Genomic DNA, 1,153,433 nt, shown 5'->3' on the forward strand with positions numbered 1-1,153,433 from the left:
TTGCCAATACTATAATTGGGCATCTTAACCTGCCTTCCTCTCAGACACTGCAAACTGGATGTCTAACTGAGCCAGCTATCTTTCCACTAATCTCGGAAGCTTCCCCTATTTCTCTTACATATTTCCTGTTGTCACAAAGTGGTCAACACCTATCTTTTCCTTCTTGCTCCTGCCTCTACTTCCTGGCACCCAGTTACTATGCAGTAGCTCATCAAGTGCTTTGTATTTTAGTTCTTAACATCTCTGACATTTCTCTCCTGGAGTAGCGGTGGCATAAACTGGGGCCTCTACTGTAGTGCCCCTTCCTCATAGAACCAGAATGGTGGTATGAAATTCACATTCCCTCCTGGTACAGTCCAGTGTTTATGGGAGAAAACAAAAAGTCCTTGGTTTGGCATAAAAAACTCTCTTCTTGTCTTCTTTTCCACTTCATCCTTCCCACCTTCCCGGAACCATTAGGCAGCATAATAAATAGTAATAATAACAGGAAACAGTTTTGAGTTGTAAGTGATAGACTCCTTGCTGAATGATTTATATGAACATTACTTATTTTCCCCCAGCAACCCTTTGGAATGGGTTTTTGTTAATGCAAGCTTGTTTTTGTGTTTTGTTTTGGTTACTTTCAAAGACAATTTTCTATGCACAGGTTTATTTAGATTTTTTAAATTAGTATTTTATATTTTCAAGTAGAAAATTAAGAAATCTATTTTTTTAAAAAATATTTAATTAAGTTTAAAAAGTTAACATAGAGCTGGAGGTGTGGCTCAGTGGTAGAACTGTTACCTAGCATGTGAAAAGCCCTGGGGTCCCATCTTCAGTATTGGAAGGAAAATTAAAAAAAAAAAAAAAAAGCATAGTATTTTTAAATTTTGAAAATTTTAACATTCTCTTCTAAAGAAACTTTAGTAAACATTTTAAATTGTATTTATAAATCTGATATGTCCAATTTGACTTAAATATCAGTTTTTACTTTGAAAACAAAATCTCCAATATTACAATAACTCATAAATCTAATTAACACCTCAGAATATGCCAAATCTTAAATCTCTTAAATATTTCTATACTGCTTATAAGTTTAAAATCAAAAGCACAAATCATGACTCATTTACATATCTTAAGTTGGCATGAAAAGGCTAACCATGGCCAAATTCTCTTAAATATTGACATGTAAAATAAGCAAGATATGAAATACAAGCCGATCCCTTACTTAATACAAAAAAATACAGAATTGATCATGTGTTTTATTCTCTTAAACTTGTCCATACTTAGTTCTAGATCTTTAGGAACTGAAAGATTTTAGTTTTTTCAGATAAATTTTGGGATACCTAGTGGAACTACAAACTGGGACATCATCTGAGTTCTTGGCAGTGACCCCACCTTCAGGCTGCCTCCCTTTCTATTTTCACAAGGTTGGTGCCCTTAGGCGGTTTTGTCTGGTGTCCCGTGCTCTAGATACTTAGATTCCAGTTGCACTCTGCCTCCTCCTTACTTTTCAAGGAAGACCACATCTTCCTACCTGGTGGGTTTGACTTTGCATTTCTTTTGTCTTTTACCTCTACCTTGTACTTTTAGAGGTCTTTGAATCTTAGGGACTAATATGTTCTTTTCATTTGTTTCTTATTTGTTAAGGCCATATTTCTTGCATTAATTGTCATTTATTTTAATTTATAGTAGTTTTCATTCTAATTTTGCCATCAGTTACTATCAATAACTTACAGAAGAGGAAATTTGGGCTTCCAGGTGAAGTATTTGCCCAAGGTCCTACATTTAGTAGGTGATAGGCATTTTAGTTGACTCCAAGGCCAATGCTTTACATGACAACAAAATGGCTACTACTCAGAGGTCACAATTTGATGAGGTAAAGGGTGGAGAGGCTGCTCATTCATAGTAATTTGCCTTTGAATATGCTTTTCCTCCAAGAATGTTCCTAACAATTCTTCAGTTGGTTTTCACCATTCTGCTAAGTTTTCACAAATGTAGCTTCAGCATCATTATTTTACTGAAGCCTTCCCAGCAAGCCCCTACCTCTCCAAACCCACAGAATTTGATCACCTGTTGAATTTGTTCCTGAACTGAACTCCTCTGCATGCTCCTGTCTTCACACTTCCAGTGCTTGGCCCCTTTGTGTTAGCGCATCTCTTGGATGGAGTGGGTTCCTTGCACAATTCTGCATTATTGGCATAAATGGAGTGCTTGGCATATAGCTGACACTCAAAGTTTGTTTGTTTGTTTTTTCCCTGAAATGAATGAAATTTTATTTTATTTTTTTCAGGTAGTAAAAGTCTGTCTACAAAGGGTTAGCCCAAAGCAGTTTTTTTGAAGTGATGAATCATTCTGTATCATTGGTACACACGTCAATTTTACTGTATGTTAAAATTTCTGAGTCTGGAGGTGTGGCCAGTGGTGGAGTACTTTCCCATCATGCAGCACTTTTTGAGGGTTTGAGCGAGTTTTCACTTTTTGTTTATGTAAACCAGTGTCCCACACTCTGCACTGTTTACATGTGCGTGAATTGAAACTCCAGGGAACACAAAATGTTACGTTGTTAAAATGAAATCATTTCACAGATTTGTTGAATTGTATGGTCTGAATAGGTTTACAATGAGAAATTTGTTAATAATTGTCTCCTTTGTTTCCCTTATCTTTTAAAAGCTAATCTGCTGAGAAGAAAGACCTACAAGCTTAACTACAATAAAGTCTTTTAAGTTATAGCTATAACTTAGAAGCAAACCGTACCTCATTTAATCACCTTGTTCAAGGCTATAGTAATGTTTGAACTGTGTGTTCTTCTGGCTTACAGGTACATTGAACAAATAAAATTTGTGATTCAGTTACATATATGAAATCCATAATTTTGTGAGGATATTTAAAAACTTAGTTGAGCTTAGTACTTGATCTGGAGAGGGATAGGGTAACAGAATAGTAGATGAATTGTCACAGCAATCACCTCCAGCCATTTCTTAATGAAAACTGCTGGCCAAAGTATATATATTTAGTTGTTGCATTTTAAAAGTAGAACGTTGCTCGCAGGGAATATACTCAGCACTTTACGTAATTATGTCTCCTTGGGTGCAAAAAGCTGCTAAATGCCTCCAAGGCAATTCACCTGCAGATCTTGTAGTTGATGTGGTGTCCACTGGGTGGTGACAGAGACCTAAGTAAGACCAAAGGTGGATCAGCCTGTAGGGATTTAAGAGGGGATTCTTTCCTTTATCTTTTTGGAGAATAACGTTAAAGTATTGTTCTGTTGGCTTCTTCTTTTCTTTTCTTTTCCTTTTTTTTTTTTAAGAGAAAAACAATGTTTGAATTGCCTTTATTCTAAAATGTATCAAGTTACATTTCATCTGGGTTTTGTTGTTGTTGTTGTTTTGTGTTGTTTTATTTGATTTGTAACAGATCTCTTCATTACTAGCACTGGCATAAAAATACCTGTCATCTAATATGACCAAACACTGGTGAAAAATACCATTAATATGATACTTTCACAAAAGCTTTCCCCTTAATTCGGGCAGTACTTCTTCAACTCCTGTGCTCAGAGGAGGAAGAAGGGCAACATGAAATTTTAGACACAAAGCTGAGTGAAAACATGAGTGAGCAACAGTATAATTATATCTATTGAAAAGCAGCCCAGGCTGAGGGCACAGTGATACCTGTGAATCTGCTCGAATCTTATTACTTATAGTTAGTTGCCTAGAGGTGAAAAGAGACATTTAAACCAACAAAGACCAAGTACAGCACTATTGGTGTGTATGTATATGTATGGTAGTTCAAGTAGGTTAACATAGCTCTAAAAGGAGATTGTACTAAAATGTTTAATGATTTATTTGAGTGAACTTATGTGCAGAAAAAAGTAGAGAATATCATTCATATGTGAAAATAATTCTGATGACAGAGGGGTTAGAATGAGAAAATCTGAATAAATATTAATAAGAGGAACTTGAAGGCAGAGGAAGCCAGGGTGTGACTAAGAGACTAGTTACTTGTTGGAGCGAGGGTGTTTTGGAATATTCCATTTGACCAAATGAACTTGAGAGAGATTGCTGTGACTGTCAGTCATCTTCGAAAAATTGCAGAACCAAACAAGTGTTTAAAGGATGGAGATGAGAAAAAATGTAGTTCTTTATTTTAAAATGAATAAAAGATCATGTAAATTCTAGATCAGTAAATATGATATGTAAAGGAAGAATCAATAAATGGATTAATTGAAAAATGGCTTTTTGAGCACTTAGCAACCAAATAAGGTAACCACTAACCATGGTTCCATGAAGAATTAACCTGATAAGCCTGATTAATCTGATTTCATTGTTTGTTGAGATAGTTCATTTAGTGAATCAGAAAAAAATGCTATTAGCCTAGTATATTTAGGTAAAAATAAAGTGTTTCACAAAGTTGTGATACTTTTAGGAATAAACTAAAGATACTGCTTGCACCAAAACTGTTGTACACCAAAACTGCAGGTTAATATCATTTTACCTATTGAAGCATATTCTGTGCTTTTAAACTTTATACTTCCTTATTATGTAAGCAATATGTGTTTGTAGTAGAAAAATTATATATTAAACAAAAATAATATTCAGTCTAAGAACACTATTTTTCAGGCTAACCACCACTAATATTTATTTCTTATAGTCATTTTTGTAGACATATATAGATTTGTGCCTATATTTTATTCATTATAAATGGGATTATACTGCTTTTATAACTTGCTTTTTTTGCTGATTAATGTTAAAAATATATTAGCATAGCAATAAGATTGCTGAATTTATTTTATATTCCATAGTTTATTTCACCACATATATTTCATGATTATTAATTTCAAAACTCAAGTATATGATTTTCCAGAAGCAGTGCAGTTTTGAATATCTTTATAGCAAACATTTTGCATGTGCCTTAATTATATTAAATTTCCAGAGGTGAAATGCTAGATCAAAAGCTTCAATACGTATTTTGGAGAATTTGTTTCTCCAAACCCACAATAGTGAGATACTAATTTCAGAAGTATTTTAATTTGCACTTCTCTGGTAACTCATATTTACCTACTCTCTTTTTTCCTGTTCACATTCTTTATTTAGTTTTCTATATGGGGTATCCTTCATTTTCTTACTAATTATTATGAGTTTGTTATATTTTAAGAAGTTAAGGTGCTCCACCTAACTTACTTAGTTCAGTATTTGTAATCAATCACTTAAATGAAAGAATTGAAGCACAGTGTTTAGATTTGTGGTTGGCATTACATGGGAAGGTATAATATTAAATTTCAGGGAGATCTCCCATTGATGAGTCAGAATTAAGATAAACTTGGCTAGTAATCAAGATGTACTTTGAATTTGTCTTAAAATAATATGCCTTGAGTAATAACAACAGTTGCTAAGTACCTGCTGTATTCCAAGTAATATGCTAGCCTTTTTTTTTTCATATAAACTCCAATTTTCACAGCATATCTACAAAACGATGTTACTATCTTCATTAATAAATAAGAAATCTGAGACTGGAACGGTTTCGTTATATAAATTCAAGATGGCAGAGCCAGGATTCAAAATCATGTCATTTGTCCTTGTTGGCCGTGCTGTTCACACTATGCCTTGGACATATACAACATTTGGGAAATAATGTTTGTGAAAAGGGTCAGCAAGGCAATGTGAGGACCAGAAAGCAAATCCGTTTTCCATTACAAAGCTGGATAAGGGAAGTAATCTAATCACACATTTTATTTTCTTTAGTTCAAATAGAGAATATTGCTTAAATGTCTGGCCACCACACTTTAAAAGGGTACCATTTTTGGATGTGGCCAGTGTTGGAATGCTTGTGTAGCATGTGCAAGGCCCTGGGTTTCATCCCCAGCACTGCAAGGAAAGGGCAATAGGATACCCTTTCATGTCCCTCATCATCAAGAAGTGGCCAAAGCTGAGTGTTTGTGGAAAACACTTTGGAAAGCCAACCTCAAGTTGACCATCCCAGCAATATGGAATCTGCAAAGTTTTGAAAACTCTAAATTCTTCTATGGATTTGTTATTGCCCCAGTCTAGCTTCCATGTTTGCTTCATTAAGTTGTCTTTTTGATGTGGTTATATAAAATAAATTTTAATTGGTATAGTTGGTTTTATTACATTTAAATTAAAATATTTATTAATGTTTCCTAACCATAACAGTAAATGATCATAAATAATAAAATATGTGACTTTTTGCTATCAGAAAAGGCAATCTATAATTTTTTTTAAATAGAAATAAATCAATTTTAAGAGTTAGAATATAGATCTAAGGATAGCTACTCTTTGAAACAGCTAATTTCGGATAAATTAAGTTTTCATGAATTGTGAATTGATGAAGACTGAAATATTGGAAGCAGACTGTGGGCATCTGCAGGCAGACCGAAGAGCACTGAGCCTCCACCCACAGTGTGGTTCCAGGGAGAACATGTGCAAGGCACAGTAGCTGCTCAGTTTGAGATCTGTTTTATTCTGCCTTTTTTTAAAAAATTCTACTATGGAGGGTTTTTAAAACATTTAACATTATGTGAACTAAAAATTGGTGGCTCTCTCTGTAGACTGCCAGAAGCCAGTGAATAGAGAAGAGGGACAGCTGAAAAGGCTCAGCATGAAAATCTTTGCAGCAAATCCAGTTTTGTCCCTGTGGCAGCACATTTTGTTGGTGTGAATTCGCCATTCTCTTGTGCCACAGCTTTCCTTTGCTTTTAAATATTTGTTTTCATTGGGTTCCTACTCACCAACCTGAAAGGGTGTTCTGATGATTGGCTGATACTGTTATCCTGATGGACTGTCAACCAGCCATTAAATTAGCCAATCATATTACTATATTCTGCTTAAAAAATTGTCAGAGGAGACTAAAGGAAAGTTCATAAATTCAGCTTTTCTGTTACATAGGTTGGTTTTGATTATTTGGTGGTGTTGGGAATTAAATCCAGGGCCTCACAATGCTAGGCAAGTGTACTGCCACTGAGCCACACCCTAACCCTCTATTATATAGGTTTTTATATCTTATTGATAATTTGTATTTGTTGGGATTATTTGCCAACAGGGAAGAAGGAATTAATATATTTATCTGGGATTAAATGGATAACTATTTGTAGAATGATAAAACTTTTTGGAGATTCTAGAGTAGTTTTATATTTATTGCTCACTAGCTTTTAACTGGGGGGGCAGAATAACTACCTGTGGCTATTTTTGATTTGGGCTGCATTTAAGTCGACTTTCTTAATTCCATGAATTTCATATGTTGACTAGGGAGAAGCCAAACTGGAAATGCTTTGATCATTTCACATAACACTTATAAAGCAAGGAAAACTTTTCTGTATAACAAACATTTTACAGTTTAGATTATCACTTGAAATAATTTTTCTACATATCATAAAATCATTTATTACAAAAAGACATAAGAGCCACATTGATATGCCAACTACTGCTGAATGGTATTTGTCACTGTCCTTAAACCACTCTATTCATTCCCTTACAGTTCACATCTAAAACACTGAGCAAGCGTGTAGACTCTACCTTAATAATGAATCCCAGAAACAACCTCTTCTCACTACTTTTCACCCCAGTTGTAGTGTAGGGGTAAAGAACAAAAATTCTGGAATCAACTCTGGGTTTGAACTCTGGATCTGCTGCTTACTAGCCTTGAGTTTTTCAGCAAGTTAATCCTTGCCTCAGGCATCTCGTCTATTAAAAATGAAGAAACAGTAGTGACCAATGTTCTCTGCCGTATGTACAGGTTTTGAGCAGTGGCTGATTCATAGTGAGTACTTCATGAGTATTAGCAGTTATTGTCACCATTATCATCCTTAGTTATTACCACAGCCGAAGTCTACTCTGCCATTTCATGTGACCTTTCTAATATAAACATCAGATCGTGTAACTCCCTGCTGAAAAGCCTCTAGCATTTTTCATTTAACTCCACACAAATTCCCAAGTCCTCACTCTAGTCAGTGTCCTTTGTGACTTGATACTGTGGGTCCTTGGCCTCATCCTCTGTCTTTCTCCCTCTAGACCTTTATTCAAAAGGCCTTGTTCTTGATGGTACTCTTTGCTGCCCTGTGCTGCCTGACCCTGATGGTTTTAATTGCTTTTTCCACTTTTTTCATAGCACTATGTACAAGTAGAGTATGAGCTCCAGAAGGACAGGGCCTAGGACAGTGCCTGGGACCTAATAGTTGCTGTATGCATTTGTTGAATGGATAAACAAATGAAACAGAATTTCATTGCCACTTCTGATGCTTTTGTGCTTTTAAATATATAAAACCAAGTGCTTATATAAATACTGTCAATATAAATTCAGTTAAAACCATCAAAAGTTTCTCTACAAGTTTATGAAAATGGCACAGTGAAAGGTAACAGTGAAGTGGGATAAGATTGGCTTTTCTGAGACTGCTTTCCTATGTATAAAACACAGGCAGGACCACGTCTTGTTGGGGCCGTAGGGCTCTGAGGATCTGCCTCATCAAAGGAAGAAGAAAATGGGCATAACTGGGAGCCTGATGATAAATTGACAAGGTTTATTAACACCAAGACTTGAGCCTCATAAAAACAAAGACATGGTCTGTGTGCTCACCACTAACAGGGCTGTTGCTCAGCACAGTGGCCATTGCAGAGTGTATTAGTAGCTATTGTTGGATATTTTTTATTTCAAGTGACAATATGTTATTTTGTGATAACAGGTGAAAAACAAGTTGAAATTTTAGCATATGGAGTCTGTTGTTTTTTCATGATGGTATTTATTGACTACCCATAATAGATCAGCTTAAAACACTTCATACTAAAATGGCCAGTTTATTCAACCTTTCTTCAATTCCTCATGAATTTTCTATTAATTACTTAAAATATAAAACAAAACGTATCTGATACAATTTTCTTTATTTAATTTTTTTTCTATTTTTGTACTTAAAGTAAGACCTTTTTAGAATTTTACTTCTGGTTAGAGAATACTTTTTATCAGGAAATTATCCTAAGGAAGGTATTCAAGATATAATAATAACAATAATGTTGAGACAAGTTTGACACTACAGTAGGTCATCAGTTGAATTTTAAATTTGACAGACCTGCTTGAAGTTGATAGGGAAAGTTTTTCTGTTGTTTTTTTTTGTTGTTGTTGTTGTTGTTGGTTTGTTTGTTTTTAAAGTATTTTTTTTTAGTTGTAATTGGACACAATACCTTTATTTTATTTATTTTTATGTGGTGCTGAGAATTGAACCCAGTGCCTTGCACGTGCTAGGCACAAGTGCTTTACCACTGAGCCACAACCCCAGCCTGGGAAATTTACTGAGATTTGGAAACCATTTTAGTTGAGATAGATTAAAGTAATGTAATATTAAGACACTGAATTACTGACTCTGCAGGATTGTGTCAGGAATGGAAATAGAACATCAGCTTTGCATTCCTGGAAAAAACATGTAACAATATGTCTGAACAAAATACAGGAATCGTGTTATACAATTGTGTGAATCTTGTCCACAAGGTTTCAGACTGTTCCTGCCTGTATATTGCCTAATAAGGTCTTGAGTTTTGGTATGTTTTAATATTGGTCTTTCCAGAAAAAGTACTTCTTGACAGTCATTAAAATTCCATGGTATAGTGCTGGGGATGTGGCTCAAGCGGTAGAGCGCTCGCCTGGCATGCGTGCGGCCTGGGTTCGATCCTCAGCACCACATACAAAGAAAGATGTGTCCGCCGAAAACTAAAATAAATAAATAAAGAAATATTTTTTTAAAAAATTCCATGGTATAAAAATATGTATATATAAAAAACATGCAATTATTAATAATGTGTACTTAAATCAGATACTATTTACTCAGATATTTATTTTACTTATGAATTTATCTTTCCCTTTAGGTAAAGAGGATGAATATCCAAAGAAACCTTTGGGGCATCTTCCACCTGAATGTCACTCCACTGGCATTAATCACCTGAGCAATGGACAAAGAAGTGTTGGCAGGCCCAGTCCCCATATAAGCAGCAGAAGAGAAAGTGGATCATCGCCTTCCAAAAAGCATGAGCACTCATCCCACCATCAGAGTAGAACTGGTACTCCAGAAAGAGTCAGGCAGCTCCGGCAGAAGTCCGTGGATGAGGATAGTAAAAATCTTAATGAGGCAGCTTTTCAAAGAAAACTTGCATCAGGTCCACAAGACAATTCTGAGCAGTATAACCATGCAGCTGCTAACCAAAATAGCAATGCTACTTCAAATATCAGAAAGGAATTTATGCCCAAATGGAATAAACCCTCAGATACTTCAGCTATTGAAAGGACTGCCAAATATGCCATTGAAGGTAGATCGGTGCACCCTACACTTGCAGTCACCATCCCAAATTCTACTGATCCTCGGATATCAAACACAAGGCAAAAGATGAAGGTTTTGGATGCTGATGATGGGAAGCGAGGCTCCAATGCATCCCAGTATGATAACGTACCTGGTGGTGAGAATGAAAATGGGACTTCTGCTGAAGAAGCACTAGAAAGGGCTTACTCTCATAGTCCAAGGAACATTGTTTACTCTAACAGTCCACGAAAGCATGTTGAGCCAGGTTCTAGTCCATCAAAAGTATCCAACAAGTTTACTTTTAAAGTACAGCCTCCAGGCTATACAAGACATCAATCCCAGGTAGAAGGGGAAGATCGAGGGACTGTGCACCCACCTTCCTACAGCAACCCCCCTATTTACCATGGAAATTCTCCAAGACACATCTTCACTGCTAACAGCAGCTTTGTACCTCCACAGATCAGCCCTGGGACTCAAATTCATCCTTCCCGAAGACCTTTCGGTTCTACTCTGTCAGTTGATATTTCTCCAGAGAAATCTTACAGCCGCCCAACACCTCTTGTTCTACCATCCAATCGAATAGAAGTCCTTCCTGTTGATATTGGTGCTGGGGGATACTCAGGCAATTCAGGGTCACCAAAGAATGGAAAATTCATCATTCCTCCAGTGGATTATTTGCCAGATAACAGAAAATGGTCAGAAATTAGTTATTCATACAGACCTGAGATGCATGGACAATCATGGACCCGAGATGCTAACCGTAGCCACTTAAGCAATTTACCAAAATATTCAGCCTTTCAACACGTACCTTTTCAGGACCATAATCTCCCAGCAGTTTCAGTAGATAGTCCAGTGCGGTATAAAACTTCACCAGCTGTAGAAGATGCCAGTTCAGCTGGGTATCAGTATGCAGGGCCTTCACCTCCAGCATATCACTACAGAAAGCGGGAGGGGCTTTCTGTTCAAGAATCAGTATTGCTGTGAGAATATATGTATACTTGGCAAAAGACGAGAATAGAAACCATATGAAACCTGCATTGCTATGTTTGTAATTGCCAAAGCAGTATTTTATACTCTTGGAAACAACTCGCAGAATTCTGATGTATATTAGTAATAATAATATGTAGAAGTTTTCATCCCACATGTAGATGCTGCTTAAGATGAGCATTTTAAATTGCATCATCACTGAACCTGTTAAAGAATTTAACCTGGAAACATAGCAATAGCATTTAGGGGTACACACACAATAATAATCCTTTACTCAGTTTCATTTATATCTTTCTCTAAAAACTGACATTTTATTCTTTTGGCCCATTCTGTTTTAGCTAATGTTAACAAACCACTGAGGAAACCCTAGAACAGATGTTTTTTAAGGCTACATATAATATGTCTTTTAATAGATATTATAGGCACCTATACATAACACATTTGAATACAGACCTGAAGAAAAAAAAAAACTTTTTTTAAAAACGACTTTTAATCTAGATCCATGGAATAATATTATATTTTTCTTTTTCTTGTCTTTTAGTCTAGTTCTACCCCCCCCCCCCACCCCCCATGTTTTTAACCTGGGACCTAAACTGACTAAAATTAGAGTTTTCCCTGACTTTGTTAATATAGTGTCTCACAGAATGCTCATTGTTATCCTTCAATGGCTGCCATTTTCTTTCAATCTGAAAATTAAAGACATGGGAGAGAAAGGCTGACCACATACTGGTGCTTAAAAGTTGGAGCAGGTAGGTAAGTTTATGGCCAAAGGCACAACTCTCCTTGTATCCATTCCCCCAGATGATTCTTAAGTGCTTTTTTGCACCTGGCTCTGCTCTTTCTTTTGGAATGCTCAGAGCATGCTGTTCCTTGCCAGATACCAGGAATGCTGCAGGAGAAGTTGCAACTTAGTGACCATGCAGCACTGGAGGAACAAGGTGAAAGGCCTTTGAAGTTCATTTGAAAGAAGTATTAATGGTCTGGTTACTTCTCAATTCTGCTTCTTAAATTCTTGCAGGGCCTCACCTTGAAGAGCCCAAGGCAGTTGTTTACATGATCATTTTCTGACATTTTCTTTAAAGAATGTAATCAATGGATATTGCTGCAGTTATCAGGCCATTATGTTATTCATATTAAAATTGTAAAAAAGATGATTCTAACTATTAATAGGCATCTCAGATCTTGATCTTTTTAAAAAATATAGTGTGACTTTCAAACTTTCAAAACTATTTTTTCTTTTTCTGTGAAAAAAATTCAGGTTCATGGTTTAAAACAATCAGTGATATCTTTAAAAATATTCTATTACACTACAATTACCGAAACACAAAATTTTGGGCACTCCAAGAAAATAGAACTTTGTTTTTAATTGGAGTATTTGTTTTCAACATTATTGTGCTCATATTAGAAAACAAAAAGTTAGAAAATCTAACATAGATGGCTCTTCCTGTTGCAAGTTGGGGCTTTAAGCTTTTGAGGTACAAAAGTGTGTCTTAAAATGCAAATAACATTTGTTTAGCTAGTGAATGTGACAATATTTTTATGTATATAATGAGTCTAATGTAATTTTAATCAACCTGGTAATGATGTTTTTAAATGGCAAAACAAATGCAGTGTATAAAAGCTGAACACTACACTGGAGCTCAAACTCCTGACAAAATAACAGGTTCTTGATTTAGATCATGTGGAAGCTGAGAAATAAATGTGTATAAAAATGTGCTGAGGATAGTAATTCAAATTTTTAAACTATGATTCTGTGACTTATAATGAACCAAGCTGTACAATTTAGTTTATGAGAGCACCCAAGCTGCTCATATATATATATATAATCAACAGTGGTAAATACTGTAGAGTTTATATATATATGCAAAAATATATATATGCGCACACACACACTATTTTCTTATGTCATCTATGACATTTTTTATCTGTATACTTTTTTGATGTGATTGTTTTTAACATGCTAAAAGTAATAAGTATTTTTTGTTTTGTGTCTTCTATGTGCATTTTTTTAATATGGCAAAAGTGCTGCATTCCTGATGCTTCTAAGGCTACTTTTCTAATTGAGAGATGTTGCCCAGTGTTCACCACATTAATTGTGTATGTTACAATTCTGTGTTTTATGTTTTATTAATTTCCAGTAAGACTGTATTTAGAATGACATCATCTTTCCCTTATTTAATGACATTACAATATTATTTCTAGTCTTCCCTCTTACCAAATGTAGCTATGTTCATTTTTTAAGCAGAATTTAATTTGAAATTATTTTGCCACTATACAGTTTTACTCTTTCAAATTTATTTTTTAATAAAAGTTAATGAAATGATGATAAAAGATGAAAAAATATTGGCAAAGAGGGTCAAAATTGGTTTTTGTCTGTAATAGTATGCACATGGTGTATTTTGCCGTTGATTATTCTCTTTATGACAGTTGTGCCCAAAATAATAAGAATTTTGGTATTGTTTTTATTTTTATTTATTATTTATGTGTGTATTATATTTAGTTTGAGAAGTTAAAGAAACTATATTCAGGACCTCAAAGGGTTTTAAAAATTGAATTCCTTTTTTTTTAATAGAATTATTTAAAAATGGAAAGCTTCTTAATGCAGATATTGAAAATTTTTGAAAGCATGCAAAGAGTTTCCTTCAGTCCAAAGGACATTTTTGGAAAAAAAGATGTAATTATTTAACATTCCATTTTAATTTTGAGGAGATTCTAACACTAAATTGTGTCTACTCAGTGTAACTTTAAGGTAGACTTGCATAGTTGTAATGGCTTCAAATTTCTTGGATCCTTTTATAATGTAAGCACAAAAACTGTACCTAGTCAGTAGTTTGTTGAGATCTGTTTTCCTTTCACTTTCATGATGAGAGAAAAACATGCCATGTCTACAAATACAGATTTATTCATAGAGGACCTCCAGCTTCCTCATCTGAAATCAGATTATTATTCTGAGTTACCTTTTAGAAACACGCTTTTATTTTAGTATGCATTTGATGGTGTGACGCATCTTAATATTATTAATTAATGATTATGGTTTGAGGATTTGGGTTTTTTTGTTTGTTTGTTTTGCTTTAAATTGTCCTTTAGTAGATTTTAAATGTCTGTAAATAAGGATAGTAATGCTTATTGGCCAAATAGAAGGGGTCAAACTTTACTTATTGGTTGGTTGGTTGGTTGGTTGGTTTTTGCCACTGATCCACATTCCCACATTCCCAGGGCTTTTCTTTTTTCTTTTGAGACAGGGTCTTGCTAAGTTGCTGAGGCTGGCCTCGAATTTGTGATCCTCAATCCTCAGCCCCAAGTCACTGGGATTATAGATGTGCGCCCCTGCACCCAGCCAAACTTTACTTTTAAGATGACCCAAGTTTTTGAGAATAGGAGAAAGGAATCTCTGTAACATCTATTGATACATTTTAGTTTCAAAAGAACTTTTACTTATCCATAAATCTAACTGCCATCATCTTATAGATGAGGCAACTGAGAAAGGAATAATTTCAGATTTCTAAACAGTGGATTTTGACACTTGCTTCTCTTTAGAATTATCTGGTAAACTTTAAAATTTCTTTTCTGCTGGGATCCCATCCCAGACCACTAAAATCACACTATCTGGATGGAATCCAGGCATCTGATAATACTTTTTCCCCCCTAAAACTTTAAAGTTTAATCATTAAGCTCTCTTTAAAAATCTCTCCAAAGATTCTCACTGTGAGCTCAAAAATTAGTAACAGATTAACAGTTTGACTTTAGAAATTCTGACATCAGGAAAGTTAGGAAAAACTCCACCGGAAAGATTAAGATTGCCAGCCATCTTTGTAAATTCTGATGAACTGGTTATAGTGTGGATCACTTCATACGAAAGGCAGTATGACCTTGTAACACTCTCATTTGCTATTTCTAACAGTCCTTCAAAACAGAGAGAGCTTTTTAAGATTTCCATTTTCCTAAACAACCTCTGGCTCCCCCTTTCCTTAAATGACATGTTTTTAAAAGCTCAGCTATTTGGAAGCCTGAGCGCTGAGAAAACACTGACTAGTTAGCCCTTCATTGGAGCAGTCAACATTTTATTGAGCATCTTCAAAAGTACCAGGGAACTGTGCTGTGTTCACTCTTCAAGATTTGAGACAGGTTTGTAATATTTGTGTCTTGATTCAGTGTGGAGATGTCCACAGGCTTTGTGTGGACACAAAAGGCCAAGAATGACCCCTGCTCAAAAAGCTTAGGAAGCCCTTGTGAGGGAGTTGCCTCAGAGCCTGAAAGGATTAGGATAGTAGACGGGAGGCAGTGAGAAAGGGGAAATGCTGCAGAGGGATGAAGGCAAGAGGAGCTGCATGAGCTGCAGGGTATGTGTGTGAGGTTTTGCCCCTTGGATGTGTTTGTGGGGTGAAGTGGCAAAGGATGGAGAAGTCCCACAAAGAGACCAGATGTGGAGGCCCTCGTATGCTACTGAACCTGATCCTGGCGGGGTTTGCCATGCTTGTGTTTCCATTTCCTCTGGTCCTTGAGGCTGTGGAGGCTGGGCAGATGTGAGGGAATGAGTCTGGAGCTAGTTAGGAAGACAGGAGGAGTCCTTTATCTCCATGTGCTACAGAGCTTAAGGCCAGGGAAGAAGCTGCGAAGAAACAGTGATTAATTTGAAAACTGATTACTAAATGAAATTGGCAAGACTTGACAATGGAATGAAAGCAATACTAATAATCCTAGTAAGAAAAATAGTATTGAATGCATATTATGTATCTGACGATGTGCTAAGCATTTAATGTGTATCAGTTTGTTTAATTCTCAAAATAACTATGTTGTGTGTACTACTATAATTCCCAGTTCACAGATGAGAAAACTAAGCACAAAGTTTAGGTAACTTTCCCCTAGTGACACAGCTGGTAAGAATAGAGCCAGGACTTGAATCCCCAGCCTGTTTCCCTCCCTACCCCTGAACTGATTTAAGGAGGCATAACTTGCCTATCATAAAATTCACCCATTTCACTTTTAGAAGATTTTTTAGTAATTGTATCATTATCACAACTAATTTTAGAAAATTGTCATCACCTCAAAAAGATCTATTGTGCCTATTTTCAATTCAGGCCTGTTCTCATGCTCAGTGCTCAGGCAACTACTGATCACTTTCAGTCCTGATTTGCCTTTTCTGGATACTGTCTTGAAGTGGAATCAGACAATAGGGGTATTTTGCCTCTGGTTTCTTTTACTTAGCAATGTCTTTGAGGTTCATTCTTGTATCATGTATCAATAATTTGCTTTTTATTGCTGCATAGTATTCCATTGTGTAGCACTGTCACCTTGTGCTTATTCATTAGTTGATAGACATTTGGATTATTTTCACATGTTGCTGTGACCATTTGTGTACACATTTTTATATGGACATATGTTTTAACTTTTTTTGAGAAACTTCCAGACTGTTTTCCAAAGCAGTTGTGCCATCTTGCATTTCTACCCACAATGGAGGAGGGTTCTGATTTCTTGTCAACACTTGTGATTATCTGAGTTTTTAATTATAGCCATCCTAGTGAATGTGAAGTGATATCTCATGGCTTTGATGTGCATTTCTCTGATAGCTAATGATGTTAAGCATCTTTTTATGTGCTTTTGGGCCAATTGTATATCTTCCCGGTAAAATGTCTGTTTAAATATTTTGCTTTCTTTTTAATTGAATTTTCTTATTATTGAATAATAAGAGTTCTTAATATATTTCTGGATATAAGTTCTTAATAGATGTGATTTGCAAATATTTTCTCCCAGCCTGTGATTTGTCTTCCATTTCTTACTAATGTCTTTAGAAATGAATGTGTTTTTAATTTTAAAGAAATCACGTTTATTAGTTTCCTTGTATGAATTGTGCTCTTAGTGCTGTATATCTCTGCTTACCTTAAGGCCATAAAGATTTTTCTCCTGATGTATTCTGGAAGTTTCACAGTTTGGACTCTTAAATTTAGGCTTCTAAGCCATTTTGAATTAGTTTTTTTTTAGTGCAGGGTAAGAGATTAATTCCAGGGGATGGCCAGTGATCTCAGCACATACGTTAAAAAGAAAGACTGAGCCTTGCCCCATTGCACCTCTGTTAGAAGTTAATTGAACATATATGTAAGAATTTTTAAGCTCTGAATCACGAAGTGTACATACATGCTCCCCTTTTGTGTGTTTTCATGTGTGCAGGGATGGAGAAGTTAGCTGTTCTTACTAGGCTATTCTGAGTCCTTTGTATTTCTGTATAAATTTGAAGATCTGCTTATCAGTTTCTGCAGAAAAAGCTGCTGAAGTTTTGGTAGGGATTATTTTGTATCTATATATAAATTTAGAAAGATGGTCATCTTAACAATATTGAGTCTTCCAATATATAATCATAGATTCTGTCTCTCCATTTATTTTGAGCTTTTAAAATTTCTCTCACAGGGTTTTGTGAGTTCAGTATACGTCTTGCACAACTTCTGCTAAAACAGTTCCCATTCTCTCGTGAATGGCTTTGCTCTGAAACAGCATGCTCTGCTGTTAGGAGAGAGGAAGATTGGTTTTTGTAGTTCACGGGTTGAGTGAAAATGGGGGAAGGGTGGCCACCATCTGGTGAAAACAGTTGAGGAGAAAGAGCGGTTTAGGTTTAGTGCAAAAGCTACTTCTGTTCTGACGTATAGAATTTGTAAATTGGAGATTGACGGATGGCGTTGTCTGACAGGCAGTTGGCTATTCTAGAGAGAGATTTGGGACTCACCAGCATGAAGGAAGTAGAGTCAGGAGAGTATTCACACTGGAAGAAGGCCAGCAGGCAAAGGGTGGGGAGAGCCTAGGATGTTGACCCAAACTGCACTATGACTATTAAGTTACCAAGCAGGGATAATACTGCGTAGCAGGGTTATCGTTGAAAAAGCTGCGGTGTTCCTGTGCATTTGTTCATTTGGCAGAGCAGGGTGCAGGTCATCAGATCTTCACAGTAGGCTGTGTTTGCCACTCCAGCTGTGTGACCTCTGGTGGGTCCCTTACCGGGTCTTACTTTCCTCAGCTATAATGCATAGTCATTTAAGAGGTGCCACAGGAGAGGGGACAGTCATGGACTGATTCACAACATAGTGATGGACTGATTCCATAACATAAAGTTATTAGAGTCAGACTGACTTGGGTTTGGACTTTCCACTTGTGGCCGATCACTATTCTACATCCTGTTGAAATCAAGTGATAAGATGTGTCCTTGTCCCTATGGAGCCTACATTCTGACCCACTTCCTCATCTATAGAATGAAGGGTGTAGTTTTTATTTCATAGTTACAAGGATTGAGTTAATTTGTATAAAGTGCTTGGCATAGTGTCACCACACACCAAAAATCTGTGATATTATCTCAATCTCATGCCACCATGGTGCTAGGTTTTAGTGACTGAGGAGGAATCTGATCTTGTTTTCATTCATGGGGCTGAGAGTCCCCTAAGGAGCACAGGGATAAAAGCAGTAAACTAAGATATCATCGTGAAAAGGAAAGCGTAGTTGGCATGATTTGAAAAGATGGTGCTGTGGCTGGAGGAGCGAGTTCTTCAGTAAGGAGGAAATGATGGGCAGTGTAAGATGCAGCAGAAAGGCCAGTGATGTGGGACTGACACCTAGGAATATTTGCCATCATGGCGTCATTCTTAGAGCCACAGTCAGATTGCAGTGGTTGCAGGCACAGAAGCTCTGGATGAGGTGAGATGGACAGTCACCCAAGAGTAGCTGGAGTGAAGGATGAGTAAGTTAGGACAGGGAGAAAGGGTGTGTTTTTATGGAAAACAGAATGCTAATTAGAAACCAATTTGACTTCAGAATTCTTAAGTACCTCTACAAGTCATCCTTTGGTTTTATTCCAGTTTGTGACTTCATGTGTTCCTAAATATTAAAACACCAATTATTGAACTTTCTGTAATTCAGACTTGCCTTTATTTGGAGGGAAATCGGCATAATCTGAATATGAAGCAGGCAGCATGAAGAAACCCCTAGTTACTACCTGTGAGCATTGTTCACTTTGTAGAGCAGTTATTTAAATGTTGCTGCCACAAATAGTACATGAAGAGGAGATGTGACTTAGGAATAGCACATATGCAAAGATGAAAAAGTTTAACTTTGTCTTAAGCTAAATATGAGTCAGCAGTGAACTGCAGCTCCCAGGAAAGCCAAGTCCATCTTGAATGAGTTAATAGGCTCTGCCAGAAACTCATGGTGTTCATCTGGGCCTGTCACTGAGCTCCTCTGAGACTCGGCTTCCTGATGTGCACACTCTGGAGGTAGGGGTAGGAATTTGAACAGGGTTCTGCTCCCAAGTCTGAGAGGTGGGTGTGCACACCCTAGACCTGTTTGTCTCCTCTTGCTGGGGACATATGGTGGCTTCAAGTGCTAGGAAAACCATAAGGAGGAGAGGTCAGGCATGTGTCAGAGAGCAAACAGTTGGGCTGGGAAGCCAGACATCAGCCTTGTGGTTACCCACGTGCTGTGGCAAAGACCCAGAAGGAGGGTCACCCAGGGCCACAAATGCCTTTAGTAATAATTATCTCAAGCCTGAAGATGACTCTCATGAGAAAAGACCTGGTTTGAAGTGGTCTTGTGGGTGATGTCAGCATCGTAATGGGCAGAGGAAACTGCCTGGTAGCCATGAGAGATGAGGCCGTGCTCTTGTACAGTCTGGGAGCAAAGGAAATAATTACCTCAGTTCTGGAAGTTGCAAACATGACGACAGTTCTAAGCAGTGAGCCAGGTCTGCACACATGGATGATGCCATTAAGCAGAGTTATCTTCGTAAAGAAGCAACGAAGGTGCCCCTGTGCAGTTGTCAGTTTAGTAGAGTGGACTGGGGGCCATCAAAGCTACTGGGTTTGCCACTCATTAGCATGACTTTGGGCAAGTCACACTCTCTTGGTGGGCCTCGCTTTCCTTGTCTCAAGGAGTGGTCTGGAGAGTTAGACAGGATAGTGGACAGTATCACAGTGGACCTCAGTCAAGGTTGAGAGTCAGAGTCACTTGGAGAGCTTCCAAAAGTGCTGCCCAGGCCTGTCCCAGACCAATTAAATCAGAATCTCCTGGAGTAGGGCCCAGGAATTAGGTTTGTCTTTGTTTTTTTAAGTTAAACATTGATGTAGCCCAACATTTCATGGTTCAGTAATCTAATCCTGAGAACCTAAATTGTTCTTGTAATCCAATTGTATAGGAATATGCTGCAAGAAATTGGCACCTCAGGCTTGAAACCCTTGATGAAAAACAGGGAATGACCTCCCTCTCTTACCAAGCAAAGTATCTTGGCCTGAAGAGAAAGAAAAGAGATGTGCCTCCCACCTCTCTCTACATACATTTATTTCTTAATTCTTCTAGGTTCCATATTTTCTTTCTGTTACATCAGGGAACCACCTAAAATCGTCCCAAGAGATTTTTACTAAAGAGTTTTTTAGTGCTATAATGGAAAGAACACAGGCTTGAAAACAAAGTTGGTGGTGAGTCCCAGCTTTTCCACCAACCTTGCTGGACCCAGTCACATGAATAAAATGAGGATGCAAGGCCTTCCTGGCCAGGTTGCTGACAATGCCTGGAACCTAGGAGCTCAGCGAGGCTTCAGTGAGGAGGCAGGTGTTGATGTAGAGAAAGGGTCCTGCCATTCATGTTCAAAGAGCTTTCACTGGGCATGGTCGCACTTGCCTGTAATCCCAGCAACTCAGGAGACTGAGGGAGGATTGAAGTTCAAAGCCAGCCTCATCAACTTAGGCACTAAGCAACTTAGCCAAACTCTGTCTCAAAAAATAAAAGGGGTTGGGGCTGTGTCTCTGGTTAAGCACCCCTGGGTTCAATCCCTGGTTAAAAATAAAAAGGAGCTTTCTTCCCCTTTATGCTTGTAAAAATCCCCAAAAGGAATACATTCCAATGAAAATGTATAGATAAAGAAGCACAGAGTTATTCAATATGTTACCTCCCCATTAATTAGAGAAACAGAAATCAACAATGATTGGCAAAGGGAATTAACAAAAAGAATGTTGATCATGCCCCACCAGGGAGAATTGCACTCCAAAATGTATTACTGTACCAGTATCAGAATTTATATATTATCTTTGTTCTAGAAATACTACTTCTATGAAACAGAAATACAAACATAAACGTACACGTAAAAGTATGTTTATCACATCATTCTTTGTAATGAGAAAAAGTGCCCATCAAGAAATGATAGGTTAAATAGTATATCCATATGAAAAATACTGTTCACCCTTTAAAAATATGTAGGTAGTTTTTTATGTACTGATGGCAAAAAAGCTGTCTATGATTTATTTATTGCTAAGTGAAAAAAGCTACAAGACAGTGTCCCTATAATTCTTAGTTGGCTTTCCTGCTTCTGGCTTTGCCTTAGGCCATCCTTGAAGCATTACAGTGTCAGAGGTCATGAGTGGGCTGGAGATGGGATTTGCTAATCATGAGCTTGAGAGCCATGGGCCATTAGGAGTGTGGTGAGAAGTTCTGTTTGCACAGACTCTGAAGAGAATATGAGAACCGCTGGCCAGGCACCTGGGACATGAGTATGAGCCACACTGAAACAAGACAGGTGAGCAGCGGCCAAGGCCCTAACAAGGGGACTGGATGTGTCCCAAGTAGCTGGGAAGAGGATGAAGTGAAGCAGAGCATGTTCTCCCCACCTGGGTCACGGGAGTGTTGCCAGAGCTTTGTGAAATCTGATCCTCAAGGAAGGGGCTGTTCCCTCCCCTGAGCAGTCTTGTCCTTTCCTTTACTGGGAGAGGGAGCACAATTAGAGAGGCACTAGGGACAGCCTTAAAAGCAGGTGGCCAGAGGCCCTGGGGTTCCTGGAAGCCCAGGAGCACAAATAGAAGCCAAATTCTGAGTGCCCCTGGGCTGGCATGGCCTAAGGATGAAGGGGCGCTTCACTAAATTTACCACTGAAGCTGAAGGTCAAAGTGATGCCCAGTGACTGAAAGTTTGAAAAGCAATAATGATAATAATTTTTAAATGCATGTGACTCAGAGATATGAAGACCTCACAATATGGAGACAGCCTCAGATCAGATGCCTCTTAGTCTCTTCATGCCGAATAAATCGATGTTGGGCTTACAAGGCTTCTGTTTAAAAGCATGTCTGGGAAACCATTCTTTTCATCACTGGCTGACCTTGATCAGAAATAACAGGAAGGTATTTATTGATTCCAGAAAGGAGGTGGAGGAGATTTTAAACCTGGATTGTCCCGTCTTGTAAAAAAAAAAAAAAAAAATCACTGGACAGCCTATTTTGGATTTCATGGATCAGCAAAACGTTGCTCTATGATTTGGGCACAGAGTTGTCGATTGGAACTTTGTCAAATATGTATATAAAAAGAAAAATAATATTGTAACATATCAAAAAGAAAACAAGAGCATAAACTCAAAACGCAGACCATCCTTTAAGTTGAGTAGAGTTAGCTATTTAAAAAATACTGTATTGATTTTTTTTTAAGCCTTCTTTGCAGATGGGAAAGAACCATATGGGTCAGCACCAGGCCCCACACAGCATTAGAACCCTCAGTACCATATGATGTGATTGGAACATGTGGTTTATAGAAAATTAAATTTTATAGCCAAACCAGATGCTAAGCTGCTGCCTGGAATCAATAGACTATCAGAAGTCCTGGAGAGACTAGTAAGCATACCATAACTATTAATTTATGGGTAGGTTTTTGGAAATAACTTCAGAGAAGGAATTGATGCTTGAAAGAGCTTTTTTAACGCCAGATGGGGTGTATGAGTTTAATCAGAGTCCTGAAAAGGGGATTGTACAATGTATTTTTTTTTAATTCACCATAATCTATGGATGAAGTCTGAGATAAACCTGGAGAAGTGAAGGAAATCAGAACGTAACCAAAGTGATACAAGAAATGATGATCGATGCAAAGACAACTAGAAGCTCTTCTGTGGCTAAGTGTGTTGATGGGCAGCAGGGACAACAGACCTGCCCAGGGTCTAGTCGCTGGGCAACTGCATGTGAAAGCAAAGGCCAGAGGGAACCTGGCCTAACCCAGGGAGTATCCCACAGCTGCCAGTTTGAGATTGGCATTTTACAGATGAAGAAACAAGCCCAGGATAGTCAAGTGACTACATTTCCCAACTCCTGCTTCGTCTCAAAAAAGGGACATTATACAACATGCTCCCTACCCACAGGTGACAACTCAGCAGTGTGAGAACCAAAGGATAGGAAGCAAGGTCAGTTTAAAACCGAGCCACCAACCCAGTCAAAATATGGTGGTTTAGTCCTGTTAACAGGAGTGAAAGTAGCTCAATAGAACTGTAAGTCTTAACAGCATTGCTGTGTAGATTGGTCCATGTAATGTGGTCCCTAAGTCACTCTCTCATTTGTTCAGCAGTGTTATTGGCCATCTACTATGTGCCAGTAAGTGTCCATTAGGATAAAATTTAGTTTTGTTCACTATATTCCTAATTAAAAACCAAAATAATCCTAATTGAAGCCTTTAGTAATACTTGCTTAGATTATTATGATAATACAAATAAGAATTGAAGAATTCATTTTAGCTGAAAGTTAGACTAGATTCTATTCACCTAATCTAAAACCTTAATATGCATACAAATCACTTGAGCATCTTGCTCAAATGCAGATTCTGATTTCGTAGATCTGCCATTTGCTCTGAGATCCTATATGTCTTATACCCCAGTTAGGTTGGTGCTGTTAGTTTAAGGGACCACAATGAGTAACAAAGATCAAGGTCAGGGGTCCCTGAAAAGAAATCAGGAAGAAGTTCAAGTTTCTGAGTACCTCCCCCCGCCACACACACACACACACAGGAGCCAGAGGCAGCTGCACAAAGGCTCACGGAGCACAGTAGTTTCCTGGGCTGAGATGATGGAGATGAATGGGATGGCCGTTTGTCTTCTTCCTCCAGGTCTCCACAGACTTTATTTATTTCACAGATTTAGGACCTTTGAAGGCTCTGGCCTAGCTGTCAGAGATGATGCTTCTCCTTTTCAGGAGGCAAATGGGGAGCTCTTGAGGGAACAGGACAAATGATGCTTTGGGGGTTTCCTGAGGCAGCTTCCAACAAGTAGAAGAAGTGAGCATGACATTTTCTCCTTAGCACATCATTTCCTTCCTGCTTTACATGCAGTTAGGCCAAACTAGGTGAGCAACAGCTCTTGGGGGGACCACACCCGCCCCTTGCTTACTTCTGTGTGCTGTCTCTACGGGAAAAAGAGATAATGAAATTTAGCTTAACCAAGCTGTGGGTTGGAAGTTATAACCTACCTAATTCCTTAATTAAGCTATCAATTAAGGCTGTGTCTATGCCACCTGCTATGCCTGGGCCTTGTGCCATGTGGAAGTGCCAGCTCTGATAAGCCTGTCCCCATAGAACCCAGGGCTCAGTCAATCTACAGTTATGGCTCTCCTACCTTCCCCATGACTTTCTCTTAAGGGGTTTTTAAACGATCCACTTGGAGACAAGTGTCCCCACTCATTTTCCATGCACAGAGAATTACAGAATGTCCAAGACAACCAGCAGATTTAGCTGGGCCTTTTGAGGGTTATACCTTCCCCAAGGAGACCATTTGTGTTGGCCATCTGCACAGGGGCCAGCAACCTTTCTTGCTGTCAAGGCCCCCAGTTCAACCCCATGGAACAGCCTTAGGTAGAGAGCTCAAAGGGAAAGGAAAAAAAAATGGTGCAGAAGACAGAAGTATGAAAAGAAAGATCCGTTGCAAATTTCTCTCTCTAATCAAGGTGAGTGTTCAGTAGCATTTAATGTTGAATGAATACATGAGGGAAAACAAAGAAATGCAGGAAGGAAAAAGTGATGAACCTGGATGTCCCCCCAAATACCTTAGTTGCTTAAGGTTCTTGTTCTAAGTATGCTGACACATCTGCAGCGTTTGCCCCTGAGATGGGGAAGAGCAGCTCATTCTGAGGGATTGTAGCCAGCTCCTCAGCTGCAGAGAGGCCTCCTTCAGGGCATAGAGACTCCAATATCATACAAAGACGGCTTTCCTGGGATCTTCAGCTCTACATGCACCTAATCTGTCAGGCTGTTGGTAGACCCAGGACCTATGCATTACCCTGCTGTGAGCAAGTGGGGGCAGTGAATTATGTAGGAGATGTGTCATTGGTTATGCCAAAGAGCCTCCTAAAGAAGTGGCATTCCAGAGGGAAGACTGGACCTCCAACCTTGCTCTGCTCTTCACCCTGGGCAATGTCTATCTCAAGAGTTAAAATGCATCCCCATTTTCCAATGAGGATGATGCCAAAGGTCACTGAAAGTTGAACCACTGACCAACAGTGGCTCTGCTGTACACTGGCTAAATGAAAAATGAGGGGAAGCCATCCTTCCCTGCCGAGGAAGTACCAAAAGTCTATGTTTTAGTCGGAAGGTAAGCAAGCATCATACATGATCAGCTTGGATGTTTTTCTAGGTTATCGGAAGGAAAGAATGAGCGCCCTGCATTTCCTTCTTGCTTCCCTTTCTTTCTCCCTTCAGTGAGCACGCACTGAGCATTTGCTTTGTGTCAGGCAGTTTCTCAGCACTGGAGCACAGTAGTGTGGGAACGGGAAAGCCCCAGGCTCTCCAGTGCACCATCCCAGGCAGGAAGCACACAAGGCAGAGCCCTTGGGGACTGTCAGAATCAGAGGGCTGCAGAATAACCAAAGCCTGGGGGAGGGAAGGAAGGAGCTGGGTGAACTCTCCTGGAAGACCACCCTGTGAAGTCTCCTTGGGGAATAGCCTGGAAGGAGCTGAGCAGCAAGCCCTGTAGATACTCAGAGAAGACTCTCTAGGGCAGAAGGAAGGAAAATGCACCCATTCTGAGGCAGGAGGGCAACACCAGCCAGGCTGAGCCAAGACTGCAAGGGGCCGGAAGTGGGCAGGGGCAGGTGGGACACAGGAGCCAAACTCCAGCATCTGGGGTCAGTTACATGCATGACCACTGCCAGTGTACCATGGCCCTGGCACATGCAGACCTCTTATTGTACCCACCTCCCTGTGAGTGGCACTTGGGGTACCTGGTACAGAAACTGTACCAGGATCATGAATTTGCTAGAACTTGGCTTTAATGTAAGAGAAATGGGAGGCTTTTGAGCAAAGCAACAGAGTGATTTCTCTCACAATCCCCCTGCTACTGGATGAAAAGACGTGGGGGTGAGGAGGTCAGTGGCAGCAGGAGAGGCATCTGGGGTTCTTGGCTGTTAACAGAGGAGCATCAGTGGTGGCTCAGACAGGCCCCTAGCAGTGAAGGGGCAAAGAACTGAAATCTGAATATATTTTGAAGACAGAATTAAAACATGTTGTCCTTGGATGGAGTGGAGTGAGAGAAGAGGCAGGAATGACTCGGGATTTTTGTTTTTTGCAGGTCTACTCTGTCAAATAATCTGAAGGGTGTTAACCACAGAAAATCTAAGTCTTTTTTTTTAAGTACGTTTTTCTAGCACAACTTGTAGCCAGTTGCCCGTGTGACTGCTGAAACAGTGCGCTGTGCCCTGGCACACGCAGACATCTTATTGTACCCACCTCCCATGAGTGGCACTTGGGGTACCTGGTGCAGAAATTGTTCTATAGATATTGTTCCATCAGAAGGGAGTCGGGAGGCTCTAAGCAGTATTCAAAAGCCTCCTGTGAAGGAAACCAGTTACCTGGGATGTTTGCTGATTAGGTAAACCCATTCTGGGGCCTAGCTTGAGTGAACCAGGGAAGGACAGCAGGGTTGCTCTAGTTGGTGCCCTGAAGCTCCCTCGTGCAACTTGGAGTCTTCTTTCAATGGATTTAAGTTTCTCTTGTCTTTCCATAAATGCCATCTTAGCCCTAGGTGCCAGGCAGGTGCCAAAACGCAGAGCACTAACAGCTGGAGATCTTAGTCACTGCCACTCAACTCTGGGAACCTGAATCCCACCAGAAGCAGCGCCCTGCACTGTACAGGGTGGTCTGCTTAGGGTCCAGGCGTCACCATTTGGCAGCAGATCCCGGCTGATAAAGCCCAGCTAACCCTGGGGGATTTTCCGCTTTGCGGCCAGCATTACTGACCTCCTTCTGACAGTCTGGGCAGATCCCATGAGCCCAGACCTCAGGCGACCATTTTTTAGCACTTGACTGGTAGAATGTAGATTAGAGAATATTTCAAGTGTTATGTAAAAATAAATGAAGTCTGGGGTTTAGCTCAGTGGTAGAGCTTACCTGATACACTTGAGGCCCCAGATTCTGTCGATAGCCCTATGAAATACAGTAAAAAGAAAAAAAAAAGAGAAGTGACAAAGAATCAGATAAATTTGGGAAACACCTCAGTAAAGGGAAGCATTTTTTTTTTGGAAACAGGATTTCTCAGAATCTATAATATGCCACCAATAGCAGCCTGCATGTCCAAAAAAAAAAAAAAATGTATCCTCTTTCATGTCTTGTTTGACATAAGACCCATTTTCCTGTAATCATCTTGGGTAAAGAGTATTCTGGTGACCTCCTCAGGAATATGCTGTCCTAGACCAGAGCTGCTCAAAATGTGACCTTGGAGTGGGGCCATTTGGAAGAAGACTTCTCACCCATCAATAATGAGGTAAGGACAGAAATGAACAGCAAGCTTTCAGATATCTTTATAGCAATTTGAGTAATTTCTATATCTTGAACCTAATCATAAAATAGTGGGGCTTGTGTTCCTTTGTTTTATTAACTTCACTTTCCTAGAAATAAATTTTTAGAGTACTTTACCAAAAACAAACCAAAAAACCATCCATCTGTAGCTCACTGAAGATTGAAAAACTGGTCTTTTCCCTCCCACTTGAGAAAGCCTCCACCAACACCAAGCCACCAACCAGCTCTTGCTAACAGGACCAGAGCACAAAGATTAGCCCAATTGCCCGGCCACCCGGCTTCTGGTAGCCCTAATCCTACGTGGAGCCTCCTTGCCTTAGGTCGCATCTTCATCCGCCTGTGATTTTTGCACATGAGTGTGGATTCTCAGAACCCTGGTTCCCCGCAGTGGGCCATCCACTCTTAGATGCATAATGAGGATTGAAGCATCAGGAGCCCTTGTCTGGAGAGGGATTCCCGGGAAGAAAGACAGCCTCAAGTGATCGGTGTTGGTTTCATGTGCAGCTCTGCTCACGTGCTTGCCCCTCCCACCACGGGTGCATGGCTGACAGCCTCTGAAAACTTCAGGAAATATGACAGGCTTTCAGTAATGCAGGCTGCCCACAAAAGAGCAGAGCCCGGGAGGAGTTAAGCACTTGGGTTCCACAATGCTTGGCTTTTGTTCTCCCTAATCAAGCTGGTCATGTGGCTTTTATTTTTTTTCCCCTTTTCCTAAGAGTTCTCCAATGGAGGACTTCAGTCTTTTAAAAACAGTAATTTCTGTAACAATGGTAATTACTTTAACTGGAGTTCTTTAAAGGTAGATCCTTCTCGCCCACCTCCTCTGCAGCTGTAAAGCATGTTCTGATATATTGCATTACTCCAAATCAGAGGGGTATTGTTCTTCCTTATAGCTATTAATGGGAAATGGAGTGGGGGATTAAAAAAAAACTTCCCAAACTTGCTATTTTTCAGTATAGAATAATTGCAAATAATTTCTCTTTGTTTCTAGGTAATAGCAGACAATCAGTTTTATAAATGCTCATTGCATATGGGATTGGCCCACCATGAAGCTCCTTCACACGGCATTAGGACTCTCAGAGTCCCCTCCTGGCTCCATTTTGTCCCATTAGCCTCCAGAATCTATTCGGTGTTCTCATTTATGGGGAGCTTGTGCTGTTGTTAAATGAAAGTAGTTGGCCCTGCACAGGGCCTTGTGCCCTACATAGCCCCATTCTTCAGAATATTGTTGGAGCTGCTACACTGTAAGTAGGCAAAATACTGTAACCATGTGTCTGTACCTAGAAAGTAAGGGATGAGGAGCCACCATGGGAGGAAACAGAGTGGGTGGGAGAAGTTGGAGGGTGGCAGTGGACGACATCTTCCTCATCGCGGCACGTTCTTCTGTTGTGTGACATGGAGCCAGAAATGGCACGCTCTCTAGTTCTTTGGTTTCTATGTATGTCAAGTTTGACTCCTGGCTACAGTTGGGCAAAGCTGTGTGAAATGTCCCCATCAAGTACATGTAGAAAAGGGAAACCAGGAACTCTTGACCTTTGCCTGTCAAAATCCTTGAAGAACAAAAATGAGTCATTTACATTCTGTGTTCTTATGCTTTTTGTGGTTTACTGCCCTTGCTTTGCCCTTTGTCCATATTTTAGGAAGATTAAAAGAAATTTTCCCCTCCAATTTTCTATCATCCTATTTATCCATCCATCCCATGTTTATATATCCATCCATCCATCCATCTTATGTTTCTGTCTCTATCATCTATTTAGCATTTTATCTAACCATCATCAGTCTACCTATTCATTATCTGTCCATCCATCCACTCTATACTTATATCTCCATCCATACATTTGTCCTTCCTGTACCTCAGTCTGTTACCTGTCTATTCATCCATCTATCATCTATTTACCTACCCATCATCTACTATCCATCTATCCATCTCCCTACCCATCATCTGTTTATCTATCATCTATTGACCTAACCATCATCTGTCTGTCTGTCAGCCTATCTGTCTATCTGGAATCTATCTGTCCATCAACTGTTCACCTGTACATCATCACTCTTGTCTATCTCTGTCATTCATCACTAGCCTGTGTAGCTGGACCTCGATGGTCTGCACCTGCCAGTGAAACCATGCCTTCCCACAAATTCCCCATCTACCTGTCAATTGTATGAGCTGTTCATCTTGGGTCCCCTCTCCGCCTAGGCTTTCAGCCTTCCTGAACTGTGTGGGGTCTGAGTTTAAAGTTTGGGGGTCTGGGTTCTGTTAAGCAGGTGTGTCATGGAACTGTGCAGCCATCCTTGCCCTCAGGCTGCTGCCCCTTTTGCATTGCATTTCAAATATGAGACAGGCTTCCCTTAAAGTCTTACACCATGACAGAAGCCATACTGTCCTGAAGAGCCAGAGACCAAAAAGGAGAAGAGGCACAGCATAGATAACTCATAAGCTGACTAGATGTGGCTACTTTAGAGTTTCCTGGTGAGTCTGCCTTGGGGCTCTCTCATCCAGGCACCCCAACTGGCTTCCAGGTGGTCTTCATGGGAAGAAGGAGCTCTCTTCCTCCCCTGGGGGGCTTTGTGTATAGCCCCCACATGGGCCTAGCCCAGCTACCACCCGGGCCCAGCTCTCTAATCCTCATTTCCTATCTCAAGACCAGTCTTTCCCCAGGATGACTGACACAGAGTGTCTACTATGTTCTACAGGGACCACCCTCAGACTTCTCGATTGCTTTTTGGTCCATCAGACAAGAACAGCCCATCAGAACACAGCAGTCCAGTGTCAGCATTCACTGAGACACAGCCTAGGGCAACAGCCTTTCCGTGCGCGGAGATACAATGCACCCCACCAGGTTCCTGGTTCTGGACTTTCCTCAGCCTGAGAGGAAGATGGTGCCTTCTGGTGGGTTCTCTAGCCCAGACCTGGCCTCCTGCAGATACAGCAAAGGTCAGCTGCTGCCACTGCAAACACATTCCCTTCGATTTTTTAGAGATCTGAACAAATGTTTTTATAGGCTGTTAGGGGCCAAATTGTGTCCCCCTGAAATCTATATGTTGGAGTCCTAACCCCCACTGGGACTGAATTTGGATTTGGGTGTTTAAAGTGATAACTGGGTGCAGTGATCCCAGCTACTTGGGGGCTGAGGCAGCAGATAACAGGTGAGAGTCCAGCCGGGGCAACCTAGCAAGACCCTGTCTCTAAATAAAAAAATAAATAGCTAAAGTTTAACCAGGTCACAGGGTGGGGCTCTAATCCAATAGGATTAGTGTCCTTCTAAGGAGAGGAAACCCCAGAGATCTCAGTCTGTCCACATGTGCAGAGCAGAGGCACATGTGGACAAGTAAGCAGGCACTGTGTACGAGTCAGGAGGAGAGGCCCCCCCCCACCCCCGCCAAGAAACGAACCCTGCTTGGGCCCTTGACTTGGGCCCTGCAGCCTCCAAGATTGTGAGAAAATGAACGTCTGTGTTTAAGCCACCTATCTGTGGCCTTCATTGTGCCTGCTCCAGCAGAATCAGACACAGTCACTCTCTTGGACTCATCATCTGACCAGCTAGCCTCGACAGTGCCTGTGCGTGGTTTTTACCTGGGATTCCTCTTTATTTTCACATCTTTTGCCATGGGACAGGTTGAGAATTCCACAAATCAGCTGCCCTTCACTGAATGGTCCTTCTTTTAGCTTATCTTTCTCTTTTTGTATTTTATTAGAAGCAGTGAGAAGGAATTAGATGCCCCTTCAACACCAACTGCACACCTCCTTAGCTAGGTCACCCAAGGTGGAGGTACAGTTTCCACTTTCCTCATTATTTTAGGCGATGGTGCTGGTGAACTTGTGCCTGTACTCTATGACAGTTCCTAATCACTTGGGGCCTCCTCAAGGACATGCATGCTCCATATAAGCACTTTTCCATTTCTCTGCAAGTTTGCATTAACACTTTTTCCAAAGTTCTTCCAGTTCCGTTCAAATACCAGGTTCCATGGCCATGCCTGTCCTCTCAGGTTTCCATTACAGCAGCACCCTATATAAACTACCCCAACAAATTATCCCCGGCCATGGCTACTTTAAGCAACAGTAAACATTTATTATCTTGCACAGTTTGGGTAGCACTGAATCTAAAGCTGTGTAGCTGGTTGCTTCTGGCCCCACATCCCTCTGGAGGTTGCAGTCAGGACCTTGACTAAGGCTGTGTCACTGGGAGGTTCCACTGGGCTGGAAGATCTGTCTCTGTGATTGCAGAGTTAGAAAGGCTGCAATCACTGGTGGAAGGACCTGGGGACCTCATCTTGAATGTCCTCAATAGTAGTTGGCTGCCCCCAGAGCAAGTGACCCAAGAGAGAACAAGGTCAACCATGAGTCTTATAAGAACTAGTCTCAGCATCATGCTGTAATTTCCAAGCTTCCTATTGGTTACCCAGGCCAGTCCTCTTCAGTATGGGAGGAGACACACTAGGGAAGGGACCCATGAGCCCCGTGGGAGCCCAGAGTCTCCTGTGGGTCTGTCTCCCAAGGTTATACAGGAAGTAGGGACGTGGAAACCTTAATATCCCCAAACTTATCTGGGAACTTCCTCATCACAGGACAAGGTCCCCCTCTCAGGAAATCCCTGCCTGCAAACTCCCTGCCCTTCCAGCCTGCTTCATTTGAGTTCCTTCCTCTCTCTCCTTTTGGCAGGAGGGAGGCTGTGGATTAGTTTATTATACTCAGTCTTACATGCAGGTCACAGCTCTTAAACTGTGGCCAGAAATGGAAGGTGCTGGACCTTCAACAGAGAATGAATTTAAAAAATGTGGCATATATACACAATGGAATATTACTTCAGCCTTAAAGAAGAACAAAATTATGGCATTTGATGATAAATGGTTGAACCTGGAGAATATCATGCTAAGTGAAATAAGCCAGTCCCAAAGAACCAAAGGCCAAGTGTTTTCTCTGATATGCAGATGCTAATTCAGAATAAGGTGTGTGTGTGGGGGTGCTAAGGAAAAAATAGAGGTATTTTGGATTAGGCAGAGGGGAGTGAATGGAAGGGAGAGGTACAGGAGTAGGAAGGATAGTAGAGTGAATCAGACATTATTACCTTATGTACATATATGACTACACAACCAGTGTGATTCTACATCATACAACCAGAAGAATGAGCAGTTATACTCCATTTAGGTATGATGTGTCAAAATGCATTCTACTATCATGTGTAACTACTTAGAACAAATTTTAAAAAAAGAAAAAGAAAGAAGAAATGGAAGGTGCTGGAGGAGGAGAACCTCAGCCATGCACTGGGACTCTGGGAGTGCAGGAGCATTCGCTACTTCATGCTGTCATTCCAAGCGTCTTCATGCCACCTGTCACTCAAGGTGCCACTCCATTGCACTCCTTCAGAATCTCCTAGAGTAGATTACTGATGAGAAAATGGAAAGGTCATGTCATTCTCTTCAGGTCACATGGCTCATGGCAGAGCCAAGATTTGAAAGCCAGCCTTTCTCTGCAGCCATGACATTCCTAGCACATCAAGCAGCAGCTTATCTGTGGGTGGCTTCTCAGCATTGCAGAAAGAGTGAGCAGATCCCTGCTCCTGCCACTGCTGCTGTCCCTCTGTGCCATCACCACAGCCCGCTTGCCCCGTGGCCTGGACCACCTTTGTTCCTGATGGTTAATGGGACCTGGTTGGGAACCATCGTGACCCCTGCTGGAAACCAGCTTCCTGTCCCTATTCACAGGAACAGCAGCTCCTGCACCTCTGTCCCATCTCTAGCCTTAGCCAGAGGAGGGCCAGCAGAGTGTGGTTGCTCACCTGCTTCTGCTCCTGCCATCATAATGGAAAAATGGCAGCCTGCTTGTGTGTGACAGGTGAACTATGAGAGTTTTGCTCATGTTATAAGGAGCACTCGTGGACTATGCCATGGCTAGCTGGGTGTGACTTTTGGCAGGTGATTTAACGTCTTTGAGCCTTCACGTCCTCATCTATAAAATGGAAATAAGGATTATTTCTTGATATGGAAATTCCTGCAGGATTCCCATACTCCTGTGCCTTCCCCAAAAGAACAATGGGGCTCTCTCCAGTCTGTCATGGGGAAGTCTTCAGGCCATGCAGCTTGCCCAGTCCATTTGGCTAATTTGAATACAGATACAATCAGCAGTTTCCTAAAACATATCCCTGCAATTTCAGAGAAGTCTTCTTTATTATTGTTTTGTGAAAGGCCATTTTTCATTTGTTGTGTTTTTACCTGCGCTTCTTTACCAGAAGGTGAAGAAACACGTCAGGCCTCCTTCTGAGGATAATCGTCCAAAAGTCCAAGGCTCTTCAGTCTTCTTTCCCTTTGCCCCCAAATCATTTGTGACCCCTCACCCAGCACAGCAGTGGTATATAGTAAGTGCTCAGGAAACCAGACTGCCTCCTGATAGGTTCATTTCTCATCCTGCTTTACCTCTATGATACCCCTCTTCCAGCCACCTGCTACTGCAGTTGAAGCAGAAATTCGCTCTTGGTAACCTTGGCCTCCCTCTATCGGCTTCAAGGGTGCCCTGTTCTGCCCAGCCTTCTCTGAGTCCTGAAGTGTGTGTTTTTTTCTGCCCTGATGAACTGTTTGGGCACTCAATTAGAAAGGTGTGTGTACACATCCAAGTGTGATGAGGAAAATAAAACTCCCATTAAAATACCAGCTCAGCTCTGATTCTATTGTAAATTATGAATCTCACCCAGCCTTGCCGCCTGGACACTGTCCTGGGGAAGGGCTAAGTGGAGACCCTCTGTTTCCAGCGCCACATCAGAGTTCAGCAGGAGTGAGCCGTATCAATCCAGTCTGTCTCAGGGGATTCTTTGTCATTCTTTACAGTCCCCATTCAGGGAAAAGAATGTTTTAAAATTGAGAACAAATCTTTGGGGGGAGGCTGCAGGGAATGAGGACTCTTTGTAGCCAGCTCTCAACAGAGAAATCTGGTTTTCTGTGTCAGATGTCCCCAGTATGAAGCCTCCCCTGAACATCACTGAACACAGAGCCCTGATAAGCGCTACTTTCTGCCCAAAGCACTTTGTTCAGCAGCTGAGTGTGAGCTTGGGACTTGGACGCGATGTGTCTGTGTTCCCAGACAAGGTTGGCCATCTTTACCCTTCTAGGTTTTTGTTTGTTTGTTTTGGTACCAGGGATTGAACTCAGGGGCACTCAGCCACTGAGCCACACCTCCAGCCCTATTTTGCATTTTATTTAGAGACAGGGTCTCACTGAGTTGCTTCTGGCCTAAGTTGCTGAGGCTGGCTTTGAAATCATGATCCTCCTGCCTCAACCTCCTGAGCGGCTGGGATTACAGGCGTGCGCCAGTGTGCCTGGCTCATCTTCACCCTTCTTGAGGGAGTGTTCCTGGTCCCATGGGTCCCTCAGTGAGGCCACTGTGGTTTGCCAACTGATGCCCTTGACATTGAGTTTCAGCCTGGCTCCCCTGGGTGCCAGGTGGGCAGCTGCCCTCAGGCTCATGCTGTCAGGCCAGAGCAGTGTGTTCCTTCCTCTAAGAATCTGTTGCTCCACACAGATGTGGCGATGCCCCAGCAGCTTCTGGTGTTTATTTATTCATGTGTTCTCAGAGCCCTGCGTGGCTGCCAGAGGGTTTATGGCCTCTTAAAGTTTCGGAGCCTCTGCTTTTATGGCCACTTTTTGTTGAAGAGAAGGGCCATTTGGGGAAATGATGGACTCACCTTCTGGCTGGATGATGAATGAAAGATTAGCTTGCCTTTTCACATAAAGCCTTCATGCAAGCCGGGCCTGGGATTCTTAGTGCCACCAGCTTGCCTGGGCACAAGGACTGTGCGATCGTGATGCTGCCCATGGAACAGTTTGGTGCCAATTCTGTGCTGGCCTTGTGCTATTTCCATCATGCTAAGGCGAGTGGCTCAGAGGTTCCTCTGAGGACACCCAGTAGGGATGCCGTTTGGATGCAGAGGGATGTGTTCCCTCAGTCATAGCAGTGTTAAAGAGCATTAGATGCCTGATTGGGTGCTGTGCCAGCCGGCCTAATGGACCCCTGGGGTTAGGAATCAGATGTCTTAGTCAGCTTGGGCTGCTGTGTCAAAGTACCGTGGATTCAGTGTTTTAGACCCAAGAGACATTTATTTCCCACAGTTCTGGAGGCTGGAAGTCCAAGGCTAGAGTGTCAGCAGGTCGGGGTATAGAGAAGGTGCACTTTTTCCCAGGTGGTGGTCTGCTCATCCTGTCCTCAAACAGTGGAAGGACCCACCACAGGTCTCCTGAGCCCTATAGAAGAGCACTGATACCATTCATGAGGGCTCTGCTCTCGGGCCCTAATCACCTCCAAAGGGCCCACCCCTTGTACCATCCACTGCCCTGGGGTTAGTTTTCAACACATGAATTTGGAGGGACACAAACACCCTGTCTGCACACAGGTACTGTGGTCACCATCATTAAGAAAAGGGAGCTCAGGAGTGTGTGGTCCTGGCTTGGCTCAGTCCCATCTGTCATTTCCTGGGGCCCACAGATGCCGGGAACAAGAGCAAATGGGACATCAGGACTGCTTCAACACTAGTTGTCTGTGTCCCAGGCTGGGTGGACCCTATGACCCCACCCTCTCTCTGCAGTCACAGCCTGAAATAGGATTTCACCTGCTTCCAATCAGCTGCCCTGTGAGTGAGGGCTACATAGGGGAGCAACCAAGAATAGGGCTGGCTGTCAGGCAGTGGGGGAGCCACAGAGCCACCACTCCCCACTGTGTGACTTCAGGGTCATTTGTACCTGCTCCGAGTCTCAGTTGCTAATTGGGGCTAATAGGACAACCAGCCTACATACAAGCAAGGTAAAGTAGGTAAAGCACTCAGCACAGTGGAATTACCCACTCCACACCCCCAAATATCCATGCCCTAAGCCCTGGATACCTATAAAGGTATCATGCTTCATGGCAAATATAACGAAGGTTATGGACCTTAAAATAGAGAGATTACCTTGCATTATCAGGATGGGCCTAATGGAATTGGATGGGCCCCATCATGTACTGAATTGTGTCCCCCCAAAATAATTCATATGATAAAGCCCTATCCCTCATACTTCAGAATGCAACATGTTTGGAGATAAGGCCTTTAAAGAGGTAATTGAGTTTAAAATGAGGCTATTTGGGTGGGCCCTAATCCCAAATCTCTAATCTGACAGGTGTCATTATGAAAAGAAGAGATGGGGACACAGACACATGACCACGAGAGGACTCAGGAGAAGGCTGCCTTCTGCAAGCCAAGAGGAGAGGGCTCAACAGGCCAAGCCAGGACCACACACTCCTGAGCTCCCTTTTCCTAATGCTGAACCGATGCTGAACCTCGACTTCCAGCCTCCACGACTGAGAAAATGAACTTTTATGTCAGCCACCAAATCTGAACTGCTCTGTTACGGTAGCCCTAGCACGCTGGTACACCTATAGTTCCTTTTCCCATTGTGGTTTCAACTTAAAAAAGAAGCAAGCTGAGCTGGGCACGGTGATCCACACCTGTAATCCCAGTGGCTTGGGAGGCTGAGGCAGGAGGATGGTGAGTTCAAAGCCAGCCTCAGCAATTTAGTGAGGCCTAAGCAACTCAGTGAGACTTCGTCTCTAAATAAAATACAGGAAAGGGCTGGGGAGGTTGCTCAGTGGTTAAGCACCCCTGGATTTAATCTCAGTACCCCCCCGCAAAAAAAAGCTGGAAGTATTGAAATAACATTGCCTGCATCTATACATGAGCCTCTTGGTGCATGTAGTTCCTTGCTTTCTTTATCCTGAGTAACCTGTTGAAGGGAGGGGAATGTCACGAGCACCTGCTGCAGCTCTGAGGACCAGGTGAAACTCTGCCCCCTTAGAATCAGACCTCCCGCAGCCCCAGCAAGGCACACCTCTGCTCAGGCAACTTTACTCATCAGAAAGCAGACAGCCTTTGCTGGGGATCTCTGCTGACCCCAGGAAGATCTCTCCTTGCACCAAGAACAGGCTCCTGCCAGCTCAACTGGACCTTGCCTAAAGGGGGCTACCTTTATGCTGTGACCCTCTGCGGCTATGCTAGCCATCACAGCTCAGAACTCCAGGCACCTGGCCAGCACCAGAGCCCATATGGTGCCATTTCCCAAATGCCCATGCAAACCCTCCCTCTGCTTGTGGTTCTAGCATCTTAAGAACAACTGTGTTAGGCAGGGATTTCTAAAGAACTAGAGCCCAGAGGGGACGCGCGCGCGTGCGCGCGCACACACACACACACACACACACACACACACACACACACCATGGAGATTTGCATTGGGAATCAACTCCACGATTTGGGAGGATGGGAAGTTCCATAATTTCAGTCTGTAAGTTAATGACCCTGGAGAGCAGGTGGCATTATTCAGTCCAGTCTGAAGGCCTGAAAACCAGGGAGGCTGCAGTCCAAGGGCAGGAGAGATGGTGAGGTGTTCAGCTCAAGTGACGGGACAGGAAGAAAAGGACCAATCCCTCCTTCCTCTGAATTTTGTTCTATTCAAGTCCCCAGCTGATTTCAATGTCCCCCCCACATACCACTGACTTTACTCAGGGGATTTGACTGTAAAATCATCCACAAAACCCTCATGGATTGGGCTGGGGTTGTGGCTCAGTGGCATAGTGCTTGCCTAGCGTGTGTGACACTGGGTTCTATTCTCAGCACCACATATAAATAAACGAAATAAAGGTCCATTGACGGGCTGGGGAATGTGGCTCAAGCGCTAACGTGCTCGCCTGGTATGCGCAGGGCCCTGGGTTCGATCCTCAGCACCACATAAAATAAAATAAAGGTGTCCACTGAAAAATAAATGTTAAAAAATTTTCTCTCTCTCTCTCTCTCAAAAAAAATTATAAAAAAGGTCCGTTGATAACTAAAAAATATTTTTAAAAAACTTAAACAAAAAAACCTCATGGACATACCCAGAAATCATTATTAACCAAATAACCGGGCACTCCTTTGCCAGTCAGGTTGACACACAGAATTAGCCATCACACCCCACATTGTCCCCACATGTCAGATCCAGTGGAGGAAGCGGAAGGATCAGGTGCCCAAGGCAGCATGTGAGAAGAGAAGGGAGGGGTCCTGGGAGTGCTGGACGTGTCTTGTCCCCAGGGCACTGAGAAAGAGGAAATGTCACACCATTACAGCTGTGATCCTGCCCACTAGAATCTGGCCCTGTCAGTGCCAGTGACCGTGTACCCAGATGTACCCCTGCTACAGCATGGATGGGGCCCCAGTGAGAGTCCTGGGGATGGGCAAAGGGAGACCTGCAGCTGGCACTTCCTGGGGCAGGAGACACCATCAGCTTCCGTTGAAAAGCAGCCAATTAAGTGGGATTAACCAGAGAGCCAGCCCACCCCTCGCTGCAGTTATTATCATCAGAACCTAATATCTGTGTATGATTATGCCATGTAAATTCCAGGTCATTTCCTCCCCCTGCTTAAAGACTCTGAAATTAGTGCTGAAGAAGCCACTGGGAACAGATGATATTGAAGATTTCTTCAAAATTGCCCACTCAGGCCCCATTCCAATGGCTTCTGCTTCTACACAGCACCTTCTGGCCCACAGCTCTCCCAGGCTGATGAGGAGGGGCGGGTGGAGCTTCCATTGCCTGGTAAGGATGATGGTGGGGATGCATTTTCAGCTCCCTCCCAAGGTACAGGTTGCCTCGTTCTGGAATTTTCTTTTACATGACATCTAAAGGCCTCTCTCTCTCTCTCTCTCTCTCTCTCTCTCTCTCTCTCTCTTCCTCCCTCCCTCCCTCCCCACTCCCTCTTTCTTTCTTTCTTCCTTTCTTTCTTTCTTTCCCCCATTTAACCCATCAGTGACAAGAGTCTCTGGCCAAATGGGGGAAATCTCACTATCTCCTCTCCCCACCTGGTTGTCTATGGATTTGCCCTGTCCAGGTGAGGGATAGTTGAACTGGATGAAAATTCTTCTTTCACTTTACCTGCCTTCCTTGGAAAGCAGGTCACAAGTGGCAGGTCATTTAGGGTTGTGTTAAACTGCAAATAACTGGTATGTAAATGGCTGGGACACAAATGGGTTGATTTTTCTAACATAACCAGATGCTTAGAGGTTGCTATTTGCCATCTGTCGTGGGTGATGCTTACTCCAGTAGATGGTACATGTGTGTCTCTACAAAATTCCTATGTTGAAACCAACCCCCGACGTTGATAGTGTAAGGAGGTAGGACATTGAGAGATGATGAGGTCATGGGGTACAGCCCTTATGAATGAGATGAGAGCCTTCATAAGAAAGTCCATATAGAGCTCCTTCTCCCCTTCTGCCATGTTAAGATTTTGGACTTCTCAACCTCTGGGAACTGATTTCTGTTTTATGGTATTCTTCTTAACAGCCCAAACATACTAAGGTACTTTCCAAATTCTTTCTTTGCCTCATGGTTGCAAAATAGATACTACAGCTCTGGATATCATGTCTGTATTAAAGGCAGAGAGAAAGGAGCCAGGGGGTGGAATTAGCCATGTCCATCTCTTTAAAAAGAAAAGCAGAATAAGTTTCCTTGAGCTCTCATTGGTCAGAAGCGGGTTATGCAGCCATGGCTGTTGGAGGAAAATTTGGGAAAGTGAGGAGGAGGACTGTCATGACTCATTATCTGGTGCCAGGCATGCAGCCAGGGTGCAAAAAAGGAAAAAAGGAGAATGGATGTCATGCCGGCAACCAGTGTGGCTTGCCTGAACTTACTTTTAAGAATCACATCTCCATGTAAAATATTTTAGATTGGAATTCATTTCTGATATCATCTTTAGAGCAAACAGGCTTTTCCCACTGGCTCTCTTATGTAAACAGAATTGCTGCTACAGCTACGTTATCAACATCCCGCTGAGCAACCCTGTGGTTTGACCTTGGCTTGCCACCTTGGAGGCAATTGCTAATACTGCATATTTACCAGCTGTTGCCTTCCAAACGTTAGCATATCTGGGAAGAATAGAGCAGGTGGGCCTCAGCTTTCAGGGGGGAGTTGAAGGTATGAGGAGCAGCGACCTCCTTTAACAAAGAACATCCTTCCAGTGGCAGAGACACGTGTGTTTGTAAGAAGGCCTCAGAGAGCCCAGGGACAAGTGCTGGTTGCCCAGGGTAACCGAGGTGAACTTTATTCCTGATTGGATGGCTTCAGGAGGAGGTGGTGGCAGCCGGCTGCTGGGCTTTTAGGCAGATTTTTTTTTTTTAATTATGCAAAGAAACAAAAACCAAAGGGTGAGGATGCAGAGCCTGTGCTCTGGGGCTTTCTGTTTTCTCTGTTAATTATTAGTTAAGGAGGACTTTTTGCACGTCAGGCTAGTGGAGAAGAGACCTATTACAGGGTGGACGTTGACCCCAATATTTCTAGCACTAAAAATGTCTTTTTTTCAGTCCAAGGTAGTTAGTAGCTGTTTATAGGGTAGAGTGTTTGGTAAGTTGGTACCACATTGTTCTCATTAAACAAAACCTAAGGTTACTTTAAAATAATAAATATGCATATGTATTTATATTAAAACAGAAAAAAAGAACCGTTGACCAGCTCATAGCATTTCCCAGCATCTGAGGCTGGAGGGCTGCTGTCCCCCAGGTACTGCGCCACCTAGTGTCCACTGCGCATATAGCAGGGTCCACGGGAACCAGCTTTCTTCTGGGTGATGGGTGGCAGCGCAGCTCTTTCTTCTCGATAGAAAAGGTGCAGAAGCTGATTTGCAGCTCGGCCTGGATTCGGAATTCTGAATTTTGTTTTTTGAATTTCCTCCTTCTCCTCCTCCTCGACGCAGCCTTCGATTTGCTCCTTCTCATCATTGATCGGAAGAGGCTGAGCCCCTCTCCCAAGTTACTTTATAGGAAAGCTGGCAATTGTAGGACCCTGAAGCACCGCTCCCCGCTCCCAGGAGAGCCAGTGGGGGATGGAGCTGAGGAAGATGCACATAAAGTGGGGGCCACCGGGCTAGAGCAAGCTGCGAAACCGAGAGCCGAGGCGCTGTTTGTCAGCCTCCAGGCATGGTTGTGTGATGATGCTTCCCGGCCCCTTCCTCCCATTCCCAGTCTACATATAAGTGTGTGTGTGTGTGTGTGTGTGTGTGTGTGTGTGTGTGCGCGCGCGCGCATTTATAAAATATTTATTTATAAAATAGAATGATAACCCCAAATCTGCAGGGGCACAAGGGGTGGGGAGAAGATAGATTTCTCTGTCAGGGCCACCTTGTGGATCGGCTAAGAGCAGACCCCGCTCTGGCCCATCCCCCACTCTGCCCTTTCCTAAGAGACTGGAATCCAGAGGGCCCAGTGAGGTGGAGCCAAATCCTTCCAGTCTACCTCCTGGAACAGTTGAATTCCCTGCCCAAATGGCCCCACGCTTACTTCTAGGTCACAGGCAGTCATCATCACTGGGCTCTTCTTCCTGAGGTGCCCAGGCTGCCAAGTTTCAATGTGAAACTCCAACGAGTCAAGGATTCTAAATTGAGAATTGACCTTCCCCATCAATATGAAATCTATGCAGGATGGAGTATACTCTACTTAAGAATTTGTTTGCTTGGTTTATTACTTTTAAATACACCTATACTAGGATGTGGGCCTCTGTCTGTAACATTGTTCTATGAATTAATGTTAATTTTTAAAGTATAAAATGTTATTATTACATTTTTTAAAAAGTTTATCTTTTAGGGATACATATTAAAGCATTCACAGATGAAATGAACTTGTATCAAAAAAACTGGGGTAGAAATGGGAGGGATTATATGGACAAAACAAGATTAGCTACAAATTGAAATGATTGAATAAGGTTACAGGGACTATCATTGTGCTTTTGAATATGTTTGAAATCTTCCAGAATAAAAAGCCTCAAAAAGATCTATCTTTTAAAAAAAAATCTTCATTTTAAAAAATGGATTATTTTTTTAAAGAGCAGTTTGAGGTTCATAGCAAAACTGAGAGGAAAGCATTGAGATTTCCCATATACCCCTTCCCCTGCATGCCTACCCTCCCCACCATCAACATTTCCCACCAGAGGGGTGCATTTGTTTTAAGTCCATAGTTTACATCAAGGTTCACTTTTGATGTTGAACATTATTTGGGTTTAAACAAATCTACAATGATGTGTATTCTACAAATTTTGATAAGTTATATTTTCATGTAGCTCAAAATATATTTTAATTTCTCTAGAGATTTCTTCTTTGACCTATAGGTTACTTAGAGGTGTTTTGTTTAATCTCCCAATATTTTGTAATCTTTCAGCTGTCTTTCTGGTATTGATTTTCAGTTTAATTTCATTGTGGTCTGAAAGCACACATTGCATGATTTCTATCCTTTTAAATTTATGAAGGTGTATTTTTATGGCCCAGAATATGATCTATCTTGGTGAATGTTCCAAGTAAACGTGAGACAAATGTGTATTTTGCTGTTGTTGGATGAAGTAATTTATAGACGTCCATTATATCATCCACTATATCTGGGTGACAGATGGTGGTGTTCAGTTCAACTTTGTGCTTATTGATTTTATGCCTCCTGGATCTGTCCATTTCCGAAGGAGGGGTGTTGAAGTCTCCAACTATAATAGTAAGTTCGTGTATTTTTCCTTGCAGTTACATTGGGTTTTGTCTTATGTACTTTGATACTTAGTTGTTAGATGCCAACATATTAGGATGGCTATATCTTCTTGGAAAACCAACCCCTCTATCATTATGTAACGTCCTGCTCTATCCCTGATAACTTTCTTTGCTCTGAAGTTGGCTCTGTCTGGAAGCTACTCCAGCATTCTTTTAAATGATATGAAGGTGGTATATCTTTCCCTATCTATTTACTTTCAATCATATGTCTACAAAGTGGGATTCTTACAGATAACTTATAGCTAGGTCTAGTTTTTCGAGCCACTCTGACAATCTTTGTATTTTAATTGGTAAACTTAGACTATTGACATTCAAAGTGATTACAGATATGATTGGATTAATAGCTACCATATTTGTTACTGTTTTCTTTTTGTTGTCTTTGTTCCTATTCTTTTTCTTCCACTTTTTTTCTGCCTTTGGAATTTCTTTAAGAATATATTTTTAGTTCAAGATGGACACAATTCCTTTATTTTACACATTTATTTTTATGTGGTACTGAGGATCAAACCCAGTACCTCACATGTGCTAGGCAAGCGCTTTACCACTGAGCCAACATCCCAGCCCCTGCCTTTGGGATTTTAATGGTACATTTTATATGATTCCATTTCTCCCCTCTTTTAGCATATCAGTTGTGTCCCCCCCCCCCACTTTTTTTAGTAGTTGCTCTAGAACTTGCAGTATGCATTTACAACTACTCCACATCCACTTTCAAATAACTCTATACTCTTTGAGTTGTGTGAGTACCTTATAACAACAGAATAATCCTGATTCCTCTCTCTGTCCTTTATATGGTTACTGGCATTTCACTTACACATGAGTGTGTATGTATGTGTGTGCATCAACGTTTACATCTATATCTGCATAGCATACATAATTGAGTACATTGTTGGTCTTGTTTTGAATACACTATTAATGTTAGATCAAGTAAGAATACAAAATAAGTTATTTTGATCTCACTTATTTCTCCTCTGATGTTCTTACTTTCTTTTTTATATTTATTTTAATTATCTGTACCTCAATTTTTCATTCATTCTTTTTTAGGTATACATGACAGTAGAGTGTATTTTGACATATTATACATACATGGAATATAACTTATTCTAATTAGGATCCCATTCTTGTGGTTGTACATGGTGTGGAGTTTCACTGGTTGTGTATTCATATATGAACATAGGAGAGTTATGTCCAGATCATTCTGTTGTCTTTCCTATTCCCATCCCCCTCCCTTCACTTCATTCCCCTTTGTCTAATACAAAGTACTTCTATTTCCCCGCCCCACCCCTATTGTGGGTTAGCATTCACATATCAGAGAGAACATTCAGCCTCTCTTTTCTTAGGATTGGCTTATTTCACTTAGCATGCGAGTCTCCAGATCCATCCATTTACTAGCAAATATCATAATTTCATCCTTTTTTATATAGATTTAATTTCTGAACTATGTCATTTTCCTTTTCTCTGAAAAGCTGCTTCTTCTTCTATTTTTTTAAGAGGTACATTTATTTGTTTTAGGGTAGCAATTTTTTTAAATAGTTATTGCAGCACCAGTTTTGTTTTTTTTTTTTTTTTTGTGAACACAATCCCTTTATTTTATTTATTTATTTTTGTGTGGTGCTAAGGATCAAACCCAGGGCCTCAGTCGTGCTAGGCAAGCGCTCTACTGCTGAACCACAACCTCAGCCCTGAAAAGCTTCTTTTAACATTGTTTTTTGCGAGGCACATCTACTGGTGACAAATCCCCTCAATTTTTGTCTGATAAAGTCTTTATTTCCACTTCTCTATTGAAGGATGACTTCTCGGGGCATGGCATTCCTTTTTGGTGGTCTCTTTGAATTTCCACATCTCTGCCTTCACTGCCCATCTGTTGGTTGTTTTTAATCCCACCACTCTTGCCATATCTGGGTCTTGTCATGATGCTTGTTCTGTTGTTTTCTAACTATGCTTTTGTGGGTGTGGTTTGTTTTTACATTGGTTTGTTTGTTTGCTTGCTTTTTCTTTTTGTTTTCATCTTTCAGGTGTTTTATAATGTTTTATTGATGGACAGATGTGACATACTGGGTACAAAGAACTGCTGCAATGGGCCCTTGCTGATGTGGTGGTGAGGTGCGATGGGAGGGTAAGTATTAACAGGATTGTGATTAGGTTTCAGTCTGTTTGAAAGCCCAGCATCCTGGGCTGGGAACTTCACAAGTGCTTCTCAGTGTTTTCCCACTCAGGTGGGACAGGATGACTCAGTGGACCAGAGTCAGGTTATTTCCCCTCCTCTGGGGGAGGCTGGCTTCTGATAAAACCCCAGCAGGTGAGGCTCAAGGTAACTCATTTCTCCTGAAGGCAGACCTGGCTGGTTAAGGAAACAGAAGACTGGTGTACTTCAAAATGGTTTCTTTTCCCTCCTTCTGCAGAAACACAAGCATAGGGAGTTTTTCTCTGCTATTCACTATGAGGACCTCATTGAACTCCTGGAAATAAGATTCACAAAAGTGTGGGGGAATCCTGCAAGACTGGTACCCTGACACTCTTCTCTTGGACTTGTCCACACTGAGCCTCCAGTGATTTGTCCATGAGCTGCTGCAGCAAAGAGACCCCACAATACAGTGGCTCAAACAAGACAGGATTTTGCTTGTTGCTCATGTGACAATCCAGAGATGAACAGGAACCCAGGGTCCTTTTCTTCTGTTGTGCTGTGGCCTCCGGGTTGTGGTCCTTCTCTGGTTGTGCCATCATGATCAGGCTCCTGTCCACGGGGAGGAAGGAGAGGACAAGAGGTGTCCATTGAGAGCAAAACAAAGTATGGAAGCTGCGCCATCTCTTCCGCTTTATCCCACAGGTAAGCACTTAGCACAAAGTCATACAAACTGCAAGGGAGTCTAGACTTGGGTCTAGCAGGAACTTGGTGGAGGGAGGTCCCACTAAAAGGGATAAGAGGAGATAAGATAAGAGGACAGATCCTGTGTAATAATTTGCAGCCTCTGGCTCATTGGTCCCCCTGGCCACTCAGGTCTCCAGACACACCTTTCTTCTCACACAAGAGATCACATTCTCACTGTCCACAGGGTACAGTCAGGTGCTACATCCAGCCCAATGACCAGCATTTCTGAATGGTGTTTGTCTTCCCCATGCAGCCCAAGTGAAGCTCCCCACTGTCCGGTGTTGTCTAGTTATCTACTCTGCCTCATTCACCCCTAACTCAACTTATTTTTCAGTGGTAGGATAGGTGCTAGACAGGATTGTCCAGAGGCGGGCCAGATTCAGGGCAGTTCTGCTGCACAAAGTAATCAGGAACACTAGGTCTGTACCCTTATTGCCCTTCTGATCCCCAAGGATTGAGTTGGGATCATTCCATCTTTTCTGCATTCCTGACTGTGTGAAGACAGAGTAAGAAGGAATAAAGAGGCTGCCTACTTATGATTCCACATAAATGGAGGCTAAGGCAGGAGGATCACAAGTTTGAGGCCAGCCTGGGAAACTCAGCAAGATCCTGTTCTGTCTCAAAATAAAAAATAAAAAGGTCTAGGGATATCTCAGTGGTAGAGGGCCCCTGGGTTCAGTCCCCAGTACAGAAAAAATAAAAGAAGAAGGAGTAGGAGAAGAAGAAATAATGAAAGCTAATTAAGGAATTCTCTTATGAAAACAATTGGTTACTCTCTTATCCAGAAATTTAGTTATCAGTTCCAAAAATCAGGTAGCTCATCAACTCAGATCAGGTAAGAACATTGATTAGAGTCCTGTCTTTCTTCAAGGTGACCATTCTAAACAAGAGCCCCAGCTCCACTGGGACTGGCAGGTAGCTGTTATAATAGACAACCTGCCACCTATTAGACATCCTCCTCACACTAAGGGATTTACATGCATTCTCATTTACTCTTCACAAAATCTATGGGGCAGGTATTAAGATGGCTCTTTTCTATATTAGGAGACTCTGCCCAAGACTGTGATTTAGAGAACGTTCTTGCCAGTCTGCTAATCCCAGGTGTCCCCAGCACAGGTGTCCAACAGAGTCTCTTAAGAGGAGGTGAAGAGCTGGCCAATTATGGAATCATAGGAACACCCAGGAGTGTGCTAAGTCACTTGATGAACAGGGAGTCTGCTGGAGGATCAGTGTGTCTTTGGAAATCATTGGGGAGCATGCATCTCAAGGGAGACGATGACTCTCTGGAATGGAGCAAGACGACATCAGACCTTTCTTTGCATTGATTTTCATCTTATCCTCTAAGCATTACTTTGGGTATTTGTTTTATTACATGCACTCTATAATTGTCCCAATAGTGAGTATACATTAAATATATACACTAAATACATAAACAGATATAAATGTACTTTAAGTTTATGAATTAATTATAAACAGATATATACATAAAGTACGGATTTCTGGGCATTCACATAATGGAATGCATGATCCAAAAATCTGGGGAGTCAATTTCTGTTCTAGGTTGCTGCTTCCCTGCCCCCCAGGTCCAGGCAGAGGGAGGAGTAGAGACCTGTGGACTTTCTCTGGCAACATCATTTTGCACCCAGGCCAGGGTGTGTGATTCTGCTTGACACCCCATGGCAGGTGGGAAGGCACACTGGCTCGACCCGTCACGGCAGAATGAGCTTCCTCACAGCCAATTATAAATCCACGCAGAGCTCAGAGAAGGTGTGAGCCTTTCCCAAGGTTCCCCCAGGGCCCCTTTTCCAGTGTGCAAAATATGCCTCCCCAGGGACCTTTCTCTCCCCTCCCCTTCTCTCTCTGAAGTTTCCAGCCCCACCCTTTAGTTAAGTCAGCAAGTCTCTTTTGCTGGATATTAAATTCTTTCAGTTAGAGGGCCATCAAGAGCAGCAACCCACTTTCTTGTCTGCTCAGACTGCCACATTTTACCACAGTTAAATGCTACAGACTGGGTGGCTTACCAACAGACGTTTATTTCTCACACTTGTGGAGGTTGGATGTTCAAGATCAAGGTGCCTGCCAATTCAGTTCCCAGTGAGGACCTTCTCCCTAGCTTTCAAACAAACAGCTTCCCTCTGGTACACACACACACAGAGATCTTTCTTCTTACAAGACCACCAGTACTATTGGATTAGAAGCCCACCTATATGACCTCATTTGACTTCACCTCCTAAAAGCCCTATCTGCAAACACACTAACATCCCAATATATATTCCACTCTTTTAAATATAAATCAGAACGTGAATAACCCAGGGAATTGAATTGAAGAGAGCACCCTATTCAGCCATTTTGAATTGGAAGGAGTGCTATCTTCAGCCCCTGCACCCTCATAGCCCCTCAGTCACTGTGTTTGTGAAGAGTGATGATGAGCCACTGCTGCCTCATTAGGGATTGTGTGTTATCCCCACATTTATGTGCTGAAGTCCTAACCCAGTGCCTTGGAATGTGACTATTTGTAGAGAGAAAGGGTCATTACAGAGGTAGCCAAGTTAAAATGAGGCCCGAGGGCAGTATGCAATATGACTGGTGTCAGCAGAGGATGTCCAAGTCCCTGTCTTCCGCTCAGAAGGGCTTGCAGATGTCCTGGGCAATGAAATACCTTGGGTGCTGGGTCAGGGAGGCTGTGCTCTCAGTTCTGGTCTTGACTCTCCAGGATGAATGCTTTCCACCATTCCTGCATGATTTCCAGCAGTTGTTTCTCTCTCTCCTTCCTCCAGGCCCAACCTCACTTTCTCCTAATGGAAAAGGGCAGAGCCCTTCTTTGCTACCACATACCTTGTTGAAGAAAAACTGATTTCCTCCAGGACACAATAGATGGTATCTCCTGAATCCAGGATCAGGACATTAGTGTTCCTGATCTGCAAAGATATTTATGCAAAGACACACAAAAGCTTAAGAATTAAATTATATTGGGTTATTTACGTTATGATTTATATTAAAAAGAGTGGAATATATAAAACCAGGACTGCCCCAAATAACAGGATAGTCTTTGAAGTCTGTCCTCCACAGACTTGGACAATCTCTCTGTATTGCTCCAGGGACATCCTCTTTCTGGGAGTAGAATCAACAAGTGTGTCACACAGAACTTTCCAGATTCAGTATTCTCAGCTCTGCTAATTCCCTTATTTCTAAATTCTGTGACCTTCATCTTCTGTACTCTGAATCATCTCTTTTTCTTTCTCTACAACTGTTTCAAAATGGAATTCCACAGTCTCTGACAACAATTAGGGGGTGATCATGTTTGGAAATGATTTGGGAGAATAAATATTTGTCCCACCTTAATGAGGCAGCAGGAAGAGATGCATGGCCCAGGTGGGAACCCTCCTCTTTATCTACTGTGAGGCCTTGAACACTTACTGGTCCTCTTTGAACCTCAGCTGCTCATATAGAGACCATAGTAGTTTTGGTCTGTCATATAGAGACCACAGTAGTGTCTGCCCATGGGGCTGAAATGATTAAATGAGTTAATTCTCAAGCAGATATTTAATAAAGATTACTTGGTGACCTAAGTATTGGGAGTTTGAATAAGTACATATCTCGTGCTATCTTTTCCTTCTATTCAATCGCAAATTTAAACACTTCAAAGATAATGCCCAAAACACTATTCTCTCTGGATATTTCAGTGTGGGTCCAATCAGGAGACAGGAATCATATAATAATTTGAACAAGGGAAAGTAAGTATAAAAAATTATTAAGCACTAATAAGAGAGTAATTATAAAGATGGAAAGAGTCCTCTAACGGATACCCCAGAGCTAAGGTACAGTATCCAAGGAAGGACAAACTTGGAAAGGGGGTTACCTCTCACTGCACTTGTAAGTTGCTAGATGGCAGAGACACCTACTGGGTACCTTTGGCTAGAACTGGTTCATGTCATTGAGCAGCAGAAAAAGCCCTCCAGGATACAGAAAAGCAGGGCCTTATGGTGAATGCAAAAAGAGGTCAGGGTACTGCTGCTGGCCTGAGGTCTGGAGCACAGCAAGTGTTGCATTGGGGTAACTGCAGCAAGCTGGTCATGGAGCAGACCCAAGGAACTGAAGCCACTTGGGTGCTAGGGCAGAGTACCACTGGATATCCCCCACTTCATCCCCAGTCATGTGCAAGCACCACTGAGTAGCAATGCCACAGGAGCAAAAAAGAGCAAAACCCAGCACAATGGAATAAGGGCCCCCGAAAGGCCACCTCTTGTAGGGCCCTCTCACGCCCTCTACTGACTTAACAATGCATTCACTGTGCAGGAGCAATGCTCGGAGAAACCATTCCGTTACCACAGAGCAAATTCTGAAGGGCAACTTTGGAGCAGACAGACAATAAATAGATCATGGAAGTCCTGGACAAAAAAAAATTGTGATGTTTATCTACAAGATAGAATAATATGAAGTAATTAAATATTATGTTTTAGGAAACTCCTAATTTGCATTTCCTTGATAATTAGTGTTGTTGAACACCTTCTCAGTGGTCATTTGTGTGCCCTCTTTGGAGAAATTTTTATTCAAGTCATTTGCCCATTGTAATGGTTAATTTGAATCGCTAACCTGATTGATTAAGAGATGTCAAAGATTAAGAGGCTTCTGGGTGTGTCAATGAGGGTATGTCTAGGAATGATTGGCATGTGGGATAGTGAACTGAAGTAGAGACCCTCTCCAAGCATGGGTAGCACCATCCAATAGATTGGAGGCTTGGATAGAATACAAGTTGGAAGAACAAGGAAGCAGCAGTAGGTGCAAGATCAATTCTTCTTGAACAGGTTCTTGGTTGCTGTTGTGATTGCCTGAAAATATCAGACTCTCATTCCTTCACTTTTCCAAAGCAGACTCTGCTAGTGATTCTCCAGGGAGTTTCCAGAAGCCTTCCGTCTCAGACTGGGGTAGCACCCTGGATCCTTCTTGTTCTGAGGCTTCAGTCTCTTGAACTATGCAGGTACTGGTTCCTCCAGCTCTCCAGCTTGCAGACAGCCATTGTGGACTATCTAGCTTCTGGTCCTGTAAGCCATATAATAAATCCCCTTTTTATAATCATACTTCCTATTGATTATATTTTTCTAGAGAACCCTAATACACTCATCTTAAAATTGAGTTATTTATTTTTTATTGAATTGAAGGAGTTTCTTATATATTCTGTATATCAACTCCTTATGAGATAAGTGGTTTGTGAATATGTTCTCTCATTCCATAGGTTCATTTTCATTGTTATTTTCTTTGCTGTGCAAAAGATTTATAGTTCAATACAGTCCCACTGGTCTAGTTTAGCTTTTGTTGTCTGTGTTAGTCAGCTTTTCATGACTGTGACCAAAATACCTGACAAGAACAATTTAGAGAAGGAAAAGTTTATTTTGGCTCACAATCTCAGAGTTTCCATGGCTGGCCAACTCCATTGCTCTGGGCCTGAGACAAGGCAAAACATCATAGCAGATGGGTGTGGTGAGGAAAGCTGCTCAGCTCCTAGCAGCCAGGAAGGAGGGACAAGAGGAGGGTTTCAGGAGAAGATAGAGTCCAAGATCACGCCCCCATTGACCTACTTCCTCCAGCCACACCCCACCTGCCTACAGTTACCACCCGGTAGTCCATTCAAACTATTAATCCATCAAATGGATCAATCCACTAATGAGGTTATAGATTCCATAATCCAGCCTTTTCACCTCTAAAAATTGCTACAATATCTAACCCATGAGCTCTTTGGGGGACATTTTTAGATCCAAATATAATAGCTGTCCATACTTAAAAATTGTCATATTTAATTGTCAAGACAAAAGTCAAGAGTCTTTCCCCCTAGATTTTCTTTTCGGAGTTTTATAGTTTCAGGTCTTATGTTTAAATCATCAACCCAATGTTGATTTATATTATTATGAGTCCAGCTTAATTTCTTTGCATGTGGATATCCAGTTTTCGCAAGATTGGTTGTTAAAGAGACTGTCCTTTCCCTATTGTGTTTTCTAGCACCATGTCCAAGATCAGTTGACCAACAGATATGGGTTCATTTCAGGGCTCTCTACTCTGTTCCATTGGTTTCTGTGTCTGTTTTTATCCTGGTACCATGTTGTTTTGATGACTGTAGGTTTGTCATGTATTTTGAAATCAGGAAGTGTGATGCCACCATCTTCATTCTTCTTTCAAGATTGCTTTGGCTATTCTGGGTCATTTTTGGGCTTCATATGAATTTTATGATTTTTTTTCCTGTTTCTCTAAAAAGTGCCATTGGGGTTTTTATGGGGATTGCATTGCATCTGTAGATTGCTTTCAGTGTTGTGGACATTTTAGTGATATTAAGTCTTACACATTTTATTCTTTTTGATGCTATTATGAATGTTTTTTTCATAATTAGACAGTTTTTTTTCCTTTTTGGACAGTTTATTATTAGTTTATAGATACATAAACTTTTGTATGTTGATCTTATATTCTGAAAATTAACTGATTTTTAAAAATCCATTCTAGCAGGGTTTTGGTGCAGTTTTTATGTTTTTTTAAATTAATTGTATCTGCAAACAAATACAATTCTAATACTGAAGGGAAAGTGAGGAATGAAGGACAGAGACCAGGCAGAGATACACCTGAGAATTTATTTGTCAGAGCTGACAAATAAAGGCCATCTATAGTAGAGAAAGGGGCAAAACAGGCTTGGGTTCCTGGACTTTTATAGGGCAGGCTCAGGAATCAGAGCTGGGCGGGTCTTAATTGGGTGGTTAGGGGTTAGGTTGGCATGAGGGAATGGTGAGCCTTTCTCAGAAAGGCCCTTGGGCAGGAGAGTGAAACTTTCTCCTTAAAAAGGCAGCTGTCCCTTAAGATGGCTGTCCAGATGCTAAGCAAGGGCCTTATAAATACTTTCATTATAATTTGGATGACTTGATTCCTTTTTCTTTACCAATGTCTCTGCTTAGGATTTCCAATACTATGTTTGAATGTGAGATATATTTTTTATACACACTTTAACAAGTGTGGGTGAGGACGTGGATAAATTGGAAACCTGTACACTCTCAGTGGAATTGTAAAATGGTGCAGCCCCTATGGAAAACAGTTTGGAGGTTACTGAAAAAATTAAAAATAAAACTGCCATATGATCCAGCAATTCCACTCCTGGATATATATATCCAAAGAAAATAAAATCACTATCTTGAAAGATATGTCTGCAACATGGGTTGAACATAGGTTCATTTCAGCATTATTTATAATAACCAAAATACAGAATCGACCCAAATGTGCATCAAAAGATGAAAGGATAAAGAAAATGCATATTTACATACAATGGAATATTATCTTAAAAAGGAAGGCAATCCAACTATTTTTGATGACTTGGATGAACCTAAAGGACATTTTGCTAGGTGAAATCAGCTAGTCAAGGACAAATACTGTATTATTCCACTTATGTGAAGTATCTAAATAAATGCATAGAAGCAGAAAATAGAATGGTGATTGCCAGGGGCTGAGAGGAGGGAGAAAATGGGTGATTGCTTAATTGGCATAAAGTTTCAGTTATGCAGAAGAAAAATTTTCTAGAATCTGCTATGCAATATGTGCAAATGGTTGGCGATATGGTAGTAATGTGTAGTAAAAGTTTTGTTCTGGGAGCAGATCTCACATTAAGTGTTCTTTTGACAAAAAATAAAATAAAAGCAAATTTTTAAAAATGAACCCATAAAGGGGCAAAAGGAAACATTGGAGAAGATGGACTCATCTGCCACCTTAATTGTGACGTCACACCTAGTTGATGATGTCACAGGAGTATGTGTATATCCAAACTCATCAGATTCTGCCCATCAAACACAAGCATGGGTTAAAAATCAATTATACTTCCACAAAGCTGTTTTTAAAAAAGAAGTTAGTTTAATGGTTTAAACAAATCTTCATTAACTATTAGGTGAGAAAAACAATTTACAAAAGGAATTAGTACAGTATAATCCTCGTTTTATAAAAAGAACAAAAGCAGGTTTGGGAGGCTGAGGCAGGAGGATGGTTGAGTTCATAAGCCAGCCTTACCAAAAGTGAGGTGCTAAGAAACTCTGTGAAACCCTGTCTCTAAGTAAAATACAAAATAGGGCTGGGCATATGGCTTGGTAGCAGAGTTGAGTTCAACAGTTCAATCCCTGGTACTCCTCCTACAAAAACAAAGTCTTATATTAAAAAAAAAAAAAAAAAAAAAAGCCCTTTCCCACTGCCTGTCACTGCCCCTTTCTCATTTCTTCCCTTATCGGGTGACAGTGAAACACTTTCCCTCTCCTTCTTGCTCTCAAAGTTCCCCTAGTGACATTGGATTGGCTTCTCTTCAGGCCTGGGAAAACTGGAAAGAGCCCTATGCTGGTGTAAGGGGGTGGCGAGAACCGTGATTCCCTGAACACTGGGATCAGCACCCATTCGTGTTGGTGTGAAGAGACACAGTCCCTGGTCACTGATGCCGGGTAAACACTCTTCACTGTCCCTTGCTGCTGGACTTGCACCGTGCACCCATATACGGTCTGCAGCATCTCCCTGTTTTTAACTGAACTTTGTTTTGTAGATCATAGTTCAGAAAATGCTGGTAAAAATATGAGAATTGCCTAAAAAATAAACATTCAAACACTTTTAAATATTAAAATGCCCATGACCTCTTAGCATCTTTTCTTTTGCTGGTGATTGGCTTCTGATAGAAACCAAAGTATTTTCTCATACAAACATCACTGCATACATGTATGTGTACATACACGTATTTGTACGCGCATGCCTGTGTGCTGACAAAGATTGGAGGATTTCCCCCCATAAGGCCAGCAGCTGTCAGGGATGAAATTGTAAATTATTTATTTCAACTTTGTGATTTGCTCTAATCTCCAAAATTTCTGTGATTGTTTCTTTTTGAATTAAGACAAAATTAAGACAAAGAACTGTGAATTGCCTTTTATTATTAGCATTTAATTGCTTAAAACCATCTGCCAGACACCACTCTGCAGGAGGGCTGGGCATATCACCCCCTTCCATCAAGGTGACTGCAGAGGGGGTGTCACCACCAGATTTCTTGATGAGGCAGCAAAAACGCAAATGCCAGCAGAGGAAGGTTCCCTGACCCACTAATGGGCAGGACCTATTTCCTCTGAAGGGGCGTGCTGTGTTTCCTCAGTGGGTGAAGCCCCAACCCTCTTCTGACAATTATTACTTGGTGTCAAAAGGCTGCTGTGCTGAGTTGTGCCAATCTGACAGCAGAAGATAGAACAGTCCCCATCAAAACAGCCACAAAGCTCCAGCGGAGGGTGAAAGGTTCCAGAGTTTTCCATGAAAAAAAAAAAAACCACCTCCTTCCCATGCACTCCTGTGGCTGATGTTCTAGACAGGCTCTCCCTGGCCTGCAGTGCTTCTCAGTGAGTGCTGGACCAAGGCTTGCCAGTGTCAGTGCCATCTAGGGGCCTGGCTCTGTGCCAGGAATATGACAAGAAAGAAATGTAGGACACAGACTCTTAATCTGGGGCTTAATCTTACTTAATCTTAATCAGAGAGGAATTAGAAGTGGCTTCTTGCTCCTTGTAGTGACCAATGACTCATTTAACCCTCAGACCTTTTGCAGGTGTAGGAAGAGTGACATGGGGTCACTGCTGTGTGTCCACCCTTCCTCTTACTGTTGCTTATGATGCACTGACGCTGCACTGTATGCTGTGCTTAGCCTTTTGGAAGGGAACTGACCTCTGAAGAAAGCAGGGGTCCCCAAGTAGACCAAGGGTGAGGGAGGACCTCTTACACAGCAGGTCTCCAGAAAGTCACCAGGATGAGAGGCCCTTCCCAGCTCCAGGAAGCAGCTCCTCAGGCAGAAGCTAGCAGGGCTTCCAGGTATCAGCTCAAAAGCACCAGAATTCTGACTGGTGGCCTCTGTCCAGCTGTGTGTGCACATGAGGAAATGTGCCCACTTCCTGCCAATACTAGGACTTGCTGTCTGTGTGAGAATCACGTCATTGTGGATGAGCTAAGAATGAGGACAGCTGCTGTATTTCCCATGTTCCTGAAAGTAGCACTTCGGATGGGTTATTTTATTGAAATAATTCTTTTTTTTTTTTAATTTTTTATTGTTGGCTGTTCAAAACATTACATAGTTCTTGATATATCATATTTCACAATTTGATTCAAGTGGGTTATGAGCTCCCATTTTTACCCCATATACAGATTGCAGAATCACATCAGTTACACATCCATTGATTTACATATTGCCATACTAGTGTCTGTTGTATTCTGCTGCCTTTCCTATCCTCTACTATCCCCCCTCCCCTCCCCTCCCCTCCCCTCCCCTCCCCTCCCCTCTTCTCTCTCTGCTCCCTCTACTGACATTCGTTTGTCCCCCTTATATTATTTTTCCCCTTCCCCTCACTTCCTTTTGTATGTGCTTTTGTATAACTCTGAGGGTCTCCTTCCATTTCCATGCAATTTCCCTTCTCTCTCCCTTTCCCTCCCACCTCTCATCCCTGTTTAATGTTAATCTTCTTCTCATGCTCTTCGACCCTACTCTGTTCTTAGTTACTCTCCTTATATCAAAGAAGACATTTGGCATTTGTTTTTTAGGGATTGGCTAGCTTCACTTAGCATAATCTGCTCTAATGCCATCCATTTCCCTGTAAATTCTATGATTTTGTCATTTTTTAATGCAGAGTAATACTCCATTGTGTATAAATGCCACATTTTTTTTTATCCATTCATCCATTGAAGGGCATCTAGGTTGGTTCCACAGTCTAGCTATTGTGAATTGTGCTGCTATGAACATCGATGTAGCAGTGTCCCTGTAGCATGCTCTTTTTAGGTCTTTAGGGAATAGACCGAGAAGGCGAATAGCTGGGTCAAATGGTGGCTCCATTCCCAGCTTTCCAAGAAATCTCCATACTGCTTTCCAAATTGGCTGCACCAATTTGCAGTCCCACCAGCAATGTACAAGTGTACCCTTTTCCCCACATCCTCGCCAGCACTTGTTGTTTGACTTCATAATGGCTGCCAATCTAACTGGAGTGAGATGGTATCTTAGGGTGGTTTTGATTTGCATTTCTCTGACTGCTAGAGATGGTGAGCATTTTTTCATGTACTTGTTGATTGATTGTATGTCCTCCTCTGAGAAGTGTCTGTTCAGGTCCTTGGCCCATTTGTTGATTGGGTTGTTTGTTCTCTTATTGTCTAATTTTTTGAGTTCTTTGTATACTCTGGATATTAGGGCTCTATCTGAAGTGTGAGAAGTAAAGATTTGTTCCCAGGATGTAGGCTCTCTATTTACCTCTCTTATTGTATCTTTTGCTGAGAAAACACTTTTTAGTTTGAGTAAGTCCCATTTGTTGATTCTAGTTATTAACTTTTGTGCTATGGGTGTCCTATTGAGGAATTTGGAGCCCGACCCCACAGTATGTAGATCGTAGCCAACTTTTTCTTCTATCAGACGGCGTGTCTCTGATTTGATATCAAGCTCCTTGATCCATTTTGAATTAACTTTTGTGCATGGCGAGAGAAAGGGATTCAGTTTCATTTTGTTGCATATGGATTTCCAGTTTTCCCAGCACCATTTGTTGAAGATGCTATCCTTCCTCCATTGCATGCTTTTAGCCCCTTTATCAAATATAAGGTAGTTGTAGTTTTGTGGATTGGTTTCTGTGTCCTCTATTCTGTACCATTGGTCCACCCGCCTGTTTTGGTACCAGTACCATGCTGTTTTTGTTACTATTGCTCTGTAGTATAGTTTGAAGTCTGGTATCGCTATACCGCCTGATTCACACTTCCTGCTTAGCATTGTTTTTGCTATTCTGGGTCTTTTGTTTTTCCATATGAATTTCATGATTGCTTTCTCTATTTCTACAAGAAATGCCGTTGGGATTTTGATTGGCATTGCATTAAACCTATAGAGAACTTTTGGTAATATCGCCATTTTGATGATGTTAGTTCTGCCTATCCATGAACAGGGTATATTTTTCCATCTTCTAAGATCTTCTTCTATTTCTCTCTTTAGGGTTCTGTAGTTTTCATTGTATAAGTCTTTCACCTCTTTTGTTAGGTTGATTCCCAAGTATTTTATTTTTTTTGAAGATATTGTGAATGGAGTGGTTGTCCTCATTTCCATTTCAGAGGATTTGTCGCTGATATACAGGAATGCCTTTGATTTATGCGTGTTGATTTTATATTCTGCCACTTTGCTGAATTCATTTATTAGCTCTAATAGTTTCTTTGTAGACCCTTTTGGGTCTGCTAGGTATAGAATCATGTCATCTGCAAATAGTGATAATTTAAGTTCTTCTTTTCCTATTTTGATGCCTTTAATTTCTTTCGTCTGTCTAATTGCTCTGGCCAGTGTTTCGAGAACTATGTTGAACAGAAGTGGTGAGAGAGGGCATCCCTGTCTTGTTCCAGATTTTAGAGGGAATGCCTTCAATTTTTCTCCATTCAGAATGATGCTAGCCTGAGGCTTAGCATAGATTGCTTTTACAATATTGAGGTATGTTCCTCTTATCCCTAGTTTTTCTAGAGTTTTGAACATAAAGGGATGCTGTACTTTGTCAAATGCTTTTTCCGCATCTATCGAGATGATCATATGATTCTTATTTTTAAGTCTATTGATGTGGTGAATAACATTTATTGATTTCCGTATATTGAACCAGCCTTGCATCCCAGGGATGAATCCTACTTGATCATGGTGCACAATTTTTTTGATAAGTTTTTGTATCTGAGTGGCCAGAATTTTATTGAGGATTTTTGCATCTAGGTTCATTAGAGATATTGGTCTGTAGTTTTCTTTCTTTGAAGTGTCTTTGTCTGGTTTAGGTATCAGGGTGATGTTGGCCTCGTAGAATGAATTTGGAAGTTCTCCCTCTTTTTCTATTTCCCGAAGTAGCTTGAAAAGTATTGGTATTAGTTCCTCTTTAAAGGTTTTGTAAAACTCTGCTGTATACCCATCCGGTCCTGGGCTTTTCTTAGTTGGTAGTCTTTTGATGGTTTCTTCTATTTCCTCAATTGATATTGGTCTGTTTAGGTTGTCTATATCCTCCTGACTCAATCTGGGCAGATCATATGACTTAAGAAATTTATCTATGCCTTCACTATCTTCTAATTTATTGGAGTATAAGGATTCAAAATAATTTTTGATTATCTTCTGTATTTCTGAAGTGTCTGTTGTGATATTGCCTCTTTCATCCCGTATGTTAGTAATTTGAGTTCTCTCTCTTCTTCTCTTCGCTAGCATGGCTAAGGGTCTGTCGATTTTGTTTATTTTTTCAAAGAACCAACTTTTAGTTTTGTCAATTTTTTCAATTGTTTCTTTTGTTTCGATTTCATTAATTTCAGCTCTGATTTTAATTATTTCTTGCCTTCTACTTCTTTTGCTGTTGTTTTGCTCTTCTTTTTCTAGGATTTTGAGATGAAGTATGAGATCATTTATTTGTTGGTTTTTTCTTTTTTTAAGGAATGAACTCCAAGCAATGAATTTTCCTCTTAGAACTGCATTCCTTGTGTCCCATAGATTCCGATATGTTGTGTCTGTGTTTTCATTAATCTCTAAGAATTTTTTAATTTCTTCCTTGATGTCTTCTATAACCCATTGATCATTCAGTAACCTATTGTTCATTCTCCAAGTGATGTATTCTTTTCCCTTCCTTCTTTTATCGTTGATTTTCAGTTCCATTCCATTATGATCAGATAGGATGCATGGTATTATCTCTACTCCTTTATATTGTCTAAGAGTTTCCCTGTGACATAATATATGATCTATTTTTGAGAAGGATCCATGTGCTGCTGAGAAAAAAGTGTAACTGCTTGATGTTGGGTGGTATATTCTATATATGTCAATTAAGTCTAGGTTATTAATTGTGTTATTGAGTTCTATAGTTTCCTTATTCAACTTTTGTTTGGAAGATCTGTCCAGTGGTGATAGAGGTGTGTTGAAGTCTCCCATGATTATGTTATGGTGGTCTATTAGACTCTTGAACTTGAGAAGAGTTTGTTTGATGAACATAGCTGCACCATTGTTTGGGGCATATATATTTATGATTGTTATGTCTTGTTGGTGTATGGTTCCCTTGAGCAGTATGTAGTGTCCCTCTTTATCCCTTTTGATTAACTTTGGCTTGAAATCTATTTTATTTGATATGAGTATGGACACTCCTGCTTGTTTCCGAAGTCCATATGAGTGATATGATTTTTCCCAACCTTTCACCTTCAGCCTATGTATGTCTTTTCCTATCAAATGCGTCTCCTGTAGGCAGCATATTGTTGGGTCTTGTTTTGTGATCCATTCTACTAGCCTGTGTCTCTTGATTGGTGAGTTTAAGCCATTAACATTTAGGGTTATTATTGAGATATGGGTTGTTCTTCCAGCCATATTTGTTTATTTATGTTACTAAACATGGTTTGTTTTCCTCTTTGATTATTTTCCCCCCTTTAGTGTCCTACCTCCCACTGTTGGTTTTCATTGTTATTTTCCATTTCCTCTTCCTGTAATGTTTTGCCAAGGATGTTTTGAAGAGATGGTTTTCTAGCTGCAAATTCTTTTAACTTTTGTTTATCGTGGAAGGTTTTAATTTCATCTTCCATCCTGAAGCTTAATTTCGCTGGAAACACAATTCTTGGTTGGAACCCATTTTCTTTCAGTGTTTGAAATATGTTATTCCAGGATCTTCTAGCTTTCAGAGTCTGTGTTGAAAGATCAGCTGTTATCCTGATTGGCTTACCCCTAAATGTGATCTGCTTCCTTTCTCTTGTAGCTTTTAAAATTCTCTCCTTATTCTGTATGTTGGGCATCTTCATTATAATGTGTCTAGGTGTGGGTCTCTTATGATTTTGCACATTCGGCGTCCTGTAGGCTTCTAGGATTTGGGGTTCTGTCTCATTCTTCAAGTCTGGGAAGTTTTCTCGTATTATTTCATTGAATAGATTGCTCATTCCTTTGGTTTGAAACTCTGTCCCTTCCTGTATCCCAATGACTCTTAAATTTGGTCTCTTGATGTTATCCCATATTTCTTGGATGTTCTGCTCATGGTTTCTTAACAGTCTTGCTGAGCTGTCTATGTTCTTTTCAAGTTGAAATACTTTATCTTCATTGTCTGATGTTCTGTCTTCTAAGTGTTCTACTCTGCTGGTAGTATTCTCAATTGAGTTTTTAAGTTGGCTTATTGCTTCCTGCATTTCTAGGATTTCTGTTTGTTTGTTTTTTATAACCTCTATTTCCCTGTATAGTTGATCTTTTGCTTCTTGGATTTGTTTATGTAATTCATTGTTGAAGTGATCTTTCATTGTCTGATTTTGCTGTCTGATGTCTTCCTTGAGACTCCAGATCATCTGAAGCATGTATATCCTGAATTCTTTATCTGACATTCCATCTGCTGCAGCTATTACCTCTTCTAACGTTGAGTTGACCTGCAATGCTTGTGGTCCTTTCTTTCCTTGTCTCTTCATACTGTTCGCGTTCCTTTCTACTTGGTGAAACTGTTGTGCTATTGAATTTTCCCCCTATATATTTATATTGGTCTTGTATAGTTGCAAAGTCTCCCTCGCAGGCGCGGGCGGTGGCTCTGTCCCTCTGCGGGCCGCTAGGCTTGTTCTGTCGGTGGTCACAGTTCTGTCTACTTTGCAGGCGCAGGCAGCGGCACTGCCCCTCTGCAGGCCTCTGGGGCTGTACTGCCAGTGGGTCGCAGGTCCGCCTACCTTGCAGGCGCGGGGGGGGGGCGGCTCTACCCTTCCTCAGGCCACTGGGCCTGTTCTGTCTGTCAGTTGCAGGTCTGGCCTGTTCTGATGGTGGTCACAGTTCTGTCTACCTTGTGGGCGCGGGGGGGAGAGGGCGGCTCTGCCTCTCAGCAGGCCGCTGCTCCTCTTCTGCCGGTGGGTCGCAGGCCCGCCTACCTTGCAGGAGTGATTGGAAGCTCTGTCCCGCCGTGGGCCACTGGGCCTTTTCTGTCGGTGGTCACAGTTCCACCTACCTGGCAGGCGCGGGGGTGGGGGGCGGCTCTGCCCCTCAGCAGGCCGCTGGGCCTGCTCTGTGCGTGGTCACAGTTCCCTCTACCTTGCCAGTGCAGGGGGAGGGGGCGGCTCAGCCTCTCAGCAGGCCGCTGCTCCTCTTCTGCTGGTGGGTCGCAGGCCCGCCTACCTTGCAGGAGTGATTGGAAGCTCTGTCCCACCGCGGGCCACTGGGCCTTTTCTGTCGGTGGTCACCGTTCCACCTACCTGGCAGGCGCGGGGGGTGGGGGGCGGCTCTGCCCCTCAGCAGGCCGCTGGGCCTGCTCTGTGCGTGGTCACAGTTCCCTCTACCTTGCCGGTGCAGAGGGAGGGGGCGGCTCTACCTCTCAGCAGGCCGCTGCTCCTCTTCTGCTGGTGGGTCGCAGGCCCGCCTACCTTGCAGGAGTGATTGGAAGCTCTGTCCCGCCGCGGGCCACTGGGCCTTTTCTGTCCGTGGTCACAGTTCCACCTACCTGGCAGGCGCGGGGGGTGGGGGGTGGCTCTGCCCCTCAGCAGGCCGCTGGGCCTGCTCTGTGCGTGGTCACAGTTCCGTCTACCTTGCCGGTGCAGGGGGAGGGGGCGGCTCAGCCTCTCAGCAGGCCGCTGCTCCTCTTCTGTTGGAGGGTCGCAGGCCCGCCTACCTTGCAGGAGTGATTGGAAGCTCTGTCCCGCCGCGGGCCACTGGGCCTTTTCTGTCGGTGGTCACCGTTCCACCTACCTGGCAGGCGCGGGGGGTGGGGGGCGGCTCTGCCCCTCAGCAGGCCGCTGGGCCTGCTCTGTGTGTGGTCACAGTTCCCTCTACTTTGCCGGCGCAGGGGGATGGGGCGGCTCTGCCTCTCAGCAGGTCGCTGCTCCTCTTCTGCCGGTGGGTCGCAGGCCCGCCCACCTTGCAGGAGTGATTGGAAGCTCTGTCCCACCGCGGGCCACTGGGCCTTTTCTGTCGGTGGTCACCTGGCAGGCGCGGGGGGTGGGGGGTGGCTCTGCCCCTCAGCAGGCCGCTGGGCCTGCTCTGTGCGTGGTCACCATTCCCTCTACTTTGCCGGCGCCTGAAATAATTCTTACAGCATGTGCTTGAACGCCTCCTGGGTGCCCACCTGGTCCCAGGTGCTGTGATACAGCAGTGGGAAAAAGAGACAAAGTCCTGTGGATCAACATGGCAGGCTATTATTCGGTCTTAAAAAGGAAGGAAATTTCAAAGCTTGCTATAATATGAAGGGGAGCTTGAGGATATTAGGATCAGTAAAACAAACAAGTCACAAAAATGCAAATATCACATGAGACTACTTATAGGAGGTCCCTAGAGTAGTCAGATCCACATAGTGGCGGCAGCCAGGGGCTGGAGAAAAAGGACATAGGGGAGTCATTGTTTAATGGAGTCAGAATTTTAGTTTTACAAGATGAAAAGAATTCTGGAGGGGCTGGGGTTGTGGCTCAGTGGTAGAGCGTTTGCCTAGCATGTGTGAGGCACTGGGTTCAATCCCCAGCACCACATAAAAATAAGTAAGTAAAATAAAAGTATTGTGTCCATCTACAATTTAAAAAATTTTAAAAAGGGATGGAGATGGTGATGGTTGTATGGCGGTGTGAATGTCCTTAATGGGCCTGAACTACTTACTTAGAAATGGCCAAGATGGCGTACTTTATGTTTTAGATACTTCAGCATAATTTAGAAAGAGAGAGACAACACCCTTGCTCTCAAGGGGATTATGTTCTGGTGGGGACATTTATATTCCAGTAGGTTATATTTACTTTAGAATTAAGAATAATCATTTAATGCTCAGGGTAATCCCAGGGGTGGTCAAGGATCCTGGCTCAGAGAGGTGAAATGTGCCCAAGATCACCCCGAGTGCATTTTTGAACCAGGCCTCCTCCTAGCTCCTCCTGGCACAAACTGAGACCCTACTGTTGGCTCCCATGTGGGTTGTAATGGTGTACATTGCCTGCAGTCATCTCTTCTTGTCCATCTGGCCCTGAATGCTTCCCCATGCCAGCCTGCCGGGTCTTCCTGTCAGAGTCAGAGCCTCCATCTCCTCTGGGACCCTTCCCCAGAAGCCAGAACCTGGATCCCTGGAAGTTCCCACCTGATGGAGGTGGCTCAGCCAGCCTGGCAGGTAGGACCTGAAGCCCCTGTTGGCCAAGAGCCTTGTGTGGGTGGAACCCCAGGGTCCCTATCCTCTCACACTTTCCAGTGTCCCCACCCCTGTTCTCTCACAAGGCCTTTAGTCCTCTTGGATGCAGCCCTTCCTGTTGCCTCTGTGTCCTGTGTCACACTGTCACTTGCAGAGCACTGCCTACAGATGCCACATCCTCCATTCCCACAGTCAGAAGTTGGAACAGAAACACAGAAAAACATGTCCCTTTGAAGCTTGCCTGTTTTTAAGTTGTCCAAGGATATTTATGTCATAATCACTAGCTCTCCCTCTTGTCCCCTCCCACTACTCGGCCATCTTCAACCTTCAGCAGCCCCAGAGGCAGGCCTACCAGAAACTCCAAGAAACCCTAGAGACAGAGGCCCCAGGCTCAGGCCTTGCCAGGGATTGACCATGGCTTTCTGCATACAGACCTTAGGATCACTGAAGGCTTTAAAAGTACTGGCACACAGGGGCTGGGGTTGTGGCTCAGCGGTAAAGCACTCGCCTAGCATGTGTGAGGTGCTGGGTTCGATCCTCAGCACCACATAAAAATAAAATAAAGATGTTGTGTCCACTGAAAAAATAAAAAATAAAGATTAAAAAATTCTCTCTCTTAAAAAAATAAATTAATTAAATAAAGGTTTTGTGTCCAACTACAACTAAAATATATATCTATCTATATATATTTTTAAAATATTGATACATAGCTCCCTTCTCAAGCCTTTTAAATTTATTTATTTTTATTATTTCCTGAATGTAATCCTTTTAAATACAACGCAGAACTACATGTGGAATTCTACTGGTATTTATATTCTTCTGGATTCTACAGACATTTTATCCCCAAGTCTTTTTTTAGAAAGCTCCTTGGGTAATTCCATTGGACCCCTGGGAGTGAGAACCGTGGATCCTCGACCTTGACCACACATTTGGATCACCTTGGCAGCTTTAAAAAATTACTGATATCTGTGTCCTGTCCCCCGAGGTTCTCTGTCAATGTTTGAGTGACACTTGGGCAACGGAGTTTCTGAAAGCTCCCAAGGATGCTCTCATGAGATCATGACATCAACTCTAAGCCAGACTGTCAGCTCGCTGAGGCCAGCAACTGTCTGCCAGGGCTGAGTAGCCAAAAGGCACAAAGCCATAATATTTGGAGGGACTCCTGGTATCGTTTTCATATTCATTTCTTTTAAGATCAGAAGGGAAAATACTCCAACTTTTAGATGGAAGAAAATGTTGTTAGAGATAACATATTCATCTTTTTTACCAATACATAAAATATGATTTCAAATATCATTGGAGGAGGAAGTGCCCACCAGGGTCATCTGGTGACTGCTGTCTGCTTTGCTGCAGAAAAACTACCTGAGTCTAATAGGAAGGACATCTAGTAGGGCCTGTGAGTCTCTGTGTCTCTGTTCTCAGTCTGTCCCTGTTCTCAACAAGACCTATGGGTTTTATTTGATTTGATGCAGAAGAATATAGCTTGGCTGTTTAGGGAAACTAAAACCAACAGATTATCCAACATAAGGAAAGATTCTTTCCAATCAGGCTGGGTTGGGGTGAACCAGGTGCTGGGTGCCCCTCAAATCTGCTCCTGTGATACCTTGAGGGTCTGACCCTAAAATTTCTCTGCCCTGTTTCCACAAGTCAGTGTGGCCTGCCCTGGTCAGGGGATGCTTGAGATGGCAGGTAACTGTCTTCCTGAGATTCTCCCAGCCTGCCTTGTGTGGACACGGAATAGATGTGATAACAGGGTGAATCCATTGCTGTGGACAAGGGCAGCCTTCCTGAGAAAGTAGGATAGGAACCTGGCCTTTGGCTCATTTTAAATCATTGAAATAAAAAGCCAACAAAAGTTTCCCGGGAACCCAGAGAATGTGACCTCAACCAACCATGCTGAGCTTGGATGTCCACGGCTCTCAGCAGGGAGAAGAGCTCTAAAAATTCTGTGGTCAGAGCCTCCCAGGAGGCCTGGCTCAGGTGACATCTGCCTCTTTTCTGTGGCCTGGTTGAGAAGCCTGTGCAGGGCCAGCCATGGGAGGAGAGCTGCCTGGTATCACTTGCTCCACCAGGAGGTACAAAAACTTGGTCCTTTTGATGTTGGGGTTGAAGAATGGCTCACACGTTTTTTTTCCAGGCATGTGCAGCAGCACCCACCATAGTCAGTCCTGCTCCAGGGACAGCCCCGTGAGGAGGTGAGGACAGCTCTCCCTAGCACCACAGGACAACAGAGCCTCAGGACCACTCTGGGAACAGAATCTTTGCAAGCTGCAGGGTTGGCAGCAGCCAGGCTGGTGCTTTGACACTCTCCGTGGCTTTGTTACTGTAATAAGCTTGCGGAGGAGGCAGGGGCTGGCGATTTGGAGCCAGAATGTGAATGTGACCTGGGGCTTTGTGCTCTGTTATTAGACATTATTAGGAGAAGGCACTTGGTGCAGCCGTTGCTAGGAGCTTCCACCCTCTCTCAGCTCCCAGGATACCCAGGAAGTGGTTGACCCAATATTTAAGATCAGCCTGGGCACACATGAGAGGCTTCCACTCGACCCCAGTGGCCACTTCCTTTAATCAGTGAACACCTGCAAGGCAATTGTCTCTCTTGGATGTCCCCAAGTGCTCCACTCATTTGGGGGGAAGGGTGACACCATTCCATTACCAACCTCTAAAGCCACCTGAGACCTTATTTGCTCTCCACTGTAGGAAAAGCACACAGTCTCCACTTATTCCAAGAGTCATTCTCCCCTAGAATCCTTGGGGTCTTCTCAGTTGGGGCACGCTGTGCAGCCTGCTTTTCAGATGCTTCCTGGGGCAGGGATGCCCTTTGTCCTCCAGCCTCAGTTCCTGAGCAGCCAAAAGCTCTGGGTAGTGGCCCACTTCCTCCATCTCCTGAAGTGCCTCCATCAGCCCAGGACCTCTTCCTGATGGCTTGGGACAGTAGAGAATGGGCAACAATTTAAAATGTAGCCATCCCTGTCCTAAGGAGCCCCTGCTAACCTCTCTGCCCCTGGGAACTCCTCACTCGCCTTCTTGTAGGGCTGTTGTTCCAGCCTCCACCCAATCCCTTCAGTCCTAGACGGGAAATGTCAAGGTTTTTGTTTATTTGTTTAACTTGCCTTTTATTTATTTATTTATTTATTTATTTATTTATACATACCAGGGATTGAACCCAGGGATGCTTAACCACTAAGGCACATCCACAGCCCTTTTTGTTTTTTATTTGGAGACTGGGTCTTCCTAAGTTGTTTAGGGCCTCACTAAATTGCTGAGGCTGGCTTTGACCTTGCAACCCTCCTGCCTCAGCTGCCCAAGCCCCTGGGATTATAGGCATGTACCACTGCACTGGGCAATTGCTTTCTTTATTACCCTGAGCATTCAACTCTATTTCACATAAACGCCTATTAACTGGGTAATGCCTTTTTTTGTGTGTGTGAGAGGCTGCATGCCTTTTAAACCCAAAGACCCAGGAAAACCCAGCAAGGGTTGGCATTATCATTATCATTATTAATTTATTTATTTTTCAAAATAAAGGATCATCCAGCCTGAAGCTCAATTTTGTCACTCACCAAGAAGGCAGAAGAGGCGGCGGTGTGCTTTGATGGAAACAGCAGCCTTTCCTTCTGCACAGTAATCTTTGATACCTGCCTATAAACTTGACTCTGAGAGACAGAACCTGGGTACCCAGGGAGAGTGGTGGGCAGACAACATGGTCATGGTGGCCTCTGTGGGTACTGCAGCTCCTCAGGAAAGGTGACCCAGTTGCTGAGCAGGATTGTCCTGCCTACTGAGTGTCCTTACTCTTTGCTGCTCTGTGGAAAGCTGCTTTCATGGGACAGTTCTGTGTCGAGTCCATCTTTGTCTTCCGATCTGGTTGCCATATCAGGACTGGAAGTTTCATTTGTGACTCTTCTCCTTGTTCCAGAGGGGGGTCACATCTGGTTTAGAAAACTGAAACTCCCAAGGAGACCATCGCTGAATCTCTATAAAGATCAGAATCCAGCTATCCTCCCACATCTTGGCTGAGGTCTCAGGGAAAGCAGGGCTGCAGTGATTGTGGCTGAGTCAGAGAGTGCAGTCCAGGAGACTAGCATCCAGAAGGATGCTGGTCACATGGGCACACCTGCACACACACATATGCACACTAGACTTACTTATATGCACGCACACCCACATGTTCACATATGCATGCACACCTATCATGTGTTTACACACAAACATGCACACCTGCCTGTGGATACACATGCATGTACACATTCAGAAAACCCATAAGCACACACACAAAAGCATACACACAATTACATGCACACAGGCACCTATATGCACACGTATGTGTGTGCATGCACATGAACGTACACATAGAGAGACATATGTTCATGCATGCATACACCCATATGCATACATGAATGTAGCCTGAAGCTGGCTTTGCCAAGTCACTGTCACACATAGATGGGTGCCCTGAAATCTGGGAGGACCAGTGCAGCTACAGAAAGAACAATTCCTGAGTATTTTTCTGCCCAGGTCAGTAGGTTGGTGAAAATGACTTTGATAGAAGTGGTTGCCCCAGGCAGGCTTTTATGGGATAAGAAGAAAATGAGTGGATTTGAACTAGGTCTTTACAGATAGGTGGGATGGACATAGTAAATAGAAGAAATGGGGAACATTTTAAAGAGGGAATGACTGAAGTTATTGCTGAGCAGGATTGTCAGTTATAGCAGTGGTACATGCCTGTAATCCCAGTGGCTTGGGCAGCTGAGGCAGGAGGGCTGCAAGGTCAAAGCCAGCCTCAGCAATTTAGTGAGGCCCTAAACACTAACGTGGTTAGTGTGCATGAAGCCTTGGCATTAAGTCCAGCACCAAAAATAAATAAGTAAATACAGGGAGCACTGTAGCTAAAGGTTGGTGAGGGAGTTAGCAACTCCTGTGAGAGCAAGCTGGCTGGATGAAGGTGATAGGTACACAGGAGAACAGACTAGAAATGAGATTAGGTAGATTGAGTGCGGCCAGCTCAAGGAGGCCTGAAAGTTTGAACAATGGAATGGATGTTAGGGGACACAGATATTTCTCAGGAGGAGCAAGAAGAAAAGGAGTGTGTTCTGATACTCTCTTACTATTCGCAAAATTCTAAGCTAGGTGTTTCACATTTATTTCATCAATTCTGTGAGGCAAAATAGTGTTCTTCCTATTTTCACAAACGAGGTAACTGAGTTTCAGAGAAGTGACATGACCAGTGTATGGCTTCACAGCTTGTAACTAATTAGCATCTTCTAACAGCTCTCCCAGTTCTGAAGATAGTACCTGTTACCCTGACTCACACTGCGTCCTGAGAAGAGAAACAGAGCTCAAATTAATTGAAAGAGAGATTAATCTAGCTACACTGAAGACAAACACAGATTGGAGACTGGGGTCAAGGGACTTGCTATTGAAATAAACAAGAGAAAGACGAATGGACGAGAGGAACAGGCAACATCTCATCACACCAGAAAGCAAGGAAACCATCAAAATGGACACGGGAGCCAGAAAAATGGACATAGTTCCTACTGGCCCGGGACAAGGCAGTTCAAACATGATTTAGGGCCTGATGGCATGTTCTTGTATCCCAATGACACAGCAGGCTGAGGCAGGAGGATTGCAAGTTCTAGGCCAGCTCCAGCAATTTAGCAAGACCCTGTCTTAAAAAATTAAAAGGGTGGCAGATGTAGCTGAGTGGTAAAGTGCCCTTGAGTTCAATTTCTAGTACCAAAGCAAATCAGCATCAATTAGCATAGTTTTAACTGCCAGGGACTAAGATGGAGTGGATATGGTAAAATCCAAGCCTTGAAAACAATGCTAAAAATAATACCCACATTAGCCAATTTTGGAAAGCATTAAGGAAACAATGCATGCTTTGGGAAATCAGTACACGAAAAGAAAAAAAAATGAGTGTTCATTCTGCTTTTCTCATTTTGGAAGCATTCCAGGTAACAACCGAGGAAAGAATAACTGGGTAAGGTCATCACCATTTGGCCACCTCTAAAGAACAAATGGGGATCTGAGCAAGGATCGAGGATATCTGCTGGCATCACACAAAGAGCCGACAAGATACAATGCAACTCTGGTCGAGGGGATGTCGCCATCTTTGAAGTTTCCTGCCCCAAATATCCATACCTGAATCAGATTAATCGAAGTCTACATATCAACTGACAGGAAGTTTAAGGGACAGACAGGGGAACATATTAAATGACATCTCGTGGGTACAATCATCAAATCCACCTGCAGGATCGATGACTGGAGAGTTGATAATATTCAGAGACTGAGATCATCTTTAAAAGAAATGATAACAGTACCATGGATAAGTGTTAAGAAAGCACTGGTCTTTTGGAGATATATTTGGAAACATTTCATGGGTGAAAGGATAGGATATTTAGGAAAGGGGTCAGCAAAATGGGAAGAGTATATGGATGAAGCAAGACTGACTGGGAGTGAAAACTAGTGAAATTTAGGTGGTAGAGGTCCATTAAATCATTTTCCCTACTTTTGTCTATATTTAAAAATGTGCACTGAGTGGAGGGCTCTTGTTGCTGCAGGGAAGATGGAAACTGGCGATGAAGGAGACATTTGTAGACAGAAACGATGAATGAATCAGAGCTGGATCCTGGGCACAGAGTTGAGGGAGGAGCACAGCTGAGCCTGAGCCCTGAAATCCTCTCCATCAGTGAGCTGCCAGGATGTGGCCTGGCATGACCCGGGTTCCCGCAGAGCCAGGCCCTGACTGCAGAGAGCTCCTCTGCCCTAAGGGAGATGAAGAATGTTCTCAGCCCAGCTGGGAAAGTTGTCTGCCAATTCTTAATGATCTGTTCACTACTTGCAGCTCCAATGTCACCTATTCTGTGAATCCTCCCAGATCCCCCCAGGCAGAAGCCGTCACTCCCTCCTCTGGGCTCCCCAGGCATCTGACAGACTTCCTTCCTGATGGCAGTCTGACGTGCATTTCGGCAGTTGTGTTCAGTCATTCTCCACTGTCATGTGCCCCTGGGATAGGCCCCTCGCTGGAGCCTGAGTCCCCCACATGGAGGAGGCCTGTGGATTATGAAACTTGCCCTAGCAGGTGAGCCCAGTCAGGCCTCGGCTGTAAATTGAAACAGAGTGGAGGGATGGATGTGTGATTTTGGGGTCTATGCTTGTGTTCTTCACCCATGGCCAGGAAGGCTCAGTCAGAATGGAGACACTAAACTGTTGCCATAGTTCCCCGAACTGCTGGAGTCAAGTTCATGGAGGATTTAGGACAAAAATGATCCTGAAAGTCCTTCCCATCAGGGTATTTTCTGGGCCTCTTGCACCCTGCTCTGGGGCTTCAGAAGGTGAGCATCTATCTCTGTGCTGGGCCCTGGTTGGACCCAGGTTCTGCTGTGGACGGATGGCGGAGGCTTCCTTATGAGGTGCCATGGGGAAGACACTGCAGGTAAACCCAGTGTACTTGGAGGGAAGAGAAGGTAGGAGAGCCCAGATGTCAGATCCACAATCACTGGTCACTTTTTAAACCCCTCTGTGGGGGAAGCTGGGCTGCCTTTACACCACTGTGCTGCTGCTACTGAGACCAAGTGGACTCCCTGGGAGCGCCAGTGTCTTGGCCACATTCCAACCTGTGTAATTACATTCAGCCTGTTAAACTCCCTTGCAGTCTCACTTGGATACTGTTTTCATTGAATTTGCTTTTTCAAATCAGCTTTCAGAGTGACATCTGCAGACAGTACGGTCCTTGAAGCTGCCTCATAAGGAGACACAGAGCAGAGCTCAAGACTTGCCAACACAGGCTTCTGGAGCTTCTGGCCACTCTCCTCACCCTGCTGCAGAGGCCAGGACTCCTTGGGGACTGCTGCTGGTGGATGGGGCAAGGAGATGGTAGAGGCCTCCCTTTGTCCTTCAGTTCAGGGAAGGGTGGCTCATGAAGGTGTCTGAGCAAGTGAGCTGCAGTTCTGAGCCACAGACTCATGGTATGAGCCCTCCTGGCTGTGTGACTTGGGGCAGCGTATGCCATCTGAATCGGATGCTGCTGAAGTCACTTCGAATTTTAGCATGATGCTTTTGGGATGCTTGGAATTGTCTCAGTACTATGAAATCAAATGTCTAACTTCAGCCAACAAGTAGAAGGTGGCCAGCAGAGGCTCCCTGGCTCTGTGGCAGTCAAGTGGGGACAGGATGAGCATAGCTGGGGCTTCCTGTTGGCAGAACACCTCCTAGCCAGAAGGATCCAGACAGCATCCCGTCCAATAATGGTCCAAACTTTCAGAGATGCAGACTCTTCTTGGAACTCCATATTAACAGAGAGAAAAGTGGAGCTGCCTGGTGGCATCTGCCTCCTTCCTCTGTTCCTTCTGCTATTCTCATGGGCATTGAATCACAAGCCTCTGGCAGTGTTGTCTGTGGTCACGGTCCCTGTGGGTTCTGGGCGTAGGTGAAACCAGGATAACTGCACCGCACCCAGACACATAGGCCTGTCATGGAATCCTTGAGCACAGTTTGACCCACTGATTGAGTGTAATCCCCCTCACTCTGCAAATGGGAAACAGGCTCAAGGTCAAACAGCTTATCAGGAGGCAGCCCAGGACCAGAACTCAGCTTCTAGTGCCATATCCCAAGTTTACTCACAGCACGCCCACCTTCTGTTGCTTCTAGTGATTCTGGACTGCAAGTACAAGGATAGGGAGAATTCTTATCATCTTCAATGCCTATAGTCCCAGGTGCCCATGCAGATTTGCTGCATGCAATAGAACCAGGAGGCTATGAAATCATGGACCTGTGAGAGAGAGTCACCCGAGGCCCTAGAGACCAAGAGTGCCTATTTTCCATGTCTGATGGTGTGCCCACCTTGTTTATACGCAGGTACGCTGGTAAAATAAACTGAGCAGTCTGGCTTAGCCAAGAGTTCTGAATGTCCCCAGATACCTGCAGGCAGCTGGAATGGCATCTGACACACAGGACGGCTGGTTCCTGTTGGCCTAGGTGAGGAATGGACCTATCTATTTTCTACGAGGCAACCTAAAAATTCTCCCCCTGTGTAATGTTCTGTGCAGCAAAGACTAGGTAACTCCTTGCCAAAATGGTAAGAATAACTATTTCGTAGGGCCTGGGGGGGTGATTACTTGGTGATTTGAGTGGGTTCCCATATGTGCCTTTTTGAAGTTGTCCTGTGCCAAATCATCTTGAGTGATTACGGTTTGAAGTTAAGCATTGCCCACTTAAGTATTTACATTTTTCTCTCCAGTAATCCTGGGGGTTGCAATGAAGACAAAGAAGGCCAGATGGCCTGGGTTTAATGCCTAGGTCTGCCCCACACCATCATCTTGGGCAAGCAGTTAACCTCTCTGAACCTCAGTGTCCTCATCTGTGAAGTGGTAATCATAGCAGTGCTGAATTCACAGGGCTTTCCTGAGCATGGGATGAAGTCACCTGTGTAGGATAACTAGTTTTGTTGTATTGTCTTAAATGTGATTTATTGACCATGAATTTTCCTCTAAGATGACTGGTAGAACCCCAACATTTTTAGTGCTCAGGAGAGGAGGACAGGGGGAGAATAAGAGAGATGGGGCACAGAAAGTGCGAAATGAGTGGCTGATAGGGACCCAGAGGAAGGAGAGCATTATGGAGTCTCCTTAGTCACCACCTGATCCTTTTTCCTACCTGGTTGGTTTTGGGGCACTATAGGAAAGGTTTCTGAGTCACAAGGGCCTCCTGAACCTTAGTTGTTCTTCGTTTGATTGCCTTGGTGATGGCTTCCTCCTGGTCCCCCATCATGTGATATAACTAGGCCAGTTAAAGTTGTGAAAGTTTTCTGACCCACTTGCAGCCCATCCCTTTTTGGGCCACTCAAATGGCAGGCTTTCTGGATGCTTGTTGAACTCTTTGCAGGATTTGTGGTGGGTGGGCGGCTAGAAAAGAGGGCACTTTGATGAGTCACTGCATTGTTCCCAGTCCTCAGCTGGCCCTACCACCTGAGAATGTGAGGTGCTCCCACCTGAGAATGATAACAGCAACAACAAACTCCAGTTGGGGACTGGAACAAGGTTGGGCTGAGCAGTCCCAGATTGCTCTACCTTATATCACTTGCCTGCAAGGGAAATGAGCTACAGCAAGTAAGTTAGGAGGTCCCGGGTCTGAGTCCCTTCCTATTTCCATGCAATTTAGCATGAGTGATCTTAACAGGACCAGTTAGAAACCATTCTCCTTCTGTGTGCAAGTACCTTGACAATCCTAATATGTGGCAGGAACCATTCTGCTCTTGTCCTTTAAGAAAAGACTTGCCAGTCTCTACAATACAGTTAGGGCTGCTCTTAGCTTTCTGCTTGTTTCTAGAACTCCCAGATCTAATTCCTCTTCTTTATTAGATCTTGCTTTCTTAAAGTGATCTAATTTCTAAGCAACTAAACAAGATTGGAATAGGACAGGTGGGCCATAAGGGGCACTCCCTTTCCTCTGTGGCTCCTGGCATGGCCCCTGGGGGAAGCACCAACAGTTTGAACTTAGAAACTGCTTTGAGCTCAGAACTTTCTCGTTTTATAGCAGCTGCAGACATGTGGGGGCCAGGCACAGCGCCCAGAGCCGAATGCCAGCAGTATCTTGTAAACTGCTTATTTCCAGTTGTCAAGGTTCTTCACACCCCTGGAGGGGGGAACCTGGCTCAGAACCTGTGGTCCATGTGGTCGGAGTCAACACAAACCAGGCTGCGGCAGCAGACTTCACTTTTCCTGGCAAGCAGCCCCCACAGCTTCCACAAGCTTCTTCTGGGCCCAAAGATCTCACATGCTCTTGCCTTTGGATGAGACTAGCAATGGAACCTTCTGGGATGATAAATTCCAGAACTCTGGATGTCCTACGCTGGGATGAATGCCTATTCTGCTTGCAAGTACATCCCGTGAATCTATTCTTCATGCTCCAGATCTCCTACAGTTTGGAGAAAGTTCTTCCAAAAACACTAAAAACTTTGGGGCTTTCTTCAGTGACCTCTTCCTCCCAGTTTCTCTGTAGTGAAGTAGTAGAGGGGCCACTTTCCCTCCTTCACTTGCTCATGGTCCATTAGTGGGAAGAGCCGTTCCATGATCTGAGCCCTAATGAACCCACTAACTGGAATGAGAAGGGCTTGTGGGGGCGATTTAATTTGAAATTCAATGGCCCAGTTATTCTAGTGGGCTTTAATCTGGACCCCAGAGCCCACAGAGACACGTGTACCATGGCAGTCAGAGAGGTGTGCTGCTGTTGGGGAGGACCACGGGCAGGGAGGAGGAGGCGAGCAGAGAAAGGAGGTAGGCCAGAGGAGCCCAGCTCCCAGTCAGTACTGCCCATTGTTCTGTTCGTAGTTATACTCCTTCAAATGACCCAGGCCCAGACTATAGTTCTGCATGCTCTGTGGTTAGCAGCTTCAGGGGACTTAATCACACTCCTCCAGCTTTTAGACTTAATTCAAAATGTTCTAGAGAAAAACTTTGGCTTGCCTGTGGGTATCTCGATGGCCTACTTCCATGTGGTAATAGGTGGTTCAGGCTGCTACTCCAGATACCTCATAGCCAAGGGGCACAGGATGGTCATCTTGGGACAAATCTTATATATAAAAAAAAAATAACAGGTCTAAGTTGAATGCCTATTGCTGAGCGTGTTGGGTATTTATTCATTGGTATATTCCTTTATTAATTCATCCAGCCAGCCTACATTCAGAATCAGGAGCTTCCCATATTCCCTCTACACAAACCCCTTAATTGGGGGTCCCATTGCTTCAATTACAGGCTCTGATTGCGCTTGTTGAAGTGGAGTTGTTTCTTCTCTTTCCTGAGGCCAGAGTTCCCTCTTGTCTCCTCAGCGACTATGGCTCTCTCTACTGGCTCTCTCTCAGCATCTCTGGGTTCAAGTCTTTTCAGTGGTGAACATTCCTTTGGAATCCCTAACCTCTCCAGCTTCAACGTCCCCTCTCCTCCTGTTCCCAGCCAAATATGCAGACACCCGCTCCTTCCAGCCAAATCTGGCTCCCAGCCCTACACACCTGAGACTGCTTTCACACAGGTCAACAGCGTGAGTCTATCCAGCATGCTCTCCGTCCTTACCTGAGTGGCCACGGTGCCCATCGACCTCTCCTTTCTGGGATCACCTGGTCTATAGATGTCACTTTCTCTTCATTGATTCTTGCCTTTCTGGTGGCTCCTCACTGACTTCTCTATTTAGTCCTTAAATGTGCCTCCCGGGGCTCTGTTTCTCTCTCCCTCTCCCCACGCCCATGGTTTTAGTTTACCTTCCTATCCCAACAACTTGCTACACCATATCCTCCACCCAGGACTCTGTCTTCTCTGCAGCTGTCTGTTTTGATATTTCCATTTGGACAGCCCAAAGGCAGGTCAAATTTTACATTTCTGTTGCCATCTCCAAAAATCAGAGTCTCCCACACTCTTTCCTGTCTTACTTCCCTAATTGCTCCCAAGCTTCCCTCCCCACACTCCTCACATCCACCCAGAGTGGAAGATTCTAGAGTTGTAAGCATCTCTCCATGACCCCCAACACCCAGAGTTGGAGTCCAAGTCACCTTTGTCTGTCTCCTGGACTTCCAGGCATCATTGGCCTCCCCACATCCACTCTTGTTCCCTCCAATTCATTTCCTACAGTGTAACCTGAATGATCTTTCTAGAATGCAGGGATGGTCATGCCACTCTTCTGCTTAAAGCCTCCCAACCATCTTAGGGTTACCTTTAAAATGAAGTGTAAAATATTTACTCTGACTGTTGAGACCCTTCACAACCACACTCTGTTCTTCTCTAGCTACTTTTTTTTTCTTTCTAGAACATTCTTTCCAAGATTGATCTCTTGGCAAGCCTTTGGTAGGCTTTTATAGACTTAATTGTGTCCCTCTCCCCTTAATTCACATGCTGAAATTCCTAATCCTTAGTACTCAGAGGCGAGTGCCTTGGGAGATAGGGCCTTCAAAGATGTACGTTAGAATGAAGTCATTAAAGTGGCTTTGATCCAATCTGACTGGTGTCCTTATAAGAAGAGGAGATGAAAACATAGACACACAGAAAGGGAAGATCATGACACTAGAAGAAGACAATCATGGGCTAGCCAAGGAGAGATTCTCAGAAGAAATGAACTGCTCTAACACCTTGCCAGCCCCTGCCCCAGGCTTCTAGGCTCCAGAATTATGAGGAAATATCTTTTTATTGTTTGAATTACCAGTCCCTCTTTGTTGTAGCAGCTCTAGCAAACTCATACATAGGCTTTGAAGGCTGTTTAAATTTCATCTAGTCAAGGAAGACTTTTTTTACTAACCCTCATAAAGTCTTTCCAGGCCCTAGACTTCCCTTTTATAACTCTTCTCACACGTGGCAGGATTTTTTCAGCAGCTCTGTTCCTTGCCAGTTTTTGAGGTTCTATGAGAGTGGAAACTTGTATTTGTCCTGTTTATGACTCTATTGCTAGTGCCTAGCACATTGCCTGATATCTGGAAGACATTCTAGTAAGTATATGTCCATGATCAGCTGAATAAACAAGTGAACCAACCTGAACATATTAATAGGGGAATCCTCTGAGCCGGAGACTGCTGCTTCATGCAAACTGCCTCAACCACAGAATTGGACCACAACTGCTGGGTGTGAGAAAGACAATGGGAGCCCGGATGATCAATCTAGTCTATACCCTTAGTAGTAATTATTGATCAGGAGTCAATTGAAATGAGATCAAAATTTCAAAATACTATTAAAGGGAATGGTAGTGTGTATTCCATAATCAGGTTCTATTGGACCTCTTTATCAGACCTCTGTAGTGAAGTGCCTACCTGGTAAAGATCAGATAAGAAGCTGCATTAATGGAGGGGGAGTTCTGGGGAGAGACAGTCAGAAGGAAGGTTGTGGCAAGTGGAACTGTCTTTACCCAAGGCTGATTTTTCCACAGGATCTCCCTGGAATCAGAAGAGCCCAACAGGCTGCTCCTGTCTCACAGCTACCAAAGATGGAAGGGGAGATTCCAGAGGGTTCCTCATGTACCTCAGTGCATGTCTCTTTGGACCAGATTTCTCTCTGAAGTTTGACCTTTCCAACTGAGATACCAAGCTTCTTCAGAAAAGGAAGGTAAATAGGTACCTGGGGTCTTCCTTTGTCCCTTTTCACATTTTCCCATTTTACTCCTTTCCCAAACGCTCCCTTACTTCAACTTTTCCATTTTCTCTCTAGCCTCAGAGTCTGAAGGACACTGGCCCAGGCTCACAAAATGTGACCCCCTCCCGCCAGCATAGGGCTGAGGTAGGCATGTGGGCCCACCAAATTCACTCTTGGGGAGTTGGACTTGGGCTCAGCAATGGCCAGTTGGCTTCTGCAGACAGCAGGAGCGAGGGATAGACATACGCAGTCGTAAGAACCTGGGGTTTTCGTGTGTAGTCACCTGTGCCTAGAAGTGGAGAATGCTGGGCTGTGGAGAAGGAAAGAGAGCAGAGATAAGGGGTGGGCAGGGAGGAGTGGGCGTGGGCCAGCAGGAAGAGAATGGCCTAGCTTCCCAAGATTTCTAGTTCTGTTCCAGAATGTTCATGAGGCCCATCCGCAGGGATTTCTGTGGATCTCCCAGCCCCTCTCTTGACCATGGCTGCCACTATTTTCTTTAAGCTGTTTTGAGTTGGTTTCCACTTTTCTTTCTTCCGTTTCCCTTTCTTTCTCTCCCTCTCTCTCCCCGGGCCCTCCCTCCCTTTGCTCTCTAATCCTCTTCTCCCCTCCTTTTCTCTTCCATTCCTTTCTAGTGACTGCACCTGAAGTGATCAGGGCTGGTAACAAAGAGCCCAGGCTGTAGACACCAGCTGTCCTGCCACGGGTTTCTTCCCAAGCTTGGGATTCCATCCTTTCACATTCAGCCATGTGGCGAGAGGCCTCCTCCTCGGGCTTGGCCAAGGCAGTCTGGTTTTCTTCTCTGGTTTCCCCTAAGTTGTGTTCCCAAATCTAGCTCTGCTTCCTTGAGCTAATCAGCGTGTTTTTCTTGTGTTTCCAAGTTCAAAACCACCACCCTGGCAATGGAAACAAGCGCTTGCTTATTTTTATTATTAAATCTGGGGCCGTCATCAGACACATTTTGTATGTGTGGCTTTCCCCCGACTGATCCTAAAAGAGAGACTGAATCCTACAGAGGGTCCTATTGTCCTCACTGGGTAGAGGTAACACAGCATGCATATGTGTATCTACATTACATATAGAATTGAATCACAGTCATGCAATTTTAATCAAAGAGGGAGAGAATAAAACCCTTTAAGATACTTTGCTTGATCAAAATTTCTAGGCCCTATACTTCACATTTGTTAATCCTTCTGGAAGAAAAGTGCTACAGAAATGACTAAAGCGTGCTGGGTTTAGCCTATCGTTATTGAAAATGTTGTGGGTTTTTTTTTTTTTTTTTTTTAGTTTAATTTGAACAGCAGCATCAGCCAGGCTCACTTTAATTACAGTCTTCCGTTTCTATTGCTAGTTGCATCAAACTCGGGAGAGTCGTAGGGTGAAGCAGGGGCTGGGTACAGGCAGGGGAAGACTTCTTTCTGGGAGGATTTCAATTGCTTTTATATATAGTTTTTTTAGTGAGCCTATGCTTCACATACAGGGTGAACAGTTGGATTTCCAGCACAGGGCTTAGTGTGAAAGCCCTATCATTATTTATTTCTTCCCAAGGATAAACTTGCTCTGAGTTTTTGTTGTGGGGGTCCCCCACCCTCTCTGTGCCCCTGCTGGCCCTCTGAGTTATGTGAATCAAAGCTTCTCAAACAAATAGAGAAAACAGGGATGTAAGCAGGTGCTGGCTTCGGTTGGTCCCAGAGCAGCATGCTGTTGGATTCTACTGACTGTCCCTGGGACACTGATGTCCTATTGGTCACCCTGCTTCTCCCTCCAGTCCTGTTTGTATGGCCCTTCAGGCCCCTGTTCAGCCTCCACTGCTTCTGGACATCCACTGGTGCTGGACATCAACCGACCCATGTCCTCTGGCCTCAGCACTGTGGGAACATCCTCTATTTCTATCCTGGACCAACTCAGGAGCAAAACTCAAAAAATTCCCTCCCACAATAACACTAGTGAGCAGAGAGTTCATAGGTCAACTGAAGGAGACAGACATAAGGGATCTCACCCCAGCAAACGACTTAGAGGTTTCACTTGAGATGTTTTGTTTCTCTACCATCTTTCCTAGGAGTATCTTTCTATCTCCCTGTCCCCAGGAAGTGCCCAATGCAGGTAGCTGTCCTCTCCTGTTCATGCACAGCAGAATGCAGAGTCTATTACCAAAATCTCACAAAACCCCTACAGACCCCAGCGAAACCAAATGGTTATTGAGTTGACTAGACCCATTTTTTCAAAAAAGCCAATTTTATGATCATCTTTCATATATAGTCATGTCATTTGTCATAAGTGATGTAGCAAAATAAATCTTTCAGAGAGGTTTTTCTGCCTACAAGGGCAATAATTCCTTCTTCATGGTTGAATTTTTAATTGGGGGTTGTAAATATCATGTTGTTTTTAACATCCATTTGAACATCCCCTCCCTTTGGGTTCCCATATTGTTCCGTCCATTGGTTCCTTCTGGAAATTATTTCTTCTCCCCTCTCAGTGCCAGATGCTACTCTGGAAGCCTGGCTGGGAGCAGAGTGGAAGGGAGGCCACTGGGAGGCAGAGGTGCTGCCAGGGCTCCACCCCACCTGTCTCCTTCCTGGCCTCAAAGTCTTCCCACTGCTTCCACTGCAGGAAAAGTCCACAGCCCTTAGCCTCGTGGTGTGTAGGGCCCTCCACAGTCTGGCATCACCTGGATTTTCCAATGTCACCTCCTACCATTTCTCTGCCCTTTCCTCCCACCAAGGATCCCCATCTAATGCCATTAGTAGAGTGTTCTTTAATATGGTTCCTAAATTGTTGGCTTCTAGAGTGCTCCAGGGTCTTCCCCTCCTCACAGCCCACATCTCCTCCGTAGAAGGGCCACATCGGCCATGAGCTTCTTGCTGGCAGAGTGCTGAGGCAGCTGTCCATGGTGAGAGATGGAGGGTCAGTGTGCATGTGGGCGAGGTCTCTTTCCTTCTTATAAAGCCATCGGTATCCAGTCTTGGGGCTCTTGACTTTTTCTGGTCAAAGAATATTTCATAGGATGCATGCAGCACAGTTTTGATACCATCCTGTCCATATTGTAGTAATTAAAAATGGGAAGCTAGAGTAGTGAGTTGGGCCCAGGACTCCATGTCCCAGGAGGAGGGGTTTGAAGCTCTCCCATCCCATCCTGTTTGGGGCAGGTGCTAACCTCTCTCTCTTTGGGACCCCTTCCCTTTGTGTCTCTAAGACCTAAGTTTGAAACAGCTTTCTCTTTCTTGAAAATTTGTATAGCTTCTACTTTTTCCGCTTCTACCCAAACTAATCATGAAGATTCCGGAAGGCCCTCTGGCGGTTCATGGAGCCTGAGGTTATTTGTTAACAGTGTCAGTTTTTCTAGCAAACTCTTGGCTAAGTCATGCCAAGACTCAGGACAAGCCCTCCACAAATTTTTCCAGTCTCATCTCCCACTTATGGGTCTTTTCACCCCTTTCTGCCAGCGGGTAAGAAATTTTACTTGCATTTTCCCCAGAAATCTTGAACAATTCTTTTTTCTAAAAGCCATCTGACCTGGGTAGAGTTTGTATCTCTCCTGCCTAATTCATGTGTTGAAGCCTTAACCCCTGATGTGATGATATTTCGAGATGGGATCTTGGGAAGGTGAGTGGGTCATGATGGAATTAGTGCCCTTATATGCAAGAGAAATTATCTCACTCTCTACCACATGAGGATATAGCAAGAAGGTGGTATCTGAAAACCAGAAATAAGCTCTGACCAGGAATTGAATCAGCCAGCACCTTGACCATAAACTTCCCAGGTTCCAGAAACATGAAATACAAATGTTGGTTAAGCCCCCTGGTTTATGGAATTCTATGCTAGCAGAACTCAGTGGCCGAAAACATCTCTGCTTGAAAATATCATGTCAGAAGAGGAGTAGAGTTCAGAACCAAGATCCCAACTGCCCACACCAGGTCTCTTTGGCTCCGAGACGCTAATCTGATCTCTGTGACCATGTCCTAGACATCAGAATGGCTCTGCAGAGTGCTCTTCTTCTTTCTCTGTGGGCCCCTAGATGTGATTCAGACATGCTCCCTTTTTTATATAACCCTGAAACAGGACTGTTATCTTTTCACCCCGGAGTGTGAAGCTAAGACTAGGAAGAGAGAGCCCAAAGGGCTCTACCTAATTATTTTTGGACTCATCACCTGCACTAAAGATGATTCTCATGTCTGGGGTGACTGGCGCTGGGGGTTGGGCTTTATTCTACACCTGCAACCGCCAACCAACCTCCACTGTCCCCCAAAGTGAACAAAGCCATGCGTGCAGGAGAGACCATAGGTGCTCAGGACATCTTAAGGCCCTGGAGGTGGGGATAGAAGAAAACGCAGACGTTTAGATACTCACCCACACCCAGTCCCAGTTTAGCAACCTCTGTTCTGTAACCACTCAAGAGTATGGCCCTCTTGGCTCAGTCCTTTGGGATGGCCTGGAAGCACATCCCCTAGACCAGCATGAGGGGCCCTCTCCAATCTTCTAGCTATTTCTTTCCTTCCCACCCAATTATTTTTCTGCCCTTTTAACTCTTTCCTTGTCTTAGTCTGTTTTGTGTTTCTATAATAGGACTCCTGAGACGGAGTAATCTATAAAGAATAGAGATTTATGTTTTGCAATTCTGGAGGCTGGGAAGTCCAAGGTCCAGGGATGGCATTTGACAAGGGCCTTCTTGCTTTGTCACTCCATGCAGGAATGCAGAAGGGCAAGAGAGCACATGAAGGGGTGTGAAAGGGGGCTGCGGGCATCTCTTTATCCAGAACTCCATCCCATGATAACTAACCTGCTTCCTCTATAACAGCATCAATGCACTGAGGAAGACAGAGCCCTCAAGACTGGATTGCCGCTTCAAGGCCCCACTTCCAAATGCCCTTGCAGTGGGGATCATGCTGCCAACACAGGAACCCTGGGGAACCTGTTCAAATCCTCGCTTTGCTCTTTCTCCAAGATTCCTTTCCTCCTGCTCTTCCTCTTCCTCAGACTCCACTAGAATTTGAGGAGTTTAAAGTTTTCTTCTGCTCTCTTGTGAGCTTTAACCACTTTGGGTCCAGACTGGGGCCAGGCATGCCGTCCATTCTTGCACCTGGTGAAGGACACTTGTGGTGGTGACGATTCTCTGCTCTTATTTGCAATTGTCCTTGCCTCTTAAATATTTAAGTTCCTAAAATCAACTGGATAGGTCACAAATGGCAAGGGTTTATTTCTGCCAAAAATCCTTGTCAGTTTTACATTTGAGACTCAGAGCCTCCTTGCTAGCATAACCTTGACCCTAAATTTTGAAAGGGCAAGGGTTGGAGCTAGGTCATACTGCCGCACTTCAGATACGTGACAACTGAGAGATGGTCTTCCCTGAGATGTGTCGTTTTTTATTTTATTTATTTACTTATTTATTGGTACTGGGGATTGAATCCAGGAGCGCCTAATAACTGAACCACATTCCCCACATTATTTTGAGACACAGTTTCACTAAGTTGCTTAGAGTCTTGCAAAATTGCTGAGGCTGGCTTTGAGCTTTTGATCCTCCTGCCTCAGCCTCCTGAGCCACTGGGATGACAGGGGTGGGCCACAGCACCCCGTGAGAACTGTCATTTTAAAGATGAGAAGGCTGAGTCTTACAACCTCCCGCCCCCTTCACCATGGACACCTGGTGTCCCCTCCAGGACCTCCAATGGGGAAGAAGCTCTCCTTAGAGGCAGCTGGCTCACTGTGTGGAGCATTTCTTTCCCTTATTGAAGGAAAATGTGTCTCCTCTTGTTCCTGCCCAGAGGTTCAGCCTTGCCTCCTGGATTCAGCACCTCTTCTACTGCTATTAGTTCTCACGGGAAATTGCTGGCCTCCTTCTTCCTTCCTCCAGGTAAGACTACCCTATTTCCTTCCATGGCGAGGAGCTCTGTCACCTCTGGGAATCTGCTTTAGGATTGGTTGCCTTTCCAAACAAGTAAACATGCACCCAACACTCCTGACACAGCTGCGTGGGGATTTTTTCCCACATGGATCATTTCTCAACCCTCTGGACACTGGTGTGAGCTCTACATTCAGTTATGACTCTAAGTACCTGGAGTTAGTGCTGACCCTGCGGGGTAAGGGCTCAGTCCCACAAGACCAACCCCATCTCAGAAGCTAATCGCAAGTAGTGGGTCCCCAGGTTACCTATGATTCTGTCTGATTGGCTACAAATCAGGGGTCCCCCTGAGGTTTCTCTCAGGTTCCATAACTGGCTACGCTAGCTCACGGCACTGAGAGGAAACACCGTGGTTTACTGGTTGGTTATAAAGGATGTGATAAAGGATACAGATGGAGAGCAAGATGAAGAAGTGCATAGAGCAGGGTCTAGAAGGGCCCTGAGTACAGAAGCTTCCAGTCCCTGTGGAGCTGGGGTGGGTCATCCCCAGCAGGTGGATGTGTTCACCCACCCAAAGCCCCCATCCTCGTCTTTCAGAGATTTCTGTGGAGACTTCATCACATTGGCACAATTTTGGCTACCAGCTCCACCTCCAGTCCTTCTCCCTCCCTGGAAGATGGGGAGATGGGACGTTCCAACTTGTAATCTCAGCCTGGCCATTTTGGTCACCAGGAACCCACAGGAGTCACTTTATCAGAAAAAATTGATGCTCTTGCCACACAGGAAATTCCAGGGATTTAGGAGCTCTGTTAGCACCTGGGGTCAAAGACCAAGTGGTAGGGTGAAGGATGCAACTGTGGCCACCCTGTCCCTCAGTATGTCACAAGGGGGTTTTAGGAGTTCTGAGCCAAGAACTGGGGCAGAGGCCAATTCTACATGTGTGAGTGTCCTGTGTGTTTATTATGCCACACCTTCCTTCTCCCTTCATGGGCCCTGAGTACACGGGATCACAAGTGTCCTTGGGGGCCACCCTGCACTGCCTTCCACTTCCAGACCACCCAAGGGTAGCTAAGCAGGAAAAGAGGCCACCGTGCTTGGGAGTCCAGCACCGGAGATGTCACTGCCTGCCACCACTGCTCCCCAAGCTGTTCCTCTGCTCTGCGGCCAGGAGCACAGCCAGCCAGGAGCGTCGTGGGAGCCAGACAAAGACACAGATGCGGCTGCTGGAAGCTGGAAGGAGGCTCGGCCAGCCGGGCTGGGGGATGGCTCCTGGAACACGCAGATAAAGATGTCGCCGGGAGTGGGAGCCTCTCCACCGGCCATTACCAGGCAGCGATGGCGCTGAGTGGCTATTCCCTGGTGTGGCCGGGGCGCTGTGCCATTGGGGCCTGGGCTCCAGCGGTGGCCGGCAGCATGGGTCTCACAAAAGGCTGAGCAGTTGGCATTTCCGGTTGAAAGGCAGTTTTTGGAGGGTGATTTCTTGGCTCCTCTAATTAACGAGAAGCAGAGGTTCCAGCTTGGCAGACAGAGCTGCCTCTGGCCTCGGGCACAGCTCCACGCTCCATCCTGCCTTCAAGTCTCAAAAAAAAAAAAAAAATCTTGGAATCAAAAGAGTCTTTAGGTAGCTCCAGTTTTCAAATTTAATAGGGACTCACAGGGCAGAATGGAGGGGCTCTGTGAGGCCCACAGCCCCCCACCCTTGCCTTTGGGAAGCACTGAGTCCCGAGCCCTTTCCCTGGTTTCCCTGCCTACCCCACAGGGTGGATTATTTCTCTGCTCTAGAGACCCCCAATCCCAGAGGAGTAAAATCTAAATGGCCCCCACACTGGCACCCAGAGTTTTCAGTGGTTTCCCGCTCAGCTGGATCAAAATAATTCCAGTCTCTGAAGGAACACTTCACTTCCCATGGAGACCTGGTCTTCTTGTCCTTAAATGCTATGGGGGCTGAGTGGAGGCCATCTCCCAGGCTGTCATTGCATTGAAGTCCAGGGCCCCAAACCCAGGCAGCCTCCAGTCCTACCATGAGCTGCTCCCACCCCCACTGCTCTTTGTCCCCAGAGTCATGGAATATCTCTGATGACTATATAAAGGAGGTTGCTGGGGCCCAGAGAGGGCAAGAGGTGTGGTCCAGGTTACACAGCAACTCCTGTTGAGCCAGGACTTCATGCATTAGAGGAGTAGAGGTTATGTAATGCCAGATTCGTGGGACCCCAGTAGACCTCCAGGAGCTGAATCCGATGCAATCACACAAGAGCTCCAGCCTGGACTCACAACTGTTTCCAACGCAGCGGTCCCAGGGACTGAGTCCTGGTCCTTTGTTCAGGGAGATTTTATAGGTTTTGGGGGGATACTCTATGCGTCACAATATCACACAGCAAATCATTCCATACCGCGGGAAAATCAAACAACAACTCTTAACATTGATTAGCACATTCATTGGCGGGAACAAGTTGGGTAGGGGTGATTGGTTAGTACAAGAGGGGGGTTCGTTTGAACTGATTGGTTTAGGCCACGAGGAGTGTACGTGCTAAACTACATGGTTTCCCAAATTATTATCAACCACCATAAACTACTGGGGGGTCATCTGGCATTCCAGGTATTTTCCCTGTCTCATGCTGATTGGAGGTTGCTAGGTGTTGCTATGGATCCTCTCCTGGCCTGACTGAGTCATGGACACCTGGCGCTGCAGATCTCTCCAGTTATTTGCAGACAAACAACACAGCAGGGTGGATATGTGCTTAGGAGTGCTCTGTGGGTTTTTCCAAGGACAAGGGTCATGCCCCCTCCCTCTGGACAGGACTTGAGGTAGAAGCTGCTGCTGTAATTTATTTATTTTTTTAAAAAATGGAGTCACATCGTTTTCTCAGTTACGCCTCTCCTCTGTGCCCCTGAAAGTCCTTTCTGTGCTGGGCACACTGTGGCTACCCTTGAGTGCTGCTGCCTTGATCGATTTCCTCCCATCTCCTTTCGGTGGTTTCTTGTTGGAAGAAATGACTCTGGCATGAGCAGATCTTGTCAGAAGGAGGACCCATGGGGAGTGTGAGAGCTCTTCTGCATCCGCCCAGAGGCCTCTGCTCTGTTTCTGGCTGATCTGGAGGACCGGTGTGTTGGGGGGGGGGGCTGTCCCAAGGCCTTGGGTGGGGATACTTCCTGCTGTGCCTCTGGCTGCTGCTCCTGGTGATCATAAGTGATTATCTCCCCCATAAACGTGATAGATGGCCTCTCAACAGACAGAATATCCGCAGCTAAGCGTATCGTGCTCATCTGCAAATCAGTTATTCTGTGTCCTGTGGGCCTGTGGAGAGGGCCCACAGGGCCAAGCCACAGTGAATGCAGGTTGCATCGCAGGATTCATGACCCGAATTACTTTTCTTCCAGAGGCTGAGCTGGCGGTGGAGGCTGCAGGGAGAGTGGGTTCCTTATTCCCTCTCATGCGTCCACCCATAGGAATTCTAACAAGAAGTTGATTGTCCAGTCTCATAAAAAGCAACACATTAGAGCCAACAAGACCTGGGGGTAAGGTGGGGGAATCCGAAGATCTGGGGCCCCAGGGAAATAGCATCCGTGGAAAGCCCACGGGCTGAGTGAGAGTCTCAGGTCTGTGTTCTAGTCCCAGACCCACTTCTAAAGTGCTATGTGATGTTGGATAAGCGGTTTGGCTTCTCTGAGTCACTACTTTCTCATCTGTAAATAATGTGTGGTTCTTCATGGCTATAAAGGAAGTGACAAAGTGATTCAGGTGCCTATGATCATAATAGGTTTTATTTACTGAATATGCATAAGGGCAATGCTCACAGCAGTGTAAGGAATCAGTACTTTTATCATTTCCACTTAAAAAGCAAGGAGCACAAAGCTCAGAGAGGTTCAGTAATTTGTCTTGCCGCAGTCCGGGTGCAGCAAAATAATCCGGAGGTGACGAGCAACTTATGTAGATTGATACAGCAGGAGTGGGAGTCATTTATTGTAGGACAGGAGGAGTATATATACATTCCACACAGCTTATCTTAATTAACATAAACTAGATACAGCAGTCAACCAGTAAGGAATCTCCACACTTAATGGCTCGCTGGCGTTACTTCACAAACCACTCCCTCTGGCAAAATGCCAGGCGCCATCTTGACTTGTTTACAGACCCTAACATTTCCCCCTTTTGTTTAATTTAAATAACGACCATAGTGGTTTTTACATAAACACCATAAATAATCTGCTACAAGCAGAAGGGGAGGATACAAAATGAATTCAAATATGAGTAGATCAACTCAAATCACTTAACGACTTTCAAAAGTTATTGGGAGACATAAATTGGATAAGGCCTTATCTAGGTATACCAACAGGAGAGTTGGGACCTTTATTTGATATCCTAAAAGGTCCATCAGATCCAAATTCACCCGCATGTTAACGTCTGAAGCAAGAAAAGCATTAAAAATTATTGAAACATATATGGAAAATATGCATTTGGATAGAATTGATATAAGTTTGCCTTTATTATTTATTGTACTACCAACAAAAAATATTCCTACAAGAGTATTTTGGCAAGAAGGTCCATTATTGTGGATAAATTTATCTTATTCTCCTAACACTATTCTTACTAGGTATCCTGAGGCTGTAGGACAATTAATACTCAAAGGAATAAAAGCAGCAAAGGGAGTATTTGGAATTTATCCCAATAAAATTATTACTGCATATACTATGGATCAAATAGATGAGTTAGCTAATGAGTTAAATACTTGGGCAATAATCATGTGTAAATCTAATGTTTCATTTGATAATCACTTACCATCTAATCCTTTGTTGTCTTTTTGGTCCTCGCATCCTGTAGTTTTTCCAAAAATGACAAGAAAAACACCTATCATGAAAGCTCCAAATATATTCACTGATGGGTCAAATAATGGTACAGCAGCAGTAGTTACCCCTGATCAAACTTTTACATTTTAGTACCCAAACAATCAGCTCAAAAGGTAGAGCTTAATGCAGTTTTACAAGCTTTTGTGATGTTTAAAGATTCTGTATTTAATTTATTTTCTGATAGTCAGTATATAGTTAATGCTATAGTATCCCTTGAAGATGCTGGTAGGATTTCCCCTTCCTCTACTGTTTTCTCTTTGTTTTCCACTATACAAAGTCTAGTCTGGGACAGAAAAGATCCATTCTTTATAGGACATATCAGGGCACATACAGGATTGCCTGGAGCCCTTAGTTTGGGCAATGATTTAGCAGATAAAACTACACATGACATACATATTTTTTCTACACTAGAAGAAGCTACAAATTTTCATAAAAGATTCCATGTCAATGCTAATACTTTATAAAAGCATTTTAAAATAACTCAGGAACAAGCCAGACATATAATAAAACAATGTCAAAATTGTGTGACCTTTTTACCACAAGTTAATCTTGGAGTCAATCCTAGAGGACTGATATCTAACCATATTTGGCAGATGGGCGTCACACACTTGCCAAAATTTGGAAAATTAAAATATTTGCATGTTACAGTTGATACTTCTTCCGGATTTTTGATGGGCTCCCTTCATGCCGGAGAAAAAACTAAAGATATTATAGCTCATTGCTTACAAAATTTTGCCACTGTGGGCGTTCCAAAACATTTAAAAACAGATAATGCCCCTGGTTATACTTCTACCTCTTTTAAACAATTTTGCTCATCATTTGGCATTACTCACATAACAGGAATCCCATACAATCCACAGGGACAAGGCATAGTTGAAAGAGCTCATCAAACTATTAAAAATGTACTTATTAAAGCAAAAAGTGGGAATTGGAAAGGGGTATATATCCCCCAAAGATAAACTTAAAATAACCCTTTTTACTCTAAACTTTTTAAATTTGGATTCATCAGGGCCTAGTGCTGCGGAAAGGCATATGTATCCAAAAAATGTACATAAGCCTGAGGTACTTTGGAAGGATATTCTAACAGGACAATGGAAAGGTCCTGACCCAGTAATTGTCTGGAGTCAGGGTTCTGTTTGTGTGTTTCCACAGGGAGAACAGCAGCCGATTTGGATTCCAGAGAGACTAACCAAAGCGATTTCTACAGACCAAAAAGAAGATGATTTGACTCAAATCCATAACAGCTGATATCCAGAGCTCCAGCTTGGCTATTCTTACATCTGCGACAGTGATTAACCAGGATGCTTTTTTCAGTATCTATTTTATTATTGCCTTTTCCCACATCATAAAGTTCTATTTTATTTTTTGAGCTCATACAGACCTAGGTTAATGTTTTTCTGATCAGTTTTATTTTTTGACTGTGGAGTTTTTAAACATTGCAATGGAGATTTCACCTGTGTAAAGCTACAAGGCCTTTACTATTGTCTTATGTGTTGTACATTTGTGTGCACACTTGTGTTTTGTGTTGTATGTCTGCGTGTGCGTATGTCCATATATCATATATGAGGAGCGCTCATGAAAAAATGGATCCGAATTTTTTTTATTCATGTGATTTTAATGGTTTAATTTAAATTGGGTAAACAGCTGTTGAGGATTGTTTTAATATGTGTACAAATAAGGAGGTTAACAGATCTGTTTGTTTACTTTCACCTTTCCTTTTCATTATATTTAATAATTCTGTTCAGGATAATGTAAATTGTTCAGAAAATTGTTTTCTTAGTACCAGTTGGAATGTTACATATTTTTTTTTTTTTAGCCGTCATTGCCAGAATTCCTATCTTCATCCCAGTGCCGGTGAAGACAAAGATAAAACCAAACTACAGCTTCTTCAATAGCTATCACAGTAAACTGTATAAACTGATGCATCAATGAATAATAACTCAACAAGTAATGCTCAGTCAAGGAGTCGATTTACTTTGGGAGGAAATGGACATATTGATGGATTCCTCTGCTTTGAACTGCTTGCAGAACTTGCCTGGACTATGTATCACTTGTATGCATTGTGAACTATCTGTTGGTGCAGCGAATTGTGGTAGTGCTGGTGTATCTTTGCTGATGGTGGCACCAGTGATACAATTTTTCCAAAGGAGCCATCAATTGGCTTGGTGTCATGGCATTTCTGTATCCTCCTCCCTTCTACTAGTGATGGTCTAAAATTTGGGGGCCAACAGAGGTGAGGCAAAGAACCTCACCCCCCCACACACTGGTGCAAAGGCCTATCCACAAGTATGGCTGTATGCTGGACCGGTAGTCAGTGATGGGTATGATCCAATTGCAGTAGTACCAACCTAAGACAGGAGGCTGACACCTAGAGGTCAGCTCATCCAATGACGGGTAAGAACCATATGTTGTATTGGACAGCCTAACAGGCAGGGTCCCTAAGCCACATTCCTTGTTGTTCAATTAAACAGAAGGGGGGAGATGCTGAGAGCCATAGCCAAGTAGGAATGATGCATGGCATTTTTGGTTGAAAGGTGATGCCAGCAAGCCATTGAGATGATAATGATTATGTTAAGATGTGCATTCAATTGGAGATTAGACCCTTGCTGTCCACCTCGGCCTGCTACTTTGGGGCTCTTTCGGGACTCCCGGAGAGTTCCCATTGGTTGGGGAAGTGCGGTAGGAGGGAATTCCGGAGGAGGGATTTCCTGTTGGTGTAGTGTGTCCCGGGAGAAGGCCGCATGCGTGGCATTCGCGGGAGTTTTGGAAATAAAGTTTGTTCCTGCTTGAGTGGCTCGTGATTTTGTGCCCAGCCAGACTGCAGCATGTCTGAGAACACACAGCTAGTGAGTACAGAGCCGGCATGGAATCCCAAGCCTGTCTAGTCTATAGCCAGAGTTATTCACACGGGACTAACCTGCTTCCTAGCACTTGAACTTGCAGGTTTTTAGTTTTCCAGATCAGAAAAAATAGAGCCATAATTGGCTCCATGCTCCCTCCCTCAGATGCTCTCAGGTCTCGGGGACTTTAAAGCTCTTTGGAGGAAAATTCCAGATTTCACCCTATCTTCTTGATAGTTGTTTTTCTACCTGCTGCTGGCCTGCAGGGTGGAGGTGGCATAGCAAGGGACAGTGGCCAGGGAGACCTGCTTGGTCTCTGGATCTGTCCCTGCCCAGCTCTATGTTAATGGAGGAAATTCCTTTTAAATCCCCAGGATTGCATTCCTCATCTCTAAAAAATGAGGAGGTTGGATCTGAAACGTGGTCACACCTCACAAATACTCAGGGAGGTTTTAAAAAAAATCCAATGCTGAGCCTGGTATGGTGGCACATGCTGTAATCCCAGCTACTTGGGAGACTGAGGCCAGTGGATCACAAGTTCAAGGCCAGTTGGGGCCACTTAGCAAAACCCTGTCTCGAAACAAAACATTAAAGAAAAGGGCTGGGGGTGTAGCTTAGTGGTGGGGCAGTCCTGGGCTCAATCCCCAGTGCTATGAAAAAGAAAGATCAAAGAAAGAGAGAAAAGGAAGAAAGAAAAACAGAAAGCAAGCAAGCAATCAGCTCCGCCAGGGGTTGGGCACTGACCTGTCCCCAGCTCCTTAGGTGATTTTAATTGCACATGGCTGAGAACCACTGGCCCAGGGGACTTCCAGGGTCCCCTACCACTTTTAAATCTATGTTGTTAAAATTCATTGAGTATCAGTCATAAAAAATAATGAAATTATGGCATTTGCTGGTAAATGGGTGGAACTGGAGAATATCATGCTAAGTGAAATAAGGCAGTCCCCTAAAACCACAGGCAGAAGGTTCCCTGTGATATGAAGATTACACAACAAAGGGCAGGGGGGGCAGGAAGGGGAAGAATAGAAGTTCATTGGATTAGACAAAGGGGAATAAAGGGAAGGGAGGGGAATGGGAATAGGAAAGACAGTAGAATGAACCGGACGTAACTTTCCTATGTTCATATATGAATACACGGCCCATGTAACTCCACGATATGTATAACCACAAGAATGGGATCCTAACTAGAATAAGTCCCACTTCACATATGTATAACATATCAAAATACCCTCTAATGTCATGCATATCTAAGAAAGAACAAATAAAAAATTGATTAAAAAATTTATTTGAGTGTCGACTATCGTTCCAGACTCAAATTAATTTGACCTATGATCTAACCTTAAGTTGAATTCACACCAATATCGAGGGGAACAACAGGGTGGAGAGATGTGGCACCAAGGCTGGGGTTTGTTTCAATCCTGGTCCCTGCCAGCTTGCTCCCCTTGCAGACAGACACCCGTTTCCCTCTCCCACTCCATTTCCTTATCTGTCAACTCGAGTGTCACCTCCTCTGCAGAGATTTGCAGACCTAAGACCCAGGTGCAGTGGTGAGCGTGCGGCAGGCTCTGATTTATTGGGCCAGGATGCGTGGTGACATCGCCCTTCACAGATCCTCTTCTTTCTGTCTCCTGAGCACGTCACAGCACCATTATGTGGGTTGAAATGAATGAAAATTCCGAATGATATTTTTCAAAAATGTAATTTGTGACAACGATGAAGAAATCAGTCTCCCTGAGATAGGCAATCTCTTCTTCCAAACCAGGAAGGCGTGCCCTTGGGCGCATGTCGCCTTCTGGAGTCCAGTATTTCACAAGTTGGCAGAAATGACACAGAGGAGGGTGTCAGAGTCCAACAGATGTTGGCCCAGGTCCCACACCTGCCTCGGGACAGCCGTGTGACTAGGGGAATGACCCTTACACTCCTGCCAACCTCCATATGCTCTCTATAAAATGGAGAGAAAACTAACTTGCCAGAGCTTTGTGAGGAGACACGGTGACACGCTGCATGTCGGGTCTCACTTTGTCACATTTGGTGGAAGGAAGAGGCAGCCCGGGCTCCAGCCAACCCTGGGGAGACGGCAGCTTCACATCTGACCTTCTTCTCAAAGGTCCTGGAGAAGGTCCCAGCTCTGTCTCTGTTGAACCCAGAGCATCCTCAGGAGAAGAAAGCCAGTGTCATGGCTTGGGCTCACCTTCCCATCAGACATGCTGATCAGTCCTGTTCTTTAATCAGAAAAGGTAGGATATTGGCTACAGCATTGCTATAGATGGGACTCTGCTATCCCCCAACCTATATGCTAATATCTTAACTCCAAGGGGATGATATCAGGAGGGAAGACCTTTAGGGGGCGATTATGTCATGAGGGTGGGGTCCTCGGGATGGGATTAGTGCCTTGATGGAAAAGGCCCCAGAGCTCCCTGGGCGGGAAGGGGGGTAGGGGAAGGGGGAGGAATGTCCATTTGTGAGCTGGGAAGGGTCCTCATCGGACACCATATTGATCAGCGTGTTGGTCTTGGATTTCCCAGCTTCTGGAACTAGAAGAAATAAATTTCTGCTTTTGTAAGTCAAGCAATTTATTGTATTTTTGTTATAATAACCTGAACGGACCAAGAAAAAGCACAGTTCAAGGAAACAATCTCCACGTTGATTTTTTTTTTCTGTGTGATTTTCACTCCTTCGCTTTTCATTTCCTTCTGAACCAGGAACTCCTCTCACTTTTTCTATGGAGGGCCAGACAGTCAATGAGGCTGCGGACTCACTAGCGTATAGCTGGCCACATGGGCTCTGTCACAGTTACCTGACTCTGCCGTTGTGATGCAAAGCCGCCATGACAGTAAGTGAACCAGTCAGTTGGCTTCACTCAACCAAACCTTGATAGTAAGAAACAGGCCACAGGCCATATCTGACCCTCTGCCCTGGTTTGCTTGGGACATACCAGGGACCGAAAGACTAAACAATCAGAGCCAGGGTCCATGAAATTTAAATTCTAATGGGGGAAGTCAGACAATAAACAGTGAATGCAATACCTAGGTACAATAGTGAGGCTGTCAGAAGGTGAAGTTGTGTTCCAGGGAAGCAGAGGGGTCTGGTGGTGTGGGCTGGCACCCAGGGCACCGTCTCTTCTAACTCTGCATCCAGTGAGCTCACCTTGATGGCTGGCCAGGGGCTAGTTGGGGATGTCTACACCGTGGAAGTCAGCAGTGGCCATTACTCAGGGAACCGGGTGTTGGACCAGCATACCACTGGTGCAAGGGGATGGAGGGAGAATGCTGGATTTTCATTTTAAAAAGAATAATCATGGTAGGCTTCATGGAGGAAGTAACCTCTGAGCCAAGGCACAAGGGGTGAGTCCTGTGGTACCAGGGGAAAGAGTCCTGAGGAAGGAGCAGAGGTGGTAGGAGGTGCGTGGCATGCTGGAGACCAGCAAGGGCATCAGTGCAGCTGGGAGAGAATCCGTGAGAGGGAAGACAGCAGGAGCCCAGGGCCCTCAGGAGTGGGAAGATGGGCCATTGCCAGGAGTGGGGGTGGGGCTGCTCCTCACAGGCTTCAACAGAAATCCAGGTGCAAGTTGGGGACAGCTCTGTTGCCGGTGATCACAGTGGAAGTGTTAGGAGAGGTGGCACCCACACGTCACACTGACGAATCAGATGTCAAATGTGAGAAAAACAGAGTCGAGTACTTAGGTACCAGGGCTGAATAGCTGGAAGGATAAGAGAGCAGATCAGACCTGTTCTGACAGAAGTTGAAAGGTAGAGTTCAAGTCCTAGTGAAGATGTGGACCAGGGAGTTGGACAGAGGATCTTGGGGTTCAGAGGGGTGATACAGGCTGAGGACACAGAGTTGGGGGTGTCCACAGTGGGTGGTGTTTATCAGAGATCATCAGAAAGAAGAGTACCAATGGAGCAGAGGGGCGTCCGGGGTCAGCCTGGGCCCACCCATGTCTGGAAGTTGAGATGTGACTGAGTCAAAAAGAGGTCAGAGTACAGAGAAACTACTTTCTTTTTCAAATGAAACCATTAGAACTCACAATGCAAAAGCCAGCTCACATTCTCCCCACAGGGCCCCTCTGCAACCACGCCAGCTCAATGTTCTCTTTCTCTCCCTGGGAGCATGCCCGGTAGTTCCTATACGGGTCATTCATTTGGCACTCTGCTGTCTTGGGCCAAGGATGTGTCCCAAGGGAAAGTCTCATGATGGACACGTCCTAAGCCCACTGTGTTCTCACATGGAACACAGAACTCCTGACGGGTGGCTTGAGGTTGGAGAGAAGGACTGGTGGGGCCTGTCTATTCTCTGAGCACCATTTACTGAGCACCTAACATATGCAAGAAAGAGGGAACAAGCATTTCAACGTGGAGAGAGGAGAAGCAATTTTGACAAATCTATCAGACTCTCAGATCACAGAAGGGGAAAAAATCAACTGGAAAGAGAATGCCCACTTCCTGAGGGAGAATGACTGTCCCCGACCTCACCCAGGACCCGAGTTCCCTTGCAGGCAAGGTCCATGGCACCCTGGAGGCTGTGGACTCCCTAGGCCAACCCTCTCTGTCCCTTGGCCTCCCTTTGTTCTTTGGTCAATGTAGGAGAAGGCGTCTGGCTTCCTCAATAGAATGTGGGAACTCTAGAACTGGAACCGGAGGGGAGTCACTTGGTGGCCCAGTAGAAATTTCACGATGCTCCAGTGACCCCACACTATCACCGGAATTCACAGAGCTCCTGACCTCACCACTCCTCCTGGAAGTCAGCCATCCACAGAAGCATTGCTCAGGCTGTAGTCACCAGGAGCCACTTCTGAGCCTCATGGTGATCTCCAGGAACACAGATGAAGAGCAGAGATGCCTCACTACCAACCTGACATCTAAGGCCAGACTTTCTCTGGGTCAACTATGCTGTTCACTTTTGTCCTTGAGCGTTCATTCACATGGAGATTTCTGGATCACTTTCATTTTTCTTCTGTGCGGTCACTGTGGCCAGGAGGCTCCCCCTGAATTGCTGTTGCTCCTTTTCCCCTGGGAGCTCTCTCTCCATTGGGTACTGTTCTTGCAGCATTTCCTCGTCAGTGTCTCTGCCTCCCTGTCGGTCTATCTGCGCTGAGCCTTAGAAAGCAGAACCCATGTCCTCTGCTTCTCTGTAAATCTGAGCTCTCTGCATTGCAGACAGATGACTGACCTCTCTTGAAAGTTCAAAGTGCCCTGTGATTTTTCTGAAAACCAGGACTCAAAACAGTGCCCTGCATGTGGTTGAGCTCAATGCTTGTTTGAATAAAGGGAGCCCTTTGAAAATGCCCTCTCCTGGCTTCTTGCCTCTACAGAGACATGGACCTTTCTGACCACAGCTTTCCCATGGATTTTATCCTCCACAGCCAGCAAGAGGAGGTCTGAGTCTTTCAGCCCACCTCCTATAGTTTCAGTCTCCCCCTGGTCCAGGTTTATGTGATACTCAGTCATTCTAGCTGTTACCTACTCCTTGCCCACCCAATCGCAGACCTGGGCCAAGGCTTGGGGGAATTGGTCTGGGCCTGGATTTCTGTCCTCCAGAACTGTGAGAGATAAATTCTGATTATTTGAAACTCCCAGGTTTGTGGGGGTTGTCATGGTAACACTGGAAATTGAGTACAATTACTGTTGTAGTGTTAGGGAGGTGTGTTCAACACCTCCTTCTTTCCCTTTATAGACCAAGCTTACTGAACTTGGAAGCTGGAAGGTGACTGGATGGAGGACCCATTTGGAGACAGAGAGGGCATACAGTGGACAAGCTGAGCAGATCCAGGTGAGGGGATGTGGGGTAGGGGTGCTGGGAGGCAATCCTGTTGAAGAGTTAATGAGCCTCTTTCTATCTTTCCTGATCTTGCCAATGAGACATGCTCCCTGTGGATGGAGGACACAGAGTGGATTCCATAGACTCAAAAAAACAGTGGACTTCCCCGAGTCCCCACACCCTCCTAAGCCTGGACCTGCTGCCTCCCTGTAGGAGGGGTGAGCGGGTGGGGCCATGCCGCAGTCTGGCTGGGCACAATCAGGAGCCACTTGTCAAAAGAAACTAACTTTATTTTTAGAACCACATACGCCAAACAACACAGCCTCTCAGGAAAAACCCTCAGAGCCTCAACTGCCACCACCGGCTTTCCACAAGCCTCTCTCTCCCACACAAGCTTCTCTCCACCTCCCACAATCCTCCTGCTCTTGAGGCCGATTGGCTGGGTCATGTGGGCGGAGCCAAAAAAGTCCCCCAATGAGCAGCTCCGTGGTCTGAAAGGGCAGGGAAACAGCCCAATGAGCATCACCGCAGAGGAGCCAATCAGCTAGATGTTGCTGGGGCCGCTGTGAGCCAATCATCAGCCGGCAGCTGGAAGTTTGCTGGCAGCTGGAAGTTTGCTGGGGCCCCTTCGGCTGTGGCTCTCAACAGGGCCAGCCCATCTTGCTGGGACAAGAGGTTGAAATGTGCACATCTATCCAGCAGGTACATGGCTAACTCATCACCTTGGTCTATGTGATGATCCCCCAGCTCAGGACCAGGGAAAAGCCTCCCCCCCACCCCACCACAAGAGAATACCTGGGAGGAGGCCAAGATGGTTGGACAACCATCCCTCCTCCTAGCCCTCAGCACACCCTTCACATCACCCAGGCTGCCTCCCACTCCCAATTCCTGGCTCTACTGGCAGCTCCTGGCCTTCCCCATCTCAGCCAATGATAGCTTTACTTCCTCTCTTTCCCTCACCTTCTCCATGCAATCCACCAGGAAACTCAACCAGCTCTGTCCCCAAAGGACACCAGGAATCTGCCCAGTTCTCACCATGCCATGCTTTCTCCTGCATCCAGTCCACATTTGTCTCCTGCCTGCATGGTGACTGTTCCCTCCTGACCTCCCTGCCCAGCCCCTGGCCCTGACAGTCTGTTCTCAACATGGCAGTTGCATGATCATACCACCTCGGTGCCCATGTCATCTGATAGGGAGGGGCCAGCACATATACCTCTGGGGACAAACTCAAACCATATCCAAACAATAGCATAAACCCAGGAAGAACATCAGGCAGGAAATAATATTATTGGATTTGCCTTTTTAAAAAAACCCATCCAAGGCTTGTGTGGAGAACAGTTGACCATAATGGCCCAGGGGAGGGCTGAGGCAGGAGCCTAGGTGAGGACTGAGGAGATGGGGCTCAAGCGAGAAGAAGAGAAGCAGGAGAGACTCAGGGGACATTTTCAGGAGTAAAACCAGGAAGGAGCCAGTGGTGGAGCCGAGAGGTGGGTCGGGGGTGAGGTTTCACACACAGATTCCCCCGACCTCACGCTTGGGTGAATGGGGCCTAGCACAGGCAGCATGGGATACATACTCATTCCCAGTCCTTGTGCCAGCCCCTCTTCTCCACTTCTGGGGACAACCCAGTAGTGGCATCCTAGGTTTCTCAGTCCCCGCCCTTCATGCCTAGAGCCAGGAGAAGCCACAATAATAAAGCAAGAAGGCTTTCCAGCACCCAGGCCCTCTCTCTTGATTTTTCTTTTCCCAGTTGAAAATCCTGCAGATGTCACTGATTGGCCACGCAAGAGCTGTGACTCTGTAACTCCACGTAATGTGTAATTATAGCAACACAAGCATAAAATTACCAAGGACGAGGAGCGGCAAAGTAATTATATGATTCTTTGTTACTTGGAGGGTCTTTTTTTTTTCTTTTTAAGTTGATTCCATTAAAAGCACCAGTTTGGTGGTGCTGGGGTGGAGGGGGCGAGGAGAACAGGTGGCAGATGGGCAAGAGGACGAGTGACACTGACGGGGAAGTTCAGCATCACCAGGGCTCTGAGTCAGGGGAAGTAGCCTGGCTGGGGTGAGGGAGATCGGTGTGTCTGCCTTCATTCCAATGCTCCTGTGTCCCTCAACCCTCCTTAGCAAATAGTACCACTCTAGGACTCCAGAGTCCTTTCAGAAGGAAAGGGGTCTTCTCCAGGGTGGGGTAGGGGCAGGGAGATGGAACAGGAGGAAGAGGCTGGGAATGGACATTTCTGGGCAGTTCTGGCCTCTCCATGAAGGGGTGCAATGCACTGTGACCCTGTACCACGCACGGCACTACATACCACCACCACTGAACTCCTGCCCTATCCTCAACACGAGCCCCCAGTCCTCTGCCACACATGCTTCCCACAGACCCCTCAGCAGCTGGTCTTGCAAAGATCCCAAAAGCTGACATCAGAAGGGAAACTTGGCCTTGCCACCCACCATCAGGACCAGATTAGGAGGATGTGGGTCCATGCTCTGACCACTGTCCCCAGGAGTATCTGTGACCTGTGGCAGTGACAATGGAAAGGAACTGTTCTGCCTGCAGCCTTCCCTACCCCTCTGCTGCCCACCCCCACCCAAATGCTCACTTATTGTTTGTGGTATTGTCCTCCTACCCTCATAGCTCCCTGGTCCTTGCAGCTGCTCTGCTGGTGACAGTCCCACCATGGCCCCTGCTGGGCACTGTGGTTTTCCTTCCTACGTGTGCATAGGCACCAGGCTGCCTGAGTATGTCCCCAGCTTGGTGACATAAACACAGCCCCTGGTTTGTGAAGGTTTTCTGGCTGGTGTGTTGCATTGAAGAGGAACTGGGCTCCAAGGGGCAGGAAATCCAGTGAGGGGGGCAATGGAGTCACCTGCATTCTCAGTGCTGGGTTGAGAGTGTCAACTGGAAGCCAGCCTGTGCCTCCAAAGTTGCCCTGGAGGGGCTAGTTCAGGGGGTCCCGTCCACCCTCGGGTCCTTGCACCACACACTGCTCATCCACTTGTTTGCACCGTTAATTTGTGGTCAATTAACCTGCGGGTCAGCTTGCAGCATGAGTGTCCCTGTGGGTCCTTGCTTCTCAATGGGACCCTGTAGGGGACTCACTGCCATGGAGCTTCTCTGTGACCAGCCAGCACTCTGTTCTCAGGGAACCGTGTCCCATAAATGTTCTCAGACATTCATGCATTGCAACCACTTTCAAGGGCTCTCTCCCTCGTGCCCATTGTGGTTTAGATTACAGCAATTATCCTCTGAGCAGCTGTGTAATTCATAGGTCGCATCCATTCTGCCCACTAATGGCGTGACACAGACCCACACTTAGTGGAGCCCAGGAAGCCGGAAGCAGGCGGACCCCTCCACCCCATCTGGGTGCTGCTATAGAAGGATGAGGACCCTCTTGTTTCAGACTTCTGGGTCAACAGAGGGTTCTTTGACTCCCTGGTCACACGCTGCTTATGGCAGGTTTGCTGGGGCTGATGGATAAATTACCCTCTCTGCTCTTCAGTTTTCTCAGCTAATAAATGAGGATTTGGGCAGGATTAAAGGGTCTAATACAGGTAACAGAATAGAAGCGTGGTACAGAGTGTACAGAAAACCACCACAACATTGGCTGCTGTTATTTAGAGTGCAGGTGGGGTGCTCAGAGCTCAGTGGTGATGGATCCCTGCCTTCCCAGAGCTCCCAGGCAGGGCACCTTAATGTCTCCAGGTATACCCAATGGCTGAATCCTGGGAACATGCTGGGGAACCTGATTGCAAACTGTAGTCAAGAGGGAAAACTAAATTTCAAAATTAAGGTTTACTTTATCCAAGTAAAGCATGCATACAGTCCAACAAGTTAAAAGGTGCTAAAAAAGCAGAAGGAAAGGGGTCTCCTTGGCATCTATTTCCTCCTTAAAGGATACTTTGTTTTTTTTTCCCACGATTAAATGCCACATGCCTACATAAGTGGTCTATATCTTATGTGTCAATTTTGCAGAAGATGAGGATGTTCGTCTCTCCCTGCCTTCCCCTCCCCTATCCTCCTACTATGGTTAAATTATTACAAATGTTCCATTGTGATTGCAAATCTTTTTCATGTCTGAGCCAAATTATCCATTATGACAATATTTTATTTCTTGTTCAACTTTTATTTTCTTGGAGTTAATAACTACATTACTTTGTCATCTGTTTAGATTTGTCCTTATCTTGCTGAGGATATTATAGGAAGTTTCCCCCCCAGCTTGGGGAAACTTGTTTAGAAATTTCTGTATTCTCCAAGTTTTATTTTTTTCTTTGTTTTGGTCGATGCCATTACTCAAATTGATTCAGTTAATTCATAGCTACAAGAGGTTGATTAGGCCTCTGTGTGTCCATCAGTTGAACTTTCTGGGGCTAATTGTCTTGGACCTTTGTGGAGAAGGGATGGTTGATCAGCAGAGTTTTTCCTTGGGGACCCCCTAGGCCATACTATGGGTCTTTTCTCTGCAGGAGGACCCTCTAGTCCCCTCACTGGGAGTGTAGCCTTGTTTGTGTTCCCTGGAGACCTGGAGCCAGGCAGGAACAGGGAGCTGATTGTCCTGTTCTTCCCTATGCAAGACTGGATTTCATTCCCTGTGTGCGGTCCCATCTTCTTCATTCCTGGTGACTGTAGGTGCTCCCTTTGGTTCAGTGTCTTAGTATTCCTGGGAGGTAGTAGAAGATTGGTTACTGACAGGAGGGGTTAGGACCTGGGAGTCTATGCTCTCCTCCTAAGGACATCCAAACAATTTCTTCTTTTCACATCTTCACTTATCTCTGTTGCTGTGTTCTGAATGTTTGTGTCTCCTGCCCAAATTCATTTGCTGAAACCAAATCCCAGTGCTCTAGTATTATGAGGTGTGGGACTTTTAGGAGGTAAAAAGGTCATGAGGGTGGGATACTCATGAATGGGATTAGTGTCCTTGTAGAAGAAGCTGAAGGAGAGCTTACCCCTTCCACTGTGTGAGGACACAGCTAGAAGGCACTACCTAGGAGGAAAAGCACCCTCTTCAGACTGTGAATCTCTTGTCACCTTGATCTTAGTTTTCCCAGCTTCCATTAGGTTTCTGTTGCAAGCTATTTTGTGAAAACAGCCCGGAGTCCACTTATCTTCTATTGTACTTGTGCTTCTGGCCCCTGAGGCTTTCTGGACTTCCTCAGGTAAATCTGCTTTCTTAGCCCCACCCCTCCCTGTACACTTTTAGGTTTGACCTCCTAGTTTGGTCATTTCCAGCCACTTTATGCTTTCATTTTTTTTCTGAGTTAACAGAAATCTCTCATATTTGTTAAAGATGAAGCCCGAATTTCTGGTTTGTTTCTCCTTTAATATTCAGGTGACTTTTTAAAAAAGTTAGCACCATCACTAATCATTAGGGAAATACAAATCAAAACCACTGAGATATCACCTCACACCTGTCAGAATGGCTAGTATCAAAAAGACAAAAGATAACAGGAGGAGGTCAAGGATATGGAAGAAGGGGAACCCTTGAACACAGTTGGTGGGAATGCAAATTACTACAACGGTTAGGGAAAATAGCATGGAGTTCCTCTAATTTTTAATTTTTATTAGTTCTTTTTAGTTATACATAATATTAGGCTTCATTTTGACATAATTATAAAAGCATGAAACATAATTTGCTCGAATTTCAGTCTCCAGTGCTTCCCTCGTGCTCTCTGTTACTTTCCCTCTACTATAGTGATCTTTCTTAAAATAAAACTATGTTATTGGGGCTGGTGGTATAGCTCAATGGCAGAGTGCTTGCCTTGCATGCACAAGGTCCTGGGTTCTATTCCCAGCACCAAAAAACCAAACAACAATAAAAGGGACTACCATATGATCCAGCAATTCCACTCTATTCTTGTCCAAAGGAATTAAAACCATTGTCTTCAGATATCTTCAAGAGATATCTGTACTCTCGTGTTCATTGTAGCATTGTTCGAATTAGTGAAGGTATGGAATCTACCTAACCCTTCATTAACAGATGAATGATAAAGAAAATTTGATATGAACATACATGCACTGATTCAGCCATAAAAAAGGAGAAACTGGGGATGTAGCTTGTGATAGCCCTTGCCTAAAATGCATGAGGCCCTAGGTTTGATTCTCAACACTGGGAAAAAAGAAAACTTGTCATTTGAAGCAACATGGATGAACCTGGAGAGCATTTTGCTAAACAAAATAAGCCAGAGAAAGACAAATAATGTCTGGTCTTGCCAATCAACAGAATCTTCCACAAAACAAAGTCAAACTCGCAGAAATAGAGATTGGAAAGGTGGTTTCCGGGAACTTAGGGTGGGGGAAATGGGAAGATGTTGGTTAAAGGGTTCAAGCATTCAGTTATAAGATGAAAAAGTTCTGAAAATCTAATGTTAATGTATTGTATATGGGGTACTCGAAATTTGCTGAGGGTAGAGCTTGTGTTCTCTCAAAAGAAAAAAGGTAATTATGTGAGGTGAGGAAGGAGTTATTTAGTTTGATTGTGGCAATCATTTCACATGTTTATGTGTTTCCAATCATCGTGTTATACACTTTAAATCTATATGATTTTATTTGTCCGTTATACCTCAATAAAGCTGAAAAAAAGAACAGTTGACAGAAATTTCTTTTTCTGTCTTTCTGAAACTAGTTGTAAATAATATCAAGGTGGCGATTGCTGAAAGATATATAGTCTTTTCATAAAATCTAAATCTAAAATATCTTCTTGAATTAATCCTGAGCCGCAGAGAATCACCAATTTCATTAGAGTTCTGAGTTGCTAACTTCCTTGTGAAGCCACTTGTCTACATTCGGTCTGCATGAACTCACTGTTGCATGTCTTGTGAAGAAGCTTTGGAGGACATTGGTCATTACATTCAATATTGTCACCTTGAAATGATCTACTGAAGAATTTTTTGGTCTATCTTTGTTATACAGCCCAGTTGTTTCTTTGGGGAATAGTTGGTTGCTTTTATTTTATGATCTGGGTAGGTTTCCCTTTTAACATTGGCTTCTAGGTAGCTCAGAGCACAGAGTGCAAACTTTTTTGCTTTTGTGCCAGGCTAATTTTTGTTAACCTTTTAGTTCCTACTTCTGTCTGTCTTTTCTGTTTTCTTCTTTCTTAACCACTCCTGATTCTTTTTATATTACTTTGCATGTTGGTGGTCAATAGCTTTAAATCATTTCTGTATCAAGTAATTATTGAAATAAGGAAACAGAATTTAAATAGGGATTATTGAATGCATAATTCTTACCATTTACCATTGGTATTGTTTGGTATGTGCCTACTTTAATCACAGGTTGGGTTGTTTCTTACCTTTGTTGTTTCTTAACCTTTTCCTTTTACAGATGAGGAAAATGAGGTCTAGATAAATCAAGTGATTTACTCAATATCACATAGGAAAGAAGTGGCACAACAAGGCCTTGCACCCAGGGCTCCTTCCATGACTCTTTTGCTGGCTCCCCAAGGAAGAGATGGTTTAGCCCAAAGTGTCCCTCAAAAGTTCATGTGTGAGACAAATGCAAGAATTTTCAGAGGTAGACTGATTAGATTATGAGAGTTGAAACCTAATCACCACTTCCTCAGCTGCTTTCCTCCTCTGTGCCCTTCTGCAATGATATTTTATGTCACCTGTATCCTAGAATATGGAGTTGGCCAACCATGGACTGAACTGAAACTGAGAGCCATAGTAAACTTTCTTTCCTTAAGTTTTTCTTGCTAGGTCTTTTGGTCACAGTGATGCAAAGCTTACTAAAACAGGCATCCAAGCATCCTGGACCCAAACCAGGAGCCATGATGTCTGTTCTCCCAGTCTTGGAGTCCACCCACTTTGAGACAAAAAGCCCAGCATCTTCAAAGTTTTGTAGTCTATGGGTTTTACCATATCATAAGTGTTGGTTTTCCATTTCCGTTCCCCTTCCCTGGTTATCAGCTCTCTGCCTTAGAAATAGTATGGGCATATCTATGAGATCAACGCCATGGTGGGTCCTACAGAAAAGTGGAGACCCAGGAAGACATGAATCTCCCCTCCCTCTGTAAAACAAACATTCTTAGATCCTCCAGCCAATAGGCATTCTCTGAGACCCACCTGTGTGTACAACCCTAACACATGTGGCAATACAAAATATCATTTTTATTATTAAAAGAAATAACTTGAAACCCCATTGAGGCAGTCAGATCCCTTTTTCCTAAACAGGCTCTTCTCAGGCAGCCCAGGGAGAGAAAGGGCCTCAGGTCCAACATCACCAGCTCTGATGGAGGGACTGCTTCTGTGAGACCAGAGAAATAGGTGTTTACTCAATAATGGTTCAACCATTATTTGTTTCCTCTAAGGCATGTTTCCACTGAGCATTTACTCTCCTAACAGAGAAATGAACTGCCCTCATGCTGTCAGATGTTGACAGAGGTCTGGTGTCAAAAGGGAGACTGTTGACAGTCTCCGTTTTGTTATTCAATTATGATTTTTGAGTTATCCTCCATTCTCTTCTCATCTGCCTGGTTCTGTCTTCCTCACTAAGGGATTTGGAACGACCAGCACTATACAGTTGCTGACCTGTGTTGCTAGCCCATGATGTTTGGTATGTTAGAGGTATGACATGCATTTTTGGACTTAGGATGTTGTCAGTGTATCCTGGGTTTACTGGGGGATGTTACCCCGTCACAAGTGTCTGTTATGAAAAGATCATTCGTGTTATGAAAAGATCATTCTGGTTGCTAAGTAAAAAGTGATTTGCAAGAAGGCACAGGGAGGGTTGAGGTGCCCAGCCAGGTGTTTACTCAGCTCAAATCTTGCAGTAGAGAACTTTCCCACAATGCTCTGCTGCCTTATGTGGCTTCCCCTGTAACATCATCGGACTTCCAAAGATGGAATTATCTGCCTCTCAAGTCTCGTCAATCCTACAGCAAACTGTGTGGGAAACCGAACTGACATTCTTTGTAGAAAATTATTATTTGTTTTTTATTTCACAAAGCTCAAGGCCGAGAGGGTGCTGCGTGGTGTCCTTTGGTGGTGTGAGTGTATTCTTGGCTTTGGCTTGGCCCCGGCTGTTTATTATGCATGCGTTGTATTGCAAATGTGGAACAAATGAAGCTGAGATATCAAATTAATACTGTGATCTGTTTTTCTGTTTTGTTGCCATAACAATCTGTGGCTCTTGAAGCAGAGAGAAAATTAGAATTGTATTAAAGGTGTTTACACCGTGTACACTCCATCCTGCATTATTATTTATTGCTATAATAGGTGTATTTAACATTTGCTTAAGGAGGGTTAGCTGCTCCTGCTTATTGCCTCACAGTTGGGGTTTTCTGCTTATTCTCCTACCCTGGATTTGCTTCTTTTTTTTTTTTGTGGTACCAGGGATTGAACCCAGAGGTGCTTAGCCACATCCCCAGTCATATATATATACAGAGTGACAGGGTCTTGCTAACTTGTTTAGGGCCTTGCTAAGTTGCTGAGGCTGGCTTTGAACTCGTGCTCCTCCTGCTTCAGCCTCCCCAGTGGCTAGGATTACAGGCATGCGCCACCGTGCCCAGCCTGGCTTTGCTTTTGACCTTGACTCTTCCTGTGGTTCTGAGCAGGGAGGAAGAAGGTTTATTCAGATGCTTTATGACTTCATGACTCCTCCTATGTTTCCCTTCCCTTCCCCTCAACTCAGGAGCTCTTCAAAGCCAAGAGTCTCGGTTAGAAACAGAACAGGACCTGAAGTAAGCTTTCCTCCTTTCTTTGTGCCATTCCTGACCTGTAAACCCAACAAGGAGGCCTAACATACTTTGGGAGGGATGAGGAGAAGCTGAGGGGTGGTAGGAAGGAGAATCAGAGGAAGGGGAGTGGAAGCCACTATGGTCAAAAGAGAAACCGGGTAATAGTCCCCTAATGTCTCCCTCAGTTTACTCCATTCTCAGTGTCAAGTGCCTGGCCACTGAGAGCCTTCCTTGCGGACTTTCTGCCCTGACTATACCATGAAGCTCCACTCCTAGGTAGACATATTTCCTAATGTGGCTGGCTGTGTGAGTCTGGTGATGAAAGGTCTTTGGAGGTAGGGGAGATTTGTGCTGTTTGTCATCTTCCAATGATGGAATGATGCTGGGTACATATGGGAAAATCAAGAAGTACTTCCCTCACTTTTTTTTTTGGAGGGGGCAGGGCATTGTGACTATTATTGAAAAGCTCCCTTGAAGTGAGGGACAGTAAGTTAAGAATGATTACCTCTTCTCTCAGTGAGTATGCCAAGTTTTGAGTGTCTGTGGCTACACACACACATACACACACACACACACAAAGAATAAAAAGGAGTGTCTTTGACCTTTCTCATAAGAATCTGCAGGGGATCTGTGCCACTTTTATTCTTCATCAGGGAAGAACATGGGCAGATTGGTGACACGAGGGCCTTCCATACCAGTGAATCTCTTCAAGATCACCAGAGTCATAGCGGCCCTAGGTGAGAAGAGAACCAACAATGTCCTGCTGTTGTCCTTTATTGCCCAGGTGATCTTGAGTGAAATCTAAAGTTCAGAGATGGATGAAGACCTTTTTGTGCTAGTCTCTTTTTGAGCATTATAGACCCTAACCTCGGATAGCCTCCTTGGTCATTCCAATGGTACAGTCAAAAACCAAACCAAACCAAACCCCAAACCTGACAAAACCCCATTAGAACCAAGAAGAAGATCAACTTTGTTCTCAAGGCCAAAGGTACTTTCTCAAATTCTCACACATGATTTCTGTGTCTCTTAAAAAGAAAGGATAAAGAGTACAAAAATGGGTTTGGAGGTCCAGGATAGGGTGTGAGTGGTCCCAGTGTTATCAAAGACAGCTGCTTGTGACTATGGCAACTCCATTCCCAAGGACAGGCACAGAAGGAATGTTAATCAGATTGGTGGAGAGAAAGATGCTGGGGAGAGGCTAAGAGTGGCAGGAGGTATAAGATGGGGGGGTAAGGTTGGATCTGGGCATGTTTTTGGAAAAAGTAGATCATGTCTTTCAGCTTCTGCATCTTGGATCTCACTGCAGAGTCCCTCCACAGAGTTCTAAGGCAGAAGAGCCTCCAGAACCGGAGATGTGGGAGGCCAAGGACATGATGCAAGGTGCTGCCTTTGCCGACACAGACTTTTTGCTCTGGTGACTAGCTTTATTTGCAACATTCCATCTTGGTCACATTCTCTCTCACTTGTAGACATTTCTGAGAGGGGTAATGATTGTTAATTCCTTTTTCTTGATGGATCTAAATTGCTTATAAGGTGTCCTACCTACTACTTCAGTTCAATTGCCAATTCTGACCATACAGTTTACATTGTAGTATGTTTATTTTTGTGTCAGGCCCTTTCCTCAGGTGTGGAGAGGTGAAGTAACTTGTTAGGTTCACACCAAGATCAAGTGCTCAACTACAGAGCACTTCACAATTCTGCTAGCTTAAGCATCGGTACCTGTGTGTGTGTGAGGTGATGGGATCATGGTGCTTTGCAAACTTCTCTTTGGTTGAATTCCCTTGTGTCCACAGGGCCTGAATGTCTGTGACTGAAATATAGACCTGAGAGCAGATAGTAGTAACTATTCCTGAAGAAATATATGCTTTCTACCTTACAAAATTCATGGCAGTTTTGTTCCAAACAAAGAAACCGCAAGAACATTGAACACCATGGATTCAGTAGATGAAGTGTTCCTATCATGCTTCCTTTAAAAAAGTTCATGAAAAGTGCACATTTTTATTGTGTGGGAAAATGATACTGTGAAATATTCATGTCATCTCCCACCTTGCAGGGACAAGAGCTCACCTTTTATTGCACAATATCACCCTGATTGAGGCCTCTGTTTTCCCAAAGTTGACTTGTCAGATTTAGCAAACAAAAACACAGGATGCCAAGTTTAATTGGAATCATAAATAAACACCAGATAGTTTTTAGTACAAGTATATTCCATGTGATATTTGAGACGCATTGATACCATAAAAATTACTCGGTGTTTTCTGGAATTCAAATGTCCTGGGTGTCCTGTATTTGGGGGGCACCCTCTACCTCAAACCAAAAAACAAAGTACCGAATGTCTTTAAGTGTAATAATTGTAATAATTGAGGAGCAGTGTAAGATAGAAATACTGAAAAGTATTTCTACTGGGTATTTTGCTGGGTCTGGTTTAATTTTGTGCTGAGATTGGGAAAAACTTTGGAGTGGAGAAGAGGCACAGCGCTGGAGGCAGGGGGAAAGGCAGGCAGCCATGGTGCGAGGACACCCGAAGGTCAGGGACCCAGCCTTGGCATGGGATGTAGGCGTGATCTGTGGAGGCCCCACCCACCCGCTGTGCACCAGTAACTGGCCACCGGGAGTTCCTCGAGGCCTCACGCGAGAACTTGCCCGAGGCGGGTATGCGCTATTCTCCATGGACCACTCCAGGCGCCTTGGGCCTAAGCCACCAGGGCTGAGCTCCAGGGTGGGAAACAGCTCCAGGACACTGCAGAGAAGGGGAAGAAGGCGACTGTCGCGAGGGAGGGACACTTCCAGCAGAATGCCAGGTAAGCCCATCCGAGTGCCTGGGATGGTGGAAGCAGGACAACCTCGTGTCCGAACACCTGAAACTGACTAGATGCGGGGTGAAAGGAGAGCTCCTAGGAGAGCTTTTCGGCTCTTGCACACTTGATGGGCGATGTTAGTACCAACCTCATTTGGACTTGCTAATGTGGGAAGGCCGGAATGTGCGCATGCGTTCCAGGGCTTCACTGCCTCAAGGGTGTTAAAGCTGGGGCTGGAGTGGCAGAGGCCCCTCATACTGAGATGTGGCTGGAGCCCCCTTTCCCTGTTCCATGAGGAGCCCCCATGCATCAGAGCGCACTTTCCCATTGTGCCTGACAATGGGCTGTGCCTGACAATGGGCTGTGCCCTCCAGTTGCCACCAGGGCTCAACAGTGAGCTCTTGGGAAGATGGGTACTTGTTCTCCTGAGCCAGGTGCTTACCACCTGTGTACCAAGGTGGCCGTCAGGCCACACCACTTACTGCCTGTTTAACGTCAGGCAGTCACATCACCAATGAAGCCCAGTTTGCTTGAATAACAAAATGGAAAACAATGTAGAGCCCAGAGAGCACAGTGCTTGGCACATAGCAGAGATGCCATATGGCAGTTTAACTGGGTAGAAACAATTTGTTTTCCGGCAGCCAGCCCATGACCATTTCCTCCCACGTGCTTCTTTCAGGCTCTTTGTACCATTTCTTCTGATCGATTGAAATCACCTTTCAAAGAAGGGCATTTGAATCTCCAGGTGGAACTGTTATTGTTTAACTTTTCCCAGGATCATTGCATTTTATTTAGCATTTTATCTAATTGTGTATTGTAAGCCTTCGGTTTGTAAATGGAGTTTGTTGAAATGAATTTTTTTTTTTTTTGAGCAGAGAATGATAGCAGATGGTAGGTTCGGCCTGAGAGGAGTGAGGTGGCACAAAACTAGGCACTGTCTGAGCCCCACTGTGACACGAGGTAATGTTCTAGTGTCTCTAGCAGTTGGCCAGGAGATGCCTGGATCTGGGAGCTGGCAGGTTAAAGCCCAGTCAGCACTGTATTTCAGGGTCACACTGCAGCAGATGTCTATTCTTGGCTGGGGCAATTAGCCTCAAAGTGGAAAGTCAGCAAGAAGAGAACAGGGCCTTTACACAGGAAGGGACATGACTGATGTGCACTTGGTGGAGTTTTCAGATGCAAGAGAGGAAAGGCAGCTAATTAGATGAGCTAATACTCACTGGAGATTTCGGCTGATCCAAGTGGGGAGAGAGAATTTTAGCTCGAGGTAGAAAGTTGTATTGTACTTTTGATGCAGCTACTTTGACACAGGTGTAACCAAAGGAAGAAAAAAAATTTTATCACCAAGTAATGTGTACAACAGGCATTGCTGACCCTTAACACATTCTGATCTTCATCCTTTCCCCTAGGAAGCTCATGGATGCAGCTGGGCTAAGGGGGGATAAGAGGATGAAGGGCATCAAGGATAGAGCAAGGGTACTTAATAACCCTGGCTGGTTTGTTCCATGTAGTTTCCCAGTATATTATAAATAGACAAAGCCGTTAGAGTGGCATGTGGAATGTTGCCACCAGGAATGTACCTGGCTCTGGCATTAGCTTGAGATATACCCGGTACATTCTGGCTAGAATGAAGTCACTTTTGTCCAGACCACTTTTGTCCAGGCCCCATCTTCTGACCCAGCTTGTGGGACTCTGCCTGGTTTTGCTGCCTGCCCAGAACCATCTATCAGTGAGTCCCCAGGAAGTTGCACCCTGCAATTCTGGGTCTATCTGCTTCTTTTCTTCAGTCTCATGGCACTTTGGTGCCAGTTCTCATACTCTGGGATGTTGTTCTGGAACACACACCAAATATTGAGGTGCATGAAATTTGTCAATAAACCAAGCCTGTTTCCACAGGATAGAAACCTCAGGCTTCTGTCTCCAATTGGGGAAAAGAAGGAAAGGCTTCCAGGGTAAAATGGGCTTCTCACAATGTACAACCCCAGCTTGTCTAGAGTACCCAGAATGAGTCCCTAAACACCATCCTTCTGCACATTAGTGTCATTGTGGCTCATAATCGGGGATAGGCCCTCTTTTCTTGCCACACTTGCAGGGTAAGTCCAGCCATTCCTATGACTCTACTTAGCACCTGTGACTCACGTCTCCTGGCTCCCACCTTTTTAAAAAAAATATTTGGGACAGTTTTTCTAAGTTGCTCTGGGCCTTGCTAAGTTGCTGAGACTGGCTTTGAACTTCTGCCTCAGCCTCTCTAGTTGCTGGGATTATAAGCATGCACCACCACACCTGGCCTGGCCCCCCACCTTCTGAGATCAAGATCAGGATAGATTTGAATCTGACACAAGCCTGTACCCACCCCTTCCCAGGACATGCTCCTCATCCTGTTTCCATTGCGAGGACATTTGCTACTGTCTTGGCATTCCCCTCATCCCCGCACCTAAATGTTTGTCCCTTTCCTCTTTTTCCTGCCTTTGCTGCTGTCAGGACACTTTTCTGCTTGGTGAAATCCTGATTGCATTTTGGAATTTCTGTCAGTTTAGCTGTAGAATCCTTCACCATTAGAAATATTATTTCTTCCCTCTCTGGGCTCTAAAGTCCTCACTTACTCCTTATAAATGACGTAACCTGTTAGGTCACAAGTAAATACCTAGCTCTCCAACTAGTCTGTAATCTTAGGGAGAGTTAGGATTCCCATAACTCCAAAGGGATTTAAATTTTCTTAGAACATTGGCTTTGCTGAATGTTAATGGATACTTATCTGGTGCTTATTGTGTTACATATATTGTTATGAATATCTTGTATATAGACAAGTATCACTATTATATCCATTGAGTTGGGCATGGTGGTGTACACCTGTAATCCCAATGGCTTGGAAGGCTGAGGCAGGAGGAAGCAAGTTCAAAGCCAGCCTCAGCAAAAGTGAGGCTCTAAGCAACTCAGTGAGACCCTGACTCTAAATAAAATACAAAAAATAGGGCTGTGGGTGTGGCTCAGTGGTTGAGTGACCCTGAGTTCAGTCCCTGGAACCCCTCCAACCCCCCAAAAAGAAATCCAGTAACTTGCTCAGGATCATAGCTAATAAGTGGCAGAGCCATAATGCAAACTCCAGTTGTTCCAAAGTCCAAGTTCTTCACCACCACACTGTAACAGCCCTCTCATTGGCAGGTATTATGGTAAAAAGTTTCAAGAACAAATGCACAATTTAAACACTGCTTTAAGCAGAATTACATAGGTGGATCTTGGCAGGAATGCGAAGACTTTTCCGAGCTTTTTGTGTTAGCTGCACATTGTGATTTTCTGAGAGAAAGTACTCTTATCAGGATTTCTCACATTTCTTGGCTACCGAACTTATTTTTCCCGGAGATCATGTGGCAGTTAATGTTTGTGTAATATGATCTGGAAAACATTACTTTAGATCAGTTTCCAAATTCATGATGTAGGTGGATAATATATTTGTCACATTCCTTAAGGATAGGATCACCACTATTTCCTTTTTGATCACCAGTATTTCCTGGGGATCACCTGCCTTTCTTGCTTTTCCATGACGGGGTCAGGCAGTTGGGAATCTCTACTTCTCTGACTGCTGCTCTGCAGAGGATTCCATGTAAGGGAAAGCAGGGAGGAGAGCCCTGGTGTTCCGTAGCTGCTGGTATAAGTTGATACTAGGAACAGGTGTATATCTAGCTTGGAGGAGAAACTGAATGGGCCACTTCAGGGGTGGACACAGTTACAGTGGAATGAGAAGGTGGACAGAGCTGGGAACTAGATGGAGAACAAGCTTGTGGGCTTGGGGCCTTGGGCTAGTGACTGCAGTGTCCACTCAGTGGACATTATTCTCATGTCCTAGCTCCTATCCTTTGTTCCTACCCAGGGCCTGTCACTCCATAAAATCCCCTCCCTCCCTTCATAAGGCTCCTGGCATTTGTTTTGGTTCATAGTTTTTAAAGAGGTGAAGTTATTGGGTGGGTCTCATTTTGTAAACTGGTGAGAATGTGCTGTGGTTGGCCAGTTGGGAAGCATGACTCGAGCACACAGGACCACTTTGATCAGCTCTGCCTTTGATAGAGATATTGCTGTGTAGAAGACTTCAGGGATAGCTCCTCTGCCCCATCACCCATGGTATTTGATCCTCCCTCCAGACAGAGTTCTGAGCTCTAGCATGGAGACATTATGTCTGAGCAGTAATGAGTCCAGCCGGGGGCTAGAATCTGAGAAGTGTTGTTCTTCACAGGTCTTTAACACATAGCCCCACTTGGCATCATGGTGTTACGGAGTTTTGCTCGGATCACCCATCAGGCACTGTGTGAGACACAGTCACTTCCCTGAAGAACACACGGTCTCTTGGGAGATGGACATAAACAACATGTAAATAGCATACAGCAAAGAGCGAATGCTATGTCGCATCACAAGGAACTGTGAGAAGATGAGAGTAGAGATGAGGAAGGAAGGGGGACGGGAAAATGACTCCAGAGAGAGTTAGAGCTTGTCACAGGCTTGGGTAATGGTGAGCCCCTCTCAGAACCACACTTTGCTAAAGCAGTGGCTTTAATGTATGTACTCTGGGTACCAACATTGTTTTCCTAAACAAGCTGCGACACAGACCACTACTAAGAAAAACACACCAAGGCAGACTGTTTTGGTGAAACTGGGAGTATGATGAGGGTGGGTCTGCAGGGCTCTCTGCTGGGCTTCTGAGCTCCACCTCTGCTGTTCTTAAGGTAGTCACAGACTAATTATGGTTGTTGCCGAGGACATCACTTTACCCTGGAAGGGCCCAGAACCTGCAGGCTTGTCATAGGCAAGACTATAGGAGATTGATCTCTTTCCTGCATTGGGAACAAACTAGACAGCTAGGTCTTCCTTTTGTGAAAGATATGAGTAAATATAATACTTAGAGGCAGGAAGGAGTGGCCTCAGCATGAGGAGTGGCTTCCCTGTCTGAGAATGGAGTCCGTCGCTCTGGCAGACTCAGGGCGGAACGGTGTGGTATGCTAACCCAGTAGGTGGGGTGCCATTCATGGATAACTGCTCACCAGGGGAAACATCTGTTCTTGAGAGTGCTGACATCTCTGCTGGAAGAACTGGGGGTTGTGGTCAATTCTTGTCTGTAGATACCCAGGGAGAGTGGCGGGGCTCTAGAGATGGCTGGGAGGATGCCAGCTAGAAGGTACAGACCAGGCCATAGCGGGCGTTCAGCTAACCAAGTATGTCCATGCTAACTGACTGATGTTTATGAGTGCTTATTATATGATGAGATCATTTTTATATGTTGGCGTAATTGTCATAACAACCCCATGCATTAGGTATTATATTTTACCCTCATTTTACTAATGAGGAAATTAAGGCACAAAGAGATTACACAGGTATTTAGAGGGAGAGCTGGCATTCAAACGTAGGCAGTCTGGCTCCCCAGAGAATGCTCCTGGCACCCACTTTCTGCACCTCTCACACCAGCTTCATGAAAAAGGATCATTGTGTCCCGAAGTTGGGAATTCTTTTGTGCAGCTTTAATTGACCAGTTGCTGAACACTGTATACACCTGTGTGTTTACATATGCTGTGTGTATATATGTATATAATTTTTTTCTTCTTGAAAATATTCTCCTGAGGTAGGCAAGTAGAAGTTGGTGCCAGACTGCTTTGCTGACCAACAGAGAAAGGTCAAAAGTAGTGCAGCTTCTCTCATAAAGCAGCTCGTGTCCTATGAACCTGCCTCAGACACTCCATGCAGGGTTTCCGGCAGCTGCCCCAGTTGGAGAGCATGGGGTACTCTTGGTTCAGGGCTGCCGGCCAAGAAGGGAGTATGCTAGTTTTCATTCTTCTTCCCTGTGTGGGGCTCAGAGCCTTCCTGCCCATGATGGCTTGGATGTGCCCTCTTGAAAAAGGGCATGCTTTCTAGTAGTGCCACTGGCTGGCAAGGAAAGGCTGTGACGATGTTCCAAGGTGCCTCCCCGGTGCAGCCAATAGTAACCCCTGAGCCCAGTTCATACAGACCAGTGGTTCTCATAGTGTCGGCTCTCCCCACCCTGGCCCCTTGATTTGGCTGCTTTTTCCTGTCCCATGGCTATTTCTCTGGTCCCTCACCTTCCCTAGAGGTTTTCGGCTATGTGACAAACGTGTCTTGGAGGTTTGGGGTGGAAGAAAGTAGAGAAGGGAAGAGGAATTTTGTATTGTCAGTGCGTTTTCATTGACCATGCTCTTTCTGTCCCTCATTACCAGGGATGGATATGTTTTGGATTAGGATTTCTGTGCCATTTTGCAAATAGAAGTTTAGGAATTTTTCTTAGAATCAAACATTAAGCAAGAAAAACAAATCCAACAAAAAAACCCAGAGCAAAAAAAATCCAACAGAAAATGCTGTTCTGTTCAAACTTATGGCCTGTAGGAAAAATTTCAAACATATTCTTTCAAAGGGCCCAGCAGCAGGCCTCCCATTTAGGCTGTGCAGCTGTTTCCGGATGCCTCTCGCACATTGCACTTTGAAATCTTACCCTTCTCATCTGGAATGATCAAATACGTTCTCTTGCTGTCTCTCATTTTGTGGTCCTGAATAGGACTTCCATTGTTCTCCAGCAGGGTATAGTTTTAGTGTCACATCATTCTGGCAAAGCATCGACACAGACCAGTGTTACTCTTGAATCTGCCTTTCTCCTTTGTCCCCTTTCTTCTGAGTCTAAAGGATCACATTCAGCAATAAGTTGGGTTTTCTGGGTTAGGGTGGACTTTGGACGCTTTCTGGTGGTCTGTTAGAGGTGAAGGGCTTGCTCTGTTTGGCCACCCCTATAGTGCCTCACTAGAGATTTGCTGTAGTCACCAGGAAGGGGACTGTTTTCCAGATCACTTGCTAAAATGAATTCAGAAGAACTTCCCCCCACTCCATTTTGTTTCCAAAGTCAATTTATTGAATATTAAGTCATAAAGCCAGTGATATAATTTTAATGAAAAATATCCTGTATCACTCAAGACTTAAAAGAACAAAAATACGCCTTAGAAACACTGCTTTGAAAAATAATCACATTAACTTAACACACAACAGAGTCCTTTCTTAAGCTTTATTTAAGAAATCGAGTACTATATAGTTCAATATATATAAGACACATCCAGTATTGTGTTCCTGATAGCAAGTGCATAGATTTTGTTAAGATATCATTTCCACTCCATATAAACGTTTCATGGTCACATGAAGATAATATTCCCAGTGATTTTGCCCAAGCATGAGAGGAGAAAACAGAACACAGCAAAAATAGTGAACTACAACAGAAATGAAAAACAAAAACAGTGAATTAGCAGAACAGTCGATTCCTGATAAGTGAATAAGCTGATTGTTTGGTCACAATGTTTTATTCACTTATCAGGAACGATTCACAGTACATTTATGTTCACTGTGTTTCCTAGCCTGCTAGCCAAGAGGCTGAGCCCATGGACGGCCTGCAACTGCTGTGGGCCGGGCAGGCATGTGGCTTCCCGTCAGCCAGGAAGCGTTGGCAGTCCTTGATTTTCAAGGTGGTCCGTGCATGGCAGGCAGGTACACCTTGCTCACGCTGCAGTGGTGTTTTAGAAATCAAAATAAGTATGAATTTAAGCAGGGACCAACTTTACTGTCATCCGTGCTTAAGGAACTAGCCTTTTGCATCCTCTTCTTTGGAGAATTATTGTTTTTGTTGTTTTTGGAAAACAGCAAAAACTGGCTTTGTCTTCCCTTCCTTCCCTTAGCATGAGTATTTTGCCTTGTGCCAAATGGTGGTTATATTATTTTAAAAGTAAACACTTGCATCTTGTAAGGAATTTAATCACACTCTTTCCCCAGTCTCCCCTCCCTTGTGCCCCCCGCCCCCCAACCCCCTCAGAAAAGAAAGAAAAAGAAATCACACCCTTAGCCGTCTTTCCCCACTAGTGAGCAGTGGGTTTTCAGAGGCAGCTGATGGAAGGCTGTGATGAGGCTTAAAGCGGAAGTGTCGGCAGGAAGTCAGCTCCCCTCTGTGCAGGTCTGGAGCTGGTGGCAGTCACTACCACTGAGGTGTCTGGCCTATGGGAGAAAGAGCCGCCTTTCCTCCACCTCACTAGGCCCCTCTTGTTGACCCTACTTAAAAATACAATCTTGGGGCCAGAGGGGCAGCTGAAACCAGAGGGCGGAGAGCCCGAGCACCTGTGGGGAGAAATCTCATTGGCACCAGGTGCTGGGGGCCTGAGGCAGACAGAGCTTGTGCGTCTGAAAGGTTGGGAGGAGAGAAGACAGGGAGCAGACATCGTGGAATCTTTTAAGAGCACTTTAAGAGCAGTCAGATTCCTGAGCATAGGAGCTGGGCAGAAAAGGGAGGAGGGCCTCTGGCCTAAGATGTGGAGGGCATGTGAGGAGTAGTTCTTCTCTTTGTGATGACTGGGGTTGGGTGACAGGAACACAGCCTACTCCTAGCTGTGCGTGCATTCAGAAGGGGTGTGGGGTTCATGGGGCATTACGAGCTTTCCTGTGGACTTGGACAGCATGCCATTGAGGACTTGAGCATGAGAAGCTTCACCTCCCCCTTTAGACTGAGTAGAGCTTCCATTTGAGCACTTGGAAATATTTCTTTTCTCTTCCATTAGTTTTAATAATTAAAGCTGCTCCTGGATTCAATTAGCTTGTAGGAATAAATAATTTAAATTACTTTTCTATACATATCTATTGATTGATGGCAACACAGAACTGAGTTTAACCCTTTTCACATCTTCTGTTCACCAGCTATGTTTATTTTTTCCTCCCTTGAGACCTCACTTCATTTGAAAAAGTGATCAGTTTCTGAGAAGAGCTTGACCGTAATGATATGCTTTTATGCTTTTGGACTTGGGGGTAGACAGAAGAACCCCAAGTCTGCTGCTTTTCTTCTTAAGATAATGCAGCAGATTTTAGTGAACATTAGGAAATGCATATTATATATATGTACACATGAGTGTGCATATATATCCATGTTTATGTAAATATATACACTCATGAGGGAGGGAGAAGGGGAAGGAGGTCAGAAGAGGTGGTGAAATGAACCTGTATGGTCAAAGGACCATAAAATGTCTTGGCGAATCCAGCTTGGTAGGGCAGTTATTTAGGTGAACCATAGAAAAAAGTATCAGTCTTGGAAGCAGTGGTCAGAGTGGACCCTTGTACATAAATGAAGGTGGCTGGTGTGCAGTTTCCCCAAATCAGATATTCACTTAGGTGGAATCGACTGTATCTTTTACACAACATATAGAAAAAAAACAGGTGAAACAGTGAGGTGTGTAGATGCATCACCAACATACAATGACCACCAACAATACAACACGCAGAGAGAGAAACAAGTATTAGGAAAATGGTTTAATATTGGAGACAGAAGCCAAAAACCGCATCACACAGTAACATACATTACAAAAATAAGTTTGACTGTTTCAACTACACGGTTATGTTCACAATGAGGACAGAAGAATCAGAAAAAACTTTGATCTAAACAGCAAAAAAGCAAACCCCTAAAGTTTAACTAATACATTTATCCACTTAAGGTGACTGAGTACTTCTAAATCTAATTACCTTATTGTGTAACTGCACAATACAGAATAAAAAGTGAAACTTACCGCTGTATTTTAAGACAAAATTCTAATGCTAGATATAAGCAAAGGGAAAAAAGAAATCAAGCCAAAGTTTTTAATTCTCAAAAGAAAAGCAACTTTCTTTCTATCAACCAGAAATCAAACTTGAAATCAGTCATTGTCAGGGGGCCCACGAGAGTAAGCCACAAAAATTTCCATTTTTTTTTTAATCTCCAGTATAAAAAGTTCCACTGGTACAAAATGCATAAGTACAATCAGTTGTAGAAATAGGAAAGCCTGTGTATTTTTTTTTTTTTGGCTCAAATTCCATCAAACAACAAAATCCAAATGCATCAATAAAACAGAAACAATACTCAAATGGTCTTACAGTTTCCACTAGGTTGCATTAACTTTGGCTTTTCTCAGACAATATTTAAAAACTATTTTGTAATTCTAAACAAAATGATATTATTAATCTACAAACAACAATTCTCACAGCACAAAAAAACACAAATACATTTTTTGTATGACATTATTCAAAAAGGTAATGAAACTACAGGTTTTTTTAAAATTTTATTTCTTCTTTTTAATTAGCACTTAATAAAAACAAACAGTAAAATGATTCCAGAGTAGCACAAGCCAAAGAACTATAACCCCTATGGTGAAAGAAAGATGAACTCGTTACGCCTTTGAGGACTGCCATTTTGTCACAATTCTCTAATTTAGTTTAAAAATGACTATTCTCTACACTTGATTTAAAAAAAGTCACTTCCCTGCGTGTTTTGTCTCCTGGCACAGGCCCTTTGCACCCTCGCAGCTGTTTTCCTTTTGATATTAAAAGATAAAAAGGACAGTTTGTCTCTGAGGAGGGTTACTATTATTTTTTTTTTAACAATGAAACATGCAAAACCAACCCCCCCCACCCCCCAAAAAAAAGGACTTTCACTCTAGATATACTGTCTTGATTGCCTGCAAAATCAGAAACGCTCAAAGTGCCCACCCTGAGCCTCCTGTCAACTGCTCAGTTTTTCTGTGGGGGAGATGCAGGTGGGATAAGAGGAAAGGAGGGCAGTTGCTTCGATAAAAAAAATTAAAAGAAATAAAAAATAAAAAACAATAAACAAAACCCAAAAAACCAAAAATCCAAAAAACCAAACTTTGAGATTAATGTAATTGATAAAGGAATAGATTTGGAATGAAATGGTCTAAGAAATTCCAATGGTGTTGTCTTGCGTTTCTACGTATCTCTACACCACCATGACACATGAGAGACGTGTGCAATAACCTGTTACTAAGCTGAGTGCTGCAGGAAGTACAAAATAGCCCTCAGAGGCTGCAGGAAGGCCCCGGCAGTAGTAAACACGTGTGAGGATAATACAAATCATTTCGTTAGAAGTGCATGTGCTGTAAGAAGGAAACTTCTGTTTTTATTTTTTTGCATCATTAGAGGCTAGTCCTTTCCATCCCAGGGCTATCACGTCCACACGCACATTAAACCAAACAGGGCGGGTAGGAAAAGGGAGCTGAGACCCAGAAGCTTCCAGGGCTGGCTTTCAGGAAGGCTGGGCTTTGTGTTGGGGCTGTAGGTACGACATTCAGGTTTGTCAAGACAGCAAGGTATCTGTTCACAGAAAGTCCAAGTGAAAGTAATATGGCACTTTAAAAAGTGGCAGCAGGAAGGTATTTGGTCAAGAACCCAGCTCTACTTATGTGGCCAGTCCCCTTTGTGTTCAATCAGTGTGTTCAATTGAAGAACCAGAAAGCAAAAAGTGCAGTTGAGGGGGCTCTGGGCTTCTCCCTTGAGACACCTTGCTCTTTCAGAGGCGTCCACTGGAGTCAGAGAATTCCCAGCACAGTAGCTGACTGAAGGTTATTTAGGAGCATTTAAAACAAAAGTAAAATTCCTCAAAAGACAGTCCTACCACAAAAGTTGACTGACTGTAAGTATATGAAAATATTCTAGACTAGAACATACCACTAAATCTGTTCTCAAAAAGCATACGGCATTTTTAAGGTTTATTTAGGAACTGAATCTACCTACTTCCCCCCATTTTTCATTTAAACTAAAGAAGGAGCACAGGACATTAGGAATTCTAATTCCAGCAGCACATTAGGAATTAAAGGAAAAAAAGACCAGAAATAATCAAAAGTAAAAATGTCATAGGACAAAATTTGGAGAGTGTTCGAGTATTTTTCCCCCTTCAAATTTGCCTTGTGGAATTTTGTTTCTTTTGGCTCTCAAAGGAAAAGAAAGTAGTAAAAATTTACCACTCAGCGGATATATGCGGGTGGGAAAAAGGAACACCCCAAAACAAACTCAAGTGATGACAGCTTTATAAAAAGTTACCAACATTCCAGATAGCTCTGGGTAGAAAGGGTTAAAAGTTCAAAACTTTCTCACCTTAGAGGTTTCCATATAGTATGAAGAAAATACATTGTGAGGGTGCCTTCACAGCCTTGATGTGCAGAGGGGTTAAAAAAGTGAGACATGGGCACTTATACAATGTCTTACAAAAAACATCATAGAGAAATAACAAACAATAACAATTTCAGGCAACAAGACCACAGAATAGCAAGTTAACAAACTTTTTAACCTTTTTTTTTAAATATTAGGGATTTATACAAAACACATAATAAAATACCCATGTTATCAAATTACTTCTCACAAGAAACACACTGAAGCTCTAGGAAGGAAGTACCTTTGGAATTTGGCACTATATATTTTCACTTTTTTTCTTTAAAAGAAAAAAAAAAACAGATCACATTTTGCTGAACACAAACACATCTAAATAGTCCACAATAAAAAAAAATGACATCAATGCTTCACAAGCCAACACAGAACTTATTCTGGAATAGTTTTTTTTTTTTTTTCTCACATGAAAAAAAATTTTTTTAAGCAAACAACTTTTTTTTTTTGAAATTCTTTTTTTTTTTTTTTTTTGTTTTTGTTTTAAGTAAACCAATTCTAAACTTGTCTTATCAACAGAGAACATTAAGACCGTAAGACTCATGATGAAACCACAACTTAATTCACGGAAGCACCAACATAACACAGTTTACAGTAACCTTTCTCCTGTACATTGAAACAGTATAAAATATAGGTAATTTCATGTGCATTAAACCATGGATTGTCTAACTGTGAGTCAGTTCAGCAAAAGGTGACACAAATAGGTAGCATTTGCCCCAAAACAGGGTAAATATTTTTCTTATACTAATCTACAAAAAGTGGTTCTATATATATATCTTAATGAGAAAGTGAGCCACCTAAAATGGCCTTATCAAAAAACTTTACACTGCCTGAAAAATGTAAAAACTATTACAGACCTCTAGAGACTTAAAATCAGACAGTTTTTTTTCTCAAACTGTTTTTGGAAGTAGTCTGTTAGAAACCAACATTCTGTGTCCCTGGACACATATTGCTATTGTTACCAGTGACCGGGAAGAATGCCAATCCCTGTATAATACTTTCAAGTCTGTTTTATGAAAAGAAAGAAAAAAAAATAAGAAAGAAACATTTTTGCCACAGGTTTTTTTTTCTATAATTAATTTGTCTAATAATTTCAGTCTTGCATGAATGCAGCAATGTTTTTCACATTGACTTCCCAGAATTCATAGCTAGATGAGGTCACATGCAAATTTCAAAGGTCAAACTAGATCAAAGGTCAGTAGGAGAACCAAATATGATGTGAGGTCAGAAAGACATCAGAAACAATGACGGGACGATGAAACTTTTTTTTTGAGACGCCACAGGGACATGCTAGGCAAACGATGAACTAACGGGCATGAAGATGTCTAGGGAAAAAACAAGGAAGAGTAAAAAGTTACACAGAATCTAGGCAGCAGCAACAAAATCACTTTTAAGGGTGCAGGAGAAAAACTAATGCAAATCTTAGGTCTTCGGGGAGTCTACGAGCCATTCACATAATTTGCATTTCTTACACTCTTTTTCCACAGCACAATGAAACCCCAAGAGAATCCATCTGGAGAGTGAGAGGGGATGGATTCTGGGTGTTTTGGGGTGAGACTGGAAAGGGAAGAGGGTCCAGTTTCAACAAAGGTAACATATGGGGAAGTCAGACAACTGAACTGTAAACTAGATAATGGAAATTACGAACAAAATAATCAGACAGATACAAACAACGAGAGGATAAAGCATGAACTTTAGGTCTAGGGTTCAACGGTGAAAAAGCCCATTCCTAGAACAATTCCTCTAGAGACTACTTCAGAAGGTTCTAGCTAGACAGAGAACTGCTCTTTAGGTACCCAATAAGTTAACAATAGGCAATAAATAACTTCCATTATTTCTGAGGCAGTAAAAATTTTGTATAAAAATAGAAATGCTTTTTTTACAAATAAAATTTACAGGCCTGTGGCTTTCTTTTTATTTATGTATTATTTATGTATTTATTTATTATTATTAAATTTATCTTTCAAGAAACATCAAGTATTTTCACTCATTTTTATTTTATTTTTAAACCCTGTAGCTTTAAGAAACAGATCTCTAAATCTTTTTTTACATTAATCCTTTCTAAAAACAAAAATAAAACAATAACAAAATAGACAACCAGTGTAATAATCTGACCGATAAATGTCATGTTTCTTTGAACCCTAAAATAAAATCCTACTTATTAAAACAAACCGATGTAGTGGAAAGACGTTTGTGTTGTTTTAAGTGCTTCTCCTGCTTCTCCCTCTGCTAGGCCACCTCGCTAAACGCAGGGGGCCCTCCGCAGGGGTGGGCGCGGACAAGGAGGGGTGAATGCTCCAGGCAGTGCTCTCGGGGCACCAGTGGTTTCAGAGTTAGAATTGCACATCAGCATTTGTTTGCCTTTTAAATTCTCAAGATGTCATTTATTTGTATATATGTTTTTCTTTAAAAAAGCAAAAATGAAAACAAAAAAATTTAAAAAAAAGGTAAAAGGAGATTCAAATTGCAAAACAAAGGAGAATACAGTGGCACAACTGGAGGAGGAATTGACTCAATATAAACAAGGTAGCCCAAGTTTTAATTATGGCAGACTGGGTCGGGGGCTGGGCGGGGGAAATGGAGGCCTTATTGTAAAAATAACGTCTCTCTTGGTAAAAGTTGGCAATGTGGTCCTCCTCTGCCTTCCCTGTTGAGAACAGGCTGGCTTGTGGGACTTACCCTAAGAAAGCTAAAATAAGAGCAGGGAGCCTCTGGGGTTGGGATCAGTAAGGTTTGCTGTCGTTTTTGGAGCGCTTCAGCTGCACCTTCAAGCGTTTCATGCCGATCTGAAAGCCATTCATCGCCTGGATCGCAGCTTGTGCAGAGACTGGATTGTCATAGCTAACAAAACCTGGAAAACACAAAGGAGAAGGAAGGTGGGTCAAGGTGGAGTGGGAGAGAGCAGAAGGGGGGCCAGGGCTATGGGGATGGCTGGCACAGTGTAACTGCAAATGCTCATAGGTGCCGGCCTTGAGCTCAGTGCTCAGTTTATTGTGTGCCATGAGTGTCCAGGGCATGTCTGAGGGTCGGACGATGCTGGAAATGTCCACTGAGAAGTAGTAAAAAAAGGTAGCTGGACTTGTAATTAGGTACACAAGGCAAAACCCTGCCTTAGAAAACTAAAATGCAACTGTTGTTTAAGTGAATTTAGTCTCCTTATTTACTGCCTTCAAGTCAAATCTGTTTCGAATCTTTTAGAATCCCTCTGGAAGACCTGCAGGTGGATAAGCCTCACTCATGTAAGCAGTGGTACAAATATTCCAGGGCTTCAAGGGCCCCAGTAGCTTACCTGTCCTGACTGGTGAGGCTGAAAGGCAGGGTAGAGGGAGGGGTCACCAACTCCCTGCAGTGCAGCACATAGAGACTAGGCCCTAGAGTTGTGGTCAGCGCCCACACCTGTTTAGCTAGAGGATGAGTCAACTACAGAATTAGATAATTTATACTTAATTTTTAATGTTTTGGAGTAATTTCTGAGAAGAACCCAAGGAAATGCTGGGCCTTTCCCCTCAGCTTGGTTTCCATTTGCAGAACTTCAGAAAAAATTCAACTAGAAGGAAATTGCTACCTTGCATCTCTCAAAGTCTTGAGGAATAAATGGTCTAAAGAGCTTAGGACAACCTTCTCAACAGAATTCCCAGTATGTTTGTTTATAGCAACATCCTCTGTTTTTGAAAAAGGACCCATGATGCTCTGCAGAGGCCCTGAAACAGAATTCTGATCCTACTTTATTCTAACACTGCGGGGTGAGGCCAAGGTAGGGGTACAGGCAAAGCATTAGTTAAGCTGAGGCAAGTAGTAAGCTCTTATAGTTCCTACTGGCTTTAGAGTTGAAAGGAAGCTGTTGTATAGATTTAATTTCAGTTCTGAACATCAGCTGTTCAGAAGGTTCTATACTAAGAGCCACCATCTATTTACTGTGAAAGTTTAAGGCTAAAGAGAAAATTCCTTTATAAACCAGAAGAGGAAGCAAAGGACATAAATACTCGTTGAGCAACGTTCTCTCCTCACTTAATAAAAATGGTCATACAGCAGAAAAGCTTTTCGCAGGCAGGCTGCCTTGCAAAAATGGCTGCTTACATTAGTATTACATCTAATTCCCAATAAAATGTGATCTCAAATCTAAGATTTTTGCTCTGACTTTACCCTCTCCTCTCTCTCAGGGTCTTTATCCTGAACTAGCAAGATGCTTAAAGAATGGAAATGGGTCAAGATATGGATACCAAAACCCAGCCAAGAGGTACGAACAAAAGAATGGGCTATCTTATGACTCAGAATTTAGCCAATTGGGTCCCCAAGAACTTAGGCTGGCTGCCAGGAGGCCTGGGATGCTATGGCTTTTAGTTCACAGGAATATAGTTACGGCTATAACTTGTACCATTATGAACACACTGGTTAAGTAGTTTGTGGACTGATATCTTTTCAAGGTAGTACATATTTTCTCAAATTGATAATGCATAGTCCCTTTCTAGTCTCCATATGAGCCTAGAACATTGCTCACCTGTGAAAAATGTAAACATTGGCTTCAAAACCTTGTGTGGGGAAGCCTCCCACAGGTAAACTCTGGCCCCCAAAGCCCCCCAAGAAACAGCTCAACTTCCATTTCCCTCTCATGAACCACTATGAAGGGGTTCATATAGTTAGCACAGCAGCAGCCTTTCCACTGCGGTAAAGACAGTGGCTTGAAATGGTTGACGTGCTAATTCCCCGGCAGCAGAGGCTGACCTTCCTGGGTGATGCCAGGAATTAGGCATTATGATAATGTAGTTTTAGGATCCATGATGTTCTCCTTGGCCTGGTTACCCACTACCAGTCAACCAAACTGGTGTGAACTTGAAGGTATTTGAGAACCACCCTCCCTCTTTGCCGACAGACACCCAGTTCTGTTTCTTCTGGCTCATATCTATCCGATCTTGTTTTATGCTACTGTTATTGCCTGTGACCAACATAAATTATTTAGTTGCAGGCATGAGTAAAGCAAATGCTCTAATCTCAAACTGGGGTCAGAGCCTGCCAGATGAGCAATAGATGCTGTGAACACCTGGCCTCTAAACTACTTTGGGGGCCAGCAAGATTTGAGAAATAAAACAATGAATGGATTAAACAAATACTGTCCTCCTGTTGTAAACACAAGTGCACATTGTGAGTTTTCCTCACACTCCTAGGGAGCCAAAAATGCCACAGGACGCAGAGGCCATGCTGCTTGAGGAGAGATGATGTGAAAACTAGGTGTGCTAAGAAGCCGGGTTTCCAGTGTCTGGATAACACATGCACCCTCTCTGGCTCCATACCCACCCACTTAGCTCCTGCCAGTCTTATAATCCCAAATTCTGGCCCTCCAATGCCTCATAACACAGTGTTCTGTGTAAGCATGAGATACATCAATTGCTCATCCTGTGCATGTGGAGCTGCAGTGTGACGGCAGCCTGGCATCCCTGCTTGTGAATGTGTGTGTATTTCTGGCTGTTTGTGTGTGTACTTAACAGTGTGACCCATGCCTCGGTGTCTGAGTCATTAAACCTGAAGGTGTAAGGAGCCACTGGCAGTGTCTGCAGTTCTACTGTACACCAGTAGAGACTAAACTGCAATCTCTGTTTCCATCTGATGAAAGTTCATGCTTCCATCTGAAGGGCCTGAAGAAATGGGTATTGCTCTACAACAAAAGATTATTAGGGATGTATAGTAATACACTATGGCATATGGTGTTACCAATATAAGGAAATTTCCTAGATCCTTTTTATATAGCCCCTTCCCCTTTGTTTTCACTAAAGAACTTTGCCCAAATCTGCTTACATGCATCCAGAAAAATCAGGAAATACCACCATACACGAAGGCCCTATCCTGACTCCAAAAATAGCTGTCTTTCACATTTTCCTTCCCATGACTCCTCACTTGGGGGAGTCTACTATAATAGTCTAGCTTGGTTTCTTTTGCATACCAAAGCACTTGCTCAGATTGGTCTGTTTGTCAATGAAGACTTTAGCAGAGATAACATTTCCAAAAGGCATGAACATCTGCAGAATGTCCTGGTCTCCAAACTCCTGTGGAAGGTGGTAAATAAAGAGGTTTGCCCCCTCTGGACCTAAAGAAGAAGAAAAAATCAGAGTAAGGTATCCTTTGAGTCTTAGTTCCCAAAGCCTCTTCTTAGGAATCCTTTAACAACAGGAAGGCTAAGTCATTTGGCTTTTTCTTATAAAAGAATAAACAGATGGATAAATGTCAAGCACTGACATGTCTTTCAGGAAAACACTCACCCTTCACATTTTTCTAATTTCCAAGTAGACACTGGCTGTTAAGTAGCTTCCTCATCAGATGGTTTTCTGGGGTCACGTGTACACACATCAGCACACATTTGCTTTTCCTTTTCATGGAGTGAAGGTGGTGTGGGCAGGACAGGGCAGAGAATCTAGGCATGGGTTTTTCTGGGGGCTGAGTTTCCTATCGGGTGTGGTCGACTGTCTCACAGGGAAGGGGAGTGTGTGCTGGGTAGCCAATGCCAAGTGCAGTGATTTAGAATCATCAATATAGCAGTAACACTGCCTGGATTTATCAGTAGTTTACCTGGTTACCCAGCCAGTCTTGATTTGCCAAATATCTTAACACAGAGTATAATAACCATCTTTATTAGAAATGACTGGCAATGAGTCAACAGGACGGGGGGGAAATGGTAGCTAGAGTCTCACAACTTTGATAGGAATTTGATAGGAATTACAACCCCAGGTAAGCCCTGGAAATGGATGTAGAAGCTTCTCAAACCTGAGCTAAGTCAAGCTCTTCCCTTGTACTCATCCTTTTCCAGCTAATACCAGAAACAAGGGTGGAACAGGGAAGACCTTCTCAGCTCTGCAGGTTGGAGGGGAGAGCTGTTATGTTCCTGTCCGTTTCCCTCTCTGAACCTTCTACCCACCTGTAGGAGAGCTGTCCAAAAATTAAAAGAGGAAAAAGAAGGAAACCCAATGAGCTGCAAGGAGAAGAAGGACTGGGTGGCTCTTGGACATCCAGGCAGGGTGTCTGGGATAGGAGGGAGCTCACAGAATCAGTTGAGTAACTTCTGCAGCTGGTTCATGGCTGCAGCTGGCTTTCACAGGAGAGGAGCCAGGCCTGCCTGCCCTCTTTGTGAAGCTGCAGGGAACAGACTGCAGTGGTTCCCTAGGTAGAGGGGAAGGGTATTTGTGTGTTTGGGCTGAAAAAAAATTGGGATAAAAAGAACTTTGAAAAAATAAATGGATAAACATCATTGCAAAGAGACATCCAACAAGTTTCTTCTCCTGCCCCCACAAAATAAATCATAAAAGAAAAAAAGCATCCCAATGAATGGGACTTTTCACAAGGAAGACTTCTTGAGGCCAATTCCTGAAGCCCCAGATGAGGTATTTCTTCTTATTTAGAAATGTATCTCTGTGGCCACTTTAACTTTCTGCACTGCTCACGAATTCTATGGATATATTAATATTACAGAGCAAGGGAGACAGCCTGTACTTTGAAGGGACACAACTGTAGACCCTCAAATGTTTTCTGAATAGGTGCAAAACCCAAAACTCTGGAGAGTGGGTGTTCTGAGTGCTGCTGTGCCATGCACATCCTTTGCAATGGGCACAGATCTGATACCACATTTAATGTTCCTTCCAATAAAAGATCCAAATGCACAAATGAAGATTAATGGGATCTGATTTGACCTGTAAGGTGCATGGCCTCCGGAAACCTGGGGAGGAAATGCAACTTGAACGCCCAAGATAGGTTCCTAGGTATGTCTCAGCAATGCTGGCATTCGAGAATGTGTGCACTCAGAATGTATCCATGCCAGAGATGGAGGCCATGGAAGTACTGAGACGGCTGGGTCTTGTTCTTCTTGTAGTGCCGAGGACTGAGCCCAGGACTTGTGCAGGCTAAGCAAGTGCTGTTCTGCTGAGCTCCACCCTTGGCTCTCAGGGACAGCTGGACAAACAAAAGGAGGCTCTGATCTTTGCTTATTTTCTCAAGAAAAAAGTGTTAACATATTCTGATTTGTCTCCCTTTCAGTGCTGTTTCTTTTTGTTTGTTTTTTAATCACCAAGAAAAAGTTTGGTTTCTCCCCCCACCCCCAAATTTTTATCATAAAAATGAGCAAAAAGTATTATTATTATTTTTTTGGTGCTGGGGATTGAACTCATAGCCTTGTGCATGCAAGGCAAGCACTCTACCAACTGAGCTATATCCCCGGCCCCCCCCCCCCAAATAATTTCATATGAAAACCACCCTTGTTTGCAACTGAGGCAGGCATCTGGTACCAAAATAACTAAATATATATTTTTTTAAGGATTTCACTTGAAACTCATCATCTTCTTTACCCCTAGAAGTAATAAAAACCTGTCTACCATCTGCAAATCTCTGTTTTGTCCCATTTCTCTCTTCCATGGCATTTTAACATGGGAGAGTTATCTATGTTATATTCACTGGCTCCAGCTGGTTGAGATGTTTGTAGTCCTTATTTCTCACAGGGCACCTGACAAGCACAGACCACCAGTACTTGCTGGGGTACTTAAAGGCTGTAGGCTGTAACTACTCGTGTGTGTATGACTTGCCGCCTACAAGGACAGAATATGGAAAGGTGTGAGAGTGGTCAGAGGATGTTTAGGAATGGCAAGAAAGGTGATGAGCTTTTCTGCACTTAACATCCATAGGGACCCCATAATCCCTCAGAAGATTTAACTGGGGCAAAGATTATTTAAAATTATTTTACCATGGGAAAAATATATTAGGGTTCAGGACTAAATACATCAAGTTGCCTCTCATTTCTTTTGACTGAAGGACAGAACTATGGAGTAGGAAATCTAAAAATCTATTTAGTATTGGAATTATGTAGTAGTATTGTGTTTTTTTTCCTCATCCTGTATAATCCCCTCTCCCTTTTTCTGTGGTACTGGGGATTGAACCCAGATCTGACTCTACCACTGAGTCAGATCTCCAGCCCTTTTATTTTTTTGTTTTGAGACAGGGTCTTACTAATTGCTCAGGTATGATAAAGTGTGGGGTGATGGAAAAACAAAACAAAAAACTGGACAAATGGAAACCTACCACCACTACCACCACAGATAAGAACTCTCAACCATGCCGAGAGCCCATGTACCTAAAGTTAGCAAAGTTATTTTGATTTGTTTTACAAATCCCTAAAACTTAAGGCAAACCAACTTAGGGCAGTGGGCTAGGGTGAGATAGTTCAGAAAAACTTTACTTCAGGGTCCAGGCTTTATCCTTAAACCACTGAATTTTGAGTCTTGATGAGGACATTTTTCTCAGTGACACAAGCTATGTGGTTTGTTCTAAGGCCTGTTAGATAATGGAGAGGTGACCAGGATTCTCTAAAGCCACGTGGGGGAAACTAGTTTTATGTTCTTTGTCTGAGGATAACATTATCTTACAGGATCCCTCCTGCTGTCCACATCTGTCACCGTGATAGACCCCAAAGGGACCAAGTAAACAGCTTTTCTTGGGGGAGACCTCTGGTGCTCATGACAAGAGTCCCTTTCACATCCAGCAGTGTGTATGTTAAAAAAGCTGTAATCACAGATACAGCGAGAGCAGAGAGAAAGCTGAAGTGATGAACTTAGACTATCGTATCTTTCATATTTAATGATCTCTATGGTTATTTATCAAAGGGGAAAACCTTATTCTTTTTTTTTTAAACACATGGGTATCTTTTAAGCTGTGTCCTCTTAAAAATCACAAATTTACTAAGTAAAACTTTTCTAATTCTTATAGAACACCATGCTTAAAGTCAGAGTATTCAGACAGAAGCCTTTTGGAACAACAGAGTAAGGGAAAGGGAGAAAGGAATTTTTAAAAATCTTCTTTATTATTTCCCTATTCTAGCTTCTTTTCTCACATTCTAAATAAGGAAGAAAGAAGATAAATAGCATGTTGATGATTCTGCTTTATATCAACTTCAATTAAGGAAGAAGAAATCAAAAGGAAGAATGACAAACTATCCTTATTTGGACTAGGTCATTAGCCATCTTATAATTAGCTTTAATTTATTCTTAGCATTAACTTCTTGAAGTTTATTTTGCCTCAGAAGCAAGGCAATCAGTCACTTACTTGCTTTCCCCAAAGACCCCCAATTAAACAAAGACCAAGTCGATCCTAATGGTGGATTTTATCATTAGCCTGAGAATTGTCGCCTACTGAGAGGCAGCCACACAATTACAGAGTGAGTGGATGCTGCAAACCTGGGGCTCTGGCACAAGCCTGTGTCCATTCATCCCCTTCTGCTAATGAGCAGCTTCTCCTAAAGGGAGAAACTCATGGTCTGTACTGATCTGGGAATTATTTTATGGCAGCAATGAATAAGTACATTTAAATGCCCAATGGGTAGAAGTTCATCTTAAGAGATGGATGAAAAACTGAAAGATAAATATAAGATGAACAGAAGAGAAGACTGATAGAAAGTCTTAGGCTGGCTTTTTTTTTTTTTTGGTTCTGGTGATTGAACCCAGGGCCTTGTGCATTCGAGGGAAGCACCAACTAAGCTATATCCCCAGCCCAGGGCCATTTTTTAAAAATGTAAATATTAGCAAAAAGCAAGTGCTTTCCTTACGACACCTGTTCCATTCCACATCTTCTAAGCCGTGCTCTAAAGGCAAGTGTGGGTAGGGCTGGGCCCACCAGGCCCGCCCAGGGCAGGCACCTACCTTCCTTCTGGCTGCCTGCAGCGCTCTGCTGTTGCAGCAAGCTCTGGCTGTACAGCGTGGGCAGCGCGGCTGCCGCATACTGCTGGATTCCTGAGTAGGCCTGGGTGAGGGCGTCCATGGTGCCAGCCGTGCCATTCGTCAAGCCTGTGGCGCCAAGTCCTCCATTCAGAGCCGCCATACCTGAGAGCATTTGAGCAACTTTACAAAAAACCCAACAATAGAGAAGAGAAATAGCACTTATTCATTAGTGCTTTCCAAAGGAAGTTCGAGAATCATTTGACACAAGTACAACAGCAAGTGCATGCAGCCAGCACACCAATTAAACCAACAAAATCAGAAACGAAACTATGAAGAAATAAATCACAATAATGGTGGGGGAACACCTAAGCAATGATAGCTCTGTCTCCCTAGGCCAGTGATCAAAGTTCATCGAGGCACTACAGTTAGACAGTACATCTTAATTCCATGCAGTGTGCTACTGGCAAGTACCATTGTTATCTTTCTGAAATAAAAGCCCTTCTGCTTCTTAGAGCTTAGAAGCATGTAAAAACACATTAGTGGCAGAGGCCTGTAACATCTGTACACTTAAATCTATTTACTGGGCTCTTTGAGGAGCCAGGGGATGGCTCAAGGGGTTGAGGGGGCAAAGATAAAATAAAACTTTTTCCCTTTAAGCTGTCTGATGAGATGGCAGAGCAGACGAGTTTTGTGCTCTGTAAACCAGTGAGTCAGCAGTTCCATTAACTGGCTTTCCTAAACGATTGAAGGACGTGGTCATGGCCTAGGGTCTTAGGAATAAGGTAAACAGCCTAGCTAATTTATAATCAAAGAACAAAAGGATGGGTTCTTTCCATATTGCAGAGAACTCAGGCAACTTATTCAATTAACCAAGACTCTTGGTGTGGTTTTTATCAGCAAATGCTGATTGCCTACATGTGTGTGCACACATGCATATTAATCAATGCCCAGGTAACCGGGGTTTCTGCTAGTGATGGTGCTTCATGTCATGTTTTCCAGCCAGCAGTGACACAGTGTTTGTAAACTGGATCCTGGCTATTAACTGATGGGAACTGAATATTGACCAGTAGCTCTTTTGTATTTGTCCTTGCATGCTGGCTGCTCTATTCTAGTTGTTGATTGTATCATATTTTCCCTGAGTAATGAGTCAGAACAAGCAATGCTTCATAGAGTGTCAACATTCTTATGAACTCAGGAAATGGAAGAGGTGACATCACAATTGCCTTTAGTTCCCTTGATGATCAAAAAGTTTTTTTTTTTTTTAAAGATCTGTTTCTGAGAAAAACATTAATGAAAATCTTGATGGGATTAGAGTTATTGATTAGAGATATTAAAATAACATGGATGAATAACTGGAAAAAATTGATAGAAGTCTAATGAGAACAGGACAGCTAAGGTAGGATGCTTGCAAATGTATACTGCGGCATCAAAGAACACCCCTATCAATGCTACTGCTTGCCATCCACAGGAAATAGAGCAGGTGGGGAGTATCCTGTTTACCCCATAAGTGCTTCTGATATTTTGCCAACTTCATCTCTTAGATGAAAAGGACAACATGCAAGATATGATTGGACCATGGCTTAATGGTAGAGGACTCTCGTAGCTCCTCAGGTCTGTGATTCCTACTGGGGGGCTTGAGGAGACAGAACTAGGCCTTGGAAGGTGGTAATGGGATACATTATCCTCAAAGAAGGATGTGGAGGAGGCAAGATAAGCTTGAAAGGTTGAGAATGGAATAACAGCTCCCTGAGAAAGAAGTGGTCACAAGCAGATGCAGCTGAACAAAGGTGGTGGCCAGCAGAGGTCCTGCTGGATCTGCTTTAAATTCTTCCTGTGAAGGAGTCTGTTCTCTTTCTGGTCATGCAAATAAACACTGTTGAAGAACCTAGAAACCTGGGAGCTCTGTGTAGCATGGATGAAGGCCTCGGCTCCACTCTAATATCTCCATATGTCCCTGCCACTCCGTGAATGGGCGAGAGCACCCCATCTCCTTGGTAGCTTGTCAGACAAGGGCCTTGGAGTTCCAGGGCCTTGCCACACACACCCCATGCGTGACTTCCTGTGGTCTACAGCCCTGCAGCATGGCTTCTCCCCTCTGTCAGACACACAGATGACATCTTACTGCAGTTGTCACTGGTACCCCAAACTCCAACCCCCTTCCCTCTGGATGTAGCCTTTCTTATTTTGCGGGTCAGGAGTCTCTTATTTTTTACTTTGAACTCTTTTGCTCTTTTGACCAAACTTTTTTTTCCCTCTTAAAACAAAATGAACTTCATGCTCTTGAAATGATGGAAGGATGTTTCAGGACTACATAGAAGCCTTGTGAGGTTTGAGGCTCTAGCAACTGACATTCTAGCCATGTCCTCTGTTCTTCCTGGTTATACTTCACTATGGTTGGCTGTTTTTTTAGATTATAGCCTGGGAAAACCTGCCTTCTGCAGAGTTTTGTTTGCCTCTGTGGGTACCACATGTATGGGAGACAGTGATAGTGGTCGCCCTCTGGACAAGGGGGAGGAGTGGGCTGACAGAGGAGGACCAAAGTGACAGGGTATAAATGCCCAAGGAGGGACTAGTGAGGAACCTGTGCAGATAACGGAGGGAGGGTTTGGCCTCTCTAGCCCAGAGCTTGCTCCTCTATGAAAGATCACCATCTTTCTGGAAAAAAAAAATGGGTCAGAGCTCTAACAAGTACAAATTCATTGAGAATACCTAACCCCGAAACTATCTTAGAAAACTGGGATGGGGTTTTTTTGACAAATCCTGGATACAATAATGGATTATATGGTAGAGTTTGAAGAGCCATCAAAGGAAGATTTCGACTTTTGAGAGTAGTTCCTGTGAATTAACTAACATTCTTCTGTATTAAATACTCACTATATAAAGATACAATTAGTTAGCCCAGCTGCTTGTACCTGATGACCTCTCAAAGTCCTAGACAATAGAAACGGAGGTCTAAAGAAAGTTAAGTTGAATAAAATGCTCCACTTAAAAAGAATAAGGGGCTTTTTTGAAAAGGCCAAATGGATTGACAATTTCCTCCCATTTAATCTAGATCGTTCTGCTTACTATTTGGATGAGCAGAGCTGGAAGCAAATAACTGGGGTAGAAGCCTCTGCAAGGGAGGTCTCTGGAACTGGTGGTCAGTATGGGGTTATACAGCCTGATAACCAAGTGCTTCACATTTAGTCCTCAACTGACAGAGACCAAGAAGCTGTGAGCTTACTGAGTCAATCTTTTTAAATGACACAGACATTCCCTTAAATATGAACATGAAGATATGGTCCTGGAAAGTAGATTCAGAGGTAGACTCCACTTTTTTCCAAGCTACTCAGCCAGATTTTAAATAAGAAGTGAGGAATGTATTAGGGTGTTCTCATAGGTTTGTAACCGATTCACTGGGATAAGCTTCCTTAGTACAGATGGGATTTATCCTTCTAAATCTAGTCTAAGCTAGTGAGTGAGAACCTAAATAAAAGTGTTTGGAACCAGGGAAATGGATATGGATGTGCATACAGTTAGTGGCACTTTCCTATATGCCTGTGTTAAAAGGTTACAAATGTGTGTGGACTATGTGTGCTTGTGTGTGTATCTAACCGCATACATCCTTGTAAATTCCAATTACACATATTCAAACAGTAATTTTGCAATGCAAATAACGAATGACAAGCTACAATAATGTGTCCAAAGCATCTTCTCTTTTCTGTACTTTACGTAAAATAGTTCCATAAATATTTTCCACCAGGAATTCGTGGCTGTTATATTCAAACAATCATAATGTTAAGCACTGTATAGTAAGTCATTTGGAAGAATTATGCAATTTAAACAGGAAAAGTAAGGATGCCACTTGACTTACATTTAAACATACCAAATCAGGTACAGACTTGGGTGGATGTATCTGCGATGTAGAGGTACCTACTGTTATTCTGTATCTTTGTTATACATTGTTCTATGTTACTTCTTCTGATCTTGCCGATTTCTGCTTTTTTATCTTTCCCTAAAGAAATTTTTTAAGCCCCTCCATTCATTAAAGTATAAGGGAAGAAAAAGGCTATCAAATTTGAACAGTTTAATTTAGCTACTTATCTGCTAAGGGAAGAGTCCTCCTAAGGCAGTGGTGGGGCCTCTGGCAGGGAGGAGGGTCAAATCTAGGCCAAGCTGAGTCAGCCACCTATTCTCTTGCTGGCTGCTTTGACCATAGAAGAGATGGGTGTATTCAGAAAACCAGAATACTCTCCTCAAGGTAGCATGTAATGGCTCCTGGGACAGAGTGGGTAGAAAAGAGCAATGACCTGGAAGCTAAGGTCAACTGTTTTAGAAGGTCACTGTTCAGGTGACCATTCCTTGATTGCCTGCTTTGAGACTTATCCTGTAGAACAGATAGCACTGTCATTTCTGTTGAGGAAGAATGATCTGAAAGGGGATATTCTATTGTAGAAGGTTTTCTCTAGATATTTAATTTGAGACAAGCAGCAATTATTAGTTCCAAGCCAAAGTTGAGAGTGTAAAAGAGCTCTGTACTAGTAATACTAATTGAATGAGAAGGAATGTATCTTTCCATTTGTGCCCGAGTTTTGGTTGAATTAAACATTTTCCTGGTTTATACTGACCAGTAGGGGTTATTAGAAACCAAAAACATTCTTCATTTCCCATGAACGGAACATACTCTTTTAACCCAACGGCAAAGAATTCAGAGAAGCAAAATGATTTCAACCTGTTGTCCTTGCCAGAGCAGACTCGGTATAACATAAGACTCCACACAAGAACTAGCCGTGATTTCTTTGGCATTCAACAAAGTCTCTCTCGTGTCCTCATGATAACGATGGGGAAAGCCCAGCAACATACAACAGAGTAGGGTGGAGGGGAGCAGGACACAGACGAGAGGACACACACACAGCAGTCATGAGCACGTGCTGAGGAGGACAACCATTCCCACTGGCCTGTTACTCTGCAGACCAAGGACAGGCAGGCGATCAAATCAAAGTCCTTGTTTGAGGGGAACTAGGTCCTGGGGCAAGAGAAGCAGCATGAGGGGATGTGCGAACACGTCCTCAGCCTATGTGAGGACAGTGGGCTGGTGCTTCTGTAGGATGGGGCAGAGAGGAGCTGTACCAGAAACAGGAGGCAAGGCAGTGGGGCTCCTGCTCAGCTGCTGGAGAGCGGCAAGGCTGGAGACAGTTCTAACTGGAATGAAACATTCTGGTGGTCAGATGGTCACGTCATGTACTCTGTGCTAACTGAGAGCCATCACATTTGGAAGGAAAATGTTTTCTTGTGCTCAGACAAAACTCATTCCAAGTTTTTCTTTTCTCAGAGCATCTGAATTAAAGGCTTTAATGAAACCTGAACATTTCCTACTTCTAAACATGTGATTTATTTTCTTATCAGGTTAATTTGCATATGGATGAATTTCAGACTTTTTTTTTTTTAAACCAAACAAACTGCATGGTGTTTTTGAGCTTTCGAAGTATAAAATTGTTGGAATTTTTGGCTTAAAAAATTGTACGGTCTGATCACCCTTTAAAAACAGTTTACTTATTGAATCATAGATTAAAGTAGGGCAAATAATGAATACCTTTTTTATTAAAAAACCAAAATGGGCAGGTATTAGGTTGTCTGGGGTCTCTGATAGGTACGTAGGTCTGAAATTCCTCAGAAAGCTCTGTTGGCTGTCATGGACCTCCTAGGCTTGGCTACTTTCAGGCCCCAAGGTGACTGAATGGAATGGAGAGACAGGCAAATCAGGCATTCCCTCTGTGCGCTGAGGATCAGCTTCCCCAGTGCAAGACCCCAATGCCAGGCACAAGCCTAAAATATGACTTAACCTCAGGCCTGGGCAACACTCCTCTCATGGATCCAAAATGGACAGGCAGGAACAAGGACAGGTGGGCTACAGAGCATAGATCCTAGAATTTCTTAGTGAGTCCATGTGTTTCAGAACCAAGTATATTTTGGTAAGCTATTTGCCTCCAAACCTGTTTCACCCCCTTACAGTGAAATGATGCCCCTAATTTATACAGTCACTGCTGTACAGTGACCCATGCCCACAGGTGCTCGATGAAGATTCCAGATGATGCTCTTTCCAGCAGCACCTCTCCTCTACTCAGTTTCTTTTCCTTTAGAGACCTCATTTCCCCCCTGTGTAATTGTAAATACTATTTGGATTTTCAACCTGGAGGGCACCTTTAAGATCTTCTTATCCAGAACTTTCTTTTTTTTTTTTCCAAATGGAGACTCTGAAGCCCAGAGAGGGAGCTGTGGTTGGCCTGAGTTCCTACAATTGATGGGCAGCAGAGCTGGACACAGCGTCTCAGCCTAATTTTCTATTATTACATATTGCCTCGCAGCAGGAGAAAGTCAAAACCCAGACAAACTCCTTGAAAGCTGAAAAGATCTGTCAACCCCACTATGGGTGAGGACTTACAGTAGCCGGTACAAAGAATCTGGGGGTGGGAAGGGGCTGGGCATTTTTTGAGATACAATGAATGTAGATAGCTTTGGCCTGTCAAAGCATGTGCTCCTCCATCCCAAGTTTTAGTTCTCCCCATTCCATATCCTTTTTAGGTCATTTCTGGATGGCCATTTTCTGTGGAGAATTTGGGGGAAGGCTGTCCACCAGAGCAGCAAATACTCACTGTTTATGGTACCTGCTAGTGCATTAATATTATTCAGTCCAACAGTGGCTCCAGCCAGTCCTTGCAGAGTCCCAAGAGAGGTCAAGGAATTCATGGCTGCACCAGCAGTGGAGTTGGGGGTTGAAGCAGCCACTGAAAAACAGAGGAGAAAAGGGAGAGAAAAAGCACAGATGAGTGCAAGCTAGCTGTCCTGGGAAGCAGTCTGCCTTCATCACAGAAAACGAGGAGTCACTTCGTCATCAGAAATCCACAATCTCCTTTGTGTTTTTTGGGTGAGAGACAATGGGATTATATGCATAGCAATTTTGACATTAGATCTGGTGATTAAAGAGATCATCATAGCTCATAGCTGCTCTCTTGCCAATGCAGTGAACATGTTCGCTGCTGGGTAGTAGGGAAACCTTTGTGACTGGGAGGCCTGTCATTTGCATGATCTTCCATCATCCCCACTTTAAACAGTCTCTGTCCCCTTAGCTTCCTTGTCAATGAGCCTGAAAATTAATGTCACAAAAAAGGGGCAGAGATGGGGGAGTCAAATGGCAATTCTTGGCTTTCTTACCCTACGGATATGCGATCTTTTATGATTAACTTCTTTCACTAAGCATAGTGTTTTCAAGGTTTGTCTCTGTGGTGACATGTACCAGTACCTCATTCACTTTTTGCTGCTGACTTACATTCATTATGTGAATAGCTTTATACCTTGTTCATCCATTCTTCAGTTGTGGACCTTTGGGTTGTTTCCACTTTTGAGCATTGTAAATAATGATGCTGTGAATATTTGATTTCAACTTTTTATGTAGGCACACATGGTTTTAATTCTTGAGTATATACCTAGGATTGGAAATTCTGGGTCATATGATAAACCTGTTTTTAACATTTCGAGGAACTACCCAATATTTTTCAAGGTGGCTTTCCAATTTTTTTTTTTTTACCCCCAAAATGGTTTCCCAAAGTGGTTTTCCAGAGTAACTTCCTTTTGCACTTATGATTGCTTCTCAAAATGAAAAGTGCCTTACATTTGTATGGGTTTACAATCTGCTGACCTTTATCACAGACAGTGTTTTGCCTTATGGTGATGGACATCTGGCTAAACTTGATTCCGACAGCTGCTAAAAGAAGCACTTGGGCTGGGTGTAGTGGTACACACCTGTAATCCCAGTGATTCAGGAGGCTAAGGCAAGAGGACTGTACGTTTGAGGACAGCCTTAGCAACTTATTGAAACCCTGTTTCAAAGAAAAAAAGTACTGGAGATGTAGCTTAGTGGTAAAGTGCTTCTGGGTTCAATCCCCAGTACCTAGTGGGGTCAGGGAAGCAGCACTTGGTCCATTTCTAGCTGTGAAATGCTGAGCATGTGGACATCCTTTCCATCTAGCATCTAGGATAGCCCAAATGCTCCTGCCCAGAAGAACTCACCCCTGCGCTGCCTTCAGAGACCACAAAGCACTGCTTGAAATGCACCTTGTTTGTGGTTCCTTTTGGATGAAGTCAAATCAGATTCTTAAAAAAATGAATTCCCCACCTTGTCAGATTTCTGTTCGTGAAAGGCACTGACTTCTGACACCTTATATTGTTTTTATTTAAGAAAAAATTTAAAGAAAATTTTATAAATCCAAGTCAATGTTTCTGGTCCTCTTATATTATGAGACTTTTCAAACATAACAGCAGAGACAGTAATAAAACAAAATCCTATAGATCAACATCCACGCTCTGCAATGCTCAAGAACCCATCTAACCCTCTTTATAAGTGTATTTTAAGGTACATTTTAGACCTTACATCACCTCACTGACACATACTTCATATTACAGTTCTAAAAATTATGGACTGTTTGTTTTAAAACCAAAAACTTGTGCATAACAAAATTAACAATAATTCTTGGGCTTCAATATGAAGAAAGAATTTGGTGAGCTGGAAGACAGATTTGTGGAGATTTACACCTAAGTGAGAAACAGAAAATATGGGTGATCAAATGATATGGAATAGATCTAATGTGTCTAGCTGAAGTTCCTGAGGGAAAAAAAGAGAATGAGGAGTAATATCAGAAAAGTTAGTGACCAAGAACTTTCCAGGACTGGTACCCTCTCACCCCCCCATCCACATATTCAAAGATCACAATGAATTCCAAGCAGAGAAAATAAAACAAATCGTGGATGTACCATAGTGAAAGATGCAGAACACCAAAGATGACAAAAATGTCTTTAAAATGGCCAGGCAAAACCAAAACAAAACAACCCTCAAAGGAACACAATTAGCCATCTAATACCTGGCATGTCAGTATTAATAATGGAAGGCAGAGTGTAGTAGTATGCCGAGATAAATAAACTGTCAACCTAGAACAGCCAAAGATAAATGTATTTCATCAACATTTACCCATCAAATTCACTCAGTGTTATCTAATATGCTTATATGTCCATTAAATTTTACATTTTGATCAGTTTCTCACTTCTGAAGTTTATCAATGTGTGGTTATTTTTCATAATTGCTTTTTCATTTTCAAATCCTTTAAGATGGTATTAATTGTACCTTCTTTTTCTGTTGCATGCTAATAATTCCACCATCTGAGGTCTTGGTGGCTATGAATATGATGTCTAACTATGTTCCTTCTTACTCTCAGTCCATGGTTTACATGTGTGCATTGTGATGTTTTTATTCTGAGTTAACTCTCTTAGAACATTATTTCTGGGAAATCTTTGAGGCTTGGGTTGAAGACAGGCCCTTTTGAGGATGCTTTACATTTGATTCTGAAAGGTCCTAGAGGAAAGGACAAGCTGGGGACCTCTTTAAAAGGCTTGAGGATTTTTGACCACCCAGATAAAGTTGGGTTGCAAGCTCATGCCCTGTAATAATTCTCAGGGAGATACTCTCCTTGTTGTACTCGACACAGATTTTTCTTCTGTATCGTTTCCTAAAGGGGAATATTTCTTGTTTCTCTTCCACTAAAAGCTTGGCCTTTTGGTGTTTCAGAAGTATAGAGGGATGGCCTCCCATTAGGTACGGCAGGTGGGCTCTGGACTTTTGTGTATCACTCAGGTTGTAGGAGCTTCTGAGAACTGATGCTCAAGTTCCTGATTCATCAAATGTCCTTAAGAGAAAAACACATCTTCAATGTGCTACTCAATTCTCTGGGCTGCCTCTTTTACTTCATTATTGATATCTGTGTATTCTACTAATTATTTTAGTTTTTGATGTGACTAAAAATATTCGTAACAATAACTCATTATACAATTTAGTTTTCTTTAGTGGGAGGGTCTTCTGATGACCAACTAAACTGCTAGAAACACAAGTTGTCCCCATGTGCCATTTGATGTGAGTCTACATGTAACAGTCCTTACCAGATTGCTGTGCCCGTGAATAAAGCCTATCCCCAAAGCATGTTTGGATTCTAAACCAGTAATAAAGACTTAGAAAAATCCACACAGTTTTAAGTGACACAAGGGAACCATTTCTAGAATGGCAGTATGAAGCTATCTAAGGATCTTGTCCCCAAACAATCATAACTGGTGAAATCTGTAAAATTTAACTATTTAAAAGTCTCTGTCCTAAGTGCATATACATATATAGAGAGATTTTTCTTAGGAAAACTTACCAAAGCTCAGTAAGAACAGAGAGAATTTGTGGCACCGGAACCATAACAGGCTCCCTTAACTGGTACCACCTCTTCCCTACCACCTCGAAGCTCAGTAAAATGGAAGCTCTACTCTGGGCGAGTATGGTCAAGAAGACGGGTCAGGCCTTTTAAAGAGGTCCCCAACTTGTCCTTTCTCCTACTATCTTTCAGAATCAATTGTAAAGCATTCCCCAAAGGGCCTGTCTTCAACTTTCCAGAAATAATGTTCCAAGATAGTTAAGCACATAATAAAAAAATCACAAAGTACAGCTCCAAATCTAGGGTTGTGGTTCTTCCAGGCAAGAACAGACCCCCCAGCATATCTAATCCCCACTATGCCCCTTTGCAGGAGCTCTTTTCCTCAACCAATCTCTGCTAATAGGCAGCGTTCTGGCTCCATTCACCCTCACCACTCATTTATAGGCTGGAGGTTCTATTCTGAGAAAGGGAAGCCAAGAAGACAAAGTGCTACCACCCTGGGACAGCAACTCTCATATAGACCCGAGGTGTCATTCAGAGAAAAGCAGGCTGTTGTCCCTACACCAGCTCTGGAAGAGTGACACTCAGATTCTGTCTAGAGGATGTGCTAGGCCTTAAGAACACAGAGATCCACAGATCTTCTGGGGGGAGTGAATTCATTTGGAATAAAGTGTGACAAAGTTCAAGCCTAGGGTGCTCTTGGAAACAAAAAATTTGATGGTGAACAATTAAAAGGAGGCTGACAGCTTCATGACAGCAGAGCAGACCAGCTAAGAGGAGCTCCTGAGGTCAGAGCAAGACTCGAGAACCAGCTCAAAGAGGACACTTACAAAAGGATTTATTAGATCAGACTGTGGGGACACTATGCTACAAGGCCGAGACAAATAGAGCAAGCAACTGGCCGAGGCTAACAAATGGATGTGACAGCCAGAAATTCAACCAAGATCAGGCAGTGAGGCACTCACAGAGCCATTTGGAAGAAATATCCATTTAAAAGGAAAAAGCAAAATGTCACTCAGCCCAAATCTGTGCCTACTGAGGAATGACATCAGAGCCACACTTAGGGGATTGGATCTCACTGAACTAGTTTTACTAAGTTGCTAAGCAAATAAGCAAACAAGAAACCAGTGGGGGAGGGAGTGGAGTGAGTGAGGAGGATTAGTATCCAGAACTCCTATGATACATTATCTAGAATGTCCAGTTGTTAACAAAAAATTATAGACCTGCAAAGAAACAAAGTATGACCCCATAGAAGAAAAAAGTAGACAAAGTGTGTTTGAGAGGGCCCAGATATTAGACATTGCAAAGACATGAAAGCAGCCATTATAAAAATTTTCAAAGAACTAAAGAAAATCATACTTAAAGAATTAAAGAACATGGCAGTGTTTCATCATCAAATAATACTAATCAAAAGGGAAATTATTAAAAGAATATAGAAATTCTAGAGCTGAAAAGCAAAGAATTGAAATGAAAAAGTCACCATAGAGTTCAATAGTAAGTATGAAATGGCAGAAAAATGAGTGAACTTTTATATTTATAGATACTGTACATTCTGAAGAATAGAGAGAAAAAGAAAATGAACAAGCTCAGAAATATGGCACACCATTAAGCACACATATTCATACATGTAATGCATATACTGAAAGGAGAGAGAAGAGACCAGCTAAAATATTTGAAGAGGTAATGGCTTATAATTTTCCAAATTTGATGGAAAAAAAAGAATCAAAACATGCAAGAAAACCAATAAAATCCAAATAGGATAAAAAATTACAAAATGCTGTATACCCAGGCTCATGATAGTAAAAATGCTGACAGCTTTTACTATCTTGAAAGAAATAAGAGGAAAAAAGACTACTCATGTACAAGGGAATTCCAGAAGTTTCACTGCTCACTTCTCAGCATAAACAATGTCAGGTTACAGTAGGATATATTCAAAGTTCTGAAAAGCAAATCACCACCATCAACAACAAAAACACCCCATCAATTAAAAATTATATCCAGCAAATGAAGAAGAAAGGAAGATGTTCCTAGATGGGGGTGAGGGGGATAAAATTCATTGCCAATAGACCTTCCTTACAAGAAATAATGAAGTTCTTCAGGCTGAACACAAATGATTCCAAATTGTAATATAAATCCACACATTTAAAAAAAAACCCCACCAAATATAAGCAATTATGTAATTTTGAGAATACAATTGAAGTTTTCCTCTTAACTGATTAAAATTTAGTTGACTTAAAACACTTATATGATCGTATTGGTTGGTGCATAATATATTGAAATGTACATATTTGACAATAACAGCACAAAAGAAATGGGTTGATGCCACTGTATTGGTGCAAGGAGATACACCAGAGGGTAACTTGAATTTGCAGGAAGAAATAAAGAGAACTAGAAATTGTAAATAAGGTTCCACATGGACTCTGTAAATAAAATATGTACTTTCTCGCCGTTCTTTTAGTTTATTCAAAAGACATAAGATTTTATAAAGTAGTAAATATAGCACTATGTTATTGGATCTTTAATATATAGAAACATAATATGTAAATAAATAATAGCAGAAAAAGGTAGGATGGAAAAGAATTACATAGAAAGAACATTTCTATGTCTTGCTGAAATTAATATAAACTGGAAGTAGCTTTTGATATGTTCTATGTTAGAATCCCTAGAATAACCACTAAGGAAATAAATTTTTAAAATATTAAAAAAATATTGTATTAAAATTTTGTACTAGAAAATATTTAATTAATGTAAAATAAAACAATAAGGGAAGACTAGCAGACATGAACACAGAAGACAAGAAGTAAAATGGCAGGCATAAATTCAACCATATTAATTTTTTTTGTACTAGGGATTTAACCTAGGGGTGCTTAACCACTTAGATGCACCCCAAGCCCTTTTTATTTTTAATTTTGAGACAGGGTCTCACTATGTTGCTTAGGGTCTCACTAAATTGCTGAGGCTGACCTTGAACTAGTAATCCTCCTGCCTCATTCTTCTGAGTTTCTGGGATTATAAGTGTGCACTACTATGCTCAGCATAAGTTCAACCATATTCATAAAAGCAGTAATCAAAAAGCAGGTATTTTCTTAAAAGCATTAATCATATAACTGCATTTAACCATAAATTCCAAATAAGATCCAACTATGCTGACTAAAGGAGACACACTTAAGAGTGTCTCACACTTATATCTTTATATAAACAGAAAATATACATGCTTCTCTACTTGTAATGGGATCATGTCCCAATAATCCATCATGAATTTAAAATATCGTAAAGTCAGAAATGCACCTAACCCACCCAGCCTACCTACCCCAAGCTTGGCAGCATGGGACACTGTGGAGGACCAGGGCTTCCCCTGGTGACCATGTGACTGGCCAGGAGCTGGGGCTCACTGCTACTGCCCAGCCCATCAGAAAGTACTATGCCATAAGGTGCTAGTCAGGAAAGGATCAAAATTCAAAATCTGAAGTATGTGTTCCACTGAATACAGACTACCTTCAAACCACTGTAAAGTGAAAAAAGACTTATGGAACTCTCATAAGTCTGTTAAAGGATGGAAAACCACGCATCATGCCAACCATAACTGTATGGTGCTCAGAGGCCATGCTAATATAAGACTGATACAGATTCATGGAAGTTTTGGAGGAAAAGACCCGGTCAACTTCTTGCATTGCAAAGGAGCTTAATATGCTGTCATGGAAACCTATGTTTCATTAGGGCAAAGGAAAATCACAAGGAGTCTGTCCTGACAAAATATAGCTAGTAAATCGACACCAGTGCAGGTGCGCAGTGACTGTTGGGAAATGCTTATTTATTCAGGTCTCTGTTTTTCTGTTCCTTCATATCTAAGGGAAGGGAATGAAAAAGAACAGGCTGAGGAGATGAGATATTCCTCACACAGCACAAAAAAAGGGAAGAACCACCAAACTGCCAACCAGAATGAGGTGTGGAAGGGAGGACACTGAGGCACCAGATTCTCTAAGAAGCATGACAAGCTCCTGTTGTTGTCAGACAGCCCTGAACTTGGCTGCCACTCACACCACTGAGGCAGAAGCAGGTGCCAAAGCATGAAGATCAATAGGTGAGAAAGGCCTGCTGCACATCTTCCTCCTGGTGGCCTGTATGAAGGACCTGCCACTGTGCTGCTGCCTAGGCTGTCACTGAAATTGCTGGAGATACCAAATGTATGGTAGGGCTTTATTCTCCAAGTCTGAAGCTTACTTTGTGCACAGACCTCATTAGTCTCGAATCCTCTGCACTCTAACGTGGAAATGTGACCCTGCTTCTGATCCACAGTGAGCAGCGGAAGCACCATGGAGGCCTGGTCATTGCTGAGAAGGGCAGGAAAAAGAGCCCAGCTTGGCCCCACAGCTACTGAGAAACAAGCTGTGGCTCTACATAAGTAACCCAACTACTTCCTTCCAGTGGAATCTTAAAACCAATCACTGGAGGTAAGGTTGTAAGGACAGAGTGCTTGGACCCAAACTGTTCTTCCAAACATCTTCTTCATTGCTTTTTTTCTGGGGGGGGTGGGTACCAGGGATTGAACTCAGGGGCACTCAACCACTAAGCCTCATCCCCAGCCCCATTTTTAAAAATTTATTAGATACAGGGTCTCACTGAGTTGCTTATTAGCACACTGCCATTGTTGAGGCTGGCTTTGAACTAGAGATCCTTCTGCCTCAGCCTCTCAAGCTACTGGGATTACATGCACCACTGCGCCCGACACTTCATTGCTTTTTAATGGATGCTTAAAAATAAAGCATCTAACTCATCATGAGGGTTCAGTAAGGTGGTCTGTGTGAAGTTGGCACAGTATCTGGGACTCTTTGGAGACTGAGATCTTCATCACTTACTGGAGACAGGACTGTGTGGGATATGTTTCATACAGTAACCCAAGAAAGTTTTCTTGACTTTTCAGTGTGAACAACTTCAGTTATTGATGACGTCATGACTCTTCATCACCTATACCTCCTAGCAAATCATAGCAAGGACCCAGGTACCAGGCTTGACGCCCCTCTTCCTATGATATCCACACCAGGAATCAGGAACCCACTGATGCTGCGTGCTGTTGCTCTCACCCAGAGAAATATAAAGCCATGGGAAGGAGACTTGTCAGTGGCCCCCTGGCTAGCGCTTCATACAGAGGTGAGAGAAAGGAGCTGAATGACACCACAGCTGGTTGGGCTCACAGGTCATTGTTATAGTTGGGATGTGGGGTGTCCCCCAAGAGCTCATGTGTGAGATAATGCAAGAATGTTCAGAGGTGATATGTTCAGAGCTATAAACTGATCAGTGGATTAATCCACTTGAATGGATTAAATGGATGGTAACTGTAGGCAGGTAGAATGTGGCTGAAGGAGGTAGGTCACTGGGGGCATTCCTTTGGGGTTTATTTTTTTTGTGCCTGGTGAGCAAATTCCTATTGCCATGTACTGAGCTGCTTTCCTCCACCATACCCTTCTGCCATGATGTTCTGCCTCACTTTGGGCCCAGAGGTATGGAGTTGGCCGACCGTGGACTAAATTTCTAAAACCTTGAGCCAAAATAAACTTCCTCCTCTAAGATGTTCTTGTCAGATGTTTTGATCATAGTGACTCAAAGATGACTAAAACACTCATGGATGACTTCTGAGGTCCTTCAGATCTATAATGTAGTTTTGAAGAAGAGGGTGTGAAAGTGGTACTCTGCCTCTTATGTGGACAATTCACAGGTGTAATGGTGAACAGCAAGTTGGAGAGAACTCCTTAAAGAGACATGTAGCTCACAAGCAAGGAGCAGGCCTGGGTTTAGGGGCTATGGGAGAAGTGGAGGCTTAGAAATGCAGCAGGCCCATTTTGTCACTGATAATAAACAACACACGAATTTGAAGTCTGTTTATGTCTTTGTTTCCTATATATTTAAAAACCCAGAAAGACTGGCTATACTAATAGTTCTGAACATATCTTCTCACCTCTACGTGATTCTTGGAAGACCTGGTAGAAAGATGAAGAGAAGGTGAATAACGGGACAGAGAGGAATTAAAACTGAGACTAAGTAACTAGACGCAGTGGCTTAAAACAAGAAGGTTCCATGTACTCTGTGTTAGTGGACTGTACTTTGAAAATTCACCTTAACTTGAGCCTCACATGGAAAAAGATCTCTCAACTGCTCATCTAATTACTTTTAAGAACCATCTGAATTTTAATAAGCTGTTTAAGCCAAAAGAAAAACTCAAATTTATCATGTAATTTTTAAGTATTTGGTTGAGATTGCTTAAGAGTTCAGTAGATGCATGATAGAGAAAAGATCCTAGATAAATAGGGACAAATTAAAGACCTCCAACACATGAACTTTCTTATTCCAGTGTTGGCACACTGGCAAGAGGCTGTCTTGAGTAACTGCATTCTGCCCACCTAAAACTGCCTTCAGTCTCCACTGGGAGCTGCATCCTTCATTTTTCTCACTGAAACTATTTACGAAATGCTCAAGGAGCCTTTCAGAAGGTGGTATAGAAATGGTGGATCATAATCACTCAGAATGCCTCTGTCAGTAGAATGTCACTTCCTCCCCACAAGGGTTTGCAGAAGCAAGCTTGGAGGATGCGGTGGGGGCAGCAACTGTTCACGCTCGCAGAGATCATCTGCCATGTGTTGCATCTGTCACCTGCTTTACCACTGTTAAAACCTATCTAACACGGCCCAGAGATGTCCTGAGCAAAGGCTAACCAGGAAAGGAAATGCACATGCAGCGACTGAAAGCCAGGTCTTTACTAGCAGACACAGCTTGTGCTCTTCTGTGAAAACTGGGGGGGTGTCAGAGCATGTGTGGAGCAAGGTGGGCAAGAGAGGTTGGTGGTGAGGCCATGCCTACTCTGACTTGGTCACAGAATTTCTTTGCTCATCTGACTGGGTTAGTTCATTGTTAGAAAAACAACAGTGATCCCCAACACCAATCCCAACAGAGAGGACAGGATGGGTTCTTTCTCCTCAGCTGTGGTCTGTCTTGGGTGAATAATAAATTTATAAATGATAATAAAATAATAAATAATTCTTTCATCCAGAAGAGTTTCTTGGCGCAGGTCAAAACCATAGGTCACAGTATGGGCGCCTGCATCATCTGGCCCCTTCCTACAGAGGGTTCTTAAAAAGAAAGAAGACGGTGCTAGATCACCAGAAATAACTACTGTCCAATATCTCAAACAGCTGAGTGCTGAACCCACCCAGCTAAGTGCAGCTCCTGGTTTCTTTTCCCTAATCCCTCTCAATAATAATCATATGTTTGTCAGATATATTCTTTCACTGCACGTGGGATCTTCCCAGGCAGCCTGAGAAAGAGACAGGAATCCTTTCCTCCACACCCAAGACTCAGAATGCTCAATGAACGGGCCCAGTGCACACGTGAGGGACTCAAAGGGAAGCCAGCATTGTAGCTGTGTGCAGCATTGTAGCTCTGTGCTTGGCCTGCATGGGATGGCCACATGGCTTCTGCCACTTAGATGTATGATAGTTGCGGTGCAGACTTTCCTAAAGCAGCCCAGATAACAGGCACGACTGATCTTACCTTATAGAAAGTTTCATTTGGGGTTAGGAGGATGCTCGGAGGTAGAGTATGTGCTTTGTATACACAAGGCTCTGGGTTCCATCCCCAGTACCAAAAAACAACAATAAAAAGGGAGCATGTCAGATTACATGGTGCAGAAGAATTAAAATGGCAGATGGAATTAAAGTTGCTCATCAGCTGATCACTGGAATATTATCTGGGATTGTCCATGTGGATTCACATGAGTGGAAGAAGGAACTGGAAGAAAAAAATCCACAAAGATGGCAGCATGAGAAGGACTTGGCCCGACATTGTTAGCTCTGAAGATGGAAGGAGGAGCCAAGTCAAGTTAGTAGCCTGTAGAAGTTGGAGAAGGCAAGAAAAATGGGTTCTCCCCTAGTACCTACACAAGGGAGGCTGCCTGCTGACACTCTGAACAAACCCAGTAACTCTGGTGGATCTTTGATGGACAGAAAAGTGAGATAACAGAAATGTGTGCTGTTTGAAGCAACTACGTTTATGGTCACTGGTCACAGCAGCAACAGAAAACTATATGTTCTCCAGATCACTCCAAGAACAAAGCTACTGTCTTTTGACTGTTACCATGTGCTAGCTATTATTCTAAGTACTGTACACATATCATCTAATTTAGTTATCCGTAATCATCCTGTGAGGTAGAGTAAGTCATGGAAGGTCGCACCACTGTAAGCAGTAGAGCCAGGATTTAAACATAGCCGACTCGCTCTAGAGAGTGGACACCATGCTGATATCGAACTGAACATCCAACTTACCTCCTGGATCAATCTTGTGGCTACTGCAGAGATTGATTTATAGAAGCTGTGAACTTGAAGTCATCCAGATCCACCTTTGATTATTTGGCTCTGCTGCTTCCAATCTGTAAGACCTCTGGCAATCTGCCCAATTTAGCTGATGCTCGGAATTAATCAGAGTGGGAGCAACATGACCTACCTCAGAATGGTCGTGAGAATAGAATGAGGTGGCACTTATGGAGAATAGTTGGTGACAGAAACATTTAGTGAGTCTCTCCAAATGGGGATGTCTGGTCATTCTGTTCTCCAAGGAGAAGTGGTTTTTCCATTTATTTCACAACACCTGAAGATGCAACATCCCCTGCTCCCCAAGAGGCAACTACATGGATGATGAAAAATTCTGCAGCTTTTATTATTACTCTGGTCAACCGGAAAGGTGTGGGGGCACAGAGTCTCAAAAGCATCCAGAAGAGGGTGACCAGACATGAAAGTCAAGTTGAATGAGAGACAGATTCTTTAGCCCAGAAAGAAGACCAAGGGAGGGACCAGTCTTGACATCAAAAAGATTCTTTGTAGCTCAAGAGACCAAAACTGGGATCAGCGAGGGGAGTTTTTAAAGAGGTAGATTTCAGGTCAATATAAAGGAGAATGTCTGGGAACCGGCGGCTTCTAAAGTGAGCCAAGCCGCCTCAGGGGAGCTTTGTTCCTGTTTGTGGAAACAAGAAGGCAGAAGCCCTGGAGAGTCAGACATCAAGGGGTTTCTGCAGACCCCTGGCTAAGCTTGGTGGCCTTGGAGGGCCCATCAACCTACTTTTGAAAAGCTTATTGTCTTTACTAGTGCCAACCATGATGGCTGCTTCTGGCAGGGACATGAGGACTCCAGGAAGGCAGAACTTTGTGAAGGGGCCAGTCTTCACTGCCCGCAGCGAAACTGGGAAACGTGAACACCCAGCTCTGTTAGAGACCCAGGAACAAGAGGAACAAGGAAGCTACAAGCCCCATCATTCATCTCAGTAGCTCCTAATCTCTTGTCCCGGGGTGGGGGGTGGGGGAACCATCCAGCACCTGCCACGCTGAGCACACCCAACTTAAATCCTAAGTGACCAAACCATGGAGAAAAATGACCACGACGAAGAAGGCGGACTGGTGTCAACTCCCTCCAAGCCATGGCCAAGGGCTGCTGAGACAACTCTGATGACCATTTGGTCAGAACTGTTGTTGGCTTGGATCAGTTGCCATACTGCTTCTGGGGACACCGTGACCACATGTGAATTCCATGGTGAAAGGTCATTTTTTTTCTCCTTTGGATTTAGTGGAGGTCCTCCTGCACTTACTTCCTAGGCTCACCAAGCTGCTGAGCTGAATCCCTGGCTGTGGGGCTGAGGAATCTGACTTCACCAAGCCCTCTGCTTCTTTTCCACACTCTTGTTTGAGAACCACTGGTCTCAGGGACGTCTGGTGCAGTTCTATCAATTTCCCTTAGGGCAAGGTATAAAATTTAGCTGGAGGCATGAGAAAGTGAAAGATTATATAGAGAGGTAAAGTTTGACTTGTGACAGGAAAGGAGGATAGTTATAGGAGGCAGGTAAAATACCAAATAAGAATAAGAAATTATGGTTCTGTTCTGCATATTAAACAAACAAACAAACAAAAACCCAAGGAGCAGGATTGTTGCCTGTTTTATTCCCTAGAACCTGCAAGAGTCATTGACACACCAGAGGCACTAACTAGGCATTCGACGAGTGAATGTGTGGAAGGAGATTCTACTGCAGGCCGAGGCAGGTAGATGGGCCCCCTTATCTAGCATGCTCAGGCTGAGGACACTTTGAGCAGGCAAGGGCTCCTAACTATACAGCTGAAGCTGGGCTCAGCACAAGACTTATGCTCTCTGCTGTCATACCACAGAAAATGTGCATATTATTAAAAATATACCCGATGAAGCCAGCTGCTGCCTTAGTGTCTCCTGAACAAGGCCAGAAGCACCCTTCCTTCCTCAGATGTAACTCTTAAGCAGGAGTGACTGTATGTCCACTCTGGGCTCCCAAGCATCTACTCCTATGCACAGGCAGGAAGGAGCAGAGGCAGAGCCAAATCAAAGGTCATCCTCGATGACCCCACCTTCCCAATCACTTGCTCTGTGATCAGGAACTGATGGAATAAACCTACATTTGTCTCATTTGTGAGAAGGCTGGGTGAGGAACTGGGTTCCTAATAAGGGGTGAGGCTGGCTGTTGGCACATACAGCAACTGGCTATCCCTTCACCCTCTGAAGAGTCAGGTCCACAACAAAAGGCAGAACAATTGGCCATCAGGGGACTGTCAACCTCGCCTTTACCACCTCCTCACTTCAACCTTTTCCTACATGAAGAAATCCCCCTGTCGTTTATCCACATATTTGCAGGTCATGCCTAGCGTTAAGTCTATCCCAGAAAGGACCTTGCTTTCTAGGGACCAAATAAGTTAATTTTCTCATCCTAACTTTCCTCCCCTCTTTCCCCAGACAGCAAGAGATTTTTCTTTGAAGCTGCGCAAAACAACATTAACAGAAGACAGCAAGAATGTGCCTTCAGTGCATTCATTAACCACTTCCCACAGAATAATTAGATAGCGAGAGCACAGTGGCTTTGTGGTTGAGGAAATAAAATAACTGTAAACACAGAGAAAATTGCCTGTATCCACCAAATATACTCAGGACACAGGAGCCTGCGGTTGCTGTTGCCTCAGACGAGCTTGGAATCTGTATTCCAACAGTGCAGGAAGATTGTAAGGAGGTAGAATAATTATGCAATGACACGGGCACTATCATTATTAACTAATCACAACCCTAGGGCATTAACAAAATGCAGAGTGTCTCTTCTCCCATGGGGCCTAATTATTCTACAGTAACCACACCTCTCATTTTAGTTTATTCCCTAAAAGACTTTTTATGGGGAGGGAGAAGGGGAGTGGTGTCAGAAAGTGCGGACGAAGGTTCTGAGCTGTGTTGATCTCCCTCTTCAACAGTCTAATAGAATAATACATCTTACCCCATAAACATCTGCACCACTATTGTTTTCAATATCCACTTCCAATTCACAAGGAAAGTGGTAAGGAACTTGCCTGATGTGACACTGGCCCCGATGGAGCATTACTGGTGTCCAGAATATTGGTGAGAGGAAAATTCAGGGTCCAGAGGACTAGATATTGACTTGTAATTACTTTTGAGGCTTTTTAGTCCATGATAGCAAATATTTTGAAAAGTGAGAAACTGATATGGATAATATATTTTTAATGTCCAAAATAGTTGTACTGTTTTCTTCTCTTCCAAATGCTTATTGGAACTCTTACTGTTTGTATTTCGGAGAAAGAAATCTACTTCATTAGCTGCCTATAAACTGGGGCACCTTCTGTACCTGGCCTTATTGTTTAGTATTTTTCCCCGTCCCATGAAGACACACTTAAGAAGAAAAAAAAAAAGTGTAATTGGGCACCACAAGTTTCAGAGAGTCAGTTTATGTATACCCGGGTCTAGGAAGTCTGAAGCAAAGGAAAGAAAATTGAATCTGTTCTTTACTTCTGATGTTTTGCTTATGATTTAGCAAAATAAGAGTGAATAAGAGTGTACCCCTCTCTTTAGCTGGCCCAGGTGTTTATTTTTACAGATGTTATGGATACAGATTGGAAAAAAAAATGTTGCTCTCTTCACAAGGTTAGAACACGTAAATAGAAAAGTCCAGAAATGTAATTCTATTGCAATTCTAATGCAATTCTTCATGCTCTGGAATGTTTCATGGCATAGTGGAAATGACTATCATCTCACCTACTGCTAATGACCTGTACTCTGGACAAACCATTTACCCCTGTAGGCCTGTTTTTCTGGTCTGGTTCTGGACAGATTATTTTGAAGATCCCTTGTCCCTATAAAATCTGGGAATGCGATCAGGCTCTGACCTCTGCAGAGAAGGCATGAGGAAAGCAGGCCCATGTCATCGGCTCACCTGCCTGAAGCCTGGCCTTCCCCAGGGTGAAGGGAAGGCTTTCTAGGAGGCAGATTTTCCTCTGCATAGAAGGATTCCAAGGTTGGCCAGGGCAAGAGGTCATCCTGCCCAGTCTTGGATTTGGAAGGCCAGGCTGCGGGCTCCTGGGCTTCCACACACACTTTGCCTGAGCTGTGTTTCTACCAGGGACCAGCAAAGAGCACACATGGTGTGGCTCTCAGGGGCCTCGGCACCTGACCCTGATGCTGAAACTCTGCCTGCCATGGCCATCTCACTCTGCTTGATCCAGTAGTCTTGTCTCTCTAATAAGGAGAGGCACTGGTCCTCTGAGTCACATCTGAGGCACTGAAAGGTTCACTGCCACCTTGGGCAGCCAAGCCATCCTCTCCCTGCATTTACACCCTGCCATGTTCGGAAGGGTGGGAGCTTTTTTTCTCCAGAGGCAAGAGATTCAGAGAAAAACAGCTTTGAGTTTTAACCTAGTCTACATATCTCCAGAGGAGCAGTGTTTAGTATCTTACCAAAATAATGAAATCTTTCCCATGATACTTTAATATTGTCTCTTAGAAAAAAAGCAACTGCAGACACTTATGTATGTGTATATAAATATATAAATTCACATAAATATATATCATATAAATGTTAATATATCAAGAAAGAAAGTGAAACTAGGCAATTCCATCTCACAACTCAGAAAATTAAATGATGTGCTCCAGTGATTCTTGGTCAAGATATTTACATTCTCTAGAAAAATAAATTTGTGATTCCTCTGTTACATTCTATAGATGAACTCTCTCTTAGGCTTCCACCCTGGGTGTGAACCTTGCTTGTTTCTAGAGGGAGGTATTTAGATTCAGAACCTCTATCTGATGTGAGTGCCCTTCTGTCTTCATTTCCTGGCATCTCCCCAGGCCTGCTGACTTCTTCCTATCTGCTCAGAAGCTCAGGTATTCTTTTTTTTTTTTTTTTTTAAATGATTAATAGAAGATTTATTTAGTCGAGAATACACAGTCACCATTGCAAGACTTAGTATTGAGATGTTAAATGTTGGGCCTAATTTTTCTGGGTAAGTCTTTTCAGACCCACTTTCTATCAGCTCCTGAGAGTGGGTCTGAAACTGGGGTGGATGTTTGCTGATCTTGTAGGTCCCACCAGTCAAAGTAGGATCTTCAATGAGCTGGTGGTGGCTGGGGTCACTGTACCACAGCAGGTACTTCATTTAAGCCAGGGTCTTTTTCCACTTGCCCTACTGGGTCTTGGAGATAAGTTGTATTTGGCTGGGTGGGCAGCAGGGATATAGGGGACAGGTGTGACAGCTTATACTTTGAAAGTAACATCTGGGCCACCTGCTGCACAGCTACACTTGGATTTCCCTCTTTATGAGGTTACATTCCATTTAGTTGGCATTTCTTTGGGGTTCTGCAGAACAGCTCACCTTCTGTGCTGATTCGAGGGAGAGAGAGAGAGAGAGAGACAAGGCCAGGTGCTGTAGTTGGGGGTCCTCCCATGTGAGCTGTCTGGCCCCCAGTACTGCCCTTCCCCTGCACTGTTCCCCTCCCCGTGGGAGGGGGCATGCAAGTAGGCTTGCCTTCATCTCTCCAACCTGCCTTCCCAGCCTTTAGTTCTCACCTCTTACTGGCCTCTTAATTCTGTTTTTTTTTTTTTTTTTTTTTAGCCTAGAAATATGTTTGTGCTTTCTCTGAAACTGACTCCTTCTTAGTAATCCTACTGTTTTAACACTTTAAAAGTCACCAAATTTCATGAAAATTTTCTCTATAATTCCTGCCTCCAGTCCCATGCCCCTTCCCTAACTGCCCGCAGAGCTGAGACATCTGCTCCACCTCTGCAGGGAATGGCCACTGGAGAACGAAGCAACCAGCTCAATACTAACTTCACATGACTCTTCTATACCCTTGCTCTCTCCAGCCCCTTCCTCTGTGGCTTTGCTGACACTGCTACCCAGAAAGCTCCCTTCCACCTCCTGGTCTGACTGTGTGTCTCACTGCTATAGATAGGAGCCAAGGGCTCACACACTCAATCCCCTTCTCAGCCTTGTGGATGACTCCAACACAGTGACCTAAGCTTACATTAGCCCGCCTTGCCTCTGCAGTTGAGTCTCAGTCCACCCTTCCAGCTGGTGTCTCTGGGAAACTTGCAGGTGAGACTTCTGACTGCTGTTGGGTGTATGTCAGTGAATGGCCTGTCCGGTGGTGTGGGGCTTCGGCTCAGCACATGCCAAGCAAATCATCTTCTATTATAAATGTTTCCTTCTCCCTCCTCCTCTCTCCACTAGTGAAAACACTATTCCACTGGTCACCACACTGAATATGATGCGGTTTTCCTTCACTTCTTCCCGCACATTTAATCAGTACATAAGTCCAGTCACTGACATTCTTGGGGTCAAAATCCTTAAATGGCTCTTCATTATCTATGAAATAAAACCCTAGCTTCTTAGCCATGGCTTTTTAGGTCCTCTCTGTTATTTCTTTCCAAATATCTCAAGCTTGTGAAAACTGAGATGAATTTCCATTTATGGATTAAATTCTGTTTCTGTATGTTGACGTTTGAGATCTTTTTCCCCTTCCATTCCATTTCTACCTGTAAAATCCTACCAATTCTTAAAATTTTGGCTTAATTGTCAACTCATTTTTTAAAATTCCTCCCATTTCCTCAGGACAAAATCTCTCCTGTGACTGATACTGTGCCCCTCACCTGTGTGACGATTGCTGACCAACTAGATTTTACATGTTGGTGTATTTTGCTTACTTTTGTATGTGGCCATTGTATAGAGTTTATAGCAGTTCCTGAGAGTAAAACTCAAAGAAATAACAATTTCTATTTTAATGCTTAAAATTTTTCACAAGTCCTTGTATTATAACTTCTGAGAAGTTGTGACTAGAATCAAGTTTTGTTTTCCCTCCTAATATAAACACCATTAAGCAATGAGTACATACTTTTCGCCAGTGCCAGTTGCCTGCCGTGCTTCTGCAAGTGGTTTTGTCAGGCAGCAACATGGATAATTTAGTGGGAATGAAAATCTCAATAATTGGTTGTACTGGACAGAAAACATACCACTGAGCTCATACGAACGTCACAAAGGGATTTGTCATGCATCTGCTACACGATAGGTGGCTGTGCAAAGTGATACTTAAAAAAATGAATCACTGCCACTATCAAAGCAGAGTCCAGTGCCACTAGAAGCAAAAAGAAAACATATAAAGAATGAGGGTCCATGTCTGTAAATATTACAAAGCCCACTCAAAACAAAGAGCGATGTGCTAAGTGAGTGACAGCCCTGAGAATGCATGACAGGATCTGTCCACCCACAGGATGGGAGGACCTGGCAGGCAGAGCCTGGGGAGAGGCGGAACCTGCCGGCATCAATCTGAGTGTGGGCTTTGTGGTGAAATATAAAACACTGTCCTCTCAGCTGTGCAGCTTTATTAAGCTTTAAATTAGTTCAGGACTATTAAGAGACTCCAGTCTGCTCTAGGTCAGGGGCATCTCATAAACTGTGGGCCGCAGATCCATTGTGTGAAAGTCACTGTGATGGCAGAAGCAAGGACCCTCTGGCACAGGAGGATACTATAATGAATTAGAGAATTAGCTGTGCTTCTGACTATTTTGACCAACAGACTTATCGTTTTCTTGATGATAAGTGAAATTTAAAGGAAATTCCACATCAAAATTCACAGCCCTGGGAGGAAGCTTTAAAACTCCCCTGGTTGGGAAGGTACTGGCACGCTTTTACCCTCCTTAGCAGCGGATGACCAATGGCAAAGAAATGAGCATTTACTAGAAAGATACATATTCTCAACTATTTGTTTAAAAAAGATCTCTGCTGGAGCGGTGCTGCATGCCTGAAGTCCCAGTGACTTGGAAGGTCAAGGCAGGAGGATCGGGAGTTCAAGGTCAGCCTCAGCAACTTAGTGAGGCTCTATGCAACTTAGTGAGACCCTGTCTCAACATTAAAAAATAAAAAAGGGGTGGGGATGTAGCTCAGTGATAAAGTGCCCCTGGGTTTAATTCCCGGTATAAATAAATAAATAGATAGATAGATAAATAAATAATAAAAAGATCTCTGAGTTAAATGTTTAAAAACTTGGTATTCATTTAATGTTTCTGTTGAAAAGCCATAGAGCAGAAAGGCCAAGTGCAATTCTCTATGGCAAACCCGCTCACTTCCTGGGTCTATCCTCTGACAAATCTGCTCTAAGGGGAGATGTTACTCAGAGCACTTTGTTGCTTTAAATGCACAGAAAAAAACACGGAATGTAAATAAGAGGAATAAAGAAGAATGTTCTTTCTCCTCCTTACCTCTGTCCAATTCACAAAATTTAACAGAGGTAGGAGAAAGACTGGTTAAGAAAAGTTTTTTTAAGGGTACAGATAGTATAGTTTATACTTCAAGGTTATTCAAATTATTTCATTGATTCAACTGCACAAATAAATATCTCACTTTATTAACTGGTTTGCTTCTTCTCAACTGAAAACTTAGAAAGGTAACTAATGAAGGGGAAACTGCTCACTTTGAGACTGACTGATTTTCCCTGAAAACAAGCAGTGATAAAAGATGGTATAAGGAGAAAAAGGGGCGGGAGAGACATGGGGATTCTTCACAGAAATAACTGGTTCCTGAATTAATAAAGTGCCTTATATTTCATAAGTACAGTACGAATAAAAGTACCCTAAGAGGCCCTGGCTGCACCTAACCTGTGTGGGAATGCCAGGGCTCTGCAGAGTTAGCCACGCGCAGGAAGTTAAGGGTGCTGGCGAAGGAGGAGCTGTTGTGTCATCTTTCAAAATCCTCCGTTAGAGTAGGTGGTTCTTTTGAAAATGAAGTGCCTTTGATACAGGATGCTTTCTTATTCTATATGCTGACATCAGAACATTTTGAAAGCCACTTTGTGAGATTGTTAAAAATAAAACTGCTTCATATGACTTTGTTCTAATGTAAGTTAGCATTCATTCATTCTTCAGAAGCCTGTCAGAACTGAACATTCACATGGAAGTTGTGGCTGTTTGGATTCCTCAGGAACTCGATCATGGAGTCGGATGTGCTGGTGCATGTCGCAATCCACGTGACTTGGGGGCTGAGACAGGAGGCCAGCCTGGGCAACTTCGCAAGATGCTATCTCAAAAGGGCTAGGGGTGTGGCTCAGTGATAGAGTACTTGTCTAGCTTGTATGAGGACATGGTTGTGAGGTGGGTTTACTGACTCTGTCAACATCACTGTGATGGTCTCAGGTGCCTTCTTAAGGGTGCACTGTACTAGAATGAATGGCTCTCCAAACTCTAGTCTAGTCTTTTCATTTGACTATTCCACTGAGTTGTTAATAATAATAATAAATAATACCACCACCCTTGCAGGCCTGTATGTGATGTGTTGCTCCAAAAGCGGTGGGGATTGCAAATAAGCCACAAGATGCAGCTACTTTAAATGCTCACTTTCTAGAGAGCAAGAGAGGAGACATGCACGCAGTGGCTATTGTGCAAAACTACAGGATGAGTATTTTGGTGAAGGTGTGGTGTGCAGAGCACACTGGCAGCGAAGGAGCATGGGATATGGTTCACAGGTCACCTACTCCTGCTGACACTTCCCTCTCTCCTCCACCCTCAAAAAGCTCCTAAGGGTACTTCTTAGAGTGTGTATCAAAAGTACCAGCTTTAGACCTGTACCCAATCTTCCCAAGAACAAGCACTATCATCAGCTAATGATGTGGGAGGTTTCACAGAAGAAAGGGGACAGAAGACATCTAGGTAGAGAAATCCACTAGCATGAAGGAGGGAAGGCTGAGTGTCCAAGGGATGAGGAGGGACCGGAGTGTGACCGCTCCAGGCAGGCCGTGCAGTTCTGATGTGGAGGAGTGAGCGGATGAGATAGGACTGGGTCACCCTGCTCAGGAGTGTCTTTTCCCCTGGTCCAGACCAAGGTGAGTTGAATACAAGGGTCTGAATGGGGAGTTTTTGCTTTCCAGCAGTGGGCAAAGTGGACAGAGGGCAGGAGCTTAGTTGGAGGCTATTCCAGGAACGCCAAGGGAGTTCAAGTCGGTGTCAACTGGGAGGGAAAAGATGTTCACAGGGAACTGGCTACTCTATAGACTGTTGCTGAGCCCTGGCTGGCTTTGAACACCCAGCTACCAAGTTCCATTGGTGACTGAAATCACACCTGTAACAGGTGGGGCATGGTGCGATGACCTGGTCAATGGGGGAAGAAGTTTAGTCTTGGACTTTCTGAGGTTGAGGTATCACTGCAGTAGACTGAAGGAGAAGGCCTTTCTCAATGCCCTTTGTTTGTCCGTCCCTCTCTCCTGGCCTCATCATAGCCCACTTGGTGTCAGTGCATGTCACCACCTGGAGTGGGCAGCAGGGGCCCAACTCATATTTGCATATTTGCTCTGCTCATATTAGAAGGTTCAGGAATGGGTTATCAGCCACTATCATGTCCACATAATGCAGGTTCTCAGATGACCTAAAGGTGGGCGATAAAGTGTCCTATAAATGAAAGGCTATAGGATGACTCTGATGGGAATTCTTGTTTCCCATTGTTTATGGGAACTGGCTCTGGTGACAGGTGTGCCACAGGGACAGTATTCACTCACCAGTTGTCACCATGTGAGGAGGGCAGGAAAGGTCTGAATCACATTAACAGCACCCTAACTGTCCTTCACCTGGAACAGTCCAGAAGGAATCTGCAGCACTTCCCAAAGGAAGCAGGGGACACCTTGAAGCTGGGAGAAAGACGGCCAAGAATTTAGAGGGGAGAGTAAAGAGGCCGAGATGGGAATGGAGCAACGCTTCCCTGCATTTTAAAATGCCTTGCGCCACCGAAGGAAATCACCCATTATCCCGAAGTGCGCACTTGACTGAGTCTGCACTCACAGAAGCATCTGGAGAATTTTAAAACATCTCTTTCTTTAAAAAAGAAGATAGATGGGCTGGGGCTGGGGCTCAGCAGCAGAGCACTCGCCTAGCACGGGCAAGACCCTGGGTTGATCCTCAGCCCCACATAAAAATAAATAAATAAAATAAATGCACTGTGTCCAATTACAACTAAACAATAAATATTAAAAAAGAAAATAGGAGGAGAATCAGCAAAATCATGTGGCACATGAATACACTATTAGGTTTTAGACAGAAAATGCCAAAGAAGGGTTCACATGCAGTAATGGTAATGTTCTCCTGCAAGCTCTCAAAATGACCAAATGACACGTCTACAACACATCGGGTGGAGGCAAATACTGCATGCCTCCCGATATGCCTTCCTCTATAAACACAGAGACACAGGCCTAAAAAACAGGTTCAAAACTGGGTAAGGCGCTACGACCCAAGAATTAATTAACTAAATAGGAGAGTGAAGTAAACAAAGGAAAAATTATCATATCAAAATAAAAAGACAAGAAACACGATTAAATTAGGCTTCAAAAGACCCGTGAGAAACTCATAAAAGGCATAATATGCACTTACCTGGTTTTTATTCTTTCATGATTTAATTTCTAATTTTATTCACTACCATCTGATAATTGCATGTAACACTTATTCTAACCATGGGCAATTTAAACTATTTTAATTTTTATTTCAAGGCCATGAGACAAAGGAACCTATTTATTGCCTAAGGGGATTTTTTTTAACAAAAATTAAAGCTTAATCTTTCATGTTTTAAAGCCAAGACTGTTTAAAATCATTTATAATAATGCTGTAGGGAGACTTTTTCTGGGTATGTAAAAATGAAAAGATAAATTTACAATTATTCAAAAAAATTAATAGTTTGGGGGATTACATTGTCCCTTTCCTTTCTAGATGAATTTGTCTGAAGCTTCAGAGACATTTAAAACCAGGGTAGAACCAAGGCCTGTGTAGGATGAGGCTTCCGCACATTTCAGGGTGACTGGTACAAATATAATCCCAGTTTATTATTATTTAAAAACTAAATGAAGGTATAGCTTTGGGAATGGCTTCCAATCTCTTTTTTTTCATAGGAAATTGCCCGGATGAAGGGGAGTGTTGTGAATTTTACTAACTATAATTTTTGTCACTTTGAAAAAATCCCTGATGGAAATTAGACAAATAAATTTACTTTCACTTAAACCAGATTTTGTTTTTTTTAGTCACACTTAGGAAAAAATAATTGAAATGTAGTTTTAAGTAGTTTTTGCTGGTACACTTTAGGATTCTCATGAATACTTTTGGCTATTATAAAAAGGATTCCTCAACAGAGAAGAGAAAAATCCCTTTCAATGACACCTCAGGTAGCGGAATTTGCAAAGGGCAGAAAGTCTCTGTAAGAGTGTGGGAAGGATGCTTTGCTAATGCTGATGTCTGACTAGAGCAGAAAGATGGAAAATCTGTCTCCAAGTATGTTTTCTTTTTCGCTCTGGTCTCAGGGAAAAAACCTGAGTTGCCAAATATTTTAAAAATTTCTTTCGGACACTCACTCAAGCCATCTTCCGAGGATGAGCACCTGCATCTCAAGATGGCCGCAGCAGATTCACCATCCTCACTACACTAATGGGAAGGCTGTGGGCCCATCGCATGGATCTTCCTCTCCCTTCTGGCTCTCCCTCCTCCCTCTGCTGGGCACCAGTGCTTCAGGCTGTTTTATCTTCAGGCCGAGCCCCCACCCCGGCATTGATGCTTGCTTAGTTCCCTGCTTGAAGACCCCTGGGGCTTCCTTCACTACATTCAGGTTTCTGCTTAAATGTCATCTTTTGAGAGCGGGATCACTTCCTTCAATCCCTTCGCCCTCTTCACCTTATTCTGTTTGATCCTCTTAAAAGACCTACTTAGCACATATATATCATACATTTATTTGCTTATTGTGCAGGTTCCAGAGACTTGAAGGGCTCCTGAGGGAAGGCAGGGCATCTGTCCACTGCCACATCCCCAGCACCAGGCCAGTGCCTAACACTGTCCAGACACCTTGTAGATATGAATTACATTATTCATATTATTAAATTAGTTATTAATGCTGATCAACTACATCCACTTTTGTACTTGGCTTTTTTAAAAGTGGTAAGTCTTCTAGCTTAAAATACAATAAAAGGCACATATGATACTCTGTGCTATTTTAATTATTTCATAGTCCTAATATGGGAAGAGAAATTCTTAGGTAGTAAAATACCTTGAAATTTGATTTATAAAACAGATAAAGTAGAGGCCAAACTTTGAATCTGTTAACAAAGTGTTTATGTTTCTTAAAATGGACCATGAAAAGATTTCTATAAGTTTGTGGACTGCATTAAAGATATAATTTTGTTTCTTAAAAAAACTGACTTAATAGTTGATTTTTCAGGAATACTATCAAGGCATAAAATGAGTCTACATATAGTAACCATGGTCAAATGTTTTTAAGACATTTTAGAGAATGAAGTCACTATACCTTTCTGCTGTTACCATGAGATTTTCTGCACATTAATGAGAAATCCACCAGATTCTCCTAACTATCCCTTGGGTTTCTCTGTCCAATCCACACTGAAGGTGAGATGTCTTAGACAATGTTTTATAAAGACCAAGGGCTGCTGTTCTCCCAAGCGTTACAGGTACAAGGAACGTACGTCACTGCTCCCTGAAAGCCTAAGAAAGCGGTCTCCGGTGAGCTGGAGAAAACCCTCCTGTATTACAGTAGAGTTTAGCTGCTTGTTTGGGCACAGCTGATAGAGGGTCATGGGATTTTCAAAGTTAGAAGGAGGCTTGGAGATGGTCCAGGCCAACTCCTTCATGTGAGATCATCTATCAAGGTCTAGAAAATTCAGAGAAGAAAAGCCAGCTAAACATTCTGCTTTTTAAAAAAAAAAAAAAAAATCATGGTATCCAAGCAACCACATTATATCTGCCTTGTATGAAAAGAAAAATGGCATCTGCTTTTGAATAAGGCAACAAAATTCGTGAGGAAGAAAGAATGAATTACATAGCCCAGAATCCAACCATAAACGAACAACAAAGATGTTCCTTGTTAGATTATGGATTTTAAAATCAAATGTGAAGGATGGACCTGGTGTGAAATCCAACAGAAACGATAGGGATTTTGAGATTTAACAGAGTTTTTAAATTGTTTTTTTCTCTTTTCTTTCCTTCTTTTTTTTTTTTTTTTTAAAGAGGACTGGACAAAAAAGTAGGCCCAAGAAACCAAGGTTCCTCACAGAGATAACTTCGTGAGGACCGAGTGGACAGTACAAATCTTTTTTGAAACAAAATGAATGTGTGACAACTGCTCTCCCAGTGGATTCTCTTACTGAGAACTTTCTTCATTTCATCCTTGGAAAATAAAACACACATTCAAGTTTTGTTTCTTAAAATAAATAAATAAATAACCTGGATGTCCGGTGCCAGTCTCCTGGTCCTGTCCTGGTCATGTCTAGCCTCACCCTTGGCACCTGGGCACATGCAGACCTGTCTGCCCACACTCCTCCTGCATCACTGCAGGGAAGGACCCTTCCACTCACCGGGGCTTGTGAGGGCGCCCAGGGCGCTGCTTGTGGTTGAGAGAGGGTTTGCGTTGGTGCTGGTGGCTGAGGTCTGGGCTGCGGCTGCTGCGGCAGCCAGCGTGGCCAGATTCTGTAGCTGTAAAGCATTCATGCCTGTGGGGAAAGAGAAATGTATCATTAGTGATTGTCCGACTTCCCCAGCTTCCAGATGAGAACAGGCTCCCAGGTCATCAGGGCAGATGACAAGAGCATGTGCCTGTGTCACCATGCTCAGAGATATCTCAGTGTTATACATAGTCACCCCAGCTGTGGGAAGCTGGTCTCTGTTCCTCTTCTCAGAGGATACTCCTTCAGTTCTTTAGATACCATCTTCTACTCCTAGAGTCATGGTACTAAGAAAGAGCACCTGCGCTCTATCCAGGAAATTACTCAGTAGAGTTACCTCACTGGGGTGCTACCTGCTCCCTACTCCCTTCTCTCCCTGCGGCAGGGATAACTAGAAGACAAGAGAGCACTCTGTGTTGACTGCCCACAGAAGGGCCTTTAGACTGGCAACTCTAAGACATAGTTGTCAAGAAAGTGAGATCTGGGCATGGATAGCTGAGAAGCACTTTGTAGTCAACTTTCATTCCCTAAGTTGAACGGTGCATGCATAAGGTATTACAGAGGAAATTACAGTTCATTGGTTAAATGCTCTCACCCTGAACGTGAACCAACATGGGTTATAATCCTGGCTCTGCCACTTTTCCAGATTGGTGATTCTGAGCAAATTACTCAGTTTCTCCATTTCTTGGTTAGTGAGTGGACATACTAACCGTACCTGAATTCAAAGGGCAGATTAAATAAGATGATAAGTGCAAATTACTCTCGCACAACTGTAAGTACCCAATAAATGTTAGCTATCATTGTTATTGCCACTGAACTTTTCTCTTCATTTCAAATGTGAACTCAAAAAGATGCCCACAGTAGGAGCCCACTGTTTGATGAATAAAAGAATGAATTAAAATGGCAGTGCTTTAATAGCTTTATTTGTAAAATGTTTGTATTTTAAAGGTATTTGTGTTTAAAAAAATTTTTTAAAGATCATTTTTAAAAATGTGCTATTTTTAACTACAGTGACTTTCTGGCAAGTAAAAGATTAAGAAAAAAACAAGGAAATGAAAAATTTGTAAGCATGAGGGTGAGATCAGCTGAGAAACCTGGGGCAGTGACCTAAGGCTGGATTTGGGTCAGGTGTCCCTGCTACAGGCAGTTTCAATGTCTTTTCTCCTCCCCCTTCAATTTCTCAATCCGCAGGCTCTCTGAACAGTCCAACTATTTTCCATGATTGGTTTCACAGTAAGAGAGCACACAGGCGAGAAGCAGGAAACAACGCCTTTCCCCTTATAGAGAAGAATTCTAGAGAGAGAGAGAGAGAGAGAGAGAGAGAGAGAGAGAGAGAGAGAGAGACTGGAGTTCAGTAATCAGCTTAATTTTACCTTCTTCTCAGGCCTCAAAACTAGATACTAAATAAATGTCTCTTGAGCAAATTTAATCTACTTTAGGAACAGTTGCCTGATAGATGATCCTATGTGTGTTGGGGGAGGTTACTATGGGTGAGCGAATGTTCTAGCAACACACAAGAGTAAGCCCCTAGCCACTGGCGTGGCACTCTCAGAATAAGCATGAATTAGGAACTTCTGTACTCTTCTGCCCCTTACATCAGGGTTTGCTTCCACTCTGAAAATGATCCAGACGTCTTTGTTGCAAAATGCATTCTCATTTTGTTAAAAACGATATTCTTATCTTCTTCCAGGAGACATTCAGACCTGGTGGCTTAGGATGAAAGCCAAACACCTATTTTTTAAAACCTACTTATTTGGTGGGGATACTTAGAAGCCAGAACACAAGTCTTGTGGAAACCTGTAAATTTCCTAAGAAAAATTTAGACTTCCTTCCAGTAATGCAACTGGAAACAAGGCTCTCTCTTGTTGCCTCTGATCAAGGGTCGAACAGTGTCATGTTTATGGGAATGTAGGTGTTCAGAAGCGCAGGTCTTCTTTTTCAGTCTTACTTTAACAAAATGGAAATGGAGGAAGTTATGGCAGCTGCCTGGCTTCAGTGCAGAAGCACCTGGACCCAAGGAGGGCTCTACTTCCCTAAAGCAACATGAGCGTACCTTGACCGAGGGCACCAAGAGCTCCCAGGCCCCGGGGCTCTCAGTGAGGCACCTTGCAGTGATCCCACCATCCCTGGTGACTGACTGATGTTCCCTCTCCTATTTTCATGATGGGAACCAGATGACCAGACTAAATCACCACCAGGAAAAAAAAAAGAAGAGGGTTGGTGTTGAAGTAAAAACTAGAACATGCATCTGGCAAAATCAACGTAAGGCTGAAGCATGACTCAAGGCTCAGGCCGGAGGGGTCCTCCTCCAGGACATCTGTGACCCTCCTGAGTTGGGCGCCACCGTACTGGAGCTAGAAGAGCTGTATGATGGCCTGGCCAAGCCCGCTCCTCCAGGTTAGAGACATCAGGTCCTTGGCTAAGCACAGCCAATGGCAGCAGATCCCGCTGCGCATGGTGCAGATGCACAGTCCGTGTGTCATCTGTAAACTCTCTTCTACTGAGCCGAGATGAAGAGTGAAGAGCTGAGGCCACTGTGATCCCCAGTGTCTGAGGGATTTGAGGGAAAAGGTAGAGGGGAGGTGTTAGAAAGAACTAGTAAGGCAGGAGGACGTCTGCCTGTCCACTGTTCACCCGGGCATCCATCCTTCCACCCAGCCAGCACTTAAGTGGCCACCATGGGCCAGACCCTGTGTCAGACATTGAGGATGGAGTGGGAATAGGACAGCCTGTGCCCAGGGAGGCTGCTGGAGTTTAGGGCAGGGAGAAGCCAATGACTGGGAGAATTCCTTATGGTTCATCAGTTTCTGGAAATAGGCCCAGATTCAGAACCAAATTCTCACAAAATCTCATTTGATGGAGACGCCAGAGAAGTATAGGAAAACACCAGCCAGTGGGGAGTGGGGGATTCTTTCCTGCCCCTTCTCTGCCGTCCTGTCATGGTCTTGGGTGACAACCCATCGGGCTTTCCTGATTCCCCCCCCAAACACTACTCCCAAATAAAAGTGCTCAGTACCACAGAGGTGCGGCAGGGCAGCTGACCTGCCAACTTTCCAGATGGGACCCCACTCCCAGTGGTAACCCCCACATTTCTGCTTTTCTCAGTGCAGGCCTGGCAGGGACATCCTGTTCCTAGGGCTTGGAATGCACAGAATTCTTGGATGGCAACAGTGACACTGCCACTCAGCAGAGGTGGTTGTGCTGGTGTCGAAGCATGCAGGCTCCAATCTCAGATGCCCTGGGTTTAAATCAACCCAGCTCTGCCCACTACTCCAACCAGACCACCTGGAGCAAATTGGTTCTGTGCCTTGGGGTTCTCAATGGCCAAGTGGGATTATAATGGAACCCACTTCTTGAGGGTCAATACATGTAAACGTCCAAGAACAATGCCCAGTAGTTGTTCAAAGAGGAAGACTCTTGGCTAGACTGGTAACTGCAGTATTACCTCAAATAATGAGGATGATTGTCATGAGGATAAAGCAGGTGCCAGGCACCCTTGGTGCTATACGCGTGGTCCCTCACTTGGTATTCATAACAGTCTCACACGGTGTGGGCCTTACTGCTGTGTGCAGGCCACAGAGAGAGGAAACTGAGGCATGAGGAGGTCCAAACACCATTCTCTATTCTGTTCCCCAGGGAGCAGGCCTGGGTAAACGTGAGAATTCTGCTTTCTTCTCCATGTGGCTGCCCTCTCCTTACTGACCTGGCCTCCCTGTCGTGTCCCTCTGTCCTCTTGGTCCTCATCTGGGGCTCTTTTGCCTGTTTGTCCTTGTGTCTTGGTCTTCACTTACTTCATTAAACTTTGTACCTCAGAAAAGTTTAGGAGGGACAGGGAGGAGAGGAAGGAAAGGGGTGGAATGGTGCGGGGTTTAAAAGGAGATGTGGCTGGGGCACTAGAAGTCAACTGTAACCTGCTTCTCACACTTGCCCAGAGTGGGCTTGCCACCATCCAATGCACTCAGCCCATAAAGCTGCCAGGGAAGGCCTGTTAATCCAGCAGAAGCAAATTCGAGTCCTGGTGAGTGGGAACGGCAGGCCTGGGAGACAGTGTCTTACAATCCTGTTCTCTACTCAATTATGGTGTCTGAAATCCAGGGACTGAATTAGATCTTCATTAGTAGCTAAGAACTGAGTTAACCAGTAGCCACTTTGTGACTAAACACTGCATCTTGCTCTCTAAATCACTGAATTCTTAAATTTCTTAATGTGATTCCTTTTGCATCCATTACCAGGATCCCAGATGCCAGAGACCACTGGTGTCAAGTGCCCTGGTGAACCAATGGACCCCTGGCCTCTTCTCCATACTGAGGCTGTTCATGCTGCTTCTCCCACACAACTGGGGGCCCTCAGAGGGATTCAGGTGGTCTATGAACTTCCTGAAATTTTATGAAGGAGGGTGTGTGTGTGTGTGTGTGTGTGTGTGAGAGAGAGAGAGAGAGAGAGAGAGAGAGAGAGAGAGAGAGAGAGAGAGAGATCATGTGCAAAATGTTTTTTATGATAGACTGTAAAAAATAAAAAGTAAAATAAATCTAGACAACCTGAAAAAGACACAAGTCCTAGCAGGAAACCATTAAGTGACAAACCTAGGGTTGGGACAGTGACTATGTGACAGGAAGACTCAGGAAGTGATAGCTGAGGAGTGATGACACAGAGAACAGGGGAGGAGGAGGAAAGGAAACAGCCCCTTCTCCCATTCAGAACAAAGACACCCACCCATGCACCCAACAGAAGCAGCCCACCACATCCGATCTTCTCCAGGCTTAGCTGCATTTCTGGGCACAGCTGAAACTCAGGAGGACTTGAGCAGAGCCAGGACTTCACAGAGACCACCTATAAAATGGAGTACCAACCTGGACAGAGGCTGCCGGGTAACGAAGGCGCCTTTTCCCTCTGCCCAGTGTTCTTGTGTCTGCCAGGCAGAGGCCTTCTGCCTACTCTCTAGCTCATCCCTTCTCAAGGACATTCCTGAACCACCCCTGGTCTTCCAAATGCTACTGGTGTCAGGGAAATGATTCTGGGACAAGTGGAAGGAGCCTGGGACGTTTCTACTGGACACAGTGCTTCTGAACCCTTCAATGGCAACAGCGTATGTCCGTGGTGACTGACATGCATCCACAGCCTGGGAGCCCTCACCTGGGAAGTGGCATCTCATCATCCCTTCCTCCCTAGGAGGAAGTCACTGCCCCTGTTATGGAAACCATGTGGGCCACTGGGTCAGGACAGGCTCACCTAGTCGTTACACCACCTTCTCTAGTGTCACCCTGCAGGCCTGGGCTACCCCAGACCCTGAGCCTGCTCCCAGGAGTGAGCTGCCTCCTTTTCTCCTTCTGCGTTATTCTTCCCCAGGGTCAAGTCAAGGCTCCACAGGCCTTGGGGTGTGGGGTGGGAGACCTGCTCCTGCTCATTTTGGAATTCATATTTCTGGTTCCTATTTTCTTCTTTAGGGCGTGTGAGTTCTCCTCGTCCTTTCCCTCTTTCTCAGCTCCTGTCACAGGCGCCTCCTCATTTTCCACCCCCCCCAGTCACACTTTCTCTTACTCCTACATAATCACCATGAAAGGGCACCAGACGGAGAGGCGCCTGTCACCCTTCCGGAAGCTCATTCTGGCTTGGCAAACAGCTAGCTTTTCTGAGAAGAAAAACTGACATTTAACTTCAAGAAGCACTCTGCTCAGATGGGCACCCCTCAAACCAGGGGCAATAAGTGGGGTGAGGAGACATGCAAAACATCTGAAATTTTAGGAATCTAACAGTGAGCTGCAAATGATGATGGTAAAAGGGGGGAAAAAGTTGGGAATACAGGGATCCACTTTTCATTCATTACTTGGGGAAAAAAAAATCCTTCTCTAAACGAAGAAATTATGTACAAAACAGATGCGCAATATGCCTACTTGAAACATAAGATTTTAAAAAAATTATTTATAAGGAGAAGGGCATGAAATTTTAATTTAATGTTCACCTTAGGTAATTTTGTGTCTTATTGTTCATAGCAATTACCATAAATCTGCATATCAATAAGCGAGAACAGATGTCAGTTGTTACAAGTGCTTGCCAATCAGGTCTGTTAAAAAGTGACAGATGGGTGGTTATAGAACATTCTCATAAGGCCTATTAGCACATTCGCAGGAAGTGTCTGTGGTGCGGACTGCTGGAGACTCAGGAAGAACACAGGGTCTTTGTGGGCCTACCATGCACGCTCCACCACACTGGGAGCTGCTCCAAGTGGAGCTTCTCAGGGCTCCCATACATTGTGCAAATGCCTTCCCTCTTCTCCACTTGTGACAGACACTCCAAGACAGTCTTCTCTGGGAGAATTCAAATTGATAAAAGGAGAGCTATTTTGTTGTTTTAAGCAAATATTTGTACTCTACAATTTTGTTAACTTAAAAATTCTAGGGATGGGGTTGTGGCTCAGTGGTAGAGCACTCACCTAGCATGCACAAGGCAGTGGGTTTGATCCTCAGCACCACATAAATGTAAAATAAAAGATATTGTGTCCATCTAAAACTAAAAAAAATAAATATTTAAAAAAAATTCTAGACCAGATATTCTGAAAGAGATTTACCATCAGCTTTACTGAAAATCAGAATTTAAAGGAAGCATTTTCCCTTTTCATCAACAGATAATTTCTCTTTATCCATAACTTCAAATATCTATAATTTGTTTAAGAAAAATTCCTCATTCTAAAGAAAAAAAAAATTTTCCCCCCAACAAAGAATGACCTACTCTTAATAAACTGGAAATATTTTCCAGAATGAAGGGAGGCAGTTTCCAGTTATTTTCTCTGAATTGCTTGCTTTTTAATAGTTATGGGGTTCTAGCTCAGGCTGGAACTCATTATTTGGCCTGTTAAATTGTTCCTGTAGTCAATCACTGCAGCACGTGCATTTATGCTGCCATTACCTGAACTGGCTGCGACATGAGGCTCTGTGTGTGTGTGAGATATATATATATATGACAGTGGAATGCATTACAATTCTTATTACACATATAGAGCACAATTTTTCATATCTCTGGTTGTATACAAAGTATATTCGCACCAATTCATGTCTTTATACAAGTACTTTGCATAATAATGATCATCACATTCTACCATCATTTATAACCCCATGCCTCCTCCCTTCCCCTCCAACCCCTCTGCTCTATCTAGAGTTCCTCTATTCCTCCCATAGTAGGCTGATTCATAATGGGGTAGGGAGAGGAAGGCTCTGTTTTATTAGTTTGGAGGCCACAGACAGCTCAGGTTTTGGATCAGGCTAGGTTGGACTGAAAATTAGGATCCATGCTTTCTAGCTTAGTGATTTGGGGTAAGTTTATTAATCGAGGTTAAAGAGACCATCTATAAAATGGGGTATGATAACCCCTCCGTCATAAAGTTGTGAGATATGAGTTATTTGAATCTATATCGTGCCACTTACTGGTGCTGTCGTCTCCCATAACTTATTTAACCTTTTTGTACTTCCACGTTTGCAGTTGTAATTTGGTAACAAAGCACTGATTTGGTCCTTGGCACACTGTGGGAATAAACTGCATGATGATTACAAGGATCTAGGTTATCTGCAAACTTGTTTTTTCTATCAGAATAATTTTCATAGATGTGATAGTCGTTAGAATGAAATTAAAGGTCAAAAAGATACTTTTCCCTTATTCCTTCAAGGAAAATCCAGACCTTAGTCCAAAGTCAGGCCCCAGGTTTCCCATATTTCAGAAATTCACTGAACAAATACCACTGATGAGTGAGAAATGGCCAAGTTTTTATTAGAAGTTTTAAGAGGGAAAATAAAATCAATCACCTTCAAAGAGGACAGTATGTATACATAAAAGGATTCAGCTGATAAAAGATTTGATCATAATCCATTTTCTGCTTTTAAATTCCATATTTAGTAAAGATTCCCTTTTATAGAAATAATAAAACATAAAGTTATTTTTAGTTTGAAAGGAAAATGGTTAAGATTATTTTTTGGGAAAAAGTATAGCTGATGTCTCATTAGATTTTATTGATGCAACTACTTAGTAACTTGTCGTCTAAAATTTCTTTTTCTGTTTCTTTTTTTGGCTTTACTTTATTTTATCCTCAAGCAGAAAATGCTTTACTCATATAAATGAGGGATTTTAAGACTCTAACTATAAACCTCAATCTCCTGAAGGACAGGCCATTATGTGTCGAGAGCTATTCACAGCAAAATATTATTGGTTTTCAAAATATTTCATTCTCTTTGGTGATAGTATTCTAAGCGGGAGTACTTGAGTTTTATATGTGGAGTTTTTTAATATGCCACTTTAATACATAAAAATTGCATATGAATTGTGTATGTGTTCATTCTCACTATGTCACAATATCAGTCACTCAACAAACAATTTTTTTTTTTTTTTTTTGTGGTGCTGGGGATCAAACCCAGAGCCTTGTGCATGCCAGGCAGACACTCTACCACTGAGCCACACCCCCAGTCCATCAGTACACACTTTAATATCAGGTGGGGTTGTAGATAAATGACCTCTTAGGCTCCTTTGATACTGTTATCACATGGCTTCTGCTTGTATCTGTTATATAGAATGTGCTCTGGAACATGTTTTATAGTATACAAACTACCTCCAAATGCCCAACAATTCATTTGTGAGGATACTGAATTTAGTTTATATAATGGTTTTTGTTGTTGTTTATATACACACATGGCTACCAAAATTCTTAATTAAAAAATTCTTAGTTTTTATATATATATATATATATATATATATATATATATATATATATGGCTAAAAACAAATTTCTTTCATTCATTTAACTTAAGCTGTATTGGGAATATATACAAAATACAAATTTACATCTGTCCACGTACAAATTTATTCATTCAACCCTTCACAACTAGCCATGAGCACCTCTCAGATGAGTAAGAGGCTGAGTCCATCAGCAACCAGGCCAGGCCTTCTTGGAGCTCACGGAGTGGCTAGGAGCACCAAGAACAGGGAGCGTATGCAGATATGAGGAAGGAAGGGAGGGGCTTGGGAAAGAGAGCACCCCTCCCACACCTGGGGGAATCAGGCAAAGCTTCTTCTAGGAAATAACCTCTATTCCCAACCCACCATGACCATGGCAAAGAAAAGTGAGGCCCTGCTTTTGGGAAAAGACAGGAGTAGGAGAGGCCATTTTTAAAAAAAAAAACAAAACTGGAAAAAAGAAAGTTCTCTAAACCATAATGCTTCACATCCTTAGGAAGATGAGATGTGATTACCCATACAAATGGGGGGTGATTTTATAGAAATCACCCAAGAATACAAGAGTTTTTGGCACCTAAATTTTGAATACCTTTAAATATTCAAGAGGTTGATAGAAAATGGACAGGTCAGCATTTGATTTCACAGCCTGTGAAGACTTAGTATGCTGAATTTAACAAGTTGAAGAGTCAAGAAATGGGTATTTTGGAAAAAGCAGAGCATTTACAGAAGGCTTTTAAATTAGAAGGCCATCTGCTACATGGCACCTTCTGAGGTGAGTCCCAGACCCCCTTAGTTTTCAGATGAGCATGTGGAACATATAGATGCTAATATCCTGACCTGTGGTTGGCATGGTTGAGGTGCACACATCCTAATGACAAATGACAGGGCCCTCCATCCACCTGGGAGGACAAGCTCAGCAGTAGCCTCAGGACTAAGTGACCTTCTCTGCATAATTCAGGTGCAGAAGTGAGAGAGCCTGAGGCTTCCTCTAAGGAAAGCCCCTAATTTTGGATCTGGGAGGGACGGTGTAAAGAGAAACAAACTTCCAATCAGCTGAAAAACGTCACAAGTCTTAGCATTTATTTTAGGGCGTGCCATTTTTTTTGAGAAACAAACTTCCAATCAGCTGAAAAACGTCACAAGTCTTAGCATTTATTTTAGGGCGTGCCATTTTTTTTTTCTTTTAAATAGAAAGGCTCCTGAAAATTTTACAAATGTTGCTCCAGTTCTCTTCATACAATTAAAAAATAAATTAATCATTCAATCTGATTCTTAGTTCCAAGACGAGCTTCCCAAGCTATTTGTAAATATACTGCATTAATTTAACTATGTTTTCAAGATATCTTTTTTCCCAATAACCTAAAAGCTATATTACAGCCGACAAAAAAGGTGATGCCAAAAGAAATCATTTGAAGCCCAAGAAATCATTCAGCAGTATTTTTGTTGTAGGCCAATGCATACCATCAGACAAAGAGTTACCATTAGCCCACAGACCACCATTCTGGCTGGGCTGAAGGTCATAGGACACATGGGGAGAATGCACAGGGAAAGTCCTTTCAGATTCAAAGTGAGAACCAGAAAAAAAAAAAAAAACAAAAACAAGAATATGCATTTGAACAACAACAAAAAAGTGATACAAATGAGTTTTCACAGTGACAGGTAAAGAAATCTGGCTTTTATGCAGCACTCTGAGGTTTCATTTCATTGATTCAGGGTGTCCTTGATAAAAGCAAACTGTGCTTCACTATATGCCAAAAATCTGTTCTTTTACTTATCCCCCCTCCCACTCTTTTGGAATCAAACAAGGAAAAAGCTTCCTAACTGTTCCTCCCAGCAGGTTAATGGGCACCTGTGTTCTGATTTCTTGCACACGCTGCCTGCTCTGGTCCCGTGTAAAGGTAGGGTATCAGCATGGACGGTGACACAGTAGGAATGACCTTTCACTAATCACTGCGCCTCAGCAACTACTGGCACAGCTCATTATGAAAAGGAATCCTTCAATGAGCTGCCTTTCAAATGCAGTCGCACTTTGATTTTCTTGAGAACAAAGATTATACTTTTACATAAAAGCTTCTGATGCACAATTCTGTCAACTGGGGTACTAAAGTAAAAAAAAAAAAGGTACCCTGTTAATTGTCTGTCATTATCAAGGGACTACAAACTGTATCAAATATAGGACTGCAATCTTGGCTTTCATTATGGAGGTCAGAACATTTTTATTGACTGCCTATTATTAAAATGTTAGAGGTATGTCAATCATTTTGGCTGTACTAGATATAGAAATTTGCTGGAAATCCTCCAGTAATCAATCCTATTAAAATAACAACAACAACAACAAACAATGACTATATAGCTTACTATAGAGGAATTCTCAACCCCCTCACCTTATAACTGTTACACACATGGAAGGGTAGGTAGGAAATGCAAAAAGTAGAAGAACCACTTATGAGCAACTGATTCTAATTTTAAAGCTAATAAGTCTTTGTTTTTGTTCCCTGCTTCTTTTCTCTGCCCCAGACAATGCATGGTCAAAAGGAAAAACAGGCTTCAGGACTTACCAGCCATTTGCTGAATGCCACTGAATGCACCCAGGTTGCTGGAAGAGGTGGCCTGCTGCAGAAGCTGCAAATGAACACACAAATGTCAAGTCAGAACATTGCAGAGATGAGGACAAAGTAACTTCCTCATTAAACTGCCGGCAAACTCTGCTTCCTTTACATTTATGTGGCCGGTTGCGACTGCTGCAATTGATGGACTGAAGGTCCCCAGAGCTGGGGCTGTAAATCCATATTAATGTCTAATCTCTATTAAGAAACATAGACACTTGGGGAAACTCACTAACACTGCTGCCTTAAAACAATTAAATTTACTCTTTTTAACAACCAGGTGTTAAATCTATTGAAACCAACATAGCATGACTAATTATATCTCTCTGTAGTCTAGTAGTTACCATAACTCATCTCTGTCAATCAAGGTCCATCCCCTCCTCTTCTACTTTTCTTCACAGTTCAGCTTTCTTTATCCCTTATCAGAAGCACTTGGGTTACTGACTCTTAGGCCAACATGAAGATCATCATGATAACTATAGACATAAGTGTATCTGTCACACTCTTACACATACAGCCACATCCACATGGCCAAGAAAATGGTCAGCCATTTTAAGATGGTCTTACACTGGCAGAGAGAACCTATTATTTATCAAAACTTGGAATTAGCTACCTGTCTATATATTGAAGCTATGCATTATACATCAGAATCTTTTTAAAAAGAAATTAATATGGTTGTTAAAAAGTCTGCGTTTTCCCCTGAAAACACCTTTTTTTCCTGTCACATAGAATCAGTGGGTGTTACAGGTTAAGGCATGAGGTTCCAGTTCCCATCCAACTTAGTTGAGCTGTAGGTTAGTTCAGGTGTTACACTATGAGGATGGAACACAGTTACCTCTCATGTTCCAAAGTACCTGCATACCAACAGATGAAGATTTACCAAATTACTACTAGAATATTGTTATGGAACTATGTGCTTAAGAGGAACAGGACAAATTCCAAGATGCATTAGAAACAGCTTTCAGAACATATTTGGAGCTGTGTGAAACAACATAGAACACTGATGTTCCTATGGGAGAGTAAAGATTTCTTCCATTTGATAAGAAAAATTCTATGGTTGGATGAATTTTAAAAAATGAGAATGTATTAAGTGATGTAAAAACACCAAGCATGGTGTTTTTAAACATTAGATGTTTTTAAAAATTAAAGTTGTAGGGCCTGGGTTGTGGCTCAGTGGCAGAGCGCTTGCCTAGCATGCATGAGGCACTGGGTTCGATCTTCAGCACCACATAAATATAAAGGTATGTATCCACCTAAAACCTAAAAATAAATATTTTAAAAAAATTTAAAGGTGTAAAATTAAATTAGCTTTGAAGACATTTTGAGAAATTAATAACATCTGTTGAGGTAAGGGAAAATACCTGGACTGTCACACACTGTCACACACACCAAGGATTATTTCCATGGATAAGTAATCTTTGGTGAGCCAGGGCCAGTATTTGGGCTCCCAATGGAGGCAGGAGATGCCTTAAAGGCCATGAGCCCTTCCAGAGGACAGGACTTTCAAAGGGAAGGGTTAAAGCAAACACGGATAAGAAAGAATTAGTGCCTATCAGGAGAGAAAAGAGAGTTTATAGCAATGCATTTTTATAAATGATGTTAAAATTAATTCTTTTTCAGGTATGCAAATAATTTGCAGATGTGGTCACAGAGACATGCACCAGAGATTTCTGTGAACTGTGGAGTGCAGTGACATATGGGAATCCTGAGGGCAGGCACTTGCCTCGCCTCTTGGTTCTCAGAAATGGTAGAGCAGGAAGCTTGACTCTCACAAACAATGAAAAGGCAGGCATGGATCAATCTTGGATACGAGTTCTGGTCCACACAATCAAACTGATGGACTGTAAACATTCCAACAGCATGAGTTTGTGAAAACACAAATTGTTAAGTAGAGCATATGTAGATTTTAGCAAGATGTCTGACAAAATCTTTCATGGTATCTTCAAGGATAAGATAGAAATGGCCAGAAGGTGACAATAATGCTTTTTTCAATGCTTTTGCTAACAAACCAGATGAAGACAGGAAGAGCATGCGTCTCATCCATTAACCAACAGCTGTTCCACTGCAGACCCTTCTGGGCACTGGGGGTGGATGGGTAAGAAGGTAAAGCTACTTAGTCTCTGAGCCTCCCTTTCCTTATCTCTACAACAAATAGGACACTCTCCCTTTTCAAGGTAACTGTCTTAGAAAACAGTGCAGTTACTGCTAGAAAGTAAAGCTAATGGATGATCCAATCCTGAGAGGGATAGTTAAAATGTAAGATGACAGAATTAGGACACGTCGTGTGTATGTGCTTGCGTGTTCGTTCTCTTTCTCTTGAGGCTGGAATAAAAGGCCCAGACTCACTATATGAAATTAAATTAATAAATGTGAAGTCTAACATTTAGGCTCCAAAGTAGAAAAATGGAGAGAGAAGCATTCTGTAGCAGCTGGAGTAAAAATATAATTTAGCAGTATCCAATGCCTCCCAGCTCACATTGGACACAGTTACTGCAAATGCCACTCTCAGGCTCCAGGAAGATGTTTTAAATCCACTAGGGGTCACTACTTTGTCCCATTTAGCTCTTACTAGGGAAGTGGCTTAAATTCTGGCCACTGTATTTCAGTAGAGACAATGACTAAGTGAAACAGTAACAGAGGAAACTCTTAGAAAGTAAAAGTTTAGAAAGAAGGGATGCTAAGGAATGGCCAAGGGAAATGGGTCTGTTTGGTCTGCAGTGGACCTTATTTCTCTGGTTTCACAAGGAGAAAGTAGGAAACAGTTGATGTACTCAAGGTGGGACCACTGGGAAGGCTTGAAATGCAGACTCAAAGTCCCAGGAGATCTCAGAAGAGGTCCTGACAGGTATCAGCCTTCCAGCTAGTCAACATCCTTAGCTCATGGGCCATCAAGCATGCTGTGTCTTCTTTCAGAACACGAGGTTTTAGGATGCCTTGACATACTGGGTAGGAGTCTAGCCCAGGGGACTTTGCCCAGCATGTTAGGCAAGGACTAAATCGGTCACGTTCTTATGCTAGCCAATTTAGCTTGGGAAAATATTCTGCATACTTGGTGGTTTCAATAATTCTCGAGACTCAAAATGTATGGAAAATGAATTCTTGAGCATACTCAGTAGCCAACGGGGTTTCGTGGATCGCAGGGTGTGTTTCTCTCTTGGGTGGGGTGCACTTACCGCCAGGTACTGTGGGGTAAGTCCGCCCAGCCCTGTCAGGTTCCCCCAGGTGGCAGTGTTGAGCTGCTGCATCTGCTGTGCCAGCTGCTGTTGGAGGCGCCTTTGCTCTTTGTCCTTCTGGGTATCAGCAAACTTCACCACGATCGGTGAAGAGCAGCCCTGTGGTCAGACACATTGGAAAGCGAAGAGGAAGTTACAGCTGGGTCGCATCCTCTCGGGGCCCTCAGTCAGCACCGGATCTATCTCTCTCAACTCAGAGCACATGGAATGGTCTGGGATGGTTTAAAGATGGTTTGATATTCCTTCTTCTTCTCTGAATAGTACTATCAATAGAACACTCCAGATCCTGTCCTGGGTTTCGTTGGGGCATCTGCTGGTTGCTTTCCTGCTCTGATCCTCATACTGCCTCTCCTTCTCTCCTCCTGCATCTTCCTTCAGCCTTCCTGGACCTCCTTTGAGACAAAAGACCTGATCTATGTCTAGGCTTCATGGCTGGCTGTCTGAAAGATGGCCTTGCCTCTGTGTGTCGGCCTGTTTATACCTGAGCAAAGGACAAGGGGGCAGCATCGTCATGGGAATAAGAATGTCTCTCATTCATCTTTTCTAAAAACTCCTTCCAATTTTTAGTTTCATATGTTTGAACAACAATAACAGAGAAGTGGGTTTCATTTTAGGAATGTGGATGAAGGAAGGAAGGAGATATTCAGAAAATATAGGCACTGACCAAAATAACTGTTCACATGTTTTCAGAGAGGCCTCTCTTCTTCCTCCCATGTCACATCTCTCTATCCAAAGTCTCTAGAGCTACTGCAAACCAGCAGAACCAGAAGCACATTCTAGTTAAAGGAGAGATGTTATGAATGGCAGGAGGAGGATTCTGGGTGGCTTCTTTCCCTGATGAACCTCACATTTCTAGCAGCTTTTTCAGTTTTAATGTCCTTGAAAAGGCAGAGAGCAGGGGTAGCGAGAAATGGCCAAAGACCCTATTCTAGGATGATTTTGTTTTGGAGGCAGACACATTCTTTGGGGGAAATAACTGGCCTAGTACCTCAAGCACCATGCTTCTTTCCTAAGCACCTTTGAAACTGCTGCCACTTGGTAAGAACGCAGCAGAAATGGGCCTCCTACCTCCCTGGCTCTTTCTGGGTCTTGGTGTGGCCTGTCTGCACACTACGTCACTGTGAGAGCTGTTAAATTTTGCTGAGGTAAAAAGAAGTAATTCTACTCAAGGGATTAAACAGAAACTTTTATTGAAACTCAGCATGCTGACAGACCCCTTTCTCTCCTCTTAGAAATGTGATATTCTATTTAAATAATCTTTTCCTTTTCTTTCCTTTTAGGTCATTTTTGTTTCTTCTAGAAAACAAGCTTATACCCCTCCCTCCCCCATCACCTTGGGATGTAGCTGTCAATGCATGAGACCATGGTGCCTGTTATTGGTGGGGGTGGTGAGAAATGTGAGATGAGTGTTTTAGTGAACTTCCAGCTTAAGAAGTCTTCAGCTCTGGTAGGCAGAGTCACGGTACAGAAAGTTAAGTGTCAGTAAATTGCTTAAAAATAACATTTCTACCATTAAAAAAAATCTGTACTTCATTTTTAAAATCGGCTCTATATTTCAGCACTTGGTCATTTTATTTTATTTATTTGTGGTGCTAGGGATGGAACCCAGGGTCTTGCACTTGGCCTCAACCACTGAGCCACCTTCCCCGGCACTTTGTCACTTTACAGAGGGCAAAATACTCTGAAAATGGAAATTAGAGAGAGAAGGTTTTGCATGGAAAAAAAGGTGTTACTGTTGTATTAAATGTGTCCCTAACAAATAACAGCATCTCCTCCTAATAGTACACTTATTTTTTTCTTGCTTAAAATACTAAAAAAGCGATATAAAGGCAGAAGATTAGAACCAATGATTATGGCTTTTAAAATGTCTCATTTAAATCATGAAAGAGAAAAGGGGGGTAGAGTGCAGGGAGGTGGAGAGAGAGAAGGTACAATGTAAAAGTGTTTGAAAGACTTTATTCTTATAATATTCACATAATTTTAAATTAAATAATACATCTTGGTTAAAGATGTATGCCAGAGTCCTGAAAATAATGTGATTAGTTAAAAAGCCAAACAAATATAAATGTGTATTTATAATGTAATTGCATAGCACCTAATCTTCTACTTAAATGTCAATTTTTAAAAACTAAAGTGTCTGGGGGCCCTTTTGTTTAAGCATTGATGTCCAATTTTAAAAACAACAGATATATTAATGATAAAGGATAAAGGATTTCTTAAGAATAAATAGGCCCCATTCCCTCTAATGGATCTTTCCAGTATGAAAGCCTTGTGTTCCTCCGTTTTGGTTCATGTCCAGTGCTGGCTTATGATCTCCTAGAGGAGCACAGGAGACCCAGGCCACATCCATATTCTCTGTATTATCACTTGGGGATTCTTGAGTGAAGGGAGGGTATGGCAATGTTTCTAACAGAGCTGAAAGGACTTAGGTTAAAAAATTCACTAAGGGGAGACCAAATTGGGTGTAAGTCCCTAAATTACAGGAAACAAAAATAATTAAGAATGAAACACATGTATGAAAGATCAATTCAGGTAATGTTTTTTTTTACCCCTAACAGCACTTTCACTTTAATCTCCAAGTTGAAAAATAGCTGGAAATCCCCAATAATGGAGCGGCCTATGAGAAAAAGGGGAACCAAAACATTATCACATATGTGATCGCAATGTTGTACAAGATTGGATTCCTAGAGATTTCAAATCCTGCTAATCATTTCCTATCATGGCCGATTTTCACCTGAGCTTGCCTTCAGGCAGGGGGGAGGGAGTGTCTTAAAAATGCATTGCACTGAAAGGAAAACACATCGATTATATAGGATGTTAGGAATATCAAAGTCAAAATGAATATTCAAAAGACAGTAGGCTTTGCAATGCTGATATCACAACTCAGAAAAGTACAGTAAACACTTAATGACAATGCCATGCACACTCCTTTCCCCTTGCCACCCGCTTTTTGATTCACTACAAAAAAGTTGCCCACAAAACAAGAAGCATGATGATCACTTAGCTCCCAGCATGCTTTGGGAGGTGCAGCATTGCAAAAAAAAAAAAAACAACAAAAAAAACAAACAAAAACTAACAAAAAAATAAAGCCCCAACAAAATGGGAGCACAAAAGCAGCTCAAACAATTTAATATTTTTTTTGCACATTAAATAAAATTGAAAATATCTTTTTTTGTTTTCAAAAAATGAAAAAAACATAGCTTCAGATAATACCACAAGGCCACCACCTCCAGAGATCACCCACACACAAAGATACAGTGTACAGAACACAGCAGAACATGCACTCCCAAATGATTCTATCAGACAGTACAGAATAAGTAACGGCATATCACTCTTGGAATGCTTTTGTGCAAAATTTAGAAAGGCCATGACCCAAATCACAGACTAAAATACAGAGCCATCTATCTACATTTGTAGGTATGCATCCACACCAGAGTGTTTATCTTTCCTTAAAGTCACTCTCATCTCATTAAGAGATCAAATTTGAGCCTTCATAAAGGTTTCTTTGCTATTGCTCATCTTTAAGTACGGAGACCAATCTAATTTTTTTCTGGGGACTCTCAAAAATTAGCATCACGCTGTGAAGTGGGAGAAGTATTAACTTTCTCCACCATTCTTAACATGCAAAACCAGAATTTTATCTGACTAAATTACAGGTAGGTTGGTCCTGCATTGAAAAGAGAACCTTTTGACTTAGTACAGGGCAAGCAGCTCTGTGGGTGGGGGCTGTAGCTGTTTCACCCGCGCCAACCCTGGGGAAGGGATGCATTTGATCTTTTAGGTCCAGAAGGACACTTTGCTTAAAGTGCCCAGTGACTATATTGCAGGACCTGGGCTGCTCCATACAAGGCTCAACAGATAACAGTAGAGAAAGTGGAAGGTTTTTACTAAATGCATTTCAAGTCATTAGGGGGAAAATGCAGAGAGAAGAGGAAGAGAGAGAGCAGAGACAGAGAGGAAAGTGGGGTGGAGAGGGAGAGAGAGGGAGGAAGGGAGAGTAGGAGGAGGATGAAAATGAATGGATAAAAAGCAAGATGGTGAAAGTTTAAATCTGTGATTGTCATGTGAACAATCCACACAGGAGAGAATTGCTTTACCATTCCCCATCATTTGCACAAAGAAAACAAAGAAAGGGCAGATGATACAGTACCTCCATGGTCTGAGACTGATGCATGGCTTTGATTGCATTCTGTGCCATTGCCCTTGTAGAAAATGTGACAAACGCACAGCCTGTGGGAAACAAGGGGACAGGGAGCAGGAAAGACAAAAAACAACAAGACAAAAGGGTTGGACGCTTGTTAAACCAACACAGTCTACGAGAACTGCCACAAGACGACACTGTTCTCAGTAGTACATAAAAATAAACAACTTCTCTCTTTGGTTTTATCTTATTTTGCTTTTTATTCTCAGTGCTGACTTGCTAATCTGACCAAAGCAGAAAGATTTATTTAGTTTTTTTTTTTTTTTTTTTTTTTAAATGGCAACTTGGGGAGGAAGTTGGGTACTCCTTTTTTTTTGTTTGTTTCTTTTTTCAGCCACAGGGTTTGAAATTAGCAAGACCTACTTTGCATTTGCCAAAATAAAATGTTGCTATTTTCCATTTTCTCCTTGGCTAAGGATCTTGACACCGAGGGCATCCATACATCAGGGCTTTGTATTTCAAATTCTGTTGTTAATTTTTAAGAAGTAAATAAGAAAATACTCATACCAAGGGCAAACTAGTAAATTTCAAGAGTTCAAAATATCAGCAAATAAATATATCTAATTCCTTCTAGGCAGTTAAAAAATCAATACATAAGAATATAAGTTGAAGCTATTCAAATGCAAACGAATATATCAAATCCATTACAAATGACTTATTATTAACAAAAACCAATGCACTATTACTCTGAGAATATTCAATAGTGTGTATAAAGTCAAATTACAAAGTTTGCATTGGATTTGTTTGTATGAAAACCTTTATGGTGTTTCAAAGTTGTGACTTTCTGAAATCTGAGAGACTCGATCTACAATCTAACATACACAAGACAATGCACATTTCTCTGAATGTCTACTTTGAGACCTGCAAAGCTTCCTATGTTAATTTTTACTGTGCTCTTAAATAACTAGAATCTATGGTGCCAGTTCCAGCTTCTTGTAAGCGGCATTGGCCACCATGCAGGTCACCGCTCCAACTACACGGCTCATTGCCCTTTGCACTAATAAAAACACTGCCTTCTGAAATTTACATTTTATTCATCATACACCCTTGGGCTTCTTAGAGAAAAAGACTGTGAAATTAATGCAGATTCAGGCTGATTTTATAATAATACCACAGCACACTAAAAGCTTAGCTAAAGCAATACAGACTTATTTCACTTATGATCTCTAATGACTTTAAAAGTGCATTGATTTTCAGCTTCTTTAGCCTTGCACAGTTTGAACTTAGGTATCAGAGAATAATTTAGTGTTCCACTCAATTTCCTCAAAACATTATTATTATTACTACTTAAAAGATTTCCAAATGAAGCAGATCTAAACACTGAGAGGCTGAAGTCTATTGTCATTTCAGAGTGAATGCATGAAAGCAGAAATCTGGCATCAACAATACGAGATTGTTGCCCCTGTGGCCAATAAGCAAAATAGAACATTCTACATTCAAACAACCAGCAGATTGTTTGGTTTATGTAAATCAATTTGTGAGCCATAAAACATGTTTTCTTCTTTTGCTCTGCATGTGTACCTGGTGAGATTATCAAGTCAATACTGTCGTAGCACCTTTTAATCAAACAGTATTAAGAGAAAGCAGTGCCTGCCCACTACCCCCAACGCACAATGACATCCAGTCATGAAAATAAGTCAATGCATTTTTTTTCCTTTTTTGCATCATACTGTAAAATCATACACAAAAACTCTCTGTATATGGGAAATTCATCTTGCATTCACCTCCCGATTAAGAGGGCCTGAAGAAGCCGGAATGAAGTCTACTTGCCATGGATGTGAGCCGTCTCCTAGTTCTCCGACAGGAGAGTACTGGCGAAGCTTACTATTTAAACATGCTGCCTGTACCTAGGCTGACTGCAGCCTTTGTCATCAATAAAAGCAATTTAGTGGCCTTCTCTAAGGCATCTAGACGATGTGGGTAATAGAGTGTGAGACAGATGACAGTACCTCTCCTGGCGTCCATATCGATGCTGAAGGTCTAAAATTATAGTCTCAAATTTACCATCTGTTTCTAAGTAATCTCTCTCCAAAAATGTTATGATCATCACCGACATTATACAGAGGAAATAATGCTAAGAGATTTTTTTTTTTTTACTTCTTGCCTTGAGAGTACAATGGAGGCGAAAGCAAATCATCTAACGGAGACACATTTGAAACCATTCGAAGCCTGGACTAATTCTACTTTTAATAGTCAAAAAGATAGTGACATTCACTTCATTTGCTCTTATTATCCAGGCACATGGGTCAAACTGACAGTTTCCAATTGGAGGTTAAAAATGCATTAAAAACATGTAAAATGTCAACAAGAATCAATAAGGCATAGTTTATGCATTTTCCACAATTTCATACAAGCAGAACTTTTGTAAGTAACTTAGTGAGAAAGATAAAGCAATTAGCAGGTCTCAGAAGAAAAGTATTAGCAATAGAACAATAAAATTAAATCTCTACAAACTTGAACCATTGCCCTTTTCTCTATGAAACCTGCAATTAAAAACTTGACTGATGCTTCTCATTATACAATCCTTACCCCATCCAAAAACTGATCTGACAAATCTGATGACTTCTTTAACCTTTTTATTCTATTGGCAGTGGTGCAGTGAGAGGAGCTGTCTCCTTAGGGGCTTCTGTCAAGTTCTGTACTTGTGTGCTCTGCTCAATTACTTAAGAGAAAAAATTACCGTGTCACTTATAAAGTGGGAGTACATGTTGAAAACGCACTCACTATGCCACATTGGACGAAGGGCAACTTCAGAACCAAATGTTTCTTGGAAGAGTGGCTTGTTAACCTTTGTAATTTCACTAAAACAGGAGTTCACGGTAGTCCCAGGGATAGATTTTAATTTTCCTTTCAACACCACTGAAAACACAGTGATGGCTTTAGGATTAGGCCTCCAATCTGTGGCTTTTTATGAACATGGGGTCAAGTGAGCTTCTACCATTGTAACTGGCTGCTGGCTTTTCCTCACAAGCTAACTGGATGGTTTTCCATTGGAAAGAAGTAAGTCAAAATTGGTCCTCTCTTCTGGGTGGTGGAGGTTTCTGAGTCTTGAGAGGACATAACCCTGATCCTGTAGAGTTGGACCTTAGCTATTTTGGACTGTTGAGTGTACTAGCTCAGTCATCAATTCCCTGACAACTAAAATGCTGGAGAAATCAGACTGGGGGTAAAAAGTACAAGTTCAAAATAACAAAGGTGCATTTCTTTCTTTCTTTCTTTCTTTCTCCTTTTTTTTGGTTTGGGTATGAATTTGTGTGAATATGCAATTACACAGCAGCAAAAACAAAAATAAAATTCACCTATAAATGTGGCCAACCTGTTAATTTACCTTGAGATTACTAATAGGAATGAAAGGAGTTGAATTCCTTTTATTTCGGTGAGGTTGCCTTCTTGCTGCTAAAACAAATGGATGATTGACTGGGGAAAGGTTTCACAAAGTAATTTCCTCCTACAGACAGGGTCTAAGGAAAGCACGTAGCCCTGTCACAGAGAAGATTCTGGAACACATCTATTATACTTGTCATTTCATTTGAAAGGGTATCTTAACTCAGGTGTTCTACCATTTCTTTCAGCTGTAAGAGAATTTTACAGAACTATGAATTCTTGCTTCACACCCCCTCCCCCCAAAAAAGTATAGGTACTTTTAAAAGCACAAGCAATGTCAGGGCTCCTTGCTTTTTTTGCTACTTCTTTGAAAAAGGTGTGGCAGCCTGCTACATTTCAACTGAAAGAAACATAATTTAAAGTAACTTATGCAGCAGGGAAGAGATTTTAACCTATGGAAACTTGTTTATTAATTCCCTGTCAGTTGAACAAAGGCATTAATGCAGTCGATTTTTCTTGTTGTATCATTGTAGCCGTGGCAAGGGTGATTGAACACATGGTATCAGCATAATAGTGGGACATAAAAATTAGTCCTCCACTGCACCAGCCCCAGTGTTGGGTTAGTTTATTAACACTGGTGTGGAGATGTCCTTCATTATGGCACCTGAACCTACTTAATAGCTGGCAAGATCTCATCACTGAGATGAGGTTGGAAGATTGAATTCAGAACAAGATGGCAAAAGGCAGTCAATACTCCAGGGGGTATGTGATAAAAAGTTTCCACATATCTGAATGTTTAGGTATTGTGTGGACAGGGCTAACATAATCAAAACCGAGTCTTCTCCGTGTAGATGTTTGGGCGGTCAAAAGCCCTGTCCTAACATCTTGATCAGATACAACAAAAACAGATGAGGATTTAATGGCTAACTCCAGTCTGTGCTCTCCAACATCCCCGCAAATATTGCCAATTCATTTGTCAAGGGTTTTGGCAGGGGAATGTTGGAACACCATAAACACAGCTGGAATATTCTTAAACAAGCAGAAAGTTACCTTAAATGGTAGTGAAGATTTGACTACAGTTTATGGGAATGAAAAATGAAATAAATTTCTTCACTGTCTCCACAGTGAAGATAATTACAGATAATTCAACGGCTATAGTACAGAAAACCTTGTAGGATGTACCTAGACAGCCCATTCTGACTGTAGGATTATGGGTGAGAACTTGGATACGTTAGGAAATCAACATGCTAAGCTGACAATGTCAGACCAATACACTTGTTTAGAAACAGAGTTTTGCTTTTGTGAGCAAACATCTCAATTGGGTTTAATGGGTGGGCCTGTGGTTTCCTGCTGGTGTTTGCAGTGAAGGTTCCCCGCAGCAGGCCTCGAGAGGTCACGCTGCCATGCACAGGAGTCTGAGTATCATGAAGCTTCTTGAAAGCACCACAAACCATATTTTCCAAAACAGAAGAAACAGAAGAGAGGGCAGAAAGAATGGGTTACCGCCCCCAAGGGAGATGCCTACTTGGATGTGGGTAGATTGTCTAAAGTGGGGCGGAGTCCTAACCTCGAAGAGGAGCTTCATGTGCTTGGCAGGTGCTCAGTGGTTTTCGAGAAGCAAGTCTCCACCATTTCCTGAGATTGCTGCCCTGGAAGGTGGGATGGGGCTGGGGCTGGTGACCAGCAATGGGACTTTAAAAATAATCTTTCTGTCCAAGGTGTAGATGATAATTATTATTATTATTTTCTTTTAGAAAAAGACAGTGACTCTAACTTAAGGTCTAGCAGGGTGTGACAGGTACATCTGTGGGCCCTGTTGGTCCTCCATGCTGATGCAGTGAGGATAAGAGTCGGCAAGCCTGGGAAACCTCAGCATAATGCATACTAGGGAGGAGCTGAGACTACTGATGTGCCCGAAGAAATGACATTGGAACCCGTAGGGGAGCCAGTGAGGCTAAATGCTCCCTTTGTTTCCATTGCTACAGTTGAAGTGCACAAAAGCAGGGAAAGGAGCAACCACCAGGTTGCACCTCACCCTCCTAACCAAATATTCTGATTTAAGAACTTTCTTACTGCATAGTTTATAACGTGGTTTGATTTCAGGAGGTGCTTTTCAGAGCAGCCAAGCTTGTGTCGCTTAATTTTCATTTATTTTCTAAATAGCGGAGCCAGCAATAGACATTGGGAAAAAGAAATGCTGAGTGCCCTTTATCTGCGACACCGTTAATGGGAGGCACTTATCAATATTTGATTGAAAACTGAAATTCTTTAATGAAAGCAAAACACTAGCACGAAGAGAATTGTTCTTTTTAACAAATACACTGATTCAGGAGCAGGCCCCTATAACCAGGAGTCCCCGGGTCCTGCTAATTGAAAAAAAGTACCACTGTCTGTCTTATATTTCAGAACAAATGGTTATAAATGAGTATTTTCTTTTTTCCATTAGGGAATTCTCATCAGTTCACCAGAAATTATTTTTCCGTTAAAATGAAGCGGGGAGGGGTACTCTCCTCTTTACATCGGGCCAGCATTTGCATAAAATACTGATGAGTGGGCTCCCACAACTTGTTTCAGAAACAAACTGCTTCTGGTGTCAAGTGCTGGCTAATCAACCAAATGGCACATCAAATTAGCTAAGTTCTCCTTTTAAATATGTGTGTCCTGCTCTTTCCCATGGAAGTCGTGGCTGCCTTCAAATCCTGTGTGCAGAAAGAGCTAATACGTGCTCCGGGAGCTCTCAATGCCATGGGGCAGCAGTGCTGATAATTCCTGTACCTACAGGACAGAGGGACACAGTGACATGGGAGCCAGGTGCAATGGGCCGGGCCGAGCAGAGCCTAGCACTTCAGCTCCTAGCTCTCTAAGCCAGGTGGATGTGAAGTTTAGACAGAGGCCACCACCCCTGCGAGCAGTGACACTCTACAAGAGGAGCAGGGCAGAGATTTTCCTGCTATCGTTAATAACACTTGGGAAACTGAGGAATAGAGCTAGGAAAAGGAATCAACTAAGGTCACGTGTCGTGTCAGACTGGAACTTGGGGTCAGTGAGCTCTAAGCTGCCATAATTCTCACTGTGATTACTTCAAGGGCCTCCCTTTTTGTCCTTTCTCCATGTTTTATACATTGGGGAATGAAAAATGCCACTATGCTAACATGGGACTGAGAATAATAGCAGCAGGGACTAGGGATTCCAATTAAACCAGCAGCAAAAAGAGGATCACAAAAACGTCATCATGTCTTTCCTACACCCTTCCTCTCTCACTACACTATCTCTTCAAAGTGTATTCTTTTTATTTTTATTTATTTATTTTGTGTGTTGGGGATTGAAGCCAGGGGTGCTTAACCACTAAGCAACATCCCTAGCCCTTTTCAAATATTTTATTTAGAGACATGGTCTTGCTGAGTTGCTTAGGGCCTTGTTAAGTTGCTGAGGCCAGCTTTGAAATTGTGATTCTCCTGCCTCAGCCTCCCAAGTTGCTGGGATTACAGGCATTCGCCACTGTGCCCGGCCCCATGGTATTGTCTGCCTGAGTGTGTGGATGGAGATGTCTACATGCACAAAACGACAGCAGGACAATCTGATGGCCAGGTGTGATAAGAGTTGGCCTGGCCTGTGTCCATCACAATGATGGACGATTCTGGTTGATAGTGGCAGCAGCCACAGGTACAGATGAGCCTCAGACACTGGATTTGCCATTTAGGTATTCTATTTAATATCTGTTCAGCTTTTAGAAAATCACTTCTTTGAAGCGAGGGTTAAATAACCAGCATTTCAGAAGTGTCACAGAATGCTAAACTGCAATTTCCTTGCTGCCCTTTTTGATTCCCCCACTTTAAGCCATCTTCCAAAGAAAATTCAGGGATCCAAATCTGGGTTCTGCTCTGCCTCCTCTTAGTTTTCCTCTAGACTACCTCCATTTTGGGGCTCTGGAGGTAGATGTAGGTAGAACTTTTGTTCTCTGGGCCTTCAATTCTCAATTCTAGCAGCTGACATCATGAAGCATTATGTCAAAAAACAAAACAAAACAAAAACCCAAAAACCCAAATGTTCTTCCTCGCATGGTGCTAGAATTAGGTAAAACTAGTGAGATGGGGGAACATTGGCACCTTATACTTACGGCCCAACTTTTTCTTTCTGCATGTGGCTTGGGTGCTACTGATGGCCCAGAAGCAGAACTTGAAAGTGAACACAGTTCCTAATGTGCCCGATGGAAACTGCACTGGGAACTGTGCTGAGAAGAGAAGGAAAACCTCCCCATGTTTCAAAAATGGGGATTTCTTAAAAAAAACAAAAACAAAACAAAACAAAAACCCTGAAAAATGTTTTGCACATAGGTTTCCACGTCAGATTGGTCTGAAAGCTGCAGTCAGACAACTGTTAACACGCATGTCAACCTTCGTGCGTGGTTGAGGGAAGGAGGTTTGTGTGGTCTTGTCAAGGAGGAGGCAGACGTGGGAAGAGAATGGCCAATTCCAGCTATTTCCTAGAGTTGCTGCAAAAACACTGGTCTTCATCCTGGCTCCCAGCCACAGCTTTTACTTCCATCATGGTAGCAAAGGAGAGCCCACAATCTTCTTCAGAACAGGCATTTTTCTGTCTTGGGCTGGGGACTGCAGGGACTTCACTCTTTGAACCTTGGACAGACCCAATTACACAAAGCCCGTATCTGTCCTGCCCTGCACATGAGCAGTGACACTGCTTCTTGGCTTGGATGGCTGTTAAGAGGAACATCCCCTTACGGTTTCCTTCAGGCACAGGCAGCCAGCCAGAAGACTAAGGCAGAAACACACAAAGCCGTTCTCACCCTCCACATCTCCTCACCCCTCAAAATCTACTTCAATTTGAGGTTGAAAAGGGATGTGCAGTAACGGGGCAGCCCGTCAGCTTCCCCTGTGACAGTGATGACCTGAGCTAATATGCTGGCACTCAGACCTTCTCTACCTGGGAAGTAAAAGGTGATCACTTCAGCTACTGTGAAAAAGTTCAGGCTGGATAACTTCATCACATGGGACGTATTACAGGGTGACCTCCTGCTGTACGCCGTGCCTACATCTATCTTGACTGTGACACAGAGCTCCAATTAGCACTTAAGGAAAGAGGCTTCATACAAGGCACACTCACCTCGACTCAGCCCGTCGGGTCCCCGGAGAATCCGGCATTCTTCGATCTGGCCAAATGGAGAAAACATCACTCTGATATCGTTCTCATTACATTTCTTCGAAACCATTCCTATGAACAGTTTTCTGTCTTCCACGGCTAGGAGATGAAAATAATGAATGAGAAAAGCCCATTTCATCTTTTTTTCTTGTAATCAATGCTTCACTACTACAGCAAACCAGGACCCTGCCAGGCGAGATGGATCACAGTCCTAAGGCTAAGTCAAAACCCCAGCTTGTCTTCTTCCTCCACCCTGCACCTCATCCGGACTGTCCCTTCACCTTGCCCTCTCAAATGCTTCACCTCTCTGCAAGCCTGCTCTTGCTAATACAGATATCTTCTTAGGGCTCAGAACCCTGGGAGGTCCCTTTCACAAACACCAGGTGTTGGCTAGGATTACGATGTAACTGCTAAACGCCACGCATTTCACAGAGACGTTTTTGGATGCAGATTTTAGTTTGGGGTTTTTATAGATTTTTTTTTTTAAACTCTAATGACAGGGAAAGATAAAGGTCAGGAGAGGGAAAACAGCAGGAGCAAATGCTGTGAATCAATACATGGAACTTCATCAACAAAGACTCTAAGGGAAGAAAACATCCCCCCCCCCCGCCCCCGACCATGGCAGGGACTGTGGAGTGCTAACTAGGTTCCACACCTGGGTCCCAGAAGCCATTCTAGCAAGGAGAGAAAAGAACAGGCAACTGCTACCCGAGAATCACCTTGATGGTCCATGATGGGAAACCTTGATGAAAGAAGAGGGAGAAAGGACTGCCACTATTCCAGCCACTTGAAAGAAGGGTTCTTGAGGGACAGAGAGATGCATTTGGGGATCATGACAAGATGTGCAAATGGGAATGTGACGGGGGAAAGATGAGGCAAGTTTTACTTCAGATGATCTGGGAAATTTTCCTGAAAATCTCCACGCTTGTCCTCAGGACATGTGACCTACATTTAGCCTGAAAGGCAGGGTTATAACTCATTTCAGGACAATGCGTGGAGGCTTTTTTAGGAGACAGACCTTTTTTTAGGGCATCATAGAAGCCTATGGGGAGAAGTCCTGCTTATTTTCCATTGCTTCATTTCAATTAAAAAAAAAAGAAGAATGAAAAAAGGCTAGCCAGGCACCCTCAGACCACGGAGAACCCTGGCCTAGGGGAAGGGTGCTGTCCCAAGGTGCTGTGCACAAACCTTTGTTCTGAACCCGAGTCATAATTATGTCACTGCTATTCAATTGGCTTTTATTTCTGTTTTTTACAGTTCTTACCTGGACAGTATCTCATTTTCACTTAACCAATAAATATTTACTCTAGACTTATGGGGGCCGGTTGCTTCTGGAACCCAAGTTAAAATACGCGGTGTGGTCCCTTGGGAGGTCTGTTCATGGGACAGTGGTGTGACTTGGTGGACCACGCTGAAGCTGCTCTCTCTGGCTGAACGCTCAGCAGTGACCCAGGAGTCCCACAACTGTGCTGTCCAGTACTCAGCTAAAGGTACGTGTGACCACAAAGGCCCCAAGGGGGCTAGTGTTATCAAGGAAATGTTGATAAAAGTCCCATGTAACTAGTATAACTCTGGTGAACCTAGACCCTAAATGAAACAGCTACATGTTCTTTGTCACAAGAGACATTTTGTCTTGTCTGTCTCTAAGACAGATCCCTGAGGCCTTGGCAGGGGGAAAGGTCTTGCCTAGGGTCAGTCTATTCTGGACCATAACCCAGTTTCCTACGCCTGGCCCAGTGCCCTCTTCCCTCTCCTGTGTTTCTTCTAAGTTCAGAGGGAGCAGATGAGACTTAAAGAGAGCAGCAGCGGCTGTGACTGGGAGATGAAGGTTCTAGTTCCAGTGCTGCCATTAAACTTGATGTGCAACCTTGGAGACCTTGGGGACTACCTGACTTCTAGGACCTCAGTCCTGTCATTCATAAAATGAATATATTCTATTCTTTTTTCCTAAGCACTGTAGAGAATGCCTTCTCTGTAGCTCATGTCTCCTTTGCATCTCAAACATGAGCAATGAACATGGCAGCCCAGCTATATGCTTGGATTGACAGAAGCATTTGGGCTGGGGATGATGGCGACACCAGAATGGTATGCAGAATCCCTTCCACCCAGTCTCTCCATACCTGTGATAGCTCCTAAGATAACTGAGAAATGTTAGGGCTCTTTGAAGGTCCATTCAAACTGGACCCCGAGAAGCACAGGCAGGGTCTGGATAGACTAGCAGGGGCTGGGAGAATAAGGTACCGAGACTGTCTTTGAGGTGGATGGAGGAAAGCAGCCTGACTTGAGTACAATATGCACTGGCTCCAGCTTCATCTGTAGAGTAGGTGCTGAAGGGATAGGAAGCAACCAGACAGTCAAAGTTCATTGCTCCTGTTGGAGATGCAGAGGAGACATGAGCTAAGGAGGTGATGGGTTCTGATTCTTGGGAGAGAGGCTGTTTAGAACCTGACTCCCCTTATTTAGATAAATTTTTTTTTCCAGTGAAATACTTTTTTCTACCTTTAGAGTAAGTGAAGTACCAATGGTCTACTGTGAACTGGCAAAAGCCAAGTAGTCGAGGGCAAGCTAAGCTTTAGAAACACCATATGCCCCACAGGAGCTTTCTTTATGAAGGAGACTTTGTAGGATCCAAGGTCAGCATGCTATGATGCCTGGACTCCACACATGAGGACTGTGCCATGTAGGACGTGCTTGAGGAGATGGGTAGAACTGGCCGAATTGGGGCAGAGGAGGGAGGGAAAGACTTCTAGTTTGCAGTTCTTACTACTTCTTCCCTCTCACCTCTGGACTCTCATCCCCATGAAACTATGCCCTGTGTCTTCATGAGAATTAAAACAGACAAAGAAACAAAAAAAAGTCCTGATGTATTTCTTCTTACCTTGAAGAATCTGATTTTAGTTCTTTTAAATAAAAGCAAATGAAAAATTCTCATTTGGTCCCTGGTTTGACTGGTAAACTTATAATTGCGGTGTTTAACTAAAACAATTCACAGGTTTGAGCTCCAGGGTGATGTTATAGTAAATTAAACATGCGGCTCCTAAGCTAAAAATGATTTTTTCCTAAGATGAATATTAAGAATATGGAAAGCACTTATGAGGGATTCCTAACTTCCCAGCCATCACTAAGGATAACCTCAGCCAGGCAGTGAGGAGGAAGACAAGTCTCATTTTAAAAAACAAGTACTGGGCGAATTTGTGGCTCAGTGATAGAACACTTGCCTAGCATGTGTGAGGCCTCGGATTAGGGAGAAAAAAAGGAAACCCATGTCATCCCATGTATATGCTAATCTAAAGGCTAAATTCCTTCTCTGCACAGGTGGGCTCATGAGCGTACATAAAAGAAGCTGGACATTCACAATCTTCTAGTTGCCCAAGTTGCTCTGGGCTTTTCACAGTTGGGCCACGTTTGCTTTAATAGAAAAATGGCTATGACCAATTATATTCTGCTTTTCTCTCCACAGAATTTTTCCAGTTTTCCAGGAAAAATGTATTCATAAAATTTATTCCCAGGATTCCCATTCTAAAGATCCCTAACAGCTTTGTAAACATTTAAACATTTTAAATAAGCATAAATATCTTGAATTCACTTAAATTTTTCATCGTTTTTTTGATGATTTTGCTGGTGAGTTTTTCCTAAATATTCATGGGCAATAAGTGTCTCAATTATTTCTTTTAATCTATTAGGATATGGATTACTTAACCAAACCTACTGTATTTGTAATACTCTGCCAGGTATTTTAGGGGAATTAAAAGGGAAAAAAAAAAAACCCAAACAATGAAAAGGTAAATTCCCTGCCCCTAGGGGAACAGTTACTTCCTCTAGGACAGCCACTGAAGGAGCACAGGGACATATCTCTAGGTATTGGGGGCTCCATCACCCCTAACAATGGCAGAACAGGAAGGGTTCCACACCAGTGGTCACCTGGAAGTCCTTCCCCATGGCACAGTGAGAAAGGGTTAACATTTTAAGTATAAGGGTGACTTTTTAAAGTTAGGGGAATAGAAACTTCATTTTTTAAAAAAAATCACTAATTGTAAGTCTGTGCTAACACCCTGGTGCACAATCTGTCAAAGTCACACCTGGATTCGGGGCTGCCTGAATTAATTAACAACTTTTCAATGTGTTAGTGCTAACATATGGCATTTAATTACTGCCTCCAAATCTGTGAGTCTCTCCACTTTGAATTTCAAAATTATTTCTTCATCTTCCAGTAAAATCAGAAAGTGACTGGACGGAAGCCCCCTGTGATCCTGTTTTTAATGGAGGCTTTCGGGTCTTTACCCTTCCCCTGCAATATTTAGTTATCTGGACTCAGGCTGGCATTGAACTGGATGCACGGATACTGGAGGTTTGGGAGGCCTTGAGAAAAAGAGACAGTGGTCTTAAATAGTATTTCTCGATCCTAGGCCTCAAGGACTCTTGACAAGTCGTGAGGTTGGAAGGTTAAAGCAGGGTGGATTTAGATGCTCTGTCTGCTGAGTGGTAACAATCCTGTTCTCAAAGAAGCACGGCCCAAGTCAACACTGGCTCCAGTCAGAGACCCAGGCATGGGACCTGAGGCAACCTCCATGCTCCTTCATCCCTCACTGTTGAGATTGGCTTTAGCAACTGCATTAAAGTCTTGCACAGCTGGTACAATCTACTGTACAGCAAAGCTGGATGATATATATATAGCTGTATAGGGACTCACAGAAACACTAATTATATTTGTGCTAAATCCACGCCCTCCTCAAATCCACACCCATCACTCAGTTTTCTTCAATTAAAATAAAACAAAAATGAAGAAACAGCAAAAAAGGCGGAGTCTACTGATAATTGGATATTTCAATGTGCTCTTCTTAACGGTCCCAACACCTTATTTAGAATTGGATTTTTGCTTTTCTTTTGGACACCTGGCACAGTAGAAGCATAAGGGTGGAAAGCAAAATGTGGTGAGTTTGTAAGAATGTGCTAGAGGCTGCAGCTTAAATCAGAGCCAACTGAGAGAGCAGGCTATGAGAAGCCCTGGAGACTTAGGAAGTCCATTCAGTACAATCTGGCAGTATAGGGCTGATCCAAGATCAACCTAACATTTCTGGGCTCACACCACAGAGGTTCCCTTTATCAGACTCTCTAGATGGATATGGGCTTCAAAGGGTGATTGCTTTCTGGAATTCATTTGTCCATCACTAATTGATCTGTGATTAGCAGCCCTTTCTTGCTCAGCAAATAACAAAGTTTCAGAAATCTGAACACAGATAATGAAGACAGTAACTGTCTAACTGTGATGAGTCCTTTGTGCTGTGCATAAATGTCAGCAAACTCAATAAAAGTGCAATTAGAGCTCGTTATACTTCTTTCACAGCTACAGGAGCTATTTAGAGCATCCGAGCCAAAGAAATCTTTGTGCTCTTTGAGCTTTTCAAACTATGCTTACCTGTCAAAAATGCCTTGTGGAATCAGAAAGGGCTGCAGCTTTTATCACTTGCTTTAGAAAATTATACATTTCTTCTGATTCCTAAATCAGAGCCAAAGAGAATCATGAAACCTGTTCATGTGTGTTCAAGGTGTGGTTCCATTTGAGCCTCTGTAAGGCGGAACCCTTGAAATGTAGCTTTCAGTTCATTTATACCTTTTGGCTTTTCTAACTAAAAATTCAGAAAATGGAGATCATCCTACAAAGCAAAGGGAGAACTGGTCCCACTGCAAGGTTTGGGGGGTTCTTGTTATATATAGGTCATCATGTGGGATGAATGGCCTAAGTCCAGACATGTCAGCACCTATCACTTAGAACACACCAAAACATCTCCCTTGGCTAGTGGAATTATGCTGTTAATTTAGTGTAATGCAGCACCCTGGATATTCACCATGTGCCAGGTATTATGCTAAGATTTTTGTAGATGTCAACTTGGGGAACTCTCAAACAACCTTGTAAGGCAGGCATGACCCAAGAGTTCATACTTCACTCTGGTGAAGTCGTTGAGGCCAAGTGAGGTCAAGTGACTTGCCCAAGGACATGGCTAACAATCACAGAGCCAGGAGTCGAACTCAGACTTCTGGAAACAGTTCTTGCCTGCTACCCTAATGCTGCTTTCCATCAAGGGACACTTTCAGGTACTTTCCTAACCTAGCAGTAATGGTGCCTAGTGCTCCTTGGCTTTTGAGATCACAAAAGACTGGAGGCACTTATAACATGCTGGATTTATTCTGTTGCTGTGGTTCTAGACCCAAAGCAAATGTTATTCCCTGTGTCCAGAGTATCCCCTTCACAGCTAGAGCAACAAAACACTCAGAACTCCAGGCAGCTTGGAGTGGACGGGAGTCCTCAGCCAGGCTACGCACAGGCACAGCAGAAAGTACAGAAGAAGTTGCTTCATGTTGTCATGAATACAACCCCAGGCTCAGAAGTAAGGCAGACCCTTTCTCAGAGACTTTCATTCCATGGCCCTTGTCCTGACATAGTTTAGAAAATTATGGGGCCAAAGGACAGGGACCATCTCTTGGGGGCCAGAAGTTCTGAGAAGACCAGCTCTGATGGGATTCATCCCACAAACTCAAGATTCATCTCTCCCATTTACCAGTAAAGACAGCAAGCTGCAGGCAGGTCCCTTGGGGCAAAGGAGCTCCCAGGAATCCACACAGGAAACGGCCTTCTATGTAGGTACCATGTTCAGCCAAGAGCCATATAAAGCCAGGGGATATCTCCAGGTGATAACAATAAACAGCATTTTATGGAAGGGATCTATCACCAGGAATATTACAAATATTTCACCTAAGTCTCTGGAAGGAGGGGGTGGAATCCAACCTACGTGAGCTCGTTACCACCATTCTCAATGTATGAATGAGAAGATTCAAAGTTTCATGTACGTGAACCAGTAAGCCAAATGCATGTTCCATAAGGTCAGGGACATAGTCTCTTGAAGTCGTCCCTTCTTCAAATTCACTGCTGCACCCCCAGCCCCTAGCAACACGCCCAGCACACAGGAAGTGGTCAAGGGATGACTGCTGAATGCGGAAATGGAGCGACTTGATCATGATCTCCAAGCAAAGCAACATCAGGGCTCAGACCTCTGGCACTAAGGGCCATGGCCATGGCCAAAGCAGTGCAGGGAAAAAAAGGGAATGCACACTACTCAAAGCACAGGGCTCAGAAGACAGTGGGTGGAGGCACTTGAGTCCACTCCCCAAGAGGGGGAAGATGCAACAAACCAAGGGCTGGAAGCTCCTTCAAAACATTCTATTCTGTGAAGAAGCCAGAAAATGGATGTGCTACAATTAGCAAAGAAATACCTTGTGGAGAGATTTAGAGCCCAATCATAATTTACATTTGCAGATATGTAGATCTCTAAGTGCGTGGCTTCTGCCCTGATTACTAATTAATGAGGTACAAAACTGGCTGGTGGAAGGAAACGGTGCTGATTATGTCAGTCTTGTGGAACACAGGAGCTCTGTGGTCTAAGAAGGTAGATGATTCTTTTAACATACATTTCAGTAAATTAAAAGAACAAAACAGGGACAGAAGGTTTGTAGAAATGCAAGCAAAAACTTAAGACAGAAATGTGGGCTATCAACCCTCTAGGGTCTTGGAGAGGCAAATCCCAATTATTCATGGATCTCTCATCAAATGCGCATATATATATATATATATATTTTTTTTTTTTTTTTACAGCAAGTGTACCTTTATTTAATCAGCAGACAGAATTCTGCTGCAAATGTATTGGTATAATTTAGAGAAGACTGCAATAAGATAGTTAAAGAGGAACAAACAGAAAAGACAAAAAAATTAAAAAGTTGCTTAATTTTTAATGGGCAATTCCTTCCCCACTCATGCCATCTGCCACCCATTGGGCTCCCTATGTTGCATCGGGAAAGATACTGAGTAAGTGCCAAATGCCACAAAAACCATCACAAAGGGCATGCCCCCAAGCAGAGGGACCCCTTATAGCAATCTTGCAGAAGTCTTTACAACAGAGATAAATAAGATTAGGAACTGGAGTGTGCATTCCTCCAGATGTGCTGACCACCGTGGAAGTCTCCTGGAGCAATGAGCTCCACCTTCCTGAGGAATAAAGCTGCTGGGATTGGCTCCTCCCTTCCCCATCTGACTTTTTAACTTAAAGAAGCAGATATTATTAAAGGAGACAGTTGGTTACCACCTACCGTTTGACTTTTCACTATCTGCAGGTTTCATCTGAATGGGATGATGCATCTAAAAATACAAAAGTGAGAAAGTAAAGACAGATTGAACAACTGTAAAAGCAGTCTACAACATCTGATACGATTCAATGTTATTATTCTTTTTTTAAAATATTCATTTTTTAGGTGTAGATGGACACAACACAATGTCTTTATTTATTTATTTTTTTTAAATGTGGTGCTGAGGATCGAACCCGGGTCCCGCCCATGCTAGGTGAGCACTCTACTGCTGAGCCACAATCCCAGCCCTCAACTTCATTATTGATATCCTGCTATCATTACCAGGGTTCGGAATTAATGATAGGACTTCTCCCAGACAGAATTACCTATGTTAAAAAACAAATCCGAGTTTTCAGTTCAAGAATGTAACCATTTTCAGTCAGGGGGCACTGTAACACCACACTTAAAAGCTTAGGCTTTTGAGTCAGAACTTGAGTTCAAAACCACTCAATACAGCTTCTGCCTCTATGTGGTAGAAACTTCTGGTTCTGCCACTTGTTAACAGCTACATGACCTTGGGCCAACGTCTTAACTACTCTGAGCTTCAGTCTCCTCATCTGTGAGATGGAGAGAACACTTGTATAAAAAGGCTGAGATCGAATGAGAATATGTACATAGGATATGCCAACAGAAATCGGCTACTGTGATTGTACTATTAGGAGTTTAAGTGCAGATTTATCTTTGCTCCTACCCTGGCCATTCTGTACATCTGCTTCATGAATTCTTCCCAGGTCTCATAGTTCTGAGTAATTTATAGGTTGAGCAGTTGATTGATTTAGATGCCATTATATGCTGATTAAATGCTAGCATAGACTAGCCGTGCAGAGTCATGGAGAGACTGGAGGGAGGGAGGGAGCGAGGGAGGGAGGGAGTGAGGGAGGGAAGAGGGAAGGAAGTAACACAGGTGGGTGAGAGGGACCACTGGCCTCTGATCACAATCAGTACACACGCAGGGGTAGAAAGAACTTGCCAGGACAGGGCTGAGCTCCTGCATCGTGGCCTGGATGCTCCATGGCTCTTTATACAAAACTGATCCCACCACTGTGCATGATCCATAGTTCACGCCAAGTGCAGAATGCTACCACCATTTCCAATTAAAATAAATTCCTCAAACTACTTTCAGAGGTCCTTTTGCTTCATATTTCATCCCACCCCAAGGAACACAGAAGCCACAGGGTAGATGGAATCACTGGCAGTGCAAATGCTTTTTATTATAATGGGGCCCGTTCTCTCTGAACCTTTAATTTCCCCAGTGGACTTCCATCACTCGCAAGCCACAGCTCAGGGTTTTATCTAATTTAAATGAAAGGGGGAATGGTACTCGGCTCTGGCACTTATATGATGGGAAATTATTATCAGGTGGTCTGTGCGCATCTGACGTCTGCCAGGGTCTTCAGAATACAAGAAGGAAGAGGGAGGGCTGTGCAGGGGTAAGAAGCTAAATAATTCCAAGCTGCCTCACTTCCTGTAACAGACAGAATGGCCTTATGCACAGAACACAGGCCTTGAGATGCAGGGTCCACTACTATCCCCATTTCATCCATTCATAGACTCAATTTATGGAGCAGAGACAACAATGAGAATAGAATGTTTAGGGGTCCTGAGTAGGCCAGTCTTTTCAGAAAAAACACGGGATACATACCTTACAAAGCAGACAGAAGTAAACTGTGGAAACCCCTGATTTTGGCTGAGTAAAATGACCCCAATCTATCCTATAGTAATGGAGAAAATGACAAAATGAAATGTTCAGGAAAGACGACAGTCTTTGAGTAAGCTCTTCTGCCAGTATGCACGCGTCCACCCATTCAGCAAACTCGGGAGAAATAATCAGGCTCTAGGTGAAGGCCTGGGGACAAGGCCAAGGGAGGACGTTCCTCCCCTTGGGGTGTTCACTGTGTGGTGGGGGTGACGTGGCTACATGCAGCCAGCTGAGCACTGTGGCAATGCTGGTGGAGAAGCAAGACAAAATTTCAGGGAGTCCACAGAGGGGTTCAGGCACTTACTTCTGCCTGGCAAAAAAGGCAAAGATTTCCAGCAAGAGTGGAATCCATTTCCTGTCCTTGGACTTGCATCAGAGACAGGTAATACCTGTTATCTCCTTGACAGGATGGGATACCCCATTCAAAGATTCACAGGTTAAAAAAGAGCTCAGTTCCATCTCGTCAGGAGCTTATCACGTGAGTGAGGAAGGCGACGAGAAAGGGCTGAGAAGGCGGTCAGCATCTGGGTCTTAGCCTTGTGACTCAGGAGTTGACATTTCCGTCAACTGAAGAAGCAAAGCCAAAGGATCAAAATTTGTAGTGTAGAAAAGTCATTTTCGGCTCCAGTATGGAGGGTGGATTCGAGCCCAGAAAGGATGCAGGGAGGAGAGTTCAGAGGCACTGCAAACAGTTCAGGTGACACTGATGAAGAGTGAAACTTCAGTGGTAGCTGGCTGGTCATGGGGATGAGGGAGAAGGAGAACTATGGACCTGGGCCACCAAATGGATTAGGGGATCACTGCCAAGCAGGGAAAACGAGAGAGACCGGTTTTGGAGGAGGCTGGTGAGCTCAGGTCTGGATGTGCTAAATATCATGGGAGGTGATGCAGAGAGAAACTGGCCATGTGGGGCTCAAGGGCTCCCTGTGGGAGGCAGCCGTGGAAGCCACAGACATTAGCAGATCTATCAGGGAGGGACCTTAGAGTGAAAAAAGAGCCAGGGACAGAACTGCAAAGAACATGAGGAAATAGGTGTCTCAGGACAATAGAGCAAAGGGCAGTACGAGGGGCAGGAGAAGCAGGAGCAACTGGCCTCATGGGAGCCGGACAGGGGAGTTTCTGGAACAAGGGTGAGGCCACCAAGCAGGTGCTGCAAGAGGCTATGAGGCAAACACTGAAGTGTCATTGGCCCTAAAAAGTCCTTTAGGGAGTTTATCAAAGCAATGTCTGTGAAGCGGTGGGACTAGAACTACAGGTTGTAGGGGTGGAGGAGAACTGGGAGAACAACAGTGATGGGGACCTACAATATGGTAAGTAAAGATTACTAGTTTGAGAAGATTAGTTCCCTTTTAAGATGGGAAAGACTGACATGGGTTATTATACTGAAGAGAGTCGGATGAGACTCACCAGCTAGAGCAGAGAGGACAAGTATACTGTGTTACCTGTGGGACACAAACATAAAATAGACATGGCTCTTGCCCTCAGGGAGCTTTCAGTCCATCATGGCACTTAATATATACACACCAAGAAAACTGGTGGCAAGATCAGGAGCACAGACAGGTGTTCCGAGCCTACAGCTTTGCCTGTGAAGTGCGTGGAGGACCAGCAGGGGCCTGGAGCCAGGAGGGCAGCATCATTCTATGCTAGAGCTGAAGGAGGGCCCTGGAAATCCTATGGCCTGGTGCTCTCCATTCATTAAGTCTGAAGGGAATTTGTGACTTTGCTCAGGACACACAGATGGTTAGCGACAGAGTTGGGATCAGAAGATTTATCTCCCTGTCTTAATGCAGTGGTGATGCCTCTAGACCCCGCTGCTCCTCTATGAAATATCCAACATGGGCCTTGGGCATATGGGCCTTCACTCACTGAAGGGGTAGATGGAAACCTGGAAGGTGGCTGTGGCATTCCATGGGGGACAGTCCCCTTCCTTTCCTCTAAGCTCCCTTAACACTTGGTGTCTGTAGCCCTGTGGCTAGTATTTATGGAAAGACTTCCCTCTGTTTTTGCAGCTGCTGTTTCTGACCTATCTAGCAGGCACAGGGAATCAACAGTGGTTCTAACAAAGCACTTGCTGCCCTACAAACTTGAACATAGTTTTGGTCTTCACTGGGCCCAGAGCAGGGAAATCTGCTCCACTGAAGTCTGGGTTGTCGGAACATGGTGAATTCTGAGCGGCTGGCTACCCTCCTGCAGGTATGTTCTGGAGACAAATTAGATAATGTATGTAAAGCGTGGTGACCTTCGAGAAAGGTGTTCAATCAGGACTGTATTAATGGCTCATTATCACCAACAGTTCATTTGAGTTACAAATTTCTGATCACACACAGGCTGTAAATGTCACCGAGGACAAAAATGGCGTGGAGAAGCTATTCCACGATGTTTCACTTCCTCAAAACCTGCAATGTCCCGAGAACTTTGGGAGATTTCTTGAGTGGAGCAGGGAAATCCCTGAAAAAGAGTGGGCCTTTTAAAGTTTCATGCTATATGACCAATTTTTTTTTTCCCTATAGCAGGTGGGGTTTCAAAGGTCTGACCCAGTGTGACTCCAGGGCCACTCCTCCAACTGGATTGTTTCTGTCCTCAAACACCAAGTGGATTCTGGGAGCTCAGGGAGAAAGTTCTCATGATGGAGAGTTGGGTGTAGCCACAGATGCTTCAGCTGCTTCTCAGAGAACCGTGGGCTGCACTAAGGTGTGTAGCTTGGGAGCTCAGAGGAGAGATGCCCGTCGCAGACCCAGGGAGGACAAATTCCTCAGATGAACAAGGCTTGAGCTCCTTCTTGAGGGAATCCTCATGTTGGCCAGGAGATGTGTGAAGGACATTTCAGAGATCAGAACACACATCCAAAGTCCCAGATTCAGAGAAAATAGGTCATAGTGTTACTAAAGAATGATGATATGACATTCTATCCAATGGGAGAAGCAACGGGAATTCTTAGCCAACAACATTCACGAAAAAATAAAATGCAGTGAGACTAATGCGTTAGGCATGTATTTATGGATTTGAAGAATTTCAAAGAAGAAAACAATGCAGGTCTACTCAGTCTTGAGTTAAAACTGCCCTAGGCAGCAGGATGGCAGCAGAGGTCACACCCTCAGCACCTTTCTCAAGAACTAAAGATGGGGAGGGGGTCAGAACTGCTGTTTCTCAACATTGCTCCAACACCACTAGGGAACCAGGCCTTATCTGCTGCAGAGCAGATGGGGCTGGGGATGGATCTACATGCTGTTATCTGGAGGTCCCAGGCAATAGCAGCAGAGCAGAGAAGGCCCAGAGAATTTGGCAGACTCTATTCCAAACTACCAGTTGTGAGAGAACCTCAGCAGCAGGGTTGAGGCTAGTACCTCGGGATGCCCTCCTTCTCCTGTCTGTGGCAAGTGAACACGTGCTCTTCAAAAACTTTTGCAAGGAGACTCCTAGGAGACATCGGTTACCTAAGGCGAGGCAGAATTAGTTGTGTCTGAAAAAAGAAAATGCAGGGGTCTGTACAGTCATGATCTGTACACTGTTTCCCGAGACTAGAAATCCTGCAAGCACCAGCCTCTGACATTCACAGGGTAGTTTCCTGAGTCATGATGAGACACGAGCAATGACTCCATTCCTTGTGTCTAACTTAGCTGCACTTGTACAAACTTAAAAGGCAACAGGAGAGCTATGGTTTGCAGGTACCAGGTTCTCTGTCTACAGTGCGCTTGCACCAGGGAAATGGCAGGAGCCAAAGTTTTGGAAATAGGTCCCGTCCATCCATGGGAGTTCACCTCACCTAACATATTTCGAGTTCACATTTCTAGAAAGAAAGGTTTCTAAACTATTCTCTGAAGATTCCTTTGAGTGCACACAAAGTCTCCTTTTCACTTTATTGCAGAATAATATTTTGCCTAAAGTATACATTAAGGTGCTGATAAATGGCTTGGTCTCTACTTAGCCCTATTTATTTCAAGACAAATGAAACATAATCTTGAAGTGCTTGTGCCTGGCATGCACGGGACCCTGGGTTTGATTCCCAACAGGACCAAAAACAAAAACAAAAGCCCCAAAGAGAAACTTAATTTTAATAGCTTCCTCTCTCCCAGGGACTGGAGATAAGCATGTTCCTTAGAGACCAGCTCTTGAGCCTCTGCTGGGTCTATGGATCAACTACTGGCCTCACATGCCCAGTGGAGGCAGGACCACCCAGAGCAAAGCCCCCTTGCTGTGGCTCGTTAAGGAACAACTTCTTCAGGGGATGTGCAGGCTTTTGGTGAGGTGGGGCTTCTTGGGGACAGCCCGGCATCTCACCTTTCTTTCCACCCCTAAGCCAAAATCATGCACCAGCAACAACATGAAGTGCTTGCCTGTGTCCCAGGCACTGTGGCTGTGCCATGCCTGCTTCCTGGCCATGTAGCACACAGCCTGTCTGCATGATACTCCAGGTTCCCCTCTCCATTTAGGCTGTGTGGTTCTCCCTCCTCTCTTCCAGAACTGAGCTGTCCACTGGTGGTCTTCAGAATGGTTGGCCTCTGACTGGACTTGAGGCTGACTGACCTTAGATTTGCTATGGAAGAGCCCAGCTGTGGCTCATGACAATGAGAATGAGAATACAACCTTGGAGCAAGGCCGTTCTCAAGGTCTAGGGGGTAACTATGCACAGAGCTGTGCCCGACTCTAGGTGTTACCACTAGGGTCCCAGCGCTTTGCCAGTCACAGGGATGAGACCTGGCACAGAGCTCCAGCCTCCACTGACCAAACAGTCTGGAGTCTCCATCGCAGATGGGTCTATGTGATCTCTCCCAGTTCCTCTGTCTCAGTCCAGCGATGGCCAAAGGGAAGATTCTGAGCTCTCTGTAAGTGGTGTCCAGGGGGAAGGCTGTGGCTGAGGGGAGGGTGGTGCGGCTGGTTTCTCACCCACAGGAGAACTCATGTTGAAACTTGCTTAACCCCAGCCATCACCAATTGATGAGCTAACCACCTTTCACACGAGATTCAATAAAACATGCCATTTCAAACCTGAAATGGGTTTTACAGAGTCACCGTTATGCATCTCATTACTAAACCTATCCCGACCCCTTGAGAGAACAGTCGTGCTGGCACATATTATAAGCCTACTGCCCATAAAATATTTAAAAGTAGAGGGAGATGGGAGGGAAAGAAGTGAAATTTCAGAAGAGCTATGTGCCAAATGAGAAAAATTAAAGGATTCCAGACAGTAAAGAAGAACTAGTATTTTTCTTTTACTCCACGACAACATGAAAAATGATTCATGCGCGATACTTGGATTGTACAGTAACGATGAAATACCCAAAGCACCTACACTTTCTGAAATTCTCTTCAAAAAATTTATGAATGGTAAAAGTTAGTTTCAAAAGTTTCCAACTGGAGGCAGGTCATCCCCCAAAGGGAAGGATTATGTGTACGGTCAAAGTTTCTTTTATTGCAGTCAGACCACCCAGAGCTCTGTATATGGAGATGGCGAAGAAACCAAGGTGGTAGGAGTGTTACTTTATCAGTACTGAATAAAAATCTCTGAATTTATTTTACTTTATATTTTGATACTGGGGATTGAACCCAGGGTCACTTTACCAACGACCCACCTCCTCAGGCCTTTTCTGTATTTTCATTTAGAGACAGGGTCTCACTGAACTGCTTAGGGCCTTGCTAAGTTGCTGAGGCTGGCTTTGAACTTGCGACCCTCCTGCCTCAGCCTCTTGAGCCTCTGGGATTACAGTTGTGTGTACCACTGGGTCTGGCTCTGAACTCGTTTTTGTTTCAGACAGTGCAGCAAATTAGCTAGGATACCTTTAGCAGAAATGATACCTCTGCAAGAATCTAGAAGACAAAAACAATTTCTCAGATGGGTTAAAACCAGCTTTTGTCTCCAGGGCTGCCAGATTTGCTGTCCACGGGTGTAACTCATACATGAAATGGGGAATGTATACAATTTTTGTGGCAATTGAAGAAATCATCTCTTCACTCTCAGTTTTTCAGGCATTTGCTCTCAGTGCTTTATGTATGTGAGCCAGTTTAATTCTCAGAATGTCCCTATGAGATTGGTACTTATAAGGAACCAGGGGAGAGAGGGGCTGGGTAATTTGGCCAAGTCACATAGCAAGTAAGCAGAATGTAGGAATGTAGACCTAGGCCTGGCACCCGTTTCAAAGGTGCTTCTCCATGCCACCTCTGCACACAGCCACACCATTTACTGCAAGAGAGTGAGGAGTTTCTAAAAACTACAAGATTATCACAGTTTTCTTTCTCCATGCTAAACATGAAGACTGCCTCAACCTATAGGCTTCTTCCCAATGAAAACTCAGACTTTGTAGTATATTTGTATATGTGTATTTTATTCACGCATACATACAAAAATTTTAAATTACTCCAGAATAAAAATTACTATCTGGATTTTCTTCATGAAAAGGGTAGGAAATAAAGCTTATAAGCCTCCAATGAGTGAAAGGAAAAAATCACAGCATTGTGTCATGCCAGGAAAGAACAGTCCCAGCCAATATGTCATTTGATTATGAAGGAACTATACATACACTCTAATCCAGAGGTTCAATGTTAGTTCAAATATATAATCCCCTCAGGCCCTTCTAAATAAGACTCAAGAAACAGAATTAGATGCTGCGGTTCCTTTTGTGGAATAAGGTATCTAAAATATTCTATGCTTTTGCCAATGAAAGGTAAATTAATAAGTGAGATTGGCTATCTATTATTCTGTAAGAGGAAAATAATGGTTTTGATTCTCTGACAGCAACTAATCCTAAATTTTGTGGTTTATTTACAAACCAATAGTGCAAAAACCAAACCAAACCAAACCACACTGAAATCTATCAAATGCATCAATGCATAGACCACTTATTGTTGGGTCAGCCATTTTTCATGTTAGGAGGCTCTGGGATTTGGCTATATTCACTGCCCGGCTTATAAGTCAGTTTATTTGAAAACCACTTTGGAAATTTTGGAGGAGATTATTACCCTCTGAAGTTGCAGATTCCATAGTCCAAGCAGAGTACCCAGGATTCATCTACCCCCAGGCCACAGTGCTTTTCCAAATTGTTCTTTTGTGTATCATCATGGAGTTACCATAGCAGGTACCTAGAAATTTTTCAACTTATTTTTGCTGGCATATATTTTTATAAAAGCAATCTAAACTAAGAAGAAAAAATGAGATTTCAGTGGGATAACAAGATACATAAGTTATCTTTTTCTTCCCATGGTCGAGAGTAACTGGAGAAAAAACAGTGAAAACATATTACGATTTCTTCCTAATAGTCATCGATACATGCAAAGTGCTTAAAATATTGACTGTGTAGTAAATGCTCAATAAAGGTGTTATCACTATCATTTTATATGGTATAGGAATATCCCTGAGGGGAAACCAGAAAAGGTCCCATTTGGAAACTAAAAGAACACACTGATGAATGGCCTTTCTGTTCCCAGGAGAAGCATATAGCTAGTACTGCCCAACTCCCAGCTTTTCTTCTCATATAGCAATAACCCAGTGACAGAGAAAAACATAACCTAAAATTCTATATCTGCTTTTGGCTTATCAGGCTCCAAGTCAGCCTTTTTAGCTATAATGACACTACCTATTTACATTTCTGTTAAAATAATGCAGTATACTAAAAGGGGGAAAAACAAGCAATGTAACTGTTTAGTCCTGGCAAAAATAAAATAAAATATTGCAGGAAAATTAGATTACTCTGGGTAGAATTCTATGAGGGAATTTGGAGTCTGTTATGGTGATTAAGTCATCATTTCTGACAGATTACTCTAATCGGCTGTCAAATAACATTCCACAACCCCATCTGTAACTTGGCATCCGAATTATTCAGCCTATGTTACCTTCTGTGTATAAAACACATACCAAACAAGGGGAGGTACAGACTAGCATTTATTATACTCATTAGCTATGATTAGGTTCTGTGTTTTCATTCTAAATAATAACACAAGCTTCCATTTGCTTTATTTATTCTTAAAATTAGGAGAAAAATGAACAGGCTTAAAATGGCAGGCACGGACCATGAATGAAAAATAACGACAATGAACAAAGTATGCGTATACGGCTTTTCTGAAGCAGTGCTGTTGAAGAAGAATGGCAATCCTTTCCTAGCTTAATTTTTTCTTGGAAGTGTTATAGTCTATTAACTATGAAGGCAAATCTATGCCACTTTTTAACCTCTTAACAGAGCTAGTGCCCAATTAATCATTATTTCAGGAGAAGATATTGCTACTACTGTGTTTAGCAAAATTTCTTTGATAGCATTTCAGTTCTCCCTATCACCCCATCTTTGGGATATAGTACATAACGGGTCCACACAATGGAGCTCTTGAGTCAAAGCGCAGCAAAACCAATTAAGATCATGCCTAGGTTTATCTAGAGCCCCCTTGTTTGGGTCTGTATGTTTTAAAGACAAAAACTCAAACAAACCAACAAAAAACCCGGAGGATATAAAACAATTTTAAAAGTGGAGATAAGCCGAAAGAATACAAGAAAAGTCTCAAAGGACTGTGGTGTTGCTGAGGTTATACCATGACAACTACAATTAGAGCAAAAGACCCCAACAATTTTGTGTGACAGCTGGAAGATCACTATCACCACTGATTCATGAGCCAAAATTAAGAGGAAGGTAATAATTTGCCTTTATCACTAAGTGGGAAATATACCGATATCCTTTCTAACCACGATTTCCTTTTCAATGTGGAACTGTCTTCCCAAATTAACGATGGATGCTCTAATACTCGTTCTTCCAGATGTTACCCAGATGCTAAATTAGACATTCTGCCTAATTGAGCTATGCAAACTACACAGTGAAACAGTAATGTCTGCCCTGGCCAGTAAAGAGTGGTCCAGTGACCTGGGGATCCATTTCTATCTCTGACACTAAATTCTATGTGTCATGAACTCATAGCATAATCTCATGTTGTAAGAGAAATGAGCCTGGTTTAAAAATATTTTTTTATATTAGCCTCGGCCATAATGATGTCCTCCACAGCCTTTGGCTCCATCCCCGACCCCAGCTGTTTTTAGGGAGCTCACCATTACCCACTCCTCTGTATCCAGTGAACTGGGACAAACAAAGCCTCACATGACAGTGTGACAGTGTGACTCTGTGAGAGGATGTCCTTTTTGTTTGCCTGAGCCCAGGTGCCTGTGCTCCTCAAGCACGAAGCTATGAGCGTTGGCCACCAAACTGGGGACTCACTTCTGCATCTGGAGCTCCTCAACCTTCTCTCCAGGGCTGTACTCTTGTATTGCTTCCCAGAATGATCTTTTCTCAATCTGTTCAAGCTATGACCTGGCCTCAGCCCTGGAGGAAATACCTTTTGGACAGTGAAACCTGCCTAGCTCATGTACATTTTGGTCACCGCCCCCCCCCCCAATAAAACTTGGGATTCTGGCTTGAGACTGCTGCTCTTGGAGCATTGTACCTGGGGTATGATAAGCCCCTCTGTTCTTCCCGATCTCTCATATAACCCTCTGACTTGGCTCTCAGTTTGCTTCATTTTCTTCTCCTTAACATTCTCACTTTAGATCTCTCTGCACTTTCTTCTTCTCATACGTTATTGTATTTTAACAGCTACTACCACACTGGCTAGTCCCTCTATACCATTGCCTTGTGAATTCGTCAACAACTCGGGTAAAGAAATTTCTCTCCCTTGCTCAGAAACTTTTAATTATGTTCTAAAATTAAATTCCAACTCTTTGGCCTGTATTTCAAGGGACACCACACGTGGGCCCAAAGCCATCTTTCCAGTTTTCTCATTATTGTACCACGTTTCTCTTCTCTTCTAGTCAAATTAGATAACTCCCCATTCCTGGCACTTCTGCTATGCACTAACCCACAAAAAAGGCAAGAAGGACCCTTCTCCTGAAAAAAACTCTCTACTTTCCTTTGGCAATGTAACTGTGGTGTATTTGTTATTTAAAGATGCCTGAACTTCATGTGAAACCATCATCTGTGTAGATTAATAGGACAAATTTCGTATGACTGAAATTCAAACACTACATAGCAACGGAACGGCATTATTTTCTTTCCAGATGATTCATTAAAAGTCCCCAAAAGTTAAAATTTTGAAGCCTATTTCTTAAGATTCAGAGCACTTTCCATTAATTAATCTGTAATATTTACTAGTTTTCATAAGTAAATTAAACACAGACTCCGTAACTTACTACATTCTAAGGCAACCACAGGATCAAGTATCTCGTGTGTGACACAAGGCGTCCTGCATCCCCTTCAACAGCTGCAACGCTCTGTTAATATTATCGACGCCTTATCCAGGAATCTCTAGTTTCCTTTCAACTTTGAGGGAATCAAAAGCCATCACAAAAATACCCCTCTAACAAGCAAATCTTTAAAATCTCTGGTTCAAAAATAACTTGGAAATTTTAAGCCCACTGTACTTTATCTGACAGGATACAGGCGTTTCATCAAATCAACAGAGAAGCATCACTGAATTTCATATTCTAATGATCCCTCCATAGCTTAGCTGGAGTCCTGAGTTGTTTGAGCTGTTTTACCAGCCACACTCATTAATTAGTGTTTAACATTTCCACCTCTCTGCAAGTTGCAACCTCTCATAAAAAAATGTATGATTTGATTGGTTTAGCGGTGACAACTTTATTTTCAGCAGACAAATAAATACAATACCTTATTCAGCATTCTTTTTCCATTTATTTATTTAACTACCTCCATGGCCTTTGGGATTTGTACTAAGTGAATGAAAGTGAATAACCAAGGTAATTTTCTTTTTAAGATCATGTGTAAGCAGAAATGATTAAGTCAGTCCCTTTCTTTCTGTCTCACGAATGTGGCTGGTCCAAAAAAAAAAAAAAAAAATCCCTACTAAAAATAGAGGACAAGTTTAGAAAAATGCCTTAAGGGCTATTTCATAGAACCCATGTTTAAAATGCAAATCCATTAAACATCTGAGCAAGACATCTGATATTGTTTTTAGCAGCTATATTTATTCATCTCATCTTCTATAAGTCACACTAACTTTGGTTGATATTTTGCCAAATGAAGATCTCTCCTCCAGTACTGCTAATTCTTTATGAGATTGAGCTTCATTTCACTGTCTCAATTTGATTTCCACCTTCTACTTGAATGTGTGAGATCGTTTACCAACTTTGGAAATTACTCATTGGCAGAGCTTAGGGAAATTATGACGGTTTGGTTGTTCTATAAATACCCTTTCCCTGAAGCTCAGTCTTCTACATGTCAAATTCAGGGCTTTGGTCTCCAAATACATAGCATAGAGCCAAAATTTAAGTGGCAAAGGCAAACTTAGATAAGAAATACATGAGGCAAAAAATGTGGGAGTGATAAAGAACAAACTAAAAATCATTTATGGACAGCATTTGTTCTAGATCTCTTCTGTTTTAATGATTTCTTACAGCTCTGGACATGTAGCACTCAACAGGAACTTGGGAGGCTTGGGCTCTTAGTCTTGTAGTAGAAGAATGCCACATAATCATAACGTCTGGGTTTGCGTCTTGGTTTTTCCAACTGCAAATACTTTTAGTAAATTACTTGACCCCTTTTTTTTTTTTTTTGGTGCTGGGGGTTGAACCCAGGGCCTTGTGCATGCAAGGCAAGCACTCTACTGAACTCTAACTGAGCTATACCCCCAGCCCAGGCAAACTCACATTTGAAGCAAAGGTCGTGTCAGAAAACTTTCTGCATGAATGCAGGAACAACATTGGATAACATAAATGAAAGTGCACAGCAACCTGTAAAGTACTCTATGGTCACAACTTTTCTTCATTCACTTAAGGACTGTGATCAGAGCAAGAAGTCCCTGGTGAACTGCACAGACTCATGGCTTGCCTTGTGCTTCTACTTTGTACAGCTGAAGAGTGGTGGGGGCCAGAGAGACCACTGCCCCACCAGTCTGTGAAGAACTCTGGAGTTTTATATACATCCACATGGGTGTGCACACATACATACACACACACACACATGGGAGGAGGGGAACCTGAATAAAAGATGTTGAGAGGACACTGAGCGGACACTTGTTGAACACCATCTGTGGCCCAGGGTGTTAAGCTGGCCTCTGAGAAGGCTCCGGGGAATCTGGAGCTTGGCATGGAAGAGACTGAGGTGTCAACAGCAGAAGGCAATAAGGTACAGCAGCTTACAGGATAAATGCAGACCCATGGAACAGGGAACCACGATGAAGGGATATTTACTTCTCCACCCAGAACTGTGGGACAGCGAGAGTGTGGTGTCATATGGATGGAGTAGAATGTGTGGTCAAGAATGTCCTAGAAACGAAGGGAAAAAGGGGCCTGGTGTGGACTCTTCCCCTCTGAACTCAGCAGTGGCATTTTGCTCCTGCCACAAGACACAATGCTCTTCACACCCTCCCCCGAGTGTGCTGAGGGCACTACCCCAGCGCCCCACTCTATTCCGCCCTATCTGTGCCCATTCTAGGAGCAGAGCTACCACAGGACCAATCTCAAAAACCCGCAGATCCAGTTCTTTGGGCTTTCACATAGTTACGGTCCCTGTGGTCCAAACTGGTGAGAGAGGGAACTACAGTAGGACATAGGATTATCTCATTGACCAGAAATGGGGGACATTACGGGGACATGTAGGAAGAGGAGAAGGTGAGGCTGCCGTCTAGCTTTTGTCTTGGTTGGTTAACTTCACTGAGACAGGCCCTGGTTGGTGGCAGGAAAAGAATGACTTCAGTATTAGAATTTCTGGTGGACCATCTGGATGGAGCGGTTCCATAACAGATGTTAGATATCTAGGACTGGGGCTTAGCAGAAAAGTCTGATGTCAGGAGAGATGCCAGTCAGTAGCCTAGGGAGGCTGTAGAAGTCATGCGAATGAATGACAGGGACCTAAGGAGGTGATGTAGTTTGAGAAGAAAGGGATGAAAACAGAACTGTCAGGATACAGATGCTTACAGGGCAATACTTCATCACACTCTCTGATTGCCATCCCTATACACACTGTAATTCCCGTATTTGGGGAGAAAGTGTCGTGAACGACGTCTCATTTCTCTGTGCAATGAAGGTGCTGGGGTGGTCTTTCTGTGCTGCTGTTACCCTCACTTTGCTCCAGGACAGCTCCTTCCACGTTCAGAGCCAACCTTCCCTTTCATAAAGCCAAGTTGGGTCCGACCAGCTGGTGTACTCATTCCTTTGTTCTTATAGAGTTTTATGAAAGTCTAAAGTGCATCTGATCTTTCTCAGCAAAGCTTTTTCACTGGAAATGTTTCGTATCCACATAGCAGTAAAAGTTGAAGTGCACAATCACATTTAGGGAAGAAAGTCAACACTGGATGCCTGAGAACATACCCGGAGCATACAAACTACAGCATCTACGTGACAAATGCTGCTGTGGTTATGTAAGATCGTGGGATGCTATTTTTGGGAACCAGGCGCTTGGCACAGTTGCCGTTGACAGATCTGCCTCTCATCAGAGCACTGACATGTACCCGGCATGTTCTTGCATCCAGGAGCCTGCGTGCCTATCTCCTCTGAAGCCAATTACATAAAAATATAACACGAGTGTGTTCTTAAAACCAGGACAGTCCACTTCTACATGGTCATCGTCAAAGCACATCTCAGATGCGCTACCAAAGACTGGCACAAGGACCAAAGCATCTTTAGTTTTGCTCCTTCCTTCCTTTTCAGACAACAAGGAGATTTTGTAGTTAGTCAAGCAGCTCCAGAGTCCAGACTTATCTTCACTAGTGAGCTGACCTGCTGATTGTGATGTGTGATCCTGACGCTGGACGAACAACCTACTTCTAACCTTCTTCCCCAAGACTAAGGGTGAAGGAGATTCAGCTCCTCTGACCAGGGCACAGACGCTGACCAGAAAATAAGGTTTATGAATCTCCAAAAATGCATCAAGTTTTAAAAAAATTTTTTTAAGTTGTAGATGGACACAATGCCTTTATTTATTTTTATGTGGTGCTGAGGATTGAACCCAGTGCCTCACACATGCTAGGCAAGCGCTCCACCACTGAGCCACAACCCCAGCCCCCAGTCTATTTTTTTTTAAGCTTCAAATCTATTAACTCAGCTCTACACAGATACCAAAATGCAAAAGTGGGTAGAAGATTGTAAGGGTGAACTATATCAAACACACAAACTCAGCTGGCAGGATTTCTTCCTCTAGAGTCGGTAGTTTGGCTTCCATGAGCAAAATAAACAGACCATGCTTATTTGTATTTTAAGTTCTAAGAGAAGCCTGGTGTTCATCTCCCACTGTACGCACTCCTCCTAGATGCTCTTTTCTGTGCAGGTCTAATGCACCGCAGAGTTGGTGTGGGACCTTGCGTCTGATTTCTTCTTGGGGCATATGCTCTTGCTTCTCCTGCTCCACTGCCTCCTTTTCCACGTGGATCCTCTGTCCTTGGATCCCTGCTACTTATTGGTCAGCTAACTGCTGCTCACTCATTGATGCTGGTCTCATAATTAGTGCTGCTAAATTTAGGCACATGCTGGCCATGGTCAGCTTCAGTTTTATGCAGCAATAAATGATTTTGGTGCTTACATATTGCTACCAAGGAAGTTGGCTGTACTTTAAGTGATGAAGAATAACTCAAAATGTGAACAGCGTCTCCAGATTCACAAGTAGTAAGGATGGGAATCTAGAACAAGCTCAAAGGGATATGTCACAAGTGCTTAGGGCAGATGACCCTCTCTCCAAGCCTTCCAAATTGCAGAGTGATGTGTGTATATCTAATACTTCTTATGTCGTGGAGCATTCTACTCTAGCATTCATATGGTAGCTAAATTTTCTTTGTCAGCAAAAGTCTCTCAAGCTGTGGGTATCAAGAAAAACAGGATAATAAATGCTTTGCTTTCCCGGTAAGGAATTTCAAATCCATGAATGATGAAGCGGCAGGGAACCCACACTCCTATGGTTTCTACAAAGCGGAAAAGGGCTGCTGAGTATTACTGATTAACTCTTTATGGCAGAAAATTGCTCCTCATGCATTAGAATTAGCTTATTCTGGCCAGAAAAACTGTGCTAAAAATAGTACCAATTCCACTTATTCCCTAATAGTCGGGATGTCCTAATTCCATTTGAGTCCCATTCAGGTTTTAGAGTACAGATGGGAGGCGAGAGGTAATCACCCATTTGAAGATGGTAGAAGACAGGATGTTCTCCTATTCCTACTCACTGCTTTACCTTCTGTCCTGGATGGTAAGGTTAGCCCACACCACTTTCAGAACATCTGAAAAGTCAGGAAGGTGAAGCCTCAAAGCCACAGCAGATCTTGCTCTTCTTTAGTACACACCAATTCCGTGGGTACAAGAGGTGCATATTTCCTTACATTCAGGGCTGTCTTCTGTATACCGTGAGACCCAGGAAAACAGCATTGGTAAGGCCTAGCCCCACTGAACAACGCTTCTCAAATGTTACTGTATGTATCACCCAGGTTTAATTTTTAAATAATTTTACTTTTTACAATGCACAGAGTGATATTTTGATACGTAGCTAAGATACACTGTGAAATGACTATCAAAATCAAGCTCTCACACTCACATCTGTCACCTCAGTTACCTGTGTACATTTGGAAGGATTGGGGATCCAGTTTTTTTATATATATATATATATATATATATATATATATATTATATTTTGCTGTAGTTGGACACAATACCTCCATGTCATTTATTTCTTTTTGTGTGGTGTTGAGAATCGAACCTAGGGCCTCGTATGTGCTAAGTGAGGCCTCGCACATGCTAAGTGAGCCCTCTACTGCTGAGCCACAACCCCAGCCCAGGGGATCCAATTTAAATGCAGGTCTGGGCATTTTGAATGTGTTCTCAGATGACTGCAATGTTGCCAATTCACAAAGCACACCGAGTTAGCAGAACTATGCTGTACTTGTGGGAAGACGGTCAGGAGATAAGAGTATGTCCCCATGAAGGGTGGACCTGGGAAACAAGTTATCAACACCCAGCCCTTGGGGTTAATGACGGCTCATTCCTCCAACAGTGCTTCTCAAACCAGCTTCAACCCTGGACTTATTTGTAGTGCTTTAAAAATACCGATGCCAGGTTCCCATCCTAGAGATCCTTCTTTACTTCGCCTATGGTACTTTTTAAAGCTCTGCAAGCGGTTTTATTGTGCAGCCTCAGTTGCACATTACTGCCTGAGTTGTAAATGCAAATAGACTTAAGAATTAAGGACCATTTACTTTCCATGCTCTTCATCAATTCTTTATAAATGCATCTACCTCCTTTTAGGTAAATGGCTGGGAAGAATATTATTATAACTCTCTGGGTCCTTCTTAGAGAATGGAAATGAGAAAAGGAGGCATCAAGTTCAACAGCCTCAATCCTGGGGGGTAACATCACAGACCGACTGGTAATCTGGGCCCTGCATTTCTGATGTTTTAAAATAATGCATTTGGCATGATCTTGTGGATAAATTGTAGAGAGTGACATGATTTGCTGTCCTGCCTCCACTGCTAACTGGCAGTGTGACATTTTTCACATAAGCTATAGCTGAGCTCTCTGGGCTCCGGTTTCCTCATCTGTGAAGTGAGAAGGCTGAATAACACATGCGTCTGTGCCTGTAGTGTGTCACTGGCTCTGGCCTGCTTTCCTCCCTGGGCCCTTTCTTCCTCTATTAGCCCATATGACAAATCCAAACAAACAAAAATCGACTGCAATGAGCTTTAGGATTTCCCTGGCTTTTGACTCTTATTTTTAATTGTCCTTACTGATATTTAGATTTTGTTAATGACTTATAGAGGCTTTATATCTAGACGGCGGTGACTGAGGGGTAACTGAGATTCTCTAACAACTAACAAGTATCTGTGGTACTTGTGAGAATATTTTTTTAAGAGTTGTCATTCTAGTTAGTGCCTCTGTGAACCGCAGAAAAGATGGAACTAATCAAAATCTAGGCTAAAGCTTCTGCGCCTACTTAAATGACAGGATCTACGAATATTTGTAAACTAAGTCAGATACGAGCAAAGGACAGAAAGACAGGCTGAGGTTAGTCTCCATGGACTGGAAGTTGCCTTTTACTTCATATAGCAGGCCCCATTATCAGAGGTTTCCATGGTTTCAATTACCCATAGTCAAGGGTTTCAATTACCCTAGTCTGAAAATATTAAATGTAAATTTCCAGAAATTAAGGAGTAAGTTTTAAATTGCATGCCATTCTGAATAGCATGATGAAGTCTTGCTCAGTTCTGCCTGGACGCCAATCATTCCTTTGTCTACCATATCAACACTGTACTGTATGTAAGTGTAAGAAGAAACAGCAATATATAGGGTTTGGAACTATCTGTGATTTCAGACATTCACTAGGCAACCCCTCACCCCCAAGAAGGGGCTTACTGTACTTAAATCTAGTTGGAGTAGGTTGATCATTAGTCACAAAAGATATTCACTGATTTGTCATTAGAAAAGTTTTCTCTAATGGGTATTGCCCCTTTAACTGTCTTGAACTTAAGCAACAGACTTCTAGTTGAAAAGGCAACCAGAGTCAAAAAACAAAGTATTGTCTTATTATTTACATAAGATCGGTATCTATAAAGCTCTTGGCATAGTTCCCAGGACATAGTTAGCACTCAATAAATGTTAATGGCTACTTTCATCAATCGAACATTTATTGTTATTTGGTCAAATTATTTAATTTCTGAAAGTCATTGAAAACAGCAATCACAGACAAAACATTTACAGAAGCAACATTTTCTAGAAATATCCTTATCCTGAAGTTCTATAACTACTGTTGACTTTATACCCAGCATGTAAAACATGTGCTATGGTAGCAATTAACTTTCTACTTTCTGATCCCTATGACTTGCTGACAGTACTTTTACTCTATATTATATCCCATATGCTACTTAATACAAGATATCTGACACAGTTTCTGGTGTAAATACAGGGTCTTTTAAAGAAACAATAATATGTGTTTGGGTAAATATGAAGTGTTGGATTTCGTAGTTCAAAATATATGCTTGGCTCTGGAGACCGAGGCAGGAGGATTGCAAGTTGAAAGCTAGCTTCAGCAATTTAGTGAGGCCCTAACCAACTCAGCAACACCCTGTCTCTAAATAAAATATGTAAATGGGCTGGGGATGTGGCTCAGTGGTAAAGCTATAGTGTCCCTGGGTTCAATTCCTGGTACCAAAAAAAAAAAAGAAAAAGAAAAAATACACACACACACAAGTGCTATGACCTACAATCACCGAGTTAAGCCTCAGAAGTAGAGGTGAGTTTCCAGGAAACTCACCTCTACTTTCTTCACGCTCACTCAGTCCTTCCTGTCCCTGATGTGCGATAGTGTGGTGGAAGGTGAGCCTAGTGATTGCTGAGCACTTCTTGGTCTAACTCCAGGCTCCAAAGCCCACCATACCAACATTAGTGCCTCCTCTGACAACTAGCAAAGTGGTGGAGGTCTCCTAAGCCTCTGCCTCCAAACATGACACTCATTTGAGTCCATGTGAAAACAGAGACCAGGAAGTGACGGCCAGACAGAACTAACCACAGCACTTAATATCCTAGTTAGTGCTTCTGCTTCTCATGCTAACCTGCCTCTTGATGAAGAGGGAGAATATTCTGGAAGGACTAAACAGAGTAGATGGCAGGATGGGAAGAGGAGGGCAGGAATGTCCAAGCTTCTAGGCCCTCAGTGAGAGGCACCTCTGCTGACAGAGTCTCCATGCCTTTGACGTCACTGAGCCCAGGACTGTAGCCCTGGCCCAGAAGTGCTGTGCTCCATCTCATCACACCACTGTGTGGTGTCTGCTGGGTGGTTCCACTTCCTAGTGCCTCATTACAGCAGAGTCCAGTTGCTCACTCATCTCAGAAGCTGAGATGATTATGTGGACTTCTCTGCTAAGACTGGAGTTTCCTCATCAATAAAATAACAGAGTAGAACTATTTGCTTTCTGAAGGCTTCCAGGCATTTTTAAGAGCAGCAGGGCATGCTGATTGCGGGTGGGTGAAATTTCTAGTTGTTTCCCAACTTCGGGCCATGGCCACAGCCTGCTCTTTTCCCTGCTGCTTCATGCTTGGGGTTGTAGGTAACAGGGATTCTGCTCCCTCTTTTGAGATGATCTGCAGGTGCCTACCTTGCCCTTCTGGAAGCAGAGAGATGAGGGAGGGGAGGGAGGCCAGCTGGATGGAGAGAGGCATTAGAATGCAGATTGTGGGCTGGCCCTCAAAGCCTGTGGATGCAAATAAAGAAAAGCACCCTAATAACATGAATGTCAATGAGAGGGTGCTGGTAAAGCTACACTCCTCCAAAGAAAGGTGTTGCATTTATAATGATTTTTGCAAAGCAGTTTCTCTTACAGTCATGACAGTCTTTGAGCTGCAACTTCCTCCCGGAGAGCTCTTCCTTAGTAATGTTGTACCCCAGTGTCAAGTAAACACTTTGCTTCACCCACCACACAAGACCTGGACCTGCACGAGAGAGGACGGCTTGATGTCCAGGACCAAGCTTAGTCCCCGTGTGCCAAATGTCTGCTGTAGTGGGATGAGCTTGTGGTGGTGGTGAGGTAGGTGGGAGGGTGTCTGGCTGACTTTTGATCCCAGGCTCCATCCCACACAGCTGAGACTGGCACATCCCAGCTAGCCCAAACTCACTATCAGCTCAGGATACTGCATCTTGAGCTGCCGTACTGGGAAGGACTGAGGCTTCTGATTTATTTTGGAACAACTCCCAAAGGGACAAATGTGGTCCTTGTGAGACCCCTTAATGCCATCCAGAGCCAGGACTGGCAAGCAGGGTGCAAAGTCCCCTGGCTTCAGAGTCCAGAGACATTGGTTCGAGTCTGACTGCCTATAAACTCAGTGGCCAGCTGGGTCACCCCAAATGAGTTACTCACTTTCTTTGAGTTTTAGCTTTAAAATGGGGGACTATACAACATGTGCCTTGGTGAAAATTAAAGTTATGGAGTCTCCATGTGGGAAATCTGAAGATAGGAACTACTTTTAAGATCTTTGTTATTATGTTGGCTCAAGCCATGTTTCTCATTCCCTAAAGTGTGGTGGACAATGGCCTAAACCCAAGCTACTGGAGGAGTAACCAGGCCTCTCTTTCTAGTTCTATCACTGCTTTTCTAGGGAAGGTCAGAGAAGTGAACTGAATCTCTGGCACCTCAGGTGTCCTCAGTATAACAAGATGAGCATTATCAGTGCATCACCTGAAATATTTTTAGAAGGGATAACAGATTAAAAAAAAAACCTCATAAAACTATTTACAAACACAGATGACTCACTGATCCATGCTAATGGGGGGCTGGAATCAAAGAGATAAAGGAAATCCACCAGTAATCCTGAAACCTCAATAGGCCAAACACCCCTTCACATCAAACCAAGGAATTGGGCTGACTTGCTGGATGGAGTTCATCCCCTTCCCTTTCCTTCCTCTGTTCCCTGGTGAGAAAACTGAGTGCTGAGCTCCTTGGTAGGTTTTGACCAGAGGGCAAGGGAAGCAGAGGCCTAGAGAATCTCCAAATGAGTGAGTGAGTCTGGAATGACCCAGACTTGTCTAAAACGTTACTCTCAAATCCTAACCAATAACTGAAGCAAGTCAGGTCATACAGGTCGATTCCACACCCCCCCCCCCCCACCACCACCACCACCACCATTAACCAAGACATGACCACAAGGCAAGGAAGTCAAAGAACATTCCACAAGATTGAAAAGGATTTTTCTTCTAAGAGTCCTGGTCTGACCACTGTGTCTTGCAGAGGACTGGAAGGAATTTCAAGTGTTTTAAAGTGCTGGTGGAAGAGGGAAGCAATGACGGCCAGGAACGACCAAGAGTATAAGGAACATCTGTCACCGTGTCCCGTTCTGCAGGCTCCCACGTGCAAGGTTTACTGTTCATCTTTTCATCTCAGTGACTTGTGGGTACTGAGAGCTATAATGATATGGTCCTGAAATACGTTTTTATTATCAAAACAACTTTAATAGCGTATGAGACTTCTCGAGCACCTGGGTGCTATGACAGTCTATGGCTAAAACAAGAAAAGAAACACAGAAGCTTTGTTCCCACCTGCCTCCTCCTAGGTAACCAGCGTCGGTCCCTTGAATGAACTACATCTGGCCATACAGTGCAGTTTTAAGGATCCTTTTGCCCTGGCCTCAGCCTCCCCAGGTTCAGTCATTCTCTGCTTCTTGTTGGGTTGGGAAGAACCTTGGGATTCCCACGAGAATTCTCTCCATGCTCACCCAGGTCATAATTTTTGTGTGGCCTAAAGCTTGAGGCCCTGAACTGGCCAGCCCATGTCAGGTGGATACAGTCTACTAAGCTGTGCTCCTCTCCCGTGCAAAGGACTCAAGTTCTAGTCAACTGATGAATTCTTAGAGACCCTAGATTCTAACGACAGAATTTGGATGATTGCCCAATTTTATTTCAAACTTCCTCCTTTCTCATTTCACCATCATAACCTCTTTCCTTGTAATTCCATCTAGACCTTTAATCCAATTCATGAATGTTTCCCCCCTCCGATCTTCTTTTGAAATCTTCTGAGTCTTTTGGGAACTGGGGTCTACAGAAGTGAACTTAACAGTTCCAATTTACTCTTGTACTATCATAGGGAAATGATTATCTCTGGAATCTATTACTTCATTTTGCCATCGTGTCCCCCTACCATACCCTCACACGATAATAACGACATGTTGCCAACATCCTTCAAACAATGACGAGCAATTTTGCCAATCTGATCAGGAACCAGTGCCAGGGAACCTAGACTTTCTTTTGTAAGTGCTTACAACAGTCCTATTAATTAGGCATGTCATTGAGATGATGCTGTTTGCAAAATAAAACAATAACACCTTCCACAGAACACGCAACTTTGAAGAACTCCATTGTGAGCAATTTTTAAAAATCAGGGCGATGGGTTCCTGATTTGACCCTCTCCTGGCATTTTTCAACCTTTTACCACTCAGGAATTCTCATCAATCTTCTCCCATAGATGTTTTTGCATTGAATGAGTCATGTTTTAAAAGCACCCAGTTCTTCATTTCAGTTAATCAAAGACATACAAAATAATTGCCAGTTAAAGTTACTGGGTTGGTAGATGGTCAGCCCAATGCAAACCCACCCACTATTCAGGTGGCATGTAAAACTCATGATGGGTGAAATAAACAACTTCCCATGGTCTTTTGTGAGGTATGAAAATATACCTTCCCAGATGGGAAACACTGGTCTCAGGGTTCCTCTCCATCCTCCAACTGTTTCCGTCCTAAACTGATGAGCTGGGCACAATCGTGTGGTTCATGGCTGAATCCCAATTGGGGCTGGTTCCCCACCTTGACCCTACTCCTTCATCCTGGTGTGGCTGCTGGGGTGGGAAGGGGATTCCGCACTGAGGCGACTCCTGCGCAGTTAAACCACGGCACTCTACATCATAGAAAAGTCATTCTAAAGAAAAAGAACGTACTTTTTGGTTCAGCGTGTGTGTGTGTGTGTGTGTGTGTGTGTGTGTGTGTGTAAGAGAGAGAGAGAGAGAGAGAGAGAGAGAGAGAGAGAGAGAGACAGACAGACACTGAGGGTGAACCCAGGATCTTAAGCATGCTATCTATGCACATGCTCTACCACTAAGTTACAGCCCCAGCCCTTGTTCAGTTTTTATTTCTGTGGGACAATTATTACATGGAAGCAATACAGACAGCAAGTTAATGGTTCTTCTCCATGCAGTCCCATGAGGCCAAATATTTCAGCCCAGGTTGAACTCTATAAGTGTAAATCCAAAGAGTACACAAATGGATGTCCTATTTATATGTTGCATAGCAAACACTTTTTATATGTTGGGCTGCTACCTAGGAAGCGTTCACAGAAACTATCTTGTAGACACAATGTCTCATACGGAATGTTGCTCCCCAGACTCCAGAGGCTTTCAGGGCAGTGACCCTGACTCTTTTGTTCAGATGGCCAGCAAGGAGCATCACTAGTCAATGGCCCTTCTCAAGGACACTTCCCCTTGCAATATGACTCAGCCACAATCCTAATCTACACGTAAGAACTATCACTATGCTGAGGAACTGAGACAGTTCACTAAGGCTAAAGTAAAGTTGACAACAGTAAAGTGAGAATGTGCCGTGAGCCGGATAGAAAATGAAACTTGAAGTGCTATCTTCCTGTATCTGTTTGACTGAACTGATATTCACGTGTGTGTGTGTGTGTGTGTGTGTGTGTGTGTGTGTGAGAGAGAGAGAGAGAGAGAGAGAAGGTACATAAGGATATACATTTATAAAGACACAGACCTGTGTATATGAAACAAATCAGGCCACTGCCTGATTTACACATGCCATGTAAGAACATAAATCGATATTGTCTGTATTTTGGAACATTTGGAGTATCTGTGGGCAGAAATAACTCTTTAGTAAACATTAACTGTGTATGAATGGGCTGTGTTTCTTGGTGACTCAGCTTTCAAGGTCATGGATGCACTCCTGCATTCCCTGGTACCTAGAGCCGTGCCTGGCAAACAATAAAAGTTCAATAAATATTTCTTGAATGAATGAATGAATGGATGTTCGCTGTGCTACACAGGACACACAACTTTGAGGAACTCCATTGTGAACAATTTTAATGAACACAGATCTCCCGGCCTCCCCACCCCCGGCTAACAATTTTAAATGAAAGGCATCTGAGGAAAACAAAAAAAAAATAAAAAAAATCGTAACTTGTCCTAGTTAGGTTGTGATTCAGTTGGAGCATAGTACGAGAAAATTTCCCATGTCTGGAGGAGATGAGGGTTGAGAGATAATGACAGAAATAATAATGATGGTGGTGGTAGTGGCAAAAATATTAATAATCATGGCTCTGAGATCAAAGGCATTAAAGATATCAGGAGAGGCATTTCAAAGAAAATGAGTACCTTAAATATATTACAATGCGGAAATTAAGAGAAAGTGTCAAGCTGTTCTGTTGAAAAGAGTAAGCCCTAGATTCCACCAGTAAAGGACACGGGGACAATCCTACAGAGAGCTGAGCTAAAGCCCGCTTGGGAGAAGGTGCCTGCCCACACAGGTAAATCATCTCCAGGGCAGGCCAGGAAAAGGCCCATTCACTTCTGGTGGGTGAACACGCTGGTCCCAGGAGGCCACTTTATTTACATCTTCCTCCCACTGGATGAGGCTCATTTATTTTTATATCTCAAATCTACGTGTCGTCCTTGCTCAGATTGTGTGTGTGTTGTTATAAAATACCTTCCAGTGAGCCACCGCTGAAATGGAGTGCGCTAAACAAATGTTCTCTTAGGGCAGTAACTCCTTAATATAAACTGCATTTAATAAAACTGGTAGTGACTCTAAAAAGAAAAGGGTGAGGCATACTCAGAGAAAATGTCTGGAAGAAATTTGCAATTAATATTTTACAAGACATTTAGATTCCAGATTCCTCCTTGCTGTTAAAATTTAAGAGCTTTTTCAAAACTGTATTCCTCTCTGTTATTATATCCTTAATTAAATTAATTTATACAGTGAATGCTCTAATGATACTGCTGTGGATTTCCAATCAAAAAGCCTTATTGCTGGAGACGATATGTGTTAAGACCTTGAAAAAGGAATGACATAAGGCACGGTGCTGACACTGGCCCAAGGATTTTTGGCCTTGACAATCTGATTACTGAAAGGTCTCGGTAGATTTTCCTGTGCTTCAATCAAGGTCTTTTTATTTTATTTTTTTCTAATAGAGTTAAATTAGGTCCATGAAAATAAAATGGATCTTCCAGGTGGCTTTTATGAGGATTTCTCTCTGGGATCCATAATGGCAAACAATGACATTTCTGCTGAATGACACGACCAGTCAGTGGTGCCTACCTGAAATGCTCAATGAAGGAGGCTCTCCACATACCCGTGGCACCATGAAAGCAGAAACAACCAAAGTTTGTCGAGAACACAAATGGCACGGCAGTGGGAAATGCCGATCTAACAATGCTGCACTACAGCCAGAGGCTCCTAGCAGCCCAGCCCAAGCACACAGAGCTATCATAGTCCCTTCAGGCTTTAACAGTGCTACTTTGTAGGGATCTCAAGGACAGTCATGCATGGAACCAGTATTTCATCAGAAGCAGAAAAGCATTAAAGCATAAACCAAGCTTGTATTAGGTGCCTATCCACTATCCATCCTTATAGCTAAGGCCACTTGGAGGCCATATTGGGCTTGCTGTCTGCCATCTCCTCCCAATATCTACTTTAGTACATGGCACAGAGTAGGCACTCAATAATCATTTGTGGTTTATTAATCTCATGAAATACCAATAATGAATGGGCACCGTACCTAAGATCTGATCTGTCGCTTAAGCATCAAGCAACAATTTCTAGAGAGCTTGATCAAACCAAGGACGTGACTCCCAGTCTCTCATTCCTTACTGTCCATGGTGAGCTGTAAAATTTACTTCCTTTGACTACTATATTTCTGGGATTTATGTTGAACTTTCTGAAGATATAAGATCCGTTATCATTCTCCGTTACATAGCGAGAGGCAGGTTTGAGAAATGTGTCCCCGTTTATTTTGCAGTGATCAGTAAGGCTCTGATCCTGCACCTCAATCCCACCATCCTTTCTCCTGCCCCCAGGAAAGAGGGTCTCCAAAGTCCAGGAAGCACATAAAAAAGAGGGTGCCTTTAAATTAAAATCAAAGAGGAGACAAGTTCCCCTGCATAACAGAGAATCCTATCAGTTTGCTTCCCCTCCTGTACCAACCAAGTCCTTTGTTCCCTTCAAGATAGGGACATGGTGCATAAAGGAAAAAGCAAACCCTGAAACACTAATTAAGTTTGGTTGCATGATAAAAGTTCCTCATGATTCAAAACATCAACTGCAAAAGAAAATTACATACAGGGAGGGGGAAAAAAACAACCCAACACTATTTGATCTTGTTATAAATTGAAAGTTTTGGACACTTTAGAAAAAAAAGGCAGCAAGTGCCTTTTTAATGGATTTTATCTGCAGGAAAATGATTACAACCAGAAAAGCTTTAAAGTGTCAGCTGGTGATGCATTTTTCTTTATCCCTTTTATTTTTATTCAGAAAGAAATTGAAGGCATATGGCAAAGTGCATCATTAATTTCTTATTAATTTCATAATATGAAGGCAACCAGTTAAAATAGTAGTGCTACAACTTTAAATTACCGAACTCACTTGGTATTTAATGAGAGGTTTAGCACAGCAGGGTTTCTGTTAAATTAAGTTGTGCCTTCACATCACAGTGGGAAAACAGGTGTATATTGGTTTAGAATTATGGAAATGTTGACTAATTCCAAGGCTTGTAATCAAACAGCAAGGCACACTGTAATATTTTTTCCCCAAGAATATGCATTAATCTTTCATGTCTGGTCCCATTTCTTCCTGTCCACCAAAGGCACATAACTGAAAGGCAACCACTTTCATGCATTTCCTGTAGCTGTTAAGGGTGATGCTGATCAGATCAAGCTGTACACAAATGGCAGATGTGGACCTCTGTCCCCATTTACCACTTTGAAATGGCAATAGCAAGTGTTGCACACTGTCAGGGCTATCCGCCTTACAAATGAGATCTGACTTTGAGTCTTTGTTTACCCTGTCTCAAGTAATTGGACATATAAAACTGAAATGGGTAAAAAAGAAATCCAAAAACAATCCACCAATGAGCTTTTCCAGCTTCCAAATACTATCCTTCATAATGGGTCTCCAAAGTTGCCACTTCTAAATTCTACATGCAGAATTTTTAAGGGGAAAGAAAAGGTGCAATATTAAAAAAAAAAATTACTGAAGGTGCTATTTGTTTAAGAACAGGGTCAGAGTAAGCTATCCCAAATAGATTAAGATAATCAGTACTTCCATGTGCTTCCACATGTCCTATTCACACCAGTGTGGATCCCTGGAGAGCATCTCCCCAGGAAGAGGTATGCTCAGGCTGTGCTTCTAGTGGAGAGGATGCATGCAAATTAACCAAGCTTTGCAGTTAGAATATGGTGCTATTTGGCAAACTATACTATACTTTAAATGATAAACAACAATTTATCATCTCATTTTTTTAGAGAGAGAATTTAATATTTTTTTTTTAGTTTTCAGTGGACACAACATCTTTTTTAAAATTTTTATGTGGTGCTGAGGATCAAACCCAGCGCCCCACACATGCCAGGCGGGTACGTTACCGCTTGAGCCCCAGCCCCAGCCCATCAAGCAATTCTTAAAACACACATATATAGTGGTATGCTTATTATTGTGAAGCATTTATTTTTAAGAGAAGGAACACAAAGTGGTCTTTGCATCTGAATAAAAATCTGGAAGAAAAAAAATTATTTTCCTCTACTGTTGGCTCAGCCAGAATCTGCCTTGGTTGCTTCATTCAATAATATGACCTAACACTGCAATCTTCTAGAATTACGTTGTAAAAATTCCATTTACATGGAGAATGAAGCTGAAATACTCCCCCCCTCCTTTAGGTCACTAAGCAAAGCACTTAGACTTTAATAACAGCAGCCTTACTAAAAAGCAACTTGGAAGTTGCAGGGAGAAGTAGTTAAATTGGGAGGGACTGTCCTAGTTACATACACTTGCTTTTCTGTTCTTTGATTTGCTATCAAAAAAAGGGAAAACGAAAGTAGTGTGATTCAAGATCAAGGTTCAAGATTTATTACTTTGGGTAATTAACAAGCTAATATTCTGAGAATATTTTATTGAGCATCTTGCCACTATAAATACCATACAATGTTCAGGGTCTAGGGTGAATTAAACAAATGCTATGTTTTCTGGGAGAAAGGGGGATAAGACAGACACATGTTCCTATGTTAAAATGTGCACACGTTGTGCATGCTTACTGAGAATGGTAAATGACACGGAGCTACACCCTGAAAATGGTAATTTGATCTTTTTTTTTTTTCTTCTTATCAAATCAGGTTTTTGATCTTTTATTTGATCAAAAATGGTTATTTGATCTTTCTTTTATTCTAATCAAATTAGATTTCAATAAGATCATCATCATCATCATCATCACAGGTTTCCCACAAGTTCTTCATCATAACCAATGCATACTATTATGTTACACAATTAACTCATCACTGATATTTGGGCAAATGGGGAAAATATCTGAACAGCATTCAGAAGTTTATACCAGCATGCAATGTACAAAAATACCACAGAATCCCTTAAGAATAAAGTACTTGGATGAAGTTGCTGTATGCAACATTGGTTCATTTCTAGTGAATTGCACTAATCATCAAATATTATTGTGAAGGAAATGGAAAAAAAGATGGTAAGCTTTGTATTTTCTGTTCTGTATCAACACGAAGCCCCAAATTGGGCATTAAAACATTGACTTTGTTAACCACCATTGACTGTTTAGAAATCATTAGGAGGCTTAATATTATGGCTGTACAGGGTACATTTTGTCCTTTCAAAAGAAAAATCCAAAGACTAAATTTGAAAAGGGGCTCCTGGTGAGTAAAAGCTTTTACTTTTCCATTTGCTAACCCTTGTGTGTATTGGGTTGTTTTTTTCTTTTAAAATCTCAGCCCACCCAACACCCTTTGGCAGCTGCTGTACCCAGTGGGGTCACTCTGATTTTCTAACCAGGGGACAGGCTGTGTGAGAGCTCTTGCCGTCAGCATTAATGCCAGCACGCCTTTATGGGCTGGCCAGTGGGTTTGGCTGCCGTGGGGAATAGAGGGGTCAGCCTACACTCCTCAAAAGACCAAAGTCATTTTTGGCACTAAGAACCCATAACTAGAACCTTCAGTTGAAAAGACCATTTTCAAGCAATAAAGTGATTTTGGTACAAAAGTAAACCGACTCACCCCAGGTAAAGTTTTAATATTGTGCAGTGCATTCTGGGCCTCAAGTGCAGCTTTTCTTGTATAAAATGTTACGAAACAACAACCTACAGAGAGAAATGAAAAGGTTTTAGAAATTTCTGTGAATGCTTTGCTTAGATATAATGGAGACTGTGGCGAACAAATAATCTACTTAAAAGGATGCACAATTTAAAAATAATAAAGCACATGAGAACAGTAATAACAACATCTCAAGCACTTACACAGTACCTTTCATCCTAAATCACATTTATTAGCTTTACCCACATTGGAGATCAATTCATAACTGTGCGCCAACTATCTGGAATACAGCTATTCAGGAATGTGGGTGGGAGGTGGTGGCTGGGTGAGGTGTTAATGGGACTTAGAGCGTACAACTACTTAAAAAGGAGTTTTTTATTTTTTTTAACCACAATAACAATTGCATCCACTTACATTAACTGTAATTTTCTTAAAGAGTATCTCTAGAACATCACACTTTTAAAACACTTTTTAAACTCAAACGTTTAGACAACTGGATTATAAGTTTCTTAAAAGCTGGACTAGTAGCGCCATATTCTTTATCTCTACATGGTACATAACACAAAGTTCCGCCCACCCACTCCTTGTGGGCCACAGAATGAAAGGCTATATTGTGAGCTGTTTAGAAATTAAGTTACAATATGAATGGGTGTGTGCCCCAACAGATGTCTGCAGACTCTGGCCTATGTACCAAATATGGTGATATCACAACTCCAGATTCCTCCTTTCAAAGTGCTGGTGGAAGCCAAGTCTGAAGCCCCCCAAGGGCAGATTGGCAGAGACCCTCAACCTCTTGCACCAAAGAAAATGGTGTCCTGAGGGGTGGCTGTCCTCTTCTCCAACTTATGAAGATACTGGTTGATCATCTGTTAATAAGCATTAAAATTTCTCAGCACAATCACGTTTTGTACAAGGAAGTAGACAAACATTTGAGAAATTTGAAGGAAAAAGATGTTGCCTGGCCTTCTTTGGTAAATGGGGGATGAGGAAAAAGATGGAGCAAGGTGCTCACCAAGACTGGACTTTTCACCTCAACTTTAGGAAAGGCTCCTAAGGTTCAGCGCCAGAGAGGGATGGTACAAGCTTAACCCACAGCAGGGCAACGGGCAGAGACAAATGAACTCAAATGAACTAAGGCCCTGATGTGGCTTCTATTTAGGGGAATGACAAAAAGAAGACTGAGAACAAAATGGAACAAAACAGTTTTGGGGCCGGGAACTGGCAGGGCAGAGCAAGCCATCGAAGATTTAGAATCACATGCTGGCACTTTGATTTCTCAAAATAAAACTCATTCAATGGAGTAGGGGAAAATCAAGTACAATGCCATCCACACTGCATTCTCCCCCCCCCCCCCCCCCAGTGCTGAGGACCCAACCCAGGGCCTGGTGCGTGCTAGGCAAGGGCTCTGCCACTGAGCTAAATCCCCAACCCCATACACTGCATTCTTAAAGACACTTAGGAAGCTCCCCCTCCTCATCTGGAAAAGACATTCCGAACCTGCTGTCCTACACTGGATTCAGCCAGACTACCAAGCTTCAATATGCAAAACCTTGAGTGCATCCCTGGTTTCTTGGCATTTAAAAAAATGCCAGGCATCCAAAGATGAGAAACCCTTCAAATGTATCATTTGAATGACTGATGGGGATAACAGACAATTAGGAAGTCTCCTTAAAAGAATCACGGGCAGACTGACCATTTTTATATGGTTTGTGCGTCAGCTATTTTGACTTCTTTAACCAGGGTTCATGTGCCCCTACTGTGTGATGGTCCATATTTTACTAAACTGATAAACTTAACTAGCTATCTTAACTTCTTTGGTGTAATGCAAGCCCCAGAGAAACGACAGGAATTGCTTCAATGCAAAGAATAAATTTAAACAGGAAAGTCCCAGTTTCCAGTCAGCTGTTGTAATCATTTTTGGAGAGAGAAAAATACCGACCATGCTGTACTGGGCTTAGTACAGAAAGAAAATCAGGAGCTGGGCGCAGTGGCACATGCCTGCAACCCCAGCTGTCTGTAAGGCTGAGGCAGGAGGATTGCAAGTTCAAGGCCAGCCTCAGCAACTTAGTGAGGCCCTAAGCAATTTAGTGGGAAATGGCTCAGTGCTTAAGCACCCCCTGGGTTCAATCTCTGGTATCAAAACAAAACAAAACAAAAACAGGAAAAGCTTTTTGAACGCTTCTAATAAACACTCTCAACAAGTTCTGCTTTCCTTCTCCTAGGATTACAGAGTCAGCTTTCAGGCAAGGAAGCAACAGAGAAGTTCTGAATTTCAACTTCACTTAATACAGCTTCAAAAAAAGAGGCAGAATCTGATACTTCAAGCAGGTAGCTTCCTGGGGTGAGATAATTTAAAAAGATTCAGAGGTGGAGCAGTTTGCTTGGCTGAAAAGAAAACTAAGGAAGAGTAAGTTTGGGAGATAAAAAAGAAATGCTCAGAGGCAAGAATGAGAAGTTCAGATTGGCCTTTAAAAAGGTGGGGGTGGTGATAGGGGACTGAAAAGGAGGAACTAAGCACAACAGCACAACGAGAGGACTAAAGCAACAGGAAAAGAGAAGCTGCATGCAGAGGGACTCGTGTGTCCTGGTACGTGGGCCGCCCAGCAACACAGTGGGCTGGGGGAATGGAGGAAGCATGCCTACCTTCACACCCAGACCAAATCTCAGCCACTTCCCCCTGCCTCAGAGTCCCTGGAACCTTGGGTTCAGATGCTACACCAGTATTCAAATGCCACCCTTTGGGAGGGAGACATTCAATCATTCTTAGTCATTTACATTTTACTATTAATTTGGCTACTCCAAGAACAAGTTTCTTCCAGTGAATAGAAGGGTGGCCGGCCTGCCTTCCTTCCTTCCTTCCTTCCTTCCTCCCTCCCCGCCTCCGTCTCCCTCCCTCCCTCCCTCCCTTCCTTCCTTCCTTCCTTCCTTCCAGAAGTACTAGTCTAAAGCTGGTGTGTGAGCAGTTTGGGGAAAACGACTGAGGAGGAGAAAGGAACAAGGTGACTAATGTACAGAGGAGAACATAGGAAGATACCCCAAATCTCCAGCTCTTTCCAATTTCACCGAAGGCCTGTCCTGCCTGTGTACCTGCTATAGTGAAGTCTGGGGCTGATTACTAGGAATCCTCTTCAAACTATGCATAGCTCTGAGTATATACCCGTTTAAAACAGATTTTTTTAAGATTACACCAAGATAAGCTCCAGTCTTACTCTAACACCACAGGAGGATGTCCTGGAGGACTTGGGTGATGTCACTGCTGGCTCACTTGCCACCAACCTGCAGCTCAGCACCACAGGTGTTAGGCTTGGCAAGCAGCTTGGAAACTGTGTGGATCTGAAAATGGGGTCCCACCTCCAGGTGTGCATTGCCCCTTTCTGCAGCTTGGCGGGCAGAGCAGAGGCTGCATTTCTGTCCCACTCCCTGCCTCATTTGGGTGCTCCTGGGTGGTGAACAACCTGTACAGATGTGGGGGTCCTGGGACAGATGTCAAGACTGGAAATATCACCCCAAGAGTCTTCTTTTGGTTTCATAATCTGGCTCCTGAATGAGTTAGGAAACAGTGTGTTACTTTTATTACTTCCAAGTCAGTAAATAAAAGCCATGTCTGCCTAAGATCTTCCATATACCCCCAAATTACAAATTGTGTGCATATATAGCCACAGTGTTTCATTCAGCATTAAAAAAAATTGTTTTTACCTTTACTGGGCTTAAAAATGGCATATAACTTCATTGGGTGCACATAATGACTCATTTAATTAAAACAGTGTTTGGCTAAGTTATCTTAAAATTTGCAGAATAAATAGAGACCTCCAAATTTAGAGAGTCACCTTCCATGCAGCAGTCAGTACTTCTCCTGCAATGGGACCTGGGTACATTTTGAAAATGAAAATGTATTTGAAAGACTGTTGTTTCTATGAGTGTTCTCCCAGCTAACGGCCATAGTCTTTTTTTTAATTGATATATCACTTAATATATTCACTTAAAATCGTAGATTCATTGACCTGCACAGACTATCTCAGTAAGGCAGGAAGAAGTATCATTATTTGCCCGACATGGTAATTATGATGGAAAAAGGTCAGGGAGCTAAGAGAGATCCCAGAAAACCCAGGCAGGCTCAATCAATGAGCATGAAATTTTCTTTCTTGCTGGCCCTAACTGGAAGTACAGCTGTTAAGGGAACCACCTGTCTCCTAGGTTTCCCCCCGCCAGCTGTAACTCAGGTCTGAAATGTACTGGATTCGTTTCCAGGTCAGCTGCAATGCCAGATGGCTCAGCCATCTCATTCAGGGCAGAGGCCTCCCTCCTCCTCCAGGTTCTGCTTGAAACATCAGCGTCAGGTGGGTAGCTAAACTTCTACAAAACCCAGGCGCTCTTCAGTGGTTCCAACATGTATCCGAGGGGCCAGTCCTGCCAGCCTCGGTGCCCATTCCCGGATCTCCCGTTCCCTGCTGTCCACAGAGTGCTGAGAATGGCCATTCTCCCTCAACCCCCAGGGTCCCTCCTAGTTCTGCTTAACACTGGTCATTTCTGCGGCCTCCCATTTGTCTGGTTTGCTCCTTTGACAATGTCTAATAAGCACTCACATTTTGCAATTTGTTTCTCCCTCATCCACTCATTCAGGAGTTTCTAGTGGCAGCAGCCAAGTTAGAATAAGACAAACGTGACATTCCACACCCAAGTTACTTGATGGCATTCCTGTCGCAACAATTTCAACAATTCACTGTGTTTGTAAATGCTTTGGAAGTTGGAATGAAAAGAAAAAAAAAATTGTCCCTCCTGTTGTCCATTACCAACCCCTCCCATTTATAGCTCACCAAGATTTTTTTTTTTTTTTTTTTAATTCACAGGTGAAATAGATACAGTGGTAAAACTTGAGAGATGATTTCAGAACCAGTCTGGGGCCAGTATACAGCCTAACATTTCCACTACTGATATCTCCCTTTGTTGGTCACCAAAAGATTCTGAGGATCCGGTGTACCTTAAAGGGGTAATATATTAAGCCTTACTGGCCATTAATATCTTGCTGTGAATTTATTCTGCTGTTGAACTTTGAAACTTGAGCAGGGCCCCTAGGAAGGGAAAGTAAAGAGTATGGAAGAAAGATCCTGGGGTAAGCAGTCTGTGAAGACGGCTCACAGGGAGCATCTCTGGGTGGTCAAGAAACAGTGAGGATACACTGGGCACTGGGGAAAGCAGGGAGCCCAGAAAAGCTACCTATTTCCAATTTTATCTCCTCTGTCTACCTCCTCGAAGTCTCGCCAGCAGGACTCAGAGCCTTTCACCACCCAGATTCCCAGAAATGGGTAGTTTAGCAGTACAGTTGCTCACACTCAGATGGCACAGCCATCTGTAATCAGCATTATAATTGTGAGATATCAGCATACCATCATGCGCAGAAGCTGAGTGTCAATTTTTAGAGCGGCCGAGTGCTACATACTCCAGATAGGGTAGTAGGTGTTTGACTGTGTCTCTTCACTAATTGTTCCTGCTGTCATAAAGAGTCCCCTCAGGTATTCTCCCAGCTTAATTGCTGGATAATTTGAGACATTGTTAGAGGTTTTTGCTGTTTCCAAAGATAAAGTCTAAAATAAGATCTAGACACACACACAAACACACACACACACACACACTCACACACCCACAAAACCCCAAACAAGATCTATACACACACACACACACACACACACACGCACATGTGCACCCCCCCCACACACACAGTATTTAAAATCATAAAGAAAACACTCAACTTTACTGAAAGACTTTAATTTTAAGCGATCAAGTAGATTTATCCTCAAAGAAACCATCTGGATTATTACAAATCTTTTCAAGCCACAGCTGTTTCTCTTGAAAATCTTTACTTGGAAACTCTTGGTAATAATACTAACAGGGTGGGGGAAAGTATTGCTTATGTAGAGATAACGAGTTCACATCGTGGCTTACTCTGATTAATAACAATTTATTTACATTCTTAAGTGTGGAGGGCAGTGTAGACACAGTGCTAGAGAAAGATACTATAGAGAAGATGGTAAAGTAAATTCTGCCCTTAAGAAAATGAACACCATACTGGTTAAAGAAACTTGCACCAAGCTTTCTAAACTTTACCAAACTGGGCAGGATGAGAAGCAAGATTTGATGCTCTAAAGAAACCATTTTTTAAAAGGCAGTTTCCCTTAAGCCTTTGACTTTAGAGTTTGGACAATAAGGCAATGTTTAATAAACACATGTCTGTTTTTAAAACCCGAGTATAAAGACAAGAGGTTACTGATTTGGTTTCCAATTATAAAAAAAAAAAAAAAAAATCACTCGTCATTTGCAGAGCAGAAACCCCAGGTCACGAGCTAAAGATGTATACTCTCAAGGGCAGGAGCCAACCCCAGGCACAGTGGGTGCTAGCCACCTCTGGCCTGAGGGTAAATATTCGTGCATAGAATGTTCTCTTACATGACAAAATGGGCCTATTTAGAATGTTCAAATTCCAAATGTTAGTTCTTTTTGGATAGTATTCTTCAACAATATTTTTCATGTGGAAAATTACAAAGTATATTCTGAAATACAATACCATACAACTTGAGGACTGAGGAGAGAAGGTAAAAAATGATTTTGTACAATTCTGTGGCTAATGTGGTAAATAAGGTGGTTTGGGGCATATGGCACTGTGCACAGGAGCAGCTGTGTCCTCCAAATGGGCTCAGAGGGGCTCACCATGTCTTTAAGGTCACTCAGCATCTTAAAAGATACATAATCCACTTTGCTTTCTGAATCTAGGCAAATAAGTGCAATGACCATTTGATGTCTGTACTCTGAACTTTAAAAAAAAAAAAAAAAAGTAAAGTAATAGTCCTGGTGGACAAACAAAATTTGAGGCATATCTGAGGGCTGGGGATATGGCTCAGGGGCTGAGCACTTGCCTAGCTTGCATGAGATGCTGGGTTCAATCCCCAGAACCAAAAGAAAAGGAGAGAGATATCTGAATTCAAGACATCAACAAAGTCATAATGTTGTAAATCGAAAATTCCTTTGCAGGCTGCCTCTGAATTCTAAGGGGCTGATAGATCAAGGAACTAAGGCCCTGAAAGACTAAATTAGTGAACTTGCTATGGTTTTTTCCTTTCTGTGAATGAAACTCCCTTTTGTATTCACATTTGCAAGCAAATCAGGTGCCTGTTTTACACAAGTTGAATTGCAATTGGGATCCTGGCCTCTCTTCAAGTGAGGGGCCGGAAAGCCAGTTCAAGTCAAGAGAGGACGTACTCCTCATGCTTGAATTTCCTTGTGATCTGTTTTCTCCCTCAATCCTAGCCACATGATGTGGAGAATTTAACATTTATTGGAGTCCAAAGATTGTTGATCCGAGTGCTACATTTTGTGTTCAAGTGACTCTCTCTCACACGACAAGTTCAACTGTTAATCACTGACTCTGCCCCTTACCAAGACCCTGAACTTCCAGTTTCCACTAAGTTAGAGGTTCAAAAACTCCATCAAAAATCTCCTAGAGACTGGAATCGTGGCTCAGAGGTAGAGCACTCGCCTAGCATGCGTGAGGCACTGGGTTCGATCCTCAGCACCACATAAAAATAAAGATATTGTGTCCACCTATAATTAAAATAAATATTCTTAAAAATCCCCTGGATTAATTTTTTTTTTTTTTTAAAGAAAACTCAGCACTGACCTTAAGAAAAGGAGAGGGTCATAGTTCAGTAGTCTAGAAGGCAACCATACCTTCAGTGTCTTGAGGTGAAAGACAAGGATAAAACGTAATTCTTAGACAATAAAAAGAGGCTTTGGGAAGCCGTGGGTACCCTGAGAGTCACAGATGGAGCCCTCTCCTCCGTCGAAAGTCCATTGCCAATATCTGGAGCTGCCAGTTAGAACCACCTCAGATGCACTCTTATTAACTCATGGCCTTGTGCTCCTGGGCCCTGGATGCTTATTTCTTCTATCTTGCCTTCAACACATGGCTTGCTTTTGCAGGCTCCAAGATATGACTTCAAACATGATGCTACTCTACTTTCATAAGCTGCTTTTAAATTTTAGCCCTCTTGCCACTGAACACACATTTATGTATTCCTGCTTAAAATGTCATTCCTGTGGCTCTTCTGTATCTGGATGGTGAACTACAATGACTGTGATCACACAAGCTGAGAGACGGGATGAGAAGCAGGGAGCACTGTGACCAAGGTGACACTCAGCTAAGTAAGGAACAACCTGTGGGAAGAAGAGATCATCTCTTTTGCACACCCCATGCCTTTATTCCTCTCAACCACCAAAAAGTAAGAAAATGAGAGGATGTTAAGGTAGCATTGCATTCTCATGGCTTCTGTGTCCTTTCTGTAGAATAACAGAATTTAAATTCACTAGCCTGAGCCTCTACCCCCTCCCATTTTATAGACTGTCAGTCACATAAGAGGTTAAGAGCAAAGGCAAAACCACTCTGATAACTACTGGCAGATCAGAATCCCTCAAATCGATGGCCCCACAGGGAGACCAACCCTCGGGCCACCTGATAGGCTGTGCCTCACTTTGAAAGACCCCCGGAACTGCACCAGACTCTTTCATACCACCCAAGTGTCTTCTCATAACCTAGGCCTCTTGTTTTTAAAAGTCTCTCCAATAGTCATCTAAGACAAAAGCCCTGTTTTTTTTTTCCCCCCTTTCTAAAAGTGCAACTTTCATAGTTAGAATGGCAACTGCCCAGTACAAATGCCTTATCCTATAGGAATCCACTTAACGAAACCATCCCATTAGCTTGGCTTTATAGAGTTTTAGATATAATCGACACTAGGGTGTAAAAAGTGTCACTATCTGGTTACCACCTCAAAAACAGAGAAATGATGCTATTGTTCTGCTTTCGGTGCTTGAATTACGAGGATGCCACCATTTGGATCACTGAATGTCATCCCAAGAAAGTCCCCTGGGAAAGTCACCAACAGAGCAGGGGGCAGTGACCCTGCAATCCTCCAACAGTCCTGACTCACTCCAAAGCAGGACACTCCTAGATGGCACATCTGAGTCAACTTTCAGGCAGGGCAGAAGACTGACCTCATCTGGCTCAGTGGCCACCCCATGAATCTTCCTGAGACTTGCCACCTGATGTGCTATATGACCACACGCCTGCCAACAGACCACAAGGTCCAGACTACTGCCCTGGGGATGTCCCTGGAAGGAACCATCCTCTGCTCCTCCCCTGCCCCTGTGAAGCCAGGCATGATCTCTACATCCTCTGCCAGAAAAATGGTGGCATTTCCGCACCCCCCCCCTCCCCTTGCTGTTTTTGTTTTGACTTACATTAAATCTATTGAATGGTCAAGGCTTTTGGGAAAGAGACTGAGGACTGATGGGTGCACTACAACACCTCCTGTCCCATTATTATGTAAACTGTAACTAAAGCGTGACACAGATGGAGAAAAGACATCAAGGGCAAAATTGCAGGAATCTGCTTTTTCCGTTTCCTGGGTTCTCTGAAATAAACCACTTACTTTAGACCATTTTCAAGGGTCTAACAGTCAAAATTGTCTGAAGAATTTCAGTAGCATCCTCCCCCCCCCCCATGGGATGATCACTACTGCTTCCTGAACTGTCCCCTCTTTCCCTCAAGATTGGGAATAATTCAATTCATGGGTGAGGTGCCTGCTTGTCAAGGTGCCAAAGGGGACGGCCTGAGGAAAGAAAAACAGTCTCCTTTGTTACAGAAAAATGCTCTTTGACCTTTGAAATGAAAGCTAATAAGCAAACAGGATTTGGTTACATTTTCTATCTTTCCAACACTAGTTCTAGCGGAGTGTGAGGAGGACCACATTTTTCTCTGAAGGTTAGAAAAGGAGTAGTAACCTGAGGGTGGACAGAACAGACCAGCTAGATGGTCAATGGAGGAAGCTCTCCCAAGGTCAGTGTGACTGGGCCAACTCACTGGTGTCTTCCTGGTGAGGCAAAGATGGGGTACCGTGGGATCCTTCTGCATAGAGTGAGTGAGCAGGGGTTCCTTCACACACATCAAGCAGGGCATTGCAGGATAGAAGGTAGCTCTGTCTTGAATCCAATTAAAAGAGATTTAGTTTCTGAAACACTGAGGGACCTCATTAAAAGGAAGTTTCTAATATAAGGTTATTTCATAGTATAGATTCTCTTGAGGGTAGAATGGTATTATAATTAGGAGTCTGATGGCAATGAGAGCAGGTGAACATTGTAACTATTTTCCTATGATTCTCAATTTCAGCACAATGGGCTATTAGATGCTTCCTGGCGAGGCCAAGCTCTTACGTGCCAACTTCACTGTACTGCTTAGAGCATGTGTCAACTTTTATCCCTTGATTAAGAACACAGGCCCTCTATCGTCAGCCTGGGTAATTTACAGCTCAGCCTTGGACCTCAGCATGCATCAGTATCAGAGGTATTCCAAGTTTATTGATTGATGATAGGTACATCTGGACTCTCACAGGGGATATCTGCAACCCTGAATGGGATAAAGGTTACTTTTTCTGGAACTGGAATGAGGAAGTTGTTAGCTCTACTTCCTCATTCCCATCTTTACAAAGTGAAGGGGAGAGGCAAACCCCTTGGCTATAGAAACCATAATGTCAGGCCAAAGTAAAGATTTGTACTTACTTTAGACTTCTTCTTATGACATGTGACCCTGGAGAGCTAATATTTATGACAGTCATTATAACTGCCTCCGCCCCACTCCAAAAATAACTGAGCCACTTTTACATATTGCCTGGAATCATGGAAGTCACATAAGAAATTCACTTTGGAGCAAAGTATAAATTTGCCTGCGAGTTCTCATGACAGTTTCCACAGTGATACTGGATGGTTCTCCCCCAACTTCACTCATAATCTTTGTGGTGAGTCCAATATTGTCAGTCATCCCTTACTGGGCCTCAGAGTGACCGGGTGGTTTCACAAATGCCTGGACCTCTTAAAGCTACTGGTTCTTATTTATAACATGGGGATAGTATTAGCAGCTGTATCATGAGTTTATTACATTTGAAAGAAAATTTATGAAAATGTTTAACAGCTCCTGGCATACACATAAAAGTGGTTAATCAGTGTTAGAGGTTTATTGTCCACCTTAAATTGACCATGCCTCTCTATAAAGCCTTGAGCCCAAACAGAACCTATGCAGGTTCCCTTTGAGGCAACAAGGAACAGGCTGCAGCATTATCTCGATTTTATGACAAATGAAACTGAGAAAGAGAATGGCAGTCAGGACAGCCCTGCCATATGCTGAGCTCCCCCAACGGTGGGACCCGGATGGCAGGGAGGGCAAGGGAGCCTCTTCTCTAAGCCAGGACCATGAGCCTTTTAATAGGGTTGGGAATTGATTTTGTTGTCTTGCTTTCTGAAGTAATTACTTACAACTAGCTAAGTTCAGCCATTCGAATGGCCTGAATACTTTGCACATCCATTTACATGACCTCTAAACAGTCAATCAATTTTAATGGAATCATTTTGATTGACTTGCCTATTCAGGGTACAACAAAATTTCCCCCAATCGCACACTGCGTGGTATGTCCCCAAGAGGCAAATCTTCCCCCAAATGGTTTATTTGAAATAAAACCTGTTGCTACCTACTGAGCACACTCAGGTTTCAGTAGTATAAAACAACCCGAACCACAGATTTGTCACTTCCTTTTAATTTGGCAACAGAGGAAGAAAAATAAGTAACAACACTGGGCTCAGCACGACACTGTGGTGTCCTGAATTCCTAGGAGCCAGAGAAAAAGCTGCAATGTGCCAGGGGGAGGGAAGACCTGGGCAGGGACCACCAGGTGTGTTCGGCATTCCCAGCAGCTGGATTTCATTTGGAGAGCTCCCATCACACAAATGATAAGACACAGGAGACCATCACTCACTGCCTGATGGAGGGCCGTCTCTCACTGTGGTTCCATGGTTGCTTTACTTTCATGCTACCTAATGATCACTGCAGCTCTGGAGGGCAGTGGCCATGTGTCATAGGCTTTCTGGGTCCCCTCCCTGGGTGCAAGCAGGCACTGAGGATCCTAGCTAAGACTTAGTGACTGACTCTCCCTGGGCCTTTGCCCATCTGCTCAACCTATAGTTTTCTTCCAGACTTGGTGTTCCATGAGCCTACTAGTGGTAAAAAGAGTCCACACAACCCTTGGTGGTCCATTCTTTGAAGTGACTTGGATACTGTGTGCCAATTTCTCACCTAAGATAGGTGTGGTTTAATAACATCATGCATACACAGTGCTAATCTCAGCCTCTGGCACACAGAAAATACCCAATAAAGGTATGCTCTCTTTTCTTCCTTCCATTGTGTAATTTTAGGGGCACCAGGAAAGCTTCCTCTCCATGTAGGGCGATCAAATAACTCATCATCCCTATGAGGACACTTTTGAAAGTGGGGGTATAATGTTAACAGTGATTCTGGGGCAACCCATAGAAGCTGGCACCATGCCAAGAAAAGCCTACCTATGCTCTCCTAGTCACTCACCTAAATGGAAGAGTTAGTCAAGGATGAGTTCAGGTAGGAGCAGACACATTGGTATGTTCCTCTCCCAATCTCTCTCCCTCCTTTGAGATTCATACTTTTAATTCAAAGCTTGGATTTGTAGTAAAATACAAATTCCTCAGAAGAGACACCATGGTGATCTACATTCCCAGTGACTGACACTGCAGGGTGAAGGCACCTCTGCGTGGACAGGAGTTTACACAGTGAGAACATGGGTGCTGGGGAAGGAGAGAGCATCATGAAGGAGGAAACCTGACTCCCAAAACGAGGTGGCGGGGGAAGTGACCAAGCCCAGTCGCATTGTGATTGTGCAACAGAGCTGGTCCTCATCTCACCACGATCAGCTTCAAATGTTGGACTTCAGAGCACAGAGATGGCAGCAGTGACCACCCTGCTTCAGTCCTCACTCCCAGTAAAAGGGGTGACATCTTGACAGGTCCAACTCTCTGGAGACTGACAGAGCCTGGGCCTAAACCCAGGCGGGTAGACTTATTTTTGCCAAAGACTGCCCTACTTCTTCATTGTTCTAAATCTCACACTAGATAGAGGGTAAGCATGGCTTTCCATTTTTCAGGAAATCAAATAAGTATAACATTATGGATACAAGAAAAATAAAATGCATGGTCCTTGTACTTAATGAGCCCAAAAGTTAACTGCAGAGTTAACCACTCATTCATTAGCAGGTAGAAGGAGGCTCATCTGCTCTGCCATAAAATCTCTCCCTAGAATATCTCGGAGGGAAAAGTGAAAAATGTCTTTGACTTCAGGATTTCAGAAAACTCTACATGCCACACGCTGATTAGCAGCCACTGGGTTTCATTCCAGGAAGAACTCGCCATCCATCAGCCTTCCACGCTGCACACACACCCGAGTAGTATTTGATCTACAAACTTTCATTTTTCTCCATCATCGGCAATGACACTTATTCTTCTATTAAACCTTTAGAAAAAAGAGAAAAGAAATATCCTGCAGGCTGCCATTTCTTCCTTAGATGACTGGATGAAGATGGATGTCTAGGTCTGTTAGCCCTTCTGGACTTCAGGGCCACTGCTTGTTTGGATTTCAAACAAACATACACACAATTATGAAGATGGGGAGGGAAGAAAGGCAGGTTTTGAAATGCTCTGTGAAGAACTAAAAGCTCCAGGCAGCAAAGATCACTTATACCACAAAGCCTCTGGTGTACTCTGTTGCTTCCTAATTGTGCAGATAACAAATGATAACACTTCTTTGTAGTTAAAAGAGATTTTCTCCCTCTACTAAGGGCCCCCAGTTAGTTCTAAATTACATTCTGTAACAAGAAGATCAATAGCTCAAGCAATCCAAAAATAGTGAATATTCCAAATATCTTTCCAATAGGTCCTGGAAGACTTTTGATGCTAGTGACAGGAAGACTTAGTTTCATCAATATAATGGTCTTGGGCTATGGTAGTATAAGTGTCATAAATTCCTCGCGCACATGCAAATTTGTCAAAAGGGACATGGCGATGTGACTGCTGAGTAGCAGTGGGTGGGCCATCTAGGATCCAGGTGTGCTTTGAGAAGCCCGTGAAACAAATACCTAAACACGGTGCCCGTTCTTCTGGCATGTTCAGAAGCCTGAGTGAACAAGTTTTCACCCTTCATTTTTGTGCGATAAGTAATTTTTGATCACTGCTAAAAAAAAATTCAATCACTGTTCATTCAGTAGATTTATGCTTTTAAGTTCCATAATGGGGTTTTTAAAGACTTCATTACAATCTGAGAAAAATATTCTAAGACTTCATATTACAAGTCAATCTTATACAATAAGGTAAGGTGATATATACATATACACACACACAAGTATTGGGTGATATATACCACAAAATCATCATATGTCAAAATGAGTGGTTGCCTAGTGGTTGCCTAAAATGGAAGAGCTAGTCAAGGAAAAATTCAGGTAGGAGCAGACACATTGGTATCGTTCCCGCCGGAGGCCTGCAGCCACACTCCAAGCCTGATCACAGATCAGCAAGGGTGCCAGCATTCAGCTTCAACCACTCAGTCTGCCATGATTCCATACAGCACAGGATTGACAGAAGATGGCTATGACAAATGTACATACAATTCCTTTTCCAAAATCTAGCTACCTCCTAAAACCATAGTTCTCAATCTTCCATGAAAATAATAGTCATTGGGAATGTTTTTATAAAAACAAATTCTTGTATCCAAGACAATGCAGTTGTCTCAGGCTTTCAAGGAGAAAGGCCTGGAAGTCTGTAGGACAGCATCCCCTGGGTTCTAAGTCTCTAGGGAGTCAGAGAAATGGTATAACCAAGGACAGCTGGGGCCCAGACAATCAGCTGTCCACCAAAATCCACTCCCTTCTTCCACAAGTGCCAGAGCATGTGCTGAAACCACAATTACTAGTTGTGTGACCATGTACCTTCTAAGAGAATGCAAGTGGAAGTAACAGTGGCTGCTCCAGGGCCAGGGTCTTAATAGAGCAAATGTGACAGTCTTTCACACTTTCCTTCCTTTTTTTCTGGGTAGGTGGAGATGGCACAGCCAAAGGATGAAGAAGCCTGGATCCCTGCAATATCATGTGGAGGAAAGCTGCCCACCAACCAAGAATATCCATAAAGGATTCTTGACGTGAGCAGGACATGGCCTTCTACCCTGGGGTCTACTTGTTATAGTTTAGCCTATCCTGATTAATAGAATACCTGGTGGTTGGAAAAAGCACACACAACAAAAATGTAGCTGACATAATAGCAACTTAGCATGTGGGTGCCGTCTCTGTCTCACACTTTCAGCACATTTTCTGGAGACTACTCCAAAATGGTTAGTTAAAGACAAACCAGAAGGATCCAATTTGGTTTCAGAATATTAGAAGTTGGTAAATGGTTGCAGAGAAGTTAGGTAGCCAAAACGAGCAGTACCCTTAAACACGTGTTTCTAGGTTCTTGGTGAGAACACCCTCTTTTTTGAACAAACCACTTGGTAAAATTCACGGGGTTGAGAGGGAAACAGACTTCTACAGGCACATCTACCAAACATTTCATCCTTGTTAATGAGCAATTCTTAAATTTCATTTGCTCACAGGAAAAAACTTGAGTGGGAAGATTTAACCCATTTAAAAAAAAAAGCTCAAAGTTAATTTCTGTTTTCTCCCATTTATTTCTCCCATTTATTACTACTTTTCAAAGTGCTGATCTATCAGTTCAGACTTATCCCTTTCTCTACTGCTTCCCTGACCTGCTCGTGGTCTCAGATGACTCTGGGATCAGGTGGGCCTGGCCAGGGGTACAGAAGTCTGACCTAGAGATGTCTCAGGCAGTCTGGGCCTACTAGGCAAAGGACAGGGGGTCTCTGGTACCATTTCTCCTGATTGCCCTGAGTAAGGCGAGAGCTAGTAAGCAGTGTTTTCAAGTCCCTTTGCTGCCTAGGTAGCTCTGAAATTGCTTTAAATCCCTCCAAAGTATTCATGGAAGTATGTCCCTGCCCACATATGACAGATATGGGGCATGCTATGAAAATCAGGAGCACTGGTACTATGGGAATTTAATATATTTCTCTCTCTCTTCTTTATCCCCCTTGGATGGGTTTTCATGTAAATTTAAACAATGTAAAGAATACAAAGTATCTTTGCTCTGAGAAGATGTTCTTAGCCTTATACCATTATGGTATTCTTATACCATTATGATACCCTATAACAAAGAAAAATTAGTATTTGGAATTGAGGTAAAGCAGGGGTTGAATATAAAAAACACTCCTACATATAAATGTGAATGTGACTCAGAACACTTGTAGGCAGGATGGAAATCAATAGGCTAGCTGGTTCTCGAACACTGTGTGAAACATCGCTAGTGGTCCCACAGGTGGCACACTCTCCTGACCTGATCTCTTACCCTTCCAGTGGTATCTGGAAAATTTGGATGAAGTTTAACACCACATTAAAAGTTGGGGTATTCTCAACCACAACTAGAAATCCAGGAGGCCTCTTAAAAATCTGTCCCTAGAAGATCTGCTCTAAAATATATTCTCTGGAGCATACTCTTATGACCCAGTTTTGTGACATCAATATCGAGGCATATCGGGGTACTGGCTGCTCTGGAAAGTTCCCAGGTGAGAAATTCAGGCCATCCAACTAGGACACTTCCAGGTTATGTGAAGCTTAACGGCTCTGATTGGTTTTTATCTCATTAGTCTTCTTAACACCCCTTGTTCTGTGATCAGACTTCCCTCAGTTCTGCTGTTTAAGAGAAGCAATGAAAGACTTGTGAAGACAATAAAAAATTTTGTAGTCTACATTTCTAGCCATTGAGGCTAACTCCTCATTTGTCAGCTTTTGAAATATTGATATCTTTTTACTTCTAACAAGCTAAATGGTCTAGAAGGCCTACTCAACTATTACTAAAAACAGACTCCATGTAGTTAACCATATTTTTCAAGAGACATGCTCAAGGCAGGAGGCAGAAAGAGCAGTCTCTCTCCACCCCCTCCTAGGCTAGATGCATCAAACACAAACCCAGACAGGACGTGGTACATGGGCCTTTTCTGCATGCTAGCTCCACGTCTATTTCTGTCTGGCACTTCTGGACAGGCAGCAAGAGCAAGCGTAGCTCATACTCAAGTAATGACAGAAGAAGTGCTTGGCTGGAGGGCTAAGAGTCTGTTTGGAAGTGATAGCTATATATTCAAGAGGGTAAGGAAAAGGGGCCAAGAGATGCCTGGCAACTGAATCAGACAAAGGAAGAAAACCTCAGAGAAACAAGCGGAAGCACTGCATGTTCCCTTCTCAACCAGGGCTTCCAACGAGTCTCCAGGTAGAGAGGTTGGCCAGACGTCATATTCTTGAGATCTAATAAAACAATTTTTTACTTGATGACCTCTCATCTGTAAGAAAATAGTCCTACGACTGTGCACCCATACAAATAGGGCATTCTTCTCCTGTGGATTCTATAAACCCCTGCCCACAGGAACCCCTGGTTGCTTTACAGGTAAGCTGTCCTTAATCCAAGAGGAAAGAATTGCCCCATGACACAATTCATTGTACCTTTCCTTTATTAACTGAGAGACTCTTGTTCTACTTTCTGTTCAAAGACACAGGCTGTGTAATCTAATAAGTAGAACTTCATATAAAAGTTCAAGATCTTCCTCGAAACATCTATAATTGTCTACCAATTACTGCTGACATCTTTGTATACAGGAATAATTATCCCTAGTGACTATAAATTATGGGGAAAAATCCCTATGATGCATTTCCTTCATATGAGCTTTGTAGAAAATGCTAGGTTTTAAGCAGACCACATGATGCTTCCTTTCAGGTTTCCTTCAAAAGCTTGCCAGGGAGGTAGAATGTTAAAAACGGATCTGGGTCTAGATTTTTTTAAAAAAATCCACATTCTAGAACTGTGGATATCTTTTGATTGCTTTCAGAACAAAACAAAACTCTAAGCGTCGATGTCTTATTTCCAAGGGGCTTACCTGTGCCTAAATGAGTGAATGAAAGCCTAGTCCAATCAAGTTTATCTAAAAATGAATGATCAAAGGTAGAAGATGACACTGACGATAGGCACTCTTTCTCTTAGGTCTTGCCCTAGATTTCAGGAGGCCTGACCATTCTAGCCCACGTTTCCCTTGAAGAAGATGACAAAACAGAACCATCTGATTCAACAAAGGGCTTGATGAATACAGCTTTTACCAGCCACTACCTGTGACTCTCACATTAACTACAGTGGAATAATTATTTTTGAGATGGTACACTGCCACATGGAACAGAATAAGCAGAAACACCAGGAGATAATGGACTGATTATACAGCCATCTTTTAAACATTTCATCAGTCTTAGAAGAGCAGATAAAACAACTATTTCATGTGTACCAGCAGGTTCCAGATTAACCCTGCAGAGTTAAAAACGACGGCGATACAAATCAGCTGACTCCAATTTAAGGCAATAAATCACTGGTGAATGTTGACATAGTTATATGGGGTTCTGGTTACCAGGTGACAGTTCCTATAAGTTTTAATCCAACTTCATATTGAAAAAGACAGTACTCTGCAACTGTCTGGAAGCTGCCATGAAAACAGGCTTTTAGAAGAGTAATAAAAAAAACAAAACAAAGAAATAGCTTAATAAAATTGCCAGCATCAAAAACATACAGAAGAGTCTTATTTCTTAAGGAAGCGAATTAAGCTCAGCAATCAATAGTCACCAATAAGCTAAGCAGCAAGCAGGAAATGGGACAGATTTTGTCTACATACATCTAGGAATCAAACACCCGTTAGGAAATAGAGAGTTGGGCCTTGTCCTCACTGCCACTGTGCAAGCCAAACAGAAGTGAGATTCTCTTTAGTGTATCAAGCAAAGCAGCCCAAAGGACAGTCTGTGTTCCTTCCACTGTGTATTGTTTAAAAGAAAAGTGGCTCATTGAGAGCTGGCCAATAAATGCTGCTACTGCTTTCATTGGCAGTCTTCAGCAACCTGGATGCTACATTGTATTCTCAGAATAGCAAAAAAGAAAAAAAAAAAAGATTGTTTTCTTTTCCCCTGTGACATCTGATAAGGGGCCACTGGTTACCCTAGAATCTGTTTATTTTATGGGAACTGAAACCTGAGATGAAAATGGATGCCGACTTACAAAACCTGTTTTACACAGGTGAGTGCTGTACATTACAATGGAAGGGTCCTGGATGGCACAGTCCCCCAGATGTGGAGGAAACAGCGCAGGCCAGAGAGCTACAAAGGCCTCAGTCCCAAGTCTCCAGCTTGGGTAAGTCACTGAACCTCTCTGACTGCAGACTCATTTTCTGTGTAAAAGGAAGAGGCTAATCCCCACCCTGCCCTCTCTCTGTGCCAACCCAGGGACTTAAGGAAAGAATGATGTGAAAATGCCCTATTTATAAATGAATTCTATTCAAACATAAGTTCTTATCAAACAGGGCATCCAGATTCCCTGGTTTAAAAATCTGAATCTACCCCAGCAGATGCTAAGCAGCTCTCAGCTAGTTTCTCCATGTCTTTCTTTTCTTCCTCTAAAGAGAGGTTGCCGATGCTCCTGAGCTTCCCAGGGTGACTGTGGGAAGATAGGTCTAAATGACTCTAAATTACATATGCATGAATTTGTATGATAATACAGCTGCTAACCAATAAAAAGAGGCCAATTATGAATTCAAATTATATGCAAATACCAAGGATAAAAGCAATTCTCAAGGGGCTAATTTTTCCCATGAGGTGTTCTTTCATGGGGGATGTGGACAAAGGAGGTTTAAATAGAGAGTCTGTTCTGCGATGTTCAAGAAAGAGTATTAATATTTTGTGGGACCACATCTGTGAATGAAGACATTCAAAAAGCCATTATGTTTTCAACTTAGGTTAATAATAAGGCTATTTTTCCACCCACTCGTTGGCACAGCTGAAACGTTCTCGGCCTCAAGTGGGAAGCAATGTGGAACGAAGAGTCAGAAGATAAACGATATCTAGCATACCAGTGCCAGTTCATATGAAATGCCACCGGGCTGGAGATTGCCACCGGGTTAGTGATCCTTTTCTCCCTCCTCTTCCAGCAAGCACATAAGTCCACCAACAGGGCTGGTTCAGTACACCCAGGTGATGGCAAATTAATTTCTGTCCAAATTCCAATCAGATGCCAGCCCAGACCTTAAGCACAATTTCTCTTTTGACCCATTTCCTTCAGTGACACTACTCTACATCAGCACTGTGATTGGCCTGGAGGGGTGTGGCAGGGTTATGTCTGATCCTTAAGGAAGAGTGAGAGATAAAGAAGAAATGGCACCCGAGCATGGCTCCAGGACCTCCTGACCTCATGTAGCAAAACCGCAAAAGCAGCAATCAGGGAATACCGAATTTTACTCGCTGCCTTTGGAATGACCTACTGCACACTAAATCTCTCCCTGGTGTCCGCTGTGTTTCTGTTCTCTCTGGCACAGAAAAATGAGCCAAATAGCAGTTAACACTCTCGGAAAGCACTTTGGGGACATTCTAGGAAAAGGACAGTAAAAGTGCCAAGTGTGACATTACTCTGTTGTTACAGAATGAGAAATATTGTCACACCTAGAGGTGTGACAGGAGGTGAGTTTAAGTTCATAGCGGAGCACTGACAATAAATATAGATTTCTACAGTTTTCAAAAGGGCACTTCGGAAGCTTCTTCCTGAGGATGCAGGGGAAAGCATTACCGCCCCCATCACGCTGCGATGGGCCTCGTGGTACAGGATACCTAAAGGCGACCCTGTTGAAAATTATTAATTCAGAGCAGAGGTCACTGAGGTCAAAGCTCACTTCCATTGCTTGCTGAGATTATGACTTGGCCAACAAAGAACCATCAGTATCTTTATAACCAGATGGCTCTATAACGCACGAGGGATTGCTGGTTTCTGTGAAACAGACAGAAGTAAAAATGGAGTTGAACTTCTCCAAGGTAAATAACATGAGTGCCTGCAACTAATGTCACTTTCTTTCAGATTCAGAAACTGCTATCAAAGTGAAATTCTGTTAAAATTTACATGTACCTTTGCTAACAACTACAAAGGTGGGGTCAGCAAGGGTTTCTTTAAAGAACATAGGCAATTTTCCCCTAATGTAGCTTGCTTTTCTTTTCTTCCTATCCGTCAGTGATCAATATTTGGACCATGAATGTCTAAGGGCATCTGACTGTTTCTAAGGGGCTAGACAAATACACAGGTATAGGCATAGTTGGGTTGCTGGGAAAAGGCCAGTATTTTCTATTTCAAAATTTTCAATTTTTTTTCATTTCTAAATGAAAAAGCTTTTAGAAATAAAGATTTTATAAATTTAGTTAAGTGAACAAAACAGCACTATGGAAAAAAAATTAAAAGAGCATCAAAGTGGGAGTTGTAAGATCATGAGTCTATACTGTTCCACCAAATTCCTACCTGTGTGACCACGATTGCCCATATGAAAATCTGTTTTCACATTCATAGATAGAATGAAGGTTTGGACCTCCTCAGCCTTTTCCCCAGAATTGTACTATAAACTGATACTTCGTAAATCTATAATGTGAAGTACGGAATAGGCACACACATTTTAAAATTACTTGAAAAACTACTCCACCAAATATTGCAAACACCCACCAGATCATATCGTGTCTTAAAAGATCACATTCGCTGGGCGTGGTGGTGCATACTTGTAATCCCAGTAGCTTGGGAGGATGAGACAGGAAGATCGTGAGTTCAAAGCCAGCCTTAGCACCTTATCGAGGGCCCAAGTGACTTAGTGAGACCCTGTCTGTAAATAAAATATAAAAAGGGCTGGGGATGGGGCTCAGTGGTCAAGCACCCCAAGGTTCAATCCCTGGCATACAAACAAAATAATAGTCACATTCTTCTTGCTAAACCTGCATTAATTCTTCCTTATAGCAAAAGCAATTCTGAACCCTTCAAGAAGTGTTTTCTCGTTTGCTAAAAACCACCCTTAGGTGGGTGTGATCCCCTTCCTGCCTTTGAATGTGAATCCCCAGGGACCAACAGGGAAGCTCAGCTGAAGATGGCACCAGCCCAGGCAGAGCTGGGAGGGCAATAGCAGGAACAGGGATCTCACTGTTATTCAATTACATCCCATTGTAGAGAACCTTCTTTGGTTAATGTAGTTTGTGGTGAAAATTTCCTCTGTACTCATTTAAATATAATTACTGCACTTATCATGTCACTGTGTAACTTCACACTCACATAAACCTGTGATCTCCTACAGACACTCAGCTACTCAGCTGTAAGACCTGAATCGGAAACAAACCACCTTATCTGTCAAAACCGGTCCTCACCCTACAGCCTTAAGTTGGCACTTGCCCCTCTGAAAAAGCCCTTGAGGGTTTTCCAACTAGGAAGCAATTACTGTGACCCAGCTCCTCAGGGTTCCCAAGAACTGCCCTCAACCCGGCCTTCCAAGGGAACAACTATCAGGATCCTCAGAGAGCTCACTGGAAGCCCAGGGAGGGGCTGAAGATTTGAGGATATCTGCTTTCAGGGCTGTGAACAGTGGTGGCTGATTCTCACTTAAAAAATGACCTGAGGTGACAACGTTAAGAAAAAAAACAAAACAGCCACTAATGACATATTTTTATGTGAGGAGGGTTAAAAGTTTTTAGACATCACCAAAAGGAGTGGAGAACGTAATCACGGCACACCAAACGATTTATCCGAGCCTTCTCGCCTTGCGTATCTTGGTCTTTCTGAACTCCAGCTTCGCAACAGAACCACCAGAAAATCTCTAGATCCTGCCTGAGAAGTTAAATCAGAATTCCTGAGGGTGGGCTCAGGAGACGGAGTTCCTGTTCTTCAGTCTTCCCAGGTGATTCTAATATACAGACAGGGTGGAAAAACCACTGGGCCTCAAGCCTCGGGTCTGAATTTTGTGTCAACCCCGTGGAAGGGTCTTGAGAACGTGGGCCAGGCCTCCTGGTCACATAGGGGGTTAATACTTTCTGGATCTGATCTCGACATCCATGACTCCTTTCCAAAATAACGAGGCTCGTTTGTTTCTGTTGTGACAGTCTGTCACGGGGCAGTTGTTATGGAGGAGGAAAAAGTAATGGCCAACTTCCACGGAGGCCCAGCTCTTGTGCAAACTAGAATATGAGTATTAGCAGCTGACGCTGCAGTCTCCGTCCCATGGCCAGTCGCACGGTGGCACATTTTTGCCACAAGGCTACTCGGCAAGCCAGAAATGGCTTTCTGGGAACTGAAAACAGCTGGTGCTCTGTAATACGACTAGATGAAGGGAGCTGAGGGCTGGCACTTCCAAGTAGCTGCATCCTTTTCTCTAACCTCCCAGCTCAAGGAAGCAGGATGCTTGCTTAGGAGGTGGTGCTTCCTCAGAGCCTCTTGCTGCAGTATTTGGGGACCCTACTGGAAGGGCCCCACCTCGACTGTGACTAAACACCACTTAGTGGGGAGTAGTTTGACACAATGCCAGCCTGAGAGGCTGCACCACTGTACAGGTGGGACAGCCGGCTCCTTAAAACTGAAAAGAACATTGGCGAAGGCACCGGACACCAGACATGAGCAGTGACAATCCCTCACTACTAATTGGCTCTTCTGGGCGAACAGCAGTAACCCAGGAAAGTTCCCCAGGCTGTCAAGTTGCTAAGAAGTAGAAGTGACACAGGGACAGGGACGAAGCTTGTGGGGCAGGGAGGGGGAAGAACATAAACCAGAGAAACAGCATTTGCATGCGACACTCCCTCCTCCACATTGAGACTTCCTTCAGAAATCTAAATACCAAAGGAACAACTGTTAACAGTGATTTTTCTCCCTTACCCAAGGAGTGAAATCTGAAAATGTGGAGAGTCTAACCTTAGGCAATAAGAAAATTAGGAAGCACGTGACCTAGGAGCCCACACTTACATGAAACGCAAGGGCAGGCAGAGGGTCAACGCCAGGCTCTGGTTTCTCCTAGGAACTTGGTGACTCCCGATTTCAAGGTAGTGTCCTCATTTTGTTCCCCCTGATAGGTCACTTATTGGAGACCACCATGGTGGCAGCTGCCTCCCAGGGCATGTCCTGGTTCAGTGGTCTCTGACCCACTGCAATAACAGGTGACACTTCAGAGAATCTCCTGCCTGGGGACCTCCCAAGACTAGACTTGGGGTTCTATGGTGTGATGCAGCTGATTATAAACTTGAGGACACAGGCCTTGGCTTCTACGGGTTTAAATAAACTGAATACTACCCCTTCTCAAGAAGCCACCCCTGCCCCTTCACTCTCCAAGCTCAATACCAACACAGAAATTCTAAGTAGCAGAACATTCTCTATGAAGCTGCAAAGAAGTCAATGAACCCTCATGAGGGCCCATGTTACAGGCACCTGATGAGGCATGTTTCAATACAGTGGGCCTCATTTATATAGATGAGGAAACAGATTCAGAGAGGGTAAGTGGCTTGTCCAATCTTGGGGAACTGAAATCTAAACCCAGATTTGCCTACAATTTTCTATAAACGAGGCCAGACTTCAATGGATTTTTTTTCTTTTTTATTCTGGTAAAATACATATAACAAAACGTACCACTTAAAGCATTCTTAGGGTGTAGTTCAGTGGCATTAAGTATGCTGACACTGTTGCACAACCATCACCAACATCCATCTCCAGAACATCTCCCATATTTGACCTCCCAGCCCACTAGAGCAGAATTCCCCATTCCCTCCTCCCCTGGCCCCTGGTGATCACCCCTGTACTTTCCTTCTATCTGAACTTGACTACTCTACCACGATGGTCTGCATTGGAAATGTGTCCCCAAAGCCCATGTGTTAAAGGATGAGTCTCTAGCCCATGGGAGGTAGCGGAACAGAGGCTGAATGGGAGGAAACTGGTCATTGGAGGAATATCCTTGAAGGAATACTGGGATCCCAGACCCTTCTTCTTCCTCTTTCTTATGCACCTGGCCATGAGGAAAATGGGCTTCCTCTGCCATATGCTCCTGTCCTGATTTATGTGCTGCCTTGCCATTGGTCCAAAAGCAACAGGGAAACCACTCATGGACTGAAACCTCCAATACTGTGAACTAAAATAAGCATTTTTGGCCAAGTATGGTGGCACATGCCTCAGCAACTTAGTGAGGCCCTAAGCAACTCAATGAGACCCTGTATCTAAATAAAATACAAAAAAGAGCTGGGGATGTGGCTCAGTGGTCGAGTGCCCCTGAGTTTAATCCCTGGTACCAACAAACAAACAAACAAACAAACAAGCACTTCTCCTTATAGGTTGATTATCTCAGGTATTTACAGTTACAGAAGGGCTACTCTTACAAGTGGAATCATTTCAATAGATTTTTTTAAAAAGAGAAAACTAGAAGTTAGAATTTAGCTTTGTGCTTTCTCTTTCTCTTGATGCTTTCAGTATTTCAGAGAGATTTTGGAAGACAAAGGCTCTCCTAGCCACTTCCATGATGTAGGCTACTATGTTTTTTTTAAGAATAACTGTTTTGAAAATACCTCCTATTGAGAGTTACTCTGTAATTAAACAGTCATTTCTTGAACCAGGTATGAGGTGTGTGTGTGTGTGGGGGGGGGGTATTATAGGAATACAAATACAGAAAAATAAATACCTTTGCTTTTACAGTTTACTCTTTCAAAGAGAAAAGGGAAATTCTTGTTTGTAACCTGAGACACACAGGAGAGATAGTCAGCTACATTATGAGTAGGACTAAAACATCCTATAGACAACTGAATCTCCCCAGGTACTTTTAGCCTAAGATATTCATCATCATTAGGCTAGAGTTTCACCAATACCTATTCAATATTAATTCCCAAGACTTTCAATAAGTACGTTAAATGGTCATCTATGGGTCACCTACTATATACACATTATATGTTTCTAACAGCATGCAAATGAAACACGAATCCTTTCCTCAATGGATTTTTTTTTTTTAGTTGTATATGGACTCAATGCCTTATTTGTTTTTATGTGGTGCTAGGATTGAACCCAGTGCCTCACACTTGCAAGGCAAGTGCTCTACCACTGAGCTACAATGCCAGCCCTCAATGGATTTATAGATACAGAAAATAAGACTTGTGCATAAATCACTTAATGCATGGTAACAAGTGAGAGGCTAAATAAAGAGGTGCATATAAACTTTTCTGGGAGTTTGTCCAAACTCCCAGAAATAAAAAAAAATGTGTTAGTCAACTTTCTATTGCTTTGGGCAAAACACCTGACCCAAACAACTTAAAAAAAAAAAAAAAAAAAAAAAGGAGCTATTGATTTTGTCCCATGATTCTAGAGGTTTCAGTCCCTGATGGGCCAGCTCCATTGCTCTGGGCCTAAGGTAGAAGGGCGTGGCAGAGAAAAGCTATTCAGCCTGTGGCAGCCAAGAGTGAGTCAAAGTGGTGGAGACAAAGTGGTGGTGCCCTTTCAGGGCACACCCCCAGTGCCCCACATCCTCCAACTAGGTCCCACGTCCCAGAGGTCCATTCAGTCATCAATGAATTGATCCAAGGATGAGGTCAGAGACCTCATGATCTAATTGCTTCCCCAAAGCCCCACCTCAGAACACAGGAACCTTTGGGGACATTCCAGAACCAAAACGTAATGAGATCATTTTCAAATTGGAGAGGCTGAAAAAATGGTAAGTCCTAAAGAAAGGTGAGCTGTCAACAGAAAGAGGGAGTGTAGGAATTCCAGCTACTAGGTCTACAGAAATGGAAATGAAGGCTGCAAAAGGAGCTAGAGGAAACTCGAGAGTTTCAAGGGAGATCTGGAAAATGTGGCCCAGGAATTGAAGGTGTGTTTGTCAGGTAATGTGGTGCCACTGAAAGTTCATGTACCTCCGTGATTCCTATGCACTGTGATTCCTATGGCTAAATAGGAAGGCACTGTGAAAAGAGAACCAAAAGAAGAAAGATAGTCAAGATCAGCCTTCTTCTTCAGGCCTAGGAGGATAATCCCTCAGCCTGAAAACAGGTGACCTCCCTGAAAGAGTTTCCAAGATGCAGCACAGGGGTGTGGAAGCTGGGCAGAACCTATTAGACTCCCAGAGTTGAGAAAGGGGGAGCTGAGAGTGGGAAATTTAGAATTCCCAGAAGAGCTGGGTGTAGGTACTTAGCCAGGGCTGATGGTGCATGCCTGAAATTCCAGCTACTCAGGAGACTGAGAGAGGATTGCAAGTTCAAGGACAACCTGGGTAGTCTAGGGAAACCTTGTCTCAGAATAAAATGAAAATGGGCTGGTCATGTAGCTCAGTGGTAGAATGCTTGCAAAGCATGCATGAAGCTCTGGGTTCAACCTCCAGGATACCAAAAAAAAAAAAAAAAAAAAAAGATTGTGGGGAGACTCATACATTTAGAGATTAAAAACTATATTGTTTGAGATGAAAAAGACAATGGATGGGATTAAAGGCAGATTAAATATTGCAGAAGAAAAGATTAATGATCTGTGTTTCAAAATGAAACAGACAAATGAGAACTCAAAGAAAAAAAAAAAAAGCACAGTAGTGATCTGTAGGGCAACTTCCAGGGGCCAAATATATGAGTAACTGGAGACTCAGAGGAGAGAGAACAGGATGCAAAATATCTCTCAAAAGTACTGAACATTTTCCAAATTTGATGCAAATAATAAACACAAAGCTCTAAAATGCTCAGCGAAGTCCAAGCACAAGAAAAATGAAAAAAAATCAACCCCAGACATATTATAATCATAAATCACTCAAACTTAGTAATGAAGGGAAAATGTTTAAAAGCAGACTGAGGTATACTCGTAAGGAGAAACAGAAGGATGACATCAGACATAGTGTGAGAAGACAGGTCAGCAACATCTCTGAAATACTGAAAACCACCACCATCAACCTTGACACATTTCAAAAATAAGGCAAAATAAATGTTTTGAGACCTACAAAAGGTGAAAGAATTTACCAGCAGATGACCCATTATACATAAAATGTTCAAGGAAATCACTTAGGCAGAAGGAAAAATGACAAGAGAAGGGAATAACTGTCTATACAAAGGGATGAAGAACACAAGAAATAGTAACCACATAACTACATCAGGTATTTTTCTAAACAAAAGATATAACAGGGTACTGTGGGGTTTAGAACACGTAAAAGTAAAATTTATGACAGTAACAATGGAAACTGGGAAGGGATCAGTGGAAGTACATGATTGTCATATTCTCATCCTATATGTGAAGATGTATACTATCACTTGAAAGAAATCTCTGAACTGGGTGTGGTGGTGCACACCTGTGATTCCAGCAACTGGGGAGGCTGAGGAAGGAGAGTCACAAGTTCACAGCCAGCTCAGCAACATAAGGAGCTCTAAACAACTTGGCAACATCCTGTCTCCAAATAAAAAAATGAAAAGGGCTGAAGACGTAGCTCAGTGGATGAGTGCCCGGGTGCCTGCTATCCCTGGTATCACAAAAAGTGAAGTAAACTAAAAGCAAGCCCTAAAACAACAAAACAGTTATAGTGAATAAACCAAAAAAAGAAGATAAAATGGAAATGAAAAATAATCAAAAAAGAGTCAGGAAAAAAAAAGGAAAAGAGAAGATTAGGTGGAAAAAAAATAAAGAAAACTGTGGAATACATCTAAACCCAATTTTAGCAACCATACATTAAATGTTAATTATTTAAAAACTCCAATTACAAGGTCGTGCTTGTCCTAGGTTTTTTAAAACATGAAATTCAAGTATATGCTATTTATAAGAAATACAATTGAAATATAAAGATACAAATAGGTTAAAAATGAAAGAATGTAAGGTTTAACACTTGACATTAATCAAGAGAAAGATGGGTGGCTGTATTAGTTGAAGCAGATTTCAAAGCAAAGGTCATTCAGACTAATAAAAGTCAATTCACCAAGAGGACGTAAAAATTCTAAACATTCATGCACCAAATAACAGAATTTCAAAATACATAAAGCAAAAACTGAACTGTAAGTAAAACCAGACAAACCTATAATGATAATTGGACATCCCAACAGCTTTACTTCATCACTAACAGAACTATATAGAAAATCAGTAAAGATTCAGATGATTTGCACAACACTATCAACCAAATTGACTTTTATAGAAAACTCAATCTAAGAACAGTAGGATTCATACTCTTCTCAGACATACATGGATACTTTACCAATATAGGTCATGTTACCGGGCAAACAAATTGCAATTCATTTAAAAATTCTTAAGCCATATAATGTATGTTCCTTGACGACTGTGAAATTTTGTTAGAAATCAATAATCTCTGAAAATTTCTCATGTATTTGGAAAATAAACTTTAAATAATCCACGGATTAAAAAGATCAAAAGATGCCAGGCATGGAGGTGTACACCTATAATCCCAGCTCCCTGGAAGGCCAAGGCAGGAAGACCGCAAATTTGAAGGCAGCCTGGGCAAGATCCTGTCTCAAAATAAATAAAAACAGGTTGAGGATGCAGCTCAGTGATAGAGCACTTGTCTCACACATGCAAGGCCTTGGGTTCAATCCACAGCCCTGGGGGAATAAAAGAAATCAAAAGAAAAATCATAAAGTATTTTCAACCGAATGAGAATGAAACCACATCGGAATTTATGGGATGTAGGTAAAGCAGTATGAAGGGGAAAACAGAGCATTAAATTCCTTAATTAAAGAGGATAATTTCTAATCAATAAAACTAAGAGCAAACTAAACAAGAAAAATAAAAGTAACAAAAATAAAAGTGAAAACCAATGAACTAGAAAGCAAAAAAAATAAAATCAACAAAACCAAACATTAGTTCTTTGAGTAGACAAAAAAACTTGAGAAACTTTAAATCAGACAAGGGAAAAAAAGCACAAATTATCAATATTAGGAATGAAAGACATGACATCACTATATATTTTAGAGAAAAAGGATAAAATAATATTATACAGTTTTATGCCAATTAATTTAACAAGCTGACAACTTAATCTTGGGGACATATTCTTCGAAAGAGAAATTTACTCAAGGAGAAATAGATAACCTGAATAGTTCTACGCTTCCTAAAGAAATTGAATTTGTAGTTTTTTAAAAACCTCATTTCAAAGAAACCATGAACCCAGGTGACTTACGTGATGAATTCCTCTAAACAAGGAAGGAAATAATAATATAGCTTTAAATGCATTTTTCCCGGAAACTAAGAGGACAGAATATTTCCCACCTCACTTTCTGAGGCCAGGATTACATAATAAAACCAGCCAAGGAAATCACAAGAAAACTATAGAACAATAGTCTTCCTGAACACAGATGCAGACATTCTCAACAAAATCGGAGCCAACAGAAACCAATAAAATCACCACGATGAAGTAGGAGTATTGAAGCAATGCCAGGATGATTACCAGAGAAAAATTAATCAGTGAGATTCACCATATTCACCAACTAAAAAAGAAAATCTATGTTCAACTCAACAGACGCAGAAAAAGCAGTTGGAAAAAAAAAAATCCAACATGCCTTCCTGATAATAACTTTCAGCAAAATAGGAACAGAAAGGCATGTCCCCATAAAGGGCATTTATGAAAAACCTACAGCTTACATCACACTTAACAATGAAAGTATGATTTTCCCCTAACATCAAGAACAGGACAAAGATGAGTACTCTTACCACTTCCATTCGACTTTGTGCTGGAAATTTTAGCCAGCGCAAGAAGGAAGAAACACACATACACACACAAATTAATTGGAAAAGTAAAACCGTCCTCAATTGCACACCACGTGACCATCTACAAAGAACATCTAATGGAATACTAAAAAGCCACTCAAATTAATAAAGTGAGTTTAGCAAGGTTTCTGGATATTTGATGAATATATAAAAATCAATTATATTTCTATGTACAGTCAAAACAACTGGAAATAGCTAATAAAAAATTCAGAATAGCACTAGAAAGTAAGAAATACTTGGTGCTAAGATGGACAAGGGATGTATAAAGGCCTTTACACTGAAAACTACTAAATACATGTGAAGGAAGTTAAAGAAGTCCCAAATAAATTGAAAAATATACCATTTCAAAAGTTGGAAGACTTAGTATGGCTAAGATGTCAATTCTCTTCATTGAGGTACAGATTCAATGCATTTCCAAACAAAATTGCAGTGTTTTTGTCAAAAAACTGCCTAATTATAAAATTCATATGAAGGTGCAAAGAACCAAAAGAGCCAAACAATGTTAGGGGAAAAAATGAAGTTGGAGGGCCACCAGTTTCTGATTTAGACTTGTTACACAGCTTTGGTGACCAGTACAATGTAGTACTGATGCAAAGGCAAACAAATAGAGTAAATGGAACAGATGAGACATCTAGAAATAAACTGGCACATATGGACAATGAATCTTTATGATAAAGGTAAAAAGGCAATCAGTAGAATAATGATTCAGGGGAGAGGAGACCAAGGGACATACAAACAATTCACACAGTCTATAAAAATTAGCTTAAAATTAATCACAGATCTAAAGGTAAATCCTAAAACCATGAAACATCTAGAAGAAAACCTAGAGGATAACCTTTACCAGCTTGGGTTAGGTTTCTTTGATATGAAACCCAAAGCACAATCAGGAAAACAATAAAGGAGTCATGAAAATTTTAAACTTCTGCTTTTTAAAAGACATTAAGAGAATGAAAAGATAAGACACAGGCACTTGCAAACATTTGTAAAAATATGCATCTGATAAAGGACTTGAATATAGAGCCTACACCGAACTCTCACAATTTAACAATACAGAAACCACCCAATTAAAATATGAGCAAAAAACTGAACTGTCATTTCCACGAGGAAGTTATGCAGGTGTCAAATGCATGAAAAGATGCTTAATATTCATTAGGCAAGTGGAAAATTAAAACCATGTTGGCATATGCTACTACACACACACTGGATGGCTAATATTAGAAATACTGATTATATCAAGCATTGGCAAGGAACTGAAACTCTCAGACAATGCTGGTGGGAATGTAAAAGAGCAAAATGACTTTAGAAAACAGTGTGGCCATTTCTTAAAAAGTTAAATATGAACCTCCTATATGACAGTCATGCCACTCCTAGATATTTAACTCTTAATATCTTGCATATGAATGCTCACAGCCACTTGTTAAAAAGTATGATCACAAACTGTTAACAAAAGGAGAACCAATCAAACCAAAAAACTGTGGTATATCCATTCAATGGAATGTTACTCAGCACTAAAAACGAATGAACTCCTGATCTAAATGAACTACTGATACTGACTGAAATCATGATGCTGAGTGAAATACATCAAACCAAACCAGCACATGCTGAATGATTAGAGTTATATGAAATTCTACAAAACAGAAATTAGCACATGGTGATAGAAAGCAGATCAGTGTGTTCCAGGGAGAGGATTCCAAAAGAGCTTGAGAAAGCTTCCAGGGGTGATGACAGTTATACTTTGTGACGATGGCTTCACAGGTGTACATGTATATTAAAACCTGCCAAATTTCACACTTTAAGTACGTGAAACTTACTGCTTATCAATTATGCCTCAATACAAAAAGACCATTTGAAATCCTACTGCAGTGCTCTAGAAAAGTTGTACAGTGGTGGTAGGAAAGGACAGAATGGCTGTAAAAACACAGAAGATGCCAAATCACAAGATCTGCTGTGAAGGCCTGTCAGGGACGACTCTAGGACTGTGAGATTAGTTGATAGGAGGAAGCTGGTATTATTAACAGGCACAGGGTCAAATGAAGAGTCGTTAAGTCCAGATTTGGACAAGCCAGATGCTAGCAAAATATCTAATTACAAAGGGCAGTTTAAACCCTGGGATGAGAAGAGGCAAGAGATATTAACCTTTGGAATCTCTGTGCTTATTTCAGCTTTATACTTCTTTCTCATTCCCCTTGAGTCTATTTATTCTCTAGTCCCTAAAAATAAATTTCCCACTATGTTATACTCTGAGTCCTCAAAAGGAGGAAAAAAAAATCCCTCAGATCTGGAAGGGTTCCATTCACCTACACATGACCTCCAGGGAACATCCACCATCACAGCCAGAGGCAAAATATATCATGGTCTTGCAGAGTTCCAAATATGCACTCAGTTAAGTGGAGTTTTCATAGCCTCATAAAAAGGTTGTATGTGTTGGCACCGGGAGAATAATGTGATGCATGAAAACTCAGAGGAGAAAGGCCATGTGCTCCACAGGATCGGAGAAACTAGAAACGGGCAAGACCTATGAAGTCATTTCTCTGTGTGCTGCCCCCACCCTTTACCTCCGTCCCTGCCAGAATAGAAATGTTCCTGAGAACTGCAGTGTGGTTCTTCACGTCAGAGCCAAAGGAAACATCTGTAAGTCTGGCGGGGTTTCAGGTGAGCATGCTGCTGAGAGGGCTTGGAGCTGGCATTGGGAAGAGATTCCAACTATGGAGGGAACTATTTTTCTCCTTCCTTCTTTTACTTTAAATGTCAAAGCTTTTCACACTACAGTGACACCCTAAAACGATTCTCTTACTTCCGCTGCTTCACTGGAAACAATATCTTTTCATGCTCCATAGAGTGCCCACCAGCTGACTCAAAACCAGGAATGCAACAGGGGGCTGCTCTAGTTCACCATGCCCCACAATGCAGGAAAGACGGGCAGAGGAGCTGGTGGAAAAAATATACCCCTTTCCCTTCCGTGGTTTGCCTTCACTCAATCTACACATGTTCATTGCTGTTTTAAGGTTTTGGATCAAGTTCTTCGATGGTCTATAAGGTACAGCGATGGACTTTAAATAGCCCAACTTCAAGAAGCTCAAACCTCAAACAAAGTGCACAGACCACAACCTGACACAGACATTGTGTGTATATAGTGAGGGGCACAAAACAGTCTGGGAATTTCAACCAAGTGGGACGCGCTCTGATGGAGAATCCAGGAGGAAGAGTGAAATGGCATTTGCACTGGATTTTGAGAAACCAGGATATAAACAATCAGGACTGGGAAGGACTGATTCTAGGGAGCAGAAATGGCAGGACTCAGGTAAGGGCCCAAGAAGTCCAAGAAGCATTTGACCACAATTCACAACAGCTCAGCAGGCGTTACTGGCACTAAATGGCAGGAAAACAGGTATCAAAGACAACAAATTCATAATCAAGAGTATGCACCCTGAAGTGAAATATAATTTCAGTAATAACAACCACTGGGCCAGAGCCATGTTCCACTGTACTCTGCAGGCACACCAGAACCAGAACCACCCAATGGGGAGGAGTAAGGTCTCAGAGACGAACACTTATACTCAAATTCCACATCTGCCACTTACTTAGATGAATCAATCTTGTAGGTTTTGGTTTTCTTCTTCATAAAATGGGCATGATATTTATTTCATAGGATTATTGTGAGGATATATAACAATGGATACTGAGCCCACCGTACAGAACCTGGCAAGCACTTCATGCAAGGGCTGTTGCTATTATTAGTACCATCCCTGCTTCTAAGGAGTGATGGTACTTTTACTGAAAGAACAACCCATCTTGCATGAGGGCTTTATACAGAGGTGTAGCCAGGAGACTTGGGTTTTTGCATCGGGTGTAGATGGGACATAATTACAGTTCCCTTGGGGCCAGACACAGATCTCTCTGTATATGACCTAATTTAACCTGTGTAACCACGCTAGTCATTTTTACAGATGAGGAACCTGAGGCGCAGAGAAATTGAGCCACTTGTTCCAGGTCAGAAAGAAAAGGCAGTGGAGCAGGGTCGAGAGGCCATGGTGCATCTCCAAGGCCCTGCTCTCAGCCACCACCACTACACCTGTCATCTCCAGCACCAGCCGACGCCATCATGGTTACATTGGAAGCTGGCATCTTATCTGGTAGGCCACTGAACATGGCATGGAGATGAACCCCAGCCAGGAAAAGGACACACCCAAATATAACATGGGCATGGAGTTTTACAAATTATTTAAACTCTCTCACTCCCTTGACCATTTTTTTGTTGTTGTTGTTGTTGTTGTTCCTCCTCACCACAAATGTCTGAGGACTGAAATAGGCTAAGAAATAGAAGCTCACATCAGAAACACTTCAGACCAGTGAGGGCAGGCACCTGTTATCCCAGCAACTCAGAGACTAGGCAGGAGGATCTCAAATTCAAGGCCAGCCCAGGCAATTTAGAGACCTTGTCTCAAAATAAAACAGAAAGGCTGAGAATAGAGCTCAGTGTTAGACTACCCCTGGGTTCAATCCCCAGTAACACCCCCTCCTATAAAAAAAGGAAAAGAAACACCTCAGCCCCACACATTTGGGAGTGAGACACACAACAGGGGCCTGAGGACAGAGTGAAAGGTTTTGTTGGAACTGTTGGGGGGAGCTAAGGGTGGTGGCAACCTTTCCCAGCACCTAATACACGTTACCGCTTGAAGGCTTGATGTTAAGCATGTATCTGGGCACGTGATACACTCTGAACCAGACCCTGTATAAGTTGATGAACTAATGCTCCTTCCCTGTTTGTACACTGAAACTGTGTAACCGTTCTTAACCTTTATTGGGTCATAGAGCTTTCAGAAGAAGAAAAAGAAAACAAGAGGAAGAATGTTCGAGTCCCTTTCCTTACAGCCTTGTGTATCGGACCCTACTTCCTAAAGACTTTGAGGGCCCTGTGGACCTGGGCCACATTTTTTGACTTTGTATCCTCAGGACACTGCACATGGTCCAGCACATAGGCTCTTAAAATACCTTCATCTCTTTGCTTCTCGGGAGTAAACACGTTGGTGCCGGATCACAGAAAGGCAGTGCTGACTTCACTCAATCTGCGGCTAATTTTGAATGCCTTCTCTGCACAAGGCACTGAGGTAGGCACAGACCTAGGCACAGAACTTCAGCAATACAAAAAAACACCGTCTTCTAACAAGCAAGTTTAAGCTGGCCGCATGAAAGATACTTAAGAAAATGAATGATATAAATTCTGAAAGATTTTCAAAGTGTGCCTGGAGCTTTGATTTTTTTTTTTTTACAGTACAGTATTATGTGCCTATTTTTATTTGAATGAATGCCAGGAGAGGAAAATGGGAGTCTAAATTGTCTTTTGAACTCCAAAGACAATATAAGGACTTAGATATAAGGTCATATGGAATACACATGGTTTAGGGAAAAGAAGTGGAAGTCTTAAAAATTGTCCTGAAGGATGTGTTAAATTTGGAGACTAGATCAGCAATTTTCCTTGGGATTATAAGCTTTGCTCAAATACACCACTTCATCTTTGTCTCAAGTTCCTTTTCTATGAAATGGGGGCAATTTTCCTGAGGGTAGGGGGGAAGTGGATGGAGGGCCAGGGAGGATGTGATAATGGTTTAACGGTTTCCTGACTTTGAAGTGTTTTAAAAATGCAGCCTTTTCATTGCAAACACGTGACGGAATATGTGTCAACACAGCATTCTGTGTTGCTAGGGCAGCCCAACCAACAGTGCCACATGCATTCCCGCAGTTCTTCAGCTCATGCAGAAGAAGGGAAAAGCCACAGAGCGAAGGGCCCTCTCTTATCTCCTCGGCTTCCCAGTCATCCCCAAGACACATGGCAGGCCCTCCAACTACTGATTAGTCTAGGTTAAACAATCAAACTCAGCCATTTGACAAAGACTCTTCTTTTCGCCTCTTAAGCTGTCACAAATTTATTTGCCTTGGAACTTAATCTGTGGCATGAAAGCCTGACATGTCCCACTTAAAAACTGTGCTCCTAAATACAGATTAGAGTGCAATTAGGTGGAGAGGAAAGCCTAAAAGATGCGATTAAAAAAAAAAGTCTTTAATTTATTCATTACCTTTCCTTAAGTCTCTTTCCTTCCTTCATAGAGATTAGAGCAAAGCCGAGGTCCTTAGATGGATTTCTGTGGCAGGGACATGGGCTTGGTAGAAGGATCCCATGTTTCCCACCTCTAGAGTTGAGCACAACTCGGACTGGACTCGCAAAATAGCTAAGACCTGTCACCATCTGGCAGCTGTATGGTGGTCTGTGTAAAATGAACTGGTGGTCACAATCCAGTTCCCATTAGACAGATGTCCACTTCACAAAGAGCATCACATGCAGCAGCTCGGCTGGCAGAGAGAGGAGAGAGGCTGGGCTTGGAAACTGCGTTTACTTTTCCTGTCTAACCAGGTTGCTGACTCAACTGCATAAAAACCAGGCGGAGGCAATGTGGCAGGTAGGATGGCTGATGCTTGGAATCTTATTTTACGTTTACGGATTCGTCTAACCCCTTACAAAACACCTCCAAGTGCTTTTCAGACATTCTCTCGTAGATCCTATTCAGAAGCCACCAGCTTCAAATCTAGGTGGGGCTTACTGAGCCACATGGTGGCTGTCTTCTAAGGCCACTGCTGGGACAGGCTGACTTCACTTAGGGATGGACAGATGGAGACTGCAACTGCCCGCAACACTCTCATTATAATAGGGAAAACACTTCGGGCAGAACAGGCAGAGAAAGGCCCTCCTCAGCCTTTCCTGGTTAACTGGCCTTCTCGCCCCCAGTGAGCAAGTTATTGTTGAATCCCGAAGAGAAACTGCAAAATGGTCCCGAATTACAAAATGTAACTACCTGGATGGATCATGAATATCTTATAAAGGATTAAAAAGCTAAGGCCCGATTTCCTGTTTTACCCCACTGAGGTATTTGATTCCATCTAGACAATGAAACCAGGCTGCTCCATTTTCTCTCTAATGGCAGTGCAAAGGGAAAGTGTTATTTCTAGCACAGCAGGGGAGTACACAAATTAAGCAGTTTTCTCATTGATTTTTCTTAACTCATGCAAACATTTTGGCTCACAGTCTCTTTTTAATAACTTCATATTCTTTTTTTTTTTTAAATCACATATACAAACACAAACAAAAAACACCCAACTTAAGCTAATCCAATTTGAAAGAGAATCTTTGAAGATCACAGAAAGTAAAAAGAACAAACTATATTTCTTTTATTATGTTGCAATAACTACATTAATATGGCAAGAAAACCTATTCAGAATTAGTATCCACTCTTACAATACTTCCTTACTAAACAGAACATAAGGGATGCCTCAGTGATACGTAAGAGGTAGATGCGTATGAAAGTTGGGAACATGTTTACTTCCTGTTCGAGGCTGTGACTATTCTAAAAATTATCTTAATACTTCCTCTGAAATGAGCTATTGTATACAGGCTTCTGAAACTAGTGACAATTCTGGGCAGGGTGTAGTGGGCAGGTAAATAACTAAGGGCTCCTGCCTTCAAAGTCAGCAAACTTCCTCTCCTCTTTGCCACACAGGACTACTCTATAATGCCAACCCATCATCTTCAAAATTGGGTGTCGCCAGCCATCAGAGGCGGTGTAATAGTGAAGAAGGGAAGGAGTTGCCATCCACCTTGAAAAATAACTCGAATGTAACATCTTGTTGATTGTAGTTTTGGCGCAATGTTAACTTTGAATAAATCATAACAGTAAAGTCTGTATGTCAATGACACATAATACCTGGGGGGGGGGGGACTCCAAACACAAGGTATAACACACTATTTGGGTTCAGTCCAGCACCAGTCCAACAATCCCACGGTTTCTGCAGGAGGTCCATAGAGAGCTGGGCCAAAGCAAGATAATTGGACTTATAATTATTTTGAAGGAATCTATCATCTTCAAATCCAGGAACACAATTTCAATTACTTAGGTTTGGAATATACTGGAGGCCCTCTACAGTTTCTGACTCTGAATTATGAAATTTTGTTTTGCCAAGTTTTATACTCTTTCCCCAGGGACTGCGGCTTATCTTTGCTTCCCCTCCCCCACCTGGTTCTACCACAACCTCTCCTTTCTCACTGTGATGCTTATTTAAATTGTGTGTGATATTTTCTAGCAACTTTGTTGAAAAAGAAGCATTATAAGGTTTTGCGGCACAAAAATTTAGGATAATAAACCTTTCAAAGTACACAGAGCTTACAAAATGAGACACCATTACTGCTGTTGCTATTTCTTCATCATTATTTTCTTCTACTACTGCACTGGGCAATTTACATTCAACATTCTATAAATAATTTATTCCTCAGAAGTCTACCATGCAGGTAATATCATTTTTATTTGGGGGAAAAAGGGGGAGGCATTCAGAGAAATAAACCAACTTCAGGTTATCACAGAATCTGAAACACATGAGTTTTAAACACACACACACACCCCCACACATTTGCCTCCCATGACAGTTGAGGCCACTGATCACTCTAGCGTAATGATTGTACGCCCACGGGCAGGGGCTGGCAGTTCATCCTCAGGACCCTACACCAAACAGGTTACATGGAAAAAGGGTTTTGAGGGCTAGCTCGATGTGTTGCCCATGTCTTAGTTATGTTAACAGGAGGGCTGCCAACTTCATATCCATGTATTTTATTGGAAAACCCCCAGAAAGGCTCATTAGTAAGACATTTAGCCAGTGTCTACCCTAAACTGCCTCTGTGGGAGGGGAAAGTACAAAGAAAACTAAAAATGAAGAGAAAGAGGAAAGAGGAGATAGGAGCCTGCTACGGAAAGGTATGACAGGGGCAGTGGCTGGCACATGCCTGTAGTTCCAGTAACTCAGGAGGCTGAGGGCAGGAGGATCACAAGTTCAGAGCTAGCCTCAGCAACTTAGTGAGACTCCGTCTCAAAATAAAATATAAAAAAGGGCTGGGGACATGGCTCAATGGCTGAGTGACCCAGGAGTCAATGCCCAGTACCAAAAAAAAAAAAAAAAAAAGAAAAAAGAAAAAAGAAAAGAAAAGAAAAAAGAAAGAAAAGCAAAGCGTTAGGCTTGTACTCTGACATGACCTTGGCTCCCCTAACCTCTCATTCTATCTGTGCTACATGAACAGCACAGGTTCTCCAGCTCTGCTGAGTACACTCTCCAGAAGAAAAAACACATGTGCAGATACATGTACACTGTTACGGACACTGTTAGCTCAAAGTTGGCCCTACGTGTCCAAAGAACATGAAGGAAGTCCCGTCTATAAATATCTCAAATTCTCTCTCCCCTTTCAGAGTACAGAACATGGCCTGTTCTTCTTTATATTTGCAGCACTAAGTACAATACATTGCACACAGTAGGTACCAACAAATGTTTGATGTCACGTGGCTCACACTTGGTAAACACCTTGTTCGCTTTCTGGAATGCATCTTCCATTTGTCCAGCCTATATTAAATTCAACATTAAATGGGACCCAGGGATTTCAAGGCTACCCTAACCTCCAAGGCACTGCCAGAAAAGGACCTGTGCATTAAGCCCCAGAAGAGAGCTGGCCAGAGTCTGCTCCTGGGGACTGCCAAGTTGGCTGCACCCACCATCTCCTTAACTTTCCTCACGTGCTCCAAGTTCATGACTTCCTCTGTGCAAAAGTTTGGCTCAAACTCTACCCTTTACCTGCAGCTCCAACATTTAAAGTATAAGCAGCAGAATCCCAGGGTTTAGCATTAATTGGAAGAGCTTATCTATATATAGCTTCACTCTTGCACTTTAGCATCTTCAAAACTTCAATCATGTTCTCTTCTCTTTCTGCGAGCACAATCCCTCCTTTTCATGTCCTGCCGCAGCCTTTTCCCTTTTCATTCTCATGACTCAATGCTGTCAGGCCTTTTAAGTTAACCTCCTGACCTTTCCACATGGCTTCACCTTCCTAGACCTCTGTGACTCATGCTGCTCTCCTTTGGAACTCTTCCATCTCCTTGATATATCTTCAATAACGCTTCTGAATTTTGGGCAAAGTGGCCTAGATAGGAGCTAAAAAGCTCTTTGTGAAAAGTAGTGAATTACCTGTCCCCTAGCACTTGGAGTCTGGTATCATCGTGTTGAGCGTGTGGGGAGCAGTCTGACCATTAGCTTGTCAGAAACCTGGTTTCCTGTGCTCCTTTCTCTCCCTAAGGTTTTCCTCTCTCTCTCTCTACATGTCTATGATGTGATTTCCATTAAATGACAATAGTCAGGGAAGCATTTTATCCTTTCACCTCGAACTAAAAGGGAAATGGAAGGCATCAAAACCACAGCCATCTCTGGACTCTGCTGGCGAGAGCCTGGGAACAGTGGTAGAGAGGCCCAAGGCTGCTGTCAAGAGACAGACCTCGACCCCTGTGCAGCTGAGGCTGCACAATTTGTGCTCCATAAACCTAAGGCCCGAGTGTACCTCAAAATATTTACCCCCCCCCCAAATATTTTCTAAAGATAGGATTCTTGGTCAGTTAATGAATATAATGAGTAAATATTCTCTCTCAATCCTTTCATTCTTTTCTCCAATTCCAATTTATGATCCTCTAATGGGAATAGAGAAATTATACTCCTTTATCCTTGGAATTGATCGTTGTCTGAAGTATATTTTATGGGTTTCTCCAATTTGAATTAATGCCAGAATGTGGATGCTGGATTAGGAACGTGTCTCTCAGTCATTTACATAGAGAGTGAAAAAGTATTGATTCTAAATACCAGTTCCTGTGGTGTTTCAATTGCCATCCCTGTCCACCCTCAACCATTAGATTTACCATTACAATCTGCCCCCGTTCATCTGACTAGCTCCCTTTTCTATTTATAGCAAAATATGCTTCTTTGTGACCAGTATATCTGTCTACACCACTCAGGGGAAAAAAGGTCTTGAGAAATCCAATATGTCCATAAGCCATCATCCACGTACGTACTTTTCTTTTGTGTTCCTTTCTCCATAGCATGAGCTCTTCGAGGTTGATCTGAAAAATATCCTCAGACACTGGAAGACCCTGATTCTTTAACAAGCCATTTTACTCTAGCTCTTATTCTACTGATCTACCTAACATGTTACCAAGATACCTGCTGCATAACGACTTTCTACTGAATTTCACAGTATATGGGTCAGAACATTTTCAATTCTGTTGATCAGTTGTCCTGAAAGCCAACATCCCATCATCCGGAAAACCTAAATTTATTTTAAAAGCTATTATTTAAAAGCTTGGTTTTTTTTCTCATTTTCCCAATTATCTTTTCATCTCCTCTTAGTTTCCAAAGGTTTTGAGAGGACCAGATTGTTTATTCACAGTGGCACACCCTGGCTGCTAACTAGAGGGAGAATTGTCCCTGTAAAAGACTCAAGCCAGGGAACATTAGAGGATAAGGCATGAGAATATCTGGTCTGAGGATCAATAAAATTAGGATAAAGAACGAAAAGCTTGAGACCTCGGGCCTAAATTTTGTTAGCATCTGGAGCCATATTTTGAAGGATGAAAATTTAGACTTAATAATCTACTAATGTGGCTGGGGTTGTGGGTCTGTGATACAGCACTTGCCTAGCATGTGTGAGGCCCTGGGTTCAATCCTCAGCACCACATATAAATAAATAAAATAAAGGTAATGCATCCAGCTACAATTAAACAATTTTTAAAAAGAAGAAATCTACTAATGTAAGATACAAAAGTATCCTACATTAGTAGATTTGGGTCCACCCAAAGAAGCTAGCTATTATACTAATAGCATTTTATATTCCACTTTGGTTGGAATGATAAAGATAACAGACTTCTTCAAAAGACATGTGATGAAATTATTTCTTTTTTTAATATTTATTTTTTTAGTTATAGGTGGGCACAATATCTTTATTTTATTATTATTTTATTTTTATGTGCTGCCGAGAATTGAACCCAGTGCCTCATGCATGCTAGGCGAGCGCTCTACCACTGAGCCCCAGCCCTAGGCCCATGAAATTATTTCTTAATGCTAGCATTCTGAACTTCTAAAATAGCCACGGCTAATTCATTAATTTATTGATTTTTGCAGTGCTGGGAAGAGAATCCAGGCCTTCACCCGTGCTACGCAAGCGCTCTGCCACTTTGGTATGCCCCAGCCCGACTGGGGTTTACTTTAGACTTTTATTAGAAGCAAAGACTGAAGAAGGAAGAAAGTCGATCTTTCAACGTGAATGCTGAATCATCTGGGGTCTGTGGAGCGAAAAAAAAGTGAGTAGGGGAAGACAGATGGAACTCAGGCCACGCAGAGGTGTTTCAGAATTTCCAACAGTGTCACCCCGTCAGGGCACCTCTCTCTCTAGCTAGGAAGGACTGGCTTCAACACACTCAGCAGGATGGTCACTCTCAGTGGCACAATGGTGTGCGTGATGGAACAGCATCTTTAATGTGGAGAAAACTCTCGGGCACAAGAGCAAAGGCAAATGAGGTCTCCAGGCTGGCGAAGTATCCACACGCTGGATGCCAACCCTGAGGTCAGCTGGACTTCACCTTCCCATCCACCTGGAATGTCTTACAGGTACTCAAATGGACAGAAGGCCACCAAGCCAGAGGTTCTCTCCTCAAGCCTTGGGTCCATTCAAAGAAGTCTACTTTCCTTCTGCCCAAATCCTGTTTTTTTTTTTTTTTTGTCCTTCTAAAACTTTAATTCCAGAAACGCAAATCTACCAGGGACTGGATGACTGGGGACCAGCTGAAGTCTTAGTGTTCCAGATGGAGGAGGAGAAGAAAACAAAATGGTCAGAAGCAGCCTTGAGTAATTTCTTGCCTTCTTTGATACTGGCTTTGATTTTGGCTCTCTCTCTCTCTGTCCCGTCTCCCCTCCTTTCCTTTCTTCTCCAGAGATATAGAGATCAAAATGTACCCATGATAAATATTATCTGCCAGGGTAGAAGCTGCCCTTTGAAAGAAGTAACAGCAATTCATCACTATGCTGGACAGACACAGCCCAGTCACCCGTGGCCAGAATACAGGGAATCGAAAGGGATCCCTTCTTGCTACAACTTCAAGGCAGTTATTTTAACATTTTTCCTTCCTGTATCCCAATTGTTCAATGGGTGACATCCGTGCAAGTCAAAATGATTAAAAACTCCATTTCAAGAAAAGAGCTGTTAAGTCTCCTAACATGACCATATGATGTAACTAGCGAATCCATCTTTTATGAGGAGAAGAGGGTCTCTGCTTGCATAAACATAAAAATTCCGACTACATTTTATGTATGTCCTGCGGGTCCTTGGTTGACCAACAAAAGGATGTCACAACAAGTAACACAGATTTGTTAGCATAAAATGAACCGAGAAAGAAAGCATCCTGCCTGTGGGCCACTGAGGCAGCACAATCCAAACTGGGGTTGTTCCAGAAAATCTAGGGCAGCAACCCTGGCTGAAATGTAGGACAGAAATCCTATCCCCTACTTTATTCGCAGGCAGTAAAATGTAGCATGGGTTCACCTTCCTGCATTTTAAATTCTTTCTCCATTACTGGTTTTGATATGACACTACTTAAGTCAACGGACTTCAAGCCCACTTTTTTTTTTTTTTTATTGAAGTGAAGTTTCTGACAGAGGGTTTCAGGAAGAAAGAGGAGGCATGAAGCGTGGAAATGAACCTCTCAACTCCCACTGCATTTCCCATATATAAAGGCCAGGGGTGTTCTTTACAAACCTTTAACATTTTTAAGAAGAATAAAGCTTATAAGATTACCAACTCTCTTTAGACGTACTGGCGGCATGCACATTTGTTCTCTTACTGAATATGTAAAGCAGCTCTGAGCAGGAGGTATTATTTGTTGTAGGGGAAAGAAGTTGTGTCTCCTTCTCTAACTAGCTTGCAGTCTTAGTATCAGTCACAAGTCTCCTGACTCCAAGGCCTATCCTCATCCTATTACAGCACAGAGGAACCTTCTAGACTGAGACATGACTTCAGTCTCTCTGCCAAACTCTGAAATCAATGAGGTTAGGCGTCACAGGCTTCTCTCCTTCCCCTCTCCTCTCTCCCTGTTCCTTCTCCAGCCAGGGCTCATTCTCAAGAAATTTTTCCATTGTACTAAACTAGGGAGAGATTAGGACCAAGTTAGGTTTTATTAATGAATTCTTGAAGACTGAAGTCAAGCCTGTGAGATGGAAAGAAATGACTCGCCATCATATTCTAATGGGGCCAGTCCCATGGGTCACCCGAACTGCAGTTTGACCAACAAGAAAATGAAAGCGTTATTAGTGTCATAAGCGTCACCAGAGCTGCTCTTTTGAAACTTAAAGGTAATAACCCTTCCCAAAGGAGACATGAATTTAATTTTTGTTCCACCCAGAAAGCTCTGGGCTCTAAACACTGCAGGGCTACAGCTGCACAGCGGTTATGCCCTGACCTCTCGACACATTTCAAGAAAAAAGGAAGTTTTGTTCTTTGGGTCTGTGGTATGTAGGGATGGTCAACACAAGCGACTTCCCTTTTCTGCTTTTCTCCTGGTTGAGAAGTTACTAAAAGAGACACAGTAAAAAGTGATCAACAAGGCATTAGACTAGGGCTGAAGTGTTGTTCCTGTATCACAGTCTCAAAGGTTACATGATTTAAATCTAGTCACTTTAGATTTTGGTCCTGTAAAATCAGAAATAAAAATAGCTGACCATTTAAGTCCAGAAAATGTGCGCAGCCTTTATTATAGAATATGCACCCCTCTCTAGAAGCTCATGACCCTGGATTATAATTCTGATTTACTAAAATATTAAGAGAGTGATGATCCAAGGCTGGTCATTTATCTACCATTTACAGGTCCAAGTCTGGTCTCCTTTGAGCATGTCTCTGTATGGACCACTTCTTCCATCATGACTCAATCCCCAAGCCTTCAACTCTTCCTTCTCCCAACATGGGAGCAAGCTTTGTCTTTACTGGTTTCCCTGCTGTGGACCTTGGAAAGAATACCTATTTGTTTTCCTTCCTGATCTTCTACCTTAGCTGCCTTACCCACCTGCAGCTCCTGGCTCCCTAGGACTCCGTTATCAGCTCACAGATGGGTCATCCAGAACCACAATCACCAGGACCCATTGAATCAACTGAATTTAAGTGGGCCTGGCCTTTTCTGCTCTTCAATAGTTCTGCTGTTCTTTCCCCTACAGAATTTTCCAAAGCAGTCATTTTAAGCCTTTCCCATTCTTCTTAAGTCTAGAACTCCACCCGGATTTCTTAAATGTTTATACTGACCATGAAGACTGAACCCATCTGTATGCACTGTCACCTATTTCCCTTCATTATACTGAAATTTTCTGTGTGGTTGCTTCCTTTTAACTGCCCTACTGTCTCAAATTAAGCAACTTTCTACTCTCTTACCTGTACTCTTCCTTCCTTTGCTCTCTTCGAAGATCCTCTTTCTGGTCTTCTTTTACCATCTTTTTATATTTGCACAAAAAGCAGCAGCACCTCTATCTGAGTTTTCTTCTTTCATGACCAGACCAAGAAAAGGTAGTTTACACTCACAGCCCCCATCTCCACGGTTCAATTCCTTTTCCCCTCCTTAACCTCCACTGTTCTTCTGAAATGCTCTCAAAAGTCCTTCCCATTACCAAATCCGATGGCTTTTTTTTTTTGGCCTGCATCCTTCTCGACAATTCTGTGGCACCTCAGACTCAGCAAAAGCAAAACTGAACGTAGTATTTCTCTTTTTTGTTACTACCATTGCTGACTGCTTCCTTATTTCTTCCATTTAAGCCAAGACCTCATTACCACTGCCCCAACTTTAGCCATCAAGTCCCTGTCTATTTCATGCAGTCCCTCTCTCTGCAGTCCCCTGACAGACTGCATTCTTCTCTCAACACAAGTCAACATGGTGCACCCTGAAGTCTGTTTTTTGCTAAAGTATGCTTTCTAGATCCTCAACTGTCTAATAAAGAAATTTCAATTTTTTATCCTAAGAATTAAGGTCTTCTAAGAATTGGCTCAGACCTATAAATTATAGGCTTCATTATTTTCTCTTCTTCCATTTCATTTCATGTATTTCACATTTCCTCTGAACCCTGGCAGAATTCACAGTCCCCATAATACACCCTGCTCCTCTCACCTGCTGCCCGAGACAGGTCAGTCCATCTACTTGCAATGTTCAATATCGTCTTTACTCATTGAAATCCTATTATCATTTTCAAAGATGCCATCATCCCTCTCTCCTGTAAGCTGAAAGTTATCTGTTCTTTCTCTGAACTTCCACTATTGCAGTATGCCCATCTCTTTGTTTCTCACTCTGTTCTCATGTCTTTTATATTGCGACTGCCTGTGAACTTAGCTTATTGTTCTTACTGGATTGTAAGTTCTTGGAAACGGTGATGATGAGGATAACAAGTATCACAATAACATCTGTCACAACAGACTCCTACCAATTCCAGCTCTGTGCAAAGCACATATTTTCATCACCCCAGAAACTCCATGAAGACAGTTCCCATTTTCAGATTTGATTAAGGAAAGTGCCCAAGGCTGACACCTAGGAAGTGGCAGAGCCAAAAACCTGACTTAACCTGACCTTAGCCTTGTCAGATTTCAAAAGTCATGTTCTTATTCATCCATAGACTCAGCTGAGAACCACCGAGAACCCCTTAAGTCCTAACAGGTGGAACAGTTTACTTAGCCTAGTTCCCCAGGGTTGCTGGGCCTGCTGGGTCAATACAGACATCTACTGGGAGAAGAAATAGCTTAGACTCTTTCTATTAAGGGATGAAAATAGGACCAAGTCTTTGCGCCTACAGATTAAACAGAATATCAAATGCAAAAGCTCTAACTCACCTGGATTAGGTAATAACCTAACTTTGTCTCTTTCCTTAGAACCATCAAGGTCAGTAAGACAATAAATCAAGGCCACGCCAAAAAGTCTTACTTAGATAATTTAAACCACATTTAGACAGAGCCTCCAGTAATTCTGGTTTCTGAAGCTCTGACATCAGCCCTGTGAAAACATGATAATTGTACCATGCTGACAGAGTCAAAATCAATGCAAATTTAGCATCCTACTTTACATATGAACAGGCAAAATAATATATGGCACACATAGGTATCCATGTAAAGGAAGTGGTGGCTGTCTCTACATAAGCGGCTAAGGGCTGTAATCCTCTGAGAGGAATGTCATTATACTTTCCAAATCCCATCGCAACAAATACCTTTACAACAGAGATGTCTGTATAACAAAAACCCTTTCAAGCTCTGGCTGACAGCCCACGTATTTCAAGCAATATTTGATGTGAGACTTGGAGTTCACAGTAATGGGAATTGACCTGTATTTCCAAAAGGTAAGATTTGAATGATTTCATCTGTAGCTCCTATCCCAGGATACCCTGGGTTGGAACCCATGAGTACAAAAACTCAACACAAAGAAATGAAATCAACCCCACTCCGAAAAGGCGAAATTCCTTCAGTTCATCTGGGGTAAGGAGGCCTCTGACCCAAGCCCTAAAATGGACCCCACTGCTAGGAAAAATGGGATCGTCCGTGAAGACTGATGGACTATGTTCAAATCTCCACTCCATCTCATGAGATGAGGAAACTGGTCTACAATTCTAAACGCTTTTGAGCCTCATGCTCCTTGGCTATAAAACGTGAGGAAGATCACTCATGCTCAGGATTTCAATAAAACCTATATGACAGCATACATGAGAAGCTCCTGACAGAGGGCCTGATACAAACATAGCACATGCTCAAAAAAGTTAGTTCTCTCATCAGGTTTCTTCCTCTACAAGACCTTGGGCTAATACAAACCATTTTCATGAAATCAGCTAGAAGACATAGTGAGTGGAAGTTAACCAAACGTACAGTCTAAACACAGGCTGAGTAAAAGTGTTGCTTAGAAGAACGCCAGGCAAAATGGCAGAATGACTAGACCACACACAAGTATTTACCTGACTAGAAAACAAGGTTGTCTGGGCCAAGGTGAGACTTGTGTACCTGAAGGCTAAAAAGCAACTAACCAGGCAGCGTTAACAATAAACGAGCTGCTTATTTTGTCTGAGGTCATTTTGAAAATTGCTGATAACCCAAAATTCAGAGTCACGTTTTCCTAGTCAAGGACGAGCTGTGGCTGCTGTTCTGGCCTAGTTTTCTTTGGGTGCTATTCTAGGTGACGGGAGGGCCCTTATTTGGGGACTCCCTGGCTCTATCCTGTACATTACACCCTCTCTCCTCAGTAGGATACTATGAAAGTATTAAAACAAACTGTTTTCTCCATTTGGGAAACATGTACGTAAATAGCTTCAGAATATATTTACTAAAAGTGTTCAGTGTTGTTCTAATTTATGAGGTTTTTATTTCTATTGATTTTCAGATATCTGATTTTCTGCTTTTCAAATTACAGGTCAATGAACTTGGAAGTTTGTGGTGACAAAATTCCATGTCCCCCCCCCTCTGCCCCCAGGGGGTGATGGTGGGGGTTTGGTATTGGGAATTTGATCCCAGGGTCTCAAACATACTAGGCCAGTACTCTACCACTGAGTTATATCCCCAGCCCTACCATGGTCTTTTAAAAACAACTTGGGATTATATGTTTTGAAATAGAAAACTATCATCTTATGAACATAATCTGAAGGCAAGTCTGCTCACCTTTATAAAATAAGTAGGGACTTTTAAATACCTTACAAAGCTCCCCAAAACCCCATTAGACCTAGGGAACTATCAAGAACAAGAGATGTCCCAATATTTCTCAAAGGATGTTAGTCTTAAAGATTACTTACTCTGATAATTTCACGTTGCCAATAAGGAAAGAGCTCACAGAAAAGTATATACCAATATTCATGTGCCCAGGTAAAGTATATACAGACCAAGTAATGAGATTTCTCTTCCGAGATGCAACAGAAAAATAAAACAACAGCTGGACAGAAGTACGGAGGCATAGAGAACAAACTGCGAGATCTACAGGACAGAGAAGCCCTAAGTGGAGAGGTTGGGAGATCAACAACAGAGAAAGAACAAAATTACTAAGGAAGAAGGTTAAACAGCAACAGAGACCAAGTGGCAGCAGAGAGATGTTTTAAATTCAGCTCTGCGCAGAGCTTACAAAGTAGGACCTGAATACACAGAAGCATCCACCTGCTACAGTGGCTTCTGGCCTCTATTTTAATATCTGCAACCTCCATCCCATCACCATTATCTTAAAATGGAGGCAGCAACAACCACCAGATTGTACACTTTAATCCTACCACTGATAAGGGCGTAAACCTCAAGCTTTGTGGAAGGTGTGCTAACTATCTTAAGCCACTAGGGCGCTACTCCCTGGTTCCAAAAAGCACACTTAATGATTTCCACCTAAGCCCCAAAGCATGGATGTCTCTCCTAAAAGTGAACCCTTTCTTCTCTGCACCAGGGCATTGCTCTAACAGTTGACAAGGCATTTCAAGGTCCCCCCGGGCTGTGGCAAAGTGAAATACAATTGTAATTACACAAGAAACCAAGGAAAGGTAGCACAGAAAGAGTTAGCTCCTGAAATACAAGGCTGAGAAACACTATTCCTCAGAGAAGCTGCCACCCCGCCCAAGAAGAGCCCGTGCTGCCTCGAAAGTGACCTCAAGGGAGCAATCAGGTGCCCGGACAGAGGCGCAAGCAGCTTTCAGGCCCTCCCTCCCGCATCCCACCTGTCCCAGCGGGCGGGCGGGAGTGGGGGGAGGAGCCGGGAGGAGCAGCCGGAGCACAAGGGCTGCCAGCACCAGCTGCTCCCAGCCCGCCCTCCCTCCCTGCTGCCCTCCCTCCTGCAGGCGAGGGCTCTGGGTAGCCGTGGCCCGCCCAAGATGCCCGCGACACCCGCGACGCCCATCTGGGCACCTGGGAGACCCCTGCCCCGGGAGCCCCGAGCTGTCTGTACCTTTACTCTGGGGAGGGTTCTGACTCCGGTCCCGGAGGACGTTGATCTGGTAGACGGCTCCATAAGGCTCAAAAAGTTCTTTCAGCTCCTTTTCCGACCACGACCGGGGGATCTGTCCGACAAACATCTTAATGGCATCTGGGTCTGGTTGGTCTGAGTGATCCAAAGCTCCGTTCATCTTGTTGGCTGTGCCGTTACTGTCAAAAACGGAACCGGGAGCCAGAGTTAGGGCTGCAGGGTGAGGGACAGGAAGAAAAAAAATAGTAGGGGTGGGGGTTGGGGAGGCGGAAGGAGGAGGGAGAGGAGCACGAGGAAAGTGCCTAATGAGTCGTAGCAATTTGATGAACTAAAACAAAGCAGAGGCACCATTAGGTTGCTCCTCGGCAGCGGCACGGGGCTTTCACTGCGTGCTGCTGTTCAGCATCGCCGCCGGAGCACAGGGCAGCGCCCCGCTGCCTGTCACCCAGGGCGTGGACATCTCGGAACCCGGGTTTGGGAGGCAGCTGCAAGTTAACTGCAGGTCTCAATCTGCAAGGCTGCCATCAATGCACCGGCAGTGTTATCTGCTCAGCACTGGCTGGGAGAGAAAGGCAGGGCTGGATTTCTGCTGGATTTCTCTTCCTCTCCCCCACTCCCCGCCCTCTTTTGGAGGTTTTTTGGAAGAGAGGAGAGAGGTGGTAATAATAAAGTCACATGGATAGAAAATGAAACACTTGGCAGTCCGTCAGATGACTAATGCAAGATGCTAGTGATGAATTTGCAGAGTGCGCGAGGCATCCATGTGTGCATCAAATTAGTACGTTGTTGCTGCTAGGAATGGAAAGCGCTCCAGCAAAGCAGCTCTGCGCAGCTGATTGGCTGCCCACACCGGAGAAAAGGGCCAGAGCTGGGAGGGGGCTGCCCCTTTAAAAAGCACATTGTTTATGGGACCCAGGCACAAAGGGTTTAATTCAGACAGGCAAAGAGATCTCAGAATTGCCGGCTTTGTGCTGGGGGAAAAAATGCAGCCCCAGAAAGTTGAGTTCCCACTAAAGGACACTGAATATTTCAAATCTTTCACACTCCATAAATTGCTCTCTGTATATCTGACTTCCAGATGTTGCACTTAAGTTCTAAACAATCACACGTTTGGGAGAGCAGGGAGTAAAAAAAAAAAAAAAAAAGGAAGTCTGTCTTTTCTTCTCCAAGCTTCAGTAAATATTTGGGGCTGATACAAAGAACAAAACCATAAGCTTTCACATATCAGTCTTCCTCATGTTGCTTCCCAAACCCCCATTTGGAAGAGACTGGATCCTTTCAAACCTGCAATTCTGGCCATCACCATGCAATACAATAAAGATGTTCCTTTTTGACTTGGACCCCCCACACCAATTTGAGCTAGAGTAAATAACAAAGCAAAATCGCATACCCTTTTCTTTTCTGTCCCGCCTACCCCCTGACATGGCTCCTATGCCAGCTACTCTGCCAAGTGAGAAGACTGACTCTCAGCAGCACTCAGAGCAGAGCTGTGCTCTTGGTCTAGGTTCTCAGCCTATGAAAATACAACATACAAGAACAGGTGCAAACCCAGCAGACACCATATCTACAGAGCCTGGTCCATGACTACCCCCAGCCCAGAAGCTGAAAGATCAGGAAGGGGACACGTAGACTCCAACTAAACTGCAAATGGCAGGTGTGAGTTCACTGTACCCTCAGGGAAAGAGTAAGAAGGTACTGAAAGATCTTAAGCAGAGTTTCTTATTTTGTTATAATAAGAAAAAAAAAGAGTACTTTAAATCTGCTGCGGATTTAGGTTAGTCTTGAGCCCTTATAAAACAGAAGGAGAAGAAAAGCAACACTAACAGTTAAAAGACCCAAACCTTATGGAAAGGAGAAATCCTCAATTAGATTTAACAGAGAGAGAAAAATGATGTCAAAATACTCTTCACTAGGTCTTGACTTCAATTTCTACTTCTTAGCCTTCTATTTTACCATTTTATTTATTTATTTTTTATCCTGGAGATAAACAATCAGACTGTCTAACTTGAAGCATTTTTCAGAGCTTCCTCTAATCAACTTTATTGTTATAAAAAATGTTCTGCTGAATAAAATATTGAGTACAAAATCTTCTTTCAACAATTTAGGTGTAATGTAATGCTTGTTTATATTGGAGCTAGGTCGTTTATCTTGTTCTTATGCACCTATACTTCTTTTCCAATCACTCTTTGAGAATTCAACAAACACTTTAACCCTGTGGAGCCATGACTGCAGAGGGGTAGAGGTGGCAGAGCCGCGGGCAGCACAGAATGGAGTGTTCACAGCATGCTGAAAGCGAGGAGTGTGGCAAGGCTTATTTCTGGGACAGGAAGAACTCGTGGTTATTGCTGTTGACAACCAGCTAGAATGCAAAGAGGAAGGCAATGCCACAGGTCTCAGCTAACAGAAACCGGAAGTTCAAAAATGGGACTATTGCAACTTATCTGTACAGACCACAATTAATATAACGAAGGAGTCAGGTGGCAGTTTTCTTGTCCGATATCTAAACTTTGATTTCTAAAGCAAACATTCCTCGATGCTTCTCCAAATATGTGGCCTTTTACATTTTCTCAAAATACATAACTTTATCCAAGACCCTTAAAGGAAGGAAAGCTGAGATGAGGGCTCAAGTCTTGCACAAACTCTGATGTTTATGTAGGTAAGTGTGTATTTTATCATCTCTGTCAGAGGGCTGCCTGGAGATTTTTTATCTTCCTGAGGCAGTATACTGCAGTGGCTAAGGGCACGGCCTCCGATTGCTGGGACTACCACTTCCTAATTGTGCTACTCTGGGCCTCAGACCCTTCATCTACAAAACGGGAAGAACAGATTTCATCTCACAGAGTCACAGAACACAGCACAGAATAAGTGCTTTATAAATGTCAGCTATTTCTACTGTGAATTCCTTCTTTGTGGAAGCATTTGAAACGAGTGACTTTTCAATCCTAAATTTTCACAATATAGATCCAAACACAATACATATTGAAAGTAAGAATAATATGTTATTTTTATATACCAAACACGGTGCGAGGTACTTGATGATTTTAATTTTTCTAGCAACTCTCAGAGAAAGTATATTTTTCAGTTGCCAATAACCAAGAAGTAAGTTCCTCTCCAAAGTTGACTAGCTTATAAATTGTAGAGCTAGAATTCAAACCTATGTCCACTGGGTCCCAAAGAGCAAAATATTTCTAATCCACCATGTGGCAAAATATTCTATTCTGCCTGGCTTGTGTTGAGAGTAAACAGCTCGTGGCAAATCCATGGGAAGAATAAACCAAGAGCGAGTCCTACCAGGTCCCTGGAATTGCTGCAGAACAAGAGGCAGTCTAAAATGGGCATATGTGCCTTTGTTCTCCCTCTGTGAAAGATGGTAGAAGGTGCCAAATTTAAGGGTCCTTTATGTTACTTTAAAACTCTGGTTTATCCAATCAGCACATAAAGATGTCTCTCATCTCCACGGGTCCCCTTCCTCTCTACTCCCACACAGTCAAACTCATGAGCATCTCCCATCCAAATCTATGTTCTTTCCTGTTTGCCTTTTGGCAAATAACTATTCCAAAGATTTACACCAAGTGCTCAAGGCAGGGCAGTGCCGTAAGTAAATCCAGCCATGATTGTTGTCCAGATAAATTAAAACCACCACCACACCCTCCCTATCAGAAGCTGTCACTTGGAATTGGTAGTCATATCCCACTGTTACTGAATCCCCTACCCTGAATTCTGCCTGTATTTCAACAGTCTGGTTAATTCTGCTCTAATCTACCTATGCTCCTCCTCCCAGGGACTCAGGTTTCCTGGCTGATGCTCATTTCTAGTGGAGACTCACTGACTTCTTTTGTCCTCATGGGGGTATGGTACAGAAACTTCTAAGCAAGATAGAAATTATGTGTTTCATAGCAAAACCTTTGGGAGTATTTGCCAGAGCCCACAAAGAGGTGATTCTTCATGGACAAGTAATTTTGGGAACAGATACCCTAAATCTCAAAAAGATCCCCAGTCAGACCTCTACCTACAAGAATCTAATTGGCTTAGAAAATTAATACTAACTCACTTCTCATCACTCCTTAGCCATCCTTATCATCCAGCCCAGTGCTTTTTATGGTGCAGAAATGCAGACTGAGCGACGCGAGAGGCTGAGGCAGCAGGATTGTGAGTTCAAAACCAGCCTCAGCAACTTAGGGAGGCACTTAGTAACTCAGGGAGACCCTGTCTCTAAATAAAATATAAAAAAGTGCTGGGATGTGGCTCAGTAGTTAAGTGCCCCTGGGTTCAATCCTGATACCAAAAAAAAAAAAAAAAAAGAAAGAAAATAAATGTAGATTGAAATTCAACTTAATACTTATCAATAGCCTACTCTTTGCCATGTACTTGACATACAATGATCACAACAGTTCCAGTTGGAATCATCTTCATTTTAGGGATGAAGGAACTGGGAGTCACAGAGATACTGTGCCTTTTCCAATGTCACACCCTTAACAAAAAGTGACTGCAGAACATGGGTGGAGAAAGATTTAAAAGCCAGTCACCATTCCCTACTATTCCAGGAACTGGGATTCTCTAGCGGGATGTTTCCTAGGGACTTGGTGACCACTCATGGGCCCTGGACACAGACACCTACACCTCTGCTGGCACCTTGCCTGTAAATTGCAACATGATCCCGAGTGCCAATTCTGCTTCTGTTCTCGGCAAGGAGCCAGCTATAAGGCTCCACTAGGACAGATGCCACACGGAACTGGACGACGTGTCAGAGAGCACAAAGCCAGTGGGTATTGTTGGTATCGGTCTCAGAGCCAAGATGAAAATATGATGATGTTGGGGAAAATGAGCTTACTTTTGCTTTTAGCAGTGCACTGACCTACTTCCCTACTCTATTTTCTAGTAAAAAGAACTAGATCAATAGAGGATATGCAAATCTTCTGAGGTCCCTCTCAAGAAGTGAAATTAAAAAATAATAATTGATTCAACACATTATTATTATGCATTCCAGGACAATAACTTTTTATAAGGCCTAGTGATTTGTAGGTTTCCTTTTGGAGAATGGTAACAAGAAAATTGAGATTTCTCATCTTTCATCTTGTCCTTGGATAACTTTCTGTGTTGTATTTCCTTTATCTATACAAGGGCAAGAGCAACAAACTTGCAAAATGGCTGAGAAGTGCCAACTGGCCATAAATGATTATGTTAATGCTGAAAAAATGACATAAAATGCCTCCTTCAGCATATATTCTAAACTAAAAATTATACAAAAGGTGGGTTGTCTTGGAAAAATTCTTTAAAGATAGTAATCTCTCTGGCAGTTATCAATAGTCTTATTACGCTAACATTTTTTGTTCCTTAGAATGTCCTGTATCAGCACTCTCCAACTCAGTGCCATGATGGAAATGATCCATATCTTCACAAAACAATATGGTAGCCACTCGCTGTATGTGGCTACTAGGTACTTGACATGTGGCTAACTCAAGTAAGAAACTCAATTTTTAGTTAATTTTATTTAAATAGCTCTAGATGCAAATATACTTCTCCCCCATGTTTTTCTCTTTTAAACATTGAGTAAAGTTGAGATTAACCTCAACATTTTTCGTGGGGAACTGTTTTGCAGAAGTAGGAATGCAGTAAGTAGGAATGCAGAAGTAGGAATGATCTGTACTCCAGTACAGGTCAGTAGATAGTGGGCTGGTGGGCCTGGGTTCTTGTCACAGCTCAGCATCCATTAAACTGTGGTATCACAGGAAATCAGGTAACTACTCTGGTTCCTCAGTTTCCTCACTTGTAAAATGAAGAGACAGAAGAACTTCCATCTGGTTCTTAATTCCTATGATTCTGTAGTTGTGGTTTGGACACAGAGATTGACTTATGGAAGAGATAATTTAGGTAATAAGACCAGCTGCCTGAAACCTTGGTGTGATTCCCCTTCTGTGTCCAATATGTTCCCCGCGTTCACAGACAGCTCCATGCAAGTCAGAGAGTTGACAAGGTGTCATCTACGCTGTGGAGAGCAACCCACAGGATCAGACAGAGCTGTGAGAGGTCGGCAGCCGTGGGTGTTGCCAGAGAACCATCTTTCTCAATCTGTGCCAGGGCTCTTGCTAATATCCTAGCCGCAGTCCTGTCATTTCAGTCAGCTGACAAGCAATCTTTCAAAGGGCTCAGGAGTCATTTTTTAATATCACTTGTACTTAAGTAATAGCACACAAAGAACAGGCTTTGTTTGGTTATCACAGGAAACTATCCAAGACGGAGCTGTATAAGGCAAAAGCAAAAGAAAGGACCTGGCAGTGGGCCTGCTTGCCTCTGGCGGGCAACAGGATGAGCCCGGAATTCATCAATATTAACAGTCTTCTACCTTGTCCATCTTGGTGGTGCTGGTTATTTAGGAAGAGCGTGCTTTTCCCCATAGACTGGCTACATGGCACCTGGGGGGCAGGCAGCAGCTTTTCCTACCTGATCCTCAGGAAAACATGAGAGAAATTCTGAACCGCGCCACCCTGGAGAGGCTCACTGTCCTTCCAAACTTAGCCCAGCCTCTCTGTTTAGAAAGAGGAATCAGCTGCCCTTTAACCCCAAACTCTGAGAACTGCAAGTCCTTTTTAAATGCACCACTTGACAGCTATGTGAAGGAAACTTCCATCTTCCCCGATGCCTCTCAACAGAGCAGTTTGCTACTGGTCAGAAACAGCTGTATCCTAACTGCAGTGGGATCATGGGTGGCCGATTTTTTTTTTTTTTTTTTTATAAACTCAAAACTCCCTGGATATCAGTTATAACAGCAATAAAATGTGAAAATAATGATGCTCCTGTATTTACCTGGGAGGTATTGCTGCCATTTATCTTGTGTAGCAAAATCTTTTGAGTCACAGCCACACCAATTAGGGAATGAGGCCCCAAAGGTCTGAGGTGAGACGGCCATGCATCAGCTAGGGAATCCTCATGGAAGATTAACTGGAGCAAATAATACCCTAAGTACCTGAAAGAGGCAAAACTCTCCTCCAATGTTCAATTTGTAAGTAAATGAGTCTGTGCTCCTCTCAAGGAAAGGTTCAAGGTTCCTTAAAGTACACATACACATAATGTGCTCAGACCTGGACTTGGATAAAATGTGAAAGAAAAAAAAAATCTGCAAGAATGTACCAGACATCATTTTCTTTCATACACGACTAAGAAAGGGCATGTTTGAGACAGGCATTTGGCTAGATTACTGGAGTTAAGGTTGGACTGTGTTTGGTTGGAGGTCTAAAAGCTATACATGTATTTACCAGGGTAAATTGCAACCATGACTCACAGGGAACTGCTCCTATGGAAAAGGTCCCACCAAGTAAAAGGGAAACCTGATTACCTTATCTCAATTTGACTGCTAGTAAAAAGCAGAATACTGGAAAACCCCCACAAAGAAGTAAATTTGGAGGCATGCAGGGGGTACCTGATGGCTGAGCATGCCTGGCTGGGAAGGCAGAGGGGCATCCGTTATAAAGAGCCCCACCCGGGAAACTCATTTCCTTCCGTGATTTATCTGAAATAGTTCTGTGGACCTCAGGGTCCAGCAGGGGGCATTTGCACAGGAGGAGGAGGTGCTTCAGATGAACATTTAGAAATGGCAACTGGGAAATAATCATCCCAAAGAAGATTTATAGAGGCCTTCACATTCTCACAGGGATTTAGGGCACACACCATGGCGAAGACACCTGCCCCCCGTGGCTGAGGCGATCACAGCCCCCACTTTACAGATGAGCAAACTGCTCCTGGGGCAGATATAAGGTGCCCACCTGATCCCATTTACTTGTCCCAACCTAAATATTGCAGAACCTGCCTGCGTGCTGTGAGGAAGTGATCGGAAATGGCTCTTTCGGATGATTGAGTGGAGATTAGTTTGGTCATCAATTAACTGAAAAGCGAATCATTACAAAATGAAGACAAATGTCCCGGGAAATTCAACACGGCTCACGCTTCCCAAACACTGATTTGTTTTTTTCCCCAACAAAAACGTACCCCCACCCCATTCATAGTCTAGCAGCAAGTGATGGAATTATGGGAAGCACCTCAAGGGGGTAAACGGTGGGGCACCATGCCCAACCCCCTGAAGACCAGGTTTTAGCAGCTGTGCTTCTCAAGGAACACAGTCCTGCTTTTGCCCCTTGAAAATACTTTGCCTGGACTGACTTACACAAGAAACTGCCGTCAAGGCAGATTCACAACACTCTCCACTTAATCAGGAAACTGATTGGCTAAAGCAGGTGATTCCCCCTTGCAGAATTTCAAACAAACCCGGAAGTCATCCTCACACAAAGTCTTTCTTCTTTCCTTCCTCATTCTCACGCAGTTATAAAGACTTGCTTTATGTCAAACACGTGGTGGATTTGAAGGAGTGGTCTGAGAAATAATTATGTGATTAATGCCCTTCAGCTGCTCACAGCCAATGAAGAGTCAAAATGTATATTCAATATAAAACCCACATCCAACGTGATATGGCCTGTGATAGAGCAATATACAAGGTCTGCAGTAAGCCCCAAACAAGTGACTAATGCTGTTGAGGGGACAGGGCAGTCAGCAATCTAAACCACACTGCATTCTTGTGGTCAATGTTTAAATGGAATTTGGAAAAAAAAAATTTAAAAATCAAAGCCAAAGGATAATAAGCTATATCATTTAACTTTGTTGACAACGTAATGGAAAAAAGAAAAAAACGGTGGCTCTGTGGGGTTGGGAATTTAGAGAAAGTGGCCCAGGATCAGCTGCCACCTAGACACACAAGACCTGGTGAGCCACCAAGAGAGGAAGCCCAACACAGACCCCTGGCAGGGGTGGTGGCCACGTGTACCTGTGGCCTTGCCCAGTCCTTCAACCTGTGCTTGAGATACCACATCCTGGGAGCCTGTGGTACAGTCTCGTCCATCTCTACTCTTCACTCTCTCGCCTACCATGTGACCTCCTGGGCAGAGGCTCCCAGTTCACCAATATTCCTGCAGTTGACCATACCACTGTGAAAACAACTTTCCTGATCTTGGCCATTCAGCTCTACTGTGACAGAACCCTCCAGCAGCACCTCAAATTCAGCACACCTAAAAATAACCTTGTCCTGTCTTCTTTTCCTCCAGTGAGGTTTCCGTTCTAATTCCCTGATAGTTTTACTGGTTCAAATGCCCCCTCCCAACAATCTGAGTGCAGAAGCAGGGCCTCCCAGAGAACATGTGCATAATCCAGACTGACTGCTTGCTCTGAACCCGTCCCCTCTCTGACCGCTGAACCCACACGAACAATAATTAGCTGAACCCCAGTCAGGTATATGGTAAAACTGTGAAATTCTTGATGACAGGGACGTCTTATTCAATCATTCATTCAATAAATATTCACGGAGTGACTCCCTCAGTTGGGCATTGTTCAAGGTGCTGGGGAGAGAGTGATTGGTAAATCGGGAATAAAGTAGCTCTTACGGAGTCTGTATTCTAAAGAGAGACAGAAGATAAGCAAAATAAGTAAAACTTATTCAAGAGATTATTTCAATGGAGAAAAATAAGACATAGAGGGAAATTAGAGAGTGTTGAGTACAAGGTTGCAAGTTTAAACAATGTGGTCAGGAAGGCAGGCCCAGGGCCTTGAACTCAGTACTTTCTGACTGAATATCTGTAATAGGGCAAGAAGTCTAAAATGCAGTAGATCAAACCTCACATTATGTGTTTTGCCCCCACTATTATACAGGACCATGTCACCGCATCTAGCACTGTCCCATTAAATCTGAGTCGATGCAACTATTACCAATGAGTTACTGAGTCATGCCCAGTTTTCTCTTCATGCCTGTCGGCTCCTCTTGTCCCCTCACAGTCACTGTCCTAATTCTGACTACCATCTTGTGCCTGAATGACTGCAGAACCTGTTCAGTGGGCTTTCCCACTTTGGACTACAGGACCATGACTTTGCTGACCTATGTGCCTGCTGGCATTCAGAACTCTATCTACTTTTCTGTTAAATATTGATTATCTGCCCATTCATTATTCATTTTATCATCTATCAATGGCACCATTTAATCTCAGGCAGGTCTCTCCCCAACCTGCTTTCTGCCTACCCTTTTCGGTCAAAAATGACGTGCAATCAAGGAATACAAATGAAATGGGATACCGGCATAAGGGGGCAGCCAGCAACACGAGGTTTAGCAGAAATGCACTGAAAACTACTCATGCTACCGTTTCCCTTCCAGTGATCTGGAAAATCAAAAGTTGACAGTCAATGGGAACTAATTACGTCATATTAATGATGGTAGTTTAGATGAGAAAACAGAATCCATTCGTGAAGAAAGATACAAATTTCTATCAACATTGATTTATCAGGTTCAGGTGTAGTTTTTTGTTTTTTGTTTTCCTGATAATGCCTTCAAACTCACGTTTGTGAAATGCCAGCAACAGAGTTAAGAAGAAAAAAAAAATGATCTCATAATAACCAAAAATGCACGTCACAAAGTCCCCTTTCCATCACAAAGTCCTCTTTATGCCCTTTAAGCCCTTTTGGAGAGGGCCTCCACTGGTCCTCAAAGACTGTTTTATGCTGGTTTTCACAGCCTTGGTCATCTGCATTTCAAATCCCACAGGAGATTAAAGTAGCAAACAAGAGGGAGCCTTTGCTACAGCTGGGCCCTGTCCTAACAGGCCACAGACAGGAATCTGGGGGCCTTGCAGGTAAAAGCCACTCACAGATATATGCCCCAGCAGTCATCTCGGACAGCAGCACAGCAAAATCATTAATTTGTATAGTGACAATCTTCCATCATCTGAAGGGCAACATCATGCTCGATGAATTCTGCTCAAGGAAGCCAAGAAATATATAATTTATTGTCAGAAGAATTTCTTCAAAATCAGACAACGAAGAGAATTGGAACCTAGAGGATAAGCTTTCAACCGCACTGCAAACCTAGCTAATCAGACTGACTGCCCCCTTAGGGATGAGCCGGGATGCCACTTTCTAACACCACGGTGGATCCAATGTCAGAATCTGTGCACCTTCTAGTTTGTTGTCAGTAAATGCAGAAACGGATTTTGCTTCTGAGACTCTTTGGCTTTGTTTGGGCTAATTTTTCCCTGGTATTCTGCTCTATTTTTAGCTACCTGTTGTTATTTCGATGGTTGTTCTGGCTGGGAGAAATGAGGGAGAGGGGAAGCAGACATGGGAGGCAAGAGTTGGGAGTTGGTTTTTCCAAAGTCAATAATGTCTAACTTATTCAGAAGTCAAATTTAATTCTTGCTCTCCAAAACATCACAACAAATTATATTTGAGGTTCAAAAATTGGAAATAAAGGTCCAGAATTGATGATTGTGATAACATTAATGGGACTGAATGTGAATTTTCCAGATTTTTTTTCTATCTAGACATAAGGAAAAGCAATCAGATGCTCTATAGGGATTGCACTAAGTTCCAAGATAGTAGTCCAAAACATTCGCCTGACAGTCTGCTTAAAGAAATTTGCAAAAGTGACAGAAAAGAACACTGCCAAATTTGGACAATTACTAAAAGAAAAATTCCAGAGTTGTATGCACGGCAGCTTATCAAGAGTGTTCCCCAATAACACCAATATGATGGTAGTTTGTCATGCTATAAAACATGTCAAAAGGGGAAGTCCAAATGGCATCTACTTTGCTAGTTTTTAAATCCTTAAATTATAAGATGATATCAATATCAAATAGCACATCGTGATTTGGAAATATACAGGCCCTCTCTCGTTCTCCTTTTCCCCGCATGTCAGAAATTCCATTTAGCATCTTAAATCACCAATTAAAATAAGCTTTGACATTTAATTTGCTTATTTCTTAAAATGTACATCATCTGATCTAACCCTCTAAACAAATAAGAATAAAAATAGGATTATGTGCTAAATTATAATGGCTGTTATTCTAAGAGGCTGAATATCATTATATCAAAATTCCCCATAGCTGATTTTTTTGAAGCCATTTCTTCATTTTTTGACACTACATCTGGCACAATGAATACAGATGATCATGTGTTTATATATCTGTCTAACTGCCTTTCCCAAACACAGCCAGATGGAGTCTTTCAGAATCAAATTAATTTCAGATTAATTCACTCTGGACCCACTCCAGTTTCATGACTCTTTGCTTGGAGGCACCAACCAAATCGATGTGAAGTCATGAACTTGAAAGAGCACAGGTTCCTCGATATCAAGGGAAAAATAGTATAACTCTGTGGTTGCTCCCCCCACCCCACAAAGAAATCCATTCAGGTACCACAAACTGCCAGTTCAAGGACTGATGAACATTTCACAGTGTCAAAAATCATCCAGAAAGAATTTCCATTTGGATCCAAATAAAAATCACAGTTAATTTTACATTCAATATTCATAATGCCTTGAGATGATTCCAGCAAAAATTAGTGTCCTCTTTACTAACCTCAGAACCAAGGATGTTATGGTAAACTTGCCATCTAAGCAGAGTCAGGTGCAGCCAGTGACAGGAGGGAGTTAATTCAGAACACCTAAAGTGCATATTCTGTCTCTAGCTGTAGCTACTGAAGGAACTATAAACAAATGTAACCAGGCTTTGCTTGCTGTCAATCTTGGTGGATGCCTTTATTATCATACTTGTTTCAATTGCAATTTGGGTTTCCATGGAGACACAACAGTCAGCTCTAGAAAATTATAAGATAAATGTCAGGCGGTGATAACGGTGTTAATGAAGCTTCGGTGACAAGCAGCTCTGTGCTTCAAATAATAAGCCTATTTTCTATTAGCATATGTATAACCTGTCAAAAAAAAACCCTGGAAGAGAATATTAAAAATTAAGTATACACCTATCTATATTTAAGAGAGAGGAGAGACCCCTCTAGAATAGCTTAGATTTGGTGGGTCAACCTGAACAAGAAAAAAAAAAATTAATTGCTCGTTTCTTGGGAAAATTAGGCACTCGTGGCTCTGAATGACGTTGTGGCTGACATCCAGAAATGCCTTTCTTTACCCAGACATAAGCAGAAATTTTTCTTATATTGTGGCCCAAGTTCTCTTTTGTTTTTCCCTTTTCCGCAGTGCTGGGGATTGAACCTAGGGCCTTACCCATGGGTCCTACTCATGCTAGCTGAATGCTCTGTCACTGAGCTACATCCTTGGCCCTTTTTAAAATTTTACTTTGAGACAAGATCTTACTAAATTGCCCAGACTGAAGAGGCCCAGGTACCTAATGCATAAGGCACTGGCCTTCAAATTGCCTAGGCTTGAGTGAATTTAAAATCCTCCTACTCAGCCTCCCAAGCAACTGAGATTATAGGTGTGCCACCATGCCTAGCTCAGGGAACCTGTTTTAGTTTCTGGAAGGTAAGGCCTCTACTAAGTCTGACCATGCCAAACTGTGACATTCTGAGAAGGTCCTTGTGGTACTTGGACTGATGTAACCCACACCTTCTACTCCACTCTACATTGCTGGATAAATCTAATTGGATTGCCAGTATCCAGAACCACCCTGGACTAGTCTAGAGCCAAACATCTACCACTGAAATTTCAGTGGGTCAGGGAGAGTGACAACTGTGAAGTCACAGAACTGGGAGTGATGGCACACTTCACAGAAGATTCTACAACAAGAAACTGAAGGAAAAACAGATGATCCCAATGAGGAGGAATTAGGGCAGATTTTTTATGTTCTACTCAAGAACATCTTTTTAGCATCCTCAGATAAAGTTAAAAGGGTGATAAAGTTAAGAACAGTTAAGTTAGAAGAGTGATAATTCTGTAAATCAAAGTCTTTCCATAAGGATAAAAGACAGATATATATATATATATATATAAGCTTCTCCTGAACAGTTACTGCTACCTTGACCTTGATATAACCTCCACTATTATTTAGTCCAGTCCATTGCCTTTTTCCTTTATTTATTTAACAACTGTTTAACTGAGAACCTACTGTGTGCCAGGCACTGGGTTCAGGACACAATGACAACACATTGTCACTGTCCTTAATTTTTCATTGTTTAGTAGCTTGTACAACCTCACATTTGAGATCTTGAAAAAGGTACTATAAATGGTCTTTTCCATCTGACGTTTGGAAGTGACTACATGAGCATGTTTTCCTGGGAGGAGGCAATTATCTTTGCTGCAGCTCCATGCTAGAGATGTCAGGCTGCTCAAGCCCTTTGCCTCTGCCACCCTGGCTCCTTTCACCCAACTCCACTGTTCAGAAGGAAAACTATGGCAGTCCAACCCAAGGTCTAGGGTTTAACTAGGCCAGGGTGCTGGACAGGAATTGTCAGTGTAACCTTTGAAGAAACAGCAAATTCTTGCTGCCCACTAATTGTTTCTTTTTCTCTTTGAAAGCTCCCCAAGTAACTCCATGTGGCTCTTGCAGATTGTGCTGGGGCTGCCTCCCACTCCCTGAGTGGGTGCTTCCCCCATGTTTATAAGATCCAGCAGTAACAGAGATTCGGGGAGGAGGTGGAGGACAAGGATGGATTGTTTAAACTGAATGTTCTCATTTTTAGTTTCCGAGGCGCCCTAATCTCTGTGCATTCGTACTCAACTTGGTTCATCAGGAGATGCGAAGACCCAGGGATATTTGTTAAGGTTTGGTCCCGAAGAAGCTGCCTTAGTCCTTTTCATTTAAGGTTATGATAATCTTTTGATTCTCTTGTGGCCAAGCCATGAGGTTCTAAACTGTGGTTTGAGGCTATGTGTGGCCCAGGGTCCCCTGGTGTACAGGACTGGTATGTCTGCAGGAGGTCTGAGCTGATAGGAGACTGCAGAGCTCAGGATCCTATCCACCTCACTCAACTTCAAGGAATACAGTCTTGTTTCAGAGCAAAATGAAACAATCTAAAACAAACGGACCAAACTCTATTGACAAAAACGATAACAAAGGCCTCCGATATCATCACTTAACTCCTGAGTGTCTTTTCCTGCCATCCCACTCATACAAAAGACATGGAAGGAAAAAGAAGTCAAGCACTCTCAAGATACAGGGCACCAGCCACGTGATTCTTTAATAGGGTCAAAGCGGCAATCTGTATCTAGGGAATATCCAGGAATAGACAAAAACTTTAGATTCAATAACTCCAGTTGGATGGTGGGATTTAAGGTTGAAAACTTTCAGATGTAAATGAAAGCCTAATGCTGTTACTACTACAAGCTGGGTGAGGAAGCATCTGCGATCATGGAAACAAAGGTTATGAAAGGCATGCCTCTCTTACAAATAACTCCAATTGACGACAACTGCTCTCCTCCTTTCTGGAACTTTCTATTCACTAACACTACCCTTTGTTTACTTTTGCTCCTGTTAAAACTTTTCATGATCTCGCATCAGTCACAAAAGGTGTTGGGAGTCCAATTTCGAAACTGAAAAGTCACTTGCAGTTATTAGGGTTGGTATTTTTAAATTACGGAAAGGATTACTCTTATTTCTAATAATGACACAAAGCATATTGCTATAGTTCTTCAGAGTTAAAATGACAGCTCTAAACTGGGGCAACTAAAATTGCAATCATAATTTTCCTGAATTGACAATATTTGCTAAATAGACTCCTCGAAGAGAAGGGAGTTATACACGTGGGAAATAAATAGGAGATTATAATTTAAGTGTGGCAGAGCTTCAAGAGTGAGGTCAAAAGTGAAAGCTGAAAACAAACAGCCGGTTTTTGCTTTCTTTTTGCTGTTGAACGCAGAGGTCTGACTATGCAAGAGGCAGTGTGCATTCTGCCGACCCAAAAGCAGGAGGCCAGTTCTGTCTGTCCACTGTTGGTAAAGCAACACTTTCACTTTGGAAATGTTGTTTTTAGAAAACATGCCAACTTAAAGTCTAAGTTTTATAAAGGTAATTAAACAGAATGAAGAGGACTCCGTGGCATTATTAAAATGCTACTAAAGAAGCCTTTCTGAAACAAGGTGGGAAAGAAATATAGTAAGACATTAAGTTCCTCTGGGATTCTGGATGCTGGGTATCCAATCATCTAACAACGATCACACTTGCCATGCTGGAGTGACAGTATCAGGAACCGTGCCAAACAATAAAGATCACAAAGCACAGAAGAGTGCGATCCCCGAGTTCCTGCCTTTAGCCTCATGTTTTCCTTGAAAAATCACCATCTTTTTTCTCCCCATAGGACTGATTGAGGGAAGACAAAACTACTTTGAAGGACTTACACAACAATCAAACAGAAACATTTACCCTTGCTGAAACCTGAACGCTCATCAAGAACAGGATGACACGGAAATATTAAAAACAACAATCCAAATGGCTACAAAAGCAATTTTAATCCCCCTCCCAAGGTCATATGGTATCAATTTTGGAAACCACATTTCCCCCTGGGAAATTTTAACTGTGTGAGCTTTACTGAATCCATAGTATCAGGAATACATTTAACAGCAGAAAAGCGTTAGGATTTTTCGGAAATCAGCTGACCGGCGTATCCCTGAATGAATGAATACCTGTGGATGGAGGAAATTCGAGTCAGGGAGAATGCCAGAGGATGAGGTAACTTCCTAATTATGTGCCCATAATGACACACGCGCACTTTTGAGATCAGCTTGTTTTGGAGGCTTCCACCACAGGTTTCATTAGCAACCCAAAGAATGGAGATCTCCACGGACAACCTGGCAGTGGTCCACCTTCACACGCTGGGAACACCCGGAGCCAAAGAAAGTAGGCTAGAGCAGAGCTTGGGCAGATTTAGAAATAATAGGAACACCAGATGTGTCCTAAGGCCATGCTCGGAAAGTGCAAAGCCTCAGGGTTTATTTCAGACATTGCTTCTGGAAGCCCTGCCACCTCTGGCCAAGTAGCTCAGGGTCATGTGCACTGTGTTTACAGTGATTTTCAGGAATTTCACCTAGAATGAAATAAACCTAAAGAGCTGTGGATTGAGCCGGGTGGGGAAATAAAATTCCATCAGCTGGTGAAGGCAGGGGATCTGCTTCATATGCATATCAGTAATTTAGGTGTGGATGGCAGGGACTGGTCCTCCCTCAGTCAGGAGAAGGTGACTCTTCTAAATGGGTTAACACATGATAAATGGTTCCAGCGGGGAGGCAGTTCCCCTGTGAAACCAGAGCAAAGAGGTTGACTGAGGCCATTTTTAATTCATTAACTGGCCATTACTGACAGCCTAGTTTTAGGTGCATTCATTTGTTTGTAAGACAAAAATTCATAACAAGGGCGACTAGCTTGGCTGGCTGGAGGAAGACCCTGCTCTTTGTTGTTTGTTTCTTTAATTAACAAAAACATTCACAACCGACAGAGAAGAATAATGGTAAAATAAATTATGAAGCCACTTATGTATGAAACCATACATTATTAAAGCCACTCTAAATGGGTCCTTAATTTAAATAAAGATGGTCATTTTAGGAAATCCAGCATCTTAAGAAGGAGCAAGGACAGAATGTTATTCTGACCCAAGATATAAAAGGGTGGATTGCTTTGCCAGCAGAGTATCAAACTGCCCTTGACTTCTATTAAAATTCATATACGTCTCTAAAGCTGGATGGGTGTCTACTTCAATTATTTACAGCCCTGCATTTCTATTGGTTAAAGATAGGAGAAAGCAGCATATTAGGCAAAATTCACTTCTAATATTTACACTTGGCCTAATATTTTAGACCAGTCAGCAGAAGCAATTCCTCAATTCTATACTGTGTAAACGAAAGCAAGGGCCACCTCTGGCAAAATCTCAACAATGAACAATGTAATAATGCAACACAGTTTAGGGTTCTTGTTGCTAAAAATCTCAATTTCAGTATGAGTGGAATACCTTTTTTTTTTTTTTTTTTTGGTACTGGGGATTGAGTCCAGGGGCATTCTACCACTGAACTACACCCCAGCCCTTTTTATTGTTTAAGATAGGGTCTCCCTAAGTTGCTTAGGGCTTTACTAAATTGCTGAGGCTGGTCTCAAACTTATAATCCTCCTGCCTCAGCCTCCAGAGCCAACAGGATTACAGGCATGTGCAACTGTGCCCAGCTTATTCTCATCAATTTTAATATAAGAGAACTCAATGTACACATAGTTTAATGAGTAAGGGGCTCCTGGATTTGCCTAAGTCCTCATCCTATAGGTGGCACTTGTATAGCTATTCAACTTATGCAAATAAACAAGTGCAAGTACTTCTTTTGGTAGCTCTGATGGTGCTCTGGTGCTTCCTATGCAAAACCTCTCTTAACATCTGTCTACTATTTCCTTGACACTTTCAGGCCATCCTCACTCTGCCCTGTGGCTCGTTCTAGGACAGAGATGCCTCTTTGCTGCCACCACACCAGAGCTCCTGCTACAGGAGCCCAGACAAGGCTCTGCTTGGCAGTTTTACACCCCTGAGGACAGGTGTTCACAAGAATGGCTTTTCAAGTGACGTAGTCGTACAATCTTCTCTATGCCATGGAGATAATAATTAGAACATCTTCCTAACAAAATTGGCAAACAGTGATTGTATGTTTATATAACTTATATTCTACATTCAAAACAAGGGACGCTCACGTGCCTCAGGTATACCGCCGTGTGATTATGAGACACAGCCCACTCATTTTAACAGGCTTGCCCCAGTGAACAAAGGCCTCCTGGTTGATATTCATAGAAGTCACACTCAAAAAGGCTTATGGGGACAAGCTTTGCACAAGCATTTTATTTTTTAATGACTACAGAAGCTCTTGGGGCTCATCATAGTAAGAGAAACAAAAAAGGAAGGAAGCAGCGATGGTTTTTAATTACTCCTACCTCTGAATCCACAATCTTAATTACAAGAGTTCTCACAACATTTAGAAACTAACCATAATCCACCCTTTTTGCCGTGTCCAGCCACTAGTTCTCTGTTCACACCACTACCGCTGGCCTCGTCACAGAGTTTCCCTGCAAGTTCACGGCCAGGGCAAATGAAAAGCTGTGATTCCTGTCCCCAAAGCACCATCCTTCATGAGATAAAAACCCAGAAATCCCAAGTAATAGTTTCTCTTGAATTTGTCATGTCCTTCTCGCTCCTGTGGTCATCATCCCGCGTGTCTTGGTACCTAAGTAGAGCACCTGGCACACACAGAGAGGGGGAGAGACCAGATAGATCAACAGGACATGGGCATCTCCCCTACCTGAAGCACTGGTGCTATCTAATGATTTCTGAGGATTTTTATCAAGGCACCCTGCAAATTGAGTATCAGTTTGGACAGCCAAGGTGCCCCTCAGCTCCGTCCTCTTCTTTCACCTAGCACGTGGCTCTGATATCATCTGTCACTATGTGCCATGGCGGGGGGGGGTGGTTCCTCAGGCTGGCTGCTGTACTGCCTTGTTTTCCACCTGAGGGTCTCAGGGAGCCCAGGGAAAGATAGCGCTACACCACGGTGGATGGGCATGCTTAGGGACGTGGCTGCAGGTTGTAAGCGGAAGATGAGTTATCTAATGACATGAGGAGGCAAGTCGTCTCTGGCCTCGGAGGGAAAGATCCCTGAAAGGGCTTTGCAGATGATAAGAAAGATTTCATTATTCAGGAATGTGGATAGCAACAATTCAGATAGAGCTCGTGAGCACACGGCCGTGAGGGAATCATGGCATGTGGTTTAGTGATCCAGCAACACTCCTCTCCAATCTGCTCTGCAACACCATTTGACCAGCCAAGAAATGAATCAGAAGACACACAGGCTGCACACAGGATAAGGGGAAAGGAAGTTTGTTAGATGGCAACAAAAACGTTTCCTCCCTTTTTGATTATGAGAGTTGTGATTATTCAGACCTGAAACATAGCTATGCTTATTATTCTCTCCATTTTATTTTTTCAGCATAGGTGTAAAGATATGGTTGGGTCTCTAAAACAATGCTAGTAAGAAGCTTGATTAATTATACTTTGGGTCCTTTTGGAAAATTTCATATAAATGTATATAAAATACTCCTATTCAAATAATTCATTTAGTCATTCATTCATGAAAATGAGTCTCTATAAAATACTACAACAGGTATCTATAAAGTGCCATGAACAGAAATGAGGGAAAAGTTTTGATGTTATCCAGACCCAAGTTCAAATCCAAGCTCTGCAGCTTTCTTACTCTCTAATCCTGGGCAAATTACTTAGCGTCTCAGATCCCTCAGGTCTGGAATGAGCAGTGAGGTCTCTCTCTCTGGGGTGTTGTGAAGATTAAATGAGGAAATTCACAGGTTTAATAGCATTTGGAAAGAGTATAGGTAGTGTCAAAATGCTCTTTCATTTTAAAGTAATATCTGGCAAGTGGGAAAATGTATAAATAAATAATAATTGTTTCTCATACCAAGTAAACATGCAGTTTATAAAATCCATACTTTAAAAGGAAGCTACATAGCTTAACATGGTCTCAAGCAACCCAAATGCTAAAGCAAGCTTAACTATGTTGATCACGATGGTGAAAAGAAGAAAAATTAATCAAGTAGCTTGTCATCTACTAGAGAGGGCCGGCTGATTTTCTAAAGCCCATTTGGTTTACTCGTGGTTGTTTCACATTCAGGTCGAAGGGAGTTCACCGTTTATGATCTTCTCTCTGCAGTCACCCCACAGCTCACTTCCGTTCTCCCTGCCTTCTGCACCCCCACCCTCCTTCAGTAGCTGACTTGAGAATATAGATTTCCCAGAGCAGTTAGTTGTACCCCTTCAATCTCTCCACCTCCCCCAATTGGTTCTGTGCCAGCTCGATTCTCATATTAAACATAATCACTCACCAGGCAATCATGTTTTCAAATGTGGGAGTCCTACATACAACCGGTTATTATTTGCTTGGTCAGCAGAAAATATCTTTGAGAGATGCTCATGAATCCTGGTGCCCCTGCAAGCCCATCTGAAGCTCAGCCAGCTCTTTCAATGATACATAAAAGTATCTCTGCCACACAGATGCCTGAGTCTCATTTATGGAGCAATTACAAAACTTGAGCAAGCAGCAGTGTTTTACATTTGTCAGTTTTGTATTTTTAGCCCAGGCTTTTTCCTTTCATGGATTATGGTAAATACAACATTTGCTTCCAGAATGTGGGACTTGCTGGGATCATAAAGGAAAGTGCATAACAAGCAGATTACCTTTGGCTATTGCATTATAGGGAGGCAGACAGCTACGCTAAGTGGCTGGATTTAGTTATATTCAAATTCTATTAAGCTGCCTGCCTACAACACAGAAATAAACAGGAGAGTATTGGTGCTTAGTGGATTTTTCAATTCCCCACTTCTCAATCAGGGCTTCACTGGGGGTACTTTTTTAAAAGTAAATAAATACGGTCCATGTTTCTGTGAATCTGTACCTGAAATTTCTTTCCTTCATTAAACATTTTGTAATCTGCTTTCTCTGGATCAAGCCAATGCAGGCGTCTGGGACAGCAAAGATAAATAAGCACTTTAATTCTACTAGAAACTATGTACTGTCCATTATACAGATGCAAACAGGGAGCATTTCATATGTAGCACTGTGCTTTGACCCAATCGAGTGACAGTCCATGTGGCTTTATATCTCATGGCTAAATCTATTAATACATCAAACTACAATTTGTATATTTTGCCTAACTGCCCAACTATGTAAGTCATTATGGGTACGAGAGAGAATTTTTTCTTCTCTTACTCACTGCTTTTCTGCCCTTGCCACAAATTAGTCAGCTATCGAGTTGTAAATGCAGAGCTGCAAATGTCTTTCAGAGGCAATTACTGTGAAACTTTGTTCCAACATTATGAAATGTGGCATTTTCACTAGATAATGTCCATATTAAATGTACCAACCAGAAGCCCAGAGAGTGAACCTGAAAATGAAAAGAAAAATTTAACACGCAGCAAATCTTTAACTGCAGAAATGCCCCGAGTAGCTTTCTCTGTCTGCAGAGTGATGCCATTGACATATGGCAGTGCTACGGATATATTGTATTATTTAAAGAGCTCTCTCCTGCAAGTGTGTGTGTGCATTTTATTGAGTAGTTTTCCTTTTTTTTTTTTTGAGGAATAAGGTAAAGACATTCACCACTCTGAAATTTCTTTTCAAAAAAGTCAGGTATAGCTTTGAAGAGAAATGCATTTTCATAAAAAGATGACAATACATGCAAAAATATGCCTCGAGACTGCCTACTGTCAATGTTTGGGGGAGCCCTGAAAAGTTTAATGGGAAGCCTGGACTGAGACTGGGACCTCTGATAGGGATTCTGAAATGGAATGAACAGCATAAAAATATTGCAGGGCATGCAAAACTACATGGGGATCTCGAGTCAAGGATGGGAAGTAGGCAAGAGTTTAGAAATAAGAAGAGACAAGATGGCATGAACATATGGAAAAGTCCAACAAATTCATCTCAAGTGAAAAGTCATTTGAAATGCAGACGTCCTAAAGGCTGATACAGACAGAAGTCCAAAATGGCAAGAACTCTCTGGTTGAGGGCTAAGTAAGCCCAACCAACACATAACGTGAACTGAAAAGCAGAGGGATTTCTTAGCTACCACGGTAGAGTCCTTAGGTCCTGAAGAGAAGCAAGTGTGTTTTTCGACAAGACTAGCGTTTCAAAGGTTTGTCAATTTTCAACATGAACATGCTGGCATCATGGTGATTAAAGAATACAACATATTTCATTGAATTGCACGTAAAGATCATGGAGAGGTGACATAAACAAGATAGCAATTGGTGGGCTAAGGGAAAACATCTTGACCCTCTCCAATATGGAAGGGATGAGGCATGAAAGAGTGGCAACTAGGGGCACATAAAGGACAAGAGGAAAAAAGGAAGAACAAGGGGCACAGAAGGGAGGGCACACCTCAGCTCTGACCTCACATCCCACCTGCACATCCATTCCAGGCCACTGAAGGGTTCAGTTTTTTTCCCCCCTTAACTATATTTCTCATGTCCTGTGGTTACCTCTTTTTAGGACGCCCCGTATGCTCTTGATCTTAATTGTAAAATTCTTCACCATGGGCTCCCACTATAACTCCAGTTCTTTCCCTACTTCCCCTCCAAGAACCCCAGGGCACAACATCTTAAACCCGATTGTCGGCCCTGCACAGGTCCCATTCATTCCCTCACCCTGGAAGTAGCTTCCTACGCCATTAAAAAACAAATTATCATCCAAAACATGGAGAGTACTCAATTCTTGCCAAACTCACCTTACAGTTCTTGTCTATGAGAACCATCCAATGAATAAATCACACTTTATACGACCTTACCTACTTTTACCTTACCCTGTTACCTAGTTTTGCTGTTATTATTTAACAAGCAGGACAGTATTGTGTCTATCGCTTGTGGTGTTAGCAAGATCTTAGGCCTAGAAGTCCAAAGACCTTGTTTGGAATGATATCTCTAGTACAGAGTGACAGAATCTTTCATTTATAAAATATCAGTTATTCTATGACAGAATCAAAAGAGGTATTGTATATGTAAATACTCTGCAAGCTATTAAAACACTCTGTACTACACGCGAATGTTCTTTTCTTTCTTCCCAAATAGACTTTAAATGTCTTGAGAGCAGGCACCAGGTCTAACAGTTCCTTGAATCCTCAACTTCATTTACCAAGGCACATCAATGATGAATTACTCTGCTTTTCAAAGTCAGTGCAAAGGGCCTGAGGAACCTCCTCAGGGTTGTCCAGTCCAGATCACACTAGTTCATCTTCCACTTGGCTCCCAGAGGAATCTTTTAAGAATGTAAATCTGCCTCTTTCTCCAGCTCCTTTAATCACACTCTTCAGAATGATCAAGGCCTTTTGGGAGCTAGCTGGTGGTGAATTCTGAAGTCCCTGCTCCAGACATAGTGGTCTACCCACTGATCCCTGAATGTGCCAAACTCACCTTTCCATTGTTCTCCAGTGTAGACTGCCCCTCTGGATCCATTCATTTGGCCAAATCCTAGTTAACTTTGAAACACTCCTGTGGGAACTCTTCTACTCCATCCCTCAGCTCTAGCCTAGGTTAGGAAGCACCATGCCAAGCACCCTAGGTCCACTCACGACTTAGACCAAGGTTACTGCCAAAGGGGTCATGTGTGCAGACTTTCAGCCCCAGAGCTTGCACAGTACCTGGCACATGGTGAGTGTTTAGTTTGTACTGGATGAACATGCATAGAATCAGCCTGTGAATGAATGAAAACTCCATAAAGTTAACAGCTCCGTTTTTAATGTGAATAAGTGATGGGCATTATTTCAGAAAATTAAAATTTTAACAACATGAGAATATGAAGTCTCAAAGATCTAAATTTATAGGTGACAAAACAGGTGGAACTGAGTATTTTGAACATTTTTTAATACAACAGAAAAATTTTTCATGATCAAAAATACATGCTGAAATACAGTGAATCTCACCCAAACCAATACAATCAACAAAAAGAGGCAAAAGGAAGCCCAACGCTGCACAGGCTGGAGATTAGTCTATGCCCACAGTACTTCAGAGAGAAGCATATCAGATCACTGAAATGGGCCACTTCAACATCAAAAGATGACATCTACAAAAATTCCTGTACTTTTGAGCCAGGTGTGGTAGCACACACCTGTATTCCCAACAGCTGGGGAGGCTGAGGCAGAAGAACCACAAGTTTGAGGCCAGCCTCAGCCACTTAGTGAGGCCCTAAGCAACTTAACCCGACTCTGTCTCAAAAAAACAAAAGGGCTGGGATGTAGTTCAGTAGTAAAGTGCCTCTTTAATTCCCAGCACCTGACACAAACAAAGAACTGCCAAACTTTTGGGTGCTTATAACTAGGGGAGAATAAAAATGTGCCTACTAGATTTCTTTGAAGGCAAGTTTAGCTAATGTTATGTATTTCTGATGAACTGATTTAGCAGTGAGGCAGTTTTCCAGAAGCTATGACTCGGCTTAATACCCCTCAAAAACTAGAAATGCCCAGTTTTTTTTAACTTAGGTGACATCCCAAGAGAATGTTTCTGACTTTAACCTCCCAGAAAATAACACAGATGAGAAACTAAAGGTAGTTAGTCTAGACTGTTAGTGGCGGAGACAACAAGAAGTGAATCAACTAGAGGTGCATGGGGGTGGAGGTTTGCTGAGGAACAGGTAGATGGGGCTCGGGGGTACTTGGTGAATAAAACAAAATTGAACGGTGAATCCTACTTTAGGGTGCAGGGAACAGAGGGGCAAAATCCAGCTATCTGCAGAACCAGAATTTAGAATTAGGACAAAGCAAATTTAGAATGGGGCAGAAAATAGGAAAGGGTTATAGGTTTCATTGGCTTTATCTATAGGAGTTACTAGACCAACAATGGGAAATGTGCATATTAATTGCACAGGGGGATAATAACTGCTTCCCATGTAGGTTTCACTTCCACACGAAAATCATACAATTTGCATGAAATCATCCCCCAAATAGCTGAAATATTTATAAGAAAACATGAATACGGCCCCATTTAACACACAATACTATTAATATTAATGAAAGGTTTTCTAATCATTTTAAAACATTCCTTAAAAAGCAGATCATGTGTTCAAAAATAATACTAATTTGAACAGATTTCTCATTTTTTAATACAGTTTTAAACTGCCTTTTGCAAAGACAGACTCTTGAAATGTAACTTTGTAACTCACAAATTTTAATTTGTAGCTAAAATGTGAATGATTCTTAAAATATATGACAGGATTTAAAGACAGTAGCAAGCGACAAGATTCTGGTATTTGTTTTTCATTATTTAAAACTACTCATGTTGGCACCAACTCCTTGGCTTATTCATTTCAGTTTCCTTACAAGTAATATTCTAGAAGCATTACAATTTCTACAGTCATTCTCTTACATACAGGGTGGTTGAAAAATTCTCAATATGATGATGGTAATTCATTTTCATGACTTAAGTAATTGAGCCTATCTTTGCAGTTATTAATTATAATTACATTATATTGTACTTTCCAAAGGAAAATCGAATAAATAGAATATAATCACTATAACCATACTGTAAAAAACAGTAATTACATATTAGCGCCCATCAGTTCAGTCACATACCATTGCACTTAATGCCTTCAATATGTTTCAGGCTCAAGTTAAATGGCAAGTACTAACTTTCCCTCTTAGACTTGATAATTTATGGCCTTTTTCAGTCACAGCACCCAAGGTTCCACCTTAAATCATTATAAATTGTTGAGGAGGGAGAACACTGCTCTGTTTAACACACTCGGGAGAAGGTCTCCCATTGAACACAGGCCATTCATTTTAGTATCTTGGCTTCCTTAAGGAAAATAAGGTTTGAAATACATTAAACAAGAGCAGCTCACGACACCTGCTCAAATATTTTTTATGACAGAAATTTGGCAGCATGTCTTTAGGCTAATCCTTTCTGTTTGATTATAAATTCTTTGAAGGTTAGGTTCATTTTGGTTACCACCAGAGCACTCAGCACTCAAGATCTTGCACATTATAAGCTCTTGGTATATAAACATAATGTGTGTGTGTGTGTGTGTGTGTGTGTATGGGGAGTCAGGGGGAGATTCTAAAGGGAGACAAAGGACCATCATGGAGATGTTATCTGTAGAAGTTTCTGTGCTTCAGCTGAAAGTTAGGCCTGGATGGCTGACAGCCACAACAACAATGACCAGGAAAGGCCATCCCCCAGGGTCAGGTCCCCTCTGGGACTCGAGCCCAAGACTGATGACCAAGGTAATTCCATTCGTGTGTCTTAGTTTTTTTGGAAACCATCTCATATTTAATGTGTAGACCGTTCTAAGAAATAGCTGCTAGGAAGTAAGATCTCTATAATCGATATTTTGAGGCCAGGCTGGGGTTGTGGCTCAGTGGCAGAGCACTTGCACATGTACAAGGCACTGGGTTGGATCCTCAGCACCACATAAAAATAAATAAATAAAGGTATTGTGTCCACCTACAACTAAAAATTAAAAAAAAAATTTCAAGGCCCCTTTAAAGGGAATTATGATCTTCTTTTTTAGTATAGTTCCACAGTTGGCTAATTTTATTCAAATTATTATTACTTTAATGTACAAGAAAGAACATTTGGGTTTTTAAATTTGCGTTTAAGTAATTAATTCGATTTAAAGTATTCCCCAATTAAGATTTGTCTATCATCTAAGTCGGTTTCCCCTACCCTCATCTTTTCAGGGTGTAATTGACAAATTGTTCAAATTGTTTTTACCATCTTAAATTGAGCATATATTGGTGGGCATACGCATTATGAATTACTAAATAATGCATCTGTAAATTTATACCCTTCTGTGGGAATATATTACAAGGAAAGGCATTTGAAGTTTGGTTCAAAATCTTAAGATTCTGAATAACTGAAAGACTATGAATAATTCTATTTTTTTTAAAAAAGTTTACACACTTTTTGAGATACAGAGAGAAATTACTATTGAAAAAGGCCAGGAGGTTACTTTCTAGAATCTAATGTGTCTTACAAATTATGATGAAATGAGAGCCAATATTTATTTAATGCTTACTGAATGCTAGGCCTCTGGGCAAGTGCTTAACACCTATTAACCTATTTAATATTTCCTATATTCCTGTTAGGTAAGTATTATTCAGGTCATTTTACAGACAGGGAAACTGAGTCTAGGAAATACAAGTCTCAGGGCCACCCTACATAGGGAGAGAACCAGGAATGAACACGGGACCCTCTGGCTTGAACACCCATGTTCTAAAGCACCCCATCTCTGCCTCCACTCTCTGGGGACAAGCATCCAACTCCCAAAGAATGAGTCTTCCATTGAGAGTACTTAGAGCAGGGAAGCGATCTCAGAAGAGCTACTAAGAATTTTAAACAGAACACTTCTAACTCATTTTAATCTATGATGTCTTTAAAATTCCTGAAAGAGTATATTCTCGTCGCCTCTGGAAAGCCAACCTACAGCAAGCTCTAGTATCACCAATGGTCAAAATGTTCTTATATCATTTAGGGGAATTACTCTATTCTGAGATCATATTATACATTCAAAGCATATCTTCTTTCTCACTATATTTTTCTTATTTATTTATTTTTTACCATACTAACAACATTTTTTCCCTGAATTTATTAGAAATGTGATAGTGTCATCAGATTCCCTATTTTTCTAACATGTGCATGTGTATAAATACACAGGTACACAGGCACATACTCATTCATATAAGTCATATGGACACATATATACATTCATGTGTTCAAATTAGGTAGTATTTGTAGAAAAAAAAATGCCCGTGTTACCTGGTAACATCTCTACCTAATTAATCTTGGCTATATGGATGAATAACACTAAGTCAAGCAGAATAACATATTCTCTAAAGCAGAGGTGGCCTCTGTTCAAAAATTCTGAATAACCTACAGAAGGATATTATAACATCTCAAGAGTGATATTTAATATTATAAAATCAAATACTAGATGTAGCATAGAAGTCAGGATGTAGAAAATTCCGGACAGGATAAGTACAGTAGAAAAAGGAGAATATCCAAAACATTGATACATACAGTATCATTCACTTAGCAATTAATCATGCATTGGACTAAAGATTCCTTTTGGTTGTTATGCTGAATTGCCTGACTCCTCTACTATCATTTAATTTTTCATCTGCTGTTTTCCTAACTAGAATATAAGATCCTCGGAGCCCAAGAACCATGTTATATTCTCTATCATCTCAAATGCTCTGCACAGTGCCTTTCTCCTAGGAACTGAGTAAATATTTGTTAATTGGCTAATTGATTGAAAATGTCAGCTCCAGGTTTTCAGGGATCTCTCTGAACCTTCCAATTCAAGACTGAGTTACAGTGTTAATCAAGTGTAAAGCAGCACCTTCGGGTTCCACACCTGTTTTTGCGCATCTCTCTATCTCTAGAAAAGTGCCCAGTAAATTACAGAGTATTAATAAATACTTGCTGGACCAACGTTAGCTATTCTCAAAGAGCCTAGAGTTTCCTGGGAGCATGGCAGAAGTGCAAAATCCCAGGCTCCAGCCTCGGAGTCTGAATCTGTAAGTCTAGAGAGAGACCAGACTATGTACCTCTTTCCCCAAGCCATGCTCATACTTGCAGAGTTTAGACCTGACTTTGGTAAATGCTACCATATCTCTTACTATTAGGACTTTTAGAACAGTTCTTCAGCTAAGGCAGCCTATGCCATCTGATTGGCATTCAGGGGAGAAGTAACGATGAATGTGTAAAGGGAAGATGCAGTACCAGACAGAGAGCAGCTAAGAGAACCTCTCACTCTCCGACCTCAGGTTGCTATTGTCTCTTGAGCAAGAAGCACAAACAACTATGGCTGTTTAGAATATTTCTTAGAAAGGCAACAGTCCATCTTACAGCAGATTTCGTAAGTGCTGATGAAATTCATTTGTAGATAATCTGTTTACTTAAGCTTTGAACTAAAACTGAATCAAATAAGAAAAAAATGCATTTTTCCTAATGAGAGTTCACTTTTTTTTTTTTTTTGGTGAAATAAAAGAAACATAATGCACAAGACCTGCACTTGGTCTGTGCCTCTGACCTCCACTATTTCATGCCACATATGAAAAAAAAGACGTGTCAGGGAGGGGAGGAATTGCTAAACAGAGGTGTGCAGGTTAACACAGAGGTTGAATATAAGTTATCTTGAAACAAGTTCTGAGACATCAATGGCAGTGCTGGAGAAACCTTAGGTAGTATTTTAAGTTGTCAGAGAACTTAAACGAAATGGAGAGGACATAAACTAGTGTCACACCACCTTATGCTGGTACAATGTCAGTGATTTCTCAGGAGGAAAAATGTAGCAAATCGAGACCAAAAGAGTCACCTTGTCCCTAGTGGGGTCCCTCAGGCTCTTGAAGCAGCAGTCAATATAAAAACACCCATCTACAAGGCTGACCTTTAAGGATCTGAAGCTGCAGAAACTGGCATTTGAGGACAACAGAAGGACCTAAGACTTCAAACAATGTTGAAGCTAGCCACTGTGACTGGGTGATGTTCCCTCAAGCCAGTTCAATTATTCCAAAAGAAACTATTTCAGTTTAAAGTATAGAAACACGTCCCTCTCAAATCTATCAGGCTTCCTGCCTCCTCCAACCAGGAGGGTCTAGGGCAGCTTCCCTCCCTCCCTCCCTCCCTCCCTCCCTCCCTCCCTCCCTCCCTCCCTCTCTCTCTCTCTCTCCCTCTCTCTCCCTCTCTCTCTCTCTCTCTCTCTCTCTCTCTCTCTCGTACTGGGATTGATGATCCCAGAGGTGCTTTACTACTGAGCCACATCCCCAGTCCTCTTTATTCTGAGACTGTTTCATTAAATTGTTGAGGCTGGCCTTGATCCTCCCAAGTTGCTAGAATTACAGGCGTGTGCCACTGTGCCTGGCAGTTCTCTGCATTCTTGCTATTCTCCCACTGCCTCCTTCATGCTCCACCCAACCAATTCATTCATTCACAGCCCCTCAGCAGGCCCTTGTTAAAGGTCCATACAGTCACAGGCACACTGCCCCAGGTACCTGTGATGGTAATGAGGACAGGTACTGGGTCCCTGCCTTCATGGAAATACCCTAGCATGGAAGACATACTTACCCAAAAGAATTTAAATACTGAAAGAAAAAAAAAAAAACAGATGGCTTGGGAGAATGTAACAGTCAACCATTCCAAAGCTCCAGAGCTTCCATTAGGCAAGACCTAGCTATATTTAAAGCATTCCTGAAGATATCCAAAACCCTCAATGGCATGAACTATTTGAGGCAACCATGACGGTCTGCTCTCCGTCACTCATGCCTTCAGAGGGCCTCGCAACACACCCACCATATGGTTTTACTACAAAGAAGGCAGGATTCAGACTCAGCACTCTACACAGCAACTGGAGACTCACAGGAAAGCCAGAGGGTAACCCCTCTCTCTGCAGCGGGTCGACTCTTCACTGGCAGACCAGAATGCTCAGGCACAGAAGGGATGGGGGCAGGCAAGAGTGGTCCTCACTGCTCTTTAAAGGAGAGTTCATGATAAACCTAGTATAATGCATGCAAGTGTCTCTAGGCTCATCATTTACAGTCACTGAAAGGTACATAAAGTTCTAACCCAAAATACAAAGAACTCTCTGTGACAGAAGAAAGGCAACAGAAACACAACAAAAATCATTCACAGAGTACTGAGTCCGTCCACCTTTGCTTAACACCTGCTGCGGAGGAGAGAGCATTCCGTGAAGATTTCAAAGACCTCTGCAGGTTCAGTTCTAAGGAATCATTTTTTACTCCAGGGATGAAAGCCTGGCAGAGCGCAGGCCAGGAAGTCGGGCAAAGGCTACAAGGGCACAGGCTGGGAGTGGTCCCAAGCAGGAAGCTGCTGGATCATTTGGAGACTCAGATTTCATCTGCAAAGCGGTGTTAATAAAACTCACTGGATTGTAGTGAGTGTTGAATTAAATGATATAAATGTGCCAGATTAGGGCTCATGAACGTTATTTCCCTTTGTCTTCTAAGTGTTATGTTTATGCTTTTGTTCCTACGTTAGCATATTCCACATTTTGAACACCCAAAACTCCTTTACAACTATCATTACTGTTACTACCACCATTAATTGCAGTACCATTGCAGAGGCCTTTAAACTGTGAAATGTAAAAAACAATAAACAAAACCCCCAATCCCACAAACAACATTAAAAAAAAAAAACCAACTTATATTTTTGTTGTTATTCTCTGCCCCAAAACATAATCCCTTGGATCAGAAAACCCAATATTTCCATGGGGGTGGGATCAGATTACAATGGACGGTGAGTTGCTTCACAGTTCTAACTTTCAAGATTCTAATTGTTTAAAGAATTTTAAGAAGAAATCTAGGTTCTTGACCTGTGTCAATTTAAGGCTCTAAAATTCTGCTATTTTAGGACCCTTCTACTTGATGGCTCCTTTTTTCCCTCAGAGATCTGTTTAGGAGAAATCAGATGTGTTCTTCTTTCTTCTTCTTGTACATTTCCTGCTTTCGCACTTTAATGGGAAGATTGCTGGAATCCTAGAGCAGAGCACAGCTGAAGCCCAACTGCCTTCTTTAAGATCTTGACAATCTAATCAAGAACAGCAGCACTATTAATGGGTTTTCGAGACAGTTGACCTGACTTTTCTGCCATCCCCTTACATATTGCTGTATCTTTGGACACAGATAACCATCAGCACTGCCTCCTAGATTATTCCCAAACTTTATTTACCCTATATGGAGGCTGAGATACTTTTGCTGGTGCCCAAACAGAGCAAATTGCATCGCACAAATGGCTGATATTTTGGATGCATGGTTAACAAAAGCCTAGGGGTCCATTTGGTGGCCCTGTTCTTCTGTTCCCTATGACACCCTTTGGACGTATGATTAGATAACACTGTGTCATTTTTTTCTCCTAGGAAGGCATTTAGCATTGCTTTTCATTTAAGTCTTTTGCCAGTGGAGTGATTTTGCTGCTGTCAGACTGCATTATGGATATTAGGTCTTGAATGAGCTGTAACTTTCTACAATTGAAAATTTATAACACAAAGACAATTTCATTGGGCCCTGTCATTGTTTCACACACAGTCCCTCGACAGTCCCTGGAGTATGATTTCTAGGGCTCTAGCTTCCTGGCTCACGTGTTGCAAACGTGGAATTGTGAAGGTGGCATACTTTCCTTCCGTGGCTACATCTTAGGCTGGTTTTCTTTCTTTGTGATAGAAGTATGTCTGTATTTCCTTCCCCTGTGTTATGGTTTAGATTTGAAATGTCCCCACAAAGTTGGTCCCCAGTGTGGCAATGTTTAGAAGTGGGGCTTGTGGGAAGTGACTGAGGTTTGAGGACTGTAACCTCATCAGTGGATTAATCCATTTGGTGGATTAATAATTTGAATCGACTACTGGGAGGAGGTGGAATCTGCAGGCATGTGGAACATGGAGGAAGTTGGTCACTGGGGGGTGTGCCCTTGGGGACTCTCTCTCTCCCTGGCCCTTTCTCTTGCTGCTTTCCACCCATTATGAGCACTTTTCCTCCACTACACCCTTTTCCCACAATGTTCTACCTCGTCTTAGGCCAAGAGCAATGGAGCCCACTAATCATGGACTGAAGTCATGAGCCCAAATAATTCTTTTCTCCTCTTAGTTATTTGTGCCAGTTATCTTGGTCACAGTGAAGAGAAACTGATTAATACACCTTGATATTCTACCCTCTTTAGGATTTTCCATCCTAAAAGTGTAACAGTAACAACTTGTAAAAACTGGTATAAATGGAGAATTAAATACTTAATAGCTACCCAGAAGTTCATTCAAATATTAGAGGTTTAGCGAGAAATAACATCAAGCCATGTTTATTTTCTCTTCCTTGTTCTCATCTTGATTACACAATGGTGGACATTTAACTGGAAGTGAAATACTTAAAAACAAAGCAGAGGAAGAAATAAAGTGACCTGGATGACAACTGGGTAACCTGAGGAGAGCCAGGCTGGGCATGTACACAGATACAAAGTGAACCTTCTGCTAAAAGGTTCGAAGACTCGAGTCCTCCACTTTTTGATACTAGAGTTTTACCCACAAATACAAGATTTAAAACTCAATTTCCATTCAAAACATTACTCAAAATCTACTATGAGTTTTCTCTATGAATTAGCAGAAACCCAAGTCTTTCGTTAAGAGCTATCGTTCATGAGTGCTGGCTTTTGTGTCTAAGCAGCTGCAGAACTAGGTCTGTGGCCAACCCTTTAATGATCTCTCGTTCACCATAGAATGCTCTCTTTCCCTTCAAAAAAAAAAATCACCAAGGACAACTTATTACTAGCTGCAAAGTATAGCCCATGTATAACTGGTAATTCCTTACAGCTTATTCGTGATCGTACCCTCCAGAGGCTGCTACCACAACATAGCTGAAGATACATCAGCCAGCTTCCTGGATCCATAATAATACAGCATATAGACTTTTGTAGAGAAGGTAGCCTTTGATGAATAAATCATGAGAGATTCTGTGGTGGTTACTGTTTAGTATCTTTGGACCCCCTGAATGAAGAAAAGTGACTGGGGTCAAAGCCAGCTTTCACAACAGGTAAATTAAGTTCAGGGCAACCACAACAGCTAACCTGAACCTTTTCTCAATAAGAATGATAAACCCCAGAGCTTAAAAGTGGGCAGCAAAGTCCTACAAAAAAACCATGACATCTTTTCTCTTGTTACTCAAAACACAATGACCTTAAGGAACCCTGGGGTCCTCTTGCATTTTAGTTTCCATGAAACTAAGCACAAGAGAACTAGCTTCCTTGTGACATATGTTTCAGGGCACAGTGATCTCTGAAACCGCCTCCATGTTGTTAGGCTTGTAAGGGCATCCCATCCCATCCCCAACTCAATTACTATCCTGCTAAGTGTTTTGAAGAGGCCAAATATTCAACTTTGCAGCTGTCTTATTTTGAAGTGTCTTCAGTGGGTCTGCAGAATTTGACGCAAGTAATTCCACAGTATATTTTGGATAAAAAACTACAACCTCTAAGCAACAACAGCTGAATTCATCTTGGATGCTCTAATGAGTATTGCTTGGTTAATAAGCAAATGCACTGAAATCCACTTCTGGGGGCTCCTCATAATTCTAACACTGGATGGATCACCTTTCTCTACATCTGGTTGTGCATAAACTGTAGTAAAAAGTTCCAGCATCAAGCTGTGTATAAACTGAGAGTGAAAAGGCAGAGTAGAAAAAGAAGGTTGACAGTTAGTGAATAATGGGTTAGGTTTCGGTAATATTCATCCATCCAACAACTACTGCTTTAGCATATATATTTTTTAAGAGATTATGCCAGAGGTGTTACGGGAAACAAAAAATAAACAGACTATGCTCTCAAAAATATCTGATCTGGTTAGAAATATGAAAAACATTTATACTTCAGAACAGAGGGTCGTTAATACAAATGTGTATTACACACACACACACACACTTCTTCTCACGATACTTCTAACATGAAGGGGAGAGTGGTAAATGTTTTAAAAGAAGAATGAGGTGGTTTGGGACATTAGGTTAAATAAATGAAACTTCTACCCTGGGCATGAGGAGGGGCAGCCTGTGCCAACATGGTAGATACCAGCTCCTCCCTCCTCAGCAAACTTGTGAGATATTTTGTCTCTAGTTGTTTAGCATTAGGAAAATTCTGAGCTGTAATAAAATGGGCATAAAGCTAATGCCTGGAGGAATGACTGCCTGAAAATATGAATGACTGAAAAACAAGCATGTTCCCCACGACACGTAATAAAACATGACGTAAGTGCTCAGATTATTGCAGGGCAGTAGGAAATGAAGCTACTAAACGTGCGCATTATGAAATTAACCAATTCCTGAAGAGTCCACTCGTCACCCACAGATATAACTGCTTTATTCTATTCTCTAACACATTTGGATATCAATAGCATCGCTCTGGACACAGCTCTGTGAATAACACTAATTGGCCACAACTAGAGTTAACCAAGAGAAAGGCATTTTTAAAACACACGTTGACAATGTCTGCCTTTTTAGAAGAGTGTTGAAAAGGTGAAATTTCTATTTTGAGAAAGTTGTAAATAAACACACACATATGTATGTGTACATGGATGTATAATGCTGTCTTGAAATTTTCTGGAGATTGTGGAGCTCCTCCCTTACTCCTAGTTTGTTCAGTATTACAGTCTTCTTTGTAGTATGTAGGCATACTAGTCCATCTGGGACATCTAAAAGCATAAGAATACACATATGTGAGGGAAAATGAAATGCTTAACAGATATAGAGGTGGCATACAATTCCATCAGGATTCACGATTCCTTGGTTATTAAAGAAAAAGCTGCAAGAGATGATGGAAGATTAAAAAAAATAGATTAAACAATTAGACACCAAGGAGAGGTACAGATGCTGCTCTCTTCTGATACTAGTCATTATAATTGAGTGGTCCTTAGCTGGTCACTGTTCTCCAGACAGAACGATTTGGATGGGTACTCAAAGGAGGTGTAGAGTAGCTCAAGCCACCATAGTTTCAGAATTTAATATTTTATGTCAAAGGAACAGAAAGATCTTTTCCCCTGAGTGATGGAGAGAAAATTTGAGGAAATATACTGAAAATTAGAAGTGTGTTGACAGAGGAATAAGATGAATGGTTTACATTGGTTCAAGCCACACGAACCCAAAGGCTGAGATTTTAAAAAACAGGAAATTTAGAGAAGCGCAGAGTATTACTCTGTTTGAAAAATGGCAGACGTATAAATTAAGTTGCCAAGGAAGACATCAAAAACAAACCGTATAAATGAGCTTTAGGAGACAAGCAGACACTTTAATGGGGGCAGCAGGGATTTAAGGCTGTAGTGACAAAGTAAAGAGCTGGGGAGCCAAACTGAGAGGTGACAGCAGTGTGACTAATGTGACCATCACGACTTTAACAGCATTGACTCTAGACCACTGGGCCATTTGGGGGGAACTTAAAATGAAGAAAGCAAGTTATTAGGTAATAGATCATCGGTTCATCTTAAAAGGGAGCCAAGGGAGGGGCATGGTCCCTCATGGGAGGAGTATTTTCAAAATTTAGTTGTGAAGGTGGAGTTATTCTCTCCAAGCCACTGGGTTGCTTTTGTAAAATCTTCATTTTTTTTTTTTTTGCCACAATTATCCATCTCCTACTTGATCTCTTTATCGATGTATCCTACTCAGGGCCTTCTCCCTGATGGCCACGTTACAACTAACAAAGGTCATTGAATAATCCTGACTCCTGGCTCACACAAGCTTAGATTTATGTCCAAGGAAATTAATTTTACAGCCACCAAGAGAGATGCCCATTCTTTCCCTCCCTGAGCTTGGGTGTGAGAGTGCCCAGAGCAGGGTTTGTGTGGCACCTGCCGTGTAATGATAGGCTCTCGGCTGGAGCCCAGAGGTCCTCACACTGTATTTATCTTAAGTTCTTGGCTATTTCTACCACTGATCAGGTCAATTTCAAAAGAGAGCCTGTTGAACCTGAAACCATCATACTTAATGGTCCAGTTAAGTGGTTCCCATTAGAAAGGAAGTCATGTAGATTGAAGTAACTAGTAAAACACTGTCACACCATAAGGGGAAAATTCTGCCTATTTCAGATCTACGTGTTGCTCTAAGAAAGAATTTCAGTGAGTGTTTCTCTCCCTCATCTTGACTAGTAAGAAACAATCCTGCTCTTAAAAATAATGAGAATTACAGTGAAATATGTTATCCACAAGCTATTGAAAGTAATTAGAAGAATTTATGAACACGTATCAAAAGGGATTTTCCATTTTCAAGCATCTTTTGAAGTTTCATATTATAGACTATAAGTTCCATAAGACCACGGATCATGAGTGTTGCATGTACCCCTGTATACCCAGAACTTATGTATACAGCCGGCACTCAATAGATACAAGTGGGACAAATGAATGAATAAATGAATTACCAATGCTCTGTTAAGCTTCCTATTCGCCTGACACATCTGGTCACTAATTTTTGGAAACTTTCAAAGACTGCTGTCCAATGTCACATTTTTAAGTGCTAAATCGGTTTCTGGTAGATATGAAAAATGTGAAATGGATTACATGCCTATTTGTATGACAAGTTATTTTGAATGGAGCAACCTTTATCCCACCCCCATTTCCATCTTTGTTAGGTATAAAGAAGCCAAGTGATACTATCCTCTACTTGAACGGACATAAGAACAGTTGAAAGTAATCTCATTTCACAGGAAAGTCATCAAGAGCAATAAGCAGAACGATATTAAGGGCATGTATGCAAACAACCGTCTACTCTTCTGGTACTGAGAGTGAGTGAGAAGATAGCGGGAAAGACGCGGGTCTTGCTGCTTCTGCACTTATTAGCTTTGTAAGACTCTCCTTGTCTTGAGACTTAGCCAGCAGGTGGAGATCTCACTGTGCTGGGCACTGGAGAGCAACGGCTCTGTGCTGTGCAACAGCAGAGGCTGCTTCCTTCCTGCAAAGGACCGGACCATACTCTTAAGGAACTGCCCCAACACAGTGCTCCATACAGGGACTTATGGATGTGACAAAGTATTATCACCAAACACTAGATCTTCACCACCCATCACGACCTGTCAGGCTTGGGCTCTCCGCACAACGCTGTGCACGGCATCAGAGCAGAGGCAGCCGTTTCCTTGGGCCCATTACTCTTAACTCCTTTTTCGTGTCTGATGCAGGATGGATTTTATAGTGGCTAAAGGAAAGGAATGGAACAGTGTCAAAAATGATCACTGCAAAGGGATAATCAGAAAAGGTTTGAAGCTAGAAAGCATGATTCATGAAGGCTGCGGTCTGTGGCCACAGAAGGTGCCTATGTCACGTACCTTTTAGAATGTCCTTGTAAACAAGGGACCCTTCAGAGACCATGAATCTTTCTGGTTGTTGAAAATACCCCTCCCCTCACAGGTATAACTGCTTGGATCTGCCAATTGGGGAGCTAGGAGATGGGGGAAAGACTGGGAAACTCCAGGGACCACGTTTATCTGTCCTTATTTTTCTTCTTTTTTTCCTGACACTTGAGAGACTACTATGGTTTAAATGCTCCTTCTAAAACTCAGGGTGAAACTTAATTCCCAATGCAAGAGTATCAAGAGGTGGATCCTAAGGGCTGAATCGGGTCCTAGATATACCCTCATGATAGGGTTAATGCCATTGCTGCAGGAGTGCGTGGCCTTGTCATTAAAAGGCCCTGTTTTCCCATCTCCCATGCATATGCTTCACCACTCTACCAAGTTGTAGCAGCACAATGGCCCTCATCAGATGCCAGCATCACAGTCTTGGACTTTCCAGCCTCTAGAACTTCCCCCTTGATAAATCACCCAGTAGGTAGTATTCTATCAGCAGAAATCAGACTAAGACACAACTGATATTCAGAACTATAAAAACCTGATTCCTGATGTAACAACATCACATCTTAGAACACATGCTCTCCCTACTCCTTCAGGAAGCTTCCCATGGTCCCTTGTCCCCACCTCTCCTGGGACCTGGTGTCCTGACATACTCCTATAGATCAGCTATTAACCTTAACAGCAGAAATTTATAAACTCTAAAATAATTTTGGTTTTGCCTAGAATTTCAAGTTTCCTGGAGATTAAACATTTTTAGTCAATAAATACTTGATATATTTAAATGAGACTCTAAAGATGTGCCATGAGACATGACTTTGTTTTAAAGAGCCATTTCCTTTAGTTTTAAAGACTAAATCTAAGAGGAACTGTCACGAGGATTCCATGGGTTGCATGTGGGTCACCACGCATTGAAGCCTAGTGGATAGAAACAGCTTGTGTCTGGGAATGACCAGTGGACACTTTCTCTGTCAATTGCCCAGGGACAGTGTGAGTTTCTATCCTGCTCTGACATGTCCCACACAGCACCCGAGATGAATGTGACCTGCCAAGATGCCAATCAACCTGCTGACTGCAAGATATCACAAAGCAAGACTCCACTCTTGAAACCTTATCCCTGCCTTTGATAAACACCCTTAAATAAACCACAGGAGACATCTTTTCTTTGTCTAGTGCCAGCACCCATGTGGACTAAACCTATCAGAGGCTCCACTTTGGAAATATATTTCAGAATCCTTGTCTTATGTTCTTAACTAAATAATTATTTTAGACTTTAATTTTTCAGGTGGCTTACACCCTCCTCAGCAGGAAGAACAACCCACTCAAAGAGATGCTGGCCATCACCCCAGTGAAGGAAAAGAAAAGAGGGCTCAAATCCTGCCTATAATTTATCAATTTAGGAATTGTCTTGGAACACTAGTCATATAAGGACAACTTTCTGGAAACACATTTTGGATTAAGGAAACAGTGGCTTTCTGTAGTCACTGCTTGAAGGGTACAGTTGGTTGGAAACCAGTGAAACAGTCCACTGGCTTTACCATTATATTTTCTGACTTGGATGATTTCTGAACATCATGGAAACCTTCTTTATTTCTCTCCGTCTACGTAAAGCAGATGTCCTTGGTTACTAAACTGATTGTAAGAGGTTTAGACCTTTCTAATGGTTGTCACATTTCTTGGAAAAGAAAGGGGAACTGAGAGTTAGGCTGAAAAGCAAGGTCTCTGCACGGTATTGGGAATGACAGGATGTCACATTCACAAAGGATCCAGGGATACAGTCAAGGCCTTGCAGCAGAGATCCATTTTCAAAGAACACAGCTCCAAATGCTGAATAGTGCTCTGCATTTTAACAATGTTTCATTCAGTGGCTTCTTGAAAATACAACAGGAGGCAGGACAGAAATCAAGGCAGTTGCCAGGGATGCCTTAATTAGAGTAACTTACCTGGATCTGGACTATTCCAGATCCCTTAAGATGGACTCATGTTTTGCCATTATTCTAGTTACCCAGTTATCTGGCAAATGTAGACAAGATAAAGTGCGCTCATCAGTCTGTACTGAGCCTGTCCCTGAGTAAGTTTCCTCCATTAAAGGCATTTTTACCGTCTCCACTCTCCCTGATCACCAGAGCTTTTCTCTCAGCATGCAGGGCTCTGTATATTCAGAGTAAGACCTCCCTAAAGATAGTGTCTGCAAGAAGTGCAGCTGAGGCAACCTTCATTAAGGAGACATGTGGCAAAACCATTTACCACAAATGAAAACTCAAAAGACAGCAAGGAAAGACTTTAGCCTCAAAAGGCAAGTTTTCTCCATTGCATGAATGAGAATTTATAATTCGTGTGTATTTTTGTGATTATAATCACAAAATTGCACCTCTATTGGACCATAAGCTCCCAAAGAGCATGGACCCCTTCTGTTTCTGTCCATCATTTTATCCTGAGTGTAATATGGTGCCCAACATGTGTCAGGACCACAAATATCTGTTGAGATAAGAAGAGAAAAACCAAGACAGAAGGCGGGGCAGGGACAGCAGACAAGAGGGAAGGAGGCCAGAAGAGTACCACAAATTAGAAAATGCTGCTTAATTGTTCCACATTAGAAGAATGTCCCTAATTCCTTTCATGCAAATAGTCCAAACCTACAAATACTCTAACATCTTATATGTGCTCTTTATTCACAAGCCCACAGAGAGTGGCTAGCCTCAGAAAACACTAAGATCGGTCTTAAAATTTTATATCAACCATGTAATTGGACCCATCAAGGAAGAAATTGGTTTTCTCTGCCTGGAAATTGGCGGGAATTTTATTATTTCTAAATTTGCAAAACAGCACATAGTTGAAAAGTCCAATCATATAGACCTATAAACTTCTCAGGCCAGATGCAAGTCCAAGTTAGTGGTTTCTGTCCCCGGCAGAAACATGCCTGGGGCCTAAGTAACAGAAACTATAGACACTGAGCTCATTTGCAGGCAGCACACCTACCTGCAAGCTCTCGGAGCCTCTGCAAATGGACGCACTGAAAAGCTGTTGATTTGAGAGGCCAATCTGAGCGCTGCTCAAGCTGCACCTGCAGTAATTCTGCCCTTCAAGGACTGCAAGCTCCAGGCAGGAGCACCCAGGAAGTGTTTGTAAGAGCCTCGGCGCTGCCTCTAGTGCTTCTATAGGTCTTACTATGGCCCTTTTCTGGTTCCAAGTAGTAATCTAGGAAATCAAGGGCCCCAACCAGCCACAGCACGGAAGGGTTATAAAGGATGCGGAGGGACAGGCAAGGTAGAGAACAAATCAAGAGCCCCCCCAGATACAGCGAGGTGAGAGCAAAGGCTCTTGCAGAGTTTCCCAGCCATATGTCGCCTTTCTGATCTGAAAAATTTTTGAAGAGCAATAGGGCTCCCAGAGCGGAAACTGGGACTTCCAGGTGAGTCTTTGGAGATGTCTGGTTTCTGCCAGAATTTCAATTTCAAAGATGATGTGGTCGGGCATGTCTCTAAATAATATGATGGAAGTCTGATATTCTCTTGGTAAATTTTTTGCTGCCCACCAATGACAGAAAACAGCTGAAATGAAAACCTGTTGGAACATGGAGCAAAAATCAGCAGAGCTTTTTATTTTGCTTCTTGGGGGAAGAAGCCTTAAAAATGTGGGCAATCTTACAACTGTCCAAAGAATATTTGCTCCTTGGTACTAATAAGTAGGGTATCCTTTTCTTTGCCAATGCGTATATTAGTAGCTAAATATGCACCCCTTTGTTAGCAAACACCTGTACTTCCTGGTGCACAAACTCCTTAAAGATGGATAAGTATCCCCTGCACCTGTCAAACATGTCTGACACACAAGAGGTGCTCAAAGAACATTTTATGGCACAAATGAACCTCTTCTAGTATCTGCAGAAGTAGCACTGGACCTGCCTTAAAGAGAGGAAAATTAACTGCTGGAAAGTGAATACACAAAGCACGGCTTATGGTGGAGGATGCATAATTATATATAATTATCAAAATTCACCAAACTGCACAAATAAAATGGAGAATCCTAGTATATACAAATAACACCTTAGTAAACAAAGAGGAAGAGGAGAACTCTTAATGGCCAAGTAAGTAGTGGAAGTAAAGATTTGAACCTAGAAATATCCATCTCTCAACTCTTATAGTCTTCTAATCCCCTGTGGTCATTGTAGGGTGAGTTTTTTGTGTATATGTTTGTGCTCCATTTCTTCTTTCATGTATTCTTTATCCATTTGGGGGGAAATTTTGGATCTTAAAAATAATTTATAAAAGATTTTTAAATGTAAAATTTAAAAAGCACCTTTGTTAATAAAAAGGAACTAAAGATTTGTAGTACAAAAATGACACTTTGAACAAGACATTTGTCCTGGAATTGATGGAATAACTTATTAGTGGGTGGGCTATGCTACTGTAATACAATTTTTTCTCTTTAAAATATTTATTTAAAAACACCATGAAAAGGTCGTCCATGGAAAGAGTGCTACTCACGTTTTTAATCAGAAATTAGGTCTGCTATCCTGAATTGTAAGAAATTCCCCAGCTTCTTCTGAGGTGGCTGGTTGACATCTACTATTCCTTAAGAAAAAGGATTATAAGTAAGTCAAATCTGACTTTCAGAAAGCATATGTACTGAATGTCACCGACTTAATTCATTGCTCTATTTCAGCAAACTCTTCAATTAGTCTGTTCAAATTTATTCAAGAAACCAAATGTTTAAGGGGTGAAAAAAAAATCACACATCTGGACCATCACATCTTGAGGGAGACTGAAAGAGACAAAGGTCAGGTGACACTGCTTTTCTGGTGCAACTTCTTGTTGGACGATCATTAGTCCTCATCTAGTTTCAGCCGCATGCATGCATCTGGCCAATCAGATGGTGGCCTGGGAAAGTGCCTTAAGCAGGCCAATCTGTCTGAGCATCTCCACTCACCTTTCCTGATGAAGTCACTGTCTGAGACAGGCAGGGGAGCAGGGCTCCTCCATCCTCATTTCATAGAGAATGACAGAGGAGTTAAGTGACTTGTGAAAGGTCATATGGCCAGTCATTGGTCAGGACCAAAATAGAACTAGGGTTTGCCCACCTCCTTGTCTCCTGCTCAAATGATTCAAGGACATGAAAAGCGACTCCCGAGCTGTAAAATAACATTACAGGCTTTTGATTCTCTCATCCTTGTGCGGAATGAGCGAAGACATTTATCTGGTTTAACATTTCTCTTGGACATCCAAACGAGAGGCTGTTGAATAGGTAGGGAAAAATCCACGGCCAAGAAACTGAAGGTTACTAACTTTAGCTTTTTTCTGTTAACTAGCTATAATCTTATGCATAAATCTGAGGCTGCTGTTCCTCAGATTTTTTTTTCCTCTGCCAACTGGGGACATTAAGAACTACTTACTAATTTTTTAAAAAACAAAAGTGACATATCTGAGTATTTTTACTCAAAATTTTGGAAACAAAAGATAAGAATATGGTTTAGAGGCATGCCACTTAAAATAAAAATAAGAATCTGGTGCAGGCCAATATCTTAAAAATAGTATGCTGGATTTTGGATTAGTACTATAAAGAACAGGGATTAAGAGTAAACACATTTAAATGAACTTAATTTATCACATGATGAGTAAGGAGCCCTCAGCCTTGGCACTACTACAACCTATCTATCACCTTTGCTGTGCAAATCAGGCTTGATAAAGGGCCTTATTTAATTCATAGACATGCTTATACTTTTGCAAAACTTAAAAAATAGCTTTTAATTACTATTTGTAGAGCAAATTAAATTGCTTCTGATTACCCTTTTGTTTTCCAAAAACACAGAAGTAGAGGATCAACACTTCTACACAACCATTAGAGTAAAATGCCTTTGGAGGCAGAAGGCTTTGAATACATTCTGCCTTATAAAAAATGTATAAAAGAAGAGCACAGAAAAAGGCTGTGAGGCGTGACATGGTCTATCATGTTGTGCATGCATGAGTTAGCTTTTACAAGATCAGAACCAGAAGCTCAGATGAATACCATTCAACCTAAGCCTGACACTTTAGAAGTTCAGTATCACGTGGCTCAGGGTCAGTGGCAGAGTCATGCAAAGGTACCCTCTCTGGAGAGTCATACACTTTAAAAATACTTGGGGAAATGTGTTATTTATCACCTGGAATACAAACTCCATTGCTCCCTTTGAATGTGAACAAGGATCATGTTCATGTCATGATATCGTCATGTAAGTGGATTTTGTTTTCATCACGAATACTAAGTAGGAAAACAAATGGTGTAAGAGGCCACATGTATGCTTAACTCCTAGTTAGGCCCAGGTCTGTAGGAGTGGTCTCTGGTTGGCTGCAGAGAAGGCAGGAAAGCCACAAGGTTGGGGGGGCGGGCGGTGGACAGGCCCTGGGGGGGGCATTCTTGTCACTGGAGAACCACTGGTCTCTCTGACACCTCACCAATTTCCACAGCACTTTTCAGTTTCTAGAGCATTTTGACTTTGGTGATTTCAATAGGCTTTATGCAGTTATGCCCATTTAAAAGAAAATGACTCAGAAAGGTAACTCTTCCAAAGTCACACAGCTAATAAATGTCACAGTTCAAAGCCAGTTCTTCTAAAGTCCAACGCACTTGGTATTCAACAAAACCTCTCAAAGACCTCAATTAAAGATTATGGGACTAGAGAGATACAATGGAGAGGGCTGAAAATTTTAGGTGAGAGGGACATTTTACCACTGCTTGTCAGTGTGATTTACAAATTGTTGCTTTGTGTCACTCAGAAGCAGCATGGTGGCTTGAGTGGTGGCTTGAGCATGCGTGCTAAAGCCAGATGCCTCCAAATCCAGTACGGGCATTAGTAGCCGTGTGAACCTGGGCAAGTGATTCAACTATGTGTTTTTATCTTTAAAATGACAGAATTTACACTGCATGACTACCATGTAGATATAAGGAGTTAATATCTGTAAAGAATTCAGAGTAACATCTGCCATACAGTAAGTGCTGTAAGTGTGTTGGTTACGTGAATAACTTATTCTGTTATGATGCTGACTGTACTTCTCCCACTGAGAAACAACTAACTGAAGAATTTTTCAAAGATACACGTCCCCTCACTGATGTTTTCTTAAAAGGTTCTTTGGACTGATCCTGATGGTAAGGAGGAGCACAGGATCTCTTCCCTCACTGATTTTAAAAAGCAAAGGGACCACACTGGACATCCAACCTACTGCCCCAGACTCACCAATCACTCTTGCTCCACAGCCTGGAAAACAACTGTGGGTTATAGCAAGCAGTCACATGTATTGGCCAAGAAAAGACATTTATTCAGCCAAAGTGGTCATCTTACCCAGCCACAGAGCTAGGACTCTGGATTTCTGTGAGTTTTTGGTTAGTCTCACACTCCCCATATCTGAATGATCACTAGATTTCAAACACAAAGTCAAAGCCAAGAGTGCTAGAGAGGATCTACTTGAAATAAGACCTCGCCATTTACCAAAAGTGATCTTTTGATCTTCTAAAGGATGCTCTGTTCATTTCTGTAGTCTAAAATTCCTATAAAAAAGCAATTCAAGGGCTGGGGTTGTAGTTCAGTGGTACAGCGCTTGCCTCACATGGGTGAGGCTCTGGGTTCAATCCTCAGCACTGCATAAAAATAAATACAAAGGTATTGTGTCCATCTACCACTAAAAATAAAATAGCAATTCAAATACATTCATTTATAGTATTAAGTAAGAAGGATTTGGTCATAGAAATTACTAATACCACTCAACAGGATTATGGCCATTTAAAAATTATTTGCTGTTTTCCTGCATTTATCATTTGAAAACTGAGATAGGACCTTGCTAGCTGCTACAGAGAAAAAAAGTACTTCATGCTTCGTCTTCATATACCAATTGTCAAAGCACAAATGTCAGATATATTTCAAAGGAAGGTGGTACAAGATGTGAAAAATCAGCCAATTTTTCACTCTACGATAGGGCAAAGAGACATGCATGAAATCGATTCCTATGAAAATTATATTTTTATTACCACGGGCAAACCGGAACAGTATCAAACTGGATTAATAGTGGTGATGAGTAAGTTGAATCTACCTGTATTTCCATCACATATTTCAGTATTTTGTTTCTTCGGTCTATTGTTTTTCCTCTGCAGCTCCGTCAAGTGTCAGCTATGACTTTTTGAGTAGCTTTGAGTAATGGGATCAGCTAATGTTCTGTACATGAAGAAATTCCATATCATTCGCTTCTCTAAAAATACTGCTGCCTGCCACCGGAGCCAATCAACAGTGATGAATAGTTAAAGGGACAAGTAGGTCTCTAAATTTACTCCATATCTGACAGCCCTTCAGCAGATATGGATAATGGATCCCCATGACTCTCACACGCAGCTCCCCTACAAGCAAGCCCTCTCTTTTCCACATAAGAGGGAGCAAGGCTTCTTTATAACCCATATGTCCTTCCCTGTCCCCTTTTCAACAAACCAACACAAATTTATCAAGTGTATATAGCTTTGGAGTCTATGCAGTTGTTGGGCTGGATGTTAAAACCTGAAGAGCATATACCCACTTTTAATCCATTAGAAAGCCACAGATATGAGACTTCCATGTCTGAATTAATGTTACTAATTAAAATGAAGCTGGACATTTCTGAGTTATATGTGTCCACCAAATTGTTCCACTTCACTGACCCCCAGGTAGTCACCTGATTAAACCATATATTACACATTTTGCCACAATTAGATCTCAACATGTTTTCATGGGGCCCATTTTATTCTCTAGGTGTGTCATTTGGATTCGATGTGTTTGTTACATGTTTTGGCTAATAAGAGCCCAAAAGTAAATGCATTTTTTGCTGTGGGTGTTTAGATAAGTCTCAGTCTTTTCAAAATAGAAACGTCTTTGTGAGGTTAAAGACCTTAGGATACACCTAATATTCTCAAGTCAAAAGAACAGGCCCCTTTGGGGCTGGGGTTGTGGCACAGTGGTAGAGTGCTCGCCTAGCACATTCGAGGCCCTGGGTTCAATCCTCAGCACCATGTAAAAATAAATAAAATAAAGGTATTGTGTCCAACTACAATAAAAAAATACTTTAAAAGAGAGAATAGGCCTTTGCTAGCCCATTGCAATTAGATACTTAAAAAGAACTTTGTCTTCTCAAAAATTCACCACTGTTCTTCTACTCACTCAACCTCACAGAAAAAGCAGTTCATATCCCAATTTTGTCTAATCAGAAGACTGACACAGCATCCCAAGGCACCAAGTTCTCTTCACCATGCTAGATATTTCCTGATACTATCAGTTTCACTCATTAACACTCTGTGCCTTTGCTCTATCCTGATATTTTTACATCAACACTATTACCTATTATGTATATGGATATCAATCAATTATTTCAGTCTTCAAATTATTCTTGTAAAAGGTCTTGTAAAAGATCATGTTCAAAAGATCATGTTCACTCTTGCTTTCATTTCCTTGACTGTTTCACTTTCAATATGTTCTGTGTACCAGGCCCTTTGTTAGGCATTAGGATTAGAAAGACAAAGGAGAAATGGCAAATCCTTACATGAACTATTATAGCACATTTTAAAAAACATAAAGCAGAAGGAGAAATAGGGAGGGACATAATAATCAAAGTGAATTTCTCAGAAACAGATGTATGAGCTGTTTTTGCCCAATTACTACTTTAATACAACCAGTCATAATTCCTTCCACTTAGGTTTTCAACCTAGAGGAAGTCAGACACGAGGTATCATACATGAGGCTAAAAGCCAGCACATTTTCTGACAGCAGAGACTTCCTGAAGTCTATCAAAATCACTGGAAGAAAGAAGAAATCAGGAAGTGATGGTCCTAGAAGATGACACCTGTCAAATCAAGAAGCTTGATTTTGTTTCTGATGTTTCTGGGTCAGCTGCACCGTAGGGACAGGCCAGGACTCTAGCCAGGGCTTCAATTCAGGCAACTTTGCACATGCAGACCTGCTGGGGACCCAGGTTAAGGCAGATTGTCATGTTTAATAAGGGATTTTGAAGAACCCAGCTCCATCAGAACACCAGAGGCCTTTTCAGATTCTGATTTAAGGAATATTTGCTTCCAAAAGTGGATATTTATAAAATCGACTTTAACATTCCATGTATATTTAAAGATGTGAATGTGGAAGACCTCCTCTTATGCTATGCCTATCTCCACTACCCTCTCTTCAGGATAATTTTAATCAAGAAGAGTCCACCAAATGTTACCATCCCCCTTCCTCCACCCTCTGATATATTTCTAAATTCCCCTAACAGCCAATTAGTGATAGCAGACAGGAGAATGAATTCTATAACATTCAGGGCCCCCAATTCCCCATGCACCATCTAGTGGTGATGATAATTATGTTAACAGTAACGATGATGCTGCTGATGGTATCCTCGATGAATTTAAAACACCTAGAAAGGCCATTTTAACAGTGAATAAAACAATCTTGATTTTCCTTTCAGAAACACTTCCAAAGAATCATAAAGCAAGTGCTTTATTACCTTGGCAAGAATCACCATGGCCTCTAGGATAGAAGGAACGCTGAAGTCATCTACATTTTAAAAAAAGAAAATGCTGATTTTTCTGAGGAATTAAAAGTTACTTTCCCCTGGTTCAATGGCTTTCCAAATACTGATTGTAGGACAATAAAGTTTGAACACGAGCTTTGGATATGAGACACGTGTGGACAGGCAATGTGTTTCCTTATGATGATTCAGTTTCCAAACTCTTTCTCCCATCATGACTTATTTATACTTGCTATAGCTTTGTCTTTCAATCATTTATTGCTCTCCAAACTTCCCAGGCCAACATAGATGCTTGCATTATAAATGATTACCGTGCTTTTCCTCCAAATATACATTGCTGTCCACTATTTATTGGCACTTTAATTCCTTTTCCTTAAACAAACGTAAAGGCCACTCTCTGGCTAATTAGCATATCTAATTCTTCCTTTGCCATTAAAAATATAACAAAAACTCCCACTTTGAATTCTTCACTTGCATTACCAGTTGGAAAATTAAATCAGTAGTAGCTCAACTGATAGCTCTAATCCCTGTAATTTAAATGCTTGTGTGTGTGAGAGAGAGTACATATATATTATTAGAGTTAAGGACACAAATATGTGTTCTACATAACTATACACATACACACATACACACACACACACACACACTTCACTAAGAATATCAATTTGGCAATGTCTTTAACTTCTCTAATTTCTCATTTCTTTTCCCACATCAAATAACCCACAATCTCAAATTCTTTAGGTGTCTATCGTTAATGATCTGTTGATGACACTTCTTACATCCTGAGATGCATCTTAAAGAAAATAAAAAACTTATTGTCTTCATTGTTAGGATGAAGTGTAATATGGAAAAGCCCACAAATAGGAAGATTTTCTTGAAAAGACATTTGCATCCAATAAAAATACGAGTAGAACTGTATCAGCTCGGTTTACCTGATACAGGACCTTTATAGAATTCTGCTTTTTGTGTTCTATGTACATTTAAAGGTGTAATTATGGAAGTGGTCCTCTCAAGAGCCAAAAATGGAAAAAGGCAGGTATAGATTTAAAAAGTACTGGGGCAGGGGCGTGTATCCTCAAACACAGTGTTTTCTCCTTACAAGAGCCAAGCTTAGCACTCAGGTGGCAATGACTTGTCTCTTGTCAGAGAGCAGGGTGCCCTGGCACAAATTATTTGATTATTTTAAGCCAATCAAATTCTTAAGATGTAACCTGCATTGCTTTATGTGAGAAGTCTCTTTCTAAAATGTATTACTGTCTAAGGTATTGATTTGTTCTCAAAGTGCTTGTGGAAACACACTGAGTGTCAATGTGTCCAACAGAAGCCAGAGACACTCGGCCTGTGCCATCGACACAGCACAGGAAGGCCCATTCATGTGATTTCAATAATTTCTCATCTCTAACCTCTGTGACAGAAGGGCACATTGCTTAGTGAAAGAGAACGTGCCTTCACATCAGACGGACGAGTGTTTGAAAACCTCTTCAATCCATAACCAGGAACAGTTTCCCATTTTACAAAAGGACAAAGAAATACTCTTTACAAATGAAAATAGCCGTCCTCTAGAATTCTGTGAGGCTTTGGTGGGGAGGAAAATTCTGTTATCAGTTTTGAGACAGATTTTATGAAATGTGGACCAAAGAAAAACAGCTTATTCTTATTAATCATTTTTTAAACAACATTTGATGTATGTTCCTCATTACAGAAGCATGAAAACCCCGCATCAACTCTAGAAGCTACTTGACTCTTAGATATACTTAGCCAACCCACTGACTAAACAGGAAGGTTGTTTGATAGATGTGTTGAGTCAATTTGCCCATTTTTACCGTGGAAATTTTAAAAAGAGGTAGGAGACTGAGTGAGAAGATGAAGATTAACACATTACAAGGCCCAGATGGTCTCAGAACCTCTTAGTTAAAAAAAAATTTTTTTTCTACTCATAAATGCCATGCATTATTATTTCATCGAAGGACTTCAAATTGCTTCTAAATGACAGCTACCATTTCAGAAGCAGGTCCCAGCACAGAGGAGACTAAAGAGCATGTCCTCAGCCAAAGTTCCTCAGCCTGGGGAAAGGCTAAGCAGATTATCTTCCCATCTCACAGTCGCTCTCCCCAAAGGCCTGGCTACACATTCACACAGTTGCACGGTTTTGAAGATAAGGATCTGGAAAACTCCATCCTTGTGCTACATTTCCAAGGGCCTCACTCCTTGTTGATGGTGGTCAGGACCTCCAAGCTCTCAGGCAGGAATGAGGTGGAGGATAAGGTCAGCTCAGCTCAGGGTTCCTAGACACAAGCAGAGACTGCCCTGGGTGAGGTTGCTTTGGTCACACTTTACTCTGGAATTGTGGAAGAAAGCATCCTTTGTCGTGCACTGCTGAGAGGCCGGTGACCTCAGAACACACCATCCAGACCAGACTGGCTGGCTGACTGCCTTCTCTCCTCACCCAAATAGCAATGGAACACCACCAAGGCCCCTTCCTTCTCATCTCTGACTTTCTGCTTCAGGATGCTGTTTTCATTAAAGTTCTTCATGAATCAACACATTTATAAACCTAAATGGCATCTAAGCCAAACAAGATAATATGTATTAGAGCAAGTAAGGCTTGGTCCCCACTTAGGAAGAAAATGCAGAAATAAGTACCAAGTGTTGAATTGTTTCACAAAACACCCCAAAAGTCATTCATTCTTTCTGTTTCACGTAATTTTTTTTTCTGTCCACTCAAACAGATATGAGGCAGGGGAGAGACAGATGGTCCAAGTGTGAAGTTCTCACAGAGAAAACACCCTGGCACTGCATATAGGAAAGACTGATTTGAGGGGACACATTAAAATATGGAGCATTAAGAGGATACTCTCGTCACCATTTCTCTCTCGCCTGACTTGATTTCCAGTTTCCTAGAAAACCACCTTACTTATTGGAAGGAAGGAGAGAAAAATATAAAACATCCACAGCCAATAGTTAAAAAAAAAAACACAAACAAACAAATAGCCTGAATAACAGAAGAGTTACTCATAAACAAGGTTCAAAAAAAGAAAAAAAGTTAACTAGAAACCCACCCACCATGACAGGTAGGAATAGAATGTGAGGTTGAAAACCTACCTGCTCTAACCCTGGCAAGGAAAGGCAGCCTGGGGTAATTAATTCAGATTCTTCACGTGAAGATGAGAACACGAAGAAGACTGTATTTAAAGGTCCTTTCCGCTTTCAAGCAGGTGTCTAAGGATTTCTGGTATCTGTGCTTTCTGGAGACTTCTACCTAGGATGCCCAAGTCTATCTGCTGTTTTAGAAATGAAACCAAGGTCCCAAAGCAGATCCTTACATATGTGGCAAATTGTGACATAAGAGAGGTTAACAACACAAATTAGTGTGAAATTAGATGGTTTATTAAGGAGATGGTACTGTAAAACCCAGTTCATCACAGGGAGACTATGTCGGATCCATATCTCACTACCATATAAAGGTCAACCCCTAAATGCCACAGCTGTTAGATTAGAAGTACAGGCTGAGTACCCCTTTATTGAAATGCTTGGGACCAGAAGTATTTTCATTTTTATTTTTTCAGATTTTGTAATATTTACATAGACTTTACCAGTTGAGCATCTACACTCTGAAATGTCGAAATCTGAAATGCTCTGAAACTTAAAAATTTTTGAACACCAATGTTCAGGAAGTTCAGTATTTGAATTTTTGTATTAGGGATGCTCAACCTATGATAACTGGAGATAACAGAAATAACTGGTGGAAATATCCTCAATAGCTTGGGAGGAGGAAGATTTCGTAAACATTTTTTTTTAAGTCAAAGGAATGTACTGTCAGATGTGCCTACAGTAGACAAAATTGATAGGTCGTATTTATTACATATAAAAATTAACAAAGGATTAAAATCCAGACTATACAAGAGATCAACAACAACCACCACCACTATCCCAAAAGGCTAAGATTCTTAGCTCAGAAGTGTGTGCATATATTCACACATATATTTTAGCGCGCGCGTGCACACACACACACACTTAGCCCTAATCAACTTTCCTTAGTCTATAGAATACTTTCTATTTTCGTTAAACAGAGAAAAGTGAAAAAGTCTGCTTTCAAGAAGAAAAGATAACAGCTGGTGGACCGTGCGTCAAATCCAGCTTAGACAATGTTCATTAAAAAGTGAACTAGTGGGGCTGGGGATGTGGCTCAAGGGGTAGCGTGCTCGCCTGGCGTGCATGCGGCCCGGGTTCGATCCTCAGCACCACATACGAACAAAGATGTTGTGTCCACCAAAAGCTACAAAATAAATATTAAAAAATTCTCTAAAAAACAACAACAACAACAACAACAAAAAAAAGGGGAACTAGTTGCCAATATTTAGGTTTCATATTAAATCTGGATTTTTGGCTATCTTGGAAAACAGGAAAAAAAAAAAAAACTGGACCCACACACCAGTTTTTCCCAGTAACAATGACTAATTAAAATAGCTAAGGAAATACTAGTGTTGTTCTGCTTATTTTCTGCTAAAAATAGTCTGTAAGTGAACAACATACTATATGCTGTCAGATAATGATAAATGCTATAAAGAAATTTTCAAAAGTGTAGGCGGTGGAGTGTATAATAGAGAAGTAAGTCAGGAAAGGCCTCTGAAGAGAGAATACTGGAGTAGAAATCCAAATGGGGGAGCCTCCAAGCTACGTGTGGCTATGCAAAGTCAAGATCAAATGCAAGGACCCTGCAGAGATGCGCTTCAGGCGTCTGAAGAATAGCAGGCAGGCCAGAATGCTAAAGCAGGAAGACTTTAAGAATGATTATATGGGAAAGGAGAACCTTTAGAGCAGGTTGGGGGCAATGGAAGAATGAACTGTTACAGACATGTTATAGAAAAAGAAAACCAGGTGGTGATCTTTGGTGGGTAACTGAAAAACACAACTGGCAATCTCTAAAGGCAAGGGCTGAGGACAGTCCCCTGTTGTTCTGGGGTTAAGTGAAGCTGTGGCTGACTCATCCTGAAAGGGCACGGAAACTCACCTTTCTCACTCTGCTCCAGGACCTGCTGTGTAGTTTCACAAACACATAATCACAATCTTCACTACATCATTTTGTGGTAGGTACTTAATTATTCCATTCTACTGATGAGGAAACTGAGCCCCAACAAACAAATGAAGTTGCATTCATGCAACTAGAAAGTGATAAGGTCAGATTTAAACTCACATAGGCTGGCTCCAGAATCCATGTCCTTGGACACCACTATTGACCGGAAAATGACCTTTACCTTTCACACAAAGAAAAGTAGGAGCAGTCTCGATTAATCTGGACTTATCTCCCATCACATATTCCAACCAAATACGTATCTGGATCAGTGTTTCAATTCTGTTCATCATGAATTCAGAGGGTTGGGACAAACATGCTTGGCCTAACAACGGCACTGCCAAACCAGGAGGTTCATCTTCAGAGGGGGACTACAGAACTGGAACTGGCAGCTGCTTTAGGATGTCACTTTCCACATACCTTACCAAGTCACTGGTGCCCAAGTAGAACACCCAAACTGTATGTTATGCTAATGCAATGAACATTCCAATGTCTCCCAGAAAATTACCACACTTATCAACCTAAAGAGCATATAAGGAAATGAACTGTATCTTGTTTTCAATAATTTTCTTGGTATATTTGGTGGATTTTTTTCTTAGTTCAAAAGGGTTCCCGCCCCCCTCCCCAGTACTAGGGATTGAATCTATGGCCTTGTACATGTTAAACAAGCACTCTCACTGAGCTACATCTTGAGACTTTTTTTTTTCATTCTTCTTCTTTTTTAAAAAAAAATTTATTTGAGATAGGGTTTTACTAAGTTGCTGAGGCTAGCCTTGAAATTACAATCTTCCTGCCTCAGCCTCTCAGGTAGTTGGGCTTACAGGTGTGTACCACCACACCCAGCTCTGAGTCTTTCTTATCACCCACGATTCTTGGCAAGATCTATAAATGCATTAAGCAAATCTATAAATGCATTAAGCAAATCAGAATGTTTTTTATGTTGATAATCTGATTTATAATCTGAAGGTTACAGAGTTTTTACTGACAGAGGGTTATATAATAGTTTGTGGTACATGGCAAAATCAAGCAAATGAGTTGGAAATAACAGAATGACATCCTTTAATAATTACCTTCCCCCAAACGTACGGAGTTGTACAATTTGACAATTTATGGCATGCTAAACATGGCAATGTGAACAGCAGTTAATATCAGTGATAATCAAATTAATGCTGAAGAGCAATGCTCACAGCGAAAGGATGGCATTGGCCCCATCTCTCTGACCAAATATTTCTCATGCTCTGCTGAATAAAAAAGAGAATGATTGACCATAAATAATACAACCTGAATTTCCCATATTTCAGGAGAGGATATATTTAGGGATTATTAAATTCCACTCTTAACCAATTTTAAAATATCCTGTCCTTTCAGTATTCTAATACCCCAAACAGCATCATGTCTCAGGAAAGTTTTTACTTTAATCTTTGGGACTACCCAGCATTCACATGGGAGTTCACCAACTTGCTATCTCCTTTCTGAGCATATCTTGGGCTTCTATTGAGGACCAGTTATTGGAACTCTTGATGTTGAAGGAAAGACAAAAATGACCACATCACGACAAACGTGCTGGGCAAAGTGCTTAATTCAATGTGCCAAGTGCTTTATTTAGTTTATCTCCAGTAACTATGACAACCCTTGAAGAAAGATACTATTAGAAGCCCCACTTTCTGGATGAGGAAAATTAGATTCAGAGAAGTCAAATAACTTGGTTTCATAGTTAGTTCATGGCAAAATCAGGCTTTGAGCCCAGGGTTTATCTGACTCAAAAGCTTATGCTTTTTGAAAAGCAATAGGCTCTAAAGCTTCCTGTAAAATGTTAATAAAAATGTAAAAGGAAATATATTTAAGTTTATGCCATGCCATGGGAATATAAAAAAAAAATGGATTACAGGAAGGCATCAGGGCAAAAATTACATCTAAAGCTGACCCCTGAATGGTGAAGAGATGCTCAAAGATGGGAGCATGGAATGGGATCGGCTGTGACAATGTGTGGATTTCTTTTAAATACTGATGTGGTTTTGGAAGTTGGGGTGAAGAGGGAATAGAAGTTACTAAGCAAGGGGCTGGAAAAAGGCAGGTTGGAGCCACACTGCAAGGTGCCCATAGGACAGGCTGAGAAGTTGAAATTTCACCCATCAGGCAAAGGGAAGGCACTAGAGAATTCAAAGCCACCATAGGAGGAGAGCTGGGTTTGAGAAAAATCAGTGATATTAGCACAGAGGCAGGGAATGAGTGAAGAAGTTACTACAACTGCACAATGAAGAGATGGCCTGTCCACACATGACCGAGAGAAGGACACTGAATTTTTTTTTTTATTAGCTATGGCGAGAGAAGGGAAGAAAGGAATTAAGGAAGATTCTGATGGCTATGTGAGTTCTTATAAGTCTTCTACAGAGAAATACATTGAGGGGGGTGGATTATGAGTTTCATTTTACCTTGAACTTGATTGCTTAGGCAGGGATTTCTATTCATAAAAAAAAATAACTGCAATTCAAGAAAAGTGGAATTGAGATAAAGATTGGGAAGTCAGTGTCATATGAATAACAATATCTAAAAGAGTCAGAAGGGTGGTTGGACCTGGAACTGGGAGAACAGGGTCCAGAGGTTCAGGAACAAACAACATACATTCCCACAAAATCTATAGAGACGTGGTTCTGCTTCTGAAGACAGAAGAGAAGTCCATTTTTAGGAGCATGTCATTTTATATACGAAGACCCTTTGTATATAAATCAAGACTCAGACAGTTAAGAAAGAGTAACTTGCTAAAAGAATCAATAGCATATGCCTTTGTTATATCTGTAACTATGGCAGACATTATTTTCAAGTATAAATCAAGACTCAAACGGTTAAGAAAGAGTAACTTGCTAAAAGAATCAATAGCATATGCCTTTGTTATATCTGTAACTATGGCAGACATTATTTTCATTGAGACAATGAAGTCATATTATGAACCAAGAATTGCTGAGATATTTAAATTATAAATCAAACATTGCTTACTGCATACAAAGAATGGGCAATGCCTTTTTCTTTTAATTGATTATTTTAAAACTAGCATTTTGGGGAAACTATCTTGAAACCTACTAAAATCCTATTTTTGTTATGGACTGGAAGGTAGATGAAAAGCTATTGCAATTTTTATGAATTTTATTTTTGTTGATGGAATGAAGTCACTGGATGATAGTCTGGTCTAACAATAAATACCAAACTCAAACTCTGAAAATTGGAGGCAGTAAGTAAAATTTAGAGAGAACCCTCTATGATCTAGTCAACCACAGGAGCTCTATCAAGGGCTCTACCATTATAATTAATTCAATAAAGGGCCCTGATGCTTCTATATGGAAGAAAAAACACTTTTAAAAATACATTTTTAAAATTTGGACAATGACTTTATTATGGAAATTTGATGCTTTTCCCTAGGAAACTGCTTTAACAAGGATACCTCAGCAATAATGACATTTTCCTGTCATTATCCAAATTGTCAACAAAAGTGAAGATCATTATAATCCCATATAAGATAGAAAAAAAATGAAGCAGTAAACTAGACACATTTCCCATAGGATGATATTAAAGGAAAATTATTCCAGGCAAGGGAGAAATGATGCTCAGAATATAGAAGCTGGAAGTTTTTCTGTTGTGTCATAGTGGTAAAAATATACTAGTCAGCCAGTTGGGAAGGGTGAATCCTGGCTGGGTAGAAAACATAGCTAATTGTCTACAACCAAGTTTTAGGCTATGACGCTACCAACACATGACAAAGCCTGAATTAATGGAGGAGGTCCTGCAACTCTCTACTCAGGTTATCTGTGCTCTGATCTTCAAATGCTCTCCTGTCTTGATTCCTATGCCTGAACCCTGTCCGGGCATGCTCCTACTTCTTGGGCTATTCCTGTCTACTGTATTGGCCCATTCCTGTCTACTGTATTGGCCCATCTTACTCTTCCCAGCTGATGAATCATGAAGCAATCTCATTCACTCCCACAACGGTAAATATTCCTACATATATACAATCAACTCAGGTCTTCAACTCAGATCTTTCCCATGGTGTCCATTCTAATTGCTGACATTACCACTTGAATGTATCTGAAGTATGGCAACTCACCCTATGTATCCAAAACCAACACTCTTGACTCAATTCCCTTCCAGTAACTGCTGAGACAACCATTCATTCAAGCACACAAGAAAGAAACTCTGGAGCTGTCATTAATACCTTCCATGTCTCTCAACTTCCACACCTAATCCACAGTGTCTGATCAATTTTCCCTTCTAAATCACTCTTGAATGCCTAATTAAAAGATGTAAGATTCAGAAACAAAATGTTTTAGAAATAATCAAGCTTCAAAATATAACTAGAATGCCCCAAAGATATTAGTGCCTCTTTGCCTGGTGTTTCAACATTTAGCCATCTGCATCCTAATGTGGATTCTATTTCATTGATTGAAAGCTTCCAATTCATAGAAGAAAACTAGACAGGTGGCATATGGGACTTCCTACTGTAATGGCACAGAAGAGATAGTTTGCTTTTCCTACCTCCCAAGGTTTATTCGTTGAGTCCGAATGTAAAATATTTTTCTCTGCTATAATATTATCTCACATTAGGGAAAGGTGTGGTAGCACACACCTGTAATCCCAGCAACTTGGGAAGTTGAGGTAGGGGGATTGCAAGTTAGAGGCTAGCCTGGGCAACTTATTGAGATCCTGTCTCAAAAGGAGAAGGACTAAGTATGTAGCACAGTGGTGCCCCTGAGCTCAGTCTCCAGTGCAAAAATCAACAAAAAAGATTCATATTATAAAATGCTATGGGAACTCTTGCTGGACAGGAAAAACTACCCATTATGACATTCATGAACTTTAACTAATGGTGATAAGGGGTGAAAACTGAGAAGGGATGGGAGTGTCATCATTCAAGTATAAGACTGAATTTGAGACATGCAAAAATTCCTTTTTTTATTTCTTAGAGAACATTATCCACTTTATATTAGGAACTCACTCTTGGCCCATGTTGCTGGGGAATGACATGTGCTCACTACCTAGGAATGGAAAGGGGAGAGAGCATTTTCTATAATTAGTATCAATCAGTACCTATTCCACAGTATCAACTTACTGACCCTGGGTGATAATATGCATTCTAAATATAAGTTGTGTTTTTAAAAAAGTGCTGACTGTCTGATAACAGAGATAACTATTTAACATGGTTACATAAAATCAGAATTCTACCGTTAAGAAGGTAGCAGTTGATGTCTCTGAGATTCTACAACTTGTACAGCACCGAGTCAAAATAAGATATCCCACAAGAAGAGGAAAACATATAAGGATAATAACAGAAATGTATTAGGCCGAGAAATAATTTTATCTAATCATGAGTAACAATGATTATAAAATTCCAGTAAAACTTATTTAATTTCATTGGTGTTAATTTTATCACAACTAACAACATCAAAAACAGAAGGCTATCTAGAATTCTATTTTCATGCACTGATTCTCTTTTTAATCCGACTCTGAAACATATTTGTCTTAGGCAGAAATCTAGTAAAGAGCCAATGAACAGAAAAAAAAATCAACCCCAAGATAATTTTAAATGAGAAATAAAATCTGGAGGGAAGCCATGCCAGAATTTATTGAAAAACAGATTTTTCTCCTTCAAAAATGTTATTAAAAAATACGAATGTTTTTGTGACTTATTGCCAAGTATATTTTATAAGCTCTCTGCTCCTCAGATGTACCATACTGTACAATGTGATGGATGGGGCTATTAATCATTTTTACTGAAGAGCAGAACAGCTATGCAACATTCGGCATTAAAAAGGTAAAGGTATTCTAAGAGTACATTCACTTCCTCATCAAGTCCCATTTCATGTGTCCCTTGGTTTGTCAAATAGTTCCTGCCAACTGACTCTCCTATTTTGCAGATTCTGAAAGATGGGAGGGCTTGTGGGGAAAAGGATTGTCTCATGCCCCGGGAGAACAGTCCTAATTTTCTGGCCAAACTTTCATCTGAAGTCATCTCTGTCTCTTATAGTACAATCCTGTTTGCATTGCTGTCTGTTATCTACATGTTAAACCAAACCGTTTGCAACATTCTCTTGGATCGTGCCCAAATTGAGGGGACAACAGAGGTGTGGGGGAAGCTGTCTGTTCTCCCCCCTGGCTCACAGCCCAGGTGGTATCATCACTCTGTTCAGAGCCAAGCTTCCATCAAATCATCTGTCCGGCAGTCCACAGAAACCAACCTCATGAAGAAAAAGAAGGCCCCCATTTTCAGAAAAGAGAAAAACAGATTTAATATTTTAGGTAGGGCCTTCATTGTCTTGCAGAGAAACAGAATGGTCATTATACAGATTTTTACATTCACATATTACTTGTCTTAAATAGGGGGGGGAACCCATGGAAATGATCTCCTCTCTGGAGGGCTAAAGGATGATTTCAGTGCCTGCCACCTCTTTTCTTGTCCTCTTCCTAATGGATTCCTTTTTCCTCTTCTTTCCTAAGTGCCTCTTCCTCTGAGATTCTTTTCCAAGGCAGAAGACTTTATTCCTCTCCAGGACACTGGGATTTGAGCTGATGTCAAGCTCTCCCTGCTCCAAGGGTCAATGAGGCAGTGGTGGAAGAGGAGACATTCCCCTACTCGCCATGTCTTGCGGACCACAGTCCACTGCTCTCAGCTCAACCAGAAAGAAGAATGCAGGCTCCCCACCCTTCACAGAAAGGAAAGATGACGGCTGCTCAGGGCTTGTCTCTGTTCATGGCAAAAAACCTTCTACTCCTCAGCTTCTTCACACCCACACCATGAGCATCCTTTACAAGATCTATTCAATGGAAACACAGACGTACGGAACACACTTTGTTCTATAAGATGCTAAGCCTCCACAAATTCCCTTTCTTGAAATAATCTCCCCAAATTTGCTTCTCCGGTTTATACTGGGGGACACCAGTGTTCAATGACACAGGGGCCTTCAGTGAGTGCTGTCTCAGACTTTAATGACTGCAAGACAATCAAGTACGACATCCAGTATTGTGTGATTCATGTATGTTAGATTCATGTGGTCAGTGCCAGGGTGCATTATACCCCAGAAGCCAGGGCCTGGAGAAACCAACCATAGAATATCCAAAAAGTCCCTAATTAGGGGTAATGACAGTGACACCCATCATTTTGAGGTCTCCCTAGCAGGCTGAGCAGAGTATTGGAAAAATCTACAGAAATTCAGATACCCAGCAGGATCCTAAAACCAGGAATGGAAGAACAGGATATGCTACATATGGGCATTTGGTAGCAAAGAACAAAGAGTTGGTTTTCAGAACTGAAGTACAAGGGCCAATAATATATTTGTGCAGTAAAGGTGACCTGATATCTACTGAACTGAAACACTGGGCTCCTTCAAATCTCCTGGTCCCCGAGTTCAGGTTATAGTAGAACCCTGCTATAATGAGAATCAAGTGATAGCCGGTAAAGGCTATTATTTAATTTTTCCAAACCACATTTCTATCTCCCATCCCTATCTCTTCCTCTAGATACTCCAGGCTCAGAAATCTACTTAATTTTTTTTTATTAGTGCAGTATAGTTACACATAATTGTGGGGGTTCATTTTGACATATTCATAAATGCACATAATGTAATTTGTTCCATTTCATTCCCCAGTGTTACCCTCTCCCTCTCTCTTCCCTCCTCATCCCCTCCTCTTCTACTGGTCTTCCTTCTATTAATTAATTTTTTAATTAGTGCATTACAGTCCTACATGAAAGTGGAATTCTTGGTGATATATTCATAATTGGTGATATATTCATAATTCACATAGCATAGTTTGCCTTTTGACCTTTCTTCAAATATTATCAGCATGGAACGATGCCTATGAAATGCAAATGGAACTTCTTTCTGGACATCTCCTCAAAGGGAAGACACACAAACATTTTCAAAGGCAAGTTTCTTAATCATCTGCTCAGCAAAATAACTCTCATCCTTTACTTTCTTAATGTTTACTACAGACATAATGCAAAAATGAGTGGAAAGGACAGCTCTACTTTTGTTGGGAAATATTATAAACCACTCAATTCACAAGATAAGATTGATCAAATTATGGGTATGCATGAATGCGGCATAATGAGGCTATTATGTATATTATAATGCACCAATATTAAAAATATGGAAATTGTCAAGTGAAAACATGATCCAGAGCAAACAACAGACCTTTAGACCATATTTTTTGAACAGTGATTAAAAATATTAATTTCTGGGGCTGGGGAAATAGCTCAGTGATGTGTGTATGTGTGTATTTTTTTCTCCCTAAGTTGATTTTTAATTCATTTTTCCTAAGTTGCTTTTAACATGTTAGGCTGGCATGCACTTGAAGACATAAGGAACTAACACTAAAGAAATGGTAGGAGGAGAAGGAGGATTTGGTTAGTAATAAGATTATATTAGACCTCTTCAGATTAAGGTCAAGTATAAAATTCTCATTAATTTTCAGTTTATTTAAATTAGGGCTACAGTGATTTGAAAGTCACCACAATCATCCTGGGTTAAGAAGGAACAGAAAACCCACTCCTCAGCTTATACCAAAGGACTTAAAATCAGCATACTATACTAACACAGCCACATCAATGTTTATAGTAGCTCAATTCATAATAGCTAAACTGTGAAACCAACCTAGATGCCCTTCAAAAGATGAATGGATAAAGAAACTGTGTTATATATACACAATGGAATATTACTCAGCATTAAGAGAGAACACAATTATGGCACTTGCAGGTAAATAGACGGAGTTGGAGAATATCATACTAAGAAAAGTAAGCCAATCCCAAAAAACCAAAGGCCGAATGTTCTCTCTGATAAGTGGATGCTGATCCATAATGGGGGTGGGGAGGGCACATGAGAAAAATGGAAGAACTTTGATTGGGCAAAGGGGAGGGAGGGGAGGGAAGGGGATCTGGGGGCAGGAAAGATGGTGGAATGAGATGGACATTATTACCCTAGGTACATGTGTGACTGCATATATGGTGTGCCACTACATCTTATATAGAGAAATAAAAAGTCGTGCTCCAATTGTGTACAATAAATCAAAATGCATTACGCTGCCTTATATACCTAATTAAAATTAACAAACAAAAGAAAGAACAGAAAAGTGGGCTAGGGTTGTAGCTCAGTGGTAAAGCACTTTCCAGGCATGTGTGAGGCACGGGGTTTGGTACTTGGGCACCACATATAAATAAATAAATGAAATAAAGGTCTATCAACAACTAAAAAAAAATATTTTTCAAAAAAAGGTACAGAGAAGTGAGCAGATTCACAGAGCCACACAAAGGGAGGTAACCTGTTGCTTCCTAACTTTCAACCAAAAGATAACTTAGAATTGCTGAGGATCTAAGCTTTGGTTTGGTTTTTGTCATTGAACAGACACTTCTCAGAGGAGGACATACAATCAATCAACAAGTACATGAAAAAATGCTCACCATCTCTAGCAGTCAGAGAAATGCAAATCAAAACCACCCTAAGATACCATCTCACTCCAGTAAGATTGGCAGCCATTATGAAGTCAAACAACAACAAGTGCTGGAGAGGATGTGGGGAAAAGGGTACTCTTGTACATTGCTGGTGGGACTGCAAACTGGTGCGGCCAATCTGGAAAACAGTATGGAGACTCCTGGGAAAGCTGGGAATGGAACCACCATTTGACCCAGCTATTGCCCTTCTTGAACTTTTCCCAGAAGACCTTAAAAGAGCATACTACAGGGATACTGCTACATCGATGTTCATAGCAGCACAATTCACAATTGCTAGACTGTGGAACCAACCCAGATGCCCTTCAACAGATGAATGGATAAAAAAAATGTGGCATTTATACACCATGGAGTATTACGCAGCACTAAAAAATGACAAAATCATAGAATTTGCAGGGAAATGGATGGCACTAGAGCAGATTATGCTTAGCGAAGCTAGCCAATCCCTAAAAAACAAATACCAAATGTCTTCTTTGATATAATGAGAGCAACTAAGAACAGAGCAGGGAGGAAGAGCAGGAAGAAAAGATTAACATTAAACAGATACATGAGGTGGGATGGAAAGGGAGAGAAAAGGGAAATTGCATGGTAATGGAGGGAGACCCTCATTGTTATACAAAATTACATATAAGAGGTTGTGAGGGGAATGGGAAAATAAACAAGGAGAGATATGAATTACAGTGGATGGGGTAGAGAGAGAAGATGGGAGGGGAGGGAGGGGGGATGGTAGAGGATAGGAAAGGTAGCAGAATACAACAGTTACTAATAGGGCATTATGTAAAAATGTGGATGTGTAACCGATGTGATTCTGCAATCTGTATTCGGGGTAAAATTGGGAGTTCATAACCAACTGGAATCTAATGTATGAAATATGATATGTCAAGAGCTTTATAATGTTTTGAACAACCAATAAAAAAAATTAAAAAAAAAAAAGAAATAGACAACGAATATACATTTCAAGAAAATAGGAAATTTGATACAATGCAAAAAAAAAAAAAAAAACTGTGAAAAGGGGTTCCATGGAGAAGAGCTTTGCCAACCCTCAGTTTGGCCAGATTAAGGTCAACTATAAAATTCAAGTTTGAACATGGGCTGCGTTCAATCAGCTCACTGAAACAGACTCTAGAGACAGTAGCATTTTCCTTCTTTGATTGTTAACTGCTTTTATTTTCCATTTTATTTAAGATACTTAATTTGTTTTTAGTGATTTACTCGTCTTTGTAATTAGATAGAGCGATTAAGCCACTATCTTTTCCTTGGCAATGCAGTTTTCCTTCCACAGAAATGAGCTTGAGTCAACATTACAGTTGCCACCAAGTATAAGGATTTGGCAAGGGGAAAACAACCCATTGGATTCCCTCTCCTCTGCTAAACTAATGCGAATGAAAGGTGAGACAAAGGAAGAAGTAGTTATAGGAGGGAGGCAACAAAACGGATATCTTACATGCAGAATCCATTCATAACATCACACTTCTCAAGAGAGCTGTTCTCATAGATTACCTTGCTGAAATGCATTATTTAAGCTTTAGTTGTTTAGCCTGAGAAGGCAACACACCTCCTCTGCATTTGGGGCATAATGCCTTGCAAATAAATGTAGGTCAATATGAGGCTACTTCTTTGCAAAATCAGATCTGATACCGCTTCAGAGGCAGGAGGAGGTAAAAAGAGAGATTAATCCCTAAGGATATGCGGTAGATGTCTAAACACAGGTTCATGATAATGTAGAATATGGTAAATAGGGCAAAATGTTAAACCGTAAAATGCTTAGGAAATGCCTTTTTTTTTTAATAGGTTCCTTCTAAAAGTCAGCTAAAATAAATGCCTCCTCTTTCACAAGGGGATTGCAAAAGTGGTCTCATCACTTTCTTCCTGATGCTAAGTGTTGGCCTCATATTTTGTAAGAATTTCATTTCAAAGTGTCTCCTGTCATTATGATGAATGCTAACGCCCTGCTGCTTCTGCTAGGGAGTATCGCATGCCTGCTTCTGTCACTCTCTTTCTCAGGTCTCCAAACAAAAATTCTACCACAACCTTTTTCAAGCTGAAAGGCAATCAGGCCTTTTCCCAAGCGGAGAGGCTGTTCCCAAGTACAACTCCTTGTCACAGTTAAAACGGGAGCAAAAGACAGGAAAGCTTACATGCCTCCCTGAAACCTCGGCTGCCCCACCCTCTGCAGGTTGTGGATTAAAACATCCCCTGGCTGCATCTTGGTTCAAGCCTAACACCAGGGGGCTGCAACACAGATAACAAGCAGTCAGACCGGGGCTCTGTAGCCCTGAGTGGCGATTTCAATCCAGATGACATGACCTGGAATTACACAGCATACCACACAGGCTGCCTCCACACAAAAGCAAGGATGTTCATTTTGAAAAGTCACAGACTCTGGGTAGTGAGTCTGTGTATGGGGCGGGAGCACACTTTTGTGAGTCGTGCTTCTCTTGTGAAAGAGAATCTCAAAAAGTCATTTTGCTATCAAGCACAGGGAGAAACTTCATTTTGTAAATCTCCTGCTCAAGGTATCAGAGGGACGTGTAGCTGGGCCAGTGCTGATGTTGGTGCCTAATTAAAAATAAAAACAGAAAATGGACATAAATATAATTTAAAAGGATGAATGATTGATAAGGGTAATAAATAACTTCCAAGATCAAACGCAAATCGAATCCAGTTATGACTCTACCCAAAATACCAAAATGTAATTATACTGTTTTCACACATCATTATTTGCCATTTTCGGAAATTAAAACGGACACAATAATTAATGTACAGAATGATATTCAATTAAAACAAGTGCAGTGTATCCTTCAAGGTTTTGCATCAGAATTCTCACCAAGGTCCCCTACCCTAGCTTCCACTAGAAGATTCATCTGTATACTGATGGTTAAGATTCATTTGCTGGGGACGAATTCCTCCCTGTGAAGATTTAGAAACCAAATGACACTGGCACGGGCATGGTGGGGGCAGCCTTTTCCCACCGTGCTTGCAACTCTCCCTGTTTTAACTTTAAAAATAAATCATCAGATGTATTTAACATATAGACCTAGCTCCTGCTTTCCTTTTGCTTTTTTTCTCCCTTCCAAAGAGAATGTTTTTAGGGAAAAGCTGGTTGCTATGGAAGCTTTACTTTGGACCACTTCAGCAGACGGTTGGAAAACATTCAACCATTTCAAGTCACCTGATTCACAGAACATTCTCAAGCTCATTATAATGAGTACGAGGAAGAAGAGACTGACAAGGTAATTTCAAATAAAACAACGCAGCTCATTGCCTATAAATGGACCCCACATCTTAGTAACCAGAATTTCTGAGCATGCCTAATTCTGACAAACTTTTCTTCCGAAGCTACTCTTACAGATGATGGCATTTCAGAAAAATAACACAGATTCTCATATTTCTAAAATAACATTCAGTCCTCGTCATTGTTATGTACTGAGGGAAAGTTAATGCTGTGCGATTCCATTCAGTCAGGGAACGAAGTGAAGTCTCCAGCAAGTTAATTTGCCATGAAGACATGTTTCATAAAAATCAGTACAAATAAAACATTGCAATCCACAAAAAGCAATTTTTCCAAACTGGCCTGAAAAATGGAAGAGCTTCCAATACCATTTGGACATCCAGTCTCTGAGAACTCATGTGGACTGTCATGGGGTTGATCCAATCTCATCTGTAATACCATTAGCAGAAATGAACTGTAACCAATTGTAAGTGGCTACTAATTGCCCATGACAATGATGGAAAATACTGACTCAACCTTAGAAGAGTTAATTTAGTCTGGCAGAGATACAATCTGAGGTTATCATAATTCTATCACAGGTTTGACTTTATTAGCTGGCCACTCTGGGCTTCTAGCTGATAACTGACATCAAGGAGAGAGTGGTAAGCTGAGATCGCATGGATATTGTGGGATACGGTAACTGAACTGGCTGGCCAAAATGACAGAAAAAAGGGCCTGGAGGACACAAGTAAAAAAAAGTTCTCCCCTGGAAAATTCAAACTTGCTAATGGTTTTGTATATGAATATGATTATTATTAATCTCAAGTTTGTTTGGTGTGAAGCAGGGAGTGTCCTTCAGTAGAAGGACATGTGTTTCGTACCAGCAAAGCCCTGGGTTCAATTCCCAATTCCCAGCATCAAGAAACAAAAAATAAGTGTTCTTGACCTATAGGACGAGTTTCACTGTGATGCCCAACTTCATGGCTTTAAGGCAGTGACTTGCTACCTGCATTGGTCTGATCTGGTAACCTTTTTCTTCCTCCTCCTTCCTCTTCTTTCCCCCTCATCCTCCACATTTCTAGTTAATAGGGCACATATTTACATTCAATGGTGAAGCAAAATTTTTGCATTTCACAATGCCCTTTTTGAAGACAGAGGTACACTGAGGTATAGCTAAAATGATGTTGAGTGTCAGGACTTGCATGATTGAGTCCCCACCCTAAGAACAGTCAGATGGAATCTGCACATTAAAGACTTCACAAAGACCAAACTGTTGCCATATGATAAGCACCAAAATGATTGACAGCAGTATGAACTCTTTCTTCTGTTAAGGAAATCAACATACCAACCTATGCAAAAAAAAAAAGCCAGAGGAGACAATCACAAGTGACCGCATCACTTTGTATCTATTGGCATGCTAATTCCATGACAGACTAGGAAATTAAGACTGATGCCACTCTGAGGCACAGCCTCCTGTTACACTGGAAATGAAAGGAATCAAGGAGTCCTAATGGGTGGCATCCAAAAATACAAGCGTGCAAGGGAAAGTCAAGTGGCAAAATCAGAAATGGCTATAAAACAAGACATCTGGGTCCCACATGTGGGTAGGTGGATGTTCATTCGGCTTCGTGGCTGAGGGTTCATTAATTAGTCCAAGATGCTGATAGGGCTCAAGCAATTCTACTACTCCAAAATATGGCACCTTGGCATTTCAGCAAACAGCAGGTGCTGGAAGGTCACGCTCACCTTCCTCTTTGCTCTACTCCTAAAGCTGGTCACAAAACCTAGACAGAACTCTCTGGTCTTCATAAGACCCTTATGTGAGAGGTGCGCCCTCTATACCCCAAGGAAAGGAATGTCTTTATCTCTGAACACACCGGGTCACAGAAGAATCCGAACAAACAGACCCACAGGTCCCTAGTTTATTACTAATTAGATCATACTCCTTCCTGTGTCCCAATCATAGTTATGCATGACAACAAAAACATGCAGTTTTCTGTTTATTTGGATCTTAATTCCTCACGAAGACTCCCACGTTATGTAAAATTTATATTAAATAAATGCATATGCTTTTCTCCTGTTAATCCATCTTTTGTTATAGGGACATCAGCCATGGACCTCGTGATGGGTGAGAAATCCCTGCTCCCCATGACAGCCTGAAATAAAAGATAAAGTGGTATCTACAAACGACCTCTAGCAATATCCTGGGTTTTGAACACCATTACATTCTAATGAAGGGCACTGATATTGTACTAAAAAAATTTAAGCTGTTTTCAATGGTGAGGGGGAGGGAGATGAAAATTGTGTGAGGTTAAGAATAATTATCTAAAATGTACAAATAAGATGCACAATAGTACAGCTCGGCCCTCCATTGTCATATGGCGTGGGGGTAACAGGCCTGCCCAAGGATGATTTTATTCACTAGGAGGATGAACCCATGTCTGATTTTGTTATTTAGTCTGTGATAAGAAGTCACAGGTTAATTTCTACATTTATGAATGATTGGAAACAATTACCCTCAAAGGTTGTGGATTTATTATTCTCTAAAACACCAATCAGTTTTATATATAATCAAGAAATTTGTATTCTACGATTCCTTTCTAGATGCCTATAAATACCCAATTCTTCAAATGCTCTTTAAATTAATGTTACCATCTTCCTGGTTTCCTCATTAATGAGTTAAATCAATCTTTGACAATTGTTCATTCTATATGTGATTAAGAGTAATATTTTTAACTTCCAAAGTTTTGATAGTGGTAAGCTCATTTTTAGTCATTTGGTAGAATTCTATTTCTTGCTTTGCTCCATTTTTCTTTATGTTAAATTTGTCTATAGGTTATTCTTTATGAAATGAGGCTGCTGGGGGGAATCTGGGATTCCCTCCATCCCTGACCTGCTCCCCATCAGCGAGAACAAGCTCACTTGACCCAGGAAGGATGTGTTCTCAGCTCCCCACAAGCACAGTTTACTCAGTTGTACAACAGCGAGAAAAAGACACTGATCGAAAAGGTGGAGTGCAGTAATTCTAAGGGGCTGTGTCATGTGCCCATGGCCTCAATTCTTTTAGGTCCTGGCCATGTGGGTCAGCCCTTTCTCAAGCCAACAGAGGCTGATTAACTTCTATAAAAGAAGCCATGTTTCCTGCAGAACTCTCCATTCTTCTGCTCAACAGTCCCCCAGGGAGCACAGTCCCACCTCCATGTCCTGAGACTGGTAATTTCACTTACGTCTTCAAGTGAGCTAAGTCTACAGCTGCTTGTTAAAATGAAACCTGAATTTGGGTGGGGACAAGTCAGTGGCGTCCTAGAGGAATGCTGTTTAAGGAAGACAGCTAAACATAAAAGCAGAATGGAACTTCCATACCATAAGCTTTTATGTCTTTTGGCTTTGTGTCTTCTTCCTTGAAATCAACCCCTGCAAAAGAATGGACTCACCAAATACATGGTCCATCACTGACCTGAATGTTGATATCCTGCATGTGAGCACAAATGGCTATAATTTCAGAACCCACCATCCAGGTGAAATCATTCAGTATTCTCTTGGTACAACCATTAAAATGTGAATGATATAGCCCAAAAATATTATGAAAGAAGCATAACCAAATCTAGGCATGATTTTCTCTGTATTCTTCAAAGACTAAGATAAGCCTCTCGATCTGGTAGAAAATGCTATAAATAAATTCTATAAATAAATGTACATATACATTCTTTTAAATGTGTATATATACGTAAGCATCTTCTCTTTTTAACTTGCCAAATCTTCATTTCCTTTATTTCCTTTATTTTTCCCAACTTTACCAAGTCAAGGCCACCTTCTAATTGCTTCTACCTTCTATTTACTCCTTAAGCATCTGCCATTTGGCTTCTGCCTCCACCAGTCACTGACCCTCTCTTTTAAAACATCAAAGGTACCACTCATTTCCATAAATGCTTCCTTCACCCAGCTGCCATGACTTATCTTCTCCCGAGTCCACAGCTCCATTTCTTGGGTTCTTCCTCTTGTTCTTAACTGTGCAGATGTACCTGAAGGACTGTGCTCATCCTTGGCTGCCCTGCCTTGGCTGGACAGACTTTAAGTCTTAAAAATATTCACCATCTCTAGACTGGAGTGCAATTCTTGTATTTTAGATTACTATACTCTTTTCATTCCCAAAGTCCTATGGGCACCTCAAATGTGGAAAGTGCAAAACTGAGACATCCTGGCAGCTGCCAGCTGCCAATCTCCACTTTGGGCAGGCTATATTTTTCAGAAATGGCCTTAGAAATAATCCCCACCCTGGGCTGAGGCTGGGGCTAGGGCTAGGGCTCAGTGCAGAGTGCTTGCCTTGCACATGTGAGGTCCTGCCTGGGTTCGATCCTCAGCACCACATAAAAATAAAGATATTAAAATATATATACTTATATAAATATACATATTGGGCTTTATATATTTATATATATAATACATATATAATATATATTATATAAATATTTTTATATATTATATATTTACATATACAATACATATATATTATATATAAGATATGTATTTATATATATATATAAAATAATCCCCACCCAATGCTATTTTTCAGTGTGACCTTGCCAGTCCCCCACCAAGAGTGGGAGTCCAGTTGACTCCCCTCAAATCTGAGATGGCCTTTAGGACTCTTTTTCAACAGAATGTGGCAAGAAAAAACGCGGGGCTGTTTGACTTTTGGGTCTAGGCTAGAAAAGACCATGGAGCTCTCACTGTTCTTTTGGAACACTTCCTCCACATAAGTTTGTCTCTCAAAGCTCAGCCACCACGCTGTAAGAGGCCCAAGCATGTGAAGAGGCACATATGCGCTTTGGTCACCAGCAGAGCCCAGCTTTCTAGTAATCTCATCCTTCATGTCAGACACGTGAGTGGAGAAGCCTCCAGATGACTCCAGCCCTCAGCCAGCTGAGTCATCAGCAGCCATCTGAATCTTTCCAGCTGAGGGCACCAGACGTTGTGGAGCAGAAACAAGCCGTCACTCCTGTGCTCCATCCAAATTCCAGACCCACAGGGTGACATGACGAAGCGGTGGTTCTTTTATGCTACCAAGTTTGGGGTGATCTGTTATGTGGTGACAGATAACTGCTATTTCCAACAAAACCACTGACTCCTCCTGGCTCCCTTACCTCCCAAGACATTCAGTTTCTCATATCCACTTCCACAGCCGAGAAAGAGCGTCCTTTCAATAGTCAAGCTGAGCAGGAGTCTGCACACTGGCTCGGCTTCTAGGCTCTTCCTCTAATCTATTCCATACATTGCTGAATTAATCTTTCTAAACCACAAGTCAAACCATATCATTTCCCTGCTACAAACCCGGAATAGATCTCCGATGTCTCTTTAGTGCAGCATCCACAGAGTTCCATACTTGGGTCTAAATTGACATTTTCTGCCTTGTCTTCACTTTACATGGCCAATGTCTCAACCCAACTGGGCAGGTCACTATCCTTCAGAGACACCCACCATTTCCCAGACTTATTTCTCCTTCCCTCATGCTGTGTGTCTGCCTCCTGTCTTTTCTTCTCACAGCCATGGTTAACACACAGCTCTAACCACCCCAAAATGTCCTCGCTCTTACTATCCTCTTTCTGCCTGCTGCTCCTCTCATCTCTTATGCATAATTGGTTTTACATCTTGCCTCTTCTAGGACTGCAAAGTCCATTAAAGGCTCAGATCACGTCTCAGACATTTCTACCCTCATGCCTAACACAGTGCCTTGCAGAGATATCATCTGCAGATAACAAAAATTAATCATGTGTTCTAGAAATTCTTCCACATTAACATTTAACAAATACAAAGAATGCATAAGACCATGGAAAGTGGACCATCTCTAGTTTCTCCTTTGGAAGTTCCAAGACAGCAGAACTAACTACCTTATTTAAGGTAAAGAAAGAGAAATATTAAGTGCAGGTAACCAGGAGAAGAGGTCTGTAAAATAGCAGACTTGCTGGCCACTAAGGAGAGGTGTGGTCAGTTTAAAAGGTAGGAGTTATGAGGCTGTGGGTGTATTGCTGGGATGGGCCGATTCTTCCTGCTGATTGAATAATATGGAGATAAATTCCATCATAAATGTGAAGCATCTCATTCTGGGCCTATGTTGGCACTTTGAGAGGAAGATGATTGACAGGTGCAGCTCTTGTTTGTATGATAACAAAGTCATTTCCCACATCCATCATAAGGTCTTCAGAAAGGCATTAATAGAGAAGGAGAGCCACTTGCTAATTTCCTTCACCTGGCAATTTTAGCACTATGTTGAGCACTCATGAGACACACTTGTTTTTAACACTTGAAAAAGATCCATGAGAGTTTTTAGGTATACCAAAGTATACCAATTGTAAACAAAAATGAGGCCATTTTATCATCTATATGCAATGCAAATATATAGGAAACCCATCTCTCATCATCTGGTAAACTTCTGATCCTTCATTCTGTTTGGTACTTGGTATCTGAAGAGCAAGGTGGGGGTAACTCAACACCAAATGCCATCTTTACAGATGCAAATCAGCCCTGATACCACAGCATTTTCTATTTTTCTTGGATATTGTAAACACTATCCAGAGACTGGAACTATACAGTTCTGTTATGTCTCAAACCCACCTCACAGTGACACTCAGGCCAATGAAGCACACTGAGTCCTTTCTTAAAACCCAATCCTCGAGGATCAATTTCTCCTTCTGTGGTTGCGTCCCCATCTCCTCCTGCCCCTTTAAGAGAGCAGAAAACACCTTTCCCTGAATTTGTAAAAACATATTTTTAAGCAAAATTTTATTTTGGTCTAACCATGCAGGAAGCTATTACCCATCCGTTATCTTTATGTGCGTGATTAGGAATAATAGCTGATTTGTGAAGTTATCTATTACGGGAAATAATCAAGATTAATGAGCCCTGTGGCACTTGCTGAATGCCTCGAGAGATTTATTGCTCAGGCTGTGCATTTCTCTTGTTGTGTTGTTGGTGCTGTCAGGAATTTTTTTTACAAATGCAAATGGAGACATGGATTAATTGTCGAAGAGGAAAAAAGCTCTTTCAATGTTATCAAATATTTTGGACTGTTCAGTCCCACCTCTCTCAATGATGTTATTTTATTTTACATAATGATGTGGGAGCCTAATCCCCATATCCCTTCAGGAAATGTAGAGCTCACACACCCTCTGACACTGGGAGCAGATACAGATGCCGCCATTCACTTCAGAATTCTATCCCAAAGTCAAAATAGAGCCTAAATGGAGAGGGGGGAAATACCGTTGTTATTGCTGGAAATGCCAAGGGAGTCTCAATCACTTGTTCAACCAGGGAGGTGCTGTTCCTCTTCAGTGGAACTGCCCTATAACTACAAGATTGACACAGATGGCAGTGCCGATGTGCCTGTGTTCTGAATGTCTACATTAGTTCAGGACAGTTGTGTGTACCCCACGCATTTCTGGAAACGGAGTAGAGAGCCAGAATTCAAATGAAACTTCAGCAGTGCACCATACAGGCTTTCCATCTTACCTACCATGGAGTTAACAAGAAATTACAAAATCTGATTTGGACACAAGGAGATGCAAAGGTAAGGACAGAAAGCTCCCAATGACCTGATCCCATTTGGGGGAAGCAGAGGTAACATATTTTAAAATGAGCTTTTGAATCCTAATTCTGCAACACCCCCCATACAAGACTGCAGTGATTTATGTAAACTCTGCACCTCTATGACCATATATGAACTAGGGGGAAAAACAGTACAATAACACATTGCTAGGATGGATTAAACAAATTAATATATACAAAAGTGTTTGAGAACTTCATTACCATTAGTGTTAGTATTTGAAAATAAAAATAGTAGCTAAGTCAGTTGACAACATCTTGGACCCTTAATTCATGGTGTTCTAAGACACTAGTTCAAAAAAAAATTTTTTTTTTTTGTATTTTATTTAGAAATAGGATCTCACTGAGTTGCTTAGTGCCTTGCTTCTGTTGAGGCTGGCTTTGAACTCGCAATCCTCCTGTCTTAGCTTCTTTTTTTCAATGGTCAGGATTATAGTGATCACCAAATCACAAATGATAAGATTCAGCTTCCAGATCTAGGTCACTCACTAAAAAATTATCTGGTGTTGGTCAATGCTCTTTATTTCTTTGGGTCCAGTTTTCCTGTCTATAATAAATTGGAAAATGATCTTTAATGTCTTTAATGTAGTCAATGATGGTTTCACATAAACTTAGATTATGCTTGTTTTTTTTTCCATTAATTTTGGGGGAGGAACAACACTGTAAGTAAATTAAAAAATCCATGTAACACACTCAAAATTTTATAGGAATGCAAGAAAAACCCAATAAAGGTAAATTTAAATACTTAGAAGATCACTGTATTATTAACTATAATAAGGCCACAGGGTATTTACTTGTAGAAATTTTCAAAAGCCAAAACCTTTGCAAAAATACAGGAATAGCAACATATCCCAATAGGATTCTTTTGATGTGCTTGAGTTTGCATCTCCGTAATGATATTAAGGGGATCATTGGGTTTATTTAAAAGCACATATACTGATGACCTTAGCATTATAGAATAATGACCTTTTCATTAAAGAGGGATGTATTCTATAGACCTTGATTTCTACATTCCATTATCAGAATTTAGAAAATAGTATTAAGGATATATATATTTTTTGTTCCCCTTCCCAGGGAATCATTACTAATTATCAGCTAGTCAGAGATTTCTATACCAATAGCAAATTAACTAGCTTTTAAGCAAGTTAATTTTTATTTTCCATTTGAAAGCAGAAATGACTGCTTGTGAATTATATCCCTGCAGATTCAAGTGTGTATTTTTCTCTCCTGATCCTACTCTTGACTCTATTAATACAGTAGTCATTTTAACCAAACTCGGCCTCCACGCTGTTGCCATCTTAGTCTTTCCAGATGACATTCAATTCCCCCTTCTCAGGGCCCCAGAGCTTTTCCTATTTCAAATGAAGCATTTCTCACATCAAAACTCTGTGCAGGTGCATTCTCTTGTTCAACTCCATAAGAACCTAAGGATAGAGTTCATTTCTAATCCAAGTTTATTAAAAAATATAGCTGGGTGCAGTAGTGTACTTCTGTAATCCCAGCCACTTGGGAGGATGAGGCAGGAGAATCACAAGTTCAAAGTTAGCCTCAGCAGCTTAATGAGGCCATAAGCAACCTCATGAGACAGTGTCTCAAAATAAAACTTAAAAAAGGGGATACGGTGCAGAAGTAAAGCAGCCCTGGGTTCAATTCTTAGTACTTAGTACATACATACAGATACATATTTACATATACAGGTATATATAAGTGTGTGTGTATATATACACACTCATATATACACAGAATACATGTGTAAGAGAATGAGTGTTAGAGTCTGTCATGTGTCCCTGTCCTCTACCCAACAAGACCCCAAGTAGAACTAAGCCTTCATTCATGTTTGTTTCTACCATACCTGGTATGCACTGTTAACAAAGTTGTTGCTCATGTATCTTGTGAAGTTAGATAATTTTACTCTTTTGAGTTTAACCAACTTGAGAATAAACAAGCAGATTCTCTGAGATTCCTTCATCTTCTGAGGGAAGTACATTATCTAAATGGCAGCATTTTTTTCTTGGCCAAAAAATGATTCCCTCAGACCACTGACCACTCTGAACACCCATCATGGGGTCTAGTCCCCTGGCTTCAGGGAATGGTAAATGATATCGAAAATAGTCATACTTTGGTTGTTGAGATGAGCAACAGGAAGCATGAAGTGAATGTGCAGTCACCACATGACAGCCTGTTTCCAAGCCTCTCCATGTATTCTTGACATAATAGTGTCTCCTCACGAGATGAGGAGGCATCCTCCCCCTCTCCTCAAGGAGGACAGTCTGAGGTAAACAGGTGTCCCCAGGTAAGTGGTGGAAACAAGCTTCCAACTCAAGCTACCAGGACTCCAGAAGACCCCTGCCCTGAACCACTAACCTCTGCTACCAGGGCCAGAGGACAGCTGCATTTCTAGCCCCTGGCAAAGAAAGGGGAATCTGGAACATGGAAAGAAAAGGGGTAAAAAGCAAAGGGCCGAGCTGAGGTTTTAGAGAGAAGCTAGGACACCATCCTAGTAAAAGTTTTCATGCAAAATCCAACTTGCATTCCGTCATTTGCAGGTTGGCATTTTGGTGCCTTGTCACTCATGTCCAGTGACAGGAAGCCATACATACCACGGGCACCAAACTACCCCGACAGCCAGTATCCACCGGCTTGTCCCAGTCTCTGATGTTTAAATTCAAGTGCATTTACTCTGAAGGGTTCCTTCCTATAAGCCAGTCACAGAGCAGGGTCAAGAAGTCAAAATACCTATTTGTTTCCTATTATTAGGAATTTGCCAGTTGGCATAGCCCCCAATAATGGGCATCTGTCAAAATGATAACGGTCCTTTTGCCAGTTCATTTTACTTTCCCAGCAGAGGTGTCAGCTGTCAACAGATTCTGAGATATGAACAGAGGGTCATTATGACCCCTGACCTCACTGCCAGTCGGGAGAGAATAAAAATCACAGCCAAAGGAAACAGCGCGTACTGGGATCAGCCCTGGGGTTAGGATCCATCCTCATGCTGACTCCTCTATGAAGAGAGTGTGGAAATATGTTTCTTGTGTAAGTGGAATTCTTCATCTGGTATCTATTTATTCAGCTTGGAGATACTAATAAAAAATGAAAACCAATTCCATTCTAAACAATATCAAGACACTACTTATTTCATAACAGCTAGTTATTACATACAAAGATGATGTTCCACCCGAGCTATCTCAAGAGCAGCAAGACTCTGACGTATTCGCCTGGAGTTTTGGCTCTTTCTCCATCTATGAGCATCTTTTTTTTTTTAAAGAGAGAGAGAGAGAGAGAGAGAGAGAGAGAGAGAGAGAGAGAGAGAGAGAGAGAGAGAGAATTTTAGTGTTTATTTTTTAGTTTTTGGTGGACACAACATCTTTGTATATGGTGCTGAGGATCAAACCCAGGTTGCACGCATGCCAGGCGGGCGCGCTACCGCTTGAGCCACATCCCTAGCCCATCTTTCTTTTCTTAATATTTATTTTTTTAGGTGTAGATGGACACAACACAATGCCTTTTATTTTTTATGTGGTGCTGAGGATCGAACCCGGGTCCCGTCCGTGCTAGGCGAGCACTCTACCGCTGAGCCACAATCCCAGCCCGTATGAGCATCTTAAAATCAGAGAATTTATTCCCCTGTGGATGAGATGACCAAGCCATAAGCCACTGATCTATTCATAGAGCACCAAGTGCTTCATGCCAAGAGTTGAGGGAACTTGGTATTTAGCTTGAATTTGGAAATGGAAAATACTGGCTCTGGAGATTTAAATGAGAAAAAAAAAAATCACAGCATTTTTTTTTTTTTAAACTGGAAGAGATCTAGAAGCTCATCTAAACAATCCCTTCATTTAACAGATGAGAGGATTGAGAGCCAGGGAGGGGTGATTTACATACTCAGTTCCTCACAGCAAAATGAAATCTGGAGCCCATGTCTTCTGCCTTCCTCTGCCTTCAAGGCGTAGGCTGAAGGCAAACCTAGCACACTGCTTCGCCCATCAGTCATCAGTGTTCACCCCCCACCCTTTGTGGGACAGGGGCTCACGCGTGCTAGGCAAGTTCTTTTCCACTGAGCTATACTCCCAGGCCCATCACAACACTTTTTCTGAGTGATCTGGAAATAGAGAAATTATAGGGACTATGGCTTAAAGATGGATACCACTGCCTGGGCCAGGTCATGGGGCTCACCCCAATCATTACGTAAGAAAAAAGAGTTGACCCATTAGCTACAACTGAGATTTCCTTGGTTAGGAGGAGCTAGAAGCAGGACATAGTTTTGTTTTTTTTTTTTTAACCTGTTTTCCTGGCACAATGACAGTTGTGAACTCTGAGAGCACAGGTAGAGGTGGGGATACAGGAGGGCAGGGAGAGTGTATGGTACCTTCCTTCATCTTCCCCTCCAAAGAATCCTGATCCAACCAGAAGCAAGGTGGTCTCCATACAGCCCTGGTCCCGTCCACTGCAATATTGACCATGTTGTCATCAACTGGCCAAAATTACAGAGAAATCTGAAATCCTCTCCAGGGATAGAAAACTAGACCAGGGAGGTTCAAAAGCCAGAGAATAAAGCTTATTTTATTCTCGGTAAGTTCAAAATGTATGGAAGAAATGCCAATATCATGGAAATCAGAGTGCAGGGAAAGTTCATGAATAAATGACTAACATGCCTGAAAGCCTTTCCTTCTTCAGAAAAAAGAGCATTAAGGACGCCGAGGTGATACACTAGAAACACTCTAGAGATACTTATTTACCAGAGTGGGCAAGAAAATGTGTCAAGTACATCAGAAGAAACAACAAAAAAAAATCGATCAAAATCTTCTTGTCCATATTTTCATCCGTTTCTAACTGAATCCCCCAGAAGGATTTTAACAGAGGTTCCAACATGTCAGTTTACTGAATTGTCCACACCCCAATCTCAACACGTTCAGGTGCTTGGCTGGAACTGGAACCCACAGTGCCAAGGCGGTGAGGCAGGTTCCTCAAGAAGAATTTCCATATTTCCTGGGGACAAATTCTAAAAGAGACATGGAGGCTCTTTTCTTGTATTCAAACTGGCATCCCTCTGCATGCGACTTAGATGTAAACCCAGATAGTGAATGTGGATGCCAGTGGAGCCCAAGTTTTCAATTATGGCACAGATTCAGACACTCCCCTTCAGAACTCCCTGTCCCCAAGCTGGTCTCATTGCCAACCTAGTAAATAGGAAATGACTTTCTCAAAGTTAGCTTCTTCAATGCATCTTACTTTCTGGCTGGTGTGACTGACATAAAATGTGTCTTGCTTAATGAAACTCTCATCTGTTTTTTTTTTTTTTCTTAAGGTAAATTGGCCAATTCTTCTCCTTATTAAAGAATTTATTACAAGATAGGTATTGCCCTTCTCCGGAAATAAGCACATTTCAATTTAAAGAATAATTTTGTTTTCTAAAGGTTTGATTTCTATGAAGTGGATGCTAAAGCAACAGTTTAGAAACTCAACACCTATTCTTTTCAAGGAAAAATATTGTGAAAAATATAATTAATATATTTAATATGTTAATTTAATGTTAATTAGCATGTTAATATATTTTATATAGAAAACCCATTTTGTCTCACCAAACCAACTCGGAAACTGAAAGCAGTGGCATGCTGCACCCAATAGCTTTAGCCTGTCCCTGGAAACTGGCAGCCGGCTAAACTGATTACTAATGGCAACAGACATGGACCCAGCTCACAGTTCATACAATTTTCTTTTCATTAAGTGAATATTAGGACTTCAGTTCAAATTAAAGACTGTCCCAGTAAAGGCTGTTCGATATCTCCCTCCACCTCTAGAACAGTAGCTACTCACATAAATTTTAAATTAAGCACCTAGATGAGGTACTCTCCATAATACACAGTGAAAAGGCCCTTCACTAGCCAAGTCAGTACCATGCACAAATTATATTCTCACCGAATGAATGTTTGACAGAGATGAAGATAGTGGTTAATACATAGAGAAACTTTCACGTCAAATACTGGCTTTGCCTGAAATTTACAAAGTCAGTAATTTACATTTCTAGATGTGCATGGAGCCAGTGATTTCATTTTCTGAGTAACCCTGGATAAACTGTAAAGTCTATGTTTCTTATCTAATGGAGGAAATGATAATGGCCATATCCCATTAAACATAGGTAACTATCTGCTCACTCACTCTATGAGCATTTAGTGAGCAACTAAGAAGGGACAGGAATTGGGCACTAAGAAATTATCTACTAATGTTGTTAAAAGACTTGTAAATCATCAGATTTATTTAAACAGAAAAAGCCAAGGGAACTAAATTTATAGAATTCCTATTTGGACCTTTCATAAATGACCCCACCTAATTTCCACAATGAGCCTATGTTATTTCTCATTTTTAGATGAAGAAACTGAGACAAGCTCAAGGTGACATCAGTAGCAAAATGAGCATTTGAACCAGAGTCTGTGAAGGTAAAGCTCATTGCACTCTACCTCTCTGACTTTCGTAAACATGGCTAAAAGACATTTACCAACTGGAGAGCAACACAGTAGTTTATAACCATCATGGTTCGGGCAGATTCTTCTTTTCTTGGTGCTAAGAGTAAAACAAATGGTTAGGAACTAACGAATTCCAAAGTGACATTTTGTTTTGTTTTAATTACTAAATGCTGTTTCTGTTTGTATTGAATTATGGTGATTCTGATCACATACAAGGATATGCCTGGTGTCAACAAAAGCTAGCCCAGGAGGGAAGTCTGAGTGACAATCTATTTTGAACTGCTGAATTCCACTGATGTAAAAGTGGGCCATCTGCATTTTCCCCACATTTTTATTGAGTTGATGGTTGTACTTTAACATAAAGACTTGGTGTTTTCTAACACCAAGGTCTACAGAAGGAATATAAAATGATTCTAGAGTAAGAAATAATTTAAGTGATAGGAATTTTTTTCTACATGGGTCTTATGAATTTACACATTTTTGAGATGCCTCTTCTCAGATACTGTAGACAAATTAAAGAATGTTTTTCAGCTGGGTACAGTGGTGTACACCTATAATCCCAACAATCTGGGATGCTGAGGCAGGAGGATTACAAATTCAAGGCTAGCCTCAGCAATTTAGTGAGACCCTGTCTCAGAATACAAAATAAAAAGGATTGGGACTATAGCTCAGGGATAGAGCAGAGCAGGGTTCGATTCCCAGTACTGGGGAAAAGACATTTTTGTTTTTACTTTTAGGCCAATAAATGTAAAAATTTACCCTTAAAAGTTCAAAAAGGATGAAGAGGTAAAATAGAGGAGGAAGGGTAGTTTTACACACTTGGTACACACAGGACACATGCTGCCTACCCCCAGTGTACACATGAAGCACAAATAAGAGTTGAAAGGAGAATGTGAGCTGTTCAAGTGATCTCATCAATTGTAAAAACAAATCACTCATGGTCCAAGCATTTACTTAATTCTTTAATTATACCACTTTTATACTAAAGATGGGAGTAGCATCATTTTCCAAATGAAAGAAATTGGCATACCTAAAGTACCTCACTCTTGGATAACCGCTAAGCATCTGAAGGTTCATGGTCTTTCCTTACATAGGTCAAGAGTCCACAATAAGTAAGAGAATACAGAACTGCTGCCCTGTACTATGTGTGTGTTTTCTGGGAGCAGCCTTTGAAAGGACAGCACCACCCACACTTCCGTGATCTCAGTGTTCATTCATCCACTAAGATTTTAATGGATTTATGTGACACTCCAATGCCATCTCTACCCAGGCTTTCTAAGAAGACTGTTGGAGGGATGGAGGGATGCGTAGATTTTGGAAAAGGGAGGATTTGGGAGGTGAAGAATGTTGTAGATCTATGAAATCAGTGATTCTAGAAATGGGTCAAGAAGTAAAGTGAGGACAGGGAACACATTTAGAGACTCTCTCCTTCCACACTCGGGGCTGTGCTATTTTCTTTGGGCACCTTTATTACAGGAAGAGCTCATTACACCCCAGGAAAGCAATGAATTCATTCCCTTTGTAATTATTTTCTCTGAGCAAAGCGTAAGTTTGTCAAAGGTGAAATTTGTAGCACCCGAAAGAGAAATGTTGCTGAAATCCATTTCCCCTTGCATACACCACCCTCCACCTTCCCAGAGGGTGACTCAAGGAAGGGCATCACTGAAAGGAAACTGAAAGAGGAAATGAAGAGAAAAAATTTAGGCTGAGTGTCTTTAAAAGGCTCTAACATTATCTGTATCTGCTAGACTGTGGGACTGCCCTCTACAGGAAAGTATCAAACCTTAAATGGATGAAATGCCAAGTACAGGAAGGATCTTGAACCCTGCAGGAAACAGCCTGCTCTGGGCTGTCCACACGGGACACTTCCCTATTCTCACTTATATTTTCCTTTTCCTTTGGTATGCTTTGCTGAAAGATTACTTTGGGCTCTCATTGCAAAACTCATAATATGCTTTCATAGGTATTAGTGTAGGTGTAAATCCTGACGTAGCAGTTTGAAAATCAGATGACTATCTTCATTCGACATATTTTTCTTTTACTCGCATAACAATTTCTAGAGCTGTGGGACTGGAGTCCATAAAAGTGAAATTAATTTTATGTTTATGTGTATCATATGGTTATGATTATGGATGAACTGTTCATAATTCATCTGTCAAGAGGCTTACCCGTGTACTTCAATATATCTCACTTACAGAGCACTGGAATGTTGAACACACTCAACAATAAATAGCTAACTTTGAATCTAATTACTCTCCACTTTCAACTTTAAATTTTACTGATAAAACTAATAGGTATTTTTATATGGCTCAGAGGACTTGCAACATGTTCCAGAAGACAGAAGAATGCATAGTTAAGATTGCATGTTTAGAAGATGAAAGCTCCCTATGCCAACAAGTTGATTCAATTACTTTTGAGATTTTTGCTCACACTTATGGTATCCCAGTATCTAGGCATAAAAAAACCTTACCATGCCTAAAGCTGTGGGCTAACCAGAACTGACCCATGTGGAATCACTGAAGAATTTTTTTCTAGTGTAGCGGCGTTTCTTACATCACCTGAACTTGGTTTTAAGAAAGAAGAAAATATTAGCAACAGTACTCATTACAAAATTTGAATCATCAAAACAAAATGCACAAGGGAGCAGCCTTTGGTTGGGGTGCGTTCTGGTGTTAGCACACATCTCTCCCAGTCTCATCCTCCCATTCCTATAACCATTCTGTACACTGAAAATCTGATATTTGTAATGATAACCCTAGGCAGGGTATGAGCTATAATCACCAAGGAGATGTTAACTTGTTGCTGAGTTAATAGTTTTTAAAACTGCAAAAGACTAGGGAAATTGCCATTTTATAGGTAAGGAAATTGAGGCCCAGGAAAATAAAATGACATGCCTAAGGTTACTGAGCAGTAAATGACAGGAAAGAATTCAAAGCCAGATCATAGCTACAAGTCCAATACTTCCTTCACAGTCTTTCTAGTTAGCTACAACCCATCTTTTTGTAAAAGCTACATGCTATCAATAACCAGGTTAAGATCTGGAAGGCAAGTTTTCCTACAGTCAGTCCCTAAAGGCCTGAAAGTTCACTATTGACTACCAATGCCTTGATTTGTGGAGCTCAAACTAGGTAATTTACATTTTCCTCAGGCTTAAGAAGCTGAACACAGAGGCAAGTCTACAGATCCAAGCAGCGCTTCTTTTACTATAAATATCTATTTAATGAATCCACATCCTTTTAGTGTGTACCAAAAGAGAGGCCAGGTACCCAATTCAGCTACAGCAAGCATTCCTTTATAGGGGAATGCTCACTGCTTGTGTTACACAGCTAACTCGCACTCCTTGTTATCAATCAGTACCTTAACTTAATTCTCGGTTACAAAGCATTTTTATAAGGCTCTCACCTAAAAACCATCTGAGCATTGACAGGTAGCCCTGGATCCAGATTTGTCCACAGATATTAAAGCAAGCAGTGCACCTTTAAAGCCCTCAGGCCACATTTATTCAGCTCTTGCTGTGTAATATATCACGCCTACGTTCTTGCAATGCTAATGCACCCCCACAGCATCTGCCTTTCCTTGTCACTGTTCCAACCAGAAAGTGTCCCATTTTGCTTGTTGCTCCCATTACTTAGGAGTCTAAGATAAAGGCCCCACACAGCCCTCTCCTTACCCTCCAATACTCTTCCTCATCAGGTGTAAAGTCTGCTTTATTGAAAGCCTGGCATCCTGTCTACCAGGTCAACATGTTAGCAAGCTTCCTCCATTGAGCAATACATATTTCATTTTGTAAAAATTCCTAACTGCTTCTTCATGTCTATCAACACTCTAACTGCCACCCCCCACCCTTTTTTTAAACAAAGGACACTGACTTTCCCTTCTTCATCCAAAGTATTTTAAAACTCACATTCTTCGTTTTTTTTTCCAAACTAAATCTGCTGATGAGTCGTTTTTAAAAAAAAGTTTTAATAAAAACAAGTTTTTTTTCTCATTCTGAGATATTAAAATTAGCAGTAAGTTAAAGATTTTTGTTAATTGAGATTTTGCCCCAATGCTAGTACCTTTTATCTTGCCTAGAAAGTTTTTGACCATCACCTTATAGTGTCTCCCTACCTGGGTCCTTTATGAACATCACTCTTGATTCCTAAAAGTGCTTCTAGCTGCTCGTCCCCATTTTATCCTTGATGATGTCACTTCTTTTGCTACTTTTTCAATAAATACTTTATCGCCTCCAAAGACAAATATCTGGGGAATGCTAAACCATATGCAACCAAAGGAAAAAGAATGTAGCTTCACTCTTTAGACCCTGGCCATGTGAACTGATACTTATGTTCACAGCATTAATCCACTTCCTCTACACAGCAGCCTTCTGAGTTTCTTACATAGGTCTTGAAGTAACCTGCATGCCAATATACTGGTTCTGAGGGTCAAATCACCATCTCTCAAAAACTTTCCTTACTGTAGCTCACATAGATGTATGCTCCACGCCCTTAGTGAATCTTTAATTCTTAACAAGGTGTTGGATAATAGAATGCAACCTTTTATTTGAAAATTCTCCCAAGGACCTTCATTTTCTATTAGGGAAAAGGGTGTGGGAGGGGTTGAGCCAGGAGGAAGGCTGGAAGAATGGGCAGGAGTAGACAATGTGCTTTTTTTCACTACTTAGAAAATGGAATAACAAGCATGCCTTCTGAACACCCTGTACAAATGAAGGGGCCACACAGAGGAACACGTGTTTACCAAACAGCAAGGGAAGCAGCAGCCTTCAAGGCCCACTTGGCAAGAGGCAAGATCATTCATTTTAAGTTCAAGGAGATTAGGACAGAGCAACATTTTCCCATTGTAACAATTAAAACAAAACAAACAACAACAACAACAAAAAAAGAGAATACTGGCAAGAACCTCTTTCACAGCTCCATTCTGAATCAAAGAAGGTTTTTTTGTTTGTTTGTTTGTTGGTTGGTAGCCCGACTAGTACCCTACATGCAAAACTGGTTATATGAGAAAATGCATCCCCAAATTTGAACAGGTGACAAACTTATTTGGATTATTTTGAAACAATAAGGCCAATATTGAACAATATGAATGCCTAATTTGTCACTTAAAGAACAAATTCATTTGTTTTAGGTAGCTGAGTATGAGAAAAACCCAGTTTCTAGGGCTAGGAAAAACTGGTGACTCTTTACTGAGGAAATGAGTGGCTTTCCAGGCAGAGGTTCAATTAGAACGGTGACCACTTGATCATTCAGATTTGTATAGACATGATTTATACCTTCTGTGGCATTCAGAACGCCACTGCTCTCTCGACCGCATTTGATGTATCTTTGTGCCACATGCTTTGTCTCTGCTCACACTAGCGCTGCCAAGAACACCAGTCCACACAGTGACCATAGGGATTGAAGAGCATCTTTTAGCATGTTTCAAAGAATAGTGGGTAATTTATTTCACACTGAATATTAATTGGGGAAACCAAAGAACAGAATCAGGCATGGGCTAGAAATTCTTTCCTCTCACTCCTTTTGGCTTCTAAGGGGGTACAAAGATTTCAGAGAAGGGAGGAATTCATTTTAATGAGGAAATTTTACTTTAGAATAAACTAGCATACTTTCCAAGAATGGAGAGCTAGGCGAGCAGCCAAAGTTGCCAAGTACTTTTCAATATATATTTCTTTTAATTCCCTGGAAGAATAATCCCTGCCCTTTTAAAATATATTTAAAAATTTTAGCCCACTTTGAGATAATAGTTGGAATTTTGGTATCAGATGACTAAGAACATTTCAGTTCTTTGAATTCAGTATTGTTACAAACTTATTTGATATTTTACTGAACAAAACAGTAACAAAATAGACTGGACAGATGTTACAATGTCCACATATACTCATGAATGCCCAGCCTCTGGACAGAGCTGGACACTTGCAGGATTGAAAGATTCTGACAGCAACTGCGGCCCCTCTGGGGCCTGCCACGCCAAGACCAAAAATCACTTCTCTAGAACAGTTTTTCAAACCCAAGCTTCCAAGTTCTGTGTCTGTTGCAAAATATTCTCTCATTTAATTTTACAATGGATCACACTGTAAAAATATTGGCCTTATTGTTTCAAAATAATCCAAATAACGAATATAAAGAAATTCTGACTTAAATCCTCACCTTGCTTCACAGCACTGTGTAAGATGCAGAACTTGTGGGTTCCAGCACCACCATCCAGTTCCTACCTCCCTACCTCTCGGCATCCAGTAAGATCTGGTTAATGTCCATTAGAGGCTCCAGGCCTTTTAGATGGGGTGATAACCTTTAGCACTGAACACCAGCTGAGTTCAACATAAAAAACCCTTCCATAGAAACCAGCAGCCCAGCCTTAAGGCAGGATGGCTGGAATAGAGAAGGCCTATTTTTGAAACTGTAACAAGTTAGTTACTCATTAAACTTGTATTTACACCAACAGCTGTAAAGCACTGGGGCCCTGAAGATCAAGGGACTGCTCCATTTGGTCCTTGCTGCTGTCATGCCTCCATTTAAAATGAATGTATCAGCTTCCAGAACAAGTTATCAAGGGGAGCCGGGTTGAGGGCACAGGGTAGAGGGTGTTCAACTCTACCAAAACAAAGTGTAACAACTTCCTAGAAGAACTACTGTGATTTGAGACCATTTTTTGCCAAAGCTTAAAGGACAGTTTGAGTGTCACGGCTGGTGGGCTGTACACCATGGTCCAACTTCAAATTTAAAAATGCCTTATAATTCGAGTATTACTATTATGATTTGATATTATCATTTCCACATAATTGTAATGATATTAGACATACAACTGTGTAATTTTTAAAATATATAACATATTTATGGTCTACCTTGTAGAAAACATGAGTATAATTTACATGTATGATACAATTACACACAAGTTGAATATAAGCACAGCACTAATATTTTGATATGATCACATAAAATTATTTGTTTTTTCCAGATTTTAAAGTGAGTTTTATTATTTCAGGGACATTTACTTCCCACCTCCAGTTAATGTAATTTTGATTTATAAACGGGGGATTCATCTAAAAGATCATCACCCAAATGGATATTATCAAATCACCAAGTCACCTGCAAACTCTGAAGGGGTGGGAGTCCAGTCCTGTGCCCGTGTGGCAGGGGTTCCTCTTTACATAGTTCAGAAGGAACAAGAACTGGTCTGTCCCAGAGTGCAGAGTCTGAAGTATCATCCAGGTACCCGTGTGCTCAGGCGTGAGGCTAAGAGCAAGCAGGGTGTGGTGCTGTAGCTTTTCAGACGCCAGTCACTGCACTCCAGCCTCAACAGGCAGGCACAGCCACTGGGCACTTACCTGTGGCCATGGTGTGGGCAACTCACAGAAAAATACCTACCTCCTTCCAAGGACTCATGATGATGTGGTTACAAAAATTAAGCATCAAGACTTGATTATAATAGGTGACATCAAAATCTTTCCCTCTAGGCAAATAAATGACTGTCACATGTACTTAAAAGAAGTTATGCAAGTTACTATGAGAGAGACGCTGAGAGGAACAAAACCTTAGGAGAGACAAGTACATAGCTTTCAGACTGGCTGGAAACACAAATGGACAGGGACTTTGATCCTGAAGAGAAACTGATAAGGACCATGGCACAGCTTCCTCTCCGTGGACTTGCTTCTGTTTAGCTTGGAAATGTGCAAGTCAGGAACACCCACTCCTGGTCAGCCTGACCCTACTTTGAAATCATAACAATATAACATGCAAGGCAATCTCCGAGTCCACGGCTGTCATCACAAATCCACACGACTATTTCAATGCAGGATCGACTTAGCATTATAATGATGCTGGTCGTGACTCCTGCTCATTCAAGGTTTTCCTTCTGTATATGTCCAAACACTTTACCAACATGACCCCATTTACCCAGGACTTAACTGGTTAGATAGACAGGAGAAGATTTCATATCAGCTTTTTCTTCCTGCATTAGGGTCCCTGGTAAAACACTGAGATAACAGGAACCAGGGTGCCGAGGGACCAGCAACAAGATCTTGAACTTTGACAGGTTTCCAAAAGCCTCTGGGAACACATTTTATTGTTTTAGTTTTTCAGAAGGATTAATTCCAATTTAGAGCAGTGTTACATGAGGCAATGACAATGCGGAAGCAGGGGAACTGATCCTGAATTCATTCTGTACCGCCTGGTTATATAAATATGCAGTCAATTGCTGCATAATGATGTTCTGGCCAATGACAGACCACATGTCATGGTGGTCCCATAACCCCAAATAAGATTACAAAGTGAGCAATTCCTGCTGCCTAGTAACATCTTGGCACAGCAACATGACAAAACCATGCATTACTCCTGTGTGCGGATGCCTGTTTATGAAAACATGTAAAATTAGGCTCATATATAATACTTACTAAGAAATGTGACTGATTTATGTATTTACTATTCATCCAAGTACACATCTTCTACTTAACAAAGAAAGTTTACTATAAAACAGTACACCCTGTTAGGCCAGCCACCTCACTCATTTATATCTCTTTATTGCATCAAGAGGCAACGTGGGGTGATGTACCTATACCATCCAAGTATATTGTGGAAGACCTATCAAGATTTAAGTGAACAGGCTGTTACATTACCAGGTCATTTGATATCATCATCATGTGTGCATGTATTTGTGGTGCTGTGGATTGAACCCAGGGCCTCATGCATCCTAGGCAAGCCCTGTACTGCTGAGCCATATTCACCATCCTTTTCTAAAAAACTGGAATCAAAGTCTAGCCAAGTTGCTGAGGCTGGATTGAACTGTGATCCTCCTGCCTCAGCCTCCCCAGGAGCTGGAATTATTGGCATTTGCTACCATGACCAGTTTACCATGTCTTTTCTATCTCCTTTAAACAGTCAAATTATTAAAAAATAGTTATCTATATCATTTTGATTACCCTACCTCCCATTTCAGAGTTAACTAGTTCCAATCCAGCCTATACTCATCACTATTGAATTATCTCCTACCTCAACTGCCAAATATCTCCACATTTCTAAACTCAATAATTTTTAAAGCTTTCCTCTTGACCTACCATGAGCAACTACACTTTGGACCTTTTCTACAATGTTTTCCTCTTCTCTCTTCCCTTCTGCAGGACCCTCTAGGTTTTCTTCTATGCCACTGGTCCTCCTTTCTCTTCCTTCTTTACCAATTTTTCTTCTTTGAGACCCAAGATATTGGTGGTCCCAGAAACTGGGTCCTGGATCTTCTCCCACTTTATCCTCTGCCCACATGTCATGGTGGTCTTAATAACTCAAGATCTTCAACTGAACTAAATGTGAACGATCAGACTTGAGCCCAGAATGTTCTCCTGAGGTCCACTCTTGTATGCACAAGTGCTGATCTTATGTGTCATCTTAGTTACTTCAAATATTACCTGTAATCAAGTCATCCTTTTTTTTTTCCTGAAATTCACACATGATCATGCCTGTGCTCTGCTTAAAACTCTGTTGGCCTGCCCTGACCTTAGGGTCCTCCTGCATACCACGCCCCATTAAGCAGGCCCACTTCCTGCTCCAGCCTCTGCATTCCAGCCCCAAGAACTTTCAATGAATTCAGGAGAGTCCTTCTCTCTCTTAGGGCCTTTGTATGTGCTGTTCCTTCTATCTCTACCTTCTCTCACATTCTGCCTTCAGAAACCTCCATACACCAGAAGGAAGTCATCATCATTTATCACGTGGGACCAATGGACCCTTTCTTTCCCACTGCAAAAAAAGGTAAATAAAATAAATAATTTAAGAGTGAAGGAAAAATGGAAACAGGGTTATTAGAAATTGATAAAAATTTTAACAGCAAATTTAAATATCTGTTCCATATTTTCCTTACTTTAAAGCTATAGATACCTAAAGGCTCAAGGTCCTTTCAATGCAACTGTTTGTCAACTGTCTAGAATGAAGCTGGAACACATCCATGCTGCAAAACCTGATTCTAGGTTTCAAAGACATCTCTAACAGATCACTTCTGGTTCTTGTTGCAGTTGAACCATCAAATGAAACATCTCTGAACATTTTGATGGCTCGTAATTTGTTGACGAGGGCAGCCATCTTCTTGCGTTAATAATCATAGAAAACTTTCATTTTTAGATGTGGTAAAACCATTTAGAATGATAATGCATTAATGGTATGATTTTCTTTCATTTCTATATCATGTATTGCTACCGAGCACCTTTGTATACACACCTACATTTGCCCCCTGCCCCCATGAACCATGTGAAGTAAATTTTTGGTGCACATTCATTCATCTTAGGAGATGAAAGAATACTATCTCATGTCCTTTTACCAAAAACAGAACGACCCAGGTTTTTGTTGCAAAATGTTGTAGGATGAAGTATTTCCTACTGAATGACTAACTGGATAATAAATCTGTGTTTCCTTTTTGTCCTTTAAAATGAATTGCTGACTCATTGACCGATTCCTTCATTGGGGAAAATCCATCCAATGATATATCTTCATCTGAAGAATCAGTCTTATATTTCAGTTGTATAGATTTCACCATTATCATCAAACTCTACAGACAATCTACTCTGCTCTTGCATTTATCTTTTTTTTTTTCCCCTCAGTATGGGAGACTGAACCCAGGGCCTCACACATGCTAGGCAAGTGCTCTACACTGAGCCACAATCCAAGCCTTGCCTTACCTTATGAATTTATGTCCAATTGAAAGATATTGTTATCAGTTTTCTCTCTTGCATAGGGGAAGAGGTAAAAATTACAAATTCTCAAGTGTATTCAACTAAAATAACTTTTTAAAAATAATTTAAAATTAAGTTACAAGATGATGTCTACAGATTTTTAGACCCTCTTGAGAGATGATTAAAAACTGTGGCTAATGTGATGAGAAAACTCTAGGATAATAATAAAATAGTGAACTTTACTGCCTCATCCTGATGACTCCATCTTTCTTCCTTTTCTTTCTACTTTGGTCTTTTCCAATGTATTGCAAATAACTGATGAGCAAAGATAAACTAATTCCTCAGATGATGAAATAGGAAAATATTTCAAGACATATGAAGGATAAGATCATTAAGAGGCCACCATGCATCTTAGCTTTATAAAAAGATCCAATGGAACCACCTGGTAATAATATACAGTATGAGTTGTTTTTTTCCCTTAAAAATAAATTTTCTTTTTCCTTTGGAAGTCTCTCAGAAAGATAACACTTATGAAATAGCAATCCTTAAAATCAGTTAAGGTATCTAAAAAAAGAAATTTCAACTAAAATAAGGTCCAAAAGAGTGCAATGGTATATTGAAGGTTAATGGTACCCTCTCACCATGAAAATACCAATAATTGTTACCACTATTTTTTTCCAGAAAGGTTTTCTAGGTCTCCCTAACTAGGTCAAATTTGCCTATTAAACAGTTGCATCACATCATTTTTCTTAAATTTCATAGCGCTAAACACAGTTGTACTTTGACATTTCCTGGTCCTATTGGTGTAATTAATCAATGCCTGTTTTCTTACAAAACTAAGGATTATGAGGGCAGACACTACAAATTTGATCTCCATTGTATTCTCAGCACCTGGAATGAAGCAGGGCATACAGTAGGGATCAACCATGGCATAGAATAAGGTTTCAACAGGTTTCTGAGGGAAACCAATCCAAATCCAATTCTGTTTTAATCTCCAAATTATGTAAAATAACTAATAACAGGTGTTAATTGCCCATTATCGCTTCATAATTTTTCCTAGGGGATCACTATATGGACTGGGGGTGTATCTCAGTGGTAGAAGATCATGTGCAAGGCCCTGGGTTCTCACTCCGGAGGCCGGGGTGTCAATCACTGTGTGTTTTCATCCTCCACATCCCCCACGAGCCTTGATAATAAGTGAAGGAAATATTTACTAAGTATCTACTGGGGTCAGGTGGTTTACATTTATTGTTCTAATTCTCAAATCTTACCAAGTGAATAGCTATTACTATTCTCATTTTACAGATGGGAAGCTGGGATTCAGAAGGTTAAATAACTTGCCCAAGGTCACAGAACCAATAAATAGGAAGAGAGAGATTTAAATTCCTGCCTGATCCGACTCTGCCCTGCGTTCTTTCTCCTCCAGCCGCTGAAACACGCCAGGGAAGCATGTTCTATTTCTTTTACACGCATCCAGAACATGGAGTTTCTTGCTTGGGAAACAGTAGGTACTAAGTAGTGTTGTCTACAGAGCTATGAGTCAGTTTAAATCAATATTTAGATTTGGTTTCTCTGCGTGGGTTGTTTCTGGTTTTTGTTTTATTTTTATTTATTTATTTTTCTGAGAATCTTGTATTCTCCTTGCCTTGTGTGTAAAATTTGATTTAAAAGTAGAATATAACGCCACACGGGCACTGAGAAGCATTTTCATTTTCCTTGGAAAGCAGAAAGTCACGTCCAATATATTAGCAAATGTGCTGCATCTGTTAACTTTGCAAGTTAAGTTTTACTTACAAAATTCGGTAAGGAAGTTCAACAGGGAACTTGCCTTTTTACCTCAAAAATATACTTTCACGGGCTATCAGAATATTTGTTTTCAAGAAGTACAATGACTTCAAAGAAATCCATTTTAAAATCTGTCGAATATGCACAAGTTCAATGTAGTCTCTGAAGAGGTTCTAATGACTTCCTCCTTAGAACTTATCACACCTCATACATTTCTATTAGAGGCTCTGGTTTCTCCTTTCAAAATGCAACAGCAAATTCATGAGGTCATTAATAGACATAAAAAGGGCAGAGTGACATTAAATGACCAATAACTCGATGGTGGAGGGAACTGAGAGTGAAGTCACTCACAAATCCAAGTGCCCCTTCATAATCTCTACCTGTAGCCACTTGATAGTTGCTGCAGACCCAAGAAAAGCATCACCCTGATTGTTTTATTTCAACCCAGCAACATCCACCCCCAGTGGCTTCAATGGAGATGGAGGAGATCCAGCACTAGCCCTTAGTTTTCTCCTACCTCTGCTTCCCAGCACACAGAAAGCCTTTCTAATTGGAAGATTATGATTTGATAAAGACTGACAGAAAACTAACACAAGCAGCAATGGATCTCCCTCTTAATCCCCAAGACACACTGATCCACCTGGCCCAACCAGCATGCAGCTGACCTCACATCCCAGCCAGCCACGGACAGGACTAGAGACACTGGGCAGCCTAAGGAAGAGGTGGCTTCAGTGCTCAAGAGAGTCTGGGGATGACTTAGGGTGGGGAAGACATGAGTGTTTTACCACTGTGATTGACACTTAAGAGCCTACTACCTGGTTTTGGAATACTGACGGTCACTGTGTGGCTCAAAGTCCTTGGGTAAGTCATTTATGCTGTCTCAGCATCTGCACCAATAAAATGAAGATAATACGGTTTAAACCTCTGGTGAGGGGCACAGGGTGAACCAGTGTACCGCGATTGTCAGCACACGTCATACTGCCAGCGTTAGCTACTGTTATAATTTTCAGAGATATAAAAATGAAGGGAGAAAACCTGGGGTTCCAGAGAAGATAGAAAACTTAAAAATAAACAATCATCAAATATTGGATAAAGGCCTACACACAGAGTGAAGCCATACCAATCGTTTTTCTGATCATTTCCAAAAGGCTTTCCACGGCACGGGAGCAAGAGTCAATTTTTGCAAGGCCTTATGTGGTCAGATCTCCCTGCTTTGCCTCTGTGGCTCTAGCTGCTTCCTCTCCACATTGGTCTTCAGGCTCCTCCTCCAACATGCCAGGCACACTCCTCCTCTTCGTCAGTGTTACCCCTGCCTGTCCCTCTCCCTGGACAGCGGCCCCTGATAATGCATGGCATCTCTATCTCCTATTTTCCATACCTGTATCTCCTTCTGTATAAAGCCCATTCTGAAATCCTATTCAAAACTGGGGCCCTCCCCCCACCAAGTCCCCCTTTCCTGCTATACCTGACCCCAGCCCAGGGCACCTTCTAACACAAGTCTCCTTTTTTTGTATTTCCCCCGCCAGATAGTACATGCTGCAAGGGCAGTCTGTCTGGTTTACTGATGTTCCATAAACAGCTGATGAACACAAATAAAGCCACAATCTAGTATTTTGAAGTTAAGTTCGTCCCTCCTGGTTCAAAGAGGAAAACTACATCCTCACCCTTCTCCCACTCTGACACAGACATATTAAAAAACTACAACTGAAGTCCCTTAGGATTCAAATGATCCAGAAAACTGCTAACCAACACATCAGCTTGTTCCCTGGGTAGTACACTAACTTGTGCTTTGGATTGATTTCTACCTCTCTCTTTCCAAAAGAGTCTGAGATCATTACAGGGGTAAGGAATTTCCTTTCAGCAGTATAGGAATTCACCATCAGATGTGCTGGAAGAAACTTGAGGGGAACAAGATGATAATCTCACATTTTAAAAAAGCAAGTCGTCACAAATAACACTAACACTTGCACACACAATACAGTACGTTAACTTCTAGGATAGGCATTGATTTCTAGGACAGATAATGGCAATGTTTGCCCTGCCTACTGCTACCCCCAAATCCCAAGATATAATGACCATCTCTCCAAAGAGGAAATCCTCTTTGACAGAAAGTGAAATCCCTAAGTTATGAACAAGGAAAAAAAAAAAACTTAAAGATATAAATTGCTTAATTGCACTATTCCTTCTGGTAGCAAGGCACTTGACACTAATAAAGATGCGCATTAAAGGATTACCAGGGATTGTCGAGGTGACAAACTACACACACATCTCAAGAAAGAAATATTCCTGAAATTGAGACCAGGCCTGTAAAGCTTTGCACTATTTTTCTGCCTGGTCTAATTTTAGATGATTCCCTGATCACTGGAGAGTCTGTGCCATGCCAGGCTCCCCCGGCTCAGCAACAGATTTCTCTCTCCGACTGCAGGTCACATTATCTCATGAATGAAGTGTTATTTAGGTCAGTAAAGAGGCTCTGGCCTAGTTGAATGTGCTTGTCATCCCTGATGTTCATGCTCTATATATCAATATTTTGCATAATTATTGGGGAGAACAGAAGAGATTGGTATCAGAATGCAGAAGGGACCGTGACTATTAGGAAGCATAACAGGTTAAAATTCCTGAGTAATTTCAAATCTTCCATTCCTGAGATCTTTAAACTGTATCCCTATGGCAAAATAGATGTTACTTGCTTGCTACTATGTTTTCCATAGTGCTGAACTTTTTTTTTTCTGCCTCCAAGCAAATTCTGGTTAATTTTAACTTTGAAGTTAGGGTTCTAGAAAAACAAAAGCAATGTACTGTGTTATTCTTTGTTGTTGTTATTTTGTTGTTGTTGTTGTTTAATAAAGCAGCAAATTGGTTGGCTAAATGACCACACAGCACTGGTGAATTATTCCCAATATGGAATGTAGTTGAAAAGAACCCCCCCACCCCCCCGCAAAAAAAAAAAAAAAATGTCAGGCACTATGAACTGATCTGAAAAACCCACGAAATCAGTCTAAATCTGCCAATGAAATGAGATGATCCTGTTTGTGTGGTAATCAAAACTTGAAGAAGACTCAAATAACCATTTGCCCAAACTAAGGAATGTAAGTGCCAGGAGGATCGCCTGATCAAGTGTTTCCCCAGTGGGGGCAGGCCTGACATAGGGGAGATACTTAAGGTATTTCTGTGCAGCAAACTTAAGAATGCATAGTCTCTAGTTCAACAGAGTGAAGACAGCTCCACACAGTGAAGGCAGTCCTGCAGAAGCCACAGAACGTCAGAATCTCTACATGGAATGCAGAAGGCACACATCTTTTCCTACCCTTACTGTCAATTAAAAAAAAAAAAAAAGATGTTCGGGCTCCACCTTGAGAGACTGACTCACCTGGAGAGAGGAACCCAGGCAGTTTTTTTTTTTTTTTTTTAAGAATTACTCAGGTGTTTCTCCTATGTAGACAAAAATGACAACCACCGACCTATCAATGCAATACTGAATTCCTAAAAATTTTTTTGCAATGTCTTATCTATACTGACAAGAAAAAGTAATAACCTTTTTTTTTAATTTAGAGATGCCTGCCATACTTGTGTAACACTTCAAAGAGTCTGATGTACAAACTTAAAAATCTGTTGGTGTATTCTAAGAACATTTTATTTAATAGCAAGTGAAGAAACAGACCTTATGTCTATGATGCTCTGATTTAAAATGTGACCCCAGATTATTTTGAAATAAATATGCTCTGCATGGCGCCTAATGCACCACAGCACTTCAAATGAAAATAAACAAGATGTATAGTTAAATGCTGTTGTTTGCATGTTTCTGTTGCCTAGGTTTCATAGGAAAATCAGAAGCGTTGTTGTCGTCACCTGACCATCTCCAATCAGCATCTCTCCTTTAATGATTTCAAATCAATTTGCAGATTTCAAATGGAGAGTGGATACTGAACAGGTAGCCGCCTCTTTACATATAGCACACATGTTTCTAAATAATCTACTTCCAGCACATCAGAGAAGGGCAACACTCTTAAGAGTGACAACACAGAGAGTTCCAGACTGCATCAGTGAGGACAGAACACATAGGAACACCAATAACACAGAGAAATCACCACTACACAGAACACCAGTCCCAAATTATCCTGTTTCTGTAATTAGCTATTTTATTATAATAACCAAGTCTGGCATAAGGGTACTCACTCCCCAGGGAGTGCAAAATTCCCTTTGGATGACAAAGATACCACTCTGCAGGGAAAGGATCCCTGGAGCTGTCTTATCCTGGGGTTTCTGAGTGAGGTTCACTTGGTACCTCTGGGCCCCATCAAATTGCAAAGCATACTCCATACAATCTCAGGTAGGAGAATGAGGAAAACTGTTGGTCCCTCTGAGATCACAGGGCTGTTCAGCAACTTGATTAGACAAACCAGACTTGGACTCTTCCAATATGGCACTGTCTTGTGCTCACGAGGTATCAACAGCATCAATTCAGGAACTTTCTATTTCTTTTATTCCTCTGCCATTTTCAGCTCTAGCCTCTTATTTCAAAGACTGGCATTTAAGATAAGCTTTTATGCCAAAAGGAGCCAAGAAAGAGAGCCGTGGCCAATTCACCTGTTTCTGTGTATCTACTCTGACAAGCTTCAGCCTCTGAGGGCTGAAACTCATACTAAATCAGATAAATGCCAGTCATTTAAATTCAGAGGCTCTGTGCCCTCATTCAGGCACATTGTCAGAAGATGGGCAGTGTAGTTGGCAATTTCAGATATCCAACAAAACAGGCCTGGGGGCCCCTAACGATTCCAGGATCTGAAGTGAAAGCACTCGAGGACTCCTACAGCACCTGAGGCCATACCTCCATCTGGCCCACAGAAAGCCACTGTATTTCTCATCCTGGCTGCTGTTATCTTGGAATGTGTGGCCACAAGCTCATGGCACTTGCACAACTTTTTTTTTCTTTGTTCTCCAGAGAAGCCTTCAAATCTTCAAAGCAGAGAAATGAGAGTAGTCATGGGACATGTCTCCAACATCTAACCCAATTTCGCCTTCTAACAGGCTGAACATTAAGGAGGACTGAGCTATGTAAACAAAATACTTTCCCTCATTATGAGAAAAAAAAAAACCCATTCCCCCAGTACCTGTTTAGTAAGTGCTTCTAATGATTTGTTTTCCACCTTAGTAAGATGGTTCAAATCTCCCCTCATCTCTATGAGGCAGATCAAATTATTAAGTCCACTGTAAAGAAAATAAACCCAAGCATACAATCGATCCTCATCCTAAAGCAGACATTTGATTTCAATCAAATCAAGTGAAAAAGTCAGGGATTAAGGAATGGAAAGCATATGTTAGCTGATTTACGAAAATAGCATCATCATGTGGTAAAATGGGATCCAAACTCTTGTATTCTAGCTGTGGATCTGTTTACTCGTGGAGGGCACCAAAGGAGGCTTTTAAACCTTGACTATAGCTTAATTGTTTCACATACAAAATACAGACAGTAAGCAATACCGCACCCAATTTGCTCGCATGGATTGTTGAAAAATAATGCTTTTATCCTTCAATACAACACATTAAAGGAGAGCTCTTTTAAGCCAACAGAAGTGAAGCGGGCAGCAAATATCATGTAACTCCTTAAAATGCGTCTTTTTCATCAAAGAAACATACATAAGAACATTTCCAGCTGAACACGTCTTACCTATAGGAGGACAATTTGCAGAGAATACAGTACTTAAAATGATATCACATGGTCAAGCTCAAGCTAAACTCATCCAGTGTTTTGTTTATGTTTTTTGCAATGCATTTAAATACCAAAACACTACTGGAATGTGCCAAATTCTCCAGTGCCTCCAGAAAGAGAGGGTTTTAACACTCAATAGAGAGAGAGATTTATTTTTTTTCCTTCAGATACTTATATTCCCATTTGGCTGGGAGTAAAGCATTTTCGTTTTGCTTAGCCTTCTATTTCTTTTCAGGCAATCTAAAATCTAGACAGGAAAACAACAAAAAAAAAAAAAGGAGAAAAACACCATTTAATTTAACATGTGTTGCTAAGAGGAAAAAGTAGAATTTCTCTTGTTAAATAGAAGTGTTCTTTAAGGCAGACTGCTGGCAAATGTCAAAATCCTGTTGGATGCAATATCTTTAAGTGTATCTTTCTAATAATATGAGTTAAAGGAATGACGGCAGGGTTTGGAGAGGCAGGCTATTAAACAAAAATATTTGGTAGCTCGTATAATCCCCAAGTCATAATCTGGCAATCACCATCGCTACAGTGCATCCTAAAAGCCAGCTTTTAAGTACTACATTGGTGGGGGGAGAGATGACTTTGTTAATGGTTTTGAGCACATAATCAGTGTGTGTATCTGTAAAGGCCAAGGGCACTCCTTGGATTAACACTAGTTCAAATGGCCCACAAGGCCATGCAGGGCTTCTTGGTGAGAGTTCCATGCTGAGCAGCTGTTGATCACGCCATTAACGGTTTTCCTTTACCTCCCTGTTCTCTGTATAGATGAGCATTTAGCAAAATGGAAACTTCTTCCGGATGACTACCTGGCTGTACTGCAAGGCACTCACAAGATCATGGATCTGCTGGCCAGGGCCAAGCTTGCAGAGCAACAGGACAGGTGGTGGGTTTGCAGCTTCGAGGCTTCGTGGCCTCCGGCTGCTGCTCCCACCCACACACCTGCCACCTCCCAGAGGCCCTCATGCCTGGGCACACTTCGTTTGACCCATACTGGCTCATTAGCTACTGTGGCATCTTGCAAAAGTCAGGTCTGTGGCCTCTTGTTATTTCAGGGGCTGCGTCTGTTGCCTCTTGAGATTGATTTTTCATCAGGGCAGACGGTTTCCCTGTTACGCAGATGGTGCCGGAGCCTCCAGGAACGGCTGCTCACCAATCTTCGCAGCACTGCTTCCCGGAGGCCCACGGATTCGGAATCCATTTGCAAGCAGGTGACTGGACACCTCACTCCACTGGTTCTAACCCCTCCTCCTCCAGAAGTGTGTGGTGTGAAGCTTGAACTTGGAGCCCACTCCTTCAGGCCTTGCCCACCACTGCATGAAATCCCCCTAGTCTTATGACTTTTGCTTTTGGCTTAAGTTTATAGTTATTTCTAATGTTTATGTCCTTTTAGACTTTGATTAGAACACACTGATCAATCAAAATTATTTTTTTCTGACACTGGCTCTTAGGGCTGTCTTGGCCTCTTTTAACACTAGTTAGTGGTCATGTTAATATGTTAATGAAAATGAACCCCGCAACTGTGCTTCCTCTTACAAATTTGGTGAGGCTTCTATCAAGCAGTAAATCAGCATTCTGGGTCAACATTTCATTCTTACCATTTACAGGTATAATCCTTGACTCCCTTCCTACACAATTCAAAACACCTTCCTTCCTACCGAGGGTTCCTTAAAGATTCAGTTACAGCATCTCTCTCTTATTTTTGCATCATCAGTGCATTTTATGGAATTTATGCTTATAACTGCATCTCATACTTTACCTTGCACAAAGACTGTCACCATGCTGAGAAGCTTATATAATAAATCATTACTACCTGACTGATTACAAACTACACAGCATGCTATTGCTACCTATTCCTCCTAGCTATGTCTTTATCTCTTTTTTTTTTTCTTCCCCTCCAATGCTGGGGATTGAATCCAGGGCCTCATGCATGTTAGCCAAGTGAACTATCACTGAGCTTTGCCCCCTAGCCCTTAGCTGTTCATTTCTGAAAAGGTAGAAATTATTTATAAAAACATATAACCATTCATGTCCTACAAGACCACCACCACCTCATTTACAGAATGACCCTCCAAACACTATGGACTGCAAAAGAGCATATTCTATATGTGGAATGAATTATCTGTATGATTATAAATTGCATTTTCAAGAATCCTACAGGATGGTGGAATATAGGGCATCATGGTGCACACATCCCACTGCTGTTTCCAGAGGTTTTATCCATGCATGGACTCAGGATTCTCCATTTTCAATGGACAAACATGCTGCAACCAATTCTTTTAAAACAAACAAAAACTCTTTCTAAATGCATTTCTTGGATTTAGGCCATTGTCACAAAATCACTACTCTTCTGTGTGGCTCCCCTGGTTGCTTTTAAAGCTTTGTTTTCCAATACAAAAGCAGATTTGACCATTGCTTGTAGTGAGTGCTGTAGATGGGATTTAAATAATACAGCAGTTGGGACTGAAAAGGAACCTTTAGAAATAGCTAGATAGGGGATACTCCAGATGGGGAGAGGGGAAAAGGAAGCAGACATTCACATGAAAGAGCTTTTGAGATGGTGGCTATGCCATTTTCCCTTAGTCCTCAGAATGTGCCATACTTTGCAGACACTATTAAGAGTTTTGGGGAGAACTGGGGTCAAAATTGGGTCATGCTGCCATGCACAGTGGCGCACGCCTGTAATCCCAGCCATGTGGGAGGCTGAGGCAGGAGGATTGCTAGTTCAAGGCCCAGCCTCAGCAACTTAGCAAGGCTGTAAGCAACTCAGTGAGACGCTGTCTTTAAAGAAATAAAAATAAAAGAGTTGGGAATATGTGACTTAGGGATTAAGTGCTCCTGGGTTCAATCCCTGGTACCAAAAAAAGAAGAAGAAAAAAAAAAAAGCTTTCCTCTTCAGATCCCAATCTGAAGAACATCAAGTTTAGGACAACTCTTTAAAGCATCTAAGATGTGCCTACATCTGTCCCACTTACCCACCCACAAGTGCATGCAGTAGTTGCAATAAAAAATATTTCTGAGAGGAGAAATGCACTTAGATAAGCGTATTGAGATCTCTAGTTAAATTATTCCACATAAAATGACTGCATTTCATCATCCAAGAGTCTCCATTATTCTTTCTCAGTTATTCTGATTCAGAAACTTGGGAGAAAAAGGAATTGGATCCAGTTTATAAAGTGCTCTGATTATGATGAAACTCTGTACAAAATATAGAATGACAAAGTGTGTCAGCTTGGACTCTTAAATGCTTTCTACAGGGTACAATCTACCTACTTGTTTCATGTGAATGTGTCTTTCACCTGTATTCATGCCTACTAGGGAAAAAAGTGAACCATGAGTTAATACCTTTCTCATCAAATTTTTTCAGTCTTTCTGGGCAGTAGGAAGTTGGCATGAATGATATATAAACACATGGAATATAGGTTATGACATTATGGTAATGTCCATAATTCAATCAATTTTCAGAATGTACGGTAGCTTAGAGATTTGTATCTCATAGAATATGCCAGAAAAGGAAGCTGGGAGAATTCCCTGAATAGTCTCAACTCCCCTGTTCTGACCTTCACTTGAACTTCACATTTCCCAAGACAGTCAGTACCTGTCTACGGACTACAGGCCTACCAAAGGGTTTCTTCTGGTGCACTGTAAAATGAGATCAATAAGGATAAAGTAGATATTTCATGAGTCAAAACTGCTTTAGTTAAAAGATGGTCTTATTACACACTATTTTCTACTTCTTTTGAAAATTATGAGGAAAGTCGATGATATTTTTAAATGTCTCATCATAATAAAATATATACACTTTACATGTTTTCCCTGAGTCTAGGAACTACTGTCCTAAATATCAACTGTCCTCCTCCGGATGATGTTGTGTAACTATATTGTTTCCTATGACTACTGCCATGCACCCATAAAGAGCATTTATCTGGCAGTTCCTATATGCCAGGCTCAACACAAATTTTTTCATGTACATGATTTCACACCTTAAAACTTGATAAGAGAAGCGAAAGAATGTGTTGCTTCCTAAAGATATTAGCAATTATATATCAAAATTAATTACGGCTATGTTTGGAGAGTATTCAAATGGGATATTTACTGTTATTTTCCCAAATGACCTAACATAATTTCCAGTATTCATAATATCATCATTAATAGAACCTATAAGCAGAATTGCCAAACGCACAGACAAGAGGAACTAATAGAGAGAAATTGAAGTATGTCCACAAATACTCAAATAAATTGATTATCGTGTTCCTAAAATAAAAAGGATAGAAATTGGTTGGTGCCAAAAGAGTAGTTCTTCGAGCCTACAACTGGGAGTACAAAAAAAAAGAAAACAAGATATTTCTTCCTAATCCAGCCACAACACACAGGTAAAACTGATGCTGAATGCATCTGAAGGCATTTTATTTCCATAGATGTGCCTCTCAGATTAAAGAATGTACCAATGGTGGTACACAAGAGAGGAACTGTGCACCAGGAAACACTGAAGGAGATCAGGGCATTCCATCTACTTAACTGAAGAGATGGTCTATTAAGGGAAAACTAATTAACAGTTGCTCTAAGGAATAAAAGGATGCTGTGTGACATTTTGTTGGGAAAGTGACTGTAATAATAATAATAATAATAATGGCCAGAGAATGTGTCACATAATTATGTGTTTATGGTTCATGATTTAAAGGCATAGATAAAATGTTTTTTTTTTTTTGAAGGTCTCCTCTACCCTGTGAGAATTGAACTTACTTTGTTATGACCTTGGTTTTTGATAAAACAAAATTTCTTGAAAGAGTGGCCTCAATACTACAAGATTATATTAAAAAAGATAATACATATTTTTAAAAAGTAGGCTCTAATCAAGAGGCAAGTTAAATAGTATAACATGGAATTTCATTTTCAGGACAACTCTAAGCTCTGAAGAGTTTGTGGGGAACAGCCATACAGTACTATAAGGAAAACATCAGATTCTGAAATCAGAAGCCCTCTACTACAATGACATATTAGTTCTGGACCCTGAATCCACTTGCTTCATCTTCCCAGGCTCGTTTCCTCCTCTGAATTCCACTCTAACACCAGGGCCATCTATTTCACAGAGTTGCTACTAGGACCAAGACATTGAGTCAAAAAGAGCTTTTGTTGTAAAGGGCAACATTTTATGTGGTTACTGTGTCAGAGAAGTTTGTAAAGAATCAGAGAAGTGTCAACTAAACACAAGACCATTAAAAGTTAGAAAGTGAATTCCGTCTTACCCATCTGCAGCTAGCTGTTCAATTTTAAATATGGAGCTGGTTGGTTTTGAATGGGGTGAAGGTCATCTGATAACCCCAAGGTCCTTAAAACAATGATTATTTTCTGTTTTCCACTCTGGTAACTACAGTTTGGTAACATGACAGAAAAACTTAAATCTTAGGTGTCTGGATCATGCAAAGCTGGATAGCAGTAATAAAAAACTAGATTATCTAAAATTTTGTAATATCTTGGGGAAAAAAAGGCAATAGTCTCTACTGGTTCCCCTAAAGAGTCTACACATCCAGTTTAAAAAAACTAAAATATTAACAAATATATAAACACATATATATATATACATATATATTTATATTCATGACACACATGAGAACAAAAATCTTTAGTCTTAAGAAGCAGCTAAGGTCAAAGTTGTATGGTTAATCCTATACAGAAGACAATATGAAGCTCAAATATGTTGTCTTCAGAGAAATCTTCGTTAATCAGCTCCACCCCAATTAAATCAAATCCGTTTTTTAAACATTTGAAATGAGCTTGCAATTGTATATGTGTGTGATTACTTGACTAATACCTGTCTCTTTCACATGTGACCTTATGAAAGCAGTCACCACAACTGTTTTGAATTCATAGTACACAATATGGTATCTTGTCACTGAATAGACATTCAGTATACACTGAGGATGTCAAGTGCAGTATCTGATTGAAGATACATCATGTGAGTTTCATAAACATGCACTGTTTAGCTAGGTTATTATATCTTATTTAAGCTAGCTGAGCCAGAGAAGCCAACCCAAAAGAATACGGGTCACAATAAGGATCCTGTTGGATTTAAGCATCTTCCACAAATAACACATACGTGGATAATCAAAAGAACTGTGTTTCAGTTGTTCACAACATTCAAAATGTAAAGAAGCATTTTGCATGAAATACAGTAGAAAAGATATTTTCAAGAGAGCACCCATATCATTGTAATGGTTCCAATGTAAATTTTCTTTAAAGAAAGCTCTAAAAGGCATACATTTCCAAGAAAGATTATATTTTAAAAGAAAATCTAGAGACTCAAAACTATAGCACTTTAGCTCAGAATCCTCTGAAGAGTTCGTCTCCCAGACTGAAGAACTGTCCCCATGCTTTAAAGAAGGCAATGAGAGCTCATATAGCATTCATTCAGCTTCCCTGTGCCTTGATCCAACTGCTAAAAACATATCTAGTCTTAGAAAACAGCTGAGGTTCTCTCAGTGTTTGGGGTTTTATTCATCTCAGCTTCCCTCATAAATGAATGCTTTAGGCAGGAGTCAGGAAGGTGAGAGACAGGGTCCCTGGTGGAGTGAGTGAGGGTTTGGGCAGGAGAGGGTCGATGGATAAGAGAACAGTCTGCAGAGATATGAATGTCAGGCAGGTAAGGGCAGCCACCAGAAAGGCCTCAAGACAACAGATCTGGCCACGCTGGATGGAAGGGATGGGCCTAGACATACAACAGGAGAGCTGGTACAAGCTCCCAGAGGACAAGAGAGGTGATGTTGGGATGCACAGGCCAGGATCAAGGAGGGACGGTGGAGATAGGCTCTGCAGAACCAAATGCTCAGCCCAGTATGAAAGAAGATCGTGGTGGATGAAGAACGCATTTGAAGTGTTTGCACAGAGCTCTGAGTCAATGGGAAATGGCCCCCTAGTAGGAGCTGTTACAGTCCAGCAGCACCAACACTCCAGGCTGAAGGGAGGACAGCTCCTGAGAACACAAACATCCTCTACTCGTCCTAATTTCTGCCTCTCTGTAGTGACAATCATCTCATGTGTGTCCCCAAAGTATCTAAAACCCAAGCCCAACTGAATACCCACACAATGTGGTTTAATGATTCTTAAATGTTCCATTTTCTTTTACCATTCAGAAGAGATCAACAAGAGCAGGATGTTTTTTAAACCCTTTACGCTGGATTTCTCTGAAAACTTCAGGGACAAAGAGTTCGGGACACAAACAATGTTCTGTTCTCAGACAGCCACATTTTCTGTGGCTCATTAACTCCTCCCATTGCCACTGGGTTCCCTGCCCTTAGCAGGAGGCCAGTTTGTCAAGAAACCCAGAGGGAGCAGGAAAGCTGTGGCAGCCCAGCTGAGCTGCAAACCCTGATGAAGCCGTTCCAGTGCCACCTGCCTCTGCAGCCCCTGAGCACCTGACAGGGCCACAGGTGGCCAGTGTGACCCACTAGTGTTTATTACACCCAGGAGTAAGCGTGCAGGCAATGGAGATGGGTTAGCACACTGCCAGTCCTCCATATTGGCAATGTTCTCCCGAGGACCTGCATATGACAGTCTATTCTTCTCCTCCCAACTGTGACGACACATTCTGTAAGCACTTCCTGCTCCACGCTACCCAGAGTGCATTCACATCCCATTCAAAGAAACGAAAAGACTACCCCAAGGAAGCAGGCAAGTCATTATAGAAAAAAAAAAAAAAAAACCCGGGCATCTCTATGGACCTTCCTATTTCAAATTCTATGAGCCTCAGTGTGTGCAGAAAGAATCAAGGAGTACAGAAAAGGAAAGACGCAGAAACGAAATGATAAAGTTCTGGGGGGAAAAACAGGAGATCAGCAAAGCAAAGGACAGGAGAGGCAGGAACCAAAATGCTGGAAGAAAAAGAGCAAAGAAATTCCTGGAACCAAATAAAGGCATTTATTGAATGATTCGGAATAGAGAAAATCAGAGATCGCAATTCACGGTTTCCACACATGTTGTCTGTAACCTCTCCCCGATCTATTTCCACTATAAAATGATTAAGCACAAACAGGGAATGTAGACTAGTAAAACCCTGTTGACATAAGAAAAAAGCAGAGCAAAGCAGTGATAGAATCCAGCACCCTTGAACATGCCGTAATCTTCTACATAGTTAAAATATAGCTCAAAGTCAAGTTGCTGAGACTCCCAGTCCAGACTTCCATCTGCAATCCAACACTTGGGGAATTCTGATGGGGGTGGGAAGGAGGGAATACACTATCAAAAATATTTGGAAGGCTCAAGTTCAATTTTTTTCCCCCCAGAAAGAGAAAAGTAAAGACTTTTTTTTTTTTTTTAAACAGAACAGTTTGTTCAAGGTTACATAAGAACACGCAGAAAACAAGAAGTGGTTTCCCTCTTGCCAATTTTTCATGGTAATCGGTTACACCCAAGATCCCACTCAATTCTGTACATATTTTGCAGCTTCTCTGGCTTGTAATACGTGAAGGCAGCATGCAGAAACAAACAAACAAAAAAAAAAACAAAAAAAAAAACCACCCAGGGCTCTAAAATACCTAATTTCTGTTTTCCTGACAATTTCAATGATGTTGTGCTTCCTGTCATTCACTCAAATTAGGTATTCTGTACTCAGAACATTTACATGCAACACATTTACGTGTGTGCACGCTTTGGAGTTTTTAAGCCAACTAATTCACACACCTACACTCCTAATTACAGTCAGTGAATATGAACCAGATTGGCTGAAACAGAAAATGACAGTGCTCTGTAATATATCAAGTTAAAAAGTTTGGATTACCCCTCAAGAAGAGAGAGGAGAAAGGCTGTGTTCTTAAATTCTACCTTAGATGTTTTATGGATGTGTTTTCACAGCTCAGTGGATCTTAACAAGCGTAATATTGCTGTCAAATGAGGGTGATCTAACTCCTTCCAGATGCCAATAGTCCTTATGTGGGGGGTGAGGAGGGGATGAACTCGAAAGCAAAACTTGCTGGCACTGAAACATTTACCATCACAGATAACCACCCTGGAATTAAAAGTTATGCTATGCAAAGTAACTGAGAAACCCCTCTGTTCAGGAAGGCAACCTGAGAAACCCCTCTGTTCAGGAAGGCAAAAATCTGATTATAAAATATAGGTTTGGTTTCACCTCTCATCATTGTTGTATGTGCAATATTGAAACAGCAAAAAATGCTTCATATTCTGTTCATTGCCGATTTATTTTTAAAAGAGGCAAGAGTCCAGATGCAAAGAAAAGAAAAATGTCAACTTTTCCATTGTCAGTAGTGTTAATAACCTGTAGCTATGAAACTCTACTCTTTCCTTTGACAGTGTCGTGGAGATTAATAGCCTCCACAGTTCAACTATACCTCTTGACATTTTCTAGTGACTGGGAAAAGCCACATTACAGGCAGAGAGTACTGCTAACTGGAATACAGCCCTAGGGAACTGGTGGGCGGGGTGTAGAGCACAGGAACCTGAAAAGAGTACAACCTCAGGAATGATCCTCCCTTGTGGAAAGACGGCTGCATGGGCTTGTTGAAATTATGAATAACCATGTCTTAAGTGGCATTTAGTTGAATTTTCCATAACTCTGAAAGTTGGCATACGGGGGAACCCATAAGTGTCCAGCAGTATTGCAACTCAGAAGTGCACTTAGCAATGGCATTATGCTGGGTGAATTAGACAAGGACATTTGTCCCAAAATAGTCAATACAGAACAAAAATGCCTATATTCCAGAAAAAAATCTAACCTGAAATCGGCATTCAGGAAAGGCACTGAGCTCTTCAATGGTAACAGAGTTCCTAAATGATCTCTTTACTACCCTTCAATCGTGGAAAATATATATACATACTTTGAAAAGGAATCAAAATTGTGTCTACCTTATCTGTACAGAAAAAAAAAGAGCATCTTTCTGTATCCCTGAGACTTCTTTAGGGATCAAACCCCCCACACACAAAATAAGGATGTTCATACGGTACTTGCCAAAGTCTAGTCCGCAGAACACTGGCACCAGAAGGTTCCATGGTTATTCAGGGTCTGAAAATAGTCCCCTCTTTCATACTTAATTCACAACGCTCATATTAAAGATTCTGTCAGTCCTGAGACAAAGAACTAAAGGCCTCTGTGTCACTTTGTTTAAACCTGGGTTTGCCAAGCTTTCTTTATTTCTGTCATGGAATTCTGTTCACCCACACATCTTCCTGGTGTTCCACGGAATCTACTTTAGAAAACACTAGTCTAAAAACTAAACTCCTATGCTAGCTGCGAACAAAGAGGGGAATATTACATTCAGAAATCCTGGGGGAAAGTTATTTAAAGGCCTTTCGTACCTTTGTAGAGTATTTTTCTCCCAGGTACACAGTAATGGGTCAATGGAAATGGAAACTTAGATTTTTTTTTTTCCTGTTTTAATGAAGAAAAATCTCTCTTTCGTCTAACATGCTTAAATAGAAAAGAGTTTACAGGATGTTCAAAACAATCCCTGAAAATTCTTTTCTGGTGAAGAAATACCCAAGTGCTCACAGCCAGAAAAATATCAGGGAAATAAACAATGAATTTGGCAATATAACAACTCCAAATCATCCTTTCTCTACAAGTCCAATTTGTTTTCTATCAGTTCTCTGTAAATCTTCTCCCTAGTAACTCAATCAAATGTTAGCTTAGACGTGCTACTTAGAATCAAATTAAAAATTCTAGAAAATGAAGCAACAAACCAAGGACTTTAGCTTTACACTCACCGGGAGGGGACAGACAGAGAGAAATGAGATTAATGACAAAGGGATTTACAGAAACTCTTTGGGAAGCACAGAAACTCTCATTCATGTATTAGTCCCGAGGGTTCTGTTGGCTATTATTAGCATTCTGTCTAAAATGAGACGAGAAAGGAAAGGGTAAATGAGGAGAACCTTGGAGCAGATGAAAACGATAATACTTTAGGGACCACAGGATCCGTGAAAATTAGCACTGAGCCCTCATGCCCAAGACATAAAAGAAATCAGGGCAGTCTTAATGAGAACTAGGCAGTGAGCCTAATGAGAACCGTAATATACTTTATCTCCCCTTTATATTTCATTTTGGTGTCATTAGATGCAATGAACCAACAAGTATTTATTGGGAGCGTATTCTGTGCCCAACTTGGGGCCAAGCGCTCTGGGGAGATCCAAATTGCATTCAATGGTGGCTGGCAGCATGCGACTTCCTGACCAGAGCATCTACACCAGAGTCTCCTGGGAACTTGTTAGAAATGCACTCTCAGCCCCACCTGGACCCACAGAATCAGAAAGCCTGGGGATCGGCCCAGAATTCAGTGTTTTTAACAAGCCCTGCAGTGACTTGAGAACCATTGGTCTATAGCCTAGTTGGGGAGCCTTGAAAACACAAAGCAGCAGCAAATAAAACAGAGCTGGAAAGTGCAGAGAGCTCACAGTCAGCCTCGGTGACTGTTCAAACTCCATGCTGCAACCTTGAAGCAAACCCAAGGCCAGGCACGGGGAGGCTGAGGCAGGAGGATTGAGAGAAGAGTACTAGTGAGACCTCTTCTCAAGGAAACAAAACAGAAAAGCAAAACCCAGAGTATCTGTAATGACTTTTTCTATTTCCACTCTCAGAGGCTGGTATAAAGAGAAGACGTTAATTCCTAATGGACAAGGAACATTCTATCGTCCTGGCAGATGAAGCTGCAGAAAGAACTGCAGAAAGATCTCTCTTTGTCCTTTAAATGTTATCAACATACATGGCCCTAAGGGGGTCTCCATGCTGTATTTGCTACATTGGGGTTAGAAGCAGCCCCAGTTCCCTTTCCAACAAAGTCCTGGGCAGCAGAGGTGATGCCTTTGCATTTCAGTGCCACTAAAAAAGCCCCTTCACTCTGCTTGATCTGGGAGTCATTCCAGTCTTGCGCCAAAGCACACTTCTTCACATACAGTGCTCTAAAGACTTCAGCTACCAGTAGGGATTGCAGTTCACGTTTATTGAACATATTTTATAACATGTCAAGTGCTTTATATGAATCATCTTTTAACTCTTGCTCCACCTTTGGAGGTACCTAGTTATTCACCCCATTTGACAGGTGAAGAAATTAAAGATTAGAAAGATCAAGTCTACTGTTCCACACTACACATTAAAATATAGTTAAAACTTAGGTAAATCTGACTGTACAGCCCAATTCTCAGGCACTGCCTCACATCCTCCTGAATTATTCAGTATTCTGGAAGGTCCTGGAACATTATCTTCAGCAAGGTTAATATTAGCCTTACTTATTTTTGGCAATTGCATAAAATGGAATAAACAGAGCCGAGAGGTGCTTAAGCAATCTGTGGTTTTTAGGTAACAACATGCAACACAGTAAGAAGAATGAATTAAACTACAAAGGTACAATTTAAATAGACAAATTTTGTTGACGATCCCTTTGGGTATTGTGGTGTCTTATGCTTTAGACAAGATTCTCAATAGCAAATTCTTACTCTTGGATATGTATCATAAAACTACAAGAGCTCTGTGTGTATAAAGTGAGATCCTTATTAGTGGAACCACAGTAATAAGATATTATTACATTATGATATTATATCCTAGGGTATTATAATAAAAGGCTATTACCACGTACTTGGCTAACAGGGTCCACACTGTTATAACATATTAAAACCAGATAGAGTTATAAAAATGACAATATTGTAAGCATAATCTTTAGTACTTGTAGGGGAAAACATTTTTCAAATGAGGTCTCAAAACACTTGCCTAGCATTATTGCAAATTTATATATGGAGAAACTGTTACAGAAAGACTTAAACAAACACATCCAAAAATATATGGAAGTCTTTTGCAAAATGTATGAAAGATTAAAAGCTCACCCAGTATAGGTTGACAGGAAAAGATTCCAAATGACCCCAGGGGAGGAAATCAAGTAACTGTTCATTTAACAATAATTTATTGACTGCCTATTATGAGCTAAGTAGTATTCCACAATATGCAAATAGAGCAGCAAACCAAAGAGACAAAGCGCCTGCTCCTTGGAGCTTACCGCTTAATAGGCAAAATAGAAAAATAAACAAATAAGCATTTCATATACTGTTAAATAATTCTTTTAAAAGCAATGCAAGGGATAAAATGAGTGGGCAAGGGAAAGTGATGGGTTGTGGTTTCAATATGGTGGCCAGGGACAGCCTCTTGATGAGGTGACATACAAGCAGAACCTTAACAGAACCTAGGCTGCAAGTCAGTGCAAACACCTGGGGGAAGCGGGCTCAGGGCTGCAGGAGGAGGGCTCAGAGCTGGGGGGATACCAAGTTCAAAGCACCTGACTGGAGAACGTGGTGGTGGTAGCATCGCAGAAGAGCAAAGCAGCCAATGAGAGTGAGCAGAAGATGGCAGGCACTGAAAGCAGGCTGTGGTCAGGGACCTAGGACTGACTGACCGATTTGGAGGACGGGACCCAGAAAGAACTTTGCACAGGCTAAGCCTACACTCTACCACGGAGCTGCACCTGTACCAGTTTCAGTACGTTTCCAGGACATTACATTTCACTAGGTTTGAAAAGAACCTACTGTAGGGAATCTGAGCAGGGGACTGATACCATCTGAAGACCAGGTGAGAGATGAGAGCCAGGTGACTAGCACAGGTGAGTAGGATAGGTGAGAGATGTTTGTGGCTTGGTCAGGGCAGAAAGAAAGAAGTGGTCAGAATAAGACTATGTTGAACAAAAAGCCAATAAGTTGGATATGGAGAATGAGAGACAGGGAAGATAACAATTTTAAGCTTCTGCCTCGAGCAGAAGTTTACCCTCCAGTGAAATGGGGGAAGGAAGGGCTGGGAGACCCAAACTTCGTTCTGGGACAAAACTTCGTTCTGGTTCGACGTGCCCAGTGTACATCCAAGTGGAGTTAAGCAGGTGGCTATTCAAGTCTGGTGTTCAGAGGCGAGGCTAGGTGGATACACCACTGGATGTCACAGATACTGAAGAATCAAATGCTTCCCTGAATCTGTGTGGCAGAAAGAATGGTGAGTACAAATCAGAAGATGCGAGTTCTACCCTGGGTCCCAACGGTGGCTCTCTGGGTTTGGTTCTTACCATCCACATCCTGCCCTTCCATCTACAAAAGAAATGCGACTAAGAATGATGCTGGAATAGATAATCACGTGCATTGGCAAGGAGGGGGAGAAACCAGACGTTCATACACTGATGGTGGGAAGGTAACATGGAGTCACCTGCAAAGTTTTCCAGTTCCTCAGACACTTAAGCACACCCCAAGTGAACTAGAAACAAATGTCCACACAAAATCTCGTCCATGAACACTCATAGCAGCATTATTCAAAACAACAACAATCTAAATGTCCTTCTACTAGGAGATAAAGTGACACTGTCTATACAGGGGAATAACACCCAGACACAAAAAGGAAGGAAGCACAGAGACCTGCTAAGCACACATGGGCCTTCGGAAACACCACACTGTGTGAAAAAAGCCAGATTAAAAAGTCCATGTGTTGTATATTCACATTTATGTGAAATATGCAAAACAGGTCAACAAGCAAATCCACGGACTTAGAAATGAGTTGCCAAGGGCTGGGGGGACTTGTTGGGAGGACCTGGCAGGTGACAACTAAGGGGCAGGGGACATCTTCTGGATGTGCTGAGAAGAGTGGTGGCTGAACAACCTGGTGAATTAGCTGAAAGCCACTGGACTGTACACTTTAGAAAGGTGATGATTTTGGTATATGCATGGTACCTCGACTAATTAAAAAAAAAGAAAAGACAGTCACAGCTTCTCAAGGAAAAAGAAATAAGCCAGGATGAAATCTCATTTGGTAGAAGACACATTAGTATGAGTCTTCAAAGCCAAGAGGGATTGTTTTTTGTTTGTTTTTATTTAAATTTGTTTTAATTAGTTATATGTGACAGTAGAATCCATTTTGACACATCATACATAAATGGAGTATAACTGCTCATTCTTCTCGTTGTATATGATATAGAGTTACACAGGTCATGTTATATGCACACAGGGTAAAAATGCCTGATTCATTCTACTATCATTCCTCCCCCCATACCTCCTCCCCTCTTTTCACTTCTTTCTAATACAAAGTAACTATATTCTGCCCACCTCCTTATTGAGAATTAGCATCTACATATCAGAGAAAATATCCGACCTTTGATTCTTTGGGATTGGCTTATTTCACTTAGCATGATATCCTCCAGTTCCATCCATTTACTGGCAAATGTCATAATTTCATTCTACTTTAAGGCTGAGTAATAGTCCATTGTGGTGCTGGAGTTGTGGCTCAGTGGTAGAGTACTCATCTCACATGTTTGAGACACTGGGTTTGATCCTCAGCCCCACATAAAGATAAATAAATAAAATAAAGGTATTGTTTCCATCTACAACTTAAAAAAAGTTCTATTGTGTGTGTATATGTGTGTGTGTGTATATATATATATATAATGTGTGTGTGTATATATATATATATATATATATATATATATATATATATATATATATGCACACACACACACACATATACACACACACCACAATTTCTTTATCCCTTCATCTGTTGAAGGGCACCTCGGTTGGTTCCATAGTTTGGCTACTGTGAATTGACCTACTATAAACATGGATGTGGCTGTGTCACTGTAGTATGCTGATTTTAAGTCCTTTGGGTCTAGATCAAGGAGTAAGATAAGCCGGCCAAATGGTGGTTCCATTCTAAGTTTTCTGAGGAATCTCCATACCATTTTCTAGAGTGGTTACACCAACTTTGCAGTCAAGAAGGACGGCCACCAGTTGTGTCCTCCTTCCCACCTTTACTATACCCTTGCTTCCCAGGAACTCTTGAGCACGGAGTTTGAAGTCAAAAGGTAGAAAGCAATGCTGCCAGGCTTTGAAAAGCTCTAAATTACACACAGTGTTTACTGTGGAAAAGCAACAGAAATCTGAAAGGAAAGGGGGTAAATACAAAATTTCCTTCTATCATAACAGAAAACTAATCTCTGGATATTGCAATAGAGTGCTAAGCCCCAGATTTCCTCTCATTTCATATTATTATTGAAATTCTGATCATGTAAAAATAGCTCATGCAGATGTTCTAGCCTATCCTGATTCTACCCCAAGCCAATCATGAACCCAAGCCTGTGCCTGCAATGGGTAGATCATAATATAGTATCATTTCAGCAAAATCCAGATACATGATAATGGGACACAAAAGTCAAGATAATCAAAGAAATGCAGAGTGAAGAATTTCATAAAAATTCAAGTAATCCTAGCAGAATGTTAAAGTTCCAGGTTTGTAAACATCCAAACAAACCAGCTTAAGTACTGTACTCTCTAGGGTACAATGGAATGTCCTAATGGAGGGGTCACAGAGATCCCACTGGGTTAATAGCCCAGAAGAGGGCCCACCTCTTTATTTCTATAACTTTACATAAGGTTATTTTCAAAGGAAAATGTGCGGAACCCCCAGAGGGGTGGGCAGAGATTTAAAATGTGTGGAGAGAAGTACCTAAGACATACAAAGCATATTCTTAATATGAAGTCTTACAAACTTGATTCCATCTCTTTCTGCACTTTAATGTTATTTTTCCAACTTCATCATATCAGAGGATTTGGGGAACTTTCTCTGGCATGACTTTCCAGTTACTCTTGTTGAATCTGAAAGAGGAACCCTGAGGCACATGTTCGTAGACACCAATGTTCACAGCTGAGGGGTCTTGATGCTGCACCTCCTCTTCCCTAAATCCTTCCCACTCAGTGGTTCCTCCCTCACTTGGGATCAGGGTCAATGTCTTTTCGGGGTAGCGGGTACCAGGGATTGAACTTAGGGGTACTCGACTACTGAGCCACATCCCCAACTCTATTTTGTATTTTATTTAGAGACAGAGTCTCACTGAGTTGCTTTTGCTGAGGCTGGCTCTGAACTTGCGATCTTCCTGCCTCAGCCTCCGAAGCTGCTAGGATTATAGGCATACACCACCATACCTGGCTCAGGGTCACTGTCTTGATGGTACCACTACAGAACATTTGTGTCCCTGACCCCTCGAGTGCATATGTTAAAAACCTAACCCTCAGCGTGATGGTGTTGGGAGATGGGTCCTTTGCAGGCAGATTAGGTTTAGTTGGGGTACCTAGCTTGGAGCCCCCATGGTGAGGTGAGTCCCTTTATTAGAAGGGGAAGGGACACAGAGCTTCCTTGTTCAGCAACATGAGGTTATAGCCAGAAGGTAGCTGTCTGCAAGCCAGGAAGAGAGTCCTCCCCAAGAACCAAATCTCTAGGCACCTTGATCTTGGACTTTTCAGCCTCCAAACTGTGAGAAATAAAAATCTGTAGTTGAAGCCACCCAGTCCTCTGTATTTTATTATGGTGGCCTGAGCACACCAAGATACTATGAGTTGCAGGTGGCCAGAGAAGTGCAGCTAACACAACCCCTCAGGGATGCAGAGCTGGACGGCAGCTTAATTCAGTCTTGAATAATGGAAAACCCTAAAAGGTAGAGGAAGGCTGAAAGGGTCACAAGAGGAGAACAAGACAGAAGAGAAGTCAAATCTGATCGTTAAGAATGTGGAGAGGACCTTGAAAAGCAGCACTTCCCCACCACCTGGAACTGGCACCTGGTACAAAGGGAGCAACCAACCCATCCAGAACAAATGACTGCATCAAAATAAGTCACCACTCAGGATAATGGCACAAAATGTTTTTCCCCCACCCTCTTGGCTTAGAGTTCTATTTCTCCATGATTAAAATTCCATAAGAGTTACACCTTTAAAGTTTTTATAAACTATTGTTACTTTTATTATATGATGTAATTTATCAAATGTGCAAATGTTATTATAGCAGATTACACGCTTAGCAAGCAGTAAATACAAAATAGTGTGTTTATAAAACAGAGAACACACTTTGTGTCTTTTCTGTCTCCACACTGTTAGAGGCCATTCACCGAGAACAGTGACGACTCACAAAAATGCCACCCTTTCAGTTGCTTTGACTGCCATGAGATTTTCCCCATCCTACCTTATCTGAAAATCACATGGTCCCATGATCAATGAAGAAAACGGTAAAAAAAAATTTCGAAATTTATTTTCCTAAGGGTCATCTAACTCTGAGAAGTCTTTGATTAAAAAAAAAAAATCAATGTCATTGCCTAAATACAGATTATCGCACTCTTTGTTCTCCTCAATGACTCAGATGATTTTTGTAGATAGTATAAGGTTGACAAAAGGAAAACAGGGATCCAGCTCAGGTGGCACACACCTATAATCCCAACTACTTGGGAGGCCGAGGAAGGAGTTTTCCAAGTTCCAGGACAGCCTCTGCAACTTAGAGAAACCCTGCCTCAAAATAAAATAAGAAGGGTTGAGGGTATAGCTCAGTGGTAGAGTACCCCCGGGTTCAAACCCCAGTACCACAAGAAATGAAAAACAGAGAAAATAACACTGTTATCCTCCTGAACCATCTCACCCTCAACAGATACATGAAGAAGTCACTTGAAATTTAAAAATGTATGTACTCCAATATTGGGACTGCTTGGTCCCATGGCTTCTTCTAGTAGCACTGACATCCATACGTAAAAATGTAATAGACAATTAGTCCTTATTTTTAATGAAACTAGCCTAAAGATTTTTTCTTCAATAATGTGCATATAGAGGCTTATGAAGTATAAGAAAGGAATAAAATGTGAACATGGGTAAACATGAAACAAGGAACATCTCTTGAGATAAACACCCAAGCCCACCTTGAGCACTGAGCTCCAGTTTTTCAGCACTTCAAGTCCACGCTTGTAGGTACAGAGCTCTTGCCCGCAGGTCTTAGTTCACTTGACTCATGTAGGTAAGAGGGACATTCCAAGTACTGATGCTAGCTTTGACGACAGGCTAATGGATAGGAGGTGCCCGTGAGCACTAGTTCGGTTCCATATCAACACTACACACAGTTCCTCTCTTTTCTTCCTTTTCCATTTGACCCACCTGCACCAACTCTGTGCCCAAGAAAGGGCTGGGGGCCATGGTCTAAGGCTCACTCCATCTTGGTCTCTATGCAGGAGAGACTGCACAGCACTGGGCTGCTGTTGTCCTTACATGGTCAATGCCACGAGAGCGCAGTGTGGACGTGTGGACGACCAGGACACTGCCCCGAGGTGGTGGGTGGGAAATGGAATGAGACAAAAGCAGTTGGCTTCCTACAGAAGGTGCCAAGCAACCCTCCTCCACCTCAAAGAATTTGTAAAACATCCCATGTTTTAACTCCAAAATCATATTTAATAAGTGAGTTTTATTGCTGCCAGAACATTTTAATAATAATGAACTCTACCAGTATAATTTAAAATAATTATGATATGAAGCCCATACATGGGGTTCCAAATATAAAAATAGTTTTAGGTGGAATATTTATACTAAGATAATATGGCACATTTAAAAGCATGACCCTTAAGAGTGTCTCATCTCACCTTCTTTTGTAATTTACCTATGATTTAAAAATTTATAAATAATATATACAAAATCGGTCCTGAAAAGGATATTCTGTTTTACTGCAGAATACATTTTTTTACAGCTGTGGACTACATAATATTTGACGGAGAATCCTGTCCGATTCCTACCATTCCCATAACTCCCCCTCTTCTGATGCATTCTGGTCGTTGAATAATCACTTCCTAATAGGATTATCTTCAGCCTTGCTTAAGTCGACAACCATCTTTTATCGATAACTTAATAAGCACTACAGTTGGAAATACCATTCAATTTCACACACTACACACGTCTACCAGCACAACTAGAGGGTGTAATACAGGGCAAACCCCCAGCAGCTCCGGAGGCTGAGGCAAGAGGATCACAAGTTAAAGGCCAACCTCAGCAACATAGCAGAGCTTTCAGCAACTGAGCAAGAATGTGCCTCAAAATGAAAAATACAAAAGGGCTGGAAATGTGGCTCAGGGGTTAAATACTCCTGTGTTCAATCCCTGCAATCAATCAATCGATCGATCAATTGATTGATCAGTCAATCCCAGAGACTAGGCAAGAAGATTCTACAAGGAACCCAAGCTCAGGTGGGAAAGAAGTCATTTCTGAAAGGAGGCTGAAATGTCCACCCCTGGAGCACTGACTCTGCTCCTCCTTGCTTGTGTGGCTTGGTCCTCCCAGAGGCAGCCACCTCCAGGGAACAAAGGGACACATCACAACCCCCATGCCAGCTCTGACTCCTCTGCTAGCAGAGACTGTCGCTTTATCATTTAACATGGCTACCTACATGGAGTTACAAGGGCTGAAGAACATTTTTACAACTAATTAATTAATTATCCAACAAAAACTCCAAACTAAAAATCACTGAGTTTGGGTCATAAACCTAAGCTTTCTGATCAAGGGGAAGTAAGCTTTTTGTTTTGCCAGTGCTCATTAATTCAGCCTCTATTCCTACCCGTTTTTGTCTCCACCTTTGATTTTTTTTTTTTAATTAAATTTTTCAGAACCATGGGATAGAAGCACATTGTGACACAGCAGCCGAGTTTCACGGCAAACCTATTTCAGAGTGGTCAAGACTGAAATGTCAGTGAGAAACTCAACAGCCCAAGCTAGGCCACAAGGGAGCTTGATCTCGGGGACTCCTGAATCTAATACATGAATAAACACTCTTACTGTTCTTTCTGTAAGTGACAGACCCCTTGGTGGTGGTCAGTCTGCTCTTAAAACACTGTTGAAATGGGACTGTGACCAAGCCAAGAGCATCCAGGACATGCCAGTCACTGAGCAGGCAAACTCTACTACCTACCATGACCGACTCTAATCCCCGGCTGCTGAGCACCATCAGGAGACCACCAGTTCAAAACAAAAGGTTGAATGTTGAGAAACAGATATTTCATCCCCTTCATCCTCAGCCTTGAGGATATGAGGCCTCTCAAAACGAAGGCAGAGAAAGACAAGCTGAGAGCCCCCAAGTAAGGCAAGATGCCCACAGTCAAGATGCAGGAAGAACTTCGAGGGGCAGTGGGTGGGGAGCAATGAAGGGTAATCAGAAAAGAAAAAGAATCTCCTACCACAGAGGTGAAGTGAGGAATTTTAAGGAGATGGTCAAAACTGCCAAATGTGTAGAAGACACGCAATAAATACTTGACATAAAAAAAAAGTCATTCAGGCCATATTGACTGTTCCTCTCTCAGCCAAAATGAGGGAAGATCTATTATGGAAGTAATCAATCCCAACTGGCCAGGGAACAGACCCAGGGGTCCCAATTTCCCAGGAAGGTTGTTCTAAGGAGGCCCAAAGAGAGCAAGACACCACCAGAGGGCAACACAGAGCCAAGTATAATTCCCATTTACCTGGGATGTCTAAGGACATTGGATCATAGGAAGGGTCAATATATCAATGGAATGTCTATTTTTATGTTTAATAAGAGATAAGGTTAGAGAAATTAAAATCGGACCCCATAAAAAGGTAAATATTGAGACTGAAGGAGCCTCTTGTCACTCTACAGACGATACCCTCAATTAGTGACTGTACTTTTACTGTGTAAATGGCAGAGGAAAGTAATTAACAATTAATAGAAGCTGCCCTCAATTTAAAGCCTCGAAGGGAAGTAATTAAATTTAGTAGAAGCTGTAGCCTCTAAACAAAGATACATCATACAAATACAAAAGGAAACACTGATTTGAATAATAAATGCAAATTAGAAACAAGGTTGACGATCGGCAAAAGAGAAATGATCCTAAAATTATTATTTTTTTTCTCTCCTCGAAAAATTTTCCTAAGAAATTCTCTACTGGAGAGAATAGTTTATGGACCTATTTTAATCTGGACAGAGGTGCAATTTGAATCCTGGCTGATGTTTCTGAAGTGCTACCTTGCTTCCAGAGTATTTATGAATGCAGATCAGCTGGCTTCCTGTGGTTCAAATTAACTGTACAAGTACCTTTCATATCATGCAGACAGGCTTGATATACACAGTGTCAACATTACTACCAGGGATGGAGATCACAAACACTGCTCTGCTTGTTGGTCATGAAATAAAATTGCCAAGCAGAATTTGTGTAGCTCCAGAGGGTAAATTACTGCAGGCAACACAGTTATCAGCAGTCTTTAGCCTGCCTCCTAAGCTTCTAACAGAAACATTTAGGCAGAGGAAGCGTTACATCTGGCTACAGCTGCACATTACACGGTCCATTGAGACTCAGATGCTGATGGCTGAACTGAATAACAAACAGCTGGGTATAAATGTAAAAATCAGGAAATCAATTTTAAACACACATATTTCACCAATCCCCTGAAATTCTAGTACTGCATGAGAGAGAACAGTTAGAATTATAGACTGAAAAAGTATCCCAGGGATTAAAATGCAAAAATATACCTGGGTACCCTGGGGTCAGGACGCCTGGGCTGGGCTTTGATGGTCCTGTTTCACAAAGGACAGTGTGAGAGCACACAAAGGCTATGTCATCAAATCATTTTCTGGCTCTGGTCACGCTTCAGTTGAAAGTTATCAGAAATATCTGAGCTTCCCGTTTGAGCTTTCCAGAATGAGGAAAAGTTATTTCATGAATTTAACTGAACTGAATGGAAAGGTTTACCCTGAATGTCTCATCTCAGGAATGTCTAACACTGATCCCAGGTGCTGGTGGAATGGCACACAGAGAGGTGGATGGAGGAATTTCCAGCACAGGGGATCTAGGTCAGAAAAAAACAACAGCTAAGGAGATGGCACATCTTGGGGTGGCCAGGAAGATGCCAATGCTCTGGAAACACTAAAAATAAAACGCTGTGAAATTTTGAACCGTTGTTCTCTTTACAAAGCTTTAGGTGAGGAAATGGGTTGGAGAGGGGCTAGAAATTTCTTCTCCTGAACATTTAAAAGCATGGGTGACTACTTTTGTGGCAAGGCTTAAGTTAGTCCTGTGGCTAGGCTTTTAATAACTGGACACATGTCCATATTTAAGAAAGCTAGTTACACCAGGCTAGACATGAGAAGAGAAATCACATAAGCTATGATCTGAGACTCTTCTTAGAGTAAAACAGGGATGCTATAAATGACATCAAGACAACAGGTACAAACTGGGGTACCCCAGCAAAGCAAGACAGACTCACAGTATCTGGACCTCTAAGAGCAAGAGAAAGAACTAGAGGTCCTACATGGAAGGCCTACATAAGTGGGTGCCCTCCCCTCCTCTTATTTTTACACATCTGTGCCCTTTATTCTCAGTTCTGATCAAGGGTAAATTAGAGAGCTCTAATGAAAATTCAGGGAGCCAGAGGATGGACTAGATAACAATTTAGACTCTATTGCTTGTACAATTAATTTTGTGGGTCACACCAGATCCAATATTAGCTACTAGAGAAGGAGAGTACTACTACCATTGCAGCTTTTTCAGATAGAATTGCAATTTTACCAGTTTTGATTAATGTTGGTTTTCTACCACCACAAACTAACCACATTCTATAATTCAATGAGCAAGACCACAGAGTACTGATGAAATGCACATTCCCAAGAGGTTACTTTTCTTCCACCAGTGTTCCTACCAAAAAAGATGACTCCCTGCCCCCCACAGCAGGGATTGAATCCAGGCTGCAATTTAACCACTGAGCCACACCTCCACCATCCCCTCCCACCCCCCACCCCCCACCCCTTTTTTTTTTTAAGAGACAGGGTCATGCTAAGTTGTTTAGGGCCTCACTAAATTGCTGAGGCTGGCTTTGAACTTGCCATCCTCCTGCCTCAGCCTCCTGAGTCTCTGGGATAAATATTTTTAATGTTCTAGATGTAGCCAAAAAAGAAAGGCAATATCATAATATTTACCTCAGCTGATCTACAGGGTTAAGAATGAAGGTCTTTGGAAAGTTGAAACAGTGAAACACTTGTGTCCCAACAAGAAAATATTTTGTTAATCCACTTGGTGTGGTGGCACACACCTATAATCCCAGTGTCACAGGAAGCTGAGGCAGGAGGATCACAAGTTCACAGGTAGGCTCAGCAATTTATTGAGGCCCTAAACAACTCAAAATAAAAGACAAAAAAAGGTTTGGAATGTGATTCAGTGGTTAATTGTCCCTGAGTTCAATCCCTGGTACAGGAAAAAAAAAAAGAAGAAAGAAAGAAAGAAAAGAAAATCCTTTACTAATTCTACACAACCTAAAATGCAAAAGGGCACATGTTTCTTCATTCCCAACCAGTGTCTCCCTAAAGAAAAATAGGTGAAGTCACCAGCCTCAAACTACAGCTTAGAAGAGCCAAATGTCTAATGCTTAATAAAATCTAATAACTGTTACACTTGATAAAAATTTATAACACCTAGAACAGCCAGTAACCATGCAGTCCATGTGAGACTTTGAATATCTCTGTTAGAAATGGGAGGATTAGACCAACTCTAGATAGGGCAAAGGGGTGAGAGGGGAAGGGAGGGAGGGGGTTGGGGGTAGAAAAGATGGTGGAATGAGATGGACATCATTACCCCAAGTACCTGTATGAAGACACAAATGGTGTGAATATACTATGTGTAGAATCAGAGATATGAAAAATTGTGCTCTATGTGTAATATGAATGGTAATGCATTCTGCTGTCATATAAAAAATTAGAAGAAAAATAAATTTTAAAAAATCAAAAGAAATGATGCTTTAAAATGAGCTGCAACTCTTGTTCACTGGCAGGCATCGTAGAGTACAAAAAAAAGGAACAGATTCTAGTACGGAAATGTTTAGGTTGTTTCCTTATGACAACAAAACAGCTGATAGTTCAGCTAAATAATAGATCAGTTGTGACTCATAAATCCTCAACTCCTCAGCTGTCCAACTTCATTTTAACTATTCAATCTGTGGAACAAATGGAACAACTGGAGAGATACCTTTCTGACTTGCACAGTAGAATCAATTTGCTATTGTAGAGGTACACAAGAAACCCTGAGAATTAGATAACTTTAAAAGCTAATTTACTTTGGTTCTAGGCTAATTACATTTCCTAAAGTCAGTTTTACTGATTGGCTAAGAATCCAAGCTATCAAAGGCCCAGGCACTTAGAGACATAACTACATAACCTGTCAAAAAAAAAAAAAGTGCCCTGAATATAAGAGAGTATTTGTAATTCACAGAGGGAATCTCGTGAAATATACAAATTGAGTTGGTCTCGTTTATTCTTTACTATTGGGCAATTATATTATATTACAGAGACTACCTATCTCTCAGAATTTTCACTGCTAAGACCTTACTTAGAAAGCTAGAATCCATGTTTATCCTGTCATTCAAGGAAGGTCACAAGAGAATCAGGAATGTTTTGCAGGTTTTCTGAGTAACCTTAGCCAAGTATCTGTTCGGCTTCTCCTCTGGATTAAAGCCATCACACTAATTTTTCTTCAGTTTTTCAAAGAGTTTGGATTCACAGCACTCAGTGGTACACACCTGTAATACCAGCTACTGGGGAGGCAGGAGGATCACAATTTCAAGGCCAACCTCAGCATCTTAGTAAGACCTTGTCTCAAAATAAAAAAGGGCTGGGGATATTTCTTAATGGAAAAGACCCCAGATTAAATTTCCAGTACAACAACAACAAAAAAGAGGGCTCTATTGGGGCCTAGAAGGTGAGTTTATACTTAATGTGTGAAAATAAACATATGGGTTATAAACTTAAGGCCTTAAAAACAAAATAATATCACCACCATAATTTCTTCCTCCCATCAGTTTTCCATCAAAACCAACAACATTTTCTGTTTCATTAAACAATTCCCTGAATTTTAAAATCCTAATCAATCCTGAGCAAAATACTCAGCTACAATGTGTCTGAATCTTTTTTCTTTTTTAAATTCCATGTGATTTAAACTCTCATTGAAATTAGAAAGCGCGTCTTATCTTGTGTCTAGGAGAGTAAATCCGGCCAGGATGTCTTTCTTGTGCCGTGGCCAGGTTCTAAGGATAAGGGAGGAGTCCATGATGCAGCAAGTCCCCACAGGAACAAATTTCTTTTACATTCAGCCCTAGGTGGGGGTCTGGGAGTGGGACAATAGCCTCATGGCTCAGACATGCAATTGCACCTGCCCAGGAAGGCAACCCTGTTTGTCCCTCTACCAACTTTCTTGCCCTTTGTGGTTAGATCTAAATCAAATTGTGGTTTCTTGTTTCACATCCTGGAGACAGGATTTGTGAGAAGAGATGCTACTGTGATTGAGACAACAAGGGACCAAGTGAAGCGCTAAAGGAGCAATAGCATTTCCCTCCAATTACATGATCATCAGTGGGAACCCAGCATTTTGACAAAGTGTTCAAACATCAGAGAATGGAGTTGAGAGCTGTGGTATTGGGCCTTATAGTCTGATTTCTGAAAGCCTTATAATGAGGGTGGAGTGGATATACATTCCATTCTTTGGCTGTATTTTTGTTCAACAAAGCCTGCAATTTTCAGTCACTTGAAAATGTAATTATAGATAATGTTTGCATCAGTAGCAAGAATACAATAAGCACATGGGGCATGAAAACTCCACTCAATCACATCCTCTTAGGTTACAGTGCTTGTCTCCTGCCAAGAGTAAAGGCATTTCGACAAGCCAATATTTGGCATGAAACTGTTTGTAGGTTGGACCAACCCATACATGAATTCTACTCTAACCTTTCCTATTATTCCTTCCTCTACAATGGGTATCTACATGAGACAGATTTACAATTTGCTGAAAACCTAGGATCCTATTGAAAGTGTATGTATTTGTGCAAAAAGGCTAGAGAGAGGTTGAGAGGGTGACCACACTTGAAATGGACCAGATATCCCATGAGTTGGTGATGACTATCAATCATCTAAAATCTGCTGGTACCTTCTTTAGAGGCTCAATTATTCTACTGCTTCCTCAAGGGGCCCACTTTAGAAGGGAGTAAAAATGGCTGTAATGGATACTGCAGAAAGTCACCAACTAAGAGAGTCAGTGGGGACCAAATGACACCCGAGAATAGTAAAGGGGCTAGAGTACCCTAGAGGGTGCCAACTGTTTACCTAAATCAGATATGAAAATGAAAAAGTTAGAAGTAAATGGGAAGTATCAGGTGTCTAATGAAATCCTCAAAAGAAAGCTGATTACAAAATATGCTACTGCCATACATGAAGAACAGGTACCCACCTCGCATTCATGTCTACAGCAGGTGACACTCCGCCTCGGGCATAAAGAGATCCTGACACTACTTTAGTCCTTTGTCCACTGATATCTCCTACAACATTCTCACCTCCTAGACTCAGAAACTGTCTGTGATATAAAACCAAGAAATGTCATTTACGTGAAAAAAAAAATCACATAAAGCAGATTGTTGGGTTACAACTATGAACCTAGATTTCACATTCAAAATCCCTCATATCCTGCTGCCACAATATCTAGAAATAACCTGTTTATGGCCATAGACCCAAGGCAAATATTTTGGTAGTAATCTCAAAGTTTCCCTTCTCTAAAGTTATTTTCAGCTTTTAGTCACAGACTTTGTTTTTTTCTCTCAAAAAACTTGGACACAGCAGTAATTTCTGATATTGCCAAAGTCCCCCCCTGCCTTCAGCAAACTCCCTGCCACGTGAGGCAAGAGATTCTATGTTTTGAAGGTCACATTCACAGCCTAGGGAGTTTCTTCATAGTCAATATCACACTCTGAGCCACAGAAGGTGCCAAGTATTCCGCAACCCATGAACTCTCACCCCGAGGCTTCAGGCTTCCAGACTGACCTGGTCATGTCGTATCTAAATGGATCAAGTGATCTGTAGGATTAAGAGCACATCTTTATGCCATAGAGCCACTCTGATCTCTTAGGACTCTAAGGAGAAGGAAGGACCTGTTCATTACACACACACACACACACACACACACACACAGAATGACTGGGATTCATGCTACAGCTGAGCACCACCTAGATGCTCCAGATCACATACACACTGTGCCTATTGTCTCATTCTATGCCACATCCTAAGGCAAAAATAATTAATTAAATTAAAAATAAAATTTAAAAACCCAAATTCCTTCTCAGGTCCTCCAGAGACTTTCCTCCTATGTTCTCCAGGCATTCTGTGGCCTGAGCACCTCATGAGGCCATTAGGCTACTCAGTCTACACTCTTCCTCCTCCATATTTATTCTATCAAGACTGTCACCTTACTGATTGGGTCTCTGCTGCAGTTAGGATTCCCATTATGACAGAAACAGCCTTCATATGGTGTGACTAATTCTCTTCCCATAAGAAAATCAGAACCTATTCCAGTGGGCACAGAGATGGGCTTTGCGGAAGGCACACATGGGGATCCTGGATGGAGGTATGCCCTTCACCTCACCCCATCCCAGAATGGAAGGTCTGACCACAAGTTCACAGCTAGAACATGAGCTGCATTTTATTTCTCAATCATCACGCAGAAAGAGGAAGGGGAGAAATTCAGTCTTTATCACGTTGTCCTGGGGACTGAGCATCTTCCAAGTTTATTGGAGAGAATATTATTTGATGGGTCTTTGTCTAAGACTTTAAAGCATGAACTTTCTGAGGGACGAGACATTAAATGCTCGGTTGTAATGAAGCTCTATTATATTTGGTCTTCCCAGGAAATGAAGGTGAATTTGTGGTCAGTTGTAAGCACTACGAAACTATAAAATATTTAGGTTGTCATTCCTTTCCCAACTTTAGTCTCACAATACTCCTTTGGGAAAAGTTAGGATATTTTATTATCTTGCTTTCTAGAGGGGCATACTGACAAGTCAACTTAGACTTGAAGAAACAGGCATGAAACAAATCACAAGCCAAGCCAGAACACGAGACATACTTGGCAAAGGGCATCTTGCCATGAAGAAAGGCCCTCTACCCTGCTGCCTGGAGGGACTCTAGAGCAAAGTCAGGTCTCTAAGGATTCTACTGCCTGCAGGACAAGTACCTGACAGTCAGAACCGATCCAAGAGGAAGGCATTTCTACCTAAAAATTAAATCCCACTCATGGCCAGTGAATTGCAATGTTTTTCGTATTAAAAAAAAAAAATGTCACCTAAATTCTTCCTGAGAGCAAAGTAAATTGGCAAGTGTCAATCAAGGGGGGAAAAAGTGATTTGCCTTTTAACTCTCCTCTCCAACACAGCCTTTGCATCAAGGGCCTCCAAGACACTTGGAAGTCAGTAAAAATGCATTCAAAGTGCACTTGTAATACAGACCAGGAAGAAACACCACCCATTAGCAGATGCTGGGACCAACTTTTGACATCTAAACAGAAAACAGCAGGAGGAACAAGGACTCAGGGAAGTACCAGCTTGTTATGAAAAGAAAGAAGAATCCTGAGAGGTAGCATTATGATCCAGGACAAGGACAGACTTAATAACATTAAGAAGCCACTCTGAGAGAAAGATGCCTGCAGTGCTCAACAGCAGCCAGACTTCTCAAAGGACTCGTGTGTTATCTCTGAATCCTGACACAAGAAAAGATGGTTGGGTGGACAATGGACGTCATGAGGAAAGATGTTACTAGCACAGACTGGAGTGAATAATTTCAGATGGGGGCCTCCTGGTGACAATTTTGAGAATGCAAACACAGCTGCAGCATAGCCAAATATAGCTGGCCAAGACAATGACATCCATAAAGTTAATCATTCTGAAATATGCTACCCTTATGCTCAACCCGAAAACTCAACACCCCTTCTATAATGCAGGAAGTCAAAATACAGTTCTGGGCACAGCAACACGCAGCTGCTCCAGTAGGATTCAGTGCGGTGAAGACGGAGGTGTCTGGCCCCTGCTTTCCTCTCCAGGCTCCAACCCTGAGCATGAGCAAGCACTGTGGCGGGGGAGGCGGGGGGGGGGGCCTTCTCCTGAAATGTAGGAAACTGTTCAGGAAAGAGCTAACAACACAGGTTTCAGAGAAGACCAGAATAAAAGCCATAAATCTGGAAAACATGAGAGGCATTAGAAAAAAGCTGTGCTATTCTGTGTCCCCACTGAATCTAAGCTGGGGTACGAAGAATCAGGAGTGAAGAGCAAAACAAATAAGCACACTAAATAAATCCACAGGAGTCCCCTAATAGACACTTCTCTTCCTTGTGCTTTATATGGCAACTTTCTCTTCTGTAATTTCCCTAAAATTTTTCAAGGACAAAGTGCAATGTCAGATCTCAGCCCACGCTTGTTTCACTTGCCTGACACCCAGTGTCTTCCTCTGGGTTCCAAAAAGACAACTGGGTATGAAGGTCTGTGTGTGTTCCAGGTGGCTTATGACAACTCAATTCTTACTCCCTTGTAGGCTCATCGACCTCTGATCATGGTCACTTTTTTAAATGTTCACTTTCCATGCTGGACTCCCATTACAATCATCAACATTTCAAGGACTCCTTGTGACAGCATTAGGGACGGTTTGATGATATGTGTCATATAAAACAACAGCAGTAGCCAACAAGTGCAAGGGAAGGAAGTTGGTCTGGTCTGTATCAGATGTAACTGCACAAGAAGAAAGTGTCTGTTTAGGGGCTACTGGCCAGACTTTTCTGTGATGAGTCTTTCTACCCTCCTACTCCAAATCTAGAAGATCTTGAGAGTAGCAACATCTCAACTGCAACTGAGAAAGAGAAGGACCCCAAGGTACCTGGATTTTGCAGCAAGGACAGACTAAGCCACAGAACCAGGAAGGGTCACAACTTTTTACCCAACATGATATGGCAGGATTATCAGAGAACATTTTTTTTAAAAAACCTTTAAAATAATCTGAAATTCTGGGGAATGAAATTGAAAACCCAGTCCTTTTTCTAACAGTATGAGTAATCTGCAACATACGATTGGTCAAAATGTAAAACCTTTCTGAACCTTAAATTCCTCAGTGACAATGATACATAATAAAATAATCTCCAAATACATGTTATGCTGTATAACAATTTCATAACTTTCATAACTAAAGATCATTAAATGGAAGATATCTTAAGGAAGTAAAAAATTATGTCCAATAAGATGGACTCTTGTAAAATCATATTTACATATACATACACACATTTAGGCCTACCAAGCACTGCCAGGTCAATAACAAAACATTTTGCTCCTTTAGCCCAAAAGAAGCAACTGATTCTCTTTGTGTCAGAAACATAAGGAGTAGCTCTTCTGCTACAGAGGGAGACTGAGACAAGGATATAAAACATCACCTTAAAATTTAAAGAGCCTAAGTCAAGCTATGAACTTTCTTCAGAAATAGCATGAAAATCAAACTTTTCAGCATTAAAAAAAAAGCCACAGAATTCTGGACTTGGCATATAAGTTGAAGTACTTAGGAGTGTACCATATGATCCTACAGAAAATTTTTTTTTTTAATTGTCCAAAAGTTTCATCAAGATGTCAAATGAGCTGAGGTTAATTGTCTTCTGGGTGCAAAGTCACCACCTTCCTCTGGGAAGCAGGAAGTCTTCAGTCCTACTGGAACCTCCAAGTGTCAGATAAAGCAGCTACTGGGCTAGGGGAACTTGATGCTCAGGGTCACAACAGAAAGAGCCATACACAGCATCACTGAGAAGACAAACCTCTGAAACTGCTTTAATTGTTGAGCCTTTACACATATCCCATAGTTACAACAGACATATATATCCCATATTTAAAACAGTATTGCTACAAAAGGAATCCTGGTCAATGGGTTATCCTGATGGCTCACTCTTACCCTGCTGCTGACCTAAAAGATGATTAGAAAATCTCTTTGGGCCAGGCACCATGGTACACACCTGTAATGCCAGTAGTTTGGGAGGCGGAGGCAGGAGGATCTCGAGTTCAAAGCCAGCCTCAGCAAAAGCGAGACCCTAAGCAACTCAGTGAGACCCTGTCTCTAAAGGAAATACACACACACAAAAAAAAAACAAAAACAAAGGGCTGGGGATATGGCTCAGTGGTTGAGTATCCCTCAGTTCAATCCCTGGTACTATCCCCACCCCACCCCCCCAAAAAAAATCTCCTCGGAATAGATTTATTTGAAATCTGAACTTAAGGCCACATCAACCTGGTAGAAAAACACAGAATAAACCAGAATGCTTCAGTCTCAAGATAACCGAAAGTTAATGTATATAAATCTTTAGGGGGAAAAAAATGGGTCTAATAATTTGTTGGTAAGTTGGTTGTGAGGCATTCATTCAAACAGAGTAATTAAAATTTAACCAAAACCTGAATTTGTACTCATAGATCACTGTGAAAGCCATATGATTACATATTTATTAGCATTACATTTTGAATTATCAGCTGATTCTACAACATCACTCTCACTATGTGAACATAATATACAATCTACAGTTCATAAAAGAGACCGTTCATAAAACTCTGAGCTGGCACCGCCAGAGTGTAAATTTCCAACGTGCTCACTCGAGGCATGTCAACCAGAGAACTGGAATTGTATTTCTATAAAAATAGTCGAAGTAATCACTTTCTGTCATGATTTAGAACAAGCAGGGAGAGTGAAGCCGTTCAAAACCTCCCTAAATGTCCCCCCTCCTTTCTTTTAGAAGCCCTTCAGGAAGAGTCTGAGGCTCACACTAAATGAAAAAGACATTCCCAGGAGGAGGAGGAGGTGTCTATCCCTGCACATCTGGATTCCGAGCAGGAGGATATTGGATGGCACAATTAAACAGTGATGATGCTAAAGGGGAATAATTATTTTACAATTACCTGAGAGCATCACATTTACTGCTCTAATTAGTTTTTGTTTCCCACATAGGTTTTTCCAAGAATGCGCACAGCTCCATTTCTCCTAGGTCTAGCAAGAGCATGTTCTTAAGGAAAAAATAAAAATACATTTTCTGCACTGCTACACAAGTAGCACACCGTGTTACTTTGGAACCTCCTGGATGGTGCAGACAGGATGGCATGAGAACTTGGAGGTGCTAATGAACTGGAAATCGTTAGTGGCTTCTAAACCCTCCCATCTGCAGTTCTCTAAAAACATATATTACACAGAGAAACACCTCACCTTCTGTGATGACCTAATCCATGAATGAGAACCAAAAATGTGACCCTCCCCTGAAGAAGCAAAGCCTTCCAATAAGCAATAATCTAAACTGGAGATAATGACTTTCTAAATTTGGGTGAAGTTCAGTGATGACTTATTAATTTAGCTGCTTGAAACATGTTAAAAGTATAACATGTTCCATTTAAATGCAAATGAGGGATACTGATAGTATTGCTTAACATTTGTGAGGGTTTTTTTTTGTTGTTGTTTTTAATTTTCGACAATCATATCAGATTGCCATTAGGATATTGGTCACCTGAGTCTACACATATAACTCAACAATGAACACTACCTTGAATTTTTGCACAATAGCTGGGATCATACCATGTGCTGGCTGTATACATTCAAGTGCACCAGGTTATTTTGTGTGCCAAAAAGCATCACCTTTTTATTTTTTATGAGAAGTGAAATAGTGTTTAAGAAACAAGGGGGTAAAGAAGAATGAAAAGTTTGGGGATTTATGAAAAAAAAAAAAGCAAACAACTTCAGAGGCCAAATATAGTGTTATTATAGCTGTTGGGGGAGAAGAAAAATACTGAAGTAGACAACATTCTAAACAATTCTATGAAATCTTAATTACTAGGTTCATATCTGAAAATCCCATCTCCTTTTTATCTTGTCTTTCAAGGTTTTTGGTTCCCCAGTTCATTGTATCTCATCAACAGATGCCAAAGTAATCCCAATCCAGCACATTACAATTAAATAGCAAGACTTCACAATTAAAATTATACCTCTGCCCAGATCAAAGATAACATTCACATTCTAAAAAGCCAATGTGGGATGAATTTTTGGTCTCAGAAAGCAACTGATACTAAAATATGCACTGTTAACTGAGAAATCCCACCCGAAAAAGTATTTTTAAAAATCCCCTTGAAGAACCATATGTACAGCTCTTCTTTTAGAGTTTTCTCATTTTAATTTCCTTTCATGACCATCATGGAATCAGGCAATAAATGTCAGTTATCTCAGGATTTTATTATTTGTAACTGCATTTTCCATATAAACTTTAAATGCCATACGGGGTGGGGGAAGAAGACCCCACTGCTGTCAATCTTCGTCTTGCTAGTAAACCAAAAAAAAAATTGTGTAATTAAAATATATTCTCATTAGTTAATGAACATATGGAATAAATACATTTGAATTGAATAAGAATATGACACTTCACATGTCAACCTGAACAGGTGATATATGCTTATTTCTTACAATGCTCAAGCATACTCATGTGGTACAATTTTGGTCTTCTGATTAAAAAATCTGACATACTTTTTAATTACAGTTCTTTCCTCCCTCTCCATCAGCATATGGACATACATTCACCACACCTCACCACACACACACACACACACACACACACACACGGGAAAAAACAACCCCACAGCTTTGCCATTTACTGCCTATGGTAGTAAGTGCAAGTTCTTTAAACATCATCTGTAAAATGGGGATAATATTTACCCTTTATATCTACCATGAAGATCACAGACAATGCAAATAAAGCACTCTGGCACAAATTAGGTATTCAACTAACAGCTCACGTGTTCTCATTTTGGTGGGTCTGGTCACATTGCCCCTTAATCTATAAAATGAGTGCTGATGAGACAGTTTCTAAAGTTCTTTTCAATTTTAACGATGATTTCCTTAGGACTACCTTTCAGTTTAATTATATGCTGATAAATATTTTGCCAGTTACCCTAACTTGGGAAGACTTACAACCAAAAAGCCAATTCACCAAGTAGATGAATTTACAATCAGCTTGGTTTTTCTCAGTTGCAAAAGGATACTTACTGAACGTGAAAAAAAATTAACAATTTCATTTTCTCATATCTTCAGTATTTAATACTTATGAAGCCGCATTAATTTTTCATCTGTAATTTCTCATTATATGGACCTTATTTCTCAGTTGTTTAAAAATTCAAAAGCACTCAAAATCTAGATGTATATATAATCACTAAAAAGTTGAAACAAAGGAGAGAATACTACCCCTACTCCTAATTCAAAACTAACTGCCCCAGTTTGAAACAATTTTTTAAAAAATCAGTACCATTTTCATGACGGTTTGTTGTAAACAGTATTTTATAATAACAGAAAGAACAAAAACAATAGTCAAGATTATTTAACGTGTTCATTTCCATTTACGCTTTAAATGCTGAATGTCTAAAACCCCAAATTTTAAAGCACATGCAATTCTATGCCACTACAGAGCCTTAAATGATGTGGGCTCTTTAAACCCTGAATGGCTCGTGGGGCCATCAAGCATAATAATTCATCTCAAAAGCTATTTGTTCATCTGCCTTGAGGACTCAAACATATTACATCTTGCAAACTTATCTAATATATTCTTGTGGGAAAAACGTCACTGAAAATATGTTCTCCTGCTTTCGAAAATCAACCCCGAAAAGCCCCCATGCTTTATTTAAGTTTCTTTTAGGAACAGGCCAATATCTAGCAGACTGCAATTTAGTCCAAGCAGCAATATACCATATATGACAACCAGTTCCCAAAACAATAAATCCACACAGCTATCTTCTCAACTGTATGAGTATGGCAATAAAATACACTGCCTAGGTGGGTTTCATGCATTTCCAAATCATATTCCCACCCACACACCTCTATCCCCAAATACAGCATTCAATATGAGTTAATTACAAGCTATTTTGAAAAACATGCTACAGTGTTCTCAGGGCCATAGGAGACACACAATAGTTATCTTGGAAACAAATAATAAAGCTATCATTTACAAATTTTTTTTTAGTTCAATTAAGCAATAGTTGACAAACACTGAAAACAATCTGGTTCCATTCCAAAGGCTATCATTTGGAAATAACGAACATTTGGAAGAGAAATGGAGTAGAAATCATATTAGGATTTGTATAGGAAAGTCCTCCATGACTAAGATACAAAGTCTCTATTCAGACTAAGGAGTTAGAACAAGCCATATTCATCTACCAAATGAAAAGGACAAATTAAATTTTCATAATTCATAATTTAATTGACAAGAGACTACATCTTTCAGAGGCCATTAATACTTTAAATTCACAGAGCATTCATTAGCTAGATATATGATGGTCACTTAAGTAGCAGGTGACTATAAATTCAAAATCATAATCAATCTAATTCCTTGGTTGCAGTCTACTCTAACACAGGAAACACATAAAACTTCCAAACTAGCTCACCTGCAAGCATGCATTAAATGCAGAAGACAGAGATCTCTTACATCATGGAAATGTTACTAATCAGGATTAATATCTCACAGAAAAAGCACCAAAAGGAAATTAAATGTTTTATGTTTTCCGATTATCTCAGTTGAGACCACCTATTTCAGCAAGTTTAATAGTCTTCATATTGACAGACAGGACAATTCACATTTAATGAATTCTATCATCCTTCCCACTTTTTTTTAATTTTAGGAAGGACTTAAATAATTGGCTACTGAAGAGTTGCCTAAGAATTTCAACTCATAACACCTGACATACTAGAAAAAAGCATCTAGCATCACAGGGAAAAGTTAGTTGCCAGGAGAATGGATCATAAAACTCGGAATGGCCGGAACATTCCGAAGAAGACCATAAGGTGCCAGAAAGTGTGCGGATGTTAAGTCTTAACAGTGGGAGAATTGGAAACGTTTTGTACGTACTCCTACTCGACAGCAGTACTTTTCTTCACTAAATATCTTTTAGCCTACATCCACTATCAAATTTCTCACTCCTTAAGAGGGAATTTTATATACTCCAGACCTTTCTGACTCAATCTAGCAGTTCTTTTCCTATTTCTTTCGATTTGCTTTACATAACATGCCTGAAATACAAGTAGATCCTATTGACTTGACATCCCTGAGCTCATCAGAGAAACTTCCCTATCAAGACTAACAAGACTGATAAAAATTAGACATAGTTTCCTTTCCTCCCGGAATCCCAGCTCTCCAGTTCTTCCAATAACCGCTCTACCCTAGTTTGACGACATGTAAAACAACCAGAATCACATTATTAAATTACAGACTGCATATCAGACAAACCATCATGATTACGTAAAAATTGCCTATAATTTCTACAATAGAGTACACCTGGCTACTTTAATGCTTTATAATTATCAAACCCCCCCCCCTTTTTTTTTCTTCTGTGTTCCTCTTCTTTTCTCCCACCTTAGGAAAGGAATTTTTGCAAATGGAAAGTCTGATGGATGGATAATTTGGTAAGGAGGGATCTTTAAACGGGCCGCAAGCGCTCCATCAGCTCCACAGCTCAAATGACACGAGCATGCACACCAGCACGCGCCCACCCCGCCCGGACCCCGTGCTCCGCTGGCCGGTCCGCGGGACGCCGCGCCGCGCCCCGCCCAGCTTTCGCTCAGGCCGCTTGGACCCCCAGACACCCGCGCCCCTCTCGCCCCGCTCACCCCTCCGGGTCCCCGCGATCGGATCGCCAGTGCCCAGTGGCTGGGCGTAACACGTCCGGACGCGCTCCCTGCTGCCCGCGCCCAGCGCCGGCCTCGGAAAGCCCAGGGGGCGGCCGATTCCCGAGCGGCCACCACGCGCCCGGCAGCTGCGAGCGCCGCCCGTCCCCCCGCGCCCGCGGGGCCCGCCAGCTGAGCCGACGACGCCCGCTCGGGCGCGCGGACACTCGGCCCTGCGGGCCGCCGGCCACACTCACATTCTGTCCGGGACGAGCAGGCGGCCCTCGACCATCATGTCCGGGAGGAAATCCAGCTTGAAGGCAGAAGTCATGTTCTCGGGCGCTGGCGGCGGTGGCGGGGGGCGGCTCTGCGCGCGTCCGAGCGGCCGCGGGCGGCGCGAGACGGGCAGGGACAGGTGCGCGCGGCCTCCCCCGGCGGCCGCCGAGCCCGCACTTGTCACATTCTCTCCCTGGCGCTCTCCGCCAATCCCCTCCGAAATCCAGTGCCGAGGCGGCCGGCTGCCGAGCGCCAGGTGCGGCGGGCGGGGCGGAGCTCCCCGGGCGCCCGCCGCGCCGCCGCTTAACCCCTGCGGGCCCGCCCCGCCCCAGGAGCGACCCAGGCGGGTGGCCGCTGCCTGGGCGCAGCCGGCGCGCTTTCAGCGTTGCCACGCTTGCTTGGGGTCCCCACGCAAACCGAAACGCAAACTCGTGCACCGATCTGGCCCTGCCCTGCTGCACTGAATTCCCCATTGCCCTGGCACGAGGCCGCAGTGGCCACTTGTAGGAGAGGTTTAGTGCTGGTGCTAAGTGCCAAAGCCTGATTCCCTTCCAGCCCAGAACCATGCTCCCAAACCGAATCCACAGGAGACAGAATCACCAAGAGGGTTTGTTTCAGTGCATGCTTGCCAGTGTATGAACTGACAACAATCCCTGAAATCGTATTTAGGCAAAGTATCAGATAAATACGGCCCAAGTTACATTTAAGGACTTAACTCAGTGCTTTAAGGTGACAGATCAGTCTTTGCACAACTGTACTTACTGTCTTTTGTATCAACTTGAAAACACTAAAATATGGACTAGAAATAACAGTAATAAATCACACTTTAAAAATATTGATAAATCACCAAACTACCGATTCCTAATATTTAACACAATGAAAACAAAACAAAAATAATAATACCTTCATGTGTTTGGTCTATAATGTAATGGCCACATTTAAGCTTGTGACTGATTTCCTAATAGGAATCAAGGAAAGTGGCAAGACTTTCAGAGAAGCAGGTGAGTTAAATTTTTCCAAGTTATTTGTGAAAGAATTTGAAAGATTAGTTTACAAGGTGACATTCTAATTTAGCACTCTCTTTGTTGTGTTGTTTATTAAACCAAACTTTTCAGTGCAGTGCCAACTATGTAAAATTACATGGCATATTTCACATTCTAAATCAACATCATAAATGGCATACCAAAAGTTTATAGTTTGCCTCTTAGGGTAATCATCACTTTTCATTTTGTTTTGTAATGACAGGGTTTAAATTTTGAGGGTAATGTATATGTACATTTATTTAAGTGTGTACACACATATGCTTGCAATATACACATACATACACATATACCCATACACACACACATAGTTTTATTTGAAAATCTGATTTCTACTCCATGTTGTTTTTATTCTAAAGAAAATCAGAATGTGGTGCTCAGGAACTGGGCTTCTCACAAATCAAGTCTTAGCTAACCCTCTGGTTACCGTGACCCAGCTAAGTCACAAGTAGTTAAATGTATCAAACACTATAAGGAGAAAAGTTTGTTTTCATTTTTTCTCACCACTTTCTTATGTGATGAGATTTATCTTTAGAGACTATGAAAGAAAATAGATATTTACACATCAACTTTAAATCCACAATTTTAAATCCACAATTTTAAATCCAGGTTTGGTGCATTGAACAATATGGAGTAACAACCCTATAATATTCAGTTAACTCCACTCATACTTAATTGACTTGATTTCCTTCTCCAGCTGAATTATATATCAGACTTTTGACCTAATTGGAAGGTAGTTGAAATGTAGAGCTAGACTTACCATTTTCTAATATGGCCTTTCCTGAGGATACAGGTGTAAGTTTGTATACAGTTGAGAAACAGTTGCAATAAAATGAATTCTTATATCCAAAAATACCCAAACTTTCCTGAATCCTAAGCTACATTTACTCCCCACTTCAGCTATTGCCAGTACCTTTGAAATTCTACAATTCTTGTTGGTCTTTTAATTATCTAAATAATTGATTAGATAAATGAAGACTAACCTTGACAGTTTTTAGTTTTCCGTGTTGTTATATAAATCCCTTATGTATATAAACAGACTATATAACCAATTTAGGAGACAACAGAACATGCCTCCAAATAAGCAAAACAACTCTGTTAATCAAAAAGAGAAATATCTTCGTGTCAACGATGGGATGAAGTTTCATACATATCTACATTCTATAAGGTAGAAAATGCTTCATTAACATGTACACTTCTAAAATATTTATTTTCTTTTTAATTGCATGAGAATTAGTTAGAAAAAGCTGTAGGGAGGCCCTCTTCCTGACTTAAGCCTTCTCAGTAGTTTGTTAAATTCTAGCCTCAAATCCCTTGAGGCAATAGTGGATTCAAAGCAGCTTTTAATCATACTATAAGGAGGGTGAAGTAGTATGTAAGTAGGTCATAGAGAGAGAATTACAAGTGCATAGGTTATTGCCTTATTTAACAACTACAGTGCAACATAGTTTCCAAAGCACATTTGCTTTCACCATTTAAAGTTAGAAGCAAAACCAGGGTCAAATATAAAAGAAAACTCAGGCTACATGAGATGTAGTGTGGTGAACCAAGGACAGCTTATGGAGTGTGGCTGAGTTTAAATAAACACTTGGGCTGCCAAATACATAAATAATGTAGTGATTGCATAGGCGCTTGATGTAGGTGCCAGAAAGAAACAAAATGCTCACACACACTGCGCCCCCCCCCCCATCCCATTGGTCATTCACGAAAGCCTTCAATGTGTGGCTTTCATTTCTAATATCCAAGTTTCTATGATCACAGCACTAGATGTTTTAAAAAATAAGAAATTCAAAGCTCTTGTGCTTAAAATGAAAACAAAAAACACTCAAACGTCACCTGATGAAAAGCTTAAATTTCTCATTTCACTCCTTTGGTAGAAGGGGGGAAAATCTAAAAAAAATTCAATAGGGCCCCTTTTAAAATTTTCATGCAGAAATGAGCCATCAGGTATCATGTTTGGGCAGTTGGAGTTATATGGCACATAGCTCCTCGGGGCCTCAGTGGAACACTGGGGTTCAATGAAGCTGTTTTATAGCCGAGGATCTTATCGACAGCAGTGAAAGGCAACCGGAGGTCATCAGAGAGCCCATCTTGCAGACTATGAACCCATTGGTGACACCACCATGTGCACATCACTAGGGACCAGGAACAATGAAGTCTCCCCATAGTGTTAGCTCCATTGTAGAAAAACCTTAAGCTCTTCTCTAGACCCATCCCCCTACCTCTTCCTAATTGTCTCCTTTTTTTTTTTTTTTAATCAACTTGCTATTCATTTCCCAAACAAAAGGCAATTCAAGAATTGGAAGCACTTCAAGGGAAAGTTTCTGAATGACCTCATTTTATACGAGGCCTTCCAAGGCAAGCCAGTACTCTGTGCTGCTTCAACTCCCCACTTCCCTCCTCGGCCCTCATCTCATACTGAGTTTTGTCCAATGTCCATTGTTTGAGCACTGAATTATCACTAGCATTAAAAAAACAACACTCGGGAGCAACAGAGTGCTAATAAATGCATTTGTACAATGAGTACACATGGCCTGAATTGGAAGAATCCTTTTCCTGCCACCCCGATCAGCCAACTAGAATACAGTCCACCAATTGTAGATCTTTCAACATGTTTACAGTTTATAGTCCAGAGACTGGTGGCTAATATATGCTGATTAAAGTTTATAATGAAACAAGTTCATTTTCTTCTGCAGATGACCCTATATATGACAAATTTCTATTTTTCAAAATAATTCCTGTACATAACTTTCCCCATAGCAGTCTTTTTAAAAATGAGTAACTATCAGCAGTGCAACCACAGAACAAAGATGCACTAGCAGCTGTTCAGTTAGTTGAAAAAAGCCACATCAAGTAAAGGATTTCTTTCCGCCCCTCACTCCTGGCTACTTATTGCAAACCAGAATCCCAAACATCTTTCCCCATCACACTTTTGAATTCAAATTTTATTAACATTGCTGTTTCAGTTTTGTTTTGTTTTTTTTAAAAAACAAGAAACAAAAACAAAACAGAAAAACAAGCCCAGTGTGCTGAGAATCATTTGGAACAAGAAATACAGGCCCTATAATGGGATTTCCCATCATTTCCAGGCAATAAATTTGAAATCCACATGAATTTTAACTACCTGAGAGAGTATCTGGCTTTGTAGCCATGTGTTTGTTCTTGGCTGACTCCAATTTCATTAGCAACTTACAAAAATAAATAATGGTTTGGTTTAATTTTTTACATATGCTTTATGTAAAAGAAAAAAAGCATTAAGTGATACATTGTAAATTGTTATTCTAGTTCCTCCAGAAAGATATCACCTAAAAACAAATATTAATATCACCAATCATAAGCTTAAAATCAATACTGGTCCCCCCCCCATTTTGAGTTTTTTGATCACATTCTTACAACTGGATGAGTAAAATTAAATGCCTGTACAGATAAAATAGTTATTAAACTACCATTTTACATTTTAAGGGAATATTAAGCAGTTGCTGTCCTTTGAGAGCAGCTTTTACTAGTTTGCAATCTTGTGTTTTTCTGAAATCTGTTTTTAATAGAGCCCAAAGACTGCGTGGTGAATTCATCTTCCTCCTGAGGAGGCACTCTAACCAGAGACAGTTCTTTGCATACGTACCTTGTTGGCACTGGAAAATGAGCTCCCCGACTAGAGCTCTCAGGAGCTTCCAATCCAAGGGGAGGAAATGTTAATACTCTGGATCTCTCAGACCCACAGCCCGGCCACCTCACCACTTCTCTCCCCAACCTACCCTTTCCTTTTCCCCCTCTCTCCATCACACCACTTGTCTTGCTTTCTCTTCCTTTCTCCTTTCCCCCCTTCTCTTTCAAATGAGAGCCAGACAACATCTGAAGCTTTCCTCTGGAGCTGTGGGTCTCAGGAGGTGGGTGACTACCAAAGGGAAGAGAGGAGCCTTAGGTTGCTTATCTGCGGAGAGAGAGAGAGCAAGTTGCATTCGCCTTGACCAAGGCTGATTCTGAACTGGGAACAGCTGTCTTGCAGTGGGCGGTGGGATTCCTTTCCAGACATGACCAGGGAGGGGTGGGGTGGGGGAAGATGGAGTAAATAGAATGGGGAAAATTGGGAAGAAGTCTGGGGAAAGGGTGGGGACTTGAAAAAGACTTCTCTGTCTAGCACAGTGATTTGCACATGGAAGGCACTCACGGGGAAAAAAAAAATTTTTTTTGAAGGAATGTCCAGTGCCCTCTTGAAGATGCCGAGATTTGTCAAACTAAACCAGGTGCCCTTATCTGGTGCCAGCCTGGCTGGAGGAACAAAATTCATACTTCTCAGAATGAGGTTTCTAATTCCCTCACAATCTGCCCTTCAACACCCCCGCCCCCACCAAATGTTTTCCTCCGTCAGCAAGACGTTCTTATCTTACCGTCACGTGTTATTAAATTTAAAAAAAGGAGAAATTACTGCTTGACAAAATACAACAGCTGAGGAGCAACAGCTGGGAGGACACAATTGTGGTGGTACATTGGAGCCCAGAGAACACAGCAACAGGTGGGAGAGAAAGAAAAAGAGTTGGATGTGGTAAGCTTTTTTTTTTTTTTTTTTTTTTTTTGGTGGGGTGAGACAGATCTGGGCAAGAAGCAAAATCTCAACTTAAGAGGGAATCAGCCTCCATTTGCTTGCATCTCCCCCATTTGCTCTGAACAAATACATCTTGAAGTAGAGTGAGGATTAAAGCAGCAAAAGCTTGGGTGTCTGTAAAAGCTAGCACATGAATCACTTGACTCACAATGATAAATGATCCCCAGCAAAGAGCTTCTGGCTACTAAGATCAGAAGATATCTGATCTGTTGCATGCAGATTAGACTCTTTAGGACAAATGCTACTTTCAGACTGAGTGAAAAGATTATGAGATTTAAGAACCAAACCTGTTGGATTCGGCATTTTATTCTGTCAGAGAGTTTGATGGACACTAGGGACAAGTCATTTAATTTTCTGATTCATCAGTTCGACCTTTGTCTTATGCGTGGCCATTGCTTCCTACGAGGGATGAATGGCTGACAAATCAAAGCCTACCATGATCCTCAGATAAGAAGTACAATGTGTTAGCCTAATTATTACTACAGCAATTATATAACCAAGCTATTAAAGTGACATGTAGGTTGAAATACATCAAGGTTTTGAGCACAGGAAATTTATTTTTTCCCTATAATATGGTTCAAATCTTGAACCATTTTTAGCCTATGAAAGAGGTTTTTGAAAATCCCAAATGACTTTTTATTTAAATTTGCTTTTGATGCTAATTCCCAGTAAGTCCATTAGGGGGGGATTTTTTTTTTCTTTCTCTTAAAAGAACTTCCCAAAAAAATCTTCAGGAAAAATTAGTAGAGCTATCTCCCCAAGAAGACTGGGATGTACTATATCTCATCTCTATGGTTGAATGTGACTTAATTTTTAGTTTCTCAATTCTCTATTAATGTTAATAGTTACCTCTGCTCTATGTCATAGGAATAATGTAAGGTTAGAGAAGAGATGTGAATGACCTTGGGAAATCGGAAAGAAAGGTAACTAAGCTTAGGATTCAATTTTACTTTATTTTAAAAACAAAGATCAATTCATGGACTGGGGTTGTGACTCAGTGGTAGAGCACTTGCCTAGCACATGTGAGGCACTGAATTCAATCCTTAGCGCTACATCTTTATATACATATTTATCTGCATATAATTCTAAATAATTTGTTTCTTGGTTACCTTTGCAGTATGACATATTTGCCCACATATACATAAAAATTCACATTTTAATTTCATGATGCTCTAAAATTCTCTATTACTCCTTTGCATATCTGTTCCCATTCTACAGATTAAAGCCCAAGAGGAATGAGGCACAGAATGCTTTAATTCGAAGACCTTGTGAACTCTAAGGTAAACAAGGGTACGGAGGGGGTGTTTTAGAACTCAGAAGCAAAAATTGCTGCTTTCAAAAATTGTTTTCCTTATTCCCTTAATTCCTTCTTCTTTCTCATCATTCTCCACTTCTTTAGTTCTACCTCCTACACTCTTCCTAAAACTGGCCCTGGAAGGTAGACAAGGTTAAAGGGACTAAAATTCAGGAAGAGCTAAGTGGCTGAAATCATAAATCATGAACAGGATTTTGACCTCAGATCCTAGATGAGGAGTCCTTGCTGAATAGTACAACTATCTCATTGGTTAAAAAAAAAAAAAAAAAAAACTAGGAGGTATATCCCATCAATCTCTACAGTAGAACTGCTGCCCCAGTGGAAGTCTTGGCAAATGTCAAATTGTTATGCTTCCCATTGGCCAGGGCAGGAATATGGCTGAGCCCTGAGTTATAGTCCCTTACACTATGAGCTGTATCTATGGGTCCATGACTTCATCTGTCCTGGTCTTAGTGTTTCACCTTTAAGTTGAGAAGTCACAACTACCGCTAACTCTTGAATAGCTGTGAGAATCATATTACCCGAGACAAAGTAACCAGTTAGTGGAGTGTCAGGCACAAAGCACATTGTTAATAACTTTCAATTCTAGTTCTTACTTCTATCATAACACCCCATACCCCAATCTTTGCTGGAACCTAGAACTGGCAATTGAGAAGGCAGAGGGAAAGCAAGAAGCAAGCCCTCATCCTGTGGTTCTTGTAGCACTAAGGTTTTCACTGATCCAAGGCCCACAGGCCAACCCAAAAGTGACAGTTTGGGGAGAGCAGGCCCAGAGCATTCTGGGGCTTGGAATGAGGTCTCCATTGCTTTTTCTCAAGTCAGTTTTCAGAAAGAAGGTCAACATGAATCCCAACCACTACTTCAAGGAAGTCCATAGCATTCTTGCTCACTCAGAGAGGATTCCTAAAGCATCTTTAAATGAGCGGGTAAGCCAAATCACAGAGCCCGAAAGACAGCTGGTGTCCCAGACCAACACATTCAAAAAGCTAGGTGTGATAAACAGGATGTGTGGTCCTTGTTATGACCAGGGTGGACAGCTTTCCCAGGGAACAAAAAGCACAGACTGACTTCTGCATATATGGACCATCATGTCCTTGCTAGAGACTTCACACACCTGCTAGAGGCCAGCCGCTGCTCTGCCTTAAGTTTCAACAGAGTTTCTACTAATTGCAGCTGTGAGTTTACTCAAGACAGGGATGAAAAAAGCTAGGAGTTATCAGAGGTGTATTAGCATTATACAAGCTCTTCTTTGCCATGACAGCAAATTTTGTTGAATTGAATAATTCTGCAGGAAAAATCCTAGTTTTTATTTCTTTTTGCAGAGGGCATGCTGGCCCCGCTGCTTCATGAACTCCCGTGAGTCATCAGGGTCCTGTGTAGCCAATCACGGGCAGGTCAACCTGCAGTGGGCTTAAGTAGCAGGAGCTCAAGCTGCCCTCGTAATATGTATCAATTTGAGCTGGTGTCATCCTCTCTTCCTGGATGCCATTTCCTGTTGGAGTTGATATACAAGAAAATGTGCCAGAATTGGTCACACAGAACAACAACAAAAAAGCTATGAGGAAGATATGCACACCTGTACCTGATCATTTCTAGTGACTTTCCAAGAGGCAGAAGGAACTAGGTGCACCTCATCCCAAATCATGTTGACCAGCATCATCTTTGGGTTGAGTGGTGTGGAGGTTCAAAACTCACGCGCGCGCGCGCGCACACACACACACACACGCACACACGCGCATCTGAGCCCCATCTCTGTAGGTTGGCACCATGTGATCTGAAACATGTTCCAGCTCATTTCTATTCACTGCAACAGGACACCTCACATGTGCCTCCCTTTCTCTGACACCCTCTTCTCAATGTCAGCTAAATAAAATGCCATGAATTTTAATCCACTCCAAACCACTGTTTCCTTTTTCCTACAGAATAAAAGTCACTGTTAGTTCAGAAAAACTCCCAAATCCAATAACAATTAGAGAAGCAATCCATAGTTTTATGAAATAAGAACACCCCATCAAATCCCCGAGGAATTACCAAAATGTAGAAAGAAATTCAGTGAAGGCTGATAAAGATGATTCGAGAAAGGATTATTGCCACTGTATGGACTTGCACTTGTTTAAAGAAGTATGGATAAATGCTCAGGAGCAGATGGCACTAAATCAACTGCATTCTTTAATAACTTTTACACAAATCTCTTTATGAAAAACTAAGTTGGATATTTCCAATTTCCTCACAACTGCAATTACACAAAATCAAGTTGTTTTTCATTTACAAATCCTGACACCTTAAATGCTGAGCCATGCTTCCCAATAGCACATTTTTCTTTTGCATTTTCCCTTTCTTTTCATCATCCTGGGTGTTTCCAGGGCTGTGAGCAATGAACTTTCCATCAGGCACATTTTCACCTAATTAACCCCCCTGATTACAATAATTAGTATTGATTCACTCTTTGAATGACTTTGTAGGTATTCAAGCACAATCTGTACTTGCTAAAGTTCTAGATATGAATATTAATCAACCACTCGCCTCTGGTTTTTTTCAGACCCCAAAGGATATTTTGCAATTGTATTTACCCATATTTTTAAAAATAAAAACGGTGATGCTTCATTTTAACAAATAAAAGCATTTAAAAGCATGTAGGTTATAGATCTCAGTATGTGGTCCGCTATACACAGCTTGTGAATATTCCCAAGGCTCATGTGTAAAGGGGCTTAGGGTGTAATCATTACTTTCTATTGAAAGAAACCATTTTCCCAGTTTGAATCTTATACTACTCCTTTTCTGCAGGTTTAGGCTTAGAATTAAATTTTATTTCTACATTTGTTTAGGTCACTATCCAGGGGAATTGAGGCCAGTAGCAGGATACAGATTACGTTATTTTACTACTGTTATAAAAATAGATGCAGGCAAGTTTGCCTGTTCCTGGCAATCTCATACCTTCCCCATCAGGTTAAAGAAAAAGACATCTATGTGTTGGATGCTGGAACGCAGGGTGTCTCCAAATTCTGGAGGCTGGTGATGAATCAAGCAACTAGAGAGCAACAGAGTGGGAAGAGATTGCCCTTGTTTCTCAACCTCACTATGACCACTCAGGAATTAAAGTGAAGAGATCAGAGTTAAATAACTGATAATTTAGTTTTTAAAAAAATCCAACATGGAGATTTTCAAGTTATTTCTTTATTTAAATGAGCTCCGGACAAGAAGCTAGGGAGCACTATTTTCTTCTAAACCACACACACACACACACACACACAACCTTTGTTTTAGGTTAAAAACCTGAGTGTGCTGGTAACAGTTGGCATCTTTCAGATATGAAGCTTCATGTATTACCTTTTATGAGCTCATCCCCAAAACAATTCTTGGTATACCCGAGGGAAGGACCAGTTCGGATCCCATTGGAAGCAAGAGAACATCAGTATGCTTTAAAAATGCATTCTATTCCCAATGAATATCTTTAAAATATTATCACACTCCATATATATATATATATATATGCCTAGGCTTGGAGAATATTATCAACAGAAAATCTCTACGTGAGATGAGATGGCAATTCTATTTAGTTGGCAATATTTACTTAAATAATTCTGCATTCAATAGTTCATAACATTTCAAACTTAAGTTTTTAAAAAATTGAAATCCATATGCCCAACTCTAAAAAAAATAGCTAGTTTTTCATAACTGTGTTTTTATAAGTAGTACACCTTGTTCCTCATTTAGTGGGAACATCACTAATTTGAACCAAAATATAGCAGGAAATATTTGTAACTAAATTTTTTTAAACTTTGCCCTTTAAAACAATTTCCCCTCTGTTTCTTTCTTTGAAAATTAGGTCCTTAATCTTTCTCTAGGAATGTAGTAATGTATTTTGATATGTTGCTCTGCCACAACAGGTAATTAAACAAAATACTAAAACATTAGATAAATATATATTCTTCATGTAAATCAGTTATCATTTACTATTCTAGGGTCAATTCTTTTATCACTAATGTGAAAATAAAGATGATTTCAATATTTGAGAAGTTTGAAACAAAATTTTCCCTGTTCTCTGTCTACAGTGTCACTGTTTTACCTTAGAAATCAATGCTTATCTTATAAAATGAAAGATATTTGAAGACATGAGAAATGTTTGTGCTGCATAGAAATGCATTTTATGAGGACATAAGCATAAATCAAAAATCAATATATTACACAGAGACCTTTAACTTAACAACTTAATAGGCTATACAATAATAGTTTGTGACCATAATTTAAAGAGTAAAAGTTCTCAGTTGTCCTTGACTTTCTAAATGGTTTATCTACATGGATGCCAAAAGGGAAGGTAGGGATGAGAAATTATAATTTCCTTTAGCATTAAAAATATTCCTCCTAACTTCTCTTTCCTGATACATTCCATAAGTCCACCAAATGGGCAAATTTTAAAACCCTGAGCATTAAACACTGTAGAAGCAGGTCTGATCATAAGGTATTTGTCAGACTGATAATGGTATTACAAGAATTCTCAATCAATAAGTTTTCTTTCTGTAGTTAACAGAGAGGTAAGCAATAAATCTCTAACTTAATCCAACCAACGTAACTGCAAAATGCAAACATCTCTGCGAACAGCAGATACTCAATTTTTAAAAGCACAAAACCACAAACAAGCATTTCTAAAAACTCTTCATTCTGATAGTCTATACAAACAAGATTATAGGAGATAAAAAGGGTGTTGAGAAAGAAAGGAAAAAAAAAATCCCCAGACATGCATTAAGCTAGTTTGACAGCTCCATTGTTCAGCGGGTCCCATTGTCAGACCCAAAGATGTATTCAGTGCTACAATGTCTGCTAGCAAATAAACAAAAGACTACATTTTTCAAAGCAGGATGCCAATTCTATCATAATTCTCTCTCTGTTTCCCAAAAGGTCAGTGGTGCCTCCTTTTTGGTATGTGAGAGAACCCCAACACCGATGCAGGAAACAAATATTTGCTTTCTATACATGGGGACCCAGGACGCCATGCATGAATAGAGGTCTCCAAACAGGTACACATTTGGCATACAGGATAAAGTGATCCAAACCTGGTAACACAGGAGGACTATTTAGGTAGGCTAAGTCCAGATTAGAGCGGTATTTGGAACGCAAGTCTAATATGGAGTCTCCTCAGCTCCTTTTTCGGTGATTATTCCATGCAGAGTGCATAATAATGAAAGAGCCTTAGACATTGCAAAGGAAAAGACGAACCAAGAGCCAGATTCGGAGCCCTTAAAATGATCCACTGGCCACTCACACATAGCATCGAGCAAATACATGATCTGCTTTCAAAAGGTAACTAGTACAAATAGAACTCGCTCACAGCAGTGCTTTTCCTTTCTCTAGCTTGCTCTCTCCCAATCTCTTAGTCTCAATTTCCTTCCCCTCTCTCTCTCTCTCTTTAGATTCTTTTTTTCTCCTCTTCTAAGATAAGAAAGCTACTTGATTCAGGGCATGATTATTGTCTCAGCCAGCTCTAGAAACTAGAAAAGCACACATTAAACAAAGAACACAACAACATACCTTAAAAGCAGCTCTTCATTTCTCATAGTAACAGCGGATTTGGGACAGCGCATGCTTTCTACACAGATAGTCTCAACAAAAGCCAGTTCAGAAGTACGCTCAAACATCAATGCCACAGTCGCTGTTCACTAATGCGCCCTCTCTCTCTCCCCCCCCCCTCTCTTTCTCTCTCCACTCTCTTCCCTAGTCAAATGCTGGATAGTAGAGCAAAGGGGCTCCTGCAGATTCACTAAGTAGAAATAATCCTCTCTGACAAGTTATGTTGTCTCGGCATATTTTTACACTAATACACTGTGCTGCCTATAGGGGTCTTGTTTGCATTCACTCAAGCCTGGCTGGTGTTAGTTCTCCTAATTACCATCTTAAAAAACTGGACAGAAAATTAAGCAACTTGGTTACCTTTTTCTTATACATTTAATAGCAAAGCCAATTTCCCAATTTTCCTTTGCTGTCAACTGTCAGCGGGCATTGCAGATGACTAACGAAAGATTGGGATAGGTCAGTGTGCTCAAAAGCATTTTTGTCTCTTTTTTTTCTGGGACACTGCATTCACAGTTGGATTCATCTGTTCCTCTCCTCTTGTCCTCAGGAAGAGTGACAAGGTCAAGACCCTTAGCCCCACCCTGGACCAGGGATGTAGAGGACAGAGATCGGGGGACTTGGAAATGTTTTAACTCTCTGCACACCAGGGTTCTCATAAATCACAGCATAATTCACCTGAAGCAGAGGATCTAAAGCAGAGAGTCACTTGCAAAGATTGTTGGCCCCATTGAAATCCTAATTGACAGAGGAGTATCATCCTCAAAAGGCCATTGAGTTGCTCTTTTCCAAAATAAGAAAAATCTGCTTCCTTACTTCAATATACTCCCTAGGCTTTGCATGTAGAGGAAACCAGAAAAACACACTGTACTTCTGTTTTTTGGAATTAGAAGCATTCGAGGCATATTAACCAAGTAAAATAGCTAGTTAAACATACACACAAGGAAAAAACTAGATACTGTGGACCAAATAATCGGTTGTCCAAAAGTGCAAGTTAAGGAGCCGCTTCAGGAGAAGTGTTCTGACCGGAAGTCAAGAATGTTCTTTGCTTGGATGGAACATCCTAGAACAGCCCAAAACAGACCTGGGTCACTGAACACTGGCCTCCCTCCCATCCTGCATCAGCACAATGGTGCATGTCAGTCATGATCTGGATTCTCAGCATTAGCAGAAAAAATAAGAGTCGGGAGAAAATTGGCAGACTGTGTTCCCACCTATTTCAGAGTCTGGAACACACAACAAAATCTTGCTAGATCTTTGACCTCTGAACTTGGTCTTGGTCCACAGCCAGGAAGATGGAGATTATCCTGGGATGCACGTGTGAAGGATCTTTAATTTCTGTTGCACACTAATCCTGTGTAGCACATCAACGGGACTAAGGGATAACAGCAAAGTAGAATCATTCGCCATCCCTATGTCCAGATGGCAATAAGAAGACATGGTAAATCACTTGACAAAGGTCAGATCATGAAACAAAATCATGTCCCTAAAACAATCTCATTTTTTAACTTATCCTTGCTGCATTAGAACATATGAAAGTTACGGAGTGAATATATATGAAAATGAGTGACCTTGTCAGAGAATGATAGCATAAAAAATCTAAGATGTTCCTTTGAAGTGGGAAAAGCATTGTGTAATGAGCTTGGAACCAGAGAGGCCTTAGGGAGATAGAGTGTGACCCTCTTCCCCTCCAGACTTGTGTTGAGTGCGGGGCAGAAGGCTCTTGACCTCTCTGGGGCTCTCTTTGCCCTGAGGTTAAATGGAGGCAGTGAATGCAAATTTGTTTTAAGGCACGTGAAGAGCTTGTAATGAAACTGGGTGTGTGTGGTCAGTGCAAACATTCACAAAAAATTGAATGATTGCACTGACATCTGGCATGGGTTTTGTCTATTTGAGAAGGATAAAAATACACTGCTTAGCCCACAGGCCTATTCTGCATATATCCATATAATTTCTAGTGGTGTTAAACTATGAGGCAAGCATTAACATATGACAATAATGCATTCACTTATCTATAAGTAGATTCTTCACATTGGAAGCCAGTAAATGAATTATGAATCCGTATTAGTAATGACTGGAATTGAACCAAACCATTAAATATTTTATACTCTCTCCACTTCCTTTTTAGTCTAGAGACCTGAGTAATGAGAAAGCTATTGAGGTAAGAGTTTAGTACTTGTTCCAACTCCCCTAATATGACAGATTGAGGGCCTTACATCCACCAGTTGCTTGTGCTAAATTGGGATTATAAAGATGAGTGAGTGGAAGGAAGGATGTTATTTATAATATTCACATATTGTATATTAAGTCTTTGACCCCAAATGCACGTTGAATAAATCTTTGCACTTTGTACTGCTACCAATGGACTATCTTTCTGGCTGGTACTTAATAAACACTTGGATAAATATAAAAGAGTGTATTTACTTTTAACCACTGGAACTGTGATGTTATTTTATTTTCTAAATTCCTTTATGTGGTTTCCTTTACAAAGATGTAGAAAAAAAGTTTTTACTCCAAGTTGGGCATTATTTGGCACAGATGACAACACTGAAAAATTGCTTTTATGCTCTTGTGTTTTAAATTTGAAGACCTCTGCTGTATTTAACAGCTCATTTAATCCCTGCAACACTGTAGAGTACACAGAGCTGGTACTATTATCCCCTCGGCTGAAAAAATTCAAGTACAGAAAGATTGAGTGACTTATCTGCAGAAGTACAATAATGACCGAATTTGGAAATTCAGTCTCCCAATCACAGGACAATCCAGTGACCCTACCATACACAGTGGCTCACAGACACTGCCTGGTGAGACATGGCTTTTCAGGAGTGTTAAGTGGAATGAGTCTGACACTTTTCTAATGTATTAGTAATAATCTGAAATAGTAAATTAATGAAAAATTAGTTAAAATATAAGTCTCAGATAATAGTAACATGTCAATTCCTTGCAAGCTTTATTCCAAGTGAAGTTTGAGGCTAGACAGACTAAGAATTTCTGGGAACAAATTATTATTCTTTGAGGTCATTGACAATAGGAGTTAATTTTTAATAATCTTGATTATTACCAAGCTAGTATTATAGGGGAAAATTTTTCAAAAAAATTATGGCATAAATAAAAAGAAGAGTACCCTCTACTTTCATAACCAAGAAGATGTTTTTAACTATATAAATTAAATTTTTAGCTTACAATGAAGACTTAGCAAGGGAAACTCTAGGAAAGTGCTACAATGTGGAGATAGTGGTAGGAGTAGAGAATCAGCCAGCTTCCTGACCTTTCTAGATTTGAGTTTCCCAGACATTTTTAAAGGTAAATTATATGTGCCTTTGTTTATGTTGCAAGCAATTTCCAGAATTAAAAAACCAAATGTTCAAGTATAGCACTAATTACTCTGTTTTCTGCCTTCTGTGCCTTATCTTTGCATTTTGATATTAACATTGCAAAGTAATAGCACCATTTTAATAGGAGTTGATAATATGAAGTGTGCTAGGGCTGTAGGGTCTTGGCAGGACAGATTTGTTTGATGAAAGATGGGACACTACAAAAGTCTACCCTGCCTTTTAGATCCTTAACTTAAAAGAACAATCCTGAAGTGTGGAGGCATCAAGGACATTACATTTATTTAGGTGCTAGTTTCAGATACCAGTAATTGCCAGGTTACTTAAAAACATCATATTATTATGAAAGAGGGAAAGGAAACACAAAGAACATATGAAGTATATATAATGCAATAACCAAGGTCTAAAAGAAATCGATTTCTAGCATACTAAGTGTCATGATCATAGTAGGTACTCAGTAAACTTGATAAACACATGTCAATGGATGGATTTTCTTCTACTCTGCTAAAATTGAGCACAACACCACAAAGTTCTTGGACTCAAATTGTTCACCTCACAGGAAGGATTTCTATTGGTGCAATAGAGGCCAAGAGTGAAGTCTGCACAGGGTGGGGCAGGAGCCAAGAACTAATGGAACATGGTATAATCCTGTTCCTTCAGAACCCACTGCTCCCTATTACCTTGTCAGAAAAAAACTTCCAAACCCAAAAGGATATAGGGATCACAAGTCACTACCTGAAACATAAGACTGACTGTTGATTTAAAGTAAAATCTCAGCAGTGTTGGGAGAGAAAGGATTTCTTGGTAATCTGAGGACCTATGTAATTGGAGTTCCTTGCATTTGAGGCACTCAAAAACTACCTACCACTCACATTTTAGAAGCAGAAGGCAGCAGCCATCCCAGTGACAAATCCAAGGGCTTTAAAATTCAAATGGACACTCCCTGTACAAGTGGTGGGACAATTTATTCATTTTCAAAATGAAGCCCTTTACTAGGATGAATGGAGCTTATGGATAAATAATTAGCAAAAATAGATGCAAAGCCCCTCAAAATGATAGGGTCATCTTTATCAATAAGTACATGCAAATAATAAACCACGAAGTACTTAGAACTCCTAGAAGTCTCTTGAGGACAGGTACTAGATAAACCTAAGAGGTATTAGTATAAAGAGTGATAATGGATAAATTTATGTAGGTAGACAAAAGTACCTCTAAGAAAAAATGAAGAAAGTGAAGGATTTTTCCATTAAAATAGACAACCATAAGTAGCCAAGTCAATTTTTAAAAAATGGCTTTAGTCTTTGAATTCTTAGAACTTAGCAAATACCACAGTCACAATGGAGTGGTCATTTTTTGCCTAATATTTTGCCAAAAGCCATTCTCAGGCAGACGAGAAATCTTGAGATAGCCAAAGGTAAGATGGAAAATGGATCAAGTATATTCTTGCTATTTTTAAGAGAGACATATGCACAAGCAACCATTTTTCTGTCTGTTCAAACTGGTACGTCAGAGAAAGAGCATAACTGGACCATTTTCTAGGCATCCTAAAAAAGGAGTTTGGTGCTTCTCTGTTTTTAGTGGTTTTCATTCTAGAGAATCCTGAAGAATAATTAGCACAACATTAACAAAGACCACAGGTGACCTGACCAACTTTCCTTTCTGGAAGGTGAGACCAGGATGAGGATTCAATGTGATTACATGATAGAAATGAAAGAGAAACCTAGATGGTCTAGGAAAGATGGTTTTGAAACCCACATACTATATCTACAGCTCCTATAGCCAAGTGATTTAAGCATTACATTTCTTTCTTTATCACTTTTTGAAATTTATCTACTTATTTACTTGTTTATTATCAGTTTTCTGCATATGAATCTACATTGCATGAAAACATGGACTTTCTCCTTTTTACCCCCACTGTAGAATAAGATGTAGCATATGGTGGTCACTTTGATAGATATTTGTTCCATGGCTGAATTTCTTTGTGAATCATTTGTCTTAAGTTATTTTGGTTCAGTGGCCATTTCATTTAATTCGTGCAATACATACAAAGCCCAATGAGAAGCTTGAAGTCATCAAGTCATTAGGCCACATCATGGGAGGAGACAGAGAGACTAGGAAGGAATTGTTCTCAACTTTAAGAGCTTCTCACATGCCTAGAAGTGGAATGATAAGCTTATTGTTTTCATAATTAAGAAAAAAACTTTAAAGCATCCTTTATATGGGTGCATAGAAAATAAAGTAATAAAATTACATATTTCCATCCTTACTTTCTATAAAGGCTGATATTTAGAGAGGGTAAGACTGGCCATGGAGAATCAGATGCATACGTGAATCCCAGAGAGTCAGTGTCAATGAGAACAGGAGAGTGATTTTTGTGGGATCTTATCAAAAGCAGGAGAGTGATTTTTGTGGGTGAGGAATAGAAATCAGAAGTCAGACTGATTTTTGCTTCCTTTGTTTTCAGGAGTAGGTCTAAATTCATGAATCTAACTTTTCAGTTGTCCACAGCTCCATGTGTGGGCCTCGCTTCATTTCTCTCCACGTCTCCTGCTCTCTGCTTCCCTCTGGCCTCAGCAAGATCTAGAGGAAGTTGTATTCTTATTTGTTCCACTCTTTGGCTGCTATTAAGAACAGAACAGTAAATGCTAATAAATTTCCTTAAATCAGTTTCTAATGAGTTGTAGCCTTACTTTTTAAAAGTGCATTGAATCTGGTTTTGCTTTACGTGAAGTGCAACCATACTGTGACTTCTCTATTCCTACCATTGAATGTCTTAACATGGTTAGAGCACATATGGTAAATGTTTTAAGAACATGATTAAGTCACATTCTTTAAGACGAAGATCCTGGCAGGTGACGATAGGCCACAGAAGTAATGGAGACAAGAGAGAAATTAGTCTGTGACCAAGTGAGAAAGATTGCATTGAAGACGTTGGTGATAAGAAATCATGAAAGATTTTGGGCTCTAGAAAGTTCACTCTGGTTTCAGTATGAAGCACGAACTGAGAACAGGGAAGAGTCTGGAGTTAGGGATGAGGAGAGAGGGCAGTTGGGAAGCCACTAAACAAGGAAGAAGTGATGAAGCTTTGCAGGGAGGTTATTCTCTGCCTTGGTCACTGTCTTTTTCAGGCTTGTGTGAGATCTCCAGATGAGATTAAATCACTCAGTTCTCAAAGCAATCCAGTAAACTGATATTGTCATCCACATTACACCCCCCCAAGGAGACTGAGGACGTTGGAGATTAAGAAAGGTCCAAGATGACAAACCCAGGAATCTGTAGAGATGAGAGGAAAGCCAAGCTCTTTCTGCCGTTCCTTATTCTGGGGCAGTAACTTCAGAGGGAGGAGAGGGGCCTGAGTTCTCTTAGTGGGAGAAACAAGTTGTAACCAACTGAATGGGTGGAATGACAAAAATGGAGGAGTTGAAGATAATTCTGATGTTTCCAATCTGGTCAATTTGGCAATTGATGATACTGTTGACCAAGAAGAAAACCCAACAAAAGGTAAATCAGGGTTGATGGGGAAGATAACTTATTCCTCTGAGAATAAGCTGAGCCTGAGATGCCCTCAGGCTGATCTTCCCAGTGGAGGAGGCAGTCAGAAATACTGCAGTGGATGAGATCAGCCAGGAAGAGAATAGAGGATGAAAAATAAGAATTGGACTAAGACCAGAACCCCAGGGTGAATCAAAAATTGAGGCGGTCACACAGGAGGATGCTCCAGTGAAAAAAGACAGCCACACATATTACACAAGGGTTTAAACCTAGTTTGAGAGTAAAAATATATACACATAAAGTTGAGTTACCTTGCTGTAAACGATATCATGAATTATTTGTTTGGATGCTAAATGGAAATTCAGGGCAGTATGAATAAGAGGAAGGAAAATTTCAGAAACTAGTTGGGAACTAGGGCAATAATCCTTGAAGACTGGCAAGTGTTAACAGGAAATAGGCTACTTCTGCACTTGCCTGAAAACTTGCTGTAAAGGGAGGCAGGCAGGGGCAGCGGTAGACCCGAGAGGTCAGACTTGCTTGCCCAGAAGCTGGCCAAACATTCATCTGCTGACCTGGACTTTGAGGTGGAAAAGAAATGGTTCTGCTGTCCTTCACCATCTCCTCTAATGCATAACTAAAAATATAATGTGGGGAGGGGCAGAGGCAGGGGCCTGCATCCGGCTCTCAGGTCAGGAAAGCAATGGTGCAGAACGAACTCATATGCTTCCAATAGGCTGCTTGGAGCCAATATTTCCAGAAAGCAATAGCAAAAGTGGTTTTTGAAGGTGCTTGTGAATTTTGCCCTATAAGGATTTCAAACGTTGTAAGGATTTATAAACTCTAGACTTGGATAAAATTTGCTGGGTCACTTGTTTTAAACTTTAAACTTTTTAAAGTAAAGTATCCTATCTTCAAAGGAAAGTACCCATAACTGTCCAGCTCACTGAATATTCACAGACTGAAAATAGCACCCATATTTTTAAAAAGTGTCCATTTAAAATTCCATAACAAAGCTGAATCTGATGAATATAAATATATATGAACCAAAATGCATGTGAGTAAAAATTACCGGAAACAATGGGGGTCAGTTTAACTACAATTTCTCTAGAAAGCTTCTAATTCCCCCATCTTTTCTATTCCTAACTTAGGTCACAATTATCTCTTCAGGAATTTCCCTATCTCCAGTCTCTCTGGCTCTTATCCCTTCTGTGCATTTCAGCCACAGTTATTTAACATTGAAGATTGGTCATAATTGTCTCTTACATAGAATTCATGGAAGGTTCCCTCTGCCCTTCAAATGGAGTCCAAGTTATGTCATGTGGTTCATACTAGGCCCACTTATATCCACAAGATGCACCCCATATCTCCAACTAGTCTCTCAGGTTTTTGTACCTGCATACTGTGCTCTTTGTACCTTGAACTTTCAATTCCCCAAAGATACAAATTCTTTTGCCTCCAAGCTTTGTGTTTATGCTATTTCCTACTTTTCAAAATTCCAATTGTCCCCACCCCCTCACCAGGTTTATTTCTGTGTATCTTTCAGGGCTTGAATTAAATATCAAAGTGCTGAGAACAAAAATAAATGTTCAGAAATACTATATGGCGGCCTATATGAATAAGTTAAGGACATCATCTTACCTATAAAAGGGAATGAATACAAAGGTGCTATAATAGGGTCTCAACTGAAAAATTGAAAAACAAAACCCCCAAATCCTGTGATTAATAAAACAAGTCTCACTCCCTTCCCCAGGACTATAAAATTAATTTTTAAAGTTGAATTATACTATAGAGAATTCCAGACAGCCCCTGCACTCAAGGAAATGATTATCAAGCTAGAAGGACACGATTCACCTATGAAACAAAGAACAATACAGTCTTCACTGCTGTGGGACTTTAAATATCCTAGGAGCTCTAAGGCAGGAAAGATGGCAAGAGGTGGATGGGATAGCCAGAGAGACTTTCATGGCAGGATCAAACTTGGAAGAATCTTGCAGATCATGCTTCATTTTGGTTAGGACATGGAGGGAAAACATGAGGACATCTCAGACAAAGACCCATCTGAGGTATTTCATGTGGGAGATCACGCAAGCATGGATAGAATAGCATGGATTGTCAAATGCAGAGAAACAGACTCTTGGAAGAGTCAGGTCATACAATGACTCTTGTGAATCAGGCAAAGGAATCTGGATTCAAAGTGGTAAATGATGGAGATTCCATGTAACTTCTCCATCAGTAGATAAGAATCCTCACTGAACACACCAATGAGAGAGTGAAAAACAGATCAGGCAGCTGGTAGCCCACAGGTAGACCATAACGTTACCAATTAAATATAAACAACTCTCCCAGAAGAGAAAAATAACCAGTGTGCCACTGTGGGGTAGAACAAAAGAAAGGAAAGCAACCACAGAAAGAATGAAACATCCCCTTCCTCCAGTTGCTTATTTATCATTGACAACCCTAGCCATATTCTGCTGTCTAGAGTGAAAACTGCCAAGATACTTGCATTAGTTCCTGGGGGCTGGTGGCTTAAACAACAGAAATCTATTCTGCAGTTCTGGAGGCTGGAAGATCAAGGCGTTAGCAAGGTGGTTTCCCTTTCGTTCCCTCACCTTGCCTGGCAGTATTCTTTTCCTTGTGCCTCCACATCTCTAGTCTCTTCCTCTTCCATATTGATTGGGGCCCCATGCTTATGGCTTCATTAACTTTAATTACCTCCACAAAGGCACCATCTACCAATAAAGTCACATTATGTGATCCTGGGGATTAGGACTTTATATGTGAATTTTGGGAGGATGTAGTTGAGTCCACCATGATACCTAATACTTCCAGAAAGCACTGAAACCAGAAGTGACCTCTGTTTTCTTAACTCCTCTTTAGAATCATGCATCACCAGCCCCACTTCTACAATAAGCCTTTCCCAAATTCCTTCTGCAAAGATGCCCCATCATCTCCTTGCCATGCATTCTCCTTTGCTTAAATTAGCAGGTTAAAGTAATCAATTTTGACTACTACTATATTCCCTGTGGCTTTGGGTATTGGCTTTTTACCATATTTCCATATTTCTGATACTAGCCTTTTTCATTCTTCGTGTCTGCCTTAATTGCCATTTCCCCTTCCCGATTAAGTCCTGATCACTCTTAAAGACTGAGTTCAAATGTTACTTACCCTGAAAACATTTTCTAATGTTCTCCTGCAACATGAATTAGATGCTTCTTTGGATGGCTTTGCAATATGCCCACTTGTCTACGCTAAACTACATTTCCCAGAATTCACTTGTTAAAAAGGTTTCTAGTTCCAGTGAGCTACAAGGAAGATTCCTGGAAGACTTGAAAGACAGAAGGAAAGCAACAGTCCTTTCCTAGCTCACATGCCTTGCAGCTGATCTGCTGACTTGCCTCTGTTGGTGTGAAGCTGCAGCTGGATCTGTAACTGCTCTGCTTTCCCTCATTCTCCCTGAGCTTCTCTGAGTTCTGGACCATGTGTGTGTGTTTAGTTTTGTTGCCAAGGTCACTTAGAGGTAGAGGCAAGAGGAACTTATAAGCATTTTAGTCCAACCTCAAGAGGTTCCAGCTTGTGTTTGTGGGTTCTAGCCTCTTCTTTATCTCCCTTGCTTTACCATTTTCCCCTTCTTGACTAGTTGGGTCTATGGACATCAAGGTCCAACATCAGATGCAGAGAAGAAATCTTCATAGAGACGGCTTAACCTACTGTCCAATTGTGTAATGTCAAGTCCCTGTAACAAATAATTATCATCTATCTATTCATCATATTCTATCATCTATTGTCTTTCATCTACCTATCCATCCAACTGTCCACCCTCTATTGTCTATCCATCCATCACCTATCCTTTCATCCATCATCTATTTGTCTATCCGTCCTCTCTCTACCTACCTACCTACCGTCTATCTCTCCATCATCTATCTTCTATTTATCTATAAGCTACCTATTGGTCCTATTACTGTTTCTCTGATTGAACCCTGACTCATATACCCCTCCTCTGAATATTTTTCTATATTTCCTCTAAACCTTGGACAGACTTCATTTGTACCATTTGTCATGCTTTGTTGTCATATTTTGTGCAGTAGATTGGACTGTTTTGTCAATTCCTCATGGCTTCCCTCTATCATGTGACTTTGTGGTATACTGGAATGGGTGGAATGTATGCCCTCACATTGATCTTGACAATGTGATTAAATATGCTTGTGTGGTTTGATTTGGGTTTTTATACATTGTGACCCATCTTGAGAAAAGCATGCCCCAGGGAATCCGCTACCCCTTCCATCTGGGCCTTAGAACACACACATGGAGAAGATCTGAGCCCAGCCCACAGTGGGAGCCAAACTCAGCTGACTCATAGCCTGAAAGAGAGCCACCCAGCATAGATCTGCCAAACCACCCTTGATCTGCAGACTTGCCAGTATAAGAATAAATATTTATTGCTGTAAGCCAACATACTGTGGAATAATTTGTACATAGCCTTATTGCAGCAAGCAACTAGTCAATTCACTTTCTCCTCTGCGTCTCAGTTAGCATGGCTTTTTGAGATCAGGAACCACACTGATTAATTTCCTTATCTACAACCCCTACTAAGGTGCCTCATGCACAGTAGATGTTCAATAAATGTTTGCTGCATGATAGGATCAACAAATGACCAAATGATTGAACAGTCACAAGGATGACTGGCATGTCAAAGTGGTATTTTAGAAAGAGAAACCCAGGATGTTATTATATAGGCTGGAAGTGATGGAAATGAATGGAAGCAGACAATAGGCATCATGTGGCCATGCATAATTATTGGAAAAATTATTTTCCTTTTTCCCCCCAGACACTCCAAAATTTAAAAGGCCCCATGGGTGCTGTTCAAGCTTTTTTTCTTTTGGTGAAAAAAAAAAGGTTTTTTTCTTTTGGTGTTGGGGAATGGAACCCAGAGTGTTGCACATGCTAAGCATGACCTTTACCACTAAGCTATACCTTCAACTATCCTGTGATCCTTGAAGAACATTTTGTTACTCTCTAAAATCTCTCTCAAGCCTGTACCTCCTATCTGTAGCCATATATAATATTAGGAAAAGTGACAGAAGATAAAAAGTCTAAAATGCCTCCAATAAAACAGAAAACAAAATTACTTAGGAAGTAAAACTTTCTTATTTTTCCTTTATATAACTTGGTTTCTGTGTAATCATCTAATTTGATCTGGGCAGTTTATGTCCTTCTTGATCTACTGATGGTTTGTGTTGGTGACATACAGTGTAACACCACATGTGAGACTCTCCAGGCTCTTAATCTGGTCACCAGAGGTCTCTGCAGCCTGTTCCCCTCCATCTCCTCAGTAGCAGTCATCCCAACTGAGACTCTTGTCACATTCCCTTAGCACATGTGTCATTGGCCTGTCATTAGAATTGCTTCTTAGGAGACAGCTTGAAGGATGCCAAATTCGTTAGCTGTCTTCAATTGAACTTTGCAAACCCTTTTCTTACATTGAGCAAACAACACACATATAAAAACGTTGCACCCAACACCATAGATACCCACGTGTCTTCCACTGTGTTTTGGAGAACAAAGAAATAGTATGCATTTTGTTTGGTGTCAATCATAACCTGAGATTAAAGCTGCTGTTTAATGCATTCAAAAGTTACACCCGCCCAAATCAGGCTTTCTCTGTCTAAGGTCTGAACTTCAAAAGGAATATTTTATAGGGAAAACACACACACACACACACACACACACTCACACACATAAACAATGCACTTGCACATAAACGCGCACACATGCACACACTTCAAAAAGGTGCTGTAAACACTTGAATACATTTCATCCTTGTTCCTATAAATGAGATCCAGTGCTGGAATGCCTGGAGAGTCATCAGGGTTGTGCAAAGCCACTGAGAAATGCCCCACAAGATACCCAAACCATGTTGATAGAAGTAGAAAGGGTCAGTTGGTGCATATGGGGGCAACTTCTTGAATCCAACTTCCAGGCTGTTTCAAGTTGAAACAAATCTTATTTTGTAACAATTATTTACCCAGAAATCTCTGGAAGATCATTTCCCTTTTAGTCTATCTTTAGCATCTTGCTACAAATGAAACTTATCCATATAATACACTGAATTCCCACTGAGTGTATAATATTGTGCTACTAAAATTTTACTATTAAAATGTCCATAATTTAGATGCCATTAACTCAGATTTAGTGATAATTTGGACATAGAATATCATTTTCTGAAAAGTAATGTCTGTAGTTTTTAATGATTATAAAAGCAACTCTTGTTTACAATATTGCTTAGAAATATTGATAAGTATAAAGGAGAAAAAATTATCAACACCTAAATTAAACTGGAACAATATAATTGTTTTACTTTTGGCATATTTCCTTTCAGTCATTTTCACTGCATATATTTCATCTTTTTATATAGAATTGGGATAGAATTTTAAATATTTTTTATACAACATGAAACAGTTTTCCCATGTAACCAATGACTTTGAAAATATGCTTTCTAAGGATTGCATATTATTTAATTTCACTAATGTCCCCAAATTGATTTTAATATTTCCCTAAGGTTAGATACTAAGGGCATTTCTAAATTATATTGATAGCACTGAGGTGAAAATTCTTAAACATGAATGTTTATAGTTATGTCTGATTTTCTTCTGAGAGAAGAAAACTATTTTAGTTCTTATCATATATCACCAATTGCTTTGTAAAAGATTTGCAATGGTTGACATTCCCTCACATACAAGAATGCATGCTTGCCTTTCTCTCAAATGCATTATTATTTAATTTTACATTTGCAAATGTGATAGGTGAGAACATATTACTTCACTGTTCTACTTGGATTCTTTGAATACCAGTGAAGATAAATATCTTCCCCAAGGTATATTGTCTACTTTTTTGGGCAGTTAATGTACCTAAGTCATAAACTAGCAATTTTAAGAATTGAGTTATAACATTTCAACATATATTTCTGCATTTTAATTCTTAAAAAATGCTTTTAAATTGGGGCTTGGGTTGGGGCTCAGTGGTAGAGCGCTTGCCAAACTCGTGTGAGGCACTGGGTTAGATCCTCAGCACCACATAAACATAAATAAACAAAATAAAGGTATTATAAAAATGATTTATTTAAAAAATTCTTTTAAATTATATCCCTCATATCATCATTTACTTAAGTAAAAATGCTTCTGGTGCTGAATTTTAAAGTTTTATATAGCCATAGATTCCAATTATTTTATTTTTTTCATAAAAAGTTTTGCCCACCCTGAATGTAGGTTGATATTTACCTTTGTATTTTGTTGTTTTTTTATTTACTTGCCTATTTATTTATTTACCTATTACTTAATTTATTTATTATTTTGCAGTGCTGGGGATTGAACCTAGCACTTCATACATGCTAGGCAAACACTCTTTACATAGAGCCACATCCCCAGCCCTCTATTCTATTTTGAGACAGGGTCTTGCTCAGTTGCCCAGCCTGTCCTCAAACTTGCCTCAGTCTCTTGGGTAGCTGTCATTACAGGAGTGTGCCCCTATGCCTAGCTTATTTTTAATTTTTACTGATTGATTCATGTATAATTTATTTTAGTGCATGGTATAGAAGGTGAGGTTCCCACTTAGTTTTTCCATTTTTATGTCACATAAATAGTTTTACCAGTATTGCTTATTATATGATCCTTTTCTCTGATTCCATGTTATTGAATATGTAATTTCTTATGTTGGTATCTCATTGCTTTAATTATGAAAATTGATAAAGTTTTATAACATCTAATTATCCTAATCCTTACTCTTTATTTTCAAAGGGGATTTAAGTTGAAGTTTAGAATCATATTGTCCATTCAAAAAAGTTCTATTGAGATTTTGGTATTCATACCAAATTTTTTTATTTATTTGAGAAAATTTAACTTTCTTACAGTACTTGTGCTTTGCATTTGGAAGCAAGAACCAACTATGAATTTACTAAAATCTTAATGTTTTCTCTCTTAGGGAAGACACTATTTCCTTCTGATAGTTTCTACATCTGTTGCTACGGATTTAAAGTAATTGAATTAACTTTTTTTGTTTTTACCTTTACTTTAAATTCTTACAGATTTTCAGCTATTTTCCATTTTTTATGTTTTTATTCACCTCTTTTGCAAATGATAACATTTCCATCTTTATCTAATTAGCTTCCTGTTTTAGCTCTATGATCAGACCTCCAGAACATTATTTAATGAATAATAATAATTTTCTTCCTTGTCCATCTCCTATCTAGAGGTTGATTTAAGATAGCTGCCTTTCGTCAAATTTTAAAAATTCCTTTGTACTCCTAGTTTCCTAAGCTTTAGGCATAAGGGCTTAATTTCATTAAATACTTGCCCATTGAGTTTTAAAAAATATTACCTGCTAAGGTGATTTTTATCTTACATTATCTCTTATAAACTTAAATGATCTTTTTATTCTTACATAAACCATAACTGGTTGTAAAGTAGGATTCTTTTATTGTGCTCTATCTTTGATTTATATCAAGGGTCATAAGTTGAAACAGGATCTTAACTAGAAATCTCAAGGAATATGTGACCTTTTTTGAGGAAAAAGCAAATGATATACCTTTGACTAAGTTTAGAAAACATATTTAAAACAGCTCTGGCCTGGCATAATGGTGAACCTGTAATCCCAGTGGCTCAGGAGGCTGAGGCAGGAGGATTGCAAGTTCAAAGCCAGCTTTAACAATTTAGTGAAGCCCTAAGCAACTCAGTGAGATCCGGTCTTTAAATAAGATTAAAAAAAGGGGAGGGGGCTGGGGATTTGGCTCAGTGGTTTAGCATCCCTGGGTTCAAATCCCCAGTACTACCACCACCACCACCAACAAAAATAACCCTGTTGTCACAGATATTTACATAACTAAGGAGTGTATGCCTGCCTTAGTTTATTATAATATTCACAATGATCATTTACTTTTGGGAAATTCTCCAATTTCAGAAAAGACTTCTGAAGTACTAAGGTTTTAGTGAACTCTGAGAAATGGAAAAAAAAAAGTGTTTGAAGAGCTGTTATGAAGTTTTCACTACTGGCTGATGAGATGTTTTTGAATTATCAGCCATTTTGTTGCTTACGTTTTAGAATTGAGAGTCTCTATAGCCCTGCCAATCTTCATTTCTTTCATTAATACCTCGAGACATGTTTCAGGTGGTAGAATCGAATTGAGATGGCGGGACTAAAATACTGCCAAGATGTCTGTCCATGGCTGACCTTCAGAAAAATCTCTTGATGACTTTAGCTTCCTCCCATCAAATACACTATTTACAGACGTCTACAACATTCCCTTGACCATTTTATGAGGCACCCCTTGGAGTGTGCCTTCCTACTCCCTGAAAATCCTCAGGGCAGGTGGCGCTCTTTCCCCTCTTATGTCCTCCTATCAACCCATCATATGGAGAAAGGGATGCCTGGCCCTTGTGGTACTGATCACTAGCATTTATTTCTGATATTCCTCCCAGCAAGACTGGCCACAGAGAGGTGAGGTGGGCACCCAGAGTGACTTGAATGTACTACCGTTCTTCCATAGTCACTGTAGGTATCATCTGAACCCTTTGAATTAATGAGTTCGGTTTAACTTAAAAAAAAAATCACCAAATAGCCGTCATATGCATATATATATTACAGTATTAAGATACTCAGTCTGATTATATGATGCTCCTTTGTCCTTCTGAGTTAGATTAAAATCTTAATTTCTACTAATTGAGTAGCAATATCTAATTAATTCCACTATTTTAAAAATACTTAAAAAAACCCACTCAGCATATCTTTTTACCTTCAATATGATGCATTTATATTATAGGAAAACCCATAAAATCTATAAATTAAATGACATCAGGAAGATACACTAAGGCAGATAACTCTTTATGAGATTAATTAGACTCACATAAAACTTGATTATGTTCATATTATAAAATATCTTTTCTCAGTATTACAGGGGAAAACTCTATTAGTACTTTTCCCTATCTGATTCTAGCAAATTACATGAATTATTCTGAAAATTTTGCCTTTTTCATAGATTGAAATGCAGAGAACCTACTTTCTGTTTTTAAAGATCTACATAGGTAACTCCATTGTCACTGTTTGGTATAAGTAAATGAAAAAAAAAAAGGAAACTAATCAATGATCTTTGGAAGTTTGAGACGAACAGATAAAAGTGATTTGATTCCCTCTCAAATTCAGTGATGCTTCTATATTCGGTATTTTGATCTCAACACATAATCATTTTGACCAGAGATTCTATATGATTAAGTCCACAAATTTCCTAGGAAAGAAGAAAAAGTATCCAAATTTGGACAGGGTGACACTCATTGGCTGCCCTGGAATAGGAGTGTGGGTCCATTGCCATGGTAACATTTAGACTTTGTAGGTCTTTAGCGACAAGAAGGAACAGGAGAGGGGACTGAGAATGAGAAATTGCCAGCTCTATTTTATGACAATGACAAGGGCCGAGTTTTAAAGATGGCTGTGCTTGTTCCACATGTCCCCAAGGACACTGTTTCTAGCCTGCACCAGATTACCACACACAGTTTCAAAATCACAAAGGAAACTTGTAGAAGATGATTACCAAGCACATATATCAAGACAATGTGTGCTTTGTGATCAATTAAAATGCAAGAATAGTCTATGGTGGGATGTCTTACAAAAGGGCCTTTATTCTCAGTACTTTAAAAAAGGCAGATCTATCAAACTTAAGGATAATACAATGCCATGATGATTTAATTGTCAATTACAAATTACTTAAGTGTACTTTAATGATCTATATAAAGCCTTATTTTTTTTTTTACTTCTAATAGCTATTAATGGTTGTTAAAGAAAATGAAACCACTTTACTGAAATGTAATGTAGGGGTCTATTAAGAACAAGTTTTCAAAATGATAAAATATTATCACAAAAATGTGAACTCCTGTACTTTTAATATTCCTGAGTAGGTCAATCTTCATATCCATATTGAAGAATATTTCCTTCAAATTACATGCAATTACAGTTTAAACATCTTCATATATATTATATATAGAATAAATTTTACCTAATTCTCAGTCAAAATGCTTCTTCAGAAGTTGGAAAGAGAATGAGGGCAATTTAAAATTACATTTTCTCAAAAAGTCTTAGAAGATTTAAAATACTAGTCATTAGAATAAACTTGAGTGACCACACTCACCCCTATTTGTCTTCATCTTTGCCCTGATCCCTGTTTGCTTTTAAAAATTATTAAAAGAGTGAATTAGAGAAGCATTTTGTTCTGTCTATAAGGGCAAGCATTTAATCCATTCAAGGTACAGATATGTCTCATTTAGCAGATGTATTTTCAAAGAGAGGCGCAATTCATATTTTGTGTTAAAATACTATTTAAAATATACTAGAGGGTCTTACCAAAGAAAAAATATCTGAAGAGTGAATCCCTTTAAAAGAAATGAGTCATTTTGAAATAATTTTCTATTTTGTGTGTGTGTGTGTGTGTGTGTGTGTGGTGGTGGGGATTGAACCCAGGGCCTTGTGCATGCGAGGCAAACACTCTACCAACTGAGCTACATCCCCAACCCCATTTGTAATCAAACCATTTTTCCTAGTGTACCTGTTTGCAAATCTGACTTTTCTATATGGAGTTTCTTTAAGGGAGGCACACCTGTCCTACTTTGAAGATGACTGAATATACATACTGAGGTCATCCTCAAAGTGTACCTTTACGTATGCTCTAGGATACCCATTAGACAAAGAGCTATTAGTAATATGAAATTAAATATCATTAGAGTCAGAATCAAACAGTATCAGGCTGTGTCTACATAACCTAAAGTAATTTAGAGACTTTGCAATTATCCATCTAGCTGGTAACTCTAGACAGTTAAATAAGCCAAATAGTCAAAGCAAAATAGCTATTTTAGATTGGTAATTATTCTTTTTTGGCTACCTGCATTGATCATATTAAACAGCTATCAAAACTTCATTTAATTGCATCTGCTGATTGAAATGTAAAGCGGAAAGAAGGTAGATTTTAAAGCAAAGTAGGGCTTGGAGTCCGACTCAATAAATATCTGTGTCCTCAGCAAGTTTTCTCACCTGAGCTTATTTTTTCATCTGTGAAATGGGAATAATGCAGCCCTTATCTGAATGTTGCAAAGATAAAAGAAATCAACAGATGTCAAGAATCTGGTATATAATAGATACTTAATAAAAGTTAGTTTTTATTCCTTACCATGGTCTTTTCAACTCCAAGGTCTTTAATAATTGGCAAATTCATATTTTTGAATCTTCCATTCTCAACTTAATAGTTCAGTAATTGAACTCATAAGTTATGTGCAAATTGAAATGCTGGCTCGTAAATCCTTGAGGGAAAGAATCAAAACCTATGTTAAAAATAGACAAAGACTCCAAAAACATATAATGGAGAAAAGATAGCCTCTTCAACAAATGGTGCTGGGAAAACTAGAAATCCATATGCAGCAAAATGAAATTAAGACTCTATCTCTCACCATGCACAAAACTCAACTCAAAGTGGATCAAGGACCCAGAAATTAAAGTAGAGACCCTGTGCCTAATAGAAGAAAAAGGTAGGCCCAAATCTTCATCATGTGAGATTAGGCCCCAACTTCCTTAATAAGACTCTTATTAAGTGTAAGAAATAAAAAAAAATCAAGAATCAATAAATGGGATGGATTCAAACTAAAAAGCAAAAGAAACAATCAGTGAGGTGAATAGAGAGCTTACAGAATGGGACCAAATTTTTACCACACGCACATCAGAGAAAGCACTAATCTCTAGGATACACAAAAAACTCAAAAATCTTAACATCAAAACAACAAAGAACCCAATCAATAAATGGGTCAAGGAACTGAACAGACACTTCTGAGAAGATGATATATAATCAATCAACAAAAATGTATAAAAAATGTTCAAAATCTATAGCAATTAGAGAAATGCAAATCAAAACTACTTTAAGGTTTCATCTCACTCCAGTCAGAATGGCAGCTATTAAGGATACAAACAACAATAAATGTTGGCGAGGATGTGGGGAAAAGGGTACACTCATACATTGCTGGTGGGACTGCAAATTGGTGCAACCAATCTGGGAAGAAGTTGGAAGATTCCTTGGAAAACTTGGAATGGAACCACCATTTGACCCAGCTATCCCATTCTTCCGTCTATACCCAAAGGACTTAAAAAACAGCATACTACAGTGACACAGCCACATCGATGTTTATAGCAGTACAATTTACAATAGCTAAATTGTGGAACCAACCTAGATGCCCTTCAGTAGATGAATGGATAAAGAAACTGTGGTATCCATATACAATGGAATATTACTCTGCATTAAAAGATAATAAAATCATGCCATTTGCAGGTAAATGTATGGTGTTGGAGAATATTATGCTAAGTGAAGTAGGCCAATCCTAAGAAACCAAATGCCAAAGGTTTTCTCTGATATGTGGATGCTGATCCATAATGGGGATCAGGGAGTATGGGAGGAATAGAGGAACTTTAGATAGGGCAAAGGGGATGGAGGGAAAGGGAGAGGGAATGGGGGTAGGAAAGAGTGGAATGAGATGGTCATCATTATCCTAAGTATATGTATGAAGATATGAATGGTGTGACTCTACTTTTTGTACAACCAGAGAGATGAAAAATTGTGCTCTATATGTGTACTATGAATTAAAATGCATTTGGCTGTCATGTATAACAAATTAGAATAAATAAATAAATTAAAAAAATAGATGTGTCTTTTGTAGCACCTCTGAACATTGCTGCATTGGGGATACTTTAGCACATTAGCCTTTGGGGACACTTCATATCCAAACCGTAACAGTACCCATGTATACATGATGCCCAGATGATGCTTGCTAACTCTATTTCCCTAGAGAGGAGGAAACTCCAAAGGCAGCAATGAATTACCAGTACTGTGGGAATGTCCTGGTATCATCCTGGCAGCCAGGAGCTGAGGAGATTTTCTCCTCTGCCATGGAACCAGCTGACCATGGACTGAAACCCCCAAAACCATAATCCAAAATAATCTTTTCTTCCCTTAAGTTGTTTATGTCATGTATTTTTACCACAGAAATACAACCACGGCAATCAACATATGATTTTCCTAAGTTGGTTCTGAATGTAGAAGTAGTTGTTGTTAGAAAGGTAGAAAGTACTGTTCAAGTGTTTTTTTTTTTGTACTGGGGACTGGACTCAGGGGCACTTGACCACTGAGCCACATCCCCAGCCCTATTTTGTATTTTATTTAGAGACAGGGTCTCACTGTGTTGCTTAGTACCTCGCTGTTGTTGAGGCTGGCTTTGCACTCACCATCCCCCTGTCTCAGCCCCCCTAGCCGCTGGGATTATAGGTGTGTGCCCCTGTGCCTGGCTGTTCAAGGGTTTTACAAGGGTGGAAAGAGAAGTGGGGGGAGGGAGGAAGAGAAAAAGAGAGAGAAATGGGGGAGACAAAGTGTGAGCTATCAGAAAAGTATTGCATTTGGTGGGAAGAGTGAGTGCAGGATTCCTGGGGGCCTGTGTGGTTGATGTCTTAGTTGAATTATGAGTGTGGATCTCATCTTGTATTCCTTATCATATTTTATGTTGCCTCTACAAGCACTGTCAACATTCTCTCTAAAAACAAGTCTTGAATTTTCTTAAACATGATAACAGAAAAGAATCTCTTTCTATCAAAAAGGGAGGGAAGAAAGAGTTACATTCAACCATCTTTGCAGGGAGTTCCCTGTCTTGTTATCATCATTGATGTTCCATTTCCCCCATTTCAGGTATTTTAACAAATTTGTTCTGATTTAGTTCTGTTATTATGGGTCTCATCAGCTCTGATAGGCTCTTCAGTTGAAGAACTTTGTAAATTATACAGTTATAATCCCATGTGATTTTGTTTAATTATTATCATTGATGATTACTGAAGGAATTTCCCTTCCATCCTTCCATCCTGGATTTATAATCTGAGGTTTGCTGATCTGAGTCTCTTTTGCCCTCATCTTAACAGCACATCTGGTAGAACATGCCTGATGCCAAAGCAGCTGAAATGATTCCACTCACTGTGTAAAAATGGTGGTGCCGGAGGAACCCCAAATACACTCACCTCCCTTTTCTTGCTCTCAGGCTGCCCTGTGTCAATCACTGTCTTTCTTGGAAACTGGTAAGCAAACCTGGGGCTAGAGAATACAGGAAGGGATTCCAAGGGCAGAGAACTGGCTCTGGAATGGGAGGTTTCGGAAAGGGATCCGGGGTTTTGGAAACAAGAAGCGTGAAAACCTGAAAATGGGCTATGAGGTAAATCCAGAACTGAGTCTTGCCAAGGAGTCAGAACTGTCCAGATGCTTATTTTTAACAATGTGAGCAACATGTTTACATAAAGTTCTCCTTAGCTCATGGATATTTTTGTTAGTGTTCCTCCTACTCATCAGTAATACTGATATTGTCAGGACACTGGGCTTTAAAAACTCACCTTATTTCATAACTCTTTCTGTCGTCTCTCCATATTCAGTTTTGAAACTTAGGGCAATAACCTTATAACATAAGTAACCAGTAACTAAGGAGTTTTGCTAATCCACTATCCCCCTTCCCAGGAAAATGCTAGCTAGGGCTATGGTATTCCATTCATAAGCTACCATAATATTCCAAATTGTTTTTAGTGCATTCTTGGTGTGTGTGGAACAACTTTTGAGTTGTGATTCAGCCAATTATTCCAGATGCTGGTCATTTATTGTGTCCAATCTCCTAACCCCTTTACGACTTGAAAGTACACAAAAACCCTCTGGCATCTGAGTGCTATAAGGAATGCTGTAGTTCTTGCTGTCAATCAACGTCAGTCAACTTGCTACCAATCAAGGTCATCAGCACAAATATAGATATAGGCAAAAACTTTTGTTCGCTTACTTTAAAAAAAAAATTTGTTTTTTAGTTGTAGGTGGACACAATCACCATTATTTTATTTTTATGTGGTACTGAGGATCAAACCCAGTGCCTCACACGTGCTTGGCGAGTATTCTACTGCTGAGCCACAACCCCAGCCCTTATTAGCTTATTTCTAAACATAGCTTTTGAAAAAGAAGTAAATCATGTTTAATCAACATTTGATTGTTCCAGCCCTCAAGACTTCCATTGTTAGAATTGCATACAGGAAACGAAATGGCTACACTATGACAGAGATAGCTTTTACATCTTTTAGTCTGTTGGGCTAAAACTGGATGTTCATTATCTGAACAACTGAAGGATGGCATAAAATCAGTATTTTGAGAGCAGTTGCTGGGTTTGGATTTTTGAATTACATAATTTTAATGGGTCAAGTTCAGTGATTTCATAGAAACTTTTTAATCCATCTATTATCAACATCAAAAAATAATTACCAATACTGCCTACCTTTCTCTGAAGAAAAAAAAAAAGCCCCAAATCCTTCTATCTTCCTTAGTACATTAACATCTATAATTGCAAAATAACAGCTATCATTTATTGAGCACTTACTGCACATGGTTTTACCTTTTTGTAGATATGCCACTTCTTCCTATCAACAGTCCTAGGAGATGGAGACTACCCATATCCCCATTTGACAAAGTGACAAAGGAAGAATCCAGCCCTGAATTTCTACATATGGTGCTCAAGGCCACACAGCTATGAAGCTGTGGACTCACAAGGTGGTTCCAACCCAGTTCCAGGGCATGTGACAGAGAACTGCCAAAAGCAATCAAGTATATCCAAACAAGTCCAGTAAAGAAAATGAACAAAAACTCCACTTTTCTTTTTAAAAAATTGCAGAGTTTCCCCCCATAATTTAGGGGCAGATGACATTCAGAAAAATGCTTTCTTTCCCTTTCCGTGTTTCAGAATATCTAAAATGACTCATTCCTAATCTTTAAAATTTGTACATTTCACACCAGGAAAGACAGTCTAAGAAGGGAACATTTTATTCCCAACTGACATTCTGGGTTTAAATATCCTTTGCAACAGTTTTGTTTTGAAAGATCTCAGTGGTTGCATATGAACCTGCCAGATGTCAACAATGTGTCTGCCATCTACAATATCCCCCAAAGACTAAAATTACTTCTTACTGATACAGTATTTGGAAATAACGTGCAAATACCATTGGACCTGCAGTATTACTAAGTGTCTATGTAAACGCCTCTGAAATAACAGATGTTCTGGGTTCTTGTTGTTCCCTTTGAATAACAAAAATTACTTTGGGGGTGGATTCCTTTCACTTTTCCATAACAGTTTCAGGAAAAGTCATAGCTTCTCATCCTCAGATCAGCTTCAGGTTCCAGAATCCACCTGTGGCTACTGGCAGGTTTCTGCAGGTGTTTGCCTGTGGAAGCTGTCAAGAATTGGTCTAAATCAGGGCAGAGCAACTGACAGAAGGATATTAACTGGCAGAAACTGTTTTAGGTGTCAGAATTTCTTTCTGGGACACAGATATATAGGTGGAATCTGCACTCAAAAATAAATCAGTGATGAGGACAGCAGAAAAGGCAGAAACTGAGCTATTCAGGCAGAAGAACGGTTACCTGCAAAATTCACAGTGATTGATGAAAAATGACACATGACAGGGGCCAAGAGAGAGACCCGATGTTGCAAATGAGTGGCATTTCCAGTTACTTCAAGGGAAGGGGGGGGGTGAATTTTAGCAAGTCAGATCCTAAAAGGTGAGGGGAAATACATTAAATACGAATAAATAGGAAACTATGGTTTGAATTGCAAGATTAGTCAGATGATTATCAATATATCATGTTTATAAGCATTTTGCAATTTCTAAAGCCCTTTCTAGGGCTGTTAAGTGATTTAACTGATTCAGATCCTCAGACTCAGGAGTAGAACCTAAGTCTTGAATTCAGAAAAGGGAAGAGAAAAAAGGAAGCAAAATTAAGGGATTTTAAGGTCTCCCCCCTGAAGCTAGTGGCATGGAAAAGGAGGAGGAAAACTGGTTTAATGTAAAAAGAATAAGAATCACCAAGTCTGATGTGAGATGAGGCATGTGAAGTTCATGTTAATTTCATATGCAGGCACACACTGTCTATGGCAGAGCCTTGTGGCTCTGGGAAGAAGCATCTGATTGCAGTGAAAAATAAAAAACAAAACAAAATAACAACAAAAACCCCATATTCTAGACTTGGCTCAGAGAGTTACCAACTGTGCAAGTTCGGCAATGTCATTTAGCATATCCAAGCCCACGTTTCCTAATCTGCAAAACAGGAGTAATAGAATCTGCCTTCCTCTATATATGCAAATGGATTCATGGTATTGCTTGGCACTTAGGAGCCAAGCTTAAAATGATAATCAGATTCTTCTTAACCAATCACCTACAAATGTCTCTCAATATTGCAAATTCAAGTTCTAAGATCTCCATGAATTGATGTTGTTCCCACCATACCAAGTAAAGAAAATTGAAATTGAGTGATCAGTCTGTGAACCTGACATTAGAAATTAGGTCTTTGAACTTCCCATCCCCAGATCTTTCCACTGGGGAAAATAAATCATTTAAATATTGCATCCCAAGTCACACAGCTGAAAAGAAACCAGATCTAACTCTAATACTTGTGTTCTTCCTGCTACACTTATGAAAACTAAAAATTGGTAGCAATTGTTTCATCCTCTTTCTACTGTGGATTACAAGTAACAACCACTCATTTACAGGTAAATATTAAAATGGTATTTTGCCAACGTGGGAAGATAAATTTGCATCAGAACACTGTGAAATCAGCCCGTGCTTTGCCTTTACGGGAAAACCAGAAGTTCACCTCTATTTGTGAAATGAAAATTAATTTCGGTCTTGGTTCGTGAGAATTTGATAGGGCACTGCCCAATGTGTCTTTGAGATCGTATACTCAAATTTTATTACCAGAGTTGATGGGCGGCGCTGAGGAAAATTGCAATATAGTGAGCATCTCTTTTCCTTTCACTGATAGTAAATTGCTGTACATAATCACATAGCCAGAGGGGATAGCTTAGTGAACTAAGCTTCAGGTTTGCCAGCCTAGGCTGCTTAAAACCTCAAGTTCTAATCCCAGGAGAGTCTGTATGACTCTTCATCTCCTTGAGTTTGATCAATTATATTTCATAGATTTTTTTTATTATGTAAGAGACTCAAATAAAGCTTTATAACCCAAATCCAGTCTATCTCAGGAAGATTCTAAATACCTTGTACTTTTTATTTATCTAAGTATTGAATTTTAGGCTTATGGTTTCTAATACCTTCACCACAGTTAGGGAGGAAATGATGTGAAAACTTATAATTAAGACGAGAGTATTTTGGTGGAATCACACACTGTATTATTTATATATGGGATCTACCAGTCCTGATGAAGGAATGGGTCCATGGAACAAAGATGAATCCAACATAATAAATGACATTAGCCACCATTTATTGAATGACCACCATGTGCTGGGCACTCATCATGAATTATTTATTCAATCCTCAGAGCTCCCTTTCAGATAGATATTTTTATATTCCATTTACAGAGAATTCTAAATGCCCTCTTCAAAGTCATGTGAGCAGAGTAGCAGAGCTGGGATTCAAACACAGGTGTGTCTGCCCCCAAGGTCCCTGATGTTCCACTTATCTCTGCTGCCCTGAAATTCATGTATGTATAATTGGGAAATAGAAATGACATGTGGAGAAGGGAGACCATGTGGAGTTGTAGAGTGAAAAACCCAAACCAGGAAGGCAGAAGGACCCTGGGACTCAAGGATAAAACCTGGGTCCCAGTGCCATGCTGTTGTATTATGCTGTCTTTGGTGATTGATCTTCCCACTTATGTCAGGGCTGAGCCACATGGTGAGTAGGCAGGCACTCAGGCGTGGTCTCTAGAAGAACGCAGCCTGGGTGGGTGTGAGGTGTGATACCCTTTTAAAATGTCTTCAAAATGTCACAGGCAAAGTTCTTATACTTGGTAGAGTCTTCACTCTTTGAGATGTCATGGGGAGCTGGGGACCTAGAAGTTATATCCCTCTCTGGGAGTGAGCTCTGTTGTGTCCTGATTGGTTCAATCATCTTTCTAGGTTTTGATATTCTCTGCCATTAAAGAAACTTTCCTTCCTTAATTCACTTTTTTTACTCAGCAAGTGACCATCCCCTTATGATACTCTTATAGTGCTAATGATATTGGGAGTGAAGTCACAGGTGAAATCAATAGGATCCTGAATTTTCTGGTGAGGGTGACACAAGATTCATGTTTGGGGAAGAAGAAACATATAAAAAATGAGCACAGAGATGGAAATGATCTTATCAACTTGAGACATATTGAGTTTAGAGTACCAGAGAAGCATCCAGGTAAAGAAAGTTTCTGGGAGGATCCAGGTGGACATGTGGAGTAAAAATCTGGATGTGTCAGTCTGAAGAATGGGGAAAGGTGAGGACTGGAGACCTATACTGCAAATCATCAATATAAGGGAGATAGTTGAGACCATGAGCAGAAATGAGCTCACCCAAGGAGAGATGTATAGGAAGAAGAGAAGTGGATCAAAGCAGAATGCTGGGAAATTAAACAAACATGAAATAAACACACAAAAACAAAAAGAGAAGAATTAGAAGAGCAGACACAGAGATCAGAGAACTAGGGGAACCAGCAAGGGATTGTAATGGGGAAACCAACATTGAAGACCAGAATTTCTTAAAACATATTCTTAATTTTATGATGAGTTTTATAGGTTAAAGTAAAAGCAGGTTTACTAATTTGCATTGTGAATCTTTAAACAGGACCACAATAGGTAGAGCTTTCTAAAATAGTTCACTTTCACATAAAAGTATTTGTGTCCCTTGAAACTAGTGTCCCTTGAAGCCTGCTTTGGAAAATCCTAGGTACTGAGTTTTGCTAAATAAGAAATGGTGATATCATTTCTGTATAATAAGGACTCACTAAAAGCAAAATTTTAACTTTTTCCAACTCATTGATTACCTTTATCAAAGCAGTTTTGGGGGAGTAATAAAGATAGAGAAGCAAGGGATTGATGTTTGATTTGTGGTAAATGTATATGAAAGCATCAAGTTATACATTTAGATACATGTAATTTTTACTTGTCAATTATACCTCAATAAAGATGGGAAAAAGCCAGGCTGTATAATCAGTGCTTGCTGATCATTCTGTTAAGAAACTTGGGTTTGAAAGGAAAGACACACAGGAGAGGAATTAGGGAGGACATCATATCAGTAAGACATTCCAGGATGAGAGAGTTTTATGCAAACATATATACTGGACAGAAAAAGTCAGAGGGAGAGAAAGAAAACCAAGAATATGTAGGGTGATGGAGTGAGGTAGAAAGGTCAGTCCTGGACAAAAGTTCTGAAGATATGGAGAGAAACCACTGGTTTGAGATGGAGCATGGGACATGCTTGTATCAAAATAAAGTAGCCACCTGTGAGAACACAGGGGAGAAGCTTGATATTGGTTGGGAGGGACTGTCAAGGCACCTTCCAAGAGGTGGCCTTGGACTTGGGAGGAGTAAGCAGAGAAGCAGAGGGGAGAGAGATGCAGAAAATGAAGCCACTCCAAAGGACAGGAGCCAGAAGAAAAGGTGTCACAATCCTGACAATCAGAGTGTGTCCAAGGAAGGATATTTGGTATCAGAACGCTGGTACTTTTCATTTCTAGCTAATTCTTTATTCAAAGTCATCGGTTCCTTGGGGTGGGATGACTAATTGACGATAGAGTCCAATTTTGGGTTTCTGTTTTGGAAATTTTGAAATTAGTTGACTCCCACTACCTGAAGTTACATGAAGTTTTTGATTAAAAAGAGTTAAGACACGCAAAATTCATTTTAGGTGAAGTGAAAGGTATAAGTAGTTTAAGATAAGACAGAACAAACCAATCTTATGAATAAAATAACAATTACATGTTGTTCATTTTGCAAATATGGGATGAAAAGTTGAGTGAAGGATTTATCTAAGACCACAATCTGCAAAGAAAAGTGTGAAATAGATCTGAATGAGATAATGTTTTATACCTTGTTGGAATGATAGATGAAAAAATGGAAGTGGTTATTGTTGATTCCTATTTACCACTTAAAAATATAAATAATCAGCAATTTTGTCATATTTTTAAAACAATTACTTTAAGAGTTTTGCACATCATGCCATTCAAAGCAAGACCTCACTAGGTCTTGTTTTTGGAGGAAGTATGAATACAGGGATTTGGATGCATTCAGAAGACATTTCTACAAAATGTTTTTGTTCCAAGCAGACTGCAGAAACACAAGCTTTCCAGATGCTTTCTTCTTTAACATTGTATTTTAATCCTTTAGCCAGTCATATTAAAAGCAAATAAGAGAAATGGAAATTGTTCAGTTCTGAAGGTGTTGCTGCTGTCTTAATTAGAAGCCAGCCCCACCCTGTAGCTGGATGAGATGTTGCAGGGAGAATAAGCCATTCCCCATCTCAAACAAGTATTTAAATGGTAATAACCAGGCAGTAAATTGGTGACCTGTGACACCAGCACCAGCCAATGTCCTGCAGCAGGACCTTTATATATACATATCTTTAATTGCCACAAATAAAAAGATAAGCCACTTAATTTAGGTGGGGAAAGCTTAAAAGAAATAGACCCAAATATGATACATTTCTTAAGATGTATAATTAAAAAAATTTTTTAGTTATACATTGACACAATGTCTTTATTTTGTTTGTTTATTTTTATGTGGTGCTGAGGATCAAACCCAGTGCCTCACATGTGCGGGGCAAGCACTCTGCCACTAAGCCACAACCCTAGCCCTCAGATGTATAATTTTAGGGAATGCTCCTTTATTTAGCATGTATTTGGAGTCAAAGAACTAAAAGACCAATTATTTCTTTTATTTGGTGGGGATGGGTGGGTGTGGGGGTATGGGATTGAACTCAGGCACATTGAACCACTGAGCCACATCCCCAGCCCTATCTTGTATTTTATTTAGAGACAGGGTCTCACTGAGTTGCTTAGCACCTTATGCTGAGGCTGACTTTGAACTCAGGATCCTACTGCCTCAGCTTCCCTAGGTGCTGGGATTAAAGCATATGCTACCAACTGCCCCCCCTCCATTATTTCTTTATGTGAAGTGAATAAGTGAATGAGAGAGAGAGAGAGAGAGAGAGAGAGAGAGAGAGAGAGAGAGAGAGAGGAAGAGAGAAATAGAGAAATATTGCATGTAGCCGTTGGGCAGCAAAACAGTAGTGTTTGAAGTTTGTTTATTATTATTATATAAACTGAGGAGATAGACTGATTGACAGACAATCGATTGTTCTAAGGGCCAAGTTTCCATTTTACATGAGAGAAATCTGCCTTCTACAAATACAGGAATCCCTCCTAGGGGCATTTCCTGAAGACTCCTCACCATTGCTATCTTTCCTATTGCTCATCTCTAGCCCAGACTTGAAGCTGTCCCTGAATACCCTTGTCAGAATCATCATCTCAATCACAGTCTTAGCTTTTCTCCCCAACAGAAAAACTCAGGTCTTTGTTACTCTCATTTGCATATCATTAGAACTAGTTAATGCATTTTAATTTTGAACAAGAAAAAAAAGGGTTTTATTCTTAGAGTCATTCTTAGTATAAACTCTAGTCTTTAGAAGTTTATCTTCTTAACCAACATGAAGAACAACTTCATCAGTAACCATAAAAGGTTTGACCTTTAATCTATATATTCTTCCCAAGAAAAAAAATATGAAACCAGTTGCAGTGGTGCATGACTATCATACCAGCTACTTGGGAGGCTGAGGCAGAAGAATCTCAAATTCAAGGCTGACCTTGAAATCTTCCTGTCTCAGCAACTTACTGAGAGCCTGATTTAAAAAAAAAAAAAAAGCAAACAAACAAAAACAAAACAAAACAAAAACAATAACAAAAAGGGCTGAGAATGTAGTTTCAGTGCTAAAGTACCCCAGTGTTCAATCCACAATGCCAAAAAAAAAAAAAATAATAGAAAATAATAATATTAAACATTAAGCAAATGGTTCCTCCCCTGATAACTGAATTTTTATCACTTTGTAAGTTAAATCCATTAATATGTTCTTATCTTTGTTACAGATTATTTTAAGCCTAGAAGAACTCAGAATGCAAAGCAATACAATTGAATTAGAATACAGTACCCATTCATCATCTCAGCCAACCTTTGCATTATTTGGGTTTTTAAAGTTATCTAAAAGAAATCCTTTTCTGTGCTCTATACCAATCGTATAAAATATACAAATACCTATTAGGTTTTGGAAATAATAATTCCTCATTTCTTTTTTAAAAAAATTTTTTTTAGTTGAATGTGGACACAACACCTTTATTTTATCTATTTATTATTATGTGGTGCTGAAGATCAAACCCAGTGCCTCACATGTGTAAGGCAACTGTTCTATCACTGAGTCGAGAGCCCAGCCCTAATTTCTTCATTTTGACATAAGAATAAACAAAAAGCAAATTATTTACATGGTTTAAAATCAGCATGATATAGGCATATTCAACTTTTGTAATATCCCTAGGTGGCAGCTGGTATTCTAAACATCATCATGCATTCCACTCAGTGGAATGGAATGCAGATTATTTTACATATAAAAAATTAGGGGCTCCAAAGTTAAAAGCCATGGATATATTTCTGGGGGTCAAAATAATGAGTATTTTGGAAATCTAAGGGAAAAAATGAAATAAACAAAAGATATGCCATCAACTTCTGACGATTTAGCAGCTATGATTAAGTTAGGAAATTTTTTTCCCAGCCTGCCCCTCTTCCTCTGGCTGCCAGTGTCCTGCCATTTTGTTGCCCTTTCAATAAGCCCCAAGGAAAAAGAGAGGACAAGACAGCCTTAAAACCACCTGGAGGGACATATCATTGAAACTGCAAAGCACAATTTTTAGATCATGGGTAGATTAGAATGGATTTTAATTTGGTTCTCTACTTTCTAAGGTGTACTGAAGATAGTGAATCAGATTTTCAAAAAACTTGAATAACCAGTGTTACACTGGCCACACCACAAAGTACAACTGTTACCTCCACATTTATCCCAAGACACTTTGGCTATTGGTCTATGTGGAAGACATGTCCCTCACAGCAGTCGAGCCATGGGTATAATTGATTGATGGTCCCAGACTCTGGCTCTGAAATCCACGAGTTCATTTGCATCATGGTAAGCTTCTCACTGGCTGCTCACAGCCATCGATTGAGTGTGGCTGGGATCCTCCACAGGCTCTTTCCCAGGAGATACCAGGCCACTCATAGTCACATTCTGCTCAAGGACTCCTCATTGGCATTGCTCAGCCCTCCTTAGACTGCTCTGTGATCTAGGATACTTCTGCCCACCTTCCTTCCCTGGGGTCAGGAGTGCATGGCAGCCTGGCCACTTTCTTTGCCTTTTCTGGTCCCGGCCCCATTTCCTCTCACAGGCACTGCCCCTAGCATGCCAACTTCCTTCCTGGTGCCTACTTCTCCAAGTGTAGTGCTTCTCAACATCAGGTGTAGTAAAGCATGAATTAGTAATCAATGAAATCCATTCCTGGCCTGCACTGTGTATTGGTACTCAGGAATTTTCCATTTCATAAATAACCAATTTGGAATAACTGTCCTGGTTCATACCAGATGATACCAGGTGGTAGCTGTGGGAATGTTGCTCTTCCTGATTTGCCAGTAATGATGCCTTTCTTCTACTCCTTTTCTATACTCCCAAATGAGAGAGAACATGTTGTCCACTGGAACTCCAGGACTAGCTCTGGATGATTCCTGCAGTGACACAGGGCTACAGGACTGAGGGCAACTCGGTGACTTAATGAAGTTATTCTGGTCCTATCTCTGGTTTCCAAGTTCTGTTCTTGGTCCATTTCCCCAGTTCTCTATCTTCAGTCTTTTCTTGTTCAATATAGAACACCTGCTCAGCTCTCCAGGGCTTGGGGTTTTCCCCTAAAAGAAAGGTGATTGGTTGTCCCAAACCCCATCTAGTCATTTGTAAGTCCTTTGTAAATCTGAGTAATAAAAATGAAGTGGAAGGGTTTGGGGCATGATGGGAGCTTATAGGATAAGGTGGGTGAGGAAACAAAACTAAGTGCTGATGGCTAATAGATCTAAGCAGACCTGACGTAAAGACATTGTCAGTGTTTTATGCCACATAACATGCAGCATGTCCTGACCTCTTCTGCCCTGCTTTGCTAGGCTCATTGATGCAGCCGTGAGAGAAAACAGCATCAGAATCTCTCCCACCACTTTCTGGCTAACAAAAGGAGAAGGGCAAAGGGGACCTGTGAGTTGCTTTCTGGTCCAAAACAGACTTGTAACCTCTCCCTCCCTATTCATCTATTTTACTTGGTGGTGGTAGAGAACTGTAAATCTTAAGGTTTTCCCCCTAGGAACATAGTCGTAAGACCCATAGTACTAGTAGAACTCTCTCCCAGTGAATTCTGGGTAGGGAGACATTTGTTCCCATTGCTTATCATGATTTATTCCGTGGCAAAACACTTTTCTTGTTTGGAATTTCCAAACAGGAGATTCCAAATAAACTGTGCAATATGATCCATTCATAAGTTGGGTAATAGCTGTGCTAATGATGTGGGATACAGCCTCATTTAGAAAATTATTATTATTATTGTCATCAATCAGAGTTATTCACTCATAGCCTGATATATTTGGAGCTCAGCTTGATTTCTTTTAGGTCTGTTAACTTGTGGGTTTAGCATTAGGTTCCTTGACTCTATTTGTTTCTCTGAATAATGTCTTGTGGTCCCAAATCCCAATTTAGAATGGGTAGAGGTCTTAAGTGTTATCAAATAAAATTTGGAGGAGACTTTAAAGAGGAATCTAATGCAAAGTTTCTCCAAGTGTGGTCAGAACCAGCAATTTAAAAATTACCTGGGAACTCAGAAATGCAAATTACCAGCTTTACCCATGCTTACTACTTCAAAAATTCTGGAGGTGGGTCCTAGTATTGTGTTTTAATAAGGTTTCTAAGGGTTACTGTGTTTAAACTTGGGACCCAAGTATCTACTAACTTTAGGCCAAGAATTACAGCAATCATGGATCAACTAAAGCTGTCTTAGTGTCTTATACATGAGATTCCCTGTAACGAGTACAAAAATAGGTTCAAGAATGTCTTTTGAGAGTTTTCCATCAAGTTGGCAAAACTCACAGCCATGGGATTAACAGGAAACTGGTAGGACAATAATTAATTAAATTAGCACAAATCAAATGGTGCCACAGAACATTCAAGAGAGGGGACTAGATTCATTGAATTATATCTATTTGGATATGATTCAACATTTACCTTACACATATATAATAAATACTGACGGAAAGGCAAGATGTTCTTCTGGTCAATGAGAAAGAAGAGGGTGAAATCCTTTTTTCTTAACTCTAAGAATTGGAGGTAAACTTAATAGCATCTCTAATATATCCTGTTTTATCATCAGTGAAAATGACTCTGTGGCCTTTCTCCTTGAACCATCGTCACCACCAGGAGAGCCAAGAGAGTTAAAAAAAAATTTTTTTTCATGTCAATCTTTTCTCATTGACCAAAAAAAAAAAAATTCTTAAAGCTAATTCATATTGACACCGTGAGATAGCATTTTGTAAAGTCTAAAATGTTATATGAAAGTTAGATATTTGTGCTATAATCAATATTGTTTGAGTTAAAAAGCTGCATTGCTTCTGCATGAGAGGTTTGATAATTTTGTTCACTCAAAAATGGCAATATGAAGAGGAAAGGGCCTCATTCAGTTTGAGATTTAAAAAAACAAAACAAAACAAAAAACTATTTTCTTATTCCTTCTGTAGATACATCTGAAAATGAACAACAGACAAATCAAAAGCCCAAGGCTTTCTTTAGAACTCCAAATGATTTTTTTCAAGTTTCTGAAATGACATAAAATCAAATCCCTTTGAAAGTGAACAGCCTCACATATAATTTTATACACCTGACCCTAAAACTAAGAAGGTGATAATTTGGTCACTTTGGGGGGTCATTAATTCTTTTAAGTTACAAAAATTCCATTTAGCAAATTACCTTTTCCAAGGCACTAAATGACATCTTAAAGGTTTCAAGTGTTAAACTACCTTCAAAGGTGGTCAGTTTACCCCCTAATCACTGATAACATCAGTCCAAATAGCTTCAATTTCTTTCATGTTAGATTCTGATAAACATAAAACACTTTTATGGACATTATCAAATTTACCCTTAATTCGATAGTTAGAGTGGAGGAGGGGAGCCTGAGAAAAAGATTTTAGAACTTTCATTGTAAAGTAAAGGATATCATGATGTGAAAAAGATTTTAATTACATATTTGTTCAGTAATAGCAAAATCATATTATTTGAACATTGTTCTTTCATTTTTTATTGGCTGTGCTTTATAATGCTAATAAAATGTCCATTGTAATACCTCTTTGATTCTGATTTATGCTTTCAGGCTGAGCTGGAACACACGGTGCTAGAATTTATATTGCGGTCTAGGAAAGAATCTTTCTGAATCTTTTTGACCACTGTAAATATGTTGGGAACTTAGTAAATGCTTCCATGAGGCATTTCCAGCGGGTAGATTGCCAGGATGCGCTTATAGAAGGCAGAAGGTTGTGAATGTGTTGCTACATTCAAATTTAGATCAACACAGAGAGACCATGTTAGGGAATGAGCCCCTTTCTTCACCTGAGGTAGGCACATTTTCCTCTTTATGGCAAGCTTAAATGACTTCAATTTGGTTCTTGTCCTCAAAAGTCAAAATTAAATCCAGTTAATGAGCTACTATATCATTTTTCAAGAGACCAACGACTAAAAATTTTCTAAACAAGAAATAATTCATCATTATATTCATCTTCAAAATATAATGGATGCAATAGGTCCATCTACAGAGGAACTCTGTAGAGATGTCACACTATCAGGTAAATACTAGCCAGTATGAATTGTCCTACAATTCTTGGAGTTTTTAGCTCCATGGATTGCTTTTAACATGCATTCCTGACAAATTTCAAGGAAAAGTTCTAACTTTTCATGGTGAGATGGTAAAGACCCTATTAATCGGACAAGGTTAAAGACGATAGCCTATGTGTGGAAAATAAGGAAGTTGTTTTTTTCAGTTTTGACTGAAAAAGAATTTACTCCTGGAGAAGGTGAATCCATTTGGCTTACCAGGATGGTGTTTCAGATTCAATTAAAACATGACACTTGGAACCAAGACAACAGATGGCATGCTACAAGACAGAATCTACTTTCGCATTAGTCAAAGATTTGGGGGGCTTGGAAAAGATGTTAATTTTTTTTCCTCCTAATTTCCCCCTATTATCTTTCTTCTATCTTTATTTCTTCCCTTTTGATGTTGGAAAGAGATTTCTTGTTATGGTAAATTTTCTCTGTTACTTCAAGCACAAAAGCCTCTTCTGGCAGAATGATGGTCTCATCTTAAAAACAGGTAGTGGTTCCCAGAGGCCTTTAAGGCTTTGTGAGTGACTTCAGCCTGGCAGACAAGCCAGGCACACAGGACGGCTTCCTGGCATGCCATTCAGTTTCTTCTGAAACCTCTATCATATGACAGGATGGGCTTGTACATTAGAAATGGGACAGAAGAGGCTTTTAAAATCTTAGATCTGCTGTTTGTTTTTCTTTCATACTTGGATTGGAGAAAAAAAAGAGAGAGAAGGTGGGGGTGGGAAACCCAGGAAGAAAATGAAAGTTTAACATAAGAAACTAAAATTAAATAATGTGGAAAAGATTTCAAACATCTTTTTTTTTCAAAAACAAAACAAAATCAATCTTCAATGCAACTTGTGGTACTGTTTAATTAGTCAAATAAAGAATTTGACCTGGGTGCAATGTCACCCACTCTTTTCTTTAATATGGTAACATGTCACAATACATTTTTAGTTTTTCTCTTCAGGAAGTCAATATCACAAACTATAAATACACAGTGTAATCTTCTGCCAATAAAATGAGGTCAGCTTTCCTTTGGGTCTCCTTTAAAATTTGAAATCATTATCTCCCAACACTAAATCCCCTCACCTACTTAAGATTTACCTCTTCTCCCCCTATTCCCCACCTCCTCCCCCCAAGGAAAAGAAAAACAGAAGCCTTTCGATTCCAAATGAACTCTTTGGCCTTCATCAGGTCAAAAAAAAAAAAAAAAAAAAGTAAGATCATAAGAAAAATCAAAGTACATGACCAGATAGGGGCTGAGCTAAAGAAATAAAAATATGAAGGCAATGAAAGAAATCCATCCTTATGTCCTCTTTAATCCAACTAGCCAAAAAGAATGCTGAACTTTGAGAAATTTAGGAGCACTTAGTCCTCTGGCTAGGGGCACATGACCACTTACAATATTTGCCTTTAAAATGTGCCTAGTGTATTCAAATCTATGAAGCTAATGCCCAATTATAAAGAAAAAGGAGGTAGATTTCAGCTCATACCTAATGTTTTGCAATAAAAAAATGAGAATGACCTAACTCTGCCTAGAGCAGAACAACTAGCCAGCTATAACGAGAAGGCTCTGCTCCCCTGTTCTGTTGGGAAATGGGATGTCACGTCAGATCAAACACTCAGTTTAATAGAATATTATCAAAAATACTAGGTATGCATTACCAATTTGCCAGATATGGAATACAATAAAATACACTTAACACTAAAACAACACTGAACAATTTTAATCTTTCTCTGATGATTCAAGACATTTCAGAAATTTTCATTGACTCTAGGCCACCATTACGAACCTCAATTTCCACTATGCCCAGTGAAGCATGGTTATATCAATTAATAGAAGTTTCCATTTGACAGAATGTTCTAACAACCAGCTTTAACAGTATATTGTTTCTCCTGGGCGGGTACTGGACAAAGGATGAATACCAATCAGTTGGAGTTTTTTGCTTGGGATGGCAGTCCATTTGGTTCAGTGCCTCAAAGAAAGTGCTGTCTTCAAGTGATCTGAATAATAAAGAAGACTCTTTCTGTCCCTCAGATTGTAGGAATTCCTCCACCATGGTTCTTACAGCACACTTACAGAAAACTCTTTCAGTGTGACCAGCTCCTGCTGGTGGTGCTCCAGTGTCCTGAAGAAGGAGGATCCCACCAGCTAAAAGGTCAGCTAAGAAGTTTACTCTAGCTATAGCCTCCCAACCACTGTTTAATACCATTCTGAGTGACTGGAAAGTTTTGGAGCCAATAGCAGGCATTCTGATAGTGTGTACTTACTTTGATAACTACCATGTTGGGATGAAAGCATACTGATGCTAATCCTTTTTCAGTTTGGGTCACACAAGGTGACAGCAACGGGTGCTAATTGAAAAGGAAAAACGATAATTCAATGTTCTAACAGTTTTCACCTACCTCATGCTCTTTCGTCCAGAAGATTGAAAAAACATTTTTCACAAACAGAAATAATCTATGGTAACTTCCTCTGGGGTCTGGGTCATTCTGTGTCTCTGAAAAGGACAGGCAATATTTATGTGATAACAGTATTTTCTGATGATGGGCCAGAATGACCCAAGGAGAAAAAATGTGGTATTCAGTCTTTGGAAGATGGTTAAACTCCACTGCACTGAATAACACAGACTAGAGATTCAAGAATGTTCCAGGAATTTCAGTTTGGCCTGCCATGTTGGATGAGTTACCCAGTTAGAGCCTTATGGTTCTTCCATGTAACACATATGTCACTTTTAAAGAAAACACTGGTTTCTTCTGGAAAGAACTCTAAGTGTTGTAAATGCACAGCAAGTATTTATGGATGGATCACAGTCTCCCGTTAAAGGCAAATGGACTTCGGACTACTTGGGACTGGAAAAATGTGCTAACTTTGTCTTGTAACATGCCATCAAAAGCCTTATGCATAGAAATATCATGGTGATATTGTGGCCCTATTCTTTCTTTGTTTTCTAACACATTTGAGAGGCAGAGCATGAGGTGACACTTCAAAATGTAGGACAAGGCAATAGGCTTTCTAAATTAGAGGCCTATTGTCACATCTTCACCAGGACACTCCACACTCTAGGAGCTGCCACAAAGAACCCAGGTAGGGGAGCAAAATCTCTTGGGCAGATGGCTGGGTTTCTCATTCCCATCTTTCTGACTCCACAGTTTGTTCTGTTTTCCCTTTTTAAAATGCGGTTCATTCTAGAAGCAGCCAAATTTATCCACATAGTCCTTCTGAGGATAAATCCCTGAGAATTCTGCTTCAAAGCCCAGGAGAAGCCAGATCTCTGGGAAGAAGCCAAGCAAGATTTCAGTGAAACATCTCCCTCATGCTTGAACAAGTTTTTCTGTTCTGTTGAAACATGTTAAATCCTGCCCCATGCCCTTCTCTCCAGACAGATGGACAGACAGAGAAACAAAGAGACAGATACATGCTTAGTCTGGTGTAAACACTTCTTTGACAAGTTACAGCTTTCGGCTAGGCTCAATTACTGATTCCTAAAGAATCATTCACATTTAATCTATCTACTTTATCCCAGCCCTTGGAACATTTCTCAAACGTTCTTCGAGTCATAACAACCCTCTGAAAGAGATAAGGAGAATGGTGACACAAACAAGGCTTTGCAAAGCGATTTTCCTCTGATTAATCTCACCATGGGTTGGTGAAAAGAAGACAGTAGAGAATCTGATCCCAATTAGGGAGACGGGAAAAACGAAAGAAAAAAAAAAAAGTGTGGTAAAAGGTCTGTGTCTCTTCTGATCTCCAAACTAGTTTCTATCCACCATTTACCAACTCTTCTGAAGTTACGTGAATAATGAGAAACTGGAGAATTTAGCTGATTAGGCATTTTTACTACAAGGCAGGGAGAGCAGAAGTCATCAATAAAGTGTCCTCCAGGTAAGAGGTCACTCACCAACTTGACCTCTTCCTCCTTTCTAGAGGGAGAAGGGTGGGGAGACAGAGAGAGCTCACTGATCAAAAACTTGATGGTTGTTTAAACAGACCCTGGTGATTCTAGTATATTTTCTGATAGCTTTAAATTCATGGTCGAATGAATCCATCCTCTTATATTCAAACAAAAGACATCTCAGATCATCCTTCAGAGAGTGAATGACTCCCAGAAGATACATATGCACAAAATGTTCATTCTACCACAGCACTAATGGACCATTACCTGTAATATACTTCTTTCAATAAATTAACTGGCACCTTAGGTCATATCTAAATGTATAAACCAGTTTCAGTGAATTAGTGGAAGGACTGGTTTAAATGGTGAAGAGACTAACATTTATCATGAAAAAGTCAAGAACATCAGAGTACCAAAGAGAGTTTGGGGAGCAAGGTGGCTTGCCTTTGAGTAATTTGAGAATTCCCCTTTGGAAGATCCTGAAGTGCTCAGAGGACAGAGTGAAGGCCATTCATAGAAGTCATAGGGAGATAGAGTTTGGCTCCTCCTAAAAGGATGTGATATAAAGGGACACCTTCTATGTGCAAGCCTCTTTTGTGGGTAATTTAGTGTAAGATGGGTCATTGCACTACCTCAAAGTCCTGTCTTATAGGTAATATTTAAACCCATGTGAGACGAGTCAATAGTGAGGTTCAGAGGAGTTAAGAAATGTGCTTCAGGTCACACTGCTTATAAACAGCAGAAATACATTTAGATCCAAGTTTGAGCTAGTCTCACGTTTGTGTCTATTTGACAGCAGCCTCTGGGACAAACTAAATGCCCCTAAATGAGAGAAATATGCAAGTCAATATAGCACCCAGAACATTTTCCACTGTAACAGGCAAACAGTTTTTCTAAAAAAAAGAATTTAAGCTCCTAAACTCTGATTATGGGGTTCTCTTGAAGAAATAGAGTGGAGAGACCATGAGTGTCCAATTTTTTTTCTTTCACTTCTTATGAAGGAAGTTTTGTAGCAGCGATAAAGGAAAATAACTCACTATCAATGTTCAGTAAGCTCCCCATCAAACACAGAGGAAAAAAAGCAAGAAGGATGTTGCTATAAAAATAGCTGTAAACTGATCCATCCACATAAGACAACTTTAAAAGCCAGGGCAAATGGATTCTCAGTTGCCCTTTCTTTCCCATTTCTTTCTAACAAGTGTAATCTTTCCTAACTTAGGTCTGAACAATTCCAAATGATGACTTGATTTGCAGTGATGGACCTAGAAGGAAGCAGGGGAGCTCAGTTAAGCGTTTAAATGGTCGCGAATGGGCACAGGACACCAGCCAGTTATTTTGGTGCTCTGAGGTTTGATTTCCTTATGAGAGATAGGAAGGGGCTCCTGTGGTCCCTTTGACCTCGGCCTACATTACATGGAGTGTCCCTACAGCAACATCCCAGAGTCCATTCCTTATCACACTGTAGAAATGATTATGTATGAGCAGTGTCTAGTCTGTTGGATAACAGCCTGGGAAACCAGGCTACCTGTTCTTAAAGCTTAGCCTCTGACCCCCTTACCAGCAGTGCCACCTGGGCAAAGTATTTAACCTCTCTAAGGCCTACGTTCTTTATCTATGCAATGGGGATACTGACAACACTCTAGTCTGATGCCCTAAAGAGTTCCTATGCTGACAGTGTATGTTGTTCTACTCTTACTGTGCAGCAGAGCCTCTGAACTTCTGTGTGCCAGGTTTATCCAAGAAGCTCTACAAAAGCATGCGAAAAAGCTGAAATTCCAGGGGACCAGATTCAGTAGATCTGTGGTGGTGTTTAGGAAGCTGAAAATCCATGGGTGGTCTTGATACATATGGCTGGAGGAGAAAGCTCCCCCTCTCCAGTTGGTAGGAGGCTCCCAGGCAGGCAAGGGATAGACAACCTTCGGAGCCACACAGGCTTCAGTTCAAATACTTGCTGCACAATGTCTCAGCTGCAAGGCCTTGAGCAAGTTACTGACCATCTCTGAATCTCAGTTTTCTCATTTGTAAAATGGAGAGAATACCCTCTTTCTGGCAGTGCTGTTGTGAGGTTTAAAGAGAGATCAATGATGACAAATTTAAAGCCCTGGCAGGCAATCAATACATGATACTTTAAAAAATGTATACTTATTGTTACACAGATCCCTCAAACCAGGAAAGATCATAGAAACAGGGGAAGAGATGAGCTATTTGGAGCCTTTGAAACAGGCAGTTGAGTGCCTAAGAGCTGTGAATTATGATTTATCTTTTTAAACAACAAATACATGTGTATGTTATTTTTTCTCCCTTCTGAACAAAAGATAGAGCATATTTATGTACTCTTTGTTACCTATTGCCTTTATTTTTTATTTTTATACTTCACAGCATGTCTTGGGAACTTTCCAAATAGGTATATGAAGAGCATCCTCATTTTCTTTATAGAATGGTAGTATTCCACTGAGTTGATGTTTCATAGTTCAACCTGTTCTCTAATGAGGGACATTCAGGTGGTTTTCTAGCATTAGCATTTACAAACAAGGTAGGAATGGATCACTTTTAAACAAGTCTTCTCACACAGAAGTAGTTGTAAGGTAAATCCCTAGAAGTGGAATTGCTGGATTGGAAGGCTGGAGATTTGTCATTTTGTTAGAAATTGCTGAATTGCTCTCTTTTGATTTTGTACCAATTTATACTCCCATCAGCAACGGGAGAGATCCTATTTCTCACTCCATCGTCAACATTACCAAGTTTTTGACCTTTGCCAATTGGATAATCAAATGGTGGTATCACAATGTAGTTAATTTGCATTTGCCTTATTATGAGATTGTGTGTATTTTCATGCTTTAGAACAATTTCAATTCCATTTTCTGGAAATGATTACTCGCGTCCTTTGCACGTTTCCTATCGGTTGGTTGGATGTTGTCATTTTGATTTATAGCAACTCTACATATTTGCAATAGCAGGCCTTGGTCTATAATATGAATTGCAAAATTTTGCTTTTTGTCATTTATTTTTTAACTCTGCTTATGGGTTTCATTCTGTGTATGTTAGTTCACCATGCAGAATTTGTTTTTATGTAGTTGAATTTATCTAATTTTTATTTCAAGGTTCTTGGGTTTAGTACAATGATTCTAAAAAGGCTTTCCCACTTTGATGTTATAAAAGAATTCTTTCATGGTTTCTTTTGGTAAGTTTATTATTTTTATTTTGCATTACAATTTTTGATCCATTTGAAATGTACCCCAGTGTAAGATAAAGCTCTAACTTCTTTCTAAATGGGTGGAATCTATTTCTTGTATTTAGAGAACAATATGTAAGAAAGCTGTGTAGGGGGAAAATATACTAGCCGTAAAGATTCCAAGCAAAGAGAAAACGATCACTTCAACAAGTGCATTTCTTTCGGTTTTTCTGCTATGAAAGTATACTTAATGTCTTTCTTTTTTCTCTTCAACAGTTGTCACTCATTTACTAAAAAATTAATTGTTACATGGAATCAAATTAAAAATTACAGATGGCAACAGTGAACATTCCTGAAGATGAGTTGGCTGATGAGCTGGATTCCCCCCTTTTCTCATGACTGTCTTCGGTGGGCATCCTATCGCCTTGATTTTCAACGCTTTAAAAGCCTCAATGCAATAACAATATAATCATAAAAGCTAATTAGTAAAGATTTTGTGTCTTGTTAATGATGTACAATTGATTGTGGCTCGAGGACAGAGCGGGACTAACCATTCATCCATGATGAGCTTTGCATTTTATCTTCCTACAACGTGAAGGTGATGGCATTTTTATTACTGTTGCTATTATGTAGACATCTGAACCAACTCACCAATCTGTTTTTATCTAGCAGCATCTTTTATTACCACCAAACCTGAGCCCTTTAAAACTGTAGAGATGAGTGTGGGTGCCTGATTACAAGAAGTAAGAAGAAAATTAATTACATTTGGACCAAATGGCGAACACCAATCAGGGTACCATTTACCCACTCCATCTTTGCTTATTTTTGTCAATTATACTTTTCTCCCATAAAGCCATAGAACTTAGTTATGGTATACAAATGTGTGATTAAAAATAACTTTTAAGTAGTCACTTAAATGACTATAATCCCTTGCCTCTTTTTTTTAAACCCACTTATTGTTTTTTTTAAGTAAATAGATGTAGATAAACACAGGCATAGATACACACAGATGTCACTATACCCATTTATGCAGAGAAGGGAATGAGATGCATAGATGCTGAAACTCCCTAGAGGAAGCCCCTCCTCAGGGAACTCTCTGCTGACTCCCGCGGGTCTGGAGGCTGGCAGCCTTCAATACTATCATCCTTCTTCCCTTGCCCCCTTCCTTTGGTTTTCATGATTTCCTCCATCTCTGCAAGAGGCTGCAACTAGGGAGCCACGTGCCACTGTAACTATCTCTGGGGGATTGGTCCAATGCCTAATTTTTCAAAGGGATGGGAGCTTGGCTCTTTTCAGAGTTGGCCTGGATCACACAGCTGAGATAAGAAAAGTGCATACTAGGTGCCGAGCTTCTGCGGGGAAGTTTGTTGTGACATGGCTCTTTACCTGGAATGTACAACCAAGACAGTAATGCTGGCCTAATAATTCTCTGTTGCTACTTTCTGACACTTGAAAAATTTTAAAGATATACTCATTGGATGCCTGCAGAGTAGCTCTAGGCCCATAACTTGGGGTGGACACACATCCTGCAGGGCCTAGGACACGGTGTTGGTGCTCAGTGTCATCTGGACTCCATTGGCATCCTGCTCCTGTGCCTTTCTTAGACTGTGGAGCCAAAGATGCCCCTGTGGCCTGTCAGCCAACCCCACAAGCTCAGCGTGCAGAGACTGAGGGGCATCCGTAGGTGTAAGAAGTGCTTTAGCATTTGGAACCCTGGATCTAGGCATCTCATTACAGAATTCTTTTCCTTTCTTGAGCTGGTCTGTAGGGTTGGTGAAGGTCTCTTTGCATCTGGGCTTCAGGACCCATGAGTTCAAAGAAGTAGGTAATGGATGGGACAGAGAAGACCATCTCTTTATATTCTTCTCCTGTCCCTATAGGTGGCTAGAGTTTGATTTAATTGGAAAAGCATGAGCTTTCTTTTCTTTTTTCCCAAAGGCCAAAGGGGAGATAGTAGATGAATTGGAAAGACTGAGCACAAAGTGTTGAGTTGCAGAGGGCTGTGGTTCTATCTTCCAAACTAGTATCTAAGGAGCAGTAAAACAGCTGGGAGCCCTCCTTGGCATTCTCAGCCACCCAGAAACCCTTCTGTTTTGCTGGTGGCTGTTCACCCTATAGAAACTTTTTACAATTAAGTGCTTGAAGATTTGATACCATAAAAAAAGAGGATGGTGTTGAAGATGTATTCCCAATAGCCTGAAGAATTTGTTCTGAAGGCTTTGATAACTGGCTTTTGCAGACACCAACTATCTAGCTAAACAGCAGTTTATGAAATAGAAGGGGTCACAAACGGGACAGGAACTATTTTCACAACTTCCTGCCATACCATAGTGAGAGGATGATTGCATAGCATACACACATCACAAAGCTACAATGTGTCTGTTCTCAACTTTGACTTTTCAAGTGCTTTCTGTGCAGATTCTACTTTTGTGCAGTACAGGCCTAGATTCCAGGATGTGACATGTGACATACTTTTCTACGAGGCATTTAACACTCGATATTTCAATGTGCGCTGATAGCTGCTGCTATTGTGTCTTGTGTACTTTAACTGAACTTTCAGATTTTGAACTTGTGCCCTGAGGCGATTTAATCATGAAAGCTGCAATCTGATGTGCAAAAGTGATAAATAAGTAGGTGCTATTCAATTTCCAAAAGAAGGCAGCAGCAATGGGGGATCATGAAAATAGGCCCTTTTTGTATCACTCATGAAATCCTTGTAACTCTGCAATTCTTCTATCCTGCACTGAGAGGGGCAGTCCCTGGGTAACATAATATTAAAGACCAAAGATGCCCCCCATACACGCAGAAGAGAGTGGGAAGAATATTAAGATCTGCATCATCTGCTCCTGTGCTATTACTTACAAGTCCATTGCCCAGTTCCTTTGTCCCTATCTAGGTCTCCATCTGAAGCCCTGACTGGTTTAAGACTCTTGCTACCTTTGCTCAGAACCAGTGTTTGCTGGGACTGCAGACAGAAGCAGATGAGCCCAAAGGGTTGCAGTGTTGGCACACAGTGGCCATTCTCTCACCTGCGGCATCTGTCCACAGGCACAACACACTGCTTCCCTTGTCTCCTAGTAATGTTCTTCAAGGCTCCAGCAACCCAAAGATACAGGACACACTCAAGACTATGGCTTAGACCATGGCCCTTCCGAGCTTGCACTCCTACTTCGATTTGAGAACATGAGATTAAGGCAGAAGTGCACACAGGACCTGCACACCCATGTCCAGCCCTCCTACAGTGCTCCTCCTGTTGCCAGGGGATAAACTCAGCAAGGAGGAGAGGAAGGCATGATGCACATGGTCATCAGAAAAGACCATTCAGAAACCCACAGCCAGAAAGGAGACATACCCTCTCTTAGCACAAAAAGGGCAAAATTCTACCAACCTGGAGGGTGTGAGTTTCCTATGAAGAGTGGTGAGAGGTGAGAATGAATTTCAGGTGGAATTTTAAAAAGACAAAGCAAAACTGATTGTACAATGACTTTAATTCTTCAGGATAAATCCTGAGGAGTGGTATAACTGGGTCCAACAGTGGTTCCATGCCTAGTCTTTTGAGGAACCTCCTTACTGATTTGCATAGTGGTTGAACTAATTTACAATCCCACCAAGAGTGTAAAAGTGTTCCTTTCTCTCTACATCCTCTCCACCATGTATTATTGTTCGTATTCTTGATGACTGCTATTCGGACTGGTGTGATATGAACTCTCAGTGTAGTTTTGATTTGCATTTCCCTAATTGCTAATGATGTGGAACATTTTTTTTCAAATATTTTTGGCCATTGGTATTTCTTCAAATGTTAAATTCATTTGAACATTTTTTATTTGTATACCCATGTTTATAGCAGCATAGTTCCCAAACTCTGGAACTAGCCTAGGTGTCCAATCAACAGATCAATGGACAAAGAAAATATGATAAATATACACAATGGAGTTTTATTCAGTCATAAAAAATGAAATTATGTAATCTGCAGGAAAATGGATGGAACTTGAGACCATATACTAAGTGAAATAAGGCAAACTCCAAAGGTCCAAGGGTATATGTTTTATCTCAAATGTGTACACTAGAGAGGAAAAAGGAAAAGAAAGGTATGTGTTTGGGAATCTCATGAAAAGCAAAAGATCAGTGGAGGAAATGAAACAGGGGGTAGGAGGAGGGAAAGGAGGGAGGAAGTGTTGGGGAGTGACATTGGCCAAATTATATTGTACGCATGTTCATACCCCATCATTTTGTATAACTATAATGCACTGATAAAACATATTGGGAAAAAAAATCCCAACATTTTTCCAGTTTGAAGAAATGCTTCAATATATGTCATATTCCATGCCACATTTTAGTTTATAAGGGAGAAGGTGGTTGCAGCAATGAACCATTGGGAAGTAACAATATCCTATGACAAAATACTATATATGAAAGGGCTTTAGGAGATTATAAGTCATAGTTCTTTAAGGTACTGAATTGTCCCAAAGGGGGCTGTTTAAAATTATATATGTTAATTATCTGACACTTCAATGAATTATGTAGGGCACGTATACATTAATAAAGAGAATTATAGATCTGGAAATTATTTTGGCCTTATGCACAGGCCCATCCCACCAACCATGGGAACTAGTCAAAGTAGGAGAACATAGTGGGTGTTGTCAAAGATGCTTGCTAACCTTCTCAATGATTTGACCTTGTGCCTGAGGCAGCCTCAAGAATGGACAGTTGAATGGTCAGTTCCACTGCTTCCTTGAACCACTGGTGAACATTGGGAATGTAGACATAGCATTTGGGAAATTAGTGAACCACAGATAATCAATGTGCCATAACTTTACCCCAAAAGCCTTTATATCATACACATAAATGTGTTTTGAGAAGTTGTAGGCAACTGTCAAGAGGACCATGGAGAAAGAATTGTATGGCTACTTGGAATATTTGTGCTTAGAGTAAAATCTGATGCCTTACTAGTTGTTATGTTCCAGGTCTGGAATGTCTCCCAAAGGCTCATGAACTTAAAGGCTTGGTTCTCAATGCAGCAACATCCAGAGATGAGGCTTTTAGGAAATGATTGGACCATGAGAACTCTGACTTTTCAGTAGATTAATCCGTTGGATGGATTAGTACCTTGAGTGGATTATTGGTAGGTGGGATCTATTTTGGAGGAGTAGATCACTGGGGTTGTTCCCTGAAAGGATTTATCTTTTCTGTGTCCCTTTCTTCTCTCTCTGTTTCCAGGCTACCATGAACTAAGCAGCTTTCCTCCACAGTGCCCTTCTGCCATGATGTTCTGCCTTGCCTCAGGCCCAAAGCAATGGAGAAGGCTGACCATGGACTGCAACATGAGCTGAAATAAATCTGTCCTCCTGTAAGTTATTTTTTCTGAGAATAGTGAAAAACTAACTATTGAATTAGTCTTGACCACAGTTCTTTTGGAATAGTGTAAGAATTGTACGGGTACGGATTTTTCAAGTTTGGATTGAAAAATAACCTTATTACTTATACATTAACCAGGAATCCTCAGTCTTTGGGTCACATTTTCTACCTGAAGATAGAGGATCCCTCTGAGAACTCTACCTGTGTATCTCCCCTTACCCAGAACAGGACTGAGGATGCAAGCAAAGCTCAGGGAGATGATCCAGAGCTGTGAAGATGGCTGAGGGAAGAGCAAATAGAGCAGACACTGGTTTCTTACATAGAACTAAGAAATATGGAACTGGCAGAAAGAGTCCCTAGTTAATGGAAAATATACCCAGGAATAACAATGTCCTGCCTCAGAACCGACTGATTTAGTCAGGTTACAAATTCCATCTTTTCTAAATGCCAAAGAAAAGAAAACCAGACACAAAAATGAGAAGGACAGAGAAAAACACCACCGACATAAATACTTATGTACCTATTCTGGGCCCTTGGGATGTGGTGGAAATGCCCCTCTTGGTGCATGGAAGGCCTACTAGAAAGAGACTCATCTGTAATTAACTAATAAACAGCAAGTCCAGTGATGATGAATGCTATGGGATAATAATTGCTAACTCGTTGGTCGAGTGCTCTTTGTTGGGAGCATTCCACATACTTTACATGTGTGAACCTCATTAGGACCCATTAACATCCCCATTTTATGGGTGAGAATAATGAGGTCCTTGAGAAGTTGAAGTAGCCCAACGATATGCATCTGGGAAATAGGAAAACCAAGGTACCCTCCTCCCACAGGGAGAAAAGTCCCAGCGTCACAGGTAAGTCTCTACTGCAGGGGAATGGAGAAGGAGTGCTGGAGTAGGGCCTGGGGTGGGCATGGTGATTTTAATAAGGACATCATTGGAAATTGCACTGAGAAAATGACATCTGAGCCAAAACCAGCAAATAGGTGAGGACAGTGACAGAAGGCTGTGTGGAGGAGGATCATTTAGTTGCAAAAGCCTGAAGGCAGGAGGGAGAGAGAAATAAGGAGGCTGAAATGGCTGGAACAGGGCAGCAGAGTGGCCAGGGGACCAGAGGTGAGGTGGGCAGAGAATTTTAAGGCCGGACTGCAGAGGTCTGACAGAAGAGCTGTGGCTTGTGCCCTGGTGAGTCTTTAGAGAGGACTGCCATGTTCTGATTTTTATATTAAACACATTATTCTTGTGGCTTGTGTTGGGAATAGACTGAGGAGTTTAAAGGTAGAAGCAGAAAAAGGCCAACAATCCAAGAACTGCCACTACTGTCACCGAGCCACGGGATGGGCAAGGTCATCCTGAATAAAGTCTGCGTAGATGTCCTCAAGGGCTTGAGCAGTGCACAGACCTGAGCCCTGTGGACATGTTGGAGAGGACAGACTAGATTCTGGTCACCAAGGGAGAAATATGAGTTTCTATTTTTAGATGTCTCATGCTCATGAAAAATTGCTGATGAATATTCTTGACTTGGGTACTAGTTGTTCTTGCACACCTCACCTCACTTAGGTTTCCTCAGGGTTGCGATTCATTCTCATTTCTTCAACTGTTACTTCCATGGAGATACTTGGAACTCTATAACTCTGGCCTATAGAGGGCCATTTCCAATTTCCTATTTTGTGTCCCACCAAAACTCAGTTCCAGGGCTTCTCTCCCACACCAACGCTTCCCTTGGACTGTCCCATTTTTTGATCACCAATTACCCTGGTTCAAATCTGTGGCAGTTACTCTGAAGCCTTCTGTGCTTTGGCTCTAATTCATATAATTCTGACTCCTATAAATTATGCTTCTGAGACATCTTTTCTTTCCATCCTCACTGCCACCATCTTTGTTTGAATTTGCCCTTCCTCTGGAAAACTGTATGTTCAGATTCACCTTTCAGTACCTACTATTATGAGCTTAACTTTACCAAAGGTGATTTATGATGTTCCCTTTAAAACCTTCAGTTCTTCTCTTGTCTGGTGAACCATATGTAGATGCACCACATTATGGTTTGGATGTGAGGGTGTCCCCCAAAAGCTCATGTGTGAGACAATGCAGGGAGGTTTAGAGAAGAAATGATTGTGAGAGTCTTAACCCAATCAGTGAATTAATTCCCCTGTTGGGATTAATTTACTGGTAACTGAAAGTAAATAGGATCTGACTGGAGGAGGTGGGTCCCTGCGGACAAGCCTTTGGAGTATATATTTTGTATCTGGCGAATGGATTCATTCTCTCTGTCTCTCTCACTCTTCCTTATCATCATGTGAGTCACTTCCCTCCACCACACTCTACTGCCATGATGTTCATCCTCGCCTTGAGCTCTGGGGAATGGAGCCTGCTGTCTATGGACCTCTGATACTGCATCCCCTCAAATAAACTTTTCCTCCTTTACAATTGTTCTGGTCAGAACTTTTAATCACAGCCATAAAAAGCTGAGTAAAACACTCCAGAGCTTGGCATCCATTATTCACCACAATGTGAACAAACCTGTATCTAAACTTTCTCATTCCCTTATACAACCTGTACACCTCTAACACCCCAAGCCAACTCCTGTGATTTTCTACCACATTCTGTGCATTCCTGCCTCTAACTCCTACAGAGCCCCACCTATCTGCTACCAGCATTTTCTGCTACCAGTGTTTGCCAACACTGTCTTCAGGAAGCCTTTCTTGTTCCCTCAAACTGGGAGCATTTTCTCTTTCCTATGCATTTGTGGTTCAGTTTTGTGTGTTTGTCCTATTACATCATTTATGCCCTTGCAAGGTGAAGGCATGCAAGTGTGTCACATGGAATACACTTAGGTGCTCATTTATTCATGAATTTTTTTTATAAGCATGGAAACCTGGGCATTGTTCTGGGCACTTGGAACCCAAAGGAAATCAGATAGTTTTCCTCACTTTGACATGCTTATTCAGTAACCAATGCAACAGGAGATAATTTACAACTTATGGGAGTGGTAATCCAACCATCCTCAGTTAAAAATCATGTTTCATGCTACCTTCTACTCCTGCCATCATAAATCAAGGTAATTACTTGGCAATCTGGCTACACCTTGTAAGGCAAAAGAGCTGTTCATGTCTTGTGTCAAATGGTGAATGGAGAGGGGGGGAGGAAAAGGGTAAATTACTCTGCCTCCAATCTGTGCCCAATCAGCTGTAAATCTCCAGGAAAAAAAAATGTACTTGGGATCACCAAAGAAATATCCTTTTGACTGTGCATCTATAGGTAGGATTTTGTGCAGTTGGAGGGACAGACCCGAGTAAGTGTGAAGCATACCTGGAACTTCATGTTGATCTTTTATGTTTGAGTGCAAGAGTGGGCACTTCTAATGGATTTAAAAGGTTACCCTGCCTTCTCTGCCTGTGTACACAGCAAGTGGAGCAGGGCTCTCAAGGCCTGACTGTGACAAGGACCACACATTTTAAAGATGCCCTGTGAAATGGAAAACAGCACTGGGGCTTCAGCACAAGTGCAATTCTTATATCTTATCGACCTTTAGTGCAACAATTTGTTACATGCCGAGATTTTAAAATGTGTTCTTGCCAGAAGAGAGACTCAAGGATGGGACAAAGGAGTAATTTAAATGCCCCTTAAAACTGTAAATGGACAAAGGTGTATAGCGTAGCAGGAGAATTGTCGTAGTTAAGGGCACAGTTTCCGGAAGAAGATAGTGAGAGTCGGGAATCCCAGCAGCACAATGTCCTATAGCTGTAGGAACTTGGGTAAGCACAGAGGTTAACTAGTCTCTCTGTACCTCATCTCAAAATAATAAATGAACTTTGACCATAGAACATGGTTGTATTAAGTGAGCTAATAATACTTGTAAGATGACAGCAGTTTAGCATCAGTAAAGGGTTATTAAATTAAAATGAATTAAACTAGTTGCTTAATTTATTAAATTAAAACAAATTAGACTACACCCCCCCCCCCAGCAACCTCACATGACACGGGAAACCCCTCTCACCTGATAGTTACCTGGAGATATTACCTCTTGATTTCAACAGTCTACTGAGCAACCAACATTATTTGTAGGGGGGAGAAATGGGTAAGTTTTGCCATATACAGTAAATTTTTACATTTGCTTCTCCCTTAAATGAAAGGAAAACATCCATGGAGAAAAAGGGGGGAAAAAATCTTTCCCAAAGGATACTTGAATAAACCTGAATAAATGAAAGCTCTGCAGGTAATCTAACCCTCTAGATATAGTGACACAAATTCTACACCATTAATGACTATCACGTGCAATCCTGTGGGGAGAGAAATTCCCCAAATCGGCCCTTTTTATGCCTTGTTTCCTCTTTTATGTGCAATTTCATCTTTCTGGGGCCCATATAAATCTCTCTCAGCCTGTATTATCTTCCCATTATGAGCGAGTGGCCATAATGACAGCCACCTGTTTTAATGACAGAGCCAGGATGTCATCATTTTCAGCAGAGTGTTGTTAATCTGAGTAACCTTTCCCTTCAGGAATGCCATCCCCACCTTCTTGCAGTTTGGTGCCAGTTTCAGAGCACCTGTTCCCCTCTAGTTTTAAAAGGTAAACTCCTCCCCAAGGGGAAACCCTTCCTCCGCCTCCACTCCCTGGTATACTCTCTGTATAAATCTTGCACTTTTGGTCGCTATGGTTTTCTCAATCAAACCAGCAGGGGGGAAAAGTGGAAGATGGGAACATATTGTTAGAGAACGCACATTAACACACTGTAATAGCCCAATCAGAAATTTGTCAACATCGTTAACTGCCACCTTCGCTCGGCTTCAATCCTGGAACAGCTGCTGACAGGCTTGCTGAGGCTTCCTCCAGGACATCAGGTGTGCGGAATCAATAGCACCATGGCGTCTAAGCCAATGACTGCCACAAACACCATTTGTCACTCTGAGACACACAGCGACAGGATCCCAGAGCTCCGGCCACTCCCAATGACCCCCAGGGACATTTCCAAGGCTCTCTGATGTGGTCTAATTGGCTAAGTGTAGATTTTGCCAACTTCAAAGCTGTTCTTGCAAAGCCATCTAAGTCAAGCCCAAGCGGTGCTTGGTTGGCCTGTCATCCTGGAGACACAGCGTGGTGGCGTACACGGGAGCTCACACAGCTTCAGTGCAGAATCTGACTCTTCTGCTTGCCAGCTGAAAGACTGCAGGCAAGGGTTGTCAGTTCTTTGACAAAAAGCTGTGGGGTAGACAGGTGACATATGCCAGGGTCTGGTTGAGCAGGTTCTCAGTGCATGTTCCCTGCTTTCTTTCCTCTCCTGAATGCCTCCGTTCTCACCACCTTCTATGGCCCAAGCCAAGGTCTGCCCATCTGCCATGGTCCAAGTCTTCTCCAGGAGATCCGGCCCAGCTGGTCAGCTCTCGCTGCTGTTTCTCTCTCCATACGACACACTCCTTCCTTTCTTTCTCATCCTTTTCTTGGATCTGTGAGGCTGCACACAATTCCTCACCCCACTGCTCAAGGACCAGTAGCCAAGGAGGAAGAAGAAACGCTGTTGGCCTTCCCTTTTGGCTATCTTCTGATTTTGTTCTTCCTGCTCCATGTTAGACTAATTATCAGCATCTCCTATTACTCCAGTGCATTCTTAGGTCGGACATCTTGGGAGACTCACCAGTGCCCAGTCTCACAAGTTGATCTGAAGCCACACACACCTCTTCTCCCTCCATCCTGCTTAAATGGGAGTGGGGGCTCCTCTCGCATGGTAATTCCACCTGTGCTCTGGATGCCCTCTTGCCTTCTCAGGGACTTTATTTCTACCCTGCTCCTGATTTCTTCGATGCATGGAAACATGAGCAAGTCTCTGGAATCTTTAAGAAACATCCGACCTCAAAGTCCATTATTTCCCATCAACTATTACCACCTGTCTTGTCCCCTGTGAGGTTGAACTTCTTTAATGAATTTTCCACACCGTTCACTTCCAACCCACTTTAAACTCACTTCAGTCTGGCTGCCTTCTTCCCCTTTAGGCCATTGCTTCTTCTGGAGGCACATTTTCTTCCTCTTCCTTAGTGCACATGATCCATGGCTGGGGTGATAGTCAAGTTCCTCTTTCCTTCTCATGAAAATTCTTTCCCCAGGGCAAAGATGTTTGCTAAGTGCTGCAGTCTGGCTGGGCACAATCAGGAGCCACTTGTCAAAAGAAACTAACTTTATTTTTAGAACCACACACGACAAACAAAATAATCTCTCAGGAAAAACCCTCAGAGCCTCAACTGCCACCACCGGCTTTCCACAAGCCTCTCTCTCCCACACAAGCTTCTCTCCACCTCCCACAATCCTCCTGCTCTTGAGGCGGATTGGCTGGGTCACGTGGGCGGAGCCAAAAAAGTCCCCCAATGAGCAGCTCCGTGGTCTGAAAGGGCAGGGAAACAGTCCAATGAGCATCACCGCAGAGGAGCCAATCAGCTAGATGTTGCTGGGGCCGAGGAGCCAATCAGCTGCTAAGGATTCCCAAAATTATATCTATAGCCACATGAAGAAGTGTTCAACAAGGAATAAGGGCATAGTCAACAGTATCAAATATTGCCAAGAGTCTAAGCAATAGATGCACCAAGGTGTCTACCAGATTTAGCTTTGCATAGGTCATGGAAATTTCTGTAGGGTTTTACTGGTGGAGAAGAACAGACTTTCTCATCTTGAAGATTAGTTACCTGATCTTAAGGTGACTTAGCAGACTCTTGGTCGCACACATAGGTCCAGTACTAGAACAGAAACTCATGACTGTATTTTGAATCTGAAATTTCCACCAAAGGCCCCTGTGTAAAGGAATGGTCCTCAGTTTAGCACTCTTGGAAGATGATGGGAGTTTTAACACAGTGGGGCCTAGTGGGAGGTTTCAGGTCATTAGGTGCATGTCCTTAAAAAGAATTGTGGGGCACCAGTTTCTTCTCTCTCTTTTTGTGTCCCAGCCATGAAGTTAATGGTTTTGCTATGTGTTTCTATGATATATTGCCTCACCATAGGCCCCAAACAGGGTCAACTAATCATGAAATAAAACCTCCAAAACCAATATAACCCTTTTCTCTTTATAAGCTAATTAGCTCAAGTACTTGTTATAGTAATAAAAAGCTGACGAACACAACTTTCAGTTCTATATGTGCCCAAGACATAATGACTGTTTTATTTTATAGTAAGAATGGATTGAGCTGGCCTTCTCCTGTGAGGGTAGAGAACTTCCCTTTAAGTTTTGGATACCTTATCCTGAGGTGGGAAATACAGTGTCAATCCATGAAGGAGAAATCTTAGGTAGGTGATATAACTAGATCTATGAGAACAGAGTCCCCCCCCCCCCCTTTCCCAGGGCTTTATGATCCTATTAGATCATCCCAATCTTTCCTAATCCTTCCTAATCCAGTCTTTGTTCCCTCTCACAATCTGGCGCACCGGAGTTTGTGTTCTTCCTTTCTTATCTTATCCCAGCCCTACATGCCCTTTCCCATTCAGAGCTCAGGTAACTCCTCCTTCCGCTCTATGTGGGAGATCTCCTCCAGGTAGCCATTTGGTACTGATGCATTTGGAGCCTGCCCAGAGCCTAACCTTGCTTGACCTCTGATCCCTTCTTTGCCACAATGAGACTAACTATCAAAGAAATAATTACTCTAATTATAGTATTTTCTTGTTCTATTATTTCTTCTTCACCCTCAAGGTATTAATGCAATCACCACAAATAATCATGTATTTCAGAACACAGCATTTACTGCAGCAAAATAACTATCATATTTCAATGACTCCCAATGATCCCTATGTCCTGGTTTCTTGTCCTTGTATAATCTTTCCTTTGAGCATGGACTAGACCTTATGACTTCTTTATAATGGAGAGTCATGGGAGGTCATGAAATCAGATTATAAAACGACTGTGACTTCTATCTTGCTGGCCTCATGGTTTCTCTCCCTTGTTTGCAACAATGGAAGCCAGCTTCCCTATAGAGAGGCCCTGGGGCAAAAGAAGAAAGGGTAGCCCAAAGAACCAGAAAGGCAGGAACTAAGACCCTCCATCCAATTTCCCACAAGGAACTGAATTCTTCCAACAGCCATGTGTGAATTTGAAAGCCCATCCTTGCAGGGTCAAGCTCTCATCAGACTTTAGCCAAAACCTTGAAGCTTTGTGGGAGACCTTCAAATACAAGTCTGTAGCTAAACCATGTCCAGTTCCCTGACCCAGAGCATTTGACATAACAAATATTTATTGTTTAAGCAGCCAAGTTTTAGGATAATTTGCTACCCAGAAACACATGATCAATGTAATATCTAAGCCAACACTTTTGCATGATTCAAGAGTAGGAAAGAATATATCTATGGCAGTATTTTTTTCCCTTTGAGGCCTAAATGAAAATAAACAACAACAAAAAAGTACATTGCCAAAACTCAAGTACGATGAGAAATATGGGGTGAGTGAAAGTGATTGACTTGAGTTCTAAGATTAACTATTAGCGGAGATATAACACTTATATATTTCTACTCCTACCATCCCAACTGAGAAATGGAGGAGACAAATATTTGTGGCCTGTCTGATCTCACTTGCTTGTTTGCTGTAGTCTATTTGGGCAAATGGAGAGAGGATCTAGGATTCAAGTGCAGTGTGTTAGCATTAATGAATTCCCCAAATATCCTGTTTTCCTGGGGTAAATTTACTTTATAACGATCACCATTGCCAACTAAAAATTAAATCAATAAATCAGTATGAGGAAATTGTTGAGAGGAGCTAGGAGTCCTACTAGAAGAAAGCAAATGTTTATGGATTGAGTTCCCACACCTCTGTGTAGCTGGCCTACCACCCAGTTCTAGGATCACAGGAGGCCCAGCAAGGGAGAGGGCATCGGCCCCCAGGGCAGGAAAACACTTGAGTACTCTGGGTCCATGTCAGCCATTGTGTCTCTACAGCACATTTCTCCCCTTCTCCAGGAAAAATAGACAACAGTCATTGCCAAACTCTTTCTGCTCTTGTTTCTGGCAAGAAGTAGTTCTAACTTCTTAACCCTTTACCAATACTTTTAAACTACACATGATCAAGCCTGCCTTTCTGTGTGCGCCTTTCCTCTGGTGTTATTTCTCTAGCATAATATTGCTCAGGATTCAGCAAAGACAACAGAAGAATACCTGACTCTAAGTTATGACGTCAACAAGTTGTCATAATTAGAGAAGTGTGTTTTGTAGAAAATTGTTCTTTTGGTTTTACCTTAGCACTACAGGGAAATTCACAGAATCATGCAGCTATGACAATTGCTGCAAAAGTCACACATATCCAAACCAGAAAACAACCAAAAAATTCATATTTTTGGATGGACTCCCTCTTTCTGACCCTTCCCATTCCTCTCTGCCACATGCACATACTCCACAGATAGAAACATGTTCAGATTCATGCTTGGCCAAACAGATATATACTCTCAGGATCTAACTATCTGCATATGAGAACTATCAAAATAATAAATGAAAGCAATCACATACTATTTCTAGATAGTTCTGTCATGTATATAAAATGTCTGTGGTGATTTGTTGATTTATTTTCACTCTACATTCAAACATGTCATGAGAATATAAACAATGTTGCTTATGCCATGCTGAACCTCTTGACATTAGCAAACATCCAGGTGACTGAAGCAATTTTTCCAGTTTTGCCTAATGCTGGACATCGTCCTTCCCTTAAACTCGAATCCCCAGGCCCCCTAATCCCTTCCCACCATGACCAAGATGCAGGTCAGCTCTGAAGTGATTCACTGATAACTGTGAACTGCTGGAAACACTGGGAACTGAAAAATCAAAGATAAATATACTGTAAACCTTCTAAGAAAGTAGGTGGATCATCTGTAACTACAAATGTCAAAATCTAAGGTCCCTCAGCCCCACCCTTGAGAGTTGAGGAGTGGAGACAGAGATATTTGCTACTTTTTTTTTTTTCATGTTTACTTTTTCTCTCCCCCACCAATCTCTTCATGCATAATAAACCTGATAGGCATAAAATTTAGATATTAGCTTGGGCACCTAAATCAGAACGGAAACCCCATTTTCAAAAACTGTCTCAAATGCTTGATCTATCTATGCTGCTGGATGATGTGCGGACAGTGCTAGCTTTTCCAGTTCTATTGGAATCGTCAGTTTTCTCGCCTGCCTTCCCCCCCATTTCCCCTTCCACCACTCTCCTCTCCTCTCTTCTTTCCCTCTTCTCTTGCTTCCTTCTTCCTTCAGGAAATACTTACGAAGCCTCTGCTGCATACCAGGCACTGTGACAGCTACTGGGAATACAATTGTGGCTGCACTGATAAGGTTGATACTGTCACTGTCCTGCTTTTAAGCCCTCAGTTCTTCCCTGAGCTATGCCTGCAGACCCTTCCCCAGGAGGCTGGGGATATGTTATGGTTTGGATGTGAGGTATTCCCCAAAATCTCACATGTGGAATAATGCAAGAAGGTTCAGAGGAGAAATGATTAGGTTGAGAGAGTCTTAACCAATCAATAGTTAATACCCTAATAGGGATTAACTGAGTGGTTACTGAAGTGAGAGGGTGTGGCTGGAGGAGGTGGGAATTGGGGTGTGGCTTTGGGGTATATATTTGTATCTAGCAAGGGAGACCTTTCTCTCTGCATTGTCCCGTGAGCTGCGTTCCCCTGCCACACTCTTCTGCCATGATGTTCTGCCTCACCTTGAGCCCCAGGGAATGGATCCTACAGTCTGTGGAATTGAGATGGTTGAAACCAAGAGCCCTTAAAGAAACTTTTCCTCCCCTACAGTTGTTCTGGTTGGGTCCTTTTATTCACACCAGCAAAAAAGCTGACTGCCTCTTTCTGTTTTTCAAAGAGGACTTTTTTCTGTCTTATAGATATGGCAGAGGCAAGGAAGGACAGAAGTGCCCAGGAACAAATGTCCTTGGGGGGATTTGAAGCTGTGAAGGATGGGGCATGAAAGAGAAACAGCAGCATTGTTGCTTCTCCGTGGGACAGTGTTTCTCAGGGTCCCAGGGGTCTAGATTCCCAGATGCCCAGGCAATAAGCCACTCGTACCAATGATTTACTGGCTTTCTTCCCTTCCTGCCACATGTCCCCATTTCCTGTATCTTTGGACGTGCATCTTTGTCTGCAGGTCTTTTTTGGGGGGATGTTCACTCAAACTACAAACTCATAGGGGAAATGCAAAAAAAAAAAAAAAAAAAAAGCAGGAGAAGAAAAAAGAAAAATCCCTGAATTGTCATGCAATGCCTACTTTTCCCCAAATAACTCAAATAGCAGAATGCTAAAATAGTTCAAATTGAGAATCATCTAAACCTAAGCTGCCTGGTATGCTTGCAATGGTATTTTAACATATCCCTAAACATCACGAAAATCCATAAACCATTCATTCAAATGAAATTTGAAGGACATAGAAAACACAAGCACACTGTCTGAAAGAATTATCATGTGGTGCCTTAAATATAATGCACTGGCATTTTTCATCCTCTAAATTTAAAGATAATCCTTTGGTATTTGAGTCTTTGGACTGGCTGTACTGTTCATCTTTTTGTTGAAAAAAAAAAACCCTAAATAACATTTCCTATTCTGCAAAATGGTATAATATTCAGAATCAAACCAATTCTACTTGGTAAACTTCACTTGAATGCTATTCTTCATCAACATCACATGCCTATTAGAATACAAAGAACAGCTGGCTTTTCACTAAAGTGATTATTTTTGTATTATTGAATTCTGAATATTCAGCATTGCCTATCTCTCTTGAGTCATTTCAAATTAGATCGCTATATCCAAGACACCTCAGTTTGCTTTAGTAGAGGGGACAGATGGATGGGAATAGAGGTGAAAATAGAGAAGTAATATCCCTTCTATAACCCTTTTCAGTTTCATATGGAATAAACAAAACAAAGACAATTTTAACATCTGTGAAGTCAATAAATGTCAGTTTCTAGGAATCGGCTTCAAAACTGTAGTCAATTCATGGGCCTGCTCTCTCTTCTCTCTGTGTGTATGTACTGACATGTTATCTAGACTCAAATGGTCCACAGTCACTGACACACAATAAGAACATCTGAGAACTCAATTACTTGACACAGATAATACTTCACACGTATAAAATAAAAACTTTCTAACATAAAAACTTCTGTTAGTCTCCTTTAATTATAGCTACTCCTCACAGAATTGAAAGTCAAATCTTGATTGATATTGTATCCTGAACTCAGAAGGGCTCAGTAACATCATATTGCCTTTAGAGAGTTCTTTTTAATCCACATGCTTCTACAGTGGTTTTATAGCAACTCAGAGTTTTTTAAGACATTATTCCTGCAGTGGCAGTTTCCAAAATGCTTTGTAGCATCTTCTCAAAGATAAATAGGAGCAAGCCAGTTAGACAAAAGACAGAACAATAAGTAAAAGCCCCATATTCCTATAGATACAGATGTGGAACTTGGAAAGTGACTGTTACTTTTAAACAAAAATGTGACTGGGTGGCTCTGTCATTCCTTGATACCCATAGGATGGTCTGAGGACCATCATTAGAAAACATGGTGGGAGCTTGTTGGAAAGACAAACTTTCAGGTCTCATCCCAGACCAACTGAATCAGAATATGCATTTAAACAAAATCCTCAGACGCTTTACACATGCATCAGAATTTGAGAAGCACTGTTCTATGCCAGGATATAGATAACTCCCATGAATACTTGTTTCAGCAATTTGCTCTTACTCAGATAAAACAAGACTATAGTGAAAAATGTTGATGTTGGGATTTTTTTTTTTGTCCCCAGGGGTAGTGGGAGGGAGTGATAGAAGGTACTAAAGAAAAGTAGGGGTGGAGATGGGGAAGATACAGGGAATCAGAAAGATGCTAATGGGGTTCTTGGCTCTATTGCCCACAAGACCAGACCCTGAAATGATAACGAGACTCCATGCACACCAGGAAAATATCAGCTTGTCCAGCAAGTCCAAGTCCAAGTGTTCTTAGGATTTGCTTTAGATTCTCTAATCTTGAGTCTATTCACCTGTAGAGCAAGGAGGCCTCACTACTTTACAAAATTCACCTTTGAGGCACATATATATGTATCAGAGAAGAGGGGAGAATCATATAAGAGAGTAGAAGAGAGAAAGGGTGAAGAGCCTAAGAAATCTTTGCAGAGTCACTGGGTTGTGAGAACAACTTGACAACCACTTTGATCCCATCTTGCTTTCCAGGGCTCAGTTTCTTTCATGAGATTTATTTCCCAATTATAAACTACCATTGTCTTTTAATGCCTCTAGTAACAGCACGATTCTTTTGGCCTTACATGCATCCCTATTTGATGTCAAGTGGCCACACACACTGACAATCAAAATTTAAAATCCTCCTGGTTCAACAACCTCTGCAATGATATATAGCTATAACTACCAGGTAGCCAATTTATGGCCTATTCTGCCTTACCTAGTATACCCAGAGCCGCCCCAAAGCACTGCCAAACTAACCTCTGCTCTTTTACAGGAAATTTCAATTGATAAAATTTAGGCAATACTGGAACTAGATGACAAAATGAATGGCTCAAACGTTGCATTAAATGTGGGTTTCAATTCACCCTGGTATTAAAGAGAAACTCTTACATCATGGAAGTTGAACTTAGGTACGACTTTCTCAACAGAACAGTGTCAACTGCCAGAGCTTCAGGCAAGAACCCAGAAAAGATGAAATCCCAGACATGATGAAATGAGCCAAGAAGATCCAGGCCAAGACGTGAAAGGCCAAATGGGAACAAGCAGCACACACAATTCTGTTGCCAAGAGATCTCCTCTAACGGTGTCACGTCCCAAGTTTCCACAGTGAATGTCAGCAAGAGGATGATAATTGAGGTGGGCAGTCAATAGAGAAATACAGTCTATAAGGAAGTCACCCCAGAGAAGTTGTTTTTTTCTGTTTCTCATGAGAAATTGCCAGAATGAATTAGAAGCTATTTGAGTATTATACTTATCTTGGCACCAACATGATTTATCTTCAAGGAATCTTTATCAAATTTGCATCTTGTCTAATTTGGCAAGGAAAGTCCTCATAAAAAGACAACCATGAAACCCAGTTAGATATACAAAATGGCTTCACTAAACCTCCAGGCAAACAGTGCCCAAGATGCTTCATTACTTACTGCTCACGCCTCCAGCTCCACATCCAGAACTGACCCTTAACCCCTGCACTCTCACCTTTACTTCAAACCCAGTAAAAAAAAACCCTTCTGGACTGGGGTTGTGGCTCAGTGGTAGAGCGCTCACCTAGCATGTTCAAGGCCCTGGGTTCGATCCTCAGAACCACGTAAAAATAAGTAAAATAAAAGTATTGTGTCCAACTGCAACTAAAAACTAAATATTAAAAAAATAAACAACTCTTCTTTCTACCCCACATTTCCCATAGCTCTTCCTCCACATTTTCCCATTTTTGGCATTCCCACACTGGAAAATTGAGAAGCTTATGGCTTGTTCCTTCCTTCACTGTTTGAGTTTAAGCAGGTAAAAGTAATTTGTTTTCCCCCCAATAGTTTCAGTAATCAACCATTTCTCTTTTATTTCTCTGATGATGGACCTGGTTCATGCATTGATTTCCATTACCAGAATTATATAGAAAAATCCTTCCACTTACTCTTTAATTTCTTGCACATTTGAGCACCTTCTGCATTCAGTAAGCACTGCGCTAGGTGCTGAGGATAGAAAAGTGAGCAGAATGGAGTTGGTTCTGGTCCTCGAGGAGTTTACTGGCTGGTGACACCCCTGCATGGCACATTTTTCAGGACACCATCAGACTAACCTTACTAATATACTTGTTGAATCATTTCTTTATCCTGCTCAAATGCTGTGCATGGCCTAGTGGAAAAATAACCAAGCACATCGAAAGCAAAACTCTTCAATCATTCTAAAATTTTGCAATCTGGCCTCTACCTATTTCTCTAATATCAGTCTTTATTATTCTCTCAACAAAGCATCTGGATGAAACTGGCTGACAGAATCTCCACCTCAGGACGCTCTACATTCCTTGCTCTTTGCTTTGGTTCTGTTGTTTCTTTGTCCAGAAGACCCACATCCTCTAATGTGATATTTTCGAATTGAGATACAAAAAAAGTCTTCTCTCTTCTCTGTACTTAAATATTTGGTCAATTTAAATGGCACTTAATCTAGCCAATAGTTGCCATAACCTTATCATACTTTCTTGTTCCACAATTCAAGTTTCTACTTTTAGAATCCCTTGTTTACATATTTGTAATTGAACAATTATTTTACCTTAATTGACAAAATAGAAATTGTATCTATATTTATGGCATGCAATGCATTTTGATACATGTACACCTTGTGAAATAATAAAATCAAGTTAATTAACATATCCTGATCAACCTCACCTATTTATCACTTTATAATGAGAACGTCTAAAATCTACTTTCTTAGCAAATTTCAAATATACAATATGTCATCACTAGCTATGGTTACTACACTGTGGGATAGATTTCTCAAAGTTATTCCTCCCATCTAACTGAAACTGTATCCTCTGACCAATCTCCCTATTCCTGCCACCCCCGCCCTGAACCACCAGTAGCCATCAAGGTACTCTCTGCATCTGTGAGTTCCATTTTTTTTTTAAGTGAATCTTCTGGTTCTTTAAGGCAGGGATGATTGTACTTTGTATCTTTTGTAGGACTTTATGTGTTTGCTTGCTCATGTGGACATCAGTGATGTAACTGGTAATCAATAGTCTTTTTTTTTGTTGTTGTTCTGGGGATTGAACTCAGGGGCACTTGACCACTGAAGCTACATTCCCAGCTCTATTTTGCATTTTATTTAGAGACAGGGTCTCACTGAGTTGTTTAGCACCTCACTTTTGCTGAGGCTGGCTTTGAACTCACGATCCTCCTGTCTCTGCCTCCCAAGATGCTGGGATTATAGGCGTGTGCCACTGCACTTGGCTCAATAGTCTTTTAATTAATTCATTCATTCATTACAATCCTTAATACACCATTATACAATAATTTATCATATCTCTGATTATATATAAGGTATGTTGTCTTTTTAATGTCTCATTATTTATTATGTCTGTCAGAATTTTTATTGTTCATTAGATTTCTTTTTTTTTTAAATTTTAAACTCTGAACAGAAACCTGTTTCATTGAAAGCCTAACGAACTTGGGAATGATTTTTCCTTCCTTTGGCAGGGGACCTTGGTACCCCATAATGAATTAGGAGCCACCAGGGGTCACTTTTGTAGATGCTAGCCTGAGTTCTATAGGTCTGAACCCAGGTGTGGGGGGTCTCAAGTGCTGCATTATGGTGGGAAGGCAGAACTTCCACTTATTCACTGGGTAATTTTCTATCTGAGCCTCAGTTTCTCTTTGGAATCTTTTACATGGTCCAGCATTACTCCTTAAAGTTACATCCCTCCCCACAAAGCATGAGAAGTAGAGGGTTAGGGATGAGTAGTCAAGCTTAGTGGGGACTTTATTTTCTCTGTTGGCTGTGTCACAGATTCAGCTTGGTCTTATGCAGTGCTTTGTGTGCTTAACATTGCTTATTTGCAAAGTGAAAACAACATAGGATGCTTGAGTGGTTTGGGCCTCAAAGGAAATCTGTGTGTTTGCTAAAAAGAAGAAAAAGAAAAATACGTAAGAGAAACATTTATAAAACCTAATCCGAAAAGAAAGGTGTACAAGGTTTACAATGATCTATGTATAAGAAAGAAGAAATTTTACTCATTTAAATGCTTGTGGTAGCTTGATAATTCTAAACATGGACACCAGTGTTGAAGAAGGTGTAAAACACAACCAATCCTGAGTAGGAAGGCAAACTCTCTCACCTGGTGTTCTGTCAAGCTCCATGGACAGCAAAATCTGAGAAAGACTTGCCACCTGACGTGGGTATGCTTTATATTAGAAAATGTTATGCATGTTATGAGGAAAATTTATTCAACATATAAATTTTATCTTGGCAGTGTCTCTTTAAATACAAAAGAAAAAAAATGATACAAGGTTATGAAGCAAATGTCATTTATCCAAGAGGTTACAATGGCTCTTAGGATGCTCAAGTCAGGAATTCAGTGTTCTACACTGGCTTTTCTCAGGCTGTGTGTGTGTGTGTGTGTTGTGTGTGTGTGTGTGTGTTTCCTTTAATTCCTTCAAAAGTGCACATTTTACATAGCAAATAAGAAATTCTAATTGCAAAATAATACTTTATATAGAAACAATTTTCTAACCTTTTGCTCTATGAACTCTGAAGATAGGAATACTTCCACCAACAGAATAAATGCAGCTCCAATTCTCTACAGTGACGCATTCAGGAAATGGCAGGTTTTATCTTAAAGGAGTTCAATTGCTACACAAAAGCTTTTGTGCACAAATAACGGAATTCTCAAATTGGAATAAATGTGCTTTTAAGAATTTTTTTATTTGGAGCCTTTATTTCAGGGAACACTTGTGGATCATGTTACATAGCTTTGAATTGTGGAGCAGATAAGGAAAATCTAAAAGGAAAAAAATTAGGGCAGACCTTTATTAAATTTTAAAGTGTGTCTTTGCTATACTCTTATAAAGGGCCAAATAGGGTATCAAAATCTCTGGAGATCACCAGTACAATTTCTTTATCATGTTCCATTTAAAATTTAATTATGTAGTCTACAACAAGAAGAATCTGAGTAGTCTAAATAGGTCATGCAGTGAGTAACTTAATAATATTCTAAAGTTTTCCTTGTAAAGATCCTTCCTTTGATAGTCTGTTACACATCAGAACACTATATTATAAAACAAGTGTAATTTAATTCAGTCACTGTGGACTCTTATACACACCTATAAAGAATGAAATGTTTTGATTTAGGTAATTTGGAGAATAAATGAAAACCATGTTTCTGATAGAGCTGTTCATGATAGATGGATGGCATTTGCATTTGCATATACAGATAACTCCCTGACCTATGATGGGGTTATGTCCTGATAAGTCCTTTGCAAGTTGAAAAGATCCCAAGTTGAAATACATTTAATACACCTGACCTAGCAAACCTCATTGCTTATCCTACCTAGCTTATCTGAAACACATTCAGGATACTTCCATTAGCATTCAGTTTGGTAAAATCTTCTAACCCAGAGCACATTTTATAATAAAGTGTTGCATATCACATGTAATCTATTGAATATCTGCAGTCACAAGACAATGGGAAAGCAATACACTGTAGAATGTCAGCCATCTTCCCTGGTGATCAAATGCCTGCTTCAGAGCTGTGACTTGCCCAGCATCAGGAAAGTATGAGACCACATATCTTCATCCCAGAAAAAAAAATCAAAATTCAATATTCAAAGTAAAGTTTCCACTGTCTATCCCCTTTGTGCCATTGGAAAGTCAAGAAACTGTAAATTGAACCCCTGTAGGTCAGCATCCATCTGTAGCCTTTCTTTGGGTGATCATTATTTTCAGGTGTTATAGTAAGGTCAAGGGAATTTTACATTGAAGGCTTGGGATATTTGGTTTTAAGTCATCAACAGTTATTCATAGTAAGATCCAAATCCAAGTACTGAATAATTAAAATCTGAACTTGTTTATATGCCCAGTGGTTTTTATACTTTCTTCCTTCTCCATCTCAAACGTCAACTGACACGCAATTTAACTTCTTTTAATAAAATAACAAAGGAAACACTATATTAAGCACTTTATATGTATTCGCATCAATTCTCAGAGTCACTGTCCTATTATTATCCTTTTACAGAAGAAGAAAATGAGTTATAGAAAAGTGAAGAAACTTACATAAGTTCACAGAACTAGTAAGTGGCTGATCTGGGGTTTGATTACAGTTTGGATTCGGCTCCAGAGCACCTGTGTCAAATCCTTTCCCTGGACTGCTGCTTAAATGCAATATGGTGTCTCTCCCTGTTCCTGGACCACTACCCAAATGTTGGTAGAAATAATTAACATAAAGCTATCTTTGAATGAACCACAATCACAGCTCACAAATATTGATGGCTTGTTGGGTGCCAGACACTGACAATACCTTACATGGTGTTTTAGTCAGTTTTTCCTTGTTGTGACTAAAGGATCTGACCAGAACAAGTGTAAAGAGGAAAAGTTTATTGAGGGCTTACAGTTTCAGAGGTCTTAGTCCCAAGAAGGTTGACTCCATTCCTAGGGGCTCCAGGTGAGGCTAAACATCATGGCAGGAGAGTGTGGCAGAGGAAAGAAGCTCACATTAGGAAGCAGAGAGAGAGACAAAATATATTCGCCATAGTCATGCCTGCAATGAACCACTTCCTCCAGCCATACCACGCCTGCCTCTAGTTACCACTCAATGAATCCCATCAGAGATTAATTCACTGATTGGGTTAAGACTCTCACAATCCAATCATTTCTCCTCTGAAACTTCTTGCATTGTTTCACACTTGAGCTTTCGGGGGATACCTTCCATCCAAACCATAACATGTGGATTATCTCCTTATAGAGGCACTGTCAGATGGCTATTATAATTTTTCCACATTTATAAATGAAAAACTGAGGCACAGATATTAACTAACTTGCTGAAGTTCAGAGAATCAAGAAGTAGCAGACAGAGGATTCTAGCATGTCTAAGTCCAAAATCTAACCTCTCAGACTGGGCTAGCACACAAGAGCATCAGCTCTGAACATCTAGGAAGAGTCAAATTTAGACTAATGGCTCCTCACCTGAATATATGGAATTTTCTGGGTGCCAAAGTCTGTAAAGAATTGAGCAAAATGGGAAGGGTGAGAGAAGGCAGAGATCGTATAACTGGTCCACTACTGGATCTTGCTAGCACTTCTCCTCAATCCTTCCTCCCTCCTTTCCCAGTTCAACAAACATTTATTAAAATTAATCCAAACATCTATTTAATCAGACAAATACTTATGCAAATATTTATTCAGTGCCTACTATGTTCTAGGCACTGCTAGGCATTAGGAATAAACAATGAATGATAATCAGATTTCCACATGTTTCCTACTTGGAGGAGAAGGTATAAAAATCTGCCAATAAATTATACAACCAGTTGATACAATTCTAGGATAATGGTTAGCACTGGGGGCTGTGCAAATTAATAGAAGGAACATAAAACCCTTCAGGGCAGAGAAAATATAACAGAAAAAGTGATACTTGAGATGTGTCTAGGTATACTAGTAATTAGTAAATGTTTTCCGCTTGCCAGGCCAAACCATCTTCTGACACAACTGCTCATTTCTGATGTTTTAGCAGATGGGCATGACTGCATTCCAATAAAAACTTATTTTCAAGCATAGGCCATGGCTACATTTGGTTTGTGGACTAGTTCGCCAGCCCTCATCTAGAAGAATGAGTTGGGAGATAGTGTAGGAGGGGAGAAAGAGTCGGGGGATGGAAGAACAGAAAGCAGAGACCAGGTCTCAACTTCCTTTTCTCTGAGTTGGGGGCTGACACAGCTGAGTGAATGCTCAACAACTATTTATTGACCTTGAACTCTATTATAGGTCCCACAGATGGAGGAATAAACCAGATAGGCAAGGAAGACACTATTTTGGCACTAAGGGAATGGAACAGATGACAAATAAAGGGACAAAAGTAATAAAAAAAAAGCAGAGAAAATGATAAGTGGTATGTGTACAGTACACTATGGCAATATGGTGACGTGACAGAGAGGAGTGAGTATATTGTCGAGGGTGCTCCAAAGAGGCTCTCTGAGCAAGGAATAGAGAAGAAAGGCCATTGTGTTAGGAACAAGAGGAAGCAAGCAGCAAAGGGAGGTGGAAAGTTTTCAGAGAAAACTTTGCCTTTGGAAGCCAAAGTACACTATTTTAATTTTATTCTAAGCATCAGAGATCTGTTGTATGGGTTTAAGCATACAGTTTCAGAGGTCAAACAACATGGTTTGATCCATGACCTTTGAAAATAACTTAGGTAGCTATGGGGCGAATAAGTTGCAAAGAGTAACTGAGGAGAGCAGTTGGAGGGCCATTTCAACAAGGCAGATGTGAGTTTATGGTGGCTTGGAAAGACAGAGAAAGTGGACAAATTAAAGATAAATTTTTGAGGTTGAGTGGGTAGGCTAGGCCAAATGGGTTGTCTGCTAACTGTGAGGAAAAAAAAATGAAAAAGCCTATAGGTTTTGAGCAGCTGAGTTCATGAATGATAATCATGGCAAGATGGGTGGAAGTAGGATTCAAAAGTTCATTTTTTGGACACATGAAGTTTAAGATGTACATTCTAGTAGAGACATCAAATTGGCAGCTAACTATTCAAATCTGAAGCTCAAGGGAGAAGTTGGAACTGGAGATAAAAAAAACAACAACAGGGATTATCTCCATAAAGATGACTTCAGAGCCTTGAAATCAGGGGTTGAAGGTATAGACCAACAGCAGAGAACTTACCTAGCATGTGCAAGGACCTGGGTTCAATCCCCAGTACTGCAAATCAAACAGACAAAAAAACTCCTTTGGAATTGGGTAAAACCTCTTTATGTCCTCTCCATAGGTGAAGAGGGCAATTCCTAAGGCAAACCCTGGAGCATCTCAAAATGTAGAGGTCAATCAAGAAGGGGAGAAAGAATAGGAAGGAAGGTTGAGGAGGAATGGCAGGGAGACTGAAGGAAAATCTGGAGAGTTTGATGTTCCCCAAACTAAGAAAGTACTTCACGGAGGAGGAAGTCGGGCCTACAATGAACAAAGGCAAGAGCCCGTATATGCCAACAGAAAAATGGCCGCTGGCCACTGGATTTAGCTACATGGAGGCTGCTGGTGACTTTGGCATGGCCAGTTTAGTAGCACAAAATGGTCATAAGGCTGGCTGGAATAGCTGAGGAAAAAATGAAAGAAGAGAACTCACTTGGTGGCTCTTGTTCCATAGGCACTTACAAGTAATTTCCTCCTTACTCCAACTCCTTCCTGTCTAGAATATACCAGAAACCCAATTTCTCCTCCCTAAAGCCTTTAGCATCTACAAGAAAAAAGAGATACGTGGAAAGAAAGTAGATTTGGATGTGTCTCTCTGTGATGGCTGGGGTTGTTGTAGTCATATCACAAGCATTAGGGACACCATCCCACTATGATGAGGATGGTAGAGGATATTACAAGTCATTTCCATAGTCCTTTTCTGCTGCTCTAACAGAGTACCAACGACTGGGTAGGCAGTCCAAGACCAAGGTACCAGCATCTGATATGACACTTCTCATCGGGTGTGATACTTGCATCCTCACATGGTGGAAGGCAGAAAGGCAAGAGAGGACAATGTTTACAGAATGTAACAGAAGAGTGAAAAAGAGAGTGAACCCACTTTAATAACATTTTAAAATAATTTATGGTGGCATTAATCCATTCATGAGGGCAGAGCCCTCTTGAACACCTCCCATACGGACCTGCCTCCAAATAAGTTGTACTGAGATTATATTTTTAATACAATTATCTGGTGGGGAGCATATTCAGACCATAGCAGTGTTGAAGTAACCCTGGTTCCCCCCGCCCAACCTCTTGGAACTATAACTATAAACTCAATATGCATTTTCTAAGCCGACATAACTATTGTGCCTTTTAAGTGGATTTGACTTGAGTAAAATAATAAAGGGGACCTTGCAAGAGAAAGTCTGGTGCAGGAAAGAATTCAGTCACAGACTTGGAGTGTGAGGTGAATATGAAAGGTTAAGAGGTGGGGACTAGCGAACTGAGGAGGAGAGAACACATCTTACCAACTATGACCTCAGAGTTAGGGTACAATCTTCTGTACCCAATATTCTGACGGATGGAGGCTAGAAGTAGGAAATTGGGCTGTGTAAGGTACAGAGACCAGTCATTTAAGCCAGTGGACTTGTTTTCCATTGTTAGCCCACTAATGAACCTGAGAGAGGAGGGATCTAGGGATTGCAAGATCTGTGGATACTATGGGTCATTCATAGCCACAGCTCAAACCTGACCCATCACTCAAGTCCTGCTCAGAAGGCTGATTAGGGATGCTATCCTTGCTGCCACCAATCTGAGCAGCCGATCTTGCTGCTGGAATCCCTTAGTGCCCTTTGTTTAGACATTTTTATCATCCTCTTGTAACATTAGGTACTTTGCTCCTTGCACTATGGTTATCTGTACCTTCTCCACTAGGCTACCCAACTGAGGAGAAGAAGTGGTGTTTCATTTTCTCCCACAGAACCTACGGTCACACTTGGCATATACCAAGTGCTTGATGTACCTTGTTGAATCAATGAACAAATAATGAATTTCATTCATATTGAAAAGCACCAGATGTAGATCCCAGGACAGTTGAGGCAAGTTTTTCTGGGGATTATAGAGAAGAAAGAAAAGCATGATCAGCTCTTGAGTGCTCAGTGAGAAGTTGACCTGCAAGTACCAACATGTTTATCTTCTAATTTCTAAAGGTCTCTCAGAAGAGAGCATTTCATACTGAAGACAATAAGAAATACAAGGCCATATTCCCTACAAAAGCTCTCCATAGGGAACTGGAGATCCAACCTTAAACCCTAGAGAGCCACAAGTAGCAAGTTGAGCTGTTGGAGCTTATCATAATTCTCTTTGCTTCCACCTTTCCCCCTGTTACTACTACCTGACTAGTCACATCCATGACTGAGAAATAAGGTCAGAGATAAAAGTCAGCCTTCCACTAAATGGAATCCATTCTGTTCAGATTTCAGATAACAACGATGTAAAATTTGATACCAAAATTCCATATTTAAAACTGTAATGACTTTTATCTCTGATGCTCACACAAACCAAACAGTTCTACTTTTTGGTCAAAGGTCTCAAACATGAATCCTATGATACAGACTTGTCTTCCAGGAATAGGGGGGTTTCCATGGCTGATATAGGGGCTCCTTGGCTCATAATAAGGTTATATCCTGATAAACTCATTGTAAATTGAAAATATCACAAGTTGAAAAATCATAAGTTGAAATTTGCTACATCTAACCTACCAGACATCATAGCTCAACAAACCAGGATAGTGTATAGTGTCTGTTTTTTCCCCTTTTGGTGGTGACTGCTTGGGAGCTGTGGCTTGCTGCCCCTCCTTAGCAGCATGCAGTGGACCGGATTGCATATCACTAGCCTGGGAAGATATCCAAATTCAAAATGTAAAGTAGGTTTCTACTGAATGGATATTGCTTTCACATGATCATCAAGTTGAAAAATTTTTAAGTTGAGCCACTGTAAGTTGGACCATTTGTATGTCTCTAACTTCATCAGATAAAACACAAATTAGGGGGTGGGGAGATCAAGTTATTGGATTAAAATACAAGAGACAAGTCTAAGTTTTTCTTTTATAACTTCAACCTTTGGTTCTTGCCTGCCTCCATTGATCTATGCTAAAATCTAGTACAAGATGACATCTGATTCATATACATAATTATTTTAAGCTTCATTTACTTTACTTCATGTTCTTCAAAGAACATCCTGACTTCTGGATGCTGTGTCTAAGAACCAGCTTGTGACTCTCTCCGGTAGTACTTAAGATACTTCTGTGCAGGTCTATTAAATCTCATTATTTTCCATACTGTTTAGTTTATGTTGAGTAACAGTGGATTGCGTTAACAAGAAATTAAAGTGCTCTCTCTCTTTCAAAACTAGCAGCTAATGGTGCGTGATTACAATAAAACCTCTGTTGATATAAGCCTTATTTATATCTTTATTCTGCTGCCCCAAATAAAGTTTTATCTCCATACCAGCATCTCTTATATTAAAACCTAAGACTATCATAATGAATTTAGTGTTCTATTCCATCTGAACAATTGGAGTTTCACCATGATTTTATTTAAGCATATTTACCTAAACTAGATACTTTTACCATAAAAAAACAGATCTTGAAAAACATTATTGCAACAGAAAATTATTCAGATTGCTAAACTCTCTTTTGCTACAAGCAAAATAAAAGCAAAGATATACAGAAATGAAAATGATCATTTTTCCCAGCTCACAAAAGGGAACCATACATTCCATTTCTTGGACACTTGAAGATAAAGAGGACAACGTGAGTAGTTCGTATAGACAGTTTAAATATTTGTTTTGATCCCCTCAAGATCATTGGTTTTAATATTTATAATATAATTACAATGCTTAGTGAATGTTGCTCATGTAAACTGATTTTTCTTTTTTATGGTGACATATTATTACCAGTCTTTGATTTCAGCCATGGCAAGAATTCAAAAACAGATTGAGGTTATCATTAGTAATGAAAAACAAACCTGATGCTTGTTCATGCACCTAGGTGCTTGTTCATGCACATATCTCATTTCAGCTGCAAAGCATTTGTAACTACCAAGACACGATCCCCTGCTACATGATTTGCACATTTTCACAGGAATATTACCGACCAGTGGCCAGCTACTTGAAATTAATGCCATGTAAGGCGATTAAAGTTGAAATACTTCACCCTTGTCCAACAGTTGTAAATGGCCTTCTGGAAAATTTCAAGACAGTCAAAGCCAATGAAAACTAAACCATAAAACTGTTATAAAATGTCTCCTTCCTTCCTAGCCACATGTCACTAGGTAGCAGTTGCCTGAATTGCAATTTTCTACTTTTCCTAGTTGTCGCAGCATAAGCATGCTTTTATGACTAAAAGGATAAAAAACTCCAAGTGTTGTGTTCCACTAATCATGAGCCGACAAACACAATAACTCCAGGTGCCTTGTTCTAAATAGTACCCAGGTATCTGAGGGCTCATTTGCACTTTCCCAGTGACAGGCCAAAGAAATCTGAAAACAGGCTGAAGGCTGAACAGCTGATGGGATTCCACACTATTGTACAAACAAATCAATGCTAGCAAAAGAAACATTCTGGACACCAAGGGAGGAATTAATCATTAAATAATGATATTATTTCATGTTAATGTAAGGAAGGGAAATATTTGTCAATGGGCATGTCCCAAGCTGTCCCTAAAAAGAGTCACAAGGATTCCTGAGGTTATATTAGAATTATAATTGAGAATTAACTAATATATTATTTCTCATGCCCTTATTGCCTGCATGACAATGACAGTCGACTGCAGTTAGAATGGGATTGTTGGCATGTTGTTTATTTTCAACCTGATGCAACACTAGCCTAACAAAAGTTTATGATAAAAAAGAATAAGTAGACTCATTACCAAAATACCACCCACCAAGCTCAAGAAGAGAGACTGTCCCTTGAGTAATAAACTAGCTGTAACAGAAGATCATTCCTAGGGAATATGTGAATGGCTGCTTGGTATTCACAGTGAAGCATTACTTAATAGAATTCAGGAGGCTGCAGCAGATTCAGGCATCTGAGTAATTTTCATCTGCATGATTACAGCATGGTGTGGGTCTCCTCTGATAATACAGAGGTGGGCCGCATCTGAGCCATTCTATAAAAGTTTGGAAGTCATTCCTCATTCCATTATTTCAGGATTAACTTCTTCACACAAACATAGGCAGATACACAACTCTCTCTCTGCCTGCAAATGATGGGATGCTCAGGTCTTCATGGTGGACCTTTTCCAGATTGAAAGCACGATGACAAACAAACTCAGCAGGAATGCAGAAACCAGAACCCACGTACGGTGTTAACCCCGTAAATTGGCACACGGCTGAAATATATCTTTGGGATGTATCCAAAGAATAAAGACATACAGTAATTTAAATATTTGGATCACAGTAAATAGTTTTTTGGCAATATTAATCATGATACTATGAGCAAAGTTTTTCTTTACATAAAAAAAGAAACCTAATTTGCTTATCTCCTGTACCAGATGGTGAGGAGACCTTCCCTTATTTGGACCTTCCCCTATTCCCTAGTGGTGTTCATAATCACATTCTGATTGATCTTCTTTTTCCTGTTCTTGAGAATCTCTTAATTTCAATTTCCAACTGTTCCCAGGCAATACTCTATCACATATAAATTCACTTCCTAATGGTTATTGAGCATCTTCCAAAACTAAGGTACAATGCTAAGTTGTAAGACCAGATTCTAGATATACAATGTTCAGTAAAATGCCTCTCGAAATACTGCCACCCTCTTCCTTCCCTTTTTCTCCCTCCCTCCTTCTTTCCTTCCTTCTCTTCACTGAACAGTGGTAATCATTCTTGATGGCTAGTCATGTAAGCTTGCATCCTGTAATCATCTTATTTTATACATTGACATAAAATATCAAAAAATACAAAATACGTTGATCAATCATATATAGTTTTCTTTTCCCAAAATATTACTTAGTACTTATTTAAATGACAATAGGAATTAAAAAATAAAAACTATGATGTAAGTTCTTTAGGGGAAGTTTAGGATTCTTTTACCAATTTATAAATCTCTGAACACAATAATAATAATCAATATATTAAAGGGGAAAAAATGTCCAAGTGTCTGCAGATTGTTGTTTTTCATGGGTATAATAAAGTAATGTGCATATCTTTATGACTTGTAGGGCAAACATAGCTCATATATACATCTCCAACTATATGATGTAAGCTCAAAGGAATGAACATTAGCATCACTACTTTTTGATGACATCACTTACATGTGATTCACTCATGCATTTTAGCATTGACAAGTGACAGATGTGAGGAAGAGGAAATGAGAAGCCCTCTCCAAGAGGGCTGTACAGTTCCCAGGTACAGAAGCAGCAAAACCAGCTTGCTTACCTTGGTGGACCTCCAGCTAATTCTGTGGCAGTCTCTCTGTCAGAGAAAAAGAAGACAAGCACAATTAAGCTCATTTTGGTATAAAAAATGTGTTTAATCATATAATACAGTGCACTGAGATATGTTTGAAGAACATACTGTACATATAGATGTTTAGAAACTAAAAACTGACTCAGCACATTTTTGATCAATTCCCATGAACCTTTCAATGGCTAATTTCAAAGGAAATTTTTATACACATGCAATATATCCGCTTTCTGGTGGTTGAACTTAATTAAGTTCAAAACATTAAAATTCAAAAATGTACAGAATCCAGAAAGAAAATAAGAGGATCCCCTTCCCCCAACTACCTTTTAGGTGTTTTTGATTAAAGCTCCTATAATCTCTTTCCCAGGGTCATTTAGGGACAGATTCCTTTGGGGGTATTTCCTCATGCTGATCTGTCACTTGAGGTTTAGGAAGGCATGTTCTGCAATTCTCTTGGTAACAGTCATCTGTTTTTCATTTCTTTGTGATAATGTTCTACCATTTGGGACTGCTGAAGACAGTCAAATAGTGGGAAATTCACTAATACAAGACCCTATGGAAAATTAATAAAAATGACCAAAGACCAATTTCAAAACTAGTCTTTTTTTCCCCCTAATTGCCACATGTTGTCTTTCAATCAGAGATGAGTTCTTGGAAATAAGAGAGGAATTGGTGGGAGGAGGACACAGAGGTTTTATATTAAGCTATTTTATATAGCAAAGGAAGGCTCAATTTTGTATTGAGGGATTAAAGATGTAATTTTCAGGACAATGGTATAAAATCTTCTTAGGGTCATATCACCCCTTGAAGACTCTCATTAAAGATATCAACACCTCATGAAGAAAAAAAAATAGCAATACATATATACACAAATGAGGCATATGATTACAGGTGCTTCCTGGCCTTCGTCAACCTGATCCTAACCCCAGTTAGGAGCCTCAGCTTTAAGCCAATATTCTCTTTACTCATTTTGTCGATCCAGATAAAGGACTTCCTGTTCCAGGAATCTTCTCTGACCCTCCCAGCTTCTAGAACTCTCTCTTTACTTACTGTCTATGATAGTAACTAGGTACTTTAGGGAAGTGGTGGTTCCCATACAGTCAAACTTCCTTTGAAAAAAAATGCATGATTATAAATTCAGCTCCCCTAGAAATATTCTTTCCTGGTTATTTATAATAGTAAACCTCCATTGTTTATTGCTGGGGAAATTGGCTTTGGGGAGAAAATTTCCATTCCTCAGCAAAACCAGCATTGAATGCATTGCCCTCTATGTTGTTGAATGCCTCAGATGTACTCACTTCTTCAAAGAATTTAGTGTCTGTCTCAGAAATTTCCCTTTCCAAGCAGACTCTGAAATTGTGGGTCCCCCAGCTAAGAAGTACCACCCCCTTCAACTTTCCTTTATAATGTTTATCACAAAAAAGTATCTTTTTAAATGCTTATTTTATTATCATTTTGTCACTTGAGACCAATATTTATTAACACTCCATAAATATTTGCTCAGTTTATCAGCACTGAATTAATGAACTATTCTGGTCTTAGTGACCTTGAGGTTTAGATCTGTGTTTAGAGCTAGCTCCTGATAATGATAGCCTAGGGCTAAGGTACAACTCTGTGTTTCCTTGTTTTTAATCTTTTAACTCTGGTTTTGCTTTCCAGGTTACACGTATTTTAATATTATGAGTCTCTTGGTATCTTTTAAAATTATGTTGCTCATTCATTATATTAAATAAATCCATTTAAATCACAGTTGAGCAGGATTTTTCAACCTTGGCATTATGCTGACATTTTGGTCCAGAGAATATTTTGGTGTATCTCTGTGTGTGTGTGTGTGTGTGTGTATGTGTGTGTGTGTGTGTGTGTGTGTGTGTGTGAGAGAGAGAGAGAGAGAGAGAGGTATTTTAAAATTTTTAATAGTCTCTCTGTCCTCTGCTCACTTAATGCCAGTAATCTCTCCTATTTTACTCTGTTGTGACTACTCAAAATATCTCCAGACACTGACAAAGGTACACCCGGGACAAAACTGTTCTCAATTGCAAAACTCTGTAATCGTGCAATAGAATTGTCCATAATTAACCTGTTTCCTAAACTTGGATTGGATTAACCTATGTTTTCCAGTCCCATGGAAAAACACAGCAAATGAGCCCTCCTAAGAATATGTGTTTTCCTTTGGTTCCTGTCATTTAAGTTTCCATTCTTGCCAACAGTATTTTGTGTTTGTTCTCCATTCTGTTTATGATTGTGGTACTCATTATAATAATTTTTAAATTTAATTAAATGTGATGTAAATAGAAATATAAGTGTAGAAAAGTTCTTGTTCTATAAAATCTAGGTTGGTTGCTTTGAAAAGGCTTAGGAATCAATCTAACAAAAGAGGTAAAAGGGTCTAGGGCTGAAGGTCAGTGACAGAGCACTTGCCTGCATGTGTGAGGCACTGGGTTTGATCCTTAACACCATATAAAAATAAACAAATAAAGCCATTCTGTCCATCTACAACTACAAAAAATAAAAATAATAAATAAAAACAGGTGAAAGATCTCTACAATGAAAACTACATAAAATAAAGAAAGAAATTAAAGTAGACCTTAGAAGATGGAAAGATCTCCCATGTTCTTGGATAAGCAGAATTAATATTGTTAAAATGGCCATACTACTAAAAACACTATACAGATTTAATGCAATTTCTATTAAAATTCCTGTGATGTTCTTCATAGAAATAAAAAAAACAGTCATGAAATTTATTTGGAAAAATAAGAGGCCCAGAATAGCCAAAGAAATCGTCAGCAAGAAAAGTGAAGAAGGAGGCATCACAATACGAGACCTTAAATTATACTACAAAGCTATAGTAACAGCAGGGTATTGACTCCAAAACAGAAATAAAGACCAATGAAACAGAATAGAAGACACAGAGACAAACCCACACATACAAAGTTATCTCATACTAGACAAAGATACCATGAGTATACATTGGAGAAAAGATAACCTCTTCAACAAATGGTACTGGGAATACTGGAAATCCATGTTGTAGAATGAAATTTAACCCCATCTCTCACCCTGCCCAAAACTCAACCCAAAGTGCTCAAGGACCTAGGCATTAGACCAGAGACCTTGTAGCTACTAGAAGAAAATTTAGACTCAACTCTCCATCATGGTGCTTAGGAATTGATCTCCTCAACAAGACTCCGAAAGCACACAGAAGTAATATCAAGAACCAACCAATGGGATGGTATCAAACCAAAATGTTTCTTCACAGCAGAGGAAACAATCAAGAACATGAAGAGAGAGCCTACAGAATGGAAGAAAATCTTTGCCTCTACACTTCAGATAGAACATTAATCTCCAAGATATACAAAGAACTCAAAAAACTTAGCACTAACCAAACAAATAAACAACTCAAAAAACCCAACCAACCAAATAAACAAACAAACAAAAGTGAACCAAACCAAAGCAAGCAAACAAACCCAAATAACCCAATCAATAAATGGGCAAAGGAACTGAACAGGCACTTCCCAGAAGAAGAAATACAATCAGTCGACAAATATATGAAAAAATGTTCAACATCTCTAGCAATTAGAGAAATGCAAATTAAAACTACACTGAGATTCAATTTCACTCTAGTCAGAATGGCAATTATCAAGAATACAAGTAACAATAAATGTTGGTGAGGATGTGGGGAAAAAGGTACACTCATACATTTTTGGTGGAACTGCAATTGGTACAACCATTATTAAAATTAATATGGAGATTCCTCAGACAACTTGGAATGGAACCACAATTTAACCCAGTTATTCTACTCCTCAGTATATACCTAAAAGACTTAACATGAGCATACTACAATGGCACTGCCACATCAACTCACAATAGCTAAGCTCTTGAACCAACTTAGGTGCCCTTCAACAGATGAATGGGTAAAGAAAATGTGATATACATACACAATGAAATCTTACTCATCAATAAAGAAGAATGAAATTATGGCATTTGCCAGTAAATAAATGGAACTTGAGACTATCATGCTAAGTGAAATAAGCCAATCCCTAAAAAACCAAAAGCTGAATGTTCTCTCTGATATGTGGATGCTAACACACAATAAAAGGGGTGAGGGAAGAATAGAAGTTCATTGGATGAGACAAAGGGGAATGAAGGGAAGGGAATGGAGATGGGATTAGGAAAGACAGTTGAACGTATCCAACATTACTTTCCTAGGCTCATATATGAATACATGACCAGGATAATTCCACATTGTATATAACAACAGAATGGGATCCTAATTAGAATAAGTTATATACTCCATGTATGTATAATATGTCAAAATACACTCTACTGATGTATATCTAAAAAGAACAAATAAAATGTCGACAAGCACAGTTTCAGAAGAGTGGGAGAGATAAAACTTTTAAGTGGGAATAAGAGACAATGGGGAAAGCAGAGGTTAAAGAATGGAAAGCCACTTAGAAAAACTGATGTTGAACTAGGTCTATGGGCAAGACAACTATAAATATTGGGGGAAAAGACATGTTTTTTCGCAAGTGTCTTCAAGTTCATGTTTCTCTCAAAAAATAAAATGGCAAATTATGGGTACATCTATGCACAAAGACAATGCCAAACTCAGGAGATCTATGCTCTCAATGAAAAGGTGGTGCCTGGCTATGCTGTAAAAGACAGATGCTGGGGAAAAAGTCATGTTCATCACATATTCAGTACTCGCAAGAGAAAATTACACCTTATACAACTGTGTCCTCAAAAATTTACGTTAGAATTACAGACATTACTTGCCATCTATAATTACTAAAAACCTGATAATTCCATTGGATCATATGCCTCTGATATTGAAAAAGAAACAAATCAAAGCAAACAAAAAGAGCCACAACATCATGTCGAATAATGTGGCTAGGACGGATGAACCACGATTTTTGCGATTAACAAATCACAAAACTTTAAGCGTTTAAAAATGACAATTTTGTTCATTTTTATCCACTTACTATTGTGAACAAATTGTCTGAATTATTCACCTGCTTTCATGAATTTATACCTCTTATAAAGATACCCTTGAGGAAAATACATTTGGAAGATTATGTTATGCTTCTCCTAGGTAATGTTCCTCCATAACCCAGTTGAGGGAATTTAAAGAGGGTGACAGAAAGACCATGCATTTCTTGTTGAACATTTGTAGGTGGCGATTTTCATTATTAGCATTGTTTCCACCTTCATTTACTAATATCTATATGTCCAACATACTCATTGGGTATTTAGAATATGTTCAGCATAGACAACGGTGGGTGTTATGAGAGGCAACAAGATGAGTTCAGATCCTCATCCTTCCAGGAAAAGATATGATATAAGGAACAAAGTGGTGGATGCTATTTTTCCACTTCTGAAAGCTCCTCTAAATCAAAGATCATGTCTCATATAAATGTTTGCATAGGTGGTACGTACTAGTCACTCAATAAATGTGAATGTTATAGGACCATGGAAAGGTAATTCTAGCCCTTTCAACTCATTTTTATACCTCAACCTTTGTGAGGATAGCAGTATTTGTAATTTGTACTAACTTCCTTTCCTTGCTTATTAGTATGAAACTAATTTGATTTCTAGATCAGTTTGATCAGAATGCTAAAAATTGAGTGGAAACAATAATGAAAGAAACAACAAAACAAAATTATATGTTTCAGGAAAGAGAACTCTCCAGGGACCAAGAAGCAGACACATGACACAGGGTGTGCTTCTGGCAGGTTGTGTATCCTTGGGCAAGTCTTTGGCCTCAGGAGGGATCTGCTTCTCAGAATGGAGCCCTATTTCTGCTCTTTGATCTAAGGTGGCTGATGTGATCATCAATGGGAACCAACAGGACAGTGCTCTGCAAATTTGAAGTTGTGTTATAAATTCAACTTTATCAAAGGGGAAAAAAAACTAGAAGAGACAAGAGCAGTAAAATGTCCTGGGTATATTATACTGTTTTTATAGATACTTAATATTCCCTTAAAAAAAGGCCTTTTTAATTTAAAATTTAAACATTGGCCTGTGATGCCAGCTTTTATGGATTTCTTGAAACGACACTCTTCCTCATGTCAAGATATCCTATCCTTCCCCATTCCTGAACCATGCAAACTGTTCTTTTCTTAGAAAGTGTGAAGTAAGAGCGTGCCATCTATTCTGTGCAGCTTACAGGTTTCCAAAATTAGCCAACAACTATGAAACAGAGGGCATGAGCCCCACATGCTATTGTGTGTCAGCACAATAAATATTTTTAAGACCTGAGATGTTTCTCTCCAATGGTGGCTTTCAGTCTTCCAAAAAGTACAAAGACTTAAAAAAAGTGAAATTCATTTCATTGCTTCTCCTGCAAATGATTTGTAGAAGGCATGAGGTTTTCTTTATTTTAATTAGGGGTGAAAGAATTATAATCAAGCATCTCTTCCTCACTCCTACTTGCTTCCTTCTTTCCTTTTCTTTCTTTCTTTTTTATTGATCACCCAGCCTGAAGCAAACTATGAGCTTTGAAAGTTGGATCCATTTCATAATAACACGTTAGCTCAAAGGCATCACAAATCCATATATTAATTCCGGACAGTTAACTTTTTTTCTCAGATGGTGACCTGTAGCTCTGGGAAATACCAAACACCTTAGACATTAAAGTCTCTCCTCTGTTTCATGAAGCCTAAAACTTGCTGTGGTTCCTAGTCTCTCCTCTCCATGTTCTCATTTTTTTGGCCATTTTAAATTTCTTTTCTCCATTTTTTTTTCTTTTTTTTTTTCCTTTCCTATCCTCTACTATCCCCCCTCCCCTCCCCTCCCCACACCTCTTCCCTCTCTACCCCCCTACTGACCTTCATTTCTCCCCCTTGTATTATTTTTCCCTTTCCCCTCATTTCCTCTTGTATGTTCTTTTGTATAACCCTGAGGGTCTCCTTCCATTTCCATGCAATTTCCCTTTTCTCTCCCTTTTGCTCCCACCTCTCATCTCTGTTTAATGTTAATCTTCTTCTCATGCTCTTCTTACCTACTCTGTTCTTAGTTACTCTCCTTATATCAAAGAAGACATTTGGCATTTGTTTTTTAGGGATTGGCTAGCTTCACTTAGCATAATCTGCTCTAGTGCCATCCATTTCCCTGCAAATTCTATGATTTTGTCATTTTTTAATGCAGAGTAATACTCCATTGTGTATAAATGCCACATTTTTTTAATCCATTCGTCTATTCAAGGGCATCTGGGTTGGTTCCACAGTCTTGCTACTGTGAATTGAGCTGCTATGAACATCGAAGTAGCAGTGTCCCTGTAGCATGCTCTTTTTAGGTCTTTAGGGAATAGACCAAGAAGGGGAATAGCTGGGTCAAATGGTGGCTCCATTCCCAGCTTTCCAAGAAATCTCCATACTGCTTTCCAAATTGGCTGCACCAATTTGCAGTCCCACCAGCAATGTACAAGTGTACCCTTTTCCCCACATCCTCGCCAGCACTTGTTGTTGTTTGACTTCATAATGGCTGCCAATCTTACTGGAGTGAGATGGTATCTTAGGGTGGTTTTGATTTGCATTTCTCTGACTGCTAGAGATGGTGAGCATTTTTTCATGTACTTGTTGATTGATTGTATATCCTCCTCTGAGAAGTGTCTGTTCAGGTCCTTGGCCCATTTGTTGATTGGGTTGTTTGTTATCTTATTGTCTAATTTTTTGAGTTCTTTGTATACTCTGGATATTAAGGCTCTATCTGAAGTGTGAGGAGTAAAGATTTGTTCCCAGGATGTAGGCTCTCTATTTACCTCTCTTATTGTTTCTTTAGCTGAGAAAAAACTTTTTAGTTTGAGTAAGTCCCATTTGTTGATTCTAGTTATTAACTTTTGTGCTATGGGTGTCCTATTGAGGAATTTGGAGCCCGACCCCACAGTATGTAGATCGTAGCCAACTTTTTCTTCTATCAGACAGCGTGTCTCTGATTTGATATCAAGCTCCTTGATCCATTTTGAATTCACTTTTGTGCATGGAGAGAGAAAGGGATTCAGTTTCATTTTGTTGCATATGGATTTCCAGTTTTCCCAGTACCATTTGTTGAAGATGCTATCCTTCCTCCATTGCATGCTTTTTGCCCCTTTATCAAATATAAGATAGTTGTAGTTTTGTGGATTGGTTTCTGTGTCCTCTATTCTGTACCATTGGTCCACCCACCTGTTTTGGTACCAGTACCATGCTGTTTTTGTTACTATTGCTCTGTAGTATAGTTTGAAGTCTGGTATCGCTATACCGCCTGATTCACACTTCCTGCTTAGCATTGTTTTTGCTATTCTAGGTCTTTTATTTTTCCATATGAATTTCATGATTGCTTTCTCTATTTCTACAAGAAATGCCGTTGGGATTTTGATTGGCATTGCATTAAACCTATAGAGAACTTTTGGTAATATCGCCATTTTGATGATGTTAGTTCTGCCTATCCATGAACAGGGTATATTTTTCCAACTTCTAAGATCTTCTTCTATTTCTCTCTTTAGGGTTCTGTAGTTTTCATTGTATAAGTCTTTCACCTCTTTTGTTAGGTTGATTCCCAAGTATTTTATTTTTTTTGAAGATATTGTGAATGGAGTGGTTGTCCTCACTTCCATTTCAGAGGATTTGTCGCTGATATACAGGAATGCCTTTGATTTATGCGTGTTGATTTTATATCCTGCCACTTTGCTGAATTCATTTATTAGCTCTAATAGTTTCTTTGTAGACCATTTTGGGTCTGCTAGGTATAGAATCATACCATCTGCAAATAGTGATAATTTAAGTTCTTCTTTTCCTATTTTGATGCCTTTAATTTCTTTTGTCTGTCTAACTGCTGTGGCCAGTGTTTCGAGAACTATGTTGAACAGAAGTGGTGAGAGAGGGCATCCCTGTCTTGTTCCAGATTTTAGAGGGAATGCCTTCAATTTTTCTCCATTCAGAATGATGCTATCCTGAGGCTTAGCATAGATTGCTTTTGCAATATTGAGGTATGTTCCTGTTATCCCTAGTTTTTCTAGAGTTTTGAACATAAAGGGATGCTGTACTTTGTCGAATGCTTTTTCCGCATCTATCGAGATGATCATATGGTTCTTATTTTTAAGTCTATTGATGTGGTGAATAACATTTATTGATTTCCATATATTGAACCAGCCTTGCATCCCAGGGATGAATCCTACTTGATCATGGTGCACAATTTTTTTGATATGTTTTTGTATCCGATTCGCCAGAATTTTATTGAGGATTTTTGCATCTAGGTTCATTAGAGATATTGGTCTGTAGTTTTCTTTCTTTGAAGTGTCTTTGTCTGGTTCAGGTATCAGGGTGATGTTGGCCTCGTAGAATGAATTTGGAAGTTCTCCCTCCTTTTCTATTTCCTGAAGTAGCTTGAAAAGTATTGGTATTAGTTCTTCTTTAAAGGTTTTGTAAAACTCTGCTGTATACCCATCCGGTCCTGGGCTTTTCTTAGTTGGTAGTCTTTTGATGGTTTCTTCTATTTCCTCGATTGATATTGGTCTGTTTAGGTTGTCTATATCCTCCTGACTCAATCTGGGCAGATCATATGACTTCAGAAATTTATCGATGCCTTCACTATCTTCTAATTTATTGGAGTATAAGGATTCAAAATAATTTTTGATTATCTTCTGTATTTCTGAAGTGTCTGTTGTGATATTGCCTTTTTCATCCCGTATGCTAGTAATTTGAGTTCTCTCTCTTCTTCTCTTCGCTAGCATCCCTAAGGGTCTGTCGATTTTGTTTATTTTTTCAAAGAACCAACTTTTAGTTTTGTCAATTTTTTCAATTGTTTCTTTTGTTTCAATTTCATTAATTTCAGCTCTGATTTTAATTATTTCTTGCCTTCTACTTCTTTTGCTGTTGTTTTGCTCTTCTTTTTCTAGGATTTTGAGATGAAGCATGAGATCATTTATTTGTTGGTTTTTTCTTTTTTTAAGGAATGAACTCCAAGCAATGAATTTTCCTCTTAGAACTGCTTTCAATGTGTCCCACAGATTCCGATATGTTGTGTCTGTGTTTTCATTAATCTCTAAGAATTTTTTAATTTCCTCCTTGATGTCTTCTATAACCCATTGATCATTCAGTAACCTATTGTTCATTCTCCAAGTGATGTATGCTTTTTCCTTCCTTCTTTTATCATTGATTTTCAGTTTCATTCCATTATGATCAGATAGGATGCATGGTATTATCTCTACTCCTTTATATTGTCTAAGAGTTGCCCTGTGACATAATATATGATCTATTTTTGAGAAGGATCCATGTGCTGCTGAGAAAAAAGTGTAACTGCTTGATGTTGGGTGGTATATTCTATATATGTCAATTAAGTCTAGGTTATTAATTGTGTTATTGAGTTCTATAGTTTCCTTATTCAACTTTTGTTTGCAAGATCTGTCCAGTGGCGAGAGAGGTGTGTTGAAGTCTCCCATGATTATTGTATGGTGGTCTATTAGACTCTTGAACTTGAGAAGAGTTTGTTTGATGAACATAGCTGCACCATTGTTTGGGGCATATATATTTATGATTGTTATGTCTTGTTGGTGTATGGTTCCCTTAAGCAGTATATAGTGTCCCTCTTTATCCCTTTTGATTAACTTTGGCTTGAAATCTATTTTATTTGATATGAGTATGGACACTCCTGCTTGTTTCCGAAGTCCATATGAGTGATATGATTTTTCCCAACCTTTCACCTTCAGCCTATGTATGTCTTTTCCTATCAAATGCGTCTCCTGTAGGCAGCATATTGTTGGGTCTTGTTTTGAGATCCATTCTACTAGCCTGTGTCTCTTAATTGGTGAGTTTAAGCCATTAACATTTAGGGTTATTATTGAGATATGGGTTGTTGTTCCAGCCATATTTGTTTATTTATGTTACTAAACATGGTTTGTTTTCCTCTTTGATTATTTTCCCCCCCTTTACTGTCCTACCTCCCACTGTTGGTTTTCATTGTTATTTTCCATTTCCTCTTCCTGTAATGTTTTGGCGAGGATGTTTTGAAGAGATGGTTTTCTAGCTGCGAATTCTTTAAACTTTTGTTTATCGTGGAAGGTTTTAATTTCATCTTCCAACCTGAAGTTTAATTTTGCTGGATACACAATTCTTGGTTGGAACCCATTTTCTTTCAGTGTTTGAAATATGTTATTCCAGGATCTTCTAGCTTTCAGAGTCTGTGTTGAAAGATCAGCTGTTATCCTGATTGGCTTGCCCCTAAATGTAATCTGCTTCCTTTCTCTTGTAGAGTTTAAAATTCTCTCCTTATTCTGTATGTTGGTCATCTTCATTATAATGTGTCTGGGTGTGGATCTCTTATAATTTTGCACATTCGGCGTCCTGTAGGCTTCTAGAATTTGGGATTCTGTCTCATTCTTCAAGTCTGGGAAGTTTTCTCGTATTATTTCATTGAATAAATTGCTCATTCCTTTGGTATGGAGTTCTATACCTTCCTGTATCCCAATGACTCTTAAGTTTGGTCTCTTAATGTTATCCCATATTTCTTGGATGTTCTGCTCATGGTTTCTTAACAGTCTTGCTGAGCTGTCTATGTTCTTTTCAAGTTGAAATACTTTGTCTTCATTGTCTGATGTTCTATCTTCTAAGTGTTCTACTCTGCTGGTAGTACTCTCAATTGAGTTTTTAAGTTGGTTTATTGCTTCCTGCATTTCTAGGATTTCTGTTTGTTTGTTTTTTATAACCTCTATCTCCCTGTATATTTGATACTTTGCTTCCTGGATTTGTTTGTGTAATTCCTTGTCGAAGTGATCTTTCATTGTCTGATTTTGCTGTCTAATTTCTTCCTTGATACTCCAGATCGTCTGAAGCATATATATCCTGAATTCTTTATCTGACATTCCATCTGCTGCAGCTGTTACCTCTTCTAAAGTTGAGCTGACCTGCATTGCTTGTAGTCCTTTCTTTCCTTGTCTTTTCATACTGCTTGTGTTTCTTTCTTCTTGGTGAAACTGTTGTGTTTTTGAAATATTTTCCCCCCCTATATATTTATATTGCTCTTGTATAGTTGAAAAGTCTCCCTTGCAGGTGCGGGCGGGGGCTCTGCTCTGCCCCTCCTCCAATTGGAGTGAGGTGTCTACCACACCCGCGGACCCCTGGGCCTGATCCGCCGTTCTGTCGCAGGTCTGCCTACCTTGCAGGTGGGGGCGAAGGCTCTGCCCTGCTCCTCCTACCACACCTGGGGACGCTAGGCCTGATCTGCAGGTTGGTCGCAGGTCTGCCTACCTTGCGGGCACGGGTGTCAGTTCCGCTCCGCCCCCACTCCAATTGGGGTCACTTGACCACCACACAGGCGGGCCGCTGGGCCTGATCTGGGTGCGGGCGAATGCTCTGCTCTGCCCCTACTCCAGTTGGGGTGAAGTGTGTACCACGCTGGCAGGCTGCTGGGCCTGATCCACCGGTCTGTCGCAGGTCTGCTTACCTTGCCGGCGCGGGCGGTGGCTCTGCCCTGCCCCTCCTACCACGCCTGCAGACCGCTGGGCCTGATCTGCAGGTTGGTCGCAGGTCTGCCTACCTTGAGGGCGCCGGCGGCGGCCCCGCTCCTCCCCTCTGGCTCGACAACAAAGCGAGAGAGACTCGGGTATCTGTGACTCACCCTCTCTACCAGGGGACCAACTGTTTCCGTCGCCGCTGGCACCGATGAAGTTTTCTCCTCGGCCGCTCTCCGATGACATCAGATCTCTGCCATGCTGGCATCCCCTGTTCTATGGCTGAATCCCATTTTCTTCTCTTCCAATAGGCGGAGCTGTGCCCTCTGAGCCGAGCTTCTGCCCTCTATGTGCTGACAGAAATCCCTGTACGGTGGCTCCTGGGAGTCTCTCAATCCTGTTAGTCCAGAGCCCTTTCACTTATCCGGCCCCTCCCCCTGTTCCTCCTCCCAGCCAGCCAGCCAGGTCCTGTTCACCAGAGGTGGTTCCCCAAGGATCTGATTACACTTGCAGCCCCACCGCGTGTCCTATATCCCGAACGATGAACACCCTCTCTGTCATTCAATTAAGCCCCAGTGCTGTGGTGGGGTGATCTGGGAACCAACAGTTTAATTTTTCCGGACCCCTTTGGTGGGCACGCCCCCAGAAACTGGCGGCTAAGATCTTGGGTGTCGCCGCTGGTGTTAAGGGGAGGTGGGGATCTGGAATCCCCTCTGCTTCCCTACAGACACGCCCCCGGTGGTTTCCTGGCTGCTTGTATCTGGAGGGGGTGGGAGTCACACACCTGCTAATGTGGATTACGCTGGGAAGGAATTCTGTCCGCGGAACTCTGGTGATGTCACCACTCTGCTATGGCAGGCCCCAGGCTCCTTGCCGGAGTGTCCGAAGGGAGGGGTGGGACTGGTCTTTCTCTGGTTGGTTTCAGCTCCCGGTTTGCTATTTCATGAAGGCTTGGCGAGAGACCTCTTCCTAGAGTCCCTGCACCGCTCCTGCTGCGCTGCGCCTCGGAGGCTATCCGCCCTGACGTGGGGGCCGCGTGCAGGCAGCCGACAGTCGCCGAGTCGCGCGGGCAGCGGCTGGCGGGTCTGGACCTCTGCGCTGCGTGGCGGAGATTCACTCGTCTAGCGCAGACTGTCACCTCCAAAAATCCTTCCAATTCCTGGCCGGTCTCTCTTTAGTGAAATTTTGCTAGGAGTTTCTCAGCAGGTCTAATCTAAGCGTATCCATGCGTCTCTCTGATCCCGTTGTTGAGGAGGTACTGAAAGCGCTGCCTCCCCTCTCGCCGCCATGTTGGATCCCCCCACTTTTCTCCATTTTTGACTTTCATTCTCATGATTAAAACATCAAAATCTGTTTGTGCACATGTGTGTTCATGTGCAGATAGGAATACTTTTTTTCTTTTTTTTTTGTGTGGGGGGAGGATGTATGGGAAATTGAACTCAGGGGCACTCGACCTCTGAGCCACATCCCCAGCCCTATTTTGTATTTTGTTTGGAGACAGGGTCTCACTGAGTTGCTTAGTACCTCTCTTTTACTGAGGCTGGCTTTGAACTCATGATCCTCCTGCCTCAGCCTCCTGAGTTGCTGGAATTACAGATGTGCTCCATTGAGCCCAGTCTGGAGCACTTATTCATAAACATTGAAATCTACAGTTCTCTCTCTCTCTCTCTCTCTCACACACACACACACACACACGTTAATTGTTCACATTTCCTGGGGTCTTATTTAACACCAGCCACTACTCAAGGCCATTTTTAGGGGTTCACTCACTTAATCCTTATAAAAAACCTCATGAAGTATGAAGTAGTTATTATTAAACCACAAAAGAGATGAGGGAAATGAGAGGAAAATGTTAAGCAACTTCCTAAGGCCACACAGCCTGAGGTCAACTGAATAAATATTTGGAACGAGCCCAGGAATTCTGGCTCCAGATCTTGTGTTTTAAATTATGATCTCATTCTGAAGCTCAGTATGTACAAGCTACAGGTATGTTATATATTCATCCATTCATTCTGGATGCTGTGCCGCCACAGTGAATGACAATTAAAAAGAGCCTCAGTGTTCAGAAGTTTGCATTGCAGAAGGGAGCTGGGGAGACCTCAGATAAGCAAGCAAATAAATGATTATTACCTTACATAGTAATGTGAGGAAGATGAATGAAGGGAGTTGGGGGGGTAGAGTAAAAATGGAGGCCTGGGGGAGCTATGGATTTATACAGGGTGGTCCCGGAGGGGATCTCTGAGGATGCAACTCAGTAAAGACGGGAGCACATTAAATGCAATCATTTCTACCTTAGCTCCTGAACCTATTTTTCTCCCTGGCACTATTGGATCTCCCTCTTCTCTTTAGGAACTATTCACTCAGTGCCTGCATAAAGCTAACAGTACTAGGTAATGCGTTGGTTTAAGAAAAAGAACACAGGTGTGGGGTGTCCCGGGAGAAGGCCTCGAGCGTGGCGTTGGCGGAAGTTAGGAAATAAAGTTTGTTCCTGCTTCAGTGGCTCCTGATTTGTGCCCAGCCAGACTGCAGCAAGGAGGATGCAATTGTTTTGATGTCAACATGAGAATGTTGGTAAAAATCAAAGGCTCAACACTTGAGGAATGGAAATGTTAATGGATTCAAAGCCAAGAACAAAATAAGTCACCATTCTCTGAATGGCCTGGACCTGAAGACAGCAGGGGTTGCTGCAGGAGTCCCTCTCTCCTAAGGGTTTCTCTGGCACCTGAAATTTTGTCAGCACTCAAGAAACATTAAAAAAACAAAGAAGGGAGAAGGAAGATGGCGGCGAGGGGAGTGCATTGCCCCCGTGTGCTGCTTCACTGTGTGGGAGTATGACAAGTCAGGACGGCTAAAGGATATCTTGTTAGGAATTTCCAGCAATAGTGGGGTGCTCCGGAACCTGGAGGAAGGATTTCCATCGCACGAGGATCGGCTATGGGGACTCAAACGCGAGAGGTTTGTCGCACGGAGGGTAACACTGCTTATTCAGCAAATCGCCCCGCGGCTAGAGTCTGCAACGCGCGCTGGGAAACGAGGAGATAGCGACGCAGGGATACAGCCTGCAGTTTCTGCCAGCCGTGCAAGCACCGTACTCAGGGCTGAATTTTGGGTTCGAGACGGGGGAAGGAAGCGGTCCATCTCGGTTCTCCACACTGGTCAGACCACAGAGGAGGCCAGCAGCCACCATGTTGGAAAGCTGACGTCACCATCCCTGTTTTCGACTGACCGCAGCTCATTCAGCCATAGAACAGGTAATTTCAGGCTGCAATTCGCCTGCGGCTTGCAGACAGATTGCTAGGGTTCAGTGCCTGGGTGCTTCTTAGAACCTGATCTTATCGGAGCGAACACCGAGCGCGGGGCGGCCGAGTTCCGGCTCCCGGAACCGTCCCGGAACCGCCCTGGCCCAGGGCTGCGGAGCCTGTGGAGGCTACTTCTTGGACCCTGCTCCTATCAGAGCATACACCAAGCACTAAGCGGCCGAATTCCGGCTCCCGGAACTGAGCCCGCGGGGACTGCTTCTTGGAGCCTACACTTATAGGAGCTTACACCGAGCACGGAGCGGCCGAGTTCCGGCTCCCGGAACTTCCCTGGCCCGGGGCTAGGAGCCCGTGGAAACTGCTTCTCGGTCCGGGTCCTGCTGAGGGCCGGTCAGGACTCACCCGTTGCTTTGGTTGCCCGGCAAGGGGAACGAAATGCTGCCATTCGCATAGGATACCAACATGGCAGAGATCTGATGTCATCAGAAAGCGGCGGAGGAGAGAACTTCATCAATACCAGCGGCAACATAAACAGTTGGTCTCCTGGTAGGGGGGGTGAGGCACAGACACCCGAGTCTCCTCAATTTGTCGTCGAGCCAGAGGGGAGGAGACGGGCCGCCGCCAGTGCCCGGAGCAGGCCCAGCGGCTCGCCAGCGTGGTGACCACGTGACCCCAATTGGAGAGGGGGAGGAGCGGAGCCGCCACCCGCACCCGCAAGGTGGGCAGACCCGTGACCCAGTGGTACATGGGCGTGGTAGGAGGGGCAGGGCAGAGCCGCCGTTCGCGCTTGCAAGGTAAACAGACCTGTGACAGCCTGGCGGGTCAGGCCCAGTGGCCTGCCAGTGTGGTACACACGTCACGCCAACTTGAGTAGGGGCAGAGCAGATCCTTCTCCCATGCCCGGATCAGGCCCTGCCGGTGTGGTGGTCACGTGACCCCAATTGGAGTGGGGGCGGAGCGGAACCGCCACCCGTGCCCGCAGGGTGAGTAGACCTGTGACCAACCTGCAGATCAGGCCCAGGGGTCCGCAGGCGTGGTAGGAGGGGCAGGGCAGATCCGCCGCCCCCGCCTCCAAGGTAGGCAGACCTGCAACAGACCGGCGGATCAGGCCCAGGAGCATGCCAGCGTAGTACACACACCACCCTAATTGGAGTAGGGGCAGAGCAGAGTCGCCGCCCGTGCCAGGAACAGGCCCAGTGTCCTGCAGGCGGGGTAGTCACGACACCCCAATTGGAGTAGGGGCAGAGCAGAGCCTCCACCTGTGCCCGAAAGGTGGGCAGATCTGCGACCGACCAGCGGGACAGGCCCAGTGGCCTGCCGGTAGGACAGACACGTACCCATTTGGAGTAGGGGCAGAGTAGAGCCGCCGCCCGCGCCTGCAGGGTAGGCAAACCTGCAACCGACCGGCGGATCAGGCCCGGTGGCCTGCCGGCGTGGTACACTTGTCACCCCAATTGGATTAGCGGCAGAACAGAGCCGCCGCCAGCGCCCAGAAAAGGCCCAGTGACCTGCCGGCGTGGTAGCCACGACACCCCAATTGGAATAAGCAGAGAGCAGAGCAGCCGCCCGCACCTGCAGGAAAGATACGCAAGCAGTATGAAAAGACAAGGAAAGAAAGGACCACAAGCAATGCAGGTCAACGCAACTTTAGAAGAGGTAACAGCTGTAGCAGATGGAATGTCAGATAAAGAATTCAGGATATACATGCTTCAGATGATCTGGAGTATCAAGGAAGACATTAAACAGCAAAATCAGACAATGAAAGATCACTTCGACAATGAATTACGCAAACAAATCCAGGAAGCAAAGGATCAACTATACAGGGAGATAGAGGTTATAAAAAACAAACAAACAGAAATCCTAGAAATGCAGGAAGCAATAAACCAACTTAAAAACTCAATGGAGAATACTACCAGCAGAGTAGAACACTTAGAAGATAGAACATCAGACAATGAAGACAAAGTATTTCAACTTGAAAAGAACATAGACAGCTCAGCAAGACTGTTAAGAAACCATGAGCAGAACATCTAAGATATATGGGATAACATTAAGAGACCAAACTTAAGAGTCATTGGGATACAGGAAGGTACAGAGCTCCAAACCAAAGGAATGAGCAGTCTATTCAATGAAATAATACGAGAAAACTTCCCAGACTTGAAGAATGAGACAGAATCCCAAATCCTAGAAGCCTACAGGACGCCGAATGTGCAAAATCATAAGAGATCCACACTTAGACACATTATAATGAAGATGACCAACATACAGAATAAGGAGAGAATTTTAAAAGCTACAAGAGAAAGGAAGCAGATTACATTTAGGGGTAAGCCAATCAGGATAACAGCTGATCTTTCAACACAGACTCTGAAAGCTAGAAGATCCTGGAATAACATATTTCAAAAACTGAAAGAAAATGGGTTCCAACCAAGAATTGTGTATCCAGCGAAATTAAACTTCAGGTTGGAAGATGAAATTAAAACCTTCCATGATAAACAAAAGTTTAAAGAATTCGCAGCTAGAAAACCATCTCTTCAAAACATCCTCGCCAAAACATTACAGGAAGAGGAAATGGAAAATAACAATGAAAACCAACAGTGGGAGGTAGGACAGTAAAGGGGGGGAAAATAATCAAAGAGGAAAACAAACCATGTTTAGTAACAGAAATAAACAAATATGGCTGAAGAACAACCCATATCTCAATAATAACCCTAAATGTTAATGGCTTAAACTCACCAATTAAGAGACACAGGCTAGTAGAATGGATCACAAAACAAGACCCAACAACATGCTGCCTACAGGAGACACATTTGATAGGAAAAGACATACATAGGCTGAAGGTGAAAGGTTGGGAAAAATCATATCACTCATATGGACTTCGGAAACAAGCAGGAGTGTCCATACTCATATCAAATAAAATAGATTTCAAGCCAAAGTTAATCAAAAGGGATAAAGAGGGACACTACATACTGCTTAAGGGAACCATACACCAACAAGACATAACAATCATAAATATTTATGCCCCAAACAATGGTGCAGCTATGTTCATCAAACAAACTCTTCTCAAGTTCAAGAGTCTAATAGACCACCATACCATTATCATGGGAGACTTCAACACACCTCTCTCGCCACTGGACAGATCTTCCAAACAAAAGTTGAATAAGGAAACTATAGATCTCAATAACACTATTAATAACCTAGACCTAATTGACATATATAGAGTATACCACCCAACATCAAGCAGTTACACTTTTTTCTCAGCAGCACATGGATCCTTCTCAAAAATAGATCATATATTATGTCACAGGGCAACTCTTAGACAATATAAAGGAGTAGAGATAATACCATGCATCCTATCTGATCATAATGGAATGAAACTGAAAATCAATGATAAAAGAAGGAAGGAAAAAGCATACATCACTTGGAGAATGAACAATAGGTTACTGAATGATCAATGGGTTATAGAAGACATCAAGGAGGAAATTAAAAAATTCTTAGAGATAAATGAAAACACAGACACAACATATCGGAATCTATGGGACACATTGAAAGCAGTTCTAACAGGAAAATTCATTGCTTGGAGTTCATTCCTTAAAAAAAGAAAAAACCAACAAATAAATGATCTCATACTTCATCTCAAAATCCTTGAAAAAGAAGAGCAAAACAACAGCAAAAGAAGTAGAAGGCAAGAAATAATTAAAATCAGAGCTGAAATTAATGAAATTGAAACAAAAGAAACAATTGAAAAAATTGACAAAACTAAAAGTTGGTTCTTTGAAAAAATAAACAAAATCGACAGACCCTTAGGGATGCTAGCGAAGAGAAGAAGAGAGAGAACTCAAATTACTAGCATACGGGATGAAAAAGGCAATATCACAACAGACACTTCAGAAATACAGAAGATAATCAAAAACTATTTTGAATCCTTATACTCCAATAAATTAGAAGATAGTGAAGGCACAGATAAATTTCTTATGTCATATGATCTGCCCAGATTGAGTCAGGAGGATACAGAAAACCTAAACAGACCAATATCAATCGAGGAAATAGAAGAAACCATAAAAAGACTACCAACTAAGAAAAGCCCAGGTCCAGATGGGTATACAGCAGAATTTTACAAAACCTTTAAAGAAGAACTAATACCAATACTTTTCAAGCTACTTCAGGAAATAGAAAAGGAGGGAGAACTTCCAAATTCATTCTATGAGGCCAACATCACCCTGATACCTAAACCAGACAAAGACACTTCAAAGAAAGAAAACTACAGACCAATATCTCTAATGAACCTAGATGCAAAAATCCTCAATAAAATTCTGGCGAATCGGATACAAAAACATATCAAAAAAATTGTGCACCATGATCAAGTAGGATTCATCCCTGGGATGCAAGGCTGGTTCAATATATGGAAATCAATAAATGTTATTCACCACATCAATAGACTTAAAAATAAGAACCATATGATCATCTCGATAGATGCGGAAAAAGCATTCGACAAAGTACAGCATCCCTTTATGTTCAAAACTCTAGAAAAACTAGGGATAACAGGAACATACCTCAATATTGTAAAAGCAATCTATGCTAAGCCTCAGGATAGCATCATTCTGAATGGAGAAAAACTGAAGGCATTCCCTCTAAAATCTGGAACAAGACAGGGATGCCCTCTCTCTCCACTTCTCTTCAACATAGTTCTCGAAACACTGGCCAGAGCAATTAGACAGACGAAAGAAATTAAAGGCATCAAAATAGGAAAAGAAGAACTTAAATTATCACTATTTGCAGATGATATGATTCTATACCTAGCAGACCCAAAATGGTCTACAAAGAAACTATTAGAGCTAATAAATGAATTCAGCAAAGTGGCAGGATATAAAATCAACACGCATAAATCAAAGGCATTCCTGTATATCAGCGACAAATCCTCTGAAATGGAAGTGAGGACAACCACTCCATTCACAATATCTTCAAAAAAAATAAAATACTTGGGAATCAACCTAACAAAAGAGGTGAAAGACTTATACAATGAAAACTACAGAACCCTAAAGAGAGAAATAGAAGAAGATCTTAGAAGATGGAAAAATATACCCTGTTCATGGATAGGCAGAACTAACATCATCAAAATGGCGATATTACCAAAAGTTCTCTATAGGTTTAATGCAATGCCAATCAAAATCCCAACGGCATTTCTTGTAGAAATAGAGAAAGCAATCATGAAATTCATATGGAAAAATAAAAAACCCAGAATAGCAAAAACAATGCTAAGCAGGAAGTGTGAATCAGGCGGTATAGCGATACCAGACTTCAAACTATACTACAGAGCAATAGTAACAAAAACAGCATGGTACTGGTACCAAAACAGGCGGGTGGACCAATGGTACAGAATAGAGGACACAGAAACCAATCCACAAAACTACAACTATCTTATATTTGATAAAGGGGCAAAAAGCATGCAATGGAGGAAGGATAGCATCTTCAACAAATGGTGCTGGGAAAACTGGAAATCCATATGCAACAAAATGAAACTGAATCCCTTTCTCTCGCCATGCACAAAAGTGAATTCAAAATGGATCAAGGAGCTTGATATCAAATCAGAGACGCGCCGTCTGATAGAAGAAAAAGTTGGCTACGATCTACATACTGTGGGGTCGGGCTCCAAATTCCTCAATAGGACACCCATAGCACAAACATTAATAACTAGAATCAACAAATGGGACTTACTCAAACTAAAAAGTTTTTTCTCAGCAAAAGAAACAATAAGAGAGGTAAATAGAGAGCCTACATCCTGGGAACAAATCTTTACTCCTCACACTTCAGATAGAGCCCTAATATCCAGAGTATACAAAGAACTCAAAAAATTAGACAATAAGAGAGCAAACAACCCAATCAACAAATGGGCCAAGGACCTGAACAGACACTTCTCAGAGGAGGACATACAGTCAATCAACAAGTACATGAAAAAATGCTCACCATCTCTAGCTGTCAGAGAAATGCAAATCAAAACCACCCTAAGATACCATCTCACTCCAGTAAGATTGGCAGCCATTAGGAAGTCAAACAACAACAAGTGCTGGCGAGGATGTGGGGAAAAGGGTACACTTGTTCATTGCTGGTGGGACTGCAGATTGGTGCAGCCAATTTGAAAAGCAGTATGGAGATTTCTTGGAAAGCTGGGAATGGAGCCACCATTTGACCCAGCTATTCCCCTTCTTGGTCTATTCCCTAAAGACCTAAAAAGAGCATGCTACAGGGACACTGCTACATCGATGTTCATAGCAGCACAGTTCACAATAGCAAGACTGTGGAACCAACCTAGATGCCCTTCAATAGACGAATGGATAAAAAAATGTGGCATTTATACACAATGGAGTATTACTCTGCATTAAAAAATGACAAAATCATAGAATTTACAGGGAAATGGATGGCATTAGAGCAGATTATGCTAAGTGAAGCTAGCCAATCCCTAAAAAACAAATGCCAAATGTCTTCTTTGATATAAGGAGAGTAACTAAGATCAGAGTAGGGATGAAGAGCATGAGAAGAAAATTAACATTTAACAGGGATGAGAGGTGGGAGGGAAAGGGAGAGAGAAGGGAAATTGCATGGTAATGGAAGGAGACCCTCAGGGTTATACAGTGGAGGGGGTAGAGAGAGAGGAGGGGAGGGGAGGGGAGAGGTGGGGAGGGGGGAGGGGGGAGGATGGGAAAGGCATCGGAGCACAACAGACACTAGTATGGCAATATGTAAATCAATGTATGTGTAACTGATGTGATTCTGCAATCTGTGTATGGGGTGAAGGTGGGAGTTCATAACCTACTTGAATCAAAGTGTGGAATATGATATGTCAAGAAATTTGTAATGTTTTGAACAACCCACAATAAAAAATTAAAAATAAAAAAAAAAGAAAAAGTACACAGGCTGTCTGATTTTGTATATTCAAAATGCTGACAAACCAGAAGAGTAGACCAGACCCTTGGATGAACTTACCAACTCCCTTAGGAAACTGTAGGTTTCCACAAGAGATGCTTCACATCACTTCAGAAGCCAGCCTGTCAAATCCACTCCTGTGTGCAAGCGACTGCGGCCTCAGCCAGCCTGGCTCATAGATGTGCTCCTGCCTTCAGACTTAGCTTCAGGAGGGGCACCAGCCTACATTCCTGACCTAGCCTGCTCTGTGAGTCTATGAGGGAGAGTTTGTCTTGACATTACTCAGTGTACTTTTGGTATTGAAATGTCTGATCAATGTCCAGGCAGGCTCCAGGCCCAGGCCTGCTGGGAGTTGCCACCGTAGGAGATTGGCCTTCCCTCTACCACAATCCCTAGTAAACACTGAGGAATGACTGGGTGGTGTCCACAACAAGAGGTTTGCGTCTGATACTAGGCAGGCATGCAATCTGGGTTGTTGAAGAGTTGGCACAATTAAGATTAATTAAATCTAATTACTGACCTAGCCAGCTTCTTTCTGATAGTCCTGAATTTTGGGAGTCCCATTTAGCATCCTTGCTAAGATTTTTATTGGCTCAAGTTTTCTTCATCTTATTTTAGCATTCTTGGCATAAAGCAGCCACAAATGCATGCCATTGTCTGTGTCCCTGTGCTCAAGTGTCTTGAAAACCAAATTTCCAAAGGTTTCTCTCAATCAGCTCTGCAAAAGATCCCATCTGGCCTGACTGTTGTCCGTAAAGGGGGAGCCACTGTTCAAATGGCACCACAGTCCCTTCCGTCACTTTGAGATGGTGTTAAGGGTTTTTGTTTCCTTTTCTTTTACAAATGTCATGGAATCCACCTAAGAAAAGGAGTCCTGTCCTCGACACTGCTAGTGGCATGATGAGGAAGAATAAGGCTGCATGCACACTTGGGTTTGTATATTAATCATTATGCTCTTTATGCTCTGTGATTCTACAAAAGTTAAATAATGCGATCTACTAAGTACCTGAATAGGCCATTAGTAACAATTCCTGCTCATTAAAACTCACTTAGGTAGACTTCAGCAATAGCAAATGTAACCAGCCCTGGAGGACAGTCACAGAGACTAGAAATGGCACATTAACTTTCATTTACCAACTTCTACCCTCAGAAACAAAAAGTAAAAGCATCCCCCCCACCAAACAATGCACATGTACATGACTTTGTTCTTTTTGTTACTGTCTGTAAGTGTGTACATGTGTGTGTATGTGTGTGTGTGTGCCTATGCGTGTGTATATGTGTGTGTGTATGATGGTGGGGGCCTCGGGAATGCTAGGCCAGTGCTCTACCACAAAGCCACATCCCCAGCCTGTGTATGTGTGTCTCATTAAAGCTTTGTTAACAAAATGCAATCTCTCCAAACAAGCAAATGTTTATTTTCTACAAATATTGCGCTCCTACAATGGGGAGACAGGATCAGTTCATTAACAGAAGTCTGCCTTTAATACTACAGGGCTTTTATATGACAAGCTGTATAGCAATTCATAGAGAAGCTTTTCAAGGGGAAAATACCAAAACAAATATTAATTAAAATCTTTTTGATAAATCTGTTTTAAATAATGCCTATTTTGCAATAATGCCTAATTTTTCTCTATTAATTCCCAGTGAAATAATATCACCAATAAGTCCTCTTAATTAGAGAAAATCATCCCTACTCCTGATAATTTCTGGATCAAAGAGATTTGCAAATACCACCCTGAATTGTGATGTTTGACTAATGGCCTAATCCATCAACCAACAGGCATTGATACTGAATTATTAACATGAACATTTATTAATTTGTTGAACAAATGTGTCTACAACCCCTACTATGTGCCAATCACTAAGTGCTGGAAATATAGCAGGGAACTAAATACAGCCTTTGTGAGGTTGACCATCTGGTAAGGAAGACACAGCCATAAAAACTTGCACAAATGAATGCATGATTATAAGTTAACAGGAGAGACTTAATCCACATCTATCCCATTGATGCTCTCCTCTGGGAGGGAGGGAAGGTAGTTTTTGATGAAACAAATCTAGACAAATTTCATTGGCATAATAACCAATGCAGAGTCATGACTAATGAAGCAGATAATACTATAACCAGGAAGGATAATTTGTCTTAGATTTATTCCCCTTACCAAGAATCCAACATGCAAGAGCCACTGTTTCAAAGAGTCTGAGGTCAATGTGGGAGCCACCAGGAACTAACTTGAGCACTTCTCTGGGGTGGGGAAGGCTGCCAAGAGTGGAAAACAAATGATGGGCATGGAAGAGGGAAAGGGGAAGGAGAAAGAGGCTCCTGAGAGCCACAGATCTGATCCATTTGGGAAGGAGTGATTTAGTGGTAGTGGTGGTGGGGGACCCAAACCCAAACCAACCAACCAACCAAACAAACAAACAAACAAATAAACAAAAAATGAAGAGATGGGGTATATGGACTGTAATTCCTGAACTTCTTGGAATGTTCTAGATTAGCTGAGTCATATTACTTCCTCCTTCTCAGTGTTATAACTTTTTTTTTTTTTTTTTTTTTTTTTGCCTCTACCAGATATCCTAACATAAAGGATTTGGGGTGTGGTATAGCCACTGGTGTTGCTTTTCTGATCTTGGATTTGGCCTCTAATCAGCAGTAAGAGAATGGAGCTCAGCCGAAGAACTTTTATTTTATTCTCCTTAACAAATGCACCAGAAATTGCATCACAGCTGACTCTCACTACAGAGCTGAAAGCTCTTAGCCTTTGTCCCTAGAAATGGAAAAGAAATAAAGGTTGCTCTCATGTGATTTGAGAGAATCTTGTGGTGTTCTTTATTATTATTTTTTTAGGGCAATGGCCATAACACATAATAAATAAAATGTTCTTTTTTTCCCTAAAGCTAAAGAATCTGCTTATTTTTCCAATAGTCTACTTATCTTTTAAAAATCCCTCCTTTCTTTTTTTTTAATTGGTTCTTTTTAGTTTTACATGCCAGTAGACTCTGTTTTGATATAATTATACAAGAATGGATATATCTTATTTTAATTAGGAGTTTTCAATGAGAAACAAGATGGTGTCATCAGCTCTATTTTTGCAGAGGGGGCTGGCAGGGCTCCAAGAGTTTCACTGGTCAGCCTGGGGATGTGGATCTAGCCCTTTGGAACAGGCAGACACAGCCTCAGCAGAATGGGCAAGGACAGATGAAAATTCCTCCCATTCATGATACTGTTTTACCCATTTGAAGTAACATTATTCTGAGATGTATCCGCAGAAGGGTAACTAATGTTATTTTAGATCCTCCAAAATTTCCAGGTTGCTTCTTGGACCCTACTGGATAAATTAAATGTGTATTCATCATTACCTCTGAAAATTCAAATCTATGTATTCAGTGTATTCAGCTATGGTGGTCATGTCCAAATCTCTCATTTAACCATCTCCAACATGTGCTTTTTTGTGTATGTGGCAATAAAAAATTTGAACCAACCCCAGATGAAATCTACAACCTTCAATACATTCACAGATGACAATTATATCTCCACAACCACTAAAATAAATAAATAAGAAAAACCAACTGAAATGGAATCAACAGTAAAAGAGCTAAATTATAGATAACAGAATATTCATAAAACTATACCCCATCTCATGAATGTGGGTGCACTGTCTGTATGCCAGGATTTCTTTAGCCATTGGTGATATTCAGCATATTGCAATTGAGTGCAATTACAGTTAGCTATAATTAAGAACAATTACAGCTTTTATTTCTCTACTTGTTCTTTAAAAGCACATTTGTAATAAAACTTTTTTTAAAAGGTGAAGAATATAATTATACATCCTTATAACGTCTCAAATAATTAGTTTGACTAAAGTTTCTTCTGGAACAATTTTCATTTTAACTGTCAGATCTGCCATTTATAGTCAATGGAATATACTTAAAAAAAACTCCATCATTAACCTTTTTCACCCCATATAGCTGTATATGAATTATTGGTATAAATTAAAGGTTTTGGTATTTAAATCTCCAGGGTCTGCTGAAAGCTATAAATTTTTTCTCTTTTATGTTATGTGTGTTTGTGTGTGTGTGTGTGTGTGCATGCATATGTGTATGAGAATGCGTCTTTGAACAAAAAAGTAATGCTTTACTTGTAGAAGATTTTTTTTAAAAAAATCAAGATTTTGGGAAAAACATTACTTTTATTAGAAAGGTGTATTCTCCACTTTGTATATTAGAAAAACTAGTCCTCTGATTATTTATCTGTTTATTTACTTCCAGAACCATGAAGTCCTGGAATTTTGATAAATCCGCCTCTTCATTTAGTAACCCATGGAGCCTGTGGTCAATAGGAACCTAATCAGGACCAGTGAAACTGCTACTTTTTGAGAAAACTAGATTCCAACTCAAGCCTGTCACTTGTCTCCCATGTTAGACTGTAAATTCCAGAAGGACAAGGGACATGATCACTTTGTACACCCATATCATCAATCCTCAGAATAGAGTAGCTGGTGCAAAGTGCATGATAAATTGAATATGTGGAGTCAGTGAGAAGGGCTTTTATTAGGTCTTTGCCACTTATGTGGGGAAAAACTGAAAATTAAGCACTGGAATAGCTTTGAAGATAAAACAAAATTGAATAATATGACCCTGGAAATTAAGGATATTTCCACCACTAGTGTCTAGTTGAATTAGAAGTCCTGGAAAATAAATTTTCTTAGATAAAGTTTGTGCACCTTGGGAATGAGTGGTTAGAACAAATAATTCTTAAAGTGCTTTATAACCTTGGGATTCCCTAGCAGTTTACCAAACTTAGACCAAACCCTAATAGCAACTAAAGACTACACCATCCATGTGTGATTGTGTGCCCGGGGATGGACAAGACAGTGAGTCCATTCACAAGGAAAGATCACGAATGACAAAGATACTAATACTTGGAGAATTTGCTGTTAACTACCAATGCTGTCAATATTCAAAATACTGAAACAGACTTGGATGCAATTTATATAGTAAATTTATTCTACCAATAGCCACCAATTATTTATTATATACTGTGTTTTAATCACTTGGCTTAACACTTTACATAATTCTTTTAATCTTCACAATACAGTTTTTAATCATCATGCCCATTTTTTATATAAGAAAATTAAGGTTCAGAGAAGTCAAGTGTATTTGAATCCAGGCTCACCCAACTCTACATTACACGATTACAAGAAGAAAATAAAACAAATCATGGCTAGAAAAACAAAAAACAAACAAACAAAAAACTTGGTCAGGAGACACCAAAAGTAGGACATAATCTAAATGCAATTCTTCATCAATCTTAAATCCAAAATAAGAGAAAGGCAAATCTAAGAAAATCCACCTTATAAATTGCACTCTCTAACTTAGTGACGTATAAGCATTTATTTAATTGCTTTCAGGCATAGACACTTTCTAAGGAAAAGGTATGTATGTATTAAGAATTTTGAGAACAGATATGGATGTAAAATGGATTTCTCAGGGTAGGAACAGGGTTAAGGCTTAGTTTAAACTCCTTCTGGGTATTTACCCTCCCCAAGTATGCAAGAAAGGAGTAGACATGAACACAGTACAGTACCATCTGTAGCAATTGTTTTCTCCTAATTTGGACTTTGATGTCTCTCAAAGAGAAGTTTTTTTTTTTTTTTGACAAAGTTCAATGTACCAGTTTTGGCTCATGGTTTTAGGGTTGTATATAAGAACTCTTTGCCTATCTAAAACCACCAAACTTTTTCACCAATGTTTTCTTCTAGATGTTTCATAGTTCAAAATTTTATATCTGTATCTATGATCGTTTTGAGTCAATTTAATGTGGTTCAAGGACCACAAGTTATTTATTTGCCTATTGCTGTCCATTTGATTCTATACTCTGTTGAAAAATGTACAGTCTTTCCACTGAACTGCCTTTCACCTTTCTTGGGAATCAGTTGTCCACATGGGCATGGAGCTCTTTTCTTATACATCTAATTTTTCTTTTCTGTTGCCTCAGTCTATTTCTCTATCTTGATTTCACTTCATATGGATTCATTCCAGCTTGATAAAGTCTTGAAATCCCCAGTGTTAGACTCCTAACTTTGTTCTTCTTTGTAAAGGTCGTTTGGTTATTTTAGGTCTTTCACATTTTTACATGGATGTTAGTCAATTTACACCAAAAAACCCTTCCTAAGATTATGATAAATCTGTAGATTCTTTTGGAAAAAATGGATAGCTTAACAACATTGAGTTTTCTGGCTGAGTCTGCATAGTTAGGCTTTCACTAATTTCTCTCCTCAACATTTTATGTTTTCAGTGTGTAAATTTCCATCGTTTTGGTTAGGTTTAGTCCCATGTTCTTAATACTTTTAATGATATCATAACTGGTGTAGTCAGTCATACAGGAATGTGATTTATTTCCCTACGTACATCTGGATTCTTGTCGACTGGCAGAACTTACTTATTAGTTGTAGCAGTGTTTATTTAATAAAGATCCTATTAAGTTTCTACCTAGAAATTCATGTTGTCTTCTGAAAGGTAGTTTAATTTCTTTCTTTTCAATGTGAATACCTTTTACATCACACTTTGTGCTTGCACTGCTAGAACCTCCCATAGCATGTTGAATAAAAGTGAAGGGGACAGACACCATTGTCTAGTTCCTGATTTTAGAGAAAATAATCATCCAGTCTTTCGTTATTAAATGTGGTAGTAGCAATATACTTTTCTACTGCCAGACTGAGGAAGTTTCAGATTGAGGACAAGACCTTTTATTCCTAGTTTTCCAAGAATTTCTATCAGAAAGAGATGAGGAATTTTGTTGAATCCTTTTCTCCATCTACTGAGATATTACATGATTTTTCTCTTTTAGTTTGTCAATACAATGAATTATGCAAATGGGTTTTCAAGTGTTACACTAAGTTTGAGTTCCCAGCATATATTTCATACGGTTGTGATGAATTTCCATTAAATAAGGGTTGTAGTCAATTTGCTAAAATTTTGTTTGGAATCAGCTGTTGATCTACAGCTTCCTTGTAGTGTCTATTCTTGTGTCAATAGGGTGATGCTGGTTTTGGAATAAGTTGGGAAGTACTCCCTCTTTTTAAATTGTTTGGAAGAATTTGTGGTATTACTTCTTCCTTAAATATTTGGTAGAATTCACTAATGAACTGTGATAATCTGCAGGTTTTTTTGTGAGAAAGTTTAATATTCAATTTCATGTTAGATATAGGGATATTCAGGTTATCTGCTTCTTGTTAAATGAGATTTGAAAATTTGTATCTTGCAATAATTGTTCATGTTATTTAAGTCAGGGGTCAGCCTATGAATTAAGGTTTGAAAAAAAAAAGTGACATAGAATATAGGTCCCTCAAAGTCTAAACTATTCACTATGTGGCCTATTATAGAAAAATTTTGATGGCCCCTAATTAAAGTTGTCAAATTTATTGGTAGAAAGTTATTTCTAATATCCATGATTAGCCTTTTAATATCTGTAGACTCTAATAATGTTATGTCTTTAATCTTTAATATTAATAAATCATGTTTTTCCCCTAATCAGTCTAGCTCGAGGCTTAGTGACTTTATTGATCTTCTCCAAGAACCAATATTTGGCTTTGTTAATTTTCTCAGTTGTTTTTTTGTTTCCCATTCCACTGTGATATATATTATTTCCTATCTTACTCTTGTTTTGTATTTAATTAGCCTTTTAAAAAGTCTCTTAAATGCAGAAGGTGAAGTCATTGATTTGTGACTTTTCTTGGTTTCTAACAAGGGGTTTAGTGCTAAAAGGACCCCCAAAATCCTGCTTAGTGGCATCTTATAAATTTGGATATGCTGTGTTTCTATTTTTATTCAGTTTAAAGTACTTTCTAATTCTCATTTGATTTATTTGACCCATTGATCATTTTGAGGTATATTATTTTAGTTCAAATATTTGATATTTCTTGGTATTAATTCCTCATTCAATTTTTCTGTCATTCATATACTTTGTCTCACTTGAATATTTTAAAATTCATTGAGACTTACTTCATGGCCCAGAGTCTCTTTTGTTAAATGTTCCTCATGCACTTGTAAAGAATGTGTGTTCTTGTTGTTGGGTAATGTCAGTGAGGTCAAATTGTTTGAAGTGTTGTTCAAATGTCTTATATTCTTACTGATTCCTTATCTATTTGTTCTATCAATGATTGAGAGAAGAATATTAAACTCTCTGACTATTCTGGATTTGTCTGTTTCTCCTAACAGTTTCTGCTTTATGTATTTTAAATCTCAATTATTAGATGCATAAAAGTTTAGGGTTACTATTTCCACTGGGTAAATTGGTGAAATAACCCCTGTATCACTAAATAACCTCTTTATCTCTGGCAATACTTTACTCTGAAATTGACTTCATCTGTTACTAACAGAGTCACTGCAACTTTCGTTTGATTAGTGTATTAGTTTCTTAAGGCTGTTGTAATAAAATTCCAGAAAACACAGGTATTTTAAGACAACATAAACAACACTCTCTCACAGTTCTGGAGGCAAGAAGCCCAAGGTATATTGCATGGCCATGGTCTTTCTGAAGTTCCAAATATCATCATATAAATCATCTAAATTAGGTGTGAGTGAGATTCTAAGTATGATCTAATCTTGGAAAATTCCTGTCCATCTGCACCTCTGATGCTTGAAAACAAATTATCTTTCTTCAAAGTACAATGGCAAGTCTGACATGTGATAGACAACCCCTTTCAAAAAGGGAGAACATTGAAAAAATTCAGGGATTGGTCTATGGAAAGTTTACCACTTCATTGGTCTATGGAAAGTTTACTACTCAGCAGGGAAAGTTCCAGCAGTTTCTAGTGTCTCACAATCATTCTGTTTAACTGGATCCAGTCTTGGAGCCCCCTGGAGATTGAGCCAGCTCGATTCTGGCCTGTGGAGAACACATTGGCCCCTCCTCCGGGCCTGGCTCTGTGGCCGGAGCCTCTGCAGCAGCTCTGCCTTTGAAGGCATTGTCTCTTTTTCTTGAAGGGTAGAGTGTGATGGTACTTGGGATATTCTAGCAGCCTGTTTCCTGCTTGTGGAATCCCAGAAGTCTGACATTCTTCTTTCATTTCATCTTGTCTTTGTTCCTCTCAGCACAATCTGTCAGTGTTTCTGCAGATAGAATATTCTCAAAAATCTTGATGATCTTCTGTGTGTCAGGGAATCCATGTCATTACACGGGAGGATTTGCCACAGATCCTTCCTGGATTACACATTCCTATTCCTGGCTTCGGCTGAGATGGTTGGACCTGTATGTCCTGCCACACCCTTGGCCCTCTCTTAGAGCATACTCTCTGCCTGGATAGGTTGACAATTTTTCCCATCATCATCATGTGCTAGTTCTTTTTAGCTTAATTGTTCCTAGTTCTTTTTAGCTTAATTGTTCCTTCTTATTATGCCTCTTTCCTCACCTGAAGTGTTTCTATTTCAAACAACATTCTTTCTTGATGACATGCTTTCCCCAAGAAGATAGGAGCTTTTTCTTTCACCGTCTTCACCTTCCCCTGATCCCTCACTAGAATCATCCGTAGTGCCCATATTTTTTACCAACAATCTCTTCAAGACAACTTGGCTTTTCCTATCAGGTGGCTCAAAATTCTTCCAGCCTCTAACCCTCTCCCAGCCTACCTGTACATGGTTAGGTATTTGTACAACAGCACTACTTCCTAGTATTAAAATCTCTATTAGTCTCTCAGGACTGCTATAATTAATTACCAGAAACTAGGTGACTTAAAACAATAGAAGTTTATTCTCTCACAGTTCTGGAAGCCACAGATATGAGATCAAGGTGCTGGCGGGGCCATGCTCTGTCTGAAGACTGGAGAAAACCTATCACCTCTTTCCACCTTCTGCTGCTTGCCAAAGATTTTTGGCATTCCTGGGCTGCAGCTGCATGTCACCAGTCTCTGTCTTTGTTGTACACGTCCATCTCTGTGGGTACCTGTGTCTCTGTGTCTCCTTTTCTCATAAGAACAGCAGTTATATTGGATTTAGAATCCACCCCAATCCAATATGTCCTCATCTTCACTAATTAGATTTCCCAAGATCCTATTTCCCATTAAGGTCATATGCTGAGATTCTGGGTGGACATGAATAATTTGCAGATACTATTCCACTCAGGGCACATGGTGTATCCCTTCTCATCCTTTCCCTTTCTAACCCATTTATAATTTTATATTGGTCGCACATTTCTTACAGGCAGCATGTAGTTGGGTCTTGTTTTATTTATGGCTTATGATCTCCCATTATTGAGGGAAGACCTTCCTATAAACTATACCTGTTATTCTGTCAGATTGATGGGAACAGGCACCAGTCTCTGTTACCTGTAGCCCTTTCAGGTGGTTCTCTCCCCAGATTCTAGTAATTTCTTCCCATGTATGCACTGACCAGTACTGAGTATTCAAGAGGGACTTTCTTTCTATCTCTGCAATTTCTACTTGTACAGTCCTCAGCTTTCAAGTACTCTCCTTGGAAGTCTGGCTGCCATGTTTTTGGATTCTCACCTTTGTGTCTTCAACTCAGAGAGTCTACCACATTTTTCTTCTTCCACCACCCTCCCATACCCTGAGCCATGGCCGGAAAACTCTCGAGATAGTACTGTACCACATAAATATGTTTAAATATCATGTGTCAAATAAAAAAAATTATAAGAAAAATGTTTTTTATAAAAAAATTTTTAATAATTGTTTTATAAGTTGGGACAATATGTGGTTCATTTCATTTGTTTCCATCTCTGAAGGATCATTGTCCTTCTTTGATGTCCAGTGTCTTGCAAATTATTTTTTTCCAAAATATATTTAATTTATTTAAATATTTTAAGATTATATTTAATGCATTTTGGCTTTTTTTTTCCTGTTTCATCAGGAGGCTAAATGAGGGCCAATTCTGTCTCTGTTATCCCATCTTATTCACCTAAATTTTCTTGAACTGAAAAATTAATGTTCAATTTCATAATTACAGATAAGATTAAAGTGTGTAGGGTGGATAACACTGTTAGAGTCACCTCAAGATGACTAATGCCACTTTCTAGAGAAAATGTCTGTAGAGGGTTAAGTCCATGAAGAACATCAGTAGACACCGTGATGATGTGGCTTGAGCTCTGCCTGCCTGGGTTTAGATCTTGGTTCTATCACCTGTCAGCTGTGTGGCCCTAGGCAGGAGCCCTCCCCTTGGTACTTCTGTGTCTCCTCTGTAGTATGTAGAAATATCGGCAGTCTTGTAAGGATTTTATGTGACACCCCTCAGCACGGTGCCAACTATGTGATAGTTAGCACATTCGATTCTCCATCAGCACTGGCTCTTATTACTATTTCTCTTTCACAGTCTTGCCTGGATAGTATGGGAGTGAGCAATGCGGGAGAAATTCTGTGGGTTAAAAAAAAACCAAAAACAAAACAGCTTTGAGTGTTCTAAATGGACATTTTCCAGTTTATAAACAGGGTATGAAGCCGCACTAGATTTCCAGTGAATCCATCGTCTGAGGATGACAGCAGGGGCTCATGAATTGGCTGGCTGCCATTTGAGACATGATACCTGACAGGCTGCCTGTTTCCAAAGCGAATTGTTTTTTCTGGTGATCCATTGTATAGTTGATCACAACAGATTACACTTTCTAGTTAATCATACATATCCGACGTTCAGAAAAACTTTTTCTGTGAAGCAGACCTATTGGTATGATTGAAAGCTGGTGATATAAACTGGAACTTGTGAAGTTTCCATGCTGGAAGAATTTTCACATTATCTTTCAAACTCCCCCATGTATCTGTGCCTTTGATAAAGAAGATCCACTTTAGAACAATACCAGAAAAATCAAGTTACTCTTAGAATCTCACTATGTGGTCAGGCTACTTACAATATCAAAGCTTAGCAATTTCAGATATTACATTAAAACCATCATGTTGGCGCTATTGAACCAGTCAGATGATTCATCTTTGGAAATCCAGTAACATGTTACCAACTCTCATTCGCAGACCCCAATTTTATTCTATTTGTCTCTTTATAATCCTTTTTAAAGCTCCCATTATGTCTCCTCTTTGTACTGCAAGATTTGGCCTCTGGCCCAAAGTGGTAAACTTCTGAGATTACTTCAAATTCTTTTGGGCCCAAAATGAAAAAAATCTGTCACTTAGACTTTCTTTGCCCTACAAGAGTCAGGTTAAAAACATTTGTTGTTAAAATCATTTATAGGGTTCTGACTCACATTGATAACTGTTCAGGTGAATGCAATAGCTGTGGTCCTAGAATTTTCTCTGATTTTAGAAGACACAAGGAACCCACTTGTGCTCTGGGAGCCCTATGTGGTAGACCAAGGCCACAATGTTAGGTCCTACAGCCCTGAATAAGGACACAGTAGTGGCTCCGTCTCCTTATCAATCTCTCTTTGTGGTTCTTCCTGACTCGTGGGTTTCAGCTGTGACTCCCGACCTCATGGCAGTTGACATGGCCACTGCTGAGATTGCAGAGTGACTGCTGGGTGCCTCAGATATCATGACACGTCTATAATCTCAGGGCTCAAATAATTAAGATCTCTCTCTATGTGTAATTGCTTCCAAGCCGCTCAGTAACTTGCTGTGTGGCCTTGAGCAAGTAATTTACCCTCTCTTGTGTCTCTGTGTGAAATGCCCTGCATCTGTGAAATAAGAAGAATTTTACTGACCTCCCTCATTGGGATTTGGGCTGGATTAATTTGTAGCTGTATTTAAAGGGCAGTTAATTCTAATCCTCCCTTCAAAGCAAAATGTTAGAATGTTCTGTTCTAATGCTACCCGGGATGCCCAAAAGGAACCAGTGTCAGAAAATACACAGTCATAAGCAAAGAAAGAGACAAAAAAAATGATATTGGCATTTTTCTCTTTGGTAATTTCTCCCTTTTTCTTTCCAGTACTGTTATCTCTACCTAATAGTAAGGAATAAAAGACCTAACCCTCCTTCACACATATAACATAAAAAAAAAATCTTTACATGCTTTGTACTTTCTATATTAATACCCAGTGCCTTTCTTCATGAAATCTCTATAGAATGCAAGGGTGATATGGTAGAATCCCTGTGAATTGGAACAACATGCAGAGCCAGATGGTAGAACAGGAGAACTACTGATTGTCCAAATTCACTGTGTCCTAGATAGTTCAAGTTACAGTGGGAACTTATTTTATTATTATCCTACAAATCAAATAACAATAATAAAAAAAATCATTTCTGAGAATGTTTGGGTAATGGGACATGCTGATTACTATTTTTAGCCTTTGTATTTGAAACTCTCTTAAAAGTGAAGTGATTCACTATGGACGGGCACACTCTATAAGAACAGAAAAAGGGTGCTTCCCTCGTGGGTAGAGGGGATTTGAAGAGTTTCCATTCTGAGGACCAGTGTGTGTTCAGGCAGGCCAAAGAGATGTTGAGATGCTGACAGAGGTAGGGATGGGTGGGGGGATAGGAATGCCACAGAGTTGAACAAACCCTGGACAAGTGATTTGACATCTGTGGTTCCTAGGAAAGATTCCTGCTCAACTAGTCTCTCATTGTGACCATAAAAATCTAGAAGCTATGTGGAGTTTTAGGAAATCCATGCCTTTTCACTAATTAGGTCTTGTTCTCAAAATTGGAGTTTAAGAAAGCAACATAAAACAATGTAGAAGCTGAGTGTGGTGGCACATGCCTATAATTCCAGTGGCTTGGGAGGCTGAGAAAGGAGGACCGTGAATTCAAAGTCAGCCTCAGCAACTTAGTGAAGCCGTAAGCGACTCAGTGAGAGCCTGTCTCTAAATAAAATACAAAAAAAGGCTGGGGATGTGGCTCAGTGGTTAAGTGTCCCTGGGTTCAATCCCTGGTATCAAAAAACAAAACAAAAACAACAATAATAAAAACCCATGCAGATATTAAAAGTTTCTATATATTTGGCTCAAATGAAATAAAGGTTTTACTGCATAACATTGCCTGTGCTCCTTGATGAATGTCTATGTTTTAGAATAACAGAAAACCTTTAAGACAAACAGATTTTTAAGAGTAAGGCTTATAAACAGTACCACCCAAGATGGAATAGGCACAAGACCTTATGTCTGTCTAGCACACAGTATACTTTGTGGTATTTGTCCTCCTAAGGATCCCATGAGGATTAATGGCCCAATATTAATGACAGTGTACAGATGAAGTCACAGTGATTAACAGACTCTTCCAAGATCACAGAGGTAATAAGTGACAGAATTGAGCCTTGAAACCAGAGGTGCTTTGACCCCAAGGCCTGTTGCTCTGTAAATCCAGCCTGCACATCTAGCTAATAAACATTGAAGCAGCACTATCGAGGTGTGGAATGAACTGAGGCCTGAAATCAGATCTGGGTTGAAGTCCAGCTCTGTCCCAGTTATGTCAACTACCTGAGCTGCTGTTTGTCCATCTAAAAAATGGGAAATATAATACATGCCTCTTGGGTTGTTGTCAGGATGAAATTACGTGAGTTACTCTGAGTATACACCTAGTACAGCATCTGGTACATAGAAGTTCAGTGAAATGTGCCTATTTAAACTATTATTGAGGAAAGAGAAATATTTTAGTTTTTTCACATCCAGCACTAAGAGGTTCTCTTTCGAACATGTTTTAGAGAAAGTAACAACGGTTCTCCCATGAAATTTGAGTACAGGGTGTAAGTACTGCTTGCTCCTCAGGTAACCCTCTGCGGCTAAGGATTCATGTCTGAAAGGGTGACAACAGTCTATTCCCAGATGGTCACTAATGTATGGGTGAAGAAATATGAGTAATCCAAAATTTCTTTATGTCCAATATTTTGGAAATAACTAAATAAAAGAGAGAAAAAAAAAAACACCACAGTGAATTTTGTGCTATCCACTATGCTCTCTCTTCTCTTCAATCACTTTCCTTTTTCTTCTCTGTTGTGCAAATAGAAGATATCAACTTGCACATCAGTTTTGGGAGCCACCAAAACAAAACCAGAGTTCACCTCTGGCAGACATCTTGTCTTCCAAGGTAGAGAGTGCATAGTGCTTCAAAATTAGGTTTTTTTTTTTTTTTTTTTAACAAATGGAAAAAAACATAGTATGCAAACAAAAAGAATTGCATTCATATTAATCAGGTGAAAAAAAATCAAATTATGAAGAATTAGTTAACAAACCTCTGAATTATATATCATGCTTTTTCGCATCCAGAGCATTCTTCCTGTGACATTTTAGGAAGTTCTACCCGACTCATAAGTTGACCTAGATGGTATGGCTGGTGAGTGGCAGTATTATGCAGTCCTATGGCTGCAAATTCCAAATCTATTGTCTTTCCTACTTGCTTCACTATCTGTGATGTGGACAAGCCACCTTGAGCCATCTGTGCCTAGCGATAAAGTCATGTGGAAATACCACCAATTTCCTGAGATTTGGACAATTGTCCATTTGGATCTTCATCAAAGTTGGTTTGTCATTATCCTCAATCTCTTTGTCTATTTTACTCTTATTTTGGACTAGAGAGAGAAGAGTCATCAAAAGTAATAACATCCATATGACATGACAGTACTATCAATGGGAATTTTGGGAAAGCCCTTTATGAGTTTGACCCCATTTTTTACATCTCAGCAGTCTCTATACCTTGGAAGTCTAGAAGATTAAGTTTAAAATTGACCTACATTTGTATAGGACAACTCTCCTGTCTGTAATGGCCTGAAATTTGTCATGCTCAGAAAAGACTGTATACTCTCCAAGGAAGAAAAGTATTCCTTCCAGGTAAGCTGCTTACTTTCCTTAGAATCATAACCAGAGTTTAAATTGTGTCACTTTGGTGTACCATTCTGTTCCAAGAGGAGAGAGATGCTATATGCTTTCTTGATTAGCAGGTGCATGAGCTGAGGTGGCAGCAGTCCTTAGTATCAGTGCCCAATCCTAGGGTAGGTCTGAATATTCATCCATTACTTTTATTAGAAATCAGAGGACAGACTGACATGAGTCAGAGACCACCAGAAATCTTTTGAAAACAAAACTTATCACTTGGATCTTTCATGTTTTTGATTATCAGATAGCTTCCAGTTCTGACACTGTACACAAAACCTCTGATATTAATGAAGAAACTACTCACAATAATACACACTTGCTTGGGTAAGGGGGAAAAGATGTCACCTGCAGTGATAAATATCAGTTTATTTATCACATTTGAACCATGCTGCCAAGAAAAGAAAGATCCTAGAGCCCCATAAAAAAACAGTATATGATTTCCTTGAAACTTCATTACATGTAGATTAATCTCTGCAAAATGCCTCTACCACATGGAATTATTGGGAAGAGGTGAAAACAAGAAGAAAGCAAATCCATGGATTTCAAAGTGAAAATCCCCGAGGCTTAGTTTCTTTTCTGTTGGATCTACTCACACAATCATTTTATATTAGAAGATTTTAAGTTTCCCAACCTTTTTTGGCTTTCTTCATTAGAGAGGGTTTTTATGTTAAGAATTTTACATTTAATTGACTAGATAAGAAGTACAAAGGAGGGTTATAGGCTGTCCCTTTGACTGACTGGTGTCTCTTTTCTGGGCACAAATTCATTTAAGTATTTAATAAGCGCTTACTGAGGGTCTGTGACTTGTTTGCATAAGACAGGGTAGAAATACAACGGTGCAAGTAACATGGTCCCAGTCCAAGGAACTCACCATCCACTGTGAAGAAAGATCATTCTGGAGATAAATAACAATAAATTGATACACAAAGAAAGCTGTACAATGTGGTCGAGGGCTTCAGAAAAGAGTTACATACTAATTTTGGTGATGACTTATTGTTTTAGGTCTTGAAGGGCCACCAGAAGTGTTTTGTGGAAAGGGAACAGTTCAATTGAAGACCTGGAAGCAAAATAATTTCCCCAAGTTTGGGGGACCCAGACTGTCCAGTGTAGCTTCATGGGATACAGATAAGAGTTGACAAAGACATTGGACAGGGTGAGCTTTGTCTTTTTTCTTTTTACACAAAGATTCTCTTATGCAAAATAAAAACTTCTGCTCTCTGCTTCTTACCTTTATAAATATCTGAATTCATTATCCAACTGGTCTTTACAATTGCATACTGCTCAATCATCAAATGATAATTTTTAGCTATGCTTTTATTTCAGGTGTGAGAAGAAACTGTTTCTCCAATTCTTCCCCCCAAAGAATCCAATTCACAAGAAAGTCTTCTCCATGCCCCTTCGTAGAGAGCACAATTAAATTACCTTCAAAATGTTTGCCGTAGGCAAGTCATGCCTTGAAGCAACGTCTCTGTTCTTCATGCTCCAATCAAACCCAAAGTGTTTTTTTCACTATTTACATTTCTTGTCATTTAGAAAGGTAGCAACCCCAAGTCATTTACTGATTTAATCCATAAATATTATGCACATATCCAACTTGACGAGCTAAACTGTTCCCCATATGCACAGCTATGACATCAAAAGGTGGCCCAGAATAACTCTACTCCCTTCCCTCCCTTTAAGGATGATTTAAAAATTTTCAACTTAGTATCCCACCAGAAGCTTTGATTACTAAATCCTGGGAAAGAAAATAAAAGGACACCTACAACAATCTTTTCAAGGTGTATATAATATTCTGGGTGTGTTTATAAAAATATATACATGAGTAGCCAAACAGAGCACTTGGATTTCAGTACTATCAGTATTTGTTAATCTTGCTCTACAGAAACAAAATCAATTGGACAAGAGGCCCAGTTGATTCAATTGAACTTTGCAAACTCTCACCCTGTCATAATAATATGCGCCGGAACGCCTGCCCCAACTGCTTACAGAACACAGCTCTTATCACATGAGATTTATCAGTAGCCACATTTTCCTAGTAGGCTAGAGCCCAGTGAAGTCAATGGTGAAAGAGTCCTATTAATCACAGTTGAACTTCGCGTGCTATCTGTGATACCTTGTAAAAAGGAGGGTGATAAAAAAGATGCATAGTGACACTGCCTGTCAGAAATGCTTATGGGATGATGTGCTCATATCAGATGGCTTTGCAAGTTGGACTGGCATTAGAGCAGTTCCCAAGTGGAGTTTAGGAGGAAAAAAAATCAACAATGCTACAACTCTGGGAAGAAATAGCTCTAGGCTTCTGCCAGTCCCTGGTTATTTTAGAACTGGCGACAGAGAGTGTAAAGCTTAAGAGAGGCTTCCAAGGCCTCCATTCTCAACTGCAAAGCCAGGAAGCAATGACATCCAGACAAAAATCCCCCTCCCAATCCCACCCTGTCTAGAAATGCAATTCCTGCGACAGCCCCTCGCATGGCCAACCACAAACATCTTAAAAAACAATGTCAGCATATTACTCATTTGCTTTTTTATATGTACATGCATGTCCAGTACTTATCTTATCAGATTCTTCTTAGCAGTGGTCTCATCTGTCAAAAGGAGAAAGTACCAAGAGGGCACTGTCTCTGGAAGTACTTTGCTTACAATCTGGAAGTTTAAATGATCAATAAATGTTCTAAAGTGATGATGCTTCAACTTGTTTATGAAATTCTCATGCATTGTTATATTCTGAAAGGCTGTTGAATGAGTCTGAAACTGATAGATTTGTCTTGAGGGAACAAAGAGGAGGTAGATGGTCAAGTGACTTCTCTTGGTACCACTAACCTGGAATTAATCAGGCTGGACATTCAATAGAGATTTGATGAATACCTACAAAAAAGAGGGAAGGGAGTGGGAGGGTGGGAGAAGGAAGGAAGGAAGGAAGGAAGGAAGGAAGGAAGGAAGGAGGAAGATGATCTTGGATAGAACACTGATTTTAAAATACAAGAGATCATCTAACCAGGTTGTTAGACTTGGAAATGATTGTTTATTTGGCAATATTGTTGACACAGGGAAGGTTGAGTTCTTTCTTTTCTCATAAATGCTATAGGCAGAATAATGGTCCTCCAAAGATAGCCACCTTCCTAATCTCTGGAACTCATGAATATGTTACTTTACATGGTAAAAGGGACTTTGCAGAATGTCAAAGGATCTTGGGAATTGTCCAGGTGGGCTCCATGTCATTGTCAGTATCTTCATAAGGGAAAGAGAAGCAAAGAGGAGGAGATGCAATAACAGAAGCAGAAATCAGAGAAAAAGAGAAATGCAAAAAAATGCTAAATTGCTGGCTTTGAAGAAGGAGGAAGGAAGGAACCATGAGTCAAGGAATGGAAATGGCCTCTAGAAGCTGGAAAAACAAGGGCATGGATTTTGCCCTGGAGCCTCCTGAAGGGATTCTGACCTCCAGAACTGTAAGCTGTTAAATTTGTTGTTGTTTTAAGCCACTAAGTTTGTGTTAATTAGTTACATTGCCAATGGGAAAATAATATATAAGGTTTCCATTTTTCTTTCCAGGGGATTCTGGAACAATTTTTGTGATGTACTCTGAAAAAAAATGTTCTTGCCTGAATTCATACCTTTTATATAATTATTCCTGCCAAATTCAGGAAGTCATATGAGGCTCATTATACAGCTCATCACAAAAACAAGTTTTGCCTCTTCTGGCTTCTTGCCAGCTCAAAGATTAGATTTGATTCTAGATTCAGACCATAACTATTTATGATATTTCTTATACGATTTTTAAGAACAACCATCTATCATTCATACCTTGTTTTTTTAATTTACATTTTTTATACCCATAGAAAACACCTTTCTTTAAACATGTACCTTAATTGAAGCAGGTACCTTCATAGGATCTGTAAAGACCTATCATTTTATGTTAAAAATCACATATTTAGCCCCTACCTCATGCCAGACACTGTCCCAGGGACAAAGAATACAATAGCTAGAGATCCAGGCATACACACAGATAATCACTTGACACAAAAAGAGCAAGGACCCAAAGTCATGCCCAGTGGCACTGTGCATACATGCAAAGGCTCAGAGGGCTGATTTTCATGGGACAACCTTCACAAAGATGACAGTATTCCTTCTGGGCTCTGGTTTGTTTAAATTTCAGGAAAACCAGAATGAATAAGCAGTTGTGGTCATGTAAATACAAGATATGTTCCAGAAATGAAGAGAAGCCAAGAGATGGTGAAAGTACTCTGTGTCTTTGTGAGTGCACACACATGTGCATGTGTTGAGAGTATCGGTAGGCCCCAGACCAGCACATATAAAACTCACCAAGGGCATGATAAGTTCAGAGCATAGTCTTACAAGTAATACTAAAGAATATGAACTTTACTTAGTCCATAATGAAATAAAAAAGTAGGGAAATCTGAGAGACAATGTCATTCAGATTTGTATGAACTGAGACCTTGACCTTCAACATTTGAAAGCATTACAGTGCTAGCAAAGGGCAATGGTGAAACTCAGAATTAGGGTGAGAGACATCACAGGTCACCTTCCGGATCACCCCATCTGCTTCTGATGGTGGCTGGCATGCAAAAGTTCTGCTTTCGTAAGTCAGACGCTGGGAAATACAGAGCTCCAGCTCTCAGTGAAATCCACTTAGTTACAGTGTATTCTTTGTGAAGTCACTGTTGCCAAGCTTTGAAAGGGGAAAATAACTTGGAGATGATTGTTTATTCGGCAATATTGTTGTTCTCTACCTCTCCCCACCCCAAGTTATTAAAGGAAAACAAAGGAGAATGAGAAAGAAGATTCTCCTTACAGATCCCTAAGTCATATTCCCAAAGAGTTCTGGACATGAAGAAGAAAGAAGAGGAGTGGAGAGAGAAAAGAAGAGAAAGGAGGAGGAAAGGGGAGGGACAGGAGGAGGAGATGAAGAAAGAAATTCATCCTGAGAATGCCTAGACATGTCATTTCTTCAATTCTAATAGCAGGAGGGGAAGGTATTGAGCTAAACCACATGAAATGGCTCTTTTTGGTGGGTGAAAACTGGTCACACGTCAGCAGTTGGCTACAGTTTAACCTGTCCTTCACCTGTACTCCCCTCCTTCAGATGAGGGTCTCCTAAACACCTCAGGACTCAGCGTCATCTCAGCCACGGCAGATGGGTCTGGCAATAACATAGACAATGGAGGCTCTTCCTGTTCCAGTGTCCTGCTGGCCTACCAGGGACATGGGGAATGACGCAACAGAAGGAGCAGGCAGCGACATTCAGAACTGCCTAAAGATGCTATTCTTGGCAGCAGCATCCACGATGACTGCCGGCAACATGTAGAGAAAGAACAAAGAGGGCAGCGGATGCTCACAGCACACGTTGAAGCCAGAAACCGGCTCGAGATGCTGTGGAATCTCAACGTTACTAGTTGAATAAAACATGTTTCCCCTGCATAACGCAGGGCACGGGATTTTGGAATATGAAAAATACTGTGCTTTTTAAATTTGATTTCTTAAAGGCTCAACTCTGTGGGGGGGATTTTAAAGCAAGAAATAAATACAATAAAGCTCAGTTAACATGTCATCTTGTGATTGTTCTGCAGATTTTTAATATCTGTGTATGTTTGCTCCTGTAGTCAGCATTTAAATTGACAAAGCTTCATGAACATATTTCTCTTGAAAAGCAAAAGAGATACGAATGTTATATGTGAAATAGTGACTGTGTCTAACAGTAGGTCAGCAAAATGACAGAATATTGGTGGGTAACTTATATTTTATCTTAACTAAAATGCATGGAATTAATACTTCAAGAGACAAGAAAAATGACAATAAGCACTTCTGCCATTCCCTAATAACCGTTGCTTATAAACTGGGGGTCAAGTGAGTTTTATTTTATAGTTAAGAAAAGATCATACATCAGAGTATATACTTAGTCTGAGGTTGCATTAAATGGACAGAGAAAGGATCCAAGGCTTAGTTTTATATCCAGAACATGATTTTTATTCCATGTCTTAAAATTTGAAATAATAGAATAATAAAATAATAAGAGCATAATAGTAAAATATACTTTACATATCATGGGCCTAAATCTCAAGAAACCCTTCAGAGAGAAAATTCACATAAGGCGTCCTTGCCATTAACTATAATATTTTTTCCTCTCTTAATATATTATGCTTCTCTCATTGATGAAGGAATTGCTTTTTAAAGCAATAAAACTCAATGGAATAATTCAATGTGTTCATGTTAGCAGTGGGATTTTCCAATAATGAATTGAGTTTCATGAGAAAGAGGGCACATTTTCATAGCTATGAATGAGGATTAAACCAATATGAATGTCTTTCCCTGTTCAGGCAAGTAATTTAGTGACAACAGAACACTTTCCCTTTGTGGTCAAGTAATGACAGAGTGGAGATGAATTTAAGGAAACAAACATATGAGGGAAACCACGATTCAGTTCTGCTATTCAACAGCAATTTAAGCCAGACTGGGGCCACTCTGGGGATTCTGTGCCTGCTTTCTTTTCCTCCTTCTCGTTGAGATTTTAAAACTTCACTCCTTGGCTAATTGCTTCATTTTATGAGGCAAAGCTGAAGGCTGGAGTCCTAAGGTGCCAGCCAATAGCAAGCTGAACAGCCGTGATGAGCCTTCTGTGGGAAATGGGAAAACTAGCCCAACAAAGGGATATGACAAGGAGTGCCTTCAGAATTATGATCCGCTGGCTGTGCCAGATTCACTTTCTCCACGTTTCTCTTGCATTGTCTTTGAAAACAAATTGAAAGATGAAAAAGTTCAGTAGTACTAGATAGAAAAATTATTCACTGAAAACATTACTAATGTTTAGGAGAATTTGTCCCCACCTGCAAAACAGCTACATAAGACAGAAGAAAGAATAATACCCAGTCATGTCTATGCTTCTATAACTCAACTAAGTGGAATAATACTGGATAGAAAACTTTAGGCAATGAAAAATTTGTATGGTGTATAAGTGTGTTCTCAAATGTCAGCTCTGAGGAAAAATTCTAGCATTACTCGTCAGGTGACTCTGAGAGGAGTTAGATCTGTTAGACAAATGCTGCATGCAGACAAGTCTGTCTTTGTTTGAAAATTGGGATAAAGCATTGGGGATGTGCTCAGTCATAGAGTGCTCACTTAGCATGTTTAAGGCCCTGGGTACAATCCCCAGCATTGCCTAAAGAAAAAAAAAAATAAAAAAGAATTTGAATAAAGAGCAAAAAAAAAAAAAAAAAAAAAAAAAAGAAATGTGGAGATCTATGGAAAAAAGTATCCGTACCTAGTGAGTGGAATCTGCAAAGTGTGTCCTGAGACTGGCCTGTTGGACTCAGCACAAAATTAAGATTCACTCAGGCTGCATGTTGCAGGATCTCCTTTTATTTCAACAGGCATAAAATTTTAGTTAAGCAAGACGAGTAAGTTCTAAAGATCTGCCATGTAACACTGTGTCTCTAGAAACAATATTGTATTGTACAAGTGCAAATCTATTAAGAGGGTATATCTAATGTTCAAGTGTTCCATAAGAACAAAAGTTTTTAAAGAGCTTAGCATAAAGGAAAAAATTGATTGTTCCCTAAATGCAAAGGAAGTGTACTTGATACCACATGATACCCATAGTCATAGTTTCATGGTTGAATGTGGGGGTTTGGGAACCAAATGTCTGAGCTCATATTCTAGCTCTTTCATCTGGTAGTGACTTAGTCTGTGGGACTCAAGTTCCTCATCTATAAAATAGAGAGGACGCTGGCACCAGCTGTGGAGTAAACAAATCAATAAACAAAATGCCCATGGAACAAAGCAAGTCCATAGTGGTCCTTCTCCCTGTAACCCTCATCCTCAGCCTCATGATCATTCTGGGAAACTACAGACTGTAAAACCTGATGTTCTCATAAAACATCAAGGAAGCATGGATGTCGTGAAATAAGAGATTACAAAAGGACAGAGGAGGGGATCTGGCTAGTGTGTGAAAAGCAAATCAACCAAAGGAAACAAGCACAAATACCAGAGTAAATGAAAACGTGCATTCAAGGTAATCAAACTCCAGAATTCCCAGTGTCAGGAAGCATGCTAATATAGAAAAAATAATAGTAAAATCAATCAAACAAAAACCTGATAATCTAATATACTGCAAATCTACATCCTCAAGAAAGAAACCCGAGAGGAAGAAATAGCCAATACCACTATGTAGCACCAATCTCCGTGACGCTAAGGGACTTTCTCCTCTCCCACATAGACTTCTTAATAGTTATGAAAGTAGGAAGTTATCTTCTCATTGATTTCCACTATATGTGTGTACAATATATGTATATAAGTGTGAAATAAACTTATCTATAAATTCTATTCAGATATACTTACATATAAACTATATACCTACACAGAGAAATAAATAGTATATATGCAGATATTTATATATATATATATATATATAAATATATATATATATATATATATATATATATATATATATATATATAATAGATGTAGACACACAGGTGTAAATGTATATTATGTACATGTGTATATATAGAGACATATATATGTAAATCAACAAGTTATATTATAATTACTGTTATCTCAAAATAAAAAAAAATTATCACTTTCCTGAACTAAGAAAAAAAATTAATCAATACAAGATATGTCTGTTTCAATAAGAATGACACATATACATGCACATGTGGACAGAGACTGGAAAGTGTTAAGATTAAAGCAAAATATTCTCATCAACAATCAGATTAGGAGTTTAGTAACTTTTAAATTCCATTTCTTTGCATAAAAGAAAGATATCTGAAGTGTTTGTGAAAAAAAATGTTTTATTATGTTAAATCTGGATGATGGGTTTACCTTTGTCTAATTTTAATAATCTTTGAACAGTGGTATAAATTTAAAATATTTCATATTTTAATAAAAGTTGGCCCCCCTTGCCAGTCTTCTCTTTTTCCTAACTGCGAACTCCAGAATAAAGTCTTTTTTTTTCTTTCCTAAAGGAAATAGGTAGTTACTCATAAATTCTGCACACAGCCAGATGGCTTTCAGATTTTAAGGCAAGAGTAAGTCGTACTTGGACATGTGAGGTCTCTGAAAATATACCACCCATGCACCAGTTCTGCAAATTTATACAAATCTATTCCAGTGACAAGTGAGATGAATCAAAGGCAGTAACTTAAACATGCAAAGTCAATACTTATTAAGATTTAACTTAAGGGACAGTTATGAACAATTAAATACACTAAACCCATTGGACTGTATCCAAAGAAGTTGTTTGAAAAGTTGCAAAAGTAAACACACATATTAAAAATAGTTTTGGAAAGAAATTCCAGTTACTATAGTAATTGACAATTTAGTAATAATAATTACGAATTAAAAATTATTAGAGGGCCAGATGCGGTGGCGCATGCCTATAATCCCAGCAGCTCAGGAGGCTGAGACAGGAGGATTTTGAGTTCAAAGCCAGCCTCAGCAATGGCGAGGCACTAAGCAACTCTGTGAGATTCTGTCTCTAAATACAATACAAAATAGGGCTGGGATGTGGCTCAGTGGCCAAGTGCCCCTGAGTTCAATCCCTAGTAGCCCCCCCAAAAATTATTAGAGTCTTATATTCTATATTATGCAAAGATTAGCTGGAACATGTGTGGGGAAAGTAAAATTTCTCATTATTTACACATAAAGAATGATAAAAAATAATGTTCTTGAATTAGTTCATTAGAGTAAATACAGTTTTTCTACCTTTTAGAAATTTACCATCTTTCTCTCTGGCAAAAAGAAAAGAAAAGAAAACTAAGGAAGCAATAAGGCTCATAAATATAGGGTATGTAGAATAATGAGATAAATGTTAGTGTAAACATTTGGTTAAGACAGAAAATCAGGGGCTGGGGTTGTGGCTCAGCGGTACAGTGCTCAGCTAGCACATATGAGGCCCTGGGTTCAATCCTCAGCACTACATGAAAATAAATAAATAAAAATAAAGGTATTGTGTCCAACTTAAAAATTTAAAAATTAAAAAAAAGACAGAAAATCAGTATTTAAACAAGAATTAAAATTCCTTTTATAAAAAAGGACTCTTAAAAATTTGCTAAAAACAAAGTCCAAAAATAAACCATTTCTAAGGGAAACAAAATGAAATAACAATGTTAAAAACTTAAAATCAAAAGATAAACTGTATTCACCAGGCAACAATCGACCAACAGAAAGTAGAGGCAGCAATAGAGATTTCAGGTAAATTAAACTCAGGACAAAAAAAAAAAAAATCATTAAGTGAGAAAGTGTCATTTTCATTATTGGAAGTTAAATCCTTATTAAGAAATTATTTAAAATGTAGGTGGCCAACCAGGCAGCATTTCAACATAGAAATCAAAAACTTAGAAATAAAAGAAATGCAAAAATGCAAAAATCTGTGAGAACTGCACCTCTCTCCATCTTCGACAAATTAAGAACATAAAAAATTAAGGGAATGAAAGAGTTGCATATCACAAAGTGCACAGGACTCAATAAATATATTGCTATCCACCTTTTTATTGTATAAAGTGGCCATAATGGATTCATTATAAAAATCTTGGTCCAATAATAGGCTATGAAAATTCAATAAATTCCTTGGGAAAACAAAAGAACTGTAAAGGTTATCGATTCCAACTATAGTACAATAAAATTGGAGGTTAATAATAAAAATTTAAGCAAACATACTCAATCACTTGTAAATCTAAAAACAAAAGAAAGCAAAACAAATATAAATTTCTGCTGAATAACTCTTAAAGAGGAACCTAAAAAGTTTTGAACTGTTAAAATTTCAAAATAGAGCACATCAAAATAGAGTTGACTTGTCACACAATGGATAAAAATAAAGTATCATGCTCATGAGAGCAAAAACAGAGCAAATAGGAAGATGGAAAACAGGCAAAAGCAGAAATTATGAAAGGAGAAAGAAAAATAAATTTAGAAATAAATTCACAAACTGATTAGTTGGGATAAAAATCACATCAAGCTGGGCACAGGGGGGCATGCCTGTAATCCCAGTGGCTCAGGAGGGTGAGGCAGGAGGATCTCGAGTTCAAAGCCAGCCTTAGCCACTTAGAGAGGCCCTAAGCAACTCAGGGAGACCCTATCTCTAATAAAATATTTTTTAAAAGGGCGGGGCATGTGGTTCAGTGTTAAAGCATCTTTGGGTTCAAAGAAATAAAATAAAATAAAATAAAATAAAGCAGATCAAATGAAGATCAAGTAAAGAAAATGAAAACCAAAAAGAAGTAGAGAAAGTGATCTTAAAAAGCTCTTATCTGGCTGGGTACAGTGGCACATACCTGTGATCCCACTGACTTGGGAGGCTAAAGGCAGGAGGATTGCTGATCTTGGCAAATTACTAAGGCCCTAAGCAACTTAGTGAGACCCTGTCTCAAAAAATAAAAAGTGCTGGGGGTGTGGCTTAGTGGTAAAGCACTCCTGAGTTCAATCCTCAGTACCAAACAAACAAATAAACTCTCATCTAAGTTTTACTGGTGGACATCCCCCCCACCCCTTAACCTTCCCACCCTTTAAAAATAGAGACAAACATGTAAGAGCTGATCGATCCCTGCAGTATGATATCCTGGAATATGGAAAAACACAGAAGCTACCTATTTGCTGAAAGTAGCAAAATTCAGAAAATCTGAACAAGAAGGAAAAACATCAAAGAAAACTTCCTTGTGTTATAGATGTGAAATTATGGTAGGTACAATTTCTGCAAACCACATTCAATAAACATTGAAAGAATCATATAGGTCAAGAATTCAAAGGCTTTGCCATCAGGAAGTAAAGATGTTCACCTATGAGGAAATACGAATTAATAAATTATTTACACAGGGCTTCATAGAGCTAGAGATAAATGGAATCAAAAGTACCTTCCATAAAGGGATGAAAAACACTGATATATCTTAGTCAATGATTATCATCCATGATAACATGTCAGAAAAGCTAAAAGTAAGATCAGTATCGTGGTTCTTCTACCACAATCCTCATGGGGGAAGGCATGCCTCTTTGTCTAAGTTTCTTGCCTAGGAGTCACTATCTGGACAGGAGGTGTTATTCAGAACTGTACTGGAGGGCAGGGATCAAATATCATTTCCTCATTTCATCCTTTCCAGAGAATTTGTCTTCATTCTACCCTCCCTGAATGCTACTTCTGCTGGGTGTTGGTAAATGGCCTGGATGTAGCTTCTCTGAAGCCTGGTCATGTTGGGGGGTGTATAATATTATAGCTTTCCCTCATCTCCATGCCCAGTTGTTCGTAGAATCCCTGCCCTCCTGTCATATTTTAGTAGTAGAGCCTGCAACCAGTGTCCTTAGAGCCCCAAATCTCATTTAAAGAACCCTCAGGTTAGAGCCATAGTCCTAAAAGGATTTGGTGGAAGAGACATGATCCTTAGCAGCCTTCTTGTTTCAACCATCAAAGAATAAAGCCAGAGAATGTCTTGGGTACATTTATGACCCCTATCTTCTCTCTGCCTGGAACATTCAGATCTGTAATGCTTGTACATTTATTTCTCCAGTGACTTATAAAAGAGATCAGAAGCTGTAACACCTGCCCCAATTATAGTAGACATGGAAGAAAACTGAACTCTTCCCAAGCCCAAATGCCATGTGTACCCTCCTGGTATTCACAGCCCCTCAGAGTCTTGTAGAAATGCATCTTATGTCAGCCAACATTATCTCTTGAACCATTACCATGTTCTTCATTTAGCTATTTGCAGACTTAAGATTTATGGTCCTTGAAGGTAGAAACCTATCTTCCCCTTTCTGACTCCCATTAGGTTGAACACATTTTCTTCTACTTGGTGGGCAGAATAAATATTTGCTAAATGGATTTAAAAATGAAAATTGAACTGCCTGAGTTCACCCTGTGTCAGATTTCTCAAGAGGTTAGATGTCAGGTTTTATAATTGGGAAGATGGTCACCTCTGGGATGCCATTATTGTCGGACTAGACAAGAGGGCTCAGAAAGTGTGTGTGGTGAGATGGTGGGGCAGAGCGGGGGGCAGCAAACCATTTGAAAACACAGGAATTATTCAGCCCAGCAAAGGGAGGCTTAGGAACAGGATTAGGGGTTAAGGAGAGGTGGAGAGAGACAGCCTGTATTTCCATGTAGGAGGCAGAGTGGACATGAGATAATGGGATTTGACTGGGAAGAATTCAAGATAGGTAAGGAGGGATTCCAGTGTTAAATGACTTAGTTGCCTTGTCGACTCTTTTCCTAGAGAGCTTTTAAAATAGAATTGCCTCCATTCCGAAAAGTTTAAATGGAAGATTTCCTGGGAAGGTGTTGGTAAATGAAACATATTTTATTTATACTTCTGATAATCTGTGATGTGAATAGATCAAGTCAAGAACCAGATTCCTACCAACTCAGTTCTAATCCATTTGAATTTTTCTTAGCACACATAGGTAGAAGTCAAGTTATCAGTCAAGTTTGTAGTTCGAGTTTAACTAGGATGAGTCTTCTAACCAGTGGATGGTAGTGCTTCTTTTGCACATTCAGGAGGTGTTGAGGGGGAACTCGAGAAGAACCAGGAGCAGCCAATATCACTTCCCATCCAGATGGGAGGAGCTGGATTTGCCAAGTCTCTACTTTAAATGTGTCATGAAAGTGACACTGTTTACTTTCCATGGGGAGAAAGCACACTGTCAAACAGGCTTGGAATTAACTGTTTTCATTTGATTACCTCAAGTACAACTCCCTGGGACAGGAGTACAATCATCCCAGTTATTCTCTTGGATACAAAGAGACGAATGATTAATGGCCCCTTGTGCATGCTGGCAAAAGCAAAGAGGAACTGGAATAGCTCTGGGATTTAGAAGTGTGAAAATTAAAGGATCAAACCTTAGTTTACTCTTGTAGACAGTGCATTTGAGGGAGGTGGGAAATCAACTACAAAGCGGTCCTGACTCTTCATTCTCCCTAACCCTGAGCTTCACCCAGAGCATGACAGAGACACGAAGATACTGGGACAAGCTGTAGTTAGCACAGTGGCTTATCTTAACGTGATCTCAATTGGAATTGGAAACAACCACTCTCATCCTCTGCTATTAGTTCTGAATTATCACTCAGAACACCCCTCAATCCACCCAAGACGAGAAGCATGGTGTCAGCACAAACCATCGTTTTGAGCGAATTTGGCTGAAGACGGGACATTTACGGGAACTCTTGTCTGGGCCTCCCTACGTGGACATTTGTATATCAGATCTGTGTGTACCATCTTATTCAAAGAGGGGACAGAAGCTCCAAGTCTCAAGCTAGAGTAGGTACCTGAGCATAAAAGGGCAGCACAGCACAGAAGTACCGGTAAACTAAAGGTGGCTGGTTCATACACCAAGCATGTTTTGCTTGGTGTTTTTGTCTCTCTCCAGGAGGGTGACCTATTTCTTGAGCTCAGAGATTTACAGGAAGGCCTGGTTCTTATATCCCTCTGTGGTGAGTCACCAGATAAGCCCAGGAGGATGATCCCTCCAATTATAAAGTGAAGAGCAGCTCTTGGGCCCATGCTGGTTGACATTGGAGTTAATATTCTTCCCTCTAGTTGAGGTGAAGGTTCTCAACCTTCTCACATTGGGGACTTTTCTGGGCTTCTCATTTTAGAAGGGGTGTGGGGGGAGGTCATCATTTCTGGGTCCAGTGGGGAAATTCCAACTGATGTGCCAGTAATCTCAAGTTTTATGATTGTTTCACTTTGCCTTGAAAGCAGTGCATTCCCTTTGTTGATCTTTTTTATATCAGCCATCATCATGGTCTATGAATTTTCTGTCTTATAAGAATGTGTTTTGCTGGGTGTGGTGGTGTACGCCTGTAATCCCAGTGACTCGGTAGGCTGAGGCAGGGGATCAAGAGTTTAAAACCAGCCTTAGCAATGGTGAGACACTAAACAACTGAGATCCTGTCTCTAAATAAAATACAAAATAAGGCTGGGGATGTGGCTCAGTGGTTGAGTGCCCCTGACTTCAATATCTGGTAACCCCACGCTCCCCCACAAATAATAATGCATCTTTATTGGCTTGCTGTGGTTCAGACTGCTAGAAAATTAGATCCTGGTTGAATGAATAAATGAGATGCATGCTGTCAAGTACAGGAGGGCAGGGGCTAAGCCAGGTCTGTTGGATATAATAGACATGAAGTAGAAATAATGAATGAATGAATGAATGGAATAACCTATTCAACTTCTACCAAGGATGGAAATATGATGGTTCCTTCTCACTGAACTCTTTGATTTCAGTCATCTCCCACTCTGACCAACTCTCCTTCTCCAAATTTCAGATTGCTGAGAGAATCTTCCATCTAAATAGTCAAAGGCAGTACAACTTAAGGTATCTGAAGGTAAGGTTGAAGGGAAGTTGAATGACTGCTTGCCTGGATGAAGCCTCTACTTTGTCTACTCTTCATTTACATAAATTGCTCACTTTCCTGCAGCCATGTCTGAGACTTTTTGAAGTGTCTAGGTTTAAGACTTCCAAAAAGAAAGTAAAATTGTTAAAAGAGTAGTGCAAATAAACCTTTCAGGCATCATTCAGCTGAGGAAGTGTGAGTTCAGGAATTTTGGGTATAGACCTCAATCCCCTTCCTATCTATAGGTAATCATGGGTGTGCGGTTTTGTGTGTGGCTGAGCATGCATATGTGTACACACACACACACAAACACCACACCCCAAACATTAATATGCTTTAAAAACATTTATTGTGCCTGAAATGTCATTCTCATATGAAGGAATATGTGATACACATTCTTTCCTGGCAGCAGGTTTAATATTTAATAGGGAGGGCAAAAGAGGAAAATGTAAGAGAACTAATCCGGCAAGTGGGAAAGCAGTAGGAAAACCATTGTATATAAGGAGGATGGGAGTCTGTAAAGATTCACCTCCAGATTACCAGCAATTTTGAACAGCAGACATACTTTCAATGTGAGTGGGTCTCTACCATGAGAGTGGAAAGTCTGGGCCCATGTAATGCCCATGTATTCTGATCAGTGGCAGGACTTTTTGGGCAAACTGGGGACTCTGTTTCCCACACACTTGACCATGAGAGTGGAACAAGATCTCACCAGAGGCTGGCTCACTGGGAGGGTTTTCAACCCAAGCACCAGCCTGCCTCTTTCCATTCCCCTTTCTCCTACCATACTTCTAGGAGAAGATATTCCTCCAGTTGGCATTCAAACAGAAGCTGACATTTGGTTCACTTCTAAGAGACTGATGCGTGTGCAGCATTTTTTTTAAACGTCCCTTTGCGCAAACCCAGAGATTAAAACGAGTCTCAACAAAAACCATAGGGAAGGAGCATAAAAATGATTCTAAACCTCACCTATGCCCAGCTGACACCTGTAAAGCACAATTGTGTTTTAATGATAACACTTTGGAATGGCTCAGGTAAATATAATGCCATATGCAAGGCTTTCAGATCTCGGCAAATGCCATCAGTACTTATGATCCCTGTAGGTAGGTTTGCTCTTGCTGTGTTCAAGTTTGAATGGAATATAAATGCACCATTAAGGCTGCCCTAGAAGTACAGAGAGCGGCTGTTGCATAGTTAAGTGAAAAAGGCAGCATTTTATGTCTGATAGAGCAGTCATCTTGCAAACAGCAAATTGGTAGTGAGAGGCAAGGGAAGAGATGTATGGGGAACAGCCTCAACAGGACAGGCAGATGGAAGCGTGGGTTTTTTAAAAAATAAATACCTTTCAAATAACATACTTTATGGAGCTTTTAGAAGAAAAATGCAGATTCTTTCCTAGACTTAGACATAAGAAAACTACCCCCCAACACCCCCCATCAAAGCACATACATCAAAGGCACTATGATCCCCACACCATTGTTAGTGAGAAGGGGGAGAGAATAGAAACAGGAATAAAAGTCATCTTTCACTACAGTAAACAAAGCAAGTTTCGCTTGTCAGAGTGAGGGATGAATGGCTACCCATCACTTTCCTAGGGAGAGAGAAACCGAAGATTGTGTATCAATTTTTATAATTTTAAGGCTGAAAGATAATAACTCTGCAGAAATGGAGCAGACTATATAACAATCCCCTCTGAAAATGTGATTACACATAAAAATCCATAAAAATGTACAAAGTGATAGATGAACCAAAACTAAACAAATGCAGTTTTTTTATCCTTTTGGAACTGAGCAGAAATAGCATATGTAGAGAGAATGATTTTATTTTGTATTTTTAAAAGAAATATTTGGAACTTAATTGAATTATACTTCTGGTGGGAATTGAAATTTTCAGACAGAATATCGGATTTTGTTTTAAATTGAATTCTGTATTGAAGAAATGAAGAACGAACCATCAGTGAAATATTAGCAATAAAGTCGACACATTTCAATAAACAACAAAGAAAGCTGAGCATAATATGAGCTAGCACGATTTCTTTCCAAACTCTGCTAAACTCCCAAAGAGTCTGTATTAACTATTCTTGATAATTCTGATAAAGAAATCATCTTTTGATCTATTTTAATTAAATCCAGTTTACATCTGATATTTATTTCTAGGGATTCTTAAAAATACATCAGAGTTAAATCCTTTTATGTAGTTACCCTGATAATCTTGTATTCCTCTCACCTCCAATACATATTATTAATGAATCTAGAACATGGATTGAGATGTATGTCTTATTTTTGCTTATTCCTTAGAAGTTATCAAGTTAATCCCAGATTTGGACTGGTGATGAAGCTCAGTGGGCAAGGAGTTGCCTAGCATGTGTGAGGCACTGGGTTCAACCCCCAGTACTCCCCAGTACCAACAAAACAAACAAACAACAAAATTAAGCCTAGATTCTATATGCCGCATCCTAGAAATATACATTTTTTAAATTTATTTTGGGTTATTTTGTTTGAATTGAGTCTTCAGGGATTTCACAACTCTGCTATTAGATAAATCTAACCAATAGCAATGTAGGCAATAAAAAGTGCTTACAGTTTTTGCAATTAGAAAGTTCATCAATAATTTGTATCTCTTTAATTACAGTCATGGGGGAAAATGCCTCTCTACTTGTATAAACCTTGAAAATTTTGGGTCAGAAGTCTTTTGAGGTCTATTTATATTTTCCATCTCATGATTAATAACTAGTATGAGCATCAGTGTAAAATAAAGTTGAGGATTTTTTTTTTCTGTTTTCTGAAATCTGGGTAAAGTGAATCATAAGTGAATCATGGTATGGTTTTTATCATGTAATTTCAATGTATTATTTATGTTGAGTGGGTTTGGGGAAAACACAGAGGCCAGGTTCATATCATACCAATCAAACCTGTGTTTTTAAATGGCCCCAAGGAAGAATAAGCTATCACCCGCACAGGTAAGCCTTGCTTTATGGGTGATTCCAACACACCCTCTGAAAGAAGACAGGGTGAAAGACACAGGGTTCAAAAGAACAACCCTGAGGACTCAGGAAAAGCAGAGGAGACCTAGACAGAGACTACAGGTTGGAAAAAGAATTCCAGAGAAAAGTGGAGGTGAAGAGATTAGCAAGTCTTTGGTTTACTGCTAGTTCCTTTATAATACATGACTCTGAAGCCTTGGTTGGAAACCCATTTGGGTTGTATAAATGTCACCCTCAGATTCCCTGATTCCTAATAAGAGACCCTGAAAGACCAGACAATATGCCAGGGTCTCATGTGTCTGTAACTCACACTATGAATTGCAATTCATCTTACTAAACACCTTGGATAGAATCCAGCTTGCAATCATAAAACACCTTAGAATAAAAGATGTTGTCACAGAAGAAATCCTGTTTGCTTATCAAAGAAAAGCAACCAATTAATAGTTTTATTACTAATACTATTACTAATGCATTACTGCAAGGGCTTAAATTAGATTTATTTATTTATTTTAACCCAACATAGGAAATTCCAAACTAACCCACAACAAGACATAGCTCATATTACAAATGAATAACTTAATTAAAAAACATTGATTTTGCTCATTGACTGCTGCAAATTTTATTAAATATTAATGATAACATTTTGTATTTTTTATATGAGTCATGAAAGTTTTATGGACTCTTTTCCCTACAGCAGCCTTAGATTTTATGACAAAATATTGGGCAGCTCCAAAGATAAACATAAATATTGCATTTGGCCAGCTAGGTACAATGTATGAGTGTACATAAACCATTGAGTGGACATGTGTATGTTTACCCAAATGGGCACGGAGTTAGGAAAGCTATTTCTATGGAAGCAAGGGGTAAACCCAAATGATGTTAAGTTTGTGTTTTACTGTAACCACTCAGAACGGTCACCCAGAGACTCTAGGAACAATCACCCCATGAGACGAGATCTTAGAACCCACCAAGCAAACGTGTTTGCTTCCCAGATTCTCAAAGTGAAATACAAAGCCCATGGCATTACTACATAAATAATGTAATTTATAAATCACATGTTATAAATCTTCTATCGCAGGTTTCACTAAAAGGACAAAATTCTCCTTTTGCTCATTCCACATAGGCAAAAAGCCAATAACATCTACCAGCTGATGGGACATCCTATAAAATTTGGGTATTGTTTTTGTTTTTGTTGGTTTCGCCTCTGTGGGTTTATTTTACATGTTTATATTAGATCCTGCACAGCCCTAAGACTGTTATCAGTCTAGAGAACTCCAAGGAGCCCTCTCTGGCTCGTCTAAGCTCTTAGTGGGAAGTCTTTGGAGTCAACTGACAACTGTGTGCCATGAATCAGATGACACCGATTTGGAATGTTTTTCTACTATTTGGAAAATTTTACTTAAAAATTTGTAAAACATCCAGCAGAACATCATTACTTTGAACTTCTGCAGTGCCTTTTTTTTTTTCTTCCTCAGTATCTCAAAGTCATTTAGAAACAATTGAGAAGTTAATTTACTTAAGTCATTTCCTCAAATCACCTCCCAGGTCAGCGGGCAGCTCAGGCCTGAGTTATATATTGTTTCCAAAACTGAACAGACTTCCTTAGGGATGCAATCATAGCAACCCAGACTTGAAAACAAAGCTTGAGTCCTATTAAATACTCCTCAAAAATACTCCAGCCATACTCTACATGGCTTGCAAATGCTCACAAGTGAAAGGTAGGGAAAGAGGCAGGGGAGGAGGGCTGATTTCCAAAGGAAGTATTTTACTTGAAAAATGTTACAGCATTTTCTAAAATGAGTAATGAAAAGGCAGACCAACATATCTTTAAATTATAGGCTTCTCTGAAATGCAAAAGGGAAATTTTTGTGTGATAGGTAATGGAAGGTAATACATGAACATCGATTCCTTCAATGTTGCAGTTACTCTAATAGCATACTTACAGACCCAAGTATATGTTGCCGTGATGAATTGGTTTGGGCTGAGTTTCTCAGTTTCTGGCAATATTTGCCTCTTTCTTCTTACTTCCTCTTCTGCAGTTTCAGCTCTAATCGGACTCTGGAAACTTTATTTCCTCTCCTTCTCCTGGGGCCTCCTGCTGCTGTTGGTGGTCCATGGGTTCCTTTATACCTCCCATGCCCTGCTCTGTCCACACACTCCATAGTCCTTCATGAGAAGTCTTCAATCACCTGAACAGACTTCCCCTTCCCCTTTTCTTTCTGGCTAAGATTTGCCATAGATTCTCCAAGTGTCATTTTCAGGTTATTATGTAAAGCAACTCTAGCTGTCAAATCATGGGTGGCTTTAATGAAAGAAATATAAAGGAAGAAATAAAATCACCAATGAAGGATATTAGAATTGGTGCATACATTTTTCTATGAATTTAGAGATAAACAAAATGCTACCTACTTACATCAGTATCATTCCCTTTCTGCTGTGGAATAAAATCTCCTTCTCTAATGGTGAGTACTCAGGAAAACAAAACAAAAAAGCCAAAGAGAAGAAAACCCACCAGTGCTTGGCATGGCATTTGGCACTAGACCTGAGGGCATGCGCTCTGTAAGTTTGACACCTTCTGAATCATAGTAGTGTCCCCAACTCAGCTTGACTGTGAGCAGGGTCTATATAGCCACCTTTGGTCCTCCCAGGGAATAAATTAAATCTGCATCTTGACTGTGTTGCCTGGAAGAAACTGTTCAATTATTTATAGAGCAATAGCAGGGAGTTGCTCTTTGTGAGTTGGGGGGTGGGGGAAGGGGTATATTCTGCCTCTTGTCTCCTCCAGGCCAGTGAGTTAGTAAGTCCAGCAATGTCTGGAGAAAATAACAAGGCTTGAGGCAACCAAGATATATTAACACAAAAGAGGCAGTAAGTCACTCTTTTCTACTCAGAGACTGTTCTCGGGCCAGTGTGGCTCTGTGCTCTGGTTTTGCCTGGAATAAGGCAGAGAGAAGCTGTCCCTGATGGGGGCAGCTGGGCAGGTTGTGGGTTAAGGTCTGCATGGATTTAAGGTTGAAGTTTAAAGAAGTGGAAATAAGAAGAAACTCAAGACTTAGTAAGTAGAGATTTTACTAATTGGAAACTTTGGCTTCTGTGTTTTGGTTAGTTCATGGACTCAGTTTCCTACGAGCTTTATGTTGAGAATCAGAGGACACTGGTCCTCCCAGGGCTGGTCAGGGATAAATTCCTTAAGGTTTTCCAGTTACTTTTTGGTGTTTTGGAAATCACTGAAGCACAGAGTTACACAGAGCGCCTCGGAGACATTTTCATTAGGGCAAGTCTTTCCTAGGAAGATAGACTTCTTGTACTCTGATGTCCAAACTGCTTTAGCATGGGAAAAAAAAAACAAAAACAAAAAACTACTGTACACTTATAGACAAAACTTAAACACATATATCTTGAGACATGCCTTACATGTACATGTCCGGGCAAAATTATCTCAATAACTGATAGCTGATTTTATAAAAGACCATCATTATCAAATAAGACATGGTGAAAGAATACTCAGTTGGGAAGAGGGCTGTAGAAATAGTGAATAGCACATTGAAAGAAAGATGGAAGAGACCAAAGAGTGCTGACTTTGTCATTTCCCCAGAAATCAGCACTTACAAAAGTGCTAGGTTTGGGATCTTACCTAGTACTGAAGTTAGTATATAAAAAATGTAGTGTAAGAAGACCAACCCACACATTTGCTAGCAATGAATCATAAATTTTTTCCTTCTCCTGCCATATTTCAACTTTTTAGAAGTATAATATATGTAGAAAAAAGTATACATATCTATATCTATCTATCTATCTATCTATCTATCTATCTATCTATGTGATAAATCCATTGATGGCTATACTTATTTTTTTTAACAACATAGAACTTGCTCACAGGTTAAGGCACGAAAGGGGCCAGTAGGAAGGAAGCAGATGAAAATTAGGAGAGCTTCAGTACTGTGACAGATCGTTAGCCCCAAAGACGGCTGCAATATCTCCCATCCCATCTGTTCTTCTGCAATGTGACCTTTCTACTCTTCCATCAAGGGCTAGAGTTTATTTCTCCACCCACTTGCATCTGGGTGGGCTCTGTAAGTGCTTTGACCAACAGAATATAATAGACCTGATACTTTGCCTTTTCTGGGCACAAATTTTAACTGGCTTGGTAGCTTCTTCCTTTCTCTTGGAATATTTACTCTTGGATGGTCTCTCTCAGAGCCCACCCCCAGTCTGTAATAAGCTCAAGTCACATGGAGGGGCCACAGTAGGTACTTTAATCACATCTTACAGAATCGATACTAACTGAAAGTTGAACTTTCAGTTAGTATCAATTCTGTAAGTGTGCCATCTTGGATATCTGAGCTCAATCAAGAACTCAGATAACTACAGTTCCAGATAACATCCAAAATAAATTGCTTGAGTGAAAACTATGAGAAATGCCCATATGAACCCAATCAACTCATAGTACTATGAAAGATGAAAGTAAATTGTTGCTTTAAAGTCAGTAATTTTGGGACTGGTATGATAACCAAGACCAAATAATTGGTATAGGTACCAGAACACAGATGCTGGGATTTGTTTTTGACAGGTGGAATGTAGAAAAGACAGTAGAATAAGTGAGATTATATAGCTATTTTCAGATTGACTGGGTGAGAAAGTAGAGGTAAATATTGGAAACAATATCATTTGGTAAAAAAAAAAAAGAGGAGGAAAAAGGGATAGTGAGTTTAAAAAGGGGATAAATATTTGGAATATCAGATACGTGGTAATGTAGAAAGAATCCAGCAAAGGGGTCACTGACAAACTTGAAGTCCATGCTGAGGTCATAAGCTATAAACTTGAAGAATGCCATCTGTGTGGGGTTGGGATTTTTCTCCATCTGTGTTCATTTTTCCAGGTCAGGAGAACAGAAAGCTCATGACTGGATTGATCTTTGATTTCAGGAGTAAAAAGTAGGTGCAGGAAGAAAAGAGAGCAAGACAGCTGTGGTTCTGGTAGGTAGAACTGAAGTGATGGCCCATGGGTTTTAGCCTGTTCAAGGAAAGGAAATGAAGGTAGGAGAAACCTGAGAAAATAAATAAAATAAAGGAAGATGCAGAAACGTAAAATCAATGAGATTAGCCGTTTGAGAGAAGAGATTGATAAAACTGAATAGGTTATAATGATTTCTTCGATATGTTTGTATCTTTTTATAACATCACCAGTAATAAGAGTTTTACCTATAAAATATTTGGAGATTATATTTAAAGACCAGTTAGTGCTTGCATTTGTCAGGAATTTGTAAAATCCCTGGTTGGGAAGATGGCTCACTGTCAGAGTTAGACTGAGGTTTATTTGCCCACCGTCAATGTTAAGCTGGGGCTAGCTATGGGAAAGCCAGTGATGTGCTGTTGGTAGCTTGAAACTGGCCTTGGTGGGTGTATTTACACCACAGAAATCTGCAGATGCCACAAATTGGGGCTTTTCCTCCCCACCTTGAGTAGGTTGTTAAATATTTACCAGCAGACCACCATCACACCTTCCCTAGTCTCAGCTCACCACAAGAAACAGAATTTAATTTTATCCATTTCTTATCAGTGTAGACAATTAATTTATGCCGCTTTTTGCATAATTGTTCCCAAAGGACAGGAGAAGAAGATTATTTCGCCATACTTTTATTAGCTGCATGAAGCACAATTGCAGGATTCAAGTTAAGTGATTTATTACATGTGAAGACTCACATCCTCCTCTTCCTTGTGCCAGAACATTCCAACACTGAAGGAAACAGGCAACAGAATGAGCTGGGATAAGCACTGTTGAGCCACGTGAAGACTTAGGCCCTCTCCAGACGTATGGAATTAAAGAAAAGGATTAGCTGTGATGTGATTATTTTAAGAGGGAAAAGCTGGCGCACTTTGATCTCACTTCTCAGTGAACTTGTGGCAGAGAAATGGAAGTCGGGGACAGGCTGTCCCTGGGCTCATGTGAACACCCCCACTTATGCTGCTTAAAAGCCACAGAACTGGGAACTCACCCCCAAAGGTTCACCTTCCTGCTGCCTTTGGCTGATAAACACTACGATGCAGGTACTGAAAAGCATGGTAAATAAATCTATCACTTAAAAAAATTAATTAACCTCTCAATTCGTCCAGTAGTGTGGCTGGTACACCACAATCTAGGGGCCCAAACAGGCGTCTCCTCCCATTTCATCTTTTCTTTTTTTTCCCCTGTTCAGTTTTCAAATACTCTCTGGATTCTTCTTTCTGCCTTATTTTGCTTTAGGATAGTAACAAAAATGAATGAATTATCACAACAAAGGAAAAGGTTTCTGGGAATATGAATGAAAACATAATCCTCAGAGGATTTCCACCTAGTGGGTTTGAAATAAGACAAAAATTGCATTGGTGAGGCAAAGGAAACCTGAGAATTTTGAGCTATTATTTAGTATACTAAACTATATTAATATTTTTTTCCACTCAGGCAATAAAAACTGATTGAGAATGGCTTAGCTATGACTATGAGGGTAATAAAGCTCTTTGTGACTCACTTTCAGAATTGCAATACTGACTTGAAAATTTTCATTAAAATTAGAAGCATTTTAGTTTGCTCTGTTCCTATTAAACAGGAACATATCAATGTATTTTATTTGGGGGAAAATTAAAAAAGATGAATATGTAATAACTGATGTTGAATTGCAGGGTGGTATTTTGGAAAGAGAAAACAACAACAACAACAAAAATGTTAATGAAACTTCCACACCACTTGAATCCTGTGCCACGGACACTCTTTATCCAGGTGGCTTCCAAGGTAATCCCAGTAGGCATTTGTAGGTGCCATGTGAGTCATTAGACAGCTTCTTTCCATGGTTTTCCTTGAATACAGTAGGAAGCAGACCATATTTCCTACTGTGAACATATGAGAAGTGAGGCACATGGTGAATTCTAGTTAATGATGATTCTGTTTAGTGAACAAAAATTATCTAACAGGGAAAATAATTTTCCTCATTTTTCCTTCTAAGGGCACTTATTAAAATGGATTTTTAAAATGAATCTGCAATGATACAGCAAATTAAGCTTGCTATATCAAAACAACAACACACTATAAAATTTTTAAAATACCCAAGATTATTTTATTTCATGTGAGGGGAAACTACTATATTGTGGATATATATTTTTTCATTATTTCTAGATGATAAAATTTGGTGATAAGAAGGTACTTTAAAATTTCAACATGCTCTCCCCGAGGGGAAAAAAATGGCACATGAAATACATGTAAGCATGGAGACTAACGCTGTTCTGTTATGGACTGAATGTTTGTCTTTCCCAAACTCATATGTTGAATCCCCAAGGTGATAGTATTTGGAGATGGAGGCCTTGGGAGGCCTATGAGAACTGGACTCTCAAGAGGGGGTTAATGCCTTTATAAGAAGATACACAGAGTGCCCTCTCCTGAAGGTGGCCATCTGTAAGCCAGGTAGACAGTCCTCACCAGGAATTTAATTGGCTGACACCTTGATATTATACTTCCAGCCTCCAGAATTGTGAGAAATAAATGTCTGTTGTTTAAGTCACCCAGCCTGGTGGCCTGAGACAAGTAGTATGTATAGCCTCTCAAAGAGCTCAGGCCAGAGGGCAAAGAAATGCAAAAGGATTGCAAAATTTTATGTGACAGAGGTATACCCTAGGTACTAATGCAATGCACTGGAGAAATTATCTAGTTCTCTGAGATTTAACATATGAAGAGACGAGGAAGCTGTGCCCAGATGTTAAAGTGATTTGTCAGGATCAAAAACTGGTTGGTGGCAGAGCCAGGATATCAAACAACGTACATGTATAATACATTGCTTACTCATTCACTTAGTGAATTTTTATTTAGTTCTTACTCTATGCTAACTACCAGAACCATAAACTGAGGCATGAAACATTTTAAAGATTACTTGAGCAAATATCAATTTAAGAACTGGGTAGCTCCACTCAAGGTGGTTCAGGGGTTCCACTAAAGAAGTGTAAAGGTAAGACTTTTACAGAGTGAATGTGGAAGCAATAAAAAGAAAATGTTTTTATGTCATGATGATAAAATTGCCTTACTTGATCTATCTCCATAGAAAGCCCCTAATAATGTAAGTTAATCGGCTACTTCTGATAGGATGAGCTTACGTTCAATTATTAAGTTTATGTATTTCTTTAATATAGGCATTGACAGGAAGTAGCTCAAGTTCCATTTTGCTTACATGTGCAAATCAAGCAAAGTTAAGGTCTTTTTTTTAAGGCCTAGACAACTTTATCTGCTCAGGGATTCTTCAGGCCTGGTCTTTGTTTTTAACTTAACAGTTTTTCCATGCATTCTTTTATTCTCACGATACTATAGCTCCATTTGACAGATGAGAATGCTGAAATTTAGATAGATTTTCTAGCTGGATCAAAGTCAGTCAACATCAGAGCTGGGGTTTGAACACAGAGGCTTGAAACATGAATGTTTGTGGAAGAAATTTAAAAGGACTTGGAAGAGATTGAATTGTAAAAAGTGCTAATCCCTAGCACCTTTTAGGAATTCTTGGTACCTTCTTCCATATATGAAAATACACAAATTGTATAAATTTTTTCATCAGTAAAATGTGGTACTACCTTCCTAGTATGAGGATTAATGTGATCATGTAAGTAATATGCCTAGTGTCTCTAAGAAGGAGAGGCTGGCAGAAGGGGCGAGTGTCCTCCTCATCCATGCTCTTTTCAGATCACTTTTATTGCCTTGAGGTCCATAGCTTCTTGCTGTAGAAACCTCTCATCATTCCTTGGTCCCTCAACTGTGGCTATTATTTTGAGGAACTGTAAAGTCTATGTAAAGGACCAATTCAACAGCTTGGATCATAGATTTTGTGTGATCACCTCCTCAACTACTTATGCTACCCCCACTCCCACTTCGCCATTACATGGTGGACTTTGCCATCATGACTACAATCACAAGTTCATGTACCCTCCCTGGTCTAAATGCTTGTATTTCCTCCAAATTCCTATGTGGAGACCTAATCACCAAGGTGATAGTGTTAGGAAGTGGGACCTTTGGAAACTGAACAGATCACAAGGGTGGAGCCTTCAAGAATGGGATTAAAGGGTCCTTAAGGCACCACAGAGGTCTCTTGTCACTTCAAACATGTGAAGACACAACCAGAAAGTGGTCACTTATCAGATATAGAATCTACCTTGATGGGGGACTTCCCGGCCTCCAGAACTGTTAATGAACTACTCAGTCTGTGGCATTTTATTACAGCAGTTCTAATACACTAAGACATACCTTGTTCTCCAACTACACCTCCTCTCCCTCCAGCTTGCTTGATTAAATTGCCCTTCAAGTGGATGGAGAATGACTTCCCAAGACACTGAATACATTCTCTTTCATTTTCCTGTTTACCTGACTTAGATTCCATGGTCTACCATCACTATCATTGTCTTTGCCTTTTCCTCTCTACATGGTGTACAGGACAATTTCCTACTGACAGCAGCCCTGACCTAGGAGGGACCAAAATGGAATGTTTTGTGTTTTATCAGAACTGGTTTCCATAGCTGAAGTGATAAAGACCTTTAAGTAACTTGGGCCTGCCAGAAATGCTTTTCCTGACTTATAAGCAACAAAGCCTTTAAAAAATTAACCCCATGCAGACCTATGAACTCATTCCATTCTATCCAGAGTGTTATTTTTTTAATCCTTAATTAGCATAATCACTATAAATTATCCCCTGCTGGACACGTAATGATCTCTGACTTTTTCTTTCAACTAACTAACTACTCGGTAAATTTCTTCACTGGTATGTATCTTCTGGCTTGGAGGGTTAATAAAATTGACTTTGTGTCTTTTTTAAGTGCTGATGGTATTTTTTTGTTGTTGTTCTTTGACAATGGAAAAATGCTGAACTATAGATAAATTTAGTCACCCTCCTTGTTTGGTTCTTAATCTGAGCAGCTGGAAAAGGCTGAAGAAAAATAGCACTAACTCACATATTATTATCACTATAATATGTATAAACATCGCCTCAGATGGGCAGTTTCAGGAGATGACTCCATTGAAATTGTTACCTCAAACTCCATGGATGACTTCCCAAGGGTTCAATTACCAAATCAACTGCCTATAGTCATTTCTCACCAATTTAAGTGTGAAAAAAAAAAATCTGACACTGTTGCTCGGTCAACAATATACTTCTAGGGATTTTACATTTCCTTTGGTTGCTATGATTCTCTTCCCCTTTCCTCTAACCTCTCCTTATATTATTTCTTCTTCTTTCCTTCTCACCCCTTAAATTCCTCCTTGAGGTTCCATCCCAACACATTTTTTTTCTTCTTATCATTCCTTTCTCCATGGATTTCTACTTGTATGGAAACAATTCTTATATCTTCCAAGTCTAGAGCTCCAAGCTGGAACTTTCTTTTGACTTCTAGAATTAGAATTTCAACTGCGTGCTAGTCAAATCTATAGTCTATGGCATTTCCTACAAACAGGAAGGAGGTGAGTAAACCCAGAGTACCTGTGCAGGGAAGAAATCTGGGAATTCCAGGTAACAGGAACAGCTCCAAGTATGATAGGGTGACATGTCTGGGACCTCGGCTGCAACAATTCCACGTACAAAATATCTGATGAGCCAGACAGCATGCTGTCAAGTATGTGATCAGTATGGGATCAGCACATGATCAGCATGTTAACAGCACATGATCAACATTCTGATTGGGCAGGGGGTGCATGATTCATGATTACTCACCCTGGGTATAGAAACTCCCCTCCCTAAAAGTCACCAGCAATATCTTTAAAGGTCACCTCCAGTAATACAATATAAACCTGTAGACAGTAGCAGCTCTGTGGCAACCCACTTGGAATGCTTCCCTTGTGGAAGCCCATTTTCCTTTCTGCAAAAAGAAATTTTGTTACTTTGCTCTTATTCTTTGGATCCCTGAGACAAAGAACCCACGGGTCTCCGGTGTCTCAGTAGGAGAGAGTGAATGGAGCAGGGTGGTGAGTGGTGGGATTGTGGGTAGACTCAGAGCAGGGAAAGCCTGGTAAGTCAGTGTAAGGTACTTTGTTTTTCACCCAGAAAGTTTTGAGATGGACTTAATCCTTAAAAGAATAATCTTACTGTCAAGAGGAAAGCCCAGAGTACGTTTAGGTGATGGCAATAATTCAGGCAAAAGGTAAAAGGTGACTATCGAAAATTCATATGGGACTTCTGTCTTCAAGCTTTCTCTTATGACATATTAAGATTTCCACATTAAATATAAAAAGTAAATATTATCTTGTCTCCATTATCAATGACAAATTTTAATTTAATTTGACATTGTTCTAATTCTCAGTCCTAAGTTTGAGCATTCCATTTATGTTGCATTTTAACTATCCTGAATTTCATCTTCATGGCCGAACTGTCCTGGATCTGGTTTTGTGCTTGGACTCTAACTTAAAGCTCTTATGGTTCCATTTAGCTTGGAGACAATGGGCATTTTTAGCTTTGGGAATTAGCCTCATGGCCTTTTTCATTTATTGCTCATTATTGAAGTGCCCATAATTCTACATAGATTTATTTTTAGTTTTCTTCTCTGATCCTTTTTATTCCCATATAAAAGATGAGGTTATACCAGTCAACCCTTTGCTGAAAATATACAAATCTTCTCTTTATATTCATGTACACATTTCATGGGTTTTCTCAAATCAGAAGAATGAAACAATTCTCCTCTCAATAATTTCTTGACTCAGAGTTTATCTGAACAATTTTTAATACAATAATTCTTAATTTAACAGTAACTCTAGCAGTGGCTTTCCAACCCATGGCTTTTAACAAGTTAATTTTAAAGTGAAAGAATTCTTTACAATTTGTTTTTTTAAAAAAGCTTGTGTTCTTTACACAGACTAGAATATTTTTAACAGAATTAAAATAAGAATATTGAATATAATTTGTTCTCATGCTATCATGAGTATATTCAATTAGAATGAAGATATATAAATTTATAGTTAATACATAGTCTTCATGGGAAATTTTTTTTTTATTTGAAAATAATAAAGCAGGTACTCTCAACCTTAAGTGGATGCTGGTTTTAACGCACATCTATCAAATACCAAATATAGCATCAATTGAAGGGAGGGGACATGTGCCCTCCTTAATCTGGACTAACCCTAAAGATAAACTGGTAATCAACACAACGCAACAGAAGACATACTGAGTGTCTTCTGAGGCTGATTCAGAAATGGTCAAGTAGCTTCTGCCTAATGCTCTTAAAATGCTTATTCTGGGGTAATCCAACCAGATGCCATGTAAACATTTTGAAACTGTCCTACTGAAAGCCCATGTATGAACATTCTGATTGACAGCCCAGCTGAGTTTCAGCTGACAACCAACATCAAGTGCCAGCCAGGTGAGTGAGCCAAATTGGAAATACACCCCATAGAGCCTTCAGATCATTGCAGCACAGCCAACATCTGACTGCAGCTGCATGAGAGACCCTAAGTGACAGCTGCATAGCAAGTCCTTCTTGAATTCCTGACCTATAAAACTGTGAGCAAAATTAAAGGGGTGTTTTAAGCAGCTAGGCTCAGTGAGAATATGCTACACAGCTAGTAACCAGAACACAGGAGCTCTGGAGCCTTTACATACTTTAATGTCCTCTATGCATTGCCATCTAGTCTAATTTACAGTTTTGCAAATGACATATTTTAATATTTCCAAAGAAGTATACTTTCACTGATAGCAGTCATATGTTAATACAAAGAGCTAGCTTCATTTGCATTTAAATGCCCCCAAGAACTTGTCTGTAAGTATTTGGAGAGCCAGACACAATTGGAATAAAAAAAAAAAAAGACAATAGGTTGACTCTGCTAATTTTCTTTATCATACTATTGTTTTAAAAAGATTATTCCTAGTTATATAATGGTTAGCCAGTCAAGGACCTTTGTCCAACTTTGAACATATTAATTATCTTCCATCTTAGTTCCACAAATTCAAGGATGTGAGTAATTTATATCTGCCTTGATACTGTCTTCTAGGAGAATGAGAATTTTAAAGAGATGAACTTTGAACACTTTTACTTTAAAAGAAAACTTTTTTATGATTTTTTAAAATAGGAAAATTTTATTCTTGCAAGATATTAAGACTCTATATTGGGGAGGAGTGTTGCACAGGCATAGACTTGATCAGTGGTAGGTATAAAATTTATGTATCTCTCTAATACTTTCGATAACTCTTCATTCCTTTTTGATACGTCATGGAATTTGTTTCAGGTGACTCTAATTAGTGAACTAGTTAGGATAGACATTCTGGGACATGTGGGGCCCAGATCCTTTTAGGAGGTCTATGAAATCAAAACTATTTTCAGAATAATGTTAAGACCCCATTTGTCATTTTAAATTTTAACCTCATTCTTTCTTGAGTGAGCTATGGAGTTTTTTTTTTAGCAGCTGCATGTAAGTGATTTTGCACTAGGTCAAATGCAAAAGTATATATACAGTTGTCTTGTTGAGGAGGAAAATAAAATGATTTGTGAAAATGTAAAGTGATGCCGATTTTCACTGTATTTTGTAAAATATGGACATTTTTTTGAAATTATAACAAATAATAAGTACATTTAATAAAATTTACCCTAACATGTAATGAATTTACGATGTCTAGTGAATTAATATATAACATTTTTCTATTTTAATTTCTAAGGTAAATATTGATGGATATAGTACATATAAACAAATACTCTTTGAGATCCTCAAAAATTTATTAGAATGTAAAGGAGAACTGAGACTAAGATGTTTGGGAACTTAGTAATTTATCTGAGGAAATAAACACTATTTTAACATGATAACGTTTATGATGATGTAAATAGATGCTTTTAGGTAAATTAAAACCTCAAGTTTCTAAGTCTGTGTTTTGCTGAACATCTCAAAGATTCTGAAAAGATTGGAAAACATGGCAGCAGAATGTGTGTTCTTACTGATGAATCTTGGTTGACTGGACAGTTATTCTGAGCTCTAAATCATACTCTGGTTAATATAAAATGTTTTTTTGTGTGTGTGTGTGTGTGTGTTTGCTTGTATGTGTGTGATTGATGGGATGGCAGTTGAACAGAAAACACTTCCTGTATATAATACTATTCCTTGAAGAATTAGGTTATCTTCTAGCTGAGTCTTTGCTCTCTTCTTAGAGACATACTGTGATGGTGGCTGGTCACCATTTCCTTATTTGCTTAGGAAAGGAAATAATATGAAAATATAGTCAGATCCTTCTCTTCCACAGTCTCACTCCATTTAGCTTCTCGTTTATTAATCAACAAAATGAGAATATTAAATCACTTTTGATTAAGAAGTCCTGAAATTGGATTCTAATTAGGATAATAAAAATTAACCATCCTGACCAACCTGAGCCTTCAACCAAACCCTGGTATGATTATTAAATTTTAAGGGAATGTGCAATTTATTTTTTATTGTTTAAAGGTTTGCTTTCAGATCCTTATAATCACACTTTTAGCTAACAGATGAATGAATAAGTATGGCAAAAATGGGGAAAATGACAAAAACTTTAATAATAAGACTTCTTTAAAAAAGTTCAGTTCCTAGAATGTTCTCTGAAAATCAGTATATCAAAGAAAAATGAATATTTACTCATTATGATCTGCTAGTTATTGAGCCACTTGTGAGTATATAAGAGTTGTACAAAAGATAAAGAGGCCACATTGTCTTAACCTAATATTAAATTGTCTCTGTAAAACAGTGCTTCATCAAGTCTTGTGAGACAAAATTATGTTTCTCCTTCTTGATAAACTTCTGACTTTCTGAATCTTCTAAATGAATTAAATCTTCCACTGAAAACTAGAGGTTGTATGAGAATGTCATGGAACTTATATTCTAATGGAGTAGATGTTACTATTCATTTCTGAATACTTACAAATGATAGGCAGAAAAATAAAACAAATGTGAAGGGATGTGAAAGGGGACAGATTTAGATAGGATGGATGGAGGGTCATCAAGACTTTTTCTGACCCAGTGACTGGGTAGATTGCAAATGGCCACACATTCTCATTTTGCCCGCTTCTTTGAAATGTGAGTTTACTGTTTCTCCCATCAAAAGATAGAGCATACTTCTGAAGAGTATCATGTGATCTGCAGTGCCAGTGGGACTCTGGAAAATGGGACAGACACAGAGTGTTGACATAGCTGGTACTTGAGGTATTCCCTGCCATGGTAGGATAGCCTACTGGATGAGATGACCAATGAATGTCCATACAGAAAGAAACCTCAGGATTGCTGCCTTCTCTTCTTTGTGTTTGTGAAATTCTTGGATCTGTGGGTCTATAGTTTTTATCACACTTTGCAAAATTTCAGATATTATTTCACCAACTATTTTATTCTACCTTCACTTATTTCTGAGATTCCAAATCACATTTAAAGCCACATAAAATCAGCTGACACCTGATTTGGGTTCTGTTCATTGATTTTAACTTTTATTCTTACTGTATATGATTCTTTTTCATTGATATTTTCTCTGTAATTTTTATCTGCTTTTAAGCCCATTTTTGTTTAAATTAGTGTATTTGTCAAATCTAGAAATTCCCTTAGGTTATTCTTTTCCTCCTCTTTACATAGGTATTTCTCTTTCAATGCTAGAACATATTTATTTTTTAATTTTTTTTTATTTTTTATTTTTGGTTGTTCAAAACATTACATAGTTCTTGACATATCATATTTCACACTTTGATTCAAGTGGGTTATGAACTCCCATTTTTACCCCATATACAGATTGCAGAATCACATCAGTTACACATTCATTGATTTACATATTGCCATACTAGTGTCTGTTGTGTTCTGCTGCCTTTCCTATCCTCTACTATCCCCCCTCCCCTCCCCTCCCCTCCCCTCTTCTCTCTCTACCCCCTCTACTGTCATTCATCTCTCCCCCTTGTATTATTTTTCCGTTTCCCCTCACTTCCTCTTGTATGTAATTTTGTATAACCCTGAGGGTCTCCTTCCATTTCCATGCAATTTCCCTTCTCTCTCCCTTTCCCTCCCACCTCTCATCCCTGTTTAATGTTAATCTTCTTCTCATGCTCTTCCTCCCTACTCTGTTCTTAGTTACTCTCCTTATATCAAAGAAGACATTTGGCATTTGTTTTTTAGGGATTGGCTAGCTTCACTTAGCATAATCTGCTCTAATGCCATCCATTTCCCTGCAAATTCTATGATTTTGTCATTTTTTAATGCAGAGTAATACTCCATTGTGTATAAATGCCACATTTTTTTTTATCCATTCGTCTATTGAAGGGCATCTAGGTTGGTTCCACAGTCTTACTATTGTGAATTGTGCTGCTATGAACATCCATGTAGCAGTGTCCCTGTAGTATGCTCTTTTTAGGTCTTTAGGGAATAGACCGAGAAGGGGAATAGCTGGGTCAAATGGTGGCTCCATTCCCAGCTTTCCAAGAAATCTCCATACTGCTTTCCAAATTGGCTGCACCAATTTGCAGTCCCACCAGCAATGTACAAGTGTACCCTTTTCCCCACATCCTCACCAGCACTTGTTGTTGTTTGACTTCATAATGGCTGCCAATCTTACTGGAGTGAGATGGTATCTTAGGGTGGTTTTGATTTGCATTTCTCTGACTGCTAGAGATGGTGAGCATTTTTTCATGTACTTGTTGATTGATTGTATATCCTCCTCTGAGAAGTGTCTGTTCAGGTCCTTGGCCCATTTGTTGATTGGGTTGTTTGTTATCTTATTGTCTAATTTTTTGAGTTCTTTGTATACTCTGGATATTAGGGCTCTATCTGAAGTGTGAGGAGTAAAGATTTGTTCCCAGGATGTAGGCTTTATATTTACCTCTCTTATTGTTTCTTTAGCTGAGAAAAAACTTTTTAGTTTGAGTAAGTCCCATTTGTTGATTCTAGTTATTAACTTTTGTGCTATGGGTGTCCTATTGAGGAATTTGGAGCCCGACCCCACAGTATGTAGATCATAGCCAACTTTTTCTTCTATCAGATGGCGTGTCTCTGATTTGATATCAAGCTCCTTGATCCATTTTGAATTAACTTTTGTGCATGGTGAGAGAAAGGGATTCAGTTTCATTTTGTTGCATATGGATTTCCAGTTTTCCCAGCACCATTTGTTGAAGATGCTATCCTTCCTCCATTGCATGCTTTTAGCCCCTTTATCAAATATAAGATAGTTGTAGTTTTGTGGATTGGTTTCTGTGTCCTCTATTCTGTACCATTGGTCCACCCGCCTGTTTTGGTACCAGTACCATGCTGTTTTTGTTACTATTGCTCTGTAGTATAGTTTGAAGTCTGGTATCGCTATACCGCCTGATTCACACTTCCTGCTTAGCATTGTTTTTGCTATTCTTGGTCTTTTATTTTTCCATATGAATTTCATGATTGCTTTCTCTATTTCTACAAGAAATGCCGTTGGGATTTTGATTGGCATTGCATTAAACCTATAGAGAACTTTTGGTAATATCCCCATTTTGATGATGTTAGTTCTGCCTATCTATGAACAGGGTATATTTTTCCATCTTCTAAGATCTTCTTCTATTTCTCTCTTTAGGGTTTTGTAGTTTTCATTGTATAAGTCTTTCACCTCTTTTGTTAGGTTGATTCCCAAGTATTTTATTTTTTTTGAAGATATTGTGAATGGAGTGGTTGTCCTCATTTCCATTTCAGAGGATTTGTCGCTGATATACAGGAATGCCTTTGATTTATGCGTGTTGATTTTATATCCTGCCACTTTGCTGAATTCATTTATTAGCTCTAATAGTTTCTTTGTAGACCCTTTTGGGTCTGCTAGGTATAGAATCACGTCACCTGCAAATAGTGATAATTTAAGTTCTTCTTTTCCTATTTTTATGCCTTTAATTTCTTTCGTCTGTCTAATTGCTCTGGCCAGTGTTTCGAGAACTATGTTGAACAGAAGTGGTGAGAGAGGGCATCCCTGTCTTGTAGAACATATTTATAATAGCTGTTTTAAAGTCCCTTCCTGCTAATTTCAGTATCATTGTCATTTCTGGATCTTTTTCTATTGAATTATATATCTTTTGGCTATGCGTTACATACATTTTCCTGCACCTTTTTACATCTGTTAATTTTTTGTTTTACTAAATATTGGATATTTTAAATAGTACACTGCTGTCTTTTTTAAAGAGAACTTTGGCAGGCAGTTAAGTTACTTGTGGGGCAGCTTTATCCTCCTGATATTTACTCCTTCCTACCCTATATTGCTCACTGGTACTGAAGATCTAGTGGCTTGCCTTATGCATGCTAGACAAGTATTCCACAACTGAGCTGTGTCTCCAACCCTGAGATACATTTTTAACCTTGTTAAGATGATTCTGGAGTAGCCTCCTCACTATAGCTAGTTGGAATTCAAATATCTCTCAAGCCTCTGAGAACTCTGGAATCCTTTCAGATCATAGAATCCTGATTGTTCTTTTCTAGTTTTTTAGATAGTCACTAAAGGCATGAGAAGTTTAGAATTCAGGCAGTGATTCAAAACAATTTAATGTATTTTTTGGAGCTGTTTCTTTGCAAAGCTTCCTCATTTTTGGTTCTCTTCCTGGAAAATTCCAGCTTTCTCACCTCTCCAAACTCATATCTCGGTCTACTTATCTCTTGGAGATGGCCATTTTCTGACTGGGTTCCTGCTTCCTATGCCATATTCCTGAAAGTGCTCTAGGTAGAAAGTTGAGGTGATAATGGGGCTTACTTCATTTGTATCCCTTCTCTAAGGAATTATATGTTTTCTACTTGTTGTCCAAAAACTTTTTTAAAAATATTTTTTTCTCCAATTTTTTATTTGTTTATGGTAGGAGGGCATATCTGGTATTAGTTATCCCATTGAGGATGGAAGTGGAAGTTCAGAAAAATAATTGTCATTTATTTGATTTGCTTGAAGACAAAAGTTATTACAGTGATGTTATATGCTAGTGGAAATGATCTAACTAAGATGGTATATTGGGTGATGCTTCAGAGAAGGGATATTTCAGGAAAAAATCCTTTGAGAAAGTAAGAAAGGATGTGTGTAAGTTGAGTAGAGGGGTTGGATCTACTGTCTCAGTATTTAAAGTTAGAATAGTAAAGTAGAAAATACAAAGCTTTTGTTCTTTATCTTAGGTAAAAAATGGAGTTACTTTTTCCTCCAAAATTATGTCTTCACATATTTAATCTCTGTATTCTACTTTGCATCTATTTTCTTTGGGGCCTCTCCATTTCCAGAGAGATCAAATAAAAGACGTTTAAAAAAATTCTACAAGTAAATGATGTGTGGATGAATTCTGGGTTTTGGTGCTGGTCAACCACTTATTTTAAGAAATGAAACATTTGTGTTCTATTGCTTTCTAATTATGAAAACAATGCCATCTTGTGTAAAAATAGGATTAATACCTATATAACTGGATTAGTGTTAGGATTAAAATAAAATATAATTAATATGCCAACCACAGTTGTCACTGAAATACTAAATTTCTTATTTTCCCTGTCCTAGGTAATGAAGTTCTTTGAAAAGATGAAGTAGGAAGACAATATTAAATACCATGGACTGAAAAACTATAATGAATTTAGTTCTTATTTTTCCCAACTGCTTCTACTAGAATTATTCTCAGATAAATTTTCCCAAACTGAGATCCCTTTACCTCATTTTCTGCTCTTGGTTTCTTCTGTTGGTGGCTGTATCTCTTGACCCTGGAATCCTGCCCACATAGTGGGTACCACGTGGTGGGCACCCCACAAATACTAAGCTGGAATGTCTATAAAGTCTGTTGAATACTGGTGCCTGTACATACCTCCAAGTATACTAGTATCCTATGGAACAAAATCTACTGAGAACTGTTATCATGGAGAAAAACTTGATTTCAGTTAACTATCCTGGTTCTTTCCCTCTCTGCTGACACCTTCTGTATCACAGTAAATGGGAAACTTGGTTTGTATATCTCAGAAACAGTCTGTCATAAGTTTGGTAGCTAAGCCTTTTAAAGTCACAATCTGTATAGGATTTATGTGCCAGTGACATTGAAGGGTTATGCATTTCTCTGCTCTGCTAGCCCTTGGTGACAGGGCAACTATATTTCCTGTCATCAGAGCTGCTGTCCTTGGCTCACATACCCATGCCAATGTATTTAGATGAGCAGGCTGGGCATCACTCTTGTGTGTACACATCAGCTGCAGGAGGCCCATTCTAGGTGACAGCAGTGTCACTTTGGTACCATAGCCTCTTTTACACATGATCACACTTGCAGATGGGAAAACCCAAAGCACCTCTGAATTACTGGGTTGGAGGAAGTGACTGGGGGAATAGGTGCCAAATGGACATCTTGACATGCAGAGGGGGACAAAAGACCCTCAACGTGAGCACCATAGAAGCAGATAAAGCTTGTGCATCCTGCACAGATTCTCAATGTGGCTAGAATCCAGTTGCACGAAGCAGTAGTAATTCAGGAACCAGAGAGAGGCAGGTGGGCTTACCCTTGGTGGTGACCCAGCAGGTCAAGACTGACCTTGACTGACCTTTGTCTGTTAGGCAGAGTTATCACTGTGCTGGGAAGGTGAACTTGCTATCAAGCCTTGACAGGAGGACTCTGGCTCTTACATTCCTCACCCAGAACCCACCTTCTGCCACTCATGTAGGATGATATCCTCATGTGACCAAATCATGCAGAAGGCTGGTAGAGGGGTGGGGGACTTGGATAGCTTGATATGCATTCAGATATTTTAAGATTTACATATGAAAATGAGAAAAATCAGTTGAGAGAAAGACAGGGATTAGAATGGGTTTGGGATCAAGAGGTGAGAGCTGAAAGTTGCAGGGAGAAAAAGAGAGTCTTCAAATTTGTTGTGTATTAATGAGAAAGTAGAGAAATGGGGAAAGAGGATTTGGGGAAATAAATATAATTTTTTTTTTGGAAAATGCCAATCAAACTGGAATCATGTTTGTTAGCAACTATTTTCAATTCCTGGACTGTGTTTCTTCGAATGAGTTTTAGTGCCAAGAATAGGCCATGTGGACCCTGGTGTACATTTGGGTTGTGTTTGAATAGAGTCTAAGTTGTACCTGTAGACTTTTAACTGACTGGTACCTATAAACTTGTTCCTAGAACAAATGGCCATTCAGAAGGAGCCATTTGCAGGTTTGTCACAACAACTTGCTATTGGTCACACCACATGTACAACTTGATTCCTGATTCTGCTTGATTTTGCCATGTTTCATAGCTTGGGACTGACAACATCCACAACATGCACACTGCTCCTAAGTTGTTCCTCAGATGAGGTTGGCTCTGGACAAAACCAAAGCAGATATATTCTGTTTAAATTTTTTTTAAATGTGCATTTATGTGTGTGTGTGTGTGTATATATTTCTATGTATTTATATTATATACATTTATATTACTATATATTATATATTTATATAATAATTTATTATATGTTATATTATACATATTACATATATATGTAATATATATATTATATATATATAAAATATATATAATATATATATTTTGTAGTACTGGGAATTGAACCCGGAACCTCACGCATACTAGGCAAGCACTGTACCACTGAACCACATCCTCAGCCCCAACATGGCCTCTCTTTTAGCTTCCCTATTCTGGGTATTTTTGAAGCAGGACAGAAGAGGCTGGACACCTGAGAAAGTTTCAGGGAGCAGGTTTACTGACTGCAGTGTTCAGAGGTGGTTTCTCCTAAGAATTTTTCCTGTGAACAAAGATTTTGGAAATTCTTTGAACTTTATACCAGTTGGCTGGGGAGAAGGATTTAGAGGTTCACATAACAAGGGCTTTTTTGTTCCATATTTTTGTCTCATTTCACATGTTTTACCACAAATCAGGAGTAAAACATAGCTTTTGTAAGACAGAGCAGAGCAACAGGAAATAGGGCATCTAACCACCCTGAGCCCTTTTGCAGAGATCTTGACTTACATGACAAGAGGAGAAGCTTAATTATGGCAAGGGTCTTTTGGGTGGGTGTACCTGGTCTGCTTCACTATTCTCATGTGAACACAGCTCCTCATAAGTGTTCCCAGACAAATCTGATATTCATATTTAGGTATTTATGACTTGACATTTTGCCTCTGTGGAAAAAAAAAGGTATATTTAAATGGACTATCAAGTAAGGGTTAAGGCTTAAATAAAATATTCCAGATGATGGAATTTTAGAATCTATACAAAGAAGGTATTTTGGGGGTAGAAAAGTTGTCTATGTAGAACTATTTGAAGACCACACCTCTTGACTTTTGTATATCATAGGTCTGTCCTCAATTTAACATCCTTTTTGAGTTGGACATTCGTCACCATCCGGTCAGCTAACAACCATTTCTCCTTTCTAATGCCTTTCTGATTTTGTTAGGGCAGGGGAGGCTCTTCCTACACTGGGTAATTTGCTGTGATACTAAATTCAGTTGTCTGCCTCTCACTGAGACCAAAAAAGCCAGATCCTTGCTCTCATTATCTCCATGTGGCTGGGAGGAATGCATGTGCCTTAGTCCTGCGGTGACAGGCTAAGAGGTCAAACCCCAGTTTGACCCATGAACAAGTGATGTTGTAACTGGAAACAAGTTATAGTCCATTTTCTCAGCCACCTGGTTTCCTTAGTCCCCTGTTCCTACCAGGATACCATTCCACTTCTGTGGTTCTGTTTCCTAGACCTACAGAGCTGCTCTTATGTCTGCTCATTTCCAAAACTGGTTTTATAACTTTTCAGTGGATTCTTTGAACACCCCGGACCTTTTCATTAAATACTTTCTTTTGGTATATGATAACATGATAATAAAGCTGGTTATTATTGCAACCAAGAATCCTGGACAGGTAAACTTGGAAAAGACAAAGCTAAAATAGTGATTAGTAGTTTCACAAACCCTTGCTACTCAAGAAAAATGGAAATGTTAATCCTGTGTTATTAAAAAAAGAAACATAAAAATGATGTCCTCTCTTGCCTCCAAAGTTGGCTTCTGTAAACTAAAGATCTGAATAAAGGCATATCATTTCATCTGATATGTATGTGTGTATATTTTAATTAAAATTTTCATTCTGAGGTCATTAGGGCTTCACATCCAAGTATGGAGAAATAATATGGAAAGGTCCTATGTACCCTTTGCCTATTTTCTCTAATTGTAATACCTTGCAAAACTATATGGTATGGTATAACAACCATGATATTGACCTGGATTCAATCCATGGATCTTATTTGGTTCTCCCTAGCTTTGTATGCTCTCATTATGTTTTACATGCACATATGTGTATTTCTATACGGACTACCCTGTGCTATGATCCCCTTGAGAAACTCCAACTTAATAGAGACAAATGAAATGACTTTTCATATACTGGATCGACAGAGATGGGACTAGAAACCCACTCTTCATGACTTTATGATTGGGCTCACATTAAGGCCCAAACACTTCCCCTCCTACTCTGAAAGGGAAGAGATCAGCAAAATCCTGCAAAACAATGGGAACCTTCCAAAGGGATAAAACAGAACTCTGGTCATACCTAGCCTTGTGTTATGCGTGTATCCAAATTACTCTAATGAAAGACTTTCTGTCTTTTTTTTTTTTCATTATTTTTAAAATTGTGGATGGACACAATATCTTTATTTATTTTTATGTGGTGCTGAGGATTGAATCCAAGGCCTCACACATGCTAGACAAGTGCTCTACCATTGAGCTACAACCCCAGGCCCAAGGCTTCTGTCTTAATCCCATTCATAAACTGAAGCCCAGCTTTACTTTTCCATGAAACATCTTCTGACCAGAAGCAACACTGCTAATCTTAGCACTATTCAGGGCACTTTTTCTAATCTTGAAGGCTGGGGTTCAGATAAAGAAAGGAGCCAGCATGAACTTCAGATGTACAAAGTAGTTTTATCCACAAATTAAGACCGTTCAAACTTATTTAGGACCACACAATTTTTATTGCAACAAAGAGGTGCTAAGCAGATCAAATAGAAAAGCTTTTACCTAAAATGTACTTGTTTAAAAGGTCAATTTCATATAGAAAAAGGAAATTAAATTTCCTTAGAAGGATTTAATCTGACCTGATATGCACAATATATCTGGAAATTGTAATCTCTATTATTGAATGGACTTGTATACCTTGAGGGTAAGAGAAAGAAGGAAGGAGAGGTCAAAGGAGAAATCATTCTGTGTACGTGTTTTGATAATGTCCTGTATGTCTAAAATTAAATGCTTAAAATATTTGCTTGAATGCAGTCATTTTAATATAGTCACTTTTGCTGTGAGTGTATTAATATTGCATCTTAAAATTCATAGATAATGCTATAAAAGCTGGATGTCCATTAGAATTCCTGGGGAGCTTAAACCTAAACCAGGGCTAAGCTGTATCTCAAATCAAATGAATGGGAAACTCTGGGGTGGGGCCCAGGTGACTGCTGAACAATGAGGGCTAAGAACCACTGCTTAGGAATATACACTCTGCTTTATAAAATAAACACACTTCTGCAGATGAAAACCTTTTAAAATTCATGAGAACTTGCTATTAAAAGACATTTCATAATGATGTTTTTGTGCAAGAAAGCTATCCTCCCTTTTAGAAAAGTGAATCTGGATTTTCATACATTGTATTGACTTCAAATCATGTGAATGTGTACAGATAGAGGGGCCTATCGCAGCATGAATCTGCATGTCTTCATATGCGTTCATCATAGGGATGCCACCTGGACTTCACGTTGAAATTTTTCTTCCTAGAATATTTTCCCACTTGAGCTTATAAAGTAGGACAAATGATATCATTACGACTTTACAGACTTTTGAGGAAACAAGGGGAGAATTAAAATGACATTTTAAGATTATCTGTGCTGAGGCCAGAATATAGGTTTCTATGCATCGGATGCAGAGATTTTCTTCCTCTGCTTCAGTTTTTCAGATATTACTTACATATATATTATGTACATTATATATTTTGTTTACTTATATGTAACACAAAAGTTCAATATATATCACATATGTGTATGTATGTATGTATAGAGCTTGGAAATAAAAATATTAAGCTACCATTTAACGATTTTTAGTCCCTTTCATCAAGGTTAATAATTGACTTGGCTATGAAAATTGTATATCAAGTATGGAGGTAATAAAAGAAATCGCATCAGATATATCTTTCTTTCTTAACCTTAGGCTAACAGGTATTGGGAAATTGAAAGAGAGAATTACAAACAGAAAACCAAAACCTGCAATCACTTGAAAGTGCTCAAATCTTATTTAAACAGCATGTACAATAGTTTGGTGCCAAAACTCAATTTTTATTTTAGGAAAACATAACTTTCCTTTCGATTGTTTCCTGACCTCATTTTGGCAGAACAGAGCTTGATCTCAAGATTCATAATATACTGCATTCTGCTTGCAGGCATAACCGAGAAGGTGTCTTTCTGCTTTGTGTTAAGTGTGAACTTAAGGTAGAAAGCGTCCATTAAGACCTGGACCATTCTGTGCTTCACACTGACTTTGTATGGTTCACTCAACTCAGGGGCAATTGCTGCTTTCTCTTGCAATTTAGGGATCCCTTCTATATCTTTATCCCTGGCGATAAAAACATCAAAATGAAAAGTTCCCTGAAAGGAAAGTGACAGTGGACCCATCACATGCATAGATTCTTCTGAGAGTTTGGGAAAGTTATTTGCTTATCTGAATGATATCTGTCAAGATGAAAGACACCAGCAGATTCCTTGGGTTTTCACTGACTGGGTAGCAGCTGCTATTCTGTTGATACAGGGAAACATCTGTCGATGAGATGGTTCTGGGCAGTGAGAGCAAAGATTTCACTGTCAGCAAAAAAGTGCTAGAAACAACCAGGTCCTGGGAAGCATGAAGAAGCTGGGAAACAGCATGGAAACCTTGGATACCAAGAGGTTGTGCAACACGCAAGGAATCATGAGAATGCTGAGTTTCAGCAGAAAGAGGAGGAACAAATTCCTCACTGTGAGTAGTGAGGTCCCAAAATATTGTTCAAGAAAATGCTTGTCCCTATTTGAACTTGGGCAGCACAGAAGGACCTGTTCAAATCTCAGAAACCTATAATAAAAGCAGTGTCATGGGCTAATTTTACTGATGGGGAAACTGAGACACATGGATGCACTTATATCTTATTGTATTGAGTTAATGTTTGGTCATCCCTGAACCAAATGGTGGGTTGATGCTGAATATTTTTCTTTTTATTTGTATTTTGGTCTTAATAAGGTGTCATTGACAAATGAAAATTGTACATATTTATGATATATGCGAGGTTTTAATATAGGCACATATAGTGAAATTATTCAATTAAGCTAATTAACATATCCAGAGAACACTGAACCTGCTCTTCTGCGTTTTGAATCTCTCTCTGACACCTTTCCCCAAAGTAATATCTTCTTGAAAGAAATAGTTCAGTAATGCCTGCAGGCTTCTAGCTCCTTGTTTTTTCCTCTCTCTCTCTCTCTCTCTCTCTGTTTTGATTTTGATTTGTTTTATTGCTTTATTATGTTTTCTGTTTTGTTTTTAAAGTTTTAGGGATTTTCCACAGATATCTTCACAATAACATAGGGTTATTTGCAAAAACAGCTCCCATTTTCTTTGGGGCAATGAGCTGAAGGCTAATGGACGGGAAACTGAGATTGTGTTTTCTTTCTTTCTTCCTTTAAGAAAGCTAATTTGCACTTGGAAACATGGTTAAAACAGATCTCTCATTTGAGGCCCTCAAAGAATAAGCCTATGCTCTCAGAGACACTGGTTATTCAAGCAAGAAAATGGCCAAAGCTATTTCCCATCTATGATGGCAAAAGCCATTCATCATTAAATAAAACATTTAAGCAGTAATTTAAATATTACAGGCTATGAAACTGCTTAGGCAGTGAATAGGAACTTGAATTAGAAGACCAGTCTTGTCCTTGAGCAAATAATTAAAAGCTTGCTGTTTCTCACGCTTGTCTACAAAAATGGAATGAAAATTCTGGTCATTCAACCATTTAACATGAAACTCTGAGAACTAATGAATAGTTACAAGGCTCTTTCTCAAATGGGAGTCCTTGTGGAAGAGATGAGCAGTAAATAGCAGCCCTACTCTTCTGGTTTTCCATGACAATTCTGATCTCAAATGTTCTTTCTCTGTGTCATGTCATAAGACTATCTTTGTGCCAGAATTTCCTGCTAACCCCAATCCAAATCCCCTTCCTTATGGTCCTAATACTTGGTTAAAATTTCCTAAAGTTGGACAAAGAGTAAATAGAAAAGGCTTAGGAATTTCTTCTCCATTAAGCATAAGGCATATGCTAATTTGCAGAAGTGATTTACAGGCATTGTAAAAACATCATTTGTACAAGTTCTTCCAGCTTTTCTTTTTTTCTGGGGTAAAAGTGAAAATAGCAAGAGAACAAGTCTTCTTTGGCCCGTCTCCCCACTCAGCAGAATGGTCTGTATTATTCAAGCTTGGGGTGTCTTAGAGAGTTTATTTTCTTCTTTACTATTTTATTCCGAGAGAAGGCAGCAAAATAATTATTGTTTTGGCCAGAAGTATTAAAGACTACTTATTTTTTTCTCCAACTTTTTCAGGCTTGCCATTTCATCCAACTCACAGAGGATGTGGATTGTTTCTCCTGGGTCTGAAGTTTTGAGACAGGCCCTTTATGTTGGAGGCTGACTTCAGGAAAAGTTAGGATGACGTTGACCCATGAGTCCCCTAATAAATATACTCTTGTAGGTTGGTCAGAGGTCGCCAATTAGGTTTTATTTAACAGATTATCTCTTCTAATGAGGATAAAAATAGCAGGACCGTGAGGCAGGAACAAATGTGGGAGGAAGGAAGTAGAAAAGTCAAGTAAAAAATGATACCAGAGAATCCCAGAGGTATGACTGAATCCCAGAATTGAAAGGATCTTAGAAACCATTGATTTAATTATTTTTAAATTCATGATTCTCTTGCACAATATCCTCCACAAGTGGTTGTTTATCCTTTCAAAATAATAATAACCCACTGAGCCAATTCACATTATCTTCTGGAAAATCAAAGCAGAGGGAACACTTCCTGTTTTATTTCATGAGGCCAGAATTACCCAAATATCAAAGCCATGAAAACTATATACCAGTAGAAAAGGAAAACTTTTATACCAATATCTCTTATGAACATATTTGCAAAAATCCTCAATACATTATTAGCAAATTAAATCCAAAAATGCATAAAAAAGAATTATATGCCATGCCAAGAAGGATTTATTCCAGGTATACAAGGCTAGTTCAATACTAAAAAGTCAATAAATGTAATCCATTATCTCAACAGGATAAAGTCTAAACAAATCCATGATCATATTAATCGGTACAGAAGCCAAATTTGAAACATTCTAAAAAACATTCATGAAAAAACCTGTAAAAAATACTAATTCAGGGAAATATCTTCAATTTGATAAAAAAAAAAATACAAATTACCCACCTACAGCCAATATCCTTCTTATCAAGGGGACAATGAACATTTTTCCCTAAGATCAGGGACAAGGCAAGAATGTACTCTCTTATCACTCTGCTTCAACATCACACTGCAAGTCATATAGCTAATAGAAAAAGATAATTTTTTTAAAAAAAGACCATGTAGATTGGAAGGAAAGAAATAAAACTGTCTTTATTTTCAGATGAAATTATTGCTTTGAGAGAAAATCACAAAGTCTAACTATATTATGAAACTAATCATCAAATAAATCAAGATTACAAGATACAAGGTAAATATACAAAAATTACTTCCCCCCAATACACATCAATGAGCATGTAAAACTTGAAATTTAAAAATATCATTTTCAAACCACCAAAGAAAATCTAACTACACACACACACATATATGTCATATACAGAAAAATACAAAATGCTGATGAAAAAAATCAAAGAATTCAAGTAAATGAATGGAGAGATAATGTTTTCATGGTTTGAAAGACTCAGTGTTGGTTAAGATGTCAGTTGTTTCCAATGTCATCTATAGATTCAATGGAACCTCACTCAGAATTCCAGCAAGTTATTTTGCAGATATCAATAAGTGATTCTAAAATTTATATGAAAAGATAAAAGACCTAGGATAGCTAAAATGATACTGAAAAAAAAGAAATAACAAAGTTTGAGTATTCAGATTATTTTAATTTCCATATGATTAAGCTACAGTAACAAAAACATCATGGTACTGGTAAAAGAATACACACATAAGTCTTTGGAAGAAAATAAAAATCCTGGACAGATGAACACATATAGGGTCAATAATTTTTTTTTAATATGCGGCACTTCAATGGATGGGGAAAAATGTCTTTTTAGCAATTGTACTAAACAATTGGACGTACATATAGACAAAAATTAACCTAGGCACAGACCTATATGGTCCATAAAAATTAAGCCAAGTGCAAAATAATGGAACTTCTAGAAGAAATAAATGGGAGAAAAATCTATGTGAATGGGATTGGTAATAATTTTTTGGCACATCAAAATAATAATCTATGAAAGAAATATTTTGATAATTTGGATTACATTTGAATTTAAAACTTCTGCTGTGAGAAGACACTTTAAGAAAATGAAAATACAAGAACAAATTGAGAAACATATTTGTAAAACATGCATCTGAAAAAGAACTTATATCTGAAAAATAAATATAACCCTATGACTCAACAATAAAACAAGCAACCCAATTAAAAAATAGGCAAAAGATTGAAATTGATACCTTATCAAAGAAGATATACAAATGATAAATAAATATACACCAAGATGTCAAATATCATTTATCATTTGGGAAATATCAATTAAAATATGAAGATGCTACTAGGTAAAGAGAGTAAGATTAAGAATGTTGAGTAATAAAAACTATCATTTATTACCAATGGGAATGCAAAATGGTACAGACACTTTGGAAGACAGTTTTCCAGTTTCTTTCCTCCTTTCCTTTCATTCATTTCATTTCTTCTATTTTCCTGTCTTTATGGTGCTGGAATCAAATCTAGGCCCTGGAGCATGCTAGGCAAATATACTGCTATGGAACTAGACCTCAAGTCTCAGATTTCCAGTTTTTTTTTTTAACAAAGCTAAATATAATCTTAGTTTATGATCCAGTAATCATGCTCCTATGTATTTACCTAGCTAACCTGAAAATTTATGTTCATGCAGAAACATGCCGTGATTATATGTAGAAGATTTATTTGTAATACCCAACCTGGGAAGCAACCAAAATGTCCTTCAATAGATAAATGGATTAACAAACTGTAATGCATCCAAACGATGAAATACAATTTTATAATAGAAAGGAATGAGCTATCAAGCCAGGCAAACATATGGATGAAACTTAAATGCATATTGTAAGATTAAAGAAGACAGTCTGAAAAGGCTATCTGTTGTATGATTCTCTCACAAAACACTCTGGAAAGGCCAAATTTATAATGACAGTAAATAAATCAATAGTTGCTAGGGTTTGAGTTGGGGAGTTTGACTAGGTGAAGCACAGAGGAACTTTTAGGGCAGAGAAACTATTGTGTATGATACGTGATATGTGACACTATGTTTGTTAGAATATTTAGAGCTGCGCCATGCAAAGAACGAACCTCAATTTGTGCAAAATTCATAAAAATCATCTTAGGAGATAAGGTAATCTCAGGATGGAATTAAAAATATGACAATAATTGTACTGTATTACAAGCATTTGAAAGAACCTCAGTATATGGGATAAAGGAGAAAAAAATCTAACCTAATTTATTTTGGAAATGAGTAGAATATGTAAGACAAGAGGGAAAAGGAACAGCATATAAGCACTGTATTCTAGTTGATAAAGTTGCTTCCCAGTGGTGTATAGGCATAGGTTAACATTCAAAAACCACTACATATGTGAGATTAGACACTGTAAATGGATGGCATGTGGTGACAGCCAGGGGTCTCATTGTTAGAGTGGGAAGTTCCAGATGGAGAAGTGGAGATCAGAATGGATTAGTATTGGTGATATTAGTATGAACCTATGTTTGTATCAATATTGATACAGATGGTTATATGTAGATGTATTTATATTTGTATGTATCTACATGGAATAATGCATACACATTTATTTTCTTGCTCTATGAGAGGGCATAGATGCAATGACAACCCAGTGAGCACACCTAGGGTCCAGATCTTGGTTTTCAATACCATTCTTCAATAAAATGGAATAAAGCCTCCTTAAATAAATGGCTGACTCTGGATACTGCACATGGAGCATCTTATGTATTTGAGCAAGAAAGCACTTGAAATGTAATAAAACAAACAAATGCCTCCATGGCCTTGTGTCAAAGGAATCATATGTAGGAGACAACTAAAAGAGCTCCCAATGGCCAAAGCTAGAAGAATTTGAGCAACAAAGTAAATAAAATAGTATTGAATTATAATCTATAGTATGAAATAAACATCATCTGTCCATGAGTCCATCCTGATATAAATAAGTTATTTAATAACTAAATAAATGAAAGCCAAGAGACAAATTTCCATGCAGAAGAATTTTAGGTAAGTTTTGTATATATCATGCCCTCAAGTAGGTGAACATACCTCGCTACTTCTTAAGTGTGGACAGTACACTGTGACCCCTTTCCAAAGAGTATAATGCAGAAAAGGGGAAAAAGAAATAACTGGATAGTGGATAAAATGATGACTGCTAGGTGACCAAGGCCAATATTAATAGTGACAAGCCATGTAGATAGTATGCACACTTGCTGTAATATGATAGTTATGGTGACATTTTACTTCCACTTTCCTTCCAAAAAATCCAATCCATAATCCAAGTCTAATCCTGAGAAAAATATTAGATAAATCTCAACCGAGGGACATTCACAAAAATATCCCACCAGTATTCCTCAAAACTGTCAAGGTCATCAAAAATGAGGAAAGCCTGAGAAAGTAAACTAGCCAAGAGGAGCCTTGGGAGAAATGCATAGGTGTAATGTGACATTCTGATTGGGGCTGCAGCCCCAAGGACTTTAGGTAAAAATTAAGGAAATATGAAAAGGACTTTAGGTAAAAATTAAGGAAATATGAAAATTGTGGGTTTTAGGTCACAACAGCAACAACAATATCAATTTCGGTTAATTAATTTTGACAAATATACTATAGTAACGTTGGTTATTGGAAAGAGGGGATCTAGAGGAGGCTATATGGAAACTCTATTATGTTTGCAATTTTTCTGTAAACCTATACCTATTCTAAAGTGAAGAAAAATGTTTACTGAAATTCAAAATCAAAGCAAAACAAAACAAAACAAAAAAACAATGGTCAGGCTCTTGTCATTTTACCAATGTTTTTCCCAGGGGCTGGCATCTAGGGAAGGATTATAGGTAGATCTGTTTTCCCTGACATTGACTCCAACATTAGGAATAAATGAGTAGAAAATGTCACCATTGGTCAGACAATTAAGCCTGTGTACAGATATGTGTAAGATCTGGGGCTGGGAAAATGCCAAATACAATGTCTACTGGAGTCCCTACCTTTTAGTAAAAATAAGTCACAGAAAGGTACATGAATAAACCTGGTATCTGATAAATGCCACTACACAGTGACAGACAGAAGGTGCTATAAAAATTCAGAGGATGAAAAGCCAGGGAAACCAGGAGGTTGCTCCCTGTAGGAGTTTGCACACAGGGAAGTGACACGGAATTCCTGGTGGAAGGGTTTCAGCAGACAGAGGTGAAGAGGTAAGAAAGGCGTGGGGTCAGTTCAGCTGGACCAGATAAAGTGTTCATGTGGGCAACAGTTGCAAAATCCACAGGAAATGTGGATTTTATTTTACAGGCAACAGAGAGCCATCTACACTTTCTCAGTGAGGAAGTTACAGAATTACAAAAGGAAAGGGGGGCAGTGATGTGCCTGCACATTCATCTTGTTTTCCTTTTCTCCCATTCAGTCCATTCCAGAAAGGCTTCTGTCCAGCCACCCCTGCCTTGGTTGTTATCCACCTCAGTATAGATGCACTTTTAGGTTTATCTCTGGTTTCTCAACGGCGTGTAATACCCATACAGATTGCTCTCCCTTGAAAAAAATGTTTTGTTAATTCTTCATTTTCTCCTCCTCTCTCCATCTACTCTTCTTTGCTGCTTCTTTTTCCTCTATCCAATTTCTTTGGGTCTTTCCTCTCCTTTTCTTCTTTCTCTATACTCTCACCTGGGGTGACCTCATTCATTCCCATGGCTTGATTCATCTCCATCTCTTTGATTTGTATTTCACAGTTTATATCTTGAGCCTAAAATTCTTTTCTGAGCTCTACTCTTATAGACAGAGCTGACTATGAATTCCTTTCTTGGATGCCTAAGAATTATACAAGAGCCTTCTCAATTTTAATAGGTTCAAAACTGTTCTCTCCATCTTCCTGTCCTCTTCCTGAAACCATTTCCCTCTAAATCCCACATTGCCATCAATGGAGCTACCATCTTCCTTATACTATACAGAAACCCATAGCTCATCCTGGACTCTGCATTTTGCCTCGCCCCTCCTCCCTATTCATCTGATACAGCCCGTGGTCTTTGGAATTTCTTTGCATGTTTTTGTCTGTGTACTCATTAGATTATAAGCTCCAAAAGGATGGGGCTATAGCTCTTTTGCCTCTCATGGCAGATAAGCACAACCTCTGATACCACTCAAATATTTAAAAATTAATCTGGCTGCAAGATATTGGCAGTTTCAAGATGCAAAGTTAGGTGAGGAGGCTAATGCAGTAGTTTAGGCTTCACATCCCTGATTTATGCTGCTGCCTCCTATATAAGAAAAAAGAGTGCATGTGTGTGGGGGTGGGGGGCATAAATGTGAAAGACATTGAGAACTTAAGAGAGACAGAATTGTTATCACTAATTTGATAAAGGAGGAGAGGAGCAAAGAGAGGGAACAAAGATGATTCTAAGGTGTGGATCCTGGGCAGACCTATGGGCTAATCACTGAGAGGAGGAGTGCGGAAAGGCAGGGTAGGAAAGGACCTGAAAAGCTGCCTATTGGGAACCTACACCATAAATATTCCAGGTTTCTTCTTGTTCTGTTAATGAATTCTGGAATTTCATTATGTATCAATCAAATCAGTTTTTTTTTTCCATATATGTGCTGTATGAGATTTCTGGTGAGCTTCCTGGTTCTCGTGGAAAGAGACAAGGGTTTGGGGTGAGGTAAAATCTCAGGTATACCTCCTAGCTCTGTTATTTTCCAGATGTGTATCCTTGGCATGTTTATTAACCTCTCAGATCCCTGGACTCATCTGTAAAATGGGGACAACAACTTCATGTGGTCTTGAGAATTAAAATGAGGAAGCACATGTGGCCTGGTGGGGGCAGGACACCTACCATGTGGCATTTCACAGCCTGGCCCAGCCCCTCATCCTCCCTCCTCCAGGGTTGTAGCCCCTTACAGTCCTTGATCTTTACCATTCAAGGTTCTGGATAATGTTCCTACTTTAGTTTCAGAGAATGGTGTGAGAATAAATGAGATAATGTGGTCTGTTCCTAATTATCCACTATGAGGCTTATTTACAACAAGTTCTTATTTTTGGTCGGCCTTCCCCTGACCCTAGGAGGCATCTGGGCAGCCTCTCTACACTGTCAGTTGGTCTGTGCTGTGGAAAATAAAAGTTCAAATTGAACATCAGTCTCATGAACACAATATGGTAAGGAAAAATACCATGTGCATTCCAAAATCAAGCATAAGTGCCTTTGAAATTTATTTGTGGTTTTGAATGGTGTGCTCTTTCTTCATTTACATTAACCAGATTGATTAGAATGGGCCACAGGCCATGATTCTGAAAAGACTTAAAGTTCCTTGAAGAGAAGACAAACCATCAGTGTTAGGTATTATCACAAAAACGTCATGCATGAGAATGGATCTTCCAAAGTATAAGGGGTAAGAAGTTTCTTCACTTTTTTTCCTTGCTAAATTTTTTTTCTTCATGAAACTCACATTAAAAAAAAAAATGTACACATCACAACACACAGAGAGAGCCATACTGTGTGTGTATGAGGCTCAAAAATCTTAACAATTGCCAGTAGATACAAGCAGCACAGAGAACTACAACATGGCTTCTTGTGGTGATTCCTAGACACTTGAGAGAGCTAGTTTTTTACGACCAACATGTCCCATTTTTTCCTAGTTTTAGAGATAGGTGGATTTGTTGTATTATTTCTTCTCCCCACCCATTCTAGTAGATGAACACATGTTCCCAGAGGTTGTTTATTCAGTCATTTACACTTTAAGAACAAGGTACTAGGGCAGGAAGAAATGACTTGGAAATGATTATTAAGGACCTTAAGGACACATTCTTAAAAAACAGGATAGATCCTCAACCTTGAATCGTGGACTTTGCAGTTAGCTCATTGATCATCAGTGTTTTATAGAACCAAATCCCAGGAAAACCTATTATTCTCTCTGGAAAAGAGCTACTCCTTCCCATGGTACTCATCCAAAAGTTGAAATCCAGTGGGAAATGCAGAACTTGGATTACTTTCTGACTTTTGAAAATGATTCTTGAGCTGTGGATGATCCTATTCGTCTCTATCTATGGGATCTCACAAGAGGCCCCGAGGACATGGACATCTGTAAGTAACTCTAGAATTATTGTCCTATTTGGACAAACCTCCCCAAGGTTTTGATCACTTAGTAAACATTTACCAAATGCCTACCATGTGCCAGGCAATGGACTAGCCTTAGGGGAATGATGATATGGGATAGATTGCCTAGGTAGAGGTCAGGCTTGGAGTGCAATGACACAGGCCCCCAGGGCTGGCTCTGAGAATTCGAGCTGCCTGGCACATGGTGGAATATAAAGTTGTTTCATATCCTGTGGACAGGACAAGTCCAAGGAACACTGAATTGGTAAGCCCCCTTTTACCTCTCTTTCTAGCACCTTCCTTTAGGATTTATTGAATCTCCTCTGCAGCCTGAGGACCTTCATAGAGAGCTGACACACGTCTGTGCAGTGCAGGGAAGACAGAAGGGCTCCAGCAATCCTGTTCCAGAAATGTCTTTTCTACCCTTTGTAACCCCAAGGAGGTAAACACCAGGGAATCTGGGATCATATTCAAGTTTCTCAGAGTACTCATTACACTATCGGAAGTCAACACTGGAGCCATTTGTTATAGAATAATGCTAACATACTCAGAAAGGGCAATTGGGAATTTAATTCATTTCAGAATATAAGAACATTCCATTCTTTGTTCTCCAGGCTTCAGGGTGGTTATGGGGCGGGGGTGGGGGTGGAGAAAGTTCTTCTAGGATACTGCTACTGCCAATTTCCAGCACTTTTTGAGTTATTTGGGCAAGTCTTTCTCCTTCAGTCTCAGACAAGCTCAAAATTTAGGCAAACATAGAGTTAAACAAGGCTGGAGTCCTCAGAAATTCAGAATTTGATATACTGACATCTATTGTTTTTAACATTTTAAAAAAATGTTAGGGGAGTAGACTCATTGACATGTGTACAATTGTGATGAAAACATAGTTTTGCAATATATTTGTGTTCTGTAGCTAGGCAACTAAAAGTGACTAATACACAGGAAATATGTCGTGTGGTTCTTCCAGCCAAATTATGAGAATTATAAATCTCTTATTTTCTTTATATGCATGTTCTCTACATAGAAGAAAAATAAATAATGGAAATAAAGCCCCCTGAGCGTAAAGGGCTTGTTTTTGAGTGATTTCTCTCCTATAGTCCTTGTATTTTCTTTCCTCAGTTAGTCTTGCCCACAGGGCGTAAGGAGTGGGAAGTTTCACGAAAAGAAATTGTCAGTTATTAATTTAAAAAAAAATCCTTTAAGGACCTAAGGAAGAATAACATAAACCGAGGAGTCAATCTTGGCTTCATTATGGGGAGACATATTATATGAACTATGCTACATTTTTAAAGCTTTCAGCAAATAGACTGGCATTGAAGTAAAGATTATGGCTATAAAATAGCTGTGATTACATTGCAACACAAATTCCAACAATCCGCTATAAATACTGTTTGTATTATTACTGTAATTCCACAATATCCTCCTGTTTTTTTTTTTTTTAATCCATGGCATTTAATAGCCTACAATTTGAATTGTCCTTTCGAAATCTTTTCAGAGCCAAGGCTAAACAATTGCTTTTATGGACCCAAGTAGGGAGACTTTCATTACTGTATGCCACCCAGGCATTTTAAAAAAGGAATCTTAGAAAACATCTCTACAGAAATTGCTCTATCTTGATGCTCAGCTGGTTATAGTTCAATAACCTTTCTATACTGATGCCAAGAGAGTGAGAGAAGAAACATGATAGAGGACCAAGGAAATGGTGACGTGAAAAACAGAGAGAAGTGGGCCGATGGATTACAGGTTGCTCCTATTTGGATTTTAGAAAATGCAGCTCTATGTTAAGGATGCTATCAACTCCAAAGAGGAACCAACTGTGTGAAATGTTGAGGGACTCCATTGGGACAAGTGCATCACACAGCACAGGGGTCCAACTCTGTAAGGCTGAGTCACCATCCCAGCTCTGCCAGGGCCACTGTGGCCCAACTGCCCAAGCCTTTCTGTGTTGCCTCTTATTTCTGGGGGATGCCTGAAGCCCTGAGGTCAGAGGCAGAAAGCATCTTTTAAGAAAGTTTCCAGTAGAAAGGAATCCAGAAGAAATCCTTACACCTATACCCCCAAAGCCTGTTTTGCCTACAAATCTGATAGAGCAATTTTCTAGGAATAAGTTCTGGCAAGGAATAAAGATCTTTAAGTCCAAATTCCATAAAATGATGAAGGATTTTGAAAATCTATTTGTAGATGGCCCTGTATATCCATATGTTCTGCATCTACAGATTCAACCAAACATCAGTCAAAAGTACTTGTACTGAAAAATTAAAACTCCATGTGGCACCTACAATGACAGAGTATAAATAATTCCTGTTCTCCACCTTTACTATGATTGTGCTAGCATTGTTTATTTTTGATTTCATAGTTTAATATGTTAACTACATATCATGGAAAGAGTTGGAGATAAGTTTTACTTCCAGAGTGAGCTTTAACAATCCAGAATTTAGTGGAAACCAAATGCTGAGTCCGTGTGCACCAAGGGCAAATGCAAAACTGTGGATTCTCCTATTTAATTTTCTAATAAAATATAGTTATAATAAAGGATAAATGACAAAAAGGTATTTGCATTGAACATGTACAAACTTTATTCCTTGTCATTACCCCCTAAATCATGCCATATAAAAATTATTTGCAGAGCATTTATGTTTTATCAGGTGTTCCAAGTAATTTAGAGACAATTTAAAGTGTATGGGAGGATGTTGTGTAGGTTCTATGCAGGTACTATGCAATTTTATACAAAGGACTTGAGCATCTATGAATTTTAGTATCTGTAGTGCGTCCTGGAACCAACTCCCCCATGGATCCCAAGGGACAACTGTATACATCTTATATTCAAATTGATTAGAATCAACCAAAATCTCAAATTCATCAATTTACAGAGTTATCCTGGGAGAAACTTCTCTGGCAGTCTAGACACAGATCTTAAAAAGATTATCAGAGGAGGTTATATATCCAAACAATATCTAGAGTTGATAATGATTAGGTTGAACCAAAAATACAGATTTCCCAACTCCAGGATTACAGATGGATTTCTAATCAAAAATACCTTTAAGGAATTCTGTTTTTAATAAGCATACAATTGTCACTATTTTTACATCTCATATTATCCTTTAGTGGCTTATTTGAGCTTCCACAGAAAGAAGAATAAAAGAGGACCACAAAGGTAGGATTGCAAACCAATATTCAAGACACATCAGTCCATATTACATGGAAAAAAATAACAAATGTAAGATGTGGTTGATAAAATTAACCACCCCTCAACACAGGAGATCATCTTTACGGGTTTGTTTTATGTATGACAATATGAGCCTACATTATAAATTTTTTCTTTCTATTTTCATTCCCTCTTCTGAACTCTTGAGTCCTTGGAGGCATATGCTACTTTTCATTTGTGTTTCAGTGGATTTATGTAATAAATACTACGTCTCTCCAGATTCGTGATAAACACTACTAATCAGGCTTAGAATAGTTTCCAAGGAGACCATATATATGGTCATTCATTCATTATTTAATTCATTCATTTAAATCCATGAATATTTTTTGAGCACCTACTAAAGTGTCCCAAAACATCTGTCTTGGCCTGGACATTCTTGATCTAGTATATTGAATGGAATATAAATATTGGTTTCATAAATGAGTAGATCATTAAATTAGTTTTATTTGCTTATTTATTTTTAATTATGATAAAATATACATAAGACTGACTGTCTTAACTATTTTTACTGTACAGTTGTAGAGCATAGCATTAAGTATATTCATATTGTTGTGAAACCAATCTCCAGAACTCTTTCATCTCACAAAACAGAAACCTTTACCCATTAAACTATTTCCCATTCTCCCCTCCCCCAGCTCATGGCCATCACTGTTCTACTTTCTGCCTCTATGAACCTAACTATGTACCTCACATAAGTGGAATCACACCATATCTGTTTTTAATGACTGGCTTATTTTACTTTACATAATATCCACAAGATTCATCTATGCTGTATGTAACATGCTTGAGAATTTTCTTCCTTTATAAGGCTGAATAATATTCCATTACACATATATACCACATTTTGTTTGTCAAAGAACAGTTGAATTGCTTCTAACCTTTGGCTATTTTGAATAGTGCTGCTATGAACACAGATTAATGATAATTTCCTTGAGATCCTTCTTTCTGTTCTTTGGGGTTTACACCCAGGAGCAGAATTACTGAGTTATATGGTAATTCTAGTAGGATATCTTGAGAAGCTACCATATTGTTTTTTCAAAGTGGCTACTGCTTCACATTCCTATCAATGGTGTGCAAGGGTACCAATTACTCCATGTCCTTACCAACACTTGTTATTTTCTGGGTGTTTTTTTATTTGTGTCACTTTTTTTTTTTTTTTAATACTAGCCATCCTATGAGACATGAGGCAGTCTCTCATTGTGGTTTTGATCTGCATTTCTCTAACCAAAATTCATTTTATTTTTAAAGAATATGTTTCATTTGACTCTTTTATAGCAAAGAAGAAGGAGATTTGTAATTGGCACTCCTCTGCTCATGGTTTGCAGCCTTTGCTTTCATTATTTTTATCTTTGTAATGAAACATACACACACATGCCCAGTTTATTTTTGTCTAATAATATTCTCTGTATGTAGGAAAATGAAACTAATGCGAGCTACAACACATGAGTGTTTTTGTGAGAAGTAACTAGAAGTCACAAAAACAATCCAGTTCCATGGTGACGTGATAGAGAACACGCATGCACTCCTGGTCTCCAAATCTAGAGAGGGACTGAGTCATACAGTTTTATCAAGATCATCCTTGGTAGCTAGGATCAAGGATGTGATAAATTATCATAATCTAAGATAAACATTGTTTAGCTATTTTTTAAACATTTTTTCATTACCAATGGTTTTAAAGAGTTATATATCCTCAGGTTGTAAAGATAAGAAATGTACATATTATGTCTTTTCTCTTTTCCCTACATTTTCCTATGAGGAAATGTTTATAACTAATGCTCATGACGGAGACACTAAGGGTGTCAGTAATGAAATAATTTTAATGGATCTAAGAAAATGAGGGAAGAAGGGCAAAAATCCTTGAATACACCATTATTTGGACCTTGCCTCTATATACGGTAAGGTGGATGGCATCATCTATTCATGGGGTAGAAAACTATTGGTAGCTCAGTCTTGTTGGCACATGCCTATAATTCTGGGATCTCAGTAGGCTGCAGCAGGAAGATTGCAAGTTTGAGACCAGCTTCAGTAACTTAGCAATTCCCTGTCTTAAAATGAAAATGTAATATTCGGGGCTGGGGATGTGGCTCAAGCGGTAGCGCGCTCGCCTGGCATGCGTGCGGCCCGGGTTCGATCCTAAGCACCACATACAAACAAAGATGTTGTGAACAAAGATGTAGTGTCTGCCGAAAAACTAAAAAATAAATATTAAAAAAAAAGAAAATGTAATATTCCACTACCAATTTGAAAAAAAATTATAAAGTGCAGAAGAACATGCCCCTCAGCAACCCAGGGATTGGGCCAATATAGTAGAATGCCCTCCTACCTACTTATGAAAAGTTTGATCAGAATAGAATTTCCAGCAAGCTACAGAATCAGTAAGTCCTAACTGACAGGTCCTACCCAGCCTGGAGCATTTCCTCTTTCCCAGATCCCTGGAACGGAGTTGGGTGGCTATATCTCAGTCCCAATCAGCTTTCACTCTCACAGTTTATGTCCTCATTTGTAAAAAAAAGGATCTGAGTGGTGGATTAGAGAGGCCACCCAGGCCTCAACACTACAACTCTTCTTTTCTTGATTACTTTGCCCAGACTGTTCTATTGCCTATAGCAATGCAAATTATGGACCCTGAAGGTGAAAACCTAAAACAGGTCCACAGAGCAAAGTATTCTTTATTTTCTAAGGCACATATTTTCAGATGTTCTTGTGGATACTTCATTCTCACTATGTTTATGCCTTCAGTGTCATCATTAGGATTTCAGACTTCTCAGAGATAGGACTTCCTCCTCACCCCAATACACCCACCAAGCATAAAGACCCAGATTCTATCACTGAATTTCGTCATAGACAAGACTGCTGGCTAAACAGATATTTGGATGCCCAGATTTCAAATTTTAAATTTGAAGATCAGATACACAACAAATAATATTATTTGAGTGACAGGACGGCCTGTGAAATATTTGACATAATTCCATTGAGGAATCATTTACTCTTTATGTGAAATTCAAACTCAACTGGATATCCTACATGTGTATTTGAAAAATCTCACAACCTAGTTATAGAACTTTACATTTGAGAGCAGGAGTCCTAGACATGGTTATAAGTTGGTTTGAAGCTCATCTTGGCCAAAAATGGGTGAATAACTGAAATTACATGACCCCCATATTCTCTGATGCGGAAGATCTTTTCGTCTATGTGAACACTAATAATGCTTCTCAAAGGAGGGCCACAGCAAGATAATTGGGTACCCTTAAAGAATAATGATTTTTCCCTATGTAGTCATTAGTCAAATATTTGCATGAAATTTATTTAGTAAAAGTAGGAGTAAACTGTTTTATTTTAATTCAAAATTAATGTTCATTTTAAAGTATTAGAAACTATCTTCTGGCTTAATTACCCTGGCATCTGTTTTGCTACTATATGACTCCTTCATCTGACTCTACATTGTGTTATAAGGATTTATGGTAGAACTTAAAGTTCTTAGTATGGCTTCTGCACACACTAGGTATATCATGGCTATTCTAAAAACATTTTTGCATGAATAGCCTATTTGAAGATATTTTTTGGAGAGGGCTTTATAAACATATAATGAGAGCTTCAAATGTGAGAAATGATCTAGTTTAATTTTATCAATTTGTAGATAAGGAAACTGGCCTGGGGAGATTGAATAGTTTATTCAAGGTCCTCTTTCTAGGTGGGTGCATGGCTCAGTGTCCTCAGTGTTCCTTGCTGTCATGCTTCCTTGTGGAGAAGTAACATCAACACTCTAGGTATCTAGGCAACTGACATCATCCATTCAAGATTTTCCCTGCAAAGCAAAAACACCAGGCATACTTAAATGCATGTGCAAATATTAACTTCATCATTATGAAAGTTTTGGGGAACACAGAAGTCTTACTATCGACATTGGATGAAACCCCACTTAGCTCATACAGAGGAACACTAGGAAAGTTGATGCTAATGATCCTACTGGAGTCATCTCCAAATAAACACCCATTTCCAATTGTGAAACAGCTCCATGAGTATCCAAGTATCTTTGGAAAATAGTAAGTTGCTGTGTGGATAAAAGTTACAAATGGTTATTAAAACAGTATGTCCAAGGAATTGGAGAGGACAAACAATGACAAACAGAAAGGTCACTGCCTGATGAAATATGTCCATTGGGTGGCCCAGTGCCATGCTTAGTCCCTGTTTTCCTTCTTAAACAAAAGAGGTGTGAGTGAGTGCAGGGCAGTTAGTTTTTCATGAGAGTTAAAACCTTAAATGTACAACTCATTGTTATAAACATTTTCTTATAGTTTTTGGCAGCTTGAACAGGCAGGCACATATCTGAGCTGACCTCCTTTGGCAGCAGTTTGCTCACAGTCTGTTCAGCAACAGGAACTAAGTGTTTCTGGCATTGCTTAAGAAAGTAGCCACTTTAAGTGGGTTTACACTTTGCATTTTTATTAAAACTGAGGTTCAGCGTTGCTAGTGTTAATGATGCTGCTGGCGACTGTGCATCATTATCATCCGAGATCCACGGAGGTTACAGAAATAGGATATCCAAGATGTGTGCGAGGATTGGTTTAATGGAGGTCTCAAATGTCCTTATGTTTTGTTTGGTTTTATTCTTTTCCCCTCAGAGTTTTGGTTAAAGTTCTCTGGATATGCATTTGAATTTAGTGTGTGCAGAAGCCATACTAAGGGGATGGTTTGTGGGTAAAATTGAAAGGTGAGAGAGATGAGACACATAGAAAATTCTAGGAAACTATTTGCTGGCCAAATAAATATAAAAATAAATTTTAAAATCACACACTATTAATAGCTTTCTTAAGTGTAGTTGACCCATATAACACAGCTCTACATGAGAAAACAAAGGATTTTCATTAAGTTCTTACTTTGATTTTAATATATCAGATCTTCTACTTTTAAACTTTAATAACTAAAATTACTTATATAATGGGAACAAATTTTGAATAAAATAAGAAGGGAAAATGAACTTTTATCTCTCAGGTGTGCTTTAATTCTATCAGTCAAATGCAATGTAATGAGTGATATATAATTTTTTTGGCTTAGTGTAGATTATCATTCATTTATCGAAGGATCTGAAATAAGCATATATACTAATTGCATTTGGGCAAGCTCTGTGCTTTGTTTTTCTGTAATATAAAATGGGTATAATAATGATACCTGCTTTACAGGGCTATGCAAAGAATGAGATGATAGATGTACAAAGATTAAAACTTGGGGGCTGGGGTTGTGGCTCAGCAGCAGAGCACTCGCCTAGCACATGCAAGGTGCTGGGTTTGATCCTGAGCACCATATTAAAAAAAATAAATAAAATAAAGGTACTGTGTCCAACTACAACTAAAATTAAAAAAGAAAAAATCTTAAAACTGGGCTTAGCTTGCAAGGCTTATCCAAATGGCAAATAAAATCTTATTTATGAAATTATATTTAAAATTATTTATTTCCATTCCTACCACTGCTATCGTCTTTACTTCTCCCCTATCACCCTGTGCTGGAAAAGTCTGTAAATGTAGACTCAGTGTATCTAAAATGCTTTGTGACAGTGTTCAGATAATGAGTTTTTACTTAATGACATGTAATATTCAACTACAGACTCCCTAAAGAGTGCAGAAGGTACAAGCCACAGCTATGTATTTTTTCTATTTCTCTGCACATGTGCGGGCATGGGTGTACACACGTGCATGCACACACACACACAAACACACTCTTCACAGAGTGATTTCTGATGATTGTTTTTTTTTTCCCTAAAGAAACTACATACTTATGTCATTTACATCCACCATTTTTAAAGGTCATTTTGCTCCATCACAGAAAAATATTCTATTCTCAAGAGCCCATATATATAGATATATATCTAAGCACTTCATAAAATAATTGTTTCTAAAAATTCTATTTTTGAAATTATCTGCATATTGTATTGCCTTACAAGTAAAAATCCAACAACTGTGCAGAATTTCATCTTAATAAGTGGATTCTTTGGAATGCATCGATCCTGGACAAGCTGTTAGGGTCAGCCAGATGCTTTCCAATCAAGACAGAAAAGAAAAAAAAATTGGTAATAAGTAAATAATTCAATTTTCTTTCCTTCAAATCACTGTTTCTAAACTTATTCAAAAACAGGTTCCCTCTCTCTCTCTCTCTCTCTCTCTCTCTCTCATTCTCTCTCAACATATGAAAAGAAAGTAAGCAAAGAACCGAAATTAGGGGAAAACAGTAAAATAGTAAATGAGGCCTAGCTATAAGTATAGATAGTTAATTGTTTAAGCAGACATCTTTTCTCCTGAGGGCATTCAAATTCAAGTTTGAACTTTTTATCACTGAACACAGTTAATTAATCTGTGGGGTTTAATCCAATGTGATTTTGAGGTTATTTTATTTTGAGTAAAATAATGTCATGCCTAAACTTGTAAAACTGTTTTGACTACTGACTTTAAAAATTGTAATTGTGTATGTCTTACTATTACTTCTCCATACTGTTGATGTAACTCCTCTCCTTTGGGAAGGGAGATCCCTTCCAGTAAAATGTGCCTCTGACATAGGCAAGAGGCAAACACTTTCTATCCACAGCTGCACAGAGGGAAAGAAGCAGGAAAAACACCATCATTTGATCAAGGCCAGACAGCTACGGAGTCACTTTGCTTGTGCTCTGTAAATGCCAGATGCCCTCCTGGGCTTTGGATGTCATAGGGGTAAAGTGCAATCCCTTAGTCAGAGAGCTTATTGCATTCCAGCTGGGGAGGAAACCGGCTCTTGGATAAGTGGCTACAGGACAGTGTGACACTAGCCAGGCAGCTCTAGACATGGCGTTGTGAGAGAACAAAAGGGAAGAGGTGATTTCCACTGTTGGCAGTCTTGTATGCAGGGTTTAAACTTTCACTCTCTTCTGTGGTCACCAGGAAGCCTAGAAGCTTTTGAGTAGGGGAGAAGCAAGACAATGCTGTCTTTTATGAAGCTCATTATGAGGTATGATAGAAGTGGTAAGAAGTAGGCAGATAGGAAACTTTAAGGAAGGACTAGGAAATAAGATTTTAATTCAGAAGTTCTGCATGCTTTTTCAGGCCTGTCTCTCCCTGAGCTAATCTCTCATGTGGGCCTGCTCTTCCCAAATTCCTGGGAAATCTGTAAATCTACCTGTGCAGTATTAATTAGCCCCGCCAATAAATCAATTAAGCAAAGAGAGATATATTCTCTTGAGCAATCCATGATTTAGAGGAATTTCTAGTTCTATCTATTGATCAGATAACGAAGACCATGTCAGCCTGAGGATCCTGAGAATGACCAGACCACCAAAACCCATCTTGAGATCACTGGACTAGTATCTTTCCTCCATACATTCCCATACTTACCTCATCATGTTTCCTTTAAAAGAAGACCCAGGAACACCCCAAATCTGCCTCTCACTCTAGAAATGATCCAAATTCTCCCTTGAGTGAATATTTCTTGATTTACTCCGAAGGCAGCTCTCTTGAGGTTACTTGCATTCTCCCTTGAATATGTTTATCTATTTCCTAAGTAAATCTATCTTTGCCTCTGACTGGCATGTGCTGAGGTTCTTTTCTATCACATTTGTCAAGAATCCTGTTGGTCCTGAGTGGAGTCCCCTCTTCTTTCTGGAGCTCCTCGTACCCTTCTTTGGGACACCCCTTCTGCCAAAGCAACCCCTAGATGCTACTTTGGGAAGCCCTGGGTTTGGGAAGGAAAGTAGCAGTGCGCCCTGTTAGAGTCTATCAAGGTTTGGAAGCCACAATGAAGGTAGGAGCAGGGATTGTAGAAGGACCTCAACCCACAGGTGTTTCCGAGGAGAAAGTAAAAGAACACAGTGAAAATTAAATACATGTGGGGAGGGACAGGCACTGAGCCATGGGTGAGGCACATTTTCCTAGCCTCAGTCCTTGGTATTCTCTCCTTTCCACGCCATTCACCAATGAGTTAGCTCTTCCCCACACCACATACCTGCTTCCAATCTCTACCTCTGCATTCAAAGATCTCCTCTACACTAACGGGTTATGCATAGATTTCTCTAGTATCTCCTTGGAATCCCAGAGCCAGGCAGCCAACTGTCAGCTTGAGATACCTTTTTAGGCATATTCAAGGCACCCTCAGACTCATGATGTCCAAAATCAACTCTAAAGTTGGTTGTCTTAGAGGATTCAACCTCGATCAATAAGATCCCCACATGCTAGGACTGCATGGTCATCCTTGTCACTTTTTTTTCCTTCAATCTTATATTCAATGTCCCTCGACCCCCTACCCTTAGGTCTTACTTTCTAAATGCCATTTGAATATGTCCACTTATCTAAAGATACCATCCCAGCCCAAAGGCCTGTCATCTTTGGCCTGAACCTCTACAGTTGACTCTCAAATGCTCCTCTTCCCATATTCACCCCCTCATCCTCTCAAATTCATCCTTCCTACTGCTGTCAGAATGAACTTCCAGGAATGCAGATATCTCTGTGGCATTCTTTGTGTTTAAAATGTGCTTGGTTTCCATTGCTCTGAGGAGGAGAGAACAAAATCCCCCATTGTGACCTTGAATGTATCTTAATATGCTGTTATGGTGTGGATATGAGGTATCTCCCAAAGCTACTGTGTTAATGCAGGAATAGTCAGAGTTGAAATGATGTGATTATGAGAGCTGTAACCTAATCACTTTCTCCTAGTTTGAATGGACTAACTGGGTGGTAACTACAGGCGGTGGGGCATGGCTGGAAGAGGTGGGTCACTGGGGGCGTGCCCTTGGTGATTAGATCTCATCCCCTGGCTCCTCCCATTCTCTCTCTGCTTCCTGGATGCCTTGAGAACAGTGTTCCTCCACTTGACCTTTCTACCATGTTGCTCTGCCTCACCCTGGGCCCAGAGCAAAAATGGAGTTGGCAGACTACAGACTATAAACCTCTGAACTTGTGAGACAAAATAAACTTTTCCTCCTCTAAGTTGTTTTTGTTGGAAATTCTGGTCTTAATTATGGGAACCTAACACATAAGCTTTCCTGCTGTCTTGGATAGTTAACTTCTCCGTTATGTTCTGATCTTGGTTTGAGTAATGATTCCTCTGGAGTTCCTTTCCAAACTTCCATAATGAGGTCAGAGGCCTTATATAATGTTCATAGTACTATGTACCTTTCTACCCACCCCTGGGAACAGATTGGATTATGCATTTATTTTTGGGCTCTGTCATTAATGGTTTTTCTCTCTCACTAGACAATTAACTGCGAGGCAGGGACTATGTCTATTTATTTTCACCATTGTGTTCTCTTCCTCCAGCACAAAGCATGGCATATTATATGCTTGGTAAATATTTGAATAAAAATACACTTAATAATAAGTCCATGGTCTTTAATGTGGAAAAATAGGGGGGTAAAGAAAATCATTATCAAAGTTGAGAAAAGAGTTGGACCTTCAGATGAGTTCAGTGTGCGATAATTAAATATTTGAATTTCTTTAGATTCTATAGGATACCCAGGTAATTAGTGGCATATAAAGAATAGTTTTGAGGGAGAAGTTGAAATTGGGAGTCACCAGTTCAAGAACTTTGCAGTGCTAAGGGGGTGTAATCTCAAATGGCTTTAGGAATCTCCCAGATAAGGTGAAATACGGAAACTGTGACATGGTGAAATGTGACAAGTGGCAATGGGTGTGGATTGGAGGGTACATGCTGTGCTTTAAGGCATGCATAACCAGATTAAAAGGAAACATCCCGTCAGCAAAACAAAACACTTCAGCAAGTTCCACTCAACCCTCTTGGAGGACTAGCTGACATCTTGGAGAACAGAGGGAAGAATGTCAAAGATAAAGGACTGAGTATGTAGAGGAACCAGCAAGGGAGAAATAATGATCTTAGAAATCGAAGAGAACCAGTGGAGAGGAAACTTCCCAAAGAGAAAGAGGTGAAAAAAGAGGTGAAACAACAATGTTAATGCTTTGGAGTTCAAGAACACTGAGGTTTCAAATTGGGTCATGGAGTGTGACTATTGGGATTTGGCATCAGTAACCTTAGCAAAAGTAATTTCATGCTAAACTCATGTTGGAACTCATGGTGTCCTGCTCTTGGCCAGGTAGATTTCATCACTTTCCTTCAAAAAGGATATCCTAGTGGGCTGGGGTTGTAGCTCAGTGGAAGAGCACTTGCCTTGCACACATGAGGCCCTGGATTCAATCCTCAGCACCACATAAAATAAATAAATAAACAAAAAGGATATCTAGAGTGCTATTTCGGACCTTAGTTAAGTCATGTTCCCTTTTGCTAAACGTAAGAGTCTCACATTCTCCTTTAATTAAAAATAATAAAAATAAAATCTGAAACATAACTAAAATGAAATAAATCATAGCAAGGATAATTTTGTAACTACTTCATATTGTCATGATAGGAATTCCCAACAACTTTGAGAGATATGCAGGAAAGATATTATTCTCATTTTATAGATAAGCATATGGAAGCTCAGGGAGGCCAAAGGTTTACAGAGGATCAACAACCAGGTAAATGTTCCACCACAAGCAAGCCCAATCTGGGCTCCTCATACCTTGCTGTGTGGGGTAGTCTGTTAGTCTACTTGGTGATAATGCTAGTAACAATAGAACATCCTAACACAGAAACACACACACACACACACACACAGCAAGTGAGTGTTGATAGTGGCTTAGAAGTTCAACTTTCCCATAAGGAAGAATCCATGATGCTGGCTGGAACTTCCTACGGCTGGGAAATTTCATTAGACCCCAAGGGTGTGGTGGCCAGCTCTTTCCTTATCAGCTTCTCTGAGTACCATCATGAATCTGCCATCTGTAACTACGATCATGCCTTTAGCAGAAGCTGAACCTCGTCTCTAATGAGAGCACATTTCTCCTGGATGTTCTACACCAGTGGATCTGCTCGTGTCTTCTGCTTTTGGCATCTGGTACATGTAATCGATATGTCCATGCCAGACACATGGCTGTCTCCTTCAGGCAGAACAGATGTGAGGGTCATTGAAGGTACTCCTGTAAGTCTCACAAATGCTTATTAACACAAAACTAATGACATATGATTACCTCTTCAAAAATTATAGCCTCAAAATACAGTTTCTGAATAGGTGTCGCTGAAGCTATTTCAACAACTCCTAACACCCCGTATGATCACAAATATTGGGTTTTAGGTACAAGTGACATTAATCACTAAACAAAACACATGCTTGTTTGTTTAGTGAGTGAGTGAGTGGGTGAGTACGATGTGCCAAGGATTTTATAAGGACTGCCTGTAAGTTTAACCCACAAGGTCGGCTGCCTAGGAGATTCAATACTCGCTTAAGATCATACAGGTATGAAGTCCCAGACTGGATCTGAATTTAGGTCTACCTTGTTCTAAAACCCAGTCTTTAAACTCAGAAAAAATTAGAACAAGGGATGCTGGGTAAGGGAACAAGTTCATTATCTTTTTATTTTACACAGAACTGTGTCAATACCTAAACTTCAGGACTAAGAAAGCCGAATACAAACAGACAGTGTGTCCATTTCCTCTCTTCCAACAGATTCCACCTGAAACATCAATTCCCTCCATACACTCTTTGACACTTCACTGCCTGCCATATTCCTGTGTGCCATCTGGAAACTTCTGGGTCCAGTTTCCAAGTCACCTGTCTGAATTGCTAACGCGACATAATTCTGACCTATGGGCTCCCAATTTTCTGTTCCAATTCCTGATTTTCTTTCTTAAGGAAAAGTCAGAGCAGTGCATATTAGCATATTTTATGTTTCATTGACTAGAAGTTTTCATGTTGAAAATTCCTGTACAGTCTATAGTTACATGCTGTCTTTTAAAAAGAATATCTGCTTAACTTTAATCCATTTCCCAAATCTGGAGTGTACTAAACCTAATTGTTATATGGAGTCACCTGTGGAGAGTTTAATGGAAAAGCAAGGCAGCAAATTAGTACCATATGATTAGCTTGAGTAATACCAAGTTTGTTTATCCAAGGCCCTTCAGAAGAATGGACTGTATTTTTAAGATATCACTTGTTTTCCATATCTGCACAGAAGCATGTCTCTAGTTAACTGGACACTTAATTTTACACTTATTTATTTTCCCCCTTACAGATAGCTCATTGGCTATTCAGTATGTGCATAATATAGAGAAAAATAATTATAGGAAAAGGGACAGAGAGAATGTCATAATTAAACTGTGCATGTGCAAAATACACTCAATGTACCCGAAACATCTTGATTGCTATAATCAGGTAGACTAGGTTTTCAGCAAATACTTTTAAAAACAGATTTATTTCAAGTCAGCAGCAGAGGGGCAGCTCTCAGAATCACCTTATACACAAAATTAACTAAATTTAATTCTGGTTATATTTTTTAAGTCAGGTGTAAAGAGAAATCAACATATAAATCAATGGATTTATAAAACACTCAGGCATCTTCAGTGACCTTACAGAACAGGTTTATTTCTCTCTTGTCTGAACTCTTATTAACAAAAGCTTCTGAACCTGCCAACCGCAAACACGGAAACTTACTGAAACTTTTATTTTATAGTTTAGAGATTAAAGTTTAGATTGAGTACAACTGTAGGGTCAAAGAAAGTTAAAACATCCATGTGGGAGAAGGGTGTTATGACAAGTTAACACTCATTCACTATTTTTATAATGTCTGCCAAAAAAATAAGAAATGATGATTAAAAGGGATTTAGGCCAATTCAAGGGGCACAAAAGCCCAATCTATGGAATAAACTGTAAGGACTTCAAATCCTCTTTCTTTTCCTTTCTTGGCCTTATGGTGTTGGAAGCTCATATGCAAATATTTAACTGTGTTCTCCATCTAACTAGCAGGACACTGAGAGTGTCATGGGTCTGCTGCTTTACTGGATGGTGAACTGCCATAATAAGCCAAAGTCAAGGAAGCTCATTTTATGGTCACCAAACAAAAACAAAGTAAAAAATCCCAAAGAACCCAAACAAATAAATAAACAACAAAACAACTAGAGATTTTTAGAGCTTAATATAGCTTTATCCTCTGGAGAGCTCTGCCTTATTGCAGACAGCTTAAAAGCAGGCTTCAAAAGCACAACGGACTAGTATCATTCTAAGGGCTTTGCCCAAGATATGTTCAATAAATGCAAAAGCACATTTGCTCCTCTGCCTTCTGTAATGAGCCATGCCAGTAAAGCAATTTTTACTGGTCTGGGAAGCAAGCAAACAGGTTACATTCTCCAACTCAGTTACTAGGTTTTAATGACACAAAGCCCAAGTTCTCAGAAGCTGTTTTACTCCAACACATTCACCCTGTTTGCAAAGATGAAAATAAAGACTCTTTCCCCTTTTCCTGTAGAAATATTGAGAAATTCATGCTTTCCTCTGTGCTGTTCCCGCCTTCCATCTCCTGTCCTTCATCACGCCATCAGGTGCCTGGATGTAAAATCAGGGAGACAGGAGCAAAGAGGAGGCCAGACGGAACATGCCAGGAAGAACCTGATTAGATCTGGGGCAGGCTGGGGCTCCAGAAGATTTCCCCCCCACCAGGAAGAAGTCATAAATGAAATTAATGTCTTTAAAAGAAATTCTGCCTCAAACCATATCCCTCTCCAGTGATCTTCTTGAAGCCCCATTCTTGTATAATTCTAGTTCTTTGACAAGGCAGACTGACACTTTCAATCTAGTAATTTAAGGGCAATTTATTTTGAAGTGGCAATTTATTAAGTACGATTCAAGAGTGCAGAGGGTTATCACAGCCAGGAAGAAACTCACCTCATGTCTTCTAGGCAGGGCCTCTGGGGTTTGATTTCAGGTAGACAGAAGACCTCACTAGACTTCTAATTCCTGGATTTTTCTGTACCCATCTCCCATCCTACATTGCCATAATAGGGAATAAGTCGTAAAATTTACGTTCCCTGATGTTGTGTTGCACTGATTTAAATTCATGGCAAGCTGTAACAGATTGAGTTCTCTGAAGAGCCTCGTACTGCAGAAGGAAGCCAGGAAGCCATGTCACCTTATTTGGCGCGGGGCCAGTTCTCAATCCTAAATCTCTTGGAAAGTACTACTTCTGTGGTGATTGTGATGAATGGCCCATCCTGGAGGGGGCAAAGAGGCACCATTTATCAGCAGGAAATGTGGGCTTCTTTGAGATATCAAATCTCTCTGCTTGCCATGATCATGTATGTATTTAATCTAGCATTCAGTTTATTATTTTTGTTTAATAATAAAACATGTGGCCACATCCAAAAGAAGAGGTGAATTTGGTGGAGGCGAAGACAGGGATCCTAGATATAGACCTAAGATAACAAGAATCAAGTTCCATTTTTCTGATGTTGTTTTCTGGCCCAGGGCAATAAATGATCCCAATCACCTTTCTACCACATATTCCTATAATCCCCTTAGGGCAGAATTTTCAAGGGCCACTTCTCTGTTCTGTCCTCCCTTGGTCTCATATCATGATCTGTCCCCCAAAGCGCTGACCTCCTGCTATGGACTGATAAGACTTGAGGCCTTTGAAAGGATGTTTGCTAGTAGTGAGGAGGGCTGGGGCTTCCTTAATAGTTAAAATGTCTCTGCTTTTTGCCTCAAATTAGTCAAAATGAAAGGTGATCATGGGTCTGAGCAAGTACAGCTCTCCCTCCCCCATTCCTTGTACACTCTATTTTGTTCCCACAGGCCAGCTCAAGCCAGCTGAGCATATAACATCAGGGGTTACATATCTCCCTAGCTGCTTCCTCTGGCTCCATCTCCCTATTGCTCTCCAGGCTGCCTCAGATATGAAAGGTCTAAAATTCAATAGAGCATATGTGGCCCATTGTCTACCCTGGGGGTCAGCAAAGGATGGCCCGAGGGCCAAATCCAGCCCACTGCCTGTTTTTATAAGTGGAGTTTTATTGGCATGCAGCCAGGGTCACTCATTATATATTGTGTCTGGCTGTTTTTGTGCTAATACAGCAGAGTTGAATACAGTTGGCCCTTCTATCTGAGGGTTCTGTATGCATGGAATCCACGAGTGTGGATTGAAACTATTCAGAAAAAAATGATGTCTGTACTGAGCATGTACAGACTGTCTTTTCTTATCATTATTCCCCAAACAATATGTAGAACAACTATATACCTAACATGTACATTGCAGTAGATATTGTAAATGTTGTAGTTTGGATATGGGGTATCCCCTAAAACCTCCTGTAAGCCCAGGAATATTCAGAGGTGAAATGATTAGATGGTAAGAACTGTAACTCAACCAGTTCATCCTGATTTGAATGGTAAAATAGATAGGTGGGGTGTGGCTGGAGGAGGTAGGTCACTGTAGGCGTGCTCAGGAAGGGTTCATCTTCCCTGAAGCCATTCCCCACTCAGCTGGGCCCTTCTGCCATAATGTGCTGCATGATCTTGGGCCCAGAGCAATGGAGTCAGCCATCTATGGACTGAGACTTCTGAAACTATGAGCCCCAAATAAACTTTTCCTTTTATTCTTGTTGGGTATTTTGGTCACAGCAATGAAAAGCTAACTAAAACAATAATTAACTTAAGATTTCAAGTATGGAGAAGGATGTATATGTAAATACCATGTTATTTTATATAATGATTTGAGCACCTGCAGATTTGGTATCTGAGGAAGGTCTTAGAACCAGTTTCCTGAGGATACCAAGAGAGGATTTTAACAGTAACAGAGACCTTATGGTTGGCCAGCAAACCCAAACATATTTACTCATGGGTGACTTTATGGAAAAAATGTTTCCTGATTCTTGGTTTAGAACATTGTAAAACACAGCTGACACAGTTAGTATCTAGTTACCTGAAGCTAAAACACTTCTAATAGACCAAGGTTTCACTGATTCTTCTTCTTTATAGTATTTAGAGTGGTGAGAATAACTTCATTATCTGAAATTATTTGGGACTATCTGGATTTAGGTGAAAAAAAGTCAGATATTTCATATAGTCTAGCACAACTCATTAGCTTGGGGTCTTGAGCCAGAGTGAAATCTATTATAAACTACACTTTGTTTTAATTTGTCACTGTTTCTTTCAAACCATGTTTGGTGAGAACCAGCAGTACAGAGGTTGGCTAGGCATCATGGAATATTCCAGGTCCCCTGGAAAGCCCTGAACAAATGTTTTTAGAATCCTAAGCTTAGAAACTGAAGGATCCCACTGCCATTCCTAATCCCACTGGAAATATGTGGAAGAGGAGCCATGATCTATACCAGGACCCAAATATACTTGGGTTCCCTGAGCATAATGCCATTTAATTGTTTATTTATTTATTTATTTAGTGGTTCTGGGTACTGAACACAGGGCTTTGTGCATATGAGGCAAGCACTCTACCAACTGAGCTATATTTCCAGCACCCTTGCATAATGCCATTTAATTGCAGCCAATATCATGCTCCAGCTGCATGTGAAAGAACTACATTCATTATATCATTAAAAAAATCTACCCTACTGAGCCTTCCAGTGGGGGCAGGGTTCCTGCTTTCATGGAGATTAATCTATAATGCAAAGGAAAAGATAAGCAAATAAAATTTAAAATTACCTTACAATACTTGTTTAAACTATGTCTTTTTGTGACAATCAAGTGTTGAAGAATGTCTAATGAAGCAAGTGACCATCTAACTAGGGTTATCTGAGACAGTTACACTCAAGAGTTCAGATTAGACAAAACTTTTAAATACATGTGCCTTAATGGAGAAAAAGGGAAGGGCAGTCCAGCTTTAGGAACTCAATAAAAATACATTATGCCCAATAATGACCATAATAATGGTGGCAAGGAATGTCATGTTCAAAGGCTCAGAAAAAGCATAGGTAATTCTTTGTAAATCACAAACTTAAACGAAGGGAATACTTTTCCAGTTCACAAAATCTTTCACTTTACCCACCAGGAAACATGATAAAATATATAAAAGTGCTATTTCCACAGGCTTCTAGCAATTCTTTCTGGCTTAGACATTTGTGTCTCTATAAGAATGAAAAACTAGCACAATGAAAAAACAAAATGGAGTTCTATCGCCATGGTTAACCAAAACACCTGCAACCAGGATTGATTGCAATATTCGTCCCCACAGGACAAGTCATCTGATCACTAATGTCGGTACGTGTCAGCACGGCTCATCCGTAGAACAGCTGATTTACATTAAGGCTTCAGTTCAGAGATAGAACATCTGAAAACAGATTTGTAGTTTAGTCCATCAGCTCTACAGAAGGATTGGGAATAAAAGAGCCTTGAAAGAAAATGAGGATCAATATAAAGAGAATTGCTTTGCTGCAAGAAAAACTCGACAGTGTAAGAAATGGATTCACCGTCTCATTCAGAGGTGGGATTCACCATCCGGTGGGAGGGTGCTTCTCTCTTCCATCCTACATTGATCACAGAATTTTATAGACGGGGGATCCTTAGTTACAATCTGGTTCAATTTCTCATGTTAGCAATGAGGAATGTGTGGGTATCCCTTCACATACTGGCTTAGCAAAATATGGTCTCCATGATACAAAGGATGCAGGTGGATGTGAGAATGAATCAGACATTGGCCGTATCCATCATCCAGGAGTTTACAGCCCATTAGTGGAACTAAGATAGATTGATAAATAAATAAATAAATATATATATATATATATATATATATATAATATATATATATATATATATAATATATATATATATATTACTATAATATATATATTACTATGCTATATATGTATGTATATGTAAATATATGTATATATTACACAAAATAGAAAATACATTTCTACATTTGAAGATCAGGCTTTAGACTCAGCTCTAGTGGCATTCAGAGGAAGAAAATCTTGCCTCTGATTGGGCTGGGAGAGTGGACAAGGAGGGGGATTTAAGTAAGAAATTCTTAGGGAAAATCAGCACATGAGCCAAGGACGGTGGCTCATTCCTGTAATCCCAGCGGCTTGGGAGGATGTGGCAGCAGGATCGCAGGTTCAAAGCCAGTCTCAGCAATATACCAAGGCCCTCAGCAACTTTGAGAGACCTTGTCTCAACAACAACAACAACAAACCAAAAACAAAACAAAAACCAAACAAGAAGCACACCAGGCCCAGGCAATGCTGGGGACATAATGGGAAACCAAGAGATAGTTCCTGTCCTCAGAAATAATATGGTGTTAGGGGAGTACTTTTTTTTTTTCTTTTCAAAGACTTGAAGGAGAATGAGTAGTTGATCTCTGGGGTCCCTTCTAGCAATGATAGTCTAGAGGGGAGGCAAGCACAGTGCCTCTGTGTGAGAACAGACAGAAGGCTGTATGCCAACTCTCCTCCTTGCAGTACTCTGCAGATAGGATTCTTGCATCCTAGGAGTTTCAGCCTAAATACATATCTGGGGAGGACAGGGGAGAGAAGTGGTGCACTAGGCTTTCTGTTTCCTCACAAAAATCACTCATTGACCAAACTCTAGCCAGGCTTCTCTGAATACTTTTCTCAACCAGGCCTCAACCTTGGCCTATTTAAAAAAAGAAAAAGAAAAAAACAACAACACAGACTCAAATAATTTTTGTCTACTCCCTTACCTCCCGTTAAAATACCTGAACAAATACTAACATTCTACAGCTCAAGGCCACATCTCCAGGATGACCCCAGTCCCTCTTAAACTGCCTGCCGGAGAAAGCTCAAGGCTGCCAGAAGAATTTACTGCATGTTCCAGCAAACACCTGACCATAGATAGGCCCCTGACCACTCTTTCTTAGAACATTTAATTAAAAAGGGCTTACAGTTCTGTATTCTGCCTGGGTTCCTCTGAGATGCCTATGTATCTCTTTTAATTCAGGAGTTTGTTTCTCAAGACCTGGAAATGACCATTCCCTTAAAATGTAATGCTCAGGAAGAACGGGTCTCCTGAATTCCAGCCCTTGAGGGAGAAAAGGATCCTACCAGATACAATTTTCTAGCTCCCAGAGACATTAGTTAGAGACCAACCCTTCATAATTTTTTATTACCCTGACTCGACTGAACCCCTGCTCCCCTACCCAGCCCTCCTTTTAAAATGCCCAGTCGCTTTTGTACATCTCAAAATGAATTTCAGTATACTATTGTCACAGTAGATTGCTGATTAAAATCTGTCCCTACCACTTTAACCAGTGTCTGGCTTTCTCTATCTCTCACAGTCATCTGGCAGAGTGTCTCAGACCTGGATCTGGCATCTTCAGACCCTTGGATGTGACAACTGGACCTTCAGCACACACAGAGACCTTGGTCTCATCTTGGTCTGCTTGCTCCTTTGAGTCTCCAGTGGTGAGTCTGACTTCTGATCCAAACATCCGTTCAAGTACAGTGAGGACAGATTTTTATTCTTAAGATTCTGAGTGTGCTCTCTGCAGCTGGATTACAGTTCCATGCTGCTTCTAAATGGAACCCCATGGGTTGAAACTTTTCCTTCCTGGATACTTATTTAAAGAGGGGATTCACTCCCTGACTCCTGGGCTGGGATTATTATCATTATTTTTTTTTTCCTGGCTCCTATGACATCTCTGTTCTATGTGATTCTGTTGATCCCACAGGGACTTTCCAGCCAACTGAAACCCCCTGTCTGTGCATTTGCTGGCAGTATGGTCCTCCACGGTGGCTCTGGTTTTCGTTGATCTGATGATTTGATACTAAGGCTCATTTGGACACTTGATGGTTTCTTTGGGAAGCTTAAGATCCCCTGCACTGACTCCTCCAGTCCTCTCCCTTCCCATCACCTCTGCCCATTCCTCCATTTCTACTGCAATCTTCCCTGTATCTTTAGGTAGTCTCCTTCAACCTCACCTCCTCCACTCCTGGCTTTACCCTTGCCAGACCTTCTTTCCTACTCAGACCCTCAACTATAGTCACTGGGAACTCAAGGACCTCAAGGAATTTAGGGACCCTTAAAGCAACTACCTAGGCTGAAAAAAATATGGAAGCAGACACTGAGCCCGCAGCCTCCATAAGATTCTGTATCAGAGCAAAAAAGTCTTAAGTTTTCCTCTGCAAATGTGGGTGTGGAACTTAAGCCTGCTTAGTCAGCAGGTCAGCTTTAAGTTCCTTATTTTCCAAAACCACAGTTTGAATACACATAGAAACTGGAGTAGAGATAGGTACCAACTCTTACAGAAAATATTGTTTTGTATTATTGTACTTATGACTGATTCATGGCTAAAATTTAAAAACGAAAATCATAGAAACTCTACTTGAATTGCCTTTATGTATTATTTATGTGTATTATGTATTATTATATACATATTTATATTTCCCTGCTTCCAGATGGAATTACCAGATTAATTTATCAAATCTCTGAAAGGAGTTCTAACCTCATTGGCTAAGAGAGAAATAAATGCTTATATAAACTAAATTTCCCTAGAAGTCCCAGAAATACAGAAACCACCTCAAAAGTTTTTGAATTTTATGTAATTTTAATAAATCTTTGGTAAATATGACTAGCTTGATAGTGTCGATTTATCAAAACAGATATGTTTTCAGAGATGTCAATTTTAGATAAAATGTAAGCATACATTTTTATTTTTCTTGGCTTACTAGTTAAATAAACTAATATTATAATAACTAGATGTTCAAAATTATAAAAATGATGTTTGATTTGAATCTAATTAAACCATTTGGACAAACTTTATTTCAATAATAGTTTTGTTTTATAATACATGTACGTAAAAAACAGTTCCTAAGATCTTTTTGATAACTTGCAACTTGGTATTAAGTGCTATGTATTTTAAAGTGAAATAATAGATGTTAATTAAATATGTAAGTAATTTCCAAATAAGGTGAAGTTCTGAAATATTCATTATTAATCATGAAATTGAGTTTATATACTTTTGGCCTTTTATTTTTATAAATATCTAGAGATATTTAGTCCTGTTAATAAACATGTTCTAATTGCCATATTAAAAAATTATGCAAAAGCATATGCATATAGAGATTGTGAAAGGTTATAGTTGTACAATTTGCTAATCTGCTGTAGAATATAACATACTAACATATTAGTATGTTACAGTTCATAATTGTTCACTTCTGAGTTTTCTCTGGAAGATAAATATTACTAAGGATTAAAAATAATAATCTATGTATATAAATAAAACTTTTAGAAATAATAAAGAACTAGGGGAAGCAACCTTGAATGAAAGGTATGTAAGGAAGGTAAGATGTTTTTTGGTGAAGGAGAAAAGCATCATTTTGTCTTCAAGCAAAATGACTATTTTTCTTTGAATGGGAGAGAGTACAGGGCAAAATCTCAATGGATATGGAAAGTTGTAGAAAGTTTAAGGAAAGGAAATTTTTATGTTGCAATGTTGAATTAATTTGTTCAAACCACCATACCAAAGTTTCAGAGACTGGGTGGCTTAAACGGATATTTATATTCTCAAAAGTTCTTGAAGCTGGAAGTTTGAGATCAAGCTCCCAAGAAGTTAGTGGCCAGCTTCTGATGAGTGACTATGAAAGATTTTTCTTTATTTTTTGCTAATCCATTTAAAAAACAGATATTCTGTATCAAAATCATTTCCAGATCCAGGTATATTGGCACATGCCTGTAACCCCAGCAACTTGGAGGTGGAGGTAGGAGGATTATAAATTTGAGGATAGTCTCTGCAATTTAGGGAGACCCTGTCTCAAAATAAGAAATAAAAAAGTCTGAAGGTATAACCTCATGGTTCAATCCCTAGTACTGGAAAACAAACAAAACAAAAATCCAAACAATTTCTGTGCTTTCCATCCTCTTTACCAGGTTCATGATTATGTAAGAGAACCAACCAAATCTTACTTTGAGAATGCCTAAGGTTTTTGGTAAAAGACAAGCATTTTACCTCACATATTTATTTTTGCATTCTTTTATTGTCATTTTGGTTAGATAGGTAACTAAGTATTGTTTTAGTGACCTGAGACCCTATTTAGTTAAATGTTTAAACCTTTTGACATTCTTGACAACTTTGCTATCACCAAATCAAACGTTCAATGAAGCCTGAACTGACTTTGTGATTTCCCAGAGGATGCCTGGACAATCTCAAAGGGTTTATTCTTTCATTTTGGAAAAAAAAATATGTTAATATAATTGAATTTACCTGAAGGGTAAAAATGCATGAAAAACACCATCTAACAAGAAGAGAGGTTTTCCCCTTCTCTAGGATGTATTTGTATAGGTAAATGTTCTATTTCAAATATTATACAAAGTTGCTAGAATTCTGTTGATACCCTTGTTTTCCAGGATATATCCTTGAATTACTTCACCTGATATGACATGATAGTGTTATGTGATAAGTCATAATTCCAGTTATTATTTTAAAATGTCATTCATCATAGACACAACCAAATTACCTCACCCATTGTATTATTTTGTGTGGGTATGCTACGAGGACCTGAACTTAGGACTTTGTATATATGCTAGGCAAGTGCTCTGCCATTGAGCTAAACTATGAAGTCAACTGTGTTATTTTCAGAATGAACTCTCAATAGATGTTCAACTATGGCCATTTTAAGTTTTTTTTTTTTTATTCTCAAGCAGTTATTGCTTTCCTGAAAACTACTGCAAACAGTTCAATTTAACTGCTTCATCTTTAAGAAAAATGGATTGTCTCCCTTGGTCTGGGGCATGATGGCACACACCTGTAGGCCCAACCACCCAGGAGACTAATGCAGAAGGATTGCCTGAGCCCATGAGTTTGAGGACAGCCCTGGCACTATAGTCAGACTCCATTTCAAAAAACAAATAAACAAAACAATAACAAAGGGGACTGTCTCAGGGAACCACATACCACGTACTCTGGGGTACAACTTCTAATGACATTGCTTAAAATTCCAAGATGACCCTTCTGAACTGAGCCAAATATCCAGAAATGTAGTAGACAAGCAGACAGGATCATAAAGCTGCTAACCCAGATCAAGTACAAGATTAAGTATGTTGCACTGACTGACTAAACTGGCAAAGGATGATTAGAATTGTTTTTATAGCTTTTGTTTGGAGTATTGCTGGCTCCTTGATGTTCCATCTTGTGGGTATAAGTAAACATCTTTTGCTTTTTTTCTTAAGCTCTCTTTGACCCATAGCAATCTAATAAGTCAAACTTTTGTAAACAAAATTTGAACATTTATCTCCCCCTCCCCTGATAGTGCTGGTTGAACCTAAAGATGTTCTACCACTGAGTTACATCCCTAACTCTTTTTTTTTTCTTTTATTTTGAGACAGGGTCTTGCCATGTTGCTGAGGCTGGGCTCAAACTTGTGATCTTTCTGCCTTGTCTCCAGAGTAGCTATGATTACTGGTATGAGCCACTGAGCTAGCAAAACATCTATCTTTTTATCTCTATCTGATTCCCTCTGCCCCCAATTTGGAAACTATTATTGAGTATTCTTATTTATATGATAGTAATTTGCTGCATGTTCTAGCTAACTCCTGACCACAGAGAGGCCCCTGACCACTCTTTCTTAGAACACTGACTAAAAAGAGCTTATAGATCTATGTTCTGCCACTGTTCCTCTGAGATACCTATGTATCTCCTTTAATTCAGGAATGTCCTTTCCCTTCTCTTAAAATGTAATGCTCAGGAAGAACAGGTCCCCTGACCCCAACTTCTGAGGAAGAAAAGGCTCCTTCCAACTCCTAGAGGCAGCTGGGCCTAATCAGCACTTAGACTGACCAATCCTTTCTAATTCTCTTCTGCCCTGACTACTGAGCCCCTGCTCTCCTTTTAAAATGCCCAGTCACCTCTGTACATATCAAAGTGGATTTCAGAATATGCTAGATGCTCTTCCCTACTGCAATAGTAGATTGCTGATTAAAATCTGTCCCTACCACTTTAACCAGTGTTTGGCTTTGTTTATCTTTGACATCAGAGGAATAAAAGTCACATGTAATTCTCCTTTATTTGGGGAATATGCCTTCACTGTGGCCTCTGATCTTAGGGAGACCTTACCAGATTTTTGGAGGAGTTTTCTCTTAATGGTTCTCCTAACAGAGATTTAAAATGATTTAGATTTGCTGTTTTTTTTTTTTTTTTCTTGATACATTGCTGGTTCAGTCTACCAGGGAAGATCCTTCAAGAATGGGGAAAAAAAAAAAAATTGTCAAGTGAACATTTTTCTATTGATTACTTAAACCAATGGAGTAAAAAAACCTGAGCTTCCCCCCCCCCCACTTCTTTCTTTTTCTTCTTCTTTTTTTGGGAGGGGGTTGTTTTTATTTTTAAATAATAGAATGAGATGAAAATGGAATGGAAGAAACAGTCAAAAAACTGGAAAAATAGTTCAAAATAGAAAACTGGATTGTCTACTTTACATTTTTATATGATCTCATATAACTTCTGTCCTTATTAGTTGTAGCACATGCTACATTAAGCAGACTGTCCAAAAAAAAAAAAGTAGGTTGTTTTCTAATAGAATACATTATTTAAAAAGCCCAGGTCTTGAATTCACTTTCAAAAATGGGTAATTCAGCATACCTGGAAAATTTTACTTAATGTCTGCTGTTTTTGCAGTCCTCTTTTCCTCTGCTCTGCAAAGTTTGTTTGTGTTTTTAAAAAGTATTAAGTAGTAACTGAGTTGCTGCTTCATATATTCCCAAGAAAAAAGGAAGAATTGTGTGATGCAAATATTTCCTGTCTGGGATGGAGTGAAGGTAACCACTTTGTCCAATTTATCAACATGTCAAGGAAAGGTACTACTAGGTCAGCAGCGTGTATGGCATCATTTCTAGTGCTTCGGCTCAGTGTAGGAAGATCCAAGTTCACACTGCTCTGTGCATGCGTGTCTGGGAAAGTTACTGAACCCGTCCAAATATCACTTTCCTCTAAATGAGAGCAATGACACCACCACCTACCCCGTGGGATTGCTGCACAGAGAAGTGGAGATATTATATGTAACGCCCTTAGTACAGGGCCTGGCACATCACAAGTATTAATAATTCTTCTGCATTATCCTCTAAGGGAACTAAATTCTGATCTTCAGATGGTTAGCCCACCCTCGGTGGATACCAGCAGAGCTTCTAAGCAACCTCTCTTCCTCTGTGCATCTTCAGCATGTCTTGTAATACGAAACAAAAAGTATCTACACATGGCATGAGTTCAAAAATACACTGCGTGCTCTCCTGCATAAATTTAGAATTCATCTTAGGCAGTTTGTCAGGCATGTGAAAGGGAAATGTATACTAAATGAGTGAAAGAAAGCAATGAAAGAGAGAGGAACAAGGCCAAGCTGTGACTTAAAATATGTCAGGGTCTGGTCTATTTTTTTCCATCAACATGTGTTGTTCTCATTAATGGGATTTTCTCACACACTCAGTAAGAGAAGAGGCAAAAGTGTATTTTGTTATAGCTTGAAGGCTCATCCAAACACTCAAGGGATGTGGTAAACCATCAATTTTCTGCAGACTATAATCATCTTTGTGAGATCAAGTGTTCATGACTTCAAGCATCTCTGACCTTTGAAATAACACCGGAGCTCCTTTTAATCTTTTTCTAATGATGAGGCAACTTTATTATATTCACTTAGTCAAGTGAGACTTGAAAATATCTCTCTGACTATCTATCAAAGTCATTTCAGTTTTCTTGCCAGCCACATCATTAGTCTTGATAACAGATGAGATGAAGACTGTGGTCCATGGGCCACATCTAGCCTATTGTCTGTTTTTATAAATAAAGTTTTATTGGCTCACAGCCAAACAGGCTTCTTTACATTTTGTCCATGGCTGCTTTCATGTCACTATGGCAGAGGTGAGTAGTTGTGGCAGAAATTACACAGCCAACAAAACCTGAAGTATTTGCTGCCTGGCCTTTTAAAGAAATTTGCTAATTTTTGTCCTAGCTGATTCTCTGGTCTAGAAAGAAAGAATTCCACTTGAATAAAGATGTATATTAGATTCTCAGTGAGAATTTTTAAATTTTCCATGTCACCAAATCAGACACTTTGCCCATTGGCATAGAAATAAGAAACAGGATAGAAATACTACTTTGGGAGTTGGGAGTCAGTAATTCATTAATTAACTCATTGCACACCACAGCAGAGAAGCACTGTGGCAAATGTTCCGGTTAATGTTTAAACAATACACATTCTACCTCTGGCATTATGGAGTATATGGTAGGATAAAGGACAAATGATGACCATTTCATTCATTCATGAATTCTTCCTCCCTTTATTCATTGTGATGTGTCAGGAAATATACTGGGTATACACCAGTTAAATACACAAAACCTACTTTCTAATGGGGGAGAGAGATAGTAAACAGATACATATGGAGATGGGTTTTGGCAATGCTGTGAGAGTACTGGTTGAACCGTGTGACACTGACATTTTTATAAGTCAAAAATAGTAGAATGTTGGCCATTTCCCTACAGTTCAACCTCTCAGGAGTATGGTAGGCTAAGGAGGGACTTGTGGCTGACTGTGAAGTGGGAGGTCAGGGTAGGTCAGCTGAGCCCAGACTCTAGTGACAAGCAGCATGCTGCCCTGCCAACAGCTAAGGAAAGATTTCCAGGCAGGGGGAGGGAGTAGCTAATGTAGATAAAGCCAGAATCAGCTTGGCTGTGTCAGTGAGCAAGAGAAAGATCTGCTTGGCTGGAGCAACATGAGCTGTGGGGAAGAGGGAAGAGAACCAGCTGGAGAGGGGGTCAAGGGTCAGGTCAGATAGGGATAGGAGGAGGATACTGGCTTTTCATTCCTTGTGTGTTTAAAAGAGACAGAGAGCAAGAGCTGAAGCAGAGAGGCTAATTTGGGTGGGTGTGGGGGAAATGTGCAAACTTAGATTGTATCAATGGAAGTTTCTAGAACAGTAGAAATCCATGGGGCTTGGCAATAACATCAACATAAATTAAGAGAGAAAATGAAGGACTGGGAAGGCCTCCCTTCCCATTTGAGTCCCTGGCTGTGCAGTAGGTCTATCCATAAGCCTACTGGGGCTGGACAAGAACAAGGTCCTGGGCAGACTTCATTCATAGAGTTTGTGTCCTAGTGAGCTTCAGACACCTGTGTGGTATTCAGTTGGTTCTGTTGAGGAAAGGTCTGGAAACTCTGAGGATAGATGTGGGCTGAACTGTCTTAAATCATGAGAGGAGTCACAGGAACAGAAGTAAAGGTGGGACTCAAATTCCCAGGGGAGAGGATGAGTTGGAAGAGAAGAGGAATTAGCTTTACTGCTAATGAATTCTGTCATTTCATCTCCTCTGTACAATTCCTTCTTAAAATGGGAGCATGAAACTAGGTTTGGGTATTTAAGACCCTCCCGTGGAGGGGATGCAAGGGCTGAGGCTGGGGTGGAGGAGAGGCCAGGTGTTTGGTCCCTGCTCCTTGTTAATCACCTACAGTGTCAACGTTATTTTCCTCCAGTAATATCAATGGATGTTAAATTGTGTACGAATCATATTGCCAGGTTTGTTTGTTTTATTCTTTTCCTCTTGGTTCTACTACATTTGTTATTTTTTCTTTTCTGAATACTATTTTTTCTTGATTTAGCTTATTTTGATTCTTTGCTTTGAGCGAAGCAGTAGTGTTTGTGCTTTCCCAAGGGCCGAAAGAGGAGTCATAATGTTGAAAACTGTTGGTGTGTCTTTGGGTGACAATTAGACTTTTTTTATGTCCTTTGAGACAGACATTAATTAAAACATGGCCACTAGTACTATTCCTACCTTTGATTTCTCCAAGTGATTTCAAATATATACCTCCTGAGAAAGCTTTGTGACCTGAAGGTGTACCCTGCAAGCTGATCCTATCTACAACTCCAAGTTGTGGCATAAGCAGATTTAAAAATCATGTCGCGTAATGACTTCTTAGGCGTAACAGGTTTGGCAGAACTCCAGCCTGCATTCCTTACCAAACACCTAAAAATGTTCCAGGTTATGTGGATTGAAAGCCTTTCCGCCCTTTAGTTTGCTTTGTATGCCAAGTATTCTACTCATTTCTTAATCAGGCACTGTTCTTTTTCTTCACTAGCATGGGGTCTCTCACCCCATTTCTCTGGATTTCTAAAGCATTTTATTGGCACAACTCATATCACAGACAACCCTGGGTGGCCTTAGAGCATACCACTGCTGATAGATTGCCCATTCATAAGTTGTGTTGCATCTTTGCTACTCTTATTTATCATAGGCAGAGACTTATTGGTGAGTGAATAGCTCAATGAACCAAAATTAGCCCAAAGGATGCCTTACTTTAAATAACTAAGGGATTTAAAAATGCAATTAATAATTCTACTCCTTTATAGTGCCTTACTTTAGGGAAGGATTACACATAGATAAAAAGCTGATGGAATCATACTTGCCAAAAGGAGGTGCGGACAGAAGGAACTTAGTGTACCCAGAGCAGTCGTGTGAAAATGTTTATCTTTCTCAGGTCTTGCCAGTCCAAGTTTGTGAAGCTTTACTTATTGTAGCCATAAAACAAACTTTACTTATATTAGGGACACATTTAAGGGAAGGCCAACAGTATCATCGAGTTTTAAATAGGCTAAGACTGGGATTATTATCTAAAAAAGGCTCTCAGAAGGCTACATTTTTGAAATTTGTAATCATGGTCAAACACATTTCTAGTGCCAAAGCTTGCCTTATCTACTTGTACAATAATATTAAGTTAATCACTCAAAAAGAGTTTTTTTGAAAACACTCTTAAGCTATCTTTCAGTTTTAGAAATAGGTTAGTAATTCACTTAAAAGGAGAATAAAACTTATTCTAATAGCTGTACCATCAGAACGATTTGCAGAAGCACTTTACCATATCTCCATTAAGAGGAAAGTCTAAAGATACAAACAAAAATATCACTGAAAGACCCATAAAAATGTTTGTGCCTTTTCACCAAGAAATCCTGTAAATTCTTTAAGAAAAATAAAAAGCTATAGATGCAAAGATGTTCATTGTGTTGGTAATACAAACCAAAGACTGGAAACAATCTAAATATTCAACAAACAGGATAATTTAGCAAACAAATGTACACCAATATAATGGTGTTTTCTTTAGTCCTTAAAATTAGGATTATGAAATATGGGCAGAAACATGGAAACATGTCAATTGGAAAAGGTTATAAAAATCATATAATACACGATGTACAAAATATGTACACAGAATGTTCTGTAAAGCAAGATGCAAGCATTTAAAAAAGAAAATAAGATAGGCATTGGTCCTTATTCTTTTATTTGCTCTTTTCTATTAATGTTGCTTGAAAAAGTAATAAAATTAGACAAACACTAAGGCAGAACTCACAAAAGGGAAGAAAGAAATTAGCAAATTAATGCCAGAAAAATGGCAGGAAAAGGAGGTCCCAGTAATATGTCTGCTTTTGTTCATTTGCATTCCTTACTTGGGTTCTACTCTACCTCTTATGATACCATTTTTTGGAGACAGGTATTTATTTGGCCAAACAGGAGATTGTATAGAACTGCTTTTAATCAGAATCCTTCAATTTAACGTTTTTATATTTTAAAAACTGCCCCAAATACTTTCACTGAGAAATACCAGTTAGCATTAAGTCAAATCTACCAATTCATTTGGATTCTACCAGAAGCATCAGCTTACACTCACGTGGGATGACACATGAACTTGGGCCACTTTGAGCTCCTGGGATCTAAGCTCTTGGGCCTCTGAGACATGAAGAGGCTAGAGTTCACCTTTAAAGGTGAGAAAGACTTCATTTCATAAATCCGACTCTTCCATTTTAAGGCCCACTCTTTTGTATACACTGTTTTCCAAATTAGACCTGGGAGTGGGAGGCGAGGGAAGAGGTCACAGGAGGAAACCAAATTTCCACAGACTCTCTTCAAGGAGGATCCCTAGGAAGGTTTTTGTGACCAAGTCCACTTTTTCTACCCGAAGTCCCAGAAAGTTTGCCACATTCCACCTGGTCCCTTCAGTGTCCCTTGAAGCCCAATAATTAAATAGGAGGAACCCCAGCTGCGAGCAAGGGTCTGAATCACTAAAACAGGGCTGCCCTCCATTATTACCCAGGCATCTGCATCCCCTCCAACAGGGAGGCTCAGGACTGCACATTCCCTGCCTCCCCCCATCTGCTTGAAGTTGTCTCGGTGTCAAAACAGTATTCCTCCCACCGGAGGTGCCTGTCACTCAGCCCATCGCGGGGCTCTGCGAGAACCGGCTCCGCTCAGCCGCGGTGGGGGCGGGCAGGAACTTGGCGGTGAACTGAGACAGCGGGGAGAGAAAGCAGAGCGGGCCTACCTTAAAACTTTCCAGTCTCTCAGGGGATCCAAGTCAGAGATTAGGGAAACCATTGTCTAAGAGGCGGCTGCAAGCGGATCCGGAGAGGAGAGAGGGGACCAGGACCGGGTGACGACGGGGACGCGGCACCGCTGGGCTCTGGCCGGAGCGAGCGGCGCCCGGCGCGGCTCTTCCTCCTTCCAGGACTGATAAGCGCTTGTCCTGGCTTCTCTCCACCCTCGGAATCAATCTTGCGCTATATTACTTCCCAGCCCCGCTCCAGTTCCGCACGCCACCTTTTAAAGCCCCTGTAATCTGCTCCAACTGATCAAATTTGACCTTTTTGTAGCCCACTTTATTCCAAGCACAGCTCTGAGTTAAATCTCTCTTTATTAACACCGTCCTCCTTGGCTTTCTTTTGGAACAAACACAAATCAAGCCTGAAGCCTCCAGCCTTTACCAGCAATCATTTACAGATTACTGCAAGCTGCAGTCTTCTCCCCCTTTGGGGTGTTTCTCCTGCCTCTGAAATTTTGCTTTCATATTCCTGTCAGAGGCTGGTTCGGTTGCTTTCTTCCTTTTCTTCTCGGCTTAGATTCTGGGACTCTGACATTGGGGCTTAGAGCTTCCCTTGGAGGCTGTAACTACATTTCTGTTAGGATTTTTTTTTTTAAAGTAATTTGGAGCCGGGCTGCTAACAAGCTAGAATTTACTGTGTGTTTTGCAGCGGAGATTTTCCTACAGTGTTTTTGCCCCCTCCTTTCTTTTTTGTGCTTTTAAATAACAGAAAGGGGGTTTGAAATGTATGATCTTTCTAAACATGGCAAGAAGGTGTGGGCTTCTCCCTCCACTTGTGTCTTTTGTCCTTTACATAAAACCAAACATGCTTTCAGTGATCATCTGAAATTGTGCATAACAGATGTTAAAACATACCTGGAGCAGTATTGTTTTCCTAGGGTGTCCACAGTTCATCTCTCATCCCTCCGGACACATGCGGGTTCTTTGTGAATACACTGATATCTGATTTTCATAAGCACTGCCTCTTATGCATGGTTCCATTTTCCCTGGAGGGTCCTGGTTCTAGCTAATCCCTCTGCAACCCGACCTCTTCCTCCTGTCCTCATGGGATCCAGGAATTAGACACCCTTCAAATCAACTGGTGCAATTTCCATGCCATGTCACTCAGACTACCAAGATGTTTGTTGTAGATGCATGCCACGTGAGCTCTCCTTGGCATTCTTTCTTTATGGCAAATTCGACTTTTTTCTCACATTTATTTTCAAAGGAAAATTTTAGATCATTACCATAAATGGAAATGCAGCTTCACTGGTCTTTGGTAGAAGGGAACTTCAGGCAACAAGGAAGAGAAAACAATTACTGTTGTACCTAGTTACAAAGACCAGCTGAAGGCTCTGATAGGGGTCCTTTTCCTTTGTTGAAAAGACAAAGTTTGGAGGCTGGAAATGTTAGCCAGAGGTAGAAGTCTTGCCTAGACTGTGTAAGGCCCTGGGTTCCATCCCTAGTATTAAAGGAAAAAAAAAGTGGGGGATGGGGTTCAAGGAAGTAAGGATACATCAGGACACACTTTTCCCAGCAGGACACTTCCCTCAGGAGGAAGGGTGAAAGGTGTATAGAGAACATGGTGACTCAGTGTTTTGGAATGTCCTTACTACTTAAGATCATCAGGAGGGACTAATGGGGATCCCACTTTCTTGCCTTTAGGTAAAACCCACCAAGAAAGAGAATCTGGGTTCTTTGCTTTTGGAAGCTGTTTGCTCTCATTGTCAGGAGGTTCTGGTCTCTCCCTCACACAGCATTTGAATCCCTTCCCTATTATCCTGTTCCCTAAACTTAGAATAGCCAGCAGATCCTCAGTTTAGATTTTCTTTCTCTTTGTCAGTCTTATCTGCTCTCCTTAATGGCTGAGAACGACACTATCTTTATACTAAAATTAAAAGAGAGTTCATACCTTGTGCAAAAATCATTGCCTCTCTGGGGCTTCATGCTTCTTCCTGGGCTGTCTTTGCTGTCCCACTGTGAATCTTGGGCCACAGAACAATCATGTGTAAACATTTACATAACACTTCGAATCCCCAAGGACTTCACCAAATGTGGATGATAATAATAGTTTTTATATAGAGTGTACCTTCAAAGGGTTCTGAGGGCTCAGATAATTAATAAAATATTTCCCCTTTAAAAATTAGAGAGAGGAAAACAAAAGATTATAATGAAATAGTTTCTACAACTATAATGACATCATCATTATCATTAGTCCACTGTGCCATGGAGACTCAGGACTTGGGAAGAGAGAGAAAGGAGTCCTTAACGCTTGGAGTTCAGGGTTAATGAGCAAAAGGGGGAGGGTATGGGCTTTCGGCCAAAGGACAAAAGGACCAGCCAATCCTTGTAAGTTATGAAATACTACTTTAGGGCAGTAGTAAAAACTTTTTAAAGGAAGTAAGTAGAATCTTTCCTTCAAGTAAACCCTTGCAGCACATCTAAAAATAAGAAACAGATAATAGCTGAAAAACATTATCACGTACAGGAACTGTTCTAGTTTCTAGGTGCATTTACTCATTCACTCCTCAGAGGAAAGTGACCAGTGGCACTCTCATTTTGTCAGTGTAAATGAGGACTTTTCAGCATGGAGACATTAAGCACCTGACCTGGGCTCCAGGGGTTAGAACTTAGCAGGTACACCTGTGGAGCTCACCTGAGCAAACACTGCTGGACATTCCCTTCCTTTGACAGAGCACCTTTGCCTGGGGCTGGAATTGGAGTCTGGAGGTTAGGGGCCAGTAAGAGGCATCCTAGAAGTCTCTCCTTTCTATTCCTTAAGCACCATAGAGATCTGAACTTTGGGAGAACATCATATGAAACTCGCTTTCTCAAAGTACTTGCAGGTGAAGGAGAGGAAGGATCTTTTAAAAGATGCATTGCACCCTAAAAAGGATGGAGATTTGACTCTTAACTTTGAGGTCCTATTATCTTCTCACAGGCTCTGGACATGAACTTCACACTTTTATGTACTCTAAATTTTCTTCTTCTGTTTCCCTGAAGGATTCCATTCCTGATTCCAATGGATCATACCAAATGGATCCCTTTTCTACTAAGAAATAGGCCACTATAATGATTAATTATCTTCAAATATGAGGGTGCTTTCTAAAACAAAAGTGTTACCCTGTTTGAAACTGAGCCAACTATATGTAACACAGCAAGGCAACAAGAAAATTTCTGCTCATTAAAAAAAAAAAAAAAAAAATTGAGTTCAGCCTTGAGAAATTTGGGGAAAAATGTAGTTTTCCTTTCTGTGACTAAATGATAGTTTACTCTTCCCATGTGAGATTTCATTTTTTTGTCTTATTTTTTCTCAATTTTGAAAACATACCCCTTTACAACAAATTATTTTGTTGTTGCTTATAATGGTTCTTCAATAGCAGCTCCCCTGAGAGTTTCCTATTGGTTGAGCTCTATGCACTTAAAGTAATGTACATGATTGCCTACTATTCCCATTAACAAATCTCGTAACTTTCCCTTTAACAAAATTTCTGTAACATTCCCTCCTTCTCTCTTTGGTTTCTTCAGTTAAAAAGATAAACAAAGACAAAACAAAACAAATCAATTCTAAGCAAAGAGGAAACCTACTATTTGTTCCTCCCACAAACAAACTCCTATGAACATGTGGTTTCTATCCATATTGGGATTAGAGTCATGGTTACAGCACGTAGAGATGCAGAGTCTCAGTTAGGAAATGACAGCAGCAACCCAGGAATCTGCATTGCCCACCAGGCCTTGGCAGAGGACACCCTGGGAAATGCTGGTACAGAAGGGGAGAGTGGGCAGGCAGGACATTTACCCTGGTTCCATAGTATACCTGGTGGGTTTTCATATGGTTATGGAAGATCTCATTGGAAAAAGACTAGGAACTCATCCTATGTGTTAATAAAGGAGCAGGAAACACCTAAAAGCATGAGTTAGCTAAATAAAGCAAGTAAAAAGTGTTTCCCATTAGCTGTAAGTTAAACCAAATTGGTCATAAGACTTTAGGAAGGTAAGTATGATGTCTTTGTAAGTTTCTCTCTCACAAAATGTCCAAGTTCCTGGTAGCAGGATTTTTTTTTTTTTAAGTATTTTGCAAGGAAAAAAAATGAAATTTTCTTTTCTTTTTTCATTTTTCCTATCTAAGTTCATTTCCATTTCTGACAAAGCGAAGTTTCTTTCTAGGTATCTGATTATGCTACATTTACTTTCTTTCTTTATTTCTGGTTTTGTTTTTGTTATGGGAACGTTTGCTTCAACCTGTTTGTTCCTGATTCTGTTACTTCCTGATAAAGATTCTTCCCCAATTTTCTTGTCCCAGCCTTTTCTTCATAGTTCCTGCTCTCACTTTCTCTTCAAGTGGGCAGTTCTCTCCTTTTAAGAATGTGGAATGAGTAATTGGAAATGCACTCGGCTGCTCTAAAGGAAGCTTTCCTGGTCTTGTTGATGTGCCAAAGTTTTAAAGTTGGCAGATAGAAGGAGCTAAGAAATGCCTGCACTTGTTCTTGACCCTGGAAATAGGATGCAGTTTAACATGCTTCTCATAGCAGGCCACAGTGTGGCAACGATGACAGACAAAGTAGGCAGATAAAATACAGCACCCCCAGTTGAAGTTGCATCTCAGGGAAACAGGGAATAAGTAAGCCTTCAAATATTGTATGAGACATACTAAAAATTTCTAGTTGCTTTTAATGTGAAATGCAACTTTTAACTGTGTGTCCTGTGTTTTTATTAGCTGGCAACCCTATACTGGATTGATTTTTAAATAAAAAACCAACAGCAGTGTGATCATTATTTTTCATTTATGGAAGTCTATGAAGGTATCCTTGATGGTATTAACAAAGCATCTAAATACACATATTTGTCCTTAAAGTTTTTTATTATGTTAGTTGTTGTAAACTAAACATAAGAAGCCCCGTTTAAGGTTGCTTTTTAAATATTGATATGATTTAAGGATTATATCTTCAAATGCTAGGAATTGGGGAATTCCACTCATCCTTCCTGTCCTAAAATTAGCTACTTAAATACATTTTTAAAGTGTTGGTAACGCTGATAATGTTGAGAACACTGGAGCTCACATTTTGTAAAATGAGGTAACATCTTTTTATTCTATTTATTTCATTCAGAATGGAGTCAGTTGTGCTACCTGGTGTGTGTCTCAGCTACTCTGGTGGTTGAGGCAGGAGGATGACTTGAGTTCAGGAGTTTGAGGCCAGCCTGGGCAACATTGCAAGACCTTTGCCATATATATATATATATATATATATATATATATATATATATATATATGGAAAAAAGTGTGAAAACATTGCAGTTTATACAGCTCCCACCATAAGAAATCAGTACCTGAATAGCCATTAATCTTCAGTTATGTAAAATGTGTATTGTACATATCCTGACTTTAATAATGTCTATGGAGACAAACTTCCAAAGATGGCTTTTTTCTTTTTCTTTTTTAGATAAATGAATGTAACTTTAATGGAATTTCAAGTGCTTTCCTGTTTTGCCCACAGTACAACACCTGATACAATGAAAAGCCTATGAACAAAGATGAGTTTTGGTGCTTCATCAATAACTGGAGAATTGCTATTATGGGACACTTCATAAACTAAAAAAAAAAAAATTCTTAAGGGTCTCCAAAGAGATAGCTTCAAAACCTGCTAAGCATAGTGAAAAACTCAATGTGTTATTATATGGATCAGTATATTTCCACTGGTGCTAAGACCCTCCTAACAATTGGGAAGGGATGCTTTTCTCATTTGGAATCTCCGTCAGCAGAACAGGAGGGCAAAACAGAGCAGAACTGGAGGATGGGAATGTTGGGTCTTTGCCAGGCATATTTTAAAAGTGAGAAAGAAAGAGAAGGAGGAGGTTCAAACCAGCCGGCTGTTTTTCATGCCATTCAAAGGAATCACAGGCCAGATTCAGTACTTCCAGTAGGGGGGAAAAACATAGAGCTTTAACTCCTGTTCTGCCATGGCAGATGAGATTTTCAAAGCTACGTAATGTTTTAACTTTTAGTCTGCCTTTGTTAGCATTCACATCTTACACCAACAGGGACCAGGAATGCCCAGAGGAAAGAGGGGTTGTTCAGAGGCTCCATATCGAAGGCCTTCGAAGAGAACCTGAAACATGGATCATACTATCTTTTTGTTTGTTTTTCTTTAAAAGGCAGATTGAGGTCTCTCTGGGTTTTCAGGCTTAATGACAGGACTCCTCACTGGCTTTAAAGAGGGAAATCTGAGTTTTAGAGGAAAGCCCAACGTCGTGGCCATGTTGCAGTCAATGGAACACCAGCAGTGTTGGCTCCTAGAGGACTGCCTACCTGGAAGACCGTCCTTGAGTATTCAAGAGAAAAGGGTGATCTTCCATGACTACCACCCAAGAGACCAGCAGACCTGAGTGCAAGTGAAAGTGCAACAAACTCACTGGAAGATAGAGAGCTAAACAGCCACTAACTGTTAATTTAATCCAAGGTGGTAACTACACCAAAGGACAATATTGAGCATGGGATAAAGTATTTATTTAGCAACCAAATGATCCATTCAGCATGCCAAGCATTTCTCCATTTGTCTGCCTGGCCAGGCAGTACTTCCCACTGTGGAGGAGTAGCTATTCCCTCCCTTCTTCCTTGCTTTTAAAAAAATCTTCGATATGTTGCAGACTAATGCTTTTGTAAAATACAATAAAATTGAATTGCTAAAACAAAAACAATGAAAGCTAATTCATACCAAATATAAAAAACATTTTTAGAAAGAAAATTAGATTAACAGTCATTAAATTACTCCGCCAAATGGCTATGCGTTTCCAAACTCTTAATTGTTAATTCCTAATTGTTGTAAATGGTAACAATCAATCCATAGACCAGGGCTGATCTACTTTTCACACTTTGGGGGGGCCTTGATGAAAATTATTCAACAACAATAAGCAAACAATTTATACAGACTTTTAGAGAAGAGTTTTAGGATCTACACTGAGCTAGGTCCTTTGAGATCTAAGGTAGACTCCATTGTAATCTTTGTTTTACAGATGAGGAAACCAAAACAGAGAGGAGAAATGATCACTGTAGTTAGGAAATGGTTTATGCCAGATTTGGGTCCAGGTGATCTAGCTTTAGTCATACTTCTGCTGGTTATATAAGGAGAACCTTCTGATTAACAATCAGAAAGGACAATAAAGGATTTTTGGAATCATAAGTATAATTCAATTGGACAATTAAGTGAATGAGCAATTGTGATTTTAATAAACCGTTTTAATAAACTGAAACCATTTAAATTATAGATCAAGGCAGAGGGCAGAAACCACAGGTTTATTCTTGGACCACTGGAAGGTCATTGTTTACCTGTTTGTCCCTCTTTAAAAATCCACATTTCTTCTGGTCCTTTCTGAGCAAGGCAACTATAGCAATGATGGCCTCTTGCTTGCCTTTGTACTTTCCTTTGTAAATAGCCATCTCTAATTAGTCCTTTATAGGAGAATGTAACTCCCACTTGAACCCTCATGTATGTGTTGTTTATCTATACTCTACTGGAGTTTACAAAAGGATTAAAGGTCTTTGAGTGTGTGGGCAACAGAAACCATACAAATACTTCTGGAGTCCAGAGGGGGATTTCTATTTGCCATATAAAAATCAAAACCTACATGCATGTGTGTTCTATTATGGAGACATTCTCAAGGGCAAGAGAGAACTCTCTAGACAACAATTATAGTAGGGTTTCATTGGCACAAAATTTAGCAAGTACATCACTGGCATAGAATATGGCCCTCAGTGTTTATACCAGTACTGGAAAAGAAAAACTGATCTAAAAGAGCACTGAGAACAGAGAAGTATTATTCCATTAATGTCATTTGAAATATCATGAGAACTGTAAGAAGATAAAAAATATTAGATCCTCAATTCATATTAAAAAGCAAAATAAATACCAGGCAGTTTGAACAGTTAAATGTAAAAATAAAACCATTAAAAGAGAGGGGGGGGAGGGGGAGGAAAATATAAGGATGATAAATCTTTTTTTTTTTTTGGATACTGGGGATTAAACTCAGGAGCACTCAACCACTGAGCACATCCCCAGCCCTATTTTGTATTTTATTTAGAGACAGGGTTTCACTGAGTTACTTAGTGCTTTGTTTTTGTTGAGGCTGGCTTTGATCTTGTGATCCTCCTATCTCAGCCTCCCAAGCCTCTGGGATTACAGGCATATGCTACTGCAAGCTTTGTCTTGGTAATTTCACTTCTGGCTTTTAAGTAAAAACAATTGTAAAGGGAAATCTTAAATAAAAAGTGATTATTAAAATTATGAAGAAAACTCTTCCATGTTTTAGTTCATAAAAATTCATTTGTTAGAAACAAATTTTAAATATAACATTTAAAATATGAAAGGCAAATTAAGAAAAAATAGGTCTATAAAAGAGGAAAATCTTATTGATAATAAAAAAAACGCATGCAGATGCTAAAACCAGAAAATTTAAAGAAGGAAATGGAATTTAAAATTAAAATGGAACCATGCATACAAAAACTATCTCTGTAAGAACCAAAGGAATACATTAAAATTAGACATAGCATTTTACTCATTAAATTGGTAAAGACCTTTAAATGATTATATGAAAAGGATAAATGAGAGAGAAGAAAATGAGCCCACACACATGGCTGGTGAGGATTGAATTTGTTCTCTGGAAGGAAATTTGGTAATAGGTATCAAATTTTTTAAAAAATATAATTATTACATCTAGAAGTTTTGTTTCTAAAAGTTACCTTTTAAATAGATTTCTGTAGCAGGATATTCATGGAAGTACTAATTATAATAATGTTATTAAGGGCAAATGTCCATCAAGTTAAGATGTATTAAACACATGTATACATACAATGTCATATCTGTAAAATGGGATATTAGGAAGTCATCAAAAACATATTTTGGGGCTGGGGATATAGCTCAGTTGGTAGAGTGCTTGCCTTGCATGCACAAGGCCCTGGGTTCAATTCCCAGCACCACACACACACACACACACACACACACACACACAATAATAGTAAAAATTAAAAAAAATATAAAAAAGAATAACATGAAGGCAGGACATAACATGTTATGTAGAATGTGATATCAGTATTTTAGTTTACTACCAGGGGTTGCAAGTTCAATTGCTCACGCTTTGCAGAGACAGAGATAGCACATAGTGTAAAGCAGATAGGAAATTAGCCTATTAGACTGGAATGACCTTCCTTTCTCTTATTTTGCTGGAAACAGTCATCTTGGTCTAGTTTTCTCTTCACAATTATACCTCCCATCCCAACATCGCCCTTAGTTCTTTTCTCCCATTCTTATTGAAGACCAGACACAGAAAAGTATGCCTAGTGTAAGAAAGTACATGGCCGGCAAAGAAACTCAGCATCAAGTGGCAGACAGGAGGAACAAGAAGTAGAGGAGAAGGCAAAGTGAAGGAAGAGCTCTCTGAAAGCAGCAACTCCATCAGCTCTAAACTATTCTTGCCATGACACCTGGCCAGATCTTGCACTTTATTCAGGAATGGCAGAAATCCTATTTTTTTAATGTGAATTTTGATTTTAAATTATTGATTATATGTTTGTACACATACACACACACACAAACACGTATGCACAACTCCAAACAAACTATAACGAGGGGCTTCAAGTTTGTGACTGCTAATGTTCACACTTACATACATGAATGGGAAAAAAGATCAGAAAGAAATAGGGAAAAAATGATACAAGTATTGGCATCATTTTAGTTATTTGTGTTTCATTTTCTTTACATTGCTTCTATTTCTAAGTTCTTTCATTGAATTTTGTTTTGTAATCAGAAAAGTATGACCTCCTCTCGGTATTTAATCATTCTGGGAAATACAAAGTAGTTTAAGTCCTCTAGTAGTATATTTTCTATGACTATAACAAAATGCCCGAAACTGGGTAGCTTATAAACAAATTCCCAGTTTTGGAGGCTGATAGTCTAAACAGCATGGTGGTGGCTCTGGTGAGCACACCTCTGGCTGTATCACCTCATGGTGGATAACCACATCACAGTGGTATGAGTATATGCAGGTGGGAAAGGTCACCGGGCAAGACAGGAAGCTAGAGTAAAGAGAAGCTCTCTTAAAGCAACTTGCTCTGAAGAGAACCAAGTTAGTGTGGCACAAGAATAACCTTTGTCCCTTCCAAGGCTCTGCCCATTGTCCCCACTCAGCTCCATCTTTTAAAGATCCCACCGCCTAAGCACCATTACAGTGAGGATTAGCCTCCAACACATGAAACCTTGGGTGAAAAACCACAGCAAGTCATATTTTAAAGTCTGCCTCTGATTTTATTTTTTAAAATATAGCCATACATTTACATTTTTGTAGATAATGTTATTAGTTACAAAATCATGATTTCTAAGCTGTCAGGAGCTTCTTTGAAAAACAAGAGTCCAAAAATTTTATCTTATTTTTTTTGCTCCCTTCTGGCTTTATTTTACTCTAAAATAAATCCACACAGGCTTTTTTTTTTTTTGCCTAATTCCAGCTGCATTGTCTTTTCTCCTTTAAATCATATTTCCCCTCAATTATATCTAGGTGATGTTAAGCAATTTTCTAATCTAGCAGTAGAGTCCATTGATGATTCAATTTTGGCAGTGTACTGGCCACAGTTTCTTTTGCTCTATAAAATATTAGGGCATTCCATAATTGAGCAGGTATGGCTTTTGAACTAGAAAAGGAAGCTTTAAGGTTTAAGCCAGCACTGCCATGCCATCTCTTGGACACATGCTTCTCTGGATAGTTGCCTTACAGAAAGGGATTAAAAAAAGAAAAGTCAATGTAGCCAGCCCGTACCATACTCAATCTAGGAAAAAAAAAGAATTTAACAGGCTCAGCTGATTGAGGGTAATGATAAAATAACTGGCAAAACTACAAAGCTCTCTCTTTATGTAGGGACAAAGAATACTTTTCACAAAGCTCAAAATAAATTAATTACAGCATCACTGCAGCATATACCCAATATTCTGGATGCGCCTCTAGGAGCTGGTTTCTTATATATTTAAGTGGGGAGTTTTCCTGCGAAACATGCTGGTCTGACCATTTTTTCTCTTACTTATGAATCTTGACTTTTATGAAACTGGGGAAAACAACGAGACAAGAATCTGGGATTCATTTTTAACCAGCCATTGTTTTTCTAATTTCTCTATTGTATGTAAGCATGTTCTGTTTTAAAAAGGTCCTTAATAAAAAAAGAAAATGAAAATTGTTCAAATGATAACAGCAAAGAAAACAGCTGTATCCTTGCTGCTAGGTTGGCATTACTGGACTAGGAAACATTATAATTCATTTTCAAAGAAAGTCTTGATATAATAACCTTTAAAATGAGAATTTTTTTTTTTTTTTTTTTTTTAGTGTGTGATATCAAACCTTAAGGGCTTACTTCCCACTGAAGCATTAAAAAATGAGAATTCTGATTTCTTGTTGACAATGTTTAAATGAATATGTCAGTTTATAATTAGAAATGAAAGGGGGAACTTTTATAACTGAATATTAAACACATATTAAAGTTATAACACAAAGCACATAATTCTTGTCCCATTTCCTCCCTGTTTTCTTTTTACAAAGTAGGAATCTCGAATTATTCATTTGCAAACTTAAAATAGTTTTCTGAGATGATGAGTTCAGCAAGAAGGAAGGAAGATGAGACAGTATTCTATAGCTTTCTTTTCAGTGCTTTTCTCTGTGTGTATCTGTGTATATTTACATTTGTTACCAGAACATAATCCTTATAGGAAAATTAAGATTGAAGGGAGCAGAGGTGTATGTTTCCTGAAGAGGCAGGTAGAGAGAGGTTACATTCACTATGTTTATGATTTCCATGTTGCTTAACTATATAGGAACACTTTGTCTTTTTCTTGTGTAATATCACCTCTCCAGTGAGATGGCATACCACTTGGTCAGGATGAAAATATATTTATCCATCTATCTCTTTACTTCTCTGTGATCTCATACAAATAAGGCGATCTATTTGTTTTCTGTTGATTTGATTTCTATTCTTTGAGTTGAGTCACAGAGTACAGAGAAGTTGTAATAGCAGATTGAGTGATATAGATATATGTATTAGTTAGCTTTTCATTGCTATAACCAAAATACCTGACAAAAACAACTTAGAGGAGGAAACGTTTATTTGGGACTCATAGTTTCAGAGGTCTCAGTCCAGGCTTGCCTGACTCCATTGCTCTGAGCCTATAGATTGACACATCATTGTTTAAGAGCAAAGTGGAGGAAGGCTGTTCAGTTCATGGTAGCCAGGACACAGAGAAGAGAGAGAGAGAAACCAGGGACAAAATAGAATTCCTGAGAGCATGCCCCCAGTGACCTATTTTCTTTAGCCACGCCCCATGGGTCCTCTTACCAACATGTAACTCATTCAAATTATTAATCCATCAAGAGAATTAATTCACTGATTAGGTTATAGCTCTCATGATCTAATCATTTTTCCTCTGAATATTCCCACATTGCTACATAAGCCATGTGGGATATAGCTCATATCAAAACCATAAAAATTTGTTTCAAGGTTTCTGCTCTATAACTTCCTTTTAGAAGAATTAAGACTCCGTAGGATTTTTTTTTTTTTTAAAAGATGGATCAAAAAGGCATGATTGGAAACTTGTTATCATTTAGACCTACATTGTGATTGACCAACTGTGTGCTTTCCTGTAGCTTTGGATCATCTTTATTGACTCCTGTAAAGTCCAAGACCACATTTTTATTAGTTCAGTCAACTTATGTTGATTCCATAGGTATTTTATTGTGAATATTGCTACAACAAACATAGTAGTACAGATTTCTCTTTGACATACTGATTTCATTTGAAACTTCCAGGTGATGTTAATATGCAGGGTGGTTTGGGGACCACTGCACTACACAGATTTCTCTATTGCTCACCACAAGAATCCTGATAAGGACTGGCTGCAACAGAAACCTGAGTCAAATGCATATGACCCCAGTGACTTTGCATATGCAAAGTTTTGGAATATTTATTTTATACTCGACAGTAACCCTTTTAGATGTTTTCATCATACAAAATGCAGTGGAATTTGAGTTGAAAAACTTAAGACCATATAATTAAACACTTTGAACTGCAGTATTTTTTAATTGTAGTTGAACACTTTTGGTTGAAAGTATTCATGGAACCAAGCCTGCCAATATGAAATCTGGCAGAAGAGATAAAGGCGTAAGGAGAGCAGGTACCCACACACCATTAGCCTCCCCTACATCTGAATTCCAGAAACAGTTTGCAGTTGTGACCTCATTTTGCTCCAGGACAGCCCTGCTGGAGTCTATAAACATGGTTGCTCAGAACTTAACTGCAGGGTCTTCTAGAAATACACCTACCTAATTTCCTGTAGTTATTGAAAGTATCATAAATGGAGCAGCTTAAAACCTGAAATCTGTCATCTCGTAGTTCTGGAGATTAGAAGTTTTTTCCTTCTGAGGGCTATGAGGAATAATCTGCCCCAGGATTCTTTCTAGATTCTGGAGGCTCAGACATTTGTTGGCTTGTAGATGGCCGTCTTCTACCTGTGTTTTCACTTTATCTTTCCCCTGTACATACCTGTACCTGTCTCTGTGGTTGAATTTCCCCATTTTATAATGACAGTCTTATTGGATTGAGTCCTACTCTAATGATTATAACTTAACTTGGTCATCTGCAAAGATTCAACTTCAATTAAAGTTACATTTACTGGTACTGGGGGTTAGGACTTCAATAACTTGCCAGGGGACATAATTCAGTAAATACTTTCTGTCAATCCTAAGAGGTTATTAATAACTGGAAAGGATGAAAATCCCTCACTAGAAGAAATTTTTATTTCTTTTTTCTGAAAAAGAGAAGAGCCATACCTTAACTGTGTATAGGATTTTAAAAGTTACAAATATAACATATAGTCACTCTAATTCATAATCCACTCAGTGGCCCCTTAGATTTGCCAATTAAATTTAATGTCAGAGAGTTCAAATACTTTGAGAGCACACCATTAAGGAACGAGTCCAGAGATGAACTCAGTCATTCAATTCTATCTAGGTCTATCGCTCTCCCCAAGTGAATTAGTGGTCAAGTCTGACTCATCATAGACCATGAGACTGATGGAATAGAAAACCTCATTCTTAATGGATGGACATCATAGAAGAATGTGAATGGTCTGGTTGTAAGAAAACAAAGAAAGGTGAATCTGTCCTCCCTCAGAAAGAAGAACAGTTAAGAGGAGATACTGAGGAAAAAAGAAAAGACATAATACTACCAATTTTTGGACATCTCATAAGTATTGTCTACTGGTGAGCTGGAGTTGGCCACTATGATGGTTAACTTTGTGTCAAGTTGATTGTGACACAGAGTATCAAGATTGAGCCTCATTTTCAGCTACATCTGTGTGAGAGTTTCCAGATGAGAGTAGCATGTTATCTGGTGGACTCACCCATGTGGACTGCCCTTCCCAATGTGGATGGGCATCATCCCATCCATTGAGGACCTGGATAGAACGAAAGGCTGTGGAACAAGAAGAAACTTGCCCCATTTTATCTGCCTCATTCATTGAGCTGGGACACTTTAGCTCATTTTCTTCTGCCTTTGGATTGGGATTTATGCTAACAGTTTCTCCCTAGTTCTCTGGAGCTTTGACTTGGACCAAATTATATCACTGGCTTTCCTGGACCTCTAGCTTATAAATGGCCAATCTTGGACTTCTTAGACTCTACTTGAATGAACCAATAATTGGTTATATTCCCCTAGAGAACCCTGAGACATACACTTAAGACTGTCATTATTTTTGGTAAGTGGGTTCACTTTCACAGAACATTTTCTTTGATGAAATTATTTGCTTTCTCAGTGTCTCTATGACAATTCAAGAAGAGGAGGATGTTTATCAATAGGCATGTTGCTTTTTGAAACCTGCTGAGCCTCAAGTGAGGTAGTTATTCAAGTTTTCTTAAATCAGGGCTGGAGCTATAGCTCAGTGGTATAGCAAATGCTTAGTGTACACAAATCCCAGAGCTCCATCCTCAGGCATCAACCCTTATAAAACTTTTATTAACCCATTTTGTACTATTGTCTCAGCCATAGAATATCTATAAAAACCCAACCTAAGACTCATTGGCATGTTAAACTAATTTGTGCTGTGATGGTGTGTAGGATTCAAAATAATGATGTCAAACAAGTCCTTGACCATACAGAGGTTATGGCTATTTAAGCTCCTTGGCTTTAGAAGTGAGCCCTCCTTTAGAAGTTATCAAACCCATCTTCGATCAGGTTGGGAAGAGATCTCCATAGTTCACCAAGCTCCTTGGCTAACCTGGCAGCACCAAAATGTGCTGGGCACCTCACCTGTCCTATTCTTTAGAATGCCCAGAGTATGGGCCTCCAGGAAACATTTATTCTTTTTCTTGCCAGATATTCACATTCATAGAGTTGAGGGAGATTGGAAAGCTCCATTTGTCATTAGACTGTAGATTTTATATTGAAACCAAACCAAAGAATCAGAGAATCCAAATCATCTCAGCTGTCTAAATACATGACTGGAAAGGTACTTTTCTCAAAGGAAGTATGGGATTTTCTTAGGAAGAACAAAGAAAAACAGAATGAAAAGACAAACCCTTCTACTATACACCATCAGACCTCATGGTGGACAAAGTTATGGAATCTACCCCTCTTTCTCCAACTTACAACTTCAACCCTATTCCCACTAACTCCCAGTCCCAACAAAACCTTTCTGGAATGGTGGAGGCTTTGTAAGGGACTTCATATCCTAGAGAGTTTAATGTTTTCTTAAATCAGGGCTGGAGCTATAAGCTCCACGGTATAGCAAATGCTTAGTGTATACAAATCCCAGAGCTCGATCCTCAGGCATCAACCCTAATAAACTTTTATTAACCCATTTTATACCATTGTCCCAGCCATAGAATATTTATAAAAACTTAAATATGGTATTACAATATAATTATGATCATGCAATAATAAGAATTAATATTTAGATAAATTAATATTAAGATAATTATATATAAGCTCTAATTATAGTGTCCAAATTATTTTAACGCACATGTGTCAATTTCATTGAAATATTTGCAGAAATGAAATTCATGGGTTAAATATCTTCCAGGTCAATGAGTCCATTTTACAAAACCAGAAATAAATATAGAGAGAGTGAGTTTAGTGATTTTTCAAAACTGAATGCAATTTAGGATTTCTTGGGGGAAGCATTTTAAAAAATACCAATGCTTGGGCCTCATCCCAGAATATTTGAATTCAAATCTCTAGAGATGAAGCCATACAAATCTGCTTAAAAAGAAAAATATCCTCAGATGGAAATGGTGAAGTTTGAAGTGTGAAAACCCTCAGGTGAGATGTTCATGGCCATTCAGTTTGTTATCAGCAGAGCTGGGACTCATGCTTGGTAACAAATGACGGGAGGGAGACAAACATGGGGGAAAGAAGAGAGGAAGAGCAAACAGAGAAGGAGAAAGAGGAAGGAGAGTGGAGTGGAAGGAAAGGTAGCTCAAGAATAAAGTCATTGGATAAAGAATAAAGGAGCACCTTGACTCAGGCCCTGGTTTGAGGAAGGATTCACTCAAAGTGCCTGGGCCTCATTCATAGTCCTGGTACCACACGAACTGTATGTGACAGCTGTTTAATTGACGATGTAGAAAAAGACGTGGCAGAGAAAGTAAGGCAAAATGAACCTGAAATTTTTGGCTTATGAGTTTTCTGTTCCTTAAGGCTTAGAGATATTTTACTACAGGTGAGGGTCAAATGGACACAGTGTGGGAACTGTAATCCATTGTATAAAGGCAAGTCATGCAGAGATGACAGCACAGAGAAGGAAACAGGTGTGAATGAGAATGAACAACTCATGCTTGTTCAAATGCCCATCTTGACCCACTAGGCTCTACAAATTTCTTTTAGGAGGTCCACACTCAGTGTCTTGCTAGATCCATTTTTGTTCTGTTTGCATTGCCCTCACAGGAATGCATGTGTAAGCAAGTTCTGCCCAGGCCCGATAGGGTATCTGGTTGGTCATCAAGACCCATAATCTACTCTCCCACCTAAACTCAAATGTCATCTCCTCTGTGGAGCCTTCCTGCATCCCCGGCACAGGCTCTTTATTGATTTAAGCAGGGGTGTGCACAATCATTTGCACATTACAGAGATTATCCCGACTTCAGTTGAGATAGGAGCTGGAAGGAAGCAAGACTGGAGGCAAGGAAACCAGTTAGGAAACGTGAACTTGAAATAGACAAGAGTGAAGATCCGCACGGAGGCAGGTGTGGTGGGAAGAAAGAAGAGAAACTGAACAGAAATATGCTATGAAAGTGGAATGAGCCTGAATGGAGGGAATGATCTGATGTAGAGCTAGGATATGTCTGATTCTAGTTTGAGTAGCTTATTAGATAGGGCAGCATTCTTTAAGACAGGAAGCATAGATGGACAGACTGCTTTGGAGTCTGGACTGCTCTTGGATTCAGTTTGGGGCATGCTGGATTTGTGGTCCCAGGGACATTTGTGTGAGGATGCATAGTGGGAAATTATATTCATTAAGTCCAGAGCTTGGGGAAGAGGCCTGGGCTGAAGCTGTAACAGAGGGATCATTAGCAACAGAGATGTGTTTAAAGGCTATAGAGTAGAAGAGTTTTGCCTGGTCTGGTTGGCACATAAAGTCAGGGGAAGTTAGGGGTGAGGACACAATACTGAGGAATATTCACCATTATGAGTAGAAAAGAGAAGTCCACAAAGGATATTGAGGAATCAGAAAGTGGGTAGAATAGAAGGATTAAATGAGAGAGAGAGAAAGAGAGAGAGAGAGTGTGGGGGGAGGGAGGGAGGAGGGTATCATGGATCTCAAGGAAAGAGATATTTTAAGAAGAAGGGAGTAAGGAATTAGGCCAAATAGCATAGAGAAGCACAGAGAATACAGTAGACTTGGCCTCAAGGAGGGTGTGTTGACCTCTGCTAGGTCCCTGTCAGAGAGCAAAGGCAGCAGAAACCACTGGCTAAAGAGTAAAAGGGACACAGAGAAGCCATTGTCCCATTATATAGTGCTCCTGCCTAAGACTTCTCACTGATCTCCCAACTCTGAACTGATTTTTAGTTTAAAATCAGAAATGTTTACCATAACTTAGAAGATCCCCAAAATCTCTTCCTTGTCTGCCTCTATGACTCCATCTCCCCTTGTTTTCTTCCTGTGGGCCCCTTTTTATTCTTCAGACATACCCCAGGCTCATTGAAAATGTAGTGTGGAGCTAGACTGGAGTTGATGTTTGGTTGTGAATATTGAGAAGATAATGGTGGAAAAGATGGTGGTGGTCTCTGGGTGTGAGGGAAGGAAGGGAGAAGGGCATTTACAGACAGGATTCAGGGCAATGTCAAGGGAGTGCTGAATCCCAGATGGGGATTAGATGGGGTCTGGGTTTTCATAGACTTCCCTGAGTCCACTTTTATTGTTCTAGATTATTTGCATTTTTTTTTTTGAAGAAAAGTTCCCCAGGTAATATATAGCCAGGGCTGACAAATCACTCAAGTCAAAGAACAAATGCACTCAGATTAACCAAGTTCAAGCTCAACATGCTTGTCAAATAGTGAGACTTATATTTTCCCAGTGGCTTATTTTTTACTGATGCAACAGGCTAAGCTTTAAGTCAGAGGAATGAGCCTATATGCGTATTAATGCCTTTAGGACTTTTGAAGGTCATAATTAAATCAAGCCATCACACAAAATGTTAAAGCCTGAACCACAGAATGCAACAAATGGTTTTCTGTTGGGGTGGTTCTGCTGGAAAGGTTAGAGAAGAATTTCTCACTTTGACTTTCATACTCTTATCAGGGTGTTTATATGTGTTCCTTTCTTGGTGTGTTTTTGTTTCAGTGCCCAAAGGAATAGGACTTTCAGGGAGCCATGTTTGGGCACATATAACCCAACAAGCCCCCTGGATTTAAAAGATAGAAGAATAAAAAGAGGTGTGGGATTATTTTTCCCTCTCTGATTTCATATTCCTTGAAAATGGACCCCACATTTATATTTAAAGCGATGGCCTATATATTTATTTTCACCAATTGGCTGGTCCTATTTACTGAGCAAATGCTAAATCAGCATGTGTCAGTTTAAACTCTCCTATGCTGCTTCTCCCATTCAAATTTGATAAGATAAATCTTTAAAGGTATACATTTTAATGAAATGTTACTCATGGCATTAAATTTTCTTCTACTGTATGGAAATTAAAAGCAACATTTTTCTGGCCTAGAGCTAACTTTTATGACTCCCCTGGTACTCTCTTTTTTATCTTGAGTTTTAAAGATGTTCAAATAAGTGAGTTTTCTTTTTACTTGACACATTTTCACATATGTTGCCTTGATCTTTCACATCTTTTACCCATATGGGAGCCTTCCTAGGAAATAAAGGATCTGTTTTTAATTATCTCATGGGGACAATTTAAAGGGGAATCCAGAGCTTCTCCTCCAGAGTTCTGCCTTTAGGAAGGATAAGAAGCAATAGGGAGTTTACTGCTGTTGGCTCTTAATAGAGATTTCTCCCAGTTCCCTCTGAGGTACCACCACGTCCACCTGTTCACTTGGGTACATCCCAAGTTCATTGATTCAGACCTTAATTTGTGAACACTTAGATTGGGACAAGCCTGCAGTGTATGGGTATGCTTATCACAATGATTTGCTTAGCAAAATTGATACTATGAAAAGATAAAAAAGGGCTGGGACTGTAGCTCAGCAGCAGAGCCGCTTGCCTAGCATGCATGAGGCATTGGGTTCAATCCTCAGCACTACATAAAAATAAACAAATAAAATAAAGCCATTCTGTCCATCTACAACTACAAAAAAAATTTAAAAAGATAAAAGAGTATTTCAACCGAGACCAACTTTTTAAAAAATGTATTCTAATTTGTTATATATAACAGCAGAATGTATTTCACTTTATATCACACATATAGAGCACAATTTTTCATGTCTCTGGTTGCACACAAAGTAGAGTCACACCATTTGTATCTTCATACATGCACTTAAGGTAATGATGTTCATCTCATTATACCATTTTTTCTACCCCCATGCCCCCTCTCTCCCCCTCCATCCCCTTTGTACTATCCAAAGTTCCTCCATACTTCCATGCTCTCCCCCATCCCCATTATGAATCAGCATCCTTATATCAGAGAAAACATTCAGCATTTGGTTTTGGGGGATTGGCTTACTTTACTTAGTATTATCTTCTCTAACTCCATCCATTTACCTGCAAATGCCATGATTTTATTCTCTTTTAATGCTGAGTAATATTCAATTGTGTATATATATATCACAGTTTCTTTATCCATACATCTACTGAAGGGCATCTAGGTTCGTTCCAAAATTTTGCTATTGTGAATTGTGATGCTATAAACATTGGTGTGTCTGTGTCACTGTAGTATGCTGTTTTTAAGTCTTTTGGGTATAAATCGAGGAGTGGGATAGCTGGGTCAATTGGTGGTTCCATTCCAAGTTTTCCAAGGAATCTCCATACTGCTTTCCATATTGGCTGCACCAATTTGCAGTCCCACCAGTAATGTATGAGTGTGCCTTTTTCCACACATACTCACTGACACTTATTATTGTTTGTATTTTATATAACTAAAACACTTAAAAAGTGTCCATATTTAACAACTGAACAAGTGTCCCAATTTAACAATTTGAAGCTGATTTCAAAAAAAATCTAGAAGCACTTAATTTACATTTTGCAACCAAAACTAGATTGGAAAAGCCCAAAAGATTAACTATGATTGCATAACAGGGTAGTGCAAAATCAAGATTAGAAGGCAAGTCTTCAAATTGCCTAGTATGTAGTGCTATATTTTGAAACTTCATTAAAAGTGAGATCTCAGAAAACCCCTAAGCTACTTCTAAATACATTCTGGTAAGATACATTCTACAATCTAGATGTTTCTCTAGTTCAAACTGGCCTTCCTATTCAACAGTCACATAAATGAATTTCTGTTCTACTTTGCTACAGTAAAAGACATGGAATTGTAAATGGGTTTCCCATCCATGCAGAGACATGAACTCAGAGAAATGAATGACAGGTTGATATACTTAGAAGAATTTGCCTTACATATATATGTATTAATCAGGACTTTTTCAGTTGCAAGAGACTGAAATCAATACCATTGACTTCCTTAACTAAGGAGGATATTGGTGTAGTTTTCAGGATTAATCAGGACTTTTTCAGTTGTAAGAGACTAAAATCAATGTCAGAATGCATTTCCTTATATGGACTCCCGTATAAGGAAGGATGCTGGTGTGTATGAAGGATTAAAGGAAGAACCTCAGGAATCGGAACAAGGGGCAGGGACACAAATAGGGACTTAGGTCATTTTAGTTTACCACTGCTTGGCTTTGTTTAGTAGACAAACCTCTACAAATCTGGGAAGACAGGCACTGGTGGCCTGAGATTCCCACCACACTGGCAACATCACTGTAAACTGTGGCTTCCAAATCTATTTCTGAATCTCAAGAAACTCTCCAAGTGACTCCGCTTAGGTCTTGTGTATGCAGAAGACCAGAGTACTGAAGTTACGTGGGGTTACTGCAAATTGTGTTGGGATGGATACGAAATCAAAAGTTGGGGACAGAAAAGCTCCACAGGGAGACAAAAGCATAGTGAATTACATATAGAAGATAGGGATGTGAAGAGCTAGAAGAAGGCTCATCTACTTTCCCATCTCTCTCTCTCTCTCCATTAACTTGAATTTTTCATGGAGATATTTGCAAAACTTGAGATGCCCATCCCTCATCCCAGAGCCACTGGATCAGCGTTTCTTTGGGTAGGGCCCAGGGCAGCTTGGTATTTAAATAGCACCATAGGTGACTCTGATACATCCCTAGACAAGAACTACTATTTTAAGTCATTATCCTCAGGAGTCTGTTCTCAGAGACAGATAGCGTATCAAACATTCATTAACCATCAATATCTTATCACAAATTTGTTCAACAGATTAGCTTAATTCACTTAACTAGATTTCAGCAGCATGAGATAGCGGATGAATACAATTTGATGAAGAAGTAAAGAGGAGCTAGGGCCTGGGGTGGGATGAGATGGCATTTCAGAGGGGCCTGGTGTTAAGAACCATTGGAGCCTCTTGTACTTTCTGGCCTCAGTCTACAATTCCAGCTCTCTCACAGCTTCATTGAGATCATAATTTGTCTGCAGTCTCATACTTGTAGGTCACAATTCTTCAGTTTTCTTTTAATCCCTACAGACCTCCACATATCCCTCTGCCAGGGTGGAGCATCCATCTGCTTCAGCTACCCGTAACCTCATATCCCCGGGCCTGTACTCCTCCAGACCTCCCTCCCCAATGAGTCCCTCCATTCACCCTTTTCCCTGCTGCTTGCCCGTTCACTGGTGAGGAATTGTACAGTGACACTCCCAATCATGCATATAACATGGCTTGACCTTCAGGACTGGCTCTCAACTTTTGCTGTATCTTGCTCCTTTTTTTATCCTCTTATTAGGAGAGAGGAGGCCATCCCTGCCCTCTCACCCAGAGACCTGCTCATGTCCATCATGGAGTTCTCACTCCCTACTTTTTTCACTGTGAAAATTAGGGCCATCTAGCCCACTAAAAATAAAATTGAATCTGATATCAATTTTATCTGCACCCAGATTTAGAAATTTACGGTTATGATTTGCATGTGAGGTATCTCCAAAGAGCTGACAGGGATTAACTGATTAACTGAGTGGTTCATTGGGGGCATGGCTGTGGGGTATATTTTTGTATCTCGCAAATGGAGACCTTTCTCTTTGCTTTCTGGTCACCAGGTGAACTGCTGTCACACTCTCTCACCATGATGGTTTTGCCTCACCTCTAGCCCCGAGCAATGGAGCTGGCCTTCTATGGACTAAGACCTCTGAAACTGTGAGCTCTTAAATAAATTTTTCCTCCTTTCCAATTGTTCTGGTCAGATTATTTAGTCACAGCAGTGAAAAAGCTGACTAAAACATTTATCTCTTTATCTTTATTCTTAGGGAAATCAATTGCTTTCTCTTCTTGTCCATAAGTCAGCATTTCTCCTTTCCTCTGACCTTCAAAACTTTTCCTTGGTTCTTGGTGAATATCTCTCATTATTCCCCCTCTTTTTCTCTGTTGGTGACTCTATGTCTGCCTACTTCTTACACGTTAGATCCAGTTAACAATATATTCATGACTCATCCATCTCTTCCCTTTATATAATTATCTGGGAGATCTCATATATTCTTATATGTGTATTTTTTTTCTGGACCTGAGGTTTATTTTTTAAAATTACATGTTGAAATATAAAATCCATGAAAAACTGAAGTTGACAGATGTTGACAGATGCAACAAAGGGAAGATGCTACATGGTAAATTTCCAATATTATGAAGGACAGGCACTGAATCCTAATCTACAGGAAAATCATAGAGCAACAGCACATCCTGGGTAGTTATATCTTAGTTGAATTAATTTCTCAAAAATTTTTTTGGTGCATTGTAATTATTTGTAATAGTGGAATTCATTAGGCCATATTTGTGCATACACATAATTTGATCAGTCTCACTCCCCTGTACCTTTCCTTTCCCTCCTTCCCTACCTTTCTGGATTCATTTTCTCTGCTCTACTGATCTCCCTTCTATTATTATTATTTTTTTCTAATTAGTGAATTATAATTATATAATTACATATTTTATTATATTTAATTATATATAATGTATAATATACTTGTTATAATTTATAAGTCTATGATATTTTTATAATTTTGTGTTTATTATATTTAATAAATGTAATTATACATATTATTATATTTAATTAGATATATTATCTACAATTATCCTCATCATGAGAGATGAGGCCATCCCTGCCCTCTCACCCAGGTACCCACATTGTATTATATTTAATTATATAATAATATTATAATTTTATTATAATTTATATTATATTAAATTACATATTATGCATAGTATTCTTTTTTTGGGGGTACTGGGGATTTAACTCAGGGCACTCAACCACTGAGCCACATTCCCAGCCCTTCTTTGTATTTTGCTTAGAAAACTTTGTTTTTGAAGAGGCTAGCTTTGAACTCGAAATCTTCCTGCCACAGCCTCCCAAGCTGCTGGGATTACAAGCGTATGCCACAATTTCCAGCTACTCTTTTTTTTTTTTTTTAAACTAGCAAATCTATGCTGCTATTTACAGCTTTCTTCTAGACATTCAGTTGAATGTTTCATGAGCACTTCCCTTGCCTTCACCCAGCCCTGTGCCTTTATTAGGGGAATCCCTTACCTGGAAGGCTGTTCCCATCAACCTTCCTGGAACAACAGCCATTCAGCCTTAAAGATTTGACTAAGAAGTCATCACTTCTGAGAAAACTTATTTGTCCTACAGGTTGGGAGAAGGACCCTATTTTGTATGGTCTCTCCAGATAGACTGTGAGCTTCTCAGTCTTCTTAACTGATTGTATCACCTTTTCTGCCAAGTCTACATACCTTCTTATATTCCCAACCCCCTCTAATTGCACGGTTTCCTCTTAACAGCTCAAGTCAGAAAATTTCAAGTTACCCATCGTGCCTCTGTTTACTGCAATCCCCATCTTACTGGTTCCCAAACACTGCGATGATGCCATGGAAGTACATCTCTAAACTGTGACTTCCTCTTAGCCCTCTGTAACCAGACTGCTTGTTCAGGTAGGTGTTCTTAGCCCTTTGCTTGAACAATTGCAATAGTGCGGTAATTGGTCTGGCCCTGCTGCTGTCAATTTATCTTCCCCCTTTCAGCCAGAGTAATGTCACTAAGAAGTAATTCTGAGTTAATCTATTTGAAAGTTGATAGAAAATTGACCTAAAGAGCTAGTTTCTTATTATGATGAGAAATATCCATGCCCTGGCCACTAGCATCTCACTGAGGTAAATTCTTTGTAATAACGGAACCGATTACTGTGGTACTTCCCTTGCCCTCACCAGCCCTGTGCCTTTATCAGGGGGAGTCTGTTACCTGGGAGGCTGTTCCCATAAACCTTCCTGGAACAACAGCTGTTCAGACTTTAAGATTTGGCTAATAAGTCATTTCTTCTGAGGAAAACTTATTTGTCCTACAGGTTGGAAGAAGGACCCTATTTTGTATGGTCTCTCCAGATAGACTGTGAGCTTCTCAGGACACAGGACACATCTTAAGTCTCTGCATTCTTAATCCATAGTACAATGCCAAGCTGATGATAAGTGTGTAACACAAACCTGTTGTATTGAGGTGAAGGGCAACTTGGGAAGACAGTCTCAAAAGGAAGAAGAAAGTGCAGAAAAACTAAGAATTGAATAGACTGTAAACACTCCCTTTGCTCATTTTGTGACTTTGTTTATGGGGGAGCATATATTTGGAAAGTGGAGGGAAGGATTGAGGCCGAGGATGTTACTAGTCCTATGATGACAGCTTTTAACGGAGGTGATTCAGTAGAAAGCAAAATCAGAAAAGAAAAAGCAAGATCTGAGACAGGGAAGAGAAAGAAGTGGAAAAGCCATATATCAGGCAGGCACCTTCTTTAGACCTTCTTAATCTACCTGTTTCCAGAGTCTTTGGCCACCTGATTCTGCCCAGCAGCTACTGTAGAAACCAGCTCTGCATAGGTTCCATCCAAATTCATAGAGTTTCAACCTGCTAGCACTTGGACTGAGACCTCTACCACATACATCATCTCTTGTCCTCCACTCTGGGCTTTGCCTTTGGTGACGAAGTGTGAAAGGTCACTGAGATGCAGACAAGGACCCAAGCTCACAAGACCCAGGAAGATAGTAGAGTAAATGCCCCATGGGGCAAATCTTTGACAAATTGGGTATGGGGGCTGGCAGATACATTAGTACTGCCAACTTCCCATAGATGGATTGTCTGAAGAAGTTATTCATATGGGCCCTTGGAAGACACTTCCTCAAGACTGAGCAATCAATCTTGCTCCCGTAGTGAGCATGGTTCTGCTTATAATCATGCCCTAGATGGGCTCTCTCTTCTTTGCTTCATTCCATCTTTTCCTCATCCCACTACTCTTGGAATGTACTCCCTGACAAAGTACTAACGTAGGAGTTTTATTTATTTTATTAACCTTTTTAAAATCCCAGGCTCTGCTTTCTGAGGAATCCAGGCTTTGTCAGTTGGCACTAGGAACTGGCCCTTGACAACTCACCCTCCCAGTGACATTTGGAAACCACTTGATTTAGAATTGAGCTTAAGAAGATACAGAAGACATGAGTAAGGTACATGAACAGGTGGCCCAGTCTGCCTTGTTATCAACATCTGAAGTACTGATACCCATCCTTCACACCTATGGTGACGAGAATGTGGTAGGTGGTAGGTACCACTTATGATCAACTGAATGATTTGGGACTGGTTTAGAGTTCACAGATAATCTGGTACTCCTGGGTTGGTGCCAGCAAAAATTGGGTTAATACCACATTACAACGCTAATCAAATATGAACCTAAAATATTGATGAAAGGAAGTACTCTTATTGTGCAGAAATTCTAGCAGTACACTTAGTGGCTTCTGCTGGATTGACAGAGAAATGGCCTGAGATGTGGAGTTCCTTGTGGTGTGCATATGTGTATGTGAGAGTGTTCCCACCCTCAATAGTGGGAACAAAATGACTGTTCTATCAGAGGAAAAGATCAGAAGGCTGGAAGATTAGGGACAAGGAGGTCTGGAGAAGTCATACATTGGTGGGCATATGTGAATGGACACAAGCATGCAGAGCTCTGTTTCATGGTAATGTCCACCAGAGACAGAACACCGAAGTGGAAGATCTTAAATACCTGATGGGCAGGACGACTTACTCTGTGTAGGCCACCCAGCTTCTATCTTGGCAATCTCAGTGCAGGTGTAAAGGACCCATGAACAGTAGCCACAATGATAGAGATGGAGATTAAAGCTAAGCCTCACATCAGAGGATCCCCCTTCCCAAGAATGTTCTAGCCGCTCCTGCTGGATACCCAGCTTCCCAGCATCAGAGACTGATACTGAGACCTCACATGGCACTGTTCCCTATATAGTCTAGTTGGATGCTTGTGACAGGCACTTACACCAGATCTCTTGTGTCAGTTTGTCCTTCTCAGGCTCCACATGTTCTCCATGTATGGTACTTCTTCTCCCCTCACAAGGACTCAGCTACTGATCTATCCCATATAAGATCATCTCAGACACATTTTCTGACAAAGAAAGTACAATTATGGGCAAATTACAACACAGTCCTCTTGTTATTCTATGTGACTCATTGCTTAGAAACAGTTGTCCTTATACAGCAATGGAATGATCTGTTAAGGGCTCTTAGTAGATTTTAGTTTAGGGACAACAATAGATAGAATCTATGAGTCTGGGAACCAAGGAAATAAAAATAGGATTGGTGCCTTTCATCATTCATCACCTAATAACCAAATTATTGAATTTGTTCTTCCTGTGTCTGCACTCTTAATTCCTACCAAGTTAGAAGTTCTAGTTTACAGGGTTGGTGGTTGGGACATTTCCCCAGAAAGGCACTTGATTTTTCAAGTCAGGGTGCCAGAGGCCCAAACCACAGTTAATGTAAATTGGTAGCTTAGGAGGAGTTAGAAGGGCTGCTGCCCAGCAGAGCAAGAGGAATGACTGGAATCCAGAGGATTCACTGGTGTGTGTTTGGTGCTTCTGTGTTGAGTGAGGATGACCACTTCCCCAATCACAGCTCAAAGGGAAAACACAATCACACCTCTGGAGATTAAGGTCTGGGTCAGCCCTTGATGTAAACCACACAGACAAGCCCCAGAGCTGGCTGAGCAGGAGAGAAATCTAGAATGGGAAGTAGACAGTGGGTATCAATCATAGCCGCATGACCATGCAGTGGTTGGAATTGTAGTTTCTTTCACCCATCTTTTAACCTGAATTCTCTGATATTGAGGCTGGCTGCCATTTTGAAGGAGACTCTGGCAAGTTTTATATCCACTGTTGGGGTGTATTGTTTTCATAGCAATGAAGCCCAAATTGTAGTAGGGAGTCAATATAATTCAAGGGAAGAACCTGGCAATTGGATCTTTAGATCCTCTCAGTCTTGTCTATCTCTGGGCCCTGGGGCCATTTGCTCTGGCCCAGCCACTGCTTCATGACCTGCTTTGTATAAAATCAGTCCAATTTCATGTGACACAGCCAATAGTGCATTATGTCAAGGCACTGAGCACCTCTTGCCTCATGCCCTGGACCTTCTACTAATGTAAGCAATGACTTGGGACCTGCCCAGTGCCACACTGTAGAACTCACAGAAGTTTGGGGGGGGTGGGGGGGTGAACTTCCACCACTGGGTCATGGGACCTGGCAGATAAATTCTTCCTCCTTCCTTGGACACTCTACCTGAAGTTCCAGTTGTTCATATGGCTCCTTGGATGTTAGTTCAACGAGAACAAGGTATGGGCAATACTCGCTCTTTGTCCCCAGAGGTGGCATCTTGGCAGTGGTAACTCATCCTTGTGTTGGTTCTCACTTCTTACCCTTTCATGCCTCTTTTCCGGCTTTCCTGGGAACGTGTTTCCTAATAAAATACTACACATGAGCTTTTGCCTCAGGCTTTGCTTTCTGGGGAGTCTAGCCAAGCTGAATTCACATAAAAATGCAGAAATGTGAGATACAGAGATTTAGCAGGTAAGAAGATCCAGAAGCAGATGCTTAGAGGGCAGCTGTGGTTGGTCTGAGTGCCTGGAACTGGTGGGGGTGGGACTTTTTTTTTTTTTTGTCTTGATTGTGTTATTTTCAGTTTTCAAAGGAAAGTATGGGCATGATGATTTATACAATTTTTGAAAGGACATTGGAAGGAGGGGGAAAATGCAATTATGAGACATGATAGAGTCAAAGGGTGGCCCTTCTACAGGTGATTTTCTCGGACTGATGTCCATTCCGGTCCCCAGGCCTAATGCTCTTGGGGGAACCTGGCTTTGTCTTTTCTCAGAAGACACACCAGGTATAGGTTGTAGTGCCCCCTGTGTTGTTTGATCAGGTATTTTTCACAAGCAGTTGTAAGAAATTTTGAAGGGTTCTGCCATAAGCATATTTGTTTATGCTTCTTGTAAATGTGGAGACCCAGGTTGAGCAGGTAAGAATGGCAGAGGTCAGAGGCACGGCGCAGGATAGAGCGCACACCACCAAATGGAATTTCTGTGGAAAGTCTGCCTTTTTTTTTTTTTTTAAAAAAAAAAAAGCCCCATTCAAAGCAGCTTTGATTTGGAATTTTTAAAGGACACATGGTTTCCCTTTCAAATACGGACTATCAGGGTTTTATTGTCAATGTACACAATAAAGTGTATCATAAACAGCCTCCCAGCAAAACATGTTAATCTTCCTAAAGTGTCCCACTGACATCTACTTTCCTTTTCTTCCTTTTTGAAGTTTTCTGTGACCCCAGAGTTGCTCTGTTACTAACAGGAACAAATGGCTGAGCCAACACTAAAAGCAGGAAGCACAGCTAGTCTGTGGGTTACCATTTAAAACTCTTTTAGACAGCAGCACAGCGTGAAGCACTAATTCACTCCATCTACAATACCATATCCATTAGCACTTTCTCATCCCGGAATTTAAATAGTCCAAAGCTCAGAGAGTCACTAAAGAGAGTAATTAATACAATAGCACAGTTCTCCATGCTTCAGGTGATATGATGGCTGCCTTATCTGTCACAAATAAGTATTATAGGAGTCGGTCTCCTCCTGATTTTTGCATTTTTAACCATCCTTCTTCCTTCTATGTTCCAACATTCTTTTTCCACCCGAATTTGATTTCTTTGTCTAGTGAAGATACATTAACCCCTGCCCCCAATTCCATGTTCATGCCTCATCTGTTTAACATAGCTCCATAGTTTGAATAACCATATAATCATGAAAACGATACACAAGAGAGAAATAGTTTATATGTTTCAGTTTCACCTGCCATTGTCTACCTTTCTGTCCCTTCTTTCTCCCCTTTGTACTCAGGGTAGTTCTATGGAGGGTACTGATTTGTTATAAAAGAGCCGTTCAGTCCTATGAACAACAAAAGTGGGTTTTCTGACCTGGGCTGCATGCCAGGTTGTGTGAGCTAGAGGGCCTCTGTTTCATAATTACAGACTATTGGACCCATAGGGATCTCAATTTCCAAGTCCATTATCAAATTTATCTCACGTGCAACTTCACAAGCCTCACTAGAAGGGATAGGGTTGCTTTTGTGTACAGTAAATGGGGGGTTTGAAAGCTTTTGCAAAATGTTGGAACTGCTCAAATGACTTCTTTTCATATGAGAAAAGCAGTTGCTCCATAAATACCAATTTAGCTAGCGTTTGGCACTTAGTAACCTCTCTTCTTGTACAGTATCTCATTTGCTTCCTATAACTACTCTCCAAGTTCCACAGGGCGAGTATCATTTCATAGATTTTTCTCAGATGGACAACCTGAGGATCAGAGAGACTAAGAGACTATGGAAAATTTTGGATTAAACTTAGGATTTCTAACATGGAATTCTAATATTAACTAGAGACTTTATCTCTAAAAGTTGTGTGTGTGTGTGTGTGTGTGTGTGTGTGTTTAAATCTTTCTTTGCTTAAAATTTCTGAAATTGCTTGCCTGAGAGGGTAAATGCTTATACTCATATAATAAAACCTACCAGCATAGATATTGGAGGTGAATCCAGTCTGCTTTAGACCTGAGAACTTCCTCCCAAACCTGGAGGATAGTCTTTCCTAGAATATTCTGAAATGTTGTCTCTGTTCCTGAGCATTAATTTGAACTATTTCTACATGTCAAATTCTAGCATAGGCTCACTCCCTTCTAGGTATCCAGGTGCTCTGCAATCCACTCTCTCTTTTTCTCATGTACCAAATTCTCTAATTCCCTACTCAAACTCTACTTTTTCTACTTCAAGTCATGCCTGAAAACTACTTCCATTTTTCCACCTTCTGGCACCATTCACAAGTAAACCCTGGGTAAGCACTGACTTACATTTTACTTAGCCTAATGAATACTGCCTGGTCATATCCTTGAATTAACCACAGTGTAGATCCATTGGCTTCTCTTGCCTTCCCTGATGCCAAAGTCTCCTAGCCTCCTAACTGTCCAGTCATTCCTTCTGTCTTCCTTGGTGGATCATCCTTTCCTACTCAACCTCTAATTTTAGAAGTTATCAGAGCTCAGTTTTAGGATTTATTTTCTCTGTCTCCTGATTTCATACCATCTCATCACTTTCAATGGCTCCATTTACCATCCATATGCTCAGGATTTTAAGTCATATCCCCAGACACATTTTTTTTTTAAGAACTCATGGTTCTCTTGAGAAACAGAACCAATTGTGTGTGTGTGTGTGTGTGTGTGTGTGTAAGTATGTACGTTTCCAAAGTACTAGAAGAGTTGATGTTGTCAGTTCTAGTCTAGAAGCTGGCAGGCTCACGGCTCAAGAAAAGCCAGTGTTTCAGTTCTAGTCTGAAGGCATGAAAGTCCTGATGGCCCAACTCAGTCAAGCAGGAGGAGAGTCCCCTTGCTCCTTGGAAGGTCAGTCTTAGTTTTTCAAGTCAGGCCTTCAACTGAGTGGATGAGGCCCAACCACATACCTACCTACCTTCTTTTCTATTCCCTCCCTCCCTCCCTCCCTCCCTCCCTTCCTTCCTTCCTTCCTTCCTCCCTCCCTCCCTCCCTCCCCACCTCCTTTCCTTTGTCTTTCTTCTACTAGGGATTGAACCTAAGGTGCTTTACCACTGAGTTACAACTCCAGTCCTTTTAAAAAAAAAATTAAATCTTGAGACACAATCTTGCCAAGTTGCCCAGACTGGCCTTAAACTTGTAATCTTCCTGCCTCAACCTGCCAAGTTGCTCAGGTTACAGATGCTGTCCCCAGGAGCACAACCTTTTGTACTCAGTCTACTGATTCAAATGTTGATCTCATCTAAAACTCCCTCACAGAAATAGCCAGAATAATATTTGACCAAACATCTGGGTATCCACGGCATTGACACCAATGCAATTGACCATTGTAGCTTTTCAGAGACTTGCATTTCTGAGTACATAATCACTATGTCTACTTTGATTTCTCACAGGCCCCTCAAGTTTAGTGTGTCAGAAACTTATTCCATGTTCTTTTTTCTTCCAATTTATCCTTCAACTATTCCTGAGAATGACACTACTGTCCACCATAAAATGACACTATTATCCACTCAATGGCTTACATCAGAACCTGAAAGTCATCTTTTACACTTCCTTCTCTCAAGTTCCCCCAAATCCTTGGTTCCAGCCAACTCCCCTTCTTAGGTGTTCATTGTATCTGTCTACTTCCTTCCATTTCTATTGCTACTCAATTCAGGCCATGATAACATTTTGTCTGAGTTACTAATCCGTGGGTTTCTAGTTCCTACCTCTCACTTCCATACTTCTCAAAGCACCAAGTAATCTTCTAAAATACTCATTAGACCATTTTACCATGCAGTTTAAAATTCTATGACTTCTCGTTGCTTGAAGATAAAGTGCAAATGCCTTAATAAGCCCTACAAAGCCTTGCAGGATCTGACCTTTGCTGACACTTTAGCCTTATCCTGTGGATCTTCCTCATTCACTCAGCCCCATTGGAGTTTTTATCAGTTCCTCCCACATGCAGGGCTCTTTCTCTCAACACTTTCATAGATGCTGATCTCTGCGAAAACACTCTTGGCCTTTTCCTCCTTTGCCTGGACACATTCTACACAGTCTCCAAGGCTCAGCTCACCTGTCAGTTTCCCTGGGAAATCTTCCTGAGATCCTTGGTTGGGTGTACTTGCTCTTGTTGTGCTTTTCCATTACTGCTCTAACCATAGATGGCATTCATTCACCACTTTCAGAATTAAACTTAAAGCCCATCTCCCATACCAGACTTTTATCCACCTGCCTGTTTTTGGATCTTGTGAGTGAAGTGAATAGATGAATGACAGTGAGTGAATAAATGAATGAATGAACCAGTACAATGGCTGGCTCCTCATACACGATCAGATGCCAAACCAAGTAACACGAGAATCTCTTTCCCATGCAAGTGCCAGTCTGGATCACATGGAGAATCCAGAAAGCACTAGCAGTGAACTCCTAGAATCCCATAGTCTCAGGGACATAGAGGAGGTCTAGAGGGACCAGAGATGGAGAGGTAAGAATCAGCACAGCAATGCTAATGATATGAAAAATTGGGCTACCTTAGCTACCATTGCTTTTGAAATTGCACTCTCTTTTCCGGAATATAATTTGCCTTCTGGGTATAGTTTTGCAACAGAGATACACATTGAGGAAAAACTCCAAATTCTGTTTTCTTACTTTTTGACCTGGAGGGAAAGACAAACATTTGGACTTATGAAAACTATTAGAGGAAACTTCTTTGACAGTGGTGATTCTCCTTGTTAGGGGCATATGGCTCCATGTGAGGGCAAGACTCAGGGTGAGCCATGCTTGATGACTCAGTGAACAGTCACTGATCTCCCAGTGAACTTGGCCAGTACCCCTGGTTGCCTGCTTTATGGAGGGTGAGTTAGGCTTAGCATCTCTGTTCATGTGTTCCCATATCACCTTGGTTTCACACAGTACTATGCCCTGGGGATTTGGCTCCAATGATGAATGTGTATGTTATGCTCAGGCTCACAGAATGGATAGGAAAACTAGGTTATAAAACAATCAGGGATGAGATAGCGCATATTGCTGTGAAGCATGGATCTGTCCCAACTAAGGAGAACTTCGGCTTTTGGCAAGGTTAAAAAATTGTAGAGGACTGTCAGACGATTGGGAGGTAGGAAAAGCTCTTTGAGCAGCTTTGTTCAAAAAGGCAGTTTTAATCAAAGGACAAATGAAGTAAGAAGACACATTGGATTGATCTTCGGGAAACTGAGTGAGACATATGTCAGGGGAACAAGAAATGTATAGAATAAAAAAAGGGCAAGGCACTCACTTTGGGCTAGGGGCTTATTTCATTCCACATTATTTAAATGCTCTCTAGTCTGTCAATTATGTACTGGATGCCACCTTATAATTCTTTGTTTACAGCCAAGCAACATCTGAAATATATTTTCCCATTAAGCCTCCAAGGTCAATGACACACATAATTAACCAACTGATTTAGTGCATTTAATTTTCCTTGAAGTTCTAGCAAGGCTGTTAGTATCCAGCCTTGAGATTCCTGCTCCATGTGGACATTGGGACAGGGCTGGCTCTGTAATGGGACACGGATGTGCTCCATGGCTGAGGTTTTGTCTAGCAGCATCGTGTGTCTACTTAAATGATGATGAATGCTGTCTTTGTACCAGGCAGGAAGATGTCATTACACTGGCTCGTATTGCTGACCTCCCAGGGTTTCCCACTAAGTGTTGCCAAAGGGTTGGAGTGCTGATAATTCCTTATAGAGCTCTGGAGAGAATAAAGCAGAGAGGCAAACCCGATGGAAAATAGATAAAGAGCCCAAGGTGAATTGAAGCTTAATATACCAAACAGAGTGAGGACGGCTGGCTTCATTCTCTCCTCTTGTTTTTTTCCCCCTCCCACAATTGTAGTCAGTGGTCCAGTGGTTATTTCTGCCCTCTCAGAGAATTCTTCACTTATTCCTATCTAGTCTTGTACTTCACCTATCAATAAAAAGAATTTGAAATCTTTCAACGCGGGGATATTATTTCTGCTTCAACTTATTTCAGGATGCCACAGTTCAAAATGAAAATCTGCAGATTGCTGATAGCTATGTCAATATCATTCAACTGCTAAACAACACCTTATTTGTGGTACCTATAGACAGAGCATGGGCATCCCAACCCATCGATAAATGGAGAGAAAGTCCTGGGGCTCAAACAATTTGCGTCCAAGAAGGGCCTAGTGTACAAATTCTGCTTCTTTATTATTGAAAGATTCCCTACAAGTTTGAAACTACATAAAATGTAACCCATGTTTTAACACATTCAATGGCAGGATAATGAGGGCAATACCATGATCACCTTCTTCTTTCCCCCTCTACATTGCTTTTATTTTAGGATAAAAAGGGAAATATTTGCCACAATGTATTATTCCTTTTGGATTGTAGTCTATTGAATATCTTTTCATATTTCTTAATAAGGTCATGCTTTGCTTTACGATGAGATACATTTTAGGAAGTCCATTGCTGGACGATTTTGTTGTCCTAAGATAAGCTACACAAAACTTGGTTATAGGGCCTGGACTATGTGGTTTGTAATATTATTAATGTGCCTGTTGTGCAATTATAAAGAGCAAGACTCTATTTTCTTTATCTTTTACAGTTATTTGTCTGTTTAATTGCATGTCTTTTCACATATGTGTATGTTTGTGTGTCTATAAATAAATAGGTAAGTACATGCTTGTGTGTTTTTATGGCTGTTGAATTCAATGAATTCACTGAAGTTTTCTTAAATTATGGATATTGATCTTTTGTCCAGTGAAATACCAAAAACATTGATTGTTCAAGTCAATCTGAATTTTGGAGTCTTGATATTAACACTGTTCTAGGATGATAGTTCCTAAAATATTACAAATCAGACAGGAATTTAATAAAGTGAGAGTTCAAGAAAATAAGGATGAAGGAATCGATAAGAATATTGTTATTAAGAGTTTATTTCAATCAATGTAGGTTATTCAAAGTCAACATTGTTTCTGAGACAACGTAGGAAAATACTACCCTTCCTGAAGCAGCTCCGATGTTTAGTAAAAAAATCGCTCAACAAATACAAAATAAGTTTATGTGATACAGCATAGATTTTAAGCATCAAGATTTAACATAACTTTAGGTGAAGGGAAAATGAATTCTCTAGGCAAAAACTATAAGGTTGCTTTCATGTTCAGGAAGAAAAACAAAACAAAACTCCAACTTCATTTCAAATATAATGACTCTTCTACTCGACATATTTAACCCTGGGGATATTGATAGGGCTAATTATTACAGAAGAGGCATTTTCCTATTCTATTTCCAAGACTGAAATGATAAAAATGATATTTTCTTAATGACAATCACCAATCACTATCATGGCAATAGAGAGAGATGGTGATCGTCACTGGTGATTGGTGAGGTATATTTTCTTAAACACTTTTAAAAAGAGAGAGAGCTTTTTAAAAGTGTGCTGCATTAGAATATTAAATGACCCAGAAAATGTAATTTTTCCTAAAAGAAAATGAATAGAAATAGGAAGAAATAGCACCTGCATTTTTTGGTGAATAAACATGTCCTTTGTACTATTTTAGGTGCACAAAATACATACGAAAACTATGCTTGATGCTATGAGAAATGGATTCTTCCAAAATAGCTAAATATTTATTATTTTTTCTCTAATAATATATTATATATTAATATATTAATATTCATATATTAATGACATTATTGCAGAAAAATAGACTCTTTGCCCAGGGAGCATTTCATATTTAACAAAGCCAAAGTGTGACAACACTGAATCAGAGAGGTGGTCATTAGCTATGGTAAACTTTGGTTGTGCTCAAGAAGAAAATATTTTTTGGAAAGTTGGACTAGGGGCTATTGCTGGTTGCTTTTGTAGCATCTATTATTTTATTTCTTCACCCTAATTTCATTGAAGTAACTATTGCTTATTTTCACTCAACTTGGGGATCTAATGTGCACCTCACCTCACCCACAATTCCAGGAGTGAGAGTAATTGGTTGGGCTAAGTTTGTAGGAAAGGTCATGGGATATGACTTGGCACAAGAGGACATGAACAACCCATGAAGGGCCATTTTAGGAAAATATTTCCCTGCTATGCTAGGAAAAAGGTTACAAAATGTCATTTTATCTTTTCCCATTGGAGTATTTGACCTATGCAAATGTTGGGTCTGAAACTAATGCCACACAAACAGCATAGACACCCTGTAGACATGGAGGGCAGAGCTCCTGAAACACAGAATAAAGAAGCATGAACAGTAGATCAAGGCAAATCTGAGGCCTATCCCACCCCAGACTCCCCAGTATTTCAAGCCAATTTTCCCCTATTGTTGAAATGTGCAACCAAAGCCATCCTGAACAATACCATTAAAATCAGTACACTAAAAAGAAGATGCAAAAGAAGATAAATATTCGAAAGGAATAAACTCAACTCACACTTTAACTCTATAATCAGAATATCTGGTATAAAATGATGAAAGGTTGTACCAATGATCTGTTAATAAGCTACTTACTTTTCCTATCTCCCAATATGGAGTTTTTTTGTTTTTTTTTCAGGATATTTTGAGATTTTTAAGTCTTTGTCTTATCACTTCTTCCCCCTTCCCCTCTCTCCTAAGTTTTCATCCTGATATTTGTCTTTTGTAAATATAACCTTGGATTCCATTTAAAATTACTGATTGGTGTGATCCTGGAAGCCAGTGAAGACAGTCTGTGCTCACAGGAAGACAATCATCTATTGACAGAAACAAAGCCTGAAACAAAGTCTCAAAAACCAGTGATAACTGACATATCTGTAAAGAACATTCTTACAGTCAATTGATTGAGGCAGATAGTTCATTCTGGGGGTTCAAGAGGGTGTCATCAGACAGTGGTGTCATTTAAGGCTCTGGTAACCAAAAGAAACTTTGGAATAGCAGAGAGACTATCCTGGACTTCAAAGAATAAGAATTTAAATCTATTCAAGAGGGCTGTAGATGGAAATATAGGGATACTAATGGCATTTAAATTTGGCAAAAATAGTTGACGCTTAATAAAAGAGCTTTGTCTAAAGAATTTAGACTTGAACCCTTGAACAACAAAAGAGACCTGGGACTAAGAACTCTAAGAGAACAGATGTTCTAGGAGAACAGTTCAGTTTCAAGCAGTTCCTTTATAATCATGCTTCCTTGTATTGCTTAGTTAAGGCTGGACTAGAATAATCCAGGTCCTGGGTTAGATCTCTAGAAATGGAGTAGAGGGGGGTGGATCTGGACTAGTGTTTCAATTTCTCTTCTAGTAGCTTAAAGAACATGAAGTACAATGCTCTGCTTTATTATTTAAGTGGTTAATTTCAAATGTCTTTTTTTTTAAAACCTCAAGTTGCATACATCTCCAAACAAACTTTATTTATATTTACTTTTATTAGGAGTGAAAAAACATGTCTCAACAAGCAGCAATTTAATTGTATCAGTGCATTTGACCTGTTGAGAAGCCTGTTCATAACAACCCTCACCTTTAAACAATATTGAAAGCACAAATTAAGCATCCATGTTAAGCAATCTGGCTTATTTTCTAGATGTCATGAATTTTGCTCTGGATTTTTTTTTTAGTATAAATTTTAGGAAGATGCTATTTCTTTGCCCTATCCAATGAGTAAGCTTTAGCTTTAAATTGGAAACTGAAGAACAGGTGCCTACATCCCCAAGGTAGTGATATTTGGAAAAATTTTACAGTTTCAAAAGTCAAACGCTCATCCTATGTATTCTCCCAAGAGACTTGTGACCTTCTTTATACGAGAGAGAAATGCTACTCTTGTTTAGTTGCACAAGAATAAAAGCTATAATCAATGTATTAACATGACATTGTACTTCCTGATCGGTGTCTATGTTCTCTTCTGGGAGTGGATTCACTTTTCAAAAGGCAAAGTTCATTTCAATAATACCAAAGGGCACAGGAAGATGTTCTACTCCTCCTAAGTGGACAGAATTGAAACTTATGCTGGAGGTTATTACTACTCTGATGTCAGATATTTATTTTTTACTTATTTGTTGTTTGTTTGTTTGTTTGTGAATCACTCCACTGCAGAATTACACTTGGACATGCATACAAATGGATAAGTAAAAGCCCCCCTCACTATTATTTTACAGCCCCCCGCTGCCCAATTTCAGCAATTAAAATCCACTAAAGAGTAAAATTTTAAACAGCATGACTCTTTATTGTTAAAGGGAAACAAACTTACTACAATATTATTTCATATCGTGACATAAGATGCAAACCCACCAAACTAAAAACTTTTACGGAGCAATATTTGCCATTTAAAAAAATTTGTTCTAATTAGTTATATATCAGCAGAATGCATTTCATCTTATTGTACATAAATGGAGCACAGCTTCTCATTTCTCTGGATGTACACAAAGCAGAGTCACACCATTTGTGCAATCGTACATATCCATAGGGTATTGATGTCCACCTCATTTACATGTTCTACGTCTCTAGCAATTAGAGAAATGCAAATCAAAACCATTTTAAGATTTCTTCTCACTCCAGTCAATTGTCAAGAATATAAGCAACAATAATTTTTGGCAAGGATGTGGAAAGAAAAGGTACACTCAACATTGCTGGTGAGACTGCAAATTGGTGCAACCACTCTGGAAAGCAGTATGGAGATTCCTTAGAAAACTTGGAATGGAACCACCATTTGACCAGCTATCTCAGTTTATACCCAAAGGACTTAAAATCACCATATTACAGTGACACAGCCACATCAATGTTTACAGCAAGAGCTCAATTCAAAATAGCTAAACTATGGAGCCAACCTAAGTGCCCTTCAATAGATGAATGGATAAAGAAACTGTGGTATATATACACAATGGAATATTACTCAGCCATAAAGAAGAATGAAATAATGGCATTTGCAGGTAAATGGATGGAATTGGATAATCTCATGCTAAGTGAAATAAGCCAATCTCAAAAAACTAAAGGCCAAATTTTTTCTCTGATATGTGCATGGTGATCCATAATGGGGGTTTGGCTAGGGAAGTATAGAGAAACTTTGGATTGAGCAGAGGGGCATGAGGGTAGGGGTGGGAGTGTGAGGGTGGGAACGAAGGTAGAATGAGATGGACACTATTACCCTATGTAATGTTTACCATTTTAATATGTGATGCACTCAGATAATTATCTGTTCTATTATATATCTTTCGTTTTTTAAAAAAAGGGAGATTGCAAACCACAACACTGAAACACAACATTTCACAACTCACTACAGGGTCACATCTGTTGAAAAACTGTCCTTAGGCACATTCTGTAATGTTTGAACAATTACAGTATATGTAAACGTGTATAATATTGGTTTGTAAATATTGGAACTAGAATTCTCCTGAACCAGGGATTAGCAGTAGAATAATTCTGAGACTCAGTATTATACTTTAATGCCTATCATGGTGAAATGTTTTTAATACCAGCACTTTCCCTCTTGGGTACTATTGGTAAAGTATTTGGCCTGAATTATTTCCAGTCTCCAAAAATACAAGGAAACACCATGGCCTGTTATGTCAGAGTGCTTTATCATATTTCTAGGGCCCAATTTATTTAAAAACTCTAATCCTCTACATGACTCTAATGGTGTCTTAGAGCACAAGGAAGATTCCATAGAATGATGAATGGATTCCCAATGGTTGGTAGAGATAGGAAACATCAAGTATCCACTCTAGTATCCAGGGGCTGAATCACAGATCAGACTCTCTTCAAGGGGAGCACAAGTCAAATGAATTAGATTTGGTGCATAATCTTCATACTCTGGAAAGCAGAGTTTGTTGTAAATTTGGAGATTGTTGTAAATATTGAAAAACAATCTTGTTTTCATCCATTTGAGAATTTTTGGTTAAAATACCAGTGGATCAGGTGAAACCTCACTTTTGTCAAGTCAAGGACCAACATAATTTGTCATTATTAATGTATTTTTTTCTCAGCAAGGATGTTTGGTTTCATTAGTCTATTTGATTTTTGAATGTATTTAAAATTTTAATCAAAAAAGACAACAGGAGAGGTACCTAACAACGACGGCTTTCTTCCTAGAAAACACTTAATTTCTCATTCAATATTTGAACAATTAAGATAAATTGGAAGTATGGCATTTCATAAACATACCTAATTTAAATTCACTAGAGCATATTAAACTTAAATCAGTACAAGGTATTGTGTTCATTTTGTTCATCTGTACCTTCATCTTACTCCTTTTGGACTAGGAATGGCCATCAACAAGGCTGAATAATGAAGTTCACAGCCTTCAAAGGGAGATAGTAATATTGGTCAATTTGGGGACTGAACCCAGTGCACTGCCTCATCAGCATGAAGATACACAACAAAGAACTCTGGAAGAAAAAGGCAAAAGGTACCATCTGGATGGGATTACAAATGGTGGGTATATACAATGGCTTTGTCTATGGCAGTCAATTTTGCCCCTTAAGGTGTTATAAGTCTGGGTCCTTCAGAGACAATCTGATTCTGTGTCAGATTTGAAGTGGTACCTGAATCAGAATCACATTCTTCTATTTTCCAGGACATCCACTCTTCTATCTATCAGCCTCGAGTTAGCCAACCTTTTGAAGGCCAAATTCCTCCTGGTACACAGCACGTTCCTTGTTTGGTATAACTGCACAAGAGGCAGGGATGCTTATTTTAAAACCAAAGGAAATCGGGAGGAGGTATTAGAAAATCCAATTTGTAGATATACTCCCAAACCAAGATTGCAGAAAGCTCTCCTACAAGCTCCACCCCCAATATTTCAGAGAGAAGTAGATACTGTTGACACAGTGGGAGCTTCTTAAGCCTGCTGGGTCCCATGAAGAGCTCAAGGAATATTCAGAGATTTCTCAACATCTCCAAAACATGTTTGAAATCCTGAAACAATTATTTTGAAGTGATGTTTGTTATTTTCGCAGGTCTTTGTATCAGCTTTAACAAAGGGATTTGGATTTTCTAGATGCCAGTGTCTTAGTTGGAATAAGAATGGGATGGATTTAGTGACTCTAGAGACCTCAATCTACATCCACAGCAACTCACTCTGAGCTCTGTCTCACCACTTGAGTTTCAGGACGCCCCTACCAGCTGGGTTTTAATTAATGACGAATCAACAGACAGACAGGTGACAACCATTATATTCTTCCACCTTATCAGTAGGCTAGAATTAGCAACAAAATTTTTAATTAAGTGTTCACTTTCTCTTGCTTAATTAACTTTATATGAAGATGGCATACACATATGCACACAATGTTTGCATGTGTGTAATTGTTTATTAAATTTTTCCAGTTCCTGTTTTACATCAGAGTATTTGATAGGAGAAGGGACACTATTTAATCCAAGTTAATCTAGTGTAAATGTAATGTTCTCTAGTAGTATTAAATGTGAAATATTTGCCTGACCCATGGTAAGGGCACAATAAAATGTTAGTGAACAATTACAATTCCACTTAAGATCTCATTTGCCTTCCTGGTTGAGAGTCTCTCTCTGATGTTTTTGTGTATTTTCCCCATGAGCCCTAACCAAATGACACACTAGCTATAAATAAAAGTGGTGCTGATCTTTCCAGTGACTAAAGAGGAATTAATGGGGCTGTTTTTCATAGATCATTCCATACAGTTCACTTTAATGGAAGGGATCATTTCTACTTCTTTGGATTGCCCCATAGTTCCTACGATGGTGCTCTTTTCTCTCAAACAATTATCACAAGCCTCAATTGTGAACTGTAGGTCATTATCAAACACTTCAGGTCATTATCAGACATTTTCAAAAAAATATCTAAAAGCAAAGAGAAAAAATAATAACTTTAAATCTTATTGTTTGCAAACTGTATGTAACGTTTTTCACTCATTTTCTTCCAGTCTTTTCTCTGTCTTTGCATCTATTCCTCTCCGTTTTTTAATCAAGCTGGTATCAAACTCTAAACATTCCCAAGTAGCCTTCTTTTCCCTTCTGCATTTTAAATTTTATCTCATATCATAATTTTTCCAAACTATATATTTGCAATGGTGGCCTAGCATTTCCTTATATGAATATGTACTATTTACCATTTCTTCCTGTGTTAGATATCTTAGATTGTATCAATGATGTGTTCTTATAAATAAATGATAAAGTTCTTTGCACATTGATGATCGATACACACTGTAGAATGAATGCTGTCACTCAGGTATCACAGAGCCCACAGTGGACAGCATAGAAAGCTGTAATTTAGTTCATTCTTGAGGCACTCTTAGTAACTCTTGGCTTGTTCCTCATGTCATGGGCTGCCATGGTGGCAGAAATCATCATGCCTCTTGCAATAAAGATAGCACTCTTAGCAGCTCTAAGCTGCTTTTATATCCTGTGTTGACTTCTCCTAGATCCCAAACCATGAGTCCTTTACAACAGCGGAACAGTAGATGCCATACTGGACATGATGTAAGCTCTGTAGACTGAATAGCCAGGTGTCTATTTGATAATTCATTTGGTTGTCTTATAGCCATTTCAAACTTAACATTCCCATACTGAACATTTAATTCTTGCCCTGAAGTTCCCATTAAAACAAACACAAATATCACCCATCTCTCCACCTTCTCCCCAACTATAGCGCAAGTCACACTGGTTTGACAAACCAGCAATGGAGGATCATCCTTGATAGACCCACCTGCCTCACCAACAAGCATGCCCCATCCATTATCTTCTCTTCACCACCACAGCCACCACCTGTTCCAAGCCACCATCAGCTCACCAAGAGCCCTTTTTTCTAGCCTACTCCCAGCAGAATTCTCTAGGGAGAATTCCTTAACACATGCTTCGCTCAGGCCCCTTCTCTCTGGAAAACAGTATAACACCACCTTTGTGCTCAGCACTTTAATACAAATTCAGACTACCGTATGGTAGCCAGGGCCTACATAGGTGCTGTACTCTGATGCTCACTTAGTATTGTAATGATGGATGCCATTCATACTTCTGTCTGACACCTACTGATACCAGCAAGCAAAGGCTATGCTTCGGAAACTGTTAAAAACATATAATTTAGTGTAGTTTTCTATTTTGGATGCATTCTAGATATTTAAACAATTAAAAAATACATTAATTTTATTTTATAAACTTTTATTAAGAGCAGCAACTCTAAATCCAATACCATCTAAATCTTCAATTTCAAGGTCTTAGAGATTAGTAACAGGCTTTAAAAAAATCAAGAAATTGCTTCACAATGATTGTTGGTATCCGCTCAGTTTTAAGCAGAGAAAGGTCAGAGGGATAATGAGAATTCTTTTACAACATGCATTGGAACTTAATTTCCAGGTTTGGCCTCATTCAAAGTTAAAGTTAAAATAATTTGCTTAAATCTCTGAAATGTTTGAGTTAGAGCTCTGTGTAAGATGGCTAATCAATCCGGAATCTGGGATTCTATTTTTTTTGGCTGAGCTTTTTTGACACAGCGTCTTTCCAAGAGGCTGCCAGCACGAGTCACATTCTTATATTCTCCATAAGCAAACAGGATGATTATAACACGTTTTGACAAATAAATGCATCACTGAATAGTAAACATCTGATTTTGAAAGTCGGTGTCAATATTGTCCATGCTGTCTTGTTACTCTAGTTTTCTGCAGATTTTACTTGTTGCCCTCAAAGAACACAGACTATTTCATTCTCTTACGAACAAATCCTGCTTCAAGATTTAAAGGCAAAAGACAGTGAATATGAGCCGTGAAAGGCATGCAGGCGAGGCAGCTGATTTGCGTTAGATGAATGGTTAAGATTTAAGTGACGTGAGGATTCATGCCCTGGACTGGCCATCTAATTAAAATGAGAAATGGTACAAGGCACAGAAAGAAGCTAAGCAGATTAGGATATTAATAATCAGGCAAAAATGCAAAATCAGGACACTATATTTTAGAATGTTCATTCCCATCCCTATGTCATCCCAACCAAATGACAGGCAGGAAATAAGATCAATAGGATGCAGGCCACATTAAAAAGTGCTTTGCCCTCACAGAGCACAATTAGATGGGAAGACCAGATTACCATTACTGCGTCAGTCCAGAAGTATTGAAAAATTACCAAGGGTGATGCAACTTACCCAAAGATACCTACGTCAAAGTTAAAGATAGGGAGCATTGATGATCGGCTGGTTCCATGGTCTTTTTAGAAGGGGTCATTCTCCAATAGGCAGAGATGGGCAGGAAAAAAAATCCATAAATAGTGAAGCAGAACAAAGAGAGTTGGTTTTTGTGGAGATAGAGATACTCACTGGAGGAAAATGGAACTGGTTTAAAATTATACTAACTATTGGCAAGCAGACCAGTTAGGAGGAGGTTAAACAACACAGAAGAGAACCCCCCCCCCCAGGAGGCCTGCTGCTTGCTGGCAGAGAAGGCTCTGCCAAGCTCTGTACTTCAAAGAGAGCTCAGTAGGGGTGCGGAAGAAGAGAAGAATTTGGATGAACATGTGAAAATGTTTACATGAACTAGGAGAAGAGATTGAACAAATTCACACAGACTAGAAAATTGCCTTGAAAACTATAAAAAGAGATATGAAAAGAGTAATGAAAAGAAAATAATTGAAGAAGAAATCGAGGCAAAGAAGGAGCTGCTGTGACCAGTAAGTGTTATTTTGCAGAGTCCTCGCCCCCAGTTCTGTAACTTCTCTGCTCGCTTGGTGAGTAATGATGGAAAAAGAGAAAATCACAAGTAGGCCTTGTCCACAAAATAGGCCTCTGCACACATCTCTGGTTTTTGTCATAGGATTTTTCCCCACCTCTATATTTACATGGCATGGTTTTGACGGATTTGACAGCAGGTATATTCTGCATATCTTTGATGGAAGAAGCTTTTCCCACAGGACCATTCTCGTATTCATGCCTCTGAGTCTGCTTTCCTGAGACATCAGACTCTGGCTATGTGCTGTGGGTCTGCTGTTTGGAGAACTCCAGATGATAAACCCCGGTCAACAGGAAGGGATGGCAAAATGGAAACAGGAAAGGGGGTAATTCGCTTTCCATTTAGGTGGCAAGGGGATTTATGTAGGTGACCATCCCTCCCCCTCACAGAGAGTCTCTCTCTTTGACTTACAAGTCTTAATTCTGTAGTCAGTCTGGAGGCAAAATAAAATTAGTGATAACTATTGACAATTAAATGTCAGATGAAACAGGGTCCATCTCATAGCAGACACTCAGTAAATACTTGCTGAAAAAAAAATGGAGGCATCATTTTTATTAGCACAATGGGCACAGATACATATGTATACACACACACACACACACACACATACATAAGACAAAAAACAAGCAATGTATTCTAATCGAATAGACCTTTGGAAATTGGTGTTGTGAACAGGGAATGCTTGACTGGGTAGGGTGAGGAATGTGCACTCTCCACAGTGGCTATATGTCACAGGAATAATCACTTGAACCAAATTTTCCTTGCTTGGGAACAATTAGATGTCATAGGGAATTGGTTATAAAAGCATGCTTCAAACACTTTGGAAATGTGCTAATAAAAATAAGTACTAAATTACATGTGCCATTACTGTTAATTTATGACCAAAAGATCTCTTCTTACTTCTTGTGAATGTGAATAATTATACCTAACATCTCCAGGGACTGGAATTATATGCACTTGAATAATTTAGGATGCAAAATGATACTGATACTTTTTAACTCAAAGAGTGGAAAAATATGTATATGGAGGAAAATGTGGCTTCAAATGCCATTCTCCATATGGAAGTGGTGGGTGAGCCCAGAACATTTGTCTTGGGACTTGAGAGTTACTTTGAGTAGCTTTGGGTCATTTTCACTAATTTCAGATCTTTATAAAACATTCCTAAGATATGGGAGGAAAAAAACCCAATTACAAAAAAAATTGATACACAAATCTGGGTAGAACGTAGCTAATGTGAAGAAAGAAAAGGAGTTATTAAGAAAAATTTCATCTCTGTATTTCACATCCTGGAACTATCAGAGGTGACCAAAGATGCTGGGTTGGAATGGCAGAGCTGAATAATTTTATTTATATGAATAATGCTTCCAGAAATCTATTTTCTCCCTAATTTCTCATTGGAATATTTGACTTAAGTGGTGTTGTTAAGAGTTCATTTGGTCTGAAAGGTACCCAACTAAAGGTAATAATCCTTTGTGTATGACATTGTAATCATTTCCATAGCAACCACTTATGGGTGAAGATGTCACAAAGAGGATTATGGCTTCAGGTATGGAATAAACAATAAGAATGAAACATCGCTACGACAAAAATGCCACTTGTGCAATGAATAAATGAGTGGGAAACAGACCAAATGCAACAGCAGTATTTTCTAATTAAAAAATTCATTGCAGGCCTAAGTTGCCTGTCAGTAGGAGAACCACCAAATATGAGTTTGGGCAGATGGTACCTTCTCATCAGGGGTGATAAAGGCCCAACTACATATAGCCATTTTGAGAATGAGCTATTCTCTGTTCTCAAAGGATAGTCCTTTATCTAGCTGCATAGCATGAAACACTTTGCAGTAAAACTCTATTATTGTGTATACCTGTAACTTGTCATTTCTGTTTTTCATCAAAAAATGCTCCAATCTCTTCTAGTCCAAAGAAACTTGATTTTAAAGACCATCTCTCATTCTAATGGAGACCACCAGCTGATCCACACAGTAAATCACTGTGGACATCTGTGGATGCTTTCCAAGATAGGAGGGGCTTCTTTGGGGGAAAGACTAACTTCTATGGGTTCAGAGAAATATCTGGATTGTAGAAATATCATCTAAAAAAGGAGGTAGAGGATTTTTTTCCCTTTCTTTCTTTCTTTCTTTCTTTCTTTCTTTCTTTCTTTCTTTCTTTCTTTCACAAGACCTAGAGAACTTTTCCTTCACCATTTACCTAGAAAGTGGAACCATTGAGGGTAGTTTTAAAGCCAATGAATGGATGTAGCAACAGATCCCAGGAGAGTAAAGACAGAAATGGCTATTATGTAGTTTTTAGAATGTTTCTCCATGAAGTTGAAATTCCAACTTCAGGTCCCAAACCATAAACTTGACTCCCTCCTTTGCATAAAGCTGCCCCTCTCCTCATTTGCTAATAAAAGATCAGAAATTCTACCTTGCTGTATATTTCCAATGAGGTGCAAGGTCCTGGCTAGGTAGAGAAAACTTGCCTGATTATGGAGAGACAGGGCTAGTGAGCCATGCAGAGACCAACCCATGCTGTAAGCACCAGTAAGCACTGATGTTGTCCCTAACAATTTCAAGTGAAAACTTGTATCTGTCTTTGTAGTTAACCCAACGCTACACATTTCTTTTCACCTGATTTATTCCAAGTTGAATTCACCTGAGTGAAAAATGTTCTTGTTCCTATTTGCAGGGACATGATAGGGGTCTGAATGTGAGAAATGAAACCATGCAAGCAATGGGAAAAATCTCTTTTTTGCTGAAAGTGTTGCCAAATTTGGAGGTCATAAAAGATGGATGTATTTAACTATCTAAAATATTTCACTTGGCATCAAAATTAAGCACAACACCCATAAACAACAGGTGGGGGCAAGAAGAAAGGAGGAAGGAATCACTCTGAAGGAATTTCAAGTAGCAAAGACTGGAACAATTTAAGCCATAAAATAAATGATAGTTGTGGACAATTACGCAAAGTTCATACCGCTATAAGTACATAAATATGAGAGAAGTAATATCTCTTCTTAAAGAATTCCAATTAATATGTACAGAAAGAATGAAATAGAAAAACCACCAAACAATGCAGTAATAATTGTTGCAGATAAAAGCTACAAAATGGATGTTTAACTTAGAGGGCAAACTCACGTGGAGAGAACAGGCTGTTTGCACAGTCTCAAGACACTTTCCCCATAAGATGAAGAATTTCAAGAATTTCGACAGTAATTTTACAGGTGGAGACACTGAACAGACACTGACTTAGCCCAGTGATCAAGATCAATTTTACCAGTAACAATGCACATTGGCCTCATGATGGTCAAGGCCACTTCATAAGTGTTTTTGCACCAGTGCATAGCCTCCTCCTAAACAAGAGAAAACAAACCCTAAATGAGGGAAATGTTACAAAATAACTGATGAATAGTTTTTGAAAATTTCAAGTTTTTTTACTATTATTTTTTTAATACTTATTTTTTAAGTGTAGATGCACACAACACAATATCTTTATTTTTATGTGGTGCTGAGGACTGAACCTGGGCCCCGCCCGTGCTAGGGGAGCGCTCTACCACTGAGCCACAATCCCAGCCCCAAGTTTTTTTTTAACTTTATTTTTTATTGTATGTATTTAGAGTGTACAACCTGAAGTTTGCATATTCACATACACAGTGAAATGTTACTATAGGTAAGCAAATTGACTATCCATCATCCTCCATAGTTCCTCTTTTTTTTTTCCTTTCCCATTTTGAAGTTAGAACACCCCAAATCAACTCTCTTAGTGAATTATCTGTATATAATATTATTAACTATAGTCCTCCTGCTGTACACTAGATATATAGACTTATTCATCTTATAAAACCATAAATTTGTACCCTTTAGCCTACATTTCCTCATTTCTTCCTCTCCTCACCCCTAGAAACCACTGTTGTACTCTTTTTCTATGTATATCACTTTTTAAAGACCATAAAAAGTGAAAGAAGTCACATGTAAGTGGGATCATACAGTATTGTTCTTTCTTGCCTCACTTATCTCACCTAGCATGATGTCTTCAAGATGCATTTGTGTTGTTACAAATAGGACTACCTCCCAGTTTAAGGAAGAATACTATTGACTTGTGCATATGTGCTCCTATTTCTTTATCCATCTATCAATGGGCACTTGGGTTGTTTCCATATCTTGGCCATTGTGAAAAATGCCACATTGAACACGGGAGTGCTGATTTCATTTCCTTTGGCTATAACCCAGAGGTGAGATTGCTGGATCATCTGGTAGTTCTAGTTTCAATTCTCTGAGGAGCCTCCATACTGTTTTCCATAATGGCTGTCTCAATTTACATTCCCACCAGTGAGTACAAGGGTTCCTCTTTCTCCTAAACCTCTCCATTATTTGCCATGTCTTTTTTCCTAGGGAAAGGATAGTTTCTTTAACAATCAAGGTTGGAAACTGAATGTTCATACACAAAAGAATGATATTGGACCCTGATCTTACAACATATATAACAATTGACTCAAAATGAATTAAAGACTTAAATGTAAGATCTAAAACCATGCAAGAACTAGAAGGAAACAGGGAAGGGTTCTTTAATGTTGACCTTGGCAATGATATTTTAAATATCACACCAAAACACAGGCAAGAGAAGGAAAGATTCTAAAAAAGTGGGACTACATCAAATCACAAAGCTTCTGCAAAGCTGAGGAAATGATCTACAAAATGAAGAGGCAACCCAAGGATGGAGAGAAGATATTTGCCATTCATTTATGTGATGAAGGGGTTAATATCCAAAATATACAAGGAATTCACACAACTCATGAGCAAAAGCAAACCAAATCAAATCATTGATCAATCAAGCAAACCACCACCACCACCACCACAAAGCAAATTTAAAAATGAGCAAAGCAGTTGAGTAGATATTTTCCCCAAAGAAATTGTAAAAAAAATCCCCATAGGTATATGAGAAAATGCTCAACATTGCTAGTTACCAGGGAAATGAATAGCAAAAATACAAGATATAACCTCACACCTGTGAGGATGATTATTATTGAAAATGTCAGGTTCTTAGAAATAAGGAGAGTCATACTGTCACTGTCAGAAAAATTGGAGGAAGCTAAGGAGAAATAACAGCTAAGTGCAGCATGGGATCCTGGATTGATTCCGGAAAGAGAAAAAGGGCAATAATAATAAAAAAAAAACTGGTGAAATTTGAATATGTGGAGTTTTGTTAATAGTATTATGTCAACGTTAATTTCCCCATTTTGATCATTCAACTTCGCTTGTGTGAGATGTTAACATTAGGAGAAACTGGACGATGAGTCGATGGAAACTACCATTTTTGCAACTTCTCCTTAAGTTTAAGATTATTGTGAAATAAAAAAGGCAAAAACAAAACAATACTAAGTGTATGTGACACAACAATATTTGTTCCAATTCCCATGTCCTTGAATTGAATGCTTTTAAGGAGACAGCATCAATCATTAGTTAAGATAAATTTATTTATTTGTTTGTTTATTTATTTATTTATTGTACTGTGGATTGTACTCAGGGACACTCAACTATTGAGCCACATCCCCAGCCCTATTTTGTATTTTATTTAGAGACAGGGTCTCTAGTTGCTTAGTGCCTCACTTTTGCTTAGGCTGGCCTTGAAGTCTACCATACTCCTGTTTCAACCTCCTGCAAAGCCACTGGGTTTACAGATGTATGCTACCATACCCAGCAATATAAATACATTTAAATATTTGGAAGGGATCAAGCACATCAATGAATATCAAGTAAATCAATTTCTTTATGTAAGTCATCATTACCACACATTGGAAAGTACACACACAAAAAAATCATCTGTAATCTCACTGTTAATGTCTTGATGTTTATTTGTCTAGATTTGTCTATAGACATGCATATACCTAATATGGATGTATGTGCACATATAATTTTTATTATTGAATTTTATTTGACTATTTGTGCTTTTTTTGCTTAAAAATAAATTATGACATTTATTGTGTAAATACATATGTGCCTACAGTTTCATTTTTTCTCTTTCAAATAGACTTTTAGAAATGCTTTGGGATTACAGAAAATTTGAGAATATTGTACAGAGAATTCCCATATGTTTCACACCTGTTTTCTCCTATTATATACATTTGTATAGTACATTTGTTACAGTTAATGAAGGAATAATGCTATATTAATGTTAACTCAAGTCTGCACTTGGTTCAGATTTCCTTAGTTTTTATCTAATGTCCTTCATCTTTTCCAAGGTCTCATCTAGGATGCACACTGCACTTATTGGCCAAGTCTCCTAGGGTTCTTTAGACTGTGACATATTCTTAGACTTTGTTAATTGCAAATGATGTTGACAGTTTAAAGAAGTACTCACAGGTATGTTGTAGCATGCCTTCTACTGAATCTGCCCAATGTTTTTCTCAAGATAAGACTGGAATTGGGGTCAAAATATCATGTTGTATACCTTTAATATATATGATGCTTCTTGGTCAATTGCACCTCAATAAAGTTGAGGAGAAAAAGATTAGGGTCATGGAGCTTGGGGAGGAAAACCACAGAAGAAAAGTACCATTCCTTTCCTCTAATTTCCAGGGGTCTATGACTGCTGATATTGACATTGATCATCAGGCCAAGGGAGTATCTGTCTGGCTTCTCCATGGTGAAGTTCCTCTTTTTCTTCCTTTTCTCATATAGTGCTCTTAGAAAGGAAATAACTATGCACATCCCACATTTAAGGATACTCTGTAATTTAAATAACTTCAGAAATATTAATGTGTTGCAGTATGTTTAACCAATTTCTTTTTTGGCAGACATCTAGAGATTTTCAGTTTTTAATTACTCTCAAGCCCCTTGCCATATACCCTGACCTAGTACATCTATCTCTTTATGTATCACTGATTATGTCTTTAGGATAAAAAGCAAAAGTGAAATTGCTGGATTAAAGTGTCCACGAAGCAAGGCTTTTGATGCCTGGTACCCAGTGGATCTCCGGAATCTCTTTGCCAACTCACAGTTCTGCCAACAGGCACTGTGAGAGCATGGCATTTATTTATACCCTGCATCTGTAGCTGGAGTGAGTGAGGGTGACATGAGATGATTATAGGGTAGTGGGCAGGGATCAGCTGTTAAAGAGTTTGCCTTTTGTTCTTGATGTCATGGGAAGCCATTGGAAACTTGTTAACGAGCCAGAGGCCTGATCTACTTTATATGTTTTGTGCTGTGTTTTCACTTCTTAAAAATGTCCCTTAGATTACAGCTGGGTGTTTCTTTTTGACCTTAGCTCAGAGGTCATCACAGTAAAATGCAGTATGACAGATGACCTGCTATGCTTACTCATGCCAATCTACCTTGCCATTGAGTAGGGAAACTCAGAAGGTGGGACTGGAAAGAGAAGAGAGAGTACCAAGATGATTTTTTCAGAGGGAAGGGGTTGGGTGGTGGGGTGGAATAGAGCAGAAAATGAGAAAAATCTTTCCTCTGCTGAAGGCTTTCCAATGACTGCTAACGAAGTCACCCTCCCCGGCTGTACGTAGTGTACTGTCTTGGAATGCAGGGAGCAATGGGGAGATGAAAGTCCCAACACACAGACAGCAGTCTGTTGGCTGTGGTTTTGATTCTTGGCAGAAAATACATTATCCAGGGAAAGGAAAACATAAGGTGGTATAGGAAAGAGCTGTTCAGAGATAATTGATACAATAGTATCTGTGAGATGCTAGATCTATCTTTTGCTGGGACTTGATAATCCTTCATGCAAGATGTTTATCATGCGTGGGATGACAAAAGGCTGATATGAAGTACCAGAATCTCCTAAATCTTCATAGCTTTTCAAAAATGAGGATTAAAGAGAATTATAGAGACACTATATGAGCCATTAAGCAGAATCATCAGATAATTTTTTAAACATTTATGGAATAGATGGGACCAATAAAAACATTTAAGTGGAAAATGCTAAAACTTCTTATGCTTTTTTCTCTAAAAGGTCTTGTCATTGATTGGGACATAGAAGTACCAAGGTTCTTTAAACATCTCTTGAAGAGCCAGATGGTACATCCCTCATTGGGCCTCCTGAGATATGGAATTAATTTTTAATTACTTATTTATAATTTATAATTACAGAGATAGGGCCAGCTCATTGCACTTGAGTAATTTTCTCTGTGGGATTAAGTTGAGCCATTTGGAAGGTATATTGACTCTTTGAATCCCCAGAGTGTTAGACACTTGCATACCAGGGTACCACATCATCATGATTCAAACTACTAATCAATTTTCACATGAAACTTCTTCGACAGATTGTTCTCAGCCTTCTAATTTTTTATTTGATACTGTTAAAACATCTTAGTTTCTATATCATGCAAAAGTGATGGTCTACATATTTTGGCTACTAAGAAGGCTAAAAATACTACCCCAGAAATTCTTTTCTCTCTAACCCCAAACTCTTATCATCTTGGCATATAGGCATGGTTTTGTAAACTAAAACAACCAAGCAGACAAACACCTCAACATATTTTCCTTCAATTTGAAGGAAACAAATTTCCTTCAACTGTATTTTTCTTTATAACTATAGAGTATTTTAGGAGATGGTGTTCTACAGATATTCAATATACTGGCATGCTTGATACCTCTCTGCAACCAGGCAATGAGGCATGTAAAACAGATAGAAAATGTGCCAAAGACAGAAAGTAAGAAAGAGATAAAGAATTGAGTTTAGTGCCATAAAAGAAAAAAAAAAACTGACCTAAAAAGTCTACCACTTCCTTAGCACATTTATTTCAAAAGCAAGCAGGATATAACAAACATTTATAAGAAAATAACAAAAGAGGTAAAGATGAAGACCTGCCAGTGTGTTGGAGCAGATCCTTTTGTGGGGATTTGAGTATTGTTCTGGCTACTCAGAAAGATCCCAGGACAAAGGTAAAGACTAGATTCTAAGATGACAGAGTTCTCAGTACTGGACTAGGTACTCAAGAAAATCTAGTCTAATTCTTTATTTTGAAGATGAGAAGAATTAAATCCGTTGAAGTCTGATCTTATCCAAACTCAGACATCAAGTTAGTGGTAGACTTGATCATTCAGGAGGTGTTGGCTACAGATTGAGGATATGTTGAGTATCATTGTATTGGAGGTGCAGAAGAGACTGTGATAAGCAAATTGTCACAAAGCTCATTCAGGATCTTGTACTGTTTTTCTTAATAAAGGCTGAAAAGACAGAATATTGTTCTTATGCTAGGAAAGGATAAGGAGCGACAGCTGTTACCAGTACATGAGACATTCTAGGATGATGCTGACCATTTATTATTGTCATACAGGTGCAAACAAGGACAAATGGGTCCATGTTACTGCAGAATAGAATTCAGCCAAAAATAAGAAACAACTCTTTGGATGTAATGGTGATTAAGCATTGAAGTTATGGAAGGAGTTTCTGGATAGTGTAAAATGAAATATTTATCAGTCTTCAACTCCTTCAAATTATTCCTTTTGTTTTTTATAAGGTCCTGTTCTAAACTATTAATTCCAAGGGTGTCAATTCCAAAGTTGTTTTTTGATATAAATCATAACATTGTTGCCCTATGATATGCTAAAATTAATCAATACTTAATTTAGCTGTGTGCTTCTGTGTTTATGCTGACATTATTTTTCATAACGTACTGCTACCTAGAACTAGTCTATGAAATATAACATGGATAGGACTTTTAAAAGTTGACTGCAGTGTTAAATTCAGAATTTAGCTATTTTATTTTTATTACTGACTTCACATTAATTTATTGAAGCCATGTACCCATAGAAATCATTTAGGTCCTAACATTAATAGTGATCTGTAATAATAATTCTCAAGAATTAAATTCTCATTTTGTGCAAAATACAGAATTATAAATTCATTTAATCCTCGAAGTGACCCTATCATATACCTGTTTAAAAGAGAAGGAAACTCAGAAGGCAAAGTACATCATTGGAAGTCTCACCCTACCAACTGGCAGGACCAGGTCTAGAAGCAGAGTTAGATTTACCATAAGGTGGTGAAATCTGAGCTTTAGGAATTTTCACATACAAAGGGGGTGCTCTTGATATGCATTCACAGGGTCCAGGGACCATCTACTTCACTTTATCTGGCACCAAGAGGTTTATTAGGACACGGGACTTTTAGTGCTTAAGCTTGGAATGTCCCAGTCAACCTGGGTACTAGAATGATCATGGAAGACCTTCCTAATTCAAGATAGCTGGCAAATATTCAACTATTGACAGAAGAAACCATAAACCATGTAAACGTGTCCCACTAATTGCAATCTAACATCCCTTTAAGTTAGAACCCAAAATGGTGTGAGGCTATTCCTGTAGCCCAAGAGGAGGTAAGGATATGAGTGGGGAAAGGCAGTGACCTTAACATATTGTACCTGTAGTACCTCACCTTTTACATTATTAAAAAACATTTTGCTCTTTATTATAGACTGGTTAACTATTTTGTAATCATGATCTACTAAGTTTGAGTTTTAGGCCTCACAAAACCTGCATCTTTTTCTGGAGAGATCCAAGTAATCCAATGACTAATGCTCCAATTACTTAGGGGTGTGTGTGTGTGTGTGTGTGTGTGTGCATACTTATGTGAGACAGGTTTCTCAGGCTGTCCTTTGGTGCTACCTTCCTTGGCACACTTTTCATTCATTTACATGTTCAAGTTTGTTTCTTTAATGTTGGCAGTTGAAACACCTCTTTTGACAGAAGGAGAGAATGAAGGAAAAAAATGTAGAGTATGGATCTGCCACCTATAGATCCGGACAAGGATAGGGGATCTCTCAGAGAAACGTACAGGCGGAACTGACATATTCAAAGGCCCGGGGTGGGGGTTGGGGCTCCATTGTGGGCCAGCAGACAATGGGTGCACAAGGAGCTCAGGCAATCTCTTTTTCCCCTGAGGACTGTGTTCTCCATTGCTTGATTCATTGAAGACATTGAGTAGTTTATTTAAACAAATACAATAGTTCCATAGTTACCTCTAGGAGACACATTGCTCACTTCTTGATGTTTCCTTCTTAAATTCATGGTAGTGGTTTTGCTGATGATGCCCATTCAAACATCTTTCTCTTCTTGGGGAGTTTGGGGGCAGCTCCCCAGTCCTAGCCTACCTGCTAAATATGGCTCTTTCCACATAGTCCAGAGACTAGTTATTTGTTATGGAACTTCTCAATTCAGAGCAGGTACACTTCTTCTTCCCTTCCTAGGGTGGTCTTAGCTGCAGGTGTTCAGTGCTACATACCTCACAGATATTCTCAGTATACCATTTAGTGAAAGCAGCACTGTTGGTGGCTGTGTTCTGAGGGGTACCCTAGCTAAATTATTTTCTTTTTGGAAATGTTATTTTGACAAGTGAGGATTCTCAAATATGGATAAGTCACATTTTGTCTCATTGCACATTTCACACTGCATTTTAAAATATCAGCTTCCATATTTCCATAACAGATACTGGAGAAATTTTCTGTCCACAACTTTCAGAAGGGAATGTCATTTAATTGAGATTCTTGTTTCTTTCCATTTTATATAATTATATGATTTCCTTCTGTTATTTATATCATATGCAATATAATGGGGCCATTAATTCATAATACTAGACATGGAAATTCAAGACAATAATATTTTACCTGAATGACAATGATAATCCAATATTTATATCAAGTCATGTTTTTCCATGTTGGTAAGATGGACAATGAATACAATAACTTAGGGTTATGTATACTCACACACACATATATCATTTTCTTCAGAGTTATCTTTGCCTCCTTAGCATATAAATCCAAGTTGGAAAGAGTTTTTCCACTTGTGGAAAAGATTCAGATTGGATACTGCAATATTAATGGTTAATTAAATTTGTCCCTTTGGGAAAAGGATGCTCATTGGAAGGGTGGTTAAGATAACTACAAAGATGTTTACCACATTTTACTGTAATTGTCAAAGCATTGTTTCCTGGGAAATATTGGTAGCTATTCTATCTTTGATTATTGTATCACTGAGGATAATCTCAGCAATTTAGAAAAACAAATTATTTCTCATTCATGCATTATGTCCATAGGTCACTGGTAGACTATTCATTGTAATCAATCTGGGATTTGGGCTGACAGAACACAGTTGGTGTGAACACTGAGATCAGGTAAGAATATTCTGCTGGGTCTCACAGTATCAATTAAAGAGTCCAGCCTGGAAGTGACCCTGGTCATCACCTTTGCAACCTGTTAGATTAGAAGTTCCATACATTTGGCCTTACTTGACCATGTAGGGCCAGGAAAAATACTTCCCTGGGCCTTGAACATGCAGAGGCATAAACTTATGAACAGTATTAATGGCTTTCACATGGCAAGTATCTTAACCTCCCATCTTTCATCTCTGCATTTATTTAGTTTCTAGTCTGTGCTAGCTGCAATGCCAAATACTAGAGAACAGAATGATGAAAAGATCCACATCTTGGTTCAAGGTGGGTAAATAGAGTGGAGGAAAAAAGCAGAGGATTTACAAGAGATTAGAAAAGCCTCTTAAGTAAATCTTATTGATATTGATTTTCAATATTCAATCTTTTCAATATTTCTGAAATCTCGGTATATTGTAACTTTCCCTGTGATGGTGAAGATTTAGAAGGTATATCAACAATTGTTTTTTTATAACACCCATTATTCCTGAGACCCACTGGGAATAGCTAATGTAGTTAGAGTACAAAAGAAGATTAATTTTCATTTATTTTACTATTCAAGGAGTAAGACACAGGTTTCATTGTAAGAATGATAAATTTATCACTAATAATTTTGCTGATTATTTCTTAGACTTATCTTTAAGTCACTTACATAATTCTGTGATGTTTCTATTATTAGGAATAATTAACCACAAATTGGGATATCTTGAAGCATGTGGCTTTTTGGCACATTACTTTCTAAGGAGAAAAACACAAGATGAATTGCAACTTTAAGCAGCTCTGGTGAGGAAGGATAGGACTTCACCACTTCTAACCTAATCTACTCTTTCAGACCAGAACAATGAATTATTATTTGGTTGACTTTATTTCATTTACCATCATTTACCTACTTCATTTGGATTTGAAAAAGATAGAAACTTCTTTGTGTATTTTGTTAAATAAAAGGCAAAGCTAAGGTCTTAGAACATCTGGACCAAACACTGAATCTTCCTCTCCTGTGAAGACTGGTATTTTTATCTGTTCTCCTCAGTTTGTCTGCATTTTTCCCCCCTACAAATTGGTATTTAAACCTCAAAACCTTTAGCTAACTACATCTGTCATTGATATTTTATTGTTTAATTTTCTTTTTATGGAGCCAAATTACATCTCTCCCACATACAGCAGGCACTTTACATGTCTAATTTGTCGACATGTTCTATAATGATAATTTCATTGATTTAGAAAGTGACATTATGAGCAACATATGTTCAGTTTAGCAGTAGACCTTGTTATGGCAATCAATTTTTTCCCCCTCCAGAACTCAACTATATTCCACACTTAGAGGCAGTAGAATCATTTAACCAGTTCATGTACTTGTGGCAAGAGAAGGGGTGGGGAGAGAGGGAGAGAGAGACCTACATTTGCTGTGCTTTCCTAAAAGAATAAATTCTCACTTTGTGTATTTACAATGTGCATGTACTCTCGAATATACTAGAGGCAGGTGAAAACGAAAAAAAAAAAACCCAAAACAAAAAAACAGGCATTGAGTAAAATAGCAAGTGACACAGAAGGAATGCCTTACACAAGACTTTAACTTTCTCCTCCCTCCTCCTATTCACCAGGCAACCTTAACAAGCACCTCTGCCAATACATCTTCGAGAACCTCCAGGGCAGCTGGGCTGTGACAAACACTAGGCTCTCCTGGGTGCCCTCATGTCCCTCTGATCTGGCTTGCATTTTCCTCTCTCTCCCTGAACTTGTCTTTGAAAAGGAGATCCTTCTTAGGTTTCAAGATCCAGCTGCGGGGTCACCACTACTCAGAAGTGCTCTCTACCCCTTTTCCCAACCACGTTGGCATAGTCCTGGCATCTCTGTCTGCGGTTAGCAAGTGGGACCTCTTCCTTGCTTTCCTGTAAGTGACTTGGAGGGGGAGGAACTTATTTATCTTTGTGTCCCTAGCAGATCAGTGTCTGGCTTATTGTAGCACTTAATCAAAACAAATTGGATTAAATATAAAATATTTTCTATCGGACAAAATTATTTGTATACTATAAAAGAATCCTTAAGATGGCACCCTGTTTTTATCTGTAAAGCAATCAAGGGAAGGTGTTCTGTGCTGTTGCTGATGATGATTTATAAAGCCAACCAGGGGTTCAGTTCAATATCAATACCACACCAGAGTGGTGTTGAACAGATGTGGGAAACACTGGGAAGGACATGCAAAAATCCTTAATGAAGTTAGGACAGGTAGAAGTAGCAGAAGAAAATGGAAACAAATAGACCAAGCTATTTTGGGGATCTTATTTTTCTCTAAAAGGAGTTTCTAGGATTTGACTTGGAGGGAAGGACAGTCCCAGATAGCATTCACATCTACTGCCCAGTTACGACAGCAAGGCAGCATTCTTCTTTCATAGAAAAGATTAAATTGCTTTATATAGATGTTTATAATGGCAGAAAATAAGAATAGTCCAGAGTGTGTTTTTTTTTTTTTCCCAAAGATAAATATTAATACAGAAAATCTGAGTTCTAGTTCATGGCTAAGATGGCGTAGATACAATTCTCCCTATTTTTTTCTGCTAGGTTCAGCTAAACATGCTGGACATTAGAAACACATACTAAACACAGGGAGACTGTGAAAGGTGGAGAGACACAGGCAGATTGGCTAGGCAGCTCAGAACTTGAGGAATAATATAGCAGTGCGTCTCTTGAGCTTTCTTTTTGCCTTAAATATTCCCAACTGGGGACTGTAGAAACCAAAGTGGAAAAGGAAAAGCTGGTTCTCTATAGAAAAAGGCATAGGGCAAGCACAATGGACAACTGGGACCGTACTCTCAGGCTCAGAGGTGAACCCTGAGGAGTTATCATGTGTGGAACACCAAGTGTGGAGTTGAAGCACTACTCCGGAGTGTTTCACAGCTTGCCAAGAGAGCTATCATCACTTCCTACATGCACCATGTGGGGAAATGCTCCTCACAGGGGCTGTACTATTGGCCCACATTGGCAAGCCCCAAAGTGGAAGAGATGAGATTAGAAATCGGGTCCATCTGGCTTCAAGGCTGTGCTTGTTCCATTTTCAACACAGCTGTAATGCTACATCCAGGGTGGAAACATGAGTTTCTAGAGTTGAGATTTATCACAAGCAAGTGGGGATTTTCTCTGGCAGTCTAAGGACCACCAGCAGTGGGTGTACATTGCATAAGGCAATAAATAAAGAAATCGTTTTTTGTTCTTCACCCTTCAGGATCTTGTACTGCTGTGGACTCTTTAATAGCTACTACATTTCACCCCAGGTGAGTGAATCGATCACTTGGATTCAGTTTGTCACCTTGTCAAACTAGAAGAGCACTCTATCCTCCTCTGAAAGGAAGGATATCCCATATACAAGCAAGTACTTACCAACAGAATAATAATTATTATTGTTTCTATTTAGTGCCAGCTAATTAGAGCCAATTTTCAATTCATATCCCGAACTAAAAATTGATTTGTCAGTAATAGAGAAAGCAAGCTACCCTTAGGGAAATTATAGTCAATAATAGAGCTAAGAATTGGAATTTGGGTAAAAGCAAAAGTAAACTCAAGAATAATTCACAAAAGTTAGACACTGAACATGTTTTCAAAGAGCAGAAAACGGGTTGAATGGTGGTCATACAAATCAGGACCCAAAGTTTCAAGTTGAGCTGCCATGTTTCAAGTCTCAAAACTCATACTCATTTCAGAATTTTCTGAATTAATGATAATATCACCAACACTTATTCGTATCCCAAAAGATAAAATCATTAAGTCATTTCCATAAAGCCAGTTTGAGTGATTCAAGAGCTAGAAAGATTCACAGAAGGCAAAGGTTTGCGTGAAAGAGATGATCAGGCACCATCTTTTCAGTGTGAGTGTCATATTGAAAGGTGTAACTGACAAAATCCACTTGATTTAGTGGTAGTATAACCTTGCACTTTTAGAACATCATGGAGTCAAACAATCTAGAAGGCCTTCACTATTCATCATTGAGGAAACTAAATCTAAGGGGTAGAATGAATTTCCTAAATCTGCCCATCCTAGAACAGAAGGCCTCGGGACAAAAACATGTGATGGTTACTATCCATGGGTTTTTATTTTTGTCCTTGTTTTCACTCAGAATAAAAAGGAATGGAAATTTTGTGCACAGAGGTGAGGTGATTAAATGGTTACAAAGTTCAAGTTAAAAAACTTTCTCTTCATTTTGAAGTCAAGCTGGGCTTGGAACAAGTATGAGAAACTCAAAATTTCATTTATTGAACATATCAATATATGGATTCTAGTTTTAGAGTTGTATGCAATATTACTGATTCTTTGAAGATCAAACAATCATGGTTGCATTAAAAAAGATCTTAGTCTTATTTTCCTTACAGAGATATTTAGGGCAACTACCTGACTGAGAGGTGAAGAACATAGCCAATGAGATGTGATCTTAAATAAGTTTTACTAATCACTTCCAAAATGCACTGGCCTCCTGGAATATATATTGAAGCCTTAAATTTTTATCTCCTCCCAATTGTCTTTCTCTTCCTCCCTGAATGGAACAAGAATCTTTCCTGAAATTCTCTACACTTTTTTCCTTTGAAAAACGAAACCAATATTCTTTTCCATATGTGTGTGGTTTTGTGTTTTAAAAAAGTGTGGGACTCTCGATGTAGGGCACCTTAGAAATCTTGGACAAGTTTCTAAAGAGGATTCACATTCATGGTCAATGCCAATTGGTGAATGGTCTGGAATTTCTGGAAGAATTTTCAGCAACTTTAACATTATTCGAATCAATTTGGAGTTGAAAACATATTTCAAAATGCAGAGGCATCTTTCCCAGTCTCTGACAGAGCATGTCTCCTTTAATGGGCCTGTTTTAGTAGCCACTAGGAATTTCCCTTCTAGGATGTTGGCAACATTGCCTGAGAAAATCACTGATACTGAAAGATCTATTTCAGCTTACCAGGAGTCAAGAAAAAACAAAAAACACATAACTTTTGGGAGAGCTATACTTATTTTTATATACTCATTGTGTGATGCTTTTCTTTAAAACAACAGCAATAGAAACAACACAACTCCGAGAAAGTCACAGCTATGGCCTCATTGAAAAAGATGAAAAAAAAGAAAAGAAAAGAAAAGATGAATTTAGGAGATGGTTAGTATTTCTACAACTGGCTCAAAATTTAGGGGATGGTTAATATTGATTATAATTGGGAAAAAAATCCTTGATCCTCATAATGCTGATGAATTCTAGTTTGGAGAAAAGATAACACAATTGGATATTATATTACATAAAGGTGTATGAATAAGAAATAATTTTTACTGTTGCCTTTATCATTTCCTTAGAGACTAATCAAACTAATATTAATATCATCATCCAAAACTTGGGACATTAGGTTCCTTTTCCTTGTTAGAGAAGGATCCCTACTCATTATCTCTCCACCTGTCCAGCCCCACCAGTCTCAGTACTGCTATTACTTTGCCCACATCAACATGATTAGATGATTATTTTAAAAGAAAATGCTGAAGCTTGATTCTGGGAACATAGTAAGGACTTTCAATTCACTTGTACAAGTCATTCTTAAATTTTATCTTGCTAAAAATTTTACATTGACACATAATATTTGTACTTATGGGGTAGCAAAATTACAATCTTATGACATGTATATAATGCATAAAGATCAAATCAGGATGCATTTCCTCCTTTTCAAATACTATCATTTACATGTGTTGGAAAATTGTTCTGTAGTTATTTTGAAATATACAATCAAAGGTCGTAGACTCTAGTTACCTTACTGGTAACTTACCTACGCTGGAACTAATTCTTGTACTGACCTATATTTTGGTACCTTCTATTCAACTTATATTGCTCCTTCCTTTTACCCTTTCCATCCTCTGGTACCTCAATAGTATTCTATACTTCCAGTGCTCAACATTTTTTAGTTTCTACAAATGGGTGAGAATGTTCAGTTTTTACTGTTCTTAGCTTATTTCTCCCAATATAATATCCTTCAGTTTCATCCACATTGTCACAACAGACAAGATTGCACACCTTTTTATGACTGCATAATAGTCCAGTGTGTGTGTATGTATCTTTTTTCTTTAATCCATTTGTAGAAGGACATCTTGGTTGATTTCATAGCTTGGATATTATTGACAGTACTACAATAAATGTGGGTGGATCTTACAGCATTTCTATTTTCAGTTTTTTGAAGAAGCTCCATACAATTTATCATTACATCTATACTAATTTACTTTCCCACCAATAGTAGGAAGACTTTCTCTTCCTTGCCAGCATTAGATATTTTTCTTGCCTTTTTGATCATAACCATTCTAACAATATCTCATTGTGAGTTTTATAATTAGTATTAATGAGAATTTTTTCAAATAATGGTGTTGAACATTTTTTTATTGTATTTGGCCATTTAGATGTCTTCTTTTTTTTCTGAGAAAAAGTCTATTTATGTCTTTTGGCCACTTTTAAATCAGATTATTTGATAGTTTTTTTTTTTTTTTTGATATTGAGTCGTTTGAGTTACTTATGTATCCCATGTATTTTGGACACTAATCCCATGTTTAGAGGGACAGTTTACAAGTATTTCCTCCCAATCTGCAGGTTTTCTCTTTGCTCTACCAATTGTTTCCTTTGCTATGAAGAAGCATCTTCATTTGATGCAATCCCATTTGGTTTTGTTGTCTGTGTTTCTTGAGTCTTATCCAAAAATTCTTTGCTTATATCAATGTCTTGGAATCTTTTCCCCATGTTTTGTAGTAGTTTCAGAGTTTCAGTCCTACATTTAGGTCCTTGATACATTTCAAACTGATTTTTGTGTATAATGAGAGGCAGTGGCCTAGTTTCATTGTGTACACAGATGTCTAGTTTTCCAACCATTGTTTATTGAAGTAAATTGTCTTTTCTCCAATGTGTGTTCTTGGTGCCTTTGTAAAAAGCCAGTTGGCTGTAGGTATGTGGATTCAGTTTTGAATTTTTCTGTTGGTTTTTGTGACAGTTCCATGCTATTTTTATTATTATAGCTTTGTAGTATGTTTCAAAGTCAGCGATGCTTCCAGCTTTTGTCTTTTTTATTTTATTTTATTTTTGTAGTTGCAGATGGACAGCATGCCTTTATTATATTTATTTTTATGGGGTGCTAAGGATCAAACTCAGTGCCTCACTCGTGCTAGGCAAGCACTCTGCAACTGAGCTATAGCCCCAGCCCCTGGCTTTCGTCTTTTTGTTCAGAGTTACATTTTGTGTGTGTGTGTGTGTGTGTGTGTGTTTTGCCATTCCATATGAATTTTGTGAGTTTTAAAAAAAAATTCTTCCACTAAGCATTTGATGGCTGGCCATAGCAAATCAGGTATCATTGATAGTTCATACATGGCAATATATTTCCATATTGAAATTCATGTTGGTGCCTTCTTAGCATCAAGCCATAAAATTCCATTCTTGAAAAAAACATACTATTTTTTTTATAGGTGGACACAATATCTTTTTTTAAATTTTATGTAGTGCTGAGGGTTGAACCCAGTGCCGCACGCATGCTAGGGGAGCACTCTACCTCTGAGCCACAACCCCAGTCCAGAAAAAAAGCATAAGTTTTAATCATAAAAGCATTTTTGTTATAAAGGCTTCTCTCTAGTTAGGGAGTTGAGAGGAGAAAAGAACACGGATTTATTTTCCCTTTCTCATTCAAGCTTTAAGGAGACTACATTTATTTAATTTATTTTAGGGAACAAGGTTATTTAAACTATGTAAATTTTTGCAGAACTATGGCTATTTTCTAATCTCTCCCCAAATCTAGAAAATATTTCTTAATATGCATAATTAAAAAAGCCTGCTATTTTGATGACTATGTTTATACATTATTTTGACTATTTAAAAAATGCTTTCATGAACTCTGCCCTGTTTGATCATCGGAGCAGCCTGTTGTATTGTCTTCACAGGCCTCGATTTGTGCTTCATTGATTCACTCCTCAAACCCTGGGTCTGCAGAACATGCTAGGTGCTGTGTTTCTTCCAGAGATGAAAGCCTTCGCCTGAAGGAATGCAAGAAGAAGGAACCCAGGTGGGGAGAACTGATGCTTTGCAGACCCCCAACTTGCTATTAAATGAGTGTGGTGAGTTATTCTGAACATAAGGCAAATGTGTCAAAGGAAGTGGATATCCTATTAGTTTATCTAGAAGGAATTTTTAAAAGGCGTCACTTCATGGCTCAGATGAAATAGAATCTCTTTATAGAAGTTAAAATCGAATTCAAGGAAATAATCATCATCCTATACCTTCAAGAGAACGTGCAAAGGAGGCTAGGAAGGGGCGAAGGTATTGATAGGGAGCATTAATGGGTGCTGCACACTGATGTATTATTTTGTTCCAAAACTTCCACTCAGTAAACATTAATCAATGAGAATAAATAGTGGCTTTGAGTTTTACCAATTACTTTTCCTAAACAGACACTAAATATTTGATGATTGAGTATAGATTGCTGTTAAATTCCAAGTGCTATTTCAGTGTAGATTAACGGGGGTAAAATGCATTAAGTATAGGTAAACAAATGATGAATATTTCAAGCTAGATCTATTTGGCTACTTTTAAAGATTGACCTCAGCCTACTTTGAAATCTCTGCCAAAACCCAGTATTTGGCTTCTGTCTCAAATGGTGCAGAAATAACTTTTCATCAAATGCAGTTGTATGCGACATTAAGGTTTTGCATTTAAAATAAGATATGCTTTTAAAAACTCATAAAATGCAAATGTTTGTAGTCTCTGAGTAGAAGTGGCAAGCTGCTTGAGAGTGCTTTACCCACACTAAATTGACTAAAACATTACCTGTCTAACATGGCTTAATTATTTTATTAATCTATGTTACCAGGAAGAACATTTTGTTTTCTATCCAGTGGAGTTTTAAATGATAGTTTTAGGATTTACAGTCATTTTTCTTCCCAAATGGCTTTCCTAAGATTTTATTTCTCTTACTTTATTTTGTATTCTATGCTGTCTTCAATTGTGTGTGTGGTAGGGGGAGAGTGGGGTTGGGTATGTAAAAATAGGTGTGCAACCTGATCTCAGCCAGATGAGTTAAGTCCACATCAAATGACTGGACCCATGATCATCAAGGGTTACTTAGACAAAAATGTTTAGAGAGGCAGACTTCAGTGAGATTCTTCAGCTTCTTATATTTTCTCCAAATTTCTCTACCTTTTAAACCAAAACCAGCCACTCAACATTTTCCATATGCCAGGAAAGTGGCACCACCGCTTTCCTCTCAAAATCCTTGCTCCCTAAATTCTGTACCACTGATTCTTCTAGGTATAGGTGGAGAGTTAGGGAAGAGGCCTTATATCTAGGGAAGCAGTCACATTATTTATTTGGTGCTTTATATAGTGATCTCATGATCATTTACACTGGCATTTAGTGGATTTTCAAAAGGAGGTGCTGGCAGTGAGGCCCAGGAGAAAGGAAGCCAATTAATCATAAGTAGGGAACATGCTACTGAAGATGATAACAGTTCTTTATATTGACCTACTACTCTATAGCAAATATAATCATATTTAAATATTTGTTATAATAAAACTATAAGTACAATTATTATTCCTATTTATGAATGAGTGACTTTTCATGTATCCTGCCCAGTGGTAAAGCTAAAACTAGAGCCCTGGAGCTTCTGACTACTACTTAGTATTGACCATTATATTATCCTGTCTTTCTTAATAAAAAGGAGCCCAAGTGGATGCATTTGATTGGGCTTAGTTGTATTTACTTAGGACAGAATAATACACCAAGGAATGATGAAATTCATTCAAATGAAATGGTTCAGCACAAGTTGGTAATCCGTGACTAACTGAAAAACAACCATTTCTGACATTTGACCTTTACGATATGGATTTCTGTAATCTCCATCACCAAAATCAGAATCAATAGTTAACATTGTATCTACTATGTGCTGCATGCTATGCCATCAAACCTTTGCAACAACCCTATGAAATAGGTATGATCCTTATTCCCATTTTGCATATTAGATGAGGCCAAATGAGTTTAAGGCCACATAGCCAGGTAACAAGTGATAGGATCAAGAAAGAGCCCAGGGAATTAGGCTCTCAGGCTATTAAACATTTCATAGAATTAGAGTACTTGACCAGTGCTTTCAGAAACAGAAAAAACAATATAAAGCTTTCAATAATTAAGCATTTGGGAAAAGAAGTCTTCCTCTTCTGAGGAAATCTTCTTCCTCAGAATCAAATGGGATAAAAATTTATCTTTGCTTCTTAAAATGTTTGGGTTGGTATAGAGGATGATAAGGTTTGCTCTCCAAGGGAGAAGAGTGCACTCACTATCCGTAGAAACCTGCTGATCTTACCCTTTCCCGAGGTATTTTGAAGATGTAGCAGCAATGTCTGCATAGGGAGAGGCCTTGAGTGGCCCAACTCTGGATAAGACTTCACTGTAGCACCTAAATTTCATGCAAACTTCCAGCAGGAGCCTCCTATGCAGCTAATTTTGCTTTAAATGAGTTGAGGGAGAGAAAACAAACTCAACTGGCACCCCTGAGCAAGCAACCATTGAGTTCCTGTTAACAATGAGCAGGCTGTTTGCTCCAGCTCTGTTTGTACAATCAACATGGTGTTAATTGTGCAAACAGCACTGCAGAGCAGCCCCTACTTGACTGTCAAGGGCCCCACAAACACTACCAGCTGGAGTGCAGGATTTTGATGTCGCCCCAATCCCCTTGGAATGGTGGGGTCTGAGTAGTAAATCACATTCTGCAAACAGTATAGTGAAACAGGGAGACATGCCAACAGGAACACAGATGAGATAAGCAGAACAACTTAACAGGGATGCAGTACTGATCAGCACGACACCATGCAATGCTGCTTTTTGGAGGTATCTTCATGCTCTATGTAGTTAGTCACTTATAGTTTTTCCATCACTTTAATGTGCACTCAACTTACATGCAGGGAAGTCACCAAAAGAGCAAATGGTAGAATAGATATCTTCGGTTCAAATTTAAACAATACCCACTTTCAGATCGGGCTCTCAAATGCGTTGCTTCAAAAATCTTAGAAGCTTAAAGAAGATTGGATTGGCTTGTTGGGCAAGAAAGCATATCTAGGTAGCTTCTCCCTTCAAGATTTCATTTTCCATCTTTCAGAGATACTAATTATCTACTCTCCTTGTTTTTAACACCCAATGTGAAGTTATATAATTTAAATGAATGCATTTTGTCACTGAAGTAGAAAAATTATAGTTCATGAATTTGACAATATAATCTCACCAGGAAATAAGATTCTGCCATCCTTTTAATTATTTGTAATAATTTAGGAGCACAAGGGTAAGGTGAGGGTGAAGAAAGTTTTCCTAGAAAATTAATATCCACAAAGATACTAAAAAGAATCCTGGAATATAGTTTTCTCTTTTGAGGGGATTAAAATCTTCTGAACAGAATAAATTTTGTAGAATATCATATCCATTCTTACCCTCTTTCCCCAAATGACTCTGATTCCCTTTTCTCTGCTTTTAATTATTTTTTTTCTCATTTAAATCATCACATAAAACAGTGACATGTTGTCATGAACTTTATTCCCTACAGGTCAACATGAGACTTCAAAGGCAGTGAAGAGCTCTATCTCTTCATTTGGGAGGCATGAGGTTAACTGTTTTTTACATGAAATGTTTCCTCTGCGTTTACACGAAAGGAGAGAACTAAACATAAATTTATTTTTCACATAATGGGCTGAAATTTTTCCTTCATGAATAAAAGTAATGGCCTATAAAGCAGTTTAAAAAGCTATTCAGGAGATTGTTTTGATTAGGTGTCTGTAGTTGACTAAGATAAATTATGTTCTTAATAAGTTTCTTTGCCTCCGTGGACTTCTCTCCTCAACAGAAAGGAAAAACTAGTAAATTAAAGGTACACACCAGCCCGTTAAAAAAAGTTCCAATGGCAGGACACAAATTATTTTATTACCACACCAACTGAGCCACTGATAGTTCACAATTCATGAACAAATTTTCTTTTACTATAGAGTCATGCTTTTATTGACTGTTAAAAAATCATCATTTGTATCTTTTTTATCCTGCTGTGTTGCTGTTTTATTGGAAAAGTCCTTTAACAGGTATAACATCAGCTCAGATTACCAAGAAATCTATAAAATAGTTTCCTGCTACTATCTTTGGTACAGATTGAAAGAATACATTATGATCCCACTGAGTGCCTGATAAAAACTGTGATTCACAGGCCCACATGATTTATCCTTGACAGTTAGACATCTGGGCTTTATCTGATCTATTAAATTATGGGAGCATTACATAAGTATTGATTGGTTATTTAGGTGTAATTAAAGGATCTGGGTTGTGAAATTTAGGCACAAACTTTAGGCATGGTGATAAAAGCAAAACATGTTGCAGTGAACGGGAACGTTCCAGGAATGTTCCAACGCCAGGTGCTTTGGTTGAATCTGATTGCTTTTGTCTCTGACACTAATACATGGTGAGCACCTGGGGTTAGAATGAAAACAAGGAAAAGAGCATGACCATAAACTGAAAGTAGCACTGATACAATTTTATGGTTCGCTTACAAAAAAGAAAAAAAAATGTTTTTTAGATGATTGTTCTCAAAAAAATTGTTTTAAATATGTATGTATTCAATGTTAGAATTTTCAAGAACTGTCTGACCTGTATTCTTTGGATATTATCACCAATCAAAATTGCTCTTTGGTGCTGAATGTAAGAGAATTTCTACGCATGAGCACATTTAAGGGCCACCTATGAAAATCAGCAGGACACATTATTTTGTCCTTCCACATGATTTCTGTTGATGTTCAAACAGAATCTTTATAACTACTGAGGAATGACAATTGTTTTAGCCAGAGAGGGTCACATTGGTACTACAAAAACTCTGGCTGATGTCAAAAGACCAAGTCACATGGCAAAAGTAGTCATCTTTCAACCCCAATGGAAACATGCCAAAGTGTCCAATATTTCACAAATGCTGTGCCATAACTTCCTGATCACGTGCTGCTTATAAATGCAATATTTCTCATAGTTTGTGTACAGCTATTTACACATCTGTAAGAGTTGTCAGATAACTTACCTCATCTATATAAGGCAAGTAGATAGGTGAGTGATTAAGCCCCCCATTTCACAGCTGAAGAAAATGATAGTTATGAATTGGAACAAAACAAAAATCCCAGGTCACCAACTCTTGTACTAGAACAGTTTTTGACTAATGCTTTAGGTATGCTTGGTTTCATAGAATAATTCCACTTTGATTTATACCCACCATCTGGACCTGCAATGCTATCTAACATAGATTAATAAAAGAGATGATGATTGTCATTTTTCTTTTGATTTTAAGGGTAGTAAACAGTAAATGTTGAAAAAGATGCCTTTGTGAAAGAATGGAAAATAATCTTTAACGAAGAACAAAAGTTAAGCAACTTGAAGGTAAAAGTACTGAGCAATCTTGGGTATTCTTGTTTCATGTGTGCACTTTCTGGTTGGAGCCTGGACAAATGAAAGTTCTGTGCAGTCAGTGGGGAATGAGGATCTTTATTTCTATTTACTGAAAACGCAGAGGGCTTATTTTCTCTCCTTCATGACTTTTGATGAACTATATTAACTACCAATATCCTGTTTCATGTCTTAGTTTTGTTCTTGAAAATGATCCATGCAGTTCTAAAATGCTTACTTTCCCATCGACTCACCTAATCATTACAGAGATGCTTGATTTTTATTTCTGATGGCTCTTCCATTGGCCAAGGCTTCTAGAATTTGAACTTTAAATCTCCTTCAATCTGTCACCTAGGTCCAATAATAATCTCTAAATGAAGTCTTAAAAACACAAGAGAGCTCTTTATTAAGTCATCCAATGATGAATCTTTTGCATGGTGGAAATAAACCCCTTTGCAATAGACACTCTTTCCAATAAATCAATGTTTTAAGAAATAGGGCTTTTAAAATGTGTATGTTTGTTTGGGGCAGAGACGAGAAGACAGAGTGTACCTTGTAGATCTGCCAACATACTTATTTGTCAATTAAAATGTAAGCATGCAGATGCAAAAGGAAGTATTAAACAAGATCACTTTCATATTTTGGCAATGCTATTTTCCCTATGATTAAAAGATATCCCTTGTAAGGAATTCATCAAAAGTCCCCTCTCTTCTTAACACTGAGATGATTGTAATGCTGTCAACATGTCACAGGGGCATACATAACCTTCTTTTATTGTGTCAGCCCACAGGCACCCTTGATCTCAATTGGTGTGAATCTCATTTAATTGCCAAACTGGGGAAAGATGCAAGGTAGAGTATGTGATTTTTTTCCCCCCTAGTTCACACTGTCTTTTCTTCTTGAAGTTGAACATGTCTAGCTGGCAAGAGCTCACTACTTCTGATGGCTACTCTCTAATTAGTTATAATTCCGCTACCATCCTGTCTTACATTTCAGGTCAATATTAGTAATTGTACTGCATGCATGTTTTTTACTTTGACAGATGAAAAAATCCTTTTATTAAGGACAACGTTGATGATGTTGGTAGCAGCAAAGTAATTATAGACAAAATAATCATGGTATTAAAGTTTAAAATAGTTTCAGAAAGTTGCCCCAATTTAAAGGCTATTCTTGAGGGAAATTTTGTATATTTCAGTGGCCAAAAGATGTTTGATAATTTGAAGTTTTATATATATGTGTGTATATATATGTGTGTGTGTGTGTGTGTGTGTGTAATTATAATATTATTATTATTTTGTACCAGAGATTGAACCTAGGGGAGCTTAACCACTGACGCTTATCTTTAGCCCTTTTTATTTTCATTTTGAGATAGGGTCTTGCTAAGTTGCTTAGGGCCTTCCTTTATTGCTAAGGCTTGCCGCAGTCTGGCTGGGCACAAATCAGGAGCCACTGAAGCAGGAACAAACTTTATTTCTGAACTCCACCAGCACACTCCACACACACTCCCGGGAACTCCCCCGAAATGCCATGCGGCTCCTCCAGGAACCAGCAACCGGAAAAATCCCTCCTCCGGCACTTCCCCAACCAATGGGAACTCTCCGAGAATCCCCGCGAGAGCTCAAGCGGAACTCAACGGGAACTCCAGGAACTCCGCCAGAACTCAAAAGTCATCATCTTAATGGCTCACTAGCGTCACCTCTCAACCACTACTTCTGGCAAAAATGTCATGTGTCATCCCGACTCAGCTGTGGCCCTCAACAAAGGCTGGTCTTGAATTTGTGATCCTCCTGCCTCAGCCTCCTGAGCCACTGGGACTACAGGCATGTACACCATGTCCACCTGGTGGGTTATATTGTTAATCTCCTTCTAAACTCTTCCTGACAGCAGAGTCTCAATATGGATCTCACTGCTCTAAAAGCACTTATACCCGTATTTTCAATCCATTCACAATAGTTCATTTTGTCCTTGATTAAATTGTGTGAATGCTGGAATCATTGGGTCTCAGAAGCAATCAACATTGTGGAAGCAAACTGCATGACCTTCCAGAATTGGAAGCTTCCTTAAAACAGGAGTTCACCTGATTAATAAGCATCTCAAAGTCACCGAGAGGCAATTCAGAGTTCTCTGCAGTTCTCAAGAGATGAATAACACACTGGCATGGTAGGCAGGCATGTGATAGAGCCAGTGTGTTGGCACATTAGGCAGAATGTTCTATGTGGGTTTCTTGCACTGTTCAGATTCCATTTTAGGTAGTCAGCTCACAGTACTTACTGAGAGCTTTTCTATGTGTCAAGAGACATTCCAGGATAGAGGCTAGAACAATTATCAAAGTGGAGTCACTGCCCACGGGGGCACATATTCTATCCATGAAACCAGACAATAGATTTATGACAAATGATTTCAGGAATAGATATTATGAATAAAATAAAAAAGTTTCACTCTGTAGTGGAATGATAAGAGATAGGGTTGCTCAAGCAGGTGATAAAGGCCTTCTAAGAAAAGACCACTGGGCTTGGGATAGTGATCTGGGGAAAGGGCGTCACAACAAAATAGTAGAAGGCACAACACCTTCCTACTGGAAACAAACTCAGTGTGTTGGCCAGTGTGACCATCCAGTTGTGAGTGAGGAAGGGCCGTGCGAGAACACAGGGGTCTCAAGGCCTGTTGTATTTTAACAAGGGTTGAAACTTACCCCAAGGATAATGGGAAGCAGAGGATTGAGAACTTTAGAAAGATTACTTTATTGACGAAGCAGCATTAGAGAGACTACTGGGTTCACTAGCTGGATTTTGCATATATTTTGAGGGCTGGAAGTGAATGTGAGAAAAGAAAGGATGATTTGTAGATTTGGGAGGGGACTGGAGTGTGTGTAGACTAGTGGATAGAGGTTAGTATGGAGAAACAGAAGTTGTGCCTTGGCTACATTAAGCTTTAGAGGCCCATTTAGTTTTCCAGATGGAGATGCCAAGAGGGATTTGGGTCTATGACTATAGGACTTGGTATATCGTCAACATATGGCTTATAATTGATAGCATGGGATTGAATGAGATCACATAGGAGATAATAGAAGAAGAGGGCAGAGGACAGGACCCTGTAAACCCTACAATATTTATAGCTTTTGTAGAAGAAAGTATCCAGAAAAGGAGCTCAGAAAAAAAAATGGCTCATGACCTACTGTATAGTAGAAAAACTAGGCAAATGTCAATCATGAAAGTCCAGAGAGTAAGATGATAAAGAGAAGACGACTATGGGCCATAATGACATATACTACTGACATATTATGAAGAATCATCCACTCTGAAAGTGCTTTTATGAGGATGCAAATCTCTGACAGATCAACTTGGGTGGTGATTTGTATTGGCAACCTGAACTGACCTGTCGTTTGAAGGGTTTTACTTGTTTTGATAGATTCTAGTTTTTTTTGTGGTTGCCTCCTACCAGTCTTCATAAAATAATGTCAGAGGCATGCTAAAATCTTTTGACACAGGAAAAGTCAGAGAAAAAAGTCCCCCAACTGGTTTCATAAACCAGAAATTGTCTTGAGAAGGTGAGAATTGCTTGAGCTTGGTACTCTTACTGCAGCTTCTTCCTTGCAAATGCGTCCTCCTGTGGGGTAAACCAGTAGTAAAAGAAATACATTCATCTTTCTCTTTTTTCATGAGGTACATGAATAACCCTGATAGGTGACCCCCCAAGGCGTACAAAGTTTGGGAATGGACATTAGGTGCCTAGCCACATATATAGCATAAGTATGACTAGGAAAGTCGACCCTGAGACCAGCAATAAAACTATGACACAATAAGAATAATAAATTTCATAATGTCATAGTTTCCAGACTATGTGATTCCTTGGTTTAATTTATAACAATGTGTTATACTGAATTTCAAATGTGCTCTTATGGCTAACAATCTTAGGCATCAATACAAAGCAGTGGTTCTCCAAGGTGTGGGGTTGATCTTGCTATCCAGGGGAGCTTTGACAGTGTCCAGAGACAGGATTTTGCTTTTAACATTGGGAAGTTGTAGCTGCATCTAATGGGTAGAAACAAGGGCTACTGCTAAATACCATATCATACACAGGGTGGCTCCCTAAAACAGAATTATTTGGCCCAAAAGGTTGACAGTGTTGAGCTAAAAAAATGGACATAATAAAACCTTCAAAAAGCATGGTTAACTCAGCATTCATATTAATTTTAGAAGGGGTTGATAGTATAATCTTGTTAGTTCATTTTTTCTGTTATACCATTATATAACCAATATCAATGTCTCAGCTTTATGCCATTTGTTTCACTTTTAAAAAAAGAAAATGAGAAAGGAATTACACTAGGGGTACACACAAATGCTCATAGCTTTCTACTGATTCCCTTAATGCATTTTAGCATTTCTTGTGAAGTTTCTGTGTGTCACTGATATTGCAGATGGAACCCCTACTGCTCCGGAGACAAAATCTGACATTTTAAAGTCATTCCAAGAGAGGAACAAAAATGAAAAAGCAATCGGATTTTAAGCTCACCAGGTTGTGGGTAGCCAGTGCAATTGATTTTCAACCACACAATTCCTTCTTTAATCATGTTATCAGATCAAAAACACACTTTTACTCTACTTAGTTATGCTTATAAAATGGTATTATACATGGAGCATATGCTTAAATATAGACTTCTTGAATAAGTGATGCCTACTGATTAAAGTATTTCCTGTAATTATTTCCCTGTAATTATTATTACTTAGATATAGAAAGTCCTGACCTTAGGAAATTTTTGCCTGGACACTAAATTATCCCTAGACAATGGAGTCTCTTATCTCAAAGCCATTTCTTTACTTTCACTTTATGATTGTAACCACTTTCTTACTGCAACAACCTACCTGAAGATCTTGATTTGAGAAATGTAGTTTCCCTCCTTTCCTTCTTTGTCAAGTATACTGTGTTGTGATGTGTCCTAAACTCTAGTAAGGAAAACGACTTTTCATTTGCTGTGTTAAGCATTATCTTAGCGCTTGCCAAGTACAAAGTGGCAGTTGGGGCTCTATGAGTTTTCATGGCTGTATTATTGGAGTCCAGCACAGAGCTGGGAACCACCAGGGAAGGGATGGACATAAACTATTCTTAGCTCTGTTATTCACCCAGCACTAAGTCTGCTTCTTTTGGGGAGATAGATTGTCTCAATAGCACTATTCTTAACAGGGTTATGTGGTGGGGGAAATTGAGGTGTTCTGATACTTACCAATCACATTCCTAACCAATAAAAGGAACAAGAGATCAAAAACTGATGCCAACTGAAAGGAGTCCAAAAAACTCAATTGCTTGGTTTTCAAAAATTTAACATAATTGCAATTACTTATTCCATAATGGATGTAGCTGAGTCATCTGATTCCCTTTGGATTAGGAGGTTTGGCCATTATCTGTCCTTGTCCTGTTAAACCATGATCAGAAGTGATAAAAGGGCACATTTTTACTTTCCCTTGGATATAGAGTAGCTTGAGCTTGGGCAGTGAATATTATTTTTAAAATTGAACGTCTCACAGGCCTTTGCCTGACTTCTCATCAAAACTCCTATTATTGCTGGTTGGGCGGTTACTCTCGAGCCTTTAAAGCAGCACACAGGAATTTTGTTTGCTTCCAAATTGGGAGTCATCATTAAAAGCAGGGTTCTGGGAGGAGAGGGGGAGGACAAAACCAACAAGAAGGGAAGTTTGAAATCAAAGGATGTTAAGAAATTAGGAGGAGGTTTGGAAAAAGAGGAAACTGGAGATTTCTTTTCAAAGGAGTCCCCACACTCTGGGCTTACATTCCTTCTGAATGTTAATTACAGTCTTTACCTTGGCATTTTGCTCTCATATCAGGGAAGCAATTACTGGCCTAATTCAAATTCATAGCAGCCATTAACAATGAACAAACAGATACATTATTTTAATTCCATTTGCTGCTTCCTTTCTGCTGATGTATTGACCCATGAAGCCTTGACTGGATGTCCTGTAATTGGCATTTGGCAAAGGTTGTTATCATCATCATCCTTTCCATATATGAGTATTTATTAAGCATATATTGCATACATAACACCTTGCAAGGGCAGGCAGCTTAAAGACCACAAGCCAGAAATAGCCTTTGCTTTTACAGAGTTTATGTAATGATGCCTTCATGTTTTTAGATAAAAATTTAGACTATTTTTGTGTGTGTGTGCATGTATGTGTACATAGGTGTAAAGGTCGAGGTGAAAAATAGCACACTTATAGGATTATTATTTTTTAACTTAAATGATTTTCAGTCTTTTATTTCAATCATATATGTAGAACTTGATTCCTGGCTCAATAATACCACTTATATCTAACTCCAAGGCAAGATCCCAGGATGAATATAGTAACAAAAAGACAAGGAAACAGCTTCAAAGTGAAAGAATCACTAACCCATTCTTATCATGAAGCACTCTACTGCTTTCTTCCTTCCTAATAGTTTTGCACACTGACATTATTTTTGTTATGTCTTCATTAGGGGGTATTTTATGTGCCAAATCATTTCATTTAGTTCTAAGCTCTCAGTTTCTTCATGAGTAAAGCAAGATGGTGGGATCTTAGAGTGTCTTACAGCTCTGAGATTTTATTTTTATATTTATTTAAGATGTATGCTCATTATAGTATGTAAATATGATCCTGTATTTCTCTGCTTATAGATTGGGAAAAAAATTTAAGTATTTATGTTCTCCCTTTTCTGCCCTTTTCATGCCCTTTTGAGTTCATTTGTAGAGAACTCCAGAAGAGAATTGGGTTGGATGGATGGGAGGGAAAAAAATTCTTGTATAAAGGTTGTTGGGGTCCTGCATGGCTGATCTGGAGGTGGAGTAGGTGGGCATTTTGATAGGATTGCTGGTATTCTTTTGCCATTAAAGACTATGAGAATAATTAAAAATTCTACTTCTGTGGTCACACGTATGTATTGAGTGCCAATAAAAATGATGCATGAGACAACTGTGGACATAGCAGGACAAGGGAGAAAGCAGTGTATCTACCTGGCAGTTCACTAAGCCCAAAGTGTCCAGCCACCCAGCTGGAGAAACTGGAGACTGTATTCTACTGCCATAAATGCTATTCATCAGGCTTTTAATTTTATAGTTTGAAATGAAGTACCCCTTGATATATGTTTGATTATTAATTATTATATTATTGTTCATTATTTCTGAAAAGTAATAACATGTTTAATAAAAATCTGAGCTATAATAATGAAAATCATTTAGATAATTTCAAGCATTTCAACCTCCTGAGGACTTCAATTTGATTTTTAAAATACAGTAGGAACTTCCTAATTCAGACTAATGACAGAGAGCCCCATTGTGAATTACCAAATTTTGCAGATGAGTGGGTATGCAAACAGACAGCAAAAAAATCAAGGAAAGTAAATCACACAACATGCTTTCTCCATTTATTTTGACAATGGCAGTTCAGACTTAACAGTCTATGGTAAAGCTTTCCTGTACATCAGGAAATGTACTGTCGCTTGATTCATAAAGATAATGAAGTCTTGGTAATCAGAAATCTCTCTCTAGGACTCAGACATTAAATCTTTGCTCAGAGATGGCATTGGGACTGCAGGAGTTTCAAATAATTATCTGGCTTACAGAGTACTGAAACAAGAACAATGGAAGTTCTATTGTAAATGCAGAGGTGAGAAACAGAGGTAAGAGGATATTTCAGTCCATCCTATGGTTACCATTCAGCATTATTATCAGATTTTTGCTTTGCGATCACAGATCTCTTGAGGCAGAAGAGATCTTGTGAATATTCTCTTGTCCAGCCTCCTAGTCTACTGTGCATTGTACTGAGAGGAATTTTATGATTCTCTTCAAGAAATAGGAAGGCCCGACCTACTTTCATGCAGTTCTCCGTTGCCTGAGAAAGGGCTACATACTTGGTGTGCTGTATGGGACAGGCCAGGAGAAATGCTGGGATTCCGAATCTAATGCTCCTAGATTTTTCTTACCCATTATTGTATACTATCTTCTTCTCTGCCTTCTCTTAATGCTGATGAATGGTCCCCAGACTTGGCTGTACAATAGAAGCACCTAGGGAGCTATTTAAAAAAAAAATTCCCCATCTTTAGACATTCTGCTTTAATTGATGATTGAGAGCCATTGGGAGACTGGGGATAGTTGGAAGTTTTTGTGCTGAATCTTCAGTATTATATTCTGTATCCTTCGCAGAGTCACAATGCGGAGGGTATGCCTGGATGCTGGGGTAGGGTAAAGGGCAATCTTACTCTTGGCTAAGTCAGGTCAGTACCACATAGGGGAGGTGGATGGGAAAGAACCTTGGAGTCAGGATTCACTAGTGATATTCTCACATTCACTTAAAGTCTCCCTTCTTAGGTTTCCTCATCTTGAAAATTGCAGATAATAAAAATGCCTAACTCTGGAGTTGTAATAAAATGAGTTCATGTGGATGAAGTGTTTAGAAGAGTTCTGGCAAATGGTTAAAAATTGAAAATTGTCATTTCTTTTTTTTTTGGGGGGGGGGCATGTACGGGGGTTGAATTCAAGGACATTCAACCACTGAGTCATGTCTCCAGGCCTATTTTGTATTTTATTTAGAGACAGGGTCCCACTGAGTTGTTTGGTGCTTCACTTTTTGCTGAGGCTGGCTTTGAACTCGCATTCCTCCTGTCTCAGCCTCCTGTGCCCTGGGATTACAGGTGTGCACCATTATGCCCAGCGAAAATGGTCATTTCTTATTCTACAGAACCTGCAGGTCAAGATCAGTAGAGGCAGAAGTCACTGCTTCCCAATGTGTGGAAGGTTTGAAAATATTAGGCTGGGACCCTTAGAAGCTGGTAAAATTTCTGTGGGTTGTTAGGAAAAACAGGTTTGCTCTTTGGGATAAACCTTGTAAATGGTTTTCAACAGTCATTTTTACAGGATCTTTGATTTTATACCTATTTGGAGGAAGACAGATTAGATTAAGACAGGGCCAGAGAAATAAAAATATTTACATTTAAAGAGAGGATACCTGAATTCCAATGCAATTCTGTTTGTCACCAAAAATGGTGTCACCAAAATGTTAGAGGGAAGACTAATTCTTAAAATGTTTGCTTATTGTGGAAAGAACTGTTAAAAATATAATAAGATTGTTTAAGCTATCCCAAACATTGACAGCACCATAATGGTTCATTTGCACTGTTGGAGGAGGGAGGAAAATTTGGCATGATGAAATTGCTAAGGCTTATAGGTGAAGAGTCAGGTTAAAAAGGGGGATTTACTGGCAAGGAGTAAAAAGCATACTACCACCATTCCTTAAACTAAACTTAAATCTAGATTTATTGAAAATTGGTAAATTGTTCATTTTGTGGCTCTATCCCTGGCCTCCCCACCCCTTATTTTACATTTTTACATTACATTTTACATTACAACATTTACATTTTGGGACTTTCCTTCCTGTTCTGCATCTTTTTTTTGTTGTTGTTGTTTGTTTGTTTGTTTGTTTCAAACTAGGCAGGGCTCATGGAACAGGCTGAATACTGGCTAAAGCTAAAACTAATTAGGCAAGCAAATCTATTGCTCTCTTCAAAAATCAAACATTGCATACCAGAATCGAGTTAAAATGACTTTTAGATTGTCTGTTATTTGGGAATATCTATACTGCAGCTCCCTCAATTACCAAGTCTAATTTGGAGTTGACTACAAATTTAAGCACTTTTCGCAGGAGAAGGCCATGAGTCATTCAGAATAAATCTAATTCATTTGTACAGTATTTCTTGGGCAAAGGTGGGTAGCTAGGGATTCATCTAAGTACAGGAAGAGGGAAACTGCAACACAAGAGACTTTCCAAAGGTCTCTAAGTGAGGTGGCAGCAGAAATGGATAATGGGATGTAGTTTTCTGTGTCCTCAATCTGTTACTGGCTCCTGGTTGATCCAACTTACCTTCTGGCAACTTGCAATTGCTCCCTGGCCTTCTCCCTCCATCTTCCTTCCTCTCTCCAGAAATATGCAAGAGGGTAGTTGGTGGGAAAAAAAGCCAGGTTTTATAGCAATGTTTATACATATTATGTTTATGTGCATTTCCACATTGTGCACATCCTGTGAAATCCTGGAGTCCGTGATATTTGTATATAATTGAAAGGGCACATGCTAATTTGGACTCTGACAGCATCTTAACCAAAATTTACAGTTGCAAATGGTTGACAACTCAGCTCTTGGGTGATAAGAGGGTGATGGGAATCTGATTTGATGGGATGACCCTTCCTGACATGTGAACAAAGAAACCTGCATATCTATTTTTAACCAGACTCTGGAGACTTCCAGTAATTGACATTTGGAGCTGAGGCTCATACTTGTCCCAGTTCCTGGAGACATTTGCATCTCTGTCTGTGTTTGGGTTTCCTCTGTCTAATCCTTCAGAGTTAGCCTGTGTCTGGGCAGAGGGCTTCCAGAAGCCACTCTTCCCCCTCACTCTCTTACACCTTCTGCAGCTGCTAGTACTTTTTATTAGGACCTTCAAACCTTGGGCCTGCCCTTCACATCCCAGAGGAAATGCAAAAACCACTTTGAGCCTCTATGGGCTGCTATAGCTGAGTGCTTCTGATAAAGCTAAATTTAGGTTTTGTAGTTAGCACTCATTAAAAAGACAAAGGGAGACACCTAAGCCTAAGGTAGAGGTTATGCTTTTCCTGCAACTATTGAAACATCAGCATTTAAAAAAAAGACAAGACTCTTTAATCCGATTTAAAAGCCAGAAGTAGTTTATCATGGCACCGAAAAAGCAAAAATCCTCATGAAGCTTTGGGAGATTCTAGCTTTCTTGCTGTCCTCTTCCCCACTGACCTTCTTCCAGGACCCCACACATTAAAGCCATTGTGTTGTCAGGCAGCCACCTCCTCCAAGACAGGGTGCCCTCTGCTGGAAGGTGCTCCCTAATCTCTGGCCTCCCTAGTCCCTGCCCCACTCCCTCTATCCAGGTAACTGCAAACCACTCTGTAGATAGATTCTAGATCAAATGTTACTGCTTCAGGGAATACTTCGATGATTGGGTCCTGTCTCCTCATTATTTGTTTTATCCTTACCCATTATAGCACTGAGATAATTTGCAATTACACATCAATTTGTGCCTTTATTTGCCAACTGCCTGAGTATCCATCTCTATAAGTACAAGGACTGCATATGAATTGGTCACTACTGATATCTCTGTCTCTACCACCATGCCTGGCACAGCAGGTACAAAAAGAAGTCACAATGATAACATTGAGTTTATCCCCAGAATGATGAACTATATTAAAATCCTGATTGAGTAGTTATTATCAGGGTATTTATTTATGATTACAGGGAAAATAGCTAAATGGAACTGTCACCAAATACATGTATTATTTTCCTTGGTAAATCAGATGTGTGTGTGTGTGTATATATATATATACATATATATGTGTGTATATATAAAAATATATATATAAATGTGCAGTATGATTAGGATAATATTTAATTTTTCAAAGGATTTTTTGTATCTACCATCATATTTGCTTATCAAAAAAATCTTTGAGAAAAATTAAGCAATTTTTTGCAAAGTGATTAAGGTACATATATTTCTACCTACACATATACATTATATAGTAGTGGATACTATATAACATATTATCACATTACATATGAACTCCTTTACTAGTATATTATGATAACATATTGTACTGCTTATCATATATGTGAATTTGCTAATTTTACTTTACCTGAAGTTACACTGGAGGCTTATTGCAAAACAGGATTTGTTACTGAGTTTTATAATCAAGAGTGATGATTAAGATGGCTGTTAACTCTGTGTGGGCGTGGCTGAAAAGAGCAACTCTAGACCAAGCCATTCTGCCATGTTTGCCTGTAAAAATAGCTCTTTAATTTTGGCATCATCTTTTGTTCTTTGTTTATAATAATAAATTGATGTGTGCCATGAGAAGTCTCTCACTGCTAACTTTTCTGTAGAGTGAGAGACAATAAAACCCAAAATGTGTTCGTTGCACTGGTACATTATTAGACATGTGCCCCACTCATGCTGGTGTTTTACTAAGAAGGCTTGTCCATGGCTTGAATGGAGTAGACTGAATACAAATCTATGAGAAAACATAGATTTTTGAAAGTACATAGAATTAGGAAGAACAAATTTTAAAAAAGTTAGATGTGTATATCATTGGCTTTGCATCAAATACTTTGTTAAGCACTTTCATATATTTTATCTTTCTCATTTAACCCTCTCCATCTTGAGAGATGTGGGCATTATTATTACGTGTTCTAGATGCAGAATGAAAGCACAAAGAAGTCAGTTAGCATTCAGAAAATCTCAGGAGTAACCTGATTTAAGGAACTGTTCCACCACTCTGAGCTAATTAGTCAATTCTATTGACTTAAGATCTCCTGGAGCCATTTTTCAGTTATATTGACTGTTTTACCATAGACTTATTGTCTCATCCTATTAGACAAGTTTCCAGTATCTATGAATTAAAATGGCTACCTTTATACCAAGGCTTTATGTTACCACGCCAACTGCTATGATCTAAATGTGTGTTTCCCCTAAATTCATAGGTTAAAAACCTAATTTCCAAGGAAATAGTATTGGGAGATGGGTTCTTAGGGAAGTGATGAGATCATGGGGGATTAGAGCCCTTATAAAAGAGACCTCAGAAAGCTACTGGTCTCTTTTAGCCTTTCGAGGACAAAATTAGAAATTTGTTGACTGCAAAGAAGGAGAGGACCCTCACCAGATCCTAATCATACCAGTACTCTGATCTTGGTCTTCCCAGCCTCAAAGACTATCAGAAATAAATGTCTGCTGTTTATAAACCTAATATATTTTTTATAGCAACCCAAATGGACTGACATCAACTCTCCCTGATGCCTGTGGAGCTGGTTTCTCAACACCTTCTAAAGCTTATACTGGGTCCTAAGCAATGCTTCAGTGTGTGCTTAGTGAAATGGGTTCTCTGCTGTCCTCCTATTTTCAGGAGACAGCTTATCATTCAAGAGCTGTTTGGTTATTTATCACTATTTCTCCACATGTCAGTTTCCATGAAAATATGCTGCACAAAATCACTACCATGCTGATAGATCCCAGGCTTTGTGAACATTTCCATCCATGTCATTTATTACCCTCTATACTATGCTTTAAGACTGAAGTCCCCCAAATGCAAGTTGGATGCTTGCTTCTGATGGACAGCTGCTTCTTTTGCTTTGCTCTAAAATGGCATCATAACAATACTATGTGCCAGTCATGATACCATTATCCTGATTATATTTTATCATTTAATAGAAAAAATTTGAGGTAGAAATTGTGTCTGAAAGGAAAACTGAGACAAGAAAAGAAAAAGTGTATTTCTAAAGGTCACACGGCTTAAAAAGATTGAGCCAGGATTTTGCCTACAGATGGTCCATCTTCAAGACCTTCACTATTGCTGACCAGTGTCCTGATAGGATGCTTGCTGGAAGCAGTAGGGCATTTTTTAGTTCAGTTTTCTGCTTTTATTTAAACATCTAATACATCACGGATATAGCATAGACATGAATATCGATAACCCCTACTAAAATTAATAGGTAATTTTAATCATAGAAATTGGAAGACTAGGAAACGTTTTTGTTTGGCCTAAGTGAAGTCTCCCATGTAAGGTAAATTCAGTCTGGGCCAATTGATGCCTTGGAATGTGTCCCTTGCAACCTGACAGTGTAATGAACTAGTTAAGAGGGAAGAGTGCCAAGTTCTGGGAACTTCAGTGTGAGGGCAGAGAATCTTCTGGCAAGGAGGAAATGCCTCTGGTCTCAGAAGAGGGGGTGAGTTTGGAATTTGAAGAAATGATTAGGAAGAGAATCCCCAGTATTGGATGGGGACCTTGGTTCCCAGTACTGGTGCATTCATATTCCGATTCACCCTCCACAGAGGTCATCACTATTTTAACCTCATTCTCGCTCTTGTCTGCTTTGACTCCTGCCACTGGAGTCCCCTGCATGTAGGTCTGACAGATGCTTGGAATGTTCTCAATCAATACTTGTTGAGTAAAGTGGCCTGGGAAATATTTTCTGCAGGATTTCATATTTGATTTCCTGATGAAATTCAGTAGAAAAATATTATGTAGAGATATAGAATTTTGTTAGCATATATGTATTTCAATGAATTTGTAGCATAATATGGAACCAGATTTCACTTCTGTTGAAAACCTTTGGTTTAATATAGGGCTGTCCTTGTGGAGGCTGGTGTAAATACTCAGATATTTGCTAGTTTATGTTCTTGGACAAATATGTTTTCTGCCATGGTCATTTGAATGCCTTCTCTGGGGTTTGCTTAGGAGTAAATTAACTGGCATAGAATCATCTTTGAACAACATTTGTTAATACTTTTGAGGCCGTGTGTTAAAAAAAATTCACAGTCACATCAATCATATTAAAATACATTTTTCATGTGATGATTTTGTTAAATATGCTTTTTAATCTCATATATTGCAAAAGTGATAAAAAATAGGCCACTCAGAAAATGTACCATTTTTTCCACAATCAATTATATCACCAAGGAGTAGTCTTTGTTGATTCAATTTTAAGGGACACCAAATCCTGGAAATCTTTTTTGGTTCCGGAGATTGAACTCAGGGGCGCTCAGCCACTGAGCCACATCCCCAGCCCTTTAATTTATTTACTTTAGAGACAGGGTCTCACTTAGTTGCTTTTGCTGAGGCTGGCTTTGAACTCGAGATCCTCCTGCCTCAGCTTCTAGAGCCACTGGGATTACAGGTGTGCGCCACTGCACCTGGACTCCATGCTGAAAATCTTGTAGTGAGTGTGCCATGTACATTTTTGTGGTCAGGAAGCAAGGAACTGAAGTCCCTACATGAAACTTGGAACTTTTTCTGTGTTGGACATGCTTAGCTTAGTCCACTGTGGAAGAAGCTACCTGTAAATTTGAAAGTCTAGTTAGCCACAAACAGGAGGAGCCTGTGCAGTGTGTAAATCACACTGGTCATTTGTTTGCATCTTTCTTTCTGAGAGTGGCATCTCTGAAATGTCATAGCCTTGCTTTATTATCCAGTGTGGAAGGCAATCCAGGTCTGTTTATGAATATACCTTTCATCTTCTATCTTAAAAGTTTCTGTAGGGTGGGCAATATTGATAGTTCCAAGCTGAAGTTGCAGGGCCTACACAGTTCCTGCCTCAATAGGAGAGAACTTGGACCATCTGCTACAATGCTGAAATGAAAGAAATGCAGGTAAAGTCCTCAATCAAAAAGAAAATAACCAGATTGTAGCTGTATCAACTCAGGGAATCAGTTAGCCATTGTGTTAAACTTGTTCATGAATATTATAAATGCAGCGGCAGTAGCCCTTATTGGGAATATGTGCCTTAGAAAGAACAACAGGAAAGGCTTTTTATGCTTCAATCACAAGTGGGAATAGAAGAAATGATTTTGCTATCTGGCCCTTTGAGGAGGCCCATTGTTCTTCTTAGCAGAAATTCCCAGATATTCCGGCTGTTCTGATCATTTTTCTTTTTTCCTGCTTTAGGTAGCAAATTGACAGTGGGTTGGGGAGTGTAAATGTTGGGGCAATAGAAATTATGTAAATGTTGCATTCCAGCAAGAAAACTTTCAACCCCTTGGGGTCTTTTAAACAGCATTAATCTAGGAATTAGATACAAAATTTAACTTTTTTCATGCTAATAATGATTTCATAAAGAAAAACTCGTTAGTAAAGGTGACAAATATGAAGTTCTATTGAACATTTAAATTCAGGAACCTCAGCAAGTGCCCCAGGGAGATATTTACTCAGCCAATGACTCTCTGATGTTATTAAGAAGTAATTTATTCAAGAAAGTCTCCATTCATGAGTTTACATAAGAACAATACCTACTTTACAAAGGCTTGTATTCTCACTATATCACATACCTAATTTACAATGACTTTTGGTTAAAATTTTCATTAGGTTGGTTCAATAGTATTTGATAATTTTAATTCAGTTTTATGAGATCCCAGGTTCCCATTTATAGGAAGAGAAAATGCAGAGGAAATAAATTTTTAAAGAGCACATTTATCTCTCCAGTGAGCTCTATGTAGCAAACCTGAGGTGGAGAAAAGTTAGCCTTTCGTATTTCTATGGCAGTCCCTTTCAGGCATCGACTATGGGTATCCATTGAAAACCAAAGCAGATCAGAGTATCAAAGCTTTACCCATCAGTGCTGCTGTTCCACAAGAGAATCTCATATGAAATACTAAAAGAGAAAAAGTATTCTATAGCACAAGTGTCGAGTATTTTCATAGGCATAGGAAAATAGAACCCATATAGGTCAGAGGTGAGTACAGGTTTTCTAAAACAAGGATTATTGAGCATATGATTCTCAGAGATTAAGACTTTTGTAGAAAAGCCATTATGTAAGGCTTACTTAAGACCATGAAATTAGGGCAGATTCAAAGTCCCAAATGCTAGAAGATAAGACTAGGATCAGGACCAGCTATCCCAGGATGCTAGTGTGAGCCCTTCTTAGGCACAAATCCCCACTTCCTGCTCCAGAAGGAAATAGAACTCAGAAACATGGTAGACCCAACCCTAGTAGGGTGATGGGGAATTTGTCCCGTTTGACTGAAGAAGGGATGAGTGAACAATAGGCTTTGAAAAGCAGGAAATAAAAAAAACAGATACCCAGAAGATTAAGTTTTTTTCAGGAATTAATATTCCTTTCAAGCTACTTAATCTAAACTTCCATGGTGATAACTTTACACTTTGTAGCTAATTTGCAAAAAGGATCTAACAAGCAAAGTACAACTCTTTCCTCATTTTATCAACACATTGAAAGAATCTAATATTGTTTGCCAACAATGGAATCACCTTTCCACAATATTGCCACCATTTTGACATTGTTGAGCTATCAACAAAATTCCCTGTGTATATCATGGATTGGGGTCTTGAAAAATTAGCTGTGGTTCTGCCTAGATGGCTGTGATAGCAGAGGTGAAAATGATGATCTACTTCCTGGGCCACCATTACCATTCTGGAATGACCTTTTCATGTCAAGGAAGAAGATTCTGAAACCACTATTCAGTGAATTCCATCGATATAGAAAAGCAGACTAGCTGATTTACCATCTAAATGTCAATTTTTATTTATAATAGCCTGATATGTGTTCTTCTTTTTAGCTCTTGAAGGTGCCCATGGTTTACTTAGGAAACAGACTCTTTTGTACCCATAGCAATTTGCACAAAGGGAGGAAGTGCCTTTTTCTCAATAGAGGTACTGGACCAAAGAGTCACATTCTGATGATGGCCCACATCAAATGAACATGTCCTGAGTGTTTAGATGGTAGCCCCTCAACACATGATAAAAGCCTGCAAACCAAAGTCAAAGCCTTGTGTGTTAGTTTTATATGGACTTTATGCTTTGTCTTAGATATATTCTGATAGTACTAGAAGTGAATTTATGGTTATTGTATGTGATTATCATTATCATTATAAATTACAACAGTATTTTATAGTATATAATGGAATGAAAAGATAAAAAGTGACATTAAATAGTAGATTTCAGTGTTAAATCACATATTGTATCATTTGGCAGTTAAATGTCTCTTAAATATTAAGGAAAATTTTATCATTTGATGTTTGCATAAAGAACTAAAGGAACTATATCAAGCTGCATTACTAAGTACAGTTGGACTCTGTCATATAAACCACCAGAGAGCAGAGGTTGGTCCTCTTTCCATTGGCCTCTACGAAGAAGAGGATAAGGCCAAAATTTTGGCTGATTTCTGTACAATTGCATTCCTGTCCCTAGACACTATGCAGAGAGCACATAGAGTTTCCCTGCTTTTTCATCACTTCATTTAACTCATCCTGACAACTCTTTAAAGCTCTTCATTACTTCTAAGAAATTGACACTTCGGTCCCTGGCAGTCATCTGTGTTTAGCCTCCTGTCTCTTGGCTTTGTTGACCAAAAAAAGCACATCATTATGTGGAAATATTAACTCTCAGTGGTTAAAGGATCAATGAAATGGCTTCCAGTGCTGTGGATATTATGTTTGATGGTTTTCCCAAAGACTTCACAGACTAGGATCCTTGCTTTCTCAGACTGAGGAGATTCAAAATAGGATGTTCCATTCTTGTGATGGAAGTTGGCCCCATTTGACAAGGCTTCAGTTGTTATTTTTGATTTTCCAATGTTGTTTTACTAAACCTTCTGCCAATGGAAAGGACCTTGCATAATCCACACCCATCACTCCTATGCCAGGAGAGACCAGGGAACATCAGACAGCAGCAGCTGGGTTTTCAACTTACTTTGTTCTGACTCTGGCTTCCATTAGATAATTACTCTCAGTCTTTACATTGATGCAGGAATTAACCTAATCCGTGATGTGACCACATGATTGTAGGAAATCTGAAGTCCTTTTACTACCTAGAATATTGGATTATTTCTCAGCTCATATTAGACCCACTATGATCCTACATCATCAACCCCTTTATCTCAAGGTATGAATCCTAAGCACTATACAAAGATTGCAATATAGGTAATTCCCCAAGGCATGATTAATCCTATTTCAGGGTGCAGGAAGTATATGATTTATTTATTTATTTATTTGGGGGGTAGAAGTAGGACCCCTTGAAAGAAGATATTTGAGTAAGGGGTGGAGTAAAATGAGAACCAACAAAGAGTGAACAGCGTGAGAAAATTCAGAGATCCTGGATATATTTTTGCTTACTGCCATTTTTGTCTTTGGCCTTATTAACAAAACTCTAGGGATTTAAAGAGTCTAAATTGCTTTTTGTCACATTCTCAATTAGGCTAATCCTAATATTAATGAACACTCTTGAACAATAAAATGTGTAAAATTTTTATTCTTCTCATAACCAAACTGATCACATATGACCTTGAAATTCCACTGTCCAGGAAATACATATGTATTTTAGGATTAAATAACTTTTTTTTCTTTCCCATCTGCACTCTAAATCTGTGCCATATGTCACCTAACAAGGTATTTTCCATTATTTTTTCTTCACTTCAGTGCATGTTGTTTCTCTTGTCCCTTGAAAATTAGCCTGTCTGTAATCAGAAATCACTTCCACTCACAGTTCAGTGCACCTACTGTAGATGTGGCAAACGCTTGTTTACAGAGCTGGTAATTGGATTAAAACATTGAAAAGAAACAGAAAAATGGAATGTATTGAAAAAAATGAAAAACACAGCCACGGAAATCAACAAAACCAAAATGAATTAAAAAGCTCTAATGAATGAAATTGGTATGAACAGAAATCATTTATCAGTAACAATGCTCTAGAGTTTTTGGTCCTCAATATATAATTGCAATGATAGTTAAAAACCTGAAAGAAGGAGGAAAAGTATTTGTGAATAATCTTTCTTTGAGGATAGTTTAAAAATGGTTGATTGGTTTCTATCTTTTGCGCTGCCTTGAAAGATGGACTGTGCATAAATTTTCACTATGTCTGAAGATCAAAATACTATAGCAGGGAAGGTTCCCTGTGTTAAATTATTTGAGAGAGAGAATTAGTTATTCTTTTGAATCTAGGTCCTATTGTGACACCTGAAATAACACAGAAAAAGAAAACAAGTATGATCTCTTTCAAGAATCTTGCTGAGTGGTGTGCACAGGTGGAATGTGGCATTGTGCGCCATTTTGTTCACTTGAAAGTGATGGAGTTGATACGTATTGGTTACTTCCATCCTCAAAGGTATAGCTATAGAATTACTTTTCTAAATATTCTCCTAATAACCTTGTTTGCTTTTTAAAAAGAAGTTGATATTTTTAGGAAGCAAAATAAAATAACTTGCAATAAAACAAAAGGAGCAGTAATCTTAGGAATGTGAAATCAACTAGTCATAATACAGAAATGTCAATATCTGATAACAGATAGGTTCTCATGTAAATATGACCCATAGGCACAATGGACCAGACTCAACAGTAAACACAATTCAGAATAAAAAACTTCAAAGAGAAGCAACAGAAATGTTTGTATGCAGAAAGCAGAAATCCAGAGTATCAAAAGCACATGAGTAAACAAAACTACCTTTTTAACAGGTACTCTGAAATCAGTCCATTTGAAGTCTGCAAAAATGTCACTTCTTACCTGATTGCCTAGATCACTCCTTTCTGTAGCTCTGGAGATCTAAATATGAAAAAAAAAAGTGTAAGTAATTTAGTCTTTTTATTTGAGAAAGATACTTTATGTAAACTTATAATACTTAAAAATTACTCAGTTAAGGAAAAAGTTGGGATAAAGCAATGTATAACCATTAAATGAGCTTGATTAATTTTATGTTACATGCTATTGCAAATGGCTCATTGTGCCCACTGACCTAATGTGAAGGAAGAAGTGAAATCTAGTTCTAGGGGAACTTCTTCAGTCTTCATCAGAGTGAAATGATATTGTTGCATTAATGATTTCTTATTTTCACCACATCTGTGCAAGTAAGATTTTTCTGTTTGGTCTATATTCCCTTGGGGATATTGATACTTGATCACTACCTCTATTTTATCCATATTAAAGTTTGAATGTGGGAAGAGAGAAAATGAATACTCTCCTTCTGCCACAGAAACTCTGTCTGGGAACCTAATATCAGAAATATTATAAGAATCTTCTTAGACTGTTTATTTAGATGATAAATAGAATATTAACCAGTTGTACTAGAATCCATTAACCACATATAACAGTTTTATTTTTTAGCTTAACAACAACACTGGGTTTGAAAAAAATTTAGAGGAGTCACAATTTATTTTCCTGATTGTCAGTGGTATTAATTTATTTAATTGGTAGTAATGAAAGATATCCTATTATAAATGTGAAATCAAAAGTCAATTATAGAGGGGCTGAGGTTGTGGCTCAGTGGTAGATCGTTTACCTAGCATGTGCAAGGCCCTGGGTTCAATCCACAGCACCACATATAAATAAATAAAATAAGGGTATTGTGTCCAACTACAACTAAAGAAGTAAATATTTAAAAAACAAAGTCAATTACAGAATCACTGAATCCATTGGTAAACTGTAGCTTACCAAATCTAGCCTGCTACTTATTTATATATAATTCATGAGCCAGCAATGGATTTTAATTTTTTTAGTGGTTGAAAAAAATTAGAAGAAGAATATTTCTTAGTATATAAAAATATCAAATTTTAGTGTTCATAAAGTTTTATTGAAATACAAGACTATACACTTTTGTTTCTATAATGACAGAAATGAGTCTGCCTCCTGACCTGGGTTGTAATTAACTTCATCTTTGTTGGAAGAAATAGGGGAATAATGTGATGAGATCCTAAATATTGAAACTGATCAATCAGATATGTAGGTGCTATCTTTTTCAGGTCACTAAAATGAAAATGACTATATTTTGCTATGGGTCATCTAGGTGAATCACAACAAACCATGAAGGGACACTCATGATCAAATGAATTCTGGCTATCAGCACTGGAAGTTCTAAGGTGGCATCATTGCTGTACTATAGAAGCTTATCAAATTCATTTTTTGCTGATATGACTTCAAGATTATCATTAATGTGCAAATAAGAATATCTAGAACTTTAACTCAATATGGAATAAATAAAAACAACCCTCAAAACACTCAGAACACAATATATAAGTGAATATATCCATATATGTAACCATAATTTGTAAGTGGATAGTTACCAAATCTCCTTTTCAGCTTATAATAAGACTTTGAGGCTATCTAGAATATTATAAGACTACTTAGAAAATTAAGTCAACACAGACTAAGTAAAAACAACCCTCGAAAAATTTACATGAAGTTCAAAGTTTACATATTGAATATATCAACTGTACAACAATACTTAAGCATTTATATGAAGTTACAAATGGTTACAACCAACATATTTATTTATTTATTTAGGGTACCAGGGACTGAACTCAGTGGCATTTGACCACTGAACCACATACCCAGCCCTATTTTCTGCATTTTATTTAGAGACAAGGTCTCACTGTCTCCTGTCTTGCTTTTGCTAAGCCTGTCTTTAAACTCACCCGTCCTTCTGCCTCAGCCTCCCAAGCTGCTGGGAGTACAGTCATGTGCCACCATGCTGAACCCAGCATATATTTTTAATGAAAAGATGTATACATATAAATATATATGTTTATATATATATATATATATATATATATATATATATATATATATGTGTGTGTGTGTGTGTGTGTGCGCGTGCGTGTGTGTGTTTATCTATATATGTACACACATATATAATAAAAGATTAATCTTGCCCCAAAAGAAGTCTGGCCTTTGCCCTAAGATCCTGCGAAATCATTTCTAAGACCTTGAAATGTCCTTTCTGGTTTAAGGATCATTGTTTACCTGGAGCCCATTGACTACACCTGATAGTCCATGTTAACAATATGATCTATAATGGTGGGTTCTTGGGCCATGCATTATCAAGTCAACTTCTGGCAGGGCTAGAGACAAATATCAGTCATGCAGATGGTCATCTACGATTCTATAACACCCACAATAAAAGTTCAGGATAGCAGAGGGTTTTTATGTTTGACAATGCTACCTGCATGTCATCACACACAGTTTCTAGATGTGATCTCTCTAGAAGTGTGCTCCACCAGGGGGAAAGGACCACTGAAAGTGCTGCACTTGGAATTGTTCTGGATCCTGCCTCATGTACCTCTACCCTTGGCTGATTTTTAATCTGAATCCTTTCACTGTAGTAAAGATTTCTATGAGTTCAGTGGTCTTCATGAGTTTTCTGAGTATTTCTAGCAAATTATCAAACTGGAGGGTGATCTTGGGGATAACTTGCAAAGGGTGTTAAAGTGAGGGTGGTCTTGGAGACACCAGAAAATTACAGTACATGTACCCTTTTGATTTGCATACATATATATGCATGCTGTTATGAAAACCATGCCAGCAGTTTTTTTTTGTGTGTGAGACATCATTTATTCTAGGATGCTGACAATATTATATTTCTTCATATGGTAGTGAGTAAATGAGTATTAATATACCGTTATCTTTTAATGCCGTACATATATATTTTATGCATTCTTCAGTATTTATAATATCTCAATATTTAAAAAGAGAAAAAACTCTCCATGTTATTACAAATATGCACACTCACACACACACATATACACACATACATGCTCAACAGTTCAGTACAATAACTAAAGCAACTAGCCATGCAAAAGATTGCCATTCTACCCTCAGTCTTCTTATTTAAGGGCTGTTGTCTATTTTTCATGAAGAATGTGGCCACTAAAACCCATTCAATTTGTACATGTTCTCTTGCCCCTGCATCCAACCATTCTCTTGATAAGTATAGCTATCATTTTATACACAGGTATTATTTTAACTGTTTACAACAATTTGTTAAAGGAGGGAAGGGAAATGAACAAAACCTCTCCCAAGAGTCCTTTGTTTTACTTTAGTTGTTCAAGGATCATAATCACAATTTCATGATATGAGAGGAAATATTGGCTTGGCTTTATTTTATTTGCTACTTTCTGGAGATTTAGAATTTATGTCCCACTGCTTACATATGTATTTCTCTTGTTTGGACTTAGTTGTAGCAGTATAACCACATCTGTATAGATTAGATGGAATGACTTTAAAATCTCAACTAGCCAATAGCATACTTGGGATCTCAACAGTGAACTGTAACTTCCTTCTTGGACAGAAACTGGGATTTTGCTCCTCTTTTCAGTCCCTGCTCTAGTTCTTGGAGTAATGAATGCTTAGGTAAATTGTTTTCAGCTGATTGATCACAAATTCAGACCTATCAATAGACAATCTTCTGCACCTCTAGAGATGCCTTCTGGTCCAATTTCTTGCCTTTTGCAGTCATGGCGTGTCTACATAGCACATGCTCTGTTGTCATATAGAATCATTGGCATCTTCTGCATGGGGAAGAATAGCTAAAAACAGAACATGATTCTTTATAGCCAGATTATGGATCTTCTATAGCAGTTGCCAGAGTGTGTTGCCTGACAAATCTGGTTGCAGCCTGAAAATATAAATGCTGGAATTTAGTTACAGTAAGGTAAGATAATTTCAAGTATTCATTTAACTTCGTAAGGTATCAAATATAATTTATTGACATTTGGGGGAAAAAAACTGAAAATCAACACCTTTTAGGAATAATTTTTGCTATATGTTAAGATCCATGTATATTTCCTATAGATACTGTTAAGAGCAATAAAGAAAAAAAAAGAATTATAAAAATGTTTGATTAGTGAGTATAACAGTCAAAGTATGCAAAAGAGGCAGTATTATTAGAAACCTACTGAAGACAGTAACTTACTAGGTCATATAATAACTATCTTTTAAAAGTTACCCAGATAGATTGTCACAAGTCAGTTCCTGGCAATTGTATTACTCAGCTTTGTCTAGTTTCATTGTTCATATGGCCCTAAATAATCAGGCCACTCTCATTGATTAGCAGCTTGTTCTGGCCAACTGAACAACTCAATCAAATTGACCCTGCGACAACTTGTTTCATTGCTTCGCAGAAAGGACTCCTCCAAAGCCTGAGTCGGCCATGTTTGGGCCATTTAAAATACTAAACATGTTCCAGGCAAAAAGCATGGTTGTCGAGAACAAACCACAGGGTGGCACTACCGCATGTTGTATCAGGGATAGCTTGGCCTCACTCATGGAGGTTCTCAAATCTCCTTATGGGTTAACCATCGAACAATAGTGTTGGTGGAAACTCTGATTCCCAGGTCCCACTCTAGAGGTACTGATTTGGTGCTCTGTGTTGGATGCCCAGGGATATGCATCTTCAATAAGTACCCACATGATGCTGATACTGATGGCTTCAGATAGCCTTAAAGAAATAGAAAGCTCTCTCTTTGCCCTTTAGCCCAATTCCAAACAGTCAGAAGTGCTTGAAGCTTTCTAACAGGCAGTTGTTTTCTACTATCACTGCAAGATTCATGTGCTTATGTCAGGACCTTTTAGCAACCCCATATTTTATGATCCAGTGGAAAAGGTTTCAGTCAATGGCCCTGACTACAAGCCAGAAGTCTGATTTGGCCAGTGTGTACATAGCATTTACCCGGTTTCTATATAATTCTGAAGATGCAGATGATATGACTCTCCAATGTGTTTTATTAATATCATGGTGTTCCATACTCTAATATCTCCAGGACAATAATTTTGGCAGATTTCTTTCCCTAGACCATACATTGCTATAGCCATCATTACCTTACAGCTGTCTTATAAAACCATGAGCAGCTGGACTGAACTGGTCTGTGATTTTTCCCCCCTCACTAGATTAAAAGACTTTATACTGTTAATAAATGGAGGCAACTAAAGGTTAAATATTTTACTCATCCAGCCTTTTGAATAATGACTGATTGTAAAGACAGGTTGAGTTTAATTGCCTAAATTTAAAATTGAAAACTGATATTCTTAGCTATTAAAATCTAAGAGCACCTCTTGTTTTCAATTCTACATGTAAGAGCCTGAAAGTCACCACCTTTAAAAAAATAGCAGAACAAACTGAAAATCAACAGTGCTCTTTTAAATCCCAGGGGAAGTGAAGTCAAAGAGCAAGTTGCTGTCCCTACATTCAAGACACATCATAGTCAGAGAAAAGTACAACACACTGGGGCAGAAAACCTCCATGGGAACCAGAGATAGGGTAGAGAAAAGGGATTGCAATTGAGGATGCTGGTGCTTTGTGTGGAGAAGTCTGAGAATTATAAACTTGAGAGGAACCAGTCTTGGAGGGTCCTCTATATTTGTGAATTTTAGCTTAATTAGGTTCTTATAAAAATATTTAGTGCTTTCCCAGGGATCGCAGATGAAAGGAGCCATTTGAAATATGCCAGACCACTTTGTTTCTCTTAACAGTCTTCCTTTAGGAGAGACTAGCTAACCAGAGTATCATACTGGGATTTTATCAGAACCTAACTGATGATTGGGGGTGAGGGAAGAAATACCCAACTTCAGCCAGCTTTAGTCTTTTATGGGAGAGGGGGATATACTCAATTCTAGTTCACATTAGCCATCTTGTCTTACACAAAGTGGTGCTAGGAATTTCAGAGTCTAGGGCCACTGGCTTACTAAAAGACTGAGATCTAATTTTAGGACTATCAAAGGCTTCCCCTTCCTACACCCTTAACACCCACATTACCAAGGCCTATTGACAGCAGTTCTTTTTACTCCATTGGTTACATCTGGCTAAGAAAAACTTACAAGACAAACTAAAAGGCAAAAAGCACAGTTTGAAAAGACAGAGCAAGCATCAGAACTAGACATAGTGGGAAGTTGGAACTATTGGACCAGAGAATTTAAAACAACTATGATGACTGTGCTAGGGGTGCCAATGGATAAATTAGACAGCATGCAACAACAGATGGAAAATATAAGAAGAGAGATGGAAATTCTAAGAAAGAACTAAAAAGAGATGCTAGAGATAGAAATCACTGTAACAAAAATTCCTTTAATGGGCTTGTTAGTAGATGGAACATGGACACGGAAAGAATCTCTAAGTTCAATGAGAGCACAATAGAAACCCCCAGCACTATAGAGCAAAGAAAACAAAGGCTGATAAAAGCAGGACAGAATATTCAAGAACAGTGGAACACCGTTTTTAATGTAATAAAAATGCCAGGAGGAGAAAGATAGAAGGAACAGAAGCATTTGAAATAATAGTGACTTCAAATTTCTCCAAATAAATGTCAGACACTAAACCACAGATCCAGGAAACTCAGAGAATACCAAGCCATTTAATTGCCAAAAGACTTTATCTAGGCATATCATTTCAAACACAGAAAAACAAAGTTGGAAGTACATGTATGAAGTCATGAATGGTGTGAATATATTTTGTATACAACCAGAGATATGAAAAATTGTGCTCTATATGAGTAATAAGAATTGTAATGCTGTCATATATAAAAATTAGAATAAAAAATTTTTAAAAAGTAAAACAAAGATGGAGACAAAATCTTGAAAGAAGTCAGGAATAAAAATAGCATTTTTACAGAGGTGTACAAATAAGATTTACATGGACTTCTCTTCAGAGGCCATGCAAACAAGAAAGAAGTGGAGTGAAATATTTAAAACATTCAGAGAAAATAAGACCCTACACAACTCTCCAATATAGAATTCTGTACCCCCATGAAGTTATCTTTCAAAAGTGAAGAAGAAATACTTTCTCAGACAAAATGAGGGAGTCTGTTGCCAGTAGGCATGTCTTATAAGAAATATTTAAAAAATACTTTAAAGAGAAGGAAAATAAGACAGGCCAGAATTCAGGTGTACATGAAGGAAATATATTAACAAGGACTAAGTGAAGGGAAAATAAAAACCTATGTTTTTTTACTCTTAATCTAATATATATCAGCATTTTCAAAATAACAGCAACAATATATTTGATGATGTACGTGTGTATATATACTTAGTAACTTAGTAATAAACTAGTTTCCAAAATATACAAAGAATTCTTAAAACTCAACAAGAAAATCAAAAGCAAAATCCAAAACAACCTGATTAAAAAATGGGCCAAAGATCTTAGCAGACGTATCAAAGAACATGCACACTAGCAAACAAACACATGAAAAGATACTTGGAATCATATATCATCAAGGAAATACAAATTCAATGAACAATGAGATACTCAGAACACCACCAAATGATGCTGGTGAAGACATGAAAGAATGAGAACTTTCATTTGTCATTGTGGGGAATACAAAATGGTGCTGCCAATTTGGTCAACATTTTAGCAGTTCTTTATAAAACTAAATATACTCTTGTCATACAATCTTTTAGTCCTACTCCTTGATATTTACTCCAAAGGAATTAAAAATGGAGGCCCACACAAAACCCTGCACACAGATATTTATAATAGCTTTATTTATAATTGCCCAAACTTGGAGACCACTAAGATGCTCTTTTGTGGGTGAGTGGATAAATAAACTGCAGAACATCCAGACAATGGAATATTGTTCAGCACTAAAGAGAAATGAACTACCAAGTTGTGAAAAGCCATGGATAAGCTTAAATATACATTTATAAGGGAAAGAAGCCAATATGAAAAGACTACATGTTGTGTAATTCTAACTACATGACATTTGGAAAAAGCCCAAACTGTAGAGACAGTAAAAAATTGGTAGTTGCCAAAGGTTAGGAGGGAAGGAGGGATGAGTAAGTAGAGCATAAAGGATTTTTTGAGCAGGGAAACTACTCTATATGAAGTTTAATGGTGAGTGCACATCATTAAACATGTACTGAAACCCACAGAATGTACAATACCAAATGAACCACAACGTACACTATGGACTTTTGTGAAAATGAGGTGTCAACATGAGTTCATCAATTGGAGATGCTGATAACAAGGAAGGCCATGTACATGTGGGGGCAGAGGTTAAGGGATATCACTATACCTTCCTCTCAGTTTTTCTGTGAACCTAAAACTGAATTGAAGCCTTAAAAGTCTAATTATGAAGTTATTTGCAATACATTTTATTATTTTTCAAGTATTAAACAAGAGTTTTGTTGATCGGTGAGTGACATGTCTAATGGTCACAGCTGGGATAGATAATCATTAAGGTATTATTTCTCTCTGGAAACTCAGTTGGGGTCAAAAGTCAGTTCAATTTGATTCAATAAATACAATTTGAACATATGTTTAAACATGTTTTTTAAGCATGTGATTTTATGTTTAAAGTATACCTAAGACTCAATCCTGCCTGCAAGAGGCATACAGCCTTATGTAAGTACTATGTAAAATGTGTAAGATCTCTAAGAAGAATTGAGATTCAATTCTCTGGGGTTCAGTGGGAAAGAAAATAAAATCTTTTTGTTTTCATATTTTTTAGTTGTCAATGGACCTTTATTAATTTATTTATATGCAGTGATGAGACTTGAACCCAGTGCCTCACACATGCTAGGCAAGCGCTCTACCATTGAGCTACAACCCTAGCCCCAAATTAAAATCTTATGAATATAGATGAAGATGTTATTGGAGAGGAGACAGAAAATAAGAAATCCTGTTTGGGTGGTCTATAAACTGTATTTTGGGAGTGATAGCAGATGATAGACCTGTAATCATTTGTCCTTTCTGTGTTTGGGTCTTGTCTGCTCTCAGAGAGACATGGCTAATTGCTAATTAGGATCAAGACTTGTACATTCTCTTGAGAAAGAATATGACATAACTAGTTTGGAAATAAAATAAAGCCATTTGCTTTTGACACTGCAATCTGGTGAAAGCCAAGCAGATGATGTTCTGTTCCCCAGCTTTGTGAAGTCACTTGCTTATTCTCTGTCTCAATTTCTCCACCTGTCCAATGTAATACGTAGGACTCCTTGTCTCAGAAATATCAGCCTAAGGAAAAAAAAAATTTGACTAGGGTTTTACTCTTTATAATATATCAACCCATATATTACCTCTTGGATTTATGCAAACAACCTTTCAGGTATACTGGGCTGACATTTTAGTTTCTATTTCGCAGGCAAGAAATTGAAGCTCAGAAAAGAAGAGTGAATTACCCAAGGCCACACTGCTTTCAACAAGAGAGCCACATTCATATCCACTTCTAGTGCTATCAAACACTTTTAAGCTGCCTGTCTCTATCACAAAGAGTAAAAGTGGACACAAAAACATTTTAAGATTGAGGCAGAAGTTGAAACTCTCTTACAGAGAACCCAATGAATATGAATACTCAAGTAGCTAGATTTTATTACGCGTCACTTTTTAAAAAAGTCAAAAGCAAAACAAAGAATAACAAAACAACAACAAATAAAACCCAGAATACTAAGCATCTTCCATGGGATGCAACACGAAACACAAGCTGTATTTGGTCAGAAGTTTATATCATGGGAACATACTCTCCACTTTGTGGAAAATATGAAAGATAAAGGAAGAAGCCAACTGGCATCAAGAAGCAGCTGCCAGTCAAATCCAGAAGGTGGGGCATTCTGGAAGGACAACATGCGTGGCCTTGTCAAGAGATCAATGTCATAAATTGTGGGATGGTCTTGGGGGATGCAGAGAGTGGCGAGAGGGAGGGATTCAAACAGACCTGAGGAGAATTGGGGTGATATCTTGATTACAGTGATGATTTCATGGATGATTACACATGATAAAACTTATTGAGTTGCATATTTTAAATATGTATGGTTTGCTTTATGTCATTATACGGATGCAAACCTGTTTCAATGTTAATGGTGAAAGCAATCCATGAAACTGTAGAGCTGCTCCTTCTAAACATCTAGATACTGCAGTGTCTCCCTCCAGGGTGGTATTTTGTCTGAATTGTCAATTTCATCCTTTCAAAGAGCAGAGAAAGCTAAAGGACTGGCAGGGCTGCTTTTTTGAATCTGTGCCTCTTTTGAGTATATAATTTGAGCAGTTGATTTCGTCAAAAGATTGTGCTAGTGGTGAGGGTGGGCAAAGAATCACAGGGTTTGTTTTCAGGGTAAAAGCTAAAATGCGCTGCCACTCTGTGATACTCAGAATAATCCTGGCTGGAAATGGTGTGGGCTTTGCCCCTGGAGAGCGAAAAGGCTCAATTTTATTTCAATCTGACCTTCTTCCGTTTCCAGGTAGTGCTTTTATCCCCCATGTTCCATCGGATTGGGGCTAATGCATCTGAAAGCGCAGAGGCACCTTTGGAAAATCTAATTTGCATAAGCCCACACACCAAACAGTGTTTAAAAGATCCATCAGTAAGTATAATAGTGCTCCTGCAAATAAAAAATAAAAAGGTTCCTGGAAATTTGGGAAATCTATTCAATAACTCAAGTTTTCATGCTCTTTAACTTATAGGGAATATTTCAACATTGATTTATCATTATGACCAGCTTGGCAGCTATTCCTATGGCCTTTTGTACTTAAAAACATCTCCATTTCTATGTGTTGACATCTGAGAGCACTTGCCCATTGTCCCTAATATATATGCTTTCATTTCTTTGGAAGCAGCTAAAATGCAGGAATGCACTTTGAATAGGTATTTTTCTTTTTTCCAAAACAAATGCTTGGTTGATTTTCACAAAATCCATTGAGCTAGGCGGTCATTAAAATAGAAAGTTGGCCCTAGAAATTTTCCTGATTCTGTTGCATAATTAAAACAAAATGTTAGCTGTTTGAGTAATAATAACCATAACTGTCATAGCCATAATGCCAGTGGATCAATTCATTTATTCAAATAGCATGGTGCCTTTCAGCCTGACATCTAAAAATCATTTCCAAAAGAACAGGCAGTTTTTTGATGATCCAGTATACCTATTCATTTTTCCTTCTATTATTCACTCCTTTATCATGTTCCCATCTGATTTATTTTGAGTTATAAATGCCTTTGAGTTATAAATGCATGCTACAGGGTATGTGTATGTGTGCTCGTATGTGCACAAAGTCTCCCCAAAGCAAAACCTAAAAATAGGTGCAACGTTGAACTAACCTCTCTCTTGTGACCACACAAATTTCCTCCTTAGGTGGGAGTCCTGGCTGTTTCTAAGATACGCTATTTCAGCCTTCCTTTTCTTATTTGTTGCTCCCATTACCTACTTGAGACTCATTTCTGTTTCTTCAACTGAGCCCACAAGGCAGAAATGGTGTGGATTGCTGGAGGTCATTTCTAGGCTCTTGTCTGCTGCTTGCGTTTGGCTGCCACGTGCTGTGCCAAGAACTGACCGGTCACCTGCCTCCCTTAACTTATTTCCTGCTGAGAGACGAGAGTCAACACAGGTGCTTCAACCTTGAACTGATTTGACTAGTGGAATCTGACAAATGGCAGATACACAGCAGTTGTTGCTTGGCTGTGTCGTTTCGCCTGGAATAGGGAAAGGTTAAATCTGTGGGGGGCACTGAATGGAAAGAAGGAAATTTGTGCTCTCAGGTTGAGTAGATTGGGAAACACGGTAGATAAGCTTGAATGAAGGGGAAGCTAGGACACCTGGAAGCTGAGGTTGCAAGAGAGCCGACCCTTGGATTTTCTCCTCTCTGCAAGCAAGAAGAAGGAAGCCTGCAGAGAAAGCCCAGATGACTAGGATCACCTGGCCTTGGCAGGGTGCGGGTAATCCTATTAGAAGCTTCATGGACCTTGGTGTCCTTCCTTCACCTTCCAATGAGATTGATTGTATGGGGGAAACTGGCACAGTAGCTTTTATAAAACATTTCTCTTTCTTTTCCCTTTTTTCTATCAAATAAGTTCTTTGTGGAACTTAACATTTAAGAATAATTTGCAGAACTTTGAGGTACCCAACCCTATCTCCCAGAGCCATCCTAAATCATAGTGTTATTAATAAATGGCTTGCAAAATTGCAGCATTTTCCTTTAAAAAAATAACTAATGTGTAATTAGTTGTAATTTCTAGGCGGTGACAAAGAGACCAAATATATAAAAAGATTCACAATTTCTTTATTATGTCAGTGTTAAATTTATTTTCAATGACAAAAATGTGCTGAATGGAAACCAAAATTTTAATATCTGTTAGTAAGTTTCTATATCAAAGACAGACAATGAGCCTTCTGAGGGGGGCCAGCTTCCCATTTTGGGGAAGGACAGATAATTAAATGAGTAATTTCAGGTGTTTAGCTTGCAAAAACAAAATTAGAAATTTATTTCTGGCCTTTACATACATCTTTATATATCCCTAAAATATTTTATGCGTGTTCTATATTTGATATTCAGAACTATTGGAAACTCAATTTGCAGACAATTTTGCTATTTCTACCATTTATTGGCATAAGCTCTGTATTTAATTTTGATTTCCATGGTCTTTTCCATCTGAAAGAATATTCTTTTGACCCCAGGAACAAATTTTGACCTTCTCGGCTCCTTTATTCAGTTTGACGTTAATTTTTATTCTTTATTCTTAACAGGTTTTCATTGTACTTATCGAACAATAAAGGGTCCCTGGGGGCCAAAATAAACCTGTAAAGTGCCCATAAATTTTAACCAAAGAAGGCAGCACTACATGATTAAAAGCTTTAAATTCTCAAAGAGCAACATGATTAATCCAGTGCCACAGGGCTGAGTGGCTTCACACTGGCTTCATTTGTGGGTATTGTTATTTTCCTTGGTTACATTTGATTCTCTGGAATGATGACGATTTTAGTTTGTACAGTCAGTGTGAATATGTCCCCGTGATGGCAAAAATGTCTTAACTATTTCAATAATTGATTAGACTACTCAAATCTGTCCGGATAAGAAAAACAGTACAAGGTATGTCTATGAAGGAATCACCTGAGCCATACTCGGGGCTACTCATGCACATGCAAAACCCCCTCCATTAGATGTTGGAACTGAAGGCAGGAACTGAGAAGTTTCCAATGGCCTCCACTTCTGGTTTGCTTTCTATCTGGCTACTGTCAGAATATACTCTTGATAGTCCATCCCCGTGTTCAAACGAAAAGTCCATGTGTAATTTCTAGTGAAACTCTACTTCTACACTTTGTCTTTTGCAAATAGAAAGAAAATCCATTCTGTTGTCTTTTTTCGGAATGTTGTTTCAAATATCTAAGAGTGGTTATGAGGGTTTTTTTTTTAAACCTCACTTTTCCAGGTTTAAACACCATTATTATCGTTAATCTTTTAGCACGCAGCTTGTTTTATATCACTTTGTGTTTATATCTCCCTATTCATATTTTAAAACTTGAGCCCCAGACTGATGGCAATGAAGAATCTTGCAATGAATATATGAACTGAGTAGCAGCCTCAGTTCTTGCCTGATCTCACTTTATTCTGAAGAGATAAATGTTGTTGTTCCCATCATTGTATTGATACACCTGTTATTGTTAGTTGTTGAATATCTGTCTGCAGCTTGTGATCAGCTATTGCCACCCAAACTGTGTTTTTGTGCATCTGTCTACCCTGCTTTTACCTTGATTAGAAAAGGCACATAATATTTTGACTCTCAGGATGGGACACACCTTTCTTGAGTGGTTTATATCCTTAACTTAATTTGTTTGGGGAGTTCAACTTTCTTGTAGATCTGCTCTCAAAGGCTAGCTAAATCAGTTATCAAAGTCAATTTCTCTTTCAATATGTCAAAACACAATGGATTTCTTTTGTTCCAATAGGCTGATTGTGGACAGCAAACTGAAGATGACATGCTGAAGGATCTATTTGTACTCTAATTATGTAACATGGCAACTGTTGAGTGAAAAATGTAATAATTCTTCTATTGCATGCTGTGATTCATCTATGAGGGAAAGGGTAGATATTCAGGGACAGAGATAAGAGCCTCTGATATTAGTAATAAGTAACAGCAAACAAACAAACAAAAAAAACAGCCTTAACATGGTTTTCAATGCGTCAGCCCAGTGAGAGTACATGGAAGCCACAAAGTTCCCAATAACAACAGATAATCTTACTTTCTTTGCTGACCACTGCGCATTATATGGTAAGTAATGAGCTTTTGGTATTTCATCCTATTTCTTTCTTAGTTCAGCTACTGATACAGCCATTTGGGGGGCCCCTATTATCACATGGGTTGGACAGCTTTAGTAGCCAAAATCAATGTCATGGTAGTTTCAGAATGACCAAAATTTAAGATTTATGAGTGTGTTCTTGAAATTCACTCTCTTCATCAGTTTCTAAACACCCCAGACTTTTCTCATCTCTTTATTCTTTGGGGGTAGTTGTAACTTATCAGACTGCTCCCCTCGAACAGTCCTCAATGTTAGCTTGTGGCTGCTTGCTTTTGAACAACCACACAGAGAAAACCAGAGATTAATAAATGTTGCTGGATTTCATGGTTGTTGTTCTTGGGCAAGTTCTTCCTCGCAGTATTTTGAGTGTACACAGCAGCTGCTGCGTGCTGAAAATGAAAGGCTTTTCACGTTCACCTCTTAGCCTCTGTAATATTTCAGCTAAGCCTGCCTGAGGACTTCCTCTCTTTCTTTGATGGAAATAATAAAGTATGATGAGTTTGTGATAACAGCTCTCGTTTCCACCACCATCTTATTTCTCAGAAGTGGAACAATAGGTCCTTGCAGCGCAGTGAATGAGACCCTCGAAAAGGTGCAGTTCAGATGGAGGAGCTGGAATGTGGCTTTGTTCCTACAAAGTGCAGCAAGGGTCACGGAAAGACATCTTGACACTGAGTTGCCATGGCTGCATGGGATGCCGCCATGACACTCCTCTTTTCCAGCAAGTGGTTAATTTGCACTCCAATTAACATATCAGAAAGCAAAGTTGCTGTGTCACAAGATCATCTGGTGGCTCCCAGACCTCTTTTGTCTATCCTTCCCTGATTTGGGTGCAGACTTCTGATGAGTTAGGATTAAAATATATTTCAAAGTCATCAATTGCTTCAGAGACCAGGCCCATGGTAGAGGGGGTCAATTTTCAGTGTGAAAGAAGGCTCCTTAGGCACACATGTCTTCCTCAGGTCACAAGTCATGTGCTTCCTATGCTCCTGCCAAAGTTGCTGGTCTACATATCTACATGTTACCTAGTGACTGACCCACAGAGTCCAGGGTGAAGAGCCACCATGGGGAACTGGGTCAGCACTGAAAGAAAGACCTCAGCTTGCAGCCACACCATCCCTGGAAAGTCACTAGTCAGAAGTTCAATGGTGGCAATCACTGCTGGCTTTAGGCTTTTCCTTATCCTGGGCAAATGTCTGTCAACTGGAGCCACCCGATCTGGGCTCTGGAGGGTGAGGTCTGAGTGCATTTCTTGGTATGGATTGTTGGAATCTGAGCCTGCACAGGTAAACTGTGGCATGAAGAGAATCTATGTTCTGGAGACTGACCTGGTAGAGTGGATGCTGTTGAATCCCTACCCTGTTCCCCTTTACCAGGAGGATGCTCCTGACAACCAAGGGCTGTGCATTGGCTATTAATGGCTCACAGCTGCTCTCCTCTGGCTGACTTACCCTTGGCTCCCTCAGGAACCACCTGACCGCAGAGACTCCTGGGAGGTTACTCCTTATAAGCAAGCCCATGCCATGCAGGGGTGGCTCCCCAGCACACGTCTGGCTGATGCTTAAGTGCAAAGGCCCCGCTGTTCTTCCCACACTGGAGAAGCTCCAGTGTTGAGGATGCAGTTGGGCTTCCATTGAAACCACCTCTTCTTCCTGGCTCTCTGTGTTTCACTCACCATTTCCTCCTGCACTTCCTCAAAGCATCGCCTTCACAAGAATCCCTGGCTCAGCCTCTGCTTCCAGGAAGCATGACTCTGGATACCTGGCGATGGAACCTGCTAATGCAGTGTGCCAGCCTTTGTAGGACAATTATGATCACTGATTTATTTGTTAAACATTTAAAAATTTAGATGTATATCATTCATCTGTTAAAAGTGAAAATATATGTTTAAAATGTGAACCTGCGTTTCCATTCCTGGGTATGTTTTCAGGCTAAATGAAAGCATATGTCCACAAAAAACCTTGGACAAGAATTTTAATCACAGCTTTATTCATAAAAGTCCAAAAAAATCCAGATATCTATTGATAGAAGAATGGATATAGAAAATGTGATTTGTTTATAAAATAGAATCCAAATCAGTAATAAAGAGAATGAACTACTGATAGCATGCAACTATGGGTGAATCTTAAAAAATACTATGGTGCATGAAAGAAGCCAGACATAAAAAAATTTAGAGACTATATGATTTACTTTAAGTGAAAGTAAGTCTAGGAGAGGCCAACAAATCCATAGTGATAGAAATTAGATCAGTGATTACTTTGGAGGAGGACATGAAAATGACCGGAAAGGGGGCAGGGAGGAATTATGGGGATGATAGAAATGTTCTGATTTGCATTCATCAAAACTGATTGAAGAACCTATTTAAGATGTGAGCAGCTCACTGTATGCAAATTATACCTCAATTTAAGAAAGCAGATGCAAGAAACACAACTTTTTCTGAGTTTATTTGCTCATAAACTTGTGTTGAATAGAGATTATGACTGAATTAGCTTTGAGTCCCAGAGCCACACCAAAGTAATTGGGCACAATATTTTAGCCTTCCTATGTGTCTTTTCCAGCTGGGTTCAGTTCTCTTCAGGTTTACTTTGGGGTATGTTGTGCATGTGTGTGTGTGTGTGTGTGTGTGTGATGTGTAAGAAAAAGAAAGAATGTACCAGTGAGTTAGTTAAAAAAAATGAAAGAAACTTCTTTAAAAAAATGAATGAATGCTTTTGGATACTTAATTTGCAAAAAAAAATGTAAAAAAATTCATCATTCATTTTCTTCTATCAAATATTTGTAGTTTGCTTACAGCTTTACTAGTGCTGAATTAGAAGCTGGGAATAGGAAGAAAATAAGGTGTTGTCTCAGCCTCAAATAATGTATTGAAGGAATTGATGGTAACTATCACAGACTTAGTGGAAGGGCTTTGGTAGGAATTAGAGCTGTCTGGGGCCTGGTAGATGCTGACCAGGGGGCTGGGGAAATCCTCGGGGATACTGGGAAGAGCTTCCTGAAGGAGGTGGTGCTTGGAATAGGATACCCCAGAGTTTTAGGAAATCACAAGAGACTGAGAGGTCCTGCTGAAAATATCAGGACTCTGGATTTAGGCAAATCTCACCTTTGCCTCAATACATACACACTTTGGCTAAATTCACTTGTCCTTTTTGAGTCTCCATCTTATTATTTCTAACTTGGAATGATAATGATTACCTTCAGTGTTGCTATATCATCATGCATAGCTATTTGTATTATAATCAGAAAGGTGGTATACTTAAGCCACGATCATCCAAGAACACTTTGCTCTATCAGATTAGGAACTTGATTTAAAAGCAAGCAAAGGACACATCACCCCAACTGGAGGAGGGGCAGAGCTGCTGCCCGCGCCTGCAGGTAGGCAGACCTGCGACCAACCGGCAGAACAGGCCCAGTGGTCCGCATGCGTGGTAGACACATCACCCCAATTGGAGGAGGGGCAGAGCTGCTGCCTGTGCCTGCAAGGTAGGCAGACCTGCGACCGACAGAGAGAACAGGCCCAGCGGCCCGCCGGCGTGGTAGACACATCACCCCAATTGGAGGAATGGCCCAGCTGCCGCCCGCAAGGTAGGCAGACCGTGCGTCCCGGAGAAGGGGCCCAGCGGACTGCCGGCCTAGTTGAAAGATCACCCCAATTGGAGGAGGGGCACATCCGCTGCCTGCTCCTGCAAGGTAGGCAGACCTGCAACCTGGAGAACAGGCCCAGCGGCCCACCAGCGTGATAGACAGATCACCCCAATTGGAGGAGGAGCACAGCCGCCACCCACACCTGCAAGGGAGACTTTGCAACTATACAAGAGCAATATAAATATATAGGGGGAAAATTCAATAACACAATAGTTTCACCAAGCAGGAAGAAACGCAAGCAGTATGAAAAGACAAGGAAAGAAAGGACCATAAGCAATGCAGGTCAACTCAACTTTAGAAGAGGTAATATCTGCAGCAGATGGAATGTCAGATAAAGAATTCAGGATATACATGCTTCAGATGATCTGGAGCCTCAAGGAAGACATTAGACAGCAAAATCAGACAATGAAAGATCACTTTGACAATGAATTACATAAACAAATCTAAGAAGCAAAAGATCAACTATACAAGGAGATAGAGGTTATAAAAAACAAACAAACAGAAATCCTAGAAATACAGGAAGCAATAAACCAAATTAAAAACTCAAATGAGAATACTACCAGCAGAGTAGAACACTTAGAAGATAGAACATCACACAATGTAGAAAAAGTATTTCAACTTGAAAAGAACATAGACAGCTCAGCGAGACTGTTAAGAAACCATGAGCAGAACATCCAAGAAATATGGGATAACATAAAGAGACCAAACTTAAGAGTCATTGGGATACAGGAAGGTATAGAGGTCCAAACCAAAGGAATGAGCAATCTATTCAACGAAATAATACGAGAAAACTTTGCAGACTTGAAGAATGAGACAGAATCCCAAATCCTAGAAGCCTACAGGACGCCGAATGTGCAAAATCATGAGAGATCCACACCGAGACACATTATAATGAAGATGCCCAACATACAGAATAAGGAGAGAATTTTAAAAGCTACAAGAGAAAGGAAGCAGATTACATTTAGGGGTAAACCAATCAGGATAACAGCTGATCTTTCAACATGGACTCTGAAATCTAGAAGATCCTGGAACAACATATTTCAAATGCTGAAAGAAAATGGGTTCCAACCAAGAATTGTGTATCCAGCGAAATTAAGCTTCAGGATGGAAGATGAAATTAAAACCTTCCACGATAAACAAAAGTTAAAAGAATATGCAGCTAGAAAACCATCTCTTCAAAACATCCTCGGCAAAACATTACAGGAAGAGGAAATGGAAAATAACAATGAAAACCAACAGTGGGAGGTAGTACAGTAAAGGGAAAAAAGAATCAAAGAGGAAAAACAAACCATGTTAAGTAACGTAAATAAACAAATATGGCTGGAAGAACAATCCATATCTCAAAAATAACCCTAAATGTTAATGGCTTAAACTCACCAATTAAGAGACACTGGCTAGTAGAATGGATCAAAAAAAAAAAAAAAAGATCCAACAATATGCTGCCTACAGGAGACGCATTTGATAGGAAAAGACACATATAGACTGAAGGTGAAAGGTTGGGAAAAATCATATCACTCATATGGACTTCGGAAACAAGCAGGAGTGTCCATACTCATATCAAATAAAATAGATTTCAAGCCAAAGTTAATCAAAAGGGATAAAGAGGGACACTACATACTGCTCAAGGGAACCACACACCAATAAGACATAACAATCATAAATATATATGCCCCAAACAATGGTGCAGCCATGTTCATCAAACAAACTCTTCTCAAGTTCAAGAATCTGATAGACCACCATACAATGATTATGGGAGACTTCAACATACCTCTCTCACCACTGGACAGATCTTCCAAACAAAAGTTGAATAAAGAAACTATAGAACTCATTAATACAATTAATAACCTAGACTTAATTGACATATATAGAATATACCACCCAACAACAAGCAGTTACACTTTTTTTCTCAGCAGCACATGGATCCTTCTCAAAAATAGATCATATATTATGTCACAGGGCAACTCTTAGACATTATAAAGGAGTAGAGATAATACCATGCATCTTATCTGATCACAATGGAATGAAACTGGAAATCAAGTATAAAAGAAGGAAGGAAAAATAATGCATCACTTGGAGAATGAACAATAGGTTACTGAATGATCAATGGGTTATAGAAGACATCAAGGAGGAAATTAAAAAATTTCTTAGAGATAAATGAAAACACAGACACAACATATCAGAATCTATAGGACACAATGAAAGCAGTTCTAAGAGGAAAATTCATTGCTTGGAGTTCATTCCTTAAAAAAAGAAAAAAAAAAACAACAAATAAATGATCTCACACTTCATCTCAAAATCCTAGAAAAAGAAGAGCAAAACAACAGCAAAAGAAGTAGAAGGCAAGAAATAATGAAAATCAGAGCTGAAATTAATGAAATCAAAACAAAAGAAACAATTGAAAAAATTGACAAAACTAAAAGTTGGTTCTTTGAAAAAATAAATAAGATGGACAGACCCTTAGCCATGCTAATGAAGAGAAGAAGAGAGAGAACTCAAATTACTAGCATATGGGATGAAAAAGGCAATATCACAACAGACACTTCAGAAATACAGAAGATAATTAGAAATTATTTTGAATCCTTATACTCCAATAAAATAGAGGATAGTGAAGGCATCGATAAATTTCTTAAGTCATATGATCTGCCCAGATTGAGTCAGGAGGATATAGACAACCTAAACAGACCAATATCAATTGAGGAAATAGAAGAAACCATCAAAAGACTACCAACTAAGAAAAGCCCAGGACCAGATGGGTATACAGCAGAGTTCTACAAAACCTTTAAAGAAGAAATAATAGCAATACTTTTCAAGCTATTTCAGGAAATAGAAAAAGAGGGAGAACTTCCAAATTCATTCTACGAGGCCAACATCACCCTGATTCCTAAACCAGACAAAGACACTACAAAGAAAGAAAACTACAGACCAATATCTCTAATGAACCTAGATGCAAAAATCCTCAATAAAATTCTGGCAAATCGGATACAAAAACATATCAAAAAAACTTGTGCACCATGATCAAGTAGGATTCATCCCTGGGATGCAAGGCTGGTTCAACATACGGAAATCAATAAATGTTATTCACCACATCAATAGACTTAAAGATAAGAACCATATGATCATCTCCATAGATGCAGAAAAAGCATTTGACAAAGTACAGCATCCCTTTATGTTCAAAATTATAGAAAAACTAGGGATAACAGGAACATACCTCAATATTGTAAAAGCTATCTATGCTAAGCCTCAGGCTAGCATCATTCTGAACGAAGAAAAATTGAAGGCATTCCCTCTAAAATCTGGAACAAGACAGGGATGCCCTCTCTCACCACTTCTGTTCAATATAGTTCTCGAAACACTGGCCAGAGCAATTAGACAGATGAAAGAAATTAAAGGCATCAAAATAGGAAAAGAAGAACTTAACTTATCACTATTTTCAGGTGACATGATTCTATACCTAGCAGACCCAAAAGGGTCTACAAAGAAACTATTAGAGCTAATAAATGAATTCAGCGAAGTGGTAGGATATAAAATCAACATGCATAAATCAAAGGCATTCCTGTATATCAGCGACAAATCCTCTGAAACGGAAATGAGGACAACCACTCCATTCACAATATCCTCAAAAAAAAAAAAATACTTGGGAATCAACCTAACAAAAGAGGTGAAAGACTTATACAATGAAAACTACAGAACCCTAAAGAGAGAAATAGAAGAAGATCTTAGAAGATGGAAAAATATACCCTGTTCATGGATAGGCAGAACTAACATCATCAAAATGGTGATATTACCAAAAGTTCTCTATAGGTTTAATGCAATGCCAATCAAAACCCCAACGGCATTTCTTGTAGAAATAGAGAAAGCAATCATGAAATTCATATGGAAAAATAAAAGACCCAGAATAGCAAAAACAACTCTAAGCAGGAAGTGTGAATCAGGCGGTATAGCGATACCAGACTTCAAACTATACTACAGAGCAATAGTAACAAAAACAGCATGGTACTGGTACCAAAACAGGCGGGTGGACCAATGGTACAGAATAGAGGACACAGAAACCAATCCACAAAACTACAACTACCTTATATTTGATAAAGGGGCTAAAAGCATGCAATGGAGGAAGGATAGCATCTTCAACAAATGGTGCTGGGAAAACTGGAAATCCATATGCAACAAAATGAAACTGAATCCCTTTCTCTCGCCATGCACAAAAGTTAATTCAAAATGGATCAAGGAGCTTGATATCAAATCAGAGACACGGCATCTGATAGAAGAAAAAGTTGGCTACGATCTACATACTGTGGGGTCGGGCTCCAAATTCCTCAATAGGACACCCATAGCACAAGAGTTAATAACTAGAATCAACAAATGGGACTTACTCAAACTAAAAAGTTTTTTCTCAGCAAAAGAAACAATAAGAGAGGTAAATAGGGAGCCTACATCCTGGGAACAAATCTTGACTCCTCACACTTCAGATAGAGCCCTAATATCCAGAGTATACAAAGAGCTCAAAAAATTAAACAATAAGAAAACAAATAACCCAATCAACAAATGGGCCAAGGACTTGAACAGACACTTCTCAGAGGAGGACATACAATCAATCAACAAGTAAATGAAAAAATGCTCACCATCTCTAGCAGTCAGAGAAATGCAAATCAAGACCACCCTAAGATACCATCTCACTCCAGTAAGATTGGCAGCCATTATGAAGTCAAACAACAACAAGTGCTGGCGAGGATGTGGGGAAAAGGGTACACTTGTTCATTGCTGGTGAGACTGCAAATTGGTGTGGCCAATTTGGAAAGCAGTATGGAGATTTCTTGGAAAGATGGGAATGGAACCACCATTTGACCCAGCTATTCCCCTTCTCGGTCTATTCCCTAAAGACCTAAAAAGAGCATACTACAGGGACACTGCTACATCGATGTTCATAGCAGTACAATTCACAATAGCAAGACTGTGGAACCAACCTAGATGCCCTTCAATAGACGAATGGATAAAAAAAATGTGGCATTTATACACAATGGATTATTACTCTGCATTAAAAAATGACAAAATCATGGAATTTGCAGGGAAATGGATGTCATTAGAGCAGATTATGCTAAGTGAAGCTAGCCAATCCCTAAAAAACAAATGCCAAATGTCTTCTTTGATATAAGGAGAGTAACTAAGAACAGAGTAGGGAGGAAGAGCATGAGAAGAAGATTAACATTAAACAGGGACGAGAGGTGGGAGGGAAAGGGAGAGAGAAGGGAATTTGCATGGAATTGGAAGGAGACCCTTAGGGTTATACAAAATTATATATAAGAGGAAGTGAGGGGAAAGGGAAAAAAACAAGGGGGAGAAATGAATTACAGTAGATGGGGTAGAGAGAGAAGATGGGAGGGGAGGGGAGGGGAGGGGGGATAGTAGAAGATAGGAAAGGCAGCAGAATACAACAGACACTAGTATGGCACTATGTAAAACAGTGGATGTGTAACAGATGTGATTCTGCAATCTGCATACGGGGTAAAAATGGGAGTTCATAACCCACTTGAATCAAAGTGTGAAATATGATATGTCAAGAACTATGTAATGTTTTGAACAACCAACAATAAAAATTAAAAAAAAATAAAAATAAAATTATAAAAAGCAAGCAAAGATTACTAGGAAATTGAATTGGGGAGTTGGAAATCAGATAACCCTTCCTGTCTTTTTCAGCTTCTAAAGGCTGCCAGTGTCCCTTGGCTCACGGCCTCTCCCTCCATCTTCAAAGCCAGCAGTGTGGTCTCTACAAATCCATCGCACTCTCTTTCTCTCTTCTCTGCCTCCATTCTCTCATGTCCTACTTTCTCTGCTTTTTCTTCATATCACTTCTTCTCCCTCTAACCCTTGTTCCTTCCTATCATAACGAACCTTTTGATCACCATGAGGCCTCGAGGATAATCCAGGATAATCTAGGATAATCTTCCCATCTTAAAAATCTTATACTTAATCACCCTCTCAAAGTTCCTTTTAACATGTAAAATAATATTACCCCAAGTTCTAGGGAGTAAATGTTGATTTCTTTGGGGAGGCGGGTAATGGTTCCACCTGCCTCAGAATAAACATGAATTACCCTGAAGCCATTCTGGTACATCTGAGTAGTTAAAGAGCAGAGTTGTGACAGAGTGGAGGAGAGTCTTGCCTGTTATTGAGAGGGAGCTAGTACAGAGGCACCGAACATTCCTCACACCAATAAGCTGAGCTCTGTGATATGGGGGTTACTCTGATTGTGGTGAGAGTGGTTGGAAGGGTCAGGGAACTGGAGCTGAGGCAAGACCCTTGGAAGCCATTGCAATGGGCCACAGGAGTAGAAAGTTCACCAATTTTCCCAAGATGGGTGTTAGTGTTGCCCAACTTGGATTCAGCCCTTAATCACCATAATGAGAAAACAGATTTGGAGCAGAAAGAAGGAAAGGAAGAGAGGAAGGAGAAGAATGGGCTTATGTTTATCAGAGAGTTTTGACAGACTAGTAATTGTCAAAGGACATATTTGTAATTACTCATTTGAAGTTCCTTTAAATATTGCAATACTGAGGGCATTTTAGACTCAAAATCATAAATACTTTATTAAAGAGCAAACAATTCACTGAGTAAACTGATCAGCAGAAGATTCCCTCATTGTGAAAGAGTGACAAATCATTTGTATACAGGGCTCGCTTTAAAAATATGCTCCTGTATATGAATTGAGGGATTGGATGGGTCATGAAGAATGAGAGAGCAAAAAACACTGGTATCAAGCTCATGAGATCATTTGAGATCCAATAAAATCATTTGAACCGACTTTTTGCAGCAAGGTTCTAGGTAGCTTATGTTTTAATTTTTAAAAGGCATTCTTCTGGTGTACATTCCTTACATTAAGCACCCCACACAGTTATGCAGATTGGTTTATGGGTTCCATTCCAGGTTAGAAGCTACAAATGCTCCCCAAACAGAGAAAGCCTTATCATTTCACTTGAAGATTCTGTATTTCCTCCAAAGATCTTGGCAAATTCTAGGTCTTTTCTAGGCAAGGACATAATAGTCTTAGAACATAATAAGCTCTGGATGATAACCATTAAGACTGTGACAAGCAAACTCTTTGGGTCCAGTTAAAATACTAAATATTTGATTTGGAAAGGAAGCAAAAAAAATCTAGGCAGAATATATTCATATATTCAGAAAGTTAAATCCCACACAATACATTTATAGGCTATACTCCAAATGTTTTCCTGTATATCAGAAAAATTTGAAAAAACATAGAAAAACAAATCTAGAATATGCTAATCATAAAAAATATTTACAAAAATGAGCAAACAGGACAAAAATTTGGTTTCCTATAAGATACACAATGTTGCTTAGACAGTCTGTAGGAGATCAAGGTTTACCTTAAAAACAGGTGTACTGATTTATGTTGCTTAATACATAACAATGGTCAAAAGGTACTAAAAAAATATTAGTGTTATTTTAAATTTAAGATGATCTCAAAAAAGTACAGATGTGGTCAAAAGAGAAATGAGTGTTCGGTAGTTTAAGATGTAACAGACATTTTGATATTTCTAAGATCTCAACCAACTGAAGACTGGGATTAGTACATGTCAAAGAAGAGGCTAACAATGATCATAGGGTCCAATAGCTAACCATGTATTCTGTTTTTATTAAAACCCACAGTTTGAATTTTAGATAAGTCATTATCAGAGAGAAAAATTTTAAGTAAGCATTCCAAACAGGGGAATAGTGTCAATGACTTAAGACTTTGATATTTTATGAAGCAAGTATAGAAATAAATTTGCAAAGTTCACCTCCATTTCATAGAACAATGTCGAGGTTACAACCCATATGCACAGAGGGTGTGATTTTCTTTTATATTACAACTCTGTGTCAACTGGAATGAGAGCAAAAAAGTTAATAATGGGTGAAAATATACCTAATAAAATTCAACTGACCCTTCTGGATAAATGGACTTCTTGGAAATTAGTATTTTTTGTTACCAACAGCTCATGAGAACAGATATGAGAACTTTATAATAAATATCTCATATCTCTAATGGAACATAAGACATAAAATATTACAAATACCTCTGGAAACTTGGTGGGACTCCTCTGGAGGCCATTCTCCTGCCCCCTACTCCTGCCTCTCCTCCATCATGAATGCACACAGCCCCTTGATACACAGCTGGCACTGTTTGCTGCTACTTAAACTTTGTGTAACTGGCTTTATATTACAGGAATCTTTTTACTTTTGTCTTCTTCAGCATTAATTAATCATGTTGATAACTTTATTTCATTTTTTCCTTTGTGACCTTAAAAAATCAGCAGCTTATTGAGATATAATTTATACCTCATCCAATTCTCCAACTAGAATATACAATTCAATTTTCTTTTAGTTATGTTCATAGGGTTGTGCAATCATCCCCATGAACTAATTTTATAGCATTTTCATTCTTCTCCCCAAATAACCCTGTACCTATTAACAATTGGTCTCCACTGTCTCTCTTCCCCACCAAACCACGTAAACAATAACCTTCTTTTTATCTGTGTAGATGTGTATATCCTGGACATTTCAAATAAATGAACTTACACATCATTTGATCTTTGGTGCTTGGATTCTTTCACCTAACCTAATGTTTTCAAGGTTTAGCCATGTGGTAGCACGTGTCAGTGCTTCACTCTATTTTCTTGCTGCATAATATTCTGCTGAATGGATATATATTTTATTTATCCTTCATCAATTGATGGACATTTGGGTGGTTTCCACTTTTAGACTTTTGTTAATGCTCTTATGAACATTCATGTGCATGTACTTGATTTCTCTTGGGTATATACCTAGGAGTGGAATTTCTGGGTCAGATAAAATGTCTATGCTCAACATTTTGAGAAATGCCCAAAGTAGCAGCACTAGTTTACACTCCTATCAGTAGTGCATGAGGATTCTAATTTCTCCAATCCTTGTTGACACTTAATACTTTGTCTTTTTTGATGATTGCCTTCCTGGAATGTAAAGTGGTATCTCACTATAGTACTGTTTCCTTTTTAATGTTGTATGGTATTTCATTTGTGAATAAAAATATTTCTCTGTTAGTGGTTGGTTTCTTAAATTCTATATGTATATTTTTACAGAGAACCCTTTTAGAATATGTATTTAGAATGGGAATGTCTATGTTGTAGACTATGTATATCTTTATGGAAAAATACAGTATTATATTTTAATAAGAATTTGAGTAAATGAGCAGATTTAATACTTTGGAAATAACACAGAGAGCAAAAGTTTAAATGTGCTTAATGAAAATAATGTTGATTCTTTAAGATGGTTGGGCTTTGTGTATTATTTCTACCTAACTGGTCTTAAAGTGAATGCTTATAATCTCAGGGGTTATTTTGGGCTCTTTTGCTTTTGGTTTCCTTGGATTGCTTCAAATCCAGACCTTAAAAAATACTTCTAAAGGACAAAGTAGTACTTTTTAAATTTATATTGTCCTTTGTTATTCTCTGGGTGTAGAAACAGGCATTGGTAGAGTATCAGATAGTCTGAAAGTTTTCTGCAGACCATAGCTTAATTGGTACACTTGGAGCTAAGCCCAAGTCTGTCCATACAGAATGAGGTTATGGCAGGGTGGATATCTGAGTTGGGCTACCTCAGGAATACATCTCAGTGGCCCCTCAAAGCCTTGCCCTGCAGAGATACATATGGAGGTAGCAGAGTGAGAAGATGTAGAGATTCAGTACAGAGGGATCTGAAAGCAGATTCCCAAGCAGGGAAGCATTGTGGAAATCAATTGGACAAAATCAAAGACTTTCAGCTTATCTACACCAGAGACTGGATCATTTAATTGTGTTGGAAAATATGTGACCAGAATCCAAGTTTTGGGAACCCCAGACCAATCTGGGGCTATGGAAATTTACTTGCCTCTTCTAGAAACACAAGAGAATCATCACTTCTCCAGAATCAACTTGAAATCTTCAGTGCAAGTCTATCATCACACAGATGCTTGTGAATTTAAACTGTTATCTAAAGCAAGCTGTGTGGCGTTTGTAGCTACATCCCTCACTATACTATGTATCTATATGTGAAATATAAAATAGTCTTGGTGATGGTCCAACTCATTTTTTTAAAAGAAAATAGTTGGTAATGCTGACCTGATTATAATAATATTGATGTAAATGTATACAAAAGAGAAAACACATCCCATTCTGCCATGTTCTTAACAATGTCCTCAAAAGAAAAATAGACACATCTTTTAACCCTAAGATGGTAAAGGTGAATGTACTCAGAAAACATAGTTGTGTTACATTTATTAGATCACTTAGAAAATGAAAGCCTGACGCTTCTTAGCTATGAAGAATGTGCAAATGTGTGTAGGGTAATCCATGAGAATCTATATTTCACCGGAGTAGAAACATCAGAGGATAATGGTTTGCTTAGACATAGTACTCCTTTCAGAGAGGAACAGATGGGAAATCAGTTTTACTCTAGCAGCTGAAAACCCAGGATTGAAATCTTTAGCCTTGAGACGTTATGGTATATCATAAAGAAAGGTGAAGAACTCGTAACATTTCAATTCAGTGGCTCTCAGGAGGAGACACATACAATAATGGGCAATGGCACAGACGGAAAGCTGTGGGTCCCTCCCCTTGATTTCAGTCATTGAACCAAATGGAATGCAGCTATAGCAATACTTTCTAGACGATCAAATCTCAAATAAGATTGTTCTAATATTTTGGGATAAATTATTGTGACAGTTAAGGATGCTGTCCTCCAGGCTACTAGGTAGCATGGTCAATCATCTTGGATATTAAGAAACAAAATTACAAAACCATAAAATATTTTTCAACAAGCAATAAGAGGAAATCAAAATATACACCTGACCCATTTAAGCTACGGACCATTACTTCCAGAGCACTATATATCATTGCATGCAGCAGCAGAGAGGAGAATCTGTGGACTTGCCTGGCTCAATAAGATGCTGTGTAGTAGTTACTGCAATTATTCTTAGCTTTGGCTGATGGGTAAATGATCCTTTTTTATTTTTAAAACCAACTCCAATCCTCCATGGCCTATTTCAGGGAACTAGGAGGCTAGTTCATTTGCTTACTCATTTGACAAATATGTATGGAAGAGCATTTAGGATAGACCAGATACTGTACTGTGAGCCATATAGATACCAAAATACATAAAAGATGATGTATACATTCAAAGACTTTATAGCCTACTAAAGAAAGACAGATATATAATAACAATGGTGATAAAGTCCTTTAGAGGGAGCTATGATAGATGAATGACCAGGGAGGTTCCCCTGGAGGTTCCCCTGGGTTTCTAGACCAGATGCTGGAGGCAGCTCTTGGGCAAAGGCTGGAAGGCCTCAGGTGGAATAAATGAACATGGCCCCATGGGTCACACTGGATGGGCACTGGGTCATTTCTGTCTGTTGCTGCTGGGTGGTAGGTTGTAGATACACAGATATACTTTCCTGTATCCTGAGGCCAGATCAGTTGGAGGATTCTTGAAGGGCAAAGACATTTATTTATAGATGAGGTTTGGAGTTAAACATATCTGGTTTGGAATCCTAGTCCATTACCTTGTTCTGTGACTTAGGGAACTGAATCAAGCTGCCGATCAACAATCTGTCCTATAACAATGTGTTTTTATGCCCTTTTGGGCTGTATACTCTAGTCCTAGGAATGTACATCCATTATATCAGGAAGGACATGGTATCTAAAGAGACACTGGGTCAAGTATACAGTGCTGAAAAATGGTAATCTTGGTGATCTGTAATCATCATTTACTGATAGACCATCTAAGCACTTACCAAAAAGAACTACGCTTTGGCCATGGACCAAAGGCATTGGAATCTGATGGCTAAATCTTATCCCCATTGATGTTTGAATTTCCAAATTATCTTTAATTTGTCAAAGACATCTAGAAGTGTTGAGATCAAATCTATGTATTTTAGAGCATTTATGTAAAAACAGTGATACTGTGCATATTCCCCTAAAGGGTGGGGTGGACAGAGGGTTCAAAGGACAGGAAACTTAAGGGACCAGATTTTCTCCCAGCAGGTGACCCTTCAGCAAAGACCTAAAGGGTGGCTTAGGGTATAGACTGGAGGAGGAATGGATCAAGAGGGGCTGGATGTGAAGGAAGGCAATAAATGGGAACCAGGAGGGCAGGAAGAAGGACTGCATTGTGACATCTGCAAGAAGAGGCCAGTTAACTGACACCCTGGCTGTAATCTCAGAAATCAGGGTGGGATCTAAGGAGGAGAGACAGTCAGACATATCCCAGTGACCCTCTTTGTAAAGGCATAGAGCTATCAGGAAATATGATGTGTTCTTGTCTTTCAGGCCTCTCACCAGCAAGAGGGCTTGCACAGAAGTAAAACAAACAGTAAGTGGTGGACATCACTTACTGAAAGGCAGGGAGAAATCATTAACCTGGGTGCACCACTTACCCTTCTGAGCTCCATTTCTTCACTCTTAGCACAAAATCATGGAGCTGACAACGCAAACGCAACGCCAAGCCGAGGTATTAGAGGGGCTCTTGGCAAACAAAGTGCCATACAAGTTCCACATAATGATGTGGCACCTCAGTGGCACCTGTTTCTAGTCAGAACATCCTCGATCAATATTTTATCACAGCTTGTCATAAATATTCCATGAAACAAAACTCAGGAAGTAATACTGGATTCGGATAACTTTTCTAGCCTTGGGAGTCATAGCAGTGATTTTCATTTTTAAAGCATCTAATCCATTTCTTAATTATGCATGAAGGTGGAGGTGACTGAGATCATATTTAACACTATCAAGTGTTGTGGCCATGGGGACAGACATGGTTAAAGAGTGAGAGGGCAGGGAAGGAGCCGAGTAACAATTCAGGGGAAACCGAGCAACCCTTCATGTGTCATAGGAGAACTGTGGGTTTGCATCCATTACAGGTGGCTGTCCTTGGCATGGGCTTGATTGTTTCCATTTTTCCTGGGAACTTAGATCACAGATGACTGATTGGTCCTGGGAGAAATTGTGAAGTAGGTGAATTCTGGTTTTAGAGGTTTCCCTTCTATCCTTATTTGAGAACCCCATTCTTTGCCCTTATTAGTAGGCTCTCAGAATACTTATGTAGCACGTCAGGTGCTGTCTCAAAAAGAAAAAAAAAGATCAACACATACCTAAAAGCTTTTGAACAAACTACCTATAGTGGTTCTTGTCTGGGAAGTTGTATATTCAAAGAGAATAAGAGTTCAAGTCACCCAGGATTCTAACTCAAGGGAATAGGATTAGTACACCTGGCAAGGTCTTAGTTCACATCCTTCATCACTTGAGAGTAAACTATGGCCCCAGGAAGTTATTGCCAGATGTCAGTCCAGACAGCAAGATCCAAAACCCAAACCAGGATGAAGTATTCAGTGTCATTCTTTCATGGACTCTTTAATGGCGGTTTCTTCTTTACAGAGAAGAAGTTTTAGACAGAAATATCTCCTTTGCAATTCAGTCACTGGTCCATTCAAAAACAGAAGTTATAGAGTGCCTGTTCTCAATCAGGAACGGGTTGTCTGAGGAATAGGACACTCTCCCTGCTCTCTGCCAGCTTATCATCCACTGCCAAGCAAATCCTCTCTAAATCACACCTATATCAGATGAATCCTGAGAGGTTTCTCTTCCTTCCAAGGCTGGCCCAAGTAAACAGGAGGGAAATGCAGAATTGCCAAGAACCCAACTGCACCTTCTCCCTGAAACATCTATCCACCAAGGGCAGATTCAATAGCAATGCACCAGGAGCAATTCATTCTTGATGGCCACAAGCATCCCCATAACCACAGAACAAGTGAGCTACAAGGAACCCTACTGTCCTGAAAGCATCATTGTGCTTTCAACAGAGTCCAACAGCCCCAGGAGATCATTCACAACCCTGGCAGGATATTTTCATTTTTGGTTTGTTTTTGCAGCTGCTGGTAGAGCAGAGCTTTCTCTTAGTGTATCAGTTAAATTTACTAAACAGTGCCTTGTTGTATGGTTGTCTCATTTCACGTGCCTGTCACTGGGATTTTTGAAACAATGTGAAAAGTTGAATTCCATCTGACATACTCCACATCACTGCTGATTTGTTGACGTTCTCGCACTTGTCCGGGTGGCAACTGTGAACTGTTCCAAAGCGCACTTGTTAGCATAACTTGCTGTGTGTGAGCGAGCTGGGGAAACTAGAGGGAGTCCTTTGGAAGCTTGTGGAGTCCAAAGAGGGCTTTTGTCTGGGTTTTGAAACAAATCACTTCAAAAAAGAAATCCATGCACCTCCCTCGCTCCACAGATGGCTGCCTGTTTCCCCTACCTTGCCCAGACTGATTTTGCCTCAGACTAAAATCATAGGACCAGATGAGGGTTAGTCTCTCAACAGCCTGCATGGAGATGGATATGAAGGTCAGGGTGTGGGTCACTGTGTTCTGCAAGCTGAGCTCATCTGTGGTGCAAACTGATCCTGGAAGCATCCAGCAGACGCTGCTCTGTCTCAAAGCAGAAGCTCTGAGGTACAAACATACACGTGAGTGCGTGCATGCGCTCTCTCTCTCTCTCTCTCTCTCTCTCTCTCTCTCTCAAACACACACACACACACACACATTCAGTTTCCTAATTGAATCTAAAATGTAAGTGCTTTGCTGTTTAAAAAGACCTTGCTATCTTGATAAGAAAAACTAATGAGATGCCCTTTCCAGAGCTGGTCACACAATAGTCCGAGTGACAAGGACCCCTATCAAGAAATAAAGCAGAAGATAAATGAGATTTTTCTAATATCCATTTCACCCATTGTTCACCAGTGTCAGGCAGTACAGATTCTATTTATCATGGGGTAGTAGAGAGGAGATGTGATTTTATAAAGTAAGCTTCAAGCAGAGCCTTGAATTTCCAGCCACAGGTAAACCTTTTTTGTCACCTGGCAGAAAGCAAAGGCCAGCCTTGGGTATGGGGTGTGGCAGGCAGGGAGAGGGGCATGCCCATCATCTTAATTTTTTACTTTAAGGTTAAAACAATAACCAAGAATTCACCTCTTTTGTGACAGGAGAGAAAAGGTTATTTCTGACTATGGATTCTATAAAGTCATGATTTATAGCCTATTAAACTGTAACTGTGTCAAAGGCTCAAAATGCAAACAGAGGTTATGGAATTGCCCCTTAAGTTGGCTACAATTTTGAATTTTCCGAGGGGGTATTAATACATAAGCAAAAGGGTAATGCTCACTTCCAAGTTTGGGGAGGGCATGATAGGAAACTGTCATTTTCTCCCTTAGAAGTGGCTCCAGAGGGGTCATTATTAACTGTTGTTCCAGAAGATCCAGGATTAATAATAATAATTTTAAAAAGTGTTAGACAAAAGGATCAGGTATAGAACCAGTGAATAATTCAATACTCTGTGGTTCAACATTTCAAAAATTTATCTTAACAAGAATTACCTAGTCCTTAGAAATCTGACCCTGCATAGGGCTCCCTCCAGTGGGATGTCTGGATGTATATGGCCTTCCTAGCTCTCTTCAGTCTGGCAGGGAGTATTGCCCCGTGATGGTTGGAACATTTAAAAATGTTTTACATTTCAAGAGAACTTTCTCATCTGCAGAACTCAAAGGGCTGTGCCAGCTCCAATTCTCTCAGCAACTGCTGTTTACCAGGGATGCAGATGAGGAATGTCCTTGTTCCTGAGAAGAGGCTGGCTAAGCAGCAACCCATGTGGAGCAACAGCACCAGGGTCAGATGGCAAGCCAGGCCTGCAGATCTCAACATGCACCTCCTGCCACTGGCTTCCTGTGCAGCCCAAGAGGGAGGAGGGCGCCACCTGCCCCTCCGGCTGGCCACCCACCCACAGCGAAGGCAAATGATTTTGAGCCAACATTAATTTACTTCCGGAAACTCTTACTATTCTTATTGCTATTTTTAGGGGAAATATCCATTTAAAAAAGAAGTGTTTACTTTCTAAAATTATTATATATTTTCATGTGATAACTGTCCTCTAACATTGTAGAGACAAGCAAGGGGTGGGGGAGGAGGGCAAGACAAATGCTATCTTTTTACAGATTTTCTTTTTCAAAGAGCTCAAGAACATGCACAAAGGAATCATTTGCATTTCAATAAACATTTTCTCTGTCTAGTTGTTTCATTTTCCACTTGCTCCTTGCTAGAAAGACATCCGGCAGTCTGGCTGTGACATCATTGTTTGATGCAGGCCAGCGGGCAACACTGTGTTTGCTGAGTAATGAGAATTTTAAACTAATCATTTTGGCTTTGGGACTTTGCTGAAAAAATGATTCATAGAGTCAGATGGTTGGTAAGATCTGTCTAATGTCCCTCTTGCTTCTTCACTATAGAGACAAAACTATGGGTAATAATTGTGTGAAGGGGTAAAGAATTTATCTCACAAAATAAATAGAAAACCCAGCAATCCTGGGGTACTTCTAAACATCCTTTACAAAGTAAAGGGAACTGTCTCTCTCTGCTCTTTATTCTAGAGGTAGCAGAATTTTGACTTCTTCTTCTTCTTTTTTTTTTCCTGCCATGATGGTCTTGATTGATGGCTGAAAAAAGGAAGTGAATGAATAAATCCATCATTTCTTGACTCTTCACCATCAGATCTTTTTTAGACACTCAGAATCAGACACAAAATAGAGACCTTACTCACAAGGGCTTTGTGATCTAAATTGGAAGCATATTGAAATATACAGTATGAAAAATGATATATAAAGACAGGACATACAGGGAGGAACAGAAGGAAAGGGGAGAGAAATGATAATAAAGGTCGAGGGTTAACTAGCTGAAATTTGATATTTTATTTTCACCTACTTTTATCTAAAAATGATTAAAAATGATTATGTGGTATGAGGTGGGGAATGTGTGATACAAATTGAGACAATCAATTAAAGTTCTGTTTTGAAACTTCTTTGGCGTGGTATACATAAGTAGAACACATTAAAAAAAAAACTTTGTATATTCCAGATGTTGTACCAAGTACACACATGTTATATAATTTGCTTCCTGAGCACTGTATGACAAAGTACTATATTATTTCCCCTTTAGAGATAAAGAAACTGAGTCACTTGTCCTAAGGTCACCTTAGGAAGTGAGGTTATAGAATTGAGACCTTGCTCTGTCTGTACACGAAGCCATAATTTTCTCCACTACTACATGTAGCACTGCAATAAAAATATAATTATTGTTATTGAGCTCAGACTGTAGGAAATTAGTGAAATTTTATATTTATCCAGAATGTCCATAAAATATGAAAATGATCGATATACTACACTACAAGCTCTCAACAACATAGTTTCTGATCTATTCAGAGATTTAAAAAACTTTTCTTCTTCCTTAAAGAGAATATATCCTATTCCTATATTTGACTTATAGTCAGTCAGAATTTCTTTGCTGCTCAAAGCCAAGTAGATGGGCCTGAGCAGGGGGCAGTGTGGAAGGAACCAAAGATGGCCGACGGGTGGTCTATTCATCACTCTGCCACGCCAAAGCACTTGTGGGTGAGCAGCAGAGACAGAAGGAACCTGAAGACAAGGATTTTATAACATTTTGTCACTTAAATATTTTCTTCTTTTTTGAAAATAGTACAACAGACACTAGTATGGCAGCATGTATAAACGTGGATGTGTAACCAATGTGATCCTGCAATCTGTACACGTGGTAAAAATGGGAGTTGATAACCCACTTGAATCAAATGTATGAAATATGATATGTCAAGAGCATTGTAATGTTTTGAGCAACCAATAAAAAAAAGAAAAAAAGAAATAGCAAGATGTACTGATTGTAATGTCAAATTTCATTTGAACATCCATTCATTCAGCAAATATTTATTGAGTGTCTACTATCCCAGTCTAAGAAATTCAGTGATTCCTGTTTTCAAAAAATTCACAAGAGTATAGAATAAGACCATTAGATAAACAGGCCCTTATAAGGGAAAGCCACAATGAAGGAAGTTAAGGGCTTCTATAAAAATGCTGAGGAGAGACCCAAATCTCTCTTTTTGTTGGGAGGGGGTTAGAGGGTAACTAAGAGGCACAACAGTCAAGGAATTCTTGATGCATAAATAGCAGATTTGGGTAGAGAACGGAATAATGCTTGGGAGAATGCAACCCAGGTAGAGGGAACAGCAGCATGGATAAAGGCAGATAGATGGGAAAGAGAATTATATTTTCACACAATTACAAAAACTAGATGAAGACAAATGTTTATTGAGCAACCACTATTTCAATATTCAAAGAGAAATCTTAAGAGCTATAATGCAATTTGTGGTATAATACAGATTGGAAAATAATTTCTTTTGCCATAATTAATGGCACCACAAGTCATAAGCTGACAATAATCTTAGCTATTAAAATGCTCAAGACACTTAGGGCTTTCAATGACTTAGAATTTCATCATATCGATGCCAATCACACAATCCACAACAATTGCACATTTTTCTAGGATGTAGTTTAGTTTGCTTATCATAAAATGGTAGCTGGAGTCATATTAAAAGCTCTCTTTGGGGTTTTCAAAAGAAGGAACAAAACCAAGAACAAAATCAAATCTTAGAGAAAGAAGTGTTAATTAAATGAAGGTGTCATTCCAAATCCTTGGCTGATTAAACAAGAAATCTGAACAGTGCAAGGCTTCTGTCATGGTGGGTCTAGGGAAGCTCTATTTTTGTTGACTTTTATAATGGGATTTCTGCTCTGCAAGTCAGGGTGAGGTTGAAAAGGAGACAGAGGTGCAATTGGAGAAAAATAGTTGGTCTAGGAAATATAGAGAATTTGGTCCTTTGCCAGTAGTCCTTGACTTGCCCTGAGGCAGATGTCATTATTTAGACACCTCTGGTTAATTGCCTGCACTCCTCATATACTTCTAATGGCAGTTTCTTCAGTCAGCACCACTTCCAGGACAGTGTGCTTTATGCTAACTATGGAAGCCCTCCAAAATTGTTTAAATGACATGGTAATTAGTCTCCACGTAGGTGTTTCTTTGAAATGTTTCTTTTCCATTAATGTCTCAAATTGAGAATCTGGAACTCAGCTTATTCATGACATTTTGTAACCCTACAATCCATACTGCATTGATTAGGTCACATTCCAGGCTCCTGCTGTACCACTATGTGATCATTTTCCCTTAATTCCTAAATGAATGAATGGATGAATGAATAGATGGATGGATGAGTCAATGAATGGGTTCATGTAGAAACTCATTGAAAATGTTTGGTGGTAAGGTTAACCATGACTTGGAACAAAAGATACTTCAGCTTAACTTTGGATACAGAAACCAAAATGATTCTTATTTACATAAGCCTGGGTCTGTTAGTAATTAAGAGTGTCAACATTTATTCTTCTATTCTTGATAACTGCCATTCTGACTGGTGTGAGATGAAATCTTAGAGTAGTTTTGATTTGTATTTCTCTAATTACTAGAGATGTTGAACATTTTTTCATATATTTGTTGGTTGAATGTATATCTTCTTCTGAGAAGTGTCTGTTCAGCTCTTTAGCCCATTTATTGATTGAGTTGTTTGTTTTCTTGGTGGTAAGTTTTTTGAATTCTTTGTATATCCTGGATATTAGTGCTCTTTCTGACATGTGTGTGGCAAAAATTTGCTCCCAAAATGTAGACTCTCTCTTCTCCTCAATGTTTGTTTCCTTTGTTGAGAAGAAGGTTTTTAGTTTGAGTTCATCCCATTTATTAACTCTTGATTTTATTTCTTGTGCTTCAGGAGTCTTGTTAAGGAAGTCAGGGCCTAATCCAACGTGATGAAGATTTGGGCCTACTTTTTCCACTATTAGGTGCAGGGTCTCTGGTCTCCTTGATCTACTTTGAGTTGAGTTTTGTGCATGGTAAGAGATAAGGGTTTAGTTTCATTCTGCTGCATATGGATTTCCACTTCTACTAGCACCATTTGTTGAAGAGGCTATCTTTTCTCCAATGTATATTTTTGGCATCTTTGTCAAGTATAACTGTATTTATGTGATTTTGTCTCTGTGTATTCTATTCTGTACTATTGGTCTACATGTCTATTTTGGTTCTAATACCATGCAGTTTTTGTTACTATAGCTTTGTAGAAGATGTGGGAGAAAAGGCACTCTCATACATTGCTGGTGGGACTGCAAATCAGTGCAACCAATCTGGAAAGCAGTATGGAGATTCCTTAGAAAACTTGGAATGGAATCACCATTTGACCCAGCTATCCAAATCCTTGGTCTATACTCAAATGACTTAAACTCAGCATACTATAGAAATGCAGCCATATCAATGTTTATAGCAGCTCAATTCATAATAGCTAAACTGTGGAACCAACCTAGATGCACTTCAATAGATGAATGGATAAAGAACCATTCATCTATTGAACAATATTCTATATAAACAATAGAATATTTCTCAGTATTAAAAGAGAATAAAATTATGACATTTGTTGGTAAATGGATGGAGTTGGAGAATATCATGCTAAGCAAAGTAAACCAATCCCCCCAAAACCAAGGGCTGAATGTTCTCTTTGATAAGTGAAGCTGATTCATAATGTGTGGGGAAGGGATAGGAAAAATGAAGGAACTTTGATAAGGCAAATGGGAGGGAGCAGTGAAGAAGGGGCATGGGGGCTGGAAAGATGGTGGAATGAGATGTACTTCATTACTGCAGGTACATGTATCACTGCAATAGGGTGCAACGCTACATGGTGTGCAAACAGAGAAATAAAAAATTGTGCTGCAATTGTATACAATGAATCAAAATGCATTCAGCTGTCATATATACCTAATTAAAATAAATTAAAAATAAATTTTAAAAATAGAGTGTCAATAATGCTCATTAACTTATATAAATGAAAGAAAGCATGAGAGGGGCTGTTGTATCCTTTACGTCAAAGAGACAATGGCAAAATAGATCATATATTATGTCACAGGGAAACTCTTAGACAATATAAAGGAGTAGAGATAATACCATGCATCCTATCTGATCATAATGGAATGGAACTGAAAATCAACGATAAAAGAAGGAAGGAAAAAGAATACATCACTTGGAGAATGAACAATAGGTTACTGAATGATCAATGGGTTATAGAAGACATCAAGGAGGAAATTAAAAAATTCTTAGAGATTAATGAAAACACAGACACAACATATCGGAATCTATGGGACACATTGAAAGCAGTTCTAAGAGGAAAATTCATTGCTTGGAGTTCATTCCTTAAAAAAAGAAAAAAACAACAAATAAATGATCTCATACTTCATCTCAAAATCCTAGAAAAAGAAGAGCAAAACAACAGCAAAAGAAGTAGAAGGCAAGAAATAATGAAAATCAGAGCTGAAATTAATGAAATCGAAACAAAAGAAACAATTGAAAAAATTGACAAAACTAAAAGTTGGTTCTTTGAAAAAATAAACAAAATCGACAGACCCTTAGCCATGCTAGCGAAGAGAAGAAGAGAGAGAACTCAAATTACTAGCATATGGGATGAAAAAGGCAATATCACAACAGACACTTCAGATATACAGAAGATAATCAAAAATTATTTTGAATCCTTATACTCCAATAAATTAGAAGATAGTGAAGGCATCGATAAATTTCTGAAGTCATATGATCTGCCCAGATTGAGTCAGGAGGATATAGACAACCTAAACAGACCAATATCAATTGAGGAAATAGAAGAAGCCATCAAAAGACTATCAACTAAGAAAAGCCCAGGACCAGATGGGTATACAGCAGAGTTTTACAAAACCTTTAAAGAAGAACTAATAGCAATACTTTTCAAGCTATTTCAGGAAATAGAAAAAGAGGGAGAACTTCCAAATTCATTCTACGAGGCCAACATCACCCTGATTCCTAAACCAGACAAAGACACTTCAAAGAAAGAAAACTACAGACCAATATCTCTAATGAACCTAGATGCAAAAATCCTCAATAAAATTCTGGCAAATCGGATACAAAAACATATCAAAAAAATTGTGCACCATGATCAAGTAGGATTCATCCCTGGGATGCAAAGCTGGTTCAACATACGGAAATCAATAAATGTTATTCACCACATCAATAGACTTAAAAATAAGAACCATATGATCATCTCGATAGATGCGGAAAAAGCATTCGACAAAGTACAGCATCCCTTTATGTTCAAAACTCTAGAAAAACTAAGGATAACAGGAACATACCTCAATATTGTAAAAGCAATCTATGCTAAGCCTCAGGCTAGCATCAATCTGAATGGAGAAAAATTGAAGGCATTCCCTCTAAAATCTGGAACAAGACAGGGATGCCCTCTCTCACCACTTCTGTTCAACATAGTTCTCGAAACACTGGCCAGAGCAATTAGACAGACGAAAGAAATTAAATGCATAAAAATAGGAAACGAAGAACTTAAATTATCACTATTTTCAGATGACATGATTCTATACCTAGCAGACCCAAAAGGGTCTACAAAGAAACTATTAGAGCTAATAAATGAATTCAGCAAAGTGGCAGTCTATAAAATCAACACGCATAAATCAAAGGCATTCCTGTATATCAGCGACAAATCCTCTGAAATGGAAATGAGGACAACCACTCCATTCACAATATCTTCAAAAAAAAATAAAATACTTGGGAATCAACCTAACAAAAGAGGTGAAAGACTTATACAATGAAAACTACAGAACCCTAAAGAGAGAAATAGAAGAAGATCTTAGAAGATGGAAAAATATACCCTGTTCATGGATAGGCAGAACTAACATCATCAAAATGGTGATATTACCAAAAGTTCTCTATAGGTTTAATGCAATGCCAATCAAAACCCCAACGGCATTTCTTGTAGAAATAGAGAAAGCAATCATGAAATTCATATGGAAAAATAAAAGACCCAGAATAGCAAAAACAACTCTAAGCAGGAAGTGTGAATCAGGCGGTATAGCGATACCAGACTTCAAACTATACTACAGAGCAATAGTAACAAAAACAGCATGGTACTGGTACCAAAACAGGCGGGTGGACCAATGGTACAGAATAGAGGACACAGAAACCAATCCACAAAACTACAACTACCTTATATTTGATAAAGGGGCTAAAAGCATGCAATGGAGGAAGGATAGCATCTTCAACAAATGGTGCTGGGAAAACTGGAAATCCATATGCAACAAAATGAAACTGAATCCCTTTCTCTCGCCATGCACAAAAGTGAATTCAAAATGGATCAAGGAGCTTGATATCAAATCAGAGACACGGCATCTGATAGAAGAAAAAGTTGGCTACGATCTACATACTGTGGGGTCGGGCTCCAAATTCCTCAATAGGACACCCATAGCACAAGAGTTAATAACTAGAATCAACAAATGGGACTTACTCAAACTAAAAAGTTTTTTCTCAGCAAAAGAAACAATAAGAGAGGTAAATAGGGAGCCTACATCCTGGGAACAAATCTTTACTCCTCACACTTCAGATAGAGCCCTAATATCCAGAGTATACAAAGAACTCAAAAAATTAGACAATAAGAGAACAAACAACCCAATCAACAAATGGGCCAAGGACCTGAACAGACACTTCTCAGAGGAGGACATACAATCAATCAACAAGTACATGAAAAAATGCTCACCATCTCTAGCAGTCAGAGAAATGCAAATCAAAACCACCCTAAGATACCATGTCACTCTAGTTAGATTGGCAGCCATTATGAAGTCAAACAACAACAAGTGCTGGCAAGGATGTGGGGAAAAGGGTACACTTGAACATTGCTGGTGGGACTGCAAATTGGTGCAGCCAATTTGGAAAGCAGTATGGAGATTTCTTGGAAAGCTGGGAATGGAGCCACCATTTGACCCAGCTATTCCCCTTCTCGGTCTATTCCCTAAAGACCTAAAAAGAGCATGCTACAGGGACACTGCTACATCGATGTTCATAGCAGCACAATTCACAATAGCAAGACTGTGGAACCAACCTAGATGCCCTTCAATAGATGAATGGATAAAAAAAATGTGGCATTTATACACAATGGAGTATTACTCTGCATTAAAAAAATGACAAAATCATAGAATTTACAGGGAAATGGATGTCATTAGAGCAGATTATGCTAAGTGAAGCTAGCCAATCCCTAAAAAACAAATGCCAAATGTCTTCTTTGATATAAGGAGAGTAACTAAGAACAGAGTAGGGTCGAAGAGCATGAGAAGAAGATTACCATTAAAGAGGGATGAGAGGTGGGAGGAAAAGGGAGAGAGAAGGGAAATTGCATGGAAATGGAAGGAGACCCTCAGAGTTATACAAAAGTACATACAAGAGGAAGTGAGGGGAAAGGGAAAAATAATACAAGGGGGACAAATGAATGTCAGTAGAGGGGGCAGAGAGAGAAGAGGGGAGGGGAGGGGAGGGGAGGGGGGATAGTAGAGGATAGGAAAGGCAGCAGAACACAACAGACACTAGTATGGCAATATGTAAATCAATGGATGTGTAACTGATGTGATTCTGCAATCTGTATATGGGGTAAAAATGGGAGCTCATAACCCACTTGAATCAAAGTGTGAAATATGATATATCAAGAACTATGTAATGTTTTGAACAGCCAACAATAAAAAATTAAAAAAAATAAAAAAATAAAAAAAATAAAATTATTGAGATCTTTTAAAAAAAAGAGACAATGGCAACATTGCTTTTAATATTCAAAGATATTCCACTCTGTCAAGGTCAGAGCTCCCAACTAACTGAATATTTTTCAAAATTTTATTGAGAACTAAAGGGAAATTCATACATAATACCCTGATTACTTTTCTTTTATTTTTAAAGAAATATACTTTAAAAATATTCTTAATCTTTGTAAATATGATGCTCGTGATTCCCCTTCTAAGTTATTCTTATCAAGTATTTTGGTCACAGTGATGAAAATTAGACTTACATACCCAGTTATATTTGCTGCACATTACCACTTTGAAGTACTGAAGCGATGGTGGATCAGAGTTTTGAAAGCATGAGGATATCTAATTTTTTGAAGCTACCAGTCTCTTCTTTGACTAGAGCCAGTGTTGATGTGAATGTTTCTCCTGCCTCTGAGCAAAGCACTAGCTCAGACACCAGGGCTGCTGGATATATTCTTCCTGTGCTGATAACAGAGGCAGTACTGTGTGTGTGTGTGTGTGTGTGTGTGTGTGTGTGTGTGTGTGTGTGTAACTGCACTGGCCTGGAACTTTGGATTTGGGAAGCCTGGGATTTTTAGTCCCAGTTCTACTACTAGGTAAACATTGTGTCTCTATGCTTGGGAGTCTTGGATGCTAAGGCATGTTTTATAGAGAAATAGCAAATCCCTCCAAGATGCAGGTTACAAATTATTTAAGGATTTTACCCCAAGATTTAGAGCTTTCCCTTAATAATTTACCAGGGTTGATCACTCATGTACTATGATGGAAAAAAGGGGGTCTACATGAGCTGGAACACTGAGTTCTAAAGCAAACCAACCAGATATCTATAAATTGCCTAAGTACTACCAGAGCTCTCATTTGTATAGTTCTTATGGTCTCTAAACACTTTCCACCTTAAAAGTACCTTGGCTTCCTGACCTTATTTATGTGTTTCAGATATATATAATCCCTGGGAAGAGATACATTTGAAAACTTATATCAAGGAAAATAGTACTTGTTTCTGTTTACACTAATAATTTCATTGCCACACTTGCAAATATCTCATGATTCTTGATTTCCAGAATTTGGTGATCTTCTCCCCTTCCTCTTCTCTCTTGCTGATTATCTTCACTTAGGTGATCTTCTGACACCAAAATGACTTAAATTATAAATTATTGATCTCATTAAGGTAAAGACTCTTGAACAATGGAGATTTTCATTTTTTCAGAAATCAGAGAGAAAGTTACTATTGGGCCCATGGGATGGATTATTGCTAGTTGACTTCTATATAACTTGAAGATGGTGGGGGAGATTGAGGATGCCACCTACTAGGCATTGTTTCAATTGCCCAGTGCAGTAAACACACAGTTAATGTGATGTAGCTCCCCGACTTCCTCTCAAATGATATATTCTGTTCTAGTTTGGGGTTATTAACATAACAGAAATGTGAATCTGATTTTATTGCTGAACTCAAAGCTACTTTAACAAGTAGAAAGAAAAATGTTAATATATGCAATAGAAGGTATTTTAAATAAATATCTGTCATATATAGTTAAACCTGTGCTTCCCTGGTGTTAATTATGGCACAATAAGAAGAGAATAGAAAGGAAGATATTTACTGCAGGTAGAAAAGCCAAATATTAGTTCTACTACAATGTAAGGTAAGTGAAGTACCAATCATGTATTGTTTTGATCATGCAGGGAATTCTTTAAAAGAGCTATTTTCTTGTGTATATATTATTGATTTGAAGAAAATAATTCAAATAAAAACTTAGACTAATTGGCCATTAAAATGATATTTTGTAACTGTTAAAAATTCATTCCTTTAGGTTCTTTGATATATTTCCTATGTGATAAAGTTTTATGCCTAACAATCCTTTCTTCATAATATTTGTAACATATATTTTTTGTTTTGATGGATCCAAATGAGTTTAGGGAAGAAGGAAATATTTGTCCAAATAAATATAAGGCACTCTTAAGCATATGAGAATTTTTATGTGGAGCTAGAGCAAAAAAGGGGACAGAAGTAGGAGATGGGATATTATAAAGATATAGGGAGGATCTGTGGAGTAGTAGGAGGAGATCAAGAGGGAGGTAGGAGGAACAGGAAAGGGGGGAGGGGATATGGAATTAATTTAAGAAAATCACATATAAATATATCACAAGAAATTTTTCCTTTATATGTCTGTACAAAGCACCAATCAAGGGAAGGATAATTGATGAATGAGGGAGGATTAGTGGAGTGGGTGAAGAATGGGGACTGAAATGGAGTGGATCAATTCTATGCATGTATAGTTTTGTTGGGAATGAACCCAAATGCTATATATAACTATATTGCCCTAAAAAGATGATATGAGTCAACAGAAATGATATTATCAGACACCATGTCCAACACTAAGAATAAGACATTTGGGGATTGCACTGATCGTATCTGTTTCACAATTAAGTGCTTACCTTGTTTTTGGATAGAAGATGAAATAGTGTCAAAAATCTTTTAATAGGCTCATAATATCATTCATTTTATATACCAACATTTAAAACTTTGCTAATTACTTAGGGGTAACTTGAATATACTTATTTTTGATGCTGTAGTTTTTGAGGAGAATAAATATAGGAGGTGAAGATACATGTATTTAGATACATACATTTATTCCCCTTCCACACATCTTTTAAACACAAAGGTGGCACATGGTACTTAAAGAAAGTCTATTTACCTTAGGGTTAAAGTGAATTGAAGTTAAATGGATAAAACAAGAAAGGCAAGTTAAAGGAGATAACCCTATGGTGGGATTTGTTTAGAACGTAGATTGACCTCTTGGAAGAAACATTGACAAACTGGTGTCAGCGAATTCCACAGAAAAAGGAAACCTTTGGATATGCTTGAGATTCCAACTTTTATAAGGATTCCTTTTAGCAATATCTGAAGTTATGTTTTGAATCATGCATGTGTAATTTTTTTAAAAATTTGTAGGATAATTAAAATTAAGAAGCCTATTCTTCTGGGGACAACTGGACCAAGGATTTGCTAGCTCAGTCTGGGAAATTAAGAGGGAAGGTACACTGCATGTTTGAATCATCTCTATTTCCAGAGATGTATTATCCCTGCACATTGAATTTGAGGAGAGCTTTGTGACTTACTTTGAGCAATGATACATAGGCAGAAGAGATGCACCCACTTCTGGGTTGTAATTGCTGGTTTTCCACCCTTTGACTATGTCTTCTGCTGATGGGCTTCATGCAATAGAGGGTAGATTCCACCTTCTATTGAGGGTGCTATTAGGGTTATAAAATTTGGACTGTTCCACATGAAAACCTACTGTCCTGGACAATTGCTTGGACTCACGGCTGACTTTGGTTGTCAAGAAATGAATTTTTATTATGTTCAACTTCTAAGAATTTGGGGATGTCCCATATTGCTCTATAACCTAGCCTATCCTGGTTGATAAAAACTAATAACCAAATTAAAAAAGAATATTTCTCTTGTATACCCTAAACATATAAATTGTTGTCAATTACAAATAAATAATTTACAGTAGAAGGAATATTTGCAGTTGGCATATTATTTATTTGCAAAACAGGAGAATCTTGTGAAAATTTACCATAAATGGCATGTTAATTCAGAAATCTATCTGGTGTAAAATTAATACACAAACTGAATAATCTTTATACGTACAACCAACAATAAGCATAAAGATTTGATGGAAGAAAAGGTCCTACTTAGTCATATACCCAAATTGAGAAAATACCTAGGAATAAAGCTAATGAGATATACAAAAGAGATATGAAGAAAAATTAAATTCAAAGCATTAGAAAATAATTCAAAAGACAGTTTGAGCAAATATAAAAGCATACCATGCCCTTGGAAAGAAGGGCCTGGTACCATAAAGATTTAAGACTTTATGCTAATTTGTAAATTTCATATGATAGAAATTTAATATTAAGACAAGCTTATTCTAGAGTACATATAATAAAACAAAAATAAAGAATTCTAGGAAAATTCTAGGAAAGCACAGTACTAGGAAATAGGTTACCCTTGCCACTTACGAAAATATATTATAAAACTACTATAATGAAAAAAAACTGGTGATTTTAGTAGTTGAATAAGAGATAATAGGAAGAGAATAGAAATATATACAGGATTTAATATATAGTTATAGTTGGACACAATACCTTTATTTTATTTATTTTTATGTGGGGCTGGAGATCAAACCCAGGACCTCCCACATGCTAGGTGAACACTTTATTGTTGAGCCACAACCCCAGCCCCCTGCCCCAAAAGGCCAAATTTTTGAAGGTTAAAAGTGAACTCATGAATATACTAGAAAACCCAATAGTTTGAGAATAGTAAAGGCCTTTTGAATGTGTCATTAAGCCTAGAAGATGTAAAAGATAAAAGTGACAAATTTTAGTCTCATATAAATAAAAACATTTTTTGTGTGACACAAAATTTCACAAAATTAAAGGTCAATGATAAACTAGAAAAAGTATTTGCAACTCATATGATGGAGTTGTCCTTAATATAAAAATATTTCTAAATCTATATAAACACCAGCAATACAATAGAAACATGAAAAATGGGTAGTTCACATATAAAAGAATAAAGCACACAGTATACCAAGCAATAGAAATGTAATAAAACATTACACTGAGATATTATTTTCACAGATTAGCAAAGATCAAAACAATAGCCTAGGGGCTGGGTTGTGGCTCAGTGGTAGAGCGCTTGCCTAGCATGCATGAGGCCCTGGGTTCAATCCTCAGCACCACATAAAAAAATAAAGGTATTGTGTCCACCTACACCTAAACAATATATATTAAAAAAACAGCCTACAAGTAGTGTTGATGAAGATAATATAAAATAGGAATTTCCCTGCTTTCTAATGGCAAAACTGATAAAACCTCTATGGGAACAATTTGGCCATGTCTGTCTACCTTTAAAAAATTTGTCATATTCTTTGACATGAAGCAAGATAGTGGTGGCTGAGTACCATCCTCCAGTGATTTTTTCTTCACAACATACCAGTTTGAACATACATTTACACACAAGACTACTTTCACAAGACCTAAGGAAGCCAGGTGAGAGGCCAAAGTGACAGGTTTTAGTATAATAAAAAGAGAAGACCCATAAAAATTGGCAGGAAGTGGGGCTGGGGTTGTGGGTCAGTAGTAGAGTGCTTGCCTAGCATATTGGAGGCACTGGGTTCGATCCTCAGCAGCATATAAACATAAATAAAATAAAGGCATGTGTCCAACAACAACTAAAAAATATTTTTAAAAATTATTAAAAAATTGACAGGAAGTAAAGAATTACTGGTCTCGTCCTTCCTTTAACTCCAGACAGCCTGAAAATACTCTCTTCCTGCTTGGGGGTGGGAGAGGAAATGAAGTCCAGGACTTATACTTGAAACCCAGTAGCAGACTTGCCCTGGTGAAATCCAGGGTGGACAGAGCTTCATGACCCCTAATCCCAGGTCAATATTCATAAATTTGAACTCTTAGTTCAACTTCTATACTTTTGCCTTACAGATGTACTCACACAGGTGTGAAGTCAGTTAGGTCCATGCATATTAAAAAGTTTCTGTAATAATAAATAATAATGATGATGATGATGATGATGATGATAGTAATATTACTGAAGCTGACATCACTGCCTATAAAGAGAACAAGATAAAGAAGTATGGTACATCCATTCAATGGAGTACTAAGCAGTTGTTATAAAGAATGAGGAATCTCTACATGTAGTAATATGGAGTGAACTACAAGATACATTGTTAAGTACAAAAAAGCAAAGTTCAGGCACAGCACAATGTGCATTTTATGCTCCTGCTGGTGCACATTGAATAGTAATTTTTCTGCCTTTTGAATTTCATGCTATAAATTTTTATCATCTACTAAAATAATTTAAATAATTTCTAAAAGAAAAACTGACAAACAGACAAAAAGAATACTTAGAAATTTATGGCTAGTATAAATTCACTAATTCTAATTGAATTATAAAAGAAAAATGGCACTTGAGGGATCTTTGCTCAAAATAATCTAATTGCCAGATAAGAGAGAATTTCTATTTCACTTTCATCTTTCCTTGTAGGTCTGTATTATCTATGATCCCTTATGGTAGAAAATTTTATTTAAAAATAACACACACACACACACACACACACACACACATATATATATATATATATATATATATATATATATATATATATATAGTACTATAATATGTATGAAATATATTAGAAGAAGGTTGGAAATGGAATTGTGCTTGAACAATATACAATGTAAGGCTTCCAGAAATACTTAGCTGTGAACATCAAAGGAATCACTGGATGAGTCAGGGCATTAGTTACAGGTGAGGTAACTATCTACTCTCCCCCTCATTCTTACAGGTATTTCTGAGTCAGGAAAAATGTGCCATCTCTTTTGCTCCAGGGTGTGGATATATGCCTTGAGATAAATTCAGGAATAATAACTTCTCCAGTTCGTTATTAGTTATGAGAACATAGCCGAAAACATTCTGGCATTTGAAAATAAAGAAGGGAAGAAATGAGATGGAAAATGGGTTGGTGTTTTAGTTAGATTTTTCACAGCTGTGACCAAAAGACCTGACAAGAACAACTTAGAGGAGGAAAAGTTTATTTTGGCTCATAGTTTCAGAGGTTCAGTTCATGATCAGCTGACTCCATAGCTCTGAGCCCAAGGTGAGGCAGAGCATCATGACAGAAGGGCATGGATGGTGGAGGAAAGCGGCTCAGGACATGAAGAACTAAGAAGCAGAGAGAATAAGCTGGGCTCCTCAGGAACAAAATATAAACCCTAAAGGCATGCCTACTCAGTGACCTACTTTCTGCAGCCACACCCTACCTGCATATAGTTATGGCTGTTAATCCTTATCAGTGGATTAATGTACTCATCATATGGCACTTGTCATAATCCAATCATTTCAACTATGACTATTCTTTCATTTTCTCATGTATAAGCTTTTTGGGGATACTCATATCTGAACCATAACAGTTCGTATGTGGGAACAACAAAGTAGGAACACATGCTGCACTGTGGGCACGGTGCTAAGCATGGCATAGGCATCTCATTTGCTTCTCACAGTACTAAGGAGTATATTTTGTTAATATCTTCTTATGCTTGAAGAAACTGAGACTGAGCTTTGCAGCCTTTCTATTGCTGAGAGGGGAATCAAGTTTCTAACCCACCTATTATAATTTTCTCTGCACCAGAGATTTGGGCATAATCTGATATTTTCCTCAATGCTTTTCTCACTTTGTTATCTCACATCTTGTGGAACATCATTCTCGCTTTATGAGAAGTGCACCTATGCTGGAGAAAAATTGTCATGCTAAGAACTTGGAAGCAGAACTGAAAGTCAACTGTGGGTGCTCTTTTGAAAAAGAAGAAGGATGGTGGGTGATCCACTAAAATCTCGACTCTTTAATTCCAGGAATTTACTGCCTCCCTGGCTTTTCTTCAAATAAAATAAATTTTTATGTTTCCTATTTTTAATCACCTTAAGTAATTTTATTGTCAAACTTTAAGTCGTTAAGTCGTTTCTCAACAGAATGGTTGGTGCTGGGGTGAATTTTTTTTTTTAATCCCTGCTTTTGGAGAGCTTCCAGAATTTTCTAACCGTCATGACCTCTAGAGACAGATTTGAAGTACAGTTTCTGGGTTGTGGTTGGTAGGTGAGTCCCAACCCTTTCAAGTCCCTTCTGTACACACATGGAAGAGTATCAGGTCCAAGTGACAATTTCCAAACACAGGTACATGCTTTTGAACTAGCATTTTCTTTAGGCCTAGTTTGGTTTGTTCGAACTCACCATGATTTTGGCTTTGTTTCTAATGAGGAAAGATCCCTTTGTTAATTCTAAAGTCTTCCATTTAACACCAAAGTTCCAAATGTCAGGCTGAATCTGGAAGTGATTACTCATAGGAATAAAACATGATGAGTCTGTATTGGGATGAATGCTCACAGCTGTGTTTTTTTATTAAAGAAATTCAGTGAGAAGAGTTTTAATGCTGTACCATAGTTGTGAATCTTAAGGTGTATATAACATCGGCAATTCCAAATTAGAGCTCCCCTGGCAACTGTCAGTCTGTGACATCACATTTTATCTAATGAGGCATAAAAATGTATACTTTGTGTGTGCCACAGCTCCTTCATGTGCATGGGGAATGAGAGTTAAAGGGAGAGAGGGAGCCATTTCTTTGAAATCTCAGCTATAATGTTTTGCTATGCAGTTGCCTTTATTTGCAGCTAAATTTCTGCAATTTTCATCTTCAGTAATTCTAAGGCATTGCATATAGAGTAAGTGCTATAAAGTTATTAGTCAATTCATTCTCCCATTCCATCTAGCCCACTCCCATTCATTTATTTCTCTTTTAATCCATAATATCATCTGAAGCTATTAACAGGTTCTGTGTTTATGCTGGTCTAAATCTCACTTGTTTTATGAGCTGCTGGTTTAATGGCTACAAAGTGTTTTATAGCATCTAGTGACAATCTCTGCCCAAAGGATCAGGTTTCGACTAGTCACTAGAGTCCTGTCACTCAAGTGAGGAAAGGTGCCTTATACTTTTGGCTTCTGTCTTTCCGCAGCCCGGGGACGAGTCAGTATTGAACAGAGATGTGAGTGGCCTCCAATCCAGATGGCGGGTGTCAGGTTTACCTCTGTGCAGATGGCACACTATTTCTTGCTTAATATTTAGCCCAACCCCTACTGAAAAAACAAAAAACAAAAACAACAATCTGGTGAGGATTGCAGACACTTGAGTGACAATCACACTTGCTAAGTCTGAACTTCAGAAAGTAACTGCGTGCTTGCAAATATCCTTACATTCAAATGTGAATTTCACAAGCATTAATTCCTCAATCCCTTCCCCCAGACAGAGCCACACAGATGGGCTGATTAAAATCATAGGTCTGTGCTACAGGAAAATTATTGCATTAGAGGAAGCATTTGGGGAAAGTGGGCGATGGGCTGGGAAAAAGTAACAAACAAAAGCAGATGGAGTGTATTGCTTGGCAAGATATTATTCCATTATTCTTTTATTATCTAACTTCTGAAATGAGAGAGCATAGAATAACAGTTAAGTACAGATTTGTTTATAATGAAACATCAGGTAAAAGTTCTTGTTTTATATTTATTTTTTTAGTTGTAGTTGTCAATACTTTTATTTTATTTATTTTTTATGTGGTGCTGAGGATCAAACCCAGGGCCTTGCACTTGCTAGGTGAGTGTTCTACCCCTGGGAGCCACAACTCCAGACCCAAGGTAAAACTTCTTTAGGGGTGAGACAACTGATAGACTATTGTTAAACAGCTTTACAAAAGCTTAATTTTTTGTCCTCAGTAGTGCTTTATAGTGATTCACTTATGCAAAGAACTACTGAATGATATGACATCATGTGCAATGTGTCCAGGTTCCTAAATAAGTACCTTTGATTAGCATTTCAAAATGGAGGGCATGAGGCACTCTGATGTCCTCTCTGGAGAACAGTTTATTGGAAGAGTTCTGTTAGCTCAAAGCACACTGGTTCTTTCTTAAGCAAGATTGTTATTCCCAGAGTATCTTAGTTTAAGTAATCCACAAAGAATGTAGCTCAAGTAATAATGAATTTGCAATTTATGTTGCAGAAAGCATGATAGTTAGACATTTATCTAAGATGATGTAAAGGGAGTTTTAATTAAATTTAAGGAAGAAATTAAAAAAAAAAAACCTGTTTCCAGATTTTCTAGGGAACAAAAGTCCCTAAAATTTAAAAGCACAGGTCTCCATTCAATCCATAGTCATAGTCATATTTTCAATAATAGGAGGGCCTTTTTCCAGCATTGTTTTCTTCTAAACAACGAGAGCAAAATTCTTGAAGCTATTTTTAGAGGATAGGAAAGTGGATCTATGTAGAGGATAGAGAAATACTAGCACCAAGAAATTCTTGGGGCACAGGTCCACAGTTTGGGTGCTAGAGAAGTTGGGGTAATCACCCTCCAGAGCCCAGAAGCCTGGAGATTCAGCATTTACTGACTCGCCTGTGGAGATGGAATCCCCTGTCTTGGTATCAATCATGCTCTGTTCAAGAATTTGGATTAAATCTGTGGATCCTCTCTACTCTTCAGAAGCTTTGGGGTTGTAGAATTTGAAGGTGTCTCTTACTTATCTCCAGCATCCTTTTCTGGAGGTGCTTTTCTCTCTAGGAAGGTGGTGTGTACAGAAAAGAGGCGCACAGTCAGACACATGAGTCAGTGTGCAGCCCCCTTTGGCCCAGGGGCTATAGGTAAGCTCATGTCGGATGCTTGATTCATTCATCTCCAAAATGGATATTATGCTCTTCACTTCTTCAGTTTCTGGGAAGGACTGTTGAAACACACACACACAGAGGGGATGTGGCAGAGTGGCTGACATATGGTAGGTAAGTGCTCCATAAATGAGTCTCTTCCCTTCCCTTCCTTCTGGTTTCTTTCCTGTAAAAGGAGCAAGCAGCTTCCTCTACATGATAATAAAATATTTGATTCTACAGATACCAGGATACTGAGTTTTGAACTGTGCCATGCAGGGTTTGAAATATATATATATATATATATATATATATATATATATATATATATATATATTTGTTCTAATTAGTTATACATGACAGTAGAATGCATTTTGATACATCATACACAAATGTGGGGTTTACTGATTTTAAGAGGTCAGAGAAGCAAGAGGCAAGCACAAGGTCCCAAATAATAGGCCCAACATTTGGAATTCAATGAGGAACAATCCAAGTATGTGTGGTCCCACTCTCATGAAGCTTATGTTCTGGTAGAAGATGAAAGAGAATTCCATTTTTAGAAGGTTATGTAGAAAGTTTAAATAAGAGTAGAAGCTGAAGTGTTCTGAGAGCAAAAGACACAGGACGGTCCTTTGGGTACAGGTTGGGGTCTTACTGCTACACAGATCTCTTAGAGTTCTATTCCAAGTCTCTGTTCACTGAGATTCTTACTTGCCTGTGCCTGATAAGCTCAAATGAGTCAATATCCAAGAAAGAGCTTTGGAATACGTAGATAGTGCAAGACAGAAATGGAGCCTGAAGGGCTGGGGATGTGGCTCAAGCGGTAACGCGCTCGCCTGGCATGTGTGGGGCGCTGGGTTCGTTCCTCTGCACCACATAAAATAAAAATAAAGATGTTGTGTCCACCGAAAACTGAAAAATAAATATTAAAAAAAATTCTCTCTCTCTCTCTCAAAAAAGAAAGAAAGAAAAAGAAATGGAGCCTGCAGGTCTTAGGGCTCTGCCTCAGTTCACTGCATACTATGGAATTTTGACCTCCTATAGTCTGTCTCCCTGCGCTGTTCTCAATGTCAATTTACCAGGTAGAGTGAAAACTAAAGGAGGCACTTGTGAGACCACTTGCTTATTTAATATTAGCTGATGAGCAGCATTGTCATTATCAATAGAGCGAAGCCTCCTGAATTCTGATCATCCTGAGAGAGCCAGAGCACCTAAGTGTTTCCTCTTCCCACCAATACCATATGCATTTATTCAGAGGTTTTACTAGAAAGTTCCAGTCCTGAGCTATGAAGTCTTACGGACCTGCCTGAAGTTTGCTCACCTCCTTTCAGAAATAAAATCAAAGTATTTTGGAGGGCGGCCAAGTAAAAGTAGCCCCTCTATACATTTTTATTGGGTGACCTGAGAATTTTGATTTCTCTGGTAAACTTCTAATTCAGCTATGACAGCCACTTAGCAGTGACTTCTCAAATGCCAAAGATCTGGAGTTGGGGATTGGTGGGACCTTCTGATTTACAAAGCCCCATGTCATCAATCTGCTCTGAGGTACCTGGCTGCTTCCCATAAGAAAACACCTCATATTAGAAGTCAGGGTTGGATTCTGCTCTTGCCACTTGGCTATAAGCTTAACACAAGTGAGAACTTTGACTACAGGTCTACAAAGCCCCATGATCTCCTTGGATGCTAGGGATTATGGATGCCAAAAAACAACAACCACAACCAAAACAGTGAGAATAGCAAACACTTCTGAGTCCTGTACCACTTGATATGTGGTCAGTTGGTGCCGACAGAGAAAAATACTCAGCATCTAAAAGTCCTATTTTAAACAGGTGATTAAAGATTGATTTTTTTTTTAGGATTAGAGGACTCCAAAATTAATATACAGAAGAAAGCACATTTTAATAAGGTGTCAATGAAGTACACAAAATAGAGAATATACTGCAGGCTTTTATCAGAGCTAGCCAGCTGAAGAATTATTCTGTCACAACTCAATAATATAGGAACCCTTAAAAGCATTAAATATCAAGCTCTACAAGGAAAAAAAATGGAAAGAATAAAAATCTATAGCAAAAACAAAAACAAACAAACAAAAACCCTAGAGGGAGAATTCAAGAAGATCTGTTTACTTGTAATCTCTCTTTTTCTCCTTTCCCTTATGAAAGCTTTGCCAGTAGCTGATGGGTCTCACATGCATGAAGCTGTTAATCATGTTTAGGAAATTTGCATGCTGTTAACTGCATATGAAACTCACTTAGGTCGGGGAGATTTACCACCCTAGATCAGTCTTATCTCATTTGCTCTATACCTATGACTAATACAAATTCATCCCAACATGAATGCATGGTGAGATTTGGACTTGAAAATAACCTTTTCTTTTGAATGAATGGGGACCCTGGTGCAATTCGAAAGCTGTTTTCAGAGGTGGGAGTCTGTGGCTCTAAACCTGTAAGGTACTATAAAATCAATAAAGCGGGCTTCACAACTGGATGCAGACGCACAAGAATATCAGCTTAATGAAAGTAAATTCCTGGTGTGGGGGGGGAAAGTCTACGTTAGCTTTTTATTTTTTGGTTCTGATGGGAACAAATCCCCAAATGCCATTCTCTGTGTAGGTGAAAGCAGAATCTCTCTCCTCGAGGATCATCAGTGACAGGCTGGACTGGATTGCTGTCGTTATATTCTGTACACTGTACTAGGTTTGACTGTTAGCAGACAGTGTTGTATTGTTAGAAAAAACATCATCACATGAAATTGACTCAATGACCACAGCTTTCAAAGAAATGATCTGAAGAGAATGAAGAAAATCACCCTAGCTCAGAGAGACCCAAACCCTTGGATCTACCCTATCCCTGGGGGCTTAGGAAGATGGTGTGTGCTCCTGTATCTGTGCACTTCTTGAAAGAGGCATGAGTAAGAAGTCTGAATGTCTCAAAAGCTTGGGCTAAGGATCCAAGGGAAAGGACGCAGTGAAGAAAGGGACGTTCAAGGAAGTTGGCCCTACAAGGATGTTTTCTAAACCCAGCCTGAGTTATAAATGATCAAGGAAGGGGTTTTTCACTTCCACCCTGAGGCTATTTCATTAAAGAGAAAACCTTGCTGTCCAGGTTCTCCTTCAAGGTTTGAAGTTTTGAAACTTCACGATATTCCCAGCTGATCCAGCCAAACACAATGCTTTTGTAGTACAAAAGTATAAGGCATTATTACTGTGCGTCTGAGGTCCACAAAGTTGCCTCTGGTGTAAAAGGGGATTAATATCAGAATCCACTCAAGTACCTTATAAAAGGTTGCTCTGAGCATTCAGTGCATTAATACATAATGGCAGCTGCCCATAGTACAAGGTTTGTAAAGGTTGGCTCTGTTGTTGCTGGTGGTTATTGCTGCCACATTTTCATACTTAGAATTGCTCTCATTTATGAGACTCAGAAGGCCAACAAATGATAACAGAGCAAGTGAATTCAAGGCCAAATGGGGGAATTCCTTAATTTATCTCTTCTATGGACCTGATGCCCATAAGGTTGAGGAGCGCTCTCACTTTTCCTACATTTTACTCAGCTACTCTCTGAGAACAAACTAGGGAAGACTTTAGGGGAAAAATAGGTTACAACGGGGCAGTGTGAAAACAGAGATTTTTAGTTAGTTCATTTATTTTATCTCACACTTTTTTTTTGAAACCTAAGGAAATATTCCTACCCACTTAGCCTTCACAAAGATGCTGCTGGTAAGAGCCAGGAGCAGAAAGGACACATGTGTCCATGTGACATCTTATTTTATTATCAACAACAAAAGTGGCAGTAACAGGAACTTTCTTCCTGCCATCTGCCTCTGTGTCCCTGTGAATCTGCTCCTTCTCCCCTCATTCCCTGGAGGGAGATGATTATCCATGAATTATTTCAGCAGTGTAGGATTTCTCTAAAAAAAAAAAGAAAAGAAAAAAATCTCAGCACTGAGAACGATTGTCTTAATTTATCAAATTCCAGGAAAACATCTGAGTATAATATGTTATTCACAGATTTCTAGATCTATGGAGATTTGAGACTGTATCTCTAGGGTTTTCTGCACTCAACATACATAACAGCATAAGAGCTTGGTTTCTATGCTGAAAAAATGGTACAACATTTATTTGGGTCATTTTTAGAGCTCATTATGCATTGACTGACCAAATTAGCCAAATATGGTATGAATTGATTAAGGAAGCCGGATAATTGATCATATTGAAAACCAACATCATTCTGATGACGTAGAGGAACACCAAACCTTTAAAGTGAATATAGTAATACAACTGGGCATGATTGCGACTTGTCCCTATGACTCACACATACTGGAACAAAGGAGAAAGGCTAAAGGTGCTGAAAGTTTTCTCTGATTGAGGATTGTAGAAGCATATTTCTGGTATGGATTGTAGAAATTCGTACATAAGCTCAGCTGTGATTCGTGTCAACTGTCACTAAAGTAGAGGAGATGATGAAAAGGATCAAAGGCCAGGGAGACAGGGATCTGTTTGTCACCCTTGGGAATATTCTCCCCAGTGCACACTGCCGAGTGCATCCTGTTCCTTCTCATTCCACACCACAGAAATAAGTTAAAAAAAAAAAAGAAGAACAAGAACAACTCTGTATAATGAGTCAATAGAAGAAATGCAGAGACAAGAGCAAAGGAGTCAACTCGGAGACTTGCTGAGTCCAGTTTTATCAGCTTCTTATCCGATGGGCTCTCCACCTTCTTTGGTGTGGGGTTAAGCCTATCAACCCAGCAGTCAGACTCCCTGGATTCTAGGACAGCCTTGGCCATTTAGCTTATCAGCAGACACTGGGCATTTCACTTAACCTCTGCATCTATCCTCCTGACTAGGAAGTTAGAGATAATACACCCCATCTTATGGAGTTGGGATAAGAATTAAATGAGTTAAGATTACATAAAGCACTTAGTACAGGGGAGGGCATGTTGTAAGTGCCCAATAAATGTAAACACTAAAAAAAAAATCTTCGGCATTGTCATTATTTAATAATATTGTTATGGTTAGATCTGGAATATGTCCCCAAAGTCTCATCTCTCTAATGTAACAATCTTCAGAATGGGGGCTTTTGGGAAATGAATGGATCATGAGGGCTCTAACTTCATTAGTGGATCAATCCACTGAAGGGTTTATAATTTGATGGCATTATTAGGAGGTGGTAGAAACTGTAAGAGGTGCAGTCAGTAGAATATTGGGGGTGGACCCTGGAAGAGTATATCTTGTTCCTGGGCCCTTCCTCTCTCCCTATTTCTTGGCTGCCAGGAAGTGAGCGCTTTCCTTCATCACACCCTTCTGCAATGATGTTCTGCCTCATCACAGTCTCAGAAGCAATGAAGCCAGCCCACCACGGACCTAACTGTGAACCTCTGAAATTGTGAGCCCAAATGAATCTTTCCTCTCCTAAGCTGATTTGCTCAGGTGCCTTGTCACAGTGGTGAAAAGCAAGCAGCAGATACCCTCCCTTTTCACTGTCTCTGGTTTGTCTAGGAGTCTCTGGTTTCCTAATGCCTAGCTTCCTGGCTCCCTCCCCCAAGTGCTAGAAGCTACTGGTGCTGGCATGATGTTTCCAAGGGTAGCCCTTATTGCGCTGGCCTTGGGTGGGTGGGGGCAATGGAGTCCACTCTGCCCAAGGCAAAGAGGCTTCATGCCAATAAAACACTGCCAGGATGACATGGTTTCCCACTGCTAAGAACAGCATCTTTGCAGAATCAGAATATAATATTAGTAGAGATAACTCAGAGTAAATGAAATGATTATTCTGCAATCAACTCACAAACTGCCATTTTAGTAAAATATGGAGCTCTTTTCTGATGCGGGTTTATTACACAGATTACCCACATTTGCTGCCCACTGGAGAATAAGATGAGTGTCCTCTGGATACTCTCTGCAGAGAGGTTTCAAATTCTGGCAAATACCATTCACAGGAGCCAATTCTACAGGCTACCTCTTCTTCGTGGGAGACAGCATTTCATCCAATCATCCTATTGTTTAAAGCCAGGTTGCTTGTGGCCGTGAAGAGGGCTCTGCACCATCTGGTTCCAACATCAGGTACACAAACACACATCCTGCCTGCGGTCTGTTTCTTGGCCCCATCACTCATCTTTATCTCAACATTGAAATATTCAATTCTTATGGTGTCAACCTTGACATTCTACAAGAATCACTCCACCCTTCCAGGAGGTTAATCCTTCACTGAATTACATTAAAAGTCCTATACTTGTTAGTCTAAAGATTAAAAGGTTTATCTGAGATTTGCTTCTAAAAGTACCTAAAACAATGTACTATCCTTTGGGGGCTTAATCCTGGCCACACGTCAGAAAGCACCCGTGGTGTTTCATGGGTGCCTGGGCTTCAGCCCTCCTGTCAATGCAAGGACATGTCTAGGAGTAGGAAGCTTTGAAAACTTTTGTAGGTCTTACAATGTGAAGTCAGTCTGGGAAGCTCTTTGTTTTTCATTTTGTCACTCTAAATAACATCAAGGTCCTATGTGAGAAGCTCTTCTTAAGATTTATGGGTGAGGAAGACTTTCCAATAATCGGCTTGCTTTTATTCTCCCTAAATAGAAAGACACATGTGATATTTCTTATTTGCTGTTATTTCTGGACTAAGGAAACTTAGAACAAATTTAAGGTTCATTCACAGAAGTCACTCTAAGCCTCATGGCAGGTGTATTTGATTCTTTTGTTTTATAAAGTTTATTCTGTTATCTCTGATAAACAGATTATTTGTAGATCTCATTGTGGGTCTCTTCAGGTTCTCCATGTCTCTGCTATATGATTGACACGTGCACTTCTCAAAGAAGAAATACACGATTGACATGTACCTCTCCCAGCATCTGAGCCTACCCAATTTCTCTCTGGAATTTCTGTGTATTCTGAGAAGATACCTAGACTCTCATGGCTGCATAGACTCTTGTTTCTGTGGATGGGGACCTCTGCTATGTTGTTTGACCCAGATAGGAGGCTCAACTCTTCTTCTAAGTGCCATAAAAAATCCTCTCAAAAAAATCCTCATGAGCAAAGTAGCTCTTCCTAAAGAATTAAGGAGTCTCTGATATTTATGCTCCATGTTCAATAGACTTATTAGGGCTTTTTGATCTGAAAAGTTCTGATGAGTCATTGTAACCAGGGAAGGGTTTAGCCCGCTGACCATTTCCCTAGTCATAGGTCAGCACGTGTTTTCTTCATAGGGCCAGGGAGTAAGTACTTTAGACTTTGTGGGCATGTGGTTTTTGTTAACTGATTGAACCCTGCCCTTGTATATGAATTCAGTCACAGATGATATGGAGTGTGGCCATATTCCAATAAAACTTCATTGGCCAAAACAGGTTGTAGGCCAAATTAGGCTTGTGGGGCCAAGGCTGGCAACCTTGCCCTAGAGTATTCTCTCTGAAATCTGTCAATTCTTCCTCCTTTCTTCTGACTCTTTTCTCCCATCCTAAGTCTCCATTCTATCATCAGAACAATTCCAGATGACCTTTTCTTCCTATGTATAACAATTCTGTCCTCTTTTTAAGAATCATAGCACCAGATGGTACCTAAGTCTTGGGCCTGAACTTCCATCCTACCTTTTAGGAAGATGGTTTTGCAAACAAAGACATTTCTATTATAAGTAATTCTGGCATTAACTGTCTTGGCAATATAACAATATTGTCTCATTAAATTTCTATCACCACAGAGCCCTGTAAATCAGAGGTCACAAACTTTAATGCCTTTGGAGTCAGGTTGGTGAGATCCCAGGGAGTGAGGAAGACTGAGTGAGCTTTGGAGATATTATCTACCTGGGGACATTGACATCAATCTTTAGAAAAGTTGTGTGATCTTAAACAAAACAAACCCATGGGCCCAAGCTGATCCAGTGGCTACTAGTGTGCGAAGCTTCCTACAAAGATTTACATGTATTATTTCTACACATTTGAACCCACTGTCATATAACAAAGTCCAGGTGGTTTTCCTGCAGCTAGTAAGTGGCAGAGTACTTGCAAATAATATTGAATTCTGCTTACTATATGGCTGCAGAAGGCCTTGGGGATCCTGTGACAGATGAGGAGAGTACCTGTCCACAGCCAAATTGCAGGGATAAAGACAAATGAAAGACCACTACAGTACATTGTATTAAGAGCTACAAGGAGAATTGGTTGGGACTTTACAGTTGTGCAGTAGAATGATTTAACCCAAATATATGAGTTGGGATTAGCTTCCTGGATGGTATGATCACTCAAATATCCAAAAAGAAAAGTGGGATTTTATCAGGCAACTTGCATATTGGATTCAGAAGGATGAAAGTCTATCAGGTGCAAAGGCTCTGAGATGGAAGGAAGTATTCTTCTTCCAAGGAAAGACTAGGTAGAAAAAGGGACCAGGTGATTATGCACCATGAAATGGGTTTATTCCTATGGCATCAGGTAGCCATCGATTGGTTTTAGACAGTATCAAATTTGTATTTTGAAAATGCCCTTCAAGGTGGGTTGTTTGATGATGGTTTGACAGGAGGCATAGAAACCAAAGAGTGGTCTGTGGCAGCAATGCAGGCAGGAGATGATGGGAGGCGAAATGGAGGATACAGCATTGAGGATTGAGAAAACCTTTAAGAGTCAAGAAGTATTCAGACAGCTGAGTTGATAAGAGTTCAAGATTGTTTTGATTTAGGGAAGGAGTGAGGGAAGGGAAAAAATCCAGCGTAATGTCCAGGGTCCTTTCTGAGCCTAATGCTTTCTGAGTCTGGCACAGAAATTTAGTCTCAATTGGGAAAGAATTGGGGTATTAAGGAATCAGAACATTAATGTAAATTAGACATGCCCCCTTTTTGGCATTGCTTCTGTACTTTGGTTCCTAGTTACTTAGTTCCAGAAAAGCTTTGTGCTTTGGTTCTCTCTGACCTCCCTTTCCTGTACTTTCTTCTCTTTTGGATCTATCTCCCCCTTTCCAAAGCCCAAGGCATGGTGGAGTCTCTGGCTTCTTAATGCTTCCTAAGAGGAGACTTGAGGGGCTAATGCATCTAGTGGTTAAAGACCAGAATCTGCAATCAATTAGATGGCCTAGGTTCAAAGCCCAGTTTAGCCATTTACCAGCTGTGTAACCTTTGCCAAATCACTTAACCTCTTGTGCCTGGCTTGCTTCACTTTAAAATGGGGTTAATGACAGTTTCCTTCCTAGCATTGTTGTGAATATTAAGTGACTTAACACCTGGCAGAGTGCCCAGCACAGAGTGAGCAATCAATGCAATATTAGCTGTTTCCATTCCATGTAAGTCTGATGGTTCGTCATCTCCATTTTGCCAAATCACTGTCCCAAAGTTATAGTTTTATCCTATCACCATTAAAACTCCCCCCCTTTTTAAATTCTTCTAGAAAATGCAGCTGCTAGAAATGTGAAAAATCATTTGATATATCTCAACTGATATTGGTCAATCCAGGAAATCGTCCAATCTGAAAAGAGAAGTGAAAGGAGAGTTCACTCCCATTCTCTTGGGTAGGAAACAGCCTCTTTGCACCTCAAGGGAAAGTGTTTTGGTTGCATGATGACACTCAAGAGCAGCAGGATCTCTTATTACTACAAAATTCCATTTATTCATTTATTCAACACATGATTATTAAGCATTTTCCATAGGATCTGATACCCACTGTCATATAACAAGGGCTAAAGCTTAGTAGACCTTCATCTAGGGATGGGAAGGCATACATAATGCCTCTATTTTATTTACTAAGTTGTGTCCAGAAAGATTGAGAGACTTGCTAAGGACCAAAATGTAGTCATTAGTAGTCATTTCTAGGACAAAAGGTCATGGAATCTTCCCATTTCCTCTAAGCCATAGGTTTTGAGTTTGCTTTATAGTAGAACTTTTAAATAATGATACAAACAAACAACAAGCAAACTTTTAGTCTATGTGGTGTTTTTCACTTTCCAATATATAGTGGATGCTTATTATTTGTGGTAGTTATATTCTACAAAAGTGACCACAGACAATGAATTAGCAAATATTGCACCACTGCTCCTAGGAAAAAATGCAGGATTAGCTTCCTATCAGTCTCTGGTCACAACATTTTCATCAAATGACCAAGAATAACCTTGTTTTATGTGTGCTTCTGTTTAAACACACCTTTTTAATATAGATTATTGATTCATTAATATTGAACTCATGGCCAATAGCACCATAATTCACTGCTATTGAAGAGAATAATTCCTGCCTGGGTGAATCTTATTTTCTCCATAAGAAAATATCGTAGCTCTTTTTGTTTTTAGGAATACTAGACAACACTTCACCACTATGCTTAGAGATCATTTTAAACAGAGAAATCACCAAAAAGAACAATGTGGGAAAATTGTATTAAATAGTGACTGGATAGGACACCTGTTCACAGCAGAAGCGCCGAAGGCACCATGTTGCCCTGTTCAATCTGAGCTGGGAACGTGTGGGTTGGCTGACTCAAGTGTTTTACAGCTCTGTATATGTTCACGTGTGACTGACAGAGAAGCAAATGTATTATATTGATTTGGGGCTTTCAAAAAAACTTTAGGAAGGAGAATGAATAGAAAATTCATGAATAATGAAGCTTGACTCTCTTATCTCCCTAACATTTGGAGTAAATATTTTGTGCTTCTATTTTATGACTTTACAAAGTATAATAGAGAATAGTTCATAGGTCACTGTCATATAATAAGGGCTAAAGCTTAGTAGACCTCATCTAGGGATGGGAAGGCAGTGCCCAGGAACTGGGAGACAGGAATTAGGTGGACCAAACTGAGCCTGTAGATATTATTGAGCTCATGGGGGCTTGCCTCTTCCTCAGTGCCCATTCCTGGATCACTACCTGCCATTAAAGGAAAAGCTCCATGTGTGCACAAGCTCTGTTTGGCTACATGAGCTCTCTGGACTGCTCCTTATGTCTGTTTCCTAAAGAGTGGATTTTTCATTTACCATCTCACCTTTATCTGGGCTCTGACCATACTTGCAGAGAGAAAATTCTGAATTCACTATCCAATTTCTAATCAGTGGCTTATAAAACCTGGGTAACCCACTTTATCTTAATAGTGTGATAGCAACTGGCAAGGGCAATAACATGAAGATAAGGCTGGCCTCATCTCTCTCCCTGTCAACAGGCCCGATACCTTGTTCATTTTTATTCTTGAATAAGTGACTCAATCAATTCTCCCTTGCTGAGTTCCTTGTGGCAGCCTCTGTGAAGTTGTAGGGAATGTTAATCACTCACTATCGGGTCTGGAGACAATGGAATTTTATAACTTTTTGTTTTGTTTTGTTTAAATGGAGCCATTTGCCATAAGATAGATCTGCCTTTAAAGTCAGAAAAATAGCTTCTACAGAGAACTGCCTGATGGAAGTTGCTGCTGGGTGAGAGGTAAAGCCTTGCATTTCACACTGGTTTCCTTTGTAGTGGGGATCTGTATCCCAGGGATTGGAAGATTTACTTATTTGAAGTGAAATAAGGTGGGCAGGGTCCAGGGGAAAATTGTCCCACCATTCAGAAAGAGTAGGAATGCTAAAAAAATATTTAACTAGTGTTTAATCCAAAGCATCAGCATTGCTGTCATTTCCAAGAAAAAAACTGGGGGAGAAAGGAGACATCTGGTCAACCTAATCAACCTTAGAGATTGGTTAAACCAGATTCTCAAATCCAAATTACTCTAGAAGCATACGCCCAGACTCCTTTCTACAAACATTATCCTGGGTTAGAGACCACTCTTATGAATTCTGTAGTATCTGGGGAGAAGGCCAAAGCATTTGTTTACCCCTCATTTTGACTTACCCTTTATTACACATTTGTTAGTCCAAATAATGCTATTTAAAAATTATAGACATTGAGCCTAATAAAAAAAATTTCAGCTCTTATTTCCAAAAGTGCTCATCACCTTACAGGAAGGAGCAATAAATTTAAGGGACATGAGTAAGATGAATAATCATTTTGGGGAAGTTATATTACTCCAAAGCATCATTTCTATTTTGCACTGTGATTATCTCACCATAATCATACCCCTGTGCTTCATTATTGCTCACAATAAAAGTCCACATATTGGAGAGGAAAAGCTTCTTCTTTCAAAGCATTTTCAGGGAGGATTAGAAATTATTTTCCATACAAGCAGTAGAAAGTCTAACAGGAGACCAACTCATATATGTCTGCATTCAACAGTTTGAGAGCAAGTTAATAGTAATTAAGGGGGAAAAGTCAGGAATTGGCTACATTCTGCCATCTCCATAATTAAACAATAAAACTACTATATCATTTCACACAGACATTGTAAATACTAAATTAAGAAGCTCTGATGAAATGTCAGGAGCATTTTCTTATGAGTTTATATCAGCCATGTGATTATCATATTGATTCTGCATGCCAATGAGATAACATTCCACTGTGTTTATTTTTCTCCCAATTGCCTTCCGGAAAGTAATAAAATTAAATCCAATATGATATTAAATGTAAATATGCATGGATATTATATGTAAATACCCATTTTTAAACTCTCTTTGCTTTTTGATATTTTCTGAGCATAATGTTGTCAAGCAACAGTAATATTCCTATCCCCCACGTGGTCCACACTCACTTCTAGTACCAAGAGAAAGGACACCCTTTATGATTCCACTTGACATTTGTTTCATGATCTATGGAAAGGAAAATAAATACCAAAAAAAAAAAAAAATCCTGTTTTTAAAGTTACTCAGCTAAGAGTTCATAAGCAAGTTTCTCACGGTATTGTGTTGAATGACCACTTACTGCAGACTTTATTACACTGCTTTATTTATTCTGATGTTTTATTTTCTCTTAAATTTCTCGTGCTCATTAAGTAATTAAAACAACTGTACTTATTTGACGATGGATTCAAACATCCAGCTAGCATTCTGTCCTTGCAATTCAAACAAGACTTTTCCAAGTCTAGTTGATGCATTGATTTGATGCAGAAAACTAGGCTTTTCATCAGGATAAAGTGACCAGACATAAGTCAAGAGGACCCAATGGAAGAACATGGCTTTTAAGGTACATGGAAACTGGTCACATATGGTGGCCCAAATGGAAGCACACAACTTCTGAAGGAAAGTAAACAAAGTGTCACAGGGTTTTTAGGAAGAAGAGTCAGCATAAACTCATCCCCTTATACATGGCTGTCCAGAAGCCTGAAGGAACTCAGAGGCTCACTTCTTGTGAGTCACCCTCCTTCTGTCTTCCTATTAGCATTTTCTACTGTGGCTCTTCTGTGTCTTTGTATGTGTTCCATTCATTCAGAAATGCTAAGTCATTCACTTCTAGGAGACATTTGTCTCTGTTAATCAGAATGATTTATTAGCCCCTTTCTCCCTCTGGTCCTTGTGTCTAGTAGAGTTCTTGCCTGTTTGGTGAAAGGCTGCTTAGGTCATGGTTGATTAGTAACAGATCTGAGATTAGAACTTGCATTTAATTCTGTGGGTCTTTTTATTATTATTATTATTATTATTATTATTATTATTATTACTTCATGGTTCTTTCTTTTCACAAAATCTACAGACACATTTATCATTACACTCTCTCCTGGGGAATTGGTCCAAGATGAAAGATGGAATGGATGACGGAATTTGATTTACCTATAAAGCACTGTAGAATATTGTAGAATCTTTTTTTTTTTAAACAATGAGGTCTTTTTATAGTCATTATTTCTTCTTCTTCTTTCTTCTTCCTCTTCCTCTTCCTCCTCCTCCTTCTTCTTTTTGAAACATCACTACTGTCATATTTCTAGGAGGATTTACCTAATACTTTTAACAATCTAAAAAATCTAATAATTCTAATAACTTAATAATAAATAAGCTTGAAGGGATATTTTCATTTCACCATCTGTTTCCATTAAAATCTAATAACAAGTAGATAGAGTGATTCTTTTCCTTTTTTTTCTTAAATTAACTACGTCTTAGTGTGCAATGTTAGATTTTCTTACAGTCAGGTTTAATATTTAGAGAATGCTATGAATGAGAACAGGGTCTCTGCCTCCTCTCTCTCCACAGTCTTGATGAGTGGTACTAAATTTGTGCTCAGTCTGTTTTTGACAAATAACTTGCCTTAGCTGGTTATAAAACAGATAAAAAGACACTTTATATTTCTATATCTATAGGTTTATCTTTCCAACCATCTGGAGAGATGTGTGTTGTGTAGGGGTACTGGCATGTTCTTGAGTGTTTATGTACAATTAATGGGCCTCGTGTGTGTCTGGTGAGACTGTCAATCAGTAACTGAACCTGGAAGTCAGGTTAGACAAGTATCGAGAGGACACTGATTTTCAGGAAAGGGACTTTTCAATCATGTTGATTTTTAGCATTGCCCGAACTGATTTCAAGTGATACTAGCTTTGTTATTCACATGGCTTTTTACAACTATGTCACCCATTTCAAATGCATATGACTGATGGCTTCTAAAAGGCTTAGGAAAGCAACAATGGTGTACCACTTTTTCTAGGGTTTTGCCAAGGTAAATTTATTGGGAGGCATCTCCGTATCTTAAAAGTGAAGAAGTCAAGAGGAATAATGCACAGTTCCCTTGAGGGAACTTTTTATGCCTGTGCATTATTCCCCTTGACTTCTTCACTTTTAAGATATGGAGATGCCTCCCAATAAATTTACCTTGGCAAAACCCTAGAAAAAGTGGTGCACCATTGTTGGGTGGTTAAAGGCTCTTGATCTGCTCTCTCTCAACATGTCTCTATAATCCAACTACAGGACTGGACTTCTAGAGGGGCCCAATGCTGCAGAGATCTTCTCCAAGCTCATCCATAGTGTCAAAGTGGGATACACAGCACTCTGGTTGCCTTTGTGACTCTGGCAATATCTACATGTTGTTGGTGGTGGTCACTTCCTCATCCATGCTGTTAACACAGAGTAATATCCCCGACTTGGCCTTTTACAGGTAACTTCTCCACCCTCTCCATGTCAACTCACATTGTAATGGGATTGTAGCAGAACTTAGGACCTTCCTCCTCTGTCCACCCACCCATCTTATTTGTACTTGTCCATTCCTGAAAGATAAAAAGTAATGCAGTTCTAAGACCCTGTATGGCTGTTTTTCTTCCAGGTTTACTTAACCAATACTGACTTTCATAAATGTCTATTTTTGACTCTGTCTTGGGCTCCATCTTTCTTTCTTTCTCAACTAAGAACTCTGCCATTTCCTCCCATCAACCCACTAATACTGGTCTAAAGTGAGAAATTGAGCCAATTAACTTGTTTTTCTTCTACCTACCAAATTATAAGTTTGACTTTCTAGTGACCTTTCTGAACCCATTACTGGTTCTTTTGGCATCATGTAGACATAAACTATTAGCGTGAAAGAACACTTTTATGTAAGTTAAATAGAGATGAATCAAAGAAAAACTACTTCCTTCAAACTTCCAACTTCATCTTCAAACAGCATGTAAGTATGTCTAAAAATAAATTTAAGATTTTAAAGTTCTCTCACATTAGCGAAAACAACTTGAAGTCATAATCATTTTAAATGAACCATCAAAAATGTCACTGCTAAAAAAGAATGCCACCCTGAATTGTAACTTATGTAAACTTTCCAAAGCTACTCACAGAATAAAATGATATTCACACATATTCTAAAATTCAGAATGAAAAATTTTGTGTAATTGAGTTGGCACCACTTTTAAGGAGAGGGAGGGAAGGAGGGAGAGACAGACAGACAGACAGAATGTGAAGTTATATCTTTGTTTGTGTATGAAGAATATTTTCATTTTTTAAAACCTTGAATATCTTAAAGATACAGCTCTAATTAATAATGCTTGGTGTTGTGGTACATTCAATCAAGCAAGTAGCATGTTCATTTTGATAGATCTTATTTAACTGACTGAAAACCTTGGTTCATTGTGTTGCTTGCTGCCTTTTAGTTTTGATCGAAATATCAAAGGGTATCTCAGCCTTTACTAGTTATCTTAATTGATAGGAGGCACAGCAAAATATATTGATCCACATAAATAGGTTCCAGATCAATTGTCCTTTTGAAAATAATATTTACATTTAGAAAGGGCTACAGATATTCACTCACTACAAAGGGTAAAATTAATTTCTCCTTAACCATAATGATTAGTGCATTCCTTGTACACTGAGTAGTTTTTGAATCAATGCAAAACATCCTAGGGGCTTTGTACATTGTCCCTCAAAGCATATCTCTGAGGCAAGTAGGTGCAGAAGACGGTACAGCCATGTTTTTAGCACACTGGCAGATGGAGAGAACTGAGTCGCAAGCCAGTTGGGTGATTTGGCTAAAACCATAGCATCTAATGTGATTACTGCAATCTCAGAATAGAGTTCTCAACTCCCACCTCCCATCTGTTCTTTAAAGAGAATTTGGGAGCCAATTATCTGTTCCTTTGTAAGAAGCATCTATTGATTCTATTAAGAGGACTACCCCAAGCCTTGTCCTTATTCTTACCCTGCCCCACACCCTCTGTACCCCCTTGTTGTTTCCAACCACACATTTCTAATCAGCTGCTCAAAGGATTTTGTTGGGATTCTCCTGGGGAGGCGTATGTCTGCACAGGTGGTATAAAAAGATCTTTAATAAGGAAACACTTCTAAACCATTCTTTGTGCTTGAAACACAGCTTTGGGTACTTCATACCATTTTCTCCTTCCAGCTTCACTACAATTTATTGGAGAGGGATGATACCCATGATAGATACTAAATAAGCAAATTGATGATGGTGGTGCAGGTGGTGGCAGAGCAGAATGTTCACTGAATAAGAAATAAAATGACCAGGTTCTGGCTTCAGCTATTGCCAACAAACCTGTGTGACCTCGGTTAATGCATATATATATTTTTTTAACCCCTCTCTGGACTTAGTTCTCTCGCCTGGAACATAGGCAGAGCACATTAGACTGGAAGAACACGAAGACAAAATGGACACTAACATGATATGAGTGGGTGGTAGCCACTGTTCCATTCAGGCAGGAGGGAGTGAAGTCTCTTGGTGCAGATAATGCTTACAAGCAAACTACTTTTCATCCTGGTCCATGTAGGACAGTGCTCACAATCTTGGTCATAAATCACAGTTACACACTCCCCTTATTTCTAGAGCATTAGAATGTAAGTTCACTGATTCCAGGAATCTTCTGTTTTCTTATTTTATATATTTGAAAAGATCCCGAGGTGTTTCTGATAGGTACTTGTAGTGATAGGTACTTGAAGTTAGCAATCATTGCTGTTTGCTGGGGAACACCAGACCACAGGAGAAGATATTTGGCAGAGTAAAAGCGTGAGGATGGACACTCCTTTAAATCACACCATTTATTTAGTCTCAATGTGAGGCTAGACCTGCCCATGAGGTGAGTGGTTGTCCGGGGGAGAGATGAGGAGAGCTAGAAATGTACCGAATGCAGGATGCAATGGAACGCCGTCTGGGAGGTCAGGCCTCATTTGCTTTCATTTCCCCTTGACTCTAATTCAACCTGGATGGAGTTTTAAATCTTTCCTTAAAGAACACCCATTAAAGATGATAAAGTAGTCTGGCTCCCAGATCCATCCAACCCCTCGAGCTCTAAGATGAAACAACAGAGGCATCTGCAGTGTCTAATTTTGTCTTTGGAGCTAATTAAGTATCCTGTGGGATGTGCTAAGTCCAGGATGTTATTTTGCCTGGAGTAATGGACAGTCACTAAGGATGAATGATGTTGGGTCCCCGGGCCAGTATTAATCTGGTTGTCTTAAGTAAAACACATCTGGTGTTCAAAAAAGCTCTCTCTCATCTAAATTAAGCAGCTACTTTAAGCTGCAAATTCCCAAACTAAGTATCTTCTGTGAAATTCCCCAGGTGTAACCAAGGCCATAAAAAAGATTTGGCTTTATTCAGCTAATACTTGGGTCTTCATTATTGGTACCCCCAAACCCAGAATCTTATATTGCCTTAACACCTAGAATCTCACTGTTAGTTATTTTGGGTAAGTCACTAACCCTAAATGAAAATTATTCACTCACTAGTTTTGAAGTATTTCACCTTTTATACTTCTCCCCCAAAGTCTGAATGCTTGGAAGAAAACTTAATAAATGGTCTTGTTTTAAAATCCAGAAAGAGAGAGTTAGTTACACCATTCTCCTTACAATGTGTTTCCTTTGATAACTTTACATTTTGGAAGAAATCAGGATGAATGATAAACACCTGCTGCTTTTCAGAATGGGATTCCACACATGTGTGGCTTTGCGGTCTATCAAAGAGTAAACCTGTAATTTCGATGCTTGTCATCAGAATCTACAAGTTACAAATGGGAGTCGCAGTTCCTACAGCAGGCATTCAGTGAGGCTGTCAGGTAGTGCCTCTCGCTGCTGTTTCCTATTTTTTAACATTGTCTTTACATAAATAAAGTGTAACATTGTGAAAAGTGAAATATATGAACAAAAACGCATGGGGGAGTTCACCAAAGAGCACTTACATTATTCATTTCAAGAGATTGGTTGACGCTGAGTCTTCATTGAATATTTCAGTGTTTAGGAGTATTACTAAGGTTATCAACTGAGTAAGGGAATAAAATTGCTTTTGGTCAAGGATCAGCTTTAGCATTAAATAGCTTTTGAATATTTATGGGGAGCATGTAATACCATTGTGGTGTTTAAAATTCTTGGTGCTATTTTTTCCTTGGTTTCTCCTTCAATTAAAATAGCCATGGAATTTCAGGTCTAGAATGAACTTCAGAAGAAAGCGAGGGGCTATCTTATGCTTGGTCACCCAGTTGGGTCTTAACAGTTGCCATCTAAGTACTGTACTGCTATCTCTTGGTCATGCACCCTGTCCACAAAACCATGCTTTGGCAGATAGATGAGAAATAAGATTCATCTGTCTCTTTAAGAAATTGCTTTATCTAAGTTGGTTCAGCCTAATTGTACCTAGGAAATTATTATTTCTATATTCTAGTATTATTCTAGGATCTCCTGGGAGCTTTAAGGTCCAACACAAAAGATGACTGATATTATTCATTTCACAAACTCTCAGTTGTTTAGTTCATGTTACGAGGAACCCAATTGGTGGGATTGAATCCCATGCAATCCTAGTTAATTTTCTGTTTCAAGACCATGGCAGGGATGCCCAGAACTTGTGAAAATACATTGTCAATGGCCCAAAGAGTGGCAGCATGATCTGCTCCTCTTCTACTTCTCATTGGCATGTACTATCCCATTCAAAGCTCATCTTCAACTAACCATGGGTCAGTAGCATAACATTGATTTATGAAGAACATTCATACTCAAAATAATTATGTAATTGCTTTTAGTTTCAGGACTGGGACTAAAACTTTGCTCTTTTATTCTCTGTCCAGTGAATTTTCCATTGCAGTCTAAATCCTCCTAAGCACTCCTGGAGGAATGAAATTGGCTAAGTCTCTTCAGTCATATTTTTCTGAGTGAAACACAGATATCTTGTGCTGCAGACACTGCATTAAATGTGTCCTAACTTGCAGAATCCAACACAGCCAGTGAATCCTAGTAGCCCCTTTGTTTACCTCTGAAAAACAAGGCCAGATTTACTTGGTTTAAAGGAGACAGAAGGTTTGGGACAGAAAGGAATGGGAAAGAGCACAGAACAAAACAAAATGCCAGGGCTCTCCAACAGTCTGAGTCACATTCAGGGTTGTAAAATGACTTATATCCCTGAAAATGTTGGCAGAACATTCAGCATAGATCATGCATTTCAGGCACATGATGCAAATGCTTTTTGGCTCATGATTACAGGCCAGTAATTTCTGAGGCCCTGTTGCAGTTCCAAATAATTCATTGTATTTGCTTTCTGAACTAAGTCCCTTGGATTGATTAAAGAGAAGCCTTCCAAAAGCATGCCTTCCAGTTGGTATATGACTTGGCCATTAATCACATGGTGGATATGACCCTATGTTCTCGTACAGTTACATAACATTTGTGCAAACCCACATGATCTCAATTTCCTGGATTCTTCTGGAGTTAAGAACATGTATAAAATGTGATCAGATTGGCTAGGGTGTGGCCCAGCCAATGATGTAAGCTGATTTCATGTTTGATTGTGTGGTAAACCACAGGATCAACCTCGAACTTTGATTGGACTGATAAGTCAGCCAAAAGAGTAATCATATTAGGGGGATTTAGCTGTATAGACACAGGCTTTCTTGAGAATATGAAAAACCTATAGCTTCATACCATAGTTACAGTTTTGTGTTTTTATTTGTGACAACATTCTTTGGAAGGTAGGAATGGAATAATGATATATTTATAAAATATATACATTCAATATATACATTCAATATATGTATAAAATATATACATTCAGAGGAGGACAGTGATCAAGAATAGTTTAGGGCTGTGTTGCTCAGTGGTAGAACACCTGACAAGCATGTATGAGGCCCTGGATTCAGTCCTTAGCACTGTAAAAGCAATTTTTTTTATTGTTTTACATAAGGGTTCATTTTACATAATGCACATTAGTAATTATTAATTTGAATAAAGTGTTTATAGTAACAATGAAGAAGCAAGATAAGCTTATTTGATGTTTTCTTTTACCCATTATCTGATCAAGACTTCTGTGTTGCTGAATGGATACTGCCAAGAACAGTAGATAATTCTAGAAAAATCTACTGGAGTAACTCTTTGTTCAAAGAACAGCTGAGTAAATTCAATAGATGTTCTTTTCCCAAGCACTTATGTTTGCTTCTTGCTTTTCTCATCACAGTGTAGGTAGAGGTTTGTGAATTCCTATTATCATCATGGCTACTCTTACACTAGTGCTACAAGGAAACTTGGGTGTCATTTTACCCTGTCTCCAGGAGGTAAACCCAGTCAAACTAAAAATTTCAACCTGTTTTGTTCTTTTGGTCAAGACTTTATAGCTATCAAACTTCTTTATGACCAGAATAGTAGATACATAAATTCCTGGTGAATTGTGGCAAAAATATTATATAGAGAACCTTAAGCTAAGTTGTTTTTCCTTATGCTAGCGTTAGGTATTATTTGTAAATCTTCTAAGCAGCACTGAAATTTTATCTCTTTCTGAAGCATTCCAACCTGTGTCAATGAAATGATGAACAATATTAATTTTAGAAGTTGAAGTCATTTTAAGAATGTGTTGTCACATGTGCATTTGTGTGCATGTATGTGTGTGCATGTAGTGTGTTTGCGTGTGCATGTGTGTGCGTGTGTATCTCAGACATAGCTTCCTTGCTCTGTGTGCTTAAGCAGTAAGAGCAGATCACTTTCTGTAGTCACACTAAAGACCCAGAGGTTCATTAGCAGACTATTAGAGAAAAAGCTTTTATCCTTATTCTATGCAGAGAGAGAATGGATTTTTCTTTAAGATAAAATATTCCAAATTTTTGTTTAAGTTAATGGTTCAGGTTCTGGTGATGAGATTAGTGATGAAGTCTACTTTCTTGATAATTAGCCCCTTTTACTCTCTACTCTCCCCAAATGAGAAGCAAGTTTGGATTGAAATGCTTCCCAAGAGGCAGAAGACAGTGGCCCCAAGGTAAAAGCAATTTGAGCCTTCATCTCAGCCTTACTCCCTCAGCTCTTCATTCATTTTGTGGCTTGAATGGAGAATGCATTGCCTAGATTTGCAAAATATATGGAAAATAATTCTACCTCCAGTTCATTGTCCTCTTGGCTATTTTTCTCATTTTGAAGCTGCCTGGAACTATTTTGGGCCTTCCCAGTACACTTAACATAGCTTTAAAACAGATTTAAGTCTCCCTAGAAGACTGAATTTCTAATTCTCCATCCAATAGAGCAGTATGTTCTTAAAGCGCTATCAGGTGTTTCAGTATGCACACATTTATCTGACTCTTCTTTTACTTAGAAATAATAGAAAATGAAATTGAAGATTTATATTTGCAGTGTGATTTGATGAAAAACTGCTAAAAGAACCTCTGACTTCTTGGCAAAGATCCGAATGAAATCCAGAACACTTTAAACATAAATGTATGTTCCCTCTTGGGCCATACGAGGCCCTTAATATGCACAGTCTCATGTTTTAGAGACAACTTCAAATCCCTCAAAAATATCAGTTAGGAAAAGATAGGAAAATGATTGTGAATTATTCACCCAGGGCTTATCCTTTTTGTGACTCTTTTGTGACAAATTGTTAAAAGACAGAAGATGAGCTAGCTTTTCTTAACCTCAGATATACTTTTAGGGTGCTATAACTTTTTGTAAATGTATGCATGCTCATTAAGTGTTGATAAGTTTTTAAAAAAATAATTGAAAAACGTGTTAGGAAATAAAGAGTTCTCCTAGCTTCCTCTAGTGTTTTTTTTTTTTTTTTTTGGCGGGGGGGAAGGGGTGCTCATTGACAAAATTATATTTATTAATTTTTAGCTCATCACAAAGCCTACATTTTCATATACAGTAGACATTTAACAAGTACTTGTGAAACAAAAATGAATTTGCCTAAATATAAAGGATTTTTAAGTCACGGTTCCACAGTGTTGGCTTGTACAGACCATAATATCACTGTAAACAATTTGGTTCTATTTAAAATTAATTGCCTACTGTGTGCATGAAGAGCGATCCTGTATTGGGAAGAGACATGAGTAAGAGTGAGCTCCTTGACTCAAAGTCAAGGTCACTTACTTTGTAAAAGTGTTTAAGATCAGTAAGGACTTGAGAAATTCAAGGCAGTCCCTGGTATACTGCTTGTCTCAGGGCATGCAGTCGCCAATCATGGGAAAGAAACTGAATGCTTATACCAAATTGTAACTGAAGGAATGCACATATAGAAGCTAAGTTTGCTCTGGGTTTGTAAGAGGGCTAGAGCACAGGTGGGCCATTGCTTAAATTTACAATGAAGTAAATCAGACATTTAAAAAGCTAGAGACAGAATGTTTAGAAGATAATGTTTAAATGCTCCTTCTTTTAGTATGGGTGTCCCTGACCCAAAGGTAAGGGAGATGGCACCTATTTTCCACTTAACTATACTTTTTTTTTAGTACTGTGCAGGTTTGGCTTGTTGAAAGTTCTAAAGACTTTCTGATTATATCCTATCACCTCGACTGGAGAGGTACTATAATTTTTACAGCACCATTAAACTCTTCCTTGGATCTCTTGCTGCCTTTCCCATCCCTGTCCTCTCTGCCAGTGCAGGCGTAACTTTAAGTGAGTTTGTCTCCATTTCCCTCCATTCCCCATTGGAACAGTTTTTAGAGATTTGGGTTGAAGCAGTATGGAGATGCTGGGATCATCTTTCAGAGAATTGCAGCAGGGAAATTAAAACTCCATTTGGCTGTGAAAGATGAAGAAGAAAAGGGAATTCTAAAAGCCAGGATGTTTGCTGAACTTTTGGAAGCCAGTAGATCTATCTCTGTGTTGGATTACTTGTCTCCTGGCTTGGCTGGCTGCTGGCCTGGCTTCCAGAGGGCCTGTCCTCTTCTTTGAGGACAACTTCCGGACCTTTCTAGTACTGGAGTCAGACTTTCTGGATCCTAGTACTGGATCAACCCAATACTGGCTATGTGATTTGGGGCAGGTTTCTTCACCTCTCTGTGCTTCAGTTTAACTCACTTGCAAAATGAGAGTCACAAATAGTACCTATTTCCCAGGGTTGTGTAAGATTTGACCATATTTAACTATATAGAGAATAGTTGAAGTAGTTCTAGGTTGTATGTTCTACTGATTTACTCTTTTTGATTTCTATATTGAACTTGCTGTAAAATCATTGGAGAGGAAGGCATTTTGTTTAAGAAAAAGTTTGAAAATCTCTGCTTATCTTTGGCATTCCTCCTTTATGTGTCAAACAAATGGGTACTTTATTTCTGGGACTATTTCATTGTTTTTATCCTGTGTATATCATCTGAAGGAAAAGTTTTCCCCAGAGTTCTACGCCCAGATCTCCTGCTTCCTACCTACCCACTTTGGGGTTTTACTTGTTTCCATGGCTACAAATATCACCACCATGCTGTGAATTTCCATATTTCTGCTTTATCTCGTTAGATCTTTTAAAAATACTATATGCAAAATCACTTTAATCCTTCCAATGAAAAGAGTAAGATGTAAAATGCTATTTGCCCATGCTACAAACTGTCCTGTGGTCTTTAAAACAACTTCAGAGACAGAGCAGGCACATATGAAGAAATTTTAAAATAGATTTGGATTACTGACTCCCTACACATGCCAAAATAAGAAAATAACCATAAATGAAAGCTTTCTATGCAAAAATCCTACAGAGTCAAGTCATAAGCCAGCTTTCTCTCTCCCAGCATCCCCTCCTGGGATACATCAATTCCTCTGCATTTTTCTGATGACGGCCTTGCAAGTGTTCATTAGCTCCCACTGAATTAGCTGATAATAACAACTAAGATATAGTGGTGCATTTGTGCAGAAGGTCAGCATTCAGGCAAAGAAAGGGGGCTGGGACTCAGCAATAAAGACAACAGAAAAAAGAAGGAAAAAACCAAAACAAAACAAAAAACAAAATCATGCCACAGGTGGTTTGGCAGCAAAAAGCACGATGATAATCCTTTCACCCTTTTAAGGCACATTTTCCAATTTCTCTTTTGTAAATCAGCTTCAAAGCTGTTTATCTGTTAATACCCTATATTTCTACAGTGTAGATGGGCACATTTAATGATATCAATTGGAATTTAGAAACAGAAAAAAATTCTTTATAATATGACTTTGTCTACTGCTATTAAAACTGAAGATTGCTAATATTTATTGAGTCATTAATCTAAGCCATGCATTGTGTGGACTGCTTTCTGTGTATCATCTGGTTTAATCTTCTCAGCATGCTCAGAGAGATAACATGACTTTTATCTCCATTTTACAGGTAAGGAACCCACTTGAATCTCAGAGAAGTTAAGTGGACGGGCTCTGATCACAGTTTACAACAGGTGAGACCAAAATTTGAATTTAAGTCTCATCAAAAGTCACTGTTCTTAATGACTTATCTGTAGTGTGTTTCCAATATATACTAGTTAGTCATTCCCATCAATAGACCCAGAAGTTTAAAAATCAGGTCTTTAAAAACTGAGCACAGGGACGGAAGAGAAGCAGAATGCTGAATTATTCATAAGTTAGAAAATCACCCCTTGGTTTGTCAAAAATAGATGACATCCTACAAATGTTTCAATGTCTGAGTTCTTTAGTTTCAATTATCGAATATAAATAGTGTACTCTGAATGTGCACAGGTACACAATAATTTCACAAAAATGATATGCACTCTCTTGTGATATCAATGATATGGGCCTCTGTAACTAGGAGGAGGTGGCCCAGAATAAGTGTGTCATGAGGTCAGAAACCAGGGCCACTTCACTACACTCCTCTGCACAGGCAAGGTATTTGCTCAGGTGGCTCTGATTTTCAATATTTTCAATATTGCTATTGTGACTGCCCAGCATGAGTTACTGCCATTGTGCATAATCCATGGCCAAATCCCTAAAGAACTACAGGAAGAGTCAAAAAGAGCCCGTCTGACAGAATGATGAGTGACATAGAGTTATTAAGGTCCTTTCCTGAGGAGGCAGTGAGACAACATATGATACCTCTGCTCAAATGTTATTCATGCCCTTCTGAGGTTCTGGAACACAAACTTCAGCCATATTAGCATCACACCCTAAATATTCATGTGGAATTAAAAACTTGAAATTAAAGGTTTTAGAAATGCTGCATTTCTTTAGAACTTCTACTCTCTCTGATCTCTCACAAGATTTACATCAATTTAAGCACAATCTCTCACAAGATTTACATCAATTTAAGCACAAGCATTGTTTAAAATGTATTTTTTTTTAAACTCGGTACCAAGTTATATATTTTCAACTAGAAAACACAGTTTTTATGAATGATATTTCCTTTGCATTAAAATGGAAATCTCCTTGGACTAGACTCATTAAAGTAAAGGTCCTATTCCCGGATTTTGTGGAGAAGTAATTTTTATGTGATAGTCCTAGATGCCATTTTCTTTTGGGATGCACTGGGGAATGCTTAAGAGAAAATATTTAATTGGACAAATGTGTTGCTTTATCTGCAGTCAAGTGCTGGGGTCATTAGAACAAGCACTTGAGAAAGATTGTAAAATATTGAACACATGGCGGAAGTGGCCCAGGGATCAGGGTACTTGAAACATGATTTTTTCTTAATGTTGCTGCACTTCATTGCATTCATTTGTCCAATTTTACCATTAACTTGGAATCAGCTACAAGGAATTTTAGAGGACTATGTATCACACCCTGGTCCTTTAAAGTTAATTATAATTACTACGTAATATCAAAAGGTGATTATACAAAATGTTCTCTTGGTCATTAGATTTGATTTTATTTTCTATGTCACATTTGTGCTTGCCTGGAAAAGACTGGGAAGGGTGGTTTGTCATTATCCAATAACCATAGCTTTCATTACTCTGTCCTCAGCATGCTGAAGTGTACTGCTTGAGTTTACTCTTCATGTGAGACAAAAAGCAAACAAACAAATAAATTGTGTTCTCAAGACTTACTTAAAATATCCCATGTTTTAGAATCCCATGTATTTCCAATATCATCAGTTAGAGGACAATGTGGCTGGTAACAAGTTGCTGAATTTGCACAAATTCTCTAGCTTCTTGGCCCCTCATGCTCTTAGGTTGAGTTAGCTGTCCTCTTCCAAAATTTAAGTTACTGGAACATTTCTTTTTCCCCTGATTTATACACTCAAAAATCTCATATTTGGTTTGAGTTTTACTGAAGATTTTCCTAATCTGAACAGTGATATTCTGGGATAGCCTGTAACATGGGGAGGTGTGGGGCAAAGCTTTGTGTTTTGGTAGTGGTTGATGTATGGGAGAAGCTGGTGTCTTGAGGAGACATTGTAGATTAGGAAGACATATCAGTGGGAGGTAGCCTAGGAGAAGTTTGAGTGCTAGAGCAGAAGGAGTACATCTCCATTCACATTGAGGCTGGAAACCTGCATGCCTGAATCCTTTGACACCTCCACATGTTGTATTTGAACTTGAAAAGGGGGAAAGGTAGGAAATGCTCAAGAGGAGGGAGAAATGGTAACTGAGGCCATGACTTTTTCCTCTGAGAACCGAGGAAAGAATGAGATAATAAATGCATAGACCTGGAGATATTCAGCAGGAACCCATGCCAGATACTTGCAATTTCTTAAAACAGGAAGTTGCTTAGTGGCCCAAGAGGACCCCAAACTCTATCTTCTATGTTCCTGTCTGCTTTGTAATATAGAACTGATGCCTATGCTTTTCACAGAAGCAACTGGGTCTCCTCCTGCACAGATTGCTGCCCACTCACAACATCAAAGCATACCCAAACCTCATGCACACAGTACGCTCTGAAAGGACATCAAGCCATGTGTGCTTTTCTGAGACAAAGAAGAGAATAGGTGAACTGCACAGCAACAGTATTGTAAGCCCAGGAAAGTGAAATTTAAGTTACTTAAATCTCTCTTTCAAAGTGAATGTTATAACAAAGACTTGAATTTGGCATTGCTAGTTTTGTTTATTTGCTTTTAGTTTTGTTGTTTTTCTACAGGTAGATGTTGGAACCCCTTCTCCAAATTCCAACAGACTCACATCTCACCAAGCTAAATCTCATTAGGCTCAGTGCCCATTACACCAAAATGGAGTAGAACTATGGTATTTCTGCACCATTTTCAAGGTATCATCATAAAATCTCTCAGTCATCTCAACTCACACCATAGTTAGATTTTGTTACACCTCGTGGAGCCTGGCTATGACCTGGTCTCAGCACAGATCTTCAGAGCAAGGATTCAATGACTTGTATGGTATCTTTATGGACCCACATATCCATGTCAAGATAGCTCATGGTTTGTATCAGTTTAAGAATCAGAGCTTAGTGGGTCAATATTTCAGGATTCTTTGCCTTATATACTGGCTTATCTGGAAACCACCCTGTCTGTGCTAAGTCATGGCCAGAGGTTCCAGCTACTTTTTTGTCATTTGTTGGCAATCTTTCAAATTTCCCAACAATAACCAGCTCACTCTCTTCTGCCTGGAAGACATTTTTGGCCTTGTCTGGGGGAGAGGTTGGTTACCCTATTTTCTTCAGAGTCCTGAGTCTTAAGGATTAAGAGAATTCCTAATACAGCATTCTCTGATCATAATTCTATGACTCTTAAGCAAAACCACATCTTTCTTTTTATCCTGTCTGATAACCCTTAGTCCTCATGATAGGATTAGGAGTCTGAAGGGCTCTTGCTCTGATCAGTCTTATTCTTCTTTCTTCAGGTCCCAGCTCCCTTTACCCCTGGTTCACCTCTTTGGTCTTCCAGGTACTTCTTTAAGCTCAGTTCTTCCAAAGGAGGCCTCTGAAGGAATGACCAGAGTTTCCATTAACATTGTGAAATCTCATTTTGGGGCACATGCTGGCTTGGACCAGTGCTTATAGCATTTGTGCAACAGGTGCTCATATGTCTCTATATCACAAGCTAGTAATCCCGCAGGCAACTCACACTTCACACACAAACAAATCCTTCCCTTCCCTTCTAAACAAGCACTTCTCCCTGCATTACTGTATTAGTTGAATGCAGATAGTTCATTTAGTCACCCAGGCTAGCAAATCTAAAGATTTCCCTTACATCTTCCTTAGAGTTCCAAAATTAAATCAATTTTCTTGTTCTGTCGATGATAACCCCAAATATTTCTCAAACCTATCCTATCTTCTCTGTCTCACAACTATAGCTAATTTCATGCCCTCATCATCTCTTACCTGAAATTCAGGGTCTGAATTCTAATTGCTCCTATTAGCATCACCTTCAAATCCCTGAGAATGATGATGATACAATAATGAGGACTAATGCTGAATGGGTGCTTATTACAGGCTTTAGACTGTGCAGAAGTGCTTTGTATGCCTCATTGATGGCAGTGCTTACTATAACCCTATGAGAAAGGCATTGGCATTTTTTTCCCTCTTTACAGATAGAAAAAAATGGTGCTTACAGTGGTTAAGGTAATTGCTAAAAATCTCATATTTAGAAAGTGGTGGGAACAAGATTCAAGTCTAGTCTGTGTCTCTAGAAAATCAGCTTTCATAACAAAATCAATGATTTCCTTGAAATCATGGATGGCTGGGTAGGCCATCTAAAATGCATGTCTCCCATGCTTAAAACTCTGAAGTCATTATCTGTTTCCTTAGTGGGTCACTCACTCAAGGCCTTCTCTCCTCATCCCCTTTTGTGGTAGGCTGTTAGAACACTGGCAATAATATATCATACCTCCTCACATTCATTCCCTCGATGGTCTTCTCCCACATTGACTATGGGCTTGGCCACATGACTTGCTTTGGCAAATGGGGACATTATAAAGTACAATGAATAAAGCCTTGAAAAATGCTTGGGTCTTGGGGTTTACTCTATCCTGTAGCTGTCTATGAACCCCTTGGTCTCTGTATGAAGAATCCAAGGATAACTCCCTCAAGGGTGAGAGATGACACAAAGTTACTCCAGGCACCCCAGCTGGGGCCTCATATGTGCGTGAGAGGCCAACCTACAAGAGTATCATCTCTGGTCAAGCTAGTCCATACCAAAAGGCCTTGCCCAGATGATCCAATGAATCATGAATAAATGAGAATGTTGCTATTTTAAGCCACTAAGTTTGGAGGTAGCTTTTTACACAGCGTAAGTGAACTAATATACCTACCCATGGTTCTACCTTTACAATTTCCAATTCCTGGATTACCACTTCATCTAACACAGCCTTCTGCTGGCTGGCCTATGATCCCCACATCTTTGCCTTTGCTCCTGAAGCATCCTCTGCTGGGAATGCCCTTCCTCTCAGCCTGGCTCATTTTGATTCATCCTTTGGCCCTTTGTTCAGATTTTGCATTTTTTAATTCTTTCCTTGACATTTCTCTTCTAACTCTTTCCTGTGGCCCTTCAGGCTAGATTAGGTAGGTATTTGTAAACATTCTCAAAGATCCCCGTCATGAAGTGTTATGGTTTGGATGTGAGGTGTCCTCCAAAAGCTCACATGTGAGACAGTGCAAGAAGGTTCAGAGGAAAAATGATTGGGTTGTGAGAGTCATAACCCAATCAGTGAATCCCTTTATAGGGATTAACTAATTGGTAACCGGAGTGGTAGGGTATGGCTGGAGGAGGCTGTGGGGTATATATTAGTATCTGGCAAGTGGAGACCTCTCTCTTTGCTTTCTGATCATCATGTGAGCTGGTTCCCTTGGCCACACTCTTCTGCCATGATGTTCAGCCTCACCTCAGGCCCTGAGGAATGGAGCCAGCTTTCTATGGACTAGGACCTTTGAAACTATGAGCCCTCAAATTCATTTTTTGTCCTCTACAATTGTTCTCATTGGATCTTTTCGTTACAGCAGTGAAAAAGCTGACTAAGACACCAAGATTCCAATAGTTTCTAACAGCCCATTCATGGGTCTTCTCTATTAGAACTGAAGATACCCCACACCCTATTGTCTCCCACCTCAAACCTTAGCAGAGTGGCTGTACTTACTATAAACCAATAAAACTGGAATCCATAACTAAATGAATGAGTGAATGAAATAAGGAGGAAGTTGACTAGAGTGAGCAAGGGAAAGGCCCTTATATAGTCAATACAGATTTATTTTGATACTCTTTAAATCAATTTTTGTATTTCTTTGTCTTACTTATCAGGTACGATCTTTGTAGAAAAAACACAGGCTGGGATTGTGGCTCAGTGGCTTGCCTGGAAAGTATGAAGCACTGGATTCAATCCTCAGTACCACATCAAAATAGATAAATTAAATAAAGATATTGTGTCCATCTACAATTAAAAAAATTTTTAAACAAACAAACAAACAAAAATGAAGCCAAGCTGCAGGCAAGGGCTTTTGTGTGTATCCAGCAGAGCAGGTGTCTCAGGGATGCAAACCATTTGGTCTGGATTATGATGCAGAGGAACAAAAGGTAGCTAAACAAACCTCATAGAAAGCAGGTCTGACACAGATTATTTTTCTTGTTCACAAGTTCAAAATAGAAACTGAAGGCATTTTTTAACAAGTTTCCTCTAACTAGGTAGAAAAGAGAAAAAGTGATTTTTCTCTTTCTTTTCCCCATTCCAAACCTCCTAGTGCCATCATAAAATCTACCCTGAGACAGAGTTGATAAACTGACAGTAGTATCAAATGTCAACCAGGCCTTCGCTCCCCTCCTGAGGCTCTTGGGAACAGCCTATGAACAGATTGTTCCTGCCAGAGGATCTCATTATTTTAAGCAAATTGAATTTCTCATTGACTATGTTGAAAGGTTGTACGCTAGTTATAATTACTGGTTTTACTTAATTTCCTTTTATAAATAGGTCGGTACTCTGTACTTGAAAGTAGTATGTTGATTACTAATTTTTTTTTTCTCTTCTTCTTTTGGCCTCAGGGACTGTTTAGTGCAAAAACTGCTGACTGAGTGAATTTAATGAAACAAATACACATCCAATTACAAGAGGGTGTATGAGAGAATACGTGCTGGCATGTGGGTAGCAAGTGCACACTAAGCCAGGACAACAGGGCTCGCGAGGAGCACAGGGGGGTCTTGCTGCTCTAAGTGAAGATCAAGGGAGGCACAGGGGTGCTGTTGGAGAGCAACGTGGCTCCTGGCAGTGGGACCCTGTGGCTGGGAAATGCCTCTCTGGGAATTTTCTTCTCTATCTGAATTGCCACAGAACTTCTACTCATGGAAAAACCTTTGTCCTAAAGAAAGTCAGTCTCCTAAAGAAGTGGAAGTAGATGATCTTGGAAATAGACAGATGAAACTGCCATTCTACTGCAGTTTTTAATTAAAAATGCATATTTGTGTTTTCTATGATTGTAGAAGTATTTTTTTGGCAGAACAGTTAGAAAAAGAAACTCAAGGAAGAAAATAAAGATGACCTATAATCCCACTACTCAGAGAAAACCACTCAAAAGTTCATGCATTTTCTTTAAATTTCTTTAAATTATAACACGCCAATTATGTGTATATATTTGAATTTTTTTATCAATATTAACTTGTTGCAAGCATATCCCTATGTTATCTATTTTAAAATGCAACCCTTAATAATTAGATATTATTCCCGTGTGTGTGTAGACTATTATGTCACTAACCATCCCATTGTTTTGTTCAAACTTTCTTTTTATTAGACATTTGATTTTGGTTATTATTTTTGATGTTATAAATAGTGTAATATTGAATGTTTCCATTATTAATTTTTTATCTCACTGTTTCTTGGGTAAATTTGTAGAAATGAGATTTCTGGATCAAGGAGTTTGAGTTCTTTTAGATCTTAATGTAATGGTGAAATCAGTTTTTTTAGAAATTTCATGAGCTTATTCTCGCTCATGAAATCATAAGACTGTATGTTTTACCAGACTCTTGTGAACACTAGGAATTAAATATTTAAAATATTGTCAGTGTGATAAGTGAAAAGGTATACCTCATTGTTTTAATTTGCATTTTTTGTGCTTATTAGGGATAAGCAATTGGGTTTGTCTACCACAGGAAATTAACAGGTGCTCTGCCCTAGGGAATAAGATGTAAAAAGATGGGATATAGACAAATAAGTTTTGATGGGAAAAAAAGCAAGAAAAGAAAAAAATGCCCAGAGCCTAGATCTTAGCAAAAGAATCAGCTGAGGAGTTCAGGAAGATTCTGGGTAGAATAATCAGGGAGGGCCCAGACTTGGTGTTTTTTAGAAGCTTTGCAGGCAAAGCTGATATGGAATAAGGCTTAGATACCCTGGAAAGAGTTTTGCTGGCTAGAAAGATATGCTGTGCACCAAGGTGGGATGTCAAGAGAGGCTGAAGATGGACCACGAAGGCACTGGACTCCTTTTGGTGTAGGGGTAGTGACAATTCAAGAAAGTTCCCCAAAGAGAATCAGAGATGAAAATAGCCTAGCATGGTTCTGCCTTTGATTATACCACTTGCTCTCCATTTGGTACTAGAATTCTGTCCTTGATTACACAGCTTACTCACTAGTTGGGACAGATAATTCAGTTTGTGTATTATTCTGGTTCCTGATTTTTCTTGCTCCAGGGTGAGTTTGAGCTTCTTCCTTGCTTATAAGTACCTCTGCGAAATGTTAAAAAAAAATAACTCAAATGGAGGGTTGGGGATTATTTTGGATTTCAAAAAACCAATTTTTTTTCTTGATCCCTTTTGCCACAGAAAATAAAAAATACACTTTAGGAAGACTTTTCTATCTCTCCATCCTGAATAGAGTCCAAAAGGGTAAGATTGTGTGTACCTGTGTGTCTCCATGTGCATGTGGGAACCTGGAATGTCACACCTCAAGGTATGCATATTACTTTAAGGAAATATGTGTTTCTATGTTCCTGGATGTGAACAAACTTCTAAAACAACACCTGAAGTCCACTGCCATTCTGGCCCTTCAGATACTGCCCTTAGTGTTTGAGCAATGTCTAGGATCTTAGCTGGCATTTAAGAAGCTGCATATGTAGAGGAAAGAATATAAAATTCTGAGCCAGGAAGCTTGGACTGTAGTCATCCTTTCTGCCACAGGCAGGCTGAATGATGTGTGGAACTCAATTAATTTCTCTGGGTTTTGTGAATTTCTATTGTGACCAATGAAGAAGGTGGCCCATGACTTCCAGAGCGGGGAAATGGACACATTCTAGCCCCCAGGTTGGTCAAGTGCTAGCTCCATGGCCTGGACTAAATCCCTGAGCATCCTTGAGCCTTAGGTTCCTACTGAAACAAAAGGATTGACAGTGTCAGCTGCAACTATCCACACAGAGTGTAGACGGTGTAGAGGTCAAGTAAGTTATTGGACAAGTGCATAAACAGGGAAAATGGTGAAATGATGAATTTCAAAGCATCAGGGAGATTTTAAATTTCAGCATATGGGTGTGGTGCTTGGTTAATACTGGCATTCACATCACAATGTGGTTGGGGTAGAGAATATGCTTCAGCATCAGCTGACCAAAGTCTAAAGTACCCAGAGAAGAGCCAGAGGATTTATTGTTTCATCAAGGGCTTTGAGGTAACATTGCTTGGCTTTTTAAACTCCTGATGCCTTGATAAAAATATAAATCTCTCATTCTTCCTTAATTCTACTTGAAATATTAGAGTACATTAACTACCAGGTCCAAACTCAAATCATTTATAACCTCTCAAAGAGGGGCCCTTTGTTCATCTCACTCACCCCACTGCTATATTGAGCATGCTCTGAGGTGAATCCTGAACTGGCAGCCATATTTCCCCTCAGATGATCCTAGGAACTCCAGGTTGGTGCAATCACACAGTGTTCTGGGCTATCCCTCGGGACCAACTTTCTGTCTACAGAATGCCAGAGCTGTGAGGTTCATCTGAGGCTTGGAGGGGTAAATGGCAGGATAGGGTCCTTTGGCTAGTTAGGGACAAGGTTGGTGCCAGATCCTTTGTCTCACTGACATGTGCTTTTCTCTTTGGGAAAAATTTTCTTTGACGTTGAAACAATTTATTTCCCTCCTGTGGCTCAAAGTTCCAAATAGCAGTCCTCCAAAGATATCAGGGTGACTCAAGGCCTCCACAGGGTTTAGAGGAAAGGGTCAAGGGGCCATCAATGCATGAGGAAGACTGCCAGTTGCCAATGTGCACAGTTTTAGGCTTGCTTGCTCAGTTGGTGGAAATATTTATGATTCTTTAACATATAATCTGCTAGAAGAGGTCACCTCTTCACCTTCAGTTAAAGACGTATTAAAATATTATGTTAGACAAAGACAAAATATTGAATCTTCACTTTTTTCCCCCGGTTCCTCTTCTTTGAGTATGAGCCAGGTAACATTATGCCCAGGGTAGGAAATCTTGTAAACTTTCCCCAAAGCCTGGAAATATCAATTGGCAACATTCCCTGGGGTTTGCCCCACACAGCTCAGAAAACCGTAAGCTACTTTTCCACATAAGCAGTGTCCTCATTTCTCCTTTTGAATTTAGCTAAGTAAGACTTATCAGCAGAAAAATCAGGAGAAAAGGCTAAAACAACCAAAAAAAGAAAAAAACAACTAAAGAATTGAGGTGGGATTTTCAGAATGTAATACTGAGACTAAACTGGACAGCTATGATATTTCAAAGTCCTTGGAACTTAACTTGAAGAGATGAGGAAAAATAAGTCCCTTCAATTAACTTCTTTTATTTTTTGTTTTTGTGTTTTATTTTTATGTTAAGCTATTTACTTTGACACAACATATGAGATGATATAATTTGGAAAGTTTTTTCTTTTTTTAGAGAGAGAATGAATTTTTTATTATTTATTTTTCAGTTTTTGGTGGACAAAACATCTTTATTTTATTTTTATGTGGTGCTGAGGATTGAACCCAGCGCCTGGCGCATGCCAGGCGAGTATGTTACCGCTTGAGCCACATCCTCAGCCCCTGGAAAGTTTTTGAAACCATTAACTGTGTAGCATGGACTCACTTCTATAATTTGCATGCTGTTGTTGGTCTGGGCCCTAGATAGTAGCACCAAGAGTTTTCCCAAACACAAACACTTAGGGGATCACTTAGGAACATATGGGAATGAAATGAGTGATAACCAGTTTGATTATCCTTCAGTAGAGTGGTGAGACCAGAGTAAAGGGAATATGCACGTCTCACCCTCAGTTGTCAAGGTTGAATTTTTAATAAATCCCAAGTAGGTATCATAAAATGTGTGCTTTGCCCAAGGGTGATCTGTTGCTTTCGTATTCTGCTTGGTGATTTGAACTCCCTTTCCTTCCTTTCCCCCTCCCAACCACCAAACAGTAAGTAGCATGACAAGATGGCTAAGAACATGGGTCAAGAATACCAATGATCTGTGGCTCAGTGGTACAGCACTTGCATAGCATGTGTGAGGCACTGGGTTCGATTCTCAGCACCACATATAAGCAAGTGAATAAAATAAAGATCCATCAATGAAATAAGAAAAAAAAGAAAAGAAAAAGAGAGAACACCAGTGCCTAACTGTGTACTTCACCTCTTTGTGCCTCAGTTTGATCAGAGGTAAAGAATAAATGAGACTTAGCTGAATGCCAGGTCCATATGAAGCACTGTGCATATGTTCTGATTTATTATTCATTCATTCTCTATGGACAAGATTCAAGAACCTCCCATAGTTTAATGCGGAGCTTTGACAATGGACTCAATTTGGGTCCTTTGCTTAAGGAAAGTGGAGGAATAAAGAACGAATATATTTTGCCTTTTATGTGCAAGGCATCATCTTATGAACTTTTCAAAGCAGTATCTGATTTTACTCTTCAAACTACTTTATAAGCTTTATTATCTCTAATTTTAATGAACATAGAGATATAATCAGACCTCCCCAAGTGACGTGGCCATTAATCAAAGGTTGAATTTAGGTTTGAATCCAGATCTGACTCTGGAGCCTGTAGATTTTCAACTCTTACCAAGGTCTTTAAATTGCAACTGATGCTTTTGTGGCCCCTGTTGCATGAACCAATATCCTGGTGCTTTCTCAGTTGGCCCCACATTTGGTCTGTGTTCTTGTCAACACAGGATTCCACACTCCACCATCACTCAATTGTGGGATTGTTGTGGGAAAGAAAAGTTATTTTTCTTCCTGAGAATATTCTAGGCTGCCTCAAGGGAAAATTTTGGTCAGCCTTTTCCCACTTTCATTGTCTTGGTAAGAAATAGCCTTGAGCAAATAGGAAAAGTCATAGCCAACTTATGGTTCTACTTAGATTCTGTATTTTATTTGCATAATCCACACTAGCAACCACTTTCTTCTAGAGGTCTCCTTCCTGCCCTCCACATCAATCCACCAGCATGTTTAGATCACAGTTAACAACAGAGAGGAAAGTAAAGACCACCAAGTTCACCAGCTGCCAATATGCAGTCTGCTTAGTTTTCTCTCCATATATAAGAGATCTTGCTAAATACTTAGATTAAAGGGTCCTGCTCTTTGGAAATTCTGATTCAATCATGCTGAAGGAGACCCCAGAAATCTGTAATTTTAACAAATTCTAATGTTTAGTCAGGTTAGGAATTCACTAATCGAGCTGACTCTGAAATTGAAAGGGAAGGAAATTATGTGATGGGGTCAGGTGTCAATTAAACTAGAACTCTCCACTGCTAACTTAGTTGAGCAGTTCCCCTATTATACTACATAGATTTTTTTGACTTTGCAAAGTTATAAGCTTAGAAGAGGGGAGGGCAGTGGCAAGATTTTTGTACCAATATTTTAATTTGTGAATGACATTAAATTGTAGAATTTATCTCTCAGATTTTAAGACTGGGTATTGCTTAAAAATCAATACATGTTGAGTACACAAATACCAGCATCTTGACTTCCCCTGAGAAACATACGTATGTAAATTTCAATTGGAGCTGTCTCCTAGAGGGTCTGCATTATGGCCTTCTTCTTATCGCGTGGTATTTCAGTGAAAAGAATTTTTAAAATATCAAAAAAAAAATAGATGACACCTAGAATTTAAGAATAGGAAACTCTTTTCCCTGTTGCAAGGTTATAGTCTCAAGGGAGAAATGGAATAAGTGTAAAGTACACCTATTTCAGGGAAAGATTAAACAAAGACAGGCTCTGCCTCAGCGTTGTTAAGAGAGTAAAAACACTTGCTGTGGAGAAGCTTAAAAGCATTCCTTGTTTTTTTTTTTTTTATTAGCATCCACTTCTCTTCTGAAAGGCTAATTGTAAAATTTATAGAGCTAATTATCTCTCTAGATTAATATTTATGAATATACAATAGCAAATGTGAGTTCCAAGTGTTGTATTAAGCTGTGGCTTTTCTCTCTTCACACATACAAGCAAACAACAGATATCTCAAGGTGATGTTAATATTCTCTCTACAATGTATGTAAACAGTCATGCTAAATTTTTCTTCCCAATTGCTGCAAATTGGTATTTACCCAGCAACCAAAAACTATTTTTAACAGTTAATACTCCTGAAATGTATTGGGACCTTTCTGCTGTATGACTAAGATCTTAGAAAATCGATTGCATAAAGGCTCTCCTAATCAAACACCAAAGAGCCAGGCTTTTCTTTATTGACTCATTTTAACCACATTTTATTCTTTTAAGACAAAGGAAGGATAAGCAAACACACTTTGTTGTTCTTCCTGCACTTAGGATACACTAACAGTAACTTCATTTCCAAAAACAGAAAAACAAAGTTAAGTGATACAAAAACACCCTACTAATTAACCCAGTGTGTTCATACCAACACACCCAGATGAAAGCCAAACTTCTGTGCTTAAATCATTGCTAGTTCTTCTATTCACATATGTCATGAAGTCTGCAGGACCCAAGGTAAAGAAAGATATAGAAGAGAGGAGGCAGAGACACTAGAAGCCAAGTCTGATGATAAATGAATGGCTTTGGGCCATTCCTGAAACTCTGTATTTTAGTTTCTCTTGTCTAGAGACCCAGAGGTATTTTACTATATCAAGAATTCTCAGTCAGGGATTTGCGGTTTGGGAAAGAGACAATGGATGAGCTTTAGGTATTCTCTAACCCACCTGCTCCAAAGCCTCATTTAAATTTATCATATGAATTAGTACAAGCATATTATTGAAACTATCCATAGTTATCAACAATCCTCCTAAGATTTCAGAACCTCAGAAAGGTTAAGAACTATTGTGCTGTGAAATCTCCAAGGTCCTTTCTTGTTATAATTCTCCTTAATTCTTGCTGTATCCTTGCTCTAATCTTATGCTTTTACTTCAATGGCACACCCTTCCTCCTATGCCTCTCAACCTTACCTCTAAGTTTCCTCCTCCTTAGATTTTGTGCTGGTTCAACATGGCAGCCTCTAGCCATGGGTGGCTCTTAGAGTTTAAAATAAATTTAAAGGATCAGTTTCTTTTTTATACTAGTCACATTTGACATACTCAGGAGGCTCCCATGGCTTGTGGGTACACTGGACAGCATATATGTGGAATATTTTCATCATCACCAAAAGTTCTATTGGACAACATTTAAAAAATTGTTCCAAGTTCTTAGTCTAAAATTCTAAATTTTAATAAGATTCTCAAGTAATTTTACTGCAGAGTGTCAATACAAATTTGGAGGAATAGGGCTAAGGCTTCATGTAGAAATAAAGTATCATGACACTTGTTTCCCACCTTTTCCAGGTCTGTGATGATGACTGTGTTACCTACAGAGCATCAGTCTCATTACTGACATCCTAGCTCACTGTCAGTGCTGGGAAGGCAGCCTTAGTTTCCTATGGCTTGGGACTTGGAGGAGTCTTTGAAGTTATCTAGTCCAAACACGTGTCTGCTGCTTCAATCCTTTCTGGACAGCCTTCCAAGCAGTTGATCCTGGGTTATATTATATTTCACTGTGTAATTGTCACACCCTATTTTTTTTTGGTCTCAAAATTGATTCATAACCTTTAATTGCATAATGATCTCATTATATTATTCTGTTCCTCATTCCTCTTAAGGGTAATCAGAAGGGGCCTAGAATTCCCAGCCCACAGGTATTGTCAGTACATTTCTGAAAGCCAGACAATGTCAGCAGCACAGGATCTTTGGACACAGATTAAAATTTCTAACTTCATACATTTCAACACTAGCAAATTTTCTCAGTATACTATTTCAGTTACAATGCACAAAGCAGAAACAATTGATATATATATTTTTTTACATTTGAAAAATGTTCACTAAACTGTCACAAAGAAATGTGTGTCAATTTGAACTATTCAGTTTTAACATACATCCACGAGTATTCTGTCTATCCTATTCTTGCACCAAAGACAGTTTAGAAATAAATGATTTTAAAATAATATTCACACAATTTTTTTAAAAAAAGAAGCTTCATATAATGGTCACATCCCACTGTTTTGCAAACAAAAATTTGGCATAAAATTTGTGATAATTATCTGGTAAAATATGGTCAACTTGAACAGGAACAGTGGTGGAGTGGCAAGTTATCTTTCAAGGTAGCACATTTGTCTTATAAAAGCTCCAATTTATTTACTAGTCTTCACTTACATTGAAACATCTCTATTAACTTTAGCTCATCAGTCCTGGTTTTATCTTGTTAGGGCTGAATTCTGACCAGACCTTTCCCTCTTTCCCAAGTGCCATGTTCTATGAGTATATTTTATAGAAGGAAAAGGCTTTTGGAAAAGAGAAATTTTTGATGGGATGTCTTGGGTGTGATGAAAGAAAAAAATATGGTTTCTAATATTGTCTCAGCAGCCAGGTCTCAGACTTTATTTGGAGAAGTGATCATCTTCCCCTTTAGAGCAAGACACAAGAAGCATTCTTACTTAGACCGAAAGGCCCATAGATTTTCACATTAAAATGTTTTCAAAGCTTTGGGGCATTAAGAGACCACTTCTTTGGTGCAAAAAATGTTTTCCTAGGCAGCATGGGTAATGTGAAGTACTTTCCTCACCAGACTCATGGGCAACGGAAATGAGAGCAAAAAATAAATAAGTAAATAAACTGAGTACCTTGAAAATCCCCCTGAGGACACGTAGACATAAACAGGGATAAATCTGAGTATTGGGGTCAAACCCACAAAAGTGGGCAAGGTTAGATAAAGAAAACACAGTATTGATAAGACCTCACTTGTCCCCTTAAGTTTGTGAATTTGGAGATATCCAGGTTACATATCTATTATATCTACTGCATTCTTCTTCCATACAGTTGCACTGAAAGGGCTTCAAATACCTGAAGATATTTGTCATTATCACCCTAAATCCTTTCTTGGTTAGGCTGAATTCTATACTATTCTTCAATCTTTCTTAATGCTACATGGCCTTGGAATTGTTCATTATCTTGTTCATTAGACAAGATTCCAGCTTGTCTAACTCCTCTTAAATTGAGGAATCCACAACTGAATGCTTTATTCCAGATGTGGTTTGATCACCCTTAAATACAATAAAACCATCACTTCCTTCTCTCTAAACACTATACTGCTATTAAAATGAATCTGATATTTCACCACTTTTCATTGAAGGGAGAGACTGGCAAAACATAGGAGAAGTTCATGGCCCAGTGGCCCCAAATTTCCCTTCATTTTACCTTGTTCTCTCAGATTTTTATGCTTTTAAGGAAAATATAATGATATAAGTAATGCTACTACATTCCTCTGGATCAGCTAGCAAAACTTGGAGAATCTGAGGAGTACCCAACAAGTGCATAATTGATTGCTTGAATGTCTAAAAGAAAAGATTCACAATGGAGTATATTACAAAAGAAATAAAATAATATGCTTTGGTTAACTAGAACTGAGCAGCATTGGGAGGGGTAGTTTTATTTTTAAAGTAGGTAATGAAGAAATTGTTTCTCTATAGGTGAGAGCTCTAGAGTCTATAATCACTAAATTTCTTATGTTTTTTAAAATTCTTATACTTATATGGACAAAGTACAATTTCAGGAAACCATCTCATGCATTAACCAAAATACACCAGCCTCTCTGACATCCTGGTTATCTAGGAATACCGGAGATCCCCAACAAAGACACTAAACCAGATGGCATCCAACGATGGGTTCATCAGTATCCTTAAATTCTGACAGAGCATTTAAGGTTTTATAAGGGACTTGCTGCACAAATGGCTACATAAAATAGTTAAAATATCCTTAGCACTCAAGCTGGGATTCACAAGTGCATGTGGGGCAGTATGCAAGAAAACTGGATCAAGTGCAAGTGAAATATGATTGGAAAAGGACTTTTGTGGCGTTATATAGAGAATCAGGCAAATGTTCGCAGGGATGAAGAACTCCTGCTCTGGTTTATTGGAACATGTGACCCTTTTATTCTCCATGTAAATATGTGAGGATATCATAATAATAACAAAGTCACTGTGTTAGTTTTTTTCCTTGATTTTTCCAAAAGATTTGGAGATGGCTTTGTAGAATTAGTCTGTTTTTATCTCATTCTCCTTCTTGAAGTCTCCTCTAACCCATTATGCTGAATGTGGGAGGGAGGCAGAGTGCTCCTTTTCTCTTACTCATGTCAGGGTGTCAGCTTTTCTGAGTACCATTGACACAATTTCCACCCCTGCCAAAGTCTTCTCCTCATCTCCCATCTTGCCTGTCATCTCTCATTTGCAGTGGTCAATCCAACCTCCGGCGCTATGGACTTCCCCATAAAGAGACCCTCTTGACAGTAAATGGATGGAAACTGGCACTATTTTCAACTTAGCTTTCACAGATTGCTTTGTGACGAAAATAATTGGCTACTTCTGAAACTATCTTAAATATACAAATGATAGCTAAAGATTATATTGAAACCGATATCTAAGAAGCATCTATTAACAGATGTAAGAAGCATCTGTTAACAGACGGAACAAGCAGGGCATATCCTCTGTTCAGTTGTGACTGCTACCCACTTGTTTCCTTGTAAACACCCCACACCTTGCACAACAATTATTATGTGCAAATACTGATATCTTTTCCTTGTCAGGAGATTCCAAGTAGGTGTAATGCACTGACATTTAAAAAATAAAAACACATTGTCTCTGACAGACAGGTAATCATGACTGTAGTAACCGGAGAGAACCAACAAAGAGTTATGAGTGTGGAAGTATAATTGTGATCTGAATAAATCGATTTCTTTAAAATGGTAACCTTCTCATGGACAGGGAAGAGAAATTCATAAATGGAAATCATTTCCTACCTACCATTTACACTATATATTTTCAGGAAATTCTATTGGCTTCCTTAGGGTTCATACAGTTACTATGAGATCATCTTACCCATCGACTCAATCAACCAATAAATATTTACCAATTCGATGTAATACAGTTTGTAAAGCCATTTTCATTGCCTTTTTTTCTGATTCTCAGGAGACAGAACTGAGAAAGCTTGAAAGACAAATATAATGATCTGGATTCTATTTTCTCCCAGTGCCATGTATTAATTTAGTAAAATCAGAATCAAGGAGCTGCCAGGGACTTTATTTTAAATGTGAAGAAATTGAGGCCCAGAGATATCAGGAAGTTTGCCCAAGGTCATGCAGGTGGTTAGTGATAGGGTTAGCATGCCTGACCCAGTGGTCTTCTTGATAAAGCATGCTACACCTTGAGTAAAATGAAAATTATTTTTAACTTGGAAACAGGTTATGAGCTTTGAAGATTAAAAAGGATTTCCTGTGGTCATTCTTTGGTGAATTCATAAAAAGAAATAGGACTCAGAGCCTTCAATGACCAGCTTGAGATATCAGCACGGTTAAAAGATTAATAGCAAAATTCAATAAACTAGTCCCTGAAAAATGCATGAATAAACCTGGGAAAGGGATAGATCCCTCCCCTATCTCTCCTTGTTTTACCAAAGGTTGTCTCTGTATTGATTAATCCAAGAGCAGTTATAAGCTTCTTGAATGGTTTGACCTTGACAATTCATTCTCTCATTTTCAAGTTCATATGAAAACATGTTTTGTGATGCATTATTTTAAGGGAAAATGTATTTAAATACATTTTCCTTGTGTAGCAACTATTACTGCTGTGTGGAAGGAGAATATAATTTATGGTAACCTTTTTTGATGTGTTTTTGAATCCCCACATGTCAATCCATATCTCATATTCTCTGTTATCTGTTCCTGTAACTCAAATCTCTCTTTTTTTCCCCTCAGCATTCTATTTATAAACCATTCCATCAACACCTCATTGTGTTTTGGGCATATTTTTTTTCTCTCTGCAGCTCCCACTCAAAAACAATTTTGTTTCTCTCTGAGATATTTGGAACTTTTAAGTATTCTATAATATCAGATAGTTAATGTTTCCCAGAGGAGATTAAAAATTCCTTCAATGTATTCTGAAGGGAATAATATGGTACCAAAAGATGAATATTGTTATTATTCTGGAATAGCACTGCCTCAGTGAAGAGCCTGTCTATGTTTATCCTTTCTTAAAGATGCCATCTCTTCAAGGTGGAGGGAAAAGTGTATTCTTTGGTATATATTGTCTTTTTATCCAATTACCTAAGTTATGCAACAGTCAGAGGTTCTAGGGCCAATAACAAATGAAATTCAATGAAGAATTCATCCTAAGTAATGACTTGAAAATCTACACTGATCCTTGAGGACCCACCCGGAAAAGCCCCAAAGAGGCATCTGTTTCCTATTGACCTCAGCGCCCTCATTCCATGAAGAAAGACAAAGAAAACCCTGAAGAGCATTGACAGACAATAAGATAAGTCTTCCATGTCATTTCTTAATGAGTTTCAAGCATACATTTTGAGCCTTCAAAAAATCCAAACCCCGAATCCATTACACTCCATAGAGGCCTCTTGCTGGGATTTGAATTATCCTAGGTTTCCATCTGGAAATTCCAAGAAATTAGAACCTGAAAGAACTGTATTATTCTTGTATAGCACTTATTTGTTCTTTCATAGATTTGTTTCTTTGATCATTTATTCAAGTCTGTCTCCTGCCACGGGTAGAGAACTATCAGACAGGTTGAAGTTTTCCAAAGTAGGAAATATGGTCCCTGTGTCCTAGACCTGAATATTATAGAAGAGCCAAGATGTGCTTAAGATAAACAGTTGGTGGATGTGAATGTTAATGTTAGCATTAATCACCTAAGGAAATATTAAGCATTAGAATAATCAGTGTAGAATAGCATTAGTCTTAACTTTTTTGTAGGAAGAATTAAGATCAAGATTTGAATGCATAAAGAGGATTGAACCTGTAGAAGAACTTAAAAATACATGTGAAATCTGGGAAAAAAAGTCATCCTATTGAATAATATGAATGTCACAAATGAAGACTATTGGGAGTGATGCATATTTGGTTAAGATAATTATGCTTTGTGGTCAAAGTGTGCTGTGAAAAAAAAAATCAATATTCCAATTTAAATATCCCTGGAAAACAAATTAGATGATTGCTCAGATGGGTGAGTAATTACTCATTAAAATTGATAAATGATTTGTTAAGAACTGAATCCACATTCCACAAAAGGAACATACAGATTTTCACTCCTTCTGAAGACAACTGATTAAGAGATTCCTCAAACTCTAGTTCCTCTCTATTAAACTGTAAAGGACCATGGCTGTGGTGGCTCAGTCAACAGCTTTTGTCCAGGTTAGGTATTTTGTCCTGTGTCCTGTGATACTCTCACCACTGACTTTGGGCCCAAGGCAGTTTGCTTCTTGCTTTGGGGACCCTATTTTAGTCTTTATTCATGTGAATGCTCAAAATACTGTATTCTGCCTCTGAGTTTATCAGCTTGGATGGCTGTACTCTCCTAGTGTGATTAGTGTTTTCTTTCTTGTTGTGGAAATAGTAGTGGACTTGAAAAGCCCTTTGGGGATAGAACAGTCTCTTCCTTTTTGGTTTCCCCAATGGAAATGGATCCTGTGAGGTCCTTGCTTAGCATTTGGATGCCAATCTTAAGTGACAACTGCCATTGTAAGAAAAATTTTGCTTTCCTGCCCAAGGGTATTTCTGAGAAAGGTTCACCACTCCTTCATACCAACCCAACCTTTCACCACCTGCATTAGGACCCACCCAGCTCTAATCCCTGAGCCTGCCCCATAAAGTCCCAAACCCCAAGCCTGTTTTGCCTCTCTCTGTCTATGGAGAGATGGCCTTTATTTGTCAGCTCTGACAAATAAACTCTTGTGTGTATCTCTGCCTGGCCGCGGTCTTTTATTTCTCACTCACTTGCCTGTCTCCCAGTTCCTAGCTTTCCTTTCAGATCCCTCACTTACACATGCATCCACAGTGTTATGTTTCTGGAGCAACAATTAAACATCCTACTGGCTTAAGTCACTCCAGTTTAGTTTACTTCTCTGACAGAGCTCATTCAGGATCACATACCATCTGCTGCACAAGTGAAGGGTAAGTCAATGAACCATGAGAGAAAGAACAGAGTGGATGGAATTGGGGAGGCAGAGAAAGCATCCTGAAGGAGATGAATTTGGGGGCAAGATTTATAATTTGGTGGAGAGATAGTTAATGGAGATTGGAAATAAGAGAAATAGCATGAATAAAGGATAATGATGGGCATGTATAAATCATCCCAGAAAAATTAAGGCAGTTGCACAAAAGCAAAGTTTTATTGCAGCACTATTAAGCTTCTCTGGAACTCCAAAGTAACCACATAATAATAACAGCTAAACTACTGAGATGAATGCATTATATGAATTAGTGAATCAAATTTTCAGACTCTTTGGAGTAGGAACTATTATTATCTCCAGTGTACAGAATACAATAGAGTTTAAACAATTTGCTCAATTTACACATACATAACTTACAGACCCAAGATATAAACCCAGGTAGTCTGACTTCATGTGCCTCTTTCAGATAGACTGACTCCCTATGGATCCATTGGGAAGTCTACATACATTAACATGCATTAACATCAAAAACTGTTTAGGGTGTTCTTTTCTTTTATGAGTGCATCAAATGTCAAAACATGAGCCCAAGAAAGCTAATGCTAATATCCATAATTGTGCATCTTGAAAAAGAACCTAAAAATTTGATCTGGGATGTCTCTTGTTCCATGTTAACTACCAACTTTACCTAAGGGCAGTGGGTAGGCCACTTATTGGTTGCTAACTTCAGTCTTTTAAGTCTCTCAAGCCCTTTTACCTCTTATACCTAGCTCTTGACTTGGTCTTTTGGAGTTGTAGTCATGTGAGAAACAGAACAAATCTGGGGCTAAAGTCCCAGCCACTTAGAGGCAGCCAGGAGCCTGAATTGTGGTACTCTGCAGTTTTTGAAAAGGATTCCAAATGCAAAGCTTCTTATATTATTCTGTGAGACTGATGAAGTGTCAACTTTGATTTGACTTAAAATCTTTTTGTATCTGATTTAGAGATAATGCCAGTTCATGATTCTTGACCTTGCTACAGGTCAAATAATTCCTTGATGCAATCTTAAAAAATGTTTTCTTGGGCTGTTGAATTTGACTTAGAGTGTCCAATGCTTTCACGCAAACCAAAAATTAATTTTCATTTTCTCTCCTCTTTTATATGTAACTTAAATCTTGTCCTTTGTAAGATTTTCACCTTTAATTGTATGTTTTGTACTGAACCTGTTTTAATTGGATATATTGACCTAAAAAATTAAACCCCATGACCTTAGTAGCCAGAGAAAAGACAGGCTTTGAATTCTTGGAATATGTCATAACAACTTGGTGTTAGATTAGACAGAGAAACCACCTTATGAGAGAGTATTATTTTTAAATGGTAGTAGAATGGATTCTGTCTTGAGAAAAAAAAAAACCCTAACATGTTGCGTAAAATATGTGCAGTAAAATAAAAATGTATCTGGATGAGGTATTTTGCAGATGAACATTTCTTTAAATTTCCATAGGAATAAATCTTTGATGTGAAGCAAGTTTTGTGAGGACTTTATATGAAACACCAATTAACCAAGGCCAAGAACTTTTGTTAATAAAGTAAAATAAGAAAGAAGTATAATCTACATGCAAAGTATAATTTTCTAAGAGTCCAGCCATGATTTAGGTCCCTTATTCTCAGTGGACATTTTATATAGTCTCACTTACTTTTATATATTACTTTTTATATATTCTCATTGGACTTTTTATATATTCTCATTTAAGAATGAGCTGATATGTTTCATTTAAAGCATAGCTAATTTTAAAAAATGAGTTGACAAGTAATAGGTAACCTTGTGTTCACCTGCTCCTGCTTCGGTTGCCACTATTTGGGAACAATGAACTCAGGGACACCCTACGTGCTTGTGGTGCAGAATAATTGTGGTTGTGTTTATTATTTCATTATTAAGATTTTAAGAAAAGTCATCAGATGCACTTATAACTTCTAATAAAAAACTAAATAAAATTTATTTGCTTGAGTTTAAACATTAACATACACACCAACAACTACTAATTTGTAGATATTTCTTCACAAATATAAAAATGCTTAGGTTGAATTAAATAGCTTCTGTAACTATTTTCCATTCATTTCATGAGAAGTAGCATAAATTTTTAGATTAAATTGAAATCTTCTTGGATACTTTTGAGTCCCTGATTTATTCCTGTCAGCTCACTGCTAATGGTAAGTAATGAAGTCTGTTGGTTGATGGAAGCCTCTTCCTTGTTCAGCTCTTTATCCTTCACGCTTCTCATTGGCTGCTGCAAGAGATTCTCTTTCTTTGGGCCCCCACATGGTGCTGCACCACTAACAGGATTTCATGTCTCCAGAGAGACAGTCCTTCCTCAGCCCTACCATCACTCTGTCCTACACTTTGCCTTCCCAGGTTATGTCTCTGCTCTAAAGCCTCCTGTTAGTCCAAAGTGCCTATTGAATAAATTCCTCGGCTTTCAAAGCTCTTTACCATCTAATCTTTATTTACCATTATCCCCATATAAAAGGCTTTAAGAGACTCAATTTTATGAAACATATATTATGCATCCCAAATGTGTACTTCAGCAATTTTTAACTTTCCGACTTCTCTTTCAAATACATAATCTGAGATCCTGTGTCCACCTTAGACCACAGTGGCCCTTTTCTTCTGCAAATATCCAGAACAACTTTAAAAAATATTCTGACTAATACTTCCCTTGGGCATTTAAGATGCATTGTTTTTTTATAAAATATCACTTGTATTCAATAAATAAAAATACTTAAACTAAAATTCTAGAAAGCAGAGACTTTGTTTTAAACTTCTGTGTAGTAAATAACACTGAAAACATTACCTAAGTAGCTCAATAAATATTTTTGCTCAACTTAAAATCACATGAAACCTAAAATATTTTATCAGTCAAAATATTCTATTTTTTTAAAATCTGAGCTTTATGTAAGATTTAAATTACAAACAGATTTTATCTTTATACAACAGCATGTTTGCTTATTTTATTTGAAATCAATATCTAATCAATACAAGCAAGAAAAATGCAAGTACATGTTCCTGTTCTCACTTTATTGGACTAATGATTCCTTGAGAAAGAATTCTGCATCTTTGGTGTACACACTGCCTCAAAGGATACAGTGTAGTTCCATGCAACACTTGGACGCAGTAGAATTGTAAAGTGATACAGACAAGATGTAAAAATTCTTCCAAGAATCCTGAAATTGCTATAAGATTTAATATAGAGACATCGAGAAAGCAGAAGAGACCTCAATAGGCATTAAATCCCCCTTAATGACTAAAACAAAAAGAATTTCTGAATTCTCTTTATATCTCATTTAATTCTTTAAAGCAGGAGCTCTTAAATAACTCCTCCTAAGCATTTAATTGGGCGAGAATCTCATTTTCAAGAGTTCTCGCTGCTGCCTCATGTAGGTGTGAAACAGAACCCCGCCCCCTGCAGAGCTGCACTCCCTGGTCACATCCATGCTCCTCCAGGACAACCCACCTCAGAGAGGTCAATGCCACACCAGGCTATTTCACTGCCTCCTTCTCTGTTATTATCATAGATCAAAGCTTTACTCTCTTTACTCACTGAAGACTTGGATTCCTGTTTGCCATCTCCTGCATTCCTGTTCCCATCTTATTCTGAGGATTGGTACAGTTCTACCAGTTTCTACCCCTCACTTCCACATTTTATCCTCAGCTTTATCTCAGGGCTTAGGCTCATGGTCAACCCCTCAGAGCATACCCTTGAAATCTCCACAAGGATCTTCTTTATGATACAGGTTTGTATACTACCAGCCTCCAGACTGCAAATCCCTTTAACCTATTCAACACCTCCTATGGATGCCTCCCTGCACCCCAGCCCAATCATTTTTGCACTATTTACCATTGCTCCAGTGCTTTCGCTTTCTTCAAAACTCCACCTTCAATCCACCATCCACCATTATTATCACTCCCTGATGCACATTGTCATTAACTTTGCCTTTGTTCTGCTCTTGAATTCATGGTGTAAAACCCCAACTATTTGCTGTCTTCCTGCCATCACTTGAGGAGTTTAATGTGCCTAGAAAATGGAGGACAATTACATTTTTTGGTGATTGCATTCAACTGATTATTTGATTACCATCAATAGTTATCATTTACCAACAATTTAATCAGTCTAACTTTAATAATAGTTTCAGTAATGTCTGTGAATGGAAACAACTGTCTTTGGGTGTGTGAAATATTATTTTCTGCCATTTGAAAAAATCCTAGAAAATAAATTTTAACTTTTCAAAAAAAATCATAGTGAATCTAAGTATAGAATTTTTACTGCCATTTATTTTTTCCCCAATCTTCCATACTAGGATAATATTTGCTTCTGATATTCTGTTATTGCTGATGAAAAGTCTGATCGTCATGTAGTTCTCTGCTTTAAGTCATCTTTCTTTTCTCTTTAGATGTTCTTTAGACTTTAATGTTACCCTTGATATGCTTTTATTTAATTACAACCCTTCTCAGTGTGGGTCCATTTTTACTTATTAAACCTGTTTTGTATTCAGAGCATATTTTCAATCTAAGTAAAAATACTTTTACTTTATCCTTTTGAAAAAAATCTCAGAAGTGTACCTCCAAATATGTTTTCCCATTATTCCTCCACTTTCTTCTTTTGAAATTTTTTAGACGTATGTTGACCATGCAATCTTTTGCTATCTTTCACGTCTCATCTCCCAACTTCAGTATTTTTATAGTGTACCAGATGAATTTCTCAGCACTAACTTTCAGTTTACTCATTTTCTCCTTAACTCTTCAAGTCTTATATTCTAGCATCTATTGAATTCTTCTCTAATATTTGTAACTGTATTTTTAACTCATCCATTTCCAAGTAGATCTCCTATTATGTCACGTGTTTTTTAGCAAGTTTTATTTTCACAGTTTCATTCTTTGAAGATTGATGTTATTCTTTTACTTATCTCTTCCAATGTCCTAAGTACCTATATAAAGTGAACTTCTCCTGGAGTGCATTTCTGTTCTGCTTGCTGATTTAGTTGCTAACTTTCTCAGAATAAATTTAGGTTGTTAGGTTCATTTTAAGTTAGGTCTGTTTTTCTGTGTTTCCTCACTGCTCTTCCTTACTATATTGTTCACATTCCAAATATGTATCCTCCTTCTGCCTTGTCACAGTTGGTCCTATACTGCCTTCACTGTGTCACTTTTCTGCTCTAAAAGACTTTTGTTGGCCCTAGTGCTTGCCTCCCTTCTGCTTCCTGAATGCACAATTTAGAACTAAGTCTGGCAAGGGATTTTTCGTGCCCACCAGGTCATCAGTGATCCAGGAGGTGATTTTACTCAATTTCTATATTGAGGCTTTGCTATCCTCCTTACTAGCCCTGTGGACCTAGCGATCTCTGTTATGCAAGATCCTGTCTCTCAGGTGACCAACATTTCATATTGTAATACCTCATTGTGGCAGGTGCTAGATTGGATTCTCACCTCCCATTTCTTGTTCTTCTTTTTTTATCTAGAGAGATTGGAAAGCCATAAATTCTTTTTCAGATAAGATTTAGATTCTGCCAATGAGATGTGTCCATGCTAGATTTGGAAAATGCAGCTGAGGTATAGGCAGCCTTTCTAGATAGCTTGCTTGGTCTCTGCCGGGTAGTAAGGTCAGGGATTTTCTAAAGAGGGTTTGGGTGAACATTATTCTGATGTGTAGTGCATATGCCAGCAGCTACCAGCATAGGGCGGTATAGCTCCTGAAGCCCCTAAAGCCCCTAGTATCTGGTTCCATGATGTTCTGGGAGTCATTCTAGAAGGTCCAGTCTAAAATATGCTTCTTTAATCCTCCCAGTGATTTTGCAAGCAACTCTTTCTTTCTTTCTTTAAATTCCTCTATTCTTAAAAATTCTAGAGTATTTTTTGTTTCTTCTTTTCAACCTAACTGATACACAACACCCTAATCCCAGCTTCAAGTTGAACGTGGAATAAAACATATTTTTAGCCCTTATCTTGAGGAAGCAGAACTCTCAGGTATTGATGCCTGATTCTAGACCAGTTACTGGCAGCACTCTAACTTCAAGGGTCTTACTTTTCTGCTGTGTTTTAGGTACATGGAGATGATTATCTTCTTTCTAAGTTCAACCAACTCTTTTATTCTTTTATGTTTCATTTCTCACTGCTTACTGATTGGAAGAGAAGAGTGGCAAAGCTGAAATGTATTATAACATCTTAACGAATAGGCCCACCTTTAAATTAGGTTTACTCCAAATTTATGGAGTAGATTCAAAACTCCAACAGGTACTCAGGTACCAATTTCAATTCTACTATACTTTCCTAGGAAATTAGCTTTTTTCATTCTCCAAAGCTATTATCACTGAGAAAACAAAAGCCATCAAAATGGAACTCCTTTCTTTCACTAAATCCACAAGCTTACCTGCCTCTGCATGGATCTTCTTTGCCTTTCTTCCTGTCACACCCAAGAAGGGCACCTGATGTCAATAGCTATGCACTGAATCCCAGTCCATCTTACCTCCACTAAACCAGGGGTTAGCAAATGTTTTTGGTAGAAGTCCATATAGTAAATATTTTAGGTTCTTTATCACAGCTACTTAGGTTTGCTATTGTGGTGTTAACACAGCTAAAGATGACCAGAGACCAGGTGGGTGTGGCTATGTGCCAGGAAACCTTCATTTACAAAACAGGTGCTGGGTTCAGCATTAGTTTGCTGATCTTTGACCTGGGATCTTGCTTCTTCAGTTATCCCTGAAGTTATCCTGACTCATCCTTTCCTTTCTTTCAATTTCCTTGAAACAATCTTAAGAAAACATCAATGATCTTTTTTGAACCATGTTCTCCTGCATCTACCACCACACATCCCTTCTTTACCAGGTTGCTTCTGAATGTTTTGTTCCCATTGTTTCTAACTCCTTATCTTCTACTTATTTTTTCAGTTCTTTCTATTTGCAAGGACTCCACTTATTGTGGCCTCTCCTCCTATAAATATGCACTTTCTACTCTTTTATTTTTATAGTACTGATGCTCTGTAATTATTATTCATTTGTTTTTCTGTATACTTCTTCTCATCCCCCAGAGTGAGAGTTCCTTCTATGAGCATGGGAACCTGGTCTCTGTCCATCACTTGGTCATGGCATACCTTTGCTGAGGATTGTGGGAGTGTCATAAATGTCTGTAGAATGAATGAATGAATGTGTCCAAGAAGCTGTTTCAGGCACTGTGGTTTGCTACTCAGATCCTGCTTTGTGGAGTTTATTTCCCTCACTGCTGGGCATGCCACTGGCAGAGGGCATTCATTTGGAAGTGCCTCTGAAGATACATGTCACCTAGGTTTTGGCTCCATCCTAGGGAACCCTCCAACCAATGAATGATCAGCATGGGAGTCATGACCTCAATTTAGGACCACCCTGAGGGTCATCCCAGCTTCAGCACTTCTGGCAGCCTGATGAATTTTGAGATTGCACTGAAGCACAGCCTCTGTCCCCTCCCAGTCCTACATCTGTCCTTTCCTTCCTATCCCTGGGTGGCCATCCCAAGAGCATGCCCAAAGAAACTTCCTGTGTGCCACTCTCTGGAGTCAGCTTTCCTGGGCAAACCAGCCTATGACACCTGCGGAAGTTTAATTAATCCATATGCAGAAATTTAGGATTGAAACCAATTTCTACTGAATTTAAAGTCAATACACTTTTTCTCCTCTGTTAGAAATAAAACACAATTCTGTTGTTTTCAGATGAACTCCCTCCCTTCCTTTTCTTCTTCAGTTCTTGTTATCATTAAAACTGACTTAGCAATAGAGGGAATGTTTAGTTTACTCACTGAATCTATTTGCATCTATTAGTGATTTTAGAATAAATCTATCTAGAAATTTTGCCCTTTCATATTTCACTAAAACTATCCTTTCCTGCATAATGATCCTCTTCACTTTTATCTTGCAGCAGATGCAACTAATACTTAAATATGAATATTTATGCACATATATGTATATATGTGTATCTCTCTCTCTCTCTCTCTCTCTCTATATATATATATATATATATATATATATATATATATATATATATGAAAGCCAAAATATCATGCATTTTCTTTGGATACAGCTTGTACAATTTGAGAAAAATTGAATCTAGGCAATTAAACATGGATAAGTGGAAAGGATCCATTCTAGAAAAGTTACTTAATTCCAAGAAACTAAACCAATGTCCAGGTATATTTTAAAAAATTACAAAATAGAAGCCTAGAAAATCTAAAGTTCTGTTTGATTCCACAGAGAATCCAGCCATAATCCATTCATGTAATGGACAAAAGATAGGCAACCTGGAAGATTCTAAAATGTGGTTGCTTAATATTCTTTTCCTTTAAGTTAAAATTCTCAAATGCCTTTATTTGTGTGGTTATGGGAGGTCCTTATAAGAGTGAAGCATGATCATTGGCAATTGGGACAAATGTTATTTCTGCACATTTGCTTTATAAATGAACGGGACGCCAAGAGAATTCTCAAGTACTTTGGCCCCAGTTTGATCATATCTATACAGATTAGAGCTCACATTATCCATGGGGCCTTCTTTATAAATGATGTCTATTAAAGCCTAATATGATTACCCCTAAAATCTGAGTTTCTTTAGGGTAAAGATCAGGCATGGTTCTCTTTTGTATCCTCAGGTGCTGAATAAATGCTTGTCATGTAAATAAATATATGGGTGAATATTTGTTGGGACAGAGAACTGTGTGATTTCCAACGCTCTCTTTTATATAGCTTTCCAAGTGTGGGAAAGAGAAAATGATGCAAAGTTACAATCATGTTTAATTTCTGCTAACTAAACCATAAAGTCAAGTACAGTAACCTCAACTGCCTCATTAATTGCCGACCCTTAATTAAAGGTATCATACATCATTAAGGTTGAGCATAAGTAAATGCAAAATTAGATAAGCATAGCTATTACCTTAATATGAAGCTAATATAGCTCCTTATGATCATACAAATAGGCTCCCAGGCTGAAGATAACAGATATTTGCATTACTACCATGCTTGTTAAAAGGAAACCTATAAATCCACAATTCGTCCTTACAGAGAAATGAATGCACATACATAGAGTCTTCCAGGGTCTTGCATATTCTTCAGCCAGAAACAGCTAGGAATGACCTAGATAATCTTTTCACGGGGGCCTTTCATACCTCTAGAGCCAGGTCTTGCAGAAGTTGGAAGTGGAAGCTGTGTTTCTCATCCAACACATCTGCTTAGGCTCCACAGAATGAGGGTAATTGGAATATTCCATTCTTTCTCTTTTGGGCAAGCCCCTGCCTTATTCATTTGAAAGCATTTTGGTTCTGCATGTTTCCCCTCTATCATCTCTTTGCATTTGTCTCTTCCACTGGGTTTACGAACATCAGCATCACTGGATGGCATCTCAGAGCTCTCACCTAGGGTTTATTTCAGTCTCTTGTTACATAGCTCAGGGAAACAGGTCAACATTGCTATTAATATTTCCTGGAAAAATGAAGAAAAATAAAGCTGCAAGGGACTTGTTTAGAATTGTCCCAGCCAGTGCACAGGGACTTCAAGTGCTCAGATAATAGACTGGGCCACTTGACTGAACACCTCTCCCCACTCTACCTACTCTCAAACCTGAGCCAGAAAATAAGCCCCTTTATCAATTAATTAAAGAGCATGGACTCTGGAGCTAGGCCAATTTAGGTTAAAAAAAATCCCAACCCTGAAATATTTGGCTGTATGATCATGTGCAAATTTTTTCATCTCTCTGAGCATGCCTTTCTTAATTTGCACAAAGGTGAAAAATCCTGATCTCACGGGATCATTTTGAAATGACTAAAGCAAAGTTCCTATTTAAGGTGTCTGGCACACTCTCCTTAAAAGAGACTGACTTGAGTGTTTGTTTGCCTTGTTTCTTCTTGTGAAGGTAGTGTAAGCAAATTTCAGTTTGCCTTTCTTTGGAGGAAAACAGGGAAGGTATTCAGACTGTGTTGAGTATGATGCCAGGGTTACACTTTGGCTCTCCGCTTATTCCCTCAGAAATGACGTCTCTCTCCAAGGGGAAAAAAGGGTGTGTGTGTGTGCGTGCATGTATGTGTGTGCTCTATTAACAAGAATTATTAGTCTTAGAAGGGGAAAGAGCAAGGCATAATGATCGAGGGTCAGAAATAGATGAACAGGGTGATGGAAATGATGATAGACCCTTTTGTCTTTGTCTCTAGCCACTTGCACATAAACGCAATTCCAGTGATTTATAACAAGACATTATATCTTCATAGGTGTGATGGGTTGAAATAAAGGGGGAGAAAATCAATATTGCCCAAAGGAATCAAAACGATGGATTGTTTTATTTTTCATTATTTTTTATTAATTCCCTGTAACTCAGGACCAGTGGCAAAGACCCACCTGCCTAGCTTTGCCTCCTTTTCCTGGAGAATGTGTTGATGTGCAGCCGTTTCTGCAGATGCATTTTTAAGCTGAGCTGCAGGGGATGTCATGTGTTGCAGTAATTGCCATGGAAACCATTGTTGTCGAATGAATAGAGAGGTTTTAAATCCTTTGTAATGAGCCTGAGAAACTAAGTAGGTCTTCAAGTTTAACTTGTTTGGAAGTGGTTCATATTTCACACAGAGGTATAGGAGGTGAAAGACAGGGGGGCAAAGGATGGAAGAGAGGAATTTAAAAAGATGGGAATAAAATAATCTAGCATGAGGTTACACTTCTATATGTACTTTTTAATGAGAAAAAAATGAAAACCAAAACCAAAAAATCCAACTACCAAAAATGGGCTGCATCAATCCCCCAGCACAGAGCAAGCCCCTCGCCTACTGAACAAAGCATAGCTTTGTTACATTTCTACTTAAATCAACACTTCCAATTCATCTGTCACAAACCTCAACAACTGATACCGCTATGTATTTTCAAGGCAACTAATTATATAACTAGAATGCAAGATCCTTGAAAGTCAGGGTGCCTCTTGTTATCATTTTGACTCTAGGTTCATAGAATACACATTCTATAGAATGTATTTTCTTTTTTTAAAATTAATTTTTATTTGTTTTAATTAGTTATACATGACAGTAGAATGCGTTTGTGCACTTTGATATATTATACATAGATATAATTTCTCATTTTTCTGAGTGTACATGTTGCAGAATCATATTGGTCATGAAGTCACATATATACATAAAGTAATAATGTCTGTTTCATTCTACTCTCTTTCCGATCCCTACATCCCCTCCTCTCCCCTCCCTTCACTTCCCTCTACCTAATCTAAGGTAGCACTATGCTTCTCTAGAGCCCTCTGCATTATTGTTAATTAGCATCCGCATATTAGAGAAATATGGCCTTTTGTTTTTTGGGATTGGCTTATTTTGCTTGGCATGATATAGAATGTACTTTCATACAATATGCAGCCTCAGGATGATGTTATATTTGGAGTGTGATATAGGAACCATCAGTGAGCCCAGGAATCCCACTCCATCATCAGCAATTTCTTAGGATTTTCCTTCTCCCTTTCCTTACACATACACCTATCTTCCCTTTTTGCCCCATTCCCACTTATAGGCTGGGTGTACTCCAGGTAGGGCTAGAGGTAGCAACAGCGTTTGAAGAGACAAAAAATGAGGAGTAAAAGTTGAGAAGGGTAAGCTTTTCTCTCTCAATGCCAGGAGAATCCCATCAAGCTCTTTCTTCCAGAGATACTAGGCATGCTTCTCTGAGTTTGGGAATAGAGGCTATTGCTTCCTGAATAACCTTGTCATTCTCCAGAGATTAAGCCATTAGGAAGACATCTTTATATTTTATCTCTTTATCTTTGTTCCTTAGCTGTCTAGAGAAGTACCTATGTCTCCATGGAGAATCTGAGAAGGAGATCATCCTTGGTTACAAAGAATAACCACACCAGGCAGAAATGTGAGGTTCATTCCTGTTCCAGAAACAAAAGGAAAATAAATCAAAGGGCAAAAGAGGAATAAAAGACAAAGAAGGAAAAAGAACAATGAAATGGGACCCTTGAGAGATTAAAGCTTAAATGGGCAATTTAACAAGTGAGAACATTTCCCTTTAAGGTTCCAAACTTCTTGATCTCAGAGAGATACAGTGTGGTTGCTAAAATAAACCCTCTGGAACCAGATGGCCTGGGTCTGGGTCTTGGATCTACCACCACTTGAAGCAAGTTACTTAACCTCTTTATACTTATGCTTGTTGTATGGGAAAGCAACTGTAGCACAAAAGTATTATTGGGAAGATTAATAAGACAATTTGTGTAGTTTTCTATCAAACTCCTAAACATAATAAATTATTAACACAAGAAATTGCACAGAGCTATCCCTTTTGTCCTTTACTGAGCTGAAAGCCCAGGCCTGACCACAGAAATCATAATTTATAATTTGATATTGAAAATCTGCTTTTTCTCTTCTTTCCACCAGGAGTTTCAGGAAGATGGACATTTTCCCCATTCAGTGACATCGTTTCCATCTCTCTGTCTTGAAATACAATGCCTGCAACTCCCTGTCACATTCCCTGCTATATTCTTCTCCCTAGCAATATCAACATCAGTGTTCTGAGTATGTATCTCATTTATTGAGGATAACTCAAGATTAGAATGTAAATTTCACAAAGAAAAGGATTTGGGGTATGTTAGCTCACTGTTTTATCTCAGCAACTAAAATAGTGACTGATGTATAGAAGGCACTAAACACACCTTTGTTGAATGAATATAAATTATGAAGCATGACCATGTACTTCTTAACACATAGTAGACAGACCAAGCACCTATCAAGCCCCACCCCAGTGTACATCTTCCAGTGTAAACCAGTTAGCTCACTAGTCTTTTAATGGCTTTGGGGTGGAAAGTAGCTGGGAATGGCTGAGAGCCGGTGGCTATGGGTCTGGAGGAGGACAGGAGGTTGAAAATTCCTTTATAAATGGAGAAAAAAGATAAAAGGAACAAAGAAGGGAATCTGTTACCCAATTTCCTTAGAGCAGAAAGGGGGATATGCTACATTAAGGTAAGATTCCGAACTTATTTTTCCATGAAAACCTCAGGTAGTTTAGCAGTCTGTGAGTAATGCTGTAGTTCATTGTGCTCATACAATATTGTGGTGATATGGAAACATAAATTTAAACAACACTAAGCATGTATGTTTTAGTATGCCTGTCTTTGATTTATGACCACCTAACTGTATACAATAGAAAAAAAAAGGAACTCAGCATAAATTTTCCTTTTGGAGATGGCTAAAAGTTACTACTACTGCTATTCTTGGGAAGTTGAACTGAAATTGGGCAAGCCTGTACAGAGTTATAATAGCTATAAATCAGCTTGAAGATTCCATGTCATTGAGCCCTCACCCAAGATCTCCTATTTTACATGGTCTGATTGGTTGGCAAGCCAGCCAACAGCTCTGCAAAATTGGCTTTATTATATACATAGTGCAAACTTTTATACTTCCAGAGCTGCTTACCAAAGTTATGGCTAAGACTATGGAGGCTACTATAAGATGGGGGAATGTAGTAGGTATAGTGAATAGTCTGCAGGTAAGCAGAAGAAACATGCTCTGCTTATTTTCTTTGGCTATTAGTATAAATGCTACCTTGAAATCCTCAGGCCATTTCCATGGGTTGGAGATTCTATTGTTTGTTGTTAACAAAGGGTTAAGAAGGACCTTTCTAAATAATGCTATTATTTGTGTTTTGGATGCTTCCTTCCATCTATTTTTTTTTGTTTTTTTTTGAATTTTAATATTTATTTATTTATTTATTTATTTATTTATTTTTAAAATTTTTTTTATTGGTTGTTCAAAACATTATAAAGTTCCTTCCATCTATTTTAGTGTGTTTACACTATGCTTTGTGACCAATGATGCTACTTGAATCTAGTGATGCTACTTGTGTTCTCTAATGGCAAGAAAAGTACAGTATCACCCACCTATCCCACACATAACTGCTCATAACCAAACAACAACAACAAAAGATTGTTATTATTTTTGAGCACTAGTGTATATCAAATACTATGATATGTGCTTTGCCTGCAATATTTTCAATCCTTGTAACATCCTATGGAATGTTTGATGAGAAAATCCTGAATCAGAAAGTCAAATAACTTGCCCATGCCATTTCACTCACAGCTAGTGAGTTCTAGTGTTAAAAGCAGATTTTTTTTTCTGGCTAAAAATCATATTTTATTAGTTACATTTCATGCCTTCCTTAAGAAATATTGAATTCTCCAAATCACCAATGACATGGATCAGACCTGCTTAATATTGGTGGAGAAAGAGGATCTGAATTTCATGATTCTTATTAGAGTTTGTTTTGAAACAGGATTGTTTAAACTCTCACCTATTTGCCCTCAATGAAAATCATAAATGACAGCAATGTATGTATTATATATCTATACATCTATATCTATATACACAAATATACACACTCATATATGCATTAAAGAAGTAAAAAGAGAGAGCTAAAATTAATTTTGGATATATAATTATTTAACTTAATGTGTTTCAAATATGACTACAATATGCTGTTGATACCAAAATGATTAGTGAAACTTTATATATCATTTTTTCCTAATCTTGGAAATTAAGGGTGCATTTTATTCCTATAGCACACCTCTGTTTGGGCTAGACACATATTGTATGCTTAATCACCACATATGGTACTCTCCAAATGAGTACTACCTTGGACAGTGCAAAATAAACCTAAAGTGCTATAAAGGCAAGGTAGCCCCCAACACAATGACATGGAAGGTTCTCAGTCAGGACTTGGCATATGAGTAATTTCTGTATGAATTAATGAGTAAATGAAAGTAAAAACTGACAGGAAATTAGAATATGGAAATTTACATGTGTCCTGTGAGAATAATTATCTTTTGAAAGTGATTTATCAAGGTGTTTTTTTTTCCCCAGCATTTTAGGTGCTAACAAAAGTATAGTTCTGGCAACCATGATATGTCCATATGGTAAAATGCATATATACATAATATCCATATTTATTGACCTAGTAAGGAATGACACACTATTCCATAAGTCCTGGAGAGTCTGGAAATAGAACTAGAACCTGGTTAACTCTGGAGAGCCAGATATGGCTTTCACTCTGGTATATATGGGTTTGTTGTTATGTTTACTGAACTGCATTTTAAAAGCTTATATTGAGAGTGTTTGCAAAATGGAGATAATACGTATTTTTATGTGTAGTGTGTGTGTGTGTGCCTGTGCACATATGGGGAGGTTGGAGGGCTGCCGAATTTGACCTGTTAAATGAAGTTATGGTTCAGGGTATCCTATATATCAAACAATGTTGGCTATTTATAACAGTTACAAGCTGGGCCATTCACAACACTAATTGCTAATATGTAGGTTTTATTTACAACACATCAAATCCAATTTTGTTTTACTCTAGAATTATCGTCATGAGTATCAAATGGATCTCAGCTTTGAACAAATATAACATAATTTGGGTTCAATGTCTTTGCTCCTTGTTTCAGTATGTTGGGCATATATTTGCCAATGATATGTAGATTACACAGACAATTTTTAAATGGTATTCAATGTAGAATGGAGACTGAATAGCAATGGTAGCTTGGCACAGACTTCAGGAGGAAATTGTTTAAACTTTGCCATGATAAAGTTAAAAAAACAGAATAGGCTTTCTGGCCTCCAAGGCTTTGGACTGCATCTCTGCAACAATTCTTCTTGAGATTCTTTCAGTTGTCTAGTTGCTACTAACCCTTTGGTGTGACTCATTCTATTGGTGGCATTCTTTCATATGTCTATAAGATCATGATGTCACCCTATGGCTTACCCTTTGCAAAAAAAAAAAATTGATTTGATATCAGGGATTGAACTCAAGGGCACTTGAGCCACTGAGCCACACAGCCTCAGCCTTATTTTGTATTTTATTTAGAGACAGGGTCTCACTGAGTTGTTTAGTGCCTTGTGTTTGCCTAGTCTGGCTTTAAACTCATGATCTCCTGGCTTAGCCTCTGGAGCTGCTGGGATTACAGGTGTGCACTACTGTGCCTTGGCCTTTGCAAACTTTTGAAGCAAGTCAATCATTAGCATGTTTCACTTTCTTTTTCTAATTTTCTTTGTTCATTACTTGACCTTCTCCTTGTAATTTTTTTCTAGTACTTCTGTGTACTGACCTCACAACATCTAGTTATGTCCTTAAACCAAATACATATATTCTGCTCTGTGGGGGAAAAGTATGTCATAGGTATCACTGAATCTGCAAATTCCCTAGGACTCTTTGTGTCTTAAGCCTTGTATTTCATTGTGGAAGGAAACTAATGAGTTTTAGGCGTTGCTAAGTGGTTGGATGGAATGCATTTCTGGATTTTGTGACTTTGAGAACTGTAGTTGACAAGGTATGTAGAAGAAATTTAATTTAGGGAAACATTTTTTGCAAATGATGAAGGATCCAAGGAGCCAAATAGGAGATAATTAGAGAAATAGTCTATTTGGAATTACCAGCCAGGGTTATCAGAAAAAAGCCAGAAGGAAAGGCCAAATTGTCTGGGAAAAAATAGAGTCCCAGAGAACAGAACCACTGTTGGATACTTCCTGAGACAAGGAGACACCTGGCCTCTTATTTCCTCTACTGTCTTCACAGTACCTCCTGTTGGCTAGGCACAGCTGGAAACAGGCTAGGAAAGAAAGACCTCAGGGTCAACCTCAGCAATTAAAGAACAGGACAAGGAGCAGAACTGAAAGCAAACAGACCAAGGACCAGCCAAGGTCATAGGAAACATGAGCTGTCTCCTGATATGGGGGGCATATGATGGGTGGTCCACATGAAGATTTAGGAGTATAAGAATTGACATGTGCTGTGCACACACATCTGGGCAAGATTCTCCTGTCACATATGTGGTATAACAAACTCCACTAATTCCTAGTATCTAACCAATTGCCAAATCCTACTGATTTTATCCTTCAGTGACTTTTGAATCCATCCACACATCTTTATTCCATCCTTAGGTTTGTGGGCCAAGCTACTGTCACCCCTGCTTGGATTAACAGTGACTCCCAAGTCCTATCTGTATCCATTATGTGCAATTTCCTGTTTATCTCTTACCCCAGAGTCTCTAGTTGTAACTACAAACATGCAGTTGATTTTAGTTCATCACTCCTGTCCTGGCTCAATCATCCCTCCTTCAGGGAAATTCTCCTTGGCTCGCCTAACAGGGTCATTCTCTCATCCTGATGCCAGAGAACAGAGCTCAGATTTCCCCTGTCTTTCTGTCTCTGTCTCTCTGGCATAGAAAGTGCTATGGCTTGAATTGTGTACTACCAAAAGTTATATGTGAATCCTTAGCCCTTATGTGATGTTTGTAGATGCAGCATTTAGAAGATAATCAGGTTAAATGAGGGCATGAGGGTGGAGTTCTCATGATGGGACTGTTGTCCCCATAAGAGGAGACACCAGTCAGCTTGCTAACCTTCCTTTCTCCTCTCATGTGAGGACACAGAACAGAAAGAGAGCCTTTATCAGGAACTGACCTGGATGGTACCCTGGTCTCAGCTCCATAACTATGAGAAGTGAAAGTCTACAGTTTTAGCTTCCTGGTCTCTGTGTGGCCCTTTGCTATAATAGCCCCAGAGGACTAAGACAGAGGGTGTCTTGTAAATGAACAATTAGGGAACCAACAACATCAGAAGGGACCTGGCAGACCAATAAGCCAAATGTCCCCCTTGGGATCTGTCTCTGATCTCTGATTCACTCAATGTGAAAATACCTTTTCTCCCTTTTATCCATTATGCAGGGTGAGAATCTGTTTCACATCACACCCCCAAACACTCAGAAGGCTCATTTGAGGTTAGAATGAACTGTGAATGTTTTAATTTCTTGGTTGAAAGTGTTTTGCTTCTTTTTTCCTTCCTGGTTTTGTGGGTGTGAGTTTACAGCTGGAATAGGAGCCACCCCCAGGTGGTATTGAAGGACAGGCCACATGAGGTTTTGTCCTTGGGAGAATGAATATAACAGGCAAGTCCCCATTTATTTTCTTCTAGTTTCCAGTGGGAAAAAAACTGCATGCAAGAAGGATGCTATGCATTGCTTTCACCACACAGTGCCCTGCTTTACTTCAAATTCTTTATTTCTTCCTACTCATTCATTGCTAGGTTACATTCTCTGTAACAATGGACTGCCATTTAATTTCTCTCCTCTTAGCCTAGCTGTTCCTCAACCCAAGGACTCACTGCCATGAAGTGTTATTTTACAGTTTGGAGAGGCACGTGGCTCTCCCAAATGGACTTGCATTTGCACAGATCAACAACAACAACAAAAGCCTTGTGTCAGAGATACAAGGCGACAGCTTTGTCTGAAACCACCCACTCCTCTTTTGTTTCTTTCCAACGCTCACAGTGTATTATGTTCCACATGCTCCTCACCATGGCTCTGCAGATGTGAAACTTTAAATGTAGGGTATTTAAAAATACTAAGAAAAAAAAAAACACCCTGAAAATTACAGAGCTTTGTAGTCAAGCAGCATGCGGCTTCCTAAAGAGCTGTTTATCAGGAGTTCAGATGGTTTATGTGCGGTTGATTAGAGTGGTCTGGATGACAGAAGGAAGAAAGTCAGAGTGGAGGGAAGTTAATATCAACAATGGAGAGTACCTGAAGGCCAGTTTCCCTGGACCCTGTACCTGTTAAGAGGAAATTCATTAAATCAAGTTGTAGAGGAGGCCAGGATCACTTGCTTCTCCAGCGAAGCCCCTTGTGGACATGTGCAGACTGGGACCTTGTAGGTGAATTAAAATTAATAGAGTCAATAGAGCTCCTACTGCATTCCAGGTCCTACTAAGTATCAGTGCATTGTTTGTCTCGGTCAATTCTTATCAGAATCCCATAAAATGGTGCAATTGGCTTTTCTGTTGTCAGTGGATGCTGAGGCAACCCTACTCTGCTCTCTACCTAGGATCAAGGCCCTCAATCCCCCAGCTGCTGGGCTGGAAACTCACAGCAGAGTCAAGCTTCAGGATTCTCTTTCAACTGGAGAAAGTCTCCTGATCCAAAGACTTGCCTCCATCTCTTCTCCAGAGGGCTCCCCTGACCTCAATCTGCAAGTCTCAGCTTCTGACTCTCGGTGGGATCTCTGCTACAATGCACTACATTTCAATTTCTCCCATGACTCAGCCCTGCTCCCCTCTGTCCTTTGCTGGTTTTATTTGGGAGCCTTTTCCCTTCCCTGACAATAAATCTCCTGAAAGAAAATGGCCATCTCAAACTTTGTTTTCAGAGTAACTTACCTATTATGGGTTGGGTTGTGTAAATCCACTACCCTCCCCGCAAAACAATCTTATATTCTAAGTCTTAAGCCTTGAGACCTCAGAATGTGACTCTATCTGGAGATAATGTTTTTAAGGAGGTGATGAAATTAAAATGAGGTCGTTAGGGTGAGCTCTATTCCAATAGGACTAGTTTCATTTCAAGAAGAGATTAGAGCAGACACAGATTTTATTTTCTCCAGAACCAAGAGAAAATAAAATCTTTATTGTTTAACACATGGAATTTTGTTATAGAAGCCCTAGCCAACTACTATTCCACCTAAGACATCTTTAGGTGTCTATATTCAGTTTACAAGGAAGACCCTGCAGGTCAGAAAGGTGAAATAATTTGCCTAAGGTGACAGAGCCAGTTAGAATGGTGATCCAAAGCACCTGTCTTTCTACTACATGAGATGAAATGTAACCTTGTTAATGCTACCTGAACAGGCCTTTACAGCCACATTTCATCTTCATTACAGATATCAAGAACTGAATTATCACTCAATACCATTTAACTCTGTCTAGAATGAAGGATCCTTCTAATTGAGGTTGGTCAAGAGAGACTAACCATTGCTCCACTAATCATTAAAAACAAACCAGTCAATCTTCCACTCCAATCATATTTTTAAAATTCAAAGCAATATAAAAATGCAAAAAATATACTTATTTATTTATAAAAACTATAAAAACTTAAAACCAAGGTCAAGAGAGACATGAAGAACTCCTTTTGTAAGAAACATGAAATCATGACCTAATCTTAGCCAAAGGGAAATTATTGATCCATCCTGGAACACAAAATTATGTTTAATTTTGTAAAATACTGTTGATTCCTATAACCATAAAATCATATCTGTTCAGGTCTTCAAAATTCAAAAATGTCAAACATACCAAATGATTTCTACCATGAGGATATTTATTAGTCATAATTAAAACAAAAATAAACCCTTCTCACAATGGGTTAAAGGTCCATCTCTCACATTCTCATGACTCCGTATACTAAATGGCTATTATTGTGGTTATGGAGTGTGAGGTTGAAATCTGAAGCTGAGACTAGGACAAATCCCCTCCAGGAAGAAACAAAATAACAACAAAACTCATGCTTGCAGTAGTAATTATAAGTGGGGAGATTGACAATGAATGATTTAGGATTGTGTGGCAGGGCTGGGAGGGACCTTGGCGATTCTCTAGTCTAGCCCCTTTCTTTACTAGATGAGGGAGCTGGGGTCCAGAAAGATTAAACGATGTGTCTACAGGCATATGCTCATTAGTGCTAGAGATAGGACTGGAACCAATGGCCCCCGGCTGCTCATTCAGTTTCTTTCCCCTGTGTGTTGCTGCTTTTGCCTTCCATAGCTGCTGATCTTAAAATGCAAAGATAACTAAGCAAATCGGAAAGTATATTTTTGGAGAGCCAAACCTTGCTGAATGGTATTCATCTCTGCATGGCATAGAAGATACCAGCTTTTACAGGGTGGGATAATATTTTACCCAGAACAATAAAAGTGAAAGAATAACGAGAAATCTAAATTTTACCTATTTGATGAATCAAATCTTCAAAAAAAAAATGGACATTAAAAGAATTTATTGCTGAGGTTAAAAAGAATATAAAAACTCTGTCCTTTAAGACTACTTAGGGTCTTTGGTATTAAAAGGGGCAGACAGTGGTGATATTCCCACACAGACCAAGTGCTCATACAGAGGCCATCAGGTGGCCCCTGTGTGGAAACTGCTCTATATAAGAACAATAAATTGCATATTTGCAGACACTGAGATATAAGGCTTAGGAATTCTTTGTGCTTTGCTTCTCTATGCCTAGTATTACCTATTTGTGAGGCAATCCAATACTTGATGTTTTTTCATGCTTTCACTGGAATATTCAGTGGAAGAAAATCTCCTACCACCCCAAACATATTTCTGACAGTTGTAGAACCATTAAGGTAATTACTGTGTGGCATGGAACCCCACAGGCAGCTTGGCAGCTCAGAGAGACCTCAGGTGAGCTGTAGCTTGGGTGAAACAATGAGGAGCTTGTAATGGATATTTTCCATAGCCAAGTATTTGGATAGGGCCAGATTCAAACAGTTGTCTCTCCAAGTCTCCCTCCCCTGACACACTCATTTTCATTCATAAGGTAGTTCTTTGAAAATCAAGTTTCAAGGAGCCATTAAGGGAAGAAAACATCTTTGAAGTCCTTGTCTCTCCCTTCCCCATATTATTTTTGGGAATATTATGTTGTTTTATGATCAAAGTCAGGAAAATAATTTACCTATAACATATAAATCTATTGTAAAATGTTGTGTTCTTGACCAGAGTATAATTATGACCTGTAATTGTCTAGATTAGCTGGCTCATTACCTGCAGTACAAGTCCATGTGCTGTGGAGGTGGCATGTGCTGAGGGTGACTAAAGCCGTAAAGGCCAGTATACTAATGACCTGGTCAGGTGATATTTGCTGACACAGGGCTCATCTACCTGACTGGGCAGACTCAGAGTCATCAATGTTCATGAAAACTCTCTTCCCCAACCCTGTACCTGCCAATCCAAATTAACCAAATCAGAGCGAGCTCCTGAAAAGACCAATCTGAACTCCAACCAGAGCGTCTGTTAAGCTATTCATAGACACCTTGAAAGAATTCTGTGGGTTTAATTAGCAATATAGAGATTATTGGTAATGACCGCCGCATTATCCTGCAGTTTCAATTAGCACAACACCCACTGCATAGCTATCTGTACAAATGGCTTCCGTGTTTATCATTACAGATAACTAAGGATATAGAGCCCTAGTACTTCTAAAGCTATTTTGAATGGATTATTGGTGCCAGGTGCCTTAGATAGGAATAATTTTTTAGAAGTGCTTGTCAAATTCCTTTCCCTGATTGTTATCAGTGTCATTCTATGTCCTGTGGGGTTTCTGTATGAGGCTGTTCTCTGAACCTCTCTCTGGATTGTTACCTTTCTCCAGGAATGTAGCCAAATCACATACACACTGCCTTCCTCTGAGGTATTCCCATGTGTCTCAGTGCTTTTAACCATAGATGTGGCCTTAGTTTGATATGCTTTTCATAGAAAGGCTGCTTCTGCCAGAGCTTATGCATCACGGCTGTTATTTTCAGTGTATGTAAAATGTCTCTTCGAGTGGCTTTGCTAACTTGCTAATCCTAAAAGTGGTGAATTTATTCGTTCTTTAAAAAAAGTCACCTTCTATTTGAAGGTTAACTCTTTCCTAATATATAAGGTATGTGTGTATACCACACACACACACACACACACACACACACGTTTGACAGTATATATAAGATATATGTGATATAATTTCATGGAAATATACATATTTTACCTCTATGATGTTTATATTTAGTATATGTATACATATTATACATACATATGTAATACTATACATATCATAATAATATACATATTTCAATTTCAAGGTTATCAGCAAACCAATAAGATGCTATAATATAGAAGTAAAGAAATAAAAAAAAAATCATTTTATTTGTGGTTTTGTGTGTTTTCTAGAATAATGTAATGAATGATCAATTGATTGCTAATATGATGTGGCATCTTTGCCATTAATTAAAACATCCCTTTCTTTGCCTAAGAAATGTGGTTGGTGTCATTTCTTTTGAAGTGAGCCTCGTTTGTGTTTCTTCTGGTTGTAGGCAGAAATCCAGTTAATCCCGTTATGGGATTTTTAGCCATACTAGATTAAGTGGGATGTTTATATCTAAGAATAATTGCTGTAACTTGAGTGGAGATAAGTAGTCGAGTGTCTTTGCTCTCTCCTCACTGCCCCTCCCAACAAACACACCTGCCACTATGCTTCTTTCTAGATCATGTCTGGCTTTTAAGATAAATCACCAAAGGATACTTTAAGGTAGAATGGGCATTTTTACATTAAAATTAGAAAGCAGAATCTTACAGGTTTTATTGTGGTTCCTCCTCTTATTTATCGAGTGCTCCAGAATAGCAGAGGCATTGTGCAGGCTGATTGCTGAGTTCTGTGCATATATCAAAGAGAAGCAGAAAGCCCACTGAGGTGTATGCATGGCAATGATTAGGAATCCAGGCACTCCAGGCTTAAGAATTTTAAAAAATGACTTTGGACAAAATATTTCCTTTTAGATATAGAAACTTAGACATTCATTCCAGGGACCTGGGAAGATTACCGAGTTTATTTTGTCACTTTTCACCAATAGCATACCAAGTTAAGCAATGTCTTTACATACATCATCGGAAGGGATGCTCAGATGGGATTCAATTCTTGTTGGTGAGCATTTATTTGCTTCCTCTCTCTTTTCTGTTAGTTTTCTGGCTTCCTAAAGGAAAATGTTCTTCTTGTTCATATCTCCTCCATAGTTTATGGTAATAAGTTAATGGTCATACAAGTAAGAATGTCTCTTAACATCTCACATATTTCAGGCTTACTGTTTTTGTCATAATTCACTAATGAGTGAGTATATTTAGCTATCATCTTAGTATATGATACTAGTAATATTATGTTAATAGCTTTCTACACAAAATACTCTTTTGTATACAGATCTCTTTTATACACAACACACTGAAATATGATGCCACACATACATAGCCTCTGGGCTCTGTCAAGTAGTATTTCCACTGAATCCCAGAGAAGAAGGCCATTTGCTCAAAGTCACTTCTCTAAGTGGTAACTGATCAGGTTAGAACCCAGTTTCATCAAACTGTAGGCTCTCCTTATGGCAGTACATAACAGTCTATTCTGTCAATCTCTTCTCCTGTGATGCTTTCTCTGAACCCAGTTGCTGCCTGCCAGCAGAAGTGAGGGAGATAGTGACTTTGACCCAAAGTTCCTGCTTCTTCAGCCTGGAGAATTTGCTTCTGGGTTTGAGCTCACATAACTGAAAGCATCCATTGCTTCTTTTTGTATTAAATTCCAATTTTAACACTGGCCACCAGCATTTGTTGCATCAGAACATTAACAGATAGAATCTGGTGTTCTGTGTCTTTAATGTCTTTAGAACATCCACCTGTAGTTGTTGTGGGTACATAATTGATTCAGGTCCCCAAAAGCGAGCCCTTTCATATTAACTGCATGTTAGGAAGAAGGAATAAAATCACAGCTAGAGAGCCATATCTCATTAGGGGCTCATGTATTTCTCAAGGTAAAAGTCACTGTTGAATTTGTTTATCATTCTCTGAAGTCAATGGAAAATGGTTTCTTACACAAATGATTACAGGACCTTCTAGAGGCAGAGGGAGTTACGGTCTACTGTTTTCATCATCGTGAGCACAAACCTGGTACTCAAGAAAAATATATTGGCTGCCCTTATTGTTTATATTTGAGTTTCTCTGTGATGCTCTTGGTCCTCTTAAAAACAGAAACTTGTTTTAGTGTAATGAAAGGTCAAAGGCCTCTGTGCAGTCCACCAGCTGCTGAAGAGCACTTCTGTCCAGAGGACCAAGCACATGGCCTATCTATGAACTTCCAGCTCACTATAGAGTAATTTTTAGTTTAGACAGAGGAAATGGACAGAAAACATTCCCCCCTTCTTCTTTCTGGCAGTAACCTTAGTCAACCTTTGAAGTTGGCTCTGGAGCAGGATTAGGAAGAGACCAACAGTTTCTCTACCTCTTTGTTCTCACCACCAGACAGATAATAGGTAGCATGGAAGGGATCAGTACTGGGGAACTCAATAGACACCTGTTTGCCAGAAACCAAGTTTTTGACCTAATTCACAGATCTGCTTCAATGAAAGAATCACTGTCGCTGTGAGGTTCCTCTGCAGAGGAGGTCTCTGGACATGCAGGGACAGCTCAATGATTCCAAAAGACTCTTCTGCTTGAGAGACTAAAAATACAAACCCACAATAGACAAACCTTACAAAAACAGAACACTGGCTCACAGTCTGCAGTAACCAGCTCAGAAGGTCACCCATGGTCTATAGAAATTGGTTATTGTTCAGTTAGACTTGTAAGAAAGACTACTATCTCTCATAATAATCCAAATGACCTGGACTAGACCAATACCTGAGAGCTTTCCTAAGTTTTGTTCCCACTTCCAATCTATGAAGAAACTAGAGAAAGCCAAATATATACCTCAAATTACCCCCTTCTGGTACACCTGCCTACAATTTTTCTAAGCCTCACTCAGACATACTTAAAGACTTCTCTTTTTCAATCCTCTGCCTGCCTTGAGTCTCTGCCAAAACACAGGCTATGGTTGCTCACTCCCTTGCTGCAGAGAAGTTTGAATAAATTGTCTGTTTTCATCTGGATGGTCCGCATTTAGTTCCCCATGCCCCACTGGATTTTTCTCCAACGTGTGCCATAGAGGTGGTTTTATGTGGGTTCCAGGACCACACTAACTTGTGTTTGAATACAGAGTCAATACTTGTATGGCCTCTGGTGAACTGCTAAGCACTCTGTACCTCAGTTTCCTCATATGTAAAATGAGAAAACATAAAGTAGACATGAGAGTTACTGACTTGATACCCATCCAAGCACATAAAATACTGTACTATTTGGCATGTTTATGGTAGCACTTTTATGAGCCCTATTATAATGAAGTTCATTGACCCCTTCCCGTGACCTGCATCATCTGCTATAAATATTCTTAAAATGTAAGTCCTAACTGGGAGAAGCAGCCCTTGATGCTAGACATTTATTCACAAATTAACTTGAACAAGCACATGAGATTTCTTTGCCTATGAAGAGTCCCACAGAGTTGACATCAGCAAGCTTGAGAAAGGCTATCTATCTATCCATGGGTTGATAGATATCTTATATGTGTGATGAAGTGTGTGAGAACTGAATGGGCAACAGGGAACATGCCAGACATATGTTGGACCCTGAAGGAGCTAGTGTGACACGAGGACACTGAATCCCTTCCCATTTGTATGCTGTTGTGGGAAGGATTCATAAGCATGGGGGACACAGCACCCTAAAATCCGTCTTTCTCATTCTCTAGGGTTTTCACACTGGATGAAGTCCTGGGAACCTCCTATGCTTTAATTATTGTGGAGGTAGACAGACCCTCTTCCCCTAGAGGACCCAGCTCCCTCAGCTGTCCAATTTCTATTCATCAGGAAGTTATCTGATGAATTGATCACTGTTGCCACTGGCCCATTTGGATGGAGAGAATCGCCCTTTCCCTTCCTGTTGCTCTGCCACTTCCTGTTTAGCCAGGAGTCATCGTGTGGGTAGTGAGGCCACTATACTGCAGGAACTCAAATAGCCCCTCTGCTCCTTCAAAAAGCAAGCCCAGCTTAGATGTTTTGCTAGCTGTGACATTGCTCTTGATGACTGTTGTGAACAGCCCCCACGGCAGAAAGTTCCTGAGAGGATCTTCATTTTGGAGCCCTGAGCCCAGGACTGTGCACAAGAGATAAGGATAATGTGAGTGTTAAAAGCCAGGCGCGTGCTGTCCTTTGTCTCTCATTAAATTGAATCTGTTCCTTGGGTTTTTGGTTTGGGGGTAGATGTACGATGCTGTGTGTGTGACATGCATGCTTCCAGACCGTGATGAAACAACCTGGACTGTGACACAGAATTAGAAGGCTGCCTCCAGCAATGCATGTCACAAGGTTCTTAACACCAGCTCAAAACCCAGACACTGGGGTAAGAGGAATTACTAGCCTCAAGGGTTCTTTTTAGAAGAGTTGGGATATAAATAATAATTTTTTTTAAATCAAGGGAGCCAGAAAAGTCCATTTCTACCTTTACCTCCACTGAAATAAAATATGCTTCCCCAAATTTGCTAGAACTATGTGTGGCAGACTTTTCTGAGGACCCGAGGGAAAAGAAATAAAAATCTAGAAAGGATTCCCTTATTTAGCCTGGCTTATTTTCTTACTTTCTGCTTCAAGTAGCCAAGTCATTTACTTTGAAAGCTTCTGTAACTGAACATGTGTATTTGCTGAGCTATTTCAAATGTGTTCTATTATGCCTCAGCCTTGTTCAATGATGGACTTTGCACATAGTTCTAATGCCTGGCGGTACAATTTCTAACTGGGAGGTGTTTTCAATGCAAGTTGAGTAAAAGCAGTAGCAATACTGCCTTAGGAATAAAAAAAAAATAATCTCTTAAGAGTTGGAGTTCCACAGTTTACTGCTTAGCTGCAGCATCCAGGTTTCAGGAGGCCCAGGTATACAGTGTGTCTTGGACCTTGCTTTTGCCATCTGTATAAAGGTGTTGAAACACCTGTGCTATTTCTTCTGCTGCAACTGTGATGAGTGAAATCATAATGGCTGAATAAATTTTCAAAGTAGCATAGAGAGGGAGGGTCCCAGTTCTTTGGAAGCCATCGAGATTCTCCATAAGGACAATCAAGCAAAATTTTAACCTCCCCCTGACCTAATAAAGACCCAGGGCAAAAATCTAAATACTGGTTCATAATGGTAACAAGGACTGTACTAAGTTCTGTCACCTGTATTCTCTCAGTACTGACTGAGAGTCTAGAGGAGAGGCTCTTTGCTTTTTCTTTGCATAGATGAGAAAATAAATCTCATAGAGGATAAGGAACTTACTTGAAATCTTGTAGCTACTCTGTAATCTCTGATATGTACCTTCAACCAGTTCATCACTGTTTCTCAAGTACTATTTTAGGGCTGACTCCCAGAAATCTAAAGTAAGGGCCCCGAAGTCAGCATTTTATAAAGCATCTGGATGATTCTGCTGTGAGTGGGCATCCGACCACTGAGAGGCATTGCACTAAATTACTTTTTACTTCCTGACTGCTATTTACTATCCATCCATCTATATCCATATCTATCTATATCCATCTATCTATATCTATATATAAACTTCTTTCTTCAGAGGATTTGGGGAAACCTAAACAAAGGCTATCACTCAAACAGAAAGGTTAAGAAAAATTATAAATACAAATCAAAACTAGGAAAGAGAACCTAGAGCCCAAGAAAAACACATGCTTCCTTCCAGTTCATAAGACCAAGTGGGGCACACAGGGCAGTGGTTTATGGTCAGTGTGGTGACCTCCTTCCCAGCACCTCTTCTTACCTTCAGTCATATCTCTGTGCTTTGCCCACATCACTGTTTCCAAGTGATCTGATCTTAATACCAAACTATTACTCATCTCTTTTCTATTCTATAGAAAGTTTTGGACTGCAAATTTGAGACCTGACTACACCATGAATAGTCTAGGCTAATTTTTTGGAGAGGCAATGTACATGAGGTTGACACTAAGAGACTCTGGTGACAGAGAGTGGATGGAAGCAGGAAGGCAGATAGATAGAGAGGGAACTTTAAGGGATTTAACCTTAAACATTTGGGATCAGGCATAGAAAGGAGCACAGACTAGTGATACAGGTGTACTGAAAAGTCATCACTTGCTCTTGGTGTTCCACTATCCATCCCTCCTAATTTCCCTTTCCGATCAGAATGTTGAGCTACATGGAAAGAATCTGGGGTCTCCTGTCCTTTGACTTCCTGTTGAGTTTGGCCCATAGGAGACCATGGCAGATCCAAGACAGAGAGAAAGAGGGGTATTCATAGTCTGTTTAACTCCCCTACTTGACAAAATGTTGGTTGGTGCATTTCTCTACTAGAGATCACATCCTCTTCCAGGTAACCCCTTTTTTCTTTGCTCTTGGTATATGCTGGGGACCATTTCCTTTCTTTGCCTCTCTATGTCTAAGGATGAAAATGGCTGCTACCCTGCTCTTATGGCTTGTGCTTTGGAGGGCTCTGCTTTACTCTTTCTGTTGACAATCCTCCTGAACATGAAACATCCTTGGGAGACAAGGCCCCATGCCACTTGGGCTAACATGCATGGTTCTCTTCTAAATCAGGTTCCAAATATTAGGGACCCCAAAATATTCTGCATAAATATCCTTAAGCTTACTTGCAGGTGCATGAGTCAATCATGTTCCCATAGTAATTTTAGCCAGAGGCTAAATGGTGGCGTTATGGTTTGGAGCTGGAATGTCCTGCAAAGTCTCAGGTTGAAAGGATGGTAATGCAGCAAGGTTTGGAGGTGGGCTTTTAGTCAATGGATGGAGCATGAGGGCTCTGGCCTCATCAATGACTGATTTCATCAGCTGTCATCAGCTGACCAAATGGATTACTGGAAAGGTAAAGTTGGAGGAAGTAGGTTACTGGGGTGTGTCTTGGAAGGGTTTATCATATCTCTGACCCTTCCTCTCCCATTCTCTCTGCTTCCTGCTGCCATGAGCCGAGCAATGTTCTTCTTCTGCACCTTTATGCCATGATGATCTGCCTTTCCTCAGGCCCAGAACAATGGAGCTGGCTGACCAGGAACTGAAACCTCTGAAACCATGAGCCAGAATAAACTTTTCCTCCTCTAAGGTGTTCTTATTAGGTATGTTGGTCATAGGGACAAAAAAAACAAACAAAAAAAACCAAAAAAAAAAAAAAAACAAAACTAAAGTGATAAAAGCTAAGTTGCTTCTGGGGGCTGTGAACCAAGGTGACCTGTGAGTTGGGTTGTACAGACTCAGGTATGCAAGACCACCTCATGGGGGCAGTGCAGAGCTGGGGCTGGGAAGAGAAGGGAGGACATGGCTCATGGCTGATGGCATGGAGGGATGACTCTCCCTATACCATGGGGTAATAGTAGAAGTCTAAGGAGTACCAGAATTAAAAATCAGAGCCAGCTTCCAGGCTACTATGGAATGATATCTGGTAAGGTAGAAGGATGGACTAGATCTTATTTCACATTTTGCTCAATTGATAGGTTTTAAACATGTCAACATATGGTGGGTGGATCTCCTGCTGCTCTTGCCCTGGGCACTGTGAATTTTAGGGACAGGACTGAAGGCTATTGGGATTCTTCACAATGTTGTGTTACTTTCCCTTAATGGCGCCCCACCTCTTTGAACTTCCTGTGCTGGTTATAAAGCTGCTGACTCAGCTTCAGAACTCATCCTCCCGTCTGTTTCTCCATGATATGGGGACTGGTTTTTATCTCTGCGAGGCCAACCAGCTCTGTGCTGGGTTCTCCATGCTCGAGGGAGACTGCAAGGCTGGAGAAAGGACCCCCCCCCTTGCTTGTTTCCTGTTTTCTCTCAGCATCTTGGCGCCTTCACTTCTTCACTCTGACAAGTAGCATTTTGTTCCAGCAGCAGAAGCAACAACTGAATCCTTTTGGTTCAATTTGCTGTTTGTTTTTAAAACTTACAGAATCAGTCTCATTCTGCCCTTTGAGAGCCATCAGCACCAGCCAGTAGAGCCCCTTCCTCAAAGGTCTACTCTTACCATCTTGTATAGTTTAATAATATACAAGACCAATGGCTGCCCATAGTCTCCAGCCCAAGCTGCTTTCTGGAGCTCATCGACCCTCTATGATTACTTAGTGTCCTCCTTCTACCCTTTCAGTCACCCAGCACGCACTTCCATTGAATTGTCTCTGTTAAAATAACTGGTGTGGTTTCTATCCCTACATGCACCCATCATCAAACTCTGTTCAATGACCCTGCTTGATTGTAACATTTGTTTTCTGTTGGGACCCTGAATGATACTCGGTGCCAAGAATCAAACCAGGGATTGTGTTTCTGGGGTCACAACTAGGCCAACCTGTAAGCTCTAGTATTGCCAGCCATAAAACTGACATAATATTTAATTGGCAGATTAGGCTTCCTTCCATTCTGCTCAGTGAGGAACACTTCATTCAGAGAAGGAATATAGGCTTCTAGAGCCAATGCTATTTCAAAATAGACCAGAGGCATTAGTGGGTACAGTGTTTATATGTGACCGTATTTTAAGTTTTTTTAAAAAAAAAACAAAAACATTGTCTATGGAAGTTACAAAAGATACTATTAATATGAATCACTCTGATGAGCCTTGAAAAGATTTCTTGAGGGACCCCTCCACTTCCAACATTGGCAAAATGCATCAATGCTGCCACAAATGACAGGATATTCCCATTAGAACATGGCTTCTTATTACACAGATTTACTTAAGCTGTGGGTTCCGTGTGAGGCCAAAATTGAAGGCTCAATATCATGTGCTGCCTTGACATTTGATAAGTTGAGAGGGCCTCTAGTGGCCTAATGATTAGGTCATTCTCATCCTTACCTTATTCCTGTGCATAAAATGCCTTAATAAATCTCTCTATCAAGGAGACAAGGGACCCATTCCTGCTCATCCCTCAGTAGGACGGGTGATGCACAAGATTACTCAATTCAGTCATGACACCCCAGGAAACCATGGGGCCCCTTACCCTTTTGATTCTACAAAATCTACCTCCCTGACCTATAGCTGTTAACTCTCTTTCCAAGTACAATGGCTGCATGACTCTAGATATTTGGCTGTGTCCATTGCCCCCAGGCTGTGAGTACATGTGATTTATAAACTACCATTAACGTTGTTTATCCAGTTTTGGTGTACTGTGCTAGGCCATTGCCATAACTCTAGGTCAGGGGAATCTCCCTCTCCAATGGGGTGAAAAGTAAGTGAGTGGTAATTTTTAAAGTAGTAGGTGAAATGAGATCTCTTCAACTACATACTATGGCTGAAGTCATGGGCTCTAGATTTCAGGAAATACTTTTTCTCCTCCTGAAAATTGTTCAAGGAATTCTGTGGTTTTAAACTAATTCATTATATTTGCATTATAGACTCAGATTTCATTTTAATAATATCCTGTTTACAAAAAATAGCCTTAAAGGTCTCTTCAAGTGTTAAGTAGTTTGTGTCATGACTAATCCTACTAAGGGAATGAATTAAGCTAGCCTCCTTTTAATGTTCAGCAATTCTTTCAGATCATAATGGTGTATCAGGATGACCTCTTGATTTCATTTTTCTAAAATATATCACCATGGCCTGAAGTTACCATTCTAAAAATGAATATGTGTTTTTCTTCTCCAAAGTAGTATTTTACTTGACATCTGATGAGTAGGGAGTGGGGAGTGGGGGGGGGGGTAGAGAGAGACAGGCAGAGAACTATGGATAAATAAGGAGAAAGAAATTGAGTTGAACCCTCATAAAATTGACCTGTATCTCTCTCTAGCTTTCTTCCCTCTGATTCAGAGGAAGAAGATTCTCTGTTTCCCAAAACCAACCTAACTCTGTGTCTTTCACCTTATTTCCCCTCCAAGTTCATAGAAACTCACTTGATGCATTTCTCTTTTGCTCTGTGCCCTGGGCCCCCATTAACAAACAAAAAGTTGGTCTCCCAACTTTAAAAGAAGTTCTCTGAGTTACCTGAGACCATTGTGCTATTTTTACCTATCTTTTCACCCTAAACTTCTTAAAAGTGTTTCTATCCTTGGTGCCTGTGATTCCTTCTCACACTTACTTGTAACCCCTACAAACCTGGCTTCTGTCTACCATTTTACCAAGAGTGCTCCCTAAGAGTCAAATACAATCGCCTTTTATTTTTCCAGTCTTGATCTTTTATGATCGCTCCAAAGCATTTGATCTTGTGGTCTACCTTCTTCTATTCAAAATACTATGTGACATGGGAGTATCTCGACTTTCTTCCTATTTCTAGATTGACCTTTTTTGGTTTCTTTCATTGCAGATTGATCTTTGAAATTTCCAAGGTTGTACAGTTATTCTCTTTTCTTTGTACTCTTTTCTTCTGTGATCTCAATCACTTTCATGAGTTCAATTATTATCAATATTATCTGCCAGTGGCTTCTAAATATCTATCGATACTCCCCTGCTCTCTCCTGGATCCCAGTTTTCCAGTACTTTCCATGCTTTTTATCTTTTCCTTTCCTTGAAAGCCTATTAGCTTCTCAAATTTAATATACCTTGACCCTAATTTATTGTTTCCCCAGAGAGAGCTCCCTCTCTTGTTCTAGTCAGTCCCATTAGCTCTGATTCTCTTTCTCCTTCATTCTGAATATTTTCTCTCTCTCATGGTGGTTAAACCATTGACCTGAAGTCATACAGCTACTCAGCTGGTGAGTCAAGCTCCAAACCAGAGTTTATCTGACTCTGCTCCACTGGGCTGTATCCTTTCCAAATTACTGTAAGGGAATAAGATAAACCAGATGGAGTTTCAACTGATGAAGAACCTATGATAATGTTTAGGTAGTACCAGTGTAAAAAATTAATGACCCATGTTAGGTACTTAAAAACTGTCACTGAACTTTTCTGTCACCCATGATGATTACTGAAAGTTTATACCAAAAGATTTTATTCTGTTTTTCAAAAATTAATAGTCTCCAAATATTGAGCATTATGCTCCTCTTCTTGTTCTTAAAAATATTCTTTATTAAAAGACAAAATAAAGTCTGTTTTATCAACATTTATAGGTAAAATAATAAGTGACAACCTAAAATCAAAACACGTCTCTGTATTTAAGCCCTTACTGTAAATCATGCTCTCCATATTTAAATGCACTGTCTCTAATTAATTTCAGGTGTTTAAAGCTATATTATGGTAAGTTGTCATGGTTTCAAACAAGTGAGGATAATTTAGCCATCTGCACTATTTCTTCTCAGTTACGAACCCAGCATTTTGAAATAAGATGGATTTAAATGTGCAGAGACAGCATTCAAAGAAAGAACAAAGCCAGAAATGCTAAGTTCATGAAAATTCCCATCAACCCAAATCTCCCACAGATATTTGGAGGGTGTCTTCTTAAGGGTGGTTGCTCTTCCTTTCTTTTTTATTTTGACTGATCTCTTTCTTCAAGAAAATGATAGCTTTATCTTTAATTTTTCTCCCCTCTTCTATCATTGTGGCATCTAATCTCCTAATGATATAACAAGATGGTTTAGGAACTCCCAGATCTCTAGTGAGTAAATTAGCTTTCTTTTTGAAACACAAAGTTATGACGCTTAAAGCAGACATGAAATTCACAAATAGGCAGGGACCAACAACATTTAACACAAGCTAAGATGGACCTCAGCTTTGGCTATATCCTATTCAGATATTAACACTGCAGCAACTAGAGCAGGCATTGATGTTATTTAACTGATGTTCTGTTGCTTATGATATTAGATGCTATAATTCCAGAAAACTTGATCACAGTAGAGAAGGGCCGTCTTCCTTAACTTGTGACTTCCATTTATACAGTTAGGATTCCAACCATGCAAATAAAAGTGTTGTTTTGGTAACAGCTTGTTGAGAGAACTTCATGTTTCCCCTGAATGTACTTGAAAAAGATTAATGAGTTCTACATATATGCCAAGTCAATCTGTTCCTCCCTGTCAATCACCATCCCATGAACAAGCATAGCTATCTCTGTTGATATGTTTTCAAACAGATGTGTGGCTTAAATTTTAATTAAATCACTGGAACAAATCATTACTTAAGACATTTCAAATTTGCGGCTAAGGAGTTTTACAGTAGCATCAACTAGATGCTATTGAGAAGACCTTGTCCACTTGAGCACTTCTCAAGCCCAGCAGTAGCAGAGACATTAAGACATTGCCTGTCTTTGAAGAACTCAAATACCTTTCACAGCATTGGTTATTGGGCAAGTTCAGAAGACTTTCAGTGTTTATATTTTCATTTAAGGCTTTTAGAACACCCTGGCAAATCTCTGCTTACCTGTTTTCTCAGTACCTCAAGATGATATGGAGCAATATAATGTACTGAGGGCCTCCTATGAACACTATTTCTGACCTGTCTTGGGAGCACTGATAACTATTATCATGGCTGATTCCCAGACATTTTTTGAGGCTATTGTGAATGGGATTGTTTTACTAATTTTTGTTTTAGTTGATTCATCACTGATGTATAGGGATGCAATTGATTTATGGGTGTTAATTTCATATCCTGCTACTTTGCTGAATTCATTTATGAGTTCTAGAAGTTTTCTGGTGGAGTCTTTCTAAATATAGAATTATTTCATCAGCAAAAAGGGATAGCTTGAGTTCTTCTTTTTCTATTTGTATCCCTTTAATTTCTTTCTTCTATCTAATTGCTCTGGCTAGAATTTCCAGGACTATGTTGAATAGAAGTGGTGAAATCTTGTTCTAAAACTGATACATTTCTAATTAAACAATAGCTAAAAGAACTTTAGTAGAGGTGGTTAATTCTGACTCAATTTGTAAAATGGAGAAACTGACCTTGGGGACTTATGCATCAGCCTCTTACCTCTGTGGAATTCACATGTATGGGCATCTGGACCCTAGGAGTGTGCCTTGCCTAGTGCTCCAGGGCAGGGCAGATCTGGCTCTGTGTGGGTGATTTGAACTTGGCTCGTGTTGGAGTTGAGAATGGGTAATTGAAAACAGGATGTGGAGTCAGGATCTGCAGCCTGTGGTCAGATATCAGGTGCTGGTGACATTATTTTTATTTTCCCAGGACTGTTTGCCCTATGAATAATTTAGTAACCATTTATTTTACTTTCACAAAGATGCTACAAGACCTTAATCAAGTTATTCTCATTTGTTTTAGAGAGTGGTTCTTCAACTATGGTTAAAATAACCTTGGGGACATTGTAAACATGCAGATTCCCAAAATCTAACCCAGTAAGTAGAGTAAAATCAAGGAATCTGTACCTTAGAAAATGTCTGCAGCTGAACTTGATGCACATAGTCCTTGGACCCCACTTCAGAGACTGTGATTTTAAAAAGTATTAGTTCAGACATAAGATGCATGACTATTAGTGAATGCCAGTGCAAATGCATTTATTTAGAAGATTCCTTAGCTTATTTTCGATAGCTGTGATGTTGAAATTGGGCATTTGTTGTTAGCTTGCTGTTACTGTATAGGGTAAGAGCACACAGAGAGACAGCCATGATTTTCTGTGCTAATATCAGCAGAAAACTACCACTTGACCATCATCTTAATTAGCTATTTTGCATTATAAATACTATAAGCAGTCACCAGCTGCAGGTGTAGGTCCACCCTCTGGTGTACTCCTATGTAATTTGAAGACATGACATTAAAAAGACCATTCTGTTATGCACCTGCAATAAAAGAACAGTACCAATTCAACACTGAAAATAGTTTTTAACAAGAATTAGTGAATAGCAGGCTGCAGTGGTCGCTTCAAAAACCTTTCCTCTTTCAACACACCCAGCCCATCTCAGCATTCACTGTTTCCAAACAACTTTGTAAGTAACCAGGTATCAATATGCTAGAGTTGTGTAGCAATCGAGAATGGACCCCTTCCCCTCTGCCCTCTCCTCTGGGATTCTCAATCTGTAGAATGGAGATGACATGCACACAAAGAAAGAGTCCTCCTGGATTTTATGTGTTTATTTATTTATGTGTCTGGGGAGGGGGAAAGTTATCAGGAAAAGATCATAAAAATCCCTATCATCTCCCATCTAGACATCAGAACACTTCTAGAAATTATTTGGCTTCTACAAGTCTTTGGCATTCTTTTGAAAATGGAGCATAGTTCTGAATTACTAGATAAGACACAATTTGGAATCTGTTCAAAGCTAGTGATGGAAAGTATGACATTTCAGCCAGCTAAGTACTTTGAAGTAAACAGCCTTAGAAGGCCTCAGAAGCAGACTTAGAGCCGAGGTCTCTGTGACATTCCCCTGCCCTCTTGTCTCTGATCCTTCGTTCTCTGTGGAAGTGAGTCAAAGAAACCAGAATTCCTCTTCACCAAGGTGCCTCATAAAAACTAGAAACCATTTTCCTCAAAGAAAAACAGAAAGCCTAAAATATTACTCTTTCAGTGTCAAAGCTGTACATAAAGGCATTCTCTGACCTACTTTGCCTGATAGTAAATCCTAAGAACTTCCTCTCAGAAGGGGCTGTGCCCTCTCTCCTTGGGAGGAAGGATTGTCAGAAAGGGAGGCCAATGGCAGACACATGGGCCTTGCTGAGTCCCCCCCTTCAGTCTGGCTCCATGAAGTCATCTCCTTCCCTTCTGTCCTCTCACATTTCTACATGACTATCCATTCTTCCTCAAATCTAAGCATGAAAAGAGACCATTTTCCCTGGGTCTTTGAGTCTTCATTCCAAAGGCATCTTTGTCACATCAAACTTTGACTAAATAAATTTGTTATGCTTCTTCGTGTTAATTTGCCATTTGTTAAAGAAGTGTCAGCTAAGACTCTTCTGGGAAAAGGTGTCAATGCTTTTCTGCCCCTCTGTCATTCTTGTCCTGGGATTCTTCAGTGTTCAGATTGAGATAGGGATTTTGCTGACCTTAGGTGTCCACCAAGGATCAGATGTGAAAGTGGGTGGAAGACATATTTGTAAAAATAAGTGGTCTCCAAAATATGGCTAGGAAATAGTTTTCCAATCTTCAAGACTGCTGTGTGTAAAAGAGCATGGCAGTTGGTTAATATTTTATGAATCAAGCCCTGATGTAGTAAGTCTGACAGAATCTTTATCCATTAAAAGAATACCCCAGGCCCCCTATACAGAAACCTAGGACTGTTATAGAAATACACGAAATGTCTGCTAAATATTGCTCATCAGCAGTATTAGACTCTGCCCAGAAGAGTGACATGGACTAAATTTGCTATAATGCTAATTTACATTGCCATTAATGAGCATACAAATTTAAATCATAGACGAGGAAGTGCTATTGTACATCTAGCTTATTTCTGTCCCACTCAAGCTGATAAGACATTCTCCAGACAATTGTAATTATGGGTAATTTGTAAAAATAATAAGAGCTTCTTTTTGTTAGATGAAATAAAAATCAATTCTTCATTCAATTACCATCTTTGGCTGCGCTACGATAGCTACTCCTGGGTAACTAGTAATGTCAAAATAAAACTACTACTACTAATAATAACGATGATAAAGTTTTTGACGACAAAATACTTCTTTTAAGATTAAAAAAAAATACTTTTTTCTTTAAGTCCCTCTCATACCAATGAGTCATGAATGAACTCTTTCTATCCTTGTTTTACTTATTTGGTGATAAAGAATCCTAAGTAAATATTGTAAACAGAAAGGGTACATCCCCAGTGTGCACTGCAGACAGATGCCTGAGTGTAGAGCCTGCCTTGGGCTTTCTTACCCTTAAAGTCTGCTGCTAATTTGGGGGTGGGGGACAGTGTAGATTAGTGTATTAATGTCCTAGGCTCAAAAGGTAGTTCTCTAAACTTGAAGTCTTCTTCTTTTTATGAAGCTATTATTTGTTCCACATGATGCCCTCTGCAACAATATTGTCAATGTCAAGTATCTGTGAGCAGGACAGTGAGGAGGGCCAACAGTGTTTCTCCAGGATGGTCCTTCTGAGCCTTTACCCTTGCCCTCTTTACCCTCCAGGCAATTAGGGCCTTTGGTTCCCAATTACCATCATCTGCTCGCAAAAAGTTTGGAGAATTCTCTTATTTCTTCCTGTGCATTTGCTTTGTGACAGTTAGGAAAACAGGGTTATGTCTAGATTGTGTAAATGCAGGCATCTGTGAATCAAAATTAGATCTGGTGAGCTGGTCTGGTTAAGGACATTTCACAATAAACTTGACATCTGAAAGCCTGGGCTCCATTGTGACAGCATCCACTTACGAACTGTGATCATGGGTGAGTTGTTTCTCTGGGGACTGAATGAGATAATTCCTAGAAAAGCCCTCTCAGAGCTAAATGAAAAAGCTCTGTCTAAATGCCAATGAGTCAATTTACCTTCTTCCCTGCAATAATAGCTTTTCTTGAGTAAGGGTTGCAAGGACAAGTCAAAGAAGTGATGGACAGTTAGGACTATTTCTAGGGACTCCTTTATGTAAACTTAGCCCTGTTCCTGGACCTTCTCCTGAGGTTGTCAAAACCCCTGAGGAGAAGAATCAGGTAAGCAACAGGATTCTTCTTCTGTAAAGAACTACTGTCATTAATTGGAGGTAATGACTAGTTCCTCAATCATTGTTAGAGACTCTTGAATGTTAGCCAGAATATCCTCTGGGGTCCCAGCTGCATAAGAAGTTAAAGACTTCTAACAGAAATACAAGCATCATTTAGAAGTATTGGAGTCATCTGGAAGTGCTAATATATTCCATGCATTCTATGGTGTACATTATCTTAAAAGGAACACTAGGCATTAACACATTATTTTACCCTGTAGCCTGGTTAATTAAGAACAGGTTAGTTTCATGACTTCAAAATAATATAACATTATTTGAGCATTACCATCGTGGAAAATGGCCAGCCAAATATTAGCCACGTGTTTTCCTTTTATGTAAGTGCATATGCAAAGAAATGCATCTTTCTCTTTTTTTCTTATAATGAAACCATAACATTTTGTTTGGATGGTTCAAAACAGATGATTTATAAACAACCATGGTACAAATTTAATACATTCTCCTTGGGTCCAAGGTAAGGACTAACTTCTTTGCACAGATGACCAGATGGTCAGCTCCTAAGTACTTGTGTAGCTCTGTCTAAATGTCAATGAGTCAATCTACCTTCTTCTCTGCAATAATAGTTTTCAAAAAGTAGAAAGACAAATCTGTTTAGAAATTTAAATTTCTAAATTTAAGTCTCTTTAAATTTAAACTTCTAATTTAAGTCTCTTTCATTTGCTGAATGGGCCTTGTTGGTAACTCCTGGGCTGCAGCATGGGAGGCTCATGTCCCTCCTGCATGACACCACTGATGTTATATGTAGACCATCAGTTCTGTGAAGACAGAGACTGTGTTGTGTCTATTTTTTACAGTTATATCCCCAGTTCTAGTAACAAATGTGCAATAAGTGTATGCTCAGTCAATTAGTGCTGACCAGAGGTCAAATGAATGCATGATGGACCTAGCATACATTTAAGGATCAGCTTCTTATTTAGACTCTGGCAAATGGCACTCTATGTGGCAGAGAACAAGGGAGTCTCCTATGCTGATTTTGAACTGAGCTCACAAGATTTCACCAGATTCTCAGCAATTTGTAGTTAAATGTATAGCACTCAAAATTTTGTCTCAAGACCCTAAGCACATGGTAGCTTCTGAACATCAAATTAATAAAAATTGATAAACAAGGGATGTGAGTGTCATGCTCAGAATAACCCATTCTTAGAAGTGATATCAATGCATATAGTTGACATATATGAAATGTTCCTGGATATTCACTGAAAGAGAGGTGCAGAAGAAAGTCTGGAGTATTGCTAAAGGACTTTGTAACCTCATAATTACATTAAACTCAGTGACCAGAAGAACCTGCCTAATCATATAGAAAGGAAACTTGAAAGTAGGAATGTGTTAGATTTATGTCTAGGGTCATGTTTGATTGTTAGCTCTTTCCTGGTCCATCTCTCTAGAGGTAAACTCATTTGACTGTTCAGTAGTTTATTTTGCATCAGACCCTAGATCAGAGGGGAGAATCAGAGAGTTTCACTTCTATACTCTGAACCTGAACATCAGCATCTTTTCTGTTTGCTTGGCTATGTCCTAAACTTAATCCAGAGTTGACCCCTGTGTCACTGCCACCCAGAGAAGAAACACATTAAGTATGATGAATGACAGTCTCCTGATTACTCAAGACAAATGTGATATTGATTGTTCAAAAATATGTACTTTGGAGTACATGTTCTGTGAAAGGGCAGTTCTAAGATCCTGACTTAGGGCAATGCTGAATGTTATGTTTTTGCCTAGGAACTTTGCATATGTTCATGGAATATTTGCAGTTCTGACCAGCATATCAATGACTGCGAAGTAATATGACAGAGATCTATTTTGTCAGTCTGAGGCTAAAATTGACTAATGTTGGTTGAATGAAAGAATTTAAAAACAAAATCAAGCCAGAAGTCCTACTGGCTTGATACCAGGAAGATTTACTCTATAGTGTACATATGTTTTTACAAATAGAATCACATATTGGGTGTGGAGCAGGACTCTTGAACCCCATCTTGGCCCCAGGAGAAAGACTGCTGGGATTATTTACCAATGTTTTACATGGATGCAGGAAATGTGAATGAGTCACACATTTTGTCCCAGATCAAAATGACCTAACTGAGATGCTGCCTGCCCCTTTGAGACAGCCTGACTGGACTGTGGCCATTCTTGTTTATTAACTACAGCTAAGGGTGAACTTCCTTGTCCATTCACCTTTCTCATTATCTGATAGTTAGAGAAGGATGTGATAAGTATGCAGAAATGTGCTAATAAATTAGCACATTTGTTTGTTTAAGCAGCCTGGAACCTTCAGGGGTACATGTCAATGAAAAATCATATAATACATTAAACGTCCAACAATTAAATAAGTCAAAGCAGTTGTATAGATTTTGCATTTTAGGACCAGCAAATGAACAGATAAATACTGTCTCTTCCCTATTCTTTCAGCTTTCTAGCTCTGCCTATTCAGACCAATTACATGAAGGATCTGCAGCTCAAGGAAGAGTTTAGAAATTATAGATATTAACAGCATTATTTTAACAGCTCCCCGAGAAAAATTAAAAATGCATAGAAAGCACTTAGAATGGCACATGACACAAAGCAGAAAACAAAGGTAGTTTAGCTGTTATTAACCTGAAAACTCAAGGCTTAGAACCTCAGGTCAGCTTGCCAGGACTGCCTTGGTAGCTCTGCAGAACCCAGCCTAGGCCCTGACTGCTGCCTTCTTCCATCAACTGGCTGACAGTTTTATTGAGACCTAGGGGCTGTATTTTGGAATGTGGCACTTGCAGTGTCTCATTCAAAGCTCTTCTCCACCTGTTGTACTGGTTGGCCAAATCTCCCCTACCAGTGCTTTTGTTCTGGGGAGATGTCTCTACATCTTCCTCTCACTTCCACTGCACACAGTAGAGGAGACCTGGGTTTTGCCACTGAGGGTCAAAGCTTTTGTTTCTAGCTGCTTCTTATTCTTATTTCCTCCTGCTCAAGGCTGACCTTGCAGTTGCCTCTAATTTGGCCACCTGAAATCTTCCCACTCCTTCCTTAGCATTTTTAAGCTTGTGCGTTTCACAAGCTAGTTTTTGTTACCATAGCACTGCGACTCTTGTCAGGTCCTGATTTGAAACCATCCAGCTTGACTAAGTAGTTACTAAGCTGTTTGGTTTCCATTTAAACTTCCCCTTTTTTTTTTCCCCATGTGCTCATTACTGTGGTTTATATTCAGCTTCGGATAGCTAACCATTTTTGTGAAGCCTAGAGCATAATAGGTATTAGAAGCTCAAGCCTTCTGATGCATCTGCTATTTGTTTTCCCTCCCTACTAATTAGCGGGTCTACATTCTCCTTTGTCTTTTTCCTAATGTATTCGTGAAATATTGTCTGGCTGCCCTTTGTTTCTCCCGCTAGTTGCGTCTCCTCTTGTGCTTTGGCTTCCCGGCTGCTGTTCCCATATTACATATGCCCTGTTCTCTTACCCTTGCCTTCAGCAGTGTGCCCTCATTTTCCCTTTGCATGTCATTTCATCCTGGCAGCTTAGAGCTCAGCGTGGGTTTTGCTCTCCATAGAATCACTAGCTGGGTGAAAGCTTGAGGACATGCTCTAAATCACTGGGAGAACAGGAATATTTGGCTCGTCGGGTAGTTAGTGATTAGCACAAAATTTAAAATATTCCAGTCTTTTCTGCAAAATCTACCCACCTCTGCCCAACAGCCCAGCCAGCCATCTTGCCTGGTAGAAGGTCATGGTGTTGATATTCTTAGGAATCCTTTCAGTGGTATCCTTTGTTGGCTTCAGTGAAGGTTGGACAAGGTGTCATGTATGAAGGGATATTTCAGTTATCTGCTCTTGCCCTTTTGGGTGCCCATGAAAATTGGTAGAAATGTCAGGTTTCTCCATATATCTTTAAAAAAAAATGCTTACAAAGTATTCTGGGGACAGTTGTATGTTGTCATGTCATTCAAAAAAAATGTGAAGTGGGCTCGATCCTTCCATGAAAGTCCATTGCTTGGCTTGGTGCAATGAAAAACTAAGTAGATCCAATTATGAAGAGGAAAAAGAGATCAAAAAGTCAGTAACTGGGCTGCCGATGTCTTCAACTGATAATAAAGATGGGGCACAAGGTCAGCCATAGTTCTTCCCTGATGAAACTTGTCACATGAAAAACCAGCCAGAATTCCTGGGGGAAGGACTTATTCCTACTGGACCATGGGAACATGTCAGGCACTTTCTGAATAATTAGGGACATGGCCTGATTTCTCACCTGGGTCTCACAGGTGTCACAGTAAACCCAAGTAAAGGCAACCCCAACCAGGTCCAACTGGCCATTCTCATTAGTCTCTGGTCCTGGGGGCCAGCCTGTGGCCTTGCCTGTCTCTGCATCAAGGAGGCAGGTTTCATAAATGAAACATCCTGAAATTGTTCATCTATGAGGCAGCTTTCTTGAGGAGAATGGGACCTGACAGGAACATTTCAGGCATTCTTTAATTTTCATCACTTTGCTTTTATGGGATACATCTGTCAGGACTATTTTTCTTTTTCCTCTTTTACCACTAGGAAGTCAAACTAGCTGTTGACTTGTGAAGTTCCAAAGCTTCTATAATGTTATCCTAAAGGTAATAATACAGACATATCTTATGTACCATAACAGAACTGTCAAAGTCATGTCATGGATCCTAAAATTCTGACTCGTTTACTCTCTAAATTCTTCTGTTTTAGTCTACTGTAATCTAATATTAGGCCTCAGTATCTTGCATAGAAATTTTATCCAAGGTATTCAAATATTTGTACATCCCTATTCTATTAGGACTTCCTGAGCCTGACCTCTTAAAAAACAATAATTTCCAGGGATCAGCTAAGGCTCTTTTTCATGAACACATTATAACATCCACAAGTAGTCCCATAACTTGTTCAATTCTGATTCTGAAACTTTAGCAAATCTTATTTTGTTAAATTCCGTTCCTAGCTTGCTGCTTGGCCAGCCACTCCTCTAGGCCCCCAAATCTGTGCCTGGTTACCTTTGCAGTGGTACTCATAAGAAGCCTCAGATTATTTTGTTATGTTATTTAATTTTTTTTTAAATTGAGTTTTTAAAATTTCTGATATTGTTTCTACCCCTAAAACTTGTCTCTTATTCTTTTTCTGCTTCTTTTTATCCTGAATTCCTGACAAAGTTTTGTCCACTTGGAAAGCTCTGTTGAATTCATGCTAGTGCCTGCCTGGCTCCTGGACATGTGATTCCATATCTACGTGGATAAATTGAGTTTTAGATGTTTGTCATCTGTCCACTTATCTTCCTTCCTTTGGAGCCTAGGTCACTTATAGGATGGTCCTTGAAAGTGGCCCTGTCACTTTGGAATATGAAGTTATTTGTCTCTTACTGCTTCATGGTGCACTATATCTACTCTGATGTCTACCAGAAGAAAATATTTACAAGTAGATATAAATATTATCCTCCTTCAGATTCTGTGCATCAGCACTTATTACTTAAGGATTTTACCGAGTCTCAAGTAGTGCTTTGCAGCCCAAGATAATGAGAGAACTTCTACTCCTACAGGGTTTGGGATTCTAGAATCATAATACTAAATAAGCCCATCCCACTAGCCATGAGGAAACCAAAGTCCAGACAGGTTAAGCAACTTGACCACGTCACCCAGTGGAATACGAGGAAGACAAGAAAACTTCATGCCTTCTACTGTGTGCTCCCTTTATCACTGTGGCAGATCCAGTTAGCTGCAAAGAATGCAAGCACACAACTGTGTGGAGTTTAGGCTGAAGAAAGCCTGGTATTTGTCGTAGGGTCATTTGAAGTATACTGCTGGTCCCAGAAAAAGAATACTATTCTTACAACATTTCAACAATCCCAATTAGATGAGAGAGAAAGATAAAGATTAAGAAGCTACAATGATTTGACCCAGCTATCGCCCTTCTTGGACTATTCCCTGAGGATCTTAAAAGAGCGTACTATAGGGATACTGCCACATCAATGATCATAGCGGCACAATTCACAATAGCTAGACTGTGGAACCAACCTAGATGCCCTTCAATAGATGAATGGATAAAAAAAATGTGGCATTTATACACAATGGAGTATTACGCAGCAATAAAAAATGACAAAATCATGGAATTTGCAGGGAAATGGATGGCATTAGAGCAGATTATGCTAAGTGAAGCTAGCCAATCCTTAAAAAACAAATGCCAAATGTCTTCTTTGATATAAAGAGAGCAACTAAGAACAGAACGGGGAGGAAGAGCATGAGGAAAAGATTAACATTAAACAGAGACAAGTGGGGGGAGAGAAAGGGAGAGAGAAGGGAAATCACATGGAAATGGTAGGAGACCCTCAATGTTACACAAAATTACATATAAGAGGTTGTGAGGGGAAAGGGGGGGGCAAGGGAGAGAATTGAACAACAGCAGATGAGGTAGAGAGGGAAGATGGGAGGGGAGGGGAGGGGAGGGGAGGGGGAATAGTAGGGGATAGGAAAGGTAGCAGAATACAACAGTCACTAATATGCCATTATGTAAAAATGTGAGTGTGTAACCGATGTGATTCTGCAATTTGTATTTGGGGTAAAAATGGGAGTTCATAACCCACTTGAGTCAAATATATGAAAGATGATATGTCATGAGCTTTGTAATGTTTTGAACAACCAATAAAAAAAAAGAAGCTAAAATGAAGCCAAGCTTCACTTGAGGGGTGATGGTAGAGACTGGGTTGGGTGTCATTGATTAGAAGCCACCTGGTCTCGGTGACATGAAGGAGCTGTGAATCCTGATGGGGATGTCCAGGCAGCTGGGTGAGTTTCAAGGAAATGGTGGGTGGTTATGACATGGTCTGTCACCTTTTCAATGGAAATAAAATCTAACAGCGCCAGTGAGGCCATTGTGTTTATACAAGAAACTGGCAAACCCCAGGTGTGGGAGGCTGGAAGGCCGGAAAAGGAAATGCCATTTTATAAAGGATTTTCTAGCACATTAACTGCATAATTCCTCAGCAGGATCGCTAGCTCTTTGCAAAGTGCAAACCTCTCCCACATAATTGCCATAGTGGGATTGCTTTTGGGAACACTTCAGAGCTCTTGTCGAGAGCCACGGCAGCATCCCTGCATCCAGCGAGACCACCCTCTGTTCCCTACTGTCTTCAACTACCTTTTTAATGCTACCATCAAAATCCCTTCCTAAAATGGGGCTAATTTCATGAGACAACCTGACATTAACTCTGGCCGACATCTTCAACACACTTGACTAAGGGATCCAGGCTTCCGATGTAAAATATGGGTCTGGGTATCAGCCTGAATTCTGGGAAGAGTCACATGTCAGAATGTCATATTTCTTATTATATGAGCTGAGCCGACCAAGGACAGGATGGTGAGCCGCTAACAACCTCCCTGTTGTTTTTTTTTTTTTTTGCTATGCTTTCAGTTTCTCCTTCTCTAAATTCTCATACCAGGAAAGTAAACATGAGTGAATTGGCTAAAAGTGTGGTCTCTGGGGTCCGGTGCCTAGGTTTGGATGACAACTGCTGCCGTCTCCTACTGTCAGGCCAGTTGCCCCTCAGCCCAGATGCCTTGTATCTAAGCTCAATCTTCCAGCCATAGTTGCCAAGTTAAGAATGCTTTTAATAATATTGCTTATCTATGCTGACAGTGATGATGAAGGGTCTCAATGAGCTAAATGGCAGAATCAACTCTTTGTAAATGTTAGATATAATTATGTTACTGGACCTTGTTTTATGAGCAAAAAATTAATGAATTCACAATGGTTGTTTCCATGCATCTCTCCCAGGAGCTCTGACATTCAGCAATGAATGAAGATGACATGGAAGATCATGGGGTTCTCTCCAAGGGTGGAAATGCCAGCACAGTGGGAAGAGGGTGAAGAGGTAACACAGCCTGTGAAGCCCAGGCTTTCCTCATCATGGTGAGTGAATAAACTAGGCTTGAGAGAGGTTGCTGAGATTAGCAGGGTGTGGCAGGCGAGCAGGGACTTTTTTTTTTTTTTCCTTCCAAACTCCAATGGAGGCAAGGGCTGGGGGCAGAGGATTCAAACCCAGCCAAGGTGACTTTTGCATTTTTTTTAAATGATGCTGAATATTTATTTTCTGCCATTTTCTTTTGCCAGTTATGGACATAATTTACACAGGACCCCCGAGGGTAATTAAGCCAGCAATTCCTTTGCCAGTAAAACGAGAAAAGCCAGCTCTTAGTAAATTCTGAATTCCACTACGGATGTTGCAGAAACAGAACTCAAACAGCTGCAGTTTATCTGTGCTGCCGAATCGACTATAATTTGCTGCTACCCTCACCCTTAGCACACAGCAATCAGTGTGCGAAAGTGTGGAATTTTAAGATGATGAATGTTTTATTTCTTAAAATAAACAGTAGCAATTTAGAAACACAGTTATGTTTTTTACATTTATTTTTTATAGAGTAAAAGTATATTGGAAACTTCCTCAGTGTCAAAAATCCTTACATGCACTTGTCAAAAAATATCAAGATGACAAGCTAATATAGAATTCAGATTTAAATAATAGACTTCTGAGATCTATTTCATGAAACTTCTGGTTGTTTTGTTTGCCCTGACCAAATAATGCCTATTCCCTGCTTCTGGCTGGCTATTTTAAAACTGTCTTATTTAACGGGCATGCATTCCAAAAGTGAGGACTAGACCAAAATGTGAGTATTTTTTAGCTCCTCTTTATCCCCACTGCCAGCAATCACCAAATCAGTTTCCTTGGTGGGAGTGACATACCTAGTATAATAATCCACTTGCACATACTTTCTACATCTGTAGCACACTCACATATTCTCATCAGAGATGGTTATTATTGCTCTCCTTAAAAAAAAAAAAAAAAACTAAAACCTGTAGATTTTAAGATTCATCATTTTTACATTGACGACTGAGCAAAAATAAATGCTGCCAATTAAGCTAGATCATCAAAGGTTAAGATGCTTTCTCATTTCAGAGATGTTCAATTAAAAAAAATGCACATCTTGGCATCCTTGAGATCTATCCTCACTTTCATAGGATAAAACTGGATAAGCGACTGGTTCAACTAGATTCTAAGTGCCCAAAACAGAGGGTGCCTGTAGTTCTCTCTCTGACTCTAGATCATTCCAATTTAGCTTGTCTTGCATTGTGACCTTGAGGAGTCATGGATTCTCTCTGTGCAACATTTTTTTTCTTTGTTTCAAGTGAAGTTAACAATGAAAATCATAGAGTATTAGTGAGCACAGTGGGACATGGGACTACACGGGTTCTTTGAATTCAAATGATCCTTTTGCTTCCTCAAGGTCATTTGATTTCTTTTACCAGATTGAACCATGTTCATTTTCCCCTCATTATTAAACATAAATGTTCAACTACTACATATTAATATTTGAAAATTATATAGCGGAAGAATTTAGGTTCTCAGATGAATGACCTTTACTGAAAGCAATTAAGATGACAAACGATATGACCTCAAGAGAGGATTTGGGGAGATGTTGTATGAATGTGACTAGTTTTAGTACCTTTTGAAATTGTTCCATTTTATGAGTACACACAGGTAGTATATGCCAGTTTTATTATATACACTGATCCTGATGAACTTGGCACCACATATGTAAAATGTGATCAGGTGTCATTGTAGATAGAACAGAGTTCAGCATTCCTATAGATTTCTCTGAAAGTATTCCACTTGCTCAGTACCCTCTGTCCTTGGTAGTTCTTACTATACTTGGTACATTTTTTTTTTCTTTTGTATTTTCAGACTTCCTTTCAAGTCAAAAATGCCACAGGCAGAGCATTTGGGTTCTCGCTGCTATTATGCATTTACATAACCTGTTATATAATTCCTAGTTTGTCATAAATGTTAATTATCTATGCTTTGCAAGTCATCCAGAGGTTATCCCTGATTTTGCTGATGAGGAAATGGAAGGTAAGATTGATTTGGGAGCAAAAATTTGAATCATGCCACATGGTGATTCAATAGTGGTTTTAGGAGTTGGCTTTTAAGGTCTTCATTCCTTGGGTCTCCATTTAGCCCACAGATTACAGCTTTTGATATATTTTTCCCCCTTAGAAAGGGAGCCTAGAAAGCATCTGTTGCCACTTTTCTTCCCTCCAGCTGTGCTCAGTCATACCTGAGTCTCCTTCTGTGGGGAATCCAGGACCTCGGCCTCCTTTCTCCCGAGGTCCATCTTAGGCTCTGCTCTTGGCCAGAGCTCAGAGTAGTCACTGAGGAAGCTGTCCAGAAGGTGAGTTTCCAGGACGTGATCACACGTTCTGGTTCACGTTTGTTACTTCATGGGCTAATTTTCTGTTAAATTCCTGATGAGCAGAGACCATGTCTATTATTTTTATATTCCACCTCACCTCAATTGTGTGGCACCTCTGGATGCTTCTTAAAAACAACTAATTCTTATCAAAAGGAATATCTGACTCAGTGGCAGCCATTAGTAGGTCAGTTGCATACTGAACCTATTGAAAACAAATTCTAGGAATGGATCAATGAGGACGGCTAACTACAGTCTAGGGCCAATTCTTTCTGCAAACTTCTCCATCTCTACTATTCCAAACTGAGATCCATCTCTCATTCTAGAATCTTTGAAATGGAAAACTTTTTATCTACATCATTCCCTGAGGATGAGAGAGAACATTTTCTAAAGCCCTCAGGAATTCTGTGTGCTTTGCAAAGAATATGAATGAACCTGTCATCAACCTGTCAGGAATCAGGAATGGATGTCCCTAGGGTATCTGAGAAGGGGATGACCAGTGGGAGGCTTCTGGCAGGACAGGAAGTCTAGGCTTCACTCTTTGGAACTAATATACAATGTGGTGGGGCCTGTAGCAAAGTGAATTCTGAGAGTTCATTTATTTAAGAATTAAGTCTTTAAAGAAAGTCAACACTGTGTGCTTTAGAGATTTAGGACACCTCTTTTGGATAAATGACATGATCATCTTGCCTCTTGACTGTCATTTGAACTTTGGATTATGAATAGGCAACTCTGCTAAAAAAATCTTGAAGCTACTGAGCAAAGTGAAGGGTCTATATTATTCTTACTTTTAGTGTTCATACTTTTTTTTTTCTTCTTCATGCCTCATACTGGACAAGGAAGGAGAATTTTATCTATCAGACAAAACCAGTTGTTTTGGATTGACCAACTTCATTTTCCTCTTTAAAAAGCATTGGAATAAAAAATAAAACGAGAAAATCTTCTGATCCTAATACGTTAATTGTATCAGGAGAAAGGAAAAGCTATGTTTTCATCAAGTCAGTTCTAGCAGGACCAGATGGAAGGATGATCTTGTTGTGACATCTCTTGTCCTTTGATTACTAGAACAGGTATGGTGATATAATTTCTTTAGCATGTCAGAAAATTCACACAGAAAACAAAAGACAAAAATCTGCAGTGTTCTGTGCACTGTCAAAGAGAGTAGAATTTGTTCCAGTTTAATGCTTAACTTCAGTCTTTAATGCATTGATTACTCTCATTTTGCATAACTCAGAGCAAGAAAGGAAATAGTGAATATCCCGGATGACCTTATGTATCTGCAGAAAACAATCCCCTTCACACCCTTCTTGTGATGTTAGCTCAATCATCAAACCACAGAACCTTGACTTTAGGCAACAGGCAGCTTCTTGAGAAGGAGTTGGCCAAAATCATCACAGGGGCACTTCTTTTGAGCCTGGGATAGAGGCCAGAGTGCTGATTTGACTACCCACTAAGACTAATAGCTGATCTTTCAATCTTCTAATGCCAAAGGAAATTCAAAGGAGAAACTAAAGAGATGACTGTGGTTTAACAGGAGGGGAGGAACTGCCAAAACAGCAAAACCCAAAATGTCTTTAATTGATCCTGTTAAGAGTTCCCAGAGGTATCTAAGTTGGACTTCTTAGAATAATCAAGGACTTTTCTTAATGTGTGCATTGATGGTTAGCAGAGAATCATATTTTTTTATTGTCAAAATATGAACTCTTGACACATGGTACCATGTACTCCAATTTTTGTTACCATAGTTGTTGTCAACAGTCCAAATATATATTGAGTTCCTACTAATAGGATAGCGACCAAGGCAGAGGCCTGATGTTTGAATACAGAAACTTCTTAAATTGCTTGTTTCATTTATACTCCAGAGTAAAGAGTCAGTCCATTTATTAAGAAAAAAAAAGAGTAACCACTAAGAAAAATGAAAGTAACTTCCAGATTCCCATGGTTCTTCAGGAATATGCTGATTTTGACATCTGAATAATAATTCATTTCAACCAATAGCTACTGAAGTTCTTACATGTACAATCTCATGCTGGCCCCTTAGAAGAAAAGGCATGATTCTTGCATTCCAAAAACTTTTAATCAACTTGAAAAGAAGAACCATGGGTGCAAATTGTTACCTCCATAAAGAAAACAATAGCAGGCCTCTGTATGCTTTATGCTGTGTGCTGAGCTGATTGAAGTGGTTTACTTATGTTGACTCATCTGTTTCTTAGAACAACTGGTAAAGAAGGTAGCATTATAATATGTGCTTTATAGTTGAGGAAACTAAGGCACAGAGAGTCTGAAATGGCTAATCCCAGGTCTCATGATGGGTCCAGCAGGGAAGCCCAGGAAGGCAGCACAGTGTCCTGTGTTGGCACACACTGACACACTGCCTCCCTGGAAAGAGGCCCCTTGTGCGTCGAATACCAGTTCACTACAGTGTCACAGTCTGTTCTTTTCTCCTTTTTTTACTCCCTTACATTTTCCAAATAGCAGTTTTATATATATAAAACTTAAAGTAAAACAGGCCATATGACTCTCCAGGATCCAACCCTTGCATTACTGCGATCCTGTGATGAACCCAATTGGAAGCCCCATGCAGGAACTCCACCTTCTCTGCCACCCACCTGCCAATGCTCATCTCTCCCTGATTCCTTTCCCATGCTGGATTTCTACTCTTGGAACTTCCATGGCTCCTTTTCCTTTCAAGCTTTTGCATTTGCTTTTCCTTCCAATGGGAAGGCTCTTACCCCAGGTCTTTGTATGGAAACCTTCCTTTTCTTATTCAGATCTCTGCTCAGATTCATCTCTTTAGACATGATCTACAGGGGTCTTCTCACTGTCTGGCACTCCCCATTTTCTTCCTGCCTCCTTTTCTTATGACATGGTGCTATCAGATGGCTCATTATCCTTGTGTTTCCTGGTTTTCTGTTATTGCTCTTAGACTACAAATCTCAAGAGAGCATGGGTTTTACCCATTTTGTTGACTGCTTATAACCCCAGTGACAAGAACACAGCCTGGTACATTGTCACTGCCAATAAGTATTTGATAAGCATATGAATAAATGAACAAATTGGGTGCAATATCATCTAGGGAAGGTAAAGTTTTTGGTAAAGCAAAAATATATTACCATTTTATGCCTGTGCTCCCTTTATTCCATGCTTTTTAGGTGTTGTCATACTAAACAAGTCCATATAAAAAGCAGTAAATATTGCTAAAGTTTTAACTAGCTAGAGAGTTGACAAGGGACCAGAAGCCACTGATATGCTGAATCAAGTATTAAAGGATGATTTTTTCAGCCCTGAAAATGTCTAATCTTCATTTAGGATAAGAGTATTTAGAGATTTGTGAATGAGAAGTGAAATTCACAATAAAATAAACATCTAGAGGGATCACCACAAAAATAAAGTCTCAACTAAGGAGGTCCAATAAATTAATATTAAAGGCAGTCATGGTTTAGATAAGGGTAATAGCTTTCCTAGGATAAGGGCAGGGCTAGTAGTGTAAATTCCAGTTAAGAATGAAGAGAGGCAGAAGACAGACTTCCTCCTGGTCATTGTGTTAATGCTTCATCACTTGATCAAAATATCTGACCAAAACATAGAGGAAGAAAAGTGTATTCTGGGCTCATGGTTTCAGAAGTTTAGTTCATGGTTGACCCATTCCATTCTGAGTCCTGGGAGAGACACAGCATCATGACAGAAAGGTGTGGTGGAGGATTAATCCATGGATTAGGTCACAGCTGCCAGAATCTAAGCACTGAGCATTCCTGCATTGTCTATCACAGGGACAGCTCATAACCAAACCATATCAGTCACATAGAAATGCCTTTGCAGATGCTAGACCTTGGTTGTATAAATCAAGTTCATTGTACATGTTTGATACAGTCACTCTTGTCTGCCCCCCACCTCAGCTCACTGCTGTGCTTGCTGATAGGGAAACTGGAGACACTGCCTACTTCTCTGAGTCATTTAGGAGTTCACTCTCAAGACATCAGGGATGTTTTCTGCAATGGGACTGCAATGGTCACTCTTCCAGTTTTCTAAGAGGTACCAAAGCTGCAGTCATGGTTTTGTAGGATGTATGGCTAATCTCAAAGGACCTCTTTGGCAAAGAGTGGCAATGGAGTCTCAGATTATTCTTTAGAGTGGAGATTTTTGTTCTGGGACAGCTGGGGAATTATTGTATAGCATTATGTTGTGGTCCATTTGAGTTGACATACAGAAATGTCATAGACTGGGTGATTTACCCACAACCAAACTCACATTTCTGTATCTCCCATTTCTGGAGTCTGGAAGCCCAAGATGCAGGTGCTGGCAGATTTGGTGTCTGGGGTGAGGGGTCACATTCCTGGTTCATAAATGGCCACTTTCTCACAAAAAAATCCCTCTTAGTGAAGGAGCAGATGAGTTATCCAGGTTCTCAAAAGGTGCTAATTGCATTCATGGTGAGTCTACCTCAAGACCTAAACACCTTGTACAGACCCCACCTCCTAATGCCAACACAGTAGGGTTAGAATTTCAACATAAATATATTTGGGGGAATACAAACACTTAGTCTGCAGCAAATACCACAAGCAAGAATGACAGAAACAGTCATGCTTCACTCACAGATGATAGAGTGGTCCTTTCCACCTCTTGATTCTTTCCAGTTCTTCCAGGACATTATTTGTGAAAGTGAAATTAAGCATGCAGGCAAAACAGTAGGAAATAAAAGAGCCTCAAATCCTTGAGTGTGTCCAATTTTGAGGAACTAAATATATCTCAGTAAAAGCTAGTTCTAGATTTACCCGACCATATAGCCACCTCATGATGGAAGACATTTGCTCACTATTATTTCATTAACTGAAAATATGTCTCTGTTTCTATTAAGAAACTGGGGTGAGGGAAGAATTGAAAATATCAGCAAGAAGACACAAACACAACCAATATCTCTAAATGACATTCCTTCTCTGAGTAATTCCTAATTGGAGCCCTGGTTCCGGACAAATCTGACAGTACATTTAAGATGGTTTGGGCAGTTCAAGAGCATGCTGAGACTCTCTGATCTAGGTTGTTTGGCTTAAGGATTGGAGGAAGCAAATAGAAGCAGCTGCAGTAAGGATTTTCTGCAATTAGGTTCATGCAGATTCTGGAAGTTGCTTATTAGGTCTGTCACTTTCAATCCATCTGGTATTTTCAAGTTCAAGTTGCATTGCAGGTTGCTCAGTGGGGTCAGTGGTTTCTCTTTTACCTGCTAGACAGCATGGTACAACTGTGAAAGCTTATCTGCTGGAGGCAGGATGCACAATTTGGCTGCCTGTTACAAGGCACATGAATTTTGATTTGTCTGTACGAGACACCACAGACACCTCCTAGGAGTTCCAGTTTGGACCAGTTTAAGACTTAGATATTATTCCCAAGTTGCTCTGGGCTTATATGCTTTTGGTTTTTTCTAAGAGTTTATTCTTCTGATGCTTTGGGTAACACACAAAACCAAAAGTAAGTGCTATGGAAAGCTAATTTATCCACTTTATTTCATCACCTGACTGGTATTAAAACAGAAAGCTGTAGACTAAATTAGATGCTAGCCCTAGAAAGGGCCCTGACTCCTTCAAATGTTTTCTAGATTTGAGGGCTCTCAGTATTGAAGATCATATCTGATCTCTTAGAATGTGCTAAATTTTGGCACATCATTCTCCCCTAAGTCCTATTTTACCACGTCAGCCTTCATTTAATGGAGGAAGACTGAATTCAAAGACTTTCAGAAGAATTCCACATCAGTACTGCCCATCCTCCTTCCCGAGACTTCTTCTCTTCGCATTCTAGTTACTCAGCCAGCCATAAATTTCCATTGTAGGTCTGGGGTTTGATGATTCTGTATCTCTCCTTCCTTTCTATGACATGCGATCATGCTAGGGCATACAATGTCCTCTGGACTATGCAATTATAAGAGCTTCCAATAGCCAAGTACCTTTTTTTTTTTTTTTCCATTTACACCTGACCTCTTGGGATTTTCAAAGCCATCTTATCCAAAGAGGCAGAGATAAGCCTGAGCTAGAATTTATTGGTTTTCTTTAACTTGTTTCATGTATGTCATCTCACTAACACCCAAGAGTTTAAATTTTCCAAAAGATCATGGCCAGGAGGCCCTGTGCTTTTTTTTTTTTTAATAACATATTCTAGAATAGTGTCATGATAGAAACAGGGATTGATTTAGGAAGATAAAATGGCTGCTTATTCTTTGTCCTCTTGGCAACTGTGAAGGGAGGCTTGTAAACATACCTTGTCTGGCCCATGCATTTCACCAAATGGTTCCCATGCATGCCTTTTCATGGCGTGGGGGAGAGGGGGGCAGAAGGACAGGGAAAGTGACTCCCAAGAGGCTGGCGACTCCTTCGAAAAGTTGGTGCATATTTTACTTCTCAAAATTGAGTTTATCCCTGTAGTATATCTGAATATTAATGTTAGGTATGCTTAGATACTGCCTTGTACATTTTGACTAAGAGTGCTATGGAAGCAGAAAATAAGAACAACCAGGTTATTAAAATAAGAAAACAAATGCCTCATTTGAATGTTATATTAAAGTGTTTGAAATTTGAGAGGGACAGTTGAAGTGAAGAAATGAAGTGTCTCTGGCCAGTGATCTCAAGTGAAAACTAAACGCCTCCAATCTCTATTGCCTGCTTTACAAAGCACATCCCTTGCCTGGAAATATACTCTGGACCCTGACATTAATTCGGCCCAAGGCACAAGACTAGTGTGGTGAGTGATCACTGTGCCATGATGCACTCTCCTAGTGATAAAGATTCCAGAGGTTAAATTTCTTCAAGTTCTAGAGTCTCTCTCTACCTTAATGAAAACCAGAGTGGATGGAGAATGAGTGGGGATGGATGGGTGGGCATAATGGCTGTTTCTGGAATTCCAGTTCCATTGAAGAATTTCTAGTAGTCATTTTCATAATATTTGAGGAACATCAAATATTGGACACTTTAGGGTCTTCATTCACTCCAAAGACAATTGGTAGTAAACATTCAGGATGAATTGGAATTAGTTATCACCAGATACACACATGCAAACATATGTGTACACCCAATAGGAGTATCCTGATTGTTTGATGAGAATTGGGTGAGAGCAAAAAATTCCAAGACTCAAAAATAAAGAAGGCATGATTTCTTACCAAAACAGACAACTGGAGGAAATTTTCTTTCTGGTTTCACTCTTCTAGGAGGTAGAATAATTGATTGATAAGTAAATGTTTTTAAAAAATAAGTAAAAAACTGACTTCTATTTTTGGAAAGATGGAGTAGATGTACATTTTCCTATTTCCCCACTAGGTACAACAATTCCTGGAAGTTATATAGAAAACAAACAGGAAGAATCTGAAATGTGGAGGAAAGAAAACAGACCAAGTAGGGAACCTGAGATCTGAGGATAACCTGGTGATGAGTTCTTGGAGTTTTCCCTTTGACTCGTATATTTTAGATCTGGAACTAAAAACATTAGCAATATAGACATGGTAATAGCATATTAAAAAAAAAGAATGAAAGAAAATCCCCCAACAAAACTTGCTCTCTCTTCACTACCTGAAGGACCAAGAAAGATAAAGCCTAACAAGCTGAAATAGTATTGAATAATATCTGTTCTACTCCATACTAGACAACCAAAGTAACTGACTTTAATCCATGAGGTCAAAGGCTGAGTGTGGAACCTAGAATTCTCTTCTCACAAAGCTGTCACAAGGTTTACCAAGGCCCCAGGCTGAGAGCTGGAAACTTAATCCCCACTGACAGATCATGAGGTCCCCTTGTCCCTGTCCCCCTTCCTCATGGTGTTAGTGTTCTCTGTTTATCAAGCCCCTCTTGTAGCAATGAGGTGTCCCTTCTCCTGTCTGCTGTGGGGATATCGCAGGAAGTCTAGTGGACAGTCAGAGTTTTCACCCAGGGGAAAGGAGACCACTCTTGTCATGGTGTCAGTGGAGGTCACCTGGGAATTCATAACTCCCACCCCTACCTGCAAATCGGGTAGGGGGACCCCCTAATATCTTAAAGGAGACTGAGTGGAAACACAGGCCTGTAATTCCAGATGTATTAATGATGCAGTCAGCACCTACCTGCAACTCTCTTGCCATAGTAATGTTAGACAAAGCTGGCTGAAACAGACTTAGTTAAAGCTCAGAATCTCATAATGAGAAAAAAAAATATGGCTTTCAGTTTTAAAAAATCAATGATTATAGAAAGAATTAGGAAGACCTCACATTGAATAGAAGAAAAAAATCAGTAGGTGCCAACAACAGATGCCTTTATCTGACAGAGGTTTTCAAAGTGGCCATGATAAAAATGCTTCCATACTCAACTACAAACACTCTTGAAACAAATAGAGAAACAAACACAACAACAACAACAACAACAAAAACCCCAAACAAACAAAAAACCAAAAATTGCCTGAGAAAAGAAATGGAAGATACAGAAAGGAACCAAATAGAAATTTAGAAATGAAAATAAAATCAAAAAAATAGTTCAATGGATGATCACAACAGGAAAATGGAGAGGACAGAGAAAAGAACTATGAACTGCAATATAGAATAAAAAGTATCCATTCTGAACAACCAAGAGGAATAGACTGAAACAAGCAAACAAAAAAAGAAGTGAGCCTCAGGGAGATGGGTGGCTATAACAAAAGATCTAACTGGTATATCATTTGAGTATCAGATGGAGAGGAGAAAGAAGGGGTGCCCCAAATTTGACTGAGGCATAAGCCTACAGGAAAATCCAGATAAATCTATTCCATAATACATGGATTTAGCAACTGAAAACTAAAGGTAAAGAAAAAAAACTTAAAATAAGCCAGAGAAAAATGACGTTTTACCTATGGGGAAAGCAATTAGAATGACTGTGGATTTCTCATTAGAAACCATGGAAGCCAGATGGATTGGCAATATATATCTGAAAGAAAATAACTGTCATCAAGAATCCTATATCCAGTGAAAATGTTCTTCATGAATTAAAGAGAAAATAAGACCACCTTATTTGAGGGAAAACTAAGAAAAATTTTCAGAGGTAGGCCTACCCTAAAAGAATGGCTAAAGGAAGTAATCTAAAGAGAAAAATTCAGACATCAAGTAGGAAAAAGATCACAATAAGCAAAAATCTAGTTAATGCAATAGCTCTTCTCATCTTAAGTTTTCTAAATTATGTTTGATATTTGAAGTAAAATAATCCTGTTTTACATGATTAAAATGTATGTGGAGAACATTATTTAAGACAGTTATATAGTAAACAGAGGTTGTGGTAAATGTCAAAGGGAAATAAAATTTCTATATTTTACTCACATTGATAAAATAATACCAGTAAATTGTGATTAAGTATAAATATGTATGGTAATTCCTAGAGGAACCTCTATAAATTTTGTGCAAAGAGATTCACTTGAAAACACTACAGAAAAACTAAAATGGAATTCTAAAAACTGAGAAATCCACAGAAAGGGAAGAAAAATAAAACAGAAATGTGAAATAGAGTTTAAAAAGAAAACAAAAAATAAAATGCCAGGCTTAAAACATACCAAAGCAATAATTACATTAAATGTAAATGGTCCAAATTCCCTGACTAAAAGACAGATTAGCAGAGTAAATTATAAAGCATGTCCTAATTATACCTTATTTACAAAAAATTCATATAAAATATATAAATCTAGACAAAATTAAAGTAAAATAATACATTGGTATCATGAACTCATTAGTCCAGAGAAAGAAAGAGTGGCTATATTAATATCACATAAAGTAGATTCCAAAGCAAAGAAATGTTCCAGAAACAGAGGGATATTTCAAAATGCTGAAAGGATCAATATATAAAGAAAACATAATAATCTTAAGTGAGCTAACTGTATCTGAACAAGCAAAGAACTGAAAAATATATAAAGAACTGATATAACTATAAGGAAAAGTTGACAAATCCACAATTGGATCAGATACCTCAACATTCCTCTTTTAACATTGATAGAACAACAAGACTAAAAATCAGCAAGGATAAAAGAGAACTTGATACTTTTAACTAACAATATCCATCACATAATTATGGAATATTTCACTCAACAGTGGCATAATACAATTCTTTTCAAATGTTCATCAAGTTCACATCTTGTGGGTAAAACAAGTCTCAATAAACTTAAAAGAACTGAAATCATATATATAAAATGTTTTCTTACTATAGCATAATTAGAATAACATTAATTTTAGAACAAAATCAGGAAAATAGACAAGATTGTTGGAAAAATAGCCTATTTACAATGCATATGTTAGAAATAAAGACCTTAAATCTATCATTTCATGTTTAGAACCTACAAGTGGCAGAGCAAAACAAACCCACAAAGAATAACAATATGGATTTAAACACAATCAATAAAACTGACACGAAGAGAAAGGAGAGGTAACAAATTCCCAATATCAAGAATGAAAAAGGGAATATCAGCAAAGATTACAGACATCAAAAAACAATACAGAAATATTATGACTACATTACACACATATATTTATATCATATGGTACATGGGCCATTTTCTCAAAAACCACAAACTACCACAGTTTGCCTAATATTACATAATACTTTAAATAGCATTATAGTTATTAAGGAAATAAATTTATAGTTTAAAACTCTCAAAAGAGATTTACACTGAGGCCCAGATGGTTCTCTGGAGAATTTGGGCTTTGACACCTTACAAAATATACAAGAGAGAATTAATATTAATTCTATACAATCTTTTCCAAGAAACCAGAATAGGAGTGAGGACTTCCCAGTTTCACATATAAAGTTAGTAATATTATGATATTAAAACCACTCAAAAGTATTGACAACAGGTTTGTTTTTTTTTTTTTAGTGGATATTGGCAATATTTTTTAGATATATATGGAAAGATGAGGAAACTAGATATCTAAAGTAATTTAAAAAATAATGATGCAATGGGAAGAATCAGTCAATGGATTATAAGACTTATTACAACATGATAGGAATGGAGACTGCGATATTGGTGGAGGAATCAACATGTAGATAAATGAAACAGAAAAGATAACTCCAATTAGACACACTGATATGCCCAGCTGATTTTTGACAAAGATTCACAAATATTCAGTGGAGGAAAGAAATTGTTTTCAACAAATTATGAGGGAGCAATTGGACATTAAGAGGAAAAATAAATTTTGACTCAAGTATCATGCCTGAGTTAGTCAAATTTCCCTTGCTGTGACTGGAAGCCCTGATGATAACAAAAGAGAGGAGAGGACATTTATTTAGCTTGGGCTCATTGTTTCAGAGTTCTCAGTCCATGATTAGCCTATTCCATAGCTCTGGGTCTGATGTGAGGGAGAAGATCATTGCAGAAGGGCATGGAGAAAAAAATGTTGCTTACTTCATGGAAGCCAGAAAGCAAAGACAGAAAGAGGAGAGAGAGGGGGTTGAGGGAGAGGGAGAGAGGGAGTTTGAGGAGCCAGGAACAAAATATAGTTCCCAAGGGCATGTTCCCAGTGACCTACTTCCTCTAACAATGCCCTACCTGCCTACAAGTACTACCCAGCAATGAGTATGAATTATTAATCCATCAGAGGGATTAATCTACTGATGAGGGTATACCTCTTATAATCCAATCACTTAAACTCTGAACATTCCTACATTAACACATGAGCTTTTGGGGTAACATTAAAGATCTAAACCATACCAACATCTCACACAAAAAAAATGACTTAAACATCTGATCCTTGATAAAAGTGCAAAACATGTACATTGGAGAAGAGAGAGCTTTTTTAACAAATAGTGGGTGGAAACTAATTATCTTCATGCAAAAAAAAAGAAAGAAAAGAAAGAAAGAAATAAACTAGACCCTTATCTCTCACCCTACAAAAATCAACTCCAAATGGATTGAAGCCCTCAGAATTAGATCAGAAGCTATGCAATGCCTAGAAGAAAATGTACTATGTATACAACCAGCAATATGAAAAATTGTGCTCTATATATGTAATAAGAGTTGTAATGCATTCTGCAGTCATATTTAAATAAAAAATTACATAAAACAAAACAAAAAAAACATTCCAGCATATAGGCACAAACAATAACTTTCTCAGTAGGAATGCTAAAGCTCAAATAATGCCAAGAGTTAATAAATGGGATGGTATCAAATTAAAAAGTTTCTGCACAGCAAAGAAAATAATTAGGAATGTGAGGAGAAAACCTACATAATGGTAGAAAATCTTTCCTACTCTTCTGACACAGGATTAATACCTAGAATATATGAAGAACACAGAAAACTTAACACCAGAAAAACAACCAGGAGCAAGATGTAGTTCCCAAGCGCATTCTCCAACGAACTTCTTCCTCCATTAACAAATGGTCAAATGAGTTAAACAGACAAAAGAAGCATTAATGGACACATACATGAAAAAATATTCAGCATCATTAGCAACTAGGTTAACGCAAATCAAAACTATCTCACACCCGTCAGAATGGCAGTCATCAAGAATACGAGCAATAATAAATGCTGGAGAGGATGTGGAAAGAAAGGAACACTTTCACACAGTTGTGGGACTGTAAATTAATACAGCTACTATGGACATGAGTATGGAGGTTCCTCAAAAGACTAGGAATGGAATAGCCATATGACCCAGCTGTACTCTTCCTTAGTATTTATCTAAAAGAATTAAAGTCATCATAGTATTAGTGACACATGTATACTCATGTTTATAAGAGTACAATTCACATTAGCCAAACTATGAATATAGCCTAGATGTTCATCAACAGATAAATGGGTAAAGAAAATGTGGTACATATACGTAATGGGATTTTATTCAGCCACAAAGAACAATGAAATTATGTCATGTGCAGGAAAATGGATGGAACTTGAGACCATTATGTTGAGAGAAATAAGTCAAACTCAGAGGGTCAAGGTTTATATGTTTTCTTTCAAATGTAGAAGGTAAAGAAGAAAAAGGGAAAGAAAGGTATAGGGGTGGGGATCTAATGAAAATCAAAGGAGATCAGTAGAGGAAAGAGATCAAGGGGTGGGCAGTGGGGAAGGAGTGGGGAAGTATTGGCAATTGATATTGTCCAAATTATATTGCTATATAGTGTGCATGTATGAATATGTAACAATAAATCCCACCACTATGTACAATAACAATGCACCAATTAAAATATGAAGAGAAAAGAAATCAAAATAAAACACAGAATGAAGTGCAATACACACAACTATAAAAATTGTACATAAAAACATGAGAACACTTTTAGAGTTTAGGGCTAGTCAAAGAATTCCCATACTTTGCACTAAAAACAAGATTCACAGAGTGAAAAATTTGTAAATTGTACTTTGTAGAAAGCAAAATCCTTTATTCTAAACAAGAACTTATCAAGAGGACGAGAAGAAATGCTATGTGTTGGTAAAATTTTTTTCAAATCAGATATCCAACAAAGAACTAGTATCTAGAGTATATAAAGAACTCTCAAAATTCAATAGTAAAAACAAAAGAACCCTTCATGCTCAAAAAACAGAAAATCTACCTATAGAGTAAGTAAAAGACATGAAGAGACATTTCATGGAAGAGGATGTTAGGATGTCAAATAAGTACATGAAAAGGTATTTTACATCATTAGCCCATAAAACATGCAAATAAACTCCTCAAAAAGGTTTTTTTTAAAAAACATTTTTTAATACTTTTATTTTTATTTATTTATTTTTATGTGGTGCTGAGGATCAAATCCAGTGCCTCACACGTGCAAGGCAAATGCTCTACCACTGAGCCACAACCCCAGTCCTCCATAAAAGGTTTTTACTACACACCCATAAGAATGATTGAGGTAAAAAACAAAACAAACAAACAAACAAAAACTATAGTGACAAATCCAAATTCTGGCAAAGATACAAAGAAAGTAAAACAATCATAACATTGATATGGGATATGAAATGGTCTGTGGAAAACAATTAAGCTGCTTCTTAAAAAAATCTAAGTATGCAAATACCATATGACTCAGAATGTATTCCTGGGCATTTATTTCAGAGTAATGAAGACAACTTTCATACAAAAACATGTACTAGAATATTAATAGTGGCTTTGTTTGAATGGATAAAAAAACTCTGGTACATTTATACCTACCATGGAATTCTACTTGGGAGTAAAAAAATAACGAAATATTGATAAATGCAATCACCTGGAAGAATCTCCAGAGAATGGTGTCTCTTAAACAGTCATATACTGTGTGACTACATTTACGTAAAGTTTTTGAAATGTTGTAATTAGAGAAATGGAAAATAGTTTGATGGTGGCTGGGGGTTAAGGAGGGGCGGGTGTGGATAGAAAAGGCAACATAAGGTAAGGGGTCCTTGAAGTAAAGGAAATTTATATCTTCATGGTAACAATGTCAAATATTATAGTATAGTTTAAAAAGTATTACCATTGAGAGAAAATGAGTAAAGCACATAGCAACTCTGTATAATTTTTTAAAGCTCCATGCAAATATGCAATGATCTCAAAAATAAAAAGGCTCAATTAAAAATCTTAAAAAGTTAACACTTTGCATTATGATATTCCAAGGAATAAAGTAAAATGGATCTTACCCTCAACTGCATAAAATTATTTTTTAGTGCCCAAATAAACCTTGGGATAGTCAGAAGCTTTGATATACAGGGTTTAGTTGCCATGACTCACACATAAATATGATTGAATTGCTGCTTCCTGATCTAGTTTACACGGTGGGTTTTCGTGGAGCTTGCACTTGACAAAAGTGAAAAGAAGCCCAACTTTGAGTGATCTGCATGAATGTCTCTTTCTTGCCCTTTGTCTTGTTTTTTTTTTTTTTTTTTTTGTACTACCATTAATGGTTTTGCACATAATTCCAGCATGCTTCCCTTCCATTACCACTTCCCACCCCCATACCTCAACTTAAACTGCTGCTTTAACTCCTGAGCAAATTCATCAAAGACATATATAATTATGTGTGAATTAACCCTCCTTCTAGATGTCTTGTATTTATAAAAGATAATTAAAATACCACTGGAGATATTCATCTACTTAAGGTGGGGCTATACTTCAACATACCCACGATAAGCTGTAAACACTGTAAGTAGGAAATGCATTCAGTACATGTGACCTGCCCAACATCTGAGTTTAGCAGCACAGGATCCCTTGTTGGCCCAAAGGTCAAGTGCTTGACTGGGAGTTGCAGCTTATTGTGATGGCCCCACATCACAAGAGGGTATTGCTAGGCTGGGAAAAGACCAAAATTCAAAATTTGAAGTGAGTTTTCCATTGACTGTGTATGATGTTCACACCATTATCAAATCAGACAATTAAGAGTCAGACCATTATTAGTCAGGGATCTTCTCTCCTCTCCTATTGGAGGAAGGCTCAGGAAGGAGGCAGTTGCTCATATGCAGGGCAGTTATATAAGGGAGGAGAGGGCTGTGGGTTCTCTTTGGCTTCTCTCATCTGGATCTAAGGGAAGAAGGAGTCTGGGCTTGGAAAGTGCTTGTCCTTCCCTTCCTCCTGTCTCCAACTCTCTCCCACCTCCCTGTGGTCCCTCTCTAACTTGTGAGTAAAGATTTTAATGAGCTCATTAATTGCACTACATTATTTTGCGTGTAAATGTTCTTTCTAATGAAGTAGATTAATCACATTTTAGTTGTAATCCCTACCTCCTAATTTTTCATGGATTTAATGCACTCACTGGGCTTGGCATTGATGCTGGGTATTTTTTCAGCAGTGTGCCTCATTTAGCTCCATGCTGAGGAGGAAGGTAGAGGAATGGGAAGCTTAACTACTCTCCAAAATAGCACTTGCTGGTGAATTCACAGGCATGGTGTATTGTATGCATCCAATCCTTTCATTTAACTACAGTCTTCTTGTGCTTCTGTTTTCTCCTCATCTCTTGCTGTCTTCTTGATTGTTGCTGAATTCTGCCCTCCACCCCAACCTTCTCTCTTAATCAGACCCAAGGGACCTGGCCAAGGTTCACCATTACTAGCCCGTCTGCAGCTTTTGGCTTGATCATCTATCTCCCTGCTTGGGAAACTCCCCTTCCCCATGTTTTTGGTGCAGCCCTCCCTGGTCCCTCTTTATCTGGTGTTGCACATTGTTCGACTCACACTGTGCCTTTGGATAGGGCATTGGCATTTCAGATTTAAAATGTCCAATTTGAGCACTGGATAGGCTTCCAAACCTCTTCCTCTGCTTTCCTACTTCAATGATTGGGGACTATGAACTTCAACTTGTTTAGGCCAAACTTATACACCTTGGTACATTTTTCTACTCTTCTTTTTTTCACATCCAGTTCATAAGTAAACTCTTCTTGCTTTTTGTACAATTATCTTGAGTTTGAATACTTCCTATCACTTCCATCTTCACCATCCTGACCTGAGCCACCTACTCCTCTGGCCGGATTGTTACAAAAGGGTATTTTTTGGTGGTGGTGGTAGGGGGGTGTTCCTCTTTGCTTTTGTTCTTACCCCTCAGCTATTCTCAGTAGAAAAGCCAGAGTAATGATGTCAAATTGTAAGGTGGTCCTGTCACTTCTCTTCTCAAAACACTGCAGAAGCTTTGGGTCTCCCTTAAGTAAAAGCCAGTCTTCACAATGGCTCACCCCATGGACTCCTCTTCCTCTTTACTGCTCACCTTTCACTGGGATCCAGCCCCATAGTCTCCTTGCTTTTCTGGAATCATACCAGGCCAACCCCAGCTTTGGGGCCTTGCACTGGCCATTGATTCCCTCTGAAATGCTCTTTCACAGCAGTGTGGCCGGTTTCTCCTTACTGCATACTTTCCTGGCCACCCAGAAAAACAGTGAATAATAGCCCTTGTCCCTGACCCTGCATCTTTCCTTTTCCTGATTATCTTACAGATCTACAGCACTTTTCACTACTTTACATAGTACATATTTAACAATCTACTTTAGTGCTTCTTTTCCTCCACTGGAGGCTGTGAATTCAATGGGCAAATATATATGCCACTAAGTAACTATATACATACATGTATATATATATATATATATATATATATGTTTGCACACAGACACATATGTATATTTATATATGTGTGCATGTGTATACTCCAAAACCTATTCCTTCTCTAGCTTTCCTACTTCAACTAATGGGGACTCCAATTCCTACTTGACCTAAACAAGGAGGAGTTTGGAGTTCTCATTAGTAGAAGTAGGAAACCTGGTGGAGGAATAGTTGTGGGAGCACCCGCATTTTGTGTTGTTGTTCTTTCTTTTTTTTTTTTTAAAGAGAGAGAGAGAGAATTTTTTAATATTTATTTTTTAGTTTTCAGTGGACACAACATCTTTGTTTGTATGTGGTGCTGAGGATCGAACCCGGGCCGTACGCATGCCAGGCGAGCGCGCTACCGCTTGAGCCACATCCCCAGCCCTTTTGTTGTTGTTCTATTGCTACAGTTTCAGCACCTAGACCAGTTCCTGGAACATTAATGGACACAAGTAAATATTTTTGTATGAACTGAATACATGTTTCATTTCTCTCTCTGCCTCTCCATCTCTCTCATATCTCTCCTCTTTTGGGTCTTCTTTCTTCTTCCTGTTTCATATATGTAGACATAACCCAAGAGTTTTTAATTGGTGCTGCCATTTTTCCCCTTATTACACTTCTTTTCTCATTCCTCTGTTCTACCATTATCTTCCCTTTACCATCAGCCTTATCTCTGATGAACACTCTTCCCTCCACCTGGAACCATGGTTCTGTTGTTAGTTAGGGGATCTTTGCACTCCAGAGTGTGGAGAGCAAGAGGATAAAATTTATGTAGAGGCACTTTGAGTATTTCTTGTCATAAAGACATTTAGTTTTATCTTATATCATAAGAATTAGGGTATATTTCATTTTCCCTCCTGTTTGGTAACCTTCTTGGGGACAAGAATACTACATTCCTAATTCATCCACCCTTCCTTTCATCCATTCATCCATGCATGCCTTTACCAACAAGTAAGTGTACCAGGTCCCATGTTAGGGCTCTGGGAAAGTGAAGGCAAGAGGTGGCATTAAAAGCAACCAGAAGACCACGAAGATTTCCAGTTATAAAGATTAGGGATGCAGCTAAAAAAGACCAAATAGGAGACTACCCTAGTAGTATAGGCAAAAAGGTAATAACTTATAAGGACTGGTTTCATGAATGGAAATAAGGGGATAAGGGAGCTACTCAATGAAAGGCTTACAGAGAGTAGACTTTACTGAATATAGTACACACAAATGCCATTTACTGAAGGAATAACTGAAGCAACTTGACATATCATAGGAGGAAGGAGTGGCTTATATGAATTTGGGATTTGGCATTGTACACATCTGAGTTTGAATCCTTCTAAGCTCTTCTGATTACTAGCTGGGCAGTTTTGATTAATGTACGTAATCTCTCCAAACCTTGGCTTCCTCGGGTGAAAATTGGGAGGTGTCAAAAATTCATCTCATAGTGTTTCTTTTTCAAGGACTAATGAGTTAATGCATACAAAGTGATTAGCAGGTTTGGCACAAACTAAGAGATCAATAAATGTTCTACTTACATTATAATAAATGCCAAATGCTATTATTTAAAGAGTGACAAATGGAAACTTTCCACAAGTTGGAATATTACTTTATAGAGTAGACATAAATAGAAGTTTTATTTCAATTAAATTACATTTACTATTTCCTGGCACATGCAGATACAGGGAGAAAATGCTTACAGATAGAGATCAAGTATAATAAGTAGTGAACTTCCTCTGCTGGAACATATCATTGTAGAATATAGCAAATTGAAATGCTCAGATATCTGCCTGTATGTCTCTTTCTCACAGATGATCCACGTTGTATGAAATGTTGGGCATAAAGATCATTCAGAATCATTTTAACTGTGGTACTATCGGATGGCAGCAGGTAATGATATGCTCTGCCAAAAATGTTTATTTTTTTAAAGAAAGGTGAGAAAGTGAGAGGTGCTTGATGAACCAATTCTGGTTGCCTGTGGACCTTGCTGTCAATTCAAGTATAGAGCATGTGCTCTCATTAAAATGTGGCTCCCCAGCAGATGGGGAAAATGAGGCAAGAGGATCATAAGTTCAAAGCCAGCTTCAGCAACTTAGCGAGGCCCTATGTAACTCAGTGAGAGACCCTGTCTCTAGATAAAATATTTTTGAAAAAGGATTGGGGATTTGGCTCAGTGGCTAAGCACTCCTGGGTTCAACTTCCGGTACAAATAAAAAAATTGTGCATGATTCTTAAGGTACCATGTATGTGGTTTATATGGGATATCTTCTTTAGCAACCTTAAATTCTATACTAGCGTTTTGCAGAAAGGCTAATTCAAATCATGTTCAACATAGAACATATTAAGGCTACAAAGCTCTTCACTAACGTCATACACAACTATTTACTGTCGTACACAAAATGTGAACTTTGACTTTTATTTTCTTATTTACAAAGAGATAATTCTTCTAATGGGGAAAAGATAGGATTTGAATCCAGTCCTCCATTGCTTGAAGGCTAATATTAAAATAATTCAAGCAAATGGTATTCTAATCCACTCTAGCTTGATTTTCTCTATTGCTGTTCAGCTAACTTTGTATCTTTTGTTGTATGTGTATGCTCATGATAATGTTTATCTATGACTTGAGAAACTCAGAGTTGTAATCATATTATTCCTTTTATGGATGCCTTTGACAGTGATTGTGACATTTAGATGATAACTCTTTGAGATCAAGTATAGTCCTGAACACATAATAGGTGCTTAATAAACCCTTGTTGATTGATTAAGTGTTTAAGAGAACAACTTCACTATAGAATATCAACTAAGGATGTTTGATATATGCATAAAACAGTGTAATAAAGTTATGTAAAATCTCCCAATCATATAGCTCTGGCTTTCCATTGAGATTAATTAGAACAACTCCATCAGGTGTTCTATGTGTTGTGTTTTCTTTTGCAAGATGAAATTTACTGGTAAGTGGCTTCAGTATTTAGAGAACTTGAAATATGCTGTGGTTTCTCAGACTACCCATTTCTTTGACTGACTAGGAATGGTCACACATCGTGTTACTCACTCTTAATATTCTCCCATTCATTAGTGTTATGGTTTAGAGATGGTTTCCCCAAAAGCTCACGTGTGACAATTCGAGAGGGTTCAGAGGGGAAATGATTAAGTTGTGAGATCCTTGAACTAATCAGTAGATTAATCTCTGATGGGATTAACCGAGTAGTGACTGAGGTGGTAGAGTGTGGATAGGGGAGGTGGGAATTACGCACATAACTTTGGGGTATATATTTTTTATCTAGAGGGTGGTGTTTTTCTCTCTCTGCTTTCTAATTATCATGAGAACTACTTCCCTCTGCCACACTCTTCTTTCATGATGTTCTGCCTCATCTTGAGCCCCAAGGAATGGATCCAGCCTTCTATGGACTAAGACCTCTGAAACTATGAGCTCTCAAATAAACTTTTCCTCCTTTACAATTGTTCTCATCAGATATTTTAGTAACAGCAGCAAAAAAGCTAACTAGAACAAGTAGCAAAGTTGACTAAAAGAAAACATCCATGTGTTCTTCAAAATTTGCCTTTACAGGAAAAAAATTCTGAACTCCCATGTTTCAAAACCTTACTCCATTCATCTTAAGGAAGCTAAATTTTTAACCCTCCATTTGAAAGGAAAATAGTAAAATGAAGATAGAGTGATTCTTGCCACATTGTTTATATGGTGCGAGCTGAAATCCAGTGTTTGTAAAGCATCAGCTCTGTGTCAGGTAGGAATGCTCTGCTTTGGAGGTGTTCACTCTCCCTTGGGAGGGTCAATTTCTCAGAGATTTCACTGTGGTAATATTGTGGAGCTTGTGAAAATAAAGGACTATTGGGTTCCCAAGGACACAACAGTCCCTTCTGCTTTGGCCTTTCAGGGAAAGTTGGATTGTCAAATGTCACTTTCCACACTGAGAACATCATGATCAGGAGAAATAGAGTACAGAGAAGACTACAGTTTTTAAAAGAACTTTGGCTTTTTGCTAAAGATAGTGGGGTTTGATTTTTTTTTTCTGGTAAAATATACATAAAATTTATCATTTCAATCTTTCTAAGTATATATGGGTCCATGGCATTAAATACATTCCCATTGCTACAATTATCACCATCCTTCTCCAGATCTTCTTCTGTTTTACAAAACTGAAACTCTATAGCCATCAAATAACCCTCTCCCTTACCTCCATCCTTAGCAATCATCACTTTGTTTTCTGTCTCTGTTAATTGGATTACTATTGTACCTCAAGAATCATACCCTATTTTTGTTCTTTGTTACTTCACTTACTTTGAACTTTGTCTCACAACATAGTTGGAATTTTCTTTCAAGATTGACTAATATTCCATTGTGTATAGTTCGTTTATCCATCTAGAAATGGACACTTGGAGTACTTCTGTCTTTTTTACTATTGCAAATAATGCTGCTATGAACATGGGTGAACAATCTTCGTTCAAGTCCCTGCTTTCAGTTCCTTTGAGTGGGTACATACCCAGAAGTAGAATTTCTGGATCATGTGGGAGCCCTGTGATTTTTCTTTTTTTTCTTTTTAACTTTTTTTAGAGGAACAGCTATACTGTTTTCCATTATGGCTGTACTCTTTTTACATTCTCAGATGAGGTCTGAATTTGAAAGGGCTTTAAATCCTAGAGGCTGATCTGTTTCAAGAGCTCACTGCCCAGTCCGTGAAGAGTGGAGGAGGAATACAAGGCTGAAGTTAGGCAGTTGTGTGACCAGGTTAGAGATGAAGATGATGTGAACCAACGTGTCCCTAGTGGATGAGGACAGGGGATGATGTACAGAGATTTTGAAAGAAGTGCTATCAAGTGCTTCTTGGAATTATGTGTTAATGGCACCAAAGTAACCAATATCTGTCTTGGGTGAAGATCAGAGAAAGAATAAATCCTAGATTATTAAATGAGTTACCTAAGAAGGAATGCAGAGCAGAAGAGAATAAGAAGTGAGAAGAAGGGGAAGGAGATAAGAAAAGGAGGAAAGAGAGGAATGAAGGATCAAGGAAGAAAGATGCGATGGGAACGATTCTATACATATGTTTATGAAAGGAAGACTGAGTGTGCATGTATAATGAAATAAATTTCAAAAAATTATGGAGAAGTTCCTGAGACATGGTGGAGAAAGCAAGGACAAGAAAGATGTCAATGTTCCTCAAATAAGAATAAGGTGTTTGCTAGTCCAGCCCAGCTAGTTTAATGACTTTTATCATTGGGGCTTAACTGAATTGCCCATTTAACTGAGCAAAAATATCCCACTGGTTTTGTATGTGAAAGTAATATAAACTTTTGTTTCAGAGATTAGAGAGAGAAATTCACATTCCAAAATGACTCATAAATACTCTATCATGAAAGTAAGGAAATCAATTCAAACAGTTTGAGGCAACCGGCTTCTTACAGTTTAGCTAAGAAAATCCTATGATTGGAAGTCCAGTCCAGTTATCACCACCCATAGTGGGGGGAAACACAGGGACATCTGCTTATGTGGCTAAGAGTCATTAGAATAAAGATTATCTTCCTGAAGATACTGAAGAGCAAGAGCAAAAGAGCACCAAATGAATTCAAAACTATTTCTAGAGCAGACGCTGCAGGAAACCTCATTTAGTCATATTTTAGAATGGATATGCTATGCAAACAAGTATAATTTCTGTGCAAGACAATTCTGCATCTATTGAATACGTCTGGATGAAGTTTTTGAAACTCACTGAATAAAATATATTGAATAGATTTTAATGTCAGTAAAAGGGCTGGATTGAATACCTAAACTCATTTGTTTGCTCTGCTGGGGAAGCCTTACTGCCTAGAAAGTTCCTCCAACCTTGACCTTGGAAAAAGCTAAGCTGCCTCAGGGAAGGAGGAATCAGTGATTTTCTACCAATGATCAAATGTGAGTTTTCTTCCACCTGTCCCCTACAGACATTTAAATAACATTGCTTTCCTTACAATATTCAATGGGGAACAAACAATGACTAATTTTGTGAAAGCTCCATACCATCTGTCCAACTAATGCTGCATTTTTATGTGACCTTCTTGTTTTCAGTTTGGGAGGTCATCTCTCGAAGGTGAAATCTCTCTTGTTCAAAAACTCTTCCTTTTGTATCAAAACTTTTCTTCAATTTATTAATTCCCTGGCAAGGTGGGTCAACTTTCTGCACCTTGTTTTTCCTGTGATACAAAGCCTATTGACATCAGGGAAATAAATGGTTCTTCTCAGTCCAGAGACTCACACTAATTTGTAATGTACTGACACATTCCTATGTCATTCCTTTCCTTTTCTTCTTCTTCATTGTGGGCAAATTATGTGACTAGTTTCCAAGTTAGTGTGCATATGCTTCCTTCCCACCAGACAGATCATAAACCACAATCTTTGGGATGAGAGGGAAGACGCTTCCATTTCTTTAAAAACAGTCTTCTCCAAGATCATTATAGCCAGGTTTCACCCACAGTGAACACCAGTTAGTGCATTTGGTTGAATGAAGTCCAACAAAGCTAACCATAGTAAAACTTTCTGGAGCAGACAAGTTGTATTTTCCAATAGCAACATCAACAACAAATAATGTGAAAGATAACAATTGGCAGATGTGAGGAAGAACAAAAAGATTTTCTGCTCAGGGCAAATTTGTAAGCCTGAAAATAATGCAAATCAGTATTTTATTTTTTAATAAGATTGTTTCTAATTTAGGCAAAATTTGACTGACTCTTCCATCCTGTAATTTGCCAAACCTAAAAAAATTTGTTACCCATGTTTTAACATCAGTAGATACCAGTTCAAAAACAACAAAGCATCTTAATAAGTTTTTGTGGTTCTATGATATGGCTTCCTGACTTTGAGAATTTTATTGAAAAAATAATCAGGTAAGTAATGAAGATTTATAAGACATTGATCATGCCATAAACACTCTAGACTGTTCCCCTTGACATCTGAATCTCTGTAAAAAATGGTCACAAGAAAGAGTTTTGCTTGTAAAAAATGGCAAGTATTCAATATACATAAATTTGACATACTCTCTCATCAAATCTGGGATGTACTCATGTAGACAAGATTTTAAAGAAAAATGCAAGTGAATTTTAAAAACTTCTATGAGTTTTCATGAAGTTAATTGAAATTGTCAACTTTGCCTGAGATTTGACCATTTTGCTGATTCTCTTTACATTTTAAGGACAAGTCACAGAGGCAATATGAGCCACAAGTCACTCTCAAATAATTTATGGACCACTTTATGATAAAATTTCTTCAGAGCACTGAAAATTCCAAGCATTGTCAAAAACGTGGTGAAAGATTTTGTTCTTTCATGCATAGACTATACTTTTTTTTTTTTTTTAAGTACTTGGGATTGAACTCAGGGACACTCAACCACTAAGATACACCCAATTTTGTATTTTATTAGAGACAGGTAGAGACAGGGTCTCACTGAGTTGCTTAGTGCCTCACCATTGTTGAGGCTGGCTTTGAACTCGTGATCCTCCTGTCTCTGCCTTCCAAATCACTGGGATTCCAGGCATGTACCACCTGTAAGCATAGACGATACTCTTTAGCTATGTTTACTCTTATTTGACATCAAGGGAAGTTGTAGAGTTCCCAGAAGGTGTCTTACCAGGCTGAATGTGTTGGGAGCATATCAGAACTGTGTTCTCTGATGCTTAAATTGGGATTTGATGGGAGATTTTCCACTTCCTTGTTGAAGAAAGGAAGGATGGTTACCATCACCATTCCTCTCTCAGTTTTGCTTCCCCAGAGGTGGTGGGGCATTAAATATGTGGTGTGTTTCTCTATTCTCCAGAAGAGTTAGGATTTTGATCCCATGCTCTTTTTCTTTCTACTATGTGGTTTTTTCCAACCCTTAAAAGAGCATAGAGAGATTTTATACTGAACATAATTCTTAGTTTAACATTGATTTCAATCTGCTATTCCCAATTCAATTACCTATTTTAAAGAATACATCTATTGGGTATTTTTTATGTTGAGAGACAGTGGGAAAGACAGATAGTAAAATATTATTTTAGAAGTATAATAATAATAATAATAATAATAATAATAATAATAATAATACCAGCCATTTATTGACCCATTCATCTTTTTATGTTTCAGTTTCTCATATATAAAATGGGGAGATATTAATAACTGCATTATGATTAAATGAGAAAACATAAAGTATGCATGTAGATAATTACTTATAGCCAATAGCCATTAAAGATTCAGTATGTCTAGGTGCCAGCTAGCATCCTCCACATGCTAAGCATATTCCACAGATCCTCTCATCTGCTTCAAAACAAAGACCTAGAAGGCAAGAATTTGCAGCTCCTTTTCTTATTTTGGCTCTGGGATTAAACCCAGGGGCACTTCACCACTGAGTTACATCCCCAGCCTTTTTTATGTATTTGTTTTTTAAATTTTGACACAAGGTCTCATTATGGTGCTTAGTGCCTTGCTTAGTTGCTGAGGCTGGCTCTGAACTTGTGAACCTCCTGCTTCAGCTTCCTGAGCTGCTGGGATTACAGGTGTGTGTCATCAAGTCTAGTAGCTCTTTTCTTATAAACAAGGAAACTGATGTATTGGGAATTTAAGTAATCTGACTAGGTTATACAGACCATAGTAATGTTCCTAGAATTTGAAACATGGTCTGTCTGATTCAAAGCACATGTTTTCAACTATTTCACTTAGTTGAATGAGTTAGTAATTTTTTTTCTTATTTATTCCAGGAATTGAACCCAGGGGCACTTAACCACTGAGCTACATCTCCAACCCTTTTTAAAAAATATTTTATTTAGAGACAGGGTCTCACTGAGTTGCTCAGGGCCTCGTTAAATTGCAGAAGCTGATTTTGAACTCGAAATCCTCCCACCTCAGCTTCCTGAGGTACTGGGATTATAAGCATTCAACATAGTCATTTGTTTTTGCTACTTTACAATTCCTTCTGTGATCCCTACTAACTCCATTAGATTGCATTGACAGGATCAGAATAAGGATATAGTCTTAGCAAATAATTTTTAAAAATAAATCATAAATCATTTTGATTAAATTTGATTTATCAAAATTAATGTTTCATAGTCTTAATACATAACAAATTTATTTTGTGCTTCAGAGATTTTTGTTTTCCCATAAACTATTTACTGAAATTTATTATTTACTAATATACCAGCCATCATTGTTACCTATAAACCATCCAATGAAAATTATAAACAAAATTATAGCCCTAAAATGATCACAAATCTTGCAATATTTCTATTACAAATATGATTTATTTAGCTTTGATTTCTCATTATTCTTACACTGAACCACTTGATACAACTATACTTATGTATAATTTAAAGGGTTATGCATAAGGCCATCATAGTAACGACAAATAAACTAGTAAGTTCATTTGGTATAATAATAATGTATTAATTTGGTACAAATGTGGATATAATATACTGTTTTTTAATGATTGCATTATAATTGTCAAGTTAAACAATCTATTATTATTTCAATGTCTTCTTAAATACACATCAGAATACAATGTTTACTTCTTGATGAAACACCCAAAGTTAGGGTAAGAGCTAAAGCATTTTCCTTGTTTCAAAAGGATCACAATATTGAATTCATAGCAGCACAATATCCAATGAAAGCATAGGGTCTAGAAACCATGAAAAAAAAAAATCTAAAACCACTGACAGTTAATGACACAGACAAAGGTTCTGTAGTGTGTCTGCTTTGAATGGAGGTTAACGTAAAACCTTCAGAACCCATCCAATCCATGCAAGAACAAACCAGCCAGGCTGTAGATTAGCTTTTTATTTATGTATTTTTAAATTTTTATTGTTGGTTGTTCAAAACATTACATAGTTCTTGATATATCATATTTCACATTTTGATGCTAATGAAGAGAAGAAGAGAGAGAACTCAAATTACTAGCATATGGGATGAAAAAGGCAATATCACAACAGACACTTCAGAAATACAGAAGATAATCAGAAATTATTTTGAATCCTTATACTCCAATAAAATAGAAGATAGTGAAGGCATCGATAAATTTCTTAAGTCATATGATCTGCCCAGATTGAGCCAGGAGGATATAGACAACCTAAACAGACCAATATCAATTGAGGAAATAGAAGAAACCATCAAAAGACTACCAACCACGAAAAGCCCAGGACCGAATGGGTATACAGCAGAGTTTTACAAAACCTTTCAAGAAGAACTAATACCAATACTTTTCAAGCTATTTCAGGAAATAGAAAAAGAGGGAGAACTTCCAAATTCATTCTAGGAGGCCAACATCACCCTGATTCCTAAACCAGACAAAGACACTTCAAAGAAAGAAAACTACAGACCAATATCTCTAATGAACCTAGATGCAAAAATCCTCAATAAAATTCTGGCGAATCGGATACAAAAACATAACAAAAAAATTGTGCACCATGATCAAGTAGGATTCATCCCTGGGATTCAAGGCTGGTTCAATATACGGAAATCAATAAATGTTATTCACCACATCAATAGACTTAAAATTAAGAACCATATGATCATCTCGATAGATGCGGAAAAAGCATTCGACAAAGTACAGCATCCCTTTATGTTCAAAACTCTAGAAAAACTAGGGATAACAGGAACATACCTCAATATTGTAAAAGCAATCTATGCTAAGCCTCAGGCTAGCATCATTCTGAATGGAGAAAAATTGAAGGCATTCCCTCTAAAATCTGGAACAAGACAGGGATGCCCTCTCTCACCACTTCTGTTCAACATAGTTCTCGAAACACTGGCCAGAGCAATTAGACAGACGAAAGAAATTAAAGGCATCAAAATAGGAAAAGAAGAACTTAAATTATCACTATTTCCAGGTGACATGATTCTATACCTAGCAGACCCAAAAGGGTCTACAAAGAAACTATTAGAGCTAATAAATGAATTCAGCAAAGTGGCAGGATATAAAATCAACACGCACAAATCAAAGGCATTCCTGTATATCAGCGACAAATCCTCTGAAATGGAAATGAGGACAACCACTCCATTCACAATATCCTCAAAAAAAATAAAATACTTGGGAATCAACCTAACAAAAGAGGTGAAAGATTTATACAATGAAAACTCTAGAACCCTAAAGAGAGAAATAGAAGAAGATCTTAGAAGATGGAAAAATATACCCTGTTCATGGATAGGCAGAACTAACATCATCAAAATGGCGATATTACCAAAAGTTCTCTATAGGTTTAATGCAATGCCAATCAAAATCCCAATGGCATTTCTTGTAGAAATAGAGAAAGCAATCATGAAATTCATATGAAAAAATAAAAGACCCAGAATAGCAAAAACAATGCTAAGCGGGAAGTGTGAATCAGGCGGTATAGCGATACCAGACTTCAAACTATACTACAGAGCAATAGTAACAAAAACAGCATGGTACTGGTACCAAAACAGGCGGGTGGACCAATGGTACAGAATAGAGGACACAGAAACCAATCCACAAAACTACAACTATATTATATTTGATAAAGGGGCTAAAAACATGCAATGGAGGAAGGATAGCATCTTCAACAAATGGTGCTGGGAAAACTGGAAATCCATATGCAACAAAATGAAACTGAATCCCTTTCTCTCACCATGCACCAAAGTTAACTCAAAATGGATCAAGGAGCTTGATATCAAATCAGAGACACGCTGTCTGATAGAAGAAAAAGTTGGCTACGATCTACATACTGTGGGGTCGGTCTCCAAATTCCTCAATAGGACACCCATAGCACAAGAGTTAATAACTAGAATCAACAAATGGGACTTACTCAAACTAAAATTTTTTTTCTCAGCAAAAGAAACAATAAGAGAGGTAAATAGGGAGCCTACATCCTCGGAACAAATCTTTACTCCTCACACTTCAGATAGAGCCCTAATATCCAGACTATACAAAGAACTCAAAAAATTAGACAATAAGATAACAAATAACCCAATCAACAAATGGGCCAAGGACCTGAACAGACACTTCTCAGAGGAGGACATACAATCAATCAACAAGTACATGAAAAAATGTTCACCATCTCTAGCAGTCAGAGAAATGCAAATCAAAACCACCCTAAGATACCATCTCACTCCAGTAAGATTGGCAGCCATTATGAAGTCAAACAACAACAAGTGCTGGAGTGGATGTGGGGAAAAGGGTACACTTGTACATTGCTGGTGGGACTGCAAGTTGGTGCAGCCAATTTGGAAAGCAGTATGGAGATTTCTTGGAAAGCTGGGAATGGAGCCACCATTTGACCCAGCTATTCCCCTTCTTGGTCTATTCCCTAAAGACCTAAAAAGAGCATGCTACAGGGACACTGCTACATCGATGTTCATAGCAGCACAGTTCACAATAGCAAGACTGTGGAACCAACCTAGATGCCCTTCAATAGACGAATGGATAAAAAAAATGTGGCATTTATACACAATGGAGTATTACTCTGCATTAAAAAATGACAAAATCATAGAATTTGCAGGGAAATGGATGGCATTAGAGCAGATTATGCTAAGTGAAGCTAGCCAATCCCTAAAAAACAATTGCCAAATGTCTTCTTTGATATAAGGAGAGTAACTAAGAACAGAGTAGGGAGGAAGAGCATGAGAAGAAGATTAACATTAAACAGGGATGAGAGGTGGGAGGGAAAAGGAGAGAGAAGGGAAAATGCATGGAAATGGAAGGAGACCCTCAGGGTTATACAAAATTACATACAAGAGGAAGTGAGGGGAAAGGGAAAAGTAATACAAGGGGGACAAATGAATGACAGTAGAGGGGGTAGAGAGAGAAGAGGGGAGGGGAGGAGAGGGGAGGGGAGGAGAGGGGAGGGGGGATAGTAGAGGATAGGAAAGGCAGCAGAATACAACAGACACTAGTATGGCAATATGTAAATCAATGGATGTGTAACTGATGTGATTCTGCAATCTGTATACGGGGTAAAAATGGGAGTTCATAACCCAGATTAGCTTTTTAAATAACGGGTGTATAACTTAAGAAGGGGGAAAGTTTTGACTGTAAAAACGCCACACAGCCTTCAGGATGCAGGGACTTGTGACATGGTCACTTGGCCATTCTGCATCAGCAGGGTAAGTGAAACATTGGCAACTCTGTCTACCAGTGAAAAGTGAAATGCACAAACCTAGAGGACCTCTCTTGTAGCCTCCAATATTTTGCTGAATCATTCTAGAAATCACAGGAGCCCAGAAAAACAATGTCCACTTCTGAAATGTCTACTTGCCCTGATGGCTTTCCTTATAAATTGCTTTTGTATCCTCTAGTCATATAAAACTTACCCCTAGATATACACTATGTAAAAGGAAAAGTCATCTTATACAGGGGGAATGAGGAGAAGATGTGGCATGAAACCAGAGTTGTGTTTACCAACTTGTTGCTTTGGCCTTCTTATAATTCCTGTCGGCTTCTTTTTTCCATTTACCGACCTTTAGCTGACTGATTCTTCCCCATCATTGTTGGATCCCTGTGCTTTTAACCTCCTGTCAACAGCTTCCTAAACGAAGATGCTAACTCCAGGACAACAAACCTGGTGATATTTACCTAGATCACTTTTGAGTATACAGTTGCATAAGATAATGAACCACATATTAAACAGCCCGTAATGGTGTGAAGTGTGTGTTGCTCCTGAACAGAAGACAAAAAAAAAAATGCAATTTATAAGGAAGTCTCATTTGAGCTCTGATATTTAGCAGTTGCTGTCTCTAGATCACATATAATTAAATCATGGAATTAAAAAATCATCAGAGGGAGCAGTGTCTAAGCTTTCCTGTGTGCATGTGTGTGTGTGTTTCTGTGTGTTTTCTTGTGTTTAATTAATCTACGAGGGAAGCAAGCAGGCTGAGTTCTTTGCTTCTTTGTTCATACTACCTTCTTATTGTTCTCCTTTAGTGCTTTGTCTAGTTCAAATTTAGTACCAAGGAGATGAGGACCCTTGCTTCCCACTCTCTCCTCTACCAGACAAGTGGAGTCTCTGGTCTCTCCAGGAGAATAAAGAGGATAATAACTGGAAAAACTATAAGATTTCTTCAATTTTGAGATGCAGTTATTTTATGTTTCTATGGTTCGAATTCTACTCTGGGCTCTAATGGATGCAATTAACTCATCTTAAAATGGTGTCTGTTTTTACATGTCTGCAAAGTGTGGAATCAAAATGTTTCTGATCATAAATGTAAGGAAAATGGGTGATTTCACTTGCTCTCTTACATTTCTCCACACTGGAATCATCAGACTTTATATTTTTTTTCTGAGCTTCCTATTCATCTTGATTATGAAGAGGTTCTGGGACCTGGCTTTGCACTTTTATGCCTATTTTGGAAATGGATACAACAGAGACAGTTAACTCTAGTGACAATCACTGCAACACCCCTGGGAGTATTCTGGGAAGAGGTGCTACATAAACACAAAGCATTCTGCAAAAACGGTCGTATTCATCCTCATAACATCTCATGAGGTGGATATGCTGTGAACATTGTTAATATAAAGCTGCTTGTGCCACAAATAGAACAGAGATGATTTTCTCTCACTGCATGAGGAATGACAACTTTTTCCTCACATTTCTTAAGAGGAATTATCCATCAGATTGCTTTGTGAATGCCAGCCTGCATGTATTTGTCTGATCGCTCACACATGTGACCTAAAGACTTATTTGGAAGGAAAGCAATATCTTGAGCTTAAAAGTGTATATGTGTGCAGGTGCTTCCCACTGCAAACCAAATTGGAAAAGGTTAATATGATAGACCAAAATAAACACGTGTGGAACTGTTTAATAGAGAAGAGCATCTGTTGAACAAAGAAATGAATGCATGCTAGTTCTGGACATTCACATATTTTAAATGCAGTTCTTTTGCATTGCACATCATTGCTTTTAACATTTTAATGAAGATTATACTGTCACAACTTGAATTTTATGTTAGCAATAAGGCCCAGAAATGGCAATCTATATAATTAGATCTATTATCAATGATTGAATAAGGAGTTGACTTTTATGTAAGGCCAATCCCTTTAGCACACCATGTAAATATCTTCCTCAAATGCCTCAGGGAAATGCCAGCATATACCTAGAGGGTAATTCCTGATAGCATCAAAAAGAGTACATAGAGACATAAAGTACAGGATGCTTATAAAGAATGACTAAGAAGCTACCTTCAAAGAAACTTTCAACAAAAGGGGTGTATCCATTGGAAAATATTCTCCTCATGTTTGATTTGGAATGAAGGAATCCAAAGGACGCCCACACCCAAGAAAGCAAATATACTACCTTCCTGATTATTAGTATACTAATCAAGAATGACAGTGTGTGACTTATAATATTTTAATTAGTATATTTAAATTTTAGATTCTATATCTGCTGGAAATTAATTTTTGTCATTAAAATGTGTAAATATGGTGAGCTGCATCTATGGTGGGGATATGCTTATATATCTAAGTGACCAAAAGTTCACAGATTTGTTGAAGAGTTGTCTTTAAGAGGAATGGGATTTTGTAAACTGTAGGGTTGAGGAGTGAATTTATTTGCTTTCTAGAATAATTCAAACTGTTCAACTTACTGCATTTTTGGAGCCCGTTTCACCTCTCATGGAACCCGTAAGTGTCTAGGGACCAGCCTAGCCAACAGGAAGTACACAGCGTAAGATTCATCTTAGTGAGACTAGACTTCCATCTTCACTTTACTATCAAACTGAGGTTCAGAAAAACTTAAGTCACGGTGGGTAATCTTAAAATTGTCTTTATTAAACTGGTTGATCTTTTTCATGGGCAGTGAAACATGACTTCTAACTTTCCCCACTCTTTGGTAGATATCTTCCTCTGCTAATATACTGAACATATGTATCTGGAGATACACTGAACTCCCATCAGTTACTGGGAGCAGTGTTGTACATTTCCTATCTTATTCCATTTCCAATGTGCTTAGGGAAGTTACGACAAAATTTTAGGTAGCATGTAGCAGCTTGATTTAAACCTGAGTTTGACCTGGGTTTATGTTCTTTTTCACTCTTGTCACCTGAACTATCCATCCAACTGTTGGTTTTGATTGTATTGATGGCCTTGTCCTATGAGAGTTGACCAACACACAATGTGAGAGGTCAAAGTCACTGAGGGAAGTTATTTATTTATTTATTTATTTATTTATTTATTTATTTATTACTTCAAGTTTCTAAGAGAAAGGGTGGCCACACCATGCCATACAGTGACACATGAGGAAGCGCCAGGTTTGGTCAGGAGGCAGAAAGAATAAAGGCAAGCGTAACTAGGAACATTTGTGCATTTTATGAAAGGAAGCGGTGAGGCAGATGAAGCAGCTGTGTATGTTTTAGACTGACTAGTTGGAATAATTTCAGGGATCCCAGGGTAACGAGGGTGGTTTCCAGTTTCTGGTAACTTACTCTGGGATGATTTAAGACAGGCAAATATTGCCATGCTGTGTGAATTAAGTAAAGAAGGTGATTGGGGTATGGACTTTGGACTGATAAGTTTATGTATAAAAGATGTGTTCATAGACAGCCATTTACTATCTTTAGGAATGAGCTTTGTGAGGGATCTATATAATTAGGCAGACCCTCTGCAATGTCAATGCATTATAAAATGCAGAAAATAGCATGTTAATGCACTGTTTGAAAAAGGAGATGGTCTTGGTGTAAGTTTGGTAAATGTTGTGAACTTTATAAGTGGGCTTGAATATGCACAATGTCTTTTAGCATATTTAAAGTGGTTTGGAGTTCCATATTAAAGTCACATTTTTTTTTAATTTTTTATTGTGGGTTGTTCAAAACATTACAAATTTCTTGACATATCATATTACACACTTTGATTCAAGTGGGTTATGAACTCCCTCAGGGTCCTTATATTGATTTACTGTTTGTAGATAACATCTATTAACATTTAGCAGAACATTAATGTTATGAAGCCAATTTGATAAATGCCTTATTAACAAACTTGTTTTTTATATTTTTGAGGAATGTTTAGAAATCTGTTGTTGCACATTAAGCATAATGTATATTTTACATATTTGTGTACTGAGAATAACTCATAATCTTGCAAAAGAAAAAAAAAGAAAAGGTACCATATGTGTTGGGCTATTTTGAAACAACACTCCTTCCAACAGAATTTTTTCTCATGCAATGAAAAGCATGAATATATAACCCACAATTTCCAAATGGAATCCTTTCCTCCAAGATGTTTGCTATGCAAACCATTTGCAATTCTTCCTCATAGACACCAAGCATATGTGCAAACTGATATCGTTCACCTACTTATATCCATTTCCATGGTACTAGCTCCTATATCTGCTTAAAAAGATAGAAAAATGACTTTTAACTTAATAAGTTTAAGAATATCCAAAATGTACCATTGAGGATTCAGAATCATGCATTGCTAGAAATAACTTTTGCTTAAATTGGGCCTTCTACATATGCAATGAGACCTGATTCTGTATTATTTCATGTACAGCTAAGCCTGTGTTTCTGCCAGCGAATAATTATTTTGAGTTATTAGAGGGAAAATGAAGCATAACATTTGCATGATTTCCTTCATACCACGGAACTGAGTTGACAATTTACAATTAAAAGGGAAAAAATCATCACACAAATTTTCAAGATCTCAAAACAAAGAAATGATATTGTTTCCCTCCTTCTTCCCACATATTGCTGACCCAGTTGTAAATTTCCCAGGAGTGTCATAAGTCACTTACATAGGAAGGTACAACTTTTAGTACTTTCAGAATACCTGTGACTGGACATGATTCTCACATCTGCCATAATTTTGTTCACAAGGTAGAAATGGAGAGTGGGAAAGTTGATAACCTCAACTTGGAGTTCAAGTGAAGTGGAGAGATTTTCCCCTTGTTATGTTCCTTACCTCCCCCCAATTCCTTTATGGTGAATACAAATGAGGGCTCATTTATTGAGTGGATCATTTGTTCATTCAATAAATATTTATTATGGGCCCCAAAGTAGTAAGTTCCTGAGGGAAGATTATGGAAGTCCCTGTGCTCATGGAACTGGAGACAATAAGCAGAGAGACAACTTAATATGTAAAATCACATGGACTTATACTCACGGGTTGCTTATCTACTAGCCCATATTCTGTGATACGTGTTACCAGGTTATTTCATTATTATGCGAACATCAGACTAATGAATTAGGATTGCTGTGATGTCATTAAGTGGTAAAATTTTACAGGAATACTCTCATATGTGTTCCACGGTTTACTGACACATCATTATGTCATATGACTGTGTAAAGGAAACACTGGATGAGATGGCAGATGCTTTTTAAGAGCTCTACATTTAGTGCTCAGGGAGTGTAAGGAGAGAGACCCATTTAAACTGAATAAGAAGGGGTTGAGAAAAACAACCTGAGGGAGTTTGTCCCCCCTCAATTTGGGGGCTTAGATATCTGTGACCATTTTGTCCTTTATAGCAGTGAGTCTCAAAGTAGGAAGCTGATTTGAGGAATCTGTATAAATATGTACACATATGAATATTCATCTGCATCCCTAGTGATTCTAATAAGTATTACATCTCAGAGCTTAGGCATCTGGGCTCTTATTTAGGGATGATTGCTATATTGCTTTGATTTCTCCTCAAATCAAGGAAGTTACCTGTTGGGCCAGCAGAGCTTGCATGGTGGGTAGCTGCATTTAAGGGAAGGAGTCCAATTAGACAGGGGAGATCTGGTTCTCCAATAAACTTGGAGTCTCATTGGGGACTCATTGCATCTGCGATTTTCTAGAGGGATCAATGGAGGACTTGGTTCCTTAAGCTGCTTCTCAGGGGTTTGCTGGGCAAGGCTTTGGATTATTACTTCTTCACAGTAATTCTTCTTTTGACTGATTACTTATTGGGGGTTACATGTGTGATTTCCCTAGCAAAAAGGCTCTGCTTCTAAGTAGTTAAACACTATGAAGTGGTGGATCAGGAGCCTAGAACAATATTTCCAAAGACCAGGCAAGGTGCAGATACTCAAATAAAATTCTAGGCATGAGAAATGCTAGGTGAAATCCTGGTAGCCACGCTAAAGCTTTAAGTTAAATTTGATAATGCTTGGTTAATATATTCAATGTACATATGTCTTCTTTCCATAGAACAAGACAAACAGTGAAATCGTGATTAATAATAACTTCCATTACCAAAGAACCATTAAGTTTTAGTACATACTTCATACCATTTATTCTGCATAATGTATCATCAAGGAAGTATTAATATTTTGTTTTACAAGTGTATAAACTGAAATCTAGAAATATTAAATAATGGCCCAGTGTCCCTTTGTAGACCAAGAACTTGAACCCTATGTTTGGTTCCATAGCTCCTGTTGTGAATCACACCTTTCAACAGATCCTACATTAGAACATGTAGGACTCTTTCTTCGGTAGTGAGAACTAAAGAAAAGTTGAAGAAGTACTACTAGTGATAGTCACCTCGTTCCCATCACAGCTTTTAATACAGTTTGAAAATCAGTTTGGATGAATCATCTTGTAATAAAGACTGAGGGAAAGAATAAAGAGATCACCTCCTTAAGTCTCCATCTAGCTCAGATTGTAAGAAATCATGGTGGTATAACTGCCTGCTCAATGATGTAATGAGGGTAGGATTGTGAGGACAGGAAGCATTCGAGATTAAGAAATCCTTCCAATTTCGCCAAGTCTTACCTAACAAAAACAATTATTTTAATATGTATTTTGTGCTTTTACCATCTTACTGCTCCATAACCAGGTAAAATATCTACTTGCTATCTGGTTAACAGTGTGTGGCCAATGTTTTTAGAACTGAAATTTCTCCAGCCAGAAATGATGTCTTGTTTACAGAAATTTCTGGAGCCTAAGAAAAGTCTATTCCGTTGTACCCAAGGGTACTGACTTCTTACAGCCATGTTCCCTGAATGGGTACTACTTCTGTTATCCTGATTTAATTATTTGGTTTGAATTCTCTCTCATGCACTAGATTCATGATGAGTCCAAATAAACAACAACAACGACAAAATTCCTCTAATGGCTATTTAAGTGTATATTTAGATTTGGGCAAATTTAGAGAGGGCTTCATTTTCCATAACTGATTTTTTTTTTTTTTGGTTCAGTATAAAATTAGACACAGTAACAATGCCTAACAATGCCCCAATGGTTTAGATGCTAAAAAGAGAAAGGTTTGCAGTAGGTCTTTCCTTTTAAAATGGGAATTTTCTGGCAAATGTCGGAGTCTCAGTAGGCATAAGTCACATGTACAAAATGGATAACATGATTTATGATGAAACTGTGTAACTGAGTTGTGAGTGTCAATGAATAAAAGCAGCTTAACATTGCCCAGATTTCAGTTTTTAGTGGGTAGAAACTTATAATGTAATTGAGAACTAAACAGCATTGGGGTCTACAGTTTTCTCATCCAAGGTTTGGCTCACCTGCTGACAAAAGCAAGTTTTGTGTCACACAACATGATTTTTTTTCCCACTAGGTAAAAGATAGAAAAGCTGATGACCATTATTTTCCTTGAGTGGTATGTAAGAAAATTACTTATATAGAATCTGGTACCTGGTTATGTTTTTAATTAATGCTTGACAATGAATCACTAATAAGAAGGGAGAAACAAACAACTTCAAAAATATCCTGTCTATAGCATTAAATTACACATATACTCTTAGGACATAATTATTCTGCCATGTTATAAGATTGATCTCTTGTTCTTGGGTAATAGTAATATTCTTAGTAAAACAATATTAGGAACATAAAGGTTCCTGTGCTACTCAGTTTTAAAATATACAATTTATCATTCAGGGATTGGCAAACTCTATAAAGGGCCTGATTCTAACTGTTTTAGGAATTGCAGGCAGCACAGAGTTCGTCTTATTTTTTTTTTCTTTTTTCTTCCTTCCTTTCTCTGTTGCCACCACTCCCTCCCTTCTCTCTTCATTCCTTCTTTTCTTTCTCCATAGAAATGTGAAAACATTCTCACTCAAGAGCCATACATAAACAGGCTGTGGGCCTATTAATCCCATTCACTTTTCTTGAGTATTATGTAATCATAGTGCTCTACCTAGGAAACTGTGGAGTCCAGAAGCTAGGACTATGGTGAGAATGCAAATAGGATTGATTAGTTTTATAATTAAGAAAGGATTAGCTCCAAAATTGTGGATGCCTGAGTGCCCACCAGGAGATCCATTTTCTCTATCTACTTAGGTGTGACTTACAACTTGGGCAGATCAGAGAGATGAAACCTTTTTGGACCTACCCATTTTATTTCTGAAGGCATTAAAAAAAAAAACACAACACTCTGAGTCAAAGGGGGTGAAGTTGTATTTCAGTTCTCTATTATCTCCACCGATTTTATTTTTATAATACAGTACGTTTGTAAATTTTTTGAAGCTCATGGGGTATGATATGGAGATACAGCTTGAACTTCCAATCAGTTGCCTGTCTACAAATATAGACAACTCACTGTTCTCGGCCCCATGGTTTGATGCATGATATATTTGTCCATTTTAAAGTCTAACATAAAAAGGGGTATCTAGGTTAACTATTTTGAATGATCTGACTCCTTTATTCCTCATTTGTATAGATACTTGAATTGGCCATTATGGAAATTCAAGGCAATGTATTTTGGGTTACCTAAAATTATGGAGTCATTTTTATTTTTGTTGTTGTTGTAGATAAACATAAATAAATAAAGATATCATGTCTATATGGTGCTGAGGATCAAACCTGGTGCCTCACACATGCTAGGAAAGCACTTTACCACTGAGCTATACCCCTAGCCCTCTTGTTTTGTTTTTAAGGTAAAAATAATATTGATTACTTTGTTTGCTCTCACAATATCCCTGATTTACTAAAGAATATTTTTTCCTTAGTCTAGTTACCAATTGAAAAGGAAAAACAGCTAAGACCCTTGCCCTAAGACATAGGTAGGAACATATGTTGGTGTTAAGAGAATCTGTATAGTAAAAGTCAAAATAGGAATGACATAGACATTTTATAAAGCCTATTAGAAAGGACACGAAACATACAGGAAACCCCAGCTCTGAAAAACAGCCAAAACAATGTGATTGCAGAAAATCCAAAGATTCCCAATGTTATTTTTTTTTAATATTTATTTTTTAGTTTTACGTGGACACAATATCTTTATTTTACACTTCTGTGATGCTGAGGATTGAACCCAGTGCCTCATGCATGGTAGGTGAGCACTCTACCACTGAGCCACAATCCCACCAGCCCAAAGATTCGCAATTTTAAAAAGTACTTTGTAGAGTCTGTTAGGGACCTGATGAAGAATAAATTTTATTTCGCTACCATGAAGTTGATTATTCATTAAGGCATTTGATGTTTTTTCTCCCCCATATGTGCACATTAGCAAAGGTATTTAATATAGTTTTTATTTACCATAACATTATTTGGGTTAAAGATATTTAAGAGTAGGATGGGGCATAGATACTCACCCAAATATGATGATGAAGCCTCAGCCAGATGGGATCGCTTCAACACGCGCTTCCTAGATCTTTCAGCTAATCTCTTTTTCCCAGCTGATGTTAGTAGACACAATTATACTGGTTCTTAACTTGATAATAAGAGGCAGCCTTTATATTCAGTTAGCCCTCTGTCTTTGTATCAAACTTACTTCTCAAACACCTTCTTGAAAACAAATAAAGTTGAATAAATTATACCATGTGACTGGATCCATTTGTGGGGCGGTAGAGGGGCATGGCTGTTTGATAAAAGTTAAATCAGAAAGCAAAGCTGTAGAATAACAAATAATCTTCCCCCATCAACATGAGTGGCAAGACATTAAAACAAGTTGAAATTCTGTGATTGTGCCCAGGATGTTTTAGCATTTGAGAAAATCCCCCAGGTTGTCAATTGATCCTTACTAATTCTGCAGTACCCAGCTCTCTGCCCTGGAATGAGTATTGAAAGAGAACAAAAACCCAGCAGTCTCAGTCACAGAAAGCAGCCATCTATGGTTAACTTCAGCAGAACCAGGTGCCGAAGTGACTCAGAAGTGATGGTACACAAAATAAAAAGGAATTGTCAGCAAGCACCACAAAAGAGAAACCTAACAACTTAGGAGTAAAACGTACAACAGAATTAAAGGAAGAGAATGTCTGACTACTCACAGAAAAATGCGCTCCATGATCTTAATTGCTCGAAATTGGGAGTTTAAGGGTTCATTATTGAAAAGTTAAGCCTTTTATGCGTTAAAAAAAAAACAAAACACAGAAGGTCTGAACAAAGTGTTAACAAGCAAGCAGGGGCACTTCTGTTAGCCTCAAATTACCTAGGAGGACAATACATATTGAGCAAATGAGTTAGGGAGCAAATGCTTTAATTACTACCCAATGTGTTCTTTGTCCTTCTTCCACCAGTGAATGATTTGTTCAACATTTGTTCCCCAGGAAGAGGCCCTCAAATTATATAATTGCATTTTCCTTTCTTCCCACATAAGGATTCTATGATAAAAAGTTTATCTGGAAGGAGAAGGAGACAACTACTTTTCTACTGCTTTTGCTGATTAGCCAAGCACAAGAGCTTGAACAATTCTGCTAATAATTGAATTGTAACTTTGACAACCCAACACCATTGCTTGATTTACACGTCCACACAACACACGGGTGAGGCAGAGGCAGATGGGTGTGGTCCATAGGGTCCTGAAAAGAATTCCAGAGAACAGGGATTATAGGACAAAATCAGTAGAATCCATTGCATGCTTCTGAGCAAGTTCTGCCATCTTTGTGTGCGTAGGTGCTTCATTATCAGAGTGGACACACAATAACTGCCCTACCAAGATCAGTGCAGAATAGAGAAATGTACAGGGAAGTCATTGCATGTCTTGACAAAGCATTTTACTAGATATATAAGTGTAGAGACTTGTTCAAAAGATGGCTTATAAGGATGTTTTCATGTAAAAAAACCTCAACTATTTCTTGGAATACTCCTTTGGACATTCTGATTTTGGAATCCTCTCCACCCTCCTTTTGTCCATTTTTCCTGAACAAATTATTCTCCTACTGACCTCTATGTTGGTAATTCCATTCCCATTTTACCAAGGAACCCTCTCAGGTCTTCTTTTAAAGTTTGTGGCAAGGCTGCCTCTTCATAGTACTTCCACAGCTCACACCTTAGTCCTGTCCCCTTCATTGCTCACTGGACTAATCTAACTCATTCCTTACCATGTCCTACAGAGCCCTGTAGTGACAGGTGGCAAATTGCTTTTTCTGTGGATGTTTTTTCCATTTTTAAATGATTGTCACATCAAAGTTATATATGATTCAAATTTTAATGTTCATAAATAAGGTGTGAGAGGACACAGCCACAATTACTTATTTACATATTGCTACAGTTTGGCTCTAGAATGTTCCCCAAAGATCTCTGTGCTAAAGTTTAGGTCCCCAGTTTGGTGCTCTTTGAAGGTAGTGGAGTCTTTTAGTGGGAGGGCCTAGTGGGCAGTCTTCAGGTCATAGGGGCATCCCTTTGAGGGACAGAGTGGGCACAAGCCTCCTTATTTCTCTTTTCCTCCTGGACATGAGAGGAATGGGTTTGCTTAAGGACATGTTCCTACACCCCACTAGAGGCCCCAAAACAATGTGTCTGCCTGGTATTGACTAGAAACTCCAAAACTCTCAGCCCTAACAAATCTTTTTTTTTTTTTTTTTTAATAAGTGGATTGCCCAGGTATTTGCTATAGTGGAGGAAAGCAAACACATGCTGTTTATGGGAGTTTTCCTTCACACTACAGCTCAAGATTGAGTTATTCTTCCATAAACATTATGGAGGGATCCTCTTCTTCCCACCATTCTTCTGATATTTTGCTCCAACTTTCTATTCTGTAAGCTTGTTCCTGCCACAAGGCTTTTCATGCTGATTCTTCTTGCCCTTTGATCTGTTTCTCTGACTCTGCCATAACTTCCTCTCTCACACATCTCAAATCTGCTACCTTTCACAAAGGCCTTCCTTGATCACCAGAGAGAAAACAGCAGTATTAACTAATGAGAATAGCAAACAAGAGATTTCTAAGGTACAATTCATGGTTTTTCTGAGTTCAAATCCTTTCTATTTCAGATATTGAGTGTTTTAATAGGTAAAAGTCTGACATTAAATCTGATATTAAATATCCAGTGGCTCAGATGTAGTTTAGAAGACAAATTAGGAATTAAGAGTGCCATGCTTTTCTTTTTCCAGCTCTTCAAAGGGCTGAGTATGTGACACTGGACAAATAATTTACTCTAATAGAGCATCAGTTTTCTCTTCAACGATTTAACAGTTATTGCCCTTGTCTGGCATAATAATTATGATGGTTAACAATAGGCATAAACCTTACATTAAACAACACAATGAAAACAGCAAAAACCTAGCATTCATGCAACACATTATGGCATGGACTGTGCTCATCAAGATTTCAGTTTTCATTTCTCAGCACCAGAACTAAGGCATACTTTCATGAAAACTTGCCAAATGCATGTCTACCAATGGTGCCTGTATAATGGTTATCATTTAAAACAAGTATCAATAACTGGTTGGCTTAAACAACAAAAGTGTTGGCAAGGCCAACTCCTTCTAAAACCTATATGGGTATTCCTTTCATGCCTTTTCTAGATTCTGAAGGTTTGATGGAAAAAAAAAATTATGCTTTCCATGGTTGATTAACTCTGGTCTCTGTCTTCGTTGTCACAAAGTATCTGCCTGTGTGTCTCTGTCTTCACATGACTATCTTGAGAGAATCTCTCAGATGGGATCAGGTACCAACCTTACTCCACTGTGATCTCATGTTAACTAATTATATCTGCAATAACTCATTTTCAAATAAGTTCATCTTGTGAGAGAATAGATATCAGGGCTCTGTTATGATTTGGATGTGAAGTGTCCCCCAAAAGCTCACGTGTGTGAGACAATGCAAGAAGGTTCACAGGAGAAATGATAGGGTTGTAAGAGTCGTAATCCAATCAGTAAATTAATCCCCTCTCAGGTATTAGTTGAGTGGTAACTGAAGTGGTAGGGTGTGGCTGGAGGAGGTGGGGATTAGGGCGTGGCTATGGGGTATATATTTTGTGCATTTGAAAGTGGAGATTGTCTCTCTCTGCTTCTTGGTCATCATGTGAGCCACTTCCCTCTGCCACTTACTTCTGCCTGATGTTCTGCCTCAATGAGCCCTGAGGAATGGAGCCAGCTTTCTATGGACTAAGACCTCTGAAAGCTGAGCCCTCAAATAAACCTTTTCTCCTCTACAATTGTTTTGGTAAGTTTTTTTTTTTTTTTTTTTTTAATGAAAAAACGTTGACTGCAACAGACTCCAAATATTTTTTTCTGGGTGTTGGGGACACAATTCAATCCACAACAGTACCTAACACTGTAGGGGAAGGATCTCCACTCTAACATGGGGGATGGATATCAACAAACAGGCACCATTTTTGCCTAATTTCTTTCAGTGTTATTTACTTCCACCTCCTATCCCTTGTTCAAAGTTGGCATTGAAGAATAAGAATGAACCACTGATGGCCTACCTACCTACCCTCTGCATGAAGCTAACAAACTATGATCATCATTGGAAGCCCCAGTCAGCTAACAGGGGAAGACTGGAATTGGTAGATTGTTAGGCTAGAATCTTGTCCATGTATTCCATAGTAGAAACCTCATGAAGTGCTATTGCTTCAGAGCTTCCAATTTTAAAAGTGAATGTGTGAAATGTGAATGTATTGATCATTTATTAAAAGAATATGATAACCTAAGAGCATGTTGTAAATAGACATATATAGAAAAGTCAAAGAACTTGACTTGGAATAACTTATTCCTTAATTTTTAAACATTTTCTGGGACATGAGCGACATGGATATACATCAACATACTTATAAATGAAATTTACAGTAATGGTACTGGAATTAAGTACTGTATAAATCCTTCCACAAACAGCAATAGTTTAAAGACAGTGTGATGTATCCAAAAGTAAACAAAACTAAGAGTTTATTCTTTTTTGGTGGGGGCGGTACTGGGGATTGAACTCAGGGGCACTTGACCACTAAGTCACATCCTCAGCCCTATTTTGTAATTTATTAGAGACAGGATCTCACTGAGTTGCTTAGCACCTCACCATTACTGAGGCTGGCTTGGAACACGCAATCCTCCTGCCTCAGCCCCTTGACCCACTGGGATTACAGGTATGCACCACTGCGCCCAGCCTAAGAGTTTATTCTTAAGCACACATGCATGTGCGCATGCACACACACACACACACACACACACAATTAGAAAGGGCAAAAATTATGTGTTTATTGTCCAGGATATTTCCCAATTCCCAGGGTTATGGTAATGGAAAATGGTGAATAAACATAGTCTTGGTCAGAGAATGTTGGCAGAAATCAGAGTTCAGGGCTGGAAAACCAGCTGGGAATGGAAAGATGAAATCTTGAGAGCAAGACAATACCAGAAGAATAAAACCAAAAACCCAGAATGTCTCGCTGACAGATAAAAGTACATATGGGGAAGGGAGATTCTATGGAGTCCAGCAATAAAGCAGGAAGAGGTCAGAGACAAATCTATTCTTAAAAGATAAAAGACACATGGAGCAAGATATGTAATTTTACTGCTTTCTAAGCTGAATCAACTTTCCAGTTGTACAAAATATAGGCACCAGGAAGCTGCACCTCAGGGGTTTGAAGTGTTAGAAGTGAGATCCCAAGGATATGTCTGCAGTATCTGGATTTAGAAGACAAGTTCTAGAAGCAAAGTACCACATAAAAATGGCATGCCCCAAAGTATGAGTAACATCTTTGTTCAAATCCATGCTGGTCAAATTACACAGTCATAGGGGTGGCCTTCAGAAGCCCAGACTAATAAAAGTAGCATGTGGAAACCATAACAACAGAAAAGAGACAACAGTGGCTGCATACCACAGAAAAGGGAAGTATTTCAGTCATGTCCAGGCAAATTAATTGAATACTGCAGTAAAGGCACATCAAGCCTCAGAACACTACAGAATCCATGGATATAAAAGTATACCTAATTTATAATCAAAAGTTACTAGATACCTAGGGAAACAGGATAATCTGACCCATAAATAGGAGCAGAGATAATAATCAGAAGCTGATTTCCAATGGTCCTGGGTGCCAGATTTAGCTGATAAAGACTTTTATATCAGTGATTATAAAATATTCAAGGAATTCAAAACAGTATGATTGTCACAAGTGAAAACAAAAGGGAATCTGAAGTGAGAAATCTACAGAAAAAAATACAAAACTTTTTATCAATCAACATTTTATTGATATAATTAAGAAAGGCAATAACTAAAGAATTTTATGTTGGTGCTCGGAGACAAGGAATTTTGCTTAAGGTATATCACTTGATTCTTTGAACTTTTAGTAAGTTGCCAAACATCATATGTGTCTCCATAATTAAAAAATCTTTTAAATGATCTAATTTAAATATTAATCAACAACTTGATTAAACATTCCTTTAATTTTTATGAAGTCATAAACTAGGAAACTTGAAACTTGCAAAAGGATTTATTCCCTTCTGGTTAGGATATTAATCACAAATGACAAGTGATTTTCTTAATTTCTCGGAAGTTTACAAGAACAGGTTTATGAGAATTTACCTAATGATTAATAATGTCATCAATTATACCTGTTACTCTTTTATTTCAGCACCTTACTTAATCTGACATGCTTTGTAAGTGTTGGAGAGTATGAATAGTATTAACTTTACAAACCTTGGATAGCATACTTTTATAAATTACTTTTGTTGCAGATATATATATATATATATATATATATATATATATATATATATATAATAGAATTGTATCCCATGAAATGTAAAGGAAGGTGTTCAGGCTGAAAAATACTTTATTTCTCTTAAATCTTTAAATGATAAATGATTGCTTCAAGAAAATATAATAAAATTACTTATGGATGAGCTCAAATGTTTGTGTGTGTGTGTGTGTGTGTGTGTATATATATATATATATATATATATATACACTTAGTATATAAAAGACATATATATATAAGTGTATATAATTTTTTTAAAATGCTGATGCTGTAGATTCAATTGGACAAATCATTCTTCATTCTCCTAAAAATAGAAATATGAGAACTAAAACATCAATAAACTTTAAAAATTTATTAGCTGTACTCAACAACAGATTGAAAATGACAAAATAATGTATCAATAAACTTAAGGATAGATGAATACAAATCACCTGGTCTGAAATACAGAGAACAGAGGTGGAAAGAAATAAATAGAACCTCAGAGATCTGTGGGAGTATATCAATCATATTTTAATATATATAGTTGAAGTTTCAAAAGAAGAAAGAAATGATCACAACATTTAAAAAATAATAATAAATAATGGCGAAATTTCCCCTAAACTTGATAGAGAACATGAAATTCAGATAAGAAAATTAAATAATTTTAAGCAAGATTTAAAAAGGGAAAATCATTCCTAAACACATTGTAGTTAGGCTTCTGAAATACAAAGATAACAAAAATATCTTGAACTCAGTTAGAGAAAACACATACATGGATTACAGGGAGGAATGCTATGATTGACTCCTGACTTCTCCACAAAATTATGGAAGACAGATGATGTTGGAATGAGAAAGTAAAAGAGCTGGGGGGAGGGGAGAAGCACTTAGTGATGAATTCTCTGTTTAGTAGTTTAGTAAAGATGTCGGGGAGTAGGGAGGAGAATAAAAAAGAAAAAAATTAAAGATGAAATTAAAACAGTTTTAGATAATCAGAAAGTGAAAAAATTCATTACTAACAGAATTATATCTCATGAAATGTAAAGGAAGGTGTTCAGGCTAAAAGATTCTTTATTTCTCTTAAATCTTTAAAAAGATAAATGATTGTTTCAAGAAAATATAATAAAATGACTTATGGATGAGCTCAAATGTATACAAAGGTTTATGTAAAAGCAAAGCTTAAAAGATGATAAGTAGAAATGCGTGGATCAAATTTTAATGTTAACTTGGAGTAGATTGTTAAGTTTAAAGCATATATTGCAGTTCTTCAAGCAATCACAGGAAAATAATGCAGAGAGATGTAATTAGAAAACCAATTTTCAAAAACTTTTAATACAAAAGATGAAAGGGAAAACTAACCAAAACAGACTATTACTAGAAAAATGATGAACCATAATGGGTAAAATTTAACATAGTAAAAATAGATGACAATTACATATTTATAAACATCTACTAACAACAACAACAACAACAACAAAACACAGAAAAAATTCTGAGAGAAGCATACAAATCCACAATCATGGATGGGTGCTTTATACCACTCAGAAATTTCTATATCAGATAGAGAAAAAAGATTACTAAGAAAATAGAAGATTATGAGGACACTAGTAACCTAAGTAGCAATTATAGAACACTGTACTAAATAATGTGGAATGCACAATCTCTTTACGTACATCTGGAGTGTTCATCAAGATAAGAAATGCACTGTGAAATAAATCAAAAGATCTTATTGAGTATGATCTCTGAACAAAATGAAATTAAATTAGAAAGCAGGTACTCCAAACACTGAGAAAAGCCTCAAGTGTCTGGAAATTAAATAATATACTTCTCCAAAATCAATGTGAAAATGAAGCAATTGCAAAACAAATGAGAAATTATTTTGATTCAAGTAATAATGAAATTAAAATGAATAAAATTGTGGGATGTAGCTAATGTGATGATTGGTGGGGAGGGAATTTGCAGCTTTAAATGTATATGTTAGAAAATGAAGAAAGCGCTAATTATGCAAATTTCTACCACAACAGCAGGAACATGGATTTCCACACTATAAATCCTGAAACCTTCCAATATGTGACCTTAGAAGGTGAAAGAAACTTTTCAGGTGTGGCTGATTCCTTGAGATAGGGAGATTATCCTGGAATATTCAGTTGGACCTACTATTATTGCATGGGTCTGTAAAAATACTCAAAAGTTCAGTTGAGTCCAAAACATAAGATAGGAGAAGAGGGGGGATATTTAAAGTGTGCAACAGAGCTGTCACAGTGTAACTGGCTTTGAAGACCAGAGATTAGTCCACAAGCCAGAAGTGGTCGTGACATCTAGACACAGTGGGCAATAACCAGCAGAGAAACCAGGATCTCAGGTCTACAAACTGCAAGGAAATGAATCCTTCCTTAGAGTCTCCAAAATGGAATGCATCCCTGCTGGCACTTTGACCTTACTCTGGGGTAACCTATGTCAGACTTCTGATCTACAGAGCTGTAAAATAACCCATTTGTATTAGGAAAGCCACTAAATTTATGGTAATTTGTTATGGCAGAAACACATCTAATAGATGGATTTTAAAAGAGTTAGAACCCACAAACTACTAGTATTAACAACAAGAGTGGATTTGACTCTAGACTGCTAGTCTACAAGGATAAAAAGATAATGAACATTTTGTGGCAATAGTTGTGATAACAGATGGAATATCCAAATCCTCTGAATCTTATAAATGACCAAAGGAAGCATGAGAGGAAATGGAAGATTTAAATCACCCCTAACTGTTAGTCTAACTACTAACAGAACTGAATTTGTAATTTAAATTCTTCCCACAAAGAAAATTCCTGGGCCAGAAACATATTAGTAAATTCCATTGAACATTTAGGGAAATAAAAGAATACTAGTCCTACACGAAATATTTCATAAAACTCAGGAGGAAGGAATGCTTTCTAATCTATGTAATGAGACTAGCTTTAGTCTGATACCATGCCAAAGGCATTAGAGGAAAGGTAGATGCCCATCAGTATTCCTCATGAGTTATAGACACACACATCCTTAACATTAGCAAATCAAATCCTTAGCACACAGGCACGTGCGCGTGCGCGCACACACACACACACAAACACACACACAAACACAAGACAGCACCTGTTCATGTGAAACCTCTCTGCAAACCAGGTATACAATGGGACTTCCTGGGTGTGGTAAAGTGTATGTTTGAAAGCCTTTTGTACCTGATGGAGGGAAACTGGCAACAGATTCAAGAAGGATACTCTCACACTTTCTATTGAAGAGTTTACTGGAAGTTCTAGGTATTTCAAAGACTTAAGAAAAAGATTAGAAAGGATGAGGTGTTTTCATCAGGGATGATATGGTATTTAGCTAGTTCTAAGAAATATGTATAAAAACATGTCCACAAGAACTGACAGGTGAATTTGTCAAGGACAACAGTATAAGAGGTTATTATACAAAAACCAATAGTCTTTATATAATAGACGCAAACCCTTGGAAAATGAAATAAGAAATGCAATTCCACTTGAATAACATCCAAAAACATTTTATCTATAGGGATAAATTTAACAAATGGTGAAACATTTGTGTGCTAAATCACTACAATCCATTACTTATAAATTAAAAAAACTACTAAATACATGGAGAACAACTAAATAACTGTTTATGGTTGGAAGACTTAATATAGTTAAAATGTCAGTTCTCTAAATTAAACTATATATCCAATGCAATTCTAATAAGAATTTTATTAGGAGCTGGGGATGGGGTGCATGCCTATAAGCCTGGCTACTCAGGAGGCTGAGGCAGGAGGATTACAAGCTTGAGGGCAGCCTCAGCAATTTAGTTAGACCCTGCCTAAAAACAAACAAAGAAACAAACAAAAAAATTAAAAGGGCTGCAAATGTAGCTCAGTGGTAGAGAGTCACTCAGTTTGATCCCCTGTATTGGGAAAAAGAAATTTCAGCAAGGTTTTTAGTGGGGAAAAACATTTCACAATCTAATTCTAACATTTACATAGAAATGAGAACAAGTTTCATTAGCCAAAGCAATTTTTAAAAGGAAAACAAAGTTGGGGAATTTATAGTACTTGTTCTCAAGGTGTAACATAAAGCTAGGGTCATCAATACATTATGGAATTAGTGAAGTAGACACATAAATGAATGGTACAGAATAGAGATTCCCCTAAATACCCAATACATATACTTTCAGTTGATTTTGAAAAGTAACATATATGATTACATGGAGGAAAGAATAGTCTTTTCAGTAATGGGGCTGGACCATTAGCTGTTCATAGAAAAAAATGAACCCTGATGATCATCTCATACCAAACATGAAAATTAAAGGAATAGGAAAGACAGAATATATCAGACATAACTTTTCTATGTTCATATATGAATATACAGCCAGTTAAATTCCACATCATGTACAAACACAAGAATGGGATTCTATTTAGCATAAGTTATACCCCATGTATGTATAATATGTCAAAATACACTCTTATGTCATATATATCTAAAAAGAATAAAAACTTTTGAAAAATACAGAGATGTATACATAGAGACAGAAATTATAAAACTAAGAGAAAATCTTTGTTGTGTTCAAGCAAAGATTTCTTAGAACAAAATAATATGAATCATAATAAAATATTAGTTATATGATGTGTTGGTAATTTGGATTTGTTCAAATAAAGTTCTCCTTGAAAGTTGCCATTAAAAAAGCACAGAGAGAAATTCACATGTGGGGGATATGATATTTTCAATGCAGATATCTGAAAAGTGGTTTCTATCCATAATATAAAATAACGCCTACAACTCAATATAAGATAACAGACAGAATACAATAAATTAACTGAACAAAAGACTTAAGACAAAAGACATTTCATACAAAACCAATGTGCACATGAAAGGAAAGTCAATGCCATTTGTTCTCAAGAGAGTGCTGATTAAAACCACAGTGAGGTTCTACCATCAATTCATTAGAATGGGTACAATCGAAACGACTGGCAATACCAACTGTTGGCAAAGATGCCCAGCAACCAAAACACTAACACATTACTGGTGGAGTCATACAATTTTACAACCACTTTGGAAAACTGCCTTGTTTTTCTTATATAGTTAAACACACATTCACCATACGATGATTTTCACTTTCAGCTATTTCAAACCTTAGAGAAATGCATAACCCTGCTCACACAGACTGGCATGTGAATGCTCAAAATAATTCCCCAATGGAAATTACAGAAATATCCATCAATAGGTGAATGGATTAAAAAGTTGTAGAGCATACATAAAATGAGGTACTCCTCTGCAATTAAAAAATAAATCTACTGAGGAACTCAACTACCTGTGTGAATCTCAAAGGCATTATGCTAAGTGAAAGAAGCCAGGCACCAAAAAAAAAAAAAAAAAAAAATCACATGCTGTGTGATTTCATTTATATAACATTGTACAAAATGTAAATTACTCTATAGTGACAAACTAAACCAGTGATTGCCAAGGGCTGGATTTGGGGGAAAGAGTTGATGGCTCAGAGGCACCAGGAAACTTCAGATTGAATGGAAATTTTCTGCATCTTGATTGGGTGCTGGTTTCACAGCTGTACATGTAAATGAAAACTCATCATATAATTCAAGCAATGGTTTGAAAAGCACCCAGAAAATGTCAGATTATATGGGATGGTTTAAGGAGAGCATTGTTCTTTTTTTCTTGGGTAATCAGTTAAAAGTATCCCAACAGCTATTGCATTCTTAGTACACACTTACTGTTTTCTTGTGATTTTTCTTTATGGCCATGTGGATACTACTACCATGTCAATGGACAGAGAAAAGTATATGAGATCAAGGGAAGTGCATAACCATACATCAACTTGGCACAAATGTGGAGGTTAGATGTGTATCTATTAATTGAAAACTCTCTTGTGTTTAAATCTCTGGCTCACACTGCTTGCCATGGCTGAGCAAGTTGCCCATCTGGGAAGTTGTCCATCTTCTACTAGGATGGGACTACAGATTATACTGTTGGATGAGGTCATTTCCTTTCTATAAAAATGTGGTGACAGAGCTCAAGATTGAGCAACAAAATCCATGGGTGATGAGGTATGAGGCTCCACAATTCTGAAATCCCATTCACTACTTCTCATTTATTTTACAGTTAAAAACAATTTAGCTGTTATGACTACTTGTATCAATATTTTTTTTAAAAAGCACAGCAAATGGAAAAAATGCATGTGAATACAGAAAAAGAACTGAAGTAAGTATAGAAAATGAAGAATATGCTGGCTTCAGGAGGTCAGAAACAATATGTTGTAATTTTTCTTGATCACAGTAGCCTAACACAATGCTAAGTTCATTGCAGGCTAATTAATCAAGTTACTTTTGCCATCCTACCAGCTGAACTTTTACTACACTGTAATTCCCTGGATGACCAAGGTGTGGCTTTTTCATGTTCCCTTTTCCCATAGATTCTGACTTATTGCCTGTTGTATAATTGATGCTCAGCAAACATTTAGAAAGAATTAAGCAAAAGTCGAGTGTTGTAGTTTCAGAAAGCAATACTTATAGTTTCATGTTGCCTTTTAATTTTCATTCTGGAATCACAGATCATTTTGTCTATGTGAGAAAAATAACAACATGTACTCTCTTCTTAAGGTATTTTCTGTTTCAACACCTGTGCAATACTAAGGTGAAAACTGTTCCCAAACAGCACAAGAGCTAATGGTAAATGCAGAACTATTGTTAAAGAAGCTTTTTTTTTCCTCTCTGGAAATTGTAATGTCACAGCGTATCAGCAAAAGAAGAAGAAGAAAAGACTTCTGATATTATGTATGCTTAGGTATCAGGACTTGGGGCTATTACTGGTTCTTTATCTATTGAAAAAATGGATAGGGTAAACGTAATTTCAGTGTTATTCAATATTTTATTAATGGGGGAAAGCATCATTTTAACTACAGCAATCTATAGAATTACGGACTGATTACTGGTTCAAATGACAGAGTTCTACAATGAAACCCATAATTTTACATTACGTTCTGCAAGAGTTGATGGCAGCTCTTCACTTATAATGGTGTTGCTAGCTCAGAATCTTGTTAATACTAGTAGTCAGAAAGGTTGTGCTTATCCTCTCATATTCTTATTTTGTGCTAGATATAAAATTTTTTTCCAAAGATTTATTGGCCTTTATTCTTTCGGTGTGGATTTTGTTCAATTAGAAATTGCAGAATGAGGCAATTTTTGAATCTCATTTCAAAATTTTAAGAATTAAGGGATGGCAACACAATAAAGAATTGAGTCTTTTTTTTTTCACAATGAAGAAATAAGTGCTCTGGTTGGACTTGCATTTAGCTCTTTGTAGCTATTTCTAGTCGCTGATTCTATGGAAAGTCGCTATGGAGTTAGCTGCTTGTTACTGGGCAACAATTTATTCCAATTATAACTGAAATGCTGCTAATAGACAGTTACTGGTGGAGAAGAACAGATTTTAAAAAATGAACTATTAAATCTACAGCATTTTCTTTTGTTGTAAAGAGGCAGAGATTATTCTATCAATTGACATTTTCTAATGTTCTGAGATTTTTTTTGGACATTTCAAGTGATCTGGGGGGCATGGATGAGGACCCACGGGTGGCAAAGTTCAGAGCTGCTATCTGTCGAAATGACACCATTAGATAAAACAGCTACAGAGACCAGGGACCACATGTCACCAGTGTATGGAATGCCACATTCTCTATAAGAGAAATGCAAATTGCATGCAACCTTCAAACACTATAGCAGAGTTTTTTCTTTGGAAAGAGGTTTCAGTGTGTATTTGGTAACTAAATTCTCTTTTTGAAAATCTCTCCATTACATTTCTACATATCTATTGAACAAAAGATAAAGCTGTACACAAACTACCACAGTTTACAAAGAACAACAGAGAATAACAAAATATTATCCTTGATGTTTCCTATGTGCTTTTAAAAGCAAATTAAAGGGTTGGGGGTAGGAAAATCCTACTTCCTAAGTTTCTTGACTCAAATCCAAGCAGACTCATTGACAAGTCTAAACCTTTCCATGTGTCTTTCAGTTTCTGAAGCCAGAACCTGGATAAGCTCAAAGTTTACCACAGGGATATATTCTCAGACATGTTTGGTATAAAACAAAACAAAATATATTGTTGCTATTTTTCTTCTTTATATATTAAAATCCAATCTAAAATATACTGACCACAGTTGCAAAATTTACATGCACTGAAGAAATAGGAATATATTGATAGCAGGAGATTTAACCTTGAAAACTTTATCTTACTTATTATCTTACAAGTAACAGTCATACATTTTTAAATGTCTCAACTGAGCTGGTCAGTGGTAAAGGTAGTTTAAAAAAAAAAGCTGATTGTTGAAAATGTATACTCTCAAGTTTGTTTCTCCCCCACAACAGAATAGCAGTTGAGGACAGTCTCTGTAGTAGCTCCAGGCAGAGTATATAGAAATACTTGTTGAATTTAATTGGGTTGAATTAAAATCTATCCTTTTAAAGAATAAAGTTGGCCTCTCAAGTACCAGGTCCCCAAATGATGTAGGTTCTCCACAGTTGACTGTCTAATGAACTCCTGACGAGTTACAGATGAAAGGGATTAAAATAACTTTCCCGAGCACTTACTTTAGTCTATTTCATTATCTGGACTAAGCAAGTCTACGATAATTACAGTGTTCCTTAAAGAAAGTTTCATCCTTGCACTTCCTGTTTGAGGAGTAAACAGCAAAACAGTTCTGATCTGCAAGGGTCCTATTAAAGCCAATAATACCCCCTGCAAAGCAGTTACTTGGAGAAAGTCGAGAATTCTTTCTGACAGGACACTGAAACTCCAACCTCAAACAATCAACAACTCATTGTCATAGTGCGACAATCTTAGCTCTGTTGCAAGTGGGCAAATAGTCAATTTGCAGAGAGAAGCATCATCAGGGTAGACAGGAATGCTGTTATTACCCATTATAAGTATGACGCGAAGGTCATATATCAGGCAATTACACCTTTTCATTACATGCTAACCTCTCACGGCAGGGAAGCCACGCTTATGACTGCATTAGACAGACAAAGCCTTCAGCTCTTTAAAAAAAAAAAAAAAAAAAGGAAAAGCCAAAAAAAAAAAAAGATAAAAAAATTAAATTCATTTCTTACCAGCACGTTGCAGTACCAACTCGCTCACAGGAATGTTGCCTTTACAGGTTTCTCTTTTAATTATCCTAGAAGCAGGGAGACAGGGGAAAAAAAAAAAAGGCAAAGAAGAAGCAGGGTGGTTAAATTAGCGTGCTGGAATCTTTTCAGTTTGTCGCAGAGTAGAAAAATAAAAAAGGAAAAAAAAAAAGGGCTCAGTAATTTAAATTTGCTCTCAGTTCAGCCTGCATCGCTGGGTCCCGCCCCTTCTTCCTGCTGGGTTCTACTACCTGCAAGGCTGGAACTGACAGCTACTGTGCAAACAACAAAAAAAGGCAACAAGCATGCTGGGACCATTCTGTCTGCTGTTTGGGGCTCACTTGTCCTGACAACTAAAAATTATCCGTGGAAAGGTATTCTTCATTTTCTATTTGAAGTGCTTACAGGTAATTCCCTTCCACTTGAACTGATCCACCATAGTTCGTGATAGTGGGGTTTGCTTACTGTTTTTTTTTTTTTTCCTTTTATTTCATTTTTTCTAAATATCTATACAAATGATTATTATTAAAAATACACTTTTGATATAATTTTTTAGTGCCATGCTTTGTATTCCTTATGGCCCCTTCCCCTGCTCCCCAATACATTCTCTCCTGTCTTTTCCTTTATCTCACAAACATTGAAATTTCTAGGAATATGATGATAGGAATACCAAAATTCTTAGAGCTTCCACTTCTCCTTAGACTTTTTTTTTTTGAGCATGTAACGCTGAGAATAATCGATGTGAAAGAGTGCCTAGGTAGAAGTTTTCATAAGCAACAGAAACTTCTTAGAAGGATGCAATAAGAAACATAAAATGTCTGCACAACAACAAAAAGTTTATCCTAACATTCACGAACTGGGCAAATAACTAAAGATCACAGAGATAAACTTGTTCTACTTTGCAGATTTAACTTAAGATGTCTCCTATAGAAAATCCCTTGAATTTTAGCAACAGCAACAAAAAATATGTCTCCTATAGAAAATCCCTCTAATTTTAGCAACAGCAACAAAACCCGAACTTTTATATGAAGTACATTGCTAGTTTGTAGTAAAGGAATTATAAAAAATAACAAAACCCCTCAGTCCTCTGTCAGAATGTAAATTGCTCACACAGACTTTCCAATTGGCTTCTCCCTTCTTGCTCTTTTCAGATGAGGGAGCTGTGGGCTCCCTTGGTACTGAAGCTATCACAAGCCTGCAGATCCCATGGACCTTCTACAACTTGGCCTCTTGACCTCAAGGACAGTTTCATAATGGGATGCAGTACCGGTTCTTCTAATAAAGATGGACTTTCCTTGGCTCTTTCTGCTAGTCTGAGAGTATCATGATAGTTGGCCTTGTCACATAGTTGGGATGTGGTAGATGTAGGAGTAAAAGATACCACTCTACAGGGTTCTTTGCCACTGGATGAAAACATGGAAGGAGGATATTCCTGATGGTATGATAGTGTTTAATCTGCTATTTGCTTGATAGTCTTTGCATTTTAAAAAATATTCCCCCTTATCACCATTCCTGCCTTACATGTAGAATCCCTTAATGTCACACATGGGCTGTGTTAATGCACTCCACAATCCACAATCTGACTTTCGAAAGCTAAATTATTAATGTAAATTAAATAAATATTTAATCATATAAATTGGCAAATATTTAACTAAATATCAGATACATGTACTCTCACTTGAGGTTATCGTAAAAACAAATTAAAAATGGAAAGGTTTGAGGAGGTGAAATTCAAAAGTACATAATTTCCTTGTATTATAACCTTCATTGGGATTATTTCTTATATTACTGCTATCAATGAATGCCTTTTCTCAGTTCCCACTAACAGCTAAAACATGGAAAATAAGGCAGGTCAAGCACTGAAGAAGCCATGTTGACTTCCCAGGTAGTTAGGCAATCAGCTGTAATCAAACAGTGGTAAATTACACCAACGTGCTAATTATGGTACTTTGTCACAGCATAAGATGCAATAAAACCAACCCATGCCTCAGTTTGGAAAGTGTTATGCCTAGATTTTTCAAAAGATTTAATTGAACAGAAGCATTCTATTTTTTCAAGTGGCTTTGCTTCAATCCTTTTCAAAGAAAAAGTTTCAGGAAAAAAAAAAAAAAACTATGGATAACTGAAGAAAAATTAATGATAATGACTTTGTAAAATCAAAATCTTTATGATTATAAATATTTGTGACTAATATGGCAATATTCATTACTTAGAACATGTTAAGAAATATACAGACATACACAGAGTAGCACATATTGATTTATATTCTAAAAGTCCGTTTCAAATGAAGAAGAATGAATATTGGTATGGTCATCAATGCTTAATGAGTTTAATTAGCAGACTATTAAGCAGATTAAAACATCTTGACATTGAACTTTAGAGAAGGAATATTTTCATTTAAATAAGGTCAATTAGATTTTAGAAAATGTGTAAAGTACATGGTTCCAGCAACCATTTAACCTGTTACTTGCTCACGGGAAATATATTACATAATTTATACCCATGTAACATATGGAAAACAAACCATTTCAAAAATTAGTTCCTACTGAATCATTGGGAAATTATGTATAGTGATACACAGTTAAGTAGCTTTCAAATCATGGGGATATATTCAAAGAAATACACTCAACAAGTTTATTGGACATATATTTAAAGAAATTATTGAACTAAGTGTAATATCGCACATTTAAAAAATTCTTATTCAGAGTAACTCAACATCAAGGTGGGAAATGCTACTTATTTTTTAAAAAAACTGTATGAAATAAATACATTTTAATTTCAGTTATATTAACAATTAAATATAATTTAAAAACTTATTGTATATACTAAATTATTTTATTTTTTGAATAAATGTATCCCTCATCCCAAATCAACTCTCTTAAGTGTGATTTAATGTTTTGCCTTTTGAAGAATGAAACACTGCCTATACTTGATATATGGTGACCCTGAAGTTTTACTGCAGTAGTCAACCTATAATGATAAAATTCATGATCTTTTTTCTTCTTCTTTTTTTTTTTTTTTTTTACTTTTACTGTACTATTTAGCTATCATAATTAACACCTGTAAAACTGGGTGACTAGGAAATACTCATCTGACTCCTGTCATAAAAATAGTCTATGTGCCCGGCACAGTGGTGCATGCCTGTAATCCCAGTGGCTCAGGAGGCTGAGACAGGAGAATTGGGAATTCAAAGCCAGCCTCAGCAACAGGGAGGTGCAAAGCAACTCAGTGAGATCCTGTCTCTAAATAAAATACAAAATAGGGCTGGGGGTGTGGTTCAGTGGCTGAGTGCTTCAGAGTTCAATCCCCATTACCCTCCCCACCAAAAAATACTATGACTTTGATTCATGGATTGTGTTTTTGACCCATATCTTTATTTTTATACCAATTACATTATGAAAGAAAGATTAATTAGATATTTAACAACATACATATACATAGGCAAAGAATTATTGATTTTAAGGAGATTTTCACACTCATTTCTTTAAGAGCAAGTAGAAATAGAATTGTGAACAATTTCACTTGGTGTTTGGATTATAAAGAAATCAAAACAGAAACTGATATTTGGCCTAAAATACAACAAAGGCCACGAGAATCCCTGAAACTTTGGGTTGAAGCCATTTCCACTTTGCTGCGACATTCTTACATAGACAGGAAGATATGCCACAGATGAACTAGGCTTTTAGATTGAATTTGGTCGGAAGCATAAGGCAACCTGTGCTCACATGGGGTCAGATGGGTAAACTTCACATCCTTGTACTATTGGTACTGGTTTATGTGATACATAAGGTGGCATGACATTTTATTACCATCTAAACATACAGGAAATGATGAGCATACACTATGAGCTATGGAAAATATAAACCAAGAAGCCTGAGTTAGACACAAAGAGCTAGAACATTTTACAGAAATGCCTATTACCTGGTGAAACTGGATGCTAGACTTTTGCATATTGACAAGAAGTGAAGTTTCACATGGAAGAGAAGATGACAAATGTACATGCCCATATGTGGATTCTCTTGCCCATCTATGGCATTCAATTTGGCAGGGACTATGCATACATATATAATTTCAAAGGAAAAGATTTTATGGCACACGTATTAAGCTGAGGAAATGCATTCTGGATAACTAAGTAAATAATACGAACTATGCCTTAAACACCCCAGAAATTAGACACGTTTAGCTGTATACTATTGCTTCAAATGGGGCACTAAGTAATGGTCGATACTGGCTTTAACTGGCAGTGTTCTGTCCTTGTTTCTGGACCTTACTTTTAGTTTTGCTTATGAGTTTTCTTGAATTAGAACCTTTATCAATTGACTGAAAAGGAAGTTTCGCCCTCACATCCCACAGATGCTCTGCAAAATGCTCATCGACATAGCTTCTGTTTTCCGATATTGTTAGTAAGGCAGAATTAAATGACTTGCTATTTTGGTACTCTAGCAAAGGAATATAGCATTTCATTCCAAAACTTAGACTTTCTTTTCAAGCCACTGGTAAGAAAGTAGTTTTTAGGGCAGTTATTTTTCCCTAGCTATGATTTTCTCTACTTTACAGAACTGATATTCAGTATACTTCCTTATTTGTGGCTTTGATTTTGGGGGTTTCAGTAACCCACAGTCAAGAGTGCTGTGACAATATTAAGTGGAAAATTCTGAAATCAACAATTCATAAGTTTGCAATAACTTTTATTATAGTAGATTATTAGAATTATTCTACTGTGTTATTATTGTTGATCATTTACTGTGCCCAATTTATAAGTTACATAGGACAAAGCAGTATACAGGGTTCAGTATGCTCTACTTTTACTAGGGGTCTTGGAACACACCCATGAATAAGGGGAGAATATTGTAATGCCCTGGTTTCAGTTCTAAGAAAAAAAATCAGTGAGGCTAATGGGAAAGGTCAGATTTGAAATCTAGAAATGTTCTTGATTCTTTTTTTCTGAAATAATTTACCAACTTTATTTATGTTAAAGTAATTTCAAAACTTGGGACAGTAGGTATGATTTTCCTAGACTAAAGTTAATTTTGTCATACAGTTAGTGGTTTATCTGGTAGTTCACTAGATACTACATAGAATAATAGACTTGATTATTTATTTAGACAGAAGTTGAATAATGGATAGCTATGTCTTTATGCCCTTTCTTGTTCTCTCTCTACTGTTTATAGTAAGACATAAACTCTTTAGCATTTCCGTTCCTTGTCAATATGTACCACTGTGGGAAAAACAAAAATATCCACTGCCACCCAAATGAAAAAACAAGCAAATGATTTCCAAGTGCACTATTGTGAAAATAAGACACTTTATAATTTTGGATGAAAAGTAAGCCAATATGGTGTCCAAAAATTTGTTCATTTTAATTTTACAAATTATTCTGTTAAAATGCAGACATGATGTATCAAAATAAATTCTACTGTCATGTATAACTAATTATAGAATAAAAAATGCAGAAGTGATATGGTTAAATGAACATATCAGCACTGTGTGAGAAAAGGCATCATGAGGATCCACATGCAACTTTCTAAGAAGTTTGCTTTTATCTTAGAGGCAATGAAAAGCCACTGAAGTATCTGAAGCAGGGACATGGCATAATTATTTATGTATTATTGGAAGGCAAATCTGCCAGAAGCATTTAAAATCGATTGAAGCGAGGAGGGTTCTTAAATGACATATTAACCTGAAAATATCTTACCTTGCTGGGTTGAAAAGAATTTAAGTTAGGTTTTTGGAGAAACATATTTGACAATATAAAATATCATTTAGTATTTTTGGGAAGATGTAATGAAAAAAAATGAATGAAGACAAAAATACAAAAGAAATACAGGAATCAAAGTAATGTCTAAAATGATTGCATAATATTGTATACCCTTGGTAAAAGTAAACTATAATTTGGGTCTGAGCTTCTTGGATAATGAGATATTAGGGAAGAATTTTATAGATTCTCACAAGGTGGTCCCAGAATGGTGTATTAAACAAATTTCTCAACGCATTTTTATTTTATATACAGTACAACTGGGAACTGGACTCAGTGCTTACTCTCAGGCTAGGTGAGCAAAGACAAGTTGAGGGAATTGTCATAGTGAGCCATGAGGGTCCAGTTGTGGAGCATGAGAGTGGACACTAAGGAAACTCCCTGTTGGGACCTGAGCGACCTAGGTGGCTTCTAGGGAGGAAGGGACATCTGTGTAGCATCCTGAAGATTAGGAAGAAACACACACAGTAAAGAAGGGACCAGGCCAACTGGAATAGATGAAATGTTCACACTCAGAGGGAATAGAAGTGGACATCTCTCTCTCTTTATATGAATCAACAGTTGTGTCTCAAGTTCAAAGAACAGAACAGTTGAAACAAATTTTAAACCAACTCATAATAAAGTATCCCCTAACAAATGTTGATAGAATTAAACTTTCTAAACACAGTAGATGTCATTTACCTAAAATTTATGATAAGCATAGTTAATGTTGAAACCTAGTAACATTCTCACTAGAGTCAGAAACAAGAGTGATTTCGATTTTCCTTGTTATTCAACATTTTCTTGGTCATATGGGATAAAAATAAACAATATATGTCTTGTAAAGAAGAAGAACTCTATAATTTGTCTTTTTTATTTTCAGGTAATACACTTATTGACATAGAACACCTAAGAGACTCTACATATAAGGAGTTATAACTAATAGGAAATCATCAGGGTTACTGATGCAAAAGAAATACATGAAAATCTAAAATACTCCTGCACCTCAGCAAAAAAACATGAAATTTAGTGGAAAACAAAAGCTTCTAAATACTTGGAACAAAGCTATTAAGCCTAGAGGAGTACATTTAACAAAAGGCATACAAGATCTTGAAAAAATTATAAAGTGCTATTGAAATGTATAACATAGGATATGACTGTTACACAGTGTTATAGGGAACCAATTTCAACTAATTTATGAACAAAAAGTGATTTTAATCAAAATACGATATGTCTGAATCCACAATATCTTGCTTGAATTGCACATGAGGCCTCTTCTCTAAAATAGAGAATATTTTTGGGGTATATATGAAAATTTACCAGATATTTTCTAATAAGAAATATGAGACTATAGCTTCAGGAAACATAGCTTGACCCAAAGAAAATAAATAAAAGGAATAAATTTTACAATGAAACACAACGAAGACAAAAAGAAAAATTATTTTTAAAGGAGACTTTAACTTCCAACATGATACAGTAAGGATGTATGGAACTTAACTTTCTGACATAGACTACAAAACAAGGTAGGATACATGAAACAACTGGGTATTAGCACTGAGCTATACAGTGCTCTGGACTAACATCCTTTAAAGAAGTGAGATGCATCAGGTGAGCACCACATTTGCCTCCTCTCTCTCTCTCTCTCTCTCTCTCTCTCGGGAGAGATCCCCAAAAATAGCACAGGAGAGGAAAGCTAAACAGAGTATATGATATCTTTGATAAGAACAGGCAGGCAGGGGTTTCAAGACTATTGGAAAAGTCACAATTTGTAGGACAGGTTACTGGAAAGACACGGCTATGGAGAAAGGAAATTCTGAGTATGTGTATGGGGTTCCTGGAAGGTGCTTACTTAAAATCAGGGTGGGATTCTTCATCTCTTAGCTGAGAAGATTGAGAGTGGGACCAAGATTACAGGTCTATGAAAGGCTTCTGGTCCAATCAGAAGTGGAGGAACATGTTAATACCCTTGGCAAGCTGATAGCTTAGGTATAAAAAACATGTTCAAGAGTTATGTAGCTTTCCTTAAAAATCTAAAACCAAACCTCCACAAAATAGAGTTGAGATGCTAGCAAATGCACATCCTGTTGAAGCAAAATTAAACCCCTTCTTTAACAGGAGACGTAGACCCAGACTTGTTACATCTGAATATCCACAAATAACCACCATTCTTGCTTATTCTCTAGACATGACAACAAGAAAATATTTAATTAAAAAGGAGGCAGTAAAAGTGAAACAACAGGATGAAAATAGATAGGACACATAGAATACAGAAATACCCAAATATCTTAATGATTACATTAAACATAAATGAACCAAGAACACTAATTAAAATGCAGAGATTATTAAACCATTCAAAAGAGTAAGACTCAACAAGTGCAGTCTATAAGTGATTCAATGTAGAATATACATAAACATCAACCATAAACTAAAGGGATGGTAAAAGTCTATAAATGTAAATATTTAAGTATGTGAAAATCAGGAAGCACATGAAAGCAATGAAATAATAAGTTTAGATCAAACTAAGTAGATTCCAAGATAAGAAGCATTGGCAATAAGAAATTTTATCCTACTCAAAGAATAAACAGCAAACATAAGAATCTCAAATATGCATTTGCCTAATAATATTGCCTTGAAAATACAAGGCAAAACTGACAGAGCTAAAGAGAAAAATGGACAAATTCAAAGTTAGAGTTGGAGGTTTTGACTCTTCTTTCAGAAATGAACCGAACAAATAGATAAAAAAGTCATATGGAAATTCATATGGAAAAACAAAAGACCCAGAATAGCAAAAACAATGCTAAGCAAGAAGTGTGAATCAGGCGGAATAGCGATACCAGACTTCAAACTATACTACAGAGCAATAGTAACAAAAACAGCATGGTACTGGTACCAAAACAGGCGGGTGGACCAATGGTACAGAATAGAGGACACAGAAACCAATCCACAAAACTTCAACTATCTTATATTTGATAAAGGGGCTAAAAGCATGCAATGGAGGAAGGATAGCATCTTCAACAAATGGTGCTGGGAAAACTGGAAATCCATATGCAACAAAATGAAACTGAATCCCTTTCTCTCGCCATGCACAAAAGTGAATTCAAAATGGATCAAGGAGCTTGATATCAAATCAGAGACGCGCCGTCTGATAGAAGAAAAAGTTGGCTACGATCTACAGTCGGTGGGGTCGGGCTCCAAATTCCTCAATAGGACACCCATAGCACAAAAGTTAATAACTAGAATCAACAAATGGGACTTACTCAAACTAAAAAGTTTTTTCTCAGCAAAAGAAACAATAAGAGAGGTAAATAGGGAGCCTACATCCTGGGAACAAATCTTTACTCCTCACACTTCAGATAGAGCCCTAATATCCAGAGTATACAAAGAACTCAAAAAATTAGACAATAAAAGAACAAACAACCCAATCAACAAATGGGCCAAGGACCTGAACAGACACTTCTCAGAGGAGGACATACAGTCAATCAACAAGTACATGAAAAAATGCTCACCATCTCTAGCTGTCAGAGAAATGCAAATCAAAACCACCCTAAGATACCATCTCACTCCAGTAAGATTGGCAGCCATTAGGAAGTCAAACAACAACAAGTGCTGGCGAGGATGTGGGGAAAAGGGTACACTTGTACATTGCTGGTGGGACTGCAGATTGGTGCAGCCAATTTGGAAAGCAGTATGGAGATTTCTTGGAAAGCTGGGAATGGAGCCACCATTTGACCCAGCTATTCCCCTTCTTGGTCTATTCCCTAAAGACCTAAAAAGAGCATGCTACAGGGACACTGCTACATCGATGTTCATAGCAGCACAGTTCACAATAGCAAGACTGTGGAACCAACCTAGATGCCCTTCAATAGACGAATGGATAAAAAAAATGTGGCATTTATACACAATGGAGTATTACTCTGCATTAAAAAATGACAAAATCATAGAATTTACAGGGAAATGGATGGCATTAGAGCAGATTATGCTAAGTGAAGCTAGCCAATCCCTAAAAAACAAATGCCAAATGTCTTCTTTGATATAAGGAAAGTAACTAAGAACAGAGTAGGGACGAAGAACAGGAGAAGAAGATTAACATTTAACAGGGATGAGAGGTGGGAGGGAAAGGGAGAGAGAAGGGAAATTGCATGGTAATGGAAGGAGACCCTCAGGGTTATACAGTGGAGGGGGTAGAGAGAGAGGAGGGGAGGGGAGGGGAGAGGTGGGGAGGGGGGAGGGTGGATGATGGGAAAGGCAGTGGAGCACAACAGACACTAGTATGGCAATTTGTAAATCAATGGATGTGTAACTGATGTGAATCTGCAATCTGTGTATGGGGTGAAGGTGGGAGTTCATAACCCACTTGAATCAAAGTGTGGAATATGATATGTCAAGAAATTTGTAATGTTTTGAACAACCCACAATAAAAAATTAAAAAAAAAAAAAAAAAAAAAGTCAATAAAAATATAGAAGATCTGACCTCAGAACATTTAACCCAGTAACTTCAGAATACTCTTTCTTTTTAGTGCATATTAAACAATCATAGATACACCATCTCTTGGACCATAAAACAAGTTCTAATAAATTTTAAGACTGATAACATAAAAACTATAATGTTCAGGAAAAAAAATGAGTTATATTACTACATATCTTTCAGCTCTCATAAGAATAAGGGAATTTTAACTATAACTTGATGGCAGCACAGATTAGATAAAAATCAAAAAAAAATTTTGAATGACTCCAAAATTGACAGTAGAAATAGAGAACTTGAAAATTCCTTATTAAAGTAATTAGATTTGTAATAATGTATCTTTCTGCAAGAAAAGGTCCATACCTGAATACACTGGTAAATCCTGATGAATAAAAGTCTGTTTTAATACAAATTGTCTCCAAATAGAAGACAGAACATTTCCCTAATTCACTTTATGAGGCTATGTGTAATAACAATATGCTACCTATAATAACAAAATCTGGTATGGATGTTACAAGAAAAAAAAGGCACAGTACAAAATTTTTTCTAAGGAAAGGTATAAGACACATCTTATTTCTGTGTAACAACTCCCAGGAATGTACCAAAAAATAGTGAAAATGTAGATTGCCAAAAGCGTTATACTCAATATGCATGATTTATTTATCCACATTAGGCAGAAACTAGAGTTAAGAGTATGTTCAACAAGCATGTTGATAAATTTTAGTGATTCATACACTGACATGAAGCAGTAAAAATAAGCAAACTGATGATATATTCAAGAACATAGATGCTCCTTACAGGCACCATGTTTACTGAAAATGGCCAGGTATGTAAGAGTACATAGAGTGTTTACTTCTGCTGATAGGATGTTCTAGAACATGCAAAAGTAATCTATGTTGATAAAAATAAGATCACTGGTAGCTAGAGTAGCATGAGGTGACTGGATGCCAAGGTGCAAAGGAAGACTTCTTGAGAGAAAAAAAAATACTAGGGTATCATTAGTAGATATGTATATTTTTCAGTACTCACTGAATTGTATATTTAAATCTTTGTACATTATTTTATGTTTTTAGTAAAGTTTGTTTGTAAAAAAAAAGTTGGGAAAAACAGTCAAATATGTAGAATGGTTACAAAATAATGATAATTGGATTAAGTGCAAATATTTTAAACATGACACTAAGAAGATAATGGAATGTTAATTTTAAAACATAAAAATATTCTAATCAAGTGTTTAAAATTCTGTCTGTAATTATTATTAATGTCTCATTTGTGATACTTTTATAAAAAAGAAAGAACTAAAATTTTGAACAAAAACAATACATGTCAGAAGAACACTGATTCGTGTTAGTTTTCTGAGTGTCCTTTTCTAGAAATAAGTCTTTTTTTCTAGAAAGTCTTTATCTTGATTTTTATCTGTTAGGGTAAATAGCCATGGAAAAATTTCAAGATAAGCCACTAAAAGAAAGAAAATAGGAGCCTCAATTTTAAATCAATAGGAGGAAAATATTGAAAATAAAGTAAATGAGTTAAATGAAAAAGTAATAAAAGGATGCCGCAGTCTGGCTGGGCACAAAATAACGGAGCCGCCACATAGCCTTGTAGGTTCAAAACAGGAACTCCTTTATTCTCCGCACTCCTGTGAACACCACGCACGTGGCCCTCTCCTGGGACACACCACACCAACCAGAAATCCCTCCTCCGGCATTTCCCCAACCAATGGGAACTCTCCCCGGGAATCCCTGGGAGAACTCCAAAGTAGCAGACCGAGGAGGACAGCAGGGGTCTAATATGCAATTTAATACACAGCTTAACATAACCATCATCATCTCAATGGCTTGCTGGTCACCTCTCAACCACTCCATTCTGGCAAAAATGCCATGTGTCATTTCCACTAGGCTATGGCTGTCAGCAAAAGGAAAAGAATTGTAATTATAAAGGACACTCACATTGCTATCCCTACAACCCACGCACATGTTAAACGCTGCATACATGTTAACTAGCTGGACCCTCACAACAATGCCATGGCCTTACCATTATCAGTGTTCAGAAAAGCAAAGTGTGACACATGATTTTATAAAGCTACTTAGAGGTAGATTCAAAACTAAGCAGTTTGATTTTATAAAAAAAAATCTCTTTCTGGAGCCAATATCTTATTCTTCCTCTAAAAGTAGAGCAAAAATAAATTAAAAAGAGTTGTGATGAAAGAAATTTCAAAATAATGTTACCGCTGTTGACAGGTGAGGAGTCCTTGCTTCCCCTCACCGAGGCAAGGTCAGAGTAGAGATTAGAAGTTTATTAAAGGACAGCAGAAAAGACTTCTCCCGGAGGAAGAAGGGGACCCAAGAGGTGGAATCCAGTTGGCGGGCAAATGTGTTTCCCTTTTTATAGGTTTGGTGATGGAATGTAGGTTGGAAGGCCCAAGGGGTGGGACACAGGTGGGCCAAAGAAGTAATCTGGTCAGGAAGGACTTCTGAGTCAGCACCTTTTTGCTGGGGGCTGTTCATTAACATTTCTTTGAGGTGGACTTTGGCCTAGGGCCTTTTAGGGACTTCATTAACATTCCATGAGTTGTCCTGTGTTTTCCCTGAGTCATTCTCTGCATGGCCTCCATTTTAGATTTCACTTGATATTAGACCCGATTTACCTAACTACACTGACTACCTAATTTTAAATCTGGCTTCAATAACAAAAATTATTATAAATTTGAAAGAACCAAAGCTACTTGTAAAAAGATTTTCAAGAAAATTTCAAGTGATAGTCTGTGTCATCACAAGTGGTGTTTGTAAAATATGGTAAAGTTGAAAGTCAAAGGATGAAAAAAGATACATTAACAAAAGACAAACCAAAAGAAAGAATGCAAAGCATAGCTATATTTGTATATTACATAATTCATATGTTATATAAAAATATATTTTATATTTATATAAAAGTATGCTTTAAGACAAAAATGTTGAGGATAGAGAAGGTGACTAGATAGAGAACAAGATTTTATTCTCTTGGAACATGCAGCTTTGTAAACTTGTATGCATGTTAAAAAATAGGGCTAAGAATTTGAAGCAACAATGAGAAATATTATTGAGGTTTTACCCTATTGGTGATGAATAAATATTGAAGAAGTCATTCAAACAGACTTTGGTCTCCAGTTTAAGATAATATATATTGTCTGATATTTCAAAGTGTTTGTAATAGAAATGTGTAAATGTGTATATATATATATATATATATATATATATATATATATATAGTGTGTGTGTGTGTGTGTGTGTGTGAGTATGTATACTATTACTAATATTGTTTTAAAATATAGTAATGATAATTTTACAAAGAAAATATTTCCTTTTTCCTATTATTGTTTTCTCCAAATTTGTAGAATTACTGATTTGGAAATCATGCCCAATTTTGAAGGTTTTGACATATGATACATGTATTACTAAATTTACTTCCAGGAAAATTAAAGTAATTTACATTTCAAATACAGTTGTCCCTGAATTGGTTCCAGGACCTCTGAATATAACAAAATCCATGAATGCACAAATCTTGTATTTAAATTGCACATTATTTGCATATAACCTATAGATATCCTTTTGTATACTTCAAAATTATCTCTAAATTACTTATAATACTTAATACAGTGTAAATTCTATGTAAATTGCCATTATACCATATTGTTTAGAAAACAATCATTAGAAAATAGTCTGTACATATTTAACAGTGACTCAATTTTTTCATTATTTTCAATCCATGGTTGATTGAATATGACAAGGCAGAACCAGTGGATATGGAGGGTCAACAGTAGTGATATGAGAATTTTTTAGGTATTTTCATTCTAAAAGACTTTACCAATTTGAGTAGAAAAACTATAGTGAATGTATATTCTCATTTGATTTCTAAGTTATTGAAGTATATAAATACTAGTATAAAAGAAAGAAATATATCTTTTCGGAATTTGTTTTCACATTCTATCTGATTTTGTGTTGGGGTAATCATATTCTTTTTGATTAATAAGAGCCTTCATATTTTAAAATATTGAACTTTATATTTTATAAGTATTACTCCAAATTTTTTCAAGTAGTACTTATGGACACATTTCTTTTTGTTATAATAACATTTAAAAGATTGATAAACTCAAATCTGTTGTGTCCTCTGGTCTTTTGTGTATTATTATGTTGATAAAATCTTTACCATTCTAAGATTATGTAATAATAGCCATATATTTTCTATGCTTGCAAAAAATCATAATAAAATTAGAATAAGAATTAAGAAAATTAGACTAGAGGAAATAAAATTATAAATCAAAACATGTTGGATTGTTGACAGTAAATTGATTTTATATTAATCATGAATGTGTATGCTAGAAGATTAGTAAACCAAAAGAAAGTAGAAAAAGGTAATAAGTAGATGATTAGAAACCAATGAAACAGAAAATAAAGATACCACAGATATTATAGTCAATAGATTTCTCCAAAAGAAGAATAAAATAGGCAATCTTCTCATAGTTGAACAATAGTAGCAACAACAGGAGACATAATTAAAGACTTAAAATATAATTGGAAAATATCACGAACAACTTGATGCTAATAAATTTGAAAACTTGTATAAAAATATATGAATTCTTAGAAAAACAAATTATTTCCACTTGCTAAAGATGAACTAACAATCATAGTCTTATAATAACCAAGAAGATAAAATTAGTATTAATAATCATTTCACATAGCCCCACCCCAAATGATTTTCTCAGTGAATTCTACAAAAGTTTGAATAAAAAGATAATTGTATTTTTCCTCTTTCAGAAATGTAAAAGCTGAAAACACTCATTCTGTGGGACCAGCAAAATCTTAAAATCCACCTCAATTATTACCACATATCCAAACCTCCTTGACACACTCAAGAACAATATTGTATTTAAAAAGACCAAATTACAGTTATATGAGGAATATAATCAACCTATCAATTGATTAAAAGAAAAAATCTATATGATAATTAAAGATCAATGTAAAATTGAATCAATTTCTACACTCATTTATGTTTAAAACTCTTACAAAATAAGGTCACTTTTATCTAATAAAACATAGCTTATTAAATATTTTGATGGAGCTTTAAAGAACTCTTAAAATATTTAATGTAACTATCTTTTCAGCTTTGCATTGGACACCTTAGACTCTAAAATTGAAAAGAAAGAAGAAAATTCATGATTAAGAAGATGGAAATAATCATATCATATACAGAGAAGGTTTGATTGTTTCTAAAGGAAATGAAATGAATCATTATTATTATAAAAATAAAGATGTTGGAAGTGAAGATGTTTTGGATTAATATAGAAATATTTTTTGTATACATGAACAAATAGGAAACAAAAATATCTGCCATTTATGATGAAAATAGTATTACAAATAATAAGTCTAACAGAATTTGTGTAATGAAATAATGGAGAAACCCAGATAATTTAACTCAGAGATAATTTTAAAAAATCTAAATAAATATGTCATGCTCATTAATTGGAAGACTATTATAAATATTCAATCCTTTCCTCAAGTTTATCTATAGATTCAATAATATGTTAATCAAAATTCCCAAACAATATTATACAGGGATTAATGATACTTAAATTTACATAAAATACTCAAAGACTATATATGCCCCCAAATTTCTAACAAAGGATATTTTGTGTACATGTGTGTGGGTGGCTCTATCAGCTACCCAGACCTATTAGTAGGCAATAAACAGTGTGGTATTGGCCTGGGGATAGAGAAACTGATCAGTCAAACAAAGCAGCAAGCTTAAAAATAGATCTAACCATACATGAAAACTGGTGTCCCTTGTCACACCAAGTTTGCAGTAAAATGCATCGTTTAATTTAAAGCTATGTTCTGTGGGATTCTAGGGCAGTAAATTTTCTATAACCCATCTAGGTCGTGCTTGCAGAGGCACCGAGAGTACGCAAAGCAGATCTGTGTCCTGAGTGTTAGCTCTGGTGTGGCTGAATTAAGACCGCTCTAGGGTAGAAGCAGTCTGATATAATAGATTTCCCACCAAGCAGCTGAATGACCTCTTTGCATTGTACTACTATATTGAGGGCTCAGGTTTGGGTTCTACTGCTGATAGGATTGAACATTCAGGAACAGCAATAAGTAGTGGAGCCTTGGGGTGAAGGACCTAGGATACTGGGCTCATCTGTAGCTTCCAGCTTTGTTATCATAACTACTCCATTTATAGTCCCATTATGCAAGACAGCACATGGCAAGCCCTTGCCTGCCCACCTAGTTGTTGAGCGCTTCTTTTATTCTGGCAGGTATTGATTATCCCCACACTTATGGATGCATCCCATATCTATTTCCCCTCATTTCAAATCTTTTAAGAGTGGTTATTTCCAGTGAATTGTCACTGCCTGGGAATTCCTGCACCCTCTCACCTCAGGTTGCCTCTCTTTCCACTCAAGAGGAATAACAACACCTACTATTGATGGCTTTACAAATAGAAGATTTATTTCCATGGCAGTTCTTTGAGGTGATCCCTGATAGGGCTAGAGTTCCTCATCAGATCATTCTGTTTTTACCAATATATTAAGCTAAGCTACTTTTGGAATAAGTCTTGGACTTTTTCTCCTTCTTTCTTAATTTCCCTCTTTGTCCCATGCATGTAGGGGTCAGGCATCAAAGTAACAAATATTGGGGCTATAGGGATCTGAGATATCTGGTCTTAAAGTTTTAGTAGTTCTCTGTTCTGAAAATTCTGACTGTGTAAATTCCATTGGATGATGGATGATGATCACATCGGCTCAACCTTGTGATTGATTCATGTGATTATACACACCTGCCACTCTCAATGTTTATCAGATTCCATTAATCTGACACACTGTGACAAAGGCCTATCTGTGCATAGTAAACTGACCACCTTTGACAGTATGACAAGGTAATCAAATTCTTTATAGAAAATGTTGTGAAAGGGACCAGGAGAGCTGACACAGCCTAGGGACACATCCATGTATGTGTACTGCTATGATCTCCATGTAAAAGCAAATAACTTTACCCCTCTTTACCCATGAATATTGAAAATCATTCACCATATCAACTGACATGCACCACATCAATAACCATGTACCCTGAGTACCTCGTGATGATCTGTGACATCAGCCAAGACACAGGGTGAAGCCCCTCAGAGTATTGGTCCACCTTATGGTTCAGCTATGCAATAGTTGTCACAAGCAAGTTCACAAATATTCTAGGTCTGTTCTCCACGTAGGCATAGGAGAGGGTCACATTTTCTTGCACTGTTTGATGTGAGGCAAAGCCTTTTTGACTTGCTTTGGCTAGTAAAACATGAGTGAAAAGTTACGTGCATCATAACTTTGAACCAATGTGCTGCTGGCCCTGTTTGTGTCCCATCTCCATGGCAATGGTAAAGTGCTGATGTGGTCTGGCTATTTCTTCTCATCTGACCTGTGGCAATAGTGTCCATCTGAGCAAAACATGGAAACTTTGTTGTGTAAAGCTACTGATATTTTGGGGTTATGTGAAACTTTAGTGTACCCAGAGGTTGGCAAACTGTGGCCTACAGGGCAAATCTGGTCCACTTTTTAAAAACACAGCCACTCTCACTCCCAGATGGATGAGTTATCGCAGGTTGCTTTAATGGTACCAGGACTGAGGCTTGCCGGTATGACTCACAAAGCCTAAAAGTATTACTACTGGTCCTTTAGGGAAGAGTTTTTTGACCCTGTCTCTAAACCATCCTATCATGACGCAAATGAACAAGAAATAGTAAACCCAAATATAGCTCCAGCTGATGAATAAGTGACAATCACTGTTTTTCTAAGCTGATGAATTTTGGGATGATTAGGCAATATTCTTGTGGCTATCGCTAGTGGATTTGCTGTGTGATTTATTTCTAGAAAGTTCAACACAGGTAAGACTCACATGTGGAATCGAAGGTCAAGGTGGCAGCAATCTTTAGTGGGTGGTGATGGGAGGAGGCCACTAAGAGGGTTGCTGTGTGGCTGAGCTCTGGCTCTTCACCTATGAACCTGTGACACAGAAGAGTTCATTTTCTGAAAGCTCACCAAGTTGTTTACATGTGAATTTTTAGTTTACCTTCTGCATTTTCCAAAAAAGTTAGGGGAAAGTGTGGTATCTACGTGTCTTTAAATTGGATGTTTTACAAGGTATATTGTGAGGGCAATGAGAGGTCTGTAGAATCACCAGTATGTGTAGCAGGCTGCCATTAGTGTCAAAATCAAAGGGTAGACACATGCAGGTACATCCTGGCACATAAATAACACATCTCTGCAATAACAAATGTAGTTGTATCTAGAAAGGGTATTTGGGAAGTTGGATTAGAAATGAAACTAACTTTTCACACTGAAAACTCCCCTTTGTCATTTTTTTAACTGATTTTTTGTTTATCATGTACATGTAAACTATGAAAATTTAAAAAATAGCATTATAATGTATATATTATTAACTACTCCCTTTTTAACATGGTTAGTATTTCCAATTTTTATTATTACTAATATACTTAAATGACAATGTGATTATCATCTTTGTATCCACTAGTATCTTTGTATCTTTATGCACTTTACTAATGATTTCTTAACACGAATACCTAAGAATGTCATAGAGTCCAGCAGTGGAGGATGTGACTTAATCATCCATGTGTACAATTTTCATCTCATAATGTCTTTTCTATTACATAGTCCAAAATAATATATAGTGTTTTAAATCAAACTTACAATTATGGATAAAAATTTAGAAAGATTTTGGATTAGGATTAATAAAGTTATCAGAATAATTTGAATTTTTTTTTGCTAATTTTGGTATAATTATCTAATGTGATTTGATTATTTTTCATTGGCCTTTCATCTTGCTGTTGGATAAGAGCATTATTTTCTATTTATTTTTACTGTATATATTTAAGGTACAGGACATGATATTTTGATACACATATTCATAGTGAATTAACAAATTAACAAATCTATCACTTCCCATAGTTACTTGTTGTGACAAGAGCACCTAAAGTACACCCTCTTAGCAAATTTTGAATATACAATGTAATATCATTAATGATTATATCTCTAGAGTTAACCATTCAGTAAAACTGCAACATTTATATACTCTGGCCAATGCTTCCCCAACTCCTCTCTCTTTCCATTCCTCTGTTTCTGTTTTTACTTAGCATCATATCCTCCAGTTTCACTCATGATGTTGCAAATGGCGTTTTTCTGTTTTAAGGCTGAAGAATATTTCACTTCATTTCTGTGTATACAATCCCAAAGGGAGATTTTCCTGATGAGAACACATCTAACCAGTTTTTAAGACTTTTTTGAGAATCATGGCATATAACCATACAATATATACACATAGATCTGTGTCAGTTGGTCAAATAATGTGGTTTTATTCACCTTGAGCTTTGTCTTAGGAGCTTATTTTTCTCATCACCAACTTATTTTCTCTTTTATGAGTTATTTCCTTTACCTAAATATGATCTTCACTTCCCTAATAGAGCAATATTTGATAGTACCTTTAGTGATTACCTTTACCAAGAATTTCTTTCTCTTCTACCAACATAAAAATCTTATTAAGTAGACCATTAATCTCCAGGATATATAAAGAACTAAAAAAACTTACCCAATCAATAGATGGGCTAAGGAACTGAACAGACACTTCACAGAAGAACTGAAATCCACCAACAAATATATGAAAATGTGTTCTCAACAATTCTAGCAGTTAGAAAAATGCAAATTAAAACTACCCTGAGATTTCATCTTACTCCAGTCAGAATGCCAATCATCAAGAATACAAACAACAATAAATGTTGGTGATGATGTGGAAAAAAGATACACTCATACATTGCTGGTGGGACTGGTGGATTGAATGGAACCACCATTTGACCCAGAAATCCCACTCCTCAGTTTATACCCACAAGGACTTAAAATCAGCATACTACAGGGACACAGCCACATCAATGCTTACAGCAGTTCAATTCACAATAGCTAAACTAAGGAACCAACCTAGTTGTCTTTCAACAGTAGAAAGGATTAAAAAAAAAAACTGTGGTATATATACACAATGGAATATTAGCCAGCCACAAAAATTAATGAAATTATGGAACTTTCTGGTAAATAAATGGAGTGGAGAATATCATGTTAAGTTAAATAAGCCAATCCCCCAAAACCAAAGGCAGAATATTTTCTCTGATATGCAGATGCTAACTTCACAATGGGGGTGGGGGGTGGGAAGAATAGAAGTATTTTGAATTAAAGAAAGGGGAAAGAAGGGAAGGGAAAGGGAATGGGGATAGGAAAGACAGAATAAATTGGACATTACTATCTTATGTGCATATATGATTATATGACCAATGTAATTCTACACCATGTACAAGCAGAATAAGAAGTTATACTCCATATAGGTATAATATGTCAAAATCCTTTTACTATCAAGACTGTCAGGTATAACTAATTACAACAAATAAAACAAAACAACATAGCAAAAAATATTCATCTAAGGATATGAGATATTCATATATGGCAGTGTAGCAGTGTATACTTGTTAGTCTTTAAAACTATTAATTTATAGAAAAGTAATAGTTTTGTAGAATACTATTCTCCTCTTTGTAGAACTTTTCTTGGCACAGGACTCTAGTCATTTTAATTAATTAATAACAGATTTTAAATCTTAATTCTTGCCAAGTGCGGTGGTACACACCTGTAATCCCAGCGTCTCAGGAGGCTGAGGCAAGAGGATAAAGAGTTCAAAGTCAACCTCAGCAAAAGCAACTCAATGAGACACTGTCTCTAAATAAAATATAAAATAGGGGTGGGGATGTGGCTCAGTGGTTGAGTGCCCCCGAGTTCAATTCTGGTACCCTCTTCCCCCCAAAATATCTCCTAAAACCTTAATTCTTTCCCAGTACTCTACTGAGGAGGAATTTATTTCCTCCACGTATGCATTCCTGCCCTGAAGGGTGTCATGTAACATTCTACATAATCAAAATATCTTCCATAAGATTCATTGCAGATTTTTGTCTTTGAAAAATAAAAATGCTCCAGGTTTTAACACATTAGAGTGGAATAAGTAAATTAAATACTAAACAGAAATGATTACACTATCTATTTATTTTTGTTTTTGTTTTTGCAGTGGTGGGGCTCTAACCCAGGGCTTTTTGTACTGTAGGCAAACTGTTTTCCATTGAACTAACTCCCAGTTCCTAATTAATCTGTGGAAGAAAAAAAAAAAGATTGGAAAAGTCACCGAAATGAGGACAACACAGTCTAACTTTTACTTAGGAACATGTTTACATTTTCTTTTTCTAAAAAAATTTTTTTTTAGTTGTCAATGAATCTTTATTTTATTTATTTATATATGGTGCTGGGAATCGAACCCGGTGCCTTACACATGCCAGGCAAATGCTCTACCACTGTGCTATGACCCAAGCCCCTACATTTTCATTTAAAATTATTTCATAACTACTGATTTTTTGTCTATGATTATAAGCCTTAATGGAAAAGGTGATATTAATTCTCCAACATCGATGCTCCTATTTAAGAAAAAAATTACTGAAATATGACTAGAATGCAGATATCTAGAAATTATTCTAAGAAATTATTACTTCCCTATAAAGTATTGTTTTGAAGATTCCGACAATCACACGTTACTATACATACCTCATATCTTCTGATGAGTTCTCCGTTTGGGGTGTGCCAAAGTCCCCTAAGCACATAAACCAGAAGACTGTGCAGTTGGTGACACAAAGGAGAGATCACAAAAAGAAAGTGGGGATTTGTGATGAACTCAAATTGTATAGAGTTTCGTTATGAAGGACACTCAAGGTTAAAAGTCAGGAGTCTTGAACTAGGTAAGTCATTTATAGCTGAGCTACAATAAGAGACGAAGTCAAACATTATCAAAAAGAAGGAAAAATTTTTTCTCATAAAATGAAGGAGTTGGGCATGATGATTATATTATGAAGGCCTTCTTCTGATCTGATATTCTCTGCCCCTTTTATTATATTAATATCCCTCGAGACTGTGTTCCATTTTTGGGGAAAGTTCAGTGGTTTGATCATCTCTTTTTATATTTTTGTTGCCATAAACAAATGAAGCAGCTCTGGCCCTAAAGGAGATGACTTAGAAAAGCCAGTTAGAAATAGCAGCTTATGTAATTCCCAGTAGTTCTTAGAAATCTCACTCTAATAATATATTTCGATCCCCCGGCTTGAATCAAAGAATAAGTCATTATTTTAGCATAAAACTTTGTCTCCTGATATGCAAAGAGACATATATCTCTGAAGCTCTAAAGAAATGCTGGTGTAACTAGAAGGATGCTCAGGCCTGTAATTTCTGTTCATTATGCATTTCTGAGACCTACTTCATTCAAATACGTCCCTTTAGGAACACAGCCTGTGCACACATTTCAGATATATCTAACATGACATTTACATAAGGAAATGGTCTATTATATTAAATTGGATAATTCTGGCTGCTTTAATAAATAACCCTCAAACTTTCAGGAGTTCAATCTTACTAAGGTTTATTTCTTGCTGGAGTAGCAGGGTAATATGGATGTTCCTGAACTATGGAAAAGTCTCCTCCCCTCTCTGATGTCAGAACTATGAGTTTTTTCAGTTTGGCTTCATCAGTCTTCAGAGTCTAGAGTTTTCTTCTAGCTGGTGGGGTGGGTGGGTGGGTGGGAGTAAGCATGGAGAAAGCTGTCAACCACCCTGAGTGGTAAGCCGCACAGACAGCACTTCTGTTGTTCCTCTGGTCACTAGGCAGGCCAACTGAGAAAGGTAGTTCCAATCTGCTGGGCAGTTCCCTTCCAGAGTGACTGTTTATCATGGGAGGAGGATACACAGACTTTAGCAGCTACATCTCCCCCTTCCCATCTGTGTAGCTTCTATCTATCTATCTATCTATCTATCTGTCTATCATTTATATCATCAAGCCTTAGGAGATAACTGTTAGACATGTCTTTTAATTTTAATGTCCTAACATCACTGCTTTTTATTGACTACCCACAACAGTTTTCACCAACTTCATTAAATCATAAATTCTATGTGTGGCTGAGTCCTAGGACTGACAATGGCACTTCCTGTTTGTGACTTTTGATGACTCTCTTTACATTCATTACTGAAATAGAAAGGAATGCTAAGAAATAGGTGGTGGTAGACCAAGCAATCTTCCTGGACGAATTTATTTGAAGTTCATCTTTCCTAGCAGATTGTTTTCCTTTTGGATTGTTAACTCAAAATTCCTGTTTGAGTATGGAAAGAGTAACACTATTCTTAGCATTAGAAGACCTGGAAGTAAGTGGATTTTTGGATCACAGCTTCATCACCTGAAAAATGAGAAGTTCAGATTGAAAGGTCTGTAAGTGTACTTCATGCTTTAAAACCTCTACTGAGTTGGAGAGATCTGTGATAATTGCTTGCATACTTTAGGCCCTTTACTGTTCTGCTTTCTCATTTTGTGGTCATGTACGCTGATGTTTCTATTCACCCTCGCTCTACTCAAGTGTGATCCTCTTTGCCAGTGTGATCTGTCAACTTGTTATCACTTCCTTGCTCCCTGCAGCTCTGTTGCAGAGTTTCTGATCCTGCTCTGGTGTCTTGTTGAGCATTCTTTCCTGCCACTATCTCAATTTCTGGAATGTGGCCTATATGCTCAAATCATAATCAGTTTTTTGAAGCTTTATGTCCTAGCTTAGGATAACTAAGCTATTTAACCCTTTAAAACATATCCCCCAGGTAGATTTCACTCTTCTCTTCAAATCTAATTTAATGCCCGTGGATGTGATCCAGTTGATGGGACCATCTGTTTTTTTTCTTCTGCCAAAGACACTCTGCACATTTTGGCAGCATCCCTAAGTGTACTCAATCACTTGTGCCAAGTACAGTTGGAAAGCTTCATAAATCCAAACTCTGAAAACAACTGAACTAAGCAAGCAGTGTGTATCCCAACTGACTGCTGATTTGTGGTGAGCCAAGTAGCCTTGGCCTATGCATCTTAAGATGCAGATGGACAAGGGGTATAAGGTAAAAAATATCCCCAAAAATCTAGTAGAAGTTACTTAAATTCACAGAACAGTGACATTTATAGGATTTTCTTCCTGGAGGCTATTTTCGGATTTATAACCTTGATCTACATAAATACCACCACTATCTCTTTTGTACACATGACCCTGTGCACTTCTAGACATAGAGAACTGGTTCATAAGGAAATATGTGACTCATACCAGTTCAAACTCAGACCTTCTGGGTAGATCTGAATTTAGGACTCAGATTTCCAATGTGCTATTTCTCAAGTCACTGGAGCTGTAGGAAAACCTGTGTGGGTGAGTGTTACAGGCCACCATGAGTGTCATATAGGCTAGGAAAAACATGTCTTCAGGGTAAGAGAAAGGAAAAGAGGGAGGGGAGAGAGCAGGAAATACAGAGAAGAATGTTGAAATGAATACAGAATTCTTATTCTATTCATATAACCACTTCTGAGTTTCCCTGAGTTTAATCTTAGAGCTTTCCTTAAATTCCAAGAGATTTAAGACTATTTTAAAAAAATAAATGTTTTCCCTCTTGCATAAACAAATTATGTCATTTGCAAACAAAATATTAATTTATACATACTAGGAAGAAAATAATTTTCCAATCAATATGGCGCTTGACTCACTATTTGCAAAGAAACCAGATAAAATTTTGAATTATTTGGAGATTTCTTCTCAATTTAGGATCAGTTATTCAAATGATGGCAACTTTCATAGTTTACCTGTTGTATAAACATTCCATACTGTCCCCAATTTGTATGGTTAATCACAAAAAATATTTATATGTCTAAATTAAACTTGGAGCATTCATTGGATAAACTATTAAATCAGAAAAAACAATTGCATCTCAAAGTTAAACTTTCTTAAAAGCCTCTTTACAGGCTCATTTTAATTCTCCTTTGCATAACAGAAAAACCCACTGCAAAATATAGTACTAAGTACAAAGGATGCTTTGTGAAATAAGCTTAAAATAAAACAGTGATTTTCAATGTCTTTATGCAGATTGTGGCATAGCATGACAGTGAGAGGTGGGTACCATTCCTGATTTCTCTCATCAAAAAACATTGTATCAGTGACAAGTCTTTTAAAATTATATTAACTATATATACAATATATCTTAAAAGGAAGCTAAAGAGAATATCCCTAGTGTCTTGCTGTTAGCATCTAGGAAAAGTGAACTTCCTAGTAGATGCAAGTAAATCTTCATTGTTATCTGATTAACTCTCAACAATGATTTTTAAAACACTGAACACATACACACACACACACGCGCACACACCCTCACACACATATCTATATATATCTTAGTTTTAGGAAAATTTTACATTTTCCTTATAGTTTTTATTCCTTTAAGTGTGCCATGTTTGAAGCTATTGATTCCTTTTGGAGAACACAGCCTTTTTCTGATGAGTTAACCCAGGATTCCACCCACTGAGGTGGGCACATGATGAAACATCTCCTTTTGAGATGGAGTTCTGAATTGGAATTCTGGTTTTAGAAATCAATGTTTTTCCTAGAGCATGTCATTTAATCTTTCTGAATCTTATTTTGGTTGTATCTAATATAATAATAAAATATGAGTTGAAAGGTTATTGCACAATTGAAGACAGAAGCACAAAACACTTGATACATAGGAGCAGTAAACCAAGAGTCATGATTATTAATCACCAGTCCTGAGCCAGAATAGGAATTCTGCTTGACCCCCACAAAAACTTGCATGAATGAATTTTCTTATTCCATTCTTAATACCTCAGAGCTTTACTCCTGTGGTATAAATAGAAGAGGGTATAAAGAAAGGGAATTTTGCTTATATTATAGCCATGACAACAAAGAAGGATTAGCCAAGAAGCTTCCATTTTTTAGTCTCTTAGCTGAAAATCACCCCAATACCTGGTTTTCTTTTAATAACATACTTCATTTTCAGTCATGTTAAATTATTTAATTTATTGTATGCATTTGACCTTCTATTGCAGAGCTATTAATAAGGAAACAACACAGAAGTAATTAGCCTGCCCCCTCAAAGAACAGAACATAAAATATCACATTTTCCATTGATCAAACAATCAGAAAGTAGTAAATTGTGCAGGCAATTTAAAATGATTTTCTATTCTATCCTTTTACTTATAAAAAGAAAATCAGTGTTCAAAATAAAAGTGCATTCAAAATTGATGAATGAAAATAGCCTTGGAATGGTAGATTAGAAAACATTGCATTTATTCTGTAAAACAGTCTCACGGTAGAACATAAATTTGCTCAATATCAAGGTTTTCAATTATTATCAAATAAACCATTTGAGTCATGTCTTTTACTATTAAAGTAAAGGAGAGCATTGGTGTACTATTTGTTGTGATTCAGAGTGAATTTATCAGATTCATGAGTTTATTCAAATTCATCACTGAGCATTCAAAAACAATTTTGAAAACAAATTTTCTATTTTTTATTATGCAAATCAGCACAAACTATCATGATTTTTAAAGTCTTAAACCATTTGTTATAAATATCAATCCTGCACATACTTTCATGTTATATTCCTCGGACAGTCAACCTTCATTTTACTTTCCAAGAGTGTATCAGTATAAGTGATATAGTGATAGCTACATAAGAAGCATGGAAAGGTCTTTGAATTAAATTTATTTTTATATTAGATATGCTTTCAAATACTGAAGGTTAATAATGCACATATGTCTCATCTCTGAGGAATTTATCAATTTGTTCAGTTATGATTATTTACTTGCTTGAAAAAAATTTTAAGAAAGCAGTGTGCAAAAGTTAGATACAATTCTGAGAGGGGGAAGTTAACCTATCATTTCTCAAGTAACATGAACCAGTGGTAAAATTCAGTGAAACTTCATATTATTCTAATCATTTTATTATCATAATTTATATCAGATGAATTATTAAATTGGATTTATTAACTTCAAGTTGCATAAACTTAGGATTCATATGCCACTTATTTCTTCTTCCTACAAGTACTATCCTACTTCATTATACGTCCCCTTTGCTTCATTTACACAAGCAAAAGATCATGTCTCTTTTTAAAAAAAAAAAACAAAAAAAAAAAACAACTCCTTCAATAAACTAAAGAACTTGTGGGTATTAACATGTCCCATGGATTATAACCAGGAATTGACTTATTTGCCATGGACTATCCAGCAATTTCTTATTATAACTCCATGCAAAAGCATAAAAAGTTAGAATATTTAAAAGGGGATATTTGTTATCAGAGCTTTTCAAATGCATAGTTCCACCACTATTTTATCCTATGTCCCATTTCATGTGGTTTGGATCATTTGAAAAATACCAAGAAGCAACAGAAGATGCACTGATGTGGTTTCAGGAGGGGGCACTTCACTCAGGCATCATCCTTGCAAGTTATTTCTTCCCAACAGAAGCAGGAAGACAGGGCAAGCAAGCTATTCCTTCTAGTTCCTTGAGAGTGAGTTACAATGAAATATAAGTACATACTAGTCACCATAAGGAAGGTTGATGGGTTCTAGGTAAACCACATTGATCACCAACCTCTGTCCTTAACTTCAACAGGTCACGTATCACCCTGTGACTATAGCAAAGGATCTTGGTCACATCATGAGAGAAGCTAAAGTTTTGTGTATTTCAGATTAACAATTGTATATTTGTGTGGTTTTTGATTAATGCCTCAATTAGAGCAATGTAAATTCTCTCATATCTAGCTTACTTATTTGTATTATCATGAGTTCATGCTTTGCCTGGGGATAATCACTGTGAGGTGATACATTGGGTTTTAAGTGCTAAATATCCTAAATTCCACTTTGATAAGGTCATGTGATCAAGTAGCAGGCAAGGTCTTGAGAAAGATCTAAATGGGATCACAAGCAGCATTAATTCCCTATAGTGAAATGAGGGCCCTCAGAGATTGTCACAATGTACCAAAAGCAGTGTGAAAGATTCTAAGAACCATTTAGGTTTTCCTAACTGGAGCTAGTTGTCTTCTATCCAGCAATCCAAACATAAAGAGATAGAGCTAGATGAGGTAAGGAAATGAATAGCAATAAAATATTAGAAACAGTAATAGCAGCAACTTTAAAGTGGCAGTCCTAGGTATTAGGAAACTGACACCATCCCAAAGCAGAGATTCTGGGAGGTCCTATAGTCAGTATCTTGATGGAAACACCTGGGAAGGTAAAGCTAGCTCTGTGGGACAGGCAGAATCCAGGGAGACCTAATCAACAACAGACTATCTACTACATATGAATTTCCAGTTTTCCTAGCACCATTTGTTGAAGAGGCTATGTTTTCTCCAACTGTATGTTTATGGTGCCTTAGTCTAGGATGAGGTAACTATATTCATGTGGGTTTGTCTCTGTATCTTCTATTCAGCACCATTGGTCTTCATGTCAGTTTTGGTTACTATGGCTCTGTAGTATAATTTAAGGTCTGGTATTGTGAGGCCTCCTGCATCTTACTAAGGATTGTTTTGGCCTCTTATTTTTCCAAATAAATTTCATGACTGCTTTTTCTATTTCTAAGAAGAATATCCTAGGAATTTTAAGTAGGAATTGCATCGAGTCTGTTTAGTGCTTTTGGTAGTATGGCCATTTGACAATATTAATTCTGCTGACCCAAAAACATGGAAGATCTTTCCATTTTCCAAGGTCTTCTTCAATTTCTTTCTTTTGTGTTCTATAGTTTTCACTGTAGAGGATTGAAATTGAACCCCTGTTACTCACCCTGCACAAAACTCACCTCAAGGTGGATCAAGGACCTAGGCATTAGACCAGAGACCCTGCACCTACTGAAAGAAAATGTAGGTCCAACTTTCCTCATGTCACCTTAGGAACGGACCTGCTCAATGAGACTCCTAAAGTTTACGAAGTAATATCAATAATTGGGATTGTACTAAAATAAAATGTTTCTTCACAGCAAAGGAAACAATCAAGAACATGAACAGAGATCCTACAGAATGGGAGACAATCTTTGCCAGCACCTCAGCCAGAGAATTAATTTCCAGGATATATAAAAAAGAACTCAAAAAACTTAACATAAAAAATAACCAAATCAATAAATGGGCAAAGAAACTGAACATACATTTCTCAGAAGAAATACAATTGGTCAACAAGTATATAAAAAAATATCCAAAATCTTTAGCAATTAGAGAAATACAAATGAAAACTGCACCTGTATTCCATCTCATTCCAGTTCGAATGGCAATTATTAAGAATACAAGTAGCAATAATTGTTGACAAAGATGTGAGAAAAAGGTTCACTCATACATTGCTGGTGGACTGCAAATTGGGACAAACACTCTGGAAAGCAGTATGGAGATTCCTTAGAAAACTTGGAATGGATCCACCATTTTTTGCAGTTATTCCACTCGTCTCTCTACACCCAAGACACTTAAAATCAGCATATAACCGTGATTCAGCCACTTCAATGTTTATAGAAGCTCAATTCACAATAGCTAAACTATGGAACCAAACCAGATGCCCTTCAACAGATGAATGGATAAAGAAAATGTGGTATATACACATTAGAGTATTACCCAGCCATAAAGAAGAACCAAATTATGGCTTTGTCAGTCAATGCATAGAACTAGAAAATACACTAAGTGAAATAAGCCAGTCCTGAAAAACTGAAGTCTGAATGTTCTCTCTGACATGTGGATGCTAATCCATAACAAGAGAGGGTAGTAAGGGGTAGAATATATGTTCATTGGATTACAATAAGGGGAAATGAAGGGAAGGGAGGGAGATAGGAAGAGGAAAAACAGTAGAATGAATCAGACATAATTTTTCTTTCCTTTAAATGAATATATAACCAGTATAATTCCACTTTTTGTACAATCACAAGAATCAGATCCTAATTAGAAAGTGTTGTACTCCGTGTATATATAATATGTCAAGGAACACTCTATAGTCATGTATATCTAAAAATGACAAATTAAAAAATCTCCCTCTACCACTGAAAATTTAAAAAAAAATACATGAACAAGGACTATCTCCTCCAGAGAGATAGGTATTCTGGGCCTTCAGAACATGTAACAGTTAAATTACATTCACATCTATGGCTTTCTTTGGAATTTGTTGAATTTCATGTTTTATTTTTAGTAAAACTTCATATACTTCCATAATGTTGATTTTATGTCTTTGCCAGGTAATACATTGAAACTCTCTATTGATGAGTTTCAATATAAATAATTGAACTCAGATAGATTCAACTGGTCACATGGTCATCATCTAAAAACTCAGGTAAAAATTGCTTTGATCAATCCCTCAGGCTGCCTGTCACAGACACCTATTATAGCTGGAGTAGTGGTTTCTCTGGCTCATGCCTTAATATATTTCCTATCTTATGCTGCCAAAGAGGTATGCACAGAGAGCAGCTTTATTCCATGCTTTAAATTGTGTGTGTGTGTGGATTTGTGTTATGTCACTGAAGAACTACAATAAACACACCCACAGAGATATATGAGCCTGACTAGTACATCACTATTACCTGGAAATATTTATTTTCCCTTTTCATTTAGCTTCAGTTCACAAGAGAGAAAAATCATGCAGGATAATGCATTCTTATTTGTCAATCTCTTTCTAAATTTGGAATCAGTCCTGAAAACCCAGGAAAGTTCAACTTGGCCATAGTTAATCTGCAGAGAATCCACCCCACAGGACTCCCCCCACCACCAATCCCCATCACTGCTGATCTTTTCATGTATTCTTTATAAGGAATCCATTGAACTTTAATTAATATGAAAAATTCAGGTTTTCATCTGATTTAAATGTGACTGACATCACGCTGCTTCTAAAAGCGGAACAAAGTACAAGCTTGATGAAAATAAAACTTAAAACCTGGTGCCTGCCACAGTTTCATTTTCTCCCTGCGACATCATCCCTAGCACTTCCCTGAGGCACGAGAGAGATGCATTCACAACATTTCCCAGAAACCTTCATGTCCATATGTATAAACAGGGACATACTTGAAAAATGTCTGTATGCAGGAAGGGAAAGAATTTTCTATCTGTCAAATGACTCTACAAACTTTAGTTGCAAATGTCCTCATGACAAATGGCAGAGTTATAGGTATATGATTCCAAAAGGGTTAATGCAAAGGAGGAAAAAGTCTTTCAAAATGAAACCACACTAATATGTGTCTGCCATTCACACACAGTCACCCTTTCCTTGCATTTAGTGAACTGTTCAAATCAAGCATACATGCACCCTTGGGAGGAGCCAAGTGGCATAGGACCCCTTCTCAACTCTTGGCCATAAACATTGTGCTTGTCATGGAGCAGGTTACTCTCATGTTTATATGTTCTTATAAATGTGTAGGCATTTATGTGGACATAATGTGTACTGATATTGGGACCGCCCCTTTGCAAAGATGATAGTGATCTTCCATAAAGTGTTTTCCATAGAACTTAGTGTATTTTTGTAACAATATATAAAGGCCAAGTAGAAACCGAGAGCACAATGCATATGCTTCACTTCCATCAAATATCTTGATCATTGCACTTCAAAAATTAACAGTTCTTGATTCAAATGTATTGATCCTCTTTACCCTATTGTCCCTACCATGGACTTCTTCCCCACTGTCTTTTCAGGATCAAGAATTTCCGGGACAAGAAATGAAAGGAGAATCACTGGTAAGAAAATTAGGTACAACTCCAAAAGGAGACTCTGGGGAAGAGCCAAATTGATCTGTAAGGAGCAGCGCCTGAGTTGGCTCACCCACAGATGTACTAAGGAGGCCACTTGAATCTCACTGTACTAAGGGGAAATAATTTTATTGGGGAAATAATGACAACTTTTTGTTTTTATGCTTCTTAATTAGCAGATTGGTTTAGTAAAAAAAATATGTGATCTTTAGTTTGAGAAGTCAGAATTTTTTTTTATTTTTTATTTTTTATGGGCTTTAGTCTAATCACTCTGCGTGTTTACCTCTATTTCCTGGAGTTACAGAGTGGGAACGGCAAGGGTCATCTCTTAACACAGAAATGTGATTATAGACATTTGAATTCTTGGAAACTTTACATTTAACAAAATTCAGAGAAGACGAATTACATAAAATCTTCTGAAATCCTCACAAGGTTACTTACACTGTGGAACATCTCAACTTACTTTCAGATCAATACCATTTTTTTTTCCTTTTATTTACTCTGTAACGTCTGAAAAACACACAAAGGTAACTTTCTATACATGTGCCCACATAAAAAATGTAAGCATGCATGTAGAAAACTTTTAAAAACTGTAGTAGAGACCATCAGCCTTGAAATAATTTGATTTTAATATAATTATCTTTGAAAGAATTGGGTTCCAAAGATGGAAACTATGGATTGGACTTGAGATAGTACTGACGGTTATCTCTGTGGTGAATTAGTTAGGGTCTTAGACTGAAAAAATAAAGTGTATTTCTGTTATTTCCAAGATGTTTTACATACTTGTTTTGGCAAATTCTGTGGGCACTTAAGTGTGGTTGGTTTCACCCTGCAGATTTATCAAGGCTTTCAAGACCTACAGGAACACGACTGTAGTTTGGAAGGTTGGGGCTGGTTGATGATTCTCCATGAGTTTCTGGTATTTCTTCTCATCTACTGGGTAGAGGCACTGCATGCCTTTGTACTAGGTTATCTATTCAATGATGTTTGTGTGGAGAACAGCACTGACAAACAGAGATGGCCTCTGCCTCCAGAGGAGCCAGGCATTCTTATTGCACAATGTGATAAAGTTAATGTCTTACACTGGGACAAAGTTCAGACAGGCTTATTGCCCGTGATAGAACACTCTTGTTTTCTAGACTTAGGTTTTCTTCTAATTCAATGTACTGCATGTGCAGTTATTAATGTCTCTCCTTACATTTCCCTGTGGAAAACAGGGCTTGGGGAATGGGCAGAAGAAACACTGATAATTTAACTGTGCTAATTTATTACTATCAGTAATAAATCATCCTTTGACTCTGACGTAGGAGTTAGGTGTCTTATGCCAGCATCCATGAAACAGTGTCAGACTAGTTTATTCCGTTGCAAGTGTAGGGTAAAATCTCAGGTCCTTTAATGTTTTGGACAGCTGGATGTTTGGCCTATTTAAAAGGCCAATTCTCTATTTGTTATAGTACCATTTCTATCACTATCAGACAGCGGAAATATTTTCTTGGATTGATACATTTGTAAGCCTATGTTATAAGGCCAGAGATTGGCAAATCAACATTCACAGGCCAAATCTAACCTGCCACCTGCGTTTTTAAACTGCATTTTAAACAGAGCCATGCATATCATGCACATGTTGTCTGCAGCTGCTTTTATGCTACAACAGCAGCCCTGAGTAGTTCAAGAGAAGCCCTATGGCTCCTGAAGCTAAAAATATCTACTACCTGGTTCTTTGGAGAAATGCTGATATTTGCTATTGCCCAAATTGAAACCATCATTAATCTGGGGTAGAGATAGAACATAAAATAGCTCTTGCATAAAAGGGAGTTTAACAGTGAATTACAGGGAACTCCACCAACTGTATACACAACCCTCTGCCATATATATAGTTAACAGATGCTCTTTAAGCTGCAGTTGCATGTGCAAATCCTCTAAGACTTCATTTACTCTTTAAGATGCTGAGAATAATTTTGTGTTGGAAAATTTATTATTTATTCTTAGAGCTTCCATAACACTTTCAGCTGAACAGCTCTTATAACCAGTGGCCTACCTCATAGTCTAGTGTTTCCATGCATATGGCTTGTCCTACTAGGCCATAAATTTCTTAGGATGGGTTTCATTTAAACAGATTAACAGTTATTCCATGGTCCACTTTTTAAAAACCTAGGAATTGACTTGAGCAAATACTTTGTAAATGTATGAATCTCTGGAATTTTCTTCCCTACTGTAAGTCTAAATAGAAAATCATGCTGTCATATTTAAAAATTACATATGCTTTAATGCCTTGTCTTTATAGGTTTCTTTTTACATTATGTTTCTTAAAGTCTAATTGCATTTCCTTTGTTGATTTCAATATAATAAGGGAAGAGGATGACAGAATATAGTGACTTCTACTGGCAGGAAAAAAGCCATATTGATTCTTCCTGAAAAGATGGTGATGGAGAAGATACAGAGAAGATGGAAGTAACCAACGCCCAAAGTAGTGGATGAGCCATTTAGTAGCCATAGATTATACGCTATCTAGTCATGGTAGCAGAATTCATTTGGCTAAGATGGAGTATACTGGGCTAGACACACAGAAAGAGATTGCTGGAAAAGGGTTTCCTCTGTGGGGAGATGGGTCACTGAGCTAACTTACTACATGAGACTTTAAGAAGAGATGGCTGAAAAACCCTTTAAGAATTTAGGGGCTGGGGATGTGGCTCAAGCAGTAGAGTGCTCGCCTGGCATGCACACGGCGCTGGGTTCGATCCTCAGCACCACATACAAAGACGTTGTGTCCGCCGAAAACTAAAAAAAAAAATACTAAAAAAATTCTCTCTCTCTCTCTCTCTCTCTCTTAAAAAAAAGAATTTAGGATTGATAATAAAGACAACACTATTGAGAACTTTCCAAGAGCCATAGCACCAGGCATTGGGGCTGTGGCAATAGCTCAGTGGTAGAGCACTTGCCAGGATGCAGAAGACCATGGTTTCAATCCCCAGTACCACACACACACACACACACACACCAAAAAAAAGTGGGGGGGGGTGGTGGTAAGGCATCATGGTAAGCCATTTTAAATGCATTGTCTCATTTAATCATCACAAAATAGGGCTGACTATTTTACAAATGAGTACAGCTTGGCTATAACAGATTAAAAAATGCTTAAGATCACACATACAGTGAGTGACAGCAAGTGAAGTTTCATTCAAGTTCAAACCATCTCTCCCCTGAGAACTTCTTTACAAAAATAATTGTATCCATCCTCTGCTTCAGTTGGATGCAGAGATTTCCCAGTAGGACCTCCTGTGTCCATGGAGCACAGCTTTAGTCATGCTTTACTGGGAAAACTCATTAATTGGGGTGTTGAAATGGAGGGGTGCATCTACACAGGTCCAGGTATGATTTACACGTGAAGCTGATTGAGTGCCTTGAGACATGTTCTTCCATTCTCACTTCAGCCATTGGGGAGTGGTCCTGGTACCGCCCCCTCAGACGTTTGCTAATCCTGGCACCGCATATATTCACATCTCCGATGTTCTTCCTTCCCAGCCATTTATCACCGTGATGTTCACACCTGCAGTAAGAGTATTCCATTCTTTTTCTGGGCCACCTCATTAACATATTTAACACTTTAGGATAGGAGAAGCAACGCTTGATCTAAACCTTTAAGATGTGCTAATAATAATTTTCCAGGCAAATCTCATTATTTCTCGATGCTATCAGAATTGTCCCACTCTAAAGTAATGATGACATGTACCAGCTGCCGGCCCAGGCTCTAGGGTCTCCAACAAAGGCTGGAACCTGTTCAGAGGAAGCAGCAGCTTGAAGGGAGAGGAAAGGCACAGGGGGAGGAGAGTGGAGTGTCTCTGGCACATGCCTTGGTTCCATCTTTTCATTTTGAATCACTGCAATTCACTATGACCATATATATATATGGTCATAGTGAATTTATATATATGAATATATATATATATATCTATATATATATATAGATATATAGATATATAGATATAGATATAGATATATGAAAGAAAAGTAAAAATTTTACAGGTAATAGGATAGGAAGGTGGAAAAAGTTGGCATTAACAGAGGGTATAAGCTAAAGTAGAAATTCAAGAATATTGAAGCAGTATGCCTTTCATATAGGACAGAAATTAGAGAGTTTAAGGGGTAGTGAACTTGTCAAGTCTTATGTGATAGCATAGACCCTAGATCTAAGAATAACTGAATGGCCAAAGAACCCTTTTTGGATTACTGTGGGAACTCAGAACACATCCATAAGGCTGAAACTTGATTTTTCCTTCTGGCTGCTGAAGGTGGCCATTGATTTCATGTAGAACAACAGCAAAAGCTTAAGGAACAAGTTTGCCTGTGTTTCTTCCTCATGCACACTGACAGGGTTGGTTTCTGAGATTTCAGTTGATCTTCACCTGCTCCAAATTCTAACAGAGTAAACATAATTTTGAAAGAAGAGCAAAGGAGATATGCATATTTTGCAAGGCTTCCAGCATTTTAGACCTAGATAAACAATTTAGTGTTGCTGAGAAAGGAGAGATTTTGTTTATGTCTGACAACTCCGCTAAACTGTCAATTATTTAAAATTCAGAACTATATCTTACTTTTTTTTATACCCCCTCAAAATGTACCTGTAAGAGTTACTAATGTATCATAGGAACCCATGTAATATTTAGGAGTCAGTAGCATGGATTGATACAGTGTTGTGATAAATATTTATAAACCCATGGCCAAGGTAATAATTCTGAGTTTTTCTTACATCTGCTATTCTATATAAAGGTCATCAGATAGAAACAATTTCTAATTTTTTTCCTTGCCCATAGTGTGCATGCACCAGTAGGAAGACAGTACAGGCTAAATGTCAGCTTTAACCATGAACTTGTCACTGGGATGATGCCAAGTCCCCCTTGAAAACCAACAGTGAGCTATAAAGTTTATAAGGAAATTAGCATAATTACTTTGTTAATCAAATTGTCCATATCAAAACCAAATATCATCTTTATCTTCCAGATACCTCTTCCTCTCAGTTACATATTTCTACAGTATCCTCCCCAGTTTCTAGGACTTGATATCTATGAATCATCTCTGACACATACTTCTCTTTAACATTCCTATCACCTTCATTAAGCTTTGTGAATTTACTACTTTGCTTTTTATTCTGGAACCACCCTCACTTAGACATGTTTATTCCTGCTTGGAGCCCCTGCAATAAATTTCAGTGGACTTTCTTGAGTCTAGACTCTGCCCTTTCCAATCCAACCAACAGCTTTGCCAGAAACATCTTCTGTATGTGCTCTTGTCCAAACAATTTAGCAATTCCCTTTTGTGTAGTAAATAGAGCACATTCTTCACATAGTTTTAAGACAGGCTTTCTAAAACTTAGCCTTACCCCTATACAGTCAAAAGTCCTGTGTTTATGATTAAGTTCCATCACTTCTCAGAGTTCCATCTCCTCATTTTAAAAATGAAAGCCTTGAACCTTATTACTCATTGATTTATCCTTGGTGATCTTTTATACCTTAACTGTTCATAAGGCATAAGGTATGTTACATATTAAATGAATACAATTTCTTGTTATTCCCAGACCACGATCTATGCTAAAGGGTTCCTAAATATTGTTAAAATCTGAACTCCTCTTGTGACTGCCAGAGAATAATTACATGCAGAATGTTATGGGGCAGGTGCATGGACCCTCTGAGGGTCTATGGAATTACTTCACCTTTGCCTGCATTAACCTCTTTTTCTATACCATCCTATGTTTGTACATTTTAAAATCTAATTCCAATATGATAGGTAATTTGAGGACATTCTCCATTATTTTTACTAGTTAGAGATGGACGACTCATTGTCTAGGTATCATATCATTATGTGCACCTTGTATATTACGTAAGACCTTCTGCCTGTGTGTTAATTCTTTATGTGTTTAACACAATAGTTCCCTCTATCATGTTGAAAAAGCTTTCCAGCCAGGCTGGTGTCTTACTTCTTTTTACTTGCCTCAGACATTTCACCTTAACCTATCTCCCTGATATACCCCTGGGGCATCATCTATTCCATCAATGAACCAATGAAAAGTCAGAGAAGCAGTTTGAAAAGCTCTAACTTTTCATTTAATTATTTGTAGTTTAAGAAACATAACACAATTTCAAAATTATGACCCACAATTTATAAAATATCCTAACAATAAGTAACTGGAAATTCAAGGTGAAGTTGGGACACTTGGTAGAAGATCCATTGTGGAATTTCATGAAACATTCCTGAGAAAGGTTAGTCTTTTAGCCAAATTCTGTGGTACAATAAAGTTCCTCCCCATGATTATGAGGTCAACTTTTACCACTATGGGTTCTCAGTTACATTTACATTTCAAAATGTACAACTTTGGAAGACTATTTTTCTGAAAATTTTTTTTTGGAGAAAATAAGACATGCTATTTCTGAAGGTGATTCTTTAAAGATTAGAAAGTGCTCATTTTGCAAAAGCACCTTCTGTTCAATAAAATATTCATTTGTGTTCTGAGGACCAGGTAAATGTGTTCTTTCTTGCTATGTGTTTAGCAACCCAGGGGAAATAGTTACCACACACCTCTTCCTATTACAAACTTTGCTATAATCACCTGAGATTTAGGTTCACTTAATAAATGATGCTAATGCTTTTTTTCTTGACATGAAGACTAACAGTCCACATGGGAACTGGTTCCATCTCACCTTACAGACTCTATTCTGAGCTCTTCTAAATTATCCTGTCCATATGCCTGTGATTATATGAATCCAACACTCCACTCTGAGTAGGAGTCTCAGCTGATGCCTACAGTCCTACGTGGCTTTTAACAGATGAAAATGGTATTCATTCTATGACTTATGCTTGTGATCTCAAATATATTCACTCCTTAAATATATTCTTCAGATGTACTAATAGAAATTTTAAAACACATTTTTTTTGTGATAGAATAATACAGATACATTTTTTTTCCTTTTCAGTTGAGAGCAGAGTGGTGTAATGGTTTGAATTAGAACTGTCCCCCAAAGTCTTTTGTGTTGAAGACTTGGTCCTCATCGCAGCAAATATCAGAGGTAGAACTTTCAGGAAGTGACTGCATCATGAGGACTCTGACCTCATCAGTGGGTTAACCCATTAACAGTTGAATGGACTACTGGGAAGTGGGCGTGGTTGGAGGAAGTAGGTCACTGTGGGCATGCCCTCCAGCCTCCACCCAGCTTCCTGTTTCCAGGGTGTTATGAGCTGAGCAAGTTTCCTGTACCTTGTTCTTCTGCCATGATAGTTCTGCTAAGAGTTAGCAGATTATGGACTGAAACCTCCAAAATATTGAACCAAAATATATCTTTCTTCCTCTAAGTAGTTTTTTCTTTTTCAGATATTTGTTACCATGACAAAAAGCTGGCTAACACAGGTGGGAATAGAGGTAAGCCATATTTGAAAGAAAGATAACCTAATCAGAGCAGATACTTCCAATCCTAATGGCAAGGAAAAAGCCCCTGGCAGCAATGAGGTGTTTCTTTCAAGGCAAGGCAAGCCCAGAAAAGAATCAATACTCCTTAGCACACTGCTGGTGTGTTTGTCTTGAAGCTGGAGTCATGCTACCAGGAGGGACAGTCTTGCCTCAAATGAGATTGGCTGGGCTGCCTCAAGGGACAAATATCACTGTCCTTCCTGAGGTACATTGGCTCCTTAGGGTAGCTAATGAGTTAATCAGCTCAGTCATTGCTGGAGTGCAACCTGAACTGGATACAGACCCCCGAAGGGTGAAAATAGAATTCTGAACTCTAAAACCAAAACTTGAATGGTAGAGGGAGAAAGAGTCTTAAAGGACCGGAGGAATATTAAGAATACTTGTCTTTGCATATAAAAAGAAAATCCTTTTCTTAGAATACCTTGCTCAATTGGCCACCCTATGATGTCTGGGAGTAAATAAGTTCTATTGCTTATAAGTAACATAGTAGTGCAACTCAATAAATAAGATCATACACACACACACACACACACACACACACACATATTTTTTTTGGGGGGGCGTACTACTGGGGATTGAACTCAAGGGCACTAAAACACTGAGCCACATACCCAGCCCTATTTTGTATTTGATTTAGAGACAGGATCTCACCCAGTTGCTTAGAACCTCATTTGTGTTGAGGCTGGCTTTGATCTCATGATATCTTAATATATACTATTTAAGTAATTTATTTAGCAAAACAATAAAAACCATTATCTAAAAATGAAGATTTTAAGTGAGATATTTTTTATCCTGTGGTATTCTTGAGATATCTACTTGATTGTTAAGTAGAATACTCCATATTTCTGCAGAGTTCATGTTTAGTGAGTATGACTGGAAGGAATAGCAGGATATTTGGGGGCAACAGATAATAGCCATATCCTTCTTAGCCATCTCGCACAGCTCTGACAAACAGAAAAATCCACCATCTCTGCTTGAAATGAATAAAGAATTACCAAGCACTTTAGTGTCCTGGGACAGGTATAAAGCTGAGAAGCTGTCAGATATGAGAATGACATTGGAACAGTAAAAGATGTTCAGAACTTCTCCTTCCTGGGATAGCTAGGAGTGGCCTTCTGGTCTGGTTGACATCTATCACAGTGACACTTAGCTGAATGGTCATTATGGGTCAACAGGTGTCAATATAAGCCTGAGGCAATTCAGACACTAGTAGAAGAAAACATTCAGGAAATACTTCATGAGATTGGACTGGGAAATAATGTTTTTAGAAATTAATCCAAAAGCAGAAACAACAATATACAAAGGGAAATATAGCAAACTGAGACCTTCTGCACAACAAAGCAATCAACAGGGTGAATGATACCTTACAGACTAGAAGATATTTGTGAAATATATTTGATAGGGGCTAATGTCTAAATATATAAAGAATTCAATTCAATAGCAAAAAAATGGTTTGATTTAAAAATTGGCAAAGGACTAGAATAAATATTTCTTAAAAATAAATGGTCAATAGACATGTGAAAATGTTCACTAAGTAGGTAAATGCAAATTGAAACCACAATAAGTTATTGCCTCATACCTTCTAGAATGTTTATTTTAAAAAACACAAAGATAATAAGTGTTGGCCAGGCTGCGGAGAAGAGAGATCCCTTACCTACTGTTGGTAGGAAGGAAAATTAGTGAAACCATTATGGAAAGCAGGACAGAGGCTTCCCAAAATATTAAAAATAAAACTATCAGCAGTTCTACTAGTATGTATATATCAAAACAAAATAGAATCAATATACTGAAAAGATATCTATATGCCCACATTCATTGCAGCATCATTCACAATAGCCAAGATATGGAATCATCCTAAATGTCCATCAATAGATGAATGAATAAGGATAATGTGGTATGTACATGTAATAGAATATTATTTCACCATAAAAACAAAATCCTGTCACTTGTGATAACATGGATAAACCTGGGAAATATTAAGTGAAATTAACCAGGTGTAGAGAGACAGATAACTCATGACCTCACTTATACATGAAATATAAAGAAGTTGAACTCATAGAAGCATAGTGCAAAATAGTGGGTTCCAGGGGTTGGGTAGGTGGGTGGAAGAGGTAGAGTTGGGAGATGTTGGTCAAAGGATACATAATTTCAGTTAGGAGGAATAAGTTTAAGAGGTCTACTGTACAACATGTGATTATAGTTAATAACAATCTATTATATTCTTAAAATTGTTGAGAAGTAGATTTTAAGTACTCTCATCATAAAAATTATGTTAGTACATATGTTAGTTTGATTAGCTATTCTACAATAAATACATACTCCAAAACATGTCATACATAATATACAAAGTTTTTTTATCAATTTAATTTTTTAAATATTTTCTAGCAGAATGTTCTGTTATTGGAATTGGCAGTACGGAAAAGCTGAATACTGGAAAGAGGAAAATGATGCTTCCCGAAATCTGCCAGATAGGTGTCTCTTTGTTCCCTATGAATTGAGGAGCCAATCTGTCCGTGGGCCGACTCTTGGATCTGACAACAATCACATTGGTCGACTCTGTCAATCAGAATGAGGCACTGAGTGCCTACCCATTTTCCTTAACATCCCCCTGGCTACTGCAAAGGAAGCTTTAGGAACAACCTTGATGTTATTTCATTGGCTCATATAAAAATCTGTTCCATGGTAGGACTATAGAGGAGGTATTCACAATGGAATAAGCATTATTAATTTGGAGAGAATTTCTAGTCTCTACATTGTAGAAATGGAATCACCCCTCCTATTTCCTTTGCCTCTACTGTTTGACTTTCCAGGTACTTCCAGGAACACATCAGGCAGCAGAAGAGGGGCCTGCTGATATCATCCTGGTACTTTTGAATCAGCCACTTCCACAATTAGTGTTACTCTGTGAAGATTGAAATGAACATAAATGCCCATGCAATACAACAACGATTCTATCAAATGTTCTACCCCATCCAACTCTCCATAGCTGAGAGTAATTGCTTTCTTTTTTGAGCAACTATAAGCTCTCAATTGGCTCTTTGCATTTGAATCTTTTTATTTGCATGTACTCCCTTGGCCACCCGATTGTAATTTAGCTCAATTCCACCCTATTCCATTTAAAATGTTTATTCTGTACCTATTACATGTCAGAGTCCATGTGGAGTGCTAGAGATAAATAGAAGGTCCATCCTATGGTTTCAAGCAAATGGTTCAGTATACACATGAGGAGCTTGGCATTTAATGCAAGTGTCATGGAATCACTGCTGCCATGGAAGAATGATCCTGGTAGCAGGTGGCAGGGCAGGACAACATAGGTCAGGAATTGTTCCTTAGAAAGAGGACATCCGTGCTCAGCTCAGGGATGAGATAAAGTTCCTCAGGTTGAGGTAGGGACAAGAGGGATGCAAAATTGTGTGTCAGGCAGAAAGACAGGACTGGAACAGGTGATATTTGACTCACTTGGGAAAAAGAAGCCCCATGAAGATAATAGGAAGAGAACTGTGGAGACCAATAGAAGATGATGCTTGGTGTCAGGTGAGTAAGGGGTTTGCAGATTATGTTAAAGGACTTGCATTTTTATCCTGAGGCCAATGAGAAATTATGTAGTGCTTTGGATAAGATAGCAAAAGGAATCATTAATACTTGTTAAAGTGTGGGGAATAAGTTGGAGGAAAATGAAGGTATACTTTGGCAGTACATTAGATAAGAAATTATTGAGTGATAGCATTTAGGTGACATTGACTAAAGAATTTGGTGAATGAGAATAGAACACCCTAGTCTGTGGATGGAATGGGGAGGCATTCAGAGTCCTTCTCAGGTTTTACCTTGATGAAGGCCAGTAACAAAGAAAGAAATGGAATAAAAAGTAGAGAAGTTCATAGAGGGGAAAACAAGATGCTCATTTTGGACCTTCTTCAAGTTTTCCATTTGTACTCATGGTACAATCTGGGGCCACCGCCTGGTAGACAAAGAAAAGAGTGCAGACCTGGACCACCAGGGAGAAGCCTGGGCACGTGTCTCATCCTATACTCAGAGCCCATCACCAGCATGAGCACTGCAGCTGTCTATTCCAGGTTTATGGTGGTAGTAGCAATGCTAGTGTTAACGATGATGAATGAAGATCAATCACTAATCAGATGTGTATTTTATCAGCATACAGCTTCATAAAGGTAAAGCTGATCTTTTTTCCTGAGGCATTGGGCCTAAAATAATTTGAATGGCTCCACTAAATTATCTACCCTCTATTATGTTGTTTCCTTTGATGTGTCCTCTGTTTGCAACAGGAGATGCTAACTAGTCTCTTCTGGGAATCGAGGGGTCTGGGAAGCAATCTGATGCTGCCCACAGGGTACCTTAGCTCCAGCTGTTGCCATGATGAGAACAGCTGTCCCTAGAGCATAGGATAGTGTACTCTCCCAAGATTGAGGGGGGAAAAATTGCTTTGAACATCGTCAACTAGCAATCATCCCTTTGCCTCAGGCACTCCACCAGGTGCTGTGTTATATACTTTCTCTTTCCAAGCAGACCAACGACCCATCCAGTTCAAATCTAAAACATCCAGTAGTATTTGTATATGTATCTAAAATACAGGCATTAATCAAATGATCAACTGGGAGAGATGTAAGAACCTTGAAGTTGCTCTGAATGCTTGTTTTTCAGAGAGATGGTTCTTATTCAGAAACAGTGACTTCTCTAGGCAGATATTTTTAACAAATGATAATATGGGATCTAGATTTTTTTTTTTTGGTCAAATGACTATCAAAATAAAAAGGGTTGGCTCCTTGAAGCTAATTAGAAGTGTGTTGTCTCTGAGCACACTGGTCGGGGCCCCTGGGTGCTGATTATCACTTCAGGATTGGGGATAAATGGTGAAATCTGGGATAGCTAGAGTTTTGGCCACATCCATAGTCAGGTTGAGTTCTAGTCTGGCTTCAGCTTAAACCAGGCAAAAGTAGGGACAAAAAGTAGGGACAGCATAACTAGGAAGTTGCTATAGTTTGAACATATCCCCTGGAAAGTAAATATGTTAGAAACTGAATTCCCAAATCCATATGCTGATGGTGTTTTTGTGGGGGTGACATTTGGTATTTGATTAAGGATAGAGGAATTTATGAGGATGGGACCCCTATGAGGAGATTAGAGACATTCTAAGAAGAGGGAGAGAGACCCCAACTTACATACTTCCTTTTCTCCCCTCATGTTATTCCTTTTGTCATTTATGGTGCAGCAAGAAGGCTCTCACTGGATGTGATAGGTTGACCTTCAACTCCGCAGCTTCTATAAGTCATATGCATTTTGTTTTCTTTATAAAATTCCAAGTCTGTGGCATTCTCTATCCCAACATAAAATGGACCAAGACAGTGTTCAAAAGCAGAATGAAAGGTAAAAGCCAAACAAAGAATTCCAGAAATTTAGGCAAGATGGAAAGAGCCAGATGTGGAAGCCAAAGATACTGTAGAAAGGAACTTTCTTTGATTCCACACACTGCCCTTCAAGTGCAATTGACGAAAGCATTAATTTTCTTCTGTTGTTAGAGTTGTTGTTGTCCTCCTTATTACCTGCTTTTACTTCAGGTTATTTTTCCTTCCACAGAAAATAATGATTACAATGAATTTTATAGAGTCAGTCACCTAAATTGTGTATTTATTAAATACATCTCAAGTTTTAAGTGGCTATGTGAGAAAGGTCTAAGGGGTAGTGGGAATCCTCTCTACCTTGGACCAGATTTGTAAGTGAGCCGGGAAGATAGAATAGACACATAAATAACTATAGTGCAAAGCAGGATGGAAAGGTCTAACAGTCTGTAAAGTACAAGGTGATTATAGATGTAGAAGGGGTTACTTCTAGAGGAGAAACCAGAAGAGACTTCAAAGGAAGGGGAGTATTTTTATCTGGGCAGTGAATGATGGTTAGCTTCGTGGTAGGTAGACTCACACAGGGAAATGTCTGAGCAAAGACTTAGCTGTGAACAGCAAATAGCACATCCAAAGAAATCCTCACAAAAGTTATCCAAGTAGAATTTGATAATCTTAAGATCTTTCAGCTCATTTTTTTCCCCACAAGAATTTAATTTGATCATTCCCATTTTTTCCTCAGAAAATACCAATACTCTCTAATGAAATCCTTGATGCTTCGTATTTCCCATTTTAAAAATCTTTAATTCAGAATTGAGAGATTCTTCCACATTTTCTAGAATTTTAGTATTTTTACTTTCATGTTTAGTTGTATATAAATTCAAAGGGAGATAGAAGGGAAATTGCATGGTAATGGAAGGAGACCCTCAGGGTTATACAGTGGAGGGGGTAGAGAGAGAGGAGGGGAGGGGAGGGGGGAGGGTGGAGGATGGGAAAGGCAGCGGAGCACAACAGACACTAGTATGGCAATATGTAAATCAATGGATGTGTAACTGATGTGATTCTGCAATCTGTGTATGGGGTGAAGGTGGGAGTTCATAACCCACTTGAATCAAAGTGTGGAATATGATATGTCAAGAAATTTGTAATGTTTTGAACAACCCACAATAAAAAATTAAAACACACACACACACACACACAAAGAAGACTCTGGGACCTTATTAAAACAAAAAATGAAATCCTTTAGTTATTATATGAACCCCAGCAAATATTATTCTCAAACATTTTTTTAAAATAAAATACAGATTTAGGTGATATTTGATTGACTGAATAATGTGGCTGCATGTTTATTCTATCATCAGTTGACACCTTAGTAGACTTGATCGCTCCACTATTTATAGAGGCCGCTATAGCAACAACATATTTTAGCAAAAAATATTTGCACTTGGAGGCTATCAAATTAAAAATTACTTAATTTTAAATAGCAGTATTTTAGTCAAGGTGTAGATTAAGATTTTTGTGAGTGAAATTGCCAAGGTCGACTCTACAGGATTAGGTCACAAGATTACTCTGGTCACTATTTTGTCAACTGATCAATACTAACATAATTTTCTGTTTGAAGTCACTTTGTCTAATGATATTATTGATTCATTAATATTTAATTCACTGCCTATAGCACAACTCATGTGTGAATCTCATCTAAATACATATTTTCTCTGTAAAGCAGAACACAGCCTTCTTGAACTTAGGAACCTCAGGTAGCACTAGTTTTCACAGTGAAATATTCAACAATTCTCAAATGCAAAAGATGTGGAACTGAATATCACACAGAGGACACTTATTGATAGAATGGGAGCTTACAGGAAAAGGCAGAGCATCAATCCTGACCCTGTTGACCTCAGATGGGTAGCATGGGGTGAGTGACACATATTTGCTGGTGCTCTGTGCCCGTCTCTGAAGGATCACAAAAGTGCTGTATGATTTGAGCACTACAAATTTTAATCAAAAGGTGAAACCACAATTGCAGAACATGTGAATACTGGGGATTTCTGGACTTCATTCTGTAGTCTGCCATCTTACAATCATTGTTAGCCCATGAACAAAAGCCCTAAATTTTAACAACATGCAGATTTTCCATTTTTTTCTTTCATGTTGATGCTTCGTATTTCCCATTTTAAAAATCTTTAATTCAGAATTGAGAGATTCTTCCACATTTTCTAGAATTTTAGTATTTTTACTTTCATGTTTAGTTGTATATCAATTCAAAATTGACTTTTTTGGATGATGGGAAATAGGGTGCATGGTTTTCCCCCATGTACAGTTGACCCATAACCATTTATTGTACAGATTATCTTTTCTCCACATCTGTGGTGTCCACTTTGCTGAGTCAGTTGTCTGTGTGTCTGCTTATAGACTCTGTTCAGATCCCTTTGTTAGATATCTGTCCTGTCTTAATTATTATAGTTTAAAAACACATATGAATAACTGCTAACTTTTTAGACTTGTTTTTCTTTCAGAATGTCCTAGTTATTCTTTTCCCTTTGCACTTCCATATAAGTTTCATAATGGGATCATCATTTTCCACATAAAATGAATGTCCTGCAGGACTAATAGGGACTGCACCAAATCTATAGTTTAATTGGGGAAGAATTTGAGTTTGCCAACCCACAAGCCCAGCATTGGAGGTACTTTAATAGGTTTTCAATTGTTCTCAGTAATGCTTTTTAATTTTAATGAATTCTTGCACATGTTTTGTGATGATCAGATGATTTTTGAAGCTGTTATAAGAGGTGTATTTAAGAAATCTTTTGTTGATATGTATTATTTTTGTAAATTGACCTTGTATCTAATAACCTTATGTATTTTACTAATTTCACAATGTTAATCCTAATATTTCACCAGTAGATCTTTTCATAAGTACAAATTTATGGTCTGAAAATTATATTTTCTTCCTCATCCCCATTTTTTTCTTATTCCTTTCTATTGTCCAATTATATTTGCTGGGACTTCAATAAACCAGAATAAACACCATCTTTGTCTCATTGTCAATCACTGGGAATTTCCATTAATTACATGTTTGCTACAGAAATTTTATAGATTCTCATCATCGGATTAAGGACCTCAGCTTCGGTTACTAGTCTGCTAAGAGGTTTTGGCTTAACTGAATGTTGAACTTTATCAATGCTATTTATCTATTATCTATTGAAGTGATCAAAGGAGTATGGTAATGACATTGATTGATTTTTCGAATGTTAAATAATTCCAACCTTGTATGGAGTGTTATCCCCATTACATATTGCTGGAGTCTATTTCCTAATGTTTTACTCAGGATCTTTGCTTCTGTATCATGAGAGAAAAGGCCTTTGCAACTCCTTTCTTAAAATGTGTTTTTGGGCATTGATATCAAGATTATTGTTTTAGATAGGATTTCCCAGGGAAGAGCCTGAGACATGCATTTACATGCAGGTGAACAACTCTTCTGAGGAAGAGAGAAAAGTAGGCTGTGCTAGAGGAGGAATTGGATTATAGTCACATCAAGGGCCACAGACAATGTAGGAGTCCATGAGCCAGGGTGACCCTGTGCATGATTCTTTAAGGCTAGGGAGCTGGATCTTTGTGCTGATCAAAAACCTGATCCTGGTGGTGCAACCTTGGGGAATGTAGCTCTTTTGCGGTACTGGAAAATCCCATGAAGGGACTCAACTGAAAGCTGTTGGGAACCAACACTCAAGGAGAAAAATCAGTTTCCAGCCAAGAAGGACTCAAGCCATAGCTTCTACTATCATTTTTCTGAACTCATAAAATTAAATGGAGATGTTTCCAACTTTTCACATTCCCTGGAAGAATTTGGCATTTATTTTCCATTCAGTGTTTGGAAGAAGTCACTGTTTGATTAATGTATCTGAACTTGGAAAGTATTTTAATTACAGATTGAATATTTTTTAATACAGATACAAGTCTACTCAGGTTTTCTGTTTTTGTTTCAAATTTGAGTTTTACTATACAAATTTGAACATTCCACTTATATGAATAAACTTAAAAAAATTGTATTTCTCCCTACATTCTTTTACTAGCTATGCTTCTGTGGGAATAGTGGCCCCAGCTACCATACAGTAGAGACGGAATGGAAGACTGACTGTCCCTAGGTGCTGAGCATCTTCATCCTACAAACACAAGGAGCTAAATTTTTCCAAAAAGAGTGGGCGTGGAAGAGGACCTTGGGCCTCACCTACGCAGCATTGGCCACACTTGATTTTAGTCTAAGGATGGCACCTACCCACTTAATACCTGTTGAACTCTTGTCCCAGTGGAAACTGTGAAACAATAAATTGTGTTGTTTTAATCTAAGTTTGTGGTTATTTGTTATGCAGGGATAGAAAACCAATAAATTTAGCAATTACAATGTTAATGTCCATTTTTGTCATATTTTTAAATTAATCATCACATTTGTGTCCAGATTATGGAACTTGAACACTTTAATACTTGTAATATTTTTAAACTTATAATAAAGTTATTCTGTTTTTATTGCTATAGGATATGATGGATATTGTGGTTTTATAATGTCAGTGTTCACATAGATTTAGACACACATTTACCTTTTTCTGATTTCTTATATCTCATGCTACTCACCTGAAACACATAATTTCTGACTAGTATATATAATTTAGAATTTTATTTTCATGACTTCATGTGAGGACAATTTATTTTTTATTTGCCCCCAAATGATTTTTCTTTGTCCTTCACTTATTTTTGAAAGATATTTTCATCTGTCAAGAAATTTTATGGGGCTGGGGCTGTAGCTCTATGGCAGAGTACTTGCTTAGCATGTGTGAGGCACTGGGTTCAATCCTTAGCATTTCATTAAAAAATACAATAATAAAATAAAATGAAGGCATGCTGTTCATACACAACTACAAAAAAGTTTTTTTTAAAGAAATTTTACTTTGACATTTTTCTTAACACATTGAAGATATGCATCCAATAACTTCTGATTTTTCATTGTTAGGGAAACAGCTGGTATTTGCCTTTTAATTCTTTCACTTTTACTGCATGTTCTTTCTCTTCACTACTGATTTTTATCTCTTACAAGGGTTTACCTTAATAGTTCCCTTTTGTCATAAGATATAATCATGAGAGTGAAAACCATCATATTATAGCTCACTCAAGGGGAGGGGAAGGGTCATTAGGTCATCTTAGAATTCTCCCTTTAACACTAAATAAATTGAAGAAGAGTTGATACCTTGAAAAGAAAGTATAGAAATTCCAATTGAAGTCTAAAAGCAAAAATAAAAGAAAATGCTCTATTAAATAAAAAAAGCAATAAAGGAAAAGAAACATTGAACAGGTGCAGAAAATACAAAGTACAAATGCATCCAAATTTATCATTAAATGTAAGTGGATAGAATGCTATAATTAAAGAAATCAAAGTTTTTTTTTTTCAGGCTGCAAAAACAAACCAACAACAAAAACTAAAATCTGTCTACATGTTCCTTACTAGAGACCACTCCAAAATGTATGAAAAGGATGAATTAGAAAGATGGAGAAAGACATCCTACATTAATTATTATCAAAAGAAATTTCTCATAGGTGAACAGATTATTAGACATGAACAGATGAGTTCAGAATACAGAAAGTCCAATGTATCTGAATAATTTTAAAATCATAGGCATCTAATACATAGACCCAAACATGTATAAAACAAAACTACAAGGGTAAAAAGAGAAATTAATGGTCACAATTAGAAATTTGAAAACAATTTTCTTAATAATTGATAGAACAATGTCAAAAGCCCAGATGATTTGAACATAATTATTGAATTTGGTCTACTAAATTATATCAAGTTCTGCACCCTAAAACTGCAGAATATACATTCCTTTCAAGTACACATAAAAGATGTACTAAATTTGATCATATCTCAGGTTATAATGCAAGCTCAACAAATTTCAAACGAATTAAATAAGTCAGAACATGTTTTCTGACCTCAGTGCAATTAAGTAGAAGTGTAAAAGATAATAGGAAAACCTGAAGTTGGAAAATTGAGAAATAGACAGTGAAGTTACTCATGAGTCAAAGAAACAATCATATTGGAAATTAGAAAATATTTTGAAAATAACAGCAACAAAATACCCCATATGAAAAACATAAAAGCAAATATTTTTATTTGAAAAAATAAAGATTAAAGCTGACTGATGTCTCAATTTCAAGATGGTAGAATAAAAACATCGCAATGAGCACAAAGTAACTAAGATGAAAATATTTTGAAGTTTAGAGTAGAAGTGGATAAAAGAAAAAAAATCAAAGAAAATGTTGATCTTTGAAAAGGAAAAAAAGACCCCTCAAAACAAAAAAGGACAATGTAAACATAAAAGGCATTCCCTATGGATGTTATAAACACTGAAACGATTATAAATTTATATGATGCACAATTATATACCAATACATTTGAAAGTAAGGCAGACTGGATAGTTTCCTAGAGAAAGACCTGTAGGTGGATTTTTCCATGTGGAGGGCACATTGACATGTGGACAAGAGCCACTACACTGGAGTGGGAAGATATTCTGATTTAAAGGAATTTAGAGGAGAAGAGGGGAAGAATTGGAGTAAAACTGACCCTGAGAAAAGTTTGTCATAGGGAAATGGAGGACTATAGTGGTGGCTGGAGAAATAAATGAGGTCATGAGATCAAGGGCAGTAGTAGTTTTTTTTTTTTTTTTTTTTTTTTTTAAGATGTCAGACATGGCATCTTTATGTACTGATGGATATGATCTAATGGAAATGAAAAATTTATCATTGAAGAAAGGACAAAAATTGCTACAGAGATATGCTTGGTTATGTAAAAGGAACATAAAAAAGTGTGAACATGCCTTCAGCGGGGAATGTGATAGTCATCCATAGAGGGTCTACTGGGGTAGGCACTGGAGCTGAGCAGGTGTGCTGTCTGGAGCCATCTTTGAAGTTCTCTTCTGGGTCGGTGTTAATAGACACGAACACTAAATAAAGTCTAGGTATGATCTCCTCCCAAATAATTCTATAATTTAAGGGAAAATCTCTAAGTTTTTAGTAGAATTTGATGATCTGACCCTAAATTTGCTTGACAAAGCAAATACGAGCTAATGTTGATGATAAAGGGCTGTGTACCTGGTGGGCGGAGGGAGGGTTACTGTCACAGATCATTGGTCTATTGAAAGATAGTTTGGGATCTGAATAGGAGTAGAAAAATCGACAAAGAACCCTTAGTGCACAGCTCAGGAACAGACCCAAGCAATATTAACAGGGGCTTAAAGAAAGAGAATTACTACTGTGCATTACTAGAAAAAGTAACTTAATAAATGATTTGGGATACTAAGTGGTTATCTGAATTAAGAACTGAACAAGCATACATAAGAATAAGTGTCACATGGATCAAAGACCAAAATATGAAAAGCATTTAAGACTTACAGAAGAACTAGAGATAGGCCTGTTGTCCCAAGTCCTCTTATGAGTATTATTTTTTTTTCTTTTCCTTTTTTTTTTAAACAGACAAATATCTTTGTACTCTCCTGACAGTCTCCAAATAGACTTGGATAATCTATTATGGTCTTTCTGTTGAAAAATATTAGTGAATTAAAAAAAAACACAGATTTTGAGTAGATTTAGGGTGACATTCTGAACACCCTTACTGCTCCTGTTTCCTCAGTTTACTTTTTTTCTGGAAAAAGAATACATATTGATTTTGTTCTATGTGACATAATCAGATGTAAATACATCTTTTGCACACCACAGTTTGCATTATAAACATGCTTTGGAACTATCTAATGAAGCATCAATCAGTTGCATTAGAGTCCTTGAGGATTAGAAGGAGAGGCCCTCTGTTCTACTAAATTTCTTGCACAGAAGTTTTCCTTCTCCTTGTTTAGCCCTTCTCTCTTCCTGCCTTTGGTCCCTTCCTCACCCCACTCATGCCCCACAGAGCTGATTCAAGCCTGTCATGTCTTTGAAACCAATGGGAGCTCTGCAGGGAAGCAGGTGAAGCTGAGGAACAGGAACGGGACCTTTGTAATTCTTGCCTCTGCACCTTGCTGCATTTGTCAAAAATTTTTGAATAGAGATCCAAACACTTTGCTTTGAATTCTGTGAGCTCCTTAGATCTCTGCCACAGACATTCATCTTAAAGTACTTCCAGCCAGATAATGATCTCCTGAGACTCCCACCTGCTCCAGGGCCACCCATTCCTCAGTGGGACTTGTTGGAATGTAGTGCTTGCTTGATCTCATCTCTGAGACTGAAGTTCTGGCTAAGAAATATCGAGGGCATCTCATTAGCATGAAGCACACACTTCACCTTCCTTAGACACCGCTTTTTTCTTCTATATAATTCCAATCTAAATTGTGCTCATTTAAGCAAAACATGGGGCAAATTTAAATTAAAAAAAGAAAAACCATGTGATAGGGCTCTCTATCATTTTTCTTTAGCCGTGGCTCCTCCAGCTCATGAGCAGATATATCCTTTGTATCCCTCTCTTCTTTTTGGGGAAATCTGCTGAATGTTTCTTTAAGTTGCAGTCTGTCAGTTTGTGCAACCTTTAGTAAATCACCATCACAAGTAGCGTGTAAAAGGTCTTGAACTCCTCATGCAAAACCAGGAGGTAGGTTAGTCAAAACAAGGATACTTAAGACTTGCAGTGTTAAGAACTGAAAAGTTTTTTTTTTTCCTTTTGTAATTGCAAATACTGAGACAATAACCATATAAATTAATAGCTTTACCATGATGTTTGCACAGATGCATATATAGTACTTTGGTAATGTCCACCTTCCCTTCTACTTTCTTGACTTCCTCTCTGAATAATTGCAAATTTCAATCTTCAGATAAGATTATGTCACCAAACTGAGGACAAGGGGCTGGGGAAATTTAATTATTGTTAGCAAAATAGTGGCAGAGAGTAGTTAGGTACCTGTTTAGGGGCAAACTATAGGAAACTAGAGACTGGGAATATTGGGATTTTAGCATGGACCCTTGAAATAGGGTGATAGAGTCATGTCTGTTGGTTTTAATACTGGAAGCTGTTACTATTGCCTTGTCCTCTGAACCAGAGAGATATTAACCTCTGTTCATACAGCATGTCCTCTCTTGTACAGTCATTCTACACATGGAGGAAATTATGCTAACATAAACTTAATAATTTTATAGTCCTATCAATTATTTTACTTTTGCTATAATAGGCAATTGCTAAGGAATATGTTGAACTTTGAATAAATATTATAGGTTGTCTAAAGTCTGGAGCTGTGAAATCATAAAATGAATGATCTCGTCAGGTAGTGAGTTTCCCAACATTGAACATAGCAAAAGTTGAATGGACAATTGGGTGTGAAGTTGAGTTGGATACTGGCCATTATTTCTGTGAGCCAAGTTTGTAGGAAATATTATTATAGTAATTGAAACTATCAGAGTGAAATTGCTCTGTAATTCAACCAGCTAATTAAGCAGCCTGTATTGACCTGAAATTACATATAGAATGAACTTGATGCCTCAGGATGCCAGAGGGAAACAAACTCTAACACAAAATATAACTACAGTTAATACTGTATAAATTGAATTTTCAAACAGAATATTTCAATCAGAATATGCAATAGTTTCGTATTTGAACAGTAATCATACTGCTGCCTGAAATAAAGCAATCTAGAGGTTGTTAATGCTGTTGTAGTCCAAATAATATATACACAGAAAAATAATCAACACAGGGATGGTATGTCAACAAACTGGGACTCAATGTAGAAAGAAGATGCAACACAAACCACATTGAAAAGATGAGTCATCAAAATTTTCTTACCCTACTTGTGCTAAAGTTAAAAGTCTCCTCACTGTGTACAACCAATGAGTGAAAGAGGTCCAATTTGGGTTTAGAGTCTGTGTGCTGATTATATTATTCTTTCTCTCTACTGTATAAAGTATATGTGTGTCACAACTATTTGTGTTAATGGTAGAATTGTGTAACTATTGCATTCAACTATTGTATCACTGTTAGTCAATCAGGGCTGATGAGCAAAATATTTGACTACATGATATGCATCTTTCATACACACAAACAGAGCTCTCTATGAGCTCTCAGTCTATGTATGTAATTATTTATGGGACCAATCTATTGTGTGCCACTCAAGAACTTGTTTTACCATATTCAAAACCCACCATGTACCAACCATCTCCTCATCCTGTGACTCACGGCAGTGAGCTGAACTGCCACCCTAGCAGAAATCCTAAATTGTCTTTATCATCCTTCAGACTTATTGTATGCCCAATATTCCTGCCAATTTCATTTTCTAAATGTTCCTCAACCCTGTGGCAAGTTCATTTCCCAAGAGATAAAGGCTGAGATGGAGTCATTAGTGAAGTTTATTCAGGGGTGACATCTGTGACAGATAAAGTGTGAAAGAAGCAGAACCCGACAGGGAGAGCCTTCAAATCATGGTGCATAGCTGATATCTGGAGAGGGAAGGTGGGAGGAAACAGGAGAGGGCAGAATGTTTCAGGCAAACAGGTGGGTCTTACAGAGTTAATTGTGGGGAACTCAGGATTCAGAGTCAGCCATTAGAAGAGTCCCAACTTGTGCCAGAATGACCAATTCCTTGTGTTGGAGCCATGTTCAATTGGTTTGGGGCTACTTGGAATGAATGAGATCTCAAATCCCTGAGACATGGCAGCTAGAGGAAGCTGGCCAATGGCTCTTCTTGCACCTGAACATCAAGTCCTTTCTTGAAGCTAAACCCAAGAGACACTGCCACACACATCGCTCCACCCACCCTGTCCCACTATTTTTTCCATTCCTGCTATTACCTGAGTTGACTCAGAGCCCCATGATTTTCCTTCAAGTTGCTGTACTGTTACCCTAACCAGCCTTCTTGCATCAAATCCACACTATATAAAGTCACAATAGTCACCATGGTGAATGACAAATGTGTACAAATAACTCCTCTCTTAAAATAGGTCAAATGATAACATAACCTACAAGGTCCTTCTTCATTGCTTACCTGATTGACTTTACCCACTTTCCCCCAACCACAGACCCAAGAAGTGTCCCCCCGACTGCTTCTGTAGGGATCTCTATTTTCTGGCTATTTGTTGGTCCCTTATATGGGCACTTACCAAACAGACACTATATCTTTCTTCTGTATAGCTGCATGCTGATTATATATATATATATATATATATATATATATATATATATATATATGATGAGTATGATATTTAATTGAAAATTCAGTCTCAAGAGAATCTACATAATTTCAGGTTTATAATTTAAAAGAAAAATTACCCCATCATCTACTCCATAATCAATAACTATTTTTTGAAACAGATTTATTTAGGAACACAGATACACATTCAAAGAAGAATGCAGGCTACCTCCAGAGGAGAGGCAGCAACCCCTTGGTGTGGGTTGTTAGTATTTATAGGACAGTTGCTAGAGGCTGGACTGAGGTGGAGTGAGGGTAGCACTTGCATGATGCCCTCATGTGATCCTTTTGCAGGCAAGAGGATGGTTCAAGAGCATTGGCCAAGATCCACACTGAGGACATAGGCTGGGTTGCCCAGGCTAGCTCATTTTGCATTTTGAAGGTCCATAAGTGTTTCCTGTATTCTGATGGCTCATGGGAGCATCTCTTTTGGTTTTCTCTTTCTTTTCTGTCTCTCCAAATTCATATCTCATTTTCCCCTTCCCCAGGCTTGTGATATCTTGTCTTTAGGATTAATGAAATGGATAAGATCTATCTTCTGTGGCTACTTCAAGTTTGCAAGTGGAGGTGACTCTACCTAGCCAGGGACCTAAAATCTCTGCCATTTTTAAAAATCATCATGAAATAATCAAAGATACAAAATATTTTTTATTACATTTTAAAGTTGACAATGTATTTATAAATTTAAAAATCCTATTTTAGATCATCCATGCTTTTGAAAATACATGATAATTCATTTATACTTCATTCTACAATTGCCATTTGATTATATTTTAGTGACCCACACTGTTGGCATCGTTCTCTCCTATAAGATACAAAAATTTTTGTCTAAATTTAGATATTCCCCAAACTTAACTTTTAGGAGAAAGAAAAATAATTCTTCCTTTTTTCTCTCATTCCTAAATTTGAATAAGAGTTCTTCCTATAGAAAGAATCAGTTTCACAGGTTAGTATCTGCGTTGATATTTCCATTTTCACTTGATTAATGATTTATACAAGAGCTCTGAGGTCTTGGGGGAACCCTGGGTAGAAAAGCGTAAGAGGAAGTTAATGAGGGAATCCGAGACTTGGGTCTCTATTAGATTCAGGGTAAAATTCTTAGAGTGCCTAAGAATGTTACTAGCAGGTCTGAGGAGATATTGAATTATAAGGGCTAGTCCTGGTCAACCATTAGAGAAGCTGCAGGGAGAAGAAATCACATAGTTACTTCCTGTGCCCTGTACCCCTGGTCCACTGACAGCCCCTTTCCAGGGGTGTTGCATATTTCAAATATCACCCCACTCGGAAGCCTGCCTGTGCTGAGATCTTTTATCCAAAGCCCACTGCTGTTATCCCATTTTTCTCTTCCAGCAACTTTCTTAGATTCTGCTGTTGACTTTGACCTTGCCGCTCTATCAGATTTTGTTTTTTCAGTTTTCTACTAAATAGCTTTGGCATTTAGTCTTGTGCACACTTGTTACCAAACCTGCTCACCAGATAAATATTTATGAATATCTATTAAATGCTTAGATCTGCTCAGACACAAAGATAAACCAGATGTATTCCTGCTCTCAGAAAGCTCACAGTCTTAAGCTAGATAGGGGATGCCTGCCTCAAAACACATTCAAATAATGGGCACAACTTAAAAGAACATTTAGTGCATTTTAGATAGCATTAAATTTCATTAGGAATCTCGCTTACTACATTCAAGTGCAGGCAAAGAAAATTAGATCCATACAGGGGTAGATATATTTTAATTCCCAGAAACTCAGTTTTGAGGTGCACAGTCTGCCCCTCTCCGTGTAACAGTACCAAAATAGAAATATTATTTGTAAAAGAAAAGGCATTAAACATCTGCTTTATGCAAACAAATAAGAAAAGGCCCAGTTAACAATAGTCTCTCTTGTGAATGCCTTAGAAATAAACTTTTATTTTGCTGTTTTACTACACTGTAGCAATTTTGATATTCAACCAAGCTTAGTAAAATGGGATTTTTACCTGAAATGGATTTCAAACTAATATGCCTATTATGCCATGTCTAATATAGCGTGTTCTTCTCTTATATGTAATACAATAAGACAGGATTATTTTCACAAGAGTGAGGTAATATGCTTATATTCTGTAATACTCTTTGTGATTACATGAACGAACATGCACAGGTCTTAAGGACTAATTTATGTTTGATATAAAATTGGTGCTATCTCAATGACATGAGATGAGCAAGTCTGAATTATAATATGGAAAACAGGATGGTGAGTTAATACATAAATGATGAGCTACTTTAATATAGTATGGGATTGCTCTAGGTTTCTAATACTCTGACATCAGAAATATTATCATCATTTATGTCACAGAGATATAGTTATTTGTTGTGGTAAGGGAAATTGAAATTGCATGTGCTGTGAATTTGTGTTTTTATATCTATTTAATGTGATGAATGACAGTTTTGCTGCCACATTATTGACTCAGAATAGCACCCCCTGACGTTGGCCAGCATTGTGTCTTCGAGGTGTCTACAGCTGTTCTGAACGTGACATTTAACTATTCTTTTATAGATTAAAGGACAGAGTTATTAAATAACAGTCTGTAATAAGCAGTGTGGTTGACATAAAGATATATATACTAAACCCCAGACTTCTAGAATCATGTAAATCATATAAAAAATATGTAGAGATAGGTTATCTGTTTCTATTTTCAAAGATTACAGATTTTACTTTTTTCTAGTTCCTTGTTTTTACCTAGTACCTGTAGGCTTGGGTTGCCCCTGCGTTTTTTAATGGTTTATCTTAACATAAAGCAAATTAGCAATTTTAGTGAAAATCCTTTTTTCTTTTTTTTTTTTTTGCAATGATGGGAATGGAAACCAGGGCCTCACCATGCATGCAGACAAGCTCTCTACATCAGCTCATATCCTCAGCTCTCTTTCCTGAAAATCTTAACTCCATTTTGTGGCTGCCTCTTGAACCCTGGATTCTGGAGCTAACATGGGCTCACCTGCCTTCTGCTATAACCTGGCGTCTGTTCATCAAGGAGATCTTAGCTCCTGTCGGGTCCCTTCAGGTCTCTCATGGCCTACCTTGTCATGGTTTCTGAGTTCCTGATAATGACTTGCTCCTTAACTGTTGTGATTCCTGTGGTCCTGGGGTGGCTTTCTCATTTGGTCCTGGGGACTCTGTTTGGCCATAAAGCAACACAGCTATACTCCAGAGAGGCCCAGGGTGGGTTCAGAATATCAGTCAGATAACACAGATGAGGAGATGAAACCAAAATCCATGAAACACAAGATATTACTTACAGAGGCCAAGGAGGCTTGGGGTGCTGCTGCCACTGCCTTGAAGCTTGGATACCACAGGGTGCTCAACCAGTGGGCAGGGAGCTAGGAGAGGGGAAGGGTGGGGGCTGAGCCCTTATATTAAGTCTCCCGGGTGTCATCACTTGGGCATTCCCATGGGGCTGTGGATTAATTTAAAGAATACACATGGGAAGAAGGCACTTTTCTGAGTCAAGTGTTGACCATTAGGTTTCCATCACAGTCAACAGCTGTGGGGGGCATTAGGTTTGGTCCAATGGGATTAGGAACTCCTAGGTCGACAGGTAACAGCACAGCGGCGGGGGGGTGGGGCGCTTTACCTAGGCCACAGGTGATGGGGGATGACTGCCTTTAAGACAAGTTATATCCGCCCTAAAAATGGTGGTGGAGGCATTATCTTGCTTGCCAATTTGGAGCGCATCCATAATATTAGTTTACCAAAGAGTTCCCAAATTCCTCTATGTTTGAGAATTATTTATGTTTAAACAAATAATTAAAAAAAAAACCAAAAACAAACAAAAAAAAACAAGAGTCTCAACTTCTTTAGGTGTGAAATTTTGAGGCTTGTGGGCCACACTTTGTGGGGAAGAATTACTAACAAATGTATCTTGTGTACTAAATTAACAGGGTATTTTAGTCAGGAATAAATGGGGGGAAAAAGGAAGTAACTCAGGAATAAAGGAGAAGAAAATCTATGGAAATGGATGGTCAGAGAGTGTTTCCAAGAGTCAGGGTGGCCATATAACTTTTGAGAAGAAAGATAATCTAATATTCAATGTTAAGTTGTGCAGGAATCTATAAACACCTATTACATAGCATTATGTCAGTCATATTTAGAGACAAAATCTAGAGTAGCGTTCAGAATAAGCATTGTGTAGGGCTACAAAGGGACAGCAGGGATGGAATGGAACTCTTCCAAAATTGGTCTTTGCGTAGAAACGGGGATTGAAAGACAGGGTTGATGAGGTACACGTGTCTAGCTCCCAGGGTGTGCTGAGTAGAGGCAGCCTATGCTGAGAGTCAGTGGTTAGTTTTTCAGGAATCTTGTCAGTCTGTTGTTAAAAACAGCCATTATTAAAAATCAGATTCTATAAGCTTAGTTAGCTAAATTACATTTTAAAAGCAGTAATAAACATTCAAAATATTTCTTCCTAATTATTGTACTGCATTTTACTATTATTGATGCTCTCGAGGTTACTTTATATCTAGTGTATCTCTGTCTTGGAAATGTGATATAATGATGGCAAGTGCACATCTCTTTCTATCTCACATATACTGATCATATTTCAGTACCTTGAAATTTGTCATGGTGTATTTACATCATAGACATTGAAAACACTACAATTTTTTGTGTGTGTGTGTGTGTGGATAAGCCAGGTTAGTAAATATTTATCAATAGTCTTTGCCCATCCCGAACTCCTGGACATAATCTCAACTTATGTGGAGGTAGGTTAGTTATCCCAGGTCAAACTGAGGAAGGAATAGAGGAAAATAATCTCCAGGGGTTAGATAAACCTTAAGGAAGGTTGAGTCCTGTTTGGGTTTTATGATTTTACTCTACATTTCTCTGCACGGTTTCTGAATCTTGGGTGCAGAGCTTGTTATCTGGGCTGTTGATACCCCATAAATGAAAGCCCAACTGTTCTAGTTCTAGTATAACATCTTACTTCCAATCGTCTATTTTGGATGCCACAGTTACACAGATTATTTTTATCCCTTCCTGAGTTCTATTCAGTAATGTTGAGATAACTGTATTTCTGACAAAGGAAATGATAAATCTCTATAACTACATGATTTTTTTGGCATTGAAAAAAATCTTTGTATGGGATTCATATTTTTTATCACTTTCTATATTTATATTACATTCCTAAAATCATGCTTATGGGTTTTAAATCTTCTCTGACTATTTTAGCCAGGTAGGATAATACCAGAACACCTAACAGAGGTTTATTATCAAAGCAGTTTTTCTCTGACAGTGAGTCTCTCCTATAGCACTTTTTCATCTCCATTTCCCTAATTTCTCAAGTTGAAGTCACTTATAACTTGTAAATACCAGCCTGCCTTGGCTTCTGACCTTCCATGGGAGCAGCTCCAGCCTCCTGAGATAACGAGACAGTCTGTTGACTCTTGTGGTCTTGTGAATTGATGATGTGGTGTAGGGGTTGAGGATGTGAACTCGGGGGCTGGATTGCATGGATTCTGATTCTTGCTGTGCCCCTTGATCACTAGACAGCCTTGGGATCTCTCTCCGTGTTTCTGAGGTTTTATTTCCTTATTTGCAAAATGTGAATGATGATGGAATTTACTTCCCCGGTGTGTTCATTTTCTGGACCACAACAGAAATGAATTCTCTCACAGTTGTGGAGGCCAGAAATCCAAAATCCAGGTGGTGGCAAGAACACCTTTCCTCCAGAGGCTCTCGGGGAGATTCTGTTTTATTCCTTACTTCTTCCAGCTTCCGGTGTGTATTGATGTTCCTTGGCCTGTGGCCACAGTATTCTAATCCCTGCCTCCATAGTTACATCCCTCCCTCCCTCCTCTCTTGTCAGCTGCCTCTGGGTGACCCTTAAAAGGACACTTGCCAATATTTTTAGAGTTCATGAGATAATCCAGAATAATCTTGATAATCTCACTTCAAAATCCTTTATTTAATCACATCTTTACATCTGCAAAGATCTTTTTCCCCCCTCAAAAATAAATAACATTCATAGATCCCAGGCATTAGGACATGATATGTCTTTGGGGTGCTACCATTTAACCCACTCTAATGGAGTTATAAGGATTCAACGACCAAATACAGGGAAAATACAGAAAATGTTTCCTTAACCAGGCTAAATATTTCTCCTTCTCTTCCTCTCCTCCTCCCCAATTTCTCCTTCAATTTTTTTCTTGCCTCTTATTTTGTTTTCTTCTTCGTTCATTTTATTTTTCTTTTTGAGGTTCTAAAATCAAGTTTCCATATTTAGTCCCAAGTCTCAAGATTTAATTTCCACCTGGATCCTTCATTGTTTCCCTGTCCATTTTGATTCTGAAATCTCTGGGGCAGAATTCTTCAGATTGTATCACTTAAATTCAGAAGAGGAACTCTGCTGGTCTTGCTGTCAGACTCTCTCTGTAGCTGCTGGAACCTCCCTGCCTCCTTCACCTTGTCTGTCTTCCCTTTCCTGTCTACTTTCTAGGACCTACAACACCACTGCTGACCTTGAATCATATGAGCTGCACTTTTGGATGTTTCCAGCAAAGATTGAGATTTGAATAACTGTGCACTTTGCATTCGGCATGTTGACTTTTCTGGTTCTCTTCACCAAAGTTTCCAGTTTGTTGGCTCTTGCCTGCCTTTGTCAGAGACATCAGTGACAATCATGATCTGAGACCAGGTGCTCCTTGTGTGGTGTGTTTTCCCCTCTGACCTTCTCTGCTGTTAGTCCAGAGGAGTTTCTGGTGTGCTTCCTGCTGACGTTCCTGATGTATGGTGTCAACGTTCTATTAGTCACCAAGGTTGCAGACACAGACCCGATTCTTTGCCATTGTAACTTGCAGGATATGGTTCAGATTGGAGTGACCCCAAATCCAAAATAACACTACCTAAATGCAATTGAAGTTCATTTATCTATCATGTTCTGCAAGTGTTCTTTCAGGAACTCTTAGGCAGGTGTGGCATGGAATAGTGGTCAGGGACCCTGGGAAACCCTGGCTTTGCCCTCTCAGCATCTAAGGACACAATGCTGAGTGGCACTGGACAATCTAGAGATGCAGGTGGCTGCACAGCTAGGCTAATTTACAAACCATGGGAATTTTTCGTTGTACACTTCAGGATTTTGTGAACATTTGGGGGTGGTGGTCATTACTGACATATAAGAAAGAAGAGAGAAAGGGTATATAACTGAGGCCATCTGAAGTTTGAGTTATTCATGTGGATTAAATTGACAAGCATGCTGATTTTAGAAGAAAGTTAAATCCAACAACTCCCTAATTCAAAGAATAATGATAATTTAAAAAATTCCCTCCCACAAAAAAAAAGGTTAGGAATAAATCTGCCTTTATGTATTTATTTATTGGTACCAGGGGTTGAACCATTGAACCTAGGAGCACTGAACCACTGAGCTACATTCTTAGTCCCCTTTTTAAAATTTTTGTTTTGAGTCAGGGACTCACCTAAATTGCTTTAGCCTTGCTAAATTGCTGAGGCTGGCTTTGAACCTGCGATCCTCCTGCCTCAGCCTCCTGAGATGCTGGTATTACAGGCATGCGCCATCATGGGTAGCTAGATCTGTCTTTTTCAAAGATCTGTGAAATATGACTTTGTGCTTCGGAAAGGTCCTCATGTTGCAATTGCAGAACATTCCCAGTATATGATAGGAAAAGAACTTTTCCATAGTTATTGTTTCATACATTCTCTAACTCTTGATTTTATACACCAAAAATTCACTGGGTGTGAGTATGACTTTTCAGGGGAGTTATCTAGCTACTTCATTTGACATTCATATTGCTTAAAGGGAAAAAATAAAAGAAAATCGTGAGATCAAATTTTCTCAAGGGATCATTCTTTGCTGCACAAAAAATGACTTTGCCTTAAAACAAAGAGTACATTATCTGAGAACTCAAATGCATGAGAAGGGATTGTAGTAACAAGAAAAAAATATGGTAGGATTAGTTCAGTGTTGTACCATATTGCACGATATTTCCAAGTTTAGTCATATTATACTACATTGAACTTTTCAGTTTATTGATTTTCTGTACATTCTTGTTAGAATGCTATAATAGCTGTTCAGAAAAGTTCCAAATTAAAAAAAAAAAAACTACTGCTAGGAAAGAAACTTTTAAACTTCTATTAATTAAATGTCATTTCACTAGGAGGTGGTTTCTTCCATTCTGTCTTAATTTTTCTTCCTCTTAGGACATTAATGCAACTTGTTTAATGAACATGGAGGTGTGATTTATTTTCCACCTTCTAGAAGACAGCTTCAAACAGAGTCTTTCCAACTGAACTTCTCATGTTATCAGCAGGGTGTGGGCTTTCTGTAAACAGGGATGGAATCCTGGGCCCTGTGAGGACTTCATAAAGGTTTTGTTCCTCCTCGCCTTTGAAGTCATGCACTAGTCATGACACACTTACTGATGTATGGTGTCGTCAATGTTCTATTAGTCACCAAGGTTGGAGACATAGACCTGATTCTTGGCCATTGTACTTGTAGGATATGGTTCAGATTGGAGTGACCCCCAAATCCAAAATAACACTACCTAAAAGCAATTGAAGTTCATTTTTCTCTCATGTTCTGCAAGTATTCTTTCAGGAACTGTTAGGCGGGTGTGGCATGGAATAGTGGTAAGAACACAGACGCCTTTGATTTTTGTTATTTCCAGCATCCCCAGCAGATGGCTTTTACTTCATGATCCCATTTTGTTGTTCATGTTCCAGCCATCAACTCTGCATTCCTGGGAGAAAAAAAAAAAAAAAAACAGTGGGTGGGGGGGGCAAAGAAAGGCATGCTATGTCCCTTTAAGATACTCATAGAAGACACACACAATACATCTACTTATATATCTTTGACCAGAACTTGGACACATGATAATAATTGTTTGCAAGGAAGAGGCTGAGAAGTATAGTCTTTATTTTCAGTAAGAGCCTTCTCAATTTATCCTTCTCTTCATTTAAATAATTGTTTAAAATGCATTCTTAGTTATTATTTTAAAAATGCTTATTATTTTTATAATGTAAAAATTAAAAAATTATGTTATGAATGATGTAAATAAAATATATAAGAAGCAGAAACTCTTTTATTAAAATTCTTCAGCTTATAAGCTTAAGGTATGTGCTTTCAGTTTCATATGGGTGTAATATACAAGATTGTATACAATTTATTTAAAAAGTATTGTATTTCTTTCCATGTCAGTTTTTTACATATCTATGACCATTTTGAAGGCTATATAGTGTTCCATTGTGGGACTGAACCATAATTATACCAACAATACCCCTATTAGTAGGTCTTACATTCTTTATCTTTTTCTCCTATTAAAACACATTCATAGTAACCATACATGAACAGATTTAGTTGCTGCTCTAGTACTTGTCAATGGTGAAGGGTCTGGACTTACCCTATTTGTAGGCCGGCAAGTTAGCATGATGCAGTTTCACGGATGCTGGCAGAAGACCCAAAACTCCTACATCAGACACAAAGGATTTTCTCACTCAGGGCCCAGTAGGCAGGCCAAGCTTCAGGTTCATATCAATTCCCCTTCTGCTTCACCTCTCATGGCGGGGACGCAGAGGCAGGACTTGGCAGATTCTTCTTACAAAAAGCTTTGGGTCAGAGTTAAGGAACTCCAAATTTAGGAAACCCCAACCTTTTAAATGGACTACAAGCAAGCATCCCAATCTTTGCTCAGAGGAGAGACATCACATTATCTTTATCAGTTTTGTCAGCAAACAAATATGTCCTAGAGAGAGACAATCCATCTTTACTACACAAACATCCTCAAAAAGATAGCCTGGAACAAAAGTTGTCAGTGTTATGTTCACGAGATGTGGAGAAGGACAGAGGCCAGTGGATAACTGTCTCCCAATAGCACGTGTTCCTCCCCAGCACAGTTCCCTGTTTGTCTCACAGGGGCTTATCCATGGTCAGCCTCTGTCCTGTCCACTTCCCTGGGATTCCTGGTTACATTGATGGCCTCACAGACCAGGTGAAGAGACTGAAATTTCAGCAAATTTTTTTTGAGAATCAGCTCAGAATACCTGGATTAAGTAATGTCAAATATATAGTATGTTCCAGAGAAAGCAAGCTGCCAACTAATCAACCAAACATACAAACAAGCAACTAACAACAAAAGGTCTGATGAAGACAGCTGTTCCAATCCAGGGCCTTCTGTCCAGTAATCAGCACATGCCTTCTAAATCCCTTCCACGCGCTTACCTTGTGGTAGGTGTCCTATTGATGATGTCATCCAATCTTGGCATCAACGGGGCCAGGGCCGGAAAAGGAAATTAAAACAGGTACTTTTCTCCTTGAGGCTTAGATATACTTTATGAACCTTTCAAATTTGCACAAATTGAAAGCTTGAGCAGTCAAATGGAGTTTGTGGTATATACTCCAAGACCAATTCAAATTCAGCATCATCATCATGATCATCATACTTAGAGATAGATTGATTTTTTAGTTTGATTTGTTCCTTAATGCTGCAAACAAAGGTTACATGTAAAATAGTTCCTGAGATTGCCAAGCTGATGAAAACTTAGTCTTTTATTTCTTTCTTCTTTGACCGAATATTTCAAATCACAAACATTCCATGTTCTCTAGTCCTGCACTTGAGAATTTAAATTCACATACCTGTTGAATTTTTTCTTCTACAGGACTTCAGGTTTCTCTGTAAGTGGGCACTTATTTATTTAGGACCACTTATTCTTCTACAGAACTCACATGAGATTTAGTTTTGTTTTCCTTTAGAACTACTGAGAGGCATCTTTTATCATTCTTCCAGGACGATGTCAATGCTAACACAATAGGATTTACTTCTTATTTGAGGTGTACTAGGTTCTTCTCAAGCTTAAAAGTATGGTCCCTGGACCAGCAGGAAAACTATCACCTGGGAACTTGTTTGAGATACAAAGTCTAGGTCTATTGGTTCAGAAATTCTGGGCCAGGGTCCTGTACTCTGAGTTTTTATAAGCCCTCCAGGAATTTGAAAAGCAGCAACCTTTGAGAATCATTCTTTAAATCAGAGGATCTCAACCTTACTCACACATTGAAATTACCCAGGGAGCTTTAAAAAATATTGATGCTTGGGTCTTAACCCTAGAAATTCTGTATTAATTAGTCTCAGGTGAGGCCAGAAAATGGGAGTTTTACCAGCTCCCCAGGTGGTTATAAAGTGCAGCCAAGGTTGAGAACAACTGCTCTAAATCATTTATAACTTCACATTATATTTGCCAACTTCAAGTTCTTTGAATTTTTTTCTGTCCCCAAAGAGCTACAGCACATGAGCATACCTTGAGGGTACAGTGAATTAGGTATTACCTTGTGAGTGGATTTATAGATTAAATGGATTGTGACACAGCATCCTATCATTTCCTTTGGTTTGTTTATCATACATGATGAGCCTTTGAACTTGAAGCTGAATTAATTTAATACAATGTTTCCTTTGAATCTGTTGGATTTTGTGTGTATCCGGGTGATGTGTAAAATGAACATCTAAATGCTCTTCTTGTGATCTTTGGGAAAAACGCCAGAGTAAAAAGAGTGTCCACGGTACATTAACCATGTAAAGTGAGTTTAATCAGATGGAATTGATTTGTTTAAGTTACACTTACATGTACAAAAAGAAATGTTCTGGACTAAATAAATTCAGTTTTAAAATTGCGTTCACACTCCATACCTAACCAATTTTATCACCATGTATGCTACCAGTTAGCTGCTACTTGGGAAAGAAAATGTGATCCTTCAGCTAGCAAATGAAGAGTAAGAAGGGACTTCTTCACGATTTCAGCGGGAAGAATATGTTAAGAACTACTCTCTGCTGTGCAGGTTGTGGATTAGGATCACTCCCAACTCATTCTGTAATGGACAACGGAATTGCCTTCTCTACACTTTGTCAAACAAACATCAGCCAGTGGCATACCACTTTGTGTTTCCAATCTCATTTTATGTGTATAGAAATCTCAGAAGTGACTTTTCTTTGTAGATTAGGCCCAATAAGAGGATAGGATGCTTTGAAACTGGGCTCTTCAGAGTCTCTGGGATGAGAGGACTCTAGAATACTCAAGACCTTGTGACAGCATTTAAGCAAGATGAACATAATCACTGTAACATGCAGCAAAGCCAGATGGCACCTGTCTTTTTTACAAATAGCTGTGAAGTGGTTAACAGCCTATGGTGTTCCAAGGTATCAGACAGAGGGGCCAGCAGAAAGGGTACCACTTGATTTTTGTAACAGCAACAAATCAAGAGCAAAGAAGTGGAAGGCAGATTTTAACTGTGGTGATTTGAACATCAAGGTGGTCTTCCTTCAATTCCAGATCTGAGAAAATTCTCAGACCCAGAACTCATCTATCAAAAGAGAATCAGAGGCCCCAAAGAAAGATCTCTGAACTGTCCAATAGAAACTGAATAGAATGCAATAGCACTTCCTCCAATCTTTCCCTAAGGCTGTTAACAGGCTATACCAGGGAGAACTGTAATAGAAGATACAAGCAATTCTCTGGCTCAGTCTATATAAGATGGTAGGTGTAGAAGTGCTATAGGTACAGTTAATGCGAATGGCATCAGCTGGACTAGTCTATTGTGCCTAGTTGTTTAGTCAAATACTAATCTAGAAGTTGCTATAAAGGCATTTTTGGATTAGATATATACATTTAAAATAAGTTGATTTTAAAATAACACAAACCACACTTTATAACATGAACAGGCTTCATGCAATCAACTGAAAGTCTTAAGAGCAAAGACTGAGGTTCCCTGAAGAAGAAATTCTGCCTCGAGACTGCAAACATAGAAATCATACTTGAATTTCCAGTCAACCTAAACTACACATTCTGACTTGCCAAACCCCAAAATTGCCCATGTAGAATAGTTATTTAAAGTATATATCTATCCTGCCTGGTATGGTGGTATACACCTGTAATCCCAATGGCTTGAGAGGTGGAGGCAGAAGGATCACAAGTTCAAAGCCAGCCTCAGCAACTTAGAAAGGCCCTCAGCAACTTAGTGAGTCCTTGTCTCAAATAAATAAATAAATAAATAAATAGATGGATGGATAGATAAATAAATAAATAAATAAATAAATAAATAAATAAATAGCGCTGCTCAGTGATTTAGCAATTCTGGGTTCAATCCCTGGTTCAAACAACAACATCAACAACAAAATTCCCTATCATCCTTCCATCAATCTCTCTATCTATCTATCTGTCCTTTTCAATTTTGGAAAATTATGACCAATAGAGTAGATAATGATCACATAGGAAAGTATCAGTAGAGAACTACAGAATTCTCATGCAAGGTCATATTTAAAAGGCAGCTACTGGTCCCTAATAGATAATGAAGACTTGACCCGGCAACATCAATTGACAATATCACCTAAGATATTCATCTGAAATAACACAGGCATAATCCTAAGTCATAAGGTCAACTGAACACAACAGTGATGATGTAAATTGTTCATTCAGAATCAGTCCCAAGAAGGTCTTGGGAATATTAATAAGTTATAGGAACAAGTGAGTCAGACTCCATGTCATCTACCTATTGTCACACCAAAGCCTTACCTTAGTTCACACCATTACTAATTGATGGGTACCTCAGCTGGTTTGTTAGTACAGGTGATAGAGAAATCATACTACACACCAAAGACTTATTTTGAAGGGGTGTCTCCAAATAATAGTGAGTGATTAGGGGAAATCTCAGTAATAGTGCTGTTAATGGTACATATGAACATGCACTTTGGAGGGAGTACAGTGAGGTAGTAATACACATGAATTCCTTGACAGTGGTTAATGACTTGGATATTACAAAGAAAGATATGCAGATGGGCTCACAGAAATGAACATAAAGTGTGCAGAAACTCTGTGTTTCATGTCATCACCCACAAAAAAATTTCTATTCCAGAGAAGGAACTGAATTGTAGTCAAACATGGTATCTTATTCAGTAGAAGTCAGCCTTCCCCTGATATGGTTATACCAGTGTTTTCCCAGGAACAAAGGAATCATGTTGGCAAGGATGAAAACCATGCATGGAGTGTTAGTCAGGTTTTTGTTGCTATGCCAAAATACCTGACAAGAACAACTTAGAGGAAGAAACAATTATTCTGGGTTCATGGTTTCAGAGGTTCAGTCCACACCTGCTGATTCTATTGCTCTGGGCTAGAGGTGAAGTAGAACATCATGGCAGAAGGGCATGGTTAAGGGAAGATACTTAGCTCATGGCAACCAGGAAGCAGAGGGAGGGGGTGGGGGGGAGGTAAAGTCCCCAAAGGCAAAGGCATAATACCAGTAACATACTTCCACCGGTCATGCCCACCTACCTGTAATTACCACCAAGAGTCTATTTAAATTATTAATCCATCAAATGGATTAATCAACCAAAGAGGTTACAGCCCTCATAACCCAATCTTTTTTCCGCCAAACTGTGCCTAACATGAGAGCTTTTGGGAGGACATTTCTAGATCCAAATCATAACAACACGGCCTAGTTGGCATTAGACCCATCTCACTAAGCTTATTCTAACTACCATTGCTTCTGAAACTCCTACTCTACAATCTTTCAAGGAGACCATCAAGCCACTTGGTGATAAGCTTCTGACATTGGATAGTTTCTACCCTTCTATGAGTAATCCTTATTGGGACAGATAGATACATATTCTAGGTATAGATTTTTCTTTATTTTTTTTGTGCGACCTCAGTCAGTGCCATTGTCAGATGCTCAAGTGATCCACTATATAGCAAAAGTGATATCACAATGGACATATGACCATGAGATCCACTGTTCCTACCATACATGGCATAAAACTGATACTCTCACAGAGCAGTGAAGCAACCTAATTAATTGTGGAACTAAGTCATAGCATGGAGATGAGACCATGAAAGGAGCACTTTTGTGTTTCAAGATGCCTTTGTTTGAGAAACTGAATGATATAAACGGGATCTATGAACCCTGGATAGAATTAGGAGTTGTCCCCCTCACTATTTATATCTAATCAAATAACTTGGACAGTATATGTCCAGGAAACTAAGTTTCTCTACATTAGATATCCTAATTCCTGGTGGGAGGGGAATATTTCTTCCACAGGGCACAGAAAGAATTCTATTGAACCTCAATAAATTACTTCCATGTGACCATTTTGGGCTTCTCACATCAATTGTCCAAGGGCAAAAAACAAATTAGTATATTGGCAGCAGTAATTGACACTCACTCTCATGAAGTTAGAGGGTTACTCCTCTGTGCTGTGGCAACAAGCAGAACATTTAGAACTTACTGGTATTCCCAGGGCATCTTCTGCTATTTCCACATCTGCTGATAGCTAATGAATGGCCAACTGACACTACCGCAGCCTGAGATGTACATGAGAACCAGGAGCTCAGATTCCTTAGAAATGAAAGTTTGGGTTACCTCACCAGACAAGTAACCTTGACCAAAGGAAGTACAGCTGAAGGTGAGAGCAAACTGGATAGGATAGCAGAGGAGGAAGATGATGGACATCAAGGATGGCCTTGCAGTGACAGAGTTCATCCTTTACTTTGCTTGTATTTTAGAAGCTGTGACTGGCTACCACCTTGAAGGAACAGTGACAAGATATGAGGACAATGTGAAGTCAGCATGGAGCACAGGATTTTAAATCAATCAACAAATTTACTGTCAGAAAAATGAAAGAAGTCCATATAACAAAAAACATGTCCTTAGAGAAGATGTAACTCTCTTTGAAAATATAATGAACTGGACTTGAAAGGCCACCTTGCTCTCTGTGGAGAAAAGTCTAAATGTGGTCATTTAGACTGATGGGCAGCAAGCTATGACTCCATATGTGTCTAGAGCCTACTGTTCAATAATATTGATGATTAAAAAGGTAAGAAAGTTTCTTCTAATCTTAAGTCTCAGATCCTATCTGAATTCCTCCTGTTATGAACTACGGTGGTTCAACAAATGATTAGCATTAACTTTATTTTTATTCAAGTGTTTTTGTACGCTATCATTAAACTTTCTTATGTTATCTCCAACAAATAATCTTAATCATTAAGCAAAATTGAAAGGACTGTAGGTTTTATCTTGGGTTTTAGTAACAAATTCTTTTTTACCATGTCCCTGTTGCTAGGACCTTTCTTGTTTGTAGCTGTAGTGGAGAAGCTAGGAAATAAAAACTATATATTTTATAAAAGCTTTCAGAAATTTCCTTCTACATCCACTCTGGGCATAGTTTCCTCTCCTGAATGGTGACAACAGCTCAATCTAATAGATGGTTTTATTGACTAGAGTCATATCTGTCTCAAACCTAAACTCCATAGTTCTCCAGAGTAGGCTCTTAAATGCAAATCTGATAATGCTGGTTTTCTGTTATAATCTTTCAGGTACCTCCATCATCCCATCAATTCCTTTGTGTTTGGATTCCTAAAATACCTTGCCCTGTCACATCTGCTGCCACAGTTTACTTTTCCCTTTCATATCTAAATAAATGTTTCCAGCATCACAAAGTTCTGCTTTAATACTGTGTTCACTGTAACTCTAACAAGTATTTGTTCACAGTTCTGGAGGTTCTAGTCCATGATTGGTTGGTTGCTTTGCTTTGGGGACAGCACATCATAGTAGGAGTGCATGGTTGAGCAAAATAATTTATCTCTTGGCCAGAAACTAAGAAAGAGGGGGGAAAAGTAAAGTAAAGTCATGCCTCCAGTGACCTAAAGACTTCTCAATAGGCCTGCCTCTCAAAGATTGCACCACAGTTTAGGGACCAAGTCTTTAACACATGGACCTTTGGTAGACACTTCTCCAACCATAACAAATACCATATTTATAAATGTACTTCTGATTTCATAAATTGCATACCTTTTGACCACCCATAGTTTTTTAAGAGCAATTTCTCTATTTTGTTGTAGAATTATTATTATGTCTTGATTGGACCATATATTGTAAAGATGCTAGTTTCCCAACATTCTTGCTACTTAAGGAAACCAGAAGGAAAGTCTTAGATGAGAGGCAAAGTACTATTATAAAGAAGGGACACAATCACCAGGAAAGCCTCATATAATAGAAGCAGGTTTAATTAGTGAGGAGGAGGCAAGAGGATTCAATATGGGCTCATTAACCAGGCAATATAAAGGTCCAAGGAGACCATGGATTAGAGTTGCAAATTGCAAAAGGGCATGCAGAAAGATATCCACTTCTGAGAGAGGAATTCTTGTCATTATGTATCCCTTCCTTTCATGTCAGAATATTAAATATCTTACCTATCCCAGTGGTGAAGAGAAACAGGGAAAGAAGCAATAAGAGGGGAAGGCAATATATCTCTGAGATGCCTGAGCTGGACCAAATCACATTTTCAAAGGTAACGCTTTTCAACAAAATCCTCTGAAAGATCCTCAGACATCAATAAGCACATTAGGCAAAGGAAGTAAGGATGATATTTTGGAGTCTGGTATATTAGATGAAAACCCAACTGACAGTATTAACCAGTTTGTATGGTCATTGGGTTTGATTTTTTGTTAAGAGATAAAAATGCTGGAAGCACCAGCTGTTCCTTGGCCCAGGACGCTGTGGGATCCCCAGCTTTGTAGTAAATGACCACATCCCCGGATGGGCTCAGTCACCTGCAGTCAGCCCTGTTGCACAGTTGGCCATTTCCTAACCAGTGGGGGTTCCTTACAAGTTTGTTTATCTTTCAATAGAACCACCTGCCTGGAGTTGAATTGTCTGGCCTATAAATAGAGAAATAGTACACAGGAGAGTTTTGCCATTAAGGAGAAGAACATCAGATGGAAAAAAAAAAAATCTCAGTTCACTGTTATATGGGAACTGGGTAGGGTCTTCAAAATGTTTAGTGTTAGGTTTGCCATTGGAAAAGAAAACAACCTTAATATATCAGCATGTTTTAAATACTGAAAATCTGCTGAACATAATTTTATAATCTCTGGAGGTCAGAGAAAGAACCGTAATTAGCCTTGTCAACCCTAATGACAATACAGCAGACTGATAATCAATAAAACAAACTACGGTAGCAGCCTCATGAGATCACTGGCAGGTGGAACCTACCCAGTTCTGCAGGAACTGCTGAGGGCAGTTCAAAGCATTCACAAACTTTCTAGAAACATGTATTGTGTAGTTGGTAGGGTCCCTAATGTCTCATTTCTATAAAATGATCAAACTCCTGAAGGTTATGTTCCTGAAATGTGGAGTGGACTGTACTCCAAATTTTATAATGCAACTGGTGTGGAAGGTTGAGAATTTTTAATTTAATAAGAATTTACTTTACCAATGATGTTTATCTAAATGACTGAAGCCGAACCCAATTAACTTTGATACACTGCATAAAGGTAAATTCATGAATTAGTTTAAAAAAAAGATTTTTAGTCAAATATTTTTCTTTATAATTTTTTTAGCTATGTATATATTTTCTCAGCACATAATACTGACATCTCACTGACTCTGTCTGAATCATACAGTTACCTACTGCAAGTTATTTTCTGGTATAATTTTTACATTTTCTAAAATCTCTTGACTAATAAGAAAATCTTTAAAATTTTATTTGACTAAAATAAAATTCACTTTTTGTTGTATACAATTCTATGACTTTTGAGAGATGCATAGTAATATGATCATCATCACAATTCATATAATCTATCACCCTAAAATTTTCCTCATGCTGCCCCTATTTGGCTAGCCTTTCATCTATCCCCCCATCACATTTCCTTAAATCCTGGTAAGCACTATGCTGTTGCATTTCCTAGAATGTCATTCACGTTAGATCCTGGAATAGTTAGCCTCTGGGCCATGGTTCTTTCACTTAGCAACATATTTTAAGATTATGTTCCTTCATGAATCAATACCTCGTTCAGGCTTATTGTTGTTTAGCATTCCATTGTATGGATATCCTGTCCATAGTCTGTTCATTGATCAAAGGACATTTCAATGATTTCCGGGTATTAGAAATTATGAATAAAACTTCTTTAAACATTTGTGCAAGGTGTTTGTCCGAACATAAATTTTTACTCTGCTAGAGTAAACATTGAGAAGCGGGGAAAGATGGGTCAGTTGGTTAGTGTGGGTTTGCCTTTATATGGAATGGTCAAACTATGTTCTATACTTTTCTATATCATTTTGCAATCCCAGTCATTGCTTCTGACAGTTTTACTTGCTCCAAGTCCTTGTCAACATTTGGCATTGTTAATGGTTTTTAAATTTATTTTTATAATAGCCATTATAGTATGTCTATAGTGGTATATTTTATGATGGTTTTAATTTGCATTTCCCTAATGGCTAATAAATTTGAGCATTTATATATAAACTCATTGTCATCTGTACATATATTTTGGTGAAGAATCTATAAAATAATTTGCCTGCTTCTGAAAGGTATTTTCTGATGCTTTCTGGTTGATTTATGTGTGGTTATTTTTTATTTTTATTTATTTTTTTTGTATATTTTGGATACAATTTCTTTGTGTTAGAATTTGTTTTCATTATTGTAATTTCTTTGTTTTTCTATATAAATTTTAGAAATGCTGGTGATATTTACAAAAAAATCCTGATGGGATTTTTGCCTGAGGTTGCATGAAAACCATTGCTTGAATTGACTATTAACAGTAAGTCTTCAATTCCCTAAACACAGTATATATCTTCATTTATTTAGATCTTTTTTGATTTCTATAATTAGTATTTTGTAGTTTTCAGGACATAAAAACCTAAATTTTTGAGACATATACCTATATCTATACCTGGTGTTACTGTAAATGGATCCTGGAACTGTTATGATTTCTAATTTTTTACTATTAGTATTCATGTTAAAATAGATTTTACTATCATATATAACTAAAAAAGAACCAATAAATAAAAAGTAATTTGTGTATATTGTCTTTAAAACACATGACTTTTCTAAATCCACTTGAGAAAGCTTTTCTTTAGATTCTTTCAAAGGTTTTAATATGCCTTATTAAACTGTTAATACTGTCAGTATAATGTTGAATAGGAATGTGAAGAGGACATTTTTGAATATTAGTCCCTTATCTGATGCATGGTTTACAAATACTTTCTTCATCTTCTAGTTTATGAAGCAATTATACAAGTCAGTATCAAGAAAATCTAAAACCAAAGTAAAATGCTTAAAGGATTTGGGTATATTTCTTCAAAGAAGACATGAATATGTCCAGCAGGTGTTCAACATTACTAATAATCAGGGAAATGCAAATCAAAATTATTATGTTGTGCCACCTCACACCTATGAGAATAGCTATTATCAAAATGCATGGTATGAGTATTGATGAGAATGTGGAGAAAAGGGAATACTTATACATTATTAGTGGGAGTACAGATTGGGATAGTATAAAGATTCCTAATGAATCTAAAAATAGAACGGCTGTATGACTGTTTGATAGATATGAAATTACTACATTTGAACGTATATTTGCTTTTCAGCATTACTCACAGTAACCAAGATGTGGACCAAAATCTCCGATGCTTATTTGCCCACTAATAGAAAAATATATAGAATATCATCTATCATCTATCTACCTATTTATCATCTACTGATCTATTATCTGTCTATCAATCATCTATCTATCTATCTATCTATCTATCTATCTATCTATATCACATAGTGAGCTTATATATATATTTGACATATGGGTTGTACAAACACACTCAGTCATAATTTGCCAAAAATTTCTCTATGGCCTCTCAAATGCTCATTTTCCAGAAAGTCTCTTTCCTTCCTTTCTGAGACTCTATCACTCTTCTGATTAATTTTTGGTCTCATGACTGACTTCCAATGCCAGAAGCCAGATTAATAATCAATGAGCTCTTTTCCTTGGTCCTCTTATTCTGTTCTTTGTCTGCTCTTGCCATGTTTCTTTAGGTCATATAAAACTTTATTCTTATTCTTTAGTGGCAACTTATTTTCCCATTGTGCTTTCTTTTTCTTGTTCTTTAACTTTCTCTTCTAGACAGAACTCTCCTTTTCCAAAGTACCCTCAACCCATTGCTGATTTTTTTCTTCTCCAGTACAGCTCATGTTCAAGTCTTTTCCTTTTCCTTCTCCACATCTTTGTCCTCAATATTATAAAGTAGTTTTAGATACAAAATGAATTAGGAAAAAATGGAGGCTATGAAAAGAAATTATCTTAACAGAGCAGATAATTTAGGAAATCTAACGCTGGTAGGTTTATTATGCTATTGCTCTATGGACTACTTTTGTTTTGATAAAAATATTTCTATGAGAAAAATATTGATATTTAATTAACCCATCACATAGTATATTAGCTATGTAATAAATTATGGTTTCATAACAACAAATGCATAGTATGTACTCTAATTTACTGAACCCATCCATCACTACCCTTGGACAATTTGGTCAATGGTGTTTTTTAACTTTTACTTATAGCACTTGGATGAAAAAACACATGCATGCTTGTTCACTTAGATGGTGTTCTTACAGCTGAGAATGTTGCATCTAAATATTGAATATTATAAAGACTGAGCATTGATATTCCAAAATCTCTCCAAAAGAGTTTGTCAATTTTTATCTCTGAAATAATGAAATGAATAGTCGGTTTCCAGAGAGGCAAACCAATCCTGGGTATTATCAATTAAAAACAAAATTAAAGTGTGAAGTTAACATATAATTAATAGTATACACTAAAAATCACTAAGGGCATTAAATTTTCCCTAACATAAATTTTCCAAGTAGTTTCTCAGTTTGCAGAATCACTTTCAATTGTATGACTTTATTTTTTATGATATTCTTATTTATTTGTTGTTGCTCTCCAGGCTTACCTTTTCATATTTTTTTCTTGGTACATTATAGTTGTCCATAATAATGGATTTGTTGTTACATACTGGTACATTCACAAATTTCATGTACTCAAGTCTCATTTATCATGTTTCTTTCTCCTCAGTATTCTTTCCTATGTATAACTTTTGAACATCTTTCCCATTATATTTAACTGTACATGGCCAGTAATTGGCTGTTTTATATTTAAATGCTTAATTGAAACAAGCGTTTATTTGATTAATAATATTTATTCAGGAATATTTTATTTTCTTCTTGATTTGAAATGCCACTTCTAAGTTACAATAAAAGCACCAATTTATACTTTAAATTTGTTCCATTGATGTTTCCTGTATATTCCTGCCATGCCTTTTTAAATATTATAAGTATGGAATATATTTAAATATGTAAGAGTAATTCTCTATGACATTCTACCTTAATTTCTTTTTTTTTTTTTGATCTTTGTATGTAAGTCTAGAATAGACTGATAGGTTCCAGTCAAATTATCCCATTGCTCATATGGCCTTATCTGGTATCAAGAAATGAAATCATAAAAAGTCTGAATTTAAACTCCCTTTCCCTGTGTCCCACAGCGAGCTCATTACACTATTTAATCTTGCTATTATCTTTAAACTACGTTGTAACTATCTCATGGTCAAGTTCATGAGTTTACTCATCCCTGATTTCTTCTGTGCCTATTTAGAAATGATACCTGGCCCAAGTTCTAGATTTTCTGGGGTGTCTTAGGCTACAGTGATGGAATACTTTAGGCTGCATAATTTATAAGCAACATAAATTTACTGACCATAGTTCTGAAGGCTGAGAGGGCCAAGATCAAGTCAGCAACAGATTCAGCCTCTGAATCTGTTGGGCTTGCAGTCTGCTATAAAAATGGTGTCTTCTTGGTGCTTCTCACTTGTCCTCCCATGGTGGAAGTAGCAGAAGTCTCCCTCAAGTCTCTTTTATACTAATACTAATCCCTTTTGTGTGTGTGTGGGGGGGGGACTCTCATGACCTAATTTCCTCCTAAAGTCCCTAGTCTCAATTTCACAAGGATGGGAATCATGTTTCAGCAGAAAGTCTGTGGAGGTGCAGTATTCAGATCACAGCATGTGTTAGGGCATCACCAAAACCACATTGCAAGTGAGTAAGCAGCAGAAAAAGGAATGATTTCAGGTTTTCCTAACTTCTAGATCAGTGGTTTCTATTAAATTTTACTTTATTTTTCAGTTCACTTCCATTTCTTTTTTTTTAATTTTTTTTAAATTTATTTTTTTTATTGGTTGTTCAAAACATTATAAAGCTCTTGACATATCATATTTCATACATTAGATTCAAGTTGGTTATGAACTCCCAATTTTACCCCAAATACAGATTGCAGAATCACATCAGTTACACATCCACATTTTTACATAATGCCCTATTAGTAACTGTTGTATTCTGCTACCTTTCCTATCCTCTACCATCCCCCCTCCCTCCCCTCTCATCTTCTCTCTCTACCCCATCCACTGTAATTCATTTCTCTCCTTGTTTATTTTCCCATTCCCCTCACAACCTCTTATATGTAATTTTGTATAACAATGAGGGTCTCCCTCCATTACCATGCAATTTCCCTTTTCTCTCCCTTTCCCTCCCACCTCATGTATCTGCTTAATGTTAATCTTTTCTTCCTGCTCTTCCTCCCTGCTCTGTTCTTAGTTGCTCTCATTATATCAAAGAAGACATTTGGTATTTGTTTTTTAGGGATTGGCTAGCTTCACTAAGCATAATCTGCTCTAGTGCCATCCATTTCCCTGCAAATTCCATGATTTTGTCATTTTTTAGTGCTGCATAATACTCCATGGTGTATAAATGCCACATTTTTTTTTATCCATTCATCTATTGAAGGGCATCTGGGTTGGTTCCACAGTCTAGCAATTGTGAATTGTGCTGCTATGAACATCGATGTAGCAGTATCCCTGTAGTACGCTCTTTTAAGGTCTTCAGGGAATAGTCCAAGAAGGGCAATAGCTGGGTCAAATGGTGGTTCCATTCCCAGCTTTCCCAGGAATCTCCATACTGCTTTCCAGATTGGCTGCACCAGTTTGCAGTCCCACCAGCAATGTACAAGAGTACCCTTTTCCCCACATCCTCTCCAGCACTTGTTGTTGTTTGACTTCATAATGGCTGCCAATCTTACTGGAGTGAGATGGTATCTTAGGGTGGTTTTGATTTGCATTTCTCTGACTGCTAGAGATGGTGAGCATTTTTTCATGTACTTGTTGATTGATTGTATGTCCTCCTCTGAGAAGTGGCTGTTCAGGTCTTTGGCCCATTTGTTGATTGGGTTATTTGTTATCTTATTGTTTAATTTTTTGAGTTCTTTGTATACTCTGGATATTAGGGCTCTATCTGAAGTGTGAGGAGTAAAAATTTGTTCCCATGATGTAGGCTCCCTATTTACCTCTTAAGAGAAGTAGAAGAAGATCTTAGAAGATGGAAAAATATACCCTGTTCATGGATAGGCAGAACTAACATCATCAAAATGGCGATATTACCAAAAGTTCTCTATAGGTTTAATGCAATGCCAATCAAAATCCCAACGGCATTTCTTGTAGAAATGGATAAAGCAATCATGAAATTCATATGGAAAAATAAAAGACCCAGAATAGCAAAAGCAATTCTAAGCAGGAAGTGCGAATCAGGCTGTATAGCGATACCAGACTTAAAACTATATTACAGAGCAATAGTAACAAAAACAGCATGGTACTGGTACCAAAACAGGAGGGTGGACCAATGGTACAGAATAGAGGACACAGAGACTAATCCACAAAGCTACAACTATCTTATATTTGATAAAGGAGCTAAAAGCATGCAATGGAGGGAGGATAGCATCTTCAACAAATGGTGCTGGGAAAACTGGAAATCCATATGCAACAAAATGAAACTGAATCCCCTCCTCTCGCCATGCACAAAAGTTAACTCAAAGTGGATCAAGGAGCTAGATATCAAATCAGAGACTCTGCGTCTGATAGAAGAAAAAGTTGGCTCCGATCTACATATTGTAGGGTCGGGCTCCAAATTCCTTAATAGGACACCCATAGCACAAAAGTTGATAACAAGAATCAACAAATGGGACTTACTTAAACTGAAAAGTTTTCTCTCACTTCCATTTCTTATGTACCTCTGTAGATACTGTTTTCTGAGTATTCAACAACAAAGGGAAAGAAAGAAAAAGATTTTTAAAAAGAGTGATTCCCTCATGCTGATAACCAATGTACTTGCTCTGATTTCTGATTTTGTTTACCCATCCTTGTTTTTAAAGAAATATTTAATGTAATTTAAATGATCCAAAAATTTAAATTTATTTACCAGGTAATACTACATTATCACGTAAAATTACACTTAGATATATTTTAAGCAGTCTTTCTGGAGAACAAGATTAGAACTCTTTTTTAAAGCTCAAGTTTCACACTCAGCAAACCCCTTGGGGAGATACCTTTGTACCTAGTGGATATCTGGCAATAATTCAGGCTTCACACATATAGTTATACTGAACTGAGCTCTCGTTATTCAGTCAGGCATCTCTCTTGATGGTTTCCTTCACACAGAAAGAACTGTTTTTGTAAGTACATAATGAGTATTTTTTGTATTTGTCAAAAATCAACTAAGTTATCTATATAAGTATTCATTTTTCTTAGACAAAAACATCTATAGGGTAAACCTTATTCTTAAGACAAAATTCAGGCATACCTCCTTCCCTACCCATTCTCCTCTCCAAATCTTCCTGGATGCTTTCAGACTAAGGCTGAGTTCCTATGATACCTTGTTTATACTTCATCCTGGCACGTATTATTTTGTCTAGTTTATATAATTACCTAATATGGGACTTTCACCTCCTGTAGATTTTTATTCACTTTTATAAATTCAGTTGTCATGAATGTTTCTTAAATGAAATGCTTAACCGAGTCAACCTAGACTAGGACTGAGGCAGATAGGTGATTATCAATTGATTTGGATTTGAAATCACTTTTTAAAATTGATGATATTCTGCAATCTATATAGGGGGTAAAAATGGGAGCTCATAATCCGCTTGAATCAAATGTATGAAATATGATATGTCAAGAGCTTTGTAATGTTTTGAACAACTAATAATAAAAAAATTAAAAATTGAGATATGTATTTAATTTAATAAATAGTTGAAGCATAAATATCCTTTTAGGAATATTTTCCATGTTTTAAAATAACAATGGTTAATTTGCTTCTTGTACAACATGTATGGTTCATTGTATATCAACTAAACACCAAGATCCCGGTTAGAAGAATCTGTTTCTATTGGAGAAGTTTGTATAGATGACTACAAGAAGGCATTTTCAAGAATCTTCTGGACTTAAAGTCATCTGAAGTATATGGTCTTGTCTATACACAGGCATATATCATAAGGATGGAAATGCATTTAGAAATTTTCATGTTCTTTCTCAATATATAAATATGCTAGTTTCCAAGGCAACAGCTGATATAGATTCACTTATTCTATTTTTATTATGAGAAAAATAAGCTGAAGCTGAAATATTTTACAATAAACTTTTCCATAGATGTCTAGAAGAATATTTTGGTGATCATCAAAGATATTTGAAAGAATATGTTAAAATGGTAATTGAAGATTCTTGCTTAATAAAAAATCATTGAACTATTCACAAAAAAACCATCAAGTTACATCTTTTTCTAAATAATAGGAAACCTTCCAGTTTGGGGTGAATAATACTTTGGCTTTGCTATTTGGATATGAAATGGAATCAGATTTATTTTAAGGAAACAGCATCTGAGATTTAAGAACATGAATTTTGCCTTGTGAATGTTGGAAGCTTTCCTATGTATAATATTCAATTACAAAAAAGCCTGTTTTATATTTTTAAATCAATAAGAAATCAATGACTAAAATTCACCTTATTATAAAATCACTAGCCTTTTGGTATAGAGTAAGTACATCCCCCCAAAGTTCATGTGTTGGGATCTTATTTCTTCAATGGGACAGTGTTGGGAGGTGGAGTTAGTGTAAGGTGTTTGGTCATGAGCATGGACCCTTTCTCTCAAGGGTGAGTCATACTGCGGCAGGACTGCTTCAGTTACCACAAGAAAGTTTTTAATAAAGCAAGTCTACACATCCTGTTTTGTAATTTCTGCACCTTCCAGTTTGCCCTTCAGTTTTCTACCATGACTTGAAGCAGGATGAGTCCCTCACAGAAAACCAGGAAGATGCTGGTGCCATGCCCCTGAACTTTCCAGTCTCCAGAATTATTAGCCACCATAAATCTCTTTTCTTCATAATTTGCTCAGACTTAGGTATTCTGTTATAGCAATAGGAAATGTACTAAGACAGCCTTGAATAAAACACTAAAGAAACCCCTCAAGGAAACACAAAATTTACCTATATGGAAATGATAACCACAGCATCATAATATTGGTTAGGATAGAGAATTTAAGTTGTTGTTTTTTTAAATACTTAACTGGAACATTCAGATAATAAATTAGAAGAGTCATCAAGGAACACTGTTAATAAAAAAAAAGTCCTAAAATTGTATTCTATGATTTTCTTCTGAGCTTTAGACATAAAGCTCAGATCCATCTGGATATTTCTCAGATTCTGCCAACCCCACACTGGTTATGATCTCTACCCATTTTCATCTGTTATTCTTCCTGTCTTCCCTAGTTCCATATATGGTAGCACTGTTGAGGAACATAAGCCATAAATATCAGGACACCCTTGGTATCCTCTTCTTAAGGAATCCTTCATCACCCCACCAAACTATCCAATAAATTGCCAACTCATGATAACACCACTTCCTAATTATTTCTGAATTGTTTTCCCTGTGTCCCTCTGATTACCATTTTCCCAGAGAGTCCCTATTCCCTCCTCTCTAGACACAATAGATTCCATGTTGTTCCCCGTACCCCATTAGTCTTGAACTTTCACCTTTAGACTTATAGTGATGGACAGAAATGATTCTGACAACAAAAATCTATTCTCTCATTTTCTCACCTGAAACCCTTAAGTAACTCCCACTGACTGAAGAGAAAGTCAGAGCTCTTGGACATGACATTTGCCTGGTCCCTGCCTCCTCGCCACCCTTGCAGTCCTCCATTCTCCAGAGTGACACTCTCTTCTGGGAATTCCAAGCTGCCTGCCACTTGCCACCTATAAAGGTTTCTCCTTCCTTTGTTCCTTGGCTTGTCAGTTCCTCTTTCTTAGAATCGCCTTTTCCACATCTTTTGTCTACCTTGTTCTTACTCAACCTATTAACTGACAGGCACCATCTCTTCCAGAAAGCTTCCCAGCGCCCCAGGCTGCTTTCCTTTATCCACGTCCACAGCACATGGCTGACTTTTACCAGGGCACCCATCACCCTATTAAATCTCCCCTTTTGTCATGAATCTGTTGCCATGAGCCCAAGATCAAGGACAGATCTTTCCCATCTTCACATCCTCAGTTCCCGGCATCAGGCATCTCTGAGGATAAAAGACCAAGTTTGTAACAAGCTTGGATATCAGGCAGTGTAATTTAGGGTTATTAATACAATATTCTTACTTCTGGTGTAGTTGTTTGAGAACTCTTTTTCAATTAAGGGTTTTTTTTTTTTTTACTAAGTTCTTAGATATCTCATTTTGAACCAAATTTAAAAGAAGACAAACAGGATGCCAAAATGAAAAGCAGCAAGTCTAAAAGGGGGAGAAGAACATCATGTAAAGCCGCCTTTTCCTCTTGTTTGCAGTGAGATCAGAATAGTTTCAGGATACTGCTCCCATGTGTACACAGAGTCAGGTGCTGGTTAGGGCCACTGAGCCCCAGACCACATGGTATTAACTAGGAAACAATACTCAGGATTGAGGAAAACAACAGCAACAACAAAACCCAAACCTTTCGTTCTGTTATTTTCAGGGGTATGACAATGTTTGTGGCCTCTTCTCTGCTCAGGAATGTGTATTCCTTCATTCTTGCACTCCATGGGGCCCTGTTTAGTATTGAAGAGAGGTGACCAGGTTTGATGGCACTCTGCTCCAGAAGCAAGAAGGCAATAAACTGAATTCTAATGACTTAGACAAATAACTATGTTGTACCAAACACCTCATGAACCACTAGGAAATGATGTAGGTACTGAGGATCACTCTTCATTAGCCAATATGGAATATGGGCTTACATGGACATCTGTGAGTTGAAGTGTTGCTCATCAGTGACTCTGACAAGGGCTTCCCAAATGACACACATCTTTCTTCATCTTTGAAAACAGAGGGGTAACCAGGCTGTAAATCTAAGGAGGAGTTAGGGTGATCCATTACAGCCATCCATAGGTATGCGTGGAAAATATATTGTTGTATGTCCAAGAAAGGACTCCATCACTGGCTTTTAATATGCCATATGTGTACCTTGCAAGGGCAATGTGAGAAGACACTTTTTAGAGAATTGCTCATTTCTGATGTTCTCATAAATATCAAGCATGACATTTCCATAAAAATGTTCCAAATACTTATGTCACATTTAAACAACCTCAGACTTCAGCAAGAAACAGGATATCTCCCTGAATGTATAGTTGTCCAGCCATCACTGTCAAAGGCCCTCACACAAGGTATAGTCTGATTGCATCAACTGCAACAGGTGATTCTGAAAATACAACACCAAATATACCAGATGTTTGCTTCTATAGATATTATCCAGGGTGCTGGCAAATTGCTGATTTTTCAGGAGCATTAGATCTGTGAGTTATTAGTACTATGACTAGTAGTAACAAAATAGTTTGCATCTTCACAGCACTTTATGCTTTGGAAAGCACTTTCTCACTTTCTCATTAGGTCTTTATAAAGGCTTTATAGTAACTGTCTATTATCTTCTTTTTATTCTATAGAGTGTGAAACTGTGGATAAGGGAAATTACATGGGAAAAATAAGAACTTGCACTAAATCTTCTAAAACTTAATGGTTGTCTAGTTTTGAGAGTCATGAGCCTCTGAAAAAGGCAAAAATTTGGGACACCAGCTTTGGTAGAGAATGTATATTGAAGGTTGGGGTTGTGGTTCAGCGGTAGAGTGCTTGCCTAGCATGTGTGAGGCCCTGGGTTCAACCCTCAGCACCACATAAAAATAAGTACAATAAGGGTATTGTGTCCAACTACAACTACAAAATTAATATTAAAAATCAAGAATGTATACTGAAAATTCTCATCTTCTGCTCAAGAGTGAGCTAAGAAGTGACACTTCGACATGTAGACTATATATGACAAGAAAACATCATATGGTTGATTGAAAGAGCTGAGTGAGCTATTTTGAAACTTAGACTTTTTGTCTTGGTATTGGTCCTGGATAATAAACACAAGCTGCAAGGAATGAGAGTAAATGCAGAATTTTAAAAAGAAAGAAAAAGTTGGTTAAAAGTGGCTTGCCCCGTATGACAACCTGGTATAAGAGCTACAGATTATTCTAGATTGTGGGGTTCCAGAGTGACCTTGGTACTATGCAAAATATGGCCAGAGTTATATGATTATAGCAAGTCTAAGAGAACTAATAGGTATTTAATATTGAGAAATATTAGCAAGGTAAAATCCAGGCATGGTTTTGCAAAGCTTGCTTTTCTTCCTATGACTTACGTAGGAAGTACATACAGATCTTGTTAAAATGAAGACTTCAATTCAGCAGGTTTGGGAGAGCCTGAATTTCTGAATTTTCACAAGCAACCATAGAATGCCAGTGCTGCTGGTCTATGTACCATCTGTGATTAGCAAGACTGTAAAGAACCACACCAAGAACCTAGTCAGTCCCCACCCCAGCTCAGCTACCCCTGACTTTTAATTTACAAATTGCAGGAACCAAGGTATGTGAGCAGGGATAATTTGATCTCCACTATATTATCCCAACAATTACTCAAATCATTTATCCTGTCTCCAAAGAATATACATTTTCAGATCCACTACTCAAATACCACTCTAATCCATTGCAGAGAAAGTAAAACATAAGCTGTAGTTGTCAAATTTGTATATCTATGAAAGAAAACATATTTCTGAAATCCCAAAGGAGGCATTAAGACACACAGGTATTTCTAATCCTCACGCAACATGTGGAGAAGTGACCAGAGCACCTCAGTTTCCTTTGATTTAGGAAGATGATGGAAGAATCATTTACTAGTCCTGCTTCAGGTCTTGTGAGACTTCCTACCTACTAAATACAGGAGATCTTCATTACCCACAGGTTTTATATTTGTGAAATTCCTATTTTCCAAAATTTATTAGTAAGCCTCCAAAGCAATACTCACTGTTGCTTTTGCAGTCACTTGGAGACATATATGCAGAGCAGCCAAAACTCTGAAACACAATGTGTGTTCCCAGGTGAGGTCTAATGAAGTGATGCTCTGACTTCTGGTTTTAGCTCGATACTGTCAACAAATGTCCTTTCTATTTACTGCCATGTTTTTGTGTTTTTGTTAGTGATTTCACTGTTTAAAATGGATCCCTAGTGTTGAAGAGCTGTCTAGACTTCCTAGATGGCAAGGCGGCTCTGATGTGGCTTACTGAGAAAATCCATATGTAATCTAAGTGTTACGTAAGCTTTGTTTGGGCACGAGTTACAGTGCTACTAGCCATGAGCTCAATGTTAATGAATAAACAATCTGTATTAAATAAGGTGTCCTTATACAGAAGCATACATAAAACAAGCTTATATATTGATCATTCAATGAAAGTGTGACTAGAGTCGCATAGGAACCCAACCCTGTATTTCCCCTAAGAGAAGTGATTCAGTATTGGCTCCTTCAGTATTCCCAACTGTTTTATAGACCATAACTAGTGTGCATAATGGGAATTGATTACGGTTGTATATATTACAAACTATACACATATCTAAGGAAATCAGAAGTAAGGTAACTTACTATTAAGCATTTGGGCTATCAGTTCAAATCCCAGTTTTACCATTTATAGACTGGGAGAATACTTTTTTTTTTTCAATTTCCTCCCTTGCAAAAACACCTGATTCACAAGATGGTGGTGAAGCTTAAAGAACTGCTGTAAGCGTACAGTCACACACCGAAAACACCCAGAATAATGACTGGCAGAAAGTAAGCACTTGATAATATTACCTCTCACTATTGTTATTTTGTAAAGCATGCAGCTTTGGAAAGCTCCAGAAAGTGTCTCATAACACACAATACCTGGCCCAGCTAAGGTAGAAACAGAGTTCTTCCGAGTCTAACACCAAACTCACAGGGGAAGCCATCCAGAGAAGAGTGAGAAGTGTTGGAGCCCGCATGTAAGGCTGGTCATTAGTCTAAATATAGAGTTATGGGCTGTGTATTGAAAGGCAGGACAGGATGAGGTCAATCAGCAAGAGATAGGAAAAGGGGTGCCTTTGAGCGATTGCAGCCATTTCAGGTGTCAGATCCCAGACCCCTTGGTTTTGCAGCTTTTTATAGAAATGCCTGTGGAAACATAATGGCAGGCAGGGGTGACCGCAGTTCAGCATTTCAGACATATCATCTTTTCTCTCTAGTGCTGCAGGGGTTATGCTACAAATTGAAAGATCTAGCTACATGAAAAGGAGCTGACACATTGAGCCTGGATGTCTTTTCTTGTGCAGAAAGCTCTGATCTTCAAGTTGGCCAATCTGGAAGGGGCAGTTTTGACAAGAATAATTCCACATTTTGTTTGCACTTGCAAAGACTGTAAGTTTAACAAAGGAATTAGAACCACATTCAGGATTGATAAGCCAAAAAAAAAAAAAAAATCCAAATGTGAATTGAAGAAAAAGAGAGGAGAAATTGGACATAGAATATATCCAGCACTTCACATCCCTGCCAGTAGGATAGCTTTGTGTGTGGAGTGCAAAGTGGGCTCCTTGGGGTTAGGGGTACTCAAAAGACACCCTTCTCATCGCTAACCCATGCACTTTGGTACAACGTGCCCTTTCTGTGGTGTGGCATCCTACCTCAATGAGTATAAGTGCTTTTAGAAGCAAATTCCTGAAAATATACAGCATTGTAAGGGGAAGGAGCTGAAGGGTGGCTTTCTTTCTTTCTGATATTGTAAGATTTGTAGCATCAAAGAAAAAAAAATTACCCTAAGGATAAAAGAAGAAAGAACATTTTTTCAGAACAGAGATAGTATGATGGAGGAAGATTATGTAAATGTTTTAGGCACATAATGGGGAGTTAAGGATAAAAAAGGATAATTAATCAGAGTTTTTTAAAAAAAACACAACATGTTAAAGGATTTTATTACTATGAGGTGGGCATTATACGGGGAGCCTCAGCTGCATTTGCCCAATTAATGACCTCTATAGACCTATGGAGAAGATGTGATTGTCCTCATTTTACAAGAAGGGAAATAGGGTCAGCACATTTTTAAAGCTTACTCAAGTCCACACAGGCAGTAAATGGCAGGGAAAATATGCCAGCACATATCTATAGGATTTTAAAGCTTAAGTTCTTTGAAAAAAAATATATAAAAAACCCCACAAAGAACAAGGATAGATGCTAATATTTATTGGATACTTTCTGACTGCTGGATAGTGTTCTACAGGTTTTATATGTATCAACTACAGCAATTTGATTCGTGTACAATTAAATCTGTTGTATCGATGAGAGACTGAGGCTTAGAGAAGTTAAGTGATTTGCTAATCATTGGTAGAGCCAAGATGGAGAGAGGTTCCTACCAACATCTGAATTGGCATTTGGGCAACGTTTTCAGTGTGGGCATGCAGAGGTGGTTCTGAGGAGGGTGCTGAGGTGAACTGTAAGGAATGGTCAGGTAACTGGTGTTAGGACTCATGGCCCTGTATGTTGTCACAGGGAAATAAAGAATGGGCTAAGCCACAGCAGAGGGTCGGGACAAACAGCCTTACATAGAGGAAGCAAGAAAAAAACAGGGTAGGAAAAATGGAATGAAGATGAAGAAGTAGACAGGTGAGAAGGAGGGAAAATCAAACTTATCCTATGTAGAAACCTAGAGTGGTGACACTAACCAAGACACTTGCCACAGCCAGAGACAAGACAGGAGGTGGGTAGACAGGACAGGTAAGCTTGGGGCGGTTGTTTCACCATGAAGCCAAAGAAGAGCATCTGAGGCTGTTAAGGACTGAATCTAGAAATGTCCTCTGAAAAGCTCATGTGCTGTAGAAAGCATGATCCCCAATGCAGCAATGTTCAGAGATGGAACATTCAGGCAGTGATTAAGGCTGTAACCTCATTGGTGGGAGTAATCCATTTGGTGCATTAATAGTTTGTACGAATTACTGGGTGGTCACTGTAGGCAGGTGGGGCACAGCTGGAGGAGGTAGGTGACTTGGGGCATGGCCTTGGACTGTATCTGTCTCTGGTCCCTTCCTTGGTTTCTCTGCTCTCTGGTTGCCATGAGCTGAGCACCTGTAGTCCACCATGTTCTTCCACGATGATGTTCTTCCTCACTTCAGGCCCCGAGCAATGAAGTTAGCCTATCATGGACTGAGACCTCTGAAATAGTGAGTCCAAAATGACTTCTTCTCCACTAAGTTGTTCTTATCCAGTTATTTTGGTCACAGTGACAAGAAGGTGACTAACAACATTGGCTCACTCAGAGAAGTTCTCCATGTTTTCCAGGAACAGAAGTCTGGAAGAAGAGAGCCTACACTAGGCTAGAGGCCCATAGTATATTTGGCAGTACTGGCCACAGGGACTAGGAAATCAGGGACACAAGGGCATTTACTAAATTAAAACTGTACTCAGCTAAGTTAAGTAGCCTGAGGCAGGACAAATGGCTCCCTTAACTACCAATTCTCCAGCCCATTCCTGGTCACTTATCAGGCCCAATGGAGGCTGGGGCAGAAAAATCATCTGCCTAGGAGTTGCAGCAGCTGGAGGAGTGCTCTGACCCAATGTGTAAGCTTCTCCCCTAAGTAGTAGCAGCCACATCTGAACCTTCCTGCATCCCCAGAGTCGTAGGCTTCCACTTCATCATTTTACCCACAATGGCCCTGTTTACAAAGGCCACAGCATAAGTCAGAATGCTGTCCCTATGGCCAATCCTTTTATGCATCTACATATTTTAATGCAGTTCTAGAACTGAGAAAATGCATTCTCTCCCCAGCTCTTTGGATCCTGACAAGCATTCAGACGTGACTTTCCTCTGCCTCCCTGCTCCTGGCTACAGCTGCATCTTCTGACTGAGCCATACAACTCCAAGTACGATTGATTTTAGGAGAAAATTGCCCACCTTTTAGAGTAAATAAAGTTGAGAGCACAGCCTAGTGACTTCATTTCCACTTCCTAGTATAGCGACTGAAGAGTGAGATTCCTACAGCTTCAATTGCTCTTCTCCGAAAGTTTTTATTTAGCTTAATAGAAGAAAGCACAGTTTCTAGACCAAAGAGGAAAAAATAAGACAAGGCAAGGTGAGGAAGTAAAAGACATTTCAGCTCTGACTTTTCCCCCCCAAACAGAAATCCCTCTCTCTCTTTCTCTCTCTCCTTCTCTTTTTGTATTTCTTTTTACCAAAATCAATTATGGTATTAAGAAGCATCAAATATAGTAGATAAATACACGACAAGTAAGTGACGAGAGAAAATAAGAGGAACAGAACAAAAGGAACTGAAATATGCATTCAAGTCATTGTTGTAAATAATATATCTTATAAGAAATGTCCACAGGGAAGCTGGTAGATAAAAATAGCAGCACCATGTGAAATAAGGACTGTGCCTTATTTTCGGTAGAAGCTGATATTTCTGTGCCAGTAAGCAAAGATGCTAACAAAAGAATGCTCTAAGCAATGCCACTTAGATGTCCGTCCTTTGTGTGGTGTATGTTGCATGTTATGTAAGTCTCTCTCTTTGCCCTCCTACATGCTTGATTTTTTTTTCTTTCTTCTTCTTTTTTTTTTTTTCTTTTTATTTGAGGATTAAAGGAGACCATCCCACGTGGAGCTGTCAGGCATCAGTCAATGTGGGTTGAAATTAACCATAGTGAGTAACGCCCAGGTGGGTTTAATCTGAAGGGAAAGTGAAGACACTGTATTCCTGAGAAGTTTAAATAATAGCATATACATTATGTATTTTAGCATGCTTTAATTTAAATAACCAACAGAACAGGAAAAACAAAAGCATAAAAGACTGTACATTGTATTCCATGCAGCATAGGTGTCTCAACCTAATGAGTCTCCTGGATCCTAGTTTGCTTCTGAATATCACCAGGGGTGATTATAGCTTACAAAAGTAGACCAGAAAAAGCAAGCCTTCCTATGTCTTGGGCTGTAATTAAAGCCACAAGCCATCAGATAGCAAAGAGGCCAGCTGCAAGCCTTCAAACCTTTAGCACCCTGGCATTAAAAATAGATTACAGCACAAAATATGTACCAAAAATAATCCCAATAAAAAATTTGCACATTTGATTACTATAATTGATTTTTTTTCTTCTAGATATGAATAAATGACCCAGGCTAAATGCCAGTTCCTTGCAAAGAATTTCATTTAAGCTTCACTGAATTGAAAAGGCTCAACCAGACTCAACATTTCCAACTTCCTAGCAAGTAGCAGAAAATCTACCTGACAGTTGCTATGGAAACACGAACAGGAAGAGTGAACCACCAGCCTATAAATCCACAGAGAAACCTTTCTTAATTGGAAGGCCTTTAACCCACACATTTTTCTCATAGCTGCAGAGCTTATTTCTAAAGAGATTATTAAATTCCTCAATTGACTTATGAAGGATGCTTCCCACTATATTACCGTGCTTTGGGTTGCTCGTTCTTTATATCTGTTTCCAAAATTACAAAGCAGACCAGGGATAATAAAAGTTAACACAGATGTTTCAATGAAAAATCCATATGATGTTCTGAAAATAACTTCAGTGGAGATGCTGAACAAAAAGATTTCCAATACAAGAACCAAGATGGTGTAGACACGTTTGTTTCGAAGCTATGGCTAAAACATCAAACTTCTTCATTTCCATGATTCTGACCTATTCATGTGGGTGGGAAATCTTGACACTTCCTAATGTTTAGGGAGATGGTAAAATGAATAAATGAGTTGATGAGGTTATGTTAATTTTATGCTCAATCTTGATTGTTGAGGGTGCTCTGTACAATTAGATAATACAAACTAGTATGTTACTGACTAAACAAGAAGCGAATAAACAAGGTGTCTCAGTGAATCTTAATAGCACTGGGGTAGTTTCGTTTGACTAATTTATTACTTGATTGCATTTTGTAATACAATCTAGGTGAGAAGGAGGCGTTGTGGCAGAGAATGTAGAACACACACCTATTCACATCCTCCCACATGCCTGCCTTCCTTCCATGGAGAAACTCCCAGCCCATGATAAGGCCCTGCTTGCATTCAGTACCTCCACCCTGCCTTCAATCCCTTGGACACCCTCTGCAGACACCATGACTTCCTTCTCCTGTTTCAGACTATCCCCAGATACTGGTTTTCTTTTCTTTCTCTTTCATTAGCATTTGCATATGCTTTGGTTTCTTCCAATCTTAAAAATTTCAAAACAATGAAGCCCCTCAGCCCCATATTCCAATTTTATACTAACCCCCCTCTTCTCTTTTCAGCCTGGTATTTGAATGGATTTTGTTCTTCTCGCTGCCTCTATTTTCCTACTTCCTGCTCTCTCTTCAGCTTCCTGGAGATGGTTTTCACTTCTGTCTCCACCTTCCATCTTGATAGGTGATGACTTTTCATCTAGAGGGGTGGATTACTCCCTTCCTCCCTTTTCTTTTGATTATAAACATTAATATACTAATTGCACAAATCACTGGGTTTCTCTGTGACATTTCCATATATGCATATATTATGTTTTAATTGCATCCACCCCAACCACTATCCTCTCCTGCCCTCCCCTCTTTCCTTCCCACCCAGGGTTCCCTTCTCTTCCCCAACAGCTCCTCTTCTACTTTCAGGTATGTTTTTATTTGTCTGTTTCCACATAAACATGCAATACTTGTCTCTATGCCTGTGGCTTGCTTTGCTTACCATGAGGATTCTCCTGTTTTGATCATTTTCCTGCAAATCACATGTTTTCATTCTTTAAGGATGAATAATATTCCATTGTGTACATGCAACACATTTTATTTTTTTCATTCATCTGTGGATGGACACCTAGGTTGATTCCATAACTTGGCTATTGCAGACATTGCCACAATGAAGACAGGTACACAGGTATCTCTTCTGTATGTTGAATTCTTTTCTTTCAGGTACTTACCAGAAAACGGTGTACATGGATCCTATGGTAGTGGCAATTTTAGTTATTTAAGGAAGATTCATACTATTTTCCATAGTGGCTACACTATTTACACTCCCACCAATAGCACAGAAAGGTTCCTTTTTCTCCACATCCTCGATGACATTTGTTGTTTTTTGTGAGTGAACCCACTTTCCTTCTGCCATCTCTTTCATTGCTTCCAGCCATGTGTCACTCTTCTGCCTTCTTCCATCTTCTCAGTGGTGGTTCATTCTCTGTCCATTTTGTGATATACCTTCAAACTCCCCTGGTCTCCCTTACCATCAAGGTACCAAAGACTCCTCAATACTTATTGAAACCTCATTGGGAAAGGGGGATAAAAATCTCTCCCCTCAGGTTGTTGAGAGCAGTGAGAGGATACCTATAACTTAAAAATGTGTCTGATATTATCTGCCCTCAGTGGAAATGTTAGCAATTACTAGTACGTACTTGAGATACCTAAGTCAGCAGGCACGGAGCTCACCTTACCTTCTTCTCCACATGTGGTTTCTTTTCATTAGTTCCTACTCTATAAATCCCCTACTGATCCCTTAAGCCATTTGAATCAACAATCTCATAAGGAACTCTTCCTCATCCTTCTTGAGACAAAGAACACTCTTATGGGGGTACCAAGGCATGCTGTATTATCAAAGTACATATTCCACTAGAATTTAATTGTCTATTTACTTCTCTATATTTATTTTGAAAGATAAAGACGGTATAGTTTTACTTCCTATGTTATACCAGAACAAATATTTATGGAGCCCTGAGTGAATGGAATGGACCAGCACATAAACAGAGCCATCAACAAGAAATCCATTAGCTTATCCCTTCCAGGTTATTTTAAGAGGCTGTTGGTTGTTTTCTCTTTTATATTTTCCAACGTCTTTTTATGAAAATGTAGCTGGTGCCAATTCATCTTATGGAGGTATCCAGTATTACTTTGGTTTTACAAAATTACACTGTGTGGCATGTGTTTTTAGGCAACACAGGCAGTTGCTGCAAAGTGTTAGGGGAAAGCCTGCTGGACACTGAAGCGCAGGGTGCATGCTACCATATACTCATCTATACAGATAAGAGTTCCCAGCCTTCAGGCTGAGATCCCTCTTTCATCTGAAAAAGTTATCTGGTATTCATTCTGATCATTCTCCACCTGCAGAAAAGTGGTTGTCTCTGAAACCTTTAGTTTAGTGATGTGGACAGAACTTCTCTTTGGTGAGTGCGCTCAGGAGATATTCCCAAACTGTGTGCTCTGAGGACCTGAATGGTGCAGCTGCTTGTGGGCTGGGCACAGATTGAGAATTTTTGACCAGTGTGTTTACATAGAAATTGAGAGGAAAGTCTGGGGACCAGGGAAGTATGGGGCTTTCATCTAACTTTTGTTATCTGAGATAAATATATATACACAATTATCTCACATCCAAGGAACATGGGCAAGCACAGTCTGGGAGCCTCCCGACTCAAACAGTGAACACACTCCTGAGGGCTCTTTGCTGTGGCTTACATCTCATTCAAAAATTCCCATTGTTTTTTTTCCTTATATGCGATTATTTTTTTAATTTGTTTTAATTAGTTATACGTGACATTAGAATGCACTTTGATACATGATATATGATGAAGTATAATTTCTCATTCTTCTGGTTGTACATGATGTAAAATCACACTGGTTGTAGAGTTATATATGTACATAGGGTAATAACAGAAAGTATATATAGCACTTGGCATATGGTGAAACTACTCATTAAATATTTCTACTTTCTGTAAAAAAAATCAAATGTAAAATACAAATAATTAAATATACAAATTTAAAAATTTACAAAATTCATGCTGTATACATGTATAAAAATATAAGCGGATTCCATTAATTTGTGTGATGAATATGTGTTAACAGGTAAAGATAAATAAAATTTGAAAAACTAATGGTACCAGAAAAATAAAATTTACCCTATGTTCAGTTTATATACTTCCAATTTATAAAACTTTGAAAGGGGACAGAGTAGGACAGTTAGAAAAAACAGTGTGTGTTACCCTGACTGCCTTATACAATTAAGAAGAAATAGAAATGTCCATGACTCCTGATAAAGATTAACTGGGTGGTAGCTCTAGGCAGGTAGGATATGGCTAGGGGAGGTGAGTCCCTGGGGACATGACTTTGGAATATATATTTTGTCCTTGATTAAGCAATTAAGCAGAGTCTCTCTCTCTCTCTCTCTCTCTCTCTCTCTCTCTCTCTCTCTCTCTCTCTCTCTCTCTTTCTCTCTCTCTCTCTCTCTCCCTCCCTCCCTCCCTCCTTCCTGCTATAATATCCTGAACCACTTTTCTCCACTATACTCTTCCACCATGATGTTTTGCCCCACCTTGAGCCCCCAGGAATGGAGCCAGTCATCTAAGACCTCTGAAACCATGAGCCCCCAAATAAATGTTTCCTGTTTTAGTTGTTCTTGTAAGGTCTTTGGATCACAACTGCAGTACAGCCGACTAAAACAGGAATGGTGTATGAAAAAGTGGAGCTTTGATGTACATGGGGTCTGATTTTAAATATGACTTTGCTTTGTGGTGACTTTAGGAATTTTAGAAAATTGACTGAATCTCAGCTGCTTCCCCATAAAGAAGAGACAAAAGTACCAACTTTAGGGAATTGTTGACAGAATTACATGAGGTTATGTGGATAAGATTGTTTAGGTCAATGAATATTCAGTAAAATGTAGCTACACAATGGATGATCCATAACTCCATTGCATTGACTAAAGGGATGGGTGGATGAATTAGGTCATGTATTGTTTTGCCACCTGGAACATCATTTAGGGTTTGAACACTAATAACTATTAGCTATCTCTTTAGCTCTGACCCTTGTTGGAACACGTAATTTCAAAAATACCTTTTGCAGCAGTAGATTTTCAACCTGCTCTTTGAAATTCAGAAATATAAATTTTAACAGGCTTATTGAAAAACATAAAAATGCTAAAATAACTAGTACACTTCAGGATAATTTTATATAGGGCAAAATCAATTCTTCTGAATAGACAACAGAGTCAGATTATTTTTGTTTGGTGTGACAAATTCATCTATCAGAGCAAGAGTGAATCTGGAAGTGAGGCTCATGGATGTGATTCACTTATCTGCACTCTACCTCCAGATATTATACATCTGACATTGGCGCACATATTTTCTCATCAGTTAACTAAATTAATCCTCATCATCACATTGAAATATATGTAGATTTTTTAGGATACTATTTCCCTTTTTATAGATAAGAAGTCTAAAACTCAGGGAAGTAGAATAATTTTCATACCACCAAGAATTCTGAGGAAACAAGCTGTCGGATAAATAACATCATGGACCCCAAAATGTATATTATTCTATAACTGATGAAAATGATATTTGATGAAAATGAGATCCCAATATCATCACCATTTTCAAAACCAGCTGTCGGATAACACACTATTCTTATATCCCTGATATAACCTGTTCAGTATGATATAATCACTTCTCTTCAGGATATTAAAGAAGTTTTATAGTCTCAATGTCCTTTATTATTCCTTGTTTTCCTTTGTCTCTCTTCCTCCTTCCTTCCTTCCTTCCTATACATATTTCTCCTATCTGAAGCACTTATTTTTCTAAATGATCTTTAGTAAGCTATTTAGTATGATCATGTATCTGCACAGATTTTGAGAGATACCACTTTATTCCTTTTCTTAGTGGAAAAGGGAGAACTCTCCTCTTGTACAGTGAAGTTGGTCTTCAGTCCAGGACCCCTGTCATAGCCCCTTACCTCTTCCTGTCCAAATTTAAGCATAAATCCTAAATACAGGTGAGGGAACATTCATGTTTTGTTCCACTTTCTTTTTCAGTTTCAGTATATTGTCTACCTTGATCAAGGGTCGATAAATAACATCATGGACCCCAAAATGTATATTATTCTATAACTGATGAAAATGATATTTGATGAAAATGAGATCCCAATATCATCACCATTTTCATGTCATTAAAAATTAATAGGGAAGTCAACATTTGTCTTGGCATTCTCTTACCATTTTCCATGAAGGAGGCAAAGTCAAGAGCAAGTAATGAAAAATGCTATGCAGCATTATTTATAGAACTCAATGAATCAGATTCTTACAGTGCATGAGTCTCCGTTCCTTTAGCAACCTGGGGAGTTTTATTAACTTGGAGAGCTCTCCTCTCCCCAGTAGCATTCACATTGCTTCAAAATGTTAAATTCAGTCTTCCACAGTTGTCTTCAATCATGTGAGAAGATAAGGAACTAATCTTTTTTTGAGACCCACAGCATTCCTAGACGAATGTTCATTTTAGGGAAGATTAGAAGAAAGCTTATAGATGAAGTAGATTCCTTGCCCCCACATGAGCAAATTAGGACTTAGAGCCAGATCTATCCATTATGCCATGCTTATATTCTCTTACAAATACAGTTCATTCTTTTAGATAAAAATGAGTTTATGTTTAAGAACATAAGTTTGGATTCCTGTTTTCATAGATTACAGAGTAGCTTGCATTAAATGAGCTCTCCTGCTGATAACAATTATATTTTCAAAGCTGTTTGAAGGCACTGGAGCATGACCCAAGTTTGGTAGAAAAGGGAGGGAGTTTGACTCCTGAGATAAGGAAACCGGAGGGGCTGAAATCTCAGTAATATATTTCTTCCTCTGAGAGTAATCCCCAACCCTCCAGCCAGAGATGGATAAAATCAAGTGGAAAGATGAGTTTGGTGAGTCAGAGGGTAGTCTGGTGATGCAGAGTGGCTGGGAATTGAGAATGGGGGAAGCCCTAGAAAGAATAAAGCTACAGAAGGAGGAAACCTTCAAATACTCTGACCTGTAAGATGAGACCACCAGGTTCCAGGGGTAAGTATAGTTTAAAGCCCAGAAGCTGAAGTGTAGTTTCCTACCACATGGGAAGACTGTATTAGGAATTCAGGTCCCATAGGAATACGGGGGATTGTAAATATTTGGAGATTTTCATTGAACTCCCCAAAAGGTTAGGGGTACTACATCCAACATTTAAGAAATTTACAATAGAATTAGGGGTGAAACCTGAATGAACCTATCTTAACAAAGCTAGAACACAAGCATCTCTCAGTACAAAGTGATTTGCAGTAATTTAGCTCCCTTCTGGAAAAACAGTCCATTCCTTGAGGATAACAGAATCCAGAATCTCAATAATATATAACCTTTAATTTGTTTTTTTTTAAACTGAGACATACAAAGAGAAAAATCATCTGTAAAAATAGACCTACAGACGAACCAGATGTAGGAATTAGTCATCAGAGAGTTTTAAAAAGCTGTGACAAACGAATACATCAATCTATAAGAATGATAAATATAAACATTTAAATATTAAAAACATGATAACAAAAGTATTTTAAAAGGAAGGGAATACAAATAGAAATATAGTGTTATAAAATTCTTATGTTAATCACTAAGTGATGTATTATTTTCTAGACATATTATGTTTTATGTGTGTTTATATATATGTACGTATATGTGTGTGTATGTGTGTGTGTGTGTATATCCTAGAGAAAGTATGTTAAAATTATACAAAATAATTTGAATTTGAAAAAGCAATTGAGGCTGGAATGCAGCTCAGTGGTAGAGTGCTTCCCCTAGCATGTGCAAAGCCCTAAGTGTGATCCCTGTTGCCACACACACACACACACACACACACACACATATGCATTCACACATGAATTGTAGTTATTAAAAATATTTGAATACCTAAAATAAAACAGGTAAGGGGAATTAAGGAACACATAGCAGAGAGGAAGAGAGAAACTAATAATTACCACATTGATAATTATATGAATTGCAAATAAATGACAATGTACCTTTTACTTATACTGAGTCTTTTCTCCAAATATTTCCAGGCATATTAGTAGAATACTTGACATTCTTAGTAAAATTCTACTTATTAAATGTAGGAATGAAGGAAAGATGGGAATTTTACCAATTTAATTTGCTGATGAAATAACTGTAAAGGGATCAAACCCACCTCCTCTCATCCTTCTAGATGCTAAAGGTGGACTAAACTTAACCAGATGAAATAAGTTACAGAGTAGGAGAGACTTAATTTCATAGTAATACAAATGAAAAGGATTATAGGGTCAATACGATCTAATAGAAAATGCATTAGGTAAAAATAGCAGATGCCAACTTGGGCTATGATAATAGAACTGAGTATAGGATTTGAGGTCAATGAATAATCAGATTTCTGGGTTGACATGGATACAGTACGCACAGTATTATATCCAAATCTCTGACATGTGAAGGTGATATTGTCCATTTGAAATTCTTACATGGAAGAGGAATGTAAAGAGCTAGGAAATGTTTACCAAGGATAAATCTACAGGACAAGACAACAATTAAGCTGGAGAAGAAAGGCTGTGGGGACTTGTAACAGCAGAAAGGCCATCATTAGGACAATGTGTTTGTTTTCTGTGCAGCTGCAAACAGCTTGTGCCTCATCTCTGTTTCCATGACATCATAGGTACTTGCTGTGATATGCAGTGGCCTAATGTGTGCATATCACATAGGAAGACAGGTTCTGTTCAGGCATCATTTAATGAGAGGTGCTGCTTACCTGGTCTCTCATCTTGGGTACCAGCATTTTGATTGCTACTAGGTTGCTATCGTTCTTTTACTCTGTCTGTTCTTGTGGCTATTAGTTGACTAAAGTGAATTAGGAAACACACTTTTCTGAGCCATGGATGCAACTTCTTTGTATCTTGTGTGTGTGATGTGTAGCATGTATGTCCTGTTTCTTTTCCACCATTCAACTGAATTGACCATTTGATGGCTATCACTATAAAAATGATCTTTAGTCTTGTATCTAGAGTTTCTTCCTTCTCCAGCTAGATTTCATCTTTGGAGTGGTCATACATTGAGGGTGACATTAATATGGTCAATGTTAATTCATCTAAGACTTATCTACAAATTCAAGAGCATCTCTGGCTTCATATACTTGTTTAGATTTCCAACATACAGAATCTGTGTTTATTACCTCTAGGTATTGTTCTTTATACTTTTCTTTTGCACAGAAACTAGCAAAATTCATGCATTTACGTTTATATTTCTTTTTTATGAAGTTCCCATGGGAAAGGACTTCCCTTTTGCAGAGTGGTATGGTAGCTAATGTGCAAACTCAAGATCCAGACTTCCACCATAGAAACCCTGGTCTTGCTGCATGCCTGGGTTCAGCTCTTAGACGTGTTATTGAATGTCCTTTTGTCTTGGTAATGATTCAAAATGTTGTGTCAGTATTACATAATTTAATGAAAAAATGCTTAGAATATTGCTTTATCATATAATAAGCACAGCTATTATTTTCATTCCTTTATGATTCATCTGGAATGCAATCTGATGAAAGTTTTTATATAACATCATACCTGTCATCTCTTAGTGTGCCCTTTGAAATGATATGTTGAGACAATCCATCTTAGTCCACAGACTGTCGCTTTTTAATTGTATCAAAGTTGATACAATAAAAATCTTTAAATACTTTTTCTCTGTTTACTTAAGAGGTTCTTGAAGTCTTCAAATCTTTCTTCTATATTAACTGAAGAGCTTCCTGAAGTCAGAGACAAAGTATTCTGTTAACTGGAATAGAACTAAAATGTGCTCAATAAAATCTTCTTGGATAAATACATTTTGAACTTAGAGGGAGGAGCAATCCTCTTAATTTAAGGGAAAAGTATCAATACAGGTTTTACAAATATATGAGCTTCTTTTTTAAGAAATAAAAAGATTGAAATCTATATATAAAAAATATTAGAAAGACATCTGACAGTGGATAGGAAATTATAAAATCCTTCTCTATTTCTGAGTTTCTATTGCTTTCTCTTCTCTTCCTTGAACATAAATTTATCAAACACGTGTAATTAACCAGCCATTGTTCTAAGAAGTGGGAAAACAGCTAGTAATGACAAAGAACTAGATTGACTGAAGACAGATGATTGAAGAGTTTGAATAAATGGTTCAAAGTTCAATAAAGGCAATCCCAGTTTGTCCTGTGATATCGGTTCAGATGGGAGGTGACCTGAAGCAGTGACATTGAGCTAAGGAAGGAGAAGGGGCAGCCTGGTGAGATGCCCAGCTTGAAGAAGGTTTTGCAAGCCAGAGATTAGAAAATTCATCTACGAACACACTGGGGGATGGAAGCCATGCCTTTGAACCCCATTTCTCAGAAGGAAAATTGAGATATAGAAAGGTAAAAGGAATGTTGTATTCTAAGGTTTTTATTAGTGAGAGAATCAGGAAGAATATCCCCCAATTTAAAAAAATTGTACTCTTTGTTTTGCATAAATTTTTTTCTATCCACAAATGCATGGTGATTTTAGCAGTGAATCTGGAGCCCTTCTAAGATTTAGCTTTATTGTGTTGGTTAATTCCCATAACAACAAACAGTAACATATACAGTTGTCCCTTATATCTGAAGGAGATTAGTTCTGGGATCCCCCAGAGATACTGAAATCCTTGGAAACTCAAGTCCCTTATATACAATGGTGTTGTATTTGATATAATCTATACACATCCTCTTGTATACTTTAATATCTAGATTACTCTAGATTACTTATAATACCCAATACAATGTAAATGCTGTGGTACAGTTTTGCTGTCTTATATTTGGTATAATGACAAAAAAAAAGTCTGTACGTATTCAGTACAGTCACAATTTTCCCCCATTATTTTCAGCAAGAGCTTGGTTGAATCCACAAATGTGTAACCCACAGATAATGTTTTATTAATAATTAACATTAATAAAAACAAAAATATTAAGTAATCCCTCTGGGCAAGCAGGATCATTTTAAAGTTTTCCATTTAAGTTCCATTTATTTCTTAGAAGTTTTTGATTTTCTCAAAAGACACTGGAAGGAATGCTCACACATTTGAGTATAGCATTTTCTTTTGTTTCTTCATTCGATCTATCTCAGTAGATTTTACCTCAGCATTCATCAGAACTACACTCTAGGCCTACTCAAATAAATATGCCATCTGATAATAATTTTATGGTTGACTTGGAAATCTTCAAGTTAATTGGAATAATAACTTTTATTTTCTGAGGAAATTTTAGAATAAAATCACCAAGTTTCTCTACCTTTTTGTTTTAAATGTTATCTATCCTTATCATAATCACTAAATTATTTGATACTCCTTAGTCCTTTATTTACAGAGTTGATTAGTTTCATTTAATCTTTAATGAATTAGAAAAGCCAAGTGGTTACAATGCTCATCCTAGGGAGGCCCCTGCCTAGCCTGCTGCCCTTTCCCATGCCTAGCTTTCCTGTAAATACCCACAAAAGACTCCTTATTAAAACCACTTTCTCTAGATACTATAACAAGAAGGGTAAGGATGGCAAGTAAATTTATTCCTTTCAGCCACAACAAACACCCAAATACCACCAAGAAATTAGTCACAGGACACACTCAGACGAAAGCACACTGGAAAGGGTTCTGTGAAGCAGACACTGAAAAAAGAAGGGGTGTACACGCACCCCTGTAGCCATCCACATTTAGAGAGGGACCTTCCTCTCATATATGGGTGGCTCTATTTCTATCCCCCAACCAATCACAAGAGATGCTCGTTTCATAACCTTGCTTACTATTTTCATTGAATCATTGTCCCTAAGATGAGGAGCAGTTGGGATTCCTAATGATAGTTTGGCTGTGAACTTGCTTCTTCAATGTGCATTGTGAAGGCCACCAAGTACAGAGAGCCTGAAGAGACATTCTATTTCCAGCACTCTCCTACTGCTGCGCTTGCCAGGTTTGCCTCAGGTCTCACCAATCAGATCCCTTCCTTTGCATCCTGGATTTGAAGGACTCATATGAGAAGAGAGGATCTGGGGCAGCCATTTATAGTAGACTGTGGCAGAGACAGTGCTGTCCCAGATCCAGAAGCTTTTAAGGCATTTTCCTCATTCTACAGCTTTCTGTTCAGGATGAAAGCAGCAATGTTCCTGTTGACTTGGTTCTGCAGTTTAGTTTTAGGAATCATTCCTGGAAAACTGCCGTCTAGAGTTCAGCTCTTTACTTTTTGAACTAGTTTGAAGTCATTTAGTGCCATTTCTTCTTAAGTCATTAAATAATAAATTTGTTCCTGCTACATTATCTAAAATAGATTTATTTTCTCCGAAATCAAACCTTCCGCTATGTATTCTGAAAGGAGCACTGAAGCAGAGCACCAACCAGGGTTTCTGAAGGGGAAAGGGTCTGAAAATTCTGTGTTCTTTGGTTGTGGATTTTGCGTATGCCCCTTCTGCTATTTTGAGTGATGGTTACCTTCATTTAGTTTGAGTTCCTCCATTGCTAAGATGGGTCATCAGATTGGTGGAGAGCTACATGTTGCTGAAAATGTCAGAGAGGCACAGTAGATATCATTTCACAATCATCTCCAGTCACCAAATTTGCAAGTCTTTGGTTAGAATGGGACTCTCTAACTCTCAGCACAGGTTTTAGAGAAGGCAAAATATCCTTATGCTCATGACCACAATCCTAGCAAGCTCAATATTTAACAATATTCAGAAAGGCTTCTTTCTCCACATATAGCTCAGATGTACTCCACATTAGCAGGCAAGTGTGTTTTTAAAATGACTGAAAATGTGAAATATAATTTATATACCTCTCTATAGCTTCCTTCTATAATTTATCTCATTATTCTTTTAGTTGGGCAGTTATTCCTAAATGCCCCGATGCAATTTTATGTTCATTCTTTCTTCTCTAGGACTTGTTAGTATAACCTAATGTGATTTGGGTTGTGTATAAGTCATTTTAATTTGCATAATGAGCCCCAGTTCCTCTCTAGCATGAACTAAGAACTAGAGAAAAAATTGACAGCTTCAAGCGAGTCTCAAAATTGGTTCTTTTTTTTTTTTTCTTTTTTGGAGGATGAGGAGCTGTCTGAGAAATATTCTAATCAAGAGTTGAGGACAATACAGACAAAATAGCTGGAAAGACCAATAACTTTAGATCAGGAAGTGCACAAAAATTCATTCCAGGAGAATCAAGATGCTACTTTTGTAATGAAAGAAGATCTTCCTTTTACACATGATCTTTGAGAAGCCAACAAGCAACTTTCAGTTCAGTTCACCTTTTCAGTTTCAGTTCCTAAAGGAGAGGTATTTTCATCTCAGAAAGCTAATTTGAATCCAAGAACATAAGCCAAAATAAGAGGACATCCCTACTCAGGAAATTTCTATAGGAATAGAGGGCTCAGATGAACTAGGTATAATAATATGTGTTTTATTTTTTCCCCATAGCTAAAACACAGTGATCATAGTGCTCTCTATAAACTACATTCATTATCCCATTTGACCTTCACACAGCCCTGTACAGTTGATGCTATTACTATCACTACATAGATTAGGAAATGGATGCATAGAACTATTTAGTAATTTATCCAAGTGATACAATTAGTGAACAGTGGGACCAAAATTACAACCCAAGGAACTTAATTTTAGTGTATGAACTTCTAACCAGTACATCATACATTGTATAGAAGACCTACCATCTAGGGGTTCACAGAACCCTGGATGGATATTCTATGCTACTGAGGACACTAGACTAATACAACAATATGGCACCATGACAAAACAAGTATTGAATGACAATAGTAACAACTGCATGTAATTACAGGTGGGCCATAACAAGTGCATGTAATCACAGGTGGGCCATTCCATCAAAGGGTCAACGGACATGCTTGTTGCTAGACAAAGGATCTTTGGTAATGAAGAGATACTATTCACATATACAAACTTTTTTTTCCTTTTTTTGATTATACTGCCAACTAATAGGTTATGGTCAGATTGCTTTAAAGTGAAGTCTGCTAAAACTAGTAAGGGTATGTTTCAAGGTTCTAACTGTGAGTTTCATTCAAAATGAATGTAAAATACTCATGCTTGAGGTAATCTGTAACTTTCTTCCATCAATCCATCTGCACGAGATGATGGAGGTGATTACTGATTTTATGTGTCAGGTTAATGGATACCCATATATTTGGTTAAACATGATTTCTAGGCTACCTAATGAATATATTAGAATTTGAATTAGTTAACTGAGTAAAGTAAATTGTCCTCCCCATTTTGGTTAGGCATCATCCAGCTACTGAATAGAAAAAAGAACAAAAAGGAAGAGCATGGTTGAATCCTCTCTGTACCTAACTGTTTGAGCTGAGATATCAGTTCTTTGCCTTTATACTGGAACATATGTCATGGGCATTTCTGGTTCCCACTGAAGTTGGACTAGAATTTGTACCAGTGATTTCCCTGAATTGCAGATAGTAGATCATGTGACTTCTCAGCCACTATAACAATGTAAGCTAATTCTTTGTAGTAAATTTCATTCTCTCTCTTTCCACCTCACATATCTATTGTCATACACTGACAATATGAACCCAGGATCTTTATGTCATAAAATGAAAGGAATAAAGTCACTTTAAATGACAGAGTTTGTAGTTTTTAATTTTAGTAAGAAGGGTAGAGTTTTATAGAAGTTTAAATTAGGTGAGGGAAAAGAAGAAAGAAATATTACATTCTTTAAACTAGTATATTTGTGGAATAACTTTTATAATCACATCATTTTCATTGGGCCTATGGTTTTAAAAAGTTTTAGATGATTTTTAAAGTTTTTATTAACATTGAGTACTCATTCTCTTGTATTATCGTAAGATTTTTCTATCCCCATTCCAAAAGATAGTGAATGAAGGATTCATTTTAAATATTATAGTATTTTCCAGTAAAGGGATGGAGCTGGAGAATATCATTCTAAATGAAATAAGCCAATCCCCCAAAACCAAAAGCTGAATGTTTTCTCTGATATGCGGGTGCTAATTCACAATGGAGGGTGGGCCTAGGAAGACTAGAGTTATTTTTGGTAGAGGGGAGTGTAGGTAGGGGATTGGGTGTGGGGTTAGGAAGGAAGTAGAATGAATCAGACATTATTACCCTATGTACATGTATAACTATATGACCAGTGGGATTTTGCATGATGCATAACCAGAAAAATGTCAAATTATACTCCAATATATATGATGTATCAAAATGCAATCTACTGTCATGTATAACTAATTAAAACAAATTTAAGCCCCCTCCCCCTGCGCCGGCAAAGTAGAGGGAACTGTGACCACGCACAGAGCAGGCCCAGCGGCCTGCTGAGGGGCAGAGCCGCCCCCCACCCCCCGCGCCTGCCAGGTAGGTGGAACTGTGACCACGGACAGAAAAGGCCCAGGGGCCCGCGGCAGGACAGAGCTTCCAATCACTCCTGCAAGGTAGGCGGGCCTGCGACCCAGCAGCAGAAGAGGAGCAGCGGCCTGCTGAGAGGCAGAGCCGCCCCCTCCCCCCAGCGCCTGCAAGGTAGACGGAACTGTGACCACCATCAGAACAGGCCAGACCTGCAACCGAGAGACAGAACAGGCCCAGTGGCCTGAGGAAGGGTAGAGCCGCCCCCCCCCCGCGCCTGCAAGGTAGGCGCACCTGCGACCCACTGGCAGTACAGCCCCAGAGGCCTGCAGAGGGGCAGTGCCGCTGCCTGCGCCTGCAAAGTAGACAGAACTGTGACCACCAACAGAACAAGCCTAGCGGCCCGCAGAAGGACAGAGCCGCCGCCCGCGCCTGCGAGGGAGACTTTGCAACTATACAAGACCAATATAAATATATAGGGGGAAAATTCAATAGCACAAGAGTTTCACCAAGTAGAAAGGAACGCGAACAGTATGAAGAGACAAGGAAAGAAAGGACCACAAGCATTGCAGGTCAACTCAACGTTAGAAGAGGTAATAGCTGCAGCAGATGGAATGTCAGATAAAGAATTCAGGATATACATGCTTCAGATGATCTGGAGTCTCAAGGAAGACATCAGACAGCAAAATCAGACAATGAAAGATCACTTCAATAATGAATTACATAAACAAATCCAAGAAGCAAAAGATCAACTATACAGGGAAATAGAGGTTATAAAAAACAAACAAACAGAAATCCTAGAAATGCAGGAAGCAATAAGCCAACTGAAAAACTCAATTGAGAATACTACCAGCAGAGTAGAACACTTAGAAGACAGAACATCAGACAATGAAGATAAAGTATTTCAACTTGAAAAGAACATAGACAGCTCAGCAAGACTGTTAAGAAACCATGAGCAGAACATCCAAGAAATATGGGATAACATCAAGAGACCAAATTTAAGAGTCATTGGGATACAGGAAGGGACAGAGTTTCAAACCAAAGGAATGAGCAATCTATTCAATGAAATAATACGAGAAAACTTCACAGACTTGAAGAATGAGACAGAACCCCAAATCCTAGAAGCCTACAGGACGCCGAATGTGCAAAATCATAAGATACCCACACCTAGACACATTATAATGAAGATGCCCAACATACAGAATAAGGAGAGAATTTTAAAAGCTACAAGAGAAAGGAAGCAGATCACATTTAGGGGTAAGCCAATCAGGATAACAGCTGATCTTTCAACACAGACTCTGAAAGCTAGAAGATCCTGGAATAACATATTTCAAACACTGAAAGAAAATGGGTTCCAACCAAGAATTGTGTTTCCAGCGAAATTAAGCTTCAGGATGGAAGATGAAATTAAAACCTTCCACGATAAACAAAAGTTAAAAGAATTTGCAGCTAGAAAACCATCTCTTCAAAACATCCTTGGCAAAACATTACAGGAAGAGGAAATGGAAAATAACAATGAAAACCAACAGTGGGAGGTAGGACAGTAAAGGGGGGAAAATAATCAAAGAGGAAAACAAACCATGTTTAGTAACAGAAATAAACAAATATGGCTGGAAGAACAACCCATATCTCAATAATAACCCTAAATGTTAATGGCTTAAACTCACCAATCAAGAGACACAGGCTAGTAGAATGGATCACAAAACAAGACCCAACAATATGCTGCCTACAGGAGACGCATTTGATAGGAAAAGACACACATAGGCTGAAGGTGAAAGGTTGGGAAAAATCATATCACTCATATGGACTTCGGAAACAAGCAGGAGTATCCATACTCATATCAAATAAAATAGATTTCAAGCCAAAGTTAATCAAAAGGGATAAAGAGGGACACTACATACTGCTCAAGGGAACCATACACCAACAAGACATAACAATCATAAATATATATGCCCCAAACAATGGTGCAGCTATGTTCATCAAACAAACTCTTCTCAAGTTCAAGAGTCTAATAGACCACCATACAATAATCATGGGAGACTTCAACACACCTCTATCACCACTGGACAGATCTTCCAAACAAAAGTTGAATAAGGAAACTATAGAACTCAATAACACAATTAATAACCTAGACTTAATTGACATATATAGAATATACCACCCAACATCAAGCAGTTACACTTTTTTCTCAGCAGCACATGGATCCTTCTCAAAAATAGATCATATATTATGTCACAGGGAAACTCTTAGACAATATAAAGGAGTAGAGATAATACCATGCATCCTATCTGATCATAATGGAATGGAAATGAAAATCAATGATAAAAGAAGGAAGGGAAAAGAATACATCACTTGGAGAATGAACAATAGGTTACTGAACGATCAATGGGTTATAGAAGACATCAAGGAAGAAATTAAAAAATTCTTAGAGATTAATGAAAACACAGACACAACATATCGGAATCTATGGGACACATTGAAAGCAGTTCTAAGAGGGAAATTCATTGCTTGGAGTTCATTCCTTAAAAAAAGAAAAAACCAACAAATAAGTGATCTCATACTTCATCTCAAAATCCTAGAAAAAGAAGAGCAAAACAACAGCAAAAGAAGTAGAAGGCAAGAAATAATTAAAATCAGAGCTGAAATTAATGAAATCGAAACAAAAGAAACAATTGAAAAAATTGACAAAACTAAAAGTTGGTTCTTTGAAAAAATAAACAAAATCGACAGACCCTTAGCCATGCTAGCAAAGAGAAGAAGAGAGAGAACTCAAATTACTAACATATGGGATGAAAGAGGCAATATCACAACAGACACTTCAGAAATACAGAAGATAATCAAAAATTATTTTGAATCCTTATACTCCAATAAATTAGAAGATAGTGAAGGCATAGATAAATTTCTTAAGTCATATGATCTGCCCAGATTGAGTCAGGACGATATAGACAACCTAAACAGACCAATATCAATTGAGGAAATAGAAGAAACCATCAAAAGACTACCAACTAAGAAAAGCCCAGGACCGGATGGGTATACAGCAGAGTTTTACAAAACCTTTAAAGAGGAACTAATACCAATACTTTTCAAGCTACTTCAGGAAATAGAAAAAGAGGGAGAACTTCCAAATTCATTCTACGAGGCCAACATCACCCTGATACCTAAACCAGACAAAGACACTTCAAAGAAAGAAAACTACAGACCAATATCTCTAATGAACCTAGATGCAAAAATCCTCAATAAAATTCTGGCCACTCGGATACAAAAGCTTATCAAAAAAATTGTGCACCATGATCAAGTAGGATTCATCCCTGGGATGCAAGGCTGGTTCAATATACGGAAATCAATAAATGTTATTCACCACATCAATAGACTTAAAAATAAGAATCATATGATCATCTCGATAGATGCGGAAAAAGCATTCGACAAAGTACAGCATCCCTTTATGTTCAAAACTCTAGAAAAACTAGGGATAACAGGAACATACCTCAATATTGTAAAAGCAATCTATGCTAAGCCTCAGGCTAGCATCATTCTGAATGGAGAAAAATTGAAGGCATTCCCTCTAAAATCTGGAACAAGACAGGGATGCCCTCTCTCACCACTTCTGTTCAACATAGTTCTCGAAACACTGGCCAGAGCAATTAGACAGACGAAAGAAATTAAAGGCATCAAAATAGGAAAAGAAGAACTTAAATTATCACTATTTGCTGATGACATGATTCTATACCTAGCAGACCCAAAAGGGTCTACAAAGAAACTATTAGAGCTAATAAATGAATTCAGCAAAGTGGCAGGATATAAAATCAACACGCATAAATCAAAGGCATTCCTGTATATCAGCGACAAATCCTCTGAAATGGAAATGAGGACAACCACTCCATTCACAATATCTTCAAAAAAAATAAAATACTTGGGAATCAACCTAACAAAAGAGGTGAAAGACTTATACAATGAAAACTACAGAACCCTAAAGAGAGAAATAGAAGAAGATCTTAGAAGATGGAAAAATATACCCTGTTCATGGATAGGCAGAACTAACATCATCAAAATGGCGATATTACCAAAAGTTCTCTATAGGTTTAATGCAATGCCAATCAAAATCCCAACGGCATTTCTTGTAGAAATAGAGAAAGAAATCATGAAATTCATGTGGAAAAACAAAAGACCCTGAATACCAAAACAATGCTAAGCAGGAAGTGTGAATCAGGCGGTATAGCAATACCAGACTTCAAACTATACTACAGAGCAATAGTAACAAAAACAGCATGGTACTGGTACCAAAACAGGCGGGTGGACCAATGGTACAGAATAGAGGACACAGAAACCAATCCGCAAAACTACAACTATCTTATATTTGATAAAGGGGCTAAAAGCATGCAATGGAGGAAGGATAGCATCTTCAACAAATGGTGCTGGGAAAACTGGAAATCCATATGCAACAAAATGAAACTGAATCCCTTTCTCTCGCCATGCACAAAAGTTAATTCGAAATGGATCAAGGAGCTTGATATCAAATCAGAGACACGCCGTCTGATAGAAGAAAAAGTTGGCTACGATCTACATACTGTGGGGTCGGGCTCCAAATTCCTCAATAGGACACCCATAGCACAAAAGTTAATAACTAGAATCAACAAATGGGACTTACTCAAACTAAAAAGTTTTTTCTCAGCAAAAGAAACAATAAGAGAGGTAAATAGAGAGCCTACATCCTGGGAACAAATCTTTACTCCTCACACTTCAGATAGAGCCCTAATATCCAGAGTATACAAAGAACTCAAAAAATTAGACAATAAGAGAACAAACAACCCAATCAACAAATGGGCCAAGGACCTGAACAGACACTTCTCAGAGGAGGACATACAATCAATCAACAAGTACATGAAAAAATGCTCACCATCTCTAGCAGTCAGAGAAATGCAAATCAAAACCACCCTAAGATACCATCTCACTCCAGTTAGATTGGCAGCCATTATGAATTCAAACAACAACAAGTGCTGGCGAGGATGTGGGGAAAAGGTTACACTTGTACATTGCTGGTGGGACTGCAAATTGGTGCAGCCAATTTGGAAAGCAGTATGGAGATTTCTTGGAAAGCTGGGAATGGAGCCACCATTTGACCCAGCTATTCCCCTTCTTGGTCTATTCCCTAAAGACCTAAAAAGAGCATGCTACAGGGACACTGCTACATCGATGTTCATAGCAGCTCAATTCACAATAGCAAGACTGTGGAACCAACCCAGATGCCCTTCAATAGACGAATGGATTAAAAAAATGTGGCATTTATACACAATGGAGTATTACTCTGCATTAAAAAATGACAAAATCTTAGAATTTGCAGGGAAATGGATGGCACTAGAGCAGATTATGCTAAGTGAAGCTAGCCAATCCCTAAAAAACAAATGCCAAATGTCTTCTTTGATATAAGGAGAGTAACTAAGATCAGAGTAGGGACGAAGAGCATGAGAAGAAGATTAACATTAAACAGAGATGAGAGGTGGGAGGGAAAGGGAGAGAAAAGGGAAATTGCATGGAAATGGAAGGAGACCCTCAGGGTTATACAAAATTACATACAAGAGGAAATGAGGGGAAAGGGAAAAATAATACAAGGGGGAGAAATGAAGGTCAGTAGAGGGGGTAGAGAGAGAAGAGGGGAGGGGAGCTAGGGGAGGGGGGATAGTAGAGGATAGGAAAGGCAGCATAACAGGACAGTCACTAGTATGGCAATATGTAAATCAATGGATGTGTAACTGATGTGATTGTGCAATCTGTATATGGGGTAAAAATGGGAGCTCATAACCCACTTGAATCAAATTGTGAAATATGATATATCAAGAACTATGTAATGTTTTGAACAGCCAACAATAAAAAATTTAAAAAAAAATAAAAAAAATAAAATAAAACAAATTTAAATGCATAGAAAAAAGAATAAGAGGGAGGATAACATAAAGAACTAAACCATGAATTATTTAGTATGTTTTCTGCCAATAGCAATGAAAGTTTCAACTACCAAGTATTGAGGCAAAAAAAAAAAAAAAAACTAGCAAAGAAGAAAGAGAAATAACAATAAGATAACTAACTATGTGCCCAGTGTTCTACCATATATTAAGGAGGTATTATGACTTCTCTTTTTGTAGATGTGGAAAGCACACAGGGGTTTGAGAGTGTTCTTCCTTCATCTACAGTTTTGCTTATATGTTTTAATTTACCTAAAATCAAGAAGAAGCATAATAAGATGTTGTGTGTGTGTGTGTGTGTGTGTGTGTGTGTGTGTGTGTGAGAGAGAGAGAGAGAGAGAGAGAGAGAGAATCCAGATGACATTTATTGCAGTATATTAGTGTATTGTTATAATTGCTCTTTTTGTTAGTTATTGCTATTAATCCCTCTTACAATGCTAAATTTATAAATAAATTTATTATTGGTATGTATGTATGTAAAAATATATATATATGGTTCAGTACTTTCTGCTGTTTCAAATATCCATTATGAGTCTTAGGATATATTCTCCACAGATTAGGGGCTAATCTTTAATTATTGTCATTAATCTTTCCATGTGCCTAATTAGTAAGTTAAACTTTATTGTAGATTTGTATTTCTAGGAAGAAATAGTATGCATAAGGTTTGGCACTGTCCATGGTTTCAGGCCTCCACTGGGGGTTTTGGAACCTGTACCCTTTAGAATGTGGCAGGTGTTGGGAGGCAAATGCATCTTCACACAGCTTCAAAGCAGCCAAGATGTGATTGGTAGCAGTATATTTCTCCACAAATCATTGTTCTTTCTGCCATATATTGTTGTCTCTTTAAAGTGTCTGATGTTCCCTAGAGGGAAAAGTTATGAGGTAAGGCTGAAATACTTACAGTAAGTTTATTAAATTTGATGTCACCTGCCTTTTAGCAGGGAAATTTTAATTTTAAAAGGGTTGAATGGATCTTTCTCAACTATTGAAATTTTAGCTATGCAACTAAAATTTTAGGGACAAGAGACATAGTGATTGGAATGAGGGGTCTTCCTAGAGAGACTTGGTAGCCTGATAGCAGCCCATGCCCAGGGGCAATTGGTCTGGGAACCAGCCATACTGAGGTTTCCAGCTTTCAAATCTCCTTGGCTCATGCGTTTGTGCTATGGCATGTGTGGGTGTGGGTAGGGCCCCTCTGTCCTTCATTTGGTGACAGAGAGCTTTTAATTTGTTGAGGCAGGGGTAAATTATACCAAGACGATGCAGCCACTGTAAATGCTACATCTTCCTACTCTGGTTGTCTCTTCCTACCCATGTATAGGAATGGGAAGTCCTATTATCTTTCTCAACCCAAGTTTCTTTAATTTTCCCTGAAACAGAATATCTGCTAGGTCAACCATCATGCAGCCCTCCCTTATAAGGGTATCTACTCCTACCATACTGAAGCTGGGCCTCTTACCAGTGGATTGAGAATCACAGGCCACTTTTATCTTTTCTTCTTCATTTTTTCTGATTTTTTTTTTCTGGTAATTCTTCACACATTAAGAAAAAAGCAGAACAAATGCAAATTTGAAAAAAAAATGTTGGGAAAATAATTATAGCAGTTCTTGAAATATCCAGAGAAGCTGGTGAAAATTCAGAATGCTTTTGCATGAAGCAGCAAGGCAGCATTGCTAATTTTAGATCAGATAAGTCTCTTTTCCTTGTCCCAGCCCAACCCAACAAGATAGTAGATAATCCCCAAACTCAGTAAGCAATATTTCCAGCAGTGAGTCAAATACAAACCATATATAAGCAGGTGAAATAAATAAAATGACATGAGGTGGATGGTTTGGACTTTGGAGGGCAGCAATATCCTGATTCTAAATTTCCAAATATTCTGTGTTGCAGCCAGAGTGAAATCAAAGACAGGCTGAAATGTAAGCAAGAATTGGTACTTTTCTGAACAGAGAAGGATGAGAGGCATAAGCATGAATGTCATCCAGAAAATTCTCTACTCTTTTTCTCTTTTCTTGTTAAGTGTGTGTGTGTGTGTGTGTGTGTGTGTGTGTGTGTGTGTGTGTGTGTTTTTCTCAAAATCATTTGAAAGCTAAAAGATATTTTGGGGGATAAACTATCTTACTTTGAGCCTTGTTCATCTCTGCCTATTCACCTCCACTCACTTTTCATAAAAAAAAAATGGACCCCAGGCAACTGAGTTAATTTTTCAGATTTCAACTTGTTGTCATCATTTGATTATTTTCCATTTCATTTCCCAATTCCTTTCATCCTCCTCTTCACCAAAGTTATTGTCTTTAACATTTGTGTGTGTGTGTGTGTGTGTGTGTTGGCTGTATTTGTGTATCTTCTTCAAAATATATGGTTGTGGGTTTTTTGTGTATATGACTTTAATTTGCATAAGTGGTATTGTGCTGTAGATTTCACTCTTCTTTATTTCTTACTCTTCAGACAAATTGTGCTTTGGGGAAAAAAAATCAATCCATGTGTCTGTTGGGTTCTCCTGAAAGAAAGCCTGAGATAAAGGCTCTGTATGGGTGGTTTATTTGGGAATGCTATCAGGATGCTGGTGCAAGGGAAGAAAGGAGTGTGTAGGGAAAGGAAAAAGGCTGAAACTTAATTATTTATGGCATTTTCCCCCACTTTTAACTATGGGGCTTCCTTGATTCCTCCAGACCTTCTTAGGAGTTGCATCTCAGAATTTTCTGCTAAGATATCAAAGTGGGAAGCATTTGTTTATCCTTTGGCTTCTCTCCTCCCTTGTCTAACTGGGATCCTCCGGGTACTAATCTCTCATAATTTTCTGTTGCACCTGCATTGTACTGAGAGAATTTCTGCAGGTATCCAATATGCAAGTTCAGAGAAACCCAGAGATAGAAACAATGATTTGTTATGTGGACCAAGGTCAAGAACTGTCAGGTTGCACCTGGAAAGATCTCTTGAAGTATATGCAAAATGTGTTGCCATAGTAGTGGCTGGAGTTCTTCTTGGTGAGATCAACAAGATAGTAGATAATCCCCAAGAGCTTTCTGGTACATTAGCCTCTTGAATATTAATCTGTTGCTTCTTGGACCACTTTAAATTTCATTATTAGTTTGCATTACATTTTGCTTATAGTTTCCTTATGTTGTCTCTAACTCTCTGAAACGACAACTGACTGAATACTCTCACACAAGGAAATACCTTTAGACATAGACATTGGAGGCTCTGTCTTTGAACACAGGCTTCAGGCCTGCAGTGCTTTAGAATGCCATCCTTGAAAGTTCCTAAGTCTCAAGGTGGTGCTTTGGACTCCCAAGGCCAGCAGAGTCATCAGGTGAGGTCCTTGAGCATGAACCACAACTTATCTGGCTCCTAGTTCCAGTTTCTCCCCTTTAGGGTTCTTTCTGCTTCTCTACTTTCATATGAGGTTGATCAGTTGCCCTAAGGAACGCCAGGACCTGACAAATGCCTCTTGGTCTCTTCTGGGTTTACCATCAGATGACATGAGATTAGGTAACTGTATGTTAATGCACTTATTTTGGGAGACTCTCCAAGGAGACAGGGAGATGGCTTCCATCCTTATACTATGTATCATGCTCAGCTGACCTTACCTCACTGCTGGAAAGCAAAGTGGTCATTTAAGTCCTTCATAGACTGCATGTCAGGTAGTCCTCCATTAGCAGTCACAACCACCTCCTCCAAGAGCATTGAAGACCTTGTTGTTGATCCACAATTATAATAGGCCTTCTCTATTTCTATTTTCTCTTGCCCATAATCATTAGGATACTGCCATGTTCTCTCTGCTTGATTTTAAGGAATGACAGATAAAAGCTAGGCATTTCTTGAGCACATGGTACTAGCCCTTTCCCCCCTACTCTCTTCTCACTGGATGCAATGTGTGCAAGACACAGGTATAGTTAACCTAGAAAGAAATCATATCCTAGGAATACAGTGATTTTGACACAAAATTTTCTGAAGATATGGGGTTGAATTATATGCCATGCATGTTTACTTTAAATGGAAAAAGAACAAGTCATTATTAGCATATCATTTCATTTGTGGTTATTATCAGTGAAGTAGTGTAAAACCCTTTGAGATAGTCACTGTATACCAGTATTCATGGATAGAAGAATGCAGAATGGATGGCACAGTGTCATAAAAGTAATGAGCATTAAATAATTGATGGGATAGGATTGTGGAGGCAAGAAGATCTATATTATTTCAATAAAAATAGGCCCCAAAGGATCATGAAATTATAAGTAATAACAATCTGTTGCTTTTTCTTATGACAGGAGACTTGAAATTGACTAGAAATGGTACTTTTGACAATAATGAATAGGAAGAGAGAATCTTTGGAATCCAAACATGAGAAAATGGTGTGCAGACACCATGGAAATGTTTATATGCCCTTATTAGGTAACAAACAACATTTTAGTACCTGGTTTCTCCCATTTATCCCATATCATCACCACTAAACTACTATCTTCATAAGTCTCTGAAATTTTATATATATTTTCTAATCAGGTTGTATATACAGATCAGTTCTGTGCAAGATATTTTTCTGAGTCTTGCATACCACGAGAGCAATTTTATTCATACATCTCTTTATGAAATTGTGGGAGATTCTGTCTGATACCTACTCAAGGAAAAGGATTGCTCAACTGTAGCATGTGAATAAACATATTTCATTTCTTTAAGTACCACCAGATGGCTTTCTAGAATTCTGCATCAGTTTTTTTCCCAGCAATACGGCTTATAGTTGTAGTTTTCCCAAATCTTCAATATTATAATTTGGATCTTGAGTGTTCCTCAAAGGCACATGTGTTAAAGAATTAGTCTCAATGGTTGTACTACTAAGAGACAGGAAGTCTCTAAGTCATTGGTGGTGTACCCTTGAGGGAATCTTCAGATGCTTATCTCTTCCTCTTCCTGTCTCCTAGTCATGAGGTGAATGGTTTTTCTCTCATCACGTGTTCCCACCATGATGTGCTAACTTGCCATAGGCCCAAAGTAATGGGGCCAATTGACCACGGATTGGAACCTCCAAAACTATAAGCCAAAAATCAACTTTTTATCTTTATATGTGATTACCTCAGGTATTTTGTTCCAGTTACAGGAACTAACAGAAAATATTTTATTTCCCTATGTAACATCAAATGGTTTTCTGGAAAGCTGCATCATTCTTTTTCTTTCAACGTGGCTGATAGTTCTAGTTTGCCCATAACTTCACCATTACTTAATATCTGATTTTCTAAATTTTATATGTCTGGCTGGATTAAAGTGATAGCTTACTGTTTTAACTTGAATTTTGTTGATTTCTATTATAGTAGAATGTTGTTTTAATATTTCTAGGTCTTTGATTTTTTCTTGATGAAATCATATTGTTATAATCAATTCCTATGGTCAGGCTTCCTTTTCTTATTGATTGAAAGAAGTTTTGTCATAGTGTATACATTTATTTCTTATTCAGTAAAGATATTGGAATTATATTCCACTGATTGGTCCTCTACTGATTGGGTATCCTTTATTGAAAAGAAATTATTTATTTGGATGTAGTAAAATCCATTGATTGGTTCTTTGTGGTCTGCCTCCAGAACCTGGGCTTTTTAACTACTACATTATGCAACCTAGATTGTATCCACCTCCAGACTGAATTACAATGAACAGTCATTGCTATTTACACTACAGCTAACAAACTCTGTGGACAAACAGGAATTTAAATACTTCAGTACACATTCAATTTAGGGGAGCTCTTGTTATATATTTTGAACATCTAAACTCTGTTAAGCACAAATATCCACAAACTACCAAAAACCTTACAAGACTTGATGATCCTTAAATCTGTTTCTCATAGCAGTGACCAATATCTAGGACTTCTTCAACTGGGAGCCAGTTCTTTGTGAATTTTCAATGTATCTGAATATCTTAGGAGCAGAAGCCTTTATTCTAGATTACATTTTACAAGTGGTTTTCTAGTGAATAATTTTAGAAGATGATCATAATCTCTCCTTCAGATAAAAAAAAAGCATATTTGTCCCATTCAGAAAGATTTGGGAAACCCCTGCCCCAACTCTTTTCCTCTATCAAAACTCACTATGACTATAGCTGGCCCTCTTCTCATTAACATGTGGGAATTAAGTATGGGGGATGATGAAATTTGTGACATGGCCATAGTGCAAATCTTTGTCTAAAGTATCTTGTCCATTAGCATCCATTAAACTGTGGAAGAGAAACTCAACAGCCTTTATCTAAGATGAAATCTCACACACTAGTACTTTCATCTTTCTGACAGTTACTTCTCTGGTTTTCACCTCATAATTTTCTGTATATCTGCTCTCATGATCCAACTCTCTCCTCTGCAATCTTCCTTTGGATTCTGTTAGATTTTTTTATTCATAAATAATTACCTTCTTTGGTATTTATGATCACACATTCCCTTGAGCTTTCTTTTATCTTCACAACATTAGCTCTTCAAGTGTCTATGAAGATTCTTTGCTACTGAATCTTTAAATAATTTAGGCTTCCAAGGGTAGGTAGTAAACCCCTCTTTTCTTCCTACCCTGCTTTCTCCCTGTGGGAAATGGCTTCCTTCACAACCTTTCACCATAATTTACCATCCTGCCAACTCTGTACCTGCAAACCTTCCTTTTGGGCTCTATTCCCAAGTAGCTTATGGTCTACTCAACATTTTCATTTGGAAATCTCTTAGGAGCTAAAGCTCAGCATATGCAAAACAGAAATAATCATCATTTCCTTCCAAACCCACTTCTGCAGCTTCCTGTCTTGATAATCAACATAATCTACCTAGTAATTCAAGCCAGGTATTGGTATACTCACATTAATCAATCATAAAGTCCTGTTGATTCTGTCTCATAAATCTTTTGCAGCAGCCTCATCTTCTCTATTTTCATGTTCCCACCCTGTTCTAAGAAACCATCACCTCTTTCCCATATTATTGTAGTAGTTTATTAAATGATCTATCTGCTTCCATTCCTGCTCCCTGCCAAACCATTTTCTATTCCAGCCAGCATGACCTGTCAAAAATGAAAAATCTATTCATTTAATCTCCCTATCTAAAAACCATTCAGTGGCCTCTTTCCATATCATTTATAATAAGGTTCCATAGCCTCTATGAGGACTGAGGACTGTGAATTTTTTCTGGGAGAGTTGCATCTCATGCTATTCTTTCCCTTCTCTCCAGCACCACATTCTTAAGTACAATGTACTTCTTCTCTCCTTAGGATCTAGGCCAATACTCTTGGTTCTCCATTGAGTGCCTTTCTTTACCATAGATTATTTTTTGTATACATGTTTGTTTTCTGCTTATTTACAGTTTTTTTTCCTCTTACTTTTGAACCAGTTTTTTTTTTCTCTTACTTTTTAAACAGTTTTTTTTTTTTTTTGGTCTTTCCCTCCCTTTGAAACTGATGGCCGTGTAATTTATTTAAGCAATCCAAAGTAGTTCTGTGTCTAATCGTAAGAAAACCTGATAACCTTTCTTTTTTGTGTTGTATGTGTATGGGGTTGCAGGTGGAAAATTTAAGTTGTCATCTAAGATGTCTGGCTACCTTTTTGGAGATGCTAAGTGGAGAGTCAAGAATCTAAAACTATACATGGAGAGAAAAGTAGAGCCATCCCAGATGACCCCAACCATCAAGACATTCATTGCCTAGTGACATGTATTCAGATATTTCAGTCTTGTTGAGATGCCAAGTATATTGAATGATATCACATGGAATAAAAAGATAACCTAACCAAGCAGTAAACAAGCAAACCTAAAGTCAATAAAATGTTTGTTTTGTTAAACCACTTAAGGTTTGGAGTGGTTTGTTAGGTAGCCAAAGAGCTGCTGTATCAGAAGCAAGAAAAATTATGGCAACAATGAAAATATTCTGTAAATCCAAGAATGGAGATGTTGGCAAAATTATATCCTGTAGGTAAGAGAAATCCATACCTAGAGCAAATGACTATTCTAATAAAGATAAAGAATTCCCCTTTTCATGCTAGAAACAGTACGAAGACATTATTGTGCCCCCAGGGGTTGGCTAGTGACCCAGGGATTGATCTCATATTAGAGGTTCAGTTGTCCCTGCTGTTTGCAAGTGAGATACTCATAAATAGTTCTATCCAGATCTGCTTTAATAAGTAAAAGACTATTTGCTAGGCTTCCCTGACAAAAGTTCACTTAGTTCATGAGCTCTGGGCAAGGACAGGGGAAGCTGGCAACAGTTTGGTCTTCAAGTAGTAATTAACTCACTCCTACACAACAGAGACAGGTAAGTATGGGTTTGGAGATCAGAGAATTGTCTGGAGTTTGTAACATTAATTCCAATCCATCTGGTTTCAGGGTCTGTGAAAATATATATTTTTTTCCTCTTGACTGTATTAATATCTACTTATACAAAAACAAGATTAAGTCATGTTCCCATTAAGAATAATGCATACATTTAGATTCCAAAAAAACTAATGTCTCAAGAGAATCTCTATTTTTGCTAAGAGAATTAGACTTGGAAATTGAGTTCCTGATCAACTATTTAGTAACTGAGTTGGGTATAAATCACAAAGTTGAATAATCTTTACGGGTTAAAGGAAAAAAATATTGAGTGCACCAAATGGTAAGAGACTGACATATAATTTAAAAAAAAAATAGAAAGACACCTCGTTTTGTAAGCTTTTGCATAACCATGACCAAAAGGCTCATCAAGAACAACTTAGAGGAGGAAAAGTTCATTTCAGCTCATGGTTTTAGAGGTTCAGTCAATGGTAGGCTGACTCCACAGCCTTTGGCCTGAGTGATAAGAACGTCAAGGTGGAAGGACCATGTAGAGGAAAGCAGTTCAGAACATAGCAACCAGGAAGCAGAGAGAGAGCTCTGTTAACCAAGGCCAAAATGTTATACCCAAAAGGCACACTCCCAGTTATTGACCTCCTCAAGCCACATTTTACCATACCACAGAGTTAATCCACACCAGTGGATTAATCCGCTATTAGGTTAAACTAATAATTTCCTTTCTGAAAATTCTTGCATTGTCTCAAGCTTGAGCTTTTGGGGGAAACCTCATATCTAAACCATAACAACAACTGAACCAAGAGAAACCTGCTTTGTAGAAAAAAAAAAAAACAAAAATAGACATAAGTCAACTGACCATAGTCAAGCCAAGTTCTGTAATAGGGTATCTTGAGAAAAAATTTAAAAAAACAACAACAATGTTTGTAAGATTTAGGCATGAGGCTGTAATACAAACTCCTTTTGTCCATGATTTTTTTTCCCATTACTGTCAACCATCTCTTCTGTGAATATTGTGGAGTAACTGGGGTATAAAATCAACATGAAGTTGTTAGTAGTGTATTTATGGGGATAGAACCTTAGAATGTATCATCCAATTGCAAGGAAAGAGGTCTTTGGACTTGTATCATATAACAATATGATAATTTCTGCCTAATTTCTTTTTTTGAGGGCAGATACCAGGGATTGAACTCAGGGGCATTCAAAGACTGAGCCACACCCGCAGCCCTATCTTGTATTTTATTTACAGACAGGGTCTCACTGAGTTGCTTAGCACCTCACCATTGCTCAAGTTGGCTTTGAACTCATGATCCTCCTGTCTCAAGAGGTGTGCCACGGCACCGGCATGCCTAGTCTCTCTTCTTTTTTTTTTTTTTTTTTTTGTGTGTGTGTGGTGCTGGGGATTGAACCCAGGGCTGTGTGCATGCAAGGCAAGCACTTTACCAACTGAGCTATATCTCCAACCCTATGCCTCGTCTCTTATTCTTGCAAATTTCAAAGATAAACTTGCTGAACTGCCTATAAAATAATCTCAATTTCTAGCCTCCATTCATAAGTCTAAGAAGATCATGGTTCACTAAAATCCTGGAATTAAAACAATAAACAATTGGATTTCTCCAGTCTTAGTTAAGTCTTAGTTTCTTCATCTGCAACATTGTAATGATTTTAGAGTGAAGTTGAGGAGGACTGAATGAGATAATGTCTAAATGGCATCTACCACAGGTGTTTTCAAACAGATATTAAAGAGGGTAATTAAAAACAAGTATTTATTGAACATTTAGTGTGTGGCTGAATAATAATAAAGACATCGAAGGAACAGATTCTGATTTTATTAAATTTACAAAACTAATTATCACAAATACAATAATCTGTGGGTTCATCAGTTTGACAAATAATCACATGCTGGGTGGGGAAGATGCTGTGAATTAGTGAAGTCTTCCTTGGACAACACTGTTGGCTGAGTCAATGCATCTGCTGTAAAATAAGAAAAACAAATACCCTGCAAACATAGCATTTTAGAAGTAAAATTGTGAAGATTTTTCCAAAGCCTGAACATCTCATTTAAATAAAACAAACATTTAACCTCCATATTAGACATTTAAACCAGGCCCTAATGAATAAATTAATTTCCTAATTTGTTTTGGACATCATCAAAGTGTTGAGCTATAATCTGGCATACATACATTTGGGATGCCTGGTTGTATAGAACACTTAACTGTTAAATAAGAGAGTTGAGGACTCACAGTCTAAATTCAGCTTTCAGAATCCTTTTCTTTTTATATCCTGAGTTTTGCCTGGGCAGGAAATGCTCTTACCCCCTTTCATATGGAAATTATTTCCACAATATGCACCATCAATATTCATCAAGTATCACACCAATTAAACAAACCGTGAATAATTTGGAACAAAAATTTAATGCATGAAAACTCACAAACATCTAGGTGGCTGTTAATAAGGCTATGTTTGAGGTAATCACACACAAATTTAATTTTAAATATGCTTCCCTTAAGGAAGGAGTATCAATGTTAATTTAAGAATTTAATTTGTATGGTGTTCTAATAAAATGTCTTTCAAGAAATCTTTGTAAAAGCATTATGCAGTAACTTTGCTTACTAACCAAACATTTAATTTTCTTTTATGGGATGGAAATAGCCTATTCCTTTTATATTTATATAAGTTGATCCTTATATATCTTTGTGAAGATAAAATAATCCTACAATATCTTCATGTAAGAGTAGTTACAGAAATTTTTTTAATCTGTAATTCATAAAATAATTAATTTTGAAATTAGTACTAATAGGACTTCTTTTCCCTATCATTCAACACTATTAAAATTTAATCCAGGCACTTTGAGTTTGACCATTTCTCTGACTAAGCTTAGACTGTGATTTTTAAAATGTACACAGTTTCTAATTGGTTTTCCAATCCTCATGTTTTAAACGGTTAACTCTTCTTTTGTGGTGCTGGGTATTGAATCCAGGGCCTCACATGTGCTAGGCAAGTCTACCACTGAGCCACAACCCTAGCCCCCAAACTGGCAGGCAATTGATCCCAGATCAATTTATATATAAATCAAAATTTCTCTCTCTCTCTCTCTCTCTCTCTCTCTCTCTCTCTCTCTCTCTCTCTCTCTCTCTCACACACACACACACACACACACATACACACACAGTATTCTTTAAATTTGATAATAGAAGAAAAATGATGGAAACCCCTCACATACAAAGTCATGATCTTGAAGAAGTAACTTTTCTAGCAACTACAGAGGTGGAATGGCAGAGTGCAGCTAGATTATGTTTTCTATGTTAAATAAGTTTTTTCCCCCTTAATAAAAGGATAAAGTAAAGGCAATAAAAGTTAGGGGGAGGAAATTATAAAGATATAAGCTAAAATTAATTTTATTGAAAATAAAGATTCGATGAATAAGAAGAGGAGCTGATTCTTGCAAAGACTAATAAAGTTGACAAATCTCTGGCCTGATAAGTAAAGAATCAAAAGACAGAATAGATAAAGAATATTAGAAATATTAAAGAGGATTAGTTATAGCTAGAGAATTTTTAAATGCTACAAGAGCAAATACCATACAATTTTAAAAAGACCTTATGACAATGAATTTGAAAATAGTTAAAAATGGCCATTTTCAAAAAAACAGTATTTGGCAAAGCATTCTGAATTAGAAATAGAAAACCTGAATAGATGTGTCATAAATGAAGAGGTCATCTATAGTTTAAAAATTATCCCTCCTTCAAAGGCAAAAATAAATAAAAACATTCCAAAGAAAAACTGATTCTTATAAAGATGTAGAAAGTCGATAAATCTCTGGCACATTTAAGCATATAACATTTTAGGCATCTTCTACCAAACATTTAAGGAAGTTGTTATTCCAATATTCAATAAACTCTTTTGAATAACAAAAGCAAAGTAGAGCCCTATAACCTCATTATGTTTTATGAAACCAATATAAGCTTATTAGCAAAATCAGGCAAAGTATAACAAAAAATTACATTCCAGTAATATCACTCATGAATATAGAAGAAAAATACCAAGTTTAAAAAAAAAGTTAACCAACTCCAGCAATGTGTATTTGGAAATACACCATTTTTTTTTTCGGTATCTTAGACTTTCCATGGAACTAATTTTCTTTGTGCCTGAATTATTTCCTTTGTGATTCCTCTATGAAGTTAAAGTTCTGCTTTAATAAATACTGCTGTTTTTATTTAGAATTTCCTTTGTGTCCTCTTCATCTTTGATTCATACTTTTTAAAAAAAATTATATATGACAGTGAAATGCATTATAATTCTTATTACCCATATAGAGCACAATTTTTCATATCTATGGCTGTATACAAAGTATCTTCACACCAATTTGTGTCTTCATACACATACTTTGGATAATAATAATTTACACCATCATTTCTAACCCCATGCCCCCTCCTTTCCCCTCCAACCCCTCTGCCCTTTGCATATTTTTGATGGATGTAGAAATCAAAGTTAATGGTCATTGTCTTTTTGCCAACTGAAACTACTGTTCAATTGCTTTCTAGCTTCCACTATTGCTGTTGGGAAGTAGCATGTCAGTCTGATGTTACTCCTTTGTAGCTGAGAGTTATATTTCTGTGGTTGCTTAAATCTATTTGTGGTATTCTGCAGCTTCATTACAATATGGTTTGGTATAAATATATTTTGTTCTTCCTTTTATCCTTCCTTTTTCTTTCCTTTCTTTTACTTCTTTAAGTCTTGCTTGGGTTTTGATAGGATTCCAGGATTTGTATAGTCATTAATATCAACAATTACAGGTAAATTCTTCAAGATTATATTTTAAATAATGCTTTTTAAAATTTTCTTTTAAATTTTTTTTCTGGAATATGCATTAGATTAAACTCATTAAATGTTTTCAATCCCGACTTTCTTGACTTTTCTCATCTTTGTCTTATTTTTCTGTATCCTGCTTTCCTAAATCTCTTTAGGCATACTGTTTTTGATTTATAAGCTTCAGTTTACTAATTATTTTGTTTATGTGCTAATTAGTCCAGCCATGGAAATTTTACTTTTTTTTTAAATTCCTGGAAATTTCACATGGCTCACTCATATCTTCCACAGTCTATTTTTAAAAGTCACATTCAAGTCTTTCTTTTATGTTCTTAACATAAATGTAATTTTCCTAACTATTCTGTCTCTGAAGTGTTGTTGGAATTTCTGAGTACATCCTATATGCCTCCTTAGTTTTCTTCTTTATATTATGTTTACTTTATGGGAAATATGCTACATTATGGGGAAATACTTTATTTGATATTCAAGTTCATTAATTAATTGGTTTTAGTAATGTTTCTTTTCAGCAATTCAACTCAACTGAGATTTTTATTTCAAAAACATGCTTAAATTCTCATCTTGCAAGCAAATCTCAGAAGGATATTAGCTCAACTCATTTTGAAGTATTCAGTTTGCAGGAAGGCATAGTTTCCTTGTGTGCCAATTTGTTACTTCTCTCTAATGGCCTGTGGTTTTGCCTTTGTTTTTCTTCCATGAGAATTTGCCTCACCAGGTACAGCTGAGGTTTCTTCTGCCTACAAAGCCTGCATCATGATGGGGATGGTAGGCCAGTCTTGTGCTAGATGACTCCTCCTTCTTCCTTGGGGTCTAGATTGATCTAAGAGTTGTAGCTGGTGCTTGGTCATATCTGGACCTGATGGCATTGTACTCTGCTTAGTCCAAAGAGGTTGAGTGTGGATAAACAGTGACTTATTGTCCTATTACATTTCTTCTTGTACCTTCCACATGGCTTCCTCCTGCTTCTGGTCCAGGTCTGAGTTTTGAGCTTCCCTAAAACTGCTCCTATGCCGCCATGCTCTTCCTGAATATGTTTTTGAATTTTGCTTTCCTCATTCTTGATTTTCTGTGTTTCTGCTGCATTTTATTTCTACCTTTCAGGAAGTCCCTAGAATTTTTTTTCCACTTTGATCTCTTCTTGCTTCTTACGGTGGTTATTATGGTTTTTCCATTCCCATTTCTGACTATTTTTCTACTATCACATTTGTTTAAATAAAGTGATCACTAGATCGACGAGCAGTTCCATAGCTGTTGTTTTGTTTTGTGATTCTGGGGATCAGACCCATGGGCTTTGTGCATGCTAAACAAATGTTTTTACACTGAGCTTAGTCCCCAGCCCAACTGTTTTTAAAATATGGCTGAGTCATTGTTTGTTTAAACATTCCCCACCATTTGACACCTTGACTGTTCTATTAAATAACAATAGAGTGGACATGCCTAGAAATATATATTTTCACATTATTGCCACAGAGGCTTGCTAGATATAAAATTGCTATCTAACACCTTTTCAAAACACAAATTATGACTGAGTTCCTGAAAAGATTGGTGCTACAGAGACCAGTAGATAGCAAATCAAAACTTTAGGATAATGCTGTTGAGTTTGTTCAGGCTCCTTGGAAGAGACACAGGAGGCTCAGTTTTAGGTGTTAGGTACTTCTACCATCAGTTGATCTGCGATGCTGATTAGGAACAAAGGACTGATTTTACCAAGCTAAGTCTAACTAAGTTTCACACCAAGAAGAAAATGCAACACTTCTGCCAGCTGTTTCACAAACAGTGCCTGTGCTATATATATAGAGAGACTGAAATGGGATGTCATCACTTCTCTTTTTAATGCCTGGTTCTACTAAAGCTATCTATAGGCAGTACAATATGTAATTATAAAATATACATATATTTTATAATTATAACCTATATATACTAATGTGTATATATTTGTATGTTGATATATATTGATATATATGTATGTGTGTGTGTGTGTGTGTGTGTGTGTATATATATATATATGCACACCTACGGAGAGTGGGGGAAAGAGAATGAGGCAGGAGAAACACAAGAGACTAAATGTTGGTGTATGCCTCAAAATTTGTATTTTGAAATGCTAATATCCAATAGGATGGTATTTGGAAGATAAGTCCTTTGGAAATAACTAGTTCTAGATGAAATCATGGAGATTTAGGGCCTTATTAATGGGATTAGTTCCTTTATAAGAAGAGACACTACAGAACTTGCCCTGTCTTTGACCATGGGAATACCTAGAAAGAAGGCAAGTGTTCCCAAGCCAGGAAGGAAGCTTTCTTTAGAACTCAGTCACTCTTACATTCTGACATTCAATTTCTTATCTCTCTGATGGTAATATATAAATTTCTGTTGTTTAAGCCATCTAGTCTATGGAGTTTTGTTGTGGCAGCCTAGTGGATTAGTATAACATGTATATACCCAGATATATACATTTTTTCTTACTTGAAATGATGAGCTTTACTGACATAAGTTAATAAATTTTAATCCAAACATTTAATACCATAATTCAAGGAGTCTCTCTTTCAAATCTCAAAGAATGCTTTAGAAAAGTGGTCTACTTGTTGATCCAGATATTGACCCTTGGTAGCTCTGGTATTTCTAGATTGCTACAAAATGGTTTGGCTCTCATGTTCCTCTTCATGTTGGATCTTGCTTTCTGATGGGCCTTAGTGAAAATTTCCTTTGCTCAACTCTGTCAGTTACAAGGAGCTCCAGAATTTTAGTAACCTAACATTATACTTTCTATCCATACCCATTGAGAATATTATCACTTACTAAGAGGTTTTTGGTTCACATGGAAGATATCCACACCTGTGATCAGCCTTTCTCTACTATTTTCAGAATGTCATTTAAAAAAAAATAGAAAGAATGGAATGAATAGGTCTGTAAATACAATGAAACCTCCAACCATTGTACTGTATAAATGCCATGTTACATGAGGATTTTAAAACCAATATTCCATCAGGATGATTCTTTGAGATAAAATACCAAGTCTAGAAGAAGTGTAGCTTACAATAGGGTAGAAGATTAAGAATACATTTTAGAACACATTTAAACTCCTGGACCTCTAATGTACTAGTATTGTGATTTTGAAAGAGATACCTAATTTTTCTGATTCTAAGTTTTTATTTTGAGAATGGGAATTATAATGTCATTCTTAGGGTGGTCGGGAAAGAAAATACACTTTATGTGAAGGCCATAGCCTGATTCCCAGCCTATAATTGGTACTAAATGGCAATAGTGTGGTAGGTATTGACTGTTATTACATATATTACTATATGTGCCCTTGTTTCCTTCTTTACTTAGCCACGGCAAAATATAAATCAACTCTTATTTATGCTGTTATTGCTCTGAATGTCATTAATTGCACAGTTTCTAGGCATACAGAAATGTGCTCCTTTCTCAGTTGTTTCACATCCTGGCCATGTTGTTATGGGAAACTTGTTTAGCTTCCCTGAACCACAGTTTCTTAATCTGTAAAATGGAAACAATAAAACTTGTTTCTAAGTATTGAATCCGTGAGAAGTGCTATAATGTATTCTTCAAATGTATGTAAAGCACCAAGAATAAGGTTTTCATAATGCTTATACTACATTATAATTTCTATTAGTAATGCTTTATATTATTAATCTTATAATAAATAAAGGAAAAAAAAGGAAGAATTTCTGGGAAAACCCATCTAATATACTTAAAACTTCTGGTTTTTCATATGACAAGATTCTCTCTCCTCTCTCCAAACCACAAATTATTTTCTTTGTTTGCTTTATAAAGAAGAGTCATTTAGGGGGAGGAAATCAAGCAAATAATGCAACCAGAAAAGTGTTAAAATGCACACCCCTAAACAGATTTTAAAAAAGAGATACTAAATAGCCCATTGTCCCCAAAGAAAAGCAAACAGATAAAATCACAACATACACCATGTAAAAACATCCCAAGGAGAAAAGGTAGTTATATAAAGAAACTGAACAATGTAAGTACTATAAATACATACATAATTTCATCATCCACTGTGTCACTGTTAGATGTGTTCTCTTTCAGACTGCGCTCATGCATCTGTTCAAGACAAAGGCAGAGTGAGTCTCTTAAATTACTAACAGCTCTTAAAAACATACACTTTAGGTTGCAATTTTAAAGTATTTAAATTTTATTTAAATGTGTTTAAAGACAGTTTTACAGCCTGAATTTGGAAGGAGATAACATATTTCCCATAGCCAAACCACTCTTAAAACAGTTAAGGACTTTACTGAATGCTAATTAAACCCAGAAAATATGGAGGAAAAAATTAAAATTCTAGGCTCATTTAAACCACACTTGGTAAGGTATTTTAAAGGATAATGAAGGTATGGCAGATGGTAGTGAAAAATTAACAAGTGGGATTTTTATTTTTGATGTATTTATTTTCATCATCTTATTTCTAAGGACTCTGAATTTATGAATATACCACAAATCTTTTATGACTCCATGTCTAATACCAGATTACATAAGCTTTGACTGAGCTACCATGTCCTAGATCATAAGGTCTTGAAAAATATTCCATTATAATTTAAGAGAGTACTCTAGTAATAATACTTATATACAGAAAGTCTGTCCTAGATTTTTTTTTCATGCTATTCTACCTTAAAGTTCTGGGTGATATTTTTGAGTTTTAGTAAAGAAATTCTGTAACTTTATTTTTACCTTCTTTCATTTTAATTAAGTTGAAATATTTAAGGAAGAAAATTGGCTCTTTCAGCTGGAAAAACTGGAAGAACAAAACTATTTGGAGATAAGAGACTGCATTTTATGTTACATTTTTTAAAGTAATATGCAGAAGTGACATTGATGAGACTCTGGAATTATATACGAGTGGCCTCCTTAGTTAACTTGTTTAGCAAGAGAGCTCTCTACTGACTGCAGTAGACCACCATGAGGAAACTGAGTCTATAGACACAACTGTACATTTTTCTACTTTTCAGTTAGAAACAAGGGATATGGTGATTTATTTTCCTCACAAGAGAAAGGGAAAGAAAACATCAATGGAATATTGGAGAAAGCTACTAGCAGCAGAAAACCAGTGTTACATCTATTGCCAAATATGAATAGAGAATGACCGTAGAGATCATGAGAAATGCCAAGGATGACAATTAATGTCTCTTCTAATAAAATAAACTTTAAATCCACAAATAAGCCTTAAATGTTGCCTGGAAGAACATGCCTACCCAAGAGAAGACTTGCGATGAAGTATAATCATTAATACTGTGGAGTCCACTAGCTATTTATATTACATTGGAGAAGTGCTAGAACAAAAATTAACATCCCCAAGCATAGTTAAGGGCACTTAGAAAGTGAATCCCAGTCCATCTCATAAGCAGATACTTTTCTACTCACTCCCTTCTGAGAAAGCTTGCTTCTCCTAGCTCAAGGACACTGTAATGAACTTACTTTGCAAGGAAATGCTTATTTCCAAAGGATCCACACTCACCATTCATCATGGCTTCCAGACTCAACCTAGAGTCAGGTCTAGCAAAATGAGCACAAGTCTAACCTGATAGGAGCTCATTTACAAAGAACCATAGGATGTGGTTAGTTTACAGCACCAGAGACTAAGATACATGTACTGAAATGGCATGTAAATGTATTTGTCCCGGAAAATGACTTTGGAATGGCCAAGTGTATCAATGTGGATAAAATTATGAGAGATTTTGAATTCCATATGTTAATTTGAGAAGCTGGGAAAGGCTTTTCTAATTTGCGTACATTGCTGACTATAACCTGGACTCAATATTAGCCTACATCAGATCAAGCAGAGATGTGGAATTTTGCTACAATGTAAAGGAATAAATGAATCTAAAGGCTTAGAGGAGCAAACACTTTGGAGCAGATTTATAATGTGTAACTGATTCATCCATCTCCTCATTGTGTGTCCTGACAGGGTTCAGAGCACATTCTCCTCCAGGACGCATGGAACAGCTCTTTGTTAGGGGGATACCACCATGTCCTCTGTAGGATTTCTCCAAAGGAAGTATCCTGCAAATTTGTCGTGAGTGTGTATTGTCCTTTTTCTTCCTGTCCATATTCCTCCTGTGCCTTCCTCAAATGCACCTGGAGCCAATAACTAGAGAATATGCCTTTCAGAAAGGAAAGGCAGGAATTTGGGATTACTGTGTCCTGATGCTGAGCTGGCACTAATCATAAAGGAGTCAGATTACCATGGAGTCTGTCAGTCAAGGTGAGAATTTAGGAGGAATGGGTGATAAATATGTTTCTGGTCTGACTGCATTGCCCCATGTACCCAGTAGGTCCACACATTTAACTAGAGTTCATTTTCCATTTTTGAATGTGCAGTTAGAAAGACATACTTGGCAAGTGGCATAATCCCCTCATTAGTTTCCAGATTCATCTCTTTTTCTAAAACTGCCTGAAAAATATTCATAATCTATGTTCACATTGGCTTTCTTCTTTTTGTTCGGAGGGAACCCTATCCTTTACCCATTCCAAATCGTATTATAGTACATTTAGCAGGGCTGTAAATTTCCAGGTCATTCAAAAAGGTGTAAGTATTTTGAAGAAAGGATGGTTTTATTTTCACTTTTTTCTTTTGAGTGAGGAGGAAAGTCTTCCTAATCCTGGAAGGCCTTCCTCCATCTTAATGAAAGTGAGGCTGAACTCATGTTAAATATTCTGGTTTGGAAACAACTGAAGCTATAGAGTGACACTGAATATGATTAGAACATTATCATGGGCTGTAATTTTTTTCAACTTCTCTTCACATTGGATAAAAGTAGCAAACATCTTTTTTAAGTGATGTCTTTTAAATTTGATATGTATGATTTAATAGAGAGTTAAGGGGTAGTTCACCAATTGTATCACAAAAAACTCTGATTACAAATCCATTGTTACATATTATCTCTTAACATAATAACATACAATACTATGTTTCAGAGATTTAAATAGGAGTGAGAACATACATATTTGTGAGGATTCCAGTAGTAACTGTGGAAGCTGAACTCTTGCTACTTTAGATCATGTCACAGGGAGTATCCTTATGCAGAAGACTGAATGTACATGGGCTGGACAAGAAGTTGAAAACTCACTCCCCAATTTGCTGATTGTGCATTCTGTGATTTCACTACATCACTGGCACTGATATCCAGGATAATCATGTGTTAAAATATTGAGTTGGTTTTAACTTAACCTCTTCACCTCCACCTAATCATAAACGGGTTGGAACACATCAGAGGAGCTGGGAGTGGGGAGAAGAGCACAGGAGGAGTGTTGGCCATGAGCAGCTGTTTCTCTATGTCAGCTCTCATGTGGCTGTAATTGACTAAATGACACAGTGCCCAAGAGCTGTTTCTGGACAGGACACTTCTTCAGCTTTCTCTAAAGTGAATACAAAAGGCAAAGGTCAGTCAGAGGATTATGAGGTGGTGACATCCTTTTCAGTTTCTCTGACATAATCTGAGTTTAAGTCAAAAGGGCATCTACAGGAGATGAATAGACTCACTTAGTTTATCAGACCCTTGCTTGAAGCTGGAATCAAGTATTTTAGGGATCAATAATAAAATAGACTGTTTCATTGTATCAAAGTATCTGATATATTATTTCTCTAGCAGAGGCATGACATGCAAGGAACTACAAAAACCTTTAAGGAAATGTTTGTTTTATTAGTAGATGATGAAGACATATAGGGAAATAGAGAACTATAGGATATGCCCTGACATCAGAACACACAAAACCATGTTAAGCCAGAAAATGTCTCTTTTGCTTCTGTCGGACACAATCTTCAACCAAGTAGTCCCTGACCCAATGTGGTATCAATGCCTTCCTCCCAGAGCTTCACCATGCTGTGGGCAAAGCTGTCCCTCTAGAGAAGACCTGTCACTTTGTTCAACCTTGTGGTCCCAGAGCCTTGGCATTGCCTGGCCCTCAGAAATACTGGCTTAAATAGTATGCTAACTTTGGACAACTTTAAAAAAATGATGAGGAATGCTTTGATTCTTTTAAATCGTTTGAAAATTGAGGTATCATATACATGTTGCAAATCACACAATTTCAAGGTTTCAGTGCAAAAGATTTTGCCAAACGTGTAGCAGGTCAACTTAGCCCATCACCTAGGAGAGTCTCTTCAGGCTCTTTGCCATTTAACAACCATAGCTATGATTTCTGTCATCACACATTAAGTTTACCTATTTTCAAATTCTGTAAATGGAAATGTCCTGTGGCATCTTTTGATCAGAATGCTTTGGCATTCTATCCATATTACTGAACATATCAATATTTTTGTCCTTTTTAACTAAGTAATACTCTATTTTGTGAATGCATCACATTTATTCTCTATTCTCTTGTTGATAGACATTTGGCTTTCTTATAGTTTTTGCTTATTTTGTTTAAGCCTGCTATGTCTTTTTTTTTTTTTTTTTTTGTAGAAATTTTTGTATGTGTGAACTTAATTCTCCTGTTTACATAGACCTAGTAGAAGAATGACTGGGTAATAGAAGAAGTATGCATTTAATTTTATTATGAACTTCCACTGGTTTTCCTAAGGGCTGATACCAGTTTATACTTACATGAGTTACTGTTTCTCTACAACCTTGCTCACACTTGATATTGCTTAATATTATTTGTATAACACTTGATATTATTGGTCTTTTCAGTTTTAACTATTCTTGTAGGTATTTAGTGAGGCTAAATTGTGGGTTTATTTTACATATGTGACTATTAATAAGGCTGAGCACCTTTTGTGATGATTATTATGAAATATATTCCAAATATTTTGCCATTGGAATTTTAAGTTGACTATTCCAATGTCTTTTTATAAACAAATGTAACTTCTATGTATTGTAAGTGCTTTCTCTTAGCCTGTGATTTGTAATTTCATTTTCCTAATGGTGCTTACCACAAAATAATAAGAACTTTATAATATTCTATCGTATAAATATATATAGCAGTTTCCTATAGTACATTAATCATATGTCTTAATTATTAAAAGAGTCCTCTCACATACAATGTGGAAGGAAAATAATTAATATGCATCGAGAACCTATTCAATGCCAGCACCAAGCAATGCTCTGGTTATATGCATGACTTTATTCTGTACTCAGATCAACCAATGAATTTCATTGTCATTTCCTTTTATATCTGAAGAAACTGAGATCTGGGATATCCATGCATATCCAATGAGAGAGGTAGGAATCCAGTCCAGGTGGCTTTGCCTCTTAATCTCCTTTTATCCACTCACCTGACTTCCAGATATAATGTCTAGAATATAATGTGGCAAAACTGACATAAAATGTACAATTCACATTAGTCACCAGAGAGATGATGTAAGGTTCATTTTCTACATAGTAAAATCAATTTAAAAAGAAGTTATAAAATGTAGAGAAAATAAAGACTGACATTTCCCATTAGGTAAACTGTCTTTATGTGACTATTATGTATACATATAGACTCAGAACTCATGTCTCTCTTTTTTAAACCGAATGCTATTCTTAGCAACATAGAATACATCAAACGACATTCATAATCTGCTGAAGATAATGTAGCTCCTACAAGAGCAATAACTAGGCATCGTACATAGAAAGACAAAGTACTAATCTTCTTGACCAATACATAGAAACAGAAAGCACATTGAACACTGAACTTTGAGATCCTGTTTATTTAAGTAAAGACATTGGGTTGGGTGAGAGAAAAAAATAAATAAACCAACTAAAGCAGATTTCAGGTTTGTAGAGAAAAAAAATCTTTCTTTTTAAATTGTTTAGCCTTTTTTAGTTTTTTTTTTTGTTCTTTTTGATACACATGACAGTAGAGTATATTTGGACATATTATACATACATGGAGTATAATTTATTCTAATTAGGATCCCATTGTGTCTAGGATTACAGGCATGTGCCACCACATCCGGCAAATGGATCTATTTTTTTTAAGTCACATATTGTTTTTTCTTAAGCATTTATGTGGATTCAAAAAGAATTCCTGTCCTTCAAATCCATGAGCAAATCACAAGAGTCATCTTGGAAAACTTCAATAATTCAATGTTAGTATTCACTGTATGTTCACCTATCAGTGCTAAATACAATGTGAATAAAATAAAGCTTTGAAATATGATAAATAAACCATAAATAATTGTTGCATCTTCCTAGTCATAGAGTTTTTTAAGAAGTTTTAGCTCTTAGCATAGGTTTTAGTTTTTGAAAAGTATTGGGTTGACAGAAGCATTAGGAGATAGTACAGAAAGTTATCAGGTGCTTTGCACAGTTACCCTCATTACTGAAATTTACACCAGCATAATTCATTTGCTGCAATTCACAAACCAATAGTGATGCTTTCTTGTTAACTTACACCTAATATTTTTCTTTCATGCTCTAGATTGCCACTTTACATTTAGACATCATGTCTCCTTAGGTTTCTCTGGGTCGTGATCGATTCTCAGATTTCTGTATTTGACGACCCAGGAAGTTTTGAGGACTAAAGGACAGTTGTGTTGTGAGCTGGCCCTCTATTGCACATCTGATGTTTTTCTCGTGATTATATTGGGGAACAGGTTACTGTGGGAAAGATGACAATGATAGAGTGCTGTTTTCATGACATCATGTGGAGGGTCCATACTACTAACATGAGTCATCCTGTCGACACTGACCTTGACCACCTGGCTGGGGTTATGTTTGACAAGTTTCTCCACCTTAAAATTACTCAGTTTTCCTCTTCCTCAGACTATACTCTTTGGAAGGAAGTTACTATGCACAGCCCATATTTAAAAAGTGAATATTTATTCTTCCATTCTTCAGGGTAGCATATTTCTCTACTAGGTAGGAATTCCTCTACTTGAAAACTTGTCTCTTCTTTTAACCTTGCTTTTCATTCAATACACACACGCGCGCGCACACACACACACACATATGGACACATGAATATTTATTTTATTGTATTATAATTTAATGCTACATTTAAATTTTTGTTCTTCAAATTGCCTCAGCTTTGGCCTTTGGTGGTGGGGGGGGGTCTTTCAACTGGATCCTGGGTCCCTTTGATATATCCCCATCTGTATGTATGTGTTCAAAGTTTTCTGCTGTATTTTGGATATAGTTTGTCCACCAAAGATTTGTGAGCTGAAAGATTCCACCCTAGTATGATGATATTGACAGGTTATCTTTGAGAAGCGGATCCTAGTGGAAGGTGATTAGGTCACCGGGGCAGGACACTACTGCCAAGGGAAATGAATATCATTCTCATATGAAATAGTCAGTTCTTGCAAGACCAATCTGTTATAAAGTGTGTCCACTTCACATGCTTACCCTTTCCTGAACGTGGCTATTTCCTCTTCCACTTCTCTGCCAGGTTGTAACACAGTGGAGGCCCTCAATAGAAGTGGTTATCCAATATGTCCTCCAGAATCAAAATAAACCTTTTCTTCATAAAGCATCTAGTTTTAGGCATTTGTAATAGCCATACAGAATAGACGAAGATGATTTCCTTATTTTGGCACTTTTAAGCTACTCCAGGATCATCTTGTATATTTCTGCTGCTAGAATCAGCTACTTCTTCAAGAATCCCTAGTTCCTTTTATTGAATAATTGAAACTAGGAAATAGATCTGGTTGCTAGTTATACATGTTGCTACTGTGGTAATATTTCTATTAGTCCCATTCAGCTGACATAGTAAGGAAAATATTTATACCAATCCATGTATGCACATAAATCTGTGTTTCTATATGTTACTCTCTTTAGCTATATTAAGCTAAACACTAGTATACCCTGAAGTCTCCAACTCTAATTCACTATAACACGTTCATTCTAGCATTGTACTCTTGCTTATCTGTGAATTCCCACTATAACCTGGCTCCCATCCACCATCCATTTACTTAATCATTCAGTTCCTGTGCACACATATGTTTGTGCTAGAATTGTTATCTGTTATCCCAATATTTCAATGGAAAACAACTTTATCAACTATGGTAGAGATTTGGTGTATAGTTGCTTTGCCTTATAGATGTTATTTATTTTCAAAGTTACTTAACATATTCTCCCCCATCTATGCCCCCTTAACTTGTATTTTTTTCACGTGAAATACAGTTAGATTCCCTCTTGAGAATCTGCATTCCTACCTGTGGTACTCAACCAGTTTGTTTTAAAATTTGCACATTATTAGGGTTTACTTTACTTTTCTTTTTCCCCCCATTTTTTGGTACCAGGGATTGAACTCAAGGGCACTTAACCAGTAAGTCACATCCCCAGCCCCCATTTTTTATATTTTAGGATACAATTCTTTTGTTGCTGTTGTTGTTGTTTAAATTTGTTCTAATTAGTTATACATGACATTATAAAGCATTTTGAAACATCATATATAAATGGAGTATAATTTCTCATTCTTCCTGTTGTATATGATGTAGAGTCATACTGGTAGGGTGATCATATACATACATAGGGTAATAATGTCTAATTCATTCTACTATCCTCCTTACCCCCACATCACCTCCCCTCCCTTCACTCCCCTCTACCTAATCCAAAGTAACTCTGCTTTTAATACTATAAAATTATATAAGTTTTGACTATATATCATGTCATAAATCAACTATTTCCTTATTTTACTGAAAAGTAAAATAAAAATCGATAAAAATTGCCTGTGCTTCACCTCTCCAATCATCAAACACTTTGTTCAAATCCCTGGCAACCATTAATCTTGTAATGTCTGTATGCTTTTATCTTTACCAGAATGTCACATAGTTGGAAATATACAGTATATAGCCTTTTCATATTGGTTTATTTCATTTAACAATTTGCATGCATTTAAGATTCATTTAGGTCTTTTTTGGCTTTATAGTTCATTTTCCTATTGCTGTACATGTTTTATTATATCAAAGTATTCTACTTTATTTATCCATTCACCTGTTTAAAAAAATCATATGTGCTTCTAGTTTTTGGTAATTATAAATAATGTTGCTATAAGCATTTGTTTTGTGGTTTTGGTGTGGAAATAAATTTTACACTTACTGGGATAAATACCTAGAAATGTGATTGCTGGACTATTTGGTAAGACTATGTTCTCTTTGTAAGAAATTAACAATCTTCCATATTAATGCATCATTTTGCATTTCCATCAAGAATAATAAGTTCCTCTTGCTCCACATTCTCATCAGAGATTGATGTTATCAGGTTATTTTATTTTAGCCATTCTAATATTGGCAGAGAATTTTCATTTTTGTTTCAGTTTGTAATTCTTTAATGAAAAATACTGTTGAGCATCTTTTCATATGCTTATTTGTTATCTGTGTAACTTATTTGTTGTCTATGTAACTTTGATTCTGCTCATTTTTAATTGTATCATTTGCTCTCTTATGGTTGTGACTTTTTGAAAATGTTTACAATGTATAACATAAAATTCTTCCCTTGTTTCTACAGATATGTTCAGTAATAAGAAGTTTATTCACAATTTTGTACAATCAGCCAATAAGTGTGCAGGTATCTCGCCCATGTCCCACAAAGGCAATGGAAATGGGTTCCCCTTGGTGGAAGGGGCTGGCTGCGAAATAAAAGACAAGAAAAATAGAACAATAAAAAAAAATCACAGGACACAAAAAATATTTTCAGAAAGCAGTGGCGGGACTGGCTAGCGGATCATATGGATCGAGTTTCTATACTAAAAAGAAAAATGGAGCTCAAAGGCTTTCCACAGAATGTTTTTCACCATAAAAGGTTATAGGTGGGCTGTCCAGTTCCCAAGGGGTTATGTCCATCTCCAGAGCTACTATGAGGGATCTTCCTAGTAGAGCAGAGATAAAGGTCATGTGCCTTGGGCAATCTATTGCAAGGGAGAGCCAAGGATAGTTCCCAAGGTTAAACCTAAAATGTCCCTGTCTGCCACACTGAGAGAAGGCCCTCAAGTAATTCACGTGTGGCTTCCTGCAGAAGTATGGCATATTTATTTAAAAAAAAAAAAAGGACTGGTAACTGAGTCAGATTTTTTTTTGATGTCAAAAATCTCAGATTTGTTTCTTGGAGTGGTGTCTTTCTTTCTTCTTCTTCTTCTCCTCCTCCTCCTCCTCCTCCTCCTCCTCCTCCTCCTCCTCCTCCTCCTCCTCCTCCTCCTCCTCCTCCTCCTCCTCCTCCTCCTCTTCTTCTTCTTCTTCTTCTTCTTCTTCTTCTTCTTCTTCTTCTTCTTCTTCTTTCTTCCTCTCTCTCTCTCTCTGTACCAGGGATTGAACTCAGGGGCACTCGACCACTGACCTACACCTCCAGTCCTATTTTGTATTTTATTTAGAGATAGGGTCTCACTGAGTTGCTTAGTGCCTTGCTTTTGCTGAGGTTGGTTTAGAATTCTCGATCCTCCTGCCTCAGCCTCCCGAGCTACTGGGATTATAGGCATGCACTACTATGCCCAGCTTGTTTCTTGGCCTATTAACTCAGTTTTATTAAGTTGTTACTGGAAAGATTCATTCAGTCATTGATTTCCCTCACTGTGCAATGAAGTGGGTATATAAAGAGAGAGCTACCACTTACTTTGATGTGTTTATTGTCTAGTGAAAAGACAAAATACAGGAGATGCAAAGTATTCCAGGTATGGATAGATGGAAGGAGCAGAAGAGTAATGACCAATTAGGTGTGGGGAGATCCATATGGACACAGCTCAGAATGGAATCTGATGTTCCACTGCAACGTGGACAGACTGCCTTTTATTTAATGGACTGAATGACTTAATGTATTGAATGAGTGTGAAGCTAACTGCACAGTTAGCAAAAGCTCACATGGAGTAAGAAAATAGTAAACAATTATAACTGCTTTCAGTATATTAAAAGTCAAAACTTCATTAACTCATTGATTAAATGATAATATGAATCACCTTTTATTATTTTATAATTAGCTCCATTGATTACTGGTGGCCTCTAAGGTTAGGATTCTGAACTGGTGGCTGGATGTGTTATTGAGAATGGGGCATGGGACTGTACTCACTTAGTTGTAAAACATGAAAGGATGTTGCAGCCCTGGATGTCCTGAATACTATTTGTACCCATATTTCCCTTACTTTGGTGATTCCAAATGCAAGGCAGATTTTAGTCCCTTCTCTTCTTGAGGTTAGGAATACTCCAAAGAGGTGGGTTTATATGGGGCCCATTAAAATTGGGGGTTCTCTGACCCTCATGGAGCAGGCAGTAATTTGCTTCCTATCAAAATGAGGCCAATATCTATGGACATACAGTGATGGAGATGTGAAAAATTTTAACATGTCCTATACATCAAAGAAAAATGCACCACCAACTAGAACAAGATATTGCCCCAAATTAGGACCAACTACATAATTTTACTGTCTTAGTGCAAGGTGAAAAATGTAGAGCCTCTGATTTGTAAATAATTAAGAATTTTAAAACAGTGAAGGCAGAGCACTAAGCCATCCGTGGAACTCTGCTAATAGCAGAGGTTCCAAGATGCTTGTTCAGATGGCAGCACACAAAGCTGGCCCTGCCTGTGCCAATTTCCACCTGTGCCTGAAGATGAGATTCTTCATTTGTCCTCACAGTTCATGGGAATGAATGGGAATGGCTGAATTTTCTACCTCTGATAGCCATTTTTAGGATGCTGTTCAGGCAGGCAACTATTTGAAACTTGTGCTTTCAGAAGGCATTGGGGATCTTTTTATAGAAGCATAAAGAAGAAAGTAAGCATGATTACTAGACAAGAGATAGAAGTTATTTAAGGATATTTACAGAGTTCCTCTTTTTTTTCTCTTAGTTTAAATCTTCTTAAAGGGGATTAAAAAACCACTGGCATTTAATTACTTTTTTTTTTGAGATTTAACTTTTATTTTTATTTATTTATTTTTATTTTTTTTTATTGTTGGTTGTTCAAAACATTACATAGTTCTTGATATATCATCTTTCACACTTTGCTTCAAGTGGGTTATGAACTCCCATTTTTAGCCCATATACAGATTGCAGAATCACATCAATTACACATCCATTGATTTACATATTGCCATACTAGTGACTGTCCTGTTATGCTACCTTTCCTATCCTCTACTATCCCCCCTCCCCTCCCTCCCCTCCCCTCTTCTCTCTCTACCCCCTCTACTGACCTTCATTTCTCCCCCTTGTATTATTTTTCCCTTTCCCCTCATTTCCTCTTGTATGTAATTTTGTATAACCCTGAGGGTCTCCTTCCATTTCCATGCAATTTCCCTTTTCTCTCCCTTTCCCTCCCACCTCTCATCTCTGTTTAATGTTAATCTTCTTCTCATGCTCTTCGTCCCTACTCTGATCTTAGTTACTCTCCTTATATCAAAGAAGACATTTGGCATTTGTTTTTTAGGGATTGGCTAGCTTCACTTAGCATAATCTGCTCTAGTGCCATCCATTTCCCTGCAAATTCTAAGATTTTGTCATTTTTTAATGCAGAGTAATACTCCATTGTGTATAAATGCCACATTTTTTTAATCCATTCGTCTATTGAAGGGCATCTGGGTTGGTTCCACAGTCTTGCTATTGTGAATTGAGCTGCTATGAACATCGATGTAGCAGTGTCCCTGTAGCATGCTCTTTTTAGGTCTTTAGGGAATAGACCAAGAAGGGGAATAGCTGGGTCAAATGGTGGCTCCATTCCCAGCTTTCCAAGAAATCTCCATACTGCTTTCCAAATTGGCTGCACCAATTTGCAGTCCCACCAGCAATGTACAAGTGTAACCTTTTCCCCACATCCTCGCCAGCACTTGTTGTTGTTTGAATTCATAATGGCTGCCAATCTAACTGGAGTGAGATGGTATCTTAGGGTGGTTTTGATTTGCATTTCTCTGACTGCTAGAGATGGTGAGCATTTTTTCATGTACTTGTTGATTGATTGTATGTCCTCCTCTGAGAAGTGTCTGTTCAGGTCCTTGGCCCATTTGTTGATTGGGTTGTTTGTTCTCTTATTGTCTAATTTTTTGAGTTCTTTGTATACTCTGGATATTAGGGCTCTATCTGAAGTGTGAGGAGTAAAGATTTGTTCCCAGGATGTAGGCTCTCTATTTACCTCTCTTATTGTTTCTTTTGCTGAGAAAAAACTTTTTAGTTTGAGTAAGTCCCATTTGTTGATTCTAGTTATTAACTTTTGTGCTATGGGTGTCCTATTGAGGAATTTGGAGCCCGACCCCACAGTATGTAGATCGTAGCCAACTTTTTCTTCTATCAGACGGCGTGTCTCTGATTTGATATCAAGCTCCTTGATCCATTTCGAATTAACTTTTGTGCATGGCGAGAGAAAGGGATTCAGTTTCATTTTGTTGCATATGGATTTCTAGTTTTCCCAGCACCATTTGTTGAAGATGCTATCCTTCCTCCATTGCATGCTTTTAGCCCCTTTATCAAATATAAGATAGTTGTAGTTTTGTGGATTGGTTTCTGTGTCCTCTATTCTGTACCATTGGTCCACCCACCTGTTTTGGTACCAGTACCATGCTGTTTTTGTTACTATTGCTCTGTAGTATAGTTTGAAGTCTGGTATCGGTATACCGCCTGATTTACACTTCCCGCTTAGCATTGTTTTTGCTATTCTGGGTCTTCTATTTTTCCCTATGAATTTCATGATTGCTTTCTCTATTTCTACAAGAAATGCCATTGGGATTTTGATTGGCATTGCATTAAACCTATAGAGAACTTTTGGTAATATCGCCATTTTGATGATGTTAGTTCTGCCTATCCATGAACAGGGTATATTTTTCCATCTTCTAAAATCTTCTTCTATTTCTCTCTTTAGGGTTCTGTAGTTTTCATTGTATAAGTCTTTCACCTCTTTTGTTAGGTTGATTCCCAAGTATTTTATTTTTTTTGAAGATATTGTGAATGGAGTGGTTGCCCTCATTTCCATTTCAGAGGATTTGTCGCTGATATACAGGAATGCCTTTGATTTGTGCGTGTTGATTTTATATCCTGCCACTTTCCTGAATTCATTTATTAGCTCTAATAGTTTCTTTGTAGACCCTTTTGGGTCTGCTAGGTATAGAATCATGTAACCTGGAAATAGTGATAATTTAAGTTCTTCTTTTCCTATTTTTATGCCTTTAATTTCTTTCGTCTGTCTAATTGCTCTGGCCAGCGTTTTGAGAACTATGTTGAACAGAAGTGGTGAGAGAGGGCATCCCTGTCTTGTTCCAGATTTTAGAGGGAATGCCTTCAATTTTTCTCCATTCAGAATGATGCTAGCCTGAGGCTTAGCATAGATTGCTTTTACAATATTGAGGTATGTTCCTGTTATCCCTAGTTTTTCTAGAGTTTTGAACATAAAGGGATGCTGTACTTTGTCGAATGCTTTTTCCGCATCTATCGAGATGATCATATGGTTCTTATTTTTAAGTCTATTGATGTGGTGAATAACATTTATTGATTTCCGTATATTGAACCAGCCTTGCATCCCAGGGATGAATCCTACTTGATCATGGTGCACAAGTTTTTGATATGTTTTTGTATCCGATTCGCCAGAATTTTATTGAGGATTTTTGCATCTAGGTTCATTAGAGATATTGGTCTGAAGTTTTCTTTCTTTGAAGTGTCTTTGTCTGGTTTAGGTATCAGGGTGATGTTGGCCTTGTAGAATGAATTTGGAAGTTCTCCCTCTTTTTCTATTTCTTGAAGTAGCTTGAAAAGTATTGGTATTAGTTCCTCTTTAAAGGTTTTGTAAAATTCTGCTGTATACCCATCCGGTCCTGGGCTTTTCTTAGTTGGTAGTCTTTTGATGGTTTCTTCTATTTCCTCAATTGATATTGGTCTGTTTAGGTTGTCTATATCCTCCTGCCTCAATCTGGGCAGATCATATGACTTAAGAAATTTATCTATGCCTTCACTATCTTCTAATTTATTGGAGTATAAGGATTCAAAATAATTTTTGATTATCTTCTGTATTTCTGAAGTGTCTGTTGTGATATTGCCTTTTTCATCCTGTATGCGAGTAATTTGAGTTCTCTCTCTTCTTCTCTTCGCAAGCATGGCTAAGGGTCTGTCGATTTTGTTTATTTTTTCAAAGAACCAACTTTTAGTTTTGTCAATTTTTTCAATTGTTTCTTTTGTTTCGATTTCATTAATTTCAGCTCTGATTTTAATTATTTCTTGCCTTCTACTTCTTTTGCTGTTGTTTTGCTCTTCTTTTTCTAGGATTTTGAGATGAAGTATGAGATCATTTATTTGTTGGTTTTTTCTTTTTTTAAGGAATGAACTCCAAGCAATGAATTTTCCTCTTAGAACTGCTTTCAATGTGTCCCATAGATTCTGATATGTTGTGTCTGTGTTTTCATTAATCTCTAAGAATTTTTTAATTTCCTCCTTGATGTCTTCTGTAACCCATTGATCATTCAGTAACCTATTGTTCATTCTCCAAGTGATGTATGCTTTTTCCTTCCTTCTTTTATCGTTGATTTTCAATTCCATTCCATTATGATCAGATAGGATGCATGGTATTATCTCTACTCCTTTATATTGTCTAAGAGTTGCCCTGTGACATAATATATGATCTATTTTTGAGAAGGATCCATGTGCTGCTGAGAAAAAATTGTAACTGCTTGATGTTGGGTGGTATATTCTATATATGTCAATTAAGTCTAGGTTATTAATTGTGTTATTGAGTTCTATAGTTTCCTTATTCAACTTTTGTTTGGAAGATCTGTCCAGTGGCGAGAGAGGTGTGTTGAAGTCTCCCATGATTATTGTATGGTGGTCTATTAGACTTTTGAACTTGAGAAGAGTTTGTTTGATGAACATAGCTTCACCATTGTTTGGGGCATATATATTTATGATTGTTATGTCTTGTTGGTGTATGGTTCCCTTAAGCAGTATGTAGTGTCCCTCTTTATCCCTTTTGATTAACTTTGGCTTGAAATCTATTTTATTTGATATGAGTATGGACACTCCTGCTTGTTTCCGAAGTCCATATGAGTGATATGATTTTTCCCAACCTTTCACCTTCAGCCTATGTATGTCTTTTCCTATCAAATGCATCTCCTGTAGGCAGCATATTGTTGGGTCTTGTTTTGTGATCCATTCTACTAGCCTGTGTCTCTTAATTGGTAAGTTTAAGCCATTAACATTTAGGGTTATTATTGAGATATGGGTTGTTGTTCCAGCCTTATTTGTTTATTTATGTTACTAAACATGGTTTGTTTTCCTCTTTGATTATCCCCCCCTTTACTGTTCTACCTCCCACTGTTGGTTTTCATTGTTATTTTCCATTTCGTCTTCCTGTAATGTTTTGCCGAGGATGTTTTGAAGAGATGGTTTTCTAGCTGCATATTCTTTTAACTTTTGTTTGTCGTGGAAGGTTTTAATTTCATCCTCCATCCTGAAGCTTAATTTCACTGGATACACAATTCTTGGTTGGAACCCATTTTCTTTCAGTGTTTGAAATATGTTATTCCAGGATCTTCTAGCTTTCAGAGTCTGTGTTGAAAGATCAGCTGTTATCCTGATTGGCTTACCCCTAAATGTAATCTGCTTCCTTTCTCTTGTAGCTTTTAAAATTCTCTCCTTATTCTGTATGTTGGGCATCTTCATTATAATGTGTCTAGGTGTGGATCTCTTATAATTTTGCACATTCGGCGTCCTGTATGCTTCTAGAATTTGGGATTCCGTGTCATTCTTCAAGTCTGGGAAGTTTTCTCCTATTATTTCATTGAATAAATTGCTCATTCCTTTGGTATGGAGTTCTATACCTTCCTGTATCCCAATGACTCTTAAGTTTGGTCTCTTAATGTTATCCCATATTTCTTGGATGTTCTGCTCATGGTTTCTTAACAGTCTTGCTGAGCTGTCTATGTTCTTTTCAAGTTGAAATACTTTGTCTTCATTGTCTGATGTTCTATCTTCTAAGTGTTCTACTCTGCTGGTAGTATTCTCAATTGAGATTTTAAGTTGGTTTATTGCTTCCTGCATTTCTAGGATTTCTGTTTGTTTGTTTTTTATAACCTCTATCTCCCTGTATAGTTGATCCTTTGCTTCCTGGATTTGTTTGTGTAATTCATTGTCGAAGTGATCTTTCATTGTCTGATTTTTCTGTCTAATGTCTTCCTTGATACTCCAGATCATCTGAAGCATATATATCCTGAATTCTTTATCTGACATTCCATCTGCTGCAGCTGTTACCTCTTCTAAAGTTGAGTTGACCTGCATTGCTTGTAGTCCTTTCTTTCCTTGTCTTTTCATACTGCTTGCGTTTCTTTCTTCTTGGTGAAACTGTTGTGTTTTTGAAATTCCCCCCCCCCCCCTATATATTTATATTGCTCTTGTATAGTTGGAAAGTCTCCCTTGAAGGTGCGGGCGGGGGCTCTGCTCTGCCCCTCCTCCAATTGGTGTGAGGTGTCTACCACGCCCGTGGACCCCTGGGCCTGATCTGCCATTCTGTCGCAGGTCTGCCTACCTTGCAGGTGGGGGCGAAGGCTCTGCCCTGCCCCTCCTACCACGCCCGGGGACCGCTGGGCCTGATCTGCAGGTTGGTCGCCGGTCTGCCCACCTTGCGGGCACGGGTCGCAGTTCCGCTCCGCCCCCACTCCAATTGGGGTCACTTGACCACCACACAGGCGGGCCGCTGGGCCTGATCTGGGCGTGGGCGAAGGCTCTGCTCTGCCCCTACTCTAGTTGGGGTGAAGTGTGTACCACGCTGGCAGGCCGCTGGGCCTGATCCGCCGGTCTGTCGCAGGTCTGCTTACCTTGCCGGCGCGGGCGGCGGCTCTGCCCTGCCCCTCCTACCACGCCCGCAGACCGCTGGGCCTGATCTGCAGGTTGGTCGCAGGTCTGCCTACCTTGCGGGCGCGGGCGGCGGCCCCGCTCCTCCCCTCTGGCTTGACGACAAAGCGAGAGAGACTTGGGTATCTGTGACTCACCCTCCCTACTAGGAGACCAACTGTTTCCGTCGCCGCTGGCACCGATGAAGTTCTCTCCTGGGCCGCTCTCCGATGACATCAGATCTCTGCCATGCTGGCATCCCCTGTTCTATGGCTGAATCCCATTTTCTTCTCTTCCAATAGGCGGAGCTGTGCCCTCTGAGCCGAGCTTCTGCCCTCTATGTGCTGACACAAATCCCTGTAAGGTGGCTCCTGGGAGTCTCTCAATCCTGTTAGTCCAGAGCCCTTTCACTTATCCAGCTCCTCCCCCTGTTCCTCCTCCCAGCCAGCCAGCCAGGTCCTGTTCACCGGAGGCGGTTCCCCAAGGATCTGATTACACTTGCAGCCCCACCGCGTGTCCTATATCCCGAACGATGAACACCCTCTCTGTCATTCATCTAAGCCCCAGTGCTGTGGTGGGGTGATCTGGGAACCAACAGTTTAATTTTTCCGGACCCCTTTGGTGGGCACGCCCCCAGAAACTGGCGGCTAAGATCTTGGGTGTCGCCGCTGGTGTTAAGGGGAGGTGGGGATCTGGAATCCCCTCTGCTTCCCTACAGACACGCCCCCGGAGAGATTCCCGAGGTTTCCTGGCTGCTTGTATCTGGAGGGGGTGGGAGTCACACACCTGCTAATGTGGATTCCGCTGGGAAGGAATTCCATAGGCGGAACTCTGGTGATGTCACCTCTCTGCTATGGCGGGCCCCAGGCTCCTTGCCGGAGTGTCCGAAGGGAGGGGTGGGACTGGTCTGTCTCTAGTTGGTTTCAGCTCCCAGTTCGCTATTTCATGAAGGCTTGGCGAGAGACCTCTTCCTAGAGTCCCTGCACCGCTCCTGCTGCGCTGCGCCTCAGAGGCTATCCGCCCTGACGCGGGGGCCGCGTGCAGGCAGCCAACAGTCGCCAAGTCGCACGGGCAGCGGCTGGCGGGTCTGGACCTCTGCGCTGCGTGGCGGAGATTCACTCGTCTAGCGCAGACTGTCACCTCCAAAAATCCTTCCAATTCCCAGCCGGTCTGTCTTTAGTGGAATTTTGCTAGGAGTTTCTCAGCAGGTCTAATCTAAGCGTATCCATGCATCTCTCTGATCCCATTGTTGAGGAGGTACTGAAAGCGCTGCCTCCCCTCTCGCCGCCATGTTGGATCCGCCATGTTGGATCTAATTACTTATTTATGTAATTAAAATCTGTTGATCTCATCTTCTAATGAAGAGAAATAAGTAGCAAAGTTGTGATATATTAGTCAGTATAGGCAGAGTTATGCCATTAAAAGAAACAGCCCTCATACTTGGATGACAAGCACAAAGGCTTATTTCTCTCTTGCCCAGTGTGGTTGCAAATGACTCATCAGAGAAACTGAACTTTATGTGACAACTAAATTTACTATTTACTTCAAAAATATGTATGATGGAAATCTATAAAATTTTTGGAACAGGGATTGTGTACATTTGAGGATCTTGCAGTTAAACACCTATTCACTGTCCTCATAATGGTAAAATAGATCCAAGGTATCATATTCAGTAATAGAATTTAGTGTCTGCCTTTAATAATTGTGTCTTTTCATTTCAAGTACTAGAAACCTACCTTAGTCAGTTTTGGGGGTTTTGTTTGTTTTCTGCGGTGCTGAAGATTGAACCAAGGGGTTTGCACATGCTAGGCAAGTCCCCTACTCAGTTTTAACAAGAAAGCACACTTTCATTTCTCTTGGCAACAGGCATTGATATTTAGCTTTAGAAAAAGTACCACTATATCACGTATGCAGTCTGAAGAATCTACTCACTCTTTGCTCATGCAAAATCAAGGCAGAACCCAGATGATATATTTCATTTCAATCAAGAGTTTCACAGAGCCTCAGAGACACAAACGAGATTTATGGCTCTTTAGAAGCTATAATGTATAAAAACAAAATTACCTCAAAAACTGTATTTTCTTGAAGTTAAATGCAAATCAAATAGGCCCTAATCTACTCAGCATTTATCTGGTGCCACTCACCATAGTGTCTAGAAATTTAATAGGATTATTTAGCATTTATATGACACTTTCTATTTGCTGTTTTTAAAATCGCTCTGCTCTGTCACTTTTAATCTACCTCATAAGCTTTGATAGGCCAACTGGACCCATTTTACAGTTGAGGATACTGTGAAGATTTGAAGTGTCCATAGTATCATGTGCCTTCCAGTGCTTTGTCTAGTAAATCCAGTTGTCTGAAAACATCAAGGTTTCTGAATTCCCTGCCAATGCTGGTAAATAGACTTGGGCAGAAAGTTCAACTCTGAGAAAACCAAAGTCTCAAATTTTCTTGAGTTTAGCCAACTAATGTCAGACATCTCAACTCTTGTAATTTTACTTAATACCTACCTAATAAAAAAGCTTATCTCCTGGCAGACATATGCCCATTGGTTGTAGAACATTAGTAGAGGTTTCTAAAGGGACAGAATCACTTTCACATTGCTTATAATTAACAGAGATTTGGCTCTCCCTCGCACTGTCTCTCAGTGTTTGGGACTCATTAGTGTGGAGTGGAACCATGGTGTGAAGAGAGTCCCAGGGACTTGGAGGTCAAGGCCCTGGGATCATCCATTACCATAACTCTTACAGATTGCATGCATGACCATGGATGCTTCATTGATAAACATGTGATCTTACACAGGTGATTCTAGACACATGGGGATAATAACAATCCATCACCAGGACTATCCTGTCACCATAGTTGAGAAAGCAATTCAAAGTATATTAATAGAAATCCTCACTTGCTTGAAGAAACTCTTGAGGTTTTCCTTCATCAAATTCTCTTTCTTTTCATCACCAGCTTATCACTTTTTTTTTGTATCTGCACTAACTGTCTTTGAGGATTACTTTGCATGTAGAATTTATTCTAATGTGCATATCTCCCTTGTCCAAATGTAAAAACCCTAGGTTCAAGGTCTCTGATTTGCATCTTTATATACATTCATAAGTTTTAATATAGGATTTGGTGCACATAATCTTCCAATTCAGGTGTGTTAAATATAATTTAAGAATACAACTTTATTTTCTGTATGTAATTTAATAACATCAACATACATTTTAATATTTCTTATGATGTATTCATTTTCTGCTATTTCTGCTAGATCTGGGCCTAGTTGTGGTTATTTATGTTACAAATGCTTTGGTGGTAGTTTTCTGACCCAATTTGCTTAGTAATTTTGAATGAGAATTTTTATCCGTGCATAAGAGAAACAAGAGAATCCAGTATGAAATTAGAATTAAATAGAGACTGAAAATAATACTTCAAGTTCCTGAGGACTCCATTTGTATCATCTTGTTTAAGAAACTTCTCTAGTCAATGCTAGCATCAGACACTTCCTCCTTTGTTTTCCTTCTGGAGTACTTTGAACTCTGCTGGAATTATAGCATGTGGTACACTGTATGACATTTATTTATTTACATAACTGCTTCTAATAAAACAAGGTAAACTCCTTGACAGGGAGGCATGGCATGTTTTTATCTCTGTAACCCTGGTGCTTGCACAAGCAGATTTCAAAATGATGCTCAAAATACACTTTTATTAAATTTTGAATTTGGGGTATTAGAGATTGTTACAGATAATTTCTAAAGCTACTTAAAGCCAATCACAATATCATCATATTGGATGGACTACACCAAATTTTATGTAAGGCAAGCATAAAACCAACTGTTTTCTTTGCATTTGGGGCAGGATTAAAAAAACTAATTAAATAAAACAAAATTGTGACATCTTTACCATAATTCCCAGCAGACTTCAAAGAAAGGTTTCTATCCCAATTAGGTACCAAGTCCCAAACTGTCCATTTGCATTGAGTTTTCTTATCAAGATTAGTTTGCATTTCTAATAGATGTTGACCAAGTGTCATGGAATTTCCTGGACACTGTGGGGTTATGTTGCTGTGGGTGATATAGCAATGGATGGTGATAAACAAATATAATTGATGCAATTTCAAAGATGCCACCAGTGAATCTTTGAGGAATTCTTCTTTGTCTCCTTTTCCTCATCTTCTCATATGGGCTAGAAAGGATAAATTGAAAAATAAGCTAAGCTGCATTATAATGTTTTTGTCTCTTCTTTCTTAGTCTTGTCCTCTATTTATTGAGAACGCTAAAAGATTGGACTGATGTTTAAGCCTTAATTTAATTAAAATTTAAATGGCAATCTGCTTCCTTCATCTTCCTTTCAATTTGCATCAATAAGCACCTGCCAAAAGAATATTCAGGAGCATTTTGATTGAAAGTTTGTTTTAGTAATTATCATGTCAACCTAAGCCTTTCTTGTTTTTCTTTTTCATGAGTTCTCTGCTATCATAATTCCTATATGTTAAACTAACACTGAATGCAAGAGTTAATGTAAATGTAAAAACAGTTTCTTTGAAGAAGAAAAACAAATATTTCAATCATAGGACATTTTGATTCAGAAAGTAAATACACAAGACCAATAGTGCATCTGTCACAAAAGTCTGGGTCTCACATCCATTTGAGATGTTTTAATAATGTCATACTAGAATTGTTTGTACTTTATGATAATACAGGCAGTGTATTATCTTCCAAATAATCATGGAAGTATAGTAAGAGAGTGCTAGTACCAGCAAGTCATTGCTACTTGGCTACTCTTAGTGGTTAAAAAGATGCTGCTTTTATTAAACTTGAACACTTTCCTCTTGAACAATGTTGAGCTGTGTCCTGAGTTATCCAAGCTTATTTTATAATACTCTAGATTCCCTTGTCCCCCCCACAAAAAAAGTGTGCTATTTTTCCTCCCCTGACTTAAGACACTAAGTAATTTCTACCATCTGCTTCTTTGTTTCTGCTTCATGGATGCTAAATTTGAATCCTGAAAATCATACTGTATTTTTTGTCCCATTGTCGGCCCCTCCAAACCCTTCTACACATCCCCACTCTGAGGGAGCTGGGTACGATGGATTGCATCACCCAGTTCTTATTGCTTTCTGACATTTCTTTGGATTCAGCTAATATAGGAACCTGCAGTAGATAGGGATACGGGGTCCTCAGCTCCATCCTGTCAGAGACCCAGGTTGGCAATAGGCACAACCAACTGTCAGAAGCTATCATTCCTGTTCAGTGGCCCTCTTGTAAGCTATGGATCTTAGTCAATTTCACCAAAGTTCTCTCTCCTATTGTCTCAGACGTCCCACACTTCCCAAACTATGGCTAATTCTAGGGTATGTCAACAATTGTTCTTCCGTTCTCTCTACCCAACCAACCTCTTTGTAAATGCACAGTTTATTACATTTTCTTCAATGACCACATTTGAGTGGCATGCTATCTTTTCCATGCCAGAATCCTGACTAATACACAGATGTCTCTCCACATCCACCCACTCCCACTTATAGATTGATAGATTGATGTAGGTAGATTAAAAGATGCATTAAGACAAGAGATCATTTGTCTTTCTTTGGTAGTATTGTGGTTAACGTTTTTCTCCTAGGGATTACAATGTATTTCACACATTCACATTGGACATGTTTTACTTTCATAAAGAGAAAACTCAACATGGATAATAAACCACAATGAAGTTATGTGATGCAATATTAGCTTTGCCCTAATTCTTTTGCCAATATTTCTTTTTCATTCCTACTGCATCCCCTGGCCCACCCCACTCTCTTTTGAGTACTTTCTCACTGTTCTAGCATGCCAAGGCCACGTTCCTTTCACCTTCCCGTTAACTGCATCTGATTATAATGAAGATAAGCAAGTGCAGTTGATATGAATTCCTCCAAGTCTCTTTGTTGTTACTTCAAAACTCCATACTATTAGTAATCTTATCTTCCTTTTTTAATCTCCAAGAAATTTGACACCAATTTTCTTTCCAAGATCTACACTGGCACAAACTCCCCTCATCTCCTTACTTTCATAGGACTCATCTTCATGAAATACCTTTTTGATTTCTTCCATCTTTAGTCTTACATTCTCTACTGTTGTTTTTCCCCTAGTGTCTTTAAATACCCTTCATTCTCTCTCCTTAGTTTTAAGGGGACAGTGCCTGTTCCCTTGGGTGCTGATCATTCAACCACTTAGTTTTCTGTTCCATAAATCTATTTTGTCCTCATTTTCTCCTCTGCCACTGTGCTTCAAAAGATCATCAATGTTTCTATACTTATGAAATAATAATGGCCTAGCCCTCATTTGATCCCAACTCTGCGGCATCTGCAGGGCTTACATAATGCGTTTTTTCCTGAATATCTTTTTTCCTCGGCTTCAGAAACACTCCAGACACCTTAAGCTCTTGATTTCCCTCTGGACTTCCTTCTTGGGTTCCTCCACCGCCCTGTCTTTTCTATCTTCCATTCGGGGCAGTCCTCTTCTACTCAGATTTGACATCATTAGAAGGCTTAAGCAAGATTCTTCAGTTTCATGAGTATGAGTTATGTTTTAGTCCTTTACATCTACACAGGTAAGTTCTCATTGACTTCCCGGTATCTGAATACAGGACACATGAAATTTGAATGCTGTTATTTTGACTACTTCTTAGAGTTTCTTTGATGCAGCCTTGAAAGTTTTATGCAGCAAAGTGTGCACTAGTTGTCCTTGCTGATTCCCCACCCCTGACCTAACCCTAACCCTTAACCTCTCTCCAGGGTTGGGGCCATTCTTAAGTTTCATCATGAAGCTCTTCCAAAATCACATGTCTCATCTCAATCTCCATCTTAAATGCATATGGGTATTTTTATTTTCTTTACAATGAATTCTAAATGCCATAGCATAGTACCCAAAGAGTTCATGTCACACTCTGTATTGTTCAAAGTTGTCTCTGATTGCTTTTTTTTTGTACTTTATTATCCATCAATAAAGAACGTCTGACAATTTCTAAATAAATCATGCATTTATATGCTTTGTTTTTAGGCTATCCCTCAGAATGCTCTTTTTCCATCTTTGCTACTGAAATTCTATCCATTTCTAAAATTCAACTCAAATATTATTAGTGAGAATTTAATGCTCCTTTTTCCATACCATCATAACATGCTGTTTTGCAAACATGCCCACTGCATGCTTGTAAATAGCCATTCTTCACCAAAATGTGACCAGAGATTTCTTGGTATTTCAATGAAAAATGGAAATTAGGAATTTGGGGTCACATTATAGCTGAATTCCAAAGTGGAGATGGAAGAAGGATATTTTTAAAATTCTAACAAAAGGACTACTATATTTTTTACTAATTTAGTTCATTAAAAGTGTTCTCATTTGCAGTTATGGTTATAGTAACAGTGAATCTGTAGATCCTTCATTTTTATTTTTAAATAATTACTCAAGCGATTGCAATTACATATATTTCTTACACAGTTTCTTCTAAAAAATTCTGCTTACTCTCTCAATTTGTTTAGCAAATGGCTTCTTCCTACATAGTACAAACATAAACTTCAGGAGTGTGTGTCTATTGTACCAAATTCTAATTAAGTGTCTAGATGAATGAGAATTTATTACGATCTAATACATTTTCCTTTCACTTTTACAACATCACAATACTTCTAAGATCTTCATAACTATTCATTACTTTTTTTGCTTATAATATTGCTGTGAACTCGGGAGGAGAGAAACATTACTCTGCTGTGGTTGAATGTAAATGAAGAAGGGGAGAGGCAGCCTTCGCATGGGGACAAATCATGGACCCCATTTCCAACCTGGATCGCGCTGTGCTTTGTTCTGCAAAGTTGCCTTCTTACTGTGCTCCCACTCTACCCAATAACTTCTATTTTCAATTATTCCAATTGAACTGCTAATTGTACTGATCACTGACAATATTTTCGAAGAGAAAATTACACCACAGTAGAAACTTGCTGGACTTATATAGTTTCTGAGTTATATGAGGATCCATTTTCCCAGGTGGTAAATTTTATAACACCCCCCTCCCCATATTTGATCCCCAAAAGGAAGGACTTTGGTTTTCCTAGCTGTTTCTTTTACTTAAAGTGAAAACATATGTGACCCAAGGAAACCTAAAACAGTGTGAGTGTCACATACATAATTGAGGTCATTCCTACAGGCCTGAATATCAGCTAATGGTACTTTAAAACCTGGGAAAACCTTTGCAATAATCTTAATTCCACTCTTCAATAAGGATTTATATTTTTTTCTCTAGAAATGGATGGAAGCCCATTCATCATTCCCCATTGTTCAGATGATGCCCAGTTTCATTTGCTCTGGCTAGCCAGACTTTTAGGATAAGAGTAAATCCCTTAAGGTACAGGGATCAAAAGCGCAAGCCAGTGGGGAATTTCAGTGCTCCGGAAATAGAGAGGAAATTGCCAAGAAAACATAATCCCCTCTAGATTCTCCTACCTGAAAGACAGGCCCAAGATGTGAAAACCACCCAATTGGTGGCAAAAAGCCCAGAAAAGTGAGGTACTTGACTCCAGTAAGCCAAGAATCTCTGGAATGGGAAAGACAGGTAACAATGAAAAAAGAGCCTCATTCTAACAGCACAGATGGCCACCACCATTGCCGCCAAATGACTCACCAGGTCTGACAAAGGGGACAGGCGATCAAACAGATGAAGGCTGAAAGGACTGTTTTAAATAGTACTGGAAAGTGTAACGGATGGGGGAGGTGGGCAGAAGCAGAAGTAGTCAATTTATGGAAAAGTGATTGCTGTCTCTGGCTGGCAGTGTGTCCCTTGGACATCTGTCTTCCTGGGGCACGTGGATTTTCTCAGCTTTGGCAAGTGGAGATCAGGTGCTCCAGCAGATGATGTACTTAGTTCCTGCTGGGGCGGAGACTGAGTCACTGTGATTTGCCAGTTACTCCACCCCCATGATCAATGGGGTAGTGAGAAAGTCACCACTTTGTTGGCCTGACAGCCCCCTCCCTTGGAAGGGAGAGCTAGTTTTATAACAAAAGTGGACAGAATTCAAGAGTTACAGAGGGGTGAGGAAACAGAGTAGCTACTGAAAACGCAGGTGCGGTCTCCAAGATAGGTCCTTTCCCATGGACTTGATCAATGCAAATTAATTATGTCTGCTCTCCTTTTCCATCAGACTCTCTTCCTGAGCGAGGGTATTCACTCGCCAAGTTCTTTCTTTCTTTTTTACCCCACTTTTCCTAATGCTCTTTATATTTCTATGTACAAAAACTGTCTGTCTGGTAGTCTTTTAAAAACATAGAGCCAAAAAATATAAACTCTGACTTATAATCCATAAAAGAATTGGGAAACTTTATACTATTGATTAGTCCCACAACCCAAGTTTACCTATTGGACTGTCAAAACTTCTACAGGCTATTGGTTTTTCTTTTTCCAAAACTTTTCCTGAGAGAGGGTCAAAAACAATGGTTTTGTTCAAATGCTACTATTGAGATGTCAAAAAAGTCCTTTAATCTCAGGTGAAACTTGCTTAGAAGTATATAGACCCTTTGTTCCAGGACTTCACTAGAAATTTTCTTTAATGAGTAATCAGAAAAATGCTTCATGGTTTATCTATTAGGACATTCATTGAAATATCAGGTACAACTTAAATTCCAATAGAATATTTATTAAATAAAGTACAGTTATGTTAAATCATTTAAAGATGCAGCCATTCAGGAGTACTATTAGAGACAAATATTATACTATTACAATCAGTATGTTCTAAATTGTGCTATTAATAACAACAATGATTTAAAAAACTCTCAAGTAAATCTTAGTGACTTATAGAAATATAGGTTTATATAGTGTTCACATCAAGTGTCTATGGTGAGCCAATGGGGAATTCTGCTCCATTTCTTCCCACCCTGGGCTAAAGGCTACGGTAGGCTGCCATGATTCCCAGGGGTATTCAGGTCAAATCCCTGGAACCTGTGAATGTTACCTTTTGTAGACAAGGATCTTTGTAGATGTGATTAAGTTAGGGGTTTTATATGGGGAATTATCTTTGGACTAACCAGATGGGCCCTAAATATAATTGCAAGTATTTTTGTAAGAGGAAGTAAAGAGAGATCTGTCCACAGGCAGAAGAAAAGGCCATGTGACAGAAGCAGATGGACGAAGAGTGAGAGAGAGAAGGAATTTTGCTGATGGCTTAGAAGATGGAAGAAATGACTGTAAGTCAAGTATTGTAAGGAATATTGCTCTAGATCCTGGAAAAGACAAGGGAGCAAATTCTTCCCCAGAGCAGCCAGAGGGAGCACAGCCTTATCAGTGTTGATTTTGCCTCTGTAAGACCCGTTTTTTAACTTCTGGCTTTCAGAAGAATAAAATTATAAATTTGTGCTGTTTAAAGCCACCATGTTTATGGTGATTTGTTACAGCACCAGTAAGAAACTAATACACAGGCCAACAGAACAGGCACAACTTTAATCATTTTGGGTTCCATGGCAGAAAGGAGAAGAGCTTTGGTGGATTATAGACCAAAAATTAAGAGCAAATAAATGCTCTTTCCCAGAAGTGACATGAATTATTTCTAATTATACTTCACTAGCCAAAATACACTTACAGACCAATCCAAAGCAGAGGGATCCAAGAATTTTACCATATACCTAATATTAAGAGAGCTAGAAATATTTGTTAAGCAGCACTAATGACAATATGCTACATGAAAATATGGGTAGTAAGATATTCATTGAAAATCAGGTCATAAAACAACTATGATATCAATATGGGAAAACTAAGTAGCAATGTGCGCCTATACTTAAAAGGGGAAAACAGCCTGAAATGGCATGCTTTTTTGGTTGTTGTTTGTTTTTCTGGAAAATGATAGTATAGATAATTTCATTTTCTCTCCACTTTAATTCACTAGGTTCAAAAGTATTTTCAACTTTACTTCACTACATAAGTATTTTCATAAGCTGCAGGAAAATACACTCTTCCAATGGATTAGCAGGTAAGCAGTAACCACAACAGTGAACAAACACAAACCAAATAATTAAAATAATATTCCTTTGTAAAAAATGTGAAATGAGTATGTGGAGATGATCACTATTTGAAGGATATGAGGGAAAACCAGAACCTAAAGAGATGATAAAGCTGATCTTCTTCAGAGCAATTATAGGCAAGGAAAGTAGGCAAGACATGGCTTTCCTAACTTGAAGGACTGTGTTTTTTCAATCACAATGCAAAATCCAGTCTTTGACTTGTAAATAAAATCGATAATTTCCTATTTTCTTTCATGCCCCTCATCTTATAATTTAATAATGTATTTTTAAAAATGGGTTCTTAAATATATTTATTTAATTCACTTTTGTCCTCTTCAGTATGAACATACCACCATCTGGTAATCCGCTAACATTCTATAGAAGTTTCTTTGTGCTTCTACATCCCAAGCACTTACCTATACGCCTAACACAGAGGAGCCTTTCAAATAATGCCAATAATTCCAATCCAAAGAAAAAAATTGTGCTTCACCTGCAGTGTCTCTCTTGGCAATTCAGACATATTAGTTTTCTTGGGCTGCCATAACAACATCCCACAGACCAATGCCTTAAATAACAGAAATATTTGCTCAGAGTTCCAGAGACCAGAAATCTGAGATTAAAAACAAAACAACAAACAAACAAACATAAAAACCTCCAGCACTGTTTTTTGCTAAGCCTCTGTCTTTGGCCTGCATGCAGCTGCTGTTTTGTTCCATCTTCTCATTGTCTGCCCTCAGCATGTGCTAATCTCATTTTCTTATATGGATACCATCTGTGTTGGATTAGGGCCCACTCAAACATCTTGTTTTAATTCAATCATCTCTTTAAAGGTCTCACCTCCAGATATAGTCTCATTCTGAGGCACTGGGGTTTAGGACTTCAGTTTAAGAATTTCAGGGTTGGGGGAACGGGTTAAGTACATAACATCAGGCTTTTGAAGAACACTGTTTATTGACATATATATTGATTTTTTTTTTGAAACTGATAGAAATACTACATCTGAGAGAGATTATGTCATCCAGCAGAGTTAAGTATTATTTGGTTTACCCTTGAGACGTCATCCTGTAGAGACAAATTCTCCTTGGGAGAGGGCAAGAGTAGATATATATGTATATTTAAATTTGCAAACGTGTTCTACAGGCCTCTTCCTTCTAGTAAGAGATCGGATGCCAGCACATTGATCTTCCTGGTGGCTCCTCCTTCAGAGCAGCATTTGCCTAAGGCAGAAGGCTCCAAGAATATGGCAATTTACCTCATTCCCTGCTGCAATACACTGCAGGTGATAATTACTTTGTTATTTCAATTGATCAAAATGTCCCTAATGCCACAATGACTCTGGGCACAATTGCCAATGATATTTTCCCTCCATTTATTTAAAAAGCCTACCTCCGTATATCTCTCTTCAGCCAAAATTCTGTGTTCCAAATTGTTACTGGCTCATTCTTATTAGAATACGGAGTAAATTCTCCAAGTGGATCCTCAGACATGATGTCTGTTCCTAACTGCAGCAAAAATAAAGGAGGAGTTAATATTTGTTCTATTACAGGACAAAAAATATATAACCTATGGGCCCATAGAACTTGCCCCTTCCCCATTCAAGTTGTTACCATTTCTACCAATCACTGAAAAAATGTGTAAGTGCTTTCATTTCCTAAGCACTGTGTGTGTCCTGTTCAAGCATTTACCAAGGACAGCTAAGTTTGGGCCTCCTGAGAGTTTTGTGATTTAAATGCACAAACAGTGGTTCACAGGGCCAGCCATTCACTATGATATCAGGGGAGGTGGTTGCTTCCACCTCTTTTATCCACTGAACAAAATGATTCTGGATTGATATTTTACCCACTTTAATCTTGAGAAAGATCAAAAGAAACAGAAAATTCTGTTCAAGTCCTTTGAATATAAAGCAATTAAAGTTAAGGTTGAAAAAAAAAAAAGTTGGTGGTCCTAGTAGTAGTGAATCTAGTTTTCTAGAATCTAGTTTTCACTTCTCCCTGACTCTGTGACACCTTGTAAGTCTTTTATGTCACTGTGAGCCTTGGTGGTTTCAACTGTTAAATGGTTACCGAATACGATCTGATAAACACACACTGCTTTATGGTGTAGAAAACATAATTAATATTTGATGCTTCTAGCTATCAGCACAATCTTGTTACTATGATCATTTTCCATGTGCAAATCCTGAGGCTGAGAAAAGTGACTTGTTCTTGGTTACATGGCCGATGAGTAGAAAACAACCACCATTTCCTGAAGGTAGAAGAGTAAATAAAGCAGGTATGTTTTTGATATCTCCTGCTATGATTTTATTGAAGAATCAAGCAAACTTTTGAGAAGTCTGCAATAACCTGGAAAAAATACTAAAGCCAAATATCATTTATCCATACTAAAGAAATCCAAGGATATCATAAATAATTTATACCTCTAGATAATACAAATGTTATTTTGCTTCTGTGTAATTTCATTTGAAGAAACAAAATAATGTGTGAAGTCATCTGCAGTATCTAGTTTCTATCAGGTGCTCAATATATACTGGCTGAATCTAAAATTATTAAACCTATTTTTTTCTCAGTTGGGTCATAAGTTGGTTTTTCCTTTTTGTTTCTTCAGAACAGTTCTCCCTTTAGAATGGTCTGTGAGTCATTGCTTGAGGATATATCCGATCCCAGGAACAAAATCAGTTTTTGGTGGAACCTGTTTTTAGGACCGGGATGAGAAAAAGCTTCTAGAGCTATGTTTAGAACAGTCTCTATTTCTGAGAAAGCTTAGTGAAACTCTAAGACTGAAATCCTAGATTGAAATACTTAGTTCAGACCAAGTAAATACTATATGCATGGTGGACTTAGATGGCTTATCCTTCCAAATCTCATTGCTTTTAGCCTCTCCATATATTAGGCTTTAATTGTCTAAATACTGTTATGTAATTATTGCTTAGTAGCTTTATTTGCTTGCTTTCCTGTAAGCAATACCTAGGCAGAATCCATTAATGTCTCTTTCTTCCTTTTTTAAATTATTAAAGTACATGGCAAGGGAAAGTGAACAGGACAGGATAAAGAAAGAAAATGGTCTTTGGAATTAGAATTGGGGTTCGAGCATGAGGGGTGGGAGAGAGGAAGGAATCTGCCTCTCTGACCCCATTCTCCGTGACCCCAAGTTCTCCAGTCTTTGGCTCAGCAGCTCTCCCTGACCCTGCCCAAGGCCTAAATCTTGAGCTGTTGGGAGAAATGGAAGTTTTCCTCAGTTTCCCTTTTTACCCCTGCCCTGCCACCAAAGTCTCCTCAGGTGCCCTATGGCAGGGTGAGGGAGAATAGGACTGGCTGGTGGCACCAAGAGAGTACCAGCTCCCTGCACTAAGATCCCTCCTCCTTATCGGGTACCAAGCAGCCCCAGAGAACAGCAGCGCAGACCATTTCTGTCCCTTAAGCAAGTCCATGAAACAAGAGGTGTTGACAAAGGAGAATTCCTCCCTGTCCCCCTTTCCTCCTGAAAGGGAGGGAATTTCTCTTTGATCCCAGGAGTTACAGGGATCAAGCCAAGAGAGCAAGAGAGAGGAAAAGGAATGGACACAGGCTTTGGTGGCTCAGAGCACAAGGTCTTTAGAGATGTGGGTGACAAGGGTGCAAAAGGCCAGGGCAGTGCCATACCGGGGCAGCTGACAGGCCGCCACTTTGAAATGGGTCAAGGGCTCAGGTGCACCTGTACCTGCACTGACTGGCACACAGATAGGTCAGCAGGAAGTACTGTGGTGGGCAGCAATGGCACCCGGCAGCCAACGTGGGCTGGCACAGAGCTGCCATCAGGGCCTCTGGGGAGCACAGCTGGTCATCTTCACAGTCCAGGGGAATAAGAGCAGCCAGGGAATGGAGGCAGGAGGCGGGGGGAATTTCTCTTTGATCCCAGGAGTTACAAGAGAAGTCCTAGATCCCCAAATTATCAGCAGTTGTGTGGCTATGGACAATTCATGTGACTATTGAACTATTTCACGTAACTATTGAACTGTTTCTGTTTCCAAAAATAAGAAAGACAACTAAAATAATTCATAGGGTTGTTCAAAGACAATGAGTCAAAGTGGATGAAAGAGATCTACCATAGGAACTCTACAAATATAAGTTTCTATACCAAATAAACTCTAAGGAGTTCACCTTCAACAATGTCCATTTTCCCTTTGGATGCATAAATATATTACATTTCAAGGCATCCTTCACAGTTTGGTGTGGCTATGTGATGCAGTTATAGCCAATGGAATGAGAAGAAAGGGACAGACTGTACATCCCATTCTAACTCAAAAGTATCCCATGCAACCTCTATGTTAGATGTGCATGATCAGTAACCTTGAAGGCACCTATTTGAAAGTGGTACAGGTTCAGCAGCTGGGATGCCTGAATGACTGCATGTATCAGGGTCACCATGTCATCCTGTTTCCAAATAGACTTTACCTAAGTAGGGACAATACTTCTATTGTATTGATTCATTGATATTTTTATTTTATCTTGTCCAACCAGGAGCATGACCCCAATGCAAGCAATATTATGAAGTGCTAACCACTATAATTTTCTTCTAATATCTGTGGTGATTTTCTGCTCATGTTGGCAGTATAGTTTTAAATACTACAGAATTTGGTGGAACAAAAAATTAAAGGGCCCCTCCAAAAAGATGCAAATCAGCAATGATCATGGTACCATCCCTTACTCCTACAGTATAACAGTGTCCCAACAACTATAAAATCTTGTAGTAATTGAATTGTTTCGTTAACCAACATTGAACCTGTAGTTGTGTAGTCCTGGCTACTGCCCTGATGTTGTTTTCAGATTTGTGTATGAGGCAAATCACTGTAAATTCTAATGACCATGATAACTGACTCTTAACTCAGATGCAAAGCAAGTTGTTTCTACACATCGCTATACCATCTAACCTATGCAACTCCAGGCATGTTTTGAAATATGTGGCTACAAATATATGGACTCAGTTACATAAAAAAAATGTAGTTTACATGTCAGTTACAAATTGGCAACATGCCTACCCTTGTGACATTCCCTGAGGGTCCAGATCAAGACTATTTAAGGAAATACTTACTGGCTTTGTCAAAACTGAGGACTATACATAAAGTATCTGATGTGAGATTGGCAGTTCCAGCAAATACTGGTTACTTCAATGCATGGCCCACAGACTGCAGCATAAGTGATCAGCCAGGCTCTCCTAATTCATCTGCACTACACTGATCAAAAGATTATCTCTAGCATCCTATCAGCTCTGCTATGCTGTTTTAGTTTGCAATTGCTTTCATATTTTCTTTGAGCCTCTATCTTTTATCTTTTATCATATTTTCATGGCAGTTTCTTTTATCTTTAGCACTTAACTTATGGCTCCTAACTCATGTTTATCACTGTATAGTGCCTTGTACAGAACCTGAACAAATTGAGAGCACAGCAAAGGTTGATCTATTATCTATCTTCTGTTGTGCATAAAACAAGGATTGCCAGTCACCCCTTGGCACCTGAGGTCTGGTTCTCAAAGCATATTCATACTTTAGCCATCATGACTGTGAAATTAGAGAAGAAAGATTCCCGTTTACAGACGAGCAGACATAAGCTAAGAGAGATAAATTACTTTTTTTTTTTATTTCCATGACAAATAAATGGCAGATCTGAAATGAGCCTCACTCTTTCCTAACTTCCAATCTAGAATTCATTCTGTTGATTCACACACAGCAACTTCAACATTCCAGGATTTATGGTGACAATGTAGAGATAGAGAATCTGTCCTGAAGGGGTCATAGTCCTACCTGCACTTTGCAAAATAACAACAAAAGCAATAGAAAGTAAAAAGGAGGCCTTTACCCTAGAGGCATATTTTGAAGTTTCTTCAATGAGTATTATTTATTATAAGCCAGATTTTCTGGAGTAATTTGAACAAATAAATGCAGTGGTTAGCCATAGTGAGTAGAGAGAGCAGCAATGGTTTTAGTCAGTCACAGTTTTAACCCAGATGTTTAAATGAGGCTTCATATATGTTCAAAGGCCTCTGGAAACTGTCTAAAGTGAGAATATTAAGATGAAAGAGAATCCTAATTGAGATAACTTGGAATATTGATAAGATTAGAAGAACATCATATATAATTTGGCAAAAACTACTAGCTAGCAAGCCAAAAATTGTTGTTACCTGCTTCAGCCTTAAAGCTAGACTATATTTTCAAGTCTTCCATGTAGTTATGTATGGCCATATGAGCTAGGATACTCAAATGGGATGGAAACAAAAACTGATGCATGTCACATCTATGTCTGGTTAAAGAAAAAACTCCTTCTTGTAGAGTAGCAGGAGTTATTCTCATAGATATTGCCATAGCCACAAGAGGTAAGGAGTTTGCATACCTGTCTGACTACATGGAGGAGAACACTACTGTTGACTTGTCTAATTTTATGTTTGGGTTTTTTTTTTTGTTACTTCACCTGAACTTATCCTGACTTACACGAGAGACCAACAGATGTATGTAAGGGAGCAAATGAAGATAGAAAACAACACCAAAAAAAAAAAAAAGGCAACAATTTTATTGATACTCCTAACAGTTCATGTCATAGAAAATTATATTTTCAAAAGGGAGACTGGCTCATAAAAATACTGCACTGTTTCAGAAGATTGCTGTGTTACTTACTTTTTTAAAAAATAAAATATTACCATATATTTTGCAGCCATGTGGATGATTATAAAGAAAAAAAAGAGTGAAGTCTTATTTTCTTCCCAAATATCTGTATATTTGCTATAAAGTTGAAGACACTTCAAAATCAATGACCATGACTTCCTATTAATTAAGGAGATGAAGAATAACTTATTACACTTACAAAAGAAATAGGATCTGTTAAATTTTAAAGTCAATAGCATTTTATATTATATGTACAGCTGGCCTTCCATATCCACAAGTTCCACATTCACATGTTCAATGAAACATGGAGTGAAAATATTTGAAAAAAATTGAATTTGTTACAAGCAATAAGTGTTGGTGAGGATGTGGGGAAAGGGTACACTCATACATTACTGGTGGCACTGCCAATTGGTGCAACTACTCTGGAAAGCAATATGGAGATTCCTTGGAAAACTTGGAATGGAACCACCATTTGACCCAGCTATCCCCTTGGTCTATACCCAAAGGACTTAAAATCAGCATACGATAGTGACACAGCCACATCAATGTTCATAGCAGCTTACAATTGCTAAACTGTGGATCCAACCTAGATGCCCTTCAACAGACGAATAGATAAAGAAACTGTGGTACATACAAATAATGGAATATTACTCAGCATTAAAGTAGAATAAAATTATGGCATTTGTGAGTAAATGGATGGAGTTAGATACTATCATGGTGCGTGAAGTAAGCCAATCCCCAAAAAACAAAGGCTGAATGTTTTGTCTGATAAGTGGATGCTGATCCATAATGGGGACAGGGGTGGGGAGAATGGAGGAACTTTGATTGAGCAAAGGGGAGAGAGATCAGGGGAGGGGACATGGGGGCAGGTAAGATGGGAATCAGATGGACATTATTACTCTAGGTACCTGTATCTTATATGGTACAACGCTACATTGTGTACAACCAGAGAAATGAAAAGTTGTGCTCCATTTATTTACAATGAATCAAAATGAATTCTGCTGTCATGTATAACTAATTAGAACAAATTTTTAAAAATTGCATTTGTACTTAACATTTACAGACATCTTTTCTTGTCATAATTGGCTAAATAATACAGCATAACAACTACTTATATAGTATTTACATTGTATTAGGCATTTTAAGTTATTTAGAGATGATTTAAATGTGACAGGAGAATGTAGATAGGTTATATGCAAATACGATGCCATTTTATATTACTGGAGTTGAATATCATTGAATTTTGGTATATGTGAGATGTGTCTCAAAAAGTAACCCTCCTTGGATATTAAACAGATGACTTTACAACATCTATTTTGTTTTCATATATTCCTCCTCCTCCTCTCTCTCTCCATCCACACACACACACACACACACACACACACATACACACACACACACCTACTAACTTACCGACCTGTTCCAGGCTCTGCAATCAGACTTCCTGCATTAATATCCAGCTAAGACACTCGTGCACAGCATGTCTTTAGGTAAGCTTCACAAATCCTCTGATGTTCATCTGTCATGATATGCAGTGACTGCATGCATGTGGCAGCCATGGAAAGGTACCACTCCTATCTCCTGGTGCAGAGAACTTCCTTGACTGATGGCTCCAGCTGTGACTCCTGGTTGGAGCCCCATGTTCAGTGGAACCAAGGTACTAATACAGGGCCAGTTCCCACAACACAAAGAAGGCCTCAATGGGACCACACTTGCCCCACCATTGAGATTCTTCTTACCCAATCTCCTGCATTGCTGTCTAGAGGTTCTCCTTGTTATTTTGCACCCCCTTTTATCCTTCAGAGCTCTTTTTCTCAATTTCTTGCACTTTGAATCTCATCTTGGAGGACAGAAAGTAAAACAATATATGTAAAGGGCTCAGCACAGTGTAAGTGCTTGATGCTTGTTCTCTATTTATTTATATGATTTTGTTCATAAAAAATGCAGACTCCAGGGTTGGGAATATAGTTCAGTTAGTAGAGTGCTTTTATCACATGCACAAGGCCCTGGGTTCAATCCCTAGCAACACACACACACACACACACACACACACAAGAGACTATAGGTGCAGTGCAAAGTGGCAACATTTAAGAGTAAATATGATGATTCTGTCACTTGAAATTTGTATGACATGTAAAAGCAATAAAAAAATATAAAGGGATAAATAAAAATCTATAGCTTGGAAAGATGCTTCAGGTTTTCTTTTTTAAGGTTACTTGTATTTATCCTAATTTTAGACATGTGTGAAAAAAGTTTGGAGGATTAAAGTAAAAAGAAGACTGGCTTAATAATGTATTAATATTTGAATTTTATAAAGTATACCCAATTCCGCTCTAATTTTTTTTTAGGCTCCAAGAAATAGAAGATAAGATGAAAACAGTATGAGGGAAAAAAATCTTTTAATAAACAAAGTAATAGAGTCAGATTTTCTATTTGCAAATCCTTAATGCCAGACACACATTGATTCTAATATGTATTGAATGTTAACTCCAAGTAGGAGATGAATGCTAAATGATTTGAGGGGCAGGTATTGGGGGAGAAACCAAAGGATGAAGATTTATGATCCCTGTCACTGGGCTGCTTAAGGCGTAAATGAATCTCCATATGTGAGTAACTTATTAATGAACGATAATAAAGCACAACCCGTGTACAGAAGTGCTAGAACAGTTGGGTAAGTAGACAATAATAAGTTTAACAATAAAACAGCGGTAGTCATTAATGCCATTTCTTGATTGCCTACCATGTGTCTGACTGCTTGTTTAAATTATCCCTTCAAATCCTCTCAATGGGAGCCCAGGGGTCTTCTATATTATGGGTCAGAAAACTGAGAAGCAGAGGAAATAATAAACCTAAATTCTAAGTTGGCTTGAACTGGGCTGTGGCCTTTGTTCTTAACCATCGAGCACTGAGAGTCCACAGAGGACGCAATCTGTAGTCTAAGCAACGTGACTGTCAGAAAAGATAATTTTAAGGGAGACAAATTTTGAGTCATTTGGGTTGTAGGTTTCACAAAAGATAACAGAGGACATCCAGGAATGGAATAGAGAAATGAGGGCAAAGCTACAAAATGGGAAGAAAGGAATCCTTGTGTACCAGAGAGAAAAATGGCCAGCCTATCAGTATTTGAAGCTCTGTTTGGGCAATTGGGAAAGATGACACAGCAAAGGTAGAAGGAACTGGGTCTCCAGGGGTAGCTCATTAATGAAAGGTAACAAAGCATCATACATGCAGGGGAGGCTGGTAGGATACCTGCTATTGAAGAAGCTCTGCTCTGGCCATTGAATCCTAGTTTAGTTGATTTCCCAGGCCTGGAATCCTTGCATAAGGGTAACAGGCCTGGTTTAGAGGTATAACTCTAGAAATGGAAAGAAGGAATTGAATCAGAAAAAAACAAAACACAAACCAAAACTCAAGTGTTTACAAAGGAAGCACTGGGCATAACCTATTGTCCTCATGTCAAGGACACATGAGGAGGAAGGTCAGACATGGTCCGATGTCAGGCACTAGTTCCATGATGGACAGAATGGTAAAATCCAAGCAGCACCACAGTGCCTTCACATATGTCAAACACTTTGGGTGACAGATGTGCAGTCCTGCCTGGGAACAGGAGACTGGACTCAGTCTCACAGACCCTGTGCAGATCATCTGCGGGGAATAAAGCTGGGAGGGGAATCTGAGGTTCAAGTCACAGCTGGCCAGATGTGACCCTCAGGCATCAGCCAGGCCTTCCAGAGGACTTTGGCAGTGCCCCCCCCCCACCCTTTCCCAGGGTAATTGCTAAATCTCAAAGAAACAAACCAGAGCTGCAGCTACCATCCTTCCAGGACCATTGTGTTTTTCTGCATCTTAAGTCAGCTTCAGTGCTGGCAGCTAGCAGTTGGTGACGACGCATGCTGCTGCCACACCACATGGCTGCCTAATCAGCGTCTATTATCCTGTGTAAAGCTGTGCTGATGTGCCTCTTTAAAATTTCACCACTGACACACCTACCACCTGACACGGTACAATTATCCCTGTGCTCTTAGAGCCCAGGGCAGGCACTGTTGCCACATTAGGGGAATTGTTATTGGAGATGCCACTCAGCCTATGCACAGGAAGAGCCCTGCATCCCTCTAGGGCAAAGGAAGGATGGGGTTAGCCTTGATATTGTTGAAAAGTGTTAATTTGCCAGAGCATTTTCTCTTAAGGAAACCACTGGGCTGTATTGTCCTCTGATCCATTATGATTTACTCCACTGGGAAATGTTACCCCTTCCCTAGACTGAGAAAATAGCACCTTGCGGAGTCTTTTCTTTATGGGTTTGACTGCAGAAGAATATCTGTTTGGGGAGCTCAATGACATTTTGGTCCATCAAATAACCATATGAAACCCTCTTGACAGCTCCATGTGTTTTATATTCTGTAATGTCTCACCCCAGTCTAAGGTCAACCCCCCACCCCATATCCACCCATGAGCACACTCAGATATACACACATATACATGCAGACAGACAGACCCATAGAGACTAGACTCAAATCCAATTCAACACAGGACAGGACAATAATAGAAAAGGAAACTTAGAGGAGAAAATTATATTTCTAGGTGTCTCAAGCATTCAAAGGAGGCAAGGAACTAGGTATACATACAATGACTAGAATTAATATATAAAGTAAAAATCAGGGATCATGACATACCATGTATAAATGTAGTTTGGAGTAATAAAACAGAACATTAAAAACTTGGATTTTCTTTTAGGAAAATCCAGATCCACCATGGGAGGGTGTGCAGAACAAACTGTGGTCAGGGAAGCTGGGACAGGAGCTGCTCTGAGCTGTAAACTAAACCACTGTGCTTTCTCTAGCGTGCTGTTTTGTGGAGGAGGAAATGAATTTGGGGAGTCCTATTTACACACCACCTATTCTGAGAGGCGATGCAAATTCAGTCCTGAAGGGTGTCCAGGGAGGCATGGGCAGGGAATTAAAGGTTTTAGGATAATGTAAACTATTCCCTGGGGTGCTGCTTTTCTAACCAAGGAATTTGAAAGTTTCCACCTTTCTCCAATCTGTTATTATCCATCTGTAGTCTCAGGAACGGAGACAGCTCTCCTGCTGCTACTTAAAAAAAAATGAAAATGCACAGTGAACCTGAGATACCAGGACATTTCAATAGCTGACTTTCCTTACTGCTGTTTTGGTGGGGGTGGGGGTGGGTCCCCCATTCCTTATTCCGCTTTCCCTCCCCTTTTGAAACCTGCAATGTTTTTTTTGGAGATTGCCAAGAAAACATTTTTGCTAAATTTCCAGCTGGAACTTTTAGGAATTAAAATTCCCCAGAATGTCAGTACTTGTGCTATTTCTAGTGCTTTTGAAAATGAGATTTGGCTAAAAATATGGACTTTTCGATTCTGACCAAAAAGAAATCTTTAACTTGGAATACTTTGAAGAATTTCCAAATGTTTATTCATTTGTTTGAGGCAAGAGGTGGTGGCTACTGGTCTATTGAATGTTTTGTATCAGATGTTGAAGACAGGATTGCTTTCCATTCAAGGGAGGCTTTAGAAGCCACACTATGTGATATCCCAGGCCTATCTCCTGTGGTGTACATGTTTTGTACTACAAAATGTAAAATATTCTCTGGGGTGCTAGTTTTTTACTCAGATGTGCACACATACACATGCAGATAGACAGACCCACAGAGGCCAGACTCAAATCCAGTGCAAAGCAGGACAGGACAATAGTATAAAGAAAATTTAAAGGAAAAAAATATATATTTCTAGGTATCTCAAGCATTCAAAGCTAGGAACTTTCCTTAAAGTACAGGAAATTTCATTTTCTGTTATTATACTCCTGATTCTCTCAATGTTTAGGAAAACAAGTTTAAAGAAAATAATTGAATGTAAAGGGCTGAAATCAAAGTCAGCACATCTCCTAACAAGCTCTAACCACAGTGAACTGTGACACTGTGAGGCCACCAGCCCCAGGCAGACAGATGGAGGCCTTCTGGGAGTCATGACCTCCTTTGTAAAGAAAGCTAGAGTCACCAATGAGCATCGTTTGGGCAGAAAAAAGACCAAGTCACTGATACTTCCCAGAAGAAAGTAGTCACTTTGTTGAAGACACTCTCAGCTTTCCTCCTCCCACCATTCCCTCTTTTCTGAGGTTAGGCTGCTATACCCTTCCCTAAGCACATTTCCTTAAAGAGAAACCAATACGGAATTAGTATTCTCAGAGGCTCTGGCAATCACTGGATGAACCGTGAAACAGAAACAAAGCACAGAGCATGCTTGTGTTTGGATCCAGCTCCCTCAGAACAACTAACTGCACAGTGGTATGAGATTCTAGATTCGGGATGATGGGAGATAGCACTGAAGAGAGGGGAAAGCGACAGGAAGAGAGAGGTTGTGGGGAAAGAAAGGCACTTGTAGGACGGTGAATATGTGAGATGTACTGTGAAGACATATTTAGAAAAGACAATTAAAGAGGAAAATTTGTATTTTAATTGATTTAAAATGCTCTATTGTCTAAGTAAACAAATAAACTGTATTGACATTAAAATGGGATCACAAAAGATGGTGATCCATACAAATGGTGGCTTTACTTTTATAATAAATATTCATTTTTTAAAGATTTTAAAATTTCTTTCTCTCTGTTCTAGAAGCCATATTTTCCATTTTGTGGAAAAATTTGGTTATATTTATTATATGAAAAATGGGCAGATATATTCATTCATCCGTCCAACCACCCACTCATCCATTCATTTCTATACTTTAGCACCCTCTTGCAGGACATTTAAAATAATTAATCTCCACCAACAAGTTCCTTGACCATTCCCCAGGACAACTCGAAAAAAAGGAGACCCCACTCATTTGCAAACACTTTCTGGAGGAAGAAGGGACTTATCCCGCTTCTCCCTCCCCATATTTCCAGGTTCAGAACTCTTCAAAGAGGCTCTAACAACAAAACAAACTGCGTGGTTGCTAATGTCAAGGAATGAACAGTCTCAGGGTGGGGTAAAGAGTCAAGTGTAAAAGTTGTATTGAAGTAACACCACTTCGAAATACCATTTTCAAAATACCATTTTCAAATCTTCTTATGTGATAGAAAATTCAGAACTCAACTATTCTTGTACCTGAGTTCAGCCTAGAATTGTGCTTGAAGAACTTGGGTGTGAAGGCTGGGACATGTGCCAGAGAGCTGGATAGGCAAAGCCTTCTTCCTGTAACTGACATCAGTGGTCAGCTGGCTCCTTGTGATGCTACAGTCCTGCTGCTGCAGGAACTGCTTCCACAAAGAATCACATAGGATGAGTTCCTATGTGATTGAGATGGGGCACTATTCTACCTAATTCTCTATCTTTTGATTTTTTTTTATTTTTTGGGAGGGGAGTACTAGGGATTGAACTCAGGGACACTCAACCCCAGGCCTGGCCTGGCCTAATTCTCTATCTTGATAGCTGAAGGACTTACCTTCAGAGGGGTGGCTTTGACTCTCTTGGCACTGTCAGTTCTTCATCTTTCTAATCTCCTGTCTGGGTTGGGTTCCCTATCATCTGACCTTTGAGGTAGACAATAAATGTCAGAATAAGAGTCAGTGGTGATTTCTGATTATAACAGCTCTAGGTAGAATAATTGAGATATTTCTCTCTAGAACCCACAGGCCCACTTTGGGGCTACTTCTAAAGTGAGCCTAAGATGGGAAGAATATCAGAGTTTGGTGGACTAAATAAATATCAAGAAACTGATGCTGTTTATCTATTTTTTTACTTTATAAGTTTTACTTTTGTCTTCATGACTATCTTATCATAAATATAAATATACTCAGGATCAGGCATGTTTTCATAAAAAAACAGCATCTACTTGAAACTGTCATCATAAGAAAGGGAATAAGTTCTTTGTGAATAACCAGACCAAATCACAAGACCACACTGGCAAACTAGAAGAAAATGACAAATCCTACTAGACCCATCATGATTCATACTCAGAAGATAATCGTGTTTTCAAATGTTGTAAGTAAAAAAGCATAGGATGTTTTCAGATAGAAAGGAAGAAAGGTGTGTTGAGGAGTACAAGAAGATAAGTTGGCCACATTCTTCTTGTAGGTACACCCTGAAGATCAGGTATGATTCTCTTGGATTTCCCTTAAATTGACTTCATGGAGGAAAAAGAGAATAACCTGGAGGAAAGGAATTACAATTCCAATGACTTCCTTCCCTATTCTCAAGATTCTTCTTTTGCCTACTGGGTAGACGGACACTAGATCCCAGTATCGAGGCTACTCTGGCAAATTTTAGCAATATCTGTAGGGAAATATCTGATCTTGGATTCGAATAAATCATTGGATATTCTCCAGATTTAAAAGGTACAAAAATTTTGTCTTTATTATTTTTATCAGAAATCTCCTGCAGAGTAAGAAAATTCCAACAGACTATTCTATTATACTTGAAAATCATCTGATAAATGTTAATTGCTATTGTGAAAATACCTATGCATTTAAGGGTGGCATGTATGAATAGTACATAATCAAAGGCTACACATTTGCAGTAAAACATTCAAAGACTAAATGCCTTTTCCAAGTCAAGTAAACTCATGGAAGAAAAGGAAGATTCTTGCGAGGTCTTGGGAAGGAAATACTCAAGATGAGCTTCCAGCAACTTGTCATGCCAGAAAAGCGTGCCAGGAAATCAAAAGGAAGAGCCATGTCAAAAGGACACTTTATCTACTTTCCAAGAGCTCCAAATAGTAAAATTTGAAACAAGGTAATGTAGTAATGGATTGTAACCCAGAGTACAAAATATATAAAATGAATATGTACAAGTAAACACTAACATAAACACATGATTGAAGAATTCTAAATAATATATGTAGATACTTATCCTTCTAGGAGGAGGTGTTTAATAAACTCCCTTTCTAATCCCTCCTGAGTAGGGACAGGCTCAATTCCAAAGAATGGAGTATGAAAAAGGAAAAATAATAGCTTTACAATTGGAGAAATCTGGCAACACTGCCCTGACCACAACCATAGGGTTAACACCAGTAGTAACAAGTCAGGATGAGATCATGCATCCTCAGATGCAATGAGAGGAGACATTTCCCCTTTGCAGTATTCTCTCCCTTGATGTACAACCCTAGGTTAACCAAGAGGGAAATACAAAAAAAGAAAGAAAAAAAAAAACTGAGGGACATTTTAAAACTATTTGATTAGTTCTCAAATGTCAAGGTCATGACAAATAGGTAAAGACTGCAAAACTGTCATATACTAGAGATGACCAAGGAGACATGGTGACAAAATATCAAGTATTGATCTGGATTGAATCTTGGAAAAGAAAAATAATATTAGGTGAAAAACTAATGTAGGGGGTGGGGGCTTAGCTCAGTGGTAGAACACTTACCTAGCATGTGCAAAGTCCTGCATTCAATCCCCAGCAAAACATACACAAAATACACAAAACTATAAACAAACCAATAAAAATAACCAAAAATATCATCTGAATAAAATCTGAAATTTATCTGAGAGTAATATACTAATGTTGGCTTCCTGGTTTTGTTAAATGAATCATGGTGTCTCAGTCAATTTTATTTTGCTGTAAGAGAATATCTGATGCTGGGTAATATATAATGAAAGAAGTTTAATTGACTTATGATTCTGGTGGCTGGAAGGTCCAAACAGGATAAAAATGGGGTTCAGATGAAGAACCTGTGGCTGTTTCCCAACCTGGCAGAGAAGTGGAAAGGGAAGCAGATTCACTGAGACAGTGTACGTGTGTGAATGAGGATGCAGAAGACCCAGAAGGTGCCAGGCTCAGTCTTTTTTTGAGAACATGTGTTTTAGTCAGTGTTTGCACTTCTGGGACCAATATACCTAAAAGGAGCAACGAAGAGGAGGACAGGTATATTTTGGCTCATGGTTTTAGAGTTTTGGTCCATGGTCAGCCAACTCCACAGGTCTGGGTCCTAATAAGGCAGAACTTCATAGCAGAAGGGTATGTCAGGGGGAAAGAAGCTCACGACATGACAACCAGAAAGCAGACAGAGCTCTGATCACCAGGGACAAAATATAAATCTGCAAGGCACACCCCCAGAGACCTACTTCCTCCAGCCACACTCTATTTGGCTACAGTTACCAACCAGTGAACCTGTACCAGTGGACAAGGTTACATATCTCTTTATTCTAATTATTACATCTCTAAAAGTTCTTGCATTATCTCACACAGGGGCTTTTGGAGGGAAATAGAACTACTCTACTCCAACTATAGATAACATCTGTGCACTCATGAAGGTGGTGTCCTCATGGCCTAATTACCTGGCATCAGGCTCCATCTCAACAGTACCACACGGGGTGGGGGCGCATTGCAAACTTTTGGGAGACAAACCGTTTCCAAATCATAATATGTGGAAATGTGAGATTCTTACCTTTTGAAGGAACTGAATTGGGGGGGGGGTCTGTGAAAACTTGTTTTACTATCATTGCAACTTTTAGGTGAATCAAAAGTTATTCCAACATAAAAGTTTATTTTTAAAAAGTCAAGGATAAAGTATAATACCCTTTAGTTTAACAGGAGGGCAATGGCCTGATCAGAAAGAATGTTGCAGAATGTTGATTGAGGGAGGAATAGGTCAGATTTTTACTGTAGAAAGATTATATTGAAAGGATTGACGAAGAGTTTGACATAAGAGGCAGGAGAGAAAGGTGCGATGAGTTCAAAATCTCAATAAGAAGTCCACTGTAATAGTCCACGAAAGAAATTGCATGAGCCTGTGTTACAGTGTGTGTGTGTGTGTGTGTGTTTGTGTGTGTACATGTGATGATAGATACCCCAGAACAAAGATATATCTTGTCAAATGCTGAAAAGGGCAATAAAGACATTTTTCAAGAAAATAAAACATAGATCATTGTTCTTATTTGCTTGCAATAGACCCACTAAAATCCTTTTAGTTCACTTAAGATACAAAAGACACAGTATCATCTGATTTGAAAATAACATTGCATATTTAATTATATCGAGAAAGACCTTGATTCTGGTCCTCTATCAGCTTTTAGCTATGCAATCTTGGTCTGATCTCTTCAGTTTTTTTTTTTTTTTTCATTTCTAAAATAAAAAGATTGAAATAGAATGCCTTTGATTTCTGAGATAGCTATCAGAGATGCTGCTATGAAATTACTGCATTTGGAAAATTATTGGATTAGAAGATGATGAATCAGTTTCCTCCCAGGCCTGAGGGGAAAATTAATATTTGTTGAATTCTTACTATCTAAAAATATTTTATCATCAAATTGTTTTATCATATTCAATAGTGTTGGCCTATACAACATAAAATTACTTTATTAACAAGAATTTATTTCAAATTTGATTGCCTTATGAACTTTCTATAAATTTCGATATGAAGATTTATTATGTCTTCTGCATTTCCAGATGCGTGGCTTTATAAGTATGGAAGTGTTTGCAGTTTAGAACTTTTCATGAAAATGCTTTTAACAGTTTAAGACTAATAAAAAAGAAACCAACCATGAAAAAGTTAGACAGCCTGTTCTGAAATGGATGTTCACTGATTAAACACAGCCAAAATGTTGACAAAATTTTATAAACCTACAATAAATTTTTTTTTCATGAACTATAAAAAATTTTCAGACTGAGAGATTTGATAGAATTTCATTGAGTCAAGGCACCAACTAAACGAAACTTAGCCATTATTTTGTTTGTTCCTGAAGGAGGCTAAGGTAGACATGTGAATCATGATCCTGTCTATGACATATCTGTATACCATTACTCCTACTGCCCAAATTATTTCAGATTAAAGGGTTTTGTTTTGTTTTGTTTTAGTGGGAGAGTACTGGGGATTGAACTCAGGGGCACTGGATCATTGAGCCATATCCCCAGCCCTATTTTGTATCTTATTCAGAGATAGGCTCTCACTGAGTTGCTTAGTACCTCGCTTTTGCTGAGGCAGGCTTTGAACTTGTGATCTTCCTGCCTCAGCCTCCTAAGCTTCTGGGATTACAGGCATGCAACACTGCACCTGGCTAAATGTTTGTTTGTTTGTTTGTTTGTTTTGATATTACAAAATAACCTCTTTTGCAATTAATAATTAACTTGACCAAATTCCTAGTACCTCAAAAATAATATTAAAGATAAAAATGAAACTGAGCCTTGTAAATATTTTATATTTTAAAATATACAGCATTTCACCGAAGAAGCTCTTTCTGGAAATACATATCATAGGTACACCACAGAACTATTCCTCACAAATTGTAACAACAGAAGTCAGAAATCTTAACTGAATCTTTGGGAATAAAACTCATCATTGCAGGACAGATAAGCATATGTAATCACAGTTGAGTTTAATTATATTTAAAGGTTAAAAATGAGTCCTTCAAAAGTATTTGAAGAAAAATATTTGAAAGGTGTATTTCATGATTGTATAAATAATCTCTATCATCTATAGGATGTCTGTAGGTGCCTACTATCTCTGGAACTTGTGGGAGGGGTACTGATTTGGCGTTGTCTAATAAATTAGAGTGGAGATCCAATCTTATCTATCAAAAAACACTGAAGCTCATTTCTACAAAGCATTAATTTGCTCTTTCAATTCATACTTTGACTAGTTTCTTCAATTTTAATTCTAAAAAATTTAGAATGTTGAAAGCATACATTAAGCATGAAAGAAAGAAAAATATGTAGGATTACAGATATAATCTAGGAGAAGACACTAAAAGTGGTATATGTTTTGAAACAGGCATTCAATATTTGCATGACTTATTCTGAAAATTTTAAAGAAATAAAGAAGAAAATTTTTACATGTCTACTGAGGCATACCCCAATACTCCATTTTAGAGTATATTAAATGAGTATCTTCATAATTTAAATTTTGCAAAACCCACTGCTTTTACCACAGATTTCTGACCCTTCTTTATTACTTGAACTGTCCATTCCTTCTCTTAAACCAATACTTACTTTTCAACCTTTTTGAGAATCTTCCAGGTGCTAATTAAAGAAGAAGGAAGCCACTGCCTCCTCAAGTTCTATCTCCATATCTTCCTGCAGTGTCTTTTTGTCCCTGGGATGGCCCTGACTTTCACTTTTATAGCTATGACCTATATGATCAATGCCACCTGAGCCATATGAGAAAAGAAAAAGATAAAGGAAACTCAATATTAAAGAAGTATTTTAAAGGTATCTAAAAATCCCATGCAATAGTTTTTGCTTCCTTTAAAAACTATATATATATCTTTAGTCTAATATATATCTTTAGTCTAATACACACACACACACACACACACACACCGATTTGGTTTTGTCTAATAAATTGGAGAACTCACAGTCCTTGATCTTCAAGCCTGTTATTTCAGACCACTGAGCCATGTTACCTCTCTGAATAGTGGACAAAGAATTAGAAGTTCCTTTGCAGTGTGGGAGGACTTTGGAAAACACACTGGGTCTAGAATAAAGAAGCAACAGGGCCTTCCTAATTGGTTGTGTTACCATCGCTCCTTCAATCTGACACACCTTGCTCTCCTATCATTGAAGATGAGACAGAGATCCATCGCTAATGCTGGCAGAGCATAAAGAGAGCACCAGCTTCAGAAATAAAATAGAAAAGTCCTGATCTGATTTATATACATACTCTGACAGCATATGAACATTTCACTTCAAATAAAGGCACCAATGATTCAGTAGGTTTTCATGATTGAGAATGAATGTAACTTGCATATGAATAAAGAAGAGATTAGAATTAAAAATGGCACCAGCAAAACGACTCCAAGATGGCCGCGAATAGAGTGCATCACACCCCGTGTACCGGCCACTGCACAGGTGAATAACGAGTTAGAACGACAAAAAACTATCTTGTTAGAAACTTACAGCAAAATGGGGGTGCACCGAAATCTAGAGGAAGGATTTCCAGCACCGAGGTCCGGTAATTGAGTCTCAAACACGAGCCAACTGTGCGACCAGAGATCCGGGCTGACTGATCCGCGCGGCCCACCCCCCGCGGCTACAGACGGCGGGGTGCCGCCGAGAAGCGACCAGCAAGCAGGGAGAAACGTTGCTGCAGATTCTGTGGAATCCTGCTGGCTGAGCCCTCACTGAGCCCCGGGCTGAGTTCAGGATTTCAGACGGGAGAGGAAGCAGTACAGTTCTATCCCCCACAACAGAAACTCCACCAAGGAAACCAGCGGCCACCATCTTGGAGAGTTGAAGTAACCACCGCCACTCTCCCACAGATTGCAACAATAAAACAGGTGTGTGTTACTCAGCTCATCTCCCATACAGCAGGGAATTCGCATAAAATCTCTCCTAGGCTTTCGGGGGGAGGGATTATCAGAGAGAGCCTGCATAAAGACGTGGGGAAAACTAGAGACACCTGACCTTCAACTCCCCCTCCCATCAGCGGCGAAAACGAAACCTGTCTTGCCAGCGCTGGGGAAGGGGCAAGTGGAAAAAATCAAAACAATAGAGTGCTGGGGTTCCCAATAGCCACCCTCCACACCCAACAAACAGCAGGCCCAGAGTACAGTTTGAACTGCCGAGAGGCATCACTCAGGGGAAATCTGGTCTAGCAGGAGAAACCAGGACTAACAGGAGAAACCAGGGGACTAGAGGCCAGGCCCACGCGACTGGGCGGCTGGAGACCGCCCGCCCACTGGCGACCTACCGCACAACTGGGCAGCTAGAGATCGCCCACCCGCCGGCAACAGCCCATCCGCTGCCCACGCAACTGGGCGACTGGAGACCGCCCACCCGCTGGCGACCGGGAGCTGAAACCAACCAGAGACAGTCCAGTCCCACCCCCCCATTCGGACACCCCGGCAAGGAGCCTGGGGCCCGCCATAGCAGAGAGGTGACGTCACTGGAGCTCGGCCATCGGAATTCATTCCCAGCGGAATCCACTTTAGCAGGCATAGTCTACCAACACAAAGGAGAGACAACAGAGATATACAAAACCAAAACAAATCTATAGAAGAGAGCAGAAACATAGCAATCAAATAGAGCTGGAAAGTAACGTGAACATCATGAAAAAACAAGGGAAAAAAGGAGTACAAACAATGCAGGACAACTTAAATTTACAGGAGGACCTAGAAGCATCAGAAACATGGATAGGGAAAGAACTCAAGGCATACCTAACTCAGATGGAAAGGAATATTAGAGAAGACATGAGACAGCAAGTCCAAGCAATAAAAGTATATTTTGAAAATGAATTAAACAAACAAATTCAAATGGCAAAGAACGAGCTTTACCAGGAGATAGAGATCTTAAAAAAAAATCAAACAGTAATCCTAGAAATGCAGGAAACTATAAACCAAATTAAAAACTCAAACAAGAATATTACAAATAGACTAGATCAAGTAGAAGTCAGAACATCAGATAATGAAGACAAAGTTTATCAACTTGAAAAGAATATAGTCAACACAGAAAAGATGCTTAAATCCCACGAGCAATCTATTCAAGAGATATGGGATGTCATAAAAAAACCAAATTTGAGAGTCATCGGGCTAGAAGAAGGCATAGAGATTCAAACCAAAGGAATGGACAACATATTATATAAAATAATTCTAGAAAACTTCCCAGAGATGAAAGATGGAATGGATTACCAAATCCTGGAAGCCTACAGGACCCCAAACATTCAAAACCGTAATAGACCAACTCCAAGACATATAATTATGAAGATAGCCAACAAACAGAACAAGGAGAGAATATTAAAAGCTACGAGAGAAAGGAGGCAGATTACATTCAGGGGTAAACCAATTAGGTTAACGACTGATTTTTCATCACAGACTTTGAAAGCAAGAAGATCCTGGAACAATGTATTTCAAACACTGAAAAATAATGGATTCCAACCAAGAATACTGTATCCAGCAAAATTAAGCTTCAGATTTGACAGTGAAATTAAAATATTTCACGATAAACAAAACTTAAAATAATTCGCAGCCCGAAAACCAGCACTGCAAAGCATTTTGAGCAAAATACTACAAGAAGAGGAATTGAAAAATAGTGCCCAAAACTAACAGAGGGAGGTATCTCAGTAAAGGGGGAGGAAAATAACCAAAAAGTAAAAACTAGCCAAACTAAAATAAATAAATAAATAAACATGACTGGAAGTACAAATCATATTTCAATTGTAACCTTAAATGTTAATGGCCTAAACTCACCAATCAAGAGACATAGGCTAGTAACCTGGATCAAAAAAACAAATCCAACAATATGCTGCCTTCAGGAGACTCATATGATAGGAAAAGACATACACAGGCTGAAGGTAAAAGGTTGGGAAAAATCATACCACTCACATGGCCCTCGGAAGCAAGCAGAAGTGGCCATACTCATATCGAATAAAATCAACTTCAAACCTAAGTTAATCAAAAGGGATAAAGAAGGACGCTATATACTGTTAAAAGGAACCATCCACCAACAAGACATAATAATTATCAATTTGTATGCACCAAACAATGGAGCTGCAATGTTCATAAAACAAACTCTCCTCAAGTTCAAGAGTCAAATAGACTACAACACAATAATTATGGGTGACTTCAACATACTGCTCTCGCCATTAGACAGATCCTCTAGACAAAAGCTGAATAAATTATAGAACTCAATAGCACAATCAATAACCTAGACTTAACCGACATATTTAGAATATATCAACCATCATCAAGTGGATACATGTTCTTCTCAGCAGCACATGGATCCTACTCAAAGATAGACCATATATTATGCCATAGGGCAACTCTTAGTAAATATAAAGGCATAGAGATAGTACCATGCACCATATCTGATCATAATGGAATGAAACTGGAAATCAATGATAAAAGAAGGAAGGAAAAATCCTACATCACATGGAAAATGAACAATATGTTACTGAATGATCAATGGGTTACAGAAGACATAAAGGAGGAGATAAAAAAATTCTTAGAGACAAATGACAATACAGACACACATACCGGAATCTATGGGACACAATGAAAGCAGTTTTAAGAGGGAAATTCATTTCTTGGAGTTCTTTCCTCAAAACAAGAAAAAACCAACAAATAAATGAACTCACACTACACCTCAAAAACCTAGAAAAGGAAGAGCAAAACAACAGCAAATGTAGTAGAAGACAAGAAATAATTAAAATTAGAGCAGAAATCAACGAAATTGAAACAAAAAAAAAAAACATTGAAAAAATTGATAAAACTAAAAGTTGGTTCTTTGAAAAAATAAATAAGATCGACAGGCCCTTAGCCATGCTAACAAAGAGAAGAGAGAGAACTCAAATTACTAACATATGGGATGAAAAAGGCAATATCACAGCAGACACTACAGAAATACAGAAGATAATTAGAAAGTATTTTGAAACCCTATATTCCAATAAAATAGAAGATAGTGAAGATATCGATAAATTTCTTAAGTCATACGATCTGCCCAGACTGAGTCAGGAAAACACACACAATTTAAACAGACCAATAACAAAGGAAGAAATAGAAGAAGCCATCAAAAGACTACCAACCAAAAAAAGCCCTGGACCGATGGGTATATGCGGAGTTTTACAAAACCTTCAAAGAAGAATTAATACCAATATTTTTCAAGCTATTTCAAGAAATAGAAAAAGAAGGAGCTCTTCCAAATTCATTCTATGAGGCCAACATCACCCTGATACCTAAACCAGACAAAGACACATCAAAGAAAGAAAATTACAGACCAATATCTCTAATGAACTTGAATGCAAAAATTCTCAATAAAATCCTGGGGAATCGAATACAAAAGCATATCAAAAAAATTGTGCACCATGATCAAGTAGGATTCATCCCTGGGATGCAAGTCTGGTTCAATATACGGAAATCAATAAATTCTATTCACCACTTCAATAGACTTAACAAGAACCATATGATCATCTCGATAGACGCAGAAAAAGCATTCAACAAAGTACAGTATCCCTTTATGTTCAAAACACTAGAAAAACTAGGGATAACAGGAACTTACCTCAACATTGTAAAAGCTATATATGCTAAACCTCAGGCTAGCATCATCCTAAATGGAGAAAAACTGAAGGCATTCCCTCTAAAATCTGAAACAAGACAGGGAGGCCCTCTATCACCACTTCTATTCAATTTAGTTCTTGAAATACTAGCCAGAGCAATTAGAGAGACAAAAGAAATTAAAGGCATAAAAATAGAAAAAGAAGAACTTAAATTATCGCTATTTGCAGATGACATGATAATATATTTAACAGACCCAAAAGGGTCTACAAAGAAACTGCTAGAGTTAATAAATGAATTCAGCAAAGTGGCAGGATATAAAATCAACACGCATAAATCAAAGGCATTCCTGTATATCAGCAACAAAACTTCTGAAGTGGAAATGAGGAAAACCACTCCATTCAAAATATCCTCAAAGAAAATAAGATACTTGGGAATCAACCTAACAAAAGAGGTGAAAGATTTATACAATGAAAACTACAGAACCCTAAAGAGAGAGAGAGAAGAAGATCTTAGAAGATGGAAAAATGTACCCTGTTCATGGATAGGCAGAACTAACATCATCAAAATGGTGATATTACCCAAAGTTCTCTATAGGTTTAATGCAATGCCAATCAAAATCCCAATGGCATTTCTTGTAGAAATAGATAAAGCAATCATGAAATTCATATGGAAAAACAAAAGACCCAGAATAGCAAAAGCAATTCTAAGCAGGAAGTGTGAATCTGGAGGTATAGCAATACCAGAGTTCAAACTGTACTACAAAGCAATAGTAACAAAAACAGCGTGGTACTGGTACCAAAACAGGCAGGTGGACCAATGGTACAGAATAGAGGACACAGAAACCAATCCACAAAATTACAACTTTCTTATATTTGATAAAGGGGCTAAAAGCATGCAATGGAGGAAGGATAGCATCTTCAACAAATGGTGCTGGGAAAACTGGAAATCCATATGCAACAAAATGAAACTGAATCCCTTTCTCTTGTCATGCACAAAAGTTAACTCAACGTGGATCAAGGAGCTAGATATCAAATCAGAGACAGTGCATCTGATAGAAGAAAAAGTTGGCTACGATCTACATACTGTGGGGTCGGGCTCCAAATTCCTCAATAGGACGCCCATAGCCCAAGAGTTAATAACAAGAATAAACAAATGGGACTTACTTAAACTAAAAAGTTTTTTCTCAGCAAAAGAAACAATGAGAGGTAAATAGAGAGCCTACATCCTGGGAACAAATTTTTACCCCTCACACTTCAGATAGAGCCCTAATATCCAGAATATACAAAGAATTCAAAAAATTAAACAATAAGATAACAAATAACCCAATCAACAAATGGGCCAAGGACCTGAACAGACACTTCACAGAGGAGGACATACAATCAATCAACAAGTACATGAAAAAATGCTCACCATCTCTAGCAGTCAGAGAAATGCAAATCAAAACCACCCTAAGATACCATCTCACTCCAGTAAGATTGGCAGCCATTATGAAGTCAAACAACTATAAGTGTTGGCGAGGATGTGGGGAAAAGGGTACACTTGTACATTGCTGGTGGGACTGCAAATTGGTGAGGCCAATTTGGAAAGCAGTATGGAGATACCTGGGAAAGTTGGGAATGGATACACCATTTGACCCAGCTATCGCCCTTCTCAGACTATTCCCTGAGGATCTTAAAAGAGCATACTATAGGGATACTGCCACATCAATGATCATAGCGACACAATTCACAATAGCTAGACTGTGGAACCAACCTAGATGCCCTTCAATAGATGAATGGATAAAAATAATGTGGCATCTATACACAATGGAGTATTATGCAGCACTAAAAAATGACAAAATCATGGAATTTGCAGGGAAATTGATGGCATTAGAGCAGATTATGCTAAGCGAAGCTAGTCAATCCTTAAAAAACAAATGCCAAATGTCTTCTTTGATATAAAGAGAGCAACTAAGAACAGAGTAGGGTCGAAGAGCATGAGGAAAAGATTAACATTAAACAGAGATGAGTGGGGGGAGAGAAAGGGAGAGAGAAGGGAAAGCATATGGAAATGGTAGGAGACCCTCAATGTTACACAAAATTACATATAAGAGGTTGTGAGGGGAAAGGGTGGGGGGAAACAAGGGAGAGAATTGAACAACAGCAGATGAGGTAGAGAGGATAGATGGGAGGGGCAGGCAGCGGGGATAGTAGGGGATAGGAAAGGTAGCAGAATACAACAGTCACTAATATGCCATTATGTAAAAATGTGAGTGTGTAACCGATGTGATTCTGCAATTTGTATTTGGGGTAAAAATGGGAGTTCATAACCCAATTGAGTCAAATGTATGAAAGATGATATGTCATGAGCTTTGTAATGTTTTGAACAACCAATAAAAAAATGGCACCAGCATATACAATTGCTTTAAATAATTGTATTAAATTGTTTTAAAATGTTTTTAGAAAATTTTAAATTAGTATTGATTGAGTGATTGAATTATATTAAATCATCTTTAGTTATGATGATACTGGTGCTGCAACATTGGTTGGACTATTCTACAGTTCGGATAAGAGTCCCCCACGGGACTATGTGTTGAACCCTGAAGGTTTGGTCTGCAGAACATGGCACTATTAGGAGATGGCGGGTTCTTTAAGAGGTGGGACCTGGTGGAAGGTCTAGGTCAGTGAGGGAAAAACCTTGAAGAAGACGGTGGGACACTGGTGTCCTGCTCTTTCAGCCTAGCCATGAGTTACATAGGCCTGTCTGACACATGCATCGTCATGAGGTACTATGCTATCATAGACCCAAAGCACTACAGCCAATAGATTATGGAGAGGAACCTCAAAAACTGTGAGCCAAAATAGACACTTCCTCTGTATTTTGTTATAGTAATGGAAATCTGAGTACTGTAAACTATGATGGTAATAATTAGTGCTACTCGGCAAGTGTAATGGTTAGTTTGAATTGTAGCTTGATTGGATTAAGAGATGCCAAGGACTATGAGAATTATGGATGTGTCACTGAGGGTGTGTCTAGGAACGACTGGCATGTGGGATAGCCAACTGAAATGGAGACCCTCCATAAGCATGGGCAGCACCCACAAATATGATGATGGCTTGGATGGAATAAAAATTGAAAGAACAAAGAAGCAGCAGCAGATGCAAGCTCTATTCTTCTTGAGCGGGTTCTTGATTGTTGCTGTGATCCTCTGAGGATATCGGATTCTCACTTCTTCACTCTTCCAAAGCAGACTCTGCCAGTGATTCTCCAGAAGGCTTAGGTCTCAAACTAGGACCAGGGTAGCACCATCGATTCCTCTTGTTCTGGGGCTTCAGCCTCTTGGACTGTGCAGTCACTGGTTCTCCCAGATCTCCCGACTGTAGACAGCCATTGTGGGCTATCCAGCTGCTGGTCATGTAAGCCAACCTAATAAGTCCCCTTTTTGTAAACATACTGCCTGTTGATTCTGTTCTTCTGGAGAACCCTGACTATGTTCCTCTAGAGAACCATGACTAATATAGCAAATTTGCTGGTTTTTGATTTGTTGACACACAAAATTATTCTTCCCTAATTTCTTGAGTGGCCATGTGATTTATATTCACCATGAAATATAGAAATATAGAGATTGATGAAAATTCTCTTTCTCTTTTGATTCAGAGATTATTAATGCATGTGTTAACATGGAAGAATGGTAGAAAGCCAACAAACTGAAGCTTTCAGTCCTAGAGACTAAAATTTTTTTGATGTTATAAGCTAGTGGGGTTTTCAGGCTGTACTTTAATTCAGCATATTTAACTATTCAAATGGTTATATATCCTTTGCCTTAAATATATAACTTTAAAAAGTAAAGGCTTGGAAATTTTCCACTATATGGATGAAGTGAATCCCTATGATGTCAACCTCTGAAACTAGTTTTCAACAGGGGTTAGGACCTCAATTGATCTTCCAGTATATTACTACAAGTTATTCACATGACCATGAGAGCAATGGGTAAATGGGATCCTTTGGTTTGAGGAAGCCATAAAACTATTTATTATTGTGTCACTAATCTGCCTTTCTAAAACTTCTAACACTGACTTTATGGCAACCTCTCTGTTTGTGTGCTCTCTTTCTCTTTCAATCCTTTTAATCTTCTTTCAGGAACTTGACTAAAGATATTTTGGGATACATCACTATAACTCTGAAGTATCTCAAATGTGATTTAGATATGCACTGGAGGATCATCAGAAGAAGACAAACACAGGGAAAACTTCAATGGATTTGTGACATGATAAAGACGTACATAGATGAAGGTAATTTCAGAACCAGAAAATGTTTTTCCATTTTCAAATAAAAGCTTCCAAGAGTCCTATAAAATTACACAAAGAATAGCATTTACATCTTTTAAAACTGTGTCTATTTTTGTGCTTAATCTATGTAGCACTTGAGCATAGAAAATACTTCCTGCATTTTTGCAGATAATGATACTGTGGCATGGAGTTGGACTACAAACTCAAGTTTTGATTGCAAACCTTTAAGTTATATAAATAAAAGTAATCTGCTTAGTCCCCTGATCACAAAATATGGCTATAGTGTGTCCTTCATTGAATTCCCTGGGGTTTTCTAAATGGCATTTGAAAACTGATGAACTTATAGAAACTCATATTTCAATAATTAGCATAAAAATTTAGAGCTCATTCCACCATGCCTCATGAATGAGATTTTAGGTTAATGGTCCTAACTGCATTATCATCAGTGGTCAAATTTAGATTCACAAATGGCTCACAGATGGTGGGACACTGGTGTCCTGCTCTCTTGCAGCCTAGCAATGAGTTAAATAGGCCTGTCTTGAAAATCTGTCAAGGGACTGTCTTTTTTTTTTTCATTGTTTATAGTAACAAAAATATTTTTTTAACCCAATGGAAGTTATTTCATGATGCATTGAGTGGTGGAATGTAATATCAACTGTTCCCCGCATAAAACATCTTTTCCCTTATCATCAGGCAGGAGAATTTCAGCCAATGTGTAGATCCAGCAATTGCTATATCATTTACTTGTTTATTGTTCCATTGAGTAAAATACATGCAGACTTCAAGAAGCTATTGATAATGCAGATGTAACTTAGTCCTTTCACTGTTATCTGGATTTTTCCCTTTATAATACTCACCACTACCTGCACATCAATGCTCCCCACTTTTCCAAAAAAACCTAACCCAACACTAAAAGTATCCCCTCCCCCCAAGAACTTCCCTCAAGATGGATGGATCAGTAATAATTCAACCACAACTGATGACTGTCTAGCAGTTAGCTGAGCTGTGACTGATATATAATATATATGTGTACACACAGACAATAGAAAATATATAGAATATGTAATATACACACACATATATACACAGAAATAGTATATACACACATATACATATTAACATATGTGGGAAGAGAAATAGACACACATCCTCAAAGATATTTTAACTAGAAATTTTCTTACAGAACAATCATGAAGATCTGAAATCTAGAGTAAAGGAGGTCAGGGATGGAATAAAGAAGTATCATGGGCAGGTTAGAACACAAAGGTGTGAAAAGCTATTGTCCACAGATGGTATTTTTTTCTTCTTGGGGAAATTGCAACCTTGCTTTGAAGTTTTTACTGACTGAAACAGGGTCCACCCAAAGTATCCAGGATAATCTCTCTAGCTTAAAAAAATTGATTAAGCATTTTAATTATATCTACAATAATATGTATATTATAATTTGATAAAATAATTAGCCTAGCCAAGCTGACATATCAGAAAAGTCTTAATGACAGGGCTTTTGCCAACATGTTGTTGGGCCACTTACTACTGTCTTTTATTATATATTTTTTACTTATTTATTAGCCTGCTTGTAATAACCTTATTAACATAAATTCACTTAATTTCTACCTTGACTTTTTATTTTTCCTTTGTCTTATGCAGTAGAGTCCCTTTCTATTCAAAGCTAAGCAGCCAACAATAAGTAACAATTAGACATGAGAAATCATCAGGTTGAAGAAGAAAGAGATGAAAGCCTTGCTGAGAGTTTATAAGGTAATTAAGAAGTCAATAGTGGTAAAGAAGATGCATATCAGAAGTCTTTAGAAACAGGACTGATTAATTAAACATAGTTCAGAATGTACAGAAAAGCAAACAGAGAAATTATGGCCCTGAAGAACAAACCAAGAAGAGCAAGCATGTAAAGATTTCGAATTGGTTTAAGAGATAATGGTTTAAAAACATTTAAGAAGCAGTAATAGTCTAAAGTTTAATGGGGTCATTAAACCTTAGACTATTACTAAGTTAAAAATAATTGTGTGTGAAGATAAATAAGATGCATCATTTGTCAAGAAAAGTAAATAAACAGGTGAGTTACCAGATATCTTTTCAAAAAATTTTTCAATGTCAAGAAAATAATCCTATAAATAGTTAGGTGGCAAAAATAGTTAATATTCAAGGAAACAAAATCAGGCTGATCTCTCAGACATTATTAAATTTAAAAAAAAAGAAAATTCAAAAAACAAAATGATTACAGACTTTTGACCAAATAATATTAGGAATCAAATGTGATACTTTTATGACTCCATTGCCTATAAATGAATGGAAAAATAATACTGTGGCTACAATGCTGTCAAGTTTTCTTTAAAATAAGGAATTAGAATAGTATTTGAAGACTCCTACTGAACTATGGCAAAGTAAAGACAGAGAACAAAATTTCTTTTATTAAAGTAACAAAATTACAAAAAAAGTATAAATTTGCAAAAATATATACCAGAAGTTATATGGCAAATGAAGTATTAAGATTCAAAACTGGGCTGGGGATGTGGCTCAAGCAGTAGCATGCTCGCCTGGCATGCGCGGCGCGCTGGGTTCGATCCTCAGCACCACATAAAAATAAAATAAAGATGTTGTGTCCACCGAAAACTAAAAAATAAGTATCAAAAAATTCTCTCTCTTAAAAAAAAAAAAAGATCCAATAACAGATTTCCATACCAGATCTGACAGAATAATGGATACTAGGTTTGGGTGTGGGAAAAGTATATGATGTCATTAGCCTCCATCAGAGAAAGAGTGTGATTCTGGAGAGAAGACAACTATCTTAGGAAATGTGTTCTAGATAGGAACTGATTTTTTCTGGCTTATTTCACTTAGCATGACAGTCTCCATCTAAATCCATTTACCAGCAAATGCTGTCTTGACCACACAGAGGAGGGGGCACCCAACTAGAACATGGAACTTCACTGAGTGAGGAGGCATGGACTAAAGTTTGGATGGTTCACAAAATTAAATTTTGTGGTACAGGATTCTGGAGAGAGGCAGATCCACAAAAAAAACAAAAACAAAAACAAAAACAAAACAAACAAACAAACAAACAAAAAACAAGGTGATAGAATTCTTAGTGCAGTTTTCCTTGGTGTCCAAGGGTACACGAAAGTTCAGACTTTTGTGAAACCTAGGAATAGTTAACTGCAGTAGCTTTGGGAATGACCAGTGATAGTAGAGGCCACATATTTCTGTGTGCCACTGGAGTTCTGACCTAGCCAGTTAGAGTGAAAAGACATCACAGGGTATCACAGGCATCTTTTTGAGATCTTGATCTTTTTGGGGAGGGGGCAGGAATTGGCTTATTTCACTTATCATGACAGTGTCCATCTAAATAGCTAAATCCATTTACCAGTAAATGTCATAAAGTCATTCTTTATAGCTGAGTAATACTCCATTGTACATATACACCACATTTTCTTTATCCATTTATCTGTTGAAGGGCACCTCGTTTGATTCCACAATTTAGCTATTCCGAATTATGCCGCTATAAACAATGATGTGGCTGTGTCACTGTAGTATGCTGATTTTAAATCCTATGGATACATATTGAAGAGTGGGAAAACTGGGTCAAATCGCTCCTTTCCTAGTTTTTTGAGGAATCTCCATACTGATTTTCAGAGTGGTTGCTCTAATTTGCAGTTCCATCTACAAAGTATGAGTGTACCCTTTCTTCCATATTCTCACCAACATTTATTGTTACTTGTATTCTTGATAATTGTCATTCTGGCTGCAGTGAGATTGAAATCTCAGTGTAGTTTTAATTTGCATTTCTCTAATTGGCAGTTTTTGAATTTTTAAAATATATTTGTTGACCATTCATATTTCTTCTTTTGAGAAGTGTCTATTCCTTTGCCCACTTATTGATTGGGTCATTTTACCAATGTTAAGTGTTTTGAGTTCTTAATGTTCTATAGGCTGGGAAGCCCCATATCAAGATGTCAGAAGACAAAAATGTCTCCTGAGAGCCTACTACATACCTTGTAGACACAGATTTTTTTCACTAATCTCTTACATGAGTGAAAAAAAGAGAAGATGAGGATGTGGCCTCTCTCATGTCACTTCTTTTTTTATGGTTTTATAATTTATGATTTTAATATATAATACTACATTTAAAATATAATATTAATATGTTAATATTAATATAATGGCACCTTTATTTTATTGATTATTCAAAACATTTCAAAACTCTTGACATATCATATTTCATACATTCGATTCAAGTAGGTTATGAACTCCCTTTTTTACCCCAAATACAGATTGCAGAATCACATCAATTACACATCCAAATTTTTACATTATGCCACATTAGTAACTGTTGTATTCTGCTACCTTTCCTATCCTCTACTATCCCCCCTCCCCTCCCCTCCCATCTTCTCTCTCTACCCCATCTGTTGTAATTTAATTCTTTCCCTTTTTTTTTCATGTCACTTCTTATAAGGACATTAATCTCATTCAGAGAACCCATCCTCATGATCTAATTATCTCCCTTGTTTTCACTGCCACACAGAGTATTATTGGGGACTAGGATCTCAAGATATGAATTTTAGGGGACATTCAGAACATACAATACAGACTATGTTGTGAACCTAAAATCAAAAACCAAAATAGAACATAACTAAAATAAACATAATTAACTACTAATAGAACTTTTCAAAAATTCACTTTTACTAAGTATAAAAGCAAAGTCAATACCATTTAATGGAAAGGAGCATAGCTTAGTCATGCTCATTTTTCAACTACAATGCTCAAAATAGCTTTACCTATTACAAGACAGTGAAAGAGCAAAGAAGAGTGTTCCATAATCAAGAAAGAACATAAAACAAACACAAAACCTAGAAATGACAACATAAATCTACCCTGAGGTGGAAATTAGTAGACAAGGATTTTAAGACAGCTATCGTAAATATGTTCAAGAACTTTGAGGCAACTACATGGTGAACCATCATATTGGCAAACATAGCAGAGAAATGCAAGCAATATAAAGAGTGGAATGAAAATTCTAGAATTAAAATGAAAATTATCTGAAATAAAAAGTAAACTAGAGAGTACAGCATAGACCAGAGACAGCAAAAGAGAAGGTCAATGAACTTGAAATAGAGAAATAGAGACTGTCCCACTGAAAACAGAAAGTAAAAAAAAAAGAAAAGTAAAAATGAACAAAGTCCCCTCTATACAACAACATCACAGGATCTAATGCAAAAAAACTGAAATGTGTAAGGATAAGAGAGAGGTAATAGGGCAAAAGTTATACAAATAAATAAGGGTTAGTACTTCTCAAAATGTAATGAAAAATAGATTATAGATTTCAGAAGCTCAGCAAATCCCAAGAAACTACAGACGTGAGAAGAAGAATAACTTGGCATATTATCAGGCAAAAACTGAAATGAAGTCAATGATGACTGACTTCCATGAGGGAAAAACTGGAAGCCAGAGAATAATATAACAAGACTAATGTTCTGAGAGGAAAAATAAAAATATCATCCTGGAGTTTTATATCCAGAAAAAATGCCATTCAAATATAAGTATAAAATGAATATTTTTTTTGGTAATTAAGAATTTACTTATCTAAGGCTGAAATAACGTGTTACTAGCAGACTTGCACTACAAGAAAGGCTAATGGAGTTATTACCTTTCGGAAAAATAATAATAGAGAAAAACTTTAACATAAAGAAATGAAAAACACTTGAAATGATAAGTATATGTGTATGTATTAAAATTAACTTTTTCCCCTGATATAAAGAAAGTCATTGTTTAAAAAAAAAAGTATAGCACACTAGTGCATCATGGGGCTATTACATAAGAGGTAAACTCTGAGAAAAGTAACACACAAAATTGGGAGTAGTGGAAATTATGCTAATGTATTCCATGTGGATTCTAATAATTAAAGTATTTAATAATTAAAAGTTTAATATTTTGATACTTATGGCAACCACTAAAAATAAAGCTAATAGCTAACAGAGGAAATATAAAACAATTCTTGAAAAACCTAATTGATCCTCAAAGGCAGAAGGGGAGGAACAAAAGTGTTTATATAGATTAATAAGTAGTGGAAAAAATACAAACAGAATACACAATAATAGGTGAAAAACTATCACATCAATAACTACCACCAACAACTACACTAAAAGGCAGAGAATGTTAGACTGTAAACTCAAGACATTCCCAACTATATTTCTCTTCATCCTGAAGTACATTTTTATATATTTCTTTGTGAATAGTAAAGTCTCTGAACCTGTCTGAAAATAGCTTTTTTTTCATTTCTTCTTGAATGGGGATTTATCTAGCATATGATTCTAGATCAATAGATATTTTCCCCAAACAGTTGGAAAAAGCAATGAAGCAATATAATGGATGAGATAGCTAAGATTATTGGAGAGAGAAGAATTAAGATACTACCTCGTACAGTCACATACAGAAGTGGCTAGAGGAGGAAGAGACATTTACAAGGGGGCCTTGGAATGAATTGTGAGAATAGTAAGAGGAAGAGAACGATGTGGTCTTTAAATTATATAATGTGACTTGCAGAGAGCAGATTTGGTGACATGTTCTGAGAGGTAAGAGATGGGCTCCAGTGAATTAAAGAATTTTAGGGATGAAAAAGAGAGGTGATAGCAAACACAAAGCATTCATTTATGAAGCTTTATATGTGTAGGGCAGGCAAGAGAGGAGAGTAGGACTGCAAAGGATGAGGATCCTAGGAAGAATATTAATGGTAATATGACAGTGATTGAGATGTGTCTAATAGATAGGAGGGAGTTTGTTAAAGGAGGGAGAGACTGACAACAAAGAATAGAAAGAACTTCATTGATACACGAGATTGTCTAAGGTAAAATCCTAAGGAGCAGAGTGTAGGTAGAAAAAAATATGTGCACGTGTTCTAAGTGTAGGTGAAATATATTGAAAGATAAATGGTCGTCAAGAATAAGATGCATGATTGTTTTATTTCAAAGACAACAAAGCTCAAAGTTTTGCTTTGGGAAGAGGGAACTTAAGTAAATTAGGAAAGAAGGTCTTTGGAATGGGAGCAGGGGCAGGGGCTTTGTGGATGGAAATGAGAAAGGAGCATAATATCAAGGCCTCAAAATCTACTGTGATAGTACAGATGAATCAACAGGAATACTGTGATTCAAGGTCTTCAGTGAAAGAAAAAGTGATAAGCGGAAGATCAAGCTGAACAGATAAAGAGGCCCCGCGCCTCAAAGGAACAGCGATTTGTACAAGAATATTGGAGTCATTGTTGGATTCAATGGTCCTATTGGATTTTAAAATAACTGGGCCTATGGAAGAAAGACCAGTCTGATCCCAAGTGGGCTTTGGGAAGCAAATGTAGAGGGGAGACATGGGTTTCAGACCAGAGAGCATGATCAATGTCCAGGGAGATGGAAGCCTAGGAGGTCTTTGTTGGAAACTGGTCAAACTTGATGAAATTATCGGGCAATACTGGAGGAATAGAGACTTTTATATCATTATATCCTCTGCTATAATTTGAATACATCCCTTCCAAAGTTCATGTTGAAACTTAATCCTCACTGTGGTATAATTAAGAGGTGGGTGTTTGGGGTCAAGATTAGGTCACAATTGTTCTGCCCTCACAAATGGATTAGTACGTTCTGACAAGTCTCAAGGGAACTACCTTAGGCCTTTTTTGTCCCTCTGCCTCTTGTAATATGAGAATGCATTGACAAGGTACCATCTTGAAAAGAGAGAGGATCCCTCATCAGGCGCTGAATGCTAGAACCTTGACCTTGGACTTCCAATGCTCCATAGTTGTGAGGAAATAAATTTCTGGTCCTATAATGTACCCAGTCTTAGGTATTCTGTTGCAGCAGCACTGGTGAGTGAACACAACCTCTACATACCCAATGGAATGGCAGACTTGGTGGAATCTTCCCTTCTTTGTGTTGATTGGGAGGATTAATGATATGGATCAAGGTCAAAGTTAGGTGACCTCAAATTTGTTGAGATCAACTTAAACCAGTCGTTCTTAAAGAGGGGTCACCAGAACAGTTATGTTTTATAAATTTTGAGCTTGTTAGAAATACAAATTTTGGGGCTCTTCCTGGATCTATTAAATAAGAAATTCTGAAGTTATGGTCTAGAAATCTATAGATTTTTATTTTATTTTTTTGTTATGATTCTGGGCTTTGAATTCAGATACACTACACCATAAGTCACATTCCAAACCCTTTGTTTTTATTTTGAGATGGGGTCTCATTGATTTGCCCAGGCTGCCTTCAAACTCATGATTCTCCTGTTTCAATCTCCTGAGTCGCTGGAATTACAGGTATATGTCACCATACCTAGTGAAATCTGTTTAACAAACATTCCTGTTGATTCTGAAGCATGCTTAAGTTCAGGAATCACTAGCCTCTGCAGCCCTAGAGTGGCTGGAGAGAAGAAAGGGAATATGAAGAACAGTCTAGAAGATGACAGCTGTTGGCAGGAAGTCAGGAGAAAGGTAATGGATTTTCCTATATTATCCAGGCAGAAAGTATTAAAATATGTTATGAGACATCATTTATGTTAAACAGCTTGCTGACATCTACAGTTGTGTCCAGTTGTATATCTATCTACATATCTAATTAAAATGTTACAGTCACAGATTGAAGGGCTGATAGCTGAGGTATACAAAACACTTCAGGTTGACATGGAAGTCATTCATTCATTCAAAACATATTTGAGCATACACTACTTGTCAGATATTAAAGACAGTGAGCCCTTGAATTTGAATAATATGTCAATAAAAAATCTTCTTGCATTCTAGGGAAAAAAAGCTGAGTTATAAATAAATTGTTAAAATGCAATATCAGGGTTACATGCACTTGTTAAGAAAAATGTGATATTTATAAGGATAGAAAACTCTAGATAGGGCAGAGGGGTTGGGGGGAAGAGAGGCGACATGGGGTAATTAATGATGGTGGAATGTGATGATCATTATTATTCAAAGTACATGTATGAAGACTTGAATTGGTGTGAATATACTATGTATACAACCAGAGATGAAAATTTGTGCTCTATATATGTATTAAGACTTGTAATGCATTCTGCTGTCATATATAAATTTAAAAAAATTATAATAAAAAAAGAACAGTGCATGAGGCCAAGTGGACCCACACAAGGTTTTATACAGTAGGTTAATGAGTTGGATCTTTAATGAGTCTTCCAAATGGAGAAGTCTGGAAAAATTAGGTGAAACCGCATGTGTAAGACTGAAGATACTGTACATTATGTGACAGAGGATGGAGAGCAGGTTCTGTGGGTTTGAAGTAAGTTTTCAAAAGTAAATGTAGCAGTACATGTAGCATGCCCCAAAGATGCTTTAGAGTCACTGAAACCATCACTTTAAAAAAAAAAACTTTTGAATATTTACATGTGCTTTTTACAAACAAGGATTTGCTCCAGGAAATACAAGAGACATCAGAAAGTTAATATTTACCATCTAATTTTATGATCCCATTCAAATTTTGCCAATTCCCTTTATAGCACATGGATCATGGCCAGTATTTTCTGATGCAATTAATTATTATTATTATTATTATTATTATTATTAGTAGTAGTAGTAGTAGCAGGAATTGAACTCTGGAATGCTTAAACATGAAGCTACATTCCCAGCCACTTTTTTTTTTTAACTTTGAGACAGGGCCATGCTAAGTTGCTTAGGGCCTCTCTAAATTGGTGAGGCTGTCTCTGAACTTGCCATCTTCCTGCCTCAGCTTCCCAAGCCACTAGGATTATAGGTGTGTGCCACCATGCCTGGCTAATTATTAGTATTTAAAATAGAGTCTTTCAACTTGAAATAGTTCCTCAGTTATTCTTTCATTTTCATGACTTTAATATTCTTGAAGATGCCATAGGTTGAATTTGGAATATTCCCCAAAGCTCCATGTATTGAAGTTGGTCCTCTGGATGTTGGTACTGGGAGGTGGTAAAACCTACTGGAGATGGGACCCCCTAGTCACAGGAAGTTAGGTCAATGGGGTGGGTCCATTGAGGGTATGTGGGGACCCTGGCTCCTCCCCCTCTCCCTCTTTGCTTCCTGGCTGCGTGAGGTGAGCAGCTTTGCTCTTCCGTGTGTTTCCATGGTACCATCATGTTCTGCTTTGCCATAGGCCCAGAATGACAGGGCCCAGGGACTGTGAAATAACTTCTGAAACCTTGAGCCAAAATAAGGTTTTCCTCCTTTCAACTGGTTTATCTCAGATATTTGTCACAGCAATGGAAATCTGTCTAATACCGAAGAGCACAGTTCAGTTACTGTATTGAATATTCTCAGTGAATTCTCCATGATTGTTTTTCATGATTCTAGTGAGGTCAGGCATCATTGATAAGGATTCCATCCGTGACTCACATGATTTTGAGTTGTCCCCCCAAGCTCGTGATGTTAACTTTAATTCCTTGTTTAGGGTGGGATCTTCCAGGTTTTTTTTTCCCCTGTAAAATTACTTTCATTCCTAACTAGTAAATATTTTATAGGAAGCTGTGCTTTTAACTTATATATTTCTCATTCCTTGGTAAATTTTAACTTGTTCCTGGATTTCTATTTGTTAACTTCAATTCAGTGAGTTCTAATTTAATATTATTTATTTATTCATTTATTTTGTACTGGGATTGAGCTTAGGGGTGTTTTATCACTTAGCTCCGTCTCCAGTCCTTTTTATTTTGAGACAGCATCTCACTAAGTTGATGAGGCTGGCCTCAAACTTGCAATCCTCCTGCTTCAGCCTCCCAAGTTGCTGGGATTACAGGTATGTACCACCTCAGTCAGCTTATTATTTATTTGGATACTGATATCATCCTATGGTTAAGGAAGCGGATCTCCTATAAGCTGTCCCTTGTGGCTTTTTATTTCTACCCACAATTCTTGGAGAACACACCTCTTTACTTTTAGAAACAGGATATTCTGAGTCAATCTTACTATTTCCTTGCCCTATACCTAGAACAAATAGGAGAATGCTATTTATTAACCAAACACTGAACACTAGGTCCGTATTCTCATTGCAATTTGGTTGTTGTTGCTCCTAGGCCCTCTCAAAGGAGAGAGCCATGGCTTAAAAAAGCGAAAACTGCTGTGTATGTGTATATATACATAATATGTAGGTATAAACACACATACAATACTTACACACCCATCTACATATATTCTCTATGTATCTATATAAACTGATTTCACACCATCATCTCCAATTCCATTTAATCCCAATCTCTCTTTGGAACTCTGCTCTCTGACACTGATTTAAAAAAATGATTACTATTATCCGTATTTACTTATTCCATAAATCCTCTTATATCGGTGATTTTTTTTGCCACCACCAATCTTGTTTCCACCAACCTTAGCACCATCCTTCTTATCATATTCAGACTCCCACACCTTGCAAGGACCACTACCTTGCATCCCTGAGTTTGGAAGCCTCCTCACCTGTCCAGGTCCAAATATACAAAGCCTGCGTGGTCCCTAATAAGGAAGCTTCCAGTACCTCTCTCGGACTTCGCTTATCTGGGTTGAGTGTCATTCTACAGGATGGCTTCCTCACATTGCGTAACAGAATCATGAGAAGATGGTCTTGTACTCTGGCCCTGAGCCAAGTCCCTTCTCACACCACTGGGGCTCCTCCCACTCACCCATGGCCCACCTCACTGATCTTGTGTGGATGCCTCTCTCCCTCCCTGTGGGCTCTGACATCTGATGCCAGTTGCCCCAGGAGTGAACCCCATCCTCACCTGCTCAGTTTCCAGTTCCCTGAGAACACGTGGTCTCTATCCACCCCCTTCAGTGCCCCTCTTTCTCTTTGCATCCTCACTTTGCTTATTTCCACAGATGGCCTTTGGAGTGAATTTTTAAGAAGGAAAGAATAAGCGAAAGGAAAGGTATAAAAGGAAGAGAAAGAGCTACGGTTATTTTTAAGTAGAGAGAATGGTGAACTGGATTTGAGTTTGAGAGAGACATATTTAGAAACAATAAGGGGCTTGTTAAGAAGTCATAGGCTACTCGGATGGTGTATGAGAAATTTGCATTACTGTAATAGATCAGATAATGTTGATATGGTTTTCAATATCACAGTGACTACAGGATTTCTTATTTTTTAAATACTTTTTTCAGTAATGGGTTCATTGGAACCAAGGCCCTCACACATGCTGGGAAAATACTGAGTTATATCCAAGTCATTTTATTTCATTTTGAGACAGGGTCTTACTAATTTTCCCAGGCTGGCCTTGAACTTGTGAGCCTCCTGCCTCAGACTTCATATAGTTGGGATTACAGGTATGGGCTACCATGCCTGGCTCAGTTGCAGGATTTCCAAAATGGAAAAAACATTTGAGACTGTGAGAAACTGATTCTCCAGCAAGGGAAATGGAGGGGTCAGTGCTGATGTTGAGTTTTAGTTCCAGTTTGAGAACTGATAGAAGGGGATAACTTTAACAATTTCCGTGTCTTCTTCCTCAAAATAATCCTTTCTCTGCCCCTCTGCATTACCTTGAGGGTCTGTTCTACATCCTTCCATGGGCTATTCCTTCAAGTCTGTGCTTTGTTTGAAGATTCATATCCTCATAAATACCTCTTGAGTTTTAGTATATCCTTTAAATTTCTTATGAAAAAACTCTCTGATCAGTAAATAATTCCTAGATATCTATTTTCTCAAATGATGTAAGCATATAAAGCTAGTCAAATCTTTCATTTTCTTCCTAGTGACCTTATCTCTTGTCATATGTTTCTTCAACACCATACTAAATGATAAAACATATATTGTAAGCATCTTGACAAAGTGCATTTCCATTTGACTTTATAGTGCTATCTGAAATATGAATTGCCAGTAGGTCATGATATCAATGGAATGCAGGGAAAGTACTACTAAGGAGTGCTTCCAATCACAGCAGAGCCAACAGCCATGAACTTGAATGTTAGTCAGTCCCCTAAACTAAACCTGCCTCTATGAGAAAATGGATTTTGTCCAATTAAAAATGGCTAGAATATCAAGGAATGAAAGAGAAAACAAAAAAATAGACACTGTATTGTGATCAAAGTTTTGAAACATGAAAGGGAAGGCAACCTTGTTCAATTTGTGGAAGTTCAAGTCTCTGTCTCCAATTTCTTTTTCATTTCTTGTTCCTGTTCCAATGTCCATAAGTTATTATCAGCACAGGCACAGCCAAAACCTCTCAGTCATGGCTGGCTCTTCCTCACTGGCGGTAATAAGACAAACTAAATTCCTTCTTCAGTGATGGTGTCTTGAGGAAAGATCAGCTAATACATTTTGGACAGGAGAATGTACAGTACCTAAAGAGAGCTTGGGGAAAAGAAATTGAGTATTTGGAACTTACTGGGCTATAACTTTGACCTGAAATGTCAATAGCATTTTTTTTCAAATTACTTCATCATCCCCTGTTCTATTTTCAATTTTCTCCTGTTTAATTATGATTTCCTAAATTCCATTATAATACCTAACCTATATGAAGTATTCATTAAGTATTTTCTACCTAAACTAATTTAGCCTTATTTTTGCCCTTTCCTTAATTATCACATCAGCAATACAAAAAATTCAGATGAAATTAAGCCAAAAGATTTGGGTATGGTTGACAACCCCTAGGGAATTGTTTACTCATGAAGAGAACTTATTGTTCATCTGCTATCTTTAGAGAGCTGGGGACTCAAATCTGGGACAGAATAAAATGACTAACTATTAAAGGCTCTCTCTTAAAAAGATATTTAATATCATAGCAGTGAAAAGACATGGAAATATTTAGCTATAATCAGCCTGTGCCTGAGAACTATGTAAATTTTAGAAATTTCTAAAGGATGTAGAAAAAAGAAGAAAGAAATCATTATAAGCTAAGGTGACATGAAAAGAATCATTCCTGAGTGACAAAGACTTTAAAACATCTTTATTTGCTGATTTGGATTTCTAAAAGAAGAGATAATAGCTTCACATATTCTTGTGCTTCACATATTCTTTCTTGAATTTAGTTGTATGAATTCTTTTCCAACAACCTTGCTATCATTAAATAATGTAAACAATGTTGTGTGATGGGGGAAAATCTATGTAGTGTGGCAGAAACAGAAATATTAGCAAAAACTGTTCAGGTCTCCCATTATTTCAATCCATCTTCCTTTTCTAATGATAACGAGAATCCATTATTCCCTGAGGTAGAGACAACAGTAATGTTTAACACTCCATTTGCTTTTACTCTTGGACATGCAGGGAGCCTATGCTTGGATAATTCCTGTCATCTATAAGGAACCACATGTTGAGTTCTGATCAATGGAATGTGCTCAGAAATGATGGAAAGTTCATCCATACCTACCCTTTAAAGTCTTCCTATGGTATGCTTTTTATTTCTATCTCTGTTTGCAAATGGCTGAACTTCTGGAAGAGACCTGGGAAGAGGATGTCATAATGGAAGAATTTCTGAGATGCCTAACAGAACAATTCTGGGTTGCCTAACAGCACAAGTCTTGAAACTGTAAACTAAAAATAAACTTTTATTTGGTAAGCCATCTACATTTGGGATTTGCTGTAGAAACTCATGTCATTTGCCCTACTAAAACTATACATAAGACTGGACTCTGTGTTGCTAGTATGGCAGGCCTTATGTACTCCCATTTCAACTTACTTCTATGACATTGATCTAGCTTATATTCCCCAACATGTCTACCTTCCTACCTCCTGCCCACCTTTCAAGACCCAATCAAATATGACCTTCCCATAGCTTTTTTTTTCCTCTTATTTCATGACTTTTTTAGAATCCTTCTTTTTGCACTTATAGCCAGATTTTCTCTCTTGCATGCTTCTTACATACATATTTCACTAGATTATAGGTATATTTGAAGATGTACATTCAGTGTTATATTTCCATTCTGTATTTTCTTTCTGTATTTTTGTACTTTTGAAAATAATTCTTTCTAAAGCTTCTCTCATTAACAAAAAGAGTGACATGAGATTAGACCTGAGGGGGGTATTTAAATATAAAAGGAAGGATATGGAAATTGATGGATCATCAAAAGACTGCTACCATAAATTTTACTGGCAAATCTGGAAATAACCACAGAGACACAAAAAATGGCATAGAACTGCATGGTCTGAATGTTTATGTCCTTCCAACACTTATGTTGGGACCCCAAATTGGTGGTATAAGAAGGTGGGTTCTTTGGGAGGTGACTGTGTCATGAAGTTGGAGACTCATAATGTGATTAGTGCTCTTATAAAGGGAACTAAAGGGGCTGGGGATGTGGCTCAAGCAGTAGCGTGCTTGCCTGGCATGTGTGCGGCCTGGGTTTGACCCTCAGCACCACAAACAAAGATGTTGTGTCCGCCGAAAACTAAAAAATAAATATTAAAAAATTCTCTCTCTCTCTCTTTAGCCTTCAGAACTTTGACTCTAGTAGTGAGAAACTGGAATTTTGAAATAACTTTTAAAAGAGAGGAAATATTCTATTTTGGGATTTTAACATTTGTGTGTTTTGTTTTTTGCAAACTCACTTTTTCAGCTAAATCCTAGGTGCTGCCTTTGGATTTCTGCACTTTAGAGCTTTACCTGCCACTCTGGTCTTTCTTGATGGGTAGCAAAGCTTTAACCTAGACCTGTGTACATATCCACACCATACCTCTATAAGCATTTCCTTATTTAGCATCTTTTATTCAATAAATTGTCCTGGTAACTTTATTTTTTTTCTCAAAGTACTTTATGCTTATGTACACTTTTTGGATACATATGTCTTTCCGCAGCACTAAGTCCTGATGAATCCAAATTTAAAAAGTTTAGAGTAAAAAGCGTTATTTTAAGTTTATCTTTGGGGTATATATACCCCCTTCCAATTCCCTCTTTTTGCTTTAATAAGTACGTTTTAATAGTTTGATGAGCTCTTTCAACTATGCCTTGTCCCTGTGGATTGTATGGGATTCCTGTTATATGAGTAATACCAAATGATGAGCAAAATTGTTTAAAAGAGGTAGAGGTATAGCCAGGACCATTATCGGTTTTTAACTGTTTAGGAACGCCCACAGTGGCAAAATTTTGTAAGCAGTGAGCTATAACATCTTTAGTTTTTTCTCCGGCATGAAGGGAGCCCATCAAAAATCCAGAAGAAGTATCAACTGTAACGTGTAAATATTTTAATTTTCCAAATTCTGGCAAGTGTGTGACGTCCGTCTGCCAAATATGGTTAGGTATCAGTCCTCTAGGATTGACTCCAAGATTAACTTGTGGTAAAAATGTCACACAATTTTGACATTGTTTTATTATATGTCTGGCTTGTTCCTTAGTTATTTTAAAATGCTTTTGTAAAGTATTAGCATTAACATGAAACCTTTTATGAAAATTTGTAGCTTCTTCAAATGTAGAGAAAATATGTATGTCATGTGTAGTTTTATCTGCTAAATCATTGCCTAAATTAAGGGCTCCAGGCAATCCTGTATGTGCCCTAATATGTCCTATAAAGAGTGGATCTTTTCTGTCCCAGATTAGACTTTGTATAGTGGAAAACAAAGAGAAAACAGTAGAAGAAGGGGAAATCCTACCAGCATCTTCAAGAGATACTATAGCATTAACTACATACTGACTATCAGAAAATAAATTAAATACAGAATCTTTAAACATCAAAAAAGCTTGTAAAACTGCATTAAGCTCTACCTTTTGAGCTGATTGTTTGGGTACTAAAAATGTAAAAGTTCGATCTGGGGTAACTACTGCTGCTGTACCATTATTAGACCCATCAGTGAATATATTTGGAGCATTCATGATAGGTGTTTTTCTTGTCATTTTAGGAAAAACTACAGGATGCTTAGACCAAAAAGACAACAAAGGATTAGATGGTAAATGATTATCAAATGTAACATTAGATTTACACATGATTATTGCCCAAGTATTTAACTCATTAGCTAACTCATCAATTTGATCCATAGTATATGGAGTAATAATTTTATTGGGAGAAATTCCAAACACTCCCTTTGTTGCTCTTATTCCTTTGAGTATTAATTGTCCTACAGCCTCAGGATACCTAGTAAGAATAGTGTTAGGAGAATAAGATAAATGTATCCACAATAATGGACCTTCTTGCCAAAATACTCCTGTAGGAATTTTTTTGTTGGTAGTACAATAAATAATAAAGGCAAACTTATATCAATTCTATCCAAATGTATATTTTCCATATATGTTTCAATAATTTTTAATGCCTTTCTTGCTTTAGGAGTTAACATGCGGGGTGAATTTGGATCTGATGGACCTTTTAGAATATCAAATAAAGGTCCCAACTCTCCTGTTGTTATACCTAGATAAGGCCTTATCCAATTTATGTCTCCCAATAACTTTTGAAAGTCGTTAAGTGATTTGAGTTGATCTACTCGTATTTGAATTTTTGGTGGACAGACCATGGTTGAGGATAATAGAACTCCTAAATAATTAATTGGAAAATTTAATTGTACTTTATCTATTGCTATCTCTAGATTATAATTTTTTAATAAGTTTGTAAGTGTGGCATAACATTCCAGCAATATGTTTTTATCTTTATGTGCCAATAATACATCATCCATATAGTGAAATATTTGTAGTTCAGGATTTTGATTTCTAAGTGGCTGGATTGCTTTGTTAACATATATTTGACACATAGTTGGACTGTTAGCCATCCCTTGAGGGAGTACTTTCCATTCATATCTCTGATCAGGACCTTCATGATTTAATGCAGGGATAGTAAATGCAAAACGTGGACTATCTTTGGGATGAATTGGAATTGAAAAAAAACAATCTTTAATATCTATAGCTAAAACATGCCAGGTTTTTGGCAAAGCAGACAATTGAGGAATCCCTGATTGAGCAGGTCCCATAATAACCATCTCATTATTAATGGCTCTTAAATCTTGCAATAATCTCCATTTACCAGATTTCTTTTTGATGACAAAAATGGGAGTATTATGGGGAGATATGGAAGGTTGTATATGTCCTTCCGCTAACTGTTGTTTGACCAGATCATGGGCTACTTGTATCTTTTCTTTAGTCAGGGGCCACTGAGGAACCCACACTGGTCTTTCTGATTTCCAAGTAATTTTGATTGTCTCAGTGGCCCTTTCTGAAAATCCAACCCATGTCTGTCTGTTCCTTGATCTATTTGTATTGGTGCTGCTATACCTTGCCCTTGTTTTCCTAATCTTTTTTCTTTCCTAAAGCCTTGTCTAGCCCTAGTAGTGGGCACATTAGGATTGATGTTATTTGTTAACGTCAAACCTAATTGATCTAGGACATCTCGTCCCCATAAATTTATAGGAAGATGATCCAATACATATGGCTGTATAGTTCCTTCACATCCTTCAGGATCCTTCCAATCTAATATAGAACTTTTATGGGGATTAGTCGCCACTCCTAGGCCTCGAAGTGTTTGAGTGGCTTGTTGTAATGGCCAATGTTTTGGCCATTCTTGACGAGATATGATGCTAAGGTCAGCACCTGTGTCCAGTAGCCCATTAAACTCATGTCCTTGAATATTTAGTTTTAGCTTGGGGTGAGAATCTAAATTTAAAGACAACATAGCCCAATCTACACCTGTGGAGCCTAATCCCCTGGAACCTCTTTCTACACTACGACTAGGAAATTTATTATGTAGGCTGGGTATTATTAACAACTGTGCTATTCTATCTCCAGGTGAAATTACTGATATACCTCTTGGAGAACTAGCTATAATTTTTATTTCACCTACATAATCGGGATCAATTACCCCAGGACTTATCATAAGTCCTTTTAATGTAGATGAACTACGTCCCAATAATAAGCCTACTGTTCCTTGGGGAAGAGGTCCTTTTACTCCTGTGGGAATGATTTGAACTCCCATCTCTGGAGTTAATACTGCTCTGGCAGAGGCGCAGATGTCCAAAGCTGCGCTCCCTCGGGTTTGTCTGATGAGGGATTTAATGGACAATGTGTCCTGGGCACTACCCTGATGGTGTTGCTGGGTTCTTCCACTGCCCCGTAGATTTGTGGTTGTGGGCCCTGGAGCATTGGGCCCCACTGTCCGTTTTTTGGCAATGGAGCCTGATGCCTTTCTCCACGATATTGTGGATAAATACCTGGTCCTTGTCCGTTTTTTTGATAAGGGAGTACCCTCTATGGTGGTTTGAGAACGGCATTCATTAGCCCAATGTCTCCCTCTATGGCATCGTGGGCAAATACCCGGTATTCTATTTCTTTGATACCTAGTTTTGTTAAACCCTCCTCCTATGGGGCAACTCCTTTTAAAATGTCCTGTTTGTTCACAATCATAGCATGTTTTTGGCCTGGCATCTAAAGCCTGTTGTACTGCAGCTGCCAAGACTTGCCCTTGTTCATTAATATCTCTACATAATTTAATATATGTGTTTAAATCTTCATGTCTCCATGGTCTAATAACCTCTCTGCAGCAACTATTTGCTTGGTCATAAGCCAGTTGTTTTATTAATGGCATTGCTTGTTCTGTATCCCCAAAAATTTTGGCAGCCGTTTGAATTAGCCTATCTACAAAGTCAGCGTAAGGTTCATTAGCTCTCTGTATTACCTTAGATAGCTGACCTTGTAAATCTCCATGTCCTTGTAAAGTCTTCCATGCCCTAACTGCGTCTGCAGCAATTTGTGCATATATAGCAGGATCATATTCAATTTGTTGCCGTTGACCCTCATAAGGTCCTTTTCCTAACAACATATCTAGATTTCTTTGAGGGTAACCGGCTGCTGCATTTCGCCTAGCTGTCTCCGCGCAAAATTCCTCATTGGCAACCTTCCATAACAAATATTGTCCTCCATTTAGTACAGATTTACACATGCTAGCCCAATCTGCTGGCGTCATGTCCAAGTTAGTAATGGACTCGACCATGCTTACCGTGAAGGGAGCTTGGGGACCATAGGTTGTTACAGCCTCCTTTAACTACTTTACTGTTTTAAAATCTAAAGGTGAATTCGCTGCCCTCCTACCTGTTCAAGTACAGGGCATGCTAATCTTTGAGGTCCTGTCTCAGGATCCCGTTTATCAACTACGGGGTTTGAGGGCCACTCAGCTGTCTCCATAGGTGGGGCTGTTGGTTGAATTACGCCCTCTTGTGATAAAACGGAGTTAGTAACAGCCTCTTGTTGTGGCCTTTTTCCTAACAACCCCTTTTCCTTTAAATTTTCTTCCTCTGTCTGACTAGCTCGAGAGACCTTCTCTTTTGCTTGATCTAAAATGTCTTTCTCCATGGTCTGAACCTCTAACAATTTACTTAACATCTTTTCGGTTTGTTTTTTACTAATTTCTAATCTACTATAAATATAACGCAACCCAATAAGATAACACAAAACAAAACCGAAACTGAATGAAACAAAAACGGAATAAAAAATCGTTGTATCAATTTTCTCTTCCTCAGGGCCCACAAACTTCAAACCTTTAGTCAACCATTTTTTCCAGTTTGCCTGAGAAATTTCTAGGGATAGGCAGCTTGAAACAAAAACAAAATAAATCAAAACAGGAACACATTGTTTTTTGAATTGATCACCCATTCTCTCGCCTTCCCTCAGGGGCGAGCAATTTCACTTACCTCCAAGTTTCAGACGTTCCCCGTACGGACCACCAAATGCCGCAGTCTGGCTGGGCACAAAATCACGAGCCACCACACAGCTTGTAGATTCAAACAGCAACTCTTTATTCCCGAACTCACACCAGCACTCTACAATCACGTTCTGGGGAAATCCACGTTCTCTGCCCAAATCCACCCCCACTGGGCTTCTGTCTCCCAAAAAATACTGTCTGAATCCCGTGAGAACCCAAGGGGAACTCAGGCAGCAGGATACGCCCTATTCCCAGCAGGAATAACCTTAAACCTGGAATGTCCTAAACCGGGAACGCCCTAAACCCAGATTATCCTAAACCGGGAACACCCTAAACCCGGATCCGCCCTGGTCCTTGAGCAAGGTCACCTACATGCAATGTCACTGCAAAATGTCCTATTTCCACGAGTCCTTCCACTAAGCAACATGGGGTACGCTGGCAAGGAAATTGTCATACCTACTTGGCTAATGGCTCCCAGCACTCATTGATTTATTTAATTCTATTTCTCTTCTAAATTCATCTGAAAGAAAACATCACTTCTCAATTCAAAAACAAAACAAAATAAAACAAAACTTAAATGTAGTGTCCTTTTACAACAGGAATTATTTAGTCCCTTATAACTAAAGCAATGGGTTGAGGACACTTCATTCTCCTTTCCTACCCCATAGTCCCAAATGCAGAGGGAAGACAAATGCCTCAGATAAAAAGGCATCAAGGTGCCCAGGCAGGCTCCTGAATATTTGGGATGCTGCCCTGCTTCACTCTTCATGTCAACTATTCATGTGAGACTACAAACACCAGTGGGATGCATTACAAATACATACAGTGGGTGACATGTTCCTTTAAATGTATATTTTCCGTAAGTGGTAATATGGAAGAATTCATGCTTGTCAAAAGAATTTCAAATATCAATAAAGAAAAATGTAAAGTGGGTCAAGAGGAACCCCTCTTGAAATGATTTCCACTAGAAATCGAGATGCTCCCAATTTCTTGGACTATCCATGCATACAGAATCTTGGACAGCATTAACAGTGAGGCTATGCCTGAGAAATGCTTCTTTAGGTGGTTGCATGGTGCCAACCTCATAGAATACACTTTCACAACTGAAGACAGCTACAGTGTAACCAGGTGATATAATCTGAAGGGACACCCTCATACAAGAGGTCTATGTTAATAGAAAAGTTATATACAACACTTAACTACACTTGTTTCCAAAGCATTATTTTATGTGTTTGTATAGTATAAACAGGAAGGAATATTTCATTTGAATCAAAAAGAGGGCCATATATGTGATCTTTGCAAAGGCTCATCTGTAAAATAGTGCTTACTGGAGGCTGGGGGTGGAGATCAAGCTGAGATGATAAATAAAGGGTATGGATCTAGCAAGAGGGGAGGAATAAGGTTGAATTCTTTTTCTTTTAAGTTTAATTGCACAGCATGGTGAATATAGCTAATAATAGAGTCTGTATATTTCAATATTAAGAGAGCCAAATTCAAATGTTATCATGACAAAAAAAGTATTAAATGTTTGAAGTGGTATTAATTAATGTGATTCAATCATTTCACAGTATATTAAAAATCACATCACTTTGTATCTCAAAAAATACACGAGTAAAATTTGTCAATATGTTATAAAATGATAATATAAAATTTTGAAACAGCATGTTTGCATTGGCTTCGGTATTATGTTTAAACTGTTGACTACAGAAGTCTTTGCTTAGAATACTTAATATATTTTTAATATTTTAATATATCATATTATATGTCCGTATCCTTGCATTCACAAAATAACTTCAGCTTGAGAGTATAAGAGATATACAATGCATTTTGTAATATGCTACTTCTGAATATTGGCAATGAAATGTTATTGTCAATGAGAAGTTATATTTTAAAATTATAAAATATAATTTTTTTCATGAAAACAGTGAGAAAAGTCCACGCACAGTGGGGCATGCCTATAATCCCAGCAACTCAGGAGGCTGAGGCAGGAGGATCTAGAGTTCAAAGCCAGCCTCAGCAACGGTGAGGCACTAAGCAAATTGGTGAGAGCCTGTCTTTAAATAAAATACAAAACAGAGCTGGGGATGTGACTCAGTGGTCTAGTGCCCCTGAGTTTAATCCCCAATACCTGCCCTCCCCCCCAAAAAATGAGAAAAGACTGCCATGGATAATCAAAGCAATGCTATTTCAAATGCCTCACAACTGCACTAAGTCCTATATGTCTTCATGTCATAAAGAATGCCAAATATGTTAGATTAAAAACATCATTTTAATTTGGGGTGAGATGAGACTTAGAAAAATCACATTAATCTCTGAAATTTTAGAGAAAATATGGGAATCACCACAAGGTTCTTTCTTCAGCAAAGTTCTCACCATATGTTCTACTTCTTAAGGTCATGACACCAAAACCCCAGTCAAGGACGAATTCCTATTGTATTCATTTTACTGCCTTCTATTTCAAAGTGTTGGACTCTTAAAATCTTGCTTTGGTTATGAAAGAATATGTAGGACTTAAATATAATTGTATATCATGAATAAAATACCAGAAAATGTAGCTTATTGTTAAGGACACAGCTCTGGAGTGGAAAAGGTGTGGATTCAGGTTTGTCCATTTTCTGTGTAACCCCCCTGACCAAGTCACTGTGTGTCTCTTGGTGAGTGATTCCATTTCTCAAGAGCAGTTTTTCAGCCCTAAAGGTGATGAACAATAGTATCATTCTTTCAAATTTATCATCAAAATTAAAACGAGATTACAGAATGTCTACTTCTGGTCAGGATACAGAATTCTGAAGGAGAAGAACAATTCCATTAAAACAACTTGATAAACCAGATAAAATGCAACAATTATCAGTGTAGAGTCATTAGGTAGCTGTGGAAGTAATTAAGGAGAAGAGCTACTGTCTTAATCAGTCTGCTATAAAAAAATTACCATGCACTGGGAGGCTTATTAAAAAAACAGAAATGCATTTCTTACATGGTCCAGAGGCTGAAAATCCAAGATGGAGCCAGCTAGTGCCTCCTGACACTGTTTTCTGGCCTGAAGGCAGGACTTTCTACCTGTGTCCTTATATGCTGAAAGCAACAAGGCCGCTCCCTGAGGTCTCTTAAAAGACCCCAGACCCATTCATGAGGGTGCTGCCCCATTGATCCAGTATGTCTAATATCTGATATCCTAATATCATCACACCATGGGTAAAGATTTTAACATATGAATTTGCAGAAGGGGGACATGAACACACAGACCATAGCAGGAAGCAAAGCTATGAGTGGGTAGAACTTCTGAAAGGCAAGCGGAAGGCAGAGAGCTGATTTTCTTCCAGATGCATTTCCTAATTTTTGATGTGTGGTTTCTGAGAATCTAGACTTGACCAGGAAACAAGGCCATTCGTAAGTTAGAAAAAATCAGTGGAACCCTGAACTGACAGTTGAAGAATTTTACTACATATTTTCTTTTTAAATATATTTTGTGATGTCTGAATTTCTCTTGGTGGGCAATTAGCAGCTGTGGAGGGCTATTCCTTATGAGTAAACTTGTATTAGAGGAAACTGAGTTTTTACCAGTCATGATACAGCTAGTTCTTGACTAAATTAATGTCCTCACCCCTCCACTCAATCTGTTGGTAAGGATGACTCCTTTCTGGTAAAATATAACATAGCAATGAGCTCCTATATTTATTAATATGCAATGTCAAATATTTATTAACTGAGGAATTTCCAATGTTCAATTATAGGCTGGTGTTTGGCACACCACCCTAGTCCTTAGTGGTTTAAATTCATTTTTGAAAAATCATGTATTGTGTCCAGTGAAGTGCAATTTGGGCAGTATATAATAGAAATGGTATATCTCTATTATATAGAGAATGGTATATCTCTATTATATAGATGGTATATCTCTATTATATAGAGAAATGGCATATCTCTATATCATATTATATTTATATCTCTATTTATATTGTAGTATATCTCTATACTACACAGTTTCAGCTTGGACAGCCCAACTTGGATGGGAGGATAAACTTCAAAGATGGCTCTCTCAGATGCATAGTAATTAGTGCTAGCTGTGAGCTGGGAGCTCATAACTAGAAGTTTTCCAGGATCCTTGGTTCTTCTACCCCTCAGCTTCTCCATAGAGTTGCTTGGGATTTCTTATAGAACCTTTGCTAGCTTCCATGTATTAGAAGAGATCTAGGAAGCCAAAATATTCCTTATGTCCAAATCTTGAAAGTCCAGAATTCTACTTTCATATCTTATATTGGTCATAGACTAGTAGAAGAAAAAGTTGGACTTGTTCAAGAGAATTTTAATATATTTTTTTGAAAGTCAAGGGAAATCCTAGAACTTAAAAGTATAATACCAGATTTTTTTAAAGTAATAGATAAATTTAGTAGCATATCATAATTATCAGAACATGAAACTGGTGAGTAATAAATCAGGTATAAAAGATATTCAAACTAAATGCACAATAACTGAAAAGAATGGAAAGTGACACAAGGTACATTCTAGTAAAACTGATATGAAGCAAGGACCAATATAAAACCTTAAATGTAGCCAAAGGGAGAAACTAAGTCACCTTAAAGTAATAATTCTAGTGGGATGTGGTGGTGTATACCTGTAATTCCCATGATTTGGGAGACTGAGACAGGAGGATTGCAAGTTCAAGGCCAGTCTCAGCAACTTAGCAGGGGCCTAAGCTAGTGAGACCCTGACTCAAAAAAAAAAAAAAAAAAGGTAGGGGTTGTGGCTCAGTGCTTAAGCATCCCTGGGTTCAATCCCAAGTGCCAATAGAATAGATAGATAGATAGAGAGAGAGAGAGAGAGAGATAGACCGACCGACCGACCCTGTCTTCTCAAAAGGAATTGAGGGGATTCAGAAGACAATGAACAGACATCTTTTAATCAGTAAAAGAAAATAACTGAAAACATGGATGTTTATACCACAGAAAAATACTCTTCAAAAATGAAAGTAAAATAAAAACATTTTCAGGCAAATAAAAATATAGACTTCATCACCAGAATGCTCAAAGTAGAAAAATTGTTAGCAGTTATTTGGGCTGAAATATAGAAATGAAGAACAAACGGAAGAGTAATCAAAAAGGTGAAAATACAGGCAAATATAAGAGAGTCTTGGCTATGCAAAATGAATGCTGTTACATCATGATATTCAACACTATGAAGAATTTGCAAGACAACAGCAATACAAGAAATAGGAAAGAGTGAAAGAGGTTATAGTATTCTGTTTCCATCATTATATCATTAATATGAAAATGAAAAATATTCCTTTTTAGAACATAATAGAGCAAGAACACATCATAATCTCTAAATAAGCACTAAGAGAATGACCCCAAGATATATAATAAATTGAGGACAATGGAAGACTTTGAAAGTTTCATTAGCCTGATAAAAGAGATAAAAATAAATATAAAGCTAGTGGGTCACATTTTTTTAAAAAAATAGTGAGATAAATTTAAACTCAAATATGTCACCAATTACAATAAACTAAAGGGACTAAATACTTCAAAAAAGATCAGCATTTACAGACTATATTGCAAAGCAAAATGAAATTAGATGTTCATAATAAGCCAAATTTACATATAAAATATAGAAATATTGAAAACGAAAGGACAGAAATAGATCTACCCTGCAAAACTGACCAAAACAAAGCTGACATATGCTTATGGTGATAGAAAACAAAAAAACACAGATGCTCAAGCCAAAAATAAAATACTATATACAAAGAAGGATCTTTCACAATAATAATGAGGTCAACCTGTAAGGAATATTCAAAAATTTTCATTCACAAATAATATTGTCTTAAAATATTTTAAGCAAAAGTTTAAAACAATGAAGAAATAGACAAAACAGCCAACTCCCCAAATACTGGAGAATATGCCTTCTTTAAGGGCTAATGGGATACAGAGAGAAAGATCAGAAAGAGAATATAGAAAAAATACAATTCAGAGAGGAAAATTATATGATATTTATGGAACATTGCACCTGATAATTTGACAATTTAATTATTTTTAACATTTATTAAAATGAATGTTATGCCAGGTCATTAAGACAACCTCAGCAGACCCAACTTTCCTATGTACATATGTGAATATACTGCATTGAATCTCACCATTATTTCTTACTAATTAAAAAAAAACTGTAAGTAAATAGAAGAATGATCAGTAGAATAAAGGGAACATGGGGAGGGAGGCAATGAAGGTAAGGGGAAGTAATGAGGAAGGAATTAGAACAAATTATATCCCATGCTTTTATAATTATGTAAAAATGAATTCTTTTTTTCATATTTGTTTTAATTAGTTGCACATGACAGTACAATGACCTTGACATATCATATACTTGAATCAGATTGGATATAATATCTCATTTTTCTGAGTATATAGGTTGCAGAATCACATTGGTCATGCATTCACATATATACACATAGTAATAATAATGTCTTTTTCATTCTACTATCCTTCCTATCTCCCCAACCTTCCCCTTCCCTCCCATCACTTCTCTCTACCTAATCTAGGGTAACACTATTCTTTTTTTTCTCACATCTTCATACATGTATTTTGTATAACAATGAGGGTCAACTTCCACCATCCATGAAATTCCCTTTCTCCCTCCAACCCCTCTTCCCTATGTAGAGGTAATCTTCTTCCCATGCTCTTCCTCTCTTCTCCATTTTGAGTCACCCCTCTTATATCAGAGAAGACATTTGGCATTTGTTTTTTTGGGATTGGCTAACTTCACTTAGCATAATCTGTTCTAATGCCATCCATTTCCCTGCAAATGTCATGATTTTATTATTTTTTAGTGCTGAGTAATAGTCTATTGTGTATATATGCCACATTTTTTTTTTATCCATTCATCCATTGAAGGGCATCTAGGTTGGCTCCACAGTCTAGCTATTGTGAATTGTGCTGCTGTAAACATTGATGTGGCTGTGTCCCTGTAGTTTACTGTTTTTAGGTCTTTTGGGTATAGTCTGAGAAGAGGAATAGCTGGGTCAAATGGTAGTTCCGTTCCCAGCTTTCCAAGCAATCTCCATACTGCTTTCCAAATTGGCTGCACCAATTTGCAGTCCCACCAGCAATGTATGAGTGTACCTTTTTCCCTACATCCTCACCAGCACTTGTTGTTGTTTGTCTTCATCATGGCTGCCATTCTTACTGGAGTGAGATGGTATCTTAGAATAGTTTTAATTTGCATTTCTCTGGTTGCTAGAGATGACAAGCATTTTGTCAAAATGAATTCTGATGCTATACATAACTAATATGAACCAATAAAAATGAAAAAAAATTAAAATTAAAAAAAATCCAATGGTAAATTTGTCATAATTAATGAAGCAATATCAATACAAAATTATTAACTGAAGTCTCTACCTTGTTCAGATGTCCTTAATTTTAACATAATGTCCTTTATTCCAAGATCTCACTCAGAATGCCACATTTAAACAAATGTTAAAAGCCGCAAAAAATCAAGAATAAATTCTCTGACTATAGTAGAATTGAATGAGAAACTACTAACAGATGAACAAACGAATGAAAGAAAAAAAAGAATATTAGATAATTTTCAATCTTTTGGAAATTAACCAATATACTTCTAAATAATTCTCTAGTTAAGGAAGATTACAAGAAAATTTGAGAAGTATTTTATACTAATAATGAAAAATACATTGCTGCTTAGTACGGTATTTATAGTCTATCTTACATATATTAGATTTAATGAAAGTTGAAAATGAAATGAATAACCCCAAAAAAGTAGAAAAAGAGAAAACTGGAAAAAGTTAATAAAATTGAAAACAGATATATAATAGAGAAAAGTAACAAAGCTGAAAGTTTGTCAGGAAATATATAAAAAAAAATAATCATGTTATAGCAACACGGACCAAGGAAGAGGGCAAAGCATGGTTTACTGATGTCAGGGATAAATTTTAGGGCAGATATAATAAAAAATGAAAAAAAAAACAGGTCATCACTTCATAAGACATTAAATCAATAACAAAATATTATAAACTACTTTTATCAAATTAATTTGAATTTTTACATAAAATTTGAAAATTTCTCAACAAATAAAACTTACCAGACGTGAAATGAGAAGTTGAAATTCTGAGTACTACAAAACCTATTCAGAGGAATGGAATCTGATATCTGAAACCTTTTCCTTCATGAGAATCTCAAGCCTAGCTGACTTCACTTGTCAAGTATTCCAGACATTTAAAGAAGAAGTAAGCCAAAGTTACTCTATTCTTTCAGAGAAGAGATGTGTCAGTTTGGGTCCCATAGAAAGCAAGATGCTAAGACAGTATTAAATACATAAAATTTTATTTAGAAAATCTCTGTGAATGCTGAAGGGGGAGTGAACAGGGATACTGAGAGAGTAGACAAACTATGATATGGATATTTTTCCTATGGAAAGAAAGGAGGAGGAAAAGAAGATTAGGTAAAAAGAACATTGGGACTGCAGAGAAATTCTGAGAAAATCTTGCCCAAGTAGCTGGGTCTCTTTGAGCAAATTCCTTATTCAGAGAGTTCCCAGTTCTTGGGAACTCTCCTGTAATCAGTCACTTGCTGGCAGCAGAGGAGGAATACAATGGCCTTGACAGAAAGGGACAATGGATATGAACATGTGGAAAACACAGGCTGTTATTCAATTATGGTCTGTACAGGAGGCAAATTCTCTAAAAGGAAAATCCTAGTGACAGTCCTTCAGGGTGGCTTACAGTAGAATTTAAGGGAAATTTTTAAACTCATTTTTCAAAGATAATATAAAATACTTATAGTCAAAATGAGACAAATGCATTATGAAAAAAGAAAATTGCAGACTAACTGCTCATGATAATATTGACCATACATTATGATTATTTGTTTATTTATACTTTTAAAACAATAGTTGGAATTATTTTGGAAAAAAAATCCATCCACTAGTGATTTGTGATCATCTCAACAGATGTAGAAAAAATAATGTGATAATATTCATCATTTATTTACAATAAAGAGTCTTAGTCTAGTAGCAGAAGTTAGTAATGTCCATAAACTCACCAATCAAGCCCAGAGATAAAGATAGACTTTAGAAAGCTTTATCCCAGCAATCAGAAATGAGACAAAGATTGCTTGCTGTCATGATTTCCTTTCAATATTATATTGGAAGTTTAGCCAGTGAAATAAGGCAGGGAAAAAACAATAGAAGCCATAAAAAGTGGGAAAATAATAAATAGAACTATTTGTTGGAAGTGTAGCTGCTTTAGAAAACACTAAATGACCTAGAGAAAAACCAGTAGAGTTAATAGAACTTAGACTCATCCATTATGAACCTGCTTCTGATACTAGAACATGTTGCTTTGCCAGTTGACTTGATATTAAGCTTTGTCAGTAGAGGACTCTGAATGGATTCTAAGCACCCCTCCCCATTTCTTCCTGGATCTGGTGTGGTTATTTAGCCAGTAGCAATGTTGACCTCTCACCCTACACAACTCTTCACATCACTAGTTAATGCAGCTCCTAAGTGAGCACCCACCTACAGAGGGTATCGTATCATTTATGATAAATGGCTTCATCCAGAATCTCCCCAGGTTGCTTTGCAGTTGGATGGGAGGCCTTGCACCTCCCTGTGTGGGCAGCTTCTCCTGGCACACAGGGAATCCTTTCCAGGTAGCCCCACCACAGTGGCACTGACAAGCACTTCTTACCTTCAACATGGTACCTCCCAGAGGATGGCTTCCCTTGCACTCAGAGAGACACTGCAGTGAGTCCCACCAGAGTGGCACTTCAGTGAACCTCCAAAATACCATTGAGACACAGACATATGCTCTCAAAGGAGGTCTCCATCTCAGTTTGTAGAGGTGGCTTTTCCAAATCTGCTTTTTCTTGGGGTGTTCTGCCTCAGTTCTTGGGCTATGGAATTTTCCTCATATCTAATTTTTTCTATATTCTTTAGAATTCTACTTACCCTTTAGTAATCAACTCCCTTCACGTGAAATCTTGCATTATAATGAACAATTATTTATAGTAAACTTTTGCTTTTCAAATTACAGTGTGGCTCTTATCTCATAACTGGATCCTGAGAGGTGCAAAATAATATGTGACCTCATACATACACATATGCACACACACACACACACACATACACACGCACAGACGCAGAGTGTACATGTCTTGAAAACTCAAATTATGGAAGGAATATACCTTGGATTGGACAAGCACCATTTTATAGATATGAATTTTACTCAAATTTTCTTTGGATTTAATGTACTGGTGATCAATATCACAGCATGGTTATCACGGGATAAAACCTACTGAGCTTAAATAGTATAAGGAAATGCAAAAAGACCAAGAATAAGTAAAGTAATTTTAAAGACAGCTATTTTTTAGTAAGAATGCTAGCATGACTAAGTATATACTTTGTTCTTCCTAAATCCATTATTTCCTTCTTGAACCCACTAGATTCTAACTGTGTTAACTTGCTAACCTTCCCCTCCACAAAATAACTCTTTGTTAGATCAAATCCATGCCCCAAATAAAAGTCAGATACTTTTCTTCCAAGATCTCAGTCAACCATGAAGCCCTCTATGTCCAGCAGTGTCCTTAAGTTGGACCAATTTGTACCAAAATCCTTCTGATTTCTAGAAAGTACCAAAGGATTACTCCTTCCTTCTGATTATAAGTCAAAACTGTAGGAAAAAAATGTTTCTTATTCCATAGCCCCAGAAAAGTCTCTATCCCTCGTTTTCACCCTATGCATCTCAGGCAATCTTGCCTGCTCAGTTATTTGTGCTATTAGAGAATATGTCATAGTTCTGTTTGTCATTCTGCATTCATACAGGTACAGATATTTTTGTGTTGTATGGTGACATGAGGGCACCTTTTTACCCGATTCCATTGGCATGCCTCTCATTAAATAAATTAACACCATTGTTTCAACTGACTCATTAGACAAAAATGAAATACAAGGCACGAGTGTACCAGTTGACTCACATAACCCTATTCCCACAACATGGGGAGGTATTCAATGCTAATAAGCCTGAAGAAGTAGCAATTGTCTTGTGCCCCAAGTAATTTTCTTAGATATTGTCTCTTTAGTATATTCTCTAACATAAACGTGTCCTAAAAGGGGCAGCAGTAGAAAAAGAGATCTGATATTTAACTGGCCCATGGGATTGCAGGAGAAGCCATATGGAGTCCCATTTCTCTGACCAAGTGAGGTAGTTGAACTTGGGATGTCAATTTAAGCTTATGTATAGGTTTTCGAACATATGTTCAGTTTTCAATTTTTTACAATAAAGATCTGGATATGATGGTAATGGTCACAGATCTATGTTTAACACCTGTGCTTTATTTACTTCAATCTAAATCCTTCTCGAATAGAAACAAAATCAATTATCATAAATTCCAAAAGAAAACCTTTTTTAAAAAAATTTTCTGGGAAAAACTAGATCTATATATTTTTCTCTTATTATCACCTTGATGTTTGTGAATTCAAAATAGAAAGAAGGTCAGTTTAAAAAGAATAAAGAGGTAAAGGGATACTTTTTAATTTGTCAGGTTTTGCATAGATTGGGAGATCTTTGAAGACAGAGATTATGTTTAATTCATCTTTGGAACCCCTACTAAGTCCAGCTGGAGCAGATAAAAGGTTGCAGCACATGTTTGTTAACTTAATCACGGCATTTGTACAATTCCTCTGAACTCATTGAGGGCAAACACGATTGCCAATTTATGTTCTTTTTACCCAGAGCTGCTAGATAAATGTCTTACGTAAATTTGAACTCATTATAGTCAGAATTAAACACATCCTCTTCCCTCCATGTCCTTCTCAACATCAGCACTTTCTTCTGCTTCTGAGGTGGGAGGATAGGGTTGGAAGTGTAGGCTCCAGAATCAGACTAGGAGTCAGTCTCAGCTCTGTTATTTACCATCCATGTGACCTTGGGTATATTGCTGACCATTTCTGTTCATTTATTTCCTTATCTGTAAAACTGCAATTATAATGATAGGGTCAACCTTTTGAGGTAGTGGTTAAATAATTTATTTTTTTATATGGAAATCATTTAGCATGTTTCCCGGCACATAAAAATACCCATTAATAATGACCTACTATATATTCCTGTTATGTTAAAATGATCACAAGTGTTTCAACCCAGAAGCAATTTTTAATCCTTCCTTAGCAGTTTGTTAAATAAGTGTTACTTATATACAAGAAATTCTTCTAGACATTAGAGTAAATAAAAAACAATTAAAGAGCAAAAGCAGTAAATGACAAGGAATTTTTTGATATGCAAAATAATAGAAAGCTATGAAAACAGAATAGTTACTTAATTTGGCACAAAAGTCAGGGGACTGGGTTCATTGATGATTGTCATCATGAATAAATGCTGAAATTGGTCAAATTACTCTTCTGCATCTATTTACGTGACTGTATTTTTATTATACCTCTGATATAGTGAATCATATTTATTGAATTTTGAGGGTGAGCCATCTTGAATTCCCAGAATAAGCCACACTTGGTTAAAAATGCATTATACTTCGTATATGTGGTTCGATTTGTAAAATTTTAAGAAAGTCATGAGGGAAGCTGGTCCATTGTCTTTTCTCAGGTCTTCATAGGATTTGAGCTTTGGAAAGTCTTCTTTCTTCTTCAATTATCTTGAAAAGTTGGTGCAGATTAACTATACTTTTTCCTTTAATAATTGATTGACTTCACTACTAAAGCCATTTGGTCCTAAGTCCTTCTTTGGGAAGGCTTTAAGCGATAAACTCCATTTATTTGTGAGATACATATTTCCTGCTTATTACTCAGTTTTTATATCATTTTTGGTAATTTGAATCTTTAAAAGAATTTGTTTTGTCCAGGTTGTTGAATTCATTGACATAAAGCTATTCATTATATTCCCTTATTAATGTTTGTGGAACAAACAAGGATATATATAACTTCTCATTCCTGGTACTGATAATTTGGGTCATCTTTTTGTTCAGATGAGTCTCCCTAAACATTTATAAATTTTATTCTTCTTTTCAAACCAATAATTTTTGTTTCAATAATATTGACTTTAATAACAATTTTTTATTCATTTATTTTCTTCATTCCTTTTATTCTGTTTATATTGGGTTAAATTTACTCCTTTGTATGGCTTCTTAAAGTGGCAATTTAGGTCATTAGTTTGAGATATTTTTATAGTCTGAATACTTAGTCATTTAGGCAGGTTTATCTCTAATTATTGCCTCTGCTTAATTTACAAAATATTTACACAAAATATTTATAGTCCATTTATTTATGTTCAAAACATATTTGACTTACTTTTTTCATTTTTTCTCTGTAGCCTGTGATATATAATAATATGCTATCTAAATTCCAAATATTTTGGGAGTTTCAAAGTCTTTAATTGGTTTCTAATTTAATTTTGATGTGGTCACAGCACAGCAACATTGTAAAACTGAATTACTTCAAATTTATTGAGACATTCTTTATGGTACAGAGTATATTTGGTTGTATAAAAGTTATGTGTGCCTTTCAAAGAATACATACGTGGACTGAGAATATGGTTTAGTGGTAGAGTGCTTGCTTAGTGTGCTTGAGACCCTGAGTTCAATTCCAAAAAATAGGAAAAAAAAAGGTCACCTGTTATTTTGTGGAATGTTCTAAAATTTTTCATTCCATTAACTGATTGATAATGTTATTCAGGTCTTGTATTTGTTTTAATGAAATTTTTAACTTCTTAATTATGTGCATGTATGAATATGGCATAATAAATCTATTATACCTGGTTATATTGCAACAATAAAAATTAAAAATAAAAAAAAAATGTTAAAATCCAACATGAGACTCTCTGCTTTCTAATTGGTATATTTTTAGTCATTAGCAAATAATGTTATTTTCAGTGTGGGTTGGTTTAAATCTATCATTTTATCTGCTTGCCATTTCTTCTTATCACATCTTTGAACCCTTTCTATTTTTTTTGAAGTTAGATTTTATCTCCTTTATTGATTAGCTATATCTATTTGATAATCACTTTAGAGTTATATAGTATGTTTTTAATTTACAGTCTACTTTCAAATGATACCTTTTTAAGTGTGGTACTAGAACTGTAAATAATGTCCATTTCCTATCAACTGATCTTTCTGGCAATTTGGTAATGCCGTTTATTTGCCCTTTATTGGAAACTAAAAAAAAAAAAAAAAAAAAATACAAAGAAAAAAAACCATTGCTACTACTTTGTAAATCAATTCTTTAAAGCTGATTTTAAGAATAAGAAACTTTCAAAAATCTTAACTGGCATACTTATTATAGCCAGGGTTTTTATTTCATCATAGAAATGGCCATATTTCTATCTGGTTTTATTTTCCTCATGTCTAGTAGAATTCCTTTTTATTTTTTTTTGTAGTGAAAATCTGATGACAAAATGTTAGTTCTTCTATATTTGATAAAATCTTTATTTCATATTCATTATTAAAAGATAGTTCCATGCACAGAAAATTGTATGTTGGCAGCTTTTTCTTTCAGTCCTTTAGAGATGCTGTTCTCTAGCTATTCTGAATTGCATTGTTTCATGAAAGAAGTCTACCTTCAAGTCTCCTTTTATTGCTTATTCAAAATGGTCCTTTCTTCCTTGGTTGCTTTCATGATTTTCTTTTTAAAACTTGTTTAAAACAGTTTTATCAACATATACCTTGGCATTATTTTCTTCATATTTCATTGCTTGGAGCTTTTTGAGCATCTGGGACCTGTGCTTGTTAGTTTCATTAAATTTGAAAAGTGTCTGACTATATAGTGAAATATTTTTCTCTTCCTTCTTATTTTTTAGGAGACTAAATTTACATATATTGATCACTTAAAGATGTTCCACAACTAAGAAATATATATCGTAAACATATATATATATATATGTGTGTGTGTATATATATATAATATTTTATATAAACATATGTAAAATATATATGTTCTGTTTTCTGTTTTATTGTATGTGGACTTCATGTTTTTAAATTCAATAATATTCTCTTTTCCAGTTTCCAATTTGCTCTTAATCCTATGTATTATAGTTGCTAATCTTTGGCATTGCTTTTTACCTATAGTAGTAATTTTAATTATTTTTTCCAAGGGTGGATATTGAGAATTTAACCCAGAAGAAATTGACCACTAAGCTACATACCCAGCCCATTTTTACTTTTTATTTTGAGGAAGAGTTTTACCAAGTTGCTTAGGCTGGACTTGAAATTATAATCTTCCTGTCTCACCCTCCTGAGCCACTGGGATAATAGGCATATACCACTATACCCACCCTAATTATTTTAATAAATTCCATATTTCTACTTAACACAGTCTTTCTTCTGTCTTCCTGAACACACAGAATATAATTACAATATCAATTTTAATGTTATTTGCCATTAATTCTATCATCTATACTATTTCTGGGTCAATTAAAAAGTTAATGGCCCTAAAAGATGGAAAGATTTTCCATGTTCTTGGATAGGCAGAATTAATATTGTCAAAATGGCCATACTACCAAAAACACTATACAGATTTAATGAAATTCCTATTAAGTTTCCAGTGACATTCTTCATAGAAATAAAGCAGTCATGAAATTCATTTGGAAAAATAAGAGGCCCAGAATAGCTAAAGCAATCTTCAGCAAGAAAAGTAAAGCAGGACACAGCCCAATAAGGGAACTACAGAGCAATAGTATACTACAGAGTATACTACAAAGCAATATTAACAAAAACAGCATGGTATTTGCACCAAAACAGACATGAATACCAATGGTACAGAATAGAAGACAGAAAAACCCACATAAATGCAGTTATCTCATATTAGATAAAGGCATCATAAACATGCATTGAAGAAAAGGGAGCCTCTTCAATAAATGGTACTTGGAAAACTGAAATCCACATGTATCAAATATAATCGTATAACCCTTATCTCTCACCTTGCAGAAAACTCAACTCAAAGTGGCATTAGATCAGAGACCCTGTACCTACTAGAAGAAAAAGTCAGCCCAAATCTCCATCATGTCAACTTAGGAACCAAATTCCTCAACAGGACTCCTAAAGTGCAAGAAGTAAAATCAAGAATAAATAAATGGATAGATTCAAATAAAAAAGATTTTTCATAGCAAAGGAAATAATCAATGATGTAAACAGAGATCCTGCTAAATGGGAGAAAATCTTTGCCACCTGAACTTCAGACACAGCATTACTCTCCAGGATAGAAAGAACTAAAAAAAAAAATAAATAAAAAATAACCCAGTCAATAAATGGGCACAGGAATTGAACAAGCACTTCAAAGAAGAAGAAATACAAATAATCAACAAATATATGAAAACAGTTCATCATCACTAGCAATTAGAGACAGGCAAATTAAAAGTACACTGAGATTTCATCTCCAGTCAGAATTGTAATTATCAAGAATACAAGTAAAAATAAATGTTGGCCAGGATGAGGAGGGGAGGGGGAGGTACACTCATACATTGCTGGAGGGACTGCAAGTTGGAGCAACCATTATGGAAAGAGGTATGGAGATTTCTCAGAAAACTTGGAATGGAACCATTTGACTCAGTTATACCACCCCTCAGCATATACCCAAATGACCTAAAATCATCATACTATAGTGACACAGCCACATCAACATTCGCTATGAATGTTCAATTCATAATAACTCAATTCATAATAACTAAGCTGTGGAACCAGCCTAAGCGCCCTTCAATAGACTAAGTGCCTACATATACACAATGGAATATTACTCAGACATAAAGGAGAATGAAATTATGGCATTTGCCAGTAAATGGGCAGAACTGAAGAATATCATGATAAGTAAAATAAGCCAATCCTCAAAAACCAAAGGCCAAATGTTCTATCTGATATGAGGATACTGACTCACATTGGGGCAGCGGGTGGAGGGTAGAAGTTCACTGGATTAGATAAGGAGGAATGGGGACAAGGGAGGAGAGATGGGAATAGGAAAGACAGTAGAATGAATGAGACACAACTTTCCTATGTTCGTATATGAATACACAACCAGTGTAACTCTACAACATGTACAACCACAAGAATGGGAAGTTATACTCCATGTATGTATAAAATGTCAAAATACATTCTACTGTCATGTATAACTAAAAAGAACAAATAAAAATAGCAGTTAAAAGAATTAATGGATTGTGATTTTCAGTGTATTTTGATTTATAGAAAATTAAGCAAAAACTACAGATAGTTTCTGTGTACTTCATTTCTCCCCTTGAGATTTCCCTATTATTAACATCTTGCAATAATGTGGTACATTTACTGTAGTTGATGAGCAAATATTGATACATTAGTTTACTAAAGTCCATTGTTTGATACTTACTATTTACTGAAGTACATTCTGTGGGCTGTGACAAATGTATTCTCTATTAATGTCATACAAGAATAATTTTACTGCTCCAAAATCCTCATACATGCTCCATATATTGAACTCTCCCTCTCCATAAACTATGATTACCATTGATATTTTTACTCTGTATTTTTTGGCACAATATCATATTGTAGGAATCGTACAGCAAGTAGCCTTTTAAGATTGTTTCCCTTAACAATATGCACTAAACTTCATCCATATTTTTTCATAACTTGATAGCTCATTTCCTTTTAACATTGAATAGTATTATATTGTCTGGATATATCACAATTTGTTTATCCACTCATTAACTGAAGCACACATTAGTTCCAGGTTTTGGCAATTATGAATAAAGTTTGCTATTATAAATATAAATACAAATATATATAAATAATATATAATTTGATATTATATATATAATATATAATATATTATATATATAATGTATAACAATAAATATATATAAAATAGTATTAAAAAGATATATGTCTAATAGTGTGCTTTGTTGTGTGTGGATAAAGTTTTCAGTTCATTGGATAAATACCAAGGAGCATGATATTAGAGTACAGGCAATTATGTTTATTATAAGAATCTTACATTTTCTTCCAAAGTAGCTGAACAATTTTGAATTTATATAAAAAATTAATATGAGTTCCCTTATTCCACATTCTTATTAGTATGTGATATTGTCAGTGTTATACATTTTAGCCTTTCTAATAGATGTGTAGTGGTATTTAATTGTAATTCTAATTGTTTCCCTGATAAAATAGGATATTGAGGGTCTTTTCATATGATTATTTGTATATATTCTTTGGGGTGGTGTCAGTAGATATTTTGCCCATTTTTTCAATGAAATTGCTCTTCTTGTGGAATTCTTTGTGTATTTTGAATATTTGTCCATTAGGACAATATGTGTTTTTCAAAGATTCTCTCCTAGTCTGGATTCTCTCTTCTTATCTTGATAGTTTTTTCCTATAGGAGAAGGTTTACATTTTAATGAAGTTGAACTTCTCAGTTTTCTCTTTCATGGGTAATGTCTTTGATTTTTTATATAAAGAATCATTGTTGAATCTAAGGTAGCCTAGCTCACCTATGATATCTTCCAGGAATTCTATATTTTTGCATTGCAATTTAGTTCTATGACCTACTTTGACCTATTCTTTCTGAAAGATGTGAGTTCTGTGTCTTACATGTAGTTTTCCAGTTATACCAACATTTGCTGAAAAGACTGCCCTTTCTCCACTAAAGTGCCTTTTCTCTTGTGCAAGATAGCATGCCTATTTTTGTAAATCTGTACTAGCTTCATTAACATTTTTATCTATTGTTTTGTTATGCTATAACTGTTATGACTACTGTATATAGTAATCCTTATAGTTAGATAATGTTGGTTCTCTGACTTGACTCATTATTGGGCTGGTTATTGTAGGACAGTTACTTTTCATAGTTGGGAATGTTGGTACTCCAGCTTTGCTCTTTAGTACTGGACAGGCAATTGTGGACATTTTTTTTTTCATTTAAATGTTAGGAAAAAATCTTCAGTATTCAGAAAATAAGTTGGTGTTATTTTTATCAGGTTTTCATTGAATCTATAGGAAAGGTTGTGAAGAATTGATCTTAATGCCAAGTATTCTATCCATGAATATAGATCATATGTCTTTATTTAGTTCTTTGGTTTCTTTCATAAGAGTTTTGTAGTTTTCCTTATATAAATTGCATGAATATTCTATTATATTTATATCAAAATATTGCCTTTCAGTGCTGATATAAATAGGGTTATGTTTCTAATTCTAATATCCAATTTTTCTTGCTAACATATAGAAAATCACTTGACTTTTGTATTTTTACCTCTTATTTAAACCTTGTTATAATTGCTTTTTGGTTATAAGATGGAATTTTGGTCATTGTTTTTGTTATATCTGTGTAGGCAGATGTCACCTGTACACTGAGACATTTTTTATTTCTTCCTTCTCAATTTTTGTACCTTTTATGTTCTTTTTACTGTCTTATTGCATCATCTATTACTTCCAATAAGATTTTGAATAATATGGACGAGAAGGGATGTTCCTGTTTATTTTAGGTTTCTGTGTAGGAATTCTTTGTCAAGTTGTAGAAGTTTCTCCCTGTTCCTAATTTTCTGAGAGCTTTCACCATAAATTGATGGTGGACTTTGTCAAATATATCTGTGTCTTTCTATATATATATATGATCATATGCTTTGCCTTCCTCAGTCTGTTAATGTGATAGATCATATTAAATAATATTTGAATTTGGACTAGCTTTGCATACCTAAAACAAATTCCAATTGTTCCTTGTGTATAATTCTTTTTAGGATTGTTAAATTTAATTTATTAATATTTTCTTAAGAAATGTTGTAATTATATTCATGGGAGATATTGATCTATAGTTTCCTTTCTTGTAGTATCTTTATCTGGTTTGAATTAGGGTAATTTTCATCTTATACAATGAGTTAGGAAGAATTGCCTCTTATTTTCCAGAATATAGAGTTCAGGAGTTGTAAAATTTCTTCCTTACATGTTTTGTAGAATTTACCAGTAAACTCATCTAGGCCAGGTGCCTAAGTTTTGGAAACCTATTAATTATTTATTCATTTTTAAGTCAGTATCTCTTCAGACCATCTATTTCACTGAGTTTTGCAGAACATGTTAATTTATGGCCATATACTTGTGCATAATATTCTTTTATGATTCTTTATATGTCAATAGGATCAGTAGTGATATCTACTTTTTTTTCATTTGTGATATATAGTAATTCTATCTTCTTTCCATTTTCTTTAGTTATCCTAACTAGAAATAGTTTTATCAATCTTATTGTTTCTTTTAAAAGAATCAGGTTAGGTTTCATAAAGTTTCT

At 39.2% G+C, this 1,153,433-nt stretch overlaps 2 protein-coding genes, 5 long non-coding RNA genes and 2 other non-coding genes across 48 annotated transcripts in view; 5 read left to right on the forward strand and 4 right to left on the reverse strand.

Moving 5' to 3' along the window:
* The window catches only part of Usp6nl (USP6 N-terminal like), a 156,608-nt gene extending 137,470 nt beyond the window's left edge, over positions 1 to 19,138 (forward strand). For all 9 annotated transcript variants that reach the window (XM_058578626.1, XM_058578627.1, XM_046442336.2 and 6 more), the window contains one exon: positions 9,843 to 19,138. In XM_058578626.1, the coding sequence (XP_058434609.1) occupies positions 9,843 to 11,254 (1,412 nt within the window). In that variant the 3' untranslated portion in view covers positions 11,255 to 19,138. The remainder of the gene's footprint in view (positions 1 to 9,842) is intronic.
* A 10,026-nt stretch (positions 19,139 to 29,164) lies between these two features.
* Positions 29,165 to 39,468, forward strand: LOC124091379 (uncharacterized). The gene is made up of 3 exons (XR_006851344.2): positions 29,165 to 30,743; positions 36,944 to 37,311; positions 39,194 to 39,468. It is a non-coding gene; the product is annotated as an uncharacterized LOC124091379 (long non-coding RNA).
* A 1,902-nt stretch (positions 39,469 to 41,370) lies between these two features.
* On the forward strand, positions 41,371 to 49,796 carry LOC131424115 (uncharacterized). Of its 2 annotated transcripts, none has more exons than XR_009226625.1 (3): positions 41,371 to 45,474; positions 45,761 to 46,185; positions 47,788 to 49,796. It is a non-coding gene; the product is annotated as an uncharacterized LOC131424115 (long non-coding RNA). The 2 variants fall into 2 exon arrangements; XR_009226624.1 differs by lacking the exon at positions 47,788 to 49,796 and adding an exon at positions 47,344 to 47,774.
* A 34,031-nt stretch (positions 49,797 to 83,827) lies between these two features.
* Positions 83,828 to 91,877, forward strand: LOC124091320 (uncharacterized). The gene is made up of 3 exons (XR_009226626.1): positions 83,828 to 86,968; positions 87,621 to 87,758; positions 90,240 to 91,877. It is a non-coding gene; the product is annotated as an uncharacterized LOC124091320 (long non-coding RNA).
* Positions 91,878 to 117,190: 25,313 nt separating this feature from the next.
* Positions 117,191 to 925,251, reverse strand: Celf2 (CUGBP Elav-like family member 2). 27 transcript variants are annotated; one of them, XM_058578641.1, is made up of 15 exons: positions 925,086 to 925,251; positions 722,750 to 722,788; positions 506,331 to 506,366; positions 282,075 to 282,271; positions 231,673 to 231,755; positions 201,225 to 201,273; positions 193,050 to 193,184; positions 184,554 to 184,633; positions 180,344 to 180,502; positions 177,123 to 177,186; positions 165,763 to 165,897; positions 139,468 to 139,599; positions 132,818 to 133,015; positions 128,089 to 128,232; positions 119,463 to 125,004 (listed from the first exon to the last, which is right to left on the reverse strand). In XM_058578641.1, the coding sequence occupies exons 4-15, from the start codon at positions 282,250 to 282,252 to the stop codon at positions 124,877 to 124,879; spliced, it is 1,485 nt and encodes a 494-aa protein (XP_058434624.1). In that variant the 5' UTR covers positions 282,253 to 282,271; positions 506,331 to 506,366; positions 722,750 to 722,788; positions 925,086 to 925,251; the 3' UTR covers positions 119,463 to 124,876. The 27 variants fall into 27 exon arrangements, with proteins under 27 accessions (XP_046298299.1, XP_058434631.1, XP_058434629.1 ...); XM_058578632.1 differs by lacking the exons at positions 722,750 to 722,788; positions 925,086 to 925,251 and adding an exon at positions 633,774 to 633,896; XM_046442342.2 differs by lacking the exons at positions 722,750 to 722,788; positions 925,086 to 925,251 and adding an exon at positions 631,826 to 632,026.
* On the reverse strand, positions 174,224 to 174,296 carry Trnaa-ggc (transfer RNA alanine (anticodon GGC)). Its single transcript has one exon. It is a non-coding gene; the product is annotated as a tRNA-Ala (tRNA).
* LOC131424116 (uncharacterized) lies at positions 388,490 to 396,073 on the reverse strand. Its single transcript, XR_009226632.1, has 2 exons — positions 389,735 to 396,073; positions 388,490 to 389,704 (listed from the first exon to the last, which is right to left on the reverse strand). It is a non-coding gene; the product is annotated as an uncharacterized LOC131424116 (long non-coding RNA).
* LOC124091324 (uncharacterized) lies at positions 423,662 to 433,141 on the forward strand. 5 transcript variants are annotated; one of them, XR_009226629.1, is made up of 6 exons: positions 423,690 to 423,789; positions 424,717 to 424,772; positions 425,068 to 425,129; positions 425,987 to 426,090; positions 430,061 to 430,179; positions 432,017 to 433,141. It is a non-coding gene; the product is annotated as an uncharacterized LOC124091324 (long non-coding RNA). The 5 variants fall into 5 exon arrangements; XR_009226627.1 differs by having other exon boundaries at positions 430,061 to 433,141; XR_009226628.1 differs by lacking the exon at positions 424,717 to 424,772 and having other exon boundaries at positions 423,662 to 423,789; positions 430,061 to 433,141.
* On the reverse strand, positions 449,024 to 449,097 carry Trnaa-cgc (transfer RNA alanine (anticodon CGC)). The gene has a single exon. It is a non-coding gene; the product is annotated as a tRNA-Ala (tRNA).
* Positions 925,252 to 1,153,433: the final 228,182 nt, after the last annotated feature.

This window comes from Marmota monax, unplaced genomic scaffold, assembly GCF_021218885.2.
Source record: "Marmota monax isolate L192 unplaced genomic scaffold, Marmota_monax_Labrador192_F-V1.1 WCK01_AAM20220418_F8-fsc00072, whole genome shotgun sequence".
In the NCBI taxonomy this organism is placed as follows: domain Eukaryota; kingdom Metazoa; phylum Chordata; class Mammalia; order Rodentia; family Sciuridae; genus Marmota; species Marmota monax.

What these genes read in the sequence shown, in the direction of transcription:
- Celf2 (XM_058578632.1), bottom strand. Translation starts at nt 633,877, where the DNA reads ATGTTTACACATGATTGTTCTGTGGCCCAAGATTCACAGTGGGACAGC. An exon ending in TTAGCTGGAGGTCCACCAAG is followed by an intron (nt 282,272 to 506,330) that starts GTAAGCAAGCTG and finishes CGTTTTTGACAG; the next exon opens with TAACGGCACAGCCAACAAGA. An exon ending in ACTAGCAGGTACCATAAACA is followed by an intron (nt 133,016 to 139,467) that starts GTGAGTATTTGC and finishes TTTTTTGTAAAG; the next exon opens with TTGCTCAAATGCTCTCAGGT.